The 1,153,433-nt window shown below is 40.5% G+C and overlaps 4 protein-coding genes and 1 pseudogene across 5 annotated transcripts; 2 read left to right on the forward strand and 3 right to left on the reverse strand.

Moving 5' to 3' along the window:
• Window positions 1-174,445: 174,445 nt before the first annotated feature.
• SUGCT (succinyl-CoA:glutarate-CoA transferase) lies at window positions 174,446-907,095 on the reverse strand. Its single transcript, XM_075211279.1, has 14 exons — window positions 906,843-907,095; window positions 901,609-901,660; window positions 896,868-896,941; window positions 888,407-888,492; window positions 882,677-882,727; window positions 868,258-868,378; window positions 819,816-819,907; window positions 817,193-817,336; window positions 783,842-783,937; window positions 672,713-672,784; window positions 640,179-640,276; window positions 630,868-630,970; window positions 307,453-307,516; window positions 174,446-174,734 (listed from the first exon to the last, which is right to left on the reverse strand). The coding sequence occupies exons 1-14, from the start codon at window positions 906,982-906,984 to the stop codon at window positions 174,571-174,573; spliced, it is 1,359 nt and encodes a 452-aa protein (XP_075067380.1). The 5' UTR covers window positions 906,985-907,095; the 3' UTR covers window positions 174,446-174,570.
• On the forward strand, window positions 207,983-208,701 carry LOC142157938 (E3 SUMO-protein ligase NSE2-like; annotated as a pseudogene).
• A 3,170-nt stretch (window positions 907,096-910,265) lies between the features above and the next one.
• MPLKIP (M-phase specific PLK1 interacting protein) lies at window positions 910,266-918,106 on the forward strand. The gene is made up of 2 exons (XM_075212545.1): window positions 910,266-910,756; window positions 917,192-918,106. Exons 1-2 carry the CDS (start codon window positions 910,364-910,366, stop codon window positions 917,393-917,395), a joined length of 597 nt encoding a protein of 198 aa, XP_075068646.1. The 5' UTR covers window positions 910,266-910,363; the 3' UTR covers window positions 917,396-918,106.
• A 13,472-nt stretch (window positions 918,107-931,578) lies between these two features.
• Window positions 931,579-958,343, reverse strand: CDK13 (cyclin dependent kinase 13). Its single transcript, XM_075212546.1, has 14 exons — window positions 956,162-958,343; window positions 948,561-949,139; window positions 946,729-946,893; window positions 944,085-944,224; window positions 942,089-942,259; window positions 941,635-941,824; window positions 940,336-940,392; window positions 939,813-939,914; window positions 939,058-939,135; window positions 937,395-937,511; window positions 936,011-936,142; window positions 934,675-934,877; window positions 933,998-934,447; window positions 931,579-933,031 (listed from the first exon to the last, which is right to left on the reverse strand). The coding sequence occupies exons 1-14, from the start codon at window positions 957,136-957,138 to the stop codon at window positions 932,217-932,219; spliced, it is 4,176 nt and encodes a 1,391-aa protein (XP_075068647.1). The 5' UTR covers window positions 957,139-958,343; the 3' UTR covers window positions 931,579-932,216.
• An 80,718-nt stretch (window positions 958,344-1,039,061) lies between these two features.
• On the reverse strand, window positions 1,039,062-1,083,093 carry RALA (RAS like proto-oncogene A). Of its 2 annotated transcripts, none has more exons than XM_075212548.1 (5): window positions 1,082,812-1,083,093; window positions 1,047,322-1,047,477; window positions 1,045,933-1,046,141; window positions 1,043,153-1,043,327; window positions 1,039,062-1,042,441 (listed from the first exon to the last, which is right to left on the reverse strand). In XM_075212548.1, exons 2-5 carry the CDS (start codon window positions 1,047,433-1,047,435, stop codon window positions 1,042,319-1,042,321), a joined length of 621 nt encoding a protein of 206 aa, XP_075068649.1. In that variant the 5' UTR covers window positions 1,047,436-1,047,477; window positions 1,082,812-1,083,093; the 3' UTR covers window positions 1,039,062-1,042,318. The 2 variants fall into 2 exon arrangements, with proteins under 2 accessions (XP_075068649.1, XP_075068650.1); XM_075212549.1 differs by lacking the exon at window positions 1,082,812-1,083,093 and adding an exon at window positions 1,082,644-1,082,792.
• Window positions 1,083,094-1,153,433: the final 70,340 nt, after the last annotated feature.

A 1,153,433-nucleotide genomic window follows, 5' to 3' on the forward strand; every position in this document is an offset into this window, starting at 1 on the left:
TCCTATTAAGGAAGTCTTTGGTTCTCCTTTAAAACTAATCTATCACAATTGACTTTAATCAGAGTTATCATAAATCACAATGCTCTCCCCTTTTTCAAATATGTAGCGTTTTGACCAAACTGTTGCGTGAATTCGCAAGAACACAGAGACTTGAACTTATTTAAATGTAATTTAATATGGGAAATACATCCACAATGCCTAAGATAAAACAATTAACAAATAACATACACAGGTATAATGCAATGTTTTTTTTGTTAAATAGAAAGGATAAACACAGAATTGATAAAACTCATGTATGATCAAGTTTCTGGTGCTGGGAGAAGCAGAAAATGGGACACTCTTAAATATCAGATTGACTCCCCAAAAGTGAACAACTTCTTAGAATTACAGTACAGTTTTAAAACATGCTGCAGGTCCCACAGCCCCTTTCCTGTTATGCCAGAACTGAAAAGTCTGTGTAAATGCAAATTAGGGTTTTATGACTCTTGTTGACAACACCTTCTGTCAGATTTTAGTCACCCGGTCCTAACTTCTCACCAGAATGGCTTGCAAACATGATTTTACCTCCACACAACAGGTCATAAGTTCTCCTTCATCTGCATACCACATATGCCTCCTGTAAGTATTATTTGGAGAAAATATGATGTGATATTTTCCTGTGTCCCTAGACTATTAACATATCACAGCTGCCAGGCTCAGCAGTCGAGATGTCTGAGTTTGGTGTGTATCATTGTCCTAAAAGAGATATTTTAAAATGCTTCCATTTTTGTGACCTGCCATAAACTGATATAAGGTGCTCATCTGTAACCATGGGTCTGGGCTCCCTTATCTACAAACACCCTCTGGGGAGAACAGAGGCATTTAACATCATCAGTTTTAAGGTAATTAACTCCTGGCTGTACACAGTTCCTCGTAGCCATATCAAGCTATTATTAGGAATTACTTCAAAACACATATTTGCATTTTTACATGCCTAGAAATTAGCTTGCACATGACATTGTGATTGATTGGTGGTATATATATTAATCAAGGTGCTCAGGAAGTTACTCAGTTTCCCTACTGAAAAAATATATCTTCCTTCTTTATCACTATATACTTCTAGTAATTCAAAATTAACATATTGGGTTAATAAAATCGCCACTACCATCTTTATTTTTTGCTTTTGATCACATATATGGAAAGCTAGAGGGTTGGATTTGGTGCAGGCAGTGTATGAAATGTGACTCCTGAAGAAACACTATATCCTCCTTACATGACTAAATAATTGGACCTTTAACATTCTATGATAAAATTCTAATGACCATGCTAGGGATATTATATCAAAAGCACATAAGGCAGCCATGGGCTCAAAGCCCATGCATGGTTGGCTGCATGGTTGGCTGCAGCAAACGGATGTGACTAGCATCACCATGGAATTTAGCAAGGAGTAAATATTCTCTGCCTTTAGAGTGCTGAGACCTGCCTGGTAAGGAGATAGTGAGAATAGATGGGCAAAATGTCTGGAATAGCCTATATCATAGAAGAATGTGTGTGTTGCAATTGTAATTATATCAAATGGGATTTGCAAGTAGTATTTAAATAACAGTTGAATTGTAACATTACAGGGTAATTAACTCCAGTAAGATGCACATTGCAAGTGTGCACTGTAAGTTTTATCAAGGAAATGTTTATAAAAACAAGAAATAGAGAACAAAGAGAATTATTTGGTGTGAGTGCTTTTGCCCCCGCATGCAGTATTGAGGCAAGCAAAGTTCTCCAGTTGTGAAACAGATACCCTCATTAGCCATGAGATCCAGTGGGCCAGAGCACCTGCTTCTGTGCACATAGCCAACACTGTCTCAGCCTACTTTGGCCTACTTAGGCCTACTGAGACCCAGAAGTCAGACACCGGGCTTCTGTTAAATTGCCACATATAGAATGGCATAACTCAAAGACACTATGGAGCTGCTGCAAACATATAACTTGACATAGATGCTCACATAAAGAGGGAGGAGAATTCAGAACACCCCACAGTGTAAGTCTGCCTAGACCTTTACTGCTATATCGATTATACTTATAATATATAGTATGCTTGCTCTCCTACTTTTTTTAAAATGCATACTTCAATAAAATGTAAAAACAATGCTTACAGCTTCCTTAATATTGTCAGTTGCACATGGGAACCAACAACTATACTTTAATTCTAAACAGGTGCAATTTGTGAATGAAGAAAGAATTGTACTCACTGAGCTAAATGACAGTTCCCTCACATATTTTAAAACTAATTTGCATTTATTTCTTGGAAGAGTGCCCCAGCTCAGAGGGCAGAGAACAACCACAAGACCTCTAACTGTTTTTTCAATTTTGTTTATTCAATGTCAGTACAGTTAAACATTTTTCATACAACAAACTGAGTCTTTGCTGACAGGCAGTACAAAATGTACTGAGCATAACACATTGTTATTATTATTATTATTATTATTATTATTATTGTCATGGATTTGTAAGGCACCACAGTGCTCCGCAGCGCCAGACAGTGGAGAAAAAAAGAACATATATAAAACAAGGACATACAAGGTTGACAAAATAAATGTAGACGTGAAAACAAAAGACACTGTGTTGGACACTAATTAGAGAACATAAATCAGCAAAATCATCAGTGTGTCATCCTACTGATGAAAGGCTTGCTAAGTTGGCTCCATAGAGTCTGCAAGTGAGACCTAAAGTATAGACCTTAGAATATGTTCGACAAGCAGAGGAGGGGTTTTAACACTGCCATGTGTGTCTATACCTTTGTCCAATCTGCTCTCTCCTGCTCATTAATGACTCTCCTCTTACTTTTATTGAACTCCTGCTTATATCAGAAACTTTTAAACCTTTAAGACTGTGAAATGTAATATAAACATATACATAAATGTATGTATGCATTGTGTAGGGCAAATATCCAGAAAGCACATACAATAGCTCAGTATTAAAAAAATAAAATAAAATATAACTCCCTCACATCTTAAAGCATATGCTGTTTTATTAGCAGTCATATGTATCTTATAACCATTATTCAGTGAGGTCCAATACCACCGCAGGCCCTGCATACCTTCTGCATCAGTTTTTAATGGAGTAGGCACACATGTGAGGAATACATGCCTATGGACATGATTAAATGGCAAAATAAGTATATAATAGTTCAATACAGTTATAGTTATATACATATTATGTCTTTTGTATATTTAGGGCTCATTACACACAATTCATTAGGTTATTGCACTGAAATGAAAACAAGTGCTACACATTTAGGAGGTCAAACAATGATTTATAAGATACATGACAAATTGATGTATGTTTTTAAAGAACCCAAAAGATATTTCCATTACTGATGTGTGAAACAGTATCTCCCACACAGCTCCTGCTAGATATCATTGTTATCCATACACTTATTTTACTAAAGATGTCAATGTCTCTATGAAAAAAAAAAAAAATTATTGTGATTCACGTTGTGATACAAGGGATGCAAATGCATGTTTTACCTGCAGCGAAAAAAACACTATACCACACAAATTCTGGGCAGCTTTATTTTATTTTAACTCTGCGATTTGTTGAGCTAAGACAACAGCACAAAATGTTTTTTTGTCACAGTGTGCACAGTTATACCTTCTTACTACTTACTACTTTCACTTCTAACTCTAAATGAAGCCAATAGTGTATACTATACAGTTCCAAAATAAATCTGATAACTTTCAGTGGTTTAGAGGGGAATATTATAATTTTTTTGAAGTTCATATCACACAATTACGAATAATTAGCATTCTGTTATAATTATTTTTCTTGTCTTATTTCGACATTTAATATTTTAAGTGTTTCTGCAGAAGTAAAGGTTAAGTATGTCTGAGATTGAAAGTGGTCAGTGAGTGATAACAAGAGTTTTCCTTGCCAAGTAAAAATGAGAGTACCGTGGTGGACTTTTGCGCAAATCTAATTTTTAGTGCAAAGTTCTGAGAACACAATTATGGAATTCCACTTTGACTTAGTATTTTGAGGAATGGTATTCTTCACAGTAATTTCTAAATTTTGCATTCCATATTTTGTGGAACTTAAAGTCTATAAAATGAAATGAAACAATGATGGTGTCAATTAATTCAGCTCTGCAGTGTGGTTGGGGAATAATAAGGGAGCTGCATGGCAAAAATAATAGGGGAAATCCATGCGGGAAACGTGTGACAAATGTTTGCCAGACAAAAGTTCAAAATGCCACACCCAAGGGTTACAATAGCAGCATTTATTCCATCAACGTTATTTTGTATGACATAAGGTAATCATTTACAGACCTGAAAAAAAATGCAGTTGAGCAACTGGTAACAAGCACTGGTGCCTCTTTTACCCCACAAACTGATAAAAATGCAGGTGCACAACACAATTTTTCACAGGCACTGCTGCTTATTTTACTCTATAGCACATAGAACAACTCCAAAATTCCACATTTTGATGATCACCTCCTACCTCGCCAACCACTCCTTCTCTGTTTTTACCTCTGCTTCCTAACCCTCCCTCCCATAAATCCTTCCCGTAGGAGTCCCACAGAGTTCTGTCCTTGGTCCTCTGCTTTTTTGCGGGGGTGCCGCGATTTTCGTGAGGGTGCCACAATTATTCGGGGGTTGGGGGGCCCGGGGGTACCGCGATTTTCGTTGGGGGGGTCGTGGGGGTGCCATCATTCTTGCGGTGGGGGGGGAATCAAGAGTGTGAGAGAGCCAGGGGGTAGGGGGTGCTGGGAAAGGGGGTGAAAGAGAGCCAAAGGGGAAGGGGTGCTGTGAGAGGGGTGAGAGAGCCAGGGGTTAGGGGGTGCTGGGAGAGGGGTGAGAGAGCCAGGGGGAAGGGGGTGCTGGGAGAGGGGGTGAGAGAGCCAAAGGGGAAGGGGTGCTGTGAGAGGGGTGAGAGTCAAATGGGAAGGGGTGCTGGGAGAGGGGTGAGAGAGCCAGGGGGAAGGGGGTGCTGGGAGAGGGGTGAAAGAGCCAGGGGGTGCTGGGAGAGGGGGTGAAAGAGCCAGGGGGTGCTGGGAGAGGGGGTGAGAGAGCCAGGGGGTAGCGGGTGCTGGGAGAGGGGGTGGGAGAGCCAAAGGGGAAGGGGGTGCTGCAAGAGGGGGTGAGATAGCCAACGGGGAAGGGGGTGCTGGGAGAGGGGTTGACAGAGCCAGGGGGTAGGGGGTATTGGGAGAGGGGGTGAAAGTGCCAGGGGGTGCTGGGAGAGGAAGTGAGAGAGCCAAGGGGGAAGGGGGTGCTGGGAGAGGGGGTGAGATAGCCAAAAGGGAAGGGGGTGCTGGGAGAGGGGGTGAGAGAGCCAAAGGGGAAGGGGGTGCTGGGAGAGGGGGTGAGAGAGCCAGGGGAAGGGGGCGCTGGTAGAGGGGGTGAGAGAGCCAGGGTAGTAGTGGGTGCAGGAAGAGGGGTGAGAGAACAGGGGGGTAGAGATTTCAGGAAGCGGTGTGAGTGCCAGGGGGGTAAACGGTGCACGAAGACATGTGTGAGAGCCAGCGGAGAAGGTGGTGCAGGGCGTTAAGTGAGAAGGACAAAGGAGAAGATGGTGCAGGGGCATAGGAAAGTGTAAAGGGAGAGACATCTTAAGAATGGAAATGTCAGGGATGCAGCCATCATAAAACACAAGTAGTAATGAAGAATGGAAATGCACAGAGGAGACAAGTGTTAAAAAAAAATAAAAAATCAAGCCTTCATACTCCATTCACTTATATTTTCCATACCCCCACTTCTAAATTTCTGCTTTGACCACTGCCCTCTGCTCCTGCTCCCAACTGCCTGTGTGAGCTGACAGCTGCTGATCCCTCCTTGCCCAGCGCCCAGTAGGGGAACAGAAAACAGGATGCCATAATCAGGTAAGTTCATATATTTTCTTGTGTGCAATGTGTTTTTAACCATCCTTTCTTGAACTGGAGACACTACAGCGTATCCAATAATGTTTAACACTATGTATTGCTCATTATTGCGCTCTAATGCTTGTTGCATATTTATCTGTACAGATATTTTTAATTAAGAGGAAAAAACATTGCTTGTCATAAATTTTATCTGTGATTGTGTCAATATATCTATTTTTGTTTGCATTGTAAATGATGTATTAAGCTGCTCTTGGGACTCACACTCAGTATCTGATATGCTGTACCAATTTTTATTTGTGAATGAGTTTTTGTCTGGGCTTTACTAATGATTTGGGGGCACTACTATGGCATAATGTAATTTGTGGGCACTATTGTGGCATAATATGATTTGGAGGCACTGTTGTGACATAATATGATTTGTGGGCACTACTGTATGGTATATGTTTTGGGGGCACTACTATGCCATAATATGATTTGTGGGCACTTCTGCATGACCAAATATGAATTGAGGGTAATACTGTGTGGCATAATATGACCATGGGGCACTACAATGTGGCATAATATGAACTGGGCACACTACGGTGTGGCCTCATATGAACTTCTGCCAAAGGCAAGTCTTTCATTGTTGAATATGATGGGAGCTCAAAGAAGTTGCTGTATCGGGGGCCAAAAATTCCTCTTGTCGACCCTGCCTGTGAGTCATGGGGTAAACGTCTCCAGGTAAATAATTTAAATATTTCCTATCTAATCAAACTGATGGATCACATCCAATTATCTCTCACCCACCTCCTCTATCCCCCTTAATTTATATACTGTGTTATTTAAAATGAATAGAAAAGACCCATATCCAGTTACTGTAGTTAAAATGTCTCTGACATTTTGCTGTAGATGGAAATACTTTTAATGCACCCGTGTGGGTTCAAATGATCATTCAATAGTTATGTTTTTTTTAGATATATGTTAGAGTTTTATTTCATGTGGAATGATTCATGAAAATTCTGCCATTACTATTTAATTGAGGGAAAAGGGTACCTGTTACCTATATTTGTGTAAGTATTCTGTTCATTGTTGCTATTTTGTGGGAGATTTGAAAAAAGCAAAACATTGGTTTCCTACAGTGGCGCCTGTATAATTCGTGGTATTGCTGTAGTATGGGGTGGCGTGCTGGTGGCAATGTTGTAGTGTGTTTGGGGCTTAGTATTGCTTATAAGTAGGAGAGGGTATTGGTATGCTGTAATGAGGGGGGTCATGCTGGATGCTGTAATGTAGGGGGTGATGCTGGTCGCTGTAATGTGGAGTGTCATGCTGGACGCTGTAATGTGGGGGGTCATGCTGGTTGCTGTAATGTGGAGGGTGATGCTGATTGCTGTTATGTGGGGGTGATGCTGGTTGCTGTAATGTGGGTGGATATCGATGTAGTATGAGTGTGTGTGTGGGGTTATTTATTGCTGTAATTTGGGTAGTAATAATGTATTATCATGGTATTTATTGATGTATTTGGGGTGCTAACAATGCAATGTTGAGGGTCATTAGGAGAAATAAATACCCCCCCACACACACACTCATACTACATCATGTTGTACTGCACCAGCAACGTGCACTGCACCAGCATCAGTGTGCAACAATATAGTGCATGGAGCCAACAACACATGGGCCTGTGTGCTTTAAATGCCAGGGCTGATTTTTAGTCCCAGTCCGGCCCTGCATCTACGCTTATCTTGATCTAGCCGCTCCACATCTGCTGCTCCTTTTTGCCAAATATTACACTGGCTCCCCTTGCCCTACAGAATTCTCTTCAAACTCCTCACTCTCACGTACAAGGTCCTTTCCAACTTCTCTGCTCCCTACATCTCCAATCTCCATACATACTCAATACCGTCATCATCATTATCAACATTTATTTATATAGTGCCAGCAAATTCCATAGCGCTTTACAATTGGGAACAAACATTAGTAATCCATACAGACAGAGAGGTAAGAGAACCCTGCTCGCAAGCTTACTCCCTCCGGCCCCCTCCGGTTGCCCAATAACCGTCGCATTTCCTCCCCTCTGGTAACCACTTCTCATTCCCTTATACAAGATTTATCTCGTGCTGCCACCCACCACTGTAATGATCTCCCTCGTGCTATCTGACTATCCCTTAGCTTGTATAGCTCCAAATCGTCTGTCACTCACCGGACTGTGAGTGCTTCTTCCCGGACTATTAGGAACCGTGGACGTCCTCCATCCTGAGGGTCTGCGCATGCGCAGCCCTTTCCTATCCTTCAGTGTATGTCCCTTTAACTTAATTGGCAGATCAGGCAACACTCCCTATATTAAGCACCTGTGGTCAACACCACGTTGCCTGATCTTGGAGTCTCATTCCCCATGAGTCTCTGAAGGTGTTCCTGTGTTTCCTTGTTTATTCAGCCCTGCTGATTCCTGTGGTTTCCAAACCACTTCTACCTCTGTGGTTTCCAAACCACTTCTACTACTGTGGTTCCCATACCACTTCTACCATCTACTGTATCATCGTGACTGTGAGCTGATTCCTATCCGCTGCCTCCGTGCACTACAGTCTTCTAACCACTTCAACTCTACCATGTATTATTGGGACTGTTAGCTGATGCCTATCCGCTGCCTCTGTGCACTACAGTCTTTCATCCACATCCACTCACCTGTTCATGATTGTGACTGTTAGCTGATTCCTATCCGCTGCCTCTGTGCACTACAGTCTTCAACCTGCAACTCGTCTGTGTTTCATCATCGTGACTGCTAGCTGATTCCTATCCGCTGCCTCCGTGCACTACAGTCTTCAACCTGCAACTCGTCTGTGTTTCATCATCGTGACTGTTAGCTGATTCCTATCCGCTGCCTCCGTGCACTACAGTCTTCAACCTGCAACCCGTCTGTGTTTCATCGTGACTGTTTGGCTGATTCCTATCCGCTGCCTCTGTGCGCTTCAGTCTTCAGTTCTTGTCTACTCTCCCGTGTTTCCTTGAGTCTGCTGCCACTATTGCTACCCGCTACTCTCCGTGATCATCTGTTCCAGTTCACTCTGCTCCGGTGTCCCATCGTTACTGCACCTGCTGGTTGCTATTGGTTACCTCCGTGTTCCCGCAGAGACCCGCTGCTGTTACTTCTCAGCGCTACTCATCCATCTACTGCTGATCCGCTCTCCACGCCTTCCTGTGTTCCCTGCTGGTCTACCTACCTGTGCGCTGCACCTGCTAGACCCCTGCTTCACCCATCCGGGGACTGGTATCCTGCTGGCCTCCTGCCCTTCAGGTATCTCTGCACTCCTGTCTGACTGCCTTCTCCTGAACCACGGTATGCATACTTCCCATTGACTGTGCTGTGTATTGCATACCTTGCTGGACTGTGTTGGTTCTCCTCTGGAGTGTACTATCCGCTGAGTCTATTGCCATCATTGACTGTGTTATCTCATGCCGGATTACTTCAAGAGACTTTCTATATTGGCAGTGTTGTTCAGTCATTTATACATTTATATTGTGCATATTACTGTGGATCAAAGTCAAGGTGCCCGTGTATATATTGTGTTGCAGTCTCTCCCCGTGCACCTCCTCACATATATATTCAGTAGTACCACTTGCTAGTGGCAGACCACTGACTCCTGTTTACAGTTTCACCTGTTCCAGTATCCTCTCACATAGCAGTGGTACAACTTGCTAACGCAGACCACTGACTCCCCGGATACCTCCACTTGGATTCCATTCCTTCACTCGGACAGCGGTACAACTTGCTATCCGCAGACCGCTGACTCTCATCACCTCCTCGTTTCTGTTGGACATTCCTCCTCACTATAGCAGTGGTACAACTTGCTACCGCAGACCACTGACTACCTTCACGTGTCCTTTGTCCATACAGTTCCTCGTGTATTACTACCTCCATATTGCCAGTGCTGCTAGTCATAGACTTTCCTGAGCATCTCATCATCTGCTATTTCCTGTTCCGTGATCACCCTGCTACCAGAGTACCATATTACCACCTATACTGCTCTGGTAAGCCTATCACCTGGTGATCCCTGGGTAAAGACTCCTAGTGCCCGTGACAGTAAGATCAGGCCATGACAGACCCAGATACGGAACCTACTGCTAAAGAGATGCTGCAGCATCTGGTCAGTCGTGTGGAGCAACAGGATGCTCGCCAACAGCTGTTACTTCAATGTTACCAATCGTTAACCTCCCAAGGAACATCTGGACAGACTGTTACAGCTAGTATTGAAGCTCCTGTGCTTTCCTCCGTTTCCCCAGTGCCATCCCAGGTGTCTACAGCTCCTACGCTTCACCTGCCTACTCCGTCAAAATATGACGGGGACCCCAAAACTTGTAGAGGTTTCCTTAACCAATGTTCAGTCCATTTTGAACTCCAACCTCAAAATTTTTCTACCCATCGTTCCAGAGTGGCCTATCTTATCTCATTGTTTTCTGGACAAGCCCTGGCTTGGGCCTCCCCTCTGTGGGAAAGAAACGATCCAATTCTACAAGATAGTGCCAAATTCATTTCCACGTTCCGAAGTGTGTTCGATGAACCAGGTCGTGTGATCTCCGCTGCTTCCAGCATTCTTCGTTTGCGACAAGGCTCCCATACAGTAGGACAGTATGTCATTCAATTTAGGATCTTAGCCTCTGAACTTCAGTGGAACACTGAAGCATTAGTTGCCGCCTTCTGGCAGGGGCTCTCCGATAAAATTAAAGATGCACTGACTACCCAAGAGCTTCCTTCGTCACTAGAAGATTTGATCTCTCTTTGCCATCGTGTAGACATGAGATTTCGTGAAAGAGAATCTGAGAAAACAACTTCTGCTAAAGCACCTCTTCGTTTAAACCCTCAATTTCGTCCAGTTTCACCTTCTGTGATTCCCATGGAGATAGGACGTTCCAAATTATCTTTAGAAGAGAGGAAACGAAGAGTAAAGAATAGACTCTGTATCTATTGTGCTGATTCCACACATATGCTCAGTTCTTGCCCTAAGAAATCGGGAAATGCCAGGCCCTAACTAGTTCTGGAGAGGTGAAGTTAGGGTCCCTGGAGTCCTCTCCATTGTCTATGAAATCTAAAGTCTGCGCTTTCGATGTTACGATTTCCTTTGCTACTAAATCCTTTGAGTCACAGGCATTGATTGATTCCGGAGCAGCAGGAAATTTCATTTCTAAATCACTAGTGAATCAATGGTCCCTACCAGTGATCACTTTAAAAACACCCATTACTGTGACGGCTATAGATGGATCACGTCTCATCAATGGTCTCATCACCCAGAGTACGTCTCCAGTAACCCTTCAGATTGGTGTACTACACCATGAAGAAATTTCGTTTTTAATTCTTCCTGTTACGACAAGTCCGATTGTCTTAGGCCTTCCATGGCTTCAATGTCACTCTCCCCAGATTGACTGGCGCACCCCTCAAGTTACGTCTTGGGGGCCTGAATGTCACCATCGTTGTCTCTCTCAAGTTATTCCTCTTAAAGTACAGCAATCTTCCATCTCATCTTCCTCCCCGGGACTCCCTCCTCAGTATGCTTCATTTGCCGATGTGTTTGATAAAGCTCAGTCTGAACGTCTTCCTCCTCATCGTTCTTGGGATTGTCCGATCGACCTTCTACCTGGCAAGACTCCTCCCAGGGGTCGGGTCTATCCTCTCTCGTTACCTGAAACTCAAGCCACATCTGAGTACATACAGGAGAATCTCCAGCGTGGGTTCATTCGACCTTCCACCTCTCCCGCTGGAGCTGGGTTCTTCTTCGTCAAAAAGAAGGATGGATCATTACGCCCTTGTATAGATTTTCGTGGACTCAACGCCATTACTATCAAGAATCGGTATCCCATTCCGCTGATCACTGAGCTATTTGATCGCATCAAGGGAGCTCGGATATTTACTAAGTTGGATCTTCGTGGTGCCTACAATTTAATTAGAATCCGTTCCGGTGACGAATGGAAGACCGCGTTTAACACCAGAGATGGGCATTACGAATATTTAGTAATGCCCTTCGGGCTGTGTAATGCCCCCGCGGTTTTCCAGGGTTTCATCAATGAGATCTTTCGGGACTTATTATATGTATGTGTCGTTGTCTACCTGGACGACATATTGATCTTCTCACAGGACCTGCCTTCTCATCACCAACATGTGGCAGAGGTCCTCTCCAGACTACGGAAAAACTCATTGTTCTGTAAATTGGAAAAATGTTCATTCGAGTTACCCCAGATTCCATTCTTGGGGTATATAGTTTCCGGAGTTGGCCTGAAGATGGATCCAGACAAAGTAAATGCTGTACTACATTGGCCTCAGCCAACTACTCTTCGTGCCATCCAGCGTTTTTTAGGTTTTGCCAATTACTATAGACGCTTCATTCAAGACTTCTCATCCATTGCATCTCCCATTGTGGCCTTAACTCGGAAAGGGGCTAATACTAAGCAATGGTCATCTGAGGCTCTCCAAGCCTTTCAAATCCTCAAAGAGTCCTTCTCGTCTGCTCCCATTCTGCGACAACCTGATGTGACACTCCCCTTCTTCCTAGAAGTAGATGCCTCTAATGTGGGCTTAGGAGCTATTCTCTCCCAACGCTCGGAGCAACAAAAATTACATCCTTGTGCCTTCTACTCTCGGGGTCTTCTGCCCGCAGAGAAAAACTATACTATCGGGGACAAGGAGTTGCTGGCCATCAAAGCTGCATTAGAGGAATGGAGATACTTGTTGGAAGGAGCTCGCCATCCGGTGACGATCTTCACGGATCATAAGAACTTGTCATATTTGCAATCTGCTCAATGCTTGAACCCTCGTCAAGCAAGATGGTCTCTTTTCTTTTCCCGTTTTGAATTAATTATAACCTTCAAACCAGCTGCTAAGAACAAGAAAGCTGACGCTCTATCTCGAGCTTTTGTGACGTCCTCTGATGTAGAAGAGGTTCCCAACCATGCTATTCTAGACCCCAAATGTATTTCTCTGGCTGCTTCATCCACCAAAATGCTACCATTTGGGAAGACCCTCGTGCCTCCTACTCTGAGGAGGAAAATCCTTTCGTGGTTCCATGCCTCTCGTTTTTCTGGACACGCCGGTGAACATAAGACCTTTGAGATTCTCTCTCGTAGTTACTGGTGGCCTTCAATGAGGAGAGACGTCAAAGAGTTTATTGCTTCCTGTGATTTATGTTCTCAGTTCAAATCCTCCCGCAGAACTCCAGCAGGGTTGCTGCGACCACTACCCATTCCGTCCAAGCCTTGGACCCATATTAGTATGGATTTCGTTACTGATTTGCCACCAAGTAAGAATCACAATACTATTTGGGTAGTGGTAGACAGATTTTCGAAGATGGCTCATTTCGTCCCTCTGTCCGGTTTACCTTCCTCGTCTACTCTGGCTGAACATTTCATTAAAGAAATCTTCCGCATCCATGGATGTCCGTCTGAGATTGTGTCAGATAGAGGAGTACAATTTGTTTCCAGATTCTGGCGGGCCCTTTGTAAAACCTTGGGCATACGATTAGCACTCTCATCGTCTTACCATCCGCAATCTAACGGACAAACGGAACGAGTCAATCAAGATCTTGAGACTTTTATTAGGATGTTCTCTTCAGCCAACCAAGACAACTGGGTAGAATTGCTCCCGTGGGCTGAATTCGCCCATAACAACATGTACCATGAGTCATCATCCAAAACTCCATTCTTTGTGGTCTACGGTCACCATCCGTCTTTTCCGGAATTTCCTGCCCTCCCGCCCACCCAAGTTCCTGCTGTGGAGACTGCTTGTCAGACCTTCAAAAATATCTGGTCTCAGGTCAAAACCTGTTTAAAGAAGACATCTAACAAATATAAGTCTTTCGCAGATAAGAAGAGGCGGGCTATTCCACCACTAAAAATTGGAGATCGTGTCTGGTTATCTACCAAAAATATTCGTTTGAAGGTTCCATCTATGAAATTCGCCCCTCGTTTTATTGGTCCATATAGGATCATTCAAGTTATCAATCCAGTATGTGTTAAACTTCTTCTTCCTAAGAATCTTCGGATTTCCAATGCCTTCCATGTGTCCTTACTCAAACCTCTTATTATCAATCGTTTCTCGACTCCTCCCTCAGCACCGCAGCCAGTTCAAGTTCATCAGGAGGAGGATTTCGAGATTACTGAGGTATTGGATGCAAAAATTTCGCGAGGAGTCCTCCGTTTCCTCGTTCATTGGAAGGGCTTTGGTCCTGAAGAGCGTTCATGGATCAAAGCTGAAGATCTTAATGCTCCTGCCCTTCTGAAGAAGTTTTATTCCAAAAATCCGGACAAGCCCGGTTCCAGGCGTTCTGTGCCCACCTTTAAAAGGGGGGGTACTGTCACTCACCGGACTGTGAGTGCTTCTTCCCGGACTATTAGGAACCGTGGACGTCCTCCATCCTGAGGGTCTGCGCATGCGCAGCCCTTTCCTATCCTTCAGTGTATGTCCCTTTAACTTAATTGGCAGATCAGGCAACACTCCCTATATTAAGCACCTGTGGTCAACACCACGTTGCCTGATCTTGGAGTCTCATTCCCCATGAGTCTCTGAAGGTGTTCCTGTGTTTCCTTGTTTATTCAGCCCTGCTGATTCCTGTGGTTTCCAAACCACTTCTACCTCTGTGGTTTCCAAACCACTTCTACTACTGTGGTTCCCATACCACTTCTACCATCTACTGTATCATCGTGACTGTGAGCTGATTCCTATCCGCTGCCTCCGTGCACTACAGTCTTCTAACCACTTCAACTCTACCATGTATTATTGGGACTGTTAGCTGATGCCTATCCGCTGCCTCTGTGCACTACAGTCTTTCATCCACATCCACTCACCTGTTCATGATTGTGACTGTTAGCTGATTCCTATCCGCTGCCTCTGTGCACTACAGTCTTCAACCTGCAACTCGTCTGTGTTTCATCATCGTGACTGCTAGCTGATTCCTATCCGCTGCCTCCGTGCACTACAGTCTTCAACCTGCAACTCGTCTGTGTTTCATCATCGTGACTGTTAGCTGATTCCTATCCGCTGCCTCCGTGCACTACAGTCTTCAACCTGCAACCCGTCTGTGTTTCATCGTGACTGTTTGGCTGATTCCTATCCGCTGCCTCTGTGCGCTTCAGTCTTCAGTTCTTGTCTACTCTCCCGTGTTTCCTTGAGTCTGCTGCCACTATTGCTACCCGCTACTCTCCGTGATCATCTGTTCCAGTTCACTCTGCTCCGGTGTCCCATCGTTACTGCACCTGCTGGTTGCTATTGGTTACCTCCGTGTTCCCGCAGAGACCCGCTGCTGTTACTTCTCAGCGCTACTCATCCATCTACTGCTGATCCGCTCTCCACGCCTTCCTGTGTTCCCTGCTGGTCTACCTACCTGTGCGCTGCACCTGCTAGACCCCTGCTTCACCCATCCGGGGACTGGTATCCTGCTGGCCTCCTGCCCTTCAGGTATCTCTGCACTCCTGTCTGACTGCCTTCTCCTGAACCACGGTATGCATACTTCCCATTGACTGTGCTGTGTATTGCATACCTTGCTGGACTGTGTTGGTTCTCCTCTGGAGTGTACTATCCGCTGAGTCTATTGCCATCATTGACTGTGTTATCTCATGCCGGATTACTTCAAGAGACTTTCTATATTGGCAGTGTTGTTCAGTCATTTATACATTTATATTGTGCATATTACTGTGGATCAAAGTCAAGGTGCCCGTGTATATATTGTGTTGCAGTCTCTCCCCGTGCACCTCCTCACATATATATTCAGTAGTACCACTTGCTAGTGGCAGACCACTGACTCCTGTTTACAGTTTCACCTGTTCCAGTATCCTCTCACATAGCAGTGGTACAACTTGCTAACGCAGACCACTGACTCCCCGGATACCTCCACTTGGATTCCATTCCTTCACTCGGACAGCGGTACAACTTGCTATCCGCAGACCGCTGACTCTCATCACCTCCTCGTTTCTGTTGGACATTCCTCCTCACTATAGCAGTGGTACAACTTGCTACCGCAGACCACTGACTACCTTCACGTGTCCTTTGTCCATACAGTTCCTCGTGTATTACTACCTCCATATTGCCAGTGCTGCTAGTCATAGACTTTCCTGAGCATCTCATCATCTGCTATTTCCTGTTCCGTGATCACCCTGCTACCAGAGTACCATATTACCACCTATACTGCTCTGGTAAGCCTATCACCTGGTGATCCCTGGGTAAAGACTCCTAGTGCCCGTGACATCGTCATTGAAAACCCACCTATTTAGAAAAGCCTACCAGTCTTGCACTTAACCATTTAACCATATTTAACCATGTAGTATACTTCATTCTCTTTCATTCTCCATCTCTCACTCTTATTTCTTGCCCTCAGATATACTACATTGGCTCACCCCAATGTGTCAACCAATTGTATGCCTCTTTCCCTTTAGTATTGTAAGCTCTAGTGAACAGGACTCTCTCCCCTCCTCTTCTCATTACCTTTAACATTTGCTCACCAACTACACTGCACACCTCCTCTTTGGGCTCATTGACTCCACTTCTTCATTGTCTTTGCACCTATTTCAGGGACTCTGATCATGTTAGTTGCGACCACGCAAATTGGCACAGGTTTCAACCTGTGCTTAATATACCTCTTGTACCCCAGTAACTGTGTTGAGAGTTGTAGTGTTGTTTACTGTATTGTACTGTTATATCATGTACTGTCTCCTTGTTTTCCCTCAGGACTGCGCTGCAGACCTCATGTGGCTCCTTATAAATAAATGTTATTAATTATAATAATAATAATAATATGTTTGAGCAGGCACTTTGTTGGCATTTTGTGGATTTTGGTCTATGACCTTGTCACGATAACTGTATAAATAGTAGTTCTGCTACCTTATTTTGGTGATTGGATCCCAAAGGCTGGAAGTATGCTGGTTCGAGAGGAGTTCCTGATGAAGCTGGCTGAGGAGTGATCTGCGAAGCTGTAGAGGAGATGATCCCAGGAAGGTAGTTGTCAGACACAGAAACAGAGGTTGAGAAGGCTGAGAACTAAATGTTACAATTATAAGGCACTGTAAAGAATTCCAGCTGGCTGCCCTATACTGAGGAGACTTGGAGCAAGTTTAGCCTTATATATATAGCAGTGGTCAAGTTAGGCGACTCCCAGGGAAAATACTACAGCATGACCAGTATGCAAAATCACGTCAGTAAATGGTAAGCAATGTCAGTAAGCAAAGTTATAGATGAAGAAACAAAAGCAAGTCCACTTGTCAGAGCCAGGTCGGTAAACAGTAATAGCCAAATTAGCAAGTAGGATACAAGGGAATAAACAAGGATGAGTCCAGAATCCAAAGCCAGGTCAATACATGGTATAGCAGGTCAGCAAGCAAGGTTCCAAAGGGTTAGACAGAGGTAGGTCCAATTTGTCCAAAGCAGAGTCCAAGGCAAGAAGTCAGTGTCAGGTACATAGGCTGGCTATTAACACAATAACCTCAATGCCTGTATGATAGAGGATCCCTTTTATAGTGCCTGTAGCTACTTCTTGTTGACCTCATCAGGAAACTTTCAGAATTAATGAATAGAAAATTCTGCTCAGAATCGCTGTCAATTGTTGTCAGGCAATGCAGAAAACCAGACAAGACTTCTGATGGAAGAGAGCCTGGGCAAGCCCTAGCAGATGGAGCGGGGGGGCTAGGGGAAAAGTTTTCCTGGGCCTCCAACTGGCGGGGGACCTCAAAATTTTCTGACTTAATGCTTTTGTGTTTTACATTTATCCATTTGCCAATTTGGCAATTTCCAAGTAATAAAAGTTCAAACATAGCGCCTAAACATGGTGACGCATGTGCTTCTTGCTCTTGCATGTATCCACACAGACACATGAGAACGTCACTTGTCCTAAAGATTTGCCAGGATGAGTGATTTGCAACTTTGCAAGGGAATAGGTAGTTTATAATTAGTAAACTGGACTGGACTAATATTGTATTTTCTCCAGCTGTGGAAACCACACACTAAACCATATGGGTTTTGACTGCTCTAAATCCTGTAAGGAGGCAATTACTTACTTTGGATCTGTGCAACAAATGTACAATATCTTCAGTTCCTCTCCACGAAATTCTGAAAAAGCATCTTCCTGCTTCATTTCATAATTTATCCACAACTAGATAGTCTGCATGCATTGACTCTGTTAAACCAGTTGCACATCATTTGAATTCTATGGGAATGGCTTTATGAAATATTGAAATTCTCAATCTCACTGCTCAAACTCAATTAGAAGTTCAGTTCATTAAGAAGTACTTGTCGAAATTTGAATATGCTCTAATGTCATCTATGTGATTAAAGCTACCTACAATGATTGACCAAACATACCCTCCTTATTGTAGAATGCAATGCTACATTGGACGTTGAGCTGAACAACATCAAATATCTTTTCAAAGTCATTGAACAGACGTGCAATAAATGGGATGAGATAATCATAGATTGAAAAATTGGAGCAAACAACATTAAGGTTCCAACCAAGTTCTCCACCAGTCGCTACTTACCCACTTAATCCGATGCCGAAAAGAACTATAAATGTTTTCAATGTAGTTGTAGACTCCATTCTGTCTGGTCGTCACCATCCATTTACTTCATTGGAAGTAATTTGTAACCTGTTTAAGTTTCTTTGGGCGTTCAACAAATTGAGTATTGATGACCTGTGTTCTGCAGCTGAAAACTTTCAACAACAATATAAGAAAGTTATTTCTCAAGATTTCAGTGACAAACTAGTTTTCCTGAAGTGAATTTATAGTACAAACTTTAACTTGGAAAGCAAGCCAAAGGAACTTCTTACATAAATCCTAGAACTAGGACTATCTGGGCTGTTTCCCAACATGACAGTTTCTTTGCACATTTTCCGCAGCAAACATTAATCTTACTGGACAACTTTATCAGAAACTCAGTCCATTAAGAAGTACTTGTCAAAATTTTAATATGTTTTAATGCCATCTTTGTGGATAAAGCTACTTACACTGATTGACCAAACTATACTCATTAAAAATATAATTGAATAGTGTAAACTGCACTTGTGACTTTAAACAATCATTGAAATGTTACCAACATATATAAATCAAAACATAATACCATTGCAATACCAAAATTCGCAATGTCCAGTGTTATAAAGTGCAAATGTTGTTGTGGGTGATGTGATTCTTCTCTTGTTCTAAATATTGATATTCTTCTTTTCTCCCTGATATAACATGTGAATAAAAATTAAATAAAAAAACATCATAGTGCAATCTGCATATTCTGATAGTTTTTTAGTGAAAACACCTCAAGGTGTCGTTAATAGTCTTATTGTAACCTATTGTATTCACTTTCCAAACGTTTTTTAGAACACATATACAGTATATGTAGATTTCCTTATAATTAATTCCAATGTTTCAACCAAAAAAGTTTTTCCGTAAGGATGATTATGAATTTTATATGAATTGATATTCCACTCTCTTTTTTGAGAGATAATATGAAAATAAATTGATCACAATCATTTCTTACAGGTTATACGTAATCATTATTTTACACCTTCTCTAGAAAACAACCAAGTTTGCATATCAATATGTATTAATAATGGAAGCTCTCTTATTGTATATGATACAACACAAATCAAAGTAAAAACATATTCGTTAACACCAGACGACATCTGGATAAAATCTGAAAACAAGCCAAGCTTCAAATCTGCATGTATGCATGAAGACTTCATTCTGTCTGGTCTTCATTGCCTATTTATTTCATTGGAAGTAATTTGCAACTTGTTTAAGTTTCTTTGGGAGTTTAACAAAATAAGTATTGACGACCTGTGTTCCGCAGCTGAAAACTTTCAGCAACAATACAAAAAAGATATTGCCCAAGATTTCAGTGACAAACTAACTTTCCTGAAGTGAATTTATTATACAAACTTTAAGTTGTAAAGCAAGCAAGCCAAGGGACTTTTTACAGAAATCCTAGAAATAGGACTGTATGGAGTGTTTCCCAACATCACAATTTGTGACTTGTTTAAGTTTCTTTAGGAGTTTGACAAAATGAGTATTGAAGACCTGTGCTCCGCAGCTGAAACTTTGGCCTGTTACTTGGATACTCTTGCTTGCTGCCAGCCCTGACCATTGCCTGTTTTTGACCATGCACTCTGCTACGAACCCCTGACCATGGCTACTTCTGACTATCCACTATCATCTTGTCTACTGCCTCCTATTTTCAGCTGCGCTATGGTCGCCAAGGATAAACTTTTACAACACCAGAGCTTAAGACCTTAAGGCCGAAAGCATATCGCTCTACAGAAAAGGCAGCTGCTAAAGATGAAGACCTCTATTCATCAGTTCTAACAGTTTATCCTAGTAACTGTGTGCTCTAATAGATATTGGCCAATATTTCAGTGACAAACTAATTTTCCTGAAGTGAAATTATAGTACAAAGTTACTTTAAATTAGAAAGCAAGTCTAAGGAACTTCTGACACAAATCCTACAACTAGGACTTTCTGAGGTGTTTCCCAACATCACAGTTTATTTGCGCATTTTCCTCAGTTTGCCAGCATCCGTTGCTTCTGGTGAATGTTCATTGTGCTGTGGAAGGCAAAAGCTATCATCACTCAACTATGGGGCAAGAGCGTTTGAATGGGCTCGCCATGCTCAATAATAACTGTGACGTGGCACGAAAGTTGGAGTTTTCCAAACTGATTGCTGCATTGCCAGCAAAAACAAATATAGAAAAGCAATTCTTATTTGAAATCTCCAATAATCCAGTACATCAGTATATGTATACAGTATTTATTTGTACATTTTAATAAAGTTAATCATTAAAATCAATTTTAAATACATTTTTAATGGAGGTTTTTTAAGAAATGCGGGGTGGGGGGCCTCTTAATTTGGGTTTCCCCGGGCCTCTATAACCTCTGAAAGGGCCTGTGGGCAAGACAGGCAGAGTTTGAAGATTTGTAGCAGTAAGCAAGCAGTAGGAAGTGACTTACCCTAATAGCGGTATGTCTGAGCTGGGGGCATACAGCTGCTATAGTCCCCGTTGGCGGTGACAGACCTCACCTAAAATCCTGCTTAATATCACATTTGAATCAACCCATAAATTTATTAAAAATGTTCTTTATTGTTTATAGATGTTAGATACTAAATAAATCATGATCATGGATTATGTCAATGTTTTTCATGTAGAAATGTTGATTTACATAGATGTATCTGCACATATTAATGCTTCCTTTATAAACTCTCTCTCTCTTTCTCTTGATTGATAATATTTAAACATGTAAACATTAATAGTCATGATTACTAATTAAATTAATTATCTACATTAGCAATACTGCAAATCGTTAAACCACACATATTAACATTGCACGATTAGTAACGCAGTAGAGTTGTAAATTGAATTTATTTAGACTGACTAAATTTAAAAGAATATATATATATATATATATATATATATATATATATACTCACACAAGTATATATCTATTGTTTTTCAAATGTTTAGACCCACATCTTACAAAAAAAATTAAACACTAATATCTTCTGCATATTTCGCTTGTAATTTAGTAACATTTCCACTAACTTCTGCAAAATGTTATGATTCCTTCCTCCACTTATATGTTTCTCTGTAATACCTGGAGAGTGCTTCTCTGCTCTTGAACTGTGAAAGGTGTTTGATGTGAATATATTTGTGTTATACAAGTTTACGACAAAAAAATACAGTTATGCACACTTATACCTTCTCTTCTCTTTTACTCTGATCCCTTATTTGTCCTGCTTCCATCTGCACATTTTTTTAAAAGAAATAAAACGCATGTAAATAACCTCTGCATCCCCCACAAGCTACTCACTCATCCCAAAATTCCACACATGTCCTTTAAACCTTCTACATGCCCCCAAATTACTATACAAGTCCTCAGACTCCCACTTGTCACTAAATTTCCCCATATGCAACTCATATCTCCACAAGCCACTCACACATCCCACTTGCTACAAACTGCTCTCACTACCCCCAAAATGCCCCATGTGCCTTCTTCTCCCAGATGTGCTCCAAAACTCTTTTCAGATTCCTCACCTGTCTCTCAAGCTCACCACTTTCCACTATTCACCCCTCACTGGTTTGGGGATATAGTTATATAGGGATTTGAGGGGGACATGATGATATGGAGGATTCATGGGGTATATGGGGATATGGCGGACTGATTTGAGACATAATGATATAGGTAATTGGTGGGGACATGATATTGAGGGATTTTTGATGATATTGAGGCATTCATGATGATATGCTATGTTGGCGTTCTAGACATGCCCACTTGACAAAACTAGACATGCACCTTCTGGGAAGGTGTCCCTCTTTAGAAACTTTGGAGGCCACTTCAAAAGTTTGCTATGGGGCCAAAACATTTTTAGTTATGTCTCTGCCTGGTAATGCAATAAACTGTGATTGTTAGAATACTTTCTGAAATACTCTTGTAAAAGAGGCCAGATGGACACATTGGAGAAAAGGAACTTAGCTTTATTCAATGTACACAAGCTATACAGAGAAATAATATTTCCTGCAAACAGAGGAACAACAAGTAAAACATGATCTCATACTGCCCAGCAGCTATTTTCCCTCCAGCAACAATCAGTAATTTTTAGCTACTAACACTTTAGGTGGAACAATCTATGTCTGTTGGTACTCTAACACCCCTTCAAATAAGCAAGAGATTAAGCCATGAGACGCCTCTTTTTCATCAGTTCTCTTTATGTGTGTAAGTGCCCCTACTTATCTGCAAAGCATATTTTGAAAATGCACTCCCATTCATGGTCTTTGGAAACACCCTCATAAAAGCATTATTGTGTGTTGGTGAATACTATGTAAACATGTACAGTACAAACACTGAAATAATGTGGTTTCCCTCAATATCAGACTTTATAACTATAATTTATATTATTAATTATAAAAAGTGAGGGGAGACAGGGACTATTTTTATTACATATGTCACTTCTGTGTTTTTGAAGTTTTTTATTACATTGGTCAAATTGCATCTAAAATTAATTGGTGCAGAAGTACAGCTGGAAAGAGCAAAGTGCATCCCATTATAAGTACAGGCCAGAAGTGAAGCATAATTGAAAGATGGAAGAAAAAAAAGAACAAAGTCACGGCACAAATGATTTTTTACACAAGGTTTTATGAGTAAGTACATGTTCTTGTGGGCCAAGACAGCATTGTTTGCTGGGGTGCAAATGTTTGCACAAGCCAATGAAAAGAGTTGTACATGCTAAACTAAACACAGAGGGCCTGATTCATTAAGGAAAGTAAGGCAAAAAAAATTAGTAAGTTTTCTCCTGAACAAAACCATGTTACAATGCAAGGGGTGCAAATTAGTTTATTATTTTGCACATAAGGATAATACTGCCTGTTTTTATCAGGTAGGACACAAATACTTAGCTTTATTTTTACACTGACATTTGAAGTTTATTTAGGACATGCCCTATCCCAATTATAAATCTGTCTCCACGTTTTAAATTTATCCCCCCTCCAATGCAACATGGTTTTGCCCAGGTGAAAAGTTACTCATTTTTTGTTTTACTTTCCTTAATGATTCAGGCTCAGATTGATTTATGTGAGGTGGTTCCAAGGACCATGAAGTGAGCATGCACCTTGAATTGTGTGTACAAGTAAGCCTATAAAGATACATTTTGGGTCTGCAACTTTTTATGCCTTTTAAAAGACCGATTTTAAATTAGGTCCATTCTGCAGATTTTAGAATTATTCAGGGCTCCGCCATTTCTGTATAAAATACATAGAGACATTAGTTTTTAAATATGCTGACAGTGATTGCACATAAAGACAACTATCACCATACATGAAATTACATGAAACACCTCTTGTGAACCAAACAAGTGTAGCCAAGCTAAGGGAAGAGAATTGAAGATAAATTTAAATATGTAACAAAATGAATATAAAGTAAATGCATTTAAAGTATACATTACAATTCAATGATATATAATTAAAAAAGGAACAAGCTGTCTCGTACTATAATATAATATACCTTCCCTTATAATTTTATTACTACACAGTTTCTACCTTTATTCAACTATGTATCATTGTAAAGGACATTACTTGTAATCACTGTAAGGCTAATTAAACATGTTTTGGAGAAGATTTACTAAAATTCATAAAAAGAAAACATGGAGATTTTTGCCTATAGCAACCAATCAGATTCTAGCTATCATTTTCTAGACTATAGTAGATAAATGATAGCTGGATTCTGATTTTTGATATGATTAACACCTTCACCTTTCCATTTTAGAAGTATCAATAAATCTACACATCTATTTTACGTCCTTAATCTCCTGTCAATAGTGTGTCTAGAATCAAAATATTGACCAAGTAACTATATTCCATTGAAAAAAGTCTGTTATTCCATTACATGCTGTGGTGAACAGGGGTGTCAAGAGGAAGGGTGGTGGGGGTAGCAGGTACAAAGAGCTGGGGGCCCTAGCCAGCTTGTGTTTTGGGAGAAACCACTAATTCTGGCAGCTATGGAAGGGGCCCCAAGAAGATGATGTACCAGGGCCCAAAATTAATCTTGGCAGCCATGGTGGTGAAGACTGTGGTCTCCCTGGTTCTCAGCACCCCTGCTGATTGGAGTTTACATGTGTGTGTGGTCTTAAAATCTTTTCTTTGTCCAGAATTTGAGACAAAGCTCAGGTAGCCCTAACCAATGTATTACACATTGCCACTTTCCCATTTGCAAATAACATTTTTTTATTTATATCACAGCTTGGTTGAAAAACCTGAATAAACAGAACACCAGGTTGTGCCAGTAACACATTCAAACAGGAACATCAAGCAAGCATAACATTGGAACAGGAAGGAAAACTAAATACACAATCATAGGTTACACATAAGTTTGCATTGCCCAACAGTTATTTTGCCTCTGTGTAGTAATTAGTTATCACACAATAGAAAGAAAAAGATGATCCTAAGGGGCACTCGAATAGACCAGAAAATATCTGAAAAATACTGTTAAATATATCTTTATTGAATAAACTAAAATTCTAATAGCGAAAAATTAAAAAATGTATATGGAATGCAATTGAAAATAGAAATAAACTGATAAAATAGACAATAATAATTGTCAAGCCGCGTCACTGCTGACAATAATATTATGGGGTACCATATATTTGGCCATAGATACAAGTCATAAATAATCAAATAATATTTTATTGGAATCCTCATATATTAGGGATCTATAATCTTTATATATAATCCATTTTAATAGATCCCTCATAAATAGATTTGAATATTTATTATGAGCTAGAGTAATAGTAAATGCTATTTATTCGTGATACATAAACAGCATGTGACTCATGCAATTTCACGCTTGCTAGCAAATGTGTGATTAATCAAGGTAATCATAGGTACGTGTGAGAACCTTTATACAGCAGTAATGTGTCATAATCTGATAACCCCATTCATTGAGATAGGTCAGTAATGAATATTACTACAATGAATTAGGGGGAACACCAATAGCTGTTCACACTCACACAGGCAGCATAGGAATCTATAGACAAACGTGAAATTGATCTGCCAGACTAATTTGCATGTGTTGATGCACAGAAGGATTCTGGGAGATTACAAAAGCACTGGTCAGATCTACTTAACCCCACATAAAAGAGCGTAATTGGGTCTAAGTCACTTGCTTATGAACCACATAGGTATTGGAGTTCTTGTAGGTACACACATTCCCCTTCCTAATGTGTTACATAGGTTGATTATCGCTGACTTAGCCCTCCATGCTCATTAACATACACTTTGTCCCCTTGTTGGGAGCATAATAGCTTTCAATGGACACAGCCAATTCTAAGTTCTCGCTAGTATAACAGCATGATTGATAAGGAGCTGTAAGGTCCTAACGGAGATAGTATGTTTAAACTAATAGGTTTTAGAATCTGAAGACTGGCTAAACAAATAAGAAGCTCATAATGTATTTTTATGACAACACGAGCAGTGAACGCGGCGTCCGCCGATGCGCGTTTCGCTAGTAGCTTTATCAAGGCAAGCCGAGGTTTAGACTTGATTGGCTATTTAAAGGAGAGATCCCTCCCCCTATTCTGACATCATTTCTAGCAACGCTATGGCAACGCTATGGCAACCATAGTAAACTAGTTCAAACACGGATATAATAGTACTTGTATAGCGGGAATATTGATATGGACTAATCACATTAATAGGATTAAGTGCATTTGGACACAAACATTGTTTACTTGGCAAAGAGGATTAAGGATATCTCTGGGAGTGTATAAGGAAAGTGAATTACTAATCTGAAATCGAGAAGGATAAGATCTGTAATACAACCAAAGTAAGTACACAAATATTTGCACTGCACATGGAGGGTTGATACTTGTACATCCACATGCATATAAAAGGTGAATGTGTTATAAAAATATAAATAACAATAATCAGATAGATACAATCAGCAATGAACATGGTGTAGAATCGTGATAAACTATAAATAATGACAATTGAACACTATATACAGTGATTCAATATACCCAAAATACTTGAATCTGAAAAATCAGATCCTGTAATAGATATAAATATAGAATTGGTGATAATAATACCACCCTTTGATAAGCAATGATATTGTAAAAATAGGATGTTCTCACCATCCTATGTGAAACTCCAGAACTAACATGATCATAAAGTGTAAGCATTGCTTTTGACAGCATAATAGGCTGAATATATAAGTGCTGCGTGGTGAGATATAAATACTAGTATAACCATAAATTATGGGGAAAACCTGGTAGTAACCTACGCGTAATACGGTCTTATTGATCGATATTTAAAGTGAAAAAAACATAAATGACCAATAAAAAAGAAAATAAAACTGAGTGAACAAAAACGGTGCCCAAAATAGTTGCGTAGAAATTGGAATTATATTGATATAATCTAATAGTCCTCAAATAGAACCATCAAGTGAATTATAAAAACTTCCTCCATATGGTTTAAAGTGCCTAATTGGAGTGCCATCAAATGTGAACCAATAATCTATCTTCACATTATGACACATAATAATATAGGTTTATTATAAAAAGGCTGAGTAACTGTTATTGTCATTCATACCATTAGGGGCCAAACAGTCCATTAAAAAGATCTGTTTGGTCTCTCGTCGTAACAGTTCAGTGTGAATATCCCCCCCTCTTAGTCCTAGGCTCACTTGCTCCAAGGCATATGCTTTTAGCACCTTAGGATCGCTATTATGATATTTCAAAAAATGTTTGGCCACTACTGTAAGTTGTCTCAAGTTGGCTCTATCATTCACAGCTCTTTTTATATTCCCTATATGCTCCAAGACCCGTTTCTTAAAGGGTCTGCTAGTCATTCCCACATATTTCATATCGCAAGGACATGAAAGGCAGTATATAACATTTATGGAATTACAATTCAAGAATTTAGAGATTTTGTAAGTTCTTTCAAATTTATCCATATACTCCTTGGTCTGAATCATGTTAGGGCATGCCTTACAGGTACCACATCTAAAAAAAAAACATTTGGAACACTGGATATCTTTTTTCCAGGTGCTAGGTAACTCTGTACCAGATGATCTCTGAGATTTTTTGATCGTCTCCATTTAATTAGTTATATCTAGCTGTTAACACTTTTGGTGCTGTGGAATAATCTTTGTCTGTTGAAAGTTTTATATAGTGCTTCGTGCACAGAAAAAAATGAAATTCCTTTACGAGAATCTTGTAACAGAGACCTATGTGATTTGGCAAAACTAAGGGAATAATTAATTTTGCTTTATATTAAACATTTGCTCTAGGATTTATCAGTTTAATTAGAAGACTATCACCTCTCCAGGGTAGCTCTAATGTTGCTACATGGCAAATAAACATCTCTAGTGAATACTTAGCTGTTTCCCTTCTGTGTTAGATGAACTGCTTCTCTATATTCTCACAAATTTAATTCCAGGGGTGCACGCAAGGGGGGTTTCCTAGTCTTTGGAAATCCCTGTCCTGCTTGGTGTTACTGACTCTTTTTTTTTTCTCCCACTTGGCACGGTGGAAGGAAGGGGGGGGCGAGCGGGGGTGTCGCAAGGTGGGGGCGACAATCAAATCATTGGTGGTCAGTGGCAGCAACAGGCAGCCAATCGTGAGGCTGCCTGTTGCTGATTGGCTTCAGACAGGAAGTGCTCACTTCACTTTCTGTCTGAGCAGTGAGGAGGGATGCTGCAGAAGTGCTCCTAAAGGTAAGTGAGAGGTGCTGGTGTCAGTATGTGTATGTATGTGTGTTGACAAGGGGGTTTGTGGCAGTGTAATGTGTGTGTGTGTGTGTGTGTGTGTGTGTGATGGCACGGGGCTTGTGGCAATGTAATGTGTGTGTTTGTGATGGCACGGGGCTTGTGGCAATGTAATGTGTGTGTTTGTGATGGCACGTGGCTTGTGGTAATGTAATGTGTGTGTTTGTGATGGCACAGGGGTCTTGTGGAAATATAGTGTGTTTGTGATGGCACAGGGGGCTTGTGAAAATATTGCGTGTGTCTGTGTGATGGCACTGGGCTTGTGGCAATGTAGTGTGTGTGTGATGGCACTGGGCTTGTGGCAATGTAGTGTGTGTGATGGCACGGGGCTTGTGGCAATGTAATGTGTTTGTGATGTCACAAGAGGCTTGTGGCAATGAAGTGTGTGTGATGGCACGGGGATTGTGGCAATGTAGTGTGTGAGGTAAGTGGTGTCTAACTAATTGGTGTTATTTTGCTTGTGGGGTTATGGCGGGGCAATTTAATTTAATAGTGGGGTTGGTGCAGACTTATTAATGTAGGGTGGGATGATTCATTTAATGTTGGTGTGGTTTGGGCGCTATTAATTAAATGTGTGGCACAGTTTTCGAAAAAGGATTGTTATTTCTTAAAAGTGAATGCAAGTTATTTAATGTATGGTAGAAAATAGGTTTATTTAATAAATGTGATTACAATTAATGTTGGGGTTGTTTGGGGGAAATAGGTCTTTTTATGAAAGGTGAATAAAATTACTTTACAGTAGCTTTTACATACAGGGTATCTTTTTGTGGCTTTTTTATATATTTTTTATTAAGTATGTACGTATTGTGACACTGATAAAGTATTTCTGGAATAATACCCTTCTGTTTATTGTTTTTTTTTACACTAATCTAATATAGATCATCTGTTTATTAGATTGGTTGCCTTCTCCAGCATCGATCGCCCAATCCACAGGAAAAACAAGCATTTTAAATCCTAAGTTCCTCCACAGTTCTATCCTGATAACAGATTGCAAACCCATGTGTTCCTGTCATGTGTTTGACACCACCCACCTTCCCTATATAAAGCTGTTTAGAACAGTGCACTGTTTTTCTGTCTGCTAGACACACATGGTAAGTTACTCACTTTGCTACTCTTCCCTTTCCCTAGCAGAACTAAGTTTGGTGACGCAGGCTCCAAGTTCCACGTTTTCCTTTATGGCCAGCCTAGCCATAAACCGGTACAATTTCTGGTTTACGATCATACCAGGAGGAGTAACAATATCATGCTCTATTAAATATCAGCTCTGGATAAAACGTGGGCACCAACTGATTTTTCTAGCGCACCAGCAAATGGATCTGCACAATATAAGGAAACCAATGTAAGCAGGTTTAGGATAGGTTCTCTGACAGACTGGGCTTTAATAACAATACGGCTTAACTGCCTCATATGTCCTTGGCCAAAAGAACACCCACTTGGATGCTTTTTTTCCCCAAGATGGCTACCACAATTTTAACACTACTGTCACATGTACTTGGTGGACACAAACCCTGTACAGCAGATACTTTTTTACCACTAAATCAGCTGTACTTCAAATAGGTCAAGAAGGCTTCTCTACACCATTAATCTCAACCACAAGTTTAAATGCATTAGCCAGGGTAGCATTTGAGCTGGACCCATGCAAATTCCTGCAGGTGAAACTGTCCTGGCACCAGGTTATATTCCTCTTTTGCCTTTGGCGGCAGCATTTCATATATAGTGTCTGCCAGTAAGTGTTATGCCCAGGGGAGCCCTCAGTCAGTATTGGCACCAGCTCAGTAGAACGCAGAGTCTAACAACCTCTCAGGTCTTCACCAAGAACTACCGCAAGGCAGGATAGGCTTGGCTGCTGAGAAACTGTAGGTCACGGCCCCTACTAAGCTTACAGACGTGAAGAATGCATAGATTAGTGCAGCGGAGATTCTTACAGAGGTTGGTGAGGTACAGCCGGGTCTGGTACACGGTAGTAGATGTCTGTCACACCAAAGGAGAATCCAAACAGAGTAGTGAGGGCCAAGCTGGGTCTGGTACACGTTAGTAGATTCCGTCACACCAAAAGAGAATCCAAAAAGAGTACTGAGGTCAAGTCGGGTCTGGTACACAGGAAAAACTCTGGAGATGCAGGAGAACACAGGGAGACACAGGGAGCAAAAAGACAGGGAGCAGGAGTCAGGAACGCAACTTGTTGCTCTGACACAGGGCTTGTATCAGAGCGCTATATATGTAGGAAGACAGCAACCTGAAAGTGACAGGCAGACGGCAGAGCGAGGATCGAGGACTGGTGAGTATTACAGCAAGACAGTGCTATTTGTCCCTGTCAGAGCACTCATCACATCGCTTCTCTTGGGGCAGTTCATATCATCAAGGACGGTTTCCTCCTCCATCACATGCTCCCATAGGATCACCTCATGAAAGGTTCCAGCCTAAAATGGTAGTATAGCAGTTTTGGCACTATTGCAGCTGCTATAGTGACCGTCAAAGGGTTTGAGCGTTCCATGTACATATAGGACTCGAACCTTGGACAGACATTTAGTTGCAGCATTGGGCAACACTGTGTTGGAGACATGGGTAAAGTCACTTCTCGAATCGACTAAAGTCAATACTACTTTCCGGTACGCCATAGCCTTCGACGAACAATGAAGGGACTCCTGCAGCCATATTCATAGTGTAGTAACACAGGTAAACTGGACCAGCGTGGGATAGGTTATAGTCCATTGATTCCTGTAATGTTGGACATTGGGCGCACAGGTGACCCACATTGCTGCATTCAAAGAAAACTGACTCACTTATCTTCCATGCTGAAGCCTTACCTGCCTAAGGACTCTTAACTGCAGGGGTGTTTGGGACATATACACCCCAATTTTTTATATGGTAGGGGCTTAGTCTGGAACACCAGTGGTTTGTCATCCACAGCATAGTTCTGATTCTCTACACAACCATAACGACTTACTTAAACGTTTGTGGGTCGCTTTGCATAATCCATCTCTGAAAAACTCTGTCAAGACCTTGGTGAAGTGATCTATCACTAGAAGCTTGAAGATTCACGTTGATGATTTAGTTTCAGACTGAAGTAATCTCTTAATGGGTTTAATTTAGCCTTCTGGTTTATTGTCAGGATGGCAAACAAGATTCACATAAACATTTAATTTCCACATGACGATCCCTATCACTAATCTAACACAGATCATCTGTTTATTAGATAGGCCAGCTTCTCCAGCATTGATCACCCTGCCCACAGGAAAATATGCTTTTTAAACCCTAAGCTCCTCCCCAGCTCTATCCTGATAGACAGATGTCAAACCCATGCCCTTCTGTCTCTGAGTTTGACACCATCCACCTCCCTAGATAGTATGTAAGTAAATAAGTATTTGTAGTGTATGTCTTTGCCCATTTGCACAGCACTACAGTATATGTTTTGTCCTTAACAGTAAGAGACCCATAAATCTATGATAAAATCACTTTACCCTCATTTTAATTCACACGATTTTGTACCATTTTGACTGAAGTTTATAGTGTTCATTTAATGCTTAATATTTAATGCTTTAATTTAATAACATTGGAACCTCCACCCAGACAGAGATGAATTATCTTGCTGAGTCATTATATAATTAATTCTGTATGTGATCTCTATTGAAAACAAGTTGCAAATAGAAACAAAATAATTGCCACTTGGTTTCTTCATCATTATTATTATTATTATTATTATTATTATTATTATTATTATTATTATTATTATATGTTACAAAATAATAAAGCCTAGAGCACAAGAAAAGTTCAAAAAGTGTGTTAAACGAAAGGTTTTTGTCAACATTTCATAAATTATTTATAATTACTACAGTGAATTCTTGAAATGTATGTTTTAATTGATATTGTAACAAAAGCATAGTTTACTCTTTAAATGTGAATAATGTACTGGAATTGAACTATGCATTGTATTTCTTTGTTATAAGAGAATTATTTTGAATAAATATATCAGTTTGTTATGGTACTATTGTGGTACAGCAACTTCTTTTGGCCCTTATAATTCACTGTTAGAGTTGTTTTGAAGACTAAATGGTGTAAGTTGAAAGAGCATTAAAAACAAACCAATGCATACTGTATATTCAGAATGCACTTTTTTCTTACATAGTATTATTATCATTGTTATGTGTATTGTTATTTCATTTTCACATACTGTGTTGACAATTTATAAGTGTATTTCTTTTAGCTTTTCTTTAATTCAAAGTTACAAATTAAATCTGTAGGAAATGCCATATGCTAGTGAATGTAACAAAGAATACAGTGGTTTTAGATGGGTGAGTTTATTTCCTTCTCCTAATTTATTTAGACCTGCATAGTAAGCATGGAGGCTGGGTATAACATATCTGAGTATATTGCTTATTTAGTATTAATTTGTTGATTTATATATTGCCAGTAACAATGATCCCACTGTTACGAGCCGCGGCGGTGCCCAGCCGCCGCGACTCACTCACCTGCATCCTGGCCGTCGCTATGGCAACCGGGACGTCACTTTCAGCCCTGACCCGACCGTTGCCAGGGCAATGATTAGACGCTTCAGTGCTGCATCCCGGCAATGAGAGAAAGCCGGGCGCAGCGCTCACCATATCCTCTAGCCTGCGGGCTAATTAATGCAATTTATTAATTATGCTGGGGGCTGTGTCTAATTCAGAGCTAGGCTCTGATTGGTGGCCACTGGTATTTAGGGCAATGAGGTCTGCTGCCTCATTGCCGGTTATAGCTTCTGCTCTCCAGTCTGCTGACCTGCTTGTTCCCGTTCCTGTCTCCTGAACCTCTACTGATTTCCCGTGTATGACCCTTGGCTTTGAATTGGACTTCGCTTGTGTATCCTGTGACCCTGATCTCTGGCCTGTTTACCGTTTTTACTATCCGCTTGTGACCCTTGACCTCGGCTTGTTTACTGGTACTGCTGCCTGCTGCCGGCCCTTGACCTCTGCGTGGACCTCACTCCGCTTGCCTGGGTTCTCCCCAGCCGGTACACACTTCACGACCCTCTGTCAGTCTGCGGCACAGTCTGTCCCCACCATCAGGGGCTCCAGTGAACACCTGATTGGCAGAGTAGATTCTGGGTTGTGTTGTGCCGGCTGGAGGGGTTCCTAACACCCACTGAACTACGGGAGTTACCAACCATTCAGATGCAAAGACATTATGGGGACAAAAAAGTCTGAATTATTCTCATCACTCTCTGAAAACTTTTAGCCAATCGGCTCTCAGCAGATTATTTTTAACTGAATTATTATAACTTTTCTGGACTATGTCAGTTAATTTTTTTGTATATTTTTTTAATTTTCCAATTGGACTGTATTAGACTGCAATGGATCTAGAGAATATCAATGAGGATGAGGGCTTTTGTTGACTAGAAAGATGACCAATAATACTACTGGGCCTATTAAAGGTTTTAAGGGAGTGTTTTAAACTTCTCACAAGCTGACAACAGCGGATATAGCTCAGAGCACTTGGCTGAAGGCTACATTGTATGCCCCAATCCCACCTGATTAAATGATACATGAGTACTCCAAGCTGGAGGATAACAGCCAGACACTGCTCCACAGCATCATTTATAATGTGTTTGAGTTAGAAAATAGACTGTAAATGACTGTATATGAATGTTAATGCTATAAATAGTAATGTAGGAGAAAAACAGCTCAAAATCACATGCTTTAACTAATTTTGACTATTTCTAAATCCAGAACCAAAGTCAAAAACAAAACACATGCAGATAGTTGACCAAAACCAAAACACGAAAGTGGTTTTAGAACCAAAACTAAAACCAAAACACCTAATAATTTTACTCAAGTCTTGTCATAGGGTCTAGGAGTACAATGCATTAGCATAAAATAAAGTCAGACATTTATATAGGTTCTGGAAATTAATTACTTTTTGATTGCAGTGATTTTGCTATAAAACTACATCTCGTGTCTTTTCTGAAGCTCCTTTCTGATGGATTTTTGGCCACCTAATGGTAATGGGTTAAGTTCAGAACATGAACTTTTTCTTGAAAATTGATATTTTTTTCCTGTGAAATGGTCCACCATTATGGAAAATCTATGCTTGTTGTGAAACGGAATTCACACTATTTCATAATAATGAAAATATTTTTCCTGCTGGAAAAAGAGGATGTTGTGGTAAATCAGTAGCCATTATCTACTAATTTTGTGCATCACTATGACAAGTACTATTTGGAAATATGCTATATACCTCATAAATTAAACCAATTATGTAATGTACACTATCGAAATATTTGCTAAAAAGGATGACAAATGTATACAAGCAACATTTTGTGTGACAGTGTAGATATGAGAAAGCAACTGAGAAATTTGACATTCATGTGAAATCCAGTATATTTTGTATATAATTAGTAATAGGACAAATACCATAGCATATTATGACTCTTCAACCAGCTTTTACTGGAAAGTTCTCCCTGTGGAATATTTTGCATAAAGGAAAAGACAAAATACCCAACTTGCAAAATATGTAAACTTACTTATGATGATGATGGTGTAAGTCACCTGCTAACAAGCAACTTCTGTGAATATGACAATCCAAATGTAAGACTTGCATTTATGTTTTCCTAGTCAGGAAAATGCAGTGTTCAAATGTTATTTGAGTAATATGCAGCTTTGTATGGGTAACACAGCTTGCCTGCTAGAACACAAAGCAAATGGTGACAAGGAAACCATGCTTTCCATAAGAAAGATTATATCACTATCTGGCCAATTTTCCTTTGTAAAATGGTTGATAAATTAACCTTTTAGTGTGAGAAGCAAAGGGAAGAACAGTACTTCACCTGGCTCCATAGTGAATTTTGGGTAAGGCCCAGTGATGCTGTTCTTGCCTCCTGGAGCCCCACTAAAAAAAATAGCAGGGGTATCTTCTAAGCTTGCGTGGGTTCAGTGAATGTACAGTAAAGCCCTAACTTGAGCGTCACTGTATATCTGCTGAATCCGAGCATGCTCAGAAAAGGATTTGGACTAATCTTTTGAGACCAGAGCAAAGGCCTCTTGGGGAAGCAAGCAAAAATACTGGAGCAGTATAGCATTTAGTTATAAAGAAGTAATGTTGTCAGTAGCATAGTAATGTATCAGAAAAAAACATTTTTTTTCAGCTGGTTGGCCTCAACCCAAATGGAGCAATGCTAAATAAATAAATAAACAAATGTAAAAAGTGAAATAGAAGAAAAAATACTTATACGGTATTACTGGTTACTAAATTTCTCGAGAACCATGCACTTACATCAAGTTTCTTTGGGCTATTTAACAAAACCGTACATCGCCGCAAAGATCAGGAAGTAGTACAGTGGTCTTCTAACTATATTGGTTTATTTTGCCTTTTAGATAAGTTTTTAAAGTATTCTGTATTCACTGGGTACTAGTTGCATCCTTTGGCATAGTGACAGAACATAGAGAGTTGTCAGGGAGTAGAAAAGACAAAAGGCAGAAAGAGACAGAATGTGTTACAATACTATTAGAGATGCTTAAACTGGTTGCGGCTTGATTCTCAAACGGTTTGGCGATTCAATTAGAAATTTCACTTGAATTTTTCAAATTTTAAAACCTTGTTTTAAAAAAAAAAAAGTCAAACAAGCTCACACATGTTCAAACTTGTACACCCATGTTCAAGTTTGTTCATCTGTGTTCAAGCCTTGAACACCAGCCTCAAATTCAATCAGTGAACCTTGAATGCAAACGGCGAACACAAACTGAGAATGTTTGTAAGTGAGTCAAATATTTCAAACTATAACTTCACATTAGGGTTCACAGTTGATTCTACTGTGAACATATTCGAGGATGTTAAACGTTCAAATTTTGATTGAATTCATTAACCATTAGAAATTTTTGAGCATCTGTAATTACAATACACTACACAAGATGATGAATTGGAGATTATGTGTCAGGTGCATTGGAGATGCATCTGTTATGGAAATGTCCAATTCTGAATAAGCTTTGGCTTGGTGTGACCTGTCGTATTTGTAGCACTAGTGTTTCAATTCCTTTGTACATCCCTCAGATATCTATATTTGGGCTATTTCTGATAAGGAGCATAAACAAACAGACCCAATAGCTGCTGAACTTATTTTCTTTGGCCAAACTGGTTATAGAATGGTCATGCCTGGCTAATGAGGGAACAAGATAACATAATTGGGTGGAGCTTGGAAATGAAGCTATAAATCATAAACATCATGTACAGTATACTTCACTAGGGACTGTGAATTAAAAGATATGGTCAAGGACCAAAACTCAATAACATAATTTAACCACCTAGACCAGGGTTTCCCAAGTCCTCAGGGCGCCCCAACAGTGCAGGTTTTCCGGATCACATGTGACATAATTAGGACCACCTGTGGATCTGTAACAATGTGTCAGTCAGTAATGACTACACCTGTGCTCCAGCAAGGAGATATGGAAAACCTGCACTGTTGGGGAGCCCTGAGGACTGGGTTTGGGAAACCCTGGTCTAGGTGGTTAAATTATGCTATTGAGTTTGGTGTAGGTCAGCGGTTCCCAAACTGTGCACTGCAGCTCCGTGGGGTGATGCGGATATCTAACAAGGGTGCCACGACCAGGGCCAGTGATAAGCAAGGTGGGGGACTACCTGGTAATTATTTTGGCTTAGGGGTGCCTTGAAAAAATTATGGAGACCCTTAGGGTGCCTTAAACTGAGAAAGTTTGGGTTCCACTGGTGTAGGCATCTCCGCTTGTAAAAGTGGGTGCCCAGACTTATAGAATATTGTTGCACTTGCATAAGCTGTTCATTAATAGTGTGAAAACAGATGAATAGGCATTGCATAAGTTAAATTTGAATGTACTTTTCTGTACCCTTATAGCACTCATTATTTGCAAAACATATGGTTTAGGAGAAAAAATGTATTTACTTTATACCTACTATTTATATATATGGTTATATAGTGTTATTGTTACTCTCAGCATTGTGATACTTTTTTGCTATACCTTGTTTTGTGTGCCTGTATTGTTTTTTTGAAGGGTGGGTTATTTTAGGGGGAAGGGATTTAGATATTGTTTTGTTTGTATTTTACTTATAAAAGATAATTAATAAATACAATTGGTTACAGATTACTCACAATAAAACCTTATTAAAATTTACAGGAACATAGCAGGAGAGCTTTTATACAAATCATGGAACTCCAGGGTGACTTGTAATTACTTTATATTTCTCAAGAAGGAGGTGTTATTCATTCTAATTCATGAGTAATAGTTTTTGACAAAGACTTTAAGAGTTTTGATTTAGGAGTAACTCCAGATATAAGGCACAATTTTGCACCTTGGCAAAATCATTTTGTGCTATACTGGGGACAAATTTAAAATGTGCGCACAGATTTAGGATTTGGAGGGGGTGTCACAACTATATAGCGTACCTGCTATTGTTGGCGCAACTCAGAGGAAGGTGCGGAATCTAACGTGCCCCTGGTATTCACCGGGAACCCCCGCAAGGAAGTATGGACTCCGCTGCAGGGACACGCAGGTCACGGTCCTTCCAAGAGTCAACAGCGAGATACAAGGAGGTGTCAGACAGGCCGGGTCGGTAACGCCTAGCAACGGGGCGCGCTGTCTTGCAGAGGGCGGGCAGCGGGGAATCCGGAAGTGATGCGTCTGGTTGCTGGGCAACCAGACGCGATAGTCGGAGGAACAGGCGGCCGAGCAAGACGGCGCCTGACAGTGGGCAAGTCTTAGTCTCAACTCCATGTCACAATAAGAAAAAAAAAAACTAAACATTATTTGAGTGCTACAAACAAAACCAGGCTGTATTTTCTCTGTATGCCTGCAAAAAAAAATAATATTGCAATTTTTACACCATTTAGCTGGATTATCCCCTAACTCTAAATGACGCACTTAATAGTTTAGTATTTTAAATACTATTTTTAATAATGTTTTGCTTACGTTTTTTGTTTAATAAACTCTTTTCTCTTTTTATGAGAAAACAGGAAAGCTGTATTTTGTTACATGACTGTATATGTTTGTGAGAGGCTACTGTATAGGGAAGAGCCTGGGTACAGGGGTGGATATTACACACACCTTTACTTATATTGTCCAGTTTAATTTTTGGCTAACATTACAAAAATGGAGGAAGAATAGAAAGAAACAGAAAGGCAGTTAATATTGTTCAAACATGTATTGCAAATAAACAGGAGGCACTTGTTTATTGCCCGCCTCCCTTTGGTCTGCCCACCGTTAGAGGAGAAGGGGCAGGAGAGGAAGAATATCCCCCTTCCTCTATTCCTAACATCGGTGGTGTACATGTTCCCGAACATGACTACAGCGACAACATTTACCCCGACATCTTGACTGCGAATCTCGGGACCCCAACATGCTCTTAATATCGATTGTTTAAAAAAATGACTTTCAATCATTGAGACTGTTTAAGAAGCCGGGTGCACAGAATCACGTGACTCTGAATGCTGGCAGTATTATTCTTGTTCTTAAGTGTGCAATGGAAGGAGGCGGCGCCTGTAGAATGTAGTTAAGAAAACTTCTATAATATACAGGCGCCGCCTCCTGTCATTGCAAATGCCAGAAGGGCCGATGGCTAGATGGGCCGTTCCGCATCCCTGCCTGAGCTGCAGCACCTCCATGCGCGCCGCTCGGTGGTCTGAGACTCAGTGACGTGCGGCCTCTGCGAGTAATCACGGGATGTGCACCACGTGACAGGTGCCATCCCATGTGATTACTTTCATCAGCTGCACGTCACTGAGTCTCCGTCCCCCGAGCAGCGCGCAGGGAGGTGCTGTTGCTCGGGAGGGCATGTGGATGCTGGATCGTGAAGTGAAGCAGACTGTGCGCGTGCGGATGTAACAAGGTAAGTTTGTGTGTGTGTGTGTGTGTGTGTGTGGCCATGTGAATGTAGTGTGTGTGTGTGTGTGCGCCCATGTTATTATAGCGTGTGTGTGCGCCCATGTTATTATAGCGTGTGTGTGCCGCCATGTTATTATAGCATGTGTGTATGGCCATGTTAACATAGCGTGTGTGGGCGCAATATTTTAATATAGCGTGTGTGTGTGGGCATAGTATTTTAATATAGCGTGTGTGGGCGCAGTATTTTAATATAGCGTGTGTGTGTGGGAGCAGTATTTTAATATAGCGTGTGTGGGCGCAGTATTTTAATTTAGCGTGTGTGTGTGGGCACAGTATTTTAATATAGTCTGTGTGTGTGTGGGCGCAGTATGCTAATATAATATTTAAGGGAAGGGAGGATCTTAGTAGAGTGTGGGGGGTAGGTTATTTAATGGTGGAGTGTAGGTGGGGGCTAATTATTTAAGGTGAGGTGACAGAACCTTTAATTTAATGCTGGGGTGGTTTGGGGCTATTAATTGAACATGGGGCTCATTTTGGGGAGGAGGCCTATTTATTAAATATGAATATGAATTATTTAATGCCGGGGAAGGTTGTGGAAAATAGCTATATTTATTAAACGTTAATGCTATTTAATTTATTACTGGGGCTGTGTTGGTGGGAGTGAAATAGGTTTTGAGTAAATGGGTGTACAGTTAATTTAATGTTGGGGCTGGTTGGAGGGAAATAGGTCTACTTATTAAATGTGAATATTATTATTGTTGGGAATGGAGGGAAGTCTAATTATAAAACATGAGTGCTATTGATTTAATACTTGGGCTGGTTGAAGTTTTCTAAATCTCATGTACCCATTTTTTTTAAAAAAAAAAATAGGGCATCCAACATTCCAGGATCAAGACAAGCAGGAACTGAGCTAAAGAAACCAGCTGCCACAAGTGGTGAAAGTGACAAGAACAGGTAGGAGAGAGCAGGATAGTCTTCCAACTGTTCCGGTGTGGCAGTCCTGAATTTGGGTGACTGTCTCGTTTAGTCAGGATTTAGTCCGACTGCAAGGACAGTTGGGAGGTATATCCCACTTAACAACGTACTGCTTGTGAAGGCAGAGCTGTGTGCATCTAACAGTAGTGTACACAGTATTGCCTGTGTATTTGTCTAAAAGGATAACCATGTTACATAATAGGGACTGCCCTAAAAAGCTTCGGCCCCTCCGAGCCTTCGTCTCTGCCACCCCACGGTGGTGCTGCCTGAGCCAGGTTATCACCTCACTTGAATAAACGGCCCTGTGAACCAGTGTGAAATATATTGTTATGTCTGTCACACTCTTATATGGATTAGTTATATCTGTAATTTTACATTTTGGAGAAAGATATTATCCTACTGACTAGTGATGTCAAAGAATATCTATTGATAGTACTGAACAAACAGTAAAAACCACAGCATGCTGAATATGAACAGGTATTGAGAATGATATAATATGGAGAAGTGATTCCGTGCTAGAACAGTAAAAGAAATTTAAATGAGGAGAAAATATTACAGGGAAAACTGAAAACAAAATTTGGGGCAGGTGTAAACTGTGTAAATGGTAAAGTGGTAGGTGTTGTTACCTGAAGTTATCATTATAATATTTAATAACAAAATGCAAGTTTGTTTTGACAGGACTATCTCTACCTTCTGTTTCATGTAATTGTATGTAATTTGTTTGTAACATGATCTGCTTATCGAATAGAACTGTATAAAACGTTGGGGTTTATAAATAAAGAATAATAATAATAATAATAATAATAATAATAATATAGGAAAAAAATCTCTTATTATACATCTGCGTACTAAATAAAGAGATAAAGATTGAATGGGTCCCCCAGCACCAAGAGCAGGATTATGTAACAGTGTAGTTCCTGTAGTAGAGAAAGTATTTGTCTCAAGTATGTTTAATTAAGAAGTGGTGGACAACTGTTTTAGTTTGTGAGAATGAAACTTTATTTTGTAAGCAACAAAACATAAAGTAATGATGATCCAATGAAACTATTCCCCTGCACTGAATCAACACTTAATGTATGTTATTGAGTGATTTTCTGACTTTTTCCTATCTTTTCCATGATCTCAACTCAGTTGTTTATGTTGGAGGGGGTACCAGCAGCTCTTGCCCAGATGGACCCAGTTGTAAAGAGGGATATACAGAAAAATACAGCTGTACGGTATGACATTTACAGAGAAGAAGTTTAGTTTACAGAAAAACAGTCTGATCAAAGTGGAAAATTATGAAAGTTTTTAAAGTGTTTCCACAGTTAAACTGAATGTTACTGCAAACCTTCAAACTGATTTTCTGAAGAAAAACACTATAGTCCTGATTCATTAAGGAGAGTAAAGAAAAAAAATAGTAACTTTGCACCTTGGCAAAACCATGTTGCATTGGAGGGGAATGTAAAATTAAAATGTGATGGCAGATTTATAGTTAGGGTAGGGCATGTCCTAGATCAACTTTAAATTTCAGTGTACAAATAAAGATATCAAGTATTTGTGTGCTACATGAAAAAACAGCCAGTATTTAACTTATGTACAATATAATAAACTAATTTTCACCCCTTGCATTGTAACAATTGTAACAATTGTGTCCGGGAGAAAAATTACTAATTTTTTTTGCCTTAATTTTCCTTAATGAATTAGTATCTATTATTTTAACTGTTTAGTTTTTTACTTTTTACTAGCATTTAAAACCTAGGAAAACGTGGTTATGATAAAAAGTGCTTAAATAATATAATACATATGAAGCCTTGGTATCCGTAGTGTCCTATAGACCACTTACCCTATTCCCAGGCAGAGAGTACAAGGAGGTCCAGGCTAATGATCCCAGGACATTGGCAGTGGGTTCGTACTCCTAAAGTCTATACTGTTGGGCATTTGCCCTCCTTGCTTCTTGCTAGGGGTATTTGCCACTGTCAGCTGTCATTAATATATAGCAGATGGTTCCTGGTGCTCTGATTTGTTAATAATATTACTGTTTGCATCGTGTACTCCAATTGACTAGAAAGGCATGATGCATTTCTGACAGCATGTCCTTTTTAATGGTTCATAATTGGTGTCTGGCCCCTCTGAGTCTGCATTGGAATGTAAGGTATACAGCAAAGAACATATCTAGTTTTGTACATCAACTTCTAATTCCAGGTAAGCAGCTACAATAGGTTTGTTCTTTAGGATATAAGTCAATGGTGTATGTATTATAGCAATAAAAACTTTTATTGCAATTCCAGTTTTTCATCCTTTATTTATTTATATTTAACAATCTCGAATTGCTATTATTATAGTTTATTTATAAGGTGTCACAAAAATCTGCAGAGAAGTACAGTGGAGAAATATAGCATATAACAAAGACACACAAGCAAGTGAAGAGCTGGACATCCAGGGAGCATAAGAAATTGCATAAGACCTAATAGGCAGGCCAAATAACTGAACAGTAAGTTTTATTGACTATCTGGAGAACAATTTACACTTTACACAGATTGGGCCTGAGACATTAAGGAACGTATCTCTGTTTTTTGTGCGTATCGTGCGCAATTCCCTTCTGCGCGTTCCCAAAACGAGAACATCCGGCCGTCAACGAAAGCAAGTCAGCTGCGTATGCCAACGCAAATGACAGTTACAACGGCCTATAATTTCGGGAAGTGAACGGGGCGGGGAAGGGGCGTGTGCCCGTACTCGATGCACAATGTGGGCGTGCCAAACTGAAGCGAATGCAGCCACATCAAAATGAAATGCTGTGTTTGTGAAAGTTTCTTATTTTTCTGCCGTATCTCTTGCACCAGCTAAGGGTCTAGTCAAAGTCCTGGGTCAGTAGCGTATTCATGCTATAACATGTGTCTGCATTTAGGAGCAACTGTAAAAATGTATTTTATGTACAGTAGACATTAAGGACAGACTAACCTTAATGTTTTTCAATGGAAAAAAAAAAAAAAAAAAATATATATATATATATATATATATATATATATAACACGCAAACAGAGATATATATGATGGCGCTAATTACCACAGCGTAAATACAATTTTGGATAAACAACTGGTATAGATAGTATATAAAGTCCAGTATTAGAGGATCAGTCCCAAACAACAACACTTTGCTCAGTTAAGAGCGGCAGCCTCAGGATACTTGTGGCCAGATGGTAGTCCGGGTAACGAAAATGCTGCAACAGAAAAAACAAGTAGGGCGCCCCAATGTGTATTATCACAAATATGGTGCTGGGAAAATGTAATAACTGCGTACCGTAAGGATGTATTCAAGAAGTATAGATCATATGGAGGTTTCCTCTTCAGAGGTAGTCCCTCTCAATCTCCATCAGACATAACGACAATGTAGAAAAACAGAACAAAAAATAACATAGTGCAGTATTGTAATGTATAAAAACTGCCTTAGAAACCAGAGATAGTCCTCCACCAGGAGACAAAGTGTTAAAATAGGTAGCAAACCCAAAGGTGAAAAATGTAGCACACATGTGCAACATGCAACCCTAGGTAAATAAAAACTGCGTACCAGATAGTCAAAAGACCATGAATTTTCTTGGACCATGTAAAAGATCAAGCCATTCCTCTGTCACAACCTATTGCTCCTCCATATGGACCAACTGCTACAAGACAATCTTTAAATTCTTCCTTGATGTTCCATTCCATTTGGTATAGATCAAATTTACGGTAGTAAACGTCACCCATAGGATACCCATAGTATATATATATATATATATATATATATATATATATACAGTCAAGTCCATAAATATTGGGACATTGACACAATTCTCATATTTTGGGCTCTATACACCACCACAGTGGATTTGAAATGAAACAAACAAGATGTGCTTTAACTGCAGACTCTCAGCTTTAATTTGAGGGAATTTACACCCAAATCAGGTGAACAGTGTAGGAATTACAATGGTTTCTATATGTGCCTCCCACTTTTTAAGGGACCAAAAGTAATGGGACAAACTAAACAATCCTACATCATCTTTCACTTTTCAATACTTTGTTGCAAATCCTTTGCAGTCTGGAAGGTATAGACATCACCAGACGCTGGGTTTCATCCCTGGTGATGTTCTACCAGGCCTCTACTGCAAATGTCTTCAGTTCCTGCTTGTTCTTGGGGCATTTTCCCTTCAGCATTGTCTTCATCAAGTGAAATGCATGCTCAATCGGATTCAGGTCAGGTGATTGACTTGGCCATTGCATAACATTCCACTTGTTAACCTTAAAAAACTCTTTGGTTGCTTTTGCAGTATGTTTTGGGTCATTGCCCATCTGCATTGTGAAGCGCCGTACAATGAGTTCTGCAGCTATTGAGTGAATATGAGCAGATAATATTGCCCGAAACACTTCAGAATTCATCCTGCTGCTTTTGTCAGCAGTCACATCATCAATAAATACAAGGGAACCAGTTCCATTGGCAGCCATACATGCCTACGCCATGACACTACCACCACCATGCTTCACTGATGAGGTGGTATGTTTTGGATCATGAGCAGTTCCTTTCCTTCTCCATACTCTTCTCTTCCCATCACTCTGGTACAAGTTGATCTTTGTCTCAACTGTCCATAGGATGTTGTTCCAGAACTGTAATGGCTTTTTTAGATGTTGTTTGCCAAACTCTTCCTGTTTTTGTGGCTCACAAATGGTTTACATCTTGTGGGGAACCCTCTATATTCACTCTTGTGAAGTATTCTCTTGATTGTTGACTTTGACACATATACACCTACCTCCTGGAGAGTGTTCTTGATTTGGCCAACTGTTGTGAAGGGGTTTTTCTTCACCAGGGAAAAAATTCTTCTGTCATCCATCACAGTTGTTTTCCGTGGTCTTCCGGGTCTTTTGGTGTTGCTGAGCTCTCCGGTGCATTCTTTATTTTTAAGAATGTTCCAAACAGTTGATTTGGCCACACCTAATGTTTTTGCTATCTCTCTGATGGGTTTGTTTTGATTTTTTAGCCTAATGTTGGCTTGCTTCACTGATAGTGACAGCTCTTTGGTTCTCATATTGAGAGTCGACAGCAACAGATTCCAAATGCAAATGTCACACCTAGAACCAACTCCAAACCTTTTACTTGCTTAATTGATAATGAAATAACGAGGGAATAGCCCACACATGTCTATGAAATAGCTTTTGAGTAGATTGTCCCATTTCTTTTGGTCCCTTAAAAAGAGTGAGGCACATATAGAAACCGTTGTAATTCCTACATCGTTCACCTGATTTGGATGTAAATACCCTCAAATTAAAGATGAATGTCTGCAGTTAAAGCAAATCTTTTTTGTTTCATTTCAAATCCATTGTGATGGTGTACAGAGCCCAAAATATGAGAATTGTGTCTATGTCCCAATATTTATGGACTTGACTGTATATCTATATCTATATATATATATATATATATATATATATATATATATATATATATATATATATGTTTTATACAGTTTCCATTTCTAATCAATAATTACTATTTTCTTGACATATAACATTAATTGATTAATAATTTTTTTTCTGTGCACTCTTTTGAGATTTTATATTCCACATACGTATTGTACACATCCTACAGTGTCTGGTCTAGTAGAGCAAAGTGAACCTAAACCCATAGTCAACACCAGTATGCACAGCCAATTTACGAGCCGTTGAGAACAACTGCACGATGCACTCAATATGTGTGCCTTAATGACTCAGGCCCATAGTGTCTTAATCTGCATTCTGACCTTCTACTACTTTTGAACATTTTGACAAACTGTTTTTGGATTAGTATGTAAAACCTACGAAATTCATACACTTCCATATAGATTCACTCATCCCTATCTACTACTATACTACAGTTGTCTGTAGTATAGAAGTTGTATAACTGGTTTAATGCAAATACTCATATTTCCAAGTTAAGATGTCAACTTTCTAATTAAAATAAATGTTTAAATTAGTGCACTGGGCAATTTATTTTTCTATTAAAGTAGTAGCTCACTTGCACTGCCATTCAGTTTAACTACTGGTCTTTTTTATTCATTAATTTATTAGCATATACATATTGTTTATATTACTCATATTGTATCCCATTTTTATTTGAGGAGAAACATGAACTATTCTGATCATGGAATCATCTGCTACCATTTAATCATTTGACAACACATTAGCTACCACAATTCTACTTTAACCTGTTTATTTAACTAGAAGCAGCTGTAAATGTCACATTTTACTGTCTGAAATTGCAATAAAGCTTGCTAACCCTCCTGTTTTGTTGATATTAGCTGTTGCTTGCACGACTGTTTCAACCTGCATCCATACAAGCACTTCCATCTGACACATACTCAATTCAGCCATGTGGAGAAGGTGAAGACAAACAGTACTACAGCAAGTCGATTTTACCTCACTTAAACTTAGAAGATATATTAGGCCACTCGTAACTCTTCATTTTACTTTCCTTTTCCTTATGTATTTTTTAAATGTGTTGTGCATCCTTACACTGTGATTTGGAAGTTCTAAAAGTATCCAACCATCACAATCTACACTGTGGTTTATGGACACCAAAATGTTTAAACATAAAGAACCAATAGAAAGGAAAGCAAGTTATCTTTAATCAACTTTTCAAAACCTTTTTTTTAACTAGCCCATAAACAATAAAAAACAAGCAAAAAATGTTTGGCATATGCTTAAACAAAGAGCAAAAAGACAGCATAAGTTTACAATTCCACATTTCCACATCTGATGTCAATTACATTGATGTCAAGTAGTTTTATTATTTGACAAAACCATTCCAAGGAAATAAGCTTTGTCGGGATGCCTTGAAATATAATTATGAGACAACGCGTACATACACGCAAGGAAGTCACGTCTTCCACCTTACACTTTGAACACAAGAAGATGGGAGCTTTAAGGACACAGTCATCATTAATCAATCTTACTATTTATTCTCTGTCTTGAGTAAGTTGTTGTTTCCTTGTAACAGAGCAATACAAGTTGACAAAGCTTAGCCTTAATAAATCACTAATTTTTCTCATGCCAAGCTCCAGCATCAGTCCTCATAGATCTCAAAGTGCTGCAATAACATTTCTACCTATTCATCGAATAGTGATGGGCAAAAACATGCTCTGTGCTTGAAGGCTAAAGAATAAAAATGTTGAAAAGATCCAGTCATTTTAAAAATAGATAATGCAAAATAGGTAATAAGATAGGCAGATTAGCAGGGAAGGGCTGGCATATTTTAGCCCAGGGGAAAAAGAAAAGCAGGTGGCCCAGTGACCCAGCCCAAGGTAGACCAATAAGGGACCGGCCTTGGTGACTGATGCTCCCCTGTCCAGCCTGCCTCTGCTGAGTAGGTGGATGGATCGGTTATTTTCTAACATCAAATCATATGTTTGTATTTTACAGATTTTGGAATTGGTAAGAAATTTTTCTCAGTAAAACAGAATAAAATGTATTTTCCACCGCAGTTCAAATTCCTTAATTCCAAAGGTAGCACATTAATAGACTAACACACTTCTTTTGGGTTTTTATAGAACAACAGGATTCAAATACCCATAAATAAAAATTAAATATATAAATTAAACATTTTGCGAATAAATCATGTTATCATTCCTTTGGTTCAACAGGAAGCATGCCCCAATGAAAAATTTTACAGCTAAATTAAAAGTGTTTAGAATGTATCACTCAGTCCATATTAAAGTATTTCTGATGTATTCTTACCTTCTTTGAAGTGTCTTCCACCCTTTGTTGAGAAACTGAAATCCGTAGGTTTGCAAATCCTAGAGTAAAGTGGAGTCCGCTCACGTGCCCCCAGCCGACACGTTCATGTGTATCGTCAGCAATAAAGATTCTCCAATGTGATTACTGTGGTTCCAAAACACAAAAGGTTTTATTAGCAAAGAAATGAATGGCAAAGTTGGCATACATACGCTTGCGCCCGTTGAAACAAACTCAAGTTTCAATCAGAACACTCTGATTTCCAAAGTTAAAGGTGAAAATTGTATACACAACACAGTTGTAAAAAGCAGTGACATCACAAAGATACACACAGTTACAGTTTTAAGGCCTTTATTCATAGGTTCCTCCCAGGAACTCAACGTAGCATTGGTGGATTCCTTTAGTCATTGTTCCTTGAGATTGCCAGGTGTCCTTTCCTCAGGCTCCCACCTCTATACCTGTATAAACTGGTATTTATGATCCCTGTGTACTGGCTGTTTGGTTTATGAAAAGTGATATTATTAATAACTGGATCTCATGCAATTGATAACAGATTGATACCAAAATGTAATTTGTATGTAACATTATTTAGTCTCTTTGCCACTTTATATTTTATATGAAATGATAGATAAACATTAAATTTGTCTACATGTTTTAACAATCATAATTTGGTTGCATATTCACCGCATTGGACCTTTGTCCAATTATTACAATTTAACATGGCTCTGCTGAGTATAACAATATGAAATATGATTTGTTTCATTTAATTTTGAATGTGCAGTACAGTGTCATTAAGCCACAGTACAGTTGGCAAATGGTTAAATATTGCTAAATTGGATTGAATATTTACAAAATCACTAAATTACTTGTTCAGTTTAGCAAAATGGATTTTCCGACAGTAGGTGTCTGTTTAGCTAATTTTACCAAACCCAGAAAAGGGGTGTTTGCCAACATTGTTTTTGAGCTTTTGCTTTTTACATTTGATCTTTTTACTTTCAAATAACTCAAATATTATTTTATTGAGAATATTAAAATTATTTCAATCACACCTACTGTGATTATTTAAGTGAAAAAGAGTAATTTATGAGTCAATACAGAGTTATAAAAATAAAATATTTTAAAGCCACACCCATTGCAATATTTTATCTGAGCAAAAAAAAAATAATAGTAAAAGAAACAAATTTGACCTACAGTTACTGCGGTATTTATTTGAGTGAAAATGAGGCATTTATAAGACAGAATTTTATAAACATGGTAAGGACATATCCGTAAGATTGCCTGAATCTACTTAGGAGCGGTAGCTAAATATAATACACAATTAGACAGCTGCTATCCAGTATACTGTAATGTTTTGTTAATGTCTATAAATGTTGTCTTTATAGATAAACAAATCTATATAAAGCTACTTGTTGCCATGAATTACAACATTGTGTAGCCATCACAAAGTACAGATGATTTCTATTAATAGAGTTTAAGAATTAGTATACATATATATATATATATATATATATATATTTACAAATTTTTTAGTTGAACTAACAAACCAGCATTACCCCCCACATTACAGCAGCTAGCATCACCCCCACATTACAGTATCCAGCATTACCCCCACATTACAACTACCAGCATTACCCCCCACATTACAGCAATCAGAATTACCCTATATTACAACAATCAGTATTACCCCCCCACATTACAACTACCAGTATTACCCTACATTACAACAACCAGTATTACCCCCCCCCGCACATTACAACTACCAGTATTACCCCCACATTACAGCAACCAGCATTACCCCCCACATTACAGCATCCCCGTAATTCTCCCACATTACAGCAACCCACATTACCCCCACTTTACAGCGACCAGCATTAACCCCACATTACAGCATCCAGTATCACCCCTGTGGGGAAACAAGGTATTAATATCACCTCAACCTGTCTGCACCTCGTTTCTCACAAACTGCAGACTATAAAAACATATAATTTTTCTAGCCCTCTGGTTCCCAATATTTGTCAGTCATATTTAAGCTTGTATATATTCTATTTTGAAAGTAGTTAAAATGTCTGCCAGCATGTTTTGTTATCTTGCAAATTAGTCCATTGTTTAAGCTTAGGCAAAAGGATTATTGTCCGCAAGTCCTGTATGAATACCAAGGGGTCTCTTGTTTTTGTTTAGCTATGGGTCTGTGTGTGTTAGCATAGGGAAAAGGCCCACAGACAGAGTTATATGTTTAATTACAGAGGACTGCATTGTGTATTTAAATGTAAATGTGTCTGGATTGTGATCTCTCCTGTTTAAACAAACTCTGCTGTATAGCCACAGAACAATACCTGTCCCTAATTAAATCAGGAGTGGCTCATCTGCTATCCCTTTGTCTGTATGTTTACTTGTCAAAAGATAAACACAGAAAAGGAACAATCAGGCAGGTCCTGAAATTTCTGATGAGGTTATTTTTGAGCTTAAAAGAAAGCTCCAGAGGACAGCAAATTGGCATTCACTACCAAGTGATAGCTGAAGTCAGGCTGGCGTTGAGATATAGATCTCTGCCACTGACAGGAAAGGGACAATTGGTCCCTGGAGTACTGCCGTTGCCCTGATCTGCCTCTCCTCTCTTGGGGAGCTATGTGTCCGCCTAAAGCGGAGTGACAGTGACTCAGGGCCGCTACCTTTGCTGGTAGCCTTAACGAGAAAGGGGGAGAAGCTTGGATTGATAGACAGCAGTCCCTGAAAGTGACAAGGATTCTGGTGAGGTGTTTTTATTATACCCATATACGCATGGGCATTTTCTGAGTGTTGACACGTTTTATTAATGGTAAATTCATACCTGCCAACATTTTCTTTAGCTTCTTTAGCTTAGTCTTTCGTCTTGTGCATTTGGAATGACAGTGGGTCTGACAGCACGAAACTATGTTTCTGGAACATTTGATAAGTGTTGCATTTTCTTAAAGAAACTGCAAAGGTTTTTCATGATGTATTGGAGCAATCCAGCAAAATCAACTGAAATGTCAAATTTTGCAAATGGGAAGTCTCTATTGCTTTCCCACCCATAAAAATGGATGCAATAAAAAAAAGGGAAAATTGAACATTACATGGTAACTCCATGTTTCATGCCTGAAAATTAAATTTTTGTTGTTCGTTGTCCAAAGTATAATTATTATATTGACATATTATAAATCTGTGAATGTCATAATAAACCAGATGATTACCTTCAAATTATATATTTAAAACAAACATATATATATATATATATATATATATATATATATATATATATATATATACACATATACACACATATATATATATATATATATATATATATATATATATATATATATACATACACATATATCTATATCTATCTAGCTCAGCATATTTTATTTTTACAATATGTTAATAATAAAAAGAGATTCACAAACAAAACAACAAACCACAGAATGGGTAGACTCAAAACATATGATGATAAAAGTTCTTGTAGCAAATGATCCGTTAAAAAAAGACACAACTTGGCTTAAAAACTGAATAGGAATCTGCAGTCTAGCAACAAATTATAATAGAAAAAGTACAAATGTACACTGTTTAACAAAATAAGCAAGATTTTTTTGCATTTAACAGAAAATTATTGCAAAATATATATGATATCTTAAGGATTACAAAGGGGCAGTCGTTTAAATGTTTGTTTCTTTCTTTAGTGTGAGTTCATTTAAGTGTGCTATAGCAAATTATTGTGCAGCGATTCTAATTTAGCAATTTCAGTATTTAGTGCAATGATTTCGGCTAATCTGTTTGTTTTATACTGGAGACATGTTATTTTAGAGCTTCCCAGCATGCCTCCAAAGATTTTCCTGGAGTGTCATCCTTCAAAATGCTTGTATTCAAGCTTTAGTTTAGTCACGTTCAGAGCAATTAGTCACTTTCATGCCCAGGCTATTGAACTAGATTTGGGCATGATCTGAGAATTTTATCATCATCATCACCATTTATTAATATGGCGTCACTGATTTCACAGTGCTGTACAGAGAACTCATTCACATCAGTCCCTGCCACATTGGAGCATACAGTCTAAATTCTCAAACATACATACACACACAGACAGAGAGAGAGAGACTAGGGTCAATTTTGATAGCAGCCAATTAACCTACTAGTATGTTTTTGGAGTGTGGGAGGAAACAGGAGCACCCAGAGGAAACCCACGCAAACACAGGGAGAACATACAAACTCCACACAGATAAGGCCATGGTCGGGAATTGAACTCATGACCCCAGCGCTGTGAGGCAGAAGTGCTAACCACTTACCCACTGTGCTGCTCCAAATGTTATTTTCCCTATTTCTATATGAAGGAGTCTGTGATGTAAATATATAGTCAGTGTTTGTGTAGGTGGCATTGGGTTGGAAGTAGAAAGTAAAGCATTTTGGTGGAAGGCTTACATATATTCTACCCGTGAACCAGTAGCTTGTTATGCAGAGTATGTTTAAGGAGTCAGTCAGAAGGTTGAGGGGGGTATTAAAGATTCCTAACATGTTTTGCATCATTTCTGGAAATTTTATAATTAGACAGGATAGAATGAAGAAAAAAGTCCCTTGTACCCCACCAGGGTCGTCTAAAGTCCCTTATTGGAAAAATAATGTTTTACTATCAGATTGATCAGGTTTATTTCAGATAAGGTGTACAAAGTCCATAGTTTGGATGGAACAGAGTGAAAGAACAGATGCCGGCCAGACTTAAATAAATAGAGATTTAGAAAGGTATACAAGGAGTTGTGATTAGTAACCAACTGGGTCCTCTAAAGTGCCTGCTGGGAAAAAAATATGTTTTATTAGCATACTAAACACATTTATTTGAGTAAATGTGCAAAAATGTGCACTTGTGGCGCAGGAAATGGCATGAGCCAAGCCCAACTAGGTAAACTACATTCACATACACAATAAATTAGGTTGGCTAATAAGGTGTAATGCTGAACGCTTTATTCACACTAATATGTGCTACATATGTCTCATATGTACATGCTCTATTGTAAATTGTACATTGAATAATGACAAAAAAACAATAAGGTAAGAAGCGACTTAAAGCAAGGAGTTTAATTTGTTCTAAAGTGGGTTTCTTATTGGACTATCCAAAACTCTTTCAAAAACTTTGACTGCATTTCAGGAGTATTTATCTTTTACAATTGTACAAAATACATTGTAACGTTTGCATAATGAGAAGGAGGTGGAGGCCATTTTGAGGTGGCCTCATCTACGAGTCACTTGGATCCATGGGTAGGTGTAAATGAAATGAATTGAAGAAAGGGATAATACAGGAAAGAGTGATTAAGGTACGCTTATGACTATTAGCACATATAGCAAAACTGGACAAAGTAGGGCTTATATATTTTTTTATATATTTTTTGCTCATTTTGGGTTGGATGAAAAAGTAAGAATTTGTTGTGCAGGATGAAATTATTTACCTGCAGTTCACCGGACAAAGAAGGCATAGCATTTTTTATCTTACTGCATTGAATTTTAAGACTGCATTTTCAGTAAAATACTATTTGTACCTTCAAATTGAAGTTTATATGGAAAATTATGTTCCAAAATGTATTTCAACCAATGTAAAAATTTCCAAAAAAATGCATAATCAGCAAATGTACAATAAACTTTTTAGATCCTTAAAATTGTTTTTATAGCATGAAAAATTTGTAAATCAATCTGGCAAGAATCTAACTTTTGGCTACATACTGTAAATTGTCCCATGTAGTGACCATAGGAATTTGGCTCATCTCTAATTCAACAGATATCCTGATAAAGACCTGTATATAGGGATAAATGCATTTAAACACCAGTGGGTAAATGTATCAAGCTCCGATTATGAAAATCCAGCGATTTTCTCGCGGGTGTTTCATCTCGCTGATGTATTAAAGTGAGATTTGCTGTTAAATCGCCAGAGATGTGTTTCTGTCAAAATCCCTAATTACAAAATCGATCGAGATCAAAGTCCCGACTGTTTGCAACTCTAGCTATACAAGTCTCAAATGTATAAAGCTGCGATTAAACTCTCCTGATTTTACTTGAAAAATCGCCAGATACAACACGCTGCATCCTATCAGCGTGATTAGTAAACACATCCCTGTTACACTGTCTAACTATGTAGCCACAGGTCCCTGCGGCTGTGAAAAGTTTAAAAACAGATAAAAGTTTTTTAAACAAATGCGTGGGGTCCCGCCGCCCGGCCGCTATTAACCCTGGTGCTGCCAGCCTACTGCTGGTTGCGTGAAAATCGGGAAAAAAATTGCGTGGGGGCCTCCCGATTTTCATGCAACTAGCACTAGGCAAAACAGCCTGGGGTGGGTGGCACTATAGCAGGGGGACACTCGGCCATAATGACAACCAACCCCAGGCTGTTCAGTGGGAAAATCCCTTATACTATAAATAGACCTTGCGGCTATGCTAAGTTGATTGCGTATCAGAGCTTGTACACTGTCCAAGCTGTTCCTGCGTCGTGTGTCCTTTTATTAATTTTTTTAGCCAAGCATGTTCCGGATTTGGATTACAAATATGGGGCCCCTCCTGGGCTAAAGAAAAGAAAACTGCAAGCAACAAGGGGACCTTTTTGACCAAGAAGAACAGAAGATATTTACAAGCAGAGATTTTACAAATTATTTTGGATTTTAGAAGCAGGGACTTTGGAATTACAAATTATTTTGGACTTTAAAAGCAGGGACTTTGGAATTACAAATTATTTGAGACATGGTTCAAGCATTTTAGAATTAAAAACTGCTGACAAAAGAGAAAGAAGTCAGATTGGTAAGTATTTTGGGGTTTATTATTTTTAATAAATGTATGTGATATAAATGAGGGTGTTTAGTGTATTTATTTGGGTTTGATTCTTTTTATTAAAAGTGTGTGGTTGTAAACAGGGTGTTGTGGTTTTGTAAACATTTTGTTTTGTGATACTACATGTCTCAGCCAGCCATGGGTGTCAGGGCATGTTGGTACTTGTGGTTCTCCAAGTGCCAGCATGCCCTGGCTACCATGGGTATGCTGGTGCTTGTAGTTATACAACATGCCCAGACTATTTATGGCACCCTGGCATGGCTGGGACTTGTAGTTCCACAAAACAAAATGGCGTTTGTTTGTTTTTTTTACATTATTTTTGCCGTTATTACCCTACTACCACAGCCCACGGGGGTAGGAAGTGCCTTAGTGCTTTCAGCACTAGGTTGGTTATTCCTAGAGGGGGGCATGCTAATTTTTTTCGGCACACCCCACTCCCTAGGAAATCCAGCCCAGCGCTGAACAGCTTGGGGTTGGTTGTCATCAGCGTCGGACTGGTCCAGCAGGCTACCGGTAAAATCACCGGTAGGCCTGGCTACCTTACAGCCACACCCCCTTTTCAAAGTGGGCGGAGCTGCCCCTGGGGACCCGTTGTCCGCACTAGGCAGCCCACTGTCCTCCCCGGCGTCACCGCTGCTTCAAATGCGATCCCAGCTGCGATCGCATTTGAAAGATGACTGGCTGTCTACTTCTCATACTGCCTTCATTGTAAAATAATAAAATTCCATTCACTTGTTTATATTCACATTACATCTTTTCACTGCCACTTCTAAATTTCCACTTCGACCACTGAGCTTAATATTCATCATATGGAGTATATGACCAGTATAATTCAAAATTCTGCTAGATCCTTTGAAAAATATGGGGTCCATAATCATTATTCTTTAACTGCTGGGACCACAGTGTGATGTAGTGTAATGATAAAGGAGGGCACAGTGTGATGTAAGGGACAGTAAGGAGGGGCTTCAGTGTGATGGAGGGCACAGTGTAATGAGAGGGACAGTAATGAGGGGCCGCAGTGTGATGCAGTGTAATGATAAAGGAGGGCACAGTGTGATGAGAGGGACAGTAATGAGGGGCCGCATGGTAATACAGGAGGAGCGGCATGCGGCAGCACATAGCTTAGCCTTCTACTTAACTATAGGAGTATATGCTATGCACAAAAAAATAGTGCTATGGATTGTTTCAGGGGGGGGGGTCAAACCGATATCTTCCCTAGGGCCCCATGAGGTCAAAATCCGGCTCTGGCCCCATCATGACATGTTTCTTAATTATGTGTGGCTTGTATTGTGTTTCCTATTTAATTTAAGTGTTAGGAGGTGAATGTGTAGAGGGAGAATATCAGCTGCTTGGTATTTAAAGTGAAATATTTTTATGCTTTCGTGAAACCCACATCAGCTTTAAGATATAGCAACTTTGAAGGCATCTGAAATTTTGCAGAATGTAGAATGTTTCTTTTTAATTTTATCTTTGCTGTTTTGTTATTGTTCACATACTAGAATATTATGCTGATGTTGAGCATTCATTTGTGTATGGTGGCATTTTCTTTGTAGAATTTAACTCTGCATTAAAAGTACAAGTGTTAGAAATGCTGCGCTATTTTTTTCTCACAGTTTTAAATAATGTGTTCCTTAGTTTTTATAAGTTCCTGAGTTTGACCCTTTTATAAGTCTAATATATAGATGTCCTTTCACCAAGATACAACTCGCTACTTGCCTGGTGGATGATTTATTCCTTCACAGATAACTACCTGAAGTACCTTTATTTCTGCAAACCAATTCATTCTTTTCTCACCTCAGGCTCCGGTAGAAGAAGTAGAAAACAGGTGTCTCTGCAGTTGCAGGTTTAGAAACAACAAAGTTTGTATAATGTAGGCACAACAAGCAGGGCCGGATTTACCGCTAGGTAACCTAGGCAACTGCCGAGGGCTCAGCGATCCCCAGAGGGCCCCTCCAGCGCTGGTGGTGAGCGGGGTAGGCATCTCCCTCTCTCTGCCAGCTTAGGAAAAAATGCAAACAACAGAGGAGAAAACAGAGGAGAAAAAAAAAATCACATGACCGCGGCGGCTCCAGGCAGTCGTCTAAATTAAATACTGACTGTTTTTTCATGTAGCACACAAATATCAACTTTAAATTTCAGTGTACAAATAAGCTATCAAGTATTCGTGTGCTACATGAAAAAACAGTCAGTATTTAACTTATGTGCAAAACAGAAAACTAATGTTCACCCCTTGCACTGTAACATGGTTTTGTCCAGGAGACTTAAATAAGAAACTTCTTAATTTAAGTACCTTAATGAATCAGGCCCAAGGTGTTACATCGGGCTTGAGACTCACTTAAGCCACTATGGGTATTACAAAGAAAAAAGAACAAACTTGCTTTCAACATAAATCATTATATTTCTTGGGCAATATAAATATGAGGTGTTAATTTATAATTTGATCAAGACATTTAAGTTCACCACCAAAAGTCTTGGATCCTCTTTTCATGAGAGAACCTATACATCATTGTTAAATATCAATGTAATACAGTTTGAATTATGTACATTGGCTTTCACATGCTAAAATGTACCAACAATTTCAAATAACACTTTATAGGTTGTTTAGATAGCAGCTAGGGCAATATTAGGAAATAATTGCAAGCAAATTAAAAAGATAGAAATATGACAGTGCACTGCCATGCCTGTATTTTATCAGTGTTATAGTTGCACAGCAATATTATAAATATACTAAATGAATACAAAAATAACACAATTTCCTGTCCTCACCAGTATAAATTTCTATATACCTAACAATAAAAATATGAGGGATTGTGACGGCGTACTCTACCTAGCTTATATGTATTTTTTCTGAGCTCCATCTAGAACGTGCTGACTTTGGGGTTCTTCTCCTCTCTCCCCTCACAATGAATTCTATTAGTTAATACAGGCTCAGTACAATAGAGATACTTTGATCAACCCTAGGATATATTTTCTGAAGGCCAGGCCACTTTTATACTGCTCTGAAGCTGGACAGCCATATGCCCCATGTATCTCATAATCCAAATTTTATCCAGTGCTCCTCACTATTATATGTCCAAACAGACTTAACCTCATTCAGCATTATATCAACTGGAGTCGCTGTAGTTGTTCAACGAGTCATCCACTGAGCATGTGGGGAACCACAGATCTACCTACCTGCAGATCCGCAGCACAGTCAGCGCATTCTGAGTGCCTTCCTTCACACTGCCCAAAACAGCTTAGCCCCATAGTTAAAAGTAAGCTATAAATAGAATGAACAAGGTCCTTCAGTTGAGCTCTGGTTTAATGCTGAACATAAGCGATATTAAACAATCTATATAAAACCCATTATACACCTCTCCACTCTCAGAGTACTCCCCTCCCCAATTTAAAATAAGTAACAATTGAATCCTCTTAGATAATCCCCATAGCCAGTACCCCACCACAGCCTAAAATAAGAGCACTGATCCCTGGGGACTGTATAGATCTGTGTATGGTTCACATAATCTTCATTCACTTGATGGATCCCAGACCCACCCTGGCTCTCTAGCCATAGTCTCTACCAGGAATCACACAAGGTAAGCCATACAGCCCAGGCACAACAGTTAATCACTCTCTTTCTATCTTTATTGTAGCTCTGCTCTGGAGGTAAGAATGCTGAATATAGATGCTTTAGTGTCTTTATTGAATAGAAACATAAAGATGCATGATTTTGCTTTAGTTCCTTTGATACTTAGTCATTTATTAATGTATTATAGGCATGTCATTTATCCACAGGGGTTGACTCTGATATAGAATATTTAAGCCATATGGTTTCCATTTAAAAACTGTTGGATTTTTATTAGAATTTTGGATATGTACAGAGGCATGGCATTCTTTCACAACAACAAGAGATATTTGGGTATTAAATCATACAATTTGTTTAATTAGATCAAAAGCATTTTTCCACAGAGGGCTTATCGCAGAACAATTCCAGAATATATGGAACAAATTTACTTCAGAACCACACATTCTCCTAGAGAGTATATAATTGTGCGCAATTTGCTAGGTGTTAATACATTCTGTGTATAATTTTTGTTAACATTTCAGTATACATTTAGAGATGCAGTGACTCGTGCTAAATATTTCTCCCTACTCTTTTTCTGTCAATGTAATTGGTATATTTTTTCCCCCACTTATTTTGCACCATGTACTTTTCAGTTTGTTCAGAATAAACAATACCAACAAGTAATTAATCCTTTAGATGTTTGTAAGCTAAGATTAGATATAGGAGGAGGGTGTGCTAAGTTGAGTGTCTGTTGTGGTTTGACTTTGTTGCCTATTTCTCACTCAGAGAAGTTCATAAAAGGGGCATTTTTGAAAACAGGTTCTCCAAGCGCCGACATGCCCTGGGAGGCATGGGTATGCTGGTGCTTGTAGTACTACCAGCGCCAGCATGCCCAAACAGTTAAGGGCAGCCTGGGTATGCTGAGACCTGTAGTGCACCAGGGACAAGAAGCTTTATTAATAGTCATATTTTATTAATACCCCACACCCTCCGTCCCAGGGTGTGAGAAGAGCTCTAGTGCTTTCAGCACGGGCCTGGGTAGCCCTAGGTGAGGGGGTCCACATTTTATTTTGCAGATCAGATCTCTTTAAGGATCCAGCCCCGGTTGGTTTGGCATTATAGCACGTGGACACATTTTTATTTTTTTACTGTATTTTGCCGGATCCAGCGGCGGCATTGCCGCTTTAACTCTAATGCATTATGTCGACATTGTGACTGTCAACATTCAACACTGGTGACATTCACAATATTGACATTTTAACATGTCAACATTCTAATTGTCGACACTTTCATTGTGGCTATATTGTAACCAACCCGTTTGGTGAGCATAAAGCAGCCAATCAGAAGTCACCTGATATCTTATCTCGATATAGGGCAGTTTCTACAATGCAAATCTCTGAACAGTAGTTACTCTTTTAAATTTTACTTTTTATTAATCTCTGGTGGTCATCAGAAGCAGAAGCCAACATACTGTGCTTCCTGCCTGTTCAACTGCCAAGCATCCCCCTTATGGAACATTTTTTGGTATATTTTGCGAGTTGATAGAGATGAGTGAATACTGTGCCATTTAGCTTGTGTGACAAATCCCGACAAATTGGCCAATAGTTCTTGCATGAATATTTTTTTCCATGAATAGCTCATTACTGGCACAGACAAAAAAAAAGTTAAATAGATGTTTTAAAGGTATAAATAGCTGTGGTACATGAGAAAACAGTTTTTAATGTTGGAAAACATTTTATAAGATAATTTTGTTCCAGATTCAGAATTTTGTTTCACTTCCACCTTTACCAACTGATCCACTTTCCACAAAACAGTGATATTCATAGAAATTAAAAATTTGGCAAAGCAGTTTATGGTTCTTACTTACTTGATTGCTTCTAGGGAAGCAATCAATTCACTGTACAGTATTCTAACACTATAATGTATTTGTCCATCATTTTAGTTAAGCACAACATCACCATCCTGCCTCTAATGATCAAATAATTAAATGCTACGTTTTTACTGGCCATTTCAATTTTTCTGACCTATGAATGTTATAAGTTGCTGGGAAAATATGACTGCAGTTTAACCTCAAATGTGTTAACTACTTTTCACAAATAAAATATATATATCCCATAAGGAGTTTCATAAGCCTAAATAGTGAAAGTTTGTACGAAAACTATGTAGAAAAACTATAGATTAAGCTTTAGCAAATTCAATGCCAGGGTTGCCAACTCATTGCTTTAATTAGTGACACAAACAGATCATACAGATTTAGTGTCTGATAGGAACCAGCCTTTATCTTACCTGGCTTTAATTAGCCACATAATATATATCATGTACATGTGTCAGCAATTAAATGGGTGAGTTGGCAAACCTTGGAGCAGAATCTCAGTCTTTGATAGTCCTGCAATATGAGCTTCTCTTGCTATTTCACACTAGCTAAGTTAGGATTCAGAATAAGTGGTATCTATCGGGATCTCATGTGATTCTTTAGGTTTTCCCCTAATTCAAAATAAAAACAGAAATATACCCATATTTGGTATCCCTAAATGTAGGAAAACTAGACAATTGGTGCTGATCAATTGATTTTGATATATTATTATTATTATTATTATTATTATTATTATTATTATTATTATTATCATTTATTTCTTAGGCGCCACAAGGTGTCCGCAGCGCCATACATAGTACAAACAGTAAACCATACAGGTTTAAACAGTACAGAACAGTAAACCCAAAGATCCAGTGCTTCAGAAACTCCGGGACAGACAAATGGAGTAAGGACGGAGCAGAAGAACAGGTGGGGAGACACGAGGGAAGAAGTGCCCTGCTCAAACGAGCTTACATCGTAAGGGAGGGTGGACAAAACAGACACAAGAGGGAGCGGTGATACCCGGGGAGAGAGGGAAGAGCGAGCAGTGTAGGTGAGGGGTTAGGTGGATTATTGGTAGGCTTTAAGGAACAGGTGAGTTTTAAGTGCTCGTTTGAAGGAGCACAGCTTGGGAGCGAGACAGATGGAGCGAGGGAGGTCATTCCAGTGAAGGGGGCAGCTCGGGAGAAGTCTTGGATTCTGGAGTGGGAAGTGGTAATGAGAGTGGAAGAGAGGCGGCGGTCAGTGGCAGAGCGCAGGGATCGGGCAGGAGTGTGAATGGTGAGGAGGTCGGAGATGTAGGGGGCAGATATATAAATTTGACTGTATTAATTGTGTGCAGTAAATGTGTACAGATTCTTTTCTTCATTCTATTTTTTATTTTTATGTCTGTCTTCCCTATATAATGCACATATATTCTAATAATAGCACTAAAGTGAAGTGATTGGTCCAGGATATATCAGGCAAGACCATGTTTACTCATCATCCATTCATCCTCTAGCCAGTACTGAACACCTCTTCCAGACATCATTCACACTAACCACCTTCCTTTCACAGCCTCCCAAAGTCATGGCACGGTCATTGCATGGATGCGTATTCGGATTACACAGTCCCAATAACTTTTCCCCAGCAATTGTACAGACATTAAATATGTCATTACACTTTAAACAATGCTATCCCCTAAATCAACACCTATTCTATATCGTCCCCAGCTACTTCACAAACCTTATCTCTGGATCCCTGTGACTCCTTTGAATGAAAATGAAAATGTTTGCAAAATATTGTTTGGGGTGTGGTGGGTTTTTCGGCTGGCAGAATGCTGACACACCTTAGAGCGACATAAAAAACAAGCACTAAATATAGACTTACCATATAACAGACATCCAGTGTTTCCCCCACGCTTAATTACCATCAAATATAAAATGTGACTTAGAGAAATGTCTCCAGGAAAATAAATTGTCAGTTCTAATGGACAGAGTGAAATTGCCAGTTTTCAAGCGCCAATGGCCGGATTACATTACACAGGTGGCGGGTCCGGCCTTTGCTTAATTAAAACCAACAATTTCACTCTGTTCATCAGAACTGACATCATTTTATATAGTCATCACAATGTTTAATGTCGCTTTAAGGTGTGTCGGCATTCTGGCAGCCAAATAAATGCTATCCACAGATTGTTTGATACAGGATAATGGGATATTATAGAATTATATATATAGTATATTTTGTGTATCTATCTATTAAAATGAATTAATCAGTTTGTTTATCATTGGTTGATTAGGAGACCAATAAAGAACTATTAATAAATTATTAAGTGGCTAAAATTAGGACATATCTTAAACCAGAGCTATAGTATGTTGTTTTAGTCACACTCATTATTTTTGGACTAGTGAATCTCAGTGTGGAGATGACTTGCACAGTACACATATAACCAAGATGTAACTAGTTATTTTTTATTTTTTTAATTTATAAGGAGCCACAAAGGGTCCGCAGCGCCGTACATAACATATACAGAAAACGGTGACCCATAACACAACATGATACATAAAGAACAGATTATGATGAACAGAAATATATACACACACACATAACATGGTAATGCAAATAAATTTATTTCTGGGACAATGAGTGAAAGTGATGGTAGAAATCAGCGAGAAGTAGGCCGAAGCTTAAGAAAACAGGGCTATGGAAGCAGGCAAGAGGTACAGAGGGTGATGGAATAGTAGAAGGACCACACAAGGAAAGAGGACCCTGCTCCTGAGAGCTTACATCCTAGAGGAAAGGGGAGACACAAATAGGGTGGTACTAACTGGGGTAGAGAGCCGGGACAAGGGTTAGGAGGAGGACTGATAGACTTGAATAAAGAAATGAGTCTTAAGTGCACGCTTAAAGCCTTTGAGAGTAGATGCTAACATGATGGAATGTGGAAGAATGTTCCACAGCTGGGGAGCAGCCCGGGCAAAGTCCTGGAGACAGGAGTGGGAAGAGGTGATCAGCAAAGTAGTGACGTGGCGCTCACAGGCAGAGCGGAGGGGCTAGGAGTGTAGGTAAAGATGAGATTGGAGATATAGGGAGGGGAGGATTGACTAAGAGCTTTAAAGGTGAGGGTGAAGAGTATAAATTTAATTCTGTAGGCCATGGGGAGCCAATGTAGTGACTGTTGGAGGGTGACAGCAGAGATAGAGCGGCGGGAGAGAAAAATGAGGCGGGCAGCAGCATTGAGTATAGACTTAAGAGGCTCAAGGTGAGAATAAGGTAGACCAGAGAGAAGGAGGTTACAGTAGTCAAGGTGAGAGATTACAAGTGAGTGAACAAAGGTTTTCGTGGCTTCCGTGGTGAGAAAGGGGCATATCTTGGATATATTCCGAAGGTGGAAGTAGCAGGATTTTGAGAGGGACAGAATGTGAGGTTTGAAGGAGAGGGAGAAATCAAGGATGACCATAAGGCATTGGACTTGAGAGACAGAAACGAGGGTTGCGCTAATAACAGAAATAGAGAGGGAGGAGGGGGGAGGTGGGAGAGTCCTGAGAGGGGGTATGATGATAAGTTCAGTCTTGGGAATATTGAGTTTAAGGAAGCGTTGGGACATCCAAGATGAGAAGGCCGAGAGACAGCAGGAAACACGAGACAAAAGGGAAATGGAGAGGTCAGAGGATGAAAGATAAATTTGGGTATCATCAGCATAGAGATGGTACTGGAGTCCAAAGGAGTGGATGAGGACACCAAGGGAGGAGGTGTAGAGAGAGAAAAGTAGGGGGCCAAGAAAGGAACCTAGGGGAAAGCCAACAGGTAAGGAAGAGGGGATGTAGAGTCATGTGTAGAGACTGAGAAGGAGCGGTTGGTGAGGTAAGAGGAAAGCCAGGAGAGGACGGTGTTACAGAGGCCTATAGAGTTTGCAAAAGGAGTGCGTGGTCAACGGTATCAAAGGCAGCAAAGAGGTTGAGAAGGATAAGCAGGGAGTAGTGTCTTTTGAATTTAGCGAGGAGAAGGTCATTAGTGACCTTAGTGAGGGCAGTTTTAATGGAGTGGAGGGTCGAAAACCGGATTGGAGTGGGTCAAGAAGTTGTTATGAATCCCAGTGCATTCACAGAGTGCAACGGAAGTGTAAGGCAAAGTGTCTTTATTCAGGTAAATATATTAACAAAGATAACTCAAATCCACAGATAACAGGTTCCAAAAGAGACTGAATAGTAAAATGGCAGGAACAAGTATAATAAGTTTACCCCAGTCCAGAAGGCACAAGGCTGTCCAGGAAAGCAGACAGAGTCCAGGGATCAAATAGAGACCAGACAAACAAATCCAAATAGCCAGGCAGAGATCAAGCAAATAGGCGAGGTCCAGAAGTCTGTCCAAAAGGTCAGGGCAACAGACAATACAGCGTGGTCCAAGGTACAGGCAAATGATTCGGGGTCTCTGGCAAGCAGGCAAGGTCCAAGGTACAGGCAGGGGTCATACACAGAAGTTCAGTCCAGCAGGTATATACCAAATAGCATAGGAGCAGGTTAGCAGCAGCCAGGAACAAATGGATGAACTGCTCAGAGCACAACTAGAGGCAGGTACTTAAAGCAGTGCAACAGGTGCAGTTCTAATTAGCATCAGACAAGGAGATTAACTCCTTCAGGCATGTTGCAGAATTCAGGAGCAGGACAGCAGCAGAACCTCTGATGGATTATAGGTACTGCTGCCAGATACAAAACAAAGGCAGTCATAACAGAAGTAAGTGAGAAGAGAAAAAGGAGGTGAGACGGTTGTAGACAACCCATTCAAGGAGTTTGGAAGCAAAGGAATAAGCAAAATAGCGCGGTAATTAGAGAGAGGCGGGATCAAGGGATGGTTTCATGAGTATGGGGGAGACAAGAGCATGTTTAAAAGAGGAGGGGAAGATTTCAGAGGAGAGGGATAGGTTGAGGAGGTGGGTGAGGTGGGAGAAGGCCTCGAGAGAGAGAGCGGAAGAAGTGGGAGGGGATTGAGACCTGTGGGCAAGCTGAGGGGGATGAGGAAGAGAGAAAGGTATGGACTTCATCTGCAGATATCGGAGTGAAGGAAGAGAAGGAGGGTTAGCTAGCAAGTGGGGAGGGGAGAAAAGAGATAGCAGCCACAGAGGTGGGTGGGAATGGGGACTGTGTAGGCAGGGAGGGGGGAGAGGGTGGGGTAAGAAGGGACTGCTAGGAGATGTCATGACATATTGACTTAATCTTGGAGGTGAAGTGGGTAGCAAAGTCGACAGCAGAGAGCATAGTTGACTAAAATATTGTATATAATATGGATGTTGTTCATATTCTGGATCAATATCACACATCCTTCTTAACTGTGCCTTTTTTCATGTATACCAAGCTTTAATCCACTTGAGCAGTTAGGTGTCTTTCAGGAATAGAGGTGGACTCTTGGGTCATAAATGTAGAACATCTTGGGTTGGATCCAAAAAGTAAGCCTTATAAGGCATGATTCATGTTTGGACGAAACATGCTCGCAAGTTGAGTTTTAAAGAAAGAGCACAGAACTTGAGTGTAGTTATGATTGTATTCAAGTCCATGCATATCTCAAGATATGTTCCAATATGTTCCAATATGAATCTGTGTGTAAGCATGCCCTGCCTAAACATTACTTGCTATATGTAGACAGACAGAACAGACTGCAGTATATGCACAAACATATGTGCAATATAAAGTCACATCAGAAAGCATAAAAAAGTTATATTATAAAATGTAAAAGAAACCATTGCTTAACAGTATACACTAATAAACAATTTAATTGCAGAAAAAAAGTTTTTTGTTTTTTTTTACACTAAATACATAAATAAATATGCTTTCAATGCATACTCTACATACAATTCCTTTTTATAATCTATCTTCCTTGCCTACACTTTTCTGTGTTAGCTAGCGGCACACAGCTTGGCTGAACCATTTCACTGTTTATTGGCAGTTGTCAGGATGGCTTAAACAGTTTCAGCGGTGGTTACAGCAGACATTTCCAGTAAAGCAACAGAATACTCCTACAACCTTACGTCTGGCTAAATAGTAGTTTCCTCACTACTAACCGGCCACTAACTGGCATTGGTGGCCCCGCCCACAAATACAAACAGTGTTTTTATCCTTCACGCCAGCACTACAAACTAACAACAAATCAATTACACCCATGTGGAACACCTGTGTGTATATGTACTTAAAGAGGAACCCAGGGAAAACTTAACCCTGTCTGCAGCCTTCTCCTGCAGACTAGCTGGGTTTTTACCTATTTCCCTATAGGAGAGGTCTGACAAATAAGCCGCTTTGCCACACATGTCAGTCATCACTATCAATTGGCACTTACTCCTGCCCTGTAGCTGGTGAAAGTGACATGGCTGTAACCATGCACACTTAAAAGAAACCCAGGACTTGAATCATCAGCATCTGCCTCAGAGCACTCTCGACATGCCATTACGGTACATTTCCCTCCCCTGTTCCCGCCCTCAAGTCATAAGCGTCATTTACGTTCAGACATGACTTGCATGCAATTACGTTCATTGACATAAGGTCCGTTTCTGAGCATGCACAGAGCTATTTCAAATAAGATATGCTACGCAATGGACGAACATGAATCAGGCCCATAGTGTCAAGTTTTAACTGCACTGAACCAACAGAGTGAAGAAATGATATATAATGTATAAAGAGATTATTCAATGCTAGAATGGAATACATGTTATTATTTTGTAATGCAGCAGTATGCCTGAATATAGAGGACTACAAAAACTGTTTAGACACACTTGGGAAAACCATGCCTTTACGTGATGAAGTGGGTCAACAACAAGGAGCTATTCAGTTTTCCCTTGGCCTGAAGAATGATAAATTTCATGTTTTCCATATGTGAGAGGGAAACTTATGAGAGTGTTTAGCGTAGGGTGGAGTCACCAAAAGGACTGGAAATACAGTTTCCTTGAATGTTTATATTAAGTGATTTAAATATAACTTTAATATTTGACATGCACAAATAATAACTTAATAACAACAAGGCCAAAACGAGTCATAAAAGAAGAAAAAATATAAGATTTTACTTGAATTATTACTGTACCTCCTGTTGCAAGACATAATAATTTAATTACTGTGCATGTATGGTGGGTTGTAAACAAGATTTTGATGGCAGGCAACATCTGGAAGTTTTAAAGCTACATGAAAAATGGAGCTACTTTTTAAACATCATTTCAGATGGGTGAATAACTTTTTGGAGCAGAGAAACAGCAAATGATTGTTATACTGTATTATGATAGAGCTTGAGTTGGGGGAAACACAAATAAATAGTGAAACACTCCCTTTAAAAGTTTTGAATATGTGGCAATAAAAAAGGAGTTTCATTCTTACTCTTATTAGTTCTCCCAAAAATATTTAATTGTAAACTGCACCATTACATATATCATACTCAATGATAATTCCACCCAATTGTGAACATTGTTAAACTTGTTTCGTAACAGTTACTGATCTGGGGTCAGGTGTTTAACATCTTGTTCATACCTGCAACTGCTGACCTTGCTCCTGCATGCACCTGCCGGCATTGTGTTATAGGTGGTTGTAGCTCTCAACAAACCAGATTCTTTCCAGACAGTTTGCAATATGGTGAGTGAGTGAAGCATCAATAAATGTTATTATTGATTATTATATTCTGAAATGTTACTCTGTACAAACTTTTAAATGTTTTAGCTTTTCAATATCGTTGAACAAACTAGTGAAAAATGAGGATTCAATTAAAAAAACTTTTATGTTTTGGCTGTATCCATGATGTCTGATCTGCAACCAAGCATACTCCTGCTTACTTCCATAGCCAGCGAGTCTGTGAGGGTTTTTGTAATTTGTTTAGTGGATACTGGTTCGGTGGAATTTAATAACAGTGAAAAAGTACTGTTCTTTTAAGTACAGCATTTAAATATGGGGACATGTGTATAGTAAAGTTCAAAAATATCCAGGGGACCAGAAACAGAGAAGGTAGTTATCCGAGAGTCAGGGGTCGGAAGCCAGAGAAGCAGTGGTCCAAAAGCCAGGGGACAAAACATGTGAAAGCAGCCAGGAAAGTTAAAGGTCCAGAATGCTGATTCACAGATACAAGCTCAATAAACTGTTAGTGAGTGAATTGCAGGAAGGGATATACACTGTACGGACAAAAGTATTTGGCCAAAACTGTTAATTATTAAATTAGGTGTTTCAATCAGATCCGTTGCCAGAGGTGTATAAAATCAAGCACCTAGTCCTGCTGTCTTCATTTGCAAATATTTGTGATACAAAATGGGTCATTCTGAAGAGCTCAGTGACTTCAAGCGTGGCACTGTGATAGGATGCCACCTTTGCAATAAGACGATTCATGAAATTTCATCCCTGCTAGATATTCCACGGTCAACTATAAGTGATGTTATTAAAAAGTGGAAGGATTTAAAAACAACAGCAACTCAGCCACGAAGCAGAAAACCACGTATAATCACAGAGCGGGGTAAACAACTGCTAAGGCGCATGGTGCGTAAAAGTCGCCAACGCTCTGCTGATTCCATAGCTGAAGATTTCCGAACTTCCACTGGCATTACTGTAAGCACAAAAACTGTGCGGCAGGAGCTTAATGGAATGGGTTTTCATAGCCGAGCAACTGCATGCAAGCCTCATGTCACCAAGACCAATGCCAAGCATCGGATGAAGTATTGTAAAGCACACCAACACTGGACTGTAGATTAGTGGAAACGTGTTCTGTGGAGTGAAGAATCACGCTTCCCCTTTTGGAAGTCAGATGGGCGAGTTTGGGTTTGGCAGATGCCGGGAAAACATTGCCTGCCTGACCAGTGTTGGACTGGCCCAGCAGGGTCCCCTGGGGAGATCCCCAGTGGGACCCACTACCTGATGGGCCCCAGGGGGCGGGGCAGGAATGCGACCGCCAGGGCCTCCACAGACAGTGCAGGAGCAGCCTCTGCTGCTCGGTATTGCAGAGGAGTTTCCTGCTCATGCAGGAATGCCTCACTGGCTTTGCAGCGCTCTGATTGGCTGAATGACTGTGTCAACCATTTAGAGCAGCTGTGCTCTGACTGGCTAAGTGACTGTGCCAGCCAATCAGAGCACATACACCTCTCTACCCATCCTGCCATTGAGTAAGTTGGAGGCAGCACTGCAGGAAAAGGTAAGTGTATGTGTCTGTGTGAATGAGTGAGAGAATGTGTGTCATTGTCTATGACAGTGTGAATGAGTGAGAGAATGTGTGTCAGTGTGTATGAGAGTGAATATGCAATGAGACATGCAAAGAATCATCCAATGCCGTATGGGGGGGAACTTATTTTTATGTCTGGCTTCATAAAATGCACTTGATTACAACAGTAATACTATAAAAGCAAAATATAGCCAAGGCAGATATATCCTAAGGGTATTATTAATATGATTTAAGGAGACATAGTGTGATTGTAAAAGAAGACACATATGCAGTAGAACATGTACAAAATAAATAATATTAAATATAATACTTGCAATTGTAAGGCTACTGCTCAATAATAGGACAATTACATCAAATGTTTCTACTGAACATAAACAAAAACAAAACAAGTTGTCAATAGCATTTTCTCACACTGCTTTGATTCCTCTGAGATTTATATATGTAATTTGCATCTTGCAGTATATTAAGAGGGTACTTTAAAAGCACTTTTTGTTCATATTTTGAAGCTTTGAAGGTATTATTTTTATTTTCATCACAATGATGTTATCCAAGTGATAAAACTTTTATTGTCACTAGAGTATGTGTACAAATTTCAGCATCAAAGGAGAATAATTCTACTTGAGAGCTACATAGTGTAGCTTAAAGAGGACAGTGATGTGAACTGGGCATGCACCATGTTGTTCTAGATACCTATACAACACCCCCAAATTTTTGGCAGGTTCTCATGTAATTCAATTGATTTCATTATCATATTCCAAAAATTACAGATTTTCTAAACTTTGCTTTAACTCATTGATTTGTATTACATTTTATCAATTATTACTTATAAGTTAAGCTGTCTGTTTATTATGTATATTCAAATGGCAGTGAAATTGAATGAGAGCAAAAGAAGGGTGTAAATGTATCAAAGTGCGATTCTGGCAAATTACTGATATTCTGCAATATTGCCGGATAGAATTATAATGTTAATTTGATTAAAGATAATATCTGCCTTTAATTAAATTGCAGTTTTAAATCTGGCCTTCAATATCGGCAAATATCAGGGCAGGACTTATGTGAATGATAAAATATTCACTGTACAGCTCTGCGGAATTAGTGGCGCTAAATAAATTGATGATGATGATGACGATGTGAATCAGTTTGTGTGTATCACAGTGCAAGTCAGTGTGTGACAAATGTGTGTATGAGAGAAGGGGTGTGAGTCAGTGTGTACGGGACATGTATTAATGTACATGAGAAATGCATTAGTGTATGTCCGTGCACTTAGTATATAGAAAAAGAGGGATCATACCGCTGACTTAGTTAATTTAAAAAAAACAGGGATATTTGCGGGGACAATAAATTTCCAGGTACAAATCTTTAAAATCCTTGGAAATTAAGGCAATTGGTAACTCCTGTAGTATGCACCACAACCTTGATTTTATGCCGGGGTTATCTACTTTCACCTTTTTTTTTTTATGCATAAAAATGTTGTGTCAGTAAATTTGTATTAACTTAACAGTATTTTTTTTGCAAGGATTAGTGTTAAATTATACATTAAAACACAGCTTATCACTTTTTGTGATTTTTTTTTCCAATGATATTCTCCGCATGTCTGCACTTTCTCTTTGTGCATATGTGTCTATTTGTCTGATTACTTGCGGGATTGACTGGAAATATGCGTGGCACTACAAAGTCCATCATATTACCACGTTAGGATCAGTCCTTTAATTATGTTCAACTTTTCATTTCTCCAAAATATTATTACTTATAGTTTTATTAAGTCTTAAGAAAGGGGATTCATTTGTTTCCCTTGGAACTGATCTAATGTAAAATTAAAACGATTAATGTATGAACATATTTTAATTTTAGGACTTTAGTGTCTTTAATGGTTTTATGAAGTCTGTTTGCAGAGTTCACCGTTCTTACAGTTCCATTGTTTTTTTTCTCTTCAGTAGAATTTCTTTATCTCATCCCAGAGGTTTTCCTGACAATGTTATAATAATCCACATTAGTGTATGTCCTTGTGTATGAAAAATGTATTAGTGTGTGTCCGTGTGTATGAGAAATGTATTAGTGAGTGTCCGTGTGGATGAAAAATGTATTAGTGTGTGTCTGTGTGTTGCTATTGATTTAACAACTGGGCTGATTGGGAAGGGGGGCTAGAGTGTTCACTCATGGCTTGTCTCTTCATATTTCTTGCACGTATCCATTTTCCCAAATAGGAGCCCAACATTCCAGGATCAAGACAAGCAACTACTGAGCCTAAGACACCAGGAAGTGAAAGCTGAAAGAACAGGTAGGAGAGAGCAGGATCATCATCATCATCATCATCATCATTATTTATTTATATAGCGCCAGCAAATTCCGTAGCGCTTTACAATTGGTAACAAACATTGATAAGACAATACTGGGTAATACATACAGACAGAGAGGTAAGAGAACCCTGCTCGCAAGCTTACAATCTATAGGACAATGGGAGTTAGAAACACAAGGGCATGTGCTACATCATATTGCACAATGGACCAGCTAGAACGCAAAGGTAAAAGTATTGAGTAGGCTGTGTGTATTGCAATGTTGGTAGAGAGTTGTTGTCTTTCGTTAGCAGTGTAGAGGATGGTAATAGGGTGATCTAGGGAAATTAAGATGGTGGTTGAGGAATATCATAACCTTGTCTGAAGAGGTGGGTTTTCAGTGAACGCTTGAAGGTTTGAAGACTAAAGGAAAGTCTTATTGTGCGTGGGAGGGAATTCCACAAAGTGGGTGCAGCCCGGAAAAAATCCTGTAACCGAGAATGGGAGGATGTGATGAGAGTGGAGGAGAGACGTAGATCTTGTGCAGAACGGAGGTGTCGAGTAGGGAGATATTTCGAGACCAGTGAGAAAATGTATGTCGGTGCAATTTTGTTGAAGGCCTTGTATGTTAGTAGAAGAATTTTATATTGGATTCGTTGAAATACAGGCAGCCAATGTAGAGACTGACAGAGTGGCTCAGCAGAGGAATAACGGTTAGTAAGGAAAATCAATCTAGCCGCTGCGTGCAAAATAGATTGTAGGGGTTCAAGTCTGACTTTGGGAAGACCAGTAAGGAGGGAATTGCAATAGTCGATGCGGGAGATGATGAGTGCATGAATTAATGTTTTTGCGGTGTCTTGTGTCAGATATGTGCGTATTCTGGAAATGTTCTTTAGGTGTATGTAATATGATTTAGATATAGAGTTGATGTGGGGAATAAACGACAGTTGTGAAACAAGGATTACACCTAGGCAGCGAGCTTGTGGGGTAGGATTTATGGTCATGTTATCAACAGAAATAGAAATGTCAGGCAGGAAGCTTCTGTTTTTGGGTGGGAATATTATTTATTCAGTTTTTGAAAGATTGAGTTTGAGTTGGCGAGAAGACATCCAAGATGAAATGGCAGAAAGACAGTCAGTAACGCGAGACAACACAGATGGTGAAAGATCAGGAGAGGATAGATAAATTTGTGTATCATCTGCATAGAGATGATACATAAATGATAATATATTAAAGGCATTAAAGGCTCAGGATATAGGAAGTGTATCATGTTTAGTGTCATTTTGATATGCACATTACCATCTCTAATCCGCTACTTTCGTCTGACCCTGAGCCAATGAAGACCCTAGACGTGATGCTTGTGTACATAGTGACATCATCAGTAGTTTTTTTTCTATACTGTAACTGGATATATTCAAGCTGCTTGCCCCAGCTAGATCTCTCTGATCATGACTACACACACAGCATGACTCTATTGTATCTTGGGCCTGGGTGAAGTGTTAGAGAAAATGTAATATATTTGGTATTTTATACTTTCCTGCTTTATTGTAACATTTTTAATGCGTAATAATGGCTAGCTTGTAAATCTTGCTATATTTTGCAATTAAATATCTTTGTGCTTTGGAACCACAATAATTGCATTGGACAATGTTTTATTGGTAGGCGTTAAAATTACTTTAAAAGCTGCATGAGGCTCCACTGCTTTAACCCACAGTCCACAGTTTGAATATAGCAGTACCAGATTCCTCCTGGCCATTGGTAGTGTCATATGATATAAAGAACCCTGCATCTGTGGCAGCAGAGAATCCGTGCCGTGCCACAGGAGAGGCATGATTTTAAACAGTGACCTAATCATGCTTACAGGCAGGCTCTCAGTGCATACAGTACTCACACAGCAGAGAGAGGCAAGGAATGTACCAGCACAAGACCTGAAAGAGATGCAGAAGGTATGCAGTGCCAGGAAGGACCAGATTTCTGCTCTCTGCCCTCTGCATTGAATGACTGCGCTGTTGAGGGTAAAAATAGATATAGTAAGGAGTGTCCCTGTTAATATATGCAACAAATTTGATTAACTGGTTAGAAATAGCAATTGCTACTCTCACAAAATCTTTGATGACTACAGCTGGTAATCACAACAGTGCATGTGTGTAAAATATTCACACAAAAAATTCATCATGCAAGAATCTCACAACCTGTTTATATTCTGAAACAAGTCTAGAGAATCCACAATGATTTTTATGCTTTCATAATTCAAATAAATTGCTGAAATTCTAGAAACCATAAAACATAAAAAATGTAAAACATTTATTTGTAGCTGAATAAATTACAAAGAGAAAAAGCACAACAAACAAAATGTGAAGCCATATATTATGGTGAGTGCTAAGTTACCATATGTATCTAGTTTCACATATGCATGTACATAGTATACTGCAGAAATGGGAATGGGAAAATTGGTTTACCCATAAAAGGGAATTGATTGCTGATTGCTAGTAGAAATCAGATGCATTGTGTGCCTTATGTAACCGGTGGCCACATTTTGTTTGGAATGGATGGTGTAATCCAACAAAGCTATAAAAATGGGTGGTGGTCATAATTCCGGCAATGGAAATGTTGGCACTTAACCTGCCGACAGTTCCATTGTGCTAACAGATTCACAATGTCGACAACTTTGACAATGTCGCTAATCGCAATGCTGACATTTAAAGAGTAATGGGGGCGGGTCAGAGGTATAGTCGGTATAGTGCCGCAATTACGTACCCCACCCGCACAAACAAACCAATACAGCTTAAATATATATATATATATATATATATATATATTGGATACATCCCATTCCTGTATTGGGCAATCAGACAATTGAGGAGGGAGGAGTTTCTTGGGCTTTTTAAGTTTAAAATAAAAAAATATATATTTTTCAAAGTGGGTGTGCCCAACTGTAAGAGGGGGTGTGGCAGTCATTAAAGGGGCTGTGGTCAGCCCATGAAGGACAACGTAAAGGACCATAGTGTGGTCCAAAAAAAAGACATTGCATATAAGGCAAGTTTCACATGTATCATGTAAGAAAACTAAAGATGAAATGTGTATCAATCAATAAATAACCTTTATTTATAGTGATAAACACATGTATGAATAAATACAAAAATGCAAATTAGAACTAGAAAAAAACCCAGCAGCTTTAAGATGTATATGCAATTAAGTGGTTTCGTTTGTGCAGTTTAGTAGCACTGTGATGTGAGGGGGCTGTCACTCCTGCGTCTGTCGCTGTCTCTCCTACTTGTTTATTCAGCCATACTACATCCCTCAGGCATCAGCCACCATCCCACATGCCTCTCCCCTTATCTGTTTCTGTTGAACTGACAGGCTGTGCAATTTACTTACATGCTCAACAATGGCTCCTGCATCCTTCATGCATCTCCTCTGGGTGGCTGGACGTCGACAGCTCCTCCTCCATGGGCGGTTCAGTCAAAACAGTGCAGGTGCAGAAAGGTGCAAAAGTGCAGGCTGCAGACGCAGCCGCGTGTTTAGAAAAAGTTTAGACGAGGTCACCAGCTGATCACTGCTAACAATGGAGTGGGTGGTGTTAGCAATACCTCGGCGGCCAGTTCGATGCTGCTTGAGACCGAATTATTCTGTGTTTTAGTAGCTATAGTTGTTGATTAGTATGGCTAACTAGCAAACAACAAAGGGTAAGAGGGGTCAGGTAGGCCGAGTCATACACAAATGGACTAAAGCAAAACAAAATCAGGAGAGATATCAAAGACAATACAGGAACTAAAGACAGATAACAAAGTATGATAATCAGAAACAAAGAAAACATCAACCATAGTAATACAATAAACAATAACACCCTGGTATGTACAATACTGTGCAAATTTTTTAGGCAGGTGTGGAAAAAATGCTGCAAAGTAAGAATGCTTTAAAAAAAAGAAGTTTTAATAGTTTATTTTTATCAATTAACAAAATGCAAAGTGAAGCAATAGAACAGAAATCTAAATCAAATCAATATTTGTTGTGACCACGCTTTGGCTTCAAAAGAGCATCAATGCATCAATTCTTCTAGGTACATTTGCACAAAGTTTTTGAAGGAACGGCAAAGAGGTTACTTCAAACATCTTGGAGAAATAACCACTGATCTCCTGTGGATGTAGGTTTGCTCAATTCCTTCTGTCTCTTAATGTCTTCTCAGACAGACTCGATGATGTTGAGATCAGGGCTTTGTGGGGGCCATATCATCACTTTAAGGACTTTTTGTTCTTCTTTACGATGAATATAGTTCTTAATGACGTTGGCTGTATGTTTGGGGTCATTGTCCTGCTGCAGAATACATTTGGAGCCAATAAGAGGCCTCCCTGATGGTATTGCATGATAGATAAACACATGCCTGTATTTCTCAGCATTGAGGACACATTAATCCTGACCAAATCCCAAACTCCATTTGCTGAAACTTGTAAAGAACCTCTACCATGCTTCATTATTGCCGGCAGACACTCATTATTGTACCGCTCTCCAGGAGCGGTACAATAATTCCCCAGGAATTTGGGGAAAAAATTCTCAGCTCTATATACAAACAGCTATACGTGGACCCAAGGGCTGCAGATTTACTTAACATATATTCTACTGCAGTGACTGCTTGGGGGAGGAGACGTGCCACCAAATAATTTATGTGAGGCATCACAAAAACACACGGACAGTCATAAAAATAAAGTGGTGAAATGATTGGTGAGACATGATGCAAACTTTTAAAAAAAAAATCATAAAAAAGTATCCCTGCTCTTGTAATTTTTTTTTTTTTACCCCCACCATTGAGGTATAACTTATAAGTATAATTTTCATTTTTCTCTTGTTCAGGTGTTCCTAAAATGAAACATGTTACCTTTTATCATCATGGTATCACGCCATCCATAGTTACTCATATACATATACCAAAACATTACTCAATCAATTTCAAAATCAGTCCACGACTGAGGGATTTGGCACCTCAGCCAAAGCCTAGACCCAGCACAGCACTCTCACTACCCCACTTGAAAGGCCAAGAAGTGATGCTCTTGTAACTTTAACTAAATAAATGACTTTACCTTTCCTGCTCCTTTGTGTAAACATATCTGTATTCAATTTACAGAGCTATATTATATCAAACAGGATTAGTAAATGGAGGAACATTTTTTTTAGAAGATGTCCTGCCATAGTCCTTTGTTGATTATGGCAGGTAAAGACTAAAAGATAAAGACCGAGTATAAGGGTGTCATTTCTAGAGAAGAAGAGGTGGGGATAGTAGAATACAAGGGGTCTATTTTAGGCAAACATAAAATTCTGACTTTTGCATACACACAAAAATGCATCCATACACTTAGGCTGGGTACACACTAAACAAAATATCTCCCAATGCGATATCCTTAACAATTTTACCAACGATTCAAAAAAATAAGTCCCAATCAGCATGCCAATCCATGTGTACACACGTCTTACGTCTGAACACGTCTTACAAGATTTATCCTCAGATCTGTGCTCATCATCTGTCTAAAGCATTGACTGAAAAGATTGTGACTCCATATTAATTTCATTGATTTAGTAAACATCATTTTCTCAAAGACTAAGGATTCAATTTTATTTTCAAAGTACTATATATATTCACGATATTGCTAATTTATCAAAGAGCTTTTAAAATGACCAATTTTAGAGTGTTTACATCAATTAACCCTATTATAAATCTGCTATGATGTATCACAAATTAGCAATTGGTATTAGCAGTTTTAAAAAAAATACAGTATTTTAAATTTTAATTCAATCAATGACCTTTGGTAAACACATTAGAAGTTTTTGTGTGTATTTTGCAAACTCTTATTGCTATTGCTATTTACCTAATCTTATGAGTCTCCCCTAAAGGGGGGATATTTACAGATAATCAATTATTTTTACATTTGCTATCATTGATACTAGATAAAAACATCTATTCTGAGACAGAAGAACAATTAGTGATTCTGATCCCACCTAAAACCACTAGATATTTTAATAGTTTCAATAATGCTTTCCATATTTTACTACTTCTGCTTATTTGCTAAGTACTTCCTGGGAAACTTTCAACATTGTATCATTTTAATTTAACAGATATCATATTGTATATTACTAGATTATTTGTTCTACAGTGATTGCAACAAGTAATGTACCATGTGGAATAATATCATCCATAAATGTTTAATTTACACACAAAATTTATATTATAATCAATTTATGTTCCCTTTTAATTTAATTTTAAAGATTTGTTTTGAAAGGAGACTTTATTTTAAAAAACGTATTTTTTTATATAATCCATTTTTGTCTATCTGTTTAGGAAAAATGTGAATCTGATTGTTCTGATAATTATTGATAATTATTAATAGTGATATTGTATCACTGAGTATTTCAGTTTCAGAATTGTATATATAAGTTAAATAAGAAAAATGTGTTATGTTAATATTTAAGTAGGCGATTCATCAAAGTTCAAATTTTTTCCATTTTACTTACTTTATATTTTTGTTGACTGGCTGATTATTTATTTTCATTTCTTCCCATTGATTCCTATACTTCAAGTTTATTTCATATTAAATATACTTCTGCTGTCGAATCGTTTTTTTTCATTAATAACTTTGGCAGTCTCTCCGTAGCCAAAATTATTTCTTTTCCGATTGCTTGTCAGTTGGGACAACCTCCTTGGAATGTGTAGTGCTACTTCCCTTACCTCCTCTCAACACTAAATGCCTCTGTGGACTTCCAATCTCCCATTCCCATTCCCCCACCCAATCAATTTCTTTCCAGTTTTCCATTTGGCAGCCCCAGTAAAAAATGTTATAATTCTCACACCCTTCTCCCCCAGCCGTCAGCTGAAAAAACAACCGCACTGTACAACCAAATTCCCACTGATATCCTCTACTAAATCCAACAACTTCTACTGATTTAATACCACTATCAAATCTCATTGAGGCCAATAATTACTATCAGTGGTAGGTCATTTACACACTACATTAATTATCATATACTATTGCAGTGTTTGTATTATTTTTCATCTCATTATCAAAGTGTCTTGTCAAATTCTAGACTCAACATTTACAGAACATACATTTACAATAGCTAGTGTATTATGATATGAATTAATATAACTATTTATACATTTAAATGCAATAATAATCTAAATTATCTGTATAAATAAATATATATATATATATATATATATATATATATATATATATATATATATATATATAGTTATACACTTAAATGTGAAGGTATTCTGCTGTTAAATGGGAAAATGGGAATTTCTGCACTATGTTTCAGTTAAACAGCTGTTGGACTTTTATGTGCTGGATCCTTTGCCTTGTTTTTTATAACTCATAAAAATGTTTTTATGAACCTTGAGGAACTTGGAGATGGTACTTTCTATATATTTTTTTAAACTGTTGACCTTAAATTATTTAATGTAGGTAATGTTTAATCCTTAAAATACCAGAAAGGGTTGTTAGGGGCACTAGAACATCTTCAATGCATAAAATGAAAGCTAAATAAAAGATTTTAGCTTATAGCATGAATGTTTATGCCATGGAATGCTAATGCATTTTAAAAAGGATCACATTTTTCAAATAATACTGTGCAGGAGCTGTAATATAGATATCAGTGCATCAAAATTTCCATCTCCTAAATGATATTTGAAATGAATAGCATTGCAAATGATTACATATTACATATAGAAACAAGTAACATTTTGATTAAATAGAAAAGAGTTGAACAGTTAATATATTATAACAGTTTTACAGGTATACCTCTTATAACTATAAATATAAAGTGTGGTGTACACTGCTTACTAATCACATTACTATGGCTACAGAATAGTTTAGGCTCACCTATATATACAGTTTTAAGGCAGTTACTATTTCAGCTGCTATGGACAGGAAAACTGCAATCAAGTCTATAAGAAAAATCATGTGTCTATAATGCACCCCACAACTTGATTCAGGGCCGTTGCTAGGGTCCTCGGCGCCCTAGGCACAATTTCAAAACCCTGCCCCCTGAGTCTTAATGTGCCCTCCTGGGTCTAAATGTTCCCCTCCCCTCTTTTTACTTACCTTTTACTTACCTTAACTTGCATTCTGTTAGTATCTGCAGTGAATATGTTCACATTCACTCACCGACATCAGACAACTAGCAAGGTAAGCTGGACACACAAAGCTGATGAGTGACCAGATGACACAGGTGGTGGCCAAACTGCATATGATCCACTGTACAGCACAAGGGCCATATGTTGGCATGTTAGTGAGGAGATGGCAAGATAACTGTATAAACAGTAGAGGTCATCTGCTAACTGCATTTTACAACATTCCTTAAAATAATCTGATTTGATACAATTATTTTGGGGCATTACAATTGGAAGATATCGCTGCCAATATTGAAGTGTTTGTGGCCAAAATCACTCTAGGTCTGCTCAGACTCCTCTGGATCAAACGGTATCTAGTGTGGGCTGTGTCACAGATTTACTAACAGTATAACACTTTCATAGATTTGTTTCAAAGTGGTTCTCAAAACTGCTCATGGAATCAGCTCATAGGTGAGAAAATTTGTGATAAATTCTTAAACTTTAGAAAGGCTAAAAATTAGTAGCTTGATTTGAGCAAATTGATCAGATTTGACTATCTTGAAGCAGGTTTTGAACATGTTTGCATTTAAATGGCTACAGCAGGGGTGGATCTAGAAAAGTACTGTACCCGGGGCAATTTAGGGGGGGGGGGTCATTTAGGCCCCGCCCCTTTCTAAAATCTTAGGCTGCCGACGGCTGCACACTATGTGCAGGTCCGTCTAGCCGTGACAGGCAGGGACAGTGTGCTGCCCGGCTGCTCTGATTGTGTTTTAAACACAATCAGAGCAGCCGGGCAGAACACTGTCCCTGCCTGTCACGGCTGGACGGACCTGCACATACTGTGCAGCCGTCGGCAGCAAGTGTTTGCTGGATCCGCCACTGGGCTACAGTGTATAATATTTTTAATAATTTTCTATGTCAATGGTAAATTCTAACTCCAAATTCAAACACATTAATGTTTGCTGTTCAAATGCCAAAAAATAGAAATACTGTAAAATGTAGACATTTAAGCTTGAGCAGGACACATTTCAGACTTTATTTAAACATCTCTTGTTTTAACTGTGAGCTAAGAGCTCAAATTTGAAACTGCAAATGTGATTTCAAGGATCACCATTAGAGTGCAGAGCAGCCACAACAGTCAAACCCAAATTGAATCAAATCATGAATCATTATTGTACCATGAACAAAGTTCAGACCCTGGGTCAACCAAATTTTATCAAATTTCCAACCCTGTTTGATTAATTTGAGCATCTTTAGTTAATGGTGATGTTAGGGAGGAGGAATGGGATATAGGGTAATGTATTACCAACCATTCTTTTTCAACAACAGGGTATATTAAAAGACATTACTAAAGTGCCACAATCTGCTGCACAGTAAATAGACATTTTAGTGCCCGAGGTGACAGAGAATACCTGTCACGAGCGTCCAGCCTGTCTCAGATACAGCAATCTGAACAGCTGGCCGTGACTAGCATCACTATAGTTACTTAGCAATGAATCCACCTTTTCTGCCACCACAAAGGATTTTCTATGGTGTCCTTATGTTTACCAAAATCACTTATTAATGTTTCACACTTAAATCACATACACCTGTAGCATGAGCCACCCTGGGCTTCGCAAGTTCTCATACGCTAGAATAAATGTATTTTAATCCACAAAATGTTTCCAAGGCTTAGTTACAAAAAGTTAATGGAAAGACATACAATAATTTGCACAAATAGGTTTCAGAAAATAAAATAGGAAATGAAAAACAGAGTCACTACTTACTAGTTAAGACTTGGCGTGTGAGGGAACACAATTGAGAAATATTGGACATTTCAGTCTTGATAGGCCCCCTTATGAAAATGCACAATGTAATGTCTAAAGCAGAAGATTTAAAACCCTTCTTACAGGCACTTCTCCCCCCACCTTAGGAATTACATTTTCAATTAGGTTAGATTGATTACCAAAATGACACAGAGCATTCCAAAGTGAGTTATGGATATCCTGAGATCTGGAATGTTCACAGGGCCTGAGTTCTCACCTATGCTCATTTGAGTGGCTAAATGGTTTACAACTTTGGGGCTTCAAACTTCTCTGAGATGCAGAATCATCTCCCTAGGCCTGGCTAGTTTCAAAAGATTATTGACACTTGCATAGATTCAGAGTCATGTCAATTAGCAAAGCACAAGTTGAGATTACATTACAAGGTTACATACAATATACATTGTCATATCTGAATATTAAGGGAAAATAACAATAGTACATAATCGTCTCAACACCCCTGGTGGGAGTGATAATAGATCCAAACCCTTCCCAAGACCCCACATGACTTCTTCTTGACCTTTGTGTCAGCATGAAAGAGCGTGTTTATCTCTCTGCCAGGCTGAATTTGAACTTCTTTTTCCCATTTACCAGTAAATGGGAAATGCAGAGCAGACCACTTGTAGGTGCATGAGTTTCCCCCTTCCCGAGCAGAGCAGCATGAAGAGTGAAAGTCTGGAAAAAGTCCTGACAGTGTAGGATAGCCTAGAAACCTTTGGACTTTCCCACCAAAATTGAAACAGTTGGCATTCTGTGCTGCTCTCTCTTACCTATTCTTGCAGCTTTGAATACCTGTTGCTTGTTTTAAGCTCAGCTGTTGCTTAGTTGAAATCTGTAATGTTAAGGAATAGTTTAGAAAAAAATACTATTTCGTCCTTGAAAACTGAACAATGACCAAACAGTCTAGGGCTTCCTCCCCTTAACCAGCCCCGACATTAAGTGAAAAGTATCCACAATAGGCATTCATTTTTTTGCCTCCACATTTAATATAAACACATAAATAGTCCCTACAGTTTATTAATGACCTTCAAGCTCCCATTACATTAACAGTCACCGATATTACATTACTATTCCCAGCAGTCCCCACATGACATTAACAGCCTCCAGCACCCATATAACCTTAATACAGGGGCGGATCAGCCGTGGAGGTTGAAAGTAGGGGACATTGCCACACAGCAGTGGCTGAAAAATAAAAAAAGTGGTGCAAGATGAAATTGTCCTTAGGTCCTCCCACCCACCCTTATGTAAGATATTGAAAAGGACATGTACGTTTTAACAAACCAAGCACTCCAGCGACAAGGAGTGCCACATTTGTTGCTGAAGTGCTTGGTTTGTTCATTCCCAAACAAAACAAGCTACCAATAGTTTAGCTGCCTTAAGCCCAACAGAGACAGGATGATAAACATGTCCAGTTTAAAGAACAACTAAGACACCTGAGAAAACAAATTGATGTGTCACCGGCCCCTGCAGTCGAAGATTTGAAAGATGAAGATGAGGAGATCGCTGAGACCAAGAGTACACAGCCGGTACAGTGAAACTGATAATGTCTCATTAAATCAGTTATGGTTCCTTTGATCACTCCACCCGTTACTTGGATAACTGTGGTAATTCTCCAGCTAATACATGGCGACGAGCGTTGACCCCCCGGGATGCGTGTATTTATCAGACGAAGACCAATCCGGGATGCCCTAACAGGTTGGAGATGATGAACCCAGTGAAATAGATAGTATGTGGTCACACATATGAGAGAGAAGCAATTGAAAGGTTGAATGAAAACAAAACTCATCCTAACACAATATTAATTCAACCCCGCAGGAAACAACCATTACAGAAGTCTCTGTAACATAAATGTCAAAAACAAAAATGTAAAAAAAAGCTTTTACCTTTTTAAAGAAAAAAACAGTGAAACTTTGCTGTAAAAAAAACATAAAATTGCCAACATGTCACTTTTCCCAAATATTAATAAGCATTCCAGCATATAAAGTTTGAAATCCAACTTTGTTACCACCTCTAGCTTCAGCTGCTGGGAAGGTAAAATAAATTGTTCTTGTAGCTGTTGTAATCTCCTACATGCTGTTGCAGAATGCCAGAAATGTCCCGAAAATTTTCGGCCCACAGAAATCTTCTGCACATCTCTATCTTTTGTCAAAAAGCTCTGTACCACCAAGTTGGTTGTGCGAGCAAAACAAGGAATGTGATGGAATTCACCCAGCTGTAATGCTTTCACAATATTGTTGCCATTATCAGAAATTACATACCCTGAGGACTGTCCAAGTGGGATAAGCCATGTAGCAATGACATCCCTTAGTTTTTGTAACAGATTGCCAGCTGTATGCCTCTTAGTGAAGCCAGTGATACACAGAGTAGCCTGCCTCTGAAAAATGTGACGTAATTGTGTACAGCTGCTGTTTTTCCTGGTTGTGAAGGCAAATCACTAACCCAGTGGGCTGTCACAGTCATATAATCTTTAGTTTGCCCAGTTCCGCTTGTCCACGTATTTGTGGTTAAGTGTACATTGCTTCCTCTTGCAAAGGATTGTTTAACAGTCATTTGTTGTAAACTACTATTAGTCTTCTACTTGGTCTGCTTTTGGGATCAAGATCCACCCCCAGCAGCATCAGTAGCAGCAGTGTCACTCACCGGACTGTGAGTGCTTCTTCCCGGACTATTAGGAACCGTGGACGTCCTCTATCCTGAGGGACTGCGCATGCGCAGCCCTTTCCAAACCTTCAGTGTATGTTCCTTTAACTTAATTGGCAGATCAGGCAACCTCCCTATATTAAGCACCTGTGGTCAACACCACGTTGCCTGATCTTGGAGTCTCATTCCCCATGAGTCTCTGAAGGTGTTCCTGTGTTTCCTTGTTTATTCAGCCCTGCTGATTCCTGTGGTTTCCAAACCACTTCTACCTCTGTGGTTTCCAAACCACTTCTACTACTGTGGTTCCCATACCACTTCTACCATCTACTGTATCATCGTGACTGTGAGCTGATTCCTATCCGCTGCCTCCGTGCACTACAGTCTTCTAACCACTTCAACTCTACCATGTATTATTGGGACTGTTAGCTGATGCCTATCCGCTGCCTCTGTGCACTACAGTCTTTCATCCACATCCACTCACCTGTTCATGATTGTGACTGTTAGCTGATTCCTATCCGCTGCCTCTGTGCACTACAGTCTTCAACCTGCAACTCGTCTGTGTTTCATCATCGTGACTGCTAGCTGATTCCTATCCGCTGCCCCCGTGCACTACAGTCTTCAACCTGCAACTCGTCTGTGTTTCATCATCGTGACTGTTAGCTGATTCCTATCCGCTGCCTCCGTGCACTACAGTCTTCAACCTGCAACCCGTCTGTGTTTCATCGTGACTGTTTGGCTGATTCCTATCCGCTGCCTCTGTGCGCTTCAGTCTTCAGTTCTTGTCTACTCTCCCGTGTTTCCTTGAGTCTGCTGCCACTATTGCTACCCGCTACTCTCCGTGATCATCTGTTCCAGTTCACTCTGCTCCGGTGTCCCATCGTTACTGCACCTGCTGGTTGCTATTGGTTACCTCCGTGTTCCCGCAGAGACCCGCTGCTGTTACTTCTCAGCGCTACTCATCCATCTACTGCTGATCCGCTCTCCACGCCTTCCTGTGTTCCCTGCTGGTCTACCTACCTGTGCGCTGCACCTGCTAGACCCCTGCTTCACCCATCCGGGGACTGGTATCCTGCTGGCCTCCTGCCCTTCAGGTATCTCTGCACTCCTGTCTGACTGCCTTCTCCTGAACCACGGTATGCATACTTCCCATTGACTGTGCTGTGTATTGCATACCTTGCTGGACTGTGTTGGTTCTCCTCTGGAGTGTACTATCCGCTGAGTCTATTGCCATCATTGACTGTGTTATCTCATGCCGGATTACTTCAAGAGACTTTCTATATTGGCAGTGTTGTTCAGTCATTTATACATTTATATTGTGCATATTACTGTGGATCAAAGTCAAGGTGCCCGTGTATATATTGTGTTGCAGTCTCTCCCCGTGCACCTCCTCACATATATATTCAGTAGTACCACTTGCTAGTGGCAGACCACTGACTCCTGTTTACAGTTTCACCTGTTCCAGTATCCTCTCACATAGCAGTGGTACAACTTGCTAACGCAGACCACTGACTCCCCGGATACCTCCACTTGGATTCCATTCCTTCACTCGGACAGCGGTACAACTTGCTATCCGCAGACCGCTGACTCTCATCACCTCCTCGTTTCTGTTGGACATTCCTCCTCACTATAGCAGTGGTACAACTTGCTACCGCAGACCACTGACTACCTTCACGTGTCCTTTGTCCATACAGTTCCTCGTGTATTACTACCTCCATATTGCCAGTGCTGCTAGTCATAGACTTTCCTGAGCATCTCATCATCTGCTATTTCCTGTTCCGTGATCACCCTGCTACCAGAGTACCATATTACCACCTATACTGCTCTGGTAAGCCTATCACCTGGTGATCCCTGGGTAAAGACTCCTAGTGCCCGTGACAGTAAGATCAGGCCATGACAGACCCAGATACGGAACCTACCGCTAAGGAGATGCTGCAGCATCTGGTCAGCCGTGTGGAGCAACAGGATGCTCGCCAACAGCTGTTACTTCAATGTTACCAATCGTTAACCTCCCAAGGAACATCTGGACAGACTGTTACAGCTAATATTGAAGCTCCTGTGCTTGCCTCCGTTTCCCCAGTGCCATCCCAGGTGTCTACAGCTCCTACGCTTCACCTGCCTACTCCGTCAAAATATGACGGGGACCCCAAAACTTGTAGAGGTTTCCTTAACCAATGTTCAGTCCATTTTGAACTCCAACCTCAAAATTTTTCTACCCATCGTTCCAGAGTGGCCTATCTTATCTCATTGTTTTCTGGACAAGCCCTGGCTTGGGCCTCCCCTCTGTGGGAGAGAAACGATCCAATTCTACAAGATAGTGCCAAATTCATTTCCACGTTCCGAAGTGTGTTCGATGAACCAGGTCGGGTGATCTCCGCTGCTTCCAGCATTCTTCGTTTGCGACAAGGCTCCCATACAGTAGGACAGTATGTCATTCAATTTAGGATCTTAGCCTCTGAACTTCAGTGGAACACTGAAGCATTAGTTGCCGCCTTCTGGCAGGGGCTCTCCGATAAAATTAAAGATGCACTGACTACCCAAGAGCTTCCTTCGTCACTAGAAGATTTGATCTCTCTTTGCCATCGTGTAGACATGAGATTTCGTGAAAGAGAATCTGAGAAAACAACTTCTGCTAAAGCACCTCTTCGTTTAAACCCTCAATTTCGTCCAGTTTCACCTTCTGTGATTCCCATGGAGATAGGACGTTCCAAATTATCTTTAGAAGAGAGGAAACGAAGAGTAAAGAATAGACTCTGTATCTATTGTGCTGATTCCACACATATGCTCAGTTCTTGCCCTAAGAAATCGGGAAATGCCAGGCCCTAACTAGTTCTGGAGAGGTGAAGTTAGGGTCCCTGGAGTCCTCTCCATTGTCTATGAAATCTAAAGTCTGCGCTTTCGATGTTACGATTTCCTTTGCTACTAAATCCTTTGAGTCACAGGCATTGATTGATTCCGGAGCAGCAGGAAATTTCATTTCTAAATCACTAGTGAATCAATGGTCCCTACCAGTGATCACTTTAAAAACACCCATTACTGTGACGGCTATAGATGGATCACGTCTCATCAATGGTCTCATCACCCAGAGTACGTCTCCAGTAACCCTTCAGATTGGTGTACTACACCATGAAGAAATTTCGTTTTTAATTCTTCCTGTTACGACAAGTCCGATTGTCTTAGGCCTTCCATGGCTTCAATGTCACTCTCCCCAGATTGACTGGCGCACCCCTCAAGTTACGTCTTGGGGGCCTGAATGTCACCATCGTTGTCTCTCTCAAGTTATTCCTCTTAAAGTACAGCAATCTTCCATCTCATCTTCCTCCCCGGGACTCCCTCCTCAGTATGCTTCATTTGCCGATGTGTTTGATAAAGCTCAGTCTGAACGTCTTCCTCCTCATCGTTCTTGGGATTGTCCGATCGACCTTCTACCTGGCAAGACTCCTCCCAGGGGTCGGGTCTATCCTCTCTCGTTACCTGAAACTCAAGCCACATCTGAGTACATACAGGAGAATCTCCAGCGTGGGTTCATTCGACCTTCCACCTCTCCCGCTGGAGCTGGGTTCTTCTTCGTCAAAAAGAAGGATGGATCATTACGCCCTTGTATAGATTTTCGTGGACTCAACGCCATTACTATCAAGAATCGGTATCCCATTCCGCTGATCACTGAGCTATTTGATCGCATCAAGGGAGCTCGGATATTTACTAAGTTGGATCTTCGTGGTGCCTACAATTTAATTAGAATCCGTTCCGGTGACGAATGGAAGACCGCGTTTAACACCAGAGATGGGCATTACGAATATTTAGTAATGCCCTTCGGGCTGTGTAATGCCCCCGCGGTTTTCCAGGGTTTCATCAATGAGATCTTTCGGGACTTATTATATGTATGTGTCGTTGTCTACCTGGACGACATATTGATCTTCTCACAGGACCTGCCTTCTCATCACCAACATGTGGCAGAGGTCCTCTCCAGACTACGGAAAAACTCATTGTTCTGTAAATTGGAAAAATGTTCATTCGAGTTACCCCAGATTCCATTCTTGGGGTATATAGTTTCCGGAGTTGGCCTGAAGATGGATCCAGACAAAGTAAATGCTGTACTACATTGGCCTCAGCCAACTACTCTTCGTGCCATCCAGCGTTTTTTAGGTTTTGCCAATTACTATAGACGCTTCATTCAAGACTTCTCATCCATTGCATCTCCCATTGTGGCCTTAACTCGGAAAGGGGCTAATACTAAGCAATGGTCATCTGAGGCTCTCCAAGCCTTTCAAATCCTCAAAGAGTCCTTCTCGTCTGCTCCCATTCTGCGACAACCTGATGTGACACTCCCCTTCTTCCTAGAAGTAGATGCCTCTAATGTGGGCTTAGGAGCTATTCTCTCCCAACGCTCGGAGCAACAAAAATTACATCCTTGTGCCTTCTACTCTCGGGGTCTTCTGCCCGCAGAGAAAAACTATACTATCGGGGACAAGGAGTTGCTGGCCATCAAAGCTGCATTAGAGGAATGGAGATACTTGTTGGAAGGAGCTCGCCATCCGGTGACGATCTTCACGGATCATAAGAACTTGTCATATTTGCAATCTGCTCAATGCTTGAACCCTCGTCAAGCAAGATGGTCTCTTTTCTTTTCCCGTTTTGAATTAATTATAACCTTCAAACCAGCTGCTAAGAACAAGAAAGCTGACGCTCTATCTCGAGCTTTTGTGACGTCCTCTGATGTAGAAGAGGTTCCCAACCATGCCTCTCGTTTTTCTGGACACGCCGGTGAACATAAGACCTTTGAGATTCTCTCTCGTAGTTACTGGTGGCCTTCAATGAGGAGAGACGTCAAAGAGTTTATTGCTTCCTGTGATTTATGTTCTCAGTTCAAATCCTCCCGCAGAACTCCAGCAGGGTTGCTGCGACCACTACCCATTCCGTCCAAACCTTGGACCCATATTAGTATGGATTTCGTTACTGATTTGCCACCAAGTAAGAATCACAATACTATTTGGGTAGTGGTAGACAGATTTTCGAAGATGGCTCATTTCGTCCCTCAGTCCGGTTTACCTTCCTCGTCTACTCTGGCTGAACATTTCATTAAAGAAATCTTCCGCATCCATGGATGTCCGTCTGAGATTGTGTCAGATAGAGGAGTACAATTCGTTTCCAGATTCTGGCGGGCCCTTTGTAAAACCTTGGGCATACGATTAGCACTCTCATCATCGTACCATCCGCAATCTAACAGACAAACGGAACGAGTCAATCAAGATCTTGAGACTTTTATTAGGATGTTCTCTTCAGCCAACCAAGACAACTGGGTAGAATTGCTCCCTTGGGCTGAATTCGCCCATAACAACATGTACCATGAGTCATCATCCAAAACTCCATTCTTTGTGGTTTACGGTCACCATCCGTCTTTTCCGGAATTTCCTGCCCTCCCACCCACCCAAGTTCCTGCTGTGGAGACTGCTTGTCAGACCTTCAAAAATATCTGGTCTCAGGTCAAAACCTGTTTAAAGAAGACATCTAACAAATATAAGTCTTTCGCAGATAAGAAGAGGCGGGCTATTCCACCACTAAAAATTGGAGATCGGGTTTGGTTATCTACCAAAAATATTCGTTTGAAGGTTCCATCTATGAAATTCGCCCCTCGTTTTATTGGTCCATATAGGATCATTCAAGTTATCAATCCAGTATGTGTTAAACTTCTTCTTCCTAAGAATCTTCGGATTTCCAATGCCTTCCATGTGTCCTTACTCAAACCTCTTATTATCAATCGTTTCTCGACTCCTCCCTCAGCACCGCAGCCAGTTCAAGTTCATCAGGAGGAGGATTTCGAGATTACTGAGGTATTGGATGCAAAAATTTCGCGAGGAGTCCTCCGTTTCCTCGTTCATTGGAAGGGCTTTGGTCCTGAAGAGCGTTCATGGATCAAAGCTGAAGATCTTAATGCTCCTGCCCTTCTGAAGAAGTTTTATTCCAAAAATCCGGACAAGCCCGGTTCCAGGCGTTCTGTGCCCACCTTTAAAAGGGGGGGTACTGTCACTCACCGGACTGTGAGTGCTTCTTCCCGGACTATTAGGAACCGTGGACGTCCTCTATCCTGAGGGACTGCGCATGCGCAGCCCTTTCCAAACCTTCAGTGTATGTTCCTTTAACTTAATTGGCAGATCAGGCAACCTCCCTATATTAAGCACCTGTGGTCAACACCACGTTGCCTGATCTTGGAGTCTCATTCCCCATGAGTCTCTGAAGGTGTTCCTGTGTTTCCTTGTTTATTCAGCCCTGCTGATTCCTGTGGTTTCCAAACCACTTCTACCTCTGTGGTTTCCAAACCACTTCTACTACTGTGGTTCCCATACCACTTCTACCATCTACTGTATCATCGTGACTGTGAGCTGATTCCTATCCGCTGCCTCCGTGCACTACAGTCTTCTAACCACTTCAACTCTACCATGTATTATTGGGACTGTTAGCTGATGCCTATCCGCTGCCTCTGTGCACTACAGTCTTTCATCCACATCCACTCACCTGTTCATGATTGTGACTGTTAGCTGATTCCTATCCGCTGCCTCTGTGCACTACAGTCTTCAACCTGCAACTCGTCTGTGTTTCATCATCGTGACTGCTAGCTGATTCCTATCCGCTGCCTCCGTGCACTACAGTCTTCAACCTGCAACTCGTCTGTGTTTCATCATCGTGACTGTTAGCTGATTCCTATCCGCTGCCTCCGTGCACTACAGTCTTCAACCTGCAACCCGTCTGTGTTTCATCGTGACTGTTTGGCTGATTCCTATCCGCTGCCTCTGTGCGCTTCAGTCTTCAGTTCTTGTCTACTCTCCCGTGTTTCCTTGAGTCTGCTGCCACTATTGCTACCCGCTACTCTCCGTGATCATCTGTTCCAGTTCACTCTGCTCCGGTGTCCCATCGTTACTGCACCTGCTGGTTGCTATTGGTTACCTCCGTGTTCCCGCAGAGACCCGCTGCTGTTACTTCTCAGCGCTACTCATCCATCTACTGCTGATCCGCTCTCCACGCCTTCCTGTGTTCCCTGCTGGTCTACCTACCTGTGCGCTGCACCTGCTAGACCCCTGCTTCACCCATCCGGGGACTGGTATCCTGCTGGCCTCCTGCCCTTCAGGTATCTCTGCACTCCTGTCTGACTGCCTTCTCCTGAACCACGGTATGCATACTTCCCATTGACTGTGCTGTGTATTGCATACCTTGCTGGACTGTGTTGGTTCTCCTCTGGAGTGTACTATCCGCTGAGTCTATTGCCATCATTGACTGTGTTATCTCATGCCGGATTACTTCAAGAGACTTTCTATATTGGCAGTGTTGTTCAGTCATTTATACATTTATATTGTGCATATTACTGTGGATCAAAGTCAAGGTGCCCGTGTATATATTGTGTTGCAGTCTCTCCCCGTGCACCTCCTCACATATATATTCAGTAGTACCACTTGCTAGTGGCAGACCACTGACTCCTGTTTACAGTTTCACCTGTTCCAGTATCCTCTCACATAGCAGTGGTACAACTTGCTAACGCAGACCACTGACTCCCCGGATACCTCCACTTGGATTCCATTCCTTCACTCGGACAGCGGTACAACTTGCTATCCGCAGACCGCTGACTCTCATCACCTCCTCGTTTCTGTTGGACATTCCTCCTCACTATAGCAGTGGTACAACTTGCTACCGCAGACCACTGACTACCTTCACGTGTCCTTTGTCCATACAGTTCCTCGTGTATTACTACCTCCATATTGCCAGTGCTGCTAGTCATAGACTTTCCTGAGCATCTCATCATCTGCTATTTCCTGTTCCGTGATCACCCTGCTACCAGAGTACCATATTACCACCTATACTGCTCTGGTAAGCCTATCACCTGGTGATCCCTGGGTAAAGACTCCTAGTGCCCGTGACAAGCAGCAGCATGGGGACTAACGCTAAAGAATTTTTCTGAGGAATTCTGGATGATGGAAGAGTCATCTAGCTATAGCAATTTGGATGTAGGACTAACTGCGATTGCTAGTGAGGATATTGATGAGGACGGGGTTGTGGGTGTAGATTGCAGGTGCCGGGAACTAGGTGAGAGAAGTTTCTGAATTTCCAAAAAGCTTCCCATAAACTTGCTTCAAATGGCGTAACATGGGTGAGGTTCCTAGATGGTTAAGGTCCCTACCTCTACTGACTGTGGCTTTACAAATGGTACAAATGGCTAAACAACTGTTGTCAGGATTTGAGTAAAAATATATCCACACATAAGAGATGTTTGGTCTTATGTCCAGGCATGACAATGGCCTTCTTCTTATCACTGGCAAGAACTTCTTCCACTTGTTCAGGACTTACACAAACAACATCATCGTCATGCACATCCTCAGCGCCGTCGTCAGCTACACAAATATCCCCCTCATCCTGTTGCAATTCCAAAGTGGCATCCTCAGTTTGTGTATCATCAGCTACACTTGGGCTGCTCATTCACACATCTGCAGAAATTCTGAAAGGAAGCTTCTTTATGAGTACAGTATCAGAAAGGTCAGGCTTACACATAGGACTCGTGGTTAAACTCTCCCAGGAATTTGTGTCATTTATGAATCTAAACATACAGTTTTTCCTAATTCTTTACTGTTTTCTTCCAGCTCGGCTTTTACACTTAAAAGTATTTGGGCACGACTTTTTGAGTCTGAGTGACAAAATGTTGCATCTCCATGACTGACATTACAAGAAGATGCCTCACTGACAGCTGAAGATTTAGCACTCGTACAGAAAGGCAAAAGCCTGATTCTTTCCTTGCCATTGCATGTGTAGAATTACATGTTAGCAATTTTATGTTTTTCTGCAGTTAACAAGAACATTAACAAGTTAATAAGAACACTGCTACCCCTGTTTCTGTGTGACCAATGACATAGAGCAATGTCACTGGAGAATTATAAAAAGACTACCACCCCTCCTGTTTCTGTGTGACCAATAGCACTGAGACTGGAGAGTTACAAGAACAATGTGACTGGAGATAGGAAAGTGACAAGAACACTGCTACCCCTGTTTCTGTGTGAGCAATGGCACAGAGCAAAGTCACTGGAGACTTATAAGAACTCTACCACCCGTTCTGTTTTTGTATGAACAATGGCACAGAGCAATGTCACTGGAGACTTATATGAACACTCCCACTCCTCCTTTTTCTGTGTGAGCTTTGGCACTCAGCTATGTTAATGGAGAGTGACAAGGAGACTGCCACCCATCCTGTTTCTGTATGAACAATGGCACAGAGCAATGTCACTGAAGACTTATAAGAACACTCCCACCCCTCCTTTTTCTGTGTAAGCTATGGCACTCAGCTATATTAATGGAGAGTGACAAGGAGACTGCCACCCCTCCTGTTTCTGTGTGACCAATGGTACAGAGTAATGTCACTGGAGACTTATAAGAACACTACAACCTCCTATGTTTCTGTGTGAGCAAAAGCATAGAGCAATCCCACTGGAGACTTATAAGAAAACACTGCCTTCCCTTCTGTTTCAGTGTGAGCTATGGCACAGTGCAATGACAATGGAGACTGCCAAGAGCACAGCCATCCCTCAGTTTAGGAGCAGTTTAGCATTTTGATTGTTAGCGGATTCATTATTCGTCCAAGCCCTAAAATACATATTTGGGACACTCCCAATAGAAAGTAAATATAGAAAAAGAACAATAGCATATACATTATGTCCTTTATAAGAATCACTTGTAGTAAAGTTTGGCAAACTTTTAATATATATATATATATATATATATATATATATATATATAATGTTTTAAAAACCCCAGAGAGGTTGCCTGTGTGTGGGAAGAATGTTCAGTTGTAGGAATAGCGGGTATAAGGGTCCCTGGGCTATGAATGGAGGCAGAAGGATGGACTCCATTAATAAGACCCATTTCGAATTTTCCAACCAGCAAACAAGTTGTTAGTAAGTTGCTAGTAAGCATGAGTTGCACCTGATGAGGTGCTGTTAAAAAGCTGCTAGACAGTTCATCTCAATACCTGCGGAGGAGTTCAGTTGGCTCCTGAAAGATACTGCATTGTGTGGTTTGTAAGTCTTCTTGTTTTATATGCCCAGCTGACCTGCATTGCAATCCAAAAGGCTGAGCCAGACAAACAAATTTTTGTAATTACCATAGTAGTCAAATGAATTAAATCTCTACTAGATTCTGGTAGTATGGTTACACTTGTAAAAACTGAGTTGGTGAATCCCTTAAAATGCAAAGAAAAACTATTGGGGCAACCTGTATACACTAGGATACTCGGTATCATGTTACCGCTGAAGCAAACATATAAACACAGTGTGGTTCCATGGTGTTCACTGTGAGATTAGTTTGATGCTATATTTTTTCCCACCTTTGGAAGCTGTGGGAAACCCAGTTGGTTACACAAATAAGCATGGTGGCGTAGTGGTTAGCACTTCTGCCTTACAGCACTGAGGTCATGAGTTCAATTCCTGACCATGGCCTTATCTGTGAGGAGTTTGTATGTTCTCCCTGTGTTTGCGTGGGTTTTCTCCCACACTCCAAAAACCATAGTCTGTGTGTGCGCGTGTGTGTGTGTGAGGGAATTTAGACTGTAAGCCCCAATGCGGCAGGAAGTGATGTGAGTGACTTCCCTGTACAGCGCTGCGGAATTAGTGGCGCTATATAAATAAATGATGATGAACCCAGACCCATTTGATAATGTTCCCTTTCTGAAATATGATTGGGGAGTCAGAATATTACGAGTTCAGCAGTGGAGTGCAGGATAATGTACCTCCTACTGAATTAGGAAATGTTGTTGAACCACTTGACTGTATGCCTGATCTTGAAATAGGAAAATATATTTTTGCCTTAGAACAGTTAAGAGATCCCATTTTGGTAAAGGCTAGAGAAAATGTTAAAGTAGTTGATGAAAACCCCATAGTAGGTTTTCATACCCTCACATGCCAATAAGTCATAGGTTGTTGTATCAAATATCCAAAAAAGGAGAAGATACTGTGGAACGGCTAATAGTTCCTAAGGCATATTGAAGAACAGTGTTAGACCTGGCTCAGGGTCACATAACTGCAGGGCATCTAGGGGTAGGAAAAAACCTCAGAAATAATTTTGCAGCAGATTTTCTGGCCAGGGTTCCATAAAGATGTATCTGACTACCATGCAGTCTGCCCGAGTGTCATTACCATGTTCTTAGACCACATTATAAAAGTCTGTTTGTCCCTTTACGAATTATTAAGGTTCCGTTCGATGGAATTTATATGACCTCTAGTAAAGTCTGCCTGGGGTCATCAGTATATTCTGGTGATACTGAATTATGCTACCAGATACCCGGAAGCGATACCATTACGTAATACATTAAGGCTATTGCTAGGGAACTGGAACATGTCTTTAGCAGAGTAGGGATACCTAAAGAAATCCTCACCATCAGCGTACTCCGTTTATGTCCAGGATTATGAAGCACTGTGTTTCGTAACCTTAAACAGGTGGTTTAAGGTTACTAAGTTGAGGACCTCTGTGTATCACCCTCAGACTGATGGCTTAGTAGAGGGATTTAGCAAAACAATAAAGCATATGCTAAGGAAGATAGTGGATAAAGATGGAAAAAAAGGGTCAATTTGTTACCCTATTTTTTACTGGCCATTAGAGACATTTCACAGTTCCCCACGGGATTCTTACCTTTTGATTTGCTGTATGGGAGACACCCTAGGGGATTATTGGATATTGCAAAGGAAGCATTGGAGGGGCAGCCCAGTCCCTATAAAACTGTGATTGAACATCATTCCCAGATGCAAGAAAGAAAGGCTGCAGTGGTGCCGATAGCGAGAGAGCACCTAGAGTAAGCCCAACAGTCACAACAAAGGGTGTTTAACCGTAATGCTCAATTATGAACCTTTGCACCCGGGGATAGAGTGCTTATTTTAGTACCCACAGTAGAAAATTCATTTTTGCCTAAATGGCAGGGGCCATTTGAAATAATGGGAAGAGTTGGTGAAGTTAAATACAAGGTATACCAGCCAGGGAAAAGAAAGCTGGAACAGATCTACCATGTAAACCTTATAAAACCATTGAAAGACAGAATAGCTTTGTAAGCTAACTTGATCTCCCCGCTAGCTGCTATACCTGTGGTTCCATAAACAACAGTAGCTAAAAACCTCTCAACTGCATGAGGCTGAAGGCATAAGAAACAAACGCTTACTTTTGGATGTACCTGGTAAAATAACAGTCATTATATATATATATATATATATATATATATATATATATATAGCCAACAGATTAAGCCAATTGGCGCTAAGTGAAACACCAATACGTGAAGACGTGAAAATGCAATATTAAATATACTTCATTTCGTATATATAGTAGGCAGTTTCGTCTCTTTAAAGCATTTGTTTGCAAAAAATGTCAATCTAGAAAATCAGAAAATAAAGAGAGAGCACCAACACATGGTGTAAATCTTTAAAAACACATAAATAGGTGCAAAAAGTGAAAATGTGACTCGTACCAAAACGATAAAGATAGTATGCTTATCTGATGTGTATGACAGTAATAGATCATCAAGCTTCCAAGGGTAAAAGTACACATGGAGCTATGGCTCAAACAAAAAGGAGCAGATAGTGTAATACGTTCCTAAATATATGTCACAGTATGATCAAAAGAATTAATTAATCATCCAAAAATGTATTAAGCATAAATGAGAAGCAATTGCCCGTACATTAGAATCATATAAAGCTTATCTGTAGTCCACCAATAGGAACATTCCTCTCAAGATATATACGTCCTGGCCAGACGAAGAGAGATGTCCCTGCACAGCTTACAAGTGGAAGATACAGTCCGCCAATCCCTGACGCGTTTTGTCATTCACGATTTTCTCAAAGGGTTTAACCACACAGGAGGTACCCCAGAAACTTGCAAATGGCAGTACAGCACTAGCACTCCCCATCAGCTACTGACACCATAGCATGCCTCCCATGTTTGAAAGGGATTGGCGGACTGTATCCTCCACCCTTTGCCTGTGCTGGGACATCTCTCTTCATTTGGCCAGGATGTATATGTCTTGAGAGGAATGTTCCTATTGGTGGACTACAGATAAGCCTTCTCATATGATTCTAATGCACTGGCAATTGCTTGTCTTTTGTACTTAATTTATTTTTGGATGCTTAATTACTTCTTATGATCATACTGTGACATATGTTATATATATATATATATATATATATATATATATATATATATATATATATATATATAGCTTAGTTAGTGTCTGACCTATCTGTGGTTGTGAATTAAAAAATGCCATTTTACGTAACTTACATGATTCGAAATACACCATTGGCAAATTTTGGCAAGTTGCATATATGCATACAAGTGTGTTTTTTTGTAAAACAAAAGAAAAAAAGTTCAAGGAAATATTGCAAATGGTACAGGGGGATTTTAAAACTATTTTAATGTGGAACACCATAATGCAACAGTCTGGGCAGATGTCATTAAACCCACATACAGTATATACAATTATTTTACAGAGGGGATAGAATGCTATTTTTAAATAGATAATGATCTGAAAAACATACAGTAATCTATAGCAGAATTTACTCTGAGTGACATTTTCCGGATTGGAAAAATGTATGGGATACATAGAGTGTTTTCAAAGCTTTAGGGGGAATGCATGAAAAGCATTTGTGGTTTAATTCCAAGAAAATTACAAGTTACAAAAGTCGTTTCGAAGAACAACAAAATATGCTTCCGACCAAAGGGATTTATAAAGGTCTTACTCCGTATTTACCCATTAAATCTGAACAACAGTCTTTTGTAGGTTTTCAAGGTATTTAAAAAAGTAGTCAATTGAAATATAAAGCATTAAGATTTCCAAAAATAACCAATCTTTTATACACAACTTGTTTTTGAGTTCAAGGTTTCATGTAATATATGGGCATACTAAATATAGTATACTTATGCTCTTAAATGTGGAAATAAATTAGAACACATGCCAAGAAAGTCTGTAATCAATTAGTCACACATACCTACAGGCCAATGTGCAAGAGATCTGCGTTTTCAGTATTCTACAGAAATATACAGTCTAGCTTGATAGTAGATTGATGCAACCTGGCACAGCTAATCTGGCCTTTTATAAATTGCTGTAATGAGAAACAGTAGCATAATAAATTATGGCAAATCACATAACAGAAACACAGCGTAAAAAGATAGTCATTTCATGCAGATGAGCATCTTTTATGAGGTGTTTGAATACAGTACTTTTTGTTGTTAATCTTCAGCGCCTGCTCTGATAGGTCCCAAGTATAGGAGTGGATGTGGATATCCTGTAGCCAACCCAATCATAAGTATGTGCACAGAAGCACATGGTATTTCAGGCGATAACTAAGCTAAATATGTGTCTTGAAGCAGCTGAACATTAATATTGTGAGTCTCCGTTAAACTAATAGGGAAAGCTTGTTGTGTTAAGGATAGTGCTAAACAGAGTTTATGCATCCAATGTGTTTTAGCTTTCATGGCAGTTTCAATACTAATATAGAAACCTGCCAACCACCAAAAGTAACAACCCCCCTATACGACCCAATCCATTCACTGCAAAATGCTCTGCTTCTGTACTTTTTTTTTTTACCTATGCTGAATTACATTTTTGAAAATTATTTGCTATGCACAACTTAATTCAGCACATACTAAAGAAAAATAAGGGAATAGACAGGAACAGATGGTTTTGTATCTGGTAGATTGAGTCATGTTGGAAGATGTGAACAAAAAGTTAACTTTAAGGAAGTTGGAGATGACTTTCAGAAGATTAGAATTTAGGTCTGATGCACCATTTAATGGCAGATCCTAACTACAATAAGTGGAAATATACCTTCATGATGGTGCAGTGATCAAAGCAGAACAAAAAAAATGCTACATATTTTCTTTTTTAGTGCTGACACTTCTTTTAAACATACTTGCCAACTCTCCCGGAATGTCCGGGAGACTCCCGCATTTTGCGAGAGTCTCCCGGACTCCCGGGCGAGTGTGGCAATCTCCCGGATCTGCCCATTTCAGTAGGAAGTGCCCACTTCCTAGTGAAGTGGGCAGAATTAGTTCTCAAACGCTGCGATTCGGTGAATCGCGGCGTTTGGCCCCGCTCCCCCGCTGTCAAATGATGCGGTTGCGCCATTACGTCATAGGGGCCGCGGCCAAAATGACGTGACTTTTGGCGCCCCGCACCCTCACGCCCACCTCGCCCAGCCGGCTCCTGGAGGAGAGCTGAAGAAAATGGGTAAATATGCTTTTAAAACATGAAAACATATAGCCACATTTATATTATTATTTATTTGTATTAAATCTGTTGTGTATAATTCGTTTTTCACTTTACTGCACCAGGCAAGTTCCGCCCAGCCAAATAAACAGATGAAAAAAGTTTTGTTCTATTATTGTATATTGGAACGTCAGGGCATGTAACATATCTACAGGTCTCTTGATTTGAGCAATAATCACTATTGTTCAAAAACTTCTAGATCCCAAATTTTTCTTGTTTCTTTTCTTTATTGTATGTTATTGGAGATCTATGAAAATGTAATCACATGGGGCCTGAGTCACCAAGGTAGGCATCTGCCGATTTTGAACGTATTATACGCAAAATCACTCTGCACATGCCCAGAACCATGACATATGCCAGTAAATGCAGCCCTGTCTGCTCTGTCTTCGTACGCAAAGGGCAATTACTACAGCCTACGATTTTGGGGAGAGAACAGGGCTTTGAATGGGCATTTGACTGTAGTCAATTTACAGTAAGGGGCGTGCAGCCACGTCTGAATCAAGCTCAGGGCATCGCAAAGTTACTTGATTTTCTGTCGTACCTCTTGCTCTAGATACAGGGCTAGTCTAAGTTGTGAGTACTAGTGATGACAGCCTCTAATGCATACTGTAACATGTGTCTGTAATTAGGGACAAATCTAACAATGTATTTTCTGTTCAGTAGAGGTTAACAGAATCCTAAAAAAAATTATATCTTGGGAAAAAAAATAAGTAAATAAAACTTCTTTTTTTTCTTTTATACTGTTTGATTATTAATGTCTTTATTATTAACTTGTAATATTATTTAAATATTTTTTTTTATTTTCTTCGCGTTCTTTTACGCATTTATAATCCACATATGTATTGGACGTATCCTGCAGTGTCTTGTGTAGTAGATCACAGCATAACACAAAGCCAAAATACGTACTAAAGCGTACGTAAACTCAGTTTGCACTCAGTATGTGACCTTGATGAATCAGGCCCATGTTCTTTATCTTGAGTTGGTGCTGCCTCCTATCCCTGGATACACAAGTACTGCCAGACAATGTCATACTCTGTGATTTCTCATAACACCACTAACATTCACTAATTATAGGAAGTTTGACACTGCTACTGTAATGTTACAGAAGATACACTTATAATCCTATAATAAAAATACAAATTGATTTTATAAGTAATATTTGAAACAACATTATATATTTTGGAATACTAAACCCCAAGGTGTTGCACTCCTTTTAAGTAAATTTTTCCATTGGGAATGTTTATAGCGATCCAGATAGTGAGTTTTTAACCTTGACAGGATGTTTGAAAAGTAGTAAAATAACTAGAGATGCTCAGGCTTGGTTCCTCGGAAACCGAATATACCCGAAATTAGGGGAGCCGACTCGGCTCGGTACTTTCGCGCTTTTTCTGATTCCAAAACGAAGCAAAACGTCATTGTGACGTTGTCGGATCTCAGATCTCGCAAGTTTTGGAATCTATAAATAGCGCCCTCCAAAGCGATCTAGCACCATTTGAGAGAGGGACACAGAAGGGGTAGCATAGAGTGTAGAGCAGTTGGGCAGGCAAAGTCAGAGAATTGAAAGAGGAGGGTGGTGGCAGTGTTAAAGAAAGTAATCAGTGACATTCAGGAAAGCTCCATAGCTCCAGTGCTAAATCTCATTGCAGAAAAATACAAATACTGTTGCTGCTGTCAGGGTTAGTGTAATTCTGCAGTCCAATTCTACTGTGTTATATAGGTAAAACACAGATAGGAGAGCTAATGTGTTAAATCTCATTACAGAAAAATTCAAATAATAGTGCTTACAGGGTTGATGTAATTCTGCAGTCCAATTCGACTGTGTTATATAAGTAACACAAAAAGGAGAGCTGTGTTGGTAATTCTCATTGCATAAAAATAAAATAAAACTAGTGCTGTCAGGGTTAGTGTAATTCTGCAGTAATATTCTACAGTGTTATATAGGTAAAGCAAAAAGGAGAGTTGCATTGCTAATTGCCATTGCTGAAATACAAATATACTAGTCCTTGCAGGCTTTTCTTCTGAATTGGCACAAAAAAGTGTAGGGTGTTATATACATCCAAAGACAAGAGCTATGTTGTTAATTGTCATTGCTGAAATACAAATATACTAGTCCTTGCAGGCTTTTCTTGTGAATTTGCACCAAAAAGTGTAGGGTGTTATATACACCCAAAGACAAGAGCTCAATTGCTAATTGTCATTGCTGAAATACAAATATACTAGTCCTTCCAGGTTTTTCTTCTAAATTTCCACCAAAAAGTGTAGGGTGTTATTCAAATGTATTCGCAAGCAGCTACTACCACCAGTCCTAATGATAGTAATACTTGTACATCATCTGGCAGGGGCGGATTGGCCATTGGCCTCACTGGGAGTTTTCCCGGGAGGCCGACAGGTTAAGGGGCCGCTTAAGGCATTTTAAAACACAATTTTTCTTTTTCTTAATGCACTGAGCGGACCGAGCTTGTTGGGGCTGATTCTGTCCCACTAATGGCCCCAGCATTAGACACCTTTCTGCTTTAGTCCCTCCCCTTCCTGCTTCTCACCGTCCTATACTCATTCAGCATGGGCTGTCAGTGTATGGAGAAGCCTGCTGTTTCTCCACTGTCCATAATACTGCAGACGCTGCTCATATCAGTGCATGTATGCCAACTCTTCCGGAATGTCCGCGAGACTCCTGATTTCCGGGTAGAGCTGGCAATTCTCCTGCATCTGCCGGCATGGAGGGGTGTATGGGCCGAAGGGGGGCGTCCCCACGCAAGTCGCATCATTTTGGCCCCCTCCCCCAGAGACGCAATGCCTGCTTTGGGTATTTTTACCACTGTAAAAAGACCCCAAACAGGCATACATCACTGGGGGAGGGCAGAATGACGCAAATCGCAAAGCCCCGCCCCCTTCCGCCCTCCCTTCACACCCCCCTTCAGTGATCTACCGGAGGGAGCCTGTCAAAAGTAGGTAAGTATACATCAGTGTTTGAACAGGGATGTCAGAAAATCGAAACCGAAGAGAGGGGAAGATAGACAAACACTGTCACACATAATCCATACTTGCCATCTCTCCCGGAATGTCCGGGAGACTCCCGAAATCCGGGTTGGTCTCCCGGTGCAAAACACTTTTCCTAGCTAAATAAAGTAGGAACTAAAGCTGGGTACACTGTCACGGGCACTAGGAGTCTTTACCCAGGGATCACCAGGTGATAGGCTTACCAGAGCAGTATAGGTGGTAATATGGTACTCTGGTAGCAGGGTGATCACGGAACAGGAAATAGCAGATGATGAGATGCTCAGGAAAGTCTATGACTAGCAGCACTGGCAATATGGAGGTAGTAATACACGAGGAACTGTATGGACAAAGGACACGTGAAGGGAGTCAGTGGTCTGCGGTAGCAAGTTGTACCACTGCTATAGTGAGGAGGAATGTCCAACAGAAACGAGGAGGTGATGAGAGTCAGCGGTCTGCGGATAGCAAGTTGTACCGCTGTCTGAGTGAAGGAATGGAATCCAAGTGGAGATATCCGGGGAGTCAGTGGTCTGCGTTAGCAAGTTGTACTACTGAATATATATGTGAGGAGGTGCACGGGGAGAGACTGCAACACAATATATACACGGGCACCTTGACTTTGATCCACAGTAATATGCACAATATAAATGTATAAATGACTGAACAATACTGCCAATATAGAAAGTCTCTTGAAGTAGTCCAGCATAAGATAACACAGTCAATGATGGCAATAGACTCAGCGGATAGCACACTCCAGAGGAGAACCAACACAGTCCAGCAAGGTATGCAATACACAGCACAGTCAATGAGAAGTATGCATACCGTGGTTCAGGAGGCAGTCAGACAGGAGTGCAGAGATACCTGAACGGCAGGAGGCCGGCAGGATGCGAAGTCCCTGGATGGGTGAAGCGGTGGTCTAGTAGGTGCAGCGCACGGGTAGGTAGACCAGCAGGGAACACAGGAAAGCGTGGAGAGCGGATCAGCAGTAGATGGATGAGTAGTGCTGAGGAGTAGCAGCAGCGGGTCTCTGCGGGAACACGGAGGTAGCCAATAGCAACCAGCAGGTGCAGTAACGATGGGACACGGGAGAGCAGAGTTGAACAGGCACTGTTGATCACGGAGAATAGCGGGTAGCAATAGTGGAGGCAGACTCAAGGAAACACGGGAGCGTTGACAAGGACTGAAGACTGAAGCGCACAGAGGCAGCGGATAGGAATCAGCCAAACAGTCACGATGAAACACAGACGGGTTGCAGGTTGAAGACTGTAGTGCACGGAGGCAGCGGATAGGAATCAGCTAGCAGTCACGATGATGAAACACAGACGAGTTGCAGGTTGAAGCCTGTAGTGCACGGAGGCAGCGGATAGGAATCAGCTGGCAGTCACAATCATGAACAGGTGAGTGGATGTGGTTGAAGCCTGTAATGCACGGAGGCAGCGGATAGGCATCAGCTAACAGTCCCAATGATACATGGTAGAGTTGAAGTGATTAGAAGACTGTAGTGCACGGAGGCAGCGGATAGGAATCAGCTCACAGTCACGATGATACAGTAGATGGTAGAAGTGGTATGGGAACCACAGTAGCAGAAGTGGTTTGGAAACCACAGAGGTAGAAGTGGTTTGGAAACCACAGGAATCAGCAGGGCTGAATAAACAAGGAAACACAGGAACACCTTCAGAGACTCATGGGGAATGAGACTCCAAGATCAGGCGATGTGGTGATGACCACAGGTGCTTAATATAGGGAGGTTGCCTGATCTGCCAATTAAGTTAAAGGAACATACACTGGAGGTATAGAAAGGGCTGCGCATGCGCAGTCCCTCAGGATGGAGGACGGCCACGGTTCCTAAATGTCCGGGAAGAAGCACTCACAGTCCGGTGAGTGACAGTACCCCCCCTTTTAAAGGTGGGCACAGAACGCCTGGAACCGGGCTTGTCCGGATTTTTGGAATAAAACTTCTTCAGAAGGGCAGGAGCATTAAGATCTTCAGCTTTGATCCATGAACGCTCCTCAGGACCAAAGCCCTTCCAATGAACGAGGAAACGGAGGACTCCTCGCGAAATTTTTGCATCCAATACCTCAGTAATCTCGAAATCCTCCTCCTGATGAACTTGAACTGGCTGCGGTGCTGAGGAAGGAGTCGAGAAACGGTTGATGATGAGAGGTTTGAGCAAGGACACATGGAAGGCATTGGAGATCCGAAGATTCTTAGGAAGAAGAAGTTTAACACATACTGGATTGATAACTTGAATGATCCTATATGGACCAATAAAACGAGGGGCGAATTTCATAGATGGAACCTTCAAACGAATATTTTTGGTAGATAACCAGACACGATCTCCAATTTTTAGTGGTGGAATAGCCCGCCTCTTCTTATCTGCGAAAGACTTATATTTGTTAGATGTCTTCTTTAAACAGGTTTTGACCTGAGACCAGATATTTTTGAAGGTCTGACAAGCAGTCTCCACAGCAGGAACTTGGGTGGGCGGGAGGGCAGGAAATTCCGGAAAAGACGGATGGTGACCGTAGACCACAAAGAATGGAGTTTTGGATGATGACTCATGGTACATGTTGTTATGGGCGAATTCAGCCCAAGGGAGCAATTCTACCCAGTTGTCTTGGTTGGCTGAAGAGAACATCCTAATAAAAGTCTCAAGATCTTGATTGACTCGTTCCGTTTGTCCGTTAGATTGCGGATGGTAAGACGATGAGAGTGCTAATCGTATGCCCAAGGTTTTACAAAGGGCCCGCCAGAATCTGGAAACGAATTGTACTCCTCTATCTGACACAATCTCAGACGGACATCCATGGATGCGGAAGATTTCTTTAATGAAATGTTCAGCCAGAGTAGACGAGGAAGGTAAACCGGACAGAGGGACGAAATGAGCCATCTTCGAAAATCTGTCTACCACTACCCAAATAGTATTGTGATTCTTACTTGGTGGCAAATCAGTAACGAAATCCATACTAATATGGGTCCAAGGCTTGGACGGAATGGGTAGTGGTCGCAGCAACCCTGCTGGAGTTCTGCGGGAGGATTTGAACTGAGAACATAAATCACAGGAAGCAATAAACTCTTTGACGTCTCTCCTCATTGAAGGCCACCAGTAACTACGAGAGAGAATCTCAAAGGTCTTATGTTCACCGGCGTGTCCAGAAAAACGAGAGGCATGGAACCACGAAAGGATTTTCCTCCTCAGAGTAGGAGGCACGAGGGTCTTCCCAAATGGTAGCATTCTGGTGGATGAAGCAGCCAGAGAAATACATTTGGGGTCTAGAATAGCATGGTTGGGAACCTCTTCTACATCAGAGGACGTCACAAAAGCTCGAGATAGAGCGTCAGCTTTCTTGTTCTTAGCAGCTGGTTTGAAGGTTATAATTAATTCAAAACGGGAAAAGAAAAGAGACCATCTTGCTTGACGAGGGTTCAAGCATTGAGCAGATTGCAAATATGACAAGTTCTTATGATCCGTGAAGATCGTCACCGGATGGCGAGCTCCCTCCAACAAGTATCTCCATTCCTCTAATGCAGCTTTGATGGCCAGCAACTCCTTGTCCCCGATAGTATAGTTTTTCTCTGCGGGCAGAAGACCCCGAGAGTAGAAGGCACAAGGATGTAATTTTTGTTGCTCCGAGCGTTGGGAGAGAATAGCTCCTAAGCCCACATTAGAGGCATCTACTTCTAGGAAGAAGGGGAGTGTCACATCAGGTTGTCGCAGAATGGGAGCAGACGAGAAGGACTCTTTGAGGATTTGAAAGGCTTGGAGAGCCTCAGATGACCATTGCTTGGTATTAGCCCCTTTCCGAGTTAAGGCCACAATGGGAGATGCAATGGATGAGAAGTCTTGAATGAAGCGTCTATAGTAATTGGCAAAACCTAAAAAACGCTGGATGGCACGAAGAGTAGTTGGCTGAGGCCAATGTAGTACAGCATTTACTTTGTCTGGATCCATCTTCAGGCCAACTCCGGAAACTATATACCCCAAGAATGGAATCTGGGGTAACTCGAATGAACATTTTTCCAATTTACAGAACAATGAGTTTTTCCGTAGTCTGGAGAGGACCTCTGCCACATGTTGGTGATGAGAAGGCAGGTCCTGTGAGAAGATCAATATGTCGTCCAGGTAGACAACGACACATACATATAATAAGTCCCGAAAGATCTCATTGATGAAACCCTGGAAAACCGCGGGGGCATTACACAGCCCGAAGGGCATTACTAAATATTCGTAATGCCCATCTCTGGTGTTAAACGCGGTCTTCCATTCGTCACCGGAACGGATTCTAATTAAATTGTAGGCACCACGAAGATCCAACTTAGTAAATATCCGAGCTCCCTTGATGCGATCAAATAGCTCAGTGATCAGCGGAATGGGATACCGATTCTTGATAGTAATGGCGTTGAGTCCACGAAAATCTATACAAGGGCGTAATGATCCATCCTTCTTTTTGACGAAGAAGAACCCAGCTCCAGCGGGAGAGGTGGAAGGTCGAATGAACCCACGCTGGAGATTCTCCTGTATGTACTCAGATGTGGCTTGAGTTTCAGGTAACGAGAGAGGATAGACCCGACCCCTGGGAGGAGTCTTGCCAGGTAGAAGGTCGATCGGACAATCCCAAGAACGATGAGGAGGAAGACGTTCAGACTGAGCTTTATCAAACACATCGGCAAATGAAGCATACTGAGGAGGGAGTCCCGGGGAGGAAGATGAGATGGAAGATTGCTGTACTTTAAGAGGAATAACTTGAGAGAGACAACGATGGTGACATTCAGGCCCCCAAGACGTAACTTGAGGGGTGCGCCAGTCAATCTGGGGAGAGTGACATTGAAGCCATGGAAGGCCTAAGACAATCGGACTTGTCGTAACAGGAAGAATTAAAAACGAAATTTCTTCATGGTGTAGTACACCAATCTGAAGGGTTACTGGAGACGTACTCTGGGTGATGAGACCATTGATGAGACGTGATCCATCTATAGCCGTCACAGTAATGGGTGTTTTTAAAGTGATCACTGGTAGGGACCATTGATTCACTAGTGATTTAGAAATGAAATTTCCTGCTGCTCCGGAATCAATCAATGCCTGTGACTCAAAGGATTTAGTAGCAAAGGAAATCGTAACATCGAAAGCGCAGACTTTAGATTTCATAGACAATGGAGAGGACTCCAGGGACCCTAACTTCACCTCTCCAGAACTAGTTAGGGCCTGGCATTTCCCGATTTCTTAGGGCAAGAACTGAGCATATGTGTGGAATCAGCACAATAGATACAGAGTCTATTCTTTACTCTTCGTTTCCTCTCTTCTAAAGATAATTTGGAACGTCCTATCTCCATGGGAATCACAGAAGGTGAAACTGGACGAAATTGAGGGTTTAAACGAAGAGGTGCTTTAGCAGAAGTTGTTTTCTCAGATTCTCTTTCACGAAATCTCATGTCTACACGATGGCAAAGAGAGATCAAATCTTCTAGTGACGAAGGAAGCTCTTGGGTAGTCAGTGCATCTTTAATTTTATCGGAGAGCCCCTGCCAGAAGGCGGCAACTAATGCTTCAGTGTTCCACTGAAGTTCAGAGGCTAAGATCCTAAATTGAATGACATACTGTCCTACTGTATGGGAGCCTTGTCGCAAACGAAGAATGCTGGAAGCAGCGGAGGTCACACGACCTGGTTCATCGAACACACTTCGGAACGTGGAAATGAATTTGGCACTATCTTGTAGAATTGGATCGTTTCTTTCCCACAGAGGGGAGGCCCAAGCCAGGGCTTGTCCAGAAAACAATGAGATAAGATAGGCCACTCTGGAACGATGGGTAGAAAAATTTTGAGGTTGGAGTTCAAAATGGACTGAACATTGGTTAAGGAAACCTCTACAAGTTTTGGGGTCCCCGTCATATTTTGACGGAGTAGGCAGGTGAAGCGTAGGAGCTGTAGACACCTGGGATGGCACTGGGGAAACGGAGGAAAGCACAGGAGCTTCAATACTAGCTGTAACAGTCTGTCCAGATGTTCCTTGGGAGGTTAACGATTGGTAACATTGAAGTAACAGCTGTTGGCGAGCATCCTGTTGCTCCACACGACTGACCAGATGCTGCAGCATCTCTTTAGCAGTAGGTTCCGTATCTGGGTCTGTCATGGCCTGATCTTACTGTCACGGGCACTAGGAGTCTTTACCCAGGGATCACCAGGTGATAGGCTTACCAGAGCAGTATAGGTGGTAATATGGTACTCTGGTAGCAGGGTGATCACGGAACAGGAAATAGCAGATGATGAGATGCTCAGGAAAGTCTATGACTAGCAGCACTGGCAATATGGAGGTAGTAATACACGAGGAACTGTATGGACAAAGGACACGTGAAGGGAGTCAGTGGTCTGCGGTAGCAAGTTGTACCACTGCTATAGTGAGGAGGAATGTCCAACAGAAACGAGGAGGTGATGAGAGTCAGCGGTCTGCGGATAGCAAGTTGTACCGCTGTCTGAGTGAAGGAATGGAATCCAAGTGGAGATATCCGGGGAGTCAGTGGTCTGCGTTAGCAAGTTGTACTACTGAATATATATGTGAGGAGGTGCACGGGGAGAGACTGCAACACAATATATACACGGGCACCTTGACTTTGATCCACAGTAATATGCACAATATAAATGTATAAATGACTGAACAATACTGCCAATATAGAAAGTCTCTTGAAGTAGTCCAGCATAAGATAACACAGTCAATGATGGCAATAGACTCAGCGGATAGCACACTCCAGAGGAGAACCAACACAGTCCAGCAAGGTATGCAATACACAGCACAGTCAATGAGAAGTATGCATACCGTGGTTCAGGAGGCAGTCAGACAGGAGTGCAGAGATACCTGAACGGCAGGAGGCCGGCAGGATGCGAAGTCCCTGGATGGGTGAAGCGGTGGTCTAGTAGGTGCAGCGCACGGGTAGGTAGACCAGCAGGGAACACAGGAAAGCGTGGAGAGCGGATCAGCAGTAGATGGATGAGTAGTGCTGAGGAGTAGCAGCAGCGGGTCTCTGCGGGAACACGGAGGTAGCCAATAGCAACCAGCAGGTGCAGTAACGATGGGACACGGGAGAGCAGAGTTGAACAGGCACTGTTGATCACGGAGAATAGCGGGTAGCAATAGTGGAGGCAGACTCAAGGAAACACGGGAGCGTTGACAAGGACTGAAGACTGAAGCGCACAGAGGCAGCGGATAGGAATCAGCCAAACAGTCACGATGAAACACAGACGGGTTGCAGGTTGAAGACTGTAGTGCACGGAGGCAGCGGATAGGAATCAGCTAGCAGTCACGATGATGAAACACAGACGAGTTGCAGGTTGAAGCCTGTAGTGCACGGAGGCAGCGGATAGGAATCAGCTGGCAGTCACAATCATGAACAGGTGAGTGGATGTGGTTGAAGCCTGTAATGCACGGAGGCAGCGGATAGGCATCAGCTAACAGTCCCAATGATACATGGTAGAGTTGAAGTGATTAGAAGACTGTAGTGCACGGAGGCAGCGGATAGGAATCAGCTCACAGTCACGATGATACAGTAGATGGTAGAAGTGGTATGGGAACCACAGTAGCAGAAGTGGTTTGGAAACCACAGAGGTAGAAGTGGTTTGGAAACCACAGGAATCAGCAGGGCTGAATAAACAAGGAAACACAGGAACACCTTCAGAGACTCATGGGGAATGAGACTCCAAGATCAGGCGATGTGGTGATGACCACAGGTGCTTAATATAGGGAGGTTGCCTGATCTGCCAATTAAGTTAAAGGAACATACACTGGAGGTATAGAAAGGGCTGCGCATGCGCAGTCCCTCAGGATGGAGGACGGCCACGGTTCCTAAATGTCCGGGAAGAAGCACTCACAGTCCGGTGAGTGACATACACACTACAGAATTTTCCACCAACTTTTTATGCCGATCGATTTTACATGCAATCGTTGGTCCGATTGCTCGGTCCACTAGCCTTGTTTAAGACGATAAAGGGATGAGCGGACGTCCCTTTAGCGACTTTTTACAGCCATGTTGTCGTGACCAATAATTTTAATTTCGTACACACTGAAGCAACATCGGTCGGAAGTTTATACACACTACACAATGGAAACGAGATTGGAACGAAAATATTTAGTGGTACGACCAACCAAATGAGGCAATAATCGCCTATTTGGGCAGGCTTTCGACCATCGTGTCACTACACACACTAACCCGACTTTTGAAACGAGCGGTCGTATGTTGGCTGGTTGAGCCGATTATTGGACGAAACCCTGTATTGTGTACCTAGCTTAAGTCATAGATTCAAAGAGTACAGCTTAATTAATATTTACTAACTGCAAAATTAACAGAAGTGCAGCACATTAGTTGTTTTATATGCAGATGCAGACCCTAAAAGCGGTTGGGCTGAGCCCCCTGGCCCAGCCTGCCCCTAGTAGTAACAGGCTTACCTTTGTAGGTATATGTTGACTTTCCATCTCCAGCAACGGTAAAGAATAAGTAATTTTTTAGGGAAAACTTACATCCAGTAAATCAAAATTTACCATTTCCAGCCTGTGACTTTCATATAAACATCTGGCCCAACGACCCTATTAATTGCATGGCCCCATATAGTAAACATGGAGTATCCCTCCTCCAGCACTGGCAGCTCTACTTGCAGTCAGGAGCCTGCACTGCTTTTGGGCATGCAGCCACTGCAGCTCCCAGTGCAGGACGGCTTAATCTATCCACTCAATATAAGTGCTGTATATCTAAGTTACATTGTCCTTCTAGACTGTATCAGGACAAGTGCTTGTTCAATTCAATAGTGTTAAGTCATCTATTAATTAGTATCTATCTTAGAGGTGGAAAACTGGGCACCTGGCTTGGGGCAATAAAGTGTTTATAATTTGCTCAGATTTTCAAGAGGTGAATAGTATCTAACCCTTTTCCAAACAGGGCCCCAACATTCTAGAATGCAGTCAGACAGCAGCTGAACTTAAATCGCCGGCAGGTAGTGAAAGTTGCAAGAACAGTTAGGAGAGACTGTCTGCAAACTGTTTGTAGTGGGACTATTTCGCACACTCAGGACTATCGGGAAAGACGGGAAGTATGACCTTCTTCCCTCTAGTTTTATTTATGGGGCAGCCACATGCAGCTAACAATGGTGAGTGCAGCATTGTCAGTGTGTTTGAAGGGAAAGTGGCTGAAGGATGGCCTAACACTGTCAAAAAGCGGTAACTAAACCCCTTGTGCACTGGTTACTCTCACATCCGGGTCCATGGTGGCACTAATAACGGTGGCCCACCTTCTGTTGATTTGACCCAGTCTACTGATCATTTCACTACACCTATCATATGAGGCCACTTTCATAAAATTTTCCAGGGCCACTTTAAATTCCCAATCCGCCCCTGTCATCTGGTAAAGCCTATGTAAAAGTACATAGTCTTCTTAAGTGAAGAAAAAATGAGCTGTAATCCAGGTAAAGTTATGTGCCGGAAAAAAAAAATTGCCAACATGCCATTCTACACAAGCAAAGAAAGAATGAGGCCTTCGCCTTTCTCTATGAGTGCGAGATCTAAAATTGTTACTGAGGCGTCTTTTCTAGTAAGGTTACTCGTGACCAAGCAAGACCAAGTAATTTGGACTCCAAAAGTGGTGCACAAATACTTTTATGTGTAAAGGCCGAGCTCGAAGAAAACAGTAAGGCATTAGTGGAAAATTTATGCTTTATCCATGATTGCTATGTGTAATTGTGACCATTCTGATAGTGTACCCATAAAAAAGGCTCCTCTCAGCATTTCTGCTGATGTGTGCCTGAACAGCCCGAGTGTAGCCGGTGATACACCAATTGAGGATGCCACTTTGGAATTGGAACAGGATGAGGGGGATATTTGGGTAGCCGACGAGGGCGCTAATGAAAATGTTGATGAGGATGATGTTGTTTATGTTCTGCACCAGTGGAAGCAGTTCTGGCACGTGATAAGAAGAAGTCATTGTCATGCCTGGACATAAGACCAAAAACTCCACTTCTTATGTGTGGAATTATTTCTACCCAAATCCTGCCAACAGTTGCTTAGCCATTTGTAGTGTATGTAAAGCCACAGTCAGTCGAGGGAGGGACCTTAACCATCTAGGAACCTCATCCATGTTATGCCATTTGACGCAAGTTCATAGTAAGGTGTTGGGAAAATCAGAAAGTTATGGCAAAAAAATAACAACAAGCGGTCCATCATCAGCTAGGACCCTTCTCTCACCTACATCCCGACGCTTGCAATCTACATCCACAACACCGTCCTCATCAATATCCTCAGTAGCGATTGGAGTTAGTCTTGCATCCAAGTTGCTAAGGCTAGATGACTCCTGCACTATCCTGGATTCCTCTGAAGAATTCTTGAGCATTAGTCCCACTGCTGCTGCTGTTGCTGCTACTGGGGGTGAATCTTCATCCCCGAAGCAGACCTAGCAGTTTACAACAATTGACTGTTAAACAATCCTTTGCAAGAGGAAGCAAGTATGAAAGTTGTCACCCAGTCACAAAGCGGATCACAGACACCATGGCGACTATGCTAGTATTAGATCTGCATCCAATATCCACTATTAATGCAGCTGGTTTTAGACAGTTACTTGAGGTCTTGTGTACCAGTTGCCAAATTCCATCACAACACCCTTTCAGTAAAAAAGCTATTCCTCACCTCTACTACAAGGTTCGTAAAAAAGTTATTATTGGGCTGCAAATTACCATTCTACCCACTGTACACTTAACCACAGATATGTGGACAAGCAGAACTGGGCAAACTAAAGATTATATGACTGTGACAGCCCACTGGGTTGGTGATTCGCCTTCATCATTATGTTGTTGACTTTATAACCTTCTCTAGTCTGCTGCTCCATAATCATGTTATGTCAATCCAACATAAGGCTGAGTGGGAGATATCTAAGGACAATTCCCCCTTACGCCACTTTTCTTTTCTGCCACGTGCCACTGCTGTGTGGCAATGTTTCCTACATGTGCTATGAACTGTCGTGTGTTTGTGTTTTTGCTCTGTCGCTTAGTATCCAGCCAGTTCACTGCAGTCTTTCGCCCAAAGTGGATGAAAATAATATTGTGACCTATGAGGTGATCAAAATTGTCTGGAAATTACTGCAATTTAGTGTTATTCAAGTTAATAATCATGTAGGAACAAATAAAAGCCAAATTATGTGATTTTAGCATATTTTAGCAATTTTTCAAAAAAATATATATTCAAAACCAAACCCAAAACACGTAAAGGCGGTTTTGCTAAAACCAAAACCAAAACACAAAGTTAATACAGATCCAAAGCCAAAACCAAAACACGAGGTGGGGGGGGCAGTGAACATCTCAAATTTATTAGGTAAAATTAGGTGATACAATAAAAGGATGAAAAATGGAATTTGAAGCAAGTATGTGAATTGACATATGCAAAAGAAATTATCTAAAATAGACACAGAAAAAATTTTAGAGCAATTGTACAGAATTGCCAATCACATTCAATTGAAATATTCTCATATTAACAACAAGTTAACCCGTGCATGATACTCATGCATTCTAGTCAAATCAAGCTACTTAAGGTCTTAAAAAAGTTCTTGTCATGCATTTTGGGCCTAGCCCAGGCCTCCTCAGGGGAAGAGCGTTACTTCCCGACGCAAGCGCCCTTTTTAATGTGTGTTCATGAGGTAAAATTACCTCATGAAAATGAGTTTGACCCCTCAACTCGTAAATTTAGCCTTTACTACCCCTCCCACGGGGGGAAGGGCGGATGATGGAAGTTAACTGACTTCACTATTCTAATTTTTTTGTCAAATAATGTCAGTATACCAAATTTCAGGTCAATTGGATGAGCCCTTTCTGAGAAAATAGTTTTTTCCACACACACACTAACACACGCCGCTAGGCTTTTACTTTTATATATTAGATAATGCTAAGAATTTAGTAGGTCAGTGTATAACTCTGCCCAGCAGGTGGCGCTGCAGCTTGTTTTTTTTTCCACACACAGACTAACACACGCCGCTAGGCTTTTATATTATAGATAAAGCTGTGCGCAATTGCTTTCCTATTGTCATCTTTGAGACTCTGATATATTATTACATTTTACAATATTATTATTTTTTATGACAATTTCATTTTAAAATACCTGCATATGCAGTTTCACTTGATGACAGTGTTCACCTAATTATAATGCATTATAGTTCAGTATTTTATGGTGCTGGTTATGCGTTTACTTTATACATTTCCATTATTGAGTGTATCTAAAATACAAGCAACATCCTGAATAGTCTAAAATGATCTCCCCCATATATCAAGATTAATGTAATTAACATTGTATTACTATTAAGCAATGAAGCATGAATACATATCCCACAAATATGCTTGTACTTTATTATATATTAAATATTTCAGTTCTTTAACGTTACTAAACAATTTCCATATTTTGGTTTTATTTACAAGCAGTCAGATCCTGAGCACATTTGATTTGCAGATGTCAAAATAAACAAAAAAAACCTTAAACAATCTTATCCCCCCTGAAAACAACAACAAACAACAATAAAAACAGGTTTTATTGATTGCAGTAAATTTTACATAACAATACTTGGACAATAAACACTTTCAGGAACATCTTGGTTATTTAACAAACTCCATGCCAAAATATTTTTTTGCCATTTTTTTTAATATTAGAAAGTTAGGACAATTACCTCTCAGCAGTTCTGGTTTGGATCTACAAAAGAGCATTGTGTTATTCAAGCAACATGAGGCAAGGTTTTTTTTTTTTAATTAATACATAAACAGTGCATAGTTACTAGAGTGCTATTTTTACATCTCTTTACATGCATTTGATTACATCAAATCTTTTTATTCTTAAAATCTGCAAATCTGTCACCAATAAAGTAAAAACCGTCTTGCAACCAATTGAATTTTTGTTTGGAACAAACTAATGCAAGTCAGACAAAGGAGATAATTAGATGAATATTTATTAACTAAGTAACCAATAAGATATCTACCATTTGTTATAGCTCTTTGCTTCAGGACTGCACAAGAAGATACTATGCCACTCAATACCTCTACCGCCACCTGTAGCTTTCCATAGTCCAAATCCCCACTGCATTCTATATGTAGAAAATAATCAAACGGATATAATTAAGCCAATGGTTATGTTTTTTATAACATGCAAATAATATTTTCTTAACCTCTTCATAACCGGACTGCTTCTCTGCTTCATGACCAGACCACTGTTTACATTTTGGCAATATGTCCATTTCATGCGGAATATTTTTTTCATTTCTTTGTCTACACAAGCCAATGCTTTATTTATTGGTTTATGATATATATAGATCATCCTTTTGATAGTATAGTGGAATAAATATATTAGAAAAAAATATTTATAATTTCCCAATTTATTTTTACATAAGTTAATACACTACCAGATACTTACTACAATATGTAATCAGCTAGATCTACGTAGTATAGGGGTATCAAAAATGTGCATTTTATACAAGGTCTGGTCCAGTTTTGAGGTCATAGAGCAATGGTATACATTATAGTTATAAATGTTTTTCTTACCCTCAAGTTTTTCTACTTGGGTACATCATGGATACTTGTGCACACAAATGCTTACATTAGAGGTAAGAGGTTATAGAATTGGGGGTAGGACACATTTTGGGGGGCCAGTACCATTTGAAATTTTAGGTGTACAATAAATGACTGTCATGGATTTCTTGAGCTGGGGAGGGGGTTGGAAAAGAAAGAAATTCAATTTTTAAACATTTCATGTTTATTTTTTTATTATTTTTTTATTACTTACAATTGTATTTTTTTTTGTTCTAGGAGATTTATTTTGAAGGGGAAGCCTGATGGCTCTCCCCAGAAACCTATCACTGTTAGTGTTGGGTTATGTAGATCTAATAGCAGCAGCTATCAAATTAATTTTTCTTTATTAAAGCTTGGTGTCAATAAGTTAAATAAACTGAAACTAAAAAAGTGCCCAAAGGCCGCATAAGGCCAGGGTAAAGAGATAAATGTGCTACCAAAGAGAAGGTGCTGTACAAAGTACATGTTAGGACACCCCCGGCTCAGATGGTAACGGGGAAACGCTGCACCTTGGGTTTCTAGCAACCGACCACTTGGCCACCAGATGAGGACCCATTGCTTACAGAAGGCACCTTTAAGTACATGGGCATCTACACCTGACCTTAAGCAAAGGGCTAAGCAGCTACTAAATTCTCTTTTTTTTTTTATTGAAATCCTAGGACAGTGTCAGTAGGTGAAAAAACAAAAATACTGAAAACACTAAAGGTGCACAGGGGTGAGGTACTGCTGGATATACAAACTGTTTCTAAGCTAACCGAAGGGACTTTGTACTGTTCTGTATTGCATTCTCACCTTATATGTCCTGTTACATGCTGGCTTTCTCCCTAGAGGAACTGTCAACACACACAGAAAATATCAATGGTCTGCATATGTTCACATACGTGTGATTTGGAATCGCTCTTATAGCTCACTGAGGCATGTTCTACTTACCCACTATGTCACCGGTTCTAATTAAAAGATCATTGTTGGATGATGGCTCCATTACCAGCTACTATTTAAAGGCAGATTTTTTATTGCATGTGTTGTCTAGACACACAAATGACAAATCGAAAGTAACCATTTGGCAATTTATCGATAATACTATCTTATGTATAATTTTGTTATGGCTTAGATTGTTAAAGTTAATAATTAATCAAACTAGTTTTTAGATATTGGTTTCTGAGGGAAATTTGTGGTACATATTCAATAGTACAGGCTTTTTTGTTTTCTGACTTCTCTACCTATCCAGGTCTGCACATGGTTAAAAATGAATAGAAAATTAGATTGTTTAATTTCTTATTTACAAATGAATTTTCTGCATTTCACACATGTAACAGGTAAACCCATGTGAACTTTTTATACATAAAATTTTAAGTTAATAGGCAAAGATCATTTTCCCCCTGACTTTCCAAGATTCAGTCTTTCTCTGTTGAACTAGCTTCCATATATGGAATGAAGGAGCAGGGGTAACTATTTATGGAAAGCATGAGGGGTGTGTGGGATAAGCATAACAATTTTACCAATGTTTAATTATTTTTATTATGCTCTTTTATTTGTAATTCTTAACACAACAGCCTTATTTTCCATAAGAAACACATGATATATTTTATATGAAACATAACCCACTTAAATATTTATAATAAGTAAAACAAAATACTAATAAGCCATGCCTATATATAGAAATAAAGAACAAACTGGAATTGTAAAATCAGAAAACCAAATTAAATTTCTAGTAAGTTACAATTAATGTGATGCTTTGCAATTTACAGCAATATCATTTTTCTAGACAAGTTTATAGTGGTTATGTACATGCTGACCTCAACCAGCTCCAGAATGGGGGCTCTCATGGCATTAGGCTGTGGGCTGTCATGTACACCTTGTCCACTACCTAACTTTAGGAGGGCAGAAAGGGAACACAGCACTATGTTGTCCCTTTTCATTCATCCCATCCCCAATTGTCACAAAGGAGGCAGTTAGGGCCTAGACCATTAGGTTTCTTACAAATTACTGCACGTGCCACGAAGAATCCCCTCCCCAAGGTAGGATGGTATTATACTATGCCATTGCAGCACACTTCATCTGGCCCAATACCATTAATAAACCCAATAGCAAGATGGGGCCTTACAACTTGTAATGCCCTCAACACAAAGAGATGGGGCATTAAGTGATCTCTTCAGTTTTCTACTGCACCCTGGGATAAGAGTAATATACCTCCAAGCACTATACTGAGGGTTCATTGTAATTAGTTTATTGTATCTATGTTCTACTATGCTGTGCAGCTTCAGCAGCTGGACAGCGTACATAGCACATAAGTATGAGGGTTATTTCCTTAGCAACTGACACTCATCGCTGAACACTACAGGATGTAACTCACCTCAGATTTGTGGTAATGATTTGGACATTGCTAGCTATTGGGTATTGAGCTACCTCAGCATTCAGCGTTGATTAAAAGCAAGGTGTAATTGTGGGTCTAAATGCTCTTTAGTAAGAGGTCAGTTTCTTCTGAAGTCTGTTTAATATAGCTCTTTTTAATGATATCAGTTACCTACTTTGCCCTGAGACCATTGACTTCCTATATTCATTTTCCTTACCAGTACCCATGCTACAATAAACACTTAAGAAATACAGTCTAAATTTCATTCTTATGCTACTCTTAAACAGGATGGAAATTCCTCACAGCTTGTGCATTCTTTCCAAATGATGAGAAGATGGGATCAGAGACTAAAAAGTACATAAAAGTGAAAGGCAGCAGAGAAAATTGTACTTTGTTGTGCCTTCTTTTTTCTTTTGACATTTTGCATGCATTTGTCTACTGCCTTTAATCATCTGGAGCTGAACAAAGGATGTAATGTCATTTGTATTTAACATTGAGAAAAAACTGCATCATTGGATGACAGTGTAACCACACAATAGGGACGTTTACAAAAGCAAAATCTAAATTTAATTGTACCTATCTGACAACACTGCACCCGTTTCCATAGTCCTTTCCACATACACTTTGCCACTTAACAGATATTTTTGGTTCACACATGTCACTAAGGTAAAATTGTCACCACAATGCACTTATTATCAGTTTTGGACCAACAAGTTTATGGTTCACTACCTTAATTAGTGTAATTTTCTTAAAATACTGACTCGAGAACAGTCATTTCAACTGTCAAAATTTTACATTTACCCTTTTATACATATACTTATTTAGGCTTATTAAATCACTAATAAATGAGCAAAATGTGTCTCATTCAGAATGAAGTAAATATGCACATGTTTATCGCTCCCCCCTCAACCCAGGACCTTAATAAATGTTTGTGACGGGTCAAGCAAAATGGCCCCTGAACTCCATTTATTGTTCTTATACTTTTATTGTGTGTATTTCCTACCATACATACACTAGTGTTAATTTTGTCAGCAGCCATTTAGCCTACCAGTATGTTTTTGGGTTGTTGGACGAAATCTACTCAAACATGGGGGGAAATCATGCAATCTCCACACAGATAAGGCTATGGTAAGGAGTTTAACTAGTGACCCCAGCGCTGTGAAGTAGAATTGCTGACCACTAAGCCACTGTGTTGCCCTAAGCTTCCCCTCAGCACCAAGAAGCTCATTCTCTTGTATACTCAATAACGCTAGTCAAACTCCTTGTAGAACTTTCTGAACTCAAATCAAGAAGAAGAGGCTCGAGAACTGTGAGAACATGTCCTTATTGTGTGGTATATGCTGAGAACTGAAAAAGGCTGCCAGGTATTTCCTGTCAGCCAAGCCAGCAATTCCTGATAGCAAGTGCATGGTAGTGCTGTCACTTCTGCCAACCACACATATCATACAGCTACATCCTTCTTTTTTTAGAGCAAAGTAACAAACAACAGGTGTGTGGGTGCGAGACAGTGTGGATGTGGTAACAGTGTGCAAATATGCTAGGGGAATTAGATTGTAAGCTCCAATGGGGCAGAGACTGATGTGAATGAGCTCTCTGTACAGTATTATCATTATCGTTTATTTGTAGGGCGCCACAAGGTTTCCGCAGCACCGCACACAGTACAAACAGTAGACTATACAGTAGACTATTCAGGGTAGAACAGTACAGAACAATAAACACACAGTATCAGTACTTCAGAAACTCCGGGAGGGCAGATACAGTAGAGATGGAGTAGAAGAACAGGTATGGAGACTGGAGGGAAGAGGGCCCTGCTCATTCGAGCTTACATCCTAAGGGAGGGTAAACAAAGTCGGGCACAAAAGGGAGCCAGTGAATCAAAGCGGAGAGAGAAGAGGGGTCAAGGGAGGATGAGCAGAAGAGATGAGAGGTTAAATGGATGGTTGGTAGGCCTTAAGGAACAGGTGAGTTTTAAGTGCCCGTTTGAAGGAGCACAGATTGGGAGAGAGACGGATGGAGCGAGGGAGGTCGTTCCAGTGAAGGGGAGCAGCACGGAAGAAGTCTTGGATTCGAGAGTGGGAAGAGGTGATCAGTGTGGAGGAGAGGCGGTGATCATTGGCCGAGCGCAGGGAGCGGGCAGAAGTGTGAATGGAGAGGAGGTTAGAGATATAAGGGGCAGTAGACTGGGATAGAGCCTTGTAAGTGGTGGTAAGGAGTTTAAAAAGGATTCTGTAGGGGAAGGGGAGCCAGTGTAAGGCGAGACAAAGTGGAGAGGCGGAGGAGGAGCGGCGTGAGAGGAAGATGAGTCTTGCAGCCGCATTGAGTATAGAGCGGAGGGGAGCAAGGTGGGAGTGGGGGAGGCCAGTAAGGAGAAGGTTGCAGTAATCGAGGCAGGAGATGATGAGAGCATGGATGATAGTTTTGGTGGCATCCTGAGAGAGAAAGGGACGGATGCAAGCAATGTTACGGAGTTGGAAGCGACAGGCTTGGGCGAGGAATTGAATGTGGGGGGCAAAAGAGAGAGAGGAATCAAGAGTGACTCCCAGGCAGCGGAGTTGGGTGACAGAGGAGATAGTGGAGTTATTGACAACGATAGAGAGGTAGTGGTTGGATGGGAGTCTGGGCGGGGAAAAAAATAATGAGTTCAGTTTTTGAGATGTTAATTTTAAGAAAGCGTGAGGACATCCAGGAGGAGATAGCTGAAAGGCAGTCAGTCACACGAGAGAAGAGTGAGGCGGAAAGATCTGGAAAAGAGATGTACAGCTGAATATCATCAGCATTGAGGTGGTACTGAAGACCGAACGAGGAAATGAGAGCACCAAGGGAGGAAGTATAGAGCGAGAAGAGTAGAGGGCTATGAACAGAGCCCTGGGGGACTCCTACAGGGAGAGGGGAGGGGGTGGAGGAAGAACCAGACGTGGATACAGAGAAGGAGCGGTTAGCAAGGTATGAGGTGAACCAGGCATGGACAGAACCAGAGAGGCCAAGAGAGAGAAGAGTTTGCAGTAGGAGGGGGTGGTCCATGGTGTCAAAGGCTGCAGACAGGTCGAGGAGGATGAGTATGGAGAAGTGACCTTTGGATTTGGCTGAAAGGAGGTCATAAGTGACTTTAGCCAGGGCAGTTTCGGTGGAGTGGAGGGGGCGGTAGTCGGATTGGAGTGGGTCAAGAAGGGAGTTGTCAGAGAAATGACTGGTGAGGCGACTGCAGACAATCCGCTCAAGTAGTTTGGAGGCATAGGGGAGAAGAGAGATAGGGCAGTAGTTCGCAAGAGAGGTGAGGTCAAGATTAGGTTTCTTGAGGATAGGGGAGATAAGAGCGTGCTTGAATGAGGATGGGACTACGCCAGAGGAGAGTGATAGGTTAAAGAGGTGTGCAAGGTAAGAGCAGGCAGTAGGAGAGAGAGAGCGAAGGAGGTGAGAGGGGGTGGGATCAAGAGGATAGGTAGAGGGTGGAGAGGAAAGAATAAGGGAGCAAACTTCTTCACCTGATGTAGGGGTGAAGGAACACCACAGCTGGTTAATGGAGGGAGGTGAAGCGATGAGGGTGGTGGGAGAGGGATAGGAGGAGGAGATGTTCCATTTAATGGCTTCAATTTTGGAAGAGAAAAGGGTAGCGAAGTCAGAGGCAGAGAGGGAAGGCGGGACAGTGGGAGGGGGGGAGAGGAGGGAGTTGAATGTGGCGAAGAGGCGACGGGGATTGGAGGACTGAGAAGAGATAAGGGACTTAAAGAAGGATTGTTTAGCGAGGGACAGGGCAGAGCAGAAAGAGGAGAGGATAAATTTAAAGTGAAGGAAGTCCGCCAGGGAACGAGATTTCCTCCAGAGGTGTTCGGCTGTGCGAGAGCATTTTTGGAGGGAGCGGGTAAGTTTGGAGTGCCAGGGTTGGGGAATAAGGCGACGCCGGCGAATAGAAGAGGCCAGGGCAACAGTGTCCAGGGCAGTAGTGAGGGAGTGGTTGTAGAGAGAGGAGGCTTGAGGCTAATTCAGTACTGCAGAATTAGTGGGGCTATATAAATAAATAGATGATGATGATGATGATGAAATGGAAATACACATGAACTGATAATACCAAAAGTTACAAAACAAAGTCCTGAAACTTAGTTTAGGCCTGGAGATTCTACCAGACTTCGTGATGAAGAAAGGGGGTAGTGATGTGTCCTGTGTTGAACAGGGATCACTGTAGGGGTTTAGGACTGTCCCATTGTCCACATTGAAAGGTGAGCATATGTGATTACAAAACGCTGACCACACAGAAGGATGCCTTCTGAGATAGATAACTTGTGCCGCAAAGCATGGAATGGCTTCAGGTCACGAGGCAATTCCCTGGAGGAAGATGGCTAACCATGGAGGACAACATGCGACAACTATTGTCAGAAGTCATCCCTGAGTGTTACATCATCCGGAAAGTCAGCATGTGATAAAGCGTCAGCTAGATGGAGGTCCTTTCCATGCATGTACACCACATCGAGATGGTACCTTTGGAGCTAGAGAATGAAGTGTTGAATATGTGCCAAAGCAGTGTGCATGTCACACTTTGATGCAGAAATCACAGCTAAGGAGCCAGGAATATGGTAAACACACAATGTTTATTGCTGGAAGGTACAAACCAGATGGTGTAGGAATAAGAATTGCAGGGAGATGCAGAAAACAATACTTGGAACACAGATGATGCAGGTAAGCAGGTGAAGAGATCCCAGGGAACAGGTGAACTAGGAGCACAGCAGGGAACAAAACAGCAATATGGAACAGCAACAACAATGACCAGCAACAGGTGAGGAAGAGAGGCAGGTATAAGTAAGGAACACCCAGGTGCAGGAGATAAATAGTGAAACAGGTTAACCCCTTGTAATAGCAAAAGAAAAGGCACAATAGCAGCACCTCTGGTGAACAGAGGAAGTGCCAGATAACGAAATAAAACAATTTCAAGGTCCTGGAGGCAGGAGCTGCCAATAAGCAGCATGCAATGCAGATGGCTGCAGGCAGATACTGACAGTGCATCGGTTTGTGGAGAATAATGATCAGTGGTTGGTGACCTGTTTCAACTACTAATGGACATTTTTACAGACAAAGACAAGGACGAACAGTTCCTTTTCAATCTGAGCGTGGTTTGTTGTGCTGCAAACAGACAGCACCAAGACCATGCCGTGAAGCATCAGCAGGGATGACCACAGGAACATGTACATCAAAGAACTGGAGCACTGGGCTAGAAGTGATCATAATCTTGAAGCGAGCAGTAGCATCAGCATGGCAGCCCAACCAACACCATTCAACATCAGTGTGCAAAAGCTGGAGGAGCGGAGCTGTGATTTCACTGCAGTGAGGCAGAAATTTTGGAAGATAATTTGTCATACCTAGAAATCGCTGCAAACCCAGCTTGTCTGTGTGGGTTGGGCATTTGCTGGATGTGTCTTGGCTGGATGCGGCTTAACACCTTTTGAGGTTAGAAGGTGGCCGACATATGGGACCTCCGTAACTCTAAAACAACATTTGTCAGTGTTTAACCGCATGTTGATTTCACAGTCCTATGGAGGACTTTGCGGAGGCGCATGTCATGTTCCTTCAGGGTGCGACCCCACATGAGGATGTAATAAATGATGATTTTACAAGCGTATCCCTCAAAGAGGTGTTCCATGCTGCACTGGAACACTTCACTGCCAGTACAGATGCCCTAGGGCATTCGAAGGAAGGTATGACTGCCCAAAGGTGTCATAAATGGAGTGAGTAAGGATGACTCCTTGTCCAATGTGATCTGCCAGAACCCGCACTTGGCATGCGGAGTGGTGAATATCTTTGTGGTTGGCATGTCAGTTATGACTTGCTTCATGGTCATGAGGGGGTGATGTAGCCTCATCAGCACTTTATTCATATGCACAGGGTCAATCAGATACATACTGAACCATCCTTTTTAACTGCAGCAACCATGGCCGGCACCCACGGGGTGGCTTCTATCACTGGAGCAATGACACCTAATGCTGTCATATGAATTATTTCCGCTATCACCTTGTCTTTCATGGCCAAAGGCACACTTCTGGAAGCACATACTGTAGTAGGAAAAATCCCGTCAAGACACATGTGATATGTGACATGGAGTTTTCCAATGGTCTTGCAATCGAATACATCAGCAAAGTCTCTTAATTCTGGAATATCCTGTTGTAGCACATGTATGTCAGCACCTAATGTTATTAACCCCATTTTTTTTCTGTCCGGCAGCCCTAGCAAAGTTTAGATATTACTATCCACAATATGAAACTGCAGCGGGACACCTGTGGAGTGAAACGTGGCCATAACCACAGTCTTGATTGTCTGGACACCATAAGCAATTAGATTCACTGTGTGAGAACAGTTAATAGGTGTCTTGGGTTTTGTACGCTGGAGGAATTCATGTATTTGCATTTGACACTAGTGTCAATTTTAATTTTGATGGCATTTTTTGCCTCCTTATCAACCATGGTAATAAATATTTCACCCTTTTCAGACCTGTATCTACCTGCGTTTGGGTGCTGGAATGTGCACTGTAGTTTTGTCTGTCATCAGCTTTGGGCTTGGACCTGCACCATCGAGCAAAGTGATTTTGTTTACTACAGGCATTACGACAATTATTAAAAGCAGGACGTTTGTGAAATTCATAGGAATGATAACCGCCGCAATTCACATAGCGTGTTTGTTGCTGCTTGTGTTGCCGGAGGTCACATATATCAGCTTTATCTACAGCTTCAGCACCAGCTAAATTGAGCATGGTGTATGCCTGTACCTTTTTTTATTTATCTGAGAGTCCAGCACAGCAGTATACACCCCATTTTTTTTTTATTTTGAGCCATGCATCCGCAATGACATCATCAAAAACAAGTGGATCTATGTGTCAGATACCTTGTGCTATCACAGCCAACTTTCTGAAACCATCTAGAGCTGCCTGAGCTCAGCAAGAAGAAGAGGCTGGAGAACTGTGAGGACATGTCTATATTGAATGGTATATGCTTAGAACTGAAGATGACTGCCAGTTATTTCTTGTCAGCCAACACTTCCTGAATAGCAAGTAGATGGCAGTGATGCCACTTTTGCCAATCACACATACCATACATCTTCCCTCCTAATCTCTCTAATGTAGAATTTTAAGGACAATATATACTCCGTACTAGTCATGTACTCCCCACCTCCCCTTCTAGTTCTCTGCCACACACACTACACACCACTTCTTCTTAAAACATGTCAGGTTCTCAGCAATGGGAGGACTGCTGGCAACCAATCAGACTATAGAGCTTGATCAAATAGCAGGAGAACAAGGAGTAGTCAACAAGGAGCAGGTTTTTATACAGGCATGGAGATCTAGGCCAGTCACAAACAAAACAGTCTGGTTACCAGGGGTTGTAGATCAGGGAGTATTTGGGACATGAGCCAAGAGAGATAACAGGAAACAATCAAGGGCAAGGTAACAGCAAAATTATTATTTTCTTGGGTTGAGGTAAAAGGTCGTTGGTGGCCTAGCTTCAAAAAGCACCAGGCAACTGGCCGGGGTCCAGTGCATTTACCTACCCATCTCCTACAGGTTCCTCTTCGGCACTGGGTCCAGGAGTTCGCTCTAGGCGGCTACCATCTTTTATTTGGGTCTGCGCATGTTCAGATCAGTCCTTTATGTATTCCTCCTCCCTACCATTGGTTAATGGCTTATTACTGTGTCTCTATATAAAGCACCTGTGACATCCCAATAGTGCCTCTTCTTTGAATCTCACACTCTGTTCAGAAGTGTCTCTCATTTGCAGACTATTGCCCCATCTAAATCCAGCAGCTTCCAAGCTCACCTGATCCTCTGTGCGTTTCCCGGGCAAAGACTACTGCACCATCTGTATCCAGCAGCATACAAACTCACCTTATCCTCTGTGTGGTTCCCGTCTGAAGACTATTGCACCATCTGTATTCAGCCGATTCCAAACTCACCTTATCCTCTGTCTGGTTACCGGCCACAGACTATTGCATCATCTGTATCCGGCAGCTTCCCAGCTCAATTGATCCACTGTGTGGTTTCCGGTTGCATACTATTGCTATCTGTACCTAGCAGCTTCCTGGCTTGCTTGGTCCTCTGTGTGGTTTACTGCCCAGACTGCCGCTCCAACGGTATCCAGCAGCTCCCCAGCTTACCTAGTCCTTGGTGCGGTTCCGTTCCTCAAAGTATTTTTCCACCTATTTCCAGCAGCTTCTCAGCTTGCCTGGTCCTCTGTGTGCTTCCCAGCTGCAGACTACTGCTCACCCTGTATCCTTTAATGTTCTCTAACTGCTCTCGTCTGGCACCCACTCGGAAAACTGTGACTTGTGGAGCAGAAGCCGTAAAGCCCATACCACATTGCAGTGGTCCCTGGCAAACATCTTTTCCCTCATTAGACTTTGCACCTCCTAGTTGAGAAATGCTAAGCCAAGCAGACTACAAGGAACCAATTTACCCCTGTCTGATTGTGACAAAAAAGTTGGGGAGTAGAACTGCTGTCAATGGCTTTTCAGTCACAATACTTGTACAAATTACTTTTCCAGTTACTCAAAACTTATCTGCAGGAATGCCAGTTTTCTTTCTGCTAAAAAGGCAGCATTTCTGTGCAGAAAAAAAAATCTATTAGGGTTGTGCTTTCAAACTGTTTTGATCTTGAGACATACGTACTGATTTTCTTTTAATGCAAAATCCTGAATTATTGTACTAAATAATCAGTTCCTTAGTTCACACATGTGATGCAAAAAAAGCAATGTATACTGATTTACAGGAATCTGCTTTAAAGTATGGTATTCACAGAAACTGTCAGAGATCAAAGGTGTCAAATAAATTGGAATTATGCTACCTGGGAACATCTCCAGCAGAAGTGTATTCTATTTTTGTCATGTTCCAACTAATAACTAAATTGGCTTTACATCAATTTGTAGAGGAAATTGCTTACTGACGATAACCAGATTTGTAGGATCTAAAGTTGTAAGTTTTCTTATTTGTTTGTTTTACCACCGTTCATATTTCCTAGCATCCAATCCCACATTTTGAATCTGAATGTAAAACAATAGTACCATATTTGGCACTGTTTAATGTCACATGTCAGCAACTGTGCCAACATTCCCAAACTTTCACATTACTTCCCTCAACAAGTATTTTAAAAATGAATCTAAAAATATCCTGGAAGTCTTAAAGCTATTAATCAGGTCAAACAATAACCACATTTGGTCTTATAGCTGATTAAAAAATATAATTAATACTACTTTTTTTTTTTTATAACAAAAGCACCAGAGCCCTGTATTTAAGCAAGCAACAGTCTTAGTGGTGGTGTAAAAATGTTGGATCCTTATGTTGTATAAACGGACTTATTTTAATTTACTTTGTCTCTCAAGACCTCACCTAACCCAGCTTCTTTCTAAATAAACTAGTGTGGGAAAGCTTGCGATAGGTGACATTTATTTTAATAGTTGCTTTGTTATTAGCATTGTCAGCAAACTGAGTTCCATAAATACCATGGCATAAATCCACTCACGGCTGCTGTTCTGTAAGGAACACTATTTAAAAGAAAGAAAGGGGAAATGTTTTGGTTATGTGATCTCTGAGGATATGAGTCATCTATTATTAAGAGAAGAAATCACACAATGCACTCACTAACAGTTCAAATATATCATTCTAAAATTCTCTAGAAGGAACAATAATGAGTAAATAAAACTGTTTGTGAATATGAAGAACACAATAATGCATTAATTAAGGTATATTGAAAAACGGAAGAAAAGGGAAAGCTGTAGGGGTAAATTTATTCAAACTATTTCAAAGGTAAATTTGTAGAATTGTCACCACTGTACACAATAAACTATGCTTGCTTTCATATTCTAAACTATTCTAGAAAGATGTATGAAAATTGGTTCACATAAAGGTGTGTTTAACTCCATAGTTTCCATGCATCTGTAAGTTAGATTTGCCTAACAGCACTGGGGTCATGAGTTCAATTCCTGAGCATGGCCTTATCTGTGTGGAGTTTGTATGTTCTCCCTGTGTTTGTATGGGTTTCCTCCGGGTGCTCCGGTTTCCTCCCACACTCCAAAAACATACTGGTAGGTTAATTGGCTGCCAATAAACTGACCCTAGTCTGTGTGTGTGTTTTAGGGAATTTAGACCGTAAGCCCAAATGGGGCAGGGACTGATGTGAGTTCTCTGTACAGCGCTGCGGAATCAGGGGCGCTATATAAATAAATGGTGATGATGATGATGATAGGAGTCTCACATCACTATTTTGTGCTGCTGTGGAATCCTGCTTTTTCTATTATTTAATTTGCAGCATATGTCTTCCCACGTGCCTCCATTCCTTTCCCACATCAGGACGCTACCATGGTAACAATCAGCCCTCTCCTCAGTAACATAATCACACAACTGGACAGGTTACTGCCTCCTACAATAACAAAGAACTCATTTTGATGCTTTTTTTACACAGGTGCACAAAAGTGATTAAAAAAAACACAAAAAAATGCACAATAACTGCGGTCGATTCAGGCCCTCCTCAAAAGAGGAGCAGCTTCTATATCCCTGACCCTGAGAGCCATAAGGTGCTTGAGGGCTAATATCTTCAGGCACCCTTTCACTGCAATAGTAAGGTGAGGTCTCTTTGCCCTTGGATTCATCAAAGCCTAGCCCAGGGTACTGAATCTCAATCACCACCTCAGAAAGTTCAAGCAGGTGAAAACCTCAGGAAAACACCACCTCCTCTAGGTTGTAGCGATGAAGCCATGAGATCAGCTGTTCCCTTCAAATCTATGGTAAAAAGTTAAAAGACAGACAAAAACTGAATAAATAGTGGCTGTGCATTACTATAGCCTAAGCCTTAAGCTTAGATCTATAAAAGAATCTCCACCCGACAAAAAACTAAGGCAAGGAAACAAAAAAAATGGAATATTTGCACCATGTCCTACACTTTCAAATTAATTCCCACTTCAGGAACACATGTTCAAGGCTTTCATTGCTGCTTTTGGCCTGTCAGCCAGGGGACCAAGGTAGTTAGTTTAGTATGGGAGTGGCACAACTCCTAGAATAGCTACCACACATGATCTTAGCCAAGAGTCTGAGAAGCAAATGAGGGGGAGAACAAAAGAACAGAATGACCTTATATTCACTGTACTTAGTTGCAGCACATCCAAAACACTATACACCATGAAACAAAAGTCATGCTTTATAGCACAACACAGGACATACAGCATACAATATGACATGCTATATTATACATCATGTACTGTCATATTCATTCATCACGTTAACAAAGCAACATTTCCAACAGATATCAATTGGTGTAGTGGGTGTAATGGGGGAAAGGGGAATAGTGTAAAGAAGGGGAATCACAGCTTTAATGCTTTATTGAAAGACAGACAAATATAAGGGACAACATATTTAAAAAAATTGAGCCGTGTGATGGGAAAAAAATGTTTTATTAAAATAAAGACACATAGAGGTAAGAAGGGGGAGACAAAGGGAAATCCTCTTCTCCATCAGGACTGTGAATGGTGCAATAGTTTCTTAGCATGCTGTGGATCAGCTCGCGACAACTATGGTCCGACATTGTCTCCCTTTTCAAAATAAGGCGATTTCTATCAACTCACAAAACATCATTAACTTAGTCCGCTGTCCTTGTGACAGCATTACAGACCGTAAGGCCATGCCTAGGCATTGTACTGCGGAACAATCTCGGGAAGTAGCATCAGTGCCTTTCCTTTGATTATAAGGTCTCTGAGGCACTACAGTCCAATTATCTGACTGATCGTCACCTGTCTCTCCTAACATTTCAGGGCCACACTTTCCCCAACATACCAGACTCCCAGTATCTATATGAAGACCAGCTTGACAGTGAAGGTGAATTTAGCAGAGAATGAAAGGTGCTGCTACCCAGAGAGCATAGCACATGACTTCTCCGCAGTTTACCTTTGCTCATGAGACTTCACCAAAGTCCAAGTAGGTCTGGATGTGTACTGTCACTAATTGCTGATCTGCACAGAAGACAGAGACATCATCCATGTAGAGCAAGCACTTGGTCTCTCATCAGTCTGTCCACACAGCACAGAACTCTATAAAGCAAACAAAATGAAGAGATGAAAGAAGGCAGTCTTTCATGATCGCACGTCAAACAGGAAAGGTGTCAGTCTTCAATCTATTCCCCACAACTGAGATGTAAACATCAGTTTAACAAGCAAACAAAACATTTCTCCCAAACCAAATCTCTGCAGTCCCTTGCACGTTAACTCATGTAAGATATGATCAAATGTCTTCTCCTTATCAAGGGCCACATGAATGTGGTAATCCTTGAAGTAACGGACCATGTCCCTTGAGGTCCACATTGAGGAGAGAGATAGAACACTAATTTTTACCATCACATTTCTCATCCCTTTACTTATACAAGATTGCGATCACTCCTTCCTTCAGTGATGGATGCATTCTGCCATCCACCACCATCTATTTGTATTGCTCTAGCAGGTCCGGACCAAGGAGATCCCAGAGCACTGCACAGAGCTCCGCGTGAGTCCATCACTGCTTGGCTCCTACCCGGTCTAAAGGATTTAAAGGCAAAGCCTACCAAAGGAACATCCATGGCTGCTTTACCTGCAGGAGCATTAGTGTTAGTGAGATCTGACAGAGTGGAGTTTTCTAAAAAGGAAATAGTTAAATCTATCATCCTTCTACAGGTTCTCCAATTTGGAACAGAATATTTTCCAGCTCCCCTTGGCCTCCCCCACATCATCAAGAATTCTTACCCTCATGCTGCTGCTTCCTTTATGCTGGCTTGGGCAGTAGAGCCCAAGCCAGTCATCTTTTGGCAGTCCTCCTGATGCTAGATCTTACTTTCACAAGTTCGGAATGAAGATTAGGCATTCAGTTGGCTTTAGCATGTCAACCATAAACACAAAGATTGGAGACGTATTCAAGGAAGCATGACAGGAATTATTGTATCTGCCCAAGGTAAATGTTTTGCCCAGTTTACATGTAATTTGGAAATATAACCGGTGCTCCAAGATCTTTTGTAGCCACAACTTAACATGAATCTACTGTTGTTCTAAAGAGCAGGTGTCAGAATTCCTAGTATGAACATCACAGAGAGAAATGTGAATGAAATGAAGTGGTTTATTTTGAACACAGGTCACACAGGTAAAAATGACATGTGATGAATGATGAGGCAGCCAACACAAGTCCATAGAAACAGTGAAACAGGATCCCAATATACTGAGGTAGCCGACGGACCGAAGTACTGGATGCCTGGCACAACAGGTTAACTGCAGGTACAGATTAGTCAGAGTAACCAGGTTGGCAGTGAAGCTGGTGATTCTGGCTTTCCAAGTTTGATAGGTGACTGCAGGTATAGGATGTCTGGATTGCCAGGTTAAGCTTGGAAGCTGGATACTCTGATTTAACAAGTTTGGCAGTGGACAGCAGATATTGGATGTCTGGATTGCCAAATAAAGCTGAGAAGCTGGAGACACTGGTTTTCCAAATTAGACAATGGACTGTAGATATTGGATGTCTGTATTGCTAGATAAAGCTGAGAAGCTGGAGACTCTGGTTTTCCAAATTAGACAGTGGACTGCAGATATTGGATATCTGTATTACCAGATAAAGCTGAGAATTTGGAGACTCTGGTTTTCCAAGGTAGACAGTGGACTGCATATATTGGATGTCTGGAGGAACTGGATGATCCATGGGAGAATCAGGCAAAAGGAGAATCAGGTGAGCCAGGGATTAAAAGCGGGAAGATCCACAAACATATCAGGGAGTAAGCAGGAGCATGGACAAATGAAGCCAGGGTCTGGGTCATGAGAGGATGTGCAGAATGTAGGAATAAGCAGGAGTCAAATACCAGGTGGGATGTCAGGATCAGCTCACAGGAGTTTACACATGGAGACCCGCAGCAATGACAATTGATAAACTGGCCCAAATTGCTAGGAAAGGCAGTCTCTTAAAGGCCAGACACAGGAAACTAGGTTCCAGGAGTAAGGATGAAGGCTTAGCCCCTTGCCGGCAGGATCAGATGAAGGGGCAGCATCAGAAAGGGGAGATACTGATATGCAGCCTGAAGCAAATTTAGACAACTTCAATGATTTTATTTAGACCTCTGTAAATGATGCATGACCATAAACTACCATTTTTTTTAACAAATAAGACCCCCGCTCCAATGGGTGACTTAGATGGTCTAATAAGCCCCTTTTTGATATTTTCTCTGATAAACTCTTCAATAGATTTTGGTTCAGAAAAGGATAAGGTGTAGAGTTTCCCTTTGTGCAATCTTGCTCCAGGAATCAAATCAATTGAGTAATCTAAACTTCTGTAAGGAGGCAGGGTGTCAGCTGCTTTTTTAGAAAATACATCAAGAACATTTTAACATGGAAGTGGAAGTGGTTCTGAGGCAGGATTAAGTGCTCATGAAGGTAAACAGAGACAATGCTCTATTTAAGTTTGACTCCAACAATGTATTTCTCCATGAGAACAATCAATAGTTGGATTATGTTTAGAAAAATCTCCCTCACTGTCAATAAAACCACAATTTCCTCAGTCTCCCTAGCCCACTGCCTTGGTGTCACACTTGACTCCGCCCTCTGCTTTATTCCTCAATTCAAGAGTCTCTCCCAGTCCTGTGGAATCCATCTTAAAAACATTGCCAGACTACGTCCTTTTCGTACTCAACATGCTACCAAAGCTATTATTCATTCTCTCATCATCTCCTGTCTTGACTATTGCAACCTCCTGCTATCTGACATTCCTGACACCCATTTATCCACACTTCCACCCTAAATGCTCCTGTAAGACTGATTTTCCTCACTCACTGTTCCACATCTGCTGCACCACTTTGCAAATTCCTACACTGTCTCCCTGTGTCCTCCTGAATCAAATTCAAATTACTCACCCTTACCTACAAAGCCCTCAACAACAATACCCCTTTAGGTTGTAAGCTCTCATGAGCAGGGCCCTCTTTCCATGTGTGCTCCTTCTACTGTTCCTTCACCCTCTGTACCTCTTGGCCTGCTTCTCTAGCCCTGTTTTCCCTGTTTTATTAAGTTTCGGCCTTCTTCTTGCTGATTTCTACCATCCCTTCCACTATCTGACAGATATAATCTGATTTGCTTTACCCTGTCATCTGTGTTTGTATATATTTATGTATCATGTTGTGTCTTGGTTCTGTTTTCTGTATATGTAATGTACGGCGCTGCGGACCCTTTGTGGCACCTTATAAGTCAAAGATAATAATAATAATAATACATCTCAAATCTCATATCAAAATACTCTCCCTCCCACCCTCTTCATTCTACCTCTGACCTGCGCCCTGTCTCATCTCTGGTAACCACCTCTCACTCCAGCCTTCAAGACTTCTCCTGTGCTGCTCCCCACTTATGGAATTCCCTACCATGATCAGACTTTCCCACAGCCTTAAAATCTTTAGATGCTCTTTGAAAACCCATCATAACTATTCCAACCTCCACTCTGAAACACATCTATTCCTCTTTTTTCAGCTGTGCCCTCTTCCACTTGGAATGCAAGCTCTCTAATGCGCAGGGTCCTTCATACCATTTGTTTTCATGCCTGCATTTATTTTCTCTTCATTGTTCCCTGTTTTATGTATGTACTGTTTTCCCTACTGTATAGCACTGTGGAGCACTGTGGTGCCTTACAAATCTATGATAATAATAATAATAACCACAGATATCACAATATAAGTGAAACACACAGACAATGAATCAAGAACCAGGATAACTGTTCAGAAAGCATACTCCCAATAGACAAGGCTATTTGTAATGTCTTACTATGATAACAGGGATCCATAGAAATGAAAGGAATTGTTAAGGATTCAGCTAGGCCAATGTCCAGGAAATTCCATTCTCAATTAAGGCTGAAGTATCAAGGGAATTAACCCCAAAAGAAATCTGAACAGAAAATAAGATTGAGTCCTTGGAGGAGATTGTAAAACTAGTTGGACCTACCTCATCTCTCCTAGGATCTGTAGTTTCAGATTTTATTGGACAAGTGCGTGCAATATCGTCTTTACTGCCACAATACAAATAAAGACATTGACGGCACCTCCTAGATTTATCTTCCACAGGAAGTCTGAAGGCACCAAGCTTCATTGGTTCCATTTAATCAGACATGATGGAAGAGGAGACCGGAAATGAGATAAAGAAAAGTCTCTTTCCCGTTTCCTTTCATTAATTCACCTGTCAATATAATTTGCTAATTGCATGAGTCTTTCTAGAGTATCAGGAATAGAGTACTTTACAAAGGCATCTTTATTCTGTTTGTCAAGACCCAACCTGAATTAGCTGCAGAGTGCTGGATCATTCCACTTGCTGTCAGTTGACGAATGCCGAAACTCAGCACACTACTCCTCCTCTGTCCTGTGCCTTGGTTTGAAAGATCATAGCTGCATCTCGGTAGGGACTAACTGTTACGAACAGCACTCACCTGAGCCTGCGTGATGTGTGTGTGTGACAAAGGGTTGATCAAAAACAACCACCTGATCTGTCTAAAATTATTAAATCCTGCCCTATCTATGCCACACTATAGCTTTGCCGTACCAACTATGGCACCACCAAGGTTTTTTATGAAGAGCTGACACTCTTATTTAGGAAGCCTTAGGTTCTCCCTTAGAATGAATCTAGCACAATTTACTTTAAGCAGAGTTAACATAGACCACAATGTTCTCCCAGGTTTTCAATTATGTAGCGTTTTGACCAAACTGTTGCGTGAATTCGTAAGACCACAGAGACTTGAACTTATTAAGTGTAATTTAATATGGAAAATACATCCACAATGCTTAAGATAAAACAATTAATAAAATGACATACAAATATAATGCAATGGTTTCTTGTAAAATAAAAAGGATAAAACACAGAATTGATAACTTACATATAATTAAAATTCTGGTGCTGGGAGAAGCAGAAAAATGGGACACTCTTCAATATCAGATTGACTCCCAAAAGTGAACAATTCCTTAGGGTCACAGCAGAGTTTTAAAACCAAGCTGCAGGGCCCACAGCCCCCTTTCCTGTGATGTCAGAACTAAATGCAAATTAGGGTTTTATGACCTCTGTGGACACAGCTCCTAAGTCAGGTTTTAAGTACCCTGTCCCAACTTCCCACCAAAATGGTTTCTAAGCATGATTTTGCCTCCACACAACAGATCATAAGTTCCTCTTCATCTGCATACCACACATGCCTCCAGTAAGTATGGTATTGGAGAAAATAATATTATATTTTCCTGTGACCGTATTCATCTGAATTTGTCATTAACACATAACCCTGTCTCTGCAGTCGGCATGTCTAAGGCTATCCAGAGGTGTGTTAGATTTCACTGTCCTGAAAGAGATATTTTCAAAGGTTTTCACTTTTGCGACCTGCTGTTAGGAAACCCTCCAGCCAGTACTTCAAAACCCGGAGTCTGCTCTGAAGTCTGGTGTTCACTGGAGCCCCTAGTGGTGGGGACAGACTTGGCCGCAGACAACAGAGGGTCGTGCGTTGTGCACTGACTGGGGAGAACCCAGCGATAGAGTATAGGAGCAAACAGCAGAGTAAAGTCCAGGAAAGGGTCGAAGGCTGGCAGCAGACAGAGTATCCAGTAGACAAGCCGAGGTCAGAGGTCACAGGCAAAACAGCAGCGTAAGAGTCCAGGCAATAAATCAAGGGGCACAGGCAGTCAAACGTAGTCAGGTATCAGGTCAGGTGTTTCACTTATATTGTGGCAAGGGTCGGCAACAATAAACAGATACAAGAGCAAGCAGGTGCAGAGAGCAGGCTAGAGCACTGAAACAGGAACTATAACCGGCAGTGAGGCCCAGTCCTCACTGCCTTAAATACTATCTTGGTCAAATCAGAATGGAGGAGGACACGGCTGATAATCAGCCTCAGGAGGCTGCTGATTAGTTACTAGCTGGGAACTAACATAGGTCATATCACAACCAGGAACATGTATGAATGACAAATAGAATCATGCGAGAGCTCCCCCTGGAGTTGGAAGATGTCCCTACAACCTCCAAAAATATAACAGTGCATTGAAATTCAGCTGCTACCTTACGCCAGGATGCGGCATACCACTGCGGCTCGTAAAAGTACCCCCCCTTGAGGAGGGGTCAAGGAACCCCGACAACCTGGTTTCCCAGGGAACCATTTGAAAAAGTCCTTGAGCAATTTGTCAGCATGTAGATGTCTTTGTGGCACCGAAGAACGTTCCTCTGGGCCAATGCCCTTCCAATGGACCGGAAAGTGAATTTGTCCTTGGACCTTTTTGGAGTCGAGAATTTTTTCGATTATGAATTCCTGGTGTCCCTTGACTGTAACAGAATGAGGCTTGCGGGCTTGATGCAGCCTAAATTTTTGAGACCAAGTAACGGGTTTGAGTAACGAAAAATGAAATGTCCTGGGAATCATGAAAGAAGAAGGAAGATTCAGTCTAAAAGCCACTGGATTAATCTGCTTAGTAATAACAAAGGGTCCAATAAATCTGGGACCTAACTTTTTGCAGGGCTGCTTGAGTCTGAGGTTGCATGTAGACAGCCAGACCTTATCACCAACTTTGAAAGAACAGGGTCTGTGGTGCAGGTCTGCATAAAGTTTGGACTTAAAAGAGGCTTGTTTGAGGGCTATATGGATTTTTTTCCATATCCGTGAGAGACAGCCAGCAGAGCGATGGATATTGGAGGATGCCAGAATGGACAAGGAGTTTGACCGTGGATGGAATCCCAGGTTACAGAAGAATGGAGACACCTGTGTAGAAGAGTGGTATAAATTGTTGTATGCGAACTCCGCCCATGGAAGCAGAGAGGACCAGTCGTTATGGCATTTGGATACATACAAACGAAGAAATTGCTCAAGGGATTGGTTGACCCTCTCGGTTTGTCCGTTGGACTGTGGGTGATATCCTGAAGAAAAACAGAGTTTGATTCCCAGCCGGGTGCAAAAGGCTTTCCAAAAGGTGGCGACAAATTGAGAGCCACGGTCCGAGACAATATTGACAGGGAGTCCATGGAGTCAGAAGATGTGTTGGATGAACAGAGTTCTGGCACATGGCAACCCTGTAAGTGAAATGAAGTGGGCCATCTTACTAAACTGGTCAGCGACTACCCAGATGGTGTTAAAGCCAGATGAGCAAGGTAATTCCACAATAAAGTCCATAGATATATGTGTCCATGGTTTGGCTGGAACAGATAGCGGCATGAGAGGAACAGTAGGAAGACTGTGAGAGGACTTATTCCTAGCACAACTTTCACAGGAAAGCACAAATTCTCTGGTATCAGCGGATAAAGAAGGCCACCACACCGAGCGGGATAGCTGTCCAATGGTCTTAGATACTCCAGGATGACCCGAGATCTTGTTGTTGTGACATTTGGTGAGGACAGTATTCCTCAGGTGGTCCGGTACAAATAATCTACTTGTAGGAGTTGCTGGTGGTGCCAAATGCTGGAAGTCCTGAAGGATCATGCCCAAATCCTGGGTCAGACCTAGAACAATGTCAGAGGCAGGGATGATAGAAGATGGTTCAGCGAGAGGAAGATGTGTGGAGATAAAGCTGCGAGATAAGGCATCAGCCTTGATATTTTTGGATCCTGGTCGGAACGTGATGAAGAACTTGAAACGAGAGAAAAACAGGACCCACCGGGCTTGTCTAGAATTTATGACCTTAGCGGACTGAATGAACTGAAGATTCTTGTGGTCAGTATATACCGTAATAACATGAGCTGCTCCCTCAAGCCAGTGGCGCCATTCTTCAAATGCCCACTTTACTGCCAATAACTCCTGATTATCGACATCATAGTGGGTTTCGGCGGAAGAAAATTTTCGAGAGAGGAATGCACAGGGGTGCAATTTATGATCGTAGGGATCCTTTTGCAAAAGGATAGCGCCAGCTCCAACATCGGAGGCGTCAACTTCGACTATGAACGGCAGTTTTGGATTTGGATGTCGAAGGACCGGTGCAGAGATGAATGCATTCTTGAGTGCCCTGAAGGAATCCAATGCTGAGGGAGACCACTTAGTGGCTTCGTCCCCTTTGCGAGTAAGGGCTGTAATGGGAGCCACCAATACCGAGAAGGAACGAATGAATCGCCTTGTAGTTGTTGGCGAACCCCAAGAATCTCTGAATGGCTTTCAGATTGGTAGGCTGTACCCAGTCAAGGATAGCTTGGACCTTACTGGGGTCCATCGAAAAGCCATCAGAGGAGATGACATATCCCAGGAATGTGACTTGGGTAACCTCGAACTCACATTTCTCCAATTTAGTGAAGAGATGCCGACGTAATTTGAGAAGTACCTCCCTGACGTGTAATCGGTGAAGTTCCAGAGAATTGGAGTAGATTAGAATGTCATCGAGGTAGAACACAACGAACTTGCCCAGAAAATCTCGCAGCACATCATTAATAAAATCTTGGAACACGGCAGGGGCATTACATAGGCCAAAGGGCATGACCAGATACTTGTAATGACCTGAATGGGTGTTGAAGGCCGTCTTCCACTCGTCCCCCTGTTTGATCCAAACCAGGTTATATGCTCCTCGCAGATCAATTTTGGAGTAAATAGCAGCTTGTTTAAGCTCATCAAAAAGAACAGAGATGAGTGGTAAAGGGTAAATATTTTTTACCGTTATTTGATTTAGGCCACCGATCCGGAAGATTCAGTTTAGGTTCTATGGCAGGTGACAGGGTTGCTTGAGAGGCCTTGGCGGCTTCCTCTTGGGCAGCCAATCTGATTGAGAGGTCTTGGACTACCTGCGAAATAGTCTGGATTTGCCCTGCAAGGACTTTGGCTGGACTAGGCTCCATCCTAGGTTGCACCAGTATTTCTTTTTTGGGCCAGTTTTAATGTTAGGAACCCCTCCAGCCAGTACATCAAAATCCGGAGTCTGCTCTGAAGTCTGGTGTTCACTGGAGCCCCTAGTGGTGGGGACAGACTTGGCCGCAGACAACAGAGGGTCGTGAGTTGTGCACTGACTGGGGAGAACCCAGCGATAGAGTATAGGAGCAAACAGCAGAGTGAAGTCCAGGCAAGGGTCGAGGGCTGGCAGCAGACAGAGTATCCAGTAGACAAGCCGAGGTCAGAGGCCACAGGCAAAACAGCAGCGTAAGATTCCAGGCAATAAATCAAGGGGCACAGGCAGTCAAACGTAGTCAGGTATCCAGGCAAGGGTCAGCAACAATAAACAGATACAAGAGCAAGCAGGTGCAGAGAGCAGGCTAGAGCACTGAAACAGGAACTATAACCGGCAGTGAGGCCCAGTCCTCACTGCCTTAAATACTATGATGGTCAAATCAGAAAGGAGGAGGACAGGGCTGATAATCAGCCTCAGGAGGCTGCTGATTAATTACTAGCTGGGCACTAGCATAGGTCATATCACAACCAGGAACATGTATGAAGGACAAATAGAATCATTCGAGAGCTCCCCCTGGAGTTGGAGGATGTCCCTACAACCTCCAAAAATATAACAGTGCATTGAAACTCGGCTGCTACCTTACGCCAGGATGTGGCGTACTGCCGCGGCTCGTAACACCTGCCATAAATGATACAAGGTGCTACAATGGATCTGGACTCTTATCTACCAGCACCATCTGGGAAGTTTATCGTAATCAATCACATTGATTTAAATGACTCCTCTGAGCCATGTTACGCTATTCCTGGGAATTAATTGACAAACACTTATTTGCAAATTTATATTCCTAGAAATTAGCTTGCACATGACACTACCCTATCAAATTCATCACATCAAAGATTGATTCAAAGGTTAGCATGGCAAGATTGGAAGGACTATGACCAAACGCCCTATAACAATGATATGATAATTCTAATTTTTTATTGTTCTGAGTCAGATGAGTGGGGTCTCAATCTAATGTACAATTTGCAGCTTTCTTTAAATTTGCTAACTAATTTCCATTCCCCAGAGTAATAGTCAGGGAGGTTTAGTTTAGTCTCCACCGCAGGGTCTTTGACAGCCTGAGACGTTAATCTAACAGAAAATTATTTGGCAGTGTCAGAACTTGAGAAGGGCTATGAGGTCCAGTCTCCATGGAAACTCTCTCTTCACTAACTATTGATAACATTATTTATGGCAACTATGTTAGGGACTATGGAATCTGTGGTGCAATAAAATATAAAATGTGTTATGGCCACATGATGGGGTATAAAAGGTCTTCCCCAAAGCAAGTCACATTTCTCGTAGAATGCAATATACTCACAGATACTTTGATGCCCCCAGGACTTGAGATTAAAGAAGTAGAGACTTATCAGAATGCCAGATTAGTAAAATGATATGGAGACTATAATAAAGTCTAGGCGAACTTCAAGCTAGGTGATGCAACAGAACCAATAGAGAATAGCCAGGACCCATGATCCAACCCATGATCCATTTATGATCATGAAGATGTGTCCGGCTGCTTAGCAATACCACCCAGGAAAAAAAGGTGCAGATTTCTCCCTGTATACAAGACTCAATCTGAGCCATCCAGTCTCCAGTGCCATTGCTCAGTGTCATTGCTCATACAGAAACAGGGGTAGCAGTGTTCTTGTCACTCTCCAGTCTCCAGTGCCATTGCTCAGTGTAATTGCTCATACAGAAACAGGAGAGGTAGCAGTGTTCTTGTCACTTGACAAAAATTGACTGAAAATTATTGGAAATTAATTTTATTGACTTTAATAATAATGCAGGGATAAAAAAGAGCCAAATTCTGTGATTTTAGCAAAAAAAATAAAAATAGAGATTTTAGAAAAAATATCGGGATCCAAAACCAAAACACATGACGGCGGTTTTGCCAAAACCAAAACACGAAGTTAATCCAGATCCAAAACCAAAACCAAAACACGGGGCTCAGTGAACATCTCTAATCTTAAGCAAAGTTCCCTAAAGTTTACATTTAGAAGTTACTTAGCATCAGTATATAAAGCTGGAAAGTTATGTTTGACAAATAGTAGAGACAAGGCACTTGCCATCTTGCTTTTGCAAGCTATCAATTCCTGAAATGAGTTCACAAAACTTAAAAAGAATTACTATCAGTTTTGATAAGTGCAACTCGCAGTTGTGATGTTTGGTTTGGAGTTTTTTTTACAGTGGAAAAATTGCAAACTGAAAATTTACAGTTTGCACATCAAAATAGCATCATGTGAAATTTCAGTCTCAAAATGTCCAACATAAAAGAGGATAACAATGCCAATGGGGAGATTTCATTGCCGGCGATGAGGCACGCGACCATCGCATCCATGTATATTGCTGTCAATTATGGTAGAAATCTCTGTTCATTTTCCCTCGCACTGCTATGGGGTGCAAGGAAAAATGTGCAGAGTTCTCTGTCAAATCTCTGCAGCGATTTGTCTCACGGATGTTCTGTGTCACGGATGCTCCTTCCAATCAGTGTTGCCACTCTTCAAAGGTCAATTTGATGGCCAGTAACTCACGGTTTCCCACATCGTTATTGATCTCAGCAGGCAAGAATTTACGAGAAAGATATGCACATGGGTGCAATTTCTGATTCTGTGGGTCCTTTTGAGAAAGAAAGGCACCAGATACTATGTCTGAGGTGTCTAATTCAACAATAAATGGAAGTTCTGGGTTTAGATGTCTAAGTACCGGAGCAGAGGTAAAGGCATTTTTTAGAGCTAAGAAACTTGCCAATGCAGCTGGAGACCAATTAGCCTTGTCAGCACCTTTATGAGTGAGAGCAATAATGGGTGCCACTATTATTGACAATGAGTGTGTAAACCTCCAATAATAATTGGAAAACCCAAGAAATCTCTGGATGGCTTTTAATTAGTGGGATGCACCCAAACCTTATACACCTGGACTTTGTCAGGATCCACGGAAAATACACAGGAGGAGATTACATATCCCAGAAAGGTAACACAGGAAATTTCAAACTCACAGTTTTCAAGTTTCGCTTATAACTTATGTTGGCGAAGTTTCTACAGTACTTCCCGAACACGGTAAAGGTGCTGAGCCAGGGACTGTGAATAAATCAAAATGTCGTCCAGATAAACCACAACACATTTGCCTAAGAACTCCCGTAGTACATCATTGATGAGATCCTAAAACACAGCCGGAGCATTGCAGAGACCGAATGCCATAACTAAACACTCATAGTGCCCAGAGTGAGTATTAAAAGCTGTTTTACACTCGTCTCCATGTCTTATCTCTACCAAGTTATAGGCATCACGGGGTTAATTTTAGAGAACACGGTGGCTGATTTGAGTTGGTCAGAAAGTACTGAAATCAGGGAAAGCGGATATGTGTTCTTAACTGATTTTGTGCAACCTGCGAAAGTGAATGCAAGGTCTCAATGTACATTCTTTCTTGGCTACAAAGAAACACCCAGCTCCTACCGGGGATTTAGAAGGTCGAATAAAGACTTTCAAGAGATTCTCCTTCACCTACTGTTCCATCACCTGGGTCTTCGGAATCGAGAGGGAATACAAATGTCCTTTAGGTAACTTAGATCCAGGGATAAGGTCGATTGTGCAGTCATATTCTTGATGAGGAGGGAGAGAGTCTGCCTTTCTCTTAGAAAATACATAACGGAATTCTTGGTATGGACCCGGAACAGGTTCCTGATCAGGCTGAAAAACTCAGAGTCAAGCAAGTGGATGAACACTCAGGACTCCAATGAATGATCTCTACCTTTTTCCAATTGATGTGAGGGTTATGGCTTTGAAGCCAAGGATGCCCACAATCAAAGGAACGGAAGAACACGAGATCAAGTAGAATGAGAGCACCTCAAAGGGTATCCACAGACAACTGAACAGGTGGAGTTTTAGCGAGAATTCTCCCCCCAATTAGGGGGTAACCATGCAATCAGTAGATAGCGATGCTTGAGTCCAACTTAATGAAAGGAATACCAAGAGTATGTGCTAACTGGAGATCCAGGAAGTTACTGGCTGCACCACTGTCAAGGAAAGAGACATTAGTAGACTGAGAACCATAGGCTAAGCCTGCAGGAATCAAGGCATAATTTTTCGAAGAGATTATTTGAATACCTAAACGCACCTCTTCTCTAAGCCTGTCCCTTTCCCAGCTTGTTAGGGCAAGCATGGAGTAGGTGGCCCTTGTTGCCACAATACATGCAGAGACCCAAGGTGCATCATCTGGAGCATTCATCTGAGGAAAGATGATAAGCTCCTAGCTGCATGGGCTCATTGACCTCCAATGGTGCAGGAGAAGGGGTCGGCAGAGAGCAGGAGGAAATGGATGTATCCTTCTCAGCTTTTCTCTCTTTCAACCTGCGATCAATTTTGATTAATAAATGTATCAAATTCTCTAGTGTAGTTGGTATAGGCACTAGGGAGTCTTTAATTTTTTCAGAGAGACCTGGGTGGAACTGACTTTGGAGTGCCGGGTCATTCCATTCATTATCCGTGGACCATCGTCTGAACTCTGCACAATACACTTCAGCGGTGCGTCAGCCTTGCTTCAGGACACTAAGATGGGATTCAGCCGAGGCCACTCTGTCAGGGTCATCATAGAGCAGGCCCAGGGCATTAAAAAATGTGTGAATGGACTGTAATGGAGGGCTCACAGGAGCAAGACTAAATGCCCAGATCTGGGGGTCACCTTGAAGAAAGGATATTATGATGCCAACCCTTTGAAGCTCTGAGTCTGACGAAATGAAAATAATGTTTACAAGATGAAAATAATATGGAAATAATGATGAAATAAATAAGATGAATATAATGTTTACAATTCTCTTTAAAGTTGCAAAAACAGACTCTATCTCTAGAGAACCTGATCTGGCAAATTCAATTTGGGTTCCACTGCAGGTGCCAAGGAAGCTTGCTGAGCTTGTGAAGTTCTAGCGGCTTCTTCCTGCGCAGACAATCGGTGCGACAGACCTTGGACCATCTGAGATAAAGTTTGAATCTGGCCAACCAGAAACTGGGCTGAAGGGGGATTTGTCCCTCTTTCATGCATGGAAGTTTGTTCTTCATAATTCTTCAGGTTATAATGTTACAGCTAACAGTTACTATCATGAGCTTGTAGAACAGGATGATGAGGTCTTCACCTATATCAGCCACCTTTCCCATAGAGCTTGTTACGCTAACAGGTACTCAGATGCCCCCAGGTCTTACAGTCAGCGTAGTCCAAGCTTATGAATATACCGCAGCACGGGATAGCTGGTGATGACAAGCGAGGCGTGATCAGGAACAGTTCCATGTCTAGGGTCCGAAGCAGGTAACGTGGTCAGGTGGTCAGGTACAGGCAAGTGGTCAAAGCTGGCAGCAATCAAAGGCAGTCCAGGTAACTAAGCAGACTTCAGAGCAACAAGCAAACAATAAGGTCCAAGAAACCAGCAGATCAATCCAAAGTTTTAGCAAACTGACAGGAGCCTGCAAGCTAATAGGAACTGAACGCTATAACCAGTAGGGAAGCTAAGCCCTCCCTGCCTTATACACATGGACCATCAGCAAGTGGGAGGCACAATTAATTCACCAGTTGTGCACACCACGCCCAGCTGCCCCTGATGCCGGGACATGGTGTCTGAACACAGAGGCATCCTGAAAACCGGAAGTGACGTCCCAGTTGTCACGGAGATGGCCGGGATGCATCAGCCAGGAACAATGAGTTGTGGTGGCTTGAGGCACCACTGCAGCTCGTGACAATCATTTCACAGTTCTAGTTTTATCTTACTCATTGTCACTCACCGGACTGTGAGTGCTTCTTCCCGGACATTTAGGAACCGTGGCCGTCCTCCATCCTGAGGGACTGCGCATGCGCAGCCCTTTCTGTACCTCCAGTGTATGTTCCTTTAACTTAATTGGCAGATCAGGCAACCTCCCTATATTAAGCACCTGTGGTCAACACCTAGTTGCCTGATCTTGGAGTCTCATTCCCCATGAGTCTCTGAAGGTGTTCCTGTGTTTCCTTGTTTATTCAGCCCTGCTGATCCCTGTGGTTTCCAAACCACTTCTACCTCTGTGGTTTCCAAACCACTTCTCCTACTGTGGTTCCCATACCACTTCTACCATCTACTGTATCATCGTGACTGTGAGCTGATTCCTATCCGCTGCCTCCGTGCACTACAGTCTTCTAACCACTTCTACTCTACCATTTATTATTGGGACTGTTAGCTGATGCCTATCCGCTGCCTCCGTGCACTACAGTCTTCAACCTGCAACTCGTCTGTGTTTCATCATCGTGACTGCTAGCTGATTCCTATCCGCTGCCTCCGTGCACTACAGTCTTCAACCTGCAACTCGTCTGTGTTTCATCATCGTGACTGCTAGCTGATTCCTATCCGCTGCCTCCGTGCACTACAGTCTTCAACCTGCAACCCGTCTGTGTTTCATCGTGACTGTTTGGCTGATTCCTATCCGCTGCCTCTGTGCGCTTCAGTCTTCAGTCCTTGTCAACGCTCCCGTGTTTCCTTGAGTCTGCCTCCACTATTGCTACCCGCTATTCTCCGTGATCAACAGTGCCTGTTCAACTCTGCTCTCCCGTGTCCCATCGTTACTGCACCTGCTGGTTGCTATTGGCTACCTCCGTGTTCCCGCAGAGACCCGCTGCTGCTACTCCTCAGCACTACTCATCCATCTACTGCTGATCCGCTCTCCACGCTTTCCTGTGTTCCCTGCTGGTCTACCTACCCGTGCGCTGCACCTACTAGACCACCGCTTCACCCATCCAGGGACTTCGCATCCTGCCGGCCTCCTGCCGTTCAGGTATCTCTGCACTCCTGTCTGACTGCCTCCTGAACCACGGTATGCATACTTCTCATTGACTGTGCTGTGTATTGCATACCTTGCTGGACTGTGTTGGTTCTCCTCTGGAGTGTGCTATCCGCTGAGTCTATTGCCATCATTGACTGTGTTATCTTATGCTGGACTACTTCAAGAGACTTTCTATATTGGCAGTATTGTTCAGTCATCTATACATTTATATTGTGCATATCACTGTGGTTCAAAGTCAAGGTGTCCGTGTATATCTTGTGTTGCAGTCTCTCCCCGTGCACCTCCTCACATATATATTCAGTGGTACAACTTGCTGAAGGCAGACCACTGATCCCTGTTTCCTGTATCACCTGTTCCAGTATCCTCTCACATAGCAGTGGTACAACTTGCTATCGCAGACCACTGACTACCCGGATACCTCCACTTGGATTCCACTCCTTCACTCAGACAGCGGTACAACTTGCTATCTGCAGACCGCTGACTCTCATCACCCCCTCGTTTCTGTTGGACATTCCTCCTCACTATAGCAGTGGTACAACTTGCTACCGCAGACCACTGACTACCTTCACGTGTCCTTTGTCCATACAGTTCCTCGTGTATTACTACCTCCATATTGCCAGTGCTGCTAGTCATAGACTTTCCTGAGCATCTCATCACCTGCTATTTCCTGTTCCGTGATCACCCTGCTACCAGAGTACCATATTACCACCTATACTGCTCTGGTAAGCCTATCACCTGGTGATCCCTGGGTAAAGACTCCTAGTGCCCGTGACAGTAAGATCAGGCCATGACAGACCCAGATACGGAACCTACTGCTAAAGAGATGCTGCAGCATCTGGTCAGCCGTGTGGAGCAACAGGATGCTCGCCAACAGCTGTTACTTCAATGTTACCAATCGTTAACCTCCCAAGGAACATCTGGACAGACTGTTACAGCTAGTATTGAAGCTCCTGTGCTTTCCTCCGTTTCCCCAGTGCCATCCCAGGTGTCTACAGCTCCTACGCTTCACCTGCCTACTCCGTCAAAATATGACGGGGACCCCAAAACTTGTAGAGGTTTCCTTAACCAATGTTCAGTCCATTTTGAACTCCAACCTCAAAATTTTTCTACCCATCGTTCCAGAGTGGCCTATCTTATCTCATTGTTTTCTGGACAAGCCCTGGCTTGGGCCTCCCCTCTGTGGGAGAGAAACGATCCAATTCTACAAGATAGTGCCAAATTCATTTCCACGTTCCGAAGTGTGTTCGATGAACCAGGTCGTGTGACCTCCGCTGCTTCCAGCATTCTTCGTTTGCGACAAGGCTCCCATACAGTAGGACAGTATGTCATTCAATTTAGGATCTTAGCCTCTGAACTTCAGTGGAACACTGAAGCATTAGTTGCCGCCTTCTGGCAGGGGCTCTCCGATAAAATTAAAGATGCACTGACTACCCAAGAGCTTCCTTCGTCACTAGAAGATTTGATCTCTCTTTGCCATCGTGTAGACATGAGATTTCGTGAAAGAGAATCTGAGAAAACAACTTCTGCTAAAGCACCTCTTCGTTTAAACCCTCAATTTCGTCCAGTTTCACCTTCTGTGATTCCCATGGAGATAGGACGTTCCAAATTATCTTTAGAAGAGAGGAAACGAAGAGTAAAGAATAGACTCTGTATCTATTGTGCTGATTCCACACATATGCTCAGTTCTTGCCCTAAGAAATCGGGAAATGCCAGGCCCTAACTAGTTCTGGAGAGGTGAAGTTAGGGTCCCTGGAGTCCTCTCCATTGTCTATGAAATCTAAAGTCTGCGCTTTCGATGTTACGATTTCCTTTGCTACCAAATCCTTTGAGTCACAGGCATTGATTGATTCCGGAGCAGCAGGAAATTTCATTTCTAAATCACTAGTGAATCAATGGTCCCTACCAGTGATCACTTTAAAAACACCCATTACTGTGACGGCTATAGATGGATCACGTCTCATCAATGGTCTCATCACCCAGAGTACGTCTCCAGTAACCCTTCAGATTGGTGTACTACACCATGAAGAAATTTCGTTTTTAATTCTTCCTGTTACGACTAGTCCGATTGTCTTAGGCCTTCCATGGCTTCAATGTCACTCTCCCCAGATTGACTGGCGCACCCCTCAAGTTACGTCTTGGGGGCCTGAATGTCACCATCGTTGTCTCTCTCAAGTTATTCCTCTTAAAGTACAGCAATCTTCCATCTCATCTTCCTCCCCGGGACTCCCTCCTCAGTATGCTTCATTTGCCGATGTGTTTGATAAAGCTCAGTCTGAACGTCTTCCTCCTCATCGTTCTTGGGATTGTCCGATCGACCTTCTACCTGGCAAGACTCCTCCCAGGGGTCGGGTCTATCCTCTCTCGTTACCTGAAACTCAAGCCACATCTGAGTACATACAGGAGAATCTCCAGCGTGGGTTCATTCGACCTTCCACCTCTCCCGCTGGAGCTGGGTTCTTCTTCGTCAAAAAGAAGGATGGATCATTACGCCCTTGTATAGATTTTCGTGGACTCAACGCCATTACTATCAAGAATCGGTATCCCATTCCGCTGATCACTGAGCTATTTGATCGCATCAAGGGAGCTCGGATATTTACTAAGTTGGATCTTCGTGGTGCCTACAATTTAATTAGAATCCGTTCCGGTGACGAATGGAAGACCGCGTTTAACACCAGAGATGGGCATTACGAATATTTAGTAATGCCCTTCGGGCTATGTAATGCCCCCGCGGTTTTCCAGGGTTTCATCAATGAGATCTTTCGGGACTTATTATATGTATGTGTCGTTGTCTACCTGGACGACATATTGATCTTCTCACAGGACCTGCCTTCTCATCACCAACATGTGGCAGAGGTCCTCTCCAGACTACGGAAAAACTCGTTGTTCTGTAAATTGGAAAAATGTTCATTCGAGTTACCCCAGATTCCATTCTTGGGGTATATAGTTTCCGGAGTTGGCCTGAAGATGGATCCAGACAAAGTAAATGCTGTACTACATTGGCCTCAGCCAACTACTCTTCGTGCCATCCAGCGTTTTTTAGGTTTTGCCAATTACTATAGACGCTTCATTCAAGACTTCTCATCCATTGCATCTCCCATTGTGGCCTTAACTCGGAAAGGGGCTAATACTAAGCAATGGTCATCTGAGGCTCTCCAAGCCTTTCAAATCCTCAAAGAGTCCTTCTCGTCTGCTCCCATTCTGCGACAACCTGATGTGACACTCCCCTTCTTCCTAGAAGTAGATGCCTCTAATGTGGGCTTAGGAGCTATTCTCTCCCAACGCTCGGAGCAACAAAAATTACATCCTTGTGCCTTCTACTCTCGGGGTCTTCTGCCCGCAGAGAAAAACTATACTATCGGGGACAAGGAGTTGCTGGCCATCAAAGCTGCATTAGAGGAATGGAGATACTTGTTGGAAGGAGCTCGCCATCCGGTGACGATCTTCACGGATCATAAGAACTTGTCATATTTGCAATCTGCTCAATGCTTGAACCCTCGTCAAGCAAGATGGTCTCTTTTCTTTTCCCGTTTTGAATTAATTATAACCTTCAAACCAGCTGCTAAGAACAAGAAAGCTGACGCTCTATCTCGAGCTTTTGTGACGTCCTCTGATGTAGAAGAGGTTCCCAACCATGCTATTCTAGACCCCAAATGTATTTCTCTGGCTGCTTCATCCACCAAAATGCTACCATTTGGGAAGACCCTCGTGCCTCCTACTCTGAGGAGGAAAATCCTTTCGTGGTTCCATGCCTCTCGTTTTTCTGGACACGCCGGTGAACATAAGACCTTTGAGATTCTCTCTCGTAGTTACTGGTGGCCTTCAATGAGGAGAGACGTCAAAGAGTTTATTGCTTCCTGTGATTTATGTTCTCAGTTCAAATCCTCCCGCAGAACTCCAGCAGGGTTGCTGCGACCACTACCCATTCCGTCCAAGCCTTGGACCCATATTAGTATGGATTTCGTTACTGATTTGCCACCAAGTAAGAATCACAATACTATTTGGGTAGTGGTAGACAGATTTTCGAAGATGGCTCATTTCGTCCCTCTGTCCGGTTTACCTTCCTCGTCTACTCTGGCTGAACATTTCATTAAAGAAATCTTCCGCATCCATGGATGTCCGTCTGAGATTGTGTCAGATAGAGGAGTACAATTCGTTTCCAGATTCTGGCGGGCCCTTTGTAAAACCTTGGGCATACGATTAGCACTCTCATCGTCTTACCATCCGCAATCTAACGGACAAACGGAACGAGTCAATCAAGATCTTGAGACTTTTATTAGGATGTTCTCTTCAGCCAACCAAGACAACTGGGTAGAATTGCTCCCTTGGGCTGAATTCGCCCATAACAACATGTACCATGAGTCATCATCCAAAACTCCATTCTTTGTGGTCTACGGTCACCATCCGTTTTTTCCGGAATTTCCTGCCCTCCCGCCCACCCAAGTTCCTGCTGTGGAGACTGCTTGTCAGACCTTCAAAAATATCTGGTCTCAGGTCAAAACCTGTTTAAAGAAGACATCTAACAAATATAAGTCTTTCGCAGATAAGAAGAGGCGGGCTATTCCACCACTAAAAATTGGAGATCGTGTCTGGTTATCTACCAAAAATATTCGTTTGAAGGTTCCATCTATGAAATTCGCCCCTCGTTTTATTGGTCCATATAGGATCATTCAAGTTATCAATCCAGTATGTGTTAAACTTCTTCTTCCTAAGAATCTTCGGATTTCCAATGCCTTCCATGTGTCCTTGCTCAAACCTCTCATCATCAACCGTTTCTCGACTCCTTCCTCAGCACCGCAGCCAGTTCAAGTTCATCAGGAGGAGGATTTCGAGATTACTGAGGTATTGGATGCAAAAATTTCGCGAGGAGTCCTCCGTTTCCTCGTTCATTGGAAGGGCTTTGGTCCTGAAGAGCGTTCATGGATCAAAGCTGAAGATCTTAATGCTCCTGCCCTTCTGAAGAAGTTTTATTCCAAAAATCCGGACAAGCCCGGTTCCAGGCGTTCTGTGCCCACCTTTAAAAGGGGGGGTACTGTCACTCACCGGACTGTGAGTGCTTCTTCCCGGACATTTAGGAACCGTGGCCGTCCTCCATCCTGAGGGACTGCGCATGCGCAGCCCTTTCTATACCTCCAGTGTATGTTCCTTTAACTTAATTGGCAGATCAGGCAACCTCCCTATATTAAGCACCTGTGGTCAACACCTAGTTGCCTGATCTTGGAGTCTCATTCCCCATGAGTCTCTGAAGGTGTTCCTGTGTTTCCTTGTTTATTCAGCCCTGCTGATCCCTGTGGTTTCCAAACCACTTCTACCTCTGTGGTTTCCAAACCACTTCTCCTACTGTGGTTCCCATACCACTTCTACCATCTACTGTATCATCGTGACTGTGAGCTGATTCCTATCCGCTGCCTCCGTGCACTACAGTCTTCTAACCACTTCTACTCTACCATTTATTATTGGGACTGTTAGCTGATGCCTATCCGCTGCCTCCGTGCACTACAGTCTTCAACCTGCAACTCGTCTGTGTTTCATCATCGTGACTGCTAGCTGATTCCTATCCGCTGCCTCCGTGCACTACAGTCTTCAACCTGCAACTCGTCTGTGTTTCATCATCGTGACTGCTAGCTGATTCCTATCCGCTGCCTCCGTGCACTACAGTCTTCAACCTGCAACCCGTCTGTGTTTCATCGTGACTGTTTGGCTGATTCCTATCCGCTGCCTCTGTGCGCTTCAGTCTTCAGTCCTTGTCAACGCTCCCGTGTTTCCTTGAGTCTGCCTCCACTATTGCTACCCGCTATTCTCCGTGATCAACAGTGCCTGTTCAACTCTGCTCTCCCGTGTCCCATCGTTACTGCACCTGCTGGTTGCTATTGGCTACCTCCGTGTTCCCGCAGAGACCCGCTGCTGCTACTCCTCAGCACTACTCATCCATCTACTGCTGATCCGCTCTCCACGCTTTCCTGTGTTCCCTGCTGGTCTACCTACCCGTGCGCTGCACCTACTAGACCACCGCTTCACCCATCCAGGGACTTCGCATCCTGCCGGCCTCCTGCCGTTCAGGTATCTCTGCACTCCTGTCTGACTGCCTCCTGAACCACGGTATGCATACTTCTCATTGACTGTGCTGTGTATTGCATACCTTGCTGGACTGTGTTGGTTCTCCTCTGGAGTGTGCTATCCGCTGAGTCTATTGCCATCATTGACTGTGTTATCTTATGCTGGACTACTTCAAGAGACTTTCTATATTGGCAGTATTGTTCAGTCATCTATACATTTATATTGTGCATATCACTGTGGTTCAAAGTCAAGGTGTCCGTGTATATCTTGTGTTGCAGTCTCTCCCCGTGCACCTCCTCACATATATATTCAGTGGTACAACTTGCTGAAGGCAGACCACTGATCCCTGTTTCCTGTATCACCTGTTCCAGTATCCTCTCACATAGCAGTGGTACAACTTGCTATCGCAGACCACTGACTACCCGGATACCTCCACTTGGATTCCACTCCTTCACTCAGACAGCGGTACAACTTGCTATCTGCAGACCGCTGACTCTCATCACCCCCTCGTTTCTGTTGGACATTCCTCCTCACTATAGCAGTGGTACAACTTGCTACCGCAGACCACTGACTACCTTCACGTGTCCTTTGTCCATACAGTTCCTCGTGTATTACTACCTCCATATTGCCAGTGCTGCTAGTCATAGACTTTCCTGAGCATCTCATCACCTGCTATTTCCTGTTCCGTGATCACCCTGCTACCAGAGTACCATATTACCACCTATACTGCTCTGGTAAGCCTATCACCTGGTGATCCCTGGGTAAAGACTCCTAGTGCCCGTGACACTCATCCTCAAACTGCTGCTCACATCACAGTCAGTAGCATTTAGACCGCTCTAGGAAGACACTCAGAAGAATATGTGCCAGAGGGGCTGTAACCTCTTTTTATAAGGCTATAGATATGTGATGTTTGATCTTCTTCAGTGTTCTTGATGGCCAGCCAATTGGAAAGCCTTACAAAAGGCACAAATTGTACATGATGTCTGAGGGAAATATCCTATACAGGAAAAGATTCTGCATTCCATAATTACGTACTGACACCTGCGGAACTTGTTATCAGAGGCAGATAGGTGTACAGTTATGGGGGACAGGATTATTATTCCTGAGTGCCTACACTGTGGGAATATTTTCAAAAATACATCATGATCAGCTGGGAACAATGGTGACTAAGTGGCTTCTGCAATTAGGTAATTGAGACATTGATAATAAATTGTCAAACATGACAAGCAAATCAAAAGAGAAACAAAAAAGAACCATTAAATACCATAGGGCAAGGCAAGTACTAGGATCAGAACTGTTCAATGGAGTGAGGAGACTTCCCTAATTGTAGTCGATTACTACATCAGATACTTTGAAATTGACAAGATAAAATAGTATACACAATAATATCACATCTCAAAGAATTACTGGGAAGACAAGGTATCTGCGACTACATACAATGCCTCTCAATATGCATCATAAGTTCTTTGACTTCACAATAAAATGTTGCATTTAACACATCCTCTAAACCATACTTTCTGCAATGAAACGGTTGTAAAGGAATATTATGTAAGCACTGTCAAGAACATTTTCATAAAATACAAATAAATGAGACAAGATCCAGAGCTATGATTTTTGAAGTACAGAACACACAAATTGAAGGTAGGCTTTCACCTACTCAATATGCTAAAGCTGGGTACACACTACAGAAATTTCAACCAACTTTTTATGCCGAGCGATTTTAAATGCAATCGATTTTCCGATCGCTCGGTCTATGGACTGCATATACACACTAGTCTTGTTTAGGACGATAAAGGGAAGAGCGGACGTCCCTTTAGCGACTTTTTACAGCCATGTTGTTGTGAGTAATTTCATACTCACTGTTGTGGATCGGTCGGAAGTTTATACACACTACACAACGGAAACGAGATTGGAACGAAAATATTAAACGGTACGACCAACCAAATGAGGCGACAATTGTCCATTTGGGCAGACTTTCGACCATCGTGTCACTGCACACACTGACCCGACTTTTGAACGAGCGGTGGTATGTCGGCTGATTTAGCCGATTATTGGATGAAAACTGTGTAGTGTGTACCCAGCTTAACAGTCAGAAGGCTACAACCCTTGATTCCAATGATACCAGATAAGTTACTGACAATATTTACTTAAGAATAATAAGAGGCACCAGGAGACACTGAGAAAGTACAATCAATAAACAAATTGGCTACTGGCAACCGTGGAAAAGAAAGCAGAAACACCAAGTTCTTATGCCAACTGGTAAACAGATAAGAAGCTAGATCCATCTGAGATCCAGATAGACAGATGTACCCATCAATGCTGCTCAAAGCAATGAAACAAGTGGAGAAAAATAGGAATTACCACGAGAGAACAATTCTTACTCAAGTGAAACAAATCAGGATTAAGACAATGTACAAGAAGACAACAAAAAGAACATTTTAACAATGGTCCAACTATTATCCATGAAGCGGCACAAGCTGAAAGTAACACTGCAGCTCTTCAGGTGTCTGCCAAGAAGGAAGACATTTGTTTTCAACATTTTTGATTAGTTCCTTGGACACAATACTGCTGAGCTGTTGTATCTACGCATGTTGCACTCTCTGTAGACCTTGGAGAACTGTAATCCCAATCAAGACAACTTTACAAAATTTGATTAGACTACATTGCTTGCATTTTAAATACTGTCCTTAAATATTTCTGTCTAAAATCTAGAGAAAAATAAATAAAACTGCTTTGCATTTTAGGCAAAAATGTATTTTGTTGTCAAGGTGGTCAAAATAAAAAAAGCCGGGACATTACAATGGACAAATATACCTCCCAACTGTCCTGATTCTGGAGGCTGTCCTGCTGTCCAACTGCTGGGAATGTCAGGGGGTATGTCCCGTTCACCTCCAGGGGAAGGGTGAGTAAGGATTTTGTTGGTGGCCTATTGCATCTGACCTTAGACATGCCCCTGGGTGTGACTACTACAATTGTGAAGTGTCCACACCCATTTTAGGGAATGTTGCTGTATCCAGATTCAGAATAACTGAATCTTGGAAGATATGCAAACATTTTCAGGGAGCTTTAAAACCTAGGGCTGTCCCTGGAAATTAGGGATAATTGACAACTGAATGAAAAGCTTGTTGAACCCACAAAAAGGAAAGAGTTAATAAGCTACTAAAAGTAGTACACAAAACATAACAGAAGCTTTAATTCAAAGAAGGGAGATGTAATATATTTACATGCAACCCACATTGTTTGGTTACTAACGCTGTCTCTCTCCCAGCTTCTGTAGCTGCAGTCTATGAGTATTTACAAAACAATATACCAATTTATTCTTAGCATACAGGGGAAATTCCAGAACACTTACATATTAGAACTGCTAATTATAGAATGTGATTAAAATAGAAAGGAAAGAAAAACTAAAAATCATATACTCAGGGAGCCATAATTTTGACATCCTGGTACACCTACCTTGACCCATCATTAAATCAGCCCATAAAAGTCACCCTGCTCATGTTTTTTGAGATGCAAAAACTGTAAACCAGTTCTAGGAATCTATTCCCATTGCATCTGTTAATCTGAGTTCCCTGTAAAGAAAATCCCATTTTACGGATTTCCGGCAAGAAAAAAAGGGACAGTCCTGGAAAAGCACATGTGAGATATACTGAAACTTCTCTGTTATCACAAAAGTGAGATGAGTACATGTTAGTCTATGGACACTTGGCATCACAATCTTTCGCTCTGGTCTTAACGTAATGCATACTACATATAGCATGTCAGAGCTAGCGACAGGGCTTAAACTTAATAACGTGGCTGAAAAGACCACTTTAATACTTTAGGTTGGGACAAAGGAAAATAAGAAAAGAGAAATGTATTTTCTCCGACCGTCTGAGCAATGCAGTCTTTGGTCCATGCCTGTTTTTTTACTTTATTTTCTCTGTTAAAGATCTCAAAATCTGTCTACACTGCACAAAAAGGAAAATAATTACTTTACATAATTGCTAACCGAGAGAGGTGGGCCATGTAAGTGTATTTTCTGAGCACTGTAGAGCCAGACGTTCTGTGTATAAAAGCAGAAGAAAGACAAACTCTTTACTTTGTTTCTATTTTATTTATAAATTAGACGGTAGTTGGTGCCATACAGACTACGCTGCTAGCTACTGGTGCAAAAAGACTCATTCAGTGCTCAAGTCATTAACTCTGAACTTAAGTCCTGCTTTAACAGTCAATAAAATGTTAAAACAGTGCTTTATTTCTGCAACACAATCTAAAATTGCCATAGAAACACAATGTAAAGCAAATATTTACACAACAAAACTGGATAATGGATCTTAGTGCTACAATGACACTGTATTGTTAAGGCTTTTGTTTATTTTACAGATTAAAAAAAGTTTGTAGGATCAAAGTGCAATGCCTTGTTTAGAATAAATCACCAACTTCAACATCTGGCTTATTAACTTAATAAAGCAGAAAATATGAATAGATTGTGTATATTTAAGTCTATACAAAAAAAATTCAGGCTTCCAGTAATCTTTCCCTATCATGTAAATGTTTGCACAACAATTGTTGGCAGTAGGTATTACTGTAAGAATGAAGTTGTTTTTCCCAGGCTGTGTGAATAACATACATACCTACTCATTGTCTTTTTTGGAAAGACAGTTTCTCTTGAACCCAGATCCTTGCTTTTGGATTTCCTTTTTTGGTCTGCTGCATATGTCATCAGGGATAGATCCCTTAATTTTTCAGTGTTTAGGTATTTGTGGCTATATGTTTTATGTTTACTTTTTAAATTCTCCAAAGTATTCTTTTACTTCTGCATCCACATCAGTAACTTTACTATTACAATGACACTGCTGTATAGCAAACAGTGGGGTCTGTCCCAGCCTCATGAGGTTAGGCCTTAAATTCTTCAATGCTGATTTATCTTGCAGTACACATAGATCTAACTGTTTCTGTCTGTCTCCTTCAACACCCACTACATTATTTTTTTAAACTGGATTAATTTACAATTTGATTGATACTTCAACAGCCATGGAAGATGGCACTTTATAACATAAAAGAAGTCTGGTGGTAGTTGTACAATGTAGAGCCCACTTTGGTGGCTATTGTAGAAAGCAAAACTAAATATGATGGTTAGTATATAAATCAGACCCCTAATCTGGAGAGTAGTGTATAAAACAAACCAAAATAAAATGGCCAAAAGTTTTGAGAATAACACAAGTATTGGTTTTCACAAAGTCTGCTGCTTCAGTGTTTTAAACCTTTCTGTCAGATGTTATTATGGTATACTGAAGTAAAATTTCAAGCATTCTATTAGTGTCAAAGGTTTTTATGGAAAATTACATTGTTTATGCAAATAGTCAATATTTGCACTGCTGACTCTTCTTTTTGAAGACCTCTGCAATTCGCCCTGTCATGCTGTCAAACAACTTCTGTGCCACATATTGACTGATGGCCGCTCATTCTGGCCTAATCAATGCTTGGAGTTTGTCAGAATTTGTGGGTTTTTGTTTGTCCACCTGCCTCTTGAGGATTGACCACAAGTTCTCAATGGGATTAAGGTCTGGGGAGTTTCCTGGCCATGGACCAAAAATGTATATGTTTTGATCCCCGAGCCACTTAGTTATCACTTTTGCCTTACAGCAAGGTGCTCCATCATGCTGGAAAAGGCATTGCTCGTCACCAAACTGTTCTTGGATGCTTGGGAGAAGTTGCTCTTGGAGGATATTTTGGTACCATTTTTTATTGATGACTCTGTTCTTAGGCAAAATTGTGAGTGAGCCCACTCCCTTGGCTGAGAAGCAACCCCACTCATGAATGGTCTTAGGATGCTTTACTGTTGGCATGTGCGAGGATACCACCCTTAGCTGGGATGGAAGTTACCCTCTGTGGGATTCAACTCACTCGGGTAGACCAGGATATATCCAAAATAAGACTTTATTACGACAGCACAACACCACAAGACGTTCACAAGTTACAGGGTAAATGGTAGCACGTATCCTCCAGCAGCCTCCTGCAGTCAGCACTCCAAAGTCATAATCTCTGTCCCTTTCAGGGTCTTATCCTCCCGCAATATTACCACTACCGTTTAGCAAAACAGTTATGGTGTCTCCTAGCCTGGGTTACTAGCTCACACCAACCCTGTCCTGGTAGGGTTCCCTCCAGCGGCACCACAGTGCCTGGCCCAGAGTCCTTTTCACTGATGTCTTCTACACCAGGATCCTCAAAACTAGCCTCGCTCTCCTGGCATTCTCCTCGTCCTATATTATTTTCTCTGTACCCAGGAAATAGGGTCAAATGTCTCCAACCTCCCCTTTACAGAAGGGGCCTCCCAGTCAACAATTTAGCTGCTAGACATACTGTCCCTGTTACCTTGATTAGACAATAGAATGGCTTGACTCAATTAGCTGTTTTGGCTGGATACACTACACATGGGGTTACAATAGTACATCAAGGAATGACACTGCACGCTTACATGGAACAATAAGACTTTTGACACATGATATCAGCAGGGTTACACAATATAAGTCTGTGATACCTTTTGATACAATTACATTTATATTGACACATATTGATACATTTCCCCATGCTATTTCAACCAATATATTACTGTGGAGGCACATTGCATATGAGTAGAAGTTCTAACCTCATTACCTCTTAGGTTATCTGTTGACCTAGCTAATTAACATGGGCTGCCAGCTAGTTAACTCAGACATTGTTCTGATTACAAACCTCATCTCAGCTGCACCCCATACAATACACATTTGAGACAAATGGTAATTACATTAGCTAGCACAAGCAAAATGACTGCTGTTGTTCTGATATTTTCACACAGTATGGCAATATTGTTTCTATTTATACTACATACAATATCACAGGTAATAGTATGGGCAAAATGTATCCAATAACATGAAATAATAATAGACATAAAACACCAGTGCTCTGGTGTATATACTTAGACTGGGCCAAGGATTAAAAAGTACAATAAACCGTGAGAAACGGGTGATGAATACAAAGTTCTCAGTCCAGTAGTACCCCGTTTCCTCACATTCCTCCCCTACTTTTTAAACTTGAGCCCCAGTCTCTTTTGCAGACACTACTGCAGGTTTTATGTGGTCTCCCACGAAATGAACCAATTTCCTGTTGGGCTGTGCACACCTCCAGCGTTCACTTGCTGCACCTTGTCATATTCTTGTAGCCGCCAGCACCTATCAATTCCCAGAACTTCTGCGGGAAGTCTCGGTCTCCTGCTCCAGTAGCTACTCTGAGCCCTGCTGTCTAAGAGCCTTACCGACTGCCTTTCCCTGGTTGTCTGGGGTCCTGTCTGGCTACGCCTCCCCCTTCCCCAGTTCCCTTCTGCACTGGGATTACTCATTTCCCTAGTCTGCACCTGCTTATGCACAGAGTTCTTGCAGGAATCCTGCTGCACACTATCTCCTGCAGGGACTACTGAGAGTAACATCACGCAGTCATCAATGTCCTGCTTTCTATGCTGCCTTCTCCCCTCCTGTGTCCGAATGTCACTGTTGCAGCCATGCCCTAACATATTCTTGCAGTCTGCACAGTTGGCTATGTAGCGGTCTACATCCCTCGCTAAACTTAACCACATGAACTGCTGTCTGAGCCTGGCTCGTGTTCTCCTTTTTCCTCTGTGATCGGTACCCCCTTCCCCATGGGCCTGAGCTATAAACCGATCCCGATATTCGGGTGGGACTACCAACCTGTACTTATGATTTGGGCTGGACACCGTATACAGTAACCCATCCAACCAAGCACAATCCTCTACCACCCCAGTCTTATATGACATATCTGCTAGTGCCCGCATCTCTTCTAGATCTGGATCTAGTAGCTGGGCTTCTTGCAGTGTAGATTTATCCTCCTCCCCCAGGACTAACCCCCCCTCAGGATGGTCTTGGCTACTCACCCTCAGAGGCCCGGAGATGGTAAAGAGAGGTTGCTGATACCCGTTAGTTACTGGTGTGTAGAAGTGGTTGTTCTTCCTCTGCCTGGGGCTCACCTTTCTATGGGCTTTTCCAACACAATAATTCCTGAGGTCTTGCCCCAAATCATTGCCCAAAATCACCTCATTGGACATTCCTGCCATAACTCCAACTTCCACCAGGTGGTTACAATGGCCCCACTGCAACTGGACTTGGGCTGTTGGAATCTCTGCCCATCGTCCATCCTCCATCCTAATTTTAAAGTACTTGTTGGGGATAATTCTTCTGGAATCCACCAACTCGGAGCATACCAGGGTGATGGCTGCCCCACAGTCTCTAAATCCTTGGGCTTTTCTGCCATCCACCCATACAGGTTTCAAGTGCCTGTAAAGGCGTCCTCCTGTTGTTTGCCTTATGTCATCCACAGCATTGCAAGTGGCCTTTACCCCCCTCGCCTCTGGCGCATCAGGGTAGTAGTGTTTGTTTTTCCGGGGGTGGCTCCTGCCAACAACCCCCGTGGGAGGGAATTGGTCTAATTGACCTCCTTTCCTGGGACACTGCTGTTGAAGATGTCCCCAGTATTCACATCGAAGGCACCACTTCCCGACTTGTCCCAAGTGTGGTATTGCTTGTCCTTGACTGCTGGGTCGCCTTTGGCCTTCACTCTGCCCCTTTTCTGCTTTATCCCAGGACTGTGGGTTACACTTTGCCACCCAATCCTGAAGGCTGGGAAATATCTCAGTCAGCCCTGCTTTTACCAGCTCAAGTCCTTTTCTCCGGATCCACTGACTGAGGACGTGCTGCAGCTCTTGACGAAGCTGACCATAGTCATAGCTTCCACTGTGCACTGCTGAATGGCCTGGGGTGGGGGATGTTTGTATTGTAGCTGCAATCTCCTGAATCCTTACTGGCTGCTCCTGGTCCTCATACAACTCCTTGGCTTTCAGGATTTCTGCAACATAAGTCCCAACTTGGGTGCCTTCCACTGCTGGGACCTCTGCTATTTTCATCCTGCCCGCATTATCGAGTAGGCACAGGTCCCATTTGCATAGTTTTTCCACTAGTTGTGGCCTGAAGTCATCCTGGGTAGTAGCAATTTCCCTTGTCTGGCATAATCCCTGGAGTTCATCCAGTTTTAGGGAGTTATACTTGATCATGTCTCACGTTTCTTGCAACTCCTCTGATAGGCTTCCTTTGGGTGCTGTGTAGCCCGTGCTGTGCTGTACCTACAAGGCCCTTGGACTGCAACCGCTTGCGTCCCTTGCAGCCTTCCCGGTTCTTGCAACACCGGGCCGAGTGATCCCACTGCTTGCCACCAAATGTGAGGATACCACCCTTAGCTGGGATGGAAGTTACCCTCTGTGGGATTCAACTCACTCGGGTAGACCAGGATATATCCAATATAAGACTTTATTACGACAGCACAACACCACAAGACGTTCACAAGTTACAGGGTAAATGGTAGCACGTATCCTCCAGCAGCCTCCTGCAGTCAGCACTCCAAAGTCATAATCTCTGTCCCTTTCAGGGTCTTATCCTCCCGCAATATTACCACTACCGTTTAGCAAAACAGTTACGGTGTCTCCTAGCCTGGGTTACTAGCTCACACCAACCCTGTCCTGGTAGGGTTCCCTCCAGCGGCACCACAGTGCCTGGCCCAGAGTCCTTTTCACTGATGTCTTCTACACCAGGATCCTCAAAACTAGCCTCGCTCTCCTGGCATTCTCCTCGTCCTATATTATTTTCTCTGTACCCAGGAAATAGGGTCAAATGTCTCCAACCTCCCCTTTACAGAAGGGGCCTCCCAGTCAACAATTTAGCTGCTAGACATACTGTCCCTGTTACCTTGATTAGACAATAGAATGGCTTGACTCAATTAGCTGTTTTGGCTGGATACACTACACATGGGGTTACAATAGTACATCAAGGAATGACACTGCACGCTTACATGGAACAATAAGACTTTTGACACATGATATCAGCAGGGTTACACAATATAAGTCTGTGATACCTTTTGATACAATTACATTTATATTGACACATATTGATACATTTCCCCATGCTATTTCAACCAATATATTACTGTGGAGGCACATTGCATATGAGTAGAAGTTCTAACCTCATTACCTCTTAGGTTATCTGTTGACCTAGCTAATTAACATGGGCTGCCAGCTAGTTAACTCAGACATTGTTCTGATTACAAACCTCATCTCAGCTGCACCCCATACAATACACATTTGAGACAAATGGTAATTACATTAGCTAGCACAAGCAAAATGACTGCTGTTGTTCTGATATTTTCACACAGTATGGCAATATTGTTTCTATTTATACTACATACAATATCACAGGTAATAGTATGGGCAAAATGTATCCAATAACATGAAATAATAATAGACATAAAACACCAGTGCTCTGGTGTATATACTTAGACTGGGCCAAGGATTAAAAAGTACAATAAACCGTGAGAAACGGGTGATGAATACAAAGTTCTCAGTCCAGTAGTACCCTGTTTCCTCACATTCCTCCCCTACTTTTTAAACTTGAGCCCCAGTCTCTTTTGCAGACACTACTGCAGGTTTTATGTGGTCTCCCACGAGATGAACCAATTTCCTGTTGGGCTGTGCACACCTCCAGCGTTCACTTGCTGCACCTTGTCATATTCTTGTAGCCGCCAGCACCTATCAATTCCCAGAACTTCTGCGGGAAGTCTCGGTCTCCTGCTCCAGTAGCTACTCTGAGCCCTGCTGTCTAAGAGCCTTACCGACTGCCTTTCCCTGGTTGTCTGGGGTCCTGTCTGGCTACGCCTCCCCCTTCCCCAGTTCCCTTCTGCACTGGGATTACTCATTTCCCTAGTCTGCACCTGCTTATGCACAGGGTTCTTGCAGGAATCCTGCTGCACACTATCTCCTGCAGGGACTACTGAGAGTAACATCACGCAGTCATCAATGTCCTGCTTTCTATGCTGCCTTCTCCCCTCCTGTGTCCGAATGTCACTGTTGCAGCCATGCCCTAACATATTCTTGCAGTCTGCACAGTTGGCTATGTAGCGGTCTACATCCCTCGCTAAACTTAACCACATGAACTGCTGTCTGAGCCTGGCTCGTGTTCTCCTTTTTCCTCTGTGATCGGTACCCCCTTCCCCATGGGCCTGAGCTATAAACCGATCCCGATATTCGGGTGGGACTACCAACCTGTACTTATGATTTGGGCTGGACACCGTATACAGTAACCCATCCAACCAAGCACAATCCTCTACCACCCCAGTCTTATATGACATATCTGCTAGTGCCCGCATCCCTTCTAGATCTGGATCTAGTAGCTGGGCTTCTTGCAGTGTAGATTTATCCTCCTCCCCCAGGACTAACCCCCCCTCAGGATGGTCTTGGCTACTCACCCTCAGAGGCCCGGAGATGGTAAAGAGAGGTTGCTGATACCCGTTAGTTACTGGCGTGTAGAAGTGGTTGTTCTTCCTCTGCCTGTGGCTCACCTTTCTATGGGCTTTTCCAACAAAATAATTCCTGAGGTCTTGCCCCAAATCATTGCCCAAAATCACCTCATTGGACATTCCTGCCATAACTCCAACTTCCACCAGGTTGTTACAATGGCCCCACTGCAACTGGACTTGGGCTGTTGGAATCTCTGCCCATCGTCCATCCTCCATCCTAATTTTAAAGTACTTGTTGGGGATAATTCTTCTGGAATCCACCAACTCGGGGCATACCAGGGTGATGGCTGCCCCACAGTCTCTAAATCCTTGGGCTTTTCTGCCATCCACCCGTACAGGTTTCAAGTGCCTGTAAAGGCGTCCTCCTGTTGTTTGCCTCATGTCATCCACAGCATTGCAAGTGGCCTTTACCCCCCTCGCCTCTGGCGCATCAGGGTAGTAGTGTTTGTTTTTCCGGGGGTGGCTCCTGCCAACAACCCCCGTGGGAGGGAATTGGTCTAATTGACCTCCTTTCCTGGGACACTGCTGTTGAAGATGTCCCCAGTATTCACATCGAAGGCACCACTTCCCGACTTGTCCCAAGTGTGGTATTGCTTGTCCTTGACTGCTGGGTCGCCTTTGGCCTTCACTCTGCCCCTTTTCTGCTTTATCCCAGGACTGTGGGTTACACTTTGCCACCCAATCCTGAAGGCTGGGAAATATCTCAGTCAGCCCTGCTTTTACCAGCTCAAGTCCTTTTCTCCGGATCCACTGACTGAGGACGTGCTGCAGCTCTTGACGAAGCTGACCATAGTCATAGCTTCCACTGTGCACTGCTGAATGGCCTGGGGTGGGGGATGTTTGTATTGTAGCTGCAATCTCCTGAATCCTTACTGGCTGCTCCTGGTCCTCATACAACTCCTTGGCTTTCAGGATTTCTGCAACATAAGTCCCAACTTGGGTGCCTTCCACTGCTGGGACCTCTGCTATTTTCATCCTGCCCGCATTATCGAGTAGGCACAGGTCCCATTTGCATAGTTTTTCCACTAGTTGTGGCCTGAAGTCATCCTGGGTAGTAGCAATTTCCCTTGTCTGGCATAATCCCTGGAGTTCATCCAGTTTTAGGGAGTTATACTTGATCATGTCTCACGTTTCTTGCAACTCCTCTGATAGGCTTCCTTTGGGTGCTGTGTAGCCCGTGCTGTGCTGTACCTACAAGGCCCTTGGACTGCAACCGCTTGCGTCCCTTGCAGCCTTCCCGGTTCTTGCAACACCGGGCCGAGTGATCCCACTGCTTGCCACCAAATGTGAGGATACCACCCTTAGCTGGGATGGAAGTTACCCTCTGTGGGATTCAACTCACTCGGGTAGACCAGGATATATCCAATATAAGACTTTATTACGACAGCACAACACCACAAGACGTTCACAAGTTACAGGGTAAATGGTAGCACGTATCCTCCAGCAGCCTCCTGCAGTCAGCACTCCAAAGTCATAATCTCTGTCCCTTTCAGGGTCTTATCCTCCCGCAATATTACCACTACCGTTTAGCAAAACAGTTATGGTGTCTCCTAGCCTGGGTTACTAGCTCACACCAACCCTGTCCTGGTAGGGTTCCCTCCAGCGGCACCACAGTGCCTGGCCCAGAGTCCTTTTCACTAATGTCTTCTACACCAGGATCCTCAAAACTAGCCTCGCTCTCCTGGCATTCTCCTCGCCCTATATTATTTTCTCTGTACCCAGGAAATAGGGTCAAATGTCTCCAACCTCCCCTTTACAGAAGGGGCCTCCCAGTCAACAATTTAGCTGCTAGACATACTGTCCCTGTTACCTTGATTAGACAATAGAATGGCTTGACTCAATTAGCTGTTTTGGCTGGATACACTACACATGGGGTTACAATAGTACATCAAGGAATGACACTGCACGCTTACATGGAACAATAAGACTTTTGACACATGATATCAGCAGGGTTACACAATATAAGTCTGTGATACCTTTTGATACAATTACATTTATATTGACACATATTGATACATTTCCCCATGCTATTTCAACCAATATATTACTGTGGAGGCACATTGCATATGAGTAGAAGTTCTAACCTCATTACCTCTTAGGTTATCTGTTGACCTAGCTAATTAACATGGGCTGCCAGCTAGTTAACTCAGACATTGTTCTGATTACAAACCTCATCTCAGCTGCACCCCATACAATACACATTTGAGACAAATGGTAATTACATTAGCTAGCACAAGCAAAATGACTGCTGTTGTTCTGATATTTTCACACAGTATGGCAATATTGTTTCTATTTATACTACATACAATATCACAGGTAATAGTATGGGCAAAATGTATCCAATAACATGAAATAATAATAGACATAAAACACCAATGCTCTGGTGTATATACTTAGACTGGGCCAAGGATTAAAAAGTACAATAAACTGTGAGAAACGGGTGATGAATACAAAGTTCTCAGTCCAGTAGTACCCCGTTTCCTCACATTCCTCCCCTACTTTTTAAACTTGAGCCCCAGTCTCTTCTGCAGACACTACTGCAGGTTTTATGTGGTCTCCCACGAGATGAACCAATTTCCTGCTGGACTGTGCACACCTCCAGCGTTCACTTGCTGCACCTTGTCATATTCTTGTAGCCGCCAGCACCTATCAATTCCCAGAACTTCTGCGGGAAGTCTCGGTCTCCTGCTCCAGTAGCTACTCTGAGCCCTGCTGTCTAAGAGCCTTACCGACTGCCTTTCCCTGGTTGTCTGGGGTCCTGTCTGGCTACGCCTCCCCCTTCCCCAGTTCCCTTCTGCACTGGGATTACTCATTTCCCTAGTCTGCACCTGCTTATGCACAGGGTTCTTGCAGGAATCCTGCTGCACACTATCTCCTGCAGGGACTACTGAGAGTAACATCACGCAGTCATCAATGTCCTGCTTTCTATGCTGCCTTCTCCCCTCCTGTGTCCGAATATCACTGTTGCAGCCATGCCCTAACATATTCTTGCAGTCTGCACAGTTGGCTATGTAGCGGTCTACATCCCTCGCTAAACCTAAACACATGAACTGCTGTCTGAGCCTGGCTCGTGTTCTCCTTTTTCCTCTGTGATCGGTACCCCCTTCCCCATGGGCCTGAGCTACAAACCGATCCCGATATTCGGGTGGGACTACCAACCTGTACTTATGATTTGGGCTGGACACCGTATACAGTAACCCATCCAACCAAGCACAATCCTCTACCACCCCAGTCTTATATGACATATCTGCTAGTGCCCGCATCCCTTCTAGATCTGGATCTAGTAGCTGGGCTTCTTGCAGTGTAGATTTATCCTCCTCCCCCAGGACTAACCCCCCCTCAGGATGGTCTTGGCTACTCACCCTCAGAGGCCCGGAGATGGTAAAGAGAGGTTGCTGATACCCGTTAGTTACTGGCGTGTAGAAGTGGTTGTTCTTCCTCTGCCTGTGGCTCACCTTTCTATGGGCTTTTCCAACAAAATAATTCCTGAGGTCTTGCCCCAAATCATTGCCCAAAATCACCTCATTGGACATTCCTGCCATAACTCCAACTTCCACCAGGTTGTTACAATGGCCCCACTGCAACTGGACTTGGGCTGTTGGAATCTCTGCCCATCGTCCATCCTCCATCCTAATTTTAAAGTACTTGTTGGGGATAATTCTTCTGGAATCCACCAACTCGGGGCATACCAGGGTGATGGCTGCCCCACAGTCTCTAAATCCTTGGGCTTTTCTGCCATCCACCCGTACAGGTTTCAAGTGCCTGTAAAGGCGTCCTCCTGTTGTTTGCCTCATGTCATCCACAGCATTGCAAGTGGCCTTTACCCCCCTCGCCTCTGGCGCATCAGGGTAGTAGTGTTTGTTTTTCCGGGGGTGGCTCCTGCCAACAACCCCCGTGGGAGGGAATTGGTCTAATTGACCTCCTTTCCTGGGACACTGCTGTTGAAGATGTCCCCAGTATTCACATCGAAGGCACCACTTCCCGACTTGTCCCAAGTGTGGTATTGCTTGTCCTTGACTGCTGGGTCGCCTTTGGCCTTCACTCTGCCCCTTTTCTGCTTTATCCCAGGACTGTGGGTTACACTTTGCCACCCAATCCTGAAGGCTGGGAAATATCTCAGTCAGCCCTGCTTTTACCAGCTCAAGTCCTTTTCTCCGGATCCACTGACTGAGGACGTGCTGCAGCTCTTGACGAAGCTGACCATAGTCATAGCTTCCACTGTGCACTGCTGAATGGCCTGGGGTGGGGGATGTTTGTATTGTAGCTGCAATCTCCTGAATCCTTACTGGCTGCTCCTGGTCCTCATACAACTCCTTGGCTTTCAGGATTTCTGCAACATAAGTCCCAACTTGGGTGCCTTCCACTGCTGGGACCTCTGCTATTTTCATCCTGCCCGCATTATCGAGTAGGCACAGGTCCCATTTGCATAGTTTTTCCACTAGTTGTGGCCTGAAGTCATCCTGGGTAGTAGCAATTTCCCTTGTCTGGCATAATCCCCGGAGTTCATCCAGTTTTAGGGAGTTATACTTGATCATGTCTCACGTTTCTTGCAACTCCTCTGATAGGCTTCCTTTGGGTGCTGTGTAGCCCGTGCTGTGCTGTACCTACAAGGCCCTTGGACTGCAACCGCTTGCGTCCCTTGCTGCCTTCCCGGTTCTGGCAACACCGGGCCGAGTGATCCCACTGCTTGCCACCAAATGTGAGGATACCACTCTTAGCTGGGATGGAAGTTACCCTCTGTGGGATTCAACTCACTCGGGTAGACCAGGATATATCCAATATAAGACTTTATTACGACAGCACAACACCACAAGACGTTCACAAGTTACAGGGTAAATGGTAGCACGTATCCTCCAGCAGCCTCCTGCAGTCAGCACTCCAAAGTCATAATCTCTGTCCCTTTCAGGGTCTTATCCTCCCGCAATATTACCACTACCGTTTAGCAAAACAGTTATGGTGTCTCCTAGCCTGGGTTACTAGCTCACACCAACCCTGTCCTGGTAGGGTTTCCTCCAGCGGCACCACAGTGCCTGGCCCAGAGACCTTTTCACTGATGTCTTCTACACCAGGATCCTCCAAACTAGCCTCGCTCTCCTGGCATTCTCCTCGCCCTATATTTTTTTCTCTGTACCCAGGAAATAGGGTCAAATGTCTCCAACCTCCCCTTTACAGAAGGGGCCTCCCAGTCAACAATTTAGCTGCTAGACATACTGTCCCTGTTACCTTGATTAGACAATAGAATGGCTTGACTCAATTAGCTGTTTTGGCTGGATACACTACACATGGGGTTACAATAGTACATCAAGGAATGACACTGCACGCTTACATGGAACAATAAGACTTTTGACACATGATATCAGCAGGGTTACACAATATAAGTCTGTGATACCTTTTGATACAATTACATTTATATTGACACATATTGATACATTTCCCCATGTTATTTCAACCAATATATTACTGTGGAGGCACATTGCATATGAGTAGAAGTTCTAACCTCATTACCTCTTAGGTTATCTGTTGACCTAGCTAATTAACATGGGCTGCCAGCTAGTTAACTCAGACATTGTTCTGATTACAAACCTCATCTCAGCTGCACCCCATACAATACACATTTGAGACAAATGGTAATTACATTAGCTAGCACAAGCAAAATGACTGCTGTTGTTCTGATATTTTCACACACTATGGCAATATTGTTTCTATTTATACTACATACAATATCACAGGTAATAGTATGGGCAAAATGTATCCAATAACATGAAATAATAATACACATAATACACCAATGCTCTGGTGTATATACTTAGACTGGGCCAAGGATTAAAAAGTACAATAAACCGTGAGAAACGGGTGATGAATACAAAGTTCTCAGTCCAGTAGTACCCCGTTTCCTCACAGCATGACACAGGATTAATGGTAATGCTCATCTTTCCTTCTCCAGACAAGCATTTTTTCAGATGCCCCAAACAATCTGAAAGGGGATTCATCAGAGAAAATGACTTTACCTCAGTCCTCAGCAGTCTAATCCCTGTATCTTTTTGTAGAATATCAGTCTATCCCTCATGTTTTTCCTGGACAGAAGTGGCTTCTATGCTGTCCTTCTTGACCCCAGGCCTTCCTCCAAAAGTCTTCACCTCACTGTGCATGCAGATGCACTCACACCTGTCTGCTGCTATTCCTGAGCAAGTTCTGCACTGGTGGTGCCCTGATCCTGCAGCTTAATCAACTTTAGGAGTCGGTCCTGGCACTTGCTGGACGTTCTTGGGCGCCCTGAAGCCTTGTTCTTAACTATTGAACCTCTCTCCTTGAACATCTTGATGATCTGATAAATGGTTAATTTAGGTGCAATCTTATTAGCAGCAATATGCTTGCCTGTGAAGCACTTTTTGTGCAAAGTGTTGATGACTGCACGTGTTTCCTTGCAGATAACCATGGTTAACAGAGGAAGAACAATAATTTCAAGCACCACCCTCCTTTTAAAGCTTCCAGTCTGTTATTCTAACTCAATCAGCATGGCAGAGTGATTTCCAGCCTTGTCCTCGTCAACACTCTCACCTGTGTTAACGAGAGAATCACTGACCTAATGTCAGCTGGTTCTTTTGTGACAGGGGTGAAATGCAGTGAAAAATGTTGTTTTTGGGATAAAGTTCATTGTCATGGCAAAGAGGGACCTTGAAATTAATTGCTATTCATCTAATCACTCTTCATGACATTCTGGAGTATATGCAAATTGCCATCATAAAAACTGAGGCAGCAGACTTTGTTAAAAATAATCTTTGTGTCATTCTCAAAACTTTTGGCCATGACTATAGGTGACTATTATAGAAACTCTGATTGCTATATGGTGCTTTGTGCATAGCAAACTTCTAATCTGGTAATTCGTTTATAGCAGATCTTCAATCTGGTGGCTACACCTTGATGTATTCACAATTTGCCTGGCCCAGTGTTCTGCTGCTGCTTACTCATTAATAAGCCAATGGACTGTCAAGTGCCATCAATAAACAGATCCCAGCGATCTGAATTGTTACTGGTGCAGGCAGAAAACTGTTTGTATAGTTACTGATTTTGATATTATTAGTAATTCACAACCACTAGGAATTACTCATGGATTTTAATGACAACTTTCAGTTACTCTTTACCTAAAAATAAGTAAGCGGCAGGATAGGAAACTAGCACTATAAAGTTTTGGAGTATTGAACTCCTCGGGGATGGTGCTAGCATGTCTGGCACCTTCTGCAAGAAATACATTTCTACTCTCCCTGTTATAAATTATTTGTTTATTCAATAATGGTTTTGTTCTTTTAATACAAATATGGTATACTTTAACAAAGAGCATAATACAAATAAATACATTAAACAACAAACATTTATTGCTATATGAATAATATAATTGTAAAACATGTATTCTCTGTCATAAATTTAGACATTTGTGAAAAATTAGCTTGGTGAGATGTACACGAATAGAAAACAAATGCCCCCTTCTCTATCATACTGTGCCCTCCTTCCTCACACTTTTGATTAGGGGCTGATTATTCAGTAGGATGACTAGGCTGCAACTTAGGGTGCAAGACTTTTGAGGTGGTGCAAACTTGAGACAGGGAGAGGTCAAGTAGAAAGAAAAATGTAGTGAGGTTTTAATCTTAACATATTCTCATGGCAAAGGCTGAAGACAATGAGTCATCCTTGAGCATGCACATGAGGATAAGCAAGTAGGAGAGCTAAGGGTGGCGACAGGAATAGGTGTACCAGCTCCTTCCGCATCTTCACTCTCAGTAGCTCTTCTTTACACCGCATTCTGTTATACAATTCCAATTTTAATAAAGCGACAAAGATTGCTGTGACCATTGCAAAAGCCAAGTGGGGCTGAGATTTGCTCCTTCATCAAACTGTGTCCCCTGTTTCAACACATTGTTTCCCTTCCATCTCTCTATGCGCCCCATTCCTCAGCACTGTGCCTCCTACTCCATAGCACTGTGCCCCCTCCATCACACTTTTTGTTTCTTCATCACACTGTGCCCTATTCATCATATTATGTCCCTCCAGAATCCCACAGTGCCCTCCTTCATTATACTGTGCCCTCCTCCATCACACTGTGTCACTCCTTCATCACACTGTGCCCCCCTTCATAACACTGTGCCCTTAATCAGAGTGTCATTCTTCAAAACACAGTGCTCCTCCTCCATCACACTGTGCCACCCTTCATCACACTATGTCCCAGTCATCACACTTTTCCTCCTTCATCATACTGTCCCTCTCTCTTCTTTACTTATCCATCTGTGACCTTCTTTTCTTATTTCTTCTCTTCCTCTCCTGTCTTATTTTTCAGTCTCCTGGCTCCTTTCTCCGTGTGTCCTCACTAACAGTGTCGGAATGTGATGACTCTGAGCAGGGTGCAAGGAGCAAGGAGCAGGGAGGAGAAGGAGGGCTCCACCACTGCCGATGGATGCAGTGGTCATTTTTTTCACACTGTGCCCCCTCCATCACACTGTGCACCCTTTACCACACTGTATCCATTCTTCATACCACAATGCCCTCCTTCATCATACTGTGCCCTCCTTCATCACAATTTGTCCCCTTCTGCACCACACTGTATCCTTTCTTCATTACACTGCACCTTCCTTCATAACACTGCACCCCTCTTCATCACACTGTGTTCCTCCTTCATCACACTTTGCTTTTTCATCACATTGTTCCCCTTTCATTACAAAGTGCCCCCTCATTCATCACACTTTGCCCTCCTTCATCACAATTTTCCGTTTCTTCTCACTGTTACCAACTTTATCACAATGTGCCCTCATTCATCGCATTGTGCCCTCCTTCATCACAATGTACCGGCTCCTTCATCACATTGTGCCCCCCTTCATCACACTGTGCCCTCCTCCATCACACTTGCCATCCCTTATCACACTGTGCCCCAGTCATCACACTTTTCCTCCTACATCATACTGTCCCCCTCCGTTCTTTACTTACCTTTCTATGACCTTCTTTTCTTAATTTGTCTTCTCTTCCACTCCTGTCTTCTTTTTTCTGTCTTCTGACTCCTCTATCAAAATTTCATTTTTACCGTCTATATGGTAAAAAGTAACGCTTAGTTTTGCTTGTGCCTCTATGGGGCGAGAGTAAAAGTGAGCGGATATTTCACTAAAAAAAATCGCTGCGTAGTGTCTCTCAGTCATTTCGGGACACTTAGCAGCAATTTCAAACCAACTTACATCCGCTCCAGTGAATATACATAAATTATGCACAGCGCAAATAGCCCTTAATTAATTGTGTCCATGATTTACAATAGATAAAGCAATACCAATGGAAAAACTTTTAATTATCCTGTAATGCCCCTAAAGAAAAGATAATGCAAAATCTGGAGTGAGATGGATTGTTATTGAGTAACAGTAGTTAGATATGCTGAAATGTTGCTTTTTAAATTTTGAATGTTTTGTAAAAGATTATCCAAACTAGCCAATCAAGTACTGGACACTAGGTTTTTCAGATTTTTTTTTTTGCACATTCCAGTTAGCTTTCCCAGTGGTAACAAAATTTGGCACTATGTAGGAATATCGCAAAGAGATAGTGACACTGATGTCTGTGGAACTCTAAGTGGGATCTGTCTTTTGCATTCACATTTGGGAGATGGGTAAATACAAACTCCTTTATATACTGCCTTTCCTTGCCTGGTTCCAGTGACAATGCTGTCTACTCGTGGATACATGATTTCATTAATGCTTTCATTCGAGATACAGATTTTTTAACAGTTACTATCCATACTTTAAGGTAGCTCGTAATATATCTTGCACACTGATTGATGCAAGACACTATGCTGATCATAAGCTCTGTCTATTTAATAGAGAGTATGTTAATTGGAACTGCTAGCTAGTTAATGTCCACAGATTAGACCAGCACTAAATAAAGCCAGTGGGTCAGACGATGAATAACGCATGCAAAAAAGTATTCCACAATCTTCCTTATAAACATATATCTGTTTGATAGGAGTTATTTTACTTTATATTCAATTTACAGTACTTCAAACGAGAAACAAAATGTATTTAATATGTATAACCCATTTCTTACTAAATTCACCATGGCTCACTCTTATGAGAAATTAGCCTAGAGTCAATGCTATAGAGTCACAGAGTCTTCCTATGAGGCACTTACTGTCCTATGGATCCAGCATATTCTGTTTATTCCCTATCTCTCCATTTGATGCCAGGAACATCATTTTTATTACTACAGTATATACTTGTTCTGGGATGGTAATATAATAACAATTAAAAGGTAATCCAAAGGAAGTGAGCAGAGAAGTAAGAATATGCTTGTGGCATATACGGCATGTATCGGTCTCCCTGTATATATCTGTATTATATACAATATGTAATTTGTGCTGTCCCAACCCAGTATCATTATTTTATACAATGCTCTAATGCTACCTTCTGCCTGGAGATACAGCTTTCTGACATGAGATGTTTTGGGAAACTATTATTGGCAGTAGAGATACTTTGCTATTTGTGATGATGAAGATTGGGGCTTATCCTCTGCAGTCTTGGAAATATAGTAGAGTAGCAATGGAATATTTTGTCCAACAAATCCTTGTGCTTTTGCATGTTCAGAAAAGATCGAGAAAGTAGAAGGAGCAGGGTATCCCAACAGCACAATGTGGAAGCTTAATGCTACATTGGGCCTGGGCATGCTCAACTATAGGCCATCACTCCATGTTTTTTGTTCCTTTATATATTTGTTCTATTTAACATTTTCAGTAAACATTTTTATTAGAACACACAGCACACAGCACCTAAAAATATTTAAAATTATGCATACTCCATGTATTCTGCAATAAACAACATTTTCTCCTGCAAGCCTCACTTCAAGCCCACTCTAAGCCTCATTAGAGGAGACCTCAATTTTGGAAATAGTAATAAGTGAGCAAAATTACAGCTGCAAAATTGCGGCCTAACGTGTATATTCTTAAGATAATTCAAAACTGTGTAAGTAGGTGGCCACATTAAAGATGCAGTAGTCATCATCATCATCAACTTGATGATGATAACCACTGTTTTAGTTAAATGAGTAATTAACAAATAAATAAGAATGTGTCCTCTAAATAGAGTGTTTCATAGAAATTAGATGAGACTGTTAGCTTCTCCATATACAGGACCTGTTTCATTGTAATGGACAACCATCTACTCCATATATAGGATCTGTATGGTTGTCATGGACAAACATCTTCTCCATATAAAGGCCTTGCTCCCCCCTACCGCTAGATTTGTCACTTCCCTGAATCACTTAATAGCAAAAGCTAAAATGCTATAATAAAATAGTTAAGATATTATAATATAGAGCAAAAGATTTACTTTTTATTTAGACATTTTCCTACATTTGAAAAAGATAGGCAAATTTGTCAGTATGCATTTTTTATTAAGATTTAATGAAAAATATAATTTTAAACAACCGTCTATAAATTAGATATCTAATTATTGTTCCTGTAGTGTTGCTTAATATTAAAGTCTCATTTTATCTATGTTCTGACATCATTGGACTACATTTTGAGCAATTGCATTTGTTTTTAGAAGTTCAGCAATATAGACGTCTTCATATCCTAATATGCTTTTCAAAACCTCAACTGTGTGCTGTCCTATGACGGGAGGAGCCCTTGGAGCGGACATGTTGAAGTTGCTGAATCTTACGGCAGGACCTAGAGATATAAAAATAACACTTGTTATATTTTATAGTTAACATTCTAAAATCTATTATATTTATTTTCTACACGTTTTATTGAAATAGTATAAACAACATGATGTAGTGATCAGAAGATCGCTGGTCAGTAACTGAGGTAGAATGGAATTTCATGACAGGAAATAGCATAATTGGACATAATGGGTAGGTTGATAAATTATGCAAAGGGAGTTTATGACTTAAAGACAATGCAGAACAGGGGTGTGAATAACTATATAACAACATGTAAAATATAATTTTATCCATGGTAGCTAGTGATGCATACCTCCCAACTTTTGAAGTTTGGGATTCAGGACAATGTATGTGTGCCGCCATGGATGTGCACACGAAAGGGACAGAGCACTCAAAATGGGACTGTCTAAATTGGGACAGTTGCGAAGTATGGTGATGTCAGAGAAGGGGGTGCAAAAATACCATTGTTTTAAATTATACTGCATAATACTTTTTTTTTTAATAATGATTTTTTTAACAAAAAAATTAAAGCATTTTCACATTTTAAGTGACAGGTTTCTGTACAGACCAGTTTTGCATGGAGGAGGCAATGGGCAGGGCCAGCTGCTGGGGTTGTGCTGTGTGTATTTTATGCACCATATTAGGGAAAAAGGGAGATATAGGGTACAGTAGGTATTATAAAAAGACAGCGTATTACCAAACGTTAAATTGTTACTCTTTGGCATGGATGAGGAATGTCCTAACAATGCCCCCATAGTGAAATTTAGTATATTTTATTACTGGAGTGTCAGATGTTGTCAAAGGTAAGAATAACTTACTATTTAGACAAGCATTCCCACCACTCATGTATTATAACAACATAATACATAAATAGTGTAAATGTTTAAAAAAACAACTGTGAAATGTATCTTTACATGTGCACTCTCTAACATCACTAATCAAAAACAACATCATTCACTACAGTGAAATACCTTATTTATGCCAAAGAGCAACAAAGAAAATAGACATCATAGTTGTTCATATTATGGTGTGAACAATATCTACTGGTTTTCTGCTTAATTATTCCCTTTCTTCATTACATTTTAGAATACACTGCCCATAAAACACTCACCATCATCCCTGCACCTGGCACCACCCAATTACCTTGTTGCAGGGGTGTCAGGGTAGTGGAGCCTGACCATGGTGACTAGGTAGGGTAAAGTGACTGTGTGAACCAATAGCTTCCTGTTGGTCTGTGTGGACACATCCCTCCAGGTTTGCCAAAGCTATGCCCGCAGCCTGGGGGGATGTCTGTGCGGTCACCCCATCTATGCTGTGAGTTCACCACTGACTTTCTCAAAGGATGCGTGTGCAGAATGACGGGGGATGGGGGGGGATACTTATGGTGGCCTTACCTTTTTTTTTTTATCAAAATGTGTAAAGAACTATAATATTCTTATAATATATCTATCTATCTTATATATATAAGTATATATATATATATATATATATATATATATATAAATATATATATATATATATATATATATATATATATATATATATAAATATATATAAATATATATATATATATATATATATATATATAGTGGCAAAAAGGGTTATTTCCCACACCTCTCCTGCAAGGTAAGGTAAGTTCCCACCAGAGAGTTTGCAGCTACAGCATGCAGACGGGATTAACTATTCACTTAGCTTTTCCCACAGAACAGACACACAGGTGCACGACATGGGTGTGATTGGTGTGATTGGTGTCTGGGTATACAAGGATTGTGGGATCTGATGTGCATTGCAAACGATGCCAGTTAGTGGCCGGCTGGTAGTGAGGGAAACTGCCGAATAGCCAGATGTATGTTGCCAGTTGATGTCCTGACATTTGATGTGATATTGTGATGTAACAGTAAAGCACTGTTTTGATTTGCAACAAGAAGTTGTCCGTGTTGTTGACGTCTGCAGGGTGCTCTTGCAACAAGTGGTGTCAGAAGGGCACTTTTGTTACAATATATATATATATATATATATATATATACGCCTATACACATTATATATATATATATATATATATATATATATATACACACGTAAACATATATATATACACATATATATCTATACACATATATATCTATACACATATATATATATCTATGTAGATATATACCTCCAATTACCTCTGATATCGCCAAAGACTCGCACATGCGCAGAATGCCGCGGCTCCTACTGCGCATGCGCAAAATGGCGGAGCCCATTATTCAACACGGATATGCTGGCAGCATAGCTCTTTCCCTCCTGATGAAGTTTCTAAGTGAAATGAAACGCATTGAGGCTGCTTACTTTAGTCAGAGTTCATTCTGTGTATTGCTATATTGCTGCAATACTGCTTCTAAATCCCGTAAATCCCTGGGGAGTCTTCTTCAATTTTCTGTGCGGAGGTGGTGAAACAAGAACAAGAACATCTACTCACCAAGAGGCACTTTTTAGATACCAGCTTACCAGATTGGGAACTCAGATAAGCGATATATTTTGTAATCATTTGTAAGTGCAAAATTTATATTTTATGTATAATAAATTGTTCTTGTGAATATACCACACTATATGGTATTCCCATTGTTTCTGGTTCCTTGGTCAACAACAGAGAGAATTGGTTATAGTATCTTTGAAATTGGGATGAAATACGCTGCTGGAGATCATTACAGATACTTTCCTTGTGATCTGGTACGCATATACACAATTGGTGGAAGTGGTCTTACATTGATAGTTATAAAAGATAACACACTATCTTTGGTGTCATATCTTTGTCTTCATATGTTTTGGAGCCTGTCGTGATACATGTCTGCGAACTGGGGACCTTAACATAAGATGTGCTTTACTCACTTCTTTATTTGGTACGCATATTCATTATCACGTATTACATCTGACCGCACATTTTAATTACTACACTATATTAATAAATACGCCATATTCCTTTTCTTTATATATAACACACCTGTCTTTGAAAAAGTTCAGCTGAGCTGAACGAAACACGACAGACGCTCTTGTGAACGAGGAATCATATACATGCATGTATTTGTCAGCTATCTGCAGTAGCTTTGTTGTTCCTGGAATCCGTTTGTGGCGAATCATTTGCAGCTTCTATCCACTAGCCTTTCAATGTTTGAAACATCAACGACACGGCAAGTATCAGACATAGCCGCCGGAGATCTCCACTCTGCTCATTATTTGGAAGCCGGACCCACCGACTAGACACTAGCAGATCTACTAGCGAGGCTGACAGTTGTGCATCCAGTCATGTAACCTGTTTCTGATGAGCTGCAGGATATCTACATCAACAAACTATAAAGTTCCGCTAGCTGGTACGCATATATCTACACTAATGTGTCCTGGGTGTTTTCACATATATTATATGGAAATACTGTAAACATATCCACCTTTATTTGAGAACAAGTTGTAACTTGTATCTCTACATTGGGTGTTTGATTACAGCATTCATTTGCTGGTTTCTTCTCCACTGGTGTTCCCGGTCCTATTGTGGGTTTCTGTGTGATCCCAACATTTTACCAACATACTACACTATTGTGCGCCTCTTCCTCCATTTTTCTTCTATAGGTTGTTTCCATGCTACACCGCTTGGTTAAGGAAGATTGGCGGCCACCCGCACATGGGGAGTGTTTATTGAGAAGAATATAGACTTTTTGTCTGCTGGACTATTGGTGATTTGTTACAAAGCGCCATTTGTTGTATCTTGTTTTTTTTTCAATATATATATATATATATATATATATATATATATCTATATATATATATATATATATATATATATAATATATATACATATACATATATATATATATATATATATATATATATATAATCAGCTTACTGAAACGGTTAGTAGAATAGTAGAATACTACAAAAATGTTTCATTTCTCCCTAATAAAACAAAACACTACTCATGCAACTCGTAAATAATGCACCCCACTATGCCATATATCTCTTTTCTAAATTAGTTATTTTAAATGGCTTGACAACAAATAAAAATAAGATAAGATATGGAAGAATTATCAAATAAAGAGCAGAAACCTGTAATAAAATCTGTCTTGAGAAGAGCTCTTCAAAAGGCTCATTGTGTGTCCTGCAACTTTGCTAGGATACTGTGTACTTGGACTGTGAAGGGTTTGAGGTTATTTAAAACAAGCTAAACTGTTTGCCTGTGGCATTTTAGTTAGGCCCTGCCAAGCAAATTGGGCAAGCCATAGAACTAATCAATCACCTAAAAACATTTTCATGGTAACAATTCATTGGTTTGTGTTTTATAAGAACCTTAAATGATTCTTAAAGCTTTTTCAGCAGTGTTATTTGTTTATTAACTGCACAGACTATAATTCAATTCAGTCTAGCAGTGCAAATTTGTAGAACATAAGGGGACCTGAGCACTATAATGGGTAACTTTCTTTGGAACTTGGAACAAAAACAAAACAATATTCATCTAATGTGGTGAAAATCAAGTAAATAGTAGACTAACCTCATTAGTGTTGAAGCAACTTAAATAGCAACATATACAAAAACAGCATAGAAATGTAGAGGCAGGGCGAAGAATAACTACTATCTATAGCTATACATATATATATATATATATATATATATATATATATATATATATATATATATATATAAAAGCACCATATTATAAATTATGTTTTACACATTTTTGCTTCTATTCAACAAAATACTGAATGTGTTGTTTCTGTGGCAGTAAGTAATGCTGTATGATACAACAGAGCACACCTTTGTGAAGGAGCCTGGACAGCAAAGCAATAAGAAAACGAAAGCCGCTGTGGTTTCTGCAAAATATGTTTTACAGTCATACCACGGTATAAAACAACTTTGTTAGTAAGAACCCCCATGATAGCGCTATTCCCTGAAGTCATGAATACTGTTGATGCAATCAAGAATAAGCTATATTATAGTGAAAGACTTCTCTTTTATAATAAAAAAAACAGCTTGCATTTTAAGCATTTAATTGGAAAGAAAATGTTGTTAAATGTTTAATTTTTTAGGTGACCCTTCTCTTTAAACTACTCTAATTTGGACACACAGTAATTAGGGACTGGTAAAAGTGTGTTGGCCTGAATGATATTTTATTTTGCTTTAAACATTTAACATAGATTGACATGTTTTAAGTTAAAATATCTTGCAGACTATAAGACTCACCAGAATGTTAAAAGTGTTTAGATAAATGAGACAATTGTTACGGAGGAGGAAATTCAAGATCACAATGTTTCTGAAAATATGACTTTAAAAAAACCAAAAATATAATAAGTCATAATAATGGAATTGGTGCAACTAAGAGGCAAATTACAAAATAATATAACACATATCTACAAAATATAGTTTTAATGTGATATTTAATAATTTTGGTAGTAATAGATCCTATAACATTAAAGAATTTGTGTATTAAATAGAATGATACACAAGACTGGTTCACTGGGTGTATGAATTATAAACCAACCTTTGAATGATATGCAATACTTCTATAGGCTTACTGACAAAGTATTTTTCTATTGTACATCTTACTCACAGACTGTTAATAGCGGAAAAGATTATGGTCTCTTAATAAAAATCCTATATGAGGTTGTTTACTGAACAGTGGTGTACAAGCCAATAGGAGCAACGTGCAATTAGTTGTTCAATGATAACCACTACGGTGCTCAGCGATGAGCTGTAGTTGTTAAAGAAGGAGCCCAGCAATGCCCCTTTTTACTAAACTGTGATGTATGCTGTCCAGCTGCTGAAGCTGGACAGCATGGGAAAAAAAACAGTATAATACAAGAATAAAATAACCCCTAGCCCCAGTACTGTTCCAGGTGTAGTAGGACCAGCACTGTTAAAATGAAAACAATAAGTAAGCAACATATTTTTAAAAATACTAAGCATATCCCCAGGCAAAATCTATAAGCAACACCAGTGTTAGCCTCGTTGGCGTCATATTAAAAACTTGCTCCCAGGCTTATCAGCTCATTGCTGGTGCCAGAAATATAGGTACATGGCAGGGGCGCACCCAAAAATAAATAGAGCTGCTGCGTTTCGGCAGCGCTGTCCCATACAGCAGACGCAGCGCTGTCAAAGAAGCTTCCGCAGCGGTGGTGTATACAATACAACACTGCCGCGGACGCTTCTTTGACAGCGCCGCGGCTGCTGTATAGGACAGTGCCGCTATGGTGGGCACTAAGTTAGCGCAGGGGGGTTTCTGGAGACTCAGAAACCCCCCCTGCGTGCGCCACTGCATGGCAGGAAAAACAGCTGAAAAGCACTGTGGTATACGTAATGAATGTCTAAATGAGATCCCAGCCCAACTATGCAGGTAAAGTGATCTGTGTATAATGCACAAAGGCTTCATGTCCACACACAGCTTGTGTTTTAAAGTCAATTCAATTGAAGAAATAGACACTATTCCCCACCCTATCATTAAAAAAGTATTTATTTAAAAAAAAAAAGTTTTCCATCCAACATGGTCGAAGCTACAGCTGTGCTATTCCCACTCAGTGCTTGTCCTCTGTTTTTCATCCAATGTCCTAAGGTAGATGGACAAATAAAACACAGAAAAATTTTGTGAATACACTAGTTCAAAATAGTGGTAAAGAAACGACGTCTGGAGTGACCTAGACACCCATACTTGATTGGTTAACAGGGAAGAGGAATCCAGGTGACTCCTGTTGGTTATTTTTCAGTTTTGTTCATTCTGTGACAAATTTGTGCATGCATGTTGTTGTTGTTTTCTAGCAATTATTTGGAGAGATGGGTTGTTTGTTTTTATATCTCCCTTTGGCCTATGCCTGATGAAACATAGAAGAGTCAGTATGAGAGGGATACTAGGTAGGAAAAGCACAGTTGGTACTTGGGCTACATCAAATAGAAGATTTTTATTTTTATGGACTTTTTAAAGAGAGGGTATGGAGCCATGTGTAATTTATTTTAAAAAGTGGTTTGGGTTTTTTTCTTATTGTTTTTGGATCCCTTGTTCATTATACAAAGACTGCTAGGTTAGCATGGTAGCCCTTCCAGGAGTAATATTCATTCATTATTGTAACCTCACCCCTCGGGAGTAGATGGAAGATTCACAGTCATTTTTGTTACAGTGCAGGCAGCTCCCAGAAAGAACCTGTGGTAGGGATCAGAGACATACCTAGTCCAGCCAAGTCACTTAGTCCTGAGACTACTGGTAGTGAAGTGCAAGCTGAAGACAAAGTATTGCATAGGGTTGAATAGTGATGGATGAAACCAAAGTCAAAAGACTGTAGAACGTAGAGTAGTGGGGGATGAGGTTGAAGGATTGGGGAAGGTAGAATAGTGATGTACAGTCAAACAAAACAAGTCTTCTTAAAAGCACAAACAGAGAAATCCAAAACAAAATGTTGCTCCGGCAAAGGTTTGGCAGAACTGAGGGACTTAATAATGGCTACAAACAGGTGAGATAAATGTTCTGATGACTTGACCTTTTCACTGAAGGGCTGATTGTAGAGTAAAGAAAGTTGCGTCAGTTTTTTTGCCATCCCTTTACCCGCAATAGAATCACCAGCCTTGCGCTGATCAATCTGAAATTGTGTTTCACTATGACAGGTGAAGCCCATGTTCCTAGTTTACCTGTTATATTGAAAATCAGAAATGGCTGGCTAGGGCTGTAACTCATTATAGAAGGCAGGGGTCCTTCTGAACCAGGAACCTGAGCCACATGACAATGACTTAATTAAACAATTTATACAAACATCTGGCCCCATTATTGCTGCAAGACCAGCTCCTATAAGAAAGAATAAAACTTTACTAAACTTCCACTAAAAAGTGATGAATTTCTCGAAGGTAGAAGGCAAGCTCAGGCAGACAGAAACCTCACGTGGAGCAGAAGGGCAAAAGCTAGACTATCATTGGTAACCGCTACTTAGTAAATGGCCATGCAGTGCAAAAATAGCTCATATTGAGCTGTTTTGGCTGCTTAGTAAAAGGATTTTGTTACAACATAGTGGAAATCCCCTGTATCACGAGTTAGAAAGAGGACACATTAATCCAGCAATACAATGCCATGTTGAATATGAATAATATAGTGATATACAATTAAATTCAAAAACAAAAGCTGCCAGTTTGGGGTGATATAGGGATATTACACATGATATGGTACTCTTAGAGTTATTGAGTATTTTCTACAGCTTTCCAATTATACGTCTATATCATTGAAAGCAAATGTAAAAGTGTTTTTTTATATAAGTTATTATTATCCACTGGTAAATACAGAACATTGTAAACCATTGTCAATATACAGTGGAAAATGGAAAAGAATGATGAAAATGGAGAACACATATTAACCAGTCATTTGTCGGGATGACTCAGTAAGGCCCCAATTTCCAAATATGGCTGTTTTCATTAGTGATACCATGGATCATGAGCAGTTTGTACACGCAAGTAGGAATTGTACAATTCAGTACGAGGAAATGGTCAAAATGGGTTAAATCATTACATGTAATTGGGGTAGGGACTCATTGACACTCCTCAGTGCCCAGCCCTTGATCAGAATTCATCTTTGCTATATTAAATTCTACTGACCTCCATTGTAACTTTTCCACTGTTGTCTAATCTAGTTACAAAGTAGACTTGTAGAAGTGATCAGATTGTATTTGCATATACTCATACACTATTCTGGTGCATTAAACATTATTATAGCCACTTTATCCTATGCTACATTGTGCAAACCAGACATTAATGTTGTGCTTGCAATGAAGTATGGTAATGTCAGACCTTTAAGAAATTCAGTACGTGGTACAAGTACCGGTTGAATTTTCTTGAGTTGCATGGATTTAAAGTTGTTTTAATATTTGTCTTAATACAAAACTAAAAAACAAACCTCATTTAAAAACAAAAAATATCAACAATTTATTAAAATTGAAAAATAAAATGTATTTAGTTTGTAGCTTATTTATAATTAATAAGACATTTGCCATTTTGCTTAATTGACATTATGCAAATGTTCAGCTACCTATGATGGAATATACAGCGGCATTATATTACCTGAAGGCAGAATGGTCGAGGATGGATAAATGACAACTGACCCAACAATTCAGAAAACAAAATAGCATGTACTCATACTCTATATTTTCTTGGGAGTTAAAATTGTCAGCATTAAGGTTATGGCAGAGGGCTATTGAAGGCAATTGCTCATTTTTAATGTCTGTTATTGATCCTATTTGTCAACCCTGCTGCGAATAGATGCAGATCTGTGCAGATTTCTACAGTTTCAGACAGGTAAAGGAATATAAAGCAGGTTGTCTGATTGTAAAATTAATCAAAACTGCACAGAGCATCAGTAACAGAATACAATTGAGTTTGACGCCTTCAATTGCAGAAAGAAAACAGTAAAACAGTGGAAAGAGAAACACCATATCCCTAAACAGCAAAGTACATTGCTGAGTTATCCTCATTAAGACATTTCACAGATCCAAATTATGTTGTTGGGTTGACTGTATGTCCTGAGTCTACAGAAGGTAGTTGTTCTTTGCACTCTGCTCTTCTGGAGTGCATAACAATTCAGTGCAGTGCATGAAATGTAGCCTCAAGGTGGTTCTGGAAAAGCTTATAACAGTAATAGCAGCTTAGAAGTCAAGTACATAATTGGACAAGTAGTTATCATACTTTCTTGCTTGGACAATACACATCCTTAATAATTTTAAATACCAATTTGATTGCAGGCAGCCTGCTGCACAGATGGAGTCAATTATGTGATAGTCTTTTAAATAATGCTTTTTGGAGCACATTTAGGAGCACGTGGCCTGTAGCACATCTAAACTTCTGTACATCTTCTTTTGTCCAGTTTTTAAATTACTGATGTGCATTGTGATGTATTTCCTTATAAGTATATATTAATGCTGCCACATTTAATTTTTTGTTAAGCTTCTTCAATTTTTGTTGTGGACAGAACTATAAGGAAATTATAGCACTAGCTCAGTGTCCTGAAAACCCAGCTGTGTACCATGCGCTTAATGATTAGTAGGCGCAAGCATTTTACATTATTATTATTGTTTATTATTTATAGCATCAGCATATGACGCAGTGCCTTTCAAAGCATATTGAGTCATTCACATCAGTACCTATCCCCTGTACCAATCTTCATGATAGTGTGAAGATTAGTGGTGGCGTCTCCCATTAATAGGAAAGCATCACCTGCATATAAAGCTTTCTTTAATGTTCACATCCTCCAATTGTTCAAATGTAATAGGGGCCTGCAAGTGATCTCTACACTCAGGAGACAGTCTTTGAAAAAGGATGGAATCTAAATAATCAAAACATTCCTAGGAGGTTTAATAGCAATTGTGAAACTGTGATAATATAAATATTCCTTTTAAGGTATTTGACCGGTTGATTAAACAGATCGTAGGACTGTTGCGATACTGGTATGCCAACTCTGATATCTGCAGAACCAGCTGGTAGAGGTCTTCACGCAGCTGGTGCCACATACAATATGGGATATACCGAGCGTGGGCTTATTGCCAAGCAAGTGGTACCATATATAATGTGGGATATACCGAGCGTGGGCTTGTTTTTCTCTGGTTTTGTTTTCAAAATATTGCCTTTTTGTCATAGCAGCTGTCCATCAAGCCTATTTAAGGCACATTTGGGTGTGGCTCACAAGCCAGCCCTTGCTAGATGTAAACCCCTATACCTGGGAGGTGAGTGCATCTGATTTTAACTGCATTTTAATGGTGTTTAAAGCATATAGGTCAGTGTAGGACCTGCATATAATGAAGTTCCCTTGACGTTGGGATGCAGGCTTAAATCTTTTGATCAAAATATGAACTAATACCTTATGTTTTCATTTTGCTAGACACACACAGATATGCAGTGTGAAGGATAAGCGCTGACAACTGTATTTTTGTTTTGTATACATATATGGGCATTTATATTGCCACGCAGCTGGTACCACATACAATATGGGATATACCGAGCGCGGGCTTATTGTCAAGCAGCTGGTACCATATATAATGTGGGATATACCGAGTGCAGGCTTGTTTTTCTCTGGTTTTGCTTCACCTATAGCAAGTACCATTCTTATAGAGCGCAAGTTGCTCCCCCAGGTCAAGCTTAGTTTGACAAGTATCATGCGGTTAGCACGTGACAAAAGACTGGTGTACAACAGAAGTCAAATACAAATTCTAAGTCAGAGCCAGCTGAGTTCCAGCAAAGTCCAAATTACAATCCAAAGGTTATGGCAGGAAGAGTTTTAGGAAAGTATTAATACAATCCAGAGGTCGGGGCAGGCAGAGTATGAGCAAAAACCAACATTCCAAGCCGAGGTCAAAATCCAAAATAGCAAAACAGAGAACTCTAGAGACAAGCAAACACTAGCAGAGATAAACTACAGCCAGCACAGGAAGTGTCAAAGGAAACCTTTTAAATAACAACAGGTATCCAGTAGCAGCAACCTAAAGAATGGTTGATAGCTGTGTTCTCAGATGCAGTGATTGAACACTTAAACAACTGATTCCAATGTCTGCACCTAGTGATGAAACTACCTTATCACCAAAGAAACAATATGAAACCACATTACTGAAGAGATTGAGATGCATTGCTGTTGCACGGTTTGATAATGCAGCCCTGTGACACTGCCAGGTCCTGACAAGGCTTTAGTCCTTCTGCCTTAATTTTAGTAAAGTTTCATAGAACCTGAGTGACAGTTGCCACTGTAGCTGTTTGTTGTTCTGGAGTGCTGGATGGACTCACTGTGCTGTGGAAGTCCCAGGTTCATCCATCACCAGCGACCCCCAAATACCCAAACCATACCACTCTGGACATCAAAACCAGCAAAGCGAGGCAACGAACAGCTAAGTATTACTGTATTCTAGCATTACTAGGTGGAAGACGTGTGTTTGTAGCACACATTGGTTCTTGCATCAAGCAAGCTGCACCTGCAGCTCTCTCCAGACCAATTAGGTTAGCATATATATATAAACCCCTCAGTTTCTCTCAGGCTTTGTCTGTACAACAGGTTTCCTTGCTGTACAATTAGGCTATAAACATTACCTGATCCTGTCTTACTGTATATTAAGTGTGGGATGTTTATTACTGCCTGTCTCTCACCTATTGGCTTGTTCCTTGATTCCCACTTTCCTCTGGACTTGGGACCATGGTTGTCTGATATCAACAGCCTCTTGGTGAGACACCATTGGGGGTCGTAGCCTGGGTCCAAGTCTCCTTGGAAGAACTTCTACAATTAGACTCAATATACCAAAGAGGTAAGGGCAAATCATAAGAGGCACAGGGGGTCCACATCCTAGGCCAGCCCGTACACTCCTATGACAGATGAGTCAAACTGGGCTCTTGAACTATGAGCCAAAAAAATGGCCCATTTTATCACCCTTTTCAAAATACATCTGTCTTGTTAAAAAAAACTTGTATTGGGCTTCTGCAGTTAGTTCCCTATATAGTTACTAAGCATATGACACATTCAGACTGAGTTTTAGTTAAACAGTTAAGCTAAAGATAAGATCAGTAATGGGCTCATTCCTTTTAATGTTTTATGAGTTACCTTGTAGATGGCCTATAAAGTAATGCGGCCATATTTGCTGATGATGCTAACTCAGAGCAAGATAATAACTTACTACGTAGATATTATTACATACTGTAGTGGCCTTTTACATGTAAAAGAAACTTTGTTTCCTCTGAAATACCTTAGCAAGGACACGTCCTTACCCAATTAGCCTGGTAAATCTTAAGCAGTGGTGCAGCTGCAAGTTTTTCAATGCTTGTCTGGACAATTAATTTGTAAATGCAATATTGAATCTTGAAAATGAGGTGCAGTTTTGAGAACCTTACTGTAACAAGTACATAGGGGAACTCAAGTAGGTTCATTAATAATGTGAAGTGAGGCACATCAAGCCAAACGACCTTAAACGTATCCATATGTTCAAATACAAAGCACTTAGATACAAATATGGGGGATCTGCGCTTTCCACGTGAAGGATAAGATAGGCAGCCAGGGGAACAAACAAAGGAGATGGTCTCAAACCCCTAATATAACAATCCAAAAAACTAAAATCCCCAGCGCAAAAAACAGATAGTGGATAGAAATAAAAGCATGGTATGGAAGACAAAGATTAAGTGAAAATGAATTGTTTTGCAAACTGAATACAATATAATCGAGGGCAAGCTTATTAAAATGAACTTTACTTATAGCTCCATACCTTACACGGATCTATTGACCAATAAAGTGTATGTTTATATGTTTTTAACAGCAAGCTAGCTCATTTTGATTAGCTTGCCCTCGATTATATTGTATTCAGGTTGCAATACAATTCATTTTCACTTAATCTTTGTCTTACATACCATGCTTTTATTTCTATCCACTATCTGTTTTTTGCGCTGGGGATTTTAGTTTTTTGAAATACAAAGCACTTACCTATTAAGGGTTAAGTTGTTAGTTATCTCCGGCCAATAGAATCCTGTGGGAGTGGTTGGGTTTGTGTGCCCATATATTCTCACGCAAAGGATGCTGGGGTCTCTTCCATCACAGAAATCTCACCCTCCCTTTTTGTGATGTGTTTCGATGGTTACAGAGTAAGTAAGGTTAGGCAGGAGAGCTATTGCAGTTGGCAACTAGGGCGTACGGTGTTATCGCTGATTGGCTAATGCAACCACATACTTCGAAACACCCTGGTTCATGGTTGCCCTGTATGGGGACCCAGTGTTCTGCATTGTACGGCAATTTATTTGTGAGCCTAGAAGTGATGTGGTCACTATTATGCCAGATTTAGCACCGGCCAATCGTAAGGGACTAGTTCCCGGTACCAGTGGTAGACCGGCTGGTCGTACACTGTTTGGTTTAGCTTTTATTAGTTCGCCGAAGGCAAGTGCTCTCGCCGCCACAAGGTTTATGCTTATTAATAAACTGTGACCTATTTAGCCAAAGCTGAAGTTGTCCGTGTTTTATTTATAAGTTGGTAAGAGTTAGTATTATGCCTGTTTGAATCAGGTTTGTGCATGGAAGACGAATTTGTGGTATGAAGTTTAAGAAAGGTTTAAAATATAAACAGACGTTAGAAATATGTGGATAGTTTAGAAATTACCTAATTATATAATTAAATATATTTATTGTCAACACAAGTTACTTGTCTAATAAACTTTTATACCAAGGTCCATTCAGAAGATAAGGGGTCATCAACTGTGAATAAAACAAGACTATCAGCATAGGTCAGGCTTCTTTACAGTAAGGGTTTTGAAACTCCTTACCAAATAAGGTGGTGATGACAAATTTACTAACAGAATTTAAAAGTGGTGGGATGACATCTTATAACTAATTGAGGACAGTATAGGCGTCATTAATCCAGTAAATGTTTTTGCAACTGTCAAGCTAAATTGACCACTTTCACACTGTGAATTTTGTTTTGCCTTCCTCTATATCAACACAATGTCAATTTATAAAAGGTTGAACTTGGTGGACCAGTACTTATTTTCAGCCTTACTTATTAGATAAATATGTAAAGTATAGCACTGTTATCATTATTAGTTGTAAACAATACATTCATGTCTTGGCAAACAGTGGTAATCGTGTTAACGGAGACGAGAACCCCGACACGATTTACACCTCCACTAAAATGACGATTTCTGAAAAAGAAGGAGATTTAAGCAGACTTACCTTAAACCCGTCAGTGCGCCGTTTATGGATGTTAATTTAAAGTGGCAATGTTTGGACCCCTCAGGCTTACTGTTTAAATAGTAAGCCTGAGTGGTCCAAACATTGCCACTTTAAATTAACATGAATGAACGGCGCACTGACGTCCAAGTGAAGTGCCGGACAGCTGCCTCATCAGAATGACTGCCTGTCTGCAGGCACTGTTGTCGGAGAGCTGGATCTTCGGGTGTAAGGTACGTCTGCTTAAATTGCCTTCTTCTTTTTCAGGAATCATCATTTTAGCAGAGGTGTAAATCGTGTCGGGGTTCTCGTCCCCGTTAACACGTACCCAACCCTTGAAAAATAGCTGGTGGGTATGATCATTTTAAGACAGTAAGGAATAAGTTTCTTCATCCATATGCATGAATAACTAGGATCTCCTTATTAAGACAGAGGGCTAGATTTATTAAGAATCGAGTTTGGTGGCGGTTTAAAACCGCCACATATCGCCGGTGGTTTAGTGTTCCAAACCGCTGCATTTACATAGGGCGATTTGAGGCTGCAATTTGAAATGGCTGGTGATGTGTGGCGGTTTGGAAACAGCAAAACCGGTGGTTTGGTTAACCCCCATCAAAACCCCCATCCAAAAGACAGGTTTTTAAATACCTGCCTCTGATTGGCAAACTGCATGCTGTTTGAGCTATTTTGCCATTCAGAACATATGAGGAAGCATCAAATATATATATACATTATTGAAGCAATCATTATTTATTGAATAAGGTGCAAGATTAGTTTATAATATACTTATGAGGGAAACAATTTTTTAAACATTTTAAGGGGGCAAAATGCTTGAATTATTATAATATTCTGGCACTATGTAATGCCAAATTGTGCAATCAAAACAATAATTGTCACCATTAGCAATCACTTAATATTATTAATAATATTATATTTGATGGACAATTTGGCATTACATAGTGCCAGAATAATGTAATTCAATAATTTTGCCTCCTTAAAATTGTTTACATTTTTTTGGTAAATTATAAATTGATTCTGCACCTTAATCAATAAATAATGATTGCCCAAATAATTTAAATGTCAATGGTGCTTTCTCTTATGTTTTGAATAGGAAAATAGCTCAAACAGAATGCAGTTTGAGCAATCTCGTCACTCACAACCCACTCTTTCATTTTGGCTGTTTGGATGGCTGCTTTTATGGCTGTTTTGCGGCGGTTTTGAAAACCCCAGCTTAGTAAATCTGGTGGTTTGTACGTTAATCATTGTTAAAAAAAATCGAGACGGCGATCTGTAAAGTGGTGGTTTTAAAAAATGTCAATTCTGGACGTTTTAACGGCGGTTTGGGGTTTAGTAAATAGCCAAACTGCCCTTTAGTAAATCTAACCCAGAGACTCCTCTGGAGTAGGAAAAAAATACCCATTCTGGGCATCTTAGAGACTGCACATTATCCATATAAATGTGTCTCCTTGAGACAAGATATATAAGGCTGGTCATTTTAACAAAACGAAAACCTATATTTTCATGCCATGTTTTACTTTATGTCCTCCATCCCATGAGAGGATACCTACCACCTATATCAGTCTCAGGTATACTATCAGTAAAATAAAGAGTAAGTGCTGCAGTTATCTGAAAGTAGTCATGTCCCATACCTGGAACTATCTGTCAGTAGCAATATCCCAGACCTGTGTCGGGAACTCACCTAGGTGTCAGAAGCTTGGTGAGTCACTCCATTGCGTCCCTGGGTCCCCGGCGACAGTGGTTCCTTGATGGCCATCCATTTGAATTCTTTGCACAGCGTCAAGTCAATTTTGGCTCACCGCGTCACTGTGCAGATTTGTGATGATGACTCATGAGGTTCGCACACCGGTGGCTTTTTTAACCGTCATGCCCGGCGCCATTTTGCAGTTCCTCAGCGAAGCAGCAGTGGAGAGGACCTGCACCACCCTTTTCTTTTTTACTCAAATCTGTGGGCACAAGGCCAGGCACGAAAGAAGGGCACAAGGCCCTGGCATCATTAGGAGGGCACAGCGACTTGTCACAGTTAGGAGGACACCAGACCCAGGCTCATTAGGAATAAAGAACAGGAGCATGTTGCCCAAGGGCACAAGGCCCTAGATAAGCTGGTCCAGTTGGCAGTAGAGGAGCACAAGCCCTGGCACAGTCAGGGCTGATTAGCAGTCAATAGTCTTTGTCAGTGGGTAAGTGCAGTAATTCAGGCTCAAGGCCTGTGACAACCAATTTAAGATTAGCCAAAGGGACAAGTAGACTACAGAGGAAGCCTGTGCAACCGGATAATATCAGGCTTATCCTGTGGACCTGCGATTCTGCGATATTATAAAGCGAAACTCATATACACTTGTATACGGGCCAGTTTGCATGTGTAGGACAGTTTGTTATTTAAGACTTGCGTGAGCTGTTAGGGCTTGGGTAGTCTGGCTAATAATAGAGAGAAGTTGTGGGTAAGGGAAATGCCTTCTGTGATCTCATCCACAGGTATCGCTAGAATTTGGAAGTCCGGACGTACATTTCCCTGGGGCTCGCACAAGGTGAGTAACAACCCCCGGCAGGAGTGTTTCTGTACAGAGGTTGACTTTGCCCGGTGCGAGGCCAGTGTAACCGCAGATGTCTCTCATGAAGGTGACTGCCATGTCTCCCTCCTGGTGGGCAGCTGAGACAGCACTAGCTGTGTCCAGTCTCCTGGCGTTGAATATCGCTTGTAGGTGGCACTAGACCCTGAAGACAACACCATGGAATTTAGATGGAGATTTAAAGTTTCAATCCTTCAGGCCATATTTAGTGGAGCAAGGGTGTAAATGTTATGACTCTGCCTCTTGGACTATTTTGAACTATTGTGGAACACCAGAAGTACTGCTGTTCTGTCTTTTCCCACTAGGGGTTAACTAGCACAGCTAGTTAATCACCCACACCTGAGGGTCTCACATATATACCTGCCTCTTCCAGCTTTCCTTGCTGGTCATTAATGTTTCTGAGCATGTTTATGTTTGTACCTTGGATTACTGCCCTGCCTTTTATGTTCCTGTGAATATCCATGCTTAGCCAGTATCTACTTCTTTGTACAGCCTTAAATCATTCATCTGTATCTTCTTTTGGAGGTAACCTGACATTTGCATTACTCCTGCTAATCTGCTCTACTTGAAAATCTGATTATACTCTGGCCCGGTCTGTGTTCATTGCATCACCTGGATTGTTGTTTTGTCTTCAATAAACAGTTCAATATTTTCATCATTTGTCTGGCTCCATGGCTATAATTGCAAGACCTAGTTTGTGGAACAGATTTTGTAACAGTAGAAGGGACTGATGCCTCCCTCCCGGCCCTGTCAGTATGTGGACATGGAGGGGTGAATCATCATCAGCAGCAGTAGCTATTTATATAGCGCCACTAATTCCGCAGCGCTGTACAGAGAACTCTCATCAGTCCCTGCCCCATTGGAGCTTACAGTCTAATTTCTCTAACATACACACACACACACACACACACACACACACACACACACACACACACACACACACACACACACAGATTAAGGTCAATTTGATAGCAGCCAATTAACCTACTAATATGTTTTTGGAGTGTGGGAGGAAACCGGAGCGCCCATGGGGAAACCCACGCAAACACGGGGAACATACAAACTCCACACAGATACGGCCATGGTCGGGAATAATAAAATCAGTTGGGACTGGATACATGGACAGGGGGCTGGTTTATCCCCTTGCAATATACTGTGTAAAACTGTATAAATATAAATACTGTTTTGAAGTCCAGGTAAAGTGTAAAATATCACTACCTGTAAGTGGTGTTTTATGTGTAACAGCTCTTATTGGAGCTACTCAGCAAAAAACACTGTCACTGCAAAAGACCTTACTTTTGTAATCCATCTCCCGGCTGTCTTATATTGAGCCCAGCAACTTGCTATCAACAAGGTAAGAGTTCAGGAGCAATAGCCAGAATAATAGCAGTAATGCCGTCACACTAATGTAACAAACTGGAAAATAGAGGCCAATTAGAAATCCCACACTGTATGTTTTTTGCTATCATATAGGTACATTATAATAATAAATATATTTTTAACATACAAAAGACAAGAAAAACGTCTGAATTCTCTTGTTCTTCCACATTCTAATTTTTTACCTAAATACAGCTGAGCAAAAACATCTGCATACAATATTTTCATCTTTTTCTCCCATCAGCTATTACAGCAGTGAGTTTTTGACACTTGGGGAACTTTATGGATGAGAATATTCCAAACCCAATGACATAACAGGATAATCTCACTCTGTAGTTACTGAGTGCCCTCCCAGCATTACTTCAATCTCCAAATTTCAGTCTCCTAACATGTATTAATAGACATGGGGAAATTGTGCAAATATGTGCCTCAACTACAGAGGTTTCAATATATTTTACAGCATTTATAACAACAATTTGCTTTATATTTACCTGCTCCTGTCTCATTCACTGTAGCTTATTTATTTTGCGGCATGAGCCAATAGCTCTGCATGAGTTACACAGTTCATTCACAATGGGATGTGTTTCACCTGTGGAACACTCACATGATAACACTGCTGTCTTTTGCAGCAGTCTTTATACAGCATACGTTATACAGCTGCCACTACCACACCTTTCTACCTTATAACCCTATAGCAACTGGCCATATTGCTTGTTTATAATCGCATGCTGAGCTCCAGCAGCATAGTTTTAGTTCAAGGCAGCTGAAGCACACTACCCCTAATAACTTTGGAAGGGACAGATGTGTCTCATCTATCAGCTGTGAGTGAAGAACACATGTAATTAACTCTGAAGAATCCCTTATAAATCCAAATTGTCTAGTATATTCTTGTAGTGGTTATATTACATTTACTTTCTCAATTTAGATCAGGGTTATCCAACTGTCATCCTGCAAATGTGGTCCTCCAAAGCTATTTTGTCACCTCCTACTTCCTGACAACTTTTATATATTCTAGTGCGTGACATTGTTTTAATATCATCCAGCTTGTGCACATATTGTTATTATACATTTGTAGCCTTATTAGGGAAATACTTGGACAGCAGTTATATAGGCAATTCATCTGTTTGTAATGAAAACCAGAATACTATACAAGAGGATGAATGAGTGAGCTCACAGTTTAAAATCCAACTGTTTTTAAAGTGTTTCTGTAAAAAAAAATTACAATAATATTCACAACACTTGGGGGGGGTGGTCCATTTGCTAGTCTTGTGTATACAGAGGACTGAACAAATCAGTATTTGTCAGTGAGTCCAGTCCTATATTAATATATATTCACATATTCAAGTCTAAAAAATTGAGCCATACCTAGTACCAAGAATAATCTGCTTACCCACATCTGGTGCCAACTATAGAAAAGTCATCTCTGGTTCCAAGACTAATTTTGCTGTGCCACATCTGATGCTATCAATAGAAACATGAGCCATATAGTGCAAAGAATAATCTGCTGAGCCATACCTGGGTTCTGATTTTAGAAAACCAAGCCATATTTGGTCCCCAAATCTGCCTGATATGGTGCTGTCTATAGATAATTAATCTCTGGTGTCAAAAATAATATGTTGAGCCACATCTAGTGCCATTTCTAGAGAATTCTGCAACATTTTATGCCTAGATCAATCTGTTGAGCCATATTTGATCAAGAATTATATGATGAGCTACATCTGACTCCAACTATAGAAAGATGAGCCATACAATCCCATAGATTGTAAGCTTGCGAGCAGTGTTCTCTTACCTCTCTGTATGTATGTATTACCCAGTATTGTTTTATTAATGTTTGTTCCCAATTGTAAAGCGCTACGGAATTTGCTGGCACTATATAAATAAATGATGATGATGATGATATTTAGTGGCAAAAGGAATACATTGATATATAATTATAGATCCCTGTTTTGACTCGTTCAGCCTCTCTCTTGTTATAGTTGTTAGTGCTTGCTGTAAAGTTACGGCTAAAGTTGTAGAGAACAGGACCAAAACTTGACCTAGCAACCAGGATTTGTCAAACAAAATGATTTCTGACACCGTGTTACATTATACAGAATAAGTGATTTACAGCAGATTATAAATTGGCAAGATATAATTGAACCTTGCTGAGGTTGGAGTAGCTGGGATTTTCTTCCATATGAACAGAAATCAACATGGAAAAATTTGTCCGTGACAGGCTAAATAAACATGTATTGTAGGCCAGCAAATCCTAAAGCCCAGGTTGAGATACCGTAATTGACATTTTCATCTTAATCATACCTCCTAACATTTAAACATGTAAAACTGAGACAAAAGAAGCCTTCTCCCTGATCCTCACAAAACCCGCTCTGCTACACTCAAGTTTAGACAAAAGTCTGCCCACATGTAAACCCCACCTCTTTTGAGGTCTACAAATCGGGACAGTCCTGCCAAAATCGAGACAGTTGGGAGGTATAACTTAATAGTCATAATAAGTGATGTTTTAGATCACTAGTCACTCTCAGTCAAGGAATGGGTTAACCAAACACAAGAAAATAATGTCAAATACCTAATTTGCATGGGTCACAAACCTGTTACAGTGTACTAACTGTCACAAGCAAATGAAATGGTATAACTAGGATTAAAGGGAAAATTCTTGCTATCTATTGATAGATCTCTGATCAGTTTATCTATGAACGCTGTGGGATATTTTAGTTAATGGCAATAATCTTTTAATGCTATTATAATGAATAATTTTATGTTATTATATGGTGTTCACTGTAAATAACCTTAACCCCATCAGTAGTAGAGTTTGATCTGGGCAGAGGAGGCAATGATGAATCAGCTAGAAAGATACAGTTGTGATAAGAATCACAACTGGGAGGGACAGCGGGGGGACACATAAGAGCCCTGGTTATAAACACACAATCGTGGGTCTAAGATGATTGCCATTCTGTTGGTGTATTGTATAAACCTGACTTAAGTGGTGATATATTTTTTCAAGATTGTTTATCTCATATAAGTACATGTGCATGTGTGTGTATGTATGTATTAGAGATGGGCGGGTCCGGTTCTCCGAGAACCGAACCCACCCGAACTTTGGGTATCCGAGTACCGAGCTGAGCAGCTCGGTACTCTCCCGCCCATTCCGAATCCAAATCGAGGCCGAACGTCATTGTGACGTTGTCGGATCTCGGGGCTCGGTTCTCGCGATACTTCAACTTTATAAATACACGCTTCCACAGCAATCCATCGCCATTTGACAGAGGGAGAGAGCAGGGTGTAGTCATAGGCTAATTAGAGCAGGGACAGAGAATACAATATTGTTCTTGCAATTGCTCTAACCAAAATCGCTAGTGCAGAGAGGAGGATAGAGGTTTATTATTTTTTCTTCATATTTGGCACTCCCCAGCGCTTTTGGGGTGTCCCCCATAATTGTGCATAAATATATCTGGCTGTCAAAAGTCATATCTGTCAGCAGTATCTACTAAATAATTTTTAGCACTCCTCAGTGCTTTTGGGGTGTCCTTCCTAATTGTGCATTAATATTTCTGGCTGTCAAAAGTCATTTCTGTCAGCAGTATCTACTAAATAATTTTTAGCACTCCTCAGTGCTTTTGGGGTGTCCTCCCTAATTGTGCATTAATATTTCTGGCTGTCAAAAGTCATATCTGTCAGCAGTATCTACTAAATAATTTTTAGCACACCTCAGTGCTTTTGGGGTGTCCTCCCTAATTGTGCATTAATATTTCTGGCTGTCAAAAGTCATATCTGTCAGCAGTATCTACTAAATAATTTTTAGCACTCCTCAGTGCTTTTGGGGTGTCCTCCCTAATTGTGCATTAATATTTCTGGCTGTCAAAAGTCATTTCTGTCAGCAGTATCTACTAAATAATTTTTAGCACTCCTCAGTGCTTTTGGGGTGTCCTCCCTAATTGTGCATTAATATTTCTGGCTGTCAAAAGTCATTTCTGTCAGCAGTATCTACTAAATAATTTTTAGCACACCTCAGTGCTTTTGGGGTGTCCTCCCTAATTGTGCATTAATATTTCTGGCTGTCAAAAGTCATATCTGTCAGCAGTATCTACTAAATAATTTTTAGCACTCCTCAGTGCTTTTGGGGTGTCCTTCCTAATTGTGCATTAATATTTCTGGCTGTCAAAAGTCATTTCTGTCAGCAGTATCTACTAAATAATTTTTAGCACTCCTCAGTGCTTTTGGGGTGTCCTCCCTAATTGTGCATTAATATTTCTGGCTGTCAAAAGTCATATCTGTCAGCAGTATCTACTAAATAATTTTTAGCACTTCTCAGTGCTTTTGGGGTGTCCTCCCTAATTGTGCATTAATATTTCTGGCTGTCAAAAGTCATATCTGTCAGCAGTATCTACTAAATAATTTTTAGCACTCCTCAGTGCTTTTGGGGTGTCCTCCCTAATTGTGCATTAATATTTCTGGCTGTCAAAAGTCATATCTGTCAGCAGTATCTACTAAATAATTTTTAGCACTCCTCAGTGCTTTTGGGGTGTCCTCCCTAATTGTGCATTAATATTTCTGGCTGTCAAAAGTCATTTCTGTCAGCAGTATCTATTAAATAATTTTTAGCACACCTCAGTGCTTTTGGGGTGTCCTCCCTAATTGTGCATTAATATTTCTGGCTGTCAAAAGTCATATCTGTCAGCAGTATCTACTAAATAATTTTTAGCACTCCTCAGTGCTTTTGGGGTGTCCTCCCTAATTGTGCATTAATATTTCTGGCTGTCAAAAGTCATATCTGTCAGCAGTATCTACTAAATAATTTTTAGCACTCCTCAGTGCTTTTGGGGTGTCCTCCCTAATTGTGCATTAATATTTCTGGCTGTCAAAAGTCATATCTGTCAGCAGTATCTACTAAATAATTTTTAGCACTCCTCAGTGCTTTTGGGGTGTCCTCCCTAATTGTGCATTAATATTTCTGGCTGTCAAAAGTCATATCTGTCAGCAGTATCTACTAAATAATTTTTAGCACTCCTCAGTGCTTTTGGGGTGTCCTCCCTAATTGTGCATTAATATTTCTGGCTGTCAAAAGTCATTTCTGTCAGCAGTATCTACTAAATAATTTTTAGCACTCCTCAGTGCTTTTGGGGTGTCCTCCCTAATTGTGCATTAATATTTCTGGCTGTCAAAAGTCATATCTGTCAGCAGTATCTACTAAATAATTTTTAGCACTCCTCAGTGCTTTTGGGGTGTCCTCCCTAATTGTGCATTAATATTTCTGGCTGTCAAAAGTCATATCTGTCAGCAGTATCTACTAAATAATTTTTAGCACTCCTCAGTGCTTTTGGGGTGTCCTCCCTAATTGTGCATTAATATTTCTGGCTGTCAAAAGTCATTTCTGTCAGCAGTATCTACTAAATAATTTTTAGCACACCTCAGTGCTTTTGGGGTGTCCTCCCTAATTGTGCATTAATATTTCTGGCTGTCAAAAGTCATATCTGTCAGCAGTATCTACTAAATAATTTTTAGCACTCCTCAGTGCTTTTGGGGTGTCCTCCCTAATTGTGCATTAATATTTCTGGCTGTCAAAAGTCATATCTGTCAGCAGTATCTACTAAATAATTTTTAGCACTCCTCAGTGCTTTTGGGGTGTCCTCCCTAATTGTGCATTAATATTTCTGGCTGTCAAAAGTCATATCTGTCAGCAGTATCTACTAAATAATTTTTAGCACTCCTCAGTGCTTTTGGGGTGTCCTCCCTAATTGTGCATTAATATTTCTGGCTGTCAAAAGTCATTTCTGTCAGCAGTATCTACTAAATAATTTTTAGCACACCTCAGTGCTTTTGGGGTGTCCTCCCTAATTGTGCATTAATATTTCTGGCTGTCAAAAGTCATATCTGTCAGCAGTATCTACTAAATAATTTTTAGCACTCCTCAGTGCTTTTGGGGTGTCCTCCCTAATTGTGCATTAATATTTCTGGCTGTCAAAAGTCATTTCTGTCAGCAGTATCTACTAAATAATTTTTAGCACTCCTCAGTGCTTTTGGGGTGTCCTCCCTAATTGTGCATTAATATTTCTGGCTGTCAAAAGTCATTTCTGTCAGCAGTATCTACTAAATAATTTTTAGCACACCTCAGTGCTTTTGGGGTGTCCTCCCTAATTGTGCATTAATATTTCTGGCTGTCAAAAGTCATATCTGTCAGCAGTATCTACTAAATAATTTTTAGCACTCCTCAGTGCTTTTGGGGTGTCCTCCCTAATTGTGCATTAATATTTCTGGCTGTCAAAAGTCATTTCTGTCAGCAGTATCTACTAAATAATTTTTAGCACACCTCAGTGCTTTTGGGGTGTCCTCCCTAATTGTGCATTAATATTTCTGGCTGTCAAAAGTCATATCTGTCAGCAGTATCTACTAAATAATTTTTAGCACTCCTCAGTGCTTTTGGGGTGTCCTCCCTAATTGTGCATTAATATTTCTGGCTGTCAAAAGTCATTTCTGTCAGCAGTATCTACTAAATAATTTTTAGCACACCTCAGTGCTTTTGGGGTATCCTCCCTAATTGTGCATTAATATTTCTGGCTGTCAAAAGTCATATCTGTCAGCAGTATCTACTAAATAATTTTTAGCACTCCTCAGTGCTTTTGGGGTGTCCTCCCTAATTGTGCATTAATATTTCTGGCGGTCAAAAGTCATATCTGTCAGCAGTATCTACTAAATAATTTTTAGCACTCCTCAGTGCTTTTGGGGTGTCCTCCCTAATTGTGCATTAATATTTCTGGCTGTCAAAAGTCATATCTGTCAGCAGTATCTACTGAATAATTTTTAGCACTCCCCAGTGGTTTGCGCTCAGAATGGATTCAAAGCAGTCCACATATGATCTGAATGAGCAACCAGGTTCTGTCACCAGTCCTGATGTTAGTGTTCCCAGTACGTCATCTGGCCAAGGCGATGTCAAACAACAGAGTGTTTTCAAATTAGTGCAAAAAACAAAAACCCAAAAAAATTTTACTGTATTGAAGCGAAAAAGAAGTGTAACTGAGCAAAAGTTAAGTGACGATAAAAAAAAAAATTGCAAGCATGCCATTCTACACACGCAGTGGCAAAGAGAGAATGAGGCCTTCACCTTTGGCTATTAGTGGCAGATCCCAAAAAGTTACCCAGCCTACAATTGGTGCACAACTACTGTTACGCGTCAAAGCCGAGCTGCAAGATAACAGTGAGGCATTACAGGAGAATATTTGCTCTGATTCACAAATGACAACAATCCCTGTGGAGAGTCCATCCAACAGTGGGATGTCTAATCGTGAGCATTCTGCTGATGTGTGCCTTAATAGCCCGAGTGTAGCCGGTGATACAAAAATTGAGGATGCCACTTTGGAATTAGAAGAGGATGAGGGGGAGATTTGTGTAGGCGACGAGGGCGCTAATGAGGATGTTGATGAGGATGAGGTTGTTTGTGTAAGTCCTGCACCAGTGGCAGCAGTTCTGGCACGTGACAAGAAAAAGGCCATTGTCATGCCTGGGCATAAAACAAAAAAATCCACTTCTTATGTGTGGAATTATTTCTACCCAAATCCAGACAACAATTGTATAGCCATTTGTAGTGTATGTGAAGCCACAGTCAGTCGAGGGAGGGACCTTAACCATCTTGGAACCTCGTCTATGTTACGCCATTTAACGAGAGTTCATGGCAAAGTGTTGGGAAAAGCTGAAAGTTCTTCCCAAAAGAATACAAGCACTCCCTCATCAGCTAAGACCCTCCGCTCACCGACATACCGACGGCTACAAAATACACCCACCACACCATCCTCATCAATATCCTCAGTAGCGCTCGGAGTTAGCCCGGCATCCCACTTAAGGCTGGATGACTCCGGCACTATTATTGATTCCTCTGAAGAAAGCGTTAGTCCTGCTGCTGCTGTTGCTGCTGCTGGGGGTGAATCGTAATCCCAGAGGCAGGTTAATAAAATGAGCAGTCCTACATTTCAGCAATTAACTGTGAAACAATCATTTGCGAGGGGAAGCAAATATGACAGCAGTCACCCAGTCGCCAAGCGAATCACAGACGCCATGGCTGCAATGTTAGTGTTAGATCTGCGTCCAATCTCCACAATAAACGCAGCTGGTTTTTCACAGTTAATTGAGGTTTTGTGTCCGCGTTACAGAATTCCATCGCGACACCATTTCTCCCATAAAGCTATTCCACAACTATACCAAAAAGTGTGTAAAAATGTAGAGATTGCGCTGAAAAATGCCATTCTGCCCACTGTTCACTTAACCACAGATATGTGGACAAGTGGAAGTGGCCAAACCAAAGACTATATGACTGTGACAGCCCACTGGGTTGGTCATTCACCTTCATCAGCAGGAACAGCAGCAGCATGTACACCACTACGTAACATTTGTCACAGGCAGGCCACTCTTTGTATCACCGACTTCACTAACAGGCATACGGCTGACAATTTGTTACGCAAACTGAGAGATGTGATTGATGCATGGCTTATACCACTCGGACTCTCCCCAGGGTATGTCATTTCAGATAACGCCAACAATATAGTGCGAGCATTACAGCTGGGTGATTTCCAACATATTCCCTGTTTTGCTCACACCATCAACTTGGTGGTGCAGAGCTTCCTACGAAATAACCGTGAGGTGCAGGAGATGCTTTCGGTGGCCCGTAAAATTTCAGGCCATTTCAGGCATTCAGCCACAGCATGTAGGAGATTACAGCAGCTCCAAGAGCAGTTTAACTTGCCCTGCCACCAACTTAAGCAAGAGGTGGTAACTCGGTGGAATTCCACCCTGTACATGCTTCAGAGGATGGAGGAACAGCGCAAAGCCATCCAAGCATATTGCACAAGTCATGACATTGGGAAAGGAGGGGGGATGTATTTCACTCTTGCACAGTGGGGAATCCTTTCAGTGCTGTGCAAGGTGCTGAAACCATTTGAAGTTGTGACATGTGAGGTCAGTGCACACTCTGCTAGTTTGAGCCAAGTCATTCCTTTAATTAGACTATTTTAAAAGCAGCTTGAGAAAATGAAGGAGGAGCTGAAAGCAAGCAATTCAGCAAAGTATGTTGGCCTTGTCGATAAAGTACTTAATTCGCTTCACAATGATCCTCGAGTTATTAAGATCTTGAACTCGGATCAGTACGTTTTGGCCACTGTGCTTGATCCAAGGTTTAAAACCTACATTGAGTCTTTACTTGTAAATGAGCGAGATGTGAACTTTTGCAAGGAGCTATTGCTCAGCAAGTTGGCCGCTGAACTGGGCCTCGGCTTGACGACGTGTCCTCCTTCACTTTCTCAAGCTGTTGCTCGTAAAAAATTAAATTTCCAAAAAAGAAGCAGGGAAGACACAGGGGGCAGACCAGAACAATTTAACATCTGGGCTGGTTTGAAGGATTTTTCAAAAAAATGTGTCACTTTGCCCATAACTCCATCCAATATGAGTATAAACATGCAAAGGATGGTGGAGGATTACTTTCAAGAGGTAGTTGATATGGAAATGTCAGACAGTCCCTTTCCTAACTGGGAAGAAAAGCAGGCCATTTGGAAACCCATGTACAAACTTGCTTTGCAATACCTAAGCTGCCCACCCTCCAGTGTGTACTCTGAACGAGTGTTCAGCACAGCAGGGAACTTAGTCAGTGATCGCCGTAGAAGGTTATTTCCCAAAAATGTGGAGAAAATGATGTTTATAAAAATGAACTACATCTTCCACGAGGAAGGCCTTCACCATCCAAGACATCCAAGCACTGACTGTTCTCTAATGGCGGATTCAAGCGGCGATGAATTGATAGTCTGTGATGATGACGTACACACTGATGAGGGTGAGGATTAAGCTGAAGATGATGCCGATAACATCTTTTTAAAACTTTCTATGTAAGTGTAGGGTGCAATCTACCCCCAAAGAGGAAAGGGACTTGTGGCATTTCCATATCACATACCATCTTGAAAGGCTGCTGTTAGGGCAATTTATCCTTAAGGGTAGGGTGTCATAGACAGAGTGACCCTAAACTGGCTTTGTCCATTTTTCATAATATTGTACAGTCTATAATGGCTGAATTTTTGGGTATTTTATACAAGTGGAGGGGGGCCTAGAGAGACAGAAACCAAACTGGCTTTTTCCATGTCAATTAATATTGTACAGTCTATAATGGCTGAATTTTTTGGTATTTTATACAAGTGGAGGGGGCCTAGAGAGACAGAGTGACCCCAAACTGTCTTTCTCCATGTCAATTAATATTGTACAGTCTATAATGGCTGAATTTTTTAGTATTTTATACAAGTGGAGGGGGGCCTAGAGAGACAGAAACCAAACTGTCTTTCTCCATGTCAATTAATATTGTACAGTCTATAATGGCTGAATTTTTTAGTATTTTATACAAGTGGAGGGGGGCCTTGAGAGACAGAAACCAAACTGGCTTTTTCCATTTCTTTACATATTTAACTATAAGTGTAGGGTGTAATATACATTCAAAGACGATGGCTGCATTGCCAATATGCATAGATGGAGAGGAAGACAATCTGTTTTGTGTGTAGAATAGGCCTACCAATGAAGAATTAAACTGTTTTTTTGGATGATTTATTACCTCAACAATTAGATTACTTGTCTCTAAAACAGTTGGAGCACTAAATTGGGTTAATTTAGGCCCAAAAACATGGATTTTCCAAAAAAATAGCAAAACCAAACCAAACCCAAAACCAAACCCAAAACCAAAACACGACGGTAATCCAGATCCAAAACCGAATCCAAAACCAAAACACGGGGGTCAGTGACCATCTCTAGTATGTATATACAATACATAGATAAGATATAGTAGAAGATATGAACAATCCCAGTGCCAACTATTAACTTCTTCCAAATGCCACAGTGGCACTTAAAAAGAATTAGTTCATGACCAGTTGGAGGACCACACCTTGTTTAATACTGTCCTAAAGTAAATTATGTTACCTATATATTGCTCATAATATCAAATAATGTTCTGTAGTAGCGAGATTTAGCAAACAGAATTTACTGCTATAGTGCATTTAGCACAGGCAATAGGGTTTTCTATAGCCGCCTGTTGCATCAATAGAAAACCACCATAATTTAGTAACCTCAGCTAACCGGCAATAGACTTAACTTACCGGTTAGAGATATGCCCGTGCGTTACCTGGCCAGACATATCATGCATGCTCAGTGGAACTGGAAACCTGGACTTGGGTTTTAAGTTACACTTAAAAAGAATGTTTACAAATAGAAAAATATATATACTGTATATACTTTACAAAAATTCCCATGTGAAAAAATGCGTTATTGATATAATAAAGCATTGTATAATTGCATATACCTTGCTATAACCAGCCTGAGATGACAATAACAGAAGAAGGATTGCAGTGCACCTTGTACCTCCACCATCAGTCTTAGCTAGACTTCCTCATCCTTTGCATGGGGAAGCTCTCGATGACAAAAACCGGCAAATCTTTTTTCTCAGGCGAGGACTACCTTTATTTAATAAATAGAGCTAAGTTGGGGATTGTAGGACTGTAACAGTGCAAATCCATTTAGTACACATGTGGAAAAAAGCATTCTTAACAACCGTTTTATTTTGACAGCTTTTTTATATCAGTAAATATTTATGGACAATATCTCTAATAAAAGTAAAATGTTTCTAATATTACCAAATCACCCCAAGGATAGGCTTTACACTGAGACATAGGAACATCTGATTATAATGTAGAAACATATGGGCAATGGTATTTTCCAAATGTGTTTTCACTCCATATACAAATAAATCCTTTTACTTTTCCTTGCTCCATATTTCAAGTTTTTAAGTGTCTTTCAGAGTCCTTTCATTATGTGCTGCAAATGCATTGCCTACAGTTTGTTTTCTATTTGTTGTTCACATGAATTTTCAGGGAGCATAGATTATTTTAGAAAGCATACTTGCTGTCTCTCCCGGAATGTCCAGGAGACTCAGAAAATAGTGGATGGTCTCCCAAACTCCCAAGAGAGTCCGTTAATTTCATTGAAGCCGTGTTGGAGAAGCGGTGGGCGGAAGAAGGTAACAATGGGTAGCACACCTCCTCATACTCATACTGGAGAGTGGAGGCCATTTTCTTGTAGCATAACTCCTTACCGGGAAGAACATGTCTGCTACTGTCGAGCACAGTATGTAGTCATTACTTATTACTTATTCTTTTCCCCAGTGTTTGTGAAAGAAAGACACATGGGGGAGAGGGGTTGAGAGAGGGGAGGTGTGGTGAGAAAGGAGGTGAGAGTGAAAGAGTGGTAGTAGAGGTGAGGTAAAGATGAAAGGAGGCCGGGGAGAAAAAGGGGAGGGGGAGATATATATAAACGGGACAAAGAAAGAATGAAAGAGGGGGGCTGATAGAGTCAGTGGGGAAGGGGAGATAGAAAGTGGCGAAAGGTGGTGGGAAGAGTTTTGGGGAGAGGAGTGGTGTGAGAAGGGTCAGAAGCATGTGGACACTCAAACATCACATACATATGTGCTTGCTGTACATCTCATTACAAAACCATGGACACGGTTATAGAGTCTGTCCCCCTTTGCTGCTATTACAACCTCTGCTGTTCTGGGAAAGCTGTAGTGATGACAGGCACTGATGATGGGTGATAAGGCCTGGCTTACAGTCAGTGATTCAATTAATCTCAAAAGTTTTCAATGGGGTTGAGGTCAGAGCTCTGTGCAGGTCAGTCAAGTTCTTCCACACCAAAGTTGGGAAGCCATTTTTTGATGGCCCTCACTTTGTGCATGTGCTGCATGGAAAGGGACTTCCCTTAAACTGTTGCAACAAAGTTGTAAGCACATAATTAAATATACTGTCATTGTATGCAGAGCTGCCAAGAGGAATTCAGGGCCCCAGTACAACAACTTCATGGGGCCCCCCTTATAGTTGAGCATGGCAAAATTTAAAGTGGTCATACAATTGGGGACGTGGCTATGCATCATTGGGGGGGTGGATAGCAGGTGATAAGTGCTAGGCCACCCTCCTACACAAGAAAAACCCTGCATTGTTGTCTACACCATTGGCACAAGGGTGCAGTGCCCACTTGTGGGAACTTGACATATGTCCCAGCACTCCTGACTTTCAGGACATCTAGCACCATAGTGTAGTATATAAAGAATGCAGAGTGTACATAAAGAGTTCACAGTCTTGGCCTGCCGCTTATATTGGGCAGAACACTCACTAAAAATTGGGATTGTCTCACTAGAATCACAACATTTTACAGACTCTCCTGCTCTCTCCTACCTGTTCTTGTCACTTTCACCACCTGTGGCTGCTGGTTTCTTTAGTTGCAGCTTGTCTGGATCCTCGAACGTTGGGGGCCTTGTTTGGAAAAAAATATTGGTACATTTAGAAAATTCCAACCAGCTACGGTGTGAAATCGATAGCACACATGAGTAATAAAAAGTCCTTCTTCCAGCCCCAAAATTAAATAAAAGTATTCCCATTTAATAAATAAACCTATTTCCCTCCCTGCAAACAGCCCCAGCAATAAATTAATAGTATATACATTTCATAAATATACCTATTTCATCACTGCCATTAAATAATTCTTAGTCAAATTTAATAAAGAAACCTCATTCTCCCTAAACTCACCCCCACATTCAATAGCCCCCAAACCACCCCATATTAAATTAATAGTCCCTTGATGACGTCACGCCCCACATTCAGTGTGAACGGAGCAGAGAGGAGGGAAGAGGGACTCTGACGCAGTGATCACATGACTATGTTTATTTTTTATCTACCCTGATCCCCCCACCAACGAAAGGGGCAGATCCACTCCCCCCTCTTCCCTGCAGAATAAAAAAAAGAAAGACAGAAGCAAGAAAAATTTGGGGTTTAAAAAAAAGATTAAAAAAAAATAAATCGGCAGTGAGGGCATGTCCGGGCCCAGATAAATAGTACCTGATTTCCCTCCTCTCGGAGGCCCTGAGTGTATGCTGTAGCATTAAGATTTCTGTTCACTGAAACTATGGGGCCCTGGCCAAACTATGAAAGCAGCCCCAGACCAGTATTCCTACATTCAATAATTCAGCCCATTTGTTAATGGGACTGGTAATGTTCTGTGTATAGATGTTCACTGACCCCTGTGTTTTGGTTTTGGTTTTCAATCTGTATTAAGTTTATGTTTTGGTTTTGATTTTGGCAAAATTACCCTCGTGTGTTTTGGTTTTGGATCTGTATTTTTTACAGAAACTGCTAAAATATGCTAAAATCCCATAATTTTGCTCTTTTTTTGTTCCAACATTATTATTAATCTCAATAACAGTCATTTTGACCACCGCACAGGTCACAATATTATTTTCATCCACTTTCAGAAAAAACTGAAGCGAGCTGGCTGGATGCTAAGCGACAGAGCAACAACACAAACACATAGCACATCTAGGAAACATTGCCACACAGCAGTGGCAGAAAAGAAAAGTGGTGCAAGATGGAATTGTCCTTGGGCCCTCCCACCCAACCTTATGTAAGATATTGAAAAGGACATGTACATTTTAACAAAGCAGCAACTCCAGCGACAAGGAGTGCCACTTTTGTGGCTGAATTGCTTGGTTTGTTTGGACCCCCACAAAACAAGCTACCAATAGCTTAACTGCCTTAAGCCCAACAGTGTTGTCAATAAACTCTACATTATTAAACCATGTCTGCTTGTGCTGCATCTTTAATCTCCTTATTTTCTGTGAATACCTCCCTCTCATCTCTGAAGAACTGCCAAACATTTTTAGACACAAGAATGGAATTTACAACTAGAGTAGCATTAGATCTTCTTCAGACAGACTGTGACTCGGAACATGTGGGCAGCATGGAATCCGTCATGTTGGAATACACTGCATTGAACAGAGATTTAAACCAGGATATAGATGCAGTTGAGGAGACCATACTTAGGTTAAAATGTGAACCACCGGATGAGATCCTGGATTTAAGAGAGCTTGTACACAAGAGATACACGGCGATTCAGAAGAATAATACAGAGGAGGCCCTGAGGCAGGACGATAAATATGTCCAGTTTAAAAAACAGCTAGGAGGCCTGAGAAAACAAATGTGTGTGTCACCGGCAGTGCAGACTAATCTTTGGAAGATGAAGACGAGGAGATCGCCGTCACCCAGAGCACTGCAAATTTCACTTGTCCTATAACACAGTTGGAGATGGTGAACCCAGTGGAAAACTAAGCATGTGGTCACACATACGAGAGAGAAGCAATTGAAAAGATGATTTAAAACAAACTTCAGAAGGGTAAATCCGCCAGGTGTCCAAAAATTGGCTGTGATCACTCTGACATGAGTATATCGAATCTTGTCCCAGATAATGCACTAAAAAAAGCCATTGATATTCACAGCAAAAGGCAAGGTCCTCACTGAGCTTCAAATAGGCCAGTATACCCAACAAATTAAAATATAGCTGGGTACCTTTGACGTAAAGTGCAGATTACAAACCCTTTGTGCAATACTGATGAAACAGCAGCAAAGTGGAAGGTTTGAGTAATACATATACACGTCTATTTAGACATCCATGCTTACATTACTTCTACAAGTAACATTGTTCTTTGTTAACAAAACTGTTGTTTTTATACCATTAAAAAAAATTAATTATAATCCTCTACCATTCTTTGGATGTTCATAGTAGGATCAGGTGGAGTTACGGCAGCAGGGTCACGAATATTGGTTGTGCTGAGTCATCTGCATCATTAATGGGTGCCTTAGGAAAGCTATGTTTTGCAAAGTACACAACAGTATATAGAACATCTAAGTAACATTGGCACACAGCACTAGCTGAAAGAAAAACTGGTGCAAGATGGAATGTCTTTTGGGTCCTCCCACCCACCCTTATAATGGATTTTAAAAAGGACATGCACAATGCACACTTTACCGCAGCAAGCACTTCAGCGACAAGGATTGCCACTTTTGTGGCTGAAGTGATTGGTTTGTTTGGGCCCCCACCAAACAAGCTAACAATGGACTTAAGACACCTAAACAAACAGTGCTGTTAATGAACTATACAGTGTCAATATGTTGTTGTAATCATCCTCAGTCTCATCCTTACCCTCATTAGTGTGTACATCATCCTCACACAATATTAATTCATCCCCGCTGGAATCCACCATTACAGAAGTCTCTGTACTTTGATGCAATTGACGGGAAATGCCTTCCTCATGGAATTTGTAGTTCAGTTTAATGAACATCATCTTTTCACAGTTTTAGGAAATAGCCTCCTACACCGATCACTGACAATGCTCACGGCTGTGCTGAAAACTCTTTCTGAGTACACACTGGAGGGTGGGCAGCTTAGATGTTGCAAAGCGAGTTTGTACATGTCTCCAAATTGCCTTTTGCCTTTTTTCTCCTCGCAGTATGTAAAAGGACTGTCTGACATGTCTATTTCAATGCTGTCATTAAAATAATCCTCAACCATCTTTTGGATGTTAATAGTAGGATCAGGTGGAGATACGCCAAAGGGGTCACGGTTTTTGGTCAATTCTTTTAGACCAGACCAGATGTCAAAATGTTGTGTTGAGTCATCTGCAGCATCCCTGCATCTCTTGGGAAAGCTAATTTTTTTCCTAGCAGCAGTTGCCTGAGAAACTGAAGGAGGAGATGCCATCATGCCACGTCAACTTGCTCAACAGGAGCTCCTTGCATCTCTTGAGATGTAGGTCAGTTGAAAGCAAAGAGAAGACATAGCTCTGAAACCTAGGATCAAGCACTGTCACTAAAATGTAGTCATCCGATTTCAAGATTTTGATAACTCTTGGATCCTGGCAAATCGAATAAAGTACTTGATCTACAAGTTTGACAATACTTAGTCTAATTGCTTTGCTTCATATCCTCTTTCAGGTTCTCAAGCTAATTTTCCAAAAAGTCTAATTAAGGTAATCACTTAGCTCAAGATAGCAGTGTCTGAACTAACTTCACAGGTGACTACTTCAACTGATTTCAGCACCTTGCACAACACGGAAAGTATTCTCCACTGTGCTGGACTAAAATACATTCCCCCTCCTTTCCCAATGTCATGGCTTGTGGAGTAAGCGTAATCCCTTCCGTGTCTCTCTTTGAAATGGCGCCGGTTCTCCGCAAAGGGCTGTACTTATAGAACCCAAAATTTGCGAGATCCGATGACGCAACAATGATGCTTTGCCTCGTTTTCAGTTCCGAGGGCACGTGAAAGTACCAAACCGGCTCGTCTCGGTACTCGGATCTGCAATGTTTGGGTGGGCTCGGTTTGCGGAAAATTGAGTTATGTGGTGTATGTGGTGTATGTAAATGTATCATTATTATTACAGATTTATAAAGTGTTAACAGTGCTGAAGAGAAAAAGTAGCACATAGAGTTAAATCAGGTGAAAAAAAATTTACATTCATACAACATAGAGACACAATATGAATGACATACAATCTAAACATAAAATCTGAACGTGACATGCAGTGAGTGGACATTGTAAATCTGTCTTCATATGTAGTTTAGGAAAGGGATAACAGATCAGGTGAGAATTGTTTTATTCCATGGGTTTCAGGTTATATACTTGCTTAATTAGATGAATCTCTGTTTGATGGCATAAGGAAGAGAGTTCCATAAATTAGGTACAACATGAGAGTCCTGGAGACTTGCATGAAGCAGGGAGGAAACCAGGGCTAAGAAGTAATGCAAGGAGTGGATGTTACATTTGGGGGTGAGGGAGACAAAACATTACTGACTGTTTTGTTGGTTAAAACTAGGCTTCTGATTTGCATCCAGGCAGTAAGTATAAGGACTGGCAAAATCCTTAAGCAAGCTTAGGTTGACGGAGAAATTGCAATTTTATCTACAGTGATTGCAATGCTATCTAGAGAGACAGAGTAGCAGGAGGAAAAATGTTATATTTTATCCATGTGACGGTTTAGCAATAAGAGGATATGAAAGAGTAGACAAATGCAAGAATTATAGAGATAAATGATCAAAAGCTGAGAGATAGATTTGAGTATTATTAGCATTTAGATTTTACTGAAATCCACACGCATGAGTAAACTGGCCAAGACCATATGTACACATGGAGAACAGGAGGGACCAAGGAGAGATCCTTGTGGTATACCAAAAAATGAGGAAGAGGTGAGATGGTACAACCAGCAAGAGAGACACCTATGATCCAGAGACATATGAGAAGATCTAAGATAATGCAGTAGGTTCCCGAAGTGAAACCATACCAAAAACTGTGGACAGATGCATTAAAAATGATAACAGTTTTTTACTGTCTGCAAGTTGTAGTTTATATAGCACACACATAGATATACACTTTTTGATTTTTGAAAGTGCCAATGTCTGCTAACTGTGTGACTACTGACAGTCTCACAGGGGACAGCAAAGTGAAAGGATCCTGCCTTTTACCACTTCCAGATCACCTCCTTGTTAATTAATTACAACTTTTGTATTTTTCGAGACTCACTTATATCTATAATGGGAATCAGAACTGTATTTTTCATGTCTAACATCTGTACGTTATATATGCTGCATTACACATTACTGCAACTTGCCTTTGGTTAGCTAGGAACATCATGCTTCTCCCATCAGAAGGAGCACTATTTTGTACTCCAGCAGTTGCTTCTCATCATCATCATCATCAGCAGCTATTTATATAGCGCCGCTATAAGGGCCCTGTAAGGGCTAAGAGTGACCCTGCTCAAGAGGACAGAAAGAGTCAGGGACTGGAGAAGAGAAGAACTGCCACAGCAGCCAATGAGGATGATGGAAGAGAGAACGGGGGACAGTTGGTGATACATGGGGACAGGTAAGGCGTCTCTTTCTGGCACTCAGTAGGGCACCAGGCCCTGGCACTATAAGGACATTAAGAATTTTACACTGGAGGGCACAAGGCCCATAGCAGTTAGTAGGGCACAAGGCCATTAGCAGTTAGTAGGGCACATGGCCCTTGGCACCAGTTAGGGCACAAGGCCCTTGGCACCAGTTAGTAGGGTACAAGGCTCTTAGCAGTTAGCAGGGCACAAGGCCCTTGGCACCAGTTAGTAGGGTACAAGGCTCTTAGCAGTTAGTAGGGCACAAGGCCCTTGGCACCAGTTAGTAGGGCACTACAAGAGAGCAGCAGGCCCTGGCTCAACAGGGAGAGAAAAAATCAGAGAAGCCATGCCTCAGGGCATTAGTCCCTAGGCAGTCAGGGTCGCGTAGTGGTATACAGCCCCAGTCAGGCATTAGGCCTATGGCACTAAGTACCAGGCCCCAGTAGCCTGAAGCAGTAGGAGACAGGCCATATGCTTGAGGCAGAAGGAAACAGGCGGAGGCCTGAGGAACTGAGGTAGGATCAGGATTAGTCTGTGGACCTAGTTATTCCCAGTATTGGGTGGTGGCAAGAGAGAGGTACTCTGATGATTAAAAATCAGGACTGGTCTGCCTCCCAGGAGAAGAAAAGGTGAACATTTGTGTGGTGGTTGCTCTATTGTTGTAGGTGGGGTTAGTCGGACTCCGGGGTTTCTCTAATTATCTCCCTTTCACTGAAGTTCAGTTCCTAGTCTTAGCACACTAAAGTTTTCAATCTACACAGAGAGTAGCCGACAGGGCCAATCAGTGGGCAATGTAGCACAACCCTTTGATTGAGTTCCTGTAGTCTAGGCTGTGGGTTCCAAATTGGGGGTACACGGATTTGAGCTCCAGCAACTCAGGCTGGTGGCTCCACATCTGTGCCATATATTCTGTAAAGTGTGGGTCAACTCATTCTTAGTTCCGGCAGTGGCCACTGACAGTTTCAGACGAGCTCTTCCCACGTTGTGGATGCGGTGTTCCAGACTGGTTTCTAGAGTTAACACTTTCTAGACGGTGGACAAATTGCTCCCCAGTAAGTCTCGGGTTACAGTTGGGGTGGTTCAATGTTAGTAACAAAAAATACATTGGTAGTCCATCCCAGAAATTCCCTACAGGGACCAGGAGTCAGACCCCCCATTAAAGGTAGGCTCCTGGTATATCCTTTTTCGTCTAGGTACTTTGTATTTGTTGTCTTGGAACTATGTGGGGTGATCAGGGTAGTACACAACGCCTAGTACTAGCGAGTTGTAATTTGTGTAGTAACAGGTCACATAGACTCTAGCTAGGACAAGGGACTGCATGCTGTGTTATAGCTAGTATAGGTGTGGGTGGTACACGCCAGCCTGAAGGTAAAGTTGTAAGAGGGCTGTTTTCTTACTGCCCTGTTCTAGTAGGCGTGGACAAGTATCAGGAGAAGACAGTGAGTTCTGGTGAGTATCACCCTCCTGAGTTGGTCGTCTTCTTGGCAAGGACCCTCAACAGTGCGGTGGTGAGTAGGATACTTCAGTGGAGTCTGTGGTTGTTCCGGATATCTGTTGTCCTGTGCCCAGGCCAGATTAATGGGAATGGCAAGCGGGATATAGGGAAGTCTCTATACTCTAACTGCCACCTCGTACTCTTCTCTCCTTTTACTTGTCTCCTTGCTTGCCCATAACTGTGTTACTCCCCTCCCTAGGTTGTCTGACTGAGAAGTTGGACACCAAAGTTCTCTGGGAAAAAGCACCTGGTGTGTGTCATAGTTATTCCTCAGGATCGTGTAAGTATCTGTGGGTAGAGAGAAGGGAGTTGCGGTTTGTGTGGCCCTGTTCCCTAGGCACCTCTTACATATGCACACCCCCGTCTTCTATATTCCTGCATTGGCTAATTGCCTTTCACTCCCCCTTATCCTCCAACCTATTCAAACCCCCTGTTTTGGTAATATGGTGTCATATCTTCATGTCCAGATAGTCTGCTGCTACTGCTGCTGCTGTTGCTGCTGCTGGATCATTTGGCTCCTGTTTTTCTGAGCATTCTTATGAATCCTGGTATCCAGTTTCCTGTGCTTCCTTGTGAATTCCGGTATCCAGTATGCTGTGTTTTTCAGCTAATCCTTGTATCCAGTGTCCTGTGCTTCTCAGCTTATCCTGGTATCCAGTCTCTGGTGCTACCCAGCTAATCCGGGATGCAGCATGCTGTGCTTCTCAATTTATCCTGGTAACCAGCTTCTCAGATAATTCTGGTACCTGTATCATCTGTCCAGTTCTCCTCTTCATATCCTGGTTATACGTGACTGGAACTTCTCTGCTTTCCTGTTATCTCCTTTGCCTGTGAACACCCATCACATCTGTCTCTCTTACCTTGCTGGAGAACCACGACCTGCGTGGTACTAGCAGCGAAGACCAAACCTCCCTGCGGGGTCGCCTGTGAAGACCTTGCCACGTTAGACTCTGCAACTCTATGGTGAGTAGAGCTAAATTGGTTAGACTTTTACCATTACTGTGTAAAACTGTGACAAACTTTTTGGAATCCATTTCAGAAGAGCAGAGATATTATTTTCAACCTGCAGAAAATGTCAGTACAGAGTTGAGAGGCCACCAATCTACAGTGTTTAAGTTGACAGAAGGTCGGCAAGTGGATAAAAAAAAAATTATACTCAACACAAACAATGATATATATGTTTGCACTTAAGTCAGCAATAGACTTTTGCTCATACACAAGTAAACCACCAGGCATTGATTTTCACAGTGTAATATTACTCTTTCTTAGAGATTTTACATTTTAAAACTGTTCCACAAAATACTTGCCCTTTTTAGAACTTGGCTGTGAAATTTTCCACATTTCGTTGGTGAAATTTGGCCTCAACTGTTCCATTCCTGCCCAACCGTAACACACAGCAAAATGAATTGACCATCATCGATCCAGCTCTATTCATAGACTTTATATAAAGTCCACAAAATGCAAATTTACAAATACAATGAAGAATGGCATTGTGCAACATTGCAAAGCAAAAACAAAATTCGAAGAGTATATCAATGGATCTTTGCATGTCTGCAAAATGTTCAACAGTAAAACTGGATTTGCATGAAAATTCACTATACCTGAGTAAAGTAGAGATGAGTAAATCTCTAATCATTTCCGGAAAGCTGTTAATGAAATTAATAGGTATAACAGTAATGGTTATATGAAGTGTCAGGATGAGGGCCTCCAAATAAAATATTAAATTGATAAGTAGAAATGACCATGATTTTCCTTAGCTAAAATTTTGTTTCTTTTTTAAAACATTTGGTCAATTAGCCCAGTGGGAGGTAATTAGGTTGAGCAGACCCCTTGTGAGGAAATCAACTTAAGATATGCAGATCACAGACATCCATTGTCTTTGATCATGTATTTCACAATTAGATGAGACTTCCTTTCAATAGATATTGCAAAAACAAAATAGCCACTAGGTGTAAATTAGGGAAAGCCATGTGCCTAGGTGAGATCCTTGTAGACAAAGGCAACACATGAAGGCTATCTATGCAGGTATATAGAATAAGAACTTCAAAGAAAATGCCTTCATATTTCATATTTTGGGAAATCCGTGTGCTACTCCATGCTATGGGGCAGAAACAACACCAGGGTTGTGAATTATAGTTACCAGCAGTACCAGGGAACAGCTGTAGTCACACGTCTTTGGGAAAGGTATGTCATGTGGTTATAATTTCATCATGTTTGTTGATGGTATTTAAATGTGCGTGAGATTATGACCAGTTTATTGACGGGTAAGTTATGTCTCTGGGATATATCTGAGAAAAGTTAAGACAGGTCAAAATGTTAGGAATAGTTTTGAACAATTCTTAGGTGACAGCCAGGGGACATTTTCACCCCCCACATTAGCATCCACACTGCCTCTGTGAATGCCGACTCATCTGAATTTGTTTAAAAACCTGTGTCGTGAAAAGACAAATTGTTAGCCCTTGGGAATCAATCTAATTGAAGGACTGTTCATCTCTTCTGCCTGCCCCAGGCATACAGATTATTACACATAAGTTATGCTCTATACTTTCTTCTCATGTGTTTTTATAACTGTTCTGAATTTTATGTATGTCATGTCAATTGTTTATTAATTGTTTTTCTTTTATAACCTGTAAGAATTTTACTTTTTGCAAATTAAATCTAACATTTAATTAGTGCTGTTCTTATTGCTCAACAAACAAACAAATTCACTGTTTGTTTAGAAGAGGCAAATTGCTGGACCATGCTAACCCTTTAATTGCTGAGCTGTAAATTGTGAATACATTTGTATACCAAGTCTATTGGGCATGTATATTTGTGTCATAGAGCCTTTAGGGGTTAAGTGTTAACCCTTTTGATTGCTTGTGTGTGCCTTGCTAACCTGTGGGTAACAAGGACTGCTCATTGTGTGCCAGTTGGGAGTTCTATTGACCTTATCCAATAGGTGGTGGCAAAACTGAAGTGGATGTGGTTGTGTGAGTGCTATTTGTGGCCGATTCATCAAATCTGTAACCTGTGCGATAGGTGAGAGGAAGATTGCGTGCTAGAATCCTTACCTCATACAGTAAACTGGTAAACATAGTTAGGAGAGGTTTCCTGACAAAATAGAGGTGATATATTGTTTGATTGTGTAAATATATGGGTATATATTAAATCAGGGAATGGCAAGAGGTGGCTACTCATGACATTGAGGCACACAAGAATGTGCTTTGGCCTTATGGAGCATATTATAAACCCTAAAATACTAGATGAAAAGATTTATAATGCTAAATAATATACATCTAGTGAAGGAAAGACAATAAGGGGCTATTTAATTGTCGGCGGGATTGCCGAAAAACCCGCGGTCCGCGCACGATTACCGATATTACGGTAATCGTGCGCGGAAAAACCGTTAATATGGTAATTTACTTGCTGGATTTCAGCTCGCAGCTCTGCGAGCTGAAATCCAGCGAGAGATTACCGTATTAACGGTAGTCCCGCCGACAATTGAATATGCCCCTAAGATTTATTTGCTAACATTGTACAAATTTAAAGTAAAACCTGTGGTCAAAGTGGAAATTTAAAAGTGGTGTTATAGAAAATGTAATGGGAATGTAAGGTAATGGAATTTGATAGTTTTATCATCAAAGCAGTAGGAAAAATGGCGGTATGAATACCAACGTATACCAACCCACTTCGAACACTGAGTAAAACCATTTTAACCAATCAGCAATTAGCTTGAATCTGTATGGTGCAGGTTAAACAATGAAAGCTAGTGTTTAAATGCTATGTAATTGCATTGTCCCAATTTACAAAGCCCCAGAATGGGTGGAGTAAGTGATGCGTCAAATAATAAATATGGGTGTGACCCAATCCAACCTGACCATGCTCTAGCTATCTACACTCTACACATTCATTTTAGCCATTCCAGTGATTCATATCCCGCACCCTTTTGTCTGCATTTAAAACTGGGCTGTCTTGTATAAACCTTTTGGTGGTATCACGTCAATAAGCATTCACAGGGGGGTTTATTATTTTCCCTACAGTTTCAAATGAGTTATTTATGCTGCTATATACATAACTTGTCTATCTTTGAAACAACATTCATACTTAGTAGAAAAAATATTGTGTCAGTTATTATATATATGGCTTTACTTCATGGTGTTTTCCTAACATTGGCTGTGACAACTGCTCGTTCAATTTAATTTTCAAACTAGCCAGAGTTATGCTTTATTCAAAACTATTGCCACTTGTGCTCACAGTACTACAAAAAGAATCTGAAAACAAATATTTACATTAATAACGGTGAAATAAAATGTTCTTGTAGAGTTTGTCTGGGGGTAAGAAGTACAAACAGTTCTCTTTACCTTATTGTATAGGTCAAACAATCATCTGTTTTTTATCTTTTCATTCATTTGCAACACAGCATGCAGTGTTTGAATCTAGTAACACGCTGGGAACAGGACCCAGGGCTCTGATAAAAATGAAGTAAAATTGAGTTTAGAGTGAAAAAACAAGCTATTGTTTGGTGCTTCACTTTATAAATATGTTTCATTTCAATGTTTTTACTTCGCCCTCTATGGTAGAAACGGAAACCAAAGAAAAAAAAGTGATGCATTTAATTAGCAAATTAGTCACTAGTAGGGCATATATTCCTGTAAGAAAATACAGATCTATAACTACATTTTTACAATGAAAACCTCTGGGATGCTGTAAAAATGAAATGACCCGGAAACGTACAGCACCTGCTGCATGAAGCAGTTTTGGGGAACAGGTGTAACAATAAAAGAGCTGACCTTCTCTAACTTGATGACTTATTGATATGTGAAAAAAGTCCAAACTTTAGGTCTTGACATTGGCAGCACTTTCTTTTTAAAGGATCATTAATCCTAAAATACCAGTTGATCCAATATGAAGAAGCATCATGCATGATTTCTGTCCTGACCTACTGGGTCACCTTGTATCTGTCCCGCATTGTATTGGGTCTCGCACTTTCATTGTGGCTGTGGGAGGCCGCCCATGAAGTCACAGTGAGACATGGCTTTTGTCAATAAGGTCAGTCTGGCAGAGAAACACAATGAATGAGCTTCACTCTAGTTTGCTGCCAGACTGCCCCTGGATTACTTTGGATCTTAGGCCCATGAGAAAGCCTAAGGAAAACAAGGAATGTGCTGCTACATGGGTGAGGTGAAAGAAAGTATTGCTACAGGGGGGAGAGGGGATTTGTGTTAATATAGATATGATGGGGGATGTGTTACTATAGAGATGATGCGGGAATATGTTACTTGGGAGGGGGATAGAAATGTGCTACTATAGGTGAAATATGTCACTATAGTGGGGAGGAGTAATGTGTTACCACAGCGGTGGGAGGGGTATATCTGTTATTACAGAGGAGGGGGAAGGGGAATGTGTTACTATAGAAGGGAAGGAAACAATGGGGTATATTTACTAAACTGTGGGTTTAAAAAAGTGGAGATGTTGCCTATAGCAACCAATCAGATTCTAGTGTCATTTTGTAGAATGTACTAAATAAATGATAACTAGAATCTGATTGGTTGCTATAGGCCACATCTCCACTTTTTCAAACTCGCAGTTTATGAAATTTATCCCCATGTGTTACAAGGGAAGGTCATGGCTTTCTCCCATTACGTGGGATGGCCATGTACCTTTTGGTGGTGCACCACCACTTTGTGTCAATTCACACACTTCTGTCCCAATGTTGACAGGTATGGCATAACTGCAAAGGGAGTAATCCTTTTCTGTAGCAATGTTTAAGCATACTAGTAGGTTATACTAGTAGGTTAATTGGATTTCAGGGAGCTGCGAGCTGAAATCCAGCGAGAGATTACCGTATTAACGGTAATAGTTTTTCCGCGCTCGAACTCGCAGACAATTGAATGCCCCCCTTAGAGTGTTTATATTTTTATATTAGGAGTGAATTTAAATAAGTTGTTTATTAAACAAATTTTCTAATGCTGTATATGGGGGTTTAACTAGACCCAGGTGCCGTAATCATTATGTAAGCAAGCAGAAGTTATTCCTCCATGAGAGGTGGCAGACCGACAGCTGTTGGCATACAAATAGTGGATGGTTAGAGTATAAATATACTGATTCTTATTTGCATTGCTACATGAGCAATGAAATTGCTCTGGCGATTAAATACATCAGGAAGTTTTTACCCGACTGCTGTTAATGATTGGAGAACAAGGGAAGTGCTGAGCTGCTGTTTTGAGGTATCTCTACCATTACTGAAGAATGGGACTTACGGTATCATCATCAGCTATTTATATAGCGCCACTAATTCCGCAGCGCTGTACAGAGAACTCACTCACATTAGTTCCTGACCAATTGGAGCTTACAGTCAAAATTCCCTAACAAAAACACATACCGACCGAGAGAGACTAAGGTCAATTTTAATAGCAGCCAATTAACCTACTAGTATGTTTTTGGAGTGTGGGAGGAAATCGGAGCACCTGGAGGGAACCCACACAAACACAGGGAGAACATACAAACTCTACACAGATAAGGCCTTAGTCAGGAATCGAACTCATGACCCCAGTGCTGTGAGGCAGAAATCCTAACCACTAAGCCACCGTGCTGCCCACATATTCTATCGTTTAGTGGCTACTAACTTCAGGAATATCGATTGGATCCATTATACATACTACGGTAGGCTGATGCCAGACCTAGAAAGACTTCCAGTTGACACGAGAAAGAAAGAAAGAAAGAAAGAAAGAAAGAAAGAAAGAAAGAAAGAAAGAATTTGCTAAAATTGTTTGCGTACTGGAATGATTGAGGATTCACTTTAATTAGTTACTGTTTTGCAAGACAGGATCCATCATCTTCCATATTATCATTAAGCAGTTAGTTTCTAGAAATGAGGTCTGAGACATAACTTGCATATTTTTAAGAAATTCTGTTTGGTTCTTCACACACTTGTTGTTATATAATCTAACCAATTAACGTTTCATATGTTAGCCATAAAAGAATTGATTGGTTTATGAGTGATCTTAAGTGCAGATAAGTAATTGCGATCATTAATCTACTCACTTTGTGGGATATTTGTGAATATTTTAATTGAATGTGTCTTTTAAATAAATATTGTTTTATTTTTATAACGTTCCACTGACTTTTCACTCATTTATACCAGGTGCATCACTACTCAGCACTGTATATTTCCTTACTCACTGTTAACATTTTAGCAGATTCACATACCTCCTTTTCTGCTGAGGGAAGTGCTTTACTAACAGTAGATAAGGAAGCCATTACCCAGCACCTTTGGGAGATGTTTTTGCGATTATAAGTATTTAGAGGTCTGTTCATCAAAGGTTGAAAAGTCCTATTGCCAGCGGAAAGCGATAGAACTTATCTTGTCTTCATCCTATATATTAAGTTGAACACTAATATTGAAAACTCCAAAAGTAACCGTGCTGCCTCTAGCCCTGGTCCCCTCTGTCATCAGAGTCCTGCAGTACCAGGGAGTTTAATAACAGTTCAAAAGTCACAGAATGCTGTACACACAAAACTGCAATCTAGGGCTCCAAAATTAAATTATACTCACAGAGAATAGGAACTCCAATGTTCCATTTCTTCTTAGAGCAGGAAGTGCAGAGCATATGACAGCAAGAGGATGCGGGTGGCCAGCCTGTCAAGGTGAGGGGAGTGGCAGGAAAGGTTTCATAGGTAATAAAAGGAGATATGTCCCCACCAAGAAATTTTGGGGGCCACTTCAAAATGTTGCTATAGGGTGTACAAATTTCTAGTTACGTTCCTTAGTGGCTCTATCATAAGACATTCACAACTCTCATTCCAATGCAAATGACTTTTACTATCAACAATATGTGCATTTAAAAAAGTACAAATTCAGGAGACTTTAAAATTAATTTTAGAAGTGGGAGCAACACTAAAAAATAATATGTTGTACTTTGTTTATTGTTGACATTTTTCAGACAGCAAAACTATACTTGCAAATCATCTTAGTAATACTGGAGAGTAAACCGTAACACACCCTAGACAAAGAATGAGCAAGAATGGTATGAACCAATCCAAGGATAATTTTCTTGTGCTCTTTCTGGAACAGTGATCTATGTTTCCATACGACAATCAAATAGTTTGAGAACTGAAATTAAAATCACATTGTTCAATGAAAAAACAAAGTTCATTTGCATTCAACAGATGCCAGCATCCTTTATACAAGTGTCTGCGCTACCATCTAATCATTTTACCTTGTGCTTTGTCTTTTCCAATTGTCATATAAATGTGTTTACTATTTTAATGATTCCAAAGTGCTGACCTTTTACAACAGGTGCTTGATTTTAAAGTCTTTTTTCCTTCTTACTGGTTGACTAGGACATTCAGCAGCACTTTCCACCCACTCCTCCACTGTAACTGATCATTTGCCATTTGCAGTTGAATTTCCTTTTTTTGTTTCTGTTACTTTATTTTTCCCATTATAGTGTTGCTATAGCTAGGTTAAGGAAATAAAAGTGTTAAGGACATATTGCACACATCACACACACACACACACACATGGGATGATTCAGAAACCAGGTTTTATGTTGATCTTTCTCTCAATCCAATAAAATGTTCTAAATGCAAAATAAATTGTTCCAGATTCAGTAGGTAGAGAAAAATTCCATAGCTGTTATGGAGGATTAGCCTGTTGTTATCAATTGACATTTATATGCCTTTTTATCTGTATTGTCAAAATGTTAAATGCTGTTGAATGAGCTGTAAGCACAGGGGACAGAAATTGTTTCTTTTTATACCATTAGCTTTCCAATGGAAATTAATGAAATGAAAGGACGGATTCTATAGCGTTTCATTGTTCTCCCATTGTAGTAAATCACCACAGTTTAAAGAACATAACCAGTTCTATCTCTTTCATTGAACAGTTTTGTGATGCTACCATACCAACATGTTTCCATATTCATATGCTATAGTGGAATGTTAGGTGCAGGTATGCACACAGAAGTGTAACGCTTGTAGGCCCCCCCCCCCAGTGACATCAGGCGAGGTCACTGGGAGGACAGCTGGAGGACGAGGTGCGGGCCTTGCAAGATTAAGGGTGGGGCTTAGCCACGCGACGCAAAAGCACCAGCACTATCTATGGGAGACTCATGTGGGAACCAGAGTCTGTTTAAGCAGTCTCAAATGTAAGAAAGCCCCATAGTAAGAGTGGGATCTCCCCCAACAGGGGTTAAACACAGGGTCGTCCCCTAATCATGTTATTAGAGGAGGACCTGTGTAGAGCCCCCTTGTAAAGAGTCCCCATACTGTGAGGGGGTCACTGCAGAAGCAACATGGCTAGCAGGCGGACACTGTCCTTGGCTATTGGGATGTGTTTAAGAGGTGTGCCTGAGTAGATAGTGTATTTATATTTTTTATTTTTTTAGGGAGAGACCACATGCTTTTTCTCCTTTTAAAATCTGTATCTTTTATTTTTTTATTACAACTATTTTACACTGTGTTTAGGGATTGTTGATAAATATATTATTGCCGATCTATGTGAGTTTCTTCAAAATATTTGGAACTAATACTAGAACTTACTTGAACAGATATTTGTACTAATGTAAAATAGCAGATGGATTACAATGTACTTACATTTACTAGCAAACAGACACAGACAAATATGAATAAAAATGAGCAACTATGCACAATATATACTTTCTGAAAAGCAGGAAAAAAAGTCTAATTTTAAGTCAACTCCCTTTCCTAGATTACACCGATCCTCTGAATGATTTCTAAGCCATCTGTGTTCTTCCTGATTTAATATGCAGACGGCTGTATAACACACTAAATATTTCCTCATAACCTGACATAAAATTTGTGTCTTACAGGTGTACAATATGGAAGGAATTCTTGATAAAAAAAAATAAATCTATCATAAAATAAAATTCATTGTGTGGCTTTTCTGGAATTTACGTCTTATTGTCTCCTGACTCCCTAACATTTTAGAGACTGCATCAAATAAAGCTGTCCAGAAAATGACTTCATCCTGTACTTATGTACCTGTTAAACATTTTACTCATTTCATAATTAATATCAAGGCCAGATGTTCCATTAAAAAGCAATAATATAGAGGTGTAATTCCATTCACTTTGCCCATTTTTATACTACAATGAAAAAAGATGCTTATTTTTTTTTATCCTAAAATGTTTAAATGTAAAAATCTCAGGGATGTCATTATTATTTTACAAATGTGACTGCATTGATTCAGTTACTTGGTTGTATTAGTCATCAAAGTAATAGGGACAAAAGATGCAAACAAGTTTTTTTGAGTGAAAATCTCCTACTCAGAGAAAACAATGTCGAAGTCAGCAAATTGGATAAAGTCATTTCAATTAATATTGAGCAAAATTGGTTGTCTTTGTTTGAAAAGATGCATAGAGCCCGCTACGCCATGGAAGGGCATACCCAGCCGCAACACGTGGCAACAACAGTTTTTACACTTTTACACACATTCGCACAAACGCACACATTTGTAAATAGTACACATTAATTGTAGTTGCAACACATAGTTATTTATGTCGAAATATAGTAGTATTCACGTTTAATATTATAAGTTATTTGCATGTTAGTAAAACATATAGTTCAGGTTAAAAGAAATGTGTATGTCTGGTATCATTTTAATCCCCTATTCATTAGCAGTTGCCTGGTTCCTTCGCCGAAGAGATCGCACATTGCATACTCTAGTTAGCGATGTTAAGGAATACATGTTTAAGGTAATACTGACTATAAAATGCTAATAGACTAGATTATTGGCAGAAAAGTCGGAGCACATCCCCTGGAGAGATGACCCCCACCTTTGGATATTTTGGTTTGAACCAGCCTATGATCTCCAACATCCTGGACCTTCCTGAAACCTGGACTAATAGAAGCAAGCCACATAATCTGCATTGTTTTACTGTATTTCTGACTGCATATAAGCAGGAGCTCTTCATCTAGTAAGCAGTCTTCTTTGACCACAGCCTTCAGACCTGAATGACTGTTCACTGGTTCCAGGGCGCCTGCGATAAGTAACGGCTGTACTTATTATTATTTTGCTTGAATTATTCTGCTACTTTTTGAGAATAAATATTTGTGCGTTTGAAACACAAATCGAGATTCGACAATCGTTATTGGATAGCGACAAAACGTGCATAACTACAAATTTTGAAGAAATGGGTTTACTCTACTCTAATAGGCAATAACTGAAATCTCTGTCTCTAGTTGAAATGATTTATACATTTTAAGCTGTTTGTCTATTCAGTTACTTGCAGTCTAAGTCCTATGGTAGTGAAGAAGAGCACTTTTTGTTATTAACTTAGTCCCAAGACCTTTAATATGTTCGAACTGGTTAAAAAAAAGTTCCTGTCTAGAAGATAAAATAGATAGAATATAAGATATACATAATAAGGGGAATACGGTTGAAAGAAATGCGCATTTCACTATTTTTTCCGTAAACATCTGTCAGTGGAGGTGTCGGGCATGAGTCAGGGTGGAGCTATAGCATGCATGCATAATAATGAGGTTAGTCCTTACATGTGGTCTGTGCACTCTTCCCTCACTGTTAACTGAAGTTTGTGTCGACAATCATGAAATATTGAGTAGGAATAAGAACAGACACATAGGTATAATGATTAAGAGAAAAAGGCTTTACTTAGCTTTATAGGTACATGCATTACAAACTAGTGCAGGAAAGTCAATGTTGATTAAGCAGTTGAGATATTTCTTCACACAGTTTCTCGGAAATAACATGCGATCGGCCTGTTGCTGTTGTGAGTTCCAAAACAGAAATTTTCCTAAGAACATTTTTGAATGGCACCCAAACTCGGTCGGTAGCCAGTCCTGAGTTCTCCACTTCTGTTCTTAATTTCCATGGGTTGCATCCTTCTGAGTTCCCAGTAGTTGGTTTCAGCTCTGTGTGGCTGGATACAAGTGCAGAGGTTGAGCTCTCTATGAACGGTTCCATATTCTTACAGCTACAGATACAGATTCCAATTCCGTATTCCGGCACAAAGCCCAGCCCTAAGGCCCCTTCCTTTCAGCTAGTGTTACTCCGGATTCTGGCAGATTATGGTTATGAACAGAGGTTTAATCAAGGCCCCTGTCACGGGCACTAGGAGCTTTACCCAGAATTCACCAGGTGGAATTTCACTTTACCAGAGGCGCGGAGTCTAACACAGTGGCTGGTCTTCTCCAGGAACTCCAGCAAGGGAGTATGGTTTTAGCGGCTGCCACTGTGCAGGTCGCGGCCCTCTGGGAAGTGTAGTGAATATACGGAACTGTACAATTGAGTAGGAAAGGGAATGTCAATGATATAAATGCAGAGTCTCTGAACAATGGAAACAATGGTAACACTGTAGACTGATGAGCAGTAATAAAAGGAGGAGAAAGTTCCAAGGTGCATTAGCACACAGATAACATACAGCAGACCAACATATGACTACTGGATAAAGTCTATGGAAGGACCAATCAATAATGCAGCAGAAGAGTCAGCGACTCGCAGCTATACTTCAGAGGCACTATATGCTTTAGTTCTAATAACAGGTACCATGCGACATAGTAGGGTAAGCTGCTCCTGACATATGTTCCCGTTGGTAGATGTAAAGATTTGTGCAGATGCTGGTATAATACTAGATAGCGTGAAGTGGTCTGCGGCTAGCAAGTTGTACCACTGATATGGATAGACGACTTGTCTCGGTGCAGGTATGCTACCAGGTAGCGTAGAGTGGTCTGCGAGTAGCAAGTTGTACCACTGATATGGAGAGATGACTTGTCCCGGTGCAGGTATGTTACCAGGTAGCGTAGAGTGGTCTGCGAGTAGCAAGTTGTACCACTGATATGGAGAGAAGACTTGTCCAGGTGCAGGTATATAACAAGGTAGCGTGGAGTGGTCTGCGGCTGGAAAGTTGTACCACGATATGGAGAGAAGGCTTGTCCAGGTGCAGGTATGTTCCACAGCAAACAGAGAGCATGAGTAACAAACGGAAACACCTCAGAGTCACAAGGGAATGAGAACCAAAGAACAGGCAATGGTAATAGAGTAACAGGTGCCTTAAGTAGTGAGAGGTGATTGATTGACTAATGAGACTATGAGCAAGGTTTTAACAGTTCGTGGTTTCTGCACATGCCCAATCCTTGGTCAAGATGGTGGACGGCTGCGGTGCCGAACAGGCACCGGCAAGAGAGAGAGAGATCCATGTCCCAAACCAGAGGCACTAACCATCTGGTGAGTGACAGCCCCTACTTTCAGCTCTACTCCTGCTTCAGTTAGACTCAAGGGTCTCAAAATGGATCAACAAAAACAGATGACAGTGACAATTACATGGCATACTAAAGTGACCATTTTGTAAAAAATACTATACAGATGTACGGTAGCCATTTTAGAATAGATATTTTTTCAAATTCTGTTCTGTAGTATATATGGCAGCCAGATATAAGGAATACAGTGCAAAGATGCATTCTATACAAAACACAAATAAAAAATGACTGTGCGGGGTCCATAAAGAATAAGAATAATTTAGCAATATTCAAAGGAATTGACAAGTAAAAAAGGAAAGCATTCAATTAAAAAAATGAGTGAAAACAAATAATTACAAAATACTGCCCAATGATCGTTTGAGTATTCCAAATGAATTCACCTGAAGAAAGTTAGGAATATTGAAACGATCATTGATCATTTTTCCTAAAATGTTGCCTCATATGCTCCCTCCAACTCCACCTCCTGGCTCGACATAGAATTGGCCTTCATCTCCTTACCTGATCTCACTCTCTTATGAGGCTTGCCCCTTATACACCACCCTCCTCCAAACTGCTTCCCACCATTAAATTTGATGCTAAGCTTTGGGGCTCACACTCCTTCAAACTGAAACTCACCTCTGACCTCTATTTGGCACAAATCCTGTGTTCCCTCCTGGATTTTCAGCTACAAGACACTGGCTCTCACTAGTGAAGCTTCAACACCGATCTCCATCCCAGACAATCAGCCCCTTTGAATTTTTTCAAATTAGTAATTTCCTATGATCCCTGTCGCCTTCCTATGAGACGTCACCCCTTTTGAAGATCTCTGTCAGCATAGCCCCATGACCAGGGGCATGATCTCCCAACTCTGCAGTATCATTATCTTCCTCGCTACTGCCCTTCCCTCTCCAAGATCCCATGAAGAGAACTGGGAAAGAGACTTTGCCCCCCCCCCCCTTTACCCCCTGGACGACAAGGCTTAGGTGAACATGAGACTGGGAATAGTCAAGAGTTCAATGTCAACCAGAATCAAATAAACCTCCTACAAAATTTACTATTGTTGGTACTATACTCCTACTCGACTTCATAGGGGCTCTATGCTCCATATTTGGTGGACTTGTCTGATTATCTCCTCCTTCTGGGATGTGGTCCATGCTTTCTTAAACACTCTCTTTGAGGCTCCCATTGTGAAGGACCCTGGGTATTCCTACTGTGTTAACCCCCACAAGACCTTGACAAATCTTCTAAGATACTGTCCGCGCACTTACTGATGGCCACTAAGTCCCTTATAGCTCTCAACTGGGGAAACACTGCCGCCCCGTCTCTCTCTCTGACCTCAAGAAGCAGATTTGGCATGTTGTCACCATGAAGGAGATAACCTATTACCTGCACGACAGGGGCAATGTCTTTAACCGAGTCTGGGCCCCTTGACTGCTCGCGGAATGTACATTCCCCTTCCAAGCCTTTGTTCTCCCATGCGACACATGTGCGCCAACCGGTCTCTCTCCCCACAGACTCTCCTTCTCACTTCTCTGACCTATCTACATACTGTTCCCTCTCCGAATACTCATGTCACTCTACTATGTGGTCAAAGTGGTCTGACCACAAAGGTCAAAAGTACTCTGGTCCTTCTAGAGGCTATGAAAAATATTATAGTAAATTATATTTTCCATGATATATGCTTGTAATTAGAATGGTAACATACCTTGCACAACTTTGACTTTCACAGACAGGGTTATCAAGCTTTTAAAAACTTAATAGACATGCTCAAGTTACAGAGAATAAACCAATATTGTTCCATGCCCCAGTAAGATATTTTAACATGGATAATAATAGTTTATTGCATTGGCCATTTTTTTATCTGTAATAATAAGAAAGACAGCTCATATTTCAAACTACAACAAAATCCCCTAGAGTCAGTGCGCTGTTTTCCAAACACAAATTCTAAGGTGCATAGAGCTGCCTAGCTGTATTGTTTTGTTTTTTTGCCCAAAAGTTTTGCTCAAAAATAAATTTTAAATGTTAAATTTGCCGTTATCGTGGATATTAACAAAAAATAATTTTAAATTTATGTAAAATTAGTTAAAAAAATCTAGTCCATACTGATGCAAATAGAGGGTGATGTGGTGATCCAGGAGACAATCCTAAAGGCGATAGAGAGATAGAACAGGTGTATCCCACGGATGAGACTATGAGATGTCCAGCCAGCAGGTAAGATGTAACGGTTGCTTAGGATGATCAGCCGGAGGCAGATTTACCACAGATGTGGCAATAACATGTCTGGCAACAGATGAGGTATAACGGAGGCTATGGTGATCAGCCAGAAGTAGCTTTACCACGGAGGTGGCTATAACGTGTCTGGCCAACAGATGAGGTATAGTGAAGGCTATGGTGATCAGTCAGAGATAGATTTGCCACGGATGTGGATGAGAAGTATCCAGCTAACAGGTAAGGTAAAGCAGGTGATATGATGGACTGCGGGGAGCAGGTTATCACGGACGTGGCTGAAGAGTATCCAGGCCACAGGTGAGATATAGCAGCCACTATGGAGCTCAGTAGGAGGCAGGTTTACCACAGACGTGGCTAAGGAGTATCCGACCAAAAGGTGAGAGACAGCGCCACCACGGAGCTCAGCGAGAGGCAGGTTTACCACGGACGTGGTTGAAGAGTATCAAGGCCAACAGGTGAGAGACAGTGGCACCATGGAGCTCAATGAGAGGCAGGTTTACCACGGATGTCACAGGGAAGTGAGAATCAAGAACAGACAATTAGAGAGAGGTCAAAGGTGCTTTAAATAGGGAAAGGCTAATGGATAGCCAATACCAAGTAAGGAAAGGTTATAGAAGTCCCACTTGGTCTGCACATGCGCAAAAGCACTGGCTTTTCTGTTTAATTACACTTTTGTAAATCATATGACTTTATTATACTTTGGATTACGTTTGCTACTCTTAAAAGCTAGGCTATCAGATGACATTGGTCTGGGAGTCCTGGCGCAACCAGAAAGAACCCTGATCTTTTTTGGGGATAATACTTGCAATGTTATTTTCCATGGGATTTGTTTATACTGTGATACCTTGTTTTTTCTTTATACATTTTGATTTTAAGGACAAGGTTATAATCACTTCACAATTGGTAAAAAATCTTATCAATAAAAAGGTATAAAAAAAAAAATCAATATTAGAAATACTGACTATGGAACACACTTTTTTTTTTAAATGCTCGCTTTGCAGATAGGTCTGTCCTGCATTTCTGATGATTCTTTTAGGTTTGAGATGTGGAGTGTTACTTCACGAAAAACTTTGAACAGGAGAAACTATAAATTGGGGTCTTCCTGAAGAAGATACAGCGTAACAAGCTGACTTCATGTCAGTGGTTAGCATTTCTGCCTCACAGCACTGGGGTCATGAGTTCGATTCCCGATCATGGTCTTATCTGTGTGGAGTTTGTATGTTCTCCCTGTGTTTGCGTGGGTTTCCTCCGGATGCTCCGGTTTCCTCCCACACTCCAAAAACATACTGGTAAGTTAATTGGCGGCTATTAAATTGACCCTAGTGTGTGTGTGTGTGTGTGTGTGTGTGTGTGTGTGTGTGTGTGTCTGTCTGTGTGTGTGTCAGGGAATTTAGACTGTAAGCCCCAATGGGGCAGGGACTGAGGTGAGCGACTTCTCTGTACAGCGCTGTGGAATTAGTGGTGCTATATAAATAAATGGTGATGATGATGATGATGAACTTACTATAATTAAATGTTCAGTCTACCTTGTTTGACATTAGAGGCAACAATCCCATGAAAAAAATAGACATTCTTAACATAAATCACTGTGGCATGCTATAAGAATCAGCTAGTTAATGTTTCCTTAGTTTGTTACGTCATGCTGCTATAACTGATTTATATTTATTCACAATTTCTACAGTGTCATGTGACTACCATGGCAACCACAGTCAAATGACACATGATCCAGAGAGATTTCGAAATAGAGATAATGATCCATTTGAAATGTATAAACTGGGCCTATAAAAAAAGAAAATTAAAGTGTGTAGAATCTGTTGGTAAAATGTAAAAACATGGTAAAATGTATTTTTGTTTCAGCCTGATGTAGTCTAGTTTGCATTTCTGGTGCCTGTACATATCATAAACTAGAGGCTTTTAGGTATTTTCTTTTCACAAGGGTGCTGTCTACTATCTGATCAAGGCAAGAAGACATTCTGCAGAAACAGAAAAGATAATGTCTTGGTTTGGTGAAGGAACTCCTGAAATGCAGGTATAGCGTTTAGTTCTAATACTTAATTGTAGTTGTCAAACATAAGTGTTCCAAGAAAGGGATATACAGGGTTGACTGTTTTTAAACTATGGAATAAACATGTTTTAAAACATCTTCCACCCATGAGGGTCCTAATTCCTCTAGTAATTTGCTCTAGCTCACCTCGAGTGTGGTATATTCTAATGACTCCTGTAAAGAAGTAATGGTCTTCACTGCAGGATACCGACAGATCATAACAGCCATTAGCCAGCTGCTCACAAGAGACAGAATAAAGTGATAGAATCAGGATAAAAAACATAGACACAGGAAAAGGGTCAGAGCATTAAGCAAATAATCAGAGTAAGAAACAGGCTAAGGTCAATAATAGGTAGTCAGAACAAGCTACTTTTTAAAGCAGGTGACATCGTTCATCCGTAAACGCTTCAAGTAATTATAAGCAGTGACAATGTTGGTGGCAACTCAAGCAATGGGACATAAAATAACACATAGGGGTATATTTACTAAACTGCGGGTTTGAATCAGTGGAGATATTGCCTATAGCAACCAATTAGATTCTAGCTGTCATTTTGTAGAATGTATTAAATAAATGATAACTAGAATATGATTGGTTGCTATAGGCAAGATCTCCACTTTTTCAAACGCACAGTTTAGTAAATATACCCAATAGAATCATGTGAAACATATATAACCTCTGGTTGATCTGGAAATACTTTGCACATAATGAGTGAAAAGATCTTAGCTAGTCTGTATATGGTTGAAAGTTATTAACAACTGTAATTAAAGCATTTTTCATTCACCTATCCAACATAGTAATGAATACAGCATCTTTTGTACAATGATGAGAGATTGCTCAATCTTTTCAGTAAGCAATGCAAATTTGTACTGACTAAATAATGCAATACAAAATACACAGTTCTTAAAATATATTTCATGTTTTGTTTTGTTTTTTATCATGAAATGCATGTATGAAACGTGCATTCGTTAAAGGTAGTCTAAGGACATTTAATTAAAATACAAATTCTCAACTAACCAAGCAGAATTTTTTTGTTACTGTGTTTCATCTGTTTTTGCAATAGGTTCACTAAATGTTAATCAAAATATAGAATATCTTGAAATTCAGCCCCAAAAGAGAAGTGCTACAAACAGCAGGTAAAATATGGTGTATAGCTAAAAACACTTGCAGTGCTTACAAATTCCACTCTTAATAAGTTAATGCCGGCTATTAGACTAACTGTAGAGCCAAGAGTTGGAAGCGTCCGCTTTACTCATCAGATATGATTGTGAACGACAGGAAAAGCCTTCTACAAACACTACTTCACATATGACTTCCCTGGAATGGAAATTAAAAGCAAAAATATTCTCTTAAAAAGGCACATCAAATGGAAATTTCCAAATCAATAAAAATACTACAAAACTACAGATCCTGTAAAAATATCTTTTTGCATATCCCTTCTCCTAGAAGAGTTTTTTTGGCTAGCTATCCTCGATTTTTGCTCTTACTCTTCTTTTCTCTAAAAACAATATGTTCATTGGAGATTATTCTTGGATCTTGAAAATCTCAGAGATGATGTGGTAAAGTGACTTGAAGTCTTCTCAGCACTCATGCAATATAAAATAATTTAAACGAAATAGACCTTAAACAACACCCTGGTATAAAAATATGAGTTTTAAAATGTTACAAACAGTATATGTCAATATTCAGCTAAACTAATACTATAGGGGCAACACCCAAAAAATATGTAGTAAAAAATGAGGGGTCAATGGTAGCCTATTTAACTGTTTATGTAATTTCCCATTTTATTGTCTTTCGTGATATACCGTGAGGTTCTATTCCTGCACATTTGCTTTCATTATACCTTTAAAAGTCCAAAATTAAATATTAATCATAGTTAATTCTGAGGGCATAATGATCTACTACCAGCTTCCAAATACTACCATAGTAATTGTGTGACCTTTAGAGCATTCCATTAAAATATACTGGGTCAATATCTTAACAAGCAAGACAAACCCCAAACTCACTTGTCCCTCCTCTATCGCTGGAACAGATAGATACTGCCATCAGAACACAGTAGTTTTCTAATTAAAATTTTCCAATGTATAGTATAGATCCTAGCATTACCCTACAAACAGTTTACTGATAGAATACCAAATAAGCTCCCAACCAATCATGGAAAACTCTCTACAACACTAACCATTTCCTACTTATCCCAGACGATCACTGCAATTGGAAATGTGTGCAGCACAGTGGCTAAGTGGTTAGCACTTCTGCCTCACAGCGCTGGGGTCATGAGTTCAATTCCCGACCATGGCCTTGTCTGTGTGCAGTTTGTATGTTCTCCCTGTGTTTGCGTGGGTTTCCTCCGGGTGCTCCGGTTTCCTCGCACTCTCCAAAAACATACTGGTAGGTTAATTGGCTTCTATCAAAACTGACCCTAGTCTGTCTGTGTGTTTGTTAGGGAATTTAGACTGTAAGCGCCAATGGGGCAGGGACTGATGTGAACGAGTTCTCTGTACAGCGCTGCGGAATAAGTGGCGCTATATAAATAAATAATGATGAAATGATGATGATGTGTACAACAACTGTGGTGATCATTTTTAAATTGTACTTATTTTTAGTTATTTTTAGTTATAAACAACAGATGACTATTTTTCACTGGTATACACTAGATTATATTTGCACTTGCAAATCTGTTGGGTGTCTCCAAATATAAAATCGCACCACCAGCATTTTGTGATCAATATGTTGACTCACATTTTAAAATTAATAAATAATTAGTTTCTACTACAATTTAAACAGCATGTTACACCACTGAGAAGAGCACCAAATAAAGTTTATTTTGTACCAAGTTAACAAGTACCAGAATTGTAAACAAATTAAAAACAGGTCTTTGTAGATGTGATTTGCAGACTTAAAAACAGCAATTATTGTGCTTTGTCTAGCTGCAGTCTTGTATCATTAGGCATAATCTACTTCCATGTTTTCGGAAGGCATGAGAAAATGAAGCCAAATGGCAAAATTACCACAAACTTTCAATTGATGCTACACAAAAATTCAAATCAAGTTATGTTTACAATGTGTGTTTTATGTAGGAGACTGCCTGTAACTAAAAGTGAAAACAGATTGACAACAGGAATGCAAAACAACGGAAAACAAATGGCTGCCCCAAGGTTACAATCTGACTCTTTTGCCTACTCCACCTCCTTTATTTATCTTTTACATTATATTGCTTTAATTTCAGCTATTATAATTGTAAACAACAGCAGTTTATAGTAGACACAATTGTTGCTGATATTAAAGTTAAAGAATGTTTGATCAGTGGTTTATCCTCCAGGTTTTTAATTTACCTTTTCTGCATTGAACAACATGTTTTATTTAAAACACTTGGAAACTCATTGTAATCATGTCTTACTACCTAGACTTTTTTAAGTTATATTTGCTTTTAGGATATCTATTGTGATATTTGTTTAGCTTTCATCCATAGTGTTTAACAGCAACCAAATAACTCTTTTGAGCATTGTGAGGACCTGGAGCTAAAACAAACAGCAATTTACCCATCTAGGGCCGATCAGCACAGAGCTAGTTTTCTTTTTCTAAAAAGTTATTAAAGCCAGGTTAGCATCTTTTGAAGCAATCAGCCAAATGCTATAAAAAGCAGAGGTAAATTAAGTAAACACATATCTGTTTTCAAGTATATCTAATTGAATCACACACATTCACCACCAGTAGATGCCTTTGATCCTTATTGTGACCTAAAATATCCCTCCACAACTATTACTTCTCACATACATGAAGGAATTGAATAAGCAGCAATATGAAATAAAGACTTCTCTCTATTCACTTTGCAAATTGCACCAAGCAGTTATATTATATACAAGTGCTATGTGTGTTTGCCAATTATGTGAAAGTATATAATAATAATAATATGCATATATGAACTATATGAACCATGCAGTAGTTGTTTGGCATTGATCCATTGTAGTAGCATAGTAGCAACAAGGGTACCAACGATAACAACCCAAACATGACCCAGATGCTCCGTGGGCCCCTCTGCAGTCCAAACAGTTACACAGGCTCAGGGTTTCCTGGTTCCTTCCCACACTTTGTGATTGCAGAAGCACTGTTTAGCAATTATAAGAGGTTTTCTAAATTGGGAGCACTTCATAATGACATGACTAAACAGCACTACCACTGTGTGTTATCAGAACTTGTATTTGTCCAATATCTATTAAACAGGCCGTATTAGTACTATCGCATGTCCGCTGGGACCCGGTTTAGACTTTGCACTACTACCCGGGAGTCTTTAGCTACGTCCCTACATTGGACAACTATAGAATGAAGCAGTATGAGCACATCAGGCAATTTTATAATGCTCCTTTAGTGGGTTATCCTATATTTATCAGAAATAACTTGACTAATATCACCACATTTTCTAAATCATACAAAATAAAATTGAAAACAAATAGTGAAGGTCTCACACTCTGGTCAGCATGTAAAATACAAATAATTTACACAACACACACACACATACACACACACACACACACACACACACATAAACATATATAAAGTAAAATAAAGAAAATGGGTTTGCTGCTCAAACTGATCTTATTTCAAACATACACAATTGATGCAACTCAAACACAAACTGAAATAAACCTAGGAAATATTCAAGCACTATCTATCTCACATAGACCTTAAAATAAGAAATTAAATAAGATACTTATATTACTATGATGACTTGATGGTATCCACAATTTGCAATCATGTGACCCATAAAAGGAATGAAAAAAAAAACCATACAAATAATAGTGCAACACAGTGATATAGAACAATGAAAAAAAATATTAAACACTAAAGTCATAAGTGATCTTCAATAAACAAGAGTGTTCATCCAAAGTGTGGGTCCCACTTTGTGAGACTTACAAAACGTGAATTCGCAAAATGATACACCATCTTCCAACGTGGAATCTCCCCTACACGAATTAGGCTTACTGAATGTAATCTTGATGTTTTCATATATCTCCAGTCTTTAGATCCTCAATAGGAAACAATATTATAGATGGATTTTCCTCATGAGGTGACCACATAAAAAATGAAATAACAAAATCTAATGCAGATACGTTATTGTAGAAAAATAACATTTTTATTACACACCAGACAATATATAAAAAAAACAAATGAGGGGTACTGGTACTCCTACCAGAAACAAGAACAATGGTTAGCATATCACACAGATGTTCATACAGTCCCGGGACAAACGTGACTACCAGAAATTCTCTTTAGATGTAATGATTCCCAGTAGGTGCTCCTGTAGCACTCAATAGGCACCGTCCGACGCGTTTCCACCCAGGAAGTTTTTTTTATCAAGGTTGGTTATTCCATTATTGCCCTTCCTTTTGTTTCCCAGTAATTGTTTGACAAGTAATGGTTATATTATTTTGTGCTTGTTTTTGCATACGTTTTGCATTATGTTTTGATTTGTACTAAGATGCCAATTGACTCTACATTTCTTGCTGTATTTGACAAAATTAGTAGATATTTTATAATCAGATTTTCTTGTTGTGTCAGATAATAACATGATGATCTGGCCCCACAAAAAGTCAGCAAGGATGTGCAAATCTAAAAGCCACAAAGCACCTATCCCAGATAATTTCTCTGGGGATAGGAGGCAACTCAGACAATGTTTGCAGCAATACAACAATCATTTTGCTATATGTCCTAAAGACTTCCAGTTGTGATGAAATCTGCATTTATGATATGATTATGTGGTGTTCTGGTAATGCTGTATTGTGGGCTACTCCCCTCATGGAAAAGAACAGTCCTTTATTACAAGATTTGAAGGCTTTCACACAGGCTCTCTGTGACAGATTTAACCCCAAAAATCCTGTTTTTCTTCCAGAGGCAACTACCTTTTTCAAAATTTCGATAGCAGAACCATTTTTTACCTTTTGTGCAGTAGTGTACCCAGATTTTTTCAGGTTACCCTCATGACTTTCCTTTTGTGGATTACTGCATTTCTTATATAATTAGCATCTTAAAGGCAACACCCTGCACTGGGGAACCCCTATTTTGGAACCCTGCTTAAGAACTTGGTAGTTTTTACTCAAGTGTTCCCTCTAAGCTGAGAAATGATAGAGTTAAACCTGTATTTTACTAGGAAACATCCTGCAGATTGTGAATGCAAACCTTTCAGGTGGAGCCCTCATTAGAATGACCTTTTAACTCTTTCCTTTCCAGATTGCTCAGCTTAGAGGGAACACTGAGTACCTCTAACCTTGTGCTGTCAGCAGCTACAGTTTCTGATTCTATTTGTAAACACCCTTTTAGCCCATCAAAAGGGAAGAAACATAAGAGGTTTTTTAAATTTATGCTCACAAAATTACAAAAGTCTACTTCCGTGTAACAGTCTTCTGTTGCACTATTTCTACTGTGCTGATCGCTTCTCCACTAAAGGCTTCAAATTCACTAGCCTTGTCCTCTGAAGGCTCCAGTCCCTGTCTCCTGCTCTGAGTGTCCAGTCCCTGCTTCATGTTCTGAAGGTCATGTCACTGCCTTCCTGTCTGAGGTGTCTGAGGTGAGTGGTCAGTCCAAGGTGTCTCAAATGACTGCCTAGTCCAAGATGTCTGAGATGACTGCTGAGCATGAGGGGTTTGAAATGATTGCCCTGCCTGAGGTATGTGAGACAAATGTATAGTCCAAAGTGTCTCAGACGACTGCCCTGTCTCAGGTGTCTGAGATGATTGCGCTGTCCAGGTTGTCTGAGACATCTGAACTGGCCTTTAGGCCTGAGGACAAACTTTTTACCCTCGCCTCCAAACTTGAGGACAACCCTTCTGTCCTGACCTCCAGGCCTGAGGACAATCCTTCTGCCGTGGTTTCCTGGAACTGAGCTTAAATTTTATGCCCAGGGTTTGGGCGTGAGGTTAAACTTTCTGCCCTGACCTACAGGCCTGAGGATCCAGTTGTCTTTTGCTATCCAGACTGTACGAAGTCTCAGAGAGGGAATTTATCTCCCGTAGTTATTGGTGGCCGTCTATCCATTCGGACGTTCGACAGTTTGTGACGGCGTGTTCCACTTGTGCTCAGAATAAAGTCCCTCGTCAAGCTTCATATGGTCTGCTGCAGCCTCTGCCAATTCCGGATCGACCTTGGAGTCATCTTTCCATGGATTTTATCACAGATTTAACCTCCTCCAGAGGGTTCTCAGTAGTGTGGGTGGTCACTGATCGCCTTTCCCGAGCCGCTCATTTTGTGGCATTAAAAGGTCTCCCTTCTGCTCCTGTTCTGGCTCAACTCTTCATTAAAGAGATTTTCCACCTACATGGCTGTCCAGATATTATCGTTTCTGATCGAGGAACTCAGTTTGTGGCAAGATTTTGGAGGGCCTTTTCTCGTCTTTGTGGAATTAAGTTAAATTTCTCTTCTGCATATCATCCTCAAAGTAATGGTCTCACTGAAAGGACGAATCAAGAATTGGAGAAATTCCTCAGATGTTTCATTTCAGCTAAACATGATGATTGGGTCGATCTATTACCTTGGGCAGTGTTCGCTCACAATAATAATTCACACGATTCTACCTCCACTTCTCCCTTTTTTGCTCTTCAGGGATTTCATCCTAAAGTTCCACCCTCCAAAGAGTTAACCGCTTCTGGAGTCCCTGCAGTTGATTCCCTTCTATCGGACTTCTCGGCTAGGTGGGATCTTATCAAACGCAAATTACTTCACACCTCTGCCATCAGTAAAAGAGCATTCGACAAAAGAAGAAGACCATCTCCACTACTTACTCCTGGTGACAAAGTATGGTTGTCTACGAAGAATCTTCGCTTGTTGGTCCCATCTAGGAAATTCGCTCCCCGATTTATTGGTCCCTTCAAGATCATAGAGGTCATTAATCCGGTGGCCTTTAGATTAAAATTACCTCCTACCTTGAGGATTCCCAATGTTTTCCACATTTCCCTTCTCAAACCACTTGTTATTAACAAATTCTTCTCTTCAAGAAAACCTCCTGCTGCTATTTCTGCGCTAGATCAGGAATTTGAGGTGAAGGAGATTCTAGATTCTAGATTTCCAGAGGTTCCTTGCAGTTCCTGGTTGACTGGAAAGGTTACAGTCCTGAAGAGCGTTCTTGGATTCCTGCACGAGACCTTCATGCTCCGAGTTTGTTGAAGAAATTCCATACCAAGTTCCCTCAAAAGCCTTATAGGTTGTCCGGAGGCCACCCCTGAAGGGGGGGTACTGTTAGGAGCTTACCTGATCCCCGTTCCGCTGAGCTGTCAGCGTGGTCTGGCAGCGGTATCTGATCCGTGCAGCGCTTCTCCAGATGGCGCCCCCACACTTCTGGGTTCTTCCTGCAGCCGATCATGTGACTCCTGGGCGGGGAATTCAAACAGCTATATTTTCCCTGCTCTGACACGCTGCCTGTGTCAGAGCAATGTGTTTCCTGTTCCTGGCTAACAGTTCCTGTGTTCCTGACTCCTGTGAACCTGCTCCCTGTGTATCCCTCTATTCCTCCTACTCCTGTGTACCAACCTGGCTGTGACCTGACTATTCTTTGGATCTTCCTCTGGCACCGTATACCTGATACCTCCTGTGTACAGACCCGGCTGTGTGACCTGACTATTCTTTGGATCTCCCTCTGGCACCGTATACTTGATATCACCTGTGTACCGACCCGGCTGTGTCTCTGGACCCATATCCTGCCACGCACCCTTTGGCTTCGCGCATCTACCGGTTACTGTTCCAGACCTACAACACCTGGAATTAACGGCTAATCTGGGGGCCGCGACTTGCGGTTCTTCGGCAGCAAAGTCCACACTACCTTGCGATGGTTCTTGGTGAAGACCGGAAGGCCGTTAGACTCCGCACCCTAGGTAAGCCTGTGCTAATACTGACTAAGGCATCAGAATCGTAACACATAGCTTTTCTCTTGTGATTTACAGAAAAACTAGTAACGATTACATTGAGCTATACCATATGGCTTATTTACATAAGAGGAGGGGCAATACAATACTTAAAAATGCTGCATTTTTTTTAAAAATACAGCTATACAAAAAACAATTACTGCTTCAACACGACTTCAACAATGTGTCATATTATATGTACATAACTACAATAAATGCACCTCTTTTATTATTATGCCAGGACTTGACTATTTGTTATAACAAATATTGAATTGGTGGATTTCAACAGTAGAAGAGAACAATTACATTTTCTACAATGAGTTAAAATTACACTGTGACTTTAAGTATTAAATCCAGTGTGGAATTTAGTGGAATTTAGACAATAGGACAGTCTAAAGAATAGCAATGGGTCAAGCGCCAGAGAAGTAGTCGTCCAAAGCCAGGGGTCAACACCAGAGAGGTAGTCATCCATAGCCAGAAAATAGTCCAAGGATAAGCAGGATCTGAAGTGCTTGTTTACAGAAGCTAATTCATTAAACTTGCAGAGTGTTGTTAACAGGAAGCTGCTTATATAGGCCTTGGACTGAGGTAACATTATTTTGGTGCTGGCAACACATTATTAAAAAGTGATCATTAGGCCAATCCTTGATGCAGGCTTAAAGAGACAATAAAGAGGGTGCAGTATGTTGTTAACTGAGCCTGTGGCTGACTGTGTAGGAGCTGGACCATTGCAAACTAGAGCTTTTAGTTCAAGTCCAGTATTAGATTCTTCTTAGGCATCAGTGTCGGCATATAAAATCCCACATCTGTGTCAGAGAAGGCCAGCAATGGCCGGTCCCACATTGATTTATATTATACAGGTGGTGGGTCTGCCCATTGCCGCTTTAATAGCGCCGTTTTCAGTCTGACCATTAATAGTGACGTGATTTGTCACTGTACATATTTGGAAAAGTCACTGTTGAGATCTGGAGCTGATTTGAACTGCCTGATATACTGCCAATCTATTATATGGTAAGTGGATATTTCCATTTGGTCGCAGAAACAGTGCTCGTGATTTTTTGGTCTTGTAATGTGTGTCGGAATTATAAGTGCTGCTAAAGTGATTACCACCGCTTTTCTATGCCAATAGGACTGTGCCCCAGTGCACAAAGTAAGGACTACAAACACATGGTTTAATGAGTTTTGTGTGTAAGAACTTGACTGGCCTGCATAGAGCCATGACCTCAACCCCATTGAAAACCTTTGGTATGAACTGGAAGGAAGATTGTGAGCCAGGCCTACTTGTCCAACATCAATGCTTAACCTCATAAATGCTCTACAGAATGAATGGGCAAAATTCCCACAGAAATACTCCAACATCTTGTGGAAAGCCTTCCAAGAAGAGTGGGAGCTGTTATCGCTGCAAAAAGAGGGACCAACTCTATATTAAAGTATATGTATTTGAATATAATGTCATTACAGTCTTACCTTTCTGTCTGTCTGTATTACCCAGTATTGTCTTATTAATGTTTGTTCACAATTGTAAAGCACTACGGAATCATCAATAACTGTTGATGATGATAATGATTACAGACCCTGTTTGTTGTAATGGTCAAGCACATAAATACTTTTGTCCATATAGTGTATATATACACAGTATATATTAGTAAGGATTCATTTCTAAATAACTAGAAATAAATAACAACATTGTGCATTTATATGGATGTTTTCACTAATTGTTGCACTGATGAAACCTACAACTTGAACTGTTTCATTAAGATCATTGTCATTTTTTTAAAAAAAAAAAACTTTATAAAAGATGCCTGCCAAGTCCAGATAGGTTATTGCAGATAAATCAACCATTCTTCTCTCTTCTACTTGCCCTAAGCACCATCCCTTTCTGCCTCCAGTGAGATTCAAGAGCTGGAGAAGGCCTCTTTACAAAGGAGTTCCCTGGTTTGCCGGTGACCGTAGAGAATTGTTCTTCTCAGATATGGTGGTGTAGGCCTAAACTTTCAAAGGGACATATTTTGCACATTTCAGGTGCTCTTTATACAAGGAAGAGCTTTTCTAGGTGTACAATAGTTACAAATGTAAAACATACAATTAAAATGTCCCTGATTCTCAGATTAAGATATAAATGAATAATTGAAGCTAAACCGAGCAATAATTTAGAACAAAAATTTGGAAGTTAAAATTAATGCTTTTACTCTTTCCACTGTGCACTATTCCAGCCAGAACTGCAATACCGAAAAAGCAGGCGCAAACTGATTTAATAGGACAGTTACAAAAACTGAAATGTGTACATGCTCCATATTTTGTGTGAGGTGGACAATTAGGTGTATTTGTGCAAAATGAAATGCTGGTCTATTTTCTGGAGGGTTAACTAAAGGATTGTATATTTTTCTATTGGACTGTCTATTGCATTTATCATATGATTTATAGGTATTCACCAGTATAGTTAATGCAAGGGATGGCAAGTCTTGCCACTGACAGAAACCTGGGCTAACCTAGTCTAGACCTATTTGTAAATGTTGTTTATGAAACTAACCAAATTGCCTAAAATCGATCTCCGAGATGTATGCATAACTATAAAACACATTACTTAATGTAAAAAAATAAATAAAAACCATGCACTTTTCATGTTTAAACTGTGAATATTAATGTTATTTTTGCTCATTCTTTGTGCTTTGCACATCTTTACACCATAATTATGACAATTGACAAACATATCCAAACTATCCAATTTTCTGTTAAACATGTATTTCCACAATTCAAGGAATATTATACAGTAGTCTATTGATTGAATAAGCTATTCTCCACCAAAGAAAATTATTTTGCCTTAAGCGTGCTTAGTCATTATGGCTCAATGATTCTTAAATGCTACAAGATGTGTCAGGCTACTCTTCTCTGTAGATGTTTCGTGATACAGTAACATTTCATCCTTTTTGGAGAAATACAGTAATAACACCAGAATTTCCAAAATCGACTAAGCCTTCTTTAGTAATCCACTTTGCTGGAACTGACAAACTTAATAAACTACAGGATACAAACATTTCAAATTTAACTAGGGTTTTTTATTTTTGCCTGACAAGAGCTACAAAGTAGAAGCACTGAGACGTACAGAGCAGTATAATAGTAATCCTTTGCAATTTCCTATTTTTCTAAAATGAGAATACCTTGTGAATGGTAAGTGTCTCAAGTGTCGGCCAACTGTTACACAGATACCTTAAGAAAAATAAAAATCTGTAACTTTTAACCCTTCTTAAGGTTCACAGCATGTAGAATGGAAACTATGCTCTACGTAAGTAAACCCGGTTGTCTCTCAGAGGGAATGCAGAGTTGGAAACATACATTGGTAGCCAGGAAAAAGATTTGTCCACTTAAATCAAATTTTTATAGCATAGGAGCGCCTAAGCTTTTCTGTCGTATAGCAGCCATAAAAGCGTGCTTTTATCACCCTTATATTGTATAGCTATTATTAATCTTTGTTTCAAGATAATTGTAAAATGGGCAGGGTGGATATTTGTCTTTCTAACAGGGTTTAACAACAACATAAAAACATATGACAGCCAAACACTATATACGAAAAATGATGGAGAACATTATCTATGGACTAGTCTTTGACTGTCGTCTCATCTGGTTTCATTTGCTGAACCCTTTCAGGCATTTGGTTGTCTTCAGTTCTTTAGCTTAGAGCTAGCTCCCAATTACTGAAATATGTGATAATTTTTCTCTTTGCAGGTTATTCCGTAAGTTTTTGCTTATATCTGGCTGGTCATTGAGACAGTTCAAAAGAGGAAGGATATTTGTGTTTGCGTGGGTTTCCTCCGGGTGCTCCGGTTTTCTCCCACAATCCAAAAACATACCAGTTGTCACGACTGATAGTGGGTGTATGACTGATAGTGGGTACCTGCTGTTGTTGGCGCAACTCAGAGGAAGGCGCGGAGTCTAACGTGCCCCTGGTATTCACCAGGAACCCCCGCAAGGAAGTATGGACTCCGCTGCAGGGACACGCAGGTCGCGGTCCTTCCTAGAGTCCACAGCGAGATACAAGGAGGTGTCAGACAGGCCGGGTCAGCAACGTTCAGGTAGAAGAGGTACAAAGCGAAATCCAGAAGAATGGTGAGGCAAGCCGGGTCGGTAACTTTCAGGGAGCACAGTACAAAGGCAAAATCCAGATAGGGGTGGTCAAACGGTCCGGGTCAAAAGGGTCACAAGCAGCACGAGGAATGTCAGGAACAATACAGCAACTGGGATACACAACGCTGGAGACAGGAAGACCTGATACTCTGGCACTGGTGAAAGGGCAGGAAGAGGTTTAAATAGTGTGGTGACCCAATCAGAATCAGCGCTGCAGCGCTGTCATACCTGCCGCCGGGAATCCTTCATAGCGTCCCGTTGCCTAGCAACGGGGCGCGTCATACAGCGAGGTGTCAGCTGGCAGGGGGGATCCGGAAGTGATGCGTCTGGTTGCATAGCAACCAGACGCGCTGTCAGGCAGACAGGCGGCCGTGCGGACGGCGCCTGACAGTATACCCTCCTCTTCTTCCTCCTGTTTGAAGGAACTTTTTGAGAATTCTAGGAGCGTGAAGGTCCTGCTTGTCCACCCATGATCTCTCCTCTGGGCCAAATCCTTTCCAATGGACAAGAAATTGCTGTTTGCCCCGAAGAATGCGAGAGGCCAAGATCCGATTGACTTCGAATTCAGTTCCAGAAGAGGTTTGTATTGGTGGGGGACGACAGGGAGGTCGATAGAATTTATTGAGTACCACTGGTCGTAGTAATGAGACATGAAAAGTATTATGACATCTCAGAGAAGGAGGAAGTTTCAATTTAAAGCATACAGGATTAATGACTTGCATGATGGTGTACGGGCCAATAAATCGAGGAGCCATCTTCATAGAAGGAACCTTTAGTCTTAGGGCCTGGGTGGATAGCCATACTTGGTCTCCCACCTTTAAGAGAGGAGTGGCCCTCGGATGACGATCTGCAAAGATTTTGTGATGCTGAGTAGCCTTGAGTAAAGCCATCTTAGTCTTAGCCCAAATGAGAGAAAACTCCCGATAAAGAGTATCTACGGCTGGAACCGGTGAAGAGGACACTGGAAAAGGATCCGGAAACACAGGATGACTTCCGTATACAATAAAGAATGGGGAGAATCCGGTAGACTCATGGATGTGTTGGTTATGGGAGAACTCCGCCCAAGGAAGGAATTGAGACCATTTATTCTGGTTGTCGGAGGTAAAACAGCGGAGGAATGTCTCGAGATCCTGATTGATTCGCTCCGTCTGTCCGTTGGTTTGCGGATGGTATCCCGAAGAGAATTTCAATTCTATGTTCAATCTCTTACAAAAGGTTCTCCAAAAATGGGATGTGAATTGGACTCCACGGTCCGAAATGATCTCCTTTGGGCAACCATGTAGTCTGAATATCTCCTTGATAAAGATATCTGCCAGACGACTGGCCGTGGGCAGTCCAGTTAGAGGAATAAAATGTGCCATCTTCGAAAATCGATCAATAACCACCCAGATAGTGGTAAACCCTGCACTGAGGGGTAGGTCTGTGATAAAATCCATGGCCACACTTTCCCAAGGAGCATCGGGGATAGGGAGTGGACGAAGAAGGCCTGCCGGAACTCTTCTACAAGTTTTGTGCTGAGCACAAGTAGTGCAGGAAGCAATAAATTTACCAACATCGGCACGTACATTAGGCCACCAGAAGCGTCGGCAAAGCAGCGATGTTGTCTTCTTTATTCCAGCGTGGCCGGCAATGCGGGATGAATGAGCCCACTGCAGGGTCTTGAGCCGGAGATGAGGTTCCACGAATGACCGGCCTGGAGGAGGAGAGGACGTTTTGGTCCTAGTAAGGGCTACGATATTAGAAGGATCAATAATATGCTGAGGAACCAATGGTCTTAAACGATCGGAATCGTCAAATGAGCGAGATAATGCATCGGCACGTCCGTTCTTGGCTCCCGGGCAGAATGTGAGCTTCATGTTAAATCGAGCAAAGAAAGATGCCCAGCGGGCTTGCCGAGGATTAAGGCAACGAGCCTCTTGAATGAACACTAGGTTCCGATGGTCGGTAAACACAGTAACAGGAAATATAGCTCCCTCCAACAGATGTCGCCATTCCTCCAGAGCCGCCTTGATGGCCAGTAACTCCTTGTCCCCTATTCCATAATTACATTCACTTGGAAGAAATCGTCTGGAGAAAAACCCACACGGGTTGTGTGAGCCAGCCGGAGACTCTTGAAAAAGCACCGCCCCAATGCCTACAGAGGATGCATCTACCTATAAGAAGAAAGGTCGTTCTTGATCTGGCTGGGACAGAACTGGGGCTGAGGAAAATGCTTTCTTTAACGTTATGAAGGCAGACATGGCTTCCGAGGACCAAACCCTGGGGTTGGCAGTCTTCCTGGTTAAAGCTGTAATGGGGGCTATAATGGTGGAGAATCCCTGAATAAATTGGCGATAATAGTTTGCAAAGCCAATGAACCTTTGAATAGCTTTAAGGCCTTGTGGCTGAGGCCAGTCCAGAATAGCTGACACCTTGGTGGGATCCATACAAAGACCTTGACCCGACACGATGAAACCAAGAAAAGGTACCTGGCTAATCTCGAACACACATTTCTCCAGCTTGCAGTAGAGGTGATGTTTCCGGAGTCTACGTAAGACCTCCTTTACATGTTCCCGATGAGTCTTCAGATCTTTAGAAAATATTAATATATCGTCTAAATACACTACCACAGAAGTGTATAACAGGTCATGAAAGATATCGTTAACAAAGGTTTGGAAGATGGCTGCTGAGGCCGAAGGGCATCACCAGGTACTCGAAATGTCCATCTCTGGTGTTAAAGGCCGTTTTCCATTCGTCTCCCTTTTTGATGCGAATCAAATTATAGGCCCCACGGAGGTCTAGTTTGGAAAAAATTTGAGATCCACTGAGTTTGTCAAAGAGGTCGGAGATGAGAGGTAGTGGATATCGATTTTTGACAGTGATGCGGTTGAGAGGACGATAATCAATACAAGGCCGAAGAGACCCATCCTTCTTCTTAACGAAAAAAAACCCTGCACCCGCTGGGGAAGTGGATTTGTGGATAAATCCCCGTTTCAGGTTTTCTGAAATATATTGAGACATGGCTGACGTCTCTGGACGAGATAAAGGGTAGGTCCTCCCTTTGGGGATGGGTTGGTCAGGAGATAAAACAATAGCGCAATCCCAGGGACGATGAGGAGGCAAGATCTCCGCTTCCACTTTACTGAATACATCTTGGAATTCTATATAGGCCTCAGGAAGGTGGGTTAGCTCGGAATGAGCCATTACTTGACATTTTGGAGGCAAGACTCTAGACAGACATTCAAAGCGACATCCTGAACCCCACGACATAACTTGAGCGTGGTCCCAATCCATCTGAGGAGAATGTTTTCTCAGCCACGGTAGTCCCAAGATGAGGGGATTAATGGACCTTGGCAACACCAAAAGTTGGATCATTTCGCTATGAAGTACTCCTACCATCAACCGAACAGGAGAAGTCACGGAGGAGATGGAGCCGTGGGTGACACGACTTCCGTCGACTGCTGTCAGAGATAACGGTTGGGGCAATGGGTTTAAAGGTATTTGGAGCTGCGAAGCTAGATCTGCCGAAATGAAGTTCCCAGAGGAGCCGGAGTCCACAAAGGCCGTGGTGGAAAAGGTACCCTTGGGGGTGCTCAGGATGACAGCCATCTGAAATTCTGGGGAATTTTCTTTAGAATAGGGAGCAACTGTGGATTCTCCTAAAACGGCCTCCCCGCCACCGTTTAGGAGGAAGAGTTTCCCGGTTTCTTAGGACAAACTCTTAGCAGGTGTCCCGGATCTCCACAATACAGACACAGGCGTTGTTTGAAGCGTCTCTCCCTCTCTTCAAGGGATAATTTAGAGCGTCCTACTTGCATTGGTTCGTCCACTGGCAGGATGGGATTTTGGAACTGGGGTGCTAGCCGTGGTATGAACCGTTTGCCAGGAGAGCGTTCCTGCGTGCACTCTTGGTAGCGCAAATCCACCTTGATGCACATGGAGATGAGAGAATCTAACTCGGCCGGGAGTTCTCTGGAAATTAGCTCATCCTTAATCCGGTCCACCAGACCTTGCCAAAAGGTTGCCACCAGTGCTTCGTTATTCCATTTTAACTCGGAAGCCAGGGTTCGAAATTGAACTGCGTATTGCCCCACGGACAGGTCACCTTGGCGGAGGTTTAACAAGCTAGTAGCTGCAGACGCAACTCTTCCGGGATCATCGAAGACTTTCCTGAAAGCTTCAATGAAAGAGTTGGAGTTATTAAGAAGTGGACCCCCTTGTTCCCATAAAGGTGAGGCCCAGGCAAGGGCTTGACCACTGAGGAGGGAGATGAGAAAGGCTACTTTGGTGCGTTCTGAAGAAAAGGCCCCTGGGTTGCACTCAAATTGAATGGCACATTGGTTCAGAAAGCCCCTGCACTTCTTGGGATCACCGTCAAACTTTTCGGGTGTCGGGATGCATACACCGGAGGCCGCTGTAGAGACCGTAACCACACTGGATGCTGTGGATGCCGCAGAGGTTATGGCTGGTGTAGCGGGTGCAGCATTCTGAAATGTATCGAAGTGGGCAGCAATCCCTTGGACACATTGTAGAAGATGCGCTTGGGCTGCTTCTTGTTGCTCCACTCGTTGAGCCAAATGCAGGAGTAGGTCACGAGCAGACGGTTCACCAGACCCCTCCGTTGTCATGGCCAGAGTATACTGTCACGACTGATAGTGGGTGTATGACTGATAGTGGGTACCTGCTGTTGTTGGCGCAACTCAGAGGAAGGCGCGGAGTCTAACGTGCCCCTGGTATTCACCAGGAACCCCCGCAAGGAAGTATGGACTCCGCTGCAGGGACACGCAGGTCGCGGTCCTTCCTAGAGTCCACAGCGAGATACAAGGAGGTGTCAGACAGGCCGGGTCAGCAACGTTCAGGTAGAAGAGGTACAAAGGGAAATCCAGAAGAATGGTGAGGCAAGCCGGGTCGGTAACTTTCAGGGAGCACAGTACAAAGGCAGAATCCAGATAGGGGTGGTCAAACGGTCCGGGTCAAAAGGGTCACAAGCAGCACGAGGAATGTCAGGAACAATACAGCAACTGGGATACACAACGCTGGAGACAGGAAGACCTGATACTCTGGCACTGGTGAGAGGGCAGGAAGAGGTTTAAATAGTGTGGTGACCCAATCAGAATCAGCGCTGCAGCGCTGTCATACCTGCCGCCGGGAATCCTTCATAGCGTCCCGTTGCCTAGCAACGGGGCGCGTCATACAGCGAGGTGTCAGCTGGCAGGGGGGATCCGGAAGTGATGCGTCTGGTTGCTATGCAACCAGACGCGCTGTCAGGCAGACAGGCGGCCGTGCGGACGGCGCCTGACACCAGTAGGTTAATTGGCTGCTATCAAATTGACCTTAGTCTCTCTCTCTCTCTCTATGTCTGTCTGTGTGTGTCTGTGTTTATTAGGGAATTTAGACTGTAAGCTCCAATGGGACAGGGACTGATGTGAGCTCTCTATACAGCGCTGCAGAATTAGTGATGCTATATAAATAAATGGTGATGATGATGATGATGATGATGATATTTCTTATTCAAAGAATGATATTGCTGACTTGTCTTATGATGCTTCTGAAACAGGATTTCCATGGGGTGAACTACATATAAATATTCCATCATAAATGTGATTTATGACATTCAATATTATAAAAACATGCAGTTGATAAATATAGTAAAATAATTTAATTGCCTAGGTTATTTGCAATATTTACAGTATGGGGTAATCACAAGGTCCACAAATAAGTGTATACTTTAATATTTTCATATAACTTTTGACAGGGTTACATGCAAAGCACCCATGTGCTTAAACTACACATTTCTCAGGCTTGTTTAAAAATATATTTAAAGCCTAATGGAGCATAAGAGGACATATAGCATTTAGGGGCCTAATCATTTCCCAATTTATCCTTTAGAAGTCGCTGGATGCTTAGGTCCCTGTCAATACTGGCTGTTAGCTTAAGAGGACTGCTACCGCTTCGGCAGCCAGCAGTTCCAGATTTGGTAAAATTAAAATAATAAAGTTCGGAGGGAAAAAAGGGCAAACAAAAATGATTTAAAAGCAAATAATATATAGGGATGTGCACCGGCCACTTTTCGCGTTTTGGGTTTTGGGTTCTGGGTTCTGATTACCTTCAGGTTTTGGGTTCTAATGGATTTTGCCAAAACACATTATCAATTCGTCCCCGCTGGACTCCACAATCACAGGTCCTTCTGTAGTCTCTGGAGGCCATTGCTGTTCTTCATTGAAGAATTGATAATTCATTTTGATGAACATCATCTTCTCCACATTTTGCGGAAGCAACCTCCTTCGCCGCTTACTGACCAGGTTCCCCGCTGCACTAAAATCTCTTTCGGAGTACACAGTGGAGGGGGGACAACTTAGGTAAAATAGAGCCAGTTTGTACAGGGGCTTCCAAACTGCCTTTTTTTCCTGCCAGTACAAGTAAGGACTGTCTGACATGTCTACTTGGATGCTGTCACCAAAGTAATCCTCCACCATTTTTTCAATGGTGACAGCATCCAATGCAGCGACAGTAGACATGTCAGCAATCGTTGGCAGGTCCTTCAGTCCGGACCAGATGTTCAAATTCGCTCCTGCCTGCTCTGCATCCCCGCCAGCGGGTCGTTTAGGAAATCTCAGCTGTTTCCTCGCAGCCACAGGTGTGGAAGAAAATGAATGAGGAGCTGTTGCCATGTCACGGTCCTCTTCAGATGACAATCTCCTGATCAGCAAGTCTTTGCACCGCTGTAGACTTGTGTCCGCCGGAAACAGAGACACAACATACGCTTTAAAACGAGGATCGAGCACGGTGGCCAGAATGTATTCCTCTGACTTTAAAAGACTGACCACCCTCGGATCCTGGCAAAGCGTATGAAGGGCTTCATCCACAAGAGATACATGCTTTGTGGAATCGCAATGCTTTACCAGCTCCTCCCTCACTTTCTCCAGCTGCTTCTGCAACAGCCTGATCAGGGGAATCACCTGACTCAAGCTGGCAGTGTCGGAACTGACTTCTCGTGTGGCAAGTTCAAACGGCTGGAGAACCTTGCACAACACGGAAATCAGTCTCCACTGCGCTTGACTCAGGCGCATCCCCACTCCTTTGCCTATGTCGTAGGTGGCTGTGTAGGCTTTAATGGCCTTTTGCTGCTCCTCCATCCTCTGCAGCATATAGAGGGTGGAGTTCCAGCGCGTCACAACCTCTTGTTTGAGGTGATGGCAGGGCAGGTTCAGGTGTTTTTGATGGTGCTTCAGTCTTCGTCAGGCAGTGGCAGAATGGCGAAAGTGTCCCGCAATTTTGCGGGCCACCGCAAGCATATCCTGCACACCCCTGTCACTTTTAAGATAATGCTGCACCACCAAATTTATTGTGTGGACAAAACATGGCACGTGCTGGAAATTGCCATTATGTAATGACTGCACAATGTTACTGGCGTTGTCCGACACCACAAATCCCCAGGAGAGTCTAAGTGGGGTAAGCCACTGCGAGATGATTTCCCTCAGTTTCTCTAAGAGGTTGTCGGCGTTGTGCCTCTTACTGAAACTGGTGACACACAACGTTGCCTGCCTTGGAATGAGCAGGCGTTTCGGAGATGCTACTACTGATGCTGCTGCTGCTGCTGCTGTTGCTGCGGAAGGCGATGCATCTACACAGTGGGCTGTCACAGTCATATAGTCCTTAGTTTGCCCTGAACCACTTGTCCACATGTCCGTGGTTAAGTGGACAGTGGGTACAACCGCATTTTTCAGAGCACTGAGGACACTTTTTCGTACTTCTCTGTACATCCCGGGTAACGCCTGCCTAGTGAAGTGGAATCTAGACGGGATTTGGTACCGGGCACACAATACCTCCATCAACCGTCTAAATCCCACTCCACTCATGGCAGACACCGGACGCACGTCTAACACCAACATAGCTGTCAAGGCCGCAGTTATCTGCTTTGCCATAGGATGACTGCTGTCGTACTTCGTCCTCATAGCAAACGACTGTTGTACTGTCAATTGCTTAGTGAAAGACGTAGCGGTCTTACGACTTCCCCTCTGGGAAAATGACCGACTCCCAGCAGCAACAGCAGCAGCGGCAGTAGAAGGCGTACCGCTGCAGGATCCTCCGGAAGAATCCCGGATTGAAGATGACAAGAGCTACAAAGTAGAAGCATTGAGATTGCCGGTGACATGGCCTGCAGGACTATCTCCGATCCAGATCGAGGAGGAAATTGATGAGGAGGGTGTTGCTGGTGTGGATACAACGGCACCAAGGGATTTAGGTGTCCCTGGACTGCTGACGGTCCTAGCCACAGTTCCTGAACTAAACACAGAATTATGAAGGGTCTTCAGGTGACATATAAGGGAGGATGTCCCTAGGTGGCCAAGATCCTTACCCCTGCTTATTGCAGCTTTACATAAGCTACATATGGCAATACATTTGTTGTCCGGATTGGGATAGAAATAATTCCAGACCGAAGAGGTGGATTTATTGGTCTTCTGCCCAGGCATGATGATGGGCTTTTTCATCCCATGGAGAACAACTGTTTCCCCCCCTGGCGCCTCATTTAAGAAAAACCACATCAGCATCCTCCTCGTCAACTTCCTCCTCAGCGCCAGCTACATCAATATCCTCCTCCTGTGTACAACATTGACACCTTCATTATCTAAATCTGGAACTGCACTGTGGGTGATCCTTCCAGCATATGCAGAGGGCGTGCTGCAAATGGTGGAAGGAGCCACCTCTTCCCGTACAGTGATGGGAAGGTCAGGCAACGCAACCACCAACACCATTGGACTGTCCTTGGGGATTTGTGATGCCATGTCTATAGAAGGCAGAGTTGTTTGCTGTGTTTTTGATGACAGCTTTACTCTCTTAAATTTTCTAGAGGGGGGAGGAGGGCTTAGATCGTTGTGTGAAGCTGAACCACTAGTCATGAACACGGGCCAGGGCCTAAGCCGTTCCTTGCCACTCCGTGTCGTAAATGGCATATTGGCAAGTTTACGTTTCTCCTCAGATGATTTAAATTTCTTTTTTTGGATCATTTTAGTGAACTTTGGCTTTTTGGATTTTACATGCCCTCTACTATGACATTGGGCATCGGCCTTGGCAGACGACGTTGATGGCATTTCATCGTCTATGTCATGACTAGTGGCAGCAGCTTCAGCATTAGGAGGAAGTGGTTCTTGATCTTTCCCTACTTTATCCTCCACATTTTTGTTATCCATTATATGCAGCACAAGAGAGCATACCCCTAAACCACACACACTCGGCAAAGCCTTTAAAAACAGGACACCACCACTGGACTGAGCAGGACAGAGCACAGGACAGCACCACTGGACTGATTTGGACAGCACCACTGAACTGAGCAGGACAGAGCACAGGACACCACCACTGGACTGAGCAGGACAGAGCACAGGACAGCACCACTGGACTGAGCAGGACAGCACCACTGGACTGAGCAGGACAGAGCACAGGACACCACCACTGGATTGATTTGGACAGCACCACTGGACTGAGCAGGACAGAGCACAGGACACCACCACTGGACTGATTTGGACAGCACCGCTGGACTGAGCAGGACAGAGCACAGGACACCACCACTGGACTGATTTGGACAGCACCACTGGACTGAGCAGAACAGAGCACAGGACACCACCACTGGACTGAGCAGGACAGAGGACACCACAAAAACACCCTCCCTCTTCCCTCTCCAATGCCCGAGTGAAGACGGCGGCGTAAAGCGAGGAATAATATGAATCCGGATATCGCGAGATCCGGCGGCGGGATTATGACGTTTTGCCTCGTTCTGAGTTTTGCGTCGGGCGGGAATCCCTGAACAGTGCTCAGATCCGGGCTCGGATCGGCACTGTTCGGGGGTGTTCGAATTTCAAAAATCCGAACCCGCTCACCCCTAATAATATAGCACTTTTTCCTTTGGTGAGCCTCTGCTAATGCCATCCTGAGATGGCAATAGCGATAGGAGTATAGAGGCTGTTCTCTGTACATGGTAAATAGGGAAGATTTTCGAGAGGCTCCCAGCAAAAGCTACCGCAGGTGATAACTTGCAAATGTCTTCCCCAGCCCAGGGGCTTTGGGTAACAAAGAACAAGATAAAACATATCCCTGTTTCTTTATACATTTGAAAAGTACACATATTTGGTACCACTGTCCTCGGGGGACCTAGATGAATACAGTAAAAAAAATTGTCTGGGATTGCTTTAACTATAAATGTACCATGATAAAAATTATTAAAAAATTTATTTTTAGTGATGTTTGCATGGTTTACCCTAAGTAACTGATATCAAATAAAAAGCTATCTATAGCAACATCTTAAAAAAAGAAACTCATATTTTGCACACACACAAAAACTGCTTAACTAGAATGGGGCATTAAAAGACAATACCCCGCAAAACTGATGCAGCAAAACAATAAAACATCTAACAATCTAATTTAAAATAGAATATAATTAAATACAAATGGAAAAGCCATATATGCATGACGGGTATTTAATTCTCTCCAGCTGATGAGCTCATAACTGATAAACTGACACTTACAGGTGAACAATCTGATATAGTTTCGACAGCATCAACGTTTAAATGCAATGTCTGAATATAATGATTGCTTAGAAACATGCCAAATATTACTTTGCTCAAAAATGCAGTGTTATATTTTATTAATTGATATCCTATATATTTTATAGAGCACATTTTGAGGATCTATTTTGGAGGTGCCAACCAGTCCAAACTGAGCAGTTTCTCTAGCACACAGATTTAGGGTACATATCCACTCACTTTTTTAACACATGTAAAACGCATATAAATGGTTAGTGTGACTAGAAATTTTGGGCCGAGGTACAGCAACTTCATGGGGCCCCCCTATAGTCGACTAGAAATCAAATCTATGTGTCACAGCGCAGTGTGCCTAGGAGGTAAAAAGCACAAGGCAAGGAATAATTTAATATATCCTCATTAGAGAATACAATCAGTTGGTGCTACAGGGCTCCTGTAGTCTAGGGAGCATTGTTATTACAGAAATGCCCAGCAGCTTTACTCACACATGTACCCTTTGCCCACATGCTTTACTTACACATGCCTCCCTGTACCCAGCAACATTACTCACACATGCCCCCCTGTGCTCAGCAGCTTTACTCACACATGCCAACTCTGCCCACATGCTTTAAACACACATACCCACTCTGCTCACATGCTTTACATGCACATACCCCCTCTGACAAGCAGCTTTACACACACATGCCACCATGACCACATGCTTTACACACACATACCCACTCTGCCAATCTCCTTAACACAGACCATACCACTCTGCCCACATGCTTTACACACACATACACCCTCTGCCAAGCAGCTTTACACACACATGCCCCCTCTGCACACATGCTTTACACACATATACCCACTCTGCCAAGCAACTTTACATACACATGCAACCTCTGCCATGCAGCTTTATACACTCATACCCCTACTGCCAAGCAGCTTTAATCACACATGCCCCCTCTGCCCACATGCTTTACTCACATGCCCCCTCTGCCCAGCAGCTTTAATCACACATGCCCCCCTCTGCCCAGCAGCTTTAGTCACACATGCCCCCCTCTGCCCAGCAGCTTCAATAACACATACCCCCTCTGCCTAGCAGCTTTAGTCACACATGCACCCCCTGCACAGCAACTTTAGTCACAAATGTCCCTCTATGCCCAGTAGCTTTAATCACACATATCACTCTCTGCCCAGCAGCTTTAATCACACATGTCCACTTCTGTCCAGCAGCTTTAATCACACATGACCCTCTCTGCCAGCAGGTTTAATAACACATTCCCCTTCTGCCCAGCAGCTTTAATAACACATGCCCCCTCTGCCCAGCATCTTTTACAACACATGCCCCCTCCCCACCACCACTGCACAGCACACAAAAATGGAAAGATATCCATCAGCCTGCACTATGTATCATGTGACTGTTGCAGCCATATGACCTGGTGATGTCACAGTGACCGGGATCCAGCCACTACCTTATGGAGATGTGATGCAGGCAGCCTGTGCGGTCCCTGCATAGACTGTCACAGCGCAAAGTACTCAGTGTCAGGAGTGCCGAGGGGGGGGAGTGGGTACAGATTACCGGGGCTCGGGCCTGCCGGGGCGGCCTGGTCCACTGCCAAATAAGTTTGTTTTTTTTCTAAAATCCCATTTTTTAAAAAAATATATACTTTTTTTACCTGTCCACGTGTGTCACACGTGAGTGCACACCCGCGGGTGGTCTGGGTTTATGGGGAAGGAAAGAGATGGCAACAGCTTCCAGTCCCACAGTGTGATGTCTTACACTGTCCGAGGAGCTCTAATTCTCGTGAGATTTGGTAATCTACAGCAGCACTACTCACTGGCATAGGTAAGTATGCCAGGGGGTTAATGACGTGTCTGGGGGAAAGGTAATGATGCTGATGTATTTGGGGGGGTAAATGCTGTGTCTTGGGGGGTTAATGGTGTATTTGGGTGGGGTAATGATGTGCCTTGGGGGGGATTGATGTGTCTTGGGGTGGATTAATGATGTATTTGGGGGGTAATGAACAGATCCCAATATTCCAGGATGCATACAAGAATCCAGTACCAGCTTGTGAAAGCTGCAATAGCAGGTAGGTGAGAGCAACACCGTTTTAATACATAATGGGGGAGATTCAAGAACATCACGGCTGTGTATTTTTACTGGTAGTATGGTAAAAATATATGCTCATTTTTGCTCACACCCCTATGGGGTGCAAGGAAAAATCAACAGCACAGTGGCTAAGTGGTTAGCACTTCTGCCTCACAACTCTGGGGTCATGAGTTCATCCAACCGTGGCCTTATCTGTGTGGAGTTTGTATGTTCTCCCCGTGTCTGCGTGGATTTCCTCCGGGTGCTCCGGTTTCCTCCCACACTCCAAAAACATACTAGTAGGTTAATTGGCTGCTATCAAAATTGACCCTAGTCTCTGTCTGTGTGTGTGTATGTTAGGGAATTTAGACTGTAAGCTCCAATGGGGCAGGGACTAATGTCAGTGAGTTCTCTGTACAGCGCTGCGGAATCAGTGGCGCTATATAAATAAATGATGATGATGATGATGAACAGATATTTCACCAAAAATATACGCATGAGTTGTCTACGTGGCCGTTCCGGAGACAAATGACGCATGTTTTTTTCTAATTGAATCTCCTCCAATATGTAATTTTTAAAGTGACGCAGCCACGCCCCATGTTTACCACGCTCCCAAAACTGTGGCCTTGCCCCTTCGGCCCTTTCCCTTCTCACCTATGGAGAGGGGGGGGGCAAAAAGTTGCTATACCAGGCCCCAAATTCCTCTTGGCGTCCCTGATGACTGCGGGAACATCATTCATTCATAGAATATTGCACTACAAGCTGTCCCCCTCAGTATTGCAAGATGTAGTACAATATTCTATAAATTCATGCGACTTGACATCCTATGCAGGGACCACATAGAATGCCTGCCCGACAACCCTACAGCCCCCTCCCCCCCTTCCCAGGCGACACATGAAAAAAACAGAATTAAAATTAAATTAGTAAAAGAAAAACAAAACAGTTGGTAGTCTGCAGTGGCATACCCAGGCCCCGTTGCAGGAACAGTATTGGGAACAGTGGTTAAGGATTACACACTGTTATATTATTTATAAAGAATCTGTGTTAGATTATGACATTAGATTATTGCTGCGCTATAAAGTATAAGAATACAATGCTGACATGTCCTAATTAAGGGTTAAGGACGCCGTAGGCTAATATGCCCCCTCACCTGCCATGACAGGCTAAAAGTAAAAACGAAACCTGGCTGCCTTCACCTCCTCACCATTGTTTTTGCGTGTTCGAAACTCAGCTTCACTTGGCTAAACGGGTCACAACAAAGTTTTGTCACTTATTTTGTTTTCAGCAGAACTGTATAGGGTAAACAGTGTTACTTAGGGTCAAGGCAGAGTGGGGAGCTGTCGCACCTGGGCATCACTATACTTGTCTCTTCTCCTCGCTTGTTCTCAAGCGCCTGCCTGAGAATGGTTCATTGTCTTCAGCCTTTAACATGGGAATACGTCAAACCTTACTACAATCTTTTTCAGAATTTATCTATTCTGTTATATTTTAACATGAATTTCAGTTCATACCTATCCCTGTCACAATTTTGCACCCAGAGAAATGTTTTGCCCCCCCCCCCCCAAAAAAAAGGCTTGCATCCTAGGCTACAGTCTAGTAAGTCTATTGGATAATCAGGCCTTGAATGCTGAAATAGGAATTATAATGGAATCTGGGATACACAAACACAGATGAGGAAGGTACTTATACTATGTATTATATTATAGCATCTGTTTTGTAATATTATATGTTCAGTGTGTAGGATTATGTTATTGAAGATCAATTGTAAAATTATTGTATAAGTAAAAATGCTATGTCATACATATATTTGCATTGTTGTGATTATGGGTTCTATACTGCCTTGATACAGTAATTATTGTATGTAGAATTCTGTGTGGTTTTTATGGTATTTAATGTTGTGAGCTGACTGGAATAAGCGTGGTTTATGAGCAAAAGTGTAAAAAGCATGTTGGTATTTAACAATACTATCTAGGAATAATGTATGGAGACAGAGTATGAATTTCAAAAGCCCACACACAATATTTAACCGTATCCAATATTGACAGTACTAATACATTTAGTTTAAATTGGATCTAAATGTAACAGACAATCTAGTTTACAGTTTATATGGTTCTTCTACTAGGAAGGAAGATCTCACCCAGACCCCATTTAGTTCTCACCTGCTTCCTTCTAGAGTCTGCAGACTTATAGGGGCTGTCAATATAATGTCACATGGATCCCTTTACTAAAGAGGAAGCACTGCACATGATCACTTTGTCATTAAGCAAACAGCAATGTCCCTGACCCCAATATTGGACTTACAGCCCACATGTCCAGTGCATGAGTGCACACAGCTGCCATTTATAACATATTATTATAAATGTCTAAAGCATTAGAATAAATCAGGTCAACTGACCACTGAGTAGTTATTGTAGGAAGATTTATGTGAAGATGATCAAATCATGTGCAATCTGATCTGGTCCAAGGATCATTTGGCATACTAGCCTCCAATGGTAAAAAACAGTTAGAAAAATGACTTGTTGCATATGAACATTAAATGCCTTAAATCCCATTTGAAATTACAGAAACTAAAGGTGAAATTGCAAAATATATAAAGAAGAAGAGGAAGTTGCACCATGTATATTGGGTAGGCATGGGGGCATGTTTGATTGGTATTAGTGTAATTTCCTAGCATTGTAACTGGTCCAATATGGTGGAATTGTGGCAAAAATGTACTTGTGGAAATGTGGAATTTTTTAAAACAAACATAAAAAGGCTCATTGCCAGAGGTCTTGTTAGACGGATTCTCAAGCACAGTATTCAGGTATCACACATTGCACCTGCAATTCTGTCCAAGATGACCAATATTGTGGTGTCCATTGACTACCGCTACCTTTTAGCTGCAAAGCATTCCTCTTCTCTCTGATGCCATTCGGTCGGCAGTTGCTGCGCATGTGCAAGCCCGGCACTTTTCAAACTTCTCATGGATTCATATTGGCTGACCGTAGGTCAGTTCACTATTTAAGACACTTCCTTCTATCCACCGTGGTCAGATCTTCAGGTCTCTCCTCCTGTGAGGATGCAGTTCTCTCTGACTCCTGTCATTCTCTACTTACATTGGTTGTTCCTGTGTACCAGTTCCACAAGCAAGACCTGTGGCTAATCTGCAGAACACTGCACATCATCTTCGATCCTGCTTCCAGGCTATACTGCCCATGAGGACCTCAGCGCTTCAGTTCCCAGCAGCTATCACCTTTGTTGTGCTCGTGCAACCTGTTCCATGATCGAGACCCGTGGCTAATCTGCAGAACATTGCACATCATCATCGATCCTGCTTCCAGGCTATACTGCCCATCTAGACCTCAACGCTCCAGCTCCCTGCAGTTATCCCTTCTCTGTTGTTCTCGTGTTACCTTTTCCACGATCAAGACCTGTGGCTAATCTGCAGAACATTCCGCATCATCATCATCATCCATCCTGCTTCCGGACTATACTGCCCATCAGGACCTCAACGCTCCAGTTCCCTGCAGTTATCCCTTCTCTGTTGTTCTCGTGTTACCTGTTCCATGACCGAGACCCGTGGCTAATCTGCCAGTCAGGGTCTGGAAATACTGTAATAACTGCCGTTGGATGTTGTCTTGCTGCTCAACGCGTGAAACTAGATGATGAAGCAAATCTTTTGTTGATGGCTCCACCGGGGGATCAGACATTTTGGCCTGTTCTTACTGTCACGGTTGGCTATGCTGGAAATTAGATCCACAGGCTTTTGCTGGGCATTGCTAGGCTCACCCACAGGCACAGAGTCTAACAGGAAGGTGGACGTCACCAGGAACCCCCGCAAGGAAGTATGGTCTTAGCGGCACCAAACCTGCAGGTCACGGTCCCGCAAGTGAGTGGACAGCAGACTGATATGGAGGAGCCAGGAGATGCTAGGAGGCAACACTAGTACCAGCAGGTAAGTGGTAGAGACACTGGAACAGTGGCAATAGTGGATAGCACTTCTGCCTTACAGCACTGGGGTCACGAGTTCAATTCCCGACCATGGCCTTATCTGTGAGGCGTTTGTATGTTCTCCCCATGTTTGCGTGGGTTTCCTCCGGGTGCTCCGGTTTCCTCCCACACTCCAAAAAAAACATACTAGTAGATTAGTTGGCTGTTAACAAATTGACCCTAGTCTTTCCGGTCTGTCCGTCCTGTGTGTGTGTGTTAGAGAATTTAGACTGTAAGCCCCAATGGGGCAGAGACTGATGTAAGTGAGTTCTCTGTACAGCGCTGCAGAATTAGTAGCGCTATATAAATGAATGGTAATGATGATGATGGTGATGATGCAGCCATGGTGACTCGGGACTACAACAGAGAAGTCACAGGAACTGTAATAGCTTGAAAGGCAGTAGAGAGAGAACCGATGCTGACATGATATAGTACTCAGGATGTGATAATTGACATACTAGAACAGCAATGATTCTATACGGACCACAAGTTGAGGACAGACAGAGGTAACTGTGGTAACTTATGGACAGCAGCTGAGGAGTCACGCGAGCAGTAGTGGCTCTGAGAGGTAGCGATGAGAGAACCGAAACTGTAACGATGAAGTACTCAGGAGATGATAATAGAGATACCGGAACAGCAGTAGTTCAACAGAGGCCACGAGCTGAGAGCAGACTGACAGAAGCACACGGAAACCACAAGGAGAAGAGGAACCAGAACCACAGGCTGCAGGAAGTGAGCTTAAAGAACAGGTGTCAGACAGGTGAATCCAGGAGGTTTAAATAATGCTCCAATATCCCATAGCCAATAAGGAAAGGGAGGAGGTGCTGAAGGGGAAGAGACTCTGCATCTGCGCAGATCTGACTGTAGAGCAACGTATGGTGTGAGCCTTATGCCAGGACATGCCAGTTTCATGATCTGTGAGAGGCAGGTAACAAGACAGGTGCCCGTATGCGGGACCGGAGCGTGACAAACTGGTTCTTACGAAGTCGAGAGAGGACTTCGGCCACATTCAGGCGATGAGACTGGAGATCCCTTGAGAAGATTAAGATGTCGTCAAGGTACATCACCACAAAGGAATACAATAGAAGAAGATCTCATTGACATAGCTCTGAAACACTGCTGGAGTATTACAGAGTCCGAACGGCATCACTAGGTATTCGTAGTGACCATCCCGCGTGTTGAACACTGTCTTTCACTCGTCCCCGCCTCATATCCTGATGAGATTATAGGCCCCACAAAGGTCCAATTTGGTGAAATTTTTGGCACCTTTGATACGATGATCCTTTGATTCTGGAGAGAAATTAAATGTCATCATCATCATCATCACCACCTTAGCCTTACCTCCCCTGAGCAAGCTAAGGTCTGTCATTTCACGATTGTTTAGGACATGATCTGAGAAGGTGTCCAGGGTCTCTGCAATAAATACATAATTTATTCTTAATTCTCCTTTCTCTTTCTTCCGGGGTCAGGCGAGAGCGGCCCAACTACATGGGTTCATCGGACAAAGTGGAAGGTAGAAAACGAGGCCCCAGTCGGAGAGGTGGACGTCTGGAAAACTATTTCTCAGAAGATCTTTCTCGGAAGCGTAGGTCCACCCTGTTACACAGAGAAATTTACGAATCAAGAGTAGCGGGTAATTCCTGGGAGGAGAGGGCATCCTTCACTTTATCAGATAGGCCCTGCCAGAAGGTGGCTACCAAGGCCTCTTCGTTCCACTGAAGTTCTGAAGTCAAGGTCCGGAATTCAATAACATATTGTGCCACAGACCGTATGCCCTGGCGTAGCCAGAGAATACTAGAAGCTGCGGAAATAACCTGACAAGGTTCATCATAGATCTTCCGAAAAGTCATGATAAAGGCAGAGGAGTCATTGAGAAGATTACCGTTCCGCTCCCAGAGAGGGGAAGACCAGGCCAACACTGTAGGCGACCTTGGATCTAGAGGTAGTAAAGTTCTGCGGAAGGAGCTCAAATTGAATTGAACATTGGTTCAAAAATCTCCTACAGAACTTGGGGTCCCCATCAAATTTGGAAGGAGTGGGGAGGCATAAAGTGGAGGAAGCAGGAGATGCCTCAAATATAAGAGACTGAGTCGGCGCTTGAATTGCGGCTGGAGGTAGAGGAGTTACTTGAAGGGCGTCCAAGCCGGTGGCCAGAGATTGCAAACATTGTAATACTTGCACTTGTACAGTATCTTGCCATTCTAACCTTCCCACGAGATGTTGGAGTATATCTTTAGCTGAAGGTTCTCTATCGGGATCCGTCATGGCTGGTTCTTACTGTCAGGATTCACTAGGATGAGTGGGATCCTTCTGTTCTGCCTGGGATTGATGGTACTTCACCCAGAGGCATGGAATCTAACAAAGTGGAAGGTTTTCACCAGAGGTTTCCGCAAGGGAATTTGGGCTTGGCAGCTTCCACTCTGCAGGTCGCGGCCCTCTAGGGGAGTTCCCAGTGAGCAGTGATAGAGAACCGAGTACAGAGAAGAATGTAGGCACTAGATAACCACAAATGAGTAGAAGTACTGAGTAATGCTCAGTGATAGTCCACAGAGAGATAATAGGTGATTTGCAGCAGCACACTTGGAGCGATGGTAGCGATGATCTGCAGTACTTACCACTAACGAGTTGAGCAGGTAATAGGTGATTTGTAGCTGCACACTTGGAGAGATGGTAGCGATGATCTGCAGTACTTACCACTAACGAGTTGAGCAGGTAATAGGTGATTTGTAGCAGCACACTTGGAGAGATGGTAGCGATGTTCTGCAGTAGTTACCACTAACGAGTGGAGCAGATTATAGGTGATTTGCAACAGAGTGCATGAGCTGCTTCCAGGCCAGGAGTCTAACGAGAAGGACCAGCACTAATAGGAGCTGGGAGGAGCCTTATAAACGAGAGGTAACAAATGGATGAGCGGGACAGGTGAACACAGGTGAGATGATCACCTGCACATGTGCAGAGTAGATTGCCGGCCTGACAGCCGGGGAAGAAGCAGGGAATGAGGAATGAATGATACTTAGGTTACCGGGTAGCAGCCGTGGGTGAGTGGCGTGTGACATCCGCTTCTCGTCTTCTTGTATCCTGGTTGCCGTACCCTGCTCTGTGCCTCCTAGAGGACTGCAACCTGCGGTTAGAGAGCAGCCAAGCCCATATTCCCTGGTGAATACCTCTCTTCTGTTAGACGCCGCACCTCTTGGAGGTTAGTCATCACCTGAGCAGGGTTCAAGGTCTATTCTAACATCTGACACGTGACATCAGGACCTTTCTAAAACAGTTTTTGTTTTATAGAAACATTTAAAATATTTATTTTTGTATGACTCTAACACCAAATAAGTTAAATTAAATAAAAAACACCTGTTAATATTGTTATTTGTAACTTTATGCTGTGCGTAATAGAGAAAATAGTACAAATTATGTGATAAGTCATAATGAGTAAAAAATATGTTGAGTTTTCATTGAAAATGATTTCCAGTTTACTATAAAGATGAATAGGCAAGGTTATAAAGAGGTTATATAAAATTAACCTCAGCAACATGTTCTGCTACGAGAGGGTGCAAGACAAGAAAATATGTGGATGCTAGAATCCAAATAGGTAAAAAGTGACACTAGACAAGTGAATAAACAGGAATAATGCACAGCTGTTTTTCATGTTTAAATATAAAATAAAAAATCCACTAAGCCCATTAGAACAGACATGAAATGTATACAATTACACCCAGATATATCATTGGTATTACTATTTTAGTGTGACTGCCAATTCTACGGATCAATACGATTTTAAATTAGTCTACATAAAAGCATAGCCTGGTATGAGTCATCAATGAGTTTAATTCAGACCGACATCACCTGAAAGTTCAACAATTTATGAGAAAAAAAATCAAGCATAAAAGTCAATGACTGTAGAATTTGGATCCGAAGTATTAGCTTTTTAGGAAATTGGAACATAAACTTCCTAGTGCCATTTACTCTGGAAACAAAAGTAATTGAGACCTCCAACACTGAGAAAAAGCACTGATTTCTTTGGAGAAACATTTTGATTCAAATGCATGCAACAAAATTACTTTACAAATCATTTTCCATCCAAGTCAAACATAAGAATCCAGGATAAAATGCAGACTTATGGAGTCCAGAAAACCAGACATCAGCTAAGGCCCACAAGCAGTAATTGGAAGATAAAGCATGGAAGGTCATGTGCAAACCTTGAAATACTTTGCAGTGAAACGGCTCATTAAATATTCACAAACTTTTAATAATGCTATAGAAACACTACATGCTTACACACCAGGAAGTCAGATCCAAACCAACTACTTCACCATTTTCTATTGGACATTTCTTTTAAAACGTGAGGTAGCACTGCTTCCCATTCCTGCTAACAAAGCAGTTTATTTATTTATTTAAGTAATTGACTTTTGATGTGGGTCAGAATTTCAGAGAAAAATGGCAGCATAAAGTAAGCAATGTCTTACTGATTGTATAAGTAATTAGAGATGCCCTGACATTTAAAGAAATGCAAGATAGTACAAATCATTTGCATACAAGTTGCGTATTAAAAAAAAGAACACGGAAAATGACCATAGTTCCAAACATATTCAAATCCAAGAGGATCTTAAGATGCATTTACATTTGAATCTGGGTATAAGATGTCCTACCTACACAGTACTTGCTATATGTTAACAGAGTGCAATATACAGTACATACAAGCATATATGCAATATAGGATCACATCAGAACTCAAATAAGAACATTTGTATTATAAAATAAACAACTCTGAAAAAATAATCATTAATAAAAATTGATTGACTTAAAAAATAAAAAATATATAATGTTTTAATGTCAAATTCATAAACCAAGGGGTTCTTAATGCATACTGTACATACAATGCATTTTTATAGTCTATGCCACCTGCATACATATGTTCCATGCTATCTAGCAGCATGTGCAGTTTTCCAAACAAGGACTATTCCATGCCACTCACCACAAACAGTCGGCACTTACACCTGCCCTGTAGCTGGTACAAATGACATTTCTGAAAACAAGCGTACTTAAAAGATATCCAGAACTTGAATCGCCACATCTGCGTCGGCACACTCTCAGCATACTCTTACTATACATAACCTACATACATCCGCCACTTCCCACCCCTGTTCTGCCCTTCAATTCATAGGCAGTAATAAGTGTCATTTGCGTTTGACATGAATTATATGCAATTGCCTTCATTGGCATAAGGTCCGTTTCTAAGCATGTGCAGAGCTATTTCACGCGAGATATGGCACACAATAGGTTTTACAAAGCCACTATTGGGGCTTCAGCATAGAGATGTGTAAAATCCCAGATATCCTACTTACTTTGATTTGGACACATTTCAGTTCAAAAGTTGTGAATTGTGGTAAAATGTTTATAAAATGTTTCCAGCGAATCAATGATTTACACTGCCCGGTTTTCATTCCTGGGGGTAAATGTATTAAGCTGTGGTTTTGTCAACTGCAGTTTAATTCATTTACCCCTTGGACTTTAAGGAAGCCGACATTGGTGGGTGGGAATAGTAGTAAGTCTCATGGGATTTGAGTCACAATAAATGTCAGGGGATACCTCTACTTACAGTATTATTGTTGAGAATACTATAGAATCTTTTAATTTGGCACTAAAATGTATTTTGGATAATGCACAATCTCCAGGTATTATTACTTTGACAGAATCAGATTTTATTCATATTTGCACCAACGCCCACAGATTAACAAAAAAAGTACAAAATCCCCCAGAGCAGACCATTATTTTGGGTATGAATTTGTTTACATCACAGTCAAGTATTTTATATATACAATGTTGTGGGTGAAGATTGCAGGTGCTGGGATCTAGGCAAGTGAAGGGAGCTAGCTGATGCTGGACTGCTTGTTGTTATTTTTTTAGCATCAGTTTCTGATCCCAAAAGCTTTCCATAAACTTTCTTCAAATAGCGCACCATGGATGAGGTTTCTAGATGGTTAAGGTCCCTACCTCTACTGACTGTGGCTTTACAAATGGCTACACAACAGTTGTCGGGATTTGGGGAAAAATAATTCCACACATAAGAGGTGGATTGTTTGGTCTTATTCCCAGGCATGACAATGGTCTTCTTCTTATCACTGGCAAGAACAGCTTCCACTGGTGCAAGACTTACACAAACAACATCATCGTCATCAACAAACTCATTAGCGCCGTCATCAACTACACAATTATCCCACAAATCCTTTTGCAATTCCAAAGTGGCATCTTCAATTTGTGTATAACCGACTACACTTGGGCTGCTCATGCACACATATGCAGAAATGCTGAAAGGGGCCTTCTTTATGGGTACACTATCAGAAAGGTCAGGCTTACACATAGCACTCGTGGATAGACTGTCCTCAGGCATTTGTGTCATTTCTGAATCTAAACATACATTCTCCTCTAATGCCTTACTGTTTTCTTAAAGTTCGGCTTTTACACATAAAAGTATTTGGACACCACTTTAGGAGTCAGAATGACAAGGTCTTGCTTGGTCATGACTGACCTTACAAGAAGATGCCTCAGTGACATTTGCAGAACTTGCACTCATAGAGAAAGGTGAATGCCTCATTCTTTCCTTGCCACTGCGTGTGTAGAATGGCATGTTGGCAATTTTATTTTGCAGATAACCTTGCCTGGATTACGGGGTGTTTTTCTTTACCAAGGCAAAAAGTGTTGTTTTGTTTTTTTTTTTTGTTTCCCTGATTTAACAACACTATGCACTTTAACATAGGCTTTAGCAGATGACGTAGAGGGATTACTATCATCATGACTGGTACCAGAAGCTGCTTGGTGCTCCTGGTCTTCTGTGTACTGCTGAGAATCCATTTTGATAACACAGTAAAATGTGACTGCAGATTTTGAAGAACACTGCCAGCCCTATTATTTCTATTTCAGCAATGACAATTAGCAATGGAGCAATGGACCTCTCCTGTTTGTGTGTTAGCTATATAACACAGTACAATGTGACTGCAGATTTAGAACAACACTGCCACTCCTATTATGTCTATTTCAGCAATGATAATTAGCAATGGAGCAATGGAGCTCTACTGTTTGTGTGTTAGCTTTATAACACAGTCAGGGCCGCCTTTAGAAAAAAATCGGGCCCCCGTGCCACCCGGACCCCCCCATGAGCGGGCCCCCCCCCATGAGCGCCCCACCCCATGAGCAACACATACTTACCTGGGGCCCACGGCTGGTCTCCGCTATTCTGTCTTCAGCCTGGCTGTCACCGTGACAGCCAGGCACCAGGATCCGATCGCAGGGGTGGAGGAATCATTCCCCCTGCGATCATGTGATCTTTCACAGGCAGAGCACATGATCGCAGGGGGAATGAATCCTCCACCCCTGCGATCGGATCCTGGTGCCTGGCTGTCACGGTGACAGCCAGGCTGAAGACAGAATAGCGGAGACCAGCCGCGGGCCCCAGGTAAGTCTGTGCTAAGCTGTTGTACCGGGCCCCCTGGTGAGCCCAGGCCCGGTACAACAGTACCCCCCATACCCCCCTGATGGCGGCCCTGAATACAGTACAATGTGACTGCAGATTTAGAACAAGACTGCCAGCCCTATTATTCCTATTTCAGCAATAAAAATTATCAAAGGAGCAATGGAGCTGTCTTTTATGTGTGTTAGCTATATACCACAGTACAATGTGATTGCAGATTTAGAAAAAGACTGCCAGCCCTATTATTTTTATTTCAGCAATGACAATTAGCAATAGAGCTCTACTGTTATTGTGTTAGCTATCTAACACAGTACAATTTGATTGCATATTTAAAACAACACTGCCAGCCCTATTATTTCTATTTCAGCAATGACAATTAGCAAAGGAGCAAGGGAGCTCTCCTGTTTCTGTGTGAGCTATAACTCAGTAGAATGTCACTGGAAACTTTGAAGAACACTGCTACCCCTCCTTTTTCTTTTCTAGCTATGATGCTGCCCAATTGCACTAGAGACTGCCAAGAACCGTGCTACCCCTTCTGTGTCTCTCTGTGAAATTACGCTGGATCGCCATGGAGGGTGGTACTTATAGAATCCAAAACTCGAGAGACTTAACGACGTAACAATGACATTTTGCCTCGTTTTTAATTCCGAGGGCACGCAAAAGTACTGAGCCGGCTCGGCTCGGTACTCGGATCTGCAAAGTTCGGGTGGGCTTGGTTCTCGAAGCCTGAGCATTTCTAATTTAGAGTTAGACGTTAGTTCATTTGTGCGATTGTAAAAATATGCATTTTCATGTTGAGTATGAATACCAAAATGCACAAGCTCACCCCTTGGAGGTTTTGCCTTGAAAGCCATTACCGTTTTAAAATTGCGCTGCAAAGTCGCCGAATATCGGCGACTTGCAGAATCTGCTGGTTAATACATTTACCCCATGGTGTGTTGTTGCTCCTAGATATTTTCCCTTCACAGAAACAGAATTTACAGCTGACCGGGGCAGCTCTAGCTGGGCATAAATTTGACAAATTGACATATTAGAAAGGTGGTATCCTATGAGAATGCCATCCTGAAATTCACTGTGCTCTCCGGTATGACCCTTTCTACTGCCAACATTTGACTATGGACAATGCATGACTGTATACCTGATTTTATGCAACCGGGTGTGGCTGATATTGACAAACACACTAAATAGAGGGGTGTCCACATACTTTTGGTTATGAAGTGTATATAATATATATATATATATATGCACACATATAAGTATGCCAACTATAAAAAGTTCTCCAATATTCTGTATTTTAGGAGAGGCAGTTGGAATAAGTGAAGTGCTGGGCCATTTGTGAAAGGAGTAGTGAGAAATAAATGCTTGCCAGACACACTCCTACTGTATTGTAACCAAGTTTGGTATTGTACAGTTTCAATAGGAAATATTTGCTTCCGCCCAGTCCTGCAATTGTATTATTAGTTGGCACTTTTAAAACTACATGCCTGACAAATGTTTTTTTTTTTAAATGCTTCAAACTTTACAGTGTTTTTTTGCACAATAAGAACGTTAAGTCCTGCCAATTTTTCCTCTCTGCCAAGTTCTATTAGCATAAATGAAAGGTTTATTTTGAGAAATGCCTGATAAATTACTTTGCTCAATCAGTAATGAGGGCACTGTCAGCAAGTGAGAATCATTTCCAAAATCCTCTTGGCATAAGTAAGTGGTTGTCCTCTTTAGTTCAAACTGATGTTACTATAGCCCTGATTCAACCTCTTCAAATTAATGGTAGGTGTCAAAAGCTAAATTCTACATAACTTTAAAGTGAACCTTTTTCATTGAAAAAAAAAGAATTACTACAGTGCAGTTGTGTGTGCAAAATTTAAATTGAATTTGTGTAAATTCCCACAATTGCCATTAATGCAGATAATAATGTAAGTTTTGTGGAAGGAGGAGGAGTCAAGGTGGAGCACGAGTGCACATGCATTGTAATGAGCTTAATCATTACCATTCAGTGTGTAAGGGGGAATTCACATAATGCATCTGTGGGATGTTTGGTACCTAATGTAAAATATCGTTGATACTTTAGAGGTATCAGTATGTTTAGATAAAGTAATACTGGGAAGTTTGTGCAGTGGGACCTCACTCTGAATTGAATTCCTCCCCAAGTGTTCGAAAGAAACTAATTTTGTCCATAGGTCAGTTTGGATGATCCCACTGATCTTTTATGTCCAGAAAGAGGAGAGGGTAGATATTTTTACCATTAAAGAGAAGAGTAACACAGATAGGAAATACATATATGCATGGGGCAAACATATATATGGTTACTGTACAGATATGACATAAGGATGGGAAATAAAAATGTTATCTAAGCACAAAAGTGAATGCAAGAATGCAAACTAAATACACATCATTTCACAGCCCACCTGGAGCTGTGAAGTGGCAAAGCTTTATTACATTGGCAACCCGAGGGGGGGGGGGGGGGGGGTCGGGGTTCCTAGTGCCTGGAAACCCTGTTCCAAGTCTGGGGCACTGTATAATTTAGGTGGCTGGACCCTGCCCCCGCTTCACACGGCTCTGCTTGAAAAGGGAGAGCTGTGTGCACCTAACAGTAGTGCATGCAGTGTTACCCATGTATATTATAGGGATAGGAAGAGTTGGAGAGCAGCCAAGCACTGTCTAATATTATATCCATGGCCCCATGCATGCTGGTCACGCCCACTGGTGGCGTGGCATGGTGGCATGGCGGGGAAAATCCCCTGCTACAAATCCTACGTTTGCCCCTGTATTATATTGCACAAACATTAATAAATTACATATTCAAAATCAGAAGAGTTTTCTCAGGACTGGGTCAGAAACTTGAAGAAAGAGAACTTTCCAACTATGATTTGTATAGGCAGCTACATAATAAGATTACTTCCCATTTGCAAAATTAATGAGCACAGTAAACACAAGGACTATGCACATTAGAGAAGGCAGAAGAATTGGAATAAAAGACCTGGAGGTAAATTTATCAAGCTGTGGGTTTTAAACAGTGGAGATGTTGCCTATGGCAACTAATCAGATTCTAGTTATCATTTATTTAGTACATTCTACAAAATGACAGCTAGCATCTGATTGGTTACTATAGGCAACATCTACACCTTTTCAAACCTGCAGCTTGATAAATTTATCCCCTGAAGTTGTATGATGGTTATATATTTTTGTTTACCAGTTCAGATCAGCTCACCTCAGTCGCAAGGCAGCTCAATCTTTACATTAGTGCCCCCCCCCCAATCAATATAAGCATAATTATAAAGATTATTCAACTGAGGCTAGAAAACTAAAGTCTAAGAAGACTAATGCTAGGCCTCAGGCAAGAGCCTTTTTGACCATTGATGATAATGGATCTGACCTCAGTTTAGCTGTAGAAACACACACGTGCACAATAAAGGGATAGACTGGTTACATCTGGGAAAATGTAGGACAGACTCCTGGTCGTGGATTAAGTGATCAGGGCTTGCATTACCTAGCCTAACAACCCTTATAAAGTGCCTAATAGTACTGGCTAAATGGAAATTGTTACCAATAGGTCCAGGATGTATAGAGATGCCAATAAATTTAGAGCACTACAGTGGAGAGAAAACCCCTTCTTGGCTATTATACAGCATATAATGCTGACTGTATTGACTTGTCTGAATGAATAAATAATTTATGCAATGCATCTGACAGCCTCATCATGTGTTATTCTACACTAAATCCAAACTATAGTCAACCACATTGCGGATGTGCCCACTGCCCCTAAGGACACTTCAGGTAAGCTTTCAATATCCGGTGACCCTGTCTGCTAGAAATAAACTTTGCACACTGAAATCCCCTGCTGGATATTGGAATGGTACAGTGGATTACAGACTCCTAAGGATGTCTATGTTAAACATATGAATACTCTATATGCTTCATGGCAGTCCCTCGGTTGGAAATAGTAAGAGACAGAAAATGTTCCATAGATTTAGGTATCAGCAGCTTTATGAGTAACTTGCTAAAGTGAAGAGAGGAATGGAAAATCGTACCAAACATAATAAATAATGAAAAAGACCTAGGTCTATATTTACTAAACTGCGGATTTGAAAAAGTGGAGATGTTGCCTAAAGCAACCAATCAGATTCTAGTTATCATTTATTTAATACATTCTACAAAATGGCAGCTAGAATCTGATTGGTTGCTATAGGCAACATCTCCACTTTTTCAAACCCACAGTTAGTAAATGTACCCCCTAATATTTTAAAAATCTGCCAAATTATGAAGTCCATGAAACAAGTATAATATAGATAGGGAGTACATATATGCATAAAGGGTATATGTAAAATACTATGAAATGCATTGGTTAAAATAAGATGAAAATTTCAAGACTAGTTTAGTGTTGAAGCCTAAGAGGAGAATGAATCACTGCTTTAAATTATCAATGTTTGGACCCCACAGGTTAAGTGTTTAAACACTCAACCCCGCAGAATAAGTGTTTAAACACTTAAACTGGGGGGTCCAGACATTGCCGCTGTAAATTATCATTGTTCTAACTTGCGCTGACGCAGAGGCGGATCTAGGCAACTGCTCTACCCGGGGCGATTTTAGGGGGGGCAATTTAGGCCCCGCCCCCTTTCTAATTTCTAAGGCTGCCGAGCGGCTGCACAGTATGTGCAGGTCCGTTCAGCATTGGCAGTGTGCTGTCCCGCTGCTCTGATTGTGTTTAAAACACAATCAGAGCAGCCGGGCAGCACACTGTCAATGCTGAACGGACCTGCACAGTGTGCAGCCATCAGCAGCAAGCCCCTGCTAGGGGGGCGATCGCCCCAATCGCCCCCCCCTGGATCCGCCACTGCGCTGACGTCAAACTAAACTGCCGAAGAGCTGTGTCTTCGGGAATCAGTTGCTGTCAGCATGCTGGTGCCATCGGACATCTGGAGCTTCAGGTTTCAGGTAAATCTGTTTTTATTGCATTATTTTTTTTATGCAATCAGATTTTTTTGTAGGTATGAAGCTTGTCGGAATTCTCGGCAGCGTTAACACCGTACCCAACTCGATTGAATAGCTAAGATGAGAATTTAACAATAGGGATTATGATTCCTAACAGGCCAGTGCATTAAAGCATTCATGGTATTACTGCCTGTGGTAAAGTTCCTGTTGATTCAGTCATAAGTGCACATGTTAGGAACATACAAGCAATGAAAATTAAGTTGGTTTCTGTCATACAAGGTGGTGGCTTCATGTATGACAGAAAAGTAGTGTACTTGCATATAATGAAATGCATTGGGTATTTTTGCAAGCCTTTAGTGATTTAATATACTGGCAAGGAAAGATGAATTGATCTGGGTGGATAGATTCATTTATGATCTCGTTAATCCACAAAATCTTATTACTAAAACAGAACCTGGCAATTATAATTAACTGACACTTCTGGATCATCAGTCGGTAAAGGATGGACCTGCCAGAGAAGAATCCAGAGCACAGTACATGTTATTTGACAATGCTTTGGAATTGGTTAGGTGTGCGGGTTGAGGAACCTGAATCTGTCTACAATTTGTTACTTGTTTACTCTGAATGTTAACATTATTCAGGCTGTCATTTTCCATATCAGCATTTTGCAAACTTGGTGCTCCCATTAAACTGCTCTGTGTTTTGTAGAGATGGTTGGTTGTGATTTTGTAGTGGGTGGAAATGCTGCAGGATTATCATTGTTGCTACATTGCTGGGAACATTTCTTGTTTGTTTGTTTTCAAGGTTTGCAAATGTATCAGCATCAACCTTTGAGATTGAGAATGTGTTTTCAAACTTTGAGGGTCCTTTACTCAATATGCTTTCCTTAGTATTAACCTAATAGGTTTGTTATATATTATATTATATTATATTATATTATAGAACACTAATTTATGAGGCTTTCAGAGCCAAATCAATTAATTTACTAACCTACGGTTTGGAGGCTGAAAATTCAAACCGTTACACATTGCATATGTTTACAATGACCCTAAACCACATGCGCTATAGAGCAAACTGTCCGCATTTTTGGGCAAACTGACAAAAAAAAGACACATATTTTAGATATTGTTCTGACAGACAACACAACATGCTATTTGAGCTAGTTGGCCTTTCAGAACAGAAAAAAGAATGGTAAGTATTTATTAGGAAATCAACATCAACTTATCATGTATTATTTTTTTAACAGGGGCATTATTTTATGATGGGGCAGTATAAATGTATTTTTTGTTTACTGGGGCAATGCTATTTGATTTATAACAGTATAATACAATTTTATTTATGATGGAGGCAACACTTATTATTTCAAGAAACCATTAATAGTGCGCACTACAATACACACATCAAATTTTTCCAAAATAATTTTGTGAAAAAATAAATGCTGGAAAGGTTGAAAACCGTCCAAGCCTGATTATCAAAAAGGCAGACAAAACTTCAGGCCTTCTCAGAAGATCATGAAAACTGTATCAAAGCCAGGTGAATTGCAGTGTCGGGATATCTAAAACACTATTGTCAAGGTCGACGAGACATAGTAACCATGGACCTGATTCATTAACTTGAGAAACTTCTTATTTCAGTCTCCTGGACAAAACCATGTTACAATGCAAGGGGTGCAAATTAGTATTTTCTTTTGCACATAAGTTAAATACTGACAGTTTTTCATGTAGCACACAAATATCATCTTTAAATTTCAGTGTACAAATAAGCTATAAAGTATTTGTGTGTTACATGAAAAAAAGTCTGTATTTAACTTATGTGCAAAACAGAATGCTAATTTGCACCCCTTGCATTGTAACATGGTTTTGTCCAGGAGACTGAAATAAGAAGTTTCACAAGTTACGATCCTTAATGAATCAGGCCCCATGTTGTTAGATGTAAGTAGAGGAAGGCTGCATGAAGAATCATTTCTGGAAGGTAAATAACTGAAACTGTTCTGCATTTAGGAAACACTATGGACTGAAGACTATCTTTAGTGAGTTGCTGTACTCTTTCAATAGCATATGCCTATTTGCACTATCTAGCTCTGCTTCAGTTTCACCATATATTCTCTAAATTTTATTCAGTAATTTTTAACAATTATAGGGATAACAACTACTGTATGTTTAGTCTGTGTGTTTATTATTTTATCTTTTTTTTTTATGTAACCCCGTCACTGTGTGTAGTGTGAGGTGCACAGGTTAGGCAGTGCACCGCCTTCTCAGTCCTGGCGTGGATGTAGATGACCCTGCACATGCAAGTTATTTTAATACAAAGTCTCTGTGAAGATGTTAGGACACAGGTCATGTACCTTTCTGGTGCAGTGCAATCAGAGGTTTCAATAATTTGGGTGCCAGACCATCTCTATATAGCAAAATATATTCTTTATTTACACTTCTCTTCACTCCAGCACATTCTTAAACTGTTGCAGGGATAAATATATATATATATATATATATATATATATATATATATATATATATATATATATACACAGTTCCTATATACATCTCCTGTCTGAATCTTCTCAACTGCCTCTAACCACCATTACTCTCCGCACAGCTTACAACTGTTACTTTATTCACTCCCAATCTCCTATTTTCTTCATTAGACCATGGTTACTTTCTTTGTCTCTAGTTCCGTGTCTCTCTCTCACTGATCTTCCCCCCCATACTCCACCACATCTAACCAGCCTCTCACTCTCCTCCTGTCTCTTCTCTCTCCAGCATGAGGTCCTACGCCTCTTCCAACATGCTGTGTTTTTTGGCAGCTGTCACAGTTCCCCTCTGCTGGTTTCAATAGGGTACCCTCTGGTGGTCGGAATCCCCCTTTAGGCATGTCCCTAAGGGTTAAAATAAATAATTGCATTCTCGAGCCATGAGCTACACCCCAAGGACATGGGATGACTCTCCTACCTCCTGGGTCCTGGCTTGCAAGATGTCTTTCACCAATTGTCACACTTCCTCTCCACACAAGTTCTTATCCTCCCCTACTAGCCTTGTTGCTAAGAAACCCTCCTAGTGTGTCTCCTCTGGGTCCCAGTGCCGAGCAACGCACTCAGTCACAGGGAGGCATCATCAACAACACCAGAGGGGATGTTACATTAACTTTTCTTTTTCTTGTAAAATAGTCTTGGTTGTCAGGGACACATGCTCTAACAGTAGGGGCAATGTGGGAGAGCTGCTTTGGGACCCAAAGTTTTCACTTCCGGTAGGGCTTCCAGGGAGGGAGCCCTAACAGTTCATATTTTCCAAGTCCCAAGTGAATTAATTAGTTCCACCTGTGGGTCTTTTAAAAGGTGTCAGTCAGTAATGAATACACCTGTGCTCAGGCAAAAAGATATGGAAAACATGCACTGTTAGGGTTCTCAAGGACTGGATTTAAGACATCCTGTTGTAGGGAAACACTGATGATGACATCACTGTCATATATGTATTTTCATTCTCCAGCAGCAAAAGACAGTTATTGCTCTTTGTTTAATCCAGTGGTCGAAGTGGAAAGAGCACTTAATAGTAGAGATGAGCGCACTCGGATTTCTGAAATCCGAGCCCACCCGAACGTTGCCGATCCGAGTCGGATCCGAGACAGATCCGGGTATTGGCGCCAAATTCAAATCTGAAACTGAGGCTCTGACTCATAATCCCGTTGTCGGATCTCGCGATACTCGGATCCTATAAATTCCCCGCTAGTCGCCGCCATCTTCACTTGGGCATTGATCAGGGTAGAGGGAGGGTGTGTTAGGTGGTCCTCTGTCCTGGTAGATCTCGTGCTGTGCTGTTTAGTTCTGTGCTGTGCTGTTTAGTTCTGTGCTGTGCTGTGCTGTGCTGTGCTGTGTTCTGCAGTATCAGTCCAGTGGTGCTGTGTGCTGAGCTCTGTCCTTCTGAGGTCAGTGGTGCTGCTGGGTCCTGTGCTGTGTCCTGTTCAGTCCAGTGGTGCTGTGTCCTGTGCTCTGTGCTTCTAAGGACATAGTTATTTCCCCAATATTCCCCTGTGTTTAAAAAAATAAAAAAAAGTTATTTAAAAAAATACCAAAAACTAATTTAATTTTTTTTAATTACCACAAAATTTGCACAACCAATCCTGCAGTATAAGCCCATTGGTACTGCAATATTACCAAGTTCACACATTCAGCAGTAAAAGTCCAGTGGTACTGCAATATTACAAAGTTCACACATTCTGCAGTATCAGTCCAGTGGTGCTGTGTCCTGTGCTCTGTCCTGCTGAGTTCCGTAGTGCTGCTGGGTCCTGTGCCGTGTCCTGTTCAGTCCAGTGGTGCTGTGTCCTGTGCTCTGTGCTTCTAAGGGCATAGTTATTTCCCCATTATTCCCAAGTTTTTAAAAAATAAAAAAAAAGTAAAAAAAAATAAAAAATTAAAAATTAAAAAAAAAAAATATAATTATAACCAAATTTGCAAAACCAATCCAGCAGTATAAGTCCATTGGTACTGCAATATTACCAAGTTCACACATTCTGCAGTATCAGTCCAGTGGTGCTGTGTCCTGTGCTCTGTCCTGCTGAGTTCCGTAGTGCTGCTGGGTCCTGTGCCGTGTCCTGTTCAGTCCAGTGGTGCTGTGTCCTGTGCTCTGTGCTTCTAAGGGCATAGTTATTTCCCCATTATTCCCAAGTTTTTAAAAAATAAAAAAAAAGTAAAAAAAAATAAAAAATTAAAAATTAAAAAAAATATATATAATTATAACCAAATTTGCAAAACCAATCCAGCAGTATAAGTCCATTGGTACTGCAATATTACCAAGTTCACACATTCTGCAGTATCTTGTGCTACATATAATGGAGACCAAAAATTTGGAGGATAAAGTAGGGAAAGATCAAGACCCACTTCCTCCTAATGCTGAAGCTGCTGCCACTAGTCATGACATAGACGATGAAATGCCATCAACGTCGTCTTCCAAGCCCGATGCCCAATCTCGTAGTACCGGGCATGTAAAATCCAAAAAGCCCAAGTTAAGAAAAAGTAGCAAAAAGAGAAACTTAAAATCATCTGAGGAGAAACGTAAAGTTGCCAATATGCCATTTACGACACGGAGTGGCAAGGAACGGCTTAGGCCCAGGCCCGTGTTCATGACTAGTGGTTCAGCTTCACCCACGGATCTTAGCCCTCCTCCTCCTCCCCCCCCCCTACAAAAAATTGAAGAGAGTTATGCTGTCAGCAACAAAACAGCAAACAACTCTGCCTTCTAAAGAGAAATTATCACAAATCCACAAGGCGAGTCCAAGGATGTTGGTGGTTGTCAAGCCTGAACTTCCCATCACTGTACGGGAAGAGGTGGCTCGGGAGGAGGCTATTGATGATGTAGCTGGCGCTGTGGAGGAACTTGATGATGAGGATGGTGATGTGGTTATTGTAAATGAGGCACCAGGGGGGGAAACAGCTGATGTCCATGGGATGAAAAAGCCCATCGTCATGCCTGGTCAGAAGACCAAAAAATGCACCTCTTCGGTCTGGAGTTATTTTTATCCAAATCCAGACAACCAATGTATGGCCATATGTAGCTTATGTAAAGCTCAAATAAGCAGGGGTAAGGATCTTGCCCACCTAGGAACATCCTCCCTTATACGTCACCTGAATAACCTTCATAGTTCAGTGGTTAGTTCAGGAACTGGGGCTAGGACCCTCATCGGTACAGGGACACCTAAATCCCGTGGTCCAGTTGGATACACACCAGCAACACCCTCCTCGTCAACTTCCTCCACAATCTCCATCAGATTCAGTCCTGCAGCCCAAGTCAGCAGCCAAACTGAGTCCTCCTCAATACGGGATTCATCCGAGGAATCCTGCAGCGGTACGCCTACTACTGCCACTGCTGCTGTTGCTGCTGTTAGTCGGTCATCTTCCCAGAGGGGAAGTCGTAAGACCGCTAAGTCTTTCACAAAACAATTGACCGTCCAACAGTCGTTTGCCATGACCACAAAATACGATAGTAGTCACCCTATTGCAAAGCGTATAACTGCGGCTGTAACTGCAATGTTGGTGTTAGACGTGCGCCCGGTGTCCGCCATCAGTGGAGTGGGATTTAGAGGGTTGATGGAGGTATTGTGTCCCCGGTACCAAATCCCGTCGAGATTCTACTTTACTAGGCAGGCGATATCAAAAATGTACAGAGAAGTACGATCAAGTGTCCTCAGTGCTCTAAAAAATGCGGTTGTACCCACTGTCCACTTAACCACGGACATGTGGACAAGTGGTTCTGGGCAAACGAAGGACTATATGACTGTGACAGCCCACTGGGTAGATGCATCCCCTTCCGCAGCAACAGCAACAGCTGCATCAGTAGCAGCAACTACAAAATGGCTGCTCGTGCAAAGGCAGGCAACATTGTGTATTACAGGCTTTAATAAGAGGCACAACGCTGACAACATATTAGAGAAAATGAGGGAAATTATCTCCCAGTGGCTTACCCCACTTAGACTCTCATGGGGATTTGTGGTGTCAGACAATGCCAGTAACATTGTGCGGGCATTAAATATGGGCAATTTCCAGCACCTCCCATGTTTTGCCCACACCATTAATTTGGTGGTGCAGCATTACCTCAAGAGTGACAGGGGTGTGCAGGAGATGCTTGCGGTGACGCGCAAAATTGCTGGACACTTTCGGCATTCAGCCAGTGCCTACCGCAGACTAGAGGCACATCAAAAAAGCATGAACCTGCCCTGCCACCACCTCAAACAAGAGGTTGTGACGCGCTGGAACTCCACCCTCTATATGCTGCAGAGGATGGAGGAGCAGCAAAAGGCCATTCAGGCCTACACAGCCACCTACGACATAGGCAAAGGAGTGGGGATGCGCCTCAGTCAAGCGCAGTGGAGACTGATTTCCGTGTTGTGCAAGGTTCTGCAGCCATTTGAACTTGCCACACGAGAAGTCAGTTCCGACACTGCCAGCTTGAGTCAGGTCATTCCCCTGATCAGACTGTTGCAGAAGCAGCTGGAGAAAGTGAGGGAGGAGCTGGTAAGCCATTGCGATTACACCAAGCATGTAGCTCTTGTGGATGTAGCCCTTCGTACGCTTTGCCAGGATCCGAGGGTGGTCACTCTTTTAAAGTCAGAGGAATACATTCTGGCCACCGTGCTCGATCCTCGGTTTAAAGCGTATGTTGTGTCTCTGTTTCCGGCGGACACAAGTCTACAGCGGTGCAAAGACCTGCTAGTCAGGAGATTGTCCTCTGAAGAGGACCGTGACATGCCAACAGCTCCACCCTCATTTTCTTCCACATCTATGGCTGCGAGGAAAAAGCTCAGTTTTCCCAAAAGAGGCACTGGCGGGGATGCTGATAACATCTGGTCCGGACTGAAGGACCTGCCAACCATTGCAGACATGTCTACTCTCGCTGCATTGGATGCTGTCACAATAGAAAAAATTGTGGATGATTACTTTGCTGACACCGTCCAAGTAGACATGTCAGACAGTCCATATTGTTACTGGCAGGAAAAAAAGGCAGTTTGGAAGCCCCTGTACAAACTGGCTCTATTTTACCTGAGTTGTCCCCCCTCCAGTGTGTACTCGGAAAGAGTTTTTAGTGCAGCGGGGAACCTGGTCAGTGAGCGGCGAAGGAGGTTGCTTCCTCATTACGTTGAAAAAATGATGTTTATAAAAATGCATAATCAATTCCTCAATGAAGTACAGCACTGCCCTCCAGATACTACAGAGGGACCTGTGTTTGTGGAGTCCAGCGGGGACGAATTGATAATGTGTGATGAGGAGGAAGTACACACTGTAGGGGGAGAGGAATCAGAGGTTGAGGATGAGGACGACATCTTGCCTCAGTAGAGCCTGTTTAGTCTGTACAGGGAGAGATGAATCGCTTTTTTGGTGTGGGGGCCCAAACAAACCAATCATTTCAGCCAAAGTTGTTTGGTAGGCCCTGTCGCTGAAATGATTGGTTTGTTAAAGTGTGCATGTCCTATTTCAACAACATAAGGGTGGGTGTGAGGGCCCAAGGACAATTCCATCTTGGAACTTTTTTTTTTGCATTATATGACCAATCAACAGTCGTTTGCCATGTTCAAAAAGTAAAACCAAATTTAAACAAATTCAAGAAATTAAACCAAAAGTAAAATGCCATGTCATAATTTAAAACAAGAGGTATTGACGTGCTCTAAAACTACTGTATTGTTGTTTATATTTTATAAACACTACACTTGAAAGCTTGAGTCTTTCAATAAAAAAGTAACTGTCCATTGCACGAATATTTGCAACAGGGACAATTTTAGGGTTAAGAAAGTCAACTAATAACACTTCGACGCTGTCTGTCTTTATAAATACTACACTTGGAAGTTGGAGGAGGTATTGTGGCCCCGGCACCAAATTTACTACCGGGGCCACTCCACTGTGCAGTCCATATTTAGGTGTATCAGATATTAAACAACGGTGACAGTTGATGCCCAATTTTTTAATTATATTGTGACCTCGGTACCAAATTGTGTACCGGGGCCACCACACTACGCAGTCCATACCCTTTTTTGGTGGAATTCTGACCCGTGGAGGGTTTTTTAATTATATTGTGGCCTCAGTACCAAATTGTGTACCGGGGCCACCACACTACGCAGTCAAGATAGATAGATGCGTATCATAGATAAAGTACATTCAGTGGTGTGGGGCAAATTGAAAAATATTCAAAATGCACTGACATTATCAAAAACAAGAGGTTGTCACACGCTAAAACTCCAACATGTATATGATGGAGAGGATGGAGGAGCAGCCGTATGTGCAGTGTAATGCAGACCTGTTGAAGGTTTTTTATATATTTTATTGTGGTGCCCAGTGCCCACTCCTCTACGCAGTCCAGATACATTTATTGGTGCGAATCATAAAAGTTCAGGGTTTTTAATATATATTGTGGTGACCCACTCCTCTACGCAGTCCAGGTACATTTATTGGTGCGAATCATACAAGTTGATGGTTTTCTTATTATATATATTGTGGTGACCCACTCCTCTACGCAGTCCAGATACATTTATTGGTGCGAATCATAAAAGTTCAGGGTTTTTAATATATATTGTGGTGACCCACTCCTCTACGCAGTCCAGGTACATTTATTGGTGCGAATCATACAAGTTCAGGGTTTTTAATATATATTGTGGTGACCCACTCCTCTACGCAGTCCAGGTACATTTATTGGTGCGAATCATACAAGTTGATGGTTTTCTTATTATATATATTGTGGTGACCCACTCCTCTACGCAGTCCAGAAAGATACCTCGTTGCAACGTTTTGGACTAATAACTATATTGTGAGGTGTTCAGAATACACTGTAAATTAGTGGAAATGCTTGTTATTGAATGTTATTGAGGTTACTAATAGCATAGGAGTGAAAATAAGCCCAAAAACTTGATTTTTAAACTTTTTATGTTTTTTCCAAAAAAAATCCGAATCCAAAACCTTAAATCCGAACCGAGACCTTTCGTCAAGTGTTTTGCGAGACAAATCCGAACCCCAAAAATAATGAAAATCTGGATCCAAAACACAAAACACGAGACCTCAAAAGTCGCCGGTGCACATCCCTACTTAATAGCAGCTTTCTGTATTAGAGCCAGTATCCTGCTAATCATAATTAGCAATGTGGTATGAGAGAGTAACATGCATGTCAAATCTACAGTTGTGTCCCTCTGGAGGTGGAGAAGCAAAGACACAACTGTATCATCTATGGCACTGAAAGGATTAAAATAGCTATTCACCTTCATATTCCTTTATTGGCGTGTATGGCTTGAGGTGCTTGTAATGCATCTGCTCATTATACCATCTAGATTTATTTACTTTCATGGCCCTTTGATATGACACAGATCTGTTTGGCAGAGTACAGACATAAGACACAGAGTACAGCCATGAGACATAGAGTAGAGGAGGGGGGGATAATGAGACACAAAATGAGCATAGAGGAACAATAAGCATAATGGGTTTCACAATAGTGCAGAGGTCTGCAAAATACTGAAGCAAGGATGTAGAGAGGCCTGGAATGGACCATGATGTGGCACAGACCTAGGTTGTACATAGTTCTGGATGGTCCAGATAGTGCAGAAACTTATTTGGACAATGTCCAGGATGGTGCAGAGACCTAGTAGGTGCAGTGGCCATGATGCTGCCTGGGCTTAGGTAGTGTAGAAGTCTGGATGGTGACCAGGGAGGTAAGACAGAGGCAAAGTAATCAGCAACACATTCAGTGGTAAAACAATAGCAAGGCAATGCTATGGCAATGTTATGGTAGAGTAGTACAAAGGTAAAGGCAATGCAATACAATAATAGTAGAGTTAAGAGTAAATGTGAAGAAGAGAAATAAGAGAAAACAAAAAAATATAATTACCAAGTAACAATGTCCAGTTAAATAAGATGATAAGATGTGGAGTGGCAAATTGCAGCTGGTGAAGCTTGTTAATGGCAGGTATCAGAGGTTGTTCCCTGTTAGTTCAACTGTATTGCTTAACTGTGCATTTCATAACACATTGTGAGAGAAACCACTTAGGGGCAGATTCAATTTGGCCGTTTTATTCTAAGAATAACTTACACTATTACCATTACTACGATAATTTTAATGCTGATTTTTGCTCGCAGCTCTAAGGGCCATGAGCAAAATTCCGGGTTTAAATTACCTTATTAAAGGTAACAGTACTCGTTCCGCGCTAATCCTAGACTAACGCGGCCGAATTGAATTGGCCCCTTAGGGTCGGAAACCCCAACATGTCCACACCCAAACACGTAGTCTCTTAAAGAATAAATGGAAGATATCTGTGGGGGAAACCACATTTCAACTAGTGTGTAAATGTGTTGCTTTGATTTGTGATGCTATTGTAATTGTTGGTAAAAAAAAAAAAAGAAAAATAAAGCCATATAAATGCAAACAATACATTTTTATGTTAGTAGCAATTTTTTGATGTGCAAAAATTTTTATTATTGTTAATTATCACAAAGAATCCATGGGTAAGAAAAAAATGACACTATCATTAAAAAATTTTGAGTGAGTTGTAGATGTATTTCTGTCATCAGGGACATAGTACGGACGGAGCACCAGGAGCAGGTGCTCCAGAAGCTGATGGCGGTCGGCTGCACTGTCCAACAAAGTCGAAATAGGCCCATCATCAGTTGAGCATCATCGCTCAGCCCCGAATGGGAAGCGCTCACACATGCCAGTGACAGACTGCAGATTCACCCTAAATTATGGAGTCACAGTGACATCACACAACTACCTACAACTGCACACTCGCTGTGTGTAAGAAAGGAAGAGTCTTAACATGATACCTCAGAGAGACTCCAGGAACAGAATCTGGTTTTGCCGTGAGCTATTGATCCATTGGTCCAACTGGAAGGAATTCAGAAAGTTATTTTTTTATTTTTTTTAATCTGATTCCATCTAATTTAACACATTACTAAAATGTTGGCAAAGCTGGTAAAATGTGTTTCAGGAGCTTTCGGGGAGGGACCCTAGTTTACATGCTACCAATGAATAGAAATGATTGGATGTGATAAAAAAATTCAATATATAATGGGGCATGTGCGGAGGTCTGAAGGGTATGTAAGGGACATGTTGGAAGATCTTATGGGCATGTGAGAAGTATGTGTGGAGGTCATGTGGGTAGGTCTGAGGGAGTTCGGGAGGTCTGTGGGGCATATAGGGAGCTCTGGGAGCATGCAGGAGGTTTGGGGGGCATGTAAGGGGCATGTGGGGAGGTCTGATGGGCATGTAAGTAGTGTGTGGGGAGGTAAATGGGGCATTTGGGGAGTGGCATGTTGGGAAGTTTGGAGTACATATGAGTCTGAGGGCTTGATGGATCTGAGGGCTTGCAGGGATTTGAGAGCTGGTGCAGATTTGAGTGCATGGGGTTAATTTTGCAGCAAGTGGGGGTCTGAGAGCATGTGGGAGGTCTGAGTGTCAGGTGAAATTTTGGAGCAAATTAAGGGCATGTGGGTGCATTTTGGGATGAGTGATGTGGGTGTGCCGAGGTTGATCTCTGGCTGCTTTTTCATCCTTGAAATTAAGGGTAAGGTGTACCCCTTTATAAGGTTGGATGCATTTTCCAAATAGGCCCCAACATCCCAGGACAGGAAACCAGCAGCAGGTTGTGTAAGCTGCAATAACAGGTAGGAGAGAACAACACAGTCCACCGACAGCCTTGTCCTCGTCCCCTCCTAATTTTGTTTCTCTCTTGCTCTCCCTTGCTGACCTGTGTCTCTCATTTTAAATGTACTGTCCACCCCCCTGTTTTATTTCTACCTTTCATTTTATTCTCATCCTCCTCCATCCTCCCTGCCATCTTCACTCCTCTTCATCCTCTCCAATCTTACCCTCTCTTCACAAACTATCCAGACAGTATCAGCACAAGGCACAATGAGCAGAGCCCATCTTTTAATCTGCACAAAAGAGAAAACATTATTTTCTTTCAGCTTATCTTTGCAAGAGAACAACTATTGTTTTTTTTCCACGCCCCATTTCCTGACGCACTTCACTACTGTGAAAGAGCTGGTGGATTGTGTGCTTGCTCCAGGTACCATAGCTGTATGCTACAGCTCTGTCATACAGAGCAGGAGTTAGAATTGACTTATAATCATATTCTGTACTGTTCTTTGCAATATAATGCAATACAAAAAAATCTATTGCTATACTGTATGTAAAAACAGTTTATTCTCTATGAACAAAACAGCCATATGTTCAACTTCTAAAATAAAACATACACTATGTGACAAGGCAAGAATTTTTCTTACGTAGTTTTAAACATTCAAATATAATTCTAGGTTTTCTGCAACTTGGCATTCAGTTAAAGAAACAAACAAATTCCATATGATTTTTATGGGAAAAAATAAGTAATATTATTTTAATAAAATCCCACTTGGGGTGAAAAGAATGGCCATAAGTTGTCTATTATCACGCATCAGGAGATCCGAGCATAAAACATATTTTGTTTTGTCTTGGAAGACAGTGGGTTTCACACTGGCTTCATGTGCTTCTAAGGACCAAAGCATTTAGGCTAAAAAACACACCCACGCTCATATGCACTCTAGGGGCCTGATTCATTAAGGATCTTAACGTAAGAAACTTCTTATTTAAGTATCCTGGACAAAACCATGTTACAAGCAAGAGGTGCAAATTAGTATTCTGTTTTGCACATAAGTTAAATACTGACTATTTTTTCATGTAGCACACAAATATCAGCTTTAAATTTCAGTGTACAAATAAGCTATCAAGTATTTGTGTGCTACATGAAAAAACAGTCAATATTTAACTCATGTGCAAAACAGAATACTAATTTGCACCCCTTGCATTGTAACATGGTTTTGTGCAGGAGACTGAAATAAGAAGTTTCTCAAGTTAAGATCCTTAATGAATCAGGCCCTAGATCCTAACCATGATATACTTTTTTAGGGGAAACAACCATGCATGGACCTAAATAACTGTTTATACTGTATATAAATAATATGTTGAAATATTAGTAAATAATATACAACATGCATTTGTTATTTCCAAGACATTTCTGTTGGTAAATCAGTTGATAATCTCTTGGTTTACTATATAAAATGCCGTGAGGAATAATTAAGCCCCATTGAAGCAATGAGAAGAGTTAAACACATTTTTAAGTTCATCACCTAGGGAAAATATACAGACTTCAGTCTTTCGGCTTGTGCTGAATATACACACCTACACACATATTTCATCTTTGTTAGGACTCATCAGTATGTATATGGAAATGTAGATGGAGAGACAGAAATGATGTATTACATGAGCGCAGAGTTTACAACGTATTTACCAGATGCTACCATATATTAGTTAAAGGTAAAGTGAATAAATAATTGTACCTTGCACCAGTCACCTCTAGAACTAGGCATGATATGTATGCCAACACAACCCATGACAGAGACATATGTCTGGTTGAAGATCACAGCTAATACAAGACTTTTGAAGATTGTATCAGTGCAGATGAGGTTTTTTAAACAGCATATCTTGTCTATGTGTCACAAAACATACCTCACAATACTACATTATCAGCACTGCCCTAGGAGCAGGGGAAGGATGAGGTGGCAGCAGCCTTATTGAAGGAAGGGAATGTTCATTGATCTGATGGGATTGGTAATAAGCAATTAGATATGGTGTTTCAGGTATGTCTTTTAAAATGAGAAGTACAATGGTTATTAAGGTGTTGGATAATTGCTCACAATAAACCTTGATAATAGTCATCTTGCGTGAGCTTCGATACATTTGACTATAATATTATGTACACGCACATACACTACTCTGTATAGCCGATAGCTGAAGAAACTTGCTGCCATGTTCATTTTGTATATAGAGTCACAAAGTCTGCGGCCTTAGTTTTTATGATGGCAATTTGCATATACTCCAGAATGTTATGAAGAGTGATCAGATGAATTGCAATTAATTTGAAAGTCCCTCTTTGCCATGACAATGAACTTTATTCCAAAAACAACATTTCCACTTTATTTCAGCCCTGCCACAAAAGGACCAGTTGACATCAGGTCAGTGATTCACTTGTTAACACAGGTGAGAGTGTTGACAAGCACAAGGCTGAAGATCACTCTGTCATGCTGAGTTAGAATAACAGACTGGCAGCTTTAAAAGGAGGGTGGTGCTTGAAATCATTGTTCTTCCTCTATTAACCATAGTTACATGCATGGAAACACATGCAGTCATTATTAATTTGCACAAAAAGGGCTTCACAGGAAAGGATATTGCTGCCAGTAAGATTGCACCTAAATCAACCATTTATAGAATTATCAAGAACTTCAGGGAGAGAGGTTTAATAGTTGTGAAGAAGGCTTCATGGCGCCCAAGAACGTCCAGCAAGTGCCAGGACCGTCTCCTAAAGTTGATTCAGATGCGGGATCGGGGCACCAGCAGTACAGAGCTTGCTCAGGAATGGCAGCAGGCAGGTGAGGCGAAGACTTTTGGAGGATGGCCTGGGTGTCAAGAAAACCAGCAAAGAAGCCATTATTGTACAGAAAAAACATCAGGGACAGACTGATATATTGCAAAAGGTACATGGATTGGTCTGCTGAGGACTGGGGTAAAGTCATTTTCTCTGATGAATCCCTTTTCAGAATGTTTGTCTGGAGAAGGAAATGTTATTGCTACCATCAGTCCTGTGTCATGCCAACAGTAAATCATCCTGAGACCATTCATGTGTTGGGTTGCTTCTCAGTCAATGGAGTGGGATCACTCACAATTTTGCCTAAGAACAAAGCCATGACTAAAGAATGGTACCAAAACATCCTCCAAGAGCAACTTCTCACAAACATCCAAAACAGTTTGATGACGAACAATGCCTTTTCCAGCATGATAGAGCACTTTGCCATAAGGCAAAAGTGATAACTAAGTGGCTCGAGGATCAAAACATTGAAGTTTTGGGTCCATGGCCAGGAAATTCCCCAGACCTTAATCCAACCGAGAACTTGTGGTCAATCCTCAAGAGGCGGGTGGTCAAACAAAAACCCACAAATTCTGACAAACTCCAATCATTGATTAGACAAGAATGGACGACCATCAGTCAGTATGTGGCCCAGAAGTTGATTGACAGCATGCCAGGATTTAAAACTGCAATGTCTTGGAAGGCAAGTTTTGCCTTTAAAGATATTGCCGTTTGAAATCTGCCCTGCAAAATCGCACATTATCGACAACTCGCAAAAACGACAGATTGATACATTTATCCCCTGGATTCATTAATTATAAGGTTAATTAGAACAGAAAATGATGTATAGAAGTGTATCATAATTTCTACATGGGGCACTGAAATTTTGTTAAAAACAATCTAAATTGATCAGCCAAAGCAAGTATTTCCCAAATTGTGTGTGTTGTGCCAGTGGTAATTACACTTTACATGTGACTCATGATTGTATGATAGGTACACCTGTGCACACCTCTCTGAAAATAGGACGGCTTCTATATTAAAGGAGAGATGACAAGAGATAAGATATCTACAGAAATGCCACACACATTACTCTTCATCTCCCTGTTAGATCCTTTCACAAACAATGCTTTAAAGGATGCTTTTAAGTGGTTTTTATCTTATTCTTCAGCCATCTGCAAGCTGAGTACACAAATTGTGTCAAATTAATAGACCTTTCTCTAGAATGCCGCTCCATTTATCACACTCATTATGAGTATTTTAAGTATTCAAGTGACATTGTTAAGTCACATAGTCCTACGGTATTTGCCTTTGGATGAATAGAAGTACACATTTTCCAAAGCAAACTATATACAGTGAATATATATTTATTTTGGGCACTTCCCCAAAATAAAAATCATTGAAAAGTTGAAAGATTAGCTTATAACTGAAATAAGAATGGCTAATATCAACATTATAAAGCGGAATTGGCTAATGTTTATCTATGACCTAAATGCTGCAAGTCATATCTCTCACAGGTATCATTGAATTGGATTATCAAAGATTTTAGGTTATACCAGTAATAAATAGAACAATGTTTTTCTTTCCCTGCTTAGAAAAAGTGTTATATGAAAGGATAATCAAAGACTATCCACGTATTTCTTTTTGTGTAAGAGCTCATGTTTCATGTTTAAATACGTTACGGTCTACTGAGTTTACAGCACCTACTGTGCACTGATGCACAGAGAACATATGCACATGTGTAGCAAAGCTTCCACTTGTGTAATAAACACAAAGGAAACACTTGTACACACAGGATTAAACAATAAGCCATCAAAGTGCTTCTTATTTGAACTTTGAAACCACCAAAACTGTTGTATGCATTGCCCAATGATAGGTGTGCCGAGTAATGAAAGATGAGCTTGAAGTTAAATACATTATGTGGCTATGAATGAGTGATTCGATCCTGTTGAAACGTACCTGTATATTTTAATCCAGCTTTAACTGTGTATTTGCAATTTTATATAGTTTTATACATTTGTATGCTTCTAGCAAAGGCACACCTAATAGTGTTTCGATACAATATCAGAAGCATCAAGTTGGACTATGGTATTTAAAGCACATACTGATCTTTATTTTTCTGCATATTTGCAAGTATTATTTTATGTGGAAGTATTTTATTGACTCTTGTGAAAAAGCAAAATCAAGTATCCATTCAATGATACACCAAATTGTGATGAAAATGCCAGAAAATTGCCAGAACAGAATCATAAACCAGCGGCGAATCACAAACCATGTTTTGAATAGAGGTCACAGCAGCAGCAAAATACAAAACCAGGATCCAGAAGACTAGTCAAATAATATAAAGCCTAACAGCAGACAGCTATCAAGATACAGAAATACAAACCAATGGTCACCCTTACGTATCCCAGCTATCATGGTACACAATAACATGGCATGTGCAATTGAGCCTGTATGTCATTCACTATATCAGGGTTTCCCAAACCAAGTCCTCAGGGCTCCCCAATAGTGCAAGTTTTCCGGATCACATGTGACATAATTAGGACCACCTGTGGATCTGTTACAATGTGTCAGTCAGCAATGAATACACCTGTGCTCCAGCAAGGAGATATGGAAAACCTGCACTGTTAGGGAGCCCAGAGGACTGGGTTTGGGAAACCCTGCACTATATGCTCTCCCAGCAGACATCTCGATATGTTCCATTAAGTGCTCTGATGTGCTCAAGTCTGCCAAAAAAATCATGTGCGTTTATGCCAGTGCAAATGGCAGAGAGGGCTATATTTGGTGACCAGACTGGCACTCATGCACATAGATGTATTGCGATGATGTAAAATTATTACACCTAATACCAGGGCCTGGCTAGCAAATTTTAGCTTGGGGGTGGGGGGGCAAGACTCTGCACAGCAGACTATGAGGACAGACTAGCGCTTCCAGGGCTGTGCCCGTGCCCCTATCATGACATGGTCACACCGCCTTCCACCATCTGTCCCAGGGCAAAGACCAGCCATGTGCCAGAGATTTTAAGAACCTAATACTGCCCCCACCCATCTGGCTAGATCAGATCTTACTTCAACTACATTTATATTATTGTAACTTCATTTACAATGTTGCAGTAAGCCAAAACTGAGTCTGCAATTTTAGTGCAGTATATCTAAGTTAAAAGGATTTTTGGACAAAGTTGTAAAAAAACACAGGCAACTGAGAATTGTTGAATTGTTGAAATGTTGAATTCTCTAAACTGAAATCTTACATAATGAAGCAATACTAATAATTACATAAAAACGAGTTAATTTATGTTTCTGACCACATATAAAATTTCTGTAGGCTTAGTGGGCAAGACAGGCCAATATAGTCTCCAGTGTTTTGCCTGTGAATTAATTCACTGATCATTTTAAGAGCTATTTATGAATGAAGATACTAATTATTAATAACAATAGTGTGAATGATATGTATGTTGATTTACTAAAAGCTCTAAGGAAGAAGAATTAAAAAAAATCACTCACTTGCATTTTCCATTTTCTTGTAAAATTGGCACATATTTTTATTGAGTGCATTCAATTATTATTTGATTTTACTCTTAGTGTAATATTTGGCAAGTGTAACACTCCTTGTTCTCACAAACTATGGAAAACACACACATACTTTAGTCGACTTCTCTTTCCTGCCTGTTAAACCTACTTTAACAATTTAACAATATAACTTATTATCCAGGAATGGATGACAGTTAGAATAATTTAACTTAACTGAGAAAATACACAAGCAAACTCTTAACAAAATGCATAATACGTTTAATAATAACATACAGTATAAAGCAATTGTAAAAACCTAAATGTAAAAACCCAGTTAATAGATATTTGCTTTAGATTTATTGGAGGAAATTCAATTAACTGTTAACACAACGCAAATGATTCACCCTTGAAAATGCAATTTTTCACCTTACGCGATTCAATTCACACATTTTTCATGCTTTTACAAGCATTCATGAGTGAGAAGCATCATATTTGCTACCAGGGGGTAAATGTATGAATCTCCGGATTCTTCATCTCCGGCGTGTTCAGCCTCTTCAGCGCTTAAATTTAAAGCGGCGCTGCATTGTAAAGGGAAGTTCCCTTTACAATGCAGCGCCGCTTTAAATTTAAGCGCTGAAGAGGCTGAACACGCCGGAGATGAAGAATCCAGAGATTCATACATTTACCCCCAGGGGTTAAATGTATCAAACTGAGAGTTTTCCAGCGGGTTTGAAAAGTGGTGATGTTGCTTATAGCAACCAATCAGATTCTAGCTGTCATTTTGTAGAATGCACTAAATAAATGATAGCTAGAATCTGATTGGTTTTTCAAACCCGCCGGAAAACTCTCAGCTTGATACATTTACCCCCAGGTCTTTTTTAAAAGGAAAGAATAGGTAGCAGCAAAAGTCCAATTCAATTGCTACAACTTGTGAAATTATCGCAATTGCATTGGTGATAAGTTCTCTGAAAACAGTTTGCACTTCAGATGATGATGATGATGATGAAAAGTTTGACATCAACGTTAATGAAAAAAACATCCCAGAACTTATGCAAAGCATGTGAAATGCACCTTCTATCATTTATGTTATACTATAATATGTATAATAACAATAAAACAGAATTTGATCGTCATTTTGTTCAGTGGTATGTTTTCACCATTTTGGGCTCTATTTATCATCGAAATGATCATTGTAGCGAAAAGTGTAAAAGTGACTTATCGTCAATGTTTATTAATATTTATTAATATTTTATTACCATGGCAACTGAGCAATACTCGGTTGCCACAACGGAAAATCAAACCTACTGAGCATGTGCAGCTGTCCGAGCTGCAAGTAAAATACAATAAAAATTGTTTATTTCTTTTATATATATATATATATATAACAAAGACAAACATAGATCCTCTGCACTTACCATGTACAAACTGGGGTGCAAGAAGGGGATGCCCACATTGTATAGTGCCCACATTATATAGACAAGAAGACAGGGATACTCTGCACTCTCCAAACACATAAATTAATGCTATACCAAGTGCTGTTCTATATTAAAAACAGGGAATGTTAGTTCCACATATTGCAATATATGTAAAGCTGACCAACTCACACCAAAGTCTTCCCATTCTGGTCAGTCCTAACATGATCAAATTTTGATCATGTTAGGACTGACCAGAATGGAAAAACTTTGGCGTGAGTTGATCAGCGTAACATATATTGCAATATGTGGAACTAACATTCCCTGTTTTTAATATAGAACAGTACTAGGTATAGCATTAATTATGTGTTTGGAGAGTACAGAGTATCCCTGTTTTCACATATAATTATATATATATATATATATATATATATATATATATATATATATATATACACACATACACACATACACACATACACACATACACACATACACACATATACATACATACATACATACATACATACATACATACATACATATATATATATATATATATATATATATATATATATATATATATATATACATACATATGGAATTATGTTATAGCTACTTTTCCCCATTCAAAAAAAACATTTATGGGGATTGGACAACAGCACCATTCATTTAAAAAAGTTTCAGGCAGAAAAAATCAAAAATTATTTGTTGTGGTAATAAAAAATAATTCAGTTTCTCTGTTAACGCCATTCTGAGATGTTAACAAGACAGGTATGGTTGCAGTACTTAATGTGTGATAGACAGCGTTTACTCTGGAGTTTTCTTGCTGTAGCAGCTAAGTATCTCCACTATTTCCCGTTTACAATTTATCACAATGTAGTAATAAATAATGCTGGAACGGAAAACAATATAATAATCATCATCCTAGATATTATTACTGTAGCCCTGGTATTCCCAGGGCCTGTGGACCCATGGTTATCAGTTAATATTTTCGCATGTATTTGTAAGGTTGCAAGCAGTTGGAGAGACAAATCGGAATGTGCTACAAGCAAGTAGGAATCTTGACATAATTTATTCTGACTGCAGAACTGGAATATTAAGTGGCCTCTCAGTTTTACAATTCAGTCAGGAGATAACATTGTACACCCACAGGTAAATCTTGATACGGACTAAGAATAAGGAGTCCATGCTACTAGCTTAAAGCAACGTGTCACCCTATAAGATGACAGTATTGAACCAAGAAATATGAAACAGATGCTGAACAGCCAAGGCACACTGGCTGTTGGGTCAATATTTAGACACTGAGAATGGGGCAAGATTCCCACATTGCGGCCAAGTCTGGTGTAATATTCAATGAAAGATCATAATGTCCTTGATGACTGCAGAAAGCTCATACACCAACCAATTGCTTGGTAGCCATTCATGGGCTCATCCTTGCATCAATTAGCATATTTACCTTAAAACAGATGTCTCCTCTATGAGGTCTTAGGGGTCTATTTATTTATCACAGCTAAATAAAACTTCCTATCACTGCAAATTGTCAATAAGTTTTTGCTGGGTAGCTGAATGATACTCTTCTCCCCAGCTATACTGGCTGGCACCGGTAAGAAGACTCTTACCGCTTTGCAAGCCAGTCTTGGGTCCATCTGCACATGATAAACCTGGTTTTCTGGCTTGCGAATAAGCACTGGAACTGGAAACGTGGCTTCCAGTTCCACTTTCATTCAAAGAAAAAAAAGTTTTTAAAAATTTGTAAACAAATGTAATTGAATCAGAGCATTCCGAAATGAAGAAAGATTTTATTTAAATCCTGCGATGACAAAAGCGATAGGAGGACAGTGGCAGTACTTGTATTACTAATGCACTTGTTAAATAGGCTTCCGCATGATAACCAGTCAGAGAGCCCGGCGACACAGCGGCCCAAGGGCTTTGATAAACAGGGAAAAGTTCTAAATTCAGAGAAAGCTCCTTTTTTCACCTGAGAAAGGGCTTGTCTCCCTATCATAAATAGGCCCCTTAAGGTGGAGCAGTCCCTTTTTGTACTTGAACTAGTATTGATGCTCCAATTATTTTTCCAGCTTCGTAGTACAATTCAAAGGGGCACATAACAAGAGATAGAGGACACATATGAAACTAAAGTCACTTAACCGGTCTAAACACAGTACTTGTGAACAGCATCCTATCAGAAGCCAAGACTGAAGCTAGCCACTCCTATAGGCCAGATCACAGTCCCTCCAATACATTATCATTATTATTGATCATGTCCCTATAAGTTTTAAGGGCTAGTTATGTAATTAATTTGAAGATAAAAAAGAACTGGTACTCAGGTAAAACATAACCGGACCTCAAAAAATTTGTGACGCAACGCACCCGCAACACACTTACCTTTGGCTCCCAGCTGCTTATACCAGCGCCGAGGCGCCGTGTCCAATCAGTGACGGATGCCATCTTGGGTTCTTTTACCTCTCCTGTCATTCAGCCATAGGCTACTTCATTGTTCCTTCCATTTACCTATCCTAGTCATTTAAGACACCTGTGCCTTTCCCTAGATGTCAGATCTTCTTACCCTTCAGCGGCACAGTTGAGGATAATTTGGGTCCCTGCAGTTCTCTGTCACACTTGGAATCCAGTATCTCCAGCTTCCCAGCTAAATCTGGCTATCCTGTAAACCTGTACTTGCAGTAACCTGTCATACTAGAAACCCAGTGTCTCCAGCTTCCCAGCTAAACCTGGATATCCAGCCAGACAACCTGTACCTGCAAAAACCCGTTATAGTTGAAACCCATCATCTCTAGCTGCCCAGTGAACGGGCCCCCTGTGCATGCAGTTACCCTACTGTTCCTGGTATCCAGCACTCCTGTTTCTAAGATAAACTGGAAAGCCTGGTAGCGCTTACCAACAGCTTCTAGCCTTCCCAAGTATGCAACACTCCTGCCTGAGAGCTACATGGAAATCCTGATAACCTGTACTACAATACTCTATCTCCTTACACCACCTCCAACTGGTCTTGCGTTGTGCCTACCCAGAGAAGAATGATCCTCGGGGTTGAAGCAGCTAAGGCCAAACCTCTTTGCGGGGGTCCCTGGTGAACACCTCACCTAGTTAGTTTTCGCACTTCTGTGGTAGGTAGAGTCAAACCACTCAGACAGGAAAGGATCTGAAAGACTTGCCAATAATGTGATAAACCTATGTCATATGCTAAGAAAACATTAAAAACTATCTTTAAACATTAAAGGTTATGGGGCCACAATATATGCCAGAATAGCATTTCTGAGTGTTTCACAACAAATTAAGCCCATTGCATCCTTGTCAGACTTTTCTCTTATAATTCTACTGTTGTACTTTGTAGACAGTGGTTCATATACTCTCTGACCAACCATTATGTTCCTATGGTAGGAAAACAGTTGATTAGCAGCGGAGAAAGAAATCTCTTCAAAGGAGAAGCCTTTGGTTTTTGCATTTTGATCTTGTAGCATTGTTATCTTGAAGCACCGTTGAGGCCTTTTCTGGCAATTTATGCCAGTGGAGGTGGGAGCTCAAAGCTCTGTCACACCTTACCAGTGCCCCAGTGACCTGCAAAGAATTAACTTAATTTTGAAGTAATGTGGGATTCTTGTTATGCAAAATCCTCGCAAAATCTGAGTAAGGATTCCTGGATAACAATAAAATTGCTGACATCCGATGGTTTAACATGTAACTATCTAACATCTGGTTGCACACTTATATCTTGTCAATCCTTATTAAAGGACTCACGAGATTACTCAATGAGAATGTTTGTGTCCTCTTAATCCTCTTCACAGGCCTGAGGCACCTGAGCTTACTCCTGAGCCAAAAAGGAGGGCTTCATAGGGGAAAGGGTTTATAAATAGAGAACCACCATGAGAGCAAGATCATATTTAATAATTACAGGATTTTTATACTCATAAATTCTCAATATGTGCATATAATTTATATTTTTAGGATACAGTGCAGTCAGTGGTGCTAGATTGGGGACTACAACGAACATTTCCAAGCTTTGAAAAGTCCAATAGCATTAGAAAAATTGCATGATTTTTTATTTATTAAAATAAAAATGATATGTGCTTATTTAACAACATTGCCACATGTGCTAGCCATGGATAGCAATGCCCCTGAACTAAAGGCTTAGTATATCACCTATTATTTTCTAAATGTTTACATCTGATGGCCTCTACTTGTGTTACCAGTTATAACATACATACATACAATTAGATTGTGGCACCAGCCCATTATTTAGTTTCTTTCAGCATATAAGTTAAATAGGAATCATTGCACATATTAGAATTAGAACACATTGGAAATGAAAGTCCTGACCCATCAATTTCTGAAGTTGTAAAACACCATACTCTTCATTAAACTTGAAGAAAATGTATTACCAGCATGGCACGTTTAATGAATCTAGCGTACAGTAGACAATATGAAGACATACAAAATTATTCCCAATAAACTTGGACACCATCATGCTACAGTGAAAAGCAGTGTCAAATGATTCTATCAACAAGGCCAATTTAAAACAGGTCAACTACATTTGCTGTCATTAATCTAATGTATTTACAAGGATAAATTTGGAGAGAACAATGCGTGACTTGCTGGTGACCTAGAATATCGGTCTTGACTTCATGTGACCTTGACCAAACCAATCACTTCCCTCCCTTCCAGCTATCAACACATTAATATTTTCAGTTCTCTAGCTGAGAAGGATAGTGTCTTCCATTTAAAAATCCAAAACAAAATATTATTAGCACAATGCTTATGCTGCAAGCTCATCACTTCTAGGTTACTCTTGTTCTATCCCACACTAGACACGAGATTTCCATTAATGTTATAGACACAGCTAATTACTTCCAGGCAAAAGCTTGGGGAAACTGAACAGATTTATAAGGGGTCAGATAAAATCAATTGTTTTTCTTTCTTCAGTATCCATCTGATAAAGAATTTGATTGACGGACATTAGGATAATGACATAAGTGGTCAATTAGTCCAGTGTTTAAGTGTGTGATAGCAATCTAAACTATGGTTTATTTTTCAGTACGTGAAATGTATTCATTAGAAAAGATCTCTATCAGACTAATGAACAGCAATTACCTTTAGTGTGCTTTGTAACCACAACAAATAAAGAGCACAAGGGCTAGTTTTCCAAAAGTGTAAAAAGGAAATGGATAAGTGGATTATTATATCCCCAGTAGCCAATTAGTTTGGTTTGTGAAACATGGCATATTTTGAGTGTGCTAGACATTACAAGCTCAGCAATTTATTTCCACAAATAGTATAGATGACTGGAAGAAAAGAAAAAAAAGCTGGCTGCCATGATTTAAAAAATAAACATCAATACTTTAAATATTGCAGTATACAGGTGTTCTGAGAAGTACAGATTAAGTGATTAATTGTAGCACCAACTGTATATATAAATATCTTTAAATATATATGTGTGTGTGTACCTTTGGTACAGTGGTACAGTTGGAGCAGATGTATGAAATATCAGGACAGGCAAGAGAAAGTTCTGTGTCAGATTGGTGGATAAAATGGGAATTAGGGTTTTAAATCGAGCAGGTTGGTCAACTGATTACACCAGATCTACTCCCCCTCTGCAGTGTACAACATTGTACTATAGGATATCACAATGATCTCTAGATAATTCCACTGCTAATTGGCTAATTCCACTGCATTTGCACTGGATAGGCCTGATCTGTATTTTATGTCAAACATAAATGGTTGCAAATAAGGTGCTAAGGAGTCACATTGGAAATGTTATCACTATTGTCATGCATTTAACTAAAAGGAACATGGTCAGCATCAAATTATTTTTATTATTAATATAAAATCAGGTGTTCTTTCTACAAACTGTGAAAGTATAGAACCAAGACAAGACAAGAAAATATAGCACCCAGACCTGTCCCTGGCATTTCTCTCGTCATTAAATAGTTTAGCAGTGCTCCTCACAGTACCCGTAAAAATAAATGCTTGATGATCAGGTCTGTCTTTATGACTGAATGGCAGCAATTACCTTTTTTTCTGGTTTTTGATTTTCAGAGCTTTCTAGAGGATTGGTTTCTAGATAAAAGACCAAGGAGTTTGTTTATTAAAATGCGGCAATAAAGACGACGTTGCCTCAGCCCGGGCCAATCTGCAGAGATAAGCGCATGCTAGCGTGTTCACACATGCGCAGTGGCACTGAAAGTCACCAGCATTTTTATTTGTTTTAAATGTGAAAATAATTGTTAAAAAAGTAATAAAATATGTCAAATAAATATTTTAAAATATTGATCGTTGAAAAACTGCTTTACTCACAGACTGAGCATTTTTTTCATTGTTTTTATTCTGTTATCGCTATCATGACACAGTGACAACTGAAGAAGGATTGTGGCACTACCTGTACACCCACAATCCTTGTTAAAAAGACTTCCCAATGCTCTGCATGGTTAAGATATTACAACGAGAACCAGAGAAACTTACTGCCTGCACAGAGCCCTTGACATATAAGGCAAAGATTCTCGCCCTTTACAGTCAAGTGTTACTTACTGATACCCCATATATATATATATATATATATATATATATACACATACACATATACATATATACATATATATTCTCACTCTTACATACAAGGCCCTCGCCAACTCCGCTGCACCATACATCTCCACCCTCCTCTCTATTCATACTCCATGCTGCCCTCTCCGATCTGCCAATGACCGTCGACTCTCTTCCCCCCTGATCACCTCCTCCCATGTGCGTATCCAAGACTTCGCCCGTGCTGTCCCCCTCCATTGGAACAAGCTCCCTCCCTCTATCAGAACTTCCCCTAATCTGTCCAGTTTCAAACGGGCTCTAAAAACCCACCTTTTTCTTAAAGCCTTCCAGTTTCCCACTTAACTTCCTACCTTATCTTCTGCCTCTTCCCCTTCATCCCCCTTCCCTTATCCTTATCCTCCTTTTCCTCCTTCTCTCCCTCCCCCGTGTCTCTCTGTCTGTCTACCCCACCCCTTAGATTGTACGCTCCTTTGAGCAGGGTCATCTCTCCTCCTGTCTTCATCACTTTTAACTCTGCTCTCCAGCTACCTAGCCCTCCTCCTCGAGGACCCTCTTCCCCCGTCTCCCCTCTGGGGATTTCCCTGTCATCCGTGCCCTCCCTCTTGGGCTCCACCGTATGCGGGGCCTTCCCCTCTCCCCTCCCCACCCCCTCTAGCTGTGCTTTGAGCTCACTGAGTTACTGTGCTTATTGTTTACTGTACTGTGCTGTCTCACCTCGTATTGTAATTTCGTTTGTCCCTGTACGGCGCTACAGACACCTAGTGGCGCCATATAAATATAAATGAATAATAATAATAATAATAATATATATATATATATATACAGGGTGTTTCAAAAAGATGGACCCAATTCCAAAGCAATATATTTCACGATGACAGCATGTTACACAAAAATTTTCACACAAACGGTTTAATGAGTTATCAAAAACACCCGGAGGAAACTTACGCAAAAACACAGGGAGAACATGGTTTCCTCATGCCGTTGAATGCACTCTGCACCGCAATCACAGATTCAGTCTTGCCGAACTGCTGAACGCAATAGGCCTTTTGTTACAGCGTCGCCTTCTTGCGAACGACTGAGGCTAGGGGCTGTTGGCGTGCTGGGAGAGGCATCTAGTAGTTGTCATTTGAAACTCTATGCCCTTTCAAATGGTAAGATTTTCATCCATGGTTCGTGGTTGCAGAGATATAGCGAATTCAATCTTTTTGATTATATCTATATTTGATTGAACACCCTGTATATTTGAACTCTCACTAGGTGGATGCACCAGGTGTATGCAGACAATCAACCATTTTTTCCATAATCAAATCACCAGAAAATGCCTGATAACAGACAATGTGATCTACTGATTAAATGGAGAAAATGACCTCTTCGAGGAATATAGTTGTTTTTGTTGGATAAAGGGCTTTGCCCTATCTATCAAGTGGCCACGCTACTAAAAGCACTGTTATCACCGGAGGTAAGCCCTGCTGCCGATAAGTGGTATAGTGCTGGTATAATCAGACCCAGACTATAATCATACAGAAAAAAAGCCAAGGGAGTTAAAAATCTGAATCCAAGTCTAGTACTATTACTATTAAATAGAATTAAAATTCTTAATGGGTATATTACTTGAACGTTGTTTTCAATTCAATGCATATCCTAAAGGATTTAATAGTGTAGCTTCCCATTTCCTCAATGTGAAATGATGTTTCACAGTTGCAAATCTAGTTCCAGTTTGGACGCTAAATCCCATTCTTTGGTGGCGTGTATGGTGTTTCATTGTTAAATGTAATTTAAAATTTATAGTATGTTTTACCTGTACTGTGTAGCTTAATTTGTAGTTTTCCCTGACATATCCTTGGACATTTCTTTCAACTCCCTCATCTTGCACTTTGCATATGTCCCATAAGGGGTATACTCTTTCTCAAAGATAGATTAAGTAATGTATGTAGCATGATTACAAGTTCCCATTGGAACCAAAAAGCTTTTCTACCTGTATAAAAAACTCAATAGCCAAATCCCAGATTGCCAATAAGTTCCAGATGTGTCTGTGTGTCTACAGTTGTGTTTAAGAGCGTATATATGTGTGCAAACATTGATATATATGATAGAAATATGAACTGGAATTTGAATAATTAGTGCATTATTTTAAGCCTAAAATCACATTATTGTTAAGTGTCATAATAGACCCTTGTTGCTAAAAGCAAACATACTTAACATCCTGCCACCATCTGGCTTTTCTCTTTTCTCTTCTCTCGCTCAAACACACACACGCACACACACACACACACACACACACACACACACAAACACATATATATCTATATATATATATATATATATATAGATATAGATATAGATATAGATATAGATATATATATATATATATATATATATACACACAAAGTATGTCTCTTAAATAATGATACTGATTAAATAACTCACCTTTATTTATTGGCATTACAAATTTGATATTTGTCCCCTTCAATATACTCCCCATTTGCACTAATACATCGCTATTGTCTTGTTTTCCACTGGTCGACAGCGTGGAGCAAATCAATTTCTGTCACTTGTTTTAATATATCTGCCGTTTTCTTCTTTACAGCATCAACTGACTCAAAATGTGTCCTTTTAATCACTGATTTAACTTTTGGGAAAAGATAAAAATCGCAAAAATGGAGGATGTTCAAGTGTAGTAATGTGTTTGTCGGTCAAAAACTGCTTCACAGAAAGTGCTGCGTGAGCAGGCGCATTGTCCAGGTTAAGAAAGAAACCATTTTTCCACAGTGGGAGCCGTTTCTTTCTGACACTTTCTCTCACCTTTTGCAAAACTTCCTTATAATAAGGCTGATTAACTGTTGTGCTTTCTGGAACCCATTCTTTCAAACTTACACCTTTGATATCAAAATAAACAATGAGCAATGCTGTGAATTTTGACTTGCTTGGACAAGCTTTTTTCATTCTTGGTAATGACGGTGTTTTCCAGTGCATTGACTGTCTTTTGGTTTCAGGATCGTACTGGAAGATCCAGGTCTCATCACAAGTGATTACTTTATGAAACAGGTTTGGATCTGTGTCAAGCTGCTGCAGAATGTCAACACAACATTTCTTGCAACGTTCTTTTTGCTCTGGTGTGAGAACCCTTGGGGCTATCTTTGCACAAGCTTTCGTCACGCAAAATTTTCCATACGGTGTCATTGTCAATGTTCATGGAATCAGCTAACATTCGAACACTGAGTCGGCAGTCTTTTCGAACAATCTGACTGATTTTTTCTACATTTTCTTCGGTTCTTGAAGTGCAAGGTCGTTCAGGGCGTTCAACATCTTCGACATTCTCACGTCCCTCGCTAAATCTTTTCTGCCTCTCAAACACACTTGCACAAGACAGGCAGTCATTTCCATAGGTCGTAGTAAGCATTTGAAAACATTCTGTTGGTGTTTTGTGCAATTCTACTAAAAATATCAAATTGACACGTTCAACTTTTAAATTTAGCATTTTTTCAGCACTCTACAAAAAACAGAACCAAACTAAATGGCGACTCACAATCAACTGAACGTCATAGAGTGTTGCAGCTTGTCATGCAGGTTCAGACAGGTTCCTCCCAAAGCATTATATATATATATTGGTTCTGTCATAAAATAATAACAACATAATCACCAGGAGGGGACTGCTAGGGACACTGTGGAAGAAGTGTGGAAGAAACAATTTGCCATCATCTCTAATATTCGCTATCATCTCCAACATATCATTCGCCAATATCTCTAGCATACTAAATGCCCAGACAGGCTACAGCAACGAGCCTCAGGATTAGCAAATGAAGTGAACAACATTGATTATCTCGTTACTATGGGACCTGTCAAGGGCTTGGATATATTAGTCAGCAAATGAACAGTCAGTTTTTGAAATTGATGTGTTGAAAGTTGGAAAAATGGGCAAGCCTAAGGATATGAGCGACTGTCACACATCGCACCAGTTAACCTTTCATTCTGGTCGCTGTTTGGACCTGTTTCCCTTGGTTTTCACTCCCTGTTTTCTTTTGCTGGTCTGAAATGAGCATGTACACCTTAGATTGTACGCTCCTTTGAGCAGGGCTCTCCTACCTCCTGTTTTCATCACTTTTAACGGCGCTCTCCAGCTACTTAGCTCACCTCCTCTCGATCCCTCTGCCCTCTGTCTCCTCTCTCTTCTCCCCGCTCTCCTCAGTGGCTCTTAACCTGTCATCTGTGCCAACCCTCTTGGGCCCAAGTTACCTGCCTGTACTGATTTTTCCACTCCCTCTCTTTCTAGCTGTGCCTTGAGCCCCCAGAGTTATAGTGCTTACTGTTACTTGTACTGTGCTGTTTCACCTTGTACTGTGCCATTGTCTGTCCTTGTACGGCGCTATGAATACTTTGTGGTGCCTTATAAATAAAAATTAATAATAATAATACACATCTGGTATTTTCAGAACTTTCTGCATTCACTTAATTGGCTAACTGCCTGTCAGCTCTGTCTATTTAAAGCAAATAACTCCCTAATAAGGTGCCAGATCTTCAGGTCTCCTTACCTGTTAGGACGTTTCCTCCTCTGGCTCATGTTTATTGCTTCCACCTCACTATTCGTTGGATTCAGCAACCACACTGCAGATCGTTGTGCATCATCTCTGATTCTGCTCCAGGGCTTCCAGCTCACCAGGACCCCAGTGCTTCACCATCCTGCAGCCTGTTGCACTCCTGTGTACTCCTGTATCACCTCCACAGTCAAGACACTGCTGCCACTCTGTAGATCCTTGTGCATCATCACTGATTCTGCTCCAGGGCTTCCAGCTCATCAGGACCTAAGTGCTTTACCAGCTTGCAGCCTTTTGCTCTCTTGTGTGTACTCCTGTATCACCTCCGCAGTCAAGACACTGCTGCCACTCTGCAGATTGTTGCGCATCTCCTCTGATCCTGCTCCAGGGTTTCAGCTCATCAGGACCTCAGCGCTTCATAATCCTGCATACCTGACTCATCCTCTCTGCGGTCTAGACGCTGCTGTCTCTCTGTGAACCGTTGTGCCTCTCCTCCGATCCTACTCCAGGGCCATCCTGTTCACCAGAAACTTGCTGCAGCAGCACCCCATAGACTGATGCTCTCTCTTGTTATCTAAACTACCACTTACCTGTTGGACCCACCTCAGCGCTCTGACATATCCGCATTGCCATCTTTATCTCCTGACCATTCATCTAGTTTTGCTAATCGCCCCCCTAGAGGACCGTGACCTGCGGTTAGAGAGTCGCTAAGACCATATCCCCTTGCGGGGATCTTTGGTGAAAACCTCTCTTCCGTTAGACTCCACACCTCTTTAGGGGTAGTAGCTACCTTAACAGACTTCGAGGCCCATCCTGACTCAGAAACCGTGACAGCAATTTTGACAAATGCCAAATTGTGATGGCTAGACGACTGGGTCAGAGCATCTGCAAAATGGCAGGTCTTGTGTAGTGGTCCAAGAAATGACATTGTGGAAAAGGAAGCAATGGCCATTAAGTGGGCATTAGACACCCTAAAATATTACCTCTTAAGTATTTACTTTAAACCGGTGACTGATCATGTTCCATAAACATGGATGTATGCAAATAAAAGCCAGAAAGCAGAATAGTGTTTTTGGGCAGGTATGTTTGTCCCAGGTTTCTGACCTAGATGTTTTAAAACCCCAGGATTCTTTTTGTCTTATTTAAATGGCTTGCTAAGGGATATTGTCCTTTGGTAAAAACTGGTAAAGGGTTCCTGGGTTTATGAATGGAGAGTGAGGACGGGCTCCATCCATTAGGCCCATTTCAGCCCATTTCAGATCCTTTGGGCCTCCAGGCTAAAGATTGGCTGATTAGCACTTGCACCTGTGGAAGGGTGTTAAAAAGCAGTCAGACTAGATATACTCACTGCCCTGCCTGGGGGAAGGGACTGCAGAGTCTCTATAAGAGAAAGTCTGATGCTTGTTGTGAGTAAACTATACCTATTTTCTTTTATAGTTTGAAAGTCAGGAACGACTTGTGTTTAGTAAGTGACAGACGGGTAAGTTGTTCTTTAATTTTTTTGTGCTTCTTTTCTGGCAACATCGATCAGCCACAACACTAAAACCACTGACAAGTGAAATAAATAACATTGATTATCTCATTGTAGTGGCACCTGCCGAGTGGTAGGATATATTAGGCATCTAGTTAATAGTCAGTTCTTGAAGTTGATGTGTTGGAAACAGGATAAATGGCAAGGATCTGAGCGACTTTGACAAGAGACAAATTGTGATGGCTAGACCACTGGGTCAGAGCATCTCCAAAACGGCAGGTCTTGTGGGGTGTTCATGGTATGCAGTAGTTAGTACCTACCGAAAGTAGTCCAAGAAATGACATCCATGAATTAGCGACAGGGTCATATGTGCCCATGGCTCATTAATGCGTGTGGGTAGTGAAGGCTAGCCTGTCTGGTTCAATCCCACAGAAGAGCTACAATAGTACAAATTGCAGGAACAGATAATGCTGGCTATGATAGAGAGGTGTCAGTACACACAATGCATCATAGCTGCAGACCGGTCAGAGTGCCAATCATAACCCTTGTCCACTGATGAAAGTGCCTGCAATGGGCACAGAAATGGACCATGGAGCAATGGAAGAATGTGGCCTGGTCTGTTGAGCCACATTTTCTTTTACATAATGTGGAGGGATGGGTGCGTGTGCGTCGTTTAGCTGGGGAAGAGTTGGCACGAGGATGCACTATGGGAACAAGGCAAGCCTTTTATATATATATATATATATATATATATATATATATGTAGAAAAAAGATGGAGGAGGAGGCGCACAATAGTGTAGTACAATAATGCAAATGGAGTCATACACGAATCCACAGTGGGACTTGAGCACCAATGATGAGGAAACCAGAGACCAAAAAATATATATATATCACCCAGGTGTAAGTGATAGGGGTGTATACGTATCAAACATGGAAATTCCACGACATAGGACCAGTGTATTATCAATAACAAGTCCCTGAGCATGAATTAAGGGTCACCAAATCCACATGTATATAGATGTATGCGTACCAGAAATAAAAACTTTTCCGCTTATCTGGAATGATGTCCCATAGACAGCACGATCAGGTCACATTCTCTTTAGGCAAAGAGGTCCTCAAATGACAAAGATGTCTAGTAGCAGGTATTAAGCCTCTCTGGACAGGACCATCTTTCAATATGCATAGACCAGCAGTAACACAGCAAGTACTCTCAACGCGTTTCGTCTACAACAGCAGACTTCATCAGGAGAAAATAGATTGTGATATATATATATATATATATTATGTTGTAAGATTCCTGTGGCATGTACTCTGTTTTATGCAAAAATTCACCCAGGAAAATCATGAAGCTTTCAAAACAATTCAGAACAAGCTTATACAAAGGTAATCAGAAAGAGAAACAAAGTAATATAAGGTTGACCAGCAAGGGCAAAATTCTGCATCTCAGAGCCCCATAGAAAAGTTTGGGTAGGGACTCAGCAATGCAAGCCTAACTCCTGGGCCCCCCATTCTGCTCTGAAAAGATCTGACAGGGGGGCTCTTCTGAGCATGTTCTTTTTAGAGCACAGTAGTAGAGTCAGGAGTGATTTGGGAGCCCCAGCAATTTGGGGGATCTCTCACAGGAGCCTCAGAGGGGGGCAAGCCACAAGTATTGCTGGGTCCCCCCCTGCATCAAAATCTAAATGAGACCCATAATGTATCTATCACCTCAATAAACTGAATTCCGAATTATAGTAATTATTTACTGCTCAGCACATATGGAACCTGTATTCTTCAATATCTGCAAGACAGGCGCGGATGAATGTGAAGGTTAATCCCACACTTCTCTGTCACATGAAGAATCTAACTACAGCATCATCATTGCAAGATCAGTGTTGTTAACTAACCCCCAGCCACCATGCCATGCCAGAGTAGGCTTGCTGATCATCAAAGTAATTCATATTCCAAATACTTATACAGAACATATGGTAACAGTCAGATCATACAAATGTAAAGGCAAGTACAAATTTGAAATAAGCAACTAAAATATAACATAAAATAGTTTACAAGCTGACCTGGTACTGATATCTTCCCTGCTGTTGGATGGTCCATCTCAAGAATAAGGCCATTGTGTGCAACCTGTAAAAAAATTGTAATGAAAAGCAATTAAAAGCACAGTAGGCAGATTGTAGGCTAAATATACAATGGACAGAGTGCATATGTCATGGATCCAATTCTGCAATTCTGTTGTCTGGACCAGCAAAGTCTGTTAAGTTAACCGAACAGTTATATTAATGCAGTAAATTGTAACATTTTCATTTTAGCCATTATTAGACTTCTCCCAACAATTAAAACCAACAAATAGAAGAAATAAATGTTTTTAATACTGTAAATTTGTTTCTACCTTAAACAATTATCCACCTTTGGAGATCTATTAACATATGCAAACCTTAACTGGATAAGAAATCTGGTTGATAATGAGAAAATACATCAAAATGTCTTTTTCAATGTAACACAACATTTAGGTCCAAGACTGAGAAGTGATCAGTTCTTCATTAGCCAGTGGTGAATGTCTGATATGAATTCGAACTGAGCCTTTTCACAAATAATTTATCTTTAAAAATTGAATTTGAGTCATCTGGATAATTTTGTAACTTGGATCATAAGACATTCTTATTCAATGCATCTTCTGTACCAGAGCTCGTCTAATTTATGGGGATATTTATTGACATTGTTTGGTAACATATCGAAATTTGTATAGTATACTTTGAATGCTGTGTCCAAGATCAAGAGGAACAATCCAATATGGTTTTTAGTATTGTCACAGAGCCCCCAGTCCAAAAGCCATTCCCGGGAGCATGCAGGAGCACCGTTTTAGGTCACTGGACCAATCACTATATACATGCCTCACAACTGTCCCAATTTAAATGGGACAGTCCTGATTTGAGGGGACTGTACTACCATCTTGCCAGTTGACACCTCTGTCCCAAAGTTGGGAGGTATGTCCTCACACATCATGACAAATGTCTTTTGGAGGCAGGTGAGGGTGGTCAGGGATGGCTTAGTGATTTGAAAGCACTAGGTATGCCCCTAGGTGACATTACACATTCTAAATGTAGCATGATCCTCCGCCCTTTTTTTGGATGCGTGTGCAATTTGTCGCGATTTGTACTTGGATAAATGTTGGGAGGTATATACAATATATATATATATATATATATATATATATATATATATATATATATACACATACATACAAGTTAACTCGTGCATTATACTCATGCATTCTAGTCAAATCAAGCTACTTAAGGTGTTAAAAAGGTTCTTGTCATGCATTTGGGCCTAGCCCAGGCCTCAACCACCAACCACTCCCCATTGTCACCCCCAGCAACCACCAACCACTCCCAACTGTCACTTCTCCTTCAAGAAATGTATATATATATATTTTTAAATCTTTATAAACACTTTTAACAATTAACAAATTAAATTAACAAATTAAAAACATCTTAGTATACCAAATTTCAGCCCTTTCTGAATTTTTTTTCCCACACATACTAAGAATTTAGTAGGTCAGTGCATAACTCCGCCCAGCAGGTGGCGCTGCAGCTTGGTTTTATATTTTCCACACACACACAGACTAACACACGCCACTAGACATTTATATTATAGATATATATATATATTTGTCTGAACAGGTTAACTATTAGGCATGAAAGGCAAGAACTGTTTCATGAGTGATGATTTGCCCATATAACTTTGGTGGTTTCGGGTTCTGGTGCATATCATGCAAATAATCTTTCAGAAAAATGAAATAAGTTTTCCCCTACGAAGACATTGTCAGGAATCCTTTACTATACATATTTCAAAAACTAGGGATAAATGTGCACCCTGTCAGGAAGTTGCCAGCTGTGACATTATAAGTCAAAAATTCATTAGATAAATAATAGGTTAAGGTATAATTGTATTGTATATTTTTATTCTCTCTTTGTCATAAGCCTTTTATTACACGTTACTTAAAAGGGAAATTATATAAAATAAATACTAATGAAAAACGTATAGGAGTGCAAAACTCTAGATGACATTTAGGATACACATTAGTTAAATATCTCCTTATAACTCATATTGCAGACACCAAAAGTATTATTTTACTATAGAAAAAAACAGGCATTTTTTAGCCCAAAAATCTACTATTACATACATATATCTCTGGAGAGATATGCTATGTTAAATAGTTTGGAATCCATGTATAGAACACAACCTGTTTCACGGAAATACAATACTAATAGAGAAATATATTTAATCCAAATACAACATAAGTGATTGTATCTATCAATTGAAGCATTATTCAAGGCTTCCAAAAATAACTACTATATTTAACAGGTCATCATTTACAGATGGGGTCCAGTTTTCCCTGGGAGGCTTTGGGCCTCAGAAGGGTTGCAAGTGAATAACACAGTAAGAATTTCCCTGAACATTATTTTTGGACACTCACAGTGGAATTGATTAGGGTCCATATAGATGTATATTTTTCTAATAGTGTGCATTACAATTGGACCAAGTTATGGAGACAGCTCCAACAGCTATAAAATACGCATGTTAAAAAGAGAAATACTAAAACGCCTGTCATTTTCCTTTATATATCAAACATATGGACTAGTGAAACCTGGGGAGCAAATGGAATACTAATATAATGACCTATAAAAGATATATACTATTCCATGATTGCTTTCTTGCTATTATTTTTATCCTTTATATAACACCACCATATTTCACAGAGCATGTTTAATCATTCACATTAGTCCCTGCCACAGTGGCACTTACTGTCTAACTCCTCTACTGCACAAACACACATAACTAGGTTTAATTTTCTCAGAAGCCGAATAACCTACTAGTATGTGTTTGGACTCTGGGAGGAAACCCACACAAACACACAGAGAATATACAATATCAAAACAGACAGTGGTTAGAACTGAACCCTTGGCACCAGAGCTGTAAGGCAGCAATGCTAACTGTACAACCATGTAACCCTTGCATCTAACCGTACATGTGGGCATACAATACTTATCTAAACAAACATTGGTTTACTAGTAATCATTTTCTACGTATGGTTTCTCTTAGACAAACAATATATTAGAAAGAAAAACGAAAATCTTATCTCCTGGACATATTTTGCCATAATACATTATATAGCATGTTGTTGCCAATAGTATAGTTGATGTCTGCTTTGTGTTAATACAACATGCATATTTTCTATTAAACTCAGGTAAACCTTTCTGTATATGTCTTATCTGTGGTGCTGGCCTTATGATATTATAGGGGTAAAGCAGTATAGTTATTAAGATCCGCACAATTTGTCTAGAATTAAGTGGGCTCTTTTTACCGTGTAGGGAAACTAGACACATTCCTAGGGCAGCAATGTTCAGGGCTGGCATAGAAATAGTTCTATGTGAATTCTATGTATATTTTCTTTTTTCTTGCTGCTTGGTTTCTCGTCCAAATATTTAATCAATAAATATAATAGATTATTTGGTTGTTGGATAGGGAGGCATGCACAAAACATTTAACGGTGTAACATACTTGCTTACATGTTATACCTCCCCTTCAGTTTCAAACCTCTATGGCTAAAATAAACACTGTTGCCTAGTAAAAGAAACACACAATGATAGAGCACTGTGTTGGTGGCACTAAGGGCTACATAAAATCATACAAATACATATAATTAGAGGATAACAATAGTATTAAAAATACATAGATTATTTGGGCCATAAGTTAAAATTAATAAGTGGAGCAGAACGCAATATAGGATGTTCCCTTTTTTCTATGTCTAATGTTCAAGTTATGTGGTATCTTATGACTGTCCCAAAGACGTGGCACACAATATCAATAATTATTTTATCAGCAGTGAAGTGTTTGATGAAATTGTAACCTAATGTTGGCAACCATTCCTAGACACCATTACTTTACTATTTTGTCTAGGGCATAGTTTTGAAATAAATGTGCAACAGCAAAAACAAATTTCCCTATAGTATGCATTTAGAACTATATAAATCATGCTGTAACTTTCAGAATAATGTACAGGACAAAGTTTATCTCAAGTATGAATAGCATCTATGCCAGTTGTCCACATGATATTTGGAAACATGAAATAGTCTATGACATTCCAGATATGACTATACTTGCACAATTAAAGCAAAGGGTAAACATTTTGAATACATATTACTTTGTTTTTCAGATATTTCTGATATTAATAAAACTGATTATACAAGAACACATGCTTGTAATTTTCTAATCTTCAAAAAATTGCATTAAATACTATCTACCTCCAAATGCCATCATGATTACTCTGTTATAAATAGCAAAAGTACAAGCCTCAGAAATTACAGGAAAGAGTCCGGTGCAATACAATTAGCTTTCCCATAAGACTTATTCCATTAAAGCTCTGCCATTAAACCCAAGAAATGGGAAGATAACATAGAGCTCTATTTATCAATTGGAGATAAGCCCTATCTTCTGTTTTCACGGGTCACCACCAGAAATCATAGTGTAATAGCCGGCCGTCATGACGGGGCAGACTTATCAAAGCGTCAACGCCGGAAATAGAAGTACTATTATCGACACTTGGCCCCACCAGTATAAAGATTCTTTGGGTCTTGTGCATGAGGAAGTCAATTTAACAAGGATCACAATGGTAAATGTAGCGCCACAATCCTCAGGATGGCGATAGCAGAAGAAATTCAATGAAAAAATGCTTTTTTATTTAAATAAATCATCTTTTCAATTGGCACGTCTTTTAAAATATATTTTTATATTTTTATCTATTTTTTAAATATTTTGGTCCTGATTCATCAAGGAAGGCACATAAATGCCAATTTGTGCCGTATTGTGCATAAAATTCTGTGCATGCCCAGAAACAAAACATACACCAGAGAACACTACAACATCCAATTCATCTTTGAGCGCAAAGGATCCTTACTACAGCCTATGATTTCAGAGGCAAAACAAGAAGGAGAATGGGTGTATGCACGGAGGCAAGGTACAGTAAGGGCATGCCAAGTTCTAAAGCATTCAGCAGCGTCTGATTCAAGCTTTGGGCTTCGCAAAGCTATATGTTTATCTGTCATACCACTTAACCAGCTACAGGTCTGGTGTAAGTGCCAATTACTAGTGATGACGGTCGTGTATGCAAGCTACAAAATGTGTTTGCAACAAGGAGTAAGTGTAAAAATGAATTTATGTAAAGTAGTCATAATAATATACTAAGAAATGTATTTTTTGGGGGAAAACAAATAAAACTTTTTTTTATTTCTTAATGTTTTGTAATTAACAGGTGACATTAATTGAATAGATTTTCTTTTTTCTCTGAGTTCTTTTTGGCTTTATATTCCACATACGTATTGCACGTATCCTGCTGTCTGTCAGAGTAGAGTGTACCTAGATCCTTATTCATCAACAGAATGTCTCTTTACCTCCGGTCCTTGTTGAATACTAACGTAAATATGCTTGATTTATGTCATACTTGACTACTCTCCTGGAATTTCCATGAGGTTCTGGAATTTTGCGGAGTGCTCCCAGACTCCTGAAGAAATAGGCACAGGGCCAGTGCCACCATTAGGAAGCTGCCTAGAGTGCCAGCCTCTAAGGGGCGGCACTGTGGGCGAGAAGACAATAATTATTAATAATTAGTTAAATTCATGCAGACAGTGCGATCCGACTGATCACTCACCCACAAGATACGGCTCCTGGAGACCTGTGTGGTGCTACTACAGTGCAGCACCATATTTTCAAATCTATCCGGCTCGCAGCTCCTGGTAGCGTTGTGATGTCACGATGCTGTCATTGTAGAGGAGCCAAAAGGAATCAGGCAGAAGGCAGCAAGAAACAAGGGATGGACAAGAAGAGAAAGGAAGAAAAATGAAGTGAAGGTGAGTACAGAAAACAGGGGGGTAGAGAATGCTACAGAAAATGGGGGTTAGTGAAAGTATGCTACAGAGAACCAGGGGGGTGAGAAGAGGATGTTACAGACAAAAAAACGGAAGGGGGGAGTAGAAGAGGATGCAACAGACAGAGAACATGGGGGAGAGGATTCTACAGAGAACAGGGGGAAGAGGATGCTACAGAGAATGGGGGGGGAGAGAATAGGATGCTACAGAATACAGGCTGGGAGAGAAGAGGATGCTACAGAAAAGAAGGGGGGAGAGAAGAGGATGCTACAGAAAATGGGGGGGGGGATGCTACAGAATAAAATAGGGGGGAGAAGTGGATGTTACAGAAAAGGGAGGGAGAGGAGGATGCTAAAGAAAATGGGGGAGAAAAGGGGATGCTACAGAAAATGGTGGGAAGTGGATGATGAAAAAAAATGGAGAAGAATGCTACAGAAAATTGGGGGGAAAGGATGCTACAGAAAACAGGTGGAGAAGATGATGTTACAGAAAATGGGGGCATGAGGATGCTATAGAAAATGGGGTAAGAAGAGGATGCTACAGAGAACCAGGGGGGTGAGAAGAAGATGTTACAAAGAGAGAACGGGAGGGGGGAGAAGAAGAGGATGCTACAAAAAATGGGAGGGAGAAGAGGATGCAACAGAAAACATTGGGTTGGATACATGTTACCGGGGAAGAGAACCCCAACACGCTTCACACCTACACCAAAATTCCGATTTGAAGAAAAGACGAATCCAATCTAAACAGACTTACCTGAAAACCGAAGATCCAGCTTTCCGATGGCAGCGCATGCTGACAGGCAGTCATTCCGAATAGCCAGCTGTCATTACACTCAGAAATCCCAAAGATTTATAGAACATGGGATGTATGAATTAAAATAGTCCGGTGACAAACCTTATGCATGGCTGCAAATTGCATAATGAAGCACCGCTTTAATTCATTATGGCGGGCCACTCTAGGAGAGTTGAGAAACCAATTATGCTTTTTAGTATTTGCCATCTATTTGGCACTCCTCTGTTGCTTTCTATTATTATAACTAATTTTATATCTACAGAATACATTAACAAATACAATTAAATATAGAACGGTCTTGATTATCTTTATTATTTAGATATCCTTTCTCTATATATTTGTATGTGTTAGTATATTTAATATTACCTCTATAGAATATATTAATAGACAGTTTTATCGAGGAAAGCCAAGTAGTGAGCAAATACTAAAAAAAAATGGTTGCTCAACCATTAAGCAAGAGGAAAGCAGTTTGGCAGGGGAGCATGTTTGAGAAAAGAAGGTGGATGGGGGCATTTTAAAGAGAAGCTGGTGGGCAAACAGTTGGGCAGTGGTGTTTGTAAGAGATAAGCTGGTGGCCAGGGGGCATGTGAGTAAAGCTAGTGTTATGCAGCTAGCATTTGTGACAAAAGCTGATGGGCAAGGGGTGGCATATGTGATAATAGCTAGTGGGCAGATGAGCATATGTGAAAAAAGTTGTTGGGCAGTCAGGGACATGCCAGTCAGTGGGTAACTGGTGAGTGATGTCAAGTTTATTTTTTTTGTCTGTCTTCTTCTGAAATCTAACATTTGGATCCTCCGCTCTAGATATCCTGCGTTTGCTCCTGGGCAGCAGTGAAGCCTGGACAGCATTCTGCGTCAGAAATCAGTACATATGGACTGCAGCCTAAGCCAGCCAGCCAGCCGGGAGGAGGTAAGAGCTATTATTTTTAATTTAGAAATATCAAGTGTGTTAAGGGCAAGGTTGCTTTGCCTAGGGCGCCAAGCAACCTTGCACTGGCCCTGAGTATGAATCCTCCTGGGTTTTGGTGGAGGCGGGGCTTAATGATGCATCATTAACCCCTGCACCCACTATGCAATACTGTGGATTTCTGCATTTAACTTAATGCACTTAACAGGGGACGGGGCAACACCCCCTCCTGCACATAACCAGGATCTCCAGAAGGGGAGGTCTTAAAAGTAGGCAAGTATGATTTATGCCAAACCAACTCTCCTAGACTCCAAGTTCAAAAAGCCACACAGTGAGAGTCAGCTCCTTATGGGTGGGGGGGAAAAGTGCCTACAAATTAAGAACAAGGGACCAGAATAAACAACAAGAGGTGTCTATCACCTCAGTTTTATCATTGATGAAAACTAACTTACATATAATAAAAAATATTACAATAAACAAATATGACAGAATTCACACAGATTCCTGATAAGCAATAAGACCATTTACTATCAACATCTATATAAAAGATATATTACAAAATAAAAAATCATCTTAAAAAATATAAAACCATAAAACACATTCTTGCATAAAGATTTATGGTAATGGGGGTACTGAAAATTGAAGTCAATATCATCAAAATAAATATATATGACTCTCAACTTTTCCTATATAGATGCAATCTTTTTCATAAAGTGGAGACAACATATGTGGAATAATATATGTTTAGGAAATACAGGAAGGGATCGAGTGGCCAGCTTGCCCATCCCCCTTTTTTTTCTTTATTTCTTGATGCTCACCATTCGTTAAGCTATGGACTAATTGGTAACATTTGTATTTGCTCAATCAGAAAATCATGTCAAAATTTTGTGTCTGTTATGAATCCCAGTGCATTCACGAAGAGCAACAGAAGTGTAAAGCAAAGTGTCTTTATTAAGGTAAATACACAAACAAAGATAACTCAGATCCACTGATCAGAACAGGTTCCTAAGGAGACTGTATAGTAAAAATGGCAGGAACAGGTATAATAAGTATTACCCCAGTCCAGAAGGTACAAGGCTGTCCAGGAAAGCAGAGTCCAGGGATCAAGCAGAGATCAGACACACAAATCCAAATAGCCAGGCAGAGATCTAGCGAATAGGCGAGGTCCAGAAGTCAGGCCAATAGGTCAGGGCAACAGGCAAAACAGCATGGTCCAAGGTACAGGCAAATGAATCAGGGTCACAGGCAAGCAGGCAAGGTCCAAGGTACAGGCAGGGGTCATAAACAGAAGTTCAATCCAGAAGGTATATACCAAACAGCACAGGAGCAGGTTAGCAGCAGCCACAAACAAACGGGATGAACTGCACAGAGCACAGCTTGAGGCAGGTATTTGAAGCAGTGCGACAGGTGCAGTTCTAATTAGCATCAGACAAGGAGATTAACTCCTTCAGGCATGTTGCAGAGTTCAGGAGCAGGACAGCAGCACCTCTGATGGATTATAGGTACTGCTGCCAGATACAAAACAAAGGCAGTCATAACATAGACCCCCCTTTAGGGAGCGGATTCCAGACGCTCAATACATGCTCCCTTCAGGTTTTTCTCCTCTTCTTTTTCTTTTTATAAGATTTCCCTGGTGACACAATTGGGCTCTTCTCTAATGGAGTACAGAGAAGACCCAATTCTTCAGAAGCAGAAGAATTGGCAAGTTCATCCACTAACTCTCTAGTATCCTCCACAAATTCACTTTCAGAGTCTGAGTCCCAGCCTAGAGTCGGGAAAGGACCTTTTATTGTATCACCAGATGATGATATGCCCAAAAAGCCAGTCACCAAGGTTGGTGTTTGTTGTGACTGAAGTGGCAAAGCAATGGTTTTTCCATTTTTGTTAACCTTCTCCCTAGGTGACCTAGACTGTCTGATGGAAGACACATTCATAGAGGTCTTATGGACAAGTGCAGGAACTGACGCACAGGCTGGAACGGGCACAGAAAAATCGTGATCAGATGACTTGACTGTGGATGGAGTGTACTTTTGAAAAACAGCATTAACAAAGTCCATGGTATTATGAATAATGGGGTCATCAGAATTTAGTAATGAGAAGGCCCAGGTTTGTGGTTCCCCTCTAAAACACATAATAATTGAACCCACTTGGTTAAATTGGTCAACAAAATAATCCGGACATTCTTGAAACTGTTTCATGGAAAGTTCGAGTACAGTAACAAACTTTTTGATGTCTCCATCAAAGAAGACTGGAGGAGGATCTTATGACTCAGAAGAGGCTTTTGGGCATTCAGGCTCAATAGCAGACTCTGGAGAGTACCCAGCTTGTGCAGCAGTCTCTGGAGAGTCTTCGGCTGGGACGGCAGAGCAGGAGTCCCCGGCTAGGACCGCAGAGCAGGAGTTGGGCACACCTGACGGGAAGCCCGGACTGGGCACAGCACTCCTACTGGATAGCACTGTGAGATGCCTCAGAGCAGATAGCACTGTGAGATGCCTCAGAGCAGACAGCACTGTGAGATGCCTCAGAGCAGACAGCACTGTGAGATGCCTCAGAGCGGACAGCACTGTTAGATGCACCAAGTGGCAACTCGGGCTGAACCGCATGGACAGGCAACTCGGGCTGAACCGCATGGACAGGCAACGCGGGCTGAACCGCATGGACAGCCAACTCGGGAGGGGACTGGAGGGACAGGGCCTCTCTGGAATGGGCTGGAGGGACAGGGCCCTCTCTGGAGCAGACTGTAAGGGCAGAGCCCTCTCTGGAGCAGACTGTAAGGGCAGCGCCCCTCTGGAGCAAACTGTAAGGGCAGTACCCCCTCTGGAGCAGACTGTAAGGGCAGCACCCCTCTGGAGCTGACTGTAAGGGCAGCACCCCCTCTGGAGCAGACTGTAATGGCAGGGCCCCCTTTGAAGCTGAAGACTCGAGAGTAGAGGCAGCGGCTGAAGACTCTGGAGTAGAGGCAGCAGCTGAAGACTCGGGAGTAGAGGCAGCGGCTGAAGACTCGGGAATAGAGGCAGCGGCTGCAGACTCGGGGGTAGAGGCAGCGGCTGCAGACTCGGGAGTAGAGGCAGGAGAATCTGGACCGGACACAGCGGCAGGAGACTCTGGACCGGACACAGCGGCAGGAGACTCTGGACTGGACACAGAGGCAGGAGACTCTGGACCGGACACAGCGGCAGGAGACGCTGGACCGGACACAGCGGAAGGAGACTCTGGACCGGACACAGCGGCAGGAGACTCAGGACCGGACACAGTGGGAGGAGACTCTAAGCTGAAGGCAGAGGCTGGCACCTCGGAGCCGGAGACAGAGGCTGGCACCTCGGAACAGGAGACAAAGGATGGCACCTCGGAACAGGAGACAGAGGCTGGCACCTCAGAACTGGAGGCAATAGCCGGACACTCAGTGCTGGTGGTAGCTGGAACTGGCACTGCAGGACAGGCTTCAACTGGAACTGACACCGCAGGACAGACAGCAACTGGAACTGGCACCGCAGGACAGGCGGAAACTGGAACTGGCAGATTAGGCCCCATCCCAAGGAACGGATTAGGTTGAAGTAAAGCAAAAGTAGGTGACGTGCAGAACAATCCAGGGTCTGGAGAGATGCACACTGAAGCCTGCTCCATAAGATGTTGTGGTCTGTGGAGCGGACAGTCTTGTAAGAAATGTTCACCACTGGCGCAGTAGAGGCATAGTTTACCAATCCTTCTGCGCCATCGTTCCTCCTCAGTAAGAGGGGGACGCAGGTAGCTTGTTCGTTTAGAATCTCTAAAGGTAGGGACCACTGGCATTACCATAGATGCAGCACCAATGTGAAAAAGTTCCGGGAGGATTCTCTGCGGTCTGTGGTCTGCATGCTTTCATTAGAGGAATTTGTTGCTTTAAAATCAGAATTAGTGTTGACACTACTTAACACAGCAGCAGGAAGGGTTTTGAGCAGTTCTTGGAGTAAAGTGGAAACCTGTATTATTTGGTAACGGAGCTGAACAATGTCCATTTGCAGCATTTGTAATTGTGGATTTACTGACATGTCTAATAGCCATACACAGAGTTCAATGCAAAAACACTAGGAATTCCAGGACTAAGGCAGAGGGCGTGCAATCAGCAGGCCCAGATTGTATGGCAGTTCATCATGTTGTGAATCCCAGTGCATTCACGAAGTGCAACAGAAGTGTAAAGCAAAGTGTCTTTATTCAGGTAAATACACAAACAAAGATAACTCAGATCCACTGATAAGAACAGGTTCCTAAGGAGACTGTATAGTAAAATTGGCAGGAACAGGTATAATAAGTATTACCCCAGTCTAGAAGGTACAAGGCTGTTGAGGAAAGCAGAGTCCCGGGATCAAGCAGCGATTAGACACACAAATCCAAATAGCCAGGCAGAGATCTAGCGAATAGGCGAGGTCCAGAAGTCAGGCCAATAGGTCAGGGCAACAGGCAAAACAGCATGGTCCAAGGTACAGGCAAATGAATCAGGGTCACAGGCAAGCAGGCAAGGTCCAAGGTACAGGCAGGGGTCATACACAGAAGTTCAATCCAGAAGGTATATACCAAACAGCACAGGAGCAGGTTAGCAGCAGCCAGGAACAAACGGGATGAACTGCACAAAGCACAGCTTGAGGCAAGTATTTGAAGCAGTGCAACAGGTGCAGTTCTAATTAGCATCAGACAAGGAGATTAACTCCTTCAGTCATGTTGCAGAGTTCAGGAGCAGGACAGCAGCACCTCTGATAGATTATAGGTACTGCTGGCAGATACAAAACAAAGGCAGTCATAACAGTGTCCTTAATTCTTTCTCCTTGCAACAATGGATAGTATGATACAGTACTTGCCATTAGATGCTCACAGTCACCATTATCAATAGCCTCTTCGGATGCTGGAGGTCCACAGTAATCCCCTCGGCACAGACTGTGCAGGGCTGACTCTGGGACTATATGTCCCTCCGTACAACCAGCTAGAATGGATAGATGTTCCTCACCGGACCTCCCATCGAACTCGTCCTATTATAGATGCAGTGTCCCAACAGCAGGTGATGAATAATATATTGCTCCACAACACAGTGTTGAGATTTTAATATATAAATCTATCCTCACGAGTTAAATTGCACTGAAATAACCACCTCAGCATAGTATACCCCCACAATACTGATGTCCCGTAATTGACGCGTTTCGTCACTTTCATTACTTTATAAAACATACAGAAACAAGTCTCAAAACCGGGGTTTAAATAATCAGTTAGCATTTCTCCTACCAATCGATAGCCATCATCATAATTGACTACAGCTTGCCTTCTATTTGACCAGCAGCACAACTGCAAATCTATGTGAAATCCAAACACATCTTAATTTGGCAAGAATTCACAATGAATAGAAAATTAACAATTCAATAAATGTTCATCTTATGGTAAAAACATATTTATATCAGGAATCTGTGCATAATATACTAAGTTATACATACATGCATATAATCTAACAGAAAAGTGGAACTTGAATCAGCACCTGATTCTAATATGACAGAACAATCCTCTCAAACTCAATTTTTTTCTGCAGAACAATCAATCATGTATTTATACTCAAATCTATAATCTATAAACATAAAAAAAAATTTTTTATTCAATATAGCTTCCAAAAAACAACCCAAGAACATATATCACCAGTTGGGGAATTGAACTGTAACTCATGATAACCATGATAAACCATTATTCTACCATTTTTGTGACAATATTATTAAAGTGCATTTATTTAAAAGCGCACAATTGTTAGGAACCCCTCCAGCCGGCACAACACAACCCGGAATTTACTCTGCCAATCAGGTGTTCACTGGAGCCCCTGATGGTGGGGACAGACTGGGCTGCAGACTGACAGAGGGTCGTGAAGTGTGTACCGGCTGGGGAGAACCCAGGCAAGCGGAGTGAGGTCCACGCAGAGGTCAAGGGCCGGCAGCAGACAACAGTATCGGTAAACAAGCTGAGGTCAGGGGTCACAGGCGGATTGCAGAAACGGTAAACAGGCCAGAGATCAGGGTCACAGGAAACACAAGCGAAGTCCAATTCAAAGCCAAGGGTCATACACGGGAAATCAGAAGCAGTATCAGAATACAGGAACAGGAAAAAGGCAGGTCAGCAGACTGGAGCACAGAAGCTATAACCAGCAATGAGACAGCAGACCTCATTGCCTTAAATACCTAGATGGACCAATCAGAGCTTGCCCCTGGACAGTGCACACCTGCAGGCTAATTGCCTGCTACACTAGAGACCAATCAGGGCTTAGCTCTGTCATACACGCCTGCAGGCTAATGCCTGCTAATTCAGTCCTACAAGCTGAATCTAATAATCACAGTATGCGCGTGCGCGCCCGGCTGCTGGAGTAGCGTCCGGCCATTGCCTTGGCAACGGTCGGGAGTTGGAGGGAAGTGACGTCCCTGTCGTCATGGTGATGGCCGGGGCGTTGGGGCAGGCAGGAAGTGAGCCGCGGCGGCTGTGTGTACCGCCGCGGCTCGTGACAACAATACGTTCATTTTCCGTCCCTTACTAAATCAGGCCCTTTGTTTTAATTTTTCATTTCCACTGTGCATGTATTAACCGGCTAGCCCAGTGTTGGCTAACCTGTTACACACCAGGTGTTGTGAAACTACAAGTCCCAGCATACCCTTCCAGCAATAAGCTGCTATATATTGGCAAAGCATACTGGGACTTGTAGTTTCACAACACCTAGAGTGTCACAGGTTAGCCAACACTGGGCTAGCCTGAACCCGATAAACTGGAACCTTCCTTCCTCAACCATTTATTTATCTCATGCATGAAAAGTACCTTATTTACCAACTTGTATTTCCTTAAGATGGAATGCCACAATAAAATTAAAGAATCTAGTCACCGTGAATTAATAATTTCTTCTGATTAAATTCAACATCTAAAAATAAATTGTACGATAGCCATTTGAAGCAATGAAGGCTTCCCCACATGCACTTGTTTCAAAATTGTAGTTAATTAACACTAATGTGTCTGTGTATAACCTATAACCTATAAAACAGTTAAATTGTAACCTCGTGAGGCAGGAAATGAAAATGTTTTGAAACAGCTTGGCCAAAACAGCCACTCACTAACTATGAGTTGCAACTGCAGACCAACTTGGTGTCCCTAGCAGTAGGAGGGTAACCACTGTCAGCACCTGCCTGAACCGGCACTTGATATAAAAACACACTTCTTCGGTAATGTGTAAATGCTGCAGTACTTCTTTGCAGGTTGTTCTGGCTGAACCTTTCCTCAATGCTTGCTGTTGATAATGACGGCTGGCTGGGTAGCTGGCCCAAGCTGACCTGAGGATGCTAGACTCAATGTAGGACAGCCGGCAGATCGATTAAATAGTTAGCTTGAGTCTGCTGCTCAGAGGAAAACAGCAGGAACTGGCGTCCCACAGAAAAATGCAGGACGGTAATAGTAATGGGGCTCATTGGATCGAATAGCTCTTATAAGAGTATTTACGAGCTGCTCCTTTAAGTGCACACACATACCACAAGAAAGGTATATATAATTATATATAATATACTATAGTGGCCAGTTTAGGAACTCAGTGCCCACTTTAGGTAACATGTATATCTGCTTGTTACTGCAAATATCTAATAAGTCAATCAATGCATTATATGTATGCAAACAGACAAGAGGTTTAGTTGTTGTTCAGACCAAACCACAGAATGAGGATAAATGTGATCTGTGACTTTGACTATGGAATGACTGCTGATGCCAGATGGTGTCGCTTGAGTATCGCAGAAACGGCTTATTTCCAGGGCTTTCACGCACAACAGTATCTAAAAATAATTTAGTGAGTGACAGTCATTATTAATGAGAGAGGTCGGCTAGAATTGCATGCAACTCGTGTTCGAGCACAAATGACACTTACAAATGCCTACAACTTGGCGTGCGGAACGGGGTGGACAGCCATAGGAACAGTAAAGGCAGGCCTACGTAGATGCGGCCAATTCAAATTCAGAGCATCTCTTGAGTGCGTGTTTTTTAGCCGTATCATTTGCACCAGCTAAAGGACAGATGTAAATGCTGAGTGATAGTGATGATTACAGGTGTGAATGCCAGAACATGTGTTCGCATGTAAGGGAAATGATAAAAATTCTTTTATGTACAGCATGCAGTACGAACATCACGATTTATGTATTTCAGGTAAAAAAAAAAAATATATACAGTATATTTTAAAACATATTTTTTATAAATGATTATAGTATTAAGAGTTGTAAATTTACATTACAAAAAGAAAAATTGTATGCGCTCTGATAGGACTTTTATTGCACATATGCATGTGTGTAACCTGCAGTCTGTTCTGTCTGTCTACATACGTCAAGTAACGCATAGCTAGAGTGTACTTCTACCCAGATTCAAATGGAAACCTATCTTGATATCCATTTGTATTGTAATACAGCCGTACATGCGTACAAGTTCAGTTTTTTAAAAACACATGTTGCATTCACATTGCGCCCAAAGATGAATCAGGCCCATAGTGTATATATTTTACATGGGCTACTAGCCCTTCTTTTACACTTTCACATACACGCCTAGGATTGGGTAAACCAGCCGCCAAACCTCATAGCAAATACATGGTGACCCCTTTAACTGTACAACAGGGCAGCTTTAACACTACAATTACTATAGGGGAGGGGGCACCAGCTCCTGTTTCCACCCGCTGCTTGCCAGACTTACTTTCACGGATTTATTTCAGATGCCCTGTGCTATTTTAGAGCCAAAATCAGCTCCAGGAGTTTCTGAGTCAGATCCCTAACACTGCTGGGCCCCTGAATGTAACTTACTTCTGAGTTCACTAGAATCCTTCTAAACTACTGGGTGGGTCTCTGGCACTTGGACTCTGTGGGTGTCTGACCTGGGACTGGAGGTGTGGCAGTGTAATACCACCAAGCCCTCTCAGTACCCTTTAAAACACCATATATTAATTTATTTCTATTCGCTTGGCACCTGTGTAATATAGTCAAAAAGCTATTGAAAAATTGTTCTTGTTATTGTGCTTTGTATATGCAACGTCCCATTATATGCATGAGGGATGCACATTAGTGATGTGTGAATGTGTGTACCACCTCTGGGGTATGATTAGCTATACTGACATTTCAGAAATGCCCGCTTAAGTGCCTTCAGACAGGTAGAAACATGTCTTTTGGGGAAAATAATCACTTTTTCTTTGCTTCCTTCCAACTAAACTCAGAGCAAGAGGTAGTGGCTGCAAAAGTTTCTTGAGTGCAAGAGTTACTCTGAGTGCTGAGAGGAGAGGGTGACTCTGGCACCCAGAGACGCTGAAAGGACTCAAGGGGGCATATTCAATTACGATTCGCGGGCGCACGGGTCCCGGTACCGCAACATCGTGGATTCCTGTGCGCACCCGATATTGCGCTACCGTAATGACGCTTTATATGCGCAGCCGCGTGGAATCACGGCCACAAATTGGAATTGAATATGCCCCTAGGAGTCAAAGATACTGCTGTGGGAGCTCGAGAGGTGACAGGTGCTGTTAGTCTGACTTGTCAGAGGATTTAGTATCCTGAATGTGACTGTTAGGGCAAGAGAGTAAGTTGCAGTCTTTGTTAGTGAGCAACTTTAGGGAATTAAATATATTATACTTATGGTCTGGCTAACAAAAAAGAACTTGTTGGACAGATAATATTCAATAAAGGGGACATTATATCACAAGAAAGAGATGGTCTGATGCCGATCATTTGACCTAGAGTTTGTACAGTACTACTATGCCCATTTCTGCATTACACTTGTGTGATAGTGAACTTGTATGTACAAGAGAACCTGTTCAAATACACTCAACATCACCTTGAAAGGAGGAGTACTGTGCTAGCACCTGCATCGCTGTCCAGAGAAGATAGAGGTAGGTGCTAGTGAAACATATCTACACTACTCACCAGTGTACAGTATAGCAGCCACATTTACTGTAACATACATTCTAAAAGAACTAAAAAAAATACATTTCATGTTTTAAAGAAAGTAGTGCACATAAATTAAACTCAATCCTAAGTAATACAGGATAGACTATCCTACATTAACAGTAAATTCACATGGACATGGTACTTTAAGCTTTAACTGTGACTCCTAACTCCAATAAAAAGTTACTGCATTCTCCATTATTTTTTCTTTCTTTTAGTTTAAGGATAGAGGCTACATTGCTACTAACACGCTCCTTAATTCCATATTGCAATAGGAAGGCTCAAAGTGTCGTATTAAAATATTTATTATAGATACGTCTAAAACAAAACTATACACAACTTAAAAAAACAGGTTGAAAAATGTGGGAAACGTCACTGTTTAGTGTCATTTTGCAATTTCAAGCATTTAGGTGTTTTGTTTACATATAAACATTCATCTCATAACAGAAAAATTATACAGTTGACATGCAAGTCAACTTGATATGTGCCTACAGCTATTTTTTAAACTATAGCTATTTACAACACATAAGGAGAGTTCCACTCTAATTTTTCAACTAGAAATGAAAAGACACATATCAAAAACACAGTTAGACCTGATTGAAAAAAAGCAAAAGATTTTAATCGCAAAAATCACATCTTTTAAGATCAAAAGAAACGTTAACACTAAGAATTAATTAGTTAAGCTTTGTCCAAGCATAACATTCCAGGAGAATAGGCAGCTATTTAGAGCCCAACAGTAAATCGTGTGTAAGAACCCAGTTAAAAAGAATATGTTTTCTACTCTGAATTAGCATAAAACATGTGCGGCTCAGTTCCAAAGCAGCAATGGAAACCAGGTGCGCCATGATCTTCGCAAGTGTGCCCAAGTTTTTGCTGTGGCACATGAGTTTATGAGAAAAGATGATGGCGTTTGTGAAGGAGCAGAAGCTTACCCAGGCAGAGGAGTAGTTGGACAGAGTGCACCTTGTTTCAGGGAGTAATACAGATTATTTAAATAAGATAAGAGTGGTTCTTGCTGCCCACATCATTTTCCACTGTGCAAAAAGACTTGAATCATGCTCTACCTCAAACCTTCGAGTAATATTCTATACTTTTAATAAGAAGCATTTTGCACCTCCAAGTTGGGCTTTGAGGGAGAAGAGCAATTGGAGTAGAAATGCTCAGGTTAGGTTCCCTAAGAACCAAACACACCCGAACTTTGGAGATCCAAGTACCGAGCCAAGCCGGCTCGGTACTTTTGCGCGCCCTCGGAATTGAAAACGAGGCAAAACGTTAAACTTAGTTGATGATATTTGTTGCTGTATTTAAATACAATATACTAATATACTTTCAAATACCTTTAAACCGTATAAACACCTAAAAAAAACACTTTTAGCCATTGTAATAAGTGGGGGATTTGGGTCAGAATTGCATGTACTCACTATAAGGGCCACTTGCATTTCTGCACTATATTCCCTATCTTCTCTTCACTGCCAGCACTTATTGACCCATTGATATGCAGCTCTAAAAACATATATATTACACTATAAATTGGAACATTATGATAGAACGAGATTATCATAACACAGGGGTTATTCCATCAATTTTGATGTGTATGTTTGTATACACATTTGTCCATAGAAATCCAATGGCTTAGTAAACACGGGAAACCAGGAGAAGCATAAAGTGCGTATTCTGGGAGAATCTTCCAGTGAGTGCAAAGAGTTTTTTGCAAAGCCCCATTCACAATGAGTTTATGAAGTAAGTGGAGATACCCTGTAGTGAGGTCTAGACAATGGGGTCTATTTATCAATATTGGGAGATATTGAAGATTGTCTCTCACCCAATTTTACAAGAAAAAGTTGCTGGGGTAGCTGATGCTCAGCTTCCTGTCGATGCTGGCTGGTGTTACCAGAAGAGTGCTACCAGTCGCCAGGCCACATTCGAATCGTCCTTGCACACAGGACCTGGAAGCCTGGACTTGGGCTTCCAGTTTCAGATTCGTAAAAAAAACCTTATACGGCTTTTTTTCCCAAAACTGAAAAAATGCTTTACATTAGTCATACTTGCTGGCTTTTAAAACCTTACCCCGGGGAGATGCCGGAGGAGCGGACCGGTGACAAGTGCAGGAAGTGGTCTGGTGACGCCATCGAATCATCGTGGTCCAACACCCTGCTATGAAATACCAAAATTCACACCACTGCATATCAGGGGACAGGGCTTGGTGACACAAATCATGTAATTAAGCCTCGTCTCCACCAAGACCCGCGAGGGGATGATGCCTACACTTCCGGGAGTCTGGGAGAGTAGGCAAGTATTATTTTACTAATAAAGCATTTTTTTCCTGGGACTGATCACGAATATCGCCACCTGAAATGGCCATAGGAGTACAGCTGTATGTATACCGTGGCTATCCATGATAAATATGCTTCTCCTAGCTTTGCATGTAAAAGGTTTTCCAGAGACCATTGGTGATAGTCCTTGCTGGAATGGTGGCTTGAACATAGGGAGAAGTCCTAAATCAGAGGTAAACTTCCATTTTTTCCTGATTTATAGCTATTTGATAAATAGGCGCCAATGTGTCACGATTAAAGATAAGCAAAATCTTCAAAGTATACAGTGGAATATTAATTTCATTATTATTATTAATATCGTAGGTGCCACAGTGCTCCGCAGCGCTATACAGTAGGGAAAACAGTACATACATAAAACAGGGACATACAAGGTAGACAAAATAAATGCAGACATGAAAACAAAGGGTATAAAGGACCCTGCTCACTAGTGAGCTTACATTCTAAGTGGAAGAAGGCACAGCTGAAACCAGAGGAGCAAATGTGGCTCAGAGTGGAGATTAGGACAGTTGTGAGGGTGCATTAGTATGAATAGTGTTATCAAGGATAAGGTAGAAATAAGAGGGCGGGAGGGAGAGTATTTTGAGATGTGATTTGAGATGTATGTATGGGTAGTGCTGTTGTTGGGCTTTGCAGGTAAGGGTGAGTAATTTGAATTTGATTCTGGAAGACACAGGGAGCCAGTGTAGATATTTGCAAACTAGGGCGGTGAGAGAGGAAGATTATTACTCAATTGATCATAAATCGTTGTACTTTCATCAGCAGAGTTGTGCCTTAAGTGTACTCAGCCATGACCCAACCAGACTACACATGAAAAAAACAAAAAAATAATAAATTTTAGCAAGCGCTTAGTAAACATAATGAATCATTAATTTTTATATCTACAGTGAAGATCTTCCTGAAAAAAACACTTACTGTAGAATGCAATCACTAGCGTTTTATATTAAGCAGACCATGTTTCATTTAATTTTCTATGTTGAAATAAAACTGTATTATATTGAAAAAGTAATTTGCTGTTGTATACTTAAATAAATTGATAGCTGGCAAAATTAAAATGCTGTTAATAAAGGATGTGAAAAATGTTGAATTATTGTCATCTCATATACTGCCCACGTCTTTTTATACTGAATAAATCCCTTTCAAGATCACTGGGACGGAGCTTTTTAACTCACATTTGTTTTCATGTGTGAAACACTTATCCCCTTCATGTGTTGAGCTGATGCCATTGTGAGGTACTATGTACACAAATATCTTTGTATAGGCTTATACTATTTATAGAGGCAAACAAGTCACTCTTGGCATAACTTTAAAAGCTTGTATTCCAATAGGGGAAAAAAAAGGTATAGGCACAAAAAGATCAGCTGAATTATTACAGAAGGAGCCCTTCCCCAAGGCCTACAGAGATAAAACATATTTCCACAAAGGTCACAGTTGTTTTATTTTTTTCTACAGTAGAGTGCATCCGGAAAGTATTCACAGCGCTTCACTTTTTCCACATTTTGTTATGTTACAGCCTTATTCCAAAATTATATAAATTCCTTTTTTCCCTCAAAATTGTACACACAATACCCAATAATGACAACGCAAAAAAAGTTTTGGGGAGATTTTTGCAGATTTATTAAAAATAAAAAACTAACAAATCACATGTACATAAGTATTCACAGCCTTTGCTCAATAAATTGTTGATGCATCTTGCAGCCTCAAGTCTTTTTGAATATAATGCCACAAGCTTGGCACACCTATCTTTGGGCAGTTTCGCCCATTCCTCTTTGCCGCACCTCTCAAATTCCATCAGGTTGGATGGGAAGCGTCGGTGCGCAGCCAATTTCAGATCTCTCCAGAAATGTTCAATTGGATTCAAGTCTGGGCTCTTGCTGGGCCACTCAAGGACATTCACTGGAGGGATGGTATTGGCCTAGTGATGAGTGGTGCATGGTTTCCTCCAAACATGACACCTGGCATTCATGCCAAAGAGTTCAATCTTTGTCTCATCAGACCAAAGAATTTTGTTTCTCATGGTCTGAATGTCCTTCAGGTGCATTTTGGCAAACTTCAGGCAGCCTGCCATGTGCTTTTAACTAAGTAGTGGCTTTCGTCTGGCCATTCTACCATACAGGCCTGATTGGTGGATTTCTGCAGAGATGGTTGTCCTTCTGGAAGGTTCTCCTCTCTCCACAGAGGAATGCTGTAGCTCTGACAAAGTGACCATCAGGTTCTTGGTCACCTCCCTGACTAGGGCCTTTCTCCCCCAAACGCTCAATTTAGACGGATGGCCAGCTCTACGAAGAGTCCTGGTGGTTCCGAACTTCTTCCATTTATGGATGATGGAGGCCAATGTGCTCATTGGGACCTTCAAAGAAGCAGATATTTTTCTATACCGTTCCCCAGATTTGTGCCTCGAGACAATCCTGTCTCAGAGGTTTAGAGACAATTCCTTTGACTTCATACTTGGTGTGTGCTCTGATATGCACTGTCAAGTGTGGGACCTTATATAGACAGGTGTGTGCCTTTGCAAATCATGTCCAATCAACTGAATTTACCACAGGTTGACTCCAATTAAGCTGTAGGAACATCTCAAGGATGATCAGTGGAAACAGGATGCACCTGAGCTCAATTTTGAGCTTCATGGCAAAGGCTGTGAATACTTATGTACATGTGATTTCTTATTTTTTTATTTTTAATAAATTTGCAAAAAAAAAAATTTTTTTTTTTCCGCGTTGTCATTATGGGGTATTGTGTGTACAATTTTGAGGGGAAAAAAGTAATTTACTGCATTTTGGAATAAGGCTGTAACATAACAAAATGTGGAACAAGTGAAGCGCTGTGAATACTTTCCGGATGCACTGAATGTTACATTTTTCTATAGTGGATCAGAAAACATAAGTATATAATCAGCACTAAATGGTATCAGTATAATAACAGAGAATGTTTATTCATTAGTCTCCACCTCAGTGGAGCTTACAGTCAGGGCCGGATTAAGGGAATGGAAGCCCCTGGGCTAAGGGGACCTCCATTCCCCTGTGAGGGCCCCCTCCCCTCCCCCGTGATCCGAGCTGCCCGCGCCCCCCCGGCACTTACCTCCTCCGGCGCGCTGTACGCTCTTTACTGAGGAGATCTCGTGAGAGTGAGACTCACGAAATCTCCTCAGTAAGGAGACTACAGCGCGCCTGGAGAAGGACTGCAGTGAAAGTGCTCAGCAGCACTGATCGCGCCGGGGGCGCCCCCGCCCCCGACCGATCAATACTGCTGCTGAGCACTTTCAAGGGCCCCCTGGATGCCATAGGCCCCTGGGCTGTAGCCCAGTTAGCCCTATGGTTAATCCGGCCCTGTTTACAGTCTAAGATCTCTACAACACAAACCTGCTAGGGTGCATTTAGTCAGATGCCAGTTAACCTACCAGTATGTGTTTGGGCTGTGGGAGGAAAATTAGAGCACCTGTAGGAAACCTATGCAAACATGGGGAGAGCATGAAAACTCTACACAATGGCCCTGGTCAGAATAGAACCCATGGTCCTAATGCCATGAGGCAGCAATGCTAATTACTGAGCCTCTGTGCTGCCATTATCGCTTCTTTTCTAGACCTATGCCTCTTTCACCTTTTCACAAATCCAAATCAGAGCACAGAGGTTATTTATATCAGGCCTGGCCAACCTCTGGTTCTCCAGGTGTTGTAAAACTACAAGCTCCAGCATGCTTTGCCAGTAGATCACCAACCAACAGATGGCAGGGCATGCTGGGACTTATAGTCACAACATCTGGAGAGCTACAGGTTTGCCTGCCTGATTCATACCTATGCCAACATGGACATGTTATTCCCATAGGAAGCAATGTTACATATTCAAAAAAATTGGCAGAACTCATGCATGAACTATTTTCACGTTTTGATTGGAGCAGTGTTTAAAAATGAACAGTACATGTGTGTTAACATAGGGATCAGTGATCCCAGTGGTAGCAGTGTTTCCTTCAAGCTTTTCTTGCATCAGTGTTCTTAGAGAGTGGCATGTTAAAAATTTACAGATACGTAACGTGTAATCATCCAATCATCCATGTAATCACCCAATTAAGCAAATTTCAAGACTATGGGGTAAATGTATGAAAGTCAGTTTTTTTCAACTCGCCGGAAATCGGCGACTTTGCAGCTAAAATTTAAAGCGGCGCTGGCTTGTAAAGGCAAGTTTGCCTTTAAAAGCCAGCGCCGCTTTAAATTTTAGCTGTAAACTCGCCCATTTCCGGCGAGTTGAAAAAACCGGACTTTCATACATTTACCCCTATATCAGGATTTTTGCCTGCTATGCTTGAAATTTTAAGATGGATAAAACAGGCAATCCCCTATTTTACTTATTATTATTTATTCTTGTTTATTTATAAAGCACTACCATATTATGCAATGCTGGACAGGCAATGACAATAATATCAGGTATATGTTACAATCTACAAAAAAAAAAGTTAAATCAGTATGAAATCAATGCTTTATTCTAGCCATTGTGATCAGCAGATTGAAATCCAGTAATACATATATTAAATTAAATAAAAAAGCATATTCACAAAATAACACAACATGATGTTGGAGAAAACCAGAAATGTATAGTGTAGTATAAAATAGCACAATACAACATTAGGACACAAATTGACAGCAAAATCCATTAGCTTTGTGACTTTTAATAACAAACTATTCACATATATTATGAATGTTTTTTATTGTTGTTTTTTTGGGGGCAAGTAATGTGTCTTATTTTCTTTTGGTAAAACATACCACAGGTGTTTTTGTTGTGTTGCTTTTGAGTATTATGTACCAAAACAATAGTTTATTTGCAGTAGCAATACATATTAGTGAATGTGCAGAAAATAACGTCAATGGTCTGCTAAAACTTCAAATAGGTATATTAAATTTTATTTAGATACTAGGGAGCCATTTCGACTTTAGCTATAGATCTCCTTTTCATAGCAGTGCTTCTTTTTACATAGATTCTAAAGAATATATACACTGCATAACAGGAGCAGGAATTTAGGAGATGTTATAGCACAAAACACAGAGATATCTTAATGGTCTTGTCAATGATGACTTATTTGAAGACGGACCTCAGACTGCATGGAATTTTTACAATAAATAAAACCCCTTTATGCGTATAGACTAAGCCAATAATCATTTGATAGGGTAGCAAAATTATGTTTTTGTCGTTTTTAAACCTCCATCATCACATTCCCAGCATTGCACAAAAAGCATTCCTGCTCTTATCTTATTTTGTTCAGTCACAAAAATATTTAAAGGATTAAAAATAACATGACTTTGCTGTAGTAAGCCATTACTTGGGACAATAGAAAAAAATGCATTTTCTTCAAAAAAGACAAGGATTTATCTTGGACTTGAGTTAATCTGGACATGTCTTTTCACTATACAATATACAAGAGTTGAACTGTCTTTGATTAAGGCAACTGACTCTTTAGTGACTGTTTTCTATCTTAATCCATCAGCACATGCTCCGAGAGAAAAGAATGGCTGCAGACTGTCGCCAGCAAATATCTACAGGTTTTTCTGCCAGAATCACAGAGACGTTCTACTTCTTTCTGTTGCATAAACACAGTTCATCGGAGCATAGAACATCAAAAGGCAACCAGCTGTCACATGTTTGTGCCTTTCTTGTATACCGTTCAAGTACTGGAGCAATTAGGCTCTGTACTAACTCAAGCAGGTAAACCTCTATAAGCCAAACACTCATGAACTGTAAAAGATACATTTTTTAATAGCAGTTAAAAATTAAAGTATCCAGAATCACCGGAAGCAGCACCAAAGCAAAGTAATGCAAATTGTAGGAGCCAATATAAGACTTGGGAATGTGCCAAATTTACATCTATCCCTGTCTTTCCCCACACTGCATTTGTCATTCCCCTACAAGAGCACATTTCTCTAGGAACATTAGCTGGATCGGACGATTCCTGAACCATGGAGTATGTGCCCAATCGTTCCATAGACTATGCTGCATCTCTATTGTTATACAGTTGATATATATATATATTTATTTATTTTTTATATTTTTTATAGATAGATAGATAGATATGTATCAAATTAGCCCTTCAGCAACTTACATAAATATGTACATGAGTCTGGTCTGGACAGCGACATGCCGGTCAATTAAGGAACGAAGAAAGAGGAAAGAGCAGTGTGTGTATATATGGGTAGATGAAAATATAGAATATATATATATATATATATATATATATATATATATATATATATATATATATATATATATATCCAAACATAGAGCACAAAGGTACTTCATTCCCACTGCAAACATTATAATTTGGCAAACTTAGAACATACCATGCCCTAGGCATGGAGCATATGTTTGAGTACGGTTATCCCACTAATCCAGCAAGGAGGACCTGCATAGAGTTAGGGCAAATCCAAGGAAATAGAGCTACTGACAATCAGGATGTATTTGTCCTCTAAAAATAAAAAACATGAAAGAGGAAGGGTGTTTCACTTATGCAAATGGAAAAAACAAGGAGATGTAGAACATTTTAAAATACCAAGAACAAAGAGGGTTATAATAACATCTTACATCATCTAGTATAATGAACACCAGATAGTTATAATATGTCCGCATGTCCCAAAACACGTTTTGTAGTCTTGATCAGATTCAATGTTACAATTGCCAGAATATGCCACATCCATTCTTTCTCATCACTACAGGTATAGGCAAGGCCACTTTAATAAATGAGTAAAAGGAGGATAGATGGTTCACCATTAGACTTCCTATTGTTGGAGCCTGGATAATAGAAGGTCTGAGACCTCTGATGCATAGAAAAATAACAGACCCCTTGTTTTGAAGCAGTAAACTAACAACATAACCTCAAAATTAATACAATACACATTAATAACATAATCTCATAGTCTTATTCCAAGATGTCTCATAGCACTACTATTATCCCAAATCATAAATCTAAAAATATTACAAACATTAAATAGAGCCAAATAGTAGATAACACAAACCTTATGCCAAACCCATGGAAGTTCTAAAACTACAATTCCTAACAGAGCTTGGATCTTACCTGCCTAAAATGTAACAATGAAACAAACACATTATTTGTATCAATAGCAATGTAATCAATCACCTTGTCAGGTGCCAACACTATTGTGCGGACAACACAACCCACATGATATTTAAAAGTACACAGGTTACATTAAATATTGTACAAGCCACATCAGGCAGAGCAGACTGCCTGCCATGTACTTTCATACATTTTTACCTCTGCTCTCCAGCTACCTTGCCCTCCTCCTCTAGGACCTTCTTCTCCCCTTCCCTCTTGCTCCCTTCTCTCCACTCTGGGGGTTTCCCTGCCATCCGTGCCCTCCCTCTTGGGCTCCGCCGTATGCGGAACCTTCACCTCTCCCCTCCCCCGCCCCTCTAGCTGTGCTTTGAGCTCACTGAGTTACTGTGCATTTTGTTTACTGTATTGTGCTGTCTCACCTTTGTTATGTAATTTTGTTTGTCCCTATACGGCGCTACGGATAACTAGTGGCGCCCTATAAATAAAAAATAATAATAATAATAATAATAATAATAATAATAATACATCTGCCTGATGTGCCTACATAAGCAACCATCAACAGTTTTGGTGACTGTCAGTAGCTCCTGACAGTGAGGTCCTAGGCACCAGACCTCACAAATCCATTATATCAGGGAGCGGTTTTTCTTTTAACCTCCATCCATGTTTCTGCTCTATTTTTTTTTTCTCCATTTTTTATTTTAAGCCTATATTTTAGGCTAGCCTATATCTTACCTTTATGTACTCATTTCGCCTCTTCACTGAATTGCCCCAGCTCCCTCGCACTTTGTATCTCGCATGTCCCCCGATATTTCTGTGTTCTAGATTTATAATTGCAGACACTTCTTTTCCATAACACAGTATATCATGTATCTAAAGATATTTTCCCTCTCATGCTGCTAATTAATTCTAAAGGTACACAATGAATGTAAAATCCTGATGTGCATGAAACACAGCTGCTGTGAGCTTTGTGCACAAGGAACCCACACCTGTGTTGTTATTTTATTGATTACTTTTTATAGTTGTTCTGAGGACACAGAGGGGGTGTTTACGAAAAGTTTAATGTCTTTTTGATGTTAACATCAGAACTGAAAATACCATTTATTTTAGATATCCCAAGAGTGAAAGAGGACTGCTATGAACCCGTTACAGGTAAAAGAGAGAAACAGTCATAAAATATTCATTTACATAACAAATAATGACAATTATCTTGTTTTTAATTAAGTCACCAGCAGTGCCGTAACTAGACATTTTGGTGCCCTGGGCGAGACTGGGCACCGGCACCCCCATCTAAATGGGAGTGGCATTTGACAAGTGGGTGTGGCCAACCTAATGTGGGTGTGGCTAGCACTTTACTGAAAGAATTTGTATATTATAATATATATATATATATATATATATGTATATATATATATGGTAATAATTGGTAGATGTTTTTCTATAAATAACGTGGTTTACTAGATACAGTAGGGATCATACATGTGTTACATTATGTAAGGGGTAATTGGGGACCTATTACAATATATGTTCCAATATATACCACAATTGAGACTACTCTTCTTTATCTACTTACAACTCTGCGTTGCACTAGAATTTCTAGTCCCTTAGTGCAAATGAAAAAAGTCCTTCAGAACCTCCTAAAATGTCATCTTTAACTTGTTTCAATTGCAGTCAACGCGAATCAAGAACCATTATTGACTCACAGGGGCCATCGTGGGTGGACTGATAAAGGTCTCTGGACAAATCACACACCACTCCTTTTTGATCAATTACATATTTTAAAGGGAGCATTAATTCATCACCCACAGCCCGATACCTGCCTCCGTGCCCAGAGGAATCGCCGCTCTAATTCAGCTCCCTACAAGCAACAATCTATTCCCGGCAATGCAGTGGAACGCATCTGCGTTCCAACAACAGGAAGTTCGGCATTTGGAACGCAAATGCGTTCCAAATGCCGAACTTCCTGCTTTCACATGCATTCCACTGCATTGCCGGGAATGGATTGTTGCTTGTAGGGAGCTGAATTAGAGCGGAGATTCCTCTGGGCACGAAGGCAGGTATCGGCGGCTGCGCCCCCTTGGGCTTGCGCCCGGGGCCGTCGCACGGCCCGCACCGCCGTCGTTATGGCTCTGGTCACCAGATGTGGTATACCTCAATATTAGATAAAAAAAATTGAAAATCAGTGTACAGATATAAAGATATACATTACTTCCCCTCCTCAACTTCTGATGATCTGACCAATATGATGATTTCCCTGTCACTTTTTTTAAGGTGTTATTTGCACCAATCAATGCTATCTATTGTTCCTTTTGCATTCTAATAGGTTCACTAAAATATGAAATAGAATAAAAACTACAATGTGAAAGGCTTGCATTCAGATGTCCTCTTACTAAAGTGCAATACATACCTCCCAATAGTTCCTGCAGCCATGATTCACTGAACTAAAGAGGGGTGTGACCTATCAAAAAGTGGGTGTGGCTTTGCAGGAATGTGGATTTGACACAGTGGCTCAGGGCAGGGTTTGGTTAGATCCTAGGCATTTTTTGATGGGACTCATGTCCCAGTTTTGCTTTTAAAAATGTTGGGGGTATGCAAATGTTGGGGGGCATACCACAGCATGATGTATGATATTGTATGGTATTTACATGTGCTATACAAATGAGTGTGAGTTGTGTTTAGAGAGGCTCACTGACCCCCGTGTTTTGGTTTTGTTTTTGTTTTTGGATCTGTATTACCTTCGTGTTTTGGTTTTGCAAAACCGCCCTTGCGTGTTTTGGTTTTGGTTTTGTTTTGCAATTTTGTTTAAAAATCAAAGTTTTTGTGCATAAAATAACCTAATTTAGTGCTCCACCTGTTTCTTGGATAAGTAAGGTAATTCTAAAGCTAATAAATTAGGAAGAAAAAAGTTTAATCCCTGGTAGGCAATTCTCCACACAAACCTGGTTGTCTTCCTCCTCATCTTTGCCTATTGGCAATGCAGCCATCATCTTTGGGTGTATATTACACCCTCCACTTGTAGTTGAATAGAAAAAAAGCAGCCTGCATAGAGTGTGGAATTAGAAAGTAAAAATAAATGGACCACGGTAGTTTGGTGGCTATCTATGCCTTCCCCCGCCCTCCACTTGTAGTTGAATAGAAAAAAAGCAGCCTGCATAGACTGTGGAATTAGAAAGTAAAAATAAATGGACCACGGTAGTTTGGTGGCTATCTATGCCCCCCCCCCCGCCCTCCACTTGTAGTTGGATAGAAAAAAGCAGCCTGTATAGACTGTGGAATTACAAGGTAAAAATAAATGGACCAAGGTAGTTTGGTATCTGTCTGCATCAGACCCCCTCTCCACTAGGAGTAAAATAGTAAACTATTCAGCCGTTATAGAGTCTAGAATATAAATAAAAATTGAGAAAGGCAATTTGGTATCTGTCTGCACCATAATCATCATCATTAGTGCCCTCGTCGCCTGCACAAATCTCCCCCTCATCCTCTTCTAATTCAAAAGTGTCCTAAATTGGTGTATCATCAACTACACTCGGGCTGTTAAGGCACACATCAGCAGAACTGGTGAAAGGAACCTTCTTTATGGGTACACTGTCACTAACAGAATGCTCATGATTAGACATAGCACTGGTGGAAGGACTCTCCCCAGGGATTGGTGTCATTTCTGATTCAGAGCATACATTATCCTCTAATGCCTTACTGTTTTCTTGCAGCTCGGCTTTAACAGTACTTGTGCACCACTTGTAGGCTCATTAACATTTTTTGATCTGCCACTAATAGACAAAGGTGAAGGCCTCATTCTCTCTTTGCCACTGCGTGTATAGAATGGCATGTTGGCAATTTTTTTTTTATCGGCACTTAACTTTTCCTCAGTTACACTTCTTTTGCGCTACAACACGGTAAAATTTTTTGGGGTGTGTGTGTTTTTTTGACTGATTTCAAAAGACTGTGTAGTTTGACATCGCCTTTCCCAGATGACGTACTGGAAACACTACCATCAGGACTGGTGACAGAAGCTGGTTGCTGATTCTGCTCATATGTGGACTGCTTAGAATCCATTATGAGCCCAATGCACTTGTAGTGCTACAAATTGTTTTAGATACTGCTGACAAATATGACTTTTGACAGCCACAAAAATTAATGCAAAAGAATGGGGGACACCCCAAGAGCACTTGGGAGTGCTAAATATTATATTTGAAGTCTGCTGACAGATAGTACTTTTGACAGCCAGAAATATTAATGCAAAAGAATGGGGGACACCCCAAAAGCACTTTGGAGTGCTACAAATTATTTTTTATATCTGCTGACAGATAGTATATTTGACAGCCAGAAATATTAAAGCAAAAGAATGGGAGACACCCCAAATATGGGGTGTCGTGCCAAATATTGAAAAAAAAAAAGACTCCTCTATCCTCCTCTCTTCTCTATACATTGTTAGCAGAATTGGAATCAGAATTGTATTGTCTGTCCCTGCTCTAATCAGCCTGTGACTACACCCTGCTCTCTCCCTCTGTCAATTGGCGATGGATTGCTGTGGAGGCAGGTATTTATAATGTTCAAGTATCGCGAGAACCGAGCCCCGAGATCCGACGACGTCACAATGACGTTCGGCCTCGATTTGGATTCCGAGCGGGCGGGAGAGTACCGAGCCTGCTCGACTCGGTACTCGGATAGCCTAAGTTCGAGTGGGTTCGATTCTCTGGGAACCGAGCCTGCCCATCTCTAGTTGTGTTCTCTGTTATAACCCTGTGGGAGGCCCACTGATTTTAGCCATCAATAGAAATAGAGGCCTATTTATGAAGAATCAAAGTTGCAGCATTTTTGTTTTGAATTTTATAAGATTGTTCCTGCACCTAAAACTTATAATGAGTTGAAGTCTTCTTCAAATCCTCAGTAGAATGCAGAGTAAAAATCAGACTTCTCCAGAAATTTTCAAGTAGGGAGACCCAATGGAAAAGGAAAAATTTTCTATTTTTGTAAAATAATCATTGTCCAAAGGAAAAACTATTTTTTTATTAAATATAGCTTAACTGGAAATATTTGGACAATGACACAATTTTCATACAATTTGCTCTGTACACCACCACCACAATGGATATGAAATGAAACAATTAAGATGCAGTTGAAGTGCAGACTTTCAGCTTTACTTCAAGGGGTTGAACAAAACTATCATATAAAACGTTTAGGAATTGCAACCACAGTCCCAAATTTACAGGGGCTCAAATGTAATTGGACATTTAACATAATCATAAATAAAATGTCCATTTTTAATACTTTGTCACACATCCTTTGCAGACAATGACTACCGGAAGTCTAGAACCCATGGACATCACCAAATGCTGGGTTTCCTCCTTTGCTATGCTTTACCAGGATTTTACTGCAGCTGTCTTCAGTTGCTGTTTATTTGTGGGTCTTTCTGCCTTTAGTTTTGTGAAAGGCGTCTTTTTTAGATCTTTTTTGGCAAAGTCAAATCTGGACTTTTTATTCTTGAGGCTTATAAATGGTTTGTACCTAGTGGTAGACTTGGATAATGATATGTCTACTTACTGGAGAGTATTCTTCACTATGCTGGATGCGGTGTTGGGGTTTTTTCTTAAACATGTGTTATGGCCACCAGTGCGGCATAAACTCATAGAACAGGTAGAAGAGGTCTTCACCTTTAGCAGCCGCCTTTCCCGTAGAGACTGGCTGGCTCACAGATACTCAGATGCCCCCAGATCTTATGCTCAGAGTAGTATGAGTTTATGCTTACACGGTAGTGTACAGGTATAGGAGGTTGCACATGGAGTAGCGACAGGCCAGATGTCAGCGGATTGAACACGGCATCAGAGGATATGTCAGGTATAGGCAGAAAGGTCAAGGTCACAGGCACAGGTTCAGGATCCGGGGACAGGCGTAAGATCAGGGTCACTAGCAGAGGTTCAGAATCCGGGTTCAGGCAATAGATAAGGGTCAGAAGCACAGGTTCAGAGTCCAGGAACAGGCAAAGGTCATACACGGGTAATCAATCACAGGTTCCACACCAAACAATAGAACAGGAGCAGGCAGCAGTACTGGATACAGGACGCTATAACCGGCAGTGAGGCTCAGACCTAACTGCCTTAAATAGTACTAGAAGCCAATCAGGACAGAGGAGGACAGGGCTAACAATCAGCCTCAAGAGGCAGCTAATTAATTACTAGCTAGAACTAGCATAGGTAATAACATAAACCAGGAAGCATGTATAAAAATATAAATGAACCAGTTTAAATCATATGAGAGCTCCCCCTGGTGTTGGAGGATGTCCCTACACCCTCCCTACACCCTCCTACATCTATGACACAAGGATGATAACAGAGCATAGAAACTAAAGCACGCGCACGGCTGCTAGTTCACTCCAGGATGTGGCGTACTGCCACGGCTCGTGACACCATGAAAAGGATCCTACGATCATCCAGCACTGTTGTCTTCCAGGCCTTGTTGACATCCAGGCTTTTTGTATTGCCAAGCTCACCAGTGCATTCTTATTTTTTTCTCAGAATGTACCAAACTGTCGATTTGGCCACTCCTAAGGTTTCTGTTATCTCTCTGATGGATTTATTTAGTGTTGAGAGTTCCTTTGATCGCATTTTATGGGTTTACAGCAACATCTTCCAAAATCCAAATGCCACACATGGAATCCACTCCAGACGTTTTGCCTGCCTAATTGATAAAGAAATAATGAAGGAAAAGCCCAGACCTGTTCACGAAACAGCTTTTGCGTCAATTGTCCAATTACTTTTGGTCCTTTGAAAAAGAGGGGGCTACATATTAAACAGTAGTAAATCTTAAACCCTTTCTCCAATTTTGATGTGAATGCCCTCAAATTAAACCTGATAGTCTTCACTTTAGGTCCATATTCATTATATAATTGCAACTTTTAAATATGTTTTGGTAAACAGCTACAATAACAAAAATTGTGCCAGTGTCCATAATGCAAATGGCTTTATATTATGTTGAAGACAGAAAGAATGAAAAATACAAGAATGAGTAAAGAACCCAGGTCTGAGGTAGACAACACAAATTTATCTGCACCGCTGGATAAAATTTTCCAGAGTCACAGTTGCCATAAGAATAAAAAATTGGAGAAATGACAACGAAAAGTAAAGTTGACCTATTTATTAAGAAACCTAATACAGACAGCAGCTCTAATGGGAGGTGAAAGAAAATGATGTGAAGATGCAGAATTATGCCATATTTACACTGAACCTTGGAGAGAGAGGAAGGTGTTTTGTCACAGTAATGAAAAGTTTCTGGTCTTAAAATAATATGAAGCAAAGGAATGATCACATAGTACAAAACATATCTACCAGAGCAAAGTCCCTGGAACTCAATATCCACAAAAACAGAGAATAAATAATGTTCTAAAAAAGAGCTCAGACAATTTTCAAAATCGTTTATTTTCTTGAGCTAGAGAAACTTAAGAGTAGTTCCACCCCAGCCTCCTGCATCATAGGACATAATCTCTTGACCTAACTGGGTAAATCCCCTGGCCTGATTGGGGTTGGGAGTGACAGATTGGGTGGTGCATAGCTGCCAGATCCTGGCTGACTTCAGCATTTTTACCCCCCCCTACAGTTAGGCATTGTGGGCATCGGCTGTACAGTCAATTACTTAAACTACATTGGGAAGCAAGTGGAGGGCAAGTTTGTCTTATTTATTAGGTCTAAGCCAGTAATTTTGTCAGTGTACTTGGCTTGTGTATTATGTTTCTTTGCAGTACATAGTGGTAGGTCCAGTTTAAACTTGCTTGGTGTTTCTTTATATTATACAGCTGAAAGCTTATTTTTCTTCATCATTAAGTTCCTATACAATATAAATATAATGAGTGGATTTATATATTATTAAACCATCCTTGTGCTTGTAAGTTCAATTAATTATTATTTATTGGTCCATAGTACAGCTCTCTTCAAGTAACTTTTTAAATTTGCCTTGCTATGTATTTCCTTTTGAAATATTATATTTTTAATATTTTCCATATTACCTTTGTCCAAAAATAAGCCAAACGCAAACATTAAACTCTTCCACATTTTCCTTTAACACATACTTACAGGTACATCTTATAGGTCCAGTGAGAATCGCTGGATCTATTTTTTTTTTTTTAAATATTTTCTTTGGATAACATTTTGAGCATACGGTTTTAGAGGGAAATGGACAAATGTTATGCCTTCAAAGAAACCTGAATCCTGCACTTTATTGTAATGACAGACAGACCCGCTTTATTAAATAGACAGACATTGCACCTTTAACTATTAGACTTGTTTCCTAATGAATGGATTATGTGGAAACATTTTAAAATAAATATTGGACTATACTGGTCTTCTTTCCCAGGATCTCACCTTTGTACAGACTGAAATGTGAGGAAGAAAAACAATTTTAGAATTGATATTTATAGTGACAAATGTGGCAGACGTTAATGTTTCCAGGCAATACTTGGAAATCCCAACTGCCGCAGCGAAGCAAAAAGAAGCTCAAAATGCTAGATTATGTTAGCACGTTGTCAGTCTGGGTGGAGGAGTGAATGTTTCCTAACATTAAACTTTATGTCCATAAACACTTACTTAATAGCTGCGGATTCATTTTACCTTCAAATAATTTTATTAAGGAAAAAAATATTTGTTTTTGTTTTTTCTTTTTTATCACATATGTGCTAAAATCTTTCAAGTGTAAAGGAACAATTGTCAAGTAATGCACACAGACAAAGGCAAAACTACCATAGCAACAGGAGGTGTAGCCACTGGAGGGCCTGTAAGTGGTGGTGCTCGACTCTCATGTCAAAGCCCCATGTGTACGTCTTTATTCACCCTCTAACTTATCTATTGTTACAAAGGACTACAAGTAGTATTTTTCTGTTGTTATTTTGTATTGTGTTATGTACACTTAGGAGTCTATTTATCAATAGGTCTTATCTCCAGTGATAATGATAGTTATTTTAGCAGGGCAAAAAAAATTCCCTTATCTCCACAACTTACCAACAAAACATTGCCAGGGCAACTGAGCGATACTTTGTCTGTACCTGTCAATATGCGCATGTGTGTGCTGTGAATAGTGACAATTTCTGTATGAGTGTGTGAAATGCTTAGCAGTGACACATAAGTGTACAAAACTACTCCCAAATACTGAGTACCAGATCATATGGTAAGCATACATTGCTGAAAATAATGATAAATAGAAAACCATAGATTTTTATTAACAAACCTGTGGCCAAACAGGTATTTCAACTTTTCTCATAAACATAGGTGCTGTTTTACGTCAGAAAGTCGCAAAACAAAATGTGAGTCTCCTTTTGCACACTTGCATGTGATTGTTCTCATAGACAGACAGACAGACATATGTATGTACAACAATCATAACAGCGGCGCACAGAGGATTGTCGGGGGGGGGCGGGTTTCCCCCCGCCGACCCAAAAAACCCCCCCAAAAAAACCCAGAGAGAGCTGCTGCGCTCCGTTTCGCCAGCGCTGTCCTATACAGCAGCCGCGGCGCTGTCTAAGAAGCGTCTGCGGCGGTGCTGTATACAATACAGCACCGCTGCGGACGCTTCTTTGACAGCGCCGCGGCTGCTGTATAGAACAGTGGCCACTTAGTTAGCGCAGAGGGGGTTTCTAGAGATTTAGAAACCCCCCCTGCGTGCGCCACTGCATAAGCGTTGCAAATCTTGGAGACCGTTTGAGATGAAATTTGCCTTTTTTGCAAATCATGTGGTCTAGCCGTAGAGCTTCACAGCAATGATTGTCCTGCGGCTGCCTGCTTATGACTTGTCCTCATTACATTAACTTCTCAAAAGTACTATATATTAACTGCTTGTTGAACTAATTTTATGATTAATTAACTCAGGGGAGATAAGGGAACTTTGTGTTATTCATGACATATTTAAGCATTTATAATCGTTTAATCTAATGTTTTTCCATGCTCACATTTCCCCACTAAAATTTCAACTTTGCACATCCTCCATGCAGGTGTGAAAATCCGTCCTGTTAGCCCTATTAAAAAGCTCCCACTCAAATGAAAGCCACATCTCTAAATATGTGCATTTGGGCAAAAACTGAGGCTACCTAGTTAAACCTACAATGTGACCTGATCCACCTGTTCCCCAGCCGAATACTGGGCATGTCTGAAAAATCACCGTCTTCGCACACAGAAACATATAAAGGATTTCACAAAAGCTCTTGTAGTGACTAAAATCCAAATAAATCCTACTGCAAGATAATATTAAAATCTTACCACGGCCATTCCTTGCTTTCCATTCAATGACAGATGCTCTCCATTATGGGTCATTTTTAAGAGTTATCACTTAAAACAAGCAAACAAGCCATGTTCCTTAAGTACAAACTGCCAGCTGAGTGCAAATGCTAAAACTACTTCTTTACTTTGGCAATAGACCTCTATAAAAAAGGAGATTCTTTAGAGCACATCATTTCACCCTGCACTATTTTCTTTTGTCCACCTCTACTTTGACATACAACTTTTCATTCTACCTAGTATGTAGTTCACAATAGTAAACACAAGACGTATCTTGTAATAAACATAAGAGATTATATACTACATTTTATTAGAGGAAACTGTAATTGTCCTATTTGTCTCTAGCATTATTGGAATTATTAAGAGGTTTTGACATTTCCTTTTTAATCCATAGACCACATCGTATAGAATGAAAGAATACTGTAGAATTTGAACTGACAGGGAAATAAATGTAAGTTGCCTAAAATGAACTGTTTAAATTACAACCTTATGTTCCTTTGTATGCAATGCAATTATAAATTGCTTCACTCATATAAATGCCTAGCTGTGTGGCAAACATATAGCAAAGATAACAGATAACATGTAGTATAATAATGACAGCACAAACTGAAACAAAAGATCTGAAACAACCTGGCTAATCATCATACTGAAATGAATTCCCATTTCATCCAGATATTCTTGAAGAAATAATAATCCGTTTTAAATATCTATAATAAGACTCTTATGCTTTCATTTTGCAGATTTGTCTCATAACACACTGCATTGTTCACTGTTCTTATACATAAATTTGATTTATCTCATATGCGTTTTTTCTTCCGGTAAAATAAAACTCTATTTCCCAACGTTCTCTAAGGATTGTCTTCAAAAGTTATTTTTTTTCTGCATGAATTACTAACCTTTTTAGAAAGGTAAGGAAAAGAATCAAGACGTTATTCATTAGGTTTTCCGTGATCTATTTTACAGACCTGGGTTTCCAAACTTTGCTTCCTTTTCAAAATACTTTTGCTGTCTTGCAGTTCAATTTCCTGTAGCACTGGTTATGTGCTGCACGGAATCTCCGCATGCAAAATACTTCTATTCAGTGTTCTTGGAAAAACTCAAGACAGATGCATCTTCTTTAAAGCAAGTGGTTTAATGTGACAGGCATTAAAATTACTTTTCTGATACTGCTACAGCTATATGAGAGTTTGTCTTTGTATAAGTGCACATGTGAAAAGTCTGGGTGCATACAATAAGTAAGACTTATGTCTTTCATTTTTCATTCCCATAGCTGCATAGGGAGGAAATATACAGAATTCCTCAAATAACCTTTCAGATTATGAGTTGATTTGTCTTACTTAACATGTCTCTGTTACCTGCACTGAAAAGAGTGTCTGCCAGTGATAAAGCAAGAAAGCTGCTGTTGTATGGATGATTCTGAAGAGTAAACAGAGGCATATGATTGCAAATATCATCATTTAATGAGTTCCAATGTTATCATGCTCATGTCACTCAAAGGACAAATTGACTCAAGAATTCCTGAGTGTCCATAGTTGGAAGATTTTCTCTATATGTGTTAACATTTGAATCTTTTGAAGCATAAGTCTATATTCTGGATTCTGATGAATAGTTGCAATGGGCTAGACGTTGACAGATGGGATCAGATTTCTTCCTCCCTTTTCAACATCTTGAGTGTCACTGTCATTATCCATACATTGACCAATTTTTAATGCGGACGATGGAATAGTTTTGCAAATTTTATAATTTATGAATGATAAGGTGCTGTGTAACCTAAGTGGAGGGGATATCTGTCAGTTTAAATGGAAATTGTATCTACATGCACAGTTACATGGGCACTGCATGTAATTATCTCTTAAGCTCTTAACTATATGGTCTCATTAATTAGTACGGCTGCTAATAAAAAGGTTGTCTATCCTCAGACAAACAAGTAGAGAACTCATAGTTGGAGCAGCAGTTGTCCAGTTTATAATTGTGGAAATTGTTAGTCTCAGGTCCAAAATGCTTCAACCAACATTGTCATCCTACCAGCATGCACTTGTGCATACGCACACCTTCATAAGCAGATTCTTTTTGTATGGATGCACCGCTCTAGACTCATCACATGACATGGAAAACACCCTGTGATATCATCAGTTTCCCAAATTTGAACAAATTTGTTGCCATGCTTGTCATCTGAGCAAAAGGTTTTCAGAGTGTGGAATTATAATAGTCAGTTATTGTTTTGTTTTTGTCTGATTATTCATTAGTGACCCTTCTTGTCTTTTATGTTAATACTTTCAGTAACCCTGACCTTGACTAAATTCTTTGATTCCAATACCGTGCTACCTGCCTTAAACCTTGTACTTCCCTGATCATGACTCTGTATTGTTTATGGACATCCTCTTGGCAGAGTCCAGTTTTCCTTGGTTCGTCCCTTGTCCTTGAAAACTGAGGTGTCCATTAGACTGTAGTGAGCCAGCAGAAACTACTAGCAGCAAGGTAGGTCAATTGGCTCAGGCCATGTTCCCCATTGACATTCCACTACTCAACTCTCCTATCTAGGACCTTTTTGAACAAGTGACGACACTGCAAACCAAATAAGAAGAAATCATGCAGTCACAGCAGGGTCTTTCTAATCACTTGGATTAGCTCCATATTTCAATTTCAGTTTCTTCTAGTAATCCTGCTTCAAGTGCTACCTCTGTTTTTGCACACATTATACTTATTTCTGCATAACCTACTACTAACATACATATTCCTCAACCTCATTATTATACACACGTCATCATTGGAACAGAGACCCACAATCCTGTAGTAGCTTTAATGACCAATGCTCTATTCAGTGGGAGAATCAACCAAGGATTGTTATTTCTGAACTTGTCAAAGCAGCATTTATAAAATTGCTCTCTGGCCAGTCCCTTGCATAGGAATCTCCCCTATGGAAGGAGGCTGATCCACTTTGTTTTTAATGCTTTAGTCTTTAAATCAGTCGTCTGGAGAGTGTTTCATAAGACTGGTCAAGTCTCCTGAAACAATCCTGTCTTAGACAAGGTAGTATGACTGTGGGGCAATATGCAGTACCATTCCAGAAGCTGGCTTCTGAACTACATTGCAATAATGAAGCTTTGGTAAAAAACATTTTGGAAATATTTCTCAAACGATTTGAAGGATGAATGTGCAGCACAAGATGTTCTGGTCTCTTTTGATAATCAGACTAGCCTTTGTAACAAAATTTACCTGTGACACCACATTTAGCTTCAAATGTTTAAAATCCCTTCATTTCCCCTGTTGAAGAAAATATTCTGCTTCAATGTTTACATTCCTCCTTATATTCCACTAAAATTCCTCTAGAAAAGACTTATATAGCTCCTAACCTACGTAGAAAACTGATTTACTGGGCTCATGAATCTAAATTTGTATGACATCCTGACTTCACAACATCTCTGGAGGTTATTTTCTTGACTTCATATCTGCTTGACCCATTTATACAAAAAACAATATTTCTTATCAGTCTCCACTTGGTCTACTCCAATGATTACCCATCCCTGAAAATTCCTGGACCGTTATATATCTATGGAATTTATTATTGACCTGCCATCTTTTAAGGGTAGCAGAATTATTTGGGTGGTGGTCAACACTTTTCTAACATGTCTTATTTCACCATTCCTCAACGACTTCACTTTATTTCACTTCTATTGGATTTGTTTATAAAATAATGTGTTTATATGGTCTATTGCAGAGTTGTCCAACAGTTAGCTTCTAATAATTGCTGCCCCTCAGCATGATATAATTCATGATGTGTGGTCCTTTTTCAGTCTGTTTTATACACTAACCACCAAACTGGAAGTCTGATATATATACACAACCACCAAATTAGAAGTCTAGTTTGTAAACTTGCCACCTGAATGGAGGTCTGCTTTAAGTACTATTTCCCTGACTGGAAGCCTACTTCAGGTGCACACCCAGGGGGGTTTTCTGGTGCTTGGAAAACCCATCTCCAGTCCGGGCATGGTATGCTTGCAGTGGCTGACCCCTCCCCCAGGAGCAGCCAATTTACAGCTTATGGCTGCGGCTCGTCTCTCCTGCTGTGTGTTCACAGCTTTCTCTTCCCTGCAGTGTGTCCCCGCTCCTTTCTCCCACACTGATAGCATGTGTGTGTCTCAGCAGCAGATGAAGAAGGGAAGTTTGGGAAGTGTTGGGGGATGTGTGTGCGTGTGAATGTGTGTGTGTGTGGGGGGCTTTTTCATGTAAGTCTGTCACACTGTGTCACAATGAGGGAAATGAGCTTTTAATGTAAGGGGGAGGGGCTTTAATGTAGAGATTCAAATAGTTGTAGTGTAAATATAGCTTGCAGTATTTTGATCCTATATGACAAATGGAGCCTGGCTTAGAGGTTCTTGGGTGTTAGGTAAAAAGAGATTATAGTTAAAGCGGCGCTGCCTTGTAAAGGAAAGTTTCCTTTTACAAGGCAGTGCCGCTTTAAATTTAAGCTGCGAAGACCCCGATCTCCCACGAGTTGAGAAAACCGGGGTATGATACATTTATCCCCAGATTGTATGTGTCAGTGTTTAGTGCCTACTGAACTTAACAGAAAACTTATTAACAGAAGTGGACTCCTAGGCTTGAAACCAAGGTTATCAGCAACAATAGTGGTGATTACACCAAGCAGTAAGACAGCCGTACAGAGGCAAAGGTCAAAACCAGGATATGAGGAGATAAGCCAAAGTGCAAAACCAGTAGAAGAGTCAGGCCAGAATAGCAAGAACAAGAGCTTGGAGATATAGAGGAGTATTAGCAGGAAAACAATAACTGGCAGAGAGTCAGTTGCCATCTTAAAAAGTGTTTCAAAGCCTGTCCCTTTGAGGGCAGAAATTGTAATACAAGTCCTGGTCATAGGTGCACACATACCTGACACAATAACTCCCATATCATATTAAGAAACATTTTTGAATGCCACAAGAGTGCCAGACAAAAACACTTCAAAAACTTGAGTGCATATGTCACCGGGGGAGGCACATAGTGAGTCAAATTTTCTGTTTTGGTTTGTATTCAATATCTGGTTTACATACTATTCAGCAGATTGAAGATCGACTAGCCACCAGATTGTAGGCCTGGTTTATATAATAAGTAAATTATACCCATGCCCAGATTTTCCAACAGCCTGATTCAAATGGACCTCTTCTTAATAAGCATATTCCTTATACGTCTCTGACTGTTATAAACACAATTTGTTAAATTTAAACCCCAGCAGATGATGCAATACAACATAGTAGTGGCCCAGCTGCATTACTATTATGTCTATCCTGAGGAAGCAGACATTTATTTCATTCGGAAGTAATGTAAATAATCTTTTGCTATCATGTTTTTTTGCTTAAGCCCCCTTAATAATTACCTACTTATAATATGCAACCACCTTCTGCTGATATAATTCATCTAATAATTAATTTTATTTGGGCAGCATGGTGGCAAATTGTTTAGCATTCCTGCCACTCCATGCTGATGTTATGGGTTTAATTCCAATTAAAACCCTATTTGGGTGAAGTTGGTATGTCCTAGCCGTACTTACGTCGCTTTCCTCCTATACTCCAAAGCCATGCTTACAGGTTAATTGGTGTCTGATGAAATTAACCCTAGTGTCTCTGTTGTATGATATATAGATTGTAAGCTCCACTGGGGCAGCGACTGGTGTAAATGATTAAATAATCACTGTAAAGCACTTTGTAATATGTAGGTACTATATAAATAAATGTTAATACCCTCGGATTGAATCCCGAGGTCTAAACCTTTTTTGATTGCTAATATATGACAATATTGGTGAACTGCATTTTCTGTTTTGATATGTTTGTATTGCCTTTCCCATCCCACTCCCTATTGTCCTATCCCATCCTCCCTAAATAAAAATCATTGTTGGAAAAAAATAAAATTAAATGTTAATAAATAAATATATATATATTGAATAATTCAGAATACATTTTTGTGAAGACAAAAACACAGTTTATGTATAATTCACTGAGAGAGATATGTTAAAAAATAAAAGGGAAAGAACTGTGTACTGTATTTACCATAAGGTGAGGAGCAGAGAGGTCCCTGTTTGTCAGGTAATAGGTGACCACAAGATTTGGAATCACTGCTTACAAACACAATGAGTAATTATACATGGTGGTTTTACAATATAGGCATGGCAGGCATCCCAGTCATAGAGCTGCCATGCATGTTCTGACAACTCTATATATATAACTATATCTATGATCTCAAGAGAACACACAGGTTCCAATAGGCATGCAAGCACATACATACACTATTTTTACAAAACTTAAAAACTATTTTGTAAGAGTGAAGACTGGCATCAAAATAGTGTAAACCAAAATCCAAAGTTAAAAATTATACTTTAGAACTGCACTTGATCTGAAGAGGAATAGAGGGTTATTTATGAGAAATACTGTACAGGAAAGGGAGGTCCATTGTCTATTGCAATCACTCATATGTTTCAATTTCTAAACTGCACTAGAAAAATAAGAAATAGAACGTGATTGGTTTGTCATAAGCGATACCACCCTTTTGCCATTTACATTACACACAGCAATAAAAACTAATTGAAATAGGAGAGGTGATCAACAATCCATTTGTATATAATTACCCTTTAGATACTAGCCATTTGTACATACATATATGTACATATTCACAATAAGTTTATACAGTGTACAGTTTTTAATCTTCTGTGTTCAAAAATACAGTAGTACTAAAATGACATAAAGCCGCATAGGCAAGTATAGCGTTTACCGTTGGAATAAAAAAGAAGAAAATATTACCCTTGTTTTCTGCCCCACATAGCCCCTGTTGTATTAGCGTACCATGCTCCAAGTGTTGGCCTGCTTGGGGACTGAAATCCCCATCCTCAGGTGAGAGCTATGGTATTTCATTTCTCTATTCAAGATGTTGCCAGCATGTGAACAGCTTTGGCTACTGTAGTAACTGTATAACACGATTATTAGTCTTGCAGCTGAAATGTCACGGACATTATTTCAGCTCATTTATGACAGTTGTATGGTTCACTTGTGTTGGCACAATGTTTTATGTTGGGGAATTACCGTAGAGAATTTAATCAGGTCCCCAGAGTAGCAACACTGCTGCCCTACCAAACAAAGCTGCCTAAGGCTTCTGTCCACCTCTCTGCTCAACCTTTTTACATTTTTTTTTCTTACCACACATTAAGACCCTTGGCTGCCGTTCATGATGAAAGAATCATTAATCACTGCCGAACCACACAATCTCTTCATACATAAATAAAGATTGTGTTTAGTTTCTTAATGATATAGTACATATGTGACCTACTAATTGGAAACAAAAACTCAAAAAAAAAAGTCTCTTCTATAAATGAACGCAAATGGTGGGACTGGGGATGGTTACAAGATAATGGTTAAGGAATCAGTGGGGATGAAAACACATTTCTGCATTACAAACTAGGCTGGAGTTTTCATAAAGAACTAAACATATTTTATATCCACTGGAAATAATAATTTCTGAAACAATTAACCACAGAATGGGTTATCTATTTACTTATCAGCACCAACATTGACAATTATAATAGGTGAACATAAAGGTGACATTGGGACATGGTTCATAACACAGGGCACAGACCAAGTAAAGTATAATCCCTTTGAAATACAATCTATTGAAGCTGACCACCATTTACTCAGTGAAGTAAATTGAGCAGTAATGGAAAATAACTTACAAATAGGAGGTAACTTTATGAAAAGATTACTTCAATATAGAATTTATAAATTAGGTGTCTTTAGTCCCCATGGCATAGACCATGAATGTAATTTGCACTCCTTTATAAAAAATCTTTGTTTTCTTTCTAACTATAGTAACTATGTAACTAGTAACTTATATATAAGGGAGTTACATGATGCTATAAACACATGACCCTCTGAAAATGGCCTGATGGGCAGAAACCAGTCAGGTGCTTTCAGTTCTCACCTGAGCACTCTTTTTTTAACATATTGGGATTAATTTAGAATTGGATGGATTTACGTACCAAATGTATGTAGAAAAGGTACATACAAAAAAGCATTACGACGTGTATATGTTGAGTAGGGCGCATCTCATGATTCACCCAGCTAAGAAACAATAGTATTTACACTAGGTGTACATCAGGGGAACATGTCTTTAAAATTACGCACCACCATGGAGGATTCAATACACCGTCAGAAGTGGCTAAATAATGGTCCCGATAGTCATCATCATTATTGAGTATCGTTGCATCAGTTTTCCAGTAGTCGCAAGGGCTACGCCTCCTAAAAGGCTTATCTGAGGTTGCACTCATATGAACCTGCCCCTATTATACTCAGACTACACTTGCCTCTGTCTGTTCCTGTTCCTCTTTTCCCGGCGTAAGGGGATCCAAGCAGGGCCGGATTAAGGGAATAGAGGCCCCTGGGCTAAGGGCGCCTCCATTCCCCCGTGAGGCCCCCAATGTGAGCTACCCGCCCCCCCCAAGCGCTTAACTGTCAGTTCAGTCCTCCGTCCCCGGCGCGCTGTAAGCTCCTTACTGAGGAGATCTCGCGAGAGTTCACTCGCGAGATCTCCTCAGTAAACAGATTACTGAGCGCCGGGGACGGAGGACTGAACTGACTGTGCTCAGCAGCATGGATCGGGCTGGGGGCGCCCCCGCCCCCGGACCGATCAATAATGCTGCTGAAAACTTTGAAGGGCCCCCTGGATGCCCGAGGCCCCTGGGCTATAGCCCAGTTAGACCTCGGGTTAATCCGGCCCTGGATCCAAGTCAACTATACGCAAGAATATGCATACATAGGCATTTGATTTTCTTGTGCACATGTGCCGTAAGGAAATGCATATCTTAGCATATGCCCAACTAAATGAACAACTTTAAACGCATATAACATTTTTATGGACAGAGCTAATTGGGGCACGTTTGAGGTGGGTACCTTTACAACATATTATATTCATGGACATAAACAGGATACGTGAGTGATATTACCCGATACAAATAGAAGTGTAGTTTGTGAATGTTTATTGATACTTATAGATTATTTTTGTTCTTTTCAGACTCATCACAATTCTATTTTTTAGGGATTTACTGTTGTACATGGATTGCCACATGATTTGAGGTATATCTTTTTGGTTAATACTGTATGTTTACAAATTGTTCAAATAAAGGTATTTAATGAAGACATATTCTTCCCATGGTACTTATAATACTTAACTGAGTACTTCATTGAGAAGTGTGAGGTTTAGACTACCATCCTGGGAGCACTCAGCAAGCTGGGCGTATTGGTTCATTCAGTGCTGCTATTTGAATCTCCTCTGAGCCATCTGGTTTAACATCTTCACTATGGAGAAAGCTTTATCACTGCTTAGTGATTGATTTGTGGCATGGTATGAGTTGAATACAAAATCACATATCACAAGTTGTATTTAATAATTTTTAGCAATTTTATCAGTGCTTAATTTTGTGACAAGTGCAAGTTTGTTCAATTAGCAGCAAGATAAGGGACCATAATTAACTGAATAGTGAAAACATATTTTCACAATAGACCTTATGCATTCCATGGATGTATTAGTGATCACCACTTCTGGCTGTCCCTCTGTCTCATTTCAATTAATTAATAAAAGTAACACATGGCTAAAAAAAACACCTATGTAAACAAGCTTGAGAAGATAAAAGTGGTTTCTCTCACTTAACCTGTGTCAAAGCTTTAATGTACATTGGACTCCTATAAGTGGACATTTTGAGTATATAGCAATAGGGTTTAAGTGTATCTTATCTTCTCACTTTCCCTCTACACTTTGTTATGATAGATGCAGTAAATAGTCCAGATTCCTTCTTTTTGCCTTCAGGTAACTATTTCTTATAAGTCAGTGACCCAAGGTTCACAGTTTGACCTTCCAGAATTCCTTTTGCAGAAAAGAGCACTAATACCCCTTCATTTGACCACACAAAGTTGTTCAAACTGAGCCATAGTCAACTGTGAAGCTGAAACTGGGCATACTTAATAATACAAAAGGGTTGACAAATACTTGCTAGGTTAGATTTACTTTCTGAACCAATTCAGACTTTAATGACACATGCCTGAGGAATTAACAAATTACTTGACAAAACCGTCACCACAAATTATATTCTGTCAATCTTGCTAAACACTTGTAGTTGACTAGGTAGCCAATTGTTATTTAAAGTAAGTGTTTATGATTGGAAAGCTATGTTATGGGTATAAGTGCACAAGAATCTAACATATAATGAAAACGAAATATGGGCAAATGTATGTTTCTCTGTTTAACTTAAACATGGTTATGAAGTACAACTTTAAAGGTCTAACCAAATAGCCATGCAAAGTGTTTGCATGTAAGCAAAGCCAGAAGCAGAAACTTAAAATGCACCTATGTATGTGGTAAGTGGACAAAAAAGTGCTGCACTTCCATACATATTTCTCAATCTCTAAATAACACTTATTGAACCAGTCTTAAAATGAATGTTAGGCTTTTATTTTTGAGCTTAATATGGTTCTGCAGTAGAGAACTATATAATGCTAGCAAGTGGTATTGATAAAATCATCATCATCAACATCATCACCATTTATTTATATATCGCCATTAATTCCGCAGCGCTGTACAGAGAACTCACTCACATCAGTCCCTGCCCCATTGGAGCTTACAGTCTAAATTCCCTAACACACAGACTAGGGTCAATTTGTTAGCAACCAATTAACCTACCAGTATGTTTTTGGAGTGTGGGAGGAAACCGGAGCACCTGGAGGAAACCCACGCAAACACAGGGAGAACAAAGAAACTCCTCACAGATAAGGCCATGGTCGGGAATTGAACTCATGACCTCAGTGCTGTAAGACTAACCACTATGCCACCATAAAATTGTTATTGATACCTAAAAGAATAGCACAATTCTTTTGTTTCATTTATTACAGTGGCTTGGTGAAGAGGCCCATGGCCCCCCATGACTACCTTATGCTTGTCTCTCATTGACATTTTTGCCTATTGTACCCATAAATCTCTCCTGTGTGCCCATCATCCTGTGTATCAGTCCTTGTCTTCCATGTTTGTTCTCCATGTTTCCAGTCCCACTTCTGAGTAGAGATGTTCACTGACCCCATTTTGGCTTTGGTTTTGGATCTGGATTAACTTTGTGTTTTGGTTTTGGCATAACCACCCTCAGGTGTTTTAGTTCTGGTTTTTGGATCCCAATTTTTTCCTAAAATCCCGATATTTTTTTTGCTAAAATCACATAATTTGGCTCTTTTTTTTATCCCTACATTATTATTAACCTCAATAACATTAATTTCCAAACATTTACAGTAAATTTTTGTCAAATGACAAGAATACTGCTACCCCTCCTGCTTCTGTATGAGCAATGACACTGGAGACTGGAAGTGACAAGAACACTGCTACCCCTGTTTCTGTGTGAACAATGGCACTGAGCAATGTCACTGGAGAATGGACAGTGACAAGAACACTGCTAACCCCGTTTCTGTGTGAGCAATGGCGCTGGATCTCCTGGGGAGGTACTTATGAAATCCAAAACCCACGGGATCCAACAACACAATGATGACATGTTGCCTCGATTCACATCCGAGGATGCACGGAGATACCGAGCCGTATCCCCTAAGTTCGGGTGGGCTTGATTTTCAGAAAGCTGAGCCTGAGCATCTCTACTTCTGAGTGCTTCTGATTTACTGAGCAAAACATACTTCTATATTTACTGAACAAGACATACTTGCACATTTGTGTTCACATAGAGGGTACAAAAACATTGAGCCTGCATAGCATATAGGGACTAGCCATGGGCTCCAAATGTACCTGGTCCCACTTGCGGTTTTAATCTAAGGAGACTATATTGAAGCAGATTGAAGTGTGTGTATTGCCGGTGACCAGAGCGGGCAGCACATGCACTTTGGATACCTTTCCTGCAGACAGAGAACTACATCTCCCAGCATGCAATGGGATTTAAATTTAAATCCTTGTGAAGCTTGTGAAGGAACAGTTACAAATGGCATTTTCTGAGAGGGACTCAGAGACACAGACATCCTGGAAAAGGGATAGAGGAGGATGGAGAGGCGAGTGTGTACTAGCTGGACAGGGCCGCAGGGGTAGCAGAAGGAAGGATCGGCGCAAACAGGGCACGGGGAGACCCCTTGTATGTCAGCCATTGTGGAGAGATTGGGGAAATCTGAGAGGTCTGGAGGAGAGTGGAGGAGAGCTAGGAAGGGACACATAAAGCATTACTGGACGTCTGCTCAGACAGGAGCCATTTTGGGATCCAGAGGCTGAAGGCAATACTGTAAGTAACCCTTGTATATTTCAGTTTAGATGTGACTGGACTGAGAATTTCTTTATTAGTAAGGTAGAGAACAGGAGGAGAGACTTGAAGAATATTGTGTTCTGCTCTTTTGCTGGACTGAGATGTAATAACAAGGGTGAACTATAGGGACAGTCAGCTAGGGGAAAGAGACTGAGTTATATTGGTGAAGAGCTGCATAAATTGCTTTTCTACTATCTACTGCATGTGAAAAGGCCAATGTGTCTACATCGTAGAACCTGTGTTATCAAAGTGACTGTCACGAGCCGCGGCGGTACTCACAGCCGCCGCGGCTCGCTTCCCGTGGGCCCTGGTGTCCCGGCCATCACCATGACGACCGGTACGTCATTTCCTCTTCCTGCCCAGCCATCACCAAGGCAACAGCCGTACGCCTCTACTATAGCGCTGCGTCCCGACGGTAGGCGGGTGCATGCGCATGACAGGCAGGCTGTGGGCTGATATTACAGGCATTAGCCTGCATCTGTGTATTTCAGGGACAAGCCCTGATTGGCCCTGTTCTGTATGAGTATTAGCCTGCAGCTGTGTATCCAACTACTGATTGGTCTGTATTGGTATTTAAGGCAATGAGGTCTGCTGCCTCATTGCCGGTTATAGCGTTCTGTCCTCAGTTCTGCTGCCTGCTTGTGCTATGCATTTTGGTTCCTGCTACCTTGGATTTGACTACCCGTGTTTTGACCCCTGCTTGTTATTGGACCTGTGACCCTTCTCTTCTGACCTTGACCTTTTGCCTGGAATTCGGATTTTTGCTTCTCTGCCTGTGATTTTGACCCTTCGCTTGCCCTTGGATATTGCATCTGTGCCTGTGACCTTTTTGACCTAGGAGTCTTCTTATACTACAGTCCACCAATCACTCCACTTCTGGGAACTCCTTTAAGTCAGTATACGTTACTCGGCCCTTGGTCGGCCCGCAGCCCAGTCTGTCCCCACCACTAGGGGCTCCAGCAAACACCTGGCCTTCAGAGTAGCTTCCGAGTTTCACTGTACTGACTTGGGAGTTTCTAACATTATAACCGGCCAAGGAAGATTGGTATCATACGGCCATGGACGGAGAAGAGTCGAATCTGTCCCCAGCCCAGATTCTGGCCAACCAGATACAGGCGGTTTCCCAAGTGGTGCAGACTTTATCCCAGCATCTGGCAGTCCAGGAAGGGGTTTCCAGAGACCGGCAGCTTCAGCAAGATCCCGCTGGTGACACAACGGAGCCTAAGATGAATTTGCCTGACCGATTCTCTGGAAGCAGGCCAGCCTTCCGTAATTTCAAAGAGAGCTGCAAGTTGTACTTTCGTCTGAAACCACGTTCCTCTGGTTCCGAACAGCAGAGGGTAGGGATCATCATCTCATTACTCCAGGGCGACCCTCAGTCTTGGGCCTTCTCCTTGCCTTCCACAAGTCCAGCCTTACAGTCTGTGGATGCATTTTTTCAAGCTCTGGGGTTATTGTACGATGACCCGGACAGGGTAGCTTCAGCTAAGGCTCATCTCCATACGCTAAGGCAAGGACGTCGCACAGCGGAAGAGTACTGTGCGGAATTTCGGCGATGGTCCACTGATAGCGCCTGGAACGACCCAGCATTGCGAAGCCAATTTCGCTTAGGACTTACTGAGCAAATTAAGGATTCCTTAGTTCAGTATCCGATATCCGACACACTGGAGAACTTGATGCAACTTGTCATAAAAATTGATCGTCGGATCAGAGAGAGAGAGGCTGAACGGGAGTCCGCTGCTCCGATGGACCTTTTCACAAGCTCCGATAACACTTTGCCCGATTCCTCTGAACCTATGCAATTGGGCGCTTATCGCTTGCTTCCGGAAGAGCGCTCCAGAAGACGCTCACTAGGTTTGTGTATGTATTGTGGTCAACCAGGCCACTTAGTCCGTTCATGTCCCAGCAAGCCGGGAAACTCCAAAGCCTAAGTGCAGGTAAAGTGGTGCGCTTGGGTCTTCAGATTACCTCTTCAGATAATTCCTTATTAATTCCCGGACGTCTAACTTTCCGTGAGAGATCCATGGACCTGAAAGCTTTTCTTGACAGTGGTGCGGCTGGTAATTTTCTGGATATACATTTGGCTCAGACACTTGATATTCCACATATCAGGTTAGGATCAAGCATCACCACATGTGTTTTGGATGGTAACCCCTTGCCTGGGGGAAGGATTCTCGCCAGGACTCCAATGGTTCGGTTGTCTGTAGGAGTCCTCCATACGGAGGAGCTCTCCTTTTATCTCATCTCTTGTCCCTCTGCTCCTTTGATACTGGGGTATCCATGGCTTCGCAGTCATAACCCCCTTATTGATTGGAAAACAGGGGAGATTGTCCGTTGGAGTCCCGGGTACTCTACGTCCTGCTTGACCTTGCCTCTTAGGATTATACAGCCTAGTCCAGAATTGTTGCCGGTACCCTACCAGGACTTCAGTGATGTCTTTTGCAAGAAGAAAGCGGATTCACTTCCACCACACCGGGAATACGACTGCGCCAGTAAATTGGTACCCGGTTCTAAGTTGCCCAAAGGGCGTTTATATTCATTATCTCTTCCTGAAACACAGGCCATGGAATCATACGTAAAAGAAAACCTGGAGAAAGTGTTCATCCGCCCTTCTAAGTCCCCGGTTGGCGCAGGTTGTTTTTTCGTTTCTAAAAAAGATGGCAGCCTGGGGCCTTGCATCGATTTCCGTGGACTAAATAGCATCACGATTAAGAACATGTATCCGTTACCCTTGATCTCTGTTCTGTTCGATCAATTAAAAACAGCTACTGTATTCTCTAAAATTGACCTCCGAGGGGCCTACAATCTTATCCGAATCAAGAAGGGGGATGAGTGGAAGACTGCCTTTAATACCCACTCGGGACATTACGAATATCTCGTAATGCCATTTGGTTTGTGCAATGCTCCGGCAGTCTTTCAGGATCTGATTAACGATGTATTACGTGAGTTCTTGGGAAAAACAGTGGTTGTTTATTTGGATGACATCTTAATTTATTCTGAATCCCTATCTCAGCATCGTCAGCACGTCCGCCAGGTTTTATTGAGATTGCGTGAACATCATCTGTACGCAAAACGGGAGAAATGCGAATTCGAGGTGTCCACAGTGGCATTCCTGGGTTATATCATCTCCTCATCAGGATTCGCTATAGATCCCGCCAAGGTGCAGGCAATTCAGGATTGGGTCCTACCTACTAACTTGAAGGCAATCCAAAGATTCCTTGGCTTCGCCAATTATTACCGAAGGTTTATTGGCTCATTCTCCTCGTTAGTGGCTCCTATCACTGCCCTCACTCGAAAAGGAGCAAACCCAGCGGAGTGGTCCGCAGAAGCACTGGCGAGTTTTTCAGCTTTCAAAGCTGCATTCATTTCCGCCCCAGTCCTTAGACACCCTGACCCAGGACTTCCGTTTATTGTGGAGGTGGATGCTTCGGATGTCGGTGCTGGTGCCATTCTCTCTCAGAAGGACTCACAGAGTAAAAAGCTACATCCTTGTGCATTTTTCTCGAGAAAATTTCTGCCAGCGGAATGTAATTATGACGTTGGAAACCGTGAACTATTGGCTGTTAAGTTGGCATTGGAGGAATGGCGACATTGGTTGGAAGGGGCTGCACACACCATTACCATCTTCACAGACCATAAAAACCTCCAATATATTCAGACTGCAAAAACTCTGAATCCCAGGCAGGCTCGGGCCCTATTCTTCACCAGATTTAGGTTCATCATCACATTTCGTCCAGGTGCAAAAAATATTAAGGCTGATTCTTTGTCCCGAAGTTTTTTGGCTCAGCATCCTCAAACTCCTGACTCGCAGTCTATTATTCCTTCCACTTCAATTCATCTCGGACTCACCCAGGATCAGGGAGCCACTGTCCAACATTTCCAGAAAATTGCTCCCGTTCAGACACCTCTCAACAAGTTATTTGTCCCGGTTCATCTAAAGAAACCTGTCCTCATAGAGGGTCACAACAACCGCTCTGCTGGTCATCCGGGAATTCGTAGGACTATTGAAATCCTTTCTCGCTGGCTTTGGTGGCCCACCTTATCGGATGATGTGGAGACTTACGTTCGTGCCTGTCCTGAGTGTGCTAGAAACAAATCTGCTAGGAACCGTCCTGCTGGTCTACTACTACCCTTGCCTGCTCCAAGCAGACCTTGGTCCCATCTTTCGATGGATTTTATTGTTGATCTGCAGGCCATCACACCATTTGGGTAGTCGTGGACCGATTCAGTAAGATGACACATTTTATATCCTTACCCAAAATATCGGATGCCAGGACTTTGGCTACCTTGTTCCTGACCCACATCTTTCGTCTCCATGGTCTTCCTGAAGATATCGTCTCGGACAGAGGATCTCAGTTTATTGCACGATTCTGGAGATCTTTTTGTAAGTCCATTGGGATCACTATCAGTCTGTCCTCAGCGTATCACCCACAGTCGAATGGACAGACAGAAAGAACCAACCAGTCCTTGGAACAGTTTTTACGCATCTATGTTTCAAAATTTCAGGATAACTGGTCCTCTCTCTTCGCCCTGGGCGGAATTCGCATGCAACAATTCCTGCCATTCCACAATACACACATCCCCGTTCTTCTGCAACCTTGGATTTCATCCGAAGTCCAACTCTTTCTCTACTGCTGTTCCCAGTGGGGATTCTGGAACACCGCCTTTTACGGCCAGGTTGAGATCTATCTGGAAAAAGGTGCACTCTACACTGGGTCAAGCCTCTCAAAAATCCAAGACTTTCGCTGACCGCCATCGTGTGCCATGTTCTCTGAAGATGGGAGATCGGGTTTGGTTGTCCACACGGAACATCAAGTTGAGGCAACCTTGCAAGAAACTGGGACCCCGATACATTGGACCATTTTCAATAAAAAAAAAGGTAAATCCAGTGGCTTTCAGGCTGAAACTCCCACCGTCTTTAAAAATACCCTCGACATTCCATTGTTCGCTTCTGAAGAAAGTCGCTGCTCCCAGCAGATTTAGTCAGCCTTCCTCTAGCAGGCCTCAGCCTTTGGATGTGAATGGAGACCAGGAATATGTCATTGAAAGAATCCTAGACTCAAGAAGGGTCCAAGGCCAAGTTCAGTTCCTGGTACACTGGAAGGGTTACGGTCCTGAGGAGCGATGCTGGATACCGTGGAGGCGTCTCCATGCTGGGAGACTCATTAAAGAATTTTTCAGGAAATTTCCCACTAAACCTGGGTGTCGGGGTTCCTTAACCCCTCCTCAAGGGGGGGGTACTGTCACGAGCCGCGGCGGTACTCACAGCCGCCGCGACTCGCTTCCCGTGCGCCCTGGCGTCCCGGCCGTCACCATGACGCCCGGGACGTCATTTCCTCTTCCTGCCCAGCCATCACCAAGGCAACAGCCGGACGTCTCTACTATAGCGCTGCGTCCCGGCGGTAGGCGGGCACATGCGCATGACAGGCAGGCTGTGGGCTGATATTACAGGCATTAGCCTGCCTCTGTGTATTTCAGGGACAAGCCCTGATTGGCCCTGTTCTGTATGAGTATTAGCCTGCAGCTGTGTATCCAACTACTGATTGGTCTGTATTGGTATTTAAGGCAATGAGGTCTGCTGCCTCATTGCCGGTTATAGCGTTCTGTCCTCAGTTCTGCTGCCTGCTTGTGCTATCCATTTTGGTTCCTGCTACCTTGGATTTGACTAGCCGTGTTTTGACCCCTGCTTGTTATTGGACCTGTGACCCTTCTCTTCTGACCTTGACCTTTTGCCTGGAATTCGAATTTTTGCTTCTCTGCCTGTGAGTTTGACCCTTCGCTTGCCCTTGGATATTGCACCTGTGCCTGTGACCTTTTTGACCTAGGATTCTTCTTATACTACAGTCCACCAATCACTCCACTTCTGGGAACTCCTTTAAGTCAGTATACGTTACTCGACCCTCGGTCGGCCCGCAGCCCAGTCTGTCCCCACCACTAGGGGCTCCAGCGAACACCTGGCCTTCAGAGTAGTTTCCGAGTTTCACTGTACTGACTTGGGAGTTCCTAACAGTGACTACATGATTGTGTACAGGGGAGAGAAGACATAACAAAAGTGTATACAAAAGCCTTTATTATGGAGTAACGACAGTCTACAGTTACCAAAGCAGTGTATGAGGAGAACGATATAATGAAGAGCCTGATGGGACAAGGACAGTGCTTTTTTTCTAACTGGTTGCTAAATGGCTGATCAAATTAAGAAAGAGAAGGAGAGAATTGTGTTGACACTGCCTCATGGCAGAAACTGCATAATTCCAAATGTATTTTAAATATCTTTCCTCCTTCTAGATCTTCATCTCATTTCGATTTTTCGATTGCTGTCAACAATACCACCACCTTATGTGTTCCCCAACTCAGCTGTCTGGGTGTCACCCTTGACTCCTCCCTCTTTTGTACCCCCCACATTCAATATCTCGGCCAAATCCTTGGGCGAGGGATATATATATATATACATATATATATATATATATATATATATATATATATATATATATATATATATATATATATATATATATATGTTAGAGATGTTCACTGACCCCCGTGTTCTGGCTTTAGTTTTGGTTTTGGATCTGGATTAAAAAATTTTGGGACCCTATTTTTCTAAAATCCCTTTTTTTTTGTTGCTAAAATCATGTAATTTTGCTAAAGTACACCCCCCGTGCATTATTATTATCCTCAATAACAATAATATCAAGTCATTTGCAGTCAATTTTGACCATCTCACAGGTCACAATATTATTTTCATACACTTTCAAACAAAGACTGCAGTGACCTGGCTGGATGCTAAGCAACAAAGCAATGACTCAAACACACGGCAGTTCATAGCACATCTAGGAGACATTGCCACACAGCAGTCTCAGAAAAGAAAAGTGGTGCAAGATGGAATTGTCCCTGGATCAGGAAATCAGTTATGGTTCATTTGATCGCTCCACCCGTTCCTTGGATAACTGAGGTAATTCTACAGCTAATACATGGCATCGAGCACTGACTTCCCCAGGATGCGTGCTTATATCAGACCCAGACCAATCTAGGGTGCCATACAATGCACTAAAAAGAGCCATTGTAATACACAGCAAAAAGCAAGTTCATCACTGAGCTTCGAATCAACCCAATTTCCCAAAAAAAGTTATAATATAGTTAGGTACCTTTGAAGTAAAGTACAGATTACAAACACTTTGTGCAATACTGATGTAACAGCAGCAAAGTGGAAGGTAATACATATACACGTCTATTTAGACATCCATGCTTACTTATTGTGGCGTTACAAACGCTACAAATGGCTAGACAACTGTTGTCAGGATTTGGGTAAAAATAATTCCACACATAAGAGGTGGATTTTTTTGTCTTATGCCCAGACATGACAATGGCCTTCTTCTTATTACGTGCAAGAACTGCTTCCACTGGGGCAGGACTTACACAAACAACATCATCCTCATCAACATCCTATTAGCGCCCTCATCAGCTACACAAATATCCTCCTCACCCTGTTGCAATTCCAAAGTGGCATCCTCAATTTGTGTATCACTGGCTACACTTGGGCTGTTTATGCACACATCTGCAGAAATGCTGAAAGGTGCCTTCTTTATGGGTACACTATCAGACAGGTCAGGATTACACATAGCACTCGTGGATGGACTTCCATCAGGAATTTGTGTCATTTCTGAATCTGAACATACATTTTCCTCTAATGCCTTACTGTTTTCTTCCAGCTCTACGTTTACACATAAAAGTATTTGGACACTACTTTTGGAGTCTGAATGACAAGGTCTTGCTTGGTCATGACTGACCTTACAAGAAGATGTCTCAGTGACAGGTGCAGAACTAGCACTCATTGAGGAAGGCAAATACCCCACAAAGAGCCTACAGTACTTAGACCAAGGTGGAGGCACTGCACCATACTAAATATAAGGTAAAGAGTCCATTTGCAGACAGGACACACAAAGACTACTATACACACACCCTAGCTGAGGAAATGGGGTGTCAAAGTGCCACATGTCATTTCAACACACTGAATCTGTCGACAGTCTTACTGTGGCGGTATGGCATACCAGTGTATACTAGGGGTGTGCACCGGCCACTTTTAGTGTTTTGGGTTTTGGGTTCTGATTAGCTTGAGGTTTTGGGTTCTGATTTGTTTTGCCAAAACACCTGACGAAAGGTTTTGGTTCTGATTTAGGGTTTGGGGTTCTGATTTCTTTTTAAAAAAGCATAAAAAGCGCTAAAATCCATTTTTTGTTTTTTTTTACACTCCTTCGCTATTATAACCCTCAATAACATTCAATAACAATCATTTCCACTAATTTCCAGTCTATTCTGAACACCTCACACCTCACAATATTGTTTTTAGCCCAAGGTAGCTTTCTGAACTGCGTAGTGGAGAGGCCCCGGTACCCAATTTGGTAGCGGGGCCACAATACCTCCTCCAACTGGTCTCAATTCCACTGCACATATGGCTGCTCCTACATCCTCTGCAGCATATAGAGGGTGTAGTTCGAGCGCGTCACTACCTCTTGTTTTCGACGATGACAGGTCATTTTCATAAAATTTTGATTTGGCAGCAACAGTCAACGTATTTTAATATATGATACGCATCTATCTGGACTGCGTAGTGGAGTGGCCCCGGTACCCAATTTGGTACCGGGGCCACAATACCTCCTCCAACTGGTATGAATTCCACTGCACAGATGTCTGCTCCTACCTCCTCCAACTGGTCTGAATTCCACTGCACAGATGGCTGCTCCTACATCCTCCAACTGGTCTGAATTCCACTGCACAGATGGCGGACACCGGATGCATGTCTAACACCAACATAGCTGTTAAGGCCGCAGTTATTTTTGGGTACAGCAGCAACAGTGAACATAGTTTGACTTTTAAATAGCAGTACCTAGTATTTTTTGGTACAGCAGCAACAGTGAACATAGTTTGACTTTTAAATAGCAGTACCTAGTTTTTTTTGGTACAGCAGCAACAGTGAACATAGTTTGACTTTTAAATAGCAGTACCTATTATTTTTTGGTACAGCAGCAACAGAGAACGTAGTTTGACTTTTAAATAGCAGTACCTAGTATTTTTGGTTACAGCAGCAACAGAGAACGTAGTTTGACTTTTAAATAGCAGTACCTTGTTTTTTTTGGTACAGCAGCAACAGTGAACGTAGTTTGACTTTTAAATAGCAGTACCTAGTTTTTTTTGGTACAGCAGCAACAGTGAACGTAGTTTGACTTTTAAATAGCAGTACCTAGGTTTTTTTGGTACAGCAGCAACAGTGAACGTAGTTTGACTTTTAAATAGCAGTACCTAGTATTTTTGGGTACAGCAGCAACAGAGAACGTAGTTTGACTTTTAAATAGCAGTACCTATTATTTTTGGGTACAGAAGCAACAGAGAACGTAGTTTGACTTTTAAATAGCAGTACCTATTGTTTTTTGATACAGCAGCAACAGTGAACGTAGTTTGACTTTGAAATATCAGTACCTAGTATTTTTAAACTAATTTTTTATGTTTTTTTTCAATTATTTTTGTATAATTTTTTTAAAAAAAAATTATATATTTTTTATTTTTTATAACTTTTGAATAAATTTGAAATAACTATGCCCTTAGCAGAACAGAGCACAGGACACAGGCAGCACCACTGGACTCAGCAGGACAGAGCACAGGACACAGCACCACTGGATTCAGCAGGACAGAGCGAAGGACAAAAGCACCCTGGACTCAGCAGGACAGAGCACTGGACAAAGCACCACTTGACTCAGCAGGACAGAGCACTGGACAAAGCACAAAGAACAATGAAACTGATCAGGAGCTCCCTAACTACAACCTCCCTCACGAGTGATCACAGCCAGAATGAAGATGGCACCCGCAAGGTGAGTATTTATGACATCCGAGTCTCGCGAGATCCGGCGCGAGACTTGGATGTCATAGCCTCGGTTTGGCTCCGTTTGCTGCCCGGAAGTTCCCGAACAGTGCTCGGATCGGCCTCGGATCATCCCTAGTGTATACCAGTCCAATTTAACCACTGTTTAGAGGTTGACAAGAGAGGTGGAAATAATAAAGATACAGCCCAGATTTAATCATAAGCTTTAAGTTTTTCAGTTTATATATTTGGCATGCCATATTGCCAAACAATCCAAAAGAAAAAGTTGGAGGTAGGTAAGAATTATTTTGGGGGATGTTATTGTACAGTATTCCCATTATTTTGATTTTAACAAAAAACACTGTCAATAGTCCTGCTGATAGCTTCAATTTAACAATAGTTTCATTTAGATCAAAGCTGACCGCATATGTATAGATTTGGTTGCCTAATTTGGACATTTTTCGCCAGCCACGACACTGTATGGTTCCAGCGTTACAGATCAAAATTAGATACAGGCGAATTAGAATTGATTTATCAGAATATTAAACCAAGTCAGATGGATTGTGATAGTAATATACCACCAGACTGGTAGTACAGCCAGTAGAATAGATTAACTACAGATGGAGCACATTTCTTCATGACAAATAGAGCAATCCATTTTCTGTCCCACAGCATGTCAATCACACCCTTTTCAGTAAACTGTGCCATGCTGCCCTTGTTAAACAGGATCTAAAATTAAAATATGCAGCATACTTGGACAAGCAAGAATATTGTACTCGGGACAGTATATTTTCTTGCGTAATCCTGTGAATTTTCCATAAGCAACAGTTTTACAAATTATTATTTCATGAGAGCAGTTGTTTATGTAAAATTTCCAAAGTGTTTCAACAGAAGGAAATTCATATTTTTGTGTGTGTTGTTTTAGGAATTGATGCACATGGTGATTATATAACTAATCTCTCCCAATTCTCTATGCCTGGGATAAATACATTTATACTATTGCTGAACCGAGAAAGACATAAAATAAACAAAACATAAGACTAACACAATAATCGAATGTTATGGTAATTATGATTCATTGAAATGAGTTGCAAATCGTATCATGAGCACCGTTGGTAGCTGAATTAAAATTTGCTGAAACATAGCTGTAGACATTTTTGCTTCCATTCTCAGAAATAACAAAATTTAAACAGCTGTTCTTGAAAAGTTTATGGCCTTAAAGGAACATACTTCAACTTATCTCTACAATTATTTAATCACCTTCCATGTATCCTAGGGGAGCAGCTATCAAGATCTCACTTATGATATCACACATGCTTCAGCCACATAAGAACATTTGTTTCTGGCTGTTAATTAGGCTCATATTGCTGTTCTTGCTGTTGGCACTGTAAAACCATGTAACACTTATCTAAAACTTACTAGCGCAGACTTGAGAGTAGTTTATGTATATTAAAATAATAACAGGAACAGACTGCTTGCTGTAGCAGTCCGTTTTCATAGTCAAAGCAAATCACTACTAAATAAATTCAAATGCTTGACAGTAAATGAGAGTGTAAGGGAAAATGGTACAGCACTGCTATATACTGGTCATTCTTAAAGTCAGCACATGCCCCACAGTTTGTTACAGGAAACAATTTCAGAAACTGGGCGTGAACTATAGCTTTAGGTTCAAAAATACTGAATGGGTAGAACAAGTTTTTGAATACAGCATATTTCATGCTATGAGCTCTCGGAAGCATATGTTGCACGTTACACACAGAAATCAAGACAGGAACATTTTTTCGTTTGTGTGCTCCTTGATAATTTTAAGTCTTTTTCTGCAGCATACATTATATTTCTTCAATATCTGGGTTCTGAGGCTCATCGTGGGAAGAGACTGAAGAAGATGTATTGTATAATTTTATATTGAGTTGTCAGAGTCTGGGTGATACCACCTTAGGTAGTTGCAGTATCAACCCCTTCACTAATACTTTTAGTACTGTTTAATAAACTACACCTGCTGTAGTTAAGTATTCTGATATTGTGAGTGCTGAGCTTAAGCAGAGTAAAGCCACGCTGGAAACTAACGAGGCATCTGAGCTTTCTGACCTAAAAGTCATACCTAGCAGCTTATATATTCAAACCTTGCTGACAGGTTACACTTAAATGGACTTATGCTTGGCAGAAATTGCATTGTAGATGAAGAAGCCAGCTTCCTAACATTGCTCAAAGAGTGAAAAAGTGAATGCGATATAACCTCACTTTGCCAATATCACTTTGATATTTTGGGGTGCAGAGATGGGGATGGGAACTGAGTACATAGGCTGTGGAGAGCATGATGGGGTCAGATCTGGCCCAGACTTGTGCCCCTGACCATGAAGGATTAAGTGATATAGGAGTTAAATGGCATGACAGCATTGGGCGGTGGTAGAAGCCATCCCACGAGCCTTAGCTATGATTGTTGCAATAGAAAAACAGATGGTTTGGTACGCATCTGCATTGACCCTGTGTCTCTGAACAAAGCTCTGATGAAGAGGCGTCACCCCCTCAGAACTGTGTAGCAAGTAATCACTGATATGCCAAATGGAAATATATTTACCACTCTGGATTCCAAATGTAGATTCTGGTAGATCACATTGGCAAGGAATCATCCATGCTCACCACATTCATGACACCTGAGGGCAGGTACGCTTTCCTCTGAATACCATATGGTAGTGCAACATTACATGGAGCATGTTTGTCAGGCATTTCCTTGTGAGATCCTCGTTTGGAGTCGCCTCATAAAAGAACATGGTATGCCCCTGTCACGGAGCCTGAGTTTGGAGTAGACCTAAAAGCTACGCTCTAGATAGACTTACCCCCAGAGAGGTGCAGAGTCTAATGGTAGTGAGGTATTCACCAGGGATCCCCGCAAGGGAATATGGACTTAGCTGCTCTCTAGCCACAGGTCATGGTCCTCTAAGAGGGATTAGAGCAAGGTGAGATGGAACCGTCGAGTAGAGCAGGACTGCTGGACAATAAATGCAGAGGTTCAGGTGAACAGCAGTGTAGCGAAGCGCTGAGGTCTTTAGAAAGCGAATAGCTGAGAATAGGACTGATTATGAGGCTTGAGGTTCCTGCAATAATACCGCAGGAATTGATCTTGGAACAGGTAACACAGGATACCAACTGAGAAGTGGTGAACTGCAGAGAACTGATGCACTGAGATCCCTGGAAAGAGAATAGCTTGTGAATGGGGTGGATGATGAGGCACGAGGTTCTTACAATAATACCACAGGTCTTGATCGTGAAACAGGTAACACAGGATACCGAAGTGCAGACGGGAGCCAGAGAGAAGGAGAACTGAAGATCTGGCACCTTAGTAGAGAAGCAGGTGCTTTAAATAGACAGAACTGACAGGCAATTAGCCAATTAAGAGAATGCAGGACGTTTTGAAAATACCAGGTGTGCGCATGCTCAGTTCAGACCAGGAAGTGAATGCAGGGAGTGAGAACCAAGGGAAACAGGTAACAACAGTGACCAGAAAGAAAATTAGCTGGTGCAATGTGTGACAGCCCCTCTGCCAGGTCCTCCAAAGAATTTGATAAATCAACATGCGGTTAAATCCTGACAAGTCACTGCGGAGTTTGCAGTGCTTTTTGGTATAACCAATAACCTTTCAAAATTTTTGCCTCACTAGAGTGAGGTCACAGTCCCACTACTCCAACTTTTGCACAATGACATTGAATGGTGTTGGTTGGACTACCATGCTGCAGCTGTTTCTAACCTCAAGGCTATGCTCATTTCCAGCCCGGTCCTCCAATCTAGTATTTGCTTGTCAAAAGTTTCATGAGTTTATTTGTGGGCATCCACCACTGGTTGAGACAGACCACCAACCCCTGATTACTATGCTCCGCAAACCCATGTATACTGCCTCAACATTAATTAAACATTTCATGCTTAAGCTCCTAAGGTACCATCTGGATGTGTACAAACGTGGAAAGGCCCCTCCATGTAGCTGATGCCTTATAACATGCTCACCTCCCGGACTCAGGTGTCCCTGATGCTGATGGTGACCTGTATGGTACAGGGAGAGTGCGGATGATATTGCCGGACTTTTCTTGGTTCTGCAACCTAGGGGTAAATGTATGAATCTCCGGATTCTTCATCTCCGGCGTGTTCAGCCTCTTCAGCGCTTAAATTTAAAGCGGTGCTGAATGCAGCGCCGCTTTAAATTTAAGCGCTGAAGAGGCTGAACACACCGGAAATGATGAATCCGGAGATTCATACATTTACCCCCTAGTCTTATTTCAGACAGTAAATATAATTACCCCCGGAAACACATTGGGGTAGATTCAATTCCCTGCGTTCTTCTTTAAAACAACTCGGCCCGTGCACTATTATAGTTACTACGCTAATTTCAACGCAGTAAATCAGCAGAGAAATTACTGTAGCAATGGTAATAATACGCAGCTATTACCGTAGTGACAGTAGTAGTGTGCGGGCCGTGAACCAATGCGGGGAACTGAATCTACCCCATTTTCTGCAAGAGTGAGCCGGAGGAGATAAGCAGTGGTGAGCACATTCAGGGCATCAGGACATTCTCCATTATGTACTATGCCTTCTCTAGTCTCCCTTCATCATACTCTCGTATGTTCCCCAAACCCTCTGTCTTGGTTTCATCCTCTACTCCCTTCTCAGTTTCACTACACACATCTAGTTATTTGCGCTATCTTGTCACCTCCTCCAAAACATTGCCTGAATACGCACCTTTCTCACTCAGGACATTACCAAAACCTTTATTTATTCTCTCATTATCTCCCACATTGACTACTGAAACCTCCTACTATATGGCCTTTCCGTCACCCATCTTTTCCCACTAGGATCCATCCTAAATGCCACAGAGAGAGACTGATCTTCCTCTCTCGCCACATCCACTCCACCTCTCTTCAAATTCCTACACTGGCTCACCCTTACCTTCAAAGCCCTAACAAACTCCTCCCATTCGTACATCTCTAACCTCATCATGAGATACACTCCCTCACCGGAGCTGACCTATGCCTCTCCTCCTCTCTAGTTATCACTTCTCACTGCCACTTCCAAAGCTTCTCCCCTGTTGTTATGCATTTATGGAACTCCCTATCCAGCCTGACTAGGCTCCTCCCCATCCCTTAATCGTCCAAGCACTATTTCAAAACCCATATCTTTACTGCAGCCTGTCCTACCTCAGCCTGCCACTACTACCTCTGTATGTCCTACCAGTTCCAGACCCATGTCCATTTAGAGTCCCATTAGCTATTTTCTCCCTCAAGACTGCACTCCCTGTGTCAACCTTATCTGTACTTGTTGTGTTCCTATGTCCAAATGTACTTTATGTGATTCATAACTCTGACTGTCCAGTGCCTAGGAGTCTTATGTCATCTTAAAATAAACAATAATGATGATGCTAGCAGATCCCAAATAACTAAAGTTGGGGGGCTGGGGTTTACTTAAGGATACTGAATCCAATCTGTATTTTCACATTTTCAAATTTCATACAAAAACAAATTTACAAACCGAAATGAAAATGAGCAAAATGGCATGTCGGTAGTTTTTGAAATCCTGCATTCATATTGCTCTGTTATAACTGTATTATTGTACAAACATGTGGTGTACTAAATTCTTCTGCTATTCATATGACCAACTGGATATTGCTCTGTTCAGGAACTGTGAGCCATTTAATTCATCTGATCTATAGAACAGGAGATTAAACTGTATTCAGTACCACCTGGAACAGCGTTGAAATTTAATGGGTTTCAGACAACCACATAAATTGTATCTCACCACTAGGAAAGCACATTCACAATTAGTGTTTCCCTTGCAGAGTTTCTTTCTTGTGCTCCTAACTAATGATTTGTGATTGGAGTTTTCCATTAATTATCATATTTAGTCATAGAAAACACATTTTACAGATGCTCTCCAGTGCATTTAACTAATGTGTTCTGGCCGTATTGCCATTCATTGTACAAGAATGTGTAACCTAAGCTTTTCCATTTGCATTCGACATTTTCAAATGTTTCATTTGGCGGAGGCCCATCAGCTTGAATGATTACATTTGTGACTTAATAGGTGATTAAACATCTTTATGTCAGATAAGGTGTTTAACCAAAAGTTTGAGGGAGGAACACTGGCCTATCCCATAATCATATATGATGCACACACACACACACACACACACACACACACAAACAATCTGCACTATATATTGATTATATGGTATTGTAAATTGTACTTAGAGGACTGATTAGAAAAATACTTGTGTTTGTGTATTCAGAAGCAATGTATCCTTATTAAGGTAGCATCTATCTTGTTATGTATACTATATATTTATATATAGGACAAAGTTTTCCATAGACATCTATGTGGTATAAGACTCGCTTAAGGCTATGTTACTAGGCATAGTACAGATATTGTGCCTTAAACATGTTTTTACTCTTGTCAATCTTTAAAAAATATTAGCCATTCATTTGATGAAAAATATGGTAAGTGGTAGTCTTAAGGCATGATTATGTAATCCCCGGACCCACAGCTCATCTGCATAGAAAGGCTGGGTCCTGGTAGTTGAGTGAAAGAGGAGAAAGAGCCGCTGGCAAAAAGAGCCATTCAGTGCTACCTCAAGTGCAGTAATATACACCTCCCAGCATGCCGAAAAGTGAAAGGGGAAGAAGTGAGGTCAGAGCCTGCCAAATGTGGAGAGACAGCCGCCAAAGGTTAGGAAGAGGAAAGTGAAGAGCAGGTGTGCGGCCATAGCTAATACCAACCAGGTGGAGCATATGGGAGATATAGAGCAGCGCAGCTTAGGCTACTGAGTCTGTTGTAGAAAGAAGAAGCCTTTGTGAGAGTGAGTGCACCGGAGAGAGGTTCTATAGAGAAAGTTGCATCATTTACAGAATCTAACAATGAAAGCTGCCATGTTGCTAGAGAAAGCTGCCAGGCCCACAGAAGGATTTGTCAATTCCAGAGGGAAGCCTGGCATTGCCAGAGAGTAAACTGCCAGAGGCCCAGTACACGCTGCCAAATGAATCCAAAAGAAATCCAGATCCAGTTCAGAGGTCCACAAGAAGTCCACATCTAGTCCAGAAAAACTCCAAATCCAGGTTCAGAGGAAGTCCGCAATTATTCCAGATGTTTGCAGAATATCCTCTTCCATTTCAATTGTTTTAGATCCCTGCTGCTGCTGCTATTACTACATCACAGACTGTAGAGAAGAGTCACTGGAGTACCATCCAGGCCTTTGATCTGTGTATCTAAAGCCCTCCAAGTTTTCAGAACTTGTCAGTGTTCATGGCAGTGTGAGCAACCTGCTACTGCATTGCAGGTCTACTCCTCATCTCATCTATTGCACTTATCTATACTTATTCTTGCTCAGGTGGTTACTACCCTCCTTATTGTCTTCATGTACATTATTTATTATTATTTTTCCTCAATATTGTCATCATTATACATTTTGCTACATCTTCTTATTATGAATCAGAGCGAGAGCTTATGCTCAGTTTCCATTTTATCCATATTTTCTGTGTAAGACACTAGTTAGATCAGGGAGTGTGACTGTAGATTTGATTGAGAGTGACTTCCACTCTAAAAAAAAACATGCCCAACCCAATCTATAATAAAATTTTTTTACTGAAAAACAATTTCCCACCAACTACTATAACTGAGGCTCTTCTCGCCTTGATATTCTCCAGGCATAAATACCTGTACAGGTTTAAATCTGTTCAAGGCTCTGCAAGTATGTATACTGTGAGCTGATTGGAAATCAACTTGTCATGTCCACTCCAATCATCACCAAAGCTCAGCTACACTGACCTGGACAATAGAGTAAATAAAGATTCCATGTATATATCTTCCTAACAGCAAGTGTCCCAGGAGACTATTCCCACTTTTCTAGTTGGGATAGGTGGTTTTCAGTAAGAATATTATTTGGATTGGATGATTCCTTCGAAGCTGAATTAGCATTAGTTTTAACTGACATGCCGCTTCCCAGTGGTGGGGTCCCAGGTATGCTGAAACAGTTTTTCCTGGGGATAATATGTTTCATGAAAATTATTTATTTAGAAAACAGAAAATCTAATTGAATGATGCATTGCTTTGCTAGAATTATTTACAGGTTTTTGCAACATCAATTTTAGTGCAGTTTAGAATATATTTCACAGTCTCATTCAATCTGAGAAGTAATCAAACACAACAGGAAAGTCATTTATTAAGATTTGATTTGAATTTTATAGGTTAATGCATTTTAATAAACTTTGGTTGGTTGATAAAAAAGCCTAAGGTGGTAGTCTATTTTATAATGTGATACTGTATTGGTCTATGGTGATTTCTAATAAAAGTGAACATTTTTTTAACGTTTTACCAAAAAATCCCTTCTAAGTTACCACTTTATTACTTATTCATATCATAGATCTTCAGTTAATATAGGTTACACAGCATGTCAGGGAACAATGCAAAGTGAACATGGAGGAGTCTTGCCCTTTGTAGCTTACAATCTTGAAGCAAATGTATTGTGCATAAACAGTTACATCATAGAATAATCATATTGCAATAATGACATTTAAATAATGAGTGAAAGCATATAGGGCCTGATTCATCATGAAACGCAAAACTAACATTCTGTGAGCTTTTTTATAAAATGCACAAATATCGGCATACACACGTCCGTATTCAACAAAGAGCGGACCTGAACAAGCGTCTATTAATGAATACATGTCTGGGTTCACCCTGCTATAACAGACAAGACACTGCAGGATACATCAATACATATGTGGAATATCAAGTCCCAAAAGAACTCACACAAAAACCTATTCAATTAATGTCACGTGTTAATAATAAAGTCATTAATGACAAATCATTCAAAAATAAAAAGTTTTTTTTTCTCTCCATAAAAAACATTTATTATGATGTTATTATCTACTGTACGTAAAATACATGCTTTCAGTTGCTCCTGATTACAAACACATGTCCTAGCACGCATACACAGCCATCATCACTAGTAATTAACACTTACACAAGACCTGCAGCTGGGGCAAGTGATACCACTGAAAATCACATACCTTAAGAAATGACCAAAGCTTGAATTGGACGCTGCTGCGTGTGCTCAAGTTTGTCACGCCCTTACTGTACAATGACTACGTGCATACACCCGGTCCTCTCCCCGTTCTGCCCCTGAAATCGTAGGCTGTAGTAAGGGTCCTCTACCCTTGAATTGGACGTTGCTGCATTCTCTGGTGTATAGTTCATTGCTGTGCATGTGCAGAGCAATTTTAAGCTAAATACGCGCCTTAATAAATCAGGCCCGTGATGTACAGAGATGAAACAAGATAGCTGTAAAAACAGCAAATTACATTTACACATTAAATAATTTATCTTATATTTATTTATTTTTTACTACAAATGGCAATTTGTCACATAAATATTGGTATAACACTATTTCTAACATTTGTGTTAACAATTTCCATGGTAAGAGAGAGTTACCCTTGTAAAAGGAAAACTGGTCAAAAAGAAGCAATGTGCAATAGTATTATACTAACTAGACAAGAAAGGGCTATACAAATTAAATGTGTTTTATTTATAATATTGGAATTTTTTTATTATTTTTTTTTTAAAGTCTGCTTTAATGTGAAGCAATCACACATGACCGCCAGATTTTGTGCAAGTATCTCACCTCTGGGAGTGCATTATGGCTTACTAAAGTCCAAGCCAATGGGTTAAATTGAAAGCAGTGCTGTAGAGAGGTCAATAGTTTGCAGTTAATAAAGCTATGACATTATTAAAATGTGTGTATGCGAAAAGAATGTATGACATTTGGGAAAGGAAGTACTGGTGGACATGTAAGGCTGTCTCCTAGTTGGTTTTCATCACCACCTACACACACTTTTGGCAGTGTATATTATAATAAGTTTCCTTGGGAGGAGAGATTTTCAGGAAGAAACAAGTGTGATAACCATTATGGCCCCTTCATGAAAACTTAATGAAAAATAATGCACAGCAGCAATGTGACATACAATGTAACATAGAATATTCACTATTCAGGATGATCGGGAGGGCAGCGTCCACTACCAGCTGAGACTACTACACTTCCTGATTAAGAAAAGAGTGGATCAGGGTAACCCCATCCTCTCTCATTATTTGTGCATATATTTCTATGACTTATGGTACGCTGATAGAAGGACACCACTTCTGTCTTTTATGTTTTTATATTTTTGCCATTGAAATAAATGGAGTTACACTATGATATTTTGTTTTGATCATATATTCATCGGTGGAGTATACTGACAAAGAAGGATCCTTTCAACATCAGAGATAACACTTATATGCTGTGTACAAGAATCCTTCCTGTAAGTAGATTCCCTGCGGGGACCCCCTCACGTGGTTTTTAATACCAGTTGGCCACATCATTTAATATACACTTGGAGAAGGGAATACCTCCCGGGATCCTATAGTTACTAACTATCAATTGTTGTGACTATACTACTCTATGCTATTTTGTTTGTTTGTTACAGTTTTTCATGTCACTGTGGTACTGACAAATTTATATGTGCCTCATCCACTTAGCGCTGTGAGTTATATTATTGTACTTATTCAGCTTTTTGGTGAAAGTAGGTGGACTTTCACATATATCTCTGGCAGCTCTGGGATACTCATTAGCGCCCATTCCTAATATCTATTTTGTATTTTTTTATAGAATATTCACTGTTCTTAAAATTGATGGCACAGTAGTACCCAATGTGACAGAATGACCTGACATCTCAAGGTTATCAAAAGATAGTAATTAAAGGATGAGATTGTAGACCTAAGTCAGTCATTAAAAAATCAGTCACTGTAAAATACCCATTAACCATGTTCACATGTGCAAACTGTTGACTTTACATTTCACTATTTTTACTGTTTCACTATGCAGTGGTTTTACCAGCTATAACTGTTTCAGTTACAAGTTTATGAATCATAAAATTCCTATATCCGGCAAAAACAGGTTTTTCCTTTCTCCCTATTCATCAGAAGCGATCACTGGGTATTGTGATGGCTTAATAAATAGACCCTTTAATTTTGAATCAAATATTATAGATAAATAGTGTGTTCTTTTGTTAACATATTGTTAAAGAAATATATATATTTTATGTTGACATTAAAAAGTAAGACAAATCTACAGACTAACTTTGCACTACGCTGGCAGGCGAATAAGATCAAATATCTTGGAGTTTATATCACCTCGAACTATGATAGATTGTATCGGGAAAACTTTCCTCCCCTTCTGGTAAAAATAAAACAGGACTTGGAGACTTGGAAGAGCTATATCATTTTGTGGCTGGGGAGGATTATCGCTATTAAGATTAAATTGGTCCCGAAACTTCTGTATCTTTTTCAAACTCTTCCGGTAAGGGTTCCCGACTCCGTGATTAGAGATTTGCATTCCTCCTTCCTAAAGTTTATTTGGCGTGCCAAGCCCCCTAGAATTTTGATAGCAGTGCTTAAAAAGCCCATGGCTCGGGGAGGCAGGGGCTTTCCAGATATTAAATTTTATTATATGGCATCCCATCTGTCCCAGGTGGCAGTAACCTATGCCCCTTACCAGTCTATAGCGTGGGTGGACCTGGAGAGCCACTATGTTGGGGTCCCCTCTATGGCATCACTCTGGGGCTTGGCCAATATAGATAGGCCACCAGCGGCCTCCTCTCTTCAATCACTTAAATTCTGCTTATCCGTTTGGGACTCATGTCGGGTCAGATATAAATTGTCCTACCCTATCTCACCTTTGACTCCTCTCTGGGGCAACCCACACTTTCCTCCTGGCAATTCCACGCAGCAATTTAAACATTGGATTAGGGCGGGAATACGGGTGGTCTCGGACCTGGTGGTCAATCAAACTTGGGCTTCTATGTCGGAACTTCACCATAGGTTTGAACCGTTTCGTCCTCTTTTTTTTGAGTACTTCCAGGTCCGACACTTCGCCATGTCTATGCCCCCCCAGGAGGCCCCGACCTCCTTTGAGTATATGTGTCTACACTCAACTCTCACCAAAGGGATGATCTCCCAGATATATAATTGGCTCATAGACTACACTTTTGATACTCCAGGCCGACATGAGCGGGAATGGGAAAGGGACCTAGGTCCTCCTCCAGACGATTCATGCTGGAAAGAGATCAGGGAGGGGATTGCCAAGAGCTCGATCTCTACACTAATTAAGGAAACAGCCTACAATGTGTACTATAGGTGGTACTATTCTCCTGATAGGCTGTCTCGAATGTTTCCTACGGCCACTCCCAGCTGCTGGCGGGAATGTGGCCAGAGAGGTACTATACTACATATATGGTGGACCTGCCCTTGCATAGTTCCTTTCTGGAACATGGTTCTTACACTCATAAACTCTGTGTCAGAACAACAGATAAGTAAGGACCCCTGGTCATTCCTTCTCTCTCGCCCTATACCTGATGAGAGCACGCCTTCTAATAAGCTTATCTCCCATATCTTGGCAGCTGCTAAATCCCTAATAGCAAAACACTGGAAAGACCCTAGGGCTCCCTCTATGCAGGAGCTACGGTCCTACATAAGACATGTCGCAAGCATGGAGAGTATAACGTGCTACCTCCATGATAAATCTTATAATTTTGATAGGGTGTGGGCCCCCGTGGTATTTACTAGAAAGTCGTAGTTGACTATCCAATACGGCTCCTCCTCCTGCAGATGGAATATAGCTCTTGGGCCGCTTCCGGACCCCCCAGGCTGGATATGGTGCGCTGCTCGTGAGTAATGTTTTTATGCTAGTTTTCTTTTTGGTAGTCTATATAATTGTGTGGCTTAGTTATTTGCTTGCTTATTTATTTATTAGCTACATTGTTATTAATACTTGTGCCTTCCTACCTCCCACCCTTTCTTTTTCTTTCCCCCTCCCCACCGATATAAAAACATAAAACATAGAGGAGACATGAATATTAATGTTTTTATGTCAATAGTGTTGATTGTATCTTTTACTGTTGTTTCCTCTTTAAATAAAGAGTTTAAAAAATAAATAAAAAGTAAGACAAAACAATGAAAACCTGTGGTTCTGACATCTCCAAAAATATATTATACTGCTAAGTATATTCTGCAACCTCTAACTTTTATAGGAGCATAAAAGATGCATACTTTATAAGAGGTTCAGTTTGCCTGTATGTGCATAGTAAAGTCTACATATAAATATAACTGTTTGTGCCTTTTTGATTTATTTCCTTGGATTTGGTTTCCCTTTCCGTTATCCTTAAAAGAGACATATTTAATGTACTGTTTAATTAAATAGAATGTGCTAACATGCGGTAACCACATCTTAGATGTCAGTGTTCATGTTAAAATTTGGCATGAGTTGCACTGCAACTGGGTCCCAGCCAGGACATCCTAGCGATGGCTCTGGGGATTCCCCAAGTAACATCAGCCCCAATTAACAAAGCATTATGTATTAGAATACTATTGGGTAAATGTATCAAACAACGCTTTGTGCGGAGGTTATAATCGTCATCAATTCCCAGCGATTTAGTGCTCCAAACCACCGCATTTACTATAGGAGCTGCTTGAAGGTAAACAGGGGCAACATTTATTATATGGCACTACAAGTACCAGGCTGCACTTGTGCATGCTGGTAGTGAACATATGTGCAATATAAATGGTGTACCCATCATGAAATAATAACCGTTGCCCCATCATAAATAATTGTTGCCTCCTTTATCAATCAAATATTATTGTCCCTTAATATAATTATATGTTCATATTGCCACTATAATATAAAAATAATAATACTGCCCCCTAATATAATGAACAATAAATATTGCCCCCATTAGTTAATTAGAAATTACTTTTGCTTCCCACAATCATTAAATAATGAAGCCACAATAATTCATAAGTCAATGGTGCCTCCTCTTATGTTATGAATGGGAAGATAGCTCAAGCAGCAATCTCACCTCTCACAACCACCTCTTTTGTTTTGGCTGTTTTAGCGGCAGTTCGGCAGCGGTGTGTGAAATCTCTTCAAATTTGACGGTTTGTATGTAATCAAGATTAAAAATCGAGATAGCGATGTTGAATGCTTTGCTGGATGAAACAAGAGTTTTTGGGCAGTTTATACCTTTTATACATTGGCGGTTTTAAACCCATCCATAAAAGTGCCTCAAATCGGCGGTGTAACAACATGATAAATCTAGCCCTATGTCTGCAGGTGTAAAGGGGTAGTCAAATATAACAAAGACAGAAATGTTTGAGTGCGAGGGACGAGTAGACAAATACCCACTTGTAAACCTCCCAGGCTATATAACTATGTACAGCTGTAAATTGACCCAAGCTCAGCAGGACATAGATCTGGGCAAGTGACAACGGAAAAATAGAGGGTTATCACTTTGTCTTGTAATTTATAGGAGTCTTATTTTTTTTTGCTAGTAAAATCATTTCTATTCATATGTTGTACCCGATAAAGGTTAGCAAGCATGCTGGGCGTTATAATTCATTAAGCCATATGTTGCCTAAGCATACCCTAATATACATTACTCTGCTGAAGACATGTTTTATATTTGCATGTATAGCTTTGTACTAAAAGTGATTGAGGTTCCCTAAACTACTAACAGGTTTTTGTATAGCGAGTTTACAGGAGGCAGTGAAAAGTAGAACAAGATGTAGCTAGAAAAGGGCTGCTTGCCACATGATTGGCTGCTGCGTTATTTGTTTAGGCATTTATTGCTTCAGTGATCCAAAACCTGTGGAGTGTTTGTCATGCAACTGGCTCTTTGTTTAGAAGCCACAATAATTTGCAAATGTTTCCCCTCACTGAAACGACTATTGGTGATTAAAGGCTAAGTAGAACAATACATCAAATATATCAACAAAATACCTTGCTGAAAGGAGCACTGCTGGTTTTAAAAGTCTTTGTCTACTAATTGTTAGCGGTAATGTGGCATCATTTAAAAAAAAAATGTTCATAAAAAATAAATGCACCTATTTCTTTTTTCTCTATTCGGTGGAGAAATCAGGGTTGGTGATTGACAGTATAAATGGAGTAGGGGAAGGAGGAGCCACTGCTTTATTAACGGTGCCAGCCACCATGACCATAAACAGTGCATTCAGATGAGAGTGCAGGTGATTGGTATCACACACTGGGCTTTGACCTGCAACAAATTACTTTAGAGCGCAATGACCAGAGTTACTTACGACACCATGCATATAGATTGTGGCTGTGGTTTTACCTTGATTTTCCATCATAGTTAAGGTCATATTTACTAAATACAAAAGATTTTTATCTGATTAGCTGGCCATTATATCCTCAAGACTGGGGTGAGGTCCGGGATAATTAACCAACCTGATAACTTCACAGGTGGCAAGTTTTACTGTAGTTGCCTTTCTAATCATACATCATCTAGCCCAACGTTCTAAAACTCTAAAAGCTCCTATGTTGTCCTTAACGTGTCGCTCAAACATGGCACCAATGAGCATGTGCCAACCTCTATGCTTGCTCTGGAGCACAGAGTGGGAGCGTCTTGGACCAGAATTTCCAGGCCCTCCCTAAGTTTTGCTATTGGACACGGCAATAAAATGTTACGCCCCTGAGCTCTGCTATTTATGGGATGCATCTGGCACCTTTCATGTTCACTTTTGCAGAAAAGTGTATTTTTTGATGCACATTGCCTAATGTCTAACAAGCTTGAAAACACAAAAAATTGAACGAAAAGCAGATATTAGGTTAACATCCTAATGTGTACTGGGAAGACAATCATTTTCTTGGGTGAAAAACCACGAGTTTTGGGCTTCACATTAAGTGAAGGTAAATGACCTCCAAGGAGCCTGAGTTATTAAGGAGAGCAAAGCATAAAAGAGAAGCAAATTTACACCTGGGCAAAATCATGTTGCATTGGAGGGGGAGGTAAATTTTAAAATTGGGGACGGGTTTATAGCTGGAATAGGGCATGTCCTAGATTAACTTTAAATGTCAGTGTAAAAAATAAAGCTATCAATTATGTGTGTTAAATGAAAAAACAGCCAGTATTTAACTTAAGTGCAAAATAATAAACCAATATGCACACCTTACATTGTACCATGGTTTGTCTAGAAGCAAACATTTTTTTTTTTTGCTTTGCTCTCCTTAAAGATTATATAATTGAAGTAATGTGTTGAATTAAAAGTAAATTTAAAATATATAGGAATCTATTTACCAAGGCCCCACTGATAACAAGATTTTTGATCGTTGCTTATTTTAATGTAAAAAAAATGTAAAAAAATGTTTTATATCAATAAAAAAGTATTTTTTCCTGTGGGAACGCCCAGCTATCGGAGGATATCAGCTGTACCTGTATTGCCACTGTCCTTGGTAAATAGACCCAGTTAGCTCCAGGCGACAGGAGTCTATTTCTTAAAGGGAGATAAGGGGGATGGGTTTATCTCCCTTTAAGAAATGGACTCCTTAATGTATTTCACTTGTTATTTGCAGCAAGTATATGTTTTTTTAATATCACATATGTACTGCTAATATAGCTTATTCAAAGTGCATAAGTACGTAGGTATAAGGTTCTTGTGAGCCCACTATTTATCTATTACCTGTGTCCTGAAGCTTATAGTTATGCTCTTGCCTTTATAGAGACAAGTCAATAACAAATAATATATTATCTGATTGGTGATAAAATAATCTAACAGACATGGGCCATGTACATTGTTATAAAAAATAAGGCCAATTCAACCTGCTTTACTGTTATGTATTTTATTTGACAGCATGAGATGAATGGATGCAAAAAGCACTACTATTTAACCTAGTTAATACAATGTGTTTTCATTTGCTTCCCTATATCAAACCAGAAGACCAGGGTAAACTCCTTTTACAAGCATTACCAACCGTCAGGAAATATACTTTCAATAAGAAAAAAAGAAAGTTTAGTAAAAATGTGATATCTACAAGACATTATTATACTGCATATAGAAGTACCTATCAGGCACTTTTGAGACACTATGGGACTGATTCAGAGTGGAATGAAGCGTAAGCATAACTTGTGATTGAAAAAGCTGCACTAAGTGTATGAGTATGTGCGCCGTATTTAGAGTTGCAGATGCATCCAGGTCAGAATTAGTAGCAGATGGGTCCACTTGACAACAGACACAACCCTCAGATACTTAAGTCCAAATTGCTAACATGTACAAATGTTTTTATTTTATATGTTACGAACGCAATTGCTATGTAGCATCATTTAAACGTAAATAACCAAACTAATACAGCAGTAACAACATGCATGCAAAAACTTTCAATTTTGGAGATATTCTGCCATATATTGCGAACTATCGAAATTTCAAAGCAGTGCACTGTACACGAATAAGAAGGGGACGTGGTCAGATCCCATTGGGGCATGTCCTACACTTCCAAAGCTTTGGGTCATCCCCAACCTCTTCTCCTTCTCTAAAAACACCCTTTCAATGCCATGCGTACCAGTTAGCAGGACCCATCTCCCAAATGTCTTGGAATCGGGTCAAGAGCCCTGACTAGTGGGACATCGAGGCAGTCCATTAAATCAAGACTGACCCTGAATTGGGACAGTTAGGTATAATTTTGCTAAAGCACAAATGTAGTTGTGAGGCACCTTTCTGTCAATAACTTTTTAAAATCTTGTCATCAAAAAATATTTACTAGGGTTGGTAATCCTGTCTGGCCTTTTGCAGGGGTGCTGGAAATACAATTGTTCAATTATTCTTTTGATGTGCCATTCTCCAGAATGCAATTCTGCACTGTAGTTGTAAATTAGCTCTGTAATGTACCATGTTTGGAGAAGCACTGAGAACACTTAAGGCCAAATTGTGCCAGTAAAATATTCTGGAGAAACACATAATAGGATGATTATTTTCTGGATTATTTTCCAGGAGACTTAAATAAGAAGTTTCGTAACTTAAGATCCTTAATGAATCAGGCCCAAAGGCCTCAACAACAGCACCCCTTATATATATCAAATCTCACCTTGCCTCATCTCTGATTACCACCTCTAACTCCCACCTTCTAGACTTTGCTTGTGCTGCTCCCTACTTATGGAATTCCCTACCACGTCCAATCAGGCTTTCACACAGTTTTCAAATCTTTAGATGTACTTTGACTCTTTAGATGCTCATTTCTTTTTTAGAACCTAATTTATCCCTGATGATATTACGCACACTAATGCACCCTAACAACTGTCCCAATCTCCACTTTGAGCCATACTCTCCTCTCTTGTTTCAGCTCTGACCTCTGCCATTTAGAATGTACAGTAATGAGCAGGACCCCTCATAGCCTTTGTTCTCATGTCTGCATTTATTTTGTCTACCTTGCATGTCCCTATTGTATATATGTCCTGCTTCCCTACCGTACAATGCTGCGGAGCGCTGTGGCGCCTTACAAATATATGATGATGATAATAATAATAGTAAAAATAATAATAATATGTGACCATAATTTCATGTAGTGACACCAAGATCGTCCTAAACAAGTTTGACAGGAGTTGCACATCACTGCTCAGTACTGTTGTTAACGTTTAGATGTTCGGAGAAGCTAGATGTTGAGCTTTTCCCTCACATATGAAACTTACACGTGGGCATGCAGGAGTTGGCTGTAAGTAGTCTGATGCATCCAACAGACCCAGCTGTAAAAAAAACACCTAGTTCTGAAAAAGGTGTCTTATATATTAATAACCCTTTTAATCATCACCATTTATTTATATAGCGCCGCTAATTCCGCAGTGCTGCACAGAGAACGCACTCACATCAGTCCCTGCCCCATCGGAGCTTACAGTCTAAATTCCCTAACATACACACACAGACAGAAACACAGACTAGGGTCAATTTGATAGCAGCCAATTAACCTACTAGTATGTTTTGGGACTGTGGGAGGAAACTGGAGCACCCGGAGTAATCCCACGCAAACACGGGGAGAACATACAAACTCCACACAGATAAGGCCATGGTCGGGAGTCAAACTCTTGACCCCAGTGCTATAAGGCAGAAGTGCTAACCACTAAGGCACCGTGCTGCCCTAATCATATCTTTTCTTCAGATTCTTTGCAGTTTCACTTTTCCTTTTCTCTAATGTCCTTGGTTCATACTCATTCACCACTATGCAGAAGATGATTACTTCATTTTTTAACCAGCTAGCTAATCACTAACTCCTAATTGAGAAATGATTTATGCAACAATAGGGTTAATGTCATGTTAATAGCCATATATTAGCAGTTCTGGATGTAATTAACAATGTTGCAGAATGCTTGTTGGGAAACATTGGCACATGTGAAACTGTCCTGACATGTAGGAATGTATTACCCACCCCTTGGCCATACAGAAGAAAACATGTATAAATTAGTGTTTTATTCACACAAAACCCAAAGGAGCCACAATGAACACACTTCAAAAGCTACTACAGATTATGCAGTGGTCAAGGTCTCCACAGGCAAAGCAGCAGTGATACATTAATATTCTTGCTCTGAGGCTACTTTTTGCATTCCCTAAAGATTTTCCTCCTACCACTCCAGGGAACCTGTTCTGTATATCAAGTGGCTACTATTTTTTACCATTAAACCCACAGTTCCTGAAGGAGCACAAGAGTACTAGGTCACTTCCAGTATGAGAAACCAATTACAAGAGTGAGTCAAACATGGGAAAGCTCAGGCTCCATCTAAATATATTTTACATTAGTTGAAAAAAGGATCTAAACTTTCCTCTTAACAGTTTTTAAATAACATCTTGTTTTCCAAGCATATTATTAGCTATAGTCACTATCACATATTGGGAAAATATAAGGGTGTATGGACCAGTAAAAAGTTTTTTTTACTGTATAAGAAAATATGTGCATTTGTATATTTTCATTTTTTTATTATTGACGTTATACTTTTATTTATTTTTATTTACAACAACAATTGACTTGGATATCAGTTAATAAACACAAGGACGTCCATTTGCATGAAATAGTTATGCACATGCTCAAAAACAGACCTTACGCCAATGAAAGCAATGGCATGCAATTCATGTCTGAACGCAAACGAGAGCCTACGACTTCAGGGGCAGACTAAAGTACATTAATGGCCAAAAGTTTTGAGAATGACACAAATATTATTTTTCACAAAGTCTGCTGCCTCAGTTTTAATGATGGCAATATACATATACTCCAGAATGTCATGAAGAGTAATCAGATGAATTGCAATTCATTTCAAAGTCCCTCTTTGCCATGACAATGAACTTTATCCCAAAAACATAATTTCCTCTGCATTTTAGCCATGCTACAAAAGGACCAGCTGACATCAGGTCAGTGATTCTCTCATTAATCCAGGTGAGAGTGTTGATGAGGTCAAGGCTGGAGATCACTCTGTCATGCTGATTGAGTTAGAATAACAGACTGGAAGCTTTAAATGGAGGGTGGTGCTTGAAATCATTGTTCTTCCTCTGTTAACCATGGTTATCTGCAAGGAAACACGTGCAGTCATCATTGCTTTACACAAAAAGGGCTTCACAGGCAAGGATATTGCTGCTAGTAACATTGTACTTAAATCAACCATTTATCAGATCATCAAGAACTTCAAGGAGAGAGGTCCAATAGTTCATCCAGCAAGAGCCAGGACCGTCTCCTAAAGTTGATTCAGCTGCAGGATCGGGGCACCACCAGTGCAGAGCTTGCTCAGGAATGGCAGCAGGCAGGTGTGAGTGCATATGCATGCACAGTGAAGCAATGACTTTTGGAGGATGGCCTGGTGTCAAGAAAGCCAGCAAAGAAGCCACTTCTCTACAGGAAACACATCAGGGACAGACTGATATTTTGCAAAAAGTACAGGGATCGGACTGCTGAGGACTGGGGTAAAGTTATTTTCTTTGGTGAATCCCTTTTCAGATTGTTTGAGGCATCTGGAAATATGCTTGTCCAGAGAAGGAAAGGTGAGCGTTACCATCAGTCCTGTGTCATGCCAACAGTAAAGCATCCTTAGACCATTGATGTGTGGGGTTGCTTCTCAGCCAAGGGAGTGGGCTCACTCACAATTTTGACTGAAAACACAGCCCTAAATAAAGATGGTACCAAAACATCCTCCAAGAGCAACATCTCCCAACCATTCAAGAACAGTTTGGTGATGAACAATATCTTTTCCAGCATGGAGCACCTTGCCATAAGTGGCTCAGGGATCAAAACATCGAAGGTTTGGGTCCATGGCCAGGAAACTTCCCAGATCTTAATCCCACTGAGAACTTGTGGTCAATCCTCATGAGGTGGGTGGACAAACAAAACCCCACAAATTCTGACAAACTTCAAGAGGTGATTAGGCAAGAATGGGCGGCCATCAGTCAGTATTTGACTGGAACGACCTCCCTCGCTCCATTCGTCTCTCACCCAATCTGTGCTCCTTCAAGCGGGCTCTTAAAACTCACCTGTTCCTTAAGGTCTACCAACCATCCACTTAACCTCTCACCTCTTCTTGTTCTCCCCTGCCCCCTTTCTCTCTCCCCGTTGCTTCACTGGCTCCCTTATGTACCTGATTCTGTTTACCCTCCCTTAGGATGTAAGCTCGTATGAGCAGGGCCCATCTTCCCTCCTGCCTCCATACCTGTTCTTCCGCTCCGTCTCTACTGTATCTGCCTGCCTGGAGTTTCTGAAGTACTGGTACTTTGTGTTTATTGTTCTGTACTGTCTTACCCTGTATAGTCTACTGTTTGTACCATGTACGGCGCTGCGGAAACCTTGTGGCGCCTTACAAATAAACAATAATAATAATAATTTGGCCCAGAAGTTGATTGACAGCATGCCAGGGCGATTTGCAGAGGTCTTCAAAAAGAAGGGTTAACACTGCAAATATTGTCTCTTTGCATAAACTTAATGTAATTGTCAAAAAAAGCCTTTGACACTTATGAAATGCTTGTAATTTTACTTCAGTATACCATAGCAACATCTGGCAAAAAGGTCTAAAAACACCGAAGCAGCAAACGTCGTGAAAAATAATATTTGTGTCATTCTCAAAACTTTTGGCCATGACTGTAGGCCATGTGCAGTAACGACATTCTGACGCAGATGCAGCCGATTCAAGTCCTGGGTGTTACGTATGTATGCTTGGTGTCAGGCGTGTCATTTGCACCAACCACAAGGCAGGTGTAAGTGCAGACTGATAGTGATGACTGACACGGTATACATAGTATCTGGTGTAAAAACTACAAGTATCTTATGCATACATTAGCTAGCACCTAGAAAAACGCATAAAACGCATCGTATGTACAGTACACATTGCAAACATCTTGATTTATGTATTGAATTAGAAGGAAAATACATACATTATATATATATATATATATATATATATATATATATATATATATATATATATACTATAATAGTTATTAATTTATTTAATAATAATATTTGTAGTATTGGTCCTGGGTCCTGATGTGACCTTATATTGTACATATGTTTGGGCCTTTGTGCATATACTGCACTCTGTTCTGTTCTGTTCTGTCTACACAAGACAAGTACTGTTCAGGCAGAGCGCACTTACACCCAGATTCAAATCAAAATGTACCTTGAGATGTCAGTACGGTTTGAACTATGAACATGAATCAGCCCCAAGGTGTATTTCACTTTTTTATTATTTTATTTTATCCCTTGCCACCTCAGAAAACATCTAGTGAAATAAGTTCACTTTGCACCTAGTACTGTGTATTTAATGGTTTGGCCACAGTTTGGTTATCCTTGATAGATTATATTTATTAACTTGGTCAGTGTTTGGTTATCTTTACATGATGGAAACCTGCTACATATTAACCAAAGAGAAACACTAATGTATCATGTGTTAAAGAAGAAAAGGTTTTGACCTAATTGTTAATAACATGTAAGACTCAAAGGAACATGATACTAGTCAAACAATATATAATACAGTATTGGTCCATCATAATTTTAAACTTCATTGCTCAGTGAGACAATTTAATCCAGCAATGTTGCAGACTGTATTCAGATGTATAGTTCTTTAAAGAGTTACTATGTCACATTTAATACTTTGGTGTGTGTTATATTAACATGAGCTATGTGCATAAAGCTATTGTGAAGACTAGAGCTGAACAAGGTTATAAAGACATGGCACATTAATGACAGAACTTGGCTGTATACTAGTGCTATGACTGCTTTACATCTGTTTGACCACAACAAACTGGTTCCTTCTTTCATCGCTATCCCAGCATCTGCCTTCTGATCGGAGAGGGTAGACCAGGTTTCTCTCGGCTTTGAATCATTTGAACTGCATGGTCAATCTCACATCATGCCGTATAGGTAGAATTTCAACACACATGTAAATAAGTATAATTTTTGTAGAAAACATGCACATGATAAATTCATCGATTAATTGATTCAGACTTTTAGTATACATATTAGAAAAAATATGAGCTTACAAATATGATTTTTGTTTAGGCTTATCTTAACATTTTGACATGTCTCCACCAAACATTTGGTTTACATATGCAAAGTTCAGAGATTTTAAATTGTGAAAAGTATTTGAGACATGTCTTTAAATAAAACAGATCAGAGAAAACTGTAAGAACGTATTTTCATTCGCAAATATCCAATTCCAAACACATGACAAGAAAAAAATTGAATGTTTGTCCACTGAGCAGAACAGGTTAAGATACAAAAGAGAAGCAATACTCAGATACCTCAGCAAAACTAGCTGCTTCAAACATGCAAGAGGCAAAAATAAATAAATAACTAAAATGTTTAAAAATAGCAAATAAAAATAGATAAAAAAAATTTACAAAAAAATAATATTTTAAAACTATTGCCTAATGAAAATATGCTGTCTTATCGTCATCCTAAGATGACTATAGCAGAAGAAGGATTGCAATGGTACAAGCACCTGAATTTTCTCATAGAGTTATTGTGTTAGCATAACAGTGACTGACAGCAGGAGTAGTTGAGTTGTAGGAGAAGAATGATACTTTCTCTCCCTCCCTACTACCTCTACTAAGGCCTCAAATTACTGTACTGTTGAATGAATGCAGGAGAAAGCGCAGGTGATTATTATTACATTGTGCTCCCTCCTGCAGCCAATGATTCATAGACCAGGAGCACTGTGATGGTAGCAGGGAGTAGGCACTGTAAATACTGACTCAAGAGTCCGAAAAAGAAATATAGCACTTACTTTGATTGCATTATCTCATACCTTACCATTTACCAGTACGAGGGTAGGGGAGGTAACTACTCCTAAGAGAGCATAGAAAATAAGAACAGTTGGTAAGATGTAGGGGTGTGCACTGGCCACTTTTAGGGTTTTGGGTTTTGGGTTCTGATTAGCTTGAGGTTTTGGGTTCTGATTTGTTTTGCCAAAACACCTGACGAAAGGTTTTGGTTCTGATTTAGTGTTTTGGGTTCTGATTTATTTTTAAAAAAGCATAAAAAGTGCTAAAATCCAGGTTTTTTTTTTGTTTTTTTCACTCCTACGCTATTATTAACCTCAATAACATTCAATAACAATCATTTCCACTAATTTCCAGTCTATTCAGAAAACCTCAAACCACACAATATTGTTTTTAGTCCAAAACGTTGCACCGAGGTAGCTGGATGTCTAAGCTAAGCGACACAAGTGGGCGGCACAAACACGTGGCCCATCGTAGGTGGCTGTGTAGGCTTGAATGGTCTTTTTCTGCTCCTCCATCCTCTGCAGCATATAGAGGGTGGAGTTCTAGCGCGTCACTACCTCTTGTTTTCGTTGATGACAGGGCATTTTCATTATTTTTTTATTTGGCAGCAACAGTGAACGTAGTTTAATATCTGATACGCAGCTATCTGGACTGCGTAGTGGAGTGGCCCCGGTAACCAATTTGGCACCGGGGCCACAATACCTCCTCCAACTGGTCTGAATTCCACTGCACAGATGGCTGCTCCTACATCCTCTGCGGCATATAGAGGGTGGAGTTCTAGCGCGTCACTACCTCTTGTTTTCGATGATGACAGGGCATTTTCATTATTTTTTTATTTGGCAGCAACAGTGAACGTAATTTAATTACTTTAATATTTGATACAAAGCTTTCTGGACTGCGTAGTGGAGTGGCCCCGATACCCAATTTGGTACCGGGGCCACAATACCTCCTCCAACTGGTCTGAATTCCACTGCACAGATGGCGGACACCAGATGCACGTCTAACACCAACATAGCAGTTACAGCCGCAGTTATCCGCTTTACAATAGGGTGACTACTGTCGTACTTTGTGCTCATGGCAAACGACTGTTGGACGGTCAACTGTTTGGTGAAAGACGTAGCATTTTTACGACTTCCCCTCTGGGAAGATGACCGACTACCAGCAGTAACAGCAGCAGCGGCAGTAGTAGGCGTACCGCTGCAGGATTCCTCGGATGAATCCCGGACTCAGTCTGGCTGGTGACATGGCCTGCAGGACTAAATCTGATGGAGATCGTGGAGGAAATTGACGAGGAGGGTGTTGGTGGTGTGTATCCAACAGGACCAAGGGATTTAGGTGTCCCTGGACTGATGACGGTGCTAGCCCCAGTTCCTGAACTAATCACTGAACTATGAAGTTTATTCAGGTGACGTATAAGGGAGGATGTCCCTAGGTGGCCAAGATCCTTACCCCTGCTTATTTGAGCTTTACATAAGCTACATATGGCCATACATTTGTTGTCCGGATTGGGATAAAAATAACTCCAGATCGAAGAGGTGCATTTCTTGGTCTTCTGACCAGGCATGATGATGGGCTTTTTCATCCCATGGACATCAACTTTTTCCCCCCCCCGGTGCCTCATTTAAAATAACCACATCAGCATGCTCCTCGTCAAGTTCCTCCTCAGCGCCAGCTACATCAGTAGCCTCCTCCCGGTGTACAACATTGACACCTTGATTATCCAAATCTGGATCTACACTGTGGGTGATCCTTCCAGCATATGCAGAGGGCGTGCTGCAAATGGTGGAAGAAGCCACCTCTTCCTGTACAGTGATGGGAAGGTCAGGCTTCGCAACCACCAACACCCTTGGACTCGCCTTGGGGATTTGTGATGTCATCTGTTTAGAAGGCAGAGTTGTTTGCTGTGTTGTTGCTGACAGCATAACTCTTTTAAAAAAAATTTAAGGGGGGGGGGAGGAGGAGGGCTTAGATCCTTGGGTGAAGCTGAACCACTAGTTCTGAACACGGGCCAGGGCCTAAGCCGTTCCTTGCCACTCCGTGTCGTAAATGGCATATTGGCAAGTTTACGTTTCTCCTCAGATGTTTTCAATTTTCTTTTTTTGCTAATTTTAGTGAACTTTGGGTTTTTGGATTTTACATGCCCTCTACTAGGAGATTGGGCATCGCCCTTGCCAGACGACGTTGATGGCGTTTCATCGTCTATGTCATGACTAGTGGCAGCAGCTTCAGCATTAGGAGGAAGTGGGTCTTGATCTTTCCCTACTTTATCCTCCAAATTTTTGTACTCCATTATATGCAGCACAAGAGAGCGTACCCCTAAACCACACACACTTTGGGACTGCAGAAACAGTGAACGTAGTAATATAGATTGCAGTTCCTATTTTTATGGACTGCTGAAACAGTGAACGTAGTAATATTGATTGCAGTTCCTATTTTTTGGACTGCAGAAACAGTGAACGTAGTAATATTGATTGCAGTTCCTATTTTTTGGACTGCAGAAACAGTGACCGTAGTAATATAGATTGCAGTTCCTATTTTTTGGGACTGCAGAAACCGTGAACGTAGTAATATTGATTGCAGTTCCTATTTTTTGGACTGCTGAAACAGTGAACGTAGTAATATAGATTGCAGTTCCTATTTTTTGGGACTGCTGAAACAGTGAACGTAGTAATATAGATTGCAGTTCCTATTTTTTGGGACTGCAGAAACAGTGAAAGTAGTAATATTGATTGCAGTTCCTATTTTTTGGACTGCAGAAACAGTGAACGTAGTAATATAGATTGCAGTTCCTATTTTTTTGGACTGCAGAAACAGTGAACGTAGTAACAGATTGCAGTTCCTTTTTTTTGGGACTGCAGAAACAGTGAACGTAATAATATTGATTGCAGTTACTATTTTTTGGACTGCTGAAACAGTGAACGTAGTATATAGATTGCAGTTCCTATTTTTTGGGACTGCAGAAACAGTTAACGTAGTAATATTGATTGCAGTTCCTATTTTTTGGACTGCTGAAACAGTGAACGTAGTAATATTGATTGCAGTTCCTATTTTTTGGCACTGCAAGAATATATTGCTCTATAATATTTTTTATACTTTTTTAATTATTTTTTTATTTAATTTTTTTAAGATTTTTGGATAATTATCAAATTACTATGGACTTAGCAGAAAAAAATACAGGACAAAAGCACCACTGGACTCAGCAGGACAGACACTGGCCAAAGCACCACTGGAATCAGCAGGACAGAGCACTGGACAAAGTACTACTGGACTCAGCAGGACAGAGCACCACTTGACTAAAGTAATCAGCAGGACAGAGCACTGGACAAAGTACTACTGGACTCAGCAGGACAAAGCACCACTTGACTAATAAACTAATCAGCAGGACAGAGCACAGGATCAGAAACAACCTCCCTCTTCCACTAACCACAGGGAGAATGAAGATGGCGGCCTCGAGCGGGGCATTTATGACATCCGAGTCTCGCGAGATCCGACGCGAGACTTGGATGTCATAGACTCGTTTTCGAGTCCTTGGGCGGCCGGAAGTACCCGAACAGTGCTCGGATCCCGTCGGATCCGCACTGTTCGGGTGGGCTTGGATTAGCAAAATCCGAGCCCTCTCATCTCTAGTAAGATGTGGGTCTAACATGCAGAATAAGAATTATTCTATTAAGCATCTAATCAATACTGAAAAATGGGGACAAAATTGTCTTTAAAACCATGGAAAGAGTTTGCAACTATGGCTTGAAATAAGGTTTTTATTTTTCTTTCTTCTGTTGTCAAAATGCACCTAAAATTTAACCTTTGCTTGGTTATTAGTGTAGTCTCAAATACATAAAAAGCAAGTTCATCAAACATGTGACATGGGCAGCCTATTAAGTGTGAATTTATATATGAAATATTATAACCGAGACATACTTTTGAAAGACAATATACCTTGGGTACCCTTAAGAGGAAACATGTCTTAGAGAATAATTACTTAAGGTAAAAGCTTTCATCACAGGATATTTTCTGGGAAAATGTATAGTTTGCCTCGTGCACTAAGCATTTTGCTGAAACTCAGCTCCAGCCTTGACACTTACCTTTCAACAAAAGAATCTAACACAGGCTGCATCCCACCACAATGATCATTTAAACCATGGCTATCTATGACAAGTCTCTGAATATCTCAGAATCACAGAGAAGATGTAAGTATGCTTTGAAAGTATTTTTCAGCTGTTCCTTAGAATAATTGTGTCAAGATGGTTTATTGAGTTATGTATTTCTATTAAGAAAAATTTCAGTTCTCTCCCAAAGTGGATAAAAAGAGACAAGACAGAGAAGAATAATATGCTGTTATTCTTGTGTGGGAATCATGAATGAACAACCTTTGTAAAAGCCATATTTGTATACTATAAGTATGAGATGAGGAGCCAAAATCCTTGTCATTTATTGGATATTGCAGAAATAGGATAGCTGAAAAATTGTCTCCGATGCACAGTATTTTTATATTACTTTTCCCTGGTGCCATCTATTCAGTGCAGTGCTGAGTTTATAGCATCACAGTGTGATTCTAGCTTAAACTGAATGCAAGTTCTGCACTGTCTGGAGAGGGTATGGAACATGTTCTTCTCATCTAGGTTTTTGGATGTGTGCAGTGGGCATGCAGAGTTCCCAGGACAGAAATGAACACACACAAATGCACACAGGTCTGGACAAATGTATACAAAAGTTAGGAGTCAGGGACAGAATTTAGAAGGAATTTGTAGAATTTGTGAACTGAAATTATAAATGGTGGAGTTATGTCTATGAGTAGGTAACATTATCATTCCTTATAAAGCCCAGTAAACGATTGCTCAAAATTGCTCAAAAAATATCCATAATATTGTACACAACCTGTAGGCAGCACATTATATAAAACACAGTACAGCAGTCGGTGTCCGCAGAAAATAATGTCATGCCAATTTGTGCCGCCACAACAAGCGTTACACACCAATCCGGGCGGAAACACATAAAGCATCTCACTAATCTGTGCCCCTACAAGAAAAGAATGACACTAGTTTGTGCCTCCAGATAAAAAGCATCACACTAGTATGTGCCTCCACAAAAAAAATCATTACACCAGTCTCTGTGTCCACAGAAAAATCATTACACCAGTCTGTGCCCCCATAAAAAAACAACGTTAGACCATTCTGTGCCCTGAGATTAAAAAAAACATGACACCAGTCTGTGTCCCAAAACCAATTAACAAATAAAATAAATAGTACATACTGGCCTGTGCCCCACAAAAAGGATTACACCAGACTGTATCCACACTGAATACTTCCACTTCAGGGAGGGAAATATTAGAATGGGCTCCTTTGAGCTCTGTGCATTGCTATTACTACTATTTCATAGCATGAAGCAAGTGCCCTTGCAGAATTCTTGCAGCTGCCACATTAGCTGTGTATAGTGTTCTGCTATGCACGCTGAGGAGGAATGTGAAGGTGGAAGTAGTCCAGTAATATTAGCAAGCAGTAATTATATTATGCAGGACACAGAGAGGCCAATTGCCACAGGAAACACCCATGGCAGTGTGGAATTACTGCCACTGCAAGGGATGTGGCTGCTACAGGGCCCAGAGCAGAGGGATGCCTGGCAATACCAGGCACCCTCCTGATACCCTACACTGCTATTTTGAGCAAGCTCAGGGGCCAGAGCATGCACAGTCATACTTGGGGCTTCAATGTACATGTGTCGGCCCAGCACACAGTCTAGAAGCGCAGAGAGGTGGCCTCTCCTGAGCCATACTTGCCTGCTTTTGGGATCTTGCTTTCTTGAGAGCCCAGAGAGAAGGTCAAAGTGGAAAGTGCAGGGGTTGTGGAGAATCATGTCATTGCCCCCGCAATGTCACTATTTGCATCATTGTGCAGCGGGAGTGAAGCCATAATGGTGTGATTCACAGGGAATTTTGTCATTGAGCCCTGCCTCTGTCCATTTCACTAGGGAAGTGAGCAGAATCCAGGAGGGTACTCTGCTCTTCTGGGAGAACGCAACTAAAATTTGGGAGAATAGGCAAGTATGTTCTGAGCATGTGCGGATTTCAATGCACTTCCAGTGGGATATTCCGGAATCACTGGGCCCTCCCCCAAATTTTGCTGTGGAGCCTGGCGATCTGTGTTCGGCCAAAAAACATTGTAATGTAATGTGCATATTGAATAAGTAACAATACAGCCTGGAGGTGTCACTTAAAGGGGATTGTTATTGATATTGAAATTTGGCAATTATTCAACTATAAAGGTACATCCACAATGCCAACCTCCATCTGTAGTGAACATAGAGAGGGCTGGTTACTTATATCATGGTGAAATAGTAGATAGTGACACATAATAAACACAGTCTTGCTATCACCTCACTCTCATGAATTATTTAAGATCATAGTTGCCTACCCTCCCAGAAAGTCCGGGAGACTCCCGAATTTCTGGGATCCCTCTCAGGAGAGCAGAGCAACCTCCCGGTTCCAATCTATTAGTTAACTGGTGGGGGCGAGGCTTAGTGACATGATTCATGCATCATCACGGCTCCGTCCCCCACTGTAATAGGCTAAAATGTTGTGCACGCTTAGGTAGCGTGGCAAAATGACGCGTCCCAGTTGACCATACTCCCAAAAGTCGTAAGCGAGATCTCTCCTCCCAGATATAAGATATAATTGAGTCTCAACCTGGAAGTATTTTAAGAAAAATATTTGTAAATAAAAGGTAAAAATAATGAAAGGGGCGGTCCTAAGATTGGATTTTGAAGTGACATTTCACTCTTTCCGCAATGAGCATTTCCATTTAGACCTGTAACCTTGCAAAAGCAGACAGAGAGCCGCTAGGGGGGATGCAGTTCCCAAAAGAGTAATTAATGTGGGCTTGCGCCTATGTATGCGCTGCAGGGACAAATAATAAACATTTGTATATGATGAAATGCATGGCAAGGTCACATTATTCCAGTTTGTAAATAACTGAGTGTATGATTCAATCAGTAGCTGAAGTAATCAGGCTACAGGCAGCTTGGTGGTAATGCCAGGGGAGCGGCAGATATTTCTTAGTGTTGTTGTAGGATGGATGTTTGCAATGTACTATGTGAAATGTAGTTTACTGCCACTTTCATTGCGTATAATGTTGTGCCATCATTGCAGGCTGCCCGTCCCCCACTACAACTGCATTTTACGAAGATAAAGAGCCAGAAAACTGCTACTGGGATTCAAAGAAGCTCCTAAAACAGGGATTTCTGGGGTCACAATAATAAAACAAAAACAGACACATTTCTTTGGCAAATGTTAGCTTTATCACAGATATTATTTAAATATGCAATTTTTCTTCAAGACAAAACAGGCAATGTTTTTGTTTAACAGAAATCACATGCTCTCGCAAACTATAGGTGTGAAGATGCAGTGTATAAATCCCATAATAATGTCAAGGGCTCCATCTTATGGCTCTTCTCACTAACACAGGGCTGTGTCAATTAGACAGATACAATAAATCTGATCTGTTTAGTTACACACTGACATCTGCTGTAAAAACAGCAATGGCAGTGTCTGGTACAGCAAATACTAACAATACCAGTCAATGCTACTGAAAAAATAAATGTAAACTAATTCAAAAAAAATACTAACATATAAAAGAGGTACAAAATTAATTATCAGCTTTGCTCTAAGACTTCAGCAGCTGCTTCACAGAACCTGAATTCACTGGGCTGCAATGTAAAGTGAACACTAATGCTACATTATACTCCACCACTCTATACAATACACTATGCTATATTATACTACACAATAGTATACACTGCACTGGTCATTATACACTACATTATACACCGATCAGCCACAACATTAAAACCACCTGCCTAATATTGTGCAGGGCCCCCTCATGCCACCAAAACAGCTCTAACCCATCAAGGCATGGACTCCACAAGACCTCTGAAGGTGTCCTGTGGTATCTGGCACCAAGACGATTGCAGCAGATCTTTTAAATCCTGTAAGTTGAGAGGTGAGGCCTCCATTGCTCAGACTTGCTTTTCCAGCACACCCTACAGATGCTCGATTGGATCGAGATCTGTGGACTTTGTAAGCTGAGGATTTCTGAACAATTTTTGCAGTGTCACAGGCCACATTATCCTGCTGAAAGTGGTCACAGCCATCAGGGAATACCGATGCCAGGAAGGGGTGTGCTTGATCTCCAACAATGTTTAATTAGGTGGTACATGTCAAAGTAACATCCACAGCAGGATGGCTTAGTGGTAAGCACTTCTACTTCACAGTGCTGGGGTCATTCCCAACCATGGTCTTTTCTTTGTGGAGTTTGTATTTTCTCTCAGATTTGGGTTTCATCGGAAGCTCTGGTTTTCTCCTACAATCCCAAAAAAATATACTGGTAGGTTAATTGGCTGCTGACAAAATTAACTGTATGCTTCAATGGGTCAGGAACATATGTGAATGACAAATATTATCTGTACAGCGCTGCGCTATATAAATAAATGGTGATGACGATGATGATGATGAATGTCAGGACCCAAGATTTCCCAGCGGAACATTGCCCAGAGTATCACACTGCCTCCGCCAGCCTGCCTTCTTCCCATAGTGCATCATGGTGCCGTTTCGTCCCAAGGTAAGCGACGCACACACAATCGGCCGTCCACATGATTTAAAAGAAAAAGTGATTCAGTAGACCAGACAACCTTCTTCCATTGCTCTGTGGTCCAGTTCTGGCACTCCTATTCCTATTGTAGATGCAGTTAGTGGTGGACAGGGCTCAGCATGGGCACTCAGACCTGTATGCAGGTACGCAACCCCATATGCAGAAAGCTGCAATGCACTGTGGGCTCTAACACCTGTCTCTCATAGCTATTATCTTTTTCAGCAATTTGTGCTACAGTAGGTCTTCTGTGGGAGCTGACCCTGTGGCCGGTGTGAACCGGTTGTCCTTCCTTGGATCACTTTTGGTAGGTACTAACAAGTGCATACTTCATCTTCAAGAACTGACTGTTCTCTTGCTGCCTAATATATTCCACCCATTGACCGGTGCCAGTGTAACGAGATAATCAATGTAATTGGTACAAAAAGTATTGTACCCAAATCCTTTAATTTCCTATAACATGACTTTGGTGGAGGTTCCTCACCTGGGAACTCCACCATTTATTGTATTTAGCAGGGTCCAGAAACTCACATTAATTAACCTGTCGCATCTGCCAATTACCTTTGGCACTCCTCAGGACTCTGCAGAGCACAAGATGCCATTGAATCGGTTATATGTAAAAGTGCTGATTGTGGGGACAAGCAGCTACATATAAGCACCCTGCTAAATACAATGGAGAGTGACAGTACTATTTAAAGTAAAAAAAATCCATTTAAACTACATTATAGAATACAATTCCATTCAATGCAGAAAATGTTTCTGCCCCAATTAAAGAACACATGTCAGACAATGGAAGCAGTCATTTTGTGGCTGAACACATACTCACAAGAAATCAGTTAATTGGGAAAAAGTTATTAATGGTTTCCCCAAAAGCACCAAAGACCCACTGTACTATCCTGTACCACTATAAACTCTGACATTTCATTGTGTGCATTCTGAAAGGTCATTTGAATTCCCCCCCAATGGTCCAGATTCATGCAGGCATGAGATGCCAGATTGGAGGAGTGACCATGGCTAAATGATAGAGCTGCCACAGCCTGGTAAATCAAGTGTGGCTTTGGCAGATCAGATGTCAATATTTTTTGGGGGATATTCTGCCCAAGCAAAGCAAAAGGCAGACTGATAGTGCAGTAATCAGAAACACAGGTGATTGCGTTGGGTCAAATAAAATGTGCTCACCTTGAAATGGTAGAACCACAAACATATGTCTCAATTACATATATAAGTATCTAAATGATTAAAGGGAGAATAACTGTACAGGAAGCTCGCAGGAACGGCTGTGAACAAATCAATTGCAGCCGAAGACTCACAGAAACAGAGTTATTATACATTTATTAAAAATTAAACCATTCAATCAACACTGATTACAATGCCTTTTGGGGTTTTTAAATTCCACTTCTTCAGGACATATGTATCATTTAATGAGCACTGTTCAAACAAGGAATTAAATAGAACTGCCCTCGTCAGTCATTGGATGCACTGACTGCTGCTGTCTCATGACTGGGGGTTTATCTGGATACAACTAAACAAAGACAAATTCACTGGAAGTGGATATTAATAAAGTAACAAGTACTTAAGAACAATAAAACAAGTTGAAACATTTAATTTATACCATCAAAATATTATTAGATCTATGAAACTACTGCAAGATGTAAAATGTATGCAATCTGTGCCAGTGCTCAACCAGAATAAGTCACATTTCAAAAACAGTTCAATGAAATATTCACCTCTCTAAGCATTTGGCCACAAAATTTAGCCTGGCTCGCTGGTTGAATTTCACCTTATATGTTCCGTGGGGAATCCCTCCAATCCTTTTTTAACATGTAATTCCTTATCATTTTGCTAAGCCTGTACATCTACCTTACTGAAATGTCCAACCAAACAAAGAGCAGAATGAATTGACACCATTGTCGTCCCATCTCCATTGATAGACTATAAATTCTGCTAAATATGTAAATTTACAAATGTAATGCAGAATGCAATTTTGTGAATTTGCTTTCAATTTGACATAAATTTCAATGTTTGGCATTTCTGACTACCACTGCTGTTACTGCCAATGGGGGGATTGGTCAAAAAGGAAGAGTGAGGTTTCAGATGATGTGGGTTGATGACTGGCTAGGTGTTTATAAGGTCTTGGCTTCCTTGTATATGATTTAGGAGCACATGAAAGCAGTGGTGGAACTACCATTGGTGCAGCAGGTGCGGTGCACCAGGGCCCATGGAGATAATGAGGCCCGCTGCACGGGGAACTAGTGAGCTGTGGACCTCAGTTTCCTCCTCCCAGCTTCCCTGCACCGGGGCCAACAGCTCACTAGTTCCGCCTCTGCATGAAAAGATACATTTTTAGAAGTATCCTCAAAAGTTTATCTTTTTAAAGCAATCATGAGTTCCTTTGGCTTGTGAAACTGAGTTGAAAATAAATTATGTTGGATAATATAATATTGAATGAAGTATCCTTTATCTGTAATGACAACTGCAATAATCCAAGAAGCTATGAAAAGACCATAGATTTAAAATGCATTTGATTAGATAAAATTTGCTCTATAGAACAGTATCCCATCCAAATTTCTATATACAAGGAATAACATTTCTTTTTAAGTATTCTGTAAATTATGGGATAAGGCTCCTAACATTCTTTCATATAATGATATGGTCATCACTGTGCAGTCTGTAAAGCACCAATATCGTTGTTGGTTAGCCAATTTGAATGTTGTAGGTTCAAAATGTGGTTCACTGTACTAAAGCAGTTGCTCCAAATTCTGTAGCTGCATATAGGTTTTCTGTTCATTTAGCACACATCTATTTTATTTCTGGCAGATCAGGTTGATTATTTTTTAGTTATTAAGTATGGGAAGAATTATTACATAATCTAATCTGTCAACTATCTTATCTATTACTTTCTTCAGGCTAAATTGTTGTGTGAGTGGTAGTGATGAGTTATGGCTTCAAAGATACAGATCACAAACATCTTTCTTTCCACTTACTGATATGAATGCACAGTGTGTCTAGTGACCACACATTCAAGTTTCAGGTCTTTGAAATGCAGGGAAGATGCAGTGCTGACTATGTGCCCCCAAATCTCCCTGCACCGTAGGCAGTTGCTTCTTTAGCCTAACCTTAGTCTGAAATAAAAAAATGTCAATGTACACATAACCAGGAGAGCACACTTAAAATAGATATAACTGCATAATTTTCTAACTGTACAAATTCTTATGCACATTTTCATGCACTGTGCCCGCCATTAATGTAATCATGAGCAGATAGTATATATTCTGTAAGCCTCAAGTGCTACATGAAACTAAAATAATGTCACTTTTTTTTATCTCAATGCCTAACTACCTCCTAGTAGATGCAATGAACAACAGATTGATGGAAGAATACTAGGAAGAGGTAGAATGCCTTTGTTAACACTATTCATTTAAGAATTAACCATTTTAAGATGTAAAGATTTAAGCTAAAAATGCTACACATGATATTACTTAAAAAGATGTAACCAAGGAAATGGCTTTTAGGAAAGTCTATGAAGCATGCACGTTAACCTCATTGAGCAAAAAGGAGCACATTGTTTTGCAAGTAACAATGTTAATTCTTTCTCAGTGAGTCATGCCTATTAAAAAAAAGTTCATTTTCCGTTTGTGGAATTTATTCTACTTAATAAACTTCCATTTGCTCCAAACAACTCGGCAGAAATGTCACTTAGCATAACTGCAGAGCCTCTGAAAATCTTCTTAGGTTTGGAATAAAAAAAAAAATGCTCAAAGTCAGTATAAAGGTACATTCAAATGAAAGGAAAATAAAATGCTAGAAGAGGTGCAAGACAAAAGGAGGTACTTTTTTTTTTTCTTAATGTGTTTTACATGGCCAGATGTTTTAAAATCAACTCACTGTAACAATATAGTAGAAGTAACAAAAAAGGATGGTTGTTTTGCCACAGTTTAAGAAACAAAAAAAATATACAGGATACTTTAAAAAAAAATGCACAGGATACTTTTAAGATGCTTAGTTGTGGTCATGTTGTGTGTGAAGACAGGGGCAACGCCCGTATTGCTGATATAATGAGACACACAGCAAGGGAAATGCTTGATGTGGTTCAGGGTTTGCGCTTGTTACAGTCTGTTCTGTTTATAAACATCCCAGCTGTGTAAATAATGTAAAACTATGTAAAAATCCTCTCTGATTCCCAGTCCTCTTTCTGGTGCACTTAGATTTATTTTTTTTTTAAAAAAAAAAAAACCTGTCAGTGATGCATCAGTATCCCAAAAATGTACTACTGTGTGGATCGGATGACAGGTGCTGGCAGATGACGAGAACATTTCGTTTAGCAACGACAAACACTTTCGTACGTTCCCTTAATTCAAAACAGATTTCAATGAGAGCTTTTTAATTGTGTTTATCATCTTTTCTTTTACAGCTGGGAGGTGAAAGGAAGGATGTTTTATTTTGTGTCCTGTCCACGTCTCCCATTTTCATGGCCTAAGCCAGCTCTTACAAACAGCAGACATTCTGTCCGAACCCTCAGATGTCATCTCATTCTTCCTGTCGCATTCGTGATTTTTTTTCAGTGGCTGCAAATGCTACATATTTATTTGTCTTCTCTAGCTGACATAGTTGTTGTTGGTTAAGAAGTTCATGAGGTCTAATTAAATTCTCATGTTTTGAAAGAAATATGTGAACTAGCCTAAGCACAAAGGTTTGATTTTGAACTTTTAAACACCTACTAGTTTATATGCTGCATCTTCCCTAATAATCATGCATTATTTACTTCAGATTGAAAACAAGCAATCTGGGAAATGCTTGGGTTAAAAACAATGGACACTGATTGGGTAACAAGCTGTAGCCAATTAGGCTTGATAAAATATCAGTTAAAAAAAATGAAATCTCCAATTAAAAAACATGCAAATGGTCAGTCCCATTTCAAATAACTCTAACTTACATTTGTTGTGCAGCACCCTCCCCCCAGCCTTAATTTCCAAAGACCTCAATACCCCCAACCATTTCTATATACAATACACTTTGTGTAAAAAGAAACAAATTAATACCTCCCAACAATCCCAATTTTAGCAGAACAGTGTTCATTTGTCTGTCATAATTGCTGAGAAGTTCAAAGGTATGTCCTTCTCACCTTAACGTGGCAATTCAAGTGAGTTTTCAGGAAAGGGCTGAGGGACTGCAAGTGGCCTAGCACTACTATATCACTAAACATGCCCAAGGCGACATAGCATACTCCTATAGCACCTGACCGCACCCCATTGTCCTGATTCCCAGCAGGTCTATATTGGGAGGAATTAAAAGTGTTCAACCAGTAAATAACATTTTATTTAATGCTGGTAGATGTATATATATACATTTCTGCCACATTGCTACATTTCTGAGGTCCAGGCCTTTGTGGCCTTACTGCAATTATTGGCCTGCAAATGGTTCATGTACAATTTTATCCTGGAAATAAAACAATGCATGATTCTTGTAGGGACATTTTGAAACTATGGGAGCATAGGGTAATACTATGCCTTGTCCAAACTCATTCTTGCCTTAATTCTGTCAGGAGTCTGTAAACTTGGCTGATATACTAACCTACAGTGAATTGTAAATTTTAACTATTTGGAGAAATGCATTTATTCAATTGTATTTAAGCTGATGTAACCTTGCATATTTATAGATTAAACATTTTTGTAGGAAAACATATTATCCTAGTGCATTCCCTCAGTCTGTAAGAACTCATTGAAAGGACTCCCTCTCAGTTCAGTGCTATTTGTATGGAATGCATAGTCAAATGCAAAAATAAAAATGACCTTAAGGTTTGCATTAATATTTGTAAGATAGATACTATTCTTAAGTAGGTTTTTAAAAATGTAATTTTAAAGACAATTGAATGGGTTTTGGTTTCCACATTCAACATACTTTAATGTATTGGTTTATATGTTCTGTCTAGCATCTTGTACTAAATACATTGCTTCCTTTCTGGCTTTCTTCCCAGTTTTTCATCTGTCATCTAGACAGTGTTTGCATTATTTTGCACTACAATTCAACGCAAAAACGTTTTGCAATGGAATCTACATGCATATGCGCAAAAAGCTGAGCTGTGAAACATTCATGTGAAACAAAAATGAAACAACTCTCCATGACTTTGGTGAACAATACATGAAAAGGCCAGAAAGATAGACCAATGTATATTTAATTAATGAATAAAAGTTGCAGTAGGGCATGTGCAAACAAATGAAAGTTGTCTGAAGTGGAAAACCCCTATAATGTCATATTACACAAGTTGTCCTGTTGGCAAACTGAAAACTGCAATTCCCACAGCTTGCTCCTGAGTGTGATGTGTCAGTCCTGGCAGGCACAGCCACCATAAAACAGTAGCTCTTTTTAGATTTTTACATATCCACAGAGGACACGGAGTACAGGTCTGATCAGAACAAAATTTTACAAGTATATAAAACCAAGCTGTTTTGCTGGTGAGATGTTAAATAAGAAACAGAGAATATTCCTACCTCTCTGTCTGTCTGAATTACCCAGTTTTGTTTTATGACTGTGTTTGTTCCCAATTGTAAAGCGCTACGGAATTTGCTGGCGCTATATAAATAAATGATAATGATGATTGTCCTAAATTATTTTGCGACTATCTTAGTTTTTGTTACAATTGGTAACAGCAACTAAGATTACTTAGATGACTAAGACGGAATGCAGTGCCATTGTACTTACTGTGGGTGAATATATACATCTGCAATCCTAATAATAGTCACAAAGCACTGAACAAGTGTTCCTTACAGGTCACTTCATTTGATGGCTTTGTTTTGATTACTGGGAATATTTAAGTTTACTGGGGAACAACAGGCAGTTACTTTAAGACGCTTTATAGTAAATCGTGCTGTGGGGGTTTGTTGGCATTTATATGGGATCCCTTATCCAGAAATAGGCTGGCCTGGGGGCCAGGGAGGCATCTGCTCCCCGGGTTGGTCCAATAGTGGGCTACCTTGGGGTGGGTTACTGGGCCAACGGCATTTTTTCCTTTATAATAGGCTGCTGAGTTCAGTCTTTCCCCCTGGGCTGAAATTTGCCAGCCCTCTTCTGCCCTTATCTGTGGATAGGAGTTAATAGCATTTGTATGTGTATCATTTATTTACCGATTACATCTACATAAGAAGGTTGACATCCTGTGAAGTGTACTGTTCTTCATTTCTCTCCATGATTTGTGCTATAGGCAGTATTGCTAAGAGACTAGTATTTGGTTCATCAATTGTTATAAAATACAGTTGAATACTATGTGAAATAGTAAAAAAGCAAGACTTAAGTATTCCCATGTCACGAAATCCAAGAGTCTTTAATGGATCCCTTGTATCTGCCAGGTTTGGTATTGCTCACTCAGGGGTGCAGAGTCTAACGAGGTTATGGTATTCACCAGGAACCCCCGCAAGGAGGTATGGCCTTAGGTGCCCCTATCCTGCAGGTCGCTGTCCCCTGGGTGAGTGCTGGGCAGATTGGTAGAAGGAGCCAGGAGCAGAGCAAGCAGAAGACGGCTGATGCCGGGCGGTGACCAGCAGAGGCGAGGAGTTACTGAAGCAGTAGATCAATATGAGCAACGGAGGTGCAGAACTATATTTGACCTGATGATGGTAACTTAGAGCAACGGCAGGAGAATCACTGGATCAGTGGTAGTTCAATATGAGCAATGGAGATGTAGAACTATAGCTGATCTGATGATGGTAACTTAGAGCAACAGCAGGAAAGTTCCTAGCACAGCAGTAGTTCAATATGAGCAATGGTGATGTAGAACTATATCTGACCCGATGATGGTAACTCAGAGCAACGGCAGAAGTGTCACTGGAACAGCGGTAGTTCAATATGAGCGATGGAGATGTAGAAATGTAGCTGACCCGATGATAGTAACTCAAAGCCACGACAGGAAAGTCACTGGAACAGCGGTAGTTCAGTATGAGCAATGGAGGTGTAGATGACTTCAGGAGAGGAGATGGAACCTCGGGCACAGCAGTAGCAGCTGTGGATGCTGTGGAGAGGTATAGCTGCAGCCGGAACAAAGAGGAGTACTCGTGAGAAGCAGAGGCCACACTGGAGCAACAGGAGACTCGGGTAGACCGAAGGGAGCCAGATCCTCACAGTGAGTGAATAAACTCGAAGAACAAGCATCTGACAGAAGGAAGTAGGAGGTTTAAACACCGCTCCAGAATGCTGTGACCAATGAGGAACGAGTAGGAGGTCTGAAGAGAAGAGAGCCGAATTGCACATGCGCAGAACCCGAGTCAAGATGGCGACCATCCAAAGGTGACCAGAACACCGGGCTCACCGCTTGCAAGAAAGAGGTAACACTGCCGGTGCCCGTCCGCTGGGCCGGCGTGTGACATCCCAGGTAGGGTGAAAACTTTGCCTTACAGAGAGCAGCATTCACTGGAGATGCTATAGCTGCTTTGTGGTTATCTCATAGTTACCATGGAAAACTACAGCGGTATGATGCTGTGGCTGGAGGTGGGAGTGGAAGGACCAATAACAAACTCTGCGATATCATTGAGATTGCAGTTTATGATTGGACCTCCTGCTCACAACCCTCCCCTTACCCCCCCCCCCACCACACCCCCCCTCCACACACACACACACTTGCAGCCATTTAAAAGTGGTGAGCAGAAACAATTCCCATGGCTATCTGGGAGTGCAACTTTGAAGTAAACACAGCAGCTGAGCATACAAAATCTTTTGTCAGTTGGGAGTGGAGCACATTTTACATATATGTTTCTCTTTTGCATACCTCCCTGGTCACACCATCACAACACGCTGGGGGCATATTATTTTAGAGATTATTGGTCCTTCTCCCAGAGGACCCTAACACAAACACAAGGGGACATACAAACTCCAAGTGCTAGCCACTAAGCCACCGCACTGCCCAGATATCCATGAGGCTCCGAGTAAAAAGGCTTTATTTGTATATAACGTTAAAGCTATTGGTAGCATCAGTTAAATAGTAATAGTCATATTATTATCTTGAAGGGATCTCACTTGTTAACAATTCCAATTCTCTGGACTACTTTACATAACAATTTAGGTTTATTTATATTTCTAAGGTAGATTAAAAAAATATCCTTTGGTCTTCATGACACATTTAATGTCTTGGAACAGCTAAGACAGCATAATTCAGAAATTCTTTCAAATATTTTGGTTAGTAGTGTGTTTGGCATCTCTAGGACACTATAAAATGTAATAAACACATACCATCACTTCTTCAAAGACATGCATACCAAATGTCTATTGGTTTCTTAACAAAGCACTAAAATGAAACCATCGCATGCATCTTCCTGCTATTTTTTGCACATTCATCTTCACAGGACATCCTGATAATCCTATGTCTTTAGCAACCTACAACATTAATTAAACTGTAGCCCAGTGATGAAACTACAGAGGTGTGACTTCTAGAGGGCCCGGAGGTATGGGGAATCGGAGCCCCCCACACCCTTCAAGGCCCCGCCCCCTGAGGCTCCTGTTCTGGTCTCAAAAGAGCAGAGACCTGTTCTGAGCTGATACATGTACCTCACGGCACATGCTCACAAGAGCCCCTTATTCTGCCCTTTTGCGAGCAGAGCGCCGGGCTCGGGAACAGCATTGCTGGGCCCCTAACGCAAATTTGCTATAGGCCCATCACAACTTATAAAAAGATGTAGTCCATTTGGTCCTCATGAAAAATGTATACATTGATATTACACACTTATATTTTTATTTGAAACTAGGTCATTTTGGCATTACTACTTATATAGTGAGAAGTGATCTCACTACCCTCATCAAATTTATTGTTTCAAAAGATATGAAAGTCCTGTGATAAACTTTTAAAATAAAAGGATCAATGTGCCTATTAGAGAAGTGCATTTGTCACTGACCTCTACAGATCAGAAATTGGATTACATCAACACACCCTTCATTCTAAAGTGCTATATGATGTGAGATGAAAAGGACTTTCCCATGACAGTTGCTGTTCCATTGGCTCGGGTTTAAAGGAAGTATGCAGCAGGTATTTGTGTCACGTTTTAATCTTGCTACTGACGTGGAAGTGAAAGGCTTTGAAAATTATCCTTTTATATTATGGTAAGAATCTGGAGTGCTCGGTGCAAATGGGTGTGAGAAATTTGTCAGAAAGCAAAGTGCAAAGAGATAAAGGCAAAAGTGTACAATGTTCTTGAATGTTCGTGTCATCGGCAATAACGAGCGTATCTAATAGAGCAGCTTAGTGTCAGATCATCAGATAATTTTCAAAGGATAACTTTTGCCTTCTCAGTTGAAAAATGTGACTATTCAAAGCGTGCAAGATGTGACCTGTGGTACCAGTTATGATTATACACAGAGTGACCAGCAGCAAAACTTGAACAAGAAAAACCATATATTATTATTTTAGTTATTATTATTATGTTTTAAGCTGCGTACATATTCCATAGCTCTGTATAATCAGTTAGTTATATTCAGGCGAATCATTACCTACATAAAAACACACAAGGCCAGTTTAATCAGATGCCAATTAACCTACCAGCATATCTTTAGACAGTGTGAGAAAATAGGGGCACCTGGAGCAAACACATCTGATAACAGAGAGGACATACATACTCCATGCACCATTGATCAGACTCAAAGCCACCATCCATGAGCATCCTGCCCAAGCTGGAACTTGCACACTAGCCCCCATTCTCTGTGGTCATTGACCACACACTGTAGAAACACGTGCAGTGACTCCCAATGTGAGTACTGCTTATATTCCTACTCCCAAGGTCGGAGTTATGGAGAGAGGCATGTTGGGGGCCAGGAGTTAACGGAAGAACCTCATCTTTTTCACCCATGGCATAGTGCTGCCTGAGACGATACTCTTTCCACACTTCTTAGAAAGAATGACCCTGCCAATGTTCCAGCACTGGAAGGTGAAAATACTAACCAATGTGCCACCCCAAGAAAGCACTGATAGAATATCAATCTCCGGATTATTAAAATTGTGCGACTGTACCTTGCAGTTAAAAGGAAAGAATAATAAAAGAAGTAAAGAAAAATATCAAGTACCTTCATATTTTAGTGAATGAAAATATAATTTCTAATAATGAAATAGTTTTAAAAAGTTAATTATGCCTGTAATATTAAAATAATTAGACTGCAGCTAACAATTCCAATTTTATTTTGAAATCTTGCTTCAATTTACTCACTTCTTCATACTGCATAAGGAGGTGCCTCCATCATCTTAAAATAGAAAGTTCTGGTGGCTGGCAAAAGTAAAAACAAAACAATGTGGATATTGGGCTGCCCATACATGCTGATATTCTGTCAATTAAGCTTTCTGGACGTGACTGCCTGAAAATCACAGTGTATGTAGTCTGAAAACTAGAGATGATCCTGTACGCATACCTAACAACTGTCCTGTGTTCAGTGGGACAGTCCTGCAACTGGGGACATATCTGTCCTGCGGGTCAGAATGTTGGGGGAAAGGAGGTAGGTAATGGGTAGTCTAGCGCCCCCTTGTGACCTGGCCACGCACCCTGTTCTGTTGCCGGTGTCAGACATGTTGAGAGGTATTCTGTACTTCGAATTGTGATTTTTCAGATGTCAAATTGGACTGTCTGAAAATGTGGTCAGAGGATGACAGCAGTCTGCCCGTGTGTGATCATCTTCTAACCATACTAACTGTGCCTCATAGGATATATCCATTCTGACCACACGGGTGTAGCTCAATTGGACAGAGCGCCAACCACTTGGAGCTTGGGTTGAGCACCTGAATCTGTTAGTGCATGAGCATGTTTATAACTGACATGTATCCTAATTAGTACTGATGTAAGTAATACAATAAAAAATAAATAACTTGACTCAAGTCAGTTTAAGCCCACTTTTTATTACATTTTTCAGTTGGAAAAATGTATTTAGATATTTTATTTTTGATCAAAGTAATTCCATATTCTAAACTCAGAAACAATTGACTTTATCGCTAGGAGTTATGCAGACCTAAGTTTTCCATCTGTTAAATCCTTTTGTGTTCAATAAGCATTAACAGATGAATGAAGATTACATTCCATTGAAAAATATTGCTGCTGGAGAGGGTTCTAGAGGAAAAGTTATCCAACTAATTACCATTTTTATTGAATATTTCTACCAGGGTTTCATAGTGCCATATTGACTAGTAAATAGTTTAATTTTTAATTAAAAATAAATTTGGAGAGGTTAATGACATGTTTATTATGTACCTATTTTACCAGTGGTGAAATGCTAAAGAAAAGTACAATGGCTTTTTCAGTGATAAAAATAGTGGATGAGGCCACACACTATATTGGATGTCCAATGTTGAGGGTGGGGCTTGACACAGATATTGATGATAGCTGATAAACACACAGAACAAGAGATGAACCTCTAGGCCAGCGGTAGGCAAAATGTCAGCCCACCGAGTCCTCTTGCATTCTGCCCCAGCCGGCAGCTCCCGATCTTATTACAATGGGTACAGCCGACTTCCATGTCACATGATCTCCTCTGCACAGTACTGTCCATAAATTGTACACAACACATTGAGATTTATGTTTCAAAGTGTTTATTTCAATCTGTTCAACATGTAGGAACAGTTCAGATGTTCAACATGTGTTGAACATCTGATTAATAATAATTCATAGTAATGTCGTACTGTGCCATCTCCGTCTGTATGATTTATCAACTGAGTACCATTTTTATGTTGAATTTCTTGTTTTTCAACTTCAAGGCTCATGTTATATTGTCAAAACGTTTGCGTGGATTAATTTCTGCTATAAAGTATTTTTTTTAATGTTTAAAGACTAATTTTGTTGGAGGTACCAATAAATATAAGCTTAATTTTATCGATAATTTACATTTTTATTCCTGTGAGTGGTTGTGTAGGTAGAGTTTTGAGCAGGAGCCTATAATGCTGTTAAAATGGCCCTGATGTCAAACACTGCATAATATGTCTGCCCTATATAAATAACTGATAATTATAATAATAATAATAGTAATTAATAATTATAATTGTGGTAGCACATAAACAATACTGTGCCATTCTAATTATGTAGTAAAGAAGTATACAGCACAAAGCCTATTATATAGCAAGCATAGAGTCCAGAGTCTATTCAGTACAGTGCATCTATTCTGATGGCAAACAAACAATGTAGTTAGTATATAGTGCAAAGCCGATTCTGGTGGCCATTGTTGAAGGAGGCAGTATTTTTTAAGTGAATGCTTATTTTAATAGAAAGCAAAATTATTTGATAACAATGCTTTTCTTAGATTCAAAGGATGATAAAGAACACATGAATAAAAATAGTATTGATTTCTTCTCAAACCCAGGGGCCGATTTATCAAAAGGAGATAAGCCCTAAATACACCAAAATTGGGACTTTTTGCCTGATATAGGGCTTCACCATATATATATATATATATATATATATATATATATATATATATATATATATATATATAAAAATATATATATATATAATCAAAGCCCCCAGTTCCAGTGTGCATGTGCAAGTTGGCATGCTGGCTCAAGCATGTACAGAGGGACCCCACGCTGGACTGGTGAGTCGAGTGTCTTCTCTTACCGCTGCCAGACAGTATCCCTGGTGAGCTGAGCATCATGCTCCCAGGTGATATTTTATTGATAAATTGGGCGGATGCAGATATTCTATCACTGCGATAGGCAGCCAAAGGAAATGTAAAAAATACCTGGGTCTTAATAAATATTTTTCCTCTTTGTGTAACTTAATAGGCACTTAAGGATAGATAGAATAATAGACATAGGCCATATCTCTCAAATGTCCAGATTCCAGCAGGACAGTTCTGAATCGCGGGCATTAAAAGGGTATGTGGCTTGTATGTAATGGGTGGGATTCTGAATCAAAGCAGATATTTTTCGGCAGTTACGGGCAGATCATTTGGTACTTAGTTTGTCCCAGTTTCGCATTTTTGAATGTTGGGAGGTATGTATAGAGCAGTAACTAAGTGACACACAGGGTCTGACTGGCAAATATTATCCGGGGTGAAGAGACTTTGCTCAGCAGACTATTAGGAACATTTTAGAGGAAAAAAAAATGCCGGTAGCCTAGTGTTCAATCCAAGGTAGCACATTATGTGACCGGCCATGGTAGCAGATGCCCCACTGCCCCCCTCCCCAACCTAGTCAGCCCCCGGTAACACAAATCTTTATAGAAGACCACCCCTGATGCAACATTTCTGCTTCTCTCCTAAATACTGCTCAGTTTAACTTCATGTGTGTCTTACATTGCTGGGATATATATATATATATATATATATATATATATATATATATATATATATATCATTTAATTAATCTTGTTACGCTACACTATATCTTGTTTATGCATGGTGGTGCAAACTTAGGTGAACACAGCAAAGAATGGCTCAGAACCACCCACCTTCTCCAATTAGACACTATAAATTTTTGAAACCAGCAAGCACTATAATATTGGGCTGCAAATTCTTGCTCCTTCCCATAAAACCAGGTGCATTTGTACAAAAGTAGGCGACAGGAAGTTGTACATTAACAAAAGTGGAGTAGCTTCTGTATCCTTACAGACTTCAAATAATCCTGAAAATAGTATATATAGTATAATTTAGTATATATAGTATATATGTAAATATAAATCCTTAAAAAAACAGCAGCCATCTTGCACCCTTTGCTGCTAACACTAGATCCAGACTGTCATTGATGGCCTCTGGTTTCAAAATTGTTGCATGATCCTTTGTTTTGTATCGGCAGGTTCCTCATAGTTGCCAACTCTCCAGGAATGTACGGAAGACTCCCGAATTTCTGGGAATCCTCCCAGACTCCCGAGAGAGCAGGGCAACCTCCCTGGTTTTAGACATGCTTAAATAAATGACAGGGGCAGGGCTTATGACAAAAATCATGTGTCATCGTGGCCCCACCCCATACCCTATTAGGCTAGAATTGATAATGTGGGTTTAGGGTGCGGAGAAAAATTACGCAATTCACCAATTCCTGCCCCTACATGCCCACCTTCCCCCGGCATCTCCCGGAAGCAAACTTGCCAAAACTGGCAAGTATGAGGTTTCTATTACGAAAGCACAACATTCAATGTAAACAGAGCCAAGGATCTATATTGGAGTTGCCAAGCAAATTAGCAGCAATAGTTCAATTGTAGAAATCTAACAATGATATCTCACACTTTTGGCCAATGCTAGATTCTCTAGTGCCCCCCTACCCAGAGTTGGCACTTGCATTGTGATTCTGGGCTTCACTGACCATGCACTACCCCCGGGCTTGTTATGATACTTGTTCTGTTTAGAGTGGCAACTTAGAACTTAAAGGAGCATATCGCCTGTGCCGAAAAAATATATTTTTCAACACAGGCGGGCTGCCCGGGTATAAGCAGCACCCCCATGCCTCACTTACTAGGCTTACTGTGTTCCATCGGCCCTGATCACACTAACTCAGTTCCCATCATGAGAGTATCACCCAATCTACGCCACTGATTTCACTCATGGGAATATCATGCAAAATGAAGTGTGCAATTACAGTACTCCACAAGAGTAAAAAAACAAAACTTGTGTAGATCTGGTAAATGGTCCTACAATTATCTTAGCCCTTGAGTAAAGTACACATATTTTGTATCACTACACCCTGGAGTACTATTAAATTAAAGGAAATAAATAGTTTTTGGTGGAGATGAAGGTGGTAAAACAAAACAGGAAATATATTTATCTTGCAAGCTCTATTCGCAGGATTTACCCAGGTACAAAAAGGAAGTTTATGGGAGAAGACTATCAACAGTCTCACGAGTGCTAAGCATAGAGAGGAGTACCGCATGTAATTACAACCATTAGAGACTCTGGTGCGATCATGAAATTCTAAAAAATTAGTAGCCTTTCAGTTTCAGTTTAACTCTTTCCGATCCATCCAAAACTTCCTTTGCTGAGGTAAAAATTTTGGGTTGCACTAATGGTGGCATAATTATCCATTTACCCTATAAAATAAAATATATCTTTATTTCAATATGCTGCCATAAGTATTCCCTGTCTGCCCTAAAAGAACAATATAACATTTTGTTGGGTACATTAAAAACTAAATGCTTTTTCTATTAAATCTGACATCTGAGTGGTTAACTCACAGTGAAAGCAAAAATCATAACCTGACAAAAGACAACTAATTTCTTAAGGACAAAAAACCTATAGGCTCCCCGGACTCCACGGAACTCCTGACCCAGGGCCGGATTAAGGCATACTTGCCAACTCTCCCGGAATGTCCGGGAGACTCCCGCATTTTGAGAGAGTCTCCCGGACTCCCGGGCGAGTGTGGCAAAATCCCGGATCTGCCCACTTCCTAGTGAAGTGGGCAGAATTAGGTCACAAACGCCGCGATTCCTGGTGAATCGCGGCGTTTGGCCCCGCCCCCTCTGTCAAATGACGCATTTTGCGTCATGACGTCATGGGGGCGGGTCCAAAATGACACGGATTTTGGAGGCCCGCCCCCCCATGACGCCCACCTCCCCCGCAGGCTCCCGGATACCAACATTGTAAAGTTGGTAAGTATGGATTAAAGGGGGGGCACAGGGGGCATGTGCCCCGGGCCCCCCTCTCTCAGGGGGCCCCCCGGACCAGCTGTGGCTCTTTTTGCTGCCCCCAAATGTCAGTCTACAGGGGGCAGCACAGGGTTCCGTTTTTAAGTGCTCTGTCGGCACTATAAGCACAGGTAAGCTTTTGCTTTTTTTTTTTTTGAGTGTTCTGGGCTTCCTTAGCTGCTTGTAGATGACAGTGTGAGAAGGAGCAGAGAAGAGCTGCCCTGCCTGTCTGTGGGGGATAAGGTAAGTTAAGATCTGCTGTGTGTGTGACTTTGTGTGTGTGTGACTGTGTGTGTGTGTGTGTGTGTGTGTGTGTGTGTGTGTGTTTGTGTGACTGTGTGTGTGTGTGAGACTTTCTGTGTGTGTGACTGTGTGTGTGAGACTTTCTGTGTGTGTGACTGTGTGTGTGTGTGAGACTTTCTGTGTGTGTGTGTTTGTGTGAGACTTTTTGTGTGTGTGACTGTGTGTATGAGACTTTCTGTGTGTGTGAAACTTTGTGTGTGTGTGTGTGTGTGTGACTGTGTCTGTGTGTGTTTCAGCCAGAGGAGGAGGTGATTATGAAAATGAAGGGGATAATTGTGGACAAGGAGAGTGTGATTTATGGACAAGGAGAGGGGGTGATTTATGGACAAGAAGGGGGTGATTTATGGACAAGGAGAGGGGGTGATTTATGGACAAGGAGGGGGTGATTTATGGACAAGGAGAGGGGGTGATTTATGGACAAGGAGAGGGGGTAATTTATGGACAAGGAGAGGGGGTGATTTATGGACAAGGAGAAGGGGTGATTTATGGACAAGGAGAAGGGGTGATTTATGGACTAGGAGAAGGGGTGATTTATGGACAAGGAGAGGGGGTGATTTATGGACAAGGAGGATGTGATTATACAAATAGAGGGGGTTGCAGAGTGACAACCCAGGAAGGGAAACCAACGCTGATGAGAAAGGGATTGAAGATGCTAAGTAGGTGGGGAATGAGGAGTGAGAGGGAAGATAGAGGATTAAGATGAAGAAGAGGATTGAGGAGTGGGATGTTGGGGATATAAATGGAGAACAGAGAAGTATGATGTGCTCAGACCTAGATTGTCTATTTATTGTGGACCCTCTCTCCATGCCCCAGGGAAGTAGCATTTCTAAAAGTAGGCATTATGGGAAAAATGACAAAATTATGGCCACTCATTCTGTTAGCTCTCCTAAAGAGGACATACACTTACTTTATATGGAAACGTATAATGTACAAAATGTAATATGCCTCCATGCTAGCTCTGTTGCCTTGCAACAAATCAGGCCTGCTAGTGCTTAGCTGGACTAGGCTGTTAGGGATAACCAATATATACTTACATATAGTAAGGTTATTTTGTTAATTATTTGTGGAGTGATTGTGAGGTATTTAATGTGTGCTTGAGTTTGGGGAGAAGGAGTGCTATTTATTAAATGTGAATATGAATTATAAAATGTTGGCAATGGTTTTGAAAAATAGGTTTATTTATTACATGTAAATGCTATTCATTTACACCAGGCTGTTTGGTGGAGAGAGAAATAAGTTTATTAAATGTGTACGCTATTAACTTAATGTCGGGGCTGCTTGGGGAAAATAGTTCTATTATTAAAAGTGAATAGTATTAATTTAATTTAATTCCAAATTTGGGGCTGGTTGCAGGGAGGGAGGCCTAATTATTAAAGGTTGTGCTACTGATTTATTAACCGGACTCTTTGGGGACTCCTAAACTTTATGTACCTGTTTTTGTTTCAAAATAGGCCCCGACATTCCAGAATCTACACAAGCAGCAACTGAGCTTAAGACACCAGCAGCCACAGGTGGTGAAAGTGACAACAGCAGGTAGGAGAGAGCAGGACCATCTTCCAACTGTTCTCAATATGGTGGGACTGTCCAGAATTTGGGTGACTGTCTCACTTAGTTAGGATTTGGTCTGACTACAAGGACAGTTGGGAGGTATGTCCTACTTCACACTGTTATTCTTGTGAAGGCAGAGTTGTGTGCATCTAACAGTAGTGCACATAGCATTGCCTGTTTATTTGTTTAAAATGAATATCATATTCGACAATATGGGGCCCCCCTGTCTTAAGTGCCCCGGGCCCCCCAGAACCTTAATCCAGCTCTGTCCTGACCCCTTGGTCCCTCTGACTCTTGTGCTTCTCCGGGTGTTAATTCTGCCCTGGACTGGTTATCTTGACCCTCCGGAACTCTGATCCATCCTGATCACTTAACCCCCTCTGACTTTTCTGATACTGCGCCTACCTCCTGATCGCTGGACCCCTTAGACCACCTCCCGATCGATCGACCCCCTGGACTACTCCGACTCCTGCAACAACCGGAATCCTCCACGGACTCCACCGTTCCTGAGTTATCCTTCCAGCTTCCCGGTATGGGCTCTCGGTAGCCCTTCACTGCTGTTCTTGTGTTTATCTGATCTAACCATCAATATTTATCTTTCTCTTTAACTTAATGTGTTTATTTTAATTTTAATCAAATTTATTTATTCCACCTTTATTTTATTGTTCTCCACCATACATTGTCTTCATCATTTAGGTTGTTATTGTTTAGGTTGTTATTTTATTCTCCTCCACTATACATTGTCCCCATTGATTTACCCCTGCTTTCTTCCACTTTGCATCGTTCATATTGTTTTGCTACTGCCCTTCTGTTTCACTCTGCTCCTCAATCCTCTACTCTCCCACGAGCTGTCTTTCTTTGCTCCGTCAGTCCCTACTTGACCTAGCCCAATTTTTCTCCTCCAGCCTCTGCTGCCCATTTTACCTAGCTCAATTTTTCTCCTCCGGCCTCTGCTGCCTCGTCTCTCTCACTCCTGCCCCCCATATCTCACTATGTCGCCCCGCTCCTTTCCTATACCTATCCTCTCCCCGGGCCACCCCCACCAGTCCCTCTAGCACGATCCAATCCCCCCCCTCACTCCTTCAACCTCTCCCCCAGCCCCCTTCACCGGTCCGACTCACACCCACCCCCTCGCTCCAGCAACCCCGACAATCTCATCCACATCTCCCCTCATCCTTCCCTCCCTTTCTCCTGTGCTCCCTGGAACTCAAGGTCCATCCGTAACAAACTGACCTCCATCCACGACCTCTTCATCTCCAACTCTCTTAACCTTCTTGCCATCACTGAAACCTGGCTCACTGCCTCTGACACCACCTCACCCGCCGCCCTCTCCTATGGTGGCCTCTCCTTCACCCACTCCACCAGACCGGATGAACGTCCTGGTGGTGGAGTGGGACTTCTCCTATCCCCCTGCTGTACTTTTTGGGTCATTCCCACTGTACCTTCCCTCTCTTTCTCCTCCTTTGAAGTTCACTCCGTTCGTCTTTTCTCCCCCATCCATCTCCGGGTCTCCGTCATCTACCGCCCCCCTGGCCCTACCTCCCTTTTCCTGGATAACTCCGCCGCCTGGCTCCCCAACTACCTTTCCTCTGACCTTCCCTCCGTCATACTCGGTGACTTCAACATCCCCATTGACAACTGCTCAGACCCTGCTACTATCAGACTTCTCTCCCTCTCCTCCTTCTTAGGTCTCACCCAGTGGACCTCCACCCCCACCCACCATCTTGTTCACTCCCTTGACCTTGTCTTTTCGCATCTCTGCGATCTCTCAGACTTCTCAATCTCTCCCTTCCCACTCTCTGACCACCATCTCCTCTCTTTCACTCTGTCCTCCTCCCCTGCTCCCCCTCGCCTAAAGCCACCCTCACCAGACGCAACCTTGAAGCAATCGACCCCATCTCCTTCTCCTCCACTCTTGATTCTCTCCTCTCTCCCCTTCCCTCCCTGGCTTGCCCTGACCAGCGTCCTGTCTCTACAACCACTCCCTCACTACTGCCCTTGATGCTGTCGCCCCTGCTTCTCCCATCCGCCGACGCCATCTCATCCCCCAACCATGGCACTCCAAACTCATCCGCTTCCTCAAAAAGTGCTCTCGCACTGCAGAACGTCTCTGGAGGAAATATCTCTCCCTGGCTTCCTTCACTTTAAATTTATCCTCTCCTCATTCTGCTCTGCCCTCTCCCTGGCTAAATAAACCTTCTTTAAATCCCTCATTTCCTTTCAGTCCTCTAATCGCCGTCGTCTCTTCGCCACCTTTAACTCCCTCCTTTCTCCCCCTCCCCCTCCCTCTTTCCCTCTCAGCTGGTGACTTCGCCACTTTTTTCTCCTCCATAATTGAAGCCATCAGGCTTAACATCTCCTCCTCCAACCCCTCTCCTGCTGCCATTACTGCTTCACCCCCCTCTAACAAACAACTCTGGTGCTCCTTCAGCCCCTCATCAGGCGATGAAGTTCGCTCCCTTATTCTTTCCTCTCCTCCCTCCACTTGTCCTCTTGATCCAATCCCCTCTAACCTCCTTCGCTCTCTCTCTCCCACTGCCTGCTCCTACCCTGGCACACCTCTTCAAACTATCACTCTCCTCTGGTATTGTACCCTCCTCATTCAAACACGCTCTCATCTCTCCTATCCTCAAAAAACCCAACTTTGACCCCACCTCTGTCGCCAATTATCGCCCTATCTCTCTTCTCCCCTACGCCTCCAAACTTCTTGAGCGGTTTGTCTGCTGTCGACTCACCAGATACCTCTCGGACAATTCCTCCTGTCTCCATACCGACTCTTCTGCTCCGCCCTCACTCCATATGTCTTCCCGGAGTTTCTGAAGCATTGGTACTGAGTGTTTATTGTTCTGTAATGTTTTACCCTGTATGGTCTACTGTTCGTACTATGTAAGGTGCTGTGAAAACCTTGTGGCGCCCAACAAATAAATGATAATAATGATAATAATATAGGCTGGTTCAACTGAAGCTTTCTTTTAATACCATTTGATACAAGTTTAGAGTTTAGCATTTAATGTATAAGAAACTAAATAGCTATTTTAGTGCTGCTTCCATAGGTCCTGTATTATCTATGAGGGCCAACAATGGTTAATTTTTTCAAATTGTGGTACATGGGTTACAAAAGGTTAACGACCTCTGACCTGGGGTATCAAATAAGAAAGAGCGGTGGAAGAGATGGGACTATCACCTCTGTCTCATGCCATTAGTGAGTGGCTAAACATAAGACTCAAAGCTGATTCCGTGCTGTGCTGTTTCCTGAAGTCTTACTGGAATGTGTCATAGATGTCATGTAAAGACAGATGAGTTTCCAGTTGTTTCGCAACTGTTTTCTTAATTTTTTCTATAAATGGAAGATCTGAGGCAGGTCTGCTGATAGTCATGCAGTCAGGAGAAAAGTGTGGTCACAAATGCCATTGTAATATCAGCATAAAATGAATAATGTATGTGATGCTATAATGAACACTGAGATAAGGCAGCTTGGATGTGGGAACATAGTTTCACAACAGTTGGAGAGCCAGGTTACATACATGTGTTATGCAGTAGGCCTATACAATGTTTGTTAATTTAGGACAGGCCTGGCCAATATGCGGCTCTCCAGGTGTTGGAAAAACTACAAGCCCCAACGTGCTTTGCCAGAAGTTAGTCAGTCGATAGCTGGCAGGGTTTGCTGGGACTTGTAGTTTCACAACACCTGAAGAGCCACAGGTTGGCCAGGCCTGATTTAGGACTACCTATTTGGGTGTATGACCTGTTCAATGGCCAGAGCACCTTCACTTTTTCACTTTCAAGTCTCCATTTATCCTGTGTATGTATACAAGAGTATGACTATTTGAGTTAAAGCTTGTGAACTGTATTTTCTAGCAACAATACAATGGAAACACACAATCTTTTCCCTAGCTATCAAAACACTTTAAACTAAAAAGCTAAAATAAGTTATGCGGTAACACAGTTATTAAATTAATATTGATCCTTTTATTATATAATATTATTTAGCATGTTCACACTTCACCTTTGGATCAGTTGTAGGTTTGTTTTGACAGTGTTGAGAAAATACCAACCAGCGTCTATACTATCTTGGAGGAAAAGGCTTAATTTACTTTAATTTGGTTACCCATATGTGTGGCCAAATCAAAGATAATTTTGAGACAACTGCCTAAAGTTGCCTCATTATGGGCACACCCCTGAGGTCCTGGCCTAGGGAGACAGAAATGCAGAGGCTGCACACTAAAACTTGTTTCATCATTTTACCACATTTGTTTTTCATATGTGTGTCTAACAGCATAAAAACAATGAGGGCCTGATTTGTGTAAGTCCCTTTGCATGCAGTATCTTGCATAAAATAGCTCTGTGCATGCTCAGAAACGGACCTTGTGGCAATGAACACAATTGCATGCAATTCATGTCCGAACGCAAATGACACTCACGACCGGTGATAGTCAGCATGTAGATGCTGACTACACCGACAAAACTTACCCCGGACTTAAGACCGGACGGCTGCTTCCCGTCGAGAATCCATGACGACTCTTCTGTGAACCGACTTCAACCAATCCCGATGAAGGAAGACTTGATGACGTCAGTGAGATAGGCGACGTTGTTAGCGCTGTTTTTGAGGGGGTAATGTGAGTATGTGGCTATGTACAATGTACAACCCTTTCTAAAGTACATTGTACATAGCCACATACTTACATTACCCAATTAAGAGCAGCGTTAACAGCCCTTATGACCGCCTACGACTTGAAGGGCGGAACAGGGGTGGGAAGGGGCGGTGAGCAATGTACAGTAAGGGCAGGCTGCATCAGCCTTTTCCTCCCCTCCACCTGCCTACAGATGGTGGTATCTCTCAGATCAAAAACATCCTCCCTTTTAGAAGCTGGGAATCCCAGGGTGAAACATTGGCCCTTTCATCTTTCCCCACTGCACCTGGGGACAGCAGTATCTCCTCCCCCTACAGGGGGTTAGGCCCCATTATTTGGGATGCACCTCCCACCTCACTATCAGAGCACAGGAACGTTTACTCTGCTGGGGACACATTAGCTTCTCCGAGTTTACGCTGGGCCACCCCCCTCCCAATCCCCTCACCTACTGGGTGACAGGCCAAGCGCCAGGACCTTTCACCTACTCCTTTTAATGTCAGGTCGTGCGGCCTCGTGCACTCCCCATCCACCTCCTGTTGTTGGCTTCCCGCTCCTTCAGAGTTTTCTCATATAGATCAGTGTAGGATCTGCATATAATGAGGTACCCTTGACGTGGGATGCAGGCTTAAGTCTTTTGATCAAAATATGAACTAATACCTCATGTTTTCATTTTGCTAGACACACACAGATATGCAGTTTAAAGGATAAGCGCTGACAACTTTCTTTCTGTTTTGTATACATATATGGGCATTTATATTGCCACGCAGCTGGTACCACATACAATATGGGATATACAAAGCGCGGGCTTGTTGCCAAGCAGCTGGTACCATATATAATGTGGGATATACCGAGCGCGGGCTTATTTTTCTCTGGTTTTGTTTCAAAATATTGCCTTTTTGTCATAGCAGCTGTCCATCAAGCCTATATAAGGCACATTTGGGTGTGGCTCACAAGCCAGCCTTTGTTAGATGTAAACCCCTATACCTGGGAGGTGAGTGCATCTGATTTTAACTGCATTTTAATAGTGTTTAAAGCATATAGGTCAGTGTAGGACCTGCATATAATGAGGTACCCTTGACGTGGGATGCAGGCTTAAGTCTTTTGATCAAAATATGAACTAATACCTCATGTTTTCATTTTTCTAGACACACACAGATATGCAGTTTAAAGGATAAGCGCTGACAACTTTCTTTCTATTATTTGGGATGCACCTCCCACCTCACTATCAGAGCACAGGAACATTTACTCTGCTGGGGCAACATTAGCTTCTCCGAGTTTACGCTGGGCCACCCCCTCCCAATCCCCTCACCTACTGGGTGACAGGCCAAGCGCCAGGGCCTTTCACCTACTCCGTTTAATGTCAGGTCGTGCGGCCACGTGCACTCCCCATCCACCTCCTGTTGTTGGCTTCCCGCTCCTTCAGAGTTTTCTCCACTACTCTTTTCTCAGGATGCCACAATTCAGTCTCAGGCCACATCCTTGTCACCCACTCTTGTTCCCCATGTCCGCACCAGACCTTAGTGCAGGTTTTCAGTTGGATCTTCCATATGGTTGGTTTCAAGTTAGCTCTACCCAGCTGTGGCCTTTGGATTTTGAGATTCTTTCCCATTTGTCCCTGGTGGGATCTATCCCCTCCTCTTCTGCAGCTATATCCCATTCAATTGACCACTTGGAGCCCCCCGCACCTGCCACCAGGCCACAAAACCCTCTCTCATCCTAACTTTTCAGTCCCCCCCCCCGTTACCCATCTCCTTCTTTCCATTATAACCATGCATATCCAGTAGTTTCTCTCCCTTATCAGTGGCCAGGTAGCTCAGTACCGCTAGGCAGTGGTCCTCTAGAGACCAGTAGTTCTTCAGTTAGTAGCAGACCTCCTCCTCCAGGTTTTTTGCAGCTTCTTCCGAGCCCAACAGTATCTGTGGCCTCTGCACAGCCTCCGCCTGTGCTTCCTCCATTACCGCTTGCTAATACTGATATTAAAGCCTCTTTGTCTTCAGGAACACAGGTTCCCATGGCTGACCAAGGAGCAGACCTAGAAGGAGGGGAGCCTTCAACAAAGGATAGCTCCGCAACCGGAAACTGGCAGGTCATCATCAGCGGTTTCAGATAAAATGGTAGTCGTCCAAACTACTTAGGGTGTTTCTGGTGAACTTTGTGATGTTCTTGATTCACTCACACACACACACTTAGTCCTCCCGTCTCCACCACCAGTGATGACTCCTCCTCCTCTTCTGAACAAGGCCCAGTAAGTTATCAAGATTGTAAACACACACTTTGATAGTAAGAAAACACTCAATTCTTAGCACCCTGTCGTGTCCAATATAACATCTTCAGGGGGTCCTATGGTTCACTGTGAGAATACAGCCCTCTTGTTTGGTATCAGAAAGAGTATAAGAGACAAGATTAATAAGAGTTTTTTCGAACACATGTTCTAGCTTACAGGGTCAGCTAAGAAGGGCTTAGATTCAGCGCGGGCAAAAGGTGGCATCGGGGAGGAAGCTTATAAAAACTTTCCCAATGGATTGCGGGATACTGCGTCTCCTCGGCTTGTTATCTGGAGACTAGACCACGATCCTCTATAGACATTTGTAAGTACTTGCAGCTCAGAAATGAGATGTACATATGTGCCCGGCCAGGGACCTGGCGTCGATATGATGAGGTATTTAGGGAGAAGATTAGTAGTCGGATTGACATGCCCCTGGGTTGTATAGACGTAGCGATTTGGATGAATCTTAACCCGGCAAGCCTCAATTTAGGTCAAAGGGAAAACACTTCAAGGTTTCACCAACCGGGGAGACGTGGTGCTCCCTAATTCCCTAAGAATAGATGCTTTTGCTTTAACAACTCGTCCTGTGGGCGGGGAGAATCCTATAGATACCGGCATACATGGTCCAATGGCCGCGGACCACATCCAGCCAAAGAGTGTCCGAGGTGTGTCCCCGGCCCTGGCAGGGGCTGCGGCAGCAATAGCCGAGACAATGCTTAAAGCCCACTCACCCATTAACCTCCCAGTCCTAGAGAAATGGCTCAGCCTTTACCTTCATTCTTCGCAGGCCTTCTTCCTCCGGCGAAGGTTTTCGGTCTGGTTTCCGGCCCATCAGCTCTGCGGTTGTTGCCAGAGCTACTAAGAACCTTCAGTCGGCTTATTCTTTCCCAGATATATTGGACGAAAAAATGTGCTGAGAGGTCAGCCTGGGTCGCATGATAGGACCTTTTACTTCGCCCCCTATTCCGGACTTAGTAATTTCACCCATTGTCATAGTACCAAAGAAAAACCCAGGTAAATTCCGCCTGATACAACATTTATCTCACCCGTCAGGCAGTTCGGTCAATGATGGCATAGATCAGGACATCAGTACTGTAGTCTACCAATCATTCGAATATGCCTTGTCGCTGATTAGAGACTTCGGGGGAGGTGCCCTGTGGCAAGATGGACCGCCTATGTCACCCTGTCTGTTGTTGCTGGGCACTGACTGGGCTTACTTTGCCACTGTCCCCTTTCATTATTCTGTATGCGCTCCTCCTGCCTTCTGAGTAACTGTCACTGCTAGTGTACTCCTGTGCTGGTACACTTGGACCTCTTACTATGGATCAGGGTGCTGTGGATGGATCCCCCTGGCCTATCACACTGGCCAAAGCTGCTGGGTAGCGGCAGAGTGGTGGTACTGGAGAGCCAGGTCCAACCTCAGAAACAGCCGGAGAACGGATTCGATTTAGGGTCTAATCTGCAGGTCACAGGATTACAGCAATAATGAAGAAGTTGTCAAGCAGGGTCTTGAAGCACAGAGTGATGTTTTATTTCACTCAGGTGCCCTGACAAGGACAGTTCCACTGATTAAAGGTATCAGTGGTCAGGTCAGATGGAACATCAGAATGATACATTTCAGTGTACAAGAGAGTGCTTTTTATACTGATTTGGACACAAGCTATTTTTAGAATCAGGATCCCAAAAGACTTTCTAAACAAAGGCTCATTGTATCAGATATATACATCAGAAATAAGACATTTCCTTTAGCAAGGTTAAAACAGAAAAAGCTAATTTTCTACCCTGGTCTCAGAAATAACGATTTCCTATATCAAAATATACACAATATCAAAAATAAGTGCATTGGCAATTATATAAATAAGCGCCCTGCACTATTTTCTTTAAATAAATTTATACCATAAGTTATTTATAAGTGATCCAGTCACATGCTCTTATTGCCAAGTTGGACCTAGAATCGGCTTTATTTCCACTACAACCATATTCATTCAAGTTCTTTAAAATTAAAGACAGCTATTACATAGATCAGGGTCTTCCCATGGGGGGCTCTATCTTTTAGTCCTTTAGCTCATTTCTACACTGGGCTATTCAAGCAGGGACAGGTCACTACGGGATAGCGTATCTCAATGATTTTTTTTGTGGGTCCTTCCAATTCAAATAGATGCGCAGATACATTGTACTCCGCCCAGTCTCTCTTTTCTTTGATGGGAGTGCCAGTAGCTCAGGACAAAACGGAGGGGCCCACAACTTGTTTATCTTTCCTGGGGATCGAAATTAACATGGTCAAAGGGTGTTGCTGGCTGAAAAAATTAAAACATTTGAAAGCCTTATATCGAACACTCTGTCCTTTCCCTCTAACACTCTACATCAGATACAAGCGCTGTTGGGGTCCTTTAATTTCACCTGTAATGTAGAATATTTTGTAGGAAATTACAATTAGCCACAGCAGATCGGAGCAGCCCTCATGCTTCAATTTCTTTAGATGAGGAGATCAGAGAAGATTTAAAAATTTGGGTTTCTTTCTTAGGGAATTTTAACAGTGTTAGAATTTGGCCTTCCCCTCAGTTATCCTCCACCGCACTGGACTTATATACTGAAGCTGCAGGAGCGAAAGGTTTTGGTGCTTTTTCCAAGGAAAATGGTGTTCCTTCCCTTGGCCCCAGGCTTGCAGAGTTAACGGTTTGGTCCAGAACCTTCCTGTATTAGAACTTTTTACCATTATAGTTTCAATGGAATTATGGGCCCCCAACCTCAGTTGGCACAATGTTTCGTTCTGGTGTGACAATTTGGGCGTGGTCCAGGCAATAAATGGCCAGAGTGCGTCTTCCAGACAAGCAGTTCCAGATTTGTTGGTTCCAAATTTTGCAGCCCTATCAATCAAAATCTGGAACCAACAGGACCCCATATATACCATCTGATGTACCAGAGAAGTGGAAATTGTGCAGTTATCCCAGGAATGTATAACAATCTGCTCATATCTATCTCCATCTGATAGGGATCCTCATATTATCATGTTCCGTTTTTTTTATTTTAAACAATTTTTTATGTATTTTTTTATATATTTGTTTGCCATGTATGCATTTATGTGCAATAAAAGTATAATTTAGTCATAAACGGTATCACATTAGATCTGTTTTATTTTTTTCCATATCTACAATGAGGGATTATACCTGGAAGGAATTCTCAGCACTATCATAAAGGGAAGATAAAAGATCCAAAAAAGTCTGATACCATGGTTTTATCAATCTACCTCTTGTAACTGTTTTCACTTAAGGATTTGGGTGGTGATGGACCAGGCAGCGCATCACATTGAAACTATTTGAGCAATGAAGGTGATTATATATTGATTGTTTAGTGAGTACAATCACAACTGAGAGATATTGCGGTGGAATAAATTACATGGACTGAATCACATTTAGGAACTTTTCTTAAAAAAATTGTTTCCAGTTTATATTTAATAATCTGGTTTAAACAATGTCACACTATGTTATATTTCTATTTTTTCACATGCAATACATCACTTTGAAATAACACGGAGGGAAGGATCACAATATTGTGATGTATGGATCCACCTGTCAATTGAATATAAGTATTATTTTATTATTTCACCATTTTTGTTTTGAATACTGTTTGTTGTTTCAATCAGTTTTGTGTTAGGTGTTTATTTATTGTTTTGTAACACTTACCAGTTTGTATAGAGGATATAATTGATATATAGATATTTAATGGAAGAAGGTTTACGATTTTTTATAGATCAGTTATTTTGGAAGCTGAGGGCAGTTGTTAGGTCTGTTGGTGGCGGGCCGTGTATCGGCTAAAGGATCGCAGTGTGGGGTAGGAGAGCATTGCAGTCAGTAAGTTAGCATATGGTGCGGGTTCATCTAGTCACTGTCACTACCCCTCTTGGTGTCATCATATTGTTGGTCCACCTGTGAGGAGGACCCCTTGGCCGATATATTCTGGTTACTCCCAGCAGTTGTAGAGGGGGTGTAGTCAATCTACTTGGACAGATTTTAGCACCAGCCAATAGATAAGGTCTGATCCTGGGTTGGTGGCATAATGGTCTGACCTTTCCAACTTTATTGGCTTTGCATAGTTCTGACTGCCCTGCTCTCGTCCGTGACTTAGTCCTCAGTTTATTTCAATAAATTTATATTCTTCTTCCAACCTTTAAATTGGCGTCCGTGTCTTTATTTGGTTTATATAAGATATTATATTAAGTTGGTATGTGTGTCTGTAGGGAAACATTCACGCTATGCATTTTATTTTATTTCATCAAATAATATGTTTTCTTATGTGCTCTACTGCAACATAGTTCAGTAACAAAAAAGCAAAGCAACAAAACATAGCAACAAAAAAAGTGACGATAAGAGCTATATTAAATAAAAAAAGCCTTATAGCTAAAGAAGCCTATTCATAACTTTTTCCCCTAACCCACAGAATTTCTGATATGTGCACACAACATCTATAAAACAAATGATGTTATAATCATTTTACTTTGCAATAAATGGTATGCACAAAAGTAACTAAATATTGAATCCAAGAGTATTAAGGCAAACTAAACAAAACAAAGACATACAATACCTTGCGTATCTAAATATAAGAATGTCATATCTTTTTTAAATTGCTAAGTACATACTTTACTGTTACGTTACATTAGGTTTCAAAGAATGGTATAAATTATAGTACTTATTTTCCAGAGAAAATTACTGGTTATAAATTACATGGGATTTGGGGTTCTTTCTTTCTCACAGTCAATATGAGCATTGCTATTTTTACATGTATCTGATAAATTTAAATTGTTCCTGTTAAATCAGTTACATGCATAGTTCTACTTTATCAGCCAATCTACTCCAGCAGTACTTTTATATAGCTTGGGTACTAAAATGAGATTACCTACGCTGAACAGATCTGCAGCTGGGGTTGTCTTTATTTAATTCATCTGAACTTTGCTCTGCAACTTAACAAAAAAGACTCCCTTGGGATAAGCGTTAAAGAAAAACTGATGCTGTGTACAATAACTGTGCAATATGGAAAGCAGCAAACATTGACAAAACAGATACATGATGATGTAAGGCAGGAACAGGTTAGAGTGTATAGTAACCCTACAGAACACATTATGGCCCATATAGAATCTGTCTTTACTAAATGCATATTCTCATAACATATAACGGTTTTGGAAAATCTTGGCATTCAGAGAGGGGGGCTGGGGCAACTGGAGAGGGTCAACACTTATAGGAGGGTGTGGCTTCTTTAAATACTGCAATTAGTGTACTTATTAAAAGCACTATTTTATTACCACATACATGATTGTGTTCCTGTTTATTGGGCTTATTGATTACAAAACTGTCTGGTTATCATGATTTGCTAAACATCTGTATTTTACTAGAGCTCTGTCAAATTATATCCAGTGCTCAACCTGTTAATTGCGCAATGACAAGATCTTCTTGTATTATTGTAATGTACTAACCCTAATATAACAAGGCTGCAGAAAGCCATAATAAATGGATGCTTGCAATAAATAAAGTAACATAAGCACAGTGGTTAGCACTGATTCCTCACAGTGCTGAGGTCATGCGTTCAATTCCAACTAGGGAGTTATCTGTGTGGGGAATGTATGTTCTTGTCATGTGTGCCAAGGATGTTTTCACAGCCTGGGTTGTAAAGAAGCTGCAACTGCTCAAGATTACTCTCAGCGGCCCTGACCTGACAATATCTGTGGATAGGGGGAAGACAACTATCACATCAGGAAAAAAATTCTCCAATATGGGGTGAAAAAGATGACTCGGTACCATTAAGAAGCAATTAGCTTTGACCTTTCCTTCTACCATTTAAACAATGCCAGAAAAATGTGCCCAACAACATTACAGAACCACCAGAACTCTTCAGTGTTACAAACAAGCACTCATGGCTGTAGAATTCTTCTACTCAGTAGTCTGTTTTGTATGCATTTTGAACTAGTAAATGTGTATTGGCAGGTACACATTTATGACCGACTTATGCACTGCACCCGACTGTAATACCTTGCTCTGACGAGTTCTCATTGGACTGTTTTTAGTGAAACTGGCTGCTCGCACTACAGTTAGAGATTTGGAATTAACTGAATTTAGTTGTTCACCTGTTTTGCATTGTACTTCAAATTAATGCACAATTCTTATGAATGCGCTTCCACCCAATGTTCCATTTACTGATGATGGTTTTCCCCATGGAGTTCCATGCTGACGTCACATTACATGACAAGATTGTCAATGAAATATTAGCAAGCTGAGTAGTCTTGGTCACTAAAGCTCCTGCCAAATACAACACAACCATCAGACATATATAAAAGTTACAAAGTCTCTTTTTGCAGCCATTGTAATCATAATTATAGGCAAACCGGGCAGTCCAGCATTTTTATACAAGACCATGTTAAGATGTTACTACAATTGCATGTGTTAACATGCTATAAAATAGGCTTGGATATCAGGTACATCCAAACTCTATGCTTTAGTAAGCTCTGACACTAGAAGAGTTTATCTCCTGTAGGAAAACACCAGTAAACACTAGGGTTTCAGATGTGCCTTTGGTGGCAATGAGTGTTTTGTGTTTGTAATATAATATGCTTTATTAGAGGTTGGATCTACTTTACTTGTGTTGGACATTATGGGCCTGATTCATTAAGGAAGGCAAAGTGAACACAATTTGTATTTTTTACCATCGGTCGGAAATTGCATGCACATACAGTTGTATTCAGTTACAGGTGGATCTCAAGAAATGCTTCCTTTTGAATACTGATTTAAGTATGCTCTTACTGTATGCAGACAGACAACACACAGCAGGATACGCACATTGCATATGTGCAATATAAAGTACCATCAGAAAACACAGAAAACAATTAAATACACTAACACTTGTTAATAATATAACCATGAATAAAAATTAATTTAAAAAATATATAATTATTTTATGTTATGGGCTACGGCTGTTTGATAAGCTTCTAGAACCAGACTGGTAGAGTTCTTCCCCTATAACCTCTGTCTTTCCTGTAGAACTGGTTTGTTCAGAGGTAACTGGATGCCTCTAGGACTTGGCTCTATAGTAGTAGAAGCGTATCAGAACAAACGGTAGCTCCAGGTAGATATAAACTGGAATACTGGAGGCGGATACCAGAGACCGTTCAGAGGTTGTAGTCAGATACGAGCAGGATAGCAGAGGGACAGGAAAAAGGTCAGGGCACGTAGCAAACATGGGTAATTCAGAAACAGGTCAAGGGGCACAGGAGTTCAAGCAGAGTCCAGAGTCAAGCCAAAGGGTCAAAACAGGGAATCAAAACAAGGTAGTAGAGAATACACAGAAATAGAGGAGCTGGTCAGCAAAGTGTGCACAGAGAACGCTATAACTGTCACGGAGATTAAGCCCTCCCAGCCTTGTATATATAGGGGGGCAATCAAAAGCAGGGGACACAGCTGACCTAATCAGCGTCAGAGGGCTGTAATCATTTAATTAAACCATGCTCTAACGCATGCCGCTCATGCCAGGATGCGGTGTTGCACTAAGAGAGCATCCTGGCCGTTGCCTAGGTGACAAACGGGATGTGACGTACCGGTCATCATGGCAATGGCTATGACGCAGCCTGCATGTAAAAAGTTAACCGCAGCAGCTTGGAGCACCGACGCGGCTTGTAACATTTTCGCCCCCCTTTTTTAACATGAAATACATTTATAGGATGTTATTAATGTTTACTGTACATAAAATGCATTCTTACAGTTGCTCTTAATTGCAAACATTATTATTATTATTCTTTATATGGCGCCACAAGGTTTCTGCAGTGCCGCACAAAATACAAAACGAACAGTGGACCATATCGGGTACAACAATACAGAACAAGAAGAGTAAAACCAAGACTCCAATAACTCCAAGCATAGTAAGTACAGTGATATCAATCAGCACTTACACCTGCCCTGTAGCTAGTGCAAATGATACGGCTAAAAATCATATACTTCAGAAATGCCCAGAGATCGGATGAATATGTGTACACTGGGCCTCGGCAGGTCCTTACTGTATATTGCGGTGTTTCTTGGAGAAGACCGGGGGGTTTGTTAGACTTGCGCCTCAGTACAGCTGGTGTCAACTCTGATAGTATCCTCACTTCTCCTATATTTGGCAAGACATATCTGTCCAAAACTTTACCCTTTATCATTCCCTGCGGGGACGTTGAATCTGTGTCCCTCCTGGAGTGGAAAGCAGCCAACTTAGATTATTTAGGGCTGGAGTGAGTACTACACTAGTTTGTGTAGTGTATATTACGTGAACTCAGTCTCTGCATGCCCAGAAAAGTGGTTGCACGCATATGCACACATGTAGATATGCGTGATTCTGCCAATTACGTCGGAGGGATGGGGATGGTTTAACATAGGCCAATTCCAGTAAAGACATGTTTGCACAATTGCAAACATGCAGACCGGGACAAAGTCAATTATGCTCCTGATAAATCTGATTTAGTTGCTTGTTGTCTGGGGCAACTGCAAATAGCAGATTATGATGATGACAGTCCCCAGATCTAGTGATCTATGTGGGAGTTGGTGTTTTAAAATGATCCACTTACACTAGTTAGTGATTGATTCGCCGCTCAGAAAAATATATTATGCTTTTGTGTGCGTGTTTAAGCAAAAATATTTTTTGAAACATGAGACGTGGAGTTTTGTGTGCTGTATTAGAGAGGTTTTAAGAGTTTTAGTGATGCCTAATAGTGAATCATTTTGTTGCAAATAAAAATGAAATGGTTTAAAAACATGAGCTCGGGTGGGAGGCAAGTCTTTGTGATGTATGTCTGTCTCAAAACACAAAAAAAATAGTTTTCGTAATGTTTTTTCATTAATGACTATGGGCCTGATTCATTAAAGATCTTAACTTGAGAAACTTCATATTTCAGTCTCCTGGACAAAACCATGTTACAATGTAAGGAGTGCAAATTAGTATTCTGTTTTGCACATAAGTTAAATACTGCCTGTTTTTTCATGTGGCACACAAATACTTGATAGCTTATTTGTACACTGATATTTAAAGTTGATAATTGTGTGCTACATGAAAAAAGAGTCAATATTTAACTTATATGCAAAACAAAATCATAATTTGCACCCCTTACATTGTAACATGGTTTTGTCCAGGAGACTGAAATAAGAAGTTGCTCAAGTTAAGATCCTTAATGAATCAGGCCCTATATTATTAACAGGTGACAAATATTGAATACTTTTGCAAGTGCTGTATAAGCAGAGCATATGTAGACCAAACAAAATTCAAATTTAGGTGGTTGCTGTACGCACTTATCCTTTGCAGCCTTAATGCTTACTAAATGCTGGTAACCAGAAATGACGAAGATAGTGGTATGCAGCGAGTAAATCTTAGTAAGTGAGCCTATTCAATTCTTACGCAAATCCTACCACATATCACAAGAGTCAATATACAATATATTAGATGGAGGTATAATGTAGTTCTAAAAAAAAGGCTTCATCTACACAGCCTCAATTTTTACAGCAGAAATAGAAGGGTATGGTAAATCATTCTTCCAAAGCATGAAATCTGGAAAAGAGCTGATAATAATATGATGGACAAATGGGCTTTCTGCCATATCATACTTTTAAGTATTTACTTTCAAAAGCTGATCACCAAGTATATCCCTTTTCTCCATACTGCACAAATTTAGAATTTACTTGCTTGCCATACTGCTATGTATAACACACTGAGTAAGGTTGGTGTCAAACGGCAGCGATTGATCACTGTGCTTATCTAATTTTATCACGTTTCACCGCCAAGCTAAGTTTAACACTAACACTATGAAAATATTTCAGGTTGGCAGGTCTGGCTTAGCTCTTTGGAAATTTCTCCCTAATGCCCCCAGGAGGACTTGACAGCCAGCCTCCAAAAGGCATGTTACACTTGATCTCAATTGGCTACTGTGATATTATAACAGCTCTTGCCGCCAACATAAAACTGGCAAATGCCTGCAATTCTGACAGTCATTTTTACAGCTTACTCAGACTGTGTGTTTCAGGACCAACAGCATTTTACTACTTCACAAAAGCTCTTCCAATATGTACTCTAATAAATACAATTATTAACATTTATTTTAAATATTATTAATGATCATTTTTTACAATCTTTCCATTCACTACTAAACAATAAAGTAAAATGTTTTACCATCTCATCCTACCCGTGGAAGAATTTCTGCACAATCAAAATCTGTAATTAAACTTTGTTACCTTTTCAATAAAGTACAGATTTAAAATGTATTTTGAGGCCAAAGACTAACATTAACAATATTTTATAGCTCCATATAGTTATATTGCTGCAAAGTTATAAAGTTGATTTTGGAAATTGCCTGTATATTGTACTCTAAATTATAGTCATTAATAGCCATTTTATTAAACATATTCTGTTCATTTTAAACACTACTAAAAATACTACAAAAGAAACTTTCATTCCTCTTATTTTACACAACATAAAACTGTCTGACTTTTGTATTATAGCGTTCATTGTTTAAAAATTCCAAGATGACCAATCCAGATAGCTCGTTTTACATCATACTATAAACTAATCAAACTATAAAATCATTACAACGCATAGAAATAAAAAAAAAATGTAAATACTGTTTGATGGGAGCGAAACCATTTCCTCTACATTCCAGTAATGTAAAACCACTGTTTAAGGTAGAAAATCATTTTTCAATCTCAGGAAACAGTCCTAGTAGCTGCCAAAAGCTTGTACATATAACAGCAACTATTTGCTAACGTTGAACACCTGCAGTTTTATAGGAGGTCTCACAGGACAGCTGAAACTAAGTATATTCCAGTCTACTGATACAGCAGCCAATCAAAACTAGAAAAGGCAAGAAAACAACCAATATTTTAAGTTCTTATTTTTAGGAAAATGAATTTACTCCCTTGTGAAGTGACAGTGGTTGTGTAGACTGTTTGTTTATATATAGGATGTTTTTAACTGAGTCTATGAAATTTTCATTGTCAGCTAAAAAATATTCAGTATTCAATTACTTAGTATCCACTGTACTATTTGCTCTTTGAGAACAAAAAATGCTCTAGTACTGTAACTTTGAAGACCATGATCTTTAAATGACTCATTCTGGCATGAAATAAACATAATAAAAATAAGTTTCACATCCTGAAAAAATGTTTCCAAGAGCTCAGTGACTTCAAGCCTGGTACTGTGCTAGAATGCCACCTTTGCGATAAGACGGTTCATGAAATTTTCACTCTGCTGGATATTCCACGGTGAACTGTAAGTAATATTATTAGAAAGCATTTAGGAACAACAGCAACTCAGCCATGAAGTGGAAGACAACATAAAATCACAGAGTGGGGTCAACGACTGCTAAGGCGCAGTAAAAGTCGCCAACGTTCTGCTGATTCCATAGCTGTAGAGTTCCAAACTTCCACTGGCATTTATGTAAGCTCAAAAACTGTTGCGGTGGGAGCTTAACGGAATGGGTTTCCATGGCCGAGCAGCTGCATTAAAGCAATACATAACCAAGACCAATGCCATGCATCGGAGGGAGTGGTGTAAAGCACACTGACACTGGACTGTGGAGCAGTGGAAACATGTTCTGTGGAATGACGACTCAGTCTTCTTTGTTTGGCAGTCAGATTGGCGATGCCAGGAGAACGTTACCTGCCTGACTGCATGATGCCAACTGTGAAGTTTGGTGGAGGACGGATAATGCTATAGGGCTGGTTAATGCTTCAGCATACCAAGTCATTTTGGACAATGTTATGCTTAGAACTTTGTGGCAACAGTTTGGGGAAGACCCTTTTCTATTCCTGCATGACTGTGCCCCAGTGCACAAAGGAAGGACTACAAAGACATGGTTTGATGAGTTTGGTGTGGAAGAACCTGACTGTCATACACAGAGCCCTGATCTCAACCTCATCGAACACCTTTGGGATGAACTGGAATGGAGATTGTGAGCCAGGCCTTCTCGTCCAACATCAGTGCCTGACCTCATAAATACTCTACAGAATGAATGGGCAGAAATTCCCACAGAAACACTCCATCTTCCAAGAAAAGTGTAACAACTTCTTCTTTTAACTTTGTTTTAATGTCAGGATGGTAAAATACTTGACAGCTTTAAGATTTCATACAGTTAATTGTGACCCTAAACACTAAGTAAACAGAGACCAGCTCTTTATATACCGGCCAGCTTTTCTAGCATCAGTCACCCTGAACAGTCAAACAAACAGGTTTTTATACCTGACACTCCTCCCAGAGCCCTAGCTTGAATGGCAGGTGACACTCCCACTTTCCCTTTAAAAAGGAGTTCTCATTAGTTGCTCTGTTTGCTCCTACTACAGACACACCTTGTCAGTCTGCTTTGGGAAAAGACACTTCGAAACTATGTAAGTTATATCAGACTTTATACCATTATTTTGTCACACATATGTCCTCGACCTGTTTATCTTTAAATTAGGTGCACTGTTGCACAAATATATTACTCTGCTTGCATCTTTTCTATGCAGATTGCCAGCAAAATGCCTCCCTTTGTTACATATCCCTCCCCCTAGTGTCACCAAATAGGGGGGCATGTACTTCACGAGGAACACAAATTTTCATGACAATTCATCTGCCTTTTGATGCAGAATCCTGGGTCTATGTTCTACTGAGAACTTGAAAGGTTGCCGTGCCAAGAACCAGCATATTACCTTGGCAATTTCCTCCCGATTGTTCTGCATCCACAGCAATGGCGCATGTTCTGTTATTAATGTGAATTCTCTGCCTAGGAGATAATGGTGCAGAACTTCTGTAGCCCATTTTATGGCAAGCTATTCCTTCACCACGGTGGCATATTTTTGTTCCATCAATACAAGTTCTTTCGCTATGATGCTGGACTTTATGTTCCATAGGGGAACTGCCTCTGGATATCTGGTAGTATAGTCAAGCACCACTAATATATTTTGGTGCCCACAAGCAGATTTCTCAAGCGGCCCACAAGGTCCATGGCTATCCGTTCAAAGCGAACTTGTACTATTAGTATTGGGATGAGAGGGGCACTGTACATGGCTTTGGGACAGGATCTCTGACAAATGGGATAGAACCAGCAATAACTTTTCAATGTCATGTGTACATCGGACCAGTAAAACCTGAACAAAACTCGTTCCCATGTTATATCCTCCCCCAGGTGTCTCATCCAGACATGTGTATTTGCAGCTTTTAGCACCTGGGATACATGGCCCTGAGGAACCATTATTTGTGCTACTTTTACACCCTGTACAATAGCAACTCTATACAGAAAGTTATTTTTAACAACAAAATATGGTATATCTTTTGCAGGCTGGGCGGCTTTCTTTACACCATTCACCCGAGTCACATTTTTAAAAAGCATGTTCTAAAGTTGCATCATTAAGTTGGTCACGAACAGGGGAAGCAATATTGGTATTGTGGACCAGTCCATATTCTCACCGACAGGCTTGTTGGGCTCATCCGCTACGTCACCAGCCAATGCTAGCGGACTGTCCATGCTTCCCTGCAGGTGGATGCTTTTGTGGAACTCCTGCATTCCAGTTTGGCGGTTCCCAAAGATCGAAGTCCAGTTGTTGTGGATTCTTAGGAGGATCTTTTATGATCAGGCTTTTTACCATCAGTTGCCGGCATGTCCAGCCAGACTCTCCCAAAGAGGACCTCTTTAAAAAAGTCTCACCCCAGAATGAGTGAATATGGGAGTTTAGGCACTAGGGCTGCCAGCACCATGTTTGGTTTGTAAGTGTGACTGGCAGAAGTGTATGCTCATACTCCTTAGTCGTCCCCTGTATGCACAGGATATTCACCTTGGGCAACTGAGTAGTTATGGTTTCGGGCAAGACAGAGTTGGACACCAATGAAGTTTCACTCCCAGAGTCAACCAATGCCAAGACAAAGTTGTGTTTGATAAGCACAGTGACCCTGAACAAACAAGTATTTCCTAATGTGGGAGTCATGGTAAAACAGCTTAAGATAGCAGGCCCAACATGTGCAACAGAACAGTCTATGGGTTCCAGTAGTTTAAGACACTCGGCCCTAAAGTTGGCTGGCTCACCACATTCGAAGCACTTGGGATAAGACACCTTTAGCCTTCTGTCCGTAGCAGTTTTGCCATTGGGCCCTGTCACAAGGATTGTCAAACCTGGTGTCACGATCTGCTTCCAGTTGCCCTGCAGCATCTCCCATAGAGATGCTGCTTGCCTCCTGCAGTTCCTGTCTGCTAAGAGCTATGGTTAGACTTTATGTGAACCTGGCCTGCAATACCCCTCTACCACCAGAGGTGCTGCTGTCTCAACATTGCACTTACCATCTCATTAGCAGGAGTGATCTATTTCCCCAATTAGCCCCCACACCTGTTTACTACCTTTATAAAACTGTCTCACCCAGTAATCTGTGGTAGTTCATTGTTATTTTGCCTGTTATTGCTGATTCCACATAGTATCCTGTGTCCTTTTCCAGTCTGACTTCCTGGTATTGACCCCTGCTTGTTCCTTGGCTACACTGCTTATTTTCTAACCAAGACCCCAGCTCCATTCTTGACAATACTCAAAATCATTCCACGGTATCTTCGTTGCTGTCCTGGCTTTTGACTCTTTGAGTTGTTTGACCCTCCTCTACGATGACACCCAAATTTCTATGCAGTGCCTTGTGCCTCCTTCCAAGACCTCGAGCTCTGTCTTCTGTGGTTCATCCGGTGCCTCCTGCCTCCTGAGTTAACCAGGTATCCTGCCATCTGTGGTTATCCAGTACTTCATGCCTCCTGAGTAAACCAGGTATCCCGCCATCTGTGATTCATTCAGTGCCTCGTGTCTCCTGAATCTATCAGGTATCCTGAAACTGTGTCTTCGGTCTTCTCTGATTCTCCAGCCATTACTCAGTACTGCCTCTATGAACTGTTTTTTACCAATTGTGATTTCCTGAGTTATTCATTATATTGTAAGTCCCGCTATTGTATCTGTTGCCTTGAACTGTGCTGAAATTATCATTTACTGAAGAACTCTCTGCCTGTGAATGTCTGCCTAATAAAGACACTTTTCTTTTGTATTATCATCTCAGTGGCATTCATGCTAGGAATTCTGACAACTGGCTTTTGACGTGGCATCAGCTTTGGCACAAACACATGGTCTTTGGTCATTTGCTGTAGTACACAAAACTTCTCTACCACTGTGGAAAGCTTTTCATAGGTTTGTTGGCCTGATTGCAGCAGCCACCGTTATCAGGCGATTGGCCCGATAATTGACTGAAAAACCTTCAGTGTATACCTAGCCTTAAGCAGTCAATTTAAAGCACCATCATTGTTCTTGTTATCTTTCAATATATATATTTCTCCGGTACAGAGGCTATAAAAAACATTTCACGCATTTTTCACATTTTAATTTCATGTAAATCAAAATGAATCTATTCCAAAAATGTTACCATTTATAAACAAAAATGCTCTGATACATCAAATAAAAAAGAACTGCAAAGCTTTTTCTTAATTACAAATAAAAAAATTCAGATAACCATTGACTATATAAGTAATTAGCCATTTTGCTACGATTAGCCTAAATAAACACTTGAGCAATCATTTGCCTTCAAAGATCACATTACTTTTATTTGATTGGAGTCCATCTGTGTATAAATAAGTATTTCAATTTATTTAAAAATAAATAACCTGTCTGTGAGGGGGTCAGTGCATTTCCAAGCAAGATCTTCATTACAAAAATGAAAAGAAGTGAGTTTCTACAACAGGTCATCCTCCAAAACTGAACATCTGTGTGAGAAGGGCAACTGTTAGGAAGGTTTCCATGAGACCTATGGATACTCTTATAGAGGTACTGTCTTCCATGGTAGAGGTGAGAGAAACTGATCAATAGATAATAATAGGGCCCTTCACAAATCACAGTTTTAATAACTCGTATGAAATCTCGAATAGAGTTGCCAGAGCATAAGGGATAACTATATACTAAGTGAAGGAAGAGTCTGTGGTTTCATGAGACCAAGGCTGAATGTTTTGGCCTTCACTCTAGGCGTTATCTTTGGCGCACATCTAACATTGCACATCATCCAAAGAATATTATCACTACCATGATCATGCTATAAGGACGCTTCTCTGAATCAAAGTCTGGAAAACTTGCAAAAACACATGGTTGAAGAAAGACATAGACAAATCTTGCAGTAAAGTCTGTTGGAGTTGGCAACAGACCTAGGATTTGGAAAAAGTTTCCTATTATAGCATGATAATGACACAAAACATATAAGCAAAAGTCACATAAAGTGACTCAATACCCCACATACACAAAATGTGCACGTGGGGTCATTTTGTGGTAAGTCAGAACATGTGGTCATATTTTGCAGTAAGTGGCAGATCTGAGTGGCATGTTGTGGAATTTTGGGTAAAAGGGCATGTGGGCGCATTTAGGTATGATTGATGTAGCTGTGTCGAAGTTGTTTTAAAATTGAAGGCAATGTCCGCCCCTTTTAGAAGTTGCAGGGCTACACGTCAACTCTTAAATACATAGGGTTGCCCATCACAGCTATCAACTGTTGTAGACTACCATAAATTACCTACTTATCACATTGAATAGAGTGTAAAAATTTGTTATTTTGGGCACAGAACTGCCTTCTCTGTGATTTTAGTGGCTCAGTTTAGGTGTGTATGTCTGAATAATCATTGGCTATAGTGATGATCCCCATAGGCGCTCCTTTTGACACATGAGCACACTCTAAATTGCATGCCTATGACGTCACCTGGCACCCTATTTGCACAAAATCTATTCATGTAATTAAGTATCATATACACATGATTGTATAGTGTCATGATAAATTTGGGATATTTTACACAGTGGGTCCACATCTGCGACATTACATCATATGGAGGCAAAATGGGAGTAAATTACTAGAGTATTTCCACTCATATGCAGTGTTGTAGAGGTCTTCAGATGCATCCGCCTCTGCATTAGCAGCAACAGATACGTCTCTTAACATGAGTTACTTGCCCAATATTAAATAATATTAAATTGCCCCTTTCCTATCCAGTCCCATCTCTTCACGCACAGCAGGCGTAAATACAAGATACATGCAAGTCTGCATTGGCACATATGCATGCGTACACTTTTGTGCTTGTTTAGAACTAGTGCTAAGCCTTGTTTTTGGAGTTAAAATCACTTTAAGGAACTAGAGAAAGAAGAATCTCAGCCGTAAAAGTCATAATAAAAAGACAACAAGAAGAACAAAATATGTTTTCCATAAAGTACTAGTATTAACGCATTAGTGTTACTAAATAAATGGTATCTCTTTAATGGAACCCTGGTAATATATAGACTTCCCTTTTCACTTCACATATTTGTAATATAAGACTAATGTTACTGACCCTTTATGCCTACATGTTGTGCTGTTTTCAGTTTGGATCAGATCATCTCTTTTTAACCTATATAATGATGTACAGTAGACTGGCTTTCATTCTAAACATCACTTTAGTTATCTGGCTATACCCACACATTTTTATCATCACTTATCAGAAAACACATATTATATAAAGTGCTGTTTGCAATGACCAAACGGCCTTTACAGTTTCTGAAGTCGACTTTTCCTTTAGGGGAGAGGAAAAATAATCATCTCCAGGTTCCAGTGAAAAATAACACCAGCTTTAAAAGGTTAGTTCAGAGATCAAAGGGGTTAGACATTGACAGTGAGTACATTTGGTGTATATCATGAATTTAAATGAAATGGCGATACAACCTACAATAACCTGAGTTACATTCTCTGAATCTCTGTACATGACACAAAGGCTTGAACCACACTGAGTTAGCCTCCTAATATTTATTAATAATGATAATAATAAAAATAATAATATATAACTTGCTGACAAAAGTAAAACAGTTCATAGAAATGTACCTATTAAATTCGTTTTTAACATTAATAACCATCAAAAAAAGGGAAAAACATGGGAAAGGAAAAAATGTTTAGTTAACTCAAAACTCATCCATGAACATAAAGCATACTTCTTAATTAAAAAAAGCTACTGTTTAACATTAGTATATATCAAAGCCTATATATTACTGAACATTATTGAACTATTAGAGGTCATTGGTATGGCCTCATCTACAATACTGTGTTCAGTTCTGGAGGCCAGAAGGATATAAATACATTAGAGACTGTACAAAGAATAGTGATTAAAATGGTGTATGGCCTATAGCACAAAACTTACCCAGAAAAACTAAAATATCTTAATATATAAAGTTTGGAGCAGAGAAGAGAAAGGGGGACATGATAGCAACTTTCAAATATATGAAAGGTTTTAACAAGGTACAGGAGGGAAACATTCTTCAAAGGAAGATAAATATTTGAACATGAGGACACTGAAACTGGAGGGATGTAGGTTCAGAGGATATTTGGGGGAAAATGCATTCACAGAAAGGGTAGTGAATAAGTGGAATAGCCTCCCATCAGAGGTGGTAGAGGCTAATACAGTAGAGCAATTTAAACATACTTAGGATAGATATAAGGATATCCTTACAAAGAACTAAGGATCAAATAGGGTTTGAGGTTATCATAGATTAAAAAATAAAGAGACTAGAAGGGCCAAGTGTTTTTTAACTGCCATTAAATTATATGTTTCGCTGAACTAAATAATATATAACTGAACAGAAAGCAGACATTGCTTAGTAGGGTGGTGCTTCTCTTTCTGGTGCATTGTAAAGCCAGAGCTTGTGTAATTGGCTTTCATGTCACTAGTAAGAGAAATGCTTAGTACACATGCAGATTAATGGATTTATAAGTACTGGCATTTCCAAAAAAATAAAGATAAATGTAACTGTCAAGCACTGCTTTTAAATGTGAATTTTCTGTCCAACCTTAACACCAATTTATCCAGTGTCTTAGAGCCAGGGCTTGATCACCTGTTAAGAGATCTAGGCCCCTGCTGCAATCACCTAGCTGGTAATCCACATTGCAGGCCTCAAGGTGCTGTTCTGTTTCCCAGTGGCTGGACTACCATCAGGGAGCAGCCACCAATATACTGCACAACCAATTTTATTCCTGGTTCAAGCATACAGGAAGCGACAGTAAATGACCAAAATGGAAGATTGGAAAGATTTCTGCTGCAACATGCAGATTGTAGAATAAGAAACAACATGAATACATGGACTCATGCTGCCTTGTACCAACGGTGCAGTCTGGTGGTGTAACAATGCGGGAAATGTTTTCCATACTTACCAACTTCCTGGAGTTGGTGTCCGGGAGCCTCCCTGGGACAGATGGGCGTTCAGGAGACGGGGCTCCAAAATTGCGCCATTTTGGACCCGCCCCCATGAAGTAATGATGCAAAACGCATCATTTCATATCAGGATGGGGACAAATGCTGCGATTCCCAGAGAATCGCAGCATTTTGGCCCTAATTCTGCCCACTTCACTAGGGAGTGGGCAGAATTCAGGAGATTGCCACACTTTCCCGGGAGTCCGTGAGACTCACCAAAAATGTGGGCGTCTCCCGGACATTCCGGGAGAGTTGGCAAGTATGATGTTTTCGTAGCACACATTAGGACCCTTAATATCAAGTGAATATCATTTAAATGTCACAATTTAATTATTAATACTGGCAATGTGCATCCCTTTATTGCCACAGACTACTATCTTTTAATACAAATGGTATTTATATGTGTCTGTGTATATAAGACCCCACACACACACACATACAAGAATATCCACCACTGGGCTAATGATAACCAATATTATATGTTATATCACTGCTGTAAGTCCTTACTCTCACAAAACAGAAAAAAGATTAGTATACAGCGCTGTCCATAACTGTGAAAAGAGCCGCCCTCCTTCAGTCGCTAGATTGGACCTTTATTTGATATTATTTATACTACTCATTATATTATTTCTTTCTTATATTTAATTTTCTATATATTTTATTACAATTTAATTAAATTTTTTAAAACTTTAACATCTTTTAATGACTACTTGTGGCTTCTGAGTATGTATGTATGTATGTATGTATGTATCTTGCCTAGAGGTCCATAGGGTTTTAATTTGGCTCTGTTTAGTGCTGTAGAGATGACTATCAGAGCTAGATAAAAAAACAAATGAAGTCTTAGGCAAGATAGCAGGCAACTCTGCTCTGATCTTTGGGCTAATCTCCCACAATAGTGCCTATACGTCAATATATTAGTTGTACTCATCTATGCTATACTGACTGCGCCCGTACAGTATACCAGCAATTTCCACAAATGATCATTCCACCTTTGATCATACATGAATGTGAATTTACAGTACCAGCAGTGACCATGGACTATACCAGCAATACCTACACATAAATACACCAGCAATGACTAAGTAGAGATGTCATCTATGATACTGTCATAAAATATATAATATTTGAAGACTGGTGACTACTTATGTCACTACTTATTTTGAAGTGTTTCGCAATGGAATGATCAACTATCGTTAAAGGTAAAATACATCTCTGTATAAAGGATCACCTCTTATCATCATCAGTTATTTATATAGCGCCACTAATACCGCAGCACTGTCAGGGGACTCATTCACATCAGTTCCTGCCCCATTGGAGCTTACAGTCTAAATTCCCTAACATACACACACACACATAGACAGACAGACACAGAGAGAGACTAGGGTCATTTTAGTTAGCAGCCAATTAACCTACTAGTATGTTTTTGGAGTCTAGGAGGAAACCAGACCACCTGGAGGAAACCCACGCAAACACAGGGAGAACATTCAAACTCCACACAGATAAGGCCATGGTCGGGATCGAACTCATGACCCCAGTGCATAGAATGGAAAAATGTCCCATTTTACAGTGAAATAAAAGCTATTAATAGTTACTTTGGAATTTTGTTACTTTTATAAAAGCACTGCCGCCTTGAGATTTATATTAAACTTAATATCTGCCTTAGATAACTTTATATTTTATCTGCCTTATTTTTGTATTTATCTATCTATCTATCTATCTATCTATCTATCTATCTATCCTCATCAGCCACAACATTAAAACCACTATTGCGTAGGTCCCCCTCGTGCCACCAAAACAGCTTTGACCTGTCAAGTCATGGACTCCACAAGTCCTCTGAAGATGTCCTTTGGTATTTGGCACCAATACATTGTATTGAGATTTGGGGAAGTTGGAGGTCAAGTCTTTTCTATGTTCTTCAAACCATTCCTGAACAACTTTTGTAGTGTGACAGGATGCATTATCCTGCTGAAAGAGGCCACTGCCATCAGGGAATACCACTGCCATGAAGAGGTGAACTTGGTCTGCAACAATGTTTAGGTAAGTGGCATGTGTCAAAGTAACATTCGCATGAATGCCAGGACCCAAGGATACCCAGCAGAACATTGCCCAGAGCATCACGCTGCCTCTGCTGGCTTTCCTTCTTCTCATAGTATATCCTGGTGCCATATTTTACTCAGGTAAATAACGCACACGCACCCGGCCGTCCATATAATGCAAAAGAAAATATGAGTCATCAGAACAGGCCACCTTCCTCCATTGCTTCATGGCCCAGTTCTGAGGCTCACATGCCCATTGTATGCACTTTCAGTGCTGGACACAGGTCAGCATGGGCACACATTATCTGTTTCAACAATTTGTGCTACACTAGCTCATCTGTGGGATTGGACCAAACAAGCTAGCTTTCGCTCCCCACGTGCATCAATGAGCCTTAGTAGCCCATGACCCAGTCGCCGGTTTACGGTAGGTACTAACCACTGCATACCGTGAACACCCCACAAGACCTGCCGTTTCAGAGATGCTCTGATCCAGTGCTCCAGCCATCACAATTTCCCTCTTGTTAAAGTTGCTCACATCATCTTCAAGAACTGTTCACTAGCTGCCTAATATATCCCCGCCACGTGACAGGTGCCACTATAACAAGATAATCAATGTTATTCATTTCACTTGTCAGTGGTTTTAGTGTTGTGGCTGATCAGTGCTGCCAAAAGAAGCACAAAAAAATTGAAGAAAAACTTAAAAATAAACAACTTGCCTGTCTGTCACTAACTAAACACAAGTCGTTCCTGACTGTCAAACAAACTAATATCAGACTTTCTCTAATAGAGACTCTCCAGTCCCTTCCTCCAGGCAGAGCAGTGAGGATGTCTAGTCTGACTGCTTTTTAACAACCTTCCACAGGTACAAGTGCTAATGAGCCAATTTTTAGGCTGGAGGCCCAAAAGATCAGAAATGGGCCTAATGGATGGAGCACGCTCTCACTCTCCATCCATATCCCCAGGAATCCTTTACCAGTTTTTACCAAAGAACAACATCCCTTAGCAAGCCATTTAAGTACAGACAAAAGAAAATCCTGGGGTTTTAAAACATGTAGGTCAGATACCTGGGACAAACATACCTACCCAAAAACACTATTCTGCATTCTGGATTTTATTTGCACACATCCATTTTAATGGGACATGATCAGTCACCAGTTTAGAGAGAATGTTCATGAGGTAATATCTTAGAGTGTCTAATGCCCAGTTAATGGCCATCGCTTCCTTTTCCACGATGGCTTATCTTTTTTCATGTTCATTCAGTTTTCAACTCAAATGAATTATAGGGTGCTTCTCCCCATCTCTATTTTGGGACAATACACCTAATCCCTACATCTGAGGCATCCATCTGTATCACAAATTCTTTTGAAAAATCTGGCAACACAGGATGCATACATAATGCCCTCTTTAATGCCAGAAAACCTTTTTCTGCCTCAGGGTTCCACTTCATCATATTAGACTGCCTTCCTTTGGTAAGGCATGATAATTGTACAGCTGTGGTTGCGAAATTAAGAATAATTCACAAGTACCACCCTGTGATCCCAAAGGGGCTCTTACCTGTTTTTTATTCACAGGACAGGGCCAGTTTGGTTCAATTGGAGCTTAGCTAATCTCTACCTATGGTGAACCCCAGGTATTTAACCTCTTCAAACACTAAGCAACATTTCGTTGTGTTGCCTGTTAGCCCTCCTTTCTGAATGAGTCCCAATCTGGACTGTGAATCACAACATCATTCAGATAGGCAGCTGAATAATGTCTGTGTGGCTTCCATTGCATGCTGGAAGGCTTCTGGGACCTCAAGCATGCCAAATGGCAACACCTTATACTAATAGAGCCTTTCTAGAAAAGACAAGACTGGTTTTCCTTTTGCACTATCAGTCAATGGTACTTGCCAATAACCTTTTCTCAGATCTAGTGTGGTGAGATATCTGGCTGTTCCTAGCCTTTCTATCAGCTCATCTGCACAGGACATGGGTTATACATCAAAGTTGAACATTACGTTTGGAAATCGTTACAGAAGCATAGGCTTCCATCTGGTTTTGAAATTAGAACTATGGGGCTGCACCACTCACTTTTGAACTCTTCTATAACAACCATTTCTAACATTGTTTTAACCTCCTTGGAAAAAGCCCTTCCCTGGGCTTCAGGTATTCTATATGGTTTTAGTTTGACTATGACCCCTGTGTCACAGGCACTAGGAGTTGCTTACCCGAGTTTCACCAGATGGAACTCTGCTAGAGAGGCGGGGTTATGGCACGCACCTCAAAGCAGGCAGGTGAATGATTGGAGCGACACAACAGCAGGAGAGTAGAGATAGTCTGAGGAAGTCAGCGACTTGCAGCTATGGTTAGAGGAAAAACAGCGACTTGGAGCAAAAAACTGGAGGCTGAAGATAATGTAGACACGAGGAGTGGACATGGATAGGTGATGGTAGGTAGAGGAGAAGTCAGTGGTCTGCGTACAGCAAGTTGTACCACTGCAGTGATGGGAAGAATAGTACTGGTGCAGGTAGGAAGCAGGGTAGTCGGTGGTCTGCGTTCAGCAAGTTGTACCACCGCTATGGTGAGGAGTCTGGTCCAGGTGTAGGTAGGTAATAGGAGAGTCAGTGGTCTGCGTATAGCAAGTTGTACCACCGCTGTGATAGGAGGACTTGTCCAGGTGCGGGTAGGTAGCAGGGAAGTCAGTGGTCTGCGTGCAGCAAGTTGTACCACTGCTGTGAGAAGGAATGAGGACTTGTCCAGGTGCAGGAGAGTGAAGTTGAAAGGCAAACTGTGGCTGTATGGAAACAGCGCGAGTAGAGCAATGTCTTGTGAGGCAGAGATGGAAGGCACAATGAATAGTCTGTATGGAGTAGATGCCTTGCAGGGAGGAGAAGCTGGTCACAGCAGATATGCACAATAACGCTAAGTAGTAGCGTGAGGAGATATCGTAGCTTGAGTGAAAGCTTGTCCTAAATGAAGCAATGCAGTAACACAGTCTATATGGGTACTTGTACCCTGTGCAGCAAACAACAATGGATACAACTGGTATGCGAGCAATAGGCAATAGTCAATAGTCAGTAAAGCATACCCAGTTGTGTAGATCCGGAATCAGCTGAGAAGTGAAGCGTTGTAGCGGTATGGGAACCGCCGCTGAGTTGAGAAGGGAGCAGCGTGGAAGCTGAAGCACGAGTAGAGCTGGAAGCAGTTTGGAAACTGTACACACGAGTAGAGCTGGAAGCAGTTTGAAAACTGCACACAGGAGTAGAGCTGGAAGCAGTTTGGAAACTGCACACAGGAGTAGAGCTGGAAGCAGTTTGGAAACTGTACACACGAGTAGAGCTGGAAGCAGTTTGGAAACTGCACACAGGAGTAGAGCTGGAAGCAGTTTGGAAACTGCACACAGGAGTAGAGCTGGAAGCAGTTTGGAAACTGCACACACCTATAGAAGTTCACTGGGAGTGAGACTTCAAGATCAGGCCACTACCTAAGGCTGCAGGTGCCTTAAGTAGGGAGGGGTGATTGATCCATCAATCACATTAGTGGTCAGGTGTAGTTGTTAAAGGGACCTGCGCATGCCCAGTGCGACAGGATGGCGGACGGCCGCGGTTCCACACAGGTGTGAGCGGGAAAGATGGAGAACCACGTACCAGAGTGGAGGCACTCACACTCCGGTGAGTGACACCCTGGTTCTGTGAAAAAAGTCATGCTTTATTATGGCCATTCAGTCGGATAACTCTATCCCTATTTCCTATGAGGATCGCTTTAGCTTGTTCTTTTGAGCAGCTTGCATTGTCTCTGACACTTTTACTAAGTGAGTTGATTTACTGGTGGGCCAGGTTCAACTTACAGGGCTAAACTATCCTTCCATGATTTTATTAGGTTAACATAGTAAATTTGTTCAGGCTTTTTCTTCCACGGCTGGTACCCTTTATAGTTAACCTCATTCACTTTCCCCTGATCTCAAATGGACCCTGCCATTTAGCCAAAAACTTGCTTTCTACTGTGGATAACAATATAAGAACTCTGTCCCCAAGGGCAAACGTATGTACCAGGGCGTTCCAATTATACACCCTCTGTTCAGCTTAATGGGCCTGTTCCATGTGCTCCTTGACAATGGGCTCCATGGCATCAATCCTAACCTGCATCTGAGACATGTGTTCTATAACACTTTTATAAAAATGGGTTGCCCTTCCCATGTAATAAGCCATAGCAACCAATAAACAATTTGTTTGCAGTAGAGCATGCTAAACAATTAAAACAAATGTTTGATTGTTATGGCTTGCTGCACATTTGAGCCTTGATTATTAAATCATCCCTATTGTTTAGAGTAGACACAATCTTGCACTGGGTGAATATGAACAATCCATAGAAGATATGGCAACTGTATAATAACTAATACTGGAAACTGTTAGGGATTTCCCACTAACCAAAAATGTAGTTTACTATATCTGCCAAAAATCAGGACAAACAAGGCTATGCCCCAGATTTGCTTATATCACACCATGATCCATCAAAACCATACCCATTTTGGACAATGCTAGGCTCCTTTTCTGGCAGGCCATATCTGTTTTGGCTTCAAAAAAGTCAGAAGCATCCCACCGAAATAGGTACAGATACTGCTGGCAGGTATGTATCTGACAGGTACCAAATATTTTACACACAATGCTATTCTAAAGTGTAGAGATGACATAATAAAAAGAACCACCTTTCACACAATCCAAGCTCCAGTGCAAGTATCTGTTCACAGCATCTAAGCATGTTTTTAAGACACATGTCTAACACAGTTTGCTACAGTTGATATACCGGCATGTAATTGTGATATATATTTTCCTGTCACAATTCTAGTGAAAATCATGGTATTTCATCAAATATTAATTCTGAGGCATAAAAAAATATGTGTGCGTATTCTAATGAATAGTTTTAAGAGAATATAACAGAAACTCATTATAACATTTTTATATTTTTTTTGCAGGGGAATTCTCTCAGGAGAGGAACATATGAGTCATAGAAGAAAACATCTGCAGTAAACAGGAGATTCAAGGTCTTTATAGTGTTACTGTTATTTTATATAGTGGCATACATGAAGATGGATCATCACTTAACACACACTTAACCGGGTCCTCTAGTTTCCTCCTACAGTCCAAAAACAGACTGGTAGGTTAATTGGCGTCTGACATAATGGACACCAGTGTGTGTGTGTATGTGTGTGTGTGTTAGGGAATTTAATTTAGATTTTAAGCTCTATAAATAATATAGTAAAAATAACACATACAGTATATTGCCAATCATAGCAAAAGTGAACTTCTCAGACTAGAAAGTAACATGCATACTAGGGATGTTCACTGACCCCAGTGTTTTGGTTTGGTTTTAGATCTGTATTAACTTCATGTTTTGGTTTTGCCAAAACTGCCCTCATGTGTTTTTGTTTTGGATATGTATTTTTTTGCAGAATTTGCTAAACGATGCAAAAATAACATAATTTGGCTCTTTTTTTGTTCCTTCATTATTATTAACCTCAATAACATTAATTTTCAGTCATTTCCAGTCAATTTTGACCACTTCACAGGTCACAATATTATTTTCATCCAGTTTAGGCCAAAAACTGCATGGTTACTAAGCGACAGAGCACGGCACAAACACACGGCAGTTTAGATTGCATCCGGCACTTCCTATCTCACGGTGACACCAAAACAATTATCCATGCACTCATCATTTCCCATCTTGATTACTGTAACCTTATCCTCACTGGCCTTCCCTGCTCCCATCTCGCCCCCCTTCGTTCTATACTCAATGGCTGCGAGATTTATGTTCCTTTCACGCCGCTCCTCCTCTGCCTCTCCACTCTGCCTTGCCTTACACTGGCTCTCTATCCCCTACAGAATCCTTTTCAAACTCCTTACACTCACCTACAAGTACCTCTTCCACTCCACTTGTCCAAACATCTCCAACCTTCTCTCCATTCACACTGCCGCCCGTTCCTGGCCAATGACCGTTGCCTCTCCTCCACTCTGATCACCTGATCCCACACCAGAATTCAAGACTTCTCCTGTGCTGCCCTCCTCCACTGGAATAACCTCCCATACTCTATCCGTCTGTCCCCTAATCTGTGCAATTTCAAACAAGCATTTAAAACTCATCTTTTCCTCAAAGCCTACAAGCCATCCACCTAACCATCTCTCATGTTCAATCTTCTCACCTCCCTATTCCTTTTTTGCTCTCCTCTTGCGCCTGTTCGCTTCTAATGACTCCCTCCTGTACCTGTGGTCTGTTTACCCTCTCTTTAGTATGTAAGCTCTTCCCTACTGTCTTTACACCTTTCTTCCTCCTCCAACTTCACTGTACTTGCTATGCTTGGAGCCCTTGAAGTCTTGGTTTATTCGTTTTGGCAGTGGCAGAAAGAAAAGTGGTGCAACATGGAATTGTCCTTCGTCCCCCCCACACGCCCTTATGTTGGATTGCCATAATATGATTGATGGGCAGCAGACTAGACAAGGATATAAAGTTGATAATATAATGACATCAATGGTATTACTAGGACAACAATTAAAATGCAAACACTATTTATTAGGTTGACAATTAAAATGTAGACAGTATTATTCCTAACTCTAACCCTGTTCCTATCTCTAGACCTGTCCCTATCCCTGTCCCTATCCCTGTCCCTATCCTTATCCCCAGACCTGTTCTTAACCATATCTCTAGCCCTATATTAATACTGTCCACATTTAAATAGGCTACCTAATAATACTGTCCGCCATGTGAATTGGCGACCCAATGATACTGTTTCTGTGTGAGCAATGTCACTGAGCAATGTCACTGGAGACTGGAGAGTGGCAAGAATGCTGCTACCCTCCTATTTCTGTGTGAGCAATGGCACTGAACAATGGCACTGGAGACTGACGAGAACACTGCTACCCCTTCTGTGTCTGCCTAACCAATGTTGCCCGATCTTTAGTGGAGGGACTTATGGAATCCAAAACACGCGAGATCCGACGGCGCAATAATGACATTTTGTCTCAATTTCAGTTCCGGGGAAGTGAAAAGATACTGAGTCGTGCCGGCTTTGTGAGCCTGCACATCCCTATTGCATACAATTGATTTTTTTAACTATTGAAATATATTCCTAACTCCTATGCAGCAAAAGGATTATAAACATATTTTTAAGATTGTGGCCCTGTGCATCATCACTGGACCATGAATATCACTATTAACTTAATAGTATTGTGTTAACCATTCATTATAATTTCAGGCCCATGCTAGCTTTTCCACTGCAGTAAAGTGTCTATATAAATTGAGGGGTTCACAACTACGCATATTCTTATGGGAACAGCTGGGAGGAATAGGGACTTCTTTGCTGAAAGCAGTCACATGCAAAAACTAGACTCTTTTGTGTCATGAGATATTTATATAGGATGCAGTGGATGGAGATCGTGTTTTTAAGAAGACATTCCAAGATTAGCATTATGGGTTGAAGATTGTTTATTCCTCCATGTTCTTGGAAGTGGTGCAAATTGGGCCTCAGACAATATTTTTAATGTGAAGCCTCTTGTTCTTCTAGATGCACTTTATACAGTAAAGCGCATCTATAGGCACAATTCTGGCAATATAATAAAAACATTGTAATGTACGGTAGTGACACATGTAATAAAGTAATTCTTAATCTAATGGCTTATTTAAGACATACTGTAAATGAGACTTGAACAAGTTGCATTTTCTGAGAAAAATGGAAAAGTTTAAATTAATGACTGGGTCTTCCTAAAGTGGTAGTAGTAAAGACTTTGAAGTGATGTTTTTACACCATGTACAATGGCTATAATCTATTACTCACTCTCTATCATTTTGACATTTACTTGACAAAACTGATTTTGCAGATACAAAAAAACTCTTTTGTGGCTATAAGGACAATTGTGTTACAAAATCATTATTTTTAATTTTGTATGATATTTTCTTGATGAAATGGATTTTGTGAAAAAAGCTTCATTTTGTGTTAAAAATTATTGTATACTAAATTACCAAAATTTTGTATGGGAGTATAAAAAGGACGGTGTTACCTGCCACAGTATGTTTTGTTTGTATAATTGATTTTGTAGACAAATTATCATGTCGACAAACAATACCTTATAAATACTACCACACAGATTGTCTACTGATACAGATAAGGAAAATGTGAATAATTAGAGTAAGTTTAGACTTTGTCACTGAAAATTAGACATTAATTCAAGGTTGAGGCTAAGTTGTATCTATAAAGATTGTACTTATTACCAAAATGTAAATTTCCAGATTTTGTACAGTTCTCATGAAAGCACTAGGGCTCTTCCTACACCCCAGGACAATGGGTGTAGGGTAATAAAGGCGATAGAATGTAAAAAAAAAAACAGACGCCATTTTGTTTTGTGAATCTATAAAGTATCCAGCCAGCCCGGTCTGCCATAAACAGTGTGGACATGCTGATGCAGTATAACTACAAGCACCAGCATACCCATGGCATCAAGGGCATGCTGGCACTTGGAGAACTACATCGGCCAACATGCCCTGACACCCATGGCTGGCTGAGACCTGTAGTTTGTCAAAGCAAAATGTTCACAAAACCACAACACCCTCTTTAAAACCACATACATTTAATAAAAATAATAAAACCCCAATAAATACAATACACATACTCATTCATACCACATAAATTTATTAAAAATAATAAAACCCTAAAATACTTACCAATCCGAATTCTTATTCTTTCATCAGCAGCTTTTAATCCAAAAATGCTTGAAAACCATGTCCAAATTAATTTGCAATTCCAAAGTCCAGGCTTGAACCATGTCCAAAATAAATTGTAATTCCAAATGTCCAGCTTGAAAAGTCCAAAATAATTTGTAATTCCAAAGTCCCTGCTTGCAAATATCTTCTGTTCTTCTTGGCCAAAAAGTCCCCTTGTTGCTTGCAGTTTTTGTTTCTTAAGCCCAGGAGGTGCCCCATATTTGTACTCCAAATCCGGAACATGCTTGAAAAAAATAATAAACTCAGTTTACAGACAATGCAAACTTATGCTAGTACCGTGTACAAGCAGACCGATGCTACTGAATAGAATCCAGCTGCGAGGTCTATTTATAGTCTATGGGGAATACCCATGACAGTGATTTTAGTCCTCAAGTCGCCAGATGTATTAAACTGTGATTTTTGCTCTGATCTTAAAAATCGCTGGTCATCGCTGGCGATTTGCTGTGATGTCAAACGCTCCTGTGTTGTCCTCATCTAGTAGGTGATTACTAAACACATCACTGTTGCACAGCCCCTGTCTATTTGCCGCGATTTTAAAACGCTGAAAAAATCGGACCTTGATACATTTAACCCTAGGGGGTATATTTACTAAGCTGCGGGTTTGAAAAAGTGGGGATGTTGCCTATAGCAACCAATCAGATTCTAGCTTTCATTTATTTAGTACTTTCTACAAAATGACAGCTAGAATCTGATTGGTTGCTATAGGCAACATCCCCACTTTTTCAAACCCGCAGCTTAGTAAATCTAGCCCTAGGTGTCTTCCTGAACACGTAATTTTTTTTTCTATGCAATCACATTTGTTGGTTTTCTGCTCATAGAGCATTTTTATGGCTACTTTTGTGCATGTAAAATTTATATGCAAGCTAAATATGGGCATTATTATATGTTTATATTCTTTTTGTTTCTGTTTTATGTATGTGTCTGTTTTCTTTTTGTCTTGGAAAATGTAATAAAAATTGATCTGATTTTAAAAAAAAGAACTCTTAATAGCTACTTAGACACACACAAAACATAATCTCATAGATATGGCTATCTACATGTATTACAATGCCTGCCCTAGGACCTGCAGGTAGTGAGTCTGAACAGTAGTTCTGAAACAGTAGCTCTAGTATAAAGCTGGGTACACACTACAGGTTTTTCATCCAGTTATAGTGCCTACCACACGATAAACGACTGGTAAGATATCGCATTAGTGTGTACGCTCAATTGATCATGTTTTATCTTAACAAAGCACATCGTATCATTTGATTGATTTTATTAACTTCCTAAAATTCATGATCAACAATGTTGTGTCAATTCAAAAGTGTGTATGTACTCACGACCGTCTGTCCGACAATTTTGACGATTGTTCCTCCAACAGCGATACCTTTGTTGGCGTGCATGTTGTCTCCTACGTGCTGTGTTGTCTAAACGTAAAACTTAAAGCACATGGAAATAGACATTTTTTCATAGCGAGTCAATGATGAATCTTTTTACATGCACTATATGTCATCTATGTGTTCCTGTATACAAGTGTTAACACATGTGGAAAATCAGTATTCTAAATAAAGTTTCATTTATTTACTGATGTGCCAAGTGTCCAATTCTTAAATTCTGCATTTACCTACCTGTATGTATAGCCATTCTGCCTGTTTTACTGTCTTATTATATCTATATAACATTCATAGATAGATAGATACTGTATATGCACACTACTTATTTCCACTCTGAATCTAAATTCTAGAATCTATTATGGCCATTGTAAAACATATGGATAAGTCTATAGGTTTAGTACACCCAGGGCTGCAAAGAGGAATTTGAGGTCCTTGTACAGCAACTTTCCACAGAGGAGAATGGAAAGGGGTGCATGCCGGTGGAGATGGGGGCATGGCCACAGTTTGAGGGCATGGTTCACATGGGGCATTGCTGTGTCGCTTTAAACATGATATATTATGTATTAAAACAATGTTGCTCTCACCTACCTGTTATAGCAGCTTTCACAACCTGATATTGGATTCGAAGTCAGCAAATTGGATAAAGTCATTTCAATTAATATCGAGCAAATTTGGTTGTCTTTGTCTGAAAAGATGCGTATTGCACGCTACGGCGTGGAAGGGCGTACGCAACCGCAACACGTGGCAATAACAGTTTTTAAACAGTTACACACATTCGCACAAATACGCACATCTGTAAATAGTACACATTAATTGTAGTTGCAACACATAGTTATTTATGTCGAAATATAGTAGTGTTTATGTGTATTATTATAAGTTATATGCATATTAGTAATACATATGGTACAGGTAAAAGGAAATGTGTCATGTCTGGTATCATATTAATCCCCTTTACACCAGCAGCTGTCCGGTTCATTCGGCAAAGAGATCGCACATTGCATACTCTAGTTATTGATGTTAGAGAATAAACCTTTACTGTAATACTGACTATAAAATGCTAATGGACTAGTTGAAACTAGAGTCTTGGCGGGAAGATCGGAGCAGAGAGATGAACCCCACCTTTGGATTCTTTCGTTTGAACTAGTCTATGATCTGCAACTTCCTGGACCTTCCTGAAACCTGGACCAATAGAAGCAAGCCACACCATCTGCGTTGTTTTACTGTATTTCTGTCTGCATATAAGCAGGAGCTTTTCATCTAGTGTTCAGTCATCTTGACCACAGACTTCAGACCTGAATGACTGTTCACTGGATCCAGAGTGCCTGCGATAAGTAACGGCTGTACTTATTATCATTTCGCTTGAATTATTCTGCTTCTTTTGAGAATAAATATTTGTGCGTTGGAAACACAAATCGAGATTCGACAATCGTTATTGGATAGCGGCAAAACGTGCATAACAATTTGGGGGCTCACGCGGAGGTTTCGTTACCGGACGATGCGCAAGACCACCGGATTTCGGTTCCCCAACAAAGGGTGGAGACGTGTGATACATGGGTAAGAACGCAATGTGTTCAAAACCTGATTTTTACTCTGTGTTGTGAAACCGAATGTCCGTTTTGCATAATCTAAAGGAGCGCTAACTTGAATCTAGGGACCAAAGAGAAAACTGTTTCTTTTTATTGTCATATTGCGTTTTTAATGTATTGCATTGCTTAGCGTATGTGTACTTCCTGCCTAGCGTATGTGAACTTCTGGTAGATTTGCCACGTGTTTAAACAATCGTTTTGATAGTTGTTATACATGCATAGTATAATCACTTGTTAAAGCCTCTGAAACGTTATTACTATTGTTGGGAACTTTGATTTTCTGCGCAGAAAAGGTGTATATTGTGTGATTTTGTGACGTAGATACACTGTTTTATTGTTGATTGTGCTCAGTTGCTGTCTGACGAGGCAGGTTGCCCAATTGAAGGACGGTATACGGGGCAGGTATACCGAGGGCGAAAACAAAGGGGGTTTTCGCAAAGCGCGCTTAATAGATCGCCTGGTTTACTAATAATTAGTGCTAGGAAGCGGTGCGATCTGACCGCACGGTAAAGACAACCGTGATTGTGAATTGGGAGAGCAGCTTGGAGGAATTATATTGGAAAGGCAGGTTGATTGTATTGACTTTGCGCTACAAGTGATAATAAACTCAACAGATTTGGTGGTAGAGCCGGGGTATTGAGGAGCTGATAGCCTTGGCCCACAGTGATATTTGTGTGTTAGGGGTCCTCATCTGGTGCTAGAAGAAGCGAGTGGACGCAGCTTGAGGAAATACGTCTGCGGCCATTAGAGATCTCCAGCGGTAGATTGTTTGTAGCAAAGGGTTGAAAGTGTTTGTGGAAGAGACAGAGTACTGCGGTATTATTTGTGGTCCACATAGATTGGTACTGTTCAACATGGGTTCTAAGCATACGCTAGAGATGGCCATGGTACTGCCTAAGGAAGGGCCTATTGGTTCAGCAAGGTTTCTTATGTGTAAGAAATATGTTGAATACGCAACGGTGTATTGCGACACGTGGGCCGAGATGACCAAGGATTGTGTTAGGCCTTTCCCAACAATAGGAAGTTTTAATTCAGAGGTACTAAATAATGTAAAAGATGAAGTGTGGTTGATTAAGTCAACGGAAGTGAGAAATAAACATAATGATTGTTTGAAATTGTGGCAAATGGAAGGCAACACGTGGCAGGGCAGCGAGTGCACAGCGGAAGTAGGCATGGCGAAAAGCCCGTGTACAGCGGAAGTAGCCGTTGAGAAGCGTGTAGAACTCAGCGCAAGCGCGCCCCCGCCACCCTATGTGGCAGGAGGAGTAAGTACAGCCGTTATTAAAAATGAAAAAAAGGAAATTGCTAAGTTATATCCTGTTTTAAGTAATTTTAAAGCAAGTGTTTCTGATGAAGAGGATGAACCCACTGTAATTTCAGCCATTGCCCATGCTGTTAATATGCTAGAAGTTCAGCGTAAGTATGGAAAGGGGGCAATGGCTGAGATAGGTGAGAGTAGTGTGACCACTAGGAGGGATAACATCCAAAGTACTGAAGTAGTTACTCCTGTAGTTAATCCTGAAGATAGTGAACCGGTGGGTTCGTATCCAGTCCGCACAATATCAGTTCCCAATGGGAAGGCGGATGAGGATGGTGTAGTTCCTTTAAGAAATGTTACAATGTATTGTCCTTGGACTAGATCAGAATTACATTCCATTATGACTGAATTCCCAGATCCTAGAAAAGATTTGGCTAAGTGTCAGAAGTTTGTTAAAGACTTAGGAAATGCACACGAACCAACCAATAAGGATTGGCGTGTAGTGTTGAAGGCATGTCTTCCTCCCAATACTAACATACAAAAATGTATTAAAGATTGTTTGTTGGAGGGAGATGACACCTTGACGGATGAGGTTAATCAAGAGAATATAGAACAAATTGTAACACATTTAGCCATCTATTTTCCAGTAGTAGTAAATTGGAGTAAAATTTTCACCATTAAACAGATAGTGAAACAGCATCAGATTACTTCACTAGAGGTCTAGCAGCGATAACACGGTTCACTGGGATATCAAACATAGGTGAGGATCCACATCACAGGGAGGTAGCTGTAGGGGTATTAACGGATGGTCTTAAGGAAAATTTAAAGACGAGGGTACAAACCTCATTACCCAATTGGAGAGGCATCACAGTAGATTCTCTTAGGGAGTCTGCTGTGGAGCATGACAAAAATATTTTTAGAAAAAAGGAAGAGAAGAGTGATAGTTTGATAACGGTAAGTATACAGGCTCTAGAGCAGGGGTCGGAAACCCCCGGTGCGCGTGCCAGGGGTTGGAACGCAGCCCCCTGAGTCCTGGCGCGCCAGCTGCAAGCGCAGCAGTTCAGCTCTTCTCCGGCTGTCATTCCTTCCCCGACACTGAACTGCTACGCAAGCGCAACAGCTCAGCACTTCTCCGGCTGTCATTTATTAAAAATGACAGCCGGAGAAGAGCTGAACTGCTGCGCCTGCGCAGTAGTTCAGTGCCGGCTGCGCAGTTCCTCCCAAGCACCTTTGTGGACTGGATCACTGCTAGAAGAGGTAAGTATAAAATTATATCATTTTTGATTAATTTATTAGTGTCCTAAAAAATTTTTTTATGCAATTCTGAGGCCATAAGAGTCAATGGGGGCATTACTGTGGCATAAAATGTATTGGGGGCAACTGTGGCATATTATGTGTTTCTGGGGGCAACTGTGGCATACTATGTGTTTCTGGGGGCAACTGTGGCATACTATGTGTTTCTGGGGGCAACTGTGGCATATTATGTGTTTCTGGGGCAACTGTGGCATATTATGTGTTTCTGGGGGCAACTGTGGCATTTTATGTGTTTCTGGGGGCAACTGTGGCATATTATGTGTTTCTGGGGGCAACTGTGACATTTTATGTGTTTCTGGGGGCAACTGGTGCATACTATGTGTTTCTGGGGGCAACTGTGGCATATTATGTGTTTCTGGGGGCAACTGTGGAATACTATGTGTTTCTGGGGCAACTGTGACATACTATGTATTTATGGGGGCACTGTGGCAAAGTATGAATTGGGGACACAACTATGTGGCATAAGATGAATTGGGGGCACAATTATGAGGTATGATGTGAACTGGGGCACTACTGTGCGGCATAACATTTTTTTCTGCTGGTCCCTTACTGTTAATATGATATTAGCCTCATAAAATGAGAAATAGTTATATATATATATATATATATATATATATATATAGCCGCCGAGAGGGGAGGGGGCGGCTACAAATTGCCTGGGCCTGCTTGGTGACCTCTGCAGACCTAATTTTGAAAAAAAAAAAAAATATTTTAAATGTACTTTTTAAAAAAAATTTTTTTATTGAGTGCAGGGGAATCGGTAGTGGCTAAATTCCCTTCAGCTCAGGTACCTTCAGACGCCAGGTCATGTGACTGCAGTGGTCACATGGTACTCGGTGGGCTGCTGGATATCTTCCCATGCTGTGCAGTGGAGAATAAGGTAAGAAGAAGGTGTGATGGAGAGGGGCATGTGTCACTAAAGGTGCTGGGCAGAGGGGGGGCAAGTGTGATTAAAGCATGTGGGCAGAGGGGACATATGTGAGCAAAGCTGCTGAGCAAGGGGACATGTGTGAGTAGTGCATTTTTCTGTAAGAGGGTGGCCTGGTGCTTTTAACTTGCTAGAAATGCCCCCAATGATGTATTGCCACACCCCCAATTGTACGACCACTCGCATGGGAAAAAAATGTTGTTGTGGCGGCACAACATTTTTTTAACTATGCTTAACTATAAGGGAGGACCCATGGAGTTGCTGTACTGGGGCCATGAATTTCTCTAGGCAGCTCTGTATGTGTATGTGTGTGTGTGTATATATATATATATATATATATATATATATATCACACACACAACTGGCACACCTGGGCTTGACTAGATTTTAGCCGGCACTCCGATAGAAAAAGGTTGCCAACCCCTGCTCTAGAGGATATGCATACACGACCACCAGCATACAACCCACATAACAAGAAACATAAAATAATCAGGTGTTTCAACTGTAACGAAGAAGGACATTTCATGAAAGATTGTAAAAAGGAAAGACTCAATACACATAAGGGTGGGTCACGTAGATATCCTCCAAGGAGGAATTCACATAGACTAGAAGACTCACACCTACCCGCGCATGTTATAGTAGCAAATGCTGTGCGGGAAAGCGATAGTCAGCGCTAGGGGTCAGGTCATACCTGTAGTCTACAGCCAGTGAGGTTAACTGAGAGTCTGAGAGAAGAACCAACAATGATAGTTGACATAGCTGGTAGGGAACAAACTTTTCTTGTAGATACAGGGGCGGCCAGATCTGTGATAACCTCTCCTTTCAATCTACAGGTGACCAGTAAAACTATTTCAGCTATGGGGGTAACGGGAAAAGAGTGTTACATTATCCTTTAACTAAACCCACAGAAGTTACTATCGGGCCCCTGCATACCAAGCATTCGTTTCTCTTGGCTGCAGCAGCTCCTACTAACTTGCTGGGAAGAGACTTGTTATGTAAAATGGGATGCGTCATATACTGTACCCCAGATGGTGTATTCCTAGATATATCAGAGAAGGTCGCGCATGAGGTACAGGATATATTAGACACCCCTCAAAGGTTAATGTTGCACTCTACCGTTATAGAACAAAGTCCATCTCAAGTAAAGGGGATGTTACTGGAAATACCGGGGTCCCTATGGACCAGAGATGGACAGGACACTGGATTGATGGCAAATGTAGCTCCTGTGATGGTAAATCTAAAAAGTGGTAGGATAGCTCCAAAAATCCCACAGTATCCATTAAAACCGGAGGTGGAACTAGGGGTATATCTTGTTATTAAAAGGCTGTTGCAACAAGGGATTTTAATTCGTACATCCAGCACAGCAAATAGTCTTATTTTCCCTGTGAAGAAGAGTGGGGGGAGGGGCTACAGATTAGTCCAGGACTTAAGGGGAATTAATAAAGTTGTTGAGAGCCAATTCCCCGTAGTGCCCAATCCAGCTGTCATCCTCATGCAGATTCCACCGTCTGCTAGTCATTTTACTGTCATTGATCTATGTTCTGCTTTCTTCTCAGTCCCTCTTCACCCTGACTGCCAATACCTATTTCAATTCTCCTACATGGGGGTGCAATATACATGGACCAGACTTCCCCAGGGGTTCATTGACAGCCCCAGTATTTTCTGCCAAGCCTTACATGACTGTTTACAATCCTTTCAACCTAGCAATGGGTCTGTTCTAATTCAATATGTGGACGATTTGTTGTTGTGCTCCTATTCTTTTATGCCATGTTTACATGATACTAAATTGTTGTTGCTCCATTTCTCAAAAACAGGGCACAAGGTGGCAAAGGACAAGTTACAGCCATGTCAGACTAAAGTCAAATACTTAGGACACTTTCTCACCCAGGGGCTAAGACACTTGAAGACCGACAGAATTGAGGCCATACAACACATGACTCTGCCGCAGAGCCAGAAGCAAATTCGTACCTTCTTAGGGATGTGTGGATATTGTAGATCCTGGATCCCAGGTTTTTCTATTCTGGCATTACCATTGCAGGAGCTAGTCTCTTCCTCAAAACCAGAACGTGTCGTACACACAGAGGAATCAGAGCAAGCGTTCTTTAATCTCAAAGATAATCTGACTAGAGCACCTGCATTGGGAATACCTGATTATGAAAAGCCTTTTGAGCTATACTGTACGGAAGCTGATGGTTGTGCAGCAGGTGTCCTCACACAGAAATATGGTGACGCTAGCAGACCGGTAGCATACTACAGTGCACAATTGGACACTGTGGCAAGATCACTCCCAACATGTCTCAGAAGTGTAGCAGCAACAGCTCTTCTGGTAAGTAAGAGCAAGGACGTAGTATTAGGACATGATTTAACTGTCCATACACCCCATGCTGTATCAGCTCTGTTAAATTCAGCTCAAACCAGACATGTCTCTTCAGCTAGATTCACAAAATGGAAACTAGCTCTGATGGCCCCCTCAAACATCACCATCAAACGATGTAGCACCTTAGATCCAGCTAAATACCTTACATATGTGTCTCAAGAGACACAAAGGGTGGGAGGTGAGGAGACCCTGGTTGGTGATGAGTTTGGCAAGAGTACTGATACGCATGATTGTATGGAATACCTGAAGCAGACCTTTACTGCAAGGCCTGACATACGTGACACACCCTTGGAAAATGTAGATTTTACGTTTTATACAGATGGGAGTTGTCATAGACAGACGGAGACGGAAGAACTATGTACTGGTTATGCTGTTGTAGATGATCAGGATGTTGTAGAAGCTAGACCCCTTGGCCCACCTCACTCATCCCAGGTGGCTGAACTAGTAGCATTAAAGAGAGCGTGTGTAGGTTCGGTATCCCTAGAATCATCGAAAGTAATAGGGGTACCCATTTTACTGGTGATATCTTCCAAAACATGTGTAAGCTCATGGGAATCAGTAGCAGACTTCACACCCCTTACCGACCATAAGCCAGTGGTAAGGTGGAAAGAGTAAATGGTAGTATTAAGAACAAGCTTGGTAAGATAATGGCTGAAACTGGGTTGGCGTGGCCCGAAGCTTTGCCACTAGTCCTCCATAGCATCCGAACCACTCCCAGACCTCCTCTTAATCAGTCCTCCTTTGAGATACTGTTCGGCCGACAACCTCATTTGCTCGTGAATCCACAAGACGACTTGAAGTGTAATAATGAAGTGACTGTACAATATCGTATAAAAATGAGCAGACAGCTAAAGCAACAACAACAACTAAAAATGCTGTCACCTGGTATGCCAGAAATGAACTGTCATGATGTTGAACCTGGGGACTATGTTATGATCCGATGATCTGATGATTTCTTAGGTTGTTTAACAGACCGTTGGGAACGCCCGTACCAAGTGCTGCTGACCAGTACCACATCACTGAAGGTTGCAAAGAGAGAGACTTGGGTCCTTTCCACACACTGCAGGAAAGTCAGTAACCCTGAGAAAGTGCAAGATAAAGCTAAGACTGACGACACTGATCTGTCACTCGGAAACCTGTTCCGGGAGATCTAAAGCCTGCAGTCAAGACACCTGAGCCAGAGATGTTGCCTCAAAACTATCTTTCCAGCAATGGAGTGGCGATTTTTGTTTTTCTTTTGTTCCAGGATTTTCCTTGTTTTTACTTTTTATAGGACACCCTATTTTTGTGAAGGAGAATGGAGGACAGAGGAAGGTTCTGGCAGTAAAACCGATGAAATGGATATCGAGGAAAAGTTACTAGAATACCCAGAGCAGCCCATTATCAAGCTTGGTCCAGGGGTTATGAAAAGGTCTGCTAGCCCTGAAACTCGGAGACAGTGTGAGGGGCTATTGTCTGATGAATATTGTATCTGCAAGTTCTGTGACTCCCTAGTCGAAGAAAAATGCATCCAGCAATGCCAGTCCACTAGTAATCTGGACGTGGGCGGGCATCCTCTGGAGGACTATCACTCCTTAGTGGGTAAGGTTCTAAACCAAACTGAGTGCTGGGTGTGCTCTCATGTGCCTCAGGGACAGCATAACATAGGACTAGTGCTGTTCCCACTAAACATGTCTGAGGTACTCGAATTAAGGGGAGGGAGGTCCATAGAAGGGAGGTACAATAACACTAGGTCCCCTAGTCTGAAGCTTCAACAATACTCCTTAGACAGATCTTTACTGTGCCTATCAGATCAGACAATGGCTCGCCACACTCATTTTGGAGGGAGACTTGCAAGGTCACCAATAGGCAGGAATGTTGATATACACCACAAATTAGGGCGTGTAACTAAACATAAGAAAGTATCCATTGGAAAGGTCTCTATAGGTAATTGTAAGAATGTAATCCATCCTGACACGTGTCTTGAACAAATGGAGATACTAGGCATGGGTAGTTTTGTCAAAACCTTATGTGATATAATTAATGGGCAAACTGTTCCCTATGTTCTCCCTGATGATGTGTACTTTGTTTGTGGGAGAAAAGCTTATTCCTGGGTGACTCCGAGTTCCAAGGGCTTGTGTTTCTTAGGTAAACTGGTTCCTGAAATCATGGCTATTACTCATGAAGAAATGGTTGGCATTCACAAGACTACATCACCACCATACATACACACACAGTATGAACACAGTGGTAAGAGAAATATGATTCCTGGTGAGGAACCCATAGCTACAAAATTGATTAGTGAAACCGCTGGTTTTCAAGTTATCGTTGCTCTAGATCTTACCAGGACTGCTCGGGGAACTTTAAATTTTAAATATATTCAAGACCTAGCTAAATTGATAGACAATATCACCGAGATGTATGATGACACTTTCAGGTATACAGGAAGGGAGCTACAAGCGTACAAGAAGGAGTTGGTGCAACACAGACTGGTACTAAATTATCTCACTTCTATTACTGGTGGACATTGTGTGACATTGGCCACCCAGTTTGGTGCCAAATGTTGCACGTACATCACCAATAATACAGATGACCCCAAAGAGGTTATAGACCGGAAGATGGATGAAATTCTGCAACTGAAATGGGAATTTCGAAGGAACCATAATTCTTCGTTATATGAGGTTGGGGAAAAGGTAGCAGGTTGGTTCTTGTGGTTGAACCCTGTAAAATGGATCTCTAGTCTGGGGGAGTGGGTACAGGAAATGGTTGCTAGTGTAGGTAAGCTCCTTCTCCTTATACTTGGTGTCATCTTAGCAATTGGTTTATGTGTCAAATGTGTTCCTACTGTGTTGAAATGTGGAAAACAGTCTTCTGGGGGAAACACTTAAAATGAGACTGAAAGGGTGGTGAGAGATCCCGCGATCATGGTCTGTGAAAAAGTATTATACAATCCTGAACTTGAAACAATGATTTTGTGATAGTTTATTACACTATCAAAGGGTGGAGCTGTCAAAGTCAGCAAATTGGATAAAGTCATTTCAATTAATATCGAGCAAATTTGGTTGTCTTTGTCTGAAAAGATGCGTATTGCATGCTACGGCGTGGAAGGGCGTTCGCAGCCGCAACACGTGGCAATAACAGTTTTTACACAGTTACACACATTCGCACAAATACGCACATCTGTAAATAGTACACATTAATTGTAGTTGCAACACATAGTTATTTATGTCGAAATATAGTAGTGTTTATGTGTAATATTATAAGTTATATGCATATTAGTAATACATATGGTACCGGTTAAAGGAAATGTGTCATGTCTGGTATCATATTAATCCCCTTTACATCAGCAGCTGACCGGTTCATTCGGCGAAGAGATCGCACATTGCATACTCTAGTTATTGATGTTAGGGAATAAACCTTTACTGTGATACTGACTATAAAATTATAAAATGCTAATGGACTAGTTGAAACTAGAGTCTTGGCGGGAAGATTGGAGCACATCCCCTGGAGAGATGACCCCCACCTTTGGATTCTTTAGTTTGAACTAGCCTATGATCTGTAACCTCCTGGACCTTCCTGAAACCTGGACCAATAGAAGCAAGCCACACCATCTGCATTGTTTTACTGTATTTCTGTCTGCATATAAGCAGGAGCTTTTCATCTAGTGTTCAGTCATCTTAACCACAGACTTCAGACCTGAATGACTGTTCACTGAATTCAGAGCGCCTGCGATAAGTAACGGCTGTACTTATTATTATTTCGCTTGAATTATTCTGCTACTTTTTGAGAATAAATATTTGTGCGTTGGAAACACAAATCGAGATTCGACAATCGTTATTGGATAGCGACAAAACGTGCATAAAAATAGGTACATGAAATATTGAAAACCGAGCCATAAGTGATCTCAGTAGATAAAACAGATCATGCAGTAATTAATACATATATAATAAAACATTACATTTTTTACGCCACCCCCCAGCCACATCACACCGCCCCCCCCCAGACCAGCATATTTACCTAAGCTGTGCTCTTAATTAGTCACCTTTCTACTCTTTATTTATAAAAATAAATCTGCAGAGCACTTTAAAATATTATATATCCTACCTACCTATATATATAGTTTGCTAGAAAGTTCTTCTAGAAATACCTTATTTTTAGTTAATTGCATTCTGCACAAAGGAGTGAGGGGAAATTGTACTGCAGGAGTTATATCAGACTGCAAACCTTAAGGGCAATATTAAACATACTATTCTGTTGATATAATGTGTAGATGAAGGGCTCTCTAAAAGTATTACTTACATTTTGAAGCAATCTTCTTTAGCAGCTTTTCAGCTGCCTCCTGCATGGCTCCATTGGTCCTGATGTCCATTCTCTGGGAACTCCCATGCAGCAACATGTATGACAACCCAATGCAAGCTGAAGGCCAAGATTCAGGATGCATGTTCTTTCTGTGGTACTGCCTGAGCAGGGAAGCTCTAAATCAGGGGTGTCCAACCTTTTAGCTTCCCTGGGCCACATTGGAAGATGACGAGTTGGTTTGGGCCGCACATAAGATACAATAACGATAGCTGATCATCCAGAAAACATAGTTAACATATATATATATGAGAAAAAAAGTTTATATATATATATATATATTCTCTTTTTTTTTTCAAATCTCCCTATACTTACCTTTCAATCGCCCTGTTCAAAAAATCCTCTCTAGTTATTATACTATAATCACTTTTTGTATTGTTTCGATGCATTATCAATAAAGTGCATTTAAGCCAGGCATTGTATATCCGGGTGCCCTGACCAGACCTGCGGTATCTGACATATACATCACTGTGACCCCAAATTGTGACCTGTTATGCTAATTACACCACTATGTTAGTTAAGGGATAACAACTTATAATGGCCCAAAGAGAATAATATATAATGCCCCATTAGTATTACAAGTAGAATTATGTAGCAGGGAGATAAGGTCCATGATGCTCCAGGACCAGGTGACTTTTATTCACTGGTCAGCATCCCTTGAAATAATAAAAAAAATCCCCCTTAACTTACCTTTTAATCGGCTTGTTCTCCTGTTCTCTTCTCCTCTTTTCTCCAATTCTGTGCTGCTGATTGTTCTTCTCGCGCGGGTGACTCCTCTGTGATGCGCTCCGCAATGGATGTTGGGCGTGATGACATCACACCCGACATTCACTGCGAGCACCGCATGGAGGAGGAGACAAGGGAGGGAGCCGGAGTACCAGCTGACGTGACCGCAAGGTAAGTATTTTCTTTTCTTTTTTTTGCAGGATTTTTTTTTTCCATTAACAGTGCTGCCCCCTTGCCACAACCAAAACTCCTTCTGGGCCACATTTACAGGCGTGCTGAGCCACATGCGGCCCGCGGGCCGCGGGTTGGACAACCCTGCTCTAAATGTTGTGAGATTACCAAATATCGCAAGACTTAGAGCCCCTCGGACAGACAATTCTCTGTTTATATATCTGGTTTTAATCTGCAATATAAGTGACCCATCATTTCCACACTGGTCTTCCACACCAGGAAAAAAAGAAAATGAGTGAATTTTGATTGCATAAATAAATTTCAAGTACTTAAACCTTCATATGCAGGTGAGACATATGGCAGGACAGTAATTCCATTCTGACAATACATAACCATGGTTTCCATCTTTATTACACGTTAGACTTCCTTCAAAATTAGAAATTATCATTTGTCTGATCAAGACTATCTTTTATCCAGTCCGATAAATTTAGAAGAATGTCCAGAATTTGCAAGAACATTATCTCAAAGAATCAAAATGTACTAAGTTAAATAACAGCAGTTTTGCTTTTAATAGAAAAGCTTAATGGATAAGACAAAACAGTTAAAGGAACTAGACACACTAAACACAATTACATTTCAGATGTTGTTTGTTGTTTAGAGGGATAAAAATCTTGAGTTCAAATAAGTAGAACAAGTTTATAAAGAGGACTACATAACGTTTCACAGGATGGACTGATGTGAATGTCTCCGATGATCGCCATTAGTAATTTAATCCAAGATTGCTGCCAATGATAAAGTTACTTGCTTAGACTGCTCCTTACAACTGGATTTGATTAGGCCATGATAGATCTATGATTTGGTATCTTGGTTAATCAGGCTATAACTAACCATAGAAAACTGTAAATTAAATTTATTGACCTGATATGCCCTAGGAACTTTAGGCAATGTGAAGTGATGATATATAGGATTTCTCTCTCTGCCATGCTAAGGAGTAATGTATTTGATTTCCATATATAAATAATTCAACAGTCACAACACAGTGACACAGTTAATTCAAATTCAGTTTATTGCTTGGTGTTACAGTAAGGTTCCAGCGGCGCTGGCTTGTGTTATAGTAGAAATGTATGATTATTGATTTAATATATATCATATGCTAAGCTTTAGAAAATAATGTGCTATAGTTTTAAAAGAAATTAGCAGATATTTTACAAGAATGAGAAAAGACAAAGATTGAAGTTTTAAAAAATGTTGCAAAGGATGTTCTCAGAGAATATGGACAATTCAAGGGCGCACAAACTGAACGTACCGTTCTATGTAAAAGTAACAAGAATGATGGCAAAATGCCTAAGATAAAAACATAAATGAAAAAGATGCAGAGTACGCATAATTAACTTGTTGTTGTTTTTAATAATTTTACTGTTTTATGATTGGTTCTTATGCTTCTATACCTCTAATAATTATGATTGGTTATTACGCTGCTATAACTTTTATTATTTACTGCCTTGTAATTGGTAGTTGAACTACTATACCCCTATTTTATTGTATAAATAAAGAGTCTGAGGGACCTCTGATTTGGAACAGAATCAGAATTACTCAGCATTATATCATACAGGTGTTGTGTGTTTTTCTGTTCACCAGTCGACTGAAATTCAAGGGAGATCTGACTGACATTGAAGGGAATTGATAGAAGTATCGGTGAACCCCGATACCCCAACATTTCTGGGGGCTAGCGTCCGAGATGCCCCAAAATCTCCACACCTGACGCCAGACTCCACTGATGTCCAGAGAACTGCTGAACTAAATTCCGTACGGTGAGTAAGAAAAGTGTAGATTTCTACCTTCTTACTCAGTTCAGTATTTCTTTGTATGTCTAAGGAAAGTCAGTTGAGGTGATTAGAGGGTATTCTATGAACCCTATGTACAGTCAGAGGAAAGGATAATGAAATTATAAATTCATGGATACTGTAGATTATGATGGATGTAGACAATTTGAGTTAGAAGATAATAAGAGAGGTGTATGTAAGAATTGTACCTGCTGCATTGTTCTGGGAAAATATTCAGGATGCAGCGGACCTAGACTAGAGTGTGTTACAACTACAAATGCATATTATGGTTTTGTAAGTAATGAAAAAGAACTGTATTGTACGTTAGGGTGCATTTTAATGAAGAAATACTACATACTGGCCACAAAATCATATGTTACCAGATTATAAACCTATATGTCCATACACTGACTTGAGGGGGAGAATCGAATCAGGCATAAGTGCCAGCCTTTTAATCTAAAGCCGATAAAACTCACATCTGGTGGTCCTATGGCAGACTAGGAGGTTAAGGATTAAAGACACTTGAAGTCTGTACAAAGGGGAAAATTACATTACCTTATTCCGCTTACAAGACATTGTATCCCAGATACTCACAGTACTGTGACCAGTAACCCAGTAATGGGGGCACAGAATATTAAGATGCCTATTATAGGTAAACCCATCAATATAATGAAGGAGAGAGAAGGTAGTACAGCTCTTAAAAGAAGTCATAAATAAAGTACTCAAGAGAACAGGATTTCAGGATTTACCCCCCAGAAGGGACATTAGACTTAGAGAAATGGTATGGGTTTTATTTGAATAATAAAGAATGGATAAAAAGGCTTGGCTATGAAGATCAGGTCAATGTGTGGATATGCTATATGTATGTTTGATGCTGCGCAGTGATTTGTGCCCCCCCTTATTCTGTGTAAAAGATTTCAGTGTGTTGAGATAAGAATAATATATTGAAGCTAACTTGTATTTAGTTTAATGCTGGGACTTCTAGTTCCACAGCTGTGGGCTGGAAGATATCAGTCAATTTTTCTCTCTCTGTATGCCCCGTCTTACTGCGTGTGAGGGAGATCCGTGTTTGTCTGTCTTGTCCGTTTTTGTTTTTTTGTTTTCTTTACAAGAGACATGTTTCAAGGTTAAAGAAGTTGTATATTTTGTAAATAAAATAATGCCTGCCTGCTTAATTCTAAGCTTTTAAAGAGATGCAAAACAAGTGTTGAAATGTTTGGTCCGTCATTACACGATTCAGTGGACGGACAAGTTGGCTGGGGTTTCTGTATTTAAACAAAATAATTTTGTTTCTGAAGTTGAGAAAAATAGCTTTCTCTTTAATGAAGTTGAGAATTGTGGGAGTGAGCTTTTACATGCAGACATGCAGATATTAAAAGTTGTTTTTATCTGTGTTAAAATAGCGCTGATGAATGTTCTCAGAAATAAGGAGGGTTTGTTATGCCCATAAAGAAATGTTACGAGATAAAATGTCATCTGTGAGCGAGAATTGTGAATATATATTTGTACTTTAAACATGGAAATCACAGAATCTGTAAATATGTGTGAATATTTGGTTTACAAAGAGATGATGAGAAAGGAGTGGCTTTGTACGTCCAGGTCTCGTCACTTTGACATTCCCTGTTTGTGAGATTAGGGACTGCCCCTTTGAGGAAATCAGTTTTTCATTGCATGGAAAGCATAGCGTTACAGTTAAGCTACAGAGAGAAACTTTTAAACAAGTGTCGTATTAGCAGCTGTTCATTGCACAAAAATGTTTACTGGTTATCTGATAATGTGTACAAGCGTATTACATGCAATAACACACACTAATTGGGAAATGTGAATTAATAACAGTTACTGTATTTCCTAGTGAATAAATGTTAATCTCTATGCAAAGGTTTTTTCTTCACAGAAGCTCTCCAGCTACAAAGCACCCTTTCAATCCAGATTGAATTTATCCAACTTCCAATGAATAGAAGTTTGCAATGTTTTGATCCACAGCTACAACAAACATAAGTAGAAACTAATCAAGAATTTAAATAACGTAGACTCTGCTGAGTAATGACTATTGTCCTTATTTACTGTGCTATAATAGTCATATACTGCAAGTCCTTCTTTGTATCTTGGGTATGGTAATGCATTGTTGGGGATTCAATGTTTGTACATAAATTTAAAAAAAAAACCAAAAACTTAAGACTTTATGGGCTATTATCTGTGTTTTTGCATTAGCATTTCTGGGTGATCGTAAGATATTTACACTCTCTGCTGAGCAAAACCAAATGTTTAACCAATTTTAAGCTAAAGCAACTTCAGCACCAGCACTGGCTTTGCCAGATTGTGACAGAGCTACTCAAGCACACGAAGTTGAAGGTTTCACTCGAGATAATGCCCCACATCGTAGACTGTTTAAGACCAGATTCCTCAATTACCTTTCTGAAACATATCATCAACAATTGTTCCTTACAAGACCAGAAGCAGTAACAATGGAAATGCAAACCATGCTCCAAGTCCTGGAAGGTATAGAAGACCGGGAAAAGGAGAAGCAGAGGAAAGTCAAAGACAAGTCCCAAACCGTTTATGTAGTCCAAAAAAAATCAAGACTGGAAGGTTCATACAGACACAAGAGGTGCACCTGAGCAACAAATAAAGGAAAAAGGAAACATGACTCTGGCAGAAATGAAAAAACAAGGAGTTTGTTTCTTTTGCAAACAGAGAGGCCACATGAAAAGAGATTGCATTAAACATAAGTAATGGCTGGAAAGAAGAAATCAACAAGCTACAGACCAACAACTGGCATAGTAAATTGGCACTCCAACGTACCTCTGGCTCACAAATAACCAAACTTTGAAAGATGACTTAACTAAAGGTCTAGTGAATATCATATTACCTAATGGTCAAGAATATGAGTGTCTAATTGATACTGGAGCAAGCCGCACTGTATTAAGAAAACAGGAGGTACCTCAACAACTATTAACAGAAATAGATTTACCTGCTACAGGCCTAGCAGGAAAATAAGTAAAACTAACAGTAAGTAAACCAGTTACACTTTAAGTAGGTGAAGAGACAATTGAAGTACCAATACAATTTCTAACTTCCTCATCTTGTCCCTATAATCTGTTGGGAGCAGAAGTACTTTCAAAGATATAAGTCAGTATCAAATACACCCCAACTGGAGTAAAACTTACAAGTCAACTCCCATCTCCAGTCCAAGAAGAGTTTACAGCAGCAATCTACATGCTAGACCAGATTAGCATATGTTACAAGGATAAGACTGTTAATCTACCAGATTGACTGAACATAGTATCAGACAAATTATGGTCCAAAGGAAAACAGGATGTGGGTACACTTAGAGTAAGTCCTGTAAAACTGACACTAAAACCAGGAACACATCCTGTCTCAATTAAACAGTACCCACTTGCTGCAGCTCAAACCAAAGCGATCTCAGAACAAATACAAGACTACCTACAAATAGGGGTGTTAAGAAAATGTCGCTCTCCTTATACCACACCCCTATTCCCAGTAAAGAAACGAGATGTCGGACAAGGGGTCAATACCGGGCAATACCGGATGGTTTATAACCTAAGAGAGGTCAACAAAAGATTACTGATCAACAATCCCATTGTGCCCAACCCCAATACTTTTCTCAATCAGATACCTCCAAATGCAAAATGGTTCTCACTAATCGACTTGGCAAACGCTTTCTTCTCAGTCCCCATTACAGAAGATAGTCAACTTCTTCTAGCCTTCACCCATGATAGAAACCAATACTGTTTCAAAGAGGAGCCACCAGCCTATCAGAATTTTCAGAAGCAATGGCACTAATTCTCCAAAGATGGAGGCCTATCAATCCAACTACTCAACTCATTCAATATGTAGATGATCTCATGGTGGCTGTGGAAGCTGAAGAAGAATACAAAGCAGAAACACTGTGATTACTTTGTTTCCTGGCCGAACAAGACTGCAGAGTATCACCAAGCAAGTTGCAACTTGTACAGGAAAAAGTAATATTATTGTGACATTGTATCTCTGCAGGAGCCAGACATCTTACAGCTGAAAGAGTTAAAGTTAAACGAGACATGAAGACACCAAAAACAGTCAAAGAAATCAGAGCCTTTTTGGGACTACTCGGATATTGCAAAGAGTGGATTCCCGTCAGCTTCAATTCTTATGCAACAACTGTATGAATGCTTGAGGAAACAACAGGGAACAGAACCGCCCAATATAACTGAAATAGAGAATGCAGTACAAGCCTTGAAACACAACATCTCTACTGCACCAGCACCTGGACTACCAGACTACCTGAAGCCTTTCACATTGTTCTGCCATGAGCAGTCAGGACATGCTCTAGAGGTCCTCACACATAAACATGAAATGAATCAAAGGCCACTGGCCTATTATTCGGCACAACTCGATCCAGTTATAAGAGGCTCTCCATCATGTATACAAGCAGTAGCAGCGGCAGCAATACTGAAAGAGAAGGTAGCAGATATGGTATTGGACCATGCACTTATTATTCAAGTTCCATATGCAGTCACAGAAATTCTCAATCAAGCAAAGACAAGACATTTGTTTGAAGCTAGACTAACTAAATATGAGGTAGCCTTGCTTAGCGCCTCACATGTAACAATTACCAGATGCACAGTCCTTAATACAGCAACCCTGCTCCCCATTGATGATTCAAAAGAGGGGAGTAAGGGGAGTTACAAAGGAGATGAATCATCAGACAGGGGATATGAGGACCTGAGTGACGCATCTGAAGCATCCGAAGAAGAAGCTGAAGAAATACACACACAAATTTTTTTCACATGACTGTTTGGAACTTATGTAATTCGAAACTTCAGCTTTGCAAAATGTCACTGACACACCACTTTTAGATGCAACCCTAACTCTTTATGTAGATGGATCTAGATATTATGTGGATGGAGTTCCATACACAGGCTATACCATCACTACTGAGGAAGAGGTGCTTGAATCGGGAACACTGTCTAATGGAACATCAGCACAAGAAGCAGAATTGATAGCTTTAACTAAGACTTGTGTATATGCAGAAGGACAAATAGCCAATGTATATACAGATTCACGTTATGCCTGGGGAGTGGCGCAAGATTTCGCTCCCAATTGGAAGAGTAGAGACTTTCAAGGGTCAAATGGAAAACCCATCAAACACACCAACTTAATTAATGAACTATTTAGAGCATTGGAACTCCCTAAACAAGTGGGAATTATAAAGGTTCAAGCTCACACTAGAGAACAAACTCCAGAAGCAAGAGAAAATAACTTTGCAGTTTAGGCGGCAAAGAAGGCAGCCCTCCAACAAAAGAATACTACATTTCTTGTAGACTCACCAGAAGGTGAAACAGACAAATTTCAATTCCCAGACTTATAAAGCTTTAAAGACTTTCAGAAACAAGCATCAAAGGAAGAAAAGAATAAGTGGGAAAAAGAAGGTGCACAGCTTGATGAGCAAGGAATATGGTCAAAGGAAAATAAATGGTGCCTACCAAGAGCTTTATCCCCAGTAATGATTAAAATTGCACATGGACAAGTACATCATTCCAAAGAAGCAATGACTAATAGGGTATGGAGAAACTGGATTTCCCCTGGATTTAACTCTGCGGACACAAACTATGTGGCAGCTTGCTGGATATGTGAAATACACAATCCAGGGCAAAGAGTAAATACCCCAGGAGGAAGCATTCCAAAGGCTTTCTATCCCTTTCAGAGACTTCAGATCGATTATATACAACTTCCTAAATGTGGTACCTATGAGTATGTGTTAGTAGGAAAAGCTACTGCCAAAAATACAGCAAACAAATTAATCTCAGAAGTCATCTGTAAATATGGCATACCTGAAGTTATTGAATCAGATAGTGGTACAACCTTTACAGGAGAGATAATGAAGCATGTAATGAAGGACTTGGGAGTATCACAAGCTTTTCACACTCCTTATACGCCACAAGCCAGTGGGTGAGTAGAAAGGCTTAATGGTGACATTAAATTAAAACTACAGAAAATGATGCAAGAAACCAAAAAGACTTGGTTAGAATATTTACCAACATTAGAACTACACTTATGAAAAGACACAGGTTTAACACCATATGAGATACTGTTTGGCACAGCACACAGAACAGGCTGTTATTTTCCATAGCAACTACAGCATGTACGTGGTGATTTGTTGAACTATGTTGCCTTATTACAGAAACAACTAACTGAAATACATGGTGAAGTTTTCTCTTCCATTCCAGACCCTAATTTTGATACAGGTACCGACAGACTGCAACCTGGGGACTGGGTGGTCATGAGAAAGCACATCAGGAGAAGTGTTGAACCCAGATACAAGGGTCCTTATCAAGTCCTGTTGATGACTTCCATGGCAGTGAAAGTACAGGAAAAATACACCTGGATACACGCATCACACTGCAAAGTCTTCAAATCAGGGGAGGCTTGTTCTAATAAATAGAAATGACTGTCTTATGTTATTGATATGTCTTACCAGGATATTTGAGCCTGAAGTAGGGGTCAAGGCCTCCCTAACCCAGTGTGAAACAAACAGATAAGTGACAAATTGCCTATGCCACTGTGAGAAACAGAAGGGGAAAAAGTGCTCAACAATTTGCACTCATAAGAGAGTAAACTTTGAAAATGCCTTTGTGAATACATAACCTCATTGGCAAAGTTGTCAGTAATGATTCATTTTGGATATTGGGAATATTGCCATTAGTAGCAAAGAGTTTGGCAATCCTGCTGATTGTATATGTGGTAGTGAAAATTGTTACTGTATATGGCTGATTAAGAAAATGCTGACACTTGATTGTCCTGCAGGAAAAATAATGAGCTTCCTGAACCAGTAATGATCACAGAAATTTCTACAATTTTAATGCAAACAGTGAACATTATGTACAATGGTCAGCAATCAAACCAAAAAAACTGCACAGTCTGCAACAAGAGATTGACAGTGACCATCGAGAAACCAGAATGGAAATTGATGTCCTATTTATTAGTGGGACATATTTGTTAATGGATCTTATTCCATGAAGAAAGCAATGAATATCTTGATTCATCCATTGATACTAATTCTTCTTGTACTAACTATAATGATTATATGGAACTGCTACTTAACATGTAATACAAGAAAGCTTTTGAATAGATATCAGCAAAGTATTCCCCTCTATGCACCTAGATAGATATTGAATAGGGAAAGAAAAGTTATGGTGATAAAGTACCAGAGATATGTGCTTAATGAATTCTTGTTCTACTCATATGGGGTCCTTATGATACCATATGGCGTAAATGTGGGTACTAACTGTCTTCTGCTGAGTATCGCCATGACTTATAGGCAGAAGTTAATAGTTAATATTTTATCAAAGAGGGAAATGTTATAGTAGAAATGTATGATTATTGATTTAATATATATCATGTGCTAAGCTTTAGAAAATAATGTGCTATAGCTTTAAAAGAAATTAGCAGATATTTTACAAGAATGAGAAAAGACAAAGATTGAAGTTTTAAAAAATGTTGCAAAGGATGTTCTCAGAGAATATGAACAATTCAAGGGCGCACAAACTGAACGTACCGTTCTATGTAAAAGTAACAAGAATGATGGCAAAATGCCTAAGAAGATAAAAACATAAATGAAAAAGATGCAGAGTACGCATTTATAACTTATAACTTGCTGTTGTTTTTAATAATTTTACTGTTTTATGATTGGTTCTTATGCTCCTATACCTCTAATAATTATGATTGGTTATTACGCTGCTATACCTCTAATTATTTACTGCCTTGTAATTGGTAGTTGAACTACTATACCCCTATTTTACTGTATAAATAAAGAGTCTGAGGGACCTCTGATTTGGAACAGAATCAGAATTACTCAGCATTATATCATACAGGTGTTGTGTGTTTTTCTGTTCACCAGTCGACTGAAATTCAAGAGAGATCTGACTGACATTGAAGGGAATTGATAGAAGTATCGGTGAACCCCGATACCCCAACACTTGTAAAGGCAAGTTTGCCTTTAAATTTTAGCTGCTTTAGCTGCTTTAAATTTTGCTGAAATCTGCTGAGTATCGCCATCGCTGCTTTAAATTTTAGCTGTAAACTCGGCAATTTCCAGCGAGTTGAAAAAACCGGACCATAATACATTTACCCCTTGATGTTTGGTCCACGTGGACTTGAATCGCCCTGTCGAGCGTAGCAGGTCGGTGGCAAAATCATTGAAACGATGCATGTGGGCTCCTTGCGTGTTGAGTCAATGCATGCGTGTTTCATTCGCACTGGTTGTGATAGCACTGCTCGGCTTGTGGCGCTGCTCAGCCTGTGATTGGTCAGGTGGTCGCGTGCTGAGAGCTTACTGCGAGCGGTGACCGTTATGTTTCCTTGCACATCTGACATGTGTGGGTGTGTGTACAGTAATTGACTACGTGATGTGAGTTCCGGCACCTTATTTCTTACAAAAAAAGCACTGTGATAAGGTATACATATATTATCATGCATACAGTATACCATGGTAGCAAGTGATATGACTGCAACATCACATGAATGTTTTCAGATTATATCTTGATCACATGGTACCACACTGCTCCATACAAATAAAACCACTATGTATTCCTCTATTTTCAACTTACATGCTTTGATATATATGAGTTAATTGCTTTTGCTAAATATATCAACAATGTACCTCTGGTCTTCATTCAGGCTGTGTAGTAAATTGGTAAACCCAACTGCACCATAGTAGAGCCCAGTAATGGGAGATTAGTATGAATACTCTTTTTGCTGAACTAAGCCATATGGTATACTGACATGAAAAAGTAATTTCACAGTACATGAATATGAGTGAACTTGCAATGTGCTTGCATGCATTGTATTAATTTGTATTGTACGTCTGTAAGTAGTACAACATGGGAATCCTAATAGATACAGTAAAAGCAATATGTAACCATGTGCAGATGGATATCTTATTAGCACATATTTGTATATTACAAGCTGAAATGCAGGTTGAAGAGACAAAGATAAAGAGAAGGAAAGGGGTAGAAAGTGAGAGAGATAGAGAGACCGAGAGATTGATTGGAAAAATTAACTAAGGGACTAAGGGGTATTTTTACTAAACTGCGGGGTTCAAAAAGTGGAGATGTTGCCTATAGCAACCAATCAGAATATAGTTATCATTTATTTAGTACATTCTACAAAATGACAGCTAGAATCTGATTGGTTGCCATAGGCAACATCCCCACTTTTTCAAACCCACAGTTTAGTAAATATACCCCTAAGGGTGGACTGGGGGGAATAGGAGATGTTGGGTAGAGTGTACAGGATTTGACAGGAGGAGATATTTTGTCAAGTAGTGTTAATTTTGTGTGACAAAATAATAGTAAGAGTGTGACTTAACTTGGTTTGAAGTGGTTTAGAGGTATCCTTTTCCACAGCTAACAGCAGCTGACGGGGTGTGCCTGCACTGAGCCCCATCAAGCAGAACACCTGAGGAGAACTACCAAGTTGGAGTGTCACTTGTCCATCAAGTTAGGGCTGTGGGAGGGGTGTAAAGTAAGTGTTTTGATGTACTACACTCTTAGTACTATCCTTTAGTGCTTTGTATTTACATTTGTCTAGACCTATCCTTTGCTGGTGGAGGATCTACAATTAGGAGCAGCTGCTGAGTTTGTCCATGAAGGAATATTCCTTTTTTATGCTGTACATATATTGTGTCTGAATTCATTGTGGTCTATGTAAAGTGGGAGTAGTGTGTATTGTAAGGATATTTACACTCTCTTATATATATGTATGCCTATGTATATGCAGCTATCCTAATTTGCTGCAGTGTTTTAGAGAGTTTCAGAGAATGTTTAGGGCACCAATAAAAGAAAAGAAGCTGATTACAGGCCTAATATATTTTAACAATAAGTCTATGAAGCTGCCTAGACCATACTTGCCAACTCTCCCGGAATGCCCAGGAGACTCCCGCATTTCGGGTGGATCTCGCGGACTTCCGGGAGTGTATGACAGTCTCCCGCATCTGTCCAAAATGCAGCGATTCTCCAGGAATCGCGCCATTTGGCCCCGCCCCCACCATAAAATTGTCATTACGGGTCGGGTCCAAAATAATGCGATTTTTGGAGCCCCACCCCCTGCACGCCCACCTCCCCCCGGGAGGCTCCCAGATGCCAAATACAAAAAGTTGGTAAGTATGACCTAGACATATAGCAAATCAGTTGTTTAACCTCCACACCGAACAAATGGATCTGTATCCAATTTAGTCAAACATATAGGTAACAAAGTTTGTTGGTCTGTCTAAATTACATAATCATACAAGGAAACAATTAATATGGCCAGCTCCCAATAGAAACATAAATGTTTTGATTAAAACAGTTTCAATTTTCTGCAAGGCTTAAATCCAACATTTAATTAGTTAAAAGGAAACACAATGATTTACAGCTGTTTTTCTTTGAATTCTTAAATGTTATTGTTTACCAGCACTGCGGCTGCTACACATATTTAGAGAATATTGATATAGATATTGATAGAGTGATGGATGAAGCTTTCGGTGGATCTCGGCACAATCTGAGGCTGTGATGAAAGTGGAACAAACAAGCAGTAAACCGAAGCGTTTCCTAGTGATGTGATAGAGCAGAGTAAAAGTTTTGCAGGTGTAATGCACAACTGGTTTGCAGTAGGCGTCACAAGACTTATGTCTGGGACACCATGTAAAGCTTACACCTAGAAGGAGTTTCTGTGTATCTGACAGAAACAGCATGTAACAATGAGATGATTTGTAGTATAAAGTGTTTTCTATGCTATTAGACAACTACACAACATGTTTTGTGATGCATATTACTTCATCAGGTTCTATTGACACCTTACTTAATCCTGAGGAAGATGTACCATGTTCATATAAAGAGGTAGAGACTGATTCATTAAGGAAAGTAAGTAAACAAAAGGAGTACATTTTTCTCCTGGACAAACCATATTACAAGGGGTGCAAATTAGTATATTATTTTTCACTTAAGTTAAATACTGGCTGCTTTTTTATGTAGCACACAAATACTTGATAGCTTTAATTTTACACTAAAATATAAAGTTGATCTAGGACATGCCCTACCCTAATTATAAATCGGTCCCTGCATTTTAAATTTGCCTCCCCCCTCCAATGCAGCATGGTTTTGCCAAGGTGTAAATTTGCTCATTTGTTTGCTTTCCTTTCCTTAATGAATTAGTCCTGTAGTCCAGGGTTTCCCAAACCCAGTCCTCAGGGCTCCCCAACAGTGCAGGTTTTCCGGATCACATGTGACATAATTAGGACCACCTGTGGATCTGTTACAATGCGTCAGTCAGTAATGAACACACCTGTAATCCAGCAAGGAGATATGGAAAACCAGGACTGTGGGGGAGCCCTGAGGACTGGGTTTGGGAAACCCTGCTGTAGTCTCTTCATTAGATGTCTGTACCTCCTGCCAAAGTGGAAATCCACAGCTTATCCTGAGGAGGTGCCCAAAGTCTAAAGAGTGTGAGATAACATGTGTGGACATCTCTCTGTGAAGGTAAACTGTGGACTCACTCATGGAATGAGCTGAGCTCATTCCGCATCTCATTCAGGTATGTCATCTATAGAAACTCTGTCTACTCTGTATACCTATCAATTGTGAACTGATTCTTGCGTTAATAAATTGGTACAACAAAGAAAAGTACTGGTGTGGAAAAGATGCTCACGTGTTTTGTCCTCACTTTCAACTGAGCATTAGAAACATGTTCTTCGAGCTTTCCCACAACATTGTTTACAATGTACTTCAGGAATGCAAAATTAGGACTCCATTATAATTTACAAACTGTTAACGTTTTTGAACACCGAAGAGAATGTAATTCAGAAAAAATACATTGGAAGACTTGTCTGAATACATGTGTGTATGGGTCCATTCACTAAGATAAATTTTTTGGAGCACCAGAGTCAGAGAGCATTTGATAGGTTTTATTGGTACACTTTAAATTTGCCTTTAATGCTTCATTTTAACATCTATGTAAAGAAGGTAAGATAGATAGATAGATAGATAGATAGATAGATAGATAGATAGATAGATAGATAGATAGATAGATAGATAGATAGATCTTTGCATACTGTGCACTGAAACATTTACATCCATGGATTCTATGGAACTATGGTATCATATTCTGATATCTAGTTTACTAATGGTAACACTTTTTTAACCAATGTACAGTATAGTCAAAAAAGACTTGTAAAATGTGTAAAGACCTCCCAGGGGAACTGTAAATTCACAAGTTTTCGATAAAGTGTTTTCTGTTAACTTGACATTCTCTTCAGAGACCATTATTTGCATTAGCGAGAGTTATGCCCTAGGTCAAGGAGAAAGCAGATTTCCTGGTTTGGTTCTTGTCTCTGGCCATAAAGGGAGAGTGGTTAAAAACAAACTAGTTTATGCATCCCTAGTCACCAACAAATGGATAAAGCAAACTTGCTTGCACAGGTACTGAATATCTGTAAGGCTTAAATCCAACATTTAATGAGTTAAAAGGAAACACAAGGATTTACAGCTGTGTTACTAGACTACATCAATGACCCAATACATAAAATGTTTATACTTTCTGTTTAAACTCAAAAGATTTAAAGTATATTTCATCTCTGTAAAAATATTAACGACCTATAAAGGGTAGTTAGATGGGCATCAAACTGGGAGGTCAATAGACCCAATAACACTGTTTCCATAACAGTGGTTTAACCAAGCTCATAACTAAACTCCCTAGTCACTTTCCTCATAAACTGAAAAACACTTTTGGTATTACAATGTTGAAAATTTTAAATTTTGCATCCAAGCAGAAAAGAAATTGTAGGAATTTCACTGTCTCCATATGAAGCATCAATCACTGATACTATTTTGGAATTGTGTACAATGATTATGCATATGTAATACTCTCACTTGATAGCATTGTGTAATCAGTGCTATCTTCTTGGTAACAGAAATAGTCTCTGCATACTTAGAATATTTTTCCACTTTCAGGCAGTGGGCAATTATAATAAGGACATCTAGGGAGGGAGTCTGTACTTTCCAATTCACACTAACTGGTACTAGTATGACTTTGACAAGAGATAAAGCAGGCTTGCTGTATATTCCAGTGACCTTGGGGTAATGCCTTTGCTGCTGATTGAAAAGTACTAAGTACTTTTTATATTAATACTCTTGGAAAGAGGGCTTTGATATTATTTGCCAATGCTTGTGGGCAGGGGCTGGTTGGGCATCTGCCTCCTGGGCTGGTCACACAGTGGACTACCTTGGGCTGGGTCACTGGACCACCTGAATTTCTTTCCTTTAAAATTGGCTGTTGCGTCGAGTCTTGCCCCCCAAGACTAAAATTTGCCAGCCACCCCTTGCTTGTGGGTAAGATTTGTTAAGTACCACTGGAGCTATAAAAGAAAGCACACCTTGTTTATCCAACTTTTCTATCATTTCCAGCCGAGGGTTTTAATAGTTTGGTCATGTAAACTTGTAGTGTTGACAACATTGAGAAGGAAGCATTTTTTTAAAATATTGTTTCTAGGAAGCAATTTATTTTTAATTGGGGTGCAAGCAGACGCGGGCTGGGAGAGGGTGGCCGGGGGGCACACAGGCGGCCGCATCTCATGAAAAGGGATGCGGCCGCGTCATTGATGACGTGGCCGCATCCCCTGTCATGTGATGCGGCCGCCTGTGCGCTGACGCGGCCGCATCTGATGCCGCGGGGAAAGAATTGTATTTTGCAGCCGGGGGGGGCGGCCGGTCGGCCTACCCCTCGGCCCTAATAGCGGCCTGGCCGATGCCCCCCTGCCCCCCGGGCCAGCCCGCCACTGGGTGCAAGAACAACCATTGCAAATATAAACTATATTAACATTCAGGGCCTCATTTAGAATTGGATATAAGTCCATTTGTGTTGCGTAAATAATATATGCTTTTCCATACTGAGTATGTAGGCCAAAATGCACACCTATCTAGATTTGATCTCAGATTTGCAGCACCTTACACTTGGAAAGGTGGAACGGAATCGGGCAAGTGTAAGTTGAGTAAGTAGATTTGTGTACACATAAATGTAACACACCCTCTGGTTATGAAACCTAATGAGACTAGGAAGCATATGTTTCTTAGGAGGTTATTGCTTATGGCTACTAGATGCCTGATGTAAAGATGCATCAAGATGATAACAATACAAGCAGTACTATTTACCCAGGGCCACCTTAACTACATTATGGCCCCCGGGCAATGCAGTGCACTGGGGCCCCTAAATAAATATATATATATATATAGATATATATAGTGTGTGTGTGTGTGTGTGTGTGTGTGTGTGTGTGTGTGTGTGTAAAAAAATATATATGTATGTAAAAAAAAGTGATTATACATATATAATCACTTTTTTTACATGTATATATATATATATATATATATATATATGTAAGAATAATTATTCCAAATTGGCCCCGTACCAGAATATAGATGATAGATTGCCCATCTTTATGATATTCCACTGGAATCCAGAACTTGCCTCTGAGTGGATTCCACACTAGGGCTCAAATGGAAATAACAACACGATAGTGTAGTACATTCATGACAAGTGCATAATTTTATAGAAAATAGTAAAATTTAATAGACATGGCACATTCCAATAAGACAAATAAATTGCCCGTACATTGAATAAAATATAAGCAGGCTTATCTGTGATAAATAAAGGTACCCTTTTGATAAAGTCTATTGTGGACGAAACGCGTCAAGGAGGCAGTGCTCTTTTCTGTGTGTTCCAGCCAGCAGTGGAGAGGGAGTCTCTATCCTATTTTCAGTTTATGCTTGGACTAATTGGGAACTTTCTATCACAGATAAGCCTGCTTATATTTTATTCAATGTATGGGCAATTTATTTGTCTTATTGGAATGTGCCATGTCTATTAAATTGTACTATTTTCTATAAAATTATGCACTTGTCATGAATGTACTACACTATTGTGTTGTTATTTCCATTTGAGCCTTAGTGTGAAATCCACTCAATCCAATCATAAAGATGGGCAATCTATTATCTATATTCTGGTACGGGGCCAATTTGGAATAATTATTCTTACACAAATTAATTGGTGATAATACACTATGTTTGGCGCTTCTCTCTTTTTTATTTTTTATTTATAGGTTTACATCTGCAATCTGATGTACAAAAAGTGAAGCAGCCTACTGTATGTGGTTTTATGTTTATGAGCACGTTTGTTCAGGTGTTGTTTTAATCTACACAGAGCGCCGTTGTCTTTTCACTATTTTATATATATATATATATATATATATATATAGGGGCCCCCTTATCTTACCTTAAGTCTGATCCCCCTCTCTTCTTTTTTCCGCACTGAGTCTCTTCTGCGCTCCTCCATGCTGTGCGTGCAGTGAATGTAGGGCGTGATATCACACCCAACATTCACTGCGAGCACGGCACGGAAGAGGGGACCAGGGAAGGAGCCGGATCGCCAGCTGACGTGACTGCGTGACCGCTAGGTAAGTATTTTATTTTTTTTGCAGGATTTTTTTTTCAGCACTGCCTTGGAGGGGCCCCTTTGCCCGCAGGGCCCCCGGGCACCTGCCCATAGTGCCAAATGGAAGAGACGGCCTTGTATCTACCAGCTCCTGATTGGCTGCGTGTATTTACCCATCCATCTGATAGTACTCACTCATTAGCAATGCAACAATATTATGTCACAATGAAGCCGTCTATTTGGATATTTTATTTATCATTTCCATTTTATAAAGTGATAAATGACGAATGTGAGGGTGTTTGTATTTCATTATTTTTTATTGAAAATATGACTTTCACATTTTATAATTTCACTGTTAAGACACTATTCTCTCTTGTGTATGTGGTGGTGTCTCTGGTGAAGACCCCCGACAGGGATGTGTCCCTGGAGGGACAGAAGATGCTGGAGCCGGTGCCCGTGAAGAGGGCGAAGATGTCCGGCTGCGCTGTGCCCCTGGAGCGGCTGAAGAGGTCCCCGATGGTGCCCAGCAGGAAGAAAGAAGAGAAGAAGTACTCACCCGTCCAGCGATCCAGCGGTGAGTATCGTGGCTTCTTTCTTGCAGGTCCTGGGCGCGGGGGAAGGATGAGCCAATCAGGGCTCATCTTTCCCCGCTGGCCAATCAGCGGCCGGATGCGCGAGCCAATCGCGGCTCGCGCCCGGCCATTCAAAAGATTGGCGCCGACGCGAGCCAATCAGCGCTCGCGCCGGCTGATGACGTCACGCCGGCGACTATATAAGTCGCCGGGTGGCGCCATTTTGACAGAAGTCCGTCGGCGGAGAAGAAGGAGGACGTCTCTGCAAGACGTCCAGCAACAAGACCAGCGGCAGCGGCGGCAGGGGGCCCTTGTAAGGGCCGTGAGCTACCCTGCCGCCCGAAGACTCCAAGCAAGCAGTGATCGCCGGCGGGTAGCCCTTGTCAGGGCTGAGAGCGCCCCCGCCCCAGCTGCAACAGGAGACCCACGCCGAACCGGAGAAGAGGCGCCACCGGCTGGAGGATCTGGAAGACCCGGAGAAAGAAGCAGAAGACGGCGTGGCAAGTTGAGTATCCTGCGCAGAGCAGGTAAGTATACTCAACGTTAAATTCGGGCACTAGGCCCGTGGGCACAGTCGGGCACAAGGCCCGTGGCACCGTGAAGTAGGGGCACAAGGCCCAGGGACCTGGGCACTAGGCCCCAACGAAGTTAGTGGGCAGGCCATTAGTATACATGATAAAGGGGACAAGCCCCTATTAGTTAGACAGGGGCGTGAGAGCCCAGGTACAAGGGCACAAGGCCCTTAGGTAGTTAGTGGCCTAGAGGCCATAGGAAGGCCAGAGGGCCTGGTTAGGGGCTAGTAGCCCGTAGGCTATTAAGGGCACAAGGCCCTCAGTCAGTTAGGGAGGCCACAGGCCTCAGGCAGGGGCTAGGACCCCTAGGTAGTAGGGCACAAGGCCCTAGTTAGTGGGCTCAGAGCCCTGAGGTAGAGAGGGGGCTGAGGCCCGTTAATCAGAGCACAAGGCTCTGTGTGTAGCTGGGCAGAGACCCATGGTGTGTAGGGCATAAGGCCCTGGTGGTGTGTGGTAGAGGCGTGGGAGCCTCGTGAGTGTAGGCGCGGTCCTGTGTGAGGTGAGCACACGTGGTTAGGAGGTACAGTAGAGCGTAGGCTCCTGTGGTGCTGTAGCAACCTGCTGGTTGGCTAGCAGCGGTGTGCTCGGGTAAGTAGCGTGCAAAGTACTGTATACTGTATTTATTCTGTCTGTGTGGCGAGTATAGTTTACATTACGGTATTTTGGGGTGTGCTACATAACTGTGTCCAGGGGCAAGACGTCAGGCCTCCATTAAAGGTAGGCTCTTGTTTCCTGTGGTTTTCCTGTGCTAACCCGTGTTGTGGGGACAAGTGTAGTTACCAGCATACACATAGTCAGGGGAGAACACACGTAGTTTCCCTGTCCCTTAGGTCCCCGGGGTCACACTGGTACCCAGAGGGGGTGGCTGAGTGAGTCGGTGGCAGTGCAGCACACCTTGAGGCAGTTCCAGGGGCGGCCGTGGTTCTGATCAAGGGTCCTCCAGGCCGGTTCCATGCAGGTGGACCTGTGGTTCCGGACGTAGGGACACGTGTGAGATACCCGAGTACAGGCAGTCGGGCGGTTCAGTTCGATCGGCTGTTCCGTGCGGCAGTCGGCCCGCGGGTTAGTGTACTGTTCTACGGAGCCTCAGCCGGGCTTAAAGAACCGGTCCTTAGGGTCCGTGGGTGACCCCATAGCAAGAAGGCAGCTTCTTGGTACGACCTGGGTGAGGGGGTTAGGAACCGCCCTCCGGTTTAGGCTGTGAACACCGGCTGGTGTTCCCCGTAGCGTGTAAGTGAGTAGTTCTGTTAGTGCACCACACCTAGTTAGTCCTAGTGTTTTGACTTAGTTGCGTTGCCGACCATTAGAACGTTGTTAGGGTCGGGTCGCTGTTGCAGTCAGTCCAGTTTGGTGGGTGCCATCTTAGTCTCACGGAGAGCGTAGAGGGAGGCTGTGTGTTCTTGTCATCCGCAGGAGTCGGGAAGGTGCAGGAGAACCGGATCGGAGGTGGGAGTGTCCCGGTGAGTATCACGCTCGATTCCCCCTTTCGGTTAGGCCCTCACCGGCAGGTGTGTGAGGTACTTGAGGCGGGATTAGTCCTCGGGCTAGTCTTGGCCTTCAGTGCCTGTAGTCCCCTGCGTCTTGGCAAGAACAAAGTGAGGAGGCGGCAAGTGAGCTTGGACTGACCGTGTCCTTGTTCTTTGCCGTAGTCTCGGACAGCCCTTACCTGGTAGGCACGGCCGTAATCCCTGTCTCTATCTTAGAGGGACGTGATTGGAGGTGACTGTGGCTGCGGATCTGCTGGGGTTGGATCGCAGCTGGGAAATCGGAAGCGGACTGGAGGTGACCATCGTTTTCAAGGTGAGTTCTTTTGTGTTGCGTCTGTCCCTGTCTTTCCCCGCAGGGGGCGTTACATGTATATGACACTTAATTTCATTATATTGTGTATGAATAGGGTAATGTGACTTTGCAGATATAACTACGGTCAAGCCGGCATCTCTATGCTGTTAGGTGAGTAGGGTGTAAATATAAGCATTTGTACGCCTGTAATAGAAATAACATAGAAATATTCAAGCTCTTTTAGTTGGACATATATTAATATAAATGAGACTCTGCATAACCATGTAAGATCGCAATTTATATGTATATGTTCAGGGCGCTATATGCACCAAAATCTAAATGAGGCCCACAGTGTAAAGGTCTACTGTAAACATGCAGATGATAATGTCCTAGATTTTCCATTTTGTTCTATTTATGAGAGAACACCTTTTGCAGCTCTGTGAACAGTACCCTGTAACTTCATATGTGGAAAGAATAGATGTCGTGTTGATATCTCTGCGGAGAGTGTGGGGATTACATCCCAGAATTCAAAGTATGAAGATTGTAACATACGAAAACCTCTTTACGTGCCTGTAACACAAAATATGTTCTCCTGTTCATAATAAAAGTGTTTCCTTTCAATTACCAGTTCTATTCTGATAATAGTACACATGAAAAGTAACATATAATGTGTAACGCTGGTTGATTTTCTGTCTACCATTGTACAATTGTAGCACTTCCAATGTACCAGGATGCTAGCCACTCTTAATATCCCTTTGTGATTTGCAGCTGTCATGTGTTTACCACTTTCAGCAGAAGTTCTTCTTTAATTCACAGGTGTCATTTCTTTACTAGCCTCCAGTCTAATAACAACTGCTGTTTTTCTCTGCCTTTAAATATGAGCCTTTTAATGGTCACATCTGTCTGGAATTTGACAGCTCTGGTTCTCTCCTCTTGTCAATCAAAAGGTGAAATTAGTTTCCCAGTCTTTGCCCTACATTAAATCTCATTTTTCACAACTCATCAGGAATGACTGACCTGAGCGACATACGTCCAGATGTTTATCAATACAGGCATACTCTTGTATAGTGCAGGAAAATTTGACTTTTTTTTTCTAAATCACACTGCTGTATGTACACATTGCTATTGTTCTATAGCAGTTCTATATCTATCTAACTTGCAGTGTTTGATAGATACACTTTAGCAAATTGTATCTCATAGAACCTGAAGATGGCAAATTTGCAGAACATTCTTTGTGGAGGAGGGCACAGTATGCAAACATGAAGTTCTGTGTCATCTGCCTAAATGATTGGTCTCCTGGTGCAAAAAACTTTTCAGGAACCATTAGATTCACTCTGAATGAGTATATCTAACTAATTGCTGCAAGAAAGGTAGGGATTTATTTTATACGTAAAAACAGGCAATTGCAGGGCTTTAAGTATATCAAAACTATTACAGTTAATCCTAAAGAAAAAGAATGTCCACAAAGGTGGATAATTGCTTTAAAATGTTTACTGGTAGAGCAAAACCGACAGTTCTCGGAAGCCCTTTGCTCCCGTTTAAACTGAAAGGCAGGAAATGTGACTTTTTACATATTATTGTATATATTCAAATATTTCACATGCTCAAAAGTATAATTTGACGTGGTAATTACTGCATATGTGTGCACCTCATCTAGGAATGTTTTCGCACTATCAAGCATTTAATAAAGCACATCTGGGAGGAAGTGAGAGGGGATGTCATTGTCCACACTGTAGAGATCAATCCTGTTTCCACATTCACCCAACACTTTATCTAGGTTTTATATTAATACATACCATTAATTTTAATCTAACAGAAGACAATGGAATATAAATGTGTATATATAAGTCATCTGTTTTCTATGAGCAAATAAATGTATACTGTACATGCAAACTTATAGCGCAGTTACAGGGTTTAGAAATCTGCCTCTGGATGATTTTGCCTTTAAGAATGTTCTTATTTTTCATTATTGACTAAATGAAAAATAACAGTTTTTGCATGCCGGATACTATTTATTATTTGTTCTTATACTAAGTGATATAAAAGTAGTCTCTTCTCTCTTGCCCACTGTACATAAGTGGTGGTACAACTGGGCTTTAATCTCTCCTGCTGTATATATGTGGCAGCAAAGATTTCGGCCCCCTGCAAGGCATCCACCATCTTCTGTCAGCCTCAGATCATGAAGCAATGACCGGGAATTAACTGGCGTAGTTCCCTGTCACATGGTCACTGTGATAATGAATCACAGCAATCACAGTAAATTCTAGTTTAGAAAAACAAACTTTTACCAGCATGAACCCATTCTGTATCTTCACAGTAATTTTATCTAATGGAGAGAGAAAGGAACATGATAGTGTGAGACAAAAAAAATATTTTATTTAATTTAACAAAATTGTCATGCTGACAAATTAACCCCTTGTATACCAAATTGGTAATATGTAGGTACTTTACATTATATATATTCTATAATTCTGTAGTGGTCATTTTCTGAGGCTGAAGATACTATGAGAATAATGTACATGAAATATGAAGATATTTAATCAAAAATGCTATCAAATGAAATCGCTTTCTTTTCGGAAAAAATATATAAACACTGCTTAGTTATACTTAAAAAAAAACGTTATTCCCAGCGAAGCCAAAGTCGAATTAAAACACGAAAATTGTTCCAGTCTTTATAATATAAACTACCTCCGGCCATGAAGAGGTTAACATTTATATAAACATTTAAAATATAAACAACCAAGTTAAACTGGACTCATCTATATGTTATGTTGGGAGTAACAGTACCAATATGTACCTTCATGTGTGTTTGCACATAGAGAGCCTGATTCAATAAGGAACTTAAATGCCCATACGTGCCGTATTTTGTCTAAAGTCGCACTGCGCATGCCCAGACACGGACCATATGCTAATGAATGCAAGAATATCCAAAGGACACTTACCACAGCCTACAATTTTGTTGAGGATCAGGGACGTGAATGGGCACATGCATGTAGTCAATGTACAGTTGGGGTGTGCCTAGCTTGAGTGCACTCAGCAGCACCCGGTTCAAGCTTCGAACATCTCCAAGGTGCATGCTTTTCTGTTGTATCACTTGTACCAGCTACAGTGCTGAGTGATAGTGATGACGGTCATGTGAGCATGCTAGAACATGTGTTTGCAATCAAGAGCAACCGTAAACATGCATTTTATGTACAGTAGGCATTAGTAACATCATGATAAATGTATTTCACGGAAAAAATGGGAACAAATCTTTTTTCCTTTAATTGTTTCATTAATGACTATATTATTATCAGGTGACGATAACTGAATACTTTTCATTTTCTGCCAGGACTTTATATTCCACAAATGTTTTGGACGTATCCTACAGTGTATTGGGTCTGTCAGACCAGAGCGTACCTAGACCTGCATTCAACAAGAGACATTTCATCAGATCTGTTTGTAATTAAATATGGACTTTACGTTAGTTTTGCATGTCTTACTGAATCAGGCCCAGACTGTGCATCAGCAAAGTGTCTCAGGAAGTGTATTTAAATGTTGCCACAAACCCTCAGGTTTTTACAGAAAGCATAAAACTTCAAGGTAACTTCTAATATCTTATAATATTCTGCTCATTCAGGGGCGCACGCAGGATTTTTAAGGGGGTGTTTCTCCCTCACCCCCCAAAAAAAAGCAAGATGCGCAGCAGCAGCTCCATTTCGGCAGCACTGTACTATACAGCAGCCGCGGCGCTGTCAAAGAAGCGTCCACAGTGGTGCTGTATACAATAGAGCACCGCCGCGGATGCCTCTTTGACAGAGACGCTGCTGCTGTATAGTACAGTGCCGTATGTAGGAGCACTTTGTTAGCGATGGGGTGGGGTTTCTGGAGACCCAGAAATCCCCCCTGCGTGCGCCCCTGGAGATGTAGCAATATTCTCCAATTATATAAACAGCTGAGCATGACAATTGAGAAGAGCATTCAGACTTATTCACTATCATCATGTAAAGGTAGGATATAAAACTAGAGGTTGTATTATATCGCAATAGCTCTTTTTTTGTAATCTATTTTAATTAATCCCTAAAATTGGGTCAAAAATGTTCTTGTGAGGCTGAGAGAATCCTGTCATATATACTGTTAAAGCAATTAAGTGTTCAGGCCCTTTCACCTTGTATTGTTATCCATTCTTTTCCCAAGCGTTCGGTACTGTGTTTTGTCATGTACTGTGCTTTATCTCAGACTGTGTTATATTTTTCCCTATTGTAAACTTGTAAAGCACAGTGGATGCGGGTGGTGCTATAGAAATAAAATTGCACAGTTACATACATATGGGTTTTATGCATCCCCTGCAGCTGTAAATCTCACAAGGACATTAAACGATAACATGTGAATCGTGATCTCACATGGAGCCCTACTAGGACAAAACATTAGTCATTACAAAGTATTAATTTCAGGACTTTATCTATGAAACCAATTTATTTGCTGTGTGTTTAACGGCAGAGCTGTAAGTAACCGGTTACATGTAAGTATATTTTAGATGGTGACGTTACAGACTCATGTGCTTGATAGGCAACGGAAATGTTTGAACGATTCTCTACTTCTATCTTAATACTCAGTTTATTAATACTTCATACTCATATTTACAACAGCAGAATCACATTTACATAGGTCTTATACGTGACTTCATGACTGTTAAAAGTGCCTGTTAGGTCGGTTTAGATGTTTGTAAACAGAATGTTAGTATTTGCCATCTGCACAGTACTACTTCTATAATTGGGAGTTATTTTCCTTATACTTATATATATCCTGTGAGAATCACAATGTATTTAATAATTCAGAGTATGATGTGGGTTTAGATTAATATGACCATCTGCAAAGTGTACCATAAATATTATGTTAAGTGTTTAAGTTAATTCATTTTGCAATTTTCGTTTATGAATGGCCAACATTAACAGTTTCCACTAAGAAGTCTATTTGTGTTACTGAGATCAAATCCGATGACACTGTATCCAGGGGCAGGCTGGGCTGAGCTGCAGGGCATGTGCCCCCAGGGCGACTCCCATAGTGGGCTACCTTGGGCTGGGTCATGGGCCACCTGTATTTTTTTCCTTTAAAAGTTGAGTCTTGACCCCCAGGCTAAAATCTGCCAGCCGTCCCCTGACTGTACCAATGAGGGAGCTCTACACATAATTCCTCATACTCACGGCCCACCGAAGTTAGATAGCGTGCAATAAAGATATGTTTTTTATCTAGAAAACGGTTAGGCAGCAGCTTCAGAGTTATGTTTGCAACATACATCCTTAGGATCCATCTTGCCCATTTAGGGCCTGATGTAGAGTCGGACGCAATTTACACTGAAATCGTAAACGTAAATGACATCCCATAATGTACTTAGGATTCCAGATCACACAGATCTTTAGATCCCTGCAACTTAGAATACTATGCAAATTGCACTAACACGCCTCTTTATCTGCCTTATGGGCCAGTGTGCATGATACACTTAAGTGTATCAGTCACAGCAGTCCTGTAAAACAGATAAATTAATAAATAAATGAATGTAAAAAATAAAAAAATAAAATAAAAAAATTGTGTCTCTCCCCCTTAAACAGCACAAGGGTTGGTAAAGCTGTTTTCGTCATTTATTATTTTTTTTACTTCTTTTTTCAATACACCAAGATCTTTTGCACCAGGAGAAAGCACCCGCAAGGGATACGTCTCCTAGAGACCTATCTGCGGCTCCTTTCAACTCAGCACAGCATGTAAAGTGTGTGAACACACCATAACATTGCTAGGCTCGCCCAAATCCTTCCTCGTTCCACCTCTCTAAGCACAGAGAGGTGCAAGGGGAAGATCCATCTCTGTCTGAGTGCAAACTGAGACGGATCCTTGGCTAAAAGTGCTATTTGCGCTGATGAGCTGTTCTTGCGTCCATATCTTCTTCAGGCCCATAACCCCTAAAAAATGCAGAAAGTTGCATTATGCGAACAGGGCTCTATTTATCCTCTGTCTCACATCTACAGCTCCTTCATCAACCTTGTATGTACTTGTTCTGCTTTTATGTATGATTTGTATTTTGCTTGATTTCTCAGTCTATATATATATATATTATTTAGCATATACTTTATGTATCACATTTACATATTATATCACTGGGAAATGTTTAAATGTATTATATAATTTCATATTTATTACACACTATATGCACTGTATTTATGAAATGTATATGCAATATCACTGGCAAATTGCTTAACAGCATTGCATTACCAACTATTGTCTCCTTTAAGTTTCACTGACTATTAATATCTCGATGAGAACATTTATATATATACAATTTCACTGACCCTTTAAATATACATAAACATATGGTCTGTGTTCCTGAAGAATGATCTTTTTTGACAGCTAAAAAAAAAGAAGGCTGCAACTGGGCCTGTTTTCACTTTATACCCAAATGGAAAAGTAAATTCCTGCTCTCATTAATCAACTGTGTTCCATGAACTGTATTGATTTTAGTTTATTTATAAGTGCACGGATTAACTTATATTTTATCATATGCTGTAAAAATGTTTCTCTGTTTAAATTCTATATTGAGTATACGAACATATATTTTAAAGGATGAGATCAGCAATTACTACTTTGAACAATGGTCACCACGGCTGCAAACGCCACAGAAGCTGTCCGGAATTTGGTGAATCTTTACACTTTTAGTTGAAATTAAACTTAATAGCTACATAAAAATTGCATTTTGATTGATCTTTTCTTTATCTCCTACATGAGTAGAGGTGGTTTGTGTCCCAATGGCCAGGCCAAATTTCACATTTTTTATGTATTGTTTATCTATTACTTGTCAAATATAAAAAGGAACAAATATACAGCCACATTAACTTATATATACTTACCTTTAAATTAACAACTGGGTGAAAACATACAACAACAAAATTATATAAAGTATTTATTTTCTATTGAGACAGGGAAGAAAACAGAATAACAGGAGGGGAAGAGCAGGGACTAGGTGACTGGGATAGTGACATATCGCTAAAAAGAGACTGTGGTTCTTTATGGAGTGGTTTACAAGGGGACCATCTACTATATAAATGCCTAGTGGCATGTGTAGGAAAAAAAAAACAAGCTGCAGTGTCACCTGCTGGGCAGAGTTATACACTGACCTATATATTTCTTGAAGGAGAAGTGACAGTTGGGAGTGGTTGGTGGTTGCCAGGGGTGACAGTGGGGAGTTTTTAACACCTTAAGTAGCTTGATGAAGGATGTGGCGATGAAGATGAAGGATGAGGTGATGGAGAAAAATGATGAGGTGGTGACATGTGGACAAAACCACGTTAAAAAAGGGCGCTTGGGTTGGGAAGTAATGCTCTTCCCCTGAGGAGGCCTGGGCTAGGCCCAAATGCATGACAAGAACCTTTTTAACACCTTAAGTAGCTTGATTTGACTAGAATGCATGAGTATCATGTACGGGTTAACTTGTAATTTATAATCCAATAGCAGGAACTAAGAATGTAGCAAATACAATTTAAAATTAGTTTAACTTACTGTAGAGGCAAAACTGGGGCTGGCTGGCAAATTTTAGACCGGGGAGTGAGACTCGGCTTAGCAGCATATTAGGAACATTTTTAAGAAAAAAATGCAGGCGGCCCAGTGACCCAACAATATAGAATATAAAAAGCAAAAAATTTCCTTTTGGCGCACTCTATGTCTGTATAGTTATCACAGTTTAACCTAGTTCATCCAGAATATTTTGCAAAGATTGGACCAGCTTCGAATGTCTCTGACTCGCCAAAGGCAATATTAGATGCAAAGAAAAAACACAGTGCTGTGGATGACCAAATTGTATATATTAAAGTACCAACACAGTAAAAATTAAATAAATAAATATACCCTTTGTTATCAATATAAATAAATTAACAATCACTTTGTGCTGTTTGCAATATCATTAAAATTCTGAGGATGCTCACATATAATGCAATGTTTATGATTTTCGGCTATCCAATCTATCACACTGTTTCTCTGTATTATGTCCTTTTAACTAAATATTGGCGGAAAATAAGTTAGCATTAAAGGATCACCACCATAATTTGCATATGACTGGATGTCCAATGAATGTCTGTTCTCTAGTTGATTCTTACTTATGTATATATTGAATGCAGTATTGTGTTAAATAACTTCCTTATTCAAAAAGTTAGGACTGAACATGCGAGACTGCACAGTTGAAGTAAGCTGTCTAGCAGGGATCCGATTCAATCGCAAATAGCGGCGGGCATGGATCACTGCTGTAACTGACAGCTGGGTGTAATTAGCTTCACTGATGTACTCATTGATAGTCCATCTCAATCTTGTAGAAAGGAGAGGCAGTTCCAGCCTGGGAGTGAGCAGCAGAGAAGCTCCACCGAGATTTACCTTTGATACCAGGGTATACTGCAACTGATGACAATAGTATGTCTATCCAATTCAGCATGAAAATAGCACTACATTTCTTTGATCCTTTCGTGAGCTCCAACAGAATGTCCTAAAAATGTCCTGACTGGTTTCGTCACCATCTAGGCAATTTCCTCAGAGGGTATGTAAAATGTATGCTGTCAGCAAACAACACAGTGCTGAGCTGCTCAAAATCCACCTTTAAATACCTGGTAATTGAGTTCTAATTTTGCAGCTGAGCAGCAACAGACAAACTATTCAATCAATGCCGCCACAAGGGTAAAGTCAAACTGGGTGCAATAAGGTCTGCCCCCATTATTGAGCACTTAATGAAAGGACAGCTTGAACATTCCAAAAATTTCTTTGACAACATTAGATCGATTGATAGTGCTTTAGTATTTGGGTCTGTGTGCTAATATTGCCCTGCTACCTGGCTAAGGTCCCTATTGTTTTCAAATTAACTGTCAAATTTTCCATCGAGCAGGAACTTTGCAACCAGCAAATGAAGACCAACGAAAGTTTGCGCAACTGTATTTATTAAACCAAGATGAAGCTGCAAATCAAAGATGAGGATTACATCAAATGCGGAGTGCAATCCTTATCTGATGCAAGAATTCAGTACTTTCTTGTCTCAATTTAATCCATTTCAAGGGATATATAATGTGTGGAATTTAACCGTTACCAAAAAAGGGTCCAACATGATCTTACTCTTATTTTTTTCCATCATTTTGACAGGCTTTAAACTAGTATGTTAATAAGTAATAAGAAATAGGGAGCAGAGAATTTTGTAACAGACAAACAGACCTATGAGAATTTGTATAGGATACCAAGGGTTATATTTACTAAACTGCGGGTTTGAAACAGTGGAGATGTTGTCTATAGCAACCAATCAGATTCTAGCTGTCATTTTGTAGAATGTACTAAATAAATGACAACTAGAATCTGATTGGTTGCTATAGGCAACATCTCCACTTTTCCAAACCCGCAGCTTAGTAAATCTAGCTTCAAGTGTGTACCATAATATTGCTTTAGAAGACAGTGCGGTTTTTTTCTATCCAGATTTTGTATCTGTTAAATAAATCAGCACATACTAGTGTTAGAAGATAATGAAGTGCTGAAATGCAGAACAGAAACCGTGTGAGCGACGATGGTTCAGTTGTACTTTATAAAAGGTTGCTGGATGTTTGCTTTTGGATTATTGAAACACACACACACACAATACTGCTACAATGTATCATTATAGTGTCATAAAATTAAACCTAAACTATTTACAGCATTTCTCAATTACAGAAGACAGTGCATTGCCAAATCTACAAAGAGTAATGTATAAGTGTAATTAACTGATGTTTGACTCTTGTATCATCAAAGTTGATTTTATAAACCTAAGATCGATTTACAACTACCAAATTAGAACAATAATGTAAAGAGCATTATTCATGAAATCAAAATTATTATAATACCAATTGATTGCTTAAAATTATTTGGATACATTTATGAGACAATTGGCTTCTTCTGGTTCTTTTTATTAGTTAACTATGGTGTTCTTCCTGTTTAGTATGTTGTTGTCTTTAGAACGCTTTTAGTCATAAACATAATATCCATCTGAACAGCAGTATCACATGGGTATTTTTAGGACAGTCATCTCTTCAGAGTTTTTGCCTCTCCGCACACCTAGTTGCACTTCTAGGGCCTGAGTCATTAAGGAGAGCAAAGCATAAAAAAGGAGTAACATTTGCACCTGAACAAAACCATGTTGCATTGGAGGGGGGGTAAATTTAAAATGTGGGGACAGATTTTTAGTGGGGGTAGGACATGTCGTAGATCAACTTTAAATTTCAGTGTAATTATAAAGCTAGCAAGTATTTGTGTGCTAGATGAAAAAAACAGCCAGTATTTAACTTATGTGCAAAATAATAAACTAATTTGCACCCCTTGCATTGTAACACGGTTTGTCCCAGAGAACATTTACTCCTTTTTTGCCTTAATGACTCAGGCCCCTAGTTTGCAGAGGTGTATTCAGAGAGTAAAGCTAAGGTGTTCTGTGGTTTGCATCAAGTGTTTTGCGTAAATGAGCTCCAGGATATTCAGTAAATGTATGTAGCTGTTGCTGTAGCTGCTAAGATTATTATTAAATATGCCTGCTTGTCCATTAAAAGTTTACCATCCAGCTCTCTTTCCAAGAAAACATTTCCTCATCTTAACTCAGTTAAACAATCCACAAAACTGTTTCTATATTTATCTCACTTGTTTGCCCAAATCTACCTGAATCTCTTTCATCATGTATATCTCAAAATCTTGCAGTCTACTTTAGAGAAAATACAGAGGGACTGATGCAGGGTTGGCTGCAAAATGGGAGTAAATTACTTTTAAAAAAAAACAAAAAAGCATGAGCATATTTCCACCTATATGCAGAGCTGTACACATCCCGAGCTGCCTCAGCAGCGGCATATGTGCCCAGTTTACATTAAGTCAGCATCATCTGCCCTATAGCAGGTGCTAAACATACGCCTTTTAACAGGTGTATATGCATGTTTCTGCAGGTCTCCATGACCCGCATTTGCGTGAAATCGCCTTTAGTGTACTTGGCCTGCTTTGCACACTCCCTGTCACACCTCTCCAGGTGCAGGATTAAGTGCCAGAATCATGCAAGTCTCCACAAGATCATATGCATGTGCCCACTTTCTGGATATGCACAGAGCAATTTCATGGAAGATAGGCTACACAAACTGGCATACGTCCCACTCTCCATCAGCTTCAGAAACTCCAAGACGTTACATGCATGCATCACACATGTATCTGCCAAAATACCTTACCATCAGAGCTAACCATCTTACACACTCTGCTGTCTCCAAGGGTACATCCCTTCCTCCACTTGCAATCCAGTTACTGTCTACTGGACACATTATCCTCATATCTTATCTGCTCACAAACTGCTCTAATGTTCACTTACACATCTAAACTATTGCAATAAATTATCTAACTTTATTTCAACATCTACAGTCTCACTTCTGTCTGCTTTACTCAAGAAACTGTTATGATTAAAGTGTCAAAATCCATATTGAAGGTTACATACGAACCAGTGGTGCAGTGAGGGAGGCTCCCAAGTTCAATCTCAATGTCACAAATATATATGGCATATTTTTATGACATCACACATGAGTTCATTACACGAGTTCATTGCAGACCCAGAAAATCATTTTCAGATGTAGGGCAAAGCTGGGTGAAAGTAGTACATTGTTCACAGCTGCAGAGTAAGTGCACTGATGCGCAAGATACTGCAAACAATATGCAAACCATAATTTCATTTGGTGAGACAAGATTTTTAAGTGATCTGTTAGGGGTAGAGATTACGCATATTTGAAGGCATTTTAGATGTGCATGGCACCACTAGCTTTTCTATAGCTGTGCAAATACACTTTAATATACATCAGCCTGGAGGTAGATTAATCAAGATTTCTAAATTAAATGTCAACTGCATTCCTTGCTTCACCTAGTTGCAAATAATTCACAGTGCTCAGAAAAATGCTCTCTTAAACAAATCTAATAAAAGTAAGCAAGCGTACATATATATACTGCCTAGCTCACTCCTCGTGGACGTGCTACTGATTATGCAAGTGCTTTATTTCTATTAAATGTAATAATAAATATGGACAGGCAGGTGGTAACACCAAAATAATTATCCTTGCTTTTGATTGCAGTATGTTTTAAAGCAAAACTTGTACGCTGCTGCATCTGTAACAAGCTTGAAATTGAATAGGTACCTCACTTGGAGAATTTATACAAATATCTGAACTGATTTTCAAATGAGAAAAAACAAATCCATTTTGACTTTTCACATCAATTTAAGTCTATTGATCATTTAAAATCCTGGAAGTGTACTCTATGATTTGGCTAAGTGGTCAATTTAAAAAAGTAATTTTTATATAACCAGTCGAATTTGGGTTTTCATTGTGAATTCTCTCATCTCAGTATTGAAAAATATTTAGCATTTTATTAATTTTGTAGGAAGGCTTGTAATGAATTGTCATTATTAGACACAGAAATTGTGATCACTGGGAAAAAAGTGTGGACCAAGAAAATATTAGAGGCAGGTTGTCCCATTTGCATCCAACTGATCAAATGCATGTCTGTTCAAACGAATTGCTTAAGCTGATTGGACATTTAAGTGGAGTTCGCTATTTAAGTCATGACCAGTTAGAGATCCTTGAGGACTACTTTAAGATCTAACTCTTTAGATGGAGAGGAAATTCATGAGTTTATAATATGCTGAGAAAGAGAAAACCTAAGAAAACCACATTTACTACAATGTAAAATCCAAAAAATGAAATAAACTAACCACAACAGGAAATTCGGATCAAATACATAACTCTAATAGAAAATGCTTCTCAACTGTTTATACCTTAAGGGGACTGGCTAATTATGTGCTAGGACTGGCAAGAACAAGCCAACTATTATTTACATTCATTCTTTGCAAAATGTGGTTTAATCACAGATTTTGCCATATGAAATGTATTTATGGTGCATTGTGAAGCCTACTCGTACTAATTTCAAAGTAATAAAACAGTAAGAAACAAATTATTATAATATGGTTCCCAATAATGAAATCTATGAACTGAAAAGGAGATTGTTTCAATTGAATTGTCACTATGCAGAGGTGCAAATGTGCACTTAATAGGCATAAGGGATACAGTACAGCTGTAAAAAATGGCCACTGCTACCCATTTGCTTAGGAAATAATGCTTGAAAATATACATTGACTTTTTGACAGACTTGAAAAGTATTTACCTTTGTAATCTTGCTTATCAGTCTTAATTTTGATTATCAATCCAGGTCAACCGAAAGACATTGTGAATGTGGATCCAATCTCCACAAGCAGAATAAAAAAAAACAATGCTTCATTGCAGATATAGAGGTGTAAGCCTTGGGCCAGGCACTGTAGCTAAAAAGTATTTTAAAGAAACACAGAGCAACACTCATTGCCCATTTAATTTAAAACTACATTTTATTCTAATCAGGTAAGTACTATACAAAAAAAATAGGACTTTGAGCAAATACCTACAGTCTTTCTCTTTTGAGCTTCCCCAATCAACTTGAGGACTGCGAGAGATATACATTAGAAGCATAAGCAGCATAAAGCCAGTGGCAAGTATGTGGTCTAAGCACAGCCCACAAACTAGCAAACATTACTGTGAAGATACCGGGTTGTCTCGCCCACCTCTACCCACTTCACACTGGTTGGCTACCCAGGGGTGCCTTACTATGCCAGGGAAGCCTATCCAGTACCTTCTAAGGTTCCTATAGTCACTCAGGCAAATGCAGTTAGAAGTTAAAACATTACATTTATTTATATTATATACAAACAGTAAATAAATGCCAGGCAGGTTTACTACATTACTTGACCCATACCCCTCTAGTTTAAGGAGTTACAGTGACCTGGCTTTCCTAACTTGAAGACCGATAGATCTGCAGATGTAGTCCACTGGTAGAGAACGGCAACTCAAAACCAGCCACTCTGCAGCTTCAGGCCATCAACCCTCAGAATGCACAACCTGCCCCCCTACAGTGGCTCCTTCTTTTCAGGGTCAAATTTCCACAGTGCTTTACCCTCCCTGGGCAAACCCCTGTCTCTCTCTCATTTAAACATTGGTCAGTGCTGGATCAGGGGGTTGGAGGGGGGAGTAGAGATGAGCTGTGCTTCCACAGAAGCGCCCCTGTTGGGTTCCAGACACAAAATGTCTGGACTAGTCCTGTGGAGGACAATGGATACTAATTGGCCATCCCTTCCTCCAGATATAGGATAGCAGTCAGCTCCTCACCTGTGTCCTGGAACTTGATCCATCCCAATAACCCACCTGGCTTCACTTTAAAGAACAATGAATAACAGCTTCACTGCAATATCAACAATATACAACAAACAATATAAATATTTACAATGAGCTACAATGTCCCCTTATCCACATGTAATTAGACACTGCAAGAGCAAGTACATGTTGTAAAGCTAAACAATTTGAGAGAAACAAGGGACTGGCTGGTTGAGGGGATACTAAGCTCGTTTAGTCACAATTACTGTCACGGATATACCCACGCTATTGGCATACTATACTACAAATTTGCAATTCCATTTTATATACTTTTATTATATGTTTGTAACCATCATCATCATCAGCTATTTATAAAGATTCACTAATTCCACAGCGCTGTAAAGAGAGCTCACTCACATCAGTCCCTGCTTCATAGGAGCTTACAGTCTAAATTTCCTAACATACACATACACAGACCTAGAGAGACTATGGTCAATTTAATAGCCGCCAATTAACCTATCAGTTGTTTTAGGAGTGTGAGAGGAACCCGGAGCAACTGGAGGAATCCCACACAAACACAAGGATAACATACAAACTCCACACAAATAGGGACGTGGTCGGGAATCGAACTCATGACCCCAGTGCTGTGAGGCAGAAGTGCTAACCACATTTTTTGCATGGGTGGGACCTGGCTAGTAGGCTAATATACATTTTAAGATTATATTTTCATTGTATATAGGATAATGCACTCCCTACTGTAAATGCCAGGTATATTAAAAGTCTCTGACATAGATTACATAGACGTAGATTACTTCTAATATCTGTAATAATTCATAGTAGAGGGAGTGTTATTTTCTATAGCACACACATGTTCCTTTGAACAATGACGTGTTTACATCAGAACTCATCGATTATAAGCGATGACATCAGAACTCACTGTTTACATATATAAAGCAGTTTATAGAGAGGACAGTTTAGATCTGCTCTTGTCTTTGCCCTACCACCCACATAATAATAGCCTCATAACTATAAAACAGTTAACAACATTTGAGGGTAGTGGAAAATAACAAGATAGTACCAAGAACAGAGTTGTTTTGAAGATATACTGGAATGCAGGTCAGCTGCAGAATCCAGAGATTTCAACAGTAATTGCTTTTGAATCTCTGTTTATCCTGTGATCTCTGTGGCCTGCTTGATGGCAATAGTTGCAGCCACAACTTCTGCAAACATGGGGAACAAATGTTCTGGCTCTGTGTCCGGAAGTGAACATCATACCAAAGAAACATATCGGGCACATAGCTACTCCGAGCTGGCGTATGACCATAGGAGTGCCCATACAGCACAACAGCGAAAACTTTTTCAAGAACCAGAAGAGGTAGGAGATTCAATTGAGATAAATGGTGAATGACAGCCGAGGCTGCCAGCAGCTTAACATTTCTACAGTGATGTGATTCAGCTATCATATCTCCATCTTCCACTGTCTTTCCACCTTCCAATCGTACCACACCACTGGTAACTGCACAGAAATGCCAGTCAACCATTGGCTGCTTTAATATTTGTGACTGATAAGGCTTCTGCCATACAGTAACCACACACACTTTTTTCAACCACCAGCTGCAATTATTATTCCACTAAATTATGTGTCATTTATGCTCCATGCCTCTATGGTTGTAAGTTCATCTTGTCAGGGCCCTTTTTACGTTCTGTTTCATGTCATTGTAAGTTAATTATTTGTGTCACATTACCCTCAATGTACTTTGCTACATAATATGTTGGCTCTTCATGAATAAAGGCTAGAATTGTAATAATAATAATAATATTAAAGAAAATAATAATAATAAATGGTTAAATCTTAGCCATTCACATTGGTCTAGACTCCGCTTCATTATGAACAACTCTTGGCTGATAAGAAAGCCTTTCAGACTAACAGAAGCTTCATGCACTCCAAATCACCATAGGAAACCATCATTCACCTCCCTCTTGTGTGAAAGTCCTCAGGTAGCGTGTCTTCCTTAAAAACAAGGGTGTAGAGCCATGTGTATTGGCTTAAAGTCACAACAAAAACTGATCTTCTGCTGGCAACAACTGCCTACTAGGTGTAGTAACAAAATAGTGAAGCACTCGATAACGTTGCCAAGGAACCCTTTGAGGGAAACACAGTGGGGTATAGATGATTGAAACAAATACATATTTAGGGGATTATGACACAAACACCTGGTGTATCCAGGCCCAATTACCTATAGTAGCATACTGTTAGCATATTGTTATACTGTAACTGTTATCGTAACATTAATGAAAGGTTTGATCCCTTGTGTCAGCAGGGAGAATGTTTTCCTTGTTTAAGGCTGAGTTTAAATTTGCTTCAGTGAATTTTAATACTTTTGGATTAAATGAATGAGGAGTAAATGGTTGAACTTTATGGAATTTACAATATGTCTTCAACTACATTTCTATGTAATGTGATCTTTAGTATCTATTGTATAAGCAAACAGTTATAAAAATCTAGGGCTACAAAAAGAATTTTAGTAGTTTATGGAACAGTGTGAAGTCTTCGTTATTGATGGTAGACAGCTGAAATTTAACTGTACTCAAATGTAGTTTCAGATAACTCCATTTTATTGCTTTATTATATATGTAGTAGAAGAATGTTTAAGTTGAAATGCAATATAGTAATAAGATGGCTATGTTTGTTGAATTTTCTTCTAAAGAAAACAGTAATATTGAGAGATGGTACCATCAATTTGGAATAATGCATGGTTGTCATAGAGAGGCACAACACTGTTTTACAGAAACACATAAAGCTGCTGAAAAGCAGAAAATAAAGAAGTTTTCTTGAAACGTTCTTTCATTGTTCTCCATAACATTACAATAGCAGGAATATTTTTTTTTCTAAACTAAAATAGGTAGTCTTCTTCAGAAGGAGAACACAGTTAATTAGGTAAATACAAATTAGCTCACCTTTGGAACATATAGCTATCAAGACATAATAGTATTTTGTTTAAGTAGAACATATTGCGCTTTCATAAAGCAGGTGGTGCTGTTCCTCATATATTTACTATTATACAGCGATATCCAAGATTTTCTATTGCTTATTATCACAGCAATAGAAAATCTATATTGCTGCAATTTACCTTGAAAATATAATCAAAGCAGTTGAGTGATACTTTGCTGGTTGGATATACTGGCTGGAAGCGATAGGAATATGCTATTATCGCTTCAACAGCCAGTCTTGAGTCCATCTGTGCATGCAAGACCCAGCTTACAAGATCCAGATCGATTTCTCAAGAATAAAAAAAAGTAATCAAACATATAAAAAAGCTACTAAAACAAAAATAATTCTTTTGAGATAGAAAAAATGTTTTATTTAAATAATATATATTTTTTTATCTTCACCACCCTGAGATGGCAATAGCGATAGGAAGATTAAGGTCATAACCCCACTTTATGATCTACTCTCAAAACCATAGCACAAAATCTGCAGGTGGGTCCTCCTCACGTGTCATATATTGCATTAAACTATTGAATATAAGGATTATGCCAAAACAGAACATTATAACATTATTGAGCAGTTTATAGTAGCACAGCACAATGAGTTGCTTATCATATAACCGAGATGCACAGAATTGCAGGAAGTATTAGCAAAGGCAGCCCTCATGTAGTGTTGACTTATCAATTCAATTCGCCTACAAGATCTCATGGAGTTTCCAAATCTCTATAGATTTATTTGGATCTCTTTTGGTAAAATGAAATTAAGACCGATAACATTGTTATTATTATTATCAGCAAACATTCCAAGGTTAGAAACATAGATAAGAATTTGAAATTCAATTCCTGCCAAGTTCTTGTAATTCCTAAATTAGTCAGTCTCCATCACCTCATCCTTCATCTTTATCGCCACATCTATCCAGAGATCTATCCAGACACAGGGATCTCTCTCAGTGGTCCTGAGTATCACACTCCTCTCGCTCTATCACCCCCGGCAACCACCAACCACTCCCCACTGTCACCCCCGGCAACCACCAACCACTCCCAACTGTCACTTCTCCTTCAAGAAATATATATATATTTTTTTAAAATCTTTATAAACAATTTTAACAATTAACAAATTAAATTAACAAATTAAAAACATCTTAGTATACCAAATTTCAGCCCTTTCTAAGTTTTTTTCCACACACACTAAGGGCTAGATTTACTAAGCTGCGGGTTTGAAAAAGTGGGGATGTTGCCTATAGCAACCAATCAGATTCTAGCTTTCATTTATTTAGTACTTTCTACAAAATGACAGCTAGAATCTGATTGCTTGCTATAGGCAACATCCCCACTTTTTCAAACCCGCAGCTTAGTAAATCTAGCCCTAAGGGGGGTATTCAATTGTTCCTCCGGGCGCCGCCGGAACGAGCACGTTAAAACTATTACCGTTACTACGGTAATTACTCGCTGAATTTCATCTCGCAGCTGCGAGATGAAATTCAGCGAGTAAACTACCGTATTAACGTTTTTTACCCCGAAGTTTACCGTATAAATGGTAATAGTTTTAACACGCTCGTTGCGGCGGCGCCCGGAGGAACAATTGAATACCCCCCTAAGAATTTAGTAGGTCAGTGTATAACTCCGCCCAGCAGGTGGCGCTGCAGTAAATTTCAGCCCTTTCTGAGGTTTTTTTTCCACACACACTAAGAATTTAGTAGGTCAGTGTATAACTTCGCCCAGCAGGTGGCGCTGCAGCTTGGCTTTTTTTTTTTCACACACAGACTCACGCCACTAGGCTTTTATATAGTACAAGTTAACCCATGCATGATACTCATGCATTCTAGTCAAATCAAGCTACTTAAGGTCTTAAAAAGATTCTTGTCATGCATTTGGGCCTAGCCCAGGCCTCCTCAGGGGAAGATCGTTACTTCCCGACGCTAGCGTCCTTTTTAATGTGTGTTCATGAGGTAAAATTACCTCACGAAAATGAGTTTGACCCCTCAACTCGTAAATTTAGCCTTTACTACCCCTCCCACGGGGGGAAGGGGAGATGATGGAAGTTAACTGACTTCACTATTCTAATTTTTTTGTCAAATAATGTCAGTATACCAAAGTTCATGTCAATTGGATGAGCCCTTTCTGAGAAAATAGTTTTTTTCCACACACACACAAACTAACACACGCCGCTACACATGTGTGTTCATGAGGTAAAATTACCTCACGAAAATGAGTTTGAGCCCCAACTCGTAAATTTAGCCTTTACTACCCCTCCCACAGGGGGAAGGGGGGATGATGGAAGTTAACTGACTTCACTATTCTAATTTTTTTGTCAAATAATGTCAGTATACCAAATTTCAGGTCAATTGGATGAGCCCTTTCTGAGAAAATAGTTTTTTCCACACACACACTAACACACATCGCTAGGCTTTTACTTTTATAATATTAGATAATGCTAAGAATTTAGTAGGTCAGTGTATAATTCCGCCCAGCAGGTGGCGCTGCAGCTTGTTTTGGGTTTTTTTCCACACACAGACTAACACACGCCACTAGGGTTATATATATTATATATATATATATATATATATATATATATATATATATATATATATATATATAGCTGGAGCAGCTAAGTGTTACTGGAAGTGCTAAGACTACGCATACTACTTCTCCAGCCAGTCCTGGATGCCTCCGTATATGCATAATCTGGCTTTGCCAGTTCACCCATGCACAGTGGAAATGGAAGCTCTGCCTTGAGATGCCAGTTCCACAAAAATAAATGAATTAAATATTTAAGAAATAAATTTCAAAAAATATATTTTGCAAGTAATCCAATTTGAGAAAATGCTTTATTTAAGTAAAGCATGGAGAGTCTCTTCCCCTCCCCTCCTCTCCATTACAGTTGACAATACCACCATCTACTCTCTTCCTCAAGTTTGATGCCTGGGTGCCATCCTTGACTCCTCCCTCTCCTTCACTCCCGATATCCAATCTCTCACCCAACCCTGTTGCTTCCATCTCTACAACATTGCTTGTCTTAGACCATTTTCTCTCCCATTACACCACAAAACTCTCATCCATTCTATGATCATTTCCCACCTTGATTACTGCAACCTTCTCCTGACTGGCCTCTCCCATACCCGTCTCGCTCCTATTCAATCTATACTCAACACTGCGGCAAGACTAATCTTCCTCTCTTACTGGTCTACATCTGCCTCCCATCTCTGTCGAGCCTTACACTGGTTGACTTTCCGCTTCTTCACTCTTACCTACAAAGTTCTCTTCGACTCCTCTTCTCCCTACACTTCAACCTCATCTCCATATATTCTCCCTCTTGCCCTCTCCGATCAGCCAATGACCGCCATCTCATCTCTCCTCTGGTAACCATGTCTCCCTCCTGCGTCCAATATTTCTCCCATTCTACTCCCCGTCTCTCGAACAATCTCTCTTGTTCAATCAGGTTATGCCCTAGCCTGCAAAGCATCAAGCACTTCCTTAAAACCCACCTGTTTAGTAAAGTCTACCATTCCACTGTCTAACCACTCACCTGCTCTCATTATCTATACGTGCCTTTTCATAAATACAAAGTGTTCCTCACCTCCATTCATCATCCCCTCTTTGTGTCACCCACTGTTGTTTATATCTCCCATCAGATTTCTAGTTTTTCTTAAACTGACTCACTCCATGTGTCACCTGTTTACCATTTTGTTAATTTTGCCTAAGAACACAGCTAAAACATTCTCCAAGAGCAACTTCTCTCAACCATCCAAGAACAGTTTGGTGACAAACAATGCCTTTTCCAGCATGATGGAGCACCTTGCCATAAGACAAAAGTGATAACTAAGTGGCTTGGATATCAAAACATCAAAATTTTGGGTCCATGGCCAGGAAACTCCCCAGACTTTAATCCCATTTAGCAGTTGTGGTCAATCCTCATGAGGTGGGTGGACAAACAAAAACCCACAAATTCTGACAAACTCCAAGCATTGAATAGGCAAGAATGGGTCGGCCATCAGTCAGTATGTGGCCCAGAAGTTGTTTGACAGCATGCCAGGGCGAATTGCAGAGGTCTTCAAAAAGAAGGGTCAACACTGCAAATATTGACTCTTTGCATAAACTTAATGTAATTATCAATAAAAACTTTTAACACTTCTGAAATGCTTGTAATTTTACTTCAGTATACCATAGCAACATCTGACAAAAAGGTCTAAAAACACTGAAGCAGCAAAATTTGTAAAAAAAACAATATTTGTGTCATTCTCAAAACTTTTGGCCATGACTGTATATGCCACAGAATTAGGTAAACAGTAAACTGCACATGTGCTGCAATGTCAGCCTAGCTGGAAAACACATCATGTAATGCATTGGAGGTTTTTTTGCATTGTATTGGAGAGATCTCATAAATACCGGCAATGCATTATTGTGATAGGATGGACCGCCTATACCACCCTATCTGTTGTTGCTGAGAACCGACTGGGCTTACTGTGGCACTGTTCTCTTTCTTTATCCCAAATGCGCCGTCTAACCGCAGTAGGAGGGGCTTAAGCTGCTGCCACCACTGGACTCCTTACCGGCATCCAGAACCGAGTTCCTTCTGGGTAAATGTTAATGGTGTACCTGGGCTGGTATCCCTGACTTCTTACTATGGATCAGTGTTGCTGTGGATGGATCCCCCCTGGCCTATCACACAGGCCAAAGCTGCTGGGTAGTGGGCAGAGCGGTGGTACCAGAAAGTTGGGTCCAAACCTGTTTAGGTCACAGGAATTTCAGAATGGAAAGGTAGTAAAGCAGGTCTTTCAAGCAAGTGATGTTTATTTGCTCAAGTAGTCCAAAGAAGGACAGTTCACACGCCAGTCTGTGTTACTAGGATCTTTCCAGAAGTATATATGGTACAGGAATGATACATTACATGCTCAAACAGCTCACTTTTATACAGTTCTGACATAACTCCTGGCAGAGGGTAAGCCAGCCCCCTGATCTGAGATGGTTCCGCAACGTCTGAGCTATTTTTAGTATCAGGATACCAAACATGGATTTACATGCAATGCAAAGCTAACAATATTCACACTTATCTGTGATATTCTAAAACTTGCTATGATTTCCTGCATTATGTTTTAGACACAGAGGAAATCTAACAGCAAGTCTAATTGAATCTTCCTGTGCTTTTATGGGTGTTGGACACTCACACATCAAAAACTCTACTTAACATGAGATTAACATGGGTCCTTTCTTCAGACAGTTGCATAATACACATATCCTCCACTCTATTGCTAACTTGAGAATTCCCAAAGAAAAGTTACAAAACCCTAAGCAAGTCATCTCCCTACATAACACATCCCAATGTAACACGATAAGTGATTTTGCAATTATACATTGGTGCCTGCACCTCTGTTTGAAATAAATTTCTAGAATAAATTATTTCTACATGATCCAGCCACAAATAAGTCATTTATAAGTGATCCAGCCACAATTATGCATTGCGAAGTGTTATGCAGCAATGCTTAATGTTAACTGCCGCAGACTGCTGCCCACTAATGATAAATAGATTCACCAGATTGTTATGGGGTACAATACCCTGCATATATTTGTAGAAAGTTTTAGGGAAAGATTACAGGTGTCTAGAATCAGCTTGTAGATTATTCTAAAACTGACTATACACACCACGATTGTAACAGACTAATACACCATTATAAACATATTTGGCTGTAAATTGCAGCGTGTGTAGACAAAAGCAAATGCTGATTCCAATTAATATGTGATCAGATACTTTTTAGATATCAATTTGGACTTCTGGAAATTGCGGTCACACAATGCCATAGGTCCAGTCACTCTACAAGGTAAATTTCATATGTCCTATATGTCACTCAGCTGGGGTCAGAGAAATGCCCGTACAGTCGGCTAACATTGGTATTACCTCCCCAGAGGCACGGAGTCCAACAGTGAAGGAGGTGTTCGCCAGGGACTTCCACAAGCAAGTTTGGATTTTGTTGCTCCCAAACCGCAGGTCGCGGCCCTCTTAGGGGGTGATGAGCGAGACTGTATTGAGAACCAAGAAAATAACTGAAAAAGCCATGGATGAGAAGTAGCAGAATAACTGAGAGGCTAGGAGACAGTTTCCCAGGGAAACGGTAGATCTAATGTACTGAGAGAAAGGATCACCAGGAGAGGTGATCTGCAGATTGATGTCCTGGAGACTCAGAGAACAGGTAGCAAGAATCTGCAGGGCGTTACCACTTGATAATGGAATAGGCACAGAGGCTGTGATGATCTGCGGATACATGTCCAGGAGACTCAGAGAACAGGTAGCAATAATCTGCAGAACGTTACCACTGGAGAGTGGAGTAGAAACAGAGGCTGTGATGATTTGCGGATAGATGTCCTGGAGACTCAGAGAACAGGTAGCAAACTGGAGCCAGGGAACAAGACGTCTGAACAGGAGGGTAGACCTGAAGCTCTGGCAACTTACACAGGTAAGAGGTGTGTTTAAATAGTGCGATCAGGCATCCAATTGGTTGAAGAAACTGAATGGAGAGAAGTGCCAGTTCACGCATGCGCAATTCACCAGATGAGATGGCGTCATGCCAAGAGAGCCACGGCATCCGACCCGAAGAAGTACAGCCTCCGTAAATAAGGTGAGTAACAGCGGAGAACCCATCGATCAGCAGGTCTGATGTGTGACAGTACCCCCTTTTTAAAGGTGGACACTGGACACCTAAGCGTTGGTTTCTTAGGATTTGCGGAATGGAACTTCTTCTCCAAGACAGGAGCATGGACATTAGAAAAATCAATCCTTGTGCATTCTTCAGAAACGTAGCCTTTCCAATCCACAAGATATTTAAGCCTGTCCCGAGAAATCTTACTGTCCAGGATCTGATTTATCTCAAATTCCTCATCATGCATAGCAGAGAGAGGTACAGAAGGTAACCAGATAGATGAGACATGTGAAAGATATTGGAGATCCGGAGAGAAGCAGGCAATTTTAACTTCACTGAAGCGAGATTGATGACCCTGAGTATTTTGAATGGACCGATGAATCGGGTGCAAATTTAACACATGGTACTCTGAGTCGGATATTCTTTGTGGACAGCCACATGTTATCACCGACTTTCAATGGAGGAATTGCCCGCAGTTTTTTGTCTGCAAAATGTTTGTAACAAGAGGAGGATCTCCTGATACTTTTGAGGGTTTGAGCCTCAAAAGATGGACACAAAATCCTGATAAGTGTTATCAACTGCAGGCATCTGGGTGGGTGAGTGGGAGGGTTGGCAAACCTAAGGAGGTTTGGGTGTTGCCCATATGTAATAAAAAATTGGGTGGACGAGGTAGACTCATGGTAAGTAATTGTGTACCAATTCCACCCGAGGCAGGAGATCAGACAAGTTGTTTTGAGAAGCAGAAGAATAAATTTGAATAAACGTCTCCAGTTCCTGATTCACTCTCTCTGTTTGCCCATTAGATTGTGGATGATAGGCTGATGAGAAGTTGAGTTGGATATTGAGAAATTTGCACATGGACCTCCAGAATCTGGATGTAAATTGAACCCTTCGGTCTGATACAATCTCCAAGGGGCACCAGTGTAGCGAAAGATCTCCTTTACGAACAAGTGGGCCGGTTGAGCAGCCAAGGGTAGGCCCCATAGGGGTACAAAGTGGGCCATTTTCTAAAAACGGTCGACGACCACCCAAACGGTGTTAAAACCTTTGCTTGACGGGAGATCTGTAATAAAATCCATGGAGATGTATAACCATGATTTGGTTGGAAGAGGCAGTGAAATTAGTGGACCGGCTGTCCTTATTTAAGGTGTCTTGTGTTGAGCACAGAGATTACAGGCAGACACAAATTGTTTGATAACGGTACGAAGAGTGGGCCACCAATAACTTCTGGAGATGAGTTCAGTGGTTCGCCGGATTCCAGCATGACCAGAAAAACGTGAGGAGTGGTACTATTGGAGTAACTTCCTCTGGAGAGCTTGTAAAAATGTGACTTTGTTGCACTGTGCATGCGCCCACCTTAGGGCCGTGTTTTGAATTGAGAGTATATCATATAATTGCAGCCCCTTGCGCTTGGAGGGGTGGATCATGGGTGATCAGTACAGTAGGGGCATGGAGATTCAAGTCAACCATATCCTTTAGAGATGTATCTGATTTGGTATTACATGAATCATTAAGATGCGCCTTTTAGGAGTTGTATATTTGCATGTTCCATAGAGCTGATTCAAGTTCCTAAGTTGATAAAAATGATAGCTACATTTTTGCTTTAAAAGTATCTATACACTATTTTTGAAATGTGCACATATATTAAGATACATGCAACTGTAAGTGCACACAAATGTTGAAAAGCTTGGAGTCCACTTAGTGTGATATGTGCTAAGTTAGAACATCTTATCCAACCACGTAGCTATATATAGCATCCCAGTCTTCTGGTTCCCTATATATAAAATACCTGTTCCTTCTACTCATCTGGAACAGCCTTGCACAAATTATTTCTGTCTCATTTAGATGGAATAAAAATTATAGCTACCACCCAAGCTGCAATCATTGTTGTTTATGGAAACAAGATATAATGCTGAATATGTATTTTGTTCTTGGCAAAATATCATAAATAAAAATGGCTTATTTGAACATTTCCATGCTATTCTGTCAACAATTCTACAGATAGAATTTATGCTTGCTTGGCATTGGCTCCCAGTTTAACTATTTAACAAAGATTTTCTCTTTACAGACTGGTCATAAATAATTTCCCATGATAACATGTAACCTTTCTCATCATAAAATAACATGCAGTTTTGCCTGTAAAGTATCATTACAGAGTTTTGGTTTTGCATTATAAATCATAAAATTTTACTCAGCGTGAAATTGTCCCAATGACCTTCATATCACTTGTTAAAACCTGAAGATCCTGTGTTTACGTTGCATTATCAAACAGCTGGGCTATTCATCAAATTGCTTACAGACTTCTATTTGTCAGTTGCGTTTCACATGATACCAAGGAGAGGCCTAAAACATTTACTATGATTTCTGCTAAATATATGTTGACCAGTAAAATAAATGAAGGATGTTTTTTGAAGTTGATTACATTTTATGTTTGGTCTTTTTCATTGAAATATTATAATATAGATTTTTAAAACAAGCATATATCTGCTGCTGTGACTGAAAAAGTAAACTCTTGCCTGTACACCACTTGTCTTTCTATTCTTGGGAGTCTAATAATCAAGAGCCTATGATTTTGAAAATTTTCTATCTTTACCTAATTTATCAAAAAAAGGTTGCCGAGGCAGGTGAGCGATGCATAGCTCCCTGGCGATACTGGCAGGCAGCAGTATGAGGAGACTTACTGCTCGCCAGGCCAGTGCAGGGTTCCTCTTTGCACACGTGAGCCAGAATGCCGGTTCGCCCATGTGCCCTAGAACTGGAAGCCCAGACTTGGGTTTCCACTTCCAGACAATAGTTTTAAAAAAAGTTTTTTTTAAAAATTGTAAAAAATAGAAAAAAAAATAATATAATTTTACTTCTAAAAGGAAAAAATGGGCAGCACGGTGGCTAAGTGGTTAGCACTTCTGCATCACAGCACTGGGGTCATGAGTTCAATTCCTGACCATGGCCTTATCTGTGTGGAGTTTGTATGTTCTCCCCGTGTTTACATGGGTTTCCTCCGGGTGCTCCGGTTTCCTCCCACACTCCAAAAACATACTGGTAGGTTAATTGACCCTAGTCTGTTTGTCTGTCTGTCTGTCTGTATGTTAGGGAATTTAGACTGTAAGCTCCAATGGAGCAGGGACTGATGTGAATGAGTACTCTGTACAGCGCTGCGGAATCAGCGGCGCTATAAAAATAAATGGTGATGATGATGATGGTGATGATGATTATTTTTGTAACACAGCATTATTTTCTTACAGTACCCCCGGCTATCGCCATGATGAGATTGCCGACGATAGTCTTCATCGGCCCAGGGGCTTTGATAAATACTTAAAAGCCCAAAATCCCACTAATCTTGTCAGGATCTAGGGCTTTTCACCTATTGATAAATATACCCCTTGGATTATAATAGATGGAATAAAAAATGCTAATGCAGTTTAGAAAATGTAAGCAAACATGCAATTGGTTGCTATTGGAAACACCACATTTGCACCAGTTTTCAGAAATGTTTTCAACCTGCCTCATCTGTGTAAAACAAATAAATATATTATTCCAGTATAAAATGATTAGTTGACTTTATTCTGGGATGTATGTTTGCCCCAACACACCTGCTTAACCACCCCCAGCAGAAGTACAGATACATATATATTAAGAAAGGATGCAAACGATAATGAACACGAAAACTTCCTGCAGGAAGTTGGACAGCCTGCCATCCATGCATGTCTGCCTACATAGAGTCTAGGTGGACTTTCCACAAACCCAGGACTGGTGTATATACATGATTGGTAATAGCGGAACATACTCAGGACAGGAGTGTATCTACATTATAAGGTATTCGGTAAAACGTCTTGAACATACCATAGTGAGCAAACATTTGAGGTAGTGTAAATTTCAAACAACTTATAACTGAGAAGAGCTAATCACATCTGCTTCCATTAATGTAACTGCTCAAAAAGAAAACATTACGAAAAAATTTCCGCAAAATAATAAATATTTACATTTGTTGATTAGTTAATATTAAAAATGGAAAAAGATATAAATCAGACATTGCTATTTACTTTTCTGCTCAGCACTCACAGTATATTGGTTTCTGTATATCTTTTGTCAGATTTTATAGTGGATGCACCATACTCGCCAACTTTCTATTTTTTGCCTTCGGGAGATCCCAGAGGGAAGATGAAGTGAGGGGACAGAAGGGGGGCAGAGTGAGTCGTGTTATTTTGGCTCAAAAACGCGAATTGCATCATGGAGGCTCCCATCCTGCCAACTGCATAGGGAGTGGGCAGGATGCCCGGAGAGTGGCATGTTCTCTTGGGAGTCCAGGAGACTCACCCGGAATTTGGAAGTCTCCGAATATTCCAGGAGAGTGTGCAAGTGGGGGATAAGCCCTCTTAATAGTATGTAAGTTATATATTTTACAACAGCCGCATGTTGTGTGTGCTGAGCATAAGAGTTCACAACAAAGTCTAATTTTAATTATGTTTTCCCATTTATATTAAATGTCCACATTCATTAATGTATTTATTTACAGTAATAAAAGTATTGTTTTCATAATGGTTTTCCGTTATGTCTGAAACATGTTAATAGATAATTCCCTTAGTATACATGATAGTTGACAAAAAATAGTGTAGTGCACATTTAACATCCAAATAATGGGTAACAGCCTGAGTCAAACATGGGCAGAACTCCAAACAAACACTGTTTGTAGTGGCTGGAAACTTCTGTGTCATAAACATCCCCTCAAAAAATAAAACTAATAATTATATTGTTTTGTATATTGAAATTCCCATTTTAGTTTGTACACTTGGCCTGATTATCCTATAGGCTGACTAGGCTGCAGCCTAGTCTGAAAGGCTTTTGGGTGGGGTGGAACACTTGGGGAGCAAAATTGTGACAGAGAGAGGTATAAATTTAAATAAATGTTTAAAAATAAGAGAATAGTTGTTTTCCAAAGTAAAAAAATGTAGTAAGGTTTTAATCCTGACATATTCCCATGGTAAAGGCTGAAGACAATGAGTATTCCTTGGGCTGGTGCATGAGGGTAATCGAATAAGAGTGACAAGGATGGAGAGTGGCACAGATGTGACAGGCCCTCCCCCTTCACTTTCAGTAGTGCTCCTTCATGCCTGTGTTCTGCTATATAGTGCAGATATTAATGGAAAAAAAGACAGACAAATATTGATATGTGACCCTTTTAGAATTCCAAGTGCAGCTGAGTTTCAAAAACATGTGGACATAAACATTGATGAGGGGGCAGGCCCGGCGTTACCATTAGGCAGCTTTAGGCAGCTGCCCAGGGCACAGGGCTCTGGAGGGGGCCACTGATGTCATCCACATGCTGTGCGGTGGCCACCGAGCTTACCTTCCACAGCCGCCGCACAGCTTCAGATCCAGAGGGGGGAATGGTTGATCGCCGCCCTCTCCCCCTCCGATGAGACGCACTATCTGCTGTGTGTGAGGGCAGGTAGGGACGAACTGACCCTCCACCCTCACACCCTTCCCCTTGTGCTGCAAGAGGTGGGACATTGTAATACATGGGGGGGACAGTGTGCTGGAGGGGGGGCAATGTGCTGCTATGGGGGATTGTGCTGCAAGGGGGGATTGTGCTGCATGGGGGGGTTGTGCTGCAGGGGGGGATTGTGCCGTGGGGGGGGGGGGGTTTGCTGCAGTGGGGAATAGTAGTGCGATAGTTTGAAAATTTGCCTAGGTCGCAGAGAAACCTTACACCGACCCTGTGAGGGGGGGTAAAGGAAGTGGATTTTAAATTAAATTAAATTCGCTTTTAGCTACTGTGTACTTTCCTGGCATGGAAGGTGAGGGGTAGCAACTATTGTATTAGCCTATCAGGGCCTGAACCCTTAATCAGGCCCTGTTGCACATAAGGGTAGATTCAATTGGCCGCAATGTTGCTCAGAACATCGCAGATGCGCTTTATTACTGGTATTACGGTAAAAAGTAACGCAGAAGGTGTCTCGCTGCCCTTCTGGAGGCCTCTCGTGTGGATATTTTCTAAACTGAATATGCCCTATAAAGTCTTAAGTATAATTGCTCTCGAGGGTGATCTTGTCAGTGAGTAATGTCATGACATCAGTTATGAAACCATTCATAATAGTGCCTGGAATTCAGAAGCTGATGATCGAAGAAGTATAAAAAGTAAATATCCTGTTCCAAACTACCCACTCCCTTTCAGGTTGTCAAGATACATTTTACCTGTTATAAGTAATTGATTCAATAGAATCAGTTGCTTACATGCTGTACGGGTCGCCATTTTGTGCACTGAACCAATATCCATGAGAATTGAACCTATATTTCCCCAGGAACCAGCAACACCATCTAAGAATGTCATGGAAAATATTTATAATTTTACTTTCCTCCTTGTTCCATGGTGCCACATTGCCAGTTATTCTTGTGTACAATACAAAACAGAACAATAAAACACAGTGAATGTAACAAAAGAAAACGCCTTGTTATTTTTAGCAAGATTAGCACATATTTATTATACCTGTGTTACCTATGCAAGGTCAAAACCTTTTTGCTTGATCTCTGTTACAGCTTACAATGCCTAATTTACTCTGATATATAATACCTTTAACTGCTGTTCAACCAAATACACTGCTAATATCAATTTTCAAAACACTTTAGAAGAATTTTGAAATACGAGATCAGAGATTCCATGACATGGCAATCACAGGCTGTTTACTATAAACACATACCACATTGTAACGTTTACTGAGAATGATGGGGTGTAGGCAATGAATGTTATAGCAATTGCTATCTTTGAATGTTTCAAGCACTAATTTATTAAATGCGATTTCTATCCATTTACTTTGTGTCTATATCAGACAACTCATTTTCAAATTCTGGAAAAATGGAATTCCTGTTTAGGGAACCACCACTGTCACTGCAGAACTCTAATGAGTCAAAACACTGTCTGTAGATGGGAATTATGCGGTTTATTTATTAAAATGTAGTCTGATGTTCTATTTTCCTATTTTGATGATAGAAAATTACCTATCGCTGCAATCTGTCATTAAAATCTCTCCAAGACACCAATTTGTGCTGGAGATAGTGCTTTTCAGCTTTTAATAAATAGACTCCTATATCTCAACAGGCCCACTACATTCTCTGAATATCCAATGTGTTAAACATTGTAAGGGCTGGTATGTAAATGGCATGTTTAAGAAGTCTGACCAATATCTTTTCTCCTGAATAGGAATGGCTTATTTACATATTTTCCTTAGGGAGAATATTAAAACTCTCCCTAAACCCTTTTCATTGTAGCAGAGAGCCAAACTCTGAAACAAAGAGATTCAGAGACATATTACCGAATAGCACTGCACAACAATTACATCATAGGACTGCTCTCTTGCATACAAGTACAGACAAGGTTCACAATGAAATGTAAAAAACATAAAAAAACACATTGAATAGTCTCCTAAAATTTGTAATGTCATAAAGTAAATAATGTAGCTAATAAAAATGTTATCCTTTTGAATTGGGTTTCCTATGCATTTAAATGTGTTGTTGTAAAGGATTAAATTCAAATAAAAACCATACATGTAATCCCAGAAAATGCAAAGCGTTTACAGCTACCTGTTGTTAGTCTACATGTCAATTTATGATTTTACTGAAAGCTTAAGGATGCTATGCTTACTGAACGGGAATAAAACAATTATAGTGTTTGCATTTTACTAAATAGACTTTCTCTTCTTTTTATTTTGATTACAGATATAAGGTAATTTCCATGAAGATATAAAAATAGTCTACTTAAACAAAAGGCTAAAATTTTTGGTTTACAGTTACTGGGAACGTTCCAGTTAGCAGCATGGGAGAAAACAAGCGACTGTTGTCACAGCAGTGATAGGTGTACTTGCATCTGGCTGTTTTGCACTAACGCATTCATCTTGCTTTCGCTGCCTGTGACACACTGCACTCTCATTTTGCATTGTCTGCACTTTACTCATATGTTCATTCAAAGGAGCAGCTTGCTTGCTTATTCAATACCTTCTAGCCACAGTGTAAGTACTAGTCCACAAAGTCAATTTGCACCTGTATAAGCCACGTCTAGTTTCCTTGAGCACTACAAGAAGCATAAGGAGGGAAAATATAAAATACCCCTCTCCGTGGGGATTTCCATGGGAGATATTTCAATGGCTCATTACGCACAGTTGTAGAATTCTGAAAAACTATGTGTGAAAAGTGCCGATGCAAAAAAATATTGCTATTGGTTTCCAAAAATGAAACAGCTTTTCATATAAATTTACTTTTGAACTTCTTTAACTGTGATGCAATTTCACAATAAATGGCTGTAGTTAAAATACTTAAACTTTTACAATTCAAGACCAAATTTCTTAGTAACCATATAGCGGCATATTCAATCGTTTGAATTCCCCGTAGCGTTAAAAGTATTACAGTTATTACGGTAATACTAAGCCGGATTTCGGCTCTCAGCTCCCTGAGCCACGAGCTGAAATCCAGCGTGAAAGGTACCGTAATAGCGGTATTGACGCGCAATATTACCGTAATGATGGTAATAGTGCACGTGCCACATTACTTTTCAGTATAACGCTAACAATTGAATATGCCCCATAGAGTCCATGAGCAGTGGATACCTGTGATAAGTTCATTTAGTCTAATTTGCTATAGCTTAACCTCATCATATTATCCAAAGAATATAGTATCACATTAACACCCTTAAAACACATGACCATCTGGAAAGTCTTTCGGACTAGTGTCTAGCTGGAAGAGACAGTTTTATATCTCTTGACAGATTACGTCCATTTAGACATTGTACTGTAGGGCCTGCACTGATTTCATTATTGTTATTGTCATTTCTTTGTAAGACGCCACAGTGCGCCACATAGCCTGACATTGGGGAAAACAAAGCATAAATAAACTTGGGACATACAAGGTACACAAAATAAAGATGTGAATACAAAGGGTAAGGAAGCCCCTGCTTCAGAGAAAGCTTACAATCTAGTGAGAAAAAAGCATATCTGAGAGAAGAGGAGTGAGTGTGGCTCACAATGGTGTACCGTTGTGAGTAATATATGTGGGACTATAGTAGGCTCTAATAAAGAGGTGGGTTTTCAGAGCGCTATTAAAGATTTGAAGGCTGGCTAGTATCAGCAGGAGTTACAGTCTCAATCCACAGCTCAACCCCCCTCACCATTCCATCGCTCTCTGTTTGGCTCAGAGATGGTCACCTAATACTACAAGTACCAGCATGCCGTGGCAGCTATGACTATGACTACTGAGGAGGAAAGGGATCTAGGAATCACTATTTCAGGTGACTTAAAGGCAGGTAAGCAATGTAACAAAGCGATGAGAAAGGCAAGTCAGATGGTGGGTTGCACAGAGAGAGTAGCAGAAAGAAAGAAGTAATAATGCCACTGTATAGGTCATTGGTGTGGTCTCATCTAGAATACTGTGTTCAGTTCTGGAGGCCATGTCTCCAAAAGGATATAATTATATTAGAGACTGTACAAAGAAGGACAACTAAAATGGTGCATTAGCACAAAACTTTCCCGGACAGACTAAAAGATCTTAATGTGTAGTTTGGAGCAGAGAATAAAACAGGGGGACATGATAGTAACTTTCAAATATATCAAGGGTTTTAACAAGGTACAGGAGGGAAGCAATTTTCAAAGGAAGAGAAATATTAGAACACGAGGACATGCACTGACACTGGAGGGAAGTAGGTTCAGAGGAAATTTGAGGAAAACTTACTTCACAGAAAGGGTAGTGGATAAGTGGAATAGCCTCCAATCAGAGGTGGTAGAGGCTAATACAGTAGAGCAATGTAAACATGCTTGGGATAGACATAAGGATATTCTTACAAAGAACTAAGGATGAAATAGGGTTTGAGGTCACCATAGGTTAAAAAATGGGCAGACTAGATGGGCCAAGTGGTTCTAATCTGCCGTCAAATTCTATGTTTCTATGTTGGCACTTGTTGTTCTACAAATGCCATCCTACCCAAACACTTTAGTCATGCCAGGGCTTGCTGGGACTTCTAGTACACCAGTTGTTTTTTTTTGATCTATCAATTTAAACTTTATAAATCCACACCCACCATCCCACGTTTGCTCGGGTAGAGCCCTAGCTTCAGCACATGGCTGTTTTCTTCTATGGGAGGGCCAATTCCATTATGGAATTCAGCCCTGTGCTTAACAGGCTATGGCAGGTTGACATTATCGTATGCAGTGAGTTTACATGCTGTACTGTCATCAGCCCAGCCTAGTATAGCCTCGTGCTGGTAGGGTCTTTATTCATGGTCACCTCAAGCTCCCGATCGTGCTATTTTTTTAAAAAAAAAAACTATGGTGAGGTTTGACACCAACCACAATTATTTATTCTTATGCCAGTGCGCCTCCCCTGTTGATTGTTGCTTAACTCTGCCCTGCAAACATAAATTGGATGGGAGGAACTGGGGACACCTCTGGAAGTTTTTTCCATATTTCTATAACCAGTTCAAATCCCAGACATGATGAAAAATGAAACAGAGGGCAAACAGGACAATATAGCACAAAGGCTTTAACCTCTATTTAGTAATGGGCACTGAGCATTTCCCTATTTACAAGTACATGACATGAAAAAAAGAAAGGCCACAACCAGTCAGATTTAGATATAAGGTTACTTCTGTTCTAGCTTATATAATCACCTTGACAGTCTACGTACCCACCTTAGCACTCTTTAATGCCAAAATCAACATACAAAATAAATATTCGCAAAAAGCATTAAAGACTGCAAAATCATGAAACTCACCACAACATAAAGTATGGATTTGTTAAATTTACCTTCCACATGAATCCCTCTTTTGACTCAAATCTATTTATCCTCTTTGTGTTTAATTAAAGATCTGTGTTGATACTGTACATTCCATCACTAACTAGCCAATGTGTCCCCTTGTCTCCTAAATCTTTGTATACTATTATGTTTTAATCGTCAGCATACATGTAGCTGTATATAGCAAGCTGAGATTTATGATCATCTGCATTAAAAAGTCTACCAAGTTCTGTGTGCTTGGCTGTGAACTCATTAAAACATGTATCCTTTTCAACGAAAGCCTTTTGTACCCTCTTTGTCCATTTAAAATGTTGGGGATAAGGAAGGCAGAGCCATAACTTAAAATTCTAGATCTTTGGGTGAGAAAGACAAATGCCATCCCCATAGCCCTCAATATTAACCAAATGAACCTAAAATACTCATAAATTGTGCCCCCCTTCAGCGGTCACACTTATCACACAGCCCTAGTTAGAGACGTGAAGGAAGGGCTGCCATCCTTTAGCACAGGTTGCAGACAATGCTTTTTCTCCCAACTCAATATTGCTGTGTAGTCATACTCTTTTTTGGTAGAACAGTATAATCCCCCATAGACTATTTTTTAAGTTATGCACAATTAGTAAATGCACTCTGCATTTCACACTGCTGCAGTCTTTTATGCACAGTGTTGATCTCATGCCACATTTTGGTATGCAAAGAATACATTTCAAAGACCAAAAACATAAAGCAAGCTTTAAAGGTAGAATACAGCAGAGTGCAGGTCCACAATATTAGCAGTAATGTGAGGCAGCATAAACAAAGTATTAAGACAATAATCACTGTTTAGTACACACAAAAAAAAATGATGTGTGACCAGATCTAAGCAGTAGTTTGGTTAAAGTGTGTAGTTATATGTGGTATGGCGGAAAAGAATATACTTAGAACCCCATGGCAGTAGAGCAAAAAAGTACACAGCAGACCCAAAGGTCCATAATGTCAATTATCCTCAGTGCCAATATACACCCTCATGTCCACCACATACGGCCCAAATCCATATATATATTTTCACATATAGCCCTGTTTAGTACAGAGCCCTGTCCCATACATCTGATTGTCTTCCATACATTACCTTATCTTTACTTGGGTGTTATAATGTCAACTAGTAGAAAGCACCCATTGCTGTCAATGATTAATAGCACTTGCTGCAGCTTTCACCCACCAGGTGCCTCCATTAGCTAAGAGAGGAAGTGGCATACTTTCCTAGTAATAGGGGCTCACCTTGTGATGAACCTTGATAGCTGGGTGACTGTATAGTCCCTGGTTGCATGTTACATTATGGAACTATGGCTATGACTATCCTGCAGTCAGCAGTAAAATACCATTATTTAATAGGCAGCATCTATCATTGATATAGTGCAGGTTTGAGAAGGATAAAATTACAGAAGCTGGGTGAATGTACTAATACAATGATCTGTAATGGCATATGTTTGTATTATGGTAGACATATGGCTTTGGCGAAATGACACTATTTGTCCAGTAGAAGAAGCGCTAGAGTGATTCTCATATTACATTTCACAGTCAGCTACTGTTCTCGCTGATCCCTGATGCATAGTGTGAGGTGCTCTGGAAATTTGTCAGCTTTCTGCTTTGCTTCAGAAGACAGTGCTTTATAGATGCCTGTCAAGAATACTTCATTTGGAATATGTTTCACTCATCTCCAGCAACCAGTGGCTTCAAACTTCAATGGAGTCTCAATGATCAAAGTAAAAGCCTTTCCTTTGGTGTGGTACCCCCAAACTTCAATACTATATTTTTTGTATTAATATTGTGATGCCTGACAATTAGACTTCAGAAGGTTTAATGTGATTACCTCTGCGATGGAATACATGCTAACTTTCAAGTGGGAAGAATGTGACAGCACTTTAATAATTGTTTTTAATAGACCATACCAAAAATAGTTCATCTTAAGAAATGGGAGACCTGTGTGCATTCCTTGTTTGTCAACATACATATTATGAACACATTTTAGATTAACATTTAAATGAAATTTATGCATCTAATATTCTTACAAAATATATTAAAACTTGTTTTGATGTGTGGTGTATAACAAGCTAATGTTACAGCTACCAATAGTATTAATATATGATATGAGGCTTTAATGCCCATCCCCTATGTTTAATTTACTATGGAATCCATCATTCTTTCTTAAAGTTTGGGTAATGGGTAACATTTTGTAACCTTTGAAATTGGTATTCCATGATATACCTGACAAAACTTTAATTAGCTTTAACTAAATGTGGTTAGATTACAAGTCTCAAAAAATATATATTGCAAAATTTCACATCATAATACACATCTAAACAGTCTATTTAGTCCCCACCAGAAAAGTAAACTGGTATTTTAAATTAAATATCAAAGTGAAACTCTTGGCGACATCTTCCATATTTCTCCGTAGATGGTCTTTTGATATTTGAAATAGTATTACAGTAATTTATTTTATATCATGTATTAACTACAAAAGCCTCCATAAACTTAGCAATACATTTACTAGAATTACCCATCATTGTACATTAAATTCTATTGTAGTGTGACATAACACTGTTTATTAAGGAGCATTAATCAAATTGCAGTCACAAGATAACAATAATTTGATGGAGAGTTTGATTTGTTAAATAAGAAAGAACAATGTGTTATTGTTGTTATCAAGGTTATTTTGTTTTACAAACAATGGCTCATACAGAACACTTCCCCCTCCAAATTGAATTCTTATATCCAGCTGATGTACTAACCAGTCTGGTTCCTGAGAATCTCACAACATGGAGTTCCTCCTAGTCACATAAAGTAACACCTGAGCAAGGGCTAGTTACTATAAATTAAAATGATCTTACAGTTTAAATTCCCTAACATACACACACACACACACACACACACACACACACACACACACACACATCAAATGAGACTATGGTTAATTTAATAGTAGCCAATTAACCTACTAGTATGTTTTTGGAGTGTGGGAGGAAACCGGAGTACCAGGAGGAAACCCACGCAAACAAGGGGAGAAAACTTTAATAAGTTATACAAAAATAAAGTCAAGCAAAATAAAACACACACTGTCTTTCACATATTCCTTATGACCAAAAAAACCCAGAAAAACTCCCTGACTTCATCCAACGTAATTGTCAAAATATGCACCGACTTTCTATTTTCAGACAAACTAATCCGTAAATGATGACCTGGGTCCTTAATCCTAATCTGAATGAATCATCAAGCAATATACCTGACACACAAGAATCATTGAGGAGAAATTAGAAAGGAGTAAACAAAACACCCACAATACTCTCGATTTGTATCATTATCACCACACAAAAGATTTTTGCTGGCTTTTTTTGTAAAAATAATTACTACAGTAAATAAAGTAAACATACTTCTTTTAGAGATGTATTATCACACAGAAGGAAGTAGTGTAGTGTTATTGTAAGTTTATGCAGAACATAAATCTGGACCAATGCATGAATCGAAGAGCAGTACTATAAAGCATAAAAGGAATAGCTGCACTAAATATAATGTAAACAATAGAAAAGACTGACTGAAAGGAAGAGTTTAAAAGATAAGAATATTATTATCTTTTAACTGTTACAACAAACCTCTGCATAATATGGAATACACTGTACTCTATCAAATAACTTCAACTTGATTTTAGGTGACAGAACGCCTTTTACGTACCAGTAACAACAGTTATTCCCAACTGACACCAGAATAAAAAGATGCTCTACAAACCCATATCTTCTTCAGTTGAAGTCCCTGGCACCGGTTATCCACTATAAATCATTTACTACTTGAAAGTAATGATACAAAACACACACACGCATATCCATACAGAGATATAAGAATCTTCATAAACACTTTTTAAGGAAAGAAATGTAGTCATGTAGCATGCCAAAAGATCCTTGCATTCCTCTTAAAATGTCAACATTCCAAGAGGAAAAGTTGAATCTTTGAACTGTATAAGCATTGTAAAACTAACATTAAGCTTGATAAATACAGTTCAACTGATTCACACATAGCATCCTTTAACAGGCAGAGCAGGTAAATGCACCAACTATTTGTTTGAACAAGTTCAGATGATTTGCAGGTTTACATTGAAAATATCTTGATCTAGAACAGTACATGTCTGGGAGAACACATTGCAGCCTGTTTCCTTATCAGAATTTAAGGTTTTAATTATAGTATTCCTTTGAAATTATCCTATTTTGTAATATTGACCAACTGCACAATACAATTTTCTTATAATAAAATAAATGACATTATTATTCAATGGGCCTTAAGAGTTCATTTTAAAAATGCAAACATATACTTCTGAACAAGTTCACTAATAACAACATGATGTGGGGATGTCGTAATCCCAGATCCACCTAGACAGTGCAGAAAAGCAGCCGTCCAGCAGCAAAGGGTCTTTTGGAATTATGTTAAAATGTTGGCAGCTATGTACTTAATGTATACATAATCTACATCATGTCCGTCATTACTAGGGTTCACTGGTCCATACCACAGTAGTCACCCAAAAGATGTATACAGGGGCTTTCAGAAGAAATAGGTATGATCATAATTATCTTGCAGGATGATATGAGATACTAGTTCATGAGCTTATCTATCTAGCATACACAGTGATCCCAGTGGACGTATGCTAGCATTAAAAAAAATATAAATACTGAATGTAGGATTCATCATCACCATTTATTTATATAGCGCCACTGATTCCGCAGCGCTGTACAGAGAACTCATTCACATCAGTCCCTGCCCCATTGGAGCTTACAGTCTAAATTCCCTAACATACACACAGACAGACAGACAGACAGAGAGAGAGAGAGAGAGAGAGACTAGGGTCAATTTTGATAGCAGCCAATTAACCTACCAGTATGTTTTTGAATTGTGGGAGGAAACCGGAGCCCACGAAGGAAACCCACAAAAACACGGGCAGAACATACAAACTCCACACAGATAAGGTCATGGATTCTTGGTATAAAGCAAGATGAGCAGAGTTCCCAGGGTTATGAGGCTGTAAAAGAGAAAGTGGTGTGCAGTACAATGCATACATGCTATGTGTGGAATGGATTAGCGGTACACATTTGAACCCCTAACATGTTGTCTGTAATATTAACATGCACATAAGAGTAGATCAGGCTACACATAGGACAGTGTTGATGCTTTTCCTATTACATTTGCATCATCGAAGATACTGACACAAAAAAATTAAACAGGAGTGAGAATTACTGTAATTCTTCAGGCAACTAGGCATAGAAGCATCACCATGTTACAGCATATACTTAGCAGTAGTCACTAACACACATACTGTACAAAAACATGTCAGGTTGTCACACTAGGATAACTTGTATGTCTCCTTTTCACTGCTTTTAAAACAGAAAAATAAATAGCAGTTTGTCTTGTTTTAATGCAAACATAACTTTTTTTCTGCCAGGAGTGTACAAATGTCAATGAGCCACAGTCTAGCTTAGTAGTTCTCTTGCCAAGTGGTGGCATCGCTAAGGTAAGTTTCATGCTGTTGAAGTTTAATAATTGGATGAAAGTGGTAATCAATATTTTCTGTACACTAATATTGATTGTGATGCTATTAGTACGCAATCAAATCATTATTTTAGCAAATAATAACATACAATTTTTTTTTTAATATATTTATCTTAATTAATATAAAATACAATGTGGTGAAAAAGCTAATTAATGTTTCCAATATATTAATTACAGTTTGGTCTCATTCTGGTCGCAATCGCATGAGAACATTTCCGGTGTTATTTATGTAGCGTTCGCCCCTTGCGAACACTAGTTATAAATAATATCACTTCTGCATACACCAAATAGACAGTCCACAAGAATCATGAAAAACAGTTTAAAGAAGTCTAGAGGCAGGAATCTGAAGAAGGACACCTGGCAATCTCAATGAACAATGACCAGAGGAATCTACCAATGCCATGTCGAGTTCTTTGGAGGTCAAGACCCTTCGACTTATGAATGAAGACCTTAATACTGTAACTGTGTATCTTTGTGATGTCACTGCTTTTTACAACTGTACTGTGTATAAATTGTTCACGTCTGGCTTTGGAAACCAGAGCGTTCTGATAGAAGCTTGTGTTAGTGCTAACAAGCGCATGCGTATATATACCAAACTCTGTTTTGTTATACTATTGCAAGAAAACCACAGCAATCGCATCAGAGAATCTTTATTGCAAACGATAGATATGGACATATTAATGCTTAACCATTTAACCCAGGACCCTTCATAAACAGACTCACCAAACATCCAAAATGTCCTGATTTAGACAGCTTGAGGGGTTGATCCCACCATCCTGACAGACTCCACCATTGTTCCAACTGTCAGAATGTTGGGATGCCCATCACTGCCACTCTTCACAGCAAAGCAATGATGAATAGATGTCGTACGTACCTGCCACTGGTGTGTGTGGCAATGCATGTGAATTTTACAGGGGAGAGAGAGGGGCCTAGCTAGGAATGTCCCCAGGTGTGTGACCCCATATCAATGCGATGTGACCACTTCCACCCTGTCCAGATTTGATAAATACAAAAGTTGGAAAGCGTGGATTCAGTATTATCTGATATATGCACCCTCTCCCAAAAAAGCATTAAAGTAGCTAGTACCTAATTTGTATAAAACATTCTACAGTCAAACTACAGTTATTTCTTTGGGGTCTCCCGACATTAAAAGGGACTGAGGAATCTTAACTATGAGAAGATAAATGTTAATACTTCTACGTCAACATAGCCCTGACTTCTGAGGCTACTGCTTAGCCAAGTAGGAGAGTTTCATTTCCATATGCTGATAAATTCATATTGTACATTATTATTTTATAGTGTACATAAAGTGCTATTATTTATGTGTCAGATATAACTTCCTGATTCCAGCAGCCATCTACTGTATTATTTTGTATTCATATTATTTTTACAGATTTAATTATGTCCATAATATATTTTTTAATGATTTATTGAGCCATAAACATTAGATTTCTTTTTTTTATTTTGTTCATGCCAAGACTTTGAAACTACAATATCCTGGATTCTAGGAATCTGCAAAACAATTTCAAGTTTTGCGGAGACATAGTTCCTTGGCTTTCAGGTCTTGTACACACATTATGTGAGCCACACAGAGAATGAACATATGAACAAAGCAACCCAATCTTATGCAGAGTAGACATATAAAATGTTAAAAAGTAACATGCGCTTTAGATGGAATACAATACAGCACTGTTATATATGCCAGAGACCAACAAAAAAAGGAATTACAAAGAAAGAATAGGATAATTTGAAAAAAAAAAAAGTAGAAAAAGTGTTTTAGAGTAATGTTTTTTTATTAAAATTTTCCCTTTTGGTTACATGGTACACAAAAACAAAAAAGACATACATTGTACTTTACAAAGGAGAAATGGGAAAGATCCGGGGGAAGGGGGAGGGAGGGAGGCAGTACAAATCAATACTTATCAATAGCATGAAACAGTACCAATCAAAACATTTTACAGAATTTACATATCATTTGAAATACAACATAGATAGTAGCCCCTGAGTATTATTGTGGGAGGTTAGGCGATATACCTCTAGAGGCAGGTAAGACCAAGGATTTGGATACATATTGATTCCAAGCAAACCATTTGTTGTGGGGAGAGGAGGCAGAAGAGGAATAAGGCACTCCCATTGTTTCCATGTCGCAGCTTAGCTGGATCTTAGCAATTATCTTAACTATGGAAGGTAGCGTAGCTAATTTCCAGGCTTGGGCAATCACCGCACGGGTAGCTATAAAGATGTGACCTATAAGATACCGATCTCCTAGTAACACTTGTGGAGGAAAGAAGTGTAAGAGAGCCCCTTCTGGTGTACTAGGAATCGGAGTTCGAATAACTTCAGTTATTAAAGCATACACTTCTGTCCAAAGAACTCTGACCACTGGACAACTGCAAAATACATGGAAAATATCCCCTATCTCTCCACATCCCCGCCAACAAGCCCTGGACTGGTCTGGCCATATCTTGTGCAACCTATCGGGGTCATATAAAGTCTGTAAAGCAGCTTGTAGAGCATCTCCGAATGGTTCAAACACCTCGACATCCGATGGACGTTTTGGTAGATATTATCCCACTGATCCGGCTCAAATTCCCAGCCAATATCCTTATCCCAGGCTAGCTGGGAAGACGCTTTTATCGGGTGCTGACTTGTGTTGAGGTGGGTGTACCAGAAGGAGATAGCCGCTTTGTTACTTCCAGTTGAAAGTCTGGAAAGAAAGAAAGCTGGTGGGTGTTGCAAAGAGGATCTCCGTGGGTGTAGAGAATGTAACCAATGCCTAACCTGGAGATACTGTTAAAAATCTTGGTTAGGGATATAAAATTTATCCCTCAATTCAGAAAAGGGTAGTAAACCTGAGTCAGAGTAGAGCAGTTTGAGATTAGTGATGCCCCTTGAATACCACAGGGAGAGATTTAGGTTGGGAATCGTGTAGAATTGGGAGTGAGGTCTCCGGGCTAGTCACGTACAGCAAAATATCTTCTGCAAAAATACATAATTTGTGCGTGGTAGCAGCTAGGGTGATGCCTGGTAGTTGAGGATGTTGCCTAATTCGCTCAGCCAAGGGTTCAATAGCCAAGAGAAAGATGAGGGGCGAGAAGGGACAGCCTTGTCTAGTACCATTGGAGAGTGTGAATTTAGCTGATGAAAATCCGTTGCTATAGACCATCGCGGAGGGACCCTTACACAAAGATAATATAGATCGAAGTATTCCCCCCGCTAAAACCAAACCGAGCAAGAACTACCGCCATATAGCCCCAATGGAGCCTATCAAAGGCTTTTTCTGCGTCTAATGACATAATTAATAGTTCATGGTGGTGTTTGTTGGCTTGCTCTAAGATATTAATCGTTCTGCGTGTATTATCGGATGCTTGTCGACCAAGCACAAAGCCTACCTGATCCAGGTGAATCAAGGACAGTATAAGGGGATTAAGCCTATTGGCAATCAATTTGGCATAGATTTTTTTATCTGTATTGAGAAGGGAGATTGGTCTATAGTTCTGACATTTGGATGGGTCCTTGCCCGGTTTGGGTATTGTCACAATATGGGACTCCTGCATCTCTGAAGGGAAATTCCCCTAGTGAGTGCCTGCATTAAATAACTGTTCTAAAAGTGGAGTAAGTTCGGTCTGGAATGTAGCATAAAAATTATTAATAAATCCATCAGGTCCCGGGGCTTTGTCTTTAGGTAGAAGTTTAATAACATGTGCAATTTCAGACTGTGACCATGGGGCATTTAAGGAGATTAGAGAGTCAGAGTCCAAAGACGGTAATTTTAGTTGGCTCAAAAAATTCTCAATCAAGGTTAGGGTTGGTTGAGGAGAGACATCACAGTCACCTAGATTATATAATTTAGAATAATAAACTGCAAATTTATCGGCTATATATCGTGGGTTACACGTTCTGGCACCTGATTCGTCTACTAGGAATTTGATACAATTTTGAGCCCTCTGTCCTCTCAGTTTTCTAGCAAGTAACCTCCCTGCTCTATTCCCTGAAACGTAATATTTCTGGCAAAGTCTACTCAAAGCTTGTTGAGTACGAAAAAGTAATAATTTTTGTAGTTGATCTTTTACTTGAGACAGACGGGCCTTAAGAACTTCTGAAGGATGGATTTTATTCAGGGACTCAAGGGAGGACAACTCTGCCTCGAGCTTCATCTGATTGCCAAGGTATACCCGCTTAAGTCTGGCTCCAGTCTGAATAGCTGTGCCTCGCAGTACAGCTTTGAGCGTACACCAGAAATTAAAGACGGAGGTGTCCTCCAGGGAGTTAGTGTCAATGAAGATATCAAGCGATTCTTTAAGGGCAATCTTTGCCTCGAGAGAGGTCAAAAGATATGGGGCCATACACCAAGAACTAGGGGGAATTACTTGTTGCGGGTATCGCCAAATCCAAACCACCGGGGCATGATCAGACCACGATATCGGGAGGATCTTGGTTGATCTAATGTTCTGTAAAGACCATTTATCTGATAGAATGAGGTCTATTCTAGAATAGGAATTATGCACCGTAGAGTAGTATGTATAATCCTGCTCTAAAGGGGCATGAGTCCTCCAGACATCGTAAAGTCCGTATTCCAGCAGAAGTCTAGTAAAAGCAGCTTTGCAGGAAGATGGTTGTGATGATCTATCTAATTTAGGGTCAGATACAATATTGAAATCTCCCATAAGAATGAGAGTGCCCTGTTTAAGTTTCTCTATTTCTCGTAATGTGATTCTAAGGAAAGGGATTTGTCTTGAATTGGGGGCATATAGTTAAATGATTGTAACCAATTTACCATCTAGCAATCCCACCACAATCAAATATCTCCCATTTTTATCCTCAAATTTAGAATTAAGAGTAAAGTTAGATTTGGAGTTGAAGAGGAGGGCTACTCCACTACGTTTAAAAGGGGCATTTGCGGTGTAGCAAAGCGGAAATCTATGGTCTTTAAAGGCAGGAGAGGTTTTAGCCAGAAAATTAATTTCTTGCACTGCTACAATATTAGCTTTTTGCTTATAAAAAAAAGATAGTGCTAAACATCTTTTAGCAGGAGAATTCAATCCCCTTACATTTAAAGATAAAAACTTGACCATTTTGTCTTATTATAAAGCTTTAGGGACCTCATGGAGACATTAAGCTTGGTAAATAGAAAAAAGTACTTGCCTATGGGGGGAAAAGGACCAAGGGGGAGAGGAAAGGTAGAGAAAGGGTGGAGAGATAACAAGAGACAAAAACAAACATAAATAACCCCAATGGTGGGGTTAAAGTAGTTTCCAGAGGGAGACAACATCTGGCAAAATCTGTAACTATGGGGACATGGCCCTAGAAACAGTATACCCACCCAAGTTGGTAACACAATAGAGTTGCAAAAAACAACATAGTCACATAAAACAAAAACCAACAAAAAAAATAAATAAGAAAAGATAATTTTATCACCTGTAAAGTTTACATTACTAGTAATGTAGAATATCCTGCAATATGTTGAAGTTAAGAAAGGAGACAGTCTGGTTATTAAGGTAGAAAGAATATAAATCAAAAAGGTAACCCATATATAAACACTCAGAGTCCCGGTCAGCACTGAGACTGAAGCGGCTCACCAACTGAAGGTCTACGATCCATCCTCCCACTAGGGCTTCACCTCATTATATAAGTTGGAATCGGAAACCGTTGTAATGGAGGTCTTACAGAGTCCAGATGGCATGATTTAAAACTGGATCATCCCGGCAGGGGGTAGACCCTCCAGCAGAAATAGTAGCAGAAGACAAGAGTTTATCTGCGGTTCTCCATCTAGACTCGGCTAAACCTTCCAGGATCAAGACAGAGAGGCTGAAGCTGTGATTGAGGTTTGAATCTCCCAGGATTTCAAAAGTTGGATACCTTCTTCTACTGCAGCAATCACATGGGTAGAGTTGTTACGCTGAATAATAAGTTTAACTGGAAAACCCCAGCGATATTGGATTTGGTTCTCCCGAAGCGCTTTAGTAATAGGCTGGAACGTGCGACGTTTAGCTACAGTGGCTGGGGAAACGTTCGGGAACAGTTGCAGATTTTGTAGAACTTCTTCCGCTGCCTGTGTTCTGGCTGCACGTAGGATCCTTTCCTTAATATGGAAAAAGTATACACGCAATAGCGTATCGCTAAGGGTGCCGACTCCAGTCCGCCCCTTGGTTTCGGCAGTCTAGCCCCTTGGTTTCGGCAGTCTATGAATTCGATCCAGAAGTAAATCTTGATCAGATGCTTCAGGCAGAAGTTTCTTGAATAAGCTTTTAGCAAAGTCCGGGAGCTCTGAGATTGAGATAGACTCCGGAACACCCCGCAGCTTAAGGTTATTTCTCCGAGAGTGATCTTCCACATCGGCCAACTTGTCAGCCATCCCATAGACATAATTTTCCAATTTCTCATGGGACGTAATAAGGGCATTATGAGACACCGCAAACTCCTCCATGTTGTCTTCGATATGGGCAGTTCTCTCACCCACTTCCGCCACCTACGCCTTGACTACCCGAATCGAGGAGCGCATTTCAGACAGGACATCGGTTTTGAAAGAGTCAAACATTAATTGCATAGATTTAATGGTGACTGGGGCGCCTTGATCCATTTGTGATAGAACGGAGGCGGATGTAGACTGAATCGGATCTGGGGAGGTTGCTCTGGATCCCGGGTCCTCTGGACCTTGGTGTTTAGGGACCGCTCCTGCAGAAGGTGAGGACTGAGGTTTGAAGAACTGTACGGCAGACGGTGTCTTCGAGGCCATGTGCCTTTTAGGAGCCATAGTGAGGCTGAGTCCCAAATGGCGTATAGGTGGAACTAAATACTTTAGATAGTTTAAAAGATGGAACAAAGATGGAACCAAGAATCTTGGCTGTTAACGTAGTAAGAGATTAATCAAGGAGCAACATACAGTCAGGTCCATAAATATTGGGACATCGACACAATTCTCATATTTTGGGCTCTATACACCACCACATGGGATTTGAATTTAAACTAATAAGATGTGCTTTAAGTGCAGACTTTCAGCTTTAATTTGAGGGAATTTACATCCAAATCAGGTGACCGGTGTAGGAATTACAACGGTTTCTATATATGCCTCCCACTTTTTAAGGGACCAAAAGTAATGGGACAATCGACTCAAAAGCTATTTCATGGACATGTGTGGGCTATTCCCTCGTTATTTCATCATCAATTAAGTAGGTAAAAGGTCTGGAGTTGATTCTAGGTGTGACATTTGCATTTGGAATCTGTTGCTGTGGACTCTCAATATGAGATCCAAAGAGCTGCCACTATCAGTGAAGCAAGCCATTAGGCTGAAAAATCAAAACAAACCCATCAGAGAGATAGCAAAAACATTAGGTGTGGCCAAATCAACTGTTTGGAACATTCTTAAAAAGAAAGAACGCACCGGAGAGCTCAGCAACACCAAAAGACCCGGGAGACCACGGAAAACAACTGTGGTGGATGACAGAAGAATTTCTTCCCTGGTGAAGAAAAACCCCTTCACAACAGTTGGCCAAATCAAGAACACTCTCCAGGAGGTAGGTGTATATGTGTCAAAGTCAACAATCAAGAGAAGACTTCACAACAGTAAATATAGAGGGTTCACCACAAGATGTAAACAATTGGTGAGCCACAAAAACAGGAAGACCAGATTAAAGTTTGGCAAACAACATCTAAAAAAGCCATTACAGTTCTGGAACAACATCCTATGGACAGTTGAGACAAAGATCAACTTGTACCAGAGTGATGGGAAGAGAAGAGTATGGAGAAGGAAAGGAACTGCTCATGATCCAAAACATACCACCTCATCAGTGAAGCATGGTGGCGGTAGTGTCATGGCTTGGGCATGTATGGCTGCCAATGGAACTGGTTCCCATGTATTTATTGATGATGTGACTGCTGACAAAAGCAGCAGGATGAATTCTGAAGTGGTTCGGGCAATATTATCTGCTCATAGTCAGTCAAATGCTTCAGAACGCATTGGACTGTGCTTCCCAGTGCAGATGGACAATGACCCGAAGCATACTGCAAAAGCAACCAAAGAGTTTTTTAAGGCTAAAAAGTGGAATGTTATGCAATGCCAAGTAAATCACCTGACCTGAATCTGATTGAGCATTTATTTCACTTGGTGAAGAAAAAACTGAAGGGAAAATGCCCCAAGAACAGGCAGGAACCGAAGACATTTGCAGTAGAGGCCTGGCAGAGCATCACTAGGGATGAAACCCAGCGTCTGGTGATGTCTATGTATTCCAGACTTTAGGCTGTAATTGACTGCAAAGGATTTGCAACAAAGTATTGAAAAGTGAAAGTTTGATGTAGGATTGTTTAGTTTGTCCCATTACTTTTGGTCCCTTAAAAAGTGGGAGGCACCTATAGAAACCATTGTAATTCCTACACTGTTCAACTGATTTGGATGTAAATTCCCTCAAATGAAAGTCTGCAGTTAAAGCACATCTTGTTAGTTTCATCTCAAATCCATTGTGGTGCTGTATAGAGCCCAAAATATGAGAATTGTGTTGATGTCCCAATATTTATGGACCTGACTGTATTTTAAAAACTATACAGGTGATAAAAGGCTTAAGGCATCTTGGGAGGGTCACCCATTTCACGGTCACATTTAGTACATCTCCATGTGTAGCATACGTGTAGGCTTGCGGCTTGTATGGTAGACTTGATTGAGCTGCACCCTAGTCACAAAATGGCATGTAGATTCCCACTAGCTGGTGACATAAGGCTATCTAGCTTAGCTGAGCTGTAGTAAAACCGTTCAGTCAGAGACCCTGGGTTCAAACTATAAGGATATGAGACCTCTTCAGTTATTAAATTTGCAGCTGATGGCTATGTAGATGACATTGCAGGCAAGTTATTATAGGGAAACAAAAGCCACTTATTGGTCATGAACACCCAGGTAATTAATGATATTATAATACTTGTGTTATTCTGCAGACTGCCACTAGATGACGGAGTATTGCTAGGGTCGAGACAGCTTAAGCGGAGACACAATGGAAAAAAACCTGTCAAACTCTGTCCAACTCTGCAGGAATCTCTAACGATAGATGTCAACACCATTCACCTCCAGAAGACACAAAAAAAAAAAAAAGCACAGATCAAGTCAGTCGGCAAAGCGGATAGCTTACCACCACTGATAGCTCTTTTTCAGCTGCGTCTCTGGAGGGCTCCTTCAGACTTTTCCTGCAGCAGGCTCCGGTCATCAGTGCCACCCGCCTGCAGCAGCCAACAGCCAGCTGGGATGATTTTCAGCCTGGTAAGTGTAAAGTGAACGGCGCTAACGGCTGCGCTCAATAACCGGGTGCAGTGCGGGGGTGACACCTCATCAGTTTCAGTGGGTTTCAGCGAGTTCCTTCTCAGATCGCAGATGGGAAGCTTGTTAGTAGAGTCTCATTAGAGAAGGGTGCCAGCTTATTATAATCTTCTGGACCACCAAGTCCTCGGCCCGTTCACGGGTCCGGATGTGTTCCCGGGCACCGACTCACCTATAGAAAGATAGGCCCAGCACCAACTAAGGGTGCTCAATCTGGCGTGGAGGTTGGGACCGGGCTCGAATGATGCCCCACGCTGCCAGGACAAAACGAGAGGCTCCAGATAGTGTTTCGGATAGGGGAGACTTTGGAGTTTGAGAATTTAGAGCCGTGGTATAACAGAGCTCCGAGTCTCCGAGACCTCTCTAGATGGCGTCCAGGCCACGCCCTCCCTAAAAAAGCGTTTTAATCATTCAATTCAAGGATATCTGCTTGCTGGAAAATGCAAATGTAGTCAATGGCCATTTAAACCATAGCAATGGTCAGCTTTGGTCAATTAGATTGGTTGTATAATTTTAGAAAGTAGTGGGAAAGGTCCTTATCTTGCCCCATCCACCTTCCTCACTATAGTACACTCTGGTTTCCACTCCCACTAAAACCAATCTATAAAAGTAGGAAGTCATAATATACGTGCTAAAATACCGCTTACTGTGAAGAAATCTTTTGACCATGTGAAAGAACAAGGTTGCAGGCCATTCCAAGGTGACCTCTATTATCTTCTCAGTGATATTTCACAGTAAGAGGATTTTTCCTTTAAATATCAGAATACTAGTTATGTTATTTTTTAATTTGTTTATTTAGTAAGACTCAAAAAAACATAGTACAATTACAATAAAAAAGACAGAGAGACAGAGGGGTGTATTTACTAAACTGCAGGTTTGAAACAGTGGAGATGTTGTGTATAGCAACCAATCAGATTATAACTGTCATTTTGTGGAATGTACTAAATTAATGATAATCAGAATCTGATAAGTTGCTATAGGCAACATCTCCACTTTTTCAAAACTGCAATTTAGTATATATACCCCAGAGAGTCCAACATTTTCACAACATGACAAAAAAGTCAAGAAACATATACAAAAGAAAATGTAGTATAAATTCTTGGGGAGCGAGGGAAGAAGTAGGATGAGATGGAAAAAAGAGGTTGCCACAGTGGTGCCCAAATGTCACTCACCGGACTGTGAGTGCCGTTTCCCGCGTGTTCAGGAACCGTGGTCGTCCGCCATCCTGAGGGTCTGCGCATGTGCAGCCCTTATCTAACCTTCAGTACCTGTTGCTTTTAATTGATTGGATGATCAGGCAACCCTTCCTATTTAAACCACCTGTGATCATTACCTGGTTGCCTGATCTTGGAGTCTCATTCCCCATGAGCCTCTGAAGGTGTTCCTGTGTTCTTCGTGTATTCAGCTCCTGCTGATTCCTGTTTACTGCTATTGTGGTTTCCAGACCACTTCTACTCTCCTGTGTTCATCGTGCCTGTACTCAGCTGATTCCTATCCGCTGCCTCCGTTACTACTACAGAGTTCCTGTTCGTTTCAACTCTCCTGTGTTCATCGTGCCTGCACTCAGCTGATTCCTATCCGCTGCCTCCGTTACCACTACAGAGTTCCTGTTCGTTTCAACTCTCCTGGGTTTATCGTGTCAGCTCTCCGCTGCCTCCGTTCCTACTACAGGGTTCCAGACCGCCTCTATGCTCCCGTGTTCAGCGTGCCTTCTCTCCGCTGCCTCCACCACTACTACGGGACCCCAGACAGCCTCCACTCTCCCGTGTTCTTCATGTTTCCAGTTCCATTTACTACTGCTTCCTGAGTATTGCTTCACTGATTCTGGATTACCTGCCGTGCGCTGCACCAACCTGATTACCGCTTCCACCCTCCAGTGGTCTCTCCTCCTGCCGGCCTTCAACCGTTCAGGTATCCCTGCACGTCTCTCTGACAGCCTGCTCTCCTGAACCGCGGTATGCATACTTTCCATTGACTTTGCTTTTGTATTGCATATCCATCTGGACTGAGTTGTGTTCTCCTCCGGAGCCTCCTATCCACTGAAGCTATTGTTACCATTGACTTTGTTTCCTATTGCCTGGATAGCTATTGTGACTTTGTATACTTCAAGCAGTGCTTGTCAGTTATCGTTGTATTGTGGATATCATCGTGGGATCAAGTTCTGTGTGCCCCGTGTATACTCTGCTTTACATTCATCTCCTCGTGCCCCTCCTCACATATATATAGCAGTGGTACAACTTGCTGACACAGACCACTGACTCCTGTTCCCTGTGACACCAGTTTCAAGTATCCTCTCACATAAGCAGTGGTACAACTTGCTATACGCAGACCACTGACTTCCCCGTTACCTACTTTCACCTGGATTCCATTCCTTCACTATAGACAGCGGTACAACTTGCTATACGCAGACCGCTGACTCTCACTACCTCCTCGCTACTCCTGGACATTCCTCCTCACTATAGCAGTGGTACAACTTGCTATACGCAGACCACTGACTTTCCTCACGTTTCCTTGTCCATCTGGTTCCTCGTGTACATTCATCTACTCATTACCAGTTGCTGCTAGTCATAGACTTTCCTCGAGCATTCTCTCACCATCTGCTGTTTCTCCTGTTCCGTTGTCACTCTGCTACCAGAGAACCATAGTACCAACTATATTACTCTGGTAAGTCCATCATCTGGTGATATCCTGGGCAAAGACTCCTAGTGCCCGTGACACCAAATATCTACAGAAACAAAAAAGTTGTGGAGTTAGATGGTCTATCTGACAATCAAAGATGGAGGGAGATAAGGTGGAGAAGTGTAAGGAAGATAAGGCTAGGACCTGTGTTCACATTGGGGTGTCAGGGCAGACTGAGGGGACTTGGAGGAAGAGCCACAGGGCCCAAACTTGAGTGAAGGTATTTTCTGTATCTTGAAGGTAATAAGTAATTTTTTCCATACGTACGATAAACCAAATATACTTAAGAGCAGAGACGATGGGAAATCACTGTGTTCCAAGACTTGTTATGAGGCGTTTAGCTGCTGCCAAGACATGGGAAGCCAGTTCAGCAGAGGGCTTGTCAGTGTCCTAAAGTGGGTGACAAAGGAGGAATGTCCAGGGGTCCTTAAGAGCAGGGCAAGGCAAAAGCAAGGTCAGGAGGTCCCGAACTTTATCCCAGAATACTGAAAATTTGGGGCAGGTCCACCAGATATGAAGGTATGTGCCCATCTGACCACAGTCCTGCCAACAGAGTGGAGTGGCAGAGGAGAAAATAGCCACGAGCTTGTCAGGGGTTGTACATAGCTAAAGAACTTCTGAGAAAATTCCGGGTTTTTGGTACATAAGGTATTGGAAGTCATCCAGGAACCTTGAGTAGTAGTGTTATGACAAAACATTTTAGGATTTTAATTACCATTGCATTAATCCCAATTTGGTATATTTTTTAATTGTTTAATTGTGTATTCTTTTTTATTAAGAGAAGGCAAAGCTGTCATTCACACAGTATCTTGTGAGGAGAATCTGCAATAAGATCTGGATTATCTTTAATACATGTGGAAAATGTGTGTTAAACTTTTATTACTTTGCTTGAGGTGCAGGAAATGCATAGCTTCATCGAACTACAACATGGAGGTGCAAAACATGTCACAGTAAAAGCATAGGAGAAGAAGGAATGCCCCTAAAATTGTACCCTTATTTCTCATTACAATAATTTACAATAGCAAATCCAAACCGACATTTAAGAAAAGTAAAACATACTAGTAAATATAACACATGCATATGCAAATTGGTGAGAGGGGATGGCAATCCGGCTTAACATTCATTCTGACACCCTTTCCCTGGCACATGCATAAATTATGAAAATGGTGGGAAACAATATCCAAGGAAGTGGAATATACATAAAACCATCCAAACTCTGTTGATTCTGTACATTTGTTGTGCAAACAAGTAAGAGACTTGTTAGTGAAGCAACACAAAGGCCAAAAATCACTTTAAAGGAGATACAGAGTTCAGTAGCTGAGACTAGAGTTTAGTTTCACCAGTGAAACATTTGAAGAGATCTGTGTAACACTGGCCAATATGGGAGGGTAGCACAAAAGAAGCCATTACTCAAAATGAACCATGTAAAAGAAAGTCTAAAGTTCGCCAAAAAAACAATAATGTGTATTGTTTGTGAACAGTATGAAAGTGTTTTGCACAATACTTCCACTAGTCTATTTTAGGTAAATGCATTAAACAGTAATCAGGTTTCTGATTTATTCATAGGACTTTTGTGGCTTTTGCTCTAGAAACATAAAATGAAAATAAGATATATACAGTATATACAAACAATAAGAAAAGAGCCAGCTGGCGCTATAGGTCATAATCATATGGAAACAAACTTCAAATGAGTCCCGCACAAGTCCAATCCGAGTTGACAGCTCAATAGATATTGATTTTCCTTTGTTTCAATTTGTTGGCATTCCCATCATAGAATGATGTATAAAGAAGAAAAAGGAAAGAAGGATACCATCATAGTGTTACCCATATAAACAGCTGTACTTAATATCAAGAAGGAACCACTGTAACCGGTTCAATAGTTGGTAACATACTTAAACACCACGTGACACACTTCTTATCCTCTTTCGGGTGTATACTTACACGAATAAGCAGTACAAATTGCATGTAAATCAACACGTGACTGTGGGTCCACTTCTATTATGTTGATAAACCGCTTTGTCCCATCCAGATTGTATATAAAATAGAATTTTCACACATAGTGTAAAATCCTTTAACCATTTATTGTTTTACACTTGCACAATGGATTAAAAACACATAAAAACGGAGTGTATGATCAAGGTGGACTCTTACCCCCAGTCCGAAGGGAACAGGCACATAAGATACAATCCTTGTCCAGAGAGCTGTGTTCTGACTGCTCAGTAATATACAAGTCCCGCTGCCTTCGTTTGAAAGTTCTTCACTTCAAACTCTCAGGCTTTATCCCGATGTATGGGGAACAGGCACTTAGAAATAATCGCGGTCAAGAAGGCTGCCTTCCGACTGTCCGATAATCTGCAAGCCCTGCTACTGTTGTGTGGAAAGTTTCCACTAGAAACTCCCAGGTTCTCCCAGGTATAGGGGTTTACATCTAGCAAGGGCGTGCCCCTCTACTCCGTTGATTCTAGCCATAATCCCCTGATTGACTGGAAGAAGAGGGAGATCCTTCGTTGGAGTCCTGAGTGTTCGTCTACTTGCTTGATTTTACCTCTCCGAGTTTTTCTTATTTTCTCAAAATAAAGGAGGACTCTCTTCTCCCTCATCGGGAGTATGATTGTGCAATCGACCTAATCCCTGGCTCTAAGTTGCCTAAAGGTCATTTATACTCCCTCTCTATTCCTGAGACTCAAGCTGGAACTATACGTGAAGGAAAATCTCCAAAAGGAATTCTAAGTCTCCTGTCGGAGCAGGTTGCTTCTTCGTAGCCAAAAAAGTTGGCAGCTTGCGGTCCTGCATTGACTATCGCGGGTTGAATAAAATCTCGGTCAAGAATACATATCATCTTCCTCTGGTTTCCGTATTATTTGATCAACTCAAATCAGCTACTATTTTTTCTAAGATTGACCTCCAGGATGCCTATAACTTGATACGCATAATTAAAGGGGACAAATGGTGGACAGCCTTTAATACTCACTCCGGACACTATGAGTATCTAGTTATGCCATTCGGACTCTGCAATGCTCTGTCGGTGTTCCAGTATCTTATCAAAGATGTACTACAGGGATTCCTGGGCAAAACAGACATGGTTTACCTGGATGATATTTTGGTTTATTCACAGTCGTTAGTTCAGCACCACCAACATGTTCAGGAAGTTCTGCAGAAAGTTCGCCAACATCAATTATACACGAAGCCTCAGAAGCGTGAGTTTGAAGTTTCCCGTGTGACCTTTTTGGGATACATTATCTCCTCATCCATGGATCCAGACAAAGGCCAGGCGGTTCAGGACTGGGTGCTTCCTACTAATTTAAAAGCTATCCAGAGGTTTCTGGGGTTTTCCAACTACTACCGGAGGTTTTTACGGTCCTTTTCAACCCGAGTAGCACCCATTACTGCTCTCACTCGCAAAGGGGCAGACACGGCTAAATGGTCTCCAGCATCATTGGCCAGCTTCTCAGCCCTAAAGGATGCTTTTACCTCTGCTCCAGTTCTTAGGCACCCAAACCCGGAAATCCCCTTTATTGTTGAGGTAGATGCCTCAGATGTGGGAGCTGGAGCTATACTCTCTCAGAAAGACCCTCAGAGTCAGGAATTGCACCTTGTGCATATCTTTCCTGAAAGTTCTTGCCCGCTGAGACCAACTATTTTGTGGGAAATTGTGAACTACTGGCAATTAAATGGGCCTTTAAAGAATGGCGACATTGATTAGAGGGCGCTACCCATCTGATTACCATTTTTACTGATCACAAAAACCTTCAATATATCCAGGCAGCTAAGACCTTGAATCCTAGGCAAGTTCGCTGGGCCCTCTTCTTTACTTGTTTTAAGTTTATCATCACTTTCCGACCAGGCTCTAAGAACATCAAGGCTGACGCTTTGTCTCGAAGTTTTCTGGCCTGCCATGCACCTTCTCCGGACCCACGGCCCATCGTACCTTCTTCCTCGATTCATGTAGGATTGACTCAAGACCTTGGAGCTACACTTCGCCAATTCCATAGGATTGCTCATGCGCAAACTCCCGTGGGCAGGTTATTTGTGCCCGTTCATCTCAGATGATTGGTACTTGCTGAATGTCATGGGAGCAAACTTGCAGGACATCCTGGGATATTTAAAACCATTGAAGTGTTTTCACATTGGGTTTGGTGGCCCACATTGTCTTCTGATATTAGAAGCTACGTTCTCTCCTGCCAGGAGTGTGCCAGAGGCAAATCCTCTAGAACTTGCCCATCGGGTGAGTGGGTTCCTTTACTGATTCCAGTCAAACCATGGACACACCTCTCTATGGACTATATTGTGGATCTTCCATAGTCTTCTGGTCACAATACCATTTGGGTTGTCGTGGATCGTTTTAGCAAGATTGCCCACTTTATTCCGTTGCCAAAATTACCTGATGCTCGGACCCTAGCTTCATTATTCATTCAACACGTGTTCCATTTGGACGGTATCCCTGAGGACATTTTCTCTGACCGCGGCTCCCAGTTTGTCGCTCATTTCTGGAAATCTTTCTACCACCTACTTGGGGTTAAGATTAGTCACATATGTATGGCCCAAATATATGGGACTCTCATTGTTTAGAGTAGGACCACCCTATTAGCAAAAGCACCTTGGCGTGGTGGGTGGCTTCAACATACATTTGCAAATGTGTGCAACTGAGACTTTTGCATTTTTATCTACAGTAGAAATAGCAGATCTGTTGCTGGCTATAGCAGTGTGCTGGGGGAATTTGTCTCTGTTTTTTCCTTTTAGGATAACCCCACCCTTTCATGCACCTGTTACAGCCTATAAATTGATTTGAGCAACTACCAGTTTTGTATTTGTCTGAGAGGCATGTTGGTGTCAGTAGCTGAGGGTAGTACTGACATTGGAATGCTATTTGGAGGTCTCTGGGGTACCTCTTTGGTAAGTTAGCTCTCAATTTAAAAACACATATGTATGGCCCAAATATATGGGACTCTCATTGTTTAGAGTAGGACCACCCTATTAGCAAAAGCACCTTGGCGTGGTGGGTGGCTTCAACATACATTTGCAAATGTGTGCAACTGAGACTTTTGCATTTTTATCTACAGTAGAAATAGCAGATCTGTTGCTGGCTATAGCAGTGTGCTGGGGGAATTTGTCTCTGTTAAGATTAGTCTGTCATCTGCCTATCACCCGCAATTCAAAGGACAAACAGAAAGAACTAATCAGTCCTTGGAACAATTTCTGCGCTTATACATTTCTGAGTTCCATGATAACTGGTCTACTCTACTCCCATGGCCCCAATTCGCTTATAACAATTCTGGTCACTCCTCAACCTGTATTTCTCCTTTTTTTGTAAGTACGGATTCCATTCCAGGGTGAATTCCCCCTACTCTTTGCTGGATGCTGCTCATCATAGAATGCCCTCTACAGACTCACAAATCAGAAATATTTGGAGGAGAGTTCACTCAGCATTACATCAAGCATTTTTCAGATCCAAGTCTCTTTCAGACCGTCATCATAGAGGTTGTCTTCTAAAGGTTGGTGACAAGGTATGGCTATCCACCTGAAATATAAGACTCAAACAGCCATGTAAGAAGCTTGGACCCAGGTTCATTGGACCATTCACAATCATTAAAAAAATTAACCCTGTTGCATTCAGACTTCAGTTGCCTCCATCTCTTAAAATTCCCAATACCTTCCACTGCTTTCTCTTAAAACCTGTTGTTACCTCAAGTAAATTCAAACGGCAGAGATCAGACAAACCAAGGCCAGTCTCTGTTGATGGAGACCGTGAATTTATTGTGAAAAAAAATCCTCAACTCCCAAATAATTCAATGACAGATTCAGTTTTGTGTACATTGTAAGGGCTATGGCCCGGAAAAGTGGTCTTGGGTCCCACAGAGGCGTATCCATGCTGACAAGCTCATTGGAGAATTTTTTAAGAAATATCCTAAGAAACCTGGATGTCAGGGTGCCTCGACGCCTTCTCAATGGGGGGGTACTGTCACGAGCCGCGGCTCTTCTGACCACCGTGGCTCGCTCCTATCTGTCCCTGTCGTGATAAATAGTGTCATTATACTTATTAACACAGACAGTTCAGAGTCATGATCTTAATTTGTTCCCAGTGTTCGTGTTTCAGGCTTTATGCATCAATATCTTCTTTTATATCTTATATTCTTATATAGACTTCCAGCAGATTTATAGAGCAAAAAGTGATCCACCGACTGGTCTGTCTTGTCTGATACATTATTTCCACTGTTGTGCTATGTTGCTTGATCTTTTCTTCACTTCATCTTTACCAAAAAATTAAAATATGTGGGTTTGCAAAGACTATTTTGTGTGATAGATCTGGAGTTGTAGCTCCATCAGTGCTCTTTATAACTCAGTTCTTCAATATACAACTAAAAGCCATAGCTGTCATTATAACCACAGTGTTAAATATATTATTCAATTTAAATACTTACACAACACAAGAAAATACAGATTGACATGATAAGATGAGCATTAAAAGACAAAAGGGGCAGATGTTCGGTTGGTCACATATGAGTCCAAAAATTGAGTGCATGAATGAAAATAGCAACAAAATTATTTAAAAAAAATATAAATCAGCCAATCAGAAGCAATTAGCTAGTGCTGGAGACCAGAAGCAGCATGTATTTGCAGTAGCCCTCATGCTCCGGCAATTGGCACGGCTCCTGACACGCGTATATCCGTTTCCATGCAGCCACATAGAGAAGAAGTCTGCATCTGTTCACAAATATACAGACATGCCCTTACTGTACTCAGCCTACATTAGACTTCCCCTTTCTTCCCCACATTACCGCTACAATCCCAAGCAGGTACAAGTATCAGATGTGAGTAAATCTGCATATGCGCTTGTCACGAGCCGCAGCTCTTCTGCCCCCCGTGGCTCACTCCTATCTGTCCCCGAAGTCCCGGTCGTCACCATGACGACCAGGATGTCACTACCGCCCGCACGTCTTGCCGGTTGCCGCGGCCTGGCTAATCAGACAGCCAAACGCGTGCGCAACAAGGGGGTTATTAATTAACAGCCTGCTGGGCTGATCCCTGCAGGTGAGGGGGCTGTGTTCTATTGGCTCACTGTATATAAGTAGCAGGGAGGGCTTAGCCTCCCTGCCAGTTATAGTTTGCAGTTCCTGTTACCTGACCAGCTCCTGTGCTAGTATCTTTATCATTGGACTCCCGTGTTTTGACCTTGGCTTTGTTTCCTGGACATAGATTCTCTGCCTGTGCCCCCTGACCTCTGACATTTCCGGACTCTTCTTGTTTGCTACCAGCTCTGACATCTCGCCTGTCCCTCACCACGGTACCTGCCTTGGACCTAAGACCTCAGCCTGTTTCTTGACTACGCACCTTTCGTCTCCCACTAGTCATCGCTACGGTACGTTTCATAAACTTGAACTACTCTGAGTATAAAACCTGGGGGCATTCAAGTACCTGTGAGCGCGTCTAGCTCTACGGGAAAGGCGGCTGCTATAGGTGAACACCTCTCCATCTTGTTCTACAAGTTTATGATCATACTGATAGCCGTAACAGCGCTGAGTTTTTCTCATCAACATGCAGAGTACAAATTTGCGGATTTTACTGTACACAAATTGGCATACGTCCCACAGCATCAGACCCATAGTAGACATCTGTGGAGGCAAATTAGAGCTAATCATTAGCTATTCACATAATCAAAGAGGAAACTGCATACCACTTTTAACAGGGTCGGCAATACATGGTAAGCAGGGTAAGCAAGGCAGGAGGGGCAAGACTCAGGGACGCTCCCCCTGCCTGCCATCCCCGCTTGTCCGCCAAAACAAAATAAAAACACAAAAAATGCCCTCCTCGCCCTCCTATCTGCTCCTTTCTCTCTGACAGTGTCGGGGCCGTGACGTCATCATGCCCAGACACTGTCAGTGAGGAGCGTGCAGAGAGGAGCAGCACACCGAGCCAAGAACAGAAGACTGAAGAGAAGAAGACAGAAGAAGGTCATAGAAAGGTAAGTAAATAATAGAGGGGACAGCAAGATTGAAAGAGGGGGGTGAGGTTGAAAAAGAAGAGTGGGGGTTACATCAAGGTTGAAAAAAGAAAGGGGGGTAACAGCGAGGTTGAAAAAGGAAAGGGGGTTTACAGCAAGGTTGAAAGAGGGGAGGGGGGGCATGGTTGAAAAAGGAGAGGGGGGTTAGGGTACGGTTGAAAATGGAGAGGGGGTTACAGCTAGGTTGAAAAAGAAAAGGAAGGGACAGCAAGGTTGAAAAAGGAGAGGGGGGGACAGCAAGGTTGAAAAAGGAGAGGGGGTTGACAGCAAGGTGAAAAAGGAGAAGGGGGACAGCAAGGTTGAAAAAGGAGAGGGGGTGTTACAGCAAGGTTGAAAAGGACAGGGGGGTTACAGCAAGTTTGAAAAAGGACAGGGTAGGTTACAACAAGGTTGAAAAAGGAGAAGGAGGTTACAGCAAGGTTGAAAAGAGAGAGAGGGGTTACAGCAAGGTTGAAAAAGGAGAGGGGGAGCCAGCATGTGGTGGAGGAGAGGGGTGCAAGCATGTGGTGAAAGAGAGGGGGCAGCAATGTGGATGAGGAGAGGGAGGCAGCGTGTGATGGAGGAGAGAGGGCAGCATGTGATGGAGGAGAGGGGGGCAGCATGTGACAGGAGGGCAGTGTGTGATAAGTGGGCACCGTATGATGAAGGAGAGGGCACCCTGTGATGAAGGGGGCACAACCACACTAATTTGGAAAAAAATGAAAATCTTACTACAAACAATACATATTCTTCATTTATATTATTCATAAAGCAATTTATGTTTGCTGTTTGATGCGTTTTATTTGTATTAGTCTCTTTTTTAAAGTGTATTATATGATTTGAATTAAAAGAAAAAGCATTATTGAATGTACAAATAATTTATAAGAGTAGAGGGCGCAAATTTAATTTATGCAGTTGGGCGTCTGACATGCTAGCATCGGCCCTGACTTTTAATTATAAGTGTGTAAACTATCATATTATAAATCCAACAGCACTTTAGATGTGATGTGTTAGTTCTAGCAGTAATTATGCTTAGATTTATATTATCCTGGTAGAAAGCCCAGAAAAAACACCAGGGATTTAGTAAATAATGTTTTATTTACTTCACAAATTTAACTTTTGGATAAAATGCAAAATTCAGGTCAAGTGAATGAAAAAAATGATAAACCAACAATTATAATCTTAACCTATGGCAGAAAAAAGGATATTAGTAGTTACCAGCTACTTGTAAGATGAAATTATAATGGGAAATTATTTATATTGGCCGCACAACTCCAAGGTAAGTTTATCTTTATAACACAGTCATAACAGTCTTCTAATAACGAAGTTATAAAGTCACTACTCATAAATTGCAAGTCATAACAGCAGCATTTGTCATTTAGAACTATATAATTCACAAGACATGATCACAGTCAGTGGTCGAAGTGAGGGTGTATACGATGGTATGCCATACCGCCACTTCTCCTACTGCCTTCATTGTAAAGCTATCAAACTCCATTCAGTTACATTCCCATTACAGGTTTCAAACCGCCACTTCTAAATTTCCATACGGCAACTTTTAAATGTTCACTTAAAACCCTGATCACAGTATTAGAGAATAACTCTCTCCAGTGTACATTTTTTACAGTAAGTTCTCCCCCCAAAAAGTAGCATAAACAAACAACTATTCTGGCAACCTTTAACCTTATGGTTGTCTATTGAACAAGTGGGATAAAGTCAAAAAGTGCCAGCAAAAGGCTCTTTTTGCTCCTTTTTCTTATTTGACAAAGGGCTGACGCTGGAGAAATTAACCTAATTAACCTAACCTAATTACATATACTTACCATTGTCCCCAGACACCTCTATGTGGGCAGCATTAGGCAATTTATTAAGCTGAAAGAAGCAAATCTCAGGATGGCGTTACTTGACTGTTACAATGGGATCCAGCTGAAGTCTCTCTGGTCAAATACAAGTTTTACATTTTACACAAATGGGACAATTTGTTTCCCTATTCTCTCTGTTTGTAAGAGGGAGGCTAGATTAGATCCTTGTAACTAAATAAAAGTAAATAGTTTTTTTGACCTCTCATTCAGACATACCCCATTTCGGCCACATACACTATATGGACAAAAGTATTTGGACACTTGACCATTACACAGGGACTGTACTGACATTGTATTCAAATACATATACTTTAATATGGAGTTGGTCCCCCTTTAGCAGAGACAACAGCTTCCACTCTTTGTGCCCATTCATTCTGTAGAGCATTTATGAGGTCAGACACTGATGCTGGACGAGAAGGCCTGGCTCGCAATCTCCGTTCCAGTTCATCAAAAAAGTGTTGGGTCAGCGAATTTTCAAGAAGGAACACGAAGAGAACTGAACACTAGAAAACTGCTATTTATTCCAATATTCAGAGCTCTGTATCTTATTCCTTAAACCTTTTCTAAAGATGCAATTTTTCAAAAGGGTACAGTTTGAAATATATGTTGGGAATACACCTATTTTTGAAGTTCAATCTTTATCTGTCACAATTCTTGGCTATATAAACAGATCCATCATTTTTCCCACTCACTGAATCACGTCAACTCAATATAGAAATCACAAATAGAAGTAACAAATTTTGACCCATATGCAAAATTCTGCAGAGCTTTGACTCTTCTACTATGGAAATCCAACAGACCGTTACATTTAGTTTTGTATTTTTATTGTGCATAATGCTGTTGAAATAGAAGATCTTATAATGCCAAGCATGTTCTTTAACAACTGGTTCCCATGGTAAGGGTACATACACACTTAAGATCTTAAGCTAGGTACACACTACAGGTTTTTCGTCCAATAATTGGACAAATCAGCCGACATCCAACTGTTTGATTAGATATTGTGTAGTGTGTATACTTACACAATAATCTAAAGTCGCCCCAAAGTGCCGATCATCGTGTCGATTGGTTGGTCGTACTGTTTAATTTTTGCCGACCAATCACCTTCCAATCCTGCAGTGTGTATGAATTCACCCGACTATTGGCCAATAATGTATCTTAGAGTGACAGGTCTCAGTCTGCCTGCTGCTGATCTTGTCATGATCCACGGTCTCTGTCAACTGTCTGAGGCTGTTTTTCTTTAGAGAAGAGACTGATATGGATGGTACCGCCTGCTCCCCCCTCTCTCACCCTGCACATGTAGTCTTAACCCTCTGTGTGCTGGCTGGAACGGATAAGATTAGTGCAGCATGAGAAGATTAGAGCAGCGTCCGTCCGTTCCTGGGGTTAAACTTCAGCTTCCGGAGATAAAGCTGTCACACAGAATTTACTGCCTGTTTACAGTTCGGCACTCAACACAGTGCTGTGTCAAGACAGGCTGCCCAATACAATTGCCGGGCTCCGCTGAACATCTCTAAATGAATTAAGACCTGAGCTGTCACTTACCTTTTATGGACTACCTTGCAGCCGATAATTTTGACAGATGAAGAGCAGAGATCTGATGATAATCGTGTATAGTGTGTACACGTCAATCGGTATGCTGATCATGATTTTTTTAATTTATTCTGTCGTTGGTATATCGTTAATTGTTTACTTCTCTGTAGTGTGTACCCAGCTTTAGAATGCTTGCTCAATCAAGTGATGGAAAAAGTTAACTGTCTTCTGAGGACACATTTAGTGTATTTACTATAGGATCACTGACCTCGCTGTTTGTAAGATGGAGGTTAGATTAGATCCATAAGTACACTAAGCACACTATTTTTGCACGACAGACCACAAATAGAGCAAAAAGAATTCAGGACCATTGTGTACTGAAGACATATTTACATTAGAGATGAGCTGCTCAAACCACGTTCACCGTGTGGCAAACGCAGCTCAGAGTAGTGAAACTCAAGTGCATGTGAAAAAGCAAGTGTGAAGCCTTAGCATTTCAAGATTTGAATGTAATCCATATACAGTGAAATAGTGCTGTCTTGACTCCCTTATAGTGATGTCTTGACTCCCTTATCTTTGTTGTTGGATTTGCTCTGTGATGTAATACTGTACATACACTATTAGCTTTACGAATGTTTGTATTATAGTATTGTATTCTGTTATAAAGTGCAGGTGGTGTATCTACTCACCTCCGACCTAAAACATTATAATCAATATAGTAATCCAAATGTAAGTGACAAATATATTAAGGCCAGTAGCTTTTGCTCCAATACTTTTAAAATAAAGTCATTGGTGACCCCCCCCCCTCCCCTAAAGTAACTAAAGACTTCTTCATTGCTGACTAACGGAGGATCTGGCCTCTGTGTGGCTACAGCGCATGTGCGGCTAAGTTTTTGCACATGCACGCGCATAGTAATGAGACCGGGTGCTGGATGCAGTGTCAATTGAGTCCATATGACTCAATTGAAAACGTAAGCTAATGAGTTAATTGTTTTTTAAGGCTGGCGCTTATTAAATTGGGTTACATCGCAGTCCGAAGTCGCGTAGAAGTCTATGGGGACAACAGTGACCAGCGTTAGACAGGTTTATGCAGGAGATATCTCAGATTTCTCCTGCTTTAGCCTCTTGATAAATTAAAAAAGAGCTGTGGTGACCATTCAGATTTTTGGCTCAACGCAGCTTAGTAAATCGACCCCCTAGGAATATATATATATATATATATATATATATATATAGAGAGAGAGAGAGAGAGAGAGAGAGAGAGAGAGAGATTATATATATATATATATATATATATATATATATATATATATATATATATATTCCTAGGGGGTCGATTTACTAAGCTGCGTTGAGCCAAAAATCTGAATATATAATCATATATATAATTATTATTATCATTCATTTATAAAGCACCGATCACATTATGACACAGATAGGGTCTTGGTTGGAATCAAATTAATGGTCCAGCAATGCTAACCTCTATGCCACCAGGCTTATTATGACAGTAAGTTAACCCCCCTAATGACTTAAGATATGTATAACCCAGTAAACAGACCCATTGGACATATTTGCACTCCCATTAATTTACCCCAAACAACAACAGAAACATGGGTAGAATTGTATTGTCACTTAATACAACTTACATTGTATTATTTACATAAATATTTAGAATGTAAACTTTTGGTGTGTGTGTGGGAGGGGGGGCGGGGGTCACACCTTTGCAACTCATCCATCTTAAACTGAAATGTACCTAAATCTGACTCTATCAATCATCTTCAGCAATCCTCCTGGAATCCCATCTACCCATTCCCATAGTCACAAAGCACCCAATACAATAGGGATCAAGTGATGGTGCTTATGATGAATTAAAAAACAGAAACTTAAAGTTCAAATAACAGTCAAAAACAAATCCACTATGAACAGATTAAGGCTTCTAATTTTTCTGTGAATCTTCTGTAGATGTAGAATTGATCCTTGTTTCTACTCCAATCTGCAGTATGAACACGTAACAGAAAACTGTCAATGAGCTTATATATCATCATTTAGAAAATATTCTATTTTCGGTCACCTCTCAGAAAAAGGTTAATGATGACGGACTCAATAAACATATCTCTAGAATTAAAAGCCAAATAATGAGTCATTGTGGCTGATAGGCAGTTCTGTGCCAGGGAGCGCTAAGTTGAGTAGCCTTACTCTTTGTCAAGTAACCCGCACAATATTAGTTCATGTTATTTTTGATGCCATTAAACACAGATGGGAATGAGATTTTATTATCTGTAATACAGAGCTAGGAGACAGCATCCATTTCCTGACAATCAATCCTCTGATTGTTAGTCAAAACATTATTTTAACTTAGAATAACTTTTGCAGTGTAGACAAAGAAAAATACCCCCTGCTAGAAAACAAGCTTTATACATAAGAGACTATCAAGTGTTCTGGCTGTTGATCGCAGTCACTGAAAAACTGCAATGTAATATTTGATAAAGATGTGAAACACTATCCACGTTTTCTATTATGCCACAAAACAATGGCTTGTTCATGAAATGTAACAATCAATCATTTATTAGTCATACTTTGGCCTAAGGCTCGCATACATTCAAACCACAATCCGCAATGCATAAAGGGATATGTTTATACAATCCTGTGGAGCCAAAATAAAATGAACGACCCTGTTCTATTAAAACACAAATTACTTTGAGCTACTCTATATTATAAAGAGCTTATGGGGTAAATAGCAAAATTTATAACATGTTTCTAAGTCTCTATTTATAGTTTAAAAAATGAATCTTGGAAGAGTCATATGAGGAGAGATGTCAAAGACTTAAAAGTGGAACTTAATTCAAGCAATGTAAACACTTATTTTAAGCTCCTTGTATGAGTTATATATTCATACATTTGAAAGTGATAAATGGGTGTTAGTTTTGAGTATCAACCTTGTAACACTGGAGGCTACTGTAGAGGTGTATCCTACCCCTGCTGTGCCCGTGAAGACGGTGAAGACAGAAGAGAAGAATAAAATCTATTAACCGGTCCTGCATTCCAATGGTGAGTACTTCTCTTTCTTCTCCCTGCAGCAAAGGGCAGGTGAGCAAATCAGGGCTCACCTCCCCCTGCTAGCCAATCAGCGGCCGGATAGGTGAGCCAATCCAGGCTCACCTCCGGCTGTTTGAATCCTTGGCGCCTCGGTGAGCCAATCCACATCCATGGCGGCTCCAAGTGACGTCAGCGCGCCAGAGGCTTAAATAGCCGCCGGCACTGCCATCTTGAGATCAGTTCGTTGGCGGAGCCGTGAGGAGAGGACGTTGTGGCATGTCTGGTGTACAGAAGAAAGAAGACGATGGTGGAGGTGGCAGGGTGCTCTTGTAAGGGCAAGGAACTACCCTGCCACAAGAATACAGCACCGGAGATGTTGGCGGGGAGCCCTTGAAGGGGCTAGGCGCCGCCGCCCAGAAGACAGCCGCGTCGAACAGGAGAAGAGGCGCCGCTGGCTGGAGGGTCTGGAAGACTCGGAGAAGAAGGCATTTGGTTCAAGGTGAGAATCCTGCGTGGAGCAGGTAAGTATCCTCCCCGAAGTTAGGTTGGGCACAAGGCTCGTGGGCACTTTGGGCATTAGGTCCATGGCTACTGTTAATATGCGCAAGGCCCTGGTGCAGATAGTCATAGGTAGGGAAGTATAAAGGCACAAGGCCCTAGCTAGTTGGGCTTATAGCTCATAGTCAGGAGGGCACAAGGCCCTAGTTAGCTGGGCTTAGAGCCCATAGTTAGAAGGGGCACAAGGCCCTGTAATTTGAGAAGGGCACAAAGCCCTAGTAAGCAGTCAGAGCACCAGGCCATTATAGGTGGAGCATTGTGTCACAATAGGGCGCAGGACCCGGAGGTGTAAGTGAAACTCTGGTGATAGTCCTGAGGCAACAGTTGAGCAGAAGGCTCCTGTTACTGTTCTACATAACCGGCTGGTTAGGGAGTAGATGTAAGTGCCTCCCATTGTCAGCCTTCCATATACAGTAGCAAAGTGTTATTGAGCCTGTGTGGTGAAATATAGTCTTGTGTAATGTTTGGTTGTGCTGTGTATGTTTCCTTCCAGGTGCAAGATGTCAGGCCCCCATTAAAGGTAGGCTCTTGTTTCCTGACTGTAATCCTGTGATACTCTGTGTCTGTGGGGACAAGGGGTAGTTAGAGCACACACACAGTGAGGGTTAGGACACACGGTAGTCTTCCCGTCCGGTAGGTCCCTGGGGTTACAAGGAATTCCCGAGGCAGTGATTGGGTACCTCACTGGCAGTGCAGCACAGCCCTTTTAAAGTTCCAGGGGTGCGTCCCGTGGTTCCAATTGGGTGTCTCAGTCTGAGTTCCGGCAGGTTCCCTGGTGATTCCAGATCGGGAAGGTGTTCCACTAGGGTGAACGCGACCGTCTCGAGTTTCGGCAGTGGCCACTGATGGTTCTGAGCGGAAGCTGTTACCCTGGTGGCATATTGCTCCATTGAGCCCCAGTTGTGCAGGTGGCAACTGGTCCTTGAGATTTTGTGAGTTACCCCATAGTGAGAAGATAGTCTTCCCGATACGACCTGGGTGAGGGACAGGGTCAACCCCGGAGTAGAAAGGGAACACCAGCTGGTGTTCCCCGCAGGTAGGGGAAGGAGGTCTAAGGAGTGCACTACACCCAGTACTTAGCGAAGTTGCATTACCCGACCATTAGTTGTTTGTTGTAGGGTCAGAGCGCCTGTTGTTAGCTAGTACCTGTTGTGTGGGTGGTACATTTAGCCTCACCTGTAGTGTAGAGAGAGGACGTCTTGTGTTCCATCTTCCACAGATGACGGAGAGGAGCAGGAGAGCAGGGACCGGAAGTTGGAGTGCCCCAGATGAGTATCGCTCTCAATTCCTATTTCTGGTTAAGCCCTCACCGATGAGTGAGTGGAGTACTTGGGGCGGGACTGTTCCTGGTCCCAAGTACTCGTAGTACTGCGCCCTTGGCAAGAGCAAAATGAGGTGTTGGCACATGGGTTTGAGTGAAGGTCTCTTCTCCTTGGACAGTCCCATCCTGGTAAGCATGGCTTGTAATTTTTGTTTCTCCCCCATAGAGAAGGGGAGTGATTTGACAAAGGTACAGTTGCTGGTTTGCCAGAAAGGAAAAGAGACAGTGCAGAGGTGGAGAGTGGCTAGGGTGAATCCGAAGCAGTTGGATGGTGGTCATCCTTCGAGAGGTAAGATATATGTGTGCGTCTGTCCTTTTCCCCCGCAGGCGTTACACTACCATTAAAGCATACCTACCATCTATCTTTATTTAGGTGGAACAGTCTTGATTCTAATGGACTGACCCACTGTGCTGCCAGTCAGGACTGGCAGACCAGTAACTGTACCTTCAATTGGTGAAATGTTGGGAGGTATGTCTCATTCACGGGTACACATGATAGCCATGGCCACTCCATTTTGAAGGGGAGGTAGGGATGAGATGGGCCAAGGGGCATAAACTCTATCACCTATTAATTGCCTTGACCAGCATCTGTATGTATACCCATATTTGTATAGGCTGACCTGGCAGTCAGGGTTGCCATCAGGGGGGTACGGGTGGTACAGCTGTAAAGGCCCGGACAGACTCCTTAGTCTGTCCAGGCACCCTACTCTGACTACCATGACAGGATCACTCTATATATTATGCTGAAGGGAGAGAGAGGAGCTAAAAGAAAAAAAGATTGTGAGCCTCCCAGACATTCCAGGAGAGTAGGTAGCTATGTGTTAAGGTGATTATCTGTAATAGGACTATGCACTTGTTGTCTATTTTTTACTTTTTGCTTTAAATAATTAAAAATCCACATCGGTCTTTGCCATATAGAACAAAAATTTGCTAGGCTTGCAGTGCATGGTGGGTAGTGTAGTTTGTGCTTTTTCTTGTAAACCACTATACAAAACCAACACTAATAAGCTAAACTATTTTATATTGCAAAGTTAATATACACCCCTCAAACAGATCTGTGCTTTGTTATACAAAATGTCTGTTTAAGTTTATTTCAGCTGGGAAATGTTTTGTACAGTTAAATCTTGGAGGTGCTTACTGCAGAAATACCTAGCCACCTATTGGGAAATGTTTGTATATATTAACTTACTGGCCCTTAACTTGTAACATTACACTTTTTCCAGCCAGCAGGACATTTTTCATGGAGAACTACTCAAAAGGAATACATATTCTACTAAATAGAAAAACACTTGTTCATCTTACTTTCAGTACAACACACAGATCCTTATATGTTTTAGACTGTATATTCATTAAGGAATCTACATGACGATACATGACGCATTTTGCGTTAAACAGTTCTGCACGTGCCCAGAAACAAACTATACTCCAGTGAACATAAGTGTATGGAATAGAGTACATAATTGCGATGGAGATAATGTCAGCACTTAACCTGCCGACATAAAAATGCTGACATTTACATTATGCAGACAGGTTGACAATGTCGTCAGTGTTACTCGTGACATTGACAATCACAATGCCGACATCAAAAGACCAATGCCGCCACAGGCTATACCCCGGACCCGAAGGCATTGGTCATTAAATTTCAGTATTTAGCCTGCCAACATTTTTATGTCGGCAGCTTAAGTGCTGACATTTACTCCGCCGAAATTATGACAGCCAGCGAGTTTATGCAATTCATCTTCAAGCGCAAAGGACACTTTCAACAGTCTACAATTTCATGGGGAGGGGAAAGGGTGTATGCATGTAGTCAATGTACAGTAAGGGCCTACCAACCTTGAGCGCACGCAGCAGCACCTGATTAAACCTTTGGGCATCTCTAAGATACGTGTTTTTCTGTTGTATCAGTTGCACCAGCTACAGGTCAAGTTTTAATTGCCGATTGATAGTGATGATGGCCGGGTATGCATGCTAGAATATGTGTTTGCACTCAAGAGCAAGTGTAAAAATGTATTTTATGTACAGTAGACATTAGTAACATCATGATAAATATATTTCATGTAAAAAATGTGTTTTCTTTTCATGTTTTTTCATTATTCACTATTATTAACAGGTGACAATAATTGAATATATTATTTCCTGTGTGTTCTGCTGGGACTTTATATTCCACATATGTATAGTACATACCTTGTAGTGTATTGTTTATCAGAGCAGAGTGTACCTAGACCTGTATTCAACAGGAGATGTTTCTTCAGATTCATTTGTAGTTGAATACAGATGTGTGTTTTAAAAAAATGCATAACATGTGCGTTTTGCGTGCCTTAATGAATCAGGCCCTCTATGCAGATTTGCTGTTCATTTTATTTGTTGGGCTTTTAGAAACTCACCACCCCTATGAAGTCCCACTTTTAAGTCTAGAGTTAAAACTGAAGTAATTACTATTATTAACATTTACATGCATGCAGTCCCCCTGTAAAATACAACTGAAACAATAATTGCTTACCCTCCCAAATTTCGGGTAGCTCTCCCATATCCCTGGGGAGCAGACAAAATGCTGTGATCCTGTCAGTGCATTGTAGAAGCGGGACCAAAGTGACGCAATTTGCTGGATCACTCCTCCCAACCCCCAAATGCAACTTGACCTCCCCTCAACAAAAGTTTGCAAGGCACAAAAGTAACACCAAAACATCACTGAATCTCTTCTATGTTTGACTATAGGGAAGGTGTTCTTTTTTTGACAGCTTCATTTTGCTTTATGCAAACCTAAAGATGATGTGCTTTATTCATAAGCTCTAACTTGGTCTCTTCTGTTCACAGGATATACTCCCAGAAGGGATTTGGCTTGTTCAGGTATGTGTTAGCAAACCCCAGTTGGGTTTTCTGATGCCTCTCTCTCAGCAGTGGGTTCCTTCTAGGCCTCCTACTATATAACCCCTTACATTGATCTGGTGACAGAAGGTGTAAGTTGAAACTGTCGTACCTTGTGTCTTAAGATTGAATCTGTTTGGCAGATGATTAAGGTGTTCTCCAGCATTCGAACGATACTGCGCTGCAATCTTTGATCAAGCAAAGTTAGCTAAAGTGCCCTGGGCATTACACTTCCTAATAACACAAAGTACGATGTAAACAGGGACATCATCAGCTATTTATATAGCGGCACTAATTCCGCAGCACTGTACAGAGAACTCACTCACATCAGTCCCTGCCCCACTGGAGCTTACAGTCTAAATTTCCTAATTCACACACAGATCAAGAGAGACTAAGGTAAATTTAAAAGTAGCCAACTAACCTACTAGTATGTGGGAGGAAACCAGAGCACCTGGAGGAAACCAACACAAACATGGGAAGAACATACAAACACCACACATATAAGGCCATCAAGGTCTGGAGATTGATTTGTAGCCTTGAAATTGTCCATATTTGGTTACAATCTTCTGTATGACAATCCCAGACAATACTCTGGTGTTGTTTATTTTTTTGATGCTCATTGAAGTACACACAGTGACATAAAACAGTAGGATGATTCCTTTTCTCTATTCAAGATTGTTTAATGAGTGATTTAATATTGCAATTACCTGTTACTCACCACAGGTGAGTTCAGTTCCAAAGTGAAGGAGGATCACCTGCTTGAAATGTAATTATTTCTAATTTCATCAGAAAGGTGCCAATCATTTTCTCTGAACCATTTAGAGATTTCTGTATGGAATAAGCTACAAATTAGTCCATTTTATGATTTTTGTAAGTTATTCTGCTGGAAATCAAAATGCCAAAATATTATTTAATTGCAACAATTGGCTGAAGAAATGGTGTATTATTAGAAAACACTGCAAGGGGCATATTCAATTAGGTCAGGAGATTGCAGTCACACTCGGAAAGGCCGGCGAAGGTACTACACGGTACCGCAACAAAGCCGATTTGATTGTCCAAATTGATCAAATACGATCAAATTGATCAAAACCGACCAAATTGCATTGTTGCATTACTGTATTACCTTATGTAATGCGCAGCCAATGTGCAACTGCGATCTCTGGACCTAACTGAATATGCACACACACAGCACAGGAACACAGGTAGAGCACCTGGGATTAATCAATTAAGGAATCAGCTAGTGCAATGCTTTGACAGGAAGCTTAAATAGCTGGGTTTGTGCTGTGGGTGGAAGACTGGTGCCAACAAGTGTCCAGTTAGGGAACTAACTGTAATAGCTAGCTTCAGGGCTATGGGACTTTGTAAATATTTGAATATGTTCGGTGTGATTGCTGAAGAAACTGCAGAGGCTGTATTATCCATCCTGACAAGAAAATAAACAGCAAAGTAGTTCAGCAAAACCTGTGTAAGGAGCAGCTTGTTTGACATGCTTTTTCCACTATATTCAAACTTATTCTTACCATCCAGGTGGTAACCTTATTAATCACGAATGCTTTGTTGTCATATTTTGGCTCCAGGAAATATGTATGCATTGTTTCTTGTCCTTGTTGATTATTATGAAGAATTGTATTTATTTTCCCTTATGACTTTTTATATGTAAAAAAGAAGTATTTGCCAACACCATGTTTATGTGGCAGACACAAACATGCAGTGACACTTACAATCATATGTTATCTATTATGATATACGTCAAACTAACCAAGGAATTCTTGCATACACATGGCAGATGTAGCTGTTGCTATTGTTATCTCTGCATTTGTCTAATCTTGACGTGTCTCATATGCTTATAGTGAGTAATTTGAAAACTTAAAAGCATTGTTCTCTTCAGGTGACTTTACTGGGTTTGTACATGTCATCCTGAAGCTTTCAATAAATGAATTGCTTTAGCTTATTGGTTTTATGCTTTTTCAGTCATGTTTTTATATCGCTAGACTTATGGAGAAATGAACATAAGGGGCACCCAAAGGTGAAGAATATTCAACAAAAAAAATAAACAATAAAATAAATGCAAGTTATTGGCCTCATACCAAATGTGAATATAGAAAAGCTTATCTGTGTGAGTCTTGAGATTCCCGGGAATCTATCATAGAAAATAGAAGATGAATATGGCCTGGACAGGTCCCTTAGGATATTTCATATAGAGTGTAGTAATTTCACATGGACTTTAATAAAGAATAACATTGCATATACATTCCCATTCTCTCTCTGTCTCTGTTTTTCTTTCTCTCCTTTACTTACATATTTTTACAAATATAGAGAAAGGCTTATCTGGAATTCACTTGCTTTATTAAGGGTCCCAAGATAGCTGGATAACATGGAGACCTACTGACATTCCTGCCTTATGGGAACACAGGCTAACTGATTGCCTTGAACATTGATACTTGCATGAAAAGCTTGCAAAATGTTGCTTCTTTTTGTGCATAGTGTGCATACATTTATTGGTCAAGGCCTTACTATCAGGGGCGCACGGAGGATTTTTCAGGGGGGGTTTCCTCCACCCCCGAAAAAAAATAAAAAATCCTAGAGACCTGCCGCGCATGCGTGCGGCAGCTCCGTTTCGGCTGCGCTGTAGTATACAGCAGCCGCGGCGCTGTCAAAGAAGCGTCCGTGGCGGTGCTGTATACAATACAGCACCGCCGCGGACGCTTCTTAGACAGCGCCGCGGCTGCTGTATACTACAGTGCCAATATCTAGGGCACTTTTTAGCGGAGGGGGGTGGGGTTCTGGAGACCCAGAAATCCCCCCCTGCGTTCGCCACCGACTATGTACAAACCAATGTAACACTACAAATGCATTATTTCTTTTTGCTTTGTTATGCATTTTCAGTTTCTAGTTAAAAAAGTTACCTAATGAGTAATTTTGTCACAACATTAGAAAAGCCATATTCAAAGATGGAACAGCTAAAATGGAAACCACAGTATGAGCCAAATACAGCAGTTCTGCTTGAACCAAATGTGTAGACTTTAAACGTGTCCATTTATACGATTATAACCTAAATTGGATGTATTAATGAAACTAACTGTCAACTGGTTCATATAGCGCTCAAGAAGGAATAAACGTTTATTTATGTAGGTCTCACTCACACGTTGGTATACTCTTTTTTTTTTTTTTTTGTGTTAAAAACATAGTTCTATGTTATATTTAAATTATGATCTGTGTGCCAACATCAATGACATCAGCCCCAGATCTGACAATACTCGTCTACCAAGGACAATGAAACAGCATAATAAATATTAATAAACATTTTGGTGGGATTATTTAAATTATGAAAATATATTAAGAGTTTTATCTGGTGCTAACTGCACTGCACTCCCTTCTTCTCCAAGCTGCCTGGGAAATGCACCATTAAATGTGGTGCTTGTCCCTTAGAATTGTGAGATATGCTCCATCCTCCTGTGTGAGCTGGGTTTATGTGCGCTATATCATACAGGTAGTTTGGTACTTCCTCACTTTAATCCCAGGATTTAAGTGAGCTTCTTGGAGACAGGCTCCAATGTTGGTGTTCTAAGCTCATACTAAATACTCAGATCATAATGCTAAAGTTAAAGCAGACACACGGCCATGGAGGAAATTTCTGGGTAACTGCAAAGTCCCCCTAAGTGTATGCCTAACTTCATTAAATACACACTTCAATAGATTATATCTAGCAGTTACCTCGTTGTCAAAATGTATCTCTATTTAATTTTTTTAACATTTTGTTCTATTTTCAACAAACAAAAATAGATCACCTATTTTATATTGTTCTTTACTGCTTCCTTGCCTTCTTTCTCTACTGTTTGTCCTGCTTTAGTTCTGCCATTTCTTGTCCTGCTCCATGTCCTGGGGACATCTGAGTATCTGAGGGAAGTCCTGATGGTATTTCTGACTACCTGTTTTTTGTTTGACCCTGCCTGCACTGGTCATTTAACACTGGTCTGTGTGACTGTCCAATTTAGCCAACTGGTACATATATGTTGGTACCTGCCCTGTTATTCTGTTCATTCTTAGTTTGTGATAGTGAGCCTCTGCAGATCGCTACAGATTCATTGCAGTTTAGTAAGAAGGCTTAGTATTTTTAGTATGATAAAGTGGCAGCTGGGTGAGAGGAAACATTATTTGCCAGTGCTGAAAAAGGAATATAATGGAAAACATGGCGTGCTTTCAGGAGCCAATAGTTACATACTAGTATTGGAGACCCAAACTCAGCACACTTTTTGTAGACAGGTATGTCTCTCTAGATGCCATGCTATATATTTTCCTTTTTAAGCAGAATGCTTGTAAGGTTTAATGATCATGTTTGTGGGACATGTGTGTATTGCTGTAAGTCTGCACTGTAAAAGGCAAATGTACATATGAAACTATTTTCCTATCTGGTTTGCATTTTTACTTTTGTTCCTGTTTTGTGGTTAGCTTTAGTACTTTTGTATGTCTCCACTGTAGCGTTCATCCTAATTTAAGAATCTGCAACCACAAGCATGCTATGATACAATTTGGAACTGTCTTTTTACCTTAATTCCTTGTTTTCCTACATTTTCCTATAAGTCATAAATAGCACTTATATCAGATTAAGAAAAAAGATTTGAACATATCCTTCTGAATTGATTAACATGCCTACAAAATCCTCTGGCATGTACATCTACTAGACGTGTTGCCAGGTGAAGGGTTACAGGAGGACAGACTGCTGTATGGAGATACTGCTTGATAGAATCAGAGCCCAACATCTTCATGTGATGCGGTGAGTATGGCTTGTTCTTCTCCTCCATAAGGTTTGCAAAGTGAATGCACTTCACATCAGAAGGAACTGCCCAGCAAACAGAGCTGGTATAAGCTCTAGTGTTAATAATTATTTTGGCTGACTTGAATCCAACTCTCAGCAATCTAATAGGTTTTAATTCAGGTCGCTGCACTGACCTTCTGTCCTCTATTGCTTTGAGCTTTTCACAATAAAGTTTCAGTACTCTTTCAGTATGAGAAAAGTGTTTATGGTTTTGAATTATCTTCTCCACATACAGATCCATTTTCATTGTTGCTAAACAACATGCTCCTAAACACAGTCAATTAAACTCAATAGGAATGTGTCTGCCTTTATTTTGTATTTACATGAAAAGAGAACAGATCAACATCCCATTTTTTGCTCTTCTTAATACCAAGTAGCAATGCCTATTAAATGAGACTGTAGGTGTACAACGCTGGCTATGCCAAACTTTCATACAAAAGTATGTCTTAATGAGCTCTACTCTTTGGAAAGCAACAGAATTACTGGAAAGGTGTATAACCTCCAATCAAATTCCATAAAGTCAAATGAAGTAAAATTTTCTTTTATGATATCCACTTTCAAAGCCAAAATCAATGCTTAAAGTAGCAGCCTCAGAATTTAAAATATAAATGAAAAATATGTACAGTATAGAATGCAGCCATTAATACAACTTAATTACCTTTATCATGTTTAGTTTTCACAGTGTTACTCTTTCTGATGTACAAAGTTGGACTTTCTTGCACTAATAAACATACTAAACTGATCACTCACTAATCCAGTGCAAGTATATGTAATCCTTTAGCAATGCACCTTCTGTGCAAGATGACCTCTCTAATTTGGCTGTTCACAGAACCTATAACACTTTAAAATCCAACATCTCTCATAATGCAGATAACTTTAGTATAAGTGAAACGTCTCTTATTTGGCAACATCTGGACCTAGCTAGAACTGATACTAAATAAAACAGAAAAAAGAGGTGATTACACTAGAGAGCTGAATGACGAGAAAACGGGAGTTAGGAATAGGATAGAAAGATAGTCTGAGGTTTAAATTGGGGGAATAACAGAGAGTACAAAAAATAAGGGTAGTTAGAGAACAGTAGGGAAAGAGTAAAGAGAAGATAGCAGTGTCCAGGGTAATTCCAGTACTTTAGGGAGCAGCGAAAAACTCGTCACCAGAACCAATCCATTCTTCACCCATTTCAGGAGAACTGAACACTAAGGATCTAGGAGACCAGAAGCCGACTGGCCACAGAGATAAGTAGGACAAAGTCAAACCAACATAATGTAGTGTACACCTCATAAACTAGGAGTGTCATAAATAAGTCTTGGTCCGGTGAAGTGGGACCTTATCACAGTCAAGTAACAGTTGGAATTGTCATATAATTGTATAGGACATAGGATTTAGTGACAAGCTCTTGGGAAAAAAAAATATAAAACCTGCAAAGTTTTAGTCTTATGTATCTTACTCCCAGGAACATTACATTGGGACTACAAGAAAAATAAAAGCACTGTGAACTGACTTAATTAGGTTTATATATTTTTTAACAAGAACAAACACTTTATTACTGCATAATTATATTCATTTACAAATGAGTATAATTATGCAAGATGTAATGGTAGCATAATCATTTCAATGCTGTTAAGTGTGGTTACAAGTTATTGGTTACCATCTGTGGCCCTATTAACAGCCAGTTTAAAGATACTCCCCTCCCTATCCCTTTTTCATGCCTACCTTAGACTGGTTACATACTATACAACATCCTTAACGATTGTACCAACGACTGAAAAAGAAAAGTCACGCTGAGCATGGCTATTCATGCGCACATATTATATGTGTTTTAAAAGGTTTACCCTCAGAGAGTGCTGTTCATCTGTCATTACCATCAGCTGAAAAGATCATGACTCTGAACAGTCCATAGAAATCTATGGACACTACCGATGGTGAGTGCATACACACTGCAGAATTGGAATGACATCGTTCCACCGGTCAATAAGATTTTTAGTCCAGTTAAAAATCCAATGAAATGATATGATGTGTGTTGAAAGGATAATCATTTATGGTTACAGCGTACACACTAATGCAGTATCGGGCCAAACAGTCATTTATCATGTGATTGGCCTGATAATCGACTGAAAACACTGTAGTGTGTAAACAGCCTTACTCCAATAAAAATTTGTAGTGTGGTAAAGGAAGTGAAGGTTCAGTTAGATTATAGATGGATATATGGTCACATGTGGACTGTGTGGTCTTCCCAGAATTTAGTAAGCCACAAGGGCATCACCTGTAAAGGGATAGACTTTATGACGGAGCATGAACACATATACAACTACATTGTGACATGTGGAGAACAAATAGATATGGTTGAACTTTAAATCAACTATGTGACCTACGTCACAATTATAAAACAGTTAAAATTGTGTGAAGAGAATGGAAACTACAAAGTGGTACCACAATAGCGTCATCACACCAAGGACAGGGATATTTTGAAGATTTACTGGAATACCTTCACAGTCTAGCTGCTGGACCCAAAAAGTACAAATGTCATTTCCACTGCCGTCTTTGTACCTCCTTTGGTGAATTCTGCGGACTCTGTGCTGCTAGCTGCCACTAGAGCTTCTGTGATCATGAAGAACAAGTGTCCTGGCTCTGTAGCAAAGAGCATGATACCAGAGAAAAATACCGCTGTCAGGTGACCACAGAAGTGCCCAAGCAGTACAGGAGAGAGAGTCTGTACAAGAACCAAAAGAGGAAGTACGTTCAGTTGTCATAAATAGTAAAGGACAGTCATGGTTGCCAGCAGTTGACTGTTTTGACATATTTTTTTTTACAGTGACTGGTTCAGCTTTCATGTTGCCACCTTTCATTGTTTCTCGCTATTCAAATAGTGCCACACCACGGATAGGTGCCCAGAAACGCATGCTGCTGTTTTAATATTGAGGGCTGTTAAGGCTTCTGCATTACCACAGCCACATATTTTCCCCACCGCCGGCTATAATTGCTATGTCCCTACATTATGGGGCATATTCAATTGTCCGCGGTTTCCATCACGGAAAAACTATTACGGTATTACGGTAATAGTAAGCCGGATTTCAGCTCACAGCTCCCTGAGCCGCGAGCTGAAATCCAGCGACAAAAGTATCGCAATACCGGTATTTAAGCGCACTATTACTGTAATGACGGTAATAGTGCGCGGGGCACGTTACTTTTGGATGTAACTCCATCAATTGAATATGCCCCTATGTATCAATTGATCCCCATAGCTCTTACATTGTAAACTCACTTGGGCTGTGCCATCTTTACCTACTGTTTCATGTTATTGTATGTTATTTATTTAAATCATGAGCCCCTAAATGTACAGCAGTATGTAATATATTGGCACTGTTAAATAAATTATAATAATACTATCAGTCAAGATGACAGGAGTGTTTCACATAATTGTTACACCTCTCAAAAACCTGCCTGACTGCAAAGACTGTTTCAAATCCAATGTTTATAATTTTGTTTAATAATATACTTTGCTTACTTTGGAAAATATATGAGGGAAATAAAATGTATCAAATTCAATGTGCTGCTAGTTTAATTGAAATATAACTACAGTCAACATTAATGTAGTAACAAAGATAAGCTTGTCAACTACAGTGATAACAAAATATTAAAGACTTTCCAATCCAAAGCCAATTAATTCTGCTGGAGACTCCAGGCACAAAGAATCATAAAATATTACAGGATCATTTGGAATCGACTGTATCACGGTGTCCAAAAATCAGACTATCCTATATCTACACTGTTTGGCTAGTGGTAGAAAACACAGCGGAGTGAGTTTTTTCATTCACTTCAATTGAGTTTCTATATTTAGTGCCTACATTGAAAATAATGGGATTTTCTCATCATTTTAAACATTGTTGGTGAATTTACCTTTTTAAATCAATGGGAATAGTAAAAATGACTGCTTCAAAGTTTAGAGAATTGGTACAAACAGTTCCTGTGGTTTGTTTTTTTGATCAATTTAGATTGGAAAAGTAGATCTCCCCTATACCTTAAGTCCAATCAAGGTTTCTGAGCTGTGCAAGGTTTTAAATATTCCATGCAAAGTGCACTTATTATGTTAAGGACATAGTTTAGCACAAGTATCATCACTGTAAACAAGTAATGTGTACATTGTTTTGCTTGTGGAAAGGCTGTGGAAAGGCTGTGATTTTGTTGTACTAATTTTGAATCTACTTTAAAATATTACTTTATAGTTGTAAAGTAGTCCATTAGTATTAATACTATGTGCTGCTTCCCGAACAACTTAAGGAAACTGAAGTCAGTATTTGAACCCAATAGTGTAGGGGAGAAGTAGGGGCTTGGATTAGAAGTGAAAAGGAGGTGTATAAAATGAACGGCAGTAAAAATATGTAAGGTAATAAATGCAGCTCTGTTTGGCTGGATGGAAGTCATGATTGAACAGTGAACACGGAAAGAAATGGCATGTTGAGGAAAGAGAAGAACATGGTAAAGGGGAGGAGCTTAAAATCTGCAAAATAAAGGGAGTTCAGTGGGAGGATATCTGTGGAAATTACGAGCCCTTATGGATAGATATACTCCACCTCTATCATCTCTGTTTCCTACCCTAATCCTCTGAATGTCAACTCTCACAAGTTTGGCCCTCTCTACTTTCTACCTCCTCATGGGGGGCAGGCTGGCCTGGAGGCAGCGGGCTACCACAGTGGACTACCTTAGGACTGGGTCATTGGGCCACCTGCATTTTGTTTTCCTTTAAAATGTTCCTAATAGGCTGCTGAGTTGAATCTTGCCCCCTGGGCTACAATTTGCCAGCCCTCCCCTGATCCTCATCCTTTTTGTAATGTGTCCTTAGTTCTAGTTGTGTCTTCTTGTGTAGTTGCTTTCTCTCTAGTCTCTAGTATTTATTTTTACTGATTCTATTGTTTCTCTCGTCCCTTATTTATCTGTATTTTTTCTGTTTATTTTTTATTGTGCTGGGCTGCTGATTCTGTGGCCAATATAAATCAATTAAGATGATGATGATGATATACAAGGAGAGAAAGAGACAAGTACAGTACAGATTGGAGTTTGTTATAATTCACATACAGTACCATAAACAATTTTACTGAAATCCAATAATCATTACAAATGAAAGGTCCAGCAAAGAAAATGTGTTCTTACTCATGGGTGATTTAATTTGCAAATATACAACTATTGAAACTAGTGGCTCTAGAAAAGTATTACTATTTCACCAGTGGTGGAAGAACCACCTAGAGGTGGAGATCTGCTGGATTTGGTACAATCTAATAGAATAGATACACAGACATATGTGTGCGTGCGTGCGTGCGTGCGTGCGTGCGTGCGTGCATGGGCGTGTGTACCGTTAGGGGCCATTTAGGGAATAGTGATCACAACATTTGACATCTGACATTATACATTATAATTTTCTGTACTCGGCATTTTCGTACGGTAGAAATGTGTCACGGCACCAGGCCATTGGGAAGTTTAACATAACTAAGGCCAAGTGTATCTGGGTCTTATAACCTTATGACAAACAATATTAAGACAGAGGGGGAGTGGGTAGAAAGGAGAAGGTAGGTTGGGGGGGTGTGTTCAAGTGCTGTTATATTTATAAAACCCAACAGGTTGATTCATAGAGAGCCGGTAGTATGACAGAAAAAAAAGATCATACCTTTAGATTCTAATATATGAGTAATCCTTCCAAACCCTCAATTAGGGAGTAATTGCAGTGGATAAAGTCCAGAATTCTGCTGAATTCGTAAACTCTAGACAGGGACCCAAAATAGCGTTGTATGTTTCAAATGAGTCTGCTGTGAAAAGATGCATTTCATCTATAGATCTATAGAACTCCAATCTATTAAATCAGTCCCGGATAGTGGGCAGGGAGTTGGATCTCCACCGCACTGGTATAACCGGCTTAGCTGCTGAAATAGGAAATTTTAGTAGAGATTTTTTGAAACAGAGTAAAGGCATGTTTATTTTGTTAAGGAGCAAAAATGAAGGGGAGTTGGGTAATGTCCGACCTAAGAGTTTCTGTGAGCGAGTTATCACTTAGGACCAAAAAGGATGTAGGTGGGCAGTCCGACCAAATATGTAGTGGGGAGCTGGGTCCCTGGGTGCAGCACCAACAGAAGCTAGAAACTCCACAATAGATTTTAGCTAAATGTGTAGGACATCTATACCACATAGTGATAACATTGTAATGGGTTTCTAAAATCGAGACATTGGATGAGCATGCATGGGTCAATTGGAAGACTTTAGCCGAGTCAGGTTCTTGAATTTCGTCTCCTAATTCAGTTTCCCAATTACTAGCAAACTTCGGTAAAGAGCTGAACAGATGTTCTACCAAAAGCTTGTAAATGATAGAAAGAGAATGTGGAGGACAGTGTAGCATGCAGCATAAAGTCTGGAGACCTCCCAGGTGTCTACGTCTGTACAGGACTTCATGCTTAAATCTCGGGCATCTCGCACTCTACACAAAGTCACATATCAGTCATTGCAGGCCATGGAACCAAACGTCAGGGATGTGGATCGGTAGTGTCTACATGAAGTAGAGGAGTCGGGGTAGTACATTCATTTTAATAATGTTGATCCATCATATCCAAGAGAAGCTTTTTGTTCTGCCACTCTTTCAAATCAGCCCGGAGACTACCCAAAAGTGGCTTAAAATTGAGATCAAACAAGCAGGAAAGGTCATTCGAGAGCAACACGCCTAGATATCTTAGTTGGGATAGGTGCCAAATAAAGGTGAAGGCATGCCGAAGACCCTCCACCATTGAGGTCGGGGTGGTAATATTCAAAGCTACTAACTTGGTGTAGTCAATTCTGAAATTGGATAGAAATCCAAAGTTTTGGAATTCATTGACTAGATTAGGTAAGAAAACTACCGGGTTGGTGACACCAGCCAAGAGGTCATCTGCAAATACTGCAAATTTGTGTTCCACGCCGCCTATTCAAATTTCAGATATATCCGGGTTGGCACTGATGGCTCTGGCCAGAGCTTCCATACATAAAACAAATATAAGAGGGGACAGTGGACATCCCTGTCTGGTGCCATTGCATATAGTAACTGGCTCCAACAAATCTCCATTGATTTTAATGCGGGCAGTGGGTTGTCGGTATAATGCTAGGATTCTATGGATAACATAAAAGGAACTGCACTATTATTCCAATGGTACAAGACCAACACACAACAAGGGTTTAACTCCCTTACATATAATATACAATCAATAGTCAGGTGCTCATTGATTCCCAAGATGTATTAAATTAATTCAGACTAATGAAAAAAATCTAATCGAGCTGAGTGTAGGGAGATATTGAGATGATTGACCGATGGATCAATAACTAGAATATTTAATGGAATAAAAACAATAACAAATTGCAATAAAATACATTAGAATATAGGTTAAATTAAAATGAAATCATATATAAGACAGATGACCACTGATGATAGAACAATCAAATAAAGCAAAAAAAAAATATTATTGCCATCGTAACCAGGAGTACAGCTTAACTTGATAGTAAACATGTATCCAAAATAAAGTCACTCAATTGCCAGAATTGTGTTCAGCTCTGGTTATAAATAATGTCTGTTAGGAATGAATATTTTGTATATAGGTTGGTATCATAGCATAATTAATGGAAAATAAGAATATACCATAGTCCGTGGAGTAAAAGCACTAATCAATAATGATCCATTGATAAGGTTAATGGTACTTGTGTTTAAATTAGAATAATTGTACTAATGCGCACAAGTAGAATTCTGAGCATGCCAACACTCAGCACAGAGATTTGCGTGCCTTGCAGCGATGTACTTCCGATCAAGTGATGATAAAAAGGGGAGTGTTCCAACACGTTTCGTCCAATAGGACTTTTTCAAAGGAGTGTTTCAATGAGCGCCTGACTATTGATTGTAGGATTCTATGGAGTCCTATTGGGCCTAGACCCAAATGCTCTAGGAGACCCCTCATAAAAGGCCAGCTTACCCGGCCGAAGGCCTTCTCCGCATCAGTGGATAGCAGCATTGCTGAACGTGAGGCCAAGTGGATACCCAGTATTGATTTATTACTGTTTGTTCCCAATTGTAAAGCGCTACGTAATCTGCTGGCGCTATATGAATAAATGTTGATGATGATGGTGCTATGTGAAAAAAATAGCACATTGTATCTTGCAATGTAGCAAAATTGTTATGGCTAGCAGCTACTGACATAAGATTCCAGAACAGGCGACAGAGGTCTTCACCTATAGCAGCCGCCTTTCCAATAGAGCTTGTCGCGCTCACAGGTACTTGGATGTCCCCAGGTCTTAACTCTTAACGTAGTGGAAGCTTATATGCAGTACCCAGCAGGTGAATAGGAGGCGGTGGCCAATGTAGGAGCGAATGGCCAGAACCAATCCGGGGTCAGAGGTCCATAGCAGGCAGAGAAGCCAGGAACAGACCAAAAGATCAGGGATGGCAGCAAGCAAATAGTTCCAAATAACAGGCCAAAGGTCAGAGCAAACAGATAGAAGCAGGGTCCAAAACAAGCCAGAGGTCAGCAACGGTGAATCAAGCAGCAACAGATAGTAGAGTCCAAAGGACAAGAGCAGGTCAACAACAGAGAAACTCAAAGCTATAACCGGCAGGGAGGCTAAGCCCTCCCTGCCTTAGATATACACAAGCACCAATCAGAGGCCAGGACACCACCAGGAGAGAATAATTGGCCACATGAAAATAATTACATACTCGCGTACATGTACGACTGCCCTCATGCTGGGACATGGCGCAAACACATATAGTATCTTGTCCGCTGCCCTGGAGATGACCGGGACAAAGCGGAATTGACGTGGCAGAGAGGTAAACAACGAGCTGCCGCAGCTTGGGGCATCAAAAATTGCTGCTTCAAAGATTAGAGAGTTGGAACAAACAATTCTTGTAGGTTTTATTTGGCTTTATTTATTCCTAGTAATTTTGATCAAAATGTATAAATGGAATATAATTAGACTGAGCTATAATGATTAGTGGTGTAACATGGAGATCAGTATTGGGCCCTGTGCTTTCCAATCTTTGTATTAATGAGCTTACAGATAGCCAAAAAAGTATGGTGTTCATATCGGTTAATGGCACTAAGCTGTTGTAAGAGCAGAGCAGAATAGCAACTACATAACAATTTAGAGAAAAAGGCAAACTGGGCACCAAAATTGTAGATTAAATTTAATGTAGATAAATGTAAGGCTATGCACCTAGACAGTGGTAATATCTATGCTTCTTACACATTAAATGGGAAATCTGAGATGGAATAAGACTTAGAAATACTAGTTGCCAGAAAACTTTAGCGCACAGTGCCAGGCAGTGATTGCAAAGGCCGATCAACTCCTGGCATGCATAAAAAGGAGGATAAGTGCAGATGAGGTAAATAAAGTATTACTATTGTATAAATCACAAGGTAGACCACATGAACATAGGCAGTGGGAGAACTACACCCATTGCAGGAGGTGAAGCAGCTACAGTGCACAGAAACAAGGTGGACCCATAGCTGCAGCCAGCTGCTGCAACAGCGGTAGTTTTGCCATGGCCAGAATGCTCTATCAGCACAAACTATGTACAGTGAAGACCAGCGGGGCTCAGGATACAACTGATCACCCCCACACCCCAAAATGTGATGATGTATTCCATCCCTACATATAGGATACAGTTTGGGCACCTAGCTCTAAAAAGGATATTGGTAAGTTGAGATGGTTCAAAGGCAGACAACACAGCCTCATTAGAAAAAGAAATGGAATGGTTAAATTATAGAGAGCTTAGAAATATCTGGTTTATTCAGTTTGTGTGGAGTGGCACCTTAGGAGGCTACATAATTATTATGTATAATTCAACACAATAACATTTATCAAGATCAGTACAAAGATTTGTCTAAAGAACTTTTCCTATTAAGTACTGCACTGAGTACATGGGGGTCATCAACTGTGAATGGAGGATAAAACTGTTTCACCATCAGCATAGGAAGAGGTCCACGTGAGGATGTAGTAATGGCAAACGTACTAATAAAATTAAAAAATGTGCACAAACTGTAGTGAAAAAATATACCTTTACACTTAATGGACCTCTGTATCTTTTCAACCTTAATAACTATGCAATTATGTAACCTCAAACAGCTTGTGGAACCCATATTTTAAGCCTTCATTAGAGATAAATATATATATATATATCATTGTAAAATAACTGTAACTTTTTCTCTTTCCACAAAATAATATCTAACAACACATCACAAAAGATTGTCGAGTAATGCGTTAAAATGTGCTTTATTTGCTATAAATTGTAAAATATTAAATGGACTGTAACATTCAACAACTTCAAAAAGATCACTTTACACGCTTAGTGCTGGTCACTGACCCAGAATCACTTTGGTTTGTTACTTTTGCCTTGATAGTAAATGAAAAGCAGCTCTTAAACTCAAGAGGGTTTCAGCTAATGCCATTTGTGTGCTGAAGCGAATCACAGAATGTACACCTTTTTCTTAATCCCCAGCACTTGTTCTATATTCTGTGTCACCATAAAACAGATGAGAGTGCAATGTCTCATTCACACGGTGACCTCCTACCCAGTCCTGTGATACTTCATCATCATCAGCTATTTATATAGCGCCCCTAATTCTGCAGCGCTGTACAGAGAACTCACATCAGTTCCTGCTCCAATAGAGCTTTCTCTAACATACACATTATCTACCAAAGAAGACCAGAGAATGGTTACAAAGAAAGCCAGGTGTTGGAACATTTGGGCAATATAAAATTTGTCATGGAAATTATGAAAGCAGTAAGTTTGAAGGGTGCAATCAGATACACATTTAGTATAAAAGAAAAGTTGATGCATCAAGCTACAAAGCAAGTCTTATTCATAACATCATTGTCCCTCTTATATAGACCATCCATTCTACTTTCTGTACTATTAGCGATTATTAACTACTAGTAAACGTCATAGCTTATTTTATTTATTTGCAGAATGTTACCCTTTTTCAATTAATCCTAAAGTTATGTATTAATATATACAATTGCAGAACATCTCAAACAAAAACCAAGAACACACCAAATTAGAATAATTTGATTTTACTTCAGTAATATCTTATATCTCCCAACTGTCCCGAGAGCGAAGAACCCAAGGACAATGCAGAGAATGGTCAGAGGGAAGCCAGAGGTCAGAACCAAACAGACAAGAACGGTACCAGGTATAAAACGAGAGAGTAGTCCGGAGATCAAGCCAAAGGTCAGAGCCAAAACACAATGCTGGAAAAGGAACAAAAGGCTGGAGCTGGTGAACCAATACTCTGGCGCAGATACAGCCAGAAGAAGGTTTAAATAGAGGCAAGTACTCCTTGATTAGTGCTGCGGTTTTTGGTGGTCAAAATGCAACCAACCGCAAGGCAGGTAAAGAGCCTCTAGTAGCTATGTGACTTAATGTGAAGCTCTGCACATGCATGTACAGCGTAGCTACACGAAACCAGAAAGAGCATCCTGTTGCTAGGCAGTGGGGCACCGTCAGTGAGAACAGACAGGTGCCCGTCCCTGAAAGCTAGGAGAAGTGCAGGGACGGACGCCTGACAAGCATGCACACTACACAGTTCTAAGACAGGATATATCAGCCTGTGGTAACACAAATGCCATATGGCAGTTGTCAAACTTTATGATATTGGGACACACGAGTCAAATACCCAAAACTTTAGCAATTTTTATTTTGCTGCAACAAATCACTCCTAACATATTTTAATTCATTTTAATTAAGGCCGGATTCAAGGAAAAATACAAACACTTGTAAAAAGTAAATGGAAACTGTTTTATTTTCATATAACTACAGTTCACATGTCATCCCTATTGCATAAGTTCTACTCTTTAAAAAAACTTATTTGCTTATCATTATTATTATTATTAACCGATAACAGGTGCTTGGCTATTGGTGAAGGGCATTACCTAGCTTTCAAGGTGGTCAGTAAGCAGACAAGTTGACTTTTTTAATGGGATTTTGTTTTTTCTATCATTTGGACTAAGATGGATCGGGTCAGCAGAAGGAAGAATTAATTTTATTTCTCATTTGGAAAGTGATGCATTAATACAGAACATTTTCTTTTATATTTAATAAAGTGCTAAACAAGGGTTTGGGAGAGTTTTCTTATTCTATTATTATTACATTATAACATTATTATTTTTGTAAATTGTGTTTGTGTTTACTTATTTTAATTCTGCTGGTATATTGAGAAGGGGTTTTAGGGATCCTTGTCAAAGTCCCATACCACAGCCCAATGCTTTTTAGTGCATGGAAGCCTCAGGGAGGGAGGCATTGCGTGATCTTGATCGATTTAAATCCACCCCTCCCATCACATCTTCATAAAACCTTACTTTCTTAATTATCAAACAATCTGCTACATATGCCACGTTTGCTTTTATCTCCAAGGTTCCTGGATATCATCTCTTTGTATTAAAAATAATAGAAAGGAAAATTCACACAAATTATGGAATGGAATGTACAGTGCGTGCTCATTATTGTCACTGCTCTTTTATTAAATAGATTGCATTATGCAGCCACCTACTGGGAGAAGATTAGAACAACAAACGTTTAAGGTTTTAAAGAAGTTCCCTCCTCTTCACTGTTTTCAGTTGCACGGTGAGGTTTTTAAAATATTGTCAGTATCTGGAAAATACTTTTGGGATTTTCTGCATATTATGTTTTTCTAGGAACTGCTGTTTACCAAATTAGTTGACGTGTGAGATGCTTCTATAAACAAGAATTATGAGTTTTATATTTACAAAACAGTGTATGACAAAAAAGACTATACAATGATGGATAGCCAAAATTTCTCACTCTCATTAAGGAGTCAAAGACTTTCTATTGCAGAAAAACTTCTCTCCTGTCAATTTACCAAAAAAGCTTAAAACTACTGGCTGGCAGGGTTAAGAGGAGTCTTAACGCGTTACAAGCCAGACTTCTGAGTATCTGCGCAATAGACTTGGATTTCCAGTTTACTAAATAAGAGTAAAGAAAAAAAAATAAACAGAAAAAATAAGTTAAAAAAATGGGAAAAAAATATTTTAATATACATAACATTGAAACAAAAGCTTTATTTAAATAATAAAGCATTCTTTCCTTTGCTGTCCCCTAGCTATAGGACTGTGTTGGTACTTGTATTATATTCTTACAGGTAGGCGTTCTTTATTGCAGCATTTATTTTACCTGACTCATGAAATAACACAAATTAAACATTGTGAAAGTAATTTAGAGAAGTGAAAAAATTATGTCTTCACAGTCTCACAATTTAATTGAGACTTGTATTTATCTTATTTATGAAATTTATTTTAAGTGAAAACTAGAAAGGTTGTAATTAATGAAAACAATGGTCCTAAAGTGCTGATAGGCAGGCGCGGGCTGGGAGAGGGATGGCCGGGGGGCAGACAGGCAGCCGCATCACATGACAGGGGATGCGGCCACTTCATTGATGATGCGGCCGCATCCCCTGTGAAGTGATGCGGCCGCCTGTGCGCTGACGCGGTCGCATCTGATATCATCAGATGCGGCCGCGGGGGGAAATTATGTATTTTGCATCAGGGAGGGGGGCGGCCGGCCGGCCTACCCCCGGCCCTAATAGCCGTCTGACCCAGCGGCCCGGGGGGCCGTTGCCTCCCTGCCCCCCGGGCCAGCGCGCCCCTGCTGATAGGCAGGACTTTGAGGAGATATTTATATATTTCCCACCAAGTGCATTCCATTTGCGAACATAGGTGGTGAAATAGGCTGCATACATCATGGCATGTCTAAGTTACTTCTTAGCTTACTTGATTTTTTTGTAGGTGACTGAGATTAACCCATTCCTTGCTGAGGCTTTTTTCACCCATGTGCGGAGCCTTGTTTGGCAATATTTGCCTGGTCATATTTCCAACATTAATGCTACTTGTCTGTGCAGTACCCACACAAATTATACTTTCTCTTACTTACTGACATAAAATGCTCTGCTCCTAAACTCCTCCCTTAATGTGTTATTGCGGTTCCAGGGCAGAAATATTTTATGAAAAGGCTATGCTTAATTATCAACATAAATGTATTAATTCAGCCCAAGAAGATGCATGAATAAATTATGAAGTTTGGAAGCAGAGTATTTTGTAACAGATGAAGGAGCCTTGTTGATGCTTCTACATCAAAAATGATATGTTAAAGGGAACCACTCCCCCGTGATGGTAACAGCATTAATCATTCAGTAATAATTTCTCACTTTATTTTTTACCAATACCTGCAGTTTATGTAAGATGATTATACACTGCTCATAGCTGCGCAGACCGCACAGTATAAGAAAGCAGCAGTTGCGATCATCATTGATTTATATTAAAGGTGCAATACATGTGGTCACTGCAATATAACCATAGTCACAGTGCACTTCCAGAGCTATATGTACATGAGCATACTGAATACCATCTCAGCTCAGCTACTGGATCCTGTATTGTGTCTCCACCATACGCTGTCTCTCCTCATTCCAACAGTGCCGTATCACTGGTAGTTGCATAGAAAGGCCAGTCCCCAGAGACTAATGCTGCTACCTTACAACAGCCACACATACTTTCTCCACCAGCAGCTACAATTTTTATACCGCTACCTTATGTATCAAGTGTTTGTCCCACCAAATAGATTGTAAGCTCTTTTGGGCAGGCCCATCTTTACCTTCTGTTTTATGGAATTATATGAACTTTGTTTGTGTCATGACCCCCTCAATGTACAGTGCCACATAATATATAAGTGCTTTAGAAATCAAAGATATCATTATTATTCTTATTATTATGTCCATGACAATTTAGGAGTCTACTGGACTCCAGGAGAGTGGGCAAGTATGACATAGAGAAGACAAAGGCCAAGAAAAGATCAAGTTGATAGAAAAAAAAACTTTTTGAGTATAACAAAACACACCTAAATATATTCAGTTCTAAATAGAATATGCAACAATTATAATTCATTATAGTATATTAAAATTGATAAAATTCAGTAGTGCCGTTAAACAAAATATTCTGTTTTACAGCTAACTAGATAGATTTTCAGGGCATATTCCAAACTGTACAATCCTGTTCCAGATATTCACCAGTATTCAATCTTGTGTCTCTACAGGCAGACATAAAAAAATAAAAATGTTTCATATACAAGTAAGTGCTGCCCTGAATTTACATATGGTAGCATATGGTATCATAGAGCTGGTAGCACATTACAGAGCATTATGTACTTTACAGTGTATCATAGGCAGCACGCAATAGGAAAATAAAGTAGCATACTGTAACAAGACAGTCACAACACATGGTTTGCTATGCATATAGCCTACAGCAGCATGGGACACGCAGGCATGATAAACCATGGAGAAACATTTAATGGTAAATAAACATATAGTAGTGGCACAGTTCAGCAAATGGTATTAGGTGGCATTGTACATCTTATGCAGCATCTGGAATAATGAAAGATTATTTAGTGGAACAAAAACATTACAAGGCAGCTTTTGTGTTATACATAAATGAGTGTCAAGCAAGCAGTAATTAGGAAAAAAATCTAATTAATTAAAGAAGTAATTCAAATATGATCCAAATGTATTAAAAGACAGCACTCAAGTTTTTACGTTTGTTGACCATGTTTATTTCAATCACAGCACAAAAGCCACATGTATCATGCAAAGCATCTGGGAATGTTTGCTTTCCGGAAAAAAAAAAAATTTACTCCACCAAGTTAGCCCTGTTAACTGCACAATGCTCATTTCTTTTTTAGATTTTCATTGTCAATATGTGCAGTTCAGAGTTTGGCCTATACTAAGCTCAAACATACTTTCTAGTCTCCTTGTTCAGATGCAACTATTGTCATGCCGAAAGTTATGCAGTTCAGAGTACAAAGGCAGGCGCTCAGACTTCACAAGCAGAATCAGCTTTCGTTTTGTGCATTCATAATGCAACATTCTAACATAGAACTGCTATGTTTGTGAAAGATGATTGCTGAGCTGAATTACATGAAGGAAAGTCACTACTGTTTTAAGCTTTTAGCTTTTATCTGCCAGCATAAGTATTTCAAACTCACCTCTCTGATCACCTTTATCAATAAAAGTGACTCATACGTTGACTTGGAATCATACACAGTCCAAAAGCAACACAATCATAATTCATATATTGTTCCTGTGCAGAATGAAATATATTTCAAATAGCTGTTGTCTTTTAATTATTTTATAGCCAGTTAGTAATCTGACTTATTCAATTAATGTAGGTTTCCACACCAACCTAATGCTTTAACTAGCATTTCTTAACACTAGTAAAAGTATGTTAAAGGTTTGGGAATGGAACCCACTGGCCTCATACCTATTAGCATTTGCACTTGGGACCGTTTGCATTGCAACGCCATTTTATTATGCTGTCTGCTCGATTTACATGCATTGAAGTCAATGGAGCGTCCTTGTTAACCACTGCAAATGCAATTGTGCTTGACATGTAGAGTCACTGGCATTTAACACAAAACCAGTGGGTAATCAACTTTATACTATCCAATTCAAATCAGGAAAAATATTCTGTGTATATGGTCTATGATACTGCCTTTATCTAGCCTATGTTCATGCACCTTGGGAGGTGGCTGCATACCGCTGGAGGAATAGCTTTTTCATGCTGGAGGCTTTGTCACGTCACGTTGGAGGCATGCTTAGTGCTTCTGATGTGCGACACCAACCCTAACCCCACTCCCCTAAAAACACACCTGTATTGCTCTGTGCACCAGTAATACACCTCCCGGCAAAAGTATTGAATGCTGACCGTGGGAAGGTACCTTAAAATCGGGACTGTCCTGCTAAAATCTTGTTGGATAGTAGTTGAAGATAGTAACAAGCCATTCTCATCTTCATATCGTCATCATCATTTATTTATATAGCACCACTAATTCTGCAGCGCTGTACAGAGAACTCATTCACATCAGTCCCTGCCCCACTGGTCTAAATTCCCAAATATAGACACACACTCACACACAGACACAGACAGACAGAGAGGGAGAGACTAGGGTCAATTTTGATAGCAGCCAATTAACCTCCCAGTAGGTTTTTGGAGTGTGGGAGGAAACCGGAGCACCCGTAGGAAACCCACGCAAACACAGGGAGAACATACAAACTCCACACAGATAAGGCCATGGTCGGGAATCGAACTCATGACCTCAGTGCTGTGAGGCAGAAGTGCTAACCACTAGGCCATATCCAGGTGTATTTAAACTTTGATTCTAATGTCCCGTAAGAAGGTGGAGAATATACTCACACCTGATTGGGACAAACTCAATGCACTCAAAGTTTTATTCTCAGGCAATATATATTTTTCTTGTTTCTGTATGTTTGAATCCTTAAAATTCTCTTTGATTACGTATTTGATAACAAATTAGACATTTTTCTGAAGGATACTATGCATATTTTCAGATCAATATTGCAAAATATATAATGAGGTATTCAATAGAACACATAAAAGCTTAATGAACTGACGTAGTCATGTTTTGTTTATCATCAAAAGCATATTTGAGAGAATAATCATCATTCTGGAGAACACAAAGCCTAAAAATCTATATCAATGAATGAACACACTTGTTTTATATTAGGGCTGACAATAACTGGCATCGTGTGAGTGCCATGACAAATTCCAAATAGATCAAAGAGATGGATATGATGCCAATTGTTTGTTTTCATTCACTTTAACTAAACAATCCTCATTTCTGTGAATTAACTACAGTTGCCATATGTGTGTACCACGTCAGATAGGCTGATTTCACATCTGTCAAGACGGAAACCGTTCCTACTTCAAAAATAAGCCATAGCCTCAAGTCGAGATATTAATATTTTTAAAAGGAAACGTATAAAAGTGAATATGAATATATCGATTGCAGACTAACTTCATAAAAATGTAGTGGATTTTGTACAACTAGAATTGACAACATGAAGTCATGATGAATTTTCAAATTTTATTCAGCAGTGACAATACTAAAATATCATTTTGAATAAATGTCACAGGGGGATGTGTATAAAAGTGAAGTAAATGAAGTGGATTGCTCTACTGATCGATGAAACTGAATAAATAATTGAATAAATAATATACTCGGGGGGGGGCACAGTGCATTGCCAGACCCCACAGTAAAATTTGTCAAGGGACAGGCGATGATGTTCTCGCATCCTGGGCTCCCTGCTCTGCTCTTAATATAGCAAGGGTCTCTTTTGAGCATGCGCGGCCGGTGCACATACCCAGTGCACATGCGCTGGACTGAAGCATGCTCAGAAGAGGCCTCCACTCTGCTCTTTTGCGAGCAGGGGCCTCGGAGATAGAGGCAACCAGGCATTTAAGGCACCTTTCACCTCCAGGCTCCAAATAGGCTGCACACCTTGCACCCACTATAATATCATTCCTGAATATAGTACAAGGTGTAAAATCTATAGATGGCACTAAATAGCATTGCTATCACCAGCGGTAACTCACACAGACAAAATGATTCACCAGGTCTTGTCGCAAAGCACAATGACGCCAATTTAACAAGAATTGCAGTGGTACAAGTACCGGATTAATGTTATTGCCGTCTCAGGCGGTACAAGTACTGCCACAATCCTTCTTGAGTTATAGCTCTCTCAGGATGGCACTAGAAGAAAATAATCAAATAAAAAAATGCTTTATTTAAATGCAATGTGAATTATTTTTAAATATGTTTTCCAATATTTTTCTCTATTTTTTTTTATTAGTCTTAAAACCTATATATTTTTTTTTCACTTAGTGGAACTGAAGCCCAACCAAACTTGGGCTTGCAGATCCACTGTGCATGCACAAACTAGCAAGCCAAGACACAGAGGAGCGGTAAGTCTTATCACTCCCAGTCAGTATCACTCAGCTGCCACGGCAATATTTTATTATTATACTCCATCGATAATTGATTTTCTTATTGCTGTGATAAGTAAGATAAATAGGACCATAAGCACTTTCACTGCCACCCAACACTATTCACATCTTCACCAGTTACAAGGGATAGTGCTAAGTCTAATAAATAACGAGACTGTGATTCCACCTAGAAAACAATGCAGTCAGAACCGGTTATAACTGCATACGTAGTAACCTTGAACCTGTCTGAACCTGCATGACAAGCTGCAACACTCTATGACGTTCAGTTGATTGTGAGTCGCCATTTAGTTTTGTTGTGTTTTCTTTAGAGTGCCGAAAAAATGCTAAGTTTAAAAGTTGAACAACGTGTCAATTTGAAATTTTTAGTAAAATTGCACAAAACACCAACAGAATGTTTTCAAATGCTTACTACGGCCTATGGGAATTTAATGACTGCCTGTCTCGTGCACGTGTGTTTGAGTGGCACAAAAGATTTATCGAGGGACGTGAGAATGTCGAAGATGATGAACTCCCTGGATGACCTTGCACTTCAAGAAACAAAGAAAATGTAGAAAAAATCAGTCAGATTGTTCGAAAAGATCGCTGACCCAGTGTTCGAATGATAGCTGAATCCATGAACATTGACAAAGACACCGTATGGAAAATTTAGTGTGAGGATCTTAACATGACGAAAGTTTGTGCAAAGATGGTCCCAAGGTTTCTCACACCAGAGCAAAAAGAACATCGCAAGGAATGTTGTGTTGACATTCTGCAGCAACTTGACACAGATCCAAACCTGTTTCATAAAGTAATTACTTGTGATGAGACCTGAATCTTCCAGTACGATCCTGAAACTAAAAGACAGTCAATGCACTGGAAAACACCGTCATCACCAAGAATGTAAAAAGCTTGTCAAAGCAAGTCAAAATTTAAAGCAATGCTCATTGTTTTTTTGCAATATCAAGGGTGTAATTTTGGAAGAATGGGTTCCAGAAGGCACAACAGTTAGTCAGCATTATTATGGAAGTTTTGCAAAAGCTGAGAGAAAGAGTCAGAAAGAAAAGGCCGCAACTGTGGAAAAATGGTTTCTTTCTTCACCAGGACAATGCGCCTGCTCACACAGCACTTTCTGTGAAACATTCTTTGACCGACAAACACATTACTACACTTAAACATCCTCCATATTCGTCCGATTTAGCACCATGCTGTCACGATACAACGTAGAAATACAGCTAAAGAGCCATGAATAGGTGAAGAAACAAACGATGTATATTGCTGGCAAATATAAACAGGTGATGAAATCATAAGTTTGCAGAAATACCAAATATTCAGCAGTTGCAGGTAAATGGAAGGTGAGGGAAGATTCCAGGCAGCATATACAGGGAAATGCACAGGTAAGTCCCAGGTTCACATATGAAACAGATCAGCAGAATGAATGATGAGATCCTAATGCAGTAGAATCACAGGAACAATGCAGGAGGAAGAATCACAGGGTGTAACCACAGGATATTACATCACAGGACGGGACAACAATAACCAGCAATGTGTGTTGGGAGTGACAGGTATATAAAGGGAAAACCACACCCAGGTGCATGGGATAATTGGTGAACATGAAGGTTAACCCCTAATGCACACAATAAGGCACAATAGCAGCACCTCTGGTGAATGGAGGTACTGCCAATACAAATACAATAATAAGGACAAAAAGGCAAAAGATGCCATGCAAAGCAGCATGTAATGCATAAGCTGTAGGCAGATCGTGACACTTGCAATTTTTATCTTTTCCCAAAAGTTAAATCAGTGATTAAAAGGACACATTTTGAGTCAGTTGATGCTGTAAAGAAGAAAACAGCAGATATGTTGAAAAAAGTGACAGAAATTGATTTGCTCCATGCCTTCAACCAGTGGATAACAAGACTACAGCGATGTATTAGTGCAAATGGGGAGTATATTGAAGGGGACAAATATTAAATTTGTAACACCAATTAATAAAGGTGAGTTATTTAATCAGTCTCGTTATTTAATAGACATACCTCGTTTGCTTTAGAAGATAGCGTGGCAGTGAAGAAAGCAGAGCACTGCCAAACTTAATTTAAAAGCACAGAGTTCTCTGGCCAAAGGGTTGTTGGTACGTGGAAAAATAGGAGACAAATGTCATTGTTAAGTATTCCCCTTGTTGTAAATAAAAACACATAACAACCTACATTCTGGTCAACTTTAAATGGCACATCAAATATAAATACAGCAAATCCACTATTTGCAGCATTACTACTCAACCTCACAGGCAGAATATTGTAAGGCAGAATCGTATATTAAAAATTAAGCTGTTATTGAATATGAATTCTTCCGCTATGCTGTTCAAGCCAAGTAGATTAAGGTTGTAGGACATATCTTTAAATCAAATAAATGATAAGTAATAAAAGATATATATACTTTTACGTTGAAACGTATATTATTTTATGTTGAAGAAAACTGATCAACTTCATTAACTCTAAGGTAATACAGCATAGAAATGATTTACTGTGTATATAAATCTCATCTCCATCTCTGGTTGATAGTAATCAGGAAGTACGGCTACTTCCTCTGGGTCTAGAAACTGCATTTAGGATAAAAAATGCAGGCAAGCTGCAGGCTAACAAAACATTTTACAATCTGGGATAAAACGGTCGAAGTCAAAATATAGAAGTGGCGGAATGGAAAATGTAAGCAAATGGAATTCAATAGTTTTACAATGAAGGCAGAAGGAGAATTGACAATATGGAATACCATTGTTTACACCCCCACTTCCACCACTGATCTTGGCCAGAATCCTGCAGGTCTGCATTTCATTGCAATAATTTGTTGTGCATAGATTACACAAGAAATCCCAAACCAGCCCAAAGAGATCTACACTCACGTTTCTCTAATTAGTACTTGGTCATCAGTTAACATTGCACTGAGTTATTTTTATTGATCAGTTAAAATATTAGAACTAATTGATGAAGAATAATTTCTCTAAGACCGGTTGGGAACCCAGGAGTATACTTATGAAACATAAGTATCATTGTCAAGTAACATAATAATATTTCATTCACAAGTGATAAACATTGGACATTGGAACAACTATAAGTAAAACATCAATAGAAAGGGTACTATTGCTCCCCCACTTCAAACTTATGTACATATTGAAACGCAGGATTTGGCCAAGCAGGTTAGTTTGAGCTACAGCTAACATTCTAATTGTCTTATTGTCAACAGGTTGTTCTAGGCCCATCCACTTCATCTGTTGCTAGTCAGAGTTTTACCAGTTTTGATAAATAAATGCAACAGGTGCTCAATCTATTTGTATTCACCTAAAGAGGAAAGACAGAACAAGCAAGGGAATAGATATTTAAATTATAATGAGGTAGGTGATTAACAATAATAATAATAATAATAATAATAAATAGAGTGTAAGCTTGTGAGCAGGGCCTTCTCACCTCTTTGTCTGTTTTACCCAGTTTGTTTATTAGTTTACTATGTTTGTCCCCAATTGTAAAACGCTACGGAATATGTTGGCGCTATATAAAGAAATGATGATGATGATGATGATGATGATGATGATGAATAATAGTACAGAATAACTTTTCATGTTTTTTTAATTTATTATTATTATTATTATTCAAAGTATCTATGTACGTATGGGCACCTGGATGTAATTCTCACTATCTGTTTCTATTTTCTGCTTGACAAAGGCATTGTACCATGCCGCTTGTTCCGTATTTAATTATCGGTATGTGGTCTCATACTGTATCCTGCAGTGTATGGCATTTAGTGAAATGGATTATTTAAAATCCGTGAGGATTATATTATGGTCATGTGTGTCATGTTGAAGGATTGGCTGATGCATATCCACTATCAATGTATCGAAAGTAATCACACAGCTGCAGCAAATTGATCCTGGAAGTGGGAGCTGTGATATCATATGGGTTTATTCTCTTAAACACTAGAAACTGATTTGTGAATAAATAAATATATATATATATATATATATATATATATATATATATATATATATATATGATGTGGAAGATCAAACTGGAAATGTAGAACTGAGGCATTGCAGATGAGTGTAGGGCAGCACACCAGGCCTATAGAGATAAGAGAGGTATTCCCTGGCCCTAAACTCACGCTTCATTTATCCTCATTAGTGACTAGATTGATATTGTGTCTCAAAAAGCTAATTTTATCAAAGAGAATGTAAAGGAGAAATGATATGACTGTAAACATAAAATGGGAAGGAAATCCAAGGTTAAGTACTTAAACAGTTAACTTAAACATGGGCATATATAACAGGACAATGCTTCTTCAAAGCCATCTCATTTAAAACAAATGACAGAAAACCTATATGCTTTTAACAGGCTCTAGTGTTTATAGAAGCAATACAAAACAGGATTTTGTAAATGCATAATACTACATCAAACCATAATTTGAAACAGCTGCGCCCAAACTAATCCCTGATAGAAAATAGAGATTATTTGACTAGTGTGTTTCCTTTCGTCTAAGATGTGGCTTTCTAGGATATATTTCCCCACAATTTTTCATTGTATGCACAATTGTCTAAATCCTTTGTAATTTCCTTATTTTACTACTGAAGCAATGGAGACAAGATGTATTACAACTACTTACTGTAAATGGAGCTAATTTTTTTGTTTTCTGAGAACGTTAACTTACAGTAAAAGCCTATGGGTGTCAACTAAAACTTTAATTTTCTTTCATAGACGATTTCTTAATTTTTACAAATGCATCATCCTTTTACCTGGCTGGAGTTTAACACTGACCCCTAGTTAATAGTCCTGAAAGGTTTTGCACCCTCAAAGGAATCTATTGACCACTAGGTGTTATGTGAAAGCCTTTGTGTTGCACACTTGCAGCCTTTCCACTGGATGTCTTTAGTAGAGACAAGTTAAAACGTTAAAACCAGGTACGCAAGGAATTTAATTCACGTCAATAGGTTTCTAAAAACCAATGTAAGCAAAAGGATCCATACACACAAATTCTGACAAGCATTTGCTTTCATTTGTACTGCACTGAGTCAATTTCAACATTGCGGCACCCTCATTAATGCTCCGTACAATATAATAGAGTTATATGGAGGGCACCTGCCAAAGCTCTGAGAATGTGTGTCAAAGCTTTATTGAAGCAAGTCAAATTACCTATGTTTCAAACCTTGCATGAGTCCTAATAGTGTGCTGATGCTGGTTAAATTTTTGAGTGGAACTAAACATTTAAAACAGAAAACAAGTTACAATTCAGTGTGAAATCTAGACTTTGAAAGTGATAAATAGGTAGCGTTGAAATAATCACCTCCCTCTAAGGTAGGATGTATAATACTGTACTAATCAGATTGTTTAATGTGAAGAAAAACAGATAAATTAGGGGAAAAAAAGCATGTTACTCCAGCTAATGCTGCTAACTCTGTAGTTTATTAACATATTCAAGTAAGAGATATGGGACAAATTGTAGTAATAAATGAAGAGTAGTTTATAAATGATCTGATTAAGTAGACAAATAAAAGTAATTTTTTAAAAGATAATGTTACTTTATTATGACTTCATTATCCCTTGATTACATTTACTACTGAATGTATATCAAATTCTGCAGTTCATGCACTAGATTCTGTAGAACATTCTTTCTTTTTATACATTTAGGGAATATAACGCCCAGGGCTTTCTAATAATTAAATAGGGTTGGTTTAATATAATACAATACATATAGAACATCTAAAATGTTGATATTCATTGGTGGATTTATATAATGTGTAGCTAGTACTACAAATTCTGGCTTATATTTGCGGTGCATGTTTCAAGAGCATATCAGTACTAGAGATATTTTAGATAATGGATTTGGCGTCCTCTTCCTATGTTGATAGCAGAACATTCTAAAGAACCTTTTGCTATGTGAAGTAAAAGATAACAGAAGACAATCGCTTGTAGATAGCAAAATTTCATATAGACTGTGTAATCTTAACTTTCTTCCCAATACAGTATACATTGGTGAATGTTTCAAAATGTCTTTAAAATGATCGACTCAACAAATGCTAAGAAGAAATCAACACTTACTCTTTCCCAGTAAAACAACTGCTGAAAAGCCACTAAACTCAAATATGAATTGCTTCAAATTACATATGAGACTATAAAATTCTATGCAAATATTTCACAAATAAAGATAATTGAAATAAAGCCAGAATTATTTTCTGTGCATACAAGGCTGACATAAAGGCAAAGCAACTAAGGGATTGCAGAAGGGAGTGGGGTACTGTGAATCGCATCATTTAGGCTCCCAACGGGCAGGTTGTGGGAGAACTGCCTGCTCTTCCGGGAGTCCAGGAGTCTCCCGGACATTCTGAGAAAGTGGGCAAGTATGCTTTTAATGAATAGAGATAAGGATTATGAAGGAGATGAATAGGCTTTTTTTTAAAAGAGATGGGTCTTCAGAGAACATGGAAGCTTTTGAAGGTTGAAGAGAGTTTAATAGGGTAAGGTAGAGAGTTCCAGAAAAAATAACAACTAATTTCCATGTGTTCCACAGGCATTGTTAACATAATTGTTTTTATATATCAGTGACCAGAACAATCTTTACATTTTTGTTAAACTTTTCTGTCACCTCAAATAATATTCCCCAAATAATCATAAGATGATTTACAAATAATTTGTAATTTTTTTTCCACACTGACTTAGAGTTGCCATAAGAACTTGTCCAACCAAGTACTAATGAAACAGACAGCTCCTCTCCCCCTTTTCTCTTTCCTCCATCCTCCATTTTTCATTTTCTTCTGTCCAATATTTGATTCCTCCCGTAACACCATCCAAACAGTGAAAAACCAAAATTAACTTACCAAAAGTAACTTGGCAAGGTAAACACAAATCTATGGTCTTTAAATTCTGCAAACGTACTAAATTTAACAAGCCCTAGTGCAAATACAAATTACTGAAAAATGAAATAAACTTTAACTTTAAAATGCAAATATCAAAAAGTGCAGCAAACAAAAAAAAGAACCAAACTGTGCAATACCAACAAGTTAGTGATTTGGCAAAGTTAGAACAAATACAAATGACTAAAACAACTTTAACTTAAGAAATTAGAAAAAAGTGCAACAAATTAAATAAATAGCCAAACTGTGCACATGCTGCAATTTATGGGTAACTTGAACAATGAATAGTTGAACAGGAAACTATACATTCAAATAAACATCACAATATATAAATATATGAATTATTACTAACGGCTGCATGAAGTCTTCTGCAGGGTGCTCCAGGTTTTAACACACCTCTATATGGCAGCTAAACCTTTCATCTACTTCTCCTCAGAGATGCTGGAACCAGACCAGGAAGCTAGAAATATTGGTGATCACTGTGGTGGGCTACAGAGGTCAGTGAGTTCACCATGGTGAACTACTAAGGCCACAGTCCATCTTGTGTGGATTACGGAAGTTACAATGAGTCTTCTGTGGACTACTGAGTTCAGGGTGGAGAAGGGTCAGGTCAGGGTGTACTATTAATAACCCTCATGCCCTTGCTCTCAGTGACCAAGCTCTTACCAGACAGGCTCAAGGATCAGGAAAGGATGTCCTTGTACTTACTGTACTGAGGCACCAAGCAGATGACAACTGAAGATTTTATGGACATCTTGCCCGGCCTCTGAAGGGACCACAGCCATCTAAGCCCTTGGCAAGCGGCCCCATCTCCCGTTGGGCCCAGGCCATGTAAATAGACCCAAAAAAGACAGTAGATGCTAATGAAGTGAGAGGAGAAGCGCTTAGTGTCCTCGGGCCAACCGCCCGGCCATCTGGGCCCTTGCTAGGCAGGCTCCACCTCCTATCGGGAAAGTCAGCAGGCTCTACATAAGTAAATGCGCAAGCCAGCAATCTAACACATTCACGCTTACCCTCCTCACTCACTAACTAAAAAAACAAAAAGACAAAGTTAACAATATGGGCATGACAAGTCTACACTTCCTGCCTCTCACTCACTAAGCTAGTGTGTTGCACAGCACAAACAGTTCAGGACCATCCCCTGCTGATGACTCAAGCCGTGATGATGTGGCTACTGGCACAGGCAATTGCATTGTTCCACATAATTCAACAGGGCCCGCCACATCCCTCAATATCTTACGGTGTCCAAACATGCAAAAGGCACATGTTTGGGGAAAAAAATCTGATTTGATTAACTAAAATCTCATGCTTATCAGGAAATAGAAACAACAGCTGAAAAGTTACCAATAAATTGGGGAGATATGACTTTTTTTTCCTTGTTTAAACATAAAGTTAAATAGAGAGCATGTTTCATTTTAAGGGTAACAAAGTGAACTTTTTATTGCTTTTGATTGTTAAGTAATTGCTTTCTTTTTTTAACGTTCTAAGATAAATGGTTTGGAGGGTAGAGAAAGGTAGTTTCAATAATAAGTATCAGTTTCAAACTAAATTGTCACAAGGGGAAAGGGATAATATTTATCTCCTAGATTTCATTGGGATACCCCTAGGAAATAAAATTCACACTCCTCAGTGAAATTTGTTTTGGGTGCTTGTCAGAGCAGAAACTTGTTATAAGTATAAAATATTAAGAAAATACATGACATACCATACACAACAACATATTTTCTATCTTGGGATTTGTCAGTTCCTTTAGCTATTCCTTATATTTTTCTCAAATAGCCTAGCTGGAGGGACACTTCATTTCATTATATAGTGGGCAGCATGGTGGCTAAGTGGTTAGCACTTCTGCCTCACAGCACTGGGGTTAAGAGTTCAATTCCCGACCATGGCCTTATCTGTGTGGAGTTTGTATGTTCTCCCTGTGTTTGTGTGGGTTTTCTCCGTGTGCTCCGGTTTCCTCCCACACTCCAAAAACATACTGGTAGGTTAATTGGCTGCTATTAAATTCACCCTAGTCTCTCTCTCTCTCTCTGTGTGTCTTAAGGAATTTAGACTGTAAGCTCCAATGGGGCAGGGACTGATATGTGACGCTATATAAATAAATGATGATGATGATGATGATGATGATGATTATGATAGTGTACAGCAATGCTCTCCTATATCCTACTACCGTGTGACTGACTCCAAAAGATAACAATGTTGTCAATACCCCTCCTCTGACCAGGATATAGTAAGATCAGATGTATAACACATAGCATTGTTTAATAACATTGTGAATCATATAACGATCAAATCTTCACAAAGGCATAAGATAAACATCACACTTGCAGCACTATTCCATATTAGATACAGCACATCCATCTAGGACAAATATCCACAACACATATGTTGTGGCCAATTAACAATCATACTGTAGTTCAAATAGTCATGTATATATATATATATATATATATATATATATATATATATATATATATATATATATGTGATACAGACAAAATAAGTAGATAAGAATAAGACACTTACTCGCAAAATACTGAACAATAGAAGTGTTATGCATTTGCCTCTGACTCAACAATAATGCTCATGTAAAACTGCCTAGATACTAAGGGGCCTATCTATGATCCGGATCTCACTATCAAAGCCCCTGAGCCAGTGTTCGTTATTACTGATGGTAGCTTTCACCTGGGCTCCCTGGAGAATTTAGCAAGCAAGCAATACAAGTGTGGCCACTGTCCTCCTCTCACTAACACCATCTCAGGATGCACAATAAAAAAACTTTATTATTTAAAAATAAACACATTTTTTCATAATTTAAATACATGAAAATAGTGTTTTTCTATTTATTTATTAATAAAAAAAAATGTTTAGTTCTTTAATCAAAAGTGGAACTGAAAGTCTAACCCGGGCTTCCATTTCCACTGTGCATGTGTGAACCGGCAAGCAGGTCCATGTATGCGCATATGCCTCTGACCTGGTGAAGCGGTAAATTCAGTCTTACACTGCCAGCCAGTATCACCAGGGCAACTGATACCTTGAAATTTCAAAAGTAAATTAGGGCTAGAAAAGATTTTCTCTCCCTGGGAAAAAAGCTACTCAAAATTTACTCGATCCACAAAATATACCCCTAACTTTAAATTGCAATTTATAACATTCACAGTGATTTTTGAACTTTACTTTTTATTATATTTTGACTTTTATAGCATGTGTTACATGAAATAACATGGGCTTTGACATAATTGACATATAAGCATATATTAAAGCATGTAAACACATGCATTAACAGTAGGAGCCCTGTGAGAGAGATTATCTGGAACGCAATATAATAATATCCCTTTACTCAACATGTTTAGTGTACACTTGTAACGTATCAATAATGTTTGTATGATAATGTGTAAGCCTGCAGCACATTTTCAGTGATAACGTACCTTTAAGATATGCTGACTTTTTTATTTTTATTTATAAGTGGAATAAGTATCCAGATGTTTTCTAGCTTTCTCAAACTTCTAATAAATGAAGTGCCTCAAGCACCAAACATTATCTTCACAAATAATACATAAGAAAGCCATGACTTTTAAATCTAATGTCATAGTTATTGAATGTTTTCTTTATAAACACTGTATATATTGTTTAATTTAAATTCATACAAATACGGATGATGTAGCAATTTCAAAATAAAATTAGTCTGCAGTCATTTCGTGACCTTAGCAGATGTGATCTAAAATTAATTGTAAGATGTAGTGACCAAAGAATGCCTGCAAAACTATACAGCACAGCAACTACCAGACAAAGCAATCAAAGTTTTTAAGGCTTTATTTATTACTGGTTCTCAACATATTCAATTGTCATTATGTTTTAAAAGCCAAATTTAAATTGGAAAGTTAAATGCTACTCTTCTGGGGAATATAATAGATCTATAGAGAGGTGTGAGAGTCAAATAGACACAGGATTTGGCAGATAACCAGCCCACCTTTAAATCCAGGCATGAAAAACCCATGTGATATATACGCGCACGCACACACACACACATATATACACAAACACACACATATATATATATATATATATATATATATATATATATATATATATACAGTGTGTGTGTGTGTGTGTACACACTTGTAGAGAGAGTTTGTAGAAATAGAAAATATTTGTCAAAGGATGCTGGACACTATAGGCAGAGTGCGTAAGACGAGGAAGGGGGGGTTGACAATCTAGAGTATCGCAGGACTGATACGTCTATGTGATAATGTCACTGCAGCGCCTTCTTTTACAATGTGATCTCCAGTTATTCTTCTGCAGATGTGGTCAAAGGAAAGAAGAGAAGACAGGCAAGGTGAAGATGGAAGGGGAGAAAATGGACTGGATTACAGCCTGCACTGCGGACCAGGTCCCAGAAGGACCCCTGTCCAGGGCATTCATAGGTAAACCGAGGGGGGGTTTCCTAGAGTCTGGAAAACTCCCCTCCAAGCCTGGGGCACTGTAATAATTGAGGTGTCTGGACCCTGCCCCCGCTTCACACTGCTCTGCTTGAAAAGAGAGAGCTGCATACACCTAACAGGAGTGCACACAGCATTGTCCATGTATATTATGGAGATAGGAAGAGTTGGAGAGCAGCCAAGCACTGTCTAAAATTATAGCTACGCCCCCATACATGCTGGTCACGCCCACTGGTGGCGTGGTGTGGAAACCCCCCCTTCTACAAATCCTGCGTTTGCCCCTTGCATTATATAATTCTGAGCACTTGTGAATCTTGTTTGTGTTTTCTGTATATGGTAGGTGCTATTAGGGGGTAGGTGGTCTTGGGATTGAACCAGGGAAAAGACTGGTGTAGGGCTTTGGGCATAAGATAAAGGGTGTGTGTGTGTGAGGGGGGGGATGAGTTATATATTAATTTGCAGGAGTCTTGTGCTGTATTATATTCTGGACAACTGGGTGTCTGTGTTATAAAATGTTCTCTATTCTAGAGGCAAGGGAGGGCCTTTTCAAGCTGCCTCAATGGGAACCAATTTGTTTTGAAATTGCACTGCTTACTATAATGCTGCTAGGATCTGCATAGCCCTTTCCACATTTCTGTACTAAATCAGATTTGGGGCTTCTAGTCACTTATTTTCAAGATATATCTTTTGGATATCTGCACCTGTCTAGTGACACTGAGGTTCTCATCATATCCACACAAATCAGATGTTAGTTAGGAAATTGTGTGAGGTGTTTTTGTCATATTTTCATCTGCTTAAGAGTTGGACAAATAACTTGTTTACATAAGATCTTGAAGGCACTAAATGCAAGAGGAGTCAACTATGCAAATTAGCATTATTTGCCATTAATTGCTTTACATTCATTGTTAATTTTTAGTAGAGATGCTCACTGACCCCCGTGTTTTGGTTTTGTTTTTGGTTTTGGATCTGGATTACCGTCGTGTTTTGGTTTTGGTTTTGTTTTGCTATTTTGTTGGAAAATGAATGTTTTTGGGCATAAAATAACCAAATTTAGTGCTCTACCTGTTTCTTGGATAAGTAATGTAATTGTAAAGCTAATAAATTATCAAAAAAACAGTTTAATTCCTGGTAGGTAGGCCTTCATTAATTCTACACACAAACGAGATTGTCTTCCTCTCCATCTATGCATATTGGCAATGCAGCCATCGTCTTTGGATGCAGGGGCGAACGCAGGGTTTAGAAGGGGGGGTTCCGCCCCCCCCCCGGGAAAAAAAAATAGAGCAAGAGAGAGCTGCTGCGCATGCGCAGCAGCTCCATTTCAGCGAGGCTGAATTCTACAGCAGCCGCGGCGCTGTCAAGAAGCATCTGCAGCAGTGCTGTATTATGCTACAATACAGCACTGCCGCGGGCGCTTCTTTGACAGCGCAGCGGCTGCTGTACAGTATCGTTGGTTCCCGGAGGGGAGGGGTTTCTGGAGAACCAGAAACCCCCCTGCGTGCACCACTGGGATGTATATTACACCCTACAGTTATAGTTAAATATGTAAAGAAATGGACAAAGGCAGCTTGGTTTCAGTTTCTATAGGCCCCCCTCCACTTGTCGAAAATACCAAAAAATTCAGCCGTTATAGACTGTACAATATTAATTGAAATGGAGAAAGCCAGTTTGGTTTCTGTCTCTCTAGGCCCCCCACCACTTGTATAAAATACAAATAAAAATTAGCCGTTATAGACTGTACAATATTAATAGAAATGGACAAAGTCATTTTGGGGTCACTGTGTGTATGACACCCTACCCTTAAGGACAAATTGCCCAAATAGCAGCCTTTCAAGACTGTACGTGATATGGAAATGCCCCAAGTCCCTTTCCTCTTTGGGGGTAGATTGCACCCTAGACTTAAATAGAAAGTTTTAAAAAGATGTTATCGTCATCATCTGGAGATTCATCCTCACCCTCATCAGTGTGTACATCATCATCACAGACTATCAATTCATCGCCGCTTGAATCCGCCATTAGAGAACAGTCAGTGCTTGGATGTCTTTGATGGTGAAGGCCTTCCTCGTGGAAGATGTAGTTCATTTTTATAAACATCATTTTCTCCACATTTTTGGGAAGTAACCTTCTACGGCGATCACTGACTAAGTTCCCGGCTGTGCTGAACACTCGTTCAGAGTACACACTGGAGGGTGGGCAGCTTAGGTATTGCAAAGCAAGTTTGTACATGGGTTTCCAAATGGCCTGCTTTTCCTCCCAGTAAGGAAAGGGACTGTCTGACATTTCCATATCAACTACCTCTTGAAAATAATCCTCCACCATCCTTTGCATGTTTATACTCGTATTGGATGGAGTTATGGGCAAGGTGACACATTTGTTTGAAAAATCCTTCAAACCAGCCCAGATGTTAAATTGTTCTGGTCTGCCCCCTGCGTCTTCCCTGCTTCTTTTTGGGAAATTTAATTTTTTACGAGCAGCAGCAGCTTGAGAAAGTGAAGGAGGACACGTCGTCAAGCCGAGGCCCAGTTCAGCGGCCAACTTGCTGAGCAATAGCTCCTTGCAAAAGTTCACATCTCGTTCATTTTGAAGCAAAGACTCAATGTAGGTCTTAAACCTTGGATCAAGCACAGTGGCCAAAACGTACCGATCTGAGTTCAAGATCTTAATAACTCGAGGATCATTGTGAAGCGAATTAAGTACTTGACCGACAAGGCCAACATACTTTGCGGAATTGCTTGATTTCATCTCCTCCTTCAGTTTCTCAAGCTGCTTTTCCAATAGTCTAATTAAAGGAATGACTTTGCTCAAACTAGCAGAATCTGCATTCACTTCACACGTCACAACTTCAAATGGTTTCAGAACCTTGCACAGGACTGACAGGATTCCCCACTGTGCAAGAGTGTAATACATGCCCCCTCCTTTCCCAATGTCATGGCTTGTGCAATACGCTTGGATGGCTTTGCGCTGTTCCTCCATCCTCTGCAGCATGTACAGGGTGGAATTCCACCTAGTTACCACCTCCTGCTTAAGTTGGTGGCAGGGCAAGTTAAACTGCTCTTGGAGCTGCTGCAATCTCCTACATGCTGTGGCCGAATGCCTGAAATGGACTGAAATCTTACGGGCCACAGAAAGCATCTCCTGCACCTCACGGTTATTTCGTAGGAAGATCTGCACCACCAAGTTGATGGTGTGAGCAAAACAGGGAATGTGCTGGAAATCACCCAGTTGTAATGCTCGCACTATATTGTTGGCATTATCAGAAATGACATATCCTGGGGAGAGTCCAAGTGGTATAAGCCATGTATCAATCACATCTCTTAGTTTGCGTAACAAATTGTCAGCTGTATGCCTGTTAGTGAAGCCGGCGATACAAAGAGTGGCCTGCCTGTGACAAATGTTATGTAGTGGTGTACATGCTGCTGCTGTTCCTGCTGGTGAAGGTGAATGACAAACCCAGTGGGCTGTCCCAGTCATATAGTCTTTGGTTTGACCACTTCCACTTGTCCACATATCTGTGGTTAAGTGGACAGTGGGCAGAATGGCATTTTTCAGCGCAATCTCTACAATTGTACACACTTTGTGGTATAGTTGTGGAATAGCTTTACGGGAAAAATGGTGTTGCGATGGAATTCTGTAACGCGGACACAAAGCCTCAATTAACTGTGAAAAACCAGCTGCGTTTATTGTGGATATTGGATGCAGATCTAACACTAACATGGCAGCCATGGCGTCTGTGATTCGCTTGGCGACTGGGTGACTGCTGTCATATTTGCTTCCCCTAGCAAATGATTGTTTCACAGTTAATTGTTGAAATGTAGGACTGCTCTTTTTCTGGGCCTTCCTCTGGGCTGACGATTCACCCCCAGCAGCAGCAACAGAAGCAGCAGTGGGACTAACGCTTTCTTCAGAGGAATCAATAATAGTGCAGGAGTCATCCAGCCTTAATAAGTGGGATGCAGGGCTGACTCCGAGCGCTACTGAGGATATTGATGAGGATGGTGTGGTGGGTGTATTTTGTAGCCGTCGGGATGTCAGCGGATTCAAGCGGCGATGAATTGATAGTCTGTGATGATTATGTACACACTGATGAGGGTGAGGATGACCTAGCTGATGATGGAGAGCTTGTAATTTTTTTGGAAGAACTTTCAGCTTTTCCCAACACTTTGCCATGAACTCTTGTCAAATGGCGTAACATAGACGAGGTTCCAAGATGGTTAAGGTCCCTCCCTTTTCTGACTGTGGCTTGACATACACTACAAATGGCTATACAGTTGTTGTCTGGATTGGGGTAATAATAATTCCACACATAAGAAGTGGATTTTTTATTTTTATGGCCTGGCATGACAATGCCCTCTTCCTTGTCACGTGCCAGAACTGCTGCCACTGGTGCAGGACTTACACAAACAACCTCATCCTCATCAACATCCTCATTAGCACCCTCATCGCTACACAAATCTCCCCCTCATCCTCTTCTTTTTCCATAGTGGCATCCTCAATTTGTGTATCTCCGGCTACACTCGGGCTGTTCAGGCACACATCAGCAGAACTGCTGAAAGGCTCACTCTTTATGGGTACACTAACAGAATGCTCACGATTAGACATCCCACTGTTGGATGGACTCTCCACAGGAATTGGTGTCATTTGTGATTCAAAGCAAACATCATCCTCTAATGCCTTACTGTTATCTTGCAGCTCGGCATTGACGCGTAACAGTAGTTGTGCACCACTTGTAGGCTCGGTAACATTTTTTTATCTGTCACTAATAGACAAAGGTGAAGGCCTCATTCTCTCTTTGCCACTGCGTGTGTAGAATGGCATGTTGGCATTTTTTTTTTTATTGGCACTTAACTTTTCCTCAGTTACACTTCTTTTTCGCTTCAACACGGTAAAAAAATTTTTGGTGTGTGTTTTTTTGGACTGATTTCAAAAGACTGTGTATTTTGACATTGCCTTTCCCAGATGACGTACTGGGAACACTACCATTAGGACTGGTGACAGAACCTGGTTGCTGATTCTGCTCATATGTGGACTGCTTTGAATCCATTATGAGCCCAAAGCACTTGTAGTGCTACAAATTGTTTTAGATACTGCTGACAAATATGACAGCCAGAAATATTAATGCAAAAGAATGGGGGACACCCCAAAAGCACTTGAGAGTGCTAAAAATAATTTTTCAGATTGCTGACAAACAGGACTTTTGACAGCCAGAAATATTAATGCAAAAGAATGGGGGCCACCCCAAAAGCACTTGGAGTGCTAAATATTATTTTTTTAGACTGCTGCAAAATAGTACTTTTGACAGCCAGAAATATTAATGCAAAAGAATGGGGGACACCCCAATAGCACTTGGGAGTGCTAAAAATTATTTTTCAGATTGCTGACAAACAGGACTGTAGACAGCCAGAAATATTAATGCAAAAGAATGGGGGACACCCCAAAGCACTTGTAGTGCCAAATATTGAAAAAAAAAGACTCCTCTATCCTACTCTCTTCTCTATCAATTGTTATCAGAATTGAAATCAGAATTGTATTATCTGTCCCTGCTCTAATCAGCCTGTAACTACACCCTGCTCTCTTCCTCTGTCAAATGGCGATGGATTGCTGTGGAGGCGGGTATTTATAATTTTCAAGTATTGCGAGAACCGAGCCCCGAGATCCGACAACGTCACGATGATGTTCGGCCTCGATTTGGAATCCGAGCGGGCGGGAGAGGACTCGGATAGGCAAAGTTCGGGCGGGTTCGGGTGTCGGGGAACCAAGCCTGCCCATCTCTAATTTTTATTGACCCATTGTTGATGGGGTAAGCATGACTGGAAACATTTTAATTTACATCCAATCACTTACCCTAATGGTTTAGGTTCAATATATGAAATTAAGGAGGACAAATATTTAATAGCAAATCTATTTGTCCTAAGGCTCTCTGGTTATTTAACTGCAGTCAGTGATGTAAGTGAGGAGAACAGTCGGGGGACTTCAGAAACAGACATATATAACAATGTGTAGCATAACCTTTGAAAGATGCCACATTTTCTTGGCTTGGTTACAGGACTTTTTAAGTTTGAACAAACCATAGGATTAAAGGACTGATCATTAAATATTGAAAATATTACACTGGCATCTGATATAATTAAACAGGCTAGAGACGAGAGATACGCTGCTTTTCTCTATTTTATTCATTTGGAACTATTGTGACTTAGAGGCATATTTAACATTGTTAAGTAACATCATTTACGCCCCGTTAAGTAACATCTGTCATCGCCGTGATGACAGATGACTTAACAGAGTAATTTACCAACACAGTCATATCCGCAAATCCCTTTCCGATGATGCTGTTGCTTATAGGCTACAGCTGCTAATGATCGGGGTCAAGTTAGGAAATCCTAAACTTTCCTAGCTTGATAAATAGCTCCAGACCGCAGTCCCCATTGAGAGTTATGGAATTGTGGTATTCTGTGTAAGTTTGCCTAATGCAGGTAATGTCTCTACAATAGCTTAACAAAGCAGGTCACATTCACTCAGAGATAAGGCTGGCATTTCCAGCAGCCCCCTGCCCAGTGAAGCCACTTTGCTGCTTCACTGTGCATGTGATGCTACCTTGTACCAAGGCTCCTAAGTGCTCTAATTCCGATCCGTGTTCTGTTCAGAGCAGGGACTCGGAAGTCAAGGGAGAAGGTGCCCATGATGGAAAAAAGTTCCGGTTCAGTTGAGCTGGCAGAGTGTCTTGGTTAGTGCGGCGCCCTCCTGCGGTGCTTATCCAGCTTACCATGTCCCGCGGACCCTGTGTTCACTTCTATTTTCAACAATATATATTAATTACCCTACTAAAATAAGCACTGATCTCTGCATTTGACTTTGGTAAATTTTAAAGGGTGATACGAGATGTCTCTGGTGAATGCAGCAAACTGTGGCCAGCATATCGCACATTTGCCAAAGAAATCACACTTTTTTAAAGCTCAAGCAAATTGATGATTACTAATGAGTACAGTGATCAGACTTATGCAGGGAAAACCCCACTATTCAAAAATATTAGGTCCTATGTTTGCTTTGCCATGATATTTAAATTGGACAATACAATAGGTAAATAAAGCAAGTATTCACACACAATAATATCACTGTTTGCATAGATTACAAGAAAATACATGGTCATTACATAAACGTAGTTATTGAACACCAAATTTGTAGTCAGTTTCATTTACTTGTATCAAATTACAGTGAATGTACAATATCCAATATAAACCATGTGCAGGCAGTAAAATGTAACTATCAATAACAACAATTGACAAATCATTTTTGTACAAGATCCTGTGCTGATGTAATTTTACCTAACAGCAGTAAAGCATCTGATCTGAATTCTAAAGATATGTAAAACCTTCAATAATAATCATATTCTATCGTTATACTGCTTTAAGCACCATTTATAATGGAACATAGACCTTGTCTCCCCTTCTTTTTACTTCTTGATTACAGAATAATCATTGCCACATGTTTTGTTGCTGTTCTTTACAGTCATTCTCCAAACCAACTCAATAATGTTATCTTATTTCCTTTGAGAAAAATATTGCTACCTTTTACTATAGCTTTGTAACTTTATTAAATGTTGTGCTATAAAATGAAGTTACGTTAATTCAATCCAATTTTATGCTTTATTTTATGTTGTTTCCTTTGCATATTGACTTTAAAACTTGCAGGGTGGATATGACTTTTAGATAATCTTATTTATTAAGAAAATCCTTATTTGCATGATTAAAACTTGTTATCATAATACATTAAAGAATGGTAAACATATACACGTAAAGTTATAGTGACCCTACTTGGGAGCAGTGCCGGAATGGGGTATGCAGGGCAAATAAGTAAATACAGTTTAAAGGGCTCTGCGTATAGTTGAAATATTTTTTTATGTTTCCCAAATATGCTACCAATTAATTAAGCAATTTTGAGACAATGCAGTATGATTTTTTTGACTCATGCAATTGAAGTACAGACACTCGGATTTTATCGTCTTATTTTTGTATTCTGAACTTTCATGTCTCGCTTCCATATGGTTTATTACCAATTGTTGCTGCTATTTGGTTGATATACTGTATGTTATTGTATGCCGTGCGTATTTATGTTAATAGGGAAATTGTTACATAAGATAAACAGGTTATTCTTAAATGACTCCTGGTGGAGTGTTAAATCATGGATAAAAGAGGACAAGATTTCTGGCTTGGACAATTAGCATACGCATGTATAAAGCTATCAAACTTTTCCTGTTAACTCTGCCCACAGTTAGGTCGACCACCATGGGAATATTGAAGGGTTGGGGGGTACTGAAGCGTGTTCATTAATTGGTGACTAGGAGCTGCGCTTCCGTAACATGCATATTCTGTAACTGCGAAGAACAGCATCTGTTTGGTGATAGTATATTTGCATATCTGTACTGCCATCTATGGAACTAACTGCATTTTGGTTGCAACAACTGCCTAGGTGATTTCTAAGAACCCACTAGGACATGCAGTTCTCACACAAGATATTTTTTTTTTACAATTTTGTAATTATCACAGATAATAAACAATTTTTCTTTTCTTTTTTTTTTTTTTTTATCCAACTTGATATAAGGGCATATATAGGTTTAAATGTGTCATGATCAGTAACTGAGGTTGAGTGGACAGGGTACTAACTAACAATAATGGACAGGATAGGTAGGTTAGGAGGCTCATGATCATAGCAAAGACAATGCACACATAAATATATAAACAGAACACAGACTAAAGAATACCTGACAAGACTGAGGCAGGAATAACAGAAGGATGGGGAAAGGAAAGGATATGACACCAAGACCACTAATGGAGAACCAAGTTCCTGGTCTCAAGAGTGATCTTGGGCCTATAGTGTTAGGACTCTGACATTCTGAATTAGGCCTGCAGTACATCTGTGCTACCAGAGGTGCTTCTGTTGTACCTGGACAGTATCTTCTTGCCTGCAAGGGGTTAAGCCCTCATCATCTGAGCTGGATCATGGTCACCTGTGTCTGGCCGTTATTGGACTGCCTTTTCCTACAGCCTGGTGCCAGTTCTTTGTCTTTGCCTCTGCTGCTGGTCTTTCTGTGAAACTCCTGTTGGCTCCTGACTGCTCCCTGGCATTTGACTCCTGCTTTCTTCCATCGTCCTGCAACTCTTCTTATGACCCATATCCATACTTTGCTTGTCCTTGCTCCTGCTTACTCACTGGTACATTGTGGATCTTCCGATTTCTGACCCCTAGCTTGCCTGACCTTCCTTTTGACTGATTCTCCAGTGGATCATTGTCACGACCTGCATCCTGCCTGCAAGTACTTTGTTGGACATTTGTATATATTTGCATCCTGCCTGTAGTACCACTGTCCACCAAAGGGGCCACTGTGGTACTTAGACTGCTCTTACCTGCCTCATTATTGCTGGAAGTTTAAACACCTGCTTCTGGCCTATATAAGCCTGCCTGTCCCAAACAACCTTTGCCAGATCATCTGTTGCAATTACCTGTGTTGCTGTGCCTGTTCCCTGGCTCCTGTTTGCTGCCTTTTCTCTTAGTTTCCAGCACATCTATCCGCAGATCATCTCAGCCACTGTGTCTACTCCAGTATCCTGTGGTAACGCTCTGCAGATTATTGCTACCTGTTGTCTGAAGTTCCCACCACATCTATCCGCAGATCATCTCAGTTCAGCCCGAGTTGCCAATCCATGCGTTTGAGCCCGAGTTGCCAATCCATGCGTTTGAGCCCAAGTTGCTATCCATGCAGTTCAGCCCGACTTGCCATTCCATGTAGTTCAGCCCAAATTGCCATCCTTTGTGGTACAGCCGGAGTTACAATTTGGTGCTGTCTGCTCTGAGGCTTCTTACAGTGGTATCTGCTCTGAGGCTTCTTACAGTGCTGTCTGCTCTGAGTCTTGTCACAGTGCTGCCCAGTCCGGGACTCCTTCCAAGTCGTGTGCCCAATCCGGGCCTCCTTCCAAATCGTGGGCCCAGTCCGGGCCTCTTGCCAAGTCGTCAGCCCAATCTGGGCCTCCTGCCAAGTCATCCGCCCATTTAGGACCTTCTGCCAAGTCATCCACCCAGTCCGGGCTTCCGTCCAAGTCGTCCACCCAGTCCCGCTGTCTTCTGCCAAGGGTGTCCTGCCAGAGTCCCCAGAGACGTATGTTTAACCCAAGCTGACCAAGTCTTGTGCTAAACCAAATTCATCTTCTGTTCCAGACTTCCAACCACCTTTCTTCAATGGGGATATTCAGAAATTTATTTCTCTTATAAAATTTTAGTATGTCTTATTTTCCATCAGTACCTGAACTCCTAGATATCCAACGAAAGCAAGTGTTTTACCTGTTATCCAACTTTACAGGAAAAGCTCTGGAATGGGCAAGCCCATTTATTGAGACCAGAGATCCAATTTCTTCTGATTTGCAGCTTTTTTTTGAGGCAGTGATCAAGGAATTTGCTCCGGCACCTGTCAGTCGTATTCTCTGCATGTCTTCTGTGCCATCTTCTTTGTCTCCAGTTGCCCAAGCTTTGGAGCTACCTTCATGTTCTATTCAATTTGAACAACCCTGTGTCACTAAAAAGAGTCATAAAAAGAAAGCAAAGAAGAAGAAAGTCTCTCCTGAGTCTCAACTCTCTTGTGGCATGGTTTCTATACCCTTTCCGTCCTTGCATGAAGACTTCTCTACTAAAGGCCCAATTCTGGACTATTCCTGGTAAATTGGGCATCTAGAATCTGCCCTTAAAGGAGGGGGTACTGTCACGACCTGCATCCTGCAGCTCCTGTCTGCAGGTACTTTGTTGGACTTTGTATATATTTGTATCCTGCCTGTAATAACACTCCAACAAAGGGGCCATTGTGGTACTTAGACTGCTCTTACTTGCCTCGTTATTTCTGGAAGCTTAAACACCTGCTTTTGGCCTATATAAGCCTGCCTGTCCCAAGAAACCTTTCCACTGTGTTCTTTAGCTAATTTTGCCATACCCTACCGTACTGCAACCTGCAACCTGTGTAACTGGTGTTAATACTAATTTCAGTACACTCTCTCAGTGGTTTTTATTGGGAATCATGTTAATCATCCAGTGCCTCGTGCCTCCTGCCTAAGCTGTGCCTCGTACCTCCTGACTAAACCTGGTAACCTGAATCTGAACTTAACCATTTGTGCCTGGTAATCCAGTGTCTCTTGCTTCATATGTTATACCTGAACATCAGTCTTTCCATCTCCAGCTAACCTGCTTACCTTGACACCTGTATCTGCATTTTCACCATTGGCTGTATTTATTTGCTGTGTAAACTCTGTTTATAATAAAGACTCTTTTGGTTCAAGTATAATCACTCTCTGATGAATTAATACTGGGAACCCTTACATATAGAAGCCAATCCCTGCCCTTGGGTACTCCAATGCTCCCATAACTGGGATAGCACAAGGAACTTAGGAACTACAGCAGGGCAAGCTGGTGGTGACAGGAGCAGTACAACAGAGAAAAGAAAACTTTAGCAATAATAGCTGGACAAGACAGACATAGGGTAACAATGGAACAGGATAGCAAGATACATAAGATGCACAGGACTGAGTGAGACAGCAATTGGATAAATGAAGCCACACCCTAAGACAAAGAATGAAAGACACTAGGGGGTAAATGTATCAAGCTGAGAGTTTTCCAGCAAGTTTGAAAAGTGGAGATGTTGCCTATAGCAACTAATCAGATTCTAGCTATCATTTTGTAGAATGTACTAAATAAATGATAGCTAGAATCTGATTTGTTTTTGAAACCCGCCAGAAAACTCTCAGCTTGATACATTTACCCCTAGGTCTAAGACTAAAACAAGAGTGCAGCCAGCACAGATGAAAAGGATCCAAAGTAGGAATGAATACAAGGACAAGCCACAAAGCACTCCAGCAACCTTCATTATACTAATAGCCTTATATACCCCTTGAGGTTGCAAGTCACTACAGCTGGTCTTTCAACCGTGGAACAGGCAGACATAGAATGGAGACACAATACACACTGCCTTGAGTGTAAATAAGACTGAATATTGTCCAGGAATCACCCAAGAGATAGCAAGTACAGTATGTTACCAGGGGTTAATTATCCCCCTAAGTGTGAGGGTCAGAGCATGGGACCACCTTAGTTAAGCTAGTCAGTGCAAGTAAGCATTGGTTACAGTGGTGCTGATGTAGCAACTATCTTCTATTCTGACCATGACACTGTGTGGAGACTGAAGGTTTCCCCTATGTTTTTATAAATTTCCTCCAGTTTTCCACAGTTTAAAAACATACTGGTAGGTTAAGGTTAGAGTGTGTGATAGAACTTAAACTGTGAGCTCCTATGATAAGGGAATAAGTGTGAAGGCTTGAAATAATCTATGTAATATGCTGCGTAATATGCTGGCCCTATATAAAGGTTAATAAATTCTCCTTGTATATCTTTGTGATCCGGTCCCATTCATTCCTTTCTTCTTGCCATGCAACGGTAATGAGACGGTGGTCCTTGATACTGCCTCCTTCCTTGTAGACAGTCAAATTTCAGATCCGGGTTACCTACATACGTTACACTTTCTTCTGTCTATGAACTCTGGTTGTAGAATTGCTAATCCTGAAGAGGATGGTAGACAGGACCCTCCTGTCAGGTAGTTCCTATAGGTGGATCATTGTAGGTGGATGTTTGGGTCCCGTCCCGACACAGTTGTTGGGTATATTTAATGCTGCGGTTTTTAGCTGGGGCAGCACTGCCACAAATTGGTGTCCAACTGTGATTCTTGCTGAAAAGTGGAAATTTTTTTATCTACTACATTCAAAAACTTCAAGTTGGCATCTTAATAAAATCCGTTCTGCATGTATCACCTCCATACATCTGATACATCTGACCCAGCATTTTGAACAATGTAGAAGATGGGTTGAGAATTACATAAATATATTAGATTGGGGACTCTCCGCCTTCCTGAGTCAAACCCATTATGATTTAATTGTTATGGTGAATTTGGCCTCATTGGTGACTGTATAGTCTAAGCAGATTTCTGTAGGAATGGCATTATAGACCTTCATTGCCCTTCCCATCAAATTTAGTTCCCACCCTTCTTAACTTTGACACTCTCTGCACATATAAAAAATCTCTTACAGGATTGTAAATAATGATAATCATTTTCCAGCATGGTTTAAAAAAATCTTGGGAACTGATTATATCCCATCTATGTGAAAGAGCAATCCAGTGCTATGGGTGACTGCTTGTGGGGTGGAAAGTTGTACTGCCAAATCCAGAGGTGATACCAGGCCTGCAGCCCACAGGTGTTTGATAATCCCCTATATGTTAGCTGATTCCTCTGGTAGCCTGAGTGATCAGGTTGTTGGATGTTTCACCACATCGATAAGCAGTCCTGAGACTGGGTTCCTCATCTTCCTCAGATTCTTTTATATCCGACTTTAATTTCTAATTCTCAAACATATGATTGCTTCCCCATTTCTGCAGGAATTTGAAAATTGTGTATTTATCATTTGTTCCCCCTGTGATGCTTTATGTGGGTGAAGCGACTCAACATCCCTTTGAGTTATCTGGCTTGAGGCCTCTAGGAACAATAGATTATTAATCAAAAACACAAAGGGAATTTCAACTCAGATTAAGGGAATTCTATCCCGTCACATCTGTTTTAACCCCTCCCATAAATTTAGACTGTTTTTATTCAAGTTACTCGTAAGTCACTAAGATGGAGGAAAACCATGGTTACAGTGGTGCTTATGTGGCAGCTATGGATACAATTCTAAACACTATTTCAATTTGGTTATGGTCAAGCACTAGAACCTGGATGTCACACTCTGGAGTCTGGAAGATACCGTATGGTCTGCTTGAGTTGATGCTACCCTCCACGAGACCTCTGAAAGGTAATTTAGACTTTGTGGCTCCCTAACCGCAGGTTACGGTTCTCAAGGAGGGTCACAAGCGAGACTGAGAGGAGAAAAAAGTCATAGGAGTAAGATGGGTGCTGATAGGAGTAATAATGAGTATATTTTGCAGGTAGATGAGGCACAGAGGTCCTGTGGAGCTAGGAGGCCCCAAGGGTCAGGATCATGAGGAAGTGCAATGGTCTGCAGGTAGATAGCAAAGTGAAGCACCAATGTGCGATGTGCAGGAGGTGGAGACTGGTAGAAACACCCCGCAGCAGGTTGATGCTGTAACACCGGAGGGCTGAGAACAGGTATTGGTGGTAACTCTCTGCAGCAGGATAGTGCTGACACACCAGGAGATGGGAGCAGGTGTAGGTGGTAACACTCTGCAGCCAGATGACGCTGTAACACCGGAGAGATGGAATCAGATAAAGGTGGTAATATTCTGCAGCAGAATAATGCTGTAACACTGGAGAGCTGGAAGCAGGTAAAAGTGGTAATACTCTGCAGCAGGATAATGCTGTAATACTGGAGAGCTGGAAGCAGGTAAAGGTGGCAATACTCTGCAGCAGAATAATGCTGAAACACCGGATAGCTGAAAGCAGGTATTGGTGATAGTACTCAGTAGCAGCAGGAGAATAGGAGCCAGAGTGGAACACATTTGGACAGGGGACAAGACCTGAAGATCTGACACTCAGGTAAGGAGACAGTTGCTTTAAAGAAACAGGGCTGACAGGCAATCAATCAATCATGAATGGAAGGAGTTTTGAAAAGGGCTGGTTTTGCACATGTGCAGATCAAACAGGCAAGATGGTGCCCACCAGAGCAAGCCACGGGAACCCGCTGAGAGAGGAGAGTGACGGTCAGAGGTAGGTTGGAGCACCGGACCCCAACCAGGTGGTTGGAGGGTCCTGTGCCTGATATTGAACTAAATATTCAGCTCATATCATCCTCAGTAGCTGCCATTGTGATGTGAAAAAAGTGCTGGCTTGACTAAATCTGATTCTATAAATGCCAATACCGTAAAAAAAAAAAAAAAATCTGTAGAGAATGGACCAACTACATACTGTACAGCATTTGGTTAAAGGTATTTCACAGCAGCATTGCAGGTCATATGAGAAGAATATGAGCAGTAAGAAAATAACAATGTCAACTGCAAGCAAATGAGAATTTATGAAAAATTATAATTCATACAATATGGTTTATAGGAACAATAAAGTTCGTTATAGCATGAAAAATGAAATTGAGTTCTTTGGTAAATTATATTTTATTACAAATAAGCTTAGTGGGTAAAAAATATCTAAATCAGCCATACACTGTTTTATCTCTTTAAAGTTCAAAAAGCTAAAAAAAACAAACAGATGACAGCAGCTGTGAATGGCATTAAACAGCCGATACAGCTTTTTATCAGTCCAAATTATGCATCAAATTTGACACATGTCTCAAGTGGATGTTATACAGAAGACGTATACATAAAATAACAAAAAAAACCCTCTTCTTTTCAAAATGTGAAGCTGATCGTTCTCTCGTCATTTTTCTTTATATTAAGTACATAATCAAAGATTTCAAAGCTCTTTGTCGAACTCCCCCATATTTACTTTTGAGCTTTGATCTCTTTGCAACCCTGCAGGTATACTTCCTTATACTCAGAAATGAATGTCTGTCTTATATTGCAATTTTGATTTAGAATTCTCCCTCTTTCTTTTCCAAGAATAAACTGTTTTTCTAATATACAAGTTTATTTTACAAACTCACATTAAATCTTACTTTTTAAAGATCTACTGTGGTAGCAGCATAATAATCTTGTTTATTTTATATAAACCTAGGGCTTAATATTACTGCATTTAAAGAGCTTTGAAAATAAAACATTTTTTTAAAAGGATATCAGACACTTTTAGAAAGTGAGTGGTCATTATTATTTCATGACATCATTCATAGCTATAAATCTTTTTCCTTAGATGCACATTAGTAATTCCTTTATCTTGCTTTTAAACCCTACTAAAATAATCTACGACAATACACCAATTTTTAGGTTTATTTTGGGTGAAAAACATAAAGTAAATTGTCATAGGTCTATTTACTAAACTTCCTACTTGTAATGTAATAATGTAAAAATTAAAACATTGCATAAAGATAGAGAGACAAGATAAGCGTCATCATTTGCTCACAAATAAAGAGAACATCTACAGGTTTTAGGGGAAACCTAAGCATTCATTATTCTAATTATTTAATATTCTGTTTGTACAATATGCAGACACTATGAAACATTGTACTGACCATATAGACCCCCACCAAATCACACAATATCAATTGATTTTGAAGTCAAAGTCCGGCAGGTTCACAGTGCACATATTCAGCTGTTTCTGCATTTCCTCAGATATACCCATTGCCATCAGGGGCGGGCTGGCCCGGGGGGCAAGGGGGCATCGGTCCCCCGGGCCGCTCAGTTTCAGCGCTGTTAGGGCCGCCCCTGGGATGGAAACTCACCTGATTTTGACCCGCCGCCGCATCGCGTGTCATGTGATGCGGCCGCCTGTGTGCCCCGCGGGCTGAAATATGCCAGCTCACACCTGATTGCCATACCCATGTAAGCAGGAAATGCCTCCCTTAAATGTGCTCAATGTACGGTGAGTTTCCAGCCAACAGGGTTCCAAATATTCTTTTTGCACCAAAAACAAAATATCTGATACACTGAGATGTCCTTGTTTTCCCATACTATATAATAAGCTAAAAGAACACAAACTCAGATTCAACAGATTATAAATTCTAGCTATGTACATATAGAGAAGTGCAAAAGAAAACCCCAGACAATTTTTTATTAGGGTGGGAAAACATCATTCCTGACCCATATATAGTAATTAGATTTATTTACATCCCAATATTACCATGTGATGAAACAAGTGTGATAAACACTGTAACCATCCTGTTCCTCGTTTCTCACATAATGTGGAGTATAGCAAGTACTTTTTATAGCCCTTGCTTTTGTTCCCAAATTCAACAGACTAAGGGCTAGATTTACTAACCTGCGGGTTTGAAAAAGTGGGGATGTTGCCTATAGCAACCAATCAGATTCTAGCTTTCATTTATTTAGTACCTTCTACAAAATGACAGCTAGACTCTGATTGGTTGCTATAGGCAACATCCCCACTTTTTCAAACCCGCAGCTTAGTAAATCTAGCCCTAAAACTGCAGTGTCTAATTACATGAGGAGAAGGGGACATTGTAGCTTATTATAAATATGTATATTGTTTATTGTATATTGGTGATGTGGCAGTGAGGTTGCTATTCATTGTCCTTAAAGTGAAGCCAGGGGGTTATGGGTAGGGATCAGGTTGCAAGATACTGGATGGGGAAAACTAGTGTCCATTGTTCTCACCAGACTAGTCCAGACAGGCCATCTAGCAGGGCAGGTTCTGTGAAAGGACAGCTCATCTTCACTCACCTCTCCAATCCCCCTAGTCCAACCTTAACCAATGGTTAGACCCAGAAGTTTGCCTAGGGTGGGGAAAGCACTGTGGAAATTAGACCCTAGATATAAGGAGCCACTCCAGGGAGGGGGAGGAGATATTCATTCTCAGACTAGAAACTGCAGGATGGCTGGTTTTTAGAGTTGCCGTTCTCTACCAGTGAAATACATCGGCAGATACATGGGTCCTCAAGTGCGGATAGCCAGGGGACTGTAAATCCTTAAGCTAGTAGGGTAAGGGACAGATGATGTGGTAAATCTGCCTGGCATTTATTTACTGTGTGTACATAATATTCTAGTGTTGTTTTTATTACAATAACTGTACTGTTGTACTTTTCTAACTGCATTTGCCCGAGTGACTATGCGGAGCTACTGGGTAGAATTCCCTGGCATAGGAAGGCACCCGTGGGTGGCCAGCCAGCATGAAGTGGGTAGCATTGGGTCAGATAAACCCGGTATCTTCACATACCACACAGGAATTTACAATTTCCTTTCACAAGGTATTTAGAGAAAATGTGTTTTTGGGAGCCCATTCATTCATGTCTTCCTTGTTTTCATATCTTTTGTGTCTTCTTTTCTTTTCCAGACCCTTGTCTTGTTACACACCCAACTAATCTCCTTGACCTTCTGTTGTCAAATCATCAGTGCTTTCGTAGATATCTCATGCATTCCTTAAAATTGTAATCCCCCCATACCAGGCCTGGTCAACCTGTGGCTCTCCAGGTGTTGTGAAACTACAAGTCCCAGCATGCCCTGTCAGCTATAGTCTGGCTTTCACCTGGCAAAGCATGCTGGGATTTGTGTTTCACCTGGAGAGCCACAGCTTGACCAGGCCTGCCCTATACCCATTTTTCCCCACAGCTGCTGAATATGTGGAATATAGGGCACTTGTCATATTGAGACAAACACGATACACTGTATGATACATACAATACATGTGTGGAATATAGTCTCATTAGAACACACAGAAAACAAATATTCACTTATTGTCACTTATTAATACTATAGTCATTAATGAAAAAACATTTTAAATAAAGTTGCTTTTTTTTCATCTTCCACAAATACATTTATCAGGATGTAATTACTGCACACTATGTTCAAGCATGCATACGTGATTGTTATCACTATCACTCAGCACTTAAACCTGCCCTGTAGCTGGTACAAAACACGTGCCTTAGAGATGCCCAAAGCTTGAATCGAATGTTGCTGCGTGTGCTCGACTTTGGCATGCCCTTATTCTACATTGACTACATGCATACACCCCTTCCCCTCCCTATTCCAACAATGAAATTATAGGATGTCGTAAGTGTTCTTTGCGTTCAAAGATGAATTGCATGTTCTTGTGTTCATTAGCGTATAGTCCGTTTCTGGGCAGTGCAACTTAACGAAAAAAAAATGGCATGTAGACATTCTACGTTTCTTAATGAATCAGGCCCTATGAATTTCATGTATGTTAAGTTCAGCGCACTTGCATAAGAGTTTTAAAGCCAAGATTGCTCAAACATGACAAATTGCACCAACTTTTCCAGATTTATGGACATCAATGGGAAAAGAATTACATTTTTGGAAAGAAAGATAGCAGTAGTTGCAAATACGTGCTACAACAAATCAGGTTGTGATTTGGGGAGGTTTGTATATATAAATTGCGATCCACAAACAAACCTTCTCCCCCAGTATTTATTATCTTTTATACTGGCAAATCTGGATGAGCTCTATAGTCTATAATGTGACTAGCCTTATATAAAGAAACTATTAGTAACATTCTCACATATCTGCAAATTATTTAGAATCTGTGATGGTGCTAGATTTTGTTTCCTCTGAATAGCAAACTCCCTTCCTAAATCCATTCAAAGACATTGGAGCCAGCCTGAGAAGTCAGAATGACTGTTGACAGAATATTAGCTTGCACACAGATGCATAGCAAATGTAAACACAATGGGGTCTTTTTATTAAAAGGACATAAGCTATAAATTATGGGGGTTTTCGCATGATTTAGGGCTTCTCCCTATTTACCAAAGCCCCATTTTGTAAAGGCTATTGCCTGCTATTGTATGGTATTTACCAAGGACAAGGACTGCTTTATTATTAAAATAAAGCATTTTTCCATTTTTTTCTATAAATTTTTCACTTACTTTTTGTTATTATTTTTTATTTTTAAACTTTAATATTTTTTTTTTAGAATCTGGAGCTGGGAGCCCAAGAATGGGCTTCCAGTTCCAGTTTGCATGCCCGAGCCAGTATGTCAGCTCAAGCATGAACACAGGGTCCCAGGACTGGCATGGCATACAGTAAGAGAATGTTTACCGCTCATCTGCCATAGTGACATTTTTGGAATAAACTAAACACTAATACCAGAGATAGAAAGATATATGAAATATCAGATACCTCAAATTCGTTCAAAGCATCAGACTGTTGAAACATATTTTGTGAACATTTTATATTATTATATTTTGCCCATTGAAGACAGCCAGCGCGAGGGTGCCGGCTTCCAGCTCTTGCAGTGTCCTGACGTACAAATAATGACGTCAGGATGCTGTCAAAAACACAGGCGACGAGGAACCAGCGCAGAAGGAAGAGGAGGACAGAAGAAGACACGTTCAGGTGAGTAAAATACTGCAGTGCTGGAGCGGACAGTAGCGGGGGCTGGAGAGGACAGTAGCCAGGTCTGGAGAGGACAGGGGCGAGGGCTGAAGAGGACAGGGCCGAGGACTGAAGAGGACAGGGCCGAGGGCTGAAGAGGACAGGGGCGAGGGCTGAAGAGGAAGGTGTGTGGAGTGAATGGGGGGGTCTGGAAAGAAGGAGTGAGGGGTCTGGTGGGGGGGTGGTCTGAAGAGAAGAAGTGAGGGATCTGGTGGGGGGTGGAAAGAAGGAGTGAGGGGTCTAGAGAGAAGGAGTGAGATGTCAGAACTGGTTGGGGGAGGCTTATTTAATAAACGTGGGTGTTATTACTTTGATGTTGGGGCTATATGGAGGGAAATAGACATTAACTGTAAATTCTATTAATTAGATTCTGGAGCTGATTGGGTGGAAGGAGGCCTTTTTTAAACAGAAAAAGCTACTGATTTAAAGTCTGGCTGGTTGTGGGCAGGGAGACCTAGATTCTTCACTCACTGCTCAACTTTCCAGGAGGTCAGTAATAACAATCTCTTTCCCAAACAGGCCCCCAATATTCCAGGATCCATTTAAGCAGCAACGGAGCATAAGACACCAGCAGACAGAAGACACCGGCAATGCTTAATCGCTGAGAAGCAGCATCTACTCCCATAAAGGTACAGGGGGGGGGGGGGGCACCAAATTCTTTTTCGCCCAGGGCACTAAAATGTCTAGTTACGGCACTGCATTGGGCCAAAGAGGAGGTCCGGGTACTTTGTACGAGCCCCTTCATAAGATCACTGCCATGATTTATTTTGTTTTAAGTTTTGATTTTGAAAGGTATGTCCATCTAGTCAAGGGGCATATTCTGCCTGTCTATATTTGGTCCTTGCTGATAATCTACTAGACTACATCTCTGACAATAGCAATAAAGATACCTTGCTAAGCAGAGTGGGGGTCATTTATGAACATGGGGTACAGGTAACCCTTTTCCTTTAATACTGTAAACTGTATTCGATCAATTGACAACTTATTTGCATAGCTCCTTTTGTACAGTTTAGCATGGGCTTATTTACTAGTTTACAATATTAGTAGACTGCAAAATAATTCCACAAGATATATATAATTTTAATATTGATCTGTTTAGAAGAAAATTGAACATGTTATAGCATTATTATTTATTATTTTATTTTCCCATCTTTATTTCTTTCTTTTTTAGGAAAAGCTTCTTGTCCTCTAATCAAGCACATTTCTGCATTTAACAAACTCTTAACTATATTTTAAATCTTAATGGACGACCTCAATCTGGTTTTATTTACCACAGCCTGGGGAGTATAAGCATGGAATACAATGCGGTTTGAGGTTTTCCGAAAAAACAACAAAAATCAACCTTAAAATCCAATACCAATTTGAATATAAATAAATGGCTTTTAGGACAGCTAACACTGGTAGTTGAAAAACTAGACGACTTGTCGAGGAATTTAGCAGTGAAGTTTGCAACCAATAAATGCAAGGAAATTGACTTATCATTCCAAATGTTTGACTAATATGTTTTATAAATACAATAAGATATGCTGTTTCCTATTATGGGACAAAGTGTAGATTATGAAAGAATTGAGGAAAGACACTAAGATTCCTGGAATATAAAATGAATGCCAGATAACCCCTTCTGTGCCAGAAAGGTCAGCAAAATAGCACTGCACCGTGTACTGCAGTTTCAGAGGCACTGAGGGGATTAAGAAGAGATTCCGGGTCAGGACTCCAGAATTTATTACAATTGTCAGCTTCAGGACTCAGCAGTTGAGAAGACGATTTTGTGCATGTGTGTTGAATTTGCAACTGAAGTGAGTAATAAAATGTTTGACTGAGATTAGCCAGTGCACATTGCAGGTTGTATTTCTTGCTGTCAATCTGAGCAGCACCCTACAGCCGTCATGGCAGCGATGAAACAGATATGGCTGCCAAGCAGGGCACTGTAATGCATGCCACACAAGAGGAGTTTATCTGGTGGAGGACACTGTTAGTGATGAATCGCCACTGAGAAGTACTATGAGGGAATAATCAGCAGTGAAATATCACAGCTGGTCATGATTTCAGCCTGTGCCAAACACCTGCAAACTCTAAAAGGATATCAAAACAAAACTCCACCCAATGGCAGAGAGCCATCCCTTAACAACCAGTCGTTGACTCTGCATCACCATAAAAATTAATTTAACATTTCTACAGAAACAGTATTCTTCCTGTCCCAGAAGGCTCTTCCATTTCCTTTCACAGTTCTTTCGGCTAAGATAAATATGCCACAGAAAACAAACAGAAAATAAAGAACTTAAATATTTGATGACTGGAAAAATTATCTGTTGGTTTCATCTGTTTATTTGTGGAAGCCTGTGAAGTTAGTAGATTTTATTAACCTCCAGACTATCTCATGCTGCTGAAGTTTCTCCATCATTAACGCATCCTGAAATGTATGCTGCCACATCTGGTAAAAGTGTATGGCACACATCGAGAGCACTGAAATCACAAGTCAAACCCAAGGTCACGGTGAAATGTTTGTTCCATTTACTAATGTGAATGCATGACAAGGACCAGGCTGTGAATAGCTAAAGTCAGAAAATACCTTCTTCTCTAGGGTTCCATTGACACTGGGGGCCAATGAAGTTAAGCTATGTAAAGGTTCATATGAGACACTGAAACAAACAAAATACAAGCTAACTACAGCTAATACATACAGAATAAGATTGTACAAAAGCAATGCAATCACCATTTGTTGTCTAAAGATACCATATTTAAAAATCATCACTTAATTTTAATCTCTTACCCATGGTATGGTTTTACTTTCCTCTCTGCACCATAATGTATAAAATATGTATTATTATTATTAACCTTTATTTATAGAGCACTAACATATTACATAGCGCTGTACAGTGAGTGGATCATGATACAAATAAATAACATAGTGACGTGCCCAAATTAGCTTACAATCTAACAGATACAGATATTGATACATAAGGTAGTGGAAAAGTATTTACAGTTGGTAATGGGGGAAGTATGTGTGGCTACTGTAAGGCAGAAGCATAATCAGCCACCTATATTAAAGCAACCATTGGTGTATAGCCCTTCATTGCAGCTACAGGAGGTGTGGGATGGTTGAAATTGGGAGAAACAGTAGAAGGTGGAGACCTGAAAGATGAACTAGTTTTTTATAGAACCTTAAGACTGTCAGCTGGCAACCATGACTGTTTCTCACCATTTATGTTAACTGACCCGCCTTCCTCTCTTGGTACCGGTTTGTGCTACATGGGTACTTCTATAGTTATCTGCCAGCTCTAAGCAGTTAAATGCATGTAGTATATATGTTGTAAAGTGCATAATATTAAAATAAGCAAACAGAAAAGTAAAAGGATTTAAAAGCACCATACAAGTTTCCATTAGTTTTAAAATATACAAGGTCGGCAGCATGAGGAGAGTACTGCAAAGTTTGCTGACCCCGTTTTTACGCAAGTGGAAGCCACGAAGTCCATATTCCCTAGAGGGAATACCTGGCGAACACCTTTCACTTGTTAGACTCCGTGCCTCTAGTTGAAGTCACGCCAATCCAGGCTGAACTACCAGGATCTAGCTGTCCCTCATTGGTACCGTGACAGATAGAGAGGTCAAGGTGGGATGCAGCTCTAGTTCGGTTTTGGCAATGTTCATTTTAAGAAATCATGATGACAGCCAGGAGGAAATGGTAGAAAGGCAATCAGGTACATGAGAGAGGAGTGGAGGGGAAAGATCAGGGGAAGAGAGGTAGAGATGAATGTCATTGGTGTAAAGGTAATACTGAAGACCGAAGAAAGTGATGAGTTCACACAGGGAGGTAGTGTATATAAAGAAGAGCAAAGGGCAAAGAACAGAACCCTGTGGGACTCTTACTGGGAGGGAGGATGGGGGGGAGGAGGAGCCACAAGTGAAAACAGAGGAGCGGATGGCAAGGTATGAAGTGAATCATTCAAGGATGGAGCCAGGTAGGCCAAAAGAAAGAAGGGTGCGCAGCAAGAGGGGGTGGCCCACGGTGTCAAAGTCCACGAGCAGGGAGAAGTGGCCCCTGGATTGGCCAAGAGAAGAAGAGAAATATTGATATGAAATAACAAATACTTTAATTAAGGATCATTAATGAAATAATAAACCACCGCATAAGGGTCTCAACTGCTGAAATTGCTAAACTGTATTTGTGGATGTTTAGCTAGTTTTGCAGAATCACTTTTTGATTAGCATTGATTGTACCAACCAATGCAGAATCAGAAGATCTTGGCCAAAATGATAGGATGAAAATAGGCGGATGAGAGTTATTTCTTTCTACTATAGGCAGTGCTTTTTTTGTAAGAAAAAAGGTGCCGGAACTCACATCACATAGTCAATTACTCTACACACACCTACACACGTCAGTTGTATAACGAAACATAACGGTCGCCGCCCACAGTAAGCACTCAGCGCACAACCACATGACCAATCACAAGCTGAGCAGCGCCACAAGCCGAGCAGTGCCATCACAACCAGCGTAGACGAAGTAAGCATGCATTGGACTTGACACATAAGCAGCCCGCATGCACCGTTTTAATGATTTTGCCGCCAACCTGCTACGCTCGACAGGGTGATTCAAGTCCACATGGTCCAAACATCAAATGTCCAAAAGTTACTTTTAAAACTTGGAAAATCAGTCGAAAAAATGTGCCGGAACTCAGTTCCCGTGAGTTCTATGACAAAAAAACGTACTGACTATAGGTGATATATGTAATCATAGGCTGGACTATCGCCTGAGACTTTATCATGCAAGAAATATAAGTGGTCAAGAAAGGTGTAAGTATTGCTAATAATTCAATGTGAGCCTGATATTACAGGGAGCTGCAAAACTTTTTGGCAACACGAATAGATCTCTAATTTACATCACCTTGGACAAGGCAGACATTAGTAGCTTTTCAATAAATTTCAACTAGATCCATTTTTCCATGTAGGCAGATATAATACTTAAGTCACAGAAATTGGAGCACATAAACCAACAAACTTAAAACAAAATCCTATGTCACCTTATATCATCATCACCATTTATTTATATAGCGCCACTAATTCCACAGCGCTGTACAGAGAACTCACTCACATCAGTCCCTGCCCCATTGAGGATTACCATCTAAATTCCCTAACACACACACATAGACAGACAGAGAGACACACACAGACAGACACAGACTAGGGTCATTTTTTTTTTGTTAGCAGTCAATTAACCTACTAGTTTGTTTTTGGAGTGTGGGAGGAAACCGGAGCACCCGGAGAAAACCCACGCAAACACAGGGAGAATATACAAACTCCTCACAGTTATGAAATGAGGGTCACATGGCCCATAAATAGAAAAAAGTTTAAACTTATGAGTGGATATATTCTATTAGGGCTAACTGTATCAAGATGCGAGTATCCAGCAGTTTTAAAAAAAATGGAGATGTTGCCTATAGCAACCACTTAGATTTTTATTATCATTTTGTAGAATGTACTAAATAAATGATAACCAGAATCTGAAAATTGCCCATACACCACAAAAGCAAACGCCCCTCCAGAAAAAGAACAAAAGAGGTTAAGATCAATAATAAAGAAAAGTCTTAGGTGATAGTAGCTGACTTTTTTGAAGCTTCTACAATGACCAGTTCATCTTTCATGTTTATTGGTGGCTGACAAAGTTCCTGTCGTACAGTAGCTGCACACACTCTTCCCACCACATTCATTACTGCACTACCTTGTTCTTCTCACTTCTTAGATTGTAAAGTCATTTGGGCCAGTCCATATTTACCTTCTGTTTCATTGTATTATATGTTATATATTTGTGTTATTATACCCTCAAAGTACAGTGTTACGTATTATGTTGACACTTTATAAGTGGAATAATAATGACTCAAACTCAACTTAATGAAGGGATCATGGTCCTATTCTAACAAGAGTACGTTTCTATAATGACAATCTAGATTTCAATCTTCAGGGTGATTGTAAGTACTTTAATAGAACTGATCTGGATAGGGTAACCCACTTGCTCTTACCTACTATTATTGTACATCCTGTACTAAGTTGGCGGAAACATGAATGTTTATATGAAATATATTTCTGTTCCTTTCAACATGGGGAGTGCTGTTACAAAAAAAAATTTGTAACATCTCTTCCTTAATTTAACTCAACAGATAATGACTCAGGGACACATATAAAACAATATATGTAGAAAAAGTATTGGTACACAGAATACACAGAAGAATGAAAGACTATAGAGCACTCTTGATAGACATTATAGAGACCACCTATTTGTAGCTATGAATACAGAGATATGAACACTAAGCAGATTAGCTATTAGACATTATGCAACAACAGTGAGTAAAGCTGCAGGGTCCTTATTTACCTCAATAAGTTCTTTATTAACTTGAAATTAACATGGGCAGTCAAGGCAGGGAATTAGGCACATTTTGGTGGGTTTTTCCGTGGACTGGCCTATTGGACTTCTTGCAGACTATGCAACCTGCAGTATGAGAAGTCTGAAATTCCCCTTTTTTATGTAATGACTTTTATAAGCAATGACATCAGAACACACTGTTTATACAGATATTACAGATATTATATTTATATTACAGGAGTTAATATAAATTCCCAACTAAAAATTCTAAGTATAGCATAAGTTACAGAGAATTTTTATAACAATATAAATGCAGGCAGCATCTGTAATAATATAAAGCAGGGGTACGTTATTACAATAAATACCCAAATTAGAATTTAAAAATAAAAACTGTTCCTTTCACACAGGTCCACACTGACAAAGACTTACGTCAGATTGTGCTGTTTATACAGATAGTATTTACAGAAACAACAATAGAGATTGTCCACTGTTGTTTATTAGAAGGAAAAATATATTGCAGATCACTCAATACCAAAAACCCATATCCAATGATGCTCTGCTACTCTACTTTTAGTTCATTTCATCTTTCACATAATGAGAAATATTCTGAATTCATGTGAGTTACAGTAAACACTTGGAAAATATTACATGTATAACAAAGGTTGCAACTATTTTATCATGTATAGTGTCGTAGATCGGGTTAGGGATACCGGTGTTACGACTCTGCCTATACTTTGTATGTGGCAGCAGTACCTCAAATCCCCCAGAGGTGCTTCTGTTCTGCCCCTGAACTTTACACCATACTTGTAGGAGTAAATCTCCTTACCTGATTAGAACTGCACCTGTCTCACAGCTTCAAATACCTGCCTCAATCTGTGCTCTGTGTAGCTCAGCATTCATCCCTGGCTGCTGCTTGTTTCTCCCTATTCCAGTGTTTGTCCTATTGCTGTCTGATCTCACGTTGTGACCTTGGCCTGACTACCGGTTTATGCTTATTCGCTTATGACCCTGAACTCTGCCTGGATACTGGTTTCTACTTGAACTCTTGTTGCCTAGACCTCTGCCTGGTCACTGGACTCAGCTACTCTGTTTGCTTCCCTGGACAGACTCGTGCATACTTGGTTTCTATACTTCCGCTGCAGCTTCCTGTATTCACTAGGAATCATAACAACCGTGCCTGATTCATTAAGGAAAGTAAAGACAAAAAAGGAGCTTAGCACCTTGGCAAAATCATGTTGCATTGGAGGTGGAGATAAATTTAAAATGTGGGGACAGATTTATAGTTGTGGTAGGGCATGTCCTAGATCAGTGTTGGCTAACCTGTGACACTCCAGGTGTTGTGAAACTACAAGTCCCAGCATGCTTTGCCAATATATAGCAGCTTATTGCTGGAAGGGTATGCTGGGACCTGTAGTTTCACAACACCTGGAGTGTCACAGGTTAGCCAACACCATTCTAGATCAACTTTAAATTTCAGTGTAAAAATAAAGCTATCAAGTTTCTGTGTGTTACGTGAAAAAACAGCCAGTATTTAACTTAAGTGCAAAATAATGAACTAATTAGCAACCCTTGCAGCGTAACATGGTTTGTCCAAGAGAAAATTTACTCCATTTTTTTGCCTTACTTTCCTTAATGAATCAGGCCCACAAATAAGTCACACAAGTCTAGTGCTTTGGTTTAAATAGCATCAGCTAGTTTTCTTAACTAGCATGAAAATAAACAAATTTCTTGCCTGTCTGGCTCTAACTAATACACAGAAACTCCCTCTTTAAAGTAAGTGATCTAGTGTCCCACACAAATACAAAACTACAGAACTTACTGAACACAAGTTGCAGTATCTTTAAGGAGCCATCTGACCTCATCCCCAGGTATTGAAAGACTGATTAAGCTGCCTTGTAGCCTTTTATCAGCACAACAGAGGTGTAATTCCTGATTACCAGCACATTTTCTTTGTAACTTGGAAGACCCGAAATGGGCCTTATGATTTTTTAAATCAACAGATACGGCAAGTATGTCTCTGTCAAGTTACATTCAAATATGGCCCAAGTCTAATGAATATTAATATGACAGGTATATATATATATATATATATATATATATATATATATATATATATATATATATATATATATAAATAAACAAATAATATATATATGTAGATACATATATATAAATATATAAATAAATATATATATATATATATATATATATCTATATCCACACCAGACTCATCAAACCATGCGTCTTTGTAGTCCTTGCTTTGTGCACTGGGGCACAGTCATGTTGGAATAGAAAAGGGGCTTTCCCAAAGTGTGGCCACAAAGTTGGAAGAATAGTCTTGTCCAAAGTGACTTGGTATGGTGAAGCATTAAGATTGAGCATCAGTGGAGATAAGGGGCTTAGCCAAAACATTGAAAAACAGCCCCATACCATTATTCCTTCTCCACCAAATTTCACAGTTGGCATAATACAGTCGGACAGGTAACACTCGCCAATATCTGCCAAAGCCAGACTCGCCCATCTGACTACCAAACAGAGAAGTGTGATTCGTTACCTCACAGAACATGTTTCCACTGCTGCACAGTCCAGTGTCGGCGTGCTTTACACCACTCCATCCGAAGTTTTGCATTGGTCTTGGTGATGTGAAGCTTGCATGCAGCTGCTCGGCCATGGAAACCCATTCCATTAAGCTACCGGCGCACAGATTTTATGCTTACATTAATGCCAGTGGAAGTTTGGAATTCTTCAGCCATGGAATCAGCGAGCGTTGGCAACTTTTACGCACCATGCGCCTTAGCAGTCGCTGACCCTGATCTGTGATTTTACGTGATCGTCTACTTCGTGGCTGAGTTGCTGTTGTTCCTAAATGCTTCCTCTTTCTAATAATATCACTTACAATTGACCATTGAATATCCAGCAGGGATGAAATTTAAACGAACCGTCTTATTGCAAAGGTGGCATCCTATCACAGTTCCATGCTTGGAGTCTCTTCAGAACAACCCAATTTGTATCACAAATGTTTGCAAATGGAGACCGCATGACTAGGTGCTTGCTTTTATACACTTTTGGCAACAGGTCTGATTGAAACACCCCAATTCAATAATTCACAGGTGTGGCCAAATACTTTTGTCCAAATAGTGTGTATATATATATATATATATATATATATATAAATACACATACACACATATACAGTATTTATACTATATATATATATATATATATATATATATATATATATATATATATATATTGGGGCAAGAGCCCGCTACTGGTGAAGCACACGCGTACAACTTCTTCCTTTTTATGGTTCTTTATTGTCAGGATGGTAATAATTGTTTGACACCGTATACTTGCACAGCAATTATGGAGACTCTAAACGCTTACTATACATAGACCAGCTCTCTGTCAAGATCGGCCAGCTATCCCAGCGTTGATCTCTCTGAACAATAAAACAAGCAGGGTTTTATACCTGACACTCCTCCCACAGGCCTAGCTTGATGGACAGGTGACACACCAACCTTCTCTTTAAAAAGGACACGCCCATCCCTGGCTCTGTTTAGACTTTCAGATACACCCTGTCTGTTTGCTGAGAGGAAGCAGCTTTTTAAATCTTGTAAGTAAACCAACTTTTACTACACATGTGTTTTTACCTGGTTTAATCTCCACCTAGGTACATAACTGTGCCAATGTTTTACTCTACTTCCCTGCTTTCTCTGCATATTGCCAGCTAAATGCCTCCTTTTGTTACAATATATATATATATAGCCCCTACACCACATCTGAAAGACCACTGGCTGTACTGCTACACCCTGAGACACATACCATTAGAATATCCTGCACTGAGCTTCTGTGTGGAGCCTGCTGAGAGACTTCTACTATACAAGGGGATGAGACTGCAGACCAGTCACTTACAGATAAGCCTTTTTAAAGCATATATATTGTGAGTTTGTACTCTTAATGCTATATTTGAATAAAATGTTCATGTGAAAAATACTACACCATATGGCTATTTATATATTTCCTTTTATGATGAGCGGATAAGTTTGGTGTCGCGGTTGTTTTAGAACATACATTTTATCCATCGTTAAGGAGAATTGGTTGCAGATCATACTCCGGGAATTCTAAGGAGCTACTATACAGATAAGCGGTTTGATTTTATATATCTGGTACGCACACCACTTCTATTTATTCTGCACGATCAACTTTTGAATATATTTATCCTGTACTACAGTGATCTATAGCCATCTGTGGTGCAGATACAGACACCGTCCTGTTCTAACTACTCTGGACTATTTCTGTGTACATTTGTGCTTATATGTTTATATACATTATATACACCTGAAGGCGCCGCCCTTTACCATTTATATCCTACTATATATATATATATATATATATATACATACATGCATGTATTGTTAATAGCATAAGATATAAATCACATGGAATGTATAGAAATCATATGGAGTTGCTCATGTGTTTCGTAAACCATTCTAACAAACGAAGGAAAAAAATCTATAATCCCAACCCAAATCATCTTTACACGTAAAGAGATTTTATGAATTTCCCTAATGGTAAATGATGACTAATAGGCTGTGATCCAGTGCTGATAGAGTAGGACAGCGCTAATCTCCCTTCTCTCAGCCTGCATGATAACGTCTGGTTTTAACAGGTCTGTTAATGTGCTTTTCCATGCATTTCTTTTATCCATCTAATTCACTGTAATGAGTTATATTGGATATAACATTATAGAGCCAAGTTTTGCTACAACATATTATAGAATAAAGCACATTACAGTGTCTTGGACAGGCATGGAAATACATGTATACAGATTTGTCAAATCTACTAACATGCAACCTTTAGAAGAGAAACAAATAGTGTACATTCTTGAACAATACTGGTTTGCTAGCCATGTTTGTATAAATTAAAAAAAAATACTTTCGGTATGCATAAATAATTGTGGCAATGTTTATTTAAATCATTTAAAATCAATGCGTTTGTTAAAGTTATACATAATGTATAAAATGTCATATGAACCTATTTTATTCCATTACAAAGTACACGTAATTTCTTTGTCCCAACATCATGAAAAATACCCTTGCATAAGAGTAGTACACTCACTCGAACTGATCTACTTTGTATGAAGGTATAAAACTTGTATTAAACTAAACAATCAGACACTAGTTATCATTTCCTAACATGCAGCAGAAGCTAATTGCTGTTTTTCTATATATAAATTCAATGTTAAATAGGATATATTTATGTGAATGAAAATAATGTCTACATAATTAACTGGGTGTCACGAACAGAACTCACCTGAGCCTGCGTGATGCGTGTGTGACACAGGGTTAACCAAAAAAAACAACCACCTGGTCTGTCTAAAATGATTAAATCCTTCCCTATCTATGCCACACACTAGCTTTGCAGTACTAACTATGCCACCACCAAGGTTTTTCCTGACAAGAGCTGATACTCTTATTTAGGAAGCCTTCGGTTCTCCCTAGCATTAATCTAACACAATTTACTTTAATCAGAGTTCACATAAACCACAATGTTCTCCTTGTTTCAATTATGTAGCGTCTTGACCAAACTGTTGCGTGAATTCGTAAGAACACAGAGACTTGAACTTATTAAGTGTAATTTTATATGGAAAATACATCCCCAATGCTTAAGATAAAAACAGTTAATAAAAAGGCATACAAATATAACACAATTGTTTCTTGTAAAATAAAAAGGATAAAACAAAGTTGATACCTCACTTATAATCAAGTTTCTGTTGCTGGGAGAAGCAGGAAAAATGGGACCCTCTTCAATCAAATTGATTCCATCAGAGTGAACCCCCACTTACATTTTCACTACAGTTTTAAAACCAAGTTGCAGGGCCCACAGCTCCCCTTCCTGTGACCCTATTCAGCTTGAATCTGTCATTAACATACAACCCTGTCTCTGCAGTCGGCCTGTCTGGGGCCTCACAAACATGTGTAAGATTTCATTGTCTTGAAAGAGATATCCTCAAAGGCTTTCACATTTGCGACCTGCCATAAAATGTACAAGGTGCTACCCTTATCTACCAGCCCCCTCTAGGTAGTTTAACATAAACAAAACCCATTTATCTAACAGCTTCTCTGAGAGCCATGTCACACTATTTCTAGGAATTAATTCACAAACACATATTTGCACATTTATGCCTAAAAACTAGCTTGCACATAACACTGGGGATGACCCCTTATTACCTCTAAATCTAACATACAAGAGCTACTAATAACATTCACGTGTGTGTGTGTGTGTGTGTGTGTGTGTGTGTGTGTGTCTGCGCACGCAATGGTTTCAGGAGCTGGTCAGAGATAAAGTTGTGACTGAGGAGGGGGACATCTTTGTGCAAACATCAGACTTAATGTCCCCGATTGAAGAAAATTGCAAACAGCCTCTTCCCAGACTTTCTTAAGCCTGAAATGTTGATAATGTGGAACAAAGGCATTCACCCAGCTAAGTAGCAAATGAGAATTTGACATATTTATCTGTGAATGTTACTTTTAGCAGCCTCATTATGTAACACAATGTTCGTTTTAGGTTTCGTGGCCCTTTAACAAAGAGTGAGCTTAAGTTGAATACAATTGTACACTTTACATCTGTCAGAGGTTAAACCCAAATTGCTTATGCTACTTAATAATAATGTCAAAATATTATTAATTAGCAAAATAGTACTGTTGAAAAATATACATGTGAAAGACTCAATGTGCTAATGTCACTGTTGTGACTGTCACACATCTCTAAGCCAAGACTAAACACTGTGGGCCTTATTCATTAAGGAAAGCAAAGCAAAAAAATGAGTATCTTTGAACCTTGGCAAAACCATGTTGCAATGCAAGGGATGCAAATCAGTTTATTATTTTGAACATACAGAAAATACTGGCTGTTTTTTTCATGTAATACACAAACACCTAACAGCTTTATTTATACACTGACATTAAAAGTTGATCTAGGACATGCTCTACCCCAATTATAAATCTGTCCTCACATTTTAAATTTACCTCCCCTCCATTACAACATGGTTTTGCTAAGGTCCACAGTTTTTTTTTTGCTTTACTTTCCTTAATAATTCATGCCCTGTGAGAATGGGCATAAGGCAACCCAATACATTTGCACAATACAGAATATTAATAGGAAAGCTTATACTGCTTCTAATAAGGTTTTAAAATTCCAGATGCAGCAGAAGAGAGATTTACTAACACCATTACACACTTTTTATGGGAGGAAGGTGGCTTTACACACATCAGAAATGATGTATGAGGGCTAAAGACTAAACATGCCAACACAAAGGTAGAAATGACAGATATAACTTGATTTGGTGGTCAAAGTGTCCAATCAGGCATCAACTTCAATTTCTACTCATATCCTCATCTACTGTGGTGCTTATACATTACTCTTAAAGCCTACCAGAAGAGAAGCACACTAATAATATGAAATGAAATTAGCTGCATTAAGCAACCAATTGAGGACATAGGGGAGGGATCACAGACAAAAAAACAGAACATAACTGCGATCAAACTTAGTGAAAAGCTATATAGGCAATAATTCTATTGGATGGATTCTTCAAAATCAGGCTGAATGTCTCATATGATTAATGAGTGATAAAGGAAATATGTTGAGGTCTATAAATGAATTCAGACATTTTCAGGATTCAAGTATTATTTAATATAATAATTAAACATTTCTGTTTCACAAAAATGATCACATGGCAGTGTCAATAGGCGGGTTATAACTTCAGAAATTTTGGGTAACACCTTAATAGAACCATAAGGGACACATACCGCAGCAAACCCCACACAGAAGTGGTTATATAGGGTTTGCTATCAAGCCTATCATTTGAAACATCTTGCCATGAACAATAGGTCACTTACATTTTAGCGATTAACTTGCAGGCTGGGAATGCCAGTTTTCAGGGTCTGCCACACGATGGCATGTTTTGATCTGTCTGTTATGTGCAAACATTGTTTAGGTGATAGGAAGGCTTACTTATGCTCCATGGCACCATCATTTGCACTGGGTGCACTTCAGGCACTATATTAACTACTAGGTTGCCAGATGTGCTTGTCACCGTGACTAGCTCCCGTTGTTATATCATGCACCAGACCCCTGGACTGTTCCTGACTACAATTCTGAGTTCTGCTATTGTTCACTATCATTGCACTGTCATTAACTCTGTTTATGCTGAGACATCACTGCCAGAACTTACTGTGTCCAGTTCTGCTACCAGTTTTCTTTCTGCTTATGTATTGGCTACTAGCACAGTTTAATTTCACACATTAATAGCTGATACTTCTTCATATCTCATAGCACTCTAATTGCTAAAGAACGTTATCCCACTTTCTGGTGCTAAGTTGCTGACATTCATTTTATTGTGGGCTTCAATACGTAAGCTAATCAGACCTTAGTATCATCTACTCTGAAAGTCTCTCTATGTTGGTGTACTACTGTTTCCGGCATTGTTACAACCAAATGGGATCTATTCCTTAGAGTATTAGTTGCACAAGGCTTTTGCAATTCAGGTTCTACCAGTCCAAAGAAATTTCTTTCAACAACAACCATCTGATGGGAAAATTATTCTCACTATATTTTTGGGTTCAAAGAGAGTTCTCTTGGTGGAATGCATGAAACAGAATAAAACAGTCACCAGTCATATGCTACAATGTGTACATTTAAGAGATGCCGTAACCTGTTACTTAATGACAATGCTCTTATTCACAAGTCACACAACCCCGTTGCTGCAGTGAAGGACTGTGGGTTTGAAGAAATGAACCATATACTCTATTTGCCAAACCTGGTCACTGTAATTATTTTCTCCTCAGAAAACAGAGAAAAACTTAAGTAGTTGATGTTTCTCACACAACAATTTACCCAGGTGTGTGGTTTCTCACGATAATGAAGCGCAAGAAGAAAACGATACCTATTCTGTAGTTTTTCTGTTTAGTCTGTAGAGTAGCAGAAGTGTGTGGCACTCAAAAGAGACGAAATTGAAAGCAGTGCCAAAAATTCTCCTTCAAACATCTCTACTTCACAGGTAGGTAGATTACTTAGCTAGTTTGCCCATGGACACATCATTAGGCATTCATGTTGACATGTACTAATGGACATCATGTTAAAACGATAATCCTTGCAAAGCAAAATAAGTGGTCTCAAACTGACCTGGGGTTCAGAGAATACTTGCTTTATACTGTTGATTGGACCATATGGGATGCCACTTCCTTCAAAGAGTTGAAGCCACTCAGTGGTTGTTTTTTCTGAGAACCTAGGAACAAACAAAAGACTGTGGTCTGAACTCTCTCTTTTTTTTTTTTACAAATTCCAAAGGATATAAAGCACTACCGCACTGGTTTATTCCCAGGCAGCCAATATTGAAACAGAAAATGTTCAGCGGAAATGCAAAAGCTTAAAGCCCCAGGCAAAGAACATGGTTAAACAGCCTTGTAATTCTATCTGATTGTCTTAATACGAGATGCAAACCAAAATTATCAGCAATTTCATATATGGTCAGGGGATTTCCTGAAGGCCTTTTGTGCTATAATGATCATCACATTTGTAAGACAATAGCATTAACATTGTATGGGAAAAAATAAAATATGGAACTGCTCGAGTTTTCATCTGAAAAATCTGATATGAAGCAGCCCTGACTTTTTCCTGCCTATCATATGTGAAACATATGTCGGAACTAAGAACCGCAACTGTTAGATAGCTAAACGATGTTCATATTTATTAGCAACATAATTTTGAAATATGGATTAGTGGGGTCAAGGGGCCATGGACCACAATACTCTACATATCCTGGTAAGTTCTTTTTTTTTGCAGCCTCCTGAAATCTGTGATCACAGCAAATTCATTATGAAAAATCATCTGTTAAATGCTACATTTTCAGTCAGCAATAAGATCAATGTATGCAAACCGGCAATTGATGTGACCTTGTGATAGGGATAAGCAGGAAACAAGTTGTATGATTAGGGTCTATGTGCAAGGTTGCTGAGCCAAAAACTTGTTATATAATCCTTCCACATTTTTTTCTGTACAAGCTGTTAAGTATGAAGGAAAAAGTATATATTGCTGACAAACTGTCTGATAAGGTTATAGTAGAACAGTGAAACTTGCTAGACTATCTTATGATTAAAATACATTTACTGCTTTGTAAGTTTTTGTTTTGTAAGTCTTGGAATCTTGTAAAATATTAAAGTGGAGCTGTCATGTTCAATTTAAGTCGGTATTCCTGCAAAGAAATGCAATGCAATGAAGTTGCTAATTTACCGTAATTTTCATTTGTGTTTAATTTGTTTACTGCAGCTATTTCTGTCTTTCTGCTACCCGGCATTTAGATGATTAGACTCTTGGCTCTGCGTAGGCTGAAAGTAGTGCAGGACAGGTCTCTCTCCCTACCACTTGACCGGCCTGTGAATTTCTGCGTCCACTCAGAGTTTGTGGAACGCTATAACCTCCTTGCACAAGCCCCCTCTGCTGCCGCTAGGCTGCGAACAACAGGCTTCGGAATTTAGTGACCCTATATGAGATTAGCAGAGGAAAAAGCATGGCTTCCAGCACCAGGTGGGGTATTTTACCATGAATGCCAAATTACTATGTTGGCAAAAGGAGCAGAAGAGAACTAAATAAAAGGCCTCTAAATTTAATTTAGTTGTGCTATGGCTTAAATATAATCATAAGTTAATAATGTTTATTAAAGGATTCATTTACACAATGGTCCATACACTGTAGTAGCTGAGATAATCAGTCCGGTTTAATAGAAGAAGACATACATATTATCAAAGAGAGAACAGCTACGCATACGTTTGTATCCAAGCACATGGCTGAATGCATAGTATGTATTTATGTATAACCCAACAATACAAAATGTTATCAATGTAGTTATCATGCATTATTAACAAATAAAGGTCAGTTATTAAACTATTCTGTATATCATTTATGTCAATATTATGTTACTTACTTTCATATTTTTGTTTCTTTAATCAATGAACATGTTGATAAATTGTAACAAATTAATTAGTCAATGTGGGGGGTGAATAACCCTGGAGGAACTGCATTATTTTACAATATTAGCTGGGAGGCTCCGCAGAGGTAGCAGTATCTGGCTAAAGAGGGCATCACTTGAAGTCTAGTTTTTATCACATAAATGATATGGATAGATTGGTCAGATATTAAGACCTCTAGAACCTCTTTATTTGGGTCTTCAAGTTTTCTGACAGGTAAGATCCAAGAGCAAGGTCAGTCAGTCAATAATCAGAGGCTGGCAGCGGTCCAAAAAGAGTTACAAAACATGCAGTAGTCAAAGGCATGCAGAAGACAGCAAAGTCCAACAAACAATGCGGGTCAAAACAGACAGTAGTAAGCACAGAGTTCAACAAACTAGGTCAGACTAAACTATCACCAGCACAGGTAGAGAGGGATTATTAAAGGCTGAGGGAACCAATAATACTAAATGACCCTATTTATCCTATCATCCATAGTATTATACAATTAGGAGTCACAAAGACATTTTGAGAGCAAGTGAAGGATATTTTCTACACAGATTTGAGACCCAAAAGAAGAACACTATGGATGGAAGCAATGATAAGGGTATTTCGTCAGGCAGCAGAGAATTATTGAAAGCAAATTCAGATAAGTTGTTTGCAGCTTTTATGTGTGTGTGTGAGTGTGTGCGTGCTTGTGTGTGTGTGTGTGTGTGGGTGTGTGTCTGTGTGTGTGTGTGTGTGTGTGTGTGTGTGTGTGTGTGTGTGTGTGTCTCGTTATTTGGGCTCTTTATCCTAAAAGAAAATCGATCTCCTCATTATTTGTGTGAAATATACTGAATGGCCCAATTAGAACTAGGGTGACCGGATGATCCTATGATACCTTTATTGGTCATTCCAAGCCTACAGGTTAGTTATTTAAGTACATGTTGTTTGTGTTTCCAACAATATCCACATGATTATAGTAACAATAGGAGCTAAAAGGGATGTCAGCTTTAAGTATGATAAATGCTTCAATGCTCACAGTAAGACTTTTTATTACACAAAATTACGTAAAGCTTAAGTCTAACATATAGAATAATAATTGTTCTCTGTAAAAAGATAAAGTTACTAGGGGAATAAACTAGAATGCACCACAATGCACCACAATCGGAACCTTTTCAGTCAGAATGTCAATGAGTCAAGTCTATGTAAATATTATGCTCTCATGGTACGCTTAATGAATTTTCAAGGCGAGCGCATAGATCATTTCTGGAGTTACACAAGTGGTTTCCTTGATGCTCTGTGAAGCGAATGCAAGTCAGTATCAAACGTGCCTTCAGACTGTTCAGCATCCACCAGTAACCACTGGGGTGTATTTAAGGCTTTAGTGTTTGTGTATCCTTCAATCTCATCCCCCCAAGAACTATAAATGGCTTCATTTCTTTTTATGGAAAACAAAATATATGTCAAGATGATTTTTTAAAACTGCTGCCGTAACTAATGTCTGTTTTATGCAGTGGGAGATGAGATTAAATACCTTCAAGCTCAATCAGTCAGGGACGGAACATCTTTGCATTCCATGATTACCAAAGGATACATTAATCATGTTCCCCTGAAACAAAAGCTCTTGACCTAAATTTAAAGTCAAATGGCTTCCTCAGTCTGTAAAGGAACCATTATATACATGTTTCTACAACGAAAAAACTTTTTGGGATTTCATTTGTTAAGATAAAGGCAAATGCCCATGCAGTGTGGCTTCATACTTATCTACTTAAGGAATATATGGGAAGATTGAAACAGAGAACATACATTGATTTTGTACAGTGTATAATATCAAGATGAGAGAACAATGTGCTACAATGCTACCGACACAGGTTATTTCATACAGTGATTTATTTACACATGAACAGATACAGATGTAGCAGGTAGTATTATAAAATTGTTGTTACGCTAACAATTTATTCCTGCAAGTCCCGCCAAACTGAAAGGACGTCTGTGAATGATACATGTAGAATAAAACTCAGGTGCTTTGATTCATAAAACATAATGAAGAACAGAGATAAAAGTGTACAAAGGAAATGAAAGGTAAAATACACACAATATCCCATGTTATGTCTGCCATGGTTAGCTGTAAGTTACCCTTGTGTACTGCCACATATCTGTGATCAGGTAAAGTGCATGAGAAGTAACAATCACATAATTGGACTGACAGAACATATGGGGGGTTTAAGTCTAGAGCCCTTTCTGGAGGCCTGGCTGGCTTTTCAACTTGGCCGGGAAGCAACTTTCCTACTATACATTGCCAATGTGAGTGCGCATAGGTAGCTGCAAATCGTCCAGGCTTTAGTGCTCTCCCACTTGTCACATGATAGCTATTTAACTATGCTGTATTTGACTTATCCTGGAAAATGTTTCTAAGTCTAAAATCACTATAACCTCTATTTACCTAGTCCTTTAATACTAAATAAAGGAAAAAAACAACAAACCCCAATGTCTATCCAGTAAAGGGAATTTGCAGTATGCAAGTACTTTATACTATAGTTTAACCTTCCACACTGTGGGTTGTGGATAACACCCGTAAACAAAAGAAGACACAAAAATGACTGGGAGGAAGGTGTTTTGTGCAGACAGCTATAGAGTTGTCTCTTCATGCTTATCGTCCATAAAGTTACCTTTCTTAAAACATTATCAATTGTTCCACTGCCTTTTTGTGTTAAATCCGGTTGCTCCTGACAATTTTACCATTCATCGTAAGCTAGCTGATTGGAGAAAAAGCAGTCATTCAAACAGTTACATTGGCAACCTTTCACAGAGCATTTCATTTCAAAGTTATCCAGGTGGTTATGCCTGGAGATGAATTGTAAAAAAGGAGTTGACAAGGTGCAAAATTTTGTATTTTGGAAACTTGAACAGTGGGTGACGATTACCGTCTACCTTAGTGTCACAATAGTATTTGATTTAGTTGAGCAGTTGGCTGCTAAAAAAAAAATGTATTCATTTAAATAACATTACTGATATCCTATTAACGAATATGTAGCTTTTATTGATCTCACTCATCATCCGTCTTCACATCAATCATTATTGCAGGGGTTGTTTACTAAGCAATGATCAGTCCTGCAATAATTGCAGAAAAGCATTGTGTCCAGCAATTTTCAGTCCAGCAGTATTCAGCAATTAGCAGAAGAGATGGTGAGAAACAAACAATTGATATGGAAACCAAACTAAGGTGAGCTACTTACTAACTATGCTGTCAAGCTGTTGAAGTTGTACAGTGGTAGTAAAAGAAAACAAAAATTAAATTAACAATAATAATAATGATAAAAATAATAAATCAACTCCCATGTTTTCAAGTAAAACATTCTTAAGTCTTAACTGTTTGAAGTCCCGTCCCCCCACAACTTGCTGTGGGTCTTCCTGGCCTGAACTGAAGTCAATATGGAACTGGAGTGATGAAATTGGATTGTTGCATAGTGCTAGAGACCGTAGTGGACAGGATAGAATAATAGCCCACAGCCTAGTGCTGGAGGTCCTATGGTTTGCCTATGGAGCCAGTGGGTCCTGGGGAACACCCATCCTCTCTGGTTGCGATGGGGTACAGGAAAAGCAGCTTAATGCTGGGAGCCTTTTCCATCCACTCTGGGACTGGGTGTGGGGTGGACTTATAAAAAATGACTACATTATGATCAAGACCAGAAAACCACACATGGAACAATGGTCGGTAACGGTACTCTGGGATCTAGCAAATATATATTTATTTTTTAACAAGGTGGTATATGCATTATTATTATTATTATTATTATTATTATTATCATATATTAATATAGCACCACCAATTACTAAGAGAATATTTGTCATTCATATAATTTTGAGCTTCCAGTCTTAATTCCCTTCCCCCACACACACAGATTGTCAGCAGCCAATTAACTTACTTAACCTACTTAACTTTTGTTGTTGGAGTGTGAGAGGAAACCAAATCACCGAAAGGAAACCTGTATATATATATATGGGGGAGACATACAAACTGCACAAAGCACTGTGAGGCAGAAATGCTAACCACTATGTTACCCGGTCTAATTTTTGTGTGTTTATCAATTTATTTTTTTAACTTTCACCTAGCCTTCTTCTACATTTGGCTCTCAAACTTTTGTGTTACTACTACAGTTACAGACTAACAGGTTGCCTAAACTTTCCCATTTGCTGGTACTTGAGGAGGTGGGTAGCATCCCAGTCCAATGCTATTCGGTCCTGTTTCCCACCAATTCATGCTGCCCAATTGCCCTCTACCTTCAGGAGTTGATATGTAGTGTTCAACTCTAGGCTTGAAGAATTCACTCAGCCCTGTTCTCCCATGCATGGCAGTGGTATTTAATATCCTGGTATTTAATATGCCCAGATTTTTTCTAATCCCCGCATTGCATCAATGGGATACAGAGTTGTGGTCTCCTAGTGATAGACCCTATCATTGGTTAATGATAGGGCTTAAGCAAACTTAGAGCAGTAAACCTGTTCTGTGATAAAATGCAATGCCATTATTTATGGCAGTAGTTTCACCAAGATACAATGGTAATACACTATATTGCAGCTTAGTAAGAGGACACCTTAGATTTATAAGCTTTTGCACATCACTTGCGGTTAATGGTTTTGCAAAATGATGCAAAACTATAGTTGTTGGTTGTCATTTCTATTGTATAGGAGGCTCACTCTATTACTTTTTTAATAAATAGAATTTATACATTTGTGCTAAAATCCCACATCACAAGCTGACACATTAGAAGCTGAAATATATGCACATTTTTGCCCCTAACAGACATAAGCTGTAAATCATCATATTACGGGGGAATATGGTTTGTTTGTGTTTTATTTCCATGGACTTCCGTTAAAGTTTGGCATTGGGCATTATTTCCAGTAATAGGTGGAACTTTTTAACACTGGTATATATGGTTCTAGAGCATATATGTATACCAAATGCTGATTGTGGGATGCTCTCTCTCAGTAGTGAAACTTTTCTGGGCTGTCCACTTTCTTCTATCTTGCATGCAGTTGCTATCAAACTCCTTGCTGCCCGCACTCAAGCTGAGTCTGACAGAATTGGTTTCCAAGTGGGCGACTTTGGGGATATTTGGTGTTAGCCAGTCTGTACGACATGTTCCTGTTCTAGACAGATCTATCAAACACCTTCCAATAGGCACTGGAGATTATTATCAAGTCTTAACAGTACTCTGTACTCTCTAGAGTCAGCTATTTTTCCAGTTTAACACTTTACATATTTGTGAGTGTTCGATTACTGAAGTTGGATTAGGGGACCACAAGCAATCAAGGTATTATAACGATCAATAAATGTAATGGTATTTCTTTTCTATATTCAAAGGGGTTCACATCAAAGAGATATTCGTCAAATTAAAATCTATATTTATTTACTTCTATAATAAGAGTATGACTGTAATTCCCGAAAACCATTAACCCTGAAGCATCATCATCGGTCCTATTAAGTATTTGCAGTGATAGTTTCTCCATGTACTAAAAGAAAGGCTATTTATATAGCGCCACTACAGAGTACTCACTCACATCAGTCCCTGCCCCATTGGAGCTTACAGTCTAAATTCCCTAACATACACACTTGCAGACCGAGGGAGACTAAGATAATTTTTTTAATAGCAGCCAATTAACCTACTAGTATGTTTTGGGAGTGTAGGAGGAAACCAGAGCACCCAGAGGAAACCCGCACAAACATGGGGAGAACATACAAACTCCACACAGATAAGGCCATGGTAGGGAATTGAACTCATGACCACAGCGCTGTGAGGCAAGAGTGCTAACCACTAAGCCCTCATACTGCCCATCTATGTACTTACCTGTAAAAATTAGTGAATTTGTGTAAAAGTAGGCATGTAAAGTCACAAAATGGGATTTGTAGATATGCCTTATAGATGAAAAAATAACTTACCTAAATTTATTCATGGTTCCATCCCCATCTCAATTAAATCACATTTACAAATGATAATTTATAAACCTTCCAAGTATCTAACCTGCAGATTCAGTGCATTTGTGTTGCAAATCAATCTGTTTGTGAACTGAACTTTCAAATACTTTTTCCAAAATCTGCTACCTTATGCTGGTCACCGACGGATTAATCAGTCTGAGGGCTAGATTTACTAAACTTCGGGATTGAAAAAGTGGGGATGTTGCCTATAGCAACCAATCAGATTCTAGCTTTCATTTATTTAGTACTTTCTACAAAATGACAGCTAGAATCTGATTGGTTGCTATAGGCAACATCCCCACTTTTTCAAACCCACAGCTTAGTAAATCTAGCCTTGAGTGATCAATCAAATTTTGATCTGTATGACAGAAAAATCTCATCAGCCACTGAAATGTCATATGTGTGATTATCAGCCAACCGTTGTACTTATGGTTCCTTGTGGTCCCATAGATTGTAAGCTTCTGGGTAGGGCCTTCTCACCTCTTTGACTGTTTTACCCAGTTTGTTTATTACTGTTTGTCCCCAATTCTAAAGCGCCACAGAATTTGCTGGCGCTAAATAAATAAATGTTGATGATGATCTGATCTGGAAATTCAGCCTGACTGCCAAAGATCAAGGTATGTGTCACTTGACCCGCCATATGTTTGACAAAATTGGCCACAGATAAGGCTCTTTAGAACTCAGTATAATTGAGATACCAGTATGTTCCTGCATACAGCATGCATTGTAAGTACTGGAGTTCTTTTATGTAAGCATTTATACACTCTGAACTTAGAGCTTATGTTATCTAATGTGTGCAGTAAATCAGATCATAGAAGTGCTGAAACACATGAGCACATAATGCATTCGTGTGCTACTAGCCCTTACTATACAACCAATTTTCCTGGTTTATGGGCTGTTACCAAATACTTATTTGTACACTGATAATATTTTTTCCTGTAAACTAGTCCTTCCATTTTGTGCAAAATAAGTTCTAATATAAAATCAAAATCATGTTATTAAATGAATGCTAAAATCATAGTTTTCTGCATTCTTTTAATTGGCTCAACTTTTTCATTAATACAAAAATTCCTTCTTAAATATGATTAAGTAAAAGGGTCCTCCAGCATACATAACTAAGCTAAGAAAAATGTAAGATTTAGTGTTGCCATTTTTAAATATTAGATCATTCGGGGAAAATTTGAAGTCTTTCAAACATTTACTCTTCATAGGAACAAGCTATGTTTGCCTCGATACACATGACACATTGAAGAAATCATTTACAGTTACATAACTTTTTTGGCAGGAACATTTAAACATTTAAAATCTTAATTTATCAGCTGATTAAAAAAAATGACTTGTGAATTTATGCCAATTATATGAAATGTAAAACCATTTTAAAATGTGCCCTATACTTTTTTAAGCTATGCCAAATTTACAACATGATATAGAAGTTACTGGTTCCATATTTACCGCTACATATATCCCTAATCCCTGTGAAACGTTTTTCTTTTTATAAATATGCAGCAAAGGTGATCACAATTACATACCGTGATGTTAAAATTTCAAGGAGCTCTTTTCTGTACTGAACTCTAAGTTTGTTAGTCTTGAATCTGGAATCAGTAATGAGTTCACATAAATCCATGATCTAAATGCAAGCAAAATATTACATCAGATGCAGAAAGAAAAAATATGCAACACATCACTAAAACTATCAAAAGCAGTTTTTTATTTAAAAATGTCAAAAACTAACAGGTTTCTTCAGATACAAGCAGTGATACAGTCATACAAAGCAATTAAGAAACACTATGGAATGGATTTACTAAAACTTTTATAAAGAAAAAGTGGAGGTTGCCCATAGCAACATCAGATTCCAGCTATTATTTTGTTGTAGAATGCACTGGATAAATGGTAGCTAGAATCTGATTGGTTGCAATGGGCAACACCTCTACCTTTACTTTATAGAAGGTTCAGTAAATCTACCCATATATGCAGGCGTGGGCTGGCAGGCTTCAGCCCGGGGGGGGGCGCACAGGCGGCCGCATCACATGTCATGTGATGCGGCCGCCGGTTATTACGCGGAAATATTGCATCGGGGAGGAGAGTGGCCCGGGGGACCGATGCCCCCCTGCCCCCCATCCCAGCACGCCTCTGCATATATGTTAAAAGCACAATATAACTTTATTTTGCTTTCCTAAAGGTGGTACTAAATATGCTAGCAAAGTCTTTAGCAGAGTGCCATTGTTTCTGTACCTTAATAGGGTTGTTCACTTAGGGACAACCAGCTCTCATTTTTATCTGCCCCCCCCCCCCACAAAGCAAATAACGGGAGATTCCCCTTGGATCCTCTTGTTATCTACAGTCCAGTGCCACCAAGCCCTGGAATGTGCTGCAGATAACAGCTTTGGTTGTACTGCTACATGTGGTACATCAACCCAACTCGACAAAGACAATTTGAAAGGTCAATTTTTTTCTGATGATAAAATATACATGTCTAGCCACAGAATAATGATAACAAATCAACATTTCTCACTGCACAATAATAAAAAATTCTTTTTAACACTTTCTCAAATTTTGTCTGATAATTTCTAGAGTGATTTTCTCACAAATAGTATCTGAGGACCGGCTAAATTAGAACCAAAACAGCAGATTGTAAGAATGATCCAGAAGCTTTATTGGACACTTGAGTACATATTATCTACAATATTTGAAATATTATTATTAACCTTTATTTATAGGACGGCACAAGATTTCCGCAGCTCCGTACAGAATACAGGCAGTGGACCATGGAGGGAAAACAGTATACAGTACAATAAACAAATAATACAATACAGAACATTATACAGATAATACCAGGACTTCAAAACTCCAAACAAAACTAGAAAAGTGAAGTCTGCGCAGAAGAATTGGTAGAAAGACAGGAGAGAAGAGGGCCCTTTTTATAAGAGCTTACATCGTAAAGGGAGGGGAAACAGACAGAAGGCATGAGAAGAGTCAGTAGAGGGGATCAAGCACAAGAGGAGACAGGGAAGTGGGAGGTAAGGAGAACAAGGAAGGAGAAGATTATGTGGATGGCTTTGTAGGCCATGAGGAACAGATGGGTTTTGAGAGGGGGCAGCGCAGGAGAAGTCTTGAAATCTGGCATGGGATGAGGTTATCAGTGCGGAGGAAAGGCAACGGTTATTGGCCGAACACAGGGAGCGGGCGGGAGTGTGGATGGAGAGAAGGTTAGAGATATAAGGAGCATTAGAATGGAAGAGGGCCTTGTAGATGACAGTGAGGAGTTAAAGAGGATTCTGTAGGGGAAAGGGAGCCAGTGTAAGGCAAGGCAGAGAAGGGAGACAGAGGAAAAGTGGCGTGAAAGAAAGATAAGTCTTGCAGGGTCGAGATGGGAGAGGGGGAGGCTGGTGAAGAGAAGGTTACAGTAATGAAGACGGGAAATGATGAGAGCATGGATAATGATGTTGCAGAGTTGGAAGCAACAGGATTGGGTGAGATATTGAATGTGGTGGGCAAAATAGAGGGAGATGTCGATGGTGACGCCCAGGCAGAGGAGATGGGGAACAGATGAGATGGTAGTGTTTTTGATATAGAGATCAAGAAGGGATGAAGATCTAGAAGGAGGGAAAACAATGAGTTCGGTTTTGGCTATGTTAATTTTAAGAAAACGTGAGGACATCCAAGAGGAGATGGCAGAAAGGCAGTCGGAAACACGAGAGAGTAGGGAGGGGGAAAGATCAGGAGAAGAGATGTTGACTTGAATGTCATCAGCATAAAGGTGATACTGGAGACCGAAAGAAGTCATGAGATCACCCAGAGAGGTAGTATACAGCAGAGATCCAAGAACAGGGCCTTGAGGGACTCCTACAGTGAGTTCGGAGGAATGGGAGGATGAACCAGAAATGGATACAGAGGTAAGTTGGCAAAGTAAGAGGTGAACCATGCGAGGACAGAGCCAGAGAGGCTAAGAGAGAGAAGGATCTGCAACAGGAGGAGGTGGTCCACAGTGTCGAAGGCCGGGGAGAGGTCAAGGAGGATGAGCAGGGACAAGTGACCCTTTGTCACTCACCGGACTGTGAGTGCCATTTCTCCTGTGTTCAGAAACCGTGGCCGTCCGCCATCCTGAGGGTCTGCGCATGTGCAGCCCTTATGAAACCTTCAGTACCTGTTGCTTTTAATTAATTGGATGATCAGGCAACCCTCCCTATTTAAACCACCTGTGATCAATACCTAGTTGCCTGATCTTGGAGTCTCATTCCCCATGAGCCTCTGAAGGTGTTCCTGTGTTTCCTCGTGTATTCAGCTCCAGCTGATTCCTGTCTACTACGATTGTGGTTTCCGGACCACTTCAACTCTCCTGTGTTCATCGTGTCTGCACTCAGCTGATTCCTATCTGCTACTGCTGCCGGATTCCAGACCGCCTCAACTCTCCTGTGTTCAGCGTGTCTGCTCTCCGCTGCCTCCGTTACTACTGCCGGGTTCCAGACCGTCTCAACTCTCCTGTGTTCATCGTGTCAGCTCTCCACTGATTCCTATCTGCTACTGCTGCCGGATTCCAGATCGTCTCTACTCTCCTGTGTTCAGCGTGTCTCCCCTCACTGCCTCCGCTACTACTGCCGGATACCAGACAGCCTCAACTCTCCCGTATTCATCATGTTTCCAGTTTCACTTACTACTGCTTCCTGAGTATTGCTCCTTTGATTACCGGTTACCTATCGTGCACTGCACCACCCTGATTACCGCTTCCATCCTTCAGTGGTCTCTCCTCCTGCCGGCGTTCAGCCGTTCAGGTATCCCTGCACTTCTCCTTGACAGCCTGCTCTCCTGAACCGCGGTATGCATACTTTCCATTGACTTTGCTATTGTATTGCATATCCGTCTGGACTGTGTTGTGTTCATCTCCGGAGTCTTCCATCTACTGAAGCTATTGTTACTATTGACTTTGTTTCCTATTACCTGGATCTCTATAGTGACTTTGTATACTTCAAGCAGCGCTTGTCAGTTATTATTGTATTGTGGTTATCATCGTGGGATCAAGTTCCGTGTGCCGCCCGTGTATCCTCTGTATTCCATTCATCTCCTCGTGCCCCTCCTCACATATATATAGCAGTGGTACAACTTGCTGAACGCAGACCACTGACTCTTGTTTCCCATTGGCACCAGTTTCAAGTATCCTCTCACATAAGCAGTGGTACAACTTGCTGCACGCAGACCACTGACTTCCCCGTTACCTACTTGCACCTGGAACCCATTCCTTCACTATAGACAGCGGTACAACTTGCTATATGCAGACCACTGACTTTCACTACCTCCTCTCTACTCCTGGACATTCCTCCTCACTATAGCAGTGGTACAACTTGCTGTCGCAGACCACTGACTCTCCTCACGTTTGCTTGTCCATCTGGTTCCTTGTGTTCATACATCTAGTCATTACCAGTTGCTGCTAGTCATAGACTTTCATTGAGCATTTTCTCACCATCTGCTGATTCTCCTGTTCCGTTGTCACCCTGCTACCAGAGGACCATAGTACCTGCTATATTACTGTGGTAAGAACATCATCTGGTGATATCCTGGGCAAAGACTCCTAGTGCCCGTGACACCCTTGATTTAGCTGAGTGAAGGGCGTTAGTAACTTTGGCCAGGGCGGTTTCAGTGGAGTATAGGAGTTAGAAGATGGATTGGAGAGGGTCAAGAGAAGGCTGTCTGGTGAAATGGTTGCAGACAATCCTCTCGAGTAATTTAAAAGGCATAGGGTATAAGTGAAATAGGGCGGTAGTTAGCAAGTGAGGAGGGGTCAAGATTAGATTTTTTGAGTATGGGAGAGATAAGGGCCTGTTTAAAGGAATTGGGGATGACTCCAGTGAAGAGTAACAGATTGAAGAGGTGTGCAAGGTAGGAGCAGGCAGGTGTGGAGAGGGAGCAAAGGAGGTGAGAGGGGATGGGACCCAGATTGCAAGTAGATGGAGGAGAGGAAAGGATGAGGGAATGGACATCTTCAACCGAGGTAGGGCATAAGGAGCACCAGAGTTGGCTGCTAGAGGAAGCGGAGCGATGAGGGTGGCAGGAAAAAGTTGTGAGGAGGAGATAACGAGTCTGATAACCTTGATTTTGGAGGAGAAAAAGGAGGCAAAGTCTGTCGCAAAGAGGGAGAGCGGGATAGGAGGTGGTGGGGGGAGAGGAGAGAGTTAAACGTGGCGGGGTTTGGAGGACTGAGAGGAAATAAGGGACTTAAAGAAGGATTGTTTAGCTAGGGAGAGGGTGGATCTGTAGGAAGAGAGGATACATTTGAAGTTACGCAAGTCAGCCAGGGAGCGAGATTTCCTCCTGAGGCACTAAGCAGCGTGGGTGCATTTCTGAAGGAAACGGGTAAATTTGGACAGAAGTAGCCAGGGCAACAGCATCCAGGGCACTGATGAGAATACATATTTACTAAAGTGGAGATTTATTACATATGCAGTAGACATGTCTCTTTGTACATAACTTATGAATGAAAATAAGTACTCCATTAGGGAGAATCTTGGGTAAAACAGTATTCAAACCCATGTGATTAGGTAGCACTTTGGGCTCATTAAATTAATGGTCTATTATCCTTATTAAAAATACCTGTCTCTATGTTATCATGATGTTGAAAATCAGGAACTCAATTGGAAGCATGTTATCTAAAACATAACAAACCATAATATGTACAATAGAAACATGACGGTTGTCTTAAATGTGGACAGATTTGGAACCTTTGGCTGGAGACCTCCTGTGCAGAGCCACTAAAAAAAACATCTTCTTCAGAATCAGTATGTTATGTGACTTCTCATGTTTTAATATGGATACTTTGTAAACATGTATAATACTAGCTACCTCAGTGATATATTAAATATTTAAATATATAAGCCTTTCTCTGTTATAAATCATTAAAAATAAATATACAAAATGTGTTTGTGGTGTATTATGCCACTCTTAAATTAGACTACATGTAAAAAATTAGAATGCACTTATTGCGAACCTCTGTATTATTTTGTAAAGCCCCATTGTTTGGCGCAAAAAAATGCTTTTTTGTACTGTGCACCAGATATGCATATCCATGCATCCATATTAAGAGTTATGCATGTCACTGACTTGAATTTCCTTATGCCTGGAGAGACACAAGGGGAATGGAAGGTGCGTGCAAGTGTAGGTAGAGTACAGTAAAGGAGTGTTCAAGTAATTGATATATAGAAGTGGACACTGCCGTACATAGAAATGTCTACCACTGGAGTAAAGATCTGAACTGATGATAATGATTATCAAAATGGACCTTTGTAGTGTAAAAAAAGGTTGTAAATAAAAAAATGTTGTGCTCACCCTACACTCCCACCCCCCCCCCCCTCCTAAGAAAAAAAGTGATCCAAGCACCAGCCCTCATGGCCTGGTCCTGCTGTGGCAAATGTGGGGGGATGAACAGCATGGGTTACCCCCACAAAAGCCACAATCAGCACCACGCTATGACACGCTGGTCCTGTCACACTATAATGTGATATTCCCGTGTCAAAATGTTGCAGGGCCCCAGTCTGTTCTGCACAAGACTGAATTTTGGCTTGCAAGAAAGTGTCCTCACCTCTATGCTAAAAGCACTGAGGCTTTTCCCAAGACCTCTGACGTTAGTTGCTGGAGTAATGATCATAAATATTGTAAAAAAAATATTTTTATATTTGTCATTACTGGTACCAGCAAGCCCTGGCAGCCAAAAACTGCATTGGTAGTACAATCAATATATCAGAATATCAATGGCTACCGGACCATGCTGGAGCTTGTAGAGCTACAAGCACCTGCATGCTCTGGCACTTAGGGCCCACTGGGACATGTAGGGCCACATAAAAAATACAGGGAAAAAACACACACATCATAATTAAATTGATTTAAGTAAAGACTCCCCAAGCCCTCTTACACCAATTTATTAGTCACCTAAATCCATGGGTTTTCTCTTTTCCTCATGCTTTCAGAGATTCAGAGATTCAGAGCTGCACGGTAGCTTAGTGGGAAGCACTTCTGCCTCACAGCGCTGTGGGTTCATGAGTTCGATTCCCGATCTGTATGGAGTTTGTATGTTCTCTGCATGCCTGCGTTGGTTTCCACCGGGTGTTACCATTTCCTCCCGCACACCAAAAGCATACTAGTAGGCTAAAAAAAAAAATGTCTTGATGTGTGTGTATGTTAGGGAATTTAGACTGTAAGTGCCAATGGAGCAGGGACTTTGTGAGTGAGTTCTCTGTACAGCTTTGCAGAATTAGTGGTGCTATATAAATAGCTGCTGCTGATGATGATAATTATACAATGTGCTATTTATGTATATCTCCCACTCAGAAGGAATATTACTATGTTGTATTTAAAACATATACTGTAAGTATAATTGTTGTGTTTATAAATAAATTAAATATTATAAAAAAAAACACATGGCCATTGCATACTTGCTCCCTGTGTGTCCCATTGCGAATTATGAGCCAAGAGGCCTGTCATTGACTTACCAATATAGAGCGGCTTCAATTTGATTGGTCAGATTATGAAAAAGTCACTCTGAATGGTTAGTAGAAGCTTAGATCGCATTTGGTTGGGGACGACAACAATTTAAAAAAAAATAAAAAAATGTGTATCTTATTTTTAACAGTAAAATGATATCCATCATCATCATCAAGTTGATGATGATGAATGGTGTCTTGAGTATGCTGCTGCATCATAAAACGCTCAAAGCATTTCCTGATGTACTTGAAATGTATTTTTACGTGAAAGCATTTATGAGTTTATTTTCACTTGGGCATAAAAGATATTTTTAGTGGCATGCATGTGAAATCTGCATTTTGGACTCAAATGCGTCCATCTCTCATTGAACCTACCAGAGTTGGAGTTGGATTGTTATTTAGTAGAAAGGGCCCCTTGCTTGGCTTAATTGCTAGCAACACACTGAGGAGTGTCAGGCAGTCTTTGAAGGGATCAGAGGATTTAAATACCTATTCCCTTGACCAGGAAGATATGGATCACATGGAGTTATGATACTTGCAAGGCTGAGTCTCTTAGAGTTGACTGTAGGACCTGATTTGAATGACCCATCCATGTAATTTGTGATAGCTTTGATGAGTACTGACTGAGCTAAACTGTGACCGTATGGTGATTGAGGTACACTCCAGGTCTTAGTGAGTGCTGCTTAGTTAGTGAGTGGAGACTAGTGGTACATGCTGAAAGTACTAAGGTACTAAAGGACATGCTGTAACAGACACCAGGGTGACTGTCAGGAACTATTTTTAACTTAAGCAGGATCAGACCCCAGCTGATAACCTCTACTTCTGGCATCAAGTAACACAATATCAACACGACACAGGTTTACAAAGATAAAAGCTCAGTCTTTAATTGAGGAGCCGGTCATCTCCCATACATCATTCATAATATAGAATAGTACTGCAATTAGAATAAAACAGGACTGAAACTAGGCCTGCAGTATAGTTGAATCAAAATGCATAGATAATAACTTGACACTTCCCAAGAAATATAGTAGAAATATACAAATACAAATGCGCACTTCATATTCTTGATAGACAGCAAATAATTCAAGAACACCAGTATTTAGATTGCATGTAACTAGCAGCCAGAGCCGTAACTTAGAATTCTAGCGCCTGGGGCGAGAAAGACAAATGTCCCCCCTTAACCAAATTAACCTAAAATATATACTGCTGGTATATAACAATTTCAACACCAGAAAATAGCTTTTTACAAAGAGGGGAATATCTGACACCCCAAAACACTTGTAGTGCAAATTCAGAAATATATAGTGCTGGTATATAATAATTTCAGCACCAGAAGATAGATCTTTTGGGAATGGGGAATATGTCACACCCCAAGCACTTGTAGTACAAATTCAGAAATATATACTTCTGGTATATAATTATTTCAGCACCAGAAAATAGCTTTTTACTACAGGGGAATATGTGACACCAAACACTTGTAGTGCAAATTCAGAAAGAAATGGTGCTGGTATATTACAATTTCTGCAGGCAGAAAATAGTTTCTTTAGGAGGGAATATGACACCCCAAACAGTTTGTAATGTTTGGAAAAATGCCTCCTCTATACTCCTCTCTTCCTGCTCTAATAACTGCTGTAATAACTGTTCTCTCCCTGCTCTAATCCTGCGACCTAACCCTTCTCTCTCCCTCTTTGTCAAATGGCTCTGGATCGCTGTGGAGGTGGATATTTATGCATTTGAAACATCGCAAGAACCAAGCTCTGAGATCCAACGACGTCACAATGACGTTTTGCCTCATTTTGAATTCCAAATCGGCGGGAGAGTACCGAGCAGCGAATTAGGAACATTTTAAAGAGGAAAAAATGCCCAGTAACCCAGTTCAATGTAGCCCATTATGGGAACGGGCCTAGGGGTCAGATGCCTCCCCTGCCCCACAGCGCAGACAGCCCCTGCCTGTTAGTCTCCTACAGTGTCCTGTCAATTATCTCAAATACAATAAAGTGTCTGCCGCAATTTTACAGAAAACATATTCAAAACCTTGGTATGCTGCAGGAAATGTCCTTAATGCCATCATTTTGCACAAAGGTCACAAATACTAACATTCTCTCAACCTGGGATAGTCACTCTCTCTTACACTCTTCCAGTCTCTGTTACATCGGGGTCTCTCCTGTTACTGTGGTTTCATCTCACTACTCAGCACCTCCCAGGTGGGTGGTTTCCCCCACGGGGGCTTGACCAGGGCCAGCACTACCATTAGGCAAGCCTAGGTGTCTAGGAGGAACATAGTTTATGGGGCTCATCAAACATTAAATAAGTGCCATTATTTAACTCTGAATTTTTAATTTCTCCGTGGTACACCACACTGAGCGCTGACTGCTGAGGAATGGGCTGGGAGAGTGGTGCTGGGATATGATGTTACAGCCCAGCTCCATACTCAATCACTAGTCTAATAAGGACAGAGGATGCTGCGGCCTGAGGAGGAGGGGAACTTTATGGGGAGGAGCTTATGGTGCATATTGGGCCTTAAAAACCCACCTCTTCCTTATAGCCTTCCAGTCCCCCACTTAACTGCCCTCCTTCCTGTCTCCCACTTACCTTCCTCCTCGTCGCTCTCCTCTCCCCCCCTCCCCTCCGTCTTTGCCTCCACTCTCCCCCTTTCCTCCTCCTACCCTTGCGTCTCTGTCCGTCTTACCCTCCCCTTAGATTGTACGCTCCTTCGAGCAGGGCCTCCTCTCCTCCTGTTCTCCACCACCTTAACTCTGCTCTCCAGCTCCTTGTCTCTTCCGTGAGGCCCTTCTACCCCTCTAGCTACCCCGCTGGGGCTCTCGCCTGTCATCTAGCTGTACTTTGAGCTTCCGAGTTACTGTGCTTTTTGTTAACTGTTCCGTGATGTCTCACCCTGTACTGTATTTCTGTCTGTCCCTGTACGGCGCTACGGATACCTAGTGGCGCCCTATAAATAAATAATAATAATATAAATAAATAATAATAAAATATTGTAGGTGGCTGATACATGTCTTTTAAAAGGGTTTTTTTTTTATTACATAATACAATAAAATACCAAACTAACTTACAAACCTGACATACACCCAATAACTCACACATCGATACGTGTCAGTTTGTAATATCAATGGTCATACCTTTCGTTTCTGGTCTTTGCACTGGCTAATGGAGAGCATATTCACAACAAAAAGATCTTTTCATATTTGACTAAACAGCCTCATTTCATATAAATCAATGTCCACTATTCCATTAGTGTAGCAAGACAATGTTCTATTCCACTATTAGCAAGGCAGTTCATCTCCATTTAGACAATATTAGTTTCCTAGCATAAAAATAACATTAAATTTAGGAAGACTGCTTCATATTTTTAAGAAATCAATGTCTCTATTATAAGATAAAAACGAGCACCTCTTATCACCGCTGACTGCAGTGGTAAGAGACATATTTTAACCTGTATAATGCCGCCTAAAGGGCCATCATGTGGGCACCAAGCATTTAAACGTTCGGGTTTCCAAGTCTGATATGAGTGGAGAAGGCTGCCATGTAAGCAAGAAAAGAGCCCTTGTAAAATTTCCCCTTATAGTGAGGGGGGGCTGCATTACTGAGTTGTTAAAGAGGACCCCAGGAGGAGAGACCCTGAGAAGTGCCCCTATAGAAGGACCTACAGAAAGGGGAGCGCTGACAGCAACAGTGTGATGACTGGAAAGAGGGCCCCTGGTGTAGGGGATGCTATACACTTATAGATTAGAGTTCCTTTTTGAGGATATGTAGTGCAATAATCTCTGAGATCCAGTCCACTGTCTGAGTGCGTGTGTGAAAAGTTGTGACAGACATGCTGTAGCACCACTGTACCCAAATACACTAGGTATGTAACCGTTGTTGTACTGCTGCAACTCTTGTGATTAACAGCTGGAGGAGTTGAAGTGAAGTGATTATTGCAACTGTGATGATCTATGCAGGAGGAGTATGGCGATTATTCATGATATGTGCTTTATATGCTAAAGAGATGTGCAAATAAAGATGTTCCTTTTTTTATGAGATGGTCTGGTGCCCAACATGTCTTATAGACTTTCCACTGCACTTATACCATCAACTGGACTGGATATTACTACATTACTATATTATTATAAGCAGAGGTGTGCGTGGACACCCGTGTTTTGGTTTTGATTTGGTTCTAAAACTTAATTGTGTTTTGGTTTTCATTCTAGTTTTGTCCAAACACCCTGTAAGGTTTTGGTTTTGAGTTTGAATTTAATGAAACATTGTGAAAAACAGGTAAAATTATGTGATTTTAAGCTGTTTTTGCTCCTATATTTAATATTTATAGCATTAACATTAATTCCCAGTAATTTCCAGTCCAGTGTATTTTCTAATGATTTCTCCACAACTGTCCAAATTTTAACCAATTTTGGTCGAAGACTGTAGCAAGCTGGCTGGCTAAAATTAGTGATAGAGTAGCAGTAAAAATACATGGCAGTATAATAAAAGATACAATCTCTAGTGGCACAAAAGTGTGCATAAAGTATCTACATGCAGTCCCTGAATTCTGCAAATGAAATGCCTGAATTTTTCCAACATACTGACAACGGTAGTAAGAAGACAGTGGTATGAACTGAATAGATAATTAGACAAGTAAATAGATGAAGGTGTCCTGCTCCCATAATAAAAATGCATATTAAAATGTAATGTATATAAATATAGAATGTATTTTAAAATGTAATGAATCTAAATATGGAAAGTATAAATAATATATATGGTGGGGTGCAGTGTATGGGGTTTGTAAGGATACAAAATTAATGTAATTAGATAAATTAGATGATTAAACAACTAAACAACTGTAGCGTAAGGAGTGTATGGGAGAAAAGCTAAAAATTTTGAAACACTTCACACACAAAGTTTGGAACAGAATAGGGTGTCCATCATTGACACTGAAGCTACAGAAACAGGCATAGGTCCTATATTTTCTACTGATGGCTTGTTTTTAATGTCATATTGTTGGCATAGGTTTGTGAGACTGTTCTTCATGTTTTGCAGCTAATATCCAGTTTAAAAGTAAAATGTCAATCTCGAGTCGTTCTTTTGGAAGCTGACCTGCTACAGTTGGTTTGTGATGAGTGCATTATGAGTAGCACAATGCACTCATTGTCCCTGCATCACTTTTTATTTCTTGGTCCTGACCTTTTTGCTGGACAAGCAATGGCTGTATCAGTGAAGGAGCCTAGAAGTCAGATACCCAGGCCAAGTCTGTACCACATATGTCAGTTGTTTAATGAGATACACTTAGGACTGAAGATGAACTCAAAGGGATGGACTTTCGCATGGGACAGAGGATTATGTATATAAATATGTAATGTATATAAACATGGACTAGATCAGCAGAGATGTAACGGTCTGCAGAAGAAATACAAAGAAATCCAGGTATGCTTGTAAGCAAGGTGATTGGAACAGCAGAGGTGTTACGGTCTGCAGCAGGAGTACATGGAGGTCCAGGTATGCTAGGAAGCAAGGAGACTGGATCAGCAGAGGTGTAACGGTCTGCAGCAGGAATACACAGAGGTCTAGGTATACTAGAAAGCAAGGAGACTGGATCAACAGAGGTGCAATGGTGTGTAGCAGGAATACACAGAGGTCCAGGTATGCTTAGAAGCAAGGTGATTGGAACAGCAGTGGTGTAATGGTCTGCAGCAGGAATGCACAGAGGTGCAGGTATGCTTGGCAATAAGGTTACTGGAACAGCAAAGGTGTAACGGTCTTCAGCAGGAATACAAGAAGGTACAGATATGCTTGGAAGCAAGGAGACTGGATCAGCAGAGGTGTAACCGTCTGCAGCAGGAATACACAGAGGTCTAGGAATGCTAGCAGGCAAGGTTACTGGAACAGCAGAGGTGTAACAGTCTGTAGCAGGAATACAAAGCGGTCAGGATATGCTTAGAAACAAAGTGATTGGAACAGCAGAGGTGTAATGTTCTGCAGAAGGAATTCACGATGAGTGTAACAGGAGCCAGCAGAAGCCACATCCACACAGGCAGGAAAGGTGGCTTAGTGGTAGCATGGTGGCTTAGTGGTTAGTACTTCCGCCTCATAGCACTGGGGTCATGAGTTCGATTCCCGACCATAGCCTTATCTGTGTGGAGTTTGTATGTTCTCCTTGTGTTTGCGTGGGTTTCCTCCAGGTGCTCTGGTTTCCTCCCACACTCCAAAAATATACTAGTAGGTTAATTGGCTGTTATTAAATTGACCTTAGTATCTCTCGATCTGTGTGTTTGAGTATATGTGAAGGAATTTAGACTGTACGCTTCAATGGGGCAGGGACGGATGTGATAAATTCTCTGTACAGTGCTGCGATATTACTGGTGCTTTTATAAATAGATGATGATGATGATGATGATGATGATGATGATGATGATGATGATGAAAGACTCACAGGAGGACCAGACAAGAGGAGTGTCAAACAAGCCAGGGTTAGAAGTCAGAGGGTCCACAATGATGCCAGGGAGAAAGCAGGAGTGAAGGCAAAGTGAAGTCAGGGTCTGGATCATAAGTTGAGATACAAACAGAAGGACATACCGGAGTCTATACCAGGAAGTCAGTCATGATCAAAACACAGGAGTTACTTTGAGAGACCAACAGCTGCAAAGACCATTGATTAACTGGCCAAGATTACTGGGAGATGCAGTCTTTTAAAGACCAGAGACAGGTTCAAATCTGTAAAATATTGCAAGATCTTAATGTCCTTGGGCCCACTTACCCACCCATATGCTAAAAAGGACATGATCCTAGTTTAACAACCATAGCACTATGGCGACAGGGAGTGCTAATTTTGTGACTGAAGAGCTTGATTTGTTTGGACCTCCACAAAATAGAACATTTTGGTTGTTGGCTGATGAACTGGAGAGTGGAGCATATATAAGGTTTTACATTTTAACAAATTACTAATAGGCCTTTGGCTAAAAGTGGTCATCTTTCACTATGGTGACAATGTCATTACCCTCATCATCATCATCATCACAATATACCCACTGGAGTCTAGAATTACAGATTCTCTTTATAATTGGCGACAAGAACAGTATTCCTCATACAATTTGTAGCTCATTCTGTTGAACAGCAATTTTTCTACATTTTTGGGAAGTTGTCTCCTCCGACAATCACTCACAATTTTCCAGGCTGTGCTAAACACTCTTTCTGAGTATAGACTGGAGGGTGTGCAGTTTATGTACATCATAGTTAGTTTGTACAAGGGGCTCCAAAATTTCTTTTTTTCCTCCCAGAATTCAAAGTGACTGCTTGAGATACTAACTTCTACTTTATAATTAAAGTAATCCTCCACCATTCTATTAGTACAAGGTGTATGAGATTGAGATATGGTAGAGGTGTCAATATATTTGGCAATTCTTTTAAGCCTGACCAGATGTCATAACCTTTCACATTGTGCTGTGTTAAATCATCATTAGTGTGACTCTTGGAAAAGAGAGGTTTTTTAGGGAGCTACAGTTCAGAAGCAGCTTGAACATAACGAGCTGTTTGCATCTGTGAATATTTTTGTTAGTTGAAAATAGAGATACCACATATCATTTAAACCTAGGATCGAGCAGGGTTTGCAATGGTTGCCATGGATTCAGTTGCTTGCATAAAACAGTAAGGACTCTCCAATGTGCTGGAGTAAGGTAACATGCACTCCTGCATTAACCTCTAATTTTTTAAGAAATTCTGCACCACCAAGTTTATTGTGTGTGCAAAGCATGGTACATGTTGAAATTCACCCAGTCGTAATGTTCACTCCGTCATCAGCAATGAGGAATCCTGAGGAGAGTCTTAACGGGTCAGCCATTTTGCTATCACATTCCTGAGTTTTTCCAAAAGGCTGACACTGCTATGTTTGTTTGTAAAAATAGCGATACAAAGGAGTAGCTTACCTATGAATGATCTGGCATTGGGTGCTGGCTCTACTATGATAAATGGATGAGGAGGTTGATAGTGAAGCTACCGGCCCTGCTGCTGTCAACGATACACCTACCCAGTGGACTGTCACGGTGATGTAGTCCTTTGTTTAACCAGTACCGCTTGTCTACATATCCATAGTTATGTAGACAGCCGGTACAATGGCATTTTCTAGGAACTGAATTACTTTTTGCTTAACATCTGGGTACAGCTGTGGAATAAGCAGGAAGCAGTAAAGTTAAGCAGTAAAGAAATAGAGATGGAATTTGGTAGCATGAACACATGACCTCAATTAATAAGCTAAAACCTGATGCATTGATGGCAGAAACTGGATGCACATCCAATGCTAACATAGCTGTCATGGCTTTATTGATCTGCTATGCAACAGGATGCTGTCAAACGCCGGCCCTGCGGACGGGCCCCGGCGTTGTTACCTATAAGTGGTGATCACAGTATCCTGATTACACCCTTGGATCAACATCCACTATCTGGTATCTTGTTCTGCGCATGTGCTACCAACTACCCTCTCTTATGACCTCCTACCTGTTCCCATTGGTCCTGGCATTTTGGAGCACTATTTAAACCTCCCATTTCCTTCTGTCCAATGCCTGTTCTTAGAGTTACTCACTCTCAGTAAGGATTTGGCTTCCTTCGGTCCGATTCACCTGCTATTGCTCTGCATTATCGTCCTCGGATCAGCTGAGCTCCTCTCCACTGCTGCCTCTATTAGAACTGCCGCTGCACCTGTATTCCCCAGCCGTGTTCTGAGTTACCATCTTCGGATCAGCTAAGTTCTACTCCGCTACTACTCCTATTGGAACTGCCGCTGTACCAGTGACTCACCTGCTGCTGCTCGGAATACCATCTTCAGCTCAGCTAAGTTCCTCTCCGCTACTACTTCTACTGAACTGCTGCTGTACCAGTAATTCGCCTGCTGTTGCTCTGAGTTACCATCTACGGATCAGCTAAGTTCTATTCCGCTACTGCCTCTATTTGAACTGCTGCTGTACCAGTAATTCACCTGCTGTTGCTCTGAGTTACCATCTACAGATCAGCTAGGTTCTATTCCGCTACTGCCTCTATTTGAACTGCCGCTGTACCAGTAATTCACCTGCTGTTGCTTTGAGTTACCATCTACGGATCAGCCAAGTTCTATTCCACTACTGCTTCTATTTGAACTGCCGTTGTACCAGTAATTCACCTGCTGTTGCTTTGAGTTACCATCTACGGATCAGCTAAGTTCAACTCCACTACTGCCTCTATTTGAACTGCTGCTGTACCAGTAATTCACCTGCTGTTGCTTTGAGTTACCATCTACGGATCAGCTAGTTCTTCTCTACTATCTCCGCTACTCAACTGCTGCTCTCCATTACTATGAGACCGGCTTCCCTGCCAATACTTACAGTATTTCTCTGACTTACCATCACCCCTCCTCTGTATCAGGCTCTGCCTATTACTCTGCCAACACTCATTCAGGTGACCGCGACCTGCGGGATAGGAGCAGCAAAATCCATACCTTCTTGCGGGGGTCACTGGTGAACACCACCTACCCGTTAGACTCCGCGCCCCTGAATGAGCCATATTATTTGGCAGTAACAAGGGATCCACTAAATATCCATCGGATTTGTGACAGATGCTGACTGTCATACTTGGTTCCTCTTGCAAACACTTGCCTCACAGACAATTGTGTAAAACTATGCTGCTTACTCCTCTTGCTCCCCAGCAGCAGCCGCTGTAGTGTGCTAGGATGTATGTTAGGAATCATGGATAGCAATAGGGAAGTCATTTGTAATTGGAAAACTGTATGCTGGACTGCGGACTAATAATGAGAAGGCTGATTATGAAGATGTTTATGTAGGAAGAATTGCAATTGTCTATCCATTTGGCTGTTACCCGATGCTTGGCTGCTACTACTGTACACAATTTACCAAGTTTAGCCACATTTCCAAATGGTTGAGAAATTTGGGAAAGAGGCTGCTCTATAATGACAATGTCAGAATCTGAAATGTCTGACTCACATATTGCACTCATGGATACCCTTACACTCTCATCAGGATTCTGTGAGTGCCCAAATTGTTGTTCAGTCTCAGTGTTCGTTTCAGGCACTGGTTTGGCTCTTTTGATGTGACAGACCTACACTCTAAACGAGAAGATGGTGCATAGAAAGTTAAGGAAGATGCACGACCATCCTGGGCACTATTTGTTTGCAATAGGCATTCTAGCATGTGTGGGTGGTGTATGTAATGTTAGTTATTTTCCTTTTTTGGGACAAATCACTACATTCATCAGAAAATTCTCTTTTAATCCTTCTCCTTATATTAAGTGCTGATGTTTTCTTTGAGAACTAAAAAAGGTGTTTGGATTTTGAGGACGCATTCTTACACTTTGTTCCCGCAAGACCTTTACTAGATGAGGTCGAAGACGTACTATTACTGCCAGTACTGGTATTGGAATGCTCCTGATCTTTAGAATGATCCATGATTGACATTGAAAGAGTAGTAATGCTACTTGAATTTGGAGCTACTTGTAGTTGCAAACACAACAGTTGAACGCCCAAAAGGGAAAGAAAGGAATTACCTTACAATTTTTTTGACACTGCTTCACAACATTTATATCATAGAAATATAGACAATTGGGGCCTGATTCATTAATGATCTTAAATGAAGAGGATCCTTATTTCAGTCTCCTGGACAAAACCATGTTACAATGCAAGGGGTGCAAATGAGTGTTCTGTTTTGCACATAAGTTTAATACTGACGCATAGACGCAAACACCCTGTTTTTGGACTGCTTATTTAAAAATATGTCACTCAATGACCCTCACACGTATTGAACACATTAGGAGTTTTTAATAGATATTTGTTTTTTGGGTGTGCAGCTGCACTGGTGCACACGCAAACATCCTAGATTTGGACAGTTTAATAAAGATATCACTGAATGACCCTAACAAAAACTGATTTCACTAGAAAACAAAATTTTTTAAAGAAAGAAATATACTGTATGTTTTTTGAGGAATGCTGGTCCCACTTAATAAAGATGTCACTGCTTCACACAAGAATACTTTCACTACAAACTTTTGATTCTCACTTTAAATTTTAAAAGAAAGAAATGGAATTTATTTTTGGGTTCTGTCATTTTGTTTTTCTCCACAACATACTAGTTTAGAATGATGTTTCTATAGTACTATATATATATGCATTAATAACAACCAGCAGTCACTACTCCGGACTCTCTGACAGACTGAAAACTATTCTAACTGACTTATCCCTACAGAAACAAACTGCATTAAAATATAACAGCTATTCTATTGCATTCTCTGTCCCTCTTTCACCCTGTCTAACGATGTAGTCTTTAGTGTAAACACGATTTTCTGACCCCAGCCTTGCACACAACTTCCTCCCTCTTCACTCTCTCTAAAATGGCAGATGAGAACTTGATGGAGGGCTATATCTGTAAGATATTGATCAAAAACTGGTGAGACCCATCAATTTCCCAGAAATGGTGTTCATACTTGTTTTCAGATCCCATATTGTGCAAGAAACCTAGTCATGTTTTGGTTCTACTTGGATCCCCAATGACGGAGCTTGTTGGATTTGTCCGAATCCGAACCGTTCATCTCTAATTATAAGTCAAGTGTAGAAGCATTTATAATGTATTGGGTTGAATTACTCACTTTTTCAAAAGCATGAATGCAAATATATTTATTATTGTGTGTAACACACACTCCCAGGGAAGGCATGCTCTCCTCATGACAGCTCACTGTTTCAAGACTAGAGACTGGACATTACAATAGAGATAATTATATTTTAACAAAAACATTTTTTTCCAAGAATCCTTTAGAAAGTCTACTTTTCATTACTCATTTTGAAAAAAAATGTTTCTTCCACTCCTTGTTGGCTACTATTAAAGGTCACATTCTCTGCTCTCTCTCAGTCTCCTTTGCTCCTCCCTTAGAGGATGTCACTCGATACACAACCCCCTTCATGCCCTGCAGGCTGCGCAGCCAGTGCAAGCACGCTGAGCCTGTCAAAGCAAAGCATACCTAGACCTGTATTCAACAAGAACTGTATCTCAAGATGGGCTTGTAGTTTAATACGGATGTCCGTATGCCCGAATTACATGCGTGCCTTAATGAATCAGGCCCTGTATGCTATGCCACACATTTACTGTTATACACATATGAAATTATAAAATAATAATGTACTTTGTTAAATGACTGGAAACCAACTGTCTTAGGTTAAAGGTTGGCAGACTAAGACATTTTGTACTTTATACTTGCAGATGTTTCAAATCAATAAATTATATGTTACAGTGGCATATTAAGCCCACAGTTAAATCCTGCAGTGTGTCTATTCTCGGGATTTCTCCTCTTAATATTTATGATGCACCATGCTGGATAACCTTTTGAAACACTCTTATTCTCCTAAAATCAGCTGTGGAGCTAACAGTTAGCTCATGATTCAGAGATCAGATAATACTTTATACAAAGTCATTGCTGCTCCTTGTTTCTACATTTTTCTATTTATTGTAACCTTTCTCTTTATGTTCCCTCTGATTTGTCTTTTTCTTATTCCCTGCTATGTCATTATATAGACCTTGCATGCATTGCCAAGAAAAATTCACATGACCATATAGAAAGTTCCGCAATGGTCCAAGTTGGAACATAACAGGAGTTAGCATGTTTTGCCAATGACTAATCAATCTTTCATCTAACAAAATATTGTGATCTACAGCAAACTCCAATAATACATTTTATAGCCTCTAGAGCTACAGAAAAAACACCAACACACAAAGGTATAAAATATTTATGGATTTTTAATACATAATGAAGAAAAAATATATATGTACATTGGAGAAAATCCAGCTAAATTATGATAACATCACTCATAGAGAGAAGCAGAATAAAATATATAAATATGGAAATTGCCACTGGACTTTTACTTGAAAAGCATAACAGGAGAAGAAATTATAGATCATATGACAAACAATATATATTATTTCTAGCTCCCAAATTATATTATTGCCTAATTTCTGCCAAAGCTGTGTTGAAAAGCTGCAATCAGTACCAGGCTATAACAGAGTCCCTCTGTTGCAATGCCACTCAGCCCCAGCCTATTCAGAATTGGCTGAATATCCTAGGTGACCTGGTCAGCAATTTTCCCCCTATGGAAATCCAGCCACATGCTGAGAGCACTGGGGCTTCTCCAAACACCCCAGTCAGTAGCTGGCTGGGTGAGACTCAGGTCAGCAGCCTATTAGGAGCATGTTAAAGGAAAAAAATGCAGGTAGCCCAGTGACGCAGCCCAAGGTAGCCCACTATGGGACTGGCTCAGTAGCAGAGGCTCCCCTGGCCACCAGCTCAGCCTGCCCCTGACCCCAGTGCCTGTTGGGCTACAAAGTAGAAAATAGTATTTTAGTATCTGGCAGTACTGGTCCCACTTAGCCCTGTGTCACAGGTATCTGTCTTATCCTTGTGATCTGTTTGCTTCAATGCTACTGTAGAGGTGTCCCCGGGCGAAGATGGAAGCTGTGTCCCTGGAGGAACAGAAGATGGCCCTGGCTGCTGTGCCCATCAAGAGGGCGAAGAAAGAAGAGGACAATTACTTACCGGCCCAGCGATCCAGCATTTCCTTCTTCCCGCAGTTCTGCGCAGCGGAGAAAGGATGATCCAATCAGAGCTCGCCTTTCTCCGCTGGCCAATCAGTGGCCGGATAGGTGAGCCAATCACGGCTCACCTCCGGCCATTTGAAAGATTGGCGCCGCAGCGAGCCAATCAGCGCTCGCGGCGCCACCCAGCGATGACGCCGTGCCGGCGAGTATATAAACCACCGGCCGGCGCCATCTTGCCAGAAGTTCATTGGTGGAGTAGAGAGAGGACGTTGTGGGACGTCCGGAGTGGCAGATCAAGAGAAAGAAGAAGCCGGAAGTGGCAGGGTGCCCTTGTCAGGGCAAGGAGCTACCCTGCCACTGTCACTCACTGAGGGAGACGTCAGCGGGGAGCCCTTGTCAGAGCTAAGAGCGCCCCCACCCAGAAGAGAGCAGCTGGAGGACCCAAGCCGAAGCAGAGAAGAGGCACAGCCAGCTGGAAGGTCTGGAAGACCCGGCGGAAGAAGGCTGCGAGTCAAGCTGAGTTTCCTGCGCAGAGCAGGTAAGTATATTCAGCATTTATTCAGGCACAAGGCCCGTGGCCAAGTCGGGTGCTAGGCCCGTGGCACAAGATAGGTTCATAAGGCCCAGGGAACTGGGCATTAGGCCCTTATCGGTAGTGGGCTGGTAGCCCAGAGTGTTATAAGGGCACAAGGCCCTAGTTAGTTAGTTAGTGGCTAATAGCCTATGGTGTATAAAGGGCACAAGGCCCTTGTAGTTAGTTAGTGGCCTAGAGGCCATAGTTAGGAGAGGCCACAGGGCCTAGTCAGGGAGCTCAAAGCCCATAGTCCATAAGGGGCACAAGGCCCTAGTAGTTAGGTAGAAGGGCACAAGGCCTAGTGAGTGGGCTCAAAGCCCAAGGTAGAGAGGGGGCTAAGGCCCATAGGCAGAGACAACAATCCAAAGTAACAGTTAAACCGAGCACACTATAAAGATGCAGCTCCTATCCCTCCTGACATATGATACCCAATAGATATGTCAGAACAAAAAGCTTTATAAAATATATGATAGGAAGGATAAATAAGTGCTTCCTGGCACCAGGCTCTGTAATCAGCTGGGCAGAGAGGCCCATGGTGTAGGGCAGAAGGCCCTGGGGTAGTCAGTGGCATGAGAGCCCTGAGTAGTGTAGGGCGCGGTCCCGTGTGAGTGAGGTGAGTACACTAAGAGGAGTAAGGTAACAGTAGAGCTTTGTATATTGTATTATGGTGTGCTGTATATTTGTTTCCAGGTGCAAGATGTCAGGCCCCCATTAAAGGTAGGCTCTTGCTTCCTGTTGTTTTCCTGTACTAACATGTACTGTGGGGGATAAGTGTAGTTACCAGCTTGTACACATAGCCAGGGAAGAACACACATAGTTTTCCCGTCCCATAGATGCCTGGAGTTACGCTGGTTTTCAGAGGGGGTGATTGAGTATCTCAGTGGCAGTGCGGCACAGCTCAATTTAGTTCCAGGGGCGGCCTGTGGTTCTGGTTGAGTGTCCCAGTCCTTGGTTCTGTGCAGGTTCTCTGGCGGTTCCAGGGGTGGGACACGTGTTCCGACCTGGGTGGGGGCAGTCAGGCTGTTCATTGTGGTGACGATCGCCTGTTCCGTGTGGCAGTCTGCGCTCAGGTTGGTGTGCTGTTCCAGTGAGCCTCTTTCGGGCCTTGTGCAGCCGGTCCGTAGGATTCCGTGGGTGACCCCATAGCAAGAAGACAGTCTTCTTGGTACAACCTGGGTGAGGGGGTTAGGAACCACCCTCCAGAATAGACCGTGAACACCGGCTTGTGTTCCCCATAGAGTACAGTGAATAGGTTCCCTTAGTACACCACACCCAGTTAGTGTTATAGTTGTTTAATCTAGTTGCGTTGCCGGCCATTAGAGAGTTGTTAGGGTCGGGTCGCTTGTTGTAGTAAGTTTAGTGTTGTGGGTGTACATCTTAGCCTTACTGATAGCGCAGAGGGAGGCTGTGTGTTATCTATCACCCACAGGTGTCGGGGAGGAGCAGGAGAACAGGACCGGAAGCGGGAGTGTCCCGGTGAGTATAACGCTCGATTCCCCCTTTCGGTTAGGCCCTCACCGAGAGGTTAGTGAGGTACTTGAGGTGGGACTGTTCCTGGTCTCAAGTGCTCGTAGTCCCCCGCGTCCTTGGCAAGAGAAAAACGAGGTGGCGGCAAGCGAGCTTGACTAGAGTGTCTCCGCTCATTGCTGTGATCTCGGACAGCCCTTTCCTGGTAGGCACAGCCGTAATTCCTGTTTCTTCCGTAGAGGGAAGTGGTTGGAGGTAACAGAGGGTCGGTTGCTGATCTGCTGGGATCGGAGAGCGGCTGGGGCACATCGAAAGCGGACAGGAGGTGACCATCGTTTGTAAGGTAAATTTTTCTGTGTGCGTCTGTCCTGTTCCCCGCAGGCGCTTACACTACCCTACCCTATGCTATGCTACCCTAGGCACAGAATCTAATGAGGCGAAAGTGTTCATCAGGTCAATTCACAGCTCACTTCCTACTGAAAACGGTGGGATGTGGGCACCAGTGATGTTATGATGCAACTGTGACCCCTCTGCAGTTTGGGGGAATTGCATCATTATGGTCCCACTCGGAGGGGACAACAAAAATGTTGACAAGTATGAGATACAGATTGCTTTTGCTCTTCCCCCACTTGTCCTTCAGCTGGAATTACCTTTTTTATGAATCAGGAAAATGGTCACTAAGCCACCATTGCTGGAGGCTCTAAAATAGAGGCTGCTCCTTAAAACTACACACTCTAAACCTATTGCATGGGCTGTGGAGTCAGTGGCGCTATATAAATAAATGGTGATGATGATGATGATGGGGTAGCAGACCTGGTTACTAATATGAACACTATTACCTTTGTTCTTACTGTACACCTGGACAAAGCTGTCAGATTATAGTAATATAGCCTTGATTTTAAACTATGCCAGATCATAGACTTAATTTTGGAACAATATTGGCACAAACTTGTATTTGAAAAATAAGTTTTGAACAAAGTTGTCTGTAACGGTTTTGTGTTTTGTTTACCCCAAAAAATCTACAAATATCAAAAATAGCAAATTAAATAATGTGCATTATAAAAAAAAACTATATAATAATACATTTGTGAATTAATATCCCCAAAATAAAACTTTTGGCCAAGTATGGTAAATTGTTCCACCATTCAAACCACAAGAGATTCACTCATGTCTAAACCTAGGTGTCCAAGTCATTAATATAAAGTATGTACTATGATTAGGACTTCTTCCTAGAGCAAAAAAAAACAGAGCTACATAAATACAAAAACAATGTATTTATTAAATAATATTTCCTTATGCTGCAATCTAAAAAATGCTCAAAGTACATTACATTTGTTTCCTGACTAGGTCACTAAGGCAAACTTGTCCTTAAACAATCTTATAATGATTCATCCGGTGAACAATAAATTAATACACAATACATATTAATTCCCTAGGATAACATGGGGGCACATGTGTATATTCTAGTGTCAAATCTCGGAGACAAGTTATACATTTTTTCTACTTGTTTTTGTTTATGTTATCTTGTATAAGTACAGCAAGAAACCTAAATCCACTCAAGAATTTAGTAAAACCATAAGTATTTATTGCAAGTTTAAGATTGTACTTTTTAGGATTTATGGCCACTGTTATAAATCAAGAAGGCATTTACTGCTCTGTTATTCATAGCTAGGGTGGAAGCATATACACTGAAATAGTCTGTCACTTCTGAAGCAATGGTGACATCCTGTGGCAGTAATGTATATGGGTATCCATTACACAACATGCGATACTGACACTCCATTATTTAGTCTCTAGTTTACAATCTACCATCTGTGTAATGTCATTGGAAAAGTTAGCAAATACTATAGTGAATGCAACACCTTCATGTCAGTAACAGCCTAACATAACATTTCTGTCTACTTGTTAACATGTCAATCATCTTGCCTCAAACAAAGTATAATTGTACCGCTTTCTTAATGTCTATCAAAAAGACCAAACACTAAATATGTCTATTATTTAAAAGTGCTTTCAATGTCACAAATTTTACTTTAACTTTTACTTTGAACTACTCTAAAAAAGACTCTGACTCCATTTGTAACACTGGCTGAAATTTTGAAATCAGATTTATTTTTATATAATGACATAATAAAAGTTATACAGTAAGTCACCAGTAAATATGTAAGAATATGTACATGTTGACTATAGTTAATGAAAGCTGAAGGTATGGTATAGTTTAATGGACTGGGTTTGTATTATATAGCTAAGGAACTTTATGGTTATTTTTACTTTTTTCTTTCCCAATATATGTAGGAATGTACAACTGTAAAGTAAATTCTTTGAAATAATTCAATATTAATTTCAATAGTTACTAAGTCAGGTGTACATTTATTATTATGATTTCTTTATATAGCAGCAACATATTCCGCAGTGGTTCTATAATGAGGGGGGAAAACACTAATTGAACATACATGGCCTCATTGGATATGCTCCAAATATTGTCATGTAATCTGTGCATTATTTCGTAATGTAGAAAAAAATGCCTCCATATCAGGATTTGTGCGTAGGTCATGTTCTAATAAGTGTAGTACACCCCCTGGAGATGTGACATAATGAGACTTGGATGCATCACCAAATATAAGTCCTTTGAGGGTACTGGAGGTTTGTTTTAAATATATGTGGTGATGATGATGACAACAGCCGTAATATTTTGCATTTTCTGATTGGCTGTTTGCATATTGACTCCTCCAGCTGACATACATATATATATATATATATATATATATATATATATATATATATATATACATATATATATATATATATATATATATATATATATATATATATACATACAAGTTAACCCGTGCATGATACTCATGCATTCTAGTCAAATCAAGCTACTTAAGGTGTTAAAAAGGTTCTTGTCATGCATTTGGGCCTAGCCCAGGCCTCCTCAGGGGAAGAGCGTTACTTCCTGACGCAAGAGCCCTTTTTTAACGTGGTTTTGTCCACACGTCATCATTTTTCTCCATCACCTCATCCTTCATCTTCATCGCCACATCCTTCATCAAGCTATTTAAGGTGTTAAAAACTCCCCACTGTCACCCCCGGCAACCACCAACAACTGTCACTTCTCCTTCAATATATAGGTCAGTGTATAACTCTGCCCAGCAGGTGGCGCTGCAGCTTGTTTTTTTTTCCCATACACGCCACTAGGCATTTATATAGTAGATATATATTCCTCCAGCTGACATATATATATATATATATATATATATATATATATATTTGTTAAAATATGAGAGACCCATGAAAATATGTTGTTATTAAAATTATCAGAAAAAAATTTTTTTTAGTGCATATGCAGCAATCATACTTATATATATATATACATATATATATATATATATATATATATATATATATACATACACATTCACACACATTTTATATATATATATATATATATATATATATATATATATATATATATATATATATATATATATATGATTGCTGCATGTACACTAAAAAATCTTTTTTTTTGATCATTTTAATAACAAAATATTTTAATGGGTCTCTCGTATTTTAACAATACTAAAAAACAAGGTGCATACCATTTCATCTAATAGCAGTTATAAAAGTTAATCTCTCACAAGATGAAACTTTCCACACATTACACTACATTCGACATGTCTGTAACCAGTTAGTGCATTTATACAGTGCATATATCTCAAAGGCAAAGTAAATAACTTCACAGGCAAGCCTATATGTGTGTTTAATATTTGTACCACTGACCCTTCCTACAAAGCCTTTCTTTAATCAAAGATGAAAGACTTCAATTAATTTACGACACACTTATTTAAAACCCACTTCACGGCTTCCCCTGACACATGCTCTGTTTCAACTTCGGTACAAATTAGAAATACTACGTAGCATTTTTAAATAAGTTGCCAAGGATGTAAGGAAAATGCTTGTTTTTCCTGTTGAGCATGCAGACGTTTTCTGTTTGGCAACCTAATATGCTTCAAGGGCTGAAAAAAGCACACATTACCCTTAATTTCAGTTATGTAAAAATCCCCAAAACGATCTTGGCATCCTCACATCACTTATCCCAAAATACCCCACATGCCCCTCACTTGTTTCAAAATTCCACCACATGCCACTCAGAACCCCACTTGTCACAAAATTCCAACATATGTCCTAAGACCCCACAAATCCTCAGATCCCACATGTACGCGGAAATTCTCCCACATGCTACTCAGACCTTCCGACATATCCACCACATGCCTCTCACAATTCTATACATGGGTTGGGTATGAAATGTTGACAATGAAAATGTGAATATTCAAATTGTTGATACAATTGCCACGATGTTCCCAAAGTTTTGAGTCGTGGTTAAACAGGAGCTTTATTGTGAGGGTCCACAGCAATATATCTGAACAGCAAAATCAAACCAATGCAGAAGGGTCAGGATATATAGGCTCTTTCAGTGGACTGGTGTGAGATTCCTACCATCCCCAGACACCAGCCAAGCTAGACTGAATTTAAACAGGCACAAACTCCTCCCTCTGTGGATTAACCTTTTACTCAGTTTCTTACCCTGCCACATACCTTCCGCATTAAAGGGCAGAAGCCCAGCACTCTAACCTTGCTCGGGACAAAAAGACTGCATTAATATGTAAGCTTCCTGGTCGGTGATATACATCAAAAGAAAATAGCTGGAGCGCAAGGGGTATGATCAGTGACCACATCAAAGTGTACCTTGCCGAGGTAATAAAGGAGGGTCTCTATGGCTCACTTGACCATCACGGCACTCCTTCTCTACCACCTAATAACAGGTTTTACTGAGAGTAAAGCTTCTGGCTTAGATATAAAACCTTATGCTACTCTCTCAAAATTGTGACGCGGAAGCCCCTTGTCCCTCATCAGAGACATCCGTCTGTAGTACTAATTGTTTAATAAGGTCCGGAGACCGTAAAAAAGGACCCTCACAAAGGATACACATGATAGTAACAAAAGCAGCCTGACTTTCAGCAGACCATGCTACCCTATTTGGATTAACATTTTTCAGCCGGTCAATTAAAGGGAATGTCAATGTAGAGAACTGGGGAATAAACCTTCTATAGTAGTCCCCTAGTCCTAAAAAGGAATGTAACTGTAAAAGATTAGAGCAGTGTCTAGGGCCTGGACCCAGGGGCGGGCTGGCCCGGGGGGCAGGGGGGCATCAGTCCCCCGGGCCGCTCAGAGTGACAGCTGTTCATCAATGACGCGGCCACATCGCGTGTCATGTGATGCGGCCGCCTGTGCGCCCCTGGGCTGCTTGTTGTCAGCCCGCGCTTGCCTGGACCGTAGGGGGTCTAGGCTGCTAGGGTCCAGGACTCTGCCCTATTAACCAGGGGCTTTAACCAAGACATGGCCCTATTAACCAGGGGCTTTAGGCAAACACAACCCAAAGTTTATCCCAAATATTTTGACTTTTCCCTAAGGAATATTTTTTTGGCCGTTAAACCTGTCTGTCAAAGAGACTGATATCATCAAGATAAGAGGCAGGATTGTTTTAGTGAGGCCGTAGAACTTTGAAAAGATGCAGTTGCACCATTAAGTCCGAAGGGCATAGCTGAAAATTTAAGCAAACAGAGGGGGTTTTTCAAGAACACGTCTGGAAGCATCTGGAACACGTCTCAGCCACCAGGACATTTAAGGATTTGGTATGGAGTTAAACTTGGCTTACAGGGAACCTCACACACCGACTGGGGTCTTTTATGCACCGTAGGACCATGATCAATGTTAGACTCACTAGGCTGTACCAAGAAAGTTTCATGCTCTCTCCCAGGCTTTTAAAAAATGTATATGGTAAATCTGTTTTCATTTCCAAGTGTCAGGTTGAGCTATTTTGTAATTAACATCTCCTACATTGTAGATCACTTCAAAGGGTCCTTGTCATTTAGCCAACAGTTTACTCCCCTATGTATGTAACAATAGAAAATCCTTAGCGACTGGCACAAAGACACGAGAGTGTGCATTACCTTATACAGTCACTCTTGTGCCTGTTGCAAATTTAATAAATTCTCTCTAGGTAGTTGACCAACTAACTCCAGGTAATTATGTATATTCACAACACACTGTAAGACTGTCTCTGCATCTACCGACTGTTGCTCCTATCACTCTGAAAGGAGAGGATAACACAAGGTTTTCTCCTTTAAAAGGAGCTCAATGGAGAAAAGCTGATTAAGGCCTGAGAAACCTCGTGTACAGCAACCATCAAGTAGGGGAAAAGTTCGTCCCACCACTTTTCATTTTCAATAAACCATTTCCACATGGATTTTAAAGTACGATTAAACCATTCAACCAGATCATCTGTCTGCGGATTATATGCAGACATTGCAACCGATATTACTATTAAGAGCTTCAGGACCCCTTGTGTGAAGCGAGACATGAAATTAGTACCAAGGTAAGGGAGGACCACGTTTGGCAAGCTCACCTGAAAAAATAATTCCATTAACTTAGAGGCAACCTGTTTGCCATGGCATCCCGCAAAGGGAATGCATATGAATACCGGGTGGTGTAGTCCACAGCAACCAGAATGAAAGCAAAATCAAGCAACCTCTGCATCTATACCTGGCTAAAAAAACCTTGCTCTAAACCTATCCACATTTGTATCCTGTCCCAGCTGTCTACCCCAAGCCAACACTTGTTTTCTAAAGGGGCTAGGAACAGTCAGTTGTTCCATAACCTCCCCCATACTTTTCCTTTCATTACAATATATAATTTTGCAAATTGAAACAAGGGAACCTGAGCTGTTGAACTTTTTCTCATCAATAGCCACAAAATTGTCAATGCACCTTTAAGTGCAGGATCCATCCATAGGGCCACTCTGAGATCAGAGAGGGGCACAAGGGAAATACTTCACATCTCCTCAGTAATATTATACAAATCAACATCATAATTGTTATTAGTATCAAGAGATGGTGCAACTCTCACTCGCACAGAACTTCTCATGAAACCAATGTGGTCAGGTAAATCTGATGTCATTATGGACACAACCAATAGGGATAGGGTTATGCTGTATTAAGGTGTTATCAGAACCAAAGTCCACTGTGCCCTTAAATACCTTACTCTGACATGTCTCTGAGGAAACTGCTTGAAAGCAATGAAACGCGTAAGACTGTGCTAATAGATTGTGATTTACTTGATACTATTGTATTCTGGAGCTCACATATTTTGGTTTTATACCACAAACTGAATCTTGGCCTTTGATAAATCAATGCCTGCAGCGCTAGTAATCTACAAACTTTGAGACGGTGTCTACAGTCAGTGTGACTAAGCTCCTCTCAGACAGAGCCATATCTACCCGGGAGCTGCTGATCAGCTGTTATTTCAGAGTAACACTTGTGAGTAAACGAATACTTCCTATAAAGATCATGTTGGAACCCCTATAATTTATGGAAGGCTGTGGCTACAACTCAGTACTAAGGAGCCAGACAGCAACTAACGGGACCTATTGATCAGAGGATACAGCGTACTGCTGCAATAGGTAAAAACTTTTTTGCTCTGTGCTTTATCATTGTAAAACGAACACTTTCTGGAACACTCTCTGGACAATGCTTCCTACAGATGCTATAAGTATTAAATATATCTTGAGAGAGAATAATCCTAGTCTAATTAAAGGTCTGTTTAAGAGTCCTTTGATTGTAAAGCACAGCTAATCAACATTGGTTTCACTATCTACATTGATAATATGGTTTGCTTGTTATAAGACATTTCTAAGAATTCTGGGAGCCCCCTTGTTTGAATACAATTTATTATATATAAGTATATATATATATATATATATATATATATATATATATATATATATTTATATATATATATATATATATATATATATATATATATATAAAATATAAGTGATTCCAATAAGTTTTGTGATATAGTGAAACATCTATTAATTTTGGACGAAAGCTGATGACATCATTTTAGAGTTACAAGTTTCTTATTATTAATTGTACTAGTCCTCAATAGATTTATATGTGTGTGATTGTTCTATAAGATATGTGAATAAGTTTATTATAAACGATTTTTAATATATGAGCTCATATTTGGTGCATGTTAAAATGAATTGTTTAATAAATTGGTTTATATTATCCTTGGATCACTTTATGCTGTTTATTTAATAGTTTTAGAAAACAATGTGAGTGTGAGTTTTCTGTTTCTGTTTTAGTTTCTGTTTATTTTAAGAGAAAAGTTTGCATTTATATCTTTGTATGTCATTTTGTTATCCTTTTAATACAGTATGCATTGTAAACTTTACTTAATAAAGTTCTCTGTTTGCATTCTTAAATAATTCACATTTCAGGTAACATTGGTTACACTACATTTAAGGTAGATAACTCTTGGGTTACAGTAAATCAGAGTAAATTAGGTTGTGATTGCATTGTGATAAGTCAGGGAGTAACTGCAGATTTTTCTAAGAGTGTCAACTCTTGCACCAAAGTTTAGTGGCAGAACTGGGTGGTTAAGAGTGTGAAATATAATATTGGCGGAATTTAGTCCTTTTTAGACAGACCAATAGGTTTTATTTTGATCAAACCTTTCCACCCACAGATCACGCACATCCAGCTGAGGCATGTCATGACAACAGGTATAAAAAAGGCTGTATAGTTGGTAGATAACTGCTCCTAGATCAGGGTGAGGAAAGTTTTGTTTGAAATGACATGACAAACTTTTCAAATATACTGTCTATACATTTAAGATTTACAGAAGCTAATGCAAGAAGCAAGACTATTTCAATATATTACGCAAGAAGAAAGTTTTAAATGATATATCATCATCATCATCATTTATTTATATAGCGCCAACATATTCCATAGCACTTTACAATTGGGGACAAACATAGTAAACTAATAAACAAACTGGGTAAAACAGACAAAGAGGTGAGAAGGCCCTGCTCGCAAGCTTACAATCTATTGGACAATGGGAGTTTGACACAAGAGGTTAAGTCTACATTTGCAGTTGGCCCAGCCAGACTGCAAAGGTAAAAGTGACTCATAAGCTAAATGATCCTGTCACACAACAATGTTGGTCAAGGAGTAGTTGTATAACAGGTGGTAATAAGGTAATGTAGTGAGGTTAAGAGGGTGGTTGAGGAATATTATAAGCTTGTCTGAAGAGGTGGGTTTTCAGAGAACGCTTGAAAGCTTGTAGCCTAGAGGAGAGTCTTATTGTTTAAGTAGTATGTATCTTGCAACATATGTTACAAGTACTTGTAATACCACATTATATAACTAACTCCTAAAAAGAAAACTGGATTGCTTGAGATACAAGCGTATAGTGTAATTTCTCAAAACTGCCTAATTACTCTAGGACAGGCCCCTGTGAGTCGTTACATAACCGACAAATGCATCCTGTCGAATTAATATGACACTTCTAAATAAAAAAACACAGCCAATGGGTGGAATTTTGATATATAGCCTTAAATAAAATAAGATATCCACTACAGGTTTATATGCACACATATCAATCACGATTGTGAACACCGTGCTACTAAGACTGTTAGGTAACGGTCATTTAAAGTATGAGTGTATGTAAGAAACTTCTGATGAAGCCATCTATTGATTATAAATCCCAAGGTCTCAACAAATCCCTGTCTATTTTACTTTACACAATCTCCTTTAATTTAGCCTATAGGTTAATGTAAAATAAAACATGAAGAAGGCAGTTCAAATATTTAAAAGTGTCTATCTGCATGTAATTAAATCTCACTACATGTAGAATGTTACTATGCATTTCAATCAGAATGTGCAGATGGATTACGATTACGTATTTTGATGTGTGTCAGGCAGTTCTTGTAAAGGGCCCAGCAACCCAACAATTACAAAGAATAATAATAATTAGCCCATCATCAAACAGTCTATCCTATCATTCTTGTTTTTACAACTTAAAATGTTTAAAAAAGTAAATTGCAAGAGAAACATGTAGGCTAGGTATTGTGGTGAAAGCCTGCATTGCGTCATTATCCTGCTTACCTTGCAAACAGTAGAGAACTGTTGATCGTTGCCTGCCCCAATTACAAGGTAACCATCCTTTGCTTTAAATGACTGGAAAAAATACAAAAATACACACAGGGTCAGCATTGAAAGTGCATTCAAAACATATCATACTAGAAAAAATGTTTACTTTGCAACTTATATTTTAATTGTCACACAGAAGAATCATACATCTGGAGACGTATTTAAAAATGTTGAGCTTGCTAAAAGCACTGCTCAGAAATGACGATTCTGGGTTGAGCTGGGGTCGTGGTTTCAGATGCCCCCAAGACTGGATCAAATCCAGTTGTCTTTTTAGAAGTTAGGGTTATATAATGTGGTATTACAAGTACTTGTAACATATGTTGCAAGATACATACTGTAGCATATTTCAGTAATATAATGTAAATTTCAGTGTATGCAGACCTTAAAAATGTCTATTTTCAATCAACTCCAGTTGTCTCGGTTTCTGCAAACAATTTCAAGGGAACTGCTATAAATAGTAAAAATGATCATCTTATGACGTGCTTTTACACCAGTGTGGGATAATCACACACTTATGAAGACAAATTTTTACAGAAATAACGCTCACTTTTGCTCGCACCACATAGAGGTGCGAGCAAAAATGAGTGTTAATTTTTACCGTAATACTGGTAAATATGTGCGCTCGCAATGTTTTTAGAAACATCACAGCCAATTGAATCTGCCCCTAAGTGCCAATTCTGTGTTTCATCCTATTCTGCGGCTGTATTGAGAGTAAGTTGCTACCTATGTGGAGACATCAGAAAAAATACACTCAATTTTATCCAAGAAAATGTATTTGTTTCTTTTGCCACAAATTTCAAGTTAAAAATAGCTTTATTTGCCATGAATTTGTGTAATGTAAAAAATTGTGTAGCTTGCCACATTGACTTCCACAATATATTAATTTATATAGTTATTTTAATACTAACCTCATCCACTTCTACAACTTAATGTAAGTATACCAGGCTAGATGTGGTAGGTCTGATGGCTTTAAAGATTTTACCAGCAAGTCACATCTGTATATGATTTACACATTTACTTTAATTATCACAGATTCAGCTCTAAGTGGAACATTATATTAGCAGACCTGCTCTGATATGCTAAATTCATAATGACTGCTTTTATTCTGTGCTGCACTGGCTTGTGGGTAGTCTTGTATCCCGACCTGTTTTTGCATGGAATCATATTGTGTACTGTATAAACAATACAAATAAATATAACATATTAATAATGTTTAGATACTTTAGTGCATACAGACTTACGAATGTGAACAGTACAAAGTGCCCTTTTCAAAAAGCCACATGTAGTTTAGAAGTAGTTTTCCTTTAAGCCTAAGAAAATAAACAGACAAAGCTATTGCCATGAATTTGCTTGCTTACCTTGGCAAAAAATGTCCGTATGAGCATTAGCTCTGAAATAGGTCTTACCATCAATATCTGGTGGTAATACTTTAGTTTTTGTGGTTTCTGTTATGTGTGGGAAAGCAGGTCATTCCTAATGGTGTCGTAAATTTAAAAGACCAAAAAGGATTATGTCATATTTGCCAAACAAAGCGGTCTCCTGATAAATGCAGCAGTTTCTGCTTACTATATAGCTTTGTGTAAGGTTCTTTGATGGCTATTTTAAGGTTTCATTTTAAAAAACAGTGCTTCAGGACCGCTGATAAAGCAGAAACATCTCAAACATCATTAGCAACACATTTATCATTTAAACCTAAAAGCCACGGCTATGATTTCATATGCTATTTGAAGGCGCTCATACAAAACACATGTTACTACAATGTACTTTCAAACTGCACAAAAGGACATCTATGTTCAGCCCACACAGAACTTATGGAGATTTTGTTTTTATAAACTTAACAATTGCATCTTATCATTAAGTTGTAATCTTCAAAAACAAAGCCCCTCTCTCAAGGGTTGTTTTATTCTGCTTTTATCTACCGCAAACTCAGTTTTTTATAATAATCCCAATTTACAAGAATGAGATGATGGCTGTCAGAAAATCCTAATTTTCCATATGTATAATATTATTTTTTTTAGATTGCACTACTCCTCCGTATAACTTTTTATGATTTGAGTTTATATGTTTTTAATTAAACGCCTGTTGGCTAGATCCCATTAAAAGTGTCTCAATCTACAAAAGAGTTTCTGAGAGAATATGGTAGCCACCAAGATGTGGTGGTGGGCCATGTGACACATTGATTATACAGACCTGTTTTAATAAAAAATGTTCTCTAGCCCTACAAAAACAATGAGAAGGATTAGGGGATACCTTAATTACTCCCTAATTACAATTCTATTGTAGCAAGGATGCCTTGTGCTGTGCAGGTAGGACAGAATATTGCCACGGAAATGAGAGGTGAAGCAGAGTTTGGCCCCTGAATTGACTCTAAGCTGGGAGGAGACAGGAGAGGAGGAAAAAAGACACAGTGATAGGTGCTGGAAAGTTGAAATGTGTGCAGCATGAGAGAGATGTGACACATTGCGCGTGAGCAGAGAGGGACAGATAGCAAGATCAGGCTTGCAGGTAGTACACATCCAAAAAGCTGCTGAGACCTTCATCTCTACCTAGACAGAGAAATAAGGGTTAACATACCAAACACTGTGACACCATTACTGCTGCATTAAAAAATAACACTATACCTCTAATTTTACAAGTTAGATCTCCTAATCATCATCTGCATATATACCATAGACTGAGTTACCTATTAGTGATAAAGACATTCAAATAATCAGAGATCCTAATAAAGTTACATCCACAGACACTCAAGTTAATTGGCTCAGGTTACCATCGTCTCTACAAGTGCACCAACATTAAATAGTTAATATTATAAACTATTTACTGTTAGGACTGTGATTATTGCTTTAACTTATCACTGACATATATTTTTGCAATGGAAAAATCTTACCGTTAATACAGTAATTACTCGCGGAATTTCAGCATAAACAATATTTTTCGAGCGCTCGTTTTGCAGCGTTAGCGCTGACAATTGAATACGCCCCTGTGTGTGATTAAGTGCTGTGTGAAAAGTTTGGTAGCTGGACAATGCACGTGTGGTGGCGATCTTGCTTTTTGTTATTACTGTCCACTGTACTATTGCCAATGATTATTTTCTTCCCCATTGTCCCACTTACCTAGTCCAGAATCTCCCCCTCACTAAATCTGCCTTACCCATTTCTATCCCCCCAAATAAACACCCATTTAATTGATCATAGACACAATGTGTGGTCCATTATTACTCAGCGGGTGGTCGGGAACAAGGGGCTTCCAGAGTCAACCCCTTGTGGATCAAGTTACAGTTGCATCCCACCATACTGTATTAAAGACTCAAGTGGAGAAAATGAAGTGAAGAGAGATAACAGTTCACTATCCCTTTCAGAGTGCTAGGTGAAGGGTACTACAATTAAATAAACAGTTATACTATAGGAATACTCAATTGACTGTAAAGTACATTAAATTTGAAAGAGGCGTCAAGCAAGAAAGAGAGTAGCTCAGTAGTATGTCAAACAATAAAATATCCAAGTATTGTATCCAGAAACGTGTTAGGATCTAATTCTAGCAAGGACTTGCACTTATATGTTCGGTAATATGCCATATAATTTGACCATTAATATGCCTAGCAACATTTCCAAAAAGATGCCCAGTAATGATGCCAGTAATATAGCTAGCAAGATGTTCTTAGTATACCCTACGAGATGTCCATAAATGTGCACATGGTGATGGTCCATAATGTGACTAGCATCATTACGTTGCCCATCAAGATGCCCAGCAGTTAATTGCTTACCACAGGCACCACCTGTTATTTGGCATTTGTTTTTAGATGTCTTTATTACAATTGTGTTATTTATTTAATAATACCGTTTTATCCAGGGGAGATCCACAGGAGTCAGAGATCGTGTTATCCTAGTCATGACAAAATACAAAGAATTCACTGTTTGTAGATATATCACAATGATTCTAAAGCTGCATATGTATTGGTAGATTAAAAATAAACTCTAAGCAAAACAAAAAATTCTGCAATTTTAAGCTAGAAAAACTAATACTTAAAGTATATCACATGTGAAGTTACATGGTGATATGATTGTGTTGTTTGATATATTACATTTGTAAAATTTTGTTTATGTTTTATTGAGTGTGGATGTCCTATCTAACAATGGTTTTATTTTGATTCATCTAGAGCTGCAGGATTCTTGATTTATTAAAATATTTTTTGATCATTTTATTTAGAACCTATATAGAACCAAAATAGAGTTTCTCTAGATTTCAGCAGACTGTGCTTTTATACTTCTGTACTTTTAGAACTGGTGGGACATGCAATTGTATTAGTTAATATTCCATTCTTGCCAACTGTCCCGAATTTCAAGGGACAGTTCCAATCTAAATATTTAACCTTGGAAAACATTGTCCTTGAAAATGTCCCAGTTAATATTTATTTTATTTTATTTGCTGCATCCAGTTTTTAGTATTTACTTTTCTGTACCTCCTGCTTAGTTTACTTAAAAGCGCTATGGTGCATTACAAATCAACAACAATAATAATAATAATAATAATAGACTTTTATTCTACATAATGTATAAGGAAAGATTTATTACAAATTATACCATTATATTCCACTATTTCTTAGTATGGTTTTAAGTTCATTTGCGGAGGAATGGTCCTATTGGGTACAAAGAGAGTTTCCCGTATAGCAGGCGCAGATTGCACACCTTGCAAAAAAAAATTATTTTAGTATAAAGCTATACTAAACAATGGTTCTAACAGTGCAGGGTTGCAACAGAAACATGATCAAAGACTGCACTGCACCCAAGTCAGACTGGCCATCTTAAGTACCCTTAGGAGAAGTCATCCCTTGCTGCGTCTTCACATTTAGATACACTGCTACCCAGCCTTGCATCCCTTCACAACTGAACAGTACAGAGGAAACCCATTTTTCCACTACACAATAAACAACTAAATATGATTCTCTAAACATAAAGAACAACAAACCCTTTGAGTTTAACATGTATGATTTAACACATGAATCTTTTTAACGAGACACATTTGTGTGTAATAGTAAGAAAGGTCACACAAGGACTTATCATTTACTGCCAAAGTCAGTGATTTAATGAAAGATGTTGTACTCAAAACTTGGCTTGCTGTTGATCATGTATTTTATTGCACTCTATCAAGGTGTCCAGCACACTTTCATATAATCCGCTTCTTCCTCTCTTTGTCTGCTTGTTGTGGCTCCAGCCTCATAAGACGTTCAAGTTCTACAAATCATTTCCATGTACGCAGAGCATATCCAAGGCCACTCGAGCATTATACATTGATGTCTCTCATAATTTTTATGGTGTTCTTGACACTATAAGACTGATTTTAGGCTCAATTTCAATATATGCATTGTGACTGCTAACATATTAGGACTAGCAAAGTCTGTGAAGTAACAATTCATCTATGCTGAAGGTGCTTTTCATCTATGTCACCATCCAGAAATAAATATGGCTTTGTGCTAACCATTACTTATAACATGTATCTTTATTGAATAGTGAAAATGAGCAGGTTGGCATTTTGGAACTATTAAATATACCAGTCATAAAGTATGTAGCAATCAAATATGTATTGCTGTATGTTGTATGTACCTCAACCATAATTAACTGCTATTTCCTGTCTTCCCCATCAGCGAAACAGATAAGCCTGGTAACCATCTGTTAGGAGTATTTGAATATTCAGGATAGCTTAGAGGAGTCAGAGATGGCAGTTCTGCTTCCCTGTACGGAGCTGTTCGTTTGGTGCAGAAATGGATGCAAGTGCATTTGCACGTCATACTTTTGCACAGGATCAGGTGCATTCATGTTCAAATTGCAATACAATAAGCATGTGGAATCTCAAGTTAAGAAACACCTTGTTCAGCTGCACACATATTAATTTTTTTTTTAGTTTTTTTAAACTCTTTATTTAAAGAGGAAACAACAGGAAAAATACAATCCATATTCAATTTTAATATTATTAAATTGCATTTGAGATGTGTGTTTTGTGTGCATATTGTGTGCGCACACACAGAAAGTATGTGCAAGTATTATACTTACTTGCCTGGCGATTACATTCGTATTTAGAGTTCAGATACAGCAAATCATAAATCAACTCTAAATATGAACAGATACAGTATATTTAACTTGCATTTGCGCATATTTGCAAGTTTACAAACCTGCATTCAACTCTAAATCTGACACATTGCAGACAGCAGCTATTTAAGCGCTTTCAATAAAATGAGGAGTGAATTTCTGATGCTGCCAAATAACCTCCAGTGGAAGGCCCGAAAAAGTCTCCCCGGGTCAAAGATCTGGCCAGCATACACCAATGGGATGTCTGACCAGGCCCTCAACCCCCTAGTAGGTGTTCTGTGATCCAATGTTATCAGTCTGTTAAGTTTTTGTCCAAATTCATCCAGTGGAAAACTCAGAACAGGCTCCCAGGGTCAAAGTTCTGGCCAACGTAAACCAACGAGAGATCCAACCGGGTCCCAAAACCTCCTAAAATCCGGCCAGGATCCAACTAGACCACCTCACATTTGTTTCATCCCAATCGGTACAGGGGTGTCCGAATGATTAACCAAATAGACAAACACACCAAATCCGTCCAGTGCAGTGCCCAGAAAAGGTTCCTGAGGTCAAAGATCTGGCCAGTGTACAGGAATGAGAGGTCCGACTGGGACCTTAACCCCCTAGTAGGTCTTTTGGGATCCAGTGTTACCAGTCTGTGAAGTTTTAGTCCAAATCCATCCAGTGGAAGGCTCACAACAGGCTCATAGTGTCAAAGTTCTGCCCAGTGTACACCAATGGTAGGTCTGAACGGCACCTTAACCCCCCTAAAACCTATCCAGAATGCCACTTTGCATTGATTTCATCCCAATCGGTGCAGGGATTTCGGAATGCATAACCGGATAGACAAACAAACCAAATCCATCTAATGGAAGACCCAGAACAGACTCCCCAGGTCAAAGTTCTGGCCAGTGTGCACCAACGATAGGTCCGACTGAGACCTACACCTTCTAGTATGTCTTCTGGGATCCAATGTTACCAGTCTGTGAAATTTTCATCCAAAATCCATCAGTGAAAGGCTCAGAACAGCCTCCGCGGGTCAAAGTTCTGGTCAGTGTACACCAACGGGTGGTCCGACCGAGTCCCTAAATCCCTTAAAATCTGGCCGGGTTCAACTGGACCATTTCGCAATGGTTTCATCCGAATCGGTGCAGGGGTGTCAAAGATATCCACCTACAAACAAACAAACTTCTTTTTTAAATATATAGATTTGTATCCTGAAGTGTATTGTGGCTTTCTGCATATGGTAAGGGTCCTTTAGGCAGAGCATACTTACAACCCGTATTCCTCCAGAAATGTTTCTAGAGATCCTCTACTTGTTGAATACGGGTACCTACTTGCATTATCGGTTCATCTTAAAAAATGCAAATTGTGTTCAATTTGCATTCCTTAATGAATCAGTCCCCTTATGTACAAAAGTTATGTCAAAAAGTATGGAACATTTTTTGCAAAATGTAACTTATAAATCACTTATAGTACTAAATATATCAATTGTACTATCAATATCCAGTCTGAAACTTACCTCTTCATAATGCCTAATAAATAAACCACTCTTTCATGAAACTGTGCAGATATTGTATTATCAAATGACTTTCTACAATGTATTTCGAATACATTAGAATATATTTTAATAATTTATACACAGCTGATGTCAGACTCACAGGTCTGTAACTTCCTGGTTCCAATTGTGTTCTTTTTAAACAACTAGTACCACAACTGCTTCCCACCAATCTAGTGGCACTGACCCAGTTATGACAGGGCAGGGGAGGGCTGGCAAATTTTAGCCCAGGGGGCAAAACTTGACTCAGCAGCCTATTAGGTACAATTTAAATTAAAAAAATGCAGGTGGCCCAGTGACTCAGCCCAAGGTAGCCCACTATGGGACTGGCCTGGGGGGCAGATGCCTTCCTGCCCTCCAGCCCAGCCTGCCCCTGTGACAGGGTCCATAAAAATACTAGACAATCAATTACTGAACTTTGTTTCTTAAGCACATTTGATTGGATGCCATCTGGGCCAGGTGCTTTAACTGTCTTATTTTTGTCTATGCACAATTGCAACTCCTCCTGTGGTGACAATTAGTGGTGTGCATAGTCTATCTATTTTCTGGTATTTTTTCCTCCTCTGTGAGCACCGGTGAAAAAAACATTAAAATAATGGGCTTTTTGTTTACATTTTAGTTATTTTATCTACGTTATGAGTTAGTGGCCCAATATTATACTCTAATGGTTTGATATTAGACTTGTTGGGTCTGAGTCATTAAGGCACACATACTGAGCGCATCGTGCATATGTTTTCACAGCATGTAAATTGGCAACAAGGAACGGATCTAAAGATACGTGTGGTGTTGAATACAGGTGTAGGTTTACTCCGCTCTACAAGACCAGACACTGTAGGATACGTACAATACCTATGTGGAATATAAAATCTCAAACTAACGCACAGAAAAATAAATAACTAAATAAATAAATATCAATTAATTTTACCTGTCAATAATATAGTCATTTATGATTATAAATGGAAATTTAATTTTTTTTTTTTTTTTTTCCCCCTTGAAAAAACATTTATTAGACTGTCCTTAATGTCTACTGTACATAAAATACCTTTTTACAGTTGTTTCTTATTGCAAAGTAAAGATGTTCACTGACCCCCGTGTTCTGGTTTTGCTTTTTGGTTTTGGATCTGGATTAACTTCGTGTTTTGGTTTTGGCAAAACCGCCCTTACGTGATTAGGTTTTGGTTATGGTTTTGGATACCGATTTTTTTCTAAAATCCCTTTTTTTTTTTTCTGCTAAAATCACATATTTTTGCTTTTTGCCCCCCCTACATTATTATTAACCTCAATAACACTAATTTCAAATCATTTGCAGTCAATTTTGACCACCTCACAATATTATTTTCATACACTTTCAAAGACTGCAGATTTAGAAGACCAAGCCTGCCAGACCTATTGTTTGTATTTCAGCAATGACAATTAGCAATGGAGCAATGGAGCTCTTCTCTTTGTATGTTACCTATATAATACGGTACAATGTTAGAAGACCAAGCCTGCCAACCCTATTATTTCTATTTCAGTAATGACAATTAGCAATGCAGCAATGGAGCTCTCCTGAATGTCACTGGAGACTTTGAAAAACACTGCTACCCCTCCTTTCTTTTATACCTATGATGCTGCCCAACTGCACTGGAGACTGCCAAGAACTCTGCTACCCCTTCTCTGTCCCTCTGTGAAATGGCGCTGGATCGCCGTGGAGGGTGTTACTTATAGAATCCAAAGCTTGCGAGATCCGACGTAACAATGACATTTTGCCTCCTTTTACATTTCGGGGGCTCGCTCGGATCTGCTAGGTTCGGGTGTGTTTGGTTCTCTATTGCAAACACATGTTATAGCATGCATATTCACCTGTCAGCACTAGTATTCGTAAGTTAAACTAACCCCCCAGTTGGAGCAAAAGATACAGCAGAAAACCAGCGTACTTCTGTGTGTGCCTGTGTTTGGCTTGGACGTTCCCTTCCCTAAATTGTAGGCTGTAGTAAGTGCCATTTGCGCTCGCACTGACTTGGACGTGACTGCGTTGTTGCGTATTGTCTGGTTCCGAGCAAGCGCAGCATGTTGTATGTGAACGATACGCAGAAAAGCGGCATATACTTTCCTTAATGACTCAGACCCATTACCTTTATCAATCTGTTTTTCTCAGCTTTAAGTTTTGCTTAGCAGGCATGTTTTTTTTGTTTTTACATATTTTGCTACATTCCTTGTATTTCCACAATGCATTTTCAGTTCCAAGTTCAGAGGAGATCCCCAGCCTGTTTGTTCTTTTACCACAAAATTAAATTGATTTTTAAATAGCAAAAAATAGACTTCCTTTGTAAGAACCACTAGTTTCATTGTGCCAATATATATCTGAGTATCTAATATCACCCACATTTATTTTTTTTTGCTACATTTTCAATCTATCAGAATAATGGAATATCAGAACAATGGTTTATGTTAGATGGTTTACAATAAACACCAATCACTACTTAACTGGTGTTTATTTCTCCATGCACACCCATACTTGCCAACTCTCCCTGAATGTCAAGGAGACTCCCTGAAATAGGGGTGATGTCCCTCACTCCCTGAAGAGCCTGGCATTCTCCCTGATGCTGAGCCAGTACAAGACGTGGTTGGCTTCACCATCTGTGGCATGATGACACAGTACAGAAATTGTGTCCTATGTCCATGTATTGATGCCTATGGAGGTGGCCATTTTCATGGAGACTTTTTAATCAAAGACTGACAGGTAAGACAACATGATTTCAGTAATGGAGACAGAAATGTAAAAGACACATTAGTCTCTAGAGATTCATTAGCTGCTTTTCTTTAGTGCATAGTTGCCTACTCTCCCGGAATGTCCAGGAGACTCCCGCATTTCTGGGAGACCTCCCGGGACAGCAGGGCAACCTCCCGGTTCTCGCCCCCCGCAATAGATAAGTGATGGGGGTGGGGCTTAATGATGCAAATATCACGTCATCTTAGTCCCCAAAATGATGCGATTCGTCAAGCCCCGCACCCGTATGCCCACCTCCCCCAGGATCTCCCTGAAGCCAAGAGGAAAAGTTGGCAAGTATGTGCACACATGCCCATAAGGACTCTTCATTGTCACATGTTTCTCAGATATTATCTCACTGGGCAGGTATTAAACAGGCTTTTATGTATGCACAAGCTCCTCTCTCTTTCTAATTCAGAAAAAAAGCATCTCTTTCCAAATTCACTGCACTGTTGTCACTTTCATCAAGACATATTTCAGTTATACTTACAGGACCTGAGTCATTAAGGCACGGATACTGAGCGCAGCATGCTTTTGCTTTAAACTGCACGTAACTCGGCTCTGCATACTCCTGAAGTCAACAAGGAATGAATCTCAAGATATGTGTGGTGTTGATTACAGGTGTGGGTTGACTTTAATCTACTAGACCAGACACTGCATACAATACATATGTGGAATATAAAATCTCGAAAGAACGCAAAGAAAAAAAAAGATATATTCAATTAATGTTTCATGTCAATATTATAGTCATTTATGATTACACAAGGACATTTAAAAAAAAAAAAAAAACAACATTTATTAGGATGTGTCTAATGTTACCTGACAATAATATAGTCATTTATGATTATAAATTAAATTATTCTTTTTTTAAAATTTCTATATTTTTTTTTCACTTGGAAAAACATTTACTGTACATAACAGACATTTTTACAGTTGCACCTAATTGAAAACACATGTTATAGCATGCATACGAAAATGACATATCTAGGACTCACAACTTAGACTAGACCTCTAGCTGGAGCAAGAGACACGGCACAAAACCAGCATACTTCTACGTGGCTGCACAGGAATGCCCTTACTGTACATTGCCTACGTGCATCCGTCCATTTCTCACCCTGTTCCCTCCCATAAATCATAGGCTGTAGTAAGTGTGGTTTGCGCTCGAAGATGACTTGGATGTGGCTGTGTTCTGTTGTATCATCCGGTTCTGAGCATGCGCAAAGTGATTTTGCAGATGATACGCACAAAATCAGAAGATATCTTTCTTAATGACTCAAGCTCAAAGTATTCATTTAGATTTTATGAACTCTCCCAAATATTTGTATTCATAAATTTGAGTTTTTCACTGCCACTTAAATATTATGCACCAAGTTTGAGCCTCTTCTTATCCCTGCATTCCCCAGTAATTTCCCTTCACTAACAATTGTTCCCTCTCTACACTACCTTGCACACTGTTTCTGCCTTCACACTAGGTTCCAAGTTTAAAATCTCCTCCAGCTTGTTACAATCTAAAGCAAACCTGTGTCAATCCCAATTGGCAGTAGCAGACCAGGGGCGCAGAGTATAGCGAGTTCCCTGATTTTCAAGAACCGCCGCAAGGCAAGATGGAATTTGCTGCCGAGAACTCGCAGGTCGCGGCCCCCTGGAATGCCTTGGGATGTAACAACAGGGAAAATATAAGACAGAAGTACCTTGGAGGTGCTGCGTAAACAGGAACAAGCCGAGAACTGCTACACAGGAGATCAGGCGGAGGATCGTCAGACAGGCAATTTCGGTACACAGGAGATCAGGCAGCACTTGGTCAGATAGGCAAGTTCTATACACAGGAGATCAGGCAGCTCTTGGTCAGACAGGCAAGGTTCGGTACACAGGAGATCAGGCAGCTCTAGGTCAGACAGGCAAGTTTGGTACACAGGAGATCAGGCAGCTCTAGGTCAGACAGGCAAGGTTCGGTACACAGGAGATCAGGCAGCTCTAGGTCAGACAGGCAAGTTTGGTACACAGGAGATCAGGCAGCTCTAGGTCAGACAGGCAAGGCTTGGTACACAGGAGATCAGGCAGCTCTAGGTCAGACAGGCAGGGTTCGGTACACAAAAGATCAAGCAGCTCTAGGTCAGACAGGCAGGGTTTGGTACACAGGAGATCAGGCAGCTCTAGGTCAGACAGGCAGGGTTTGGTACACAGGAGATCAGGCAGCTCTAGGTCAGACAGGCAAGGTTTGGTACACAGGAGATCAGGCAGCTCTAGGTCAGACAGGCAAGGTTTGGTACACAGGAGATCTGGCAGCTCTAGGTCAGACAGGCAGAGTTTGGTACACTGGAGATCAGGCAGCTCTAGGTCAGACAGGCAGGGTTCGGTACACAAAAGATCAGGCAGCGCTTAGTCAGACAGGCAAGGCTCGGTACACAGCAGATCAGGCAGCTTTAGGTCAGACAGGCAAGTTTGGTACACAGGAGATCAGGCAGCTTTAGGTCAGACAGGTAAGGTTCGGTACACTGGAGACCAGGCAGCGCTTAGTCAGACAGGCAGGGTTTGGTACACAGAAGATCAGGCAATAGGAAACACAGGGAACAGCTTAGGAGTTGGTAGCACGGCAAACAAGTTGCAATGACAATGGCAAGTGTCAGTGCGAGCCTTAAGTAGAGAGGCATGTTTGAAAAACCCACCTCCAGGAACGAGTCATTTGACCCGCCTCCTATAAGTGTCGCCTGCGACACAGAGAAGCCAGAATTTTCTCTCTAAGCACAGTTGCACCCTCCCATATGAAGTGCAGTCTAACACTAGAGCTTGTTGCCAAAAGAAAAGTAGCGCAATTCTCCAAGAACCCAAATACCTCCTTGTTACACCAACCTCTCAGCCACTTGAACCTGTTTAGGTTCCCTCTGTCGTTCAGATATAGCACGGGGCACAGGTAGTATTTCAGAAAATACTACCTTAGAGGAATTTGCTTTATTTGAATTCCCTGAAATAATGCTTGATAACTGTCTATCTCTCTCTAACTTTGGTACGATATATACCATGACTGTTGGGACCTCCTGGCACCTTGATAACAATCGATTGACAATCCACAATATGCTGAACCTGAGCACCTGGGATAGCGAACTGTCCGACATTCACGGTCCTGGTGACACATTACGCAATCATCTGTCCTCCTTATAATTGAATACCGTACTACCAACACCTGTCAGCCCTTCAGTACAGTTCAATTGCCATACGTAAAGGCGCAGTCATTCCTTTGGCTGCTAGTGAAATACTGAATTGTGGATAGAGTGCAGTAAATACCATTAAATGATGAGGGAACAGGGTTAGATTTTGTACGTGTAAGTTTCTCCCAAAGTGTCTGTACTGCGTTCTGTGTAAACTGATACACAAGTGTATTGGCACTAAAAGGGTGATGGCTGTCACTAAAATTTCAGCCACTGAAAATAGAAAAATATGGGTGGAAATAGGGACACTTTGATTTGGGACTGCCTCTGTCATTTTAATCTTTCTAGCAGTAAAGATTTGATGAAATAATAGGTTATCAGGGTAAACGCAAAGTAAACTATTTTTTTAGCAAATCTGTATTTGGATATTTATTACATTTATGTGTACTTAAAAATATAAACTTATTAACTCAATCCCACAGCTACAAATTGAAGTGGTGCATTTATTTTATTTCAAAATAATGTACAGCTTTCATAATTTTCTGCCTTTCTTTACAATATTATTTGTAGACAGTGAGGTCCTTAGCCTACATAGGACACTGTTACAATATTATTTGTAGACAGTGAGGTCCTTAGCCTACATAGGACACTGTTACAATATTATTTGTAGACAGTGAGGTCCTAAGCCTACATAGGACACTGTTACAATATTATTTGTAGACAGTGAGGTCCTTAGCCTACATAGGACACTGTTACAATATTATTTGTAGGCAGTGAGATCCTTAGCCTACATAGGACACTGTTACAATATTATTTGTAGGCAGTGAGGTCCTTAGCCTACATAGGACACTGTTACAATATTATTTGTAGGCAGTGAGGTCCTTAGCCTACATAGGACACTGTTACAATATTATTTGTAGGCAGTGAGGTCCTTAGCCTACATAGGACACATTTACAATATTATTTGTAGGCATTGAGGTCCTTAGCCTACATAGGACACTGTTACAATTGATCCTTAAAGATAACACTTGACTGATCTCAGATAAATAGTCTGCAAATTCTTATTGCTGCCTTTTTCTATTGCTTTCTGGTAGAAAAATAACAATATATTGTTAGACTTCAGGCTTTCAACTTGTGTACCGGAAATGTTTGCTGAACAAAACAAGCAAATCTGAAAAGAGACCTCTCATATCTCTCTCCCTTCAAAATGTCACAGTTATTAGATGGACAACATAACTAAAAATTCCTTTTGTGAAGGATGTAGGACCAAAAATCAAATGGAGGAAAGTTTCAAATTCTATAACTAACTATATATACTAGCCCACCTCCCCATAAAAGTATATGGAAGAGGAATAAGCATATAATTGTGGCTTTTCATTCTTGCTTGTCTCAGCAATTTTTAGCAAATACCATCATATTTCAATTTATTTACACAATGTTAACAAATACAAACGTATTTGGAATGTATAAAGACATTTGGGATAAGTATACTCAGTGAGTTGGCATAAGGGGGCCTGTGAATTCTTTCATTGAGCGTGACCTCAATCAGCAGCAACATTTTACAAACGTCAAAAGCTTTTACGATGATGTAATTATCTTGTCATTTCCTCTCCTCACTTATGTGTCAACACATCACCATATTTACAGCAGGATTTGGTCGGCAGTGCTAATTCATAAAACACTACCCATCCAACATAGCTCAGTAAATGTGCCCATTCATTCAACATGCACGTCAACAGGCTGTTAGAAATCTTCTAGCGTAATGTATTAGCTAACTCACGGATTGATAGATTTTGATGCACAAATTCAGTCAGCGTAAGTGCTGGTTAATGCTAATTAAAAATTCACAGTTTCACAGTTTCAGTTCTTACGTACTGAGGTAGATCTCCAACAATATTGAAAAAATACACACAAGGCACAAGATTTACAGTCAAGGAATCCCATTACCAATTGTTCTGTTGATCTACTCTTCTTTGTCACAAATTGAAATCTTAAGAAATACCTCTTCAAGAGTAGCAGTGCACAGCATACCGCTTCTTAAGACATATCATCAAGTTAAAGGATACCATTATAGTAGAGATCAAGCAGAGGAAAGGGAAAATGCAAAAATAAGCTTTATATTCACACTGAAGTAAGTAATCTCACTACAACTAAACTCAAATTCAGGCATGACTCCAAGTAAAATAGTATGGTTACAGATTGTAAGCTGCATGCAGATATCAATTGATATCCATTGGAACGCCAGGGGCCTGATTCATTAAGGATCTTGAATTAAGAAGTCTCTTATTTAAGTCTCCTTGACAAAACCATGTTACAATGCAAGGGGTGCAAATTAGTTTTCTGTTTTGCACATAAGTTAAATACTGACTGTTTTTTCATGTTAAATTACCGAAGATAACATTGCAATAATTGCTAACCTTTAACTTATAAACATTTGTTTGACATGGAAGCTACCTTGATATTGTAACTAAGTTTTAAATTAAAATGAATATTTTCATCATTAGTTGTTCTACTTGCTTTATTGCTACATTTCTAGCTAATATTGACTTGAATGGTGAGTTACCATTTTCTTACTCAAAATTATACACCAATACATAATTATACATCATAGTCATATGGTCCAGAATTACTAACATTATTAGTTATTTACCTTTTTTGTCTTTTGCCTCCACATAATATGCTTTGACTAGCACTATAACGTCCTAGGGCTAAATTTACTAAGCTGCGGGTTTGAAAAAGTGGGGATGTTGCCTATAGCAACCAAACAGATTCTAGCTTTCATTTATTTAGTACCTTCTACAAAATGATAGCTAGAATCTGATTGGTTGCTATAGGCAACATCCCCACTTTTTCAAACCCGCAGCTTAGTAAATCTAGCCCCCAGTGTTCAAACAAGGAGAAGTAAACTAGTACTTGACTAGTACTAGTCAAGTCAAGTAAAGAGTTTTACTTTTAAATTAATTTTTCTGGGAGAGGAATGCAAATTTAATTACAAGCATTGTTAGAGGTATTTAAAAAGTATTCATAAAAAGTATTCAAAAATAAAAAATATAATATAAATAAAATAGAAGTGAATGTGTCAGTAGAGAGAAGCTTCTATTTTTATCAATAGGCATGTTGATCGGAACATCTTTCTATTATAGCAAGTGGTTAATGGCATTCTGTTGTTTCTGCTTGTGTTTGATGAACATTACATGGTTTGTCAGAAAGACTTAAAAATGACATGTTTTGTTCAGAGGAGCATGTGCATATTCATTGTGATATAAAACTGTGAAGGTGAGGTTAAATGTCAGTTCTATTACCATTATAGTTTTTGTCATGTGTAAATCATACGACAGCTAGTGTGTTGCGTGAGTACAGTATGCATTTACTGCTCCATCAAACACTATTAACTGCCCCAGTTTTTCCACCTTTACTCTTCTTACTTTTACTCCTAAATATTCCAACTAAATGAGCAAATTTTAAAAACTGTTCTGTGAAATATTCTCCTCGTTCCACACTTGGAAGTAGAATTTTTCATGTTTCACCAGCAGAACATGGCTTTAAGAGTTTCCAGTCGTACCCCAACGACATCCGCAATTTCTGAATTAACAAATATAGTGCAGAACAGCATTTTACAAAATGGCAAAGTAAATGCAGAATTCAAAGATTCAAATGAAATTCACACCTTTGCAAAATGATCTGTTCAACCATGAAACTCAATTTTCATGGTTGAACACAAAATTTAACCACAACATCTTCTAATTCCAACACAGTCCAACAAAGGAGAATAGGCAGAAATGCATCAGAAGGCTCATCCAGGTAAATTTAAATGAAAAAAGCTTTTTGCTACATTCAGGTAAGGCAATCTGTGGATGTTCACTACACATTTATTCCAAATCTTGGACTTCTACAAGGTGATCCTGAGTAACTATTACCTGTTAAAAACCTGCCATTTTTAACAAGTAATGTCTCTAAAGACTATTATGGATAAGTTCATATAATTTTCATCTTGTACACAGTCACCTATTGCAATCATTCAGACATTCATGCACTTTTACTCTGTGCTAAAATTACACTATTAGGCACTTGTTATATATATATACAGACATAAGTCAAGTCCATAAATATTGGGACATCTACACAATTATAATATTTTGGGCTCTATACACCACCACAATGGATTTGAAATGAAACAAATAAGATGTGCTTTAATTGCAGACTTTCAGCTTTAATTTGAGGGTATTTACATCCAAATCAGGTGAACGGTGTAGGAATTACAATGGTTTATATATGTACCTCCCACTTTTTAAGGGACCAAAAGTAATGGGACAATCGACTCAAAACCATGGATATGTGTGGGCTATTCCCTCGTTATTTCATCATCAATTAAGCAGGCAAAAGGTCTGGAGTTGATTCTAGGTGTGACATTTGCATTTAGAATCTGTTGCTGTCGACTCTCAATATGAGATCCAAAGAGCTGTCACTATCAGTGAAGCAAGTCATCATTAGGCTGAAAAATCAAAACAAACCCATCAGAGAGATAGCAAAAACATTAAGTGTGGCCAAATCAACTGTTTGGAACATTCTTAAAAAGAAAGAACGCACCGGAGAGCTCAGGAACACCAAAAGACCCGGAAGACCACAGAAAACAACTGTGGTGGATGACAGAAGAATTTTTTCCCTGGTGAAGAAAAACCCCTTCACAACAGTTGGCCAAATCAAGAACACTCTCCAGGAGGTAGGTGTATATGTGTCAAAGTCAACAATCAAAAGAAGACTTCACAAGATTGAATATAGAGGGTTCACCACAAGATGTAAACCATTTGTGAGCCACAAAAGCAGGAAGACCAGATTAGAGTTTGGCAAACAACATCTAAAAAAGCCATTACAGTTCTGGAACAACATCCTATGGACAGATGAGACAAAGGTCAACTTGTACCAAAGTGATGGGAAGTGAAGAGTATGGAGAAGGAAAGGAACTGCTCATGATCCAAAACATACCACCTCATCAGTGAATCATGGTGGTGGTAGTGTTATGGCGTGGGCATGTATGGCTGCCAATGGAACTGGTTCCCTTGTATTTATTGATGATGTGACTGCTGTCAAAAGCAGCAGGATGAATTCTGAAGTGTTTCGGGCAATATTATCTGCTCATATTCAGTCAAATGCTTCAGAACTCATTGGACAGCGCTTCACAGTGCAGATGAACAATGGCCCGAAGCAAACTGTAAAAGTGAACAAAGAGTTTTTTAAGGCTAATAAGTGGAATGTTATGCAATGGCCAAGTCAATCCCCTGACCTGAATCCGATTGAGCATGCATTTCACTTGATGAAGACAAAACTAAAGGGAAAATGCCCCAAGAACAAGCAGAAACTGAAGACATTTGCAGTAGAGGCCTGGCAGAGCACCACCAGTGATGAAACCCAGCGTCTGGTGATGTCTATGCCTTCCAGACTTCAGGCTGTAATTGACTGCAAAGGATTTGCAACAAAGTATTAAAAAGTGAAAGTTTGATGTAGGATTGTTTAGTTTGTCCCATTACTTTGGGTCCCTTAAAAAGTAGGAGGCACATATAGAAACTACTGTAATTCCTACACTGTACATCTGATTTGGATGTAAATTCCCTCAAATTAAAGCTGAAAGTCTGCAGTTAAAGCACATATTGTTTGTTTCATTTCAAATCCATTGTGGTGGTGTATAGAGCCCAAAATATGAGAATTGTGTCGATGTCCCAATATTTATGGACTTGACTGTATGTATATATATATATATATATATATATATATATATATAAATAAACACTGTGACCTAGTCCTTGTCCAAGTTTATGGACCAGGTCTAACTTATCCCAACATTGTTCTCGCCTGCATTCTTTTTTAAGTCTGGGAATGGGTCTTAGGGACCCCTATCTTTTTTACTCGGACCAGTAGTGTGGCACAGTTGTCACCCTGAAGATCTCAATCTAGCTAATTATTCCGGCCCTCAGAGCACAGGGAGGCTTGAGTACAAATCTAGTATTTTTTAGCTCGAGGTTTTCGGTTGAAGATTAGACAAGGGAGCATCCTGTCAGCATTTAAAAAATATATTTTTTGTTACACAGTATAGCATCTGTGGTCTGAGCAGTGACAACTGTTAGTCACTTGCCCCAAACAAATAGAACCTCCCAAAATCTGCAACAGGCCATATGCTGCCCAGCTTGGGGCTGGTTTTCACTATACTAGGGGGGAACCCACGCTCGTGGTCAAGATCAATTGAATCATTTGCAAGCACTCCTGAACTGAAATAAACATGTCATGTGATACTTTATACAGATGGGTGAATTTTATTGGTACCTAGTAATTATTTGCAAACAGCCAATGTTCATCTATATATATAAAAGGAGACGTTTATTTGTTTGTTGGTGAATATTTTCCACAGCTCTCAAGGTAAAGTTGCCAAATCTTACATAGTTATTTAGTATTGAAAAAGTAAATTAGAGCACATAGTAACAATTTGACAATGTGACAAAGCGACAGAGCGACAAATATTGAAAACATCATTTATGGTTTGTAAACAATTGTTTGACTGCTGGAAGGAAACCTCGCTACAACACACCATAACGACAATGCGACAAAGCTACAATTCTTATTTTTAAATAGCATTTTTGATCTATTTTCCAAATAATTTGCTAATATATAAAAATTGACACACATTACCGGGGCCGCCGAGAGGTACTAATTACCCTGCCCCGGGCATGCCAGGGGGCCCAAACCCGGCCCTCACTGCCGAATATTGTTTTATTTTTTTGTTTGTTTGTTTTTGTGAACCTTTCGTTGGTGAGAGAGCAGGGTACTGCAGAAAAAAACAAAAAAACTCACGTGATCGCGGCGCAGGCATCCCTGTTCCCTCATCTCTGCTCCGTTTGCACTGAATGTCCGGCTTGACGTCATCAAGTCACGCCCATGATTCAGTGATGAGCGGCGCAGGGAGGAGCAAGCAAGAAGACAGAAGAGAAAAGACAGAAGAGAGATGAGAAGAGAAGAGAAGAGAAGAGAGGAGATGAAGGAAGCCAATACAAAGGTAAGTAAAGAATAGAGGCAAGGGTAGGAAAACAAAGGCACCGGGTGATGAAGGAGAGGGGGGGGGGGGGGCAGGACGGCACAGTGGTGAAGGAGGGGGGGGGCGGTGTGGCACAGTGATGAAGGAGAGGGGAGGCAGCATGGCACAGTGATGGAGAAGGGGGAGGCAAAATGGCACAGTGTGATGAAGGGGGGCAGCATGGCACAGTGTGATGAAGGGGAGGGGGGCAGCAGGGCATAGAATGATGAAGGGGGGCAGTATGGAACAGAGTGATGAAGATCAAACTGTTTCCTCTTTATTACACTCTGCCACCTTTCTTAAATTGCCCCTTTCGTCACACTGTGCCCCCTCCATCACACGGTGCATCTCCATCACACTTTGCTACCATCATCACACTGTGCCCTGTCTGCTCTTTACATACCTTTCTATGACCTTCTGTCTTCTCTATAGTGTTGTGGCACTTCTCTGCGCGTGTCTTCACTGATAGTAAGAAGGGAGCAGGGAGGAGGGTGCTGGCACCACTGGTGAATGCAGGCGGAAGTAATTTATTTACTGAGCTGGTGGACTAGACAAGTGAGGAAGGCAGGTGGAGCGGAACGCCATCTAAGGCTTGGCGCCCCCTCCCCCCTGTCTTGCTTATCCCATTCCAGAGGAAATAAAGGTAGACACACAGATATAAGTTCACTCATGTCAAGCTCCATGTGTAAGTTGTTTGTCAGACTTTAATTACAAAGCCAAAATTGTGAACATTTTCAGAAAAAATCCCCCTTTTTTTTTCTTAAAATCGCTATATCAAAATTGGCTAAGCGAAGTACCCTAAAAATCTCCCTGCCTCGCCACCATATCTCTCTGAATTAATAATTTTCATGATTTAACTATTCAACAGTTATTATTTCCTGGAAAAACAGGTTATAATACAAGGTTCATGTTAACCTTAACTATACTGATAGCTACTGATGCTTAATCCTGTTGTAAAAAAATGGGATGCAAAATTAGGTGAATACAATATTGAAGTCCAACAACATGAACCTTCTCTTTTCTCTAAAAGAAATAATATGGCAGTCAATCCAAGATGCTACCAAAAGAATTTTTTTTAGTACCACTGAGAAATTGTTCAGCCTGGTTGAGGAGATGAGATATATTATTTTTCAATATAACATTTTGTGTTAAACATGATACAGTTAATAGGCCAGCCATGTTATCTGTTATTTCTAGCAGAAGCAATTATACTTATAGAACTAGAGAATAAAACCATAACTTGATTGGAGAGACCAATTGCCTACAGTTTTCCACAATACACTAGCCCTCAATGGCTAACACTGTGCAGAACAACACACTTACTTCTACAGTTTAAAAGCTGCTTGCTTGCTCTATACACTTACACTCTATATATTTGTCACTAATTCAATTTATGAGATCATCATCATTGTTCAAAAACATGTTTAAATCAGGAATTAGCTGCAGGGTGGGGAGCCAATTTTATATGAGCTGCTGAAATATATAATCTGAATACCTGAGCCAGAGTATACACATTATATCATATGGATCGTTATAGACCAAAGCATTCTTTGTTTACCCTACATCACTGTAAACCAATCAGGAACCACAGCAAACAAGAAATGTATGAACATGGTTGGTCTACCAACAGTAGACATTGCCAAGCTTTAAAGTGTGCTGTGAACTGCATGGTAGCATTGGTACACTACTCCACCTTTCCTCTGCACTAGTAGGTGCAGTGACTGACACAGTCAGATGAGAAGTGGTAAGTGAGGAAGAACATTTTCTGAGAAGCTCCATCTCCCCTATGATGGTGCCGGCTGATTTGAGGTTCTCACCTCAAGGGGAAGAAGGCCTCGTTCTTCCTTCATTCTTCTTCACTCACTGTTTTCGGAAATTGTCCTACTTATGCAACATTGTCAAGAAGTTTAGATGTTTGTGAACTGAAAACAGAAATTCTAAGCTACATATACATCAACTCCTGTCATGAACTGCTATCAGAAAATAGCACTAGGGAGATACCATGGTGGTTTTGTGCCTTATTCGATCACCTGGCACCAATCGGTTAGTCTTCCAGAATACAAAGAGCCACATCTTCTTCTCCTGCAGTCCTGGGAAGGGGAACAGCCACACGAGGGCAGATAAAGTACAAGCTACAAGTTGTGAACGACTACAGGTAACAGATCAGAACTAGACACAAAACCATGAAGCTATAAAATATTAAAAGCACAGACAAGTAGCTATTACAGGTGTGTAGACAGGGATGACTAGGACAGAGGCAGAAACCCATCAACTGGAGACAATACTAGCTCTGATGCAGCCATCATCAACAGAAGCAGAATAATATGACCAGGCAAGGACCTGTGAAATGATTTTAGTATCTATAGGTGCTAACAGAAAACCCACATGACTGCTGAAAGGAATTGGTCAAGCCATTACCCAGTATAGCCACTGAGATCAGAATCCCACAACATTGTTGCATTGTTGCATTGTTAGTGTTTGGAGCACAGGGGTGGGCAGCAACGTACAGAGACCTGTGAGGAGACAGGACTCTGGAAGCAGAAGGTATATACATGACAGCAATATAGAATTGCCTTCAAATAATCTGATACTAATGTATAGATACGTTTGTAGTTGAACTTCCTTCAAACTTGATACAAACACTGGAAAAGATTGTTTGTGTACATTCTGGTCAATGGTTACAACTCAGTACATTTTGCAACCAGCGGAATTTTAGTTTGCATAATCTTCTGTTACTACATCTGTCCAGCTAAACATTGATCTTATCATCTCTGCAAATCTCGTTTATTTTTCCTATAAGTCCCACAAAGAAAGGAAGGGAAAGGAGTAACGGAAAGTAAAACATAGGTTTTCTAGACCCTTCCTACCACCCAAGAAAGAAAGAAAACAACTGAAGCATATTCCAATCCCCTATGAATTTGTATATTATTTGAAGGCTCTAATAAAAACCATGAGTGGGATTAGTTTTGCAAACACAAGATAGGCCCATGTAAGCTAAAATAAATGAAAGTGATGAAACAGAAGGAAACGTAATATATAAATTGGAAAAGATATCAATTTATATTTCGTTAATATGACAATCCTTCAAAAACATAATTAAAGATTAAAGGAACAGTTAACCCAAAGTATCATATGCTCCTGCATGAAAGAATATCCTTTTATAATCTCAGCAACATATTTTTATTACCTCACTGAATTAAAACGCTATTCATTTAAAACAGCTGTTGCTCGTCTGCTTGGTTTGGTCGGGGCAATGTCCTCTCAACAATCTCAGCATCTCCAAGCCAGCTAAAGTGTATAGTGTGCATTCTGCTTTGGTCAATAGAAAGAAAATAATATAGGGACAAACATAAACATTGGAGTAATATTCCATCACCGGTCCCATTGTAACATCTGGGGGGAAGGGAGGTGGAGCATGCACTGCAATGCTGGTCCTTTCTCGAGAGGCCTCTGCTCTGATCTTATATGTGCAGTATCCAGTACATGCACACTGATGCTCTGTTTGGGCTTTCAGTCCTGGAACAGAACTTCACTGGGCATCAACTAGCCCCACGCATGCTCAGAAGAGAACAGCAGGGACCACAGCAGCAGATGGACTGGCATCTCCATGCCCCCTCATTTCTGGGTCCCACAACCACTGCAGCTACTGCAATGGCTGTGATAATTCATCCACTGAGCAGGATATATAATAATAATAATAATAATAATAATAATAATAATAATAATAATATTAATAATAATGTGGATGTTATTTATTTCTCTGTAACTATGATGGTTCTAATGAATGGTGTCCCTGCTGATGCTGTTATATCATTTTCATTTGTTTTCTTTAGTACCTACTTCACCGAGGACAATGTAGCTTTTCTTCTTCAGGCACAATGTCTTCTGACCACACTAAAAGCAATAGTTATGTGCACAATCCATATCGGACTAATAGTTTTCTCTAGAATTTACTGTTAATAAGATTTATTTACAACAATGTCCCATTAATCAAGCATTACCGTACGCATCTTTTCAGACAAAGACAACCAAGTTTGCTCGATTTTAATTGAAAGGACTTTATCCAATATGCTGACTTCGACACCTGTGTCAAGTGTTTTGTCAATTTCAGACCTGCAATTCCTTATGGCTGCAGTGGCAGTATGGTGGTTGGGGGCAATCATAGGCTGAGTAGAGTAAGGGAATGGTCACATAATTGCTATTCAATTAGATGTGGATGCAGGTGCAGATGTGCCTGTCAGGAGGTGTTTCTTGCGGGTGCAGGAGAGCTGGTGCAAATTTTCCTGATGATGATGACTATCAGCAGCACTTCTAGTCGATTCTGATTGGCTGCTTGTGGATTTACCTCCAACTGATAGTACATTATTCTATAGTTTCACTACTATATTCACTCAATTAATTAAATTATGGAGCAGCCATATCTTCGCATTACTTAATTGATATTTCCAGGCTAACTGCTGTGTGGAATTTGTATGTTCTCCCCGCGTTTGCATGGGTTTCCTCCAGGCACTCTGGTTTCCTCCCACAATCCAGAAACATACTAGTAGGTTAATTGACTCCTATCAAATTTACCCTAGTCTGTCTGTGTCTGTGTGTGTTAGGGAATTTAGACTGTAAGCTCTATTGGGGCAGGGACTGATGTGAGTGAGTTCTCTGTACAGCACTGCGCGAACTTAGTGGCGCTAAAAAAATAAATGATGATGATATATATAAATTATATATATATATATATATATATATATATATATATATACTGTATATAATTACATGGATATAATTACATGTAATTACTGTATATAATTACTTTTTCATAATGTGTTAAGAAAAACATGTTGTCAGCCAATAGAGAAGTCTCTACAAAACCAAATATTCCAAAATAAGCAATATAGTTTACAGGTAATTGGTCAGTGGCCATTTTTTAAATTCCATGGAGAGCATTTACAATCCTTAAATATGCAGCAGTGCTATATTCAATTTCTTCCTTTTAAGTGCATAGTTTTGCACTGATGTGTCCAATTGCCATTGTTTCCTTCGGATATGCAACACACGCACAAGGGTGGAATTGTTCTTTTGGTAGGAGAGGACAGTGCAGTAGGTTAACAGTATTTTCATGGGGGAAGCAATAAATGCCAAAAAGTGGCATTGCTTTCATATGAGGTGCATTAAATGCACAAGTGTGGTACTATTAAATGAGGTGAATAAGAAATGCAGAAGGGTGGTCTTGGAGTGTGCAACACATTCAGGAGGTGTTATTGCTGGTTCCCTGACTTTGGAAAGGGAGTAAGTACAAAAGTAAGGCCTGCAAGCACCAGTGTGAAGCAGACTTTAAGAAATGTAATACAATATTCCTCCATCAGAAAAAAATATTTTAGATTTATCTAAATTATTTTAACCTGCCACTTCATCCAATGCTTCTGGAGCTGCCATGTAAATTCTATTTCCCAGAAGTCTGTTCTCCTGAATAGGAATAGCTTAGTACCAATAGTCCTTTATAGTCTGTGCAGGGTTTTAATTTTCAGCTAAAAGTTTGTTATTGCCTCTAAACATAGACATAACATTATAGAAGAGGCCTCATTGGTTGGTATGGGTTAGTGCTGACAGAAATTTGCATTCTGTAATATTTGAGCAATTAGAGGGGAGGCTTGGCAGACCAAAGGGGGGAGATTTGTAAATGGATCTGAGCTTATCATGTGATTCTTAATACACTCATGTGACCCCTTCTTCTGCAGATACACTCCACAGCTGTTGAGCTTCTGGAAGATGGCATTAAATAATGCGATTTGGACAGTGTATCCATCCCCTTTAGGGTGCCTAATCATTTTGCATTTAAAGGGCCTATAACCTCCCAATTTCTTATGACATATTTGAGCCCAGCACAGGAGAATATATATGTTAGACAATGTTTTATAACCTCTCTTTGTGCAGGCTAAAGAGATTCTGTTGGGAAATATATCGGAAGAATGGAGGAGTAGCAAATGGTGAGCTCGGCAAGCAGCCTTACTAGCACTATCTTATAATTTAGATAAAGTTCTATTACAAGAATATTGGTGTACATTCACTCCTTAATATTTATGTACAGGTTGGGGTCACTTTAAAATGTTGACCGTAGTTGCACACTAAAAATGCCCATATCACTGGGACCCTTACCACAGCCCAAAGTTACCAGATCATAACTAAGATGCCAATAATCCATGTGGGCTTCATTCCCATATCTTATGTTATTTAGAATGCAATGACTTTAACGTAATGTGACTGTCACAGTATCAACATTTTTTTTCAATTCTTCCATTAGATATTGTTTCTTTGCAAACTAATGAAAAATGAGTCTGGATCCTCTTTTGTTACTTAACAGTCGCCTCACTTGAAACTTGTTGCATAGAAGGATAAAAGTGGAGAAAAGCAAGTAAGACCATATTCTAGGAGATCCTTGTCCCTCTTCTCTCATCCTCTTAGCTAAGAACCAATGTCTACTGTACTAACAGCAATGATAGTAATAGATTTAAATAATGCTTTTGTGCACAAACCCTTAAAGCTCTTTCACAGGTGCAGCAAAGTTAGCTTATTTTTGGGTGCTATAAATTAAGTAGCAGATATGGGGAGAATACCAGCACTCACCAAAAAATGTGTATAAGCTGCCAAATAGGGAAAAAAGGGGGAGGTGATCCCTCTCCAAATAAATACACTATAAACAATACAATCCCCGGCGCTAACTAAAATGAACTGAAGACCAATGATATTAAAAGTTAAAATAATATAGTATTATTACACAACAATGGAAACAAACATAATAATGTAATGATATGTCAAAAAACAGAAAAAGAAAAAGAAACCTTTTCTCCTTTTCTTTTTCTGTTTTGTTGACATATCATTACATTATTATGTTTGTTTCCAATGTTGTGGAATAATACTATATTATTTTAACTTTTAATATCATTGGTCTTCAGTTTATTTTAGTTAGTGCCGGGGATTATAAATTAAGTGATAAGAACAAGTGAGTGGAGTAAAATGTATATTTAAAGATATATCTGTATTCTTTTAGAATCTGGATTGTTAAGAGTAAATATCTGTTGAGAAATGTGGCGAAGGCTGCTGCAAGCTGGGTCGGTTGCCTAGCAACAGCAGCCGCCATCCTCTTCCTAATGGAGGGCAACAGGCGCCACCTTGACCTAAGCAGGTTGCCATGTGAATGACAACCAACAACCTCTCTCTGCTTTTGCTGGCTTATAGCCAGTTGCTAGACATCATCAGCTGCTAAATACTGTGTTGTTTAGTGTTGCTGCACTTGTGCATCTGATCACCTGTTTATCTCTCATTGGTTCCTCTAGCTTTATAAACCCCTTCCTGTTTTACACCAGTGTGTCAGGGTTCCCAAGGTAAGACCACGGAAAGAAGGTAAGTGAATGAAGTGGCTTATTAGAAACACAGGTAATACCGGTTCAAGATGCAAAACTGGTAAGGCAGTAATATAACTACAGTTCTTAACAGTGGAATAGGCAATGCTGTAACGCGATGGAGAGATGCAGTAGTCAGAGGGTTGCAGGGTGGATACCTCTGGAGGAGGTGGAGAGATGAGTAGCCTGTGGTTTGCAGGATTGGATACCTCTGGAAAGGTGGTGAGAAGAGTAGCCTGCGGGTTGCAGGGTTGGATACCTCTGGAGAGATGGTGAGATGAGTAGCCTGCGGGTTGCAGGGTTAGATACCTCTGGAGAGGTGGTGAGACGAGTAGCCTGTGGGTTGCAGGATTAGATACCTCTATGAAGATGGTGAGATGAGTAGCCTGCAGGTTGCAAGCTTGGATACCTCTGGAAAGGTGGTGAGATAAGTAGCCTGCAGGTTGCAAGGTTGGATACCCCTGGGAAGGTGGTGAGACGAGAAGCCTGCGGGTTGCTGGGTTGGATACCTCTGAAGAGGTAGTGAGATGAGTAGCCTGCGGGTTGCAGGGTTATATACCTCTATGAAGGTGGGGAGATGAGTAGCCTGCAGGTTGCAGGGTTGGATACCTCTGGAAAGGTGGTGAGATAAGTAGCCTGCAGGTTACAGGGTTGGATACCTCTGGAAAGCTGGTGAGATGAGTAGCCTGCAGGTTACAGGGTTGGATACCTCTGGAAGAGGTGGTGAGACTCAGAAGCCAGGTAATGCTGAAACACTTGAGAGCAGACAGCAGGTAACGGTGTAAGTAAGCTGTACAGGTTACACTGAGAAGCACAGAGTTTCAAACAGGTGTATAACTCAGAAACCAGATAGATGATGAGCTGTGTCTACAGCAGTGGAATGTACAGCAAAACCACAAGGTCAGGCACACAGGTAAGAATAACCAGGAACAGGAGTCAAAGGATTGTTTCCCATCAGATTGAGTGACCTGAGTGATCTGGCAAAGGTTGCTTGGGACAGGCAGGCTTATATAGGCCAGAAGCAGGTGTTTAAACTTCCAGCAATAACGAGGCAGGTAAGAGCAGTCTAAGTACCACAGTGGCCCCTTTGGTGGACAGTGGTACTAGAGGCAGGATACAATATATACAAAAGGTCCAACAAAGTAGCTGCAGACAGGAGCTGCAGGATGCAGGTCGTGACACAATGCTGGTGATAGTTCCTGCTTAACCTAGTGTGCTACTGTATCCTGGCCTGAATCTGTCTCTTTGTTTTTGACTGGATCGTTACTGGAATCTGCTGTCTTCTCCTGATCCTGACCATGGCATGTTAAAAGGATCTGCACTTATCTCTGCCTTCCCTAACCTTGGCCTGTTTAAACGGAATTGCATTTACCTCTGTTTGCCCTGATCTTGGGTTGTTTACGGAATTAACCTATACCTGTCCTGATCTTAGTTTGACAAATTCTCATACCATCACGGTTGCTCACTACATCCTTCCGTGTTCTGTTCACACCAGTGGCAATATTGTGATCAACAGCTATTACTACTACGAGCATATGACCTGTGGGCAACCAACTACTGTGGGACACATTAAGCTCCTTGGAGCTTAATGTCGTTATGGAGATCAATTGTAAATATTGTGTTATACAAAACATATAAACGAGAAATTAGTTTTTTGTTTTTTTTTTATTAAAAACTTATAGGTCACTGGTTAAAACCTTAAATGAGGAATAAAGGGTTCTAATACAATGTGAATAAAAATGTGTGATTATACTTTCTCAGCGCCACAATAATGCAACTAATTAAAACTAGAGTAAAATAAAATCCAGAAAGTCATGCTGGGCTGTTAATACAAGGCAAATAAAGGAAGGGAGGTTTTAAGTGCGATTGTTTAAATTTGATTTGAATTTGAAGCATTCATAAAGTAATTAAAAAAACCATGTCAAATCAGAAATCTTGGATGTGACAAATTGTTTTCTCTGTCAATTTTGGCTTCTATAAAATACCATTATTGGAGGAGAATGTCCCTGGCAACAACATGGACCCCTGGAGTATCTCAAATTGTTTCAGATGTAACTTGTGATCACATTGACCCATTTTGTTAAATATGCAATTGGACAATATCCCCTTACAAAAGTGCGGTTTCTAAAATGTTCAGCTGCATTTTATTATGCCATATAACCAACCAAGCACTTAGTAGCATAATCCCTTCTGCTGCTAAGTGAATGTCTGTGCTTCAGATGGGACACATAATCAGTTGCTGGTAACTTATAAGCGTATAAATGTTGTTGTTTTTTTTATGTCACTTGCCCATTTCTGTGTTTATGCACCTTTTTTAAATGGGGAAGTGCATGGATTTGCATGTTATGTCTGGTTGACTGTATTACGCAGTATTGTTTATTACTACGTTTGTCCCCAATTGTAAAGCACTACGAAATTTGCAGGTGCTATATAAATAAATGTTGTTGATGATGATGATGATGACAGCAGCCACCAAGAAGCTGTTGGAGGATAGCATTTTCGAATCACCTTGATTAAGCACCTAAGACTGGGTACACACTACAAGAAAATTCTCCAGATGCGATAGTTTTAGCAATTTTACCAACATTAGGGAAAAAAGAAAAAAAAGTATACAAACTTGTTTGTTGCCTACCTACTTAATGCAGTTTGAAAAAGTCAGGGTTGTCACATCCCCCTGCCCTACCTACTCAGAACAAATGTGCTTAGAATGACTGTTAACCCATAGGGCTCATACATATGGACCTTGAAAAACAGCAGTAACGTATAGACAAAACCTTGCACTTTGTCTTTGCTTTAACAGTGCACTATAAGTTAATTCATTAATGCATTTCAAAAATTTCCTGCAGAATAGTGTATTATGTACTTAATGACCAATTCCGTAGACCTCTATTGTATATTTACCTAGGATTAAATCTTAAAGCTGTAGGCAACACTGAAATTGACACAAAGTAAAACAAAGTGAACTGAATGTTTGTTAGAGCGTGTGTTCAGTTACAAGCTTATCTGCAGCATAATGTAATATCCGTATATTTAAATGAACATTCCAAAAGAACTCCATTCTATTTTACCAAGCACTAATGATCTGAACGCTAGATGGAAAATTGACGAAAAGCATGTGCAAACTGATACTTTCACTTACATTATTATTTGGACTATCAGGATCAAAGCGCACTTAATAGGCTTTGAGATCAAATGGTGAACAATTTAAGGCCTTATATACCTGGGAATTAGATCAGTGCTGCAGCCGTAATACCATTCTTGTCAGCTTTAATTACCTCCCCTCCAGGAGATCCTGATCAGGTTGCAAGTATAGGAGGGGGCGTGGAATCGCCACGTCACCTGCTGTACAATGGTGCAATTGTCGAAGTCAGCAAATTGGATAAAGTCATTTAAATTAATATCGAGCAAACTTGATTGTCTTTGTCTAAAATTATGCGTAGAGCACGCTACGGCGTAAAAGGGCGTATCCAGCCACAACACGTGCCAATAAACAGTTTCTACACTTTTACACACATTCGCACAAACATAAACATTTGTAAATAGTACACATTAATTGTAGTTGTAACACATAGTCATTTATGTCGAAATATAGTAGAATTCATGTTTAATAAAGGAGGTATATGCATACTAGTGAAACCTACGGTTCAGGTAAAGGGAAATGTGTCATGTCTGATATCATATTAATCCCCTTTACATCAGCAGCTGTCCGATGCATTCGACGAAGAGATCGCACATTGCATACTCTAGTTATTGATGTTAGGGAATAAACCTTTAATATGATATTGACTGTGAAATGCTAATGGACTGATTGTAATTGGAGTTTTGGCGGGAAGAACAGAGCTCATCCCCTGGAGAGATGACCCCCACCTTTGGATTCCTTAGATTGAATCAGCCTATGATGTGGAACTCCCTGGACCCTCCTGAAGCCTGGACCAATAGAAGCAAACTATACCATCTGCATTGTTTCACTGTATCTCTGTTTGCATATAAGCAGTAGCTCTCATGTAGTGTTCAGTCACTTTGACCACAGACTTCAGACCTGAATGACTGTACACTGGATCCAGAGCGCCTGCGATAAGTAACGGCTGTACTTATTATTATTTTGCTTGAATTATTCTGCTACTTTTTGAGAATAAATATTTGTGCATTGGAAACACAAATAGAGATTCGACAATCGTTATTGGATAGCGACAAAACGCTCTTAGCACAATTCACAGAACAGCGCAGCAGGAGCATCTGTCCCACCTCTGCCCTACGGTATGACGACCACGATCTGACTACAAGGCATTTGTCTAGTTTGTTCACTAATAAGTATCTGTCCACTGTAGCAACACACATGAATAAAAATCCAGTTGCTCATTTTAAGTACTGTGTATTGGCACTGGCAGGGCAGGTTGTAAGCATAAAAATTAGTGGTCACTCAATTGACATTGAATTCTGCTGACTGTAATTAATGCCAAAGCCCACAAAAAGCATCTATACTAGAAACAACAGGTTTATAGTTCTTTTCTAGCAAAACTAACTATAAGGCTGTGCAATTTAATTATAAACCAATTTAGTGCCTTCTGATGGACTCCCTCACCCCGCACACACACACACACAAAGGTACAGGATTTTTTTTCATCATGGTTTACAGAAAGTCTTTAAAATAAGAGAGAAAAAAAGAAAATAATTGTTCCCTGTGTCATGAATGCAGACATGATCACCAAGAGCCTCTTTCGACAGTAAATGCAAGAGATGCTGGGACACAAGATCATAAGGACAGGAATCCCGAAGCAGCACACGAAAATATGGGGTACATTCTTAAATGTGTTATAGAAGATTTAAGTCACTGTGTTCTAAATAATATCTTATTCAGAAAAGTAACAAGCATTCACGGTAAAAAAAAATCTATATCTCAACAATAAAAAACTAGCAAAAAATGTAAGTAATTTATTATATATTTTCAACTTGACAGGACACACAATCACTTCTCAAGCCCCTTAGGCCCACATAATGTCCATCCCAAAGAAGGAAAATATCCTTTGTTATATGCAAGCTACAGGCATATATTGCGTTTAAATGTTGACCTGAAACGTCTAGTAAGTCTGGGTACACACTACAGTCAGCCTGATACTGAGCCCAAGGATCTTGAGGATCAAATAGCAAATTTAGAGTGCTTAAATAAGTCCTGTCACTCTAAGAATAGAAAAAAGGAACTCAATAGACTAAAAGACCATCTTAGGACCATCACAATTGAACACATTGAAAGAGCCGTGATCAGACTCCGCTTTGCGCATTACATTCAAGGGAACAAGACACAAAGATTCCTAATGAGGAATCTCTGGGGTCAACATGCTAGGTCCAGAATACACATGATTGAAAACATAAAGGAATATAAATTAACCAGTTCTAAAGACCTTGCATATTATAATGATGCGCACTGGGGAAGTGGGCAGAATCCCTGCTCTTTTGGGAGAACTCCCCAAAATTTGTGATTCTCCTGGACATTCCAGGAGATTAGGCTAGTATGACTTACCAAAAGCAACCTGCCCACCCTTTACATTAAGGATTTATCTACTCTAAATACCCCGTGGGATGAAACAGAAGTTAGGTCAGTCATAAAATCACTCCTGAAGGCCAAGGCCTTGTGCTTTGATAGCTTCACAAATACATATTATACAACCTTCTGCCAGGTATTTTCCTCCGTATTATCCACACTGTATAATAGATGTTCAGAGGCTGGTGCCTTCCCCCCTGAACTCATAGAAGAACAAATCTTAACAGTTCCTAAGCCAGAATGATGGTTGTCCCTAACCAGAAGCTCAGGGTGGAAATGGAGCACAGGACTAACAAATGTTTTTCTTTCCCTGACTTACTTAACTTAACTCAGACTTTGTCTCCTCCTTTACATATTGTCAAAGCACTCCATAAACATATGGGTCAAAATGAATAGTGCCCTAAATGTACAACCTTTTTTATCTGGAGACCTCCCACTCTCTGAGGATTGTGATCTGAAAAATTAATATTATCCATTGAACTCAAGGGGGTATCACAACGCCAAGAACAGTTTTCCATGGTAATTACAAACTGTTATTCACCCAACTACAATGAAAGTTTGACCTCCTTAATGTGATCTCTATAATCACCTACAGATCCGTCCTTGGCTCTCTTTCATACCCCAAATTTGGATTGGAGATCCCCAGCCCTGCTATATGACCCTAAAGGCAATATTTCCTCTTGGTATGCCCGAGTCATAACAACCACCCCTCCTTCCAAACTTTCAGTGATTAAGAAGTGGGAAGAATTAAACAGAACCGTTAATTGTTCAACCAATGTTCCACCTACATAACAATGCTGTGTAAGTTAGTGCACTACCTATACCTAGTTCCCACTAGACTTTTAGAAATGTTTCCATCTATTACGAAATATCTTATCAACCACGGGATTTATACATATTTTTTGGTTGCGCCCCAAGTAAGTATCAAGTGTTCACACTCATCTCTACCATCTCGCCCACTATCCTTAGCAAAAATAAATTATTCTGCATTTCATCTAGACATAGTTCATTTAAAGCAGGACCATGGCCTCCGTAAATAAACCTCAGTCATATACTTTTAAGGCAACACAAATTCAAGAAGGGTAAAAAATTAATTTAGCTTAAAATTGTCCAAAAGAACAATTACATGGTCACATGGTAATGATAGAACATCTAAACGCGAGCATATCACCAACCACGGCAGGTCTCACTCCTGAAGAGGATGACTGTGATGGCGATAAGTCATGAATGGGTTAATGACAGCACAGTTATGTTTCTCTGAAAGTACATGTAAATTTCAAAGTGATGTAAATAATGCCTGCAGAACAAAAGCAGTGTACCGAATACACAAAATATATTTCTGGTGATTTACAAATAATTGTAAGTTATTTCTTTCTTTATATTTTTATCCAAAATTGTTTAGAAATAATGAACTTAAAGGACATTTAACCCCAACTATTTACATTTTCATCTATGAAGTAATAAATGCATGATTCACTTGAATCCTGACTTTGCCTGCACTGTTGAAAAATCTAAAAAAAAACAACAACAATAAGTTATACTTTAAAATGGTGACCGAATTTATTTCTACGTCAAATTGCAAGTTAAAGGGCAATAAAATTAGAGTAACGCTTCCAAACAAATAGCTGATGAAAAATTAAAAAAAATCAACAAATCCCTAATACTTAAAGAATGAAGTTACATATAAAGTATTATACTCAAAATTAATTTAAACCAACACTAGTAGTTAACTGTGAAAAGCAAGAACACATGTTTTTTTTAAAACTTTTCTTGATAAATGTCATTAAAAAGAAACCAACAGTTTTTTCTATGAAAACTTTTTATAATAGTTGTGTTGTTTGTGTATATTTTTTGATTATTTGTGTATATTTCTTATCTAATTTTCAGTACAACCCAATGCATTGTATAAAAAATATAACAACTAATTGAAAAGAGAAAATATTACTGGATTTATCCATTGCTACAAGTGAAGTTACAAAAGATGCAGAGGAAAGACGGTCTACAGAGAAGCTTATGTCAAGAGACTCATATGTCCTGGTGATGACGTTTGGTGAGAAATGAGAACCTGATGAAAGTTAACAACGGAGATGATGCGCTCAGCAGCTACTATGTAATTCTTCATGTTCCATCCTGCCAAATGTTAAGGTCAACTACTTTCTAATGAATTCATCCTTGTTGGTAATATTTTCATTGATTTCCCCTTGACGCTTTAGAGAATAATGAAGTTTCAGACTTGGTCTGCTTTCTTTTCTGTATTGTGATTTTAATATGTGAACTTTGAACTGCCCTAATATGACATTAACAGAATCATATTAAACAAACGAACCTGACCTTTAGTCTGCACTGCTGGCTTATTAAACTTTTGGCGGTGAAAATGGATATAGAAATTTATCAAAGTAACTCATATTATTTAGATAATATCTACCTTCTGACACAAAAATCAATAAAAAAGTTGAAATGTCAAGCTATGAAAATAATGTAATATTTATTAAAGAAAATGATTATACTCTCCTCCCAATAAAACAAAATGTTTTACCGTTGTCACATACAAGAGTAAACCTGCATGTACCTTATGAGAGAGCAAAAATAACTTTTCTAGAATTAGTGGCAACTTTATTAATTGATAAAAACCCATCCCTTACAGCCTCCGTTCCTTCAAGCTGCAGAACAACAGGACAGACACGGCCACCTACCATCCTTGACAGGACCATAACATCCATGGTATCAAATATAAACGGCTGTAAGGTTTACTAGTGATAGACGCCTTTTTAGTTGCATGCATGGCCATGAAATTGGCAATGATATTATGAGGTTCTTTCAGAAAAACACTTTTTTTACACCATTTGGGTACCCTATACAGGGGAAAGCCCATGTATTGGTGCACAAATAACCGTGTAATAAAAACATTAAAATGTGATGAAAAACTAAATAAAGACAGCCCCAAAGAGCCTTATTTTAATTCAAGATATAATTAAGGCTACAATATGTAGAATCTGCAACGGTAGTTCAAAGTGACAGCAGGCAGGATTTTGAAGTGATGTTTTTTGCCTTTATTAAAGCTACAATCTCACAAATTTGTCTGCATGCAGTGGTACCATGAGGATGGATTAGTGGTGATTATTAAGTGAGGGCAGATGGGGCTCTGGACCAAGAGAGTGGTCCAACAGGTTGGTGTGCATGGCAACATACCCCTAGGATGTGCACACAGCACCTCCTTTTGCCAAAGCTGGTGTGGTCAGAGCAGGTACTCCAAGCCTGAATTCGCATCCTGGGGTGTGGCCATAATAAACAGAGAACTGGGGCACAGGAATTCTCTTGGCAGCCCTGCCTGCATGGAGGCCCTTTCCAAAGGTAAGCACCCGTATCTGCATATGGCAGTCACACAGGCACATTGGTGCAAAATGTATGCACAGTGCATCCAAATATTTTCAGTTGTTAAATGTTTTAAGTGCATATATTGCTTGATTCATTAAGGAAAGTAAAACAAAAAAAGGAGTAACTTTGCACCTTAGCAAAACCATGTTGCATTGGAGAGGGATGTAAATTTAAAATGTGATGCTGGGTTTATTTTTGGGATAGGGCATCTCCTACAACAACTTTAAATTTCAGTGTAAAAATAAATCTATCAAGTATTTGTGTGCTACATGAAAAAACAGCCAGTATTTATTTTATGTGCAAAATAATAAACTAATCTGCACCCCTTGCATTGTATCATGGAAATGTATTCCTTTTATTTGCCTTACTTTCCTTAATGAATCTGGCCCATAGTGTATAGTATAAGTAGGTAAATGTACAAAACTAAAAAGCAAAAATGAAAAGTTGAGAATATAGTTAAGTGTCCTTTGTGTAAAAGCAATGTTTATTTTTTAATCCTGGCTAGGTATATCTATTCACACAACGGACCTACACAATTAAAATGTATAGTCTCAGTTTATGGTTAAGCTTTTTTTGTATGACAGATGGTTTAGATTCTAATTTCAATTCTTTTTTTTCTATAGATACCAACCTATGACATACACCATTAAATGGCAAGTAACTATTTTGTTTCCTTTTTTATTAATTTTGGGTTATAAAACTAGAAGCTGGTGAAGGAATGATTCATTCATTAAATAAGTCTGCTCAAAAATAGAATGCATCTTGTTTTATATTGAAGGTACTGAAATAAAACATTTCACAGCAAGCAAATAAAATATACCTTAATGCGCTTTTCCTGGTAAAGCATTTTAGGCATTTAAAACTTTGAACTTTGCCATTTCCCTTAAGTTTGTTTTTTATTCAACCTTATTTGACGGTTTTCAATAAAAGTCCATTATACCATCCGACTGTAACTGAAAAATCTATTAGTATTAAGTAATACATTCCATATATTTTCAAATAAGTCTGAATCTATTTTTATCTGACAGTTTTCAATATAAACCACAGGCAGAAGAGAATAAACCTAGCCATTCTTCCATTACACCATCCTCCTTGAACTTACTAGACAGTTAATGAAAAATCTATCAGTCTTAAGTAAAAAAAATTGCATATATTTCCAAATAAGACTAAGTAAATCTACAGTTCTATACTGATTAGTCACTGTCCCAATCCTACTATGAATTGGCATAGCTGCTTAGTTTATGACCCAGATTCAACACACTAGTCTACCAGATTCTCCCACGATCAAATTGTTACAGAATTTGTAGCTGATAACCAATCCGCTTATCACATGCTAGATCAGAAATCATTATACTCCCAATAAGTTGAGGATTAATGTTAAACTGGGAAACATAGGGTCCTTCAATGTGAAAATTTCCCTGCAGAATTAAAAATATGATATATTATGTAGAACATGTATTTAATACCAAATCTACAAAATAATCTACAGTATGGAGATTTTTGTGAATACTACTTTACATATTTGTTGTTGTGTTAAATATTCTAAGAGCCCACTTGAGCTTGAAGTCCACTAGATGATCTTCTGGCAGCCCAAGCTTCATTACACACATACAACATTGTACAAAGCTTATCAGGAAGCTGTCCTTGTGTTGCAAGCCATTGTGTACTGACTTGTGCATTCTTTACTGTTTTTTCCAACACCAAATATCCAGTCATGTTAAAAATGTTGCTCATATGAGTGGGAATTGCTTCCTATATGTGGTTTCTCATTAGACTATCATAAGTCCTCAGGGATGGCTCTGGCTTGTACTAACTGTGAACTAGCTAGCCGAGTCATGTATGTGCATATCCCCAGAAACTGGCTTGGCGTAATGGTAAGGTAAGACTTAACGCTCCTAGTTAGTATTGCCTTCAAGAACACTATTGCTGCAATAGGAGGTTTTCTGTCGCTGTCATAAGCAAGAAAGAAAACCATCCCTAGCACCAGTTTTTAATAAATAGGTCCAAAAACAACGAATAAAGTGTATTAAATAAAGTTTGAATATGTCATGGGAAGATTCATGGACAAAAACAGATGCCCAAGCAGAGAACTAATTAACCAAACTAATATTCAGTTTGGCTTCATAGATAAGAGGTCTCATAGGTAAAAGGTCAAATGAGATGGATCTGACCTCTCAGCACTTGGGACAATGAATGGCCAAATCATATGAGGTATATGTATTGTAGGTATATGAAGAGTACAAGGGGAGACAGATGTAAGCTAGAGGTGGCTACACTTTAGCTCAGTTCTGTGTCCTACCACTAACATAGCCACTTTCATCACACCAAGGATAGGATTGTTTTGAAGATCTAGGGGTAAATGTATCAAGCTGAGAGTTTTCTGGCGGGTTTGAAAAACCAATCAGATTCTAGCTCTCATTTATTTAGTACATTCTACAAAATGACAGCTAGAATCTGATTGGTTGCTATAGGCAACATCTCCACTTTTCAAACCCGCCGGAAAACTCTCAGCTTGATACATTTACCCCCTAATGTTATACCATCTTAGTTGCTAGGTCAGTTTCATGGCCCTTGTCATCTCTGTTTGTTAATTTCCGTTGCCTCCTTGGTGGCAGCAACTGCCATCAGAACTAATGTGAACATGGCTCTGTGTCAAGAAGTTAGCATGATGTCAAAGAAAAACACCAGGCACACAGTTACTGCAACCACAGGAGTGCCCATGCAGTAAAAGAGTGAAAGATTTTTCCCAGAACCAGAAGGGGAAAGAGGTTCAGTTGAGATAAATGATGAAGGACAGTAATGGGTGCAAGCAGTTGTCTCAACTATTCTAAAGTGATTGTGTAAGAATTTACAACACTAGCTCCAGATAACAGCTGTCAGAAAACAATTAATATGAGGATTCACAACACTAGCTCCAGATGACAACTATGAGAAAAAAGTTCACAATGACTGCTACAAACACCTTCTCTCAATTTCTGCAATCAGCACACTGCTAAGCAATTTAGCTAGTCACCTCACCTGGACTACTGTGCAGTTTTCTTTACTCTGTAATCATCACTTCAGTCAAAGGTCATGTCAAACAGAACAATTTATCCCACCTGTTTGAAGCTTTTATAAAGTCCCTGAGTTCGACCAAACCTTTGCAGGAGCCCAGTTTTATTTTGGCTTTCTCTGCTTGTGCTTTGAAGAAGACTTGTTTTGTTTGACTGTACATAACGATTCTACCTTCTACAATCCATCGGCCTTGTATCCCACTATTCTACCGTCTCCAATCCGTTAACTTTGGCATCCTCCATTACTTCCCAACTTCTACAAACCTTATACTTTAGCTTGTACCTCAGGAACAGTCCTCAAGACTAAGGAGCTTGGCTTGACATGGTGTGTCGTTGATAGCTACCCCAGCCAAGTGGTTCTTTCCTGGGAGCAGCCAGCACCATGACAAGACCGGGTCATCTTTCATGTCTCCACTTTTCACTCTCTCCTTATTCCGTCCTGTACTACACAACCGACAGCCGTTCGCTGCACAGAAATTTCAGTTGCAAATGGTTCCTTAATATTGGTGGTGGACAATGCTTCTGCCTTACAGAAGCCGCACAAACTTTCTCCACCACAAATGGTATTGCACTACCTTATGTATTTCTCACATCTCATAGATTGTAGGCTCAATTTTGCAGGACCATCTTTACTGTCTGTTTCATGTCATTGTTTTTTATTTATTTGTATCATGATGCCCTCAATGTACAGTGCTAAATAATATGACACCATTGTATAAAAAATATAATATAATAATAGTAATAATCGAACAAACACATTTTCTGCCAGTCCCAAATTACAATGGAACATTATAAGGATAGAAAATCATTTTGTGCCTTTTCACACTGCAATTTTCTACTGCAATTTTATAGTTTTGGGTAACTTAAATATCATGCGTAATCCAGAAACACTAAAACTTTCAACGTATATGAATACTGTTGGAAGATACTGTAGACAGGAGTATACATACACAGATAAAGATATACATATATCTATATCTATATATCTATATCTATATATATACAGAGAGAGGGATATATATATATTTATATATACATATATATAGATATAGATATATACCCATAACATTATTACATATGTCATATATACAGACATGATCATGGAGTGCCTTCTCCAACCTATGTATTATGAAGACCACTGTTACACAATTTAATGAGGTGGGCAATGCAACATAGCATTGATTTTTAAATTCAATTTACAGTGGATGTAATACGGCTACACATTCTTATTGAAATTTCAGACACTCGTGAAGTCTGATATCAAGATAAATGATGTGAGACTGTTTCTACTTTTAATGTGAACTTGCAACAGATAAGCCACCATCTAAAACAGTTAACTTCTACACAAACAATTACTGTGAACACATCCCAAATGAATAAAATCCATCTTTGTGTGAAAAGCTTGAATATTTCCATTGGCATCAAGTGCAACTTTCTTAGTTCCCTAAATCTGCGGCTATGACATATTGTTGTTTCTAACAAACTCAAAGCTCAGTGACACTAGGGCTTTTTCATGTGTGTTAAACAAATGCTTGGTGACATTCCAGATGAGGAACAGCATTATTTGTGTTATTTTTTACTGCCTTGTTTTCAACAATAATATTGGTGAGTATATATGATGCAGCTAAAGACCACACAATTTCAAAATCTGGAAGTCCAACTTAGTGGGGAATATTTTCTTTTCCATGACTAATCTAGATGCATACTTTATTAGTCCACTGTTTTTCTTATTTGTGAATATATTTCCTAACAGCAAATTTACAACCACAAGCTAGCACCAAGGAGAAAAACAAATCTCTGTTAATGTGACCCTGCCATCTCCACTCAGTTGGAGTTAATGCATTAATAACAACATTAGCCAAGGAAAGACTTAAGCAGTGGAGTTCCTGGCGAAAGAGGTTATTACAATTTTGGATGTGAGCATCACTTTATCAGTTAACATTGGGGCATGATTATCCAATAGGCTATGTAGGCTGTAGCTTAGGGTGCTAGGCATTTGGGGGAATGCAAGAATTATGGGGTGAAACATTGTGACTGGAAGAGGGTTGAAATACATTTTAAAATATAAGAGAATAGTTGTTCTCCAATGTAAAAATGAAATATGAAAATAAAATCTAGTAAGGTTTAAATCTTGACATATTCCCATGGTAAAGGCTGAAGACAATCAGTTATGCTTGGGCTGGTGCATGAGGATAATTGAATAAGAGTGACAAGGACAGTGAGAGGCGCAGGTGTGATGCCCCACTCTACTTTCATCCTCAGTAGCGTTCATTCACACCTCTATTCCGCCATACAGTACCTAAAATAAATAAGTGGCAAAAAATGCTATGACCCGCTACAAAAGACAGTTGGTGCTGAGTTTCAAAAGCAAATCCAGCTTCGAAGATGAAGCTGGAATTTAAATTAAGTATAAGGTTTTTTTAACCTTAGCCTGGCGTGGAAGGCAATGGGGTACTATGAGCATATTAGCCTAGGGCAGCCTGTTAGCATCCAGTAAGTTGATGCCCTCTGGCCAAGAACATGCTGCTTCAGTCTCTCCCGTTGCCATTAAATTATGCTGGGGTAAGTGCTACAGCAATGAGTTGCCTAATACACTTTCATACATTAAAAGATGAGTTCTATTTTTATTTTTAGACTACTCAGTTGTTTACTAAAGTTATTTTTCCTTTTCATTCATTTTCAAACAATTCTAATGATGAATAACATAAGGAAGGCAATTAAAAGGCTGAGAGCTGCTAATTCAATTGGTCACCACCATGTTTTGGGTGTTATTCACAAGTGACGTGCAAATTTCACCAATATTTAAATTATTCTGCATCAGACCATTCTATTAAAATAATATGACCTTTTGCTTCCTTTATATTAGTTTATATCTATTGTACTTACTCTGCTATATGCAAATGTTACCTTTGCAGTTGATAAAGCTTCCTTATATTTTTTTCAGTTGAGGAATCAAGTGCTTTATGTTACTTGTGCAATAACAGTGAACATGCCTTTGATGAAGCTGGTATCAGATACATAATGATTGCACTCTGAAACTTATGTTAACAATATGGAACTTTCGATCACTGCACCTAGAGGGGAGATCGTGCAAATGGATATGGAGGGACATAAAGGTATCTCCAATATCAGGTATTTAAGTTTAAATGTTTGGAGGAGAGGGATTGAGAAAACTTTGGATGTGAGAAGTCCACTTTAAGACTGTTTTGAGAGAAAACAAATAATTCAAATAGTTAGGGCACTGGTTCCCACAAAAAGACACTAAAGGATTAAGTTAAGCATATTATGCTTTATTGCCTAACTGAAATCAGCTAATCTTCCCGTAGCCACTCACCTTGTGGTGTCTGCTGCAACCTGAGGACTTGGGGGAGGCTAGGCAGCCAGCTTCTGATATGCTGGTACCCAATCCAGCAGGAAAGCTTTATCTAAAACACGCCCTGCTCAAACCACACCACCATGGGAAACAGATAGTTTTAAAAGGGGGCTCAGCCGTAAGCTATGTGTCCTTCATCCAGGACAGTGCGCAAATTAGCTGTTCAAGTTGTTCAAACAAAACTGGTAACAATAGATTTAGTGTGACCGTAGTCAAAATCATCTAATAAAAATAGTGGGACAAAGAGGTTGGGGGGGGGGGGGGGGTGGAGAATCAAAGAACCTGTATGATTCATACTGTAATAGGTAATTTAAGAGCAACACATGGAGTTATTAAACAAATAGATGGAAAACATTCAGAGACTTCTAAAAGAAAAATGTCTAACTGCTAAACAGTGCAAGTAGCAGCTTTCATGTGGCCGTTTTGCTACAGCTAATATAACTGGAATCTCAGTGAGGGTAACACAGTACAGTGTTGCAGGACATAACACTTTACCGCAGGCGAGCTTAACACAATGTAGTAACACAGTCATTACACTGAAGATAAAGTTCATCAAGTTCAGCTATCCCCAAGCTACAAGATCTCTTTTGCGCTGTTCCAGAAAATGAGTAAAAGATAATTAAACTGTATTAAATTGCATCAAATGGGGAAAATATTTTTCCTTACTCCAAATTGGCAACTGCAACTTTCTCTGGCTAAACATTGTGTGCAACAGCACAATTCAATAGCTTTGTATAATGCAGTTTACTGAAAAAAATAAATAAATTACTTTTAAGTTCTCTTTGGAATGCATGGAAAGTGTTTTTATAAATTCTACTGATTACCACTTGCTTTTTATGAAGACCTGTTCATATTATTGTTTAGAAGATGTTTTTATATCTCATTTTTTTATACACAGTACAGTAATTTAATCAGTGCCTGTTTTCTACAGTAAACTCCAACCTGGACACCAGTCCTAGTAGCTAGGAGTTTATATGGTATTTGTTCATTTGGTTGCTTGTCGCTTTACTATTTTCAATATCATTACGTCAGTTTTGTAACTCGCTTACCAGAACTGTGCTGTATAATTCAGATGTGATCTCACCAATAACTTATATAAGGGTAAGATTACACTTTCTTAATGTTCCTATTACCTATTACCTATGATATATTCATAGCTTTGGCTATGGCTGCTTGCTGTTGAACAATGCGTGGTAAACTTGTATTATATTCTTCATCCAAGATTAAATTATACTTAGTAATAATAGTATAAATGTACCCAAATCCGTAACTTTATATTTGTTGAATGTTAACTTTATCTAATACAAAGCAAACCAGACAATATAATAAATTGATGAATAATATTACTTGCCATATGAAAATTATAAAGTCTACATTTCCAGTTTATCTACCCATCTATATTCCCGTTAAGTGACAGAGTTTAATATATTCTGACCGAAGAGGTGACATCCCCAGGTTCTATTCATATATATCTTTGTTAAAAAGCTGATGATTCTATGCAAAAACTATTCAATGAAATGCCCAATGCAGTCCTCATTCTCCACCCATTGGCAAAATACAAAGCTGCATACTATATTATGAATGAAATATATTAGTTGAGTAGAACGTCTAGTTTGACACAATTGCATGGGCATTTTCTGTGAGATCTGGGACAATTGCATCTTAGACTGATTTTTGTACAAATCTGTCACTGCTCTCTGCCTCATTACTTTTTCCTTACCGTTCCTTACCCCTCCCTAAGTTGTATATTACTGTTGTGAGCTGTGGCTCACTTCCGCCCGCTCTCACCTGTTGTCATGACAGCCGGGTGGTCACTTCCAGTATCACTGTCCTGGTCGTCACCAAGGCAATGGCCAGGATGCCTTCACAATCAGTGTTGCGTCCTGGCAAGTGTGGGCAGCCAGGTGAGTGCGCAATGAGAGTAATTAGATAAACAGCCTGCTGTGGCTGATTAGGTCTCCATGGCTGCCTGCTCTGATTAGGCAGTACTTTTACTTAAGGCAGGGAGGTCTTAGCCTCCCTGACGGTTATAGCGTCTCTGGGCTGCACAATTGCTGACCGGCTCTGTCCTGTTCTATCCTATGGATACTCTGCATTTGATCCGATTCCTGTTGTGACCTTTGGCTTTGACTTTGACCCTGCATGAATGCTGATTACTACTTGTTTACTAGTTTCCTTGTTAGTTATACCTTCTGATGTTACTAAAGGTGTTCAGCGGTGTTAATGTGGATGTTATGCCACAACGCTTTTGTAACTTAAACAGGTTGCTGTTTATTTAAAGATGATAATAACAGATAAATGCAGTTACTCACAGTTGCTTGTAGATATAGCAGTATTCAACAGTAATAATAGTGGCAGCAATCAGGTAATACAGATATATATGCAGTACATACTTGTATGCAGATATGCTAGTATGTAGATGCAGTCTTATATAGATATGATGCCGGCAGGTTTGCTACATTGCACAGCCGTGCAGTTTATTGTTGTGGCAGACTCCTCTAATATATATTCAGGATAAAGTAGGGAGCCACCGTTCACTGTATGAGACACTTTGGGGTCTTTATTTTATTGTGGCCACGCAGCTCTCTAAGCTACAACTGTTCCCTTAAGTGTCTGAAATGTATGTGCGGTGCGAAAAGCCAAACTTCCGGTTTCGGAGGTCTGGGCATGTGCAGTTGTGCAAATCGAACATTGTACTTCTGCTCCTTAATACTAACAATCCTGTTTGTTATTGACCCACGACCTCTGGTCTGTCCCCAGTACCTGCCTCCAGTATTCCAGCTTCCTCTACCCTGCTCTACAGCTATATTGATAAGCCTTTACTACCCTAGAGCTTAAGTCTTGGGGGCACCCGAGTATCTCCGAACAACATCAGTTCTATGGGAAAGGCGGCTGCTAAAAGTAAAGACCTCCATTAGACCAGTTCTAAAGGATTATCTAATAGCCATAGCCCTAACAATTACTACATTTCTGATTTATATATATATATATATATATATATATATATATATATATATATATATATATACATATATATATATATATATATATATATATATATATATATATACAGAAAATTGTTATATCAAAGAGGTATAATAAATACAGGACTGGTCCAACTGACTACAATGGAATGCAGAGGTTATTCAAGAGACCTTTATACAATACGGAGATTAGATCTCTGGAGCAACCCATATGAATTAATTATCCCTCCAGCTGTCTCACTCTGTCTCTCTGCATACTGGAGAAGAAGTTTGGCACCGTGATACCCAGTAGACAACTCCCAGCACTCTGGTTGGTGAAGTTTCGGTCATTAACCAATCAGTGTGTGGAGACTTCCTAGCACTCTGGTGAATCATGCACCAGTTTGCATGCTAGAAGCTGTATACTGAGTAGGACAGGAGATATTATACCCAGCATCTGTGCAGCTGCATAGTTCATTACAGCACCCGGTTGCTGAGAGGCAGACAAATGATACTCCCCAATTCTTCATAAAACACAATTAGAAGATCCAGAGTACATCCTCTGCCTGCCTCCTGGCCATCAAGTGCAACATGACGTGAACGATCACAGCTGAAGCAGCACGAGATAGTTGTAAATTGTACAACGTATTTAGCACATTTGTGAAAATAGAGATTCACTGCAGGGGTGCATTTTTGGATGTTCAGAAATTACCTTTTCTCATTTGTTTAGTCACCGTGCCCATTTTCATCACTAACACTGATTTAACAGAGAATTAAACTAGAGCCAAATAAGGCAGACATTCAGCCCCCCGTCCAATGCTCAGAGCAGACCCATATGGCCAAAATTGCTAGCATGTGCACTTACCTATGTGGTAAATGCTGTGAATTCAGAGAGAGTCAACTACATAACTAAAGCATACTATTCTAAAACATAGAACATAGATAGGATGTCTGCAAAACCATAAGTATGAACCTCTCTGAATGTAATGAACAAAAAGATTTTCAGGCAACTGCAAGAATTTTTCATTTAATCTTGGATAGTTCTCCAAATTTTTCTGACTATGTACAAACAGCTCTGAGGCCCAAGAATCCCCAGGACAGGCCCCATAAAATTATATGCAGGTTGCATTACTACACAGTAAGAGAAGATAGCTAAGACTTGCATCCTCTCTACATCTAGTGCATCCCTTCTGCAAAGGTTTCGAAATTTGACATTAAATATGAAAAGGCACTTAGACCACTCTAGGTCGCCCTAAGACATTAAAAAGCAAACATAATGCCCATTGGGTCAACTGTTGGCAATTATTGCAGCCTTAGGCTGGTTACAGACTACAAAATATGTCTCCCGATGCGATATTAACGATTTGAAATGACAGAAAAAAAAAAGTGTACCGATCAGCATGTCACATCCTGTGTACACACTAAACACGTTTTACATGATTTACCTGCAGATCCCCCCTCTCTCTATCTGTCATAACCATCGACTGAAAAGAACGTAACTCTGCACACTCCGTCGGTTGTTTATTGTGTAATTGGTCTGATACTGGCTGAAAAACATGTAGTGTGTACCCAGCCTAACATTCACTTTCTACCTCCCTTCCCACTTAGTCTGCCCAAGAAGGTAGTATATACTGTATTTATAGATCACCATTACCTGTACTATATATGCAATCCAATACATACATTCTACATAATATATACATTACACTGATCATTTCACTATATTTCTTGAGTTGATATTTTCAGTCCCAGATAGAAATTCCCATATAAAATATGAAGTTACAAAATATTGTTCACAATCTCCCAGATTTCCAACTATAGCTTTGCTAAAATTGCATAGACAATTATTTCCCAAATATAGTATAGACATCTGAAAAGTCAGTCAATTTGCTTACTATGTCTTGAGCCCTTCAAACTGAAACAACTGTAAGAGTGTCCAAACTTTTGCATGTACCACAAATAGTGTCTTTCTCACAATCTGCTAAATTCAGGTGATAAATCGTAATTGTACGTTGAAATGTACAGAAATACGTCATGTTAAAGTTTGCACCTTGCAATGGTCGTGCTTTTCTATCCTTGAAGCATGCAGTTCAACCAGGGGTGCACAAACTTTTGCAACTAGCTATAAATGATAAAACCTAGAATTGTGTTCTAAAATATTACATTATTTTCAGGTAAACATGCAGTTTTTTTTTCAAATTTAATGTCTTTTTCAAAGGAAAACTTCAGTCAGAATTATAATAGAAAGCATGTCCAATCAACAAACAAAACTGCAGGGACCGCCAGAATGAACCCCCTCCCTCCAACCTCTTCTATAAAATGCCTCCTCTATTCTCCAGTCAATAGTGCAAAAACAGGTATTGGGGTTGCTTTGGTTAGAATCCAATGAATAAGGATCCTTGGAGCAAGATCCCCAAACTTTTACTAGTTACTTTTTATTTCTATTACAATATAATTCTAAATGGAGTTCTCCTTTAAAATAAAATACATAACAACTATTACTCCTCTGTAGTGAATCTATATTTATCAGTTTTAAAGCAAAAAATATTCCTAAACAGATGTTCCTGATGTATGCACAAGAGAATACCTTTACTATGAAATCTCCAACACAATTACTTTCGTGCATGATAGCACAGACACAAGCACTAAAACATCCCTCCAACTGACAAGTCCCATTTAATTTATGAGAAAACAAAATTTGCCTGGGACTCTTTAATTTCAGGCAGAACAAGTTTAATATAGCTTGGCTTATTTACATCTCCAAGTTTTCTGCCAGGTCAGCAGCAGAAAGATACACTAGTGTACAAAGTAAACCCTAATAAAACAAAATGTGGAGAACGACAACAGAGAGAATAAATGTACTTTCAATGCACTTCATATATTTACTTGGCCAAATAAACACAGCCTTGAAATATTGTTATAACACTAAAAAATAATATGAAAATAGATAGTTCATCACAGGAGCCTACAAAACAAATACGTTTGTTCCAACAAGATAAATACTATGTGGTCCGCAGTTAAATGGATAGAATTTATTTTCAGCCGTCTCCGAGAGCGTTGTCCAAGTGGAGGTCTCAAGTGGGAGCTCCGTGGTGCTCTCACCTCAGTCCCTCACAATCTATAGACCTCATCACTAAAAGCACACATCATTCATAGTGTTGGCAGCTGCTTCAAGGGAGAGGCCAATATGTTTAAAAACTGAACTTTCTGTCACCCTGGGTTTGTCTTGTAAGAAACACAGCAAACAAACAAAAATTCCATTAACTCCTACACAACACTGTAGGTGTTTGTTTGCTTTTTGAGTATACAATATAAAAATACACTAATAAATGAATCTGGTAAACATATATAAATCATATTATTAGATTTGATTAGGCAACAATGTCATGGGGGGTGTTTAAGTTAAGTAAGAAAACAGCATACAGAGGGGCTGATGCAGAGATGGTCCAAAAAGTGGAAGTAAATTACTCTTGAAACAAGCATGGAAAAATAGCATATTTCTGCCCATATGCAGAGCCAGAGCTGTATCTCTGTATCAGTCATATGTGTCTGGTTTATGACAAGTCATCATCATCAGCGAGTATTTGCACCGGCCCTATAGCAGGTGCAAAAGATATGCCTTCTAACAGGGGTATATGTGTGTTTCTGCAGGTATGCATGAGCCACATTTGAGTAAACAAGCCTTAACTGTACATGGCCATCACTAGAATGCCCCCCATCTGCCTCTCCAGGCAAAGACAGGTGAGAGTGCCAGAAGCTCACAAGCCTGCATAGGCACATATGCTTACGCCCTCTTTCTGGCCATGAATAGAGCAATTTCACACAAGATAGGCTTCGCAAACTTGCATGCATTCACTCTGATTCAGCCCCTCAGTATGCAAATGCTCTACATAAGCTTGAAAGACAAGCTGCATGCTGAACTTTGCTGTGGAACGATCTTCCACGTTCCATCAGGTTAGCATCTACTCTCAAAGACTTCAAGCGTGCCCTTAAGAGGTAGGGCTTAATGACGCAATTGTGCAATTAAGCCCCATCCCCACCATTTAATGCCAGCAGGTTTATAATAGGACACTTGTTAAATAACCTGTCAATATGCAGTCTAGTGACTCACAGTAAAGCCATAGTTGCCTACTCTCCCGGAATGTCCAGGACACTCCAGAATTTCTAGGCGTTCTCCCGGGAGAGCAGTGCAACCTCCTGCATCCTGCCCACTTCCTTAGTGAAGTGAGTGGGGGCGTGGTTTAGTGATGCAATTCTCAGTGAATCATGTCACCCTGGCCTCACCCACCACTGTAATAGTTTTGTGTTGAAAAGTGTTTCATGTAGAAGAGGGAGCCAGGCTTAATGATGTGGCCATACCCCCAGGGCTCACAAGCGAGGTCTAGCTCCTGGAGGGGAGATCACAATTGTTGGCAAGTATGAATAAAGCATTTTATATTCTAAGAACGTTGTAACAAATATTAATCACTCCATTTACCATCTGTAGTTGTAGTTGTTACTTTTTATCTGCTTGACTAAATATGTAAATAATGGCTTCCTAGCATAGACGGTATTTTTCTTAAAATGGAAAGTGGAGAGAATGCAAATATGAGGTGATGAAAGGTGTAACTACGGGTGGAGGTATAGGACATTTTCCTGAATCTTTGCTGTGATCCAAGCAGCTGTAACACATCTATTTTTGTAGTTGTGCAGAAGGTGACAAATGTATATGACAAGACGAGACTGGGGAAAGAATGGGCTTAGGTCAAGTAGACATTTCAAAGATTTTCATTAAACAAGTAGTAAACACATCTCCCTATTTGGCTCGAAAAGGTCATTGTTATTGGGAATGTGTTTTTTTTCATATTACTTAAATCTATAATAAAGGTTTAATGACTGCTTAATGTATATTTGAACTAAAGTCATAAATATCTGTGATGAAGCGATCCTGCATTTGTCACTGACAAACCAAGGAGAATATCGCTCTTTAGCATGATATGTAACTTTCCTCATTCAACTATACTAATGGACTGTAATAGGTTTTTTTTTACTCTTTATTTATAAAGAAATAGGTTTTATGTATTTTATTTAGAAAGATTTTAAAATTATACAAACAGCAGAAAGACAGTTACAACAAAAAGGACAGGTAATTAAACAAGAAAAACTAGAAATCGATTAGAAATAAAAAAATATCTGATACGGGAAACCAAATGGGCATAATCACTGATTATATCAATAGATGACAACATATCATAAAACAACAGTGGACAACTTTTCTGATAACATCTAAATGCTTCAGCAAGTCTGATCTTCCTCTCTCACCGCTCCACATCTGTCACACCACTCTGCAAATCCCTACAATGGCTCCATGTATTCTCTAGAATCCAATTCAAATTACTCACCCATACCTATAAAGCCCTCAACAATAAAACCCTCTTTATACATCTGAAACGTTATTTCAAAATACTCTATTTCAAGTCATCTTAGATCTGTCAGACCCGAGTCTCACCTCCTTCCACTCCTGATTCTCCCACAGCCTTCAAATCTTTACACACACTGGTGCACTATCACAACTGTCCCAATCTACACTCTGAGTCACTCTAACTCGTCTTGTCTCCGCTCAGCCCTTTTCTCACTAGATTGTAAGCTCTCCAAGAAGGGTCCTCCACGTTTTATTTTCACACTTGCATTTGTTCTGTTTATCATGTATGTTCATGTTTTATGTATGCTATGTTTCCCCCCATTGAGGAACACTGTGATGCCCTGAAAATCAATAAAAATAATCATAACATCACACTGAATAACATTACATTGTGGGGACCACAAAATGGCTAAAGACATAAAAATAACATTACTAACATCACCAAATAAATCCCTATGAATGACACCATTGATATCACAGAGGGAAATGGCAAAGAGGCATAGTGGGTGACACGAGTTATGACCCCACAATGAGTTATATAACCGAGGACATGAAAACTTGTAACATCAGGAGAACAAAGAGTGATACTGTAAATAGATAAAATAGAGGCAATGCCAGGTCACTCAACTTTTGACATCACAGTTGGTAATGTCACTGACAACGTCCCAATGATGACAAAACCACAACAATAAAATTGCAATGGGTAAAATTACAATGTACAACAACATCACAATAAAATATGTATTAAACATGTAACACACAGAAAAGGTCATAGAAGATCAGATGCGTCCTATAACCAAAAGGCTCATCAACTAATGAGCCAACAAATATATTGTAAGTGACACTACTGGAAATAAGTTTCACTCTTGTATATCTGTGACAAATGTAGCTAACGAAAAGTAATATGTTTAGAAATCTAATTTCTCAGGCCACGTTCTTGTGAGTATTCTTTCTTAATCAATTATTCTTCCTCTTCTATTTGACTTTTGTCATTTTCTTTTAATTTGAATATTCTGGATTATTAAATATATTTAGCTAGCTACGCTATTACCTACAGAAACACAAGAGCACCTCTATTGTCTACGCTAACACAATGAGAAAACTTAAATGATGTATTATCTAAATAACTTATTTTATTATAATGGATTACAATCTTAGATGGCATAAGTGAGATCACTGCAGACAATCAGTCGGTGTGGCTTAACATGAAACAGCATAGTGGATCACATGAGTTATGATATCAGTTAGTGAGATCACATCCTGACATAGCAATGGATGACATCACTAATGACACCACCAATACTTCATAATCATTGACATCAATAAGACAACTCAATGGGTGACACCAATGAACAGAAAATAAATGATTAGCAAAATTTGTGACTATACTTGTGACTATGCAAATGTTGATATAAAGGTGTGACATCATAATGGAAAGCATCACTCATATCACTGTTGACATCGCTATGTATGACATCAGCTATGACACTAACATACATGACATCCCTATAGGTAATATCATTGAGGATGAACACTGCTTATAATATGACAATGAGTGACATCACGGTCAGTGAATTTTTAAGTGGGGCTTAGAGCACTAAAGGTTTTGCTTACAGGATTCAAATATGTAAATCCAGCACTGGGCTTATGTCCATTTACATAGTTAGAACATGAACAAAGTGTCGAACTGCACTGTGCTTTTAATATTCACTAAACACTAATTAAAGAAGCCATGAGTGTCTTGAATGCCTTCATTTAATAAACTTGACTATTTGCTCACAATTTTATATGGAACAAATATGCTCCCAATACTCATTGGGAAACAAGATAACAGTATTTGCTAACTGACTGCTAACTTTCAGCACTTCATTTGGAGGGTAATACATCTTGGCAACCTAAAATTGTCTAGGGGTGAATTGGCTTAAAGTAAATGTTTTTTTTCATTACAATCAAATCAATCAATCAAGACACCCATTTAGCCCAACAATGTATTAAACATTTAAATGTATTACACGCTGTCATCTAACTGCAGATAAAGTAACATACAACCTCCTTTTATGCACTGCTTATGAGATTTATAAATGAATTAGATTTTAGTATATCATTAACTATACCAGTTTGTTATGATTGCCCTTACTCAATAATCCTGAGTTATAAAGACAGAAATTTATCAAGCTGCGAGTTTCTGGCAAGTTTGAAAAGTGGAGATGTTGCCTATAGCAACCAATCAGATTCCAGCTATCATTTTGTTAAATGTACTAAATAAATGAAAACTAGAATCCGATTGGTTGCTATAGGGAACATCGCCGCTTTTCAAACCTACCGGAAACTCGCAGTTTGATAAATTTACCCCTAAAGCTATGTACACACTAGAGAATGCAATGTGTTTTTTAAATGCACGTTTAAAGAAAAAAAAATGCATACAAACTGTGTTGTGTTTATATATACATTGAATAAGTACTTTAAATATATTTAGATTTGTTTACAATATGTAACGTCTGTGAATCTACATTTTTTTAAACATGTGTTTGACAAAACAGGAATATATCATCGTCATGTGGAAACTCTCACATAAATGCTTCTTAACCACATATTATTGCGTTTAGATTAAGATTAAAGTTTTCAATTGCATAGGTGCACAGTAGATGTAATAAAATGGAACAAGAGGAATAAAAAAAAAGCACAAAGCATTTTGTACTGTGTAATGTAATGCAATGATTTTTATTTTCATATTTTTTTGCATGTACTTAACTTCAGTTAGAACACATATAAAGCTGCATGGACATTAACATTTACAATGTCAGTGTGTATGTAGCACGTGTGAATTTTTGGAAATATAGTGTCACATTCTAATTTTTCACTGATCATTCACCAATGATACTAGACATATGTCTAATAATTGTTATTAAATGATAAAACAGGTCTAGTGGCCAACAACCTTTCCCTGAGTATCCAAATTTACCTACAGCTTCCGCAAGAACTTATAAGTTATTTAATAGTAATAAATATCAAGAAATGATATCTCCAGCTACAGTGTCATTTTTCCGCAGCAGAAATAAGGTGTTTCATTCCAGAGACCTGTGTCATTCTTCATTCTAGAGAACTCACCTTTAGCCTTGTCCCACCGTTCACAAGCCGTAGGGGACATTCAGACAGAACTGTGTCAGTTTGTATCACAACCGCCGATTGTACAAAGCTACTGCACTATCCATCAGTGACAAAACTCCAGACTTTAAATTGCAACTAGTAGTGACTGACAACATCAGGACATAAACAGGGGTGACTTCTACAAAATGGCACAAGTCCCTGCAATGAACTCCTGCATTCCAAAAGTTGGAGACAGTTTTTACTACTGTAATAGTTCTCTATTATTTGGTACTTTATTGTAGACAACATATTAACTGGATTGTGGTGCCAGATTCAGCATTACTACTAAATATAGAGAGACAATTTGCCTAACCATTAATAAATGGTTAAAAAAATTCAGTACTGCTTCTGGCTGCAGTAGAGGCAGAATAACACTACTACAGAGTGGATGGTCTTCAAAATCATTACTTTGCAGAAAGCGTATGGAATATATGGATCGATCGATAACCACTATTTACTCCAGAATTTTCGCTGTACCTACTGAAGTTAAGAAATAAGAACGGTTTGTGATCGCTAAAATAATGAAAGTTCTAATGATTAATGATAAGTGTTAATACATATACATATAACACCATTATGTTTTTAAATGTTTTTGCCTCATTATAGGCATACATCTGCTCTGTTATTAGTGCATCCAACATTAAAAGTAAACATTTTGGGGTTGATGCTGAGTTTGAGCACATTTACATGAAAAATCCAGTGGTAAAATGCGTTTACAAGAGAAAACGCAATTACGTGAATATGCGAAGCTGGCCGGATCGTTAAATATGTGTAGCTCTGAACCAGCAGCATTGGCACCAGATTTATGTTGGCATTCATCAGAGACACTTATACCCAATTTTTTAAACTTTTGTTTTGATAGAGAAATGCACATTCGATATAAGAATGGAATAACATTTTTTTTATAAAAAAAGAAACATCTCAAATACAGCAGCTATAACATTTCTTCTCATGTACAAATATAAAAAGTAAAAAATGTAAAATACACTCATGACATCACATAGTATATGTACGATCAATGAAGAAAGCACCATAGAGCATCAGAGGCGAATCCGAAATCACTCAGAAGCAGGCAACCAACATCATCATCAGCGTGTATCTGCACCAGCCTGTAAACTATGCTACCACTGACAGGCATATATATAGGAGTCTCTGTGCGGGTCTGCCTCTCTTTACAATTACACGAACATGGCCTAAGAGTACTTGGCCAATGTTAGACTGCTCCTTTCCTCCCCCGTCTCGCCTCTCCAGTCAAAAGCAGGTGTAAGTGTCAGATGCGAGCAAATCTGCATTCACACATATGCATGCTGCTTGTTTTGTGGGCATGAGTAGTAAAATGCAACTCAGCATATGGCCCTATGTGTAAAATGCCCCTTTCTCTTTATTCTGATCTAAAAAATTATCTTGAACGCGGAAGGTGGAAGTGTATTGCAATATATGTAAGTAAAAATTCATTGAAACCACACTGAGGGGTATATTTACTAAAGTGTGGGTTTGAAAAGTGGAGATGTTGGCTATAGCAACCAATCAGACTCTATCATTCATTAAGTACATTATACAACATAACAGCTAGAATCTGATTGGTTGCTATAGGCAACATCTCCACTTCATCAGTTAGCAAATATACCTCTTTGCAATTAATTTGGAATTTTGTAAATGCTGGAAGATATGTTTTAATATTAGCCACATTGCTGCAAAGCTATTCAACGCAAGGGCATATCTGAACTGAGAATCACATTGCACAAGAAGTCACATAGCACTCCAGTTTAATGCTGTACATTGCATTAAACAAAATATATATTTTATGTTGCCTTCCCACAACTCATTTCTTTAAAATGTATGTACAAGATAAATAGAAGCTCAAAATGTATCAAAAATACATGTATCCTTCAGAAAAATGAATCAAAATCCTGTACCATACAGAAATTCATACAGACTAACTATGTATTTATTGAATGAAGCAAGCAGTTTGTGCATAATATTTCAGTAAAAGTATAATTTGGTTGATATGTAAAAGATTAATAATGATGTATGTCAGGGCCTGCCATGTAATGCATAGTTTGGATACTTGGGGAGTACTTTTTAACACAAGTGGAAGGTCAATTATTGTCGTTTCAACATACCATGTCAATGATTACAAGCTTGCTGACATGACATATTAGCTCAGTGATGAATTTGTACTCTAGTGACTTGTGGAGAGCATCATTGGCACGCAAGGTCTGAGGAGAAGACATCTCTTATCCTGTAAATGGCGACATCTCTGGCTGTCTTTGTTATGAAAACCCATTAGTATGAATATTACAATGGGGGAATTATGCGCTATTGTAAATGCCTCGTGTTTCTGCTATTATATTATGCATATGTAGCAGATTTTATGGTGAAATCTCAAAGCAGGTATTAATCAAATGTGTTTTTGTATAATAATAAAACAGGTTAGAAAGGTGACATTGTTTCATTGGTTTATGACAAGGTATTAAGGCATACCTGTTGCCTACACACAGTGCAGGTAGCAGTTTTGTATGACAAACCAATGAGCATGTGAATGCAATTCTCTGGTGAACTTATCGGCTGGGTATTCAGTTCACTGTGTGTTGGTTTAAAAAAGGTTCTATGTTAAGCTCTAAAGGACCAGGTGTATTTGGCATTGCTGCCCAGACCAAAATGTTCACCATTTGACGTTATGTGTGAATAACTTCTCAACTCTGCAAGCACCTTATGAGACCAGTTGCAGAATTTTGGCACAAGATGGAAATGTGCCAAACAAAAATAAAAACTTCAGATCCCTTACTATTATTACTTTAGTACCATCCCCTTTATTAATTTCAACTTTTTCATTTTTCTCCTAGCAATATTCATTTGTGCCTCATTCATGTCCTAAATAAATTATGGGAGAAATGTGACATAAGGCCCTGTTCATTTCATATGTCATACCTGTACATTTCAATGATTTTATTCCTTTGGTAGAATTGCTTCTCTAATGTTTTCCTGTATACAATTTACTTATTTATTTATTCCTTAATACTCCTGACTATTTTTGAAATATGTATTGTCATTCTGAAACTTTATAATTCTCATATATTGTAGGTATTCTGTAAAGTATAAGGAGGCTTTAGAATATATGGATTAGAAAGATATGTATTTTATTATTATTATTATTATTAATTTTTATTTATAGGGCGCCACAAGGTGTCCGTGGCGCCGTACAGGGACAAAAACGAATTACAATACAAGGTGAGACAGCACAGTACAGTAAACATAAAGCACAGTAACTCAGTAAGCTCAATGCACAGCTAGTGAGGGTGGGGGGAGTATCCGCAAATGACGGGGCCCAAAAGGAGGGCGCGGAAGACAGGGAGACCCCCAGAGGGGGGGGGAGGGCCCTCGAGGAGGAGGGCAAAGTAGCTGGAGAGCAGAGTTAGAAGTGGTGGAAACAGGAGGAGAGATGGCCCTGCTCAGAGGAGCGTACAATCTAAGGGGAGGGGTGGACAGACGGAGAAACGCAGGTGAGAGAGGGAGAGTAGAGGGACGGAGGCAGGGAAGGGAAAGAAGGGGGAGAGGCAGAGGATAAGGTAGGTAGTTAAGTGGGAGACTGGAAGGCTTTAAGAAAAAGGTGGGTTTTTAAAGCCCGTTTGAAACTGATATAGATGGTTACATTTTTAACAAACTGCAATTATCTGCTTTAAAGTAATTTATTAAAAGTGTCATTTTAATTAAATGTGTCCAACATAGTCTAATAGCATTATGAAAAGAATTGTCTGAACGTTTCCTGGCATTTTGACTAGTGAAAGTACAGTAATAAACAGGAACGTAAAAAATGTGGTCATTGTCAAGAAAAAAATATCATTATTAACCCTGAAAACGTATTTTCCTCATTGTCTATATTACTAAATTATCAGCCACTACTGCATACGATGGTATTGACACATTTTCTACATAGCTCATTATTTTCTTTAAATGGTTAGGTAATTTGTAAACAAAGCTGAAATCCACAGTTTTAATTATGTATCAACAAAGTCCAAATATGCTATAATCCAAATCAACTCATTATAATTATTTTTTAATTTCTATAGCACCAATCATAATACGCTGTGCTGTACAGAGAATAAATAGTTATTCACATCAGTTCCTGCACCATTAGAGATACAGTCTAAGGGGCACATTTATCAATCATCGGCAAAAGTGAGAAATAGTTATCAATCCTTATCACTTGGATAAGGTTTGAACTATTTCTCAAACTTATGAACAACAGATCACAGAAACAGCAGTTCCGAAAAACTGCTGTTTCTGTGATAAAAAAAAAATCATACTTACCCCCCTCTTCGGAAGCGCTGTCTCTGGATCTCCTCCTCGTTCTCTTCATCCTTCAACTGCGCACAGAGATCCATGCTCTGTTTCTGCAACTATCGTTGCAGAGAGAGAGCTGTGAGTGACAGGGAGGGATCATGTGATCCCTCCACACATGCGCTGTCCAGCTCTGCTCTTTGGAGCAGAGCTGACAGCATTGGATTTTTTCAATTATGATAATGTACGCCAGCTTCAGCTGTTTTTTCGGAACTTGTTAGATTTGAGCTGGGAGCAGTCACCATACTGTTGAATGGTGACTGCTCCCAAAAACGAAGAGGAGTGCAAAGCAGCAGATATCCATGATATCTGCTGCAATGCACCTTTTATAAATTTGCGGAGGACACCCAGGGAGCTTAATTTGCCGTCAAGAGCACTATCGTGCTTTCTTAAATATGCCCCTAAATTTCTTATCTCACACATACACTAGGTCCATTTGTCACAAGTCAATTAACCTACCAGTATGTTTTTGGACTGTGGGGGGAAAGCAGAGCACCTGGAGGAAACCCATTCAAACACTGGTAGACCATATAAACTCCACAACAGATAGGGCCCTGATCGGAATGAAATCCATGACCCCAGCATTATGAGGCAGCAATGCTAACCACATTGCCCCAATAACAATTAATCTATTGTAATTTAGATAATGAAAGCAATGTCTGATGGGTTGGTGTGCATTATTTTACAAATGCACCTTTGTCATTTCCAAATGTCTATGCAACATCCCTGTCTTTACAAAACAGATTTATCTGCTTTCTACTGTAGACTCACTTTGTGAGAGTTATAAAAATGTGACTACAGTCTGTAGTCACATTTTTATAACTCTCGCAAAGCTACAAGATGCTACAGACTACAAGATGGATTTTATTCATTGAGAATGTAACTGATATTATGAAGCTGCTGAATTAAGAAAAGAAGAGAAGTTGATTAGTAAGATGCACTATCAGATTTAATAATTATATCTTGTGGAATGGTCTCAAGAATTAAAAAATAAATTTTATTGGAATAATTAAAAAAGTATCGAAATATAAAACCAATTATTATGTATACATAATAGTGAAATATGAACTAAAACTTGCTATCTGCACCAAACAGATCCTCTCTATTTGTATGTGGGTTATGCTAGAAACAGGATTGGAGTAAGGTTGTTATTATTAGCTCCACTTATCTCATTTTGCACATGTGTCTAAAAGTACAGTATTACTGCCTATAGAGGATTGTAATGATTTGTAGATATGAGAATAAAGTGGTTTGTATTAGCTATTGCTGTATTCCCTCCATAATAGATATAGTTCTATTATCCTATAGAGATTTAGCAGTTCCTCTCACAGGGATCAATGATTCTGTTTGATCCTTTCAATTATCCCATGCTGAGAGAGCACACCTTCCCTTCTTATAATATGGGGGATGTATTGCTATCTGCCTGAATAATAACTCCAAACTATGGGCCTGATTTATTAAGGATCTTAACTTGAGAAACTTCTCATTTCAGTCTCCTGGACAAAACCATGTTACAATGCAAGGGGTGCAAATTAGTATTCTATTTTGCACAAGTTAAATACTGACTGAGTTGATATTTGTGTGCTACATAAAAAAACAGTCAGTATTTAACTTATGTGCAAAACAGAATACTAATTTGCACCCCTTGAATTGTAACATGGTTTTGTCCAGGAGACTGAAATGAGAAGTTTCTTAAGTTAAGATCCTTAATGAATCAGGCCCTATATCTGGATTTCTTGGAGTATTATTGCCATGAATAGTGAGCTGCCCATAGAGTAGGATGAGAAGTGCAGATAGCAGGAACGCTGACACACCTGGTTTTTAGCAGTTTTTAGTTCATATTTCACTATTATGTATACATAATAATTGGCTTTATATTTCACTACTTTTTTAATTATTCCAATAAAAGTAATTTTTTAATTCTTGAGACCATCCCACAAGATATAATTATTAAATCTGATAGTTCATCTTACTAATCAACTATTCTTCTTTTCTTAATTCTACTATAACTAAGTTTAAGATAGCACCCCGAGAAATATCTGAACATATATACATAAATTATTAGTAGATACGGGAGAAATACTATGAAATAGTTCGGGAATCAGTCTCTGTAATTAGTGCGACAATCTCTTTTTTTTATTTGATGATTATGAAGCTGCTGCCAGAACAGGTGACTCAGGACACAGATAATATTGAAAAAATAAACAAATCATCCATTCTTGGAGAAATAACTAGCATAATACAGTATATATGCAGTTGTTGATACACTGATCAATAACTAAAATGACATATGAAGCAAAGCACTTACAAAAACAGCATTTAAAGGATAACTCCATCAAAAAAAAAAAAAATGTTTTGGGCCAAGATTGTTTAGTTTTGTATGGTGGTCACTGGGATGCTATTTATATTGTATGATGGTCACTAGAATGCTTTCTGAATTGTACTGTGGTCACTAGAATGGTCTCTGTATTGTATTACGGTCACAAGAATGCTCTCTGTAGGGTATTGCGGCCACTAGCATGATATATGTATTGTATCACAGTCACTAGGATGCCCTCTTGCATATTGGTCACTAGAATGTTTTCTGTATTGTATATCGGCTACTAAGATACAGTCTGTATATGGCGGTCACTAAGGGCCTGATTCATTAAGGATCTTAACTTGAGAAACTTCTTATTTCAGTCTCCTGGACAAAACAATGTTACAATACAATTGTACCCCTTGCATTGTTACAAAAATTTGAAAACATAAGGGGGGATGCGTACGGGAAGGACTTGAAAGATATAGCAGCCTGGGCAAAATGTTCATTTTAATTGAATTAATACGTCCTATGCAGGAAATTAGATTTTTACTCCAGGTTTCTAAATCATATTTAATTTGTGATAGTAATTTTGGATAATTAGCTGGGAAAAGCTGACTATATTGTTTAGTTATATAGATACCTAAATCTTTTATCTTTTTTTTTTGTGCCATTTGAAGAGGAATTGTTGAGTGAGAGAAAGTCTAATAGTATCTGTGAGATAGAAATCAAGAATTTCTGTTTTTTGTGGGTTTATTTTGTATCCCGAAATGTAACTGTAAGTTTTGATGTCTGCAAGAAGGTGGGGGGGGGGGAGAGAAACAGCGGGATCCGAGAGAGTCAAAAGAACATCGTCGGCATATAATGATATTTTATGTTCGGATTTCCCTGTTTTAACTCCATGTATCGCTCTGTTAGATCAAATTTTTGCTGCTAATGGTTCGATTAAAAGAGCGAAAATTAAAGGTGAAAGGGGGCATCCTTGCCTTGTTCCATTAGAAATTGAAAAAGGGGAAGAAGCGATTCCGTTGGCCACTACCGTTGCTCTGGGAGATTGGTATAAAGCTAACAGGCCATCTAAAAACTTACCCGAGAAACCCATTGACCTCAGAACCCTAGACATAAAGGTCCAAGAGTTGCGATCAAACGCTTTTTCAGCATCGAGCGCCATAATGAATGATGGTAATTTACCAAAGTGAATAGAATATATGAGGTCAATGGCCTGTCTCGTGTTGTCTATAGCTTGGCGGCCTGGTATAAACCCGACCAAATCTGGATGGAGAGTGGAGAGTGTTCAGGCCGTTAGTTAAAATTTTGGCATGGATTTTGAGGTCCACGTTTAATAGGTATAGATATTAATCGGTATAGATTAATAAATATAGGTCTGTAATTAGTACAGGAGGTAGGATCTTTATCTAGTTTTGGTATGACAACGATAGTGGCCAAGGTCTTCGCTTCATTAAAGGGTGAACCCATTAAGATATTGTTAAAAAAAATCTGTCATGTGTGGGGGAAGGTCACTGGCATATTTTTTATAATATTGTGATGTGAATCCATCTGTGCCTGGAGCAGATGATGATTTCATCATCTTTATTGCTGAAATTGTTTCTATATGGGTGATATCTGCGTTCAAAAAAGTGATGTTAGTGTCTGAGAGATGTGGCAGTGAGAGAGATGATAAGATGTAATTTCTGCGTCAAGAGATTTGACGGAGGCTGGAGTCTCAGGGAGATTGTTTAATGCTCTGTAATAATCATGAAATTCTTGAGCGATTTGCACCGGGTCATACATAGGCTGAGAGTTAGGAGATTTTTTAAGTTTTGTAATCTGTCCTCGAGATTTTCTCTGCCGCAGTTAGTTAGTGAGCATTGAGTCAGCTTTATCTGCCTTTTCGTAATATTGCTGATTTAATTTTTTGAGGGTATTCGCAGCTCTGCGAGAAAGAATTGTGTTTAGCTAGCCTCTTACTGCAGAAATTTGTGTTAGTAATGTCGTAGATGGGTGAAGAAACCCACCTACACTTTATGTTAGCCAAACCTACAGTTTTTCAGGACCACTTTAAGTTCAAAATCTGCCCCTGGTGGACACAACAAGGCCTATTTCCTTGCAAGATCTCGGTTGAAAATCTCATAAATTACAGTATTAAAGTACGTAATGTTCATATTTGTTTTGACACTATTGATCACCCTCTTCTCCTACACACCATTCACTCTACTGGCATTCAAGACAGATCTTTCCTGGTTCACTTCCTACCTATCAAACTGCTCCTTTTGTGTTATTACCTCTGGCACATCATCCCCTCCACTCCCACTATCTCTTGGGGTCCCACAAGGCTCTGTTCTTGGCCCTTTACTTTTTACATTGTACACCTCTTCTCTTGAGGCACTAATTAGCTTGTTCGGTCTCCAATAACACCTCTACGCTGATGACACCCAAATCTATATCTCTTCCCTTGATCTCTCTCCTTCTGTACTATCTCGTGCGATTAACTATCTTTCTGCTATCTCCACATGGATGTCCCAACACTACCTAAAGCTCAACATGTCCAAAATAGAGCTTATTATTTTCCATCCTGCCAGAGTCACCACCTGCCCTCCAAGCTCCCTCACTGTCAATAACTCCACAATTTCCCCAGTCTCTCAAGCCCACTGCCCTTGTGTTACACTTGACTCCGCCCTCTGCTTTATTCTTCTAATCCAGACTCTCTCCCCGTCCTGTCGACTCCAGCTTAAAAACATGAATAAGCCAGAATACGCTCTTTTCTTACTCAACATGCTACCAAAACTATTATCCATTCTCTCCTCATCTTCTGTCTTGGCTATTGCAACCTTCTGCTATCTGGCATTACTGACACCCATATATCCATACTTCAATCCATTCTACCCCTGCAAACATCTCAAATCTCATATCAAAATACTCTCCCTCCCACCATCTTAGAATGACCTGCGCCTTGTCTAGTCCCTGGTAACCACCTCTCACTCCTGCCTACAAGACTTCTCCCGTGCTGCTCCCCACTTATGGAATTCTTTACAAAGCTCAATCAGACTTTACCGCCCCCTTCAAATCTTTAGACGCTCTTTGACACCCCATCTCTTTTTTAGAGGTGACTTTATTCCCGATAACACTATTCACAGATGCCTTACAAATCTAAAATGTATAATAATAATAATAACAATAATAATAATAATTAAAAAAACAAACTAAAAACAGGGAACGAGAAATTATTACTAAGAATAAGTATTTATGTGGCTATTTCTTTATATGAGCCGCTTATCCTCAATTGTCAATATGTTCCAATTGGCAATTCAGTGTTGTAGGTTATTATTATTATTATTATTATTATTATTATTATTATTATTATTATTATATCATCTGTGTATATCTGCAAGCACTTCACAGGTAATGCATATAAATAATACTGAGTTGTAAAACTGTAGCAAAAGTGTTAATATTATGTGCAAGTAATAAAACGTAAATCTCCGTATATGACTAATGTTTTAGTTTTACTCTCTTACTCTGTTTTAAAACTTAGCAGCTTTAGAAAATTTTAAATGTCAAGGGTGTATCCGCTGACATCATCTATCCCTCTAAAGTTTAATTACTTTGTAAATGTCACCACAATTTGGGATTCTCTAATTCTCTATTGGCTTATCGTCTCCAATAAAATGAAGCAGTAATATTTTAGAAGATCATTGTATAATTTTTGTGAATAGTTATGAAAACCTATTTTAGTTACATTATAATAATACAATACAATAGTTCTGTTAATAGATGTACAAATCATTTAAATGATATTCACTGAGTTCTGATTTCGTCACTTCAGTGTTCATTAGCAAAATTGTTTAAGTTTATATAATTTATCAAGCAGCACCATGTATTCTTTTGATTAAATTTTTTCATATGAACTTCATGAACTAGAATATAATCTTACAAAAAGGCAAGGTAAACTGACAAAAGATAAACAGCAGGACAATTTCTGGTGTCGCCCAGAGTTAGTTCATGTGGAGAATGTCTGGATGCATATATAAGTTGGAAACGCCATACAGCAATTGTCATTGCAGAGGAGAAATCATTTGGAATTGGGCGGTCACATGATAAAGCCAATCGAAGCTTAGAATGCTGCATTGCAGCACAAGCCTTACCCAGGTTCGGGAGGGGTTGGACTATTAGCAAACTGCATATAAGTAGGATAAGGAGTGAAAATTTTCCACAAGCTAGCGGTGAGGGAAACAAGCAAGCAATGGAGAAAAAGAAGCCTTGGGAACAGGTAAAGAAAGCATTGCTACCTTGCTAGTGCTGGAGTCATGAGTTTGATTCAGACGAAGGCCCTATTTGTGTGGAGTTTGTATGTTCTCCCTATGTTTTAGGTGGTTTCCTCCGGGTGCTCCCGTTTCCCTTCCCCCACAGTTCAAAAACACATTGGTAGATTCACTGGCTTCTGATGAAAAAGAATCTAGTAGGTGTGTTAGGGAATTTAGATTGTAAGCTCTAATGGCACAAAGTCTGATGTATATGACTATCTGACAATATGATCTATATGACTATATGACAATAGTGCTATATAAATAAATGGAAATAAATAATAAATACTGAGATAGTTGCACTACTCCAAGATTGATATTAATCTCCCGTAGATTAATGAAGTTGCAGGCAAAACACATAATAAGGTGCATCAAACGAATAAGTTCATGTTGAACCTGAACAAATATAACAGATGACGACCTAAAATAAACAATACCTTTATTGTCTCATAAATTAATAATCTAATTAAAATAATGGACAATATCTAGCAAAAAGTATCTTAATAACAGAATACAGTGAATAAAGACAAGCAATAAGCATTCACTAAGACCATATGTCAATAATCCCAGTAAGGTACTCAAAGGTGTCAGGCATGTCTCAAAATAGAAAATAATATTAATATGCATAAAAAATGTGGAAATAGAGATGGCGCTCCCAATTTAGAAACACTCTAGAATCTAAAAAGAATAATAACATATGAGGCAAATTCCAAAGAGAGAAAACCACAAATAGTCTAAAAGCCCAAAAGCCTGTAGGGTATTGTCCAAAATCAATCTCTGGAGTATAGTTGGAATGATTCTCATTTATTGAGATACAAAGGGTACCCTCATAAGGTATATTGGTCTCTTTTATTACATCACCCATACTATCTTAGGTATATACTTACCTATATTCCATATATTGTTTCCACACATTCAGCTCATTAGTGGTGCAAGATCACTGTTTCTAATTTTATAACTCTATATATCCCCTTCTTAATACTGAGAAACTCCTTTCCAACACAGTTTATATCATGAAACTATTTTGACATTTAAAAAAAGAGGTGTTCCATTTTGTAGATTTCCAATGGGATTATCTATGTTTTTGATTATGTTAAAAACTTGTTTACTTTGTATGAGGAATGTGATACATATTACTATATATAAGCACGCACAGCGTGTTAGTGAAGTTGAAGCTAATTTAAGAGCCCGCAGTTGTTGGGTTTAACCTATATCAGAATTTATGTGATTGGTCGAAATTACTTTGTTAAATCCCCAATGCCTTGCTAAAGATTGTTCAAATCGAAACGCGTCGGAGAGGGCCAGACACCACGGAAGTACACACACCGAGAGGATCATCGTTCTCTTTCCCCCAGTGCATGCAGAAGAAACAATTTGGCCTCCCTTACCTGAGTGTGGGATGAGTTCTTATCTACATGCCGTTATTCATCTTGTATGGGGTAAGAGTCCAGCCTCATAGGTGGAGCTTTTCTTCCCCTTGGTTGCCAAGTTCATTTTAGCCTTTAATTTTTTTAGTTTTAATGTGCAAACATGTATTTTGTACAATAAATGGTTTTACGATGATACACCATTCGCGATATCTCTCTTTCTGATATCTGCCATAAGGGAAACAGATTGGGGAATCAGTTTGGCAGTCGTGAGGAGAAACACCCAGCACGTATATACAAAGCTGTCTTGTTGTCTACATTTTGTAAGTGTACACCCTCAAGGGGATGAAGTGAAATGTTGCGCTATGATATATTTTCTGTTTTGATTTTTCTATATATATCACTTGGAGGAAAACTTTGGAATTCCACACAGGACCTCTGTTGGGCTTAAAGTTTGGACTTTTGTATGTTTCCAGAGATTTTGGACAATACCCTACTGGCTTTTGGACTATTCTGGTTTTCTCTCTTTGGAATTTGCCTCATGTTTTATTATTCTTTTTAGATTCTAAAGTGTTTCTAAATTGGGAGCGCCATCTCTATTTCCACATTTTTTATGTCAAATTTCCTCTAAGGCACATTATAGTGGATTGTGTGCAGGATAATAGAGTGCAGCTCCTGATTTGTCAGCGGAGGTATACCAATATTCTTGTTTTTACTCCTAATAATAATATGCACACTTAATCTTCAGTCCTCAATAAGAACTAATAATAAATAATAAAAGAGTCTGTGATATGGTATCTTGTTGTTTATAATAAACCAAAGTGAGTGGCCAATTAACTTAGTAGATAAATGTAAAGGTATCCATATAGCATTATTCTTGATCAAGAAATGACTCAAGAAACAAAAGCAAGTAAGATATGCATGCAGTCAGTGTTATGGAAATGTCCTAGAGCAGGCCTGTCCAACCTGCGGCCCTCCAGGTGTTGTGAAACTACAAGTCCCCAGCATGCTTTGCCAGTAGACAACCAGTTGATAGCTGGAAGGGCATGCTGGGACTTGTAGTTTCACAAACATCTGGAGGGCCGCAGGTTGGACAGGCCTGTCCTAGATTGACCTAACCACAAGTAGCGTGCAGGCTGTTAGGAGAGAGTCTCCCTCTTAGAGGTTATCACAGCCGGATAAAATCCACACTCCAAATCAATCCAAGATGATATCCATGAATGTAACACGCTCCCAACATCCAGGGACCGATGATATCCAGAGGCGGCGTAAGGGCTGCTGGGAAAAGTTCCACCTCTCCAACATACACACAGCCAGGTGCAGTTACGTTGTCCCGATCTCTGTCCACTCTTGCTGACATAAGTGCCAAAGCTGTCGGCAAGATGTAAAGAGTGGTATTTCCGAATTAGACGAAAGTTCTTGTGTATGAGAAGATTCCCCACTAATATGTCCAATATGGGATAGGTAATAAACTGACGCCTTTCGTCAGCTCTGCACTGACTTTTTCAAAGATCAAAGATAATGAAGTTGCAGGCTCTTCATTATTAACATGAAAATTAATAACATGTACTTTTATATAGTAAACTAACTGCAAATAATGAATGGAGGTGGCTCAGAGGCAAGGATACAGAATATGTCACAGAGAAGACCTTAAAATGGGATGAGTTTTACCAGAGACACCTTCCTCACTTTACTAAGGTTAGATGAACGTGGCTCTACCATCTGAAAGTAAAACTATTTTATTTAGCATATCTCAAGCATGGAAAATATCACACACTACCTGCATGAAAACAACTCAAATTTGACGCCATATGGACCCTCTAGTACAACAAGGAAAGTCGCAACCATTCAGGACACCCTCCTCACCCTAACTATTCAGACCTTTGCCGAGTATACTTTGGGCCGCCACTGTATCCACCTTGAAGCAATCTGTTTTGACTAAGCGTTTGAGGTTTGGTATCCTGCTGCTAACCCACAATCTTCAATATTCTTTGTTTATTGTTATATTTTGTAATAATTTGTTTTTTTGTATGTCATTCATTTATTGGTTACATTTGTAATATACATGCCTCCTCCCCTCCCTCCCTCCTATCCTACCCAGATGGTTATTTTTGAATACTGATTTGAGTAGTCTATTTTCTAGAAAATAAATACTGTTGCAATTATGTTGTTTATCTTCTTCCAAAGAGCAGTGGCCAGGGACATATTTACTTACACTGTCAGTGTCAATGAGTTTGCATTTTTCACTCTCTTTAGCAAAAAATGCAAGCAATTTATTTTACATTTTCAACTGTATCTGACAGGAAACAGCATCACTTCTCAAGGCCCTGCGGCCCACATAATGTCTATCCCCAATGAGGAAAACTAATATTTTGTAGGATGTGACTGCCTTCTTTTTGGCCCAGCACCCTACCCATTTATCCTTATGTTTTTAATCAGAGTACTCTGGTTCCTACTAATATTACTTGTAATACTATTTGTACTACCTTTATATGCACTAAATGAGGTAAGTCCCATACTATAAAATTATAAATTGCTAGTGTACGTACCCATCTGAAAGTGGTCACCTTGACGTGGTAGATGGGCATTCAGAGTTTGTTAAAAATGTGCAATAAGAACCTCATGTTTATTCTAGAATTCATATTATAGAGTTTATATTAATGCAGAGTTTAACATATTTATGTATTTAATTATGTATAAGTATATTCTTAGTGCTTAAAGTGCACACCTGCATTAGTATTCTGGAATGTGTATTGTACTTTCACTCACAGCAGTGCAGCACAGTGGCCTAGTGGTTAGCACTTCTGCCTCACAGCACTGGGGTCATGAGTTCAAATCCCGACCATGGTCTTATCTGTGTGGAGTTTGTATGTTCTCCCTATGTTTGCGTGGGTTTCCTCCGGGTGCTCCGGTTTCCTCCCACACTCCAAAAACATACTAGTAGGTTAATTGGCTGCTATCAAAATTGACCTTAGTCTCTCTCTGTCTGTGTGTGTGTGTGTGTGTGTGTGTGTGTGTGTGTTAGGGAATTTAGACTGTAAGCTCCAATGGGGCAGGGACTGATGTGAATGAGTTCTCTGTACAGCGCTGCGGAATTAGTGGCGCTATATATAAATAACTGATGATGATGATGAATATAGTAAGAAATTAGGGTGTGCAGACCAATCCACAAACAATGTCTTACTTGGATAACTGTGCTTTTATTGTTAACATCACAAATAAAACAGCACACTTTTGTCAGTCTGACACCAGGAGATTCTAACTCTGGCTCGACACAATTCCACCTGCCTAGTTACCGGCCAACTAGCTAGTATTGGTCGCTCTGCACAGTGGAATACCACAGGTAAATACAATAAATCCCTCCCCTTGGTCTAATCACCTCACTAGACTCTGTGCATGCTTCACCCAGAATCCTAGTCTGTATGAAATTAACCCTGTCTGCATCCAGTAACCTGCAGACTCCTCAAGGCCTCGCCTGTTCCTATGTCGGAGAGGTGTGGTAAATATAAATATATATATATATATATATATATATATATATATATATACTGACAAAGAGGATTATTTGCCACACCTCTCCTGCATAGGGATAGGTAAAATTCCAAAGAATCTGCATGTATAGACTGTAGACAGAAGTGCTAGGGGGAGGGATTAAAGGCTGTTTTTTGTTGTAGGCTGTGTGACCGATGCCAGCTAGTTGGCTGGAGGCTAGGCAGATGGTTTGTGTCTAGCTAGAGCTAGGGTCCCCAGGTGTCATCCTGACAAAAGTCTGCTGTGTTATTTGTGATGTGAACAATAAAAACACAGTTATCCAAGTAAGAAGTGTTTGTGTCTGTCATCTGCCTGGTGTCAGCATCACAATACATATACATTTTTTTAAATTAGGATGCATTTTGGTGTGTGAAAAGATATGAAGAAATGCTGGTAATATTATTGCTTATTTTAAAACAACTACAACATTATTCTCAATAGTATGATAAGCAAATAGCAAGTGAGAGTCATGAAGTTAAATGGCTACAGAATAATGTAAAATTAAAACTACAAAGCGCCATGTTACTTTTTTAACACTTTTACAAAATGACAGCTTATTTCCTAGAGCAAAACATAGTCAGGATAACCTTTTAAAGACATGTTTGAAAAATAAAAATATGAATACACAAAATAATCCTTCTAAACAGTAAAAATTTTGTCCAACAGGATTATACTACCCAGGTTGCACATTTACTCTGAGATTGGCACAACAAAGTTGTAAGTTAACTTTTACCACTCTGGAACAGTACCTAAAAGCCAGCTGATAATTGCTCAGCTGCCTCAGCAACATTTTAATGATAAATTATAGCGATAGCTGAGTGGCAAGTGGCAATAGAAAATCATCCCTATAGCCAACTATTGATACATAGACCCCTAAATCAAAACAGTATTAACTCTGCATTATTGCAACTTGACAGTTTGTAATTAACCATTAACATCCTCATTTTTTAAATTGATAAACACACATTACAATTTCTCTTATTTATATGTACTACATACATTTGTTACTATATATTTTATTCCCTAGGTCTCTGAAGTTAATATTCATTGAAGTATTTAATAATACAATAAAACTACATTATGTCAATGTTATGGGAGCACAGTGGTGCAGTTTGTATAGACCCAACCATACCCTCTAAAAATATCCCTGGAGACTATGGGCCTGAGTCATTAAGGCAAAAAAGGAGTAAATGTTCTCTGGGACAAACCATCTTACAATGCAAGGGGTACAAATTAGTTTATTATTTTGCACATAAGTTAAATACTGGCTGTTTTCTCATCTAGCACACAAATACTTGATAGCTTTATTATTACACTGAAATTTAAAGTCGATCTAGGACATGTCCTACCCCTACTATAAATCTGTCCCCACATTTTAAATTTACCTCCCCTTCCAATGCAACATGGTTTTGCCCAGGTGCAAATTTTACTCATTTTTTATGCTTTGCTCTCCTTAATGTCTCAGGCCCTATATCCCAATGTTGGCAACTATGAAGATTTAAGGCAGATATAATATATCCAAGTAAGTTTATTACAAACTGCAAAAGTGGACAACAGCAGCGCAAAATCTTTCATGCTGCGCCTAGCTTTCCGGAGAAACGCATGGATATACAGTCCTAACGGTCATTTTTGCAGAACCAAAAAACTTTGCACCAGCCATTGGGGTGATGGAGGACGCTACATGTCCATCAGCACACAGTTTTGCAATAAAGTACTAAAACACAACTTCATTTCACAGGACAAGAATCTATACGGCTTTCTAAGGTTAAATGAAGGGCCAAGGTAAATGTCACAGGAAGTGAACCACAATTATTTTACACATTAATGTAGCATTAGGTGGAGAGAATTTGAAATGAATTAAAAGTCTGGAATTTGGAGAGACACTTAATAATGAGTAACAAGTATGCACGAAGATAGGAGAAAGGGTAAAGGATAAAGTTGGAGGAAGGCGTCATGGGAATTCTAACACTTTGGATTCCGACAGGAAAAAGTTTCAAAACTATTTTTCAGTTGATGAAAACACCTTTCAAAATATTACATTAGAGTATCCTCTAGTGCCTGTCTGTGCCTTTTCTATGCAATTTTCTCAAACAATATGTAATATTTTGGAAAACAACCAAAGCAGCTCGATTAGCAGGACAAAAAAAAAGAAAAAATATGCATTTGTAGGCTTTTTTTTTTTGTTTGGTCTTAGATTGGAACCTGAAGTATTCAGGAAGTCATGCTCTACTTAATTCTACCAAGCTGCTACATTTTACAGGCTTTGCGTATTGAATGGGATCCTAATGTATATATCTTCTATATTCTGTTAGTGCATGTGTGGAACAGCTGTGCGGAAGGAGGGGGGGTGGGATAAAGCAATTGTGTGTTACTTCGGAAAGCTAAATTTCCTGGCTTACCCTGAGAGACATTAGAGAACAGTGACCTGAAGAGACAATTAAGTCATACAGAAGGATAAACATGTGTCAGGTTTACAATTTTTACACCTGTACAAATTTCAAGTCTCATGTGCTGTTTACAATACAATTGTCATGGGATGCTTTTAGTTATTTTCTTAAGTTTTCCATCGCAGAGTTTAAGTGCTAGACATTTGTTGATATAAAATTAAAATAGGCCTATATTTAAAGTCACGGTGGAAAATTGCTCAGCAGAGACAAGTGAATGCAATTCATTTTGTAAACAAGTTCCAAAGCCATAGCAGCTTAGGGCACAAACTATGACATTTGTTAAGAATATTGAAACTATGTAATCCTAAGCAAAGGGGGAAGGGGGTTATCATATACCTGCATATATCAGGATAAATAACCGTCTGGGGTCCAAGGATCCTTTTTTTAAGTAGCACCTATATGTTAGATAGTGCTTTACAGAGAATATTTAATCACTCACATCAGTCCCTGCCCAAGTGGAGCTTACAATCTATATTCCCTACCACATGTGTACAGAGTTCATGTAATGTACGCCAGCTGAAGTTGGTGTACATTAACGTAATTGAAAACTTTCCTAGCTGTCAGCTCTGCTCCGAACTGCAGAGCTGCACAGCGCATGTTTGGAGGGATCATGTGATCCCTCCCTGTCACATGATAACAGTTCCTCATTAGTATATTCTCTGTGCGCATACCCTATACTTTCGGTCAGGCATGCGCAGTAGGAGTTCAACGAAGATGCCGGCATCGCAAGTTTCTTCGCAGTGACCAGGCAGTGAAAAGGTAAGTGCTAAACTTCACAGGGACAGCAGTTTATCATCACTGCTGACGTTTTTTCATAAATATGAGAAATAGTTTAATCCTTATCAATGCGACAAGGATTGAAAACTATTTTTCATTTTATGCGGTTGCTGGCAAATGTGCCCCTTAGGGGTCTATTTATCAAGGCAAATATGGAAAAAAGAGTGGGGCTTTTCCACACTTCCAATTACATAAATAAAGTTCTTAGATTACGGCTTCAAACAGCTCTGTCACCTAAATGTGGTGAACATTTTTGTTCCCCACTTTGAAACTGCTGTGCAATGGAAGTGAGCAGTAAAATCAATTAAATATATGTGATGGTGACTTCCCATTGGTCCCCCAGCAAACACCCCCCCCCAAAAAAAAAGTCACAGCCACAGTTTTCAGCCAATTAGTTTTTTCTTAAACTAATGTTTTTTTCTAAAGAACATGCTACTTAGGGCATGGAAGGTCAAATGTAGGCCAGGGCAGAAGAGATAAGATATCCTTGGAAAGACATCAAAATAAAAGGTAATGCTTACAGTTAAGCTTGCCACAAGTGGTTTGACCCTACTGCTCCAACTGAGCGCTGACAGTCAGAATCAAGTTTGCTCACACACACAAGTTTGGCTAAGTTTTATAAGATCTTGGGAAAAGCAGCTGGATATCTTCCAGTATGTCAGGCACTGTCCCCGCTGTTCTTCCATGAAGCGGGGATGGTCGCCTGGTAGTTCCGGCCAGGGGCTTCCTGTTGCTAGGCAACAGGAATGCAGCGTCCCCGGCCGTCCTCCGGTGGATACACGGTGACATACCCCGTTACTGGGCAACGGGATGCTTCCATTGTTTTGGGGGTCAGCGTGTCTGACCGCACCTCACCGACTCCTATCAAAGCCCTACTGCCTCTATCTAAACCCTGCTCTGGAACCATTAGGGCGCCAGAGTATCAGGTCTCCTATCTCCAGAGTTACATATATATTTATTGATTTCTTTGACTTCACTCGGCTTCCTCGATTATTCTCCTGGATTGTTCCCATTGTTATCTATTGTTGTTACCTCAGTTGCCTGACTATTCTTCTGGATTATCGCTATTCCCATCTGATTACTGTGACCTCAGCCTACCTGACCTCTCTGTGGATCTCCCTTCAGTACTGTCCCTTCCTGATTGGCTTGATCCAGACCGTCCTGACCATTCTCTAGCTCTACATTGGTAACTGTCTTGGAGGGCCACAACCTAAATACTCTTTGCAGCTAAGCCCAAACCTCCTTGCGGGGGTCCCTGGTTAACATCAGGGGTACATTAGACTCCGCACCTCCTTGTTCAGTAGCGTAAATACCAGTTAGTGATTCCAGTAGTCTACAGTCTTCCACAAGTCTGACACAGTATCACTGAAGCCTGTTAGTGTTGAAAGATGTTCATGTTCACAGGCCAAAAGCGGTCATTTGCAATCATCTTTTGACCATGTTTACAAGCTGTCCAATAATTATACGATTGACCTCAACCGGATAATTTGGCATGAGGGTCGTTTTTGGGTCCACACACTACCATACTGGGCCAATTACCCAGTATCACAGCAAGTGTAGTGAGTAATAGACACCCTTGGCTGGTGGTCTGTACTGATAAGATTGTGTGCATAACAAAGTTGACAGTACCAATTACAATATAATTAATAAAATCCAGACCACTTAGGTTTGATCATGGAAGGACCTGATGGGGAAGAGTACATATAAATGAGATCCAGTACTTCTACACATTGATGTGCGTTCTGGGTTGGAGTTTGACATTAATGTTTTCAATACAGAAATGTGCATTGGGCTTCAGAGTCAGAACAGATGTCCCATTAAGTTGCCCATTCTGGGTCTTCAGTCATTGAAATTGCCAGTTAAACAAAACCACAAACTTAAAAAACCCTTTATAATGTTGGTCAGAAAAACGAACAATTTCTTTCTTTATGTTGTTAACTGAGAAAATGTGTATTGCTGCAAACACCTGCTTTTTTATACAATCAAATAGTTTTAGTAAGGTCATATGAAACACTTGCTCAAAAATGCAATTATTGAACTTTTTACATATGGCACTTTTTAAACGCTTGACCTTTTATATTAAATAATTTACAAATAAAACATTACCTTCTGTTGTTATGAACAGATGTCATACTTTATAGCACGAAATACTATAAAACAGCATACTGCAAATATCAGGTGTGTGTTTTGTCCATGTTTCACTACAGTTTGGAAAATACAGATTTCCTAAAAACATGCACCCTCAAAACTACTTTTCAGTTTAGTTTATACTCATGAGTGTAAAGAAAACATAGGTAACACTGAACTAAAACCATCTTTCTGTAGTAAACAAAAATAAGATGTATCTAAATGTACTGATTTTACAACACAGACATTGTTTATTTTGAAAGATATTTTTTCTCTAGGCGATGGAAAGATCGGGTGTTCTTCATTCATAAGTATCTAGACGTAATTAAACACCAAAATATGCGCACCAGATAGAAACTTATGGTACAATGGGCAAAACTAAATGTGGAGTGATAGTTGCTGTCCGATCATAAATGTCCACCAATACTCCAGCAAACAACATTATAATTGCATCCAACATTAAGGTCTCCCTCAATACTCTGTATTTCACTGCTGAGGAAAAAAAAATAGAGAAAACCAGTTTCAGACAGATGGCTAAAGTCACAAGGGAACTCATCAATGTGTCCTAATGTTTGATATTTCTGAGCATAAACTGTATATGACACTTAAGGAAAAAAAAAAGGAAATGTATTAATTGATGGCTACTACATGAAATGATGAAATGTACATTGGGACTGGTTTATTTTCTCTTAAATCAACTTTATCGGAGAAAGATAAGGAACAAGAACTTTGCTGTTCATGCAAAAAAGAGAAATGTAGTATTATGCTGGATATATCCAATCACCTCATATAATATGATTGACACTAACTAAGTTGGAGCAATGCTACAGTAAAGTGGACCAGAACATTGGAGGAAAAAGCTGTGGTGTGATAGGGACAGAAGAACAGGACGCAGTGGCAAAACCAAGCATATATTACTAGTACTGGGAATATTGCTGGTGGACAAGTAATTACTGGCATATTACTGTATGCGATATTAAGGAGCATAATGGGCCTGGTATAGAGATGGACTTAAGCGTATTATTATTATTATTATTATTATAGTAGATTTGTAAGGTGCCACAGAGCTCTGCAGCGCCGTACAGTAGGGAAAAAAGGACATACATAAAACAGGGACATACAAGGCAGACAAAATAAATTCAGACATGAAAACAAGAGGAGTAAATATGTCTTAGAGCGGACATTGGGACGGTTATGAGGGAGTATTAGTGTGAACAGAGATAAGGTGAGCTCTAAAAAATAGATGGGTTTTAAGAGAGTGTCTAAAGATTTGAGCGCTGTGCGAAAGACTGATATTGCGCGTGGTAGGGAAGTTCATAAGGGTTGAGCAGCACAGGAGAGGTCTTGTAGGTGTGAGAGGTGGCAACCAGAGACGAGACAAGGCGCAGGTCAGAGGTAGATCTAAGATGGCGAGAGGGAGAGTATTTTGATATGAGATTTGAAATGTATGAAGGGGTGGTGTTGTTGATGGCTTTGTAGTTAATGTTAGGTGCACACTATAGGAAAAATGAATGATTAGCGATTTTTAAACGAGAGGAAAGAAAAAAAATATGTTTCAGTTTGTGGAGAATAAAATGCATTTTCTCGCACTGCACATGTTCACAAAACAAGCGTGCACAAAAAAGAGTCAGACAGATCCGTCACTTATGACCCCTTACAACTGGTGTGATAGGAGAGGGAAGAAGCATTCCAATGCAGGCCGAGGAAAGTAAGGGCATGTTCAAGGAAATTTATAGCATGCCATCCTTTACAATGTACATATGGAAGGTTGGAAATAGATTAAACAGACTACACAAGGCAAATGGACTGTGCTATCACCACCAGACTACCAATCAAAACAAGCTGACTGACATTATTCAGCCTTTTGTTATATTGTTACATTTACTTGGCTTATATGATATATGATACTTAGGATATTCTTAATTAAACTTTACATTTCCATGCCAGATTGATGTTTTTTCAGTAATTAAAATATGCCTAGATACATTCAAATTTGCATAACTCTTTTTATACCCCTTTATTTTTGTCTGAGGCACTTTCATGGGCACTAAAACACTAGTTTTTACATTTAATTTGATATAGTAACATAGGACAACTTAAACAAGTCACATGGGGCAGTACGGTGGTTTAGTGGTTAGCACTTCTGTCTCACAGCGCTGGGGTCATGAGTTCAATTCCCGACCATGGCCTTATCTGTGTGGAGTTTGCATGTTTTCCCTGTGTTTGCGTGGGTTTCCTCTGGGTGCTCCGGCTTCCTTCCACACTCCAAAAACATACTGGTAGGTTAATTGGCTGCTATAAAAAAAAATGTCCCTAGTCTCTCTCTCTCTCTGTCTGTCTGTGTGTGTATGTTGGGGAATTTGGACTGTGGGCAGGGACTGATGTGGGTGAGTTCTCTGTGCAGCGCTGCAGAATCAGTGGCGCTATATAAATAAATGGTGATGATGATACTAATGATGACAATCAGCAGAACTAGTTGTCCACTTCTGATTGGCTGGTTGCGGATTCTCTCTTCACACTGCTATTGCAAATACACGATGATGATGATGAATGGCAATAACAGCCTGTCCCTGTCGATTGGAGGTTTGCATAACCCCCTCACCAGCTGATAATAGTTCATTCATTGCTTGCGACTATATAACAAAAGAGGATACTTCTTTATGTGTTTTTTTTGCATTACAAAATTAAATAAAAATTTTGTTTCACATGTGGCTGTTTCCTTGAAAAAAGTTATCTTTCTATCATACTAAAATACGAGGGCACTTTAATAATATAAAACACCATAATGATTAAACAAATGCTATGAATGTACTGATCATTGACAATAAAGCTCTGCATGAGTGTAAATAGGTTTTTTTTTATGCTGCTCTGAATATGAGCAAAAATACACTCTTTGGCAGGAATTCAATTATGCGCAGAGTGTCTCAGCAACATTCGCAAAGGCACTTCACGTTACCGCAACATAGCAGATTTCTCTTTAACCCCCCATAGAGTTGTGAGGAGAAATACGCAATGTTGCGGTATACCAGAAAATACTTGTCATATACTTGTCATACCAGAAACAATGCGCAGCCGCGATGTACATCGCAGCTAACTGAATCCCCCCCCCTTTTTGTATGCAATTTTTTTGAGCAGGAAAATATCCTCGATTTGTACCCCCCAACTTTGAACCATGCCTATTATGTCTACTTCTGTTGTAGACATTACTGGGCACATGGTATGCTGCAAATAATATATAGTACTGGTTTGTATGATAGTTTATGTACATTATTCTACCTGCTGTTTATTATACTGGACACTATTGTGACTGTTATGCACTCTACTGCACACTATTAAAATGACTGTATACTGTACTGTACTTGACACTGATGGTCTATTGTATGCTGTGGTTGACATTATTGGGGGTACTTTATATATTCTGTGCTGTAACCTAATGAGAGAAATTGTGGCCAGAATATACTGGTCATTGCTACCTAAAATTGTCAGGCCTGTATACTTTCTAACAATGTATGTTTATGTCCTTTAAATGGATTCATGTAGGTAATGACTATCCTTGCAAACCTGGGCAACACTTAGAATGAAAACTCTTCAGGCATCAATAAAAACTGTAAATACTTTAGCTGGTAAAGGATAAAAGGACACGAGGATTAATCCCCTAGTGATCATTTATCTACAATGTTATGCAGTGCCGTAACTAGACATCTTAGTGCCCTGGGCGAGACAGGGCACCGGCGCCCCCCATCTAAGTGGGAGTGGCATTTGACAAGTGGGTGTGGCCAACCTAATGTGGGGGTGTGGCTAGCACTTTACTGGAATAATTCATATATATATATATATATATATATATATATATATATATATATATACATACACACACACACACATATACACACAGTGGCGGGATTCCAATAAATTTACAACCGGCTCTCTGCCCTAATGACCATTTAAAGTACGCAAAAAATATATAGCGATAGGTATTCTAATATTTTATGCACTTAATACTCAAATAAGAACAGCAAAACTGTCTGTGTGTTAAGGAATTTAGACTGTAAACCCCAATGGGGCAGGGAGTGATGTAAATGAGTTCTCTGTACAGCATACATTTTACATAAACTGTAGTGAGCATGAATTTAAGGGGGGGTTCACATATACTTAATTCGGCCCTGATCTTGAAATAAAACATCTTTTCACAGTAAGTCATTACTAGATTCTCAAAAGGCCAGGGATATTGACCTAAGAAAAAATTAAAGACATTTGTAAATACTTGCACTATATGTGCACACACACATCATAAAGAGTGTAAGTTTGACAGATAAACTATTGTCATTTTAACAATTATAGTGTGAAATTCATTGTGATCTATAGTAATGTTGTTCCTGTCCAACTACACAGGTACAGTTCAGATTTTTTTTATGCCCACTCAAATTCAAAGCCAAATTTAAGACCAAACATTTTTATTTTTTGTGGCAGAAAAGTGAATCCTGAAGAACGGTTTTAGCCTAGGCAGATGGATGACCTGACATGGTTAAGGCAAAGGGCAGTTTCTGCTATGAATTGATAGAAAATATGTTTATATAAATAACCACAGTGCTATGTTGTATTATGGTGGGGAAGGGGGGGAGAGAGAGAGAGAGAGAGAGAGAGAGTGGGAGAGAGAGAGAGAGTGGGAGAGAGAGAGAGAGAGAGAGTGGGAGAGAGAGAGAGAGAGAGAGTGGGAGAGAGAGAGAGAGAGAGAGATATGCTTCTGGGCATAAGTCCCGAAGTTCCAAATGCTGAACTTCCTGTCAGTGGAACGCACATGGGTTCCACTGCGGGACTTATGCCCAGAAGCATCAGACTCTTGAAAGTTGATATATCTCTATGGAGGCAGGTAGCGGGCGGCTGCTGGGCCCCCTTGGCCTTGCGCCCTGGGCGACGGCACCGCCCTCTTTACGGCCCTGATGTTATGTCATACAATAGAAAAAGCGGGTGTTTACATGGATCCAGTCTACTCAGTGGCAGTATTTCAAAACCATTAGATACAACCATGGGATACATATAGGAACTGTGGTTCTAAATATGCAATCTTTTAGGAATTGTGGAACACATTTGTTTATGAAGCGCTGCATGTGTTATATTGGGTTCAATTTCTTATAAATGTTAACGTATATGCACCTCAATTTACTTAATCGTCATGGGACAAATATATTAACTGCTTATTATTAAAGACAGCGAATGGTGTTTTCACAATTTTCCATATTGGCTGCTACTATGGATATTACCAGCCCTTATGGTAATATCTATAACCCAGCTGAATAGGGTAATTTTGTTAGATGAAAAAAAAAATAGTTAACACCATTGTGCAATGTACAATTTCAGTAAATTAACTTAAATGCAGTTAATACAAGACAGCAGGCCATCTCTTCAAAAAGGAAGATTTAAAGTTGTAATACCTAGGCATGCCCCTTTAGACAACATAGACATTCAGAAGCTTAACATGTGAATGTTTCATTATTCAATGTACTCTGAGTGATGGTTCTTTTATACATTATTTCCCACAGTCTATTTTTTTATGCTGACTTTTTTTTTTTATTCAAAGCTCTCCTGAAAGGGATCCATCTTAAGCTGACTTGTCTGTAGATATGATAAATGAATAAAAGAGTGAAACAGTATAGGAATTAACTGGCCCACCTCACCATGACATTATTAGATCCTAATCATCTTACATTACTCGAAAACAATAGAATTAATTTTGCCAATGATAACTCCTTTTATTTGGACATCTAACAATCTGCACCTACTATCCTTCTGTTTGTTCTTATCAGACTAGGCTGCTTTGTATTACAGTACACTATATACCAAAGATTTAATCCCAGCCTTTTTTGAAGCCTTTATATAGTTCTAAACCCAGGCCCTAGCAGGTGTATTATGTGACATATCCACTCTGTGAACAAACCAATCCAGTCACACTTCACATCTCTATTTTAGCTAGTGGTGCTAAATTACAGAGATTAGTTCCTACAATTGTCAGCACTGGGGAAAAAATAGAGTCACAAGGAAATAATATCCTTCTGTTTTAACAATTTTGGACAGGACTTTAAATGTTACATATAGTAACTAGGAAGAGAACTCATTCATTAAATACCATCAAAATATTCAGTTGTGTTAAATTGTTAGTTGTGTCCTACATGCAGGAAAAACTGTAAGATTAAGCATATAGGAAGATCATTGTAAAATTGGATTTTTTCTCCTGCATATCAGATCGCCAATGAGAGGATAAAGACCTCTACTTCAATTACTCTATAGAAGCTTATCTTCTACATTGGTTATGTGAGTGCAAGTTTCCTGATATTCATAATTTGTTTAAAGTGATTTTCTTTCAATGTCACACTATTGTAATTTTTCTAGCCTTCCCCCAGGAAACTCATCTGTGACCAAACCTGGTTTATTTTCATTACCTGTGTAAGTCATTGTTCGTTGTGCACGATGATTTACTCTATGTTTTTTTTCACGTTTTTTGCAGTTGAGTGTGAAAACCATTCCCTACTACATCAGGAGGTATTTGCATATATTCTAAAAGAGTGTATTAAATATACAATATATTTTGGCTTTGTAATGAATTTTCGCTTTCTTTTATTTTGAGATACTTTTCATGATTTTTGAGACAATCAGAAAGACAAAGAAAGAATTGTCACGCAATAATAAGAACTTGCCATACAAACTATCACAAACCGTTGGAGTGTTGAGCTTTTTCCTTTGATTATTTATTATTGATTTCGGACTTTTGTTACTCTTCTCATGTTGTATATTTTATTTATGCTTATTTGAGTGGTGTGGGTGTAACTCAGAGTTTGAGGAGAATGCCACTGACTTATAGGAGTGCTCTGTTTCTGGTTCTGTTTCAGTTTTTGGAACCATGCTTATAATAATAGAATCCCCGGAAGTGTAAATTGATGTCACCCTAAGGCTCACTGTATAATGGACAAGGCAATTACCAAACATTGTAGTCCCATCTGAATGCAGTCACCATTTTTTACACTCCATATATAGCAATGGTTTTAAGGCATTTCTACCTGGCGGAAATTTTAACAACGAAAACTACTCAAAATTTTACCCCGGGGGCAAGTCTCGACTCAGCAGCCTGTTAGGAACATAGTAAAAACAATAAAATGCAAGTGGCCCAGTGACCCAGCCCAAGGTAGCCCACTATGGGACCGGCCTGGGGAGGCAGATGCCCCCCTGCCCCAGCTCAAAAATATGTATTAAACATACAGCACATGTTTTGTTTATCACAATTATTTTAATGTATATCTCAGTAGTTCTAAGTATCAATCTTCAGTGGCTGTAAATGTTTGTGGGTCAGTAGGAATTCACTTGACAATAGGGCTTATTAGTAGAAATTGAGTTAAACACCTGTGCTACTGGGTGTAGATTTCTAGAGTTTTTTTGTGTCTACTTTCTAGAAATCCAGATATTTTCACATTATACCTATCTGAACTACAACAAAAGCTGTGACTTTAAAGTACTGTAAATTGACAACCCCACATAAAACCACATTAGTTATGTAAAAAAACAAAAAACAAAACCAAAACACTGTCTAAGGATTGGTATCAATAACAATCTGTGAATAAACTGAAATTAACTTTTATAATGATAACTTCATTGCTTTCACTGAATCTGAATTGGCAGGGGCAATCTTTCGTTTAACACTGCAAGAATACTTGCTGTATCTGTCGTCTCCTTCTCATGTACATGTAATCCCAAAGGCAAATGAGAGAAATTAAAGGTAAACATTAAAGTATTTTGCAAATATTGGGAAACATTATATAGGAGTAGTCTGTGACGTGTTATGGCAATGCAATGCTAATTTATGTAAGATTCAACAAACTTTCAACATAGGCAAACACACAATTACTTCGGTTACATATACAAAATCACTAACAGAATATTTAAACATATAAACAGAAAATAGAACAAGTTTTGATGATTTATTATTTAGATATTAGTGGAAACCGTTGAGGAAATCGCTCTGGCTATCAGATGAAACTCCAACTAAACCTTTACATCAGTGGCGGAACTACCATTGGTGCAGCAAGTGCACTGCACCGGGGTCTATGGGGATAATGGGGCCCGCTGAAGGGGAACTGGTGAGCTGTGGGTCCCACCTGCTCGCTTCCCTGCACCAGGGCCCACAGCTCGCTAGTTCCGCCTCTACTCTACATTAAGGATGAGCGGGCTCGGATTTGCTAAATACGAACAGCCCCGAACAGTGCTGATCCGAGCCCGATCCGAGCACTGTTCGGGTATTCCCGGCGGATTCCAAACTCCAAACGAGGCATTTCGTCATAATCCCGCCGTCGGATCTTGCGAGATTCGGATTCTTTATATTCCCCGCTTGCCGCCGCCATCTTCACTCGGGCATTGATCAGGGAAGAGGGAGGGTGTGTTAGGTTAGGTGTCCTCTGTCCTGGTCATTCCGGTGGTTCTGTCCTGGTCAGTCCAGTGGTGGTGTCCTGTGCTCTGTCCTGCTCAGTCCAGTGGTGCTGTCCTGTACTCTGTTCTGCTCAGTCCAGTGGTGGTGTCCTGTGCTCAGTCCAGTGGTGCTGTCCTGTGCTCTGTCCTGCTCAGTCCAGTGGTTGTGCTGTCATTATTCCAGTGGTGCTGTCCTGTGTCCAGTACAGTGGTACTGCTATAGAAGTTCACTGATCCTGCAGTATAAATCCATTGGTACTGCAATATAATAACTACGTTCACTGATCCTGCAGTATAAGTCCATTGGTACTGCAATATAATAACTACGTTCACTGATCCTGCAGTATAAGACTATAAGTCTATTGGTACTGCAATATAATAACTACGTTCACTGATCCTGCAGTATAAGTCCATTGGTACTGCAATATAATAACTACGTTCACTGATCCTGCAGTATAAGTCCATTGGTACTGCAATATAATAACTACGTTCACTGATCCTGCAGTATAAGTCCATTGGTACTGCAATATAATAACTACGCTCACTGATCCTGCAGTATAAGTCCATTGGTACTGCAATATAATAACTACGTTCACTGATCCTGCAGTATAAGTCCATTGGTACTGCAATATAATAACTACGCTCACTGATCCTGCAGTATAAGTCCAGTGGTACTGCAATATAATAACTACGTTCACTGATCCTGCAGTATAAGTCCAGTGGTACTGCTATATAACTAAGTTCACTGATCCTGCAGTATAAGTCCAGCACTACCTTGGTGCAACCTTTTGGCCTAAAAACAATATTGTGAGGTGTTCAGAATAGACTGAAAATGAGTGAAAATGAATGTTATTGAGGTTAATAATAGCATAGGAGTGAAAACAAACCAAAAAACAGGATTTTAGTAGTTTTTATGCTTTTTAAAAAAAAAATCAGAACCCAAAACCCAAAACCTTGAGGGGGTGTTTTGGCAAAACCCATTAGAACCCAAAACCTGAAGGTAATCAGAACCCAAAACCCAAAAAAGTGGCCGGTGCACATCCCTACTCTTCATTATCAGTTTCAGCATAAGGCATGTTCATCTAAAGCACTATTGTTTTTATTTACATATTCTCAAGCTCTATATAGAGCTGCCAAAATTGTTTAGGAATGGTTTGAGGAACATGACAGTCATCAAGGTGTTGATTTGGCCTCCAAATTTCCCAGATCTCAACCCGATCGAGCATCTGTGGGATGTGCTGGAAAAACAAGTCCAAGCCATGAAGGCCCCACCTCACGACCTACAGGACTTAAAGGATCTTCTGCTAACATCTTGGTGCCAGATACCAGAGGACACCTTCAGAGGTCTTTTGGAGTCTATGCCTCAACAGGTCAAAGCAGTTTTAGTGGCACGAGGGGGACTTACAAAAAATTAGGCAGGTGGTTTTAATGTTGTGGTTGATTGGTGTATGAACTTATGGACTTATTTCTTATGTTTGCCTAATTGTTTGTGACTAATGATTGAAGTTTTAGATACTACTGCTCTACCATTATCTCTCTCTAAAGGTTGGCTAATTTGCACAAATAAAATTTGATCATAATCAGTCACATTTTATCAGGCATGTTCATAAACATGTATGTGCTCATTGGCCGACTACACTGAATGTTGGACCAGTCATTCAGCTTGACCACCAGATTTGTGTCATTCAGTGATTGACCCAAACAACTAAGTCTGGTCTTCTGTGGCTTCCATTTATCCATTACTCACATTTATAAGGCTTCAGTCTCCCTGCTTGTGTCTGCCTATACAAAAGTGATGCCTGCCATATAAGAAAAACATGCCATTAAATGAACCATGCCTGCTTTTATCACTGAGATGGTGCATACAGCATGCAGGATAGACTCAGTACATACCCGCCTACTCTCCCAGAATGTCTAGGAAGCTCCTGAATTTTGGGTAGTCCTCCCAGATCCCAGATGGAGGCGAAAGCTTAAAGACGTGCTTCGTTTCGTCAGGCCCTGCCTCCCGATGCTGTGAATAGAGGCGCTGAACAACAGGGCGTTGGGCCACAGTGATGCAATCACATCACCACACCCCCTCCCGCTCTTGCCATCTTACCTCCCCTCCAGGATCTCCTGTAGGTGTGACACTAACAGTTGGCAAGTATGACTATGTAGCAACACTCATTATAGGCATATTGTTTGACTCTGTAGTGCAGAGACTCTGAAAGTCAAACAGATGGTTCATTATCTATTTAAATATAACTGTTTTTACATTAATTGAAACTAATAATCCATACAAAACGCAATGTTTACTGCAGAAGGAACCATACAAAACGCGTTTCATAATAATAACAATAAAACATATAACTTAATAAAATGATATCATAAAACCACACAAAAAGAACCTTTGAACCTGCCAACAAGCTGACTGACATTATTCAGCCTTTTTGTTATATTGTTACATTTACTTGGCTTATATGATATATGATACTTAGGATAGTCTTAATTAAACTTCACATTTCCATGCCAGATTGCTGATTTTTCAGTAATTAAAGTATGCCTAGATTCATTCAAATTTGCATAGCTCTTTTTATACCCCTTTATTTCTGTCCGAGGCACTTCATGGGCACTAAAACACTAGTTCTTACATTCAATTTGATATAGTAACATGGAACAATGGAAACAAGTCACATGCTTAAATGGATATGAAGTACGCACAGCAGGCTATAAGTAGGACCAAATGCGAGGTGGTCTAGTGAAATGGCAGCTAGAATCAAGGAGAGTCCACTTCCTGTTATATAGCATAGCAAAATGATTCAGTGCTCAGATTAACACAGATCTGACTTGTGTTGGTGACTGCGTATGTGTCCCTAATGGGAGGTTGAGATGTCTGGATGGGGACTAAGCTTATCAATCAAGAATAGCTGGTTTGACATATGGGATAAAACAAAATTTAATAAACAATGCCACAATATGTAAAAGACACATGTAAATACAGTATACAAGTAGAGGTGAAATCAAAACTATTACAGCAAAACAGTGTCCCTGAGATCTATGGGCACAATAATAAACAGACCATATTCCATGCTCCTGTTCTGCTGATTGTCTGATCACCAGAACAAGATGGCTTAGGTCTTCACCTATAGCAGCCGCCTTTCCCTTAGAGCTTTATACGCTCACAGGTACTCAGATGCCCCCAGTACTTAACTCCAGGCGTAGTGTGAGTTGGTAATACAGGTCCGTAGCGGCAGGCCAGGAGGCTGAATAGAAGGCAGCGGATAGTCACACGATAGCCGAGGTCAAGGGTCACAGGCAAGCACGGTAGTCAATAAACACGCCAAGGGTCAGGGTCACAGGCTAAGAAGCGAAGTCCAAGGTACAGGCCAAAGGGTCAGGGTCACGGGCAAACAGGAGAGGTCCAAAGTACAGGCAGAAGGTCACAACAGTAGATCCAATAGCAGAGTATCCACAGGAACTGGGTCCAACAGACAAGACAGGAGCAGGTCAGTAAACTGGTAAGTAAGCGCTATAACCGGCAGGGAGACTAAGCCCTCCCTGCCTAATATACTGGCACCAACCAATCAGAGCTCAGCCCTGTAATTATCAACAGGCCCCAGTTAATTAAATAAGTCACTGTTTGGTGCACTCGGTGTCCGGCCGTTGCCTTGGCAATGGTCGGGGCCGAGAAACCGGATGTGACGCCCCGGTCATCATGGAGACCGCCGGGACGTCGGCGAGAAGCAGAGAGTCGCGGCGGTGCCCGTGGCCACCACGGCTCCTAACAGTTCCGAGAATTTTGTTAAGGTTGAAATAGTTCCATAATGGTGGTCACGCTAATAGAAAATCTGATAGTAAGATAGAGTAAAGGACACAGTCCCAATATTTGTGGTACACTCCAGTGGATTAGTCATGAGTGCCGTGTTTAGGTGGCATCAGTTCCCAGTGGAGGACAGGTGTCCATTTCTTTTGGAGTGGTGCTAGGTCGTTACTAGTCAGGGGGTAGGGCCATGTGCTCCAGCGTGGAGCGCACTTGGCTATATCCGGAAATGGTTGTGATGGCCGACCGGTTTCGTCACAGACATGTGACATCTTCAAGGCTTGTACTATTGGCCCATAGATCTCATGGACATTGTTTTGCTGTAATAATTTTTATTTCATTTCTACTTGTATACTGTATTTACATATGTGTCTTTTACATATTGTGCCGTTGTTTATTAAATTTTGTTTCATCCTATATGTCAAACCAGCTATACCTCATTGGTAAGCTTAGTCCCCGTCCAGACATCTCAACTTCCCATCAGGGACACATACGCAGTCACCAACACAAGTCAGGCCTGTGTTAATCTGAGCACTGAATCATTTTGCTATTCTAAGTCACATGTTTATGATATTGCTGTTCAATGCGGACACTGTCATTATAACACATTTACTGCTTGGTGGTAATGATACCTTTACCAGAGTCTTATCATCTGTGAAACACTGAAGTTATGCGGTACAGTGATAACATGTACAATTTCCATTTTATATTTAACTGTAAAATGAACATGTACATAGCAGCTAGGGGCAATTTACAAAAGATCAAAGTTGAAGTACAAAAATGTGATAGCTTATTGTGCTTAAATCTCCTTTCCTCCTAAAATATGAAGGTAAAGCCTTTGGTCTGATGGAATCCAGAGAGAAAATAGTACAAAACATTTTTTCTATGTTATTAAAAGAACATAATCAGAGTGAAAAAGAATATAAAAAACATTTAAATGTTTGAGGAGCATAGCAAGTTCAAAATAAAGTGTCTTTTAAGAGTTTGTTTTTATTGATGCCCTTTCATTTACTTATGTATAATAAACAGGGGTCTTATATTATATGGGAACCTCATGAGTGACATTAATTATTACCTCTGTTTCATAACGGAACGTAAATGCCGATAGGTGCAGCATTTTGTATAAAAATGGTTTGCGCATGCCCAGAACCGACTATGGTTAACTGTTTACATAATCATGGAGCCCAAAAATTTGGGAGGAGAAATTATCAGGATAAATGAGCCCAAGCCAGTTAGTTTTGGAGTTAATTATAATATATTGTACATAGTTCCTATCCTGCTATTTTAACTCTATTATTTTTTTAATACATTTGACTAATCCTTTTATTGCATCATGACCATACTTACCAACTTTATGATGTTCAATTCCGGGAGCCTGCGGAGGAGGTGGGCGTGATGGGGGCGGGGCTCCAAAATGCGCGTCATTTTGGACCCGCCCCCATGACGTAACGAAACACAGCGATTCACCGGGAATAGCAGCGTTTGGGACCTAATTCTATCCACTTCACTAAGAAGTGGGCAGAATTCTCCAGATGCGAGAGATTGCCACATTCTCCCGGGAGTCCGTGAGCCTCTCGCAAAATGTGGGAGTCTCGCAGACATTCCGGGAGCGTTGGCAAGTATGATTATGACATTCTCCCATATAAAATAATAAGACTTGTTATGTGACAGATATTAGTTCATTTCTGCTGTGTTTTGCTGTAAAGTACCATGTTTAGCTTAGTAAGATGAGACTGCGACTTTATAGTGCAAATCCACTTTACTAACAGGACATCTAACTATGCTCAGTAATCGGACTGTATACAATGAACAGATCTGTTGTATTATTTCATATAGGAATTTGAGTGAAACACAAAAAACTTATTATACATAAAAAAAATGCAGGTAAAAACACACATTAATACAACCAATTTATGATTTTCTCATGTCTGTTCTCTAATTGCTTATAGGAAGATGGACAGACCTGCAACCAGTTTCCAAATGCAGTTCGTTTGTAAATAAATTCTTGTTTTCAACCTTTAGATAACCTTAGATTACTGGAATGCACATGTCATTTCCTCCTGCGACTTTCACAAAATACACAATATTTTTTCTTTCTGGCCTTCTTATGTACTTGTATGTTGCCCTCTGCAGCTCTACTGTAAGAAAGTAGCCTTGTATTGAATCTCAGGGCAATGTCATATTATTGTGTAATACTGACTTGTTCTGCAATACATCTACGTAGATACACATGGCCTGCAGCAAAGTGTCCCAGGAAATTGCATTGTATTATAGCAAACATTAGCACATACTTGCCAACTCTCCAGGAATGTCCGGGAGACTCCCGCATTTTGCGAGTCTCACGGACTCCCGGGAGAGTGTGGCAATCTCCCACATCTGGCAGAATTCTGCCCACTTGGGCAGAATTAGGTCCAAAACACCGCTATTCACCGGGAAATGGCGCAAATTTTGGAGCCCCGCCCCCATCACGCCCACCTCGCAGGCTCCCGGAAGCCAACTTCAGCAAGTTGGCAAGTATGCATTAGCAAGTGATGGGAAAGCACCGTGGCACAGTAGTTAGTGTTGCTGTCTCACAGTGCTGGGTCCATTGGTTCAATTCCTACCGTGGCCCTATCTGTGTGAAGTTTGTATGTTCTCTCCATATTTCCATGGGTTTCCTCTGGGTGGTCCAGTTGCCCACAGTCAAAAAACATACTGGTATCTTAATTGGCTTCTAACAAAACACAAACCTGTGTCTGTGTGATAGCGAATCTGGAATCTAGGCTTCGATGGGGCAGTGACTGAATCTTGATTCTTTACTGAATCATTTTCTTTACCGTGTTGTGTAATATAAACAATAATAACAAGTATGTAAGCAAACACTTAACTACATCTATTAACCACTGTTACAGTGTTTGTTTTGCCCTAAAAATAGTGTAAATAGCCATATTTGGTGAAAATTGGCCAGATATAGACTGGTCTATTTGTTATATCTATTAAAACAAATATTGATTTTTTAATTCTATGAAGCTATTTTTAGCCAAGGAAAAACGATTCAAAATGCATGCAGCAGTGCCATCTAGTGGTCAAAACCTTAAAATAAATTACCAGTACCATGAATGACATAATTAATGAGTTGATACTGTCAGCAAATAATTACTTCTATTAAAAGCATTTTTCTTTTACTGATTTGTACTATGTTTTTAAATAAGAGTTATAAGAAGAACATGTACATTCCAAGGCTGTGGCATACATATTTATATATTATCTATTAACAAGCAGAAAATTATTTATAAAGCAATAGTAGAGGGCATCTCTAGCAAGATAAAGTCCACATAGTGACTACACAGAGTGAATTCAGTCTGTCAATTCACTAGAAACTAGAATTCCTAGTTGATTTTGACCTAGATTATCATATTATCATCATACTGTTTCAATCCACAAAATAGCTGCCTACCCTGTACATTAACCTTAAAGTGTGACTTTTCACTTCTTTTAAGTGTGTTTCCTAACTTGCCTGTATGTAAGCTTAGAATAAACTGTCCTACCCGTGCCTGTGACAAGGCCACTCAACACCCTGCAGCTATACTCCAATAGTAGCACAGAAATGGCTTTATTTTGCATCGTTCACTATTATTAATATAGGGCCGAATGTAGAGTCAGACGCAAGTCCAACTCGTAAAGTGGAAAAAATGACTTTGGCTACTGTGCATGCACAGTAGTCAAGAATCTGTCTCAGTGTGTACTAAGACTGAGACAAATCTCCCCCTTGCACCTCTCTACGTTTGGAGAGGCAGAACTACCTTCCCTACATTTTTTTTTGAGGGCCTGATCTCCCTAGGGAATCCAGCCCTGTGCTGACCAGCTGACTGGGGCTGGTTTATCATTATAGCAGGGGGACCTCACACTGCAGGTTTCCCTGCTACAGTGCCAGCAGCCCAGGCTGGCAAAGCTTAATGCTGTAGTGTAATAGTAAAATCATGGGGACCCAACACTACCCCCCACCCACCCCGACCGCCTGATCTTGCTACTACCAGCCTTGGCTGGCAGAACTAGGGTTGGTTAAATTCTTTGCGGGGTAAAGGGGGTATGCTGGTTTTTATTTTACATTTATTTATTTAATGATTTATCTGCCTTACGGGGTCCAATGCGACTGATACACTTAAGTGTATCAATTGCAGTGGCCCATAAGGCAGATAAAGAGGTGTGTCTGTGCAATTTGCATAGTATTCTGAGTTGCACAACTCTGAACCCTATTTAAATTATGGGATGCAATCAACACTTACAATTTAAGTGTAAATTGCATCCAACTCTACATCAGGCCCATAGTGTGTATTTATTGACAGTGGCAAAAGACATCATACACCAGAGGTGCTCAAACCCAGCCCTCCAGATCAACCAACAGGTCATGTTTTCAGGATTTCTGTCTGTAGAAATATATGGCATAATTGCTGACCCAGGAAAATAGATTATCTCACCTGTGCATGATTAAAGAAATCCTGAAAGCATGAACAGTTGGTAGCTCTTGAGGGCTGAGTTTGGGTACTTCTGACAGCAGAGCCGTAACTAGACATTTTAGTGCCCTGTGCGAAACAGAACACTGGTGCCCTCCCCCTTCCCCACAATATACCTTTATGGGAGTAGATGATGCCTCTCAGCGGTTAAGCATCAGCGGTGTCTTCCGCCTGATGGTGTGTTATGCTCTGTTGCTGCTTAGACAGATCCTGGAATATTGTGGTCCTGTTTGGAAAAGAGATTGTTATTACTCACCTCCTGCAAAGTTGAGCAGTGAGTGAAGAATATAGGTCTCCCTCCCCACAACCAGACAGATATTAAATCAGTAGTTTTTTCTGTTTAAAAACAGGCCTCCTTCCACCCAATCAGCTCCAGAATATAATTAATAGCATTTACAGTTAATGTCTATTTCCCTCCATATAGCCCCGACTTCAAATTAACAGCACCCACGTTTCATAAATAAGCCTCCCAGTCCCATTAAATAACATTCCCATTTAATAAACAGACATAGCCCACGCAACAGCCCATACATTAAATTAGTAGCACTCCCATATAATTAATAGACATACTTCACCCCTCACCAGCTCTCACCATTAAATTAATAGCATCCCAATTTAATGAACCAAATGCCTATTTCCCTCACCAGCCCCAAAATCAAATAATGGGTTACAAATTTCCCCATATTTAATAGTAATTATTATTATATAATTAATATATTACTGATTTTTTTATATTACTTATGTTATTATACTATGCATCATATATTTATGTACTCCAAACCCCTGCATCTCCCACTATTCTCTCCAGACCCCCCACCCCCCACCCCACCTCCAGACTCCCTTCACTCCAAACCCATCACTCCTTCTCTCCAGACACCCTCCTCACTCCTTCTCTCCATACACCCATTCACTCCAGACACCTTTCTCTCCAGACCTCTCACCAGCCCTTTCTCACAGACCTCTCTCTCAAACCCCCTCTCACAGCCAACTCACATCAGACCCCTCGCTCCAGACCCCTCTCTCCAGACCCCTCTCACAGCCAACTCTCACCAGACCCATCTCTCCAGACCCCTCTCTCCAGACCCCTCTCACAGCCCCCTCTCTCCAGACCCCTCTCTCCAGACCCCTTTCTCACAGACTCTTCTCTCCAGACCCCTCTCTCCAGACCCCTTTCTCACAGACCCCTTTCTCACAGAACCCTCTCTCCAGAACCCTTTCTCACAGACCCCTCTCTCCAGACCCCTCTCTCCAGACCCCTTTCTCACAGACTCTTCTCTCCAGAACCCTCTCTCCAGACCCCTTTCTCACAGAACCCTCTCTCCAGAACCCTTTCTTTCTCACAGACCCCTCTCTCCAGACCCCTCTCTCACAGACCCCTTTCTCACAGACCTCTCTCTCCAGACCCCTCTCACCAGACCTCTCTCACAGTCCCCTCTCTCCAGACCCCTCTCACAGCCCCCTCACCCCGCTTCTCTCCTCTCCTGCCCCCTCTTCTCACCAGCACAGCAGTGTTTTACTTACCGTACTTCTTCTGTCATCTTCTTCCTTCAGTAACGGCTCCTCGTCGCCTGTGTTCTGACAGCATCCTGACGTCATTATTTGTACGTTAGGACGCTGCAGGAGCAGGAAGCCGGCACCCTGCTCCTTGCGCTGCTGTCTTCAATGGGCAAAGTAAGCAGGACTAGATTGCCACTCCATCGGGGATGTAACGGGCGGACGGGTGTTGCGCCTCTACTAGGCTTTGCGCCCTGGGTGACCGCACCGCCGTCGTTACGGCTCTGTCTGACAGTCACTGTAAACACTTCTCTGAATGGCAGCAATCATTTTTCAGAGACTGTGCTGTTAACAGTTGACTAAATACATTTTGACTGTTTACACAAGATCCTTCAATCTATTTAGGTGAGAGTCCTTTCCAGAGTAATATTAGATGATACCAATATACTAAAAGCAATTGCTTACATTGAGGGTCAACACTACACATTTGGGATTACATTTAAAATAAAAGAAAGGGGTTTTGCCTGAACAGCAACTGAATGAATAACTCACATTACAAATGATAAAGGCAATCACTTTCTGGAGATCCAAACAGTTTGGTAATGATAAAACTGCCACTAGATAACAGATGTATAAATAATCTGATGAGGTTTTCAGCTCTAACTTTCATTATACACCAACTACATACTACAATATAAACAAATGCATTAATTTCTATTAAGCGGACTAAAATGAATAGTTCTATTTCTTGTGATTTACTGCTGCAAGCTGTGTTGTGCTGGTGTTAATTTGCTGTTTAGAGTTTTATATACTGATTCAGTAGTTTGTCGTAATAGTATACCATTCTGCTATATAAAAAGAAGATTTACTCATCCTGTCTCTACTATTCATCCCACAATTGCCACAAGTTTAATAAATGACATTTTAATGCTGGGTAGCTGTGTTAATGCTCCGTATTCACAGGACACGATATACTCTAAATGCATGCCATATGCACTGGTCATGATATAATTCAATGTTCTTGTAAGGTCTTTTAAAAAATGACATCAAGTAAATTTCTATTTAGATAAAAATAAAACAGAATAAGAAAACAAATTGAATAATTGCTCTATACTTAGAGTACAAGGGAAGTGGTACTTAGCATTTGGTTTATATTAGGAATAGCCATATATTTAATTATAAATAATGAATAATATTTAAATTGGAAAAGTTTGTCAACTATGAAAATGCAGCACCCTATTAGAATCACACAGAAATTTGCTTAATTATAACAATACACTGTGGTATAATAATATGATTCTATTTATTTATGAAATTATTAAAATGAATGTATTCAGTAATACATAATTAACTAATTCAATTGGTAAGTTGGTATAGTTGAGTGTAAAGAAATTACTCCTCGATAATAACATGAATATTCTAGTCACAATGACAATGGACATGTGTATTTGTGTCTGTGTCCAGTTCTGAATCTGTAAGCTATTGAGTGAACACGCCATTACTGTACTTGTCCTAAGTTAGTAGGCCCCTCCCCTCACCCGCTCTGCCTCTCCCTGCACAAGCAGGCATAAGTGCCAGAATCACGCAAATCGCATTGGCGCATAAGTCTGCAGCCACTTTTCTGGGCATGTAAGAGACACTACAAAACTGGCATAGTACTATCTCGGGATCAGACCCATAGTGACTGAGAAAAATATAGTCGTGATTATCAATAATGTTGCTCCATGATCGTGACAAACTCATCCAAAGAACTGTCAACACCAAAATAAAGAAAGCACTCAAAGCATGATTGTAATTGTGAATATTATTACTCCATGATCATTGGAAGCTATCATAAAGACTGTCTGTAAAATATTGATAATCAATTATCATTGCTTCATAAGCCTGTGAATAGACAAAAGAAACATTGTTGGACAGTGAACTGTACTCTTCCCATAAACCTTTGCAGGAAAACCTGGAACTTAACAAAACGCTAAAATATGATATGGAGTATGATAGCAAAAGTCTACACAGACATCTTCAATCGGGCTGGAAGCAAGCAACATGGATTCGTCCACCAACCACTCTCAATCACCTCCACGTGGCTCCCAGGTAGCTGCGTCCCAGGTTGCCGCGACTTCTCCTGTCAAAGAGCAGTTAGAACTATCCCAGATCATGGGCATGCTCCGGACGTTGCCAACCAAACAAGAGGTCCCCTCCAAAAAAGACTTTGAGACGTTGGAGACCAGACTGAAGGAGGTGGTCCGCCACGAGGTGGCCACTCTTCAAGCAGACTTGGCACACCTGGGGCACAGGCTGGTGCCTCTGGAGGAGAGCAAAGAGGCAGAGGAAAGCCGATTTACTATCCTTGAATCCACAGTGTCGGCACAGGGAAAGGCTTTACAGTGGATGCACTATAAGATGGATGACATGGACATTCGTGGCCGCAGAAATAACTTGAGGATAAGGGGCTTACCTGAGGATGTTCCTATACAAGGTCTGGTGGACGCCCTTACAAAAATATTCAACGAAGTACTAGAGATGCCACCAGATAATGTCATCACCTTTGATAGAGCACACAGGGCATTGCGCCCAAGAGGGGCCCCTTCGGAAAGACCTAGGGATATCATCTGCCGCTTACATTACTTCACACAAAAAGATGAGATTTTGCATATGCCACTGCCTCCCTTTCGCTATTACACATGGGACACAGTAGAGTTGCCTTGCAGACAGGCTATTTGCTTTTCAGGTCCCTTTGGCTCTCCCTCTTGTTGCACTACCCCCTCTTCTTCTCTCCCTCCCGGTATTTGTTTCCACAGGTGGACTGTGTTCGACTGTCAAGAGAATGGTCGTAAAGCCTCTGAAAGGAAGGATCAGTTTTCCTGTGGTCTGTGTGGCATGGACCGCTCCGTGCCTTTTCATTGTTTTACCTCTGAGGGGTCGGGTGGTGGGGAGGGGGCCGCTCCCTGAGGCCAGTCGTTAGTCAAAACATTTGTAAAGTTAGGTTAGTTAAAAGCATAGCCAATGTTTTGTTCACCTGTATCAGTTTCGGATATGTTAGGTGTCACTCACCGGACCGTGAGTGCCTCTGCTCTTGTGCGTGGTTCTCTCTCCTTCCTGCCGGCGCCTGTCCTGAGCCGCGGCCGTCCGCCATCTTGATAGGACTGCGCATGTGCAGGATCCCTGAACTCTTATGACCTTGCTTTTAACTTAATTGGTGGATCAATCACCTCTCCCTATTTAAGGCACCTGTGGCCTTTGTATCGTTGCCTGATCTTGATTCTCACTCCCTGTGAGTCTCTGAAGGTGTTCCCTGTGTCCTGCTCGTGTCTTCTGTTTCCTGCTGGATTACCTGCTCTGCTCATTGGCGGTTCCCATACCCGCTACAGCCTCCCAGCTCTCCTGCTGTGTCTGCACCAGGACAAGCCTCTCTACTCAGCGGCGGTATGCATACTTGTTATTGACTATTAGCTGTTATCCTGCATATCTGCTTTGGACAAGCCTCTCTACTCAGCAGCGGTATACATACCCGCTATAGACTATTAGCTGTTACCCTGCATATCTGTTTGGACAAGCTTCTCTGCTCTCCAGCTGTATACATACAGCCATAGACTATTACTATTACTCTACTTATCCGCACCTGGACAACTCCTCACCTCCTCGCAGTGGTACAACTTGCTATCCGCAGACCACTGACTTCCCCGTTACCTACCTGCACCTGGACAAGTCTTCCCATCACAGCAGTGGTACAACTTGCTATCCACAGACCACTGATTCCTCTGCTACCTACCTGCACCTGGACAAGTCTTCTAATCACAGCAGTGGTACAACTTGCTATCCGCAGACCACTGACTCTCCCGTTACCTTCCACTAATACTAAGCAGTGGTCGTCCGAGGCCCTTCAAGCCTTTCACTTCCTCAAAAAGGCGTTCTCTACCGCTCCTGTTCTTCGACAGCCTGACGTGACCCTTCCTTTCTTCCTGGAAGTAGATGCCTCTAATGTTGGTCTAGGGGCCATTCTATCCCAAAGATCGGAGCAACAGAAATTCCATCCCTGTGCCTTCTACTCTCGAGGTCTTCTACCTGCAGAAAAAAACTATACTATCGGGGATAAGGAGTTGTTGGCCATAAAAGTGGCGTTAGAGGAATGGTGATATCTGCTGGAAGGGGCTCTTCACCCTGTAACTATTTTTACTGATCACAAAAACCTTCTATACTTGCAGTCAGCTCAATGCTTGAATCCTCGTCAAGCAAGATGGTCACTTTTCTTTTCCCGATTTGAGCTTATCATAACCTTCAAACCAGCTTCAAAGAATAGAAAAGCAGATGCCTTATCTCGGGCGTTTGTAGCTTCCTCTGACACTGAGGATTGTTCTGATCATCCCATATTGGATCCCAAATGTGTGACTCTGGCCACTTCTTCCACCAAGGTGCTACCATTTGGGAAAACCCTTGTGCCACCGCCTCTACGGAAAAAAATATTATCGTGGTATCATTCTTCCCGTTTTTCTGGACATTTGGGAGAACGAAAGACATTAGAAATCCTTTCTCGGAGCTACTGGTGGCCCTCTATTAGGAGAGATGTCAAGGAATTTGTGGCCGCTTGTGAGGTTTGCTCTCAATTTAAAACCCCCTGCAGAACACCGGTAGGACTACTTCAACCACTACCCATTCCCTCCAAACCATGGACCCATATTAGTATGGACTTTGTCACCGATCTTCCTCGCAGCAAAAGATGCAATACCATCTGGGTAGTGGTGGATAGATTTTCTAAGATGGCCCATTTTGTTCCTTTGACTGGATTACCTTCCTCATCTACTTTGGCTGACCATTTCATCAAGGAGATCTTTCGGATTCATGGCTGTCCATCTGAGATTGTTTCAGATAGAGGAGTGCAGTTTGTCTCCAGATTCTGGCGAGCCCTTTGCAAGACCTTGGGTATCCGACTGTCACTATCATCCTCCTACCACCCTCAATCAAATAGACAGACCGAGAGAGTCAACCAAGATCTTGAGACTTTCATAAGAATGTTCTCCTCAGCCAACCAAGACAATTGGGTAGATTTACTTCCATGAGCTGAATTCGCCCACAACAATATGTATCACGAGTCATCTTCAAAAACTCCATTCTTTGTGGTATACGGTCACCATCCGTTTCTCCCAGAATTTCCTGCCCTCCCTCCCACCCAAGTTCCTGCGGTGAAGAATTTATGTCAGAGTTTCAAAACTATCTGGTCTCAGGTTAAATCCTGCCTGAAGAAGACATCTGCCAGATACAAGTGTTTTGCTGATAAAAAGAGGCAAGCTATTCCACCACTTAAAATTTGAGACCGCGTATGGCTTTCTACCAAAAATATTCGCCTGAAGGTTCCGTCCATGAAGTTCGCTCCCCGTTTCATTGGCCCATATAAAATCACTCAGGTGATAAATCCGGTGTGCTTCAAATTACTATTACCTAAGAACCTTCGTATCTCCAACGCCTTCCATGTGTCATTACTCAAGCCTCTTATCATCAACCGTTTCTCTGTTCCTCCTTCAGGACCTCGGCCAGTACAAGTTCATCAGGAGGAGGAGTTCGAAATTACCCATATTCTGGATGCCAAAATTTCGCGAGGAGTTCTTCACTTCCTAGTGCATTGGAAGGGCTTTGGTCCAGAGGAGCGTTCTTGGATCCGTGCAGATAATCTCAATGCTCTAGCTCTTCTAAAGAGATTTTACTCCAAATTTCCGGGCAAACCCGGTTCCAAGGGTTCTGTACCCACCTTTAAAAAGGGGGGTACTGTCACTCACCAGACCGTGAGTGCCTCTGCTCTTGTGCGTGGTTCTCTCTCCTTCCTGCCGGCGCCTGTCCTGAGCCACGGCCGTCCGCCATCTTGATAGGACTGCGCATGTGCAGGATCCCTGAACTCTTATGACCTTGCTTTTAACTTAATTGGTGGATCAATCACCTCTCCCTATTTAAGGCACCTGTGGCCTTTGTATCATTGCCTGATCTTGATTCTCACTCCCTGTTAGTCTCTGAAGGTGTTCCCTGTGTCCTGCTCGTGTCTTCAGTTTCCTGCTGGATTACCTGCTCTGCTCATCGGCGGTTCCCATACCCGCTACAGACTCCTAGCTCTCCTGATCGTGTCTTCTGTTTCCTGCTGGATTACCTGCTCTGCTCATCGGCGGTTCCCATACCCGCTACAGCCTTTCAGCTCTCCTGCTGTGTCTGCACCAGGACAAGCCTCTCTACTCAGCGGCGGTATGCATACTTGTTATTGACTATTAGCTGTTATCCTGCATATCTGCTTTGGACAAGCCTCTCTACTCAGCAGCGGTATACTTACCCGCTATAGACTATTAGCTGTTACCCTGCATATCTGTTTGGACAAGCTTCTCTGTTCTCCAGCTGTATACATACAGCCATAGACTATTACTATTACTCTACTTATCCGCACCTGGACAACTCCTCACCTCCTCGCAGTGGTACAACTTGCTATCCGCAGACCACTGACTTCCCCGCTACCTACCTGCACCTGGACAAGTCTTCCCATCACAGCAGTGGTACAACTTGCTATCCGCAGACCACTGACTCCTCCGCTACCTACCTGCACCTGGACAAGTCTTCCCATCACAGCAGTGGTACAACTTGCTATCTGCAGACCACTGACTTCCCCGCTACCTACCTGCACCTGGACAAGTTTTCCCATCACAGCAGTGGTACAACTTGCTATCCGCAGACCACTGACTCTCCCGCTACCTACCTGCACCTGGACAAGTCTTCTCATCACAGCAGTGGTACAACTTGCTATCCGCAGACCACTGACTCTCCCGTTACCTTCCTTCACCTATTCACGTCCGCCCGGCTCATCTTAGTTGATACCTGCCTCTGCACTATAGTTGCAAGTCGCTGACTTTCCTACCAATATAGCTGCGAGTCGCTGACTCCTATTTACTCCATTGACATTCTCTCTCCACCTGCTGTTGTATAACGTTCCTACTATTCACCCTACTGCCCAAAGGATCGCTGTGTAAACCCCGCCCCTCTGGTAAGCATTATCATCTGGTGAATCCTGGGTAGAACGCATAGGGACCGTGACATTAGGTTACACATTATTCCTGTAATAAGTTGAAATAGCAGTACAGAAGAAGTCTATTACAAAGTTGTCACTGACATTATATCCCCCCAGTACGCCCTGAACCGCAAGAGTTTTTCCGAGGCCTGAGGGATATTTGGTCCCTCTTGTTTCCCCGGAGCGATTTGTTATTTCTGTTTAAAGTACCAAAAGGTTATTTTCAAATGTTATTACTATCTGCATTTTCTCTCCCCATGTCCCTCCTTCCCAACCCCCTCTTTCCCTCCCCCCACCCTATCCCACTTCCATTGTTTTGGACCACATGGAAACACATCCCACAGAACAGTAGCTCTACCAGCATGTACTCTTCTCGCAAAATAGATGACAAGGGATAAACTTAAATGTATGACCCTTAATGTTAAGGGTCTCAATATACCAGAGAAGAGATCTAGGTTAATAAGGGATCTCATAGCAGCAAAAATAGATGTGGCTTTTCTACAAGAGACACATTTTAAGCTGGGCGCGGAACCGAGCCTTCGTAGCCAACAATACCCACACAGTTTCACCTGCAATAATCCTGATGGCAAAACACTAGGGGTAGCTATTCTTCTTTCCAGACGACTGCAGATTAAAGATATTGTAACTCACAAGTTGCAAGCGGGTAGAGGCTTAACATTGACTTGAAAATTTTTTGACCAGCCCTTTACCTTGGTGACCCTATATGTGCCTAATAATAATCAACCTGTTTTCCTAGAAGCCATTCTGGACAAAGTGGATCCGTTGAGGGAAGGTATTCTCGTGCTAGGAGGAGACTTCAATTGGGTGCTTCATCCTGCCGTCGATGCCTCTTCCGGGTTGACCAGGTATTCTGGTAAACTTTACCACAAGGTGAGACGTACCATACATGGACACCAGCTGGTCGACACATGGAGATTCAAACACCCTACAGAAAGAGATTATACTTTCTTCTCCCACCCCCACAATATATACTCACGATTAGACTACTTTTTCTTATCACACAACCACCTAGACCTGGTAAGGGAAGCAACAATAGACCAAGTCACATGGTCAGACCATGCCCCAGTATACTTATCTCTTTCACTACCCCAACCTGGTCATAAAACATTTACTTGGAGGTTAAATGAGCTCCTGATTCAGGAGAACTACAGTAAAACACAAATTGAGACAGCACTGGATTGACTATATAATACTTAACGACATATCAAAAATCTCACTATGGGAGGCCCACAAATGCGTTATTAGGGGAAAGATGATTCAATTAGGTACATTTATGAAAAAAGAAAAGATAGCTTACCGAGATCTACTCTTGCAAAAAATCAAATCCCTTGAAATGAGGCACAAAGTCTCTAAAGAATCAGAAACTCTGGCTGAATTGGCGGAGGTGAGAAAGACCCTCAATAGGCTGATGTTGGGTAAGATACAGCTGGACTATCGCAAATGCCGAAATAAATTCTTCCAGTGGGGTGATAAACCCGGAAAGCTTTTGGCCCGAGCCCTTCGAGCTCAGAGGGCTCAGCTTTATATATCACACATCAAATTAGACATCGGGAAACTCTGCATCACCTCCTCAGACATAACTAGGACGTTCCACGCATATTACTCAAATCTTTATAACCTTAATAAGAAGATATTGCTGGCGGAACGCTCTGCTAACCAGGAACGCATAGCGAACTACCTTGAGAGGGTTCAATTTCCCAAACTAGACACAGACGTCATACAATTGCTGGAGGCCCCTTTCACCCCCGAGGAACTAGAGGAAGCAATAAAAACAATACCCTCAGGGAAGAGTCCTGGTCCAGACGGTTTTACAATATCCTTTTGTAAAACCTTTAAAGCCAAATTGATACCGCTCATGCTCCAGGCCTTCAATGCGATTTCGGCCCAAACTCACTTTTCACACCAATCCTTGTCGGCCCATATCACAGTATTGCCTAAAGAATGGAAAGACCCAGCTCTTTGCTCAAGCTATAGGCCAATATCTTTGCTTAATGTGGACATCAAATTATACGCCAAGCTCATAACAAACAGAATGAAACCACTCCTGCCTAAAATTATCCACTCAGACTAGGTAGGCTTTGTCCCAGGGCGCGAAGCTAGCGACAACACTACTAAAATAATTGATTTGATCCAGCATGCCACATTCACCAAATCTTCCACCGTTTTACTATCTACAGATGCGGAGAAAGCCTTCGACAGAGTGGATTGGGATTTCATACAGGGAACACTTAGTCATTTGGGTCTGGAGCGAGTGGGGTTGGCGAGAATTCAAACGTTGTACACTCATCCAACGGCAAGAGTTAGAATTAATGGGGACTTATCAGAACCCTTTAATATAGCTAATGGAACGAGGCAGGGCTGTCCCCTTTCTCCCATGATTTTCATCCTATGTATGGAGGCACTCGCGCGATCTATTAGAGCAAACCCAGACATTTCAGGGGTCCGGGTGGTAGAGAGGGAATTCAAACTAGCCCTCTTTGCAGATGACCTCCTAGCCATCCTCACGAATCCGACCGTCTCAATTCCGAACCTGGTGTCGGAATTTCGTGGTTTTGGAGAATTATCTCACTTTAAAATTAATTATTCAAAGTCAGTGGCCCTTAATATTTCCTCCCCACCCAACATAATTGAAGGTCTGAAGTCGGCTTTTCCCTTTGTCTGGCACCCCACGCAGCTCAAGTATCTGGGGGTGATCATAAACAAAGACAATTCAAAATTATACGCGGATAACTTCCTACCTATTACTGCGACCATACGCGCCAATCTGAGGGATTGGCTTCAGAAGGACTTTTCCCTGATAGGTAGAGTTAATGTCGTCAAAATGAACTTACTCCCGAGAGTGTTATACCTACTACACACGCTACCAATTCAGGTTCCCACCTCATGGTTCAATGAGCTACATAAGGCCATTAGACATTTTGTTTGGAGGGATAGGAGACCTCGCTTCAGACATGACATATTATATAAACGCAAATGTGATGGTGGTCTGCAGCTTCCACATTTTTCAACATATTACGACGCTGTCATGCTGAACAGAGTTCTAGACTGGTTACGAGGAGGAGGGGACAGACAGTGGGTCTGGATTGAGGATTATGCTTTAAAGACAGCGATTGATCTTGTTCTATGGCAGCCTTCTCTTCCCATTGTTAAACACCCAAATATATATCCCCCACCCTGGCCAGATGGTCAAAGCTGCATCATATCCCAAACATCTCCACAAAGCACTCACCCTTGACGGCACTTTTTGATAACCCGGACTTTCCACCCGGCTTATCGAGACAGTCATTTCAACATTGGATCCAGGCAGGGATAACCCGTGTCGGCCAGCTGGTGGGCAGGTCTGGGGTCATACCCTTTGCTGAGATACAGGCAAAGTGGGGTCTACCTAATGTGGAAATTTGGAGACATATCCAGTTGAGACACTTTGCCTGCTCCAGGGGAATTCGTGAGGAGGCTGGCAGGACTCGCACACAGTTTGAGGCCCTTTGCACTGCAGCACACCGCCCTAGGCATACCCTATCATCTATTTATAAGATATTGATCGAACAATCATCCAAAGCGCTACCTAAATTCACAAGGGACTGGGAGCGGGAGTTAGACATAATCATACCGGAAACAGAATGGGGGAACATATTTCAGCGTACCCATGTTAGTTCAATCAGTGTGAGAGTGGTTGAAACTTATTTCAAGGTACTGACTAGGTGGTACCGTTGTCCCAGTCTCCTAGCAAAAATGATTCCCGGGGTCTCAGATATATGCTGGAGATGTCAGGGAGCTTTGGGCACTCCACTACATATCTGGTGGGATTGCCCGGTAATCAGACCCTTTTGGGATACGGTCATTCTCATCTCCAAAACGATTGTGGGACCTGAACTACCAAATAGCCCAAGGTTCTGGCTACTTAACGACACTAATATGCCAGTCTACAAATATAAAAAGTCCTTGGTAAAGTATCTTAATGGCCCTGCAAAGGCGGTGATACCGGTACACTGGAGGTCACCACTGGTACCTACCATAAAAGAATGGTTTACACGGATAGATTTCTATATGGTAATGGATGAAATCATTTATGCGGCAGAGGACAAAAATAGAGCATTTTACATACTGTGGTCGGAATGGATTGAGTTTAAAAATAAAGTGTTGTTCGCTCAGTGGAATGTATGAAGCTTACCACATACCCCCTCTCTCTCCCATACCCACCCTCCCCCCTCCTTTCTTCTACCTCTTTACCTCCTTTTTTTCACAATTATTTCACCCTATTTTATCGTATTTTCTCCTTTGAGAAAAATTAAGCAAATGTACCCCACCATGGGTGAAAACGCAACTGCTGAAGTGTAATGTAAAGTTTGAAGTATTGGAATTTTGAGCTAATGTTATTGCATATACTTGTATACGATGTTAAACTTCAATAAAAACAGATTATATAAAAATAAAAAAAAAAGTGACAATCACATAAAAAAAAGTGCAATAAATAAAAAAATTCAAAAGTGCTGAGTTGTTACGGCCCCAGCCTCATGGGCTATTATAAAAATGTTCCTGCCCAGCCGTAAGGCCGGACCAAAAGCATTCCCTGCTCTTCCTTCAGAGCTCTCCCAGGTCAGGAATATTTTTAGGCCTTCTTGCATGCACTGCATTTTTGAGATCTCCTCAAAGGTTTTCAAGAGTATTCAAGCCTGGTGACTGTGGGCCCTCACAGAATCTTAATCTTCCATCCCTGTAAGTATTTCACTGTTGATTTTGATGTTTGGACTGTTGTTTTACCGTCATATCAAACCTCTCTTTGGCTTCACTGACTCTGGGACATTAGCTTCTAGGATTTATTGATATTTAGTTGACCCAATTCTTTCTTCCACCCAGGCAATAATTTCTGCACCACTGGCAGCTACACAACCCCGAAGCTTTATAAATCCACCCAATGCTTTATGATTGGCAAGATGTTGTTTTTTCTCCAGATGTAACTTTTGCAGTTGTGGACTAAAAGTTACATTTTTGTTTTATCATCCTCGCCTCTTTGTTCAAAAATATTTCTGGCTAATCCAAGTGTTGTTTTGGCATACTTCAGACTTTTGTTATGAGGTCGAAAGAAAGTTTTCTTTCTTTGATGCATGCACTGTGAACCACTACTGTGATTTCAGCTTTCTGCAGGTCCTTGGCAGCAATATGTGGGTTCAACTTTACATCTCTGTTGAGCAGTTCTGAGATTTTTCTGTCTTCCAGAACGCAACAGTTCCCCTTAACTTCTGTTTCTGACAGCGAAGATTCTATGCTGGAAGTGTTTAGATATCTTTTTATCACCTACCCTGCTTTCCAACACTTCATTATTTTTATTTTAACTCAACAGACAGCTGCTAAGAGTAGCTTATGCTTGTTGTGATTAAGCACATCATCATGGGAGAATAGTAGCACCAGTGTATTTATTCATCTCTAGAAATGTTTTTATTGGGTTCAATTTAAGCCATCAAGTTTTGAGGCCTTAAAACATGTTAATAAAGCAACTGAAAGGGTGTTTGCACTCTACTTTTGACTGGGGTGCTCAATCTTTTGTATACAATGGTATATTGCAGGTGCTGGACATCGAACTATATATGATTGCATGAGGTTAGCTGGGTCTGATGAGCACAATATTAACTTGTATGTAATAAGGCATATACTGACTATTTACTTCTTTGCTATACCACTAATAGCCTGATTTAGAGTTCCACACACAAAAATACACTCTGTTTAAATGCACATCAAAAGAAAAAGAAACTTCAAATTTTATGTAAGTTGCACTTCTGGCACCCTACACCTTGAGAGGTGGATAAGGGGAGTGCGATTTATTTACAGTAAAAAGGGCAAACATATTTTTGGATTACTATAGCACAGAAGAAAAGAAGATACACTTTGGCATTTTCCCAATGACTGCCAGTGCTTGCTGGATCCATGAACTCAATGTTTTCTAACTTGTATGCAGTACTCTGGCCCCCACAGCACAGGGGAACAGGAAAAGTAACAGTGCAATTTGGTACTGGGTGGAATTGCCCTTGGAGGGAGGGCTGCCTTGGCTCCTGTCTCCATTCTCCTAGATAATTTGCCCCATGCTGTTACAGTGTGACCAACCCAGCCTGGTGCTGGGTGCTACTCTTGGTCTTTGTTCCCCTTACTATCAGTAAACAGCCCAGACTACAAGCACTAGTGTTCGCTACATTTTTTTTCTTGGGGGAGGGGAGAGTGGGTGTTATGTTTTAATTTAACTTTTCAATTAGGCAGCTTAACTTGATGATGGCTTCCATATATTTACCATGGCAATTCAACATGCTCTTAAAGTATACTTACACAGTATTTTGAACAACTTTTGAAGGGAAATTAAACAATTAGTGAAATCATAGAGATGAGATACATATTGCCTGGACTGACCTGTCTGCTTCACCATTGTAGAAAAAGTAGGCAAAATCTTGAAGAATGATTGCAATTATAAATCAATCTCGTCTACAAATCTAAAATCAAGCTTTGTGTGTTCTGGGGCTTTCAATAGAGATAGGCTGACTCTAAAAAAAACCTTTACAGCATCAGTACATTTAAGGAGTTCACACCCAGGTTAAAATATATACAACACATCCAGAGGAGAAAGTTTCCTGTGAAAGAGAAGCTTTAATCACATAAATTTGTGTTTTTCTAGTCTAATTAAATACACAATAGTTCCAAAAATGCTAGTGTGACTATGGTCTAACATGTGTCATGCACCAAGATGCAGATGTTCAAAATCATTTATATTCTTGCTTACCAAATCCCCAATGCAAAAGGGGGACCGGTAGAAAATAATATAGTAATAAAAATCCAGGAGGAAAAGGCCACTCCTCATTTAAGCTGTCACTTGCCACTTTAAAGCATTCCACATGCAACTGTAATTTGCTGCTAATTTCTACTAAATGATTGCACAGAAACAATCACAGAACCTCTTTTTCTGATGATTTGTTTTTCATCTGTATTATTAAACTAATGATAAAAGGTTGAGAAATATGTTTGTAGAAGGAACACTTAAAACACATTGTGCCATCAGCAAGTTTAATGTATGCACGGCCCAATAAATGGCAGATGTTTTGCTTTAAGTGTGCTCTACACTAAAAACACATGGACTAAAGAAATTACACAAAGGCATAGGCTGGAATGTTTTAAAAGCATATCTATGTAGCAGTATGTTTTATAAAGCCAAAAAAGGCCCAAACAGCAAATGATGCTCCTTTAGGATTCAAAGTGTGATACCTCCTTGTTGAGCGAACAAATGTAAAACAGACATGTTGGCAGGCTGATATTTTTCAATCACAGAGATGATCTTTTGAATGGAATGTGAAGTTTGTCCATTCTGTATGTTGTCAGTGGTTTCTTGATTCTATAACAATGTTATATCTGTGGGAAAACATGTAGACTTGAGGGAGTGTTATGTGACACTTTTCAATGCCCATTTCATAAGCCAAAAGTGTTGATAATTCTGTATAGTATAGATCCATTACCTTTCCAATGTCCACCTTATGAATTTTGTTTATTCACCCATCCCAGATAGTTGCCTATATTTTTTCAAATATTTTCCCAGGACTCTTTGCTGCTCAACCAGGTCATCTTCGAATGTTGTGTTAAGAGCACCATCATGTCATGTTTACTAAATGTGATAATTGTGGCATTTTTGCATTTTAACTACTTTTCAATTGATGATTACTTCTAAAGCATAGAGATTTAAACTAAATGGTAAGAATTGCATCTAATGTGTAGAAAACTAGGAATGTTATTGTGCAATTAGTCAATGGTGAAAAATAAAAATATTTTCAAGGGGAAATCAGAAATTAGGGACAGCTGTCCACTATAATTCCCATATATGTATAATGGGGGACACTCTCCTTTTCAACGTCCACCATTTCTCTCAGAGCATCCCTTTAGAAATTGAACCTCCACCACCACAATGTCCTGCTGTCCCTTCATTTCTGTAATATATGGAGAGTTGAGCACCTAACTCAATAGTGCTTTGTATAGATACATATTTTTCATGTTTCCAACCAACAGAGATGAATGGGGTGCCAGGGAAGGTATCATTTTCTAAAATGTAAATTAATTGTTAAATTGTTAACCACATTTACTTCTGTGCCTAAGGCAAAATAACAAAAATTAAGTCACCCTATACAAGCTTTGGCCAAGCAGGTAAGAAAACCTAATCTATAATGTTAATGCAGAACATGTTTTCACATAATTTACTATCCCCTGGAAGTTATTTTTGGACACAATTTACATCTCACTTTCTAAACTTCAAGGCATATTTTTTTTCACTGACACTACCCTATTGCATTATGTAATCACAGCCAAAGCTTCCATCAGATATTTAAAGTTAGGTGGTTATAGTATTAACCTGTCACGCGCATGACTCTCCAGCTCCCTTACTGGGGACCAGTGCAAAAGTCTGTCCTCCTCAATTGGGCTTCTTGGCAGTGGTGACGGGTTCTCCGCTTCTGATGGAGGCCACCATCTTGGATTGCATTGTTTATCTTCTCCTATTTCACTGCATTGGTTGATTGATTACCACCACTCCTCCTCATTCAACTGTCTATTTAAAGCACCTGTTCTGGCAATATGGTGCTAGATACTCATGTCCTGTTAGCCTGCCTGCTGCTGGTTTGTTCTGGATCCTGTTTCCCTGTTTCTTTGAGAATCTTGGTACTCAGCTTCCTGGTGTAATACTGGTGCCCTGTATTCGGTGCTTCTCAGCAAGTCCTGGTATCCAGCGTCCTCTGCTTTTCTGATATCTCCTCTTGCCAGTGAACATCCATCTCACCAGTCAGTCTCACCTGTACCCATCCTGAGAACTGCAACCTCCATGGCGCCAGCAGCGAATAACAAACCTCCTTGTAGGGGGGAGTCCCTGGCGAAAACCTTCACCACATTAAGACGCGGATCTTTGAAGGGTGGAGCCAAATCAAGCACATTGTGAGAATCCTACCACTTCTATGTGTTCCATGACATACCCAGACAATTTGAGCTACAAGCAGAGGTCTTCATTCAGTTTTACACAGCAGATGTTTTTCTTATATATAAATATATTTATATTTTATTTATTACATTTATAAAGGTTACACTCTACATTTTGAAAAAAAACTACCAAGAGAAGTTTGTTAACAGTGTGGCTGGAGAGACAAGATTCTAGAGGTTGGTGTGGTTATAAAATCATGGGTTCGTGATCATTTTTCTTAGGGCTTGGAAGGAGATGTAGCAGAAAACAGAGTTACAACAGTCATTGATTATTCTACAGCACCAACGATGTAAATAGTTACAAATAGCTGATTACTACAAGGAGACAAAATAGTTCCTAGGCTATGTAACCTGTGTCCTTGTGTTTCTGTGGTATGCTCCCTGTTGTACCTCTAGTTGTACGTTACAGATAAGTAATTTTGTTATGTTTATCCTGTGTACACTGAATGAAGCTGAATTCTTGTTCTGCAACTATGTCCATCTGTTCTCATTTGCAAGTAACTGTAATTTATAGATCAGTAGTCTAACAATGACTAAATTCCTTCTGATAAGCTTGCCAATGGGGCCTAATCAGAAGCTTACACAATAACTGTTTGCACGAATGTCATTTAGTGAATTTAGCTCTGTTGCACAACAAAAGTTGATACGACACAAGGATATATTACCATGTACTGCCACTAGCTGGATCAACCATATATTTTATATGAAATACAGTACTTATATAATTTACTTATCATATTATTACTTACTGACATTATTTCTGTAACACTGCAACAATGTTTTGTATTTAGCACCTACCTGATATGGGACAATGCTTCCATGTGCTGTTCCCCAACGTTTTGCTTCAATTCCTCCATTAAGGAAGTTTGCAGCTATGTGAGTCAAGCAAGCCACCTGGACCAAAGAAACATAAAGATTACTAATAGATTGGGATTAACTTTCTAAACAGTTTTGTTTAACCCATAAATAATGTCAATTTGTATGTTTCCTGTGGCAGTAAAATACATATGGGCTGTGTGATATGAAATGAAAGCAACTTTGCAGTTTAGACCTACTTGAAGCACAAAAGAGAAGATGCTTTCTATTTTACAATCATTAAGCCATTTCGGTGGAAAGACTGTGCTGTGGAATTAAGTCTGGCCATTGCCCATTCTATGCTCCGTGAAGCTGTGGAATGTTCCCATCAAAACAACAGGACACGCTCATGTTTCTTTCCTTGTTCAACTTCCTGTGCCAATGGTGAAAAAACGAGGTTCCATATGTCAAAACGATCATTAAACGGTGAGCAAATGCTGGTTCATTGGCCATCATCATGAATTTCAAACACCTGTTTGAATTTATTTGCCATTTCTTCTCTTGCAAAGTGATAGTACTGCTCTACAAGGAGCCAGTCTCCATACAGGGCTATTTTTGAATTCTGCTCATAAAATGGATGAGTCAATTTATTTCCCCAAATATTGCACTTTTTTAAAAATAAATCTCATTATGTAATAATGATATAGTGTTAATGTATCATGTTGGTGTTTTCGGATTGTTCTGACCTCTGCTTGGACTCTTGTTACACTCTGGATCGCTGCCTGTTCTGACCACACCAATGGACTCAGACTCTTTTAGACTGCTAGTAACCCAGGATCTTAGAATTGGACTTTGGCTATTTCTTGCAAGCTGCATGACTACAGTGCAGACATAGGACCTGGCCTGTGTGCGTTTCTTACTCTCAGTCCAGAATCACTTACTGTTGTCTCCTATATATCTAACTCCAGATTTATTTCCAAAAATAGCCTCTACTAAAAGTCCCTAAAAAAGCCCTTACTAGTACATGGCTAAGGTGTTTGGGAAATTAAATACTGGTATGTACCATTTGCTCTAGAAAAGAGGGCTGCTAAAGGCAAAAATCTCAACTTGCCTGGTTCTAAGGGTTCATTAATGGAATTTGTCATCTGGCTTCACAGACAGGAGAGTTTCCACAGGCTGCATAAGCTATATTTCTATTCCTGGGCAGTACATGTAATGAACCTCTGCGTTAGTTGACACAGCTTGATCTCCTCTTCCTTCCCGGCTGGTGACTAAGCAGCCAGAAGGTTGGTCCTATTTGAGAGCGTCGCTCTCATTGCACTTCCGTTCAGAATGGCTGCCTAGAAGCCAGCATGCTGGGGATGCCTGGCGATCACATGATCTCAAATTACCTATAGGCTGCAGAGGGGAATCACCCCTCTGTTCGTGTTTAATTGGTCCACATTAACATTAAATAGCAGGGAGGGCTTATCCTGCTGTCAGTTATAGCATTGTGACTGCACCTCGTTTGCTTGCTGTTTGCCGATTACTTGCTGATTGACTGCCTGTTTCCTGACCTTCTGCCTTTCCTGGACATTCTTTGTCTACGGCCTCTCTTGACTCTTGGCTAGTTTCTGGACCACCATAGCTTGCTGCCTGCCTTGACATTTTGGCTTATTTCTGGTTATCCTTCTCGCTGCCTGTCTACGACCATTTGCATCTTTCCTGATTTGCCTTTGTACACTGCCTGGTAATGAACAACTTTCAGTCTCAATATGTTATCGTTGCCTGGTACTTAAGATAAACGCTTACTACTCAGCAACCCCACGCCAATATCATCCATATCTCTCTACTTCCCTCTTTCCCTTTCTACTGTGCTTTCTGGAATTCCAGATCCATCCGCAACATACTGCCCTCTACCCATGACCTCATCATCTCCAACTGACTTAACCTTCTTGTCATCACAGAAACCTGGCTTTCTTCCACTGATACTCTTTCCCCTGTTGCTCTCTCCTACAGGGGTCTCTCTTTCACCTACTCCTTCAGACCTGATGACCGTCCAGGCGGCATTGTGGGCATCCTCCTATTCCCCAATTGTACCTTTTCATGCCATCTCACCAGAGCCCTCCCTTTCATTCTCCTCCTTTGAAGTCCACTCTACTTGTCTCTTCTACCCCAATCCATCTCCGTGTCTCAGTCATTTACCGCCTCTCCAGGTCCCACTTTCTTGCCAATTTTGCTGCCTGCCTTCCTCAATACCTCTCCTCGGATCTCAGACCTCCCATCAATCATCCTAGGTGACTTTAACATCCCCATTGACAACCTCACAGACTAAGGATCCATCAAAGTTCTTTCTTTTCTTCCTCCTTTGGCCTCTCACAATGGACATCTTCCCCAACCCACTGTCTTGGCCACTCCCTTGACCTTGTCTATTCCCATCAATGTGCTCTTTCTGATTTCCCCAACTCTCCCTTCCCAATCTCTGATCACCATCTCCTCTCCTTCACTCTTTCCTCATCTCCTGCACCCCTTGCACACACCCAAATCTACCTTTACTAGATGCAATATTGATGCTCTTGATCCTGCTATTTCCGCCTCTTAACTTGAAGCTCTCCTGTCCCCACTTTCCACCCTGCCCTGCCCCAACCAGATGGCCTTCCTCTACAACCACCCTCAACACCGCTCTTGACTCTGCTGCTCCCGCCTCTTCTGCTCACTTTCACTGCTCTAAACCCCAACCTTGGCACTCGAAATTTACCCAGTTCCTTCAAAAATGCACATGTACTGCCAAACGCCACTGGAAGAAATCTCGTTCTATGGCAGACTTCCTTCATTTCAAGTTCTTCCTCTCATATTACAGTTCAGGCCTCTTCCTTGCTAAACAATTCTTCTTCAAGTCTTTTATCTCTTCACAGTCCCCCAATCCCTTTTTGCCCCTTTCAACACACTCCTTTGCCCCCCCCCTCCTCCCCTCCCATCCTCCCTTACTGCTACTGACTTGCCTCCTTTTTCTCTTCCAAAATTGAGCACATCAAACACAAAATCTCTTCCTCCCATCGTTTTCTTGACACCCGTACCACTTCACCCTCCTCTCCCTCCAGTCAACACCTCTTGTGCTCCTTCCGCCCCACTACGGGTGACAAAGTCTATTTTTTTATGTTATCCTCCCTCCACCTACCCCCTGGATCCACCTCCTCTCTCCTCCTTTGCTCTCTCTTCCCCACAGCCTGCTCCCACCTTGCTCACTTCTTCAATCAGTCCCTATCCACTGGCATCTTCCCCTCATCCTTTAAACATGCTCTTGTATCACCCATTCTTACAAAACCCAATCTTGACTCACATCACTCTCTAACTACTAGCCCACTTCTCTTCACCCCTTTGCCTCCAAAATACTCAAGCGGATTGTCTCAGAAGCTACCTCTGTGACAACTCCCTCCTTAAACCTTTCCAATCTGGTTTCTGCCCCCTTGACTCCACAGAAACTGCCTTGACTAAAGTCACCAACAATCTTCTCTTGGCCAAATCCAGGGACCACTTCTTCCTGCTTATCCTCCTGGACCTCTTTGTGACCTTTGACACCACAGATCCCCTGAATTAGCTTACCCTAGGTGTCAATCGTTTGGCTGCCCCTTTCTCTTTAGATTGTAAGCTCTGTTAGCAGGGCCCTCTTTCCTCCTGTTCTCATTACCTATAGCTTTTGTTTTCCAGGCTATCAGTAGCTGTGTTGTAAGTTGTAGTGTTATTTGTTTACTGTATTGTACTGTTATACCATGTACTGTCTTGTTGTTTGCCCTCTGTACGACGCTGCAGACCTCATGTGGCACCATATAAAAGAATAATAATAATAATAATAATAATACTGAGTGTAACACCTGGGGGCATCTGAGTACATGTGAAAGGTGGCTTTCTGTAGATAAAGACCTCTTATATTGTCCTGTTTAAAGTGTTTATCTGGGTTCCAATGGGAACCGTAACAGTGCACATCAGGTTTGAAATAGATTGCATCTTTTAATGTCACTAAATCTCTGGTTTCTAGCCTAAAGTATTAAGTACTGTTTATTAAGCTGTTCAAATGTTTATAGTTCAGGAGACAAGGTGTTCTACAGAGCGCTCAAGATATATTACATATAAATACTCAGTGAGATTTGCCTACTCTATAATGTCCATAATGAAAGTGCAAAAAGAACATATTATGCGATTAATGTATAAATTCCGATAATTTTTGTGACACGGATGTAGTCATATGCACAATCTCTTTCTAACAGTCTAATATAAACACTTTTATAAAAGTGGTATAAAACTTGAAACATAAGTCTTTTCAGAGTTTTATTCAGGACTACAATTTTAGAGGTAAAAATAATTCGGAGAACATTAAAAGAGCAAACACGAGTGAGGGTAATGTCACACAGCTTATCAGGTTGACTCACACCCATAGCGATTCAATTGTCAAAATGCTGCATGTGCTAAAGAGATTCAGTTATCAAGACAATGCATGCAGCATTTTGAATGCAGAATTTTTCTGGTATAATAGGGAAACAGTGTCTCCAAATCACATTAATGGCACAATTCAGGAGCATGTTATTACATTAGAATTTTTTTCTGGTTTTCAACTCATGCTTTTGTTAAAGTAGGATTTTAGCAGATCTGAAATAAGAAAAACAACATATTGCTTTCAATATGCACATTAACCCTTCACATGTACTGGACATGTATGTATAAACCTGGAATTTATGATAAATCACACAGATTTACTGTCCAGCTCAGTATGGTTCACTGGTGCCCCTTTGATTTCTGACATCATGACTGTGTGAGCAGCTCCAGTTGGCAACTGGTCAATGGATCCCAAGTCCCTTTTCCCTCCCAGCCGTGGTCCATGAGCCCAGTTCCTCCCACTTGCATTAATCCAAGTGTGCCCGTCCTGGCAGCACCACAAATCTACGAGAGCGGTGGATACTAACATTTCGCCTAGGGCCCCTAAAGTTAAGGCATGGCATTAGTTACAAGATTAGACATGGTAAAGCCAATGTGTGACTACTATAAATACAGGAAGAGTTAAAAACTAGACTCATTAGGAACATTATCATGTTATACTGATGCACAAGACAGTCCGCAGTAGAATGTAATTATATATGTACCACAGTTCACCAATGTTTCTCACATTACTCTTCAAAAACACATCTGGACATCTTTCACAAGCCATCTACGGGTCTACAGAAATGTACAAGCTGCTACACTGTCTGTTAATAGTTTATTTCAAATTTCATTCAACCAGCACTTCTACTATGTATGGTTCAATGTTTCTAGTAATTACACATCTTGAACAATTTTACATCATTACTTGTGTAAGTGCTATTTACAAGGAAGTAACAACTCTTAAATTACAGGTGGCTTCAACTTAGCATGATATGCTGTGTAATATGTCGGCACTTTATAAATAAAAGATTAGTGCTGTAATATGTGCAATTAATATAATCTAAAACTAAAACAGGAAATGCTAGATCATATATGCTGATTATAGAGTACAAATATTGAGGTAATATAACCATTAATAGCAAATAAAAGTTATGCTAACGGTGCTCCCATTTTAGCAAATAAAAACCTGGGACATCAGTTAGTCCCTAGGGATTTTTTCGATGCTATACGTACAGCGGAGCGTCTTCCTATTGGTGGAAAGGGTCCCCACTGCCAGTGGCAGACACATGTGGCTAGCTAACAATATTTGTTGACTTTTTCTGGGGATGTGAAGTGCGACTTAGGGGTCGGGCGCTATGAATTTTGTCCCGTCCCTGTGATGCTATGACGCAATCACAATCGCTGCGAATCGCGCTATGTATGCCTGATTCCTGCAGGATGTGGGAGAATGGCCTGCTCTCCTGGGAGTCTGGGAGATCTACCTGGAACTTGTGAGTCTCCAAGAAATTCCAGGAGAGTGAGCAAGTATTTGGTTAACACTATTAACCAGCCGAACATGTCAGGGCTGAAGCTTTGGAAGACTGCATCCTGGGAAAAACTGCATCAGTGTGTGGTTACAGGGGATCAGCACTGGCCTACCTGGCATGTCCTATGCACCAATACAACAATATACCACTGATTACAACTAACTGTTCAATCTACCAGCCCACAAACTTGGATATTGACCAAATGTTCAACAATTAGCCTGAACCTGATCGCCCGCATCCGTCCTTTTCTCTCTCAGGATGCCACCAAAACTATCATCCACGCACTCATCATCTCCTTGATTATTGTAACCTCCTCCTCACTGGCCTCCCCCACTCCAGTCTCTCCCCCCTCCGCTCTATACTCAATGCGGCCGCAAGACTCATCTTCCTCTCACTCCGCTCCTCCTCTGCCTCCCCTCTCTGCCTTGCCTTACACTGGCTCCCCTTCCCCTACAGAATCCTTTTCAAACTCCTCACCACCACTTACAAGGCTCTCTCCAACTCTACTGCCCCTTATATCTCTAACCTCCTCTCCATTCACACTCCTGCCCGCTCCCTGCGCACGGCCAACGACCGCCACCTCTCCTCCACCCTTATTACCTCTTCCCACTCCAGAATCCAAGACTTTTCCCGTGCAGCCCCCCTTCTCTGGAACGACCTCCCTCGTTCCATCCGTCTCTCTCCTACTCTGTGCTCCTTCAAACGTGCACTCAAAACTCACCTCTTCCTGAAAGCCTACCAACCATCTACTTAACCCCCATCTCCTCCGTTTGCTCGTCCTCCCTTCTCTCCTCTTGCCTCAACTGGCTCCTCTTGTGCCTGGTCTGTTTACCCTCCCTTACGATGTAAGCTCGTATGACAAGGGCCCCCTCCCCTCCTGTCTCCATACCTGTTCTTCCGCTCCGTCTTTACTGCATATGACTAGCCGGAGTTACTGAAGTATTGGTACTTTTGTTCATTTCTCTGTATGGTTTCACCCTGTATAGTCTACTGTTAGTACTGTGTGCGGCGCTGCGGATACCTTGTGGCGCCTAACAAATAAACGATAATAATAATAATAACCTAAGATACTACTTGCGCTCAGAACACAATTTTCTGAAATACATTATTTTGGAATCAGGAAAATACACTAGAGGAAGTGCGCCGTCCATAATTACAAATATAGAATAAGAAATATACTTTTTAACTTGTTACTGTTTTACAATTTGAATAAAACAAGCAAAAAAGGGCAAATCATAGCATACCACTTACTGTCACATGACTAGCAATGCCACTGTGTATAAATTATCCAATCAATAGCTTGCACAGAACATTTCTGTAGTCCAGATCTGGGGGACAAAAGGAGCAAAAATGACTCCAACCAAATTCCATACTTTGTGTCACAATGCCCCATATCAGGGTCAGGGCTATTTCTTATGTTGTCATTCCCCATTTGACAACTAAAACTAGAACTAATGGCAAGCAGATTTGGTTGGGTAGTAATACATCAGTTATTTTAAGTAGTTTATTTAGTACAGAAATGTAGGCATTCATATACTATATGTTGATGTTGATGCTGTCATATAATTTAAAACAAAATAATGATGTCAATTTAAATTAAGGATATTATGATTGTACAAATCTACTGTATTCTACAGTCATATTATAAATATAGATCAAGCACCCAAAGTATTTCTACTAACATCATCTTATCCATAAAATCACTGAATCCCTCAACAGCAGCAAAGTAATGAACTAAACTATTTTCATGACGATTGCAAATGGTTATTTCATTCCAACAATTTATACTACATGGATTTAAATTAATAGGAGAGGATGAGCGGGCTTTACATATATAGTTTCCATTCTGGTCTGAATTAGCTCCTGTCTGATAGGGAAATTAAATATGAAATGTCAAGCGACCAGACAGTAAAAACAGACATAGGTTTCTAAACAAAATACACAAAAGCATACTAAAAGACATTTAAATGCAATATGTCCACTGACTCATGCAATGTGTTAAGTATCAGTGCAACAAATATACATTTATAAAGAGAAGCTGAGTCACTACAAAGTGATGAAAAACAACATTTAAATCTAGTCTGCTGCCCTTTCCATTTCGTTATGGTATAGAGAGTTAATCCATTTGTAACAGAGAGGATTGCACACATTGCCTATTTAAAGCAGTGGCTCTTAACCAGGAGTGAGAGCACCGCTGCGGGTGCAAGACAACATTTCTGGGTTTGCCAATTGTCACGCTAGATTTTTTGCAGAAAGTTAACAATAGTTACTGGAGTCCCAAAAAATTGGTGTGAGATACATGATTATTATTGCCCCACTGCACAATGATATTCAAGTATTTTGCAATAAATTTATGTTTTCCTGATATATTTTTCAAAAGGATGTATGAACATATTTTGAGAATCAAAGAGGTGCCACCAAAACGGTCACTTTCATATGTTTAGTGGTATGCTGAATGGACACCGTGCTCTAACTCACTTGTAGTTTACAATAAATTCAAATAAAAAATCCTAGAACCCTATAAGTGCCCATACACAATGCTGTTTTGAAGGCCCATTAGGCCATTGCAGCATGTTTGGCCACAAATTCCATGTCTTTTGAGCCCAAAAACACTGCTGATCCTGAATAGCAGCTGATTGAGATCTATCAGATGTCGGTAGGAATGAACATTATATGAAATTGGATGAGCGCTGGGATCAAACTACCGATGTCCTGCTTAAGAGTCACAGCTTCTTTTAAAATCATACCCTGTCCATTCTCTTAGTCAGCATTAGAAACATTTTAAGAAAACACAGAGGCTAGTGTCAGCATGGAGTATTTGTAACCAGTACAAACAATTGAACTAACATATAAGGAGACAAAATCATTTATATATAGGATTCAAAGAGACCGGATACAAAACAACAGTGACCATTACCACCTGTCTTGTCATTTCACATGTAAGCACAAGTTAAACTTTAATAAGCTGAAAAAAACACCAGTTTTATGTGAATTTATAGGAGTTGTCATAGGGAACAATTTAATCTATATTTGTTGTATCTGTGGTCTAAGTGCAATTTTTGGGGTGAATGTTCCTCAGGCAAGCGCATACATATAAATGAGCCCTTATTCTTTGGCTGGAACAGCTGACTTCTGCATCACATAGCCTATTCCTCACAATGCAGAGGTCATGCGGCGTCAGCAGCACATATGAGATCAGAGGAAGAGGGATGTGCTGTCTGTGCAAAGTGAGAAAAAGCAATGTGATTCCTGCTTACTTCATTAAAGTAAGGTAAGTAATTTTATCATCATTGGTTAAAATGTAATTGTAATTTATTACTTTGCGGTCAACACAGGTACACAATGATTGTACATAACATGTTGATAGCAGACACTCATTTAAAGCTGCATTCCCAGCTAGCTGTGGGAGTGATTTCTGTTCACCACTTCTAAATGACAGAGGAGGGGGGTTGAGCCTTAATCTCCATAAGGCCTTTGCAGGTTTTTGGCCAGGCTGTGAGATGAATAACAGAGCACTGAGAAAAAAGGAGCAGCCCCTGGGTCTCTCGCAAATGGTACCCTGGGTAGGGTGACTCTACCTAGGAGTGCTGCTTTAAACAGAGCAGCTCTAAATTTTGGAGGAAATCAGTAATGTCCCAGATATATGAAGGTAGACGGTACACATCGTGTCTGAGTTCTATATCAAGCCACTTACTGGATTTATATTACTCAAAGCTGTCACGGTTGGCTTACAAGAAATTGATCCCTAGGCTCTGCTGCACATGGCTAAGCCCACCCACGGGCGTGGAGTCTAACAGACAGGTGGTTTTCACCAGGAACCACCGCAAGGAGGTATGATCTTAGCTGCACCAAGTCTGCAGGTCACGGTCCCGTGAGTGAGTGTACAGCAGTACGATGTGGGGGAGCCAGGTGAAGTGGATGGAGAAGATGGAGTCCACAGATGAGTGGTATAAATACAGGCACAACAATAATATAGGTTGATGGTCAGCAGCCAATGAGTCACTAAGAGAATAGGTGCTCTGTTGTATTCAACGAGAGGACAGAGTCTGTCACTATGAACTACTCTGGAGATGGTAATGGAAGTACTGGAGCAGCAATTGTTCAACACAGCCAGAGGCTGAAAGCAGACTGGAGTAACGGAGGTAACCCGTGGTAACAGCTGATGAGTCACAGATGTAGTAGTGGCTCTGAGTGGTAGTGATGTGAAAACTGAAGCTGTCACGATGAAGTACACTGGAGATGGTAATAGAGGCACTGGAGCAGCGATAGTTCAACACGGCCAGAGTGTTACGAGCCGCGGCGGCTCTGGGCACCGCCGCGACTCGCTCCCCGCTGCTTCCTGTGTCCCGGCCGTCGTCATGGCGACCGGGACGTCACTTCCAGCCTACCCCGGCCATTGCCAGGGCAACGGTCAGGATGCTGTCAGCTGTAGCGCCGCATCCCGGCGTGCAGGGAAACCGGGCGCACGCGCTATAATTAAACACCCCAATCAGAGGGTGAATCATGGTCCTGCCCCCAGTCCTGTTTCATTGGCCAGCCTGCCTTTATAAGACAGGAAGGGGCAATCCTCCCCTGCCGGTTATAGTTCCAGCTTGCTGCCTTAGCCTGCTACTGTTATTGCTCTGGTGACTTTGGATTGATTTATTACTGCTGACCTTTGCCTGTTCCTGACTTCGATTATTTGCTTGTGACCCCTGATCTTCTGCCTGGATATTGACTACGATTGTTTGCTCGTGACCCCTGATCTTCTGCCGGAATACCGACTCTGCTGGCTTGCCCGTGACCTATTGGACTTCTGCCGGGTCCTCACTTCGCCCGCCTGGGTTCTCCACAGTCAGCACGCAATTCACGACCCTTTGTTGTCTGCGGCCAAGTCTGTCCCCACCACTAGGGGCTCCAGCGAACACCAGACTTCAGAGTAGATTCCGGGTTTTGTGGTGCAGGCTGTTGGGGTTCCTAACACAGAGACTGAGAGCAGACTGGAGTAGCGGAGGTAACCCGTGGTAACAGCTGATGAGTCACAGATGTAGTAGTGGCTCTGAGTGGTTGTGATGAGAGAACTGAAGCTGTCACGATGATGTATACTGGAGATGGTAATAGAGGTACTGGAGCAGCGATGGTTCAGCACAGACCATGAACTGAGAGCAGACTGGAACACAGGCAAACCACAATGAGAACAGAAACCAGAACCACAGGCTGCAGGAAGTGAGCTTGAAGAACAGGCATCAGACAGGTGAATCCAGGAGGTTTAAATAGTGCTCCAGAAGTGCTTAGGCAATGAAAAAGAGGGAGGAGATCCTGAAGTGTAATAGGCTTGCACCTGAACAGATCTGAATATAGCTGAATGAATGAACTGGAGAATGTCTGATGCTGGGACATGACAGTTTCCAGAGGAATGAACTGCAGGTAACGAGACAGGTACTATCTGTGGGACTGGAGCGTTACAAAGGCAATCAGACGTCTAGAAGGATTGTGTATATTTTGTAAAACCTTTTTAGGAATCTCCTGGTTGAAAGATGCCTTTTGACTTCCTTTGTATATAAAATCAACAGGCCAAATAACAATGTTTCCCCCTATGTCTGAGGGTTTAAACACTATGGGGCCATTTTTGAAAAGGCTTTTATTTATGATCTTGATATATCTTGATATATTGCCCACTTTGAATTCCATAAAGTGGGTGCAGCCTGTAACCAAGAATGGGAGGAAGTGAAGAGAGTGGAAGAGAGATGCAGATCTTGTGCAGAACGGAGGTTTTGAGTTGGGAAATATTTTGAGACAAGTGAGGAGATGTAGGTTTGTTTGTTGATGGCCTTGTATGTTAAATTTTATATTGGATTCGTTGAAAAACAGGCAACCAATGTAGAGACTGACAGAGTGACTCAACAGATGTAAAACGATTTGCAAGGAAATCAATCTAGCTGATGCGTGCAAAATAGATTGTAGCGGCTCGAGTCTGATTTTGGGAAGACCAGAAAGTTGGGAATGACAATAATTGATGCGGGAGATGATGAGTGCATGAATTAAAGTTTTTGCAGTGTCTTGTGTGAGATATGTATGTATTCTGGAAATGTTTTATAGATGTATGCAGCATGATGTAAATATAGAGTTGATGTGGGGAACAAAGGATAGTTGTTAGTCAAGGATTACACCTAGGCATTGAGGTTGCGGGGTGGGATTTATGGTCATGTTATCAACAGAAATAGAAATATCAGGCAGTAAGCTTCTATTGTTGGGTGGGAATTTTATTAATTCTGTTTTTGAAAGATTAAGTCTCACTCTGTGAGTGAGTAACGTACCCCTTTGATGGTCGTTGTTTGCCGGTGGAATCCTGGGTTGATGACTCCTAAGCAACGGTAGTGCGATGGAGTCCCAGATTTGCTCCTTTAGGTGTAAAGCCCAGGTGGGGGTTTCCCAGTCCTCTGCTCAGCCCATCTGCTTATTGGTTTGACGGTGTATAGGACCTTGTTAGAAGCCGATCCGGAGTTCATAGATAGTCGGGCAGTGAGCATGCCACCTCACACTCGTCGTCACGTTTGTAAACAAAGCCGAGTGTCGGCTTTCAGGATGTTTTCTGTTGATTGCACTTAATGACAATGTTGAAATTAGTAGTGATGATATGTAGCTGAATTAACAAACGCGTTTCATCCCACCAAGTGACTTCCTAGTTCAAACTAAGTTTTACAGGGATCTCTTTAAATATCTGGTGATCCAGGTCACACGTGAGTCAGAAGCACTGATTGGTGGCAATCAAAACACACCTTCATAAAACCTCCACTATCATTTGCAATGGTAACTTTCTGTAACCTATTTTGTTTAGCAAATTAAAACTAAAACTAAATAAATGCAGATATAATAAGTATGATAAAATGTGTCATAATCAATCAAAACAACATGGAAAGAACACAATAAGTAAACAAATAAACAATGGTGGTTGTTCAGAACATATCGGTATTAAAAATAAAAAAATAAAAACATTGTTAATCTGATAGAGAGAAGGGTAAAACCATTCTACATTTTAAAACCATTCTACCATTCCGATCTAATCCAAGTTATGAGAATGGTTTGATTTTGGATATAATGTAGTTTGCTAATTATAAAATTAAATTGGTGAATAAGACCCTGATAGGGTTGTGTGAGCCTTGTGCATTATCTGTTTGATAATATGTATTTTGTGATATTTCCAAAACTGGATGTAAAACGTGTGGTTTTACTTCTTATATTCTGTAACTTTGTGAAAGCACTTGTAGTACTACAAGTAGCAGCATTCACTTAAAGGCCGTGAGTGTTCTTCCATGCTAGTGCTTACAGAACTACAAGTACCAGCATACATGTGGTCAATAGGGCATACTTGCACTTGTAGTTCCACAAGTGCATGCACTACATTTCCACATGATTACTCTGGTACCCTTCAGCTAGAGGTAACAGAGCTGCCCATTGCTAGTCAGTACTGGGCCTGTCCTCTTTCTCCCTTGCGTGGGTTTGCAAAACCGCACATTAGTAAATTTTACCTTTAGACTTAATTGTTCATTTAGATTCTGTAACTTTCCTCTTCAGCTCTGTATCCCAGTATAACTCCATATTTGTGAATTCTATGTATATGGATTCCCTTCCTTCTGCATACTATCCTCTTCCCTTCACTGTCGTTTGCCCATAAAAATGTTTGTATTTTTACTGTAGATTTCATAATAATATGTAATGTGTGAATGACCAATATGAGAAAAACTTGGATATGACAAATGATATTCAACAGTAGAAGTCTACAGGTTTGGAATCCTGTTTAAGGTTTGGTATCCTGTTCTAGGATAAAGTCCTTGGGTATGATTCATTAAGGAAAGTAAGGCAAAAAAAATGAGCAAGTTTTCTCCTGGACAAAACCATGTTACAATGCAAGGGGTGCAAATTAGTTTATTATTTTGCACGTAAGATAAATACTGGCTATTTTTTCATGTAGCACACAAATACTTTAAGCTTACACTGACATTTAAAGTTGATCTAGGACATGCCTTATCCTTACTATAAATGTGCCACATTTTAAATTTACCTCCCCCTCCAATGCAACACGATTTTGTCAAGGTTCAAAGTAAGGCCCGTTATCTTTAGTGTTGACAGTCAATGCATTTCACAAAGAAGTTAATGTCTGATCCCATTTTTCTTTGATTTTTCTTCTTTATCCAGTCTTAATTCCACCAGGATTGTGTTTGATGTATTTGCTTTAATTGAAAGATTTCGTACTGCCACCCTATTGTTTTATTTCTATTTGTATCACTACCCACTTTTGTACCCATAGTATCAAATAATATTTAATCATTGTCTCTCTATCAGACTCTATGATATTTTTAAATCCATATTGCATTTGAGTAAATCATGTTCGTTCTGGTCAGTTGCCATATATTTTAAGTGGAGTCTAGTTTTAGAATTAATCAAGAGGCAGATAAGGTGTCAGACAGTCGCTTAAGCCAGGCTCGATGGCATGTTAGTAGTAGCATTACAAGGGAGCGCCTATTGGCAGGATAGACAGGCAGTTTATTATTATCTCCTAAAAGAATGAGCTATAGTATATGCATTTTTACATTGTGTATTAAGATATTTATCCACAGGGGGCCATTGCTCTGTATGTCCAGAGACCCCCTTTACATGGAAGCATGACTTAGTAAGTTATGCCCCTCGCCCAGATCTTCTGACAGACAACAGGTATAGTGGCCGATCCTGTTATAAATAGGCCATTTAATTTAACCCCCCGACCCATAGAGCTACATTGATAGCAATATGTATCCTAAGGTCTGCAATGGAATGTGCACATCTATTATTGTAAGATCTTTTTAACATCAAATTTTACATTCCCATCTATAGTGGGTTACAGTAAGTGACACATCTAGCAATGTGTGGCCTATATGGTAGTTTTCATAATTTTGCCTGTTATTCTTTCCTATTCACATTGTATTATTTATATGTTATAAACAGTCATCATTACCTCAGTTAGTACCACATTATTTTCAAGTATTTATTTTTATACAGATGGGATGCAGTGGGGGTTGAATCCCTGGGGAGATCTGGCTGTAGTGGGGTATGGGGGCGGACAGAAAAAGTGTCATTGTATATAATATGTATGTTTTATAATAAGGCAACTGTGCTTAACAAAAAGCTTATGTGGATTCACTCCCATCCAAATAATATAGTGTTGCTTGCATGACATTTTTGATGTAATACACACACGTTGATGGATGATATTTTTTGGACTTCGCCTTGCACACTGAAGGCCATGAGATAAAATAGCAATAGCGGTGGAATGTTTTGAAGAATACACCACATGGGTTTACAACACTGACCAACTGAGTGTTTCCCAGCCAGCATGATATAAACATTATGCATGCCTTCAGATCTGCACTAATAGGTGTCTACTCAGACAACAACAGCCCATGAAAGAAAGTAGAATTTGAATGTGGTTATAATTACACAAAAGGTTTTTACTCTTCTGTTGTGGCTTCAGGAAAATTTATTGGAAATGTTTATATCCTTCCTACGTTTAATTAAAACCATGTTAAGCAAATAAGCCTCACATTTCCTTAAATGCCAATACTTTTCCTTTGTGTTTTGTAATGATATAAATAATATTAAATAGTATTAGTATGAGCTCCTGCAGACTTGTCTATGACATTGAAGACCAAAAGGCCTATGAGGATGCTCAAATGAGAATGTCCCTAAGGCTAGAATTCACAGAACCACAGACTATTCATACTGCTACACGAAGATATAATCTAAAACAATGTGACAATGCGTGTTAAAGAACGCTTAGAATTCCTGAGTGGTAAGACACTGCCAAGCTCATTAATATTTATTTTCTTGGTCACTACATATGGGCATCACATGGCACATAATTTCTACTCTCCAGAGGGTAATCAGTCAAAGCTTATAGACCTTGAAAATATTAGAATGAGTAATGCGTGAAAGCTGCTACTCTGTAAATACAAACATTTAGACAAAACAGATTCAATGGCAATAATGATTTCCAACCCTGTGCGTTTGTAAAAAAAAAAAAAAGCATTCATCTGAGACAGAACAATTTGAGCAACAATTATGATTAGATGTGACTAGAAATGACTCACATAATTAATTATAATTAACTCATTAAAAATCCTAAACATTTTTATCCCTTGTTCATATCTGTCCACTTATGCTTTCAGTTTTAATGTGTTATGGACCTTTAAACAAAGGGTGAAATATGAATCTACGGTATAGTACATTAAGGGGCGTATTCAATTGTCAGCGTTAACGCTGAAAAACGAGCGCTCAAAAAATATTACCGTTTATACGGTAATTACTCGCGTAATTTCAGCTCGCCGCTCCCTGAGCGGCAAGCTGAAATTCAGCGAGTAAACTACCGTATTAACGCTTTTCACGCGCAATATTACCGTATAAACGGTAATATTTTTTGAGCGCTCGTTTTTCAGCGTTAACGCTGACAATTGAATACACCCCAGAGGCTCATTTACAAAACACAAAAACGCAGAACCTTACTGATTCTTTACTTGCCTGAGTGCTACAAAAAGAATTTATGTTGACGCCAGTGGGTAAGAACCAGTAAGCAAAAGGTCACACACTGTCAATGAATAATAATATGATTAGTAATATTAGTCAAATCTTGTACAATCACAGCTGGTTATTCATATGTATACTGTGTGACAAAGGGAATGGTTTTCCACAGGCCTCTAAGAGAGGAATCAGCTATTCAGCTGACAGCTGCAGATAGGGTTACACACAGGTATAGCAGTGCACCTAGGTTCAGAGACATATCGGTGTAAGACATGTGTAACAAAAGGCCTTTTTTGCCACACCTCTGGCATATGGACAGGAGAGATCCTAAGAGTCTGTAGGTACAGGCCAGTGATAGTCATCTTTCCGAAGACTACAATTCCGACAACAGGGAGGTAGACAGGAAAATTGCTGCAAATTACGACAGGAGTTAATGCACGCTGTCTAATTCTCCTGACTTAACTTCCCGACAATCACTTTGCTGCTCTTAAGGGGCAACCACAAGTTACAATAACAAAAATAAATCTTATAATCTCAAAACAAGATGCAATACAAGAGTAGACTGATGTTGTCAGAAAACAAAACAATTATTTAATTTAGGTATATAATTCAGCTCAAGCATATAAATAGGCTTGTATGCAGCCAATATTGAGTTTATTAAACTTCGTTTTGGTTAACTCCTCTATCTTTCATTTTCTGCTCATTATTGAAAAATCATTAACCAACTGCGGGTAATAAACTTCAGTATCAGAAGTAAAAAGGAGTATTTGGAGTGGCATACACCATATTGGATAAAACGAGGCACATGTAAACATCAAGTACTAGTCAGTATTTTACACCCAAAGCTGCAACATACTTAAGTTAATCAAAAAGTGTATTCTGTGCAGGCTAGATAGTTAAGCATCATTAACAAGTAGATCAGTTTGTGTATAGATATAGTTGAGCACATAGGCCCTGAGTCATTAAGGAGAGTAAGGCAAAAAGAAGTAAATGTGATCCTGCACAAACCATGTTACAATGCAAGGGGTGCAAATTAGTTTATTATTTTGCTCATAAAGACAATACTGGCTGCGTTGTCATGCAGCACACAAATACTTAATAAGTTTATTTTTACACTGAAATTTAAAGTTACACCAACATTGTGGGATGGATTGTAGGATTGGGTGCAGAGAAAAATGTAAGTGTGGGGGAGAAGGAGGACTCTTTATGTTATGTGCCTTAGTGAGTGGGCTTTTTATTTAATGATGAGGGCAAGGGCTAGTCATTTAGTGGGTGGGAGATATTAATTTATTGGTGGGGCGATGTGGGGGCTGTTTATTTGATGGTGGGGGCTACTTAATTACATAGAGAAGTCATGGTATTATTCATTTAAAGTGGTGTGATGGGACTATTTATTTAATACTGGAGTGGTTTGGGAAGTAATAATTGAATGTGGGTCTTAGTTTGAGAACAAGGAAGGCTATTTATTAAATATCTGTTTCGAGGGGGAATGGGTTTATTAAATCAGAATGCTGTTAATTTAATTTCAGGGCAGGTTGGTGGGAAACAGCATTCACATTTAATAAATAAACCAATTAATTTAATGCCAGGGCTGGTTGCAGGTAGGAAGGCCTATTTATTAAACGTTGTGCTATTAGTTTAAGATCAGGTCTGGTTTAGGAGAGGAAGGCTTAGAGGGTTCAATCATTACTAGACTTTCCATATTTCATGCACCTATCCTTTTTCCAAAAAAGAACAGTGTCAGACTGGGACATGAAGGGTCCACAGGGGGAATACAATGATAGGGGCCCACCAGAGGGGATGTGGCCAGTCACAAGAGAGGCGTAACCAAACCGGGGTGTGGTAAGCCCATGAAAGATAGCTAGCACCATAGTGTAGTATATAAAGAATATACAGTCTTGACAGACTATTCTGCTCTCTCCTACCTGTTCTTGTCACTTACACCCCCTGTGGCTGCTGCTTTCTTTAGTTGTGGTTTGTCTGGATCTTGGATTGTTGGGGGCCCTATTTGGAAAAAAAAGGGTACATATAGAAAATTCCAACCAGCCCCGGTGTTAAATCAATAGGACCAACAATTAATACTTAGACCTTCCTCCAGCCCCAACATTAAAATAATAGTATTCCCATTTAATAAATAAACATATTTCCCTCCCTCCAAACAGCCCCAGCAATAAATTAATAGCATTTACGTATAATAAATATGCCTATTTCCCGCAACCGTCACAACCATTAGATAATTCATATTCACATTTAATAATTAGACCTCATGCTCCTCAAACTCATCCCCACATTCAATAGCCCCCAAACCACCCCATCTTAAATTAATAGTTCCCACTATTAAATTGCCCCTCCATCACCCCACAAACAAAATTGCACCCATTAACTAGCCACCACCTACCTCACACTACATTGCCACAAGCCCCCTGTGCCATCACACGCACACATCACACGCACGTAATGCACACATTACCATTCATATTCACATTTACTAATTAGACCACATTCAATTAGAGATGAGCGCACTCGGATTTCTGAAATCTGAGCCCACCCGAACGTTGCGGATCCGAGCCGGATCCGAGACAGATCCGGGTATTCCCGCCAATTGCAAAACTGAAAGCGAGGCTCTGAGTCATAATCCCGCTGTCGGATCTCGCGATACTCGGATCCTATAAATTCCCCGCTAGTCGCCGCCATCTTCACTCGGGCATTGATCAGGGTAGAGGGAGGGTGTGTTAGGTGGTCCTCTGTTCTGGTATATCTCGTGCTGTTCAGTTCTGTTCTGTGCTGTGCTGTGCTGTGTGTCCTGTTCAGTCCAGTGGTGCTGTGTCCTGTGCTCTGTCCTTCTGAGTTCAGTGGTGCTGCTGGGTCCTGTGCTGTGTCCTGTTCAGTCCAGTGGTGCTGTGTCCTGTGCTCTGTCCTTCTGAGTTCAGTGGTGCTGCTGGGTCCTGTGCTGGGTCCTGTTCAGTCCAGTGGTGCTGTGTCCTGTGCTCTGTCCTTCTGAGTTCAGTGGTGCTGCTGGGTCCTGTGCTGTGTCCTGTTCAGTCCAGTGGTGCTGTGTCCTGTGCTCTGTCCTTCTAAGGGCATTGTTATTTCCCCATTATTCCCAAATTATAAAAAATTCAAAAATAGTTATAAAAAAAATTACAAAAAAAGTAATTATAAAAAAAAAAAAAGTCCATTGGTACTGCTATATTACAAAGTTCACTCATTCTGCAGTATAAGTCCATTGGTACTGCAATATTACAAAGTTCACTCATTCTGCAGTATAAGTCCAGTGGTACTGCAATATTACAAAGTTCACTGATTCTGCAGAATAGACTGGGAATTAGTGGAAATGATTGTTATTGAATGTTATTGAGGTTAATAATAGCGTAGGATTGAAAATAAACCAATAAAACTTGATTTTAACACTTTTTATGTTTTTTTCAAAATAAATCCGAATCCAAAACCTTAAATCCGAACCAAAATCTTTCATCAGGTGTTTTGTGAAACAAATCCGAACCCAAAACCTCAAGCAAATCCGAACACAAAACACAAAACACGAGACACCAAAAGTGGCCGGTGCACATCCCTACATTCAATTAATAGCCCCTAAACCACCCCATCTTAAATTAATAGTCCCCACTATAAAATGAAATTGCCCCACCATCACCCCATCCCCGACAGGGGGACAGAGTGTGTTCTGGGGGACAGCGTGCAGTAAGGGGGACAGAGTATGTGTTCTGAGGGCAGGGCCGTAACTAGGACTGTGCGTCAGGGGGCGACCGCCCAGGGCGCAACGCTGAAGGGGGGCGCAATTTAGGAATATTTTAGGTTAATTTGGTTAAAATTGAGGGCTAGATGGGCAGCATTTGTCTTTCTCACCCACGGCACTAGAATTCTAAGTTACGGCTCTGTCTGAGGGGAACAGGGTGTGTGTTTTGAAGTAGGACAGAGTGTGTACAGAAAGGAGACAGAGTGTTTTCCTAGGGGGACAGAGTGCAGAAAGGGAGACAGAGTGTGTTCTGAGGGGTACAGAGTGCAGATAGGGGGACAGAGTGTATTCTGAGGAGGACAGTGTGCAGGGGAGTCATGAATTGGCCGTTTTGGTGGGATGAAATGGCTGGGGGGGGTCATGATTTTGCCGCTTGTGATATGATCTCTGTATTGTGTGGAGTTCATGAGGATGATCTCTAAAGAGGTTAATCATTGAGGGTTTGCAATGTTTGCAAATTTTCAAAACAGGACCCCAACTTTCAAGATGTCAGCTAAATGAAAAGAAAACTGAAAGAACAAGCAATTTTTTTGCTGGAAAATACTCCTGAATTTTCCTTTAATGATTTGGGAGGGGGGTGGGGGTGCTATTGGTGTATTAGCCTAGGGCGGCCAGAACCCTTAGTCAGTCCCTGCTGAGAACTGGAGGTGTCTGCCAAATATTTCCTGTCAGCCAGCACTTCCTGAATGGCAAGTGGATGGCAGTGATGTCACTTCCATCAAACACACATAGCATACATCATACTTGCCTACTTTGTGACTCTGTCCTCCGGGAGATCCTGGAAGACAGGTCATGCGACAGGGGTAGGAGGGAGCGTGGTGACGTCTATACATCACCATAGCCCCGACCTCACCATAAAATGCCGAAATTCACGGCATTGAATAGCGGGGGACGGGGCTTAATGACACGATAAAGCCCCACCCACGATATTAAATGCAGTGAATTTCGGAAAAAAAAATTGGATCGAGGAGGTGTGTCAGCTCTTCCGGGAGGACTTCTAAAATCTGGGAGCCTTCCGGAAATTCCAGAAGAGCCGGCAAATGTTATGAGCCGCGGCAGTGCCTCAGGCCGCCGCGACTCTCTGTGCCTGACAGGAAACGTCCCAGCCGTCTCCATGACGAGCGGGAAGTCACTTCATGTTTCCCCCCGGCTGTTGCCTAGAAAATGGTCAGGACGCTCTATCTATACAGCGCCACGTCTCGGCATTAGGGGCAGCCGGGCGCGTGAGCAAAACATGGGGGGATCATTAATAATATTATTCACCTCCTGGGGCTCAATAGTGGGCTGGTTTCCTCCCTGCTTGCCATTAGTCAGTAGTTGTATATAAGGCAGGGAGGGCTTAGTTTCCCTGCCGGTTATAGTTCCAGTCTTGCTGTATCTAGCCTGCTCCTTAGCTTCTGTCTGGTGTGAACCTTTGGATTGATTACCTGTGTATGACCTATTTCCTGACCCTGGATTCTGAGCATTTGCCTGTGCCCTTGACCTATTGCCTGTCTCCTGATTCTGAGCCATTGCCTGTGACCTTGACATATTGCCTGTACCCGGACTGTGAACCATTGCCTGTGATCCTGATCCTTTACCTGTCCCCGGATTCTGAACCGTTGCCTGTGACCTTGATCGTGCTGATACCGGACATCCCCTCCGGTGCTCTGTCCAGTCTGCAGAACGCTGGTCTGCCTCTGTTTCGTGTGTCATCTTCTGTACCTGTGCGCAGCTTTGTGAGTATAAACTTATACTACTTTGAGTTTAAGACCTGGGGGCATCTGAGTACCTGTGAGCATAACCAGTCTCTACAGGAAAGGCAGCTGCTAAAGGTGAAGACCTCTTCTACCAGTTCTATAAGTTTATGCTGCACTGGTTGTCGTAACAGCAAGTATGGCATACATCTACATCCTCCATTTTTTAGAACATAGTAACAATCAACAGGTGTGTGAGTGCAAGACAGTGTGACAGGTGTTGGATGTAAGAACAGTGTGCAAGTGAAAATACATATGCACTGGTAATACTGAAAGTTACATAACAAAGTCCTGGAATTTAGTATTAGGCCTGGAGATTCGACCAGACTTCGTGATAAAGAAAATAAGTAGTGATGTGTTCTGTGTTGAACAGGGCTCACAATTGGTCAGGGGTATAGGACTGTCCTGCACTGCAATAGATGCCTCTTCAGAGGACCCATTGTCCACATTGATAGGTTGTCTGACACCCTCAGGTGATATTCCATGGGGTGGGGGTGCTGGCTCACACACCCTTAAAAGGTAACGCACTCATACAAAACAGTCAGATTGCACCATGTAATTGTTGGGCCTGTTGGAGGATCCTTGCACAGTCCCGTCAAACCCGACTGGGGTCTATATGTGGACAGTCTGCCCAGGGGACAATGGTCTCAGCTGATAAGAGGTTTTGTCATGATTGGCTTTGAGCCATAACCTGGACTTCTCCAGAGCACTCTGCACATTGGTCTCAATGGTTAGTGTAAGCTTGGCTTTGGTGGTAGGACTAATAGTGCAAGTGCGTCAGAACAGGAGGCGTTGAGAAAAAGAAGGAAGCTCATCCCTTGGGATATTTCTCAAATTAAGGAGCACCATGAATATGTCTGAACCATCTCTGAAGCATTTGTCTAACAGGTGCTTTGCAGAACATAATGCCCTTTCTGCTCGTCCATTAGATTTTGGCTACCGTGGACTGCTAGTGACATGTGAGATGTCCCATTCATTGCTAAAGGACTGGAGCTCACCACTCATGATCTGCATGAAGTTGTCAGTGAGCAACTGGCATTTGTCAGTTTAGGAAGATAGTCTATCTCGAACCAAGCGGAATATGAGTCCACTAACACAAGGTGCTCTTTTTCCCTCCACAAAAAAAGTTCTGCAGCAACAATGAATCAAGGGAGGTCAAGTACCTGATGGAGAGTGAGTGGTTCTTTGTCAATAATGGGGCCATAGAGAATTGCAGCGGGAACAAGCAGAGACTACCCGCTCAATGTCAGCAGCCATAGAGGGCCATTACAATGCATCCTTAGCCTGTCTCAAAGTGGCTTCCCGCCCATGGTGCCCCTGATGGGCCCGCTGGGCAAAAATTCCTTGGAGAGCATTTGGGATTACAAACTGCTGACCATGACAGAGGATGCCCTCTGAGATAGTTAACTCATTCAGGAAAGCAAAGAATGACTTGAGGTCACGAGGCAATTCCCTGGTGGAAGACGGCCAACCATGCAGAACAACATGCGACAACTGTTGGTAAAGGTCATCCCTGAGTGTAACATCATGCAGCTCTTCCATGTGCTGGGAGGAGAGGACACCCACCTCCATAACATCCATGTCATCATCAGCATCAGGGACACCTGAGTCTGGATGGTGAGCACGTGTTAAAGGAGGTCCTTTCAACGCTTGTACACCACATCAAGATGGTACCTTTGGAGCTTGAGCATGAACCGTTGGATACGTGGTTGGTGATTTGATTCAACTACCACTGGACGTTCATAAATAAACTCATGGAACTTTTGACAGGCAAAGACAAGGGCAAGCATTTCCTTTTCAATCTGAGCATATCGTGACTCAGTGTCTGTAAGGGCTTTGGACGCAAAACTGATGGGTATGTTGCGCTGCAAACAGACAGCACCAAGACCATGTTGGGAAGCATCAGCAGAGATGACTACAAGAAAATGTACATCAAAGAATTGGAGCACGGTTCAATAAGTGATCATAACCTTGAGGAGAGCAATAGCATCAGCATGACCAACACCATTCAACGTCATTGTGTAAAAGCTGGCGGAGCGGAGTTGTGACGTCACTGCAGTGAGGCAGAAATTTTGAAAGGTAATTTGTCATACCTAGAAATCACTACAAACCCAGCTTGTCTGTGTTGGATGGCCTGTGCTTTGGCTGGATCCGGCCTGACACCCTCTGAGGTTAGAAGGTGGCCAACATATGGGACCATAGTAACTCCGAAATGACACTTGTCAGGGTTTAGCCGCATGTTGATTTCACAAATCCTGTAGAGGACTTTGTGGAGGTGCATGTCATGTTCCTCCATGGTGCGACCCCCACACAAGGATGTCATCAATGATGATTTCACAAGGATATCCCTCAAAGAGGTGTTCCATGCTGCGTTGGAACACTTCACTGCCAGTATAGATGCCATAGGGCATTCAGAGGAATGCATGTCTCCCCAGAGGTTTCATAAATATAGTGAGTAAGGATGACTCCTTGTCCAGTGTCATCTGCAAGAACCCGCACTTGGAATCCAGAGTGGTGAATATCTTTGCAATTGGCATGTCGGCAATGACTTGCTCCACGGTTCTGAAGGGGTGATGCAGTCTCATCAGAGCTTATTCAGATGCACAGGGTCGACGCAGATGAGTACTGAACCATCCTTTTTAACTCCAGCAACCATGGCCGACACCCACGGGGTGACTTCTACCACTGGAGCAATGACACCTATTGCTGTTGTACTAATTATTTTTGCTATCCCCTTATCTTTCATGGCCAAAAGCACCCTTCTGTGAGCACACACAAGAGGAACAGTCTCATCAAGACACATCAAACAGATCCGCAAAGTCTCTTAATTCTGAAATATCCTGTTGCAGCACGTGCACTTCAGCACTTAATGTTATTAACCCCAGTTTTATACTGTCCAGCACACCTAGCAAAGGTTTGACATTACTATCCACAATATGAAACTGCAGCGGGACACCTGTGGAGTGAAACGTGGCCATACCCTCAGTCTTGATTATCTGGCCATCGCAAGTAATTAGATTCACTGTGTGAGAACAGTCAATAGGTGTCTTGGGGTTTGTGCGCTGGAGGAGATCACGTGACATGACATTGCATTTGGCGCCAGTGTCAATTTTAATTTTGATGGTGTTATTTGTCTCCTTACCAACTATGGTAGTAAATATTTCACCCTTTTCAGCCCTGAGGTCAACACTGTCACAGTGAAGACCGGTATCAGGATTATTTTCTGGCAGTGTATCTACTATATGGACTCGGTGCGGCGGGCTGCTGGAACGTGCACTGTTGTGTTGTCTATTATCAGCTTTGGACTAGCAAAGTGATTTTGGTTACCACAGACATTGAAGTGTTTATTGAAAGCAGGACATTTGTGCGGTTCATAGGAATGGCAACCGCCACATTTCACACAGCATGTTTGTTGCTGCTCATGTTGCCGGAGGTCACATATATCAGACTCATTTTTCAACTCGATTGCACTTTTGTGGGACTGCTCATGTAACATGATATGCATATATAATAATAATAAAAAATAATAAAGGAGGGCACAGTGAAAGAATAAAGGAGAGCGCAGTGGACATAAAGGAGGGCACAGTGAAAGAATAAAGAAGGGCAGGATGAAAGAATAAAGGAGGGCACAGTGGACATAAAGGAGGGCACAGTGAAAGAATAAAGGAGGGCACAGTGGACATAAAGGAGGGCACAGTGAAAGAATAAAGGAGAGCGCAGTGGACATAAAGGAGGGCACAGTGAAAGAATAAAGAAGGGCAGGATGAAAGAATAAAGGAGAGCGCAGTGGACATAAAGGAGGGCACAGTGAAAGAATAAAGAAGGGCAGGATGAAAGAATAAAGGAGGGCACAATGGACATAAAGTAGGGCATAGTAAAAGAATAAAGGAGGGCACAGAAAAATATACAAAGAATACATATTCTTCATTTATACTATTCATATAGCAATAAATGTTCGCTGTTTAATGTATTAATATGTATTACTCTCTTTATTAAAGTTTATTGTATGATTTGTATTAAAAGAAGAAAAGCATTACTGAATGAACAAATAAGTTATAGGGCGCAAATTTATTTTTTGCAGGAGGGCGCCATACATGCTAGCACCAGCCCTGGCCATACCTCACACACACTGTATCAGAAGGAAAGATGAATCACTCAGGTGTGGTGACAGGGGCAGTTATTCTTCTTTCCTTCTGCGCCCTCTAGTGGCTGGCTATGCATCTATGGCAGCTGGTATGAACCTTCTCAAAAGCACAAACTTTTTTGAGGGTCCGAACTAATGCCTTACCTCTGTAGGCCCTCCATGCCTTAATCCGACCCTGGGTGTACGTGTCTGTTTGCTGGCCACAAGCCATATTTTAGGGATGTTATGTGAGGGCAAATTATTGAAGGGCATAATATGTTTTGATGTACAGAGACTCTGTAGTAGGCATGGAACTATACAGGTATAAAGCAGTGCTGAGGGTGACAGGATGGTGATCAAGGGGACATGTGGATAGGGTAATTATGTTGAGAGGAGGATGATATGGGGAGAGATGGGATGGAGAGCTGTTGACTAAGAGAGCAATGATGACACTAAGGAGAGAGGTGAAGGGGTTTATTCTATTTATATATATATATATATATATATATATATATATATATATATATATATATGTGTGTGTGTTGGAGTATATATATACACCGACATACATTAAAAGTGTAACAGGACTCCTTGCACTAAAATAAATTTTTATAGAGTCCCTTCAATGCCACTCTAGACCCCACCCTGCTCTCAAAGAGGCCTCTTTTGAGCATGCACAGCCTGGCAAATATGTTAATGTGTATAACCAGGCTCAGAAGAGTCATCCTCTCTTTTGAGAGCAGAGATTGGTTCTCGGGGAAACAAGGGTCTCAAAGGGGGGAGGGCAACTAAGCTTTGCCCGGTTCTGCTTACCTTCAGATCCCATTGCAACTGCACTCCTCATTTTCCTTTCTCACTGCCACACCTTAATTATCTTAATTGATTTTGCTGTATCTAGTGCACTATCCCATGGTATAAAGCACTCCATCATGTAGGGCCGAAACATGTGGTTTCTACTTAACTAAAGAATTGGACAGCATGGCCCTAAGATATTTTCTTTTGTCCAACACATAGGAATAATGCTAAAACTGTTCTGGTCACGGATTAACAAACTATCCCTCAGTCATTAAGAGGTTACATTGACCATTCCTCATGGAGTACAACCGTACTCTAAACAGAAAGATTACTTTAGTTCACTTTTCTGTTTTCCATAATATAACTGATCATAAGCCAAAAATTGTTAACTGTAAGCAGTGTAATCAATATCCTAAACAAATACCAAATGGATCTTCAATAGTAGGATGGGAAAATGCAGCCTACTATAACCTAGACATATTTGTTAAATCATTGATAGCGATCTCCAGATGTGCACAGCAAGGTGTCCTCAGACTCTCCAAGATTAGTCATGAGGTAGTTTGTGAAACTGTTTTGATGATTCAGAAAAAATAGAAGATGTTTTTGTTTTACATGCATTATGCAGAGTGGTTTGTAGCAAGTATTACACAATAATATGTGAAGAAACCCGTCCTGATTGTAAACAAGTTGCACAAAGTGTTCTGGGAAATGTGTGAACTGTAAAAGGATATTAAGCTCACAGGTAGACACTTATAGAAAGAGTTATAATATTATTCCCTATATGCAAATATTTTTTTTTCTTAGTTAAAATATATGTCTACAAAAAGTATCAATATCATTTAAGTTGGCAAACAAATGAAACAATAACATTTTAATAATGCAGTATAGTCACAAGCATTGATTGCTAAAATACATGCAGCGCTTCACCTTATGGGGGGAATTAAATTCCCCCTAAAGTACAGCCGCGCTAAAGATATTACCGTTATTACGGTAATATTAACCCGGTTTTCAGCTCGCAGTTCAGGGAGCTGCGAGCAAAAAGCCAGCATTAGAACTACCGTAATAAAGGTAATTATGCACCCTATTACCGTAATAATGCGCAGGCCATGTTACTGTTAAAAGTAACGGGGCCTGCGCATTATTACCGTAATTGAATTCCCCCCTATATGTTCCAATATCAGGCAAAAAAGTAAGTTATTTGTAACCTTGAATCGATATGTAATAAGCCATTCTACCCTAGATCACAAAGAAAATATTATATCTAATGGTAATATATAATATAAAGGGTAGACGTAAAGCTGCACCACATACAGAGAATATTTTAATAAGGTGAAACACCCTCTCCCCACACCAAAGCCCAGGTTGCTGCTCCATGGAATTTAATACAAAACCAGCAAATTAACTATGCAAAAATGGAGGAGAACTGGGGGGCGGGGGGCAAGAAGGAGGACCAATATTTTCACTGTATACGGCTCACGAAAGAGTTGATTTAAGGGTCGCTGGAGTGAATGGAGGAGAGTGCACTAGCCTCATGTCCTTTGGGCCAGTCCTGGTCTGTGGCCTCCCAAGCAGGTTAGCAGACTTCCGCTGTGAGGCAATAATAAAAGGATGGGCAGGCTTCTGTATGTGTCTTATTAACTGAGGAGAAATCAAGGAAACTAATACAGAGGAATACCTCTGATTTGTAAACTGGGTAGAGTTTGAAACTCTTTTGTGTGTGTGATAAACTGTAGGTCTCATACTTAAGTAGAGAGGAAACTTTGTGTGTGGACAGCACAGTGGCTAAGTGGTTAGCACTTCTGCTTCACAGCACTGGGGTAATGAGTTCAATTCCCGACCATTGCCTTATCTGTGTAGAGTTTGTATGTTCTTCCTGTGCTTGCGTGGGTTTCCTCCGGATGCTCCAGTTTCCTCCCACACTCCAAAAACATACTAGTAGGTTAATTGGCTGCTATCAAAAATAGACCCTAGTCTCTCTCTCTCTGTCTGTCTGTGTGTATGTTAGGGAATTTAGACTGTAAGCTCCAATGGGGCAGGGACTGATGTGAATGAGTTCTCTGTACAGCGCTGCGGAATCAGTGGCGCTATATAAATAAATGGTGATGATGATGATGTTGCATTGAATGGAGTTCAGCAAGTGCCCACATTCAACTTTTTCCTTTAAACTTCATTACATATAGAGACAAATGTTTGGTTACACTCTCTATGAAATAAACTTAGTACATCAAATTGGCAATCAAAATACTACATGTTTAATACTAGGAGATATTATAGTACCTGTTCAGTTTAAAACAGAATTTGTAACCAATTTTCAATATAATTACATCCAAACCATTTAAAAGATTGCCTTAGCTGCAATAGTTTGGTTCTCATTTTAACTTTTCTATTACAGCAGCGATTTTGAGGTAACCCATTTGCAGCTACAGAGGTTAGTAGTTTCACAAAATGAATATTGGTTGACAGTGTGTAACTCAGCAGTAAAGCATATTTAGCATAGCTGCAGATTGGATATTTTTATTTTGCAGTCATGGCTAAAGCAAGCCTTGCTTCAGTGAGTGTTGTGAGCACAGACAGACATTCTTGTACCTTGCTTGCTAGATAGAGATCTTTATGTTCTGAAATTTGTTGAAGCAATTCTGAGAGATGAGAATTTATGTATTTCTCATAGGACACTAAGGTTATTTATGACAACCAAAATGCATCAACACAGGGCACTTAGGGCTAGATTTACTAAACGGCGGGTTTGAAAAAGTGGAGATGTTGCCTATAGCAAACAATCAGATTCTAGCTGTCATTTTGTAGGATGCACTAAATGAATGAAAGCTGGAATCTGATTGGTTGCTATAGGCAACATCTCCACTTTTCCAAATCCGCCGTTTAGTAAATATACCCCTTAGTGTTTTCTGATATCAAACCTTTACTTTTGCCTTTTTTCTACATAACACGCATGGCTCTCATTATCAACATCATCATCAACATCTATTTATACAGCGCCAACAAATTTTGTAGCGCTTTACATATCAAGATGGTGTCTGTGGCAGGGTGTCTCAAATTAAGCACACATGCAAAAATCAAGATTTCTTTTGCAAAGACAATACAGCGGGTGAAATAAGTATTGAACACATCAACATTTTTCTCAGTAATGTGGCTAATGTGATCAAATGTACACCAAATATCAGCAACAAATCCTTGAAATCCACACATGCAAAGAAATCAAACCATAGATGTCCATAATTTAAGTTTTGTGTAATAATATGAAATTGCACAGGGAAAAAGTATTGACACATGAAGAAAGGAAGGTGTAAAAAGGCATGGAAAGCCAAGACACCAGCTGAAATGTATTAGTAATTAGAAAGCAATCCTGCCAGCTAGTTCAGCCACAACTGATGGCCTATAAAAAGGTGTCTCATTACGAAGGTGTCACACAAGAAACATCTCATGTTGGGTAAAAGCAAAGCACTCTCTCTCAAGACCTTCGCTAACTTATTACTGCAAAACATACTGAAGGCATTGGTTACAGAAGGATCTCTAAACTGCTAAATGTTCCAGTGAGCACTGTTGGGGCCATAATCCGGATGTGGAAAGAACATCATTTCACCATAAACCGGCCACAACCAGGTGCACCTTGCAAGATTTCTGACAGAGGAATGAAAAAAAATTATCAGAAGAGTTGTCCAAGAACCAAGGACTACTTGTGAAGAGCTTCAGAAATACCTGGAATTAGCAGGTACAATTGTTTCAAAGAAAACAATAAGTAATGCACTTAACCACCATGGCCTGTATGCACGCTCAACACACATGACTCCTTTGCTGCAGAAAAAACATGTTGATGCCTTTTTACAGTTTGCTGCACAACATTTGGACAAGCCTGTGAAATACTGGGAAAATAAAGTGTAGACAAATGAGAGCAAAATTTAACTCTTTGGATGCCATAATACACACCATGTATGAGGAGAAATGGCACTGCGCATCACCCCAAAAACACCATACCAACAGTGAAGTTTGGAGGTGGGAACATCATGGTGTGGGTCTGTTTTTCTGCACACAGTACTGGCATACTGCATATTATTGAAGAAAGGATTAATGGAAAAATGTACTGAGACATTCTTGATAAAAATCTGCTGCCATCTACCAGGATGCTGAAGATGAAACGAGGGTGGACATTTCAGCAGACCCCAAGATCCCAAACACTCAGCCAAGGACACTCTCAATTGATTTCAGAGAAAGAAAATAAAGCTGCTAGAATGGCCCAGCTAATCACTTGACTTGAATCCAATTGAAAATCTATGGAAAGAACTAAAGATCAGAGTTCATAGAAGAAGCCCACTGAACCTTCAAGATTTGAAGACTATTTGCATTGAAGAATGGGGCAAAATCACACCTGAGCAATGCATGCGACTAGTTTCTCCATACAGGAGGCGTCTTGAAGCTGTCCTTACCAACAAAGGCTTTTGTAGAAAGTATTAAATACATTTCAAGAAGCTTGTTGAATACATTTTCCGTGTGTCATTTCACATTATTACACAAAACTTAATTTATGGACATCTAAGAGTTGTTGCTGACATATGATGTAAATTTCATTACAATAGCCACATTAAATATATATTTACTGAGAAAAATGTTGATGTGTTCAATAATTATTTCACCTACTCCCTGGTTTGTAGACAGCTGCTTTCTCTCTGCAAAAGGATCTAATTTTTATGGCTGCCCAAAAAAAGTTACATTTTTACTCTTTCTGCTGCGCCCTTTTGCAGCTGGTCCCACAGTTCCGCAAATTTAGAGAGCAGTCTGATTTTCTGGAGCACTCCCAAAATCCAGAAAGAGGGGGGTGCTCCTATAAATGCGCAAGATGAATAAATAAGTGTATTTTTGCATTATTATCTAAGATTCTTATTACATAGAATACAAAACTACATTACAACAGAATAATAAAAGACTAATAAACTGTAGTGAACAGAGAGGCATTACAGTTATAAGGATTAACCAATAACATAATTGTGGGGAATAAGGCCTAATCATAACTGCAGTGTAAATATGTTATATCAAATGAATCCATTGATAAAGTGAGCTACTAAGGTGTAAAATGTGAAGTCAGAGGGGCTAGTGTGTGCTTACTTGATGCTTCTGCCCACCTCTATGTTAAAAGAGTACAGCAATACTTTTAGGGAAAACTAAGCAGCTTCAAAGGCCCCTGGGGTGAGCAAAATCATGACATAAGAGAGTTTTATCAAGAGAGCCTCTAAAGAACAGTTCACCACTTGAGAGTCTTGTAGACTAAGACAACACATGAAGACTCTTTATGCAGGTATTTGAAATATAAACTTCAAAGAAAATGCCTTATGTCATATTTTGGGAAATCTGTGTGCCACTCCATACTGAGGGACAGAAACCACACCAGGATTGTGAATTACAGTTACCAGCGTAGAGGGAACAGTTGTAGTCACAAGTCTTTGGGAAAGGTATGTCTTATTGTTATAATCCCATCATGTTTGGTATTTAAATATGCACGAGATTATGGGTGGTTTATTGACGGGGAGTTATGTTTCTGGGATATATCTGAGAAAAATTAAAACAGGTCAAAATTTAGTAATAGTTTTCAACAAGCCTTAGTTAACACCCAAAGGACATTTCTGCCCCCACAGTAGCATCCACACTGCCCCTGTGAATGCTGTCTCATTTGACTTTGCTTAAAAACCTGTGCTGTGAAGGAACAAACTGTCAGTCTTTTGGGAAATCAATCATCATTGATAAATTGTCCACCTTCAAGCCAATTTCCCATGGCTCAGATTATACCAACTTGCCTGTAAGTTATACTCTGAATTTTACACCTTTATGTTACCTGTTTTGCAACTTTTTATTTGTATGTTAATGGCTTATTAATTGTTTGTTTATACATAACCTGTAAGCATTGTAATTTTTGCATATTAAATCTAACATTTAATTAGCGATGTCCTTATTGCTCTAAACAAATTCACTGCCTGTCTAGAAGAGATAGATTGCTTGACCATTGCTGAGAATTGTAAATACATATGTAGTATACCAAGCCAAGTGTGTGCCTGCCTGTACATTTGTGCCATAGAGCCTTGAGAGGGTTAAGTGTTAACCCTTTGATTGCTGGTGTGTGCCTTGCTAACTGTGTGTAACAAGGAGTACTCATTGTGTGCCAGTGAGAGGCAGCATATTGGGTCCCATTGCCCTTATTCAATAGGTGGTGGCAAACCGTTATGGGTGTGGTGGTGTGAGTGCTGTTCAGGGGCGATTCAGCAAATCTGTAACCTGTGTGATAGGTGAGAGGAAGATTGAGTGCTGGAATCGTGTGTAACCCCATTCAGTTAGCAATTCCAGATCACAAGTGTGCAAAGTGTGAGTTGTGACTGATAAAGACAGTATGGAGAGGTTTACTCACAAATTAGAGGTGATATATTGTTTGACTGTGTGAATATAGGATAAGATATTACATTTTGGAGTAGCTTCATGACATAAACAAACACCCATTACCTGTGAAGAAAGTAGATTGCAGTCAATATGCATTCCTTTCCCGGTTTTACTTCTTTGCAGTAAACCAGCCATAATAGCTCCATGAGCATAAAGTCCTGTTGCAAGATCAGTCATTGCTACACCTGGACGGACAGGGTCTCCATCCTGAAAATCCACAAAGTGCTCATTAGAGATATGTTACAATGTATGAAAGCATGTCAAATTATGATGCTGATTTAATGTTAATGAAGTATTTACGTAATGGAAGCATGTATATTTCAGCTTTTATTTAGAAGATATGTCTTCCTTTATGTGTATCTAATCTTTCTCTTATGATGGCTTCCTCCCAGGGGAAACCAATTGCTTCAGCCAAGCAGTGCTGTGTATGGGCAACCAAAACTACCACCATTTGATCACTCACTCAAAGGTTTCAAACCCAACTCAGACTGCAACTCACTGAATGAATAACACAAGGACATTCTTTGTTGGTAGGTATTCTATTATAATTACTATGGTTGATTTGCGAGCTGCCACTGTGCTCCGCAGTGCCGGAGATACATAAAACAGAGACAAACCAGGTAGACAAAATAGATGCAGGCATGAAAACAAAGTATAGGTAGGGCCGTCTCATGAGTAAGCTTACAACCTAATGGGAAAAGGGCACAGCTGAGACAAGAGGAGCAAGTGTGACAGAGTGGAGATTGAGACAGTTGTGTTAGTGTAACAGTGTGAGTTCTATAGATGGGACTATGGTAAGCTCGAATAAATAGATACATTTTCAGAGTGTGTTTAAAGATTTGAAGGCTGAGTGAGTCTAATCAGGCGTATATTCTAAATGAAAGACTTATCTACTAAAGCAGGCAACGACAAAAACTGTGCCTTGGTGCCTAACATCTGGGGAGTAGTGCCCAATGTGAATCGGGATATTTGTGAATCAAGACATTTATCCTTTTCCTCAAGCACTATAATATAAATGTTTCACTTCCGGGACTTTTGCCTTTGTCCTTAAATGCAAATAAATTAGGTATATCCAGTCAGGGAATTGCTCCAAAAAGGGCTAAGACAGTGGTGGGCAACTGGTGGCCCGGCAAGTCTTCACCAGCGGCACCCACCCAGTCTCTCTAGTAAGTCATATGCAACAACATTCAGTCCATCACACACATCTGCCATCTGCCTGTCCAAGTACCTCTCACAGGTCCTAGGTGACACCCATGCCTACTTTGTACCAATGCCCTCTAATTCATGCGTTAAGTACAATGATTTCCCTCAAAGAGACTGAACTGTTAAGCCACCCGAGACATGTCTTGGAAATAAGGTTTAGTCTTATAGAACATTTTGCACCTTTCAGTTGCTTTTTTTGAGGGAAGCTGCATTTCTAGGGACGATGCACTTGCACACATATAGAAGCACTGAGGGTGTCACCTTGGTAGAGCGACTTCTAAATGACATATAGCGACCCAATTTCAAGTTGGTTATTCATATCAGCTGCAGTTTCTGTCACTTATCCAATGCGTAATCAGTTAACAATTGCTAGTCAATTCTGTGGCTGACACTAATTCCTAATTTATCAGTGGTAGTTACATCTGACTTCAGCCCAAGATTATACCTGTAATCTACACTGAATGCCACATATTATGAAACTTCATATTTCACCTTTGTTCTTATCTCTAGAATTGACTAAAATAACTACTCTATATTCCAGGTACACTGTGCGGCTCTAAGCAGGTTATGCGGACCTTAAAGCACTACATTTCCTATCATGTCACGTTCACTGTATGTTTTTCCCACTCTTCTTATTTCTGACAACCTGGAAAATAAAAGCTAAAGAGAACCCAGCACATATCTAAAACGTGCAGTTTAAAAATAATTAAAAACAAATTTGTTGTGACTGGGTTATACCTGAAATACCAGCTATGTTTTGGCTTAATCCACACAAATACCTAGGGCTAGATTTACTAAGCTGCGGGTTTGAAAAAGTGGGGATGTTGCCTATAGCAACCAATCAGATTCTAGCTTTCATTTATTTAGTGCTTTCTACAAAATGACAGCTAGAATCTGATTGGTTGCTATAGGCAACATCCCCACTTTTTCAAACCCGCAGCTTAGTAAATCTAGCCCCTAGACTCTTTATAATTTATTTTGCTTTTTTTCTGTATTGTATTACAAACAGTGGCACAAGCAAATATTGCAATCTATGGTCACAATGGATTTTCTCACCTAGTTAAAGCCAGATAGATAATAAAAAAAAATGCAATAAAAGATAAAAAAATGAGAAGCTTACATAAGATGTTTTTACCCTCCAAAATGGGTCTGAAATATATTACTATGAATTAATTCCAGTTCTTATAATAATACAGAACTTCAAATGAAATGAGTGTTTTTTCAACCATGAAAAAAAAAAACAACAAAAAAAACAAAAATCTAAAGAATGTAGCAGAATTCCATTCAATAATCCATGGGTATTTGACCAATAGACCACACATCTTGTATGACAGTGCCCACAGTGAACCAAATTTGCTGAATGACTTAAAACATAAATGCATTCACTTATGGATGTTTTGCTAATCGTATACAATAAGGTGGGGTTGGGTTTATTTGTAGTTGTGCACAATATGAAATCTGCAAACAAATATAAGAATAGTACCTCTGGTCCTGTGATATGCATTAGTCCAGACATTGCACATGCTACAGCATCATAGCCTGCTCTTTTAAACAAAGGGCCTGTCTGACCATAGCCTGTATATAAAAAAAAAACTTTAATCAAACACATGTTTAATTAATAATTACAATTATAGTCTACAATATATTTCAAGTCCAGACACAAGTGAAAGGGGAAAAAGACAGAGAGAAAGACAGGATTTTATATGCAAACACATACACATGGAATGCTAGCCAGATAATAATACCAAAGTTCCAGGCCCCTGGTTCAAATAGGCCCATTTGACTTGAACCTCAATTTATGGATTTATTTTAGGTGTGGTTTGGTGAAGAATTTTTTATGTACATTAAAAATTACAGATGTACAGAAATGTGTGCATTACGCAATTTTATGCTGTCTGCAAAAGGTGTGTTTCGTTTAGACCAGTGGTGTCAAACTCGCACCCCAAAAGCATATCTTTTGTGGCTCACGGAACACGGTCAGCTGGGTAAGCAAGGCAGGGAGTGCCAAGCCTGAGAGGCTATCCCCTGCCTCTCCACTGGTGCCCTTTTCCCCTCCCACTGAATGTTGGAGGTGATGTCATCACGCCTGACCTTTGCAGTGCAGATCACCCAGAGAGTAGCCACAAGAAGAAGAGATGAAGACAGAAGAAAAGAACACAGAACAGAAGAAATAAGGCAATAGCAAGGTAAGTGAAGGGAAGCAAAAGCAGCCTAGAGGGCACAATGTGAAACAGGGGAGACAGATGAAGGGAGCAAAAGCAGCAAGAAAGAGGGCACAATGTGAAACAGGGGAGACAGATGAAGGGGAGCAAAAGCAGCATGATAGAGGGCACAATATGAAACAGGGGAGACAGATGAAGGGGAGCAAAAGCAGCATGATAGAGGGCACAATGTGAAACAGGGGAGACAGGTGAAGGGGAGCAAAAGCAGCATGAAGTGCACAGTGTCAAGCATCGGTAAGAAAACATTAAACTTATTTTTTATTTTTTTTATAATAAACCTTACAAAATTGCAGAGACTTCTTATTTTTCTTTCGGCCCACACAATCTTACACTTTGATTATTTGGCCTAATTGAAGTCTTGAGTTTTACATGCCTGGTTTAGACATTTAAATGTATGTAATACAAAAATATAACACGAGGCAATGTTAGATAGTCACATATCTCTGTTGCAAGTCATCAGTATAATCAATACTGTAACAAACCCACTCGATCTGTGCATTTTTTTTCTTCTGATTGACAGCCCAGCCTGTCTCACACCGCACAAGCAATACAAATGCTAACACGACTGCCTGCATTGGATGAGGCAGATATTGATGACATGCAGGTGACAAATTCTGAAGGAGTAGCACATGCTTCGTGATTATAATGTTAGTGGCAAAAATAATCAAATAAATTAGTTATTCCAAGCAGGAACATTTGTTAATAGATCTTGCCAAGTCATGCCTAGTGTACTTTGCAAATCAATCTCCCCTCGCACAGACGCTTGCCAAATCAGATAAACTAAAATTATGCATTGCAAAGGAAACTTGCACACATTCTAAATTGGGACTGTCCTGAATGCTGAAAACTGATGAATTTTGATTAAGTTGGCTAACTTGTTGTAGTTATGTTTTAATTGCTGGCATCTTCACTACTCACACAATGCAAAAATACCTTCATAGGCACTGTTATGAAACGCAACGTGTACATAATACTAATCTATAGATGGAAAACAAGCAAATGGCAGCGCTGTCCAGGCTTGTAGCGTGGATTACACATACCAACGTACATTTGGGAGGTTCTCTGTCTGATGAGTATAAGGGATCTTGGCTGTCTTTTACATGTCTTCTTTGATAACAATCAATGGCTCCAAATTTAATTTCTCCGTTCATTTGCTGCTGAAACTACAAGTCCCATTAGCTAATTTCCATCATCCACTACAAAAAATTTGGGGTAGTTGTAGAACAGAGGTTTCTTTATTATGAAACGCTTACAAACTTTTTACAGCACGTTTTAGGCACTAACATCTGAGAGATGATGTTAGAACCTATGACTAGCATATGAGAAGTCCATATTTAATTGTTAAAAATGAATTAACATATTAACTGAAAATATAGTCTGGTAAATTATAGCTGAAGTTCCATTCTTACACTATCAAAAATAAAAATAACAAAAAACATCTTTGTATGTGTTCCAGCACATGTGCTGTACCAAAAAACAATGTCCATGTACTATAGGTCTGTGCCATGGACCCAAAAATGTCTTTATAATATAGTTGGCAGCTGCTTAGTCCATTAAAATGACAAGGAACTAGCGCTCTCTCATAGGCCTTTCATTTTAAATAGCATTCTGCTCTATGCAGACTAAAGAAATCCCCTGCAAATGTACTGTAGATACGCAAAATTGTCTTTGCTCATTGTATATCAGCAAGTGACCCAACATGTTTATATTAAATCAAGAAAATAGGTGAAAAGAGAGAGACAAAGAAAACAACAACTATTTTCCTTTTTGAACTCCAACCTAGACATGGACTATATGTAATCCACTAAGCAAATAAATGTCCTCTCCTAACTTCCATTGCCTTGCATCTTTGTTCCTTCTGGTTAGAGCATGAAAATTATTTCCAATCAAAAGGCTTTACGACTGCCATAAATATTGTGTGTATCACGTACACGCTCCCAGTTGCCTTAACTTTGGGGTGTTCGCTGTATGAGGTCACACACGATTTCAGCCCGCAGTCTCTCTCTACCTATCACACAGGTTATAGACCTACGGAATCGCCCCCAAACATAGCGCTCTCACACCCCCAGACACTTCAGGTTTGCCACCACCTATTGAATACTGGCAATAGGACCCCAATGTACTGTCCCACACTGGCACACAGGCTTCTAGCTATCCCCAGACCAGCAAGACCCACACCAGCAAGCACAGGGTTAACTCTTCACACCTCCAGACTGTTACACAAATGTAAATGCAAACACACACAGATTGTTAATCAAATGTATCAACAAATCACACACTGGCATTCCAAGGGTTAACTTGGCTGAGTTTTCTCTTCTAACAGGCTAATGGATCCGTTAGAGTATCAAGGACGCAACATATTAAATTATAGATTTAATATACAAAAATACAGGGCATACAGATAAAAAAATAATGAATAACAATAGATTGACATAACAAGCAAAACAGTTTAAAATAAAAGGAGTTACATTCAGAATAGCACTTACTTGAGTTGCATAATCTGCGCCATGGGGAATTGGCTAGGAAGATGGACAGCTTATCAATGTGGCTTGATTTCCCCAAAAAGTCTAACCCCTTGCCCCTTCAAAACACAGGTTTTTTAAGCTAACTCAAATGGGATGATCTTCACAGGGGCAGTGTTTTATGCTAATAGGGAGGCAGGGATGTCCTCTAGGTGTCACTGTAGTTGGCTCACAAATATTCCCAAAGTTTTGACCTGTGGGTAATTCTTCACAGATACCTCCCAGAGAAAAAACTCCCCCTTCAATAAACAGGTCATAATCTCCCGCACATTTAAATACCAAACATGATAGGATTATGACAATGTGACATACCTTTTCCAAAGATATGTGATTTTAGCTGTTCACGGATACCACCCGAATCTGTCATTTCCAACCCTGGTGTGATTTCTGCTCTTCAGTATGGAGTGACACCCGGATTTCCCAAAATATGAACTGTAAAGGCATTTTCCTTCATATTTCTATATACCTGTAAAGGCATGCACAATGCTGCCTTGGGCTGCAAGGATGTCCAGCTGTGACCGGCCCCACAACATCTATTCAGGAGTCCAAGAGCTATTTGAAGCTGCTACAGGTGACATGGTTATCTTCTCACACTGGGATGTGCAAAGCCATAAAGTACGTTTGCATCAGACTCAATGTCTTCAAACTTTACACTTTAACAGCTCAATTTATCCATGGATTCATTTGAGATAACCTATTTACACTGTAGTTATGATTTTTCCCTTATAAATAACTGCAAGCTCTCTATGTTCACGACAGTGTGTTATTTACCACTTCAAGCCACTCCTGTCTAGATCAATTGTGAAATATTTTGCACTATGGCACTTTGGTCGGAAGTGACTATTTCTTACACTATGGGGAGTATTTAATTAGCGGCGAAGTTCGTTTGTGCACATTGCCAGCCAGTACAGTACAGAATCTCCGCTCATTTTTTCCTTGCATATCTTTGGGACATGAGGAAAAAAGAGCGGAGATTTGGGAAAAAACTCCGAGGTCATATGTCTCTGCGGATTGATCCGAAGACACATTGCAGCACCTCGCGGCTAACTGAGTTCCACCAGCACATTTAGATGATATATTTTGGGGTGTGGAGTTGCATGGGGACTTCTTTTATTCCTGTAGTAGCAAATTTGCACAAATGTCTTTTAATTTTTGGACATTTTGTAAGGATAAAGAAATAATATAACAATTAGGTAAAACCACAACATAATCCCTTAATTTATTCAGTTACTGCTAACGTATATAGGAATACCACATATTTGTAATTAGTTACATGTTTTGTTTGCTGAAACCATCATAATATTTAAATGTCTAGTGTATGTCTCAGTATCCATAAGAATTTACAGTAGGGAGCCCATTATTACTTATAATACACATGTATGCAAATTTTCCTAATGAACACCCTCTCAATGGCTTTATCTGTGTGGAGTTTGTATGTTCTCCCCGTGTTTGTGTGGGTTTCCTCCAGGTACTCCAGTTTCCTCCCGCACTCCAAAAACATACTGGTAGGTTAATTAGCTGCTATCAAAGTCTCTCTGTCTGTGTGTGTGTATTAGGGAATTTAGACTATAAGCTCTAATGGGGCAGGCATTGATGTCAGTGAATTCTCTGTACAGCGCTGCGGTATTAGTGCTGCTATATATATAAATAAATAAATGATGATGATGATGATGATGAACACCAAATTGATTTAATCAGAACTCACTATTTATACAGATATTATTTACAGGAGTTATATATATATATATATATATGGGGGGAATTCAATTTCCTGCGACGTAGTTTGCGCATTATTTAGTACAGTGATTTCAATGCGGATTTCTGCTCACGGCTAAGGGAACTGCGAGCAAAAAGCAGCGTTGAAATTACCATAGTAACGGTAATAATGTGCAGCAATTACCATATTAACGGTAATTGCGGGCAACCCATGTTGTTCTTTAGAACAACGCAGGGAACTTAATTCCCCCCATAGTAATGTCATTTGTGAAATATACATGTAATCACACTAGCATAATTATAACAATTTTCACACATTTTATGGACTGTACCCAAATTAAACAAACGCTCAGATTTTTGCCCAAACCCTGCCATCACCACAGCACACTTCACACACCACAAACGTCTATGATAACATTATTCATTGTTACTTACTACCCAAATGATTTTCTTTCTGTTTAAAAAGGGAACACATATAAAGGATCCTGTACAATATTAAAGCTGTTACATTATACTACATAATGTGGGAAACCCCCACTTAACCTGTGACCATTCAAATCTGCTTTCTTGAAATCCAAAATTCATTAATTAATTATATATGAATTAAACATGGCATGTATTAAATACATTAGACATGCAATGATATTAAATGTGATATTCCCGTTATTTATCAGTCCTGCTTCCCACATACAGCAAACATGGGGTTCCCCAAGCACATTTTATATATATATATATATATATATATATATATATATATATATATAAGGCATTTAAACTGGCAAGCAGCTGGTAGCATGTATAATATTATTACTATTATCATTTATTTGTTAGGCACCACAAGGTATCCGCAGCGCCGCACACAGTACGAACAGTAGACTATACAGGGTGAAACCATACAGAACAATGAACAAAAAGTACCAATACTTCAGAAACTCCAGCCAGTCATATGCAGTAAATACGGAGCGGAAGAACAGGTATGGAGGCAGGAGGGGAGGGGGCCCTGCTCATATGAGCTTACATCCTAAGGGAGCGTAAACAGACCAGGCACAAGTGGAGCCAGTTGAGGCAAGGGGAGAGAAGGGAGGACGAGCTGAAGGGAGGAGATGGGGGTTAAGTGGATGGTTGGTAGGCTTTGAGGAAGAGGTGAGTTTTGAGTGCACGTTTGAAGGAGCACAGAGTAGGAGAGAGACGGATGGAGCGGGCAGGTCGTTCCAGAGAAGGGGGGCTGCACGGGAAAAGTCTTGGATTCTGGAATGGGAAGAGGTGATAATATGGGATTAACCGAGAGCAGGCTTATTTCTCTGATGTGTAATATAATAGTGGTTTAAGGTCATACTTGCCTACTTTCTTATAGCTCTTTCCGGGAAAGGGGTGTGACTGGAGGGCGTGAGGGGGCAGGGCACGGCCAAACGCGACATTTTGGTGTGCCAGTAGTGGGATGCGGGAGATTTGCCAGCTCTCCCAGAGTCTGTTAGACCGACCCGAATTTCGGGAGTCTCCCGGACATTCCGGGAGAGTTGGCAAGTATGTTTAAGGTTCCATGTGACCATTGATCATGGTATAAAGGTTCCATGTTATAAAAAAAACTAGGGTTTTACTGTCACTATTGCACCCACCACTCATTCTAGGATTATAGTCTTTTAGGACATCACAGCATCAGAGTACCATCACCACACACACTAAGCAAGAGGTAATCTTTTACTGACTGGTTCTGCTGGTCAGCGAGCAAAAAGACACCAACATCCTTTTACAGGTGTAGTTCTGTAATCCAAAGAAAAATACTATTGATGACATTATATTAGGTTATATTGCATTATATTAGATTATTTTGCATTTTGCCAATCACACATCTCTGTGTAGTGTTTAAACCTGGTAGACAGACCTCTTATTTTCTAATTAACAACAATAGACCTTGGCAGACAGAGCACTGGACCTTTGATACTCTTTAAGAACATATATTTTTACATCTGTAATACCCATTGAATTGTGCACCGTGTATAGTAACTGGAATACTTGGGTAAAAGGTTAAAACTATCCTAAGGAGCACAATCCAAAACACAACCAGAAAAAATCCTGCCACTACAGTACTGTAAATGTCCCTGTGCAATTCAGGCACAAAAATATACTTTTAGTCCTATAACAGTATTTATTTAGACCATATGGTACACACAAATTATACCAAGGGAAATTCCAGAATAAAACACTTGAAACATCATTTTGGAGCAAATCACAAGTCCAAAAAAAATCCTAAATGAGACAGCAGCACCATCTACTGTTGATTCTGGTATATGCACACTATTTCAATTTCAATGGAAGTTATCACATACATATATGTTAATTAGAAATATGTAAGAATTCATGTACAAGTGAACATTACACTACGAATGCTGTTTGCTTACTTTAACAGGTTTTTGCAGACTACAACCACAAACTAGAAAACTATGGGGTTGGGTATAATGAATGCAGGTGAAATGTGTACCACCCTTCATTACAAATATTAATTAGCTGTATCTCACAGAGTGATACTAGTACAATATTTAGCTAAATACGCAGCATTAAACATTCATGGAGTCTCCTTTTTTCTTTCCATCTTCTTCACTCCCCTGGGTACTCTGCGGTGCCCGTTGTTTCCTTGCCCTGTCTTCCTAAAGTCTTATTTTGATATTTGGGGAGGCTTTTCTTTGAGTTATGAAAAGGTTCTGCAACAAAAACTCATTGGTGGGCTGCAGAGTGGCTCACACTGGTTGTAGAAATGTATGTTGCACTGTGGTTATAATGTTTAGCCTTTGAATTTGCTTTAGTCTATATACTAATATTGCATGTGATCAAATGATTTTAGTTTATGTGTGAATTATTTTAAAAACTAAAAAAATTTTTTTTCCCAAGAACATTAATTCCATACATCAAAAACAATAAGTCTCATTAATAAGACATAACTTCCTTGAAATGTATTTAATAATAGTACCTCTCATATTTTCAGTGAGAGCAATAATAACATTAGTGAAAACTATAATTACACTCCACCAAAGATTATTTATTTATTATATAATTCCCAGAATGGTACTCCTTAAGGCGTTTCTGTTAACTGTTTCCCTGTCAACAAAATAGAATCTACAATACTACACCACTTTCAGTGCCACCAATACCTGCCAAGCCAACTGGCAGCAAAAAAAATGTTGGAGGATATCTCAACCTTAAACTACTTTTTACTTTCCTTGCATCATGTAGCAGAACTGTGGAGTCCCATGACTGAGATACTGTTTGTTTAAGAGAATTCTGGTGCTGGTACTGCAATGATTCTTCAGGTAGAAGATGAGACACAAACAGAAACAACCTCTTTATGATTCCTTTTGTCACTTTGACTGTCACGGTCTAAATAATTTTAGCAGTTAAAATATGCATGAAGGGTGTCATGTGATACAGAGCATGTATATGGTTGTGCAAATCTTATAGTTATAGTAAACTTCTGCACTTAAATATGGTGGTGGCCTAGTGGTTAGCACTGCTGCCTCACAGCACTGGGGTCATGAGTTAAATTCCCAACCATGGCCTTATCTGTGTGGAGTTTGTATGTTCTCCCTGTGCTGTCGTGGGTTTCCTCCGGGTGCTCCGGTTTCCTCCCACACTCTAAAAAACATACTGGTATGTTAATTGGCTGCTATCAAAATTGACCCTAGTCTCTCTCTGTCTGTGTGTGTGTGTATGTTAGGGAATTTAGACTGTAAGCTCCAATGGTGCAGAGACTGATGTGAGTGAGTTCTCTGTACAGCGCTGTGGAACTAGTGGCGCTATATAAATAACATAATGATGATGATGGTGTTGTGTATGCGCTACATACACAGCGTTTCTTCACCTTGTAAGACTAGTAACAAGTAGATACTTACAGAAGTTTGTTGTTACTGTGAAACACTGGATGGAAATGGTGTGTGTTGGTTGGACAGCTTGGGGCTGGTTTAGAATTAGGTGCTAAGTTTACTTGGGTGCAGAATTTATAGATTTACAGTCAAGTAAATCATTTTTGCAGTGCTTTGCAAGATAAAAGGTGTTAGGAGCTTTTCCAGAAGAATCAATCAACAGTGGGAGACAATCTATACTGTTGTGAACATTGGCTTTGTTCACAGGATATATGTAAGCCAGGATTTCATTAACTGCTATACAGGCTTACTATATTCTAATGTGGCCGCCTGTTATGAACTAGGTACCAAATTATTAGGTACATCTGGGACTCAGCAACATAGTGCATATAGTTTACTGAAGCAGTTGTATAGTTTAACCCTACTACCCTAGTGATACTACACACTGCATAGGATTCCGACCTAGAAGAAAAAGTTTACTTTGGGACAAATTGGTTCCTAAAACTGGCTCTTTTTTCAAGAAACAGATTAACAGATATGGTACAAAGTCTTATTTACTTGCGGTGTTTATTATAGACAACTTATATCTCTTCACTGGATTTACTATTTTCAATTATCTATACATGTGTATTATACTCCTAAAAGTATTTTATCAATATGTGCTCTTGATATTGATTTTATGGGGTAAATTTATCAAGCTGAGAGTTCAAAAAAGTGGTAATATTGCCTATAGCAATCAATCAGATTCTAGCTGTCATTTTGTAGAATGTACTAAATAAATGAGAGCTAGAATCTAATTGGATGCTATAGGCAACAACTTTTTCAAACCCACAGCTTGATAAACTTATCCCTATGTGTAGTATTAAACATTTTTGGGGAGGTTTATGTTAGACTTAGCACTGTTCTTTAGTTGTGTTTTTTTTCTTCATTTGTGCACTACAAACACATTTTTGCATGCAGCCGGCACATACACAATGAAGTTAGCCAACTTGGTGTGATGAGATCATCACACCTAGCCGACAATCAATGCAATCATGTGCGTTCATGGAGCTAAGAATGCTGAGAGGACAAATTACTTTTTTAGGCTCAAACTGTGCTCTAAACAGCCCTCTCTTATATCCAACATGGAAGTACCCTCTGACCTTTCTCTGCTACCACACCTCTCTCCCTTCTTTCCCACTATTGGAGAACTATGAGGACAATGCCTGCTATAAGGGATTAAATGGCCAGCATAAGGAGTTAAATGAACTGTATAATGGGTAAAAGGGCCTGTTTACTCTTACAGTAGAAACCCCTGAGGCTGGTATAGGGAACAATGCTGCCATGATGAGCTTATGCGTTGGGAGGCTTGTAAAAATTGTAGCAATGTACACTAATAATAACCCTACTCTTCCTCTATGATCCATTTTTTTCAGTAGACTCCACCTTACACACCATTGACTTTTTTCGTTCTCATTCAGGTCTCACGATTAACTGTGACATTGAATTCTCTCATGTAATCCCCGGGGGACCTTAGCTTAATTAAAATGGTCTTTCTCCCCCAAGCGTCATATATGCTACAAAACTGTTCACTATTATCCCTAGATAAATATATAAAAACCCTTACTTCTCCTTTTCCATGTTGCAAATGCCTAAACAGAAGGGCAGGTTTTATTATTGGTTTATATTTATAATTTATTTTCATAATCTATTTATTGCTTTATACGTTCCAGACTTCTACAGATACTATCTGGGCCTCTTATCTTACGCATATTAACTGCTGCTTAAGGGCAGACATCTCCAACAGGTTATATATATATATATATATTAGATGAGGCTTGATACAGAGGTCTTGTGGGCATCAAATATTATTTATGATACCCCAAACCACCCTTAAAAAACCAACCAGTTCAAATTTAGTCTATTTGCACTCGCAAGATTGAAATACAAGTCTATTTCCCTAAACTCAATAGGGCAATAAACACTTGCTAGAAATTAAGAAACTAGAAGCAAGGGATTTATGGAGGATATGTAGAGAAATAGCACTATATGACCTCTATATTGATAAAAGATTTGTAGCATTTCAGCACTTGTATTTCACTACATTTACACAACATGTTGACTTTTTAGATATTTTCAACATGCAGCCCATACACAATCGGACCCCGGAAGATCAGAGCTTGTTCTTTCCACGTTGAAATATTGTTGTCAAAATGCATGGGTTTAAATTCACCTCTATAATTTATCATCTTCTTCTTGACCTCTCCACACAACCTTAGATAAAGCATATATGGCATGGTAATATTCAGAAGAGCCATGTGAAGAAGCCTTAAGAAGGATGTAACCAGGCTAGAATTATGTTTATACGTTACTAGTAGACAAGACATATGTGTATCTTGTACAAATGTTCAAAAGAGGCATTTGAGCCTCCCCTAAATGTCGAAAATCTGGACGAGATAAGTGTTTGAGTTACATGAAAAATGTTACATAACATAAGTATAACAAAAAATGTTGTAGTGTACAAAATCTCAGAAGAAATTATTTATTTTGAATTATGTTATAGATGAGCATATATAATATTATGCCTAATGTAAACCTGAAATTCAAGCTTTGATATGAAATAAAGAACATTTTTAATTTGAATGGAAAAAATGTAAATAAATGGAAACACACTAAAGCAAACTGGACATAATTCTAATTTGTAATGTAACATTTTTGTTTTCTCAAAGGAGCCAAAATATTGAGAATTTATTTCTAGAGACCTTGATCACTATTGTACACTCCGTCATATAAATATTTTCTATTTTAGTTATCAGTGTTTTCCAGGAGACCAATGGTGTTCGCCAGGAAGAGACCACTGTGAGCCTAGTGCCAATACATATTTTATTAATACATTTTGATGACAAACTTTTAATTTTGGGAATAGAGCCACCAAGTAATTATATTCTCTTTGATAATTAAAACATTGTTTCAATTTCCTCCAAAATGTTATGACTTAAGGTTGAAACTTTTTTCTAAATTGTTTGAACATTAGGACAAGACAACTATATGCGATTAGTATCTCCTCTATCCTAACATCCTCTGAAATTAATATTATGGTATGTTTTATTTAATTTTCTGGTGTCCAACACCAAAAATGCATTATTTTGTTGGTCTGTTCATTGAGGCTGATATTTGAAGTTAGTAATTTATTGGTTTGAAAAAGTTGTTCCATAAATCTTCATGAGATGTTTCCCCTAATCCATTTTAAACAGTGGAGGGGTTTCAGAATCATAATTATTGGTAATTTTATAGATTAATGATATTGATATTTACTGTTTGGAATTTATTGTTTAAGGCTAAACTTTCCAATTGGTATAACGGTTTATGAAGGTGTTTTAACATAATATATTGATAAGCATAAAATGAGGTGATTGAAGTCCTTTTTTAGTTTATTGCTGTCTAATGGCATCTTTTTATTCCGATATTTAATTCCAGTTCATCTATCTGATGGACAAGATAAAGGGACGTTTATATACATTAACTGGAGCTTTCATCATAAAAGAAATCTCTGGTCAGAAGTAATTGATTACTTAGATTATAAAGGGTAATAACATTTATTTATATAGCACCAGCATAATATGTAGCGCTTTATACAGCCCTTTTATACACTTTTACCCATGTTTTTTACATGCACCTTTTGAACGTTATTCAAATCAAGATATTGCCCACAGTGACACCTTTTTTCTGCATAGTATACGTTTTGTGCCCATAAATGTATCATCTGTAAAGAGCACCATTTTTAAGGAAAGGAGCGAAAGTACATTTAACAAGTTTTTATATAAAAAGCTGCTCTGCTCTAAAAATGGACGCATGGCAGATGGCCACACAAAGCAACCGAGGAAATATGGAGGAAAGAGAAATTCACAACACTTTCCTCCTACTTTATTTCTATTACACCTCCATATTACATAGCTGTACAGAAAATACTTAACCATCATCATCAACTATTTATATGGTGCTACTAGTTCCGCAGCGCTGTATTCTAGGTTCAGGTATCCAGAGAACTCACATTAGTCCCTGCCCCTTTGGAACTTACACTCTACATTCCCTAACACACACACACACACACACACACACACACACACACACACACACACACAGACACAGACACAGACACAGACAGAGAGAGAGAATAGGGTCAATTTGATAGCAGCCTACTAACTTATCAGTATGTTTTTGAGTGAGGAAGGAAACTGGACCACCCGGAGGAAACTCACGCGAACACGAATAGAACATACAAACTCCACACTGATAAGGCCATGGTCGGGAATAGAACTCATGAACCCAGCGCTGTGAGGCAGAAGTGCTAGCCCCATTGAAGCTGATAGTCTAAATTATTTAAACACACACACATGGGTCAGCACCCAATTGAGTTGTGATTTTGAACTGTGAGAGCAAACATAGACATAGAGCCTTTAGTCTGGAGTTCCTCTATGCCTTACACACATTGGTACATGAGATGATTGCACGTTAGCTGGTAATACACATGGTATTTAAATAAAAATATAATCATAACAGTATCAATAGCTTATTTAATCTGTTTTAGAATGTTGCACAGTTTTGGAGAAATGTTTAAACATGTTTAGTGATTCCTGAGTTTTCAACAAAACATAGGACAACAAAAAACTTTGCATGAAAATGTGAAGAGTTTAAAAAAGCAGAAAAACGCTGGCTCTGATTTGTCCATCATTTTGTTTGGTTATAAAGCCCTGAGCTGTTTTTTTTAAAGTGATCACAAGGTAATCTCTCAATAATTCCTTTTGTCCTTTCATATTCCCACCCTTAATTATCCTGTAAATCCACAGCAATTGTTGCTAAGTAGCATATTGTTTCCTTGCTGCATTAAGGTCCATTTGAAAGCCATTTGCGTCAATTGTACAAAATGTGTTCCCCCATGCTTACAGTTATGTTTAGAAATTCAAAGAACTGAATCCCTTGATGAAAGGAATAGAGGAGCAAGATGAATCACACACATTTCTTTAGTTTATTTCATAAAAGTGACCTTTTGTGCTCATTGTAAACAAGAAGCAAAATGCATTATTTAAGCTAAGCACTGATTTTTCAAATGTTGACTTTTATTTCACATTTATATGTTGTAATAAGTTACGAAGTTGTGTGTCTGGCCTTTGCTTGCTGATTTTTAATAAGCAGTGATATGAATCTATTGTAGTTTTCATTATATTTTATATTGTGCATATATGCATTGCACGGTATTCTGTTATTCTACGCACGGACTAATTTTTTTCTCTAGCCAAGAAAAACACTATAACAATTTATTTTTTTTTACAAATAACTGTACCGGTGATGTCTGTATGGTGCATGCATTATGTATTGATTAAAATGTTTACATATAAAATTATAGTGTTTGAGCTACACAGATTGAAATATGTGTACATGAATTCTTTTGCGTTTTTGGGAATCCAAACAAGAAACTGCATGATATAGCATTCATGTTTAAAACCAAGCCTGGATTTAAAATGTTGGCCTCTCTATCCATCTAATACTGTGCTGCCCACCCTCCAACCTCTCATTGATACAAAATGCTATGACCTCAACCTATACCAGGATCATGATGCATACATCATGTCTATAGAAGAATTAAATTAGGATTGTTCTTATGCAGTGACGGAGTTGGAAAAGCACAAGACGAGTACAGCAATGCCGTGTTTATATTACAAGGTGCATCGGAGTCATCTAATGAAGAGGATGACTATTAGCAGCACTATCTAGCCGCTTGTTGCTTGGTGATGGTGTATGCACCCCTCCAGCTCATTGCTGATATATTATATCAAGTCACAAACATCTAATTGTATTACTTAATTGACTGCAGAATTATACCAACCCTGACAGCACTAGTATTTGTATTTTTCTGCAATGAGAACTAGCAATGGAGCTCTCCTGAATGTCACTATAGACTTTCTTGAACACTGAACACTCTTTCAATTCTATCTACTTGGCTGACCAACTGCTCTACACAGTGTGCTACCCCTTCTGTGTTTCTCTTTCAAATGGTGCAAAATCGTCATGGAGGACGGTATTTATAGATTCCAAAACTCGCGAGATCCGACGACGTAACAATGACGTTATGCCTCGTTCTCGATTCAGAAAAAGCACGAAAATACCGAGCCGATTCGACTCGGTACTCGGATCCCCTAAGTTCGGGTGAGTTTGGTTCCCGAGGAACCGAGCCTGAGCATCTCTAGTGTATATAACTGTGTGTTCTTTCATGTGTGATAATTAATGGACATTAATATCGACATTTGTTATCTGCAAAAGGTCAATTATTTAGAAAATTGTGCGTACATGTTTGATACTGTTTACATCTGGATTTAATACATTTCCTTTTAGCAATAATTGGCAGACAAAGTCCCATTGATAAACTGTATACCATTAGACAGGCACACCTAATTTAGTTCCCGTTTAGCAACAACAATAATAATCCAGTTATAGAGCACTCACACCACTCTAACGATCTACTAAGGACATAACCAACAAAATAGATGTATAAGTGAGCGTCAAATCTGTGGTATTTGTAGAAACAAATGTTAACTCCTTCCGTATTACATGTACACTTGTGAGGCCATGACATTGTTCAAAAATCATTCCTGCAATATATTTACTTGCAACATAAACACTGATGGCTCAGATACGTGCAGTTTACATGTTTATGTACATGGACATATACTTTTAAAACTACAATAGTGTCCTGTAAGTTAGGTAGACTGGAATATTATATTTTACGTACATATATAGAAACATAACATAAATATATATCTGTGATTTTTATTATCATTGCTGTTGTTGATTTGTGAGGAGCCACAGTGTTCTGCAGCTCCAGACACTTTGTCACAATGGGGGGAATGAACTTTTAAGGTAGGAAAGGGGGAGGGGCTTTAATGTAGAAGTTTAAATAGTTCCAGTGTAAATATAGCCTGCAGCATTTGGATCCTGTATTAAAAATGGAGCCTGGCTTGGAGGGGCTTTTAATGTACCGTATATACTCGTGTATAAGCCGAGTTTTTCAGCATACTTTTGTATGCTGAAAAAGGGCACTCGGCTTATACACGGGTGAACTTACCTGGTGTTCGGTCCCTCGGCTGTCAACTTCTACATATGCGTTCCAACAACAGGAAGTTCGGCATTTGGAACGCAAACTTGCGTTCCAAATGCCGAACTTCCTGTTGTTGGAACGCATCTGCCGGGTAAGTGAAAAATCTCCCGAGGAGAAGAGACAAGAGCGAGGGTGCGGGAGGCTGAGTCTCTGCCAGCAATGTCATGCTGCATCCCTGGGTGACCATTCTGGACTCGGATCGGCTGCTCTTCCTCCAGCGTTTTGTGGTTTCTTCTGGGACCTTTTCGGCGAGAGCACCAGTAGGGAGGGATCCACTTCCTTTCAAATGCTCGGAAACTTTGTTGTGCGGATCCGAACCGGCCCGTCCAGTTAGGGAACACCTCCACTCTTCACTCCGCATTGTGAGTCCTTGTTGTACTTAATGGTGATATGTGAGTGGAGGGGGTCACAGTTCTCAATCACAAGACGACCAGTATAGACTACTAGATGTGGGAAGATGTTGACTACAGAGAGAGGAGCTGTGGAGGAATGGTCATCTGAGTTTAAGACCCTGCCTGAGGCATCCATTACAAGTTATGCTGTAAGTTTGAAGGAGAAGAGTTCTTTGGTCTCTGCCCTGTATGAAGTGATTCAGGAACCTCAGAGTGAGCTGCTGGAACCAGTCTGCCACCAACTCTTTGAGTTCTACCGCAGCAAAGAGAAGCACTTGAGGACGTTTACGATTCAGTTCCTTCCAGAACTAATATGGTGTTACCTGTCTGTGTCCACCAGCAGGGACCTACAGAGCAATGGCTGCATCGAGGCTCTTCTGCTGAGTATCTACAATTTGGAAATTATGGATGAACAGGGACATAGCAAGGTTTTGTCGTTTACAATTCCATCCTTATCGAAGCCATCCGTATTCCACGAGCCTTCTAGTATAGGGTCAATGGCACTCACAGACGGAGCTCTGTCACAACATGGCCTCGCCAGGGTCATGTACAGCGGACCTCATCCACAGAGAGAGATGTTAACAGCTCAAAACAGGTTTGAAGTATTGACATTTCTCTTACTGTGCTATAATGCTGCCTTAAACTACATGCCAGCTCTTTCCCTCCGATTAGGTTGTACCCAATGATTTTATAATCATTTATGAATGTTCCTTGTCATCTAGCTACAAATGATTTCATACATTGAAACTATCATTTTTATTTAGGTTTTTAAATTAGCGCTCTTTTCCACCCTAGGCTTATACTCGAGTCAATAAGTTTTCCCAGTTTTATGTAGTAAAATTAGGTGCCTCGGCTTATATTCGGGTCGACTTATACTCGAGTATATATGGTACATGTGGTGGGAAAAGGGATTTTAGTGTAAATGCAGAGGGTGTCTCTTAATGTAATGTGGGTGGGGTGAGAGTGGCGGGCTAATCGTTTAGTGGTGGGTGAGAGCGTTTACGTTTAATTTATTGTTGGGGGGATATTTATTTGATGGTGGGGACTATTTACTTGAATAGTGGGGTTGGGGCGGACTTGTTAATTTAGGGTGGGATGATTAATTTAATGTTGAGGGGTGGTTTGAGTGCTATTAATTGAATGTCTACCTGAATTTGGGAAGAAGGATTGCTATTTCTTAAAGTGAATGCTAATTATTTAATGTTTGGAAGGAAATAGGTTTATTTATTAAATGTGAATACTATTAATTTAATGCTGGGGATGTTTGGGGGAAACAGGTCTTTTTATTAAAGGTGAATGTGACGATTATGTAGTATATCTAATGACTGATTTTCATTTTCTGTTGAATTCATGTATGACAATGTATATTGTATGTAACCTTTTAATGTAATCTCAACGTGTTGTTTGCTAGATGACATGAGTTTGAACTTATGCAAGTGTCATTAATCTTTTGAAACTAGCCAGACCAAGGCCAGATAAGGATCTTGGAGGAGTTTGAAGCCCAAAAGTTGTAAACCATATAACCACTTAAGCAGAACAGCAGAGGTGAGAATTCAAGGTGAGAATTCAGGGTTCTGTGAACATTCCCATTCACAGGACATCCCTAGCACACTTCGAAAGCCCTGTGACATTTGGGAGATGAATCTGTCCTTAATGACAGCTAAACTCCAAATGTGGGGGTGATAGCAGGGCCGGATTAAGGGAATGGAGGCCCCTGGGCTAAGGGGCCTCCATTCCGTGATTCCCCCCCCCCCAGCACTTACCTCCTTCCCCGGCACGCTGTACACTCTTTACTGAGGAGAACTCGTGAGAGTGAGACTCACGAGATCTCCTCAGTAAGGAGACTACAGCAAGCCGGGGAAGAACTGCAGTGAAAGTGCTCAGCAGCACTGATCGGGCTGGGGGCGCCCCCGCCCCAACCGATCAATACTGCTGCTGAGCACTTTCAAGGGCCCCCTGGATGCCCGAGGCCCCTGGGCTGTAGCCCAGTTAGCCCTATGGTTAATCCGGCCCTGGGTGATAGATATGCTACATGTGTATATGATATAAGTGTGAAACATTAATAAGTGGTTCTGGTGAATGTAAACACACCATAATAAATTCTTTGTGGTGTCAGAAAAGGTGTAATTATTGCTAAGTGACTAAGGTGACGCCAGTCACAGCCAGCTGTTCAAATTGCTATATCTGGGACAGGCTGGGTGTTTCTGACAGTGAATAAATTTATTTTACAGTCGGGCTGGTTGCAAGGAACTAGGACTAATAATAAAACATGGGTGCTTTTGATTTAATATCGGACTGCATAGAGGGAGGGAGCCCTACAGTGCAAGGCTTTCTATATCTCATATACCTATCCTTTTTACAAACAGGGACCCAACATTCCAGAATCCAGACAAGCACAACTGAGCTTAGGACACGAGCAGCAGCAACGAGTAGTAAAAGCAGCAAGAACAGGTAGGAGAGAGCAGGCCAATCTGACAACTGTCCTGATTCTAGTGGGTCAGCACTGAGTTTGGGGACTGGCCCACTACAGTTGGGAGGTACGTTCCGCTTCACACTGCTCTGCTCATGAAGGGGGAGCTGTGTGCACCTGTTAGTAGTGCACGCAGCATTGCCTGTGTATTTGAAGAGTTGGAGAGCAGACTAGCATTGTCTAAAATTATAGCAATGCCCCACACAGGTTGGTCACACCCATTGGTGGCATGGCATGGAAAACCCCCTCCTCAAATCCTGGTTTAGTTCCTGCGGGGCTGGGGGCCCATGGATTAAGTCCCCCGAGGCCCTTGTGGTATTTACCACTGACCTTATGCTTTCATGCATGCATAAGGAAAAACAGATGTGATTACCACCCATGCAATTCTACTGTTCTGGACCTACGTGACAACTCCAAATATCTAGGGCTGTACACCATCTCGTTTATCACCACCTCATTATAAGGTAATTATGCTGAGGTTACATTTAATTCTGCACCCGCTTTAACTACCATATTTAAGTTGTGTTGTGAGGGTTTTTGTGTTCTCTTCAATCAGGCCACATTATCAACCTCTAATAAGGGATCTTATATTTAAAATAACACTGCTTCAAGCCATACAGAAATTTTACTGTCACAATAATGTTCCTAGTTGCAGCTATCTAATAGTCATTCCCTGACTGTCTGTCTCCTACAAAATTCAGTGTAAAATTCTAATTCTTACTTAAAAATCCTTTTAGGATGTTGTCACTTCCCACACAACTTCTCTAGCCTCTATCCCTCCTCAATCGTGCAATGCACTATTTTATACAGTTGTGCTAACTATTAACCCACTAAATTGCAACCGCGCCCTGAAAACAGACCTTTTTCGGAAGCTTATCAAATTTCCTACAAACAACACATAAAACTAATATTCATGACGATCTCGCAAAATTATGAGAAGATGCAAAGTCTTACTTACATGTGGCCCAATGGTATTGTACAGCAAACGTTTTCCCTATTACAACAAGTGTTTTGCAAACTGATAGTAGTAATGTAAATGCCTGTTCTTATGAATGTCTCATTCACATAAATGGGAAGTTCGCAAAAAAGAGGAACATCTACAACATCACTGCTGCTTTGAATCAATCAAGTGGTAAAAGGAGAAACAATCATAACTATGGACTATTGAAGCATTCAGGCGGACCAGTCAATCGGGGCAATCCAAGACTGAAGTGAACATTTGGCTCATATTGGTGAACTCTACCCATGAATATGCTTTTAGCTTTGGGAGGAATTCTTTGAATTCTCAGTTTAGTATGTAATCCCACAATTTGTAACCTAACTGCTCTCTTCATAACATCTTTACCCGCTTGACTAGAACACCTATGTTGACTCTTCTACCCATCTTAGATTGATAAGTCTGCATCCTAAATTTCGTCCCGTAGCGTTCTGTGTTTCCAGAGAAACCACCTGGATGGCTGCTCCATATATAATTACTGTACGCTTAACTACATACATCCTTACGTCTATAGATTTGGTTTGTCCACAGCACAAAATAAGCACCTATATCTTGTATTTCAATCCCCATATCTCTTTGACATTATAAGCTCTAATGAGTGCTTTCACTTTCTCCTTTATTGTATGCTCTTATGTTCTTCATCATCAACATCATCATCAACATTTATTTATATAGCGCCAGCAAATTCTGTAGCGCTTTACAATTCTTATGCTGTAATGTTCATTTTGTCCCCTTTTTTAAAGGGTTATGAAATATTTATAGAGGAACAACCTGAGGGGTCGGCAATAGTAGAGTGTCAGCTCTGCGGACAATTGGTTACCACTGGCATGGCGGCAGAACACTCATGAGGTGTTTGTTCAGCAGTCAGCAGATTTCCACAGGAACAGAGGAGAAGCGCTATAGTAAAGTGTCAGCTCTGCAGACAACTGGTTACCACTGGAATGGCGGCAGAATACTCAGGAGGTGTTTCATCCATCAGTCAGCAGATTCCACAGGAACAGAGGAGAAGCGCTGTAATGGAGTGTCAGCTCTGCAGACGAGCAGGAGGACAAGGAGCCACATCAGAATGCTATGATACATAAAGAACAGGCACTGAGGATACAGAGGAGGTGCCTTTTAACTTTTAGAGCCAAAACTCCAACCAATGGGAGAGGGACCAAGGAAATGACAGGATGGGTCTGCGTATGCGCAGACCCGGAGCGAAGATGGCAGCGCCCAACCCGAAGCGAGGGGATGGGCGGAGCAGCTAAGTGTGTCGGGGATAGGGTGTTTGGCCCGATCGCCCAGCGTGTGACAGTAACATAGTTATCGTTACATTTATTGACTAATTTATTCCTCAAGCACTCAGGAATTTATCCTCTTCAGTTTAACACTTTTAACTGCATATACTTTCTGTTTAAATATGATACTTTTAATACTACTTAAATATTAGTTAAGTGCACACAGTTATTGCACTCTATGCAACCTAGGCAGCTGATTTATACCAACTTTCTTTGGTTTTACTAAAAAATAAAAGCAATAACAAACAGCAATAACAAATATGTTTTACTGTTACCTATTTACACATCACATATTGCACAAACACTTTTTACTCATAGGATGTACATATGTGATAAGCTTTTATATATCTATATATATGTTTTTGTTTACATAGGAACCCCTGATGAAGTCAAATGACGAAACGCGTAGGGCCCAATGAGGATTGAGAACGGTTACCAGGCAACAGAAATCCGGAAGTCACAGAGGCGCCGAGCGGGGAGGAACAGCTGGCAGGCTGTCAGGAGAAAGCGTTTGTCTCACCCCCAACCACAGCGGAAGTCTCCGGGCATAAGGACTGTAAAGAAACCGTTACATGCACTGCAAGACTTACTGAATGTAAGTTTATTTTAATCTTTTTTAGAATAAATGTTTTTTACGGTATAACATTATTGTTGCTCCTATCTCCCTCTGTTTGCACGCAATATAACGGAGTAAGCAAGGTGGAACAAGAGGAACTAAAATTATGAGACTTTTTTACATGTGGAAAGAGATTGCTTTTAGGTATTGGTAGAAGTAATAGAACAGAACGTTGTCTGCTTAATCCTAATATACAGCCAAATTCTATTATCCAACAAATCATAAATATTTCTTCATACCTACTATAACATACCACAAAGATAATTATTAAGTCTCCATTTTAGGAATAATCATGGCATTGGATTGAAGAACCTTTTCCCAACCTCTAGTGTTTCCTATTGCACCTTCTCCCTACTAAATTCAAGTGCACACAGTTATTGCACTCTATGCACACTAGGCAGCTGATTTATACCAACTTGCTTTGGTTTTACTAAAAAATAAAAGCAATAATAAACAGCAATAGCAAACATGTTTTACTGTTACCTATTTACACATCACATATTGCTCAAAAATTCTTTTTACTCATAGGATGTACATATGTGATAAGCTTTTATATCAATCCCGTAAGTTTACACATGCCAAACAGGTTACAAAGGCTGACACAAGAAGTACTTTGGCCTTTGTAGGTACGATAATTATTTAAAATGCAATTGATAAGATCCAAGTGAGCACACATCTCCAGTTTGACCCATAGTTATAAAGGGGTCTATGCATCAAGCAAAAACGTACTTAAAAGATGCAGAAACTGCAGTTTCCGCATCTTTTAAGTAAGTTTGCTATGTATTAACTTCCTAACGGACAGCGTGCAGCATCGCAGTCCCCATTGATTACTATGGAGACTGTGATGTCCTGCAATGCATGAAGCTTTGATAAGCTTCGCATTGCAAGGGCAGGTAAAGCCATCCTGAGATTCCTATGGGATTCTGCTGAAGTCTCTCTGGCATTGCAGAATCTGGTACAGTGGAAGTGTCACTGGCAGCTCTAAGCTGTCGGTAAGCAGGAAAGAAGGACCACAGGAGAGGGGTCACTTCACCGGGGTTCCCAGAGTAGCCCCAGCATGGTGCATCTTAGCAGTACCTAAATATGCATCACTGCGATGTACAGCGATGCATATTTAGCTGTACCGCATCTTAGTGATGCATAGACCCCAAAATGATGCCCCTGACATCCTCATAGAACCATGTAAGGACAAAACAAATCCCTTTCTTAACTAAAACTTCACATCAAAAAGTAGCCATATTTTCACAGAAATATAGGGTAATACGGCTATCTGTAGAGCTACACCAAGTGATGACTTACCTCTACATCCCTGTAGGGCAATTATTGCTCCTCCCAACTAGACATGCCCAGGAGGGTTGGACCTTCTTATCTAGCAAGAAAAGTAACTTTTCTACTCCCATGACACTTTAAAGGGATTAGTGTAATCCATACTACAGGACCCTGGTCTTTTATCACACCTTTCTGAACCCCAACTGCTGAGGTACCTGCAAGTATACCATCTTTGGTTGCAGAGGGGCTCTAGCTACTCATCACCTACTTTTATTGAAAGCCCGGGATTGTGCTTTCATTATCTTAGTGAAAAAGTGCACAGAGGTTCAGGCCCTTTGCTAAAAAGGAAGTGCCCCTCTATCTCAGACCTCCCAGACCCATAAAGTTCCTTAAGGGGGAAAGGGATATTAGACCCCCCCCTTTGCAGACTAAGGGTTGGTCTCTCTTGCTTTTGGTTTTGCCGGAATTTTCCCCAGGGCACCAAATCTTCTGCACCCCCCCCAAAAGGAGTGGATGTCAGGAGATTCATGGGATACAAACCTCAGGGCCTTACCACCACCCTAGATCATGGAGAACTGTGACCATAATTGCGCCCGCACAACGCCATCCGTGAAACAAAAATAAAACTAAAAGTACAGTGATAAACAGGAAGAAAAATAATAAGTACTCTGATTATACAGCCCCAGGCTTGCGGACAGCAATATATAGAATTTTCCTGCCCAATCAAAAGGCTGTCGCAAGGGAGCGATGGTACAAACAAAAAAGTAGGATTAATGTGCTACGTGCCATACTCATTGAGGGCGACCAGTCCCAATGTGATTTCCAGGCCCACCCGGTTCACCATACCAGAGGCACAATGTTGCGGTCTTTCTTGCTGCTAGCCTTTTGGCTACAGGACCAAGGTAGTCTATACATATATGGGAGGGCCTCACCATACCCTCCTAGGCTAGAACTACGCTTTATCTTAGCCAAAAGGTTGACACTTATCCCTTCTTACCATCCAGATAGATATATTACATTATATCTCCTGGCTAGTAAAAATCAAAGCTGTCAAAAAAACCTACCCCATGTTCTCTACTTCTGAGATAAGTGGTGAAAAGGGTGGTTGCAGTAGGAAACACAGCCCTTTTGTTGTAAAAGGACTCTAATAACCTGCTACCTCTGAGAAGTAGATTGGTTATTGTCTTGCAAAAAAGACACATATAATAAAGTACTATGCTCCCTCATGTCCATGATTAATTTAAAACTTGATGAGGCTAAAACCAGCAGAATTTTAGGAGAAAACCGATACGCTAAAATGAATAAAGGGGCTGGTTAAGCACAAAGATATATGTCTCCCAGATTACATACCAAATGACAAACAAACAGTACCTTAATACACTAGCATAAATCAATATTAAGTATCACAGAGCTGTCTAGTGGAAAATGCTACATTCATTTTGCTAAATATACCTGTCAACTTAATCTCACAAAATACGACCAGATAATTTATCTATTCAGAAAGGTGTTTCACTTTATGCAGTTCTTGTTTGCAACTACAAGGTGTCGAATCTAAATCAGATTGTTCACCTGTAAGTGTCAGTTTATCAGTTATGAGCTCATCAGCTGGAGAGAATTAAATACACTGCATGGTTTGAGTGTACAATAAACTCTGCTTTATTAGTTACAAATCCCTATCTTTAGAGCAAAAATGACATATTGCAGAAAACTACACTCAAAAGGTTTTAACCACTCATGCTCCCTTTACACAGGTGTTAATACAGTCTCTTATTATCAGACAAGAAAACTCCACAGGGGGGGGTTGCTTATCTCCTGTCTGCTATGTCCAAGGTTATAAGCAAATAATGAATTACTCCTACAAAACCAGCTGCATCTAATTTGTCTTTAAGCTATATGTCTTTAAGCTATAACAGAACAAAATGGCTATAAGGCAACAAGATGGCATCAGATTAACAAAATCACATTTCTCAAAGGTAAGGAATTACCAATTGCAAACTGAGATAAACAAACCGAAATTCAGATTCCAAAATGTGAAACTGCATTAAAGAGCAAGTAAAGCCACTATTTGACATTCATGTAATGTATATCAAAAGTCTGTGTATTACTGAGCTGAATAATATAACTGAAATAACTGTCTTTAATGGTGTGTAAGAGGGTAGGAGGGAGGGGAGGGGTGCAAAACTTTTAGCAGAGCTGTTGTGGAATATCACTTTAATGCTGAGCAAGATATTTACCTTCATATCTGAAAAATACTAAAAAAAACTTTAACAGTACTCCAGGATTCAAAAACGAAGAAGGAAGAAGCACCACACGTTGTGTAAAACTATTTAAAACAGTATAAATATATGATGATGCCAAACAGACTTGTAACAAGGTATAAAAATGATAATCTTATCTTATGTATTTGTTGATAAGATGAGCAGTAGTCCTTCTTAGCATCTTCCCATCAGGGCCGTCTTTTCCATTGGGCACAATGGGCAGGTGCCCAGGGGCCCTGCGGGCAAGGGGGCCCATCCGAGGCAGCATTGAAAAAATAAAATCCTGCAAAAAAAGAAAGTACTTACCTTGCAGTCACGTCAACTGGCGATCCGGCTCCCTCACTGGTCCCCTCTTCCGTGCTGTGCTCGCAGTGAATGTTGGGCGTCACGCCCAACATTCCCTGCAAGCACAGCACGGAGGAGCGCAGAAAAAAGAAAATAAGGGGATCAGACTTAAGGTAAGTTAAGGGGGCCCACATATATATATATATATATATATATATATATATATATATTTATTTATATATTTAGGGGCCCCGGTGCACTGCATTGCCCGGGGGCCCATAATGTAGTTAAGGTGGCCCTGCTTCCCATATCCCCAGACTGGATCCAGAAATGTACAGTAACTCAGAGGAAAACCAAACAGTTTAATATGTTCCTCACCAGAGGTTTATATAATGATATCTCAAAAATACTCAGGCTGTTAATTAGTAAATAATTTAATCATAGAAACATTGAAAAACATAAAGAAACAACCATATACCAGTACATTATAAATAAACAAATGAGCTTATCGGTCATCCTCCAAAGAACCGCATTGATCTTTTCCACAATATGGGTAGACCTCCTAGCCAAAGAGAGATCGTCTCAATGCTGGTTTCAATAAAGAGGAAGTCCAGTGTAAAATCTCTGCGGGGGGTTCTACAGGGCAAGTCCTGAGTACTAGTGATGACAGTCTCGTAAGCAAGCTATAACAGGTGTCTGTAATCAGGAGCAACTGTAAAAATGTATTTTATGTTCAGTAGGCATTAAGATCAATCTAATAAATATATCAAATGGAAAAAGAAAAAATATTGTTTTTTTTTCAATTTTAGCTGTTTTGTCATTAATGCTTATAATATTAACAGTGTGACAAGAGCACACTTCAGGTGATGCACACACAAACACAGTCTTGCTTTTACTTTGCTTTTAATTGTCAGGATGGCAAAGTAATTCATGGTATAAAGTTTACACACACTTCCCTTGTGACCTTAAACGCTAAAATAACAGAGACCAGTTCCCTAGACACCAGTCACCGTCTGGCATTAGTCACATTATACCAAAGAAAAAGACAGGTTTAAATAGTTTACCCTCCTCCCACAGCCCTAACTTGATGGACAGATGACACCCCTACCTTGCCTTTAAAAAGGAGTCCTCTGCAGGTGCTCTGTTTATTTGCAGACACACCCTGTCAGCCGGCTGCTAGCTGTGGAAAGAAATGCTTTTAAACCACTTCAAAATATGTAGGTTAAATCAGATGCTTTGTTATTATTTTGTCACACATATGTCCTCCACCTGTATCTCTTTAATTAAGGTGCACTAGTGTACAAATGTGTAACTCTGTTTGCAACTTTTCTCTGCAGATTGCCAGCTAAATAACTATCTTCTCTTTTAGAAGCCTGTGGCAACCCACTTTATCACAACAGGTAACATTAATCCAATAGTTTATTTTCTGTGTGCAAATGTATATTGCACATAGGCATTGGATGTATCCTGCAGTGTCATGTCTATTAGAGCTGGACAGACCTACACCTGAATTCATCAGCGCACGTATCCTCAGATCTGTTCCTTGTTGAATTCGAGAGTGCGCAGAGCTGATTTATGTGTGTTTCAAAACAAACGCACATTGCGCTCAGTATGTGTGCCTTGATGAATCGGTGCTTTAAAGTAAACTTTAGGAATGTACTTCTTTCTATGCTCTCAAAAACAAAGCAAGCATAGCTCCATGCAGCACTAGGCGCAATGTAAAGAACGAAGTCTCAAATGTGACCGATTCTCTTTAACTGTCCTTTAAGACAATTATCACTGAACCTAAGATACTAAAAAAAATTACAATTGTACTTAATATTCAAAGGCATTGTGCAAAATCCACTGATACATGAGTGTAGTTTCTAAAACCATGACATGATTTGAAATATTTAACATTGATTTCACATTTTCTTCTAGAGTTCGAATAATTTCCAGTAAAACAATGTTATGATACCATTAGATCTAAATGGAAACACAGGTAATTACCTCAACAGCACATGATAAATTATGCGTACACTAATTACTAGCCATTGTATTTGTCAACTGGTATAAATAATGGTCATAGCATAACTCACACAAGAAAATGTGATCCTGCATTCTATGCGGAAACTAACCTAATTACATACTTTAGCTAGGCAAAAGAACAAAACAACATAACACATTTCAAAATAATTGATCTCTTACTCCAAATAATTTGCAGCATGCTTTTCATATGACATCTAAAATTGATAGCCAATCTACAAATTGAGACATACAGGGTGATTTACGAAGAGCATGATTTACATGGAGCACTGCACCACACGTATAAGCAATTGCTCATACTTTTATGGGTCAGTGCCTACATATGGTCACAGGCACAATGGGCTACTCATAGTCCAAACCTAGGGCCTATTCATCAAGGAACGCAAAATGAACGTATTATGTGTTTTATTTAAAACGCACATCTATTGGGCTTATGCAGCAAGGATTGGACCTGAACATATGTCTGTTGATGAATACGGGTCTAGGTCCACTCTGCTCTAACAGACAAGAGTGTAGTATACGTCCAATACATATGTGGAATATAAAGTTGCAAAAGAACCCACAGAAGAAAATAAAAATTAAATTAATGACAAAACATTAAATAACAAAAAGTTTTTCCCCCCATAAAATACACTTAGGATATTAATAATGTCTACTGTACATAAAATACATTTTAACATTTGCTCCTGATTACAAGCTTACGCTCTAGCGTGCATACACAGCCATTATCACTAGTAATCGGCACTTACACCAGACCTGTAGCTGATGCAAATGATGCGACAGAAAATTACGTACCTTTGTGATGCCCAAAGCTTGAATCGGACGCGATGCGTATGGATAAGTTTGGCACACCTTTACTATAAATTGACTATGTGCATATGTCCAGTTCCCTCCCTGTTCCACCACTGAAATTGTAGGCTGTAGTAAGGATACTTTGCACTTGAAGAAGAAATGGATTTTGCTGCGTTGTTTGGGATCAGGTTAATTTCTGGGTATATGCAGCGCGATTTTACGCAAAATACAGCACATATCAGCAGTTATGTGCCTTAATGAATAGGCCCATAATTTGCACAATCATTGTTTAGTAGAACTATAAAGCACATAACTTGCACTAGTGAAAACATCACCACTAAGCACTGCCTACAATCATTCACATGTTCAAATCTGATAGAAATGGGACATCGGCGATAACTTTAGTTTAGTTGAAATGAACTGTGCCTCCATGGTGCAAGGTACTTTGTAAACATTTCATGAATTATATGGTAATTTTTTGTGTGGCTTAAAGTCTCTGTGGCACAAGTAACCTTTATGTATTTGCAGTCTACACTCCTGATAGCTAATTCAGTGTAATAAATAATATACTACAATACAAGATTGTGCTTTATTGCACCAAACCCGTAGCACTTTGGCACGCCCATAATCAGCCTATTATCCTGTGTAAAATATACTCATTACATTTTTAGTTTTGCACATCTATGTACAGTTCAGTAACTATGGCCTCAGTTCGCACACAGACCTTTATGATGTCACTACAGCACTTGTCAGATAATTACAGTGGGCCACTGTTCATAAATGGCCCATTCTGTATGTTCCTTGCATGCAAACGCCAGCTACCCACAAATAACACAGATGGACTGTAAGACATCAGCTATGAACTCCCACCCAAAAATAAATAAAAAAAAATATATTTATGCAAGATTAAAACGATTTATATATAATCAATGAATATCATCAAAATGTGCATTATTTTAATTGACCTCCATACAAATATGCAGGTAAAGGAGGCAAACAATTTATTCACAGTATATTCAGAATTTTATGTCTGGCTGTAAATAAACCCAACTTCCTATAGGGTTTACATGGTTATCACCACCAAGGACCCCTTAAACTAAAAATAACTGTATTCACTGAGCCTTCTATAGAAACAGCACTGTTTTTTCCCCAGTCATCATGTGTGTGGCCTAATTGGATATAGATCTGACTTTTTGGTGACCAGACCATGTATGACTGGATCTAAACATTTTAGATTAAAAACTGGGATACATTAACCCATGCCATTGATCCATCCAGGCCGCACCCAGATCCATATAATTACATCCCCTATCTGAACCCACCGTGTCTGTAATCCACTAGATCATGTTCTTTTCCCAGCAGCAAAAATGAGGGCAAGCGCAAAGAACTGAGCAACTTTGACGAGGGCCAAATTGTGATGACTAGACAACTGGGTCAGAGTATCTCCAAAATAGCAGGTCTTGTGTGTTGTTCCTGCTATGCAGTGGTTAGTTCCTACCACAAGTGGTCTAAGGAAGGACAACCAGTGCACCCGTCACAGGGTCACGGGCACCCAAGACTCATTTATGCGCGTGTGGAGCATAGGCTAGTCCATCTGATCCAATCCCACAGAGGAGCTACTGTAGCACAAACAGCTATAAAAGTTACTGCAGGATATGATTGAAAGGTATCAGAACACATAGTGTGTTGCCGTTTGCTGTGTATGGGGCTGAGTAGCCACTGCTGAAAGCATAGTCACGTGAAAGCCAGAACTGGACCATGGAGCAATGGAAGAAGGTAGCCTGGTCTGATGAATCACCTTTTCTTTTACATCATGTGGACGGCTAGTGCATGTGCGTTGTTTACCTGGGGAAGAGATGGCACCAGGATGCTCTATGGAAAGAAGGCAAGCCAGTGGAGGCAGTTTGATGCTCTGGGCAATGTTCTGCTGGGAAACCTTTGGTCATGGCATTCGTGTGGATGTTACTTTGACACGTACCATCTACCTAAACATTGTTGCAGACCAAGTACACCCATTCATGGCAACGGTATTCCCTGATGGCAGCAAAATAATACACCCTGCCACACTGCAACAATTGTTCAGGAATGGTTTGAGCAACGTGACAAAGAGATCAAGATGTTGACTTGGGGTCCAAGGTGTATATTATATTATATTATACATCCAAACTTTTGGAGTTCCTGCACCCAGGCTTGAGAAATATCTACAAACGTGAGTGCCTTTCATGTGATGTGTTATAATATATATATATATATATATATATATATATATACACACAACATGATTTTTGGTCAATTGATCTTAATCCTGGATGCTTCACAATTAGTTCTAGATGAAGGGAACACCAGGGTCCCCTTGCCCTCTGTGCATGTGTTATTGGCAAACACCGCAGGAATAGCCACCTTCGCTGACAAGCCCTGTATTAACTGCTACCCCAGTAGTTACACCCCTATTTCCAGGGTTCGCTCCATGACTACTACCTAAATAACAAAATAAGAAATACAATTGTGGTGGAAGCCGAACTTGTCAAAAATTACATTAAGTGTGCCATCTAGATCAGATGCCAATTGTGAAATGAATGAATTAGTCCTTAGTAGCAGGGAAGTCAGAAAGTCTTTATTACTTAAACAGATCTCGGAGGGAAATTAGAAAAAGTAGGTAAGTATGATTTAACCTCTGCTTTTAGTGTTTTTGGAGATTTTTGGTTTGATAAAATAGCTTGTCAGATTGTGATCAAATTGGGTTTTGCACATTGGCCCTTGAGAGGCTTAGCTCAACAATGCACCGCTTAGTCATAAAAGATTCCAATACATCTGTAGTCAGTCAACCCAAAGACAGCATAAGTACATGACACCTATGTTTATACATGAACATATAAGATTAAAAGTATTAAGCAGTATGTATTTGTACATGGGTTTTTATTCTTGAAATTATGTCTATCCATGACTAGCGGATATAAACACACATTTTTGCCGTTAACTTGTATGTTGTGTCTGACAAATTTTAACCTGCACTTGAAAACAATTTTTGTTGTCATGCTGAATCTCCTCTTGGTAATAAGAATGTTTGCAATAAGATAAATGCACTGATTATGTTCATAAGTGATTGTCTATGAGGACATAGACAAAGTTACATTGTGAGGGAGGAAATGGAGGCAAGCAAGAAGCCACAGATTGGAAAGAGCACGGTCCCCTAACATAAACAATAGTGATGTAATGCTCCTGTCACACTGATGCAGGAGCAGAGTTGTTTCAAACAGTTTCCGGTTCAGATGTCTAAAGAACACTCTAGTTGTACATTCTATTTAGCATGCCTAATATCCCTATATCATACTGGCCAACTCTCCCAGAATGTCCGGGAGACTCCCGCATTTCGCGAGAGTCTCCCGGACTCCCGGGAGAGTGTGGCAATCTCCCTGATCTGCCCACTTCCTAGTGAAGTCGGCAGAATTAGGTCTGAAACCCTGCGATGCACCAGGAATTGCGGCGTTTGGCCATACCCCTTGCTGTAAAATGCCGCGTTTGCGTCATTACGTCATGGGGGCATATCCAAAATGACACAAATTTTGGAGCCCTGCCCCCCATCACGCCCACCTCCCCCCGGCAGGCTCCCGGAAGCCAACTTTTGAAAGTTGGCAAGAATGCCCTATATATGAAACACTGCAGCTATCAATGTGTGTGTGCTAATGCAAACAGAATAGCACAACAATATTTCATACATTTCTTGTCCATTGTTACATGCTTTAAATTACTCCAAGGGCTAGATTTACTAAACTGCGGGTTTGGAAAAGTGGAGATATTGCCTATAGCAACCAATCAGATTCTAGCTTTCATTTATTTAGTGCATTCTACAAAATGACAGCTAGAATCTGATTGGTTGCTATAGGCAACATCTCCACTTTTTTTTTATCATGTTTACATCTCCACATCTGTTTGCATGGTTATCAGTTAACTCTTTAAATTCAAAAGACCCTGCCTGATATTTTCTTGTTTCTGTAGTACCATGAACACAGTTGAATTCATTCAGCTGTCATCTATTACAATAGCCTAAATAAAATCCTTTCCCATTAAACTTGTTTATCCCTTGTTTAAAGTTTTCTGTTTTTACTGGAGTGAATACTTCCTGTCACAAACTTATTTCTTTCAATTTTTGACCCGAAAAAAGAAGGTCAGCTTTATCAAAGAAACTGTTTATATAGGACAGTAAGGGATCCTATTGCCTACTAACCCAAATTAGCAGGCCATCATGGTTGAATATATCAAATATCTCTCTTCATTTCACTATGTCAAATAATTCCAGCTACCAACCCATTCACAATCACACTGGTCATTATTATAATTTGTTGCAGGCCCCTTAGACAGCAAAAGGTTTAAGTATGTAAAAAGACTAGAAAACATACCAAATAACTTCCTTTAGAACTAGTCATGGTGATATGCGTGTGAATTTGTTCCACAGTGTGTTTACAGCACAAAAACAGATGTTACATGATGTGCAAAAAGAGGAGTTGAAAACCTTTTTTAGACACAGAAAGCTTTGATTAGTGTTGTGTTATAATGAAATAGATTCTTCCTCTGCATACTGAAGGTCACTTGCTAACTACAAATGCTGATAAACAGTGGGTTACATTAATATCCAGCTGCCTCTCATAATGCACATGCTTCGGGCACACTAATGGTTATTTTACACCTTATTTTATCTGCTCACTTAGATAAAAGAAAAAAATTGTCCTAGACATAAAAGCTAAAGCATATTTTTAGAAATAGAAAAGAAAGTAATAATATTTACGTAATGTACACTTGGGGGCTAAGGCAGAATGGGCCTTACGCCTGTCTGCAACGCTCACAAAGAGAATGTACGTATAAGCGTGTATACAAATTTTCTCACATCTGATACGCCTTACGTCTGGAGAGTGGGGGGGGTGGCGGTCTAACGTAGGCCGAGTGCAATAAGGGCATGTTCATGCAAATGGAGCTGAGGTATGCCAGCACAGATAGGCATATATACCTGTAGCCGTATCTTACCATTTATTTATATAGCGCCACCAATTCCGCAGCTCTGAATAGAGAATGTTTGTCATACACATCAATATACACGCTGATGATGAGGACTGGCAACATTAGCTAGTTGCTTCTAGTTGGATGATTGTAGATTCACCTCTCCAGCTGATACCACCTCCTTCAATGCTCACAGCTATATTACAGGATTGATCAGCCTCTTGCTTGTGTGACTTTTTGCTATTTGTGATCAGACTGCAGAGCTGTAGAGTTACACTATGTCAATTTTATTTTTGTATTATTACACCAAACAGCAAATGTGTGTCTTGCTAGCAAAGTGAATGGAAGCAAACGGTTCTGCTTAAGAGATAACACTGGCTAGGCTTATGTGACTGTGCATGGTAGTGTACTGCTACTGACAATTCTAAAATGAATACTATAAACACACTATCCTGTCTTGAAATGCATTTAATATAATTTTTTCCTTCCAGATATTTTGTGCTTTGGAAATACAAATGCCAGGATTCCTATCGTTAGTAAAGTGCTTTTATTTTTTTTGCTCAATTATAATAGCGATTCAAACTTTATGCAGTTTTTCATTAGCAAATCTATCATGTGTATTTTTGTGATTATATACTTGTTTTGTTTTTAAAGGTTTAACTAACATTAAGCTTTTTTTACTTTTTTTTATAATGTCAGCATTACTATCTTTATATTGTTGCCATGTCTATGACATTCTACATGACAATAATGTACTGCTGACTGATTACAATAAATAAATAATATTTTTTTATAAAAAAAAGGCAGCATTATGTATTAGTACTCCTTTCAATAATTTTTGATTCTCCTTTTTTAGATATATAGTACATTGCTTCTCAACTGTCATGTTATGTCATTCTGTGACTATGACATTGTCTCCTCCGCTGACAGCAGCAACAACAACTATGGCACAGGGTCCAGCCCCATAGGTCTAGTGTATGCTTTTGGGATGCTAAACGAGGAGCTGATACGCCTGTTTCAGCTACCACTTCATGTCATCATGAAGACTAACCTAGAGCTTATGATAGGCATCCACACCACATTATCACTATGTAAATTGTTTGCTGTGTTCCATTTCTGTGCATCTTGATTTTTCCAAACTACAGTAGCAGGAGTGTCCCAGACTGCTTTCAGTCGGGTACTCAAACAGGTACCACGGGCATTCCTATCATGCATTAAGTAGTTTAGTCATTGGTCATTGGATTTGCTACTTAGCATTGTGCCAGGCATCTCTAAGTGTGGGGCCTGAACATTTGTTTGGGTCCCTCCAATAGAGAGATGCGCTCAATGCTGAGTAGAACAGGCTGTTAAATATTTATTTAATTTTATATTATGGAAAGGCAAAATAACTCAAATTGCTGTTTAATAAATCAAGAACTTTGTATTTTTAGTATGCCTTAATATCACTTGGTCAAATTAAAAATGTAAATATATATATATTGATGGTGCAAACGTTTTGCGAAAATAAATGTTCACAATGTAAATATTGTTTTGTATCCTTTAATAAACAAATTCATGTAAACACGAATGGTAATTTAAGAAGAATAATAATACTGACAGAACATATTCTTATTACTTTAGTGTACATTGTTCCTTTTCCAGAATTGACTATGTCCCTGCTGCAGATTATTTAATGCCATTTGTTTATCAAGTGGACATAGCAGATATTGTGATATTGGATCATGCTGTGGTCTCGATTTCGATTCAGATACCGAACACAACGACAAACATGTCATTGGCAATTCCCGGCCTATCTGCATAACTCTGAGCATTTTCATCAACATCTTCAACACAAGTGGGCAGAATTTTTAGATGATAATATTGACCACTGGGATGATACCTTACTTTTCTGTGAAACCTCTAGGGCTGTAATGAGGAGTCACATAAATGCATATGTTTCCAACCATCATAAACAAACTAGAGAAGCTTATGAGGCTCTTCATAGAGCATCAGCAGACACTTATGCGCGCTATGTCTCTGTCCAGATTGAAGCCAACCTAATAGCTCATAGAGAGGCTTGTCAATTACTTGAAAACTTTATGACCACCCAGGCTAAGAAGCAGATAGACTTTATGAAAAAAAAAAAATAGGTGGGTTAATAAAGTGGGCAAACTCTTAGCTAATTTGAATAGATGTCAGAAACGTAGAGGCCACATAATGACCCTTAAATCGGCTACTTCTTCTGTGCCCCTCACTAGATCAGACCAAATTCTCACAGCCTTTCATGATTATTATTTATGAAGGGCTGACTCTGGAACAAAGAGAGCTTCTGGCGGAAGACATCACGTCTCAGCAAATACACTCTGCCATTGCAAATTTAAAGCTCACTAAAGCCCGAGGACCTGACGGTCTTACAGCTGAACATAATAAAAGCCTACAGGGAAAATTGACACCTATTTTATCAGCTTCGTTTTGTAAAATTCACAGAGACCATTCAGTATATCCCTCATTTAACACAACACATACAGTACTCATCAGCGCTATAATTAGTTTGATGTATAATGGACCTTATATATGTATGAACGGCGGTTGGACAAGGGATTTGTATGCACATTACTTACCTGGTATTAAAAACAGACCCGATATTATGATAGCCGGCTACTGCATATTCGGCACAATGGATTTTATATACATATAAACGGCAGTTGAAGATGAGATTTGTCTACCCATTGCTTACCTCGTATTACCTGGATTTGTCTTCACATTACTTACCTGGTATTAATAACGGATCCGATATTATGATAGCCGGTTTCTGCATATTCTGTAGATTACGGTGGAGATTTGTTTACGGGGTCTGATAATATTCCTACAACCTTTGTGATTCTGTAAATCTGATTTAAAGTCTATACCAGTGGTTCCCAAACTTTCTCAGTTCGAGGCACCCTTAGGGTCACCATAATCTTTCCAAGGCACTCCTAAGCGAAAATAATTACCGGGTAGTCCCGTTTTTTAAGTAGTTGGGTCAAAATGATGTAAGATGTATTTAGGCCCCTTCACCATCACATTGTGCCCCTTCATCATATCACTGCGCCCCTTCACCATATTACTCTGCCCCCCTCTTCGCCATCTCACACTCTGTGTCCCCCTCTTCGCCATTTTACACTCTGTGTCCCCTTCTTCGCCATCTCTCTCTGTCCCCCTTCAGCGTCTCTCTGTCCCCCCTCCTTCAGCGTCTCTCTCTGTCCCGCTTCAGCATCTCTCTCTGTCCCCCCTCCTTCAGCATCTCTCTCTGTCTCCCCTCCTTCAGCGTGTCTCTCTCTGTCCCCCTTTAGCGTGTCTGTCCCCCTTCAGCGTGTCTCTGTGCCCCTTCACCATGTCTCTCTGTCCCCCTTCAGTGTGTCTCTGTGCCCCTCCAGCATGTCTCTTTGTCCCCCTTCAGCAGTCTCTCTGTGCCCCTTCAGCATGTCTCTCTGTCCCCTTCAGTATGTCTCACTGTCCCCCTTCAGCGTGTCTCTCTGTCCCCCTTCAGCGTGTCTCTCTGTGCCCCCCTCAGCGTGTCTCTCTGTGTCCCTCTTCACTCTCCGTTCCTTTACTTACCTTCTTTCCTCGTTTTCTGCTGTCTTCTTTCCTGACGTCCTCTCTGCTGCTGCTCCTCACTGAGGCTGACGGACGTGATGACGTCACGCCCGGCAGTCAGTGAGGAGGAAGATCCGGCGCTGGATGATTGGTAAGTTTTTTTTTTCTTCTTTTTATTGCTAGGGCACCCTTGTGATAGAGCCGCGGCGCCCCAGGGAGCCGAGGTGCACACTTTGGGAACCGCTGGTCTATACACATTTATTATTCATTTTTGTTATTTTTATCACTCAGTTGACACGAACTTTATATCCTGATAGTCAGCGCATATATGCGGCATACGCTATGTAAGATTTCAGCTGAGGTCCAGGAGAATTTAATTATATGTTATAACACCTAACACAGATAGGAGATACCCTGAACTTATTAGATCTTTTGACACTTGGAATAATAAACACTTTGTATCAGAGAATTCGGTCATATGTTACACTTTACTAAGACGGGAGCTGTCCTGACTCTATTAGACCCTGTATGGCTTAATATTTGTAATACTTACGTATCTGAGCCTGCTCCAGACTCTCCTAATTTTAGTATTTCGCTTTTTAATACATTTTTAATGGATTTCAATAAAAATTTTCTTTTTATGTGTGGTGTCAATTTATTATTTTCCATCCATCTTTAGATTTATGTGAATTTATAAGAAGGGTGCCTTCTGTACAGATGATTTAATAGCCACTTTCAAAGTGTGCTTCCCAATGGTAGTACCTTTCTCTCCACTTACCTTCAGCCATTTACTACTGGGAATAGCACCTTTGATAAAAATTAATTTTATCATATTAGCTACCTATACTCTACATTTTGATTACACTCAACAGAATGAGCTAATTTTTTCTTGAAGAAATTTCTTGTGCGGGAGAACACTTTTTGCTTTGTTAGCAATCATAAATATACATGCACAATACAATACTCTATAGACATAGGAAACACCAACACATATACAACATGGGGATATACAAAGTCCACACAGATAGAGGCATGACACTAGATTCAAACTCATGACCCTATGGTTGGCAGATGGTTTGTCTAACCAGTAAGGCATACTTCAGATTGTAACAAACATACAACACAACACAGGCACTAGTGGCAACCTAAAGTGTTAGTGAGCATAATTAAATGAACAACTGCACACACCTTCTTAGTAACAGACATGAAGGATCATGTTTTGTTTTATAAAAAGTTAAATAAGAAAGTCTATGCAAATGCATCTCAGAATAATTTGCAATCAGAAATAAACGCAAACATATTTTAATCAGTATAAAACTAAACAACAGCGTTGCATAGAGCCAGCATCAGATCTCGTCATCTGATACCACGGTGGGCCATACACCTGCATATACTTGTCTAATTACAATCCACTATAAAGGACTCTATAGTGGAGTTTTCTGGTGTGGCTTTGTTTAGTGGTCTTTTAATTGTATTAACAGTTATGTTTTCCGTTACTCTTTTATAGACACGTACAAGGTTGTGTTTGTAAGAGATTTTATGTTCCACAATAATGGTGCATTTTGTTTTTCAGAGTTAATGTGCATTTTAAAGTGTGTGTTGTTTGTATTATGAATTTTAACCCAATCATTTGTTGTTTTTTTGGGGGTTTTTTTTGGAGGGGGGGGGGGGGGTTGTCCAGCTTTTCAATCTAATATCTATTAAGATGATTCTTATGTGTTTTTTCACTTCCCCATGTTGTGTGTTTATCCAACAGATACCCAGCCCTCCTGAAACTGTGGAGGCAGGTCACTTCGGGTTCCAGACTGATTTGCAAGGTAATATCTTTTTCTAATATGGTTTATATCACATTTTTATAATTCTCTAACATCCTAAAAATACAATTGTTTGGTGATAAAAGTAAAGGCATGTTTAATTTGTCTAAACATATACGAATGCATGCACCAGAGTGTTTGGACTTAAAAAAATATATACCTTTGAAATCTGCAATTTTGAAATCAGGTTGTAAGGGCTGCCTCTGTCCCTGCTGAGACTATCAGATGTGACTTTTATAGCCATAGCACTTAGGAAAATAATGAAGCTTGACTGTTAGAGTTTAGGTTAAAATATACCAAACTAAAGGCTTTCATTGATGTACTACCAGGTCTTAGCTGGGACATGTCTTCCTCACCTGAAAAATATTCAGTAATTAAGCATAGTCGGTTTTAATCATATATCTGACTCACTATGTGAATTTTCTTTTCTGTCCAGGTAAAGAACATAAACTAAGTGTTGTGTGTTTATTGATTTTAAGGCATTGATTTGTCAATGTTTTGTAATGGAGCTACCTTACATTCTCTTTCATTTTGAGGATATGTGAGAATCAAACACCATTTTAGTAAATAGCTAAATGTTTGTAATTTATTCCAACAGACCTTATGACCCATCTGTCAGCTGGAGCACAAAGGAGATGTTGCAAGGATAATTTCATGGAAGAAGATCAACACATGAAGGAGTTGCCTTTTGTAGCATGTAAGTATCTATAGTTAACAATGTTATTCCTTTTAGGTTATTGGAGGACCTGCGTTACAGCTAAGGGAACAAATTGTAGATTTTACAGCTTGAAAGGTCAAGTGTGTACAAAGTACACACAGTCAAGTAACAATTTGTTTCAAAATGGCCCAAGTTTCATCTCTTTTTCTGTAATATTTTAAACAAATAAAAAAGACAGCCATTATGGGTTCCAGCATGACCTGCCTTGCAACATCTCTAACCAATGGGATAAAACCAACATGTATGTGTTTGTATTTTACTTTTTTGATTTACAAAGGAGTTTGTATTTGCAGTTTGTTTTGATTTTCATTTGATTACTGTAATTGCATTTATAAATAAATATCAATATTTTATTTTTTCATTACTCATTCTCCTGCAACTCTCTGCTGCTTTGGACACTGTTGAACACCTTCTTCTCCTACACATCCTTAACTCCATTATATATCTAGACACAGTTCTCTCATGGTTCACTTCCTAACTCTCTAACTGCTCCTGTAGTGTACCCATCTCTGGCACATTCTCCCTTCCACTCTCTATTGAGGTCTCACAAGGCTCCTGTTTTTTCTAAATGTTGTACTTTAATATTGTATATATCTTGTCTTGGGGTACTAATTTGGTTATGTGGCCACCAATACCACCTCTATGCTGAGGACACCCAAATGTACATTGCTTTCCCTGACCTATCTGTTGTAAACCACTGTCTTTCTGCATTCTCCCATGGATGTCACAACGATACCTAAAGCTCAACAGGTTCTAAACTGACCTTACTATTGTCCTTTATGCCAGAGTCACCAACTGCCCTCCATTCTCACTCACTGTCAATAACACCCCTATACCCTCTGTGTTGCTTGAAATTTAAATCCACAGTAAGTTTGTGATGGGGATAGCAGGAATCCATTAATAAAGCGTAACATAAATAAAAAAAACTATGTCACCTAAGGCAAATCCAAGATTTGCTACAGGCCATCTGGAAGTATTGTGTGTCTCTACATTTATTTATTTTTATTGAAAGACACTCTAATATGTGTGTCGCTAAATGAATGTTTCACAGTGTCAGCTAACATTATTATATGACTACATGTAGGTAACTGTGAAATAGGGAGAACATTTATAAAGAAACTAATGTGTTATACTTATTCCAACAGGCCATCAGAGGCGTGAACAACATGAGGCCAGGGAGGAGCATTAGGAGGTGGAGGAGGCGCCCAGGGAGGAGCCTGAGGAGGAGGCGCCGAGGGAGGAGCCTGAGGAGGAAGAGGAGGAGGAGGAGGTGGAGGAGGTGGTGGGCGCGCCGGCGAGGGAGGAGGAGGAGCCCCATATGGAGGCTTTTGTGGAATGTAAGTATTTTTAACAGACAAACATATTTTTGTTGTTGTGGGCAGGCCCAGTGTAGTCATCATAAAGCACTGTTTTCCCACATGCCATTTGCCCGATAGCTAGTTATCCATTCCAAAAAACTATTAATCCTCTGACTACTAATGTGTTTAGCATCCCATTAACCTTTGCAGACATAATACATTTACGTCACAATTTACACCTCCCCTGATTACGTCAAACTTCACCCCAAGAAGTAATCTATGTATGATAAATAACGTAAATATGCAAAATAAAAATTATTTCCTTGCTTTTAACAGCTCAAGAAGACACCAGAACAGGGGAGGTGAGCCCAGCATCGGTGGGTTCGCTCATCCAAAAACTTAGAAAATCGAATAAAAAATTAAAAAAATACCAAAAAACTAAAAAACAAACAATTTCCGATTTAGAAAAATTATATGGTTCGGTTTAATTTTTATTTTTTTTAAATAATCTGTTCATTTTGTTGCCTATTTTACATTTGTGTATATATATATATATATATATATATATATATATATATATACAAAATTGTGTGTGCGTCTTTTATAATGCAATTATCAAACATGTATTCATGTCACTTTTGCAAATAATGATTGTACATTAAGCTTTATTTTTCATAGGTCACAACATGGTTTGGCAAAGGTTCAAAGTTCCTGTTTGATTAGCTTTTTTTCCCTTATTCAGGTCCACGAAGTTGAGACAGAGAAGGGCATGGTTGGGAATTGAACGCATGACCCCAGTGCTGTAAGGCAGAAGTGCTAGCCACCTAAGCTACCTATGCTGCTGGATTGTGGTCTGCTTAGTTTTTTGGTACAGCTGAGTACATACATAACATACAAGCCGTAGATGCAGAAAAAACAGGGTTTCAAGACAAAATAAAAATAGTTACATTTACCTTAAAGGAGCCTGTCCCCTCCAAATCAATCCACCCCCCTCCAAGTCTTAGGCCATTCATAGTTATAGATGTCAGCATGCACATAGTAATGTGAATGTGACCTGTGGGCCACAATCCTTTTTGAAAGTAAAACATTTTCATAAATTAAAAATGCACCTTGCCCTAACAAAGTTGCATTTGAGGTGGAGATACATCTAAAATATGAGGACAGATTTATCATTGTGGTAGAGTGTGTAGTAGATCACGTTTGAACGACAGAGTAAAAATCAAGCTATCAAGTGTTTGTGTGTTACATAAAAATAAACCATTACTTTCCTTATTAGCTAAATACTATCTTAATACTAGCCCTTGCAAAAATAAAACATAGGCTGGTTTGGGCAAAGTTCCTCTTGCTTTCCTTTCATTAATGAATAAGGCACACAAGGTGCACACAGATGCTACAGCCATGCTTGGTATTCAAACTCATGACGCCAGTGTTGTGAGACAGAAGTGCTAACCACTAAGGTACCCATGCAGATCTTAAATGACATATATTTTTGGGTAACAAGGAAGATTGTCAGTGTTCTGTTGTTTTTTTTCTTGAAGTACTATTATCTAGCTCTTCATCTGTTGCACACATGCTGTATTGTTGAGTTTCTCGCCCTAGTTTATAGAATTACTTTATTTTTCTAAATGAACGTTGTTTTAGTGGTTAGCCAATCCATCTTCAAACAATGGAGTCATTAGTTCAATTCCTGACTCATTTTGTAACAGTCAGGACACAAACTTTTAGCATATATTAATCTTAGTATATATGCATGTTTATTTATGCTAGCAAATTAGATGCATTTGCATCTACATGCACTCAGTTCAACTCAAACACATTATACGATCTTTCATGTCAGTTATTAAAAAGGTGTGTTGATTTAACTGAGTAACACTTTAAAATCATTTGTCAAAGGTAATCTAATCATATAAATGCTAACGCGAATAATAAGGTAACAAGAATTATATACAATATTCACTCGATTGATTGTGTTTTAACATTTATAAACAAACTCTTCGCACCTCCCACATTTGACGTTACGTAATACCGTCTTATCTTTAAATAAGAAGTGGATCTTAAGAAGCGGATCTTAAGATGAGGGGCCTGATTTATTAAGGATCTTAACTTGAGAAACTTCTTATTTCAGTCTCCTGGACAAAACCATGTTACAATGCAAGGGGTGCAAATTAGTATTCTGTTTTGCACATAAGTTAAATACTGCCTGTTTTTTCATGTAGCACACAAATAATTGATAGCTTATTTGTACACTGAAATTTAAAGTTGATATTTGTGTGTATCCCTTGCAAAAAAGCCCAAACTCCCTTGCTGGGGTCCCTGGTGAATATCAGGGGTTCGTAATTTATTATAATTTTTTTTGAAGAGTAAAGATAACAGAATACAAGTCACATAAAGTTAGTAGAGTAAGTGAAGGTGGTATATTGTCCCTAAAAGAGTGAACCAGATGGCACACTGTGCTAAAAATCAGCAGTAATTTATTTAAAATGTGTGTTTCTACACATTAGTAACTTAAAAATAATTAAATATCCATATATAATAAGGCTGGCAAATCAGGCCGTCAAAGAATTGGCGCAACTGAACAGGGAGGCGCAGAGTCTAACGTACCCTTGATATTCACCAGGGACCCCTGCAAGGGAGTTTGGGCTTTGCTGCAAGGTATACGCAGGTTGCGGTTCTCCGAGACAGTCAACGGCAAAGTGATGGGAGTAGTCAGGCTTAGTAGAACAATCCGGGTCAGAACCAGACGATCAGTACGGTACAAAGGGAGGTTCCAGAGAACAGTCAGGGCAAGCCAGGAGTCAAACCAAAGAAGTAATGAGGTGCCAAAACGTAACCAGGAGAATAGTAGGAGAAACCAAATGCAGAGTCAGAACCGAGATATACAGGATACAGGATCCACAGGTAAGTGCTGGAGCAAGGTAGTGAACCAATACTCAGGCACCCTATAGGTGCCATAGACTTCTATATAAGCAGCAAGAGACACCCTGATTGGGTGAAGAAATCTTGGCGCTAACCGCCGTCAGATGAGCACAAAGCATTCCGTTGCCTAGCATGTACTTTGGACCAAGATTTGGAGAAATCATGTAGCATGTCATGAACAGCAGGTACCGAAACAGTAGGACCCTCAGAGAAGGTGGGTAATACAGGGTGTCTGCCAAAAATAATAAAGAGGGGGGATACTCCGGTGGAGTCATGATGGTGGTTATTATTCAAAAATTCACCCAGGGAAGATGATTGCTCCAGGAGGTTTGATGATCGGAGCAGTAATAACGGAGTAACGTCTCCAAATCCTGGATGCCGTGCTCAGTTTGACCATTGGTCTGGGGATGGTATTCCAAAGAGAATTTTAACTTGATTCCGAGATTATTGCAGAAAGACCTCCAAAACTTAGAAATAAATTATATTCCCGATCAGAGATGATATCGAGTAGGCAACTATGAATGCGAAAGATGTTTCGATAACAAAAAAAAAATGGCAAGTTCAGTGGTAGATGGTAACTTCTTACAAAGTGTGCCCATTTGGAAAAAGGGTCGACCACGACCCAAATACAATTGAAACCACGGCTAATGGAGAGGTCAGTGATGAAGTCCATACTAATGCTGGTCCAAAGGGAGTCTGGAACAGGGAGCGGAAGACCAGCAGGAGGCCGCCTAGGCGTCTTTTGACGAGCACATACTCCACAGGCTGTAACATATGTGGAGACATCAGAGGTCAAAGAAGGCCAACAATAATTACGGGATAATAGAGCGATCATTTTCTTGACACTGGCATGGTCAGCAAATCTGGAATCATGAGCCCAAGCTAACAGTTTAAAACGAAGATGAGTTTCCACAAAAGAGCGTCCAATCGGGGTTGTTTTGACAGAACATTTAGTCAGAACCATTATCTTCAGTGGACTAATAATAGGTTTAGAATCCAGAGGACAGGAATCTGAAGGATCAAAAGATCTGGACAACGCGTCAGCCCTGGAATTCTAGGATCCAGCACTTAAGGTTAAGATGAGCTGGAATCTGGAAAAAAAAAGTGACCAACGGGCCTGCCGGAGATTTAAACATTGCGCTGACTCTAGATAGGTGAGATTTTTATGATTCCTGAATACGGTAATAGGATGGAGAGCCCCCTCCAGCAAGTACCTCCATTCCTCTAAGGCTACTTTGATGGCCAGAAGTTCTTTATCCCCGATACTATAGTTGACCTCACAAGGAGAGAACTTCCTGGAAAAAACACACGGAGTGAAAGTACAAACGGAATTTTTCTGAGAGGGAACCGCTCCCATACCAACAAAGGAAGCATCCACTTCAGGCAGGTTCTGGTTGGGTTGTCTCAGTATGGGAGCTGCCAAAAAAGCTTCTTTTAAAGTCTTAAAGGCCAGAATTGCATCTCGAGGCCAGTGACCACCTTTATGGGTAAGAAGAGTAATGAGTACAATTAAAGAAGAAAAATCTTAAATAAACTGCCAGGTAGTAGTTGCAGAAACCAATGAATCGTTAAGTGGCTTTGAGCCCCGAAGGTTGAGGCCAATTGATGATGGACTCCACTTTTTTGGGGTCCATCTGAAGGCCCACCCCGGAGACTAGGTATCCAAGTTAAGGTACCTGAGGCTGTTCAAATAAGCACTTTTCCAATTTGCAATATAGATGGTTGCCACGGAGCAGAGAGAGAACTACCTTATCATGTTCTCAATGTGAGGCAAGGTCTTGAGAAAAAATCAGGATGTCATCAAGGTAGAAGACTACAGACTGGTACAGGAGGTCTCTGAAGATTTCATTAATAAATTCTTGGAAAACAACTGCAGCATTGCAAAGCCCGAGTGGCATCACAAGGTACTCGTTGTGCCCATCTCTGGTATTAAAGGCGGTTTTCCATTCATTGCCTTGATGAATCCAAATCAAGCTATAGGCTCCTCTGAGGTCTAGTTTAGTGAAGATTTGGGCTCCACGAATCCGGTCAAAGAGTTCAGATATATGAGGAAGCGGATAGCGGTTCTTAACCGTTCTAGCATTCAACCTGCTGCAATCAATACAGGGTCTAAGTGTGCCATCTTTCTTTTTAACAAAAAAGAACCCTGCTTCTGCGGGAGAGGTAGATTTGTGGATAATTCCTTGTTCAAGATTTTCAGAGACATAATCGGACATGGACTGAGTTTCAGGGAGAGAAAGAGGAGACACCCTGCCCCTAGGGATGCTCTTGCCAGGTATAAGGTCAATGGGGCAGTCCCAGGGGCGATGCGGAGGCAGGGATTCAGCAGCAACTTTGCTAAATACATCCAGAAATAGGCTTCCAGAAGAACCGGCTGAGGAGAGGAGGCCATGTAACGAATCGAGATCTTAGAAAGTTGCACTGAAGCCAAACAATGTTGCTTACAGGTGGGTCCCCAGGTGATAACTTGTGCTCGATGCCAATCCAACTGTGGCGAATGAGCCTTAAGCAGGGTAGGCCTAAAATAACAGGATTAACGAACTGTGGAAGAATTAGGAAACTTATCATTTCTGAGTAGAGAACTACTACTGACAGCTGTACGGGACTGTTTATGCGGTTGATGGAACCATTGGTGACGCGAATATCATCTATCGCAGTCAGGACCAGAGGCTGTGGCAAAGGATGTAAGGAGAGATGGAGCTTATAGGCCAACTCAGTGGAGATGAAGTTCCTAGCGGATCCAAAGTCCACAAAGGCTGTCAACTGCTGGGGGCCATCCGGAGAGTAAAGAGTAACTGGTATAAGAAATTCAAAATCTCCCAGAGAGTAAGGGGTAAGGGACTTGGATGCTTGGAGGATCCCCCTAACATTGCCATGGGTGGAGCGTTTCCTGGTCTCTTGGTATATGAGGAAAGAACATTACCTGGTTCCCCGTAATAGAGGCACAACCAGTTCTTGATAAGTTTGTCAAGCTCCTCTTGAGAAAGATGGGAACGGCCTTTTTGCATCGGTTCCTCCAAGGGGGTTATTGGTGACTGGAAGTGAGGTGCCAGGCGAGGAATAGAACGCCGGTTTACGTTCCCTGTGACGGATATCCACCTTGATACACAGGGAGATTAGCTAGTCGAGACAAGATGGAAGTTCACGTGTGTACTGGATTTGACCAGATCTGAGTGCTAATCTAGATTGGCGCTGGCTGACCAGAGGTGTGGAATCAAACGAACTCCCCGGTATTCACCGGTGTTAACCTTATATCCGAGACCGCCCCGAAGTTAGACAACTTCCAGAACAGGTGCGCCACTGAAATTGAGGGCTTGGTGAGAAAGAGCAGGACATCGTCTGTGAACAAACAAATTTTGTACTCAGAGGACGCAGTGGGTATGCCTGAAATGAGCGCGTTAGCACGGATACTGCTAGTCAGAAGCTCAATGACTAGAGCAAAGAGCAGGGGGGATAGGGGGCAGCCTTGTCTGGTGCAGTTGGCTAAAGAGAAAGGGGTAGATGACAGGCCGTTGGTGAAGATCAAGGCAGAAGGGTTGCTACAGAGAGTGCCAATAGCCTTCAGAAAAATCCCTGTAAAGCCGAATCTCTGGAGGGTGAGGGCCATGTATAACCAGGTTCCCCTGTCAAAGGCCTTCTTCACAAGGCAAACACAAGAGATGGGGTCTTCGTTGTGTTAATGAGATGGATCAAATTGGTGACCCCTTGGATGTTGTCAAGTGCCTGCCTGGATGGGACAAACCCACTTGGTCTGGGTGAATGACACCAGGGAGCAGTGCGTTCAGCCTATTTGCAAAGGTCTAAGCAAACATCTTGAGATCTGTGTTTAATAAGGATATTGGACGATAATTGGAGCAAGTGGTGGGGTCTGTACCAGACTTGGGGAGCACTATGATGTTGGCTCTAGTGGTGTCTTGGTGGAAACATTCTCCATCCAGGATTCAATTAAACAGGGAGTAGAGATGCAGGAGTAAACTGGGGGCGAACGTAATGTAGAAGGACTTTGGTTAGCAATCAGGTCCTGGAGCCTTAGAAGGCTTCTGAGACGTTATGGCAATTTCAATTTCAGTCGCTGGAGTGAGTTTGGGGAGTCTAGATAGTTGTGAATGGCTGGGCAAGAATTGGACTCCTGGGAATCAGCCATCTGTAGATTGTAGAGTGTCTCATAGTACATTTTAAAAGTGTCGTTTATATTCACCTGGTTATAGTGAGGAATACCATCTGGAGTTTTTATAAAGGTATGTTATTTGTAATACTTACATTATGATTCGCTGCACCAAGAAAGTGACCACCATCCCTTTATTATAGGATGGGTCACAACGGTTTTTGGAAGGAAAAAAAAACTACTTATGCTATAAACTAATAAACATATTATTATATTAATATTACCATATTGTACATTAAGCGAACTGTCAAGGTTTATATTCTAATAACATTAAAGTAACAATTTATAGTAAACACTCTCTTGTCTTAAATAAACATACTTATTAAATGGCAAGCAAACAGTTTAGAAAATAATAAGTAAATGTATATCGACTTTGTAAAACTGAGGTACTGAAGTCGCATTCAAAGGTTATGGCCATACAAACCTTTCCCATTAAGGAAAAGATTATTTTATTCATATTTTATGTAAAAATGTCTTAGTTCAGGCAGAGCATAAATATAACAATTCTGACAAATGTTTATAAATGAAAGAAGATGCAGAGATGGTAGAGAAATCTAATGCCTTCCATTAATAAATTGGGCATTAATTCTCAATAGAATATTTGACACAATCAACTCCACTCAAGGGAAGATTTTACCTGTGATAGAGCAGTATATAATATGAGGGGCTGTTTTCTTCATATCGTCATAACCCAAACCCATTTCAGCTAGTTTTTCAGGAATGTAATTTTCAATGAGAATATCACAGGCTTGTGCAAGCTGAAAAAATAAACACTTAACATTAAAGTGAAGTAGAACAAATGAGAACTAAAAATGTTATGTTCACAGTTAGTACTAAAGTTTTATGCAGTTCCTTCTTAAGACTTCTAATGTTCTTTTATATTGCTGTAAAAGACAGCAAATCTTTCTACAGTCATTTAATGCAACAGTGACATCTGCAGATGGAACACACTGAACAGTTTCACGGAGTACTGAATGGTGAAGCACATAAATAAATTAAAATAATCTTGTTGACAAAAGAAATGAACTGTAAATTATAAACCTATGTTGTTTAAGACAACACATATAACCAAATAAGTTAAAATAGGTGATTTTCCTTGTGTTATTTGCCTTTATGGATATGTGCACTGTAAGTATAAGGAAGATAGGTTAAAGGTGAATTTAGGTCAGTGTATGTGACTTCAGTAGGTGTATGACAGACAGATATGTTGTTCATTTTCAGTGTACAGTATGAATTAGACAGGTGTGTAGGTGCTAGGTAGGTATGTGTAGTAGGTGTGGGCATGTGTGTTTACTAGTTGTAATCATAAGGTGTATGTGAAATGCGGGTATATGTGCTACTTTGGTATACATGACGTGTACACAAGATAACTAGCAGTACATAACATGGGCAGGGGTAAATATATATTTTGAGAGTTATATCAATAGGGAATAGTGCTGGTGTAAACAACGGGTTGTCCTGTTGGTATAATCAATATTATTGTTATAAATCTGTGAGGGAAAATGCAGGCAAAATGAATGAAGAAATGCTGGTACAATTAATGGGGACACTGCAATTATAATGAATATGAGGGCAATACATGTATACTGAATATAAGGGCAATGTGCAGGTTTTAGTAATTAAAGTGGATATGGTTAGTTCTTGGGGAGGGGACATTTCAGGAAGCAAAAAAATTAGAAAAACTCCTAAACCTCATGTAATTGTCAGGAGCTATAGTAGTAGAACCAGGCCCGGCGCTCCCATTAGGCAACCTTAGGCAGTTGCCTAGGGCACCAGGACCTGCAGGGCGCCGCTGACTAGATTTTCGAATCTACTCAGCGGCTTGGGAGAGAAGTGCAGCGTCGGCAGGGCGCCTGCTGCTGGTTTTCAGTGTCTGCCGCCGTCCTCTTCCTTCTGATGCGCTCGGGCTGCCAGGCACATCTCACACATGATCACACATGATGTGACAGTCTCACTGTCCGGCGACGTCTCGGTGCAGTAAGTCTCGGTGACAGACAGTGTGAATAAAGTTCTTTCCCGACGCCCCCTCCCCTTCCAGCATGCACCGCTCTGCTCCACCCTAATTATGTTATTGGCACCTCATGCTGTATATTTGACTTGCTGCAAGTCAAAAATAGAGCATGACATGCCAATAAAATAATTATTTTATCCACCATAGTTTTTAAATCAAAGATAGAGCATGAAGTGCCAAATAATAGTCATTTTTCTCCCATATAGCTTGAAAATCATATATAGAGCATGAGGTGGCAAATAGTAATTTTTATATGGTATACAAATGACTATTTGCCACCTCAGACTCTATATTTGATATGCAAACTATGCGGGAAAAAAATGACTATTATTTGGCACTTCATGCTCTATCTTTGATTTAAAAACTATGGTAGATAAAATAATTATTTTATTGGCACCTTGTGCTCTATATTTGACTTGTAAAGTATAGTTGTGCAAAATGACTATTTTTTCTGCACCTCAGGCTATATATTTTATTTGCAAATAATGCGGGAGAAAACTTACTATTATTTGGCACTTCATGCTCTATCTTTGATTTAAAAACTGTGGTGGATAAAATAATTATTTTATTGGCACCTCATGCTCCATATTTGACTTTTAAAGTATCGTTGAGCAAAATGACTTATTTTATTGGCACCTCACGCTCTATATTTGACTTTCAAACTATGTGGGAGAAAAATGAATATTATGTCAGCAAGCAATTACTGCTGTTACTTCAGTAACTTCCCAAAGGTTAGAAGAGGAGCTTGGAAAGTGTTGAAAGCATCAGTGCATCTGGACTGCATCCTTCCAGCCAGGAGAAGGTAAAGGTTGTTCTTTTTACTTTACACTCCATCTTGAACCAAAGTGATCACTGATTGGCTGTGGGCTGGGACCCTCACCAATCATAATATTGTGTGTGTGCTGTAGGTGGTTACTGAGACGCCTTGAGTGTGTGACAGTCTCTAAGAAAAAAGTAGACAATACGGGCCCATTGAGGTCAACCAAATGCTCACACATACTTATTTATATATTATTATTATCATTTATTTGTTAGGCGCCACAAGGTTTCCGCAGCGCCGTACATAATACAAACAGGAGACCATACAGGGTGACATAGTACAGAGCAAAAAACACAAAGTACCAATACTTCAGAACTCCGGGCAGACATATAAGCGAAGATGGAGCAGAAGAACAGGTATGGAGACAGGAGGGGAGAGGGGCACTGCTCGTACGAGCTCACATCCTAAGGGAGGGTATATATTGTTTTGTTTTTACAAAAGCTGCCAGAGTACACTTATTGCTACACAGACTAGTGTCTTGGCTATTAGGCCATAAAATGTCCTAAATATATATATATATACAAGTTAACCCGTGCATGATACTCATGCATTCTAGTCAAATCAAGCTACTTAAGGTGTTAAAAAGGTTCTTGTCATGCATTTGGGCCTAGCCCAGGCCTCCTCAGGGGAAGAGCGTTACTTCCCGACGCAAGCGCCCTTTTTTAACGTGGTTTTGTCCACATGTCACCACCTCATCATTTTTCTCCATCACCTCATCCTTCTTCTTCATCGCCACATCCTTCATTAAGCTACTTAAGGTGTTAAAAACTCCCCACTGTCACCCCCGGCAACCACCAACCACTCCCAACTGTCACTTCTCCTTCAAGAAATATATAGATCAGTGTATAACTCTGCCCAGCAGGTGGCGCTGCAGCTTGTTTTTTTTTTTTCACACACACCACTAGGCATTTATATAGTAGATATATATATATATATATATTATATACATTATATTATATTGGCGCATATTGATTGTTTCAGATCACCGCATTGTCTTCAGTTTTGATGTCATATATATTATAATGATTTTAAGGGTGTAAATGACATGTATAGTAAATGTAACCATGTTTTGAAAATATAGTGTTTTTATGTTGTGATATGGGATCTCATATGGTCCTTGTGGGGTGGTAGAGCGTTAACTTTTGTTGTCTTATTGGGGATTCTCATTTAGAATCCACAATTACTTAAAAGTTCTTTAAACATATTTTATTTATCTAATAAATATAGAAACATAGAATTGGACGGCAGATAAGAACCACTTTGCCCATCTAGTCTGCCCATTTGTTAAACTATGGTAATCTCAAACCCTAGTTGATACTTAGTTCTTTGTAAGGATATCCTTATGTCTATCCCAAGCATGTTTAAATTGCTCTACTGTATTATTCTCTACTACCTCCACTTATCCACTACCCTTTCTGTGAAGTAATTTTTCCTCAAATTGAACCTACTTCTGTCCAGTGTCAGTGCATGTCCTCATGTTCTAATACTTGACTTCTCTTCCTTTGAAGAATATTTATCCCCTGTACCCTGTTAAGACCCTTGATATATTTGAAGGCTTCTATCATGTCCCCCTACCATGCATCATTTATTTGTTCTTCTTTGGACAGTCTCTTATGTATTTATATCCTTCTGGAGATATGGCCCCCAGACTTGAACAAAGTATTGTAGATGAGGCCGTACCAATGACCTATATACCCAGTGGCATTATTACTTTTCTTTCTTTCTTTCTGCTAATGATTCCTCTTCCTATGCAACCAAGCATCTGACTTGTCTTTCTCATTGCTTTGTTACATTGCTTCCCTGCCTTTAAGTCACCTGAAATAGTGACCCGAAAAATAAGCCATTGCGCCACCTTGAGCATGTATGATACCCCTTTTCCTTAGAGCATCATTGCTAAAATACAGGACTATAACCTCTTCTCATTGCTGACTAAGCTACCTTGTGCTTTCAGACTTCTTATCCCTGTGGCCTATTCATTGCACCCCAAAAAAAACAACTTTTTTTAGTTGGATCTTCAGCATAGCAGAGAATAAAAGAAAATGTCTGGATCATACTATCGTAAACGGAAGGTTGAAATGGAAAAGGAACAAGCAAGAAGGTTCCTTTCTGAAGTATCTTCATAAAACGGATGATGAAGGTTGTTCAACCTCAAAGGATCAATCAGGGATTGAAGCAGAGTCAACATCTTTGCCTACAGTCTCACAAGTAGAAGCAGAATTAGAAGAATCTAATCCAGATTTAGAAGAGGAACAAAATGAAGATCGGCAGGATCCAGATCTGAGCAAAAGTGAAAGTAGCACCAGTTTCAGCTACAGTGACCCTGCTTTGGGTAAATTGTGATGATAGTATGCAACAAATTTTGGTGGAACATGGGCCAGAACAGGTCCAACAGTTTAAATTCCCTAAATATGGAAATGGAAGAAGATTTGTAACAAATCTTTACAAACGGAAACTAGCTTGAAGAATTAATGAACCGCCGGTGGCTACAGTATTCCATATCTACAGACTCTGTGTTTTGCTTTTGTTGCAAGCTGTTTGGTTGGAACACAATCCCCACATCATCTCTCTCTGATAAAGGTACAAAAGACTGGAAAAACATCACTGCACTTCTATCAATGCACGAGAAAAGTAATGCTCATTTGGCCACTTTTCAGTCTAGGAAGGAGCTTGAACTACGATTAAAAAGAAAAGAAACAATTGATGAAGAAAATGTGCGCCTCATTAAAGAAAAGGAAAGTATTGGCAGCAAATCTTAGAAAGACTGATTGCTTTAATGAGAGTTCTTGGTATTCAAAACCTGGCGTTACGAAGAACACATGAAAAACTGCACACTGCTGGCAATGGGAATTTCCTAAAATTTATTGAATATCTGGCGCTGTTTGACCCAGTAATGGATGAACATATTCGCAAAATAAGAGATAAGGAGACCTATGTACACTACCTTGGGAAGGATATACAGAATGAGCTGATTCTGCTTTTATCTAACACTATAAAAGAAAACATTCTGGAATCAGCTCGTCTTGCCAAGTACTTTTCAAAAATTAAAGATTGTACTCCAGATGTAAGTCATGTTGAACAAATGAGCATGATCATTCGCTTTGTGGATAGAGCTTCAGGAACTGATGATTGTGAGTCTGTACTAGAGATGGTCACTGACCCCGTGTTTTGGTTTTGGATTCGGTTTTGGATCTGGATTACCGTCGTGTTTTGGTTTTGGTTTTGGTTTTGCAAAACCGCCATTGCGTGTTTTGGTTTTGGTTTTGGTTTTGTTTGGTTTTGTTTTGCTATTTTTTGGGAAAATCCATGTTTTTGGGCCTAAATTAACCCAATTTAGTGCTCCAACTGTTTTAGAGACAAGTAATCTAATTGTTGAGGTAATAAATCATCCAAAAAAACAGTTTAATTCTTCGTTGGTAGGCCTATTCTACACACAAAACAGATTGTCTTCCTCTCCATCTATGCATATTGGCAATGCAGCCATCGTCTTTGAATGTATATTACACCCTACACTTATAGTTAAATATGTAAAGAAATGGAAAAAGCCAGTTTGGTTTCTGTCTCTCAAGGCCCCCCTCCACTTGTATAAAATAGCAAAAAATTCAGCCATTATAGACTGTACAATATTAATTGACATGGAGAAAGCCAGTTTGGTTTCTGTCTCTCTAGGCCCCCCTCCACTTGTATAAAATACTAAAAAATTCAGCCATTATAGACTGTACAATATTAATTGACATGGAGAAAGACAGTTTGGGGTCACTCTGTCTCTCTAGGCCCCCCTCCACTTGTATAAAATACTAAAAAATTCAGCCATTATAGACTGTACAATATTAATTGACATGGAGAAAGACAGTTTGGGGTCACTCTGTCTCTCTAGGCCCCCCTCCACTTGTATAAAATACCAAAAAATTCAGCCATTATAGACTGTACAATATTAATTGACATGGAGAAAGCCAGTTTGGTTTCTGTCTCTCTAGGCCCCCCTCCACTTGTATAAAATACTAAAAAATTCAGCCATTATAGACTGTACAATATTAATTGACATGGAGAAAGACAGTTTGGGGTCACTCTGTCTCTCTAGGCCCCCCTCCACTTGTATAAAATACCAAAAAATTCAGCCATTATAGACTGTACAATATTAATTGACATGGAGAAAGCCAGTTTGGTTTCTGTCTCTCTAGGCCCCCCTCCACTTGTATAAAATACTAAAAAATTCAGCCATTATAGACTGTACAATATTAATTGACATGGAGAAAGACAGTTTGGGGTCACTCTGTCTCTCTAGGCCCCCCTCCACTTGTATAAAATACCAAAAAATCCAGCCGATATAGACTGTACAATATTAATTGACATGGAGAAAGCCAGTTTGGTTTCTGTCTCTCTAGGCCCCCCTCCACTTGTATAAAATACTAATAAATTCAGCCGTTATATACTGTACAATATAAATTGAAATGGACAAAGGCAGTTTGGTATCTGTCTGCATCAGATCCTCTCTCCACTAGGAGTAAAATAGAAAACTATTCAGCCGTTATATAATCTAGAATATAAATAGAAATTGAGAAAGGCAATTTGGTATCTGTCTGCATCATAATCATCAACATCATCATTAGCGCCCTCGTCGCCTACACAAATCTCCCCCTCATCCTCTTCTAATTCCAAAGTGGCATCCTCAATTTGGGTATCACCGGCTACACTCGGGCTATTAAGGCACACATCAGCAGAATGCTCACGATTAGACATCCCACTGTTGGATGGACTCTCCACAGGGATTGTTATCATTTGTGAATCAGAGCAAATATTCTCCTGTAATGCCTCACTGTTATCTTGCAGCTCGGCTTTGACGCGTAACAGTAGTTGTGCACCAATTGTAGGCTGGGTAACTTTTTGGGATCTGCCACTAATAGCCAAAGGTGAAGGCCTCATTCTCTCTTTGCCACTGCGTGTGTAGAATGGCATGCTTGCAATTTTTTTTTTATCGTCACTTAACTTTTGCTCAGTTACACTTCTTTTTCGCTTCAATACAGTAAATTTTTTTTTGGTTTTTGTTTTTTGCACTAATTTGAAAACACTCTGTTGTTTGACATCGCCTTGGCCAGATGACGTACTGGGAACACTAACATCAGGACTGGTGACAGAACCTGGTTGCTCATTTAGATCATATGTGGACTGCTTTGAATCCATTCTGAGCGCAAACCACTGAGGAGTGCTAAAAATTATTGAGTAGATACTGCTGACAGATATGACTTTTGACAGCCAGAAATATTAATGCACAATTAGGGAGGACACCCCAAAAACACTGAGGAGTGCTAAAAATTATTGAGTAGATACTGCTGACAGATATGACTTTTGACAGCCAGAAATATTAATGCACAATTAGGGAGGACACCCCAAAAACACTGAGGAGTGCTAAAAATTATTGAGTAGATACTGCTGACAGATATGACTTTTGACAGCCAGAAATATTAATGCACAATTAGGGAGGACACCCCAAAAACACTGAGGAGTGCTACAAATTATTGAGTAGATACTGCTGACAGATATGACTTTTGACAGCCAGAAATATTAATGCACAATTAGGGAGGACACCCCAAAAACACTGAGGAGTGCTAAAAATTATTGAGTAGATACTGCTGACAGATATGACTTTTGACAGCCAGAAATATTAATGCACAATTAGGGAGGACACCCCAAAAACACTGAGGAGTGCTAAAAATTATTGAGTAGATACTGCTGACAGATATGACTTTTGACAGCCAGAAATATTAATGCACAATTAGGGAGGACACCCCAAAAACACTGAGGAGTGCTAAAAATTATTGAGTAGATACTGCTGACAGATATGACTTTTGACAGCCAGAAATATTAATGCACAATTAGGGAGGACACCCCAAAAACACTGAGGAGTGCTAAAAATTATTGAGTAGATACTGCTGACAGATATGACTTTTGACAGCCAGAAATATTAATGCACAATTAGGGAGGACACCCCAAAAACACTGAGGAGTGCTAAAAATTATTGAGTAGATACTGCTGACAGATATGACTTTTGACAGCCAGAAATATTAATGCACAATTAGGGAGGACACCCCAAAAACACTGAGGAGTGCTAAAAATTATTGAGTAGATACTGCTGACAGATATGACTTTTGACAGCCAGAAATATTAATGCACAATTAGGGAGGACACCCCAAAAACACTGAGGAGTGCTAAAAATTATTGAGTAGATACTGCTGACAGATATGACTTTTGACAGCCAGAAATATTAATGCACAATTAGGGAGGACACCCCAAAAACACTGAGGAGTGCTACAAATTATTGAGTAGATACTGCTGACAGATATGACTTTTGACAGCCAGAAATATTAATGCACAATTAGGGAGGACACCCCAAAAACACTGAGGAGTGCTAAAAATTATTGAGTAGATACTGCTGACAGATATGACTTTTGACAGCCAGAAATATTAATGCACAATTAGGGAGGACACCCCAAAAACACTGAGGAGTGCTACAAATTATTGAGTAGATACTGCTGACAGATATGACTTTTGACAGCCAGAAATATTAATGCACAATTAGGGAGGACACCCCAAAAACACTGAGGAGTGCTAAAAATTATTGAGTAGATACTGCTGACAGATATGACTTTTGACAGCCAGAAATATTAATGCACAATTAGGGAGGACACCCCAAAAACACTGAGGTGTGCTACAAATTATTTAGTAGATAATGCTGACAGATATGACTTTTGACAGCCAGAAATATTAATGCACAATTATGGGGGACACCCCAAAAGCGCTGGGGAGTGCCAAATATGAAGAAAAAATAATAAACCTCTATCCTCCTCTCTGCACTAGCGATTTTGGTTAGAGCAATTGCAAGAACAATATGGTATTCTCTGTCCCTGCTCTAATTAGCCTATGACTACACCCTGCTCTCTCCCTCTGTCAAATGGCGATGGATTGCTGTGGAGGCGTGTATTTATAAAGTTGAAGTATCGCGAGAACCGAGTCCCGAGATCCGACGACGTCACAATGACGTTCGGCCTCGATTTGGATTCGGAATGGGCGGGAGAGTACCGAGCTGCTCAGCTCGGTACTCGGATACCCAAAGTTCGGGTGGGTTCGGTTCTCGGAGAACCGGACCCGCCCATCTCTAGTCTGTACACATCAGGGAACATTTCTTAGGATTTCTGCCACTAAAGGAAACAAGTGCTGGTATGACAGACATTATCCTTAACCAGTTACAAGAGATGTCATTGCCTATTGAAAACCTATGTGGTCAAGGCTATGATAATGGAAGTAATATGAAAGGTAAAGTGGTGTGCAAAGAAGAATATTGGTTGTTAACCCACAAGCGTTGTTTGTTCCTTGCAGTGCACATTCTTTGAATTTGGTTGTAAATGATGCTGCCAAGTGTTGTTTGGAGGGCACAGCTTTCTTTAACCTAGTACAACATGTGTATGTGTTCTTCTCTGCATCAACACGTCGTTGGGAAGTAATGTGTCTAATCTTACCGTGAAACCATTGAGTGACACAAGATGGGAAAGTCAAAATGATGCCTTGAAACCTCTTCGCTTTTACTTAGGTGATATCTATGATGCACTAATTGAGATCTATAAGGACACAACCCTAACTGGAGTGACTGGCAATACCTCAAGAGTAGAGGCACAAGGTCTTGCAAAAGGCATTTCTACTTTCAAGTTTGTGGTTTCTATTGTCCTGTGGTATAACATGGTCTATGAGGCCAATATGAGTAGCAAACTGCTTTAGTCAATGGAATTTAATATACACAGTGCCATTACACAACTGAAGATGACAAAGAATTTTCTTGAAGACTGCAGGAGTGACAAAGGGTTTTCAAAAACACTGGTAGATGCCCGTATATTTGCTGAGGATTTGGGAATACCAACACTGTTTGAACCAGAGCCAGTTCATATTAGTAGAAACAAAAAGCAGCTCACCTATGAAGCGGACGATGAGCCTATTCTGAGCCCAGAGGAAAAATTCAAAATCAACTTTTATTTTGCTGTCCTTGATACGGCAATACAATCAGTAGAAGAAAGATTCACACAGATGAATGAAATTAGTTATGTGTTTGGCTTCCTCTATGATGTTCACAGTTTGCAGAATAGAACATCAAAGGAAATTATGGAAGATTGCTGCAAGTTAGAGCAGGCTTTACAACATGGGGACTCCAAAGATATTGATTATATCGATTTGTGAAGTGAATTGCCAGGTATTGCAAGACGAGTTTCACAGTGTACATCTCCACAAGATGTATTAAACTTTGTGTATAACAATGACCTGACAGATATTGTCCCCAATACATTTATTGCTCTTCGTATCTTCTTAACCCTTCTTGTATCTGTGGCCAGTGGTGAGCGAAGCTTTTCAAAGTTAAAGTTGATTAAAACTTATATATGATCTACAATGATGCAAGAAAGACTTGTTGGACTCTCTATGTTGTCAACAGAACATGAGACAGCACAAAAAATTGATCTGAAAGTACTCGTCTGTAAATTTGCAAAAGTTAAAGCACGAAGAGTAAAAATGTAGTTTTCCGCATGCATTTCTGCTACAACATGCAAGTGGTACTTGTCCAGTCCATTAGCAGCGAGAGACAAAGACTGGCTTGATTAAGAATGAAGATGGTGAGAAAGAGTATGTTTATAAAAAGCCCTCGGGCGACCCTAACCCGGGCCCACACCTGTGCTCTTTCTTGTACACTTGGGGTGGAAGGTAGGCTTTTTGGTGATTTTCCCCTTATATGATCCAGGAGTCAGGCCCCCATTAAAGGTAGGATTTTGGCCAAAGTCAAAACAGGATGTAATGTCCTAATCATTTTAGCTCAACATGCATGATGCCACCTCCCCTCTTTTCTACCCCTATTCGGTCACCTCCTCCACTTCCGCCAATATCCAAAATACAATGCATAATGTACAATTGCAAAAAGGTGTTTTGAGTTACAAGATATAACATAAGCAATGTAGAGAGACAAGCGTTGGATGACAAATGCTTTGATTTTAATTCTGACTTACAGTTTGGTTATGCTAAGTTACATCTGTTCATAAGAAGACGATCCCTCTGTGGGGTTAACTCTGTAACAATTTTAATATTTAATTTTTTAGTTTTCTTATTGCCCTGTAATCTGATGCATATATTTTTTGTGTATGATGCATATTTATATTTGAGAACCATATGCTGTTTGCTGAATGTCTACTATGTTTGACAATGCAAATAAAACATTTTTGGAAAAAAAGGTAGGATTTTGGTATCTGTTGTTGTACCTGTTTGTCTTTGTACTGTGTATTGGTCTCTTGGAACTCTGGGGATTGTGGTTCAGCAGTACACCACACCTACTGCTAGAAGTTAAAGTTGCGCAGCATACCGTTCAAATAGAATCTATTTAGGACCAGGCCGCTGCTGTTGTATTGTTATAACTAGCACTAGAGTGGGTGTTACACGTTAGCCTGTAGATAGCCCTGTTGGTGGGCTGTTTTGTTTCGCCCCTTTTCTAGGCGCCAATACTGGGAGTCACAGACGACCAGCAAGAGGAGTGTCATGTGTGGTTTCACCTTTTTTTGTGGTGGGGCCCTCAACGGTACATCGGTGACTAAGATATTCGGGCGGGATACTTCACGGTCTCGAATATCTGTAGCCCTGCGTCCAGGCCCAGAGCAAATCGAGGTGTGCGCAGCTAAGAGTAGAGTGCTCAGTCTCTACTTCTGCCTGTCACCTTGGACACCCCCCCTTCCTTCCCTTACAGATTGTTGCAATCCAGTAATTGCTGCTCTTTTTCCACTAGACTCAAGCGGCATGGACAGATTGTTGCTGAACAAGGGGTGTGACTGGCAGTTGATCGGAACGAAACCACGTAAGGCCGTTACACTAATAATAAATGTAGACTTCCAATTAATTAATTTTCCAGAAAAAAAATTGTGTGTGAGAACCCCGCAAGGGGGGCGGTAGTAAGTTTGCCTAGGGCGCCTACAGACCTTGCACCTAGACAAACTGCAGGCAGCAAGTCACCATGGCAACTAAGAATTGTAACTTGGATTGCTAACAGCTGGATCATTCCTGAACAGCATTCTTCCTGGGTAAGTTATAGCTTCTAGAAAAGCCAAACTTTGGGATTTTTGCTATGTGTTAGTTAAATAAGAATATCTGAAGAATTTATATTGTTTTCTTTCATGACATGCTTTATATTAGTTGCACTTTTAGTTTTAAAGACTATGAAGACTAAAATTAAAAGAATTAAACTTTCATTATTGCACTTATGATTATTGTCAATTAATTAGTGTGCTCCCAGAAATATATCCTATAAAATGTTCCTGTTTATTTTTATATCTAATTTATATAATTTTCTATAGATCATAGAAAGCTACACTGGTTACAAGTAAAGATGTGATTTTTTTTTCTTAGAAACTCTTTTTTCCTAGATTGTTTTTTATTAGTTTATGTGATGAAATGAGTGTGATAACCTGTGAGCATTCGGTTTCTCATTTCTCACATAATGTGGATTATAGCAAGTACTTTTTATAGCCCATGCTTTTGTTCCCCAGCTCACCAGACTACAACTGCATTGTCCAATAACATGTGGCTAAGGGGACATTGTAGTTCAGTGAACATATGTATATTGTGTATTGTATATTAATGACTTGCAGTAAGGTTGCTATTCATTGTCTTTAAAGTGAAGCCAGGGGGATTATGGGTAGGGATAAGGTTGTAAGATGCTGGAGTGGGAAAACTAATTAGTGTCCATTGTTCTCACCAGGCTAGTCCAGACAGGCCATCTAACAGGGGAGGTTTTGTGGAAAGACAGCTCATCTTCACTCCCCTCTCCAACCCCCCCCTAGTCCAGCACTGACCAATGGTTAAGAAGAATAGACCCAGGGGTTTGCAGAGGGAGGGGAAAGACTGTGGAAATTAGACCCGAGATATAAGGAGTCACTCCAAGGGGGAAGGGTGTTCATTCTGGGATTTCATTCATGAAGACTGCAAGATCTAGCTTTTGAGTTGTCGTTCTCTAACTAGAGTCTATATATGCAGCTGAGAGAGATCCATGGGTCGTGAAGTCTGGACAGCCAGGTGACTATTGCTCCTTAAGCTATTGGGGTGAGGGACAGATGATGTGGTAATCCTGCCTGGCATTTATTTAATGTGTGTACATAATATTCTAGTGTTGTTTGTATGACAATAAATATACTGTTGTATTTTTATAACTGCATTTGCCTGAGTGACCATACGAATCCTAGAAGGTACTGGGTAGACTTCCCTGGCATACGAAGGCACCCGTGGGTGGCCAGCCAGCGTGAAGTGGGTAGCATTGGGCCAGATAAACCCGGTATCTTCACAGTTTATTCCCCCAGTAGGTCAGAATAGACCTTAGGTGGTATAAAAAATAAAATGTATGTTTTCTTTAATACATAAGTAGATTTAAAACTATAAATATGTTTTTGTACATAAACTGTGCTTGGAAGGACCACTTTTAATGATGTGTAAAACTCAAGTCCTTCTGCAAGGTGAAAAGCTCTTCAGCCACCTACCAACTGAGGGAATTCTCCTGGAACTGCTCCTCAGCTCCAGTAAAAGCAAATAAGTACCTTTTGATTTTTTTTTTACACTGAGAGCTATTCTGGGTCATCTTAGACCCTCCTGCAGTGTGACCCTGGTCGTGTTATATGTGCTATACAGCCATCTTTTGAGCTCTATGCAGCTGTGATTTTCAGTCCATAAACCATTAATATTGGTTTGTGCCCTCTGAAGTCTGTAAAATCCCAGCTCCAAATGTGCGGCCACACTCAGGAGTGTTCAGCTGACATTTCTATACACCTTAACATGCTGCATAGGAATAAGGTCTATTTCTGCTCACAGCAAAGACATGGTTGACAGATGTAAATAGGTTACAGAGGACCTGGCAGGTTGCAGATTTTAATATGTATTACTAACATGCCCTGCATTTGCATCATCACATAATATACGCATGCTCACTGCTAATATTTGTGAGAAGCATGTATCCTCATTCTGCTTCCACATTCCAAAATTTCAAAGCACAATAGGAGAACAGAACAGCCCCAGACTACTCTTCTGCTTTCAGAACATGTCGTTAAAAGAAAGGGTGAAGAATTTTCAAAATAAAGCTACAATGGAAAGATAAAAACAAGAGGCACAATATAATATTACATTAATGTATTATATAAAGTTATTTGTTTTGTTTGTTTAACATACCTCTTGAATGATTTTGGTTCCCTTGGGATTTTTCATGTTTACAGCTATACTCTGAGAATATAAAAGAATACATTATATTTCATTGTTTCTCTAATTTCATACTAACATTAACACTACATAAAAAAAATAACTAGGTCTACATGCAGTTTTGTAACACTGAAAAAAAATGTCAACAAGATGCATCTGCGGTGTTTATGCTAAACAACAACTGTACAACTTGTGTACATAAAAACAACATATATACTTCACTTATGGTAAGATGATGAACAGTACAACAAAGCAAGTTCAAATATAAGATGGGCGAGACTTAAACAAGAGGTTTTGGAGAAGCAGAGTAGAAGGTGGTTTCTTGTTACTACACTTTCTAAGTTACTACCTTGCTGTCCATTTATCACGGGTTTTGGAATTTTTTTCTGGGAGAAACCTCTTAAACAATGGGTCCGCATTGATGAACAATCTCTACCGGCCCAAGTTCATGTCCTTCTCAGGCTTTTTAAATTAAATAGGATTCAACCATCCCCCACTTAATACCACGATACAGTGCTTGAAAAGATATTTTCAGTGGGGTCTCCTCTCACCCCATTGGCACTCAATCCAGAGTTTTTCCTGGGACTTTCTTCCAAACTACTGGCAACATGGTCACCAAAGGGAACTCTCAGACTGCACTAGATAGACTTCAGAGGCATGAAACCCTTTTCTGATATCTAATATTCTCTTAATTTACCAGGCCAAGCTCTCTGGGACACCTGGTCTATTGTGAGGGAAAAGGTCTACAAGTCCTCAATACCCTCCTTGTTCAAGGAAAACACCTAAAAAGTGTATTATAGGTGTTACCTAGCCCCCACCATGTGAAGGATATTTGCAAGGGCTTCCAATCAGTGCTGTAGAGTCTGTGGTGAGACTGGATATTGTGTTCACATCTGGTGGTTCTGTCCTAAGGTTGCCTGGTTTTCAGATAACTTTGCCAGGACACCACTGAAGCCTCAATATATAATTGCCCATGGTCCTTTGTTCTGATGGTGTTGGACAAGAACTTTACTAAGCAAATCCTTAATGCAGCTAGATGTTTGGTTGCAACTGGAAATGCACATATCCCCCTTTCAGGCAGGAGGTCCTCAATACATTTTGATTCTTGATAACTATGGATAAGATCTCTGCATACTTAATAAGTACCACAAATACATGAATGTGAGTTTCAGGCAATATTTTCTAATAGATGCAAAATTTAATTTACAGATATGACGTTTACTTCTGTTTAGTGTGCAAGAGCACTCGGCCATTATAGTCCAATGATTACTTGTTGTAGAGAGGTATGTTAAGATTCAGCTTATTTGGACTCTTCAGATAGCGTGCAGATCAGTACATGAGGTGATAGAGGGAGGGAGGGGCTTTGTTGGAGGACTGCTGTCTTCTTGGTAATGGCCCTTTACATGTATTTTTGCTTGGATTTCAGGGCAATAGTTTTGTCAAAAAATCTCAGCAGTAATGCGTGAGATTAGTTTGAGCTTTAATGGAGGCAAAAAATGGTACTGTTGTAGCGTACTGGTAAATAGACATAATTCAGGTGAGACTTTAAGGGCCCATGTTTTGGTACTAGGCTGTGACTGAAAAGGCTCTGTAGTCCCCAGGTAATATTTGTGGTCTTTTGGGTTTTGATAATATGTCTGGGGTGTTTGCTGCAGACATATTATCAAAACCCAACAGAAAGGAAACGAAGTAGCAGTATATCAAGTATTTGTGTGCTACATGAAAAAACTGCCAGTATTTCATTATGTGCAAAATAATAATCTCATTTGCACCCCTTGCATTGCAACATGGTTTTGTCCAGAAAACTTAAGTAAGAAAATGCAATTTCTTGCTTAACTTCCTTAATGAATCAGGACCTAAGTGTATAGTTGCATTTCAGACTAAGGGCCTTCTCTGTCTACAGTCAACAACTATGTGCATATGGAAGATAGCAGTACCCAGAAAGTACTGCACGGATTCAATGGTTAGAAAAATAATGTCTAACCGTGTTTGGTCATAATGGACAAGAGAGTAAATGGTGGTGGGTTCCTTGACTCTTTATGTATAGAAAATAAAGTACTGCACGGATTCAATGGTTAGAAAAATAATGTCTAACCGTGTTTGGTCATAATGGACAAGAGAGTAAATGGTGGTGGGTTCCTTGACTCTTTATGTATAGAAAAGGGCTTTGGAATTCTTGGTTGTGTCCCACTGAATCGAACTAGGTGGGTGTTGACTCTGTCCAGGTGTTTATTGACGGTGGTATTAAAATCATCAGCCAAGACTAATCTACCCCTTCTGTGTTGTGACAGCAGGTCCCATAAGGTGTGCAAGAACTGAGCATGGTCCGACTTGGGGGGGGGGGGTGGGGGGATGTTAACAAAGGTGCATGGGATATTATTTAGATCCCCAATTAAGATGATGTAGGTGATTCCTAATTATCCATAATGATGTTGGAAGCATTGAAAGTGAGGTGCTTGGAAAACAGGATGACTCTTTTTACTTGTGGGATCGCATGAATGGTAAGGTGTTAAGGTGTTGGAAAGTACATAGATATGAGTTCTGGATGTAGGGAACCAGAAACACGGGTGTCTTGATGAAATATTATATCACCTTTCATTTGGTGATGAGAGTGGAACAAAGTGGATCTCTTTTGGGGGCAGTTCTGCTCTGTTACGTTAAGCATCAGGAGCTTAATAGCCACGGAGGTGTGGTTAAAAAAGTATCACACAGATTGTTTATGCAAGAAATAACATGGTTATCAGGGGCATGGGGGTGATCCTCAAGGGAGAGGCAGTCAGAGAAGATGGTGGAAATGTAAGAGATATGGTTACTAACATGAGGAGCCCAAGAAGTCGGATTCAAGGAGGGGAGTGGATAAAATGTCTAGGAGGTCTGGAGTTTGTCCTAGCAACTAGAGAGTGTAATGTGGCACTGACATTTGTCATGCCAGAAAGGTAGGTGATTTTAAGGCATAGAGGACCATTGTGTGTGGAAAACCATCTCTATGTGGATGCAAAAAAAGCATGAGTCAGATAGTAAGTGCAATCGAATGAGGGTTACAGTGTCTATGGGAGCACATAGGAGAAATAAGCATTATACATTCTAAACAATGCTCTCAGAGTTAACATAAAGTAGCAGTGTGAATAGCAATATAACATTGTACAACTTATCCATTGTTGATATCTAATTGTGAAAAGGCAGGTATCCAAGAAACACCAACAGACGCGGAAACATGTACCCAAACTTGAGTCAGGAGACAGCAAACCATGGCTGCACAAGAACTTGAACGCAAACAGATTTGAGAAACATACAAAAAAAAACAACAATGGTTATTATATCTTATCTACATAAATAAGAAGCCTGACATGCAAAGCTTCTATAGATACAGGTTGAGAGATCTAGAAACAAGAACTAAGGTGCTTCAGAAAGTCTAAGCATAAGCTTGAACATGAGAAACTTAATGTTTTCAATATGTTTGCTAAGGCAAACTGGAAATTAATGCCTGGAACCGAGCACCTGACCTGGAAACAGAGGGTAAGGCAATCAAAGCTGAAGGATGTCCGGGACAGTTACTAAAGAAGCCCAGGGAGGGCACATAAGCAAAAGATGTAGGATCTAGCAGGGACTCACTTATTTAGAGAAAGCTTTGATTTGGAAGAGGCCGAATGCCAAACCTGTTTCAGGCCCTTTGAGGCAAGGGGTCTTTTCCATCCTCTGTTGGTTGGTCTTTCATCTCTGATTCTGTGTTAGAGTCGCTCCCTGAGGACGAGACTGGAAGAGTTTTTGGATACGGAGTGGATTGGCTCAATTTAAGTTATTTTAGCCTGCGAGCTACGTTTTTTGCTCTTAGGCATTGTTACAGGTTACAGAGAGGGAATAAGATGGAAGACACAGACTACTTAACAAATAATGCTTGAAAGACAGGAAATCCACACACAGAACTGGGGAAGAAAGAAAGTTACAACATACTTGAGATATATCTGTTAAGATGAGAATGAGCTAATCACTGTAGGTTATGAGGTTTTATGCTTAAATCATAAATGGCCAGCAGGTGTCTGCAGAGAGCTGGGACTGGGAGAGACAGTTCTGTGTGATGTGAAGCACAGACAGCCATTCAAATTCTGAAGTGATCTGAAAATGTAATCCTGTAGAGAGCCAGCAAATGCGGTATGGATATCTAATATCTGTGGGACGTTGTGAGCTCCTCAGGTTCGAAGTGAGAATAGCAGCGAGCCAGCTTGCAAATGCGTGCCTTGGGATCCCTACTGAAGTGGCCTGCCTGAATGCTAAGGGGGACCTGAAAGCCTTACAGGCAGGTTGCGGCTGTATTAAAGTATGTAGGATGATCGTTGGGCGAGCCCAGCGGCTGGTAGAATATGGATGCTGCCAAGGGGTTTGGAGCTTCTCCCTCTTGGCAGGTAAAGCTGGGGATCTTCTTAGGTGGGAAACAGGCAAAATTTCCCCTATTTTTATGGGCAGCTTTTAGGACATGGAGACCAACCAAGCTAATGAACTGGGCATGGAGTGGAGAGAATTGGGGGGACAGGATTGTTGCTTACACTGCCAGGTGAGCGGTCTGTGTCTGCCTCTGAGGTCCGGCTGGTGTGGAAAGCACTTTGGCTCAATGGACACAGGTTGAAGTGGCACCGGATCCAGTACTTGGCAGTTTAACTGGGTGCTTCACCCTTCGTGATGCTTCTGGGGTGAATGCGATTGCCAGCGAGTATGTATACCAGCCCCTACTGCAATGTTAATTGCTCAGCACTCCCAGCAAATTCAACCTGCTGGCTTCAAGAGCGGAACAGGACGCTTCAATTTCCAGGCTTGGAATCCTTGATTCGCTCAAGAAATGGGTCCGATTGTAGCTCTCAACTATCCAGGCCCTTTTTTTGTTGTGTGCATCTTTATTAAGGGTGTGGTGGTGGAGGGGTCATCGATTAAGGAGGATTATGGCACAGGGACAGATTATAAACACTGGGACAGTTCCGTATAAAACAATAACACTTAGGAGCCCTAAACTTAGAAGCATTGCCTTATATAATCAATGGGTCTCATTCATTAAGAAAAGTAAGACAAAAAATGGAGTAAGTTTGCCCCTGGACAAACCATGTTACAATGCAAAGGGTGCAAATTAGTTTATTATTTTGCACATATGTTAAACACTGGCTGTTTTTTCATGTAGCACACACATGCTTGATAACTTTATTTTTACACTGAAATATAAAGTTGACCTGAAAGACCCTACCCCAACTATAAATCTGTCCCCACCCCACTTTTTTAAATTTACCTCCCCCTCCAATGCAACATGGTTTTGCTAAGGTGCAAATATAATCAGTTTTTGGCTTTTCTTTCCTTAATAAATCAGGTCCAATATGTTTAAATACAAGGTGCATAGTGGGATGGAATACTTATTCATCATTCATTTGGACCTGCGGGAATTACAGAACAAACCAAGGATCTAAATACAATAAAAAATGGGCATGTTCACAAAAGGTTATACACATATGCCACTATGGTTCATTGCCCAAGGAAGGATGAATAAGCCTTAATGTTACAAGCACAGATATAACTGCTCAAACACATATGCACATCTGGGTGTATTAGCAGTCTTTAAAGAGAACCTGCTACCATAAGAAATGTATAGATGGAAATATAGATAAAAACAACAACAAAAATAGTTTAGGAAATTGTATTTAAAACATTATGTGTTTCTATGAATACCTTCTTATTTCTGTTCACGCTAAGAAAATAAGCACTTTCAGCTTCTACAAATGGAGGTCCCCATGACCTTGTGTCATCACCAGATCCTGAAAAGACAAAAAGCAGCAATTAGACCATTCCAGGTTCTCGTAAATTGTAAAAAAATTATCATAGAAATTTTAAAATTTGATGCCTTAGGGTATGTACACATGGATGCTTGTATGTGGCAGTGATTGTAAAGGTAGGGTTCATAGCATACTAAATAACATGTGCTGACAGTACATACTGGCACTATTCTGATGGCTTAAAGGATCAGGAATAGCAATACAATAAGAAAATGTAGACTCTTGGAACAGGACCTTATGCATCATAGAGGGGTGTGGGTATTCAAGGCAAAACAGCTAGAAAGTCATCCTCTTCAGTTAAGAATAGTTTGTGGGTTTCTCATGTATGGGTTCTGAGGGATGATATTAGAACAGTATCTGGATACCAGGAAATCAGTATACAACAGAAACATGATGTCTAGTTATATGGTTCTAGAAGTGATAAAGTATACAAGAATGACTTAACACCTAGGACTTCGCACACTGTGACCCCAATATTATTGAACAACAGAGTTTGTAATGGGCAGTTGATAAGTTCATCAGTAAAAGGTGTACCACACGCAGCAGTGGTCTTCCAGACAGCTCAACCAAAGTAAGATATGGTTCCACAATCTCCATGGGGCACAACTTACTATCACAGTTAAGGACAATCTCTTATAGGCTGAGAACTGACCGCCAAATATCTAGTGTATCATTATATTGTCCATACCTGTCACACATCAGTATCAGTGCCAGATTCTCTTGTAAAGTCAGCTAAGTGAAGTATTTGAACTACAGCTTGCCTCAGGCATTCAGCAATCGTGGCCAAGGCTGCAGCTTTTGTTTGCCAGGCCCGAAGCCGCAGAGCACCGCGGACTCAGTGGAGACGGCGGTGACGGAAGCCTAACAAACATTTTGCTTTCTAACATAGTATCTACATATAGGATGGTGACTAGTGGTCTACAATAAAGCAAACATCTGTCTGTGCTCCAAATACAAGGGCTAAAATCCACCAAAATTAAACTCCAAATTCCTGAAAACACCAAGGTACATGAACCTGGTAACGGGGAACACAGCTTGTCTGCACCCAATGCTCTACTGTAAAATACACTTCAGGCTCTGGACAGATAAAAGACATAAGCATGCTCTCTTGCAAAATGTCGGGAAATCACGAAATATAATCAGCCTAGTTATAGGAAACCACGACTGGGGCATTCCCATTGAAATTAAATCAAGGACAACATATCATCATCAACCACAACACTTAAAAATATAAGTATCTATATTGGGCCATGAGATAACCAGACCTGAGATCATTATAAAGCAAGGAAAAGATACCAACAATCCAAAGAAAACATCCTCATTGGGAAACATAAAATATTTCTGTTATTAATAATGATACGTCTAAATCATATGTATAAACTTCTATGCCCATCTATTTCTTTTTAATTTGATAAGACTATACATTACTAGACCACAACTGCTGAAAAGAACTGAAAACTCTAAAAGTTTTCAGAGATTGAACTATTTAGGATAAGATTTATGAAAACTTGCAGTAAATACATACTTGCCTACCTTTGGCAAGTAGTATTCGGGAGAGGGGCGTGTCTAGAAGTCGGGAGGGACGGGGCACGGTGAATTGCTTCATTTTGGTCCTGCCCCCTGCGTCAAATGTGGCATTTTGTTGCGGGGGCGGGGCCAAAATTACGCGATTCACCACGAATCGCATCATTTCAGCCCCGCAATTGTGGGATGCGGGAGATTTGTCAGCTCTCCCGGGAGTCCGTGAGATCGAACCGAAATTCGGGAGTCTCCCCGACATTCCGGGAGAGTTGGCAAGTATAGGTAAATACTATACAAATAAACCAAGTCAACTAAAGCAAAATAAACTTCCAAAGAAAGGACACAGAGCTGGAAAGTAGAGTTCTGTTGGTATTAGGCCTCTTATTGCAGGACATACCTGAAACAGGTATGCATTACAAACAGTCATAGGCACAATGGTAAATAAGTTCAGAGGCTGAACCTCAGTGGCTGCAGACTGGACTAGATAAGGTAACAATGCAGACAATCAGGCTTAACAGAAAGCGGGGCTGAAGACACAGGAAACTGGACTGACGAATTACAAATATTGTTGAATATACTAATAATGCAGGCAATGTAAGCTCTGCGGACAACAGAGCTGAAGTAGCATGCTTGCACACAAATAGCAAAGTCCAAAAACAAGCCAATGTCATGGATGCCAGGAGTCCACAAGATAAGGATCAAGCCAAAGGTTTGGATACTAGTAATTCAGGCAGGAGAAGCAGCAGCAGGCACAGGAATTGCAGAGGAACAAACACAAGAATATAAACACAGACAAAAATCAATGACTTCAAAGAATAATGATATAACAGGTCCCTATTTGAAAGGTAAGATTTACTGATAAACAGAGGCAGCAAGAGTGATGTACACAAACTGAGCAAAACTGACATCTGGAGAAAACACACTGAGCATGCTCCAGGAATGGAACACTGTAATCTTAGGCTTTCTTTTTCTGAGTGCAGGTTTGTGATTCATGACTTGAGACAACTTTTATATAAATAATTCATCCCTCAAGAATATCTTCAGTCTAAGTAAAAAATATAAAAGTGCCTTAGAAGTATTTAAAATACTTGTAAACTTATAACATACTTACCAACTTTATAATGTTGGTATCCGGGAGCCTGCAGGGGAGGTGGGCGTGATGGGGGGATGGGCCTCCAAAATGTGCGTCATTTTGGACCCGCCCCCCCCCCCCCCCCCCCGTGACGTCATTCACCGGGAATCGCGGCGTTTGGGACCTAATTCTGCCCACTTCACTAGGAAGTGGGCACTTCCTAGTGAAGTGGGCAGATCCGGGAGATTGCCACACTCTCCCGGGAGTCCGTGAGACTCTCGCAAAATGCGGGAGTCTCCCGGAAATTACGGGAGAGTTGGCAAGTATGACTTATAGGGGTGTATTCACCGTGTACCGTTATTGTGGTAATAGTGCGCGGGAAAAACGTAAATACGGTAATTTCTCGCTGGATTTCAGCTCGCAGTTCCCTGAGCCGCAAGCTGAAATCCAGCGAACTACTACCGTAATAACGGTAGTAGTTTTTACGCAGCGGGACTTTCGGACAATTGAATATGCCCCATAATCTCTCACATAAAAACAACAATGCCACCTTAATGTCCTCCCCACTATCATCAAAATCATTTATTTATATAGCGCCAGCAAATTATGTAGCGCTTTACAATTGGGAAGAATCATTAATAAAACAATACTGGGCAATACATACAGACAGAGAGGTAAGAGAACCCTGCTCGCAAGCTTACAATCTATGAGACAATGGGAGTTTGAAACACAAGGGTATGTGCTACATCATATTGCACATTGGACCAGCTAGAATGCAAAGGTAAAAAGTATTCAGTGGGCTGTGTGATCAGTCACACAGCAGTGTTGGTCTTGTGTTAGCTGTGTAGAGGGTGGTAATAGGGTTACCTAGGGAGATTAAGATGACAACAAGAATGTACCTCATGTTTGGGGGAACATGGCAGACAACAGTAGTAAATGGAGATATAATGCAACTAACACATTCCATATATTACATATACAAAAGCAGGAACAGTGTGAATGGGGAAAGACAATAAACAGGCCCGGCGCTCCCATTAGGCAAGGTTAGGCAGCTGGGGTCTGGAGGGCGCCACAGAATAAAAATTACTTTAAAACTGTGCGGCGACCGCTGACCATACCTTTCACGGCAGCCGCACAGCTTCCGATAAATCCACGTGGAAGGGGAAGGGGCTATGGATCACCACCGCAGAATCTCTGCACCGTCTCCTCCCCTCCACTCACTGACTGTCGGGCGTGACATCATCATCACGGCGGATTGTGAAAGTGTGCCTGGGAGGGGGGTGGGGCGCGGATTGTGAAAGTGTGTCTGGGGGGGCGCAGATTGTGAAAGTGTGCCTGGGGGGGGGGGGGGCGCGGATGTGAAAGTGTGCCTGGGGGGGGCACGGATGTGAAAGTGTGCCTAGGGCGCCAAGGACCCTAGCACCGGCCCTGACAATAAAATATCACAGAATACGGGTAAAGCAAGAGAATTTTCTCTGCAACAAAATATGCAACAATTTCTTAAAATATACAAATACACTAATGGAACAGAATCCTCCAAAACACCAGAACCAACGGCGGAACATGAAATAGAAATCCAAACTTCCATAGAGAAAGAAACTTCACCCTTCATGAGTGAAAAGAAGGTTGAACTAGGAGAGATTCAACATCATCTTATATCTTTTCCACAAAATAGTACTTTCTTTTGCTGGATCAAAAAATTTAAAGAAACAGCAAGAGTAGAAGTAGCCTCACAAAAAATTGATATATCACATGTTGCATACAGGCTTATATCATAAGAGGAGCTCAATTAAGAAGCAGAGGAATACTTCTCCACAAAACCATTAGTAACGGGCTCAAGAGATGACTGTGAATCAAAACCGACTTAAATTATCTTGATAATCGAGGTAGATGCAATAATCTACACATCAGAAGAATTCCAAAACACCACCTCCACCAGGAATTATTGATATCCTTACAAAAATATGTCATTCCCGATTGGAGCTAGAACAGGACTTTTATTTGATTGATCTCTCTAAGAATTATGCCCAAAGAACTCTCAAGCACATAATCCTTGAAAGATAATATGCAAACTTCACCACCATAGTTTCATGGAAAACATTTACCACAAAGTGAGAAGCCTACAATATATAGACTTTAATGGTCAAAAGATACAAATCTATCAAGATTTATCTTGGTACACACTTCAACAAAGACGATTGCTGGAACCAATGATGTATGAATTAAGAAACCATCATATAAAAGACAGATGTTTCCTCCCACACTCCAAAAACATACTGGTAGGTTAATTGGCTGCTATCAAAATTGACCCTAGTATGTGTGTGTGTGTGTGTGTGTGTGTGTGTGTGTGTGTGTGTGTGTGTGTGTGTGTGTGTTAGGGAATTTAGACTGTAAGCTCCAATGGGGCAGGGACTGATGTGAATGAGTTCTCTGTACAGCGCTGCGGAATCAGTGGCGCTATATAAATAAATGGTGATGATGATGATGTGGTTTCCCTATCAGCCTCCTGGCACACCTGATTATGAAACTGTCAATGCTTCGACAACCTGCAGATCAGGTTGGCTTCTGTGAGAGGCTTAACATAAAAAAGATAACGCTCCATGAATGGACACCTTTGCATGCCTAGATTCATCCTTGTACACAGAAAGAGAACAATGGCAATTGATGCAAATAAACAAACAACTACAGATTTGTCAGAGCTTATAACACTTGAATATTCTAAGGTTCCTTATTGTAATTCTGCAGAACTGTTGAGCTATAAATATCTACTTTTAAAGATTCTCTTTTTTGTTACATTATAAACTAAGAAATAATAGATATATAAATAGCATGGTGGCTCAGTGGTTAGCACTTCTGTGTGAAGTTCGTATGTTCTCCCCATGTTTGCTTTATTCACTTTATTTTATGTTAATAAAACAAAAAACATCAAACGAGAACTGTAGTGTAATTTGTAACCTGCCGGTTTTAATAAACAAATATTGTATAAAATAACAATCCAACTGTATGATTACAAATGAGAAGGTACTGGCAAGACAGTACATGTGCCCTAGGTCATACTTGCCAACTCTCCTGGAATGTCCGGGAGACTCCCGAAATTCAGGTTGGTCTCACGAAATCCCGGGAGAGCTGGCAAGTCTCCCGCATCCCACAATTGCGGGGCTAAAATGACACGATTCGTGGTGAATTGCGTCATTTTGGCCCCACCCCCCGCGACAAAACAGCATATTTGATGCGGGGGGTGGGGCCAAGATGACACGATTCACCGTGCCCCGCCCTCTAGACATGCCCCTCTCCTGGATACAGCTTGCCAAAGGTAGGCAAGTATGCCCTAGATTTCTTACCTATATATGGTAAGGTGCTCAGATTGAGTAGGGTGTGCTGATTTTACAATTGTTAGGCCACTCCATCTACCCCAACTGACTGATTATGTTCCACTGAAATGTGGGGTCCCCACATGTACAATAAGTCTCTTTCTCTCTCACACAAACCCTAGCTCAGGGGATCCAGTTATAGTCACTGTTCTAGATAAAGCGAAGTCTCAGACAAGTACTAGTGTTCTGTTTTGCATTTGCTATGTTAAGTAAAAATGCAGCTTTAAGTTACTACAAAATTTTGATTTTAATAAATGCATATGAAAACAAATATATAGGTATATTATTTCCCACTGTTTAAATATAACAATATGAATGCTACATTAAATGTTATCTTTTATCTGCTTGTACAGAACAGTGGTTTAATGAATGTTTTAAATGAATGTTTCTGTGTTTACTTGTAATAAAGATAGAAGCACATGTCCCTTTATGAATAGTCTCACTGTAACTGGTACATGATTAGAATGTGCTGACCAGCATTATGGCCTTCAAGCATAGATAAGAACACATCTGGACATAAATACTTATTTTATTGTGTATTTTAGCTTTAAGACATTGCAATATTGCCATCTACCGACTGAACTCATAATATTAATACATACAATTCTCCAGTTTAGAATGAATAATGGCTTGTTAATGAAGGAGGTTATATGTTATAAACCACCTTTCCCATACATCTAGAAGTTTAGATGAGCTATTTACCACTTGATCGCTCAGTGTATGTAAAGCTCTTCTCTGGTAAATCAGGTAGAATTAAAATCTTTTTTAGGAGTCTATAAATTACCTCCTTTATCAAAACACACACATTTCTTCGACATTTCGATAAACTGTGATAGATTTTGTGTACTTCTATAAAAGAGCAATAAAAAAGATCCACTAATCCTTCCACGCCACAGAATACAGCTATGTATTCAATTCAGGGGGAAATCACAACAGGAGGTACAAAGCAGGGCATGTATATGATAGAGGCGTTATAAGCCAGAAAACATCAGGATGTCTGACATTCAGCAATATGTGTCAATTTAAATTCTAATCTAAAGTAAACAAAAAGCTCCTGGGCCTATCAAGATCCAGTAGAAAACCAAGCATAGTCTCTATCTGCATCAAGGTATACTTGCCAACTTTTAAAACCTGTCCTCCAGGAGATCCACGTGACAAGTGTAGGGGGGTGTGGTGACTCTGTGTCACTAAGTCTCCAAGTAGGATGCCTACTCTCCCTGAGGTCCAGGACGACTCCCCCATTGAAATTCGGGGGCCTCCTGGACATTCCGGGAGAGTAGGCAAGTATGCATCAAGATGAAGCAAATTTTAATGTGGAATAAGAAGATTAACATCTAACAGGCATTTGTGGATATGGAAGTGGTCACTGCGCTCAGTCTTCATCCTTATACTTAAATAAGAGTAACGTCATGCCTACAATCAGACTCGGCACTCAACGGCAGCAGGGTCAAAGACACTAGCTGCAGAGACACTGCTCCTTCTGCCAGACTAAGCAAACTCCCTGAACTGCCCTAACTCTGCTCCAACTAATACAGGCCCAGATGAGGAGAAAGTGACACCTTCTTCAGTTCTTCATGCTACTTCCATGACCAGCACCTCCCCCACACACTTTATTTACAAGGATGGTATCCCTTGTTTTGTTGCAATACTATAAATAATGTAATTATAATAGTTTTTTCACAGTACAGTTAAATGCATTCTTAAAATAAAATCCATTTTTCAAATTATTTTTTGGTAACTTCACATGGTGCATTCCAACAGTTAAGATTTCCACAATTAAAGTAAATGTATAACCCCAGCATGTTTTTATGGAGGTGTAAATAACATGTCGCAATAACATCCTTATCAAATTTATTTGTCAAAAATGGTCAGATTTGCCAATAGTTCATTATATTTTGTTTTGTTTTAAACTACAATATGTTTGCTCTGTGGTAAAACCACTAGTTTCCACTTGTTTACAATGTGAATAAAATGAGCTCTTTAAATCACAGCCTATTAACAAAACAATTCACCTTTGCCCAATGGCAACAGTTCAGCAATCTTTTCACAAACATTAACCAAGGCTTTGTTTTTGCCACTCAATAGTGATAATGCAATACTGTGTATGTAAATGCTGCTTTGTGAAGTTACACACTTATACTTTTGCAAATGCACAAATGGAGCATGGATTTGGCTGCCAAAATAGCTGCATCCAGAAGGGTGCAAAATATTGTATCTTCTTATGGATGCAGCTGGGCTTAGAGACCTGTAGAGCCCTACACAGGCAGCAATGTCTGGCCAATTTGGTTTTTATTGCTGCTACAATGTTTATCCAGCTTCCCTTGCCCCTTGTAAAACAAGTATATATTTTAATGTGATAACAATACTGAACAGAAAACATTAAATAAAATTACCAGGTTTTTCTACTTTTATGATTTCAGCTCCGAGATCCCCAAGAATCATTGTGGCAAAAGGTCCAGCCAGTACCCTACAAAACATAGAATTTAATTAGACTCCATAGTAAAAGAGAAATATACATGTATTTCTAAATTCTATACATACATATTCCTTCTTTCTTGCTCTCTACTTTCTGCCCAATGTTCACCATGCAGAAGTTCTCACTTGTGGGACAATTTAGAAGAGATGGGGGGTCCCACCTGGGGGTCCCTTCCCTGCAACCCCTTCCACTTGCATGAGGGGTAGGAAATGTATTATGAAACCAGATTATAATAATATTAATATATGTGCAGTCCATAAAACATAAACTTTTATATGTACATAATACAATAGTACTGTAGATAAAACAACAAAATGTACTTTTAGTTATTTAAAAAAATGTACTAAATAAATACATGAACAATATTCTCACTTTAAAGCAAATGCCTTCACATGCTCACTCTGGAGCGGGCACTTTCACAATGTTACTCAATGTGACATTTGCCTTTTCACCATAAAATGTATTACTACTTTTAGGCTTCACCAAAAAGAAAATTCTCACGGCTCCAGGTCCTCACACCCCCAACAACTAATTTGCAATAAGGTCCTATAGAAATAAGTTACCCATCGGGTGGTGCACCCAGAACATAATAATTATACACTAAAGAACGAAGAGAAAAAGAAAATGTTCTGTGTGGGGCACTCTGTGAACAACTAGATAGTGAGCAATTCAAAAACTTAATATTTTATTACTATTATTTAAAAAACAATTCCCTTGTTATATCAACATAAGAGCTAGTAGCAAAATATTTAAAAACATAGAAAGTAGATAGATACAATAGGAAAGGAAAACACCATTAAAATGGTAGGATTACCACCAAAACTCGCTATGTGTTTAAATCCTTAGTTGGATACAGTGTAATTTGTTATCCTTTTAATCTCTTTATTGAAAATTATAATAAAATCATCTAAACAACCATGTCTAGTTTTATTGTCTGTGTACAAATTGACAGTATTACTACTACATAGAGTCCATTTGTTCAATATAACATGGGACAGATTTATATTATGCCTACTATATATAATCCATTGAAAATCAATGGACAACTAAACTACAATGAAGTAATTGCATTCGGATTAGCTAATCACACTCCTACAGACAGTGGTGACTAACAGTAACCACCCAAATAAAATTTACGTCACCTCCACTGTGAGAATCTATGGCTATATCACTAAATAATGATATAATGAAGTATGTGAGAGCAAAATGTGTTTGCAATGTGTTATTTCATTAAGCATATGGTGTTGCACAATATGGAAGCATAGTATTCCATTAAATTTAAACCCATGATAATAGGATGCACAAAGATCATATGTTCTGTAAACCATTAGCTATCCATAATATGGGTAAATGGAATCCCACTAGGAGTAACACTAGTACACACAGTCGTTTCTCATCAGTTATATTTTATATGAATATCCAATCAGAGCGCAGTCTTTTGCTATATATCTGCTGCGCTACCAAACGGATGTGTGTGCTGTAAATAAATGTCCCATAGTCTGTTACATATTCTGCCCTTATAATAATAGCCACAGCTATGAGTCAATCTGTAAGATTGCTAATAAAGAGCTGTTAAATCAAGGCACTTAGGAGAAAGTGGGTAAATAATATCCCACCTATCAACATAACTGACTGTCTGTGAATGGTTACTGACTAATCTATCTACTTAATATAGATTGACGTGGTTGCTAACACTAAGTGAGGCGAATGCCAACGTGCGTTTCGCTGTTCGCTTTATGAAGGTATTAAACTGAATGACCGATATTGACATTTCTTATATAGTATCAAGACACCCCTCCTTACTGACGTCTGATTCTGTCCACAAAGCATGATTCCTTAATAGGAGGATCATGTGTATTTAGACTGGCATCAAAACTTACCACTGAATAGTTGGAATTTCCTCCAACCCCTGCCCACCTTAACACAATAACACCTATATTATTAAAAGCTAATAACTATGATATCAATTCATAACACATGATGTACATAAAAATGTGTAAAAAAATGCACAGCAATTCATTGTGTGACATAAATAGGTGAAGTGTGAATATATATGTGAAAAACAAAACAATAAATAATTATGCTCCTGTGATAACTGTGAAAAAAAAACCAATGTTAATACTTATATTGTATCAAATTCATAGATAAATTGATCAATAAATTCCTCTATGAAAAATAATACATATTGAATGTATATTATTTATAATCATCTATAAACATTAGGACCCACCTAGTATTATATCATGAATACCTCATCATGATATATTCATATATCCCTATTCACTACTCAAAATAACATTGTTAGACTAGGAATCAGTCCGTTAAATAGATCATACATAACTTTTTAGATGATAATTGTGAAATTGCTCTGGTCATTATGGCTATTAGGGATAAGGGTATTCATTAAAAATATAATGTTAGATTCTCTTTTTAGGAGTTCTTGCTGTAGGTCACCCCCTCTAATCCCAATGGGTATTTTTTTCCATTATAAAGGAACATAACAAAAGACTGCCTTCATGTTGATTCAAAAAGTGACGTTTCCACCGTAGTCAGTGGTTTTTAGTTTCTCTTATTCTCTATAGGCATTTCTAATATTTCCCACATGTGCAAGAAGTCTTCTCTTGAATGGTCTTGTGGTCATACCTATATACTTGAGATTGCAGGGACATATAATGCAGTAGTTAACCCCTGCTGAACTGCAATTAATGAAATCTTTAAATTTATGGATCTCAGACTATCTATCTCTATATTCATCCATATGGGTTGTATACTGGCGGCTTTACACCTGACACATTTAAGAAAACCAGAAATAACCTTAGGTGTTTTTTGATGACCAGAAAAATGACTGTGTACCAACCTATCTTTTAAATTACGTGTCTTACGCCAAGTCATAGATACGCTTGTATACAAATATAAATCACAATCCGTTAAAAGAATGCGCCAGTGCTTCTGAATAATGTTGGCAATTTCTTTACACTCAGAGAAAAAGTACCAATCATCCTTACCTTGTTATCAGTATTAGATGTTTTAGGAGGTGCAAAAACAAACAATTCCCGTGTTCTTTTATTAACTGAAGAGACCGCCCTCTGGATAGATTTGTTACTTACTGTACCCTTTTCGTTTCAGTCTGTCCTGTACTTCGACTGATCTCTTTCGAAAGGTATCAACATCTGAGCAGTTGCATTTCGTTCGGAGGCACTCCCTCAATCACTGGCGGAAAATGCACACTTATGTAATATAGAAGATTATTAGTGGCCGTTTGTTTTCTAAATATATCCGTTTTAAGCCACCATTTTCCATCAATCTGGATGGAGAGATCCAGAAAGTTAATATTATCTGTCTGGATTTCCGCAGTTAGTCTGAAATTCAGGTCATTCTTGTTCAGTTGTTGTGTAAATTCATGAAAGAGGGATTAATCCCCCTCCCATGACACCAAAATGTTGTCAATGTATCTCAGCCATAAAATTATATGGCTAAGTTACACATATTATGTGATTCATTGAAAACTACCTCCTTCTTCCATCATCCTAGAAAAAGGTTGGCATACGTAGGCACACATGCAAATAAAAAATTCTTCGTCTTGATTGGTCACTATCAAGTTGTTCACAGAGAGCCCCACACAGAAGATTTTTATTTTTTTCTTAGATCTTCAGTGCATTTTTTTAGGCTTTAGCAGTTTTAAGACCTTTCCCATAGAACTTAAAGCTGCACTACCATGTATGTAGAACATTTACTAAGGTGCCCCTCTCCTAACCAAAGGGGATGCTAAATGCAGTGCTCTACTTATTCTGTAACACAGAACAAGCAAATTAATTCTGTTCACAAAATTTAAATGGCAACGGAGGGGGTTGGGATTGGTCAATGAAGAGATTTAGAGGTCAGGAAGGCCAAGAGAGGATAGACTCGACAGAGTGGTGCAAAAAAATGAAGGTGAAAGCAGACACTAAGGTCAGGACAGTCAGGAACAATGGACAGGAACATAGGTCAGCAACAATAAATCCAAAAGAGTATTGCCAGGTATCTAAGTGATGCCAGGCTTAAAGTAATAAAGGCACCTGTCATGTTAACACACACATACATGCATGGACACCTGCAATCATGTATGTGCATGACTCTGTACGGCTTATAAGAACAGAATCGGGCATGACCATTGCTAAGAAGACAGTAGACAGTAGTAAACTATGGCAATTCAGGCAATTCTAAAAAAAAGGAAAGTTAAATACTCCAAACCCAAAGCCACTTGTGAAAGGAGAATAAACATTTCCTCATGTGTTTGTGGCCAACAAGGTTTTTGGTTTAATAACACATACATGGAAGATATTATTTTAAAGAAGGACTTTATTTACCTGGGGGGGGGGGTCTTTATTTAGTGACTAAGCCATGTATGCTGTTCCTTTAAAAGTCTCCCTATATTTCTGAAAACCACTAAAATACACTTGCCTAGTTGAGCCCAATCCCAAAAACACAAACCAATGCATCCAAGAGCATTTCAAGGAACACCTCTATCATCCCTGAAAAATCAATCTGCACCTAGATTTAAAGACGCACATGCACACTTTAAAGTGACTTCAAACGATTCCACTTTTGTAAGTGACCCTTACTGCCATCCAGTCAAACATTATATAATTTGTAAAACTATGTATTTTAATTTCATATACCTTGTTAAGTCCAAGATTTTTACTCCATCCAACGGTCTTACATTGCCAGCGTCTGTAAAGACAAAAAAAATAAAACTTGAATACTTGTCATTACTGTTCTCATACTAATGCTAAATGTTTCAGCTCATATTTTCTATGCTTCAGTGTGAGCCTGCTCACTTTAAATTTTCTGCCAGTGGCTTCCAAATAAGGAAGACTTAAAAGTGACATTGCTTTCGGACAACCCCTCCTGTTTCAGACAATTCTGTGGGGGAGGGGGGCTCTCCCAAAGTAACCAAATTGTTAACTGATTATTGGCGCTGGATCACAAGCTGTTGGCAAAACGGAACTTCCAGTGCTGCAGATTTGGAGCTGTCCAGTGTATGTACATAGGTATGCACAGTTTTGTGGCACTTGATTGGACAGGAAGTTTCTCATGTTAATAAAGTATTTTTATTGAGATTTTTTAATTAAGCATACAAATAACATATCTATCTATCTAATAAACTTTTAGGGTCATGATATGATAATAGCATTTACACTACACTCCAAGTCAGATCAATAGAAGCTGCACAGGGCTGAGAGTTATCCATCCACCTGGTGAATCCCCAAACCCGCCATATCATCCTGATGAGGGTGGATAACATCACTTGATTCATACCAGTGGTGCCATAACTTATGGTATTTATGTATGGCCTTTCTACTTTCATACATGAACCGCTCATGCCTCCATACTTCAGTAACAAGATTAATCCAGTGAGGTACACTAGATGGTTCAGTCACCATCCATCCCTTAGTTATAATAACCTTAGCTAGGGAGGTTAAGGTAAATATATATTTGAAGTGTGGTTTACTTACATTTTCTTCTAATGTAGTACCAAATAGACAGATCTTAGGGCATAACAAAAGGGTCACATGTAGTGTGGAGGAGATGCAGTCCCATATTTGGCCCCAGAAGGGCTGGACAACTGGACATGACCATAAAAGATGCCAAAAACTTCCCTTTACAAGGCAGCGCCGCTTTAAATTTAAGTGCCGAAGACGCCGAACTCGCGGGAGTCGAAGAAACCGGAGGTTAATACATTTACCCCATGATGTCATTACAGTCAATGGGGTGTAATTGAATGAGGTCTTAAGAAAAACATATCTGCCCTCTGGGTAAATTTGTATCTGGTCTAATACAAAATTAAGCTGTTTTCTAATTAGCACTGAAAAATCTCTGGAGTAGGTAGAATGGGTGGCATGATAGGCCCAGCCCACCCAAGGTCTCTTAAGGGGAAGAACCTAGGTACCAGTAAGGTGGGTTTCCAGGAGACACGCCACATCAGGACTGGATTTCCTAACATGACGTAGCACCAATGAACGCTTAATTTTATCATTTAACCCCCTAACATTCCAGGCGAGCAGACGGAGTCCTCACCTGGCAGGTTTACTTACAGTTAGGGTGGCCATAGTAGTCTATCATCTGTATGGGACGCATGGCAGGGCCACACCCCTGGTGAGTAGGGACTAGGGATATTCACCTTCAAGCAGCCCTGTGCAGCAACCAGTATAGCACAGCAGCAACATATTATTCTGGAGTATGTATAAGTTCAACTTGCTTAAGTAGATGAGAACACATGATATAGCGACCTACAACTAATTCCCTTTCCACCCTGTATACCCATTCTAACTAAGGCATACCTAGATCCGTCTAAACCCCTCAAAAAACAAAACATCCTATCAATGTATCCCTAAATCCTAGCAAGATAAAACCTAGACCCCTACTATCTAAATAACAGACAGATCCTAACTCCGCTTGTACATTTTCTCCCACTTCAATAGCGAAATATAGAAATATCCCATATACATGCATAACCATCACTAGGTACAATTCAAAGATCTTTTTGCCGGGCAGGTAAACGTCTTTCAAGCCAGTCCTCTGCCTCTTACGGAGTAGTAAAGAAATGGGACTTGCCATCTGCTATGGTCCTGAGTCTGGAGGGAAATAGCATAGCATAAGAGAACTGGTGTTCCCGCAGATTTTTCTTGATTGAGGTGAACTGTGAGTGAGTTTTTTGAACATCCACCGCAAAGTCTGGAAACACCATTATCGTTAGATATCCAAACCGTAGGGGGCCTTGCTGTCTGGTTATTCGAAGGATTACATCTCTGTCTTTAAAGTGCATCAGCTTGGCAATGAAGGTGCGAGCTGGAACACCTGGCTTTGGGGGCTGAGGTGGCAACCAATGAGCCCTTTCCACAGCGAAGTGCGGGGAGAACGCCTCCCTGCCAAACTGAGACAGTTTTCTAGAAATAATTCAGGGTTGGTGCCTTCCACTCTTTCTGGCAGCCCAACAAATCGAATATTGTTGCGACGAAGGGGGGCAGTAGAATCCTCAAGATTAGAGAGTCTATGTTCCACCTCTCCCACATCTTCTGAAGGTCATGACGTATTAACGAGATAGGACCTTACCAATCTTATCCATAATACTCTTCTTTGAGGATGTGATGGCCAACAGGACCTGTTGGAGGGATGGGTGATCAGTCTGCTTTGCAGCATTCACTGAGAGACAGATTGAGAGACAAGGGGCGGTGAAGTATTCATCATGGAGCTCTGAGGTAAATTGTTTTTTCGACCATTTTTCTCCATTTTAGCCATTGTCGCAGTGGAGTGGTTTGGCTTACCCATGTTACAGGTTGCACTGTGGTGCCAAATCGCTTTCTATTAATTATTAACTGCAGTGTTGCAGACTACCTCTAACGGTATATAACAATAAGTCCCAGACTACAAACGACAGTGCTGTAGGTACAAATTTTGAAGTGAATACAGTGAACAAGTCCCAATTTACAGACCCCGCTGCTGTAAGTATATATTATTGTGTTTGGTAACAGAGCATAGTGCTGTATATATAATATCCTGTGCCTGTCACAAGAATGAGTCCCGAGCTACAGACCTCAGTGTTGTATTTAGTATTGTGTGCTTGATACAATAATATTTCACAATTAACTGATATTTATGAGTATTTGTTAAACTGAAAAATTTTCTTCCAGCAGATCAGATATAGGCTAGGCCAGCAGTTCCCAAAGTGTGCTCCGCGGCTCCCAGGGGTGCCGCAGCGCTGTCACAGGGGTGCCACGGGAAAGTCAGAAAAAACCAAACAGAAAAAACCAAAACAAAACATAAACTCACCAATCCGCGCGGCGCCGGGACCCAGCATTTTCCCTCTCTCTCACGCAGCTTGTCACTATCACGCAGCATGAGAGAGAGGGAGAATGCTGGGTCCCGGAGAGAGAGGGAGAATGCTGGGTCCCGGTGCGGCGCGGATTGGTGAGTTTATGTTTTGTTTTGTTTTTTTATTCTGACTTTCCCCGCGGCAGAGGGGACAGAGTGAGAGGGAGCGTGACAGAGGAGAGAGGGCAGCGTGACAGAGGGCAGAGGAGGGGGACAGTGTGACAGAGGGCGCAGAGGAGTGGGACAGCGTGACAGAGGGCAGAGGAGGGGGACAGTGTGACAGAGGGCAGAGGAGGGGGAAAGAGGGCAGAGGAGGGGGACAGTGTGACAGAGGAGGGGGACAGAGGGCAGAGGAGGGGGACAGTGTGACAGAGGGCAGAGGAGGGGGACAGAGGGCAGAGGACAGCGTGACAGAGGCCAGAGGAGGGGGACAGAGGCCAGAGGAGGGGGACAGTGTGACAGAAGCCAGAGGAGGGGGACAGAGGGGGACAGAGGGCAGAGGAGGGGAACAGTGTGACAGAGGGCAGAGGAGGGGGACAGAGGGCAGAGGAGGGGGACAGCATGACAGAGGGCAGAGGAGGGGGGCAGCATGAGAGGGGGGAGTGAGAGGGGACAGCGTGAGAGATGGCAGAGGGGGCAGCGTGAGAGGGGGCAGAGTGACTGGATGTAGAGGGTGCAGTGTGTCTGGATGTAGAGGGGGCATTTTTTCATACAACTAAATAAGTATTTCTGTCCTGACCTAGATACTTATTACAATTTTTTGACCCAACTACTTCTAAAACAGGACTGCTCAGTAATTATTTTGGAGGGGTCCCTTGAAAAAATTATGGAGACTCTAAGGGTGCCGCGAACTGCAAAAGTTTGGGAACCACTGGGCTAGGCAACAAGTATCCTTTTTGTCAGTGATGCATCTCCACAGTCTTGAACAAACACATACACAGACTAGGGTCAATTTGATAGCAGCTAATTAACCTACTAGTATGTTTTTGGATTGTGGGAGGAAACCGGAGCACCTGGAGGAAATCCACGTAAACATAGGGAGAACATACAAACTCCACGCAGACAAGCCACTGTTCCCTCCCAGTTGTCATAATTTAAGGGGACTATCTTTCAGTCCTTACAGTCAGGACCTTTGGTTCAATTGGGTAGAAGATTCCCATTTGATTTGTAAAGGGGTAAACAACAGTTGTGGAGGTGTTTTTATTTAATTACATTTTATATGGAAAATGCAACTTTTGCTTTTAATTATAATTGTCACGACAATATTTTCTCTTATGTGTATGACACTTCATTACATTATTAAATTTTGTGTACACATATAACAAAATATACAAAGTAAGCATTTATAATTACCACTGTCAACCGCTATGCTAAACTTAGCTGCAAGTATACACACATATGTCTGATGTACACCTGGCACAAATACTACTGTATTTGAGATGGATGCATCTAGAGATGTGCCCGACTCAACATGTACATAAATTTTTTTTTGCATCTTTTGAAACATACGTTCTGAGAGCAAATGCATCAACCTCTTAATGATCACCTATATGTAAGAGCATATTTTAAGGAATGCAGTTAATCTGGGCAAAAAAAGAAAGGAACTGTGATTAAGAGAACTTTTACTATTTTTGCTAACTTTTCCCTGCATAAACCAATTGAAATACTCAATCCAATATACTAGCAAAATGTATCACTATTTGACTTAATAAAGATTATATATGCAAAGCTCCCTAAGTACAGCAAGTAATAAAAATGATTGCTAGTTTAATTCTTTCTGTAAATGTGCACTTTGATATGGTGATGAAGGCATGACATTTTATTCAGTCATTGAATTATAAATAAACTACAAAAGTTAATATGTAAATAATCAGTGACAATTACACCAGTATCAGTATATTAGACTGTAAATATTAACACTGTTGTATTCTATGTAAATAAACAAGCATTCATCTGTATGGCATCACACTGCATAACAATGTACTGGCAAGTAGTGTGAAGAAGTAGTTGTGACATTCTGCAATTGAGGGCGTGTGTGTACCTCTCTCGCAGTATCCCCTTTGCTGGGTGCACACTGGGTGCTGGGTGAAGGAGGAGGTGAAGAGGGAGGCTCCAGATTGCACCCTCGCCTCCATGTTGCTCCTCCTCAAGGCTTGTAGAACCCGGGCTGCAAGCTGCATCATTCAGATACACAGCGATCTATGTATAAACTAGGACACTACAAATCAGTTCACTCGGGATAACATCAACTGTCTCTGGGACACACGGGAGCCATGTACTGTGGGAGGTGCAGAGGGGAGGAGGATCATGACCTGCTGTCGGGGGAGTGGAGTCTCTTTAGTCTGTCAATGCTTAACTGACTTCGCTGTCACATAGCTGTTATATGATACCAGTGTTGAAGAATGTTTATTAACTCAAAAGCAAACAAATATTTTCTGATTAACAGAGGGCAAATCAATAATTTATTGATTGCAATATATATGTTAACTTAACATGGAAATAAAGATAACGTGCTGTAAATTGAGTTTACAATTAAACTACATACTAATATTATGCATGATAATTATAATATAGTGAAAAAAAAAATCTTCTCAATGATAATACCCTCATGCAAAGCATTATATTGCAAAAAAAATACACCTTTGCCTAGGTGATAGGACCGGTGCTAGCATGTCTGGCGTCTCACTGCAAAATAATTAATTTGTGCCCTTCTCTTTATAAATTATTTGTTCATTCAATAATGCTTTTCTTCAAACAGTTATTCCTATATGAATAATATAAAAACAAAATATGTATTTTTTGTAATAAAAATTTACATTTTTGGCAAATTAATTTGGTGAGGAGTATAGAACAGAAAAAAAGCCTCCTTCTTCATCACACTGTGCCCTCCTACAATATCACATTAAGCCATCACACTGTGCCCCCTTTACTGTCAGTCTGTGTCCTCCTTCACTATCACACTCTCACTATCACACTGTGCCCCCTTCATTATCACACTATGCCCCCCTTCACTATCACTCTGTGCCCTCCTTCAATATCACACTGTGCCCCATTTCCCTATCACACTGTGCCCCCCTTCACTATCACACTATGCCCCCTCTCACTATCACTTTGTGCCCTCCTTCCCTATCATGCTGTGCCCTCCTACATCATCACATTAAGTCCCCCTTCACTATCACACTTCGACAACCGAAATGGATGGCTAAGGTACTCAAACCTCCATAGCGGCACCTGGAATTGATGGCTAAGGTACTCAGACCTCCATAGCGGCACCTGGAATTGATGGCTAAGGTACACAGACCTCCATATCGGCAGCCGGAATGGACGGTTAAGGTTCTCGGAGCACCACTCTGGACTGGTTGGGTAATGTACTGGCAGACCCATACCAGAAGCTGGAATGGATGGCTAAGGTACTGGCAGTCCCATTCTGGCACCCGGAATGGATAGCTAAGGTACTGGCAGACCCATTTCGGCACCCGGTATGGATTGGTAAGGTGCTCAGAGCCCCATGCTGGCAGCCGGAATGGGTGAGTAATGCACTCAGCGCTCTGTTCCGGATCATATATATATTTATATATATATATATATATATATATATATATATATGGGCAGCACGATCATGCCCTTATTTGTAAGGAGCTTGTATGTTCTCCCTGTGTTTACATGGGTTTCCTCTGGGTACCCCGGTTTCCTCCCACACTCCAAAAACATACTGGAAGGTTAATTGGCTGCTAACAAATTGACCCTAGTCTGTCTGTCTGTGTGTATATTAGGGAATTTAGACTGTAAGCCCCAATGGGGCAGGGACTGATGTGAATGAGTTCTCTGTACAGCGCTGCAGAATTAGTGGCGTTATATAAATAAATGATGATGATGATAGATATATATATATGTATGTTTTGTCAAAGTCAGCAAATTGGATAAAGTAATTTCAATTAAAATCGAGCAAACTTGGTTGTCTTTGTTTGAAAAGATGCGTACGGCACGCTACGGCGTGAAAGGGCGTACTCAGCTGCAATATGTGGCAACAACAGTATTTAGTCTTTTACATACATTTGCACAAACACGCACACTTGTAAAATAGTACACATTAATGGTAGTTACAGCACATAGTTATTTATGTCGAAATAATAGTAGAGTTTATGTGTAATATTATAAGTTATATGCATATCAGTAAAACATATGGTACACGTTGAAGGAATCATGTCATGTGTGGTATCATACTAATCCCCTTCACATTTGCGACTGTCCGGTTCACTCTGCAAAGGGATCGCAGAGTGCATACACAAGTTATTAATGTTAAGGAATTATGGACTATTATGATTCGAAATCTTGGCGGGAAGATCAGAACCCATCCCCTGGAGAGATGACCCCCTCCTTTGGATTCCTGAGCTTAAACTAGCCTATGATCTGCAACCCCCTGGACCCTCCTGATGCCTGGACCAATAGAAGCCGGCCACACCTTTGCATTGTTTTACTGTATCTCTGTTTGCATATAAGCAGCACTTCCTCATCTAGTGTTCAGTCACCTAGACCACAGACTTCAGGACTGAATGACTGTACACTGGATCCAGAGCGCCTGCGATAAGTAACGGCTGTACTTACTATTATTTCGCTTTAATATATTCTGCTACTTTTTGAGAATAAATCTTTGTGTGTTGGAAACACAAATCGAGATTCGACAATCATTATTGGATAGCGACAAAACGCTCATAACAGTGTATATATATATATATATATATATATTTGTGGGCATATATATATATATATATATATATATATATATATATATATATATATATATTATATACACAATACAATATAAATACAATATAGTATGTGCAATAGTTGGTCCACATATTACAGAGAACATATTTGTGTAATGGAACAGAATGCACTATTATAGGGAGAGAAAACACAGCAAGTTTCACTCAAGACTCCAAGCAGCAGAGGGCACTGTAGTAAACTAATTCCGACTGTTACCCAATCCTTGAATATTGCCCTCCAAATCAATGTTGTGAGCGTAATTTGCTGGTAGAGATTAAAGTATCTCCAAAGGTCATGAACCACTTTAGGATATATGCATATTATTTCCTTACAGTAACAGGCACACAATTCACGCTGCACTACACTGTCAGATATAAATTATTATAAAATAGCTTGAAATATGGTGACAAACACATAAAATACTCTATGGCAGACAGGCACTTTTGACGTAAATGTAACTTTTATTCATACAACCATGAGTCACCGAATAGGTAGAATTTGAAACTGAAAACTAAGGATATTTCTAGGGCCAAATCTTTAAAACGTGAACCTGTCCCTAGAACCTGGGGATAGCTGGTCACAGTGTGTCTCCATGAGAGGGCGGCTCTCTAGCTAGGAACCTTGTGTCACGGCAGCAGTTACCAGACCGGAAACCCAAGTGTTGCACATGACGGGATATCCGCTCTCGTAGGTACGCCGTGTGTGTGAGTGAGACACGGTTGAACCCCGAGCCGTTACGCAGCGCGCTGGTTTCGAGTTGAATCGTTATCACTGCAGGGACGATTGTTTTTAACGATGTACAGACAAAATTTTCGGTCTCCGAACCCCTCTGGGAACGGCGGCGGCGAAGGGAGCCCCGGGTCGTTCCGCAGCCCACCGCCGTTCCCATGCCCCGGGGGCCCCATGCTTCCTCCGCCGTTGCCGGGCTGGGGTTACGGGAGCCCGCACTCCCCTTCATATGGACCGAGGCCTCCAAGGCCTTGCGGGAGTGGGCAGTCTTCACCTTCTCAGATTCCGTATGGGGGTAGGTACGGCAGCCAGTCTCCAGGTAATACCCCACCCCGGAGACCCAGCCCTCGGTATAACTCGTCCCCATACGGCAAGTCGTCCGGAGGAGGAAACATGCACCACTACCAGCAGCAGCAATACCGCGGCCACTCCTCTCCCAGGCAGCCCATGCATTACCAGGTAATAGGGAGGGAAGGCGGCACTCTGCGCCTCATCCACTAATAACCACGTCTTCTGATCTTAGTTACTGGCTCCAGATCAGTATAGTTAATATGAACATGCCTATAAAACCTAAACCATAGCGAAGTATATTTAATATTTGAAAAATGAAAATGTGGCCACAAGAAGTTTAGTGCATAGTTTAAATAGCCTTGCATGCCTTCATATTGCACGATGGATTGATGACTGAATTTGAAAATGAAATTGGCTGAGTAACGTGTGTTGGTGTGCCTGTATGTGATTTCACTTGCCACACAAAACGTAAGTGGTATGTAATGTGTTTTAAATAACTACTGTAGCATAGGTACAAGTAGTAGCTCGTAAGCAACTTTAGTCATGGCTATAAGACATTGCATAGAAAGTCTTTCTAAATAAATCTGACAAATTTAACTTTTTTAAGATCAAGGCATTGGTTATGCATGGCCATCAGGGTCAGATGTATAGGGAATTTATGTGCTGGAAATATTTGCTTCCACAAGTTTGTTTCTTACCTTGTGGAACAAGGTTACAGTAAGGCACAAACCATGTGACTAATTATACAGAACCCCACGCATGATAAGTGATCTCTGATCATATATACTATAACTGAAACAAAACCAATGGATTTCGCTTAGTGTGATATGTAATTATCTTACCTATGTGCTACACTTTGAAAGCACTTATTCTTTTTTTTTTTCTGTTAATTGTTTTATTTGTGTAATGTACATGTACAATAATTTAAAAAAGTTAGGAGTTCACATTGGTGTCATCATTTTGGGATATAAATTGTTCCCCTCACAATGTTGACGTAGAACCATTGTCAATTTTTATTATTCTTATTTTGTAATATTATAAACACATCATAAAAAATTCAAAATATATTTTTTTCTGATTAGAATGTTGCTTTGTGGGTGAACATTTTCACCTGTTTATATGTTACAGGTATTTAATGGTTCATAATCAAAATTACTGTTGTTTTTTCTGAATAATGCATAACAATAGCTGTTCTACATGAGGTGCATTTCAGTTTCTTTAGGTTGATTGTGCATGTGAAGATGGCAACAGCTATTTGCATATGGCCACAGTTACTAAAGGTTCTTGTGAAAACATCTTTAATGTGCAGTTGTATGTTTTAGTTATCCAACAATAATCAGCTTTATATATATATATTATAGCCAGTGCTTTTTTTTGTAAGAAAAAAGGTACCGTAACCCACCTCTTTCTGCCCTCTCTCTGCCACCCTCGTTCTTGTGTAGCCCTCCCTCTCTCTGCCACCCTCGTTCTTGTGTAGCCCTCCCTCTCTCTGCCACCCTCGTTCTTGTGTAGCCCTCTCTCCCTCTCTCTGCCACCCTCGTTCTTGTGTAGCCCTCTCTCCCTCTCTTTGCCACCCTCGTTCTTGTGTAGCCCTCTCTCCCTCTCTTTGCCACCCTCGTTCTTGTGTAGCCCTCTCTCCCTCTCTTTGCCACCCTCGTTCTTGTGTAGCCCTCTCTCCCTCTCTTTGCCACCCTCGTTCTTGTGTAGCCCTCTCTCCCTCTCTTTGCCACCCTCGTTCTTGTGTAGCCCTCTCTCCCTCTCTTTGCCACCCTCGTTCTTGTGTAGCCCTCTCTCCCTCTCTTTGCCACCCTCGTTCTTGTGTAGCCCTCTCTCTCTCCCTCTCTTTGCCACCCTCGTTCTTGTGTAGCCCTCTCTCTCTCCCTCTCTTTGCCACCCTCGTTCTTGTGTAGCCCTCTCTCTCTCCCTCTCTTTGCCACCCTCGTTCTTGTGTAGCCCTCTCTCTCTCCCTCTCTTTGCCACCCTCGTTCTTGTGTAGCCCTCTCTCTCTCCCTCTCTTTGCCACCCTCGTTCTTGTGTAGCCCTCTCTCTCTCCCTCTCTTTGCCACCCTCGTTCTTGTGTAGCCCTCTCTCTCTCCCTCTCTTTGCCACCCTCGTTCTTGTGTAGCCCTCTCTCTCTCCCTCTCTCTGCCACCCTCGTTCTTGTGTAGCCCTCTCTCTCTCACTCTCTCTGCCACCCTCGTTCTTGTGTAGCCCTCTCTCTCTCCCTCTCTCTGCCACCCTCGTTCTTGTGTAGCCCTCTCTCTCTCTCTCTCTGCCACCCTCGTTCTTGTGTAGCCCTCTCTCTCTCTCTCTGCCACCCTCGTTCTTGTGTAGCCCTCTCTCTCTCTCTCTCTCTCTCTCTGCCACCCTCGTTCTTGTGTAGCCCTCTCTCTCTCTCTGCCACCCTCGTTCTTGTGTAGCCCTCTCTCTCTCTCTCTGCCACCCTCGTTCTTGTGTAGCCCTCTCTCTCTGCCACCCTCGTTCTTGTGTAGCCCTCTCTCTCTCTCTCTCTCTGCCACCCTCGTTCTTGTGTAGCCCTCTCTCTCTCTCTCTCTCTGCCACCCTCGTTCTTGTGTAGCCCTCTCTCTCTCTGCCACCCTCGTTCTTGTGTAGCCCTCTCTCTCTCTCTCTCTCTCTGCCACCCTCGTTCTTGTGTAGCCCTCTCTCTCTCTCTGCCACCCTCGTTCTTGTGTAGCTCTCTCTCTCTCTCTGCCACCCTTACCTTCTATGCTTCTTTTTTCACTTTTCTGTTTGATCACGGCTCCTCTTACTGGCAGCGTCGTGACACTAAGATGTGATGCTGCACTGTAGCAGCACCACAGAGAAAAAAAAAATGTTAAAAAGTTAATTAAACTTTGGAAACCCATGGAAAATAGGTGCCAGAACATCAAGCTTCTATGACAAAAAAAAGCCATGCATATAGCTACCCCAAGTGTCAGTGTGTCATTATTCTGAGACCCAAAAAAATAGACCATCCCTAATAGAATGATTGCATATTTGGTAATCAGTTGTCCCCAAAGGCAGATCCTAGGACACAATTTGGGGACCTGGGCCATGGGTTGTGCACATCTGCTTTGTAGACCCCCAAGTTTTATATATAAACGGGAGGCTTGTAGTTATCAAGAAATCCAACATTTCTAGTGTGTCTTATTCATTCTATGCCAGGTCATTTCTTTTCTAAACAAAAAATTCATTATTGTTACTGATAGCATCAGACTGAATTGTAAACTATCAGCTTTGAAAAAACATAGCCAATGCCTAATTCTTTTGTAGTTCTTACTATACTATATGTTGATGGGTAGGGTATTCATGGCAATCCAAATTCCAGAAACATTCTGTATCTGGAAAAACTTAAGTTCTCAACATTCCGGATAATAGAGCCCATACCTGCATTTTCCAGTTAGTCAGCCCTATAATGTAGCTATAACTAATATTTAGGCACTAACCTGTTGTAAGGTAAGTAATTCAGTAGTGGAAATATGTTGGTTTGGTGGAGTAAAATCAATATTTGAAAGGGGACATCAATTTACTTCTATCCATACTCATGTAATGTACATCAGAGTTTGGATGGAATCTTCTGTGAACAGGTGATTGGGTGTTTTTGTAGCCTTGGAGACCAGTTGTATCGTTTGATTCTATATGGAAGAGAGTTCCATAGTTGAGGAGCAGGACAGGAGAAATTTTGGAGGTGGTAGAGAGAAGTGGTAATTGGAAGTGAGGTGGCGTTCGTTGAGAGTGGGAGGAAGGATGGATGGAGATGTAGGGAGGAGATTAGTGTCTGGGGGCTTTAAAAGTGGGCACTGAGAAAAGAAAATCTGTCTAGCAACTATGTGGACTGATAGAAGTAGGTGAGAGGAAGTCCAGAGTGAAGGATATTGCAGTAGTTGAGGTAAGAGATGAGATATATGTATAAATGGTGGTTGTGATATAGTTTTGGTTGCGCCGAAGGTGAGGAACGGCCTGATCCTGGAAATGTTACAAAAGTGTAGGTGGCAAGTTTGGGAAAGGAACTAAATGTGGGTAGTAAAGGAGGGAGGAGTTGAGTGTGATACAGAGCAGAATGCAGTGTTGTCAACAGAGAGGAGGGGAGGAGTGGGGAGCCTGGAGGGAGGGAAGATGATGAGTTCCGTTTTCGACATATTGGGTTTGAGAATGCGCTGGGACATCCACGAGGAGATGGCAGATAACTGGACACACGTAAGCGTAGATTTGAGTATTGCCAGCATAGAGGTGGTGCTGGAGGCAGAAGGAGCTGATAAGTTCATAGAGAATAGAAATGGGCCCTTGGGGATCCCAAAGGGTAGAGGAGATGGAGAAAGAGAAGGAGCGGTTGGAAAGGTAAGAGGTAAATCAGGAAAGGGAAGTGTCATGGAGGCCAATGAAGTAGAGGGTATGAAGGAAAGAGGGTGGACCACATTGTCGAAAGCCACTGAGAGGTCCAGAAGAATGAGCTAGGTAGGCGTTAATGGCCCTTAGATTTGGCAGAGAAGATCGTTATTGACCATGGTAAGGGCAGTGTCATTGGAGGATACCAAAGTCATATTGTAGCGGGTTGAGGAGTAAGTGGAGAGGAACCTAGTGAGGTGTTGTAGACAAGCCTCTTGAGAAGCTCTGTGGTGAAGGGTATTGGAGAGATTGGACACTAGTTGGCGAGAGAGAGGAAGGGTTGAGGGAGGGTTTTTTAAGGATGGTTGAGACAGAGTGTGTTTAAAGGAAGACGGGCAAAGTTGAAGTGGGAACAGGCATCGGGAGACGAGGCGGAGAAGGTGAGAGGGTGTAAAGTTGAAGGCCCAGATAGTTGGTGAAAGTATATAAGTGAAGGGCTTGGACTTCATCCCCCAAGACAGGGGTAGAGTGGAAAGAGCAACTGGTAGGTTGGTTAGAGAGTGAGTGTTAGGGCAAGGTGTGAGGGGCCCGAGCAACAAGAAATCTCTTGATGGAATCCATTTTGAAGGTAAATCGGGTGGCGAAGTCAAGGATGACGGATTGAGTTGAAGGTGTGAAGAGGGTTGGAGGATTGGGATGAGAGAATAGGAGTAAGACTTTATAAAAGGATAGGGTAGGGGAAGAAACGGAATTGGGGAAGAGTTAGAATCGGAGGTGTGGTCCCCAGGAGCAAGCAGGATCATTGTGCAGTGTATCAGATCTGCAGAGCAGGCAGGTGGCCCTGTTCCAGGATAACATAGGTCATGTGATTGAGGCAGGGGGTCCAGAGTGGATAGATGTTCCTGTTTTAGGCCAGATAATTTAGTGGAGGGGGATGAATGATGAGATCTTGTTGTGGCCAGCTTCAGCATACAAGGAGGGTGGGCAGATTACACTGTGTTTTTGTGAAGGTCAAAGAAATTTAGAATGATGCATTGTGCATGGTTTTTATCTTGTAGCTCTATCATGTTTAGATTCCAGGCTGTGTTAATATTATACTGAGTTGTGCATAGGAATAAGGACATTGATTAATTGCTTCCAGATATAACATCACTCCATAGGAATTCCTACACTATGCTTTAAGTCAGGCCTGTCCAACCTGCGGCCCTCCAGATGTTGTGAAACTACGAGTCCCAGCATGCCCTTCTGGCTATCAACAGGTTGTATACTGGCAAAGCATGCTGGGGCTTGTAGTTTCACAACACCTGGAGGGCCGCAGGTTGGACAGGCCTGCTTTAAGTCAATGTAAGTTGGGGTTTAGAAAAGATCACTTTTCCTTCACAGATATTTTTTTTAAATGTCAATTCTCTTTTTCATGGTCTTTTTCAAGATGCTTCATAAAGGTTGTTTTATGAATTCTTCAGGGAATAGTACTAACATGCATGCAATATTTATTTTAGTAATTTGTTGAGTTGTTTCATTTAATGTTCAAATCGCTGTCTGCTACATAAAGTAATTTGCAACATTCACAAATTGTGTATTTTTCTATGTTGCTTCACAAACTGCAACAATCTTGAATTTATTTGTTAAATACAAGTGTCAAGCCTCAGCCAGGTGACTATATACACTTTGTTTTAAAAAAAAAAAAAAAAAGCATGTAAACAGCCACTTCACTAATGTCAATGTGTATGACACTCAAGTTGGGAGGGTGTGGTTGAACTTCATCATTGTTCTCTGTTAAACTAAATCTCATTTTCAGGAATATTCTGCCATGGCATAAAAAAAAGCATATCCTTCTCACCCTTGTTGAATATTTCTATATAAGAAAAATAAAAGGAACAAATGCCTTTTTTTGGGTGGTGTTTAATAAGTTCTGTGTCAGATGCTAAAGTTGTAATTTACATTACACCTCTGAATGTGGAGGGCAAGTCTCTTGAATCATCTAGCAGATTTTTTTTTATTTTTTTTTACTATTATATGTATTTTATTTTCTTTAAAAAAAAAACTGGCCCGATTTATATCTGTATTTACATTTACTTCTGAAGACGTCTTTTGAAATGCGAATTATGTGTTTGCACTAAACATTTAGAAAAACTGCAAAATAGCTCTAACTATATTATTTATCATTAAGGAGATTGTGGGCACATATTTTGTAAATACTGCAGTCTTATATAGTCATGTTCTAACACTGGAGAACATATATTGAATATTTCTTTACCTGATGATTTTCTTTCGAAGGGATCACCCAGGACATCTACACCTTATGGTACAGCGCATGGCAGAGAGAAAAGAGTGTCTAATGATGTGGAAAGCTATTACAGACCTTCAATGCTTGAGGACCCCTGGGCTAACCTAAGGCCATTATCCATATCAGACATAGACCAACACAACAGCAATGAGCAGACAACATATACTGGTAAAAAAGGGCGGTATTTTAGCTAACCCCTAAAACCCAATACTTCTGGGTACACTAGAACACAAGAGTTGGTCAAGGACGCAAGTCAGAACCTTTTTTAATTTGAAAAAAAATTCTTTTATCAGATTTATTTTTTTATTGAACCAGATAATACCAACGTAAAATGTTTTGGAAGTCTAGAGCTGTTGTAGACAGAATCAGGAAGTCCACCAGCAATGAAGAACAAGTTGTTCTATTATCACCAGCGTATGTTTTGTGACTGTTTTACACGGGTTTCAGATTCCAAGACTTGTTACTATTCTGCAACACTTAGGCTTATGCTTAAAGCCTAATTTTTACTGTTTCTTCCATTAAATTGGATTTATTTTTAGGTAATGGGAATACAAAATAGGTTTGTAATTCTTTGTTTATGCTACAAGTATATAATTTGTATGGAATTTTCAAGATAGTGTGCTAGTTTTTTATTCAAAAATGTTATCGTCATATGGCATCATATTGTGGCCTAGTGGTTTTTTTTGTTTGTTTTTTTTTTTTTTTTTTTTAAGAGCAAGGTTCATCTAATTTTAATTAACCCAAGTGGTTCGCTTTACTAAAGCGGGTTTGTTTGAATATGTATGTACACAATAGTATAGATGAGTGTGGTAGAAGCCATGTGTGCAAGCTATTGAAACATTTTGTCTGTGTACATATCCGATATTCTGTTATGAAACAAGATTTAAATTCTAAACTTTCTTTGAGATGTTATTTGTATATTTTGTCCTTTAGCATTTTAATTTATAAAAATTATGAAATATGGTCCTCTTAGTGCTAAAAACTAAAAATTACTTTTAAATATGAAGATGTTAATATAAACAGTGAAAGTTAATCCAGGTATATTAAAATTCCATGCAAAGGTCATCTATTCAGTAAAAAGGGTAATATAGAGTGATACACAAGGCTAAGTCCATATTTGGTGGCCCTTTTTAAATAGGATTGTTAATTCTCTTTTTTGGGAATATAACCCCTATCCTAAATACCATTTGTTATATACACTATCACGAAATAAGAATTGTGCCCAGATGGAGGAACCATCCAGCCCTGCATTAAATGTTCAAACCTCTAACCATGGATAATCTCTAGCAGGGTACTTAACCTGTACCATTAAAATATATATATTATAATCGCTCTGGGATTGGGTGTATGTATTTCTGTGTCTAAGAAGTTAAGAATCTGCTAGAAAGGTACGTGTTGGGTACGCTCTGCTATAGACAACTGATGCTGAGTTATAGGATATTGGTTATATCTGCAAAATAAAGGCTGATTGGATCTAATCTACCCATTTAAAAATGCAGGGCTGGGTGGGACCTATTAAGATCCTTTCCTGCACCTTATCAACATATCATTCTCCTGCCATTCCTCTAGCTGAAGGGTTAACTAAAAAAAAATTAAGAAAATGTCGGCATCCATTATAAAAATAATTACAAAAAAATAAAAAGTCAACTAAAGGATAGTGTTATCTACTTACAGTTTGTTTACCAGGCCCATGTCTGTTCCACTTAAAATTTTAAACATGTTTTAATTTTCTGTTTTTACTCTTCAAACCAGACTAAATGCAGTTGTTGGTCAAAATAACACTCCTATAAATAACTTGATTATGTATCCATTTCAGTGCAGTGTGTAAACAATGTCTAATCCCTTTAACATCATTATAAAAGTTGTGGTTCTGTTTGCTTTCATGCAGCAATTAATTCAATGTGCTGGTTCTTGTTAATTCAAGATCTAAACAGAATATTTATTTTTATAAGTAAGTTATGTCAATTTTCATACCAAATTTGTCCAAACTTGCTGTGCTTTTGGACTTTGAACACATGTATTTATTTTATAAGGAGGCATTGTGCCCCTAGAAATCAATTTGTTCTGCGCATCCAAGGAATGAATGGTTTTATTCGATTTGGCCCTCCGGGGCTGTGGATGGGCCTAACGTCTAAAGCGTGAAGTATATGTGGGAAAAGTAAGACTTGCACAACAAGTTCATAAGGCTGTATTTTTATGGGACAATCCGTATGTTGGAAAAAGTACAATACAGAAACCTATCCATGCAATTTCTTCAGCCACTATCAAAACTGTAAAGATTATTTTAGTTCTCTGTATAGGTATAATATGAGTGGGAGCTACTATATTCTTTTTTTAAATCCTGTTTATTTAAGACCTCTCATAAAGATTGCAAAGTAATGTAAGCGCTACGGAATTTGCTGGCGCTATAAAAATAAAATATGATGATAATGTATTACTGATTAGAACAAATCTAATTGTGAACAACCCCAGGTACAGGTATACAGATGACTATATAAACATAGTAATTGTAGTGCATTTTCTCAGTAAATGATTGTTACAAAATCAAGTTTCAATTAATTGAAGTCTGTGTGACAAATGCCATGACATCCCATGTGTATGGGACTTCTAAGAATCTAAGCATAGTGTGTAAATTTGGCAGACCTACATTTGAAGCCTTCCCATAAAGCCACATAAAATGTATGATGGTAAAGTAAGTGTGGCAATTACAATCTAGTATAAGAAGTGCCATTATCCCATCTCCTTGGTTGCAAACACTGACTAATATGTACTCTGCCTATTTTAAGAGTACATTATACAGTTTGTATAAATTATAATCCGCATTAGTCAAGCAGCAATCTTATTTCTATCTTGCACAGGGCTGAACACCTCAGTTGTAAGTCGCCCAGACTCCTTTTCCAGAGACCTTAACACAAACCTTGAATTGGACCATTTGGGTCAAATTTTATTATATTTGTGTATAGAATAAATACTAGTATAAGTAAAATGTGTGTGACCCACGGTATCAGGGCCAGCCATTTATGAAAGTCAGGATATTCTCCTGCCATCCATGTCCTTGCAATAATGACAGTGGTCAGTGTTATCAGATTGAATAGGTACTTAAATATATATTTGCCCATAATCTCTTCCAATGAAATCTCAAACAAGCATTCTTAAGATGCAATGGTGGGACATCTCTTCTGTTATGCGAATACAATCCCATCCAAACTAAAGTCTATGAGGTCCAGGGCATTCCCACAGCATATGCCAAAATTAACTTTGTTTATAACCACATTTGGGACAAACAGAGTTATTTCTGTTACCCATCTTATATAGTCTAAGGGGAAGGAAATATACCCTGTGCAAAATATACAGATGTATTTGTGGAAATCTCACACATGATGTAGCATCCTTAGTGCATCCTGGCATGTAGTCCTGATCCTCACCTGACACTTGGCTAATGTCGGCTTCCCATTTAAGTCTGAATGCCAAAGCCTCTCTGGTGTGTTATATGGCAGAAGATAGTCTAGAGATTAATTTGCAGGATCCTATACTTTAGTAGGTGTTCCTAAATGAGGCAATTGTGAATGAAGGCACATTGCCACCAAATTGAGCTTACCAATGCATGGTGTAGTTTTAGGTTCTTGTAGAATAAATTGTCATGGATATCAAATTCTGATTTGAATTGTTCAAAGGATTTTAAGTGGATATTTTCATACAGCTGTCAAAATGAGGTCATCCCAGACTTATACCAGGTTGTTTTTGTTGCCAATTTTGGCCATATCCAAGTATAATATTACTCTATAGAGGTAAAATTATATATCAGTAGAGCCTCATACTGGGCAAAAAAATCCAACCTAAGCCCCCCCAAAACGTAAATCTCTGCCAAGGGATTGAGCTTCAATTTGCTTTTAAAATAATCAATATTTATTTGCTAAACAATGTCCATATGTGCAGGCAATGATTAGAATAACAGTGTGTGATGTCATTGGACAGCCCTACTTGCTCTCAGAAGGGAGATGAAAACAATGTTTTTTTGTTTTTATTCTGAAAACATGGCAAATGTTAAGATTTGAATTCCTAAGTATAATTTTTTTCTATTTGTGTCCAGACTTATGCTGTAACATTATCACTTTGTACAAAGAGGTTATCATTATTTAACATAGTTAGTTTAGACTATTGGTGTGATGGTTAATTATAGTACAATTATAATTAATATGAACATAAAAGCTATCGTGTTAGTCATTAGAAACACTTGTGCATTATAAGGTATAATATGCGCCTCATTGTGAGGCTAGTAACAGGAAAGCTAAAGCTGAAAATTTCACATTTGAAGCATAAAAGTGACTGAGTGTTAGCAGGTCTTTCCACTACAGCTTCATGTAAACTGGTAAGTGATATGGTGTGACTAGAAATCTCTTTTTGCAATAATGGGAATAGGAAATGCTCCATTGTCTTTTCCCCAGTGTGGGAATCCACCAACCTCTACAGAGCAGTCCTGGACACTAGTAAGCGGCTGGATTATCACTCAAACTCTGGCTGCACTGCCTCAGACGGAAAGAAGAATGTGATGGTACAGGTCATTTTCTGGCTTTGTGAATTCCTTGTCTCCTTTGTTCTGTTTTGTCAGTGTAACAGAAGAGATAGAAATCACTGTATAGCATATTATACATTTCTGTGTTTGTTTCTATCCTCCTTGGAAAGATACCTGTGTGCGCTGCATCAGTGAATGCCTATACACACTAATCGTAGTTATCAAAAGAAAGCATTTGTATTATGTACTATCAAAAACATTTCTAGTTCACTATTTGTGTGTTTCTGAAGGAGTGTATTGCTCTTGCTTTATGCCATCACCTACTCCAGTCATTTATGCACAGGTGTGTCCTCTGATTATAATTTTGGTGTGGCATAAGGAAAAACAAACATCCTTTCATTAAGATAGGGCATACTATACTGCTATAAAATGGCAGATTGTAGTTATGTAAAACTACATCATATGTTCATATCTTATCTATGGCAGACATCGTAAGCTCCGTACAGCGTCATATCTGTCGGAGGTTACTAACAGGACTTGTGGGGACTAGGGTAACTAACTTTATTAGGATCTCTGAAGTGGTAACATTACCCTCTCAGTACTTGGTCATGGTCATTTATTGTCACTGAATGTCAGTGGGTGCGTAAGTATTATGGCTATTTTTTTTTTTTTCATATTTGGTCTAGGAGAGATCACAAAAGAAAAAAATATTCAATAAAGCAATCGACAAGGGTTTGGAGTTCTGTTTTTTTCAATTAAAGATGATTTCAATTGTTTTGGTACTGGGGTCTTTGAATTCATGTTCATTATACTGGGACCACTGGGGTTACAAAGTTGCTTAATAGCATGGGGCTGATGGCTTTTTGGAGTAGAAAGGCCATGCTGTTCTTTGTGCCCAACCACTAGGGTATTGAGGGACCAGACGAGCGATCCCCACGCTAGTGATGTCTGTTACTGCACAGACAAAGGTAAAGAATACCGGCACTCTCCGTGAGAAATCCTCTAACAGAAAAAGTAATGATAAAGATGTCGAAGTCTTCCCGGCGCTAATAAGTATTATATTTATATATGGCAGATCGTGAACCAAATATAATACAGATAAATACACAACAAAGTGAACCAGTGCATTTATCAAAAAAGTAGAAAAACTTCATAAGCCCCAAAACATAGGGTTCTTAGGAAAATGGGACTTGTAGACCATAGTTATAAAGATAATTAAAACAAGATTTCCAAATGTACATAAACAAAGAATCACCAGCGATAGAAAATGTCTATAGTTCTCCAAAAGGTTGATGATATTTCTGTAGGTCATAGAAACAATCCAGCAAAGGTGCACAATTAAGGCCACAAGGGAAAACTGATATAATGCCCTTTTTCATAGATGTATCATATACTGGTGGTTCCAATCACCCTTGCACTGGTTCACTTTGTGGATTATTTATCTTGTTTGATTAAAAATCTGTAGTATATTTGGTTCTTGATCTGCCATATATAGATAGGATACACCATTAATCGCGGAGGAGACTTTGATATGTTTGTCATTCTGTTTCTGGGCAAACCTGGGTATGGCCTATTTTGGCCTTCCAAAAAATGTGTATATATAAACAACATTCCTATAGCACTCAGTTCCAGACCAATCACTTAAAACAAAAACCAAATGTCAACAACAAAAATACAGCAATCAAATTGAGTGACATTATATATATCAAATTTGCATATATTACATGTCCATAAATATATATATATATAAAAAAAAGCATTAAAAAACCTTAATAAATGTTCATACTGGATGGACGCAATGTATCACATAGTGGGCATACCAAGACGGTGGCTATACAGTCAAAATTGTCACAGAAGGAGGCACTTACAATAGACGCTGTAGTAATGTTCCTGTTGGTAACATAAGATGCTGTGCTCCATTACCTTTTGTGATTGTAATGTCCCGGATGGCGTGCTGAATGAGGGGACTCGTCACCCTTCTCCACCCGATAGAAGATCCTAGTTGGTAATATGTTCTTCCACAGTTGGTATCTCTCCGGCCAGAAAGGTGATCCCATAAAGAGGCCCGGGTGAGTGGTTAATATTGTATAACTTTATTGAGCGAACAACATACAATAGTACTTACATACTATGTAAAGGACTGCAGACATCAATAGAATAATGAACACACAGTTGCATGTGTAATGGATTGCGGTTATTCCTCAATGCGTTTCGTTTCCACACAGAACTTTATCAAGAGTAAACCTGTGCATATATAATAGTCTTTAAATACATGGCCACAATATCCCTATTGGTTTACTGCAACTGACTCTGATAGGTGCAAATACAGGGGTGGGATCAAATTATTCCTGTTCTATGATATTCTATTAACCCTTTCACACCCCAAGAACATACTAAATCTCCTAGCATATAAATATATTAAAATATAATTAAAAAGACTAAAACCAGCAATACATATATATGTATAGTTGGAGCACAATAAATAATCAAATATTAACTCCTAAATTAAAATACACAGTGTTGTGCATGTATGTGTTCATCATAATCAATAAATTGTGTGTGCAACTATATAAAACAATATGTATATAAATATAATTGAATAATATCCTAAAATATATCCATATACATCATAATTAATATAAAATCTAAAATACACATCACATGCATTATTATTAGTGACCAATATAATTAACTATAATAAAGCAAATGAATAATAATGGATAAAAAAATATATATAATATAGAAACTATCAACCTGATATCACAAATTTTTATTAACAATACAGTACCAATATCCACAGCTACCTGGCTCCCACTCATAATATGGTATTAATTTTAAAATCAATATTCATCCCCTTGGGAGCTATAGTCTTCAATTTGAAAATCCTTTTAATTTCTTCCTTATTGATTTTCTTATTGAAATTGTCTCCCCTCCGATCTCGCTGTATTTAAGTAAAGGCCACAAATTTCAAACCTTTAGCATTGCCTCAATGGTGTAGTGCAAAATATTGTGATACACTATGTAAAGTGTTTCTTTTTGTAATGTTCCTAATGTGCTCATTGATGCACACTTTCAGTTTTCTAGTAGTGCGTCCCACATACTGATTGTGGCATGGACACTAGTAAATAAACAACATTTTGACTGTTACAGGTTAGATGTTCCTTCACTGCAAACTGTTCCAATGTCTGATTGGACTGAAAGGAACAAATGGGTTTATTTGATCGATCGCTCAAGGTATTGCAGTTGACACATGTACCACAATAATAAAATCTCCCTATAAGGGATACCTCTGATAGCCAGTTGTGAGGGGCTGGTTTCATGGATATAAAACTATGGGTAATCTTAGGAGATAAATTTGGTGCCTTATAAACAAGTTTAGGTCTGGGGGCTAGGATGTTTTGTAATGTATCATCCTTCAGCAGTACATACCAATGGCGCTTAAGAATTTTATTCAACTGGGAGACTGATCGAGAGTATTGTGTTATGAATAAAGGCTTCTGGTCCCAATTGGCGTCCTGTTCTTTATTGGGCTTAGAATTGTATTTGAGTAAGGTTGACCGATCTACATTCCTATTTGTTTCAAATGCCTTGGTTACTAGATCAGGATCGTACTGTTTTTCCTAAAACTTCTCCCTCAATTGTTCACCCTGTACATCATACACATCGAGATCTGTGCAATTCCTGCAAAATTGGCTTTGTGGAATGTTATAGGGGTGGTGGCTTGTGGACAAGACGTACCCATTAACATCCACAGGTTTATTAAATGTCTTGGTTTTAATAATGTTATCCTCTGATTATGAGTAATCAATATAACGTCATCAATATAACGTTATATTGATGACGTCCTCATTGTTTGGAGGGGCACTTGCACATTGTTAAATTAATTTTACATTACATTAATCAAAATCAGAACAACCTGGAATTCACTTACGTTTGTCAAGATAGAATTGAATATCTGAACTTGGAGATTTATATAGAGGATACCAACTGTGGAAGAACATATTACCAACTAAGATCTATCGGGTGGAGAAGGGTCACGAGTCCCCTCATTCAGCACACCATCCGGGACATTACAATTGCAAAAGGTAACGGAGCACAGCATCTTATGTTACCAACGGGAACATTATTACAGCGGCTATTGTAAGTGTATATCCACCGTCTTGGTATGCCCACTATGTGATACAGTGCGGCCATCCATTACGAACATTCATTAAGGTTTTTAATGCTTTTTTTTTTTTTTTTTTAATCTATGGACATGTAATATATGCGTATTTGATCACGTTATATATATGTTGTTGACATTTGTTTTTTGTTTATATTTGTTTTAAGTGATTGGACTGGAATTGAGCGCTATAGGAATGTGTTTATATTGTTATTAGATAATTGGGATATTCTCCATAAGAGTTGCTCATTCCAGATTCAGAGTGAGTAATTGGATTGGAGCGCTTTTCCTTTGTTTTTGTATTTGTGTGTATATCTATCTATATATATATATCTCTATCTATCTCTATCTCTATCTCTATATAGTAAAACACAAAAAGACAGGGTCACCACACATAGTGTAATTTGTTTAAAACAAATAGTGGATAAATTAAATACAAGTATTTACACCCTCATACGATCATTTGGAACGCAACAATAGCAAATTGGAACACACCAATGACCTACTTCTGGTAATCCCGAGACCTCACATCCGGTTAGAACTTCCATAGCAACATATAAATCATTTACTGGGTCTATAAAAAAAGCTACTCATATCATGGAGGCCGCCTTAGCCCAGGGGCCCCCATTCCCTTAATCCGGCACTGAGTTTATGTATCCAAAACATTTCTCTATGAGTGAGGTTTTTTTGCCAAATCACCACCCTGTGAACCCAACCACATGCTCAATCCCTTTAAATCTAAGACCACTAGGGTCCAAATTATGAAACTTTAAAAAATGTCTAGACACCATAAGCAACTCAGATTTATTTTTAATCGCTCTAACATGCTCCTGAAAACGTATTTTTAAAGATCTTTTCGTCTTACCTACATATGCCTTTCCACATGGGCATTCTATCAAATAAACAACCGAGGTGGTTTGACAATTGATTCATTCTTGTATTTTATATTTTTTCTGATGTGAAGAATCAAAGAACGTTTTATTAGAAGGAGATACTAATTTACACATATTGCATTTGAAGAAACCTTTAGCAGCTTTCTTCAAAAAAGTCTCCTTATTTTCCTTAGCGTTCCCCAAAAGACTAGGTGCTACCAAAGATTAAAGATTTCTTTTTTTATTTAGAAACAATTTCAGGATTATTTGGAACCACAGGACCTAAATTAGGGTCCATACAAATCAGCTTCCAATGTTTATTCAGAATATTCAATTTCACTTTATTTTCATCTTTATTGTATTCTGTAATAAATGGAATAATTTCAGCTTTCTCCCTCCTATGCCAGCATATCTTTCCTCTAGATTATTCATTTTTTTCCAAAGCTTCCATAAAAAAATTCACAGGGTAACATCTCTCCTTAAATCTATCTACATAGATCTGTAGTTGTTCACTGCAAACATTTTCATCAGAACAATTTCTTTTCATACGATTAAATTGTGATCTAGGGATTGTGATCTCTAAAGTTGTTTCATTAGGCTGTATGCCTTGTTCTAATAAATGTATATGCTACTACTAGCTTTGATATTATTGGATCAATATATGTGGATTGTACTACACTGTTGTGGTTATCTTCTGAGTTGCAGTTTCTTGTGAGATATATTCTCAAATGATAAAAAAAGAGGATCCTGCAGACTATCATCTTTATATTCATCAGATAAGCTGTTATAATACATTCATTTGGTACGGGCAATTCCTAGCACTGGATTTCATTTATCCACTATTTGTTTTAAACAAATTACACTGTGTGGCAACCCTGTCTTTTTGTGTTTTGGTTCCTAGGTGTGACACTCGCAGACAGGTGTCATTTGATTTGGGAGCGGTCTACTACATATTTAAGTACAAGTTAACCCGTGCATGATACTCATGCATTCTGGTCAAATCAAGCTATTTAAGGTGTTAAAAAGGTTCTTGTCATGCATTTGGGCCATAGCCCAGGCCTCAACCACCAACCACTCCCCACTGTCACCCCCGGCAACCACCAACCACTCCCCACTGTCACCCCCGGCAACCACCAACCACTCCCAACTGTCACTTCTCCTTCAAGAAATATATATATATATATATATATATATATATTTTTAATATCTTTATAAACACTTTTAACAATTAACAAATTAAGTGAACAAATTAAAAACATCTTAGTATTCCAAATTTCAGCCCTTTCTGAATATTTTTTTCCACACACTAAGAATTTAGCAGGTCAGTGTATAACTCCGCCCAGCAGGTGGCGCTGCAGCTTGGTTTTATGTTTTCCACACACACACACACACACACACACAGACAGACAGACTAACACACGCCGCTAGACATTTATATTATAGATATTTTTTTTGTGTCTATCACAGATTGATCACTATTAGGCGCCTATATAGCTTAATTTTTCTGGATATCTCATATATATATATATATATATATATAAAATCTCTATATGTATATATATATATATATATATATATATATATATATATATATATATATTTATATATCTATATATATTTCCAAAAAGAATATGAAGTAGGCACCTTAAATATATTCAAGATAATTCACAACCAGAAAAAGGACACTTCAACAACCGGTTTTGTTGATTAGATGATCCTTCTGTTTAAAAAGTCTTACTACCACAACTTTTCAGAACTAACAGGACGCGTAGGGTTCTGGTTAAACCCAGGATGGCCGTTGTATCAGGAGCACGGTGGCTTAGTGGTTAGCACTTCTGCCTCACAACAATGGTGTCATGAATTTGATTCCTGACCACAGCCTTATCTGTGTGGAATTTGTATGTTTCCCCTGTGTTTCCGTGAGTTTCCTCTGGACACTCTGGTTCCCTCCCACAATCCAAAAACATACTAGTAGGTTAATTGGCTGCTATTAAATGGACCCATTCTGTGCGTATTAAGGAATTTAGACTGTAAGCTCTATTGGAGCATGGACTGATGTGAACGAGTTCTCTTTACAGCGCTGCGTAATTATTGGTGCTATATAAATAATGATGGTGATGAATAATTAAACTGAACTATGTGGAGGCTACAGACATGATTTTAAAGGCAGTAAGGGAACCAGCTTATATTCTTTGGACTGACCTGTGATGTATAGATAGGAACAGATGGTAGGCTCCCACATCCATGACTAAGTTGAGGGCCCTATGCCTTATTACCTCCCTTCAAGGTCAGCTCTAATTTATTCCCTCCTTAAAGGAGGGAAATGTAATGCAATGAAGACAAGTGCAGCCATCTGCATCCCAAGCTCATAAAAAGTTTGGATGACCCTGACCATCACACACTGAATTCAATAACCTGTTTAGTGTTTCCATTATTCAGAGACCACATGTAGAGAGTTCCCTGTTTTCCTCGTGGACATTGTAGTTAGCTGTTGTGAGAGTTGTCAGAACTTAAGTATAATCATACTTTGTTAGTTTTCTTTAGATCTTTAAAAAAAATGTGTCAGTCAGTAATGAATACACCTGTGCTCCAGCAAAGAGATATGGAAAACATGCACTGTTAGGCATCCCGGAGGACTGAGTTTGGGATCTAAGCTTTGTCAGTATGACCCTGTCAATTTCCTTGTAAATCTAATCAATTTCTAGGATTGGACAGGCACAAATGAGATCTATATGGTTACATAAGACTTGCTTTGCCTCCTCCACGTTACATCTCTGTAAAAACTACTTTCTATGCATCTTTCGCGTACATGTTATTGTTGCATTGTTCCGTACTAGCAGCCTGTTCATACTAGAGAAACACTGAGGGAAGGATATGCATTTACTCTTGCTGCAATTTCCCTTGTTTTAATATTTAGAAAGTTCAAAAAACGATCATATTGACTGGAAAGTTCAACATGGTCATAAACCTAGGCCCAGATATAACCCACCTGCGGTCAGGTAAACTTGCAGAAAGTGTTTCCCTAACATCTCACATAACATTATACTGTATTGATATATGGAGGAAATACAACCTTAACTTTAGAGAATATACTTTTTATTCTGACCTCATCCTACTAACAATGCTTTTATCAAATGTTTTGACTATGGAAGATTTGTATCCTACTCCTCATCACAGCTTCCTAACTTACCTGGGATATCTCCTTAGGGTGAAAGCAGACTTTACTTCTCTGATGAAATTCTCTCCACCAGGGAGAGGCAAAATCATAAGAACAAATTAATATAGAAGAAAGGTTTTAGCAATGAGTAGCAACCAAGTAGATCTGTCCACCACTGAGCTTTCTTCACTCACTTCTTTTAACCGGCCCGAAAAATCAAACCTCCTCTTTATACACCACTCTGTAATGCTTTGAAAGCAGATAAAAATAAGCCCTGTTCTAAATGTAAGTTATTCCCCTTAATTGTCCATATTTACTAATAATACAATATGTTTCTATGTCTTCCAGGGTACACTTTTTTTTATATTTAACAATGTAATCTCTTATCAGTGAATAGAAAAATATCTGCCATCTCTGACAGAAAATCCGATAAAGATCCACATTTTTCATTTAATTCAGAAAATCTTGCATTCTACTGCGCTCGTTCAGAAAACATATTTTGAGACTTTATCATTTATTCTATTTTCAACCAGCCACTGCCAGATGCCGATCTTCCTCTTATGGGGAAATGGGCCTGGGCATTAGGTTGTAGGGGACTTTTTAGGGATAATTTAACAAATTTCATTAGGAGTACTTTTTAGATAAGGCAACTTGTATTTTAGGTTCAGTGGTTATTTTAAAAAGGCGTTGTCTACTTCTGCCCACCCCTGCAAAAAGTGACTAAGAATACTGAAACTAACTATAATGTAGCCTCACCTAAAGCCTGAAAAAAATGGGTTTCTGATCTGCAAGACTTCAATACAACAATGTATCACTTCACATGCACATCATGTAACTTCATGACATCTCATTTAAGGGACACTTATCTGGTTTTTATGTACCATTGCATACACAAGCTAAATACAAAAGGAAGGACTGTGTAGTTTTGAATAAATAATAATAATGAAAAAGGATAGATACGTACACAAACACATTAATACATTCTACATGCTTGCACACATACACACCATAGCTGGTGACATGAATATTCTTAGGAGTTCAATGAGCAGTGCTTTTAAACAAATAACTGAACTGTGTTTAGATAGGCCTTGGTACCCTCTAATACAGGCCTGTCCAACCTGCGGCCCTCCAGGTGTTGTGAAACTAGAAGCCCCAGCATGCTTTGCCAGTAGACAACCTGGAAGGGCATGCTGGGACCTGTAGTTTCACAACATCTGGAGGGCCGCAGGTTGGACAGGCCTGCTCCAATACATATCTTAGCATGCTTGTTAAATATGGTTATATATTTAAATACTCCAATACATAAGTTGGAGAAGCAGTAAAGGACTCTTATTACACTGTGATAAAAGATTCATGTTGGCCGACATGCAACTCTGATATACATAAGGTTACCAGATCAGCCATTTAAAAGCAGACACTCTAGATGAGCCTATAATGCAACTTTTACATTTAAAATGCCCAAGCTGCATTATAGTTAATGAACAAGCACTTGCTGCATAATAAAAAAAATTCAAGGTTGCAGTGTGGCCATTCATTTGTGTCCAGATTTATATGGCTGATCTGGAACACCTACATACTATACAAACACAGTCATTAACTCTTTCCGTAAGAATTTCACACCAGGCAATAACGGCATCACCGCTGTTAGTATACATTAAAAATCAAATCGGACATCAAAATAATAAGCGGTTTAATCAACATTTATTTCTTTATGCTTAAAACAAAAAAAAGTTGATCAAACGTTTGCATCATAAGAAAAAGGTTGTGTGTTTTTTTTTTTGTCTGAAATGAGCACAAGTTCCACAATGACTCTGAAAGCAGTGAGAGAACCAACAGTGACCTTTGACTAAAGGTAGTTTTTATACAAATAAAGAAATACCAAGGAATTAAAGCACTGCCTTGTCATTACCAAACATTGGTCCAAATGTACAAAAAATAAGCACAAATGTGCCACTCTTCAATATTCTTGCAAGTGCCAAGGGAAAACCCACAGATGATGCCCTTAAAATGAATATCCAACTTAAAAATGGTAAGTTACAAAATAAAGATTTTTTTTAATTATTTGTCAATGTGTAAATTAGTTACTTAGCTCTCAAACATAGAATGAATTGCAGTTATCAACCTCCCTTCACGCAGTCTAATGTTGTATTGCAAGACCATTTTTTTTTATTATTTTTTTTTACATAAAAATAAAGCTGTTGTCAAATCCATTCTCAAGTCTATTATATGGCTGCTGTAAAATGCAGCTATGCTGAAAAGTAAAGTCATTCCAGATAGAAATATTTTGCCTGAGGGAATTTTTTATTTTGTTTTAGAATGGTAAACCCCTCCCACGACCTCTGACATATGTACCCATATGTCCTCCATGTTCTTGAGGAAAGGCTGGTCCCTGGTGAGGAGAAGCCCACGCAGGTCTGTGCATCATAGCAGGTAGACCAGGATGCTCTGGTACATTAGTGCTGTAGCTAAAGTTATGCATTTTTGTTGGCAATGTATGACTGTCCAATCCTGCAGAGAGATTACGGTTTCCCAAATGAACTGAAGGACTGGGACTATATTCAAATCTGTGGTCTTTGTCCCCACTGAATAACATGGAACTAGCACCGAGATAGCTGTCCCTGTAAGTGGCGGCAGAATTACAAAAGGGCTCTGGGAAAGCAGAATGTGCTGGGAGCCGATTACTAATCTGAGATGAAGGAGCACTGTAGTTATCAATGGGCTGACTTTCAGGGTGTCTCTCCAAAATAGCAGTAGACATAGTACTAGCCCTGTCACTACTGTATGTGGTTGGGAGGAAAGATTGCCCAAAATCTTCAGGGCAGTCTGGTGCCTTGACAAAAGATGACCTCCCGGTGTAATCTGTATTATCTGTCTCCTCTTCCGGAGGCTGGTGCTGAGTAGTAATCTGTAAGAGTGCCGATTTTACTCCTGTAGGAGGGTCACAAGACGACATGCTGGTGCTTTGTATTTGTTGCCTCTCTGTGCGGTAATCAAGGTCTTCCTCACCCACTGGAGGTGGCTCTGGTGGTTCAGGGGGCCGTTGATCTGGTGGCAATATCAGAGGAAGTTTTTGTTCAGGTGATGGGTCTTTATGTGGATCATGGGGTTCCTCAACATCATTTTCATCTAAAAGAAAAAAAAAAAAATGATGATATCACAAACTGGTCTGTTCATCCAGGCAGCATCATAAAACATGACCGCTATAAGGGTAACATATTTTGGTCCTGGCGTTTTCAAGATTAAACAAAGCCATAGCAAATCTATATTTGGGTATAAAGTCTGAAATAAAGTTAATCCTCCGAACATAAACCTAACAAATATAAGGTCTTCATCAAAATTAAAACTCAACCTTTGGTAAAACAGTGAAAGCCACCATATCAAATAAGGGAAAAAGGCCATTTTTACTGTATAGGACCCCCAAATTGTACTGCAAATTTAAACTTGCAAAAACATATTACAACATTGTGAACTGTGCCATACACACACTATGATTTTATAGCCAGTGTTTACACTTGTACATGAATTTTAAATTGATATAATCCACTCATTAAAAGTGTCATCTAACTTCTTCACCCTGAAGTTTCCATAATCTGCTGTTCAGTGCAACCTCTCAGAATAGTTATCCCTTTAGAAATTTAGTTTGTATTACTTTCTGTACCAGATTACTGCTTTGATGAGGTCATTGACTATATCATATAGTATTTTAGCTTTACAAATATTTAAAAACTATAATTTAGGGCAGGCTAGAACTCATTTGCCAACAGTTTCTACCAATTTCCATTGGTATTTACATAAATGGAAGCAATGAATTATATTTGTATTACTCTGCATCTATGAATACAGTTCAGCAGTGTCCATTCAGGTTAAGTAATTCAAATATGTACAGAGATTTACTTTTAATTGCAAAACAACCTATGTCCACATTTTTACTGGACATTATTTTACTATTAAAGTGAAAATGTCTGCACTAGAGTATACTTTCCATTTGCAATTGTTTTACTCAAACTATTATGTTTTCCTACCCACGGTGGAAATGAATAATTGAAAGCTAGTGCTGTATGGAATGAAAGGTTTAAGAGGATAAGTGCATACCAATGGGAGCAGGGCTTGGAGGTCGCTTGGGCTTCAGTGTCTCTTCTTTTATCTTCTCTTCAGGAGTCACTTGCGCTGCCTCAGTGCTTTGCTTTGGTTCCTGATCTTTTAACAACTGAGACAATAATCCTGCAAAAGCGCTCTGAATAGTGGCTGGAGCTCCATCAGCTTTAGCCTTCAGTAAAGATAGTGATGGCAAGGAAGGTGGTTCAGGGCCTGGGGCTGCAGATGGTAGCGGAGGCTCCTCCTTAGGTTCTGGTGGCTTATCAGTGGATGCTAGAATACCAGCTGGAAGATTTACATTGTTCAGCTGTTGCTGAGTCTCAGGATTCACCTTGAGGTCCATAATTTGGGCAAACTGTGCCATGCTGATATTGGTCTGAGACTGCAGTAAATTCAGCAAAATGGCCATCTGACTCTGACTCAGCTGCTGTCCAGAACTTGAGTGACCTAAGGTAAAGACAAAGGATAATCACTAAATGAATTGTTTGCAAATGATAATTATTTATAAGAAAGGGTAATTAAAGTGGAGAAACAACCAACTGCAGTGTAAAATGGAAATCATATTACATTTATACATCAGTATTGTAATTTTCATTTTTTTGCATTTCCATTATGTTGTATTGTGCATATATGCATTTTCTTGTTTGATGCAAGTAAATCAATGAAACACCTACCTAATCCGACACCAGGAAATCCCTGAGTTTTCTGAGAAGATGTCTGCATGCTCTGGGGAGTACTACTTCTACTGTCATCCAAGCCTGCAGATAAATCTTTCCTTGGTACCTTTGGTGCTGTTGCATCATCAATCATCCCCATTTGTTTTTGCCTTCTACGTTTCTTACTCCATAACTCATGGCAGTCTTGCCATAGAGGAAGGCTGCAAGAAAAGCAAGCATTACTGGACAGTAAAAATACATAGCTTTCAGACAAACCACACTAAACATAACTGGATTTTTCCATAGATAACCTGCAACTATTGTACTGGTTTTCAAACAGCATATTATATATGTATATATGCATACACACACTTCACCTTCTGTAGCACTGCATAGAGTAATAGATGCAGGGTATTCTACCTAATAAAAATATATGTACAGAAATGATGGCATCAATGGACTATATGTCCCAGGTTTCTGACCTATGTCTTTTAAACTCCAGGGAAAATTGTTAGTATTGGAAAGACAGTTTTTCAAAAGCTCTGGGCTTAAGTAAAAGCCATATCAAGGGTTTCCTGGAGTGAATGGAGAAAGAGGGAGGGCCTCCATTCATAAGGTCCATTTCAGGTCTACTGACCTGCCAGTCAGTCAGACAGCAGACTAATTAAAAGTCGCATCTACTAGAAGGCTGTCAGTTTGCTTAGTCAGTCTCTCTCATTACTTGTGGAAAGTAGCTGGAATCCTCCATAGGGAGAGAAAACTGCCATTTGAATTGTAAGTGAACTAAACTGGACATTAAGTATTTCAACACTAAAGCTGAGTACACATCTATTGAATTACAGTGTAGATCACAAGATTAATAATTGTTTGTTCAGATAGTGCAAGAGTGTGTATGCTCTCTCTATCCAAAACACATTGCATCTGTTGATTTGGTTTTGTAAACTTCCTAATCATGATCAAAGATGGAACAATGTCAGACAAATGTGGAGGTTGTCTATGCACTCACCACCAGCAGCATAGGCAGATATGTGTAGAGTGTGTACAGAGTCATGATATTTTCAGCAGATGGGTATGAAAGATCACAGATCTGAAGCCAAATTGTGTATGTGTGACGCTGCATGCCCATCGGGACTTTCAATCGTTGGTGAAATAGTTACAGAAATTGTATAGGTGTGTACTCAGTTTAGAAAGAGATTCTTTAAAGCATTAGTTAAAGCTGGACAGGCTTGGAGTTATTTCGTTTTATTTTGTTGTTCATTTAAAACTAGTGAGGGCTAGTTGTACCAGAACATTGGACTGCACACACGCAAATCTAAGAACACGCCATTTACAAAGAGAAACACATATTACTTACTCAGGTGGTGCCATTTTCGATGGGTCCACATCACGGAGGAACTCGCACTGCAGAGCCTGTTCAGCGGTACAGCGTTTGCTAGGATCCAGTGCTAACATATGATCAAATAGATCTAATGCTGCTGTGGGTATGCTGCAAAAATAAGTACTTTGCCCTAATTAATTTGAATAAGAATACACCTTAACCTATAACCTTATCAAAATAGATTTTTAACTACTCAGTTCTTTAATGTGTGCAACACACCTTTGCAATATTTTATAAACATTCAAGAAAAATATGATCAGCACAGTATATTAGTTACACTTGATATTTTCATCTACAAGCCCACCTAATTTAACAGACGAGAGCCGTTCTCTCTCCAACAATGGTTTTAGCATGCAAATGTCTCAAAATGAGGATGTGAATGACAAATAGTCAAAAGAAATACACTTTACAAGTGTTTCATGTAAATATAAGATTAGGTTTACAAAGTTGAATAAATATACTGGGAAATGCAGTTTTACCAGTAAGAATAAATGTCATGCTGGGTGACAAATTCACACATCACTGCAGGTCCTGACTCACTGTCTGATGTCTCTTTCCTATTTGTCTCAAGTTTACACAAGCTGTGAAATTAAATTATTCTACCCTTAAAACAGCATCTACTCTCACTTCCCACTATTCAATTTGCTTGTTTGAGCTCATCTAATCTATCTGAATCCATCCAGGACCAGGTGTGATGAGCTTTGCTCTAGCAATACTTCCCATCTACTTTATTTGAGTGAATATTTCCACCAAGCCTTCGCATGATATGCAGAATGTGATATGAGGGCTCACTGAGTTGTGTGCTGGTCGACAAACACTTATGAGCACATGAATTCATTCCACAGTATCACTAGGTGTCTTGAACACAGGTGAAGAAGAAGAAGAACGAAACTACATAGTTTTGTAACAAGACAGTGTAAATAAAAATGGTTTCTGTTATAACATCTTCCTATAAGTTTGTTTAGGTGGCAAGTCCACCAGAAGACATTTAGGAACATGCATATTAAAAAAAAAAAAAAATTAAAGGTTTTTAAAATATAGCACAGGACTGGTGACATTTTGAAAAGTATCCTACAACACATTAAAAATATTTAATATTTTTAAATATTCCTTTGAGCTAAAAAATGCTTTCTATAAAAGAATATTAACAGGTACAGCCTGTCACCCGTCACTTATTTTATGACACAAATCTGACAGTTTGGAGTACAAAATTATCTAAAGTAATTACCAACGGTTTTTTTCTTGTCCAACATATTTTCACTGCAACATCTGTATAAATGATCCCTTATCAAATCATATCTGTGACATAGGTTTGTTTAATTACTGCAGATGTATTGTAAATGAAATAATGTATTCTTACAAAGCAAACTCATCTCTGATTTTTCGGCGGTATTGCTTCTTTGGTTTCATGGTGTTAAAATACGGTAACTTTATCACGTCTGGCCAAACAGCAGGACAGGGACTTCCGCACATACGGCTTATGAAGACAAGCAAAGAAATACAAATTAGATCAGTGCATGTGCAACTGTAAATTAGCAGATGGGACCGAATAAAGAAGATAAATAAAAAAAATTAAACTGGGACCCAATTCATTGTTTGCTCACAATATAACATACAGAAATATTTGTTTACCTGCTCTCTGGTAAGTAGTAAAATACAACCTTGTTTATTAGAACTCACCCTGAGGACTTGCTGTCCACCTGGAGGCATAATATAACCTTATCTTACATAGCATTTGGGGGGACACTGCTACCATGGTGTACAGAAGCTGGTGCACTTAGAATTAATCAGCACAGATTCAGAACCCCTCACCAATGGCTCTTCAGTTTGAAATTAACTGTCCTGAAAGTTGGGTGTTTTCTGCACAGGCTGCCTATAGCAGCTGCTATCATCATCATCATCATTTATTTATATAGCGCCACTAATTCCGCAGCGCTGTACAAAAAACTCACTCACATCAGTCCTTGCCCCATTGGGGCTTACAATCTAAATTCCCTAACACACACACAGACTAGGGTCAATTTGTTAGCAGCCAATTAACCTACCAGTATGTTTTTGGAGTATGGGAGGAAACCGGAGCACCCGGAATAAACCCATGCAAACACGGGGAGAACATACAAACTCCTCACAGATAAGGCCATGGTTGGGAATTGAACTCATGACCCCAGTGCTGTGAGGCAGAAGTGCTAACCACTAAGCCACCGGGCTGCCCAAAGCTGCTATATTTTTTTCTATTGCTCTTTATTTTGATGATTCAGGGAATGCTGCGTTTCCACCTTTACGCTCATTGGTTCCTAATCTTATACTTGTGGAAAGCCAGTTACTCAGTGTTTCTTTCTTTGACCCCATCCTTTGGGATTTTGTTAAATGACGAGCCATTAGTGAGGAGATATAGAGGGAAGGATGTTTTTAGTCTGTCCCACCTCCAGCACCAGCCTCTATACAACATGGCAGCAGTGTCCCCAAATGGAATCGGAGAAACTGATTTAATTAAGTACAAAAAGCCGCTTCTCTTCTGTCCACTACTATCTGAGAATGCTTTTCAGTCAGTTTTCTTTCTAAAGGTTTTGTAAAATGTTTTATGTAAAAACCTTTGTCTATATTTGTCACCAATTTACAAAACCGGTTTCATGCGTTACAGCATTTAGAACTATATTTTCACATCTTCAGGACTTAAGGACGTTGAACAGGTTGGTTGGAAAAGTGTTTTAGAACTTCACCACAATTCATACCAGCTCTAGTCGTCACTTGTTTATACAGGTTACATAATATGCTTTGTGCTCTTTATAACTTTGTTTATGACTATTCACTCTCCTTGTGATAAAGTACTAAACACTCTGAACTCTGAACCACACATCTGATTACAGGGACACTTCAATAATGGAACATCAAATACCTATGTAGTACTGCACTGCCAACTTTGGCAATCAATGGGGAGAAAGACAATTGGCAGACCCCAACCATTCTTCCTGGATTGGCAAGGAAACCATCTGGAATATGAATAGACATGGGCAAGGCCTCACCTTATTAATTCAAGTTGTGCTAGTTCTTGATTTGCTTGGAAGATAGGTTTCTTTGTAAACAGCTCACCAAGAATACACCTGACAAAAGTACATTTGGTTAAAGGACCATTTTACTTATACTGCAGCCGTGATGATCGTTAAAAATAAAATAAAAATGGAAATACCTTGTTACTAAGCCTCCCAAGTATTACACAGGAACTAGTTATTAACGCAGTCTCCTTATACTGCCGTACATGTAAACAGTGCAAAAGTCCCTTAATTGCGATCAAATGAGTAATTGTGTAATTCTTTACAGGTCATGACTCACTTCCAATGTTTGCTAGACAGAGGTGATGTCTTTTAATAGGACTACACCAATTCATGATACTACACTTACACAGGATCTATAGTTATTGCATATAAACTAGATTTAGACCAAACTAAGAATGTAATAAATGGATAAGTGCTTTGCTAAAATTCTTACAGCTTACTTATATGACGGCAAAATGTCCTGGTACAGCTTCCAAGTTTTTATAAGCACTTCATAGTTAGTGTCAATGCCATGCTGTCAGCTATGGGAAAATTACAACTAAGTGCTAATGTTAATAATGGTTTTGTGTATTCTAGAATGTGATATTTTGAGGGAGAGGCAGAAATCCTGCTCCTATAATGTTTGTACATTTATATACTTATAGATATTTCAAATACTAAAGTGCGATACATTAAAATTAGAAGTTGAATGCAGCAGTTATATGGCTACCAATGTATCTACTTACCCACAGCTCCAGACATCTATAGCTGGTGAATACCTCTCCTCCCCAAGTAGTAACTCAGGAGGTCGATACCATAATGTAATGACCTTATTGGTATAAGGCCGACTAAACACCAAAAATACAAGAAGGCATGTGATTAGTCAAAAAGAAAAGAAAACCAGCAGAATTAGAGCTAGACCATTTCTCCCCTAACACCACCCCGGAAACTAAGCTGCTGTTGGAGCACTAGCCCAAAATATTTTATAATGTCTTATCAACCATTTATATTTTAATCTAAAACAAAATATATTTTATATCTCTATTATATCTGAAATTACTGAACTGTCACTTTATTATAGTCTCTAGCCTCTAACTCTAACCTATATAACTGGGTGCATGTGTAGAATATATACAGAGAGAGACATTTAAATTGTAAACATGAAATGACCATCACTGAAAACAATGATGTGTTATGTAGTATAAAAGATAAATAACCTCAAACACATTGTAGTGGAAGCTTGGGGACAGACAAAGATAAAAACATCACCTTTCTTCTGAACTGTATAGTCTTGCAAGTCCAAAATCAGCAAGCTTGATCTGCCCCCTTGTGGAAATAAAATATAGAGACTGAGAAGAGAAACTAAACACTTTATAGATTACACCTCACCACCACATAAGAAAAAACAACAAAAAAACACTTTGGTACTTTAAAACTTTAAAATTTGGAGAGGTCTTCAATAGATGAGTGTTCAACAGAAAGTAGTCATACATTTATAAGGTCCATATGGACCTGAAATACTTCCAGGAAAGGATGGAACAGTAAAAGGACAGATATATACAAAAGAACTTTGAGATATATACATGTAAGCAAGTGATTAAACACGTGCTCATTGTATTCATTGGGGCCAATTCAATTCGGCCACGTTATTCTAGTAACAACGCAGCCTGCGCACTATTACAGTTAGTACGGTAAAAGTTAAATTTAACTCCGATTTTTGCTCGCACCTCTTGGGGCCACAAGTAAAAATCCGGGTTAAAATTACTGTATTAAAGGTAATAGTACAAAGCCAGGTTAATCCTAGACTAACGTGGCCAAATTAAATTGGCCCCATTATGTAAGAGACTACGGACATTTAAAAGGGACTGTGGCCAAGCCAGTCAATGTTTTATTTTTTGTTTTGTTTTTTAAACAAATATAAGCTAGAAACCCATTTTCAAATTTCAGTGTCATTTCCACTTTTAATACCCAACTTATAAAACTGATATAACTGATCTCTGGTACAAAACTGCATTGGGCAGCACGGTGGCTTAGTGGTTAGCACTTCTGCCTCACAGCACTGGGGTCATGACTTCCAATTCCCGACCATTGCCTTATATGTGTGGAGTTTGTATGTTCTCCCTGTGTCTGCGTGGGTTTCCTCTGGGTGCACCAATTTCCTACCACACTCCAAAAACATACTTGTAGGTTAATTGGCTGCTATTAAATTGCCCTTAGTCTCTGTCTGTGTTTATGTTAGGGGATTTAGATTGTAAGCTCCAATGGGGCAGGGACTGATGTGAGTGACTTCTCTGTAGAGAGCGCTGCAGAATTAGTGGCACTATATAAATAGCGGATGATGATGATTGAACCCCACACCACCACCTCTGCCAAGGAGGGACAGCTCTACAACAGAGGTTCTAAAACATGCATAGTTGAAAACACCAGAAGTGAGAATTGGGAAGTACTTGTTCTAAAACAAAGTGTCGATTGTAAAATGAAGTATTTAGCAGAATAAACTCCAGAAGCCAGGACCTCCCTAAAAAGCAAACATGTATGTAAACTTACACAAATAAGCACAAAACATACCTGTTGTTTAGCAGAATATTTGAGCACTTAATGTCCCTGTGCAAAAAGTTCTTCTTGTGACAGTAGTCCAAACCTTCCATAAGCTGCCTCATGAAAGACCTTATGTGAAGTTCATTGAAGTGCACCAGTCCGGATTCCAGTAGACCCATCAAGTCATGATCCATATATTCAAACACCAAGTAAAATGCTCCTGTTGGCATTGAAAGTGCATGTAATAACTTTTTACTAAGACCAAGTCAAAATTTATTAATAAGAAGTACAAAATGTTCTGCCAGAAGTACATGAAAAGAGAATTATCTTTACATATGTTTGATGGGAATAGTTGGAGCTAAATTAACAGATATATACAATTGGGTTCCTGATCTTCAGCCCTTTTTTAAAAAATTAAATGAGAAGCAGCTGAAGAGTCAAGTATAAATTTATGCTTACATCTTAGAAATTCAGAAAACCAAACCTTTATCTTTCTTGAAGTCTACAGCATCTTCTTTGTCTGTGACTATTTCCTTCATGTTAATAATACTCTGGTGGTTGAGCTGACGAAGGATCTTAATTTCTCGAATAGCTGTGATAGGGAAACCTTCTTTTTCATTGTCCAAACGCACTTTTTTTAATGCCACCATTTCTCCTGCAAAAAAAAAAAAAAAAAGAATAATTTTTCCCACAAAAAATAAGGGTGCATACATTCTACCATCATCAAATAACTGATCACTTGGAGCTAAGCGGACCATGTTTAGAAGATACCCTGACTTCCAATTAATTATTCAATAAAAACTTAAGTTTTGAATGCTTAACAGATGCTTAAAGTGAACTCAATAGGTGTATATAAATACACGTCCATTTATCTAGGGCCCTGTTTGCCTTTAACAGTATTTTGAAATTATCTGCACCAATTCCAGACAAATTCAATTATTAATCTCTGGATCAGTACTTAAAAGATCAATAATTCCACTACTTAACCCCCCGCCCAAAAAAAAACATGGTCAGAAATGCAACTGGATCTTGGACAAATTTGTCCATAATATGGAGTGAAGTACAGAAAATGTTCAAATTTGGCAAGGGTGAGGGGGTCCGTGGTAACCAAAGGCTTGACCTCTTCTTAACTATACAGCATATGACAACCAGCATGCTACTTTGTTCTGAGGGATTTTCAAATCCTATAAACACTTTCAAATCAACAGAAATATTACTTATTCAATACAATTTTACTTAGGGGTAAAGTTCAAATATTTAAAGAAAAAAAAAATAAAATAGAAGTTCGGATAGATAGATAGATAGGAGATTATATATATATATATATATATATATATATATATATATATATATATATATATATATATATATATATATATATATATATATATATATATATATATATATACACACACACACAAGTTAACCCGTGCATGATACTCATGCATTCTAGTCAAATCAAGCTACTTAAGGTGTTAAAAAGGTTAATGCATTTGGGGCTAGGCCAGGCCTCCTCTGGGGAAGAGCGTTACTTCCCGACGTAAGCGCCCTTTTTTAACGTGGTTTTGTCCACGTCAGCACTTCATCATCATTCTTCTCCATCACCTCATCCTTAATCTCCATCATCTTACTGTTCTAAAACCTCTCGATACACAACGTTTCTGCTAAACACCTTATCGCTGTGCTCAATCAGTCTTTCTTGAAGGGCAGTATTCATAACCTGCACTTTCACATCACTGCTTCTCCGTACTCGTGAAAATGCGACATACAATTGTCCATGACCAAACACAGGCTCTGGTAAATAAATACCCACACGTTCAAGAGTTTGAGCCCTCAACTCATAAATTTAGCCTTTACTACCCCTCCCACAGGGGGAAGGGGGGATGATGGAAGTTAACTGACTTCACTATTATCATTTTTTTTGTCAAGTAATGTCAGTATACCAAATTTCAGGTCAATTGGATGAGCCCTTTCTGAGAAAATAGTTTTTTCCACACACACACTAACACACGCCACTAGGCATATATATATATATATATATATATATATATATATATATATATATATATATATCATCATGGCATCATGGTCCTTTCAAGATATTTGAAAGTACATTTGGGAGATAAAATTAGAAATGCAAAATGTTATTGCTGGCATGTGGGTAAATGCTTTTAGATGCCTATGCATGCACACCATCATCTTCAGACCACAACAACAGCTCCCAGTCATGCTGAAAGTGATTTGCTCTCTTGGTCAGAGGAATTGTACCTTGTTCATAGTGACCAACTGAGTGTGTGGTCAAATTGGACATTTATCCCGTCACTTATGTACAGTCAGTTAAAATCACATTTAATTTGCTGTTCTAAAGGGTACAAAATAAATATAAAATTTTGGCTAGAAAGATTAGCATACCAACCCAAACACAGGGCTTGGAATATAATATGGGGAGATCAACATAATGCACATGTAGGTCTTCTTACCAGTGTCTTTATCTCTGGCTTTGTACACTTGTCCATAGGTGCCCTCCCCAATTATTCCAATTATGTCAAACTTGTCAACACAACGCTTGCCCCAATCAATTTCATTTTCATGGATTTCACCACAGCGTGGACCGCAGATCCTTTTAGAAAGAGATGAAAATAGCGTTACATATAGCTTCCTGGACCTTATGGTGGAAGGAAAATGTTTTGCATGGACCTATTCAACATTGTTCAGTGCATTCCAATAAAACAAAGAACAGTCCCTACTTTACCACTCTTCACAAATGTATTCTTTACATTTGTAGTCAGGTATTATAAAATGTGTTTTAAATCATATCGAATAGTACAATCTCCAGGATAGAAAACAGAGTTGTAGTAAAAGGAGAGCATTTACAGCAGGTAAAGGTTACCAAATGGTATTGAAGGGAAAGTATGCTTTTTTTTTTTTTTTGCAGATGACACAAAGATATGTAACAGGGTAGACACACAAGGTAAAACAAATAATTATCTAGGTAGACTAAAGAGTGGTCAAAAGTGTGGAAACTACAGTTTAATGCCCAAAAATGCAAAATCATGCACTTGGGTCTCAAAAAAACCAAGGGCTAAATATAATATTAACAGCACTATAATGGAAACTATCTCAAACTATAGAATAGGCAGGAGCCTATGTAAACGTGTCCTAACTCCTAGGCACTTAAAAAAAAAAACTGAGGTCTGAGCTGGAGAGGAGGGGCATAGTAGGGGAGGAGTGTGACAGACCAACAAGTTTTAAGTGCCTAAACTCCCAGTCCACCTACTATACCCCAATGTACCGCAGTGTCGCCCAATGGTAGGAAAGAGAAAGAAGTAATAATGCCACTGTATAGGTCATTGGTACGGCCTCATCTAGAATACAGTGTTCAGTTCTGGAGGCCATATGTCCCGAAGGCTATAAATACATTTGAGGCTGAACAAAGATTGGCAAGTAAAATGGTTCATGGCCTACAGCACAAAAAAAAAAACAAAAAAAAAAACTAAGGGCAAACTAAAAAAATCTTAATATGTGTAGTTTGGAGCAGAGAAGGAAAAAGGGACATGATAAGAAACTTTCACATATAATAAGGGTTTTAACAAGGTACAGGAAGGAAACATTCTTCAAAGGAAGAGAAATATTACGAGGACATGCAATGAAAGTTATTTCAGAGGAAATTTGAGGAAAAATTACTTCACAGATAGGGTAGTGGATAAGTGGAATAGCCTCCAATCAGAGATGGTAGAGGCCAATACAGTAGAGCAATTTAAAAATGCTTGTGATAGACATAAGGATATCCTTACAAAGAACTAAGGATCAAACAGAGTTTGAGGTTACCATAGGCATAGGTTAATACATGGTTAAAGTGTTCTTATCTCCTGTCAAATTCTGTGTTTCTATGTTTGTATACATGCATGCTGTAAAATTATTCCAACGAGGGAATCATACTATCTGTACAGAAACAACTATTGCCTTTACTAATGGATGGAAAGCATGCTAAACATATGTTTGTGGACATTGAAACAGATTGCTGTATATGCAGACTTCTCCCCAGCACCTATTTCCTGGGTGCTCCACCTGGCTGTGTTTACTTACCACCTGCCTCTTGGAGCCCAACAGTCTCCCATTATAATAGAATAAACCATTGTTTTTCCTATTAGAACAGGCACTATGTGAGCACTACAGCCAGCAGTGTGTGTTACACCACTGACCACCAGTCGTGACAGGTGTGGCGAATAACCTCCAACATTTTTAATAATTATTGAAAAGTATTACAACTGTCCCCACACGGCTGCTTCTTAATGCCACCCGGCTGGCAAAATTTTCTGGTGAGAACGCCGATATGTAAACTATGGATATGTCCAACACATACAATTAAGATATGAATGGAACATTTTACAGAAGCCCTAGATTACAGGTACAGATACATGTAATGTAGAATATTCAGCTGGTTGCTGCAAGCCAACAGCATTTCAGAAAGCTAGCTGGCATTCTCAAGCTATGCATAATGTATGGAAAACAAGTTATAAAAGAAAAAACACCAACTGTAGAGGACTTTTATATTCATGTGTGTAGGTGTTGATGTCTAATAAGCCTCTGAAGGTTATCCATTCAAGACAATCCAGAAGCTAACCCATACCGGTCAGGTACAATTCTCTAGAAAAATTAGCATACGGTCTATATAAAAATAGTTGTAGAGAGGGGAAAAAAAACCAAAAAAAAACCAAGAGGTCTTTATATCCACACATTTCGGAAGGATTTATAACCACTGACGTTTTTAAATACATTTTACTAGCTTTTCTAACTAATAAAAGGCATGTAAACAGGTCTAGAATGCATTCCATTTGCAATTTTTTAGGTTCCTACAATTATATTTTTAACACTAGTAAACACACCAGTAAGGAGTACTGGGTTTTTACTAGTCTTAAAAAACGCGAGACAAAAACCACTAATAGGTATATGGACTAAGATACGCATAAGACAACCACTTATTCTCTGTTTGTTCATACACAATTTTGGCGACTTTTCCATTAGTCATACATGTGCAGTTGTGGAAGACATTCATTCATCAACAATTGCCCTATCCTCATGCAGATAAACAGAATTTTTCTTTATAAAAGGTGTTAGTCATACTTAGGCCTCCGTTTGTTCTTTAATGGAGTTTTCTTCCCTTCTGGGCTACATGACAAATCCCCACTTCCAAAATGGAGAGGCGGGAGGGGTAGCTCAGACAGAAAGTGCCAGAGTTTTCTCTCCATTTCCATCTTGACTGATTTTCCTGGGATACAGCCTCGGAAACTAGGAGACAAAAACCACACATACGTGATGCAGAAATCATCATCTTAAAAAGCAACTCATGCAATGTGTCCTTGTTTTGGTCTGATGCACAGGTTATGTGTAAACAGAACACGGCAGCAGTACTTTCACTGTGCTTTACATGCATCACATTCCATACAGAATGCATTCTAAGAACATCTTGTGAAATGGCTGAATTAAGCTACCTGTAAATTAATTTCCAACGCAATAATTAGTTTTTAAGTGAAAGCTCTGCTCCAGCTAAATAGTACATAGCCTACCTTACCGGCCCTGAAGTGACTTTTTATATTCTCTTGACCTCAGTACTTCGTATCTGGCCAAGACTCACTCAGGGTGTTGATCTAAGTCTAAAAGACAAATTAAGGCAAGGCACCAATCAGCTTCAAATGACATGCATTGAAACACCAAGGCTGTCATGTCTGGAGACAATATCCGATGAAAGCACATGGTGGGGCCGAGTGGTGTGGGCTGGTATAGATGTATTTTCTGAACCGTGGGGGTTCCATTTCTGGAATCCACAAAGTTCCGCTAGTTGGGGACCTGATGGTATTTCTAGCTGTATTCACTCATTGAGCATCATGTTAAGAATATAGACAAAATTGACATCTAATTAGTGTAATTATCTAGCTATTGTTTTGCTGCCAAATGAAAACACACTGAGAAATCAGGTCGGGCAATTTGGTAATTCTCTACCAAAAAGCTCCAACATTGCTCTGTTTGTTGGACTAAAATGAACCAGCTGACTAGAAATTCATTAGTAAATTGCAATGCTTGGACACCACACGATTTGGTCATTCGGCCTGAACAATAAATGACAAGATCTGTGTAATTTACCACACCAAATGTGTGCCCAACTGTTCTCCATCGAGCAAATAATGACTGGAAACTGACTGTGCCAACTGAAAGTTATAAAGAAAATAACCACTGCTCCAGAACATAGTGAAAGTTATGTCCAAAAAAAAACCAAAAAAAAAACACCCATACAAAAAAGCAGATGCCTATGCTCTCCTTAAAGCTATACAAACAAAAATATTACACTTGATAAATAAAAATGTACCAGTGGTATAATGTACAGTAGCATGCCCTTTATGTGGTACTTTACATGCCAATAAGCTTGTATCAATAATGCTTTTAGACAAAAGCTTACACAAGCTTAAAGAAAAAAAAGAACTAAAAACATCTCAAACATCACATACTCTGATGATTATTATATTACATCCCAACTAAATAAATGATATGCTTACTAAGATCCATTACACTAAAAGACAAGTGAATGTATTGCATTAGACAAGCAAGGTTTCACATGATGGTGTTCACAGTAGTAACTTAAAGAACTCTTTACAATGTGCTGAAGTTAACCAAGGTTAAAACGGGAAACTCCACTATCCATCTTTAATAATTTAGGAGGTGAAATTTCTTTATTGCTATAACAGAATCATAACAGGCCCATAGGTCAAACATTTTATTTGGCAAATAAGAAAGGGCCGAGACCACCTCAATAAGGGAAGTTGCAGGGTAGAGATACTAAATCTGAGTTTATCTGTTCACAGGAGTTAAAAGAGAATCTAGAAGTTTAAAAAGTAGAAAATTATTGGTCAACTTGTACAGATCGGTGTGTCACATGTTTAATCCAGTAGCTTCAGGTTTACCTGTTTGCATCATTAGAGATGGAGCTGGGAAGAGGTAGTGATGAAAGTGTTGCTGGTGACAGCACCAAACTTTTAGCTTTCTCAATGCCAGTTGATCCAACCTTAGGTATTTTGATCTTCTCTTTCGGAATAGGTGCATCCTCTTTAACAGTATCTATCTTATTCACCCTTCCACTTGACTTGGCTGTTTTATCTGTGTGCAAGTTATTGTCCACAGCTGGCGTCTGATTCAACATTTTGACCACGGTTTTGTCACTTTTTGTAGAAGGTGATGGGGCACTGTCCATTTTAATTTTCTTTTGCTCCTTGGCATGGTTCGCATGTTGGGTGTTGCTGGCAGCTTCTGAATGTCCCTTAGTAGGAGTGGAGGTGCTGGAAGCCTTTGCTAGGGCTCTGGCAGCCTCAGCTTCCCTAGCTTTTTTGTTCTTATTTAGCTCTGCAGCTAGGCTACTCTTCAGTGTCAATGTGCTAGGAGAGATGCTGGACTGTCTACTCCTGGACCTTGAAACCCTGTGTCTACTTCGAGACCGAGAGCGCCGTGGCTTGTACGGACTTCTACTCCGTGACCTTGCAACCCGCCTGTTGTAAGAAACACAAGATATAGTTACTGCTCCATAAAAATCACACACATACAAAGGACTAGCAAGACAGAATACAGTATTAGACTTGTTCTATACAACTATTTGCTTTGTTTGTGTGATGTTTCCACAGTTTTCTTTTTGTAGTCACTCTTCATACTAACAAACCTGGAGGCTGCACATAGCCGGGGATACAAAAAGCATGTTCTAAAGAGGAAGGTCGTCATTTGTGTCCTACACCAACATGTTCAGGACTGTTAATACATTTTTATTTTGTTTGTTGGAGGAGGGGGTTGCGTTTACACAACTATTCCCTACTCCCACACTATTAGTGGGGAACTCTGATTAGACATGAGAAGGAGAGACATCAATGCTCCAAATCTTCTCTCTCCTGCAACACTCATAAATCATTACTGAAGCATTCCAGCTGGACCTTGGTAATTGCTGCAATATAATTGGATTCTGTAGAAGAGGTTGTAAATAGAACATAACATTCTAGTACATAAAGTAAGAAATAGTAAATAGTAAGAAATAAGTAATACTATCTGCTTTTCCATATAGCAAACAAACACTGGGCAGCTTTATTTTTACTGTCATTTTAGAGTTGAGCTAGGACACGCCCCCTCCCACCGCTATCCGCACATTTTAAATTTGCCTCACCTGCAGCCCAACATGGTTTCTCCAAGGTGCACAATTACACATTCTAGCTGGGTTTACTCCTAACTGTTGATGTACTTAGCAAAACAATTACCTCACGCCCTGCGGAGCAACTAAGAGTAAAGTGTGTGGGGGGGGGTGGTTTAGCAATAAAGTCGCAGAAAAAAAAAAAATGAACAACATACATTTCAAAATTAATCGAGGGGTCATTTTTTTTTCCTCCTACGCCTGATATAGCTTTACAAAAAGATGCTTTCAAAGATTCTTATATACTTTAACTGGCTAAACATTACCAACACCATTCACCAGAGCTACTACATTATCCAGCATCAGCCTTTGTGGATTCTTAGCACAGCGCGTATACCCAGTGGCAGACGAATACATGAGAGAAAAGCCAACGCAGACAGAACTATATGCGAGTATATCCTGCTGATCTGTGTGATATTCTACAAGACATTCTCCTATATATAATTCAGTCAGAGCCTATCGCATTATTGGTCTGGTCCCAGACATCCATTCCTTACAGTGTTAAAAGATAGGGGACAGCTTATTACGGACATTGGAGTTTGGATTGTGTTCCCCTAGAAACAGGATGTTTTAAAACTCATCTGAGAGTCATCTGAGAGTGGGGAACTGATTGGCTTTTTAAAATAATACATTGAGAATTAAGTTTACTATACTTCACTCATCAGGTTTGTTATATTATTTTTGGTACTGTATGTTTATAACAGTATCAGTAAATTGTGTGTAAATACAATTACGGACACAGTATATATTTTTTATTTTTAGTTTCAAATTTTTCTTTTATAAGTAGACTAGTGCTGTAATTGTTATAGTACTTGGAAAGAGTTTAACATTGTGTTTTCACAACGGCTTTAGCTAGTTCACATAACCCAGACAAATATAGATATATTAGTATTGTGTCAATCTATCAGGATAAATAGAAATACAAGTATACAGTTTGCATTTCTTCACATCAGCTTGATGTAACAATGGCAGGTGGCACTTGCACACTGCTACTGTATGCGTATTCCTATGGCGGCCAGAAGGAAAATTTAAATGAGCTCAACGGTGTCGTTAACTTGAAAAATAAAGGATTTCGATGGGGGAGACCTATTAGAAGAATTAAAGTAGAACACTACACTATTTTATTTATTTATTTTTTTAGCCTTGAAATCTGCACTACTAGACACAAGTTACATTTTACGAACCACCGCCTCCCCTAGCCAGAGCCAATCAAGATATTGCAGCTTGTGACTAATCCAGTCGCTACCACAACCCTCCGTCACCATTGTAAAGATACGAACGGAATTGATCTGTCGGTTCTGTATTAAAGAATAAGCGGAGCCGGCTAGGGGAGGGTGGAGGTTAGTAAAATATAGGGTGTAGTTCAGGCCTGTCCAACCTGCGGCCCTCCAGGTGTTGTGAAACTACAAGCCCCAGCATGCTTTGCCAGTAGACAACCTGTTGATAGCTGGAAGGGCATGCTGGGACTTGTAGTTTCACAACATCTGGAGGGCCGCAGGTTGGACAGGCCTGGTGTAGATGGTAGCACAGCTAACAGACAGAACGCTGCTGTGCACTGGAAAAAAAATAAAGTTGTCTCCACCATTTAGGGGCATATTCAATTGTTGGCGTTACAGCCTAAAGGAACGCGCCCCGCGCACTATTACCGTCATTATGGTAATAGTGCACGCAAATACCATTATTACGGTACTTTTAACGCTGGATTTCAGCTCGCGGCTCAGGGAGCTGCGAGCCGAAATCTGGCTTAGTGTTACCGTAATAACGTTAACACTTTTTCTGCGGCGAAACCGCCAACAATTGAATATGCCCCGAACTTTATCTAAAATATCTTCAGTTCAGATATGCACCTGAAATTTAAGCATAATGGTCCAATATTACATATTCAAAACTGGTTAAAAATGTCCATATCATTTATGTACTAGCTGACAATGAAGTGGAAAGAAGCAGTATCCCTACTGTGTCTTACAAGAAGAAAATATCGCCAAGCATATAAGGACACTACTCTACAAAACAGGAAGTTGAGAAATAAACTTTAGTACACACAATTTCCATGAGATCTTGTCCAGTAAAAGCTAGGAAACATTTAAAATCTTAACTAAAAAGACACCCTCTTGTACATGGACTCTAACTTGTAAAAACTATTTAAAAAGGAAAATAGAAAACAGTTTCTGTTAAAGAAAAGAAACAAAATTTGAATAAAAATGTTGTACCAACAACTAACAGTTGTTTATAGATGGCAACAAATAAGACAGGAATTAGAGTAAAATACTATATATTCAAACTATATATTCTACCTGCACAGGTGCAATTTCCATACACCAAGATAAGCAGACTCCATTCAATGCAATGAATGGAGCTCTTCTCAGCATATCAAAAGTGCATGTGAAGAGAAACAAAAGTGAACACAAGTTTTGATGCACTTTCCATGCATTGAATGAAGATCTGTAAGTGGATAACGCAACCTCAGTCCAAATTGGCGCTCCCAGACCTTTGTCTCATAAAAGAGGTACACGATACATGTATGTAACACACATCTATATGAGACAAAGTTCACAAGTCCAACTGGCTAAATAACATTATATTTAATTTTACACAACTTACATATAACTAAGTATCTTGTTCCAGTCCAGAAATGGCTCAATCATCAAGCCTTCCATTGGTTCTATAAGCCCAACATAATCAACTAGTTCAATTCTACATTAATTATTGGCTCCAAGACAAACGATCATTTCCTATATTGTAGTACAATCCACATCACTGATGTACAAAAGAAATGTATCATTCTATTCCTCAGTAGGATAACCACTCTCAGTGGTTCATTGTCCATTAATAAATAAGCCAGCTACTTACATGTCTGCTTATGTAGCTGCTTTTCATATAAAGAAAAATAGTAGTCTACATTACCTAAGTATCACAACAATGACAGATGACTTAATGGAGCAATTTATTTTTTTTAGAGTCACGTCACGGTAGCTCATCCGATAGGAAGCTGTCGTGGCGATGACTCTGTAATAGCGAAAACCCTGTGTTCATTTCCGTTAATTAACACGGGAGAGAGCAGGAAGTCTGCTGGGGAGGGATCCGAAGATGTTCTCTCCATGGGATTGAACAGCTAACGCCATCTTCAGATAAGTTAAGCTTTTCGGGAGCTTGATAAATTGAGTATTATGGGACCTGCGGTATTGGGCGGTACATTAAGCTTTTGTTAAACTGTAAGTAAAAATGCCTAAACCATGCAGAAACAATGTTTTTGCATGGTTTAAGGCTTAATAAATGGGCTCCTTAGACTGTTTTTATGATCCAAGCTCAGTGAAAATTTATTTTTAGCATCCTGCTTTATCGATCTCATCATGTACCTGCATCTGTATATAACAAGCTATATCACAGTATCTCACTCTTATTATTCTGTTAACTAGATGCTGACCTCTAATTGTCATTACACCTGTCCTGACTTTTTCTTATTATTGACCTGCCTCTACTTAATGATTTGGTACCTTGCTTCCAATTTTTCAATGGACTTCCAGATTTGTTTCACCTATTGCCAATACCCTCAGCCACTATGTATGCATACAAATGCCTTGCAAGAGCCAAATACAGAGAAGCCTGATCAAAATGTACCAGGATGTAGCTACAGACAGAAAACACAGAAATATAAATTTCTTTAGTCTTGGGAAGTTCAAGTTCAAGTCTGGTTTATTTTGTCTATTATGTATGGAAACATATCTATAACTACTCTGTACATTGCTGGGTATTATATTGATGCTATATAGATACAATGTAATAATAATATCCCTGCTTGAGCGTAGCAGGATATGAAGTAATGAATCGCCTGTTATTATTAATTTTTATTTATAGGGCGCCACAAAGTATCCGTAGCGCCGTACAAGGACAAACAATGGCACAGTACAAGGTGAAACAGCACAGTACAAGTAACAGTAAGCACTATAACTCTGGGGGCTCAGACACAGCATGAAAGAGAGGGAGGGAGGGGAAAAGTGAGTATAGGCAGGTAACTATGGCTCAAGAGGGTGGGCACGTATGACAGGTTGAGAGTCACTGAGGGGAGCGGAGAGAAGCGAGAGGAGACAGAGGGCAGAGGGACTGAGAGGAGGTGAGCTGAGTAGCTGGAGAGCGCAGTTAAAAGTGATGGAAACAGAAGGTAGGAGAGCCCTGCTCAAAGGAGCGAACAATCTAAAGGGAGGGGAAGACAGACAGACACATGGATGAGACGGAGAGACGGGAGAAACGGAGACGGAGTCGAGGAAGGGGGAGAAGGGAAGAAGGGATGATAAAGAGAGGTAGCCGACCGGTGGGAGTTTAGGCATGAGACTGGAAGGCTTTAAGGAAAAGGTGGGTTTTTAATGTACGTTTGAAAGAGGACAGATTAGGGGAAGTTCTGATGGAGCGGGGGAGCTTGTTCCAATGGAGGGGAGCGGCGCGGGAGAAGTCTTGGATACGTGCGTGAGAGGAGGTAATCAGAGGGGAAGAGAGGCGACGATCGTTGGACGATCGCAGTGAGCGGGAGGTAGTGTGAATAGAGATAAGGTTAGAGATGTAGGGAGCAGTGGAGTTGGCGAGGGCCTTGTAAGTCAGAGTGAGGAGCTTGAAAAGGATTCTGTAGGGGAAGGGGAGCCAGTGAAGGGCTTGGTAGAGTGGGGATACAGAGGTGGAACGGCGAGAGAGGAAAATAAGCCTAGCAGCAGCGTTAAGTACAGATCTAAGGGGGGCGAGATGAGAGAGGGGGAGGCCGATAAGGAGAAGGTTGCAGTAGTCCAAGCGGGAGATAATCAGAGAGTGGACGAGAGATTTGGTGGCATCCTGGGAGAGGAAGGGCCGAATGCGGGCAATGTTGCGAAGCTGGAAACGGCAGGATTTGGCGAGAGAGTGAATGTGAGGGGCAAAGGAGAGAGAGGAGTCGAGGATGACACCTAGGCAGCGGAGTTGGGGGAACAGGGGAGATAGATGAGTTGTCAACAGTGATGGAGAGGTCAGAGGGGAAGGAGGTACGAGAGGGATGAAAGACAATGAGTTTTAGCAAGATTGAGTTTAAGAAATCTAGAGGACATCCAGGAGGAGATGGCAGAGAGGCATGCGGATACCCTGGAAAGAAGGGAGGGAGAGAGATCAGGAGAGGAAAGGTAGAGTTGAGTGTCATCAGCATAAAGGTGGTATTTGAGGCCGAAGGAGCTGATGAGTGCACCCAGAGAAGAGGTGTATAGTGAGAATAGTAAGGGTCCAAGGACAGAGCCCTGAGGGACCCCGACTGGAAGGGAGGAAGAAGGGGAGAGAGAATCAGAGGTGGGTACAGAGAAGGAACGGTCGTGTAACAGTATATTTGCTACTTGAGCAAATATACTGTTACACAGTATATTTGCTCAAGTAGGTATAAAATGGAAAACTGCACTGAGCTCTCTCTGGACTGGAATTGAAACTACTCCCAAGGGCCAGCTGAGGTCCATGGATGGATGGATGAGCAAGAAATATAGGAATAGAAGGCAGTGACTGTTTCACTGTAATGGAAAAAATTAACAATTAATAACCTGAGACATTTTAAAAAAACAATTAAACCACTGTTCCCACCTCCACCTCCCACCAGTGATGGGCACTGGTCACCCTAAGCTTTTTCAGATTTCTTTATCATAGTTTCTAATACTTGTTTAAAGGGCCTGTTGATATGTTGGTTACAGATAGGAGTTATTTATTTACATCAAATGTATTGTTTTAAGTTATTACTGAGATTAATAGTAATGTGCAGCCCTTTTAATGCTTAGATGACAGTCAATACAGTCCCTGAATTGTATCATAGTGCTTATCACTTTCTACACTTAGCCAATAGTAGGGGAAATATATGTTTGTGTTTTCAGACTTGTAAATATATTGTCACAACAAACAAACCAATACACACATATTTCAAATACCCAAGTACATCATCTATTCAGTCAGCAGCCAACATTTCTGTTGCAATAATAACAGTCACGTCAAGCAACCGAGATGAATAATAAGAGACGAAGCTCCTTGTGCTATAACCTGGCTAAATATAATAACTATACAGCACGTAGCTCGGTGCAAACACTTCGCCGGTCAGTGTCCCCCATCATAGGACAGGGGGGTGAGACCCCAACTAATGTCCATTACACTGACCAAATGTCACAAACGTTTTATAATCCCATGAAATCAAGGCGTGGAAGGAAAAATCTGTTGACATCAATCATGACAGTGTTACAGTGCGAGCATTTACAATGAACCACAATACTGAAGATTAGACAGTGTCACTGGAAATGGCACAATGCAGTCTCAGGTTATAGACACACTGATAACACACATATTAGGTACACTTACCTAGTGCTCGGGCTGTACGGGCTGCGCGACCTGCGGCGGGCCGGTGAGGACGTGTCGGTCCTCTCAAAGCTCCCATAGTTGGGGGACCGCCGGCCTTGTCGGTGGCCGCCATGACCGAGGTTAGGGGAGCGGGTAGGGCTGCTGGATTTCTTGCAGTGGTTCCCCTGGGATAACGCCCTGAAAGACTTGTCCCCTCTGTAGGCCTTGGGCGGCTGCTTACTGTGCGCCAGGGCTTCCTCTCTCTTAGGCCTGTACGAGACCGCGGCCCTGAGTTCTGTTCTCTTCGCGGCCTCTTCCTGAGGCCTCCAAGGAGGAGCGAGCAGCAGAGGCTCCGCTATCAACAGGTTTCCTAAGCCCAGTCTGTTCCTGCGATCCTCGGGCCGGCCGTCCTCTCTGCGCCGGGGTCCTAGTTCCTGCCTTCTTGGGCCCCTTCTCCTTCTACTGTTCGTCTCGGAGTCCCCGGACTGACGTAGAAGAGGTAGCGGGCGCTGGTGCAGCAGAGCAGGGGAAGGGCACCTATCAGAGGCCGGGGATGGCATGAAGCCTAGCTCTACCATAGGAGGGACCTGAGTAACCGGGCCCTGCTCGCCCTCTGACAGGGCGCCCTCGGACAGGGAGCTGACGTCGTCATACTCCACCGTAGTGGTCAGGGCCCCGACCCTCTGTAAGATCTCTCTCCGGGTGCGGTCTCTCTGCCTCTTCTTTCTGTCCCTATGACGCCGTGGTCCCCGTGGAACAGCCGGGACCTCTCCTTCTTCCACCAGGCCCATGGTGGTGGCCAGCGCCTCCTGATCTCGGGGCCTCCGCTTCTTCTTCTTGTGGCGGTCCCTCCTCCGCCTTCTGCCCGAGGAGTCCCTTGGCCTCTCGCGGTGCCCGGACACTGAGGAGGCCGCTGAGGAGGAGGTGGAGAGGGCCACGGCGGGGGGCTGAGCGTGGGATGAACTCCCCGGCATCGGGGGGCATAGAGGAGAAAACATCCCGCTACACCTTCCCCTGCTTTATCCACACCGCCTCCCTGACTCTTTGTCCCCGATGTAGCTCTCTAGCCCCTGTCTTCCTCGAGCTCCTTTTACGTTCTCTGTCCCCACTCTGAAGATAGACAAACTTCAATATTTCTCTATGAAAATAGTCGGCAATATGTGAACGACCTCTAAACAAGTGTCTCTGTGCAAAATAAGTTATCTACTTTTTATCTATAATATATAGATAATAATACTTTCAAATATATTATCTACATCTGTGCTCTATGTGCTACACATGTCTGTCTGTCAGTCCACTACTACTCTTTTGACAGACGGTAAACTTTACAATAACAGACGTAGCCACATATGATTTGTATATATTAAAACAAAAATCACACAGAAGCTAAACAATTAACCGATGATCATTAAATTCAAGCAAAGAAAAATCCAAAATATTACATATACATTTGTGACAGGACTATCTATAGACATAATTGAAACTACATCTAGGCAGGAATTTGTTTTTTTTTTTAAAAAAAAATAATCAAAAAATAAGAACAACTTTCCAATTTAAAACTAATATTTTAAGAGTTAAGTAGCTTTGCCCTCTTTTCACAAAAGTCAGCCCATGGTAAGATATTGCAAACCATAAATAGAGTGTGATCCAAAAACAATCTGGGAAATATAGCAAATTGGAAGTCCAGTCAAAAAAGTTTCCAAGTTCCTATGTGGTTTGAAGGATCAGGCAAAGTCTTTTCATGATGCTGAAGTTGTAGCTGGCATGTCCTCAGGAGAGAGGAAGCTGTAGCAGTTGTATGTCACCCAGGCCTGAACCAAGCTAAACAAGGAAGTGCAGCCGGCTCCATGGTCTTCACTCCCTAGTCCTCACATCCAGCAATACAAATCTTCAGCCCTTCAACACATACACACACCTCCCACTCCAGCACATGGCAGGGAGGGGACTTGGTGATCAGAGAGGAAATTCACAATCCATAATGGCAGAGGGGAATACAACTAAGCATGTCGGACATCTTCATCTCCTTGTAGGCAGCAATGAGTTGTCTTGTGGGCCTGTCCCTTCTCTTGTAGTTATGAACTCTGTCATGTAATATTATTCCGGAGTAAGACTGTAGATGGCACAGGAGAGAGATTTAATATGTAACTCTTCAGCATTAGCTTGTAACCTGCCTTCTGAAAGGACAGAGACAGCTTTGGGGTTAAGAATTGTCCCACCTCTTCTACATATCTCCACCTCCTTCTCTACTGCTTGTTTTTGTGTCTGGTTTCAGTTTCACTAACTTGATTTGACAAAACTTTCACTGAAGACAGTGGTATATGTCTGGAAATAGATTATTTACTTTATATGTAATATATAGGTAATAATTCTTCCAAATATTTTATTTATAACTATGGTTGCCACCTGTTTGTCAGCCTGTTTTTGAGTATATAGTTCTGTTTGCAACAATGCCTGGTTTTTAGGCGTCATGGGAACTGGACACTTAATTTAACAGCCAATTAGCTGCTTGTTCTTTGCTCCAGTGCTCTTCATAGGCTTCTCAGCCTGCCATACTAAACAGAGAGCTTAGACCAGTGGTTCTTAACCTTTTTGGGGGCTGGCACCCCGTTGATTCTCAAAATTTATTCTCTCAACCCCCCCCCTTGAAAAATATGTTTGGATTTTTATATAAGTGAGAAATATGATTTTGCTAAGCTGACACCATCTTGTTGCCTTATAGTCATTTTATTCTCTTATAGCTTTAAGACAATTAGATACAAGCTAGTTGTAGGAGTAATTCATTATTTTATAGAACCATGCTTATGACCTTGGATATAGCAGGTGGAAGATAAAACCAACACCCCCCCTTTTAGGGAGTATTCCTTTGAAAATGTTTGAATATAGCAAGATCTAAGTAAAGGGAGCATGAGAGGTTAAAACATTTTGGGGCATAGTTCTGTAATACGTTATTTTTGCTATATAGATAGGGACTTGTAACTAATAAACTAGAGTTTATTGTACACTCAAACCATGCAGTGTATTTAATTCTCTCCAGCTGATGAGCTCATAACTGATAGACTGACACTTACAGGTGAACAATCTGATATAAATTCGACATAAGGAAAATATACATTTCTTTCAAAACACTTTTTCATATTTATTGTTGCTCATTGGTGTCACTGTAATCTTGTACCAATATTTTTAGACACTGGTCTAACTAATTACTTATATAATCTGCAAAGCTAGATGTTGAAGATGACTCACACCCCCAGAAATGTTGTCACACTGGTTTAGAATGAGACTGTTCATCCAATGGGAGTGATTAGGGACAGAATTACCTCAGCAATACATCCAAGAGACTTCTAGGGAAGCATCCCTCTGAATTACTGCATGTGAGTGTTTTGCAGCCCTTGTGTGTACATCATACTTACCAATGTTACTCCTCTCTCTTCTGGGAGATCCCTGAGGGAATGTCAAGTTGCAAGTGAGGGGGGCATGGTATTGTGATTAGCGTCATTTTGGCTCTGCCCCTTGCTGTGCAACGTCGTAAATGCATTATCGCACCATGGGGACAGGGCCAGAAAAATTTAATTTGAGGTGAACCACGTCACTGAGGCCCCCATCCCTCCTATTTTATGAGTGGGCAAGATACAGGACGGTGGTCTGCTCTACCTGGAATCTGGAAATACTAGCTGAATTTCGTGAGTCTCCCAGACATTCCAGGAGCATAAGTAAGTATGATGTGCATGATGTAATTGTACTGTGGTTAACAGAATATGGACTCTGTGTTTAACTATTGTCACTATTATCACCAGAAAATTGGCTCTGCATTTTTAATGTAGTCACTAGAACATGGACTCTATTACTATTATTATTATCATTATTAACATTTCTAAATATAGTGTCAGCATACATTACAGTGCTTTACATTTGGGAACAACTGGTTATTACCAAAGAGACAAAAAAGGTAAGTGGGTCCCACTCATGCCCCATATATTTTACAGAAAACGGGTGCCACAGCACAGGAAGGGTTAATGTCATCCTGTCACAGCCTTTACTTTCAAGTGTACTTAAAGGTAAATGTCTGTCTCTCTCTCTGACTTTGTACACTGTTCTGCTTGTGAATGGGGAGTTATGTGCACCTAACAATACTGCATGCAATATTGCCTGTGTATTTGAAGAGGCTGGAGAGCTGTTTAGCACATTTTAGCAATCTAAAATGATAGCCACAATCTTTGCATGCTGGTCCTGCCGACTCTGTCAGCGTGCCATGGAAACCCTCCTATAGAATCGTGTGTTTGTCCCCAGTGTCGGACTGGGGCATGAAGGGCCCACCAAGGAACTGCAACGCTAGGGGCCCACCAGAGTGGGTGTGGCCATCCATCATGGAGGCGAGACCAGACACTAGAGGGAGAGTGGTCAGCCCACGACGGACAGCTAGCACCATAGTGTAGTATATAAAGAATGCAGTGTGTATATAAAGAGTACACTGTCTTCACCTGCCCCTTAGATTGAGTGGAACAGTCACCAAAAATCGGGATTGTCCCACTAGAATCAGAACATCTGACAGACTGTCCTACTTGTTCTTGTCACTTTCACCACCGGTTTCTTCTTCATCATTCTGTCCCCTTGTGCCCCCTCTCTTCTTCATCACTCTGTCCCCTTCTGCTCCCCTCTTCATCACTCTGTGCCCCCCCTCTTCTTCATCACTCTGTGCCCCCCCACTTCTTCTTCATCACTCTGTGCCCCCCCTCTTCTTCTTCATCACTCTGTGCCTCGCTCCCCATCTTCTTCCTCATCACTCTGAGCCTCGCCCCCCCTCTTCTTCTACATTACTCTGTGCCTCACCCCCCTCTTCTTAATCACTCTGTGCCTCGCTCCTCATCTTCTTCCTCATTACTCTGTACCTCACCCCCCTCTTCTTCATCACTCTGTGCCTCACCCCCCTCTCTTCTTCATTACTTTGTCCCTTTCTGTTTCCCTCCCCTTGTCTCCGTTTTTTTTACTTACCTTCCTATTGGCTTTTTTCATCTATTTTCTTCTCTTCTTTCTTCTGTGCTGGGTCCTCTCTGCGCCGTTCCTCAATCAATGTCGGATGTGACTTGATAACGTCACACCCGACATTCAAATGTTGGTTTTATACACATATAAAATGGAGACTTCTATGCTTTCAAAGTTACTAGAATAAATTATATTTATTACAATATCCATCACTAATGCTTTTCTATAGCATTAGGTTAGGGAGAGAAGTAGGGGTGAGGCAAGCAAGGGGAAGAGAGAGGGTTAACTGGAGTGTAGGGGCAGATTTAGACTTTCCTTTTAGTGGGGGCAGTTTATGGATTAGCACCGACTCGTCCCCCTCTCCAGTCTTGACTCCTGTAGGTCCTGAGCCCTACAACATTATGTGTCACATAAATTAATGTATTTTACTATACAAGTTGGTCAGGTTTGTTCTTTGTATTATTTTAAGTAAAACACCATATAGTTATAAAATCCCAACAATAAGAACAACAAATACCAGATGTCTGCCCCATCATCACACTGGACCCCTTTCATCACACTGCTGTCCTCCTATGTGACAAGTGGAGAAGGCATGTCTCATATGCTCCCTCAACTCTTCCCTTATTACATATTTCCTCACCATTCTCCTCTTGTCACATATGCATACCTCTCAACTGTCCCAAATTAGAAGAGACGTTCACTGAGCCCCGTGTTCTGGTTTTGGATCTGGATTAACTTCATGTTTTGGTTTTGGCAAAACTGCCCTTGCATGTTTTGGTTTCGGATCTCTATTTTTTTTCTAAAATCCCTATTTTTTTTGCTAATATCACATAATGCTTTTTTCCCCCTACATTATTATTAACCTCAATAACACTAATTTCAAATCATTTGCAGTCAAATTTGACCATCTCACAGGTCACAATATTATTTTCATACACTTTTAAACAAAGACTGCAGAGACCTGGCTGGATGCTAAGTGATAGAGCAATGACTCAAACACACAGCAGTTCATAGCACATCTAGGAAACATTTCCACACAGCAGTGTCAGTAAAGAAGAGTGGTGCAAGATGGAATTGTCCTTGGATCATGAAATCAGTTATGGTTCATTTGATCACTCCACCCGTTCCTTGTATAACTGTGGTAATTCTACAGCTAATACATGGCGACAAGTGCTGACCCCTTCCCCTGGGATGCGTGCTTTTATCAGACCCAGACCAATCCAGGGTGCCAGACAATGCACAAAAAAGAGCCATTGTAATTCCCAGCAAAAAGCAAGTTCATCTCTGAGCTTCGAATCAATTCCCAAAAAATTATAGTTAAATACTTTTGATGTAAAGTGCAAATTGCAAACACGTTGTGCAATACTGATCAAACAGCAGCAAAGTGGAAGGTAATACATATACACGTCTATTTAGACATCCATGCTTACATTACTTTTGCAAGCAACATTGTTCTCTGTTAATAAAACTATTGTCTTTATACTGTTCAAAAATGTTTTAAATAATCCTCCACCATTCTTTGGATGTTGATAGTTGATAGTAGGATCAGGTGGAGCTACAGCAGAGGTGTCACTAATTCTGGTAATTTTTTTTACAGTAGACAAGACCAGGGGGTAAATGTATGAAACTCCGGGTTCTTCAACACCCGCGAGTTTGGCGTCTTCAGCGCCTAAATTTAAAGCGGCGCTGCCTTGTAAAGGGAAACTTCCCTTTACAAGGCAGCGCCGCTTTAAATTTAAGTGCTGAAGACGCCGAACTCGCGGGTGTTGAAGAACCCGGAGCTTCATACATTTACCCCCAGATGTCAAAATGTTGTGCTGAGTCATCTGCATCATCAATGGGTGTCTAAGATTGTTGAAAAGCACACAACAGTATATACACATGTAGGTAACATTGGCACACAGCGGTAGCTTAAAGGAAAAGATGGAATTGTCCTTGGGCCCTCCCACACACCCTTATGTTGGATCTTAAAAAGGACATGCACACTTTAACAAACCAAGCACTTCAGCGACAAGGAGTGCCACTTTTGAGGCTGATGTGCTTGGTTTGCTTGGGCCCCCACAAAACAAGCAAACAATGGCCTTAAGGCACCTAAGGTAACAGTGCTGTTAATGAACTCTACTGTGGCAAGATGTTGTTGTCATCATCCTCAGCCTCATCCTCACCCTCATCAGTTTGTACATCATCCTCACACATTAATAATAATAATAATTCATCACCGCTGGAATCCACCATTACAGAAGTCTCAGTATTTTGATGTAATTGGCAGGAGAGGCCTTCCTCGTGGAAATTGTAGTTCATTTTTATGAACACCATCTTTTCCACATTTTGAGGAAGTAGCCTCCAAATGCCGATTGCTGACAAGGTTCCCGGCTGTGATGAAATCTCTTTCCGAGTACACACTGGAGGGTGGGCAGCTTAGGCAGTGCAAAGCGAGTTGGTACATGGGTCTCCAAATTCCTTTTTTTCCCCCCCAGTATGTAAAGGGACTGTCTGATGTGTCTATTTCTATGCTTTCATTAAAATGATCCTCCACCATCTTTTGGATGTTGATAGTAGGATCAGGTGGATTTACGGCAGAAGTGTCACGTTTTTTTGGTCAATTCTTTTAGACCAGACAAGATGTCGAAATGTTGTGCTGAGTCATCTGCAACATCCCTGGATTTCTTGGTAAAGCTATGTTTTTTCCTAGCAGCAGTTGACTGAGAAACTGAAGGAGGAAACCCGTACTGTCACGTCACACTTGAGCTGTAATCTTGCGCACAAGGAGCTCCTTGCAACTCTTCAGATCTGGGTCAGTTGGAAACAAAGAGAAGACATAGCTTTTAAACCTAGGATCAAGCACATTCGCCAAAATGTAGTAATCCGATTTCAAGATTTTGATAACTCTTGGATCCTGGCGAACTGAATAAATTACTTGATCTACAAGTCCGGCATACTTAGCCTAATTGCTTTGTTTAATCTCCTCCTTAAGTTTCTCAAGCTGCTTTTCCAAAAGTCCAATTAAGGGAATCACTTGACTCAAGCTAGCAGTGTCTGAACTCACTTCACAGCTGACTACTTTGAATGGTTTCAGCACCTTGCACAACACGGAAAATATTCTCCACTGCGCTTGAGTAAAATACATCCCCCTCCTTTCCCAATGTCATGGCTTGTGGAGTAAGCGTGGATGGCTTTTCGCTGTTCCTCCATCCGCAGAAGCATATACAGGATGAAATTCCAACATGTCACCACCTCTTGCTTCAGTTGGTTCCAGGGCAAATTGCTCTTGTAGCTGCTGCAATCTCCTACCCGCTGTTGTTGAATCCTGGAAATGTCCAGATATTTTACAGGCCACAGACAGCATCTCCTTTACGTCCCTGTCATTTTTTAAAAAGCTCTGCACCACCAAGTTTATTGTGTGAGCAAAACAGAGAATGTGATGGAATTTACCCAGCTGTAATGCTCTCACAATATTGGTGGGGTTATCAGAAATGACATATCCTAATGTAAGATTTGTGTAAACTGTAGAGGTGGTAATCAGGTAGAATAGCTTTGGGATTTTGAGAAGATGGTTAGAGAATTTTATAAGAGAAGAGTTTTCAGGGACACCTGAAGGTTTGGAGGCTAGGGGAAATCTAACAGGAAAAAGTGTAAATGAGATGCCCAGATCTTGAGCAGATCAAGAACAGATTTGTGAGATCAAGAGCAGATTTGTGAGCTTTCTGACCTTATGGTCAGAAAGCTCACAAATCTGCCAGAATTGAAAGTCTTGCATGAGCGCTTTTCCATTAGGTCTCAGAGGAGGGGCTGGAGACCAATACAACTACTGCAGAAGGCTTCAACCATATACCGTGAGGTCCTAGCTGACCAACAAGGGTCCCCGTGAAGAATTTCTGATTATATTGACACACACAGGAACGTTCTATCAGGCTATCTGTAAGCGGAGAAGGTTTTCCACCAGAGCACTATTATTCAGCACGTATACGCTGAGGAACAAGCGCAAATCGGGTGATACACCACACACTCCAGGGATCTAGTAAGAAAAGTGCATTATAATATCATTACCCGTGCACTGCCTTTACCTCCGTACCCTATTGCCTGTTCCATTGTGTCTATTGTTGCACAACATCGCTATACAGTGGTATATTGAATTACATTACTACCGGACGGGAGACTGCTTTAGACTTGATGTGTGGGGATTTCAAGCATATTACCATACTTTGATTCGTGGACAGTTCGAACCCACTATTTTCAAATTGCTTAAATCTTGATAAGTATTTACCCCACTAAGCCGGAACAGTTTGCACGACAATACAAGGATTCATAAATGTGATCTCTGTCCATATTTCCTCCTTAATAAGGGATTTTTTTAAATCATATATTGTTTTGACCACCAGTATCTTTAGAGAGACGCAGACCCCGTGCAACAGTCCTCTTGTTTATTTCCATAATCCTTTGCCAAAAGTTATCTTGTTGATTTGAGATCAAGAACAGAAGTTGGATATATTTAAGACAAGAGAAGAGATGTAAATTAGTGCAGTTTTGTTAATGGCTTTCTATGTTCTTAGAATTATTTTATATTGGATTTAGTAAAGTGCAGGAAACCAATATAGAACCTGGTAATATATCGTTTTGCAAGGAGAATTAGTCTAGTCAGGGACTTGACCAAATAGTCAATGTGGATGATAGGAGTCATTGACTGTGTATTTTGACATTACCCCTGGTGTGCATGAGTCATTCTACACCTGTCTCATTAAAATTAAGGGTGTGCACCGGCACTTTTGGTGTTTTGGGTTTTTTGGGTTCTGATTAGCTTGAGGTTTTGGGTTCTGATTTGTTTTGCCAAAACACCTGACGAAAGGTTTTGGTTCTGATTTAGGGTTTTGGGTTCTGATTTATTTTTTAAAAAGGCGCTAAAATCCAGTTTTTTGTTTTTTTTTACACTCCTACGCTATTATGAACCTCAATAACAATCATTTCCACTAATTTCCAGTCTGTTCTGAACACCTCACACCTCACAATATTGTTTTTAGTCCAAAACGTTGCACCAAGGTAGCTTTCTGGACTGCGTAGTGGAGTGGCCCCGATACCCAATTTGGTACCGGGGCCACAATACCTCCTCCAACTGGTCTCAATTCCACTGCACATATGGCTGCTCCTACATCCTCTGCAGCATATAGAGTGTGTAGTTGGAGCGTGTCACTACCTCTTGTTTTCGACGATGACAGGTCATTTTCATAAAATTTTGATTTGGCAGCAACAGTCAACGTATTTTAATATATGATACGCATCTATCTGGACTGCGTAGTGGAGTGGCCCCGGTACCCAATTTGGTACCGAGGACACAATACCTCCTCCAACTGGTCTCAATTCCACTGCACATATGGCTGCTCCTCCATCCTCTGCAGCATATAGAGGGTGGAGTTCTAGCGCGTCAATACCTCTCGTTTTCGATCATGACAGTGCATTTTAATTATTTTTGGATTTGGCCCCAACACTGAATGTAGTTTAATATCTGATACGCAGCTATCTGGACTGCGTAGTGGAGTGGCGCCGGTACCCAATTTGGTACCGGGGCCACAATACCTCCTCCAACTGGTCTCAATTCCACTGCACAGATGGTTGCTCCTACCTCCTCCAACTGGTCTGAATTCCACTGCACAGATGGCTGCTCCTACCTCCTCCAACTGGTCTGAACTCCAGTGCACAGATGGCGGACACCGGATGCACGTCTAACACCAACATAGCTGTTAAGGCCGCAGTTATCCGCTTTGCCATAGGATAACTACTGTCGTACTTTGTGCTCATGGCAAACGACTGTTGGACGGTCACATAATGCCAAAAAAAGAGGTGCAAGATGGAATTGTCCTTGGGCCCTCCCACCCACCCTTATGTTGTTGAAATAGGACATGCACACTTTAACAAACCAATCATTTCAGCGAAAGGGCCTACCAAACAACTGTGGCTGAAATGATTGGTTTGTTTGGGCCCCCACACGAAAAAAAGCTATTCATCTCTCCCTGTACAAACTAAACTGGCTCTACTGAGGCAAGATGTCATCCTCATCCTCATCCTCTGATTCCTCTTCCCCTTCAGTGTGTACTTCTTCATCCTCACACATTATCAATTCGCCCCCGCTGGACTCCACAACCACAGGTCCCTCTCTAGTATCTGGAGGCCAGTGCTGTACTTGATTGAGGAATTGATAATTAATTTTTATGAACATCATTTTTTCAACGTTCTGCGGAAGCAACCTCCTTCGCCGCTCACTGACTAGGTTCCCCGCTGCACTAAAAACTCTTTTGGAGTAAACACTGGAGGGGGGATAACTCAGGTAACTTGGGACTGCACAAACAATTAACGTAGTAATAGAAATGGCAGTTCCTCTTTTTTGGGACTGCACAAACAATAATGTATTAATAGAAATGGCAGTTCCTCTTTTTTTGGGACTACACAAACAGTTAACGTAGTAATAGAAATGGCAGTTCCTCTTTTTTGGGACTGCACAAACAATTAACGTAGTAATAGAAATGGCAGTTCCTCTTTTTTGGAACTACAGAAACAATGAACGTAGTAATATAAATGGCAGTTCCTCTTTTTTGGGACTGCACAAACAATTAACGTAGTAATAGAAATGGCAGTTCCTCTTTTTTGGAGCTACAGAAACAATGAACGTAGTAATATAAATGGCAGTTCCTCTTTTTTGGGACTGCACAAACAATGAATGTAGTAATAGAATAGCCTCGTTTTGGATTCCTTGGGCGGCCGGAAGTACCCGAACAGTGCTCGGATCACTTCGGATCTGCACTGTTCGGGTGGGCTCGGATTAGCGAAATCCGAGCCCGCTCATCTCTAATTAAAATAAGGTGTGCCTCTCTTCTGACTTGATTGTATCATTGGAGTTTAAAAGTATGCAGTTGTGTTAGTGATATTCTGGAATTCGGACTCCTGTACAGTTTCTTCTCTGGGATTCTTCAGTATTCTGATTTAAGCTTCAACTCTGACTCTATTACCCTGATTAATGGTATATAAATACTTCTGACTCTGTACCCTGGCAAACAGCATTATAACTCAAACTCAGCATTCTGGCATACTACTTACTGTGACCTCTCTCTATGAGTACAACATTTTGAACATTGTACAGCTATTAAACATTAGTCAGCTGGCTAGGATGGAAATCTTTCTATATTACTACTAATTATAGCACTGAGAGGCTCTGGGCATGTCTCGTTTGCTCTTGAACTTTTGCTGTTTCCAAGTAGATCAGGGAAATTGGATATTCTTCATTGCCAAAATTTCATTTTTGTGAGTACTGTGTCTACTTCTATGCTGTGCCTTAATTATTATGTGTGAAGCACTACAATCTTACATTGTCTCTAGATATCATTTATGTAGCACAGCTGTCCAAGACTGCCAATACTAAAGACTTTTTCTATGTTTACAAATCAGTAGCTAGCTGTGTTTGCAATGTATATGATTATTAGTTTCTGTGGATGTTTATGTTATATTCAAATAAACTCAGTAATTTGAACTTCTCTCCTGCATCTTTCTATCTTTGAACAGTGGGATATTGTGAGTGCATGAATTAAAGTTTTCGCAGTGTCGTGCAGGGTATGTCTCTTAAATGCATGTGACTGAAATTGGAAATATATTTGATTTGTTGAACAAAGGACGTTTCTGAGCCAAGAATGACACCCAAGATTGGGATTTTTTTTTCACCAGAAATACAGATGCCAGATAAGTAGCTACTTTTGGCTGGGGAAAAATTAATAACTCAGATTTTGGAAGATTGAGTTGTCAGAGAACATCCAAGACAATCAGTAATGTGGGCCAAAACACAGGGTGAAAGGAATGGAGAGGCTAAATACATTTTTGTGTAATCTCTATAGAGGTGATACTGAAATCCAAAGGAACTTATAATCAGAGGGCCTAGAACTGAACCATGCACTGCAGTTACTAGGATATGTACTTTGCATTATACTTTGGTCACCAGAATATGGACTGTGCATTATACTGTGGTCGCTAGAATATGGGCTCTGCATTTTTACTATGGTTGCCAGAATATGGACTCTGCATTTTACTGTTTTTATCATATTATGGATTCTGCTTTTTACTGCAGTCACCGGATTGTATACCTTGTACTGTATTCTCTAGAATATTTGCTCCACATTTTATTGTCGGCACTAGAATATGGCTTTTTTGCCATTTCCTTTTTTTGCCATGCAGTGCACACAATTTACCAGATTACCATGGTAGTGCTTAGGTTAAATTATTCACTTGTCAAATGTGTTCCACTTAACCCTTTTTTTTTACTATATCTGATATGATTTACCGCCTATATTAATAGGTTTTTGATAACGTCTCATAATATACCGTACTATATATTCCGACTTGGTTGAATATATATGATATATTCAATGTTGCTGTTTTAGGATTGGGGGAGGTACTGAATCTGGTGGGTGAAGGAGAGAGAGGAGTAGAGGATGTCCCCCAGACAGCGGACTTGAGGGAAAGAGGAGAGGTTGGTATTAGCAATGAAGAGGGAGACGGAGGAGGTAAGAGGACCTTGGAGGGGTAATGATGATTTCTGTTTGTTTTTTTTGTTGCTGGAGAGGGAAGCTTGGACTTAAGAGCTGCTCGATACTGATATTTTTCTACAGGAATTCCCTCAGATAGTGAATGGCTGATAAGATTGTGAAAGAGCTCCTATATCGCCGCTGATGACGCAGTCGCGGTGGGCGGAGATTGAGCCACACATAATGGCCGCTAGCATTCCACTGCTGTTTACATGTGCCGAACTTATACGCAGATTTAGATATGAACTGGCTGAAAGCCAGAGCATTTCAACCAAAGAAATTGTCTCTCATATATGGCTCCACAGTAAGTTAGGTTCAAACAAAGGAAAAACATGTGCTCACAAGACAGGAAGTCATAGCTAAGAAACACAGAGCAGTGAGTCATCATTGCTGGCAGTGTCCAGTTGCATGGGTGTGGCAGAGGTCAACAACTCCCACCTGAACCAATGCATTCTGGGTAAAGGTTTATAAGTCAGTGAGGCAGACAAATCACTCTCTTTCGATCACACCACATACACACTTGGAAGTTGGGGACTTCTATTACACCTGGAGCCCACAGGACACTCACACAAGCTTATACCTTATCTGTCTGTAACTTTTATCTTCTTATATCTGTCTGTATAACTTTCCTTGCTTGCATGTATTTATATTAACTTACCTTTGAATCTTTATCTGTTTATTTACCTTATATGTATTCTGCCTGCAACTTATAATATACTTTGCTTGCACATATATGTAAAGTTCATATATATTTTCTATTCACTTTCTGAATCTTTAAGTAACCTTTTCACACATACATTACAAAGGCTAGCTTCTCAGGAATGATTGCTATCTACACTACAATAGATTCCCATCCCCCATCTTTCTATCTAGGCAGGACCACATGGTACACACACATGCATTATGCACTCTATTATTTATCTCATATCTCTCTCTCATTTAATCTTTCTTTATCTACCACTTAAACACATTTGTACACATTTTAAACATACACTACCATCTGTTTGCTTAAAACACATTCTTTTTCTCTCTTGTTACATCTATACACACACTACACAAAAGAGCAATACTGACCATACACTCCTATACATTTCTGTCTTACAGCATATACACTAGTACATGTAAATATATATACACACACAACAGAATAGGATATTATATACTTCTGAAGTTTTAGCATTGTCTGCTAAATGCATCCATACAATACAGATAATACATTATAGATTAACTATAATGTATTATCTGTATTGTATGTATGCATTTATGTACTGTATGTTTGATTATCTTTGTAAAGTAAAAGACTTGTAAACAAAGACTTGTTTATGCCTGTTTTGTATGTTTAGATAACTGGAATGAATAGAATGAATGGATGTTTATTTAGATAATGCGGTATAGTAAAGTAAATGATAGATTGGTATTTATTTAGGGTTTAACACATAATGGTGGGCTATTTGACGGTGGAGGTCAATAGATGTGTGTAATATTTAGGCAATACATATATAGCCTTGTCAAACACAGGGATCGCGTAAGTCGCTCATATGGATTTCTAGTTGGGATGCGCAAGCATAACAACTGGGATACCTTGTTTATAGTTGGCATGATATTAGGCGAAAACGCAAAAGGTTGAGTGAAATAATGACATAACTAAAATAGCGAAAAAGACGCAAATTACATTATATCCCAATAATTTATGAGTTTATATAGTTATTAATAAGATCAAAGGCATTGTATCATTATTATGGCGGATCCCAGGATCCTATTACAAAGATCCTTGGTTAGCTGTGGTCACTTGGAGCAGGAAATAGATGTACCGTTTCTGCAGTACAGCCACTTTTACTATGATGTCATCCCCACTAATTATCAGGGATCCCAGGCTGGAGTGAATTCCTGGGAATGCCCCCCCCCAAGCCAGGAATCACCAATAATTGTTGAAAATGCAGTAAGGAGTTCCCCAATGTTCAGGGAAAGTCCCTGATTATAAGCCTAAACTAATGATGTTCCCTTCTGTAACAGTATTGGAAAAACATATCAAAAAGGAGTAGTGAGGGTCAAGGGATCATCATAAAATTTGGATATTTGTGCAAGCATATTATTGTAATAGAAGCCAATGCAGTAAATTATACTGACCTGGCTTTCTAGGAGTGAAATAGGCAAGTCAGTAGAACCTATGTCTTGACCAGGCGTGGGATGGGCCGGGGGCAGGGAGGCATATGCCACCCGGTCTGGTACCTCCTTTGGGCTGCCTGTCTGTATTATGCGGTGCAGTCCGCATATACAGAATGCTATCCAGTGCACAGGCAGCCGCATCACGTAACATGTGATGCACTATACTACACTATTGTACTACAAGTTGTAGTACAATATTTTATTAATGAATGACGCGGCTGCATCGAGTGACATGTGATGCAGCCGCCTGTTCACTGGATAGCATTCTTTATATGCGGACTGCACCGCATATACAGAATGGCAACAATACTGCTCCTGGACAGTGCTACACGGCTCCTCCCATAGCCTACGGGTGCCCTGTAGCTTTAAATCACTGAGGGCTCCTTACAAGGAGCTATTCAATCTATCAGACAGGCTTCCCTAATATCTTGCATGCACCACTTGCTACTCAGCTGACTCCTGCACGCTCCAACTGGCATTGTGCTTTCTGTTCACCAGATTTGCAAGGTAATTTGAAAACTTTTACATGCCTTATCAATCAAAGGGATCATTATGAGTTCTATGGAGTAACATCTGGGCCCCTGTGCAAACTGTTTGTGGGTATATGTGTGTGTGTGTGTGTGTATATATATATATATATATATATATATATATATATATTATACCATAAAACACCCTTTAAGGCTGGGACGCTACTTATGGGCCAGTGTTTTGTGCTTGCCCCCCGGGCTAAAGTCTGTCAGTCAGCCCCTGGTCATGACACTGTGGTATGCCAGTTTAAGCCTTAAACCAGTGCTGCACCTCTCCAGTTTTCGCCTTAGCAAAAGATGTCAACCGTATCAATAGCTGAGTCCGTACTTGTTTAATTAACTCATCCAGTAATAGCATAGTATCCAGTAGGATGGATGTCAGTTATGCTTTCTTAAATTGGAGTTTGTTGTTTTTTAGCATGCTGGTAGGTATGCTTAGGAAAACAAAACCACTAATGTATGTAAGAAGTTGTGAAAGGAGACTCCTGCTTTAGGGCAGGACAAAGAGGAGACCAAGAAAAGGAGGAAGGATGGTATAGAAGCAGAAGTCAGAAAATTAAAAGAAATGGCATTAACAAAATTATTGACACCATAGAATCAATATTAAGTAGCACAGACTTTGGTCAAAATAACATCAACCACTTCCTATAGCTATGGGTGAGCATAGTGCAATTCCCTATTGGCGATTTGATCCACTCTTCTTGTGCAAACTACTCCAGTTCTCACAGAATTGAAGGGTGCATTCTCCCAACTACTATTTTCATATCTCTTCACATGGGATTTAGATCTGGACTCATTGCTGGCCTCTTTAGAACAGTTCAGTGTCTTGTTTTGTACCATTCCTGGATGTTTTTGAAGTATGCTTTGGGTGATTGTTCTGCTGGAAGACCCATGACCTAACTCTCTGACACTGCGTTCCAAAATGATGAAATGCACATGTTCAGGACACCCAGCACAAGATGCTATAGTTGTTCTTTTCTTTGGAAGCTTAATTTTGCTTTCTGTTAACAGGGATGATTGGCCTGATTCATTAAAACACGCAAAAAGAATGAAAATTGCGTTTCTTTTAAAATGCATAGAAATGTGGCATATAAGTCTGTATTCAACAAAGAGCTGATCTGAAGATATGTCTCTTATTGAATACGGGTCTAGGTACGCACTGCTCTGACAGACAATACACTATAGGATACGACCAATACATATGTGGAATATAAATTCCCAAAAGAATGCATAGACAATAAATAAATTAATTTCACCTGTTAACAATATAGTCATTAATAAGTAGAGATGGTCACTGACCCCCGTGTTTTGGTTTTGGATTCGGTTTTGGATCTGGATTACCGTCGTGTTTTGGTTTTGGTTTTGGTTTTGCAAAACCTCCATTGCGTGTTTTGGTTTTGGTTTTGGTTTTGTTTGGTTTTGTTTTGCTATTTTTTGGGAAAATCCATGTTTTTGGGCCTAAATTAACCCAATTTAGTGCTCCAACTGTTTTAGAGACAAGTAATCTAATTGTTGAGGTAATAAATCATCCCAAAAAACAGTTTAATTCTTCGTTGGTAGGCCTATTCTACACACAAAACAGATTGTCTTCCTCTCCATCTATGCATATTGGCAATGCAGCCATCGTCTTTGAATGTATATTACACCCTACACTTATAGTTAAATATGTAAAGAAATGGAAAAAGCCAGTTTGGTTTCTGTCTCTCAAGGCCCCCCTCCACTTGTATAAAATACCAAAAAATTCAGCCATTATAGACTGTACAATATTAATTGACATGGAGAAAGCCAGTTTGGTTTCTGTCTCTCAAGGCCCCCCTCCACTTGTATAAAATACCCAAAAATTCAGCCATTATAGACTGTACAATATTAATTGACATGGAGAAAGCCAGTTTGGTTTCTGTCTCTCTAGGCCCCCCTCCACTTGTATAAAATACTAAAAAATTCAGCCATTATAGACTGTACAATATTAATTGACATGGAGAAAGCCAGTTTGGTTTCTGTCTCTCTAGGCCCCCCTCCACTTGTATAAAATACTAAAAAATTCAGCCATTATAGACTGTACAATATTATGAAAAATGGACAAAGCCAGTTTAGGGTCACTCTGTCTATGACACCCTACCCTTAAGGATAAATTGCCCTAACAGCAGCCTTTCAAGATGGTATGTGATATGGAAATGCCACAAGTCCCTTTCCTCTTTGGGGGTAGATTGCACCCTACACTTACATAGAAAGTTTTAAAAAGATGTTATCGGCATCATCTTCAGCTTCATCCTCACCCTCATCAGTGTTATCGTCATCATCACAGACTATCAATTCATCGCCGCTTGAATCCGCCATTAGAGAACAGTCAGTGCTTGCATGTCTTGGATGGTGAAGGCCTTCCTCGTGGAAGATGTAGTTCATTTTTATAAACATCATTTTCTCCACATTTTTGGGAAGTAACCTTCTACGGCGATCACTGACTAAGTTCCCTGCTGTGCTGAACACTCGTTCAGAGTACACACTGGAGGGTGGGCAGCTTAGGTATTGCAAAGCAAGTTTGTACATGGGTTTCCAAATAGCTTGCTTTTCTTCCCAGTAAGGAAAGGGACTGTCTGACATTTCCATATCAACTACCTCTTGAAAGTAATCCTCCACCATCCTTTGCATGTTTATACTCATATTGGATGGACTTATGGGCAAAGTGACACTTTTTTTTGAAAAATCCTTCAAACCAGCCCAGATGTTAAATTGTTCTCGTCTGCCCCCTGTGTCTTCCCTGCTTCTTTTTTGGAAATTTAATTTTTTACGAGCAACAGCTTGAGAAAGTGAAGGAGGACACGTCGTCAAGCCGAGGCCCAGTTCAGCGGCCAACTTGCTGAGCAATAGCTCCTTGCAAAAGTTCACATCTCGCTCATTTACAAGTAAAGACTCAATGTAGGTTTTAAACCTTGGATCAAGCACAGTGGCCAAAACGTACTGATCCGAGTTCAAGATCTTAATAACTCGAGGATCATTGTGAAGCGAATTAAGTACTTGATCGACAAGGCCAACATACTTTGCTGAATTGCTTGCTTTCAGCTCCTCCTTCATTTTCTCAAGCTGCTTTTCCAATAGTCTAATTAAAGGAATGACTTGGCTCAAACTAGCAGAGTCTGCACTGACCTCACATGTCACAACTTCAAATGGTTTCAGCACCTTGCACAGCACTGAAAGGATTCCCCACTGTGCAAGAGTGAAATACATCCCCCCTCCTTTCCCAATGTCATGACTTGTGCAATATGCTTGGATGGCTTTGCGCTGTTCCTCCATCCTCTGAAGCATGTACAGGGTGGAATTCCACCGAGTTACCACCTCTTGCTTAAGTTGGTGGCAGGGCAAGTTAAACTGCTCTTGGAGCTGCTGTAATCTCCTACATGCTGTGGCTGAATGCCTGAAATGGCCTGAAATTTTACGGGCCACCGAAAGCATCTCCTGCACCTCACGGTTGTTTCGTAGGAAGCTCTGCACCACCAAGTTGATGGTGTGAGCAAAACAGGGAATATGTTGGAAATCACCCAGCTGTAATGCTCGCACTATATTGTTGGCGTTATCTGAAATGACATACCCTGGGGAGAGTCCGAGTGGTATAAGCCATGCATCAATCACATCTCTCAGTTTGCGTAACAAATTGTCAGCCGTATGCCTGTTAGTGAAGCCGGTGATACAAAGAGTGGCCTGCCTGTGACAAATGTTACGTAGTGGTGTACATGCTGCTGCTGTTCCTGCTGGTGAAGGTGAATGACCAACCCAGTGGGCTGTCACAGTCATATAGTCTTTGGTTTGGCCACTTCCACTTGTCCACATATCTGTGGTTAAGTGAACAGTGGGCAGAATGGCATTTTTCAGCGCAATCTCTACATTTTTACACACTTTTTGGTATAGTTGTGGAATAGCTTTACGGGAGAAATGGTGTCGCGATGGAATTCTGTAACGCGGACACAAAACCTCAATTAACTGTGAAAAACCAGCTGCGTTTATGGTGGAGATTGGACGCAGATCTAACACTAACATTGCAGCCATGGCGTCTGTGATTCGCTTGGCGACTGGGTGACTGCTGTCATATTTGCTTCCCCTCGCAAAGGATTGTTTCACAGTTAATTGCTGAAATGTAGGACTGCTCATTTTATTCACCTGCCTCTGGGATGACGATTCACCCCCAGCAGCAGCAACAGCAGCAGCAGGACTAACGCTTTCTTCAGAGGAATCAATAATAGTGCCGGAGTCATCCAGCCTTAAGTGGGATGCCGGGCTAACTCCGAGCGCTACTGAGGATATTGATGAGGATGGTGTGGTGGGTGTATTTTGTGGCCGTCGGTATGTCGGTGAGCGGAGGGTCTTAGCTGATGAGGGAGTGCTTGTATTCTTTTGGGAAGAACTTTCAGCTTTTCCCAACACTTTGCCATGAACTCTCGTTAAATGGCGTAACATAGACGAGGTTCCAAGATGGTTAAGGTCCCTCCCTCGACTGACTGTGGCTTCACATACACTACAAATGGCTATACAATTGTTGTCTGGATTTGGGTAGAAATAATTCCACACATAAGAAGTGGATTTTTTTGTTTTATGCCCAGGCATGACAATGGCCTTTTTCTTGTCACGTGCCAGAACTGCTGCCACTGGTGCAGGACTTACACAAACAACCTCATCCTCATCAACATCCTCATTAGCGCCCTCGTCGCCTACACAAATCTCCCCCTCATCCTCTTCTAATTCCAAAGTGGCATCCTCAATTTGGGTATCACCGGCTACACTCGGGCTATTAAGGCACACATCAGCAGAATGCTCACGATTAGACATCCCACTGTTGGATGGACTCTCCACAGGGATTGTTGTCATTTGTGAATCAGAGCAAATATTCTCCTGTAATGCCTCACTGGTATCTTGCAGCTCAGCTTTGACGCGTAACAGTAGTTGTGCACCAATTGTAGGCTGGGTAACTTTTTGGGATCTGCCACTAATAGCCAAAGGTGAAGGCCTCATTCTCTCTTTGCCACTGCGTGTGTAGAATGGCATGCTTGCAATTTTTTTTTTATCGTCACTTAACTTTTGCTCAGTTACACTTCGTTTTCGCTTCAATACAGTAAATTTTTTTTTGGTTTTTGTTTTTTGCACTAATTTGAAAACACTCTGTTGTTTGACATCGCCTTGGCCAGATGACGTACTGGGAACACTAACATCAGGACTGGTGACAGAACCTGGTTGCTCATTTAGATCATATGTGGACTGCTTTGAATCCATTGCGTAGATACTGCTGACAGATATGACTTTTGACAGCCAGAAATATTAATGCACAATTAGGGAGGACACCCCAAAAACACTGAGGAGTGCTAAAAATTATTGAGTAGATACTGCTGACAGATATGACTTTTGACAGCCAGAAATATTAATGCACAATTAGAGAGGACACCCCAAAAACACTGAGGAGTGCTTAAAATTATTGAGTAGATACTGCTGACAGATATGACTTTTGACAGCCAGAAATATTAATGCACAATTATGGGGGACACCCCAAAAACACTGAGGTGTGCTAAAATTTATTGAGTAGATACTGCTGACAGATATGACTTTTGACAGCCAGAAATATTAATGCACAATTAGAGAGGACACCCCAAAAACACTGAGGAGTGCTTAAAATTATTGAGTAGATACTGCTGACAGATATGACTTTTGACAGCCAGAAATATTAATGCACAATTAGGGAGGACACCCCAAAAACACAGAGGAGTGCTAAAATTTATTGAGTAGATACTGCTGACAGATATGACTTTTGACAGCCAGAAATATTAATGCACAATTAGAGAGGACACCCCAAAAACACTGAGGAGTGCTTAAAATTATTGAGTAGATACTGCTGACAGATATGACTTTTGACAGCCAGAAATATTAATGCACAATTAGAGAGGACACCCCAAAAACACTGAGGAGTGCTTAAAATTATTGAGTAGATACTGCTGACAGATATGACTTTTGACAGCCAGAAATATTAATGCACAATTAGAGAGGACACCCCAAAAACACTGAGGAGTGCTAACATTTATTGAGTAGATACTGCTGACAGATATGACTTTTGACAGCCAGAAATATTAATGCACAATTAGGGAGGACACCCCAAAAACACAGAGGAGTGCTAAAATTTATTGAGTAGATACTGCTGACAGATATGACTTTTGACAGCCAGAAATATTAATGCACAATTAGAGAGGACACCCCAAAAACACTGAGGAGTGCTTAAAATTATTGAGTAGATACTGCTGACAGATATGACTTTTGACAGCCAGAAATATTAATGCACAATTAGGGAGGACACCCCAAAAACACAGAGGAGTGCTAACATTTATTGAGTAGATACTGCTGACAGATATGACTTTTGACAGCCAGAAATATTAATGCACAATTAGAGAGGACACCCCAAAAACACTGAGGAGTGCTTAAAATTATTGAGTAGATACTGCTGACAGATATGACTTTTGACAGCCAGAAATATTAATGCACAATTAGAGAGGACACCCCAAAAACACTGAGGAGTGCTTAAAATTATTGAGTAGATACTGCTGACAGATATGACTTTTGACAGCCAGAAATATTAATGCACAATTAGAGAGGACACCCCAAAAACACTGAGGAGTGCTAACATTTATTGAGTAGATACTGCTGACAGATATGACTTTTGACAGCCAGAAATATTAATGCACAATTATGGGGGACAACCCAAAAGCGCTGGGGAGTGCCAAATATGAAGAAAAAATAATAAACCTCTATCCTCCTCTCTGCACTAGCGATTTTGGTTAGAGCAATTGCAAGAACAATATTGTATTCTTTCTCTGTCCCTGCTCTAATTAGCCTATGACTACACCCTGCTCTCTCCCTCTGTCAAATGGCGATGGATTGCTGTGGAGGCGTGTATTTATAAAGTTGAAGTATCGCGAGAACCGAGTCCCGAGATCCGACGACGTCACAATGACGTTCGGCCTCGATTTGGATTCGGAATTGGCGGGAGAGTACCGAGCTGCTCAGCTCGGTACTCGGATACCCAAAGTTCGGGTGGGTTCGGTTCTCGGAGAACCGGACCCGCCCATCTCTATTAATAAGATACATCTTTCATGATGTTTTTAATGGCTACTGTACATAAAATGCATTTTCAACAGTTGCACCTGATTGCGAACACATGTTCTAGCATTCATACGCCACTGTCATCACTATCAATTGTCACTGCTCTGTAGCTGGTGCAAGTGATACAACAGAAAAACACTTACCTTAGAGATTCACAATGTTTGATTCGGACATCGGTGTGTCCACAGAGCTTGGCACTCCCCACCCCGTTCCGCCCCTGAAATCATAGGCTGTCAGTAAGGTCCTTTGCACTCAAAGATGAATTGGATGTTGCTGCATTTACTGGTATAAAGTCTGGATCTGGGCTTGTGCATAGCGATTTTACGCAAAATACGTCACGTTTCGGCATTTATGTTCCTTAATGTATCAGGTCGGATGTGTTTTGGATAGAACTGTACCCTATTAACAGTTTAGGTAGGTGGGCAGTAAGTTGCTGTTTGTGAAAGTGAGGGATGATGTGTTTTACCAATAGCACTAATTTGATCTCATCTGCCCACATACAATCTTTCAAAAGGAATTTGGCTTGTTCAGGTCTGTTTTGGCAATCTCCATTCAGCTTTTCTTATGTCTCTATCTTAGCAGTGGGGCCGTCTCTGGGCCCCCTACCATATAACCCCTTTCATAACTTGTGTCTGAAGGTCAGCTTGAATCTGCACACAGGCTGTGCGGTACCAGCGCACACGCCCAGCTGCTTAGTGTTGCTGGGGCTTGCTAAACGAGCACTCGGCGTCCGGCCGTTGCCCTGGTCGGGCCGAGTACAGGAAATGACGTCCCGGTCATCATGGCGACGGCTGGGACGCAGGTGAGAGAGTAGCGGTGGCTGGGCACCGCCGCGGCTCGTAACAGTACCCCCCCTTGAGGAGGGATCAAGGAACCCCGACATCCAGGTTTTCTAGGGAATTTCATGAAAAATGATTTAATGAGTTTGCGGGCGTGCAAAGGTCTCCACGGAATCCAAGATCATTCCTCCAAGCCACGATCTTTCCACTGAACTAAGTAATGGATTTGGCCCTGGACCTTTTTGAAGCCCACAATCTTCTCCACTACGAATTCCTTATGGCATTCTGGGTTAATAGGCTTAGATTTCCGTAAGTAACGGAGCCTAGACTTGCGTGCAGGGATAGCAGGCTTCAGGAGAGAACAGTGGAAGGTGTTCGGCATTCTAAGTGAATGAGGAAGCTTTAGCCTGAAGGCGACAGGATTGACCTGTTTGATGATCGGGAATGGGCCCAGTTATATCTAGGGCCCAGTTTTTTGCAGTGCTGTTTGAGCTTAATATTGCGGATGGATAACCAAACTTTTTGCCCCACCTTAAATGAATAGTCCTTCCAATGACGGTCAGCAAATTTTTTTGACTGGAACAAGGCCCGTACTAGTGCAGTGTGAACTTTTTTCCAAACACTTTTGAGGTATGAAGCTGTGGAACGGATCTCTGGAAGACCAGAATAGTTGAGCAAAGACAAGGAATTGGATCTTGGAGGGAAGCCAAAATTACAGAAAAATGGAGACGTTTGGGTGGAAGAATGAGATGCGTTATTATATGCGAACTCAGCCCATGGAAGCAATGATGACCAATTGTCTTTAAACTCTGTGGTGTAGGAATTGTTCCAACGACTGGTTCACTCTTTCAGTCTGTCCATTGGATAAAGGATGATAGGCCGAGGAGAGACTGATGTTAATCCCCAGCTGGCTACAGAAGGACTTCCAGAACTGGGCAACTAATTGGGAGCCCCGGTCCGAAACAATATCAATGGGTAAGCCATGAAGATGAAAAACATGCTGTACAAATAGCACAGACAGTTCCTGAGCGCTAGGAAGCTTGGTCAGTGGAACAAAATGGGACATTTTACTGAAACGGTCCACTATCACTCAAATAGTATTGTTTCCTGAAGAATATGGCAGATCCACAATAAAATCCATTGACAGATGTGTCCAGGGTTTCGTAGGCGTAGACAAAGGCATAAGTGGACCTGAAGGAGAGATTCTGAAGGTTTTGTTTTTTGCGCAATCTTCACAGGTACTGACAAAGCTCTCAACATCCGAGGACAGGGAAGGCCACCATACAGAACGTGCAAGGATTTCAAGGGTTTTGGAGATACCCGGATGCCCGGCCAATTTGTTCTCATGGGCCTCAGAGAGGACAGCTCTACGTAGGTGCACCGGAACAAAAAGGTGCCCCGCAGGTGTTTCAGAAGGGGCTATCTTCTGAAATTGACGCACAGTGTTTCCTAAGTCTTGAGTCAACCCAGCGTGAATGATGGAAACCAGAATAATGGGCAGTGGTTCACCAGTGGGTTGCTGATGAGGTAGAAAGCTCCTGGATAAAGCATCAACCTTTGTATTCTTAGAACCAGGTCTGTAGGTTAGGACAAAGTTGAAACGGGTAAAGAATAACGCCCATCGAGCTTGTCTGGAGTTTAACCGCTTGGCAGACTCAATATACAACAGGTTTTTATGATCAGTGAAGACTGAAATAGTATGGACCGCTCCCTCAAGCCAGTGACGCCACTCCTCGAAAGCCCACTTGATTGCCAGAAGTTCCCGACTGCCCACGTCGTAGTTGACTTTGACTACAGAAAACTTGCGTGAAAAGAAGGCACATAGATGCACTTTATGATCACAGGGGTCCTTCTGGGATAAGAGAGCAGCAGCGCCCACTTCAGAGGCATCCACCTCCAGAATAAATGGCAACTGCGGATTAGGATGCTTGAGGATCGAATGCATTCTTAAGGGCTTCGAATGATGCAATGGCCTCCGGTGACCAATTACTGGGATCAGCCCCTTTGCAGGTAAGAGCAGTGATGGGAGCCACTAAATCAGAAAAGGCCTGAATGAATCTCCGATAGTAATTCGCAAAGGCCAGAAATCTTTGGACGTACCCACTCCAGGATGGCTTGGACTTTGCTAGGATCCATAGAGAATCCGTCTGGAGATATTATCTATCCGAGGAAGGAAACTCTTTGGACATCGAATTCGCACTTTTCTAGTTTGGCGACAAGATGATTCTCCCTGAGTTTTAGGAGAACTTGTTTGACATGATTACGATGTTGAGGGGGAAACTGAGAATATATCAGAATGTCATCCAGATATACAACCACGAAATGTCCCAGGAAATCACGGAGGACCTCGTTGATGAGATCCTGGAAGACTGCAGGCACATTACATCAGGCCGAAGGGCATGACCAAGTACTCATAATGGCCAGATTGAGTGTTAAAGGCCGTCTTCCACTCATCTCCCTCCCTGATGCATATGAGATTGTAGGCGCCACGAAGATCAATCTTGGTGTAGATGGTAGCATCCCTCAATTGGTCAAACAGGACAGAGATGAGCGGGAGCAGATATGTTATTTTGATGGTGATCTTGTTCAGGCCATGAAAGTCGATGCACGGGCATAGACTACCGTCCTTTTTGGACACGAAAAAACACCCTGCTCCTACTGGAGACTTTGAAGGTCTGATGAAACCTTTCTGCAAATTCTCCTCCACATAATCTTGCATTGCCTTTGTCTCAGGACTAGAGAGAGAGTATAACCTTCCTTTGGGCAATTTGGATCCTGGAAGTAGATCAATGGCACAATTGAAGTCTCTGTGTGGAGGTAGGGAATCAGCCGACTTCTTAGAAAACACATCCTGGAATTCACGATAAGCGGAAGGCAATTGTTCCGATAGAGGCTGCAGAAACCGAAGAGACATGGCCAAACAATTTTGAGAACAGTGGGTACTCCAGCGAATAATTTCTCCAAGATTCCAGTCGATTACTGGGTTATGGAGGTGGAGCCAGGGATGACCCAAAATTAGCGGAACGGAGGGGCAATCAATGAGGAGAAGAGACAGGGTTTCGGAATGAAGAGACCCAACTGTAAGTTGTAATGGCGGAGTCGTGAAGGAAATCCTGCCTCCAGGTAAGGGACCTCCATCCAAACCACAGACGGTAATAGCAGAATTCATTTTCATGAAAGGGATTCCAATGGACTTGGCAAAACTGATATCCAAAAAGTTGCCTGCGGCACCACTATCAATAAACGCTGAGATGGCAGAGGAATGTGATCCACAGGAAATGTGAGCAGGAACTAAATGCATTTTTGGAAGAAATGAACTGCAGACCTAGATGAATTTCTTCCACATCCTCTAGGCCTGATCATTTCCCGACTTGTTGGGACAGGAACGCAGAAGGTGACCTTTGGTTCCACAATATAGGCAGAGGCCTAAGGTGCGTCTCCTAGTTCTCTCTTTCTGGGAGAGGCGACAGGCCCCTAGCTGCATAGGCTCCGCAGCTTCCGTATTAGCAGGAGGCACAGAAAGAAATGTAGAGGGAGTAGGTGCTTCCTTCTCAGCTCTTCTTTCCTTGAGGCGTCTATCAATTTTGATAGTGAGCTGCATAAGTCCCTCCAGGGAAGTAGGTGAAGGTTACTCTACCAGGGAATCCTTAATTTGTTCCGACAACCCCAAACGGAACTGGCTGCGTAAAGCTGCGTCGTTCCACTCACTTTCAGTGGACCAGCGCCGGAATTCGGCAGAGTATTCTTCCGCAGAGCGTCGGCCTTGTTTTAAGGATCTGAGGTGGGCCTCAGCGGAGGCTACCCGATCCGGGTCGTCATACAAGAGGCCTAGGGCTTTGAAGAAGGAATCCACTGACCTCAGCGAAGGACTATCAGAAGGCAAGCTGAAGGCCCAGGACTGAGGTTCCCCCTGAAGTAACGAAATCACTATACCCACTCTCTGTTGTTAAGAGCCGGAGGAACGGGGTCGAAGACAGAAGTAGAGTTTACAACTCTCCTTAAAGTTACGGAACAGGCTTCTGTCCCCAGAGAATCGGTCTGGTAAATTCAGCTTGGGCTCCACAGTGAAAGTTGACGGGTTTTGCTGGACTTGCGCAGCTCTGGAGGCCTCTTCCTGGGCAGACAAACGCTGAACAAGGTTCTGGACCACTTGTGAGATGGACTGGATCTGACCTGCCAGAACTTGGGCTGGAGAGAGGTTCGTCCCGCTTTCATCCATGGAAGCGAATTCTCCAGAAGTTTTATGGCCGGTTATAATGTTACGCTGACAGTCAGTACACAAACTCACAGAACTAGTTGGCGGAGGTCTTCATCTTTAGCAGCCGCCTTTCCCATAGAGCTTTATACGCTCACCGGTACTCAGATTCCCCCAATACTTAACTCCAGATGTAGTGTGAGTTTGTGATACAGAACTGTAGCGGCAGGTCAGGAGGCAGCGTAGATGGCTTCGAATGGTCAGATGAAAGCCAAGCTCAGGGGTCACTAGCAAGCAGGATAATCCGGAAACACGCCAAAGCTCAGAGTCACGAGCAGTATAGCGGGGTCCAAGGCACAGGCAAAATGAATCAGGGTCACAGGCAAAGAGGCAAAATCCAAGGTACCTTTAGGAACCCCTCTAGCCGGTACAACACAACCCGGAGTCTACTCTGCCAGTCTGGTGTTCACTGGAGCCCCTACTGGTGGGGACAGACTTGGCCGCAGACTAACAAAGGGTCGTGAAGTGCGTACCGGCTGGGAAGAACCCAGGAAAGCGAAGTGAAGTCCAGGCAAGGGTCGAGGGCTGGCAGCAGACAGCGAATCCAATAGACAAGCCAAGGTAAAGGGTCATGAGCAAACAGGAAAGTCAGTAAAACACGCCAGAGGTCGGGATCACAAGAAACACAGGCAGGGTCCAAATCCAGGCAAGGGGTCATACACAGGCAATCCAATAGAATATCCACAGGATGGGAACAAGGAGCAGAGCAGGTCAGCAGGACTGATAACAGAAAGCTATAACCGGCAGTGAGGCTGCAGACCTCACTGCCTTAATTACTAGTGGCCATTAATCACAGCCCCCTGCATGATTAATTGAACACAACATTAATTAGCCCACAGGCTAGTGCAAGGCTTGTTTAATAAAGCCACAGGTTTTAGGCTGCTGCGCGTGCGCGCCCGGCTTCCTCCGCTGCCAGGACATAGCGCAGAACAAGAAGCTTCCGACCGTTGCCTTGGCAACGGTCGGCCAGGGTCCGGAACTGACTTCCCGGTCGTCAAGGTGACGGCCGGGACGCCAGAGGGCACAGTAAGCGAGCCGCGGCGGCTGTGAGTACCGCCGCGGTGCGTGACAGTACCCCCCCTTGAGGGGTTAAGGAACCCAGATTTCTTAGGGAATTTCTTGAAGAATTCTTTAAGATGTTTAGTGGCATGGAGTTGTCTTCGCGGAACCCAAGACCGCTCTTCCACACCTCGATTCTTTCATTGTACCAAGAAGTGCATCTGGCCCTGTACCTTCTTAGAATCAAGAATCTTCTGAATAATTTTTTTTTTAGGTCTGTTCCGATTCCATCCATATGAACTTGGAAGCTGGGAAAAGTACAGGTTTGAGCAAGGAGCAATGGAACGTGTTGGGGATTCTCAAAGACCCAGGAATTTTCAACCTAAATGCTACGGAATTAATCTGCTTGACAATGAGAAACGGACCAATGAATTTAGGGCCCAATTTCCTGCAGGGCTGTCTGAGCCTAATATTTCTTGTAGAAAGCCACACTTTCTGGCCCACTTTGAAGGAGCAGGTGGTACGGTGGCGATCCAAATTATTTTTTTTGCAGAGAATGAGGCCCGTCTTAAAGAGGATTGCACTTTTTTCCAGATGACCTTGAGATCAGCAGCTGTAGAACGAATTTCCGGAATGCCAGCAGATTTAAAGGAATACAAGGAATTAGCTCTGGGATGAAAACCAAAATTGCAGAAGAATGGGGAGGTTTGAGTGGATGAATGACATGAATTATTGTAGGCAATCTCCGCCCAGGGTAACAAGGAGGACCAGTTGTCGTGAAATTCTGAAGTGTAGCAACATAAGAACTGTTCCAAAGACTGGTTAACCCTCTCAGTCTGCCCATTAGACTGAGGGTGGTATGCAGAAGAAAGACTAACCTTGATTCCCAGAAGGGTACAAAAGGATTTCCAGAATTGTGCTATGAATTGGGAACCACGATCGGAAACGATATCCGTAGGAAGTCCATGAAGGCGGAATATATGCTGGTTGAATAGGACTGCCAGATCTCGAGCACTAGGAAGCCTGGTCAGCGGTATGAAATGTGACATTTTGCTGAAGCGGTCTACCATCACCCATATGGTGTTGTGACCTGTGGAGAGAGGTAGATCGACTATAAAGTCCATAGACAAGTGTGTCCAGGGTTTTGCAGAAATGGGCAAAGGAACCAATTGACCTGCAGGCCGACTCCTGGGGACTTTGTTCCTGGCACAACCCTCACACGAGAGGACATAACTCTTAACGTCAGCAGACAATGATGGCCACCAGACAGTACGGGAAAGGATTTCTAACGTTTTCTGAATTCCAGGATGTCCAGCAGTCCTACTATTATGCGCCTCTGCAAGAACCGCCTTCCTTAAATGGACTGGAACAAATAGACACTGCTCTGGAGTATTATCAGGAGCTAATCTTTGAAATCTTTGAAGAGTGACACTCAAGTCTTGGGTTAGCCCAGCATGGATTATGGAAGAGGGAATGATAGGCTCCGGATTTGTAACTGGAACATGGTGTGCCAAGAAGCTTCTGGACAGAGCATCCGCCCGGACATTTTTTGAACCTGGTCGGTAGGTGATCACAAAATTGAAGCGAGTGAAGAAGAACGACGAACGGGCCTGTCTGGGATTTAGGCATTTGGCCGATTGAATATATTGTAAGTTCTTGTGTTCTGTAATAACGGAGATCTGATGTGTAGCGCCCTCCGGCCAATGTCGCCACTCCTCAAAGGCCCATTTAATAGCCAGTAGTTCCCCATTGCCCACATCGTAGTTGGCCTCAGCTGAAGAGAACTTACGGGAGAAGTAGGCACATGGGTGCAGACGGTGAGTAAGAGAGTCTTTCTGAGACAATATAGCACCAGCACCGACATTAGAGGCGTCGACCTCAAGAACAAATGTTTTAGTAGGATCCGGGTGTCTAACGACCTGAGCGGACACAAAGGCTTTTTTCAAACTTTCAAATGAGGCTACTGCTTGGGGCGACCAATTAGTTGGATCCATTCCTTTGCGAGTCAGGGCGACAATAGGAGGCACAATGTCAGCAAAGCCACGAATGAACCTTCTATAATAATTGGCGAAGCCCAGGAACCTCTGCACCGCCTTGAGATTGTTTGGTTGCACCTAATCCAGGATAGCTTGGACCTTAGTTGGATCCATGGAGAATCCCTCAGAAGATATTACGTAACCCAGAAAGGATACCTTCTGCACCTCAAACTCACACTTTTCTAATTTGGCGTAAAGGTGGTGTTCTCGCAATATCTGTAGAACCTGTTTGATATGACCCTGATGTACGGATAAGGATTTAGAATAAATGAGGATATCATCTAAATAGACGACCATGAAACAATCAAGGAACTCCCGAAGAACTTCATTAATCAGGTACTGGAATACTGCAGGTGCGTTGCTAAGACCAAACGGCATGACCAGATACTCGTAATGGCCAGAATGCGTATTGAATGCCGTCTTCCATTCATCTCCTTCTTTGATACGGATGAGGTTATATGCTCCACGAAGATCGATTTTGGTGAAGACTGTAGCACCTCTTAGTTGATCGAATAATACGGAGATGAGAGGAAGGGGATAGGTGTTCTTGACTGTAATGAGATTCAGTCCTCGTTAGTCAATACAGGGTCTTAATCCTCCGTCTTTTTTGGATACAAAAAAGCATCCAGCTCCTACTGGAGATTTAGATGGCCTGATGAAGCCTTTCTCCAAGTTTTCATCAATGTATTCCTGCATGGTGAAAGGAAAAAAGGGCGCTTCTTTAAATTAATGAAATGTGTACAAGTGTATAAAATCATTTGAAACGGCAGCCAAGGACAAATAGGACCAATATGCAAGTGCAAATAAAAGAAAAATGTTGTCCGGCGCTCAGAAACAAACAGAATTTAAAAATCACTGTGTCAGCATAAACATAAAGGAGAATTTTGTGCACAATATAGCTATATTGGGGTTAAGCTCACCTGCCGGACGTCAAGGCATCTCCTGTAGGTGAGTCCCTAAGCTAGTGATACAAATTTACATTCAGGGTGTTCCATTTAAAACCTTCCCCTGAACCTCCATCTTATAAAGCCTGTAGCACCTTTGTAGGGAGTGGTCAACTCCCAAAAAACTAGAAAATAGTGAAAGGAAAAAAGGGCGCTTCTTTAAATTAATGAAATGTGTACAAGTGTATAAAATCATTTGAAATGGCCAATGTGCAAGTGCAAATAAAAGAAAAATGTTGTCCGGTGCTCAGAAACAAACAGAATTTAAAAATCACTGTGTCAGCATAAACATAAAGGAGAATTTTGTGCACAATATAGCTATATTGGGGTTAAGCTCACCTGCCGGACGTTAAGGCATCTCCTGTAGGTGAGTCCCTAAGCTAGTGATACAAATTTACATTCAGGGTGTTCCATTTAAAACCTTCCCCTGAACCTCCATCTTATAAAGCCTGCAGCACCTTTGTTTCCTACATGGATTTGGTCTCTGGATCAGAGAGAGAGTACAAGCGTCCCTTGGGTAACTTGGAACCAGGAATAAGCTCGAGGGCACAGTCGAAGTCACGGTGAGGTGGTAAGGTGGTAAGGTGTCAGCAGCCTTTTTGGAGAACACATCCCAGAACTCATGATATTGTGAGGGAAGTTGCTCCGGAATAGACTGAATCATTCGCAGAGGCAGAGTCAAGCAAGACTGTGTACAATAAGAGCTCCACTGGACAATTTCTTCTTTCAACCAATCCACAAAAGGGTTATGACGGGAAAGCCAAGGATGGCCCAGGATCAATGGAACCGACGAGCAGTCGATAAGGAGAAAAGTCATGGACTCTGAATGGAGGGCTCCAATGTTCAACTGTAGTAGTGGAGTCTCCCAATTAATCTTGCCTCCAGGCAATGGATTCCCATCTAAGCCGCAAACTGTAATGGCAGATTTGAGCTTCACAGTTGGAATCCCAGCGGAGCGGGCAAACCTGATGTCGAGGAAGTTGCCTGCAGCTCCACTGTCAATGAAGGCCGAGAGGGCCACTGAACTGGCACCAAAAGTGACTTGTGCAGGGATCAAGACAGCATTTTTTGGGAAACAACTTGCAGACCTAGGCGAACATTCCCCTTGTTCCCTAGGTGAACTCGTTTCCCGGTTTGTTAGGACAAGAGCGGGAGAAGTGGCCTCTAGTACCACAATAGAGACATAGGCCTTGTGACCGTCTTCTGTCTCTTTCCTCAGGAGAGAGGTGATATGCCCCTAACTGCATTGGCTCCTCAATATCCGTAGAAACAGGAATAAATGGAGACGAAAAGGAAGATGCCTCTTTCTCTGTCTTCCTCTCCTTAATTCTCCTGTCAATTTTAAGGGCGAGTTGCATAAGCTTCTCTAATGAGGTGGGAGAAGGGTACTGCACAAGTGAATATTTAATCTGCTCTGACAGTCCTAGGCAAAACTGGCTACGTAATGCTGGATGATTCCAATCACTGTCAGGCGACCATCTGCGGAATTCAGGGCAGTATTCTTCTGCCGACCGCCGGCCTTGCTTTAAGGCCCGTAGATGAGCCTCTGCTGAAGCCACTCGATCCGGGTCATCGTATAGCAGACCTTATGCATCAAAGAAGGCTTCTACCGATTGTAAGGTAGGACTCGTCTGAGGCAGGGAGAAGGCTCAAGACTGAGGGTCACCCTGAAGGAGGGAGATGACAATCCCGACTCTCTGTTGCTCTGCGCCAGAAGACAGAGGTCTTAGCTGAAAATAGAGCTTACAGCTCTCCTTAAAGTTCCGGAACAAGGCTCTATTTCCAGAGAACTGGTCCGGCAGGTTCAACTTGGGTTTACAGGTGGAACCTGACGTAACTTGCGTAGCCTTGGAGGTCTCCTTTTGAGCGGACAAACGCTGAGCCAATCCCTGGAGCATTTGATACAGGGTGTCAACATGGCCAGCCAGAACTTGAGATGGAGAGGATTTGGTTTCGCTTTCATCTATTCCAATATTTGTCTCTGGAATCTCTGTTTTTAGGCCGGTTATAATGTTAGGAACCCCTCTAGCCGGTACAACACAATCCGGAGTCTACTCTGCCAGTCTGGTGTTCACTGGAGCCCCTAGTGGTGGGGACAGACTTGGCCGCAGACTAACAAAGGGTCGTGAAGTGCGTACCGGCTGGGGAGAACTCAGGAAAGCGAAGTGAAGTACATGCAAGGGTCGAGGGCTGGCAGCAGACAGCGATCCAATAAACAAGCCAAGGTAAAGGGTCATGAGCAAACAGGAAAGTCGGTAAACACGTCAGAGGTCGGGGTCAAGGTGACGACCGGGACGCCAGAGGGCACAGTAAGCGAGCCGTAGCGGCTGTGAGTACCACCGCGGCTCGTGACAGGTACAAGCAGGGGTCAAACATGGCAAAGACAATCCAAAAGGTATACACCAACAGCACAGGAGCAGGTAGCAGACAGTAAACTGGAAGCTATAACTGGCAGGGAGGCTAAGCCCTCCCTGCCTTATATACTGAGACTATCCAATCAGGGCTTAGCCCTGTAATTACTACCAGACCCCAGCTAATTAATTAATAAGGATTTAATCAGCCCACAGGCTGTGCTGTACCAGCGCACGCGCCCAGCTGCTTAGTGTTGCTGGGGCGTGCTAAACGAGCGCTCTGCATCTGGCCATTGCCCTGGCAATGGTCGGAGTACAGGAAATGACGTCCCGGTCATCATAGCAACGGCCGGGACGCAGGTGAGAAAGTCGCGCCACGGCTCGTAACATGAGAACGGTGTTGTGGGTATAGATTGCAGGCATCGGGATGTAGGTGAGCGAAGGGTCCTAGCTGATGATGGACTGCTTGTTGTTATTTTTTACCATAACTTTCAGCTTTTCCCTACAGCTTGCCATGAACTCGCGTCAAATGACGTAACATGGATGAGGTTCCAAGATGGTTAAGGTCCCTTCCTCGACTGACTGTGGCTTTACATACACTACAAATGACTAGACAACTGTTGTCAGGATTTGGGTAGAAATAATTCCACACATAAGAAGTGGCTTTTTTGGTCTTATGTCCAGGCATGACAATGGCCTTCTTCTTGTCACGTGCCGAAACTGCTTCCACTGGTGCAGGACTTACACCAACAATCTCATCCTCATCAACATCCTCATTAGCGCCCTCGTCGGCTACACAAATATCCCCCTCATCCTCTTCCAATTTCAAAGTGGCATCCTCAATTGGTGTATCACCGGCTACACTCGGGCTGTTCAGGCACACATCAGCACAATTGCTGAAAGGGTCCTTACACATTACACGAGTGGTCACGATTACACATACCACTAGTGCTCAGGGATTGGTGTCATTTCTGATTCTGAGCATATATCTTCCTCTAATGCCTTACTGTTTTCTTGCATATCGACTTTTACACGTAACAGTAGTTGTGCACCACTTTTGGACTCCGAATTACTTGGTCTTGCTTGTTCACAAGTGACCTTACAAGAAGTAACATTTTTCGATCATGCACTCCTAGAGAAAGGCGAATGCTTTATTTTTTCTTTGGCACTGCGTGTGTAGAATGGTATGTTGGCAGTTTTTTTGTATCGACCGTTAACTTTTCCTGTATTACAGCTCTTTTTCTCTTCAACACGGTAAAAGGTGTTTTTTGTGGGATTTTTTTCCCTGACTTCAAAAGACTATGTACTTTTACATAGGCTTTACCAGATGACGTACAGGGAAAACTACCATCAGAACTGGTGGCAGCAGCTGCATGCTGCTCCTGCTCATATGTGGACCGCTGTGAATCCATTTATTGTAGTGCAAATTCAGAGATATACAGTGCTATATTCGGATTTCAGCACTCAGCAAATACAGATTTTTTAGAAGGGGGTATATGAGACCTTGACTTTGTAGTGCAAATTCCGAAAAATGCCTGCTCTATACTGCTCTATTCCTGCTCTATACTGTGACCTAACCCTTCTCTGTCCCTCTCTCAAATGGCGCTAGATCGCCGTGGAGGCGGGTATTTATTGATTCTAAAATTTGCGAGATCCGAGAACGTCACAATGACGTTTTTGCCCTGTTTTGCAAGGTACTCGGATACCCGAAGTTCGGGTGGGTTCGGTTCCAAGGAAACCAAGCCCGCTCATCTCTAGTTAAAACGGACGATCAAAGATGCCCACCGAACTTGGCAGGGGTTCAGGCATTGAATTTCCCGAATAAAAGTGAGATTCTTGTGGTCTGTATAAACTCCGACGTCATTCTTCTAAAGCCAATTTAATGGCAAGGAGCTCTTTGTCTCCAATCCCATAGTTTTTCTCATTTGGACCAAATGGTTTAGAGAAAAGCCCACGTCACCCAACACCGCAGGGGTGAAGGGTGCCAGAAAAAGATTTTTAAAATACTAATGCTCCTACCCCTATGGAGAAGACATCCACCTCTATGAAGAAAGATCTCTGTTGATCCGGCTAAGAGAGAACAGGTGCGGAGGAAAAGGCCTTTTTTAATGAAGCGAAGTCTGCCGCAGCCTCAGGAGACCAAATCTTGGGGATAGCAGATCTCCAAGTAAGAGCAGTAATGGGGTCAATGATAGTAGAAAACCCTTTAATAAACTGCCGATAGTAGTTGGCAAAGCCCACAAATCTGTGGATGGCCTTGAGACCTTGGGGCTGCGGCCAATCATGGATAGCTGCCACCTTCTCAGGTTCCATTTGTAATCCCAACCAGAGACCACAAATCTAAGTAATGGTATTTGAGTAACCTCGAAGATGCACATTTCTAATTTACAGAATAGCCGATGCTCGCGGAGACGACAAATTACATCCATGATGTGAATACTATTTGAAGGATGTTCTTGAGAAAAAAAGTAATATGTCATCGAGGTAGACTACAACTGGAACATACAAGAGGTCCTGAAAGATCTTGTTGACAAATGATTGCAATATCGCTGGGGCGTTACATATGCTGAAAGGCATTATAAGGGACTTGTAATGCCCATCTTGCGTATTAAACATGATCTTCCACTCATTCCTTTCCCCGAACAAGATTGTAGGCCCCCTGAAGATCCAATTTTGTGAAGACTTGAGCGCCGCTTATTCTGTCAAATAGTTCGGAGCTGAGGAGTAACAGATAACGGCTTTTGACAGTGATCTTATTCAGCTGGTGGTTATCTATGCATGAACGAAGGGAACCATTCTTCTTCTTTACAAAGAAGAACCCCACGCCTGCAGGAGAGGAGGATTTCCTAATGAAACCGTGTTGAAGATTCTCTGCCACATACTGGGACATGGCTTGGCTCTCTGTAAGAGAAAGTGGATAAATTCTCCCTCTAGGAATAGGTTTACCGGGAATTAAATTGATCAGTCCCAAGGGCGATGTGGTGGAAGAACCTCAGACTGAGACTTGAAGAAAACATCACAGAAGTCATTGTAGACAGTGGGTAAAGAAGGTTCAAATGAAATGATATAACAGGAGGTCCGAGACTCTAATGCACGAATCAGCGCAAGACATTGCTTGTGACACTGAGGACCCCAGGAGATGACTTGAGCCTGAACCCAGTCAAACTGGGGAGTGTGGATTCGGAGCCAAGGTAGGCCCAAGATAAGAGAATTAACCAAGTGAGGCAAAACTATAAACTGAATCCACTCTTGATGCAAAGATCCTACCGAAAACCGCAGCGGAGAAGTGATTCAGGAGATTGAACCATTGCTAACATGATTGCCATCTACAGCAGTGAGAGTAATCGGCTGAGTCAAGGTCTGAGTAGGCAAATGGAGCTGTGAGTCGAGAGTGGCTGAAATAAAGTTTCCAGCAGAGCCCAAATCCATGAAGGCCGAAGTCAGGAAAGGTCCATTAGGAGAGTCCAATTGTACACACATCAAGAACTCTGAATTACGGGATGGACAGGCAGTGGAAACGAACGGCCTCCCTCTTACCCCCTAAGATTAGTCAAAAATCTTATGAAAAGATTCTATGAAGGTGGTAAAATTTTCAAGGAGGGGATCATTCCGCTCCTAACGTGGAGACGCCCATATTGTAGAACATTGCACAGTACGATTAGCCAGTTTTATCATTCTTATTGTTATAGCTGTCCTGTGATTTGGTTTTATAAATAAAATACTTATTCTCTACTCAGATATTTGCTGAGATGTGCAATACTCATCCACATAACAGTATGGGGGCCAACGTGATAAGGTATAGGTGTGGCATAATAATCAGTAATCCCTAAAGACATTCTTTTAAAGTAAAGGTTCACTTCCACTATTGTGACAGCTATGCTGACATTTTTTATTTATTTATTGGATTATTCATTATGTAGTTTTCCCTATTCATTTGAATGGTGTTTCCTCTGCAAGACTGTACAAACTTTTGTGCATGACACAAGAATTGTGTCAGGAAACGGGGTGCTACTGGACTGAGAACTTTTTATTCATCATCCGTTTCTCACAGTTTAATGTACTTTTTAATCCTTGGCCCAGTATATACATCACAGAATTGGTGTATAATGTGTATTATTATTTCATATTGTTAAGTACAGTTTGCCATTATTATTACCTGCAATATCATATGTCTTAGAAATATAAAGAATATTGCCATATTCTGTGAAAGTAACAGGACAGCAGAAGTCATTTTGCTTGTGTCACCTAAGGTAATTACCATTTCTCTCAGGTTGGTGACAAATAATGCCTTTCCAACATGATGGAGCACCTTGTCATAAGGCAAAAGTGATAACTAAGTGACTCGGGGATGAAAGCATCAAAATTTTGAGTCCATGGCCAGGAAACTCTCCAGACCTTAATCTCATTGAGAACTTGTGGTCAATCCTCATGAGCTGGGTGGACAAACAAAAACCCACAAATTCTGACAAACTCCAAGCATTGATTAGGCAAGGATAGGCAGCTATCAGTCAATATGTGGCCCAGAAGTTGATTGACAGCATGCCAGGGCGAATTGCAGAGCTCTTTAAAAAGAAGGGTCAACACTGCAAATATTGACTCTTTGCATAAACTTATTGTAATTGTCAATAAAAGCCTTGGACACTTATGAAATGCTTTTCATTCCAGTATACCATAGCAACATCTGACAAAAAGGTCTAAAAACACTGAAGCAGCAAACTTTGTGCAAACCAATATTTGTGTCATTCTCAAAACTTTTGGCCATGACTGTAGATCACAATACAATAAGAAGTCCCAATCAATTGACATCACAGTCTGGTAATATAGTATAATCCATAATAAAGCAAATAAATAAAGGATATAGCAAAGTTAATGATATAGCAATAGCTTACTTAATTTATACAAAGGTGGCAATAACTTATTTTTATATGGGTTTATCCCCTTCAATCTATTCATGGTTTAACTGCTCTGTGTGAGCATTGCATGTACTGTAAACACTTTTTACATTTTCTGGCACAGCTCTTATTGCAGTGAATAAATTAGTGAAGTAATGGAGCATTGTGAAATCTTGTGAATGACTTTCCCAATGTTCAGTAAAGACCCCAAGCGGACAGTACTGTCATTACAAGCAAACAGTTTTAAGGCATGTAGGATGTTGCATTACAGTAATGCAGTGAGAAATAGTAACACATGAAAGGCGATATGAAAGCATGACAATGTCAATTTAACACTTGATACATTTGCAGTCGTACGTTCCTAACAGCTCTTATTGATTTGTTGGGTATCAAGAAGATTTCCCAGATTGTGTAAGCTGTCATGCAGTGTTGGTAGTGTATAGGGTTCTCACATTATAATCTGATTTCAGTTACTTGGGTCTATGCAGCTTTTGGAACTCTACTCAGTGAGTGTATAACTGGTTGTGTCCAAGGTTCAGATGTGATGAAATTTATTCCTCATTAACAGCCCAAATATTTAATAACATCTCCTGAGTGCTTCTGTCTTTTATCCAATGTCACGTGCGGTTCACCCAACTCTGGGCGTCGTGTAGAGTTGCAGACATTTACCACAAAAACACCCAAAAGAAAAGTTGCAACTACGCGTGTATGCTTGTTACGGTTAACGGCTATATCATAAACCTGCTTAACTAGGAGTCCGAGGTCTAAGGTCTGAAGCAAGTAGCGGGGTGCAAACAAGAGGTCAGAGCTAGCGGCAAGTATCATATCCGAGTAACAAGGCAGAAGTCAGGGCAATGAGCATAAAATCAAAGTCCAATAAACAAGCCAATTGTCATGCACGGTAATTCAATCCAAAGTTTTAGCAAAATGGGCAGGAGCAGATCAGCTATCTGGAACAAAATGCTATAACCGGCAGGGAGGCTAAGCCCCCCTGCCTTATATACAGGATCGGACTAATGACAGCCAAGGGGCGTGCCCTGATATCCACCACCAGCAGCAGTGAGACAAGCCCCTCGTCAGCAGTCACGGTGGCCGCAGGCACCGCCACAACTCTCTTGGTCCTGCTTGTGGCGTCCCGGGCGGCGCTATGACGACCAGGGCTTCACTTCCAGCTCCTGTGTCCCGGGTGCCTGGGCAACAACCAAGGCGCTTAGGTCTCCCTGCCGACGCGCATGGCCAGCTGTCAAACAGCCGGGCGCGTTTGTGCAGCATCAGTCAATTATGGGTGATTAGTTAGGTATCTGCTGGTGCTCTGCTTTGCCATTGGCCTTGGGCTTGCACTTAATTGTACTACTGCTGGAGCACTGGCAGGGCTCTTACCCTGATTGGTCACCAGTACTATTTAAGGCAGTGAGGACTGGGCCTCACTGCCGGTAATAACGTTCTGCCTCAGTACTGCTACCTGCTCCTGTGTTTGATTGGTGTTTAACCCTTGGATTGCTTTCACGTGTATGACCTTCTGCCTGTACCTGGACTCTGAACCATTGCCTGTGATCCTGAAATTCTGCCTGTACCCGGACTCTGAATCATAGCCTGTGACCCTGACCTTCTGCCTGTACCCGGACTGTGAACCATTGCCTGTGACCCTGACCCTGCTGGTATCTGACATCTCCACCGGTGCTCTGTCCAGTCTGCAGATCTCTAGCCTATCCTGCCCTGTGCGCCGTTGTGTAAGCATAAACTTGTACTACACTGAGCATAAGTCCTGGGGGCATCCAAGTACTTGTGAGCATAACCAGTCTCTACGGGAAAGGCGGCTGCTAAAGGTGAAAACCTCTACCCCTTGTTCTACAAGTTTATGCCGCACTGGTGACCATAATACCGCTAAGGGCTAATGAAATAAGTAACCTACACATGCACCTGGCACTGTCTCACACCGGGACGTAGCGCTACAACTAACCAGGTGTCTCGACCATTGCATAGGAAACGGATGGGACTACGACACCGGAAGCGTCATCCCGGTTGTCATGACTGCCGGGACGCGGCTGGTAAGTGACTTGCCGGCACCACTGCGGCTCGTAACAATGCAAAGCTGTATCGTAAGATACTTGTGTCTTAGCATACTCTGTTAAAATGCACAATACACATTTAAAGCATATGAAACGCTGTAAGCATATCATTATGCAATAGAGATGGCAGTCATCATCAAGTTGATGATGAGGACTGGCCTTTTAACATTGAGTAATATAAAAAAATATAAAAAACAATAAATAAAAAAACGGACCGGATGCCACAATTTCTGGGGGATGAACAGTGTGAGCTCCCAACTAAAAAGTTGCAACTAGCAACAGGCTATGACAGGCTGGGCTGGTGACACTATAAAAGGAAAACCTATAGCGTGGGCTCCCCCTATCATAATGTCACACAGCCCCAGCCTCATCAGCACAGGGCTGAATTATATAAGGAAATCAGGCCTGCAAAATATGCGGCCCTCCCTCAAAGGAAAACACAGACTAGAGATGGTCACTGACCCCTGTGTTTTGGTTTTGGATCTGGATTACCTTCGTGTTTTGGTTTTGTTTGGTTTTGTTTTTCAATTTTGTTTAAAAATCTATTTTATTTCGGGCTAAAATAACCTAATTTAGTGCTCCACCTGTTTCTTGGATAAGTAAGGTAATTCTAAAGCTAATAAACTATGAAAAAAACAGTTTAATCCCTGGTAGGCCATCATTAATTCTACACACAAACCAGATTGTCTTCCTCTTCATCTTTGCCTATTGGCAATGCAGCCATCGTCTTTGGGTGTATATTACACCCTACACTTACATAGTTAAATATAAAAAGAAGCAGCCTGCAAAGACAATTTTATAAATACAAATGGGCAAAGCAGATGTTGTGTTTGGGTGTATAATATTCCCCTAGATTAAAATATAAATAGACAAAGGGAGTTTGGTGACTGTCTGTATATCACCCCCTCCACATATAGTTAAATAGAAAAGAAGACGGCCTGCATAGACTGTACAATAAAAATAGAAATGCACAAAGGTAGTTTGGTGATTGTCTGTATCAGTCCCTCCCCCTCTCCACTAGTAGTAAAATAGAAAACAATTCAGCCGGTCTAGACTGTAGAATATAAAAAGAAATGGACAAAGGCAGTTTGGTTTCTGTCTGTATCGGACCCCCTCTCCACTAGTAGTAAAATAGAAAACAATTCAGCCAGTCTAGACTGTAGAATAAAAATAGAAATGGACAAAGGCAGTTCGGTTTCTGTCTGTATCAGAACCCCTCTCCAGTAGTAGTAAAATACAAACAATTCAGCCGGTCTAGACTGTAGAATAAAAATAGAAATGGACAAAGGCAGTTCGGTTTCTGTCTGTATCAGAACCCCTCTCCAATAGTAGTAAAATAGAAAAAATTAAGCCGGTATAGACTGTACAATATAAATAGAAATGGACAAAGGCAGTTTGGTGTCAGTCTGTGTATGACACCCTACCCTTATCGTGAAATTGACAAAACAGCATCCTTTCAAGACTGTACGTGTAATAGAAATGCCCCAAGTCCCTTTCCTATTTGGGGGTAGTTTGCACCCTACACTTATATCACAGACTATCAATTCATCTCCGCTTGAATCCGCCATTAGAGAACTGTCAGTGCTTGGATGTCTTTGATGGTAAAGGCCTTCCTCGTGGAAGATGTATTTAATTTTGATGAACATCTTCTCCACATTTTCGGAAGTAACCTCCTACGTCGATCACTGACTAGGTTTCCCGGCTGTGCTGAACATTCTTTCAGAGTACACACTGGAGGGTGGGCAGCTTAGGTATTGCAAAGCAAGTTTGTACATGGGTTTCCAAATGGCCTGCTTTTCTTCCCAGTAAGGAAAGGGACTGTCTGACATTTCCATATCAACTACCTCTTGAAAATAATCCTCCACCATCCTTTGCATGTTAATACTCGGAGTGGAGGGAGTTATGGGCAAGGCCACACATTTATTTTGAAAAATCTTTCAAACCAGCCCAGATGTTAAACTTTTCTGGTGTGCCCCTTGCGTCCTCCCTGCTTCGCTTTGGGAAATAATTTTTTTTACGAGCAGCAGCTGCTTGAGAAACTGAAGGAGGACCCATCATCAAGCCAAGGCCCAGTTCAGCGGACAACTTGCTGAGTAATAGCTCCTTGCAAAGGTTCACATCTCGCTCATTTTGAAGCAAAGAATCAATGTAGGTCTTAAACCTTGGATTAAGCACAGTGGCCAAAACGTAGTGATCCGAGTTCAAGATTTAATTACTCGAGGATCATTGCGAAGCGAATTAAGTACTTGATCTACAAGGCCAACATACTTTGCGGAATTGCTTTCTTTCATCTACTCCTTCAGTTTCTCAAGCTGCTTTTCCAATAGTCTAATTAAGGGAACGACTTGGCTCAAGCTAGCAGAGTCTGCACTCACTTCACATGTCACAACTTCAAATGGTTTTAGCACCTTGCACAGCACAAAAAGGATTCCCCACTGTGCAAGAGTGAAATACATCCCCCTCCTTTCCCAATGTCATGACTTGTGCAATACGCTTGGATGGCTTTGTGCTGTTCCTCCATCCTCTGAAGCATGTACAGGGTTAAATTCCACCTTGTTAACACCTCTTGCTTAAGTTGGTGGCAGGGCAAGTTAAATTGTTCTTGGAGCTGCAGCAATCTCCTACATGCTGTGGCAGAATGCCGGAAATGTCCCAAAATTTTACGGGCCACCAAAAGCATCTCCTGCACCTCACAGTTATTTTGTAGGAAGCTCTGCACCACCAAGTTGATGGTGTGAGCAAAACAGGGAATGTGATGGAATTCACCCAGCTGTAATGCTCGCACTATATTGTTGGCGTTATCAGAAATGACATATCCTGGGGAGAGTCCAAGTGGTATAAGTAATGTATCAATCACATCTCTTTGTTTTTGTAACAAATTATCAGCTGTATGCCTGTTAGTGAAGCCGGTGATACAAAGAGCGGCCTGCTTGTGACAAATGTTACGTAGTGTTGTACATACTGCTGCTGTTCCGGCTGGTGAAGGCGAATGACCAACCCAGTGGGCTGTCACAGTCATATAGTGTTTGGTTTGTCCACTTCCACTTGTCCACATATCTGTGGTTAAGTGGACAGTGGGCAGAATGGCATTTTTCAGCGCAATCACTACATTTTTACACACTTTTTGGTAGAGTTGTGGAATTGCTTTACGGGAAAAATGGTGTCGCGATGGAATTTTGTAACGCGGACACAAAACCTCAATTAACTGTGAAAAACCAGCTGCATTTATTGTGGATATTTGACTCAGATCTAACACTAACATAGCAGCCTGGGCGTCTGTGATTCGCTTGGCGACTGGGTGACTGCTGTCATATTTGTTTCCCCTAGCAAATGATTGTTTCACAGTTAATTGTTGTAATGTAGGACTGCTCTTTTTTTCTTGGCCTTCTTCTGGGATGAACATTCACCCCCAGCAGCAGCAGTGGGACTAACGCTTTCTTCAGAAGAATCAATTATAGTGCAGGAGTCATCCAGCCATACTAAGTGGGATGCAGGGCTAACTCCGAGCGCTACTGAGGATATTCATGAGGATGGTGTTGTGGGTGTATTTTGTAGCCATCGGATTGTCTGTGACCGAAGGGTCCTAGCTGATGATGGAGTGCTTGTAATTTTTTTGGAAGAACTTTCAGGTTTTCCCAACACCTTGCCATGAACTCTCGTCAAATGCCGTAACATGAATGAGGTTCCAAGATGGTTAAGGTCCATCCCTCGACTGACTGTGGCTTGACATACACTACAAATGGCTATACAACTGTTGTCTGGATTTGGGAAGAAATAATACCACACATAATAAGTGGATTTTTCTGTTTTATGCCCAGGCATGACAATAGCCTTTTTCTTGTCACGTGCCAGAAATGCTGCCACTGGTGCAGGATTTACACAAACAACCTCATCCTCATCAACATGCTCATTAGCGCCCTTGTCGTCTACACAAATCTCACACTCATCCTCCTCCAATTCCAAAGTCCTTAATTGGTGTATCACCGGCTACACTCGGGCTGTTCAGGCACACATCAACAGAAATGCTGAAAGGGCCCTTCTTTATGGGTACACTAACAGAATGCTCACGATTACACATACCACTGGTGGATGGACTCCACAGGGATTGGTGTCATTTCTGATTCAGAGCATACATTATCCTCTAATGCCTTACTGTTTTCTTGCAGCTCGGCTTTCATGCGTAACAGTAGTTGTGCACCACTTTACTTACGTACAAGAAGGCTCAGTAACATTTTTTGATCTGCCACTAATAGAGGAAGGCGAAGGCCTCATTCTTTCTTTGCCACTGCGTGTGTAGAATTGCATGTTGGCAATTGTTTTTTTTATCGGCAGTTAACTTTTCCTCATTTATTATTATTATTATTATCATTTATTTGTTGGGCGCCACAGGGTTTTCGCAGTGCCTTACATAATACGAACAGTAGACCATACAGGGTAAACATCACAGAACAATAAACACTAAGTACCAATGCTTCGGAAACTCCGGGCAGACATATGGAGTGAGGGCGGAGCAGAAGAGTCGGTATGAAGACAGGAGGGGAGAAAGGCCCTGCTCATACGAGCTTACATCCTAAGGGAGGGTGGGCAAAACAGGCACAAAGGGAGGCAGTGATGCAATGGAGAAAAAGGGACCAGGGGAGAGGAGGGAGAACAAGCAGAGTGGATGAGGGGTTAAGTGGATGGTTGGTAGGCTTTCAGCAACAGGTGAGTTTTGAGTGCCCGTTTGAATGAGCACAGATTGGGAGTGAGACGGATGGAGCGAGGGAGGTCATTCCAGTGCAGGGGGGCAGCTCGGGAAAAGTCTTGGACTCGGGAGTGGGAAGAGGTAATGAGAGTGGAGGAGAGGCGACGGTCGTTTGCCAAACGCAGGGAGCGAGCGGGAGTATGAATGGTAAGGAGGTTAGAGATGTAGGGGGCAGTAGACTGGGAGAGAGCTTTGTAAGTGGTAGTATGGAGTTTAAAGAGGATTCTGTATGGGAAAGGGAGCCAGTGTAAGGCCTGGTAGAGAGGGGAGGCAGAGGAGGAGCGACGTGAGAGAAAGATAAGTCTGGCAGCTGCATTGAGTACAGATCGGAGCGGGGCAAGATGGGAGAGAGGGAGGCCAGTGAGGAGGAGGTTGCAGTAGTCCAGGCGGGAGATGATGAGTGCATGGATGATGGTTTTGGTGGTGATTTACAGTTCTTTTTCACTTCAACACAGTAAATTTATTTTTTGGGTGTGTTTTTCCCCCGGATATAAAAAGACTATGTACTTTTACATAGGCTTTAACAGATGACGTACAGGGAAGACTACCATCGGGACTGGTGCCAGCACCTGCTTGCTGATCCTGCTCATATGTGGACTGATTTGAATCCATTTTAATGAGCCCAAAGCACTTGTAGTGTAAAATATTAAATAGATAGTGCTGCTAGATAAGACTTTCTGCAGCCAGAAAATAGTTTCTGTAGGAGGGAATATGACACCCCAAACAGTTGGTAATTTTTGCAAAAATGCCTACTCTATCCACCTCTCTTCTTGCTATAACTATTGCTAGAAGAATTGCTAAAAGAATTTCAAGAATAATTGCAAGAATAATGTAAATAATAATTGCTCTCTCCCTGCTCTAATGCTGCCTGCGACCTAACCCTTCTCTCTCCCTCTGTCAAATGGCGATGGATTGCTGTGGAGGCATGTATTTATGGATTTCAAATATCGCGAGAACCGAGCTCCGAGATCCGATGACATCACGATGACGTTTTGCCTCGAATTCGATTCCGAATCGGCGTCAGAGTAGCGAACCTGCTCGGCTTGGTACTCGGATAGGTGAAGTTCGGGCGGGTTCGGTTCTCGGGGAACCGAGCCCGCCCATCTCTAACACAGACCCACGCTAAAAGCGCAGGAGCTCCTCACTATCACCCTGCTTGGTGTGTGTTGGGGTAATAAGATTTAACAATTTAATACCCCAACACCCACCACAAGGTTGTTAGGAGAATCCCCACCTTGGGGCTGTTTTTCACTTAGAATAGGGGCTTGCATATTTATTTGCAGGGCTGATTTCCGTTGGGATTCAGCCCTGTGCGGCACAAGCTGGAGTTGTGTTACATTATGACAGGAGGACCCTAAGCTGCAGGCTTTCGTCTGAGAGGCAGATTTAATTATCACTACGATGTCCAGCCGGTTAATACAGTACAGAACTCTCCACTCATTTATCCATTTATCCTTGCATGGGATGTGAGGGAAAATGAGCAGATACATTAGTAAAAAGTAAAAACTTTGACGCAAGTCTTCGAGGACTATTCCAGAGACACATCACGTCACCTCGCGGCTAATTGAATCTTCGCCTTAGTGTCACCAGCCCAGCTTGTCATTGCCAGACGCTGGTTGCAGATTTCACGGCCGAGTGATTAGCATGCTGTTATCAGCCCAGGCTATGAGCACATCATTTTTAAAAATAAGTAAATATATATTTATGATACAAGATGATGATCATCAGCAAGTGTAACTTGCACCAGGGGTTGAGCACCCACAACAGGTATGCCTCCTAATAGACATAACTCTCAGGTACACTCCCCATCTGAACCTGAGGTAATAATACTGTACTTGGCCTAGGATTGCATACCCTTTCTCTACCACGTTTTGCATCTGTAAGCCTAAGGACTTGCAAGTGGAAGATGCATTCAAATCTGATTTATGTATGATGAATATGTACAGAGTTTGTTTTTTGTGTGTTAGTGTGCTCAGTGTGGAAATGTATATTTTGTGGTGAAAGATGGTCTAGTTGCCAGCCATTAATTTTATCCGGTTGTATTTTTGCAAGACCGAGAAATGCTGCTGATTTTGTTTCTATGGCATATAACAAGTTTTTGTCCATGGTTTATATGTGCATTTCAAAACACAGCTGTCTATCACTTTTAGTTTCTTGCCACCTGTTTGTGTCCACAACCTCTGTAGCACGTGCTGTCTGTTCCTCTATCTTTGTCACCCCATCCTCTTATTTCCTGTGGGTGTGTCTGCGTGTATTCTACTGGCTTTTGATGCTCAAAGGTTCCGACATTTTTTAAAATTTCTTCTTGAGATTTCTTCTAGTGCAACTCTTTGTGCTTAACATGCAATCTCTCTATTTTCAGTGTGTTTGAATATGCAGTTCTGAGCAATTGGGTTTTAGCTGACTTAGTCACTGTTGATTCATCTGACTTTTGACATCTTTCATAAAACAAATTCAGCTGTTTGAGGAAATTTCAAGTTTCACATCTGTCTCTTAATGTCAGGTTTCTTTTTCTTTTCTGCAGGCAGTATATGCATATAAGCATGCATGCTGTCTTTTCAATCCATTTGTCTGCATCAGGCCCTGGAAATAGCTGCAGCAGTTCCTTCCATCTTGCCCACTTCTTTAAATTGTTTCCTGTGTCTGGATCCAGAAGATCAATGTGATTACCATTTTCTGAAATGCTTTCTTGTGGCATGCCATGGTCAACCCCATTCCTAGTACTACACATCGTTTTGTGAATAGTTTCAAGGCTTGATGCGGAGTTGGATGTACACCTGTTTGTGTAACGTAAACTCTGCAAATTTGTATTGCACGTGTCTACAAAAAATTATTTCTCAAATATGCAGATTTGCTCCCATGTGCCACTTGCACATGCTTGTGATCAGAGAGTTGGGACTGGGCAGGGAAGAGGCTGTCTAACATAGAAGTAATATTGTATTATAGAGGTTTTTTTTTAATTAAATAAAACCGAATTGCAAATGCATTTTTCGCTATCAAAACAAATGTTGAAAACATTAGTGTCACGGGCACTAGGAGTCTTTACCCAGGGATCACCAGGTGATAAGCTTACCAGAGCAGTATAGGTGGTAATATGGTACTCTGGTAGCGGGGTGATCACGGAACAGGAGACAGCAGCTGATAGAGATGCTCGGGAAAGTCTATGACTAGCAGCACTGGTAATATATCTGTAGTAATACACGAGGAACTGTATGGACAAAGGAATCGTGAGGGTAGTCAGTGGTCTGCAGTAGCAAGTTGTACCACTGCTATAGTGAGGAGGAATGTCCAACAGAAACGAGGAGGTGATGAGAGTCAGCGGTCTGCGTTTAGCAAGTTGTACCGCTGTCTGGGTGAAGGAATGGGATCCAGGTGAAGGTATCCGGGAAGTCAGTGGTCTGCGTTAGCAAGTTGTACCACTGCTATGTGAGAGGACACTGGAACAGGTGACAGGGATCAGTGGTCTGCCTCTAGCAAGTTGTACCACTGAATATATATGTGAGGAGGAGCACGGGGAGAGACTGCAATACAGAGGATACACGGGCACCTTGAACTTGATCCACAATGACATGCACAATATAGTAATGACTGAACAGCACTGCAATAATACAAAGTCATAGAAACTATCCGGGCAAAAGATAACACAGTCAATGATGGCAAAAGTCTCAGCGGATAGTAAGCTCCAGAGGAGAACAACTCAGTCCAGCAAGATATGCAATACACCAGCACAGTCAATGAGAAGTATGCATACCGTGGTTCAGGAGCAGGCTGTCAGACAGGAGTGCAGAGATACCTGAACGGCTGAAGGCCGGCAGGATGCGAAGTCCCTGGAGGGTGAAGCGGTAATCAAGTAGGTGCAGCGCACAGGTAGGTAGACCAGCAGGGGAACAAATACTCAGGAAGCAGTAGTATGTAGAACTGGACTCCTGGAGGACCTTGAAGAGTAGCGATGGTCTAGACGAGATGAAAGCAGTGAAGCGCAGATCCGATGCAGACTGGCGAGTAGAGACCAGCAGGAACACTGAGAAGCACGGAGAGCGGATCAGCTGCTGCAGACACGAGTAGAACTGAAGAGTAGCAGCCAGCAGGACTCTGCAGGTACACGGAGGTAGCGGATAGCAACCAGCAGGTGCAGCCACGATGAAACACGGAAGAGTAGAGCTGAGCTGGAACTGTTGAGCACGGAGAGCAGCGGATAGGAATCAGTTGTAGCAGTCTCGAGGAAACACGGGAGAGTTGAGATGAGCTGAAGACTGTAGCGCACGGAGGCAGCAGATAGGAATCAGCCAAACAGTCACGATGAAACACAGGAGAGTTGAAGTGGTCAGAGGACTGTAGTGCACGGAGGCAGCGGATAGGAATCAGCAACAGTCACGATGAAACACAGCAGAGTTGAAGTGGTCTGAAGACTGTAGTGCACGGAGGCAGCGGATAGGAATCAGCTAACAGTCACGATGAAACACAGCAGAGTTGAAGTGGTCTGAAGACTGTAGTGCATGGAGGCAGCGGATAGGAATCAGCTAACAGTCACGATGAAACACAGGAGAGTTGAAGTGGTCTGAAGACTGTAGTGCACGGAGGCAGCGGATAGGAATCAGCTAACAGTCACGATGAAACATAGGAGAGTTGAAGTGGTCTGGAAACCACAGGATTAGAAGTGGTCTGGAAACCACAGGAATCAGCAGCGCTGAATACACGAGGAAACACAGGAACACCTTCAGAGGCTCATGGGGAATGAGACTCCAAGATCAGGCAACGAGGTATGGACAGCAGGTGCTTTAAATAGGGAGTGTTGCCTGATCAGCCAATTAAGTTAAAGGAACAGGTACTGAAGGTTTTGAAAGGGCTGCGCATGCGCAGACCCTCAGGATGGTGGACGGCCACGGTTCCTGAACACACGGGAAGAAGCACTCACAGTCTGGTTAATGACAGTACCCCCCCTTTTAAAGGTGGGCACAGAACGCCTGGAACCGGGCTTGTCCGGATTTTTGGAATAAAACTTCTTAAGAAGAGCTGGGGCGTTGAGATCTTCAGCTTTGATCCATGAACGCTCCTCAGGACCAAAGCCCTTCCAATGAACGAGGAAACGGAGAACTCCTCGCGAAATTTTTGCGTCCAATACATGAGTAATCTCGAAATCTTCCTCCTGATGAACTTGAACTGGCTGAGGTGCTGAAGGAGGAGCCGAGAAACGGTTGATGATGAGAGGTTTGAGCAAGGACACATGGAAGGCATTGGAAATACGAAGGTTCTTAGGAAGTAGAAGTTTAAAACAAACTGGATTTATCACTTGAATGATCCTATATGGACCAATAAAACGGGGAGCGAATTTCATAGATGGGACCTTCAAACGAATATTTTTGGCAGATAACCAGACACGATCTCCAATTTTCAGTGGTGGAATAGCCCGCCTCTTCTTATCTGCGAAAGACTTATATTTGGCAGATGTCTTCTTTAAACAGGTTTTGACCTGAGACCAAATATTTTTGAAGGTCTGACAAACAGTCTCTACAGCAGGAACTTGGGTGGGAGGGAGGGCAGGAAATTCCGGAAAAGACGGATGGTGACCGTAAACCACAAAGAATGGAGTTTTGGACGATGACTCATGGTACATGTTGTTATGAGCGAATTCAGCCCAAGGAAGCAATTCTACCCAGTTGTCTTGATTGGCTGATGAGAACATCCTTATAAAGGTCTCGAGATCTTGATTGACCCGTTCAGTTTGTCCGTTTGATTGCGGATGGTAAGAAGATGAGAGTGCTAATCATATGCCCAAGGTTTTACAAAGGGCCCGCCAGAATCTGGAAACGAATTGTACTCCTCTATCTGACACAATCTCAGATGGACATCCATGAATACGAAAGATTTCCTTAACGAAATTTTCAGCCAGAGTAGACGAGGAAGGCAAACCAGACAAAGGGACAAAATGAGCCATCTTCGAAAATCTGTCTACCACTACCCAAATAGTATTACAATTTTTACTAGATGGCAGATCAGTAACAAAGTCCATACTAATATGGGTCCAGGGCTTGGACGGAATGGGTAGTGGTTGCAGCAACCCCGCTGGAGTTCTGCGGGAGGATTTAAACTGAGAACACAATTCACAAGAAGCAACAAACTCTTTGACGTCTCTCCTCATCGAGGGCCACCAGTAACTTCGAGAGAGAATCTTAAAGGTCTTGCGTTCACCAGCATGTCCAGAAAAACGAGAAGAATGGAACCACGAAAGGATTTTCCTCCTAAGAGTAGGAGGCACGAGGGTCTTCCCAAATGGTAGCACTTTAGTGGAAGAAGCAGCCAGCGAGATACATTTGGGGTCTAGTATAGGATGGTTGGAAACCTCTTCAACGTCAGAGGACGTCACAAAAGCTCGAGATAGAGCGTCAGCTTTCTTGTTCTTGGCAGCTGGTTTGAAGGTTATGATTAATTCGAAACGGGAAAAGAAAAGAGACCATCTTGCTTGACGAGGATTCAAGCATTGGGCAGACTGTAGGTATGTGTAAAAGTATTTTCCTTTCCTCCTTTTTGGGTTACAATCTCCTTAATATACTGGCAAATATATGTATGACCATTTAATACCGTTAACAACTCCTCGCAAAAGGTATTTCTGAATTAACCCATGAAATATCATTTTTATATTTCTTTATATCGACAAGTTTCAAGAATAATCACGACAAGATATAGGATTTGTTTAAAGTGTGTTGTATTATATTATAGAACAATAAACAGCGTAACAATATTGTACACACAATATAGATTTAGTGCAATATATATCATACTTATTGCCTGTAATATAGATATATATGTAATTGTGTGTATTTTGACTAACTATTGTCTAAAGGTGTGTGTGTGTGTGTGTGTGTGTGTGTGTGTGTGTGTGTGTGTGTGTGTGTGTGTGCATTGTGTAGTGAAGGGGGAGGGGAGAATCCATACAGACCACAAACATACCTCACTTAAAGTCTAGCGGCCATTTTCAAGCACATGGTTTCAACCAGTTCAAACTACTACACTTTCTATGCATAAACCAACATAACCTGCACTTTCTATGCATATCTAACAATCTGATCACTTCCTTAAACCAATACAAAACCACAATCTGATCACTTCCTATTCCATCACTTTCTATGCAATGTAGTCACCATCCAAAATGGCTGACTTGCCATGCTTGTAGGCCCACAAGGCCTACTAAACAATTACAGTTACTAAACAATGTGAACTCAGTACAGACCCATTACTCATTACAAGCAGTATTTAGCCAATCCACCACAAATAGCTCTATATTCAGCAGTAAACGCACAATGTCCACTGGCCAATTTTAACACCTGATATTTCACACATAGCACAAACGTCTCCATTCCCAAAGCCTAACAAATCGATCCAAATTCAAACACAAATGCTTTCATTTATGCCAACCAGGCATGCATTTATGTAACTCTGTCCATATAACTGTCCATATCAATCCAAACTTTTATTCTCACTTAAACTTTCATATCACTTACAACAAATAATCATTCATTCTTATGTCCTCCATTCAACAACACATTATAACATGCTCACACTCACCTTTCATGCCATGCACACTCCATACTAGTCAGGGCCTAAGTAGGCCTGTTCACCTAGGAGCTACATTACCTATCAGTCCGAAATCCAGCATGGAGTAACATGTCCAGGCTAATTTCTTTGTCTACTAAACACCTCTTGTGGGCGGAGTCTGGAATCTTGCTATAGGCTTTCATATGTTAATTACTGGCCAACTGCTGAAAACCAGATTATCAAGTATTTAGTTACCACCCTTAGTCCCAATAATAGGTTATTTATGCACTCTTTATCAGTATGACAAGTTCTTATGATCCGTGAAAATCGTCACAGGGTGACGAGCTCCTTCCAATAAGTATCTCCACTCCTCTAATGCAACTTTGATAGCCAGCAACTCCTTGTCCCCGATAGTGTAATTTTTCTCCGCAGGCAGGAGACCCCGAGAGTAAAAGGCACAAGGATGGAATTTTTGTTGCTCCGAGTGTTGGGAGAGAATGGCTCCTAAGTCCACATTAGAGGCATCTACTTCTAGGAAGAAAGGAAGTGTCACATCAGGCTGTCGAAGAATGGGAGCAGAGGAGAAGGACTCTTTAAGAAATTGAAAGGCTTGGAGGGCCTCGGATGACCATTGCTTAGTATTGGCCCCTTTACGAGTCAGGGCCACAATAGGAGATGCAATGGACGAGAAGTCTTGAATGAAGCGTCTATAGTAATTGGCAAAACCTAAAAAACGCTGGATAGCACGAAGAGTAGTTGGCTGGGGCCAATGTAATACAGCATTCACCTTTTCTGGATCCATTTTTAGGCCAACTCCGGAAACAATATACCCCAAAAATGGAATCTGGGGCAACTCGAATGAACATTTTTCTAGTTTGCAGAATAATGAATTTTTCCGGAGTCTGGAAAGGACCTCTGCCACATGTTGGTGATGAGAAGGCAGGTCCTGTGAAAAGATCAATATGTCGTCCAGGTAGACAACGACACAACAAATAACAAGTCCCGAAAGATCTCATTAACGAAGCCCTGGAAAACAGCGGGGGCATTACACAACCCGAAAGGCATTACTAGATATTCATAATGCCCATCTCTGGTGTTGAACGCTGTCTTCCATTCGTCACCGGGCCGGATTCTAATTAAATTATAGGCACCACGAAGATCCAACTTGGTAAAGATCCGAGCTCCCTTGATGCGATCAAATAACTCAGTGATCAACGGAATGGGGTACCGATTTTTAATAGTAATGGCATTGAGTCCACGAAAATCTATACAGGGGCGTAGTGATTTTTTTACGAAGAAGAACCCGGCTCCAGCGGGAGAGGTGGAAGGTCGAATAAACCCTCGCTGGAGATTCTCCTGGATGTAATCAGATGTAGCTTGAGTTTCAGGTAACGAAAGTGGATAGACCCGACCCCTAGGAGGAGTCTTGCCAGGTAGAAGATCGATCGGACAATCCCATGAACGATGAGGAGGAAGACGTTCAGACTGAGCTTTATCAAAAACATCGGCAAATGAAGCATACTGAGGAGGGAGTCCCGGTGAGGAAGATGAGATGGAAGATTGCTGTATTTTAAGAGGAATGACTTGAGAAAGACAACGATGATGACATTCAGCTCCCCAAGACGTAACTTGAGGAGTGCGCCAGTCAATCTGGGGAGAATGACATTGAAGCCATGGAAGGCCTAAGACAATCGGACTTGTCGTAACAGGAAGAATTAAAAACGAAATCTCTTCATGGTGTAGCACACCAATCTGAAGCGTTACTGGAGACAAACTCTGGGTGATGAGACCATTGATGAGACGTGATCCATCTATAGCAGTCACAGTAATCGGTGTTTTCAAAGTAATCACTGGTAGGGACCATTGATTCACTAGGGATTTAGAAATGAAATTTCCTGCTGCTCCAGAATCAATCAGAGCTTGAGACTCAAAGGATTTGGTAGCAAAGGAAATCGTAACATCAAAAGCGCAGACTTTTAATTTCGTTGAAGATGGAGAGGACTCCAGGGACCCTAACTTCACCTCTCCAGAACTAGTTAGGGCCTGGCATTTCCCGATTTCTTAGGGCAAGAACTGAGCATATGTGTGGAATCAGCACAATAGATACAAAGTCTATTCTTTACTCTTCGGTTCCTCTCCTCTGAAGTTAATTTAGACCGTCCTATCTCCATGGGGATCACAGAAGGTGAAGCTGGACGAAATTGAGGGGTTGAGCGAAGAGGTGCTTTAACTGAAGTCGTTTTCTCAGATTCTCTTTCACGAAACCTCATGTCTACACGATGGCAAAGAGAGATCAAATCTTCTAATGACGTAGGAAGCTCTTGGGTAGTCAGTGCATCTTTAATTTTATCGGAGAGCCCCTGCCAGAAGGCGGCAATTAATGCTTCAGTGTTCCACTGAAGTTCAGAGGCTAATATCCTAAATTGAATGACGTACTGGCCTACTGTATGAGAACCCTGACGTAAACGAAGAATGCTGGAAGCAGCGGAGGTCACACGACCTGGTTCATGGCACTATCTTGTAATACAGGATCGTTTCTCTACCACAGAGGGGAGGCCCAAGCCAGAGCTTGTCCAGAAAACAATGAGATAAGATAGGCCACTCTGGAACGATGGGTAGAAAAATTTTGAGGTTGGAGCTCAAAATGAACTGAGCATTGGTTGAGAAAACCCCTACAAGTTTTGGGGTCTCCATCGTACTTTGACGGAGTAGGCAGGTGAAGCGTGGGAGCTGTAGACACCTGGGATGGCACTGGGGAAACGGAGGAAAGCCCAGGAGGTTCAACATTAGCTGTAACGGTCGGTCCAGATGTTCCTTGGGAGGCTAACGACTGGTAGCATTGAAGTAACAGCTGTTGGCGAGCATCCTGTTGCTCCACACGGGTGACCAGATGCTGCAGCATCTCTTTGGCTGTAGGTTCCGTATCTGGGTCTGTCATGGCCTGATCTTACTGTCACGGGCACTAGGAGTCTTTACCCAGGGATCACCAGGTGATAAGCTTACCAGAGCAGTATAGGTGGTAATATGGTACTCTGGTAGCGGGGTGATCATGGAACAGGAGACAGCAGCTGATAGAGATGCTCGGGAAAGTCTATGACTAGCAGCACTGGTAATATATCTGTAGTAATACACGAGGAACTGTATGGACAAAGGACACGTGAGGGTAGTCAGTGGTCTGCAGTAGCAAGTTGTACCACTGCTATAGTGAGGAGGAATGTCCAACAGAAACGAGGAGGTGATGAGAGTCAGCGGTCTGCGTTTAGCAAGTTGTACCGCTGTCTGGGTGAAGGAATGGGATCCAGGTGAAGGTATCCGGGAAGTCAGTGGTCTGCGTTAGCAAGTTGTACCACTGCTATGTGAGAGGACACTGGAACAGGTGACACTGGAAACAGGGATCAGTGGTCTGCCTCTAGCAAGTTGTACCACTGAATATATATGTGAGGAGGAGCACGGGGAGAGACTGCAATACAGAGGATACACGGGCACCTTGAACTTGATCCACAATGACATGCACAATATAGTAATGACTGAACAGCACTGCAATAATACAAAGTCATAGAAACTATCCGGGCAAAAGATAACACAGTCAATGATGGCAAAAGTCTCAGCGGATAGTAAGCTCCAGAGGAGAACAACTCAGTCCAGCAAGATATGCAATACACCAGCACAGTCAATGAGAAGTATGCATACCGTGGTTCAGGAGCAGGCTGTCAGACAGGAGTGCAGAGATACCTGAACGGCTGAAGGCCGGCAGGATGCGAAGTCCCTGGAGGGTGAAGCGGTAATCAAGTAGGTGCAGCGCACAGGTAGGTAGACCAGCAGGGGAACAAATACTCAGGAAGCAGTAGTATGTAGAACTGGACTCCTGGAGGACCCTGAAGAGTAGCAATGGTCTAGACGAGATGAAAGCAGTGAAGCGCAGATCCGATGCAGACTGGCGAGTAGAGACCAGCAGGAACACTGAGAAGCACGGAGAGCGGATCAGCTGCTGCAGACACGAGTAGAACTGAAGAGTAGCAGCCAGCAGGACTCTGCAGGTACACGGAGGTAGCGGATAGCAACCAGCAGGTGCAGCCACGATGAAACACGGAAGAGTAGAGCTGAGCTGGAACTGTTGAGCACGGAGAGCAGCGGATAGGAATCAGTTGTAGCAGTCTCGAGGAAACACGGGAGAGTTGAGATGAGCTAAAGACTGTAGCGCACGGAGGCAGCAGATAGGAATCAGCCAAACAGTCACGATGAAACACAGGAGAGTTGAAGTGGTCTGAAGACTGTAGTGCACGGAGGCAGCGGATAGGAATCAGCTAACAGTCACGATGAAACACAGCAGAGTTGAAGTGGTCTGAAGACTGTAGTGCACGGAGGCAGCGGATAGGAATCAGCTAACAGTCACGATGAAACACAGCAGAGTTGAAGTGGTCTGAAGACTGTAGTGCACGGAGGCAGCGGATGGGAATCAGCTAACAGTCACGATGAAACACAGCAGAGTTGAAGTGGTCTGAAGACTGTAGTGCACGGAGGCAGCGGATAGGAATCAGCTAACAGTCACGATGAAACACAGGAGAGTTGAAGTGGTCTGAAGACTGTAGTGCACGGAGGCAGCGGATAGGAATCAGCTAACAGTCACGATGAAACATAGGAGAGTTGAAGTGGTCTGGAAACCACAGGATTAGAAGTGGTCTGGAAACCACAGGAATCAGCAGCGCTGAATACACGAGGAAACACAGGAACACCTTCAGAGGCTCATGGGGAATGAGACTCCAAGATCAGGCAACGAGGTATGGACAGCAGGTGCTTTAAATAGGGAGTGTTACCTGATCAGCCAATTAAGTTAAAGGAACAGGTACTGAAGGTTTTGAAAGGGCTGCGCATGCGCAGACCCTCAGGATGGTGGACGGCCACGGTTCCTGAACACACGGGAAGAAGCACTCACAGTCTGGTGAGTGACAATTAGTTAATGATTAACGTGTTGCATGGCCATTAGCAGATACTTGGCAGTCTACAGGGTTGGTGTGGCTTGGCAAGCCGGAGGCCATGGTGGGAGGTTGTGGAGTTCAGCTGGAAAACCATACAAAAAAATGAAAAGAAAAAAAATTGTCACAGATAGCCACACAGTCTAAGGTCTGGGAAACTAGCAAGTGAGGATGCTCAGAGAAAATTACTATGGTTGGTAAGAAGTAGACAGAACTATATCTCTGGTATACAAACCAGGTATGCCCGGAGGGCAGGGCAGTCACAAAGTACACAGGTCTGCACTGGGGTCTCAGCCGGGTATACTCTAATGGGATGGGGGGGGGGGATTGGAGTGACAGCCCGGGGCCCAGGGAAGGGGGGGAGATAATGGGTGCAGGTAATTGAATTGCACTTCCTATTGTCCATGCTGCCACATCTGCTATGTCCAAAGAGCATCTCCGGGTTTTAATGAAGCTATGAAGCTATACATGCATGGTGGGGGGAGGCCAAGGTGCGGTAGTTGCCCATTGTGGCGTGAATTTCTTCTTAACTGCCCTGACGAGCACAAAGGACTGATCAGCTAATGATACCTGTTCTTCAGGCACTAATCAATAGACCAGATAACCTTAAAGAGCTAGATAACATACAAATCCCACATATATAATAATCTGGAAAAAAATTGAAGATAGATCTTTAACAGTGGAGTTAGAGAAAGCATTTTTACTTGTTCAGTATTTTTTGTGGGGACCATTAATTGAGCATCAGCCGTGCAATTTTAAATAGATGATAATCTAATATTGGTTGAAACTAATTAGCTTTTTCTTGTGTGTCAATAGCATTGGTTGAAAGTGAAAGCCTTGTCTAAAAACCAGGAGATCTCATTACTGATTGCAGATCAAGAGTGTAGAGTTTGACAAAACTAAATAAAATATCTAAATTATTAACACCATAAAGAATGGGTTTAGTTTGTACTTTAGTTATGATAAAAATGTCCAATATTTGCAATACACCTAAACAAAATTTTGTTACTCTGCCCAAGAATGACATCAACATTTTTGGTGGGCTTTCCATTATATAAATGTAAGGGTTAATTACATATATGTCTAACCCCCATATCCAGCACTCACCTGTCTAGTAGGGTTGGAGGTTGAGTTATGGGTATTAGATGGCACCGGTATAGAGGGACAATCAAACTACATCTCCTTGCATGAGCAAGGAGGATCTGAATTTATGTCAGATCCCACAAAACATTGAGAAGCTGGACGAGGATGAAAGAGAAGTATATATATGTATGTAGCCATAGAGTGTTAGGAAGCCCTCCAGCCAGTACAGCAAAACCCGGAGTCTGCTCTGAAGTCTGGTGTTCGCTGTTAACCCTAGTGGTGGGGACAGACTTGGCTGCAGAGAAACAGAGGGTCGGAAGATGTGTACCGGCTAAGGAGAACCCAGGAATGGAGTGTTATGACAGACAGCAGCGTAGGGTCCAGGCCAGAATCGGTGTCGGCAGTAGACAACGTATACAAAGAGCAAATCAAGGTCAGGGGTCACAGGCACAGGTTCAGGAACCAGGGACAGGCGTAAGATCAGGGTCACTAGCAGAGAATCCAAATCCGGGTTCAGGCAATTGGTCAGGGTCGGAAGCACAGGTTCAAAGTCCAGGAACAGGCAAGGGTCATAAACAGGAAATCTATCTTAGATTAAACACCAAGCACAGGGACAAAGTAGCAGGCAGCAGAACTGAAACAGGACGCTATAACCGGCAGGGAGGCTAAGCCCTCCCTGCCAAATATACTGCAACTAGCCAATCAGGGCTTAGCCCTGTAATCATACACAGGCTAGGGAAATGGATGATAATGAGTCTTAATAAATCAGCCCACAGGCTGTACACTAGAGCACGCGCCCGCCTGCCCTGTGTTGCCGGGGCGTGCTAATACTGACTTCGGCGTCCGGCCGTTGCCCTGGAACCGGATGTGATGTCCCGGTCGTCATAGCGACGGCCGGGACGTCGGGAATCAGGGGCAGCGAGTCGTGGCGGTGCCCGCTGCCGCCGCGGCTCGTGACATAGAGAGGTTAGTCATAAAGAGGCTACAGGATATGTGTTGAGTCACCAATCCCTCAGAGAAAGCCACATATACTGACAGCTCCATACACAAGTATTACATATACAGGGAACACTGACCGCAACATTATTTTCATCCTCATATTATCATTGGGGCTACAAATCTTGTCATAATTATCTTCTTCACAGTTCATAATTGTCTTCAATAGTGACATAATTTTACGATCACTCTTCACTATATCTTCTTCATCAAAATGGTTACAAAAATTTCCAAAAAACTATGTTGCTATTTCATTTTTTACCATTCAGTGGGGCATATTCAATTGTCCGCGGTTTCCGCCGCTGAAAAATTATTACTGGTATTACGGTAATAGTAAGCCAGATTTCAGCTCGCAGCTCCCTGAGCCGCGAGCTGAAATCCAGCGAGAAAAGTACCGTAATACCGGTATTTACACACACTATTACCGTAATGACGGTAATAGTGAGCGGGGCGCGTTAATTTTGGCTGTAACGCCAACAATTGAATATGCCCCAGTGAGTGAGTTGATACCCAGAGTTAACACGCATCAGATTTGAATTTTTACATTTTGTCCACGTCACCCGTAGGTTTATTTAAGAGTTTTACCCACTTTAAACCCAAGCAAAACCTGTGATCTTAGCAAAGAATGTGACTAGTGACATAGTATTACTAAAACTGCCACATTCTGTAACAGCGTTATTTGCAAGCACAGTCATTGTGAACCTACCCAAAAGATTTGTCAGTGATATTAGCATGCCCTTTGTTAATGGTAAAATATCTGATAAACCTTCTACTGTAATACTGAACTTGGTTCACACGGATAACATAGCCAATTATTATTACCTGTAATCTACTTGAACTGGCATCTAAGGAACAACGGCCCTATTTCTTGTGCCTGAATCAGTTTAGGTTAATTGAATTTGTCATGGCTCTCGAGCTAACTGGTCAAGTTCTGATGAGTCAAATACCCTACATGATGGCTTGACTGGGATATGCAACACAGAAATTGAGGCAGTCATTTTCTTTGAGTGTCTCTTTTCATTTCATTTCCCAGAAAAATGGATTTAATGTAGTTTTAAAAAGGAAACAAAATACAAAAAAAAAATGTTGTCCACACCTAAAAGTGTTCTGAGCAAAGCCTACGCTGGTAGAGGAAAAAATCAGGGGGGAGGACAAACAGTATTGGGCTATGACAGGCTGGGCTGGTGACACTATAACAGGGAAACCTGTAGCATGAGGTGCCCGTCATTATGCCACGCAGCCCTAGCCTATTCAGCACGGGGTGCGTTCCCATTCTGAGAGACTTGCTAATTATGAGCCTTCACTCTTCTCTTCCCCATATATCTCTATATGTTCTGTATTTAAACCTGCTAACAATCATCATCATCATAATTTATTTATATAGCGCCAGCAAATTCTGTAGCGCTTTACAATTGAGAACAAACATTAATAAAACAATACTGGGTAATACATAAAGAGAGGTAAGAGAGCCCTGCTCGCAAGCTACAATCTATGGGATGTATGTTAAGGACTTACTGTTACTGTGACATTATTTCTATGTTGATGGCCTTTTCTTGTAAATAAAGTAAAAACCAATGTCACCCTTGTATCTGGTTATGCCCCCACATGCTTATGTAAAAGTACTAAATGTAATGTGAGTATACGTTTCAAGATTAGAAATGATGGTGCATCAAAAGGAAGAAATGTGTGCATCAAAATGTAAAAATTGGAAATGAATTGAGGTTGAAATGGAGTGGGTGGAGTAGTGATTGGCCAAGTGGAGAGGTGGAAGATCGAGGAGTATACAGACTGGATGGAGGGGTAGGTTGGGGAAGTGGAGGAGTGGAAAGGGGTAGGAGGCAAAAAGAATGGACAGTTTTGAAGCGAGACGTGAATGAAAGTTGGGAGTGAGTGGGAATAGATATAGGTATAGTAATATCCTTATGTAAAAATGGATAACTGCATTTAAATGTCGATTCATATTAAAGGTGAAGGTGCTAATAGTGTGGCAAATGTGCCAATGACCATTTAATAACTTATTTATAACTAATACTATAAACTCAGTCTTGGCAAAGGTAGTCTCTGGTTTAACCCAAGGAATACAATTCCTATTCTGCTCTAAATACGCAGGGCAAAAATTTATAGCTTTAGACAGTGACACAATTTTCATAATTTTTACTTTGTACGCCACCATAATGAATTTGAAATTAAACAATGAAGATGCAATTGAAGTGCATACTTTCAGCTTTAATTCGAGGGGTTAAACAAAAATATTGTTTTGAAATGTTTAGGAATTGCAACCATTTTTATACATAGTACCCTGTCTTCTGGGGCTCAAATGTATTTACATATCAAATGGGCAAAACAAGTTTTGCTACCTTTGTGTACTAAGACGGATTCAAACATGTGATTTCAGTTAATAGACATGGCTAACACTTAGGCCGATATGTTAGAAAAGTGAATAGAGGTTAAAGAGACATATAGTTATATTAGAGTTACAAATGAGTGCAATGATATTGCAATTATAGAATTAAAGTCCTGGGTATTAGGTATTAGGATAGCAGGGTTTAAATGGTAGGATGGAATGAGAGGTGAGAAATAGGACTTGTAACAAAATGGTTGCTCATGTCTATTTGTGACCCTGAGCTTCCTGTCTGACTCTGGTCTATAGCTTCTGTTCTGTCTAAAATCAGAGGCTGCTTAGTAGGGTGAATGTAAACCAGTGTCAGTCGCTAACAGTACACTGGGCCCCCAACATTTCCAACACTCTTTGACACTATTTTCATAATATTTTGAAAATGACGGCTCAGAATGCAGATAGGGATATTTACTGCTCTCAGCTATTCTTAGTAAGTAAGATATGTATATGTCACAAGGATTATTTTGCTACCCGTACTTTCACATACTGTAAATTGTAAACAATATTAGTTTAATAGTTTTGACTTTTTGTGAACAAGAAATTCATTATTCCAAATCAATCCTACAACATGAAAAATGGAAGCAGGGACTATTTTTTGGAAGATGCAATTTAGATACTAAATTATATTGTCATGACATCAGATAGTGGGATCAGGGTCTCCTGGTATAGAGAGGGAACACCGCAGCCGTCACACAGGAACAGTAGATATGGTACAACTGACAGCAGAGGTTACAGTGGTACACATCATAGAATAGTCTAGTTCTAAGCAAACAAATCAGAGGCCCAAATCAGAGCTTGCTTGCAAGTGTTCTACAAACACTAGCACTGCTAGTTCTCAGGGTTAAGAACCGCACCCTTTAAAGTAGGGAGAACACACATGTTGCCATTTTCTAAACTGTAAGAAGCCTAAAAGCCAAACCTGGATTTGACAATAATGGAATGGGATCCCACCCACACTTACCACATCAATAAACCAGGCCCTTTATCTGGTTTTTACAACTAGCCAGAGCAAGTGAAAAAGTACAATGTTTACAATCGCATATTGAAATCTGTCATAAATGCTCCTTCAATCATTTCTACTGCAACCCTCTGTCATTGTCGATTAATTGATTTTTTATTATTACCATACATGGAGTAATATTTTAACAAGACATAAAAAAAAATCATAGTTTCACAAATAGATGGAGTGCAGAGGAGTGGCCTGAGCTGACTGAGTGGACATCATGTGGCTCCTAGATCTGAGGAACAAAAATTTGCCTTCATCAAGTATCCTCTGTCCACACACTGCTCAAGCTCTCTATATCATCGTCCTGGGGCTCTGACACACTTCGAGCCCACTATCGCCAGGTAACTCCACACCCGGCATATACTACAACTCGTGACCTACATTGCATCAGAATTAGAGGACTTCGCTTGGCAGGTCCCACTTTCAGGCCCAGGGCCGTAACTAGGGCTGTGCGATAAGGGCGCCCAGGGCACAACGCTGAGGGGGACACAATTTAGGAATGTTTTAGGTTCATTTGGTTAAAATTGAGGGCTAAGGGGGCGGCATTTGTCTTTCTTGCCCCAGGCGCTAGAATTCTAAGTTATGGCTCTGTCCAGGCCACTACATTGCGACCGCAAAGAGCGCTGACCACCCAGATACACAAACATCCAGGTTGGGCCGCTGCAAGGTTCCCACACTAGCCACCTACAATTTGTCTCTGTACTCTGTGAAGCCCAGGAGTCTAACGCCATGGTCCAGATTACTAAATGTGTGTCATTGCCTCTCACTGACCAGGACCTGTATAAAAACTTTCTCAAACTGCAGGCTGCACCTGGAGCCCTCATTTTACATTAGGAAGCTTTGTCTCTCCTACAAACCAGGCTCCATACCTGCAAGGACAGGGCATTACATGTTTCCACATGAATACCAACAAGGCCTGACTTATAGCAGCACCAGTTCTGTATAAGCAACTGTGAGGTGATGGAGTTAAAATAAAATATAAGTTGTCGTGCCTGAGGCCCAATCAAGAGTTAAAATAGATACGTCTGTCAATAAATGGTTTCTCTGAACAGATAAAAAACGTTAGCAATTTGGCCTGTAAGCGAAGTGGGGAATTATCAGGATATACATTAAAGGGCACAAGCTAAACTGACCTGAGAATATGCATATGCATGTCACAAACCTGCTTCCATTCTATAATCCAATTTCCTTCCTGCATGCGTTTAGGATAACTTTCTAAATTAATGATTCAGAAGACAGGGAGACATTGGTACAGGAAGGTGTTTGCATTGTCAATTAACAAGTAGATGCAACTCAGGGTTATCCATGAGCTGAGCAGACAGATTCAAAAAACACAGCAGTCAACATCCCTCACATAGGGTATATGTATTTATATAGAAAAGATGAAACGTCAAAACAATCTTCATATTTCATGCTTTAAGTGGTCTCTGCGCCAATCTAAAGTCAGCAACAAAAGCTACATAAGGTTATAGATCTAGTCATAGACAACAGCTGTACAGGATTACAATAGTTTCCCTGTATATTGCTGGATATGGGGCCTAGTGATGTCATATTTGATATGCAAATGTGTGGTAAATTTTGATCTGAATGAGGAATTTTGTCTCTGCAACATGTCAAAAAAATTAAACAACAGGTATAAGACTTTTGGACAATTTCTGGACAGACTATGATTCACACACAGGTGTGAATTTCCTCCCCACAGTAACATATATACTGCCCTACTGAGTTACTTCTCAGGGGAATATGATAATAAAAAAAAACAGTATGTTAAAGATAATATTCAATTTTGCGGGGAATCAATACATATTTAGAAGTTGTCCTAACTCTGCCCTTCCCTGGAATATAAACAACACAACCTATGTAAGTGGATTTTTTTTCTGCCATTGCAATTCTGTTGTATGTAATCTATTATGGGTAGAGGTCCAATTACCTCTACCTTTTTGTATTAAATCTAATATATATATATATATATATATATATATATATATATATATATATATATATATATATATATATATATATACTAACCCATTTGAATAACAAAGCATAACAGAGCATAGAGTGTGCCAACATGAACATTTGTGTAACAGAGTTTTGGGGTCCTATTGTCCTTATACAATAGGTGGTGGCAGCAATTAGATGAGCTTTGGGGTGTGATTCAGTTAGATTTGTAACCTGTTTGAAAAGTGAGGGCAAGATTGCATGCTGAAATCCTATTTAACATGTTGCAGTAACATCCAAATCATGGACGCAGTTAGTGTGTTTGTGACACATCGGAGACTCTTTTCTCCTAATCAAGTTCTTCCCCACAACATCTAAAAGGGGTTCAAACAGAAGACTCACTCAACACCTATCATCTAAGCTAGACTAAAGGGTGAATATATCAAGCTACGGGTTTGAAAGAGTGGAGATGTTGCCTATAGCAACCAATCAGATTCTAGTTATCATTTATTTAGTACATTCTACAAAATTACAGCTAGAATCTGATTGGTTGCTATAGGCAACATCTCCACTTTTTCAAACCCAAAGCTTGATAAATTTGCACCTAAGAGTGTATATTTTCCTCTCTGGGAAAAGTCTTCATTCTTGTAAATCCATGGTATTCCCAATACTACCACCAGAGGGCTCAAAAACTTTACTTATTTTTAAAAAAAAAGCCAAAAGTGAATTCCTATAGAGGGCACTCAAGGACTGTGTAAGATCAAATGAAAATCTTTATTGTAATGCATTAAAGTCGTATCCACTTTGTACTGTAGGATACATATTTTAAAAACAAGATTTGATTTGTGATACTATGGGTGAAATAAAAAAAAGAATAAAATGTGAACTTTTGGGGCTTAAGGAAAGAAAGGCAAAAAAAAAGGAGTAAATGTTCTCTGGGACAAACCATGTTACAATGCAAGGGGTGCAAATTAGTTTATTATTTTGCACATAAGTTAAATACTGGCTGTTTGTTTTAACCTAGAACACAAATAATCGATAGCTCTATTTTTACACTGAAAATTAAAATTGATCTACGATATGCCGTATCCCAACTATAAATCTGTCCCCGCATTTAAAATTTACCTCCCCTCCAATGCAACATGGTTTTGCCCAGATGCAAAGTTACTCCTTTTTTATGCTTTACTCTCCGTAATGACTCAGGCCCTTAGTTTCTTGTCTTATTATCATCAACATGTATATAGTGCCAGCAATTTCATTAGCACTTTAGAACTGTGGACAAACATAGTAATAGACAATACTAAACACTACGTCTATATTTCTTCTGTGTACTCTTTATCTGTGAGAGGGAAACAAGATAGTTATCTTAAAACAGCAAACAAATCAAACATTTCCATTCTTTACCATCGGCCAGCGATTAGGAAAACAAGCATTTGACAACATAAAACAAACAAACAAAATCAATAAAGATTACCTTTTAAATCAGTTTTTTTTTCTTTCTAAACCTGCTCACCAATACTTACCACAGATTAACATTTACCCCGCCTGATTGTAGGACTATAGGTGTGACCTGACTCCTAGCGCTGACTATCGCTTTCCCGCGCAGCATTTGCTGCTATAACATGCGCGGGCAGGTGTGAGTCTTCTAGTCTATGTGAATTCCTCCTTGGAGGATATCTACGTGACCCACCCCTATGTGTATTGTGTCTTTCCTTTTTACAATCTCTCCTAATATGTCCTTCTTCTCTGCAAATGTAACATCTCACTATTCTAGGTTTCCTGTTATGTGGGTTGTATGCTGGTGGTCGTGTGTGTAGTCCCTCTAGTGCTGGGATACTTACCATCATTACCCTATCACTTAGTGTCTCTTCCTGTTTATTTATACTTTTATCATGTCCTATAACTGACTCCCTGAGAGAACTTACAGTGATTCCTTTCCAGTTTGGTAATGAAGTTTGCACCCTTCTTTTCAAATTTTCTCTGAGGCCATCCATTAGAACTGAAACAGCAACCTCCCTGTAGTGTACATTATCCTTTATGTCTGATAACCCAGTGTATTTGGCCATAGCTATCAGAGCTCTAGAAAAATAGTCCACTGCATTTTCACTATCCTGTTATTTGATAGTGAAAATTTTACTCCAGTCCACTACCACAGGAAAGTATATGGCCAACTGAGAGATTATGCGTTTAATATTTTCCTGATTATCATCATCTGTTAAGGACTTCTCTTCCTCCAACATACAATCCTTAATAAACTTTTGTATATCAGTACCGGGAGGAAGACACGCCCTAAACACCACTCGCCAATCTTTATTAGTTGGCTCATGTGCATAACCTAAATCGCTAACAAATTTCTAACACTTGGCTAAATCTTTCCTAGGGTCTGGGAACTCAGATATAATTGCACGCAGTTCAGATCTAGTCTATGGACAATGCATTTCTACATGTCTTAGGGGAACTACGCCATCTCTGTCCGCCTTCCCATTGGGAACTGCTATTGTGCGGACAGGATGCAAACCTACCAAATCGCTACTAGTTGTTGGAATTGCTGTTGCAGTATAATGGATGTCTCCCCTTCTATTAATCTCTACATTATTCTCACCGATTTCAGCCGCTGCCCCTGCTGGTGGAACCGTTCCCTTTCCTTGTCCATGTGGTGCCTCTTGCATGTTACTAGCATGGGCAGTGGCCGAAATGATGGTGGGTTCACCTTCTTCCCTTGATAGCTTATCCTTAAAGTAAATTATAGGATACAAGTTACTGGTTACATTCTTAACATTTTTGGTATTGGTTGTACTTATCACATCAATCGCATTTGGCTGCGAGGGCGCACGTGCGCTCAGTTCTCTACGTTTCTTAACGCTCACTTCCGCTGTGCGCGCGTTTTTCGCCACGCCTACTTCCGCTGTGCACTCGCTGCTCTGCCACGTGTTGCCTTCCATTTGCCACAATCTTAAACAATCCTCATGTTTAATTCTCGTTTTTGTTGATTTAATCAACCGCACTTTATTTCTAACAATATTTAACACCTCTGACTCAAAACTACCCATGTTTGGGAAAGGTCTTTCACAATCCTTGGTCATTTTGACCCACTTGTCGCAATATGCAGTTGCGTATGAACCATATTTATTAAACATGAGAAATCTTGCTGAACTAACCGGCCATTCATTAGGCAGCACAACACGAACTATCTCTAGCGTTTGCTTCGCATCCATTGTGAAAACAGCCTATTTCTCAACGCTACGCAAAAATACTTTTTACCTGTTCTCCTTTTAAACAGAACCTACTAGAGATTTTTATCTGTGGATGGTTTCACAGGCTACGCCCACACACCTCCTAACACAGAAATATCATTGCAGACTAAAGGGCTATCAGCTCCTCGATACCCTTGACTCTACCACAAAATCTGTTTTCGCCGTATCGTACTTCTTCAATACACCGTATGCTACATACAAATTCACATACTACCTATTAAACTGCACCGTATGTTACATAAAAAATCCACATACTACCTATTAAACTGCACCGTATGTTACATAAAAAATCCACATACTACCTAGTAAACTGCAACGTATGTTACATAAAAAATCCACATACTACCTATTAAACTGCACCGTATGTTACATAAAAAAAATCCACAAACTACCTATTAAACTGCACCGTATGTTACATAAAAAAAATCCACATACTCCCTATAATAGTGTTTTTATTTCAAACACAACCTTGCTCATCCAGTCCCCCTGGTCAGGCAGCAACCGATATCTCTGTCTTTTCAATAGTAAATCACCTCTTTGTCTGTCTTCAGCAGTATGCAAATTCTTTCCTTATCTATCTCTTTTCAACAGTATGCAAACTCTTCTCTTATCTTTATGCATACCATACACATACAACCTTTTGTTTTCTGCATAGAAAATAGATTTCCCAATCAATGGTAGTTTTACAGAGGTTTTAACAAATGCTTATATAACAGACTATGAACATATTAACACATATGTAGACTATGTTACATATATAACAGACTATGAACATGATTGTTTAAACACGTAGTAACAATACCGGAAGTTCACACACACACTAAACAGTAAGCACACATACACTAGGCAATGCAATACCCTTTAAAACGCAAAACGACAATAAAAAGAAACATTTATCTTTCTTGTCCCTAGATTCAAATTAGCGTTCCTTCATTCTATGCAACAACGGACATTCGGTTTCGCAACACAAAGTGAACCACAGGTCTTAAAAACATTGCGTTTTTTCCCATATGAGACGCGTCCGTCAACCCACCCTTTGTTGAGGAACCGAATATTGTAAGCACTGCATACCTGCCGATAACGTAACTCACCTCCGAGCCCCTAAATTATTAAAGTAATTCTATCGTTTTCAAATAAGCATTGCCCAAGCGATTGTATTGTGTTTCTAACGCACAAAGTGATTTATTTTAGCAGATGTAAAAAGTTAACAGTTCAATACATGATTGTAATATAATACAGTACAGTACAGCCAATACCAAAAGATACATACATACCACTGCTATCGCATGCGCTCGCTGCGCTAACCACGGGCATCCCTGGACAGTGATTCACCTTTGAATACTGTGATCAGTGAAGACTGAGCCTGGTGGGGGTGCAGCTATGATTATATATAAAGTCAGTGTTACACAGTGAACAATAGAGATGACGTAGCTTGCTTCTATAGGTCCAGACAAAGGGTGGTTCCAGGGTAAACAGGTCATAGGCTGATTCAATCTAAGGAATCCAAAGGTGGGGGTCGTCTCTCCAGGGGATGTGAGCATTTCATAGCCAGCATCATACAAAGGTTTATTCCCTAATATCAATAACTAAAGTATGCAATGTGCGATCTCTTCGCCGACTGCACCGGACAGCTGCTGATGAATAGGGTTTTAATATGATACTAGACATGCCACCTTTCCTATTATCTGAACCATATATAACACTAAAGTGTACATATAATCATAATATATAAACTAATAATAAACCAAATACTGTCTGCTCATAAATTACTGTATAATGGATCCAATATGAATATGAATTACATAAATAACTAAATGTTGTCATGCGAGTGTGTGCGTGCGTATTTTACTGTGCGATTGCCGTATGCCACATGTAGCATGGCATACTGAGTGCAATCGGCCAATAAAACAATATTAACCAATATACTTTCGTTCATCCAATTATACGACTTCAACACCATTTATTAGGAAAGGCTGTATTTATGGATGGATATGTCTGGTGCCGATTCAAACTTTGTAGACTTGCTTATTTTCAAGCCAATATTTGTACTAGGCTAACATAGGGCCCGATTCATGTTAGCATATCTTGCGCATGCTTAGAGAACCGACATTATGGCAATGAACACAATTGCATGCAATTTATATCTGAACGCAAATGAAACTTATGACTTGAGGTGTAGAATGGGGTAGGGAAAGGGCATACCAGCCATATTTGGTCTAACAACATCTATAAGGATCACCTTATTTGCTGGTATAGATTTATCGACAATGTTTTTTTCATATGGAATGGGGAACAATCAGTATTGAATCTTTTTTTACAAGGAATAAATCAAAATGATGTAAACTTAGAATTTACGGCAAATACAAGCATTGATTTAATTCAATTTCTAGATTTAGAAATTTATGTAAGAGATGGAAAGATCTTGTCAAGAACTTACATTAAAAAAGTGGATTGCAACAACTATCTACCTGCTAATAGCAATCACCATCCGTTATGGATAAAAAACATACCTAAAGGACAGTTCAGAAGGATTCGAAGAAATTGTTCCAATCTAGGTGAATACACTGAACAAGGAGAAAATATGATGGAAAAATTCATAAACAGAAATTACAACGAGAATACTGTACAGGAGGCCTTTCAAAGTATGAAAAAAATAAATAGAGATGCACTTATAACATATAAACCAAAGACAATGGAGAAGATGAAAAGAAATTTGACACCGCTTTCATCACTAGAATCAGTAGTCATTTCTATATTATAAAGAACATCATAGAAAACCATTGGCCCATTCTCTTACACGATGAACATCTAAGACAAATCATTCCTATGAAACCCACCATCATATATAAGAAAGCTGATAATTTGAAAAACATGCTTATAAGAAGCCACTTACCCGTGCAAAAAGAAAAAGCTAAAAATACAAAAGTAGGCTTTTTCTATTGCAACAATTGTTTATGTTGTAGGAATTCAAATATTAGCACGACAAGTCCAATACTAACCTATGTATCTAGGACCTCTAATGAAACACATTCCATCAAAGATAGAATTACTTGTGATACGGAAGGTACCATCTATTTATTGGAGTGCCCATGTGGCCTCCAATATGTGGGTAGGACGAAAAGGAAACTTAAAATACGTATTGGTGAGCACATAAGAAATATCAAAAATGGCACCAATACTCACACTATACCTCAGCACTTTTTATTACACCACAATAAAGATCCTGGAGGATTAAAATTTACATACCGAAATACATACCGAAAACCTGGAGAGGAGGAAATTACATTGCAGCTCTATCAAAAATAGAGACAGAGTTTATATATAAACTGAAAACTTTAACCCCTTTAGGGTTAAACCAGGAATTTGATTTGTGGCCATTTTTAAATTAAATGAAACAATGTTTCAGTCTAAATTTTTATCTTTATCTTATTCTATATTTTTATTTTAATCCATTTTGATGATTTCATTAATACCTGTGATTAATGTGTGTAACAATGGATTATTCACACACTATAAAGGAGAATTTTAACATTTTTAATTGTACTCAATATGCGCATTTTGTGATGAACAATAAAGTTGATTGAATATCCCTATAAAAAGAACACCAGCTACAAGTGACATCATCCTTGAAAAAGTCCGTTAAGGACGAAACGCGTCGGATGAGAACATACACATCAGAATACATCTTTGAATTTTGTACACAGTGGGCACGTGAGGAAAGGAAGCGCCGGAAGGACTTATGCGGTCCACTTGCGTTCCACCGCGTGTGAGGACACTGTAACCGGATTGTAACAACACTGTTTGGATAACAAATACCAGGACATCAATCCCGGAGTGTACATACGGAAGCTACTTGAGTGTGGAAGTAATTCCACCGATACTAAGAGGGAAAGAGCAGGGTAAGAACCTTCAGTTATCACTTTCTCCACAAAAGAGCTATAACATTACCTCCGTTTGTTTCCTTCACTGGTCATATTGTAAGCTATGCGCTGAACCTTTGTTATTAATTTGTATGTGTCTATTTTCAGCAGCAGGTTGTATATAGAGAAGCGCCGATTCTTTTTATCCATACCAGCCATATAATTTGCACTTGCTACAGGGCAGGTGAAAGTGTAGACCATTGGTTCCCAAACTTATTCAGTTCAAGGCACCCTTAGGCTCTCCATAATTTTTTCAAGGTACCCCTAATTCAAAATAATTACCAAGTAGTCCCGTTTTATAAGTAGCAAGGCCATCTTAACAACATTATGGGCCCCCGGGCAAAGCAGTGCACCAGGGCCCCTAGATATAGATATATAGATGTATACAGATACAGATATAGATATATAGAGATAGAGATAGATAGATGGATGTACTTGCTCAGTGACCCTTGTAGGTTTTTTTTGCAGGTTTTTTTTCTTTTGCAGGACTATTTATTCTCATTAAGAGCTGTGCCTATGGGGCCCCCGTGCCCGTGGGGCCCCCGGGCAGCTGCCCATTGTGCCCAATGGAAAAGATGGCCCTGATAAGTAGTTGGGTCAAAATAATGTAATAAGTATTTAGGTCAGGACAGAAATACTTATTAAGTTGTTTGCAAAAATACACATAAATCCAAGGGAAAATAATATTTTTATATTTTTTCCCCATTGACATTTCTGTCACATAAACAATTTACAACATTCATTAACAGGAATAAAAACAAAATAAAACAACAATATGTACAAAAATCATCACACCGTGTCACATTGTTCCCCCTTCACCATATCACACTGTGTTCCCCCTTCACTGTGTCACATTGTTCCCCCTTCACCATATCACACTGTGTTCCCCCTTCACCGTGTCACACTGTGTTCCCCCTCACCGTGTAACACTGTGTTCCCCCTTCACCGTGTAACACTGTGTTCCCCCTTCACCGTGTAACACTGTGTTCCCCCTTCACCGTGTAACACTGTGTTCCCCCTTCACCGTGTCACACTGTGTTCCCCCTTCACCGTGTCACACTGTGTTCCCCCTTCACCGTGTCACACTGTGTTCCCCCTTCACCGTGTCACACTGTGTTCCCCCTTCACCGTGTCACACTGTGTTCCCCCCTTCACCTTCTCAAACTGTGTCCCTCTTCTCCATGTCACAATCTTCTCCATAGCTTTCTTCCCTTCGCCCTATTCAACCTCCAAATAATATTTCAAAGGGCACTGCCATGTAAACTATAAAATATCTAATAAACATGTTCCCTCCATATTATGAAGCCTAATATTGAACCTCCATTTGAAAATAACGCCAAGTTCACCTTCAAAAGTATTTATTTCTGGATCTCTTACACAATTTTGACCATTACCAAGCCCAAAGGAACAAAAATATCCTCAAGCTCTGATCTTTCATCATTTTTATACAGCGCCACTCTGTACAGCGCTACACCGCAGCACTGTACAGAGAGCTCACATCAGTCCCTGTCCCAATAGAGCTTACAGTCTAAATTCCCTAATATACACACAGACAGACTAGGGTCAATTTGATAGCAGCCAATTAACCTACTAGTATGTTTTTGGATCTTTCACAATTTCCTCATAAACCAAAATAGAGATACAAAGTATAGGCGCTGTTAGAACCCCTAATGGGCACAACCTACTAATATGCAGATCTCATTAGACAGGATCTGGACCTGCCACAAAGCGAAGATATAACCAAAAAAATGGAAGAGCGCAAAGCCTTGAGAAATTGTATAATAATTTATTCTAAGATTTCCTACAAATTGCACATTCCTAATAAAAACATAAGACAATAATAAATAAACCTAGGGCTATTTGTTTCCAGCATTAGTGCATTGTTTTTTCAAACCAAGGAAAGGACTATTTGATTCAGCATTTGAATCTGTGGTGATTATAATACTTTCCTACCTCTGGAAGTTGCTCAAGAGAAACATTTTATGTGGATTAATACACCGGGATTATCCCATTATCATACATAATATACCGGAAAGGATTTCTATTTATTATTGTCTTATATTTTTATTAGGAATGTGCAATTTGTATGAAATATTAGAATACATTATTATACAATTTCTCTAAGCTTTGAGCTCTTTCATTTTTTGGCTATATCTTCATAAACCTATTTACTGAGAAGGGAGGTGCAAAAACAGGAACCACCAGCCCCCAAGACGCAGGATCTGAGAAGGAATACCCTACCCCAATTACAGGGAAAAATTTCCTACTCCTGTTAATAGAAGTTAATGAGACCAAAACCTCAGTTTACACAGAACTACAGAAAGCTATCCATTCCCTAGAAACCGAAACATCTATGGGAGGAAGGTTGGATCAGCTAGAAAGATAGAGGACTGAATATCCTATCACCAAGAAACAGAAGCAGACCTAATTCAACTGAAACAAGACTTCCTAATTCAAGATATCCAGGAGGATCAGGACGATAGGGCTAGGGGAAACAATGTCTACATCAAAGGAATCCCAGGAGAAATGTAATCCTTCTCCTTAGGTGATTACCCTAAAAGAAGACTATTTAGCCAATTATTTCCAGCCACCCTTGAGGATCAACTACTGCTGAACAGAGCCCAAAAGCCATGTTCTCAACAATGCTAAGTAATTTTCTCATTCCACTTTTTTACTGCAAAAGAAATGGTGTGAGAGAAGCCTATAATTACCTTTGAAAATGAACATCTTCAAGATCTTAGCCCCCTAACCTTAAAATAATGAAGATAATTCAGATTTATCACCAGCCTTGTGAAAGGTCAAAACAAAGTAAAGATGGAGCTACCCATTTACTGCTCATGTGGCACCAGAATAAATAACATACAGCTAAGAATTTGGAGGAAGGCCTTGCCCTTCTTGCCAAGGCTTGCACTATCCACCCAGATGACACATATTGAAGACATAGTGTCTACAACCTCAGAGTCCACTGCCCTTGCCACAATATGCTCCAACTAAGGAATGGAACACAGTTACCAGAATGCCCAAGGTGTCAATAGTCAAGACCTGATTGAAACATCTAGACTCTCTTGCTTACCAATTGATTTAATAAACTTCTCTTGGAAGTTCTGAATGTTGACACTCTTAGCTTGAACACTACACTAGTCTAGTTACAATGTTAATGTTTTTATTCCTATTTCTTGTGCTGTTATGTTCTTCCTATCTTTACAAATAGGCTTCCTATTTCATATTACCATTCCTTATAGTCTAATTTACTATATTTATTATTAAATTTTGATAAGTTCTTCCTATGAATATTTTTTGGTAATAAAGTCATTAAAGTTACAACATTTATAACCAACATAAAAGGTGAGCTACTATAAGGGATTTTGTAAAATGTGTTTTTTACGGTTTGCTTTAAACTACAAAAGGTCTGAACTGGATAGAACATACCACACTCCCCCCACTTCACATCAGTTAGGCACCCCATTGCCTGATAGTACCTCCTTGTAAGCACAATGCTCTTTGCTGGTAGACAGGCACCAGTGGAATGGAGCTTTTCTTTGCTAGACATAACTTTTTAACTCAAAGGGCTAGATTTACTAAGCTGCGGGTTTGAAAAAGTAGAGATGTTGCCTATAGCAACCAATCAGATTCTAGCTTTCATTTAGTACCTTCTACAAAATGACAGCGAGAATCGGATTGGTTGCTATAGACAACATCCCCACTTTTTCAAACCCGCAGCTTAGTAAATCTAGCCCAAAGAGCCACATGGACAAAGACAGAGGATATATCATTTTAACTGGAAAACTTAACCTTCTTTGTGCTTTAGTGAAGGTGTATGACCTTAATCAGAATCAACCTAGATGTTTCTTTAAATTGGGCACAAACGTTCATCTATAAGAAAATATTATTGTAAGGAGTGACTAATTCAGTCATGAATCCATATCTAGATAAATTCTCCCCTGTGGCTTGTTCCCTAGACAGATCAGATATCCAGAAATTCAAGGCCGTCAAACTTCCTAAAGGCACACCATTCATAGGACTCCTTGAGTGTCAAAGAACTTCAGACAAGGGAAAATAAGTTCTATTCTCATGTTCATTCTTAATATTCCAGAATTGATATGATGCCACAATGTGACACTCAAGGTTCTTACCGCCAAAGTTCACTCAATTTGGTTAGACCATGCCCCTATTACAGGAAGACCTCTCAGATCTGATTTCTCGATCCCTACTTCATCCTGGAGACTCAATGAAGCGTTCCTCCATAGCAGAGATAAAACTTAAAATAAACAAATTGCTTAGACTATTTTGCGAATAACAACACCCACAATATTTCACCTGGGATCCGATGAGAAGCCCACACAGCAGTGATTAGAGGACCAAAATAACTAGACTGCTCAGAATGACCAAATTAACTTAACAGCTCCAATACCCAAAACACAGTACAAACACTCCTTAGATCCAACTATCCTAGAGAAACTCAGGCAATAAAAGGGAAACTACAGGCCACAAGCTCAAATGGCTGAAGCAAACCTTTTATGAGAAGGGAAGGGGAGGGAGCCAACAAAACCCTAGCTTCAAGACAACCGTATCCAAACTATACAGTTGAAAAGTAACACCCCCCCAGGAACCTTCAGATATGATCCCAACATCATTAGAGGGGAATCTCATAGACACTATTCCAAATTGTGTAATTTACCAACACACCCAGACCTACTCTCCATCTTGGCAAAACAACACATTAATGATTTCATAAGAAAAGTAGACCACCCAAATCCTTCCTGCCACATTGCAGCACAACTGCATAACCAAAGAAATTGCCCATATAATCAAAGGTCAGAAATCCAGCATATCCCCAGGCCCTATTTGTTATCTTACCTCTCCAGGGAACTCCCTTTCCAAAATTTACGCTATTAGGATGGATAATGGTCATCCATAAAGAAGGAAAAGACCCACATAACTGTACCAGCTATAGACCCATATCGCTTATAATAGCGACATCAAGCTTTATGTTTGCCCACTTTGATACACCGTGATCAAGTTGGGTTATTAAGCCAGAGATAACACGAGAAGAGCAACAACTGATTTGATCCAAATTGTCAATAATAATAAAACCCCAGCGGTCATTCACTCACTTGATGCAGAAAATGTCTTTGACCTCCTACCAGTTCATGATCCAGACATTAAGGAAATTTGGGCTGACAGGAACTTTCCTTATGGTTGTAAGGGCTTTATTGAAAAATATTTACCATTTATCTAACTAGAACAGCAGCAGATCAGATGCCTTTAAAGAGAACTGGTGCAGAGATGATATAAAATTTACCTGTGGATGAAGAGATTAGTAAATTCTTCTATTTTTTTGTCTGATGTAGAACTAACAGAACTCTTGTGTAACTCTTACTATGCTATACAAATCTGCATATACACTTGTAAGAAAACCACAATTACAGCAATGCAGAACTTTTGTCCTGCCTTATAAATAAAAAATATTAATAATAATATTATTATTATTAAGACACTTCTCTTGTGGCCAGAATCCCGATTAATGGCTCTCCCTCATCTTTAGTCGCCATAGACAATTTAACAAGACAGGAACTGCACACTGTCCCCATTAGTATTTACACTAGCGATTGAACCCCTGGCAGCTATGGTTAGAGCATCTCAGGATGTTCAGGATGTGAGGGTGGGAGACTAACTATAAAATACCTGTCAACCCATTGGAAACAGGCAGAACCCCCCCACCGCTCTCAGTAGTTAAAAATCACATGTGGCACATCACATGCATGGGAAAAAAGAGAAAAAAAATCTCCAGGACAGATCCACTCTCTTTATCCAGACCAGGACACCATGACTTTTCATAAAGACAAAAATGAAAAACGTCCGCCCCGTACACAATATAATGTCCACTCCAATTAGTTCTGTTTGTCCTCACTTTTCTTTTTTCCTGAACTGAAACAACGGTCCTCATTTATGTTTACTAACACCCATTACACAAATTCCTACTATCCTGTAAAAACGCCCCTCCTTCAGATTACCCCATGCCCATTTGGTTTTTATTTTTTTTTATAATTATTCATATATGTAATGTTTTCTAAAAACTGTGGACCATAGTATAATCATCATCATCATTTATATAGCGCCATGAATTCACTCTCATCAGTCCCTGCCAATTGGAGCTTAGTCTAAATTCCCTAACACACACACACACACACACACTAGTGTCAATTTGTTAGCAGCCAATTAAACTACCAGTATGTTTTTGGAGTGTGGGAGGAAACCTGAGCACCCGGAGGAAACCCACACAAGATAAGACCATGGCTGGGAATTGAACTCATGACCCCAGTGCTGTGAGGCAGAAGTACTAACCACTAAGCCACCGTGCTGCCCAAGTATATTTCTGTTATTGGTTGTAAACTTTTTGTATAAGTTACTTATGTCCGCTTAAATTTTTTTTTATGGAATGCGGTAACTGTAATAGATTAACATCAATTACACACTTTTTTTTTTTTACTGGCTATTAAAAAGAAAGATTACCAATATTTTTCATGGAAGGTGTATATGATGAAGAACTGGAATTTCAAAACAAAATGTTGAAGGCTAATTTCATCCAAAACAAAACATAGTTGTGGGTAGAATTAGAGGCGTTAAAAAACAAATCTTTGTACTTACTTGCGCTCCGTGGATCCATACATTCAGATAAGAAGTTCATGAGGGAAGGGGTTTGACAACCCCAAACAAGACCTGTCCGAGCAGGAAAGAGTCTCCTGATTGAGTCATTAGAAACATCTGTCTGCCAAATTTTCATGAAGCACAGGTAAGTTAAGATTTTATTTTAACACACCAAAATTCAACCTAAAACTATTTTTAGATTTCATCTTTAACTGTAGATGTACACAGAAACAGGCTCATATTTCCATTGCATTATAATAACATAATAAACATGATAAAAAGAAACTGGAAAAAAAAAAAACAGTTTATGGTTACGGATAAGGATGGTATTTTGTTGTGTGGCTGTGGGCCATTACACACACCCAGCACCAGGGAAGCAGTTTTTAGCAACCAACAATATGTTGGAATGGTCACTCCACCTAAAACCACATTTAGACCCAGGGGTAGTGGGTTGCAAAGAAACAGCAAGGTTGCTTTCCCTGGAGCATCTGAAGTCTTGGTACTTCTCGTTTATTGTTCTGTACTGTTATTCCCTGTACTGTGTTCGGCGCTGCGGAAACCTTGTGGCGCCAAATAAATAAATAATAATAAAACCCACAAAACACCACACCCCCTCCCAGCTGACACAAGGGAAATGCCTCCAGCACTAGGCTGCAGGAGCTAGGCTGTCCCGCCCCACCGTTAAGTTCCAAGGTGGTAGAAGGTTGCAATATTATGTTTCGTTTTTTCTTTACACCAGCCCCATCACTCATCTGGTAGGATAGTTTGAGATCCATTTTATTTGTGATGCCACCCAATGCATCAAAGCTGAGGAAGTACATGGCATACCCCCTCAGGTTTCCAGTTGACAAGGACACCCAGAATAAGCATGTATGTAATTTATTTTATGTACTTTTAGTAATATGGCAACACAAAGGGTCCGCAGCACCTTACATAGAACATGGGGGAGGCTGGGCTGGAGGGCATATGCCCCTGGGCCAGTCCCATAGTGGGCAACCTTGGGCTGGCTCACTGGGCCACCAGCAATTTTTCTCCTTTAAAATGTTTTTAATAGGCTGCTGAGTCAAGTCTTGCGCCCTGGGCTAAAATTTGCCAGGCCTCCCTTGCATACAGCATGGACAAAACAGAAGTTTTATTTTAGTTTTATGAAATGGTTTGATTTTTAAACCACATTGCCCAACTTCAGCAGCTGAACACTGCTGGAGAGAAAGGGGGGTAACTGCAGGAGATTTTATACAGCAACCACTGTTCAAACTATAGGTTTTGGGTCTGTCAAGGTGAAATGACCATTTAACACAGATCTTAAATATCAGTATTCCTGTATTCTATTAATACCTTTAATGTATTTACATGTATATATCTATCACCTCTAAATTGTAATTAGGGTTTGAATAAATTTAAATACCAAAGAAACCGTTAAATATTGTCAGTTTTTTCATGTAGCATACAAATATCAACTTTCAGTGTACAAATAAGCTATCAAGTATTTGTGTGCTACATGAAAGAACACAGTATTTAACTTATGTGCAAAATAGAAAACTAATTTTCACCCCTTACATTGTAACATGGTTTTGTCCAGGAGACTTTAGAAATTTCTTGCCTAAGTTCCTTAATGAATCAGGCCCACTGGCACCAGTTGATTAAACTGGCAACGTAAACGCCAATTCACAAACTCTCCCAAGAGCATAATGTACATTTTGCCATATATTGTTATGAATTTACTCTGATATTGCCTATGAAGATGTAAGATCATCCAGATATACTGTATTTGTTACTCATGGAACACTCAAAGGTGTCAATTTGGTTAAATCTGTGCTGCAATGGCGTTCCAACAACAAGGGATGTCCAGATTGTGCTCCAACTGCTCTGCCCATATATCTTTATTCCACAGAAGCTGGAGGTACACAAACTTGAGTATAAATGTTTTGATTAACAATTTAATCATTTTCTGGCAAGTTTTCTTTTGCTGACCCTACATCACTTTAGAAGTTCTTTCTGGCATGGTTTCTCGTTTGTTCCACTCTTTTTGGCTTCTGAAACTATACAGAACACTCGGGGTGAGGTCTCCACTGCTCAGATGACCATCTGCTTACCTGCATGCGATTTAAAAGGAGATATCCTATACATGGACATTTTCTTGTCTTCTGAATTAGATGCAACAGACCCATAGTGTCAATGTTGCCAACACAACCCCTAATTAACTTGCACTTGTTGTTATATACATTTATTAGCAGAAAGTATCAAACAGTAACGGAATATACAGAAATTAAAGCCTTTGGGTGATGGTCATAGTATGCAGCCTATACTGTGCACATCATTTGCCAGTTTCAAAGCAAAGTTATAATTTTACCAAGGATCTCTTAACTAAATATGAAATGAAATATGTTATCACCTAACCTTTAACCTCTAAAAATATTCTAATTGTTAGGAGAGGCATCAATGTTTATTTTTCTATCACTGTTAATTAAAATGAACATAGTTTATCAAGCACAGGAAACTTATTTTCTTACCTGTATTTATTAGCATAAATGTGCACTTATGCATAAAATCAAGATATAATGAAATATCAGCCCATTTGGCCAAATAAATTACCTTTACATGAAAAAAGGATGTTTTCAAACAAAAAGGTCTAAAAACATTATACATTAAGCAGATTCAGTCGAATTCCTTTTGTAATTGCTTGTTAAATGTGTTGAAAGTATATTTTTCAGAGAAGTATGAACACTGACACAAAATTACAAAACTGAACTTTATTTGTCTTGAAATGGCTCAAAATGGCAAAATATAAAAGTGGGCAGTGGAATCAGCTTATACATTGTTTACTGAAACTTGTAGCTTCATAACACCACAGAACCCAGCACAATAGCCGCAAAGCTATTTAAAGTGCACAAACTGCTTACATACAGTGGAAGCAACCATTTTGGGGGGTGAATTTACAGTCAAGAGAATGCTGCCTATCAAGTCACAGAGACATCACTGAATGGACAATATGCATGAAGCATTAGTTGGTTGCAAATGGCTGCCTCCAGTATGTGCAGGCGACAAGTGCACTTTAAAGCATTAAATGGTCATTAACCTTAGTTAACAACAAAAAACAATCAATCAATCACAGTAACTAAATGAAGAGACCCTTTGGGACCTCCTATTCCCATGTAATGTATCCTGGACATGTTATCTACTTATTAGATGAGCAGAGAAATTGACACTTATATACAATTGAGAATTGGAATGCTATTTTGTAACTGTGCACATATTTATGTTAGTGTTTCTAATGAAAATGAATCTTTATATCTTTAAAGAAAAGTTGCTGGGGTAAGAGGAGTGCAGTAGAAAGAGCAAACCCTCAAAAACTGTCCAAACCAAATGCAAACTCAGACCACTCCCGGACAGAAGGAGGCTAAGCAATCTGGGGCTGAAGACACTCATGATAGTTTGACAATACAATGCTATAATGAGGAGAACATAGCTAAAACAATTGTCAATAGATACAAACCATGTCAGAGTTAGTATTTTTATAACAGCCTTGAAAAGAGTCTTGTCTATAGTCGTACTTTGCAATGAAAAACTTTAGCTAAGTGCTGTACTCCTTTAAATGACAGTGGATTTTAATATTGCGCATCTTAGATTCTAGCGCAAGAGTAACGAGAAGTGATCTCCAAATCCGGAACTGAAGCTGGCGAGCGTAGTCATTTAAAACAACTGCTGGGTAAAATAACCTTACTTAATTTAAGCACATTTACTAATTGTAATTCAAAGGCGATTAGTGATCAGTTACAAGCAAAGGTAAGCAAACTGTGGAGTTCAGCTACAGATGCACTATATTTCCCAGCATGCTTTTCCCAGCAGTGAACAGAACATCTTGGAAGTTGTTTTTGTTTGTTAAACTTAACAGCTGGAGAGCTATAGGTTACCTATTGGCCTTCTGGTACTAGCTGTTTTATTACAGCTATTAGGAAATGTGTTATAATGGACGAGGAAACTGATTATTATTTAAAATGTCATAATGAAGCCAGTACGTAGTACATCTAAATTTATCACATCTTCTACAGCTAGCAAGGTGTTGAAGAACAAACTGTCAAATGGTATTGCTAGAAAAAACAAAAATATCACTTCTATAATGAAGAAAAAAAATCAAAGGACAGTGTGTTTGCACTTGTTTTCTAAACAATTAATGAGATAACCAGAACACACAAGTAATATCATCATCACCAATCAGTGAGAGCCAGATGACAGCTACGAGTTTGACGTTAGATAGAATGCATCATCTGAGGTCAGACAAAGCTGGAACAGGTTGCTCAACTGTCTATGCACCATTAATAAACAAAACAAAAAAAAATTGTCTTGAAGTTTAGACTAATTTTATGTGTTCAGTTGTAGCAGATAGCGACTCCTTCTCTGTCGCCTGTTAAATCAGTCTTTTCATACTTATGACATGTGACACTGAACAGCATGAATCACAATTCTTGTTGATGAGCTCATGTCATAATTTACTCGCACCAATGCTGCAACTATCCATGTGAAACAAACACTTCTCTGTAGTTATTTATATAATAATTGTATATTTAGTTTTACAATATACATTATTCAGGTGTCAGTTGTGAAATGAATACTCAAATGCAAATCCACTTCCAAAGTCAGAACCACAACAACAAATGCTAAACAATGAAAAGTTAAGCATTAAAAAAAATACAAAATAAAAGTGGGCTCTAAAGAGTGAAGACAGTGAACAAGGTTATCTTATGATATTTGCTTAAGTAAAAACACATAGGGGGGAATTCAATTATCCGCATTACTGCCTAAAGTAACGTGGCCTGCGTACTATTACCGTTACTACGGCATTATTACAGTAAGTACAGTAATTTTTAACGCTGATATTTTCTGAAATCTGGGCTAAAATTACTGTATTAACGGTAATAGAGCTCAGGCCTCGTTACTTTCAGTAGTAACACAGCTAACCGAATTCCCCCCATAGCGTTATACTTATCAAAAGGTAGGTGGCCTTAAATTGTGCAAGTCCAGATATCTCAGCTATGTGGGTGTTAAACACAGCAATTGAGCACTTCTAATAATGTCACACCCTCAATAAAAAAAGATAGCATTTTGATTTACATGTAATATCCAACGCAAGACTTACCTCACCTCATAACAGTAGTTATATTTATCTCTTAATTACCTCAGTTAATGTAGACTTGTAAGTGGAAGCAGCCATTTTGTGATCTGATCCAATATCCAAGCCTCAATTCACTATGATGTGTCCGATGCTTCAGTGATGTTACTAGTGCAGTGATGGCTAACCTGTAACACTACAAGCCCCAGCATGCTTTGCCAGTAGATAACTAGCTGATAGCTGGAAGAGCATGCTGGGACTTGTAGTTTCACAACACCTGGAGTGTCACAGGTTAGCCATCACTGTACTAGTGCCTAGTGAATTGATAGCCTGCATGTTCAGCCCACACAATGGCTGCCTCCATGTGCAGGTAATGGGTCTACTTTAAGGCATATTCAGAGTGCAATGGGACGACTGAGAACATGCAGAACTGTCTTTTTTAAAAAACCCTAACAAAATACCTTCAATTTTATTTATTATGTTTAACCACAGAAACCGAAAATTAACCTCAGTTTCCTTTATGGAGGGTTAAGTGGATCTTCCTGAAAGCATGGGCAGAGAAAGAACCAATTGTAGTTACCAGGACAAAACATTAATAGCCCCAATGGTTATGTATTCACAGACTGTTGCTGCCTCTCTCAAAATGTGTACATTCTGGAACATATAGAACAAACAAACAGAAACATGTCCAAATTATGCAGCGAGATATTTTAGTTGCTTTTTTTGTAACGTTTTTCCAGAGCAGTGTCCAAATCATGCTTCAGGTGTAATGTTATGTCTCCAAACGATAAGTACAGCCAGTCACCTGGCTGTGTGAGGGCATGCTAACGGGTAATGGTTCTTATCAGTAAAAGACAAAAAAAGAGGGAGGTTTATGGTTCTTCATTATAAAATGCAGCATCTTTCCCTTATTCTCTTGGCTAAGCTTTTCCTTTTCTTCTTGCCATTTTTCTCTTTACTATCTTCCATCTTTCGTGCACGGATTTCTCGCATCAAATCGAAGAACACCTGTACATTAAAAATAGGCACATAGTTTTTAGCAGTTTATGAACATTTATTATACGAAAAAGCATTAAAAATCGCGTGCATATTATTGTTGTCTGTAGCTCTGCAGCATTTATAGTTGAAAAAAAAATCAACTTTTTTTTGCCCACTCCAACATCATTAATATTTGCTAAATTGTCTCCAGACTGCTCACATCATTAGAATGACAAATTCTACCTGCCACTCACAGGGTGTGCAGGGAAAATCCACAAGGGGATGTTCACATATATGTTTTCCTTTTTCTCCCTTACCTTCTGGACTGTTATAGAATTCTCCACGCATCAATGAGAACTCAAACTTGGGTCTTGCTAATCAGTTTCACAGGATTGGACAATGATTATGATCTAGTCCAGTGGATCCCAAACTTTCTCAGTTCAAGGCACCCTTAGGGTCTCCATAATTTTTTCAAGGCACCCCTAAGCCAAAATAATTACCAAGTAGTCCCCCGCTCTGCTTACCACTGGTCCTGGCCGAGGCACCCCTGTGAGATCGCAGAGGCACCCCAGGGACCTAGGGCACAGTTTGGGAACCACTGATCTAGTCAATAGGAAGCTTAAAGGGATATTAGCTGTCCAATCAGGTGAAACCATATACTGGATTGAACAGTTCTGCTAGTTGGGAAAAAGGACTGAAAGAAAAAAATAAAGCTATAAAGACGACTAAACCAGCTTTTACCTTATCAACATTGGCCCGTGTTTTTGCAGAGGTTTCCACGTAATTAACACTCCACTGATCAGCTCTGCTCTTTGCCTCTTCCACAGACACCTGTCTCTTATCTTCCAGATCAGATTTGTTACCAACGAGAAGGAACGGAACATTCTCATCTTCCTTTACTCGCAGTATCTGTTCCCTACATGGGAATAGAAGCAAATAAGATTTAAAAATGTGATCTAAAAATAACTGCAATCCCTCTGCTGAAGAACATATTACTTCATGCCGGTTACTTAAAGGTTCATTACCACAGAAATTCTGCAAAAAAAATGTATGTTTCCAATTACTTCCATTCTTTCTTTCACCCTTTCCCTAATAATAAAATTAGAAGACTACATTACTCATTTCAGAAAACAAACTAAGCCAACTTTACAAGCGGGATTTATTAGCAACCCTTCAAGGACCTCTTAAATTACTAAAACGCTGGCAGAACCAGTTGAATAAAATCTAAAAGAATAGTGAAATCTCCAGTCCTTGGTGTCATCTGTGATGAATCATGTGATGTTGCAAACTACAAGAAGTTAATTATATACATTACTTATGTTACCAGTGAAGGGCTAGGGAAAATAACATTAGCAGAAGTTATTAGTATTGAAGATGGGAAAGCGGATATAATTACTGTAATTTTATATGAAAAACCTGGTGGGGCTTAGCCCAGATGGAGCTGCAGTAATGATGGGTAAAACAAAAAAAAAAATGGTATTGGGGTTAAGTTGATAAAAGAAGGTGCAGAACATCCGATTCAAATCCACTGTGCTGCACATAAAGTATCTTTAGCCCTCTTACAAACATTCAAGCGATTAAACAAACAGAATGGACACTTTCATAACTAGAACACTTTTTGATAACTGTCCTATAAGGGAATCAGCCGTTCATGAGATTTACAAAAAAAAATAAAAAATTATAGCATAGACATAAAATGAAAAGAACCAAAACATATTAACTGGTCCAGGTTATAAAAAGCTCTTTTAGTAGCTTATCCAGCAATAATTGAAGCCTTAAACATATTGTAGAGAAAAACAGGGATGTAAATGAAGCTAAAGCAAATGAGCTACTTGTAAAAAACTGAAAGAACTAATTTTCCTGCTCTTCTTGCTGTAAGTTTGAAGAATTTAGAACCCATAAAGAAGCTTAATAATATGTTTCAGTGTTAAAATGTTTTATTTTCAAAAGTTAAACCAATGGTAAAAAGTTGTATAGACACAAAAGAGATTTTAAAAAATTGCTGTAATGGAAAAACTTAATAAAATATTTCCCAAAAGGAAACCCATGGTGTACTGAATTCTTTTGATGTCTTTTTAAACAAATTAAAAAACAAAAAAAAATAAAAAAAACAAAAACTATCCAGCTTTAACTGATGACTTGAGTATGGAAATGAACTTTTTAATTCAACACTTTACTTCTGGTACAACATCCATAATTAATGAACGAGATTTGCGGGGCAGCTTCTTGCAATTTAAAACACATTCTGTATGAACTTTTCGGGAAAGAACATGGAAGAATACACCAAGATCCTAATATCAAAAAGAATTTCCCAGCTTTGTAAGGTTAGTCTATATTGCTTTTCAATATATATCAGCTCAGCTAATGCAGAACGTGGCTTTTCATGTAAGAAACATATAAAATCACAAGAGACTGTCAGATGAGAAATGTTGAATGTTAAAATGTTTTAATAGTGATAACAGCAATGGGGCCACCATTAGCAGATTCTCAAAGTATAACAGAAGTTACTGTCAAAAAAATATCACCGTGCTCAATCTTGACTTAGTAAGGTCTAATTGTATATTTCATGCAGGTCATAACATTTATACATGACTATCGCTATCCACTGATATTATTTTTGCTTTGATTAATAAAGTACAGATCTAAAATAGAAGGAGCACCAGAAGCAGTGCCTGTATATCCTATGTAACTGGCGTGGACAATAGACACTGTTACAGGGATACAGGTTGAAGGACATACTGTATCACTGCACCACTAGAGGTTAGTATAGTACAATACGTTAGGTACACATTAAATAAGAGATTACCATATGCTCAATATGCTTACAGGGGCAAGCGCAGGATTTGTAGAGAGGGGTTTCCATGCCACACCACCAGTGGGCGTGACAACATGCTTCAGGGCGTAGCTATAATTTTAGACAGTGCTTGACTGCTCTCCAGCTCTTCCTATCCCCATCATATACACGGGCAATGCTGTGTGCACTACTGTCACAGGCACACAGCTCTCCATGAAGCAAACACGAAGCCAATACGGCATAACCATTCGCATGACATTGCTGGCATCATGCTGCTTGTTTCATTTACACTTGCTTCATTAGAATATACCATCTATACCAGCTGAGTGTTCTGCATGAAGAACCATGTGTCTAGTTTCACTTCCTTGTTGGTCATTGCCTAACAATTGCGGACTTGTCTGTGGACACTTCATTTACAAGTACCAAAGCAGTACATTTACTTACTTACTCAATTCTCCAGCTACAGAGAAAAAAGGAAAAGGACTAGGCTATAGTTATGATACAGCTAGTTGTTGCATTAGAGATCATGAATATCATGGTCTTACTGCATAACAGCAGATGTCCACTTCTGTGATTGTGTACATGTCTGCAAAAGTCTGTTTTGCATTGTCAGTTTGTATACTAACAGAAAGTGACAACTGATTTGCTCATATGTTCCACAGGAACCACAATTCTCTTTATTAAATGAGAAACCAGTCAGAATAATTCAGACAAACCGCTTACTCACCGGAAATCTGCTGTAGCAGCAAAAGATTCTTGTTCTGTTATAGAGAAGACGCAAAGGAAGCCCTCACCACTCCGGAAGTAATTGTCTCTGATAGCTGCATAGTCCTCCTGGCCGGCGGTGTCCAAGATATCAATCTGAACTTCCACTCCATCAAGCACAACTTTCTTCCGGTAACTATCTGCTTTGGTTGGTTCATAATCCTCTACAAACTAGGAAAACAGCACAATAAAACATAACCAACGAAAACTACAGCATCATCTATTTATACAGCGCCACTAATTCCGCAGTGCTGTACAGAGAACTCACTCACATTAGTCCCTGCCCAATTGGAGCTTTTAGTCTAAGTTCCCTAACATACACACACACACACAGACTAATGTAAATTTAATAGCAGCCAATTAACCTACCAGTATGTTTTTTTTGGAGTGTGGGAGAAAACCGGAGCACTCGGAGGAAACCCACGCAGAAACGGGGAGAACATACAAACTCCACACAGATAAGGCCATAGTCGGGAAATTAACTAATGGACCCAGTGCTGTGAGGCAGAATTGCTAACCACTACGCCACAGTGCTGCCCTCCAAATTACATGGATATAAGAACTTACCAAAAAGAGTCATGTGACTATATAAAAAGAACAAGGCTGTAGGCAGAGTGATTTTATACAGGACACAGAAATCAAAAGGGACTTCTAATATCAATAATTATTTGCAGTAGGGAGTGTATTATTCCTTATTATACACAAGTTTTGATAATGACAACTAAAGTGATTACATCTAAACTCATTATTGATGTATCAGATTAGCATGACTTGTAGAAGAAAATACTCTCTGTACAATATTTATCAAGTCATAAACTGTTAAAGGCTAATATTTCCCAAAAATGCTGATATGAGACAAAGCTCAATATACAGTTTTTCTGGGGTCATTCCATTGGATTTGCCAAAACTTTAACATGCACACATACGAAATGCCACAAGTGGCCATGGGTTCAAGGTGCAATACAAGAAATGACAGATTGGACTTTAAAGCACAAACACGCTTAACTTCCCACAAATACATGTAGTTACAGCTCTGGATGTTTGATGCTAAAGTAGTGGATTCTGTGTCACATACCAGACAGTAATATACTGAAGCAACATTTTGATAAAGCAGATTGACTAATGCTGCAAAACATGATAAGATGAACTTTAATTTGAATTATTTTGCTTATTTACTTTATCCCAATATTTTCCTGGTCTTACTATGAGAAATCTGACACAGGTGCCCTATGAATAGAACCTACCATGTACTTATACGGTTGTACGCAAAAGGTCTTAAATTTGTTGAAGATTGTTTTAGCAGTAAACATAACTGTGTAATATTTAAGGTTTTACCACATTAGTAACTCACCTCATCATACATAAACTGAAGCGTTAAAGCTGATTTCCCCACTCCACCGCTTCCTACCATGATGACTTTGTGCAAAGCCAGTGAATTCTGCCCCTTAGGCTTATTAGCTGCCATCTTCCCACTTGGTTTACACTTTTGCTAGTAGAGACGATCAATCTGCAGGACAATAAACATGATGCAATACTGTAAATAAGGTTACTTCTCCAAACAAAGATTAGCATTTGATTAACACATATTTCATTTAAGATGGTTATGATGTTTTAGGTCCTTCTCACATGTGAGCTTTTAATGGCCTTCTGTGCTGTCTACAATGCTTTTGGGTCTCCAATTGTTAAAATCAACAGCGGCAAATTGAAAAGGTGACATTTAGGCTTAAAGGACCACTACACTTCAATTGAAAGAACCACTAAAAACATTTACAAAAATTAAATATATATGTAAGAGTTGACAGAAATGACACAGATGCAGATATTGGACATTAACATTTACGGTGCAAGCTATTTGTTCTCTTTTGTCAGTCGGTTTTCTCAAACGGTGGTGAAAAAAAAGCTGCCTGCAGTGTCCTTCAATTGCTCTGTGCAGGAAAATCTTATATCACAATCAAATATTTTACAATCCTGAATATTTTACCTTTGTTTACAAAACATTACTTTTTGCTTTTCTTTATATATAAAAAAAACCCCTAGTATTTCGTTTACTGTCAGTTTCAGCAACCCAGGGCCTCCAGTTATTGTCAAACTACAAGTCCCACTGAGCCCTGACAGCCAGTTGGGATATGCCAGTTGCTCTGGCAGGTTATTGAACTGACTGAAAGTGCCATCAGCATTATAATATAAAGCGCTGGATTACACAATAATCACAGTAATGTAAACTGAATAAAGCTTTTTATTTTCCCTGCACAGAAGAATAGCAATTAGCAATGGGTGGTCTAACAATGCTCCATTTGCAGAGTACGTGTGGTCGCTCATTGGTCAGAGAAGCAGGACACCAAGGTTATCCATTTGTCATAGCCTTCTCAGTCGCCTGTTCAGAATCCAAATGAGCACTTATGGGATAATCTGTAACCATGCCTAAGACAGTATTTTCCACCACCATCAACCAGGCGACAGCTGAGTGACACAATGGTGCTGCATCCCGCCTGCACAATTCCAGACACTGGTAGGTTCAATGTCCTAAGGCATACACAGGGCGTACTGGACGCATATGGTGGCCAAATGCCCTATTAGGTCAATTTACATTGGGGTTTCCATTTTTTTTGTCCACTACATATACTTCTATCCTAACAGTAGTGACCAGTGGTTATCTGAGTAACTGCTGCAATGGGATGCAAGGAGATGGGCTCTTTTATCCTTAGGTGGCGGAGCTTTCTCTCTATAGGCTAAACAAGCCTATTTATGCCTTATTTATGTTCGTGCATCCTGTCTGTGCTGCAGTGAATGTTACACAGGCTTATGTGGCAAATACTGCTTCAAGTGCATCAAGAAACATTATATCTCAATGAATATCTCGCTTCTCTGCCATTTGGCTAAGATCAAGTGCAGTTGTGGCAGAGCTGCACTTGGTCCTCTGGCCAGGGGCTGGGAGAGCTGCATTGAAAGCCCGGGACTAATGTGCTCCCGGAGTGGCAAAAAATCACAGGTCAGGCGCACCTTAAAACAGTGGTAATGTGATTATGTTGGCACCGAGCACATTATACCACTTTCAGTATACGTACCGCCTTTATTCTTTGCCCCGGCCTTATGGCTGGGCGAGAAAATTTTTATAATAGCCCAGTCATGAGGCTGGGGCCATAACAACTCCGCACTTTTTTATTTTCTATTTATTACACCTTCTGTTTGTCACTTTCACTTTTATGTTATTAGCTTCACGGATTTTAGGGGTGCAGGTAGGCCCTTTTGGTCTCTGCGTCCCCGAAGATCTAGGGGGGCTGTGTGGCCTTTTGGTTCTGGCCCCCCTGAACCCCATCGTTTGCTCACCCTTGCGGTGAGCCAGTTGTCAAGCCCTGGGTGAAGCCTCGGTGGAGCCCTGGATGAAGCCTCGGTGGATCCCAGGGCTAAAGGGACCCCCCTAGCCTGGCGGCGAAGGGGGTCTGAAGACCCTTGCCCCCTAAGGGTCCTTTCGATCTGGGGGTCAGGGACTAGGGCCTATCCTTTTTTGAGTAGGGCCAGTACCGCACCCTTGTGCACATTTTTTAAGTTTTGCACTTATTTTTTTCGGATACTAGGGCACGAAAGCACTCCTTCCCAGGCTTTCAATAAAAATAAAAAATAAATAAAATAAACGTTATATCTCAATAAAATGTCTGGATTTCTCAATAAGGATTCCTATGATAAGTTTGCCTCAGTCAGGTCCTATTGCACACAGTCACATCATGGTGGAGCATTTTAAAATCTTACTTATTTTGTTCTTTATTTAGATTGTCTATCTATATGTAACTTATATAGGTGGATATAATATTTACTTTCATTGTGTTTGTTAGTTACTGTTAAGAGGTTGATTTTCCTAAACATCATAATACAAGTTAGTGTATTAAAGTATTAAAAAAACAACAACAATAATTTATAAAAAATTAAAGTAAATTAAGCAAATAAAACTGATCTGGTATAATTCAATTTACAATAAACTCTTCCAGGACATATCTGTCATATACAGAATGAGCGAAATACAAATGAAATGTATAGCTAATCACTTAGAAGGCATAGCTGTAGAAGATTATTAATGCCAATAGGTGATTTGGAACTTTGTTTTGGTGAACATTCCAAATAAAATTGGTAAGCAAAGAAAAAACGTAGAAATCAGTAGGAAGACCACCCAAATAGAAACACAATGCATTATCCTTAATAAGCAAAAAAAACCACAACAGATACACATATCTAGTAGCAACATGGACCTACAGAATATAAAAATAAAGTTTGAATTTATGATGTAATAAAAAAAAAGTTAACAAGTTGCTTATTTAGGAGGTTAGCATATATTCCAATTCTGCTGTACACCTGTATGTAATACCCTTTCAACATGAGAGATGGATTTTATATAGCAAATAAGGAGCGGACAACAGACAACCTGTGGATGCTGTGGATGCTCTGCCAGCCTTGGAACTCCCAAAATAGCTGAATAATGGTTTTAAAACAACTATTGCTCTAGATTTTATAATTACAGTGTTTTATCATTGTGTCAAAATAATAATATTATTAAGACATCCTCAAGGAAACCAAATGCTCAGCTGAGCTTCTTCTGCTTGGGGCATTCTAAATTATACACCGATTTACTATACCTAATACGTTTCTTACTGTCTCATTGAACAGCATTTAAACAATGCAACTTTAATGTAGTTTAGCTTTTCACTGTCATGTTAAGGGTAATGAATTTAGATGCTATTACCAGTAATTGCACATAAAACCACAATAAACAAAACATCAAAAACAAAATAAATGGACATATGTAGAAACAGATGAAGGTCTGAAACACTAGTACTTGGCAATTACCGCAGTAGACTTTTTGCTTCCTTATAGTAAATACAGTAATACGACAGAGGACTCACTCTAAAGCTAATCTTTTACAATGACCCAATTAGTCTTCACAGCGTCAACAATACTGATTAGGAGCCTCTTGTATTAAATATAATTATCAGGGAGCAGTTTAATTATTCATGTTTTGTTTCACTTTTTAAATAGTTGATAAAAAAAGTTGTTTTATATTTTCATAAAGGAGTATTTGATGATCTTATAGCCTTCAGCGTTTTATCACCTCTCCCCTATTAAGCATTATTACCTCTCTTAAGCATTTTCCACAAACACAAGAAGCCCCCTAGGTGGCAGTATACTCCGATTACACCCAAATTCAACATGCTTTTTTGATTTAGATTTTTTTGCTTAGAAAACAGAAACTTGCATAGTTATATTTTTTTTGTCTCCCCCAAACCTAATTTTCTTCACTCCTTAGGCAAAGACATTATAGAGAGAGTATGTCAGCAGAAGACAAAATGCAACAAATGGGTAGCATAACATGCAGGTACAAATGGACAAGAAAATGAAATTTCACAATGGCTGTTACATTTTAAAGCTTACCATACAAATCATATTAAAGTGGAGCAATCATGGCCACTGTGATTTTAAATATGCAGTTATATTCTTCTAGACAAAGTGCTTTTTTATGGTTTTGAAAATCAGTTGAATGTGCCTGTAATTAGCTGCAATGAGAAATCTAAAGCAGGCATTTATTATCCTTTATTTATATAGTGACTAAATATTATGCACCACTTTACAGATAAGGTTTATTCATTCATATCAGTTCTTGCTCCATTGGAGCTTACAGTCTATAGCCATAAACCATGCGGAAAAGGCTTTTTCCGCATGTTTAAGGCATTTTTAAATATAGTGAATTTAACAAAAGTTAAACGCAGGAGATATCGAAGGACACACATGTGCAGTAAAGACTTCAGGTCAGAATCCAGATTTTTTAACTGAGTCATCGCCGTGACAGCCTCCTATCGGATGCACCATCCCGACATGACTTTAATAGTAAATTGCTCTGTTAATTCATCTTTGCGGTGGGACATATGTGCAAGTAATGGTAAATAATGGTACATTTTCTACCACACAAACACACACACTAGGGTTAATTCAGAATAGATAGCCTGTTAACATGCCAGTGTGTTTTTAGACCAAGGGAGGAAGCACCCAGACGAAAACCCATGTGAACACGAGGAGAACATACAAGCAATGTGCCGTTTAGAATGGAAACCCATGGCCCCAGTGCTGTGGAACAGCATTGCCAGCACTGTGCCACCATGATGCAATCATGTATAAAAGTATGTACACATTAAGTAGATAATTACATATTTTAAGTATGTTGCTATGGTTATGTGAAAGGTATTTTTAAAACCTAGACTGCAATAAAACCATGGTCTGTGATTGTTTTCCACCTGTAGTTGGATGGTTCATGCTTAAATGGCTTCCTAATCAGACAGCAACAATCCACAGCATCTCAGATAGCCCCAGTGCTATCGGCCCTCATGCTCTGTATCCTATCCGCATAATCATTGGTAGGTAGTAGCGCTGAGACCATCAATCATCATGATGTGGTTATGTGATTATGATGCAGAGGATGGGGGCAGGTAAAAGCTGAGATCAACAATCTTGACAAAGTGGTATGATGTTGCAAAGGGGAAAATTAGTTGACTGCAGAGTTCTTATCTGGCAACTACAGAAATATTAGCAGAGAGACAGCAGTTACAGTGTAGGGACATAAGTTGCAGGTAATTATATTAGAAGAAACATGCCTCTTAAGTAATTTAGGAAACAGCTATTAAAAGGGTTTGATTTAGTGTGTAAACATATCAAATCTCTACACCCTACACACTGAAGGGGCCAGCATCTGTAATCACCAACTTTGAGAATGAATACACCACTTGTGAAATTTAACTAACACTGATGCCCGGAGATTCTGGAGCATTATCCAAGCTGTATAATAGCGGACCTGAATAGGTAAAATCACCAGTAACTCACTAGGCTACCACAGGTATGATACAGAGTAAAGCAGTCTTCCTTCCTATTATGCAAGTACAAAAACAGTAAAAAATGAACACAAGAACATAAATGTTTCTACTCTAACATAAAACCATAAACCACGTACATCACAAAGGGTGGCTCTATATTTTTCAGTATTGAACAATAGAGTATTAGTAATAGCTTCAGCATAGATCTGTCATTCTCACACAGAACAATGGACTATACACAATAGCATCTGCAGTCTTCTGGCTAACCCTATACAATAATGTTAATATTGCAGTGCCGAATGCTCAAAAGACAAAATTAAATAGTGCATATACATTACTACAGCACACAACCCGATATTCAGAATCTTATCTTAGGTTATCTTTGCTTTCACATATTTATAAATAGACGTGTGACTGATCGGCAGCCAGGCATGCAACAAAGAGCACTTCTTTTAAAATAGTTTGCATGTCTTTTCTTCTTAGAATGCAAAATGGTGGCAAAATAATGAAGCCTGTAGCTCAAGTAAAACGAAGATATTACAGTTAAAGAGCTAATACTTCCTGTGGCTGGATCACTTATAAATAACATATTGTATGAATATAATTAAATTATTAGCGCAGCGTGCCAATATATATCATTGCAAATGTACTGATTTTGATAATGTGTATAAAAAAGGAGGAAAACGCCTGCATTGGCCTGAAGGTCCGGCAGGGGTTCATTACTTGTTGGCATGTCTTGTTAGAGAGACAAGAACCCTCCTAACACTATAGATAGCGAATTTGAGGAAATCAGGTTGGTGTGAAAGTTAAATGGTGTTAGATGCAAGATTAGATTATATCCTGATGTTAAATTATCTAATGTGATATGAGACGTTTCGGTGCCTTGGCAGATCAGGGGGCTGGGCTACTCCCTGACAACATGTGTACATTTGTATAAAAGGAGGACTGTTTGACCATGTAATGTATCTTGATACCATCTCTAACTTCTAGAAAGATCGTTAGTACCACAAACTGGCGTGTGTAATTGTCCTTATTTGGACTACTTGAGCTAATAAACCCCACTGCTTAAAAATCCTGCTTTCACGCATACTACCTGTGGCAATTACTGTGTCCCACAGATTAAACCAATCTAATCCCATATCATGTAGCCCCAAATTCACCATATACTACCCAACAACCACTATATACAGTCACAATTTCAGTGCTGCTGAGTAGGTGCCAAGCCTATTCATAAAAACAAATTGGTTACAACCTGCACTGTTAAACTGGATACACACCTATACAAATTATCGTGCAGATTACACAATTCACAAATTTGTTCAAAGTGCAAGAGTCTGTAAGCTCCCATGATCTTGTTTTATCTGTTGATTTGGTTTTATAAACTTCCTAAAAATCACAATAAACTATGGAATGATACTGAACAAATGTGGAAGTGTATACGCACTCACAACCAGCAGTGCAGGTAGATATCTGTAATTGTATAGAGTCACGATCTTTCAGGAGACTGTTATCAGCTATGAAGATCACAGATATGAAGGTAAATCGTGTACGCATGAATCAGCATGCTCATCAGGACTTTCAGTCGTTGGTGAAATCGTAGAGACATTGCATCTGAAGTGTGATTGCATAGGTGTGTACCCAGCTTTGCTGCCTGAAGTACTAAGGTTGCATGTCATATAATAATCTGACTGGCTGCGGTTCACTGAAGGAAGGAAAACTTTACGCACTGCAACCAATAGCAACATATTTCCATTTCTATTTAGCTTGTAGAAACAAATACTACAAATTTATATTAATACAGTGAAGCAGTGTTCCCTCACCAACTGGCTGTATGACACAGTCCCACACCATGTGTCACACTGTGAATATGTGTAAACTGACAGGACTGTGCTGGGTGTAATTATCAGTATCTGTTCTTATTTGCAATGTTTTACGAAATAACTGTATTAGTCCTGTATCTTTCTGAGTACAGTTACTTTAATTATTGGAATTTGTGATCTGCACTGTTTTTAGCTTAGGATAATGTCCTGGTTTTAGACATTCCTTAGTGATTTCCTTGTGGTTATGCTCTTGTTTTTTTATTTTCTTTTAAAGGTCACATGAAGCCAAAAGAGGACTTGGCAGCCATTTTACTTATCCTAAACAGATAAAATGGCAGATCGCTTGAAAAATGTGTTCTGAACCAGACATAACTATATAAAACTTATTCTCATCTCTGCAACTGTGCATGTATTTTTAGAAGTATGTAATAGGACCTTGTTACTTGCTTAACCTGTGGTTAGTTGCTGCTCATTGAACCAATTTTATGACTCTGGCTTGGCTGTCATATAGCCTGTGTAAGCCCAATAGCTCCTCCCTCTCTTCTCTGATCAGCTGTCCAATTAGCACAGATGTAACTTATTTTGAAATCAGCCTCACTATACTTTACCATCTAGTCTGGGGGAGACGTATGTGCATACATGCCAACTCCCCCGGAATGTCTGGGACACTCCTGGATTCCGGGTAGGTCCCCCGGACTCCTGGGAGAGTATGGCAGCCTCCCGCATCTGCCCACTTCACTAGGAAGGGGGTAGAATTAGAGCAAAAATGCCGCAATGCATTTGCCCCCTGCTGTACAATGACACGTTTACATCATTACGTCGCAGGCCCAAAATGGGCGATTTGCGTAGCCCCACCCCTGAAACGCTCACCTCCCCCAGGCAGCTCCCGGACACTGTCTTCTTAAAGTCGGCAAGTATGTGCATGTGGGGGCAGATGTGTGTTTTCTACACTAAATGTTTTTATCACAAAGTGTTCAGAAAATGCAGTTAAACAAGACAGTTGAACAAACATTGAACAATTGAAGACCTCTTGAACCCACAGGAGTATTAACTGCATTGATTTTCAACATATTTCCACCTCTCTCCAACACCTTCTCTCCCCAATTTCTACATTCTCCTCCCCTGATATGGCAGTTCCTCATTTTCACCAAACCCTAGCAACTGCCCTTGATCAAGTGGCTCCAGCGACACTACATACTCCACGTAGACTTCACGGTCAACCGTGGCACACTTAAGTAACACGAAATCTACAAAAACTCTCGTAAAGCTGAACGTCACTGCCGTAAATCTTGTATCTCTAATGATTTAAGCGCATATACTGCTATCTACCACTCCTATCGAAGTGCTCTGGACACTGCTAAACAAGCATACTTCCAATCTCTCATCTATGCTCAAGCTTCTAACCCCAAACACCTCTTTAACACATTTAAATCTCTTCTCAATCCTCTGACTACTATCAGTGCCCAGGATCTTGCTTCCTATTTCAAGGACAAGATTGATAAAATCAGACTTGAAAATGGTATCATCTCCCTCGACTAGCAAACAGCTCAATTCCTTCCTAGCATCCTCTAACACCCTCTCTTCATTTGATCCCTCAAATTAGGAGGACGTTTCTACTCTCAGTATTTCCTACTGTACCTCCTGTCCTTTTGATCCCATACCCTCACAAATTGGTAGGTCCCTGTCTCATGTGCTCATTCCACCTCTAACTAAAATCTGTAATCTCTCTCTCTACTGGTATCTTTCCATCATTATTCAAGCACACAGTGATAACTCCTATTCTAAAAAAAAAAAAAATTCTGACCCAAACTCTCTCTCAAATTACCACCCCATCTCTCAGCTCCCATGCCCCTCCAAACTTCTCGAGTGAATAGCCTACACTCGCCTCGCACGTTTCCTTTCTGCAAACAACCTATTGAATCCTCTTCAATCAGGCTTTCGCTCTCAACACTCCACAGAGACTGCGCTGACCAAGGTTGTCAATGATCTGATCACAGCTAAAACTAAAAGGTGATTACTCTCTTCTGATTCTCCTGGATCTCTCTCTCTCCTGGATTGCTGCATTCAACACTGTTGACCACTCTCTCCTCATACAGAAGCTACAATGCCTAGGTCTTCAAGACACTGTCCTACCCTGGTTTTCATCCTACCTATCTAATCGCTCTTTCAGTGTTAATTTCTCTGGATCCACCTCTGCTCCGCTTCCTTTATCAGTTGGAGTACCAGACGACTTAGTCCAAGGTCCTCTGCTATTCTCGATCTACACCACTTCTCTTGGAAAACTAATAAGCTCCTTTGGATTTCAGTATCATCTCTATGCGGATGATACACAAATCTGTCTATCCTTTCCTGATCTCTCACCATCTGTGTTGTCACGCGTTACTGACTGTCTTTCTGCCATTTCATCTTGGCTGTCCTCTCGCCAACTCAAACTCAATCTTTCTAAAACAGAGTCAATAATATTCCCACCCAACAATAGAAGATTACTGCCTGACATTTCTATTGACAACATGACCATAAATCCCACCACACAAGCTCGCTACCTAGGTGTAATCCTTGATTTGCAACTATCCTTTGCTCCCCACATTGACTCTATATCTAAATCCTGCTACATACATCTAAAGAACATTTCCAGAATTCACATATATCTCACACATCTCCCGCATCGACTATTGTAATTCCCTCCTTACTGGTATTCCTAAAATCAGACTCAAGCCCCAACAATCTATTTTGCAAGCAGCAGCTAGATTGATTGCCTGTTTTTCAAAGAATCCAATATAAAATTTTTCTACTAACATACAAGACCATCAACAAAATTGCAGCAACATACATCTCCTCACTCGTCTGAAAATATCTCCCAACTCGACACCTCCGTTCTGCACAAGATGTGCGTCTCTCTACTACTCTCATCACATCCTCCCATTCTCGGTTACAAGACTTTTTTTGGGCTGCACTCACTTTATGGAATTCACTCCCTCGCACAGTAAGACTTCCCTCTAGTCTTCAAAACTTCAAGCGTTCTCTGAAAACCCACCTCTTCAGACAAGCTTATAGTATTCCTCAACCACCCTCTTAATCTCCCTAGGCTACCCTATTACCACCCTCTACACAGCTAACACAACACATCAACCCTCTGACCGACATAGTTGTGTGACTGAGCATACAGCCCACTAAATACTTTGTAACCTTTGCTACATCATATTGAATATTTGTCCAGCTAGAATGCACTTACCCTTGTGTATCAAACCATTGTCCCATAGATTGTAAGCTTGCAAGCAGGGCCTTCTTACCTCTACGTATGTATTACCCAGTATTGTTTTATTACTGTTTGTTCCCAATTGTAAAGCGCTACAGAATCTGCTGGCGCTATATAAATAAATGTTGATGATGCTGATAAGTTATATTTCTATAAACTAACTTCTGAAACATAAACACATCCTAAAAGGAAACAATATAGAAACCTATGGTTGCTTAAATGTTATGCTATAGAAGTTTTATAAATTAACTCTTAAATTAAAATTATTGGATTACAGGAGTAAAGAAGAACTCAAAAGATCATTCTTGTAAGAATATCTAGGAACAATATGCATCTATGTCTTTATTATTATAATGTATTTTGCTTTCATGAAGTTATTGTAACTTTGTTTTATTTGGTTGGTAACCAGTAACATATCTAATACAGACATTTATTGTATATTACTCTCAGTATTTCAACTTACCAATTTTCCCCAATTTTTTGTTAAATAAATATATTTAGGTTTAAATTAAAAAAAATAAAAAAAAAATAATAATAAAAAAACATGGCCATTGCAACTCCAAATATAAGCAGTAGAGGAAAATGGTGTTAGACGCTGCATAAACACCTGTCTTTATTCCAAGAGAGTGGCAGACATTTTCTTATGGTTTTACCAAGACAAGTGAGGCGCTACAAAACAGACTGTAGCAGACCAATGGCTACAACTCCCAGAAATCCCTACTCTAGCAATTTTCTATTTCCTGCTATAGTGCTTATTTGAAGGATCTTATTTACTGGAACTGGATTGAAGTGTCTTCCGGAAGAGGTAGCAATTCTGATTTTATGTTATTATTATTATTATTATTAATATGTTTTATATGGCTGGAGTTTTTGAAGATTTCATTGTGTAACTGTAAAACTTGTGTAGGACACTGTTTCCACTTGCCGTTCTTTCTCCTGATTTCTGGGAAAATGTACCCCTATTGGGACAACTGAAAAACCACCCTTAAAAAATGTAAAAAAGGATCTTGAATAATTACACAGGTCTGCAAAAAAATCCAAAAATGGCAGCCGTTTTGTCCTGGGACGTCAGGTTTTCGAACAAACGGGTGGTCATCGTTTAAAAAAATCTCTTTACGCAAATATTTTATTTACATGAAAAATATTAACTCATTTGCACAGGTGACGACAAAATTAACAATACACTCAAGTAGATTGCTTGTGAAATAGTCTTTTTTTAAACTCTAAACTTCTTTTTGAGCTTTTCCTCTTGTAGATGGCTTCCGGAAGATCCCTGTACAACATCCAGCAGTAGTCAGCCATCATCGTAACACTCCATTTCCCTTGAAACCTTCTTTTCATTTCTTTTATATCTTGATGGAAACGTTCTCCCTGCTCTTCACTCACTGCTCCCAAATTTTCAGGTAAATAGTCAAGGTGTGAGTTGAGAAAATGGACTTTTAAGCTCATGGAGCAACCAAGCTTGTTGAACGCTTTCAACATTGTTTCCACCATTTACTTGTAATTTGGGTCCTTTTGGTTACCCAAAAAGTTTTTTATGACCGCAGTAAAGGCAACCCACGCTTCTTTTTGAGTTGGAGTCATTGAACTGATGAAGCCTTTGCTGGATATGAGTTTTCTAATATTCGGGCCAACAAAAACCCCCGCTTTCAGTTTTGCCTCCATTAAACCTGGAAACTTGGATCCCAAGTACTTGAAGCATTCGCTATCTTTGGGAAGTGCCTTAAAAATGGCTTTATTAATCCTAATTTTATATGGAGTGGTGGTAATAAAACCTTCTCAGGGGGCACCAATGTATCTCTGAGAACATTCTTTTCACCAACAACTAGACTTCTTGGTGGCCAATTTTTTTGCTTCCAGTGATTTTGTCGGTCTCTACTGTCCCATAAACATAGAAAACAAGGGTACTGCCCAGCAGCATACACAATACTTTTAAATCCCCGCAAACCAACCAGTTTTGGTTTTGATAACCCACTTTCTTGAGTACCAACTCCAAGTTCTCATAAGTCTCCTTCAAGTACACCGAATGAGCAACAGGAATGGACACATAACGTCCAACATTGTGAAGTAAAACTGCTTTTAAGCTTCTTTTGGAAGAGTCAATGAAAAGCCTTCATTCAGAAGAATCATACGGAATGTGGAACTAAGCCATCAACCCCTCAATCACCATGAACTCTCCACATATGAAACAGAAACTGTCAGGCGAATTTAAACACTTTCTTGGAGGAATTGCACTCATTTTGAACCACACAGACAATAGCAGGATGACGACTGAAATGAAATACAAGATTGTGGAGGAATCAGAGAACAAGTTAATGCATGAAAGAACATGTCCGGGCAGGCCCTAGCAAGCACACTCAACAATGCATTGATTACCATCAGGACCAATAAACATGTATATTCATGTTTTTGGGAGCACTGGCAGTGAAAATAAAATTGTTTTTCCATGTTCAGTTTTTTTTCCCCCAAGTGTGATGAATTTGAAATTTAGCAATTTCCAGCTACCTGTTTGACCAAGGCACATTTCGATTGTGAAAAAACCTGACGTCCCAGGAAAAAACAGTGGTCATTTTCAAATTCAGCGCACCAAAAAACATAAGAATCAGATAGAATTATGAAAACAGCTTTTTGGTTGCAGACCTGTGTTATTTATTTAATTTTTTTTAATATGTCAAAACAGACTAGCAAAGCTCAGCAGAGAGGTCACAGTGATGGCTGTGGCATCAGAGTGACTGAAGAGAAACTCTACATCAGTAAGCATTTGTGTTTGTGTGTGGCAGCATGTGTCACTATATTTGAACTTGTTTCAGGGGCAGATATTTTGCATGACACACTGTGTGGCACAGAGTCAAGTCAATAATTGTTTTGTTGGCAGCAGGCATGGGAGCAGGGGCATTGGCATTAAGGTGTGAAGAGGAACTCAGAATCAGCACACAGTGGACACAACAGCATAAATAAGTGTCCATGTGGCTGGGTGTGGCAAATTGTTTTAGTGGCAGATATTGAGAGTGGCACTCAGTCAAGTCAATAAGTGATCTTATGTTGGCAGCAAGTGTGAGTAGCTGAACAGCGGCACAGGCATTAGAGTGACCGTGAAGAGGAGCTCAGCATCAGCAGCCAAGTGGCAGAGGGAGTCAGCCGAGCAGCACCCATGCCCAGAAGATCCTCAGAGTGAGTGTGACACATGTCTATCTCAGTCAGACTAGTGTCAGTGTTCGTTGTTCACCCAAGAGAGCTGGGGTGGGGATTGTGGAAATTGGGATTAAGTTCAGCAATATCGCCTAGACAGCAGCTGGGATTAGCTTTTAAAGGTTAGCATTACTTATGCTCTATTCTAAAAAAATATATATATTGTTGGAGAGAAGATATACATCTATACATCTGATTTTATTGACTATAGCTATCATGCCTTTAACACTAAACTGTTAAGATAGTAATATCTGCGGACAACTAACTGCCATAAAGAACTATATTATTGTCATATATTGTCTACGATAATATATATCTTTGTGGTACTTATGTGCTTTAAAATGTAACTACCTTAACAGTTTAGTGTTAGATGTAGCAGCAGATATCAGGTAATCGGGCCAATATGTTAGCACAGGGCCGTAAGTAGGCCTGTGCGATAGGGGCGACTGCCCAGTGTGCAACGGTGTAATGGGGGGGGGGGGGGGGGGGGGGAGTGGTCGCCCTATTTATGAATATTTTAGGCTTTAGACATTTTTATTTGTCAACCCTGGTGCTAAAACTTTAAGTTACGGCTCTGTGGCCCCATAATGGAGCATGGCTAATCAGTCCGAGACTTTATTTCAAGGAGACTAAACTACAGGAGCACACGATATGTGGTCAGCATTACAAACATTATAAATTCACTGCCACTCATTTTATATTTTGGGCTTTTCAATACAGAATAGTACCCTTAAATAAATGTAATAGAAATAAAACGCAAGTGTTCTCATTGCTTAGTATCACTGTGCGTGTAGCAGCCGGGTCCCATTTGGGGAGATATCTTTAGCCATTCAATTAGCCTGGTGCAGACTTCAAACATGAAACTGACCTATTTTAATAAAGGTGAGCGATTGCTTGCTGTACAGTGAAAAGTAGAATAGTTGCAATGTGCTTTTCATGTGTTTATAAATATGGGGAAAGAATAAAAAATAGAAGATGGATGCGAACAACCGTGCATATTTATGATTACTAGCAGCAATTTTATATAAATCCTCTGGGGCATATTTAATTGTCGGCGGAAAGGCCGAAAATCTTGTGCTCCGCACACTATTATGGTTATTACAGTAATAGTGCGCGTAAAAACAGTTATTACGGTAGTTTTCTCGCTGGATTTCAGCTCGCGGCTCCCTGAGCTTAATAACGGTAATAGTTTTAACACGGCGGGGAATCGGAAGAATTGAATATGTTCCTCTATGTTTAGTTTTTTGGCACTGCAAGTGAAGGACCATCTCTTATTTCTATACACAGTTCTGTATAGTGGATAAATGTCAATGTAGAAACAAACTGTAACTAGTATGGTCGCCATATGGTATTAATAAGCAGGCATTGCATAATGAAGTCATACAAGTCTATAGGCCTGGCTTGACATAGGTAAGTAATTATATAAGAAGGTACTGGTAAAGTTTCCCAGAGATTAAGGGGTAAGTGATAAGATAAAGGATGATTCGTCCTGTTTCACTCATGCAGGATTTTCTAAACAATAAAGGACATGATTGTAAGTTACTTTTCTGTTTCTGTAGGCAGCCAAAGCAGTGTAAATACTGGGCATACATAGCAGAGTGTTTACTTCCCAAGAGAGCGTGGATAATGTTTGTAATGTAACCAAGAGCAACAAATGAGGTAGAAAAGACAACTACAGCACCCACATACACTCATTCCAGACCCAGGATTCACAGTTTGCCAAGAATTCAGACTATTCAGCACTCATATTTTCATACATTAGATCACTGCTCTAATAATTGCTGTGTAAAGTGTTTTAGGTTATTTTGCGTTTTCAAAATAAACTGTAAAGGTTAAACGAAATGGTGCTTGTATTGAAAGAAATCGCAACAACTGCACCAAGCCCTGAAAATATGGAGCACATATCAAATTTTTATTGGTTTTAATTAACAATGCAATTCTCAAGAAATAGTTTGGATTTAGCCAACCTAGGGGTAAATGTATCAAGCTGAGAGTTTTCTGGCGGGTTTGAAAAGTGGAGATGTTGCCTATAGCAACCAATCAGATTCTATCTATCATTTTGTAGAATGTACTGAATAAATGATAGCTAGAATCTGATTGGTTTTTCAAACCCGCCGGAAAACTCTCAGCTTGATACATTTACCCCCTAATGTCAATCTTACTGTTGCTACACAGAACATTTAGGAGCATAATGATTTTAAGATAGGGTAATGCTATTGTGTTAATGTTTGAAAGATTGGTTTTACAGTATAGAAATATGAAAACATTGAAAGGTATATGTGATATTCCCTGTGGCAGCAAAAATAGACTGGGGCTTCTCATGCCTTACATTTAATGCAAGAGTTACTTCTCACCACGTGACCAACAAATGCATGATCAAGCTAAATGTAGTATAAGACGTAGTAGTTCTAGATGGTTGGTTTTCCTTGGTAGACCATAAGACAGTTCTACATGTAAGGTGTATACTACTATACTACTTACAAGCTAGAATCAAATACTGGAAAATTTGAGACAATGCAAGAAATAGGGTACATGTGCAACACATGCAGAGGAGATTCGGCGAGTGAGATACCGGTTAGTCAGCACTAGTCTGGAAAGGCTTGGGAAGGGTAAATTCAGCTTAGAAGTAACCTAACCAAAATATTCAATAGTACAATAACCAAGGACTTGACAAACAAAACAAAAAGCAGATGCTTCTTATGTTTTTAAAGTTTTTGGTTAAATTGTCTTATCAAACTTTCTAGTGACTCACATATGAGAACTTAAAAAAAAAAAAAAAAAAAAAATCACCAATGTGATATATTATTTTTATATTTCATCATAAAGCCGACAGAATAATCACCTGTCAGAGTGCAGACCCGACAAGCTGTTCAAAAACCCATTTAGCATTGAATTCAATGTGCAACGCATTTTGCCTGCCACACTAGAGAAGTTCAGTTTGTTTCTAGCATGACAGGAAAACAGTGTTTTCTACAGATATTATAGAATTAAGAAAAATCTTATATAATAAGAAATGAACCAAAATGAGCCATTGGAAATGGAAAAGATAGAAGAAACTATACAGCACAGTAAATGTAAACTATGGCTATTTATGTTGTCTGTTCGGTTATCGGTTCGGTGTGTAGGTTTGTGATACCATGCTGATGCAGAGCCTCACTCACCTATCCCTCAGACTGTCAGCTCCTGGGTGGAGCTGATGGTGGCCATCTTTAAGTAGCCCACATGTACAACTGGTGGTTATTTTGGATGAGTCCTTATAGTAACAAGATTTCCCGAATGCACTGGGAGGGAAAAACCTGGTTGGAGAAGAGGGAGGAGATCTCTGAGGGAGTGTGTGAGAAAGTACCTGAAAAAGAAAGACTGCAGGGAGCTGCTGACCGGCAGGAGCTGTATGCTGACAGGGGACAGTTTAGTTACAGACAGAAAAGAGGAACAAGTTGGAAACAGTCACCTCAGTAAAAACAACTCACTGGTGTCTGATAGTCAGAAGTTTCTATAAGGCTATTGTGATTGACGATTAAGAAGGGAAGATTTATTGCTCCCTGGAGTCTGCAGTTGTGAGAAGTAAAACATCTGTTTATCTTTTTTACTCACATATTTGTGCACTTTACCTCAGCTGTGACCAGCCCCTATTCTGCATGGTATAGACCGGGGGTCGGCAACCCGAGGCTCTGGAGCCACATGCGGCTCTTTCAGCCATCTGCTGCGGCTCCGGAGTCCGGGTGTCAGTGGCAAAGGGGGTGACAGAGCGTCTCTCTGTCACCCCCTTTGCTAAACTAATTACTATTTAAAAATATTAAAAAAAAACTAAAAATGGGAGCCGGCAGAGGAGAGAGCACTCCTCCCCCACCTGAGTGAAGGTAAGTAAATAAAAAAATATTTTCTTGGGGACTGCATAATAAAAAAAAAGAAAGAAAAAAAAAAAAAAAAAAAAAAAAGAGACCTACAAGAGGGGGCTGCATAATAAAAAGGGGGCTACATAATAAAAATGGGACCTATAAGAGGGGGCTGTATTAAAAGGGTTTTGTGGCTCCCGAGTTTTTTTTCTCTCCGGAAAACAGGTCCAAATGGCTCTTTGAGTGTTGAAGGTTGCCTACCCCTGGTATAGACAGACGAAAGAACAAGTAAGGACACTGTATAAAGCAAGTCCCATGTGTGCACAATAGACAACTTTACTCTCAGTGCTGTAACGTACATATCTGTTTAAAGAAAGTGGAAGAGACCAACAATTCCTATATAATACTTCCCAGACAGAAAGGGCCACAATGTGCACATTAAACAGTTAAGATAACCCGGGTTATATATAGATATTTAGCTATAGGTTTGTGTGTAACATTGTAACAGGAGCTCTGACTAAATCCCTTGTGAGACTCAGCATTACTGCCTAGGTAATACATTTCCAGCAAGTTACTGGCAAACCAAGTTTAAATACTGTGTTCAGAGGTGTATATTTATTGTGCTGCCACATAGATAATTGTTTGCACTCTTTAGAGTTATTTCTATCTTTATATGTAAGCCAACATAGCGTTTTATTTTGAACTTATTACGTATTGGTACTATATTGTAAAATACATTGTTTACATGTAAAATGTTTATGATTGCATATTAAGGCTGACCGAATTTTACTCTCCTGTTTACAGTTATGGACAGAGTTATTAAAACCAGAAATGATTCAGCCTCTGAACACCTCATTTACTGATGTGAGTAAGCTCTCTGTACAGCGCTGCGGAATTAGTGGCGCTAAATAAATAATTAGGTGACGATGATGATATACATAGGGGTACCACAGATATAAGGTTCACAGTAATAGATTATAGTCACTATTGGAGCATGAGGCAATTCTTTATAACGAGTCCCCAGATAGCAGGCGGGGAAATATTAAAGTAACCCAAAATAATGACTCATTTACATGCTATTTGAATGAATCATCTCCCAATGGGATATGTTTATTCTAATCATCATGAAACATAATGTAGAATTCTTTTTAAATGAAGATTTAGTTCCTCTGTAAAGACACTTCGTAAACCCCCCCCCCCCCCACCCAATAAAAATAGGAAACCCCCTCACAGTAACATGTTCAGGTAAGAACGTAGTGTACAGTATATTCTAGAGTTTTAGACAATTGATCAAAAAAATCTATTCACTTTAAACACTTCAGCTATTCCTTGTTTTGGTTTTGATGGTAGTGTGTAAACAAGTCTTTACTCAACAGTAAACAATTAAAACGATTTGGGCATTATCCATAATAAAAAAACAGGGATTAAATGATATAAAACACTCAGTAAAGAAACTGGAATGCTATCTTGAAAAGAATAACATATAGATAGACAGAAGCTGTTCAACATGGGAAAAGTAACTTCAGATAGATAATGTTATAGCATGTTTACTCTGAGTAGCCTCTCTGGGTCACAGAGGAGCAACATACAAAACCCTGAGGATGGACAATCTAATAACCAGGAACTATATGATGGGTTTCAGACATTACACAGGAATCACCAGCAGACCAGCTCATGTCCTGCAGCACATTGCTGCAAATACAGTTATATCCTGCTGTGTGAAGGGTTTAGAGGGGTCTCCATTTTTGTACACCACCAACCTTCTCTTCTGTTAACCAATTACCATGAAGCCCTTTACCGGGAGATCACCCTTGGCACCTCCACAATAACCTGCACTGCCAGTTTGCCACATATCATAGCATGGAAATGAAGGTAACTGTCAGCGCTGGTAGCCTGGACGCATCCTAGCTATAAAAGCAACTAGTAGGATATATACATATCCTTTACAAAATGGGTTATCATCCCTTTTTGGGCTATTTGACCTAATACTGGATCGTATATCTATGTTTATTTGCAATTTTTGTGATCTCTATATAGAATGTCAATCCATAATTGACGGGCTGTTTCCTTTTTATAGATTTTAACTAATTAGGCATACTTGCCAACTCTCCCGGAATGTCCGGGAGACTCCCGCATTTTGCGAGAGTCTCACGGACTCCCAGGAGAGTGTGGCAATCTCCCGGATCTGCCCACTTCACTAGGAAGTACCCACTTCCTAGTGAAGTGGGCAGAATTAGGTCCCAAACGCCGTGATTCCCGGTGAATCGCGGTTTGGCCCCGCCCCCCGCTGTCAAATGACGCGTTTGCGTCATTACGTCACGGGGGCGGGTCCGAAATGAGGCACATTTTAGAGCCCCGCCCCCATCACGGCCACCTCCCCCAGCAGGCTCCCGGAAACCAACTTTCTAAAGTTGGCAAGTATGTAATTAGGGTTCATTTGTCTTTCAGAACTCTTATGTTTGTTTGTTATTTTAGTCATAATGTAATGCTCTTGTTTAAATACGTGAAGGTTGTACTTCTGATGAGAACTAGCAAAGGATATCTGCACGATAGCGTCACTGAGAAAATACTAATTAGCTGCTTGGAATTTTATATGTCGAACAATACCCCATTTGGTCATGCTTCTGATGAAATCATCATTATTTTAGTTGTATATAGCAGTGACCCTATATACAATATAGTGACTTTATATAGTACAGACACTACAACTATGACTTTTAAGCTGTGTGCAGTAGAAAAGAAAGACTAAACAGAAAGCGACGGGCACTGGATAGGTCAGACTGCGGATTTCAGAGCCAGGTGATTCTGGCTGCTATTTTCCCCACTAACAAGAGTGGGACGCTAAGGAGAAGGTAGTCACTCGCTAAGGAGAAGGTAGTCACTCGCTAAGGAGAAGGTAGTCACTCTAACAAACTAAATAAAGTTCATTTAGAATAGCCCAGAACTGTGGATCCAGGAGTCTTTGAAGTGGTAAAGTATATTCATATGATCCTATGACGGGTATTGTGTGGCACTTGTTTCATTGCCTATAAGAGTGGAATACACCAAAGTCCGAAGCCTTGCTTAATTGAACGTCTTTTGGCGTTTGATACACTCATATAGCTTATAGCACTTTAGCATCATTTAGGTTACTCTGCAAGTAGTGTTTGAGGTGCACAGCATATGCGGCATCTGAGTGGGCCTCCTCCATTGCTCCAATGGTGCTTTTATAAGCTATTAGAAGTGGCTGACCAGGATTTTAATAAGGTTACAATGTAGTATTTACTTAAATGTAATTTCCGCCTAAAAAATGGTGAGATGGCATCTTAATGAAAATTAAAGATGGTTACTGAAAAAGGGAGAAAATTAATACATCTCCAATATCTCTCTGAAACTGAGCCAGGTCAGAAAAAACACATGTGATAACTTAAAAACTGAAACTAGCAAAAAGATAATGCAACACCTTCTACCCACTCCCCATGTTCTGTTTTAGGATGCCCTGTATAGAAAAGCCCCACTATAATGTCAAAAACCACGACAACTGGTTTTGTGCAAATAGAGCTAGTACGCATATTAGTGTGAGACATAGTGCTATTACGGTGGTCAGAGCAGCAGTCTTGTATTTGCCTGAAACCCCAGTGACGTCATGACGGTGGTATCACTATGTGGGAGTGTCTCCAATTGCTCGTATAGTGCAGTGTGATAAGGTTGTGCATGGGAGTTCCAACTGTTTTGAACTAGTTGTAATTGCTACCAGCAAATGCAGTGCAGAATGGAGGAGCTGGAAGCCATTAGCAAGTGAAATGTGCTAATGGGAATTATCCTGCAGGCTTGTCCAGTGTGCCAATCATTTAATCAGTATACTTTCTGACGTATTAGGTCATTTTGCTGGCCATTATAAGGTGTACAGTGTTCGCTCCTACAGTAACATTCTAACATTCTAAAATAAGACTCTTGCATGATCAGAGACCCCAGAACACAATTTTCACACACAGAAAATTAGCATGTGGCACTTAGGGATAATAGTATGCAACCGGTCAATAGCCACGGGGCGCTAGTTCAAAGTGCACATTTAAATAAAACTAGATGCTTGCTTCTAACTTTAAGCTCGGTCTCCTAACTTTTGGATCAATTTGTTCAGGCCTAAAATGAGCTGTAAATGAAACACCGTACCAGGAAGTCGGACCATGCTTTCCAGTTTTCCTCAATGGGACAAGCCGCTATCAGTATATGAGATAAGGGTAGAAGATGTCTGCTAGAGACAGAACTCTCAGGATCACATGCAGATCCCGATTCAAAACTGTGCTTCATTTTTAGGCACCAGTGCAGTATCTTGCTTGGAATCAGTACAAATATATTATAATATAATATACGAGATATGTCTATTAAATAACAAGACAGATTAAATAACTCACCTTTATCATCATCATTTATTTATATAGCGCCAACATATTCTGTAGCACTTTACAATTGGGGACAAACATAATAAACTAATAAACTGGGTGAAACAGACAAAGAGGTGAGAAGGCCCTGCTCGCAAGCTTACAATCTATGGGACAATGGGAGATTGACACATGAGGTTAAGTCTACATTTTGCATTTTGGCCCGGCCAGACTGCAAAGGTAAAAGTGACTCATAAGCTAAATGATCCTGTCACACAACAATGTTGGTCAGGGGGTAGTGTAAAGGTATCGAGGTTAAGAGGGTGGCTGAGGAATATTATAAGCTTGTCTGAAGAGGTAGGTTTTCAGAGAACGCTTGAAAGTTTGTAGACCAGAGGAGAGTCTTACTGTGCGAGGGAGAGAATTCCATAGAGTGGGTGCAGCCTGAAAAAAGTCCTGTAACCGGGAATGGGAGGATGTAATGAGGGTGGATGAGAGACGCAGATCTTGTGTAGACGGAGTTGCCGAGTTGGGAAATATTTTGAGACAAGAGAGGAGATGTATGTTGGTGCAGCTTTGTTGATGGTCTTGTAGGTTAGTAAAAGTATTTTATATTGGATTCGGTACAAAACAGGCAGCCAAAGTAGAGACATACAGAGTGATTCAACAGAGGAATAACGATTTGAAAGGAAAATCAGTCTTGCCGCAGCAGGCAAAATAGATTGTAGGGGTTTGAGTCTGTTTTTGGGAAGACCAGTAAGGAGGGAATTGCAATAGTCAATGCGGGAGATGATAAGTGCATGAATTAAGGTTTTTGCAGTGTCTTGCGTGAGATATGTGCGAATTCTGGAAATGTTCTTTATTATTATTATTAATTTTTATTTATAGGGCGCCACTAGGTATCCGTAGCGCCATACAGGGACAAACAAAATTACAATACAAAAGGTGAGACAGCACAATACAGTAAACAAAATGCACAGTAACTCAGTGAGCTCAAAGCACAGCTAGAGGGGCGGGGGAGGGGAGAGGGGAAGGTCCCGCATACGGCGGAGCCCAAGAGGGAGGGCACGGATGGCAGGGAAACCCCCAGAGTGGAGAGGAGGGAGCAAGAGGGAATGGGGAGAAGAAGGTCCTAGAGGAGGAGGGCAAGGTAGCTGGAGAGCAGAGTTAAAAGTGGTGAGGACAGGAGGAGAGATGACCCTGCTCAAAGGAGCGTACAATCTAAGGGGTGGGGTAGACAGACAGAGAGACACGAGGGAGGGAGAGATTGAGGATAAGGGAAGGGGAATGAAGGGGAAGAGGCAGAAGAAAAGGTAGGAAATTAAGTGGGAGACTGGAAGGCTTTAAAAAAAAAAAAGTGGGTTTTTAGAGCCCGTTTAAAACTGGACAGATTAGGTCTGATAGAGGGAGGGAGCTTGTTCCAGTGGAGGGGGGCAGCGCGGGCGAAGTCTTGGATACGCACATGGGAGGAGGTGATCAGGGGGGGAAGAGAGGCGACGGTCATTGGCTGATCGGAGAGGGCGGGATGGAGCATGAATAGAGAGGAGGGTGGAGATGTAGGGTGCAGTGGAGTTGGCGAGGGCCTTGTATGTAAGAGTGAGAAGCTTGAAGAGGATTCTGTAGGGGAAGGGGAGCCAGTGAAGGGATAGGTAGAGGGGGGAGACAGACGAGGAGCGGCGAGAAAGGAAGATAAGCCTAGCGGCTGCGTTAAGAACAGATCGAAGGGGAGCGAGATGAGAGTGGGGGAGGCCAGTAAGGAGGAGGTTGCAGTAGTCCAAGCGGGAGATGATCAGAGAGTGAATAAGACACTTGGTGGCATCTTGGGAGAGGAAGGGCCGGATGCGAGCAATGTTACGCAGCAGGAAGCGGCAGGATTTCGCAAGAGAGAGAATATGTGGGGGCCGAAGGAGAAAGAGGAGTCGAGGATGACACCGAGGCAGCGAAGTTGGGGGACAGGGGAGATAGGTGTTGTCGACAGTGATAGCGAGGTCAGAAGGGGGCGAGGTGTGAGAGGGAGGAAAGACTATGAGTTCTGTTGTTTTGGCGAGGTTAAGTTTGAGGAATAGAGAGGACATCCAGGAGGAGATGGCAGAGAGGCAGGCGGACACCCTAGAGAGGAGGGAGGGAGAGAGAGCAGGAGAGGAGAGGTAAAGTTGAGTGTCGCCAGCGTAGAGGTGGTAGTTGAGGCCATAGGAGCTGATGAGTTCACCCAGGGAAGAGGTGTATAGAGAGACTGGAAGGGAGGACGGGGGGGAGAGAGATCCAGATGTGGTGACGGAGAAGGATAGGTCAGCAAGGTACGAGGTGAACCAGGACAAGACTGGGCCGGAGAGGCCAAAGGACTGGAGGGTGTGGAGGAGGAGGGGGTGGTCGACGGTGTCGAAGGCTGCAGAGAGATCAAGGAGGATGAGAAGGGAGGAGTGGCCCCTGGCTTTAGCAGAGAGGAGATCGTTGGTGACTTTAGCTAGGGCCGTTTCAGTGGAGTGAAGGGGGCGGAAACCAGACTGGAAAGGATCAAGGAGGGAGTGTTCGGAAAGGTAGGAGGAGACGGCTGCAGACGAGCCTCTCTAGAATTTTGAAGGCAAAGGGGAGAAGTGAAATGGGGCGATAGTTAGAGGGAGAAGTAGGGTCAAGATTAGGTTTCTTAAGGATGGGGGATACGAGAGCATGTTTGAAGGAGGAGGGGAAGATGCCGGTGTAGAGGGAAAGATTAAAGAGGTGAGCGAGGTGGGAGCAGGTGGTGGGGGAAAGGGAGCGATGTATGTAGCAGGATTTAGATATAGAGTCAATGTGGGGAACAAAGGATGGGTGTGAGTCAAGGATTACACCTAGGTAGCGAGCTTGTGGGGTGGGATTTATGGTCATGTTATCAACAGAGATAGAAATGTAAGGTATGCTCTTGTTGGTGGGTGGGAATATTATTAACTCTGTTTTAGAAAGATTAAGTTTGAGTTGGCGAGAGGACATCAAAGATGATATGGCAGAAAGACAGTCAGTTACACGGGACAACACAGATGTCGAGAGCTCAGGAGAGGATAGACAGATTTGGGTGTCATCCGCATAGAGATGATACTGAAATCCAAAAGGAACTTATTAGATTTCCAAGAGAAGAGGTATAGATAGAGAACAGCAGAGGACCTAGCACTGAGCCTTGTGGTATTCCAACTGATAGGGGAAGCGGAGCAGAGGTGGCTCCAGAGAAATTAACAGTGAAAGAGCGATTAGAGAGGTAGGATGAGAACCAGGATAGAACAGTGTCTTGAAGACCTAGAGATTGCAGCGTTTGTATGAGAAGAGAGTGGTCAACGGTGTTAAATGCAGCCGAGAGATCCAGGAGAATTAGGAATTTATTTATTGGTATTACAAATTTATTGTTTGTCCTTTTCAATATACTCCCAATTTACGCTAATACATCGCTGTAGTCTTGTTTTCCACTGGTTGAAGGCATGGAGCAAATCAATTTCTGTCACTTGTTTCAACATATCTGCTGTTTTCTTCTTTACAGCATCAACTGAATCAAAATGTGTCCCTTTAAACACTGATTTAACCTTTGGGAAAAGGTAAAAATCGCAAGGTGCTAACTCGGGCGAATATGGAGGATGTTCAAGTGTAGTAATGTGTTTGTCGGTCAAAAACTACTTCACAGAAAGTGCTGTGTGAGCAGACGCATTTTTCCACAGTTGCGGCCGTTTCTTTCTGACCCTCTCTCAGCTTTTGCAAAACTTCCTTATAATAATGCTGATTAACTGTAGTGCCTTCTGGAACCCATTCTTCCAAAATTACACCCTTGATATGAGCATTGCTTTGTATTTTCACTTGCTTTGATGAGTTTTTTCATTCTTTGTTATGACGGTGTTCTCCAGTGTATTGACTGTCTTGGTTTCAGGATCGCACTGGAAGATCCAGGTCTCATCACAAGTGATTACTTTATGAAACAGGTTTGGATCTGCGTCAGGTTCCTGCAGAATGTCAACACAACATTTCTTGCGAAGTTCTTTTTGCTCTGGTGTGAGAACCCTTGGGACCATCTTTGCACAAACTTTCGTCATGTTAAGATCCTCACGCAAAGTTTTCCATACAGTGTATTTCTCAATGTTCACGTATTCAGCTATCATTTGAACACCGAGTCGGTGGTCTTTTCGAACAATCCGACTGATTTTTTTCTACATTTTCTTCGGTTCTTGAAGTGCAAAGACGTCCAGGGCGTTCATCATCTTCGACATTCTCACGTCCTTCACTAAATCTTTTGTGCCACTCAAACACACACGCACAAGACAGGAAGTCATTCCCATAGGCTGCAGTAAGCATTTGAAAACATTCTGTTGGTGTTTTGTGCAATTTTACTAAAAATTTCAAATTGACACGTTGTTCAACTTTTAAACTTAGCATCTTTTCGGCACTCTACAGAAAACACAACCAAACTAAATGGCGACTCACAATCAACTGAACGTCATAGAGTGTTGCAGCTTCTCATGGAGGTTCAAGGTTACTACGTATTCAGTTACAACCGGCTCAGACTGCTTTACTGCCCTGTTTACTAGGTGGAATCACAGTCTCGTTATTTAATAGACATACCTCGTGTATAAAATTATATATATATATATATATATATATATATATATATACACACACACAAACACATATATACACAGACACTGTGTAATCACATTCTCTAAAACCTGCTAATTGGTTAAATATTTATTGTAATAACACATTTATGCTCTTCCCAAGGGAGGTTATTTAAAATGTGTTTGTTTTTCTAGGGAGTTTCCAGTGCAGTTATTTAAAACCTACAACGTGCACCTGTCAACAACAAGAGTCTTCTTTTCTACACAGTCAATTGATCAAGAATAAGCAGAGCAAAAAATATTTTACAAAGTATTCTAACCTACAAAAAGTACATTTTTAAAACTTGTATGTACAAGATACATTTTATTTATTCAATAAGCGGTCCACTTTAATGTTCTCTGGGAATACATACGTACAAATAGTATCAACACTATGAACAGAAATATTTAAAGACGGAGCCCAATGCCAACAATGTAAGGATTATTTCTATTTTTCAATGGTCTTCGTCATCTCCTTAATCATCCTGTGCCACTGTGGATGTTCCAATGATCTGATTGGCTACAGGTTGTTCTATCCCTGACTTCATATACTAGACAGTTTTAGATTAGGTGTGCATCTGTGTTGAAAATAACTTTAAAAAAACAACAATGATAATTTTATATTGTGTTTCATGTGAGAAATTCAGGATTTTTCTGATTACCATATGTGTCACATAATATGACGAAAAACTAAATTTTTTCCAGACTGCTTAAAAAAAAAACAAAAAAAAAAACCCCTTAGTTATTACAATCCCATTAACTCACCTATATGTGTAATCAGCTATTGCTTCAGAGAACAGTGATGTGTAGTAGTCGTAAGACCATAAAAGCAAGTTGTGCAGTGTTATTTGTTTTCTTTATTGCTGCAATAAAAGTTCAAACATAAACATATGGATACAGAACTATAAAACGGTTTACCATCTGCGGCATATTAACTAGTTCTTACTTAAAAATATACTGATGTTGTGTATAATTTTCCCCACAACTTTTATTGGATTGAGCAGATACATTAAATCAATGAAGACAAATAGTATAAAGATTCATAATTTTAGTATTTAAACTTTTGTAACTACAATAAATAAATGCATACATTTTGGTTACATTGTTACAAATAATAAAATGAGGAAAGGAACAAAAACAGAAAAAAAAAAAAGAAAACATTCAAAAGTATAAGAAAAGGGTAGAAGACGGGAAGTTGGGGGAAGGGTGGGGAAATCATCGCCTTATCCATATCCTTTATGCATATTCATAGTGGTGAAAACACAAATAGAGCCAGAGAGCGCTGATAGTGCAGGAATTTCTCAACACAAATAAAATGTATACAATTCTAACTGCAGTAATCCTCCTGAATTTGTCCCACACCAGGATACAGATCCAGAAGACAAATAATGGAATCCTATGAAAGAATAAAAGCCGGCAATAGAAGCAGCTGATGCTATCAAACACATAGTAGTGTATATAAAGTGTAGAGGCTCTAGGGATTCTTAAATATTGTATAGGGGAGAAGTCAAAAATGAGACCTGTCTTTCCATAAATACCCATGGGGCGCAGACAAAAGTGAAAGTATTTTCTTTATAATGGAGATAGCAAGTGATCTTTTTCATGGGTGTAATAACCCATATGAGAGCTTTAAGGGAGAAAAGAGAAAGCAGTTCCAGCTGTCTCCATGTTTTAGCTATAAGGCATGGCTGCTTCAAAGGAGACTAGACATAGGAGTCTAGTTTAGCTGAGTATTTGTCTATATCTTGGAAAGGATAACGGAGGAGGAAAATCCAAAAATCTTTAGACAGGACAGGGAAGTAATGCAGTCACGAGGTTCTAAACTTTATCCCAATATCAAACTATTTTTGGAAAAGTCCACCAGATATATATGACCACAATGTCTCCTACAATCAGGGTTAGAGGTATTATACATTACACTAGTTTTTCAGGAGTACAGTACCATCTGTAACACATTTTGTAGACACTTTCCTTAATCAGGGTCACAAATTGAGCAAGAGGCAACATTTTCCCTTTTTGCGTCCCAATAGTCTTCCACTCCCTCTCATGCATGTCCTATTTCCCCAGGACCAAGTCCAGTAGGATGTTTTATAGACATGAGATCATACCTTTGCAGTGAAGTGACGATACATCATTTTTTAAAGTAGGTCCTGAGACCTTACCGGAAGGAAGAGACATTACAAAACGACCAATAACGTTTAGCGAAGCATTTTGTAAAGTTTGTTCTGGTCTGTCTAGGAGGGCCCCAAAGAGAAGAGAGGGTTGTTAAGATAAGGTATTTATCATTCAGGGGAAGCCCAGTCAATGGAAGAGGTGGAGAGAACAAAGTTGTAACTTGACTTGGGTGGGCAGCACAACAGTAAATTTTATCATCTGGAAAAACCTCTGCACGAACACTTTGTGGGCTTCTCAAATAATGTTAAATAAATTCTTGGTGTATTTTTAATTCTAAATGAATATTGAGAGACATTTTGAATGGCTGCAAAAAGTAATAAAGAAGTTCGGGAAGTATTGATTAAAATGATCCTGCCACAAGATTATTAAGGATCTGCATGCATACAAGTCTTTCATTTTTGCTTGGATATTTTGGAAAGGCTATAAAAATAGATTGAAACATGAATTGCTAAGAGATACTGATTAAAGCTTTTCTGGCATCAAGAAATAATATTATAACTGATATTTATGATGGTCAATGGCATTCCTTGTATTATCCCTGGCTTGTCTTCCTGGGATAAGTCCTACTGGATAATAACGTACTAGAATTGGGAGTACATTACTTAGTCTATTCTCCAATATTTTTGCATAGAGTTTAACATCAAAATGCAATGGCTCCAGGCATCCTCTTGGGATCCCCCAGAATCTCAGGCGGACAATTCACTGCTGTTTTAAAACAGTGGGCAGTTTATAAGGAAAATAAAAATAATTACAACAGCATCAACTTTTGTATGTAATTTTCAATTTTAGGCACAACTTTTTTTTATATTCATTGCAAGATGAATTTATAAGATTCTTGTCACTCGCCACTATGAAGGAACGCTTAATGACACAGAGAAACAGGTCAGCACTATTTAACAACCTATTTTTTTGCTTGAGAAGATAATATCTGCAATTGCAATGTTCTTTGTGGCCTTGGAATGACCAATACAGTACACCAGCATAAAAGAATAAATATCAAACATTACAGTAACCTTTTAGACTTGTGCTGGGCTGTAGCTAGGTCCTAGTGACATGTAGATAAGACCATCAGGTAAAGAAATACATCAATGGTTTGATATCATGCAGAAAATGGTTATAGCAATATTAAATAATCAGAAGTACAAATAGAAAGAAGTCCTATAGTTTGTGCATCAGAAAAATGAGACAACTGTGAACTGCTTCCAAAAATATTAGCAGTTAATGGCAAAAATAAAATAAAAAAGTGTGTGTACTATATACTTTAATAATATTTTAAGAGCCGAAGTCTACCGACTATAACAGGATGGATGGACAGCATAAAACCCATGAATCAGAAACTAATGCACTAATTGCCATCTATTTTTAGTAGGAAAATGAAGCTTTAATCACAGAAATCGTCAACGGCAACTCCCAAGATCAGGGGCGTGCCCAGTCTACTGCCTGAAATGACAAATGACGAGAAGTGCCTCTCCTCCATAACAAACAATTGTAGATAAACATTGTACACTATTTAAAGGCACAACTTTGCCCATGAACCTTTGTAAAATTGCTCATCACAGGTGGCAAAATATATAAAAAAAAGTCATGGGGTTGTATTATCCAAAGTATAGCTCTGATGCTGTTGTCAGGCCCCAGGTTTTGCGAAATGCCCAAAATATATAATTTATTTAATTTTTTAAAAAAGCTTATATTCAGGCCGAAACTATGCTGGTAATAAACAAAGCACATTTTATGTGCAGCACAAAACACCATAGGCTTGTACCTAGAGCTAGATGTTCCTTCCAGAGCACATCAAGATGTCTAGTACCTACTAGCTGTCAGGAGGCACCTCCACAAACTAGTAGAGCATTAAGGTCTGCGGAGAGGTGGAAAAATCCGAAAAAGCGCACTGTGCAAATGCAGAAACGTTACCCCAAAAGACCAGCCCTTACAACCACCCCCGTTCATTAAATAAAATGCTTCAGTTTTTCTAAAATACCTCTGTTTAGCCTCATTCAGAGCATAAACGTAATCATGAGAGTAAGTGGACATTGGAACTGTATTCATACTTGCTGACTTTTCTGATCTGCACTCTGGGAGATACAAAGGGGTGGTCTACAAAGTCAGGGTGAACAGACTTTGATGACGAGATTTGAGTCTCCATGGCCTGCCCAAAGCTACATTAAGATCTGCCCACCAACGCAATGATGTGACTTGGTGGGCAGTGCATGATGCCAATAAGCATCACCACAGGCCTCCACTGCTGTGTGATGACAGGTCTACTAGAATCATCAGTGTAGTGGTGTGTCACCCGCGATGTCCTTGCCCTCTTCTTCTAGTGGTGAGTTTTGCTCAGCGCTTTGACTGTTTTACGCTTCATAAATGACCTCAGATATATGCTGAATATAGCATCCAGCCAGTAAGCAAAACTTGTCTTGCTATATTATAAGTATGAACTGTATAAGTATTTAGCGGACATTGTTTAGCTATTTTTGACCTTGACATACCTTCATTAGTCAATCACAGTAATCGCAAAATGTGTCACAAGTAACAGTGTCCCTATCTAAATTATAGAATGTTCTCATGGCAGTGTCAGATGCCAAGGGCATCAGAATGGGGAATGTTCTGCAATAGCCTATACTGTAAAACGGACTCTGCGCACTGCTTCCTCAATGAGAGATACATAAGCATAATCTCAACCATCAAAAAGAAAAAAATCTAAATATTAAAACCAATTGCCACAAATATTCACAAGTTTTATTAGCTATATAATAAACACATCTTATTTTGGATGACTAATCTATTTTCAAAAATCTATTAATATCAAGGGTATTAGATTCTGAAACAAGATATCCGATCGTAGCAGGACACTGACAGCTGCTGATCAGGTAAGTCTGAGTATATTCTTGTCGTCTTCTCAAATCGGTTTTCTTTTGTAGGTGTCCTCGGCGTCGGATTTAACAGCATCAGTGACGCGTACCCCGCCCGCAAGAAGCATATGTTGAACTAAGCAGTAGTCCATACTTATAGAATAAAACAATTCTGAGAATCACAATATATTGAGCAAACAAAACAAAAATAGTCCAGTCAAACAATACACATACATTTTCATAATCATGAAGTTTAGAGTCATAGATTATGCCAGCAAAGAAACAGATAATATAAACAAATCATCCCGGCTGTTTATTACAATACAGAGTACATATCATATTCCTTTATAAAGCAAAACTATCACCACCATAAGGCACAATGGCCTAGCTGAAGTCATGGGGATGTTACTGGTTACATATTATTGTTGTTGAACACAGATCACCCAAAACAGGAATTATCCTGAGTTTCCTGTGATATATGCTTATAGACTAATACTCATTGCCATTGAAACATCAGGTAAAAAAGATATTTATTGTCAACATATTCTATTATCAAAGTTGTGTAATTCAAAGCTAGAAACCGGTCATAAGTGAAAATATATTAATATATCACTCCTAATATTTGACAAACATACTTAAATCTGGCAGTATGTTTTTAGCTTTGTTTTTACATCATTTAAATGTCTCTTAACATATGCCAAGTAAAGCTGCCCATACATGAATTTGATAGCATATTGAGGCCTGCTTGGTCTAAAAGTAGCTGACTATGGGGTAGGACGTAAGCCGATCACATGATGCTCACAGTCAATACTGGAGAGCGCTATTAAGCCACCTAAACTCCACCAATTGCAATACATATATTAAGATGTGGCCATCTTATTACCTTTTATGAGTTTCAAGAACTTGGCCACTAGATGGCAATGTTTTATTAAAATGATTCTTCATATCGCCTCTGCAAAGCAAACAACGTGGCAGGTCCTACTATTTTTTGTTACAGATGGAGCTATTTTGTTTTGGTGAACAGCACCATCGAATATATATATATATATATATATATATATATATATATATATATATATATATATTTATTATATATATATATATATATATAAATAATGGCCTTATTGGTGTGGAGTTTGTATGTTCTCCCCATCTCTGCGTGGGTTTTCCCTTCGGGGTTTCCTGCCACAAGCCAAAAACATACTAGTAGGTTAATTGGCTGCTATCAAATTGATCCTAGTCTGTCTGTGCGTTATGGAATTTAGACTGTAAGCTCTATTGGGGTAGGGACTGATGTGAGCGAGTTCTCTGTACAGCGCTGCGGAATTAGTGGCGCTATATAAATAGCTGATGATTATTTTTAAGCATCAATATCCAGCTGCGGAATAACTGCACGTGACAATAAATTCAGCAATTTTCCCATGGTGAAAACCTGCAACATTACCCCACGGGGATATACATTTAGAAACACATGTTACAGCGTTCTACACACTTGAGGGGAATTCTATTGTCTGAAAAGTGCCCCGGAAACAGTCGAGGCACTCAGCGGCAATTTAAAAATTAAGTGTTCTCCTCGCACCCTATAGAGGTGCGCAGAAAAGTTTGTGATGTCGTGGTACATGGAATTGTGCACAGCTGCGATGTTCAGTGGCACATCACACACAATTGAATGTCCCCTAAAAGTACAAAGTGAATATAATGTCAATTTGTACTAAAAATAATCAATATTACTTTGCACATGAGGGCTCGGTAGGCGAATAGAGTGAAGTCTTGAGCGTCATCCCTATCCTCCTATAAAGTAGCAAAAGAAAAAAACAACAACATGGCCACTATGTCTGAAAGGCTAGTAATGGCTTTGTATATCATACTTATATATTTATTTTGCTACTCCATATTGACTGTCTCTGTTCTTGGCCAAACTGTTTTCTTTAAGAGAAGATTATTGACAACAACATATATTTTTGCAGGCTCAAGAGATTCCCTAATTTCCGTTTCAAATGAGCAACTATAAAAACTACGGGAAACAATAATGGGAAAATATGCAATGTCAAAACAATTTGACTTGCAAGTAAAATGAACTAAACAAAAACTCTTGTAAAAGGTCACCAATTCCATTAAACTGTAATTTTAATCCAAAATGCAAATGAGGGCATGATGTTAAAGTTGCTTACAGAGTGCAGTCACGCAATACAGCTGCATTGTATTCAATTCATGCTGGTGAAAAAGAACTGTCTTTAATTGCAGTGCTACCAATATTTCTACATGTCACAGCCATTTTGCATTTTGTCTTTTACATGCACAATAGACAATCACTAAAAAAAAAAATCTACAAAATACTGAAATGATGGAGAATATATTTAATTATTTGATTCAAATTGCTGAATTTATTGACAGATGTTTAACTACGGCTAATTTGGATTATACTATCTTCCGAGAACACATATATTCCATAACTGCAAAATCTGTGTGTTTCAATGACAAACATACTATGTATAGATGTGGGAAACAAAAACAGAACCACCTTTGGCAAAAAGTAATTACTTCAAAGTACTTATGAACTCTACTTAATTTCTTTTTACCAGCAAAGCGTGACAAATCTTAAGGAAAATATATAATTATACTGAAATGAGATATCATTGCTAATAAAATCATACAAGTGTAATAGCAACATGTGAAGGTCACATTTTACAAATGAAGCTGAACTCCCACTGATTTCTGCAGTAGCTCTGCTACATGACAGCATCTCTGGGACACTTCCCATTACACTCCAAAGCTCACACAAGGCTGTAATATGATCTAAGAGATTTGATCCAGTAGAGAGAACAACAACCTGTATGGTCAGAGGTATTCAAAAAACAGGAAGCCTTTCGTTATCCAATTATTTTAACATTTCCACAGAGCTAAAAAAATTCATGGAGTGATGACAGCAACTTAAAATCATGGATTTCAGATAGGGGAAAAAAAAAAAAAAAAAAAAAGACAGATAACGACCTTAAGGAAAAGCCTTAATGATCACGCTGCACCACACCCAAAACAATAAGGGCCTGCAAGTTTTAAGATAAGTTAAAGATGTTCCCCAGAAAACATACTGCTGTAGAAATAAATAGAACTTTGACATCCACTCCTATTCCTAAAATAACACAGAGCACCAATGACACAACAGAAGAATAAACCAAATACATATGTCAACTTGTAAAATGTGTTTTTTCTCAAGTGGTGGTATATATATATATATATATATATATATATATATATATATATATATATATATATACACACACACACATAGTATATTTATATTCTACAAAGTGAACAAAAATAAACGATTAGTATACTACCATTTACTAACAACATTCATGCACATGAGCATTAAAGTATATGTATTTCGGTTATGTACAGTGTATACATATAGATTCTATAGACAAAACACACACTAAATTGCACAACAATTATCTGAAGTGCACCTGAGCATTTATCATACATATAATGAAATACCTTTGCATAACGTAAAATGACAAGTGCTTATAATACCAATCGTTCCATGTAATGTATGTATGTATATGGAACATGGTCTCCTGACATATATAGTCAGGGTGTGGGACTGTACATATTTTTTTTATTAAGACCTGTGCCCACGCCTATAAAACAAGATTAACATGTTCACATATACAGGTTGTTCACCGTAACTAAGCACTTCCAGCCAGCCAGCTGGAACGATGCTCTCTCACTTACCCAGGTCTTTCTCCCATTGTATGGAATCCCCTCTCCCTGGTGTCCCCTGCACATGATTAGTGCATGTAATGTGTCCTAGGTATGGATGCTATATTTAGCACATCCAGGAAACAGACATTGATCTTTGTGATGTAATAATGAACGAGGCACAGACAGTACAACGCTCACCTCTCTGCTCCAGCCTGGGCCACTGTTTGCTGTCTGCAGCCAGGATCCTTCCCTTGTCCCTCTCACCACACTCCAATGGGGCCTGATCCCTGATCCTGCCTCCTTTTTTTTTTCTCCTCCCTTCTTCGTATTTCCACTTCCTCCTCTGCCCCACGAGTATTACTCCGTATGAAAATGATGGCTCTGATGTGAGGACCAAGGACACAGGCGTCACAGAGGTGTCCTGTGGGGCCCAGTCCAGCCCGGCAGCTGTGTGTGTGTGTGAGAGGAAGGGAGTCCAGGAGGAGGGTGTTGCTGTCACTGATGATGATAATGATGTTGCTATTTGCACTGTGAGCTCATACAGAGGCAGTGACCTGCCTGCTTGTATAGCAGCTGTTGATGGTGCTGGGGACCTGCTTATGACTGGATAAACCAGTTAGTTTTATATGATCAAACAATGCTTTTCTTTTATACCTAAAGTTTCTGTTCCACCACAAACTGAAATGAGTCTAATAATTATAGTAAGTTTCACAGAACAAAAAACACCTTAGGTGGTAGCATGCATGTTAATTTTAATCAATTTGTCTACCTGTAAATAATTGCAAAACATGGTTACTAGGTGTAATTATGGGGATTAGGTAAAAGCAGGAACTGCCGGAATGAGTCAGCTTACTACAGTGCCATCAGCTGCTTGGTGTCTTGATTGAAGCTTGCTATGCAATACCCATACATTCCGTCTGCCAGAATGGAGCTGTGAGGACCTTACCCATCCATTCCGGGTGCTGGAATGGGTCTGCCAGTACCGTAGCTATCCATTCTGGTTGCCGGCATGGAGCTCCGAGGACCTTAACCATTCATTCCAGGTGCCAGAATGGGGCTACGAGGACCGTAACCATTCATTCCGGGTGCCGGAATGGGGCCTTAGGGACCTTAACCATCCATTATGGCTGCCAGAACAATCCGGGTACTGGAAAGGAGATACAAGGAACTTAACCATCCATTCCGGTTGCTGGAGTGGGTCTGCAAGTACCTTAGCCATCCATTCCAGCTGCCGGAATGAAGATACAACAACCTTAACCATTCATTCCGGATGCCGGAATGGGTCTGCCAGTTCCATAGATATCCAGGCCAGGTGCCAGAAAGGGCCTGTGAGTACCACAGCCATCCATTCCAGTTGCTGGAATGGTGCTCTGAGGACCTTAACCATTGATTCCGAGTGCCAGAATGGGGCTCCGAGGACCTTAACCATCCATTATGGCTACCAGAATGGAGGTCTGAAGACCTTAGCCAACCATTCCGGGTGCCGAAATGGGTCTGTGATTACCACAGCTATTCATTCTGGGTCCTGGAATGGGGTTCTGAGTACCTTACCCATCCATTCTGGCTGTCAGAATTAGTCTGCCAGTACATTACCCATCCATTCCTGGTGCCGGAATGAAGCTCCTAGACCATAACCATTCATTCCAGCTACCGGAATGGAGGTCGGAGTACATTAATCATTTATTCCGGCACCCGGAATGGATAATTAATATAAACAAAACCTTAATCAGACACCCGGAATGGATAGACATTCATTCCGGCACCTGGAATGAATGGCTAAGGTACTTGGAGCCCCATTCCGGCAGCCGTAATGAATGGTTAGGGTAGTCTGAGCCCCATTCTGGCTTTTAGAATAGTTCTCTAACGTACTTAGAGCCCAATTCTAGCAGCTAGGATGGATGACTAAGGTACTCAGACATTCATTCCGGCACCCGGGATGAATGGGTAAGATATTGAGACATCCATTCCGGCAGCGGGAATGGATGGGTAATGCACTCAGTGCTCCATTCTGACATACATTCAGGCAGATAGAACGGATAACTAGAATATATAGCTATTATATACAGATATATATTATGTGTATATACACACACCATTCCGATATTCCGGCAATTCCAGTTTTCATCCACACCTGTAAAATAAATATATAGCTTCTTGTTTTTGATGCTTTTGAAATACAGTTTATCATTGGACTAATTTTCAATAGGTTTTAGCTCAACGTTAGCGAAAACCTTTTGAAAATTAGTCCAATGATAAACTGTATTTCAAAAGCATCAAAAACAAGAAGCTATATATTTATTTTATGCTTCAGCTACTGTGCAGTATGTAGAGTTCATATAGGGTAGGACACATTTGGAATAAGGACAGAGGGGACATTGTTTCTGGACAAGAGAATGGGATATTTTAATAACCCACTTTTAAAATCAGTTTTTCAAAGCAGGTAAATTATCTGGAAACTTGGTATTCTTTTGTTAGCAATGTTGCAAAGATACAATGTGAAATTACATTCTGTGTATTGATTTGCCCACTGTGTCTCTACAAGGGCTTTGCACAGCATTCTGTCTCGGTGATATATTTTGCTCTGCTCACTCATTGGGTGTGTTGGAGTCCCTGTGAGTTTAGGGTTTTGCATTCTGCTTTGTGCTCTGCAGAACATTCAGTTCGATTCGATAACGCAAAGTGTTTCCGGAACAGTATGCGGAGACACATTGCGTCAGAAATTTCCGCTCGTTTTTCCTCAGTCCAATAGAGGTGCACAGAAAAATGAACAGAGATTTCTTACCGTAATATGTCGGCAATATGTGCATTTGAACATTGAGGCGAAGTTCAGCGCTATCTCGCGCCAAATTGAATCTGGCCCATTAATGAATCATGTCTAATACCTAAATGCTTGAAAAAGTATCTAGCAATAGATTACTATAATAAAAGCTTTAAGATTACTACTAGTTCTTTTAGCAATAGCCAGACACACCATATCGTCTGCTTGTCTTATCTTTGGTGTATGCAAAGTTTGCTTACAAAGAATATTGTTAATGTGTGTAATCTTCTGATCACTACTTTAACAAGCATTCAAAAGTACCAACTGCCATGTGTACAGTTTCAGTAACCACACTACTGCATCGTTTAAAGTATTGCAGTGTTTATGATGAAGTAAAACAATAAAATATGATCGTATTCAGTGTTCTCCCTAGAAAAGTTTGCCAGCCGCGTGGCATTAAGAAGTAGCCAAGTGGGGGCAGTTGTAATACTTTGCAATAGTATTGGAGGTTATTGCCCACATCTGCCAGGAGTGGTCAGACTGGTGGTCAGTGGTCTAACACACACTGCTGGCTGTAGTGCCTGTTGTAATAGGAGAAACAATGGTTTATTCATTATAATAGGAGTCTGCTGGGCTCCAAGAGCTGGGTTGCAAATAAAAACAGCCGGGTGGAGCACCTGGGAAACAGGTGCTGGGGAGAACACTGGTAATTATTAGAAAGTATATCTAACTTAATGGAGTTGGGACTGTAAAATATTATGGAGGAGGAAGGTGTTGTCAATCAGTTAGCTGTTAGTATCAATTGTGGTGTGTGTTAGTATCTTAAACTGAAATACACTGCTTATTTTAGGGTTCAGGTAGAACACAAGATCCTTTTACAAAAGAGTCTAAAGCTGGTTACACGCTACAGGTTTTCCACCTGATTATCACACAATAAACTGTTCGGTCTAATACCACATTAGTGTGTATGCTCCCATGATCATGTTTTATTGTACCAAAGCACATGATATAATTTGATTTGATTTTATAAAGTTACTAAAAATCACTATGAACGATGACGGGCAAATACTGAAGTGTGTATACAGTCACAACTAACAGTGTAGGCAGATTTCCGTAGAGTTTACAGCAGATGATTGTGGCAGATGAAGTGCACAGATCTGAAGGAAAATTGTGTAATTGTGTGTACGCATGAATCAGGATGCTGAGCGGGACTTTCAGTCGTTGGTAAAATCGTTAAAGATATTGCAACGGGAGAAATTTTCTGTAGTGTGTACCCAGCTTAAGACCAAGTACACATGTTGAAAATAATTAGGTGTAATCTTAGTTCCTATAAAATGGTAACTCTGTGTCCTGAGTGCTAAAATTGCAATCAAATCAAGATTCACGTTCGGCAGTCTTGCTAAAGTGCGCCACACATGCACTGATGCTCTCGCTTGGCATGAGCACATAATTCTGGGATCCATGTTTAGTTTGTCACATATGTAGGTGGCCCCATTGGACAAAGTACAGCCATTTACCATTTCGGCCTAGCAGCCAGTTCTCTTCGGATTTAAAACCACACATTCTACTACCAATAACACAGCTGCTTTTACCAACATGTCCAGTAATGATTTGATTGATTTCTATTGGGCATCATGCTTGTGTTGGAGCCACACACTGCCATATCAGGCCAGATGTTCAGTATCAGCTGTGATATTGCAGTTTTTACGGCTACCATAATCATTATTATTCAGCCAGATTTTTTTGAACCCTGAAATTAGCGCATCCCTTATTTCAAAGTACACCACTAAATATATAATTGTACATATTGTTGCAAGTATGTTGGATGCCATGATTTCTGGAATTATTGAATTGTTATTAAAGAGGACCTGTCACCTGTGGCAGAGGGACAGATTAATGTTTAGATAACCAGGGCTGGACCTGATGAATGTAAAAGTAGAAGCTGGGGACCTCCCAGGCTCTCCCGGCATTGCCTGGGAGCGTGAGTGCGGTGACTAAGCCAGGGCAAGGAATGTGTGCCCTGAATAGAGAGAGACCCCAGAGCAGAGACCCCTGGAGAGAAGGGATTGCTGCAAGTGGCAGCATGCAGACACTAAGGGATGTAAGAGCAGCGACTCCTGGAGAGAGAGTTGTAGCAAAGAGGGGCAGTTGTGAAGTTGTGGGAAACCCAGAGAGAGGCAGAGAGAACACTAGTGAAGTGTTATAGCCCAAGGGATTTTACCCCTGCTTGCAGAGCTGCATAAAGGAAGGGTCAGAGCTACAAGTGTGTGCTGGAGGTAAGTCATCCTGTGATTCCAGCATGTGTGTACTGGAAACAAAGGCTGAACTGTGAGTATCTGTGAAACCACTGTGACCAGGAGAACCCGGTATGTACTGTGACAACACCAGCAGTGTAAGATGTGTATAGGAGGAGTAAGGAGATGTACTTGTAACCATATTCATATTGCTCATTAAGAACTGTTCTGCAGAGAGTAAGGAGCTGGATATATTTCTTTATTTCTGCAACCATTATGATTATTGTGCTGGAGGAAGAGCAGGGTACATAAAGAGTTCAGTTTGTGATAGAGATGGTCTGGTGCCCAAATTATTGTGACTTTTATTGCACTGTACCACAAAGTGACATCCCCTGTGTCCCACTAACTACAAAGAAACACCTGCATGTGCAGGGACCCCCTGATCATTTACACCCATGCCCATCAGCTAACCAGGGCTTGAGAAGGAGGTGCACTGTGTAACCTTCGTACCGCACACAGTGACATGGAGTTACACATATCTTATTGCAGTACAAGTAATGGCATTTGCTGAATACTATTAATATTATTGCTGTCAGAAATACCCTTGCTGGAAACTGGTGATGTCAGGAGGCTGTTTTATAATTATTTTTATTCCTGTCACAAGACTGGTGTGTAATGTTTTTCGCTGGCACAAGCGCATGTGTCATATTATTATTATTATTGTAGATTTGTAAGGCACCACAGTGTTCCGCAGCGCCATACAGTAGGGACTACAAGGACATACATAAAACAGTACATCTGTAAAACAAGAACAGACAAAATGAATGGAGACATGAAAACAAAGGATATGGAGGACCCTGCTCATTAAAGAGCTTACATTCTAAGGGGAAGAGGGCACAGCTAAAACAAGAGGTGCGCAATTGGGATAGTTGTAAGGGTGCATTAGTGTGAATAGTGTTATCGGGGATAAGGTCACCCCTAAAAAAGAGATGGGTTTTCAAAGACCATCTTAAGAGTTAAAGGCTGTGGGAAAGTCTGATTGAGCGTGGTAGGGAATTCCATAAGTGGGGGGCAGCAGGGGAGAAGTCTTGTAGGCGGTAGTGAGAGGTGGTTATCAGAGATGAGATAAGGCACAAGTCAGAGGTAGGTCTAAGAGAGCAGGAGGGAGAGTGTTTTGATATGAGATTTGAGATGTTTGCAGGGGTGTTGTTGTTGAGGGCTTTGTAGGTAAGGGTGAGTAGTTTGAATTTGATTCTGGAAGACACGGAGCCAGTGTAGGGATTTGCAAAGTGGTTCAGCAAATGTGGAGCAGTGAGAGAGGAAGATCAGTCTTGCAGCAGCATTTAGAATGGATTGAAGTGTGGATATATGGGTGTCAGGAATGCCAGATAGCAGGAGGTTGCAATAGTCAAGATGGGAGATAAGGAGAGAACGGATAAGAGTTTTGGTAGCATGTTGAGTAAGAAAAGGGCATATTCTGGCAATGTTTTTAAGGTGGAGTCGACGTGACTGGGAGAGAGTCTGGATGTGAGGAATAAAGCAGAGGGCGGAGTCAAGTGTGACACCAAGGCAGTGGGCTTGGCAGACTGAGGAAATTGTGGTGTTATTGACAGTGAGGGAGATTGAGGGCAGGTGGTGACTCTAGTAGGAGGGAAGATAATAAGTTCTGTTTTGGACATGTTGAGCTTTAGGTAGCGTTGGGGCATCCATGTGGAGATAGCAGAAAGTTGGTTACACAAGATAGTATAGAAGGAGAGAGGTCAGGGGAAGAGATATAGATTTGGGTGTCAACAGAGGTGGTATTGGAGGCCGAATGAGCGAATTAGTGCCCCAAGAGAAGAGGTGTACAATGAAAAAAGTAAAGGGCCAAGAACAGAGTCTGGTGGGAGTGCAGGGGAGGATATGCCAGAGGTAGAAACACTGAGGGAGCCGTTTGATAGGTAATAAGTGATCCAGGAAAGGACAGTGTTACGAAGGCCAATGGATTGAAGGGTGTGTAGGAGAAGAGGGTGATTGATCAACAGTATCAAAAGTAGCAGAGAGTTCTAGCAGAATGAGTATGGAGAAATAACCATTAGTTCTTGCAGTAAGTAGATCATTGGTCACTTTTGCGAGAGCAGTTTCAGTGGAATGTTGGGGGTGGAAGCCTGATTGCAGATTGATTGTAATACTTTTTTTAGAGGCACATGCTGGTAACTAATCATTATTTCATGGCAAAGTTGGTGTATAATAATTTTGTGGTAATGCAGACTGGTTTGTCATCATTTTAAGGGGCACAGCCTAGTGTGGAATACATTTATAGATGCACAGGCTGCTTTGTAATGATTTTTTCCATGACAGTGGTTCATGTAGGAATTTTTTGAAGGGCACAGACTGGTATGTCATACTTTGGTGTGAGATCACAGCCTGCTTTGTAATAAATTTTTGAGTGGCACCCGGCTGGTGTAATAATATTTTGTGGGTACCGACAGTGTTGTTTGCGACAGTCATTTGGGCTGTATATTATGCAATATTTCCAGTGGCCATTTTCTGGCCATTCTTAGATATGATGCTAATACCAGCCAATTTGCATAGCCCAACCCTGAAAATGTTTACACGACTCACAAATACAATCTGTAAATACTAAATTGCTGTCTCCTAACGTTTTGGATATATTTGCCCAGGCCTGCTGCTGAGTGCATTTTCAATCTGTCCTCTCTTGCAAAGGGAGGATAGTCTGTGCAAAATAAAAGTTGATCTCTTAGACATGACAAGTGCTCTTTGAAAATGGTTTGTTAGAAGACCGGTACTGTATCTGCTTTTGATTGGAAAAACTGGACAAAATAGTTTACTATTTGGAAGGTATTCAATGTCTCATAGTCATCTGGAAGCTGTGTGTTTTTTCCCTATTTTATCATATATTTCCTGGTATTTTGACCTTTAAAATAAAAATCTATTTATTTCAATAAAAAGCCTTATGTGTCTTTTTCTGAATGAACCAAATGTGTCACATACACGACATGGGCAAAAGTATGAAAAGTGCATATAATGAAGCATACAGCCATGCGATCTCTATAGTTAAACATTAGCAGTAGAATGGGTGTAGAAGAGCTCAGTGACTTTCAAAGTGACACTGTCATAGGATGTCACCTTTCTAACAAGATCTATTTATCTGGAGCTTCATGGACTGAGTATAAAGATGAGAAGCAGCACAAAAACTATTGGACTCTGGAGCAGTGGAAACACGTTTTCTGGAGTGACGAATCAAGCTTCACCATCTGGTAGTCTAATGGCCAAATCTGGGTTTGGCGGATACCAGAAGAACACTCCCTACTGAAATGCATATTGGAAATTGTTAAGTTTGGTGGAGGAAGAATAATGGTCTCAAGCTGTTTTTGATTGTTTGGCATCGGCCCCTAAGTTCCAGTGTAGGGAAATCTAAATGTTAAAATATAAAATGACATTCTAGAAGGGGAAGGCCCTTTTCTGTTCCAACATGACAATTCCTCTGTGCACAAAGTGAGGTCCATCAAAAAATGCTTCCCTAAATTTGATGTTGATGGACTTAACTGGCCTGCACAGTTTCCTGATCTCAACCCCATCTAATACCTTTGGGATGAACTAGAACTCCTACTGTGAGCCAGGCTTTATCACCCAACATCAGTGCCAAACCTCACTAATGTTCTTTTCACTGAATGGAAGCTAATCCCTGCAGTCATGTTCCGAGATGTAGTGGAATGCTGTCCCAGAACAGTGGAGGCAGTTATAGCAGCAAAGGGAGACCAAATTCAGATTATTGCTCATTGGTTTGGATCGAGATGTTCATCAAGCACATGTGTATGTGTTATTTGGGTATCCACACACTTTCGGTTATGGAGTCTATGTGAAAGTTGGTAAGGTCATTGAGATAAATTCACATATACAGTGGGAAATAAAGCACATATTAGTTTTTATGTAATTTTATTAACAGCTGGTATTTGTTTTTTTCTCTTGTAACTTTACCTAATATGCAAAGTTACAATAGACAATAGAAGCTGGGAGCTAAAAGTGCTTCAGGAGGAAATATTAAGACTGAAATCTCTGCCCCCAAATTTTATAAATCTAAATTATTAATGAGAGACATGCAGCACCAAGAGGCAAGGTAATAAGTGTCTGTCACAAGTGCAATGGTTTAAGTTATAGACATGGTAATAAGTCATGCATACATAGTCATGCATTATAAAGCAGTGCTACTGATTTAAGACTAAATATTTCAACTTTTATTTGAAGATGATATGGGTGGAGTTTGATGCAAGGGAAGAGTTAGGAGCATTAAAGGAGAAAGTCATCAGTAGTAAGTGATATGGGACTGGAAGGAGAAAGCATTAACAAGAACAAAGGGTCTACCCAGGTACATATGAAAACTACATATTAGAAGCAGGGCCAGATTAACACAATGTAGGCCTCTGGGCTGTAGCCAAGAAAGCCCTTGCACATACTTGCCAACCTTTAAAAAGTGAATTCTGGGAGATCTCGGGCAGGGGGTGTGGTTGGAGGGCGCCACCCCGAGACAAAATTAATTTTTTGACGCAGGGTGGGGCTAAAATTACGCGATTCACCACAAATCGTGTAATTTTGGGGAGTAAGTACCAATATGCTGAATACTTGCCTGCTCTCCCGGGAGTCCAGGCGACCTACCCGAATTTCGAGAGTCTCCCGGACATTCCGGGAGAGTTGGCAAGTATGGCCATTGCATTAATCTGGTCCTGATTAGAAGGGCTAACTTCTCTAGTGAATAATGTTATGTCTGTCACTTTTTATTTTGATTGTATAAAAAAGAACAACACTTGAGCCCTTCTACATCCAGACATCCATAATTGTACCCTAATTAGTTCTTCTATGAATGTGTTCCATTTTTAATATACTAGCCCAGTGGTTCCCAAACTTTTGCAGTTCGCGGCACCCTTAGAGTCTCCAAATTTTTTCAAGGCACCCCTCCAAAATAATTACTGAGCAGTCCTGTTTTAGAAGTAGTTGGGTCAAAAAATTGTAATAAGTATTTAGGTCACGACAGAAATACTTATTTAGTTGTATGCAAAAATGCCCCTCTGCATCCGGACACTCTGCCCCCTCTGCATCCAGGCACACTGCTCTCTCTCACGTTGCCCCCTCTGCCCTCTGTCCCCTCCTCTGCCCTCTTTCACGCTGTCCCTCTCCTCTGCCCTGTGTCACCCTCTGCCCTCTCTCATGCTGTCACCCTCCTCTGCCCTCTGTCACGCTGTCCCCCTCCTCTGCCATCTGACCCCCTCCTCTGCCATCTGTCCCCCTCCTCTGCTCTCTGTCCCCCTCCTCTTCTCTCTGTCCCCCTCCTCTGCCATCTGACCCCCTCCTCTGCCATCTGTCCCCCTCCTCTGCCATCTGCCCTCCTCCTCTGCTCTCTGTCCCCCTCCTCTGCTCTCTGTCCCTCTCCTCTGCCATCTGTTCCCCTCCTCTGCCATCTGTCCCCCTCCTCTGCCATCTGTTCCCCTCCTCTGCCATCTGCCCTCCTCCTCTGCTCTCTGTCCCCCTCCTCTGCCATCTGCCCTCCTCCTCTGCCATCTGCCCCCCTCCTCTGCCATCTGTCCCCCTCCTCTGCCATCTGCCATCCTCCTCTGCTCTCTCTCCCCCTCCTCTGCCATCTGACCCCCACCTCTGCCCCGCGCCAGGCGCCAGCTGTAGAAAAAAGAAAGCAAACAGAAACTTACCAATCCGCGCGGCGCTAGGACCCTGCAGCCTCCTGTCTCGCGCAGCTGTCACTGACGTCGATTTTCAGTGACAGCTGCGGGAGAGAGGAGGCTGCAGGGTCCTAGCGCCGCGCGGATTGGTAAGTTTCTGTTTGCTTTCTTTTTTCTAGGGCTGGCCCGCGGCACCCCAGTGACAGCACACTTTGGGAACCGCCGTATTAGCCTCATCTATTTTTAGCATATGATAATAAATCAAAGTTGTTAAATTGTACCAGTATTTTTCTTTGAGTTATTATGTCTTTATGTTACAGTAAAGGAAGTGTCTACCAAATGAACCAATTGCAAAGCACTATGTGTATGCTGGTGCTATATAAATAAATGTTAATAAGTGCAGCAATAATAGCAACATCTCAGCCTAGAGTGACAGATTTACAGAGCTCCAGAAAGCTTGATTCAGTTTGCTAAAACACGCGAGAGTCAATAACAGATGTTTACTATATAGATAATCTGTAGACAGCACACACCTGGTGCTTGTAATGACACTGCTTTCATAAAGTGCACAAACTGAGAGTTAAGTTAATGTTTGCCATCATAAACCTTACGCTGTAACTCCTTAATAACCAGAATACTTTTCACAGTGTTGCAATGCTCCACTTGCATCTGGAATAATATTGTTTGGTCTAGTCAGTAAATAACAATAAAATTATGCATTTTTTAATGTCAAATAGCCCTTTTTAGTACACAGAAGAAATTATAAGACCGTATAATTCACCCACAGTCAACCATTTACTTAATTATGATAACATCTTTCCAGATAGAAAAGTTGTTTCATTTAGAGCTTTTGAAAAACAGACTTCTCTGTGCCATAATCTATGTAACAGAGGCAGGGGTTATGTGAAGGACTTTACACAATAAGCCCATGTGTGTTCTTTTTCTTTACTATTTGATTTAATATACATAATAGGTCAATTTTACAAATCATTGGTTAAGTTTTTAATGGCTATTTACACTCTATTAGAGTTGGGAAAATGATGATGTAGTGGTGGCGGGGGGTGGGGGGGGGGGGCTGGAGGTATTCAGAGAGTTGTATGCAATGCTCCACTGAAGACAGATCCATCAGGTACACGTAACATAAGATATTCTGCTAGAGTGCCTCTAACCAGCCATAACAGGCAGGTACTTGCACTTACAAAGTTAGCCTTTTTTGGGTCTATTAATTATCTTTTAAATATTGTTAAGGAGCACTCAAATATATTAGAAAGCGAGGGAAGGGGGTCATAGTTAAGTTGCAAGTATAGTCATAAAAATGAGGTAGATACAAGTACATTTACAGAGGAGAAGGTCCTAACAGAAATCTCAAAACTGAAAGTGGAAAAAATCAATGGGGCCAGATGGGATACATCCAAGGATACTAAAATAGCTTTATGGAGTGCTGGTAACACCATTAAAAGAACTATCCAACCTGTCACTAGCTACAGGAGTAATTCCAGAGGACTGGAAAAGAGCAAATGTAGTTCCTCTGTACAAATGTGAAAGCAAGGAAGAGACAAGCAACTACAGACCAATGAGCCTTACATCAGTAGTAGGGAAAGTGATGGTAACACTTTTAAAAGAAAGATTTGTAGAATATCTCAAATCCAGTAACTTTCAGGATCCCAGCATGAATTTGCAGGGAGAGATCATGTCAATCAAATCTTATACATTTTTTGGAATGGGTAACCAAAGTAATAGATCAAGGGGGGCATATATGTAGCTTATCTAGATTTTAGTAAGGCTTTTGACACTGTCCCACATCACAGACTGTAAAAGTCACTTGTTTAGGATTGGATACTAAGATGGTTGAATGCATCTTGGTTGCAGGATAGAAGACAGAGTTATAGTAAATGGAGTGTATTCACAGGAGGGAAAGGTTACCAGTGGAGTACCCCAAGGATCTGTACTTAGACCAGTGCTTTTTAATATCTTTATTGGTGACATTGTAAATGTTATTGAAGGAAAAGTATGCCTTTTTGTAGATGACACAATGATATGCAATACAATAGACACACCAGGAGGTAATGATTGATGATCTAGGTAGACTAGAGCAATGGTCAACAGTGTGGCAACTACAGTTTAATGCCAAAAAAGGCAAAATCATGCACTTGGGTCTAAAAAAAACAAAGTCTAAACATAATATTAACGGCACTATAATGGAAACTACTGAGGAGGAAAGCGATGTAGGAGTCACTATTTCAGGTGACTTAATGACAGGTAAGCAATGTAACAAAGCAGTGAGAAAGGCAAGTCAGATGCTTTGTTTCATAGGAAGAGGAATCAGTAGCAGAAATAAAGAAGTAATAACGTCACTGTAAAGGTCATTGGTACGGCCTCATCTAGAATACTGTGTTCAGTTCTGAAGGCCATATCTCCAGAAGGATATAAATACATTAGAGGCTGTACAAAGAAGGGCAACTAAGAGGGTGCATGGCCTACAGCACAAAACTTACCTGGACAGACTAAAAGATCTTAATATGTATTGTTTGTAGCAGACAAGGGAAAGGAGGGACATGATAGTACCATTCAAATATATCAAAGATTTAACAAGGTACAGGAGGGAACCATTCTTCAAAGGAAAAGAAGAAGTATTAGAACATGAGGACATGCACTGAAACTGGCTTATATCTAATATTGTGTTTTTCAGTACTATTTTCAAATAAGTTATTTAGTAATAGTTTCCTTTTTATAGCCTGCTTCATTTATACATTTGCTTAACTCACTATAAATACACTTGACAGATTAGTTCTTATTTCTTGTTTTTTATCCTAGTGCTGTCTACACCCATAACACCACCTGCCCACACTAACCACACACTCACATAATAAGAGGAATAACTTCTCTAAAACAATGAAATTATTAGATGGGTGCGATCAATATAGACAGATTTTATTATTATACATTATTATTATTATTATTATTATTATCCACTGTGCTGTTTGCATGCAACTATTGTGCACTTCATTGTGAGAATCACTTCAAAGCAATAAGTGATCTGTGATTTCCTAGCAGAGGAGAACTATTAAGCAATTAAGTATTAACCCAGTACAGGACTCTGATCATCCAAAGGTTATCCTCATCCAACTGATTTTGATATCACAAATGAAATGTAGTGCATTCAAAAAATCCAATTAGCAGGTTAGTCTGTGATTGTATTGTGATATCTTGTCACATATTTATTTAACTAATGTGACAAATAAACTGGAATAGTGTTTGGAGGCAGGTATATTCGTCCCAGGTTTTTAACCTACATGTTTTAAAAACCCAAGGAGAGTGTTTATATTTGGGAAATGCTTCCCAGAGAGATGTTCAACTTCAGGGACAAGCTGGTAAAGGGTCCCTGGGGTGTAGATGGAGAAGAGACGGGTGGGCTCCATTTACAAGTCCCAGATCGGGTCTTCTGTCTTGCTGTCAGACTGATTAATGCTGACACCTGTGAGCTGATTTTAAAAGGCTGCTATTCAGTGTATTCAGTCTCTCACTACCTGGGGAAAGGGACTGCAGAGTTTCTGTGAGATGAAGCTTGAACTTCGCTGTGGGAAAAACATGCTGGAACTTCTTATGTTTTGTTTTAGTTTGTAGTCAGAAGTGACTTGTATTTAGTTAGTTCCAGACAGGCAAGGTGTTTATTTTGGAGTTTCTTTTCTTTTCTTGCTTAATAAAACTGTCTGAGGCTAGTTGTACCAAAACCCTTCAACTTGTGTTACCTCTGGGCTGCTACTTACTAGCATCTACCTGAGGAGATGACACCTGTTCCCTTATCCTGGTCATGCTAGACACAGGTTAATCTATAGCTTCAGTTGCATGAACATTTTATGGTGGAGTTTTATCCTCATAATATGATCTGATGCATGTCTGCAAATTTTTTATGAGGTCAGTTAGGACCCAAAGTCTATTTGTGAGACCCATTGACTATATCATATTGCCATGACTGTCTTGTCCATTTCACACTAGTATTCGTGGTAGGATTGAGGCCCACTTGTACTGCGTATTTAGTGACTTATTTTCTGTTGTAATAAACTCTATTTAAAAGATTAATCGTGGCATTAAAGTGGCATTAAAGTTAAAATGCATGAACCCAGCATCCGCCATTCCTTTGTGTGATGCCATATGCCAATTTTTTGCAAATGTGCCAATATAATTCTGCATTTTCCAGTGGGAGCATCTGGGCCTCCTGTAAGTGTGCTTGCTTCACTTATGCTCTTCTTGGCCTACATGCAAAAAATTAAGTCTTGTTTGGTAGGACCAGATGTTTCAATTAGATTTAAAGGATGTAGCTACCTTTTTTCATTATAATTTGAAAGATGCATCACTCAACATTGATTGTTTTGATCAGTCTGGATCATATTTTTTACTACGATGAGCTCTTTACATCATAGTATTAGCCTTTGGCTTATATGTATACCAGGAGTGTGGGAAAAACCAGACAGCTGCAATGGAAATAGAGATTTACACATAATTTATTGGGCATGGTCAGATCTTGTACAATTTGGCCACCTAAATGTGTGACTGTTAACCAGTACTTGGACCACGCAACAGCATTGGCCTTGTGTCTGGCCAACTTATGACACAAACTTTATGAATAGCCTTTGATACCGTTGACCACGTACTCCTTTTGCAAACTCTCAATTCTATAGGCCTCTGTAACAATGTCCTCTCCTGGTTTTCCTATTACCTCACCAACCACTCCTTCTCAGTCTCAACACATGACTCCACATCTTCCCCTCTTCCCTTACCTGTTGGCGTTCCTCTAGGTTCCATTCTTGGCCCCCTGCTTTTCTCCCTCTACACCTCCTCCCTAGGTGTCCTCATCTGCTCCTTTGGCCTCCAGTACCACCTCTATGCTGATGATAACCAAATCTATCTTTCATCCCCTGACCTCTCCCCTTCCCTTCTGTCTCGTGTCTTCTGCTGTCTCTCGGCCATATCATCTTGGATGTCCCAACACTTCCTTAAAATCAATATTTCCAAGACTGAACTTATCGTCTTCCCCCCTTCCAGGACTCTCCCACCCCCTTTCTATTTCTGTTAATAACACTACCCTTGTTTCTGTCCCTCCAATCCGATGCCTTGGGGTCATCCTTGATTCCTCCCATTCCTTCAAGCCTCACATTCTGTCCATCTCAAAATCCTGCTACTTCCACCTTCGGAATATATCCAAGATTCGCCCCTTTCTCACCACGGAAGCTACGAAAACCCTTGTTCACTCGCTTGTAATCTCTTGCCTTGACTACTGTAACCTCCTTCTCTGTGGCCTACCTGATTCTCACCTTGACCCTCTTAAGTCTATCCTCAATGCTGTTGCCCGCCTCATTTTTCTCTCCCGCTGCTCTATCTCTGCTGTCTCCCTCCAACAGTCACTACATTGGCTCCCCATGGCCTACAGAATTAAATTTAAACTCATCACCCTCACCTTTAAAGCTCTTAATCAATCTTCCCCTCCCTACATCTTCAATCTCATCTCTACCTACACTCCTTGCCGTCCCCTCTGCTCTGCCTGTGACCGCCGCCTCACTGCTTCACTGATCACCTCTTCTCACTCCCGTATCCAGGACTTTGCCCGGGCTGCTCCCCAGCTGTAGAACGATCTTCCACATTCCATCAGGTTAGCATCTACTCTCAAATGAAAAAACAACAAGAAAAACCTGGCGCACGGAGAGATGATGCAAAAAATGGAGATCAAGTGTGAATCAGTATCTGCAGCTGAAGAGATCAATGAGATCTCAAATATAAAAAATACAACACAACAGAAAACAGCGCTGATGACTGATACACACAATCAATATACAACCATCTGTGGGTAATAAATATATATACTTTATTAAAAATGAACCATAAAATATGCAACACTGGCCAGTGGATAACAACTAGACATATAAAAAATCAGATCAACCGACTGTGTTGACCATCAATAAGGCTGATGAACCATCAAATCGATCACTTCTGAAGAGAACCAGCTAAATGTCCCACATCGTAAAGATACTATTGTCCAATGACCCCGTACAAGGTCATGAAGTGGAGCTTCAAAATAAGTGTGGCCACACTGGTGGTGGAAAGTGTACATCACCGCGATGATGGTGAACCCCACTTCAATGCTTCTTACACATGTAGTATGGAGGAGAATATGCCATAAATGCCACAATGAAAAAACCGCCACTCCTGAATGGAAATCAAAGTCGCTAAGCTGCTTAAGCAGTAAGCGCAATACAGACCTGGTCCGATACTCAGTCCCGTATTGTGGTCTGTATGCGCACGCACCTCATACCCAGACGAACTCCGGGACCTCCGTGGTAAATATGTAGGTGAAGACGGCAATTCGTGTAAGTAGTGGAATAGCAGCTAACACAATCGTGGCACCAAATATATAGCGATAATATGGCTCAAAAAAGGCAACCTCCAAGAATCCACTAGGGATATGAGCTGGGTCATGGAATAGTGCTATCCAGCGGCTCAATGAACATCCAAATCACCTGACGCGTTTCATCACCTGCCTGGTGATTTCTTCAGAGGAAGTGCTCTGTTGTGCTCCAATGCCTCTTTAAGTATCCTTGATACAATTACTCAATCTGCAGCTGGTTCATAACGGGCACTTTGTACCTATACCATACTGTTACTGCAGCTTTCACCATCTGCTGCTGGTTTCTTGTCTGGATCCTGGCATGCTGGGGCCAAAAGTTACCCCAAACTCTTCCAAATGGCAATATGGCACCAGCACTCTGCAAGAACTACTGACACCATATCAGGCTTCTCAGGCTTGTTTGACGGAGGTCCCGGAGTTCGTCTGGGTATGAGGTGCGTGCGCATACAGACCACAATACGGGACTGAGAATCGGACCAGGTCTGTATTGCGCTTACTGCTTAAGCAGCTTAGCGACTTTGATTTCCATTCAGGAGTGGCGGTTTTTTCATTGTGGCATTTATGGCATATTCTCCTCCATACTACATGTGTAAGAAGCATTGAAGTGGGGTTCACCATCATCGCGGTGATGTACACTTTCCACCACCAGTGTGGCCACACTTATTTTGAAGCTCCACTTCATGACCTTGTACGGGGTCATTGGACAATAGTATCTTTACGATGTGGGACATTTAGCTGGTTCTCTTCAGAAGTGATCGATTTGATGGTTCATCAGCCTTATTGATGGTCAACACAGTCGGTTGATCTGATTTTTTATATGTCTAGTTGTTATCCACTGGCCAGTGTTGCATATTTTATGGTTCATTTTTAATAAAGTATATATATTTATTACCCACGGATGGTTGTATATTGATTGTGTGTATCAGTCATCAGCGCTGTTTTCTGTTGTGTAGCATCTACTCTCAAAGGCTTCAAGCATGCCCTTAAGACTCATTTCTTTATTCAAGTCTATCAGTCCTCCTAACTTTCTCCCCCAGTTAGTACCACCCTATTTGTGTCTCCCCCTTTCCTTTAGGATGTAAGCTCTCAGGAGCAAGGCCCTCTTTCTTTGTGTGCTCCTTCTACTATTCCATCACCCTCTGTACCTCTTGGCCTACTTCCCTAGCCCTATTTCTTAAGCTTCGGCCACTTTCACTCATGGTCCCAGTAATAATTTGATTTTTATTACCATGTTACCTGTGTCTGTATATATTTTTGTTAATTTTTTGTTCTTTCTGTATCATATTGTGTCATGGCTCACTGTTCTTTTGTATGTCATGTATTGCTCTGCGGACCCTTTGTGGCGCCTTATAATTTAAAGATAATAATAATAATAATTATAATAATAATAGTAATAAAAAAATAACACTAGGTCATAGAAGGAAGGATAATACAGTATTAAATACTAAGACAGTGACATAGTCAAACAACAGACACAGAGCAGACACTATGAGTTAGAGTCAATAACTAGGCCAAAGTAGTTGCAGCATAATGTTGGCCACATTTGCCATGATATCAGCAGCAACATGGCACAATTAGCCCAATATGGCCAATATGTGTGGCCCCAAAATGACCTCAATGCACGAAAATTTATAGGATAATTATTGGTCATGTTGGTAAATGAGGCCAGAAGTGGGGGCCAGGCTCAAGTGATGTCAAAAATTATCCTGCCATTGGACTGAGCACTGAATGGCCATATCCAATCCACTTTAGCAAACTACATAAGTTGTCAAGTTGAACAGTGTTTCTGTCTTTCAGCTCCCAGACTGTAAGGCAAGATAAAAGCATTTGTGTCTAGCTGTAGACCAGCTTGCTTCTTTGTTCTTAATATATAAAAAGAAAACAATAGAAGCGATTGATGAAATAAAATGTACTGCCTTGACTTGCTATTCCTTGGTTGTCAGAACAGTTCAGTTTACTGAGCAAATTGTGAAAAATGTGTTTACTCTTTGCTGCCATATTCTTGTGAAAGTCTGTACAATTTCCCAAGTTAGAGAAAAGTTTGATAAATAAATTATTCTACTTGTTAACATATCACACTTAAAAATAAAACATAGATATTAATGGAGAGATCATCATGGTAAGTTCCAGCCAGTGTAAACAGAGATTTTATGTAACTGGGAAAAGATATACATCAGACAAATGCTGCATCACTAAGTAGTGACTCACTGACTGAGTTACTGTTTTTTTTTTTATAAAATCTGACATCAGCAGCTGCCTAGTCAGAATTCTAAAGCTAGATATGCTGTAACTGTGAGAAGTCTTTGTAGAGTCTGATTTATATATATATTTCCTTCCATGTATAATATTTTAAAATAACCTATTACATTATTTTGCTGTAATCTATTCTATAGTTTTCTTTTAATTATCTTAAGATTACTTCTTTGACAATTCCATCAGATATATAATGTGGTTGGGTTATCATATGCAAGGGCATACATACTTATGCGATTTATTTTTAGATATTTAGCTGAGATGGTTGGAGTGGTAAAAAATACACAATTATCTTTGATATGGGGACAAAAGATTGTAAGATATGTTTCAGAAACATTTTGACCTTTAAATGACCACAAAATGGATAAGCATGGAACAGATTCCTATTTCTGTAAGTTTAGGAAATGAAGAGTCGTTTTAATAAGTCACCATATTCAATATTCATCCTGTATAGAATTTAAGCCTTTACACTTTAAACATTTCTATATTGCACAACATGTAAATATCCTTTCTTCTCGTTCATGATCATTAGGTGCCCACCTAGGTATTGGATAACCTAGTCTTAATGTCCACTTGTAAAACATGGCATATGTAAAGGCATCAATAAAAATTTGATCTATACTGTCATATGCAAGCTACTTACAAGTCATATAAAACTGCAAATAGGTGTTTGTGATTTAATTTATAGTAGCTCTATAGGGCTAATCTGTTTCCAATCATGGGTTAAAAACTGAGAGGGAGAGACTAAATTATGTTGTTATCCCTTTGATTATCTCTAAATTCTTCTGCTATACCAATTTATGCCACAGTGTCACAATCTCCTACCTGATCCTCGCTTCAACATTGCTAATCGCTGCACTCATGACCACTGTGGAGGCGGCCAATTCAAATCCTTCTCTATTTAAAATGCGCTCTTATACCGGAGCAGTGTAAGAGCAACAAGTGCTATACTTGTCTGACTCATCTGTGCCTTGTGTCCTGTGACTATTTGCCTTCCCTGTGACCTCCTGTTGTAGCCTGATCCTGCCTTGTCTCTGCCTGTCAGTGTACCAGTTCCCGGCCTCGTCTAACCTTCCCATTGGATTCTGATTTAGTACTGCCTCTGTCTATCTGTGTACCAGCCCTGGCTGTCTGACCTTCCCTAGGACTTCAATCGTGTTCTCCTCCATCACTGTGCTACGCCTGGTGGCAGTCCAGAGGACCGCAATCTACGAGTTGCCGGCAGCAAAATCCGTCCTGCCTTGCAGTGGTTCTTGGTGAACACCAGGGAACATGTTAGACTCCGCACCTCAGGTTTGCCAGCGCCAATCTAGGTTAGCACCAGGGATCCATCTTCCTTAGTGGTGTTCGTTAGACACGGGTTGTAAAAGCTAAAACCTCTTGGAGCCTTTCTTTAAGGTTACATCAGTATCATCAATAATATCCATAAACAGACCCCTCACATTCTTGGTGGATCTGTGATATCTCAGGATGTCTCAACTGGGTGACAGGAGGCTAAGGAGCTGGGATTAGTTTGAAAAAAGGGAAATAAGGACACAAGAAAGTATAATATTTTCTGAAATATCATATTTACAGGAGTCAAGTCTGGTATGAAAATGAAGGGAAACTTATGACCCATTGAGTGGTGGTAATATCATCTTTGTAGGACATTCTGGTGAGCAGTTAGGACAGTGAAAAGAAACCCTCACTTGAAAGGTGTTTTAAAGTCATAAAAACTAATTTCATTTGTACAGATCTTCTAGTTCTGATATCACAGTGGAAGGGGGCTGTGAGCACCTGAAGCATGTTTAGTTTTCCTGTAAATAAACAGTTTTTGTTCACTTTTGGAAGTAACTTTCATATTGAGAAGTGTTCTAATGAATTCATGCCCTCCCAGCAGGCAGAAAACTGATCATTCTCGAGTGTACCATTTTTTTGTTGTTTGTTCCTTTTTATTTTACATGAAACTATTGTATTATATATTTGTATGTCATTTTGTTAATTGTTTTTCATCTTAAGCATATTAAATCACAATTAACAAATTCATATCTCTATGTTCTCAGTATGTGGAATAGACAGGGAGAGTTTTAATCATTTTTTAACAGACCAGGGGGTAAATGTATCAAGTTACGATTTTTTCATTGATTAAAAATCATGGCAAATCGCCCTGTGATAACATGCGATTTTAGTCCATAAGTCTGCAGATATATTAAGCTGCGATTTTTACTCTGATCTTCAAAATCGCTTGTCATCTCTAGCGATTTGCTGGATTTCAAACACTCACGTGTTTAGCTAACTCTCCCGAGTTTTCTTTAAAAATCGCTAGATACAACACGCTGCATGCTAGCTGCGTGATTAGTAAACACATCACTGTTACACTGCCATGTCTATACAGAAATCACCAGGCAGGTGATGAAACGCGTCAGGTGATTTGGATTTTCACTGAGCCGCTGGATAGCACTATTCCATGACCCAGTTCATATCCCTAGTGGATTCTTGGAGGTTGCCTTTTTTGAGCCATATTTTCGCTATTTTTGGTGCCACTATTGTGTTAGCTGCTATTCCACTATTTACACGGATTGCCGTCTTCACCTACATATTTACCACGGAGTTCGTCTGGGTATGAGGTGCGTGCGCATACAGACCACAATACGGGACTGAGTATCGGACCAGGTCTGTATTGCGCTTACTGCTCAAGCAGCTTAGCGACTTTGATTTCCATTCAGGAGTGGCGGTTTTCTCATTGTGGCATTTATGGCATATTCTCCTCCATACTACATGTGTAAGAAGCATTGAAGTGGGGTTTACCATCATCACGGTGACGTATACTTTCTACCACCAGTGTGGTCACACTTATTTTGAAGCTCCACTTCATGACCTTCTACGGGGTCATTGGACAATAGTATCTATACAATGTGGGACATTTAGCTGGTTCTCTTTAGGAGTGATCGATTTGATGGTTCATCAGCCTTATTGATGGTTAACACAGTCGGTTGATCTGATTTTTTATATGTCTAGTTGTTATCCACTGGCCAGTGTTGCATATTTTATGGTTCATTTTTAATAAAGTGTTTATATACATTTATTACCCACGGATGGTTGTATATTGATTGTGTGTATCAGTCATCAGCGCTGTTTTCTGTTGTGGAGGTCCGGTGGCTGTCAAAAGTTTAAAAATAGGTAAATGTTCAGAAAAAAATTATTGGGGTCCTCTCGTCCGAGCACTATTAACCCTAGTGCTGCCAGCGTATGGCTGGTTGCTTGAAAATCAGGAAAAAATTTGCATGGGGTCCCCCCCCAATTTTCAAGCAACCAGCACTAGGCAAACCAGCTTGGGTGGTTGGCACTATAGCAGAGGGACAAGAAGCAGGGGTCCCCCTGCCATAATGACATACCAACCCCAGGCTGTTCAGCGCTGGGATGGATTCCCTAGGGAGTGGGGTCCACCAAAAAAATGAGGGAGCCCCCCTCTAGGAATAACCAGCCCAGTGCTGAAAGCACTAGGGCTCTTCCTACAACCCCGGGCGGTGGGTGTAGGGTAATATCGGCGATTATAAAGTAAAACAAACAGACGCCAGTTTGTTTTGTGGAACTACAAGTCCCAGTCATGCCAGGGTGCCATAAACAGTCTGGGCATGATGATGATGCTTCTATAACCACAAGCACCAGCATACTCATTGCAGCCAGGTCAAGCTGGCACTTGGAGAACCACAAGTGCCAACATGGCCTGACACCCATGGCTGACACCCATGGCCTGACACCATTGGCTCTCCTACCTCCTGTTTCCATCACTTTTAACTGCGCTCTCCAGCTACTCAGCTCACCTCCTCTCAGTCCCTCTGCCCTCTGTCTCCTCTCGCTTCTCTCCGCTCCCCTCAGTGGCTCTTAACCGTCATCCGTGCACACCCTCTTGGGCCCAACTTACCTGCCTGTACTGACTTTTCCCCTCCCTCTCTTTCTAGCTGTGCCTTGAGACTCCAGAGTTATAGTGCTTACTGTTACTTGTACTGTGCTGTTTCACCTTGTACTGTGCCATGGTCTGTCCTTGTACGGCGCTACGGATACTTTGTGGCGCCCTATAAATAAAAATTAATATTAATAATAATAATAATGGCTGGCTGAGACCTGTAGTTCCATTAAAAAAGATGTTAATTAAACCACCACATCCTCATTAAAACGACACACTTTTAATAAAAAAACAAACAAACAAATAAATACATAACACAACCTCTTTTTACCACATTAATTTAATACAAATAATAAAACCCGCAATATTCACCAATCTGACTTGTTCTTTTGTCTGCAGCTTTTAATCCAAATGTGCTTGATACCCATGTCCTTAAATATTTATACATCCAAATGTCCATGCTTGAAAACCATGGGCCTGATTCATTAAGCATCTTAACTTGAGAAACTTCTTATTTCAGTCTCCTTGAAAAAACCATGTTACAATGCAAGGGGTGCAAATTAGTATTCTGTTTTGCACATAAGTTAAATACTGCATGTTTTTTCATGTAGCTCTTCTCTTTTGGTGTATATAACATTGTACACTTTTTGGTGCAAATTCAGAGGAAAAGCCTGCAAGGACTAGTATTGCAATGGAGTACTCCTTTCTGTGTGTTACCTATAGAACACAGTAGAATTGGACTGCAGAATTACATCAACCCTGTAAGCACTAATATTTGTATTTTTCTTTAATGAGATTTAACACTGAATCTCTCCTTTCTGTGTGTTACCTATATAACACAGTAGAATTGGACTGCAGAATTACATCAACCCTGTAAGCACTATCATTTGTATTTTTCTGCAATGACAATTATCAATGGAGCTTTCCTGAATGTCACTGATTACTTTGTTGAACACTGATACCACCCTCCTCTTTCAATTCTATAACTTTGCTGCCCAACTGCTCTATACTCTGCACTACCCCTTCTGTGTCCCTCTCTCAAATGGCGCTAGATCGCCATGGAGGGTAGTGAATGAGTTCTCTGTACAGCGATGCGGAATCAGTGGCGCTATATAAATAAATGTTGATGATGATGATGATATTTATAGATTCCAAGACTCGCGAGATCCAACGATGTAACAATGACATTTTGCTTCGTTTTCGATTCCGAAAAAGAGCGAAAGTACCAAGCCGACTCAGCTCGGTACTCGGATTCCCTAAGTTCCTGTGTGTTCGGTTCCCTTTTCTGTTCCCTCAAGCTCCTCCATCAAGGCTGTACTTTCGAACGGTGTTTCAATTGCCAATATGTCCGGTTGGATTTGCTCCTGGAGGATATGCTTGAACAGCTGAAGTCTTTGCCCAGGATTAAAGGGTATGGCAATTTTGGGGCAACTGCCGCTACTACTACTGTGACTGTCTGTTCATTTACAGTAACAGGCAAAAAGATTCGGTCATATTCCTCGGCCGTCCCATGGACACAGAGTACCTTAATTTTTTTCAATTTAGAGTATAAGTCAGTTTCTCTGGTAATATGGAGGCGACTTCCCGGTAACTGGACTTATTGTACAGCAGCTCGGATAGGTTAGTTGTGTGTGCGCTAGTGAACAATCCATATGTTCTACTAACGTTGGGCACGGTGCCCTCAAATGCCCAGGCTCTTTACACTCTAAGTAGATTGGACGTAATGCAGGTTTGACTGCCTTTTTATTAGGCTCTCTCTCCTCACCATCGTCCGGTCCACTGTTCCATATGCCAGATTTTGGCCGAGGCACAAACTTTGGAGCAGGCAATGGAGGTTTGGGCATATGCTGCAAGACATAGTATCTCTTCACTACAGCAGCCAATTCCTCATATGACTGACCGTCCACCTGCAGTGCCCATTTAGAGCCCTTGGTTCATACCCCAGATACAATGGTCAATGGACAGAATTTCGATCATTGTGATCGCAGTGTTCTTTTCTGGCTGCAACCACTTCTTTAGTGTTCTACCAAGTTCAGAAAGCTGAGTCCAAACCAAAAATTCTATGGAGAGTCTCCAGTCATGATATTGTTGGGCCTTCCCTGTTGTGGTGACTCCCACCCTCGCCAAGATGGCGGTTTTCAGCCGCTGATAGTCGCCAGCCTGGTTCTCGTCCAGGTCTATATAAGTACGCTGTGCTTCTCCTGAAATGTAGGGAGCCAGGTGTTCAGACCAAGTCTCAGGTGGCCATTTGGCTCGGGTGGGGACACGCTCAAATGCCTCCACCTCATCATCAGAAGTTAATTTCTGCAGCGTGGGGGAAGCTGGAGCCTCCCTGGCTGGTTTGCCCTAAGTGATCTCCTCACGGAGAAGATGGGTATTCTCCTCCTGTACTGCTGCCACATTCACTAGGGTTCTCAATATGTCTTCCATTCTCACAGCAGTTTGTGCTGGCATCTGATGCAAGTTTCCTTGGCCAACCACTGCGTCTGCAGTCCTCAACGTTGCCTGTTCTTTGTGCTTCTTCAAAAGAGCTTGAAGAGCACATCTTGATACCCCAGTCTGCTTTGAAATCTTTGTCTGGGAGAGACCTTGCTGATGCAGTATAACTTTTGTCTTGTTGCTGTGCTCAGTCTTGCCATGGTGTATGATCTGTGACATGAAACGGTCTTCCACAACCTCATCTTTGCAGCAGAGTTTGGCTGTTCCGCCACTAGCTTTAAGTCTCCTACACAGCTGGTTTTTTTTTTAGGTAATGACTGTTACAACCTACATATGAAAATGATGATCATTATCACCTGTTTGTTATGATTGGTTAATCATACACCTGACAATAACCCTGCAAAATCCCTGACTTTGTGCAAGTGTACCCAGAAGAATTGATGCTGTTTTGAAGGCAAAGGGTGGTCACACCAAATATTGATTTAATAGAAGTAAATGCACTCAATTATTTACCACAAGCAAAAACATCAAGAAGCTGTATATAGTCCATATAACAAATAGCATATCTATAATTGTTCAAAAGAAATCAACAGACTAGCACCAGCAAAGACATAGAATAACAACAAAATTATAGAAAAGTACAAAAAAGAAGAAATAATGTAATATATTACAAAACATTTCCTGCCCAACAATTGTTTCAGGTAGGTAACTGAACCGATCGTTGGGTAGGAAATGCTTTGTAATATATTACCTTTTTTCTTCTGTTTTTGTACTTTTTTATAAAAGTTTTGTTGTACTATGACTTGGTCTGTTCATATTTGCCTTTTCTGCCAAATCAGAAATTTCCAAAATGGTATGAATGCTCACCTCTTTGTGACTTGGGAAATATGGGTACTGAAATCAGTATGCTATCTATTAAACAATACCTCTAAAAGCCCCTCACACACTTGCAATTTAAGAACAATATCAGATGTTTGGTCCATGTAACCTGGGTTTTCTGCAGGCACAACATTATGCTAAAAGCATGACTATGATATTCTCACCATCAGACTGGGAATTCAATTGGACACTTTAAATTTACCGTATTTCCACATGTATAAGACACACCCATGTATAAGACGCACCTTAATTTTGTGGCCCAAAATGAAAAAAAAGATGTATTACATAAAGTACACTGGAGGAGCCGGCAATTTGTCACAGAGCACACTGGAGGAGCCTGCAATTTGTCACAGAGCACACTGGAGGAGCCTACAATTTGTCACAGAGCACACTGGAGGAGCCTACAATTGTCACAGAGCACACTGGAGCTTGTAATTTGTTGAGATTCACTAGAGCAGCTTACACATTCAGACCAAAATGAGGCAATGAGCGCTACTGCACAGTCTTGCTGACAAGAGACAAGTCACGTAGACACGCCCCAAGCCTAATGTCAACAAGACTGTGCAGCTTTTGTCAGGGAAACACGGAGGAATCTGCAGCGGCGATCATCGGAACTGTCAGTCACGTGACTGACAGCGCCGAGACTGTGGGAGGCGCCTGCAGGACCTGAAGGTCCTTTTGCAAAGTAACGGTGGACACGCTGGAGCTGCTGGAGCTGATTAGCGGGGACTCCTCACACCAGATGCCGACTTCTTCAATCAGGTAAGTAGCGATTGCAGTGTATAAGACGCATCTTTTTTTTAGACCCAAAATTTGGGGTAAAAAGGTGCGTCTTATACATGGGGAAATACGGTAGTTACTATGCCTGGAAAGAAGGCAATATCAATACCCTCTAACTTCATGCAATTGTTAAATCTGTTATGGTACAACGACTTGCAAATTTTCCCACTCTGGACATGGAATGTATGTATAAAGGCTCACTAAAGAATTCTCTGCTTACACCTATTTGGAAAAGTTTCTTAATATTTTCCATAAGGTCTATATATCACCACATAGAAGATTCTGGAATGCGTGTTTGGAGATTTCCAAATAAGGAATTAAACTACTACTCACAACAGGGTGGGCAAATTAAGTATCTTACAGAAAGACATCAGCGTTTCTAAAGGTGAAAAAAAAAGATATTAACTATCTCAGGAGCAGCAACAAAGAATGTTCTCCAGGCATGGATACAGGGCCCCCATCCCTTGATTTATTTAAGGAATTTTTTTTTTATTATGCACATTGATTGACTGGAGGCCTCTCTTCAAAAAGAAAAACAAACTCAAAAATGATTTGACACGTGGGAGAGTTTTATAAATTCCATATCTAGCGCAATAAAGGCACAATCTGGTATGAGACGCATATATATATATATATATATATATATATATATATATGCATGATCCACCAAACCATATAGGACTCATCCTATAATGTGTTCTCCTTACAATGCACTCCACATGACTCAGTGAAAGGAATAGAGAGGGACTGCACTCTCCTTTTGCTATCTTGAGTTTTCTATGTTTAATAGAAAATTAAAAGCTAATTTTACTCAAAAACAAAAATGATTAATTAAAACCTGCTGTTTTGTGTGGGGATTTAGATATATATATGGTGAAAAAAAGCGGCAGCATTTAATTTAAATCAATATTTTTTTTTATTCAGAATTTGTTAAGGATCCAGTAGTAAATTTGCTATTGTAATTCTCAAAATAAATAGTGGACAACTTCCTGTGTCTCAGATGTTATTTATACTTCTTTTGTATAGCATAGATTTGTATATGGCTTTAATTGTTACTGTTGTGGTCACTGTCAATCTTGATTTATAAAATGTACATATATTTGTGAACTGCTTTAATAAAACATTGGTTTATAAAGAAATTTTATCAATAAAGAGATACAAAATTATTATTATTATTATTATTATTATTATTATTATTATTACTATTAATACAGTCATGGCCAAAATTTTTGAGAATGACACAAATATTATTTTTCACAAAGTCTGCTGTCTCACTTTTTATGATGGCAATTTGCATATACTCCAGAAAGTCATGAAGAGTGATCAGATGAATTGCAATTAATTTCAAAGTTCCTCATTGACATGACAATGAACTTTATCCCAAAAACAACATTTCAACTGCATTTCAGCCCCGCCACAAAAGGACCAGTTGACATCAGGTTAGTGATTCTCTTGTTAACACAGGTGAGAGTGTTGACGAGGACAAGGCTGGAGATCACTCTGTAATACTGATTGAGTTAGAATAACTGACTGGAAGCTTTAAAAGGAGGGTGGTGATTTAAATCATTGTTCTTCCTCTGTTAACCATGGTTACCTGTAAGGAAAGTAAGTAGTAGTAAGAATGCACCTAAATAAATCATTTATCGGATCATCAAGAACTTCAAGGAGAGAGGTTTAATAGGGCACCCAAGAACGTCCATCAAGCGCTAGGACCGTCTCCTAAAATTGATTCAGCTGTGGGATCAGGGCACCACCAGTGCATAGCTTGCTTATGAATGACACCATGGAGGTGTGAGTGCATCTGCACGCACAGCAAGGCAAAGACTTTAGAAGGATAGCCTGGTGTCAACAAGGCCAGCAAAGAAGTCACTTCTCTCCAGGAAAAACATCATGGACAGACTGATATTTTGCAAACGATACAGAGACTGGACTGCTGAGGACTGGGGTGACTATACGAACCCTAGAAGGTACTGGGTAGACTTCCCTGGCATAGGAAGGCACCCGTGGGTGGCCAGCCAGCATGAATTAGGTAGCATTGGGCCAGATAAACCCGGTTTCTTCACAATCCTCCAAGAGCAACTTCTCCCAACAATCCAAGAACAGTTTGGTGATGAACAATGCCTTTCCAGCATGATGGAGCACCTTGCCATAAGGCAAAAGTGATAACTAAGTGGCTCGGGGATCAAAACATTGAAATTTTGGATGCATGGCCAGGAAACTCCGCAGACCTTAATCCCATTGAGAACTTGTGGTCAATCCTTAAGAAGCGGGTGGACAAACAAATTCTGACAAATTCCAAGCTGTCGTGTTCGGGTTGCAAGCTGATATTAGCACAGCTGAACAAGAAGGAGCGGAGTCTAACGCATCCCCGGTATTCACCAGGCATCCCAGCAAGGCAGTTTGGGCTTCGCTGCAAGAGGGTGCACATGTTGCGGTTCTCCAAGTCGGCCACCAGGGTAGCAATAGAGTGATCAATAGCGTAATCAATCAAACCGGGTCAGAACCAACGGGCTGCAAGGTACCAAAGGGAAATCCTAAGAATAGTTAGAGGCAGGCCAAATGTCAGGAAACCGGGACCAGAGGCAAGGTACAAAGCGAAATCCAAATGGAAGGTTAGAGAGACGCCAGGTCAGGAACAGTTTAAGGAATCATATGCAGACTAAAGACTGGAGAGGTGAAAAGAATACTCTGGCACCCTAATGGTGCCAGATACTTCCTTATATCCCCTGGAAGGTCCCTGATTATTAGTGGTCAGGGACGCTGACCGCCGAGCAGCAGTGCAGACGTCACGTTGCTAGGCAACGGGACGCGATGGGGACCGCGCATGCGGAAACCCGGAAGTGGGAGTAAAGCATCCTATTGCTAAGCAACAGGACGCGTCGATTGGCAGAGACAGACGACCGCCTCTCGCACCTAGAGACAGTGGAGGCGGCACTCGACACAAGCATTGATTAGTCAAAAATGGGCAGCCATCAGTCAGCATGTAACCCAAAAGTTGATTGACAGCATGCCAAGGGAGAATTGCAGAGGTCTTCAAAAAGAAAGGTCAACACTGCAAATATTCACTCTTTGCATAAACTTAATGTAATTGTCAATATACTTATGTATACCATAGCAACATCTGACAAAAAGGTCTAAAAACTAGAGATGGGCAGGTCCGGTTCCCCGAGAACCGAACCCACCCGAACTTTGGGTATCTGAGTACCGAGCTGAGTAGCTCGGTACTCTCCCGCCCGCTCCGAATCCAAATCAAGGCCGAACGTCATTGTGACATCATCGGATCTCGTGGCTCGGTTCTCGCGATACTTCAAGATTATAAATACCTGCCTCCACAGCAATCCATCGCCATTTGACAGAGGGAGAGAGCAGGGTGTAGTCACAGGCTGATTAAAGCAGGGACAGAGAATACAATATTCTTATTCCAATTATAGAGGTTTATTTTATTTTTGTAATATTTGGCACTCCCCAGTGCTTTTGGGGTGTCCCCCATAATTGTGCATAAATATTTCTGGCTGTCAAAAGTCATAACTGTTAGCAGTATCTACCAAATAATTTTTAGCACTCCTCAGTGCTTTTGGGGTGTCCCCCATAATTGTGCATAAATATTTCTGGCTGTCAAAAGTCATCAGTCAGCAGTATCTACCAAATAATTTTTAGCACTCCCCAGTGCTTTTGGGGTGTCCCCCATAATTGTGCATAAATATTTCTGGCTGTCAAAAGTCATATCTGTCAGCAGTATCTACCAAATAATTTTTACCACTACAAGTGCTTTGCGCTCAGAATGGATTCAAAGCAGTCCACATATGATCAGAATGAGCAACCAGGTTCTGTCACCAGTCCTGATGTTAGTGTTCCCAGTACGTCATCTGGGCAAGGCGATGTCAAACTACAGAGTGTTTCGAAATCAGTCCAAAAAACAAAATCAAATTTTTTTTTTACTGTGTTGAAGCGAAAAAGAAGTGTTACTGAGCAAAAGTTAGGTTGCCAACATGCCATTCTACACACGCAGTGGCAAAGAGAGAATGAGGCCTTCACCTTTGGCTATTAGTGGCAGATCCAAAAAAGTTACCAAGCCTACAGTTGGTGCACAACTACTGTTACGCGTCAAAGCCGAGCGACAAGATAACAGTAAGGCATTAGAGGAAAATGTTTGTTCTGATTCACAAATGACACCAATCCCTGTGGAGAGTCCATCCAACAGTGGGATGTCTAATCGTGAGCATTCTGCTGATGTGTGCCTTAATAGCTCGAGTGTAGCCAGTGATACAGAAATTGAGGATGCCACTTTGGAATTAGAAGAGGATGAGGGGGAGATTTGTGTAGGCGACGAGGGCGCTAATGAGGATGTTGATGAGGATGAGGTTGTTTGTGTAAGTCCTGCACCAGTGGCAGCAGTTCTGGCATGTGACTAGAAAAAGGCCATTGTCATGCCTGGGCATAAAACAAAAAAATCCACTTTTTGTGTGTGGAATTATTTCTACCCAAATCCAGGCAACAATTGTATAGCCATTTGTAGTGTATGTCAAGCCACAGTCAGTTGAGGGAGGGACCTTAACCATCTTGGAACCTCGTCTATGTTACGCCATTTAACGAAAGTTCATGGCAAAGTGTTGGGAAAAGCTGAAAGTTCTTCCCAAAAAATTACAAGCTAAAAATTACATCATCAGCTAAGACCCTCCGCTCACCGACATCCCGACGACTACAAAATACACCCACCACACCATCCTCATCAATATCCTCAGTAGGGCTCGGAGTTAGCCCGGCATCCCACTTAAGGCTGGATGACTCCTGCACTATTATTGATACCTCTGAAGAAAGCGTTAGTCCCACTGCTGCTGCTGTTGCTGCTGCTGGGGGTGAATCATCATCCCAGAGGCAGGTCAAGAAAATGAGCAGTCCTACATTTCAGCAATTAACTGTGAAACAATCATTTGCGAGGGGAAGCAAATATGACAGCAGTCACCCAGTCGCCAAGCGAATCACAGAAGCCATGGCTGCAATGTTAGTGTTAGATCTCCGTCCAATCTCCACAATAAACGCAGCTGGTTTTTCACAGTTAAATTGAGGTTTTGTGTCCGCGTTACAGAATTCCATCGCGACACCATCTCTCCCGTAAAGCAATTCCACAACTCTACCAAAAAGTGTGTAAAAATGTAGAGATTGCGCTGAAAAATGCCATTCTGCCCACTGTCCACTTAACCACAGATATGTGGACAAGTGGAAGTGGCCAAACCAAAGACTATATGACTGTGACAGCCCACTGGGTTGGTCATTCACCTTTACCAGCAGGAACAGCAGCAGCATGTACACCACTACGTAACATTTGTCACAGGCAGGCCACTCTTTGTATCACCGGCTTCACTAACAGGCATACAGCTGACAATTTGTTACGCAAACTGAGAGATGTGATTGATGCATGGCTTATACCACTTGGACTCTCCCCAGGGTATGTCATTTCTGATAACGCCAACAATATAGTGCGAGCATTACAGCTGGGTGATTTCCAACACATTCCCTGTTTTGCTCACACCATCAACTTGGTGGTGCAGAGCTTCCTACGAAATAACCGTGAGGTGCAGGAGATGCTTTCGTTGGCCCGTAAAATTTCAGGCCATTTCAGGCATTCAGCTACAGCATGTAGGAGATTACAGCAGCTCCAAGAGCAGTTTAACTTGCCCTGCCACCAACTTAAGCAAGAGGTGGTAACTAGGTGGAATTCCACCCTGTACATGCTTCAGAGGATGGAGGAACAGCGCAAAGCCATCCAAGCATATTGCACAAGCCATGACACTGGGAAAGGAGGGGGGATGTATTTCAGTCTTGCACAGTGGGGAATCCTTTCAGTGCTGTGCAAGGTGCTGAAACCATTTGAAATTGTGACGTGTGATGTGAGTGCAGACTCTGCTAGTTTGAGCCAAGTCATTCCTTTAATTAGACTTTTGGAAAAGCAGCTTGAGAAAATGAAGGAAGAGCTGAAAGCAAGCAATTCCGCAAAGTATGTTGGCCTTGTCGATCAAGTACTTAATTCGCTTCACAATGATCCTCGAGTTATTTAGATCTTGAACTCGGATCAGTACGTTTTGGCCACTGTGCTTGATCAAAGGTTTAAAACTTACATTGAGTCTTTATTTGTTAATAAGCGAGATGTGAACTTTTGCAAGGAGCTATTGCTCAGCAAGTTGGCCGCTGAACTGGGCCTCGGCTTGACGACGTGTCCTCCTTCACTTTCTCAAGCTGTTGCTGCTCGTAAAAAATTAATTTCCCAAAACGAAGCAGGGAAAATGCAGGGGGCAGACCAGAACAATTTAACATCTGGGGGTAAATGTATTACCATGCGAGTTCTTCAACACCCGCGAGATCAGCGTCTTCAGCGATTAAATTTAAAGCGGCGCTGCATTGTAAAGGGAAGTTTCCTTTACAATGCAGCGCCGCTTTAAATTTAATCGCCGAAGACGCTGAACTCGCGGGTGTTGAAGAACCCGGAGCTTCATACATTTACCCCCTGGGCTGGTTTGAAGGATTTTTCGAAAAAATGTGTCACTTTGCCCATAACTCCATCCAATACGAGTATAAACATGCAAAGGATGGTGGAGGATTACTTTCACGAGGTAGTTGATATGGAAATGCCAGACAGTCCCTTTACTTACTGGGAAGAAAAGCAGGCCATTTGGAAACCCATGTACAAACTTGCTTTGCAATACTTAAGCTGCCCACCCTCCAGTGTGTACTCTGAACGAGTGTTCAGCTCAGCAGGGAACTTAGTCAGTGATAGCCGTAGAAGGTTACTTCCCAAAAATGTGGAGAAAATTATGTTTATAAAAATGAACTACATCTTCCACGAGGAAGGCCTTCATCATCGAAGACATCCAAGCACTGACTGTTCTCTAATGGCGGATTCAAGCGGCGATGAATTAATAGTCTGTGATGATGACGTACACACTGATGAGGGTGAGGATAAAGCTGAAGATGATGATGATAACATCTTTTTAAAACTGTCTATGTAAGTGTAGGGTGCAATCTACCCCGAAAGAGAAAAGGGACTTGTGGCATTTCCATATCACGTACCGTCTTGAAAGGCTGCTGTTTGGGCAATTTATCCTTAAGGGTAGGGTGTCATAGACAGAGTGACCCCAAACTGGCTTTGCCCATTTCTCTTAATATTGTACAGTCTATAATGGCTGAATTTTTTTGTATTTTCGACAAGTGGAGGGGGGCCTAGAGAGCCAGAAACCAAACTGGCTTTGTCCATTTCAATTAATATTGTACAGTCTATAACGGCTGAATTTTTTTATGGTTTTTTAAACAAGTGGAGGGGGGCCTATAGAGACAGAAAGCAAACTGCCTTTTTCCATTTCTTTACATATTGAACTATAAGTGTAGGGTGTAATATACATCCAAAGACGATGGCTGCATTGGCAATATGCATAGATGAAGAGGAAGACAATCTGTTTTGTGTGTAGAATAAATGAAGGCCTACCTACCAGGAATTAAACTGTCTTTTGGATGATTTATTACCTCTACAATTAGATTACTTATCTATGAAACAGTTGGAGCACTAAATTAGGTTATTTTAGGCCCAAAAACATTGAATTTCCAACAAAATAGCAAAACAAAACCAATACCAAAACGGGCAAATGGCAGTTTTGCAAAACCAAAACCAAAACACGACGGTAATCAAGATCCAAAACCGAATCCAAAACACGGGGGTCAGTGACCATCTCTGAAGTATTGGTACTTTTTGTTCATTGTTCTGTATGGTTTCACCCTGTATAGTCTACTGTTAGTACTGTGTGCAGCGCTGCGGATAACTTGTGGCGCCTAACAAATAAATGATAATAATAATAATAATCTCTATTAAAAACACTGAAGCACCAACACTTGTGTCATTCTCAAAACTTTTGGCCATGACTGTAGTAGTAGTAGTAGTAGTAGTAGTAGTAGTAGTAGTAGTAGTTGTTGTAGTAGCTAAATAAAAAAACTTTACTAACAAATTTTCAGAAGACTAATGTCACAATACAAGGGCACCTAGAGACCATCTACCTGCACCAACCGACAGAGAGTTTACCTGTCGAAAATCAATGATGACCCCTGCATCAAGTAAGCACTTATTAGGACCCCTTTCACCTGCCCTTATACCATGGACATGGTAAATATCCACAACATTATCTGAATGAAGAAATATGTAATTTATCAAACAAATTCTCTTTTAAAGAACAGTCAAGCAATCGTACAAAGAATTACTACAATTGTTATCATCATTGCTTATTTACATGGCGCCACAGATTTTGTAGCACCTGACATATATGAGAACAGTAAGCATATTATGTACAGAATACAAATGAGCAGTATAATAAATGCATAGAAGCAACATCATTGTTATTTTCAGAATCAGATTCTTGCATTAGCTCTTCATAATTGGGTGATTGTAATTGTAATTAATCAATGACAAGTGATTGTCTACACTAGCAACAACAGTAAATAGATCAATTGTAAGAATTTCAGGTAATATACAGCTTTACTTACATTGTCCTTAACCATTCTGTTGCAGTAAGCTGTGCGACAGGAAGGATGATCAGTAACTGGCAAGTGAGACTGACAACAGATGCCTGTTTATAATTTTGGTAAAGGCAACTACTAAACATGAAAGAGCAATTCACACAGTCGGCCAGAGTCATTAAGGAGAGCAAAGCCTAAAAAAAGGAGTAAATTTGCACCTTGGCAAAACCATGTTGCATTGGAGGGGGAGTTACATTTAAAATGTGGGGACAGATTTATAGTTGGGGTAGGGCATGTCGTAGATCAACTTTAAATGTGCAAAATAATAAACTAATTTGAACCCCTTGCATTGTAACACGGTTTTATCCAGGAGCAAACTTACTCCTTTTTTTTGCTTTGCTCTTCTTAATGACTCAGGGCCAGGGTGTTCTTATACATGTGTTAGACACCAATAGCCAGTGAGCAAGAATGAATAACTGTTACGAGCTCACCTGCTGATTCTTGTGGCTGCGTCCCATCAGTTGCCCTGACGTGACTTCCGCCTCCCTTGTCCCGGCCGTGGCCAGGGCAACAGCCGAGATGCTGTTACTCACCGCCGTGTCCCGGGAAGATCAAACAGCCGGGCGCATGCGCATCGTGTACATCTTTAATCATTCAGCCTACTGTGGCTGATTACAGGGCTGATTACAGGGCTTCTATCCTGACATTCTGAATAGTTAATGTTTGTATTTAAGGCAGGGCATAGCCTCCCTGTCGGTTATAGCATCTGTGCACCACACTTGCTGACCAGCTCCAATTTTTTCCTGTGGATGCTCTGCCTGAATTCTGACTAATCTCTGTTGTGACCTCTTGCTAGTTTGGAGCCTGCTTGTTTTCTGATTGCTCCTGACCTCTGTCTGATTACTGGATTCTCCTTGCTTGCAACCTGCTCTGGCCTCTGGCCTGTCCCCGATTATCCTGTTCGCTACTGACCCACGACCTTTGGACTGTTCCTGGTATCGACTTCTGTATTCTGGTTGATCGTTCGCCTCTGATAAACTTATACTACGCTAGAGCGAAGTCCTGGGGGCATCCGAGTACCTGTGAGTGCTAGGACCTCTACGGGGTAGGCTGCTGCTATAGGTGAAAACCTCTATCCATCTGTTCTAAAAGTTTATCTTGGTAGTCCTCAGCCATAACAATAACTAGTAGTGATTATTCTAGCACTAAAATCAGTAGATATCAGTTGTATAAATGTAATACATTGCTGTGCTAGTACTATCCCCATTTCACCACGAACACACTACTGAGCATAATGAATTAACCCTCATTAGCTCAGATTTATTTATAGATGATAAATTCAGTGTGCTTCACTGAGCAAGGGTCAGCAACAAGATATTCAAAATAGACAATAACATCCATGGTGAGAAAACAACAGATAAATGGTCTGGATTGTCACTTTGTCACTGATGCCATAGGTCTCTTGGTGGCCTCCCTAACAAGTGTCCTTGACACACAGATGCTCAGTTTTGGAAGACGGTCTGCTCTAGACAAATTCACAGTTGTGCCATTTTCTTTCCATTTCATTATTCTGGATTTGACAGTGCTCCAGGGTGATATCTGTGAAATCTTCTTTTATCCCTCCTTAGATTGTTTCTTTTCATTAATGATTTTTTTGGATTTGCTTTGAATGTTCTGTGATCCTCATGATAAAGCTCTTGCTTGGCAATGTGATATGTCCCAGTTTTTCCTGCTTCACAGGAAAGCATGCGTGATAAACACATTTTATATAGTCGCACCTGAATATGTGCATTTTATATAGTCACTCCTGAATAGTCACATTTTAATTTGTGGGAGCTTCCAATGATGTGTAGGCAAGGGCCTGTATAGTTAGGCACTTTTTTATTTTAACCTGCTCATTTTACTCTTCAGTGCCTCAGCAACAGGTTGTATTAGTGTTTGTTTTTGAGCATTATTCTGTCTGACATCTGATACTGACCAGGCTAATTCTTCCCTGATTGTTTGCTTGTGACACAACCCTAGTTTATAATATGTTTCTGAACTATTTCTATGTGCACTGATCCTGTATAATGACTATAGTACCTATCTCATTTTTCTGTATAGTGAGCTGCTGCCAAGTGAGGCTTGTTCTGGGGTTCACGAGCTCTGGGTTCAATCATGTAAAAAAAAAAATAATGTACAAAATGCCAAAGGGTGAACACTTTTTATAGTTACTGAACATGATTTCATGAGTACATATACATAAACAAACTAATATATAAACGTGTAATGGGTGTGGTAAAATGATTCGCCCACATCAGCATAGGCTACACACTGTACACTCACTCAATCTAAATATAATCAAATGGGTATATCAAAAGAGGCTACCTAAAAACTGCCTATAAGATGTAAAATAGAAACAAAAGAATATGATTTACCAAACAGATGTGCTAAATTGTCCTTAGGAGCATCCACTCTGAGTATACATATAACTGTAAGATGCCTGAATAAACCCGCTAATACTCTCCTATTGTCTCATATTTTGGTCAGTTAATTTAGCCAAACCAGTAGGCAGCCGACTTTTTTTGCACATTTTTGTCTTCATTTTCTCAGAATGATTTTCACTGTGATACTTCTCTTTTTTTCAATTAGTAGATTTTATAACTTGGACCACGAATGTAGGGAATACCCAGTATTAGTTTTACAAGAAAAGTTGTCTGAATTGAATGGATTGTCTAAAGTCATCCAAAGGACCTGGTTTGACTGTAATATAAACAAAATTATATGGACATTTTTCCTTTCCACTTTCAGTTTAACTACAGCTGATGCAACTAGGACACATGTATTGATTGAACATAGAAGAGCTAATTGTTTATCAATGTTTGGCATTAGAGTCTAATTGATCACATCTTTGTACATTGTTGGTCTTAATTATCTAGTTGGCTGTCTGTTTTTACAATTCTTTCCCTTGTCAACCTATATTTTACAGACCTTATATCACCTTTTCATATAATTTCACCATATCACCACCTCTCCAACAATCTATATATACCATAATCAGACAAGCTAACATGTATGCACATTTTGCCCTATTCTCTCATGAAGAATTCAGCTATCAAACAACACCTATATTTCACTTGCTTTCACCTTCCTTTACATCAACTCATATCATAGTTTACATGACTATCTACCATTGTATTACTAGACATGTAATTTAAATCATATGTTTAAGACACATTAACTTAATGTAAACATTACCTTGAAGCATTACCTTGAAGCATGGTGGCTCAGTGGTTTGCTCTCCTGCCTCACAGCACTAGGGTCATGTTTTTTCTGTGATTTTATGGGTTTCCTCCCACACTTCAAAAAATACTAGCAGGTTATTTGGCTGCTATCAAATTAACCATAGTGGGCCTGATTCATTAAGGAACTTAAATGAAGAAGTTTCTTATTTCAGTCTCCTGGACAAAACCATGTTACAATGCAAGGGGTGAAAATTAGTTTTCTGTTTTGCACATAAGTTAAGTACTGACTGTTTTTTCATGTAGCACACAAATATCAACTTTAAATTTCAGTGTACAAATAAGCTATCAAGTATTTGTGTGCTACATGAAAAAACAGTCAGTATTTAACTTATGTGCAAAACAGAAAACTAATTTTCACCCCTTGCATTGTAACATGGTTTTGTCCAGGAGACTGAAATAAGAAACTTCTTCATTTAAGTTTCTTAATGAATAAGGCCCAGTGTGTGTGTATGTGTTAGGAAATTTAGTCTGTAAGATCCAATAGGGCAGGAACTGATGTGAATGACAAATATTCTCTGTGCAATGCTGCAAAATTGGTGGCTATATATAAATAGATGATTATTATTTTCCAATGAAAATCTTTTCACACATATCTGAGAACTAGTTCTGCTCAGGAACAAAATCACAGTACACTACAGAAAAAACACTCAAGCATAGGATTATTTTCTGAAAATCTACCGCCCTCCGAAAAAGTAGTTAAAGTTAAGGCATTAATGTTACTATCTTTCTGTTTACAATAACAATGCCTTTGTTGGTTTGGCATGGCCCTTGACTCTTAGCCAAAAGTCTGAGTGATAGAATTCAACATGAATTATAGCCAGATCTGCTTGCGGGAGTGGTAGCTGTGCCAAGACTTGACACTCCTTACAAACGACTAATTGTTTCCTGTAGTTTGTGTTTATTGCCTCTCTGCTCTCTGTGCAGTTCCAAAAGAACAATCTCATCATAGTGTTATATTAATACATGGTTTCAAGCTCTCTGTACTGGCATAGCATTGCTATTGATAATTGCTTTTCTGGGTTATTATCCAAATCAATTTTATCATTCAAAATCCGAGTGGCTGTTACAAAGAATTTATGTCAGAATTTTCGACAAATTATATATTTTCAAATTGTTTATTCTTAATGAGTCATTTTCTTACGTTTATTCACATGGACCACTAACAGAAGTCTGGATATAGTCATTGACATTCACTGATTTTGTCAATACTAAAACATATTCAAAAAAACCAAAATGTATTGATTTAAATGTGACCAAACTAAACATAAATTGCTGAGTGAAAATGTTCTGGAAACATTAAAATAAAAAATAATATAAAATAAAATTAAGTATAAAATAAAAAAGGCATACTAAAGCCACAGACAATTAGGCAATTAGGTTGACCAATAAGTTTTTTCCCACTGATGCCAACTATTGGTCATTTTATTGTGTTTTATAATTGCTGAATATATTATCATATATTTATAATTATGTAAATAAAATACAATCCCATATTTAATGTTATTTTGAAAACCCCTTTTATGGTATAAATCCTGTTTTACACCATGGATATGGGTGCTTTGTTTCTGCTAACTACACCACTCAACTACCATTAATTCTAGGGGGATAATTCTATTAGATTTGAGTTGCACTTTATTCTTCCATGACCATTACCGCAGGTCTTGTAATAGAATTACTGTCAGCACATTCAACTCCGAAAAAATAAAGTGCAAGGCAACTCACATCTAATTGTTAGGAGTTCACATCTAATTGTTGGGAATTGAATAAAAGTTGATGTTGTAATAAAAACATAATGCAGTTTATTGTAGTTCAATGATAGTCTGAATACAAGCACTAGATATTGTAGTAAAGAGACGCCAGGTAAAAACACAGGCTGATATAGTGCAGGGTTGAGTCAGAGCCAAAATACAATGCATAAATATAACACAATCTTTGTGGTAATGCAAATATATAACACTATCTCTATAATAATGCTGGTATAAAACAGTCTTTGTAGCAATGCAGATATATACACAGTCTTTACTGCGAATGCCCAGCAGAGTAAGCAATGATAATTACCACAGTCAGTGCTGAGGACACTGTGCAGAACTATAGAATAGAATAGTATGCAGATGCAAATCCAGGTATCAAGAATCAGGAGGCAATAGGTAGTACTGCTTGATGAGAGATACAGGAACCAGGAAGCTAGCATGTAATGCTATCACTGGCAATGAGTGCAGGACAGCTAAGAGCTTATAAAATTCAATCTTTCAATCAGCACTTACAGAGAGACACACCTGAACGGCATAGCAAACAAACACTAATTGACGCGGCACCCAAGATGTCTGCTTTTTAACGGAAGAGTTTGTGTGTAGGTGTCTGTTTTATGCCAAAATAAGTTAGTAGGCTTTTAAATAATAAATTATTTCTGCTGTAGAGTTTAACGACACAGGTCTTTAAGAATAATGTCAGTGCCCCTCTAATAATCTTTACCAAGGATCAGAGGGGAGGAGCCAAGTGGAGCTTTCAGAGGATTGCCTAGTTAGGAGTAATTTTCTCTCTATAGTCTTTTCCTGGTCAATCAGATAATAAACCACAGCATTGTATACAATGGAATCTCTGACTTACATGAGAATAAGTATATTGTAGAAATGTTGCATGGCTAGAGAGGCACCAATGTTACCTTAGCCTTAGACTAGAGATATTGTGACTTCTCAGTAAACTGGATTAAAGTACAGTATAGACCTTATATATACATACAATTAAAATGCCAACAACAATAGAGGCTAAAAAAACTTGATAGAATAGGATGTTATATTTGTTGTGAATATGCCGAATTCCTGACAAGGTTTCTGTATATATTCCAAGCACTTCCCTTTAGAATGACATGTCAAGCCAACCAAAAAATTACACAAATGTATATCATCATCATCATCATTTATTTATATAGCGCCACTAATTCCGCAGCGCTGTACAGAGGACTCATTCACATCAGTCCCTGCCCCATTGGAGCTCACAGTCTTAATTCCCTAATATAGACACACACTCAGACATAGACATACAAACAGAGAGGGAGACAGATATCTAAATTTGTTTGGTAGGGTAGAAGGCCTAAAGTGCATATGCAAATTTTATGTATGTCCCCAAGGAAAGGTGGTCTTGATCTCCAAACCTACCGAAACACTATCTAGCTATGCATCTAGCACAATTGATCCTATGCCATGGGGAGGAGATAGAGGCAGACCTAATCAGATTTCTCACTCTGCACACATTATTTTGGATTAAGCCCAGAGAGAGGCTACCTACAACATTCCACTCTGGGCTGTTAACTGGCTATATGGGACTAATGCCATCTATAAGCTAATCACCAACGCTGCCAGAATGACTACTTTATGGAACTACTCAGCCTTTCCTCCTGGCCTTGATCATGGAACATCTGAAAGGTGGACTACACATAATATTTTTGCCTGACATAGCTCCCCCTTTGTTCTTTACAGAAAGAGTTTCAGGCATGCTTTTGGGTGCCCACAATAGATTTTACATTAGATTAGCCACTTATTCAATTCAATAGCTACACCATGTGTCTCTGTACAACACTCCTCATGGGAGGACATTTGCCTTTGTAGATCATATTCTAGGGGTCATATATTGTCATTTTATCATTAGCTTCTTATTCACAATCAACCAGTAAAAGAGCCATATGTACTCAGGTGGGAGGAGGACATATGGAAGATCTTGGAGTTTGATGAATAGGTTTGAGTTAGGGAAAATATGGCTAAAATTTTGGTATGTGCCCGACAAAAGAGAACTCCTATAAACTTTTATATAGATGGTACCTCATCCCTACACGACTTTGTGCAATCTACCTGAATTTGTCCAGCCTCTGTTGGCAGTCCCATGTATGGTGGAACTGTTCCACAATAACCTTTTTTTTCGCAAGAAATTCATTGTCATATTAATGACACTATAGATGCACTGACTGGTATTTGCGCAACTAAACAGGCAGGCGCGGAGTCCTAATGCACCCATGGTATTCACCAGGGATCCCCACAAGGAGGTATGGACTTGGATGCGTGAGGTCGCGGTTCTCCCAAGTTAGTTACCAGTGCAATGGATGGAGTACAGGTATGGTCGTGCAGTTCGGGTCAGATACCCAAATAATGGCAAGATACACAGGGAGGATCCAGAAGAATGGCCAGGGACGAGCCAGAGGTCAGAATCCAGTCAGAGAGCAGTATCAAAAGGCAGGACAAGTGAATAGTCAGGAAGAAGCCAGAAGTCAGAACCAAATAACGATAACAGGAACAGGGAACTGGAGACAGGAACACTGGAGCTGGTGAACCAATACTCTGGCACCAGAAGACAGTGAAGAGGTGTCTTAAATAGATGAATACAGAAGTGGAAGTTGCTCAGTCAATTTATAGGCTAATAGCAGGTGCCTTGAAAGGGTAGGGTTATCCTAAAAGGAACAAACACAGAGAAAAATCCCCCAGCACACTGCTATTGCCAGCAAGGAGCTGCCATTTCTACTTGTACATAAAAATGCAAAAGTCTTAGTTGCACACATTTGCAAATTTATGTTTAAGCCACCCACCACTCCACAGTGCTTTTGCTAATAGGGTGGTCCTAACTCTAAACAGTGAGAGTCCCATATATTTGGGCCATACATATGTGTTTTTAAATTGAGAGCTAACTTACCAAAAGGTACCCCAGAAGCCTCCAAATGGCAATACAGCGCCAGCACTACCCGCTGTCAATTTAAAAAAACACTTAATTATGGCCCAAATATATGGGACTCTCACTCCACCCACTCTACCCACCCTCTCCTACACTCCTCATTCCACCCTCAATGCATTGTCTCCAGTAACTGAAGCGTTGCTACACTCATCTCATTATCTTACCCTACAACCTGTTACCTACTCCCCCCAATGTTTTTGCTTCCTCTCCCCCACTGTATTCCCATATCTAGCTCACCATTTTAACCTTTCTCTCTTCAATGGCACATTTTCATCCTCATCCACTTATTTCACCAATTCTAAAGAAACCATCTCTCAATCCAGCCTCTCTCTCTCCAAGTTTCGCCTTTTTTCCCTCCTCCATTTTGCCTTAAAAAAAATGTGAGTGACTGGTGTACAAACGCCTGTCTCTCTTTCTCTTACTCCATTCTTGACTCTATACAAATCAGGCTTCCATCCTAGCATTCCGCTGAAACTGCTCTGACAAAAGTAATCAATGATCTACCTACAGCAAAGTTCTCCATACTCATTCTCCTGGACCTCTCTGCTGCTTTTGACACTGTTGATCATCCTCTTCTCCTACATACCCTTCACTCCATTGGCCTTTGCATCACAGTTACCTACCAAACTGCTCCTTTATTGTTTCTACCTTTCCCCTTCTATACTATCTTGTGTAACCAACACTCTTTCTGCTATCCACATGAATGTCCTAACACTACCTAAAGCTACACATGGCCAAAACCGAGCTTATCATCTTCCCTCCTGCCAGAATCACCACCTCTCCAAAAATCTCCCTCACTGTCAATATCACCAAAATTTCCTCAGTCTCCCAAACCTGCTACCTTGGAGCCACACACTCTCTACATTATTCCTCACATCTAGTCTCACTCCCAGTCCTGTCAACCCCAACTTAGAAACACTGCCAGAATATGTTACCAAAACTCTTATCCATTCTCTCATCATCTCTCATCTTGACTACTATAACATCCTGCTATCTGGCATTTATCTCACCTATGTATCCCCACAGTTTATCTTAACTGATGCTGCTAGACTGATCTTCCTCTCTCAGCACTACACATCTGCCGCAACACTTTGCAAATCCCTACACTAACTCCTTCTGTCTTCCAGAATCAAATTCAAATTACTCACTCTTACCTACGAAGCCCTCATATCTCATTTCGAAATAGACCCCCTCTCACCCTCTTAGATCTACCTCTGACCTGCACCTCATTTCATCTCTAGTAACCCCTCTCACTTATGGAATTCCCTAGTATGCCCAATCACACTTTCCCACAGCCTTCAAATCTTTAGAGGCTCTCTGAAAACCCATCTCTCTATTAGATCTTACCTTACCCCCGCTGATATTGCTCACACTAAAGCACTCTCACAACTGCCCCAATCACAACTCTCATCCACATTAGTTCCTCTTGTTTCAGCTGTGCCCTCTTCTTATTAGGATGTAATCTCTCCCATGAGTGGGGCCCTTCATACCCTTTGTTTTCATGTCTGCATTTATTTTGTCTACCTTGTATGTTCCTGTTTTATGTTTGTTCTGTTTAGTCTGCTGTACGACACTGCGGAGCATTCTGGTGTCTTACAAATCTACGATAAGAATAATAATAATAATAATAATAATAATAATAAAATGTATGGATATTAGATTCCACTGATGAATTCCATGACCAATTAAATAATGAAATGCTTTTTTACAGGTCACAGAACATTGTGATTTCTAATATACTTTTTATTATACAGTAAACTGTGTAAATTATTTGTAATAATTCATAGGTTTCAATTTGAAACAAAGCAAGTTGCTTATATGTGATGAGCCTGAAAATGAGTTATGTGGCACAAGTCAAACAACTGCTCTCTGAAAATATAAGTTTATATTTTACAGGGGTGATATCAGTACCCTCCAAATATAAGTGATGACATCACTACTCTTCAAATATAGGTATATATTTTACAAGATATTTTACATATATTCAGATCATGTGTGTGTGGGTATGTTAGTGGGCTTCATAGTTTCTTTAAGAGTTTTGTTACATTTGTCTTCCCTACTTATTTGTTTACATGAGAAACTCCTCAAATCTAGGTGTTTTGTGCCTTATCTGATTAATATTCCACTTGTGCAACTGGTGAACCAGGTATTTCTTGATTACATAAAGAATTAAAAATCTAGAAAGTAAAGATAATCGAGTCTGGATAAAGAACTCATGCTAACTTTGCCTTTGTGAAAACAATCAAGTGGATCTGCGTTTTATCTTTGGTTAACTTTGTTTACCTTTTATATGACCCTATATCTTTGTGCAGTGAAATCTGTTGGGAATCAGGTAATGGGTAAGGAAACAACTCAGGATATCCTGTGTTGCTGATGTCACTGCAAAGAAAATGTGCATAAACATCTGCAACAAGTTCCTGTAACTAAATTAAAAAAAACATTTAAAAGTGAACTACGCCCAAAAATACGTTTAGTATAGTTACTTTAAATAGTGTCTATTTCCTACTTATTCTATTCTTTTTTTTTTTTTTACCACTGAAACAATTGTATGATATTCCGTAGCAAAATTATTGAAATGAGGGTGCTGAGACTGTAATGTCATTCCCACTGTACTGTGGCTGCTGGGTGGGACTTATATTAAATATAGCATCACATGAAAAATTACCAAAAGGAATGTTACAAATCTATTAATATTTTAAGCATAGTATCATATAAAAATATAAATACATATCACCTGAATATCCAGCACATAATCCATGGCCGTCTTACCCATTGGGCACAATGGTCAGGTGCCCGGGGGCCCTGCAGCCCAGGGGGGCCCATCGGAGGCAGCAAAAAAAAAAAAAAACCTGCAAAAAAAAAAAGACAATACTTACCTTGCTGTCAGCTGGCGATCCGGCTCCCTCCATGGTCTCCTCCTCCGTACGGCGCTCGCAGTGCATGTCGGGCGTGACGTCATCACGCCCACCCGACATCCATTGCGGAGCGCGACGGAGTAGGAGACCATGGAGGGAGCCGGATCGCCAGCTGACCGCAAGGTAAGTATTGTCTTTTTTTTTTTTCAGGTTTTTTTTTTGCTGCCTCCGAAGGGCCCCCCTGGGCTGCAGGGCCCATATATATAATATTTTTTATATATATATATATATATATATATATATATATATATATATATATGTATATATAGGGGCCCCGATGCACTGCTGTGCCCGGGGGCCCAAGATGTTGTTAAGAGGGCCCTGACATAATCGCCATAAAAAAAGGAAGAAACATAGGTAGCAACATCGCTAATTAATATAAAAAGGCATCACATAGAATTCTGTAGCCTAGCCATGTGAACATTCTAATGTTCTGATTAGCTATAGTTGATCTGTAAACATGCACTAATTAGTAAGCATTGATTTTAGCCAGAACCATTTCAAAGCTGTTAACATATGGACATAGCTGAGAAAAAAGGCAACTAAAATAGGCAATCTTTCAGTGACGTAGCACTAGAATGTTTAATCTTTAATGTCAGCCCCTGCTCCAGTGAATCTTACAGTGTAAATTATCTAACACTAACATTAACCTACTGGGGAGAAGTTACTATGGCTGGGTATACACTACAGAAAATTTCCCTTGATGCAATATCATTAACAACTTTAGCATTCCACTGCGAAAGTAAAAGGCTTAGGAAACAGAGGCAGGTAGCGGGCGGCTGCTGCGCCCTGGGCGATGGCACCGTCCGCACCTGCCTAGTTACGCCTTTGCTACACTGATTGGAATAGAACCCAGGTCACAGTGGTATGAAGCAGCAAAGTTAGCCACTATGTTCCCATAAAGTATGCTGCTTTGTTAAAGCACACCTCAACACAAAATATTGTGAATTATGCAACAAAAACCTAACCTAAAATGGTTGGAAAAAATCAGTTTTGAATGCAGCCTAAAAAGGGACAACTATGATATTGTATGCAGTAAATTTGGAACCAAAAGTGGACAAGCAAGATAGATAAATATGGCCATTGTTTAAAGACTATTGAGGAAATAGTAAAATTTATATAAGACCAGGTTATTTTATTACAAGACCAGAATGTTTTAAAACAATAACCCATTCAGTACTAAACTGAAATTTTGTATTTCCCAGATTTTTCTTCTTGCAAGCCTACAAAGGCAGTTCAGCTTTGTTGTGTCTTATTAAAGTCATTAAAAGCACACTATGGCACACTCACAACACACAGAATATACTATATTACAGATATTGCTGAGATGTCCATATTAGGGGCCTCTTTCATTAAGGCACTTAAATGATGATATGTACCGTATTTTGCATAAAATTGGTCTGCACATGCCCAGAAATGGACAATAGTTAACGCAGCAACATCTAATTCATTTTCAAGCACAAAGGACCCTTAATACAGCCATCGATTTATGGGGCGGAATGGGGAGGGGACTGGGCATATGCTTGTAGTACAGTAAGGGCGTGCCGAGCTCGAGCTAACACAGCAAGGTTTAATTCAAGCTCTAAGCATCTCAAAGGTACGTGTTTTTATGTCTTATCACTTTGACCAACTACAGGTCAGGTGTAAGTGTTGATTACTACTGATGATGGTCGCGTGTGCATGCTAGAACATGCTAGAACATGTGTTTGTGATCGGGAACTACTGTAAAAATGGATATTATATTAGAGATAAGCGGTTGAGATTCTGAGAAATCCGACAGACCTGAGTTTTGGGGTGAAACTAAGCCATGACTCGGTTTCACATGCCAATTTTGGATCTCAAAACTAGGCAAAATGTCATTTCTGGGAACATTTTGGTGCAAAATTTGCAATGTATACATATATATATATATACACATATATATATATATATATACACATATATATATATATATATATATATATATATATATATATCACTCCCTCGTTTTCTCAAGTGCCATTTTAGAACAGACAGTATGTAGGGATGAGGTTAGCTGCAGTGCTCTCTCAAAATACCGTTGATGGTGAAAGAGGGACATAGAAAACAATGGAATAGTGTGATTATTGTAAAGCAGTTCTGTAGAGATCGGTAGAATAGTTTGCTGATCAATTGTTTTTAATTTCAATCTTTCAGAGAGTTTAGACAGACTAGTGGCTACTGGTTGTTATTAATGCATATATAATATAGATTGAATTAGATCTCATTTTGACCTAAGTGGTATATTTAGTGGAGGAAAACAGTGTGCGTTTGCTATCTGTCTATTAGCAGAATCCAAAACAAATCAATTCATTTATTTTAAAATTTTACATTTTTCTAGTGAAAGTAATCTTGTGTGGGGCAGTGACATCTGAATTCATTTGGAAAATAAATGGGTGTTTGGGTGTGAGGGTCAACGCAGCTTCACATCCCCAAAAAATGTTATATAATCTTTTTTATTTTTCAATAGTTGTCAGTTTTGAAAGGGTCATTCAGTGACATCTATATTTAAAAAAGAGTGTTTGCTTGTGAGGGTTTTTCTTGGCATTTTCGACATTCAGCGACCGCATGTAGAATATTGCAGCGGCTGCAAAAAAATGTTATCTGCCATGCCACCAACTGAAGCAAGCCCATTAGTTAAATTAAACAGCAAAAAAAGTTTAGTGTAAGGTGCAAGAGATAAAAATGTTGAAACGTTATGCACACACTAACTTTGGAATATGAGACAATATGCATCATGGAGAATGAAGAGGTAGTAAAAATCAGATGTCATTATATGGACAGGCATCAATAGATTTTTAGACAGGTAGATAACCAATTGAAAAGCCCTACGTTATTTGCTGTCGCTATTTAAATAAATGATGATTCTGATAGACGAAGGTGGCCTGCACCCAACTACAAAACTTCAAAGACTAGTATAATGCATTTCTCCATGGGTAGAGAGAGCATTCATCTGTATCCAAGAGCAGAGCCTTCCTAACTTTGCCGCTATACAAATAAATGATGATGATGATAGACGAAGGTGGCCTGCATTCATACTAAAAGATTAAAAGACTGGGGTGCGGCTAAGACGCCATTCTGGATGGTAACACGGTTTCAGAGCTCCGTCTTACCAAAGGGCCTTCCTCGCTATTTCAGAGTCTCTCTGCCTCTTACCTGCCACAGATAGAGGCTAATTTCACACGGACCCTGCAGGGAGGCCTCCTGTGCTCGAACCCCACTGGCAACAAGCTTATACTATCTATTTTCCCTCTGTTGTGCCGTTCAGATACGGCTTTCCCTCAGCTACCAGCCGAACCACGTGATAAACCACCACCCACCTTGGGACTTGCCATACAGGTAACAGATAGGTTGCTGACGTGCTCTTCGACAGCCGAGCCTGGCTCTCCTCCTCCTGGACTTCTGAGCACCTTGGGCTGCAGTAACTGGAGGCTGGTGTAGATATTTTCATCTCCTGGCAGTTAACACGTGATGCCACCACCTTAAACTGCGCTGTCTCCCTTAGTGGGCCCCTCTTCACATTTTGGCACTGCACGCTGCCTGGGGCATACATCCCTACCAGGAGAGGTGGCCGCGGGGTGTGCAAAACACCAGCAGAACCTAGAGGTAGGACTGTCTCATTCTCCTACTACCTACAGTGCAGCTAATGTCAGAGTGTCACTGGAGCACGCCAACCCTCAGCCTCTTCACCATCACTCCTTTTTAATTAGGCTACACCTGCCTGTGGAAGACAGCTCTACTGGTCCCTGGCCCATTTCAGCCTCTACTGCAGTTTTTGGGATGGGTGCTGCTTTTATATCCCCCTGGCTTGATCCATCTCTGGGTCATGTAATTTGCATCTCTCCAGGGCCCCTATCACCATGCCGAACTGGAGTGACTGGACTCCCTTTCAGCTTAGAGCCACCTGGGCTTGTACTGCTCCTTGCACTTGGCCTACTACTGGACTGATATGTTCATTGCACACTATTTTATGCAGACAGCTCCACCCTCCTCTATCTCGCTCTGGCCCCCTGTGAGCTCCGTTATATGCTAACTTGAGGTGTTCCCCATTACTCTTGGGCTCAGGTCCTAGCCTGGAATGTCATATTACAGTATTTTCTTCTAACTCACCTGCTCTTCCTTGTAGTTTTCTTGCTAACACACCATGCATAAAGGTGGCCGAAAACCCGGCGGCTCTGATCTGCCTCAGAGCCTCAAGAAGCTTGCTTATACAGACGTTAAAACCCAGAAAGCCTCCTCTCCGCACCGCCATGACCATTCAGACTCTGAGAACTTTGACAACTATCTGCTGACTTGCAAAAGACTTAAAATCTTTATTTCACTAAGTTAAGGAGACAAGGAAATCGATACAGGTGGTCCAGGCAGTAGGGCCCTTGCTCCACATGACGGACTGCTGTTTTCGGTCCTCTCATGTAGACCTATGGGGCCACTTACCATGTGCTGGTTACCATTGCTGGAAACCAGCACTTACCATGTGCTGGTTTTTCTGTAACTGTACCATTTTACTGTGTACCTTTTTAGAATTCTGTTTTCTCATTATGCCTCACTATCACCTCTCTGGTTAATATTTTGGTACTGCCCGACTGTTTGACTACCCTATCTTTCAAGTTTCTGTGATGGTTAGTCTTTGGCCTCTCAGGACATTCCCCCCGTTTGTCTTTAAACAAGATTACTTGACCCTGGCCCTGGGGCAGTGGGGATGCACCCCCCCCTCCACATAAGACCACCTAGCTTGGTTCCCTGACCACCTAGCTTGGTCTCTCACCCGGCCTGCTCCTGTCACTAGCATTCTCCCCTATCTCCCCGGCCAGCACCACAGATCAGGTCTGGTTCCACAAGCTGGTCCTGTCCACTCCACTGGCCTCCTCTTTTCTTTCCCCTTTCTCTTTCTTCAGTCACTGTCTGTAATTTTCTGTTCTCTATGGCACAGTATTGCTGTTGTCTTGTTTCCATGTTTTCTTGCAGTTCATATAACCCTCGCTGAAGGACATGAGGTGGCTCGTTCTCAACCTACCAATGGCTCTTAGGATCTTCACTCAGAATGTCAATGGTTTGAATAGCCCGCAAAAACACACCACACTCGTTCTCATGCTGAAGCAACATAGGGCTGATGTAGTTTTCCTCCAGGAGACACACTTTACACGTCATCTCCACCCAGAATTGAAATCCAGATTTTATCCATCCACCTTCCATGCCTGCGATGCTAGACAGTAAAAACAGGGCATTGCTGTTCTCTTTGCTTCCCATGTTACTTTTGAGATGCTTACCTCCCACTCTAATGCTGAAGGTAGATTTTTGATATTGGTAGGGAAATTTAATAACACCATGTGCACCTTAGTCAACTTTTATGCCCCGAACCAAAATCAGCATCGCTTTTTCGCTGCCTTAGTTTCTCTGCACTCTCAGGTACTCCAGGGATAAGTGATTATGGTAGGGGACTTTAATGTCATTGTAGATGGAACTATTGACAGTTTGTCCTTGCTTGCTTTGTCAGCCAGTAGCTCTGAGTCCCATAAATCCAAAGACTTGGCATCCCTTCTCAGACACCACCTTCTTTTTGACTCTTGGAGGGATAGGGAACATACATCTCGGGATTTCACAAAACCAGAGAAAAAACAAGTCCGCGAAGACAGAAAGTCTGATGTAAATGTATTTAATGGCTTTGCACACTGCAGTGTGAGAAGATAGGAGTGTCACCTGTGGCAGCTTCAAAGAGCTCTTGCTGTGAGATATATCCTGACACAGGTTAGTTTTTGAACTCCTGAATAGACTTTGTGGGGCCGTTCACAGCTGGACATCCTTGCAGCCCAAGGCAGCATTTTGAAGGCCTATACAGGTATATAGAAATATGTGCTTCAAAGGAAAATGTCACATAGTTCATATTTTGGGATATCTGGGAGGTACTCTATACTGAGGAGCATAAATTACACGAGGCTTGTGAATGACAGGCACGGGTGGTATCTGGGAACAGCTAAAATCACATCTCTTTGGAAAAGGTATGTGACATTGTCAAAATTTCATCATGTTTGGTATCAAAAGATGGACAAGTCATAAGGGATCTATTAATAATAAAATTGGGTCTGTGTGATGCTCCACAGAAAAGTTAGGTCACATAGTAGAATTGGGTATTAAATCAGGCAACATGCAAATGGTGATTGAAAAAAGTATCACAGACACAACTCCTGGGGGCAGAGACAGGTGTGGAAGTGTCTTTAAAAAACTAAGACCAGTTACAACAAATTGTCAGACTTGTTGAGAAAATCAATCCACGTTGATAAGCTGTCCATCTTCCTTGCCAATTTCCCATGGCACGGAGTATGCAATTCATGTAAGTGACACTCTGAATGTAACCCCCTTTATTTTAAACTATTTTGCTTGTGTATGTTATCTCCAGCTACTAATTGTTTATGAATAATTTTGTATATCTGTATGCCCTGTACTTTTGTATATTAAATCTATAATTAAATTTGTTGCGTCCTCGATACTCTAACAAATCCATTAGCCTGTTAAGAAGAAATAGCTCGACCAAGTTAACCCTTTGAATGCCAGTGTGTGATTTGTTGATACATTTGATTAACAAGCTTAATGTGTGCTTGCATTTACATTTGTGTAACAGTCTGGAGGTGTGAAGAGTTAACCCTTTGTTCGCTGGTGTGGGTCTACCTAGTCTGTGAACAGCTAGTAGCCTTGTGTGCCAGTGTGATACAGTATACTGCGGTCCTATTGCCCGTATTCAATAGGTGGTGGCAAACTGAAGTGTGTGAGATGTGAGCACTGTTTGGGGGCGATTCAATAGGTCTATAACCTGTGTGATATGTAAAGAGAGACTGCGGGCTGGAATCGTGTGACCTCATACAGCAAACATCCCCAAAATCACGGCAGCTGGGAGCGTGTTTGTGACAATAAGTATATAATGCTAGACCATAACAAATAAATTGACTTATGAAACATTGGCTGAAGTCGGTTCAATAATAAGAATAATAATCTGAACTCTCCAGAGATAATATTAAAGTAAATGGTTACTGCAAGGCAGATAGAAATTAAAAGGACATTAGCTGTAACATGAATCCCTTTTCTTATGGGAAGAGAGTCACATCATGCTTGATCAAAATATAGCCCCAATTGAATCAATAGTACTTAACCTTCCACAAAGATGCTTTATCTATCAGAGAGCTCCAGGATGAAATGATCCAGAAGGAAAGCTTCAGTATCTATAATTCGTTTCCAAGTTTCATTAATGTCCAGTAAACCCTGGGGTTAAACTAGATAAATCTCCAAGACAGACTGACAGCATCTTCTGAAGCTTTTCTCCACCCACTTGTACATTGCTGGCTATTTCATCAGAGGTGTTGATAAAAGTGGTATTATGTACACTATTTAAAGAACGATTGAGCAGCAAAAAGAAAAATGTCACGGACTAGAAGTCTAATGCCAGAGTATGACAAATAATAAACAAACTGACTTTGTGATTAGAATCAAGACATTAAAACTCACAGTATCATCTAATTCAAGAACAGATATATAAAAAACATTAATACCATTAAAAAAAATTATTACAAGAACAAACAAGCGGTCACGTGACCACCAACCAATCCATGGTTAGCGGGTATTATTCAAGGCTTCGCTAGCATGCCTATTGTCATAATATCAAGAAATAACCGCAAGGGGGATTGTTCAACAAACCAAGCACAAACAGCTCCGTTGTCAGATAAATAGCTTATTTGTGGGGGTAGGGCTCTGACAATTTAAGCTCTTTCTCTTTGCTGATCATATCCTCTTATCCCTCATGAACCCCCAGGAATCTCTGCCTTCCCTGTAGCAGCTTATGGATGAATATAGCTCAATGTCAGGCAATAAAATTAATTTTTCTAAGTCTGAGGTCATGCTGCTACATGTTCCTTCTCCCTTGAGGGCCCGCTTACAGTTCCTTTCACCCTGCAATGGCAGAAATATTGAATAAGTTTGGGGTATATATCACCTCTCCATATGACCACCTGTATCAGGAAAATTTCCCTCGAATCCTTGTTAGAATTAAACAGGATCTTAGGGTTTGGCAGGGGAATATCATCTCATGGCTGGGTAGGATCAACGCCATCAAGATGAGCCTGATCCCCAAACTTCTGTTCCAGACCCTCCGGTGAAAATCCCAGAATCTGTGTTTTGGGATTTACAATCCTCTTTATTGAAGTTCACCTGGGGTGGCAAACCCCCTAGAATCTCAGTCATGGTCCATAAAAAACTCAGGATTTGTAGAGGTAAAGGATTCCCGGATATCAAGTTTTATTATATGGCGTATCAGCTGAGCCAAGTGGCAGTTACTTATACTCACTATCAGACTAAAGCATGGATGGATTGGAGACACAGTTTACAGGAGTCCTATTGTCACTCACCGGACCGTGAGTGCCTCTTCCCTGACATTTAGGAACCGTGGTCGTCCTCCATCCTGAGGGTCTGCGCATGCGCAGCCCTTTCCTATACTTCAGTGTATGTCCCTTTAACTCAATTGGCAGATCAGGCAACACTCCCTATATTAAGCACCTGTGGTCAACACCACGTGGCCTGATCTTGGAGTCTCATTCCCCATGAGTCTCTGAAGGTGTTCCTATGTTTCCTCGTGTATTCAGCGCTGCTGATTCCTGTGGTTTCCAAACCACTTCTACCTCTGTGGTTTCCAAACCACTTCTACTACTGTGGTTTCCATACCACTTCTACCATCAACTGTATCATCGTGACTGTTTGCTGATTCCTATCCGCTGCCTCCGTGCACTACAGTCTTCTATACCACTTCAACGCTATCATATTCCATTGTGACTGTTTGCTGATTCCTACCCGCTGCCTCCGTGCACTACAGCCTTCTCTCCACATCCACTCACCTGTTCATCATCAAGTCGGTGAGCTGATTCCTATCCGCTGCCTCCGTGCACTACAGTCTCCAGGTGGTAACTCGTCTGTGTTCATCATCGTGACTGTTAGCTGATTCCTATCCGCTGCCTCCGTGCACTACAGTCTCCAGCTTGCAACTCGCCTGTGTTCACCATCGTGACTGTTAGCTGATTCCTATCCGCTGCCTCCGTGCACTACAGTCTCCAGCTTGCAACTCGCCTGTGTTCACCATCGTGACTGTTAGCTGATTCCTATCCGCTGCCTCCGTGCACTACAGCCTCCAGCTTGCAACTCGCCTGTGTTCACCATCGTGACTGTTAGCTGATTCCTATCCGCTGCTCCTGTGCACCTCAGCCTCATCTCATCTCTCCTGTGTTTCCTCGAGACTGCTGCTATTATTACCATCTGCTTCTCTTCGTGATCAACAGCTCCTGGTCTACTCTGCTCTCCCGTGTTCCATCGCTATTGGTACCTGTTGGTTGCTACTGGTTACCTCCGTGTGTCCGCAGAGCCCTGCTGCTGCTGTCAGCGCTATCGTCCACCCGCTGCTGATCCGCACTCCACGCCTTCCTGTGTCCTGCTGGTCTCTACCCTCCTGTCAGCATTGGATTCGTATCTCATCAACTACTCCTCTGCTGATCATCTCCATTCTCCTGGGTCCTCCATGAGTCCAGTTCCACGTTCTACTGATTCCTGTGGATTCGTGTCCCTGTTGGTCTACTTACCTGTGCGCTGCACCTACTAGACTCTTCCTCCAGGGACTTCTCATCCTGCCGGCCTCCTGCCGCTCAGGTATCGCTGCACTCCTATCTGACTGCCTACTTCTGAACCACGGTATGCATACTTCTCATTGACTGTGCTGGTGTATTGCATACCTTGCTGGACTGTGTTGGTTCTCCTCTGGAGTCTGCTATCCGCTGAGTCTATTGCCATCATTGACTGTGTTATCTTGTGCTGGATTACTTCAAGAGACTTTCTATATTTGCAGACCTGTTCAGTCATTTATATATATTGTGCATATTATTGTGGATCGTGTTTAAGGTGCCCGTGTACATCCTGTGTTGCAGTCTCTCCCCGTACACCTCCTCACATATATATTCAGTGGTACAACTTGCTGAAGGCAGACCACTGATCCCTGTTTCCTGTATCACCTGTTCCAGTATCCTCTCACATAGCAGTGGTACAACTTGCTATCGCAGACCACTGACTACCCGGATACCTCCACTTGGATTCCATTCCTTCACTCAGACAGTGGTACAACTTGCTCTCCGCAGACCGCTGACTCTCATCACCTCCTCGTTGCTGTTGGACATTCCTCCTCACTATAGCAGTGGTACAACTTGCTATCGCAGACCACTGACTACCTTCACGTGTCCTTGTCCATACAGTTCCTCGTGTATTAATACCTCCATATTACCAGTGCTGCTAGTCATAGACTTTCCTGAGCATCTCATCATCTACCATTGCCTGTTCCGTGATCACCCTGCTACCAGAGTACTCTATTACCATCTACGTTGCTCTGGTAAGCCTACCACCTGGTGATCCCTGGGTAAAGACTCCTAGTGCCCGTGACAGTAAGATCAGGCCATGACAGACCCAGATACGGAACCTACAGCCAAAGAGATGCTGCGGCATCTGGTTACCCGTATTGAGCAACAGGAAGTTCGCCAACGGCATTTACTGCGGTGTTACCAGGCATTAGCCTCCCAAAGAACGTCTGTGCAAGATGCCACAACTACTGTTGATGCTCCTGTGCCTTCCTCCGTTTCCCCAGTGCCATCCCAGGTGTTTACGGCTTCCACGCTTCACCTGCCTACTCCGTCAAAATACGATGGAGACCCCAAAACTTGTAGGGGTTTTCTTACTCAATGCTCAGTTCATTTTGAGCTCCAACCTCAAAATTTTTCTACCCATCGTTCCCGAGTGGCCTATCTTATTTCATTGTTTTCTGGACAAGCCCTCGCATGGGCTTCCCCTCTGTGGGAAAGAAACGATCCATTGTTACAGGATAGTGCCGAATTTATTTCCACGTTCCGAAGTGTATTCGATGAACCAGGTCGTGTTATTTCCGCGGCATCCAGCATTCTCCGTCTTCGCCAAGGATCTCGCACTGTGGCTCAGTACGTCATTAGATTTCGGATATTAGCCTCTGAACGTCAGTGGAACGCTGAGGCACTGATCGCCGCCTTCTGGCAGGGGCTTTCCGATAAAATTAAAAACGCACTGACTTCACAAGAACTACCCTCCTCTTTAGAAGATTTGATCTCTCTTTGCCATCGTGTAGACCTGAGGTTTCGTGAAAGAGAACCTGAGAAAACAACTTTGGTTAAAACACCTCTTCTCTCAAATCCTCAATTTCACCCAGCTTCATCTCCGGTGATACCCATGGAGATAGGTCGCTCCAAATTAACTTTAGAGGAGAGGGACCGAAGAATAAAGAATAGACTTTGTATCTATTGTGCCGATTCTACGCATATGCTCAATTCTTGTCCCAGGAAATGCCGGGCTCTAACCAATATTGGGGAGATAAGGTTAGGGTTCCTGGAGTCCTCTCTATCTTCTACGAAATTAAAAGCCTGCGCTTTTGAGGTTACGATTTCCCTTGCTACCAAATCCTTTGAGTCTCAAGCACTGATTGATTCTGGAGCAGCAGGAAATTTCATTTCTAAATCCCTAGTAAATCAATGGTCCCTACCAGTGATTACCTTGAAAACACCGATTACTGTGACTGCTATGGATGGATCACGTCTCATCAACGGTCTCATCACCCAGAGTACGTCTCCAGTAACGCTTCAGATTGGTGGGCTACACCATGAAGAGATTTCGTTTTTAATTCTTCCTGTTACGACAAGTCCGATTGTCTTAGGCCTTCCATGGCTTCAATGTCATTCTCCCCAGATTGACTGGCGCACTTCTCAAGTTACATCTTGGGGAGCTGAATGTCATCATCGTTGTCTCTCTCAAGTGGTTTCATTCAAAAGACAGCATTCGTCTATTCCACCAGGTCCTCCTCCACAGGATCCTTCATCTACGGATCTGTGCGATAAGGTTCAGTCTGAACGCCTTCCTCCTCATCGGGCGTTTGTGACATCGTCGGACGTTGAAGATGGATCTCAGGAGTCATCTTCAAAAAGTCAAGGGCTGGTGGTTCACGGTCACCATCCGTCTTTTCCGGAATTTCCTGCCCTCCCGCCCACCCAAGTTCCTGCTGTGGTGACTGTTTGTCAGACCTTCAAAAATATCTGGTCTCAGGTCAAAACCTGTTTAAAGAAGACATCTAACAAATATAAGTCGTTTGCAGATAAAAAGAGGCGGGCTATTCCACCACTAAAAATTGGAGATTGTGTCTGGTTATCTACCAAAAATATTCGTTTGAAGGTCCCATCTATGAAATTCGCCCCTCGTTTTATTGGTCCATATAGAATCATCCAAGTAATCAATCCAGTATGTGTGAAACTTCTTCTTCCTAAGAATCTTCGGATTTCTAATGCCTTCTATGTGTCTTTACCCAAACCTCTTATTATCAACCGTTTCTCAAATCCTCCCTCAGCTCCGCAGCCAGTTCAAGTTCATCAGGAGGAGGATTTCGAAATTACTGAGGTACTAGACGCAAAAATTTCGCGAGGAGTCCTCCGTTTCCTCGTTCATTGGAAGGGCTTTGGTCCTGAGGAGCGCTCTTGGATCAAAGCTGAAGATCTTAATGCTCCTGCCCTTTTGAAGAGGTTTTATTCCAAAAATCCGGACAAGCCCGGTTCCAGGCGTTCTGTGCCCACCTTTAAAAGGGGGGGTACTGTCACTCACCGGACCGTGAGTGCCTCTTCCCTGACATTTAGGAACCGTGGTCGTCCTCCATCCTGAGGGTCTGCGCATGCGCAGCCCTTTCCTATACTTCAGTGTATGTCCCTTTAACTCAATTGGCAGATCAGGCAACACTCCCTATATTAAGCACCTGTGGTCAACACCACGTGGCCTGATCTTGGAGTCTCATTCCCCATGAGTCTCTGAAGGTGTTCCTATGTTTCCTCGTGTATTCAGCGCTGCTGATTCCTGTGGTTTCCAAACCACTTCTACCTCTGTGGTTTCCAAACCACTTCTACTACTGTGGTTTCCATACCACTTCTACCATCAACTGTATCATCGTGACTGTTTGCTGATTCCTATCCGCTGCCTCCGTGCACTACAGTCTTCTATACCACTTCAACGCTATCATATTCCATTGTGACTGTTTGCTGATTCCTACCCGCTGCCTCCGTGCACTACAGCCTTCTCTCCACATCCACTCACCTGTTCATCATCAAGTCGGTGAGCTGATTCCTATCCGCTGCCTCCGTGCACTACAGTCTCCAGCTTGCAACTCGCCTGTGTTCACCATCGTGACTGTTAGCTGATTCCTATCCGCTGCCTCCGTGCACTACAGTCTCCAGCTTGCAACTCGCCTGTGTTCACCATCGTGACTGTTAGCTGATTCCTATCCGCTGCCTCCGTGCACTACAGCCTCCAGCTTGCAACTCGCCTGTGTTCACCATCGTGACTGTTAGCTGATTCCTATCCGCTGCTCCTGTGCACCTCAGCCTCATCTCATCTCTCCTGTGTTTCCTCGAGACTGCTGCTATTATTACCATCTGCTTCTCTTCGTGATCAACAGCTCCTGGTCTACTCTGCTCTCCCGTGTTCCATCGCTATTGGTACCTGTTGGTTGCTACTGGTTACCTCCGTGTGTCCGCAGAGCCCTGCTGCTGCTGTCAGCGCTATCGTCCACCCGCTGCTGATCCGCACTCCACGCCTTCCTGTGTCCTGCTGGTCTCTACCCTCCTGTCAGCATTGGATTCGTATCTCATCAACTACTCCTCTGCTGATCATCTCCATTCTCCTGGGTCCTCCATGAGTCCAGTTCCACGTTCTACTGATTCCTGTGGATTCGTGTCCCTGTTGGTCTACTTACCTGTGCGCTGCACCTACTAGACTCTTCCTCCAGGGACTTCTCATCCTGCCGGCCTCCTGCCGCTCAGGTATCGCTGCACTCCTATCTGACTGCCTACTTCTGAACCACGGTATGCATACTTCTCATTGACTGTGCTGGTGTATTGCATACCTTGCTGGACTGTGTTGGTTCTCCTCTGGAGTCTGCTATCCGCTGAGTCTATTGCCATCATTGACTGTGTTATCTTGTGCTGAGACTTTCTATATTTGCAGACCTGTTCAGTCATTTATATATATTGTGCATATTATTGTGGATCGTGTTTAAGGTGCCCGTGTACATCCTGTGTTGCAGTCTCTCCCCGTACACCTCCTCACATATATATTCAGTGGTACAACTTGCTGAAGGCAGACCACTGATCCCTGTTTCCTGTATCACCTGTTCCAGTATCCTCTCACATAGCAGTGGTACAACTTGCTATTGTCACGACTAGTATAGCGTACCTGCTATCGTTGGCACTACTCGGAGGAAGGCGCGGAGTCTAACGTGCCCCTGGTGTTCACCAGGGACCCCCGCAAGGAGGTATGGACTTGGCTGCAGGAAACACGCAGGTCGCGGTCCTTCCACGAGTCGGATAGCGAAGCACGAGAGGGATATCAGACAGGCGGGTTCAGCAATGATGCGGGTAATGCAGGTACACAAGGAGAATACAAACGGGGTGTGAGTCAAGCCGGGTCGGTAACGTTCTGACAGCGAGGTACAAAGGGAGATCCAAAGGGGTAGTCAAGGCAATCCGGGTCACAATGGTCACAGGCAAACGGCAATAAACTGGAGGAAGGCAAGGGTCAGGAAACAGATAGACACAGGAACACTGGAACGCTGGAGGACAGGAAAGGACCTGAAACTCTGGCACAGGAGGTGAGGTCAGAGGCACTTAAATAGGGCTGCTAACCAATGCCCTCAGCACTAGTGGTGCTGTAATAGCTGTAGCGCCGTAGCGCTAGTCATAGGGCAGCGCCGTAGCGCTCTATATCTGCAGCGTCCCGTTGCCTAGCAACGGAGACGCTTCTGGGTCTGGGCTGGCCGGCCGGGAGGAAGGGGAAATGACGCGTCTGGTTGCTCGGCAACCAGACATTCTTGTATGGACGGGCGGGCGGCCGCCGAGCGGCGCCTGACAGTATGCCCTCCTCCTTCTCCCCTTGTTTGGAGGAATCTCTTGAGTAATTGAGGAGCGTGAAGGTCCGGTTTATCCACCCAAGATCTTTCTTCCGGGCCAAATCCCTTCCAGTGCACAAGGAACTGTTGTTGCCCGTAGCGAATGCGGACATCCAGGATCCGGCTGATCTCAAACTCTGTTCCAGAGGAGGTTTGAACCGGAGGAGGTCGAGATGGAGGTACAAAGAACCTGTTAAGCACCAATGGCCGGAGTAGGGACACGTGAAAAGTATTATGACATCGTAAAGAAGCCGGTAGCTTTAGTTTAACACACACTGGATTAATAACTTGTGAGATGATGTAAGGACCAATAAAACGTGGAGCCATTTTCATAGATGGTACTTTGAGTTTTAAGTCTTTAGTGGAAAGCCATACTTGATCCCCTACCTTCAATAGGGGAGTAGCCCTACGGTGGCGATCTGCAAAGATCTTATGGTGCTGTGATGCCTTTTGTAGAGCTGCTTTGGTTGTGGCCCAAATGATAGAGAATTCTCGATAAAGTGAGTCCACCGCTGGAACAGAGGAGGAAGAATTGGGAAATGGATCTGGGATAATAGGATGCATCCCGGTCACAATAAAGAATGGAGAAAACCCGGTAGATTCATGGACATGGTGATTGTGTGAGAATTCTGCCCAGGGAAGGAATTGCGACCATCTGCTTTGATTATCAGCGGTAAAGCAACGGAGAAAAGTCTCTAAATCCTGGTTGATCCGCTCGGTCTGACCATTGGTCTGAGGGTGATATCCCGATGAGAATTTTAACTCCGTACCCAGTTTTTTACAGAAAGCCCTCCAGAACCGGGAGATGAATTGCACTCCCCTGTCAGAGATAATTTCCTTAGGGCAGCCATGAAGTCTGAAGATCTCCTTGATAAATGTGTCGGCTAAGTGACTGGCTGAAGGTAGACCTGAAAGAGGAATAAAATGCACCATTTTAGAAAATCGGTCAATGACAACCCAGATAGTATTGAATTCAGAACTGCAGGGAAGGTCAGTAATAAAATCCATGGCTATACTCTCCCAGGGAGCATCCGGCGTAGGTAGGGGCTGGAGCAACCCAGCAGGGACCTTCCTGGAAGTTTTGTGTTGGGCACAAATGGTACATGCTGCAATAAAGTCCCGTATATCAGCGCGTATGGTAGGCCACCAGAACCGACGGCAGAGAAGGAATGTGGTCTTCTTTATGCCCGCGTGACCCGCGATACGGGACGAATGGGCCCAACGCAACACCTTGAGTCGTAATTGTGGTTCCACAAATGATCGTCCTGTGGGCGGAACATCCTTCACCGTATTGGTAATAGCAATGATGTTCGAAGGGTCAATAATGCAATGAGGAATTGATGGGTTCAGGCGGTCTGTATCATCAAAAGAACGAGATAGAGCGTCTGCCCGCCCATTCTTAGCACCTGGACAGAAGGTAAGAATCATGTTGAAGCGAGCAAAGAATGATGCCCAGCGGGCCTGCCGAGGATTCAGACAGCGAGCTTCCCGAATGAATGTCAAATTTCGGTGGTCTGTAAAGATGGTAACTGGATATAGGGCTCCCTCTAATAGGTGCCGCCATTCCTCCAAGGCTGCTTTAATAGCGAGAAGCTCCTTGTCTCCGATTCCGTAATTAATCTCGTTGGGAAGAAATCGTCTGGAGAAGAACCCGCATGGAGAGTGGGTACCTGAAGGTGTCTTTTGGAATAACACGGCTCCAATGCCTATTGAAGAGGCGTCCACCTCCACAAAGAATGGTCGCTGTTGATCCGGCTGAGAGAGCACAGAGGCAGAGGAAAAGGCTTTCTTCAGAATAGTGAAGGCATAAACAGCTTCTGGAGACCATATCTTAGGATTGGCAGATCTCCTAGTTAATGCTGTAATTGGAGCAATGATGGACGAGAAATCTTGGATGAACTGTCGATAATAATTGGCGAATCCAATGAATCTTTGGATACTTTTAAGACTCTGCGGTTGAGGCCAATTCAAGATGGATGACACCTTGGTGGGATCCATCTGTAACCCGGAGCCGGACACAATGAACCCAAGGAAGGACACTTGGAGAACTTCAAAAACACATTTTTCCAATTTGCAATAAAGATGATATTTGCGCAGTCTTCGTAAGACCTCCCTCACTTGTTCTTGATGAGAGCTCAAGTCTTTAGAAAACACTAGGATGTCGTCTAGATAAACGACTACGGAGGTGTACAATAGATCTTGAAAGATGTCGTTAACGAAATTCTGGAAGATGGCGGGGGCATTGCAAAGACCGAAGGGCATTACCAGGTATTCAAAATGCCCATCCCTCGTATTGAAGGCGGTCTTCCACTCGTCACCCTTCTTTATACGAATGAGGTTGTAGGCCCCTCGTAGGTCTAATTTAGTAAACACTTGAGCCCCGCTGATTCTGTCAAATAGGTCAGAGATAAGAGGTAACGGGTACCGATTCTTGATGGTAATACGATTCAGGGGTCTATAGTCAATGCATGGGCGCAGGGACCCGTCTTTTTTTTTGACAAAGAAGAATCCAGCCCCAGCAGGAGAGGTAGACTTGCGAATAAAACCACGTTCCAGATTCTCCTTGATATATTGGGACATTGCCAGGGTCTCTGGGCGAGAAAGGGGATACGTTCGCCCCTTGGGTATAGGTTGATCGGGAAGCAAAGTGATGGAGCAATCCCAGGGCCGATGGGGAGGTAATAACTCGGCCTCCGTTTTACTGAATACATCTTGGAAGTCGGTGTATGCAGCTGGAAGGCTAACTTCCGTAACCGTGGACTGAGCAACAACTTGGGAATCAGGAGGCAGAACACTAGGTAGACATCTATGATGACATTCTGTACCCCAACGAGTAACCTGAGCTCGGTCCCAATCCATCTGCGGAGAGTGTCTTCGTAGCCATGGAAGCCCCAAGATAATGGGATTGATGGATTTTGGCAACACCAACAACTGAATCATCTCGCTATGGAGGACTCCAACCATTAACCGAATAGGTGACGTGATGTAGGAGATGGAGCCAGACGAGGAACCACTCGCTTAGGGACAGGACGTTCCTGGGTGCGTTCTTGATAACGTAGGTCTACTTTAATGCATAGCGCAATTAGGATATCAAGATCAGAGGGGAGATCCCGAGAAATTAGTTCGTCCTTAATACGGTCGATTAGACCTTGCCAAAAAGTTGCGACCAGCGCCTCGTTGTTCCATTTCAGCTCTGACGCTAAGGTCCGGAACAGGATGGCATATTGCCCAACAGATAAGTTGCCTTGACGCAGGTTCAGCAAGCTGGTGGCCGCAGAGGCTACTCTCCCAGGGTCATCGAAGACTCTCCTGAAAGCTTCAATAAAGGAGCCGGTGTTATTAAGAAGAGGGTCTCCATTTTCCCACAAAGGCGAAGCCCAGGCTAGTGCTTGACCACTCAGGAGGGAGATCATAAACGCCACCTCAAACTGGGTGGAGCACTGGTTCAAGAAACCCCTGCATTTCTTGGGATCTCCATCGTATTTTTCAGGTGTGGGGATACGCATGCCAGAAGTTGCAGTGGATACCGTAACCACACTGGCGGACGCCCCTGGGGCGGTGGTAATGGCAGGAGCAGCAGGCAGGGAGCCTTGTAAGGCATCGAAGCGTGTAGCGATACCTTGAACACATTGTAGGAGATGTGCTTGGGCTGCTTCTTGCTGTTCTACTCGCTGAGCCAAATGAATGAGAAGGTCCCGGGCTGAGGGTTCCCCCGTTCCTTCGGTAGTCATGGCCAGAGTTTACTGTCACGACTAGTATAGCGTACCTGCTATCGTTGGCACTACTCGGAGGAAGGCGCGGAGTCTAACGTGCCCCTGGTGTTCACCAGGGACCCCCGCAAGGAGGTATGGACTTGGCTGCAGGAAACACGCAGGTCGCGGTCCTTCCACGAGTCGGATAGCGAAGCACGAGAGGGATATCAGACAGGCGGGTTCAGCAATGATGCGGGTAATGCAGGTACACAAGGAGAATACAAACGGGGTGTGAGTCAAGCCGGGTCGGTAACGTTCTGACAGCGAGGTACAAAGGGAGATCCAAAGGGGTAGTCAAGGCAATCCGGGTCACAATGGTCACAGGCAAACGGCAATAAACTGGAGGAAGGCAAGGGTCAGGAAACAGATAGACACAGGAACACTGGAACGCTGAAGGACAGGAAAGGACCTGAAACTCTGGCACAGGAGGTGAGGTCAGAGGCACTTAAATAGGGCTGCTAACCAATGCCCTCAGCACTAGTGGTGCTGTAATAGCTGTAGCGCCGTAGCGCTAGTCATAGGGCAGCGCCGTAGCGCTCTATATCTGCAGCGTCCCGTTGCCTAGCAACGGAGACGCTTCTGGGTCTGGGCTGGCCGGCCGGGAGGAAGGGGAAATGACGCGTCTGGTTGCTCGGCAACCAGACATTCTTGTATGGACGGGCGGGCGGCCGCCGAGCGGCGCCTGACAGTATGCCCTCCTCCTTCTCCCCTTGTTTGGAGGAATCTCTTGAGTAATTGAGGAGCGTGAAGGTCCGGTTTATCCACCCAAGATCTTTCTTCCGGGCCAAATCCCTTCCAGTGCACAAGGAACTGTTGTTGCCCGTAGCGAATGCGGACATCCAGGATCCGGCTGATCTCAAACTCTGTTCCAGAGGAGGTTTGAACCGGAGGAGGTCGAGATGGAGGTACAAAGAACCTGTTAAGCACCAATGGCCGGAGTAGGGACACGTGAAAAGTATTATGACATCGTAAAGAAGCCGGTAGCTTTAGTTTAACACACACTGGATTAATAACTTGTGAGATGATGTAAGGACCAATAAAACGTGGAGCCATTTTCATAGATGGTACTTTGAGTTTTAAGTCTTTAGTGGAAAGCCATACTTGATCCCCTACCTTCAATAGGGGAGTAGCCCTACGGTGGCGATCTGCAAAGATCTTATGGTGCTGTGATGCCTTTTGTAGAGCTGCTTTGGTTGTGGCCCAAATGATAGAGAATTCTCGATAAAGTGAGTCCACCGCTGGAACAGAGGAGGAAGAATTGGGAAATGGATCTGGGATAATAGGATGCATCCCGGTCACAATAAAGAATGGAGAAAACCCGGTAGATTCATGGACATGGTGATTGTGTGAGAATTCTGCCCAGGGAAGGAATTGCGACCATCTGCTTTGATTATCAGCGGTAAAGCAACGGAGAAAAGTCTCTAAATCCTGGTTGATCCGCTCGGTCTGACCATTGGTCTGAGGGTGATATCCCGATGAGAATTTTAACTCCGTACCCAGTTTTTTACAGAAAGCCCTCCAGAACCGGGAGATGAATTGCACTCCCCTGTCAGAGATAATTTCCTTAGGGCAGCCATGAAGTCTGAAGATCTCCTTGATAAATGTGTCGGCTAAGTGACTGGCTGAAGGTAGACCTGAAAGAGGAATAAAATGCACCATTTTAGAAAATCGGTCAATGACAACCCAGATAGTATTGAATTCAGAACTGCAGGGAAGGTCAGTAATAAAATCCATGGCTATACTCTCCCAGGGAGCATCCGGCGTAGGTAGGGGCTGGAGCAACCCAGCAGGGACCTTCCTGGAAGTTTTGTGTTGGGCACAAATGGTACATGCTGCAATAAAGTCCCGTATATCAGCGCGTATGGTAGGCCACCAGAACCGACGGCAGAGAAGGAATGTGGTCTTCTTTATGCCCGCGTGACCCGCGATACGGGACGAATGGGCCCAACGCAACACCTTGAGTCGTAATTGTGGTTCCACAAATGATCGTCCTGTGGGCGGAACATCCTTCACCGTATTGGTAATAGCAATGATGTTCGAAGGGTCAATAATGCAATGAGGAATTGATGGGTTCAGGCGGTCTGTATCATCAAAAGAACGAGATAGAGCGTCTGCCCGCCCATTCTCAGCAACCAGACGTTCTTGTATGGACGGGCGGGCGGCCGCCGAGCGGCGCCTGACAGCTATCGCAGACCACTGACTACCCGGATACCTCCACTTGGATTCCATTCCTTCACTCAGACAGCGGTACAACTTGCTCTCCGCAGACTTCTACCTCTGTGGTTTCCAAACCCCTTCTACTACTGTGGTTTCCATACCACTTCTACCATCAACTGTATCATCGTGACTGTTTGCTGATTCCTATCCGCTGCCTCCGTGCACTACAGTCTTCTATACCACTTCAACGCTATCATATTCCATTGTGACTGTTTGCTGATTCCTACCCGCTGCCTCCGTGCACTACAGCCTTCTCTCCACATCCACTCACCTGTTCATCATCAAGTCGGTGAGCTGATTCCTATCCGCTGCCTCCGTGCACTACAGTCTCCAGCTGGTAACTCGTCTGTGTTCATCATCGTGACTGTTAGCTGATTCCTATCCGCTGCCTCCGTGCACTACAGTCTCCAGCTTGCAACTCGCCTGTGTTCGCCATCGTGACTGTTAGCTGATTCCTATCCGCTGCCTCCGTGCACTACAGTCTCCAGCTTGCAACTCGCCTGTGTTCACCATCGTGACTGTTAGCTGATTCCTATCCGCTGCCTCCGTGCACTACAGCCTTGTCACTCACCGGACCGTGAGTGCCTCTTCCCGGACATTTAGGAACCGTGGCCGTCCACCATCCTGAGGGTCTGCGCATGCGCAGCCCTTTTCTATACTTCAGTGTATACCCCTTTAACTTAATTGGCAGATCAGGCAACCTCCCTATATTAAGCACCTGTGGTCACCACCACATTGCCTGATCTTGGAGTCTCATTCCTCATGAGTCTCTGAAGGTGTTCCTGTATTACTTGTGTATTCAGTGTTGCTGATTCCTGTGGTTTCCAAACCACTTCTACTACTGTGGTTCCATACCACTTCTACCATCAACTTTATCATCATGACTGTTTGCTGATTCCTATCCGCTGCCTCCGTGCACTACAGTCTTCTACACCACTTCAACGTTATTTTATATCAATGTGACTGTTTGCTCATTGCTATCCGCTGCCTCCATGCACTCCAGCTTTTACCTCACTCACCTGCTTCTCATCAAGTCTGTTTGCTGATTTCTATCCGCTGCCTCTGTGCACTACAGTCTCCTGCTTGCAACTCGCCTGTGTTCAACATCGTGACTGCCAGCTGACTACTATCCGCTGCCTCTGTGCACTACAGTCTCCTGCTTGCAACTCGCCTGTGTTCAACATCGTGACTGCCAGCTGACTACTATCCGCTGCCTCTGTGCACTACAGTCTCCTGCTTGCATCTCGCCTGTGTTCAACATCGTGACTGCCAGCTGACTACTATCCGCTGCCTCTGTGCACTACAGTCTCCTGCTTGCAACTCGCCTGTGTTCAACATCGTGACTGCCAGCTGATTACTATCCGCTGCCTCCGTGCACTACACTCTCATCTCATCTTTGCTGTGACTTCCTCGAGACTGCCGCTTTTCATTACCATCTGCTACACTTCGTGATCTACAGCTCCTGCCCTGCGCTGCACTCCTGTTTCCCATCGCTGTTGGTTCCTGTGGTTGCTACTGGTTACCTCCGTGTGCCGCTGAGTCCTGCCGCTGTGGTCAGCGCTATCGTCCATCTCCTGCTGATCCACTCTCCACGCCTTCACGTGTTCCACTGGCCTCTACCCTCCTGTCAGCATTGGATTTGTATCTCTTCTACTACCCTCTGCTGGATCATCTCCATTCTCCTGGGTTTCCTATGAGTCCAGTTCCACGTGTTGCTGACTCCTGTGGATTCGTGTCCCTGTCGGTCTACTCACCTGTGCGCTGCACCTGCTAGACCGCTGCTTCTCCTATCCAGGGACTTCCTATCCAGTCGGCCTCCAGCCGCTCAGGTACCGCTGCAATCCCATCTGACTGCTACTGCTGAACCACGGTATGCATACTTCTCATTGACTGTGCTGTGTATTGCATATCTTGCTGGACTGTGTTTGGTTCTCTCTGGAGTCTGCTATCCGCTGAGTCTATTGCCATCATTGACTGTGTTATCATTGTGCTGGACTACTTCAAGAGACTTTCTAGATTGCAGACCTGATCAGTCATTTACATATATATATACCTATATTGTGCATATTACTGTGGATCGTGTATAAGGTGCCTGTGTATATCCTGTGTTGCAGTCTTCCCCCGTGCACCTCCTCACATATATATGCAGTGGTACAACTTGCTGATGTCAGACCACTGATCCCTGTTTCCGGTATCACCTGTTCCATTATCCTCTCACATAGCAGTGGTACAACTTGCTACCGCAGACCACTGACTACCTGGATACCTCCACTTGGATTCCATTCCTTCACTCAGACAGCGGTACAACTTGCTACCCGCAGACCGCTGACTCTCATCACCTCCTTGTTTCTGTTGGACATTCCTCCTCACTATAGCAGTGGTACAACTTGCTATCGCAGACCACTGACTACTTTCACGTGTCCTTGTCCATACAGTTCCTTGTGTATCATTACCTCATTATTACCAGTGTTGCTAGTCATAGACTTTCCTGAGCATCTCATCGGCCATCATTTCATGTTCCGTGATCACCCAGCTACCAGAGTACCCTATTACCATCTACATTGCTCTGGTAAGCCTACCATCTGGTGATCCCTGGGTAAAGACTCCTAGTGCCCGTGACAGTAAGATCAGGCCATGACAGACCCAGATGTGGAACCTACCGCCAAAGAGATGCTGCAACATCTGGTTAGCCGTGTGGAGCAACAGGATGCCCGCCAACAGCTGTTACTTCAGTGTTATCAGTCATTAACCTCCCAAGGAACATCTGGACAGACTGTGACAGCTACTACTGAAGCTCCTGTGCTTTCCTCCGTTTCCCCATTGCCATCCCAGGTGTCTATAGCTTCCACGCTTCACCTGCCTACTCCGTCAAAGTACGATGGAGACCCCAAAACTTGTAGGGGTTTCCTTAACCAATGTTCAGTCCATTTTGAGCTCCAACCTCAAAATTTTTCTACCCATCGTTCCAGAGTGGCCTATCTTATCTCTTTGTTTTCAGGACAAGCCCTGGCTTGGGCCTCCCCTCTGTGGGAGAGGAACGATCCAATATTACAAGATAGTGCCAAATTCATTTCTACATTCCGAAGTGTGTTCGATGAACCAGGT

This window comes from Mixophyes fleayi, chromosome 5, assembly GCF_038048845.1.
Source record: "Mixophyes fleayi isolate aMixFle1 chromosome 5, aMixFle1.hap1, whole genome shotgun sequence".
NCBI lineage: Eukaryota > Metazoa > Chordata > Amphibia > Anura > Limnodynastidae > Mixophyes > Mixophyes fleayi.

Bases quoted from the DNA above. Each gene is read 5' to 3' on its own strand.
- SUGCT (XM_075211279.1), bottom strand. From the start codon at position 906,984: ATGATGCAGCTTGCAGCCCGGGTTCTACAAGCCTTGAGGAGGAGCAAC. The intron at 672,785-783,841 runs GTAGGTGCTAAA...TATTTTTTCCAG, and splicing joins GAAGCATTGTCCCATATCAG to TCATTTAAAGCAAAGGATGG. The intron at 630,971-640,178 runs GTATGTAATTGT...GTTTGTTCCTAG, and splicing joins CTTGAAATTTTAACATCACG to GTTCTCAGAAAAAACAACCA.
- MPLKIP (XM_075212545.1), top strand. From the start codon at position 910,364: ATGTACAGACAAAATTTTCGGTCTCCGAACCCCTCTGGGAACGGCGGC. The intron at 910,757-917,191 runs GTAATAGGGAGG...TTTCTTTCGAAG, and splicing joins GGCAGCCCATGCATTACCAG to GGATCACCCAGGACATCTAC.
- CDK13 (XM_075212546.1), bottom strand. From the start codon at position 957,138: ATGTTTTCTCCTCTATGCCCCCCGATGCCGGGGAGTTCATCCCACGCT. The intron at 941,825-942,088 runs GTTTGGTTTTCT...CAATGCCAACAG, and splicing joins AGACTTCAAGAAAGATAAAG to GAGCATTTTACTTGGTGTTT. The intron at 936,143-937,394 runs GTAAGAATACAT...TTATTTTTGCAG, and splicing joins ATCAGAGATGAGTTTGCTTT to CATACCCACAGCAGCATTAG.
- RALA (XM_075212548.1), bottom strand. From the start codon at position 1,047,435: ATGGCAGCTAATAAGCCTAAGGGGCAGAATTCACTGGCTTTGCACAAA. The intron at 1,046,142-1,047,321 runs GTGAGTTACTAA...CTGTTTTCCTAG, and splicing joins TTCAGTTTATGTATGATGAG to TTTGTAGAGGATTATGAACC. The intron at 1,043,328-1,045,932 runs GTGAGTAAGCGG...ATTCCCATGTAG, and splicing joins GCTGCTACAGCAGATTTCCG to GGAACAGATACTGCGAGTAA.